Source organism: Penicillium canescens, assembly GCF_028828765.1.
Source record: "Penicillium canescens strain IBT 15451 chromosome Unknown utg000003l_segment0_segment0, whole genome shotgun sequence".
NCBI lineage: Eukaryota > Fungi > Ascomycota > Eurotiomycetes > Eurotiales > Aspergillaceae > Penicillium > Penicillium canescens.
This window is the reverse complement of record NW_026703965.1, coordinates 160,953-1,208,848: the sequence shown is the minus strand read 5'-3', so window position 1 is coordinate 1,208,848 and position 1,047,896 is coordinate 160,953. Positions and strand designations below refer to the sequence as shown.

General features: G+C 49.2%; 435 protein-coding genes across 435 annotated transcripts; 229 read left to right on the top strand and 206 right to left on the bottom strand.

Moving 5' to 3' along the window:
• Positions 1 to 4,159: 4,159 nt before the first annotated feature.
• N7446_003939 (uncharacterized protein) lies at positions 4,160 to 4,838 on the top strand (the record flags this gene model as incomplete). The annotated part of the gene is given in 3 exon segments (XM_058512688.1): positions 4,160 to 4,444; positions 4,463 to 4,518; positions 4,580 to 4,838. Coding segments are annotated over 3 exon segments (600 nt in total), but the record flags the coding sequence as incomplete, so codon positions are not given.
• Positions 4,839 to 5,392: 554 nt separating this feature from the next.
• On the top strand, positions 5,393 to 7,102 carry N7446_003938 (uncharacterized protein; the record flags this gene model as incomplete). Its single annotated transcript, XM_058512687.1, has 4 exons — positions 5,393 to 5,945; positions 6,000 to 6,056; positions 6,119 to 6,226; positions 6,285 to 7,102. The coding sequence occupies 4 exons, from the start codon at positions 5,393 to 5,395 to the stop codon at positions 7,100 to 7,102; spliced, it is 1,536 nt and encodes a 511-aa protein (XP_058374016.1).
• Positions 7,103 to 13,885: 6,783 nt separating this feature from the next.
• N7446_003937 (uncharacterized protein) lies at positions 13,886 to 14,976 on the bottom strand (the record flags this gene model as incomplete). Its single annotated transcript, XM_058512686.1, has 2 exons — positions 13,886 to 14,562; positions 14,625 to 14,976. The coding sequence occupies 2 exons, from the start codon at positions 14,974 to 14,976 to the stop codon at positions 13,886 to 13,888; spliced, it is 1,029 nt and encodes a 342-aa protein (XP_058374015.1).
• A 1,874-nt stretch (positions 14,977 to 16,850) lies between these two features.
• On the bottom strand, positions 16,851 to 17,877 carry N7446_003936 (uncharacterized protein; the record flags this gene model as incomplete). The annotated part of the gene is made up of 5 exons (XM_058512685.1): positions 16,851 to 17,397; positions 17,447 to 17,461; positions 17,517 to 17,647; positions 17,677 to 17,749; positions 17,813 to 17,877. 5 exons carry the CDS (start codon positions 17,875 to 17,877, stop codon positions 16,851 to 16,853), a joined length of 831 nt encoding a protein of 276 aa, XP_058374014.1.
• A 3,221-nt stretch (positions 17,878 to 21,098) lies between these two features.
• N7446_003935 (uncharacterized protein) lies at positions 21,099 to 21,917 on the bottom strand (the record flags this gene model as incomplete). Its single annotated transcript, XM_058512684.1, has 4 exons — positions 21,099 to 21,120; positions 21,179 to 21,338; positions 21,388 to 21,758; positions 21,811 to 21,917. The coding sequence occupies 4 exons, from the start codon at positions 21,915 to 21,917 to the stop codon at positions 21,099 to 21,101; spliced, it is 660 nt and encodes a 219-aa protein (XP_058374013.1).
• A 1,121-nt stretch (positions 21,918 to 23,038) lies between these two features.
• On the top strand, positions 23,039 to 23,947 carry N7446_003934 (uncharacterized protein; the record flags this gene model as incomplete). The annotated part of the gene is made up of 1 exon (XM_058512683.1): positions 23,039 to 23,947. The coding sequence occupies one exon, from the start codon at positions 23,039 to 23,041 to the stop codon at positions 23,945 to 23,947; it is 909 nt and encodes a 302-aa protein (XP_058374012.1).
• A 4,262-nt stretch (positions 23,948 to 28,209) lies between these two features.
• On the bottom strand, positions 28,210 to 29,596 carry N7446_003933 (zinc finger protein; the record flags this gene model as incomplete). The annotated part of the gene is made up of 2 exons (XM_058512682.1): positions 28,210 to 29,480; positions 29,545 to 29,596. The coding sequence occupies 2 exons, from the start codon at positions 29,594 to 29,596 to the stop codon at positions 28,210 to 28,212; spliced, it is 1,323 nt and encodes a 440-aa protein (XP_058374011.1).
• A 1,719-nt stretch (positions 29,597 to 31,315) lies between these two features.
• N7446_003932 (uncharacterized protein) lies at positions 31,316 to 31,856 on the bottom strand (the record flags this gene model as incomplete). The annotated part of the gene is made up of 3 exons (XM_058512681.1): positions 31,316 to 31,385; positions 31,517 to 31,783; positions 31,834 to 31,856. The coding sequence occupies 3 exons, from the start codon at positions 31,854 to 31,856 to the stop codon at positions 31,316 to 31,318; spliced, it is 360 nt and encodes a 119-aa protein (XP_058374010.1).
• Positions 31,857 to 33,913: 2,057 nt separating this feature from the next.
• On the top strand, positions 33,914 to 34,253 carry N7446_003931 (uncharacterized protein; the record flags this gene model as incomplete). Its single annotated transcript, XM_058512680.1, has 2 exons — positions 33,914 to 33,937; positions 33,990 to 34,253. 2 exons carry the CDS (start codon positions 33,914 to 33,916, stop codon positions 34,251 to 34,253), a joined length of 288 nt encoding a protein of 95 aa, XP_058374009.1.
• Positions 34,246 to 35,269, bottom strand: N7446_003930 (uncharacterized protein; the record flags this gene model as incomplete). The annotated part of the gene is made up of 2 exons (XM_058512679.1): positions 34,246 to 34,706; positions 34,762 to 35,269. The coding sequence occupies 2 exons, from the start codon at positions 35,267 to 35,269 to the stop codon at positions 34,246 to 34,248; spliced, it is 969 nt and encodes a 322-aa protein (XP_058374008.1).
• Positions 35,270 to 36,326: 1,057 nt separating this feature from the next.
• N7446_003929 (uncharacterized protein) lies at positions 36,327 to 36,890 on the top strand (the record flags this gene model as incomplete). The annotated part of the gene is made up of 1 exon (XM_058512678.1): positions 36,327 to 36,890. The coding sequence occupies one exon, from the start codon at positions 36,327 to 36,329 to the stop codon at positions 36,888 to 36,890; it is 564 nt and encodes a 187-aa protein (XP_058374007.1).
• A 792-nt stretch (positions 36,891 to 37,682) lies between these two features.
• On the top strand, positions 37,683 to 40,423 carry N7446_003928 (uncharacterized protein; the record flags this gene model as incomplete). Its single annotated transcript, XM_058512677.1, has 4 exons — positions 37,683 to 38,323; positions 38,390 to 38,576; positions 39,438 to 39,809; positions 39,887 to 40,423. 4 exons carry the CDS (start codon positions 37,683 to 37,685, stop codon positions 40,421 to 40,423), a joined length of 1,737 nt encoding a protein of 578 aa, XP_058374006.1.
• A 1,238-nt stretch (positions 40,424 to 41,661) lies between these two features.
• On the top strand, positions 41,662 to 42,375 carry N7446_003927 (uncharacterized protein; the record flags this gene model as incomplete). Its single annotated transcript, XM_058512676.1, has 1 exon — positions 41,662 to 42,375. One exon carries the CDS (start codon positions 41,662 to 41,664, stop codon positions 42,373 to 42,375), a length of 714 nt encoding a protein of 237 aa, XP_058374005.1.
• Positions 42,376 to 44,015: 1,640 nt separating this feature from the next.
• N7446_003926 (uncharacterized protein) lies at positions 44,016 to 44,497 on the bottom strand (the record flags this gene model as incomplete). The annotated part of the gene is made up of 2 exons (XM_058512675.1): positions 44,016 to 44,104; positions 44,161 to 44,497. The coding sequence occupies 2 exons, from the start codon at positions 44,495 to 44,497 to the stop codon at positions 44,016 to 44,018; spliced, it is 426 nt and encodes a 141-aa protein (XP_058374004.1).
• A 162-nt stretch (positions 44,498 to 44,659) lies between these two features.
• Positions 44,660 to 44,953, bottom strand: N7446_003925 (uncharacterized protein; the record flags this gene model as incomplete). Its single annotated transcript, XM_058512674.1, has 2 exons — positions 44,660 to 44,870; positions 44,931 to 44,953. The coding sequence occupies 2 exons, from the start codon at positions 44,951 to 44,953 to the stop codon at positions 44,660 to 44,662; spliced, it is 234 nt and encodes a 77-aa protein (XP_058374003.1).
• A 744-nt stretch (positions 44,954 to 45,697) lies between these two features.
• Positions 45,698 to 46,282, top strand: N7446_003924 (tetratricopeptide repeat protein; the record flags this gene model as incomplete). Its single annotated transcript, XM_058512673.1, has 1 exon — positions 45,698 to 46,282. The coding sequence occupies one exon, from the start codon at positions 45,698 to 45,700 to the stop codon at positions 46,280 to 46,282; it is 585 nt and encodes a 194-aa protein (XP_058374002.1).
• A 3,321-nt stretch (positions 46,283 to 49,603) lies between these two features.
• Positions 49,604 to 50,207, top strand: N7446_003923 (uncharacterized protein; the record flags this gene model as incomplete). Its single annotated transcript, XM_058512672.1, has 2 exons — positions 49,604 to 50,162; positions 50,200 to 50,207. The coding sequence occupies 2 exons, from the start codon at positions 49,604 to 49,606 to the stop codon at positions 50,205 to 50,207; spliced, it is 567 nt and encodes a 188-aa protein (XP_058374001.1).
• Positions 50,208 to 50,578: 371 nt separating this feature from the next.
• N7446_003922 (uncharacterized protein) lies at positions 50,579 to 51,562 on the bottom strand (the record flags this gene model as incomplete). Its single annotated transcript, XM_058512671.1, has 1 exon — positions 50,579 to 51,562. The coding sequence occupies one exon, from the start codon at positions 51,560 to 51,562 to the stop codon at positions 50,579 to 50,581; it is 984 nt and encodes a 327-aa protein (XP_058374000.1).
• Positions 51,563 to 52,231: 669 nt separating this feature from the next.
• Positions 52,232 to 53,308, top strand: N7446_003921 (uncharacterized protein; the record flags this gene model as incomplete). The annotated part of the gene is made up of 4 exons (XM_058512670.1): positions 52,232 to 52,375; positions 52,421 to 52,526; positions 52,575 to 52,919; positions 52,977 to 53,308. The coding sequence occupies 4 exons, from the start codon at positions 52,232 to 52,234 to the stop codon at positions 53,306 to 53,308; spliced, it is 927 nt and encodes a 308-aa protein (XP_058373999.1).
• A 4,737-nt stretch (positions 53,309 to 58,045) lies between these two features.
• On the bottom strand, positions 58,046 to 58,351 carry N7446_003920 (uncharacterized protein; the record flags this gene model as incomplete). Its single annotated transcript, XM_058512669.1, has 1 exon — positions 58,046 to 58,351. The coding sequence occupies one exon, from the start codon at positions 58,349 to 58,351 to the stop codon at positions 58,046 to 58,048; it is 306 nt and encodes a 101-aa protein (XP_058373998.1).
• A 6,038-nt stretch (positions 58,352 to 64,389) lies between these two features.
• N7446_003919 (MSF1 domain protein) lies at positions 64,390 to 65,196 on the top strand (the record flags this gene model as incomplete). Its single annotated transcript, XM_058512668.1, has 1 exon — positions 64,390 to 65,196. One exon carries the CDS (start codon positions 64,390 to 64,392, stop codon positions 65,194 to 65,196), a length of 807 nt encoding a protein of 268 aa, XP_058373997.1.
• Positions 65,197 to 65,904: 708 nt separating this feature from the next.
• Positions 65,905 to 66,471, top strand: N7446_003918 (uncharacterized protein; the record flags this gene model as incomplete). Its single annotated transcript, XM_058512667.1, has 1 exon — positions 65,905 to 66,471. One exon carries the CDS (start codon positions 65,905 to 65,907, stop codon positions 66,469 to 66,471), a length of 567 nt encoding a protein of 188 aa, XP_058373996.1.
• A 1,649-nt stretch (positions 66,472 to 68,120) lies between these two features.
• On the top strand, positions 68,121 to 68,354 carry N7446_003917 (uncharacterized protein; the record flags this gene model as incomplete). The annotated part of the gene is made up of 1 exon (XM_058512666.1): positions 68,121 to 68,354. One exon carries the CDS (start codon positions 68,121 to 68,123, stop codon positions 68,352 to 68,354), a length of 234 nt encoding a protein of 77 aa, XP_058373995.1.
• Positions 68,355 to 71,520: 3,166 nt separating this feature from the next.
• N7446_003916 (uncharacterized protein) lies at positions 71,521 to 72,369 on the top strand (the record flags this gene model as incomplete). Its single annotated transcript, XM_058512665.1, has 2 exons — positions 71,521 to 72,064; positions 72,119 to 72,369. The coding sequence occupies 2 exons, from the start codon at positions 71,521 to 71,523 to the stop codon at positions 72,367 to 72,369; spliced, it is 795 nt and encodes a 264-aa protein (XP_058373994.1).
• A 507-nt stretch (positions 72,370 to 72,876) lies between these two features.
• N7446_003915 (uncharacterized protein) lies at positions 72,877 to 73,140 on the bottom strand (the record flags this gene model as incomplete). Its single annotated transcript, XM_058512664.1, has 1 exon — positions 72,877 to 73,140. The coding sequence occupies one exon, from the start codon at positions 73,138 to 73,140 to the stop codon at positions 72,877 to 72,879; it is 264 nt and encodes an 87-aa protein (XP_058373993.1).
• A 2,115-nt stretch (positions 73,141 to 75,255) lies between these two features.
• Positions 75,256 to 75,890, top strand: N7446_003914 (MARVEL domain-containing protein; the record flags this gene model as incomplete). Its single annotated transcript, XM_058512663.1, has 3 exons — positions 75,256 to 75,297; positions 75,359 to 75,625; positions 75,678 to 75,890. 3 exons carry the CDS (start codon positions 75,256 to 75,258, stop codon positions 75,888 to 75,890), a joined length of 522 nt encoding a protein of 173 aa, XP_058373992.1.
• Positions 75,891 to 76,941: 1,051 nt separating this feature from the next.
• N7446_003913 (AP-1 complex subunit sigma) lies at positions 76,942 to 77,727 on the top strand (the record flags this gene model as incomplete). The annotated part of the gene is made up of 5 exons (XM_058512662.1): positions 76,942 to 76,952; positions 77,002 to 77,035; positions 77,094 to 77,211; positions 77,273 to 77,547; positions 77,695 to 77,727. The coding sequence occupies 5 exons, from the start codon at positions 76,942 to 76,944 to the stop codon at positions 77,725 to 77,727; spliced, it is 471 nt and encodes a 156-aa protein (XP_058373991.1).
• Positions 77,728 to 78,273: 546 nt separating this feature from the next.
• N7446_003912 (RNA polymerase III-inhibiting protein MAF1) lies at positions 78,274 to 79,329 on the top strand (the record flags this gene model as incomplete). The annotated part of the gene is made up of 2 exons (XM_058512661.1): positions 78,274 to 78,279; positions 78,340 to 79,329. The coding sequence occupies 2 exons, from the start codon at positions 78,274 to 78,276 to the stop codon at positions 79,327 to 79,329; spliced, it is 996 nt and encodes a 331-aa protein (XP_058373990.1).
• Positions 79,330 to 80,238: 909 nt separating this feature from the next.
• N7446_003911 (uncharacterized protein) lies at positions 80,239 to 82,358 on the top strand (the record flags this gene model as incomplete). The annotated part of the gene is given in 4 exon segments (XM_058512660.1): positions 80,239 to 80,317; positions 80,377 to 81,093; positions 81,145 to 82,044; positions 82,056 to 82,358. The coding sequence occupies 4 exon segments, from the start codon at positions 80,261 to 80,263 to the stop codon at positions 82,356 to 82,358; spliced, it is 1,977 nt and encodes a 658-aa protein (XP_058373989.1). The 5' UTR covers positions 80,239 to 80,260.
• A 285-nt stretch (positions 82,359 to 82,643) lies between these two features.
• Positions 82,644 to 84,005, bottom strand: N7446_003910 (endoplasmic reticulum-Golgi intermediate compartment family protein; the record flags this gene model as incomplete). The annotated part of the gene is made up of 3 exons (XM_058512659.1): positions 82,644 to 83,155; positions 83,249 to 83,839; positions 83,918 to 84,005. 3 exons carry the CDS (start codon positions 84,003 to 84,005, stop codon positions 82,644 to 82,646), a joined length of 1,191 nt encoding a protein of 396 aa, XP_058373988.1.
• Positions 84,006 to 84,210: 205 nt separating this feature from the next.
• Positions 84,211 to 89,449, bottom strand: N7446_003909 (putative protein kinase). Its single transcript, XM_058512658.1, has 4 exons — positions 88,959 to 89,449; positions 88,711 to 88,906; positions 84,657 to 88,629; positions 84,211 to 84,600 (listed from the first exon to the last, which is right to left on the bottom strand). Exons 1-4 carry the CDS (start codon positions 89,068 to 89,070, stop codon positions 84,592 to 84,594), a joined length of 4,290 nt encoding a protein of 1,429 aa, XP_058373987.1. The 5' UTR covers positions 89,071 to 89,449; the 3' UTR covers positions 84,211 to 84,591.
• Positions 89,450 to 89,639: 190 nt separating this feature from the next.
• Positions 89,640 to 91,364, top strand: N7446_003908 (PEX28-32 family peroxisomal membrane protein; the record flags this gene model as incomplete). The annotated part of the gene is made up of 4 exons (XM_058512657.1): positions 89,640 to 89,788; positions 89,870 to 90,007; positions 90,060 to 91,071; positions 91,113 to 91,364. 4 exons carry the CDS (start codon positions 89,640 to 89,642, stop codon positions 91,362 to 91,364), a joined length of 1,551 nt encoding a protein of 516 aa, XP_058373986.1.
• Positions 91,365 to 91,580: 216 nt separating this feature from the next.
• Positions 91,581 to 92,340, bottom strand: N7446_003907 (nucleolar protein 16; the record flags this gene model as incomplete). Its single annotated transcript, XM_058512656.1, has 2 exons — positions 91,581 to 92,157; positions 92,213 to 92,340. The coding sequence occupies 2 exons, from the start codon at positions 92,338 to 92,340 to the stop codon at positions 91,581 to 91,583; spliced, it is 705 nt and encodes a 234-aa protein (XP_058373985.1).
• Positions 92,341 to 92,540: 200 nt separating this feature from the next.
• Positions 92,541 to 94,141, top strand: N7446_003906 (Zn(2+) transporter YKE4; the record flags this gene model as incomplete). The annotated part of the gene is made up of 4 exons (XM_058512655.1): positions 92,541 to 92,675; positions 92,733 to 92,883; positions 92,952 to 93,879; positions 93,935 to 94,141. The coding sequence occupies 4 exons, from the start codon at positions 92,541 to 92,543 to the stop codon at positions 93,948 to 93,950; spliced, it is 1,230 nt and encodes a 409-aa protein (XP_058373984.1). The 3' UTR covers positions 93,951 to 94,141.
• Positions 94,142 to 96,823: 2,682 nt separating this feature from the next.
• On the top strand, positions 96,824 to 99,192 carry N7446_003905 (uncharacterized protein). The gene is made up of 4 exons (XM_058512654.1): positions 96,824 to 97,392; positions 97,493 to 97,523; positions 97,579 to 97,669; positions 97,878 to 99,192. The coding sequence occupies exons 3-4, from the start codon at positions 97,579 to 97,581 to the stop codon at positions 98,831 to 98,833; spliced, it is 1,047 nt and encodes a 348-aa protein (XP_058373983.1). The 5' UTR covers positions 96,824 to 97,392; positions 97,493 to 97,523; the 3' UTR covers positions 98,834 to 99,192.
• Positions 99,193 to 99,718: 526 nt separating this feature from the next.
• N7446_003904 (uncharacterized protein) lies at positions 99,719 to 101,073 on the top strand (the record flags this gene model as incomplete). Its single annotated transcript, XM_058512653.1, has 5 exons — positions 99,719 to 99,857; positions 99,928 to 99,937; positions 100,046 to 100,201; positions 100,322 to 100,595; positions 100,654 to 101,073. 5 exons carry the CDS (start codon positions 99,719 to 99,721, stop codon positions 101,071 to 101,073), a joined length of 999 nt encoding a protein of 332 aa, XP_058373982.1.
• Positions 101,074 to 101,623: 550 nt separating this feature from the next.
• N7446_003903 (mannosyltransferase complex subunit MNN9) lies at positions 101,624 to 102,845 on the top strand (the record flags this gene model as incomplete). Its single annotated transcript, XM_058512652.1, has 2 exons — positions 101,624 to 102,745; positions 102,825 to 102,845. The coding sequence occupies 2 exons, from the start codon at positions 101,624 to 101,626 to the stop codon at positions 102,843 to 102,845; spliced, it is 1,143 nt and encodes a 380-aa protein (XP_058373981.1).
• Positions 102,846 to 103,893: 1,048 nt separating this feature from the next.
• Positions 103,894 to 104,773, top strand: N7446_003902 (SDR family NAD(P)-dependent oxidoreductase; the record flags this gene model as incomplete). Its single annotated transcript, XM_058512651.1, has 2 exons — positions 103,894 to 104,359; positions 104,454 to 104,773. The coding sequence occupies 2 exons, from the start codon at positions 103,894 to 103,896 to the stop codon at positions 104,771 to 104,773; spliced, it is 786 nt and encodes a 261-aa protein (XP_058373980.1).
• Positions 104,774 to 104,907: 134 nt separating this feature from the next.
• N7446_003901 (GFA family protein) lies at positions 104,908 to 105,372 on the bottom strand (the record flags this gene model as incomplete). Its single annotated transcript, XM_058512650.1, has 1 exon — positions 104,908 to 105,372. One exon carries the CDS (start codon positions 105,370 to 105,372, stop codon positions 104,908 to 104,910), a length of 465 nt encoding a protein of 154 aa, XP_058373979.1.
• Positions 105,373 to 105,822: 450 nt separating this feature from the next.
• N7446_003900 (uncharacterized protein) lies at positions 105,823 to 106,539 on the bottom strand (the record flags this gene model as incomplete). The annotated part of the gene is made up of 1 exon (XM_058512649.1): positions 105,823 to 106,539. One exon carries the CDS (start codon positions 106,537 to 106,539, stop codon positions 105,823 to 105,825), a length of 717 nt encoding a protein of 238 aa, XP_058373978.1.
• Positions 106,540 to 108,445: 1,906 nt separating this feature from the next.
• N7446_003899 (NACHT and TPR domain protein) lies at positions 108,446 to 112,709 on the top strand (the record flags this gene model as incomplete). Its single annotated transcript, XM_058512648.1, has 2 exons — positions 108,446 to 108,814; positions 108,876 to 112,709. The coding sequence occupies 2 exons, from the start codon at positions 108,446 to 108,448 to the stop codon at positions 112,707 to 112,709; spliced, it is 4,203 nt and encodes a 1,400-aa protein (XP_058373977.1).
• Positions 112,710 to 113,002: 293 nt separating this feature from the next.
• Positions 113,003 to 113,545, top strand: N7446_003898 (chondroitin AC/alginate lyase; the record flags this gene model as incomplete). Its single annotated transcript, XM_058512647.1, has 2 exons — positions 113,003 to 113,074; positions 113,342 to 113,545. The coding sequence occupies 2 exons, from the start codon at positions 113,003 to 113,005 to the stop codon at positions 113,543 to 113,545; spliced, it is 276 nt and encodes a 91-aa protein (XP_058373976.1).
• Positions 113,546 to 114,050: 505 nt separating this feature from the next.
• On the bottom strand, positions 114,051 to 114,897 carry N7446_003897 (GAF domain-containing protein; the record flags this gene model as incomplete). The annotated part of the gene is made up of 4 exons (XM_058512646.1): positions 114,051 to 114,161; positions 114,223 to 114,616; positions 114,687 to 114,796; positions 114,895 to 114,897. The coding sequence occupies 4 exons, from the start codon at positions 114,895 to 114,897 to the stop codon at positions 114,051 to 114,053; spliced, it is 618 nt and encodes a 205-aa protein (XP_058373975.1).
• Positions 114,898 to 115,186: 289 nt separating this feature from the next.
• Positions 115,187 to 115,788, bottom strand: N7446_003896 (uncharacterized protein; the record flags this gene model as incomplete). Its single annotated transcript, XM_058512645.1, has 2 exons — positions 115,187 to 115,542; positions 115,593 to 115,788. The coding sequence occupies 2 exons, from the start codon at positions 115,786 to 115,788 to the stop codon at positions 115,187 to 115,189; spliced, it is 552 nt and encodes a 183-aa protein (XP_058373974.1).
• A 1,901-nt stretch (positions 115,789 to 117,689) lies between these two features.
• Positions 117,690 to 119,499, bottom strand: N7446_003895 (putative GABA permease; the record flags this gene model as incomplete). Its single annotated transcript, XM_058512644.1, has 5 exons — positions 117,690 to 118,054; positions 118,108 to 118,950; positions 119,001 to 119,233; positions 119,290 to 119,350; positions 119,415 to 119,499. The coding sequence occupies 5 exons, from the start codon at positions 119,497 to 119,499 to the stop codon at positions 117,690 to 117,692; spliced, it is 1,587 nt and encodes a 528-aa protein (XP_058373973.1).
• A 1,865-nt stretch (positions 119,500 to 121,364) lies between these two features.
• N7446_003894 (putative NAD+ kinase Utr1) lies at positions 121,365 to 123,194 on the bottom strand (the record flags this gene model as incomplete). The annotated part of the gene is made up of 1 exon (XM_058512643.1): positions 121,365 to 123,194. One exon carries the CDS (start codon positions 123,192 to 123,194, stop codon positions 121,365 to 121,367), a length of 1,830 nt encoding a protein of 609 aa, XP_058373972.1.
• Positions 123,195 to 123,900: 706 nt separating this feature from the next.
• Positions 123,901 to 124,798, bottom strand: N7446_003893 (putative exosome complex subunit Rrp46; the record flags this gene model as incomplete). Its single annotated transcript, XM_058512642.1, has 2 exons — positions 123,901 to 124,407; positions 124,463 to 124,798. 2 exons carry the CDS (start codon positions 124,796 to 124,798, stop codon positions 124,000 to 124,002), a joined length of 744 nt encoding a protein of 247 aa, XP_058373971.1. The 3' UTR covers positions 123,901 to 123,999.
• A 1,006-nt stretch (positions 124,799 to 125,804) lies between these two features.
• N7446_003892 (putative potassium/sodium P-type ATPase) lies at positions 125,805 to 129,187 on the top strand (the record flags this gene model as incomplete). The annotated part of the gene is made up of 4 exons (XM_058512641.1): positions 125,805 to 126,064; positions 126,116 to 126,242; positions 126,302 to 126,396; positions 126,454 to 129,187. 4 exons carry the CDS (start codon positions 125,805 to 125,807, stop codon positions 129,185 to 129,187), a joined length of 3,216 nt encoding a protein of 1,071 aa, XP_058373970.1.
• Positions 129,188 to 130,086: 899 nt separating this feature from the next.
• N7446_003891 (uncharacterized protein) lies at positions 130,087 to 130,454 on the top strand (the record flags this gene model as incomplete). Its single annotated transcript, XM_058512640.1, has 2 exons — positions 130,087 to 130,092; positions 130,167 to 130,454. 2 exons carry the CDS (start codon positions 130,087 to 130,089, stop codon positions 130,452 to 130,454), a joined length of 294 nt encoding a protein of 97 aa, XP_058373969.1.
• Positions 130,455 to 130,637: 183 nt separating this feature from the next.
• N7446_003890 (uncharacterized protein) lies at positions 130,638 to 130,916 on the bottom strand (the record flags this gene model as incomplete). Its single annotated transcript, XM_058512639.1, has 1 exon — positions 130,638 to 130,916. The coding sequence occupies one exon, from the start codon at positions 130,914 to 130,916 to the stop codon at positions 130,638 to 130,640; it is 279 nt and encodes a 92-aa protein (XP_058373968.1).
• A 676-nt stretch (positions 130,917 to 131,592) lies between these two features.
• Positions 131,593 to 132,639, bottom strand: N7446_003889 (zinc-binding alcohol dehydrogenase family protein; the record flags this gene model as incomplete). The annotated part of the gene is made up of 1 exon (XM_058512638.1): positions 131,593 to 132,639. One exon carries the CDS (start codon positions 132,637 to 132,639, stop codon positions 131,593 to 131,595), a length of 1,047 nt encoding a protein of 348 aa, XP_058373967.1.
• Positions 132,640 to 134,941: 2,302 nt separating this feature from the next.
• Positions 134,942 to 136,311, top strand: N7446_003888 (uncharacterized protein). Its single transcript, XM_058512637.1, has 3 exons — positions 134,942 to 134,989; positions 135,043 to 135,109; positions 135,168 to 136,311. The coding sequence occupies exons 1-3, from the start codon at positions 134,982 to 134,984 to the stop codon at positions 136,188 to 136,190; spliced, it is 1,098 nt and encodes a 365-aa protein (XP_058373966.1). The 5' UTR covers positions 134,942 to 134,981; the 3' UTR covers positions 136,191 to 136,311.
• A 1,486-nt stretch (positions 136,312 to 137,797) lies between these two features.
• N7446_003887 (putative EF-hand calcium-binding domain protein) lies at positions 137,798 to 138,877 on the top strand. Its single transcript, XM_058512636.1, has 2 exons — positions 137,798 to 137,978; positions 138,026 to 138,877. Exons 1-2 carry the CDS (start codon positions 137,918 to 137,920, stop codon positions 138,745 to 138,747), a joined length of 783 nt encoding a protein of 260 aa, XP_058373965.1. The 5' UTR covers positions 137,798 to 137,917; the 3' UTR covers positions 138,748 to 138,877.
• Positions 138,878 to 140,027: 1,150 nt separating this feature from the next.
• On the bottom strand, positions 140,028 to 140,351 carry N7446_003886 (uncharacterized protein; the record flags this gene model as incomplete). Its single annotated transcript, XM_058512635.1, has 1 exon — positions 140,028 to 140,351. The coding sequence occupies one exon, from the start codon at positions 140,349 to 140,351 to the stop codon at positions 140,028 to 140,030; it is 324 nt and encodes a 107-aa protein (XP_058373964.1).
• A 485-nt stretch (positions 140,352 to 140,836) lies between these two features.
• On the bottom strand, positions 140,837 to 142,452 carry N7446_003885 (HAD family hydrolase; the record flags this gene model as incomplete). The annotated part of the gene is made up of 4 exons (XM_058512634.1): positions 140,837 to 141,340; positions 141,405 to 141,550; positions 141,605 to 141,654; positions 141,716 to 142,452. 4 exons carry the CDS (start codon positions 142,450 to 142,452, stop codon positions 140,837 to 140,839), a joined length of 1,437 nt encoding a protein of 478 aa, XP_058373963.1.
• Positions 142,453 to 143,582: 1,130 nt separating this feature from the next.
• Positions 143,583 to 143,861, bottom strand: N7446_003884 (uncharacterized protein; the record flags this gene model as incomplete). The annotated part of the gene is made up of 1 exon (XM_058512633.1): positions 143,583 to 143,861. The coding sequence occupies one exon, from the start codon at positions 143,859 to 143,861 to the stop codon at positions 143,583 to 143,585; it is 279 nt and encodes a 92-aa protein (XP_058373962.1).
• Positions 143,862 to 144,173: 312 nt separating this feature from the next.
• Positions 144,174 to 144,905, bottom strand: N7446_003883 (uncharacterized protein; the record flags this gene model as incomplete). Its single annotated transcript, XM_058512632.1, has 1 exon — positions 144,174 to 144,905. The coding sequence occupies one exon, from the start codon at positions 144,903 to 144,905 to the stop codon at positions 144,174 to 144,176; it is 732 nt and encodes a 243-aa protein (XP_058373961.1).
• Positions 144,906 to 146,097: 1,192 nt separating this feature from the next.
• Positions 146,098 to 147,922, top strand: N7446_003882 (uncharacterized protein; the record flags this gene model as incomplete). Its single annotated transcript, XM_058512631.1, has 6 exons — positions 146,098 to 146,126; positions 146,203 to 147,134; positions 147,198 to 147,428; positions 147,482 to 147,648; positions 147,718 to 147,836; positions 147,904 to 147,922. The coding sequence occupies 6 exons, from the start codon at positions 146,098 to 146,100 to the stop codon at positions 147,920 to 147,922; spliced, it is 1,497 nt and encodes a 498-aa protein (XP_058373960.1).
• A 1,610-nt stretch (positions 147,923 to 149,532) lies between these two features.
• N7446_003881 (uncharacterized protein) lies at positions 149,533 to 149,875 on the bottom strand (the record flags this gene model as incomplete). Its single annotated transcript, XM_058512630.1, has 2 exons — positions 149,723 to 149,875; positions 149,533 to 149,660 (listed from the first exon to the last, which is right to left on the bottom strand). Exons 1-2 carry the CDS (start codon positions 149,817 to 149,819, stop codon positions 149,533 to 149,535), a joined length of 225 nt encoding a protein of 74 aa, XP_058373959.1. The 5' UTR covers positions 149,820 to 149,875.
• A 973-nt stretch (positions 149,876 to 150,848) lies between these two features.
• Positions 150,849 to 152,585, top strand: N7446_003880 (tetratricopeptide repeat protein; the record flags this gene model as incomplete). The annotated part of the gene is made up of 1 exon (XM_058512629.1): positions 150,849 to 152,585. One exon carries the CDS (start codon positions 150,849 to 150,851, stop codon positions 152,583 to 152,585), a length of 1,737 nt encoding a protein of 578 aa, XP_058373958.1.
• A 2,392-nt stretch (positions 152,586 to 154,977) lies between these two features.
• On the top strand, positions 154,978 to 156,987 carry N7446_003879 (Zn(II)2Cys6 transcription factor; the record flags this gene model as incomplete). Its single annotated transcript, XM_058512628.1, is given in 6 exon segments — positions 154,978 to 155,010; positions 155,073 to 155,229; positions 155,242 to 155,515; positions 155,565 to 156,081; positions 156,142 to 156,678; positions 156,691 to 156,987. The coding sequence occupies 6 exon segments, from the start codon at positions 154,978 to 154,980 to the stop codon at positions 156,985 to 156,987; spliced, it is 1,815 nt and encodes a 604-aa protein (XP_058373957.1).
• Positions 156,988 to 157,375: 388 nt separating this feature from the next.
• Positions 157,376 to 158,673, bottom strand: N7446_003878 (zinc-binding alcohol dehydrogenase family protein; the record flags this gene model as incomplete). Its single annotated transcript, XM_058512627.1, has 2 exons — positions 157,376 to 158,522; positions 158,639 to 158,673. 2 exons carry the CDS (start codon positions 158,671 to 158,673, stop codon positions 157,376 to 157,378), a joined length of 1,182 nt encoding a protein of 393 aa, XP_058373956.1.
• A 509-nt stretch (positions 158,674 to 159,182) lies between these two features.
• N7446_003877 (uncharacterized protein) lies at positions 159,183 to 160,239 on the top strand (the record flags this gene model as incomplete). Its single annotated transcript, XM_058512626.1, has 2 exons — positions 159,183 to 160,063; positions 160,128 to 160,239. 2 exons carry the CDS (start codon positions 159,183 to 159,185, stop codon positions 160,237 to 160,239), a joined length of 993 nt encoding a protein of 330 aa, XP_058373955.1.
• A 180-nt stretch (positions 160,240 to 160,419) lies between these two features.
• N7446_003876 (Zn(II)2Cys6 transcription factor) lies at positions 160,420 to 162,704 on the bottom strand (the record flags this gene model as incomplete). Its single annotated transcript, XM_058512625.1, has 3 exons — positions 160,420 to 160,933; positions 160,996 to 162,083; positions 162,153 to 162,704. 3 exons carry the CDS (start codon positions 162,702 to 162,704, stop codon positions 160,420 to 160,422), a joined length of 2,154 nt encoding a protein of 717 aa, XP_058373954.1.
• Positions 162,705 to 163,851: 1,147 nt separating this feature from the next.
• On the top strand, positions 163,852 to 165,201 carry N7446_003875 (LysM peptidoglycan-binding domain-containing protein; the record flags this gene model as incomplete). Its single annotated transcript, XM_058512624.1, has 3 exons — positions 163,852 to 163,890; positions 163,975 to 164,469; positions 164,521 to 165,201. The coding sequence occupies 3 exons, from the start codon at positions 163,852 to 163,854 to the stop codon at positions 165,199 to 165,201; spliced, it is 1,215 nt and encodes a 404-aa protein (XP_058373953.1).
• Positions 165,202 to 165,402: 201 nt separating this feature from the next.
• N7446_003874 (uncharacterized protein) lies at positions 165,403 to 166,930 on the top strand. Its single transcript, XM_058512623.1, has 2 exons — positions 165,403 to 166,105; positions 166,167 to 166,930. The coding sequence occupies exons 1-2, from the start codon at positions 165,444 to 165,446 to the stop codon at positions 166,792 to 166,794; spliced, it is 1,290 nt and encodes a 429-aa protein (XP_058373952.1). The 5' UTR covers positions 165,403 to 165,443; the 3' UTR covers positions 166,795 to 166,930.
• Positions 166,931 to 167,354: 424 nt separating this feature from the next.
• N7446_003873 (uncharacterized protein) lies at positions 167,355 to 167,714 on the top strand (the record flags this gene model as incomplete). Its single annotated transcript, XM_058512622.1, has 1 exon — positions 167,355 to 167,714. One exon carries the CDS (start codon positions 167,355 to 167,357, stop codon positions 167,712 to 167,714), a length of 360 nt encoding a protein of 119 aa, XP_058373951.1.
• A 1,005-nt stretch (positions 167,715 to 168,719) lies between these two features.
• N7446_003872 (uncharacterized protein) lies at positions 168,720 to 170,030 on the top strand (the record flags this gene model as incomplete). Its single annotated transcript, XM_058512621.1, has 1 exon — positions 168,720 to 170,030. The coding sequence occupies one exon, from the start codon at positions 168,720 to 168,722 to the stop codon at positions 170,028 to 170,030; it is 1,311 nt and encodes a 436-aa protein (XP_058373950.1).
• Positions 170,031 to 170,411: 381 nt separating this feature from the next.
• Positions 170,412 to 171,788, bottom strand: gel1 (1,3-beta-glucanosyltransferase gel1; the record flags this gene model as incomplete). Its single annotated transcript, XM_058512620.1, has 1 exon — positions 170,412 to 171,788. The coding sequence occupies one exon, from the start codon at positions 171,786 to 171,788 to the stop codon at positions 170,412 to 170,414; it is 1,377 nt and encodes a 458-aa protein (XP_058373949.1).
• Positions 171,789 to 172,716: 928 nt separating this feature from the next.
• N7446_003870 (sodium:solute symporter family protein) lies at positions 172,717 to 174,870 on the bottom strand (the record flags this gene model as incomplete). The annotated part of the gene is made up of 2 exons (XM_058512619.1): positions 172,717 to 173,903; positions 173,970 to 174,870. 2 exons carry the CDS (start codon positions 174,868 to 174,870, stop codon positions 172,717 to 172,719), a joined length of 2,088 nt encoding a protein of 695 aa, XP_058373948.1.
• A 467-nt stretch (positions 174,871 to 175,337) lies between these two features.
• Positions 175,338 to 176,123, bottom strand: N7446_003869 (sterol desaturase family protein; the record flags this gene model as incomplete). The annotated part of the gene is made up of 1 exon (XM_058512618.1): positions 175,338 to 176,123. One exon carries the CDS (start codon positions 176,121 to 176,123, stop codon positions 175,338 to 175,340), a length of 786 nt encoding a protein of 261 aa, XP_058373947.1.
• Positions 176,124 to 176,562: 439 nt separating this feature from the next.
• Positions 176,563 to 177,159, top strand: N7446_003868 (YbhB/YbcL family Raf kinase inhibitor-like protein; the record flags this gene model as incomplete). The annotated part of the gene is made up of 1 exon (XM_058512617.1): positions 176,563 to 177,159. The coding sequence occupies one exon, from the start codon at positions 176,563 to 176,565 to the stop codon at positions 177,157 to 177,159; it is 597 nt and encodes a 198-aa protein (XP_058373946.1).
• Positions 177,160 to 178,623: 1,464 nt separating this feature from the next.
• Positions 178,624 to 179,737, top strand: N7446_003867 (tyrosinase family protein; the record flags this gene model as incomplete). Its single annotated transcript, XM_058512616.1, has 4 exons — positions 178,624 to 178,626; positions 178,680 to 178,804; positions 178,858 to 178,980; positions 179,026 to 179,737. The coding sequence occupies 4 exons, from the start codon at positions 178,624 to 178,626 to the stop codon at positions 179,735 to 179,737; spliced, it is 963 nt and encodes a 320-aa protein (XP_058373945.1).
• A 671-nt stretch (positions 179,738 to 180,408) lies between these two features.
• On the top strand, positions 180,409 to 181,302 carry N7446_003866 (putative GPI anchored cell wall protein (Dan4); the record flags this gene model as incomplete). The annotated part of the gene is made up of 1 exon (XM_058512615.1): positions 180,409 to 181,302. One exon carries the CDS (start codon positions 180,409 to 180,411, stop codon positions 181,300 to 181,302), a length of 894 nt encoding a protein of 297 aa, XP_058373944.1.
• A 497-nt stretch (positions 181,303 to 181,799) lies between these two features.
• pex4 (putative ubiquitin conjugating enzyme (UbcJ)) lies at positions 181,800 to 182,553 on the bottom strand (the record flags this gene model as incomplete). The annotated part of the gene is made up of 2 exons (XM_058512614.1): positions 181,800 to 182,137; positions 182,265 to 182,553. The coding sequence occupies 2 exons, from the start codon at positions 182,551 to 182,553 to the stop codon at positions 181,800 to 181,802; spliced, it is 627 nt and encodes a 208-aa protein (XP_058373943.1).
• Positions 182,554 to 182,640: 87 nt separating this feature from the next.
• N7446_003864 (endonuclease III domain-containing protein) lies at positions 182,641 to 183,990 on the top strand (the record flags this gene model as incomplete). The annotated part of the gene is made up of 1 exon (XM_058512613.1): positions 182,641 to 183,990. The coding sequence occupies one exon, from the start codon at positions 182,641 to 182,643 to the stop codon at positions 183,988 to 183,990; it is 1,350 nt and encodes a 449-aa protein (XP_058373942.1).
• Positions 183,991 to 184,591: 601 nt separating this feature from the next.
• Positions 184,592 to 187,003, top strand: N7446_003863 (putative DNA helicase; the record flags this gene model as incomplete). Its single annotated transcript, XM_058512612.1, has 5 exons — positions 184,592 to 185,124; positions 185,207 to 185,239; positions 185,291 to 186,729; positions 186,788 to 186,848; positions 186,916 to 187,003. The coding sequence occupies 5 exons, from the start codon at positions 184,592 to 184,594 to the stop codon at positions 187,001 to 187,003; spliced, it is 2,154 nt and encodes a 717-aa protein (XP_058373941.1).
• Positions 187,004 to 188,293: 1,290 nt separating this feature from the next.
• Positions 188,294 to 189,928, top strand: N7446_003862 (uncharacterized protein; the record flags this gene model as incomplete). The annotated part of the gene is made up of 1 exon (XM_058512611.1): positions 188,294 to 189,928. One exon carries the CDS (start codon positions 188,294 to 188,296, stop codon positions 189,926 to 189,928), a length of 1,635 nt encoding a protein of 544 aa, XP_058373940.1.
• Positions 189,929 to 190,680: 752 nt separating this feature from the next.
• Positions 190,681 to 192,035, top strand: N7446_003861 (uncharacterized protein; the record flags this gene model as incomplete). The annotated part of the gene is made up of 2 exons (XM_058512610.1): positions 190,681 to 191,541; positions 191,601 to 192,035. 2 exons carry the CDS (start codon positions 190,681 to 190,683, stop codon positions 192,033 to 192,035), a joined length of 1,296 nt encoding a protein of 431 aa, XP_058373939.1.
• A 233-nt stretch (positions 192,036 to 192,268) lies between these two features.
• On the bottom strand, positions 192,269 to 192,667 carry N7446_003860 (uncharacterized protein; the record flags this gene model as incomplete). The annotated part of the gene is made up of 1 exon (XM_058512609.1): positions 192,269 to 192,667. The coding sequence occupies one exon, from the start codon at positions 192,665 to 192,667 to the stop codon at positions 192,269 to 192,271; it is 399 nt and encodes a 132-aa protein (XP_058373938.1).
• Positions 192,668 to 194,003: 1,336 nt separating this feature from the next.
• On the top strand, positions 194,004 to 195,030 carry N7446_003859 (sulfotransferase family protein; the record flags this gene model as incomplete). Its single annotated transcript, XM_058512608.1, has 4 exons — positions 194,004 to 194,080; positions 194,135 to 194,330; positions 194,394 to 194,695; positions 194,751 to 195,030. 4 exons carry the CDS (start codon positions 194,004 to 194,006, stop codon positions 195,028 to 195,030), a joined length of 855 nt encoding a protein of 284 aa, XP_058373937.1.
• A 340-nt stretch (positions 195,031 to 195,370) lies between these two features.
• On the top strand, positions 195,371 to 196,278 carry N7446_003858 (uncharacterized protein; the record flags this gene model as incomplete). The annotated part of the gene is made up of 2 exons (XM_058512607.1): positions 195,371 to 195,437; positions 195,488 to 196,278. 2 exons carry the CDS (start codon positions 195,371 to 195,373, stop codon positions 196,276 to 196,278), a joined length of 858 nt encoding a protein of 285 aa, XP_058373936.1.
• Positions 196,279 to 196,586: 308 nt separating this feature from the next.
• Positions 196,587 to 198,539, top strand: N7446_003857 (thiamine pyrophosphate-binding protein; the record flags this gene model as incomplete). The annotated part of the gene is made up of 4 exons (XM_058512606.1): positions 196,587 to 196,846; positions 196,906 to 197,138; positions 197,194 to 197,390; positions 197,439 to 198,539. 4 exons carry the CDS (start codon positions 196,587 to 196,589, stop codon positions 198,537 to 198,539), a joined length of 1,791 nt encoding a protein of 596 aa, XP_058373935.1.
• An 889-nt stretch (positions 198,540 to 199,428) lies between these two features.
• N7446_003856 (DUF3712 domain-containing protein) lies at positions 199,429 to 200,741 on the bottom strand (the record flags this gene model as incomplete). Its single annotated transcript, XM_058512605.1, has 4 exons — positions 199,429 to 199,749; positions 199,832 to 199,953; positions 200,017 to 200,435; positions 200,575 to 200,741. 4 exons carry the CDS (start codon positions 200,739 to 200,741, stop codon positions 199,429 to 199,431), a joined length of 1,029 nt encoding a protein of 342 aa, XP_058373934.1.
• Positions 200,742 to 202,199: 1,458 nt separating this feature from the next.
• Positions 202,200 to 204,480, bottom strand: N7446_003855 (tetratricopeptide repeat protein; the record flags this gene model as incomplete). Its single annotated transcript, XM_058512604.1, has 2 exons — positions 202,200 to 202,350; positions 202,406 to 204,480. The coding sequence occupies 2 exons, from the start codon at positions 204,478 to 204,480 to the stop codon at positions 202,200 to 202,202; spliced, it is 2,226 nt and encodes a 741-aa protein (XP_058373933.1).
• A 1,925-nt stretch (positions 204,481 to 206,405) lies between these two features.
• On the top strand, positions 206,406 to 206,924 carry N7446_003854 (uncharacterized protein; the record flags this gene model as incomplete). The annotated part of the gene is made up of 1 exon (XM_058512603.1): positions 206,406 to 206,924. One exon carries the CDS (start codon positions 206,406 to 206,408, stop codon positions 206,922 to 206,924), a length of 519 nt encoding a protein of 172 aa, XP_058373932.1.
• Positions 206,925 to 207,060: 136 nt separating this feature from the next.
• On the top strand, positions 207,061 to 207,465 carry N7446_003853 (uncharacterized protein; the record flags this gene model as incomplete). The annotated part of the gene is made up of 1 exon (XM_058512602.1): positions 207,061 to 207,465. One exon carries the CDS (start codon positions 207,061 to 207,063, stop codon positions 207,463 to 207,465), a length of 405 nt encoding a protein of 134 aa, XP_058373931.1.
• Positions 207,466 to 207,658: 193 nt separating this feature from the next.
• N7446_003852 (DUF1776 domain-containing protein) lies at positions 207,659 to 209,370 on the bottom strand. The gene is made up of 4 exons (XM_058512601.1): positions 209,310 to 209,370; positions 208,910 to 209,249; positions 208,689 to 208,852; positions 207,659 to 208,634 (listed from the first exon to the last, which is right to left on the bottom strand). The coding sequence occupies exons 1-4, from the start codon at positions 209,340 to 209,342 to the stop codon at positions 207,792 to 207,794; spliced, it is 1,380 nt and encodes a 459-aa protein (XP_058373930.1). The 5' UTR covers positions 209,343 to 209,370; the 3' UTR covers positions 207,659 to 207,791.
• Positions 209,371 to 209,839: 469 nt separating this feature from the next.
• N7446_003851 (metalloendopeptidase WSS1) lies at positions 209,840 to 211,529 on the top strand. The gene is made up of 2 exons (XM_058512600.1): positions 209,840 to 210,343; positions 210,397 to 211,529. The coding sequence occupies exons 1-2, from the start codon at positions 210,060 to 210,062 to the stop codon at positions 211,421 to 211,423; spliced, it is 1,311 nt and encodes a 436-aa protein (XP_058373929.1). The 5' UTR covers positions 209,840 to 210,059; the 3' UTR covers positions 211,424 to 211,529.
• An 827-nt stretch (positions 211,530 to 212,356) lies between these two features.
• N7446_003850 (snoRNA-binding rRNA-processing protein DIP2) lies at positions 212,357 to 215,348 on the bottom strand (the record flags this gene model as incomplete). The annotated part of the gene is made up of 3 exons (XM_058512599.1): positions 212,357 to 214,961; positions 215,023 to 215,274; positions 215,332 to 215,348. The coding sequence occupies 3 exons, from the start codon at positions 215,346 to 215,348 to the stop codon at positions 212,357 to 212,359; spliced, it is 2,874 nt and encodes a 957-aa protein (XP_058373928.1).
• A 169-nt stretch (positions 215,349 to 215,517) lies between these two features.
• Positions 215,518 to 216,772, top strand: N7446_003849 (actin-related protein 2/3 complex subunit 2; the record flags this gene model as incomplete). Its single annotated transcript, XM_058512598.1, has 8 exons — positions 215,518 to 215,579; positions 215,663 to 215,671; positions 215,725 to 216,190; positions 216,245 to 216,295; positions 216,349 to 216,385; positions 216,438 to 216,538; positions 216,594 to 216,642; positions 216,693 to 216,772. The coding sequence occupies 8 exons, from the start codon at positions 215,518 to 215,520 to the stop codon at positions 216,770 to 216,772; spliced, it is 855 nt and encodes a 284-aa protein (XP_058373927.1).
• A 948-nt stretch (positions 216,773 to 217,720) lies between these two features.
• Positions 217,721 to 220,207, top strand: N7446_003848 (uncharacterized protein; the record flags this gene model as incomplete). The annotated part of the gene is made up of 3 exons (XM_058512597.1): positions 217,721 to 218,788; positions 218,863 to 219,084; positions 219,161 to 220,207. 3 exons carry the CDS (start codon positions 217,721 to 217,723, stop codon positions 220,205 to 220,207), a joined length of 2,337 nt encoding a protein of 778 aa, XP_058373926.1.
• Positions 220,208 to 221,654: 1,447 nt separating this feature from the next.
• On the bottom strand, positions 221,655 to 222,111 carry N7446_003847 (uncharacterized protein; the record flags this gene model as incomplete). The annotated part of the gene is made up of 2 exons (XM_058512596.1): positions 221,655 to 221,909; positions 221,959 to 222,111. 2 exons carry the CDS (start codon positions 222,109 to 222,111, stop codon positions 221,655 to 221,657), a joined length of 408 nt encoding a protein of 135 aa, XP_058373925.1.
• A 1,532-nt stretch (positions 222,112 to 223,643) lies between these two features.
• Positions 223,644 to 224,882, top strand: N7446_003846 (PP2C family serine/threonine-protein phosphatase; the record flags this gene model as incomplete). Its single annotated transcript, XM_058512595.1, has 3 exons — positions 223,644 to 224,059; positions 224,107 to 224,768; positions 224,827 to 224,882. The coding sequence occupies 3 exons, from the start codon at positions 223,644 to 223,646 to the stop codon at positions 224,880 to 224,882; spliced, it is 1,134 nt and encodes a 377-aa protein (XP_058373924.1).
• Positions 224,883 to 225,757: 875 nt separating this feature from the next.
• On the top strand, positions 225,758 to 226,873 carry N7446_003845 (rRNA-binding ribosome biosynthesis protein UTP23; the record flags this gene model as incomplete). The annotated part of the gene is made up of 3 exons (XM_058512594.1): positions 225,758 to 225,845; positions 225,902 to 225,991; positions 226,053 to 226,873. 3 exons carry the CDS (start codon positions 225,758 to 225,760, stop codon positions 226,871 to 226,873), a joined length of 999 nt encoding a protein of 332 aa, XP_058373923.1.
• A 390-nt stretch (positions 226,874 to 227,263) lies between these two features.
• Positions 227,264 to 227,639, bottom strand: N7446_003844 (COX assembly mitochondrial protein; the record flags this gene model as incomplete). Its single annotated transcript, XM_058512593.1, has 2 exons — positions 227,264 to 227,532; positions 227,606 to 227,639. The coding sequence occupies 2 exons, from the start codon at positions 227,637 to 227,639 to the stop codon at positions 227,264 to 227,266; spliced, it is 303 nt and encodes a 100-aa protein (XP_058373922.1).
• A 209-nt stretch (positions 227,640 to 227,848) lies between these two features.
• On the top strand, positions 227,849 to 229,692 carry N7446_003843 (rRNA-processing protein PWP1). The gene is made up of 2 exons (XM_058512592.1): positions 227,849 to 228,131; positions 228,186 to 229,692. The coding sequence occupies exons 1-2, from the start codon at positions 227,884 to 227,886 to the stop codon at positions 229,543 to 229,545; spliced, it is 1,608 nt and encodes a 535-aa protein (XP_058373921.1). The 5' UTR covers positions 227,849 to 227,883; the 3' UTR covers positions 229,546 to 229,692.
• Positions 229,693 to 231,269: 1,577 nt separating this feature from the next.
• N7446_003842 (type I glyceraldehyde-3-phosphate dehydrogenase) lies at positions 231,270 to 232,576 on the bottom strand (the record flags this gene model as incomplete). Its single annotated transcript, XM_058512591.1, has 5 exons — positions 231,270 to 231,365; positions 231,420 to 231,627; positions 231,688 to 231,802; positions 231,858 to 232,427; positions 232,489 to 232,576. The coding sequence occupies 5 exons, from the start codon at positions 232,574 to 232,576 to the stop codon at positions 231,270 to 231,272; spliced, it is 1,077 nt and encodes a 358-aa protein (XP_058373920.1).
• Positions 232,577 to 235,382: 2,806 nt separating this feature from the next.
• On the bottom strand, positions 235,383 to 236,692 carry N7446_003841 (putative tartrate dehydrogenase; the record flags this gene model as incomplete). Its single annotated transcript, XM_058512590.1, has 3 exons — positions 235,383 to 235,816; positions 235,877 to 236,367; positions 236,434 to 236,692. The coding sequence occupies 3 exons, from the start codon at positions 236,690 to 236,692 to the stop codon at positions 235,466 to 235,468; spliced, it is 1,101 nt and encodes a 366-aa protein (XP_058373919.1). The 3' UTR covers positions 235,383 to 235,465.
• A 463-nt stretch (positions 236,693 to 237,155) lies between these two features.
• On the top strand, positions 237,156 to 238,094 carry N7446_003840 (uncharacterized protein; the record flags this gene model as incomplete). The annotated part of the gene is made up of 1 exon (XM_058512589.1): positions 237,156 to 238,094. One exon carries the CDS (start codon positions 237,156 to 237,158, stop codon positions 238,092 to 238,094), a length of 939 nt encoding a protein of 312 aa, XP_058373918.1.
• Positions 238,095 to 238,155: 61 nt separating this feature from the next.
• Positions 238,156 to 240,276, bottom strand: N7446_003839 (CeGAL family transcription factor; the record flags this gene model as incomplete). The annotated part of the gene is made up of 1 exon (XM_058512588.1): positions 238,156 to 240,276. One exon carries the CDS (start codon positions 240,274 to 240,276, stop codon positions 238,156 to 238,158), a length of 2,121 nt encoding a protein of 706 aa, XP_058373917.1.
• Positions 240,277 to 240,497: 221 nt separating this feature from the next.
• On the bottom strand, positions 240,498 to 242,412 carry N7446_003838 (uncharacterized protein; the record flags this gene model as incomplete). Its single annotated transcript, XM_058512587.1, has 7 exons — positions 240,498 to 240,622; positions 240,674 to 241,076; positions 241,137 to 241,647; positions 241,695 to 241,779; positions 241,836 to 242,026; positions 242,082 to 242,086; positions 242,140 to 242,412. 7 exons carry the CDS (start codon positions 242,410 to 242,412, stop codon positions 240,498 to 240,500), a joined length of 1,593 nt encoding a protein of 530 aa, XP_058373916.1.
• Positions 242,413 to 245,382: 2,970 nt separating this feature from the next.
• On the top strand, positions 245,383 to 245,940 carry N7446_003837 (uncharacterized protein; the record flags this gene model as incomplete). The annotated part of the gene is made up of 1 exon (XM_058512586.1): positions 245,383 to 245,940. One exon carries the CDS (start codon positions 245,383 to 245,385, stop codon positions 245,938 to 245,940), a length of 558 nt encoding a protein of 185 aa, XP_058373915.1.
• Positions 245,941 to 247,365: 1,425 nt separating this feature from the next.
• Positions 247,366 to 248,133, top strand: N7446_003836 (uncharacterized protein; the record flags this gene model as incomplete). The annotated part of the gene is made up of 1 exon (XM_058512585.1): positions 247,366 to 248,133. One exon carries the CDS (start codon positions 247,366 to 247,368, stop codon positions 248,131 to 248,133), a length of 768 nt encoding a protein of 255 aa, XP_058373914.1.
• Positions 248,134 to 249,043: 910 nt separating this feature from the next.
• Positions 249,044 to 251,128, top strand: N7446_003835 (rDNA-binding RNA polymerase I transcriptional factor; the record flags this gene model as incomplete). The annotated part of the gene is made up of 1 exon (XM_058512584.1): positions 249,044 to 251,128. One exon carries the CDS (start codon positions 249,044 to 249,046, stop codon positions 251,126 to 251,128), a length of 2,085 nt encoding a protein of 694 aa, XP_058373913.1.
• A 646-nt stretch (positions 251,129 to 251,774) lies between these two features.
• Positions 251,775 to 251,999, bottom strand: N7446_003834 (uncharacterized protein; the record flags this gene model as incomplete). Its single annotated transcript, XM_058512583.1, has 1 exon — positions 251,775 to 251,999. One exon carries the CDS (start codon positions 251,997 to 251,999, stop codon positions 251,775 to 251,777), a length of 225 nt encoding a protein of 74 aa, XP_058373912.1.
• Positions 252,000 to 253,274: 1,275 nt separating this feature from the next.
• N7446_003833 (uncharacterized protein) lies at positions 253,275 to 254,689 on the bottom strand (the record flags this gene model as incomplete). Its single annotated transcript, XM_058512582.1, has 5 exons — positions 254,516 to 254,689; positions 254,351 to 254,455; positions 253,874 to 254,247; positions 253,742 to 253,809; positions 253,275 to 253,678 (listed from the first exon to the last, which is right to left on the bottom strand). The coding sequence occupies exons 1-5, from the start codon at positions 254,675 to 254,677 to the stop codon at positions 253,275 to 253,277; spliced, it is 1,113 nt and encodes a 370-aa protein (XP_058373911.1). The 5' UTR covers positions 254,678 to 254,689.
• Positions 254,690 to 255,610: 921 nt separating this feature from the next.
• On the top strand, positions 255,611 to 256,654 carry N7446_003832 (alpha/beta fold hydrolase; the record flags this gene model as incomplete). The annotated part of the gene is made up of 1 exon (XM_058512581.1): positions 255,611 to 256,654. The coding sequence occupies one exon, from the start codon at positions 255,611 to 255,613 to the stop codon at positions 256,652 to 256,654; it is 1,044 nt and encodes a 347-aa protein (XP_058373910.1).
• A 1,350-nt stretch (positions 256,655 to 258,004) lies between these two features.
• N7446_003831 (putative lipase) lies at positions 258,005 to 259,375 on the bottom strand (the record flags this gene model as incomplete). The annotated part of the gene is made up of 1 exon (XM_058512580.1): positions 258,005 to 259,375. The coding sequence occupies one exon, from the start codon at positions 259,373 to 259,375 to the stop codon at positions 258,005 to 258,007; it is 1,371 nt and encodes a 456-aa protein (XP_058373909.1).
• Positions 259,376 to 261,713: 2,338 nt separating this feature from the next.
• Positions 261,714 to 263,538, top strand: N7446_003830 (uncharacterized protein; the record flags this gene model as incomplete). Its single annotated transcript, XM_058512579.1, has 5 exons — positions 261,714 to 261,883; positions 261,936 to 262,145; positions 262,270 to 262,445; positions 262,505 to 262,869; positions 262,921 to 263,538. The coding sequence occupies 5 exons, from the start codon at positions 261,714 to 261,716 to the stop codon at positions 263,536 to 263,538; spliced, it is 1,539 nt and encodes a 512-aa protein (XP_058373908.1).
• A 1,218-nt stretch (positions 263,539 to 264,756) lies between these two features.
• Positions 264,757 to 265,632, bottom strand: N7446_003829 (alpha/beta fold hydrolase; the record flags this gene model as incomplete). Its single annotated transcript, XM_058512578.1, has 1 exon — positions 264,757 to 265,632. The coding sequence occupies one exon, from the start codon at positions 265,630 to 265,632 to the stop codon at positions 264,757 to 264,759; it is 876 nt and encodes a 291-aa protein (XP_058373907.1).
• A 598-nt stretch (positions 265,633 to 266,230) lies between these two features.
• N7446_003828 (MBL fold metallo-hydrolase) lies at positions 266,231 to 267,151 on the top strand (the record flags this gene model as incomplete). Its single annotated transcript, XM_058512577.1, has 1 exon — positions 266,231 to 267,151. One exon carries the CDS (start codon positions 266,231 to 266,233, stop codon positions 267,149 to 267,151), a length of 921 nt encoding a protein of 306 aa, XP_058373906.1.
• A 176-nt stretch (positions 267,152 to 267,327) lies between these two features.
• On the bottom strand, positions 267,328 to 268,342 carry N7446_003827 (putative 3-hydroxyisobutyrate dehydrogenase; the record flags this gene model as incomplete). The annotated part of the gene is made up of 2 exons (XM_058512576.1): positions 267,328 to 268,092; positions 268,139 to 268,342. 2 exons carry the CDS (start codon positions 268,340 to 268,342, stop codon positions 267,328 to 267,330), a joined length of 969 nt encoding a protein of 322 aa, XP_058373905.1.
• Positions 268,343 to 268,470: 128 nt separating this feature from the next.
• On the top strand, positions 268,471 to 269,002 carry N7446_003826 (uncharacterized protein; the record flags this gene model as incomplete). Its single annotated transcript, XM_058512575.1, has 2 exons — positions 268,471 to 268,507; positions 268,566 to 269,002. 2 exons carry the CDS (start codon positions 268,471 to 268,473, stop codon positions 269,000 to 269,002), a joined length of 474 nt encoding a protein of 157 aa, XP_058373904.1.
• A 351-nt stretch (positions 269,003 to 269,353) lies between these two features.
• Positions 269,354 to 269,533, top strand: N7446_003825 (Aldehyde/histidinol dehydrogenase; the record flags this gene model as incomplete). The annotated part of the gene is made up of 1 exon (XM_058512574.1): positions 269,354 to 269,533. The coding sequence occupies one exon, from the start codon at positions 269,354 to 269,356 to the stop codon at positions 269,531 to 269,533; it is 180 nt and encodes a 59-aa protein (XP_058373903.1).
• A 557-nt stretch (positions 269,534 to 270,090) lies between these two features.
• Positions 270,091 to 271,510, bottom strand: N7446_003824 (uncharacterized protein; the record flags this gene model as incomplete). The annotated part of the gene is made up of 2 exons (XM_058512573.1): positions 270,091 to 270,781; positions 270,831 to 271,510. 2 exons carry the CDS (start codon positions 271,508 to 271,510, stop codon positions 270,091 to 270,093), a joined length of 1,371 nt encoding a protein of 456 aa, XP_058373902.1.
• Positions 271,511 to 271,521: 11 nt separating this feature from the next.
• Positions 271,522 to 271,725, bottom strand: N7446_003823 (uncharacterized protein; the record flags this gene model as incomplete). Its single annotated transcript, XM_058512572.1, has 1 exon — positions 271,522 to 271,725. One exon carries the CDS (start codon positions 271,723 to 271,725, stop codon positions 271,522 to 271,524), a length of 204 nt encoding a protein of 67 aa, XP_058373901.1.
• A 1,376-nt stretch (positions 271,726 to 273,101) lies between these two features.
• N7446_003822 (15-hydroxyprostaglandin dehydrogenase (NAD(+))) lies at positions 273,102 to 273,932 on the bottom strand (the record flags this gene model as incomplete). Its single annotated transcript, XM_058512571.1, has 1 exon — positions 273,102 to 273,932. The coding sequence occupies one exon, from the start codon at positions 273,930 to 273,932 to the stop codon at positions 273,102 to 273,104; it is 831 nt and encodes a 276-aa protein (XP_058373900.1).
• A 288-nt stretch (positions 273,933 to 274,220) lies between these two features.
• Positions 274,221 to 276,323, top strand: N7446_003821 (FAD-binding oxidoreductase; the record flags this gene model as incomplete). The annotated part of the gene is made up of 6 exons (XM_058512570.1): positions 274,221 to 274,480; positions 274,538 to 274,548; positions 274,606 to 274,761; positions 274,827 to 275,211; positions 275,270 to 275,354; positions 275,406 to 276,323. 6 exons carry the CDS (start codon positions 274,221 to 274,223, stop codon positions 276,321 to 276,323), a joined length of 1,815 nt encoding a protein of 604 aa, XP_058373899.1.
• A 625-nt stretch (positions 276,324 to 276,948) lies between these two features.
• N7446_003820 (NAD(P)-dependent oxidoreductase) lies at positions 276,949 to 278,069 on the top strand (the record flags this gene model as incomplete). Its single annotated transcript, XM_058512569.1, has 2 exons — positions 276,949 to 277,342; positions 277,405 to 278,069. The coding sequence occupies 2 exons, from the start codon at positions 276,949 to 276,951 to the stop codon at positions 278,067 to 278,069; spliced, it is 1,059 nt and encodes a 352-aa protein (XP_058373898.1).
• Positions 278,070 to 278,714: 645 nt separating this feature from the next.
• Positions 278,715 to 280,615, top strand: N7446_003819 (cytochrome P450; the record flags this gene model as incomplete). Its single annotated transcript, XM_058512568.1, has 6 exons — positions 278,715 to 279,052; positions 279,112 to 279,305; positions 279,360 to 279,400; positions 279,455 to 279,758; positions 279,817 to 280,027; positions 280,081 to 280,615. 6 exons carry the CDS (start codon positions 278,715 to 278,717, stop codon positions 280,613 to 280,615), a joined length of 1,623 nt encoding a protein of 540 aa, XP_058373897.1.
• A 797-nt stretch (positions 280,616 to 281,412) lies between these two features.
• On the top strand, positions 281,413 to 282,933 carry N7446_003818 (nucleoside phosphorylase domain-containing protein; the record flags this gene model as incomplete). Its single annotated transcript, XM_058512567.1, has 2 exons — positions 281,413 to 282,379; positions 282,476 to 282,933. The coding sequence occupies 2 exons, from the start codon at positions 281,413 to 281,415 to the stop codon at positions 282,931 to 282,933; spliced, it is 1,425 nt and encodes a 474-aa protein (XP_058373896.1).
• A 588-nt stretch (positions 282,934 to 283,521) lies between these two features.
• Positions 283,522 to 285,990, bottom strand: N7446_003817 (nucleobase cation symporter-1 family protein). The gene is made up of 5 exons (XM_058512566.1): positions 285,241 to 285,990; positions 284,959 to 285,121; positions 284,773 to 284,892; positions 284,116 to 284,707; positions 283,522 to 284,019 (listed from the first exon to the last, which is right to left on the bottom strand). Exons 1-5 carry the CDS (start codon positions 285,949 to 285,951, stop codon positions 283,809 to 283,811), a joined length of 1,797 nt encoding a protein of 598 aa, XP_058373895.1. The 5' UTR covers positions 285,952 to 285,990; the 3' UTR covers positions 283,522 to 283,808.
• A 1,682-nt stretch (positions 285,991 to 287,672) lies between these two features.
• Positions 287,673 to 288,809, bottom strand: N7446_003816 (uncharacterized protein; the record flags this gene model as incomplete). Its single annotated transcript, XM_058512565.1, has 3 exons — positions 287,673 to 287,932; positions 287,998 to 288,231; positions 288,299 to 288,809. The coding sequence occupies 3 exons, from the start codon at positions 288,807 to 288,809 to the stop codon at positions 287,673 to 287,675; spliced, it is 1,005 nt and encodes a 334-aa protein (XP_058373894.1).
• Positions 288,810 to 290,520: 1,711 nt separating this feature from the next.
• N7446_003815 (uncharacterized protein) lies at positions 290,521 to 291,351 on the bottom strand (the record flags this gene model as incomplete). The annotated part of the gene is made up of 1 exon (XM_058512564.1): positions 290,521 to 291,351. One exon carries the CDS (start codon positions 291,349 to 291,351, stop codon positions 290,521 to 290,523), a length of 831 nt encoding a protein of 276 aa, XP_058373893.1.
• A 1,596-nt stretch (positions 291,352 to 292,947) lies between these two features.
• On the bottom strand, positions 292,948 to 293,557 carry N7446_003814 (uncharacterized protein; the record flags this gene model as incomplete). The annotated part of the gene is made up of 2 exons (XM_058512563.1): positions 292,948 to 293,118; positions 293,390 to 293,557. 2 exons carry the CDS (start codon positions 293,555 to 293,557, stop codon positions 292,948 to 292,950), a joined length of 339 nt encoding a protein of 112 aa, XP_058373892.1.
• Positions 293,558 to 297,102: 3,545 nt separating this feature from the next.
• Positions 297,103 to 297,644, bottom strand: N7446_003813 (uncharacterized protein; the record flags this gene model as incomplete). The annotated part of the gene is made up of 2 exons (XM_058512562.1): positions 297,103 to 297,364; positions 297,418 to 297,644. 2 exons carry the CDS (start codon positions 297,642 to 297,644, stop codon positions 297,103 to 297,105), a joined length of 489 nt encoding a protein of 162 aa, XP_058373891.1.
• A 947-nt stretch (positions 297,645 to 298,591) lies between these two features.
• On the bottom strand, positions 298,592 to 299,782 carry N7446_003812 (NAD(P)-dependent oxidoreductase; the record flags this gene model as incomplete). Its single annotated transcript, XM_058512561.1, has 4 exons — positions 298,592 to 298,654; positions 298,728 to 299,228; positions 299,301 to 299,677; positions 299,749 to 299,782. The coding sequence occupies 4 exons, from the start codon at positions 299,780 to 299,782 to the stop codon at positions 298,592 to 298,594; spliced, it is 975 nt and encodes a 324-aa protein (XP_058373890.1).
• A 2,781-nt stretch (positions 299,783 to 302,563) lies between these two features.
• N7446_003811 (FTFMHR domain-containing protein) lies at positions 302,564 to 305,479 on the top strand (the record flags this gene model as incomplete). Its single annotated transcript, XM_058512560.1, has 7 exons — positions 302,564 to 302,654; positions 302,712 to 302,766; positions 302,822 to 303,911; positions 303,977 to 304,099; positions 304,148 to 304,198; positions 304,266 to 304,381; positions 304,429 to 305,479. 7 exons carry the CDS (start codon positions 302,564 to 302,566, stop codon positions 305,477 to 305,479), a joined length of 2,577 nt encoding a protein of 858 aa, XP_058373889.1.
• An 811-nt stretch (positions 305,480 to 306,290) lies between these two features.
• Positions 306,291 to 307,468, top strand: N7446_003810 (uncharacterized protein; the record flags this gene model as incomplete). The annotated part of the gene is made up of 3 exons (XM_058512559.1): positions 306,291 to 306,677; positions 306,752 to 307,058; positions 307,122 to 307,468. 3 exons carry the CDS (start codon positions 306,291 to 306,293, stop codon positions 307,466 to 307,468), a joined length of 1,041 nt encoding a protein of 346 aa, XP_058373888.1.
• A 527-nt stretch (positions 307,469 to 307,995) lies between these two features.
• Positions 307,996 to 309,883, top strand: N7446_003809 (cytochrome P450; the record flags this gene model as incomplete). Its single annotated transcript, XM_058512558.1, has 7 exons — positions 307,996 to 308,215; positions 308,264 to 308,355; positions 308,421 to 308,684; positions 308,752 to 309,165; positions 309,220 to 309,420; positions 309,495 to 309,629; positions 309,695 to 309,883. The coding sequence occupies 7 exons, from the start codon at positions 307,996 to 307,998 to the stop codon at positions 309,881 to 309,883; spliced, it is 1,515 nt and encodes a 504-aa protein (XP_058373887.1).
• Positions 309,884 to 310,826: 943 nt separating this feature from the next.
• On the bottom strand, positions 310,827 to 312,358 carry N7446_003808 (FAD-binding oxidoreductase; the record flags this gene model as incomplete). The annotated part of the gene is made up of 3 exons (XM_058512557.1): positions 310,827 to 310,946; positions 310,999 to 311,265; positions 311,345 to 312,358. The coding sequence occupies 3 exons, from the start codon at positions 312,356 to 312,358 to the stop codon at positions 310,827 to 310,829; spliced, it is 1,401 nt and encodes a 466-aa protein (XP_058373886.1).
• A 910-nt stretch (positions 312,359 to 313,268) lies between these two features.
• Positions 313,269 to 315,160, bottom strand: N7446_003807 (uncharacterized protein; the record flags this gene model as incomplete). The annotated part of the gene is made up of 7 exons (XM_058512556.1): positions 313,269 to 313,516; positions 313,621 to 313,743; positions 313,810 to 313,972; positions 314,058 to 314,666; positions 314,726 to 314,900; positions 314,956 to 314,978; positions 315,041 to 315,160. 7 exons carry the CDS (start codon positions 315,158 to 315,160, stop codon positions 313,269 to 313,271), a joined length of 1,461 nt encoding a protein of 486 aa, XP_058373885.1.
• Positions 315,161 to 317,431: 2,271 nt separating this feature from the next.
• Positions 317,432 to 318,131, bottom strand: N7446_003806 (uncharacterized protein; the record flags this gene model as incomplete). Its single annotated transcript, XM_058512555.1, has 2 exons — positions 317,432 to 317,461; positions 317,505 to 318,131. 2 exons carry the CDS (start codon positions 318,129 to 318,131, stop codon positions 317,432 to 317,434), a joined length of 657 nt encoding a protein of 218 aa, XP_058373884.1.
• Positions 318,132 to 318,370: 239 nt separating this feature from the next.
• N7446_003805 (uncharacterized protein) lies at positions 318,371 to 320,400 on the bottom strand (the record flags this gene model as incomplete). Its single annotated transcript, XM_058512554.1, has 2 exons — positions 318,371 to 319,359; positions 319,425 to 320,400. 2 exons carry the CDS (start codon positions 320,398 to 320,400, stop codon positions 318,371 to 318,373), a joined length of 1,965 nt encoding a protein of 654 aa, XP_058373883.1.
• A 4,194-nt stretch (positions 320,401 to 324,594) lies between these two features.
• On the bottom strand, positions 324,595 to 325,608 carry N7446_003804 (alpha/beta hydrolase; the record flags this gene model as incomplete). The annotated part of the gene is made up of 1 exon (XM_058512553.1): positions 324,595 to 325,608. The coding sequence occupies one exon, from the start codon at positions 325,606 to 325,608 to the stop codon at positions 324,595 to 324,597; it is 1,014 nt and encodes a 337-aa protein (XP_058373882.1).
• Positions 325,609 to 326,095: 487 nt separating this feature from the next.
• Positions 326,096 to 327,529, top strand: N7446_003803 (uncharacterized protein; the record flags this gene model as incomplete). Its single annotated transcript, XM_058512552.1, has 1 exon — positions 326,096 to 327,529. The coding sequence occupies one exon, from the start codon at positions 326,096 to 326,098 to the stop codon at positions 327,527 to 327,529; it is 1,434 nt and encodes a 477-aa protein (XP_058373881.1).
• A 112-nt stretch (positions 327,530 to 327,641) lies between these two features.
• On the top strand, positions 327,642 to 329,000 carry erdS (aspartyl-tRNA synthetase, cytoplasmic; the record flags this gene model as incomplete). The annotated part of the gene is made up of 1 exon (XM_058512551.1): positions 327,642 to 329,000. One exon carries the CDS (start codon positions 327,642 to 327,644, stop codon positions 328,998 to 329,000), a length of 1,359 nt encoding a protein of 452 aa, XP_058373880.1.
• A 586-nt stretch (positions 329,001 to 329,586) lies between these two features.
• Positions 329,587 to 330,875, bottom strand: N7446_003801 (uncharacterized protein). Its single transcript, XM_058512550.1, has 3 exons — positions 330,693 to 330,875; positions 330,234 to 330,643; positions 329,587 to 330,129 (listed from the first exon to the last, which is right to left on the bottom strand). Exons 2-3 carry the CDS (start codon positions 330,528 to 330,530, stop codon positions 329,647 to 329,649), a joined length of 780 nt encoding a protein of 259 aa, XP_058373879.1. The 5' UTR covers positions 330,531 to 330,643; positions 330,693 to 330,875; the 3' UTR covers positions 329,587 to 329,646.
• Positions 330,876 to 331,231: 356 nt separating this feature from the next.
• On the top strand, positions 331,232 to 332,952 carry N7446_003800 (tubulin alpha chain; the record flags this gene model as incomplete). The annotated part of the gene is made up of 6 exons (XM_058512549.1): positions 331,232 to 331,256; positions 331,344 to 331,384; positions 331,446 to 331,472; positions 331,572 to 331,647; positions 331,719 to 332,673; positions 332,724 to 332,952. 6 exons carry the CDS (start codon positions 331,232 to 331,234, stop codon positions 332,950 to 332,952), a joined length of 1,353 nt encoding a protein of 450 aa, XP_058373878.1.
• Positions 332,953 to 334,245: 1,293 nt separating this feature from the next.
• On the top strand, positions 334,246 to 338,442 carry N7446_003799 (EF hand domain protein; the record flags this gene model as incomplete). The annotated part of the gene is made up of 6 exons (XM_058512548.1): positions 334,246 to 334,258; positions 334,422 to 334,579; positions 334,647 to 334,770; positions 334,831 to 335,016; positions 335,081 to 338,364; positions 338,413 to 338,442. 6 exons carry the CDS (start codon positions 334,246 to 334,248, stop codon positions 338,440 to 338,442), a joined length of 3,795 nt encoding a protein of 1,264 aa, XP_058373877.1.
• A 527-nt stretch (positions 338,443 to 338,969) lies between these two features.
• On the top strand, positions 338,970 to 339,682 carry N7446_003798 (uncharacterized protein; the record flags this gene model as incomplete). Its single annotated transcript, XM_058512547.1, is given in 3 exon segments — positions 338,970 to 339,182; positions 339,216 to 339,434; positions 339,452 to 339,682. 3 exon segments carry the CDS (start codon positions 338,970 to 338,972, stop codon positions 339,680 to 339,682), a joined length of 663 nt encoding a protein of 220 aa, XP_058373876.1.
• A 480-nt stretch (positions 339,683 to 340,162) lies between these two features.
• Positions 340,163 to 340,795, top strand: N7446_003797 (MFS monocarboxylate transporter; the record flags this gene model as incomplete). Its single annotated transcript, XM_058512546.1, is given in 4 exon segments — positions 340,163 to 340,227; positions 340,242 to 340,322; positions 340,399 to 340,516; positions 340,571 to 340,795. The coding sequence occupies 4 exon segments, from the start codon at positions 340,163 to 340,165 to the stop codon at positions 340,793 to 340,795; spliced, it is 489 nt and encodes a 162-aa protein (XP_058373875.1).
• A 78-nt stretch (positions 340,796 to 340,873) lies between these two features.
• Positions 340,874 to 341,414, top strand: N7446_003796 (MFS monocarboxylate transporter; the record flags this gene model as incomplete). Its single annotated transcript, XM_058512545.1, has 2 exons — positions 340,874 to 340,956; positions 340,994 to 341,414. The coding sequence occupies 2 exons, from the start codon at positions 340,874 to 340,876 to the stop codon at positions 341,412 to 341,414; spliced, it is 504 nt and encodes a 167-aa protein (XP_058373874.1).
• A 748-nt stretch (positions 341,415 to 342,162) lies between these two features.
• N7446_003795 (uncharacterized protein) lies at positions 342,163 to 343,424 on the top strand. Its single transcript, XM_058512544.1, has 2 exons — positions 342,163 to 342,797; positions 342,861 to 343,424. Exons 1-2 carry the CDS (start codon positions 342,251 to 342,253, stop codon positions 343,313 to 343,315), a joined length of 1,002 nt encoding a protein of 333 aa, XP_058373873.1. The 5' UTR covers positions 342,163 to 342,250; the 3' UTR covers positions 343,316 to 343,424.
• Positions 343,425 to 343,921: 497 nt separating this feature from the next.
• N7446_003794 (plasma-membrane proton-efflux P-type ATPase) lies at positions 343,922 to 346,985 on the bottom strand (the record flags this gene model as incomplete). Its single annotated transcript, XM_058512543.1, has 3 exons — positions 343,922 to 343,968; positions 344,025 to 346,119; positions 346,176 to 346,985. The coding sequence occupies 3 exons, from the start codon at positions 346,983 to 346,985 to the stop codon at positions 343,922 to 343,924; spliced, it is 2,952 nt and encodes a 983-aa protein (XP_058373872.1).
• A 1,218-nt stretch (positions 346,986 to 348,203) lies between these two features.
• On the top strand, positions 348,204 to 350,307 carry N7446_003793 (uncharacterized protein; the record flags this gene model as incomplete). Its single annotated transcript, XM_058512542.1, has 10 exons — positions 348,204 to 348,234; positions 348,473 to 348,576; positions 348,628 to 348,886; positions 348,940 to 348,970; positions 349,025 to 349,106; positions 349,160 to 349,197; positions 349,254 to 349,348; positions 349,407 to 349,801; positions 349,857 to 350,031; positions 350,108 to 350,307. 10 exons carry the CDS (start codon positions 348,204 to 348,206, stop codon positions 350,305 to 350,307), a joined length of 1,410 nt encoding a protein of 469 aa, XP_058373871.1.
• Positions 350,308 to 350,824: 517 nt separating this feature from the next.
• N7446_003792 (origin of replication complex subunit 5 family protein) lies at positions 350,825 to 352,596 on the bottom strand (the record flags this gene model as incomplete). Its single annotated transcript, XM_058512541.1, has 3 exons — positions 350,825 to 351,964; positions 352,037 to 352,414; positions 352,510 to 352,596. The coding sequence occupies 3 exons, from the start codon at positions 352,594 to 352,596 to the stop codon at positions 350,825 to 350,827; spliced, it is 1,605 nt and encodes a 534-aa protein (XP_058373870.1).
• Positions 352,597 to 352,803: 207 nt separating this feature from the next.
• Positions 352,804 to 358,640, bottom strand: N7446_003791 (uncharacterized protein). Its single transcript, XM_058512540.1, has 7 exons — positions 358,568 to 358,640; positions 358,389 to 358,494; positions 357,836 to 358,131; positions 356,080 to 356,510; positions 355,764 to 356,019; positions 354,760 to 355,711; positions 352,804 to 354,700 (listed from the first exon to the last, which is right to left on the bottom strand). The coding sequence occupies exons 3-7, from the start codon at positions 358,103 to 358,105 to the stop codon at positions 353,571 to 353,573; spliced, it is 3,039 nt and encodes a 1,012-aa protein (XP_058373869.1). The 5' UTR covers positions 358,106 to 358,131; positions 358,389 to 358,494; positions 358,568 to 358,640; the 3' UTR covers positions 352,804 to 353,570.
• Positions 358,641 to 361,097: 2,457 nt separating this feature from the next.
• Positions 361,098 to 362,192, bottom strand: N7446_003790 (carbon-nitrogen hydrolase family protein; the record flags this gene model as incomplete). Its single annotated transcript, XM_058512539.1, has 1 exon — positions 361,098 to 362,192. One exon carries the CDS (start codon positions 362,190 to 362,192, stop codon positions 361,098 to 361,100), a length of 1,095 nt encoding a protein of 364 aa, XP_058373868.1.
• Positions 362,193 to 363,654: 1,462 nt separating this feature from the next.
• Positions 363,655 to 367,408, top strand: N7446_003789 (DNA-directed RNA polymerase III core subunit RET1; the record flags this gene model as incomplete). The annotated part of the gene is made up of 3 exons (XM_058512538.1): positions 363,655 to 363,714; positions 363,788 to 364,545; positions 364,600 to 367,408. 3 exons carry the CDS (start codon positions 363,655 to 363,657, stop codon positions 367,406 to 367,408), a joined length of 3,627 nt encoding a protein of 1,208 aa, XP_058373867.1.
• Positions 367,409 to 367,770: 362 nt separating this feature from the next.
• Positions 367,771 to 369,835, bottom strand: N7446_003788 (DUF4246 domain-containing protein; the record flags this gene model as incomplete). Its single annotated transcript, XM_058512537.1, has 4 exons — positions 367,771 to 368,340; positions 368,425 to 369,462; positions 369,515 to 369,596; positions 369,645 to 369,835. The coding sequence occupies 4 exons, from the start codon at positions 369,833 to 369,835 to the stop codon at positions 367,771 to 367,773; spliced, it is 1,881 nt and encodes a 626-aa protein (XP_058373866.1).
• Positions 369,836 to 370,371: 536 nt separating this feature from the next.
• On the bottom strand, positions 370,372 to 371,214 carry N7446_003787 (TMEM53 family protein; the record flags this gene model as incomplete). Its single annotated transcript, XM_058512536.1, has 1 exon — positions 370,372 to 371,214. The coding sequence occupies one exon, from the start codon at positions 371,212 to 371,214 to the stop codon at positions 370,372 to 370,374; it is 843 nt and encodes a 280-aa protein (XP_058373865.1).
• A 766-nt stretch (positions 371,215 to 371,980) lies between these two features.
• Positions 371,981 to 373,269, bottom strand: N7446_003786 (polyubiquitin-binding protein UFD1; the record flags this gene model as incomplete). Its single annotated transcript, XM_058512535.1, has 3 exons — positions 371,981 to 372,835; positions 372,892 to 373,209; positions 373,267 to 373,269. 3 exons carry the CDS (start codon positions 373,267 to 373,269, stop codon positions 371,981 to 371,983), a joined length of 1,176 nt encoding a protein of 391 aa, XP_058373864.1.
• Positions 373,270 to 373,454: 185 nt separating this feature from the next.
• Positions 373,455 to 374,798, top strand: N7446_003785 (GYF domain-containing protein; the record flags this gene model as incomplete). Its single annotated transcript, XM_058512534.1, has 1 exon — positions 373,455 to 374,798. The coding sequence occupies one exon, from the start codon at positions 373,455 to 373,457 to the stop codon at positions 374,796 to 374,798; it is 1,344 nt and encodes a 447-aa protein (XP_058373863.1).
• Positions 374,799 to 375,053: 255 nt separating this feature from the next.
• On the bottom strand, positions 375,054 to 376,566 carry rvb2 (RuvB family ATP-dependent DNA helicase reptin; the record flags this gene model as incomplete). The annotated part of the gene is made up of 3 exons (XM_058512533.1): positions 375,054 to 376,007; positions 376,060 to 376,506; positions 376,558 to 376,566. 3 exons carry the CDS (start codon positions 376,564 to 376,566, stop codon positions 375,054 to 375,056), a joined length of 1,410 nt encoding a protein of 469 aa, XP_058373862.1.
• A 538-nt stretch (positions 376,567 to 377,104) lies between these two features.
• On the top strand, positions 377,105 to 380,635 carry N7446_003783 (uncharacterized protein; the record flags this gene model as incomplete). Its single annotated transcript, XM_058512532.1, has 1 exon — positions 377,105 to 380,635. One exon carries the CDS (start codon positions 377,105 to 377,107, stop codon positions 380,633 to 380,635), a length of 3,531 nt encoding a protein of 1,176 aa, XP_058373861.1.
• A 265-nt stretch (positions 380,636 to 380,900) lies between these two features.
• Positions 380,901 to 382,149, bottom strand: N7446_003782 (uncharacterized protein; the record flags this gene model as incomplete). Its single annotated transcript, XM_058512531.1, has 6 exons — positions 380,901 to 380,929; positions 380,987 to 381,290; positions 381,381 to 381,576; positions 381,664 to 381,788; positions 381,867 to 381,906; positions 381,962 to 382,149. 6 exons carry the CDS (start codon positions 382,147 to 382,149, stop codon positions 380,901 to 380,903), a joined length of 882 nt encoding a protein of 293 aa, XP_058373860.1.
• A 490-nt stretch (positions 382,150 to 382,639) lies between these two features.
• Positions 382,640 to 384,118, top strand: N7446_003781 (epoxide hydrolase family protein; the record flags this gene model as incomplete). The annotated part of the gene is made up of 4 exons (XM_058512530.1): positions 382,640 to 382,965; positions 383,026 to 383,082; positions 383,150 to 383,347; positions 383,418 to 384,118. Exons 1-4 carry the CDS (start codon positions 382,692 to 382,694, stop codon positions 384,116 to 384,118), a joined length of 1,230 nt encoding a protein of 409 aa, XP_058373859.1. The 5' UTR covers positions 382,640 to 382,691.
• Positions 384,119 to 384,352: 234 nt separating this feature from the next.
• On the bottom strand, positions 384,353 to 384,823 carry N7446_003780 (uncharacterized protein; the record flags this gene model as incomplete). The annotated part of the gene is made up of 3 exons (XM_058512529.1): positions 384,353 to 384,526; positions 384,584 to 384,633; positions 384,691 to 384,823. The coding sequence occupies 3 exons, from the start codon at positions 384,821 to 384,823 to the stop codon at positions 384,353 to 384,355; spliced, it is 357 nt and encodes a 118-aa protein (XP_058373858.1).
• Positions 384,824 to 385,035: 212 nt separating this feature from the next.
• N7446_003779 (fumarylacetoacetate hydrolase family protein) lies at positions 385,036 to 386,134 on the top strand (the record flags this gene model as incomplete). Its single annotated transcript, XM_058512528.1, has 5 exons — positions 385,036 to 385,063; positions 385,112 to 385,350; positions 385,406 to 385,721; positions 385,777 to 385,873; positions 385,930 to 386,134. The coding sequence occupies 5 exons, from the start codon at positions 385,036 to 385,038 to the stop codon at positions 386,132 to 386,134; spliced, it is 885 nt and encodes a 294-aa protein (XP_058373857.1).
• Positions 386,135 to 387,447: 1,313 nt separating this feature from the next.
• On the bottom strand, positions 387,448 to 389,227 carry N7446_003778 (uncharacterized protein; the record flags this gene model as incomplete). Its single annotated transcript, XM_058512527.1, has 4 exons — positions 387,448 to 387,580; positions 387,649 to 388,325; positions 388,382 to 388,876; positions 388,970 to 389,227. 4 exons carry the CDS (start codon positions 389,225 to 389,227, stop codon positions 387,448 to 387,450), a joined length of 1,563 nt encoding a protein of 520 aa, XP_058373856.1.
• A 1,454-nt stretch (positions 389,228 to 390,681) lies between these two features.
• N7446_003777 (uncharacterized protein) lies at positions 390,682 to 393,139 on the top strand (the record flags this gene model as incomplete). Its single annotated transcript, XM_058512526.1, has 4 exons — positions 390,682 to 390,765; positions 390,852 to 390,867; positions 390,967 to 391,493; positions 391,601 to 393,139. 4 exons carry the CDS (start codon positions 390,682 to 390,684, stop codon positions 393,137 to 393,139), a joined length of 2,166 nt encoding a protein of 721 aa, XP_058373855.1.
• A 695-nt stretch (positions 393,140 to 393,834) lies between these two features.
• Positions 393,835 to 395,088, bottom strand: N7446_003776 (uncharacterized protein; the record flags this gene model as incomplete). Its single annotated transcript, XM_058512525.1, has 2 exons — positions 393,835 to 394,405; positions 394,463 to 395,088. The coding sequence occupies 2 exons, from the start codon at positions 395,086 to 395,088 to the stop codon at positions 393,835 to 393,837; spliced, it is 1,197 nt and encodes a 398-aa protein (XP_058373854.1).
• Positions 395,089 to 396,611: 1,523 nt separating this feature from the next.
• On the top strand, positions 396,612 to 397,718 carry N7446_003775 (uncharacterized protein; the record flags this gene model as incomplete). Its single annotated transcript, XM_058512524.1, has 1 exon — positions 396,612 to 397,718. The coding sequence occupies one exon, from the start codon at positions 396,612 to 396,614 to the stop codon at positions 397,716 to 397,718; it is 1,107 nt and encodes a 368-aa protein (XP_058373853.1).
• An 807-nt stretch (positions 397,719 to 398,525) lies between these two features.
• Positions 398,526 to 399,639, bottom strand: N7446_003774 (uncharacterized protein; the record flags this gene model as incomplete). The annotated part of the gene is made up of 2 exons (XM_058512523.1): positions 398,526 to 399,533; positions 399,583 to 399,639. 2 exons carry the CDS (start codon positions 399,637 to 399,639, stop codon positions 398,526 to 398,528), a joined length of 1,065 nt encoding a protein of 354 aa, XP_058373852.1.
• A 781-nt stretch (positions 399,640 to 400,420) lies between these two features.
• On the top strand, positions 400,421 to 401,009 carry N7446_003773 (uncharacterized protein; the record flags this gene model as incomplete). Its single annotated transcript, XM_058512522.1, has 3 exons — positions 400,421 to 400,462; positions 400,531 to 400,597; positions 400,654 to 401,009. 3 exons carry the CDS (start codon positions 400,421 to 400,423, stop codon positions 401,007 to 401,009), a joined length of 465 nt encoding a protein of 154 aa, XP_058373851.1.
• Positions 401,010 to 401,987: 978 nt separating this feature from the next.
• N7446_003772 (uncharacterized protein) lies at positions 401,988 to 403,094 on the bottom strand (the record flags this gene model as incomplete). Its single annotated transcript, XM_058512521.1, has 4 exons — positions 401,988 to 402,045; positions 402,107 to 402,380; positions 402,796 to 402,868; positions 403,059 to 403,094. The coding sequence occupies 4 exons, from the start codon at positions 403,092 to 403,094 to the stop codon at positions 401,988 to 401,990; spliced, it is 441 nt and encodes a 146-aa protein (XP_058373850.1).
• A 1,266-nt stretch (positions 403,095 to 404,360) lies between these two features.
• N7446_003771 (uncharacterized protein) lies at positions 404,361 to 405,042 on the bottom strand (the record flags this gene model as incomplete). The annotated part of the gene is made up of 3 exons (XM_058512520.1): positions 404,361 to 404,680; positions 404,808 to 404,877; positions 405,004 to 405,042. The coding sequence occupies 3 exons, from the start codon at positions 405,040 to 405,042 to the stop codon at positions 404,361 to 404,363; spliced, it is 429 nt and encodes a 142-aa protein (XP_058373849.1).
• A 289-nt stretch (positions 405,043 to 405,331) lies between these two features.
• On the bottom strand, positions 405,332 to 407,350 carry N7446_003770 (WW domain-containing protein). Its single transcript, XM_058512519.1, has 4 exons — positions 407,180 to 407,350; positions 406,871 to 407,114; positions 406,658 to 406,807; positions 405,332 to 406,604 (listed from the first exon to the last, which is right to left on the bottom strand). Exons 1-4 carry the CDS (start codon positions 407,245 to 407,247, stop codon positions 405,642 to 405,644), a joined length of 1,425 nt encoding a protein of 474 aa, XP_058373848.1. The 5' UTR covers positions 407,248 to 407,350; the 3' UTR covers positions 405,332 to 405,641.
• A 359-nt stretch (positions 407,351 to 407,709) lies between these two features.
• Positions 407,710 to 409,722, bottom strand: N7446_003769 (uncharacterized protein; the record flags this gene model as incomplete). The annotated part of the gene is made up of 1 exon (XM_058512518.1): positions 407,710 to 409,722. One exon carries the CDS (start codon positions 409,720 to 409,722, stop codon positions 407,710 to 407,712), a length of 2,013 nt encoding a protein of 670 aa, XP_058373847.1.
• A 992-nt stretch (positions 409,723 to 410,714) lies between these two features.
• abp2 (putative ARS binding protein Abp2) lies at positions 410,715 to 413,088 on the top strand (the record flags this gene model as incomplete). The annotated part of the gene is made up of 2 exons (XM_058512517.1): positions 410,715 to 411,368; positions 411,418 to 413,088. 2 exons carry the CDS (start codon positions 410,715 to 410,717, stop codon positions 413,086 to 413,088), a joined length of 2,325 nt encoding a protein of 774 aa, XP_058373846.1.
• Positions 413,089 to 414,198: 1,110 nt separating this feature from the next.
• On the top strand, positions 414,199 to 414,461 carry N7446_003767 (uncharacterized protein; the record flags this gene model as incomplete). The annotated part of the gene is made up of 2 exons (XM_058512516.1): positions 414,199 to 414,275; positions 414,335 to 414,461. The coding sequence occupies 2 exons, from the start codon at positions 414,199 to 414,201 to the stop codon at positions 414,459 to 414,461; spliced, it is 204 nt and encodes a 67-aa protein (XP_058373845.1).
• Positions 414,462 to 415,330: 869 nt separating this feature from the next.
• On the bottom strand, positions 415,331 to 417,011 carry N7446_003766 (uncharacterized protein; the record flags this gene model as incomplete). The annotated part of the gene is made up of 2 exons (XM_058512515.1): positions 415,331 to 416,759; positions 416,866 to 417,011. 2 exons carry the CDS (start codon positions 417,009 to 417,011, stop codon positions 415,331 to 415,333), a joined length of 1,575 nt encoding a protein of 524 aa, XP_058373844.1.
• A 1,500-nt stretch (positions 417,012 to 418,511) lies between these two features.
• On the top strand, positions 418,512 to 419,764 carry N7446_003765 (uncharacterized protein; the record flags this gene model as incomplete). Its single annotated transcript, XM_058512514.1, has 6 exons — positions 418,512 to 418,558; positions 418,610 to 419,012; positions 419,085 to 419,243; positions 419,296 to 419,357; positions 419,425 to 419,535; positions 419,590 to 419,764. The coding sequence occupies 6 exons, from the start codon at positions 418,512 to 418,514 to the stop codon at positions 419,762 to 419,764; spliced, it is 957 nt and encodes a 318-aa protein (XP_058373843.1).
• A 472-nt stretch (positions 419,765 to 420,236) lies between these two features.
• On the top strand, positions 420,237 to 421,372 carry N7446_003764 (ribosome biogenesis protein BRX1; the record flags this gene model as incomplete). Its single annotated transcript, XM_058512513.1, has 2 exons — positions 420,237 to 420,466; positions 420,532 to 421,372. 2 exons carry the CDS (start codon positions 420,237 to 420,239, stop codon positions 421,370 to 421,372), a joined length of 1,071 nt encoding a protein of 356 aa, XP_058373842.1.
• Positions 421,373 to 422,029: 657 nt separating this feature from the next.
• Positions 422,030 to 423,118, top strand: N7446_003763 (F-box protein; the record flags this gene model as incomplete). Its single annotated transcript, XM_058512512.1, has 1 exon — positions 422,030 to 423,118. One exon carries the CDS (start codon positions 422,030 to 422,032, stop codon positions 423,116 to 423,118), a length of 1,089 nt encoding a protein of 362 aa, XP_058373841.1.
• Positions 423,119 to 423,876: 758 nt separating this feature from the next.
• N7446_003762 (Rab family GTPase) lies at positions 423,877 to 424,769 on the bottom strand (the record flags this gene model as incomplete). The annotated part of the gene is made up of 5 exons (XM_058512511.1): positions 423,877 to 424,004; positions 424,055 to 424,135; positions 424,187 to 424,576; positions 424,676 to 424,688; positions 424,749 to 424,769. The coding sequence occupies 5 exons, from the start codon at positions 424,767 to 424,769 to the stop codon at positions 423,877 to 423,879; spliced, it is 633 nt and encodes a 210-aa protein (XP_058373840.1).
• A 317-nt stretch (positions 424,770 to 425,086) lies between these two features.
• N7446_003761 (uncharacterized protein) lies at positions 425,087 to 428,927 on the top strand (the record flags this gene model as incomplete). The annotated part of the gene is made up of 5 exons (XM_058512510.1): positions 425,087 to 427,224; positions 427,289 to 427,933; positions 427,992 to 428,356; positions 428,439 to 428,759; positions 428,831 to 428,927. The coding sequence occupies exons 1-5, from the start codon at positions 425,614 to 425,616 to the stop codon at positions 428,925 to 428,927; spliced, it is 3,039 nt and encodes a 1,012-aa protein (XP_058373839.1). The 5' UTR covers positions 425,087 to 425,613.
• A 776-nt stretch (positions 428,928 to 429,703) lies between these two features.
• N7446_003760 (DUF1996 domain-containing protein) lies at positions 429,704 to 430,870 on the bottom strand (the record flags this gene model as incomplete). The annotated part of the gene is made up of 2 exons (XM_058512509.1): positions 430,510 to 430,870; positions 429,704 to 430,446 (listed from the first exon to the last, which is right to left on the bottom strand). Exons 1-2 carry the CDS (start codon positions 430,745 to 430,747, stop codon positions 429,704 to 429,706), a joined length of 981 nt encoding a protein of 326 aa, XP_058373838.1. The 5' UTR covers positions 430,748 to 430,870.
• A 515-nt stretch (positions 430,871 to 431,385) lies between these two features.
• N7446_003759 (glycerol-3-phosphate dehydrogenase family protein) lies at positions 431,386 to 432,880 on the bottom strand (the record flags this gene model as incomplete). Its single annotated transcript, XM_058512508.1, has 4 exons — positions 431,386 to 431,467; positions 431,535 to 431,586; positions 431,636 to 432,759; positions 432,819 to 432,880. 4 exons carry the CDS (start codon positions 432,878 to 432,880, stop codon positions 431,386 to 431,388), a joined length of 1,320 nt encoding a protein of 439 aa, XP_058373837.1.
• Positions 432,881 to 433,451: 571 nt separating this feature from the next.
• N7446_003758 (FAM207/SLX9 family protein) lies at positions 433,452 to 433,931 on the top strand (the record flags this gene model as incomplete). The annotated part of the gene is made up of 1 exon (XM_058512507.1): positions 433,452 to 433,931. One exon carries the CDS (start codon positions 433,452 to 433,454, stop codon positions 433,929 to 433,931), a length of 480 nt encoding a protein of 159 aa, XP_058373836.1.
• Positions 433,932 to 434,538: 607 nt separating this feature from the next.
• On the bottom strand, positions 434,539 to 436,457 carry N7446_003757 (FAD-dependent oxidoreductase; the record flags this gene model as incomplete). The annotated part of the gene is made up of 2 exons (XM_058512506.1): positions 434,539 to 435,613; positions 435,675 to 436,457. The coding sequence occupies 2 exons, from the start codon at positions 436,455 to 436,457 to the stop codon at positions 434,627 to 434,629; spliced, it is 1,770 nt and encodes a 589-aa protein (XP_058373835.1). The 3' UTR covers positions 434,539 to 434,626.
• A 234-nt stretch (positions 436,458 to 436,691) lies between these two features.
• N7446_003756 (putative ATP-dependent Clp protease) lies at positions 436,692 to 438,916 on the top strand (the record flags this gene model as incomplete). The annotated part of the gene is made up of 3 exons (XM_058512505.1): positions 436,692 to 436,872; positions 436,926 to 437,453; positions 437,532 to 438,916. The coding sequence occupies exons 2-3, from the start codon at positions 437,018 to 437,020 to the stop codon at positions 438,914 to 438,916; spliced, it is 1,821 nt and encodes a 606-aa protein (XP_058373834.1). The 5' UTR covers positions 436,692 to 436,872; positions 436,926 to 437,017.
• Positions 438,917 to 439,953: 1,037 nt separating this feature from the next.
• N7446_003755 (glutathione-independent formaldehyde dehydrogenase) lies at positions 439,954 to 441,168 on the bottom strand (the record flags this gene model as incomplete). Its single annotated transcript, XM_058512504.1, has 2 exons — positions 439,954 to 440,741; positions 440,799 to 441,168. The coding sequence occupies 2 exons, from the start codon at positions 441,166 to 441,168 to the stop codon at positions 439,954 to 439,956; spliced, it is 1,158 nt and encodes a 385-aa protein (XP_058373833.1).
• A 719-nt stretch (positions 441,169 to 441,887) lies between these two features.
• Positions 441,888 to 442,076, bottom strand: N7446_003754 (Aldo/keto reductase; the record flags this gene model as incomplete). Its single annotated transcript, XM_058512503.1, has 1 exon — positions 441,888 to 442,076. One exon carries the CDS (start codon positions 442,074 to 442,076, stop codon positions 441,888 to 441,890), a length of 189 nt encoding a protein of 62 aa, XP_058373832.1.
• An 860-nt stretch (positions 442,077 to 442,936) lies between these two features.
• Positions 442,937 to 443,938, bottom strand: N7446_003753 (SDR family oxidoreductase; the record flags this gene model as incomplete). The annotated part of the gene is made up of 3 exons (XM_058512502.1): positions 442,937 to 443,325; positions 443,405 to 443,586; positions 443,646 to 443,938. 3 exons carry the CDS (start codon positions 443,936 to 443,938, stop codon positions 442,937 to 442,939), a joined length of 864 nt encoding a protein of 287 aa, XP_058373831.1.
• A 3,034-nt stretch (positions 443,939 to 446,972) lies between these two features.
• On the top strand, positions 446,973 to 451,722 carry N7446_003752 (putative glycogen debranching enzyme Gdb1; the record flags this gene model as incomplete). The annotated part of the gene is made up of 3 exons (XM_058512501.1): positions 446,973 to 447,190; positions 447,256 to 451,573; positions 451,654 to 451,722. The coding sequence occupies 3 exons, from the start codon at positions 446,973 to 446,975 to the stop codon at positions 451,720 to 451,722; spliced, it is 4,605 nt and encodes a 1,534-aa protein (XP_058373830.1).
• Positions 451,723 to 452,280: 558 nt separating this feature from the next.
• On the top strand, positions 452,281 to 454,944 carry N7446_003751 (putative DUF221 domain protein; the record flags this gene model as incomplete). Its single annotated transcript, XM_058512500.1, has 4 exons — positions 452,281 to 452,448; positions 452,515 to 452,679; positions 452,739 to 453,900; positions 453,959 to 454,944. The coding sequence occupies 4 exons, from the start codon at positions 452,281 to 452,283 to the stop codon at positions 454,942 to 454,944; spliced, it is 2,481 nt and encodes an 826-aa protein (XP_058373829.1).
• A 1,987-nt stretch (positions 454,945 to 456,931) lies between these two features.
• N7446_003750 (F-box protein) lies at positions 456,932 to 459,220 on the top strand (the record flags this gene model as incomplete). Its single annotated transcript, XM_058512499.1, has 1 exon — positions 456,932 to 459,220. The coding sequence occupies one exon, from the start codon at positions 456,932 to 456,934 to the stop codon at positions 459,218 to 459,220; it is 2,289 nt and encodes a 762-aa protein (XP_058373828.1).
• A 1,274-nt stretch (positions 459,221 to 460,494) lies between these two features.
• On the bottom strand, positions 460,495 to 461,996 carry N7446_003749 (3-deoxy-7-phosphoheptulonate synthase; the record flags this gene model as incomplete). The annotated part of the gene is made up of 4 exons (XM_058512498.1): positions 460,495 to 460,865; positions 460,917 to 461,822; positions 461,883 to 461,937; positions 461,991 to 461,996. 4 exons carry the CDS (start codon positions 461,994 to 461,996, stop codon positions 460,720 to 460,722), a joined length of 1,113 nt encoding a protein of 370 aa, XP_058373827.1. The 3' UTR covers positions 460,495 to 460,719.
• Positions 461,997 to 462,303: 307 nt separating this feature from the next.
• On the bottom strand, positions 462,304 to 464,776 carry N7446_003748 (uncharacterized protein; the record flags this gene model as incomplete). Its single annotated transcript, XM_058512497.1, has 2 exons — positions 462,304 to 462,531; positions 462,587 to 464,776. The coding sequence occupies 2 exons, from the start codon at positions 464,774 to 464,776 to the stop codon at positions 462,304 to 462,306; spliced, it is 2,418 nt and encodes an 805-aa protein (XP_058373826.1).
• Positions 464,777 to 465,324: 548 nt separating this feature from the next.
• N7446_003747 (uncharacterized protein) lies at positions 465,325 to 466,602 on the top strand (the record flags this gene model as incomplete). Its single annotated transcript, XM_058512496.1, has 1 exon — positions 465,325 to 466,602. One exon carries the CDS (start codon positions 465,325 to 465,327, stop codon positions 466,600 to 466,602), a length of 1,278 nt encoding a protein of 425 aa, XP_058373825.1.
• A 455-nt stretch (positions 466,603 to 467,057) lies between these two features.
• N7446_003746 (ubiquinol--cytochrome-c reductase catalytic subunit CYT1) lies at positions 467,058 to 468,344 on the bottom strand (the record flags this gene model as incomplete). Its single annotated transcript, XM_058512495.1, has 5 exons — positions 467,058 to 467,326; positions 467,385 to 467,782; positions 467,849 to 467,911; positions 468,025 to 468,176; positions 468,276 to 468,344. 5 exons carry the CDS (start codon positions 468,342 to 468,344, stop codon positions 467,058 to 467,060), a joined length of 951 nt encoding a protein of 316 aa, XP_058373824.1.
• A 1,116-nt stretch (positions 468,345 to 469,460) lies between these two features.
• On the top strand, positions 469,461 to 472,232 carry N7446_003745 (uncharacterized protein; the record flags this gene model as incomplete). The annotated part of the gene is made up of 3 exons (XM_058512494.1): positions 469,461 to 469,572; positions 469,630 to 471,910; positions 471,962 to 472,232. 3 exons carry the CDS (start codon positions 469,461 to 469,463, stop codon positions 472,230 to 472,232), a joined length of 2,664 nt encoding a protein of 887 aa, XP_058373823.1.
• A 689-nt stretch (positions 472,233 to 472,921) lies between these two features.
• On the top strand, positions 472,922 to 473,942 carry N7446_003744 (putative extracellular SCP domain protein Pry1; the record flags this gene model as incomplete). The annotated part of the gene is made up of 2 exons (XM_058512493.1): positions 472,922 to 473,230; positions 473,301 to 473,942. 2 exons carry the CDS (start codon positions 472,922 to 472,924, stop codon positions 473,940 to 473,942), a joined length of 951 nt encoding a protein of 316 aa, XP_058373822.1.
• Positions 473,943 to 474,216: 274 nt separating this feature from the next.
• On the bottom strand, positions 474,217 to 476,616 carry EifCb (translation initiation factor eIF3 core subunit b; the record flags this gene model as incomplete). Its single annotated transcript, XM_058512492.1, has 4 exons — positions 474,217 to 474,651; positions 474,704 to 476,237; positions 476,298 to 476,490; positions 476,544 to 476,616. Coding segments are annotated over 4 exons (2,235 nt in total), but the record flags the coding sequence as incomplete, so codon positions are not given.
• Positions 476,617 to 476,756: 140 nt separating this feature from the next.
• On the top strand, positions 476,757 to 478,571 carry N7446_003742 (SWIB/MDM2 domain protein). Its single transcript, XM_058512491.1, has 6 exons — positions 476,757 to 476,923; positions 477,003 to 477,123; positions 477,210 to 477,346; positions 477,435 to 477,887; positions 477,943 to 477,993; positions 478,043 to 478,571. The coding sequence occupies exons 2-6, from the start codon at positions 477,117 to 477,119 to the stop codon at positions 478,226 to 478,228; spliced, it is 834 nt and encodes a 277-aa protein (XP_058373820.1). The 5' UTR covers positions 476,757 to 476,923; positions 477,003 to 477,116; the 3' UTR covers positions 478,229 to 478,571.
• Positions 478,572 to 478,800: 229 nt separating this feature from the next.
• N7446_003741 (E3 ubiquitin-protein ligase HEL2) lies at positions 478,801 to 481,515 on the top strand. The gene is made up of 3 exons (XM_058512490.1): positions 478,801 to 479,322; positions 479,408 to 479,646; positions 479,705 to 481,515. The coding sequence occupies exons 1-3, from the start codon at positions 478,897 to 478,899 to the stop codon at positions 481,362 to 481,364; spliced, it is 2,325 nt and encodes a 774-aa protein (XP_058373819.1). The 5' UTR covers positions 478,801 to 478,896; the 3' UTR covers positions 481,365 to 481,515.
• Positions 481,516 to 481,862: 347 nt separating this feature from the next.
• Positions 481,863 to 484,769, bottom strand: N7446_003740 (MutS family protein MSH4; the record flags this gene model as incomplete). The annotated part of the gene is given in 7 exon segments (XM_058512489.1): positions 481,863 to 482,360; positions 482,378 to 483,321; positions 483,369 to 483,456; positions 483,508 to 483,627; positions 483,676 to 483,825; positions 483,872 to 484,231; positions 484,281 to 484,769. The coding sequence occupies 7 exon segments, from the start codon at positions 484,767 to 484,769 to the stop codon at positions 481,863 to 481,865; spliced, it is 2,649 nt and encodes an 882-aa protein (XP_058373818.1).
• Positions 484,642 to 486,519, top strand: N7446_003739 (uncharacterized protein; the record flags this gene model as incomplete). The annotated part of the gene is made up of 4 exons (XM_058512488.1): positions 484,642 to 484,747; positions 484,850 to 485,091; positions 485,150 to 486,225; positions 486,276 to 486,519. The coding sequence occupies 4 exons, from the start codon at positions 484,642 to 484,644 to the stop codon at positions 486,517 to 486,519; spliced, it is 1,668 nt and encodes a 555-aa protein (XP_058373817.1).
• Positions 486,520 to 487,311: 792 nt separating this feature from the next.
• Positions 487,312 to 487,799, bottom strand: N7446_003738 (putative IgE binding protein; the record flags this gene model as incomplete). Its single annotated transcript, XM_058512487.1, has 2 exons — positions 487,312 to 487,474; positions 487,528 to 487,799. The coding sequence occupies 2 exons, from the start codon at positions 487,797 to 487,799 to the stop codon at positions 487,312 to 487,314; spliced, it is 435 nt and encodes a 144-aa protein (XP_058373816.1).
• Positions 487,800 to 490,182: 2,383 nt separating this feature from the next.
• N7446_003737 (velvet factor family protein) lies at positions 490,183 to 491,367 on the bottom strand (the record flags this gene model as incomplete). Its single annotated transcript, XM_058512486.1, has 4 exons — positions 490,183 to 490,459; positions 490,510 to 490,977; positions 491,028 to 491,107; positions 491,161 to 491,367. 4 exons carry the CDS (start codon positions 491,365 to 491,367, stop codon positions 490,183 to 490,185), a joined length of 1,032 nt encoding a protein of 343 aa, XP_058373815.1.
• A 3,473-nt stretch (positions 491,368 to 494,840) lies between these two features.
• On the top strand, positions 494,841 to 496,955 carry N7446_003736 (glutaminase family protein; the record flags this gene model as incomplete). The annotated part of the gene is made up of 2 exons (XM_058512485.1): positions 494,841 to 494,979; positions 495,031 to 496,955. The coding sequence occupies 2 exons, from the start codon at positions 494,841 to 494,843 to the stop codon at positions 496,953 to 496,955; spliced, it is 2,064 nt and encodes a 687-aa protein (XP_058373814.1).
• Positions 496,956 to 497,507: 552 nt separating this feature from the next.
• On the bottom strand, positions 497,508 to 499,806 carry N7446_003735 (ferric reductase family protein; the record flags this gene model as incomplete). Its single annotated transcript, XM_058512484.1, has 6 exons — positions 497,508 to 498,534; positions 498,590 to 498,711; positions 498,765 to 498,817; positions 498,870 to 499,102; positions 499,160 to 499,494; positions 499,600 to 499,806. The coding sequence occupies 6 exons, from the start codon at positions 499,804 to 499,806 to the stop codon at positions 497,508 to 497,510; spliced, it is 1,977 nt and encodes a 658-aa protein (XP_058373813.1).
• A 3,639-nt stretch (positions 499,807 to 503,445) lies between these two features.
• On the top strand, positions 503,446 to 506,639 carry N7446_003734 (uncharacterized protein; the record flags this gene model as incomplete). Its single annotated transcript, XM_058512483.1, has 4 exons — positions 503,446 to 503,895; positions 503,952 to 504,423; positions 504,477 to 505,292; positions 505,342 to 506,639. 4 exons carry the CDS (start codon positions 503,446 to 503,448, stop codon positions 506,637 to 506,639), a joined length of 3,036 nt encoding a protein of 1,011 aa, XP_058373812.1.
• A 2,565-nt stretch (positions 506,640 to 509,204) lies between these two features.
• Positions 509,205 to 510,587, top strand: N7446_003733 (uncharacterized protein; the record flags this gene model as incomplete). Its single annotated transcript, XM_058512482.1, has 2 exons — positions 509,205 to 509,282; positions 509,415 to 510,587. 2 exons carry the CDS (start codon positions 509,205 to 509,207, stop codon positions 510,585 to 510,587), a joined length of 1,251 nt encoding a protein of 416 aa, XP_058373811.1.
• Positions 510,588 to 510,589: 2 nt separating this feature from the next.
• Positions 510,590 to 512,133, bottom strand: N7446_003732 (DUF3602 domain-containing protein). Its single transcript, XM_058512481.1, has 3 exons — positions 511,739 to 512,133; positions 511,418 to 511,621; positions 510,590 to 511,300 (listed from the first exon to the last, which is right to left on the bottom strand). Exons 1-3 carry the CDS (start codon positions 511,968 to 511,970, stop codon positions 511,134 to 511,136), a joined length of 603 nt encoding a protein of 200 aa, XP_058373810.1. The 5' UTR covers positions 511,971 to 512,133; the 3' UTR covers positions 510,590 to 511,133.
• Positions 512,134 to 512,646: 513 nt separating this feature from the next.
• N7446_003731 (flavin monoamine oxidase family protein) lies at positions 512,647 to 514,213 on the bottom strand (the record flags this gene model as incomplete). Its single annotated transcript, XM_058512480.1, has 3 exons — positions 512,647 to 513,419; positions 513,466 to 513,787; positions 513,854 to 514,213. 3 exons carry the CDS (start codon positions 514,211 to 514,213, stop codon positions 512,647 to 512,649), a joined length of 1,455 nt encoding a protein of 484 aa, XP_058373809.1.
• A 773-nt stretch (positions 514,214 to 514,986) lies between these two features.
• On the top strand, positions 514,987 to 516,169 carry N7446_003730 (uncharacterized protein). Its single transcript, XM_058512479.1, has 2 exons — positions 514,987 to 515,230; positions 515,328 to 516,169. The coding sequence occupies exons 1-2, from the start codon at positions 515,198 to 515,200 to the stop codon at positions 516,159 to 516,161; spliced, it is 867 nt and encodes a 288-aa protein (XP_058373808.1). The 5' UTR covers positions 514,987 to 515,197; the 3' UTR covers positions 516,162 to 516,169.
• A 328-nt stretch (positions 516,170 to 516,497) lies between these two features.
• N7446_003729 (uncharacterized protein) lies at positions 516,498 to 518,197 on the top strand (the record flags this gene model as incomplete). Its single annotated transcript, XM_058512478.1, has 4 exons — positions 516,498 to 516,614; positions 516,672 to 517,795; positions 517,850 to 517,958; positions 518,015 to 518,197. The coding sequence occupies 4 exons, from the start codon at positions 516,498 to 516,500 to the stop codon at positions 518,195 to 518,197; spliced, it is 1,533 nt and encodes a 510-aa protein (XP_058373807.1).
• Positions 518,198 to 518,711: 514 nt separating this feature from the next.
• Positions 518,712 to 519,841, top strand: N7446_003728 (enoyl-CoA hydratase/isomerase family protein; the record flags this gene model as incomplete). Its single annotated transcript, XM_058512477.1, has 5 exons — positions 518,712 to 519,043; positions 519,104 to 519,214; positions 519,276 to 519,322; positions 519,394 to 519,631; positions 519,694 to 519,841. The coding sequence occupies 5 exons, from the start codon at positions 518,712 to 518,714 to the stop codon at positions 519,839 to 519,841; spliced, it is 876 nt and encodes a 291-aa protein (XP_058373806.1).
• A 349-nt stretch (positions 519,842 to 520,190) lies between these two features.
• On the bottom strand, positions 520,191 to 521,013 carry N7446_003727 (presequence translocated-associated motor subunit PAM17; the record flags this gene model as incomplete). Its single annotated transcript, XM_058512476.1, has 2 exons — positions 520,191 to 520,367; positions 520,447 to 521,013. 2 exons carry the CDS (start codon positions 521,011 to 521,013, stop codon positions 520,191 to 520,193), a joined length of 744 nt encoding a protein of 247 aa, XP_058373805.1.
• A 555-nt stretch (positions 521,014 to 521,568) lies between these two features.
• N7446_003726 (androgen-induced gene 1 family protein) lies at positions 521,569 to 522,723 on the bottom strand. The gene is made up of 6 exons (XM_058512475.1): positions 522,570 to 522,723; positions 522,383 to 522,462; positions 522,135 to 522,327; positions 522,035 to 522,086; positions 521,820 to 521,979; positions 521,569 to 521,775 (listed from the first exon to the last, which is right to left on the bottom strand). The coding sequence occupies exons 1-6, from the start codon at positions 522,645 to 522,647 to the stop codon at positions 521,589 to 521,591; spliced, it is 750 nt and encodes a 249-aa protein (XP_058373804.1). The 5' UTR covers positions 522,648 to 522,723; the 3' UTR covers positions 521,569 to 521,588.
• Positions 522,724 to 523,324: 601 nt separating this feature from the next.
• On the top strand, positions 523,325 to 526,010 carry N7446_003725 (Zn(II)2Cys6 transcription factor; the record flags this gene model as incomplete). The annotated part of the gene is made up of 5 exons (XM_058512474.1): positions 523,325 to 523,386; positions 523,441 to 523,467; positions 523,528 to 524,864; positions 524,912 to 525,867; positions 525,924 to 526,010. The coding sequence occupies 5 exons, from the start codon at positions 523,325 to 523,327 to the stop codon at positions 526,008 to 526,010; spliced, it is 2,469 nt and encodes an 822-aa protein (XP_058373803.1).
• Positions 526,011 to 526,921: 911 nt separating this feature from the next.
• On the top strand, positions 526,922 to 528,833 carry N7446_003724 (uncharacterized protein; the record flags this gene model as incomplete). The annotated part of the gene is made up of 6 exons (XM_058512473.1): positions 526,922 to 527,062; positions 527,158 to 527,237; positions 527,303 to 527,483; positions 527,543 to 528,110; positions 528,209 to 528,475; positions 528,535 to 528,833. 6 exons carry the CDS (start codon positions 526,922 to 526,924, stop codon positions 528,831 to 528,833), a joined length of 1,536 nt encoding a protein of 511 aa, XP_058373802.1.
• Positions 528,834 to 528,929: 96 nt separating this feature from the next.
• Positions 528,930 to 529,723, bottom strand: N7446_003723 (uncharacterized protein; the record flags this gene model as incomplete). The annotated part of the gene is made up of 2 exons (XM_058512472.1): positions 528,930 to 529,567; positions 529,720 to 529,723. The coding sequence occupies 2 exons, from the start codon at positions 529,721 to 529,723 to the stop codon at positions 528,930 to 528,932; spliced, it is 642 nt and encodes a 213-aa protein (XP_058373801.1).
• A 1,213-nt stretch (positions 529,724 to 530,936) lies between these two features.
• Positions 530,937 to 532,184, top strand: N7446_003722 (bZIP transcription factor; the record flags this gene model as incomplete). Its single annotated transcript, XM_058512471.1, has 3 exons — positions 530,937 to 531,014; positions 531,064 to 532,042; positions 532,093 to 532,184. The coding sequence occupies 3 exons, from the start codon at positions 530,937 to 530,939 to the stop codon at positions 532,182 to 532,184; spliced, it is 1,149 nt and encodes a 382-aa protein (XP_058373800.1).
• Positions 532,185 to 534,012: 1,828 nt separating this feature from the next.
• N7446_003721 (NmrA/HSCARG family protein) lies at positions 534,013 to 535,198 on the bottom strand (the record flags this gene model as incomplete). The annotated part of the gene is made up of 3 exons (XM_058512470.1): positions 534,013 to 534,521; positions 534,595 to 535,083; positions 535,141 to 535,198. 3 exons carry the CDS (start codon positions 535,196 to 535,198, stop codon positions 534,013 to 534,015), a joined length of 1,056 nt encoding a protein of 351 aa, XP_058373799.1.
• Positions 535,199 to 535,887: 689 nt separating this feature from the next.
• N7446_003720 (uncharacterized protein) lies at positions 535,888 to 536,304 on the top strand (the record flags this gene model as incomplete). Its single annotated transcript, XM_058512469.1, has 1 exon — positions 535,888 to 536,304. One exon carries the CDS (start codon positions 535,888 to 535,890, stop codon positions 536,302 to 536,304), a length of 417 nt encoding a protein of 138 aa, XP_058373798.1.
• A 1,679-nt stretch (positions 536,305 to 537,983) lies between these two features.
• Positions 537,984 to 538,840, top strand: N7446_003719 (alpha/beta fold hydrolase; the record flags this gene model as incomplete). The annotated part of the gene is made up of 2 exons (XM_058512468.1): positions 537,984 to 538,117; positions 538,192 to 538,840. 2 exons carry the CDS (start codon positions 537,984 to 537,986, stop codon positions 538,838 to 538,840), a joined length of 783 nt encoding a protein of 260 aa, XP_058373797.1.
• Positions 538,841 to 540,408: 1,568 nt separating this feature from the next.
• On the bottom strand, positions 540,409 to 541,359 carry N7446_003718 (uncharacterized protein; the record flags this gene model as incomplete). Its single annotated transcript, XM_058512467.1, has 1 exon — positions 540,409 to 541,359. The coding sequence occupies one exon, from the start codon at positions 541,357 to 541,359 to the stop codon at positions 540,409 to 540,411; it is 951 nt and encodes a 316-aa protein (XP_058373796.1).
• Positions 541,360 to 541,860: 501 nt separating this feature from the next.
• N7446_003717 (uncharacterized protein) lies at positions 541,861 to 542,289 on the top strand (the record flags this gene model as incomplete). The annotated part of the gene is made up of 4 exons (XM_058512466.1): positions 541,861 to 541,886; positions 541,946 to 541,955; positions 542,009 to 542,023; positions 542,080 to 542,289. The coding sequence occupies 4 exons, from the start codon at positions 541,861 to 541,863 to the stop codon at positions 542,287 to 542,289; spliced, it is 261 nt and encodes an 86-aa protein (XP_058373795.1).
• A 421-nt stretch (positions 542,290 to 542,710) lies between these two features.
• On the top strand, positions 542,711 to 544,100 carry N7446_003716 (uncharacterized protein; the record flags this gene model as incomplete). The annotated part of the gene is made up of 3 exons (XM_058512465.1): positions 542,711 to 542,763; positions 542,959 to 543,149; positions 543,235 to 544,100. 3 exons carry the CDS (start codon positions 542,711 to 542,713, stop codon positions 544,098 to 544,100), a joined length of 1,110 nt encoding a protein of 369 aa, XP_058373794.1.
• A 746-nt stretch (positions 544,101 to 544,846) lies between these two features.
• On the top strand, positions 544,847 to 546,095 carry N7446_003715 (putative NAD binding Rossmann fold oxidoreductase; the record flags this gene model as incomplete). The annotated part of the gene is made up of 4 exons (XM_058512464.1): positions 544,847 to 545,246; positions 545,301 to 545,402; positions 545,469 to 545,530; positions 545,586 to 546,095. The coding sequence occupies 4 exons, from the start codon at positions 544,847 to 544,849 to the stop codon at positions 546,093 to 546,095; spliced, it is 1,074 nt and encodes a 357-aa protein (XP_058373793.1).
• Positions 546,096 to 547,514: 1,419 nt separating this feature from the next.
• Positions 547,515 to 549,544, top strand: N7446_003714 (flavin-containing monooxygenase; the record flags this gene model as incomplete). Its single annotated transcript, XM_058512463.1, has 3 exons — positions 547,515 to 547,800; positions 547,860 to 548,268; positions 548,323 to 549,544. The coding sequence occupies 3 exons, from the start codon at positions 547,515 to 547,517 to the stop codon at positions 549,542 to 549,544; spliced, it is 1,917 nt and encodes a 638-aa protein (XP_058373792.1).
• A 502-nt stretch (positions 549,545 to 550,046) lies between these two features.
• On the bottom strand, positions 550,047 to 551,324 carry N7446_003713 (putative glycerol dehydrogenase (GCY1); the record flags this gene model as incomplete). The annotated part of the gene is made up of 7 exons (XM_058512462.1): positions 550,047 to 550,324; positions 550,393 to 550,690; positions 550,751 to 550,780; positions 550,852 to 551,009; positions 551,060 to 551,067; positions 551,120 to 551,204; positions 551,264 to 551,324. The coding sequence occupies 7 exons, from the start codon at positions 551,322 to 551,324 to the stop codon at positions 550,047 to 550,049; spliced, it is 918 nt and encodes a 305-aa protein (XP_058373791.1).
• A 1,231-nt stretch (positions 551,325 to 552,555) lies between these two features.
• On the top strand, positions 552,556 to 553,076 carry N7446_003712 (tautomerase family protein; the record flags this gene model as incomplete). The annotated part of the gene is made up of 2 exons (XM_058512461.1): positions 552,556 to 552,732; positions 552,789 to 553,076. The coding sequence occupies 2 exons, from the start codon at positions 552,556 to 552,558 to the stop codon at positions 553,074 to 553,076; spliced, it is 465 nt and encodes a 154-aa protein (XP_058373790.1).
• A 1,800-nt stretch (positions 553,077 to 554,876) lies between these two features.
• On the top strand, positions 554,877 to 557,060 carry N7446_003711 (beta-galactosidase; the record flags this gene model as incomplete). The annotated part of the gene is made up of 1 exon (XM_058512460.1): positions 554,877 to 557,060. The coding sequence occupies one exon, from the start codon at positions 554,877 to 554,879 to the stop codon at positions 557,058 to 557,060; it is 2,184 nt and encodes a 727-aa protein (XP_058373789.1).
• A 3,010-nt stretch (positions 557,061 to 560,070) lies between these two features.
• N7446_003710 (SGNH/GDSL hydrolase family protein) lies at positions 560,071 to 560,912 on the top strand (the record flags this gene model as incomplete). The annotated part of the gene is made up of 3 exons (XM_058512459.1): positions 560,071 to 560,140; positions 560,215 to 560,576; positions 560,652 to 560,912. 3 exons carry the CDS (start codon positions 560,071 to 560,073, stop codon positions 560,910 to 560,912), a joined length of 693 nt encoding a protein of 230 aa, XP_058373788.1.
• A 1,106-nt stretch (positions 560,913 to 562,018) lies between these two features.
• On the bottom strand, positions 562,019 to 563,370 carry N7446_003709 (Zn(II)2Cys6 transcription factor; the record flags this gene model as incomplete). The annotated part of the gene is made up of 3 exons (XM_058512458.1): positions 563,188 to 563,370; positions 562,660 to 563,134; positions 562,019 to 562,597 (listed from the first exon to the last, which is right to left on the bottom strand). Exons 1-3 carry the CDS (start codon positions 563,346 to 563,348, stop codon positions 562,019 to 562,021), a joined length of 1,215 nt encoding a protein of 404 aa, XP_058373787.1. The 5' UTR covers positions 563,349 to 563,370.
• Positions 563,371 to 563,769: 399 nt separating this feature from the next.
• Positions 563,770 to 565,369, top strand: N7446_003708 (MFS transporter; the record flags this gene model as incomplete). Its single annotated transcript, XM_058512457.1, has 2 exons — positions 563,770 to 564,671; positions 564,721 to 565,369. The coding sequence occupies 2 exons, from the start codon at positions 563,770 to 563,772 to the stop codon at positions 565,367 to 565,369; spliced, it is 1,551 nt and encodes a 516-aa protein (XP_058373786.1).
• A 3,018-nt stretch (positions 565,370 to 568,387) lies between these two features.
• Positions 568,388 to 569,033, top strand: N7446_003707 (uncharacterized protein; the record flags this gene model as incomplete). Its single annotated transcript, XM_058512456.1, has 2 exons — positions 568,388 to 568,869; positions 568,925 to 569,033. The coding sequence occupies 2 exons, from the start codon at positions 568,388 to 568,390 to the stop codon at positions 569,031 to 569,033; spliced, it is 591 nt and encodes a 196-aa protein (XP_058373785.1).
• Positions 569,034 to 570,198: 1,165 nt separating this feature from the next.
• Positions 570,199 to 571,955, bottom strand: N7446_003706 (uncharacterized protein; the record flags this gene model as incomplete). The annotated part of the gene is made up of 2 exons (XM_058512455.1): positions 570,199 to 571,900; positions 571,951 to 571,955. The coding sequence occupies 2 exons, from the start codon at positions 571,953 to 571,955 to the stop codon at positions 570,199 to 570,201; spliced, it is 1,707 nt and encodes a 568-aa protein (XP_058373784.1).
• Positions 571,956 to 572,468: 513 nt separating this feature from the next.
• On the top strand, positions 572,469 to 573,609 carry N7446_003705 (uncharacterized protein; the record flags this gene model as incomplete). The annotated part of the gene is made up of 2 exons (XM_058512454.1): positions 572,469 to 572,498; positions 572,554 to 573,609. Coding segments are annotated over 2 exons (1,086 nt in total), but the record flags the coding sequence as incomplete, so codon positions are not given.
• Positions 573,610 to 574,729: 1,120 nt separating this feature from the next.
• N7446_003704 (MBL fold metallo-hydrolase) lies at positions 574,730 to 575,584 on the bottom strand (the record flags this gene model as incomplete). The annotated part of the gene is made up of 1 exon (XM_058512453.1): positions 574,730 to 575,584. The coding sequence occupies one exon, from the start codon at positions 575,582 to 575,584 to the stop codon at positions 574,730 to 574,732; it is 855 nt and encodes a 284-aa protein (XP_058373782.1).
• Positions 575,585 to 576,602: 1,018 nt separating this feature from the next.
• On the bottom strand, positions 576,603 to 578,247 carry N7446_003703 (Zn(II)2Cys6 transcription factor domain-containing protein; the record flags this gene model as incomplete). The annotated part of the gene is made up of 4 exons (XM_058512452.1): positions 576,603 to 577,319; positions 577,373 to 577,507; positions 577,562 to 578,143; positions 578,194 to 578,247. 4 exons carry the CDS (start codon positions 578,245 to 578,247, stop codon positions 576,603 to 576,605), a joined length of 1,488 nt encoding a protein of 495 aa, XP_058373781.1.
• A 921-nt stretch (positions 578,248 to 579,168) lies between these two features.
• N7446_003702 (VOC family protein) lies at positions 579,169 to 579,589 on the top strand (the record flags this gene model as incomplete). Its single annotated transcript, XM_058512451.1, has 2 exons — positions 579,169 to 579,373; positions 579,429 to 579,589. Coding segments are annotated over 2 exons (366 nt in total), but the record flags the coding sequence as incomplete, so codon positions are not given.
• A 4,180-nt stretch (positions 579,590 to 583,769) lies between these two features.
• On the top strand, positions 583,770 to 584,653 carry N7446_003701 (uncharacterized protein; the record flags this gene model as incomplete). Its single annotated transcript, XM_058512450.1, has 2 exons — positions 583,770 to 584,212; positions 584,299 to 584,653. 2 exons carry the CDS (start codon positions 583,770 to 583,772, stop codon positions 584,651 to 584,653), a joined length of 798 nt encoding a protein of 265 aa, XP_058373779.1.
• Positions 584,654 to 585,097: 444 nt separating this feature from the next.
• Positions 585,098 to 587,107, bottom strand: N7446_003700 (WD40 repeat domain-containing peptidylprolyl isomerase; the record flags this gene model as incomplete). Its single annotated transcript, XM_058512449.1, has 3 exons — positions 585,098 to 586,533; positions 586,583 to 586,957; positions 587,035 to 587,107. 3 exons carry the CDS (start codon positions 587,105 to 587,107, stop codon positions 585,098 to 585,100), a joined length of 1,884 nt encoding a protein of 627 aa, XP_058373778.1.
• A 224-nt stretch (positions 587,108 to 587,331) lies between these two features.
• On the top strand, positions 587,332 to 589,116 carry N7446_003699 (chaperonin-containing T-complex subunit CCT2; the record flags this gene model as incomplete). Its single annotated transcript, XM_058512448.1, has 4 exons — positions 587,332 to 587,334; positions 587,405 to 587,562; positions 587,630 to 589,004; positions 589,057 to 589,116. 4 exons carry the CDS (start codon positions 587,332 to 587,334, stop codon positions 589,114 to 589,116), a joined length of 1,596 nt encoding a protein of 531 aa, XP_058373777.1.
• Positions 589,117 to 590,072: 956 nt separating this feature from the next.
• On the top strand, positions 590,073 to 591,552 carry N7446_003698 (glycoside hydrolase family 76 protein; the record flags this gene model as incomplete). The annotated part of the gene is made up of 3 exons (XM_058512447.1): positions 590,073 to 590,163; positions 590,223 to 590,917; positions 590,968 to 591,552. 3 exons carry the CDS (start codon positions 590,073 to 590,075, stop codon positions 591,550 to 591,552), a joined length of 1,371 nt encoding a protein of 456 aa, XP_058373776.1.
• A 1,017-nt stretch (positions 591,553 to 592,569) lies between these two features.
• ireA (bifunctional endoribonuclease/protein kinase IRE1) lies at positions 592,570 to 595,983 on the top strand (the record flags this gene model as incomplete). Its single annotated transcript, XM_058512446.1, has 1 exon — positions 592,570 to 595,983. One exon carries the CDS (start codon positions 592,570 to 592,572, stop codon positions 595,981 to 595,983), a length of 3,414 nt encoding a protein of 1,137 aa, XP_058373775.1.
• A 668-nt stretch (positions 595,984 to 596,651) lies between these two features.
• On the top strand, positions 596,652 to 599,806 carry N7446_003696 (uncharacterized protein; the record flags this gene model as incomplete). The annotated part of the gene is made up of 3 exons (XM_058512445.1): positions 596,652 to 596,908; positions 596,984 to 598,673; positions 598,730 to 599,806. 3 exons carry the CDS (start codon positions 596,652 to 596,654, stop codon positions 599,804 to 599,806), a joined length of 3,024 nt encoding a protein of 1,007 aa, XP_058373774.1.
• A 130-nt stretch (positions 599,807 to 599,936) lies between these two features.
• N7446_003695 (Branched-chain amino acid aminotransferase II) lies at positions 599,937 to 602,915 on the bottom strand (the record flags this gene model as incomplete). The annotated part of the gene is made up of 5 exons (XM_058512444.1): positions 599,937 to 601,115; positions 601,168 to 601,225; positions 601,610 to 601,747; positions 601,794 to 602,838; positions 602,896 to 602,915. 5 exons carry the CDS (start codon positions 602,913 to 602,915, stop codon positions 600,049 to 600,051), a joined length of 2,328 nt encoding a protein of 775 aa, XP_058373773.1. The 3' UTR covers positions 599,937 to 600,048.
• A 2,305-nt stretch (positions 602,916 to 605,220) lies between these two features.
• Positions 605,221 to 609,521, top strand: N7446_003694 (uncharacterized protein; the record flags this gene model as incomplete). Its single annotated transcript, XM_058512443.1, has 2 exons — positions 605,221 to 605,590; positions 605,641 to 609,521. 2 exons carry the CDS (start codon positions 605,221 to 605,223, stop codon positions 609,519 to 609,521), a joined length of 4,251 nt encoding a protein of 1,416 aa, XP_058373772.1.
• Positions 609,522 to 610,209: 688 nt separating this feature from the next.
• On the top strand, positions 610,210 to 610,731 carry N7446_003693 (uncharacterized protein; the record flags this gene model as incomplete). The annotated part of the gene is made up of 1 exon (XM_058512442.1): positions 610,210 to 610,731. One exon carries the CDS (start codon positions 610,210 to 610,212, stop codon positions 610,729 to 610,731), a length of 522 nt encoding a protein of 173 aa, XP_058373771.1.
• Positions 610,732 to 612,084: 1,353 nt separating this feature from the next.
• On the top strand, positions 612,085 to 612,647 carry N7446_003692 (uncharacterized protein; the record flags this gene model as incomplete). The annotated part of the gene is made up of 2 exons (XM_058512441.1): positions 612,085 to 612,190; positions 612,238 to 612,647. The coding sequence occupies 2 exons, from the start codon at positions 612,085 to 612,087 to the stop codon at positions 612,645 to 612,647; spliced, it is 516 nt and encodes a 171-aa protein (XP_058373770.1).
• Positions 612,648 to 612,706: 59 nt separating this feature from the next.
• Positions 612,707 to 613,509, top strand: N7446_003691 (ankyrin repeat domain-containing protein; the record flags this gene model as incomplete). Its single annotated transcript, XM_058512440.1, has 3 exons — positions 612,707 to 612,916; positions 612,946 to 613,275; positions 613,309 to 613,509. 3 exons carry the CDS (start codon positions 612,707 to 612,709, stop codon positions 613,507 to 613,509), a joined length of 741 nt encoding a protein of 246 aa, XP_058373769.1.
• A 43-nt stretch (positions 613,510 to 613,552) lies between these two features.
• N7446_003690 (putative alpha-L-rhamnosidase A) lies at positions 613,553 to 615,584 on the bottom strand (the record flags this gene model as incomplete). Its single annotated transcript, XM_058512439.1, has 2 exons — positions 613,553 to 614,422; positions 614,478 to 615,584. The coding sequence occupies 2 exons, from the start codon at positions 615,582 to 615,584 to the stop codon at positions 613,553 to 613,555; spliced, it is 1,977 nt and encodes a 658-aa protein (XP_058373768.1).
• A 1,205-nt stretch (positions 615,585 to 616,789) lies between these two features.
• Positions 616,790 to 619,553, top strand: N7446_003689 (Kha1p; the record flags this gene model as incomplete). Its single annotated transcript, XM_058512438.1, has 3 exons — positions 616,790 to 616,924; positions 616,972 to 618,051; positions 618,102 to 619,553. 3 exons carry the CDS (start codon positions 616,790 to 616,792, stop codon positions 619,551 to 619,553), a joined length of 2,667 nt encoding a protein of 888 aa, XP_058373767.1.
• A 2,203-nt stretch (positions 619,554 to 621,756) lies between these two features.
• On the top strand, positions 621,757 to 623,543 carry N7446_003688 (deoxyribodipyrimidine photo-lyase PHR1; the record flags this gene model as incomplete). Its single annotated transcript, XM_058512437.1, has 2 exons — positions 621,757 to 622,952; positions 623,000 to 623,543. The coding sequence occupies 2 exons, from the start codon at positions 621,757 to 621,759 to the stop codon at positions 623,541 to 623,543; spliced, it is 1,740 nt and encodes a 579-aa protein (XP_058373766.1).
• Positions 623,544 to 623,745: 202 nt separating this feature from the next.
• N7446_003687 (uncharacterized protein) lies at positions 623,746 to 626,281 on the top strand (the record flags this gene model as incomplete). The annotated part of the gene is made up of 2 exons (XM_058512436.1): positions 623,746 to 624,995; positions 625,045 to 626,281. 2 exons carry the CDS (start codon positions 623,746 to 623,748, stop codon positions 626,279 to 626,281), a joined length of 2,487 nt encoding a protein of 828 aa, XP_058373765.1.
• A 951-nt stretch (positions 626,282 to 627,232) lies between these two features.
• On the top strand, positions 627,233 to 628,229 carry N7446_003686 (uncharacterized protein; the record flags this gene model as incomplete). The annotated part of the gene is made up of 2 exons (XM_058512435.1): positions 627,233 to 627,492; positions 627,650 to 628,229. 2 exons carry the CDS (start codon positions 627,233 to 627,235, stop codon positions 628,227 to 628,229), a joined length of 840 nt encoding a protein of 279 aa, XP_058373764.1.
• A 578-nt stretch (positions 628,230 to 628,807) lies between these two features.
• Positions 628,808 to 630,328, bottom strand: N7446_003685 (uncharacterized protein; the record flags this gene model as incomplete). The annotated part of the gene is made up of 3 exons (XM_058512434.1): positions 628,808 to 629,525; positions 629,577 to 629,661; positions 629,719 to 630,328. The coding sequence occupies 3 exons, from the start codon at positions 630,326 to 630,328 to the stop codon at positions 628,808 to 628,810; spliced, it is 1,413 nt and encodes a 470-aa protein (XP_058373763.1).
• Positions 630,329 to 631,160: 832 nt separating this feature from the next.
• On the bottom strand, positions 631,161 to 633,599 carry N7446_003684 (non-ribosomal peptide synthetase; the record flags this gene model as incomplete). Its single annotated transcript, XM_058512433.1, has 1 exon — positions 631,161 to 633,599. The coding sequence occupies one exon, from the start codon at positions 633,597 to 633,599 to the stop codon at positions 631,161 to 631,163; it is 2,439 nt and encodes an 812-aa protein (XP_058373762.1).
• A 638-nt stretch (positions 633,600 to 634,237) lies between these two features.
• Positions 634,238 to 635,194, bottom strand: N7446_003683 (putative short-chain dehydrogenase/reductase family protein; the record flags this gene model as incomplete). The annotated part of the gene is made up of 1 exon (XM_058512432.1): positions 634,238 to 635,194. One exon carries the CDS (start codon positions 635,192 to 635,194, stop codon positions 634,238 to 634,240), a length of 957 nt encoding a protein of 318 aa, XP_058373761.1.
• A 799-nt stretch (positions 635,195 to 635,993) lies between these two features.
• On the bottom strand, positions 635,994 to 637,094 carry N7446_003682 (UbiA family prenyltransferase; the record flags this gene model as incomplete). Its single annotated transcript, XM_058512431.1, has 1 exon — positions 635,994 to 637,094. One exon carries the CDS (start codon positions 637,092 to 637,094, stop codon positions 635,994 to 635,996), a length of 1,101 nt encoding a protein of 366 aa, XP_058373760.1.
• A 599-nt stretch (positions 637,095 to 637,693) lies between these two features.
• N7446_003681 (cytochrome P450) lies at positions 637,694 to 639,111 on the top strand (the record flags this gene model as incomplete). Its single annotated transcript, XM_058512430.1, has 6 exons — positions 637,694 to 637,742; positions 637,833 to 638,015; positions 638,068 to 638,411; positions 638,461 to 638,582; positions 638,632 to 638,915; positions 638,981 to 639,111. The coding sequence occupies 6 exons, from the start codon at positions 637,694 to 637,696 to the stop codon at positions 639,109 to 639,111; spliced, it is 1,113 nt and encodes a 370-aa protein (XP_058373759.1).
• Positions 639,112 to 639,533: 422 nt separating this feature from the next.
• Positions 639,534 to 640,483, bottom strand: N7446_003680 (class I SAM-dependent methyltransferase; the record flags this gene model as incomplete). Its single annotated transcript, XM_058512429.1, has 3 exons — positions 639,534 to 640,287; positions 640,344 to 640,373; positions 640,422 to 640,483. The coding sequence occupies 3 exons, from the start codon at positions 640,481 to 640,483 to the stop codon at positions 639,534 to 639,536; spliced, it is 846 nt and encodes a 281-aa protein (XP_058373758.1).
• Positions 640,484 to 640,815: 332 nt separating this feature from the next.
• N7446_003679 (uncharacterized protein) lies at positions 640,816 to 642,110 on the top strand (the record flags this gene model as incomplete). The annotated part of the gene is made up of 5 exons (XM_058512428.1): positions 640,816 to 640,968; positions 641,019 to 641,055; positions 641,111 to 641,190; positions 641,236 to 641,612; positions 641,660 to 642,110. The coding sequence occupies 5 exons, from the start codon at positions 640,816 to 640,818 to the stop codon at positions 642,108 to 642,110; spliced, it is 1,098 nt and encodes a 365-aa protein (XP_058373757.1).
• Positions 642,111 to 642,400: 290 nt separating this feature from the next.
• N7446_003678 (alpha/beta hydrolase) lies at positions 642,401 to 643,345 on the top strand. The gene is made up of 2 exons (XM_058512427.1): positions 642,401 to 642,907; positions 642,958 to 643,345. The coding sequence occupies exons 1-2, from the start codon at positions 642,425 to 642,427 to the stop codon at positions 643,294 to 643,296; spliced, it is 822 nt and encodes a 273-aa protein (XP_058373756.1). The 5' UTR covers positions 642,401 to 642,424; the 3' UTR covers positions 643,297 to 643,345.
• A 156-nt stretch (positions 643,346 to 643,501) lies between these two features.
• Positions 643,502 to 644,539, top strand: N7446_003677 (uncharacterized protein; the record flags this gene model as incomplete). The annotated part of the gene is made up of 2 exons (XM_058512426.1): positions 643,502 to 643,792; positions 643,853 to 644,539. The coding sequence occupies 2 exons, from the start codon at positions 643,502 to 643,504 to the stop codon at positions 644,537 to 644,539; spliced, it is 978 nt and encodes a 325-aa protein (XP_058373755.1).
• Positions 644,540 to 644,715: 176 nt separating this feature from the next.
• N7446_003676 (uncharacterized protein) lies at positions 644,716 to 646,249 on the bottom strand (the record flags this gene model as incomplete). Its single annotated transcript, XM_058512425.1, has 3 exons — positions 644,716 to 645,007; positions 645,069 to 645,345; positions 645,400 to 646,249. 3 exons carry the CDS (start codon positions 646,247 to 646,249, stop codon positions 644,716 to 644,718), a joined length of 1,419 nt encoding a protein of 472 aa, XP_058373754.1.
• A 1,225-nt stretch (positions 646,250 to 647,474) lies between these two features.
• N7446_003675 (serine hydrolase domain-containing protein) lies at positions 647,475 to 649,469 on the top strand (the record flags this gene model as incomplete). Its single annotated transcript, XM_058512424.1, has 4 exons — positions 647,475 to 648,039; positions 648,092 to 648,214; positions 648,266 to 648,530; positions 648,584 to 649,469. 4 exons carry the CDS (start codon positions 647,475 to 647,477, stop codon positions 649,467 to 649,469), a joined length of 1,839 nt encoding a protein of 612 aa, XP_058373753.1.
• A 1,752-nt stretch (positions 649,470 to 651,221) lies between these two features.
• N7446_003674 (uncharacterized protein) lies at positions 651,222 to 651,866 on the bottom strand (the record flags this gene model as incomplete). The annotated part of the gene is made up of 1 exon (XM_058512423.1): positions 651,222 to 651,866. One exon carries the CDS (start codon positions 651,864 to 651,866, stop codon positions 651,222 to 651,224), a length of 645 nt encoding a protein of 214 aa, XP_058373752.1.
• A 643-nt stretch (positions 651,867 to 652,509) lies between these two features.
• Positions 652,510 to 652,723, top strand: N7446_003673 (uncharacterized protein; the record flags this gene model as incomplete). Its single annotated transcript, XM_058512422.1, is given in 2 exon segments — positions 652,510 to 652,670; positions 652,684 to 652,723. The coding sequence occupies 2 exon segments, from the start codon at positions 652,510 to 652,512 to the stop codon at positions 652,721 to 652,723; spliced, it is 201 nt and encodes a 66-aa protein (XP_058373751.1).
• A 732-nt stretch (positions 652,724 to 653,455) lies between these two features.
• On the top strand, positions 653,456 to 654,999 carry N7446_003672 (uncharacterized protein; the record flags this gene model as incomplete). Its single annotated transcript, XM_058512421.1, has 3 exons — positions 653,456 to 653,605; positions 653,658 to 654,029; positions 654,076 to 654,999. 3 exons carry the CDS (start codon positions 653,456 to 653,458, stop codon positions 654,997 to 654,999), a joined length of 1,446 nt encoding a protein of 481 aa, XP_058373750.1.
• Positions 655,000 to 655,130: 131 nt separating this feature from the next.
• Positions 655,131 to 656,300, bottom strand: N7446_003671 (uncharacterized protein; the record flags this gene model as incomplete). Its single annotated transcript, XM_058512420.1, has 1 exon — positions 655,131 to 656,300. One exon carries the CDS (start codon positions 656,298 to 656,300, stop codon positions 655,131 to 655,133), a length of 1,170 nt encoding a protein of 389 aa, XP_058373749.1.
• A 337-nt stretch (positions 656,301 to 656,637) lies between these two features.
• Positions 656,638 to 658,053, top strand: N7446_003670 (uncharacterized protein; the record flags this gene model as incomplete). The annotated part of the gene is made up of 1 exon (XM_058512419.1): positions 656,638 to 658,053. The coding sequence occupies one exon, from the start codon at positions 656,638 to 656,640 to the stop codon at positions 658,051 to 658,053; it is 1,416 nt and encodes a 471-aa protein (XP_058373748.1).
• Positions 658,054 to 659,074: 1,021 nt separating this feature from the next.
• N7446_003669 (acyl-CoA dehydrogenase family protein) lies at positions 659,075 to 660,455 on the top strand (the record flags this gene model as incomplete). The annotated part of the gene is made up of 2 exons (XM_058512418.1): positions 659,075 to 659,399; positions 659,458 to 660,455. 2 exons carry the CDS (start codon positions 659,075 to 659,077, stop codon positions 660,453 to 660,455), a joined length of 1,323 nt encoding a protein of 440 aa, XP_058373747.1.
• A 425-nt stretch (positions 660,456 to 660,880) lies between these two features.
• ilv3 (dihydroxy-acid dehydratase ILV3) lies at positions 660,881 to 663,018 on the top strand. The gene is made up of 4 exons (XM_058512417.1): positions 660,881 to 660,976; positions 661,033 to 662,423; positions 662,478 to 662,796; positions 662,849 to 663,018. Exons 1-4 carry the CDS (start codon positions 660,909 to 660,911, stop codon positions 662,901 to 662,903), a joined length of 1,833 nt encoding a protein of 610 aa, XP_058373746.1. The 5' UTR covers positions 660,881 to 660,908; the 3' UTR covers positions 662,904 to 663,018.
• Positions 663,019 to 664,319: 1,301 nt separating this feature from the next.
• On the bottom strand, positions 664,320 to 665,585 carry N7446_003667 (cupredoxin domain-containing protein; the record flags this gene model as incomplete). Its single annotated transcript, XM_058512416.1, has 4 exons — positions 664,320 to 664,925; positions 664,977 to 665,045; positions 665,109 to 665,144; positions 665,205 to 665,585. The coding sequence occupies 4 exons, from the start codon at positions 665,583 to 665,585 to the stop codon at positions 664,320 to 664,322; spliced, it is 1,092 nt and encodes a 363-aa protein (XP_058373745.1).
• A 1,467-nt stretch (positions 665,586 to 667,052) lies between these two features.
• On the bottom strand, positions 667,053 to 667,238 carry N7446_003666 (uncharacterized protein; the record flags this gene model as incomplete). The annotated part of the gene is made up of 1 exon (XM_058512415.1): positions 667,053 to 667,238. One exon carries the CDS (start codon positions 667,236 to 667,238, stop codon positions 667,053 to 667,055), a length of 186 nt encoding a protein of 61 aa, XP_058373744.1.
• Positions 667,239 to 668,507: 1,269 nt separating this feature from the next.
• Positions 668,508 to 668,852, bottom strand: N7446_003665 (uncharacterized protein; the record flags this gene model as incomplete). Its single annotated transcript, XM_058512414.1, has 3 exons — positions 668,508 to 668,735; positions 668,769 to 668,819; positions 668,841 to 668,852. The coding sequence occupies 3 exons, from the start codon at positions 668,850 to 668,852 to the stop codon at positions 668,508 to 668,510; spliced, it is 291 nt and encodes a 96-aa protein (XP_058373743.1).
• Positions 668,853 to 669,777: 925 nt separating this feature from the next.
• Positions 669,778 to 671,001, top strand: N7446_003664 (uncharacterized protein; the record flags this gene model as incomplete). Its single annotated transcript, XM_058512413.1, has 1 exon — positions 669,778 to 671,001. One exon carries the CDS (start codon positions 669,778 to 669,780, stop codon positions 670,999 to 671,001), a length of 1,224 nt encoding a protein of 407 aa, XP_058373742.1.
• A 107-nt stretch (positions 671,002 to 671,108) lies between these two features.
• N7446_003663 (uncharacterized protein) lies at positions 671,109 to 671,321 on the bottom strand (the record flags this gene model as incomplete). Its single annotated transcript, XM_058512412.1, has 1 exon — positions 671,109 to 671,321. One exon carries the CDS (start codon positions 671,319 to 671,321, stop codon positions 671,109 to 671,111), a length of 213 nt encoding a protein of 70 aa, XP_058373741.1.
• A 258-nt stretch (positions 671,322 to 671,579) lies between these two features.
• On the bottom strand, positions 671,580 to 673,083 carry N7446_003662 (class I SAM-dependent methyltransferase; the record flags this gene model as incomplete). Its single annotated transcript, XM_058512411.1, has 10 exons — positions 671,580 to 671,643; positions 671,692 to 672,120; positions 672,170 to 672,356; positions 672,410 to 672,435; positions 672,486 to 672,605; positions 672,662 to 672,703; positions 672,754 to 672,780; positions 672,836 to 672,892; positions 672,946 to 672,998; positions 673,060 to 673,083. The coding sequence occupies 10 exons, from the start codon at positions 673,081 to 673,083 to the stop codon at positions 671,580 to 671,582; spliced, it is 1,029 nt and encodes a 342-aa protein (XP_058373740.1).
• A 3,124-nt stretch (positions 673,084 to 676,207) lies between these two features.
• On the bottom strand, positions 676,208 to 678,391 carry N7446_003661 (putative phenol monooxygenase; the record flags this gene model as incomplete). The annotated part of the gene is made up of 5 exons (XM_058512410.1): positions 676,208 to 676,593; positions 676,647 to 677,094; positions 677,155 to 677,177; positions 677,232 to 678,009; positions 678,059 to 678,391. The coding sequence occupies 5 exons, from the start codon at positions 678,389 to 678,391 to the stop codon at positions 676,208 to 676,210; spliced, it is 1,968 nt and encodes a 655-aa protein (XP_058373739.1).
• Positions 678,392 to 683,850: 5,459 nt separating this feature from the next.
• N7446_003660 (flavin-containing monooxygenase) lies at positions 683,851 to 685,950 on the top strand (the record flags this gene model as incomplete). The annotated part of the gene is made up of 7 exons (XM_058512409.1): positions 683,851 to 684,139; positions 684,220 to 684,413; positions 684,464 to 684,628; positions 684,676 to 684,841; positions 684,890 to 684,958; positions 685,016 to 685,708; positions 685,757 to 685,950. The coding sequence occupies 7 exons, from the start codon at positions 683,851 to 683,853 to the stop codon at positions 685,948 to 685,950; spliced, it is 1,770 nt and encodes a 589-aa protein (XP_058373738.1).
• Positions 685,951 to 686,284: 334 nt separating this feature from the next.
• On the top strand, positions 686,285 to 687,749 carry N7446_003659 (uncharacterized protein; the record flags this gene model as incomplete). Its single annotated transcript, XM_058512408.1, has 4 exons — positions 686,285 to 686,372; positions 686,421 to 686,475; positions 686,530 to 686,629; positions 686,688 to 687,749. The coding sequence occupies 4 exons, from the start codon at positions 686,285 to 686,287 to the stop codon at positions 687,747 to 687,749; spliced, it is 1,305 nt and encodes a 434-aa protein (XP_058373737.1).
• A 56-nt stretch (positions 687,750 to 687,805) lies between these two features.
• On the top strand, positions 687,806 to 688,877 carry N7446_003658 (uncharacterized protein; the record flags this gene model as incomplete). The annotated part of the gene is made up of 3 exons (XM_058512407.1): positions 687,806 to 687,885; positions 687,950 to 688,272; positions 688,330 to 688,877. The coding sequence occupies 3 exons, from the start codon at positions 687,806 to 687,808 to the stop codon at positions 688,704 to 688,706; spliced, it is 780 nt and encodes a 259-aa protein (XP_058373736.1). The 3' UTR covers positions 688,707 to 688,877.
• Positions 688,878 to 688,993: 116 nt separating this feature from the next.
• Positions 688,994 to 690,002, bottom strand: N7446_003657 (putative short chain dehydrogenase/reductase; the record flags this gene model as incomplete). Its single annotated transcript, XM_058512406.1, has 4 exons — positions 688,994 to 689,214; positions 689,268 to 689,489; positions 689,548 to 689,904; positions 689,972 to 690,002. 4 exons carry the CDS (start codon positions 690,000 to 690,002, stop codon positions 688,994 to 688,996), a joined length of 831 nt encoding a protein of 276 aa, XP_058373735.1.
• A 1,168-nt stretch (positions 690,003 to 691,170) lies between these two features.
• N7446_003656 (uncharacterized protein) lies at positions 691,171 to 693,140 on the top strand (the record flags this gene model as incomplete). Its single annotated transcript, XM_058512405.1, has 7 exons — positions 691,171 to 691,414; positions 691,479 to 691,791; positions 691,843 to 691,922; positions 691,980 to 692,131; positions 692,182 to 692,593; positions 692,646 to 693,000; positions 693,077 to 693,140. 7 exons carry the CDS (start codon positions 691,171 to 691,173, stop codon positions 693,138 to 693,140), a joined length of 1,620 nt encoding a protein of 539 aa, XP_058373734.1.
• A 191-nt stretch (positions 693,141 to 693,331) lies between these two features.
• N7446_003655 (putative extracellular exo-polygalacturonase) lies at positions 693,332 to 695,058 on the bottom strand (the record flags this gene model as incomplete). Its single annotated transcript, XM_058512404.1, has 8 exons — positions 693,332 to 693,376; positions 693,438 to 693,512; positions 693,564 to 693,665; positions 693,730 to 693,918; positions 693,981 to 694,141; positions 694,196 to 694,254; positions 694,309 to 694,675; positions 694,743 to 695,058. The coding sequence occupies 8 exons, from the start codon at positions 695,056 to 695,058 to the stop codon at positions 693,332 to 693,334; spliced, it is 1,314 nt and encodes a 437-aa protein (XP_058373733.1).
• Positions 695,059 to 695,842: 784 nt separating this feature from the next.
• N7446_003654 (mitochondrial pyruvate carrier family protein) lies at positions 695,843 to 696,833 on the bottom strand (the record flags this gene model as incomplete). Its single annotated transcript, XM_058512403.1, has 4 exons — positions 696,476 to 696,833; positions 696,387 to 696,402; positions 696,109 to 696,245; positions 695,843 to 696,047 (listed from the first exon to the last, which is right to left on the bottom strand). Exons 1-4 carry the CDS (start codon positions 696,664 to 696,666, stop codon positions 695,843 to 695,845), a joined length of 549 nt encoding a protein of 182 aa, XP_058373732.1. The 5' UTR covers positions 696,667 to 696,833.
• A 204-nt stretch (positions 696,834 to 697,037) lies between these two features.
• On the top strand, positions 697,038 to 697,557 carry N7446_003653 (L51/S25/CI-B8 domain-containing protein; the record flags this gene model as incomplete). Its single annotated transcript, XM_058512402.1, has 4 exons — positions 697,038 to 697,123; positions 697,187 to 697,293; positions 697,383 to 697,415; positions 697,499 to 697,557. 4 exons carry the CDS (start codon positions 697,038 to 697,040, stop codon positions 697,555 to 697,557), a joined length of 285 nt encoding a protein of 94 aa, XP_058373731.1.
• Positions 697,558 to 697,661: 104 nt separating this feature from the next.
• On the bottom strand, positions 697,662 to 701,153 carry N7446_003652 (DODA-type extradiol aromatic ring-opening family dioxygenase). Its single transcript, XM_058512401.1, has 4 exons — positions 700,725 to 701,153; positions 698,507 to 698,679; positions 698,273 to 698,433; positions 697,662 to 698,192 (listed from the first exon to the last, which is right to left on the bottom strand). Exons 1-4 carry the CDS (start codon positions 701,055 to 701,057, stop codon positions 697,732 to 697,734), a joined length of 1,128 nt encoding a protein of 375 aa, XP_058373730.1. The 5' UTR covers positions 701,058 to 701,153; the 3' UTR covers positions 697,662 to 697,731.
• Positions 701,154 to 701,699: 546 nt separating this feature from the next.
• On the bottom strand, positions 701,700 to 704,524 carry N7446_003651 (uncharacterized protein; the record flags this gene model as incomplete). Its single annotated transcript, XM_058512400.1, has 4 exons — positions 701,700 to 701,827; positions 701,893 to 702,918; positions 702,975 to 704,102; positions 704,155 to 704,524. 4 exons carry the CDS (start codon positions 704,522 to 704,524, stop codon positions 701,700 to 701,702), a joined length of 2,652 nt encoding a protein of 883 aa, XP_058373729.1.
• Positions 704,525 to 705,672: 1,148 nt separating this feature from the next.
• N7446_003650 (uncharacterized protein) lies at positions 705,673 to 706,155 on the top strand (the record flags this gene model as incomplete). Its single annotated transcript, XM_058512399.1, is given in 4 exon segments — positions 705,673 to 705,710; positions 705,769 to 705,869; positions 705,881 to 705,952; positions 706,028 to 706,155. The coding sequence occupies 4 exon segments, from the start codon at positions 705,673 to 705,675 to the stop codon at positions 706,153 to 706,155; spliced, it is 339 nt and encodes a 112-aa protein (XP_058373728.1).
• Positions 706,156 to 706,580: 425 nt separating this feature from the next.
• On the bottom strand, positions 706,581 to 706,979 carry N7446_003649 (uncharacterized protein; the record flags this gene model as incomplete). The annotated part of the gene is made up of 1 exon (XM_058512398.1): positions 706,581 to 706,979. The coding sequence occupies one exon, from the start codon at positions 706,977 to 706,979 to the stop codon at positions 706,581 to 706,583; it is 399 nt and encodes a 132-aa protein (XP_058373727.1).
• A 1,054-nt stretch (positions 706,980 to 708,033) lies between these two features.
• Positions 708,034 to 709,495, bottom strand: N7446_003648 (glycoside hydrolase family 76 protein; the record flags this gene model as incomplete). The annotated part of the gene is made up of 3 exons (XM_058512397.1): positions 708,034 to 708,618; positions 708,676 to 709,379; positions 709,456 to 709,495. 3 exons carry the CDS (start codon positions 709,493 to 709,495, stop codon positions 708,034 to 708,036), a joined length of 1,329 nt encoding a protein of 442 aa, XP_058373726.1.
• Positions 709,496 to 711,911: 2,416 nt separating this feature from the next.
• N7446_003647 (uncharacterized protein) lies at positions 711,912 to 714,790 on the top strand (the record flags this gene model as incomplete). Its single annotated transcript, XM_058512396.1, has 5 exons — positions 711,912 to 712,846; positions 712,939 to 713,343; positions 713,420 to 713,631; positions 713,680 to 713,884; positions 713,932 to 714,790. The coding sequence occupies 5 exons, from the start codon at positions 711,912 to 711,914 to the stop codon at positions 714,788 to 714,790; spliced, it is 2,616 nt and encodes an 871-aa protein (XP_058373725.1).
• Positions 714,791 to 715,923: 1,133 nt separating this feature from the next.
• Positions 715,924 to 716,504, top strand: N7446_003646 (SNAP receptor SNC2; the record flags this gene model as incomplete). The annotated part of the gene is made up of 3 exons (XM_058512395.1): positions 715,924 to 716,031; positions 716,195 to 716,426; positions 716,479 to 716,504. 3 exons carry the CDS (start codon positions 715,924 to 715,926, stop codon positions 716,502 to 716,504), a joined length of 366 nt encoding a protein of 121 aa, XP_058373724.1.
• A 1,342-nt stretch (positions 716,505 to 717,846) lies between these two features.
• Positions 717,847 to 721,049, top strand: argEF (bifunctional acetylglutamate kinase/N-acetyl-gamma-glutamyl-phosphate reductase; the record flags this gene model as incomplete). The annotated part of the gene is given in 4 exon segments (XM_058512394.1): positions 717,847 to 719,046; positions 719,061 to 720,233; positions 720,295 to 720,535; positions 720,587 to 721,049. The coding sequence occupies 4 exon segments, from the start codon at positions 717,847 to 717,849 to the stop codon at positions 720,640 to 720,642; spliced, it is 2,670 nt and encodes an 889-aa protein (XP_058373723.1). The 3' UTR covers positions 720,643 to 721,049.
• A 500-nt stretch (positions 721,050 to 721,549) lies between these two features.
• N7446_003644 (Rad21/Rec8 N terminal domain protein) lies at positions 721,550 to 723,932 on the top strand (the record flags this gene model as incomplete). The annotated part of the gene is made up of 5 exons (XM_058512393.1): positions 721,550 to 721,689; positions 721,765 to 721,905; positions 721,968 to 722,102; positions 722,159 to 722,612; positions 722,673 to 723,932. The coding sequence occupies 5 exons, from the start codon at positions 721,550 to 721,552 to the stop codon at positions 723,930 to 723,932; spliced, it is 2,130 nt and encodes a 709-aa protein (XP_058373722.1).
• Positions 723,933 to 725,264: 1,332 nt separating this feature from the next.
• Positions 725,265 to 726,726, top strand: N7446_003643 (DUF3237 domain-containing protein; the record flags this gene model as incomplete). The annotated part of the gene is made up of 5 exons (XM_058512392.1): positions 725,265 to 725,333; positions 725,407 to 725,910; positions 725,963 to 726,283; positions 726,348 to 726,642; positions 726,698 to 726,726. The coding sequence occupies 5 exons, from the start codon at positions 725,265 to 725,267 to the stop codon at positions 726,724 to 726,726; spliced, it is 1,218 nt and encodes a 405-aa protein (XP_058373721.1).
• A 2,868-nt stretch (positions 726,727 to 729,594) lies between these two features.
• N7446_003642 (fungal specific transcription factor domain-containing protein) lies at positions 729,595 to 731,066 on the bottom strand (the record flags this gene model as incomplete). Its single annotated transcript, XM_058512391.1, has 4 exons — positions 729,595 to 730,003; positions 730,067 to 730,299; positions 730,356 to 730,769; positions 730,824 to 731,066. 4 exons carry the CDS (start codon positions 731,064 to 731,066, stop codon positions 729,595 to 729,597), a joined length of 1,299 nt encoding a protein of 432 aa, XP_058373720.1.
• Positions 731,067 to 731,186: 120 nt separating this feature from the next.
• On the bottom strand, positions 731,187 to 731,899 carry N7446_003641 (Zn(II)2Cys6 transcription factor domain-containing protein; the record flags this gene model as incomplete). The annotated part of the gene is made up of 3 exons (XM_058512390.1): positions 731,828 to 731,899; positions 731,749 to 731,772; positions 731,187 to 731,690 (listed from the first exon to the last, which is right to left on the bottom strand). The coding sequence occupies exons 1-3, from the start codon at positions 731,873 to 731,875 to the stop codon at positions 731,187 to 731,189; spliced, it is 576 nt and encodes a 191-aa protein (XP_058373719.1). The 5' UTR covers positions 731,876 to 731,899.
• A 1,656-nt stretch (positions 731,900 to 733,555) lies between these two features.
• Positions 733,556 to 736,627, bottom strand: N7446_003640 (uncharacterized protein; the record flags this gene model as incomplete). The annotated part of the gene is made up of 7 exons (XM_058512389.1): positions 733,556 to 733,693; positions 733,749 to 734,385; positions 734,445 to 734,628; positions 734,697 to 735,543; positions 735,615 to 735,976; positions 736,044 to 736,458; positions 736,529 to 736,627. 7 exons carry the CDS (start codon positions 736,625 to 736,627, stop codon positions 733,556 to 733,558), a joined length of 2,682 nt encoding a protein of 893 aa, XP_058373718.1.
• A 682-nt stretch (positions 736,628 to 737,309) lies between these two features.
• Positions 737,310 to 737,556, top strand: N7446_003639 (uncharacterized protein; the record flags this gene model as incomplete). The annotated part of the gene is given in 2 exon segments (XM_058512388.1): positions 737,310 to 737,516; positions 737,536 to 737,556. The coding sequence occupies 2 exon segments, from the start codon at positions 737,310 to 737,312 to the stop codon at positions 737,554 to 737,556; spliced, it is 228 nt and encodes a 75-aa protein (XP_058373717.1).
• Positions 737,557 to 739,150: 1,594 nt separating this feature from the next.
• Positions 739,151 to 739,645, top strand: N7446_003638 (uncharacterized protein; the record flags this gene model as incomplete). The annotated part of the gene is made up of 1 exon (XM_058512387.1): positions 739,151 to 739,645. One exon carries the CDS (start codon positions 739,151 to 739,153, stop codon positions 739,643 to 739,645), a length of 495 nt encoding a protein of 164 aa, XP_058373716.1.
• Positions 739,646 to 743,572: 3,927 nt separating this feature from the next.
• N7446_003637 (putative NlpC/P60-like cell-wall peptidase) lies at positions 743,573 to 744,319 on the top strand (the record flags this gene model as incomplete). The annotated part of the gene is made up of 1 exon (XM_058512386.1): positions 743,573 to 744,319. The coding sequence occupies one exon, from the start codon at positions 743,573 to 743,575 to the stop codon at positions 744,317 to 744,319; it is 747 nt and encodes a 248-aa protein (XP_058373715.1).
• Positions 744,320 to 744,960: 641 nt separating this feature from the next.
• On the bottom strand, positions 744,961 to 747,257 carry N7446_003636 (methylisocitrate lyase ICL2). The gene is made up of 6 exons (XM_058512385.1): positions 746,825 to 747,257; positions 746,473 to 746,761; positions 746,004 to 746,416; positions 745,481 to 745,904; positions 745,162 to 745,415; positions 744,961 to 745,109 (listed from the first exon to the last, which is right to left on the bottom strand). The coding sequence occupies exons 1-6, from the start codon at positions 747,210 to 747,212 to the stop codon at positions 745,102 to 745,104; spliced, it is 1,776 nt and encodes a 591-aa protein (XP_058373714.1). The 5' UTR covers positions 747,213 to 747,257; the 3' UTR covers positions 744,961 to 745,101.
• Positions 747,258 to 747,415: 158 nt separating this feature from the next.
• Positions 747,416 to 748,296, bottom strand: N7446_003635 (uncharacterized protein; the record flags this gene model as incomplete). The annotated part of the gene is made up of 2 exons (XM_058512384.1): positions 747,416 to 747,966; positions 748,020 to 748,296. 2 exons carry the CDS (start codon positions 748,294 to 748,296, stop codon positions 747,416 to 747,418), a joined length of 828 nt encoding a protein of 275 aa, XP_058373713.1.
• A 775-nt stretch (positions 748,297 to 749,071) lies between these two features.
• Positions 749,072 to 752,230, bottom strand: N7446_003634 (Zn(II)2Cys6 transcription factor; the record flags this gene model as incomplete). The annotated part of the gene is made up of 4 exons (XM_058512383.1): positions 749,072 to 749,943; positions 750,008 to 751,900; positions 751,946 to 752,113; positions 752,155 to 752,230. The coding sequence occupies 4 exons, from the start codon at positions 752,228 to 752,230 to the stop codon at positions 749,930 to 749,932; spliced, it is 2,151 nt and encodes a 716-aa protein (XP_058373712.1). The 3' UTR covers positions 749,072 to 749,929.
• A 1,821-nt stretch (positions 752,231 to 754,051) lies between these two features.
• N7446_003633 (SMP-30/gluconolactonase/LRE family protein) lies at positions 754,052 to 756,078 on the bottom strand. Its single transcript, XM_058512382.1, has 8 exons — positions 755,601 to 756,078; positions 755,385 to 755,539; positions 755,131 to 755,324; positions 754,962 to 755,069; positions 754,693 to 754,902; positions 754,543 to 754,639; positions 754,390 to 754,469; positions 754,052 to 754,288 (listed from the first exon to the last, which is right to left on the bottom strand). The coding sequence occupies exons 1-8, from the start codon at positions 755,763 to 755,765 to the stop codon at positions 754,071 to 754,073; spliced, it is 1,227 nt and encodes a 408-aa protein (XP_058373711.1). The 5' UTR covers positions 755,766 to 756,078; the 3' UTR covers positions 754,052 to 754,070.
• Positions 756,079 to 756,840: 762 nt separating this feature from the next.
• On the bottom strand, positions 756,841 to 757,302 carry N7446_003632 (uncharacterized protein; the record flags this gene model as incomplete). Its single annotated transcript, XM_058512381.1, has 3 exons — positions 756,841 to 756,969; positions 756,999 to 757,187; positions 757,216 to 757,302. 3 exons carry the CDS (start codon positions 757,300 to 757,302, stop codon positions 756,841 to 756,843), a joined length of 405 nt encoding a protein of 134 aa, XP_058373710.1.
• Positions 757,303 to 757,458: 156 nt separating this feature from the next.
• N7446_003631 (uncharacterized protein) lies at positions 757,459 to 757,749 on the bottom strand (the record flags this gene model as incomplete). Its single annotated transcript, XM_058512380.1, has 1 exon — positions 757,459 to 757,749. One exon carries the CDS (start codon positions 757,747 to 757,749, stop codon positions 757,459 to 757,461), a length of 291 nt encoding a protein of 96 aa, XP_058373709.1.
• Positions 757,750 to 758,558: 809 nt separating this feature from the next.
• On the top strand, positions 758,559 to 759,263 carry N7446_003630 (glutathione S-transferase family protein; the record flags this gene model as incomplete). The annotated part of the gene is made up of 1 exon (XM_058512379.1): positions 758,559 to 759,263. The coding sequence occupies one exon, from the start codon at positions 758,559 to 758,561 to the stop codon at positions 759,261 to 759,263; it is 705 nt and encodes a 234-aa protein (XP_058373708.1).
• A 260-nt stretch (positions 759,264 to 759,523) lies between these two features.
• Positions 759,524 to 760,782, top strand: N7446_003629 (uncharacterized protein; the record flags this gene model as incomplete). Its single annotated transcript, XM_058512378.1, has 2 exons — positions 759,524 to 759,713; positions 759,782 to 760,782. The coding sequence occupies 2 exons, from the start codon at positions 759,524 to 759,526 to the stop codon at positions 760,780 to 760,782; spliced, it is 1,191 nt and encodes a 396-aa protein (XP_058373707.1).
• Positions 760,783 to 761,462: 680 nt separating this feature from the next.
• N7446_003628 (uncharacterized protein) lies at positions 761,463 to 763,752 on the top strand. Its single transcript, XM_058512377.1, has 6 exons — positions 761,463 to 761,621; positions 761,672 to 762,247; positions 762,300 to 762,451; positions 762,504 to 762,662; positions 762,712 to 763,068; positions 763,121 to 763,752. Exons 1-6 carry the CDS (start codon positions 761,496 to 761,498, stop codon positions 763,668 to 763,670), a joined length of 1,920 nt encoding a protein of 639 aa, XP_058373706.1. The 5' UTR covers positions 761,463 to 761,495; the 3' UTR covers positions 763,671 to 763,752.
• Positions 763,753 to 764,821: 1,069 nt separating this feature from the next.
• Positions 764,822 to 765,847, bottom strand: N7446_003627 (uncharacterized protein; the record flags this gene model as incomplete). The annotated part of the gene is made up of 1 exon (XM_058512376.1): positions 764,822 to 765,847. One exon carries the CDS (start codon positions 765,845 to 765,847, stop codon positions 764,822 to 764,824), a length of 1,026 nt encoding a protein of 341 aa, XP_058373705.1.
• A 3,090-nt stretch (positions 765,848 to 768,937) lies between these two features.
• Positions 768,938 to 769,635, top strand: N7446_003626 (cupin domain-containing protein). The gene is made up of 3 exons (XM_058512375.1): positions 768,938 to 769,186; positions 769,243 to 769,474; positions 769,519 to 769,635. The coding sequence occupies exons 1-3, from the start codon at positions 769,089 to 769,091 to the stop codon at positions 769,546 to 769,548; spliced, it is 360 nt and encodes a 119-aa protein (XP_058373704.1). The 5' UTR covers positions 768,938 to 769,088; the 3' UTR covers positions 769,549 to 769,635.
• A 321-nt stretch (positions 769,636 to 769,956) lies between these two features.
• N7446_003625 (putative serine/threonine protein kinase) lies at positions 769,957 to 772,279 on the top strand (the record flags this gene model as incomplete). The annotated part of the gene is made up of 3 exons (XM_058512374.1): positions 769,957 to 770,772; positions 770,823 to 772,137; positions 772,192 to 772,279. The coding sequence occupies exons 1-3, from the start codon at positions 770,232 to 770,234 to the stop codon at positions 772,277 to 772,279; spliced, it is 1,944 nt and encodes a 647-aa protein (XP_058373703.1). The 5' UTR covers positions 769,957 to 770,231.
• A 382-nt stretch (positions 772,280 to 772,661) lies between these two features.
• On the bottom strand, positions 772,662 to 773,266 carry N7446_003624 (uncharacterized protein; the record flags this gene model as incomplete). The annotated part of the gene is made up of 3 exons (XM_058512373.1): positions 772,662 to 772,748; positions 772,813 to 773,175; positions 773,255 to 773,266. 3 exons carry the CDS (start codon positions 773,264 to 773,266, stop codon positions 772,662 to 772,664), a joined length of 462 nt encoding a protein of 153 aa, XP_058373702.1.
• A 1,271-nt stretch (positions 773,267 to 774,537) lies between these two features.
• N7446_003623 (uncharacterized protein) lies at positions 774,538 to 775,544 on the top strand (the record flags this gene model as incomplete). The annotated part of the gene is made up of 2 exons (XM_058512372.1): positions 774,538 to 775,454; positions 775,508 to 775,544. The coding sequence occupies 2 exons, from the start codon at positions 774,538 to 774,540 to the stop codon at positions 775,542 to 775,544; spliced, it is 954 nt and encodes a 317-aa protein (XP_058373701.1).
• Positions 775,545 to 776,979: 1,435 nt separating this feature from the next.
• Positions 776,980 to 777,711, bottom strand: N7446_003622 (uncharacterized protein; the record flags this gene model as incomplete). Its single annotated transcript, XM_058512371.1, has 1 exon — positions 776,980 to 777,711. One exon carries the CDS (start codon positions 777,709 to 777,711, stop codon positions 776,980 to 776,982), a length of 732 nt encoding a protein of 243 aa, XP_058373700.1.
• A 1,251-nt stretch (positions 777,712 to 778,962) lies between these two features.
• On the top strand, positions 778,963 to 780,525 carry N7446_003621 (uncharacterized protein; the record flags this gene model as incomplete). Its single annotated transcript, XM_058512370.1, has 2 exons — positions 778,963 to 779,414; positions 779,466 to 780,525. The coding sequence occupies 2 exons, from the start codon at positions 778,963 to 778,965 to the stop codon at positions 780,523 to 780,525; spliced, it is 1,512 nt and encodes a 503-aa protein (XP_058373699.1).
• Positions 780,526 to 780,905: 380 nt separating this feature from the next.
• cp8 (putative carboxypeptidase Y) lies at positions 780,906 to 782,592 on the top strand (the record flags this gene model as incomplete). The annotated part of the gene is made up of 4 exons (XM_058512369.1): positions 780,906 to 781,466; positions 781,519 to 781,879; positions 781,945 to 782,411; positions 782,471 to 782,592. 4 exons carry the CDS (start codon positions 780,906 to 780,908, stop codon positions 782,546 to 782,548), a joined length of 1,467 nt encoding a protein of 488 aa, XP_058373698.1. The 3' UTR covers positions 782,549 to 782,592.
• A 132-nt stretch (positions 782,593 to 782,724) lies between these two features.
• N7446_003619 (ankyrin repeat domain-containing protein) lies at positions 782,725 to 783,420 on the bottom strand (the record flags this gene model as incomplete). The annotated part of the gene is made up of 1 exon (XM_058512368.1): positions 782,725 to 783,420. The coding sequence occupies one exon, from the start codon at positions 783,418 to 783,420 to the stop codon at positions 782,725 to 782,727; it is 696 nt and encodes a 231-aa protein (XP_058373697.1).
• Positions 783,421 to 784,136: 716 nt separating this feature from the next.
• N7446_003618 (ferric reductase family protein) lies at positions 784,137 to 786,283 on the bottom strand (the record flags this gene model as incomplete). Its single annotated transcript, XM_058512367.1, has 2 exons — positions 784,137 to 786,075; positions 786,123 to 786,283. The coding sequence occupies 2 exons, from the start codon at positions 786,281 to 786,283 to the stop codon at positions 784,137 to 784,139; spliced, it is 2,100 nt and encodes a 699-aa protein (XP_058373696.1).
• Positions 786,284 to 786,515: 232 nt separating this feature from the next.
• N7446_003617 (copper transporter family protein) lies at positions 786,516 to 787,223 on the top strand. The gene is made up of 2 exons (XM_058512366.1): positions 786,516 to 786,987; positions 787,041 to 787,223. Exons 1-2 carry the CDS (start codon positions 786,533 to 786,535, stop codon positions 787,153 to 787,155), a joined length of 570 nt encoding a protein of 189 aa, XP_058373695.1. The 5' UTR covers positions 786,516 to 786,532; the 3' UTR covers positions 787,156 to 787,223.
• A 609-nt stretch (positions 787,224 to 787,832) lies between these two features.
• Positions 787,833 to 788,572, top strand: N7446_003616 (putative GPI anchored protein; the record flags this gene model as incomplete). The annotated part of the gene is made up of 2 exons (XM_058512365.1): positions 787,833 to 788,249; positions 788,306 to 788,572. 2 exons carry the CDS (start codon positions 787,833 to 787,835, stop codon positions 788,570 to 788,572), a joined length of 684 nt encoding a protein of 227 aa, XP_058373694.1.
• A 339-nt stretch (positions 788,573 to 788,911) lies between these two features.
• N7446_003615 (uncharacterized protein) lies at positions 788,912 to 790,365 on the top strand (the record flags this gene model as incomplete). Its single annotated transcript, XM_058512364.1, has 2 exons — positions 788,912 to 788,942; positions 789,002 to 790,365. The coding sequence occupies 2 exons, from the start codon at positions 788,912 to 788,914 to the stop codon at positions 790,363 to 790,365; spliced, it is 1,395 nt and encodes a 464-aa protein (XP_058373693.1).
• Positions 790,366 to 790,551: 186 nt separating this feature from the next.
• On the top strand, positions 790,552 to 791,571 carry N7446_003614 (palmitoyl-(protein) hydrolase; the record flags this gene model as incomplete). The annotated part of the gene is made up of 6 exons (XM_058512363.1): positions 790,552 to 790,634; positions 790,694 to 790,705; positions 790,774 to 790,864; positions 790,918 to 790,971; positions 791,030 to 791,418; positions 791,469 to 791,571. The coding sequence occupies 6 exons, from the start codon at positions 790,552 to 790,554 to the stop codon at positions 791,569 to 791,571; spliced, it is 732 nt and encodes a 243-aa protein (XP_058373692.1).
• A 281-nt stretch (positions 791,572 to 791,852) lies between these two features.
• Positions 791,853 to 792,610, bottom strand: N7446_003613 (uncharacterized protein; the record flags this gene model as incomplete). The annotated part of the gene is made up of 3 exons (XM_058512362.1): positions 791,853 to 792,355; positions 792,417 to 792,516; positions 792,569 to 792,610. The coding sequence occupies 3 exons, from the start codon at positions 792,608 to 792,610 to the stop codon at positions 791,853 to 791,855; spliced, it is 645 nt and encodes a 214-aa protein (XP_058373691.1).
• Positions 792,611 to 793,081: 471 nt separating this feature from the next.
• Positions 793,082 to 794,188, top strand: N7446_003612 (putative short-chain dehydrogenase/reductase family protein; the record flags this gene model as incomplete). The annotated part of the gene is made up of 2 exons (XM_058512361.1): positions 793,082 to 793,265; positions 793,323 to 794,188. The coding sequence occupies 2 exons, from the start codon at positions 793,082 to 793,084 to the stop codon at positions 794,186 to 794,188; spliced, it is 1,050 nt and encodes a 349-aa protein (XP_058373690.1).
• Positions 794,189 to 794,435: 247 nt separating this feature from the next.
• N7446_003611 (Nascent polypeptide-associated complex NAC) lies at positions 794,436 to 797,060 on the top strand (the record flags this gene model as incomplete). The annotated part of the gene is made up of 7 exons (XM_058512360.1): positions 794,436 to 794,669; positions 794,746 to 795,049; positions 795,690 to 795,802; positions 795,894 to 795,962; positions 796,129 to 796,148; positions 796,541 to 796,713; positions 796,822 to 797,060. The coding sequence occupies 7 exons, from the start codon at positions 794,436 to 794,438 to the stop codon at positions 797,058 to 797,060; spliced, it is 1,152 nt and encodes a 383-aa protein (XP_058373689.1).
• A 465-nt stretch (positions 797,061 to 797,525) lies between these two features.
• On the bottom strand, positions 797,526 to 798,960 carry N7446_003610 (uncharacterized protein; the record flags this gene model as incomplete). The annotated part of the gene is made up of 2 exons (XM_058512359.1): positions 797,526 to 798,813; positions 798,878 to 798,960. The coding sequence occupies 2 exons, from the start codon at positions 798,958 to 798,960 to the stop codon at positions 797,526 to 797,528; spliced, it is 1,371 nt and encodes a 456-aa protein (XP_058373688.1).
• A 369-nt stretch (positions 798,961 to 799,329) lies between these two features.
• Positions 799,330 to 805,206, bottom strand: N7446_003609 (uncharacterized protein; the record flags this gene model as incomplete). The annotated part of the gene is made up of 10 exons (XM_058512358.1): positions 799,330 to 799,699; positions 799,751 to 800,510; positions 800,563 to 800,608; positions 800,688 to 800,932; positions 801,229 to 801,431; positions 801,480 to 801,595; positions 801,652 to 803,607; positions 803,656 to 804,207; positions 804,267 to 804,841; positions 804,891 to 805,206. The coding sequence occupies 10 exons, from the start codon at positions 805,204 to 805,206 to the stop codon at positions 799,330 to 799,332; spliced, it is 5,139 nt and encodes a 1,712-aa protein (XP_058373687.1).
• A 739-nt stretch (positions 805,207 to 805,945) lies between these two features.
• N7446_003608 (uncharacterized protein) lies at positions 805,946 to 807,495 on the bottom strand (the record flags this gene model as incomplete). Its single annotated transcript, XM_058512357.1, has 2 exons — positions 805,946 to 807,217; positions 807,271 to 807,495. 2 exons carry the CDS (start codon positions 807,493 to 807,495, stop codon positions 805,946 to 805,948), a joined length of 1,497 nt encoding a protein of 498 aa, XP_058373686.1.
• Positions 807,496 to 808,568: 1,073 nt separating this feature from the next.
• N7446_003607 (terpene cyclase/mutase family protein) lies at positions 808,569 to 810,563 on the bottom strand (the record flags this gene model as incomplete). The annotated part of the gene is made up of 1 exon (XM_058512356.1): positions 808,569 to 810,563. The coding sequence occupies one exon, from the start codon at positions 810,561 to 810,563 to the stop codon at positions 808,569 to 808,571; it is 1,995 nt and encodes a 664-aa protein (XP_058373685.1).
• A 493-nt stretch (positions 810,564 to 811,056) lies between these two features.
• Positions 811,057 to 812,733, top strand: N7446_003606 (uncharacterized protein; the record flags this gene model as incomplete). Its single annotated transcript, XM_058512355.1, has 3 exons — positions 811,057 to 812,197; positions 812,296 to 812,520; positions 812,585 to 812,733. 3 exons carry the CDS (start codon positions 811,057 to 811,059, stop codon positions 812,731 to 812,733), a joined length of 1,515 nt encoding a protein of 504 aa, XP_058373684.1.
• Positions 812,734 to 812,989: 256 nt separating this feature from the next.
• Positions 812,990 to 813,635, bottom strand: N7446_003605 (uncharacterized protein). Its single transcript, XM_058512354.1, has 2 exons — positions 813,080 to 813,635; positions 812,990 to 813,014 (listed from the first exon to the last, which is right to left on the bottom strand). Exons 1-2 carry the CDS (start codon positions 813,593 to 813,595, stop codon positions 813,006 to 813,008), a joined length of 525 nt encoding a protein of 174 aa, XP_058373683.1. The 5' UTR covers positions 813,596 to 813,635; the 3' UTR covers positions 812,990 to 813,005.
• A 355-nt stretch (positions 813,636 to 813,990) lies between these two features.
• N7446_003604 (putative MFS transporter) lies at positions 813,991 to 815,610 on the bottom strand (the record flags this gene model as incomplete). Its single annotated transcript, XM_058512353.1, has 3 exons — positions 813,991 to 815,184; positions 815,232 to 815,332; positions 815,430 to 815,610. 3 exons carry the CDS (start codon positions 815,608 to 815,610, stop codon positions 813,991 to 813,993), a joined length of 1,476 nt encoding a protein of 491 aa, XP_058373682.1.
• Positions 815,611 to 816,199: 589 nt separating this feature from the next.
• N7446_003603 (WD40 repeat domain-containing protein) lies at positions 816,200 to 817,108 on the top strand (the record flags this gene model as incomplete). Its single annotated transcript, XM_058512352.1, has 1 exon — positions 816,200 to 817,108. The coding sequence occupies one exon, from the start codon at positions 816,200 to 816,202 to the stop codon at positions 817,106 to 817,108; it is 909 nt and encodes a 302-aa protein (XP_058373681.1).
• A 675-nt stretch (positions 817,109 to 817,783) lies between these two features.
• Positions 817,784 to 819,110, top strand: N7446_003602 (lactate 2-monooxygenase; the record flags this gene model as incomplete). The annotated part of the gene is made up of 3 exons (XM_058512351.1): positions 817,784 to 817,992; positions 818,047 to 818,068; positions 818,130 to 819,110. The coding sequence occupies 3 exons, from the start codon at positions 817,784 to 817,786 to the stop codon at positions 819,108 to 819,110; spliced, it is 1,212 nt and encodes a 403-aa protein (XP_058373680.1).
• Positions 819,111 to 819,256: 146 nt separating this feature from the next.
• N7446_003601 (lipase family protein) lies at positions 819,257 to 822,089 on the top strand (the record flags this gene model as incomplete). Its single annotated transcript, XM_058512350.1, has 2 exons — positions 819,257 to 819,547; positions 819,594 to 822,089. The coding sequence occupies 2 exons, from the start codon at positions 819,257 to 819,259 to the stop codon at positions 822,087 to 822,089; spliced, it is 2,787 nt and encodes a 928-aa protein (XP_058373679.1).
• A 98-nt stretch (positions 822,090 to 822,187) lies between these two features.
• N7446_003600 (uncharacterized protein) lies at positions 822,188 to 822,658 on the top strand (the record flags this gene model as incomplete). Its single annotated transcript, XM_058512349.1, has 1 exon — positions 822,188 to 822,658. One exon carries the CDS (start codon positions 822,188 to 822,190, stop codon positions 822,656 to 822,658), a length of 471 nt encoding a protein of 156 aa, XP_058373678.1.
• Positions 822,659 to 823,184: 526 nt separating this feature from the next.
• Positions 823,185 to 824,093, bottom strand: N7446_003599 (uncharacterized protein; the record flags this gene model as incomplete). The annotated part of the gene is given in 3 exon segments (XM_058512348.1): positions 823,185 to 823,454; positions 823,465 to 823,868; positions 823,923 to 824,093. 3 exon segments carry the CDS (start codon positions 824,083 to 824,085, stop codon positions 823,185 to 823,187), a joined length of 837 nt encoding a protein of 278 aa, XP_058373677.1. The 5' UTR covers positions 824,086 to 824,093.
• An 805-nt stretch (positions 824,094 to 824,898) lies between these two features.
• Positions 824,899 to 825,144, bottom strand: N7446_003598 (uncharacterized protein; the record flags this gene model as incomplete). The annotated part of the gene is made up of 1 exon (XM_058512347.1): positions 824,899 to 825,144. One exon carries the CDS (start codon positions 825,142 to 825,144, stop codon positions 824,899 to 824,901), a length of 246 nt encoding a protein of 81 aa, XP_058373676.1.
• Positions 825,145 to 829,086: 3,942 nt separating this feature from the next.
• N7446_003597 (DNA repair ATPase SMC5) lies at positions 829,087 to 834,045 on the bottom strand. The gene is made up of 6 exons (XM_058512346.1): positions 833,570 to 834,045; positions 832,590 to 833,501; positions 831,647 to 832,537; positions 831,523 to 831,595; positions 831,346 to 831,473; positions 829,087 to 831,298 (listed from the first exon to the last, which is right to left on the bottom strand). The coding sequence occupies exons 1-6, from the start codon at positions 833,960 to 833,962 to the stop codon at positions 830,171 to 830,173; spliced, it is 3,525 nt and encodes a 1,174-aa protein (XP_058373675.1). The 5' UTR covers positions 833,963 to 834,045; the 3' UTR covers positions 829,087 to 830,170.
• A 113-nt stretch (positions 834,046 to 834,158) lies between these two features.
• N7446_003596 (uncharacterized protein) lies at positions 834,159 to 834,530 on the top strand (the record flags this gene model as incomplete). Its single annotated transcript, XM_058512345.1, has 2 exons — positions 834,159 to 834,269; positions 834,345 to 834,530. 2 exons carry the CDS (start codon positions 834,159 to 834,161, stop codon positions 834,528 to 834,530), a joined length of 297 nt encoding a protein of 98 aa, XP_058373674.1.
• A 455-nt stretch (positions 834,531 to 834,985) lies between these two features.
• Positions 834,986 to 837,062, bottom strand: N7446_003595 (ankyrin repeat and BTB/POZ domain protein). Its single transcript, XM_058512344.1, has 3 exons — positions 836,798 to 837,062; positions 836,652 to 836,737; positions 834,986 to 836,594 (listed from the first exon to the last, which is right to left on the bottom strand). Exons 1-3 carry the CDS (start codon positions 837,035 to 837,037, stop codon positions 835,007 to 835,009), a joined length of 1,914 nt encoding a protein of 637 aa, XP_058373673.1. The 5' UTR covers positions 837,038 to 837,062; the 3' UTR covers positions 834,986 to 835,006.
• Positions 837,063 to 837,706: 644 nt separating this feature from the next.
• nimA (serine/threonine protein kinase nimA) lies at positions 837,707 to 840,002 on the top strand (the record flags this gene model as incomplete). Its single annotated transcript, XM_058512343.1, has 3 exons — positions 837,707 to 837,758; positions 837,826 to 837,878; positions 837,939 to 840,002. The coding sequence occupies 3 exons, from the start codon at positions 837,707 to 837,709 to the stop codon at positions 840,000 to 840,002; spliced, it is 2,169 nt and encodes a 722-aa protein (XP_058373672.1).
• A 922-nt stretch (positions 840,003 to 840,924) lies between these two features.
• On the bottom strand, positions 840,925 to 841,788 carry N7446_003593 (WW domain binding protein 11; the record flags this gene model as incomplete). The annotated part of the gene is made up of 1 exon (XM_058512342.1): positions 840,925 to 841,788. The coding sequence occupies one exon, from the start codon at positions 841,786 to 841,788 to the stop codon at positions 840,925 to 840,927; it is 864 nt and encodes a 287-aa protein (XP_058373671.1).
• A 944-nt stretch (positions 841,789 to 842,732) lies between these two features.
• On the top strand, positions 842,733 to 843,300 carry N7446_003592 (uncharacterized protein; the record flags this gene model as incomplete). Its single annotated transcript, XM_058512341.1, has 2 exons — positions 842,733 to 843,008; positions 843,070 to 843,300. The coding sequence occupies 2 exons, from the start codon at positions 842,733 to 842,735 to the stop codon at positions 843,298 to 843,300; spliced, it is 507 nt and encodes a 168-aa protein (XP_058373670.1).
• Positions 843,301 to 844,315: 1,015 nt separating this feature from the next.
• Positions 844,316 to 844,888, bottom strand: N7446_003591 (ribonuclease P Rpr2/Rpp21/SNM1 subunit; the record flags this gene model as incomplete). Its single annotated transcript, XM_058512340.1, has 1 exon — positions 844,316 to 844,888. One exon carries the CDS (start codon positions 844,886 to 844,888, stop codon positions 844,316 to 844,318), a length of 573 nt encoding a protein of 190 aa, XP_058373669.1.
• A 277-nt stretch (positions 844,889 to 845,165) lies between these two features.
• N7446_003590 (ATP-dependent RNA helicase SUB2) lies at positions 845,166 to 847,148 on the top strand (the record flags this gene model as incomplete). The annotated part of the gene is made up of 5 exons (XM_058512339.1): positions 845,166 to 845,418; positions 845,914 to 846,324; positions 846,375 to 846,735; positions 846,790 to 847,047; positions 847,103 to 847,148. 5 exons carry the CDS (start codon positions 845,166 to 845,168, stop codon positions 847,146 to 847,148), a joined length of 1,329 nt encoding a protein of 442 aa, XP_058373668.1.
• A 3,211-nt stretch (positions 847,149 to 850,359) lies between these two features.
• Positions 850,360 to 853,745, top strand: N7446_003589 (ketopantoate reductase family protein). Its single transcript, XM_058512338.1, has 5 exons — positions 850,360 to 850,536; positions 850,590 to 850,710; positions 850,760 to 850,800; positions 850,850 to 851,279; positions 851,327 to 853,745. The coding sequence occupies exons 1-5, from the start codon at positions 850,503 to 850,505 to the stop codon at positions 852,996 to 852,998; spliced, it is 2,298 nt and encodes a 765-aa protein (XP_058373667.1). The 5' UTR covers positions 850,360 to 850,502; the 3' UTR covers positions 852,999 to 853,745.
• Positions 853,746 to 853,901: 156 nt separating this feature from the next.
• N7446_003588 (DASH complex subunit HSK3 family protein) lies at positions 853,902 to 854,312 on the top strand (the record flags this gene model as incomplete). Its single annotated transcript, XM_058512337.1, has 1 exon — positions 853,902 to 854,312. One exon carries the CDS (start codon positions 853,902 to 853,904, stop codon positions 854,310 to 854,312), a length of 411 nt encoding a protein of 136 aa, XP_058373666.1.
• A 26-nt stretch (positions 854,313 to 854,338) lies between these two features.
• N7446_003587 (histidine phosphatase family protein) lies at positions 854,339 to 855,593 on the bottom strand. Its single transcript, XM_058512336.1, has 5 exons — positions 855,371 to 855,593; positions 855,003 to 855,266; positions 854,661 to 854,876; positions 854,454 to 854,590; positions 854,339 to 854,399 (listed from the first exon to the last, which is right to left on the bottom strand). Exons 1-4 carry the CDS (start codon positions 855,544 to 855,546, stop codon positions 854,527 to 854,529), a joined length of 720 nt encoding a protein of 239 aa, XP_058373665.1. The 5' UTR covers positions 855,547 to 855,593; the 3' UTR covers positions 854,339 to 854,399; positions 854,454 to 854,526.
• Positions 855,594 to 856,231: 638 nt separating this feature from the next.
• On the top strand, positions 856,232 to 856,545 carry N7446_003586 (uncharacterized protein; the record flags this gene model as incomplete). The annotated part of the gene is made up of 2 exons (XM_058512335.1): positions 856,232 to 856,483; positions 856,534 to 856,545. The coding sequence occupies 2 exons, from the start codon at positions 856,232 to 856,234 to the stop codon at positions 856,543 to 856,545; spliced, it is 264 nt and encodes an 87-aa protein (XP_058373664.1).
• Positions 856,546 to 857,615: 1,070 nt separating this feature from the next.
• N7446_003585 (Major facilitator superfamily domain general substrate transporter) lies at positions 857,616 to 859,483 on the top strand (the record flags this gene model as incomplete). The annotated part of the gene is made up of 8 exons (XM_058512334.1): positions 857,616 to 857,678; positions 857,743 to 857,794; positions 857,880 to 858,003; positions 858,055 to 858,303; positions 858,357 to 858,598; positions 858,661 to 859,051; positions 859,115 to 859,245; positions 859,296 to 859,483. 8 exons carry the CDS (start codon positions 857,616 to 857,618, stop codon positions 859,481 to 859,483), a joined length of 1,440 nt encoding a protein of 479 aa, XP_058373663.1.
• Positions 859,484 to 859,751: 268 nt separating this feature from the next.
• N7446_003584 (aminoglycoside phosphotransferase family protein) lies at positions 859,752 to 860,652 on the bottom strand (the record flags this gene model as incomplete). Its single annotated transcript, XM_058512333.1, has 2 exons — positions 859,752 to 860,204; positions 860,254 to 860,652. 2 exons carry the CDS (start codon positions 860,650 to 860,652, stop codon positions 859,752 to 859,754), a joined length of 852 nt encoding a protein of 283 aa, XP_058373662.1.
• A 1,256-nt stretch (positions 860,653 to 861,908) lies between these two features.
• On the bottom strand, positions 861,909 to 862,121 carry N7446_003583 (uncharacterized protein; the record flags this gene model as incomplete). The annotated part of the gene is made up of 1 exon (XM_058512332.1): positions 861,909 to 862,121. One exon carries the CDS (start codon positions 862,119 to 862,121, stop codon positions 861,909 to 861,911), a length of 213 nt encoding a protein of 70 aa, XP_058373661.1.
• A 421-nt stretch (positions 862,122 to 862,542) lies between these two features.
• N7446_003582 (uncharacterized protein) lies at positions 862,543 to 864,137 on the bottom strand (the record flags this gene model as incomplete). The annotated part of the gene is made up of 4 exons (XM_058512331.1): positions 862,543 to 863,020; positions 863,073 to 863,285; positions 863,333 to 863,903; positions 863,951 to 864,137. The coding sequence occupies 4 exons, from the start codon at positions 864,135 to 864,137 to the stop codon at positions 862,543 to 862,545; spliced, it is 1,449 nt and encodes a 482-aa protein (XP_058373660.1).
• Positions 864,138 to 864,714: 577 nt separating this feature from the next.
• On the bottom strand, positions 864,715 to 865,624 carry N7446_003581 (uncharacterized protein; the record flags this gene model as incomplete). Its single annotated transcript, XM_058512330.1, has 2 exons — positions 864,715 to 864,789; positions 864,842 to 865,624. The coding sequence occupies 2 exons, from the start codon at positions 865,622 to 865,624 to the stop codon at positions 864,715 to 864,717; spliced, it is 858 nt and encodes a 285-aa protein (XP_058373659.1).
• Positions 865,625 to 865,945: 321 nt separating this feature from the next.
• On the top strand, positions 865,946 to 869,239 carry trm44 (tRNA (uracil) methyltransferase; the record flags this gene model as incomplete). Its single annotated transcript, XM_058512329.1, has 5 exons — positions 865,946 to 865,970; positions 866,023 to 867,430; positions 867,489 to 867,633; positions 867,692 to 867,722; positions 868,242 to 869,239. 5 exons carry the CDS (start codon positions 865,946 to 865,948, stop codon positions 869,237 to 869,239), a joined length of 2,607 nt encoding a protein of 868 aa, XP_058373658.1.
• A 236-nt stretch (positions 869,240 to 869,475) lies between these two features.
• On the bottom strand, positions 869,476 to 871,367 carry N7446_003579 (CorA family magnesium transporter; the record flags this gene model as incomplete). The annotated part of the gene is made up of 3 exons (XM_058512328.1): positions 869,476 to 870,085; positions 870,136 to 870,776; positions 870,840 to 871,367. The coding sequence occupies 3 exons, from the start codon at positions 871,365 to 871,367 to the stop codon at positions 869,476 to 869,478; spliced, it is 1,779 nt and encodes a 592-aa protein (XP_058373657.1).
• A 404-nt stretch (positions 871,368 to 871,771) lies between these two features.
• N7446_003578 (uncharacterized protein) lies at positions 871,772 to 873,845 on the bottom strand (the record flags this gene model as incomplete). The annotated part of the gene is made up of 3 exons (XM_058512327.1): positions 871,772 to 871,803; positions 871,859 to 873,575; positions 873,636 to 873,845. The coding sequence occupies 3 exons, from the start codon at positions 873,843 to 873,845 to the stop codon at positions 871,772 to 871,774; spliced, it is 1,959 nt and encodes a 652-aa protein (XP_058373656.1).
• Positions 873,846 to 873,917: 72 nt separating this feature from the next.
• Positions 873,918 to 874,160, bottom strand: N7446_003577 (uncharacterized protein; the record flags this gene model as incomplete). The annotated part of the gene is made up of 1 exon (XM_058512326.1): positions 873,918 to 874,160. The coding sequence occupies one exon, from the start codon at positions 874,158 to 874,160 to the stop codon at positions 873,918 to 873,920; it is 243 nt and encodes an 80-aa protein (XP_058373655.1).
• A 1,307-nt stretch (positions 874,161 to 875,467) lies between these two features.
• Positions 875,468 to 875,952, top strand: N7446_003576 (uncharacterized protein). Its single transcript, XM_058512325.1, has 2 exons — positions 875,468 to 875,742; positions 875,790 to 875,952. The coding sequence occupies exons 1-2, from the start codon at positions 875,580 to 875,582 to the stop codon at positions 875,849 to 875,851; spliced, it is 225 nt and encodes a 74-aa protein (XP_058373654.1). The 5' UTR covers positions 875,468 to 875,579; the 3' UTR covers positions 875,852 to 875,952.
• Positions 875,953 to 876,369: 417 nt separating this feature from the next.
• Positions 876,370 to 879,653, top strand: N7446_003575 (ssDNA endodeoxyribonuclease RAD1; the record flags this gene model as incomplete). The annotated part of the gene is made up of 8 exons (XM_058512324.1): positions 876,370 to 876,417; positions 876,477 to 876,654; positions 876,716 to 876,803; positions 876,855 to 876,925; positions 876,973 to 877,024; positions 877,076 to 877,552; positions 877,602 to 878,694; positions 878,745 to 879,653. 8 exons carry the CDS (start codon positions 876,370 to 876,372, stop codon positions 879,651 to 879,653), a joined length of 2,916 nt encoding a protein of 971 aa, XP_058373653.1.
• Positions 879,654 to 879,968: 315 nt separating this feature from the next.
• Positions 879,969 to 882,225, top strand: N7446_003574 (uncharacterized protein; the record flags this gene model as incomplete). Its single annotated transcript, XM_058512323.1, has 6 exons — positions 879,969 to 880,089; positions 880,141 to 880,275; positions 880,325 to 880,579; positions 880,630 to 880,756; positions 880,807 to 881,662; positions 881,725 to 882,225. 6 exons carry the CDS (start codon positions 879,969 to 879,971, stop codon positions 882,223 to 882,225), a joined length of 1,995 nt encoding a protein of 664 aa, XP_058373652.1.
• Positions 882,226 to 882,467: 242 nt separating this feature from the next.
• On the bottom strand, positions 882,468 to 883,702 carry N7446_003573 (translation initiation complex factor eIF1A). Its single transcript, XM_058512322.1, has 2 exons — positions 883,576 to 883,702; positions 882,468 to 883,411 (listed from the first exon to the last, which is right to left on the bottom strand). The coding sequence occupies exons 1-2, from the start codon at positions 883,594 to 883,596 to the stop codon at positions 882,983 to 882,985; spliced, it is 450 nt and encodes a 149-aa protein (XP_058373651.1). The 5' UTR covers positions 883,597 to 883,702; the 3' UTR covers positions 882,468 to 882,982.
• A 512-nt stretch (positions 883,703 to 884,214) lies between these two features.
• Positions 884,215 to 884,724, top strand: N7446_003572 (uncharacterized protein; the record flags this gene model as incomplete). The annotated part of the gene is made up of 1 exon (XM_058512321.1): positions 884,215 to 884,724. The coding sequence occupies one exon, from the start codon at positions 884,215 to 884,217 to the stop codon at positions 884,722 to 884,724; it is 510 nt and encodes a 169-aa protein (XP_058373650.1).
• Positions 884,725 to 885,044: 320 nt separating this feature from the next.
• Positions 885,045 to 886,423, top strand: N7446_003571 (putative chitin biosynthesis protein (Chs5); the record flags this gene model as incomplete). Its single annotated transcript, XM_058512320.1, has 2 exons — positions 885,045 to 885,116; positions 885,221 to 886,423. 2 exons carry the CDS (start codon positions 885,045 to 885,047, stop codon positions 886,421 to 886,423), a joined length of 1,275 nt encoding a protein of 424 aa, XP_058373649.1.
• Positions 886,424 to 886,742: 319 nt separating this feature from the next.
• Positions 886,743 to 888,720, bottom strand: N7446_003570 (putative aspartate transaminase). Its single transcript, XM_058512319.1, has 3 exons — positions 887,201 to 888,720; positions 887,040 to 887,145; positions 886,743 to 886,987 (listed from the first exon to the last, which is right to left on the bottom strand). The coding sequence occupies exons 1-3, from the start codon at positions 888,278 to 888,280 to the stop codon at positions 886,923 to 886,925; spliced, it is 1,251 nt and encodes a 416-aa protein (XP_058373648.1). The 5' UTR covers positions 888,281 to 888,720; the 3' UTR covers positions 886,743 to 886,922.
• A 399-nt stretch (positions 888,721 to 889,119) lies between these two features.
• N7446_003569 (alpha/beta hydrolase) lies at positions 889,120 to 890,360 on the top strand (the record flags this gene model as incomplete). The annotated part of the gene is made up of 3 exons (XM_058512318.1): positions 889,120 to 889,656; positions 889,707 to 890,021; positions 890,068 to 890,360. The coding sequence occupies 3 exons, from the start codon at positions 889,120 to 889,122 to the stop codon at positions 890,323 to 890,325; spliced, it is 1,110 nt and encodes a 369-aa protein (XP_058373647.1). The 3' UTR covers positions 890,326 to 890,360.
• A 193-nt stretch (positions 890,361 to 890,553) lies between these two features.
• N7446_003568 (class II fumarate hydratase) lies at positions 890,554 to 892,433 on the top strand (the record flags this gene model as incomplete). The annotated part of the gene is made up of 6 exons (XM_058512317.1): positions 890,554 to 890,751; positions 890,807 to 890,851; positions 890,913 to 890,950; positions 891,011 to 891,126; positions 891,179 to 892,196; positions 892,247 to 892,433. The coding sequence occupies 6 exons, from the start codon at positions 890,554 to 890,556 to the stop codon at positions 892,431 to 892,433; spliced, it is 1,602 nt and encodes a 533-aa protein (XP_058373646.1).
• A 469-nt stretch (positions 892,434 to 892,902) lies between these two features.
• gup1 (glucosamine 6-phosphate N-acetyltransferase) lies at positions 892,903 to 893,601 on the top strand (the record flags this gene model as incomplete). The annotated part of the gene is made up of 2 exons (XM_058512316.1): positions 892,903 to 893,439; positions 893,496 to 893,601. Coding segments are annotated over 2 exons (627 nt in total), but the record flags the coding sequence as incomplete, so codon positions are not given.
• An 866-nt stretch (positions 893,602 to 894,467) lies between these two features.
• Positions 894,468 to 895,299, bottom strand: N7446_003566 (60S ribosomal protein eL24; the record flags this gene model as incomplete). The annotated part of the gene is made up of 3 exons (XM_058512315.1): positions 894,468 to 894,749; positions 894,924 to 895,067; positions 895,249 to 895,299. 3 exons carry the CDS (start codon positions 895,297 to 895,299, stop codon positions 894,468 to 894,470), a joined length of 477 nt encoding a protein of 158 aa, XP_058373644.1.
• A 640-nt stretch (positions 895,300 to 895,939) lies between these two features.
• Positions 895,940 to 896,558, bottom strand: N7446_003565 (E2 ubiquitin-conjugating protein UBC13; the record flags this gene model as incomplete). Its single annotated transcript, XM_058512314.1, has 4 exons — positions 895,940 to 896,115; positions 896,165 to 896,296; positions 896,356 to 896,444; positions 896,506 to 896,558. 4 exons carry the CDS (start codon positions 896,556 to 896,558, stop codon positions 895,940 to 895,942), a joined length of 450 nt encoding a protein of 149 aa, XP_058373643.1.
• Positions 896,559 to 896,998: 440 nt separating this feature from the next.
• On the top strand, positions 896,999 to 901,293 carry N7446_003564 (Mtc5p; the record flags this gene model as incomplete). Its single annotated transcript, XM_058512313.1, has 2 exons — positions 896,999 to 900,190; positions 900,256 to 901,293. 2 exons carry the CDS (start codon positions 896,999 to 897,001, stop codon positions 901,291 to 901,293), a joined length of 4,230 nt encoding a protein of 1,409 aa, XP_058373642.1.
• Positions 901,294 to 901,540: 247 nt separating this feature from the next.
• Positions 901,541 to 902,834, bottom strand: N7446_003563 (peroxiredoxin family protein). Its single transcript, XM_058512312.1, has 4 exons — positions 902,387 to 902,834; positions 902,224 to 902,336; positions 901,973 to 902,136; positions 901,541 to 901,897 (listed from the first exon to the last, which is right to left on the bottom strand). The coding sequence occupies exons 1-4, from the start codon at positions 902,437 to 902,439 to the stop codon at positions 901,718 to 901,720; spliced, it is 510 nt and encodes a 169-aa protein (XP_058373641.1). The 5' UTR covers positions 902,440 to 902,834; the 3' UTR covers positions 901,541 to 901,717.
• A 160-nt stretch (positions 902,835 to 902,994) lies between these two features.
• Positions 902,995 to 903,811, bottom strand: N7446_003562 (uncharacterized protein; the record flags this gene model as incomplete). The annotated part of the gene is made up of 2 exons (XM_058512311.1): positions 902,995 to 903,614; positions 903,670 to 903,811. The coding sequence occupies 2 exons, from the start codon at positions 903,809 to 903,811 to the stop codon at positions 902,995 to 902,997; spliced, it is 762 nt and encodes a 253-aa protein (XP_058373640.1).
• A 985-nt stretch (positions 903,812 to 904,796) lies between these two features.
• Positions 904,797 to 905,309, top strand: N7446_003561 (uncharacterized protein; the record flags this gene model as incomplete). The annotated part of the gene is made up of 4 exons (XM_058512310.1): positions 904,797 to 904,837; positions 904,901 to 905,102; positions 905,158 to 905,205; positions 905,256 to 905,309. The coding sequence occupies 4 exons, from the start codon at positions 904,797 to 904,799 to the stop codon at positions 905,307 to 905,309; spliced, it is 345 nt and encodes a 114-aa protein (XP_058373639.1).
• Positions 905,310 to 905,514: 205 nt separating this feature from the next.
• On the top strand, positions 905,515 to 906,670 carry N7446_003560 (uncharacterized protein; the record flags this gene model as incomplete). Its single annotated transcript, XM_058512309.1, has 3 exons — positions 905,515 to 905,590; positions 905,644 to 905,922; positions 906,009 to 906,670. 3 exons carry the CDS (start codon positions 905,515 to 905,517, stop codon positions 906,668 to 906,670), a joined length of 1,017 nt encoding a protein of 338 aa, XP_058373638.1.
• Positions 906,671 to 906,760: 90 nt separating this feature from the next.
• Positions 906,761 to 907,722, bottom strand: N7446_003559 (pyrroline-5-carboxylate reductase family protein; the record flags this gene model as incomplete). Its single annotated transcript, XM_058512308.1, has 2 exons — positions 906,761 to 907,629; positions 907,680 to 907,722. The coding sequence occupies 2 exons, from the start codon at positions 907,720 to 907,722 to the stop codon at positions 906,761 to 906,763; spliced, it is 912 nt and encodes a 303-aa protein (XP_058373637.1).
• A 790-nt stretch (positions 907,723 to 908,512) lies between these two features.
• Positions 908,513 to 909,172, top strand: N7446_003558 (FAD-dependent oxidoreductase; the record flags this gene model as incomplete). Its single annotated transcript, XM_058512307.1, has 2 exons — positions 908,513 to 908,659; positions 908,726 to 909,172. The coding sequence occupies 2 exons, from the start codon at positions 908,513 to 908,515 to the stop codon at positions 909,170 to 909,172; spliced, it is 594 nt and encodes a 197-aa protein (XP_058373636.1).
• Positions 909,173 to 909,706: 534 nt separating this feature from the next.
• N7446_003557 (uncharacterized protein) lies at positions 909,707 to 910,279 on the bottom strand (the record flags this gene model as incomplete). Its single annotated transcript, XM_058512306.1, has 1 exon — positions 909,707 to 910,279. The coding sequence occupies one exon, from the start codon at positions 910,277 to 910,279 to the stop codon at positions 909,707 to 909,709; it is 573 nt and encodes a 190-aa protein (XP_058373635.1).
• Positions 910,280 to 911,402: 1,123 nt separating this feature from the next.
• N7446_003556 (uncharacterized protein) lies at positions 911,403 to 919,526 on the bottom strand (the record flags this gene model as incomplete). Its single annotated transcript, XM_058512305.1, has 1 exon — positions 911,403 to 919,526. The coding sequence occupies one exon, from the start codon at positions 919,524 to 919,526 to the stop codon at positions 911,403 to 911,405; it is 8,124 nt and encodes a 2,707-aa protein (XP_058373634.1).
• Positions 919,527 to 920,190: 664 nt separating this feature from the next.
• Positions 920,191 to 921,610, top strand: N7446_003555 (FAD-dependent oxidoreductase; the record flags this gene model as incomplete). The annotated part of the gene is made up of 2 exons (XM_058512304.1): positions 920,191 to 920,937; positions 921,011 to 921,610. The coding sequence occupies 2 exons, from the start codon at positions 920,191 to 920,193 to the stop codon at positions 921,608 to 921,610; spliced, it is 1,347 nt and encodes a 448-aa protein (XP_058373633.1).
• Positions 921,611 to 922,074: 464 nt separating this feature from the next.
• Positions 922,075 to 923,766, bottom strand: N7446_003554 (FAD-binding oxidoreductase; the record flags this gene model as incomplete). Its single annotated transcript, XM_058512303.1, has 4 exons — positions 922,075 to 922,318; positions 922,401 to 923,154; positions 923,245 to 923,458; positions 923,521 to 923,766. The coding sequence occupies 4 exons, from the start codon at positions 923,764 to 923,766 to the stop codon at positions 922,075 to 922,077; spliced, it is 1,458 nt and encodes a 485-aa protein (XP_058373632.1).
• A 1,045-nt stretch (positions 923,767 to 924,811) lies between these two features.
• On the bottom strand, positions 924,812 to 925,279 carry N7446_003553 (nuclear transport factor 2 family protein; the record flags this gene model as incomplete). Its single annotated transcript, XM_058512302.1, has 1 exon — positions 924,812 to 925,279. The coding sequence occupies one exon, from the start codon at positions 925,277 to 925,279 to the stop codon at positions 924,812 to 924,814; it is 468 nt and encodes a 155-aa protein (XP_058373631.1).
• Positions 925,280 to 926,040: 761 nt separating this feature from the next.
• On the bottom strand, positions 926,041 to 928,386 carry N7446_003552 (uncharacterized protein; the record flags this gene model as incomplete). The annotated part of the gene is made up of 3 exons (XM_058512301.1): positions 926,041 to 927,481; positions 927,615 to 928,042; positions 928,195 to 928,386. The coding sequence occupies 3 exons, from the start codon at positions 928,384 to 928,386 to the stop codon at positions 926,041 to 926,043; spliced, it is 2,061 nt and encodes a 686-aa protein (XP_058373630.1).
• A 1,725-nt stretch (positions 928,387 to 930,111) lies between these two features.
• N7446_003551 (zinc-binding alcohol dehydrogenase family protein) lies at positions 930,112 to 931,173 on the top strand (the record flags this gene model as incomplete). The annotated part of the gene is made up of 1 exon (XM_058512300.1): positions 930,112 to 931,173. One exon carries the CDS (start codon positions 930,112 to 930,114, stop codon positions 931,171 to 931,173), a length of 1,062 nt encoding a protein of 353 aa, XP_058373629.1.
• Positions 931,174 to 931,529: 356 nt separating this feature from the next.
• On the bottom strand, positions 931,530 to 933,944 carry N7446_003550 (MDR family MFS transporter). The gene is made up of 5 exons (XM_058512299.1): positions 933,490 to 933,944; positions 933,157 to 933,427; positions 932,591 to 933,094; positions 932,374 to 932,534; positions 931,530 to 932,299 (listed from the first exon to the last, which is right to left on the bottom strand). The coding sequence occupies exons 1-5, from the start codon at positions 933,835 to 933,837 to the stop codon at positions 931,859 to 931,861; spliced, it is 1,725 nt and encodes a 574-aa protein (XP_058373628.1). The 5' UTR covers positions 933,838 to 933,944; the 3' UTR covers positions 931,530 to 931,858.
• Positions 933,945 to 934,858: 914 nt separating this feature from the next.
• Positions 934,859 to 937,138, bottom strand: N7446_003549 (uncharacterized protein; the record flags this gene model as incomplete). The annotated part of the gene is made up of 3 exons (XM_058512298.1): positions 934,859 to 935,511; positions 935,579 to 936,951; positions 937,041 to 937,138. The coding sequence occupies 3 exons, from the start codon at positions 937,136 to 937,138 to the stop codon at positions 934,859 to 934,861; spliced, it is 2,124 nt and encodes a 707-aa protein (XP_058373627.1).
• A 440-nt stretch (positions 937,139 to 937,578) lies between these two features.
• N7446_003548 (uncharacterized protein) lies at positions 937,579 to 937,857 on the bottom strand (the record flags this gene model as incomplete). Its single annotated transcript, XM_058512297.1, has 2 exons — positions 937,579 to 937,673; positions 937,728 to 937,857. The coding sequence occupies 2 exons, from the start codon at positions 937,855 to 937,857 to the stop codon at positions 937,579 to 937,581; spliced, it is 225 nt and encodes a 74-aa protein (XP_058373626.1).
• A 787-nt stretch (positions 937,858 to 938,644) lies between these two features.
• Positions 938,645 to 940,033, top strand: N7446_003547 (Transferase; the record flags this gene model as incomplete). The annotated part of the gene is made up of 1 exon (XM_058512296.1): positions 938,645 to 940,033. One exon carries the CDS (start codon positions 938,645 to 938,647, stop codon positions 940,031 to 940,033), a length of 1,389 nt encoding a protein of 462 aa, XP_058373625.1.
• Positions 940,034 to 940,747: 714 nt separating this feature from the next.
• N7446_003546 (uncharacterized protein) lies at positions 940,748 to 948,813 on the top strand (the record flags this gene model as incomplete). Its single annotated transcript, XM_058512295.1, has 3 exons — positions 940,748 to 940,933; positions 940,997 to 941,141; positions 941,210 to 948,813. 3 exons carry the CDS (start codon positions 940,748 to 940,750, stop codon positions 948,811 to 948,813), a joined length of 7,935 nt encoding a protein of 2,644 aa, XP_058373624.1.
• An 872-nt stretch (positions 948,814 to 949,685) lies between these two features.
• N7446_003545 (uncharacterized protein) lies at positions 949,686 to 949,886 on the bottom strand (the record flags this gene model as incomplete). The annotated part of the gene is made up of 1 exon (XM_058512294.1): positions 949,686 to 949,886. One exon carries the CDS (start codon positions 949,884 to 949,886, stop codon positions 949,686 to 949,688), a length of 201 nt encoding a protein of 66 aa, XP_058373623.1.
• Positions 949,887 to 951,249: 1,363 nt separating this feature from the next.
• N7446_003544 (FAD-binding oxidoreductase) lies at positions 951,250 to 952,973 on the bottom strand (the record flags this gene model as incomplete). The annotated part of the gene is made up of 3 exons (XM_058512293.1): positions 951,250 to 952,203; positions 952,256 to 952,741; positions 952,788 to 952,973. 3 exons carry the CDS (start codon positions 952,971 to 952,973, stop codon positions 951,250 to 951,252), a joined length of 1,626 nt encoding a protein of 541 aa, XP_058373622.1.
• Positions 952,974 to 952,991: 18 nt separating this feature from the next.
• Positions 952,992 to 953,171, bottom strand: N7446_003543 (uncharacterized protein; the record flags this gene model as incomplete). The annotated part of the gene is made up of 1 exon (XM_058512292.1): positions 952,992 to 953,171. The coding sequence occupies one exon, from the start codon at positions 953,169 to 953,171 to the stop codon at positions 952,992 to 952,994; it is 180 nt and encodes a 59-aa protein (XP_058373621.1).
• Positions 953,172 to 955,921: 2,750 nt separating this feature from the next.
• On the top strand, positions 955,922 to 959,908 carry N7446_003542 (serine/threonine-protein kinase; the record flags this gene model as incomplete). The annotated part of the gene is made up of 6 exons (XM_058512291.1): positions 955,922 to 956,517; positions 956,566 to 957,294; positions 957,347 to 957,707; positions 957,734 to 959,216; positions 959,268 to 959,600; positions 959,652 to 959,908. The coding sequence occupies 6 exons, from the start codon at positions 955,922 to 955,924 to the stop codon at positions 959,906 to 959,908; spliced, it is 3,759 nt and encodes a 1,252-aa protein (XP_058373620.1).
• A 2,154-nt stretch (positions 959,909 to 962,062) lies between these two features.
• N7446_003541 (Zn(II)2Cys6 transcription factor domain-containing protein) lies at positions 962,063 to 963,398 on the bottom strand (the record flags this gene model as incomplete). Its single annotated transcript, XM_058512290.1, has 4 exons — positions 962,063 to 962,524; positions 962,598 to 962,915; positions 962,969 to 963,268; positions 963,321 to 963,398. 4 exons carry the CDS (start codon positions 963,396 to 963,398, stop codon positions 962,063 to 962,065), a joined length of 1,158 nt encoding a protein of 385 aa, XP_058373619.1.
• Positions 963,399 to 968,200: 4,802 nt separating this feature from the next.
• N7446_003540 (uncharacterized protein) lies at positions 968,201 to 969,551 on the top strand (the record flags this gene model as incomplete). The annotated part of the gene is made up of 3 exons (XM_058512289.1): positions 968,201 to 968,381; positions 968,622 to 968,752; positions 968,814 to 969,551. The coding sequence occupies 3 exons, from the start codon at positions 968,201 to 968,203 to the stop codon at positions 969,549 to 969,551; spliced, it is 1,050 nt and encodes a 349-aa protein (XP_058373618.1).
• A 2,029-nt stretch (positions 969,552 to 971,580) lies between these two features.
• N7446_003539 (uncharacterized protein) lies at positions 971,581 to 974,123 on the bottom strand (the record flags this gene model as incomplete). The annotated part of the gene is made up of 5 exons (XM_058512288.1): positions 971,581 to 972,900; positions 972,958 to 973,272; positions 973,349 to 973,411; positions 973,467 to 973,886; positions 973,959 to 974,123. 5 exons carry the CDS (start codon positions 974,121 to 974,123, stop codon positions 971,581 to 971,583), a joined length of 2,283 nt encoding a protein of 760 aa, XP_058373617.1.
• Positions 974,124 to 975,779: 1,656 nt separating this feature from the next.
• Positions 975,780 to 976,788, bottom strand: N7446_003538 (actin-related protein 2/3 complex subunit 4 family protein). Its single transcript, XM_058512287.1, has 6 exons — positions 976,662 to 976,788; positions 976,517 to 976,610; positions 976,297 to 976,458; positions 976,175 to 976,245; positions 975,957 to 976,127; positions 975,780 to 975,905 (listed from the first exon to the last, which is right to left on the bottom strand). The coding sequence occupies exons 1-6, from the start codon at positions 976,662 to 976,664 to the stop codon at positions 975,897 to 975,899; spliced, it is 510 nt and encodes a 169-aa protein (XP_058373616.1). The 5' UTR covers positions 976,665 to 976,788; the 3' UTR covers positions 975,780 to 975,896.
• Positions 976,789 to 977,009: 221 nt separating this feature from the next.
• Positions 977,010 to 978,843, top strand: N7446_003537 (ubiquitin-specific protease UBP6; the record flags this gene model as incomplete). The annotated part of the gene is made up of 3 exons (XM_058512286.1): positions 977,010 to 977,025; positions 977,075 to 978,730; positions 978,785 to 978,843. 3 exons carry the CDS (start codon positions 977,010 to 977,012, stop codon positions 978,841 to 978,843), a joined length of 1,731 nt encoding a protein of 576 aa, XP_058373615.1.
• Positions 978,844 to 979,099: 256 nt separating this feature from the next.
• On the top strand, positions 979,100 to 979,997 carry N7446_003536 (PaaI family thioesterase; the record flags this gene model as incomplete). Its single annotated transcript, XM_058512285.1, has 2 exons — positions 979,100 to 979,507; positions 979,620 to 979,997. 2 exons carry the CDS (start codon positions 979,100 to 979,102, stop codon positions 979,995 to 979,997), a joined length of 786 nt encoding a protein of 261 aa, XP_058373614.1.
• Positions 979,998 to 980,668: 671 nt separating this feature from the next.
• On the top strand, positions 980,669 to 982,870 carry N7446_003535 (putative MFS drug efflux pump). The gene is made up of 8 exons (XM_058512284.1): positions 980,669 to 980,857; positions 980,908 to 980,986; positions 981,036 to 981,094; positions 981,156 to 981,312; positions 981,363 to 981,742; positions 981,795 to 982,167; positions 982,229 to 982,359; positions 982,411 to 982,870. Exons 1-8 carry the CDS (start codon positions 980,705 to 980,707, stop codon positions 982,819 to 982,821), a joined length of 1,743 nt encoding a protein of 580 aa, XP_058373613.1. The 5' UTR covers positions 980,669 to 980,704; the 3' UTR covers positions 982,822 to 982,870.
• Positions 982,871 to 983,015: 145 nt separating this feature from the next.
• N7446_003534 (ribonuclease P/MRP protein subunit POP1) lies at positions 983,016 to 985,748 on the top strand (the record flags this gene model as incomplete). The annotated part of the gene is made up of 2 exons (XM_058512283.1): positions 983,016 to 983,370; positions 983,433 to 985,748. The coding sequence occupies exons 1-2, from the start codon at positions 983,035 to 983,037 to the stop codon at positions 985,746 to 985,748; spliced, it is 2,652 nt and encodes an 883-aa protein (XP_058373612.1). The 5' UTR covers positions 983,016 to 983,034.
• A 296-nt stretch (positions 985,749 to 986,044) lies between these two features.
• N7446_003533 (Mic19 family protein) lies at positions 986,045 to 986,978 on the bottom strand (the record flags this gene model as incomplete). Its single annotated transcript, XM_058512282.1, has 3 exons — positions 986,045 to 986,587; positions 986,658 to 986,715; positions 986,920 to 986,978. The coding sequence occupies 3 exons, from the start codon at positions 986,976 to 986,978 to the stop codon at positions 986,045 to 986,047; spliced, it is 660 nt and encodes a 219-aa protein (XP_058373611.1).
• A 740-nt stretch (positions 986,979 to 987,718) lies between these two features.
• Positions 987,719 to 989,503, bottom strand: N7446_003532 (cytochrome P450; the record flags this gene model as incomplete). The annotated part of the gene is made up of 3 exons (XM_058512281.1): positions 987,719 to 988,425; positions 988,481 to 989,317; positions 989,371 to 989,503. The coding sequence occupies 3 exons, from the start codon at positions 989,501 to 989,503 to the stop codon at positions 987,719 to 987,721; spliced, it is 1,677 nt and encodes a 558-aa protein (XP_058373610.1).
• Positions 989,504 to 990,205: 702 nt separating this feature from the next.
• Positions 990,206 to 991,667, bottom strand: N7446_003531 (uncharacterized protein; the record flags this gene model as incomplete). The annotated part of the gene is made up of 2 exons (XM_058512280.1): positions 990,206 to 991,530; positions 991,583 to 991,667. The coding sequence occupies 2 exons, from the start codon at positions 991,665 to 991,667 to the stop codon at positions 990,206 to 990,208; spliced, it is 1,410 nt and encodes a 469-aa protein (XP_058373609.1).
• A 568-nt stretch (positions 991,668 to 992,235) lies between these two features.
• N7446_003530 (uncharacterized protein) lies at positions 992,236 to 994,198 on the top strand (the record flags this gene model as incomplete). The annotated part of the gene is made up of 3 exons (XM_058512279.1): positions 992,236 to 992,320; positions 992,390 to 993,025; positions 993,087 to 994,198. 3 exons carry the CDS (start codon positions 992,236 to 992,238, stop codon positions 994,196 to 994,198), a joined length of 1,833 nt encoding a protein of 610 aa, XP_058373608.1.
• A 187-nt stretch (positions 994,199 to 994,385) lies between these two features.
• N7446_003529 (Zn(II)2Cys6 transcription factor) lies at positions 994,386 to 996,740 on the top strand. The gene is made up of 7 exons (XM_058512278.1): positions 994,386 to 994,580; positions 994,629 to 994,905; positions 994,951 to 995,271; positions 995,327 to 995,407; positions 995,460 to 996,061; positions 996,107 to 996,289; positions 996,340 to 996,740. The coding sequence occupies exons 1-7, from the start codon at positions 994,435 to 994,437 to the stop codon at positions 996,707 to 996,709; spliced, it is 1,980 nt and encodes a 659-aa protein (XP_058373607.1). The 5' UTR covers positions 994,386 to 994,434; the 3' UTR covers positions 996,710 to 996,740.
• A 1,156-nt stretch (positions 996,741 to 997,896) lies between these two features.
• Positions 997,897 to 999,436, top strand: glkA (glucokinase glkA; the record flags this gene model as incomplete). The annotated part of the gene is made up of 2 exons (XM_058512277.1): positions 997,897 to 998,079; positions 998,132 to 999,436. The coding sequence occupies 2 exons, from the start codon at positions 997,897 to 997,899 to the stop codon at positions 999,434 to 999,436; spliced, it is 1,488 nt and encodes a 495-aa protein (XP_058373606.1).
• A 565-nt stretch (positions 999,437 to 1,000,001) lies between these two features.
• N7446_003527 (putative aryl-alcohol dehydrogenase Aad14) lies at positions 1,000,002 to 1,001,162 on the bottom strand (the record flags this gene model as incomplete). Its single annotated transcript, XM_058512276.1, has 1 exon — positions 1,000,002 to 1,001,162. The coding sequence occupies one exon, from the start codon at positions 1,001,160 to 1,001,162 to the stop codon at positions 1,000,002 to 1,000,004; it is 1,161 nt and encodes a 386-aa protein (XP_058373605.1).
• Positions 1,001,163 to 1,001,911: 749 nt separating this feature from the next.
• On the top strand, positions 1,001,912 to 1,004,705 carry N7446_003526 (MDR family MFS transporter). The gene is made up of 4 exons (XM_058512275.1): positions 1,001,912 to 1,002,959; positions 1,003,009 to 1,003,388; positions 1,003,440 to 1,003,866; positions 1,003,925 to 1,004,705. The coding sequence occupies exons 1-4, from the start codon at positions 1,002,354 to 1,002,356 to the stop codon at positions 1,004,570 to 1,004,572; spliced, it is 2,061 nt and encodes a 686-aa protein (XP_058373604.1). The 5' UTR covers positions 1,001,912 to 1,002,353; the 3' UTR covers positions 1,004,573 to 1,004,705.
• A 110-nt stretch (positions 1,004,706 to 1,004,815) lies between these two features.
• Positions 1,004,816 to 1,005,145, bottom strand: N7446_003525 (Mpv17/PMP22 family protein; the record flags this gene model as incomplete). Its single annotated transcript, XM_058512274.1, has 2 exons — positions 1,004,816 to 1,004,930; positions 1,005,051 to 1,005,145. The coding sequence occupies 2 exons, from the start codon at positions 1,005,143 to 1,005,145 to the stop codon at positions 1,004,816 to 1,004,818; spliced, it is 210 nt and encodes a 69-aa protein (XP_058373603.1).
• A 101-nt stretch (positions 1,005,146 to 1,005,246) lies between these two features.
• On the bottom strand, positions 1,005,247 to 1,005,590 carry N7446_003524 (uncharacterized protein; the record flags this gene model as incomplete). Its single annotated transcript, XM_058512273.1, has 2 exons — positions 1,005,247 to 1,005,447; positions 1,005,495 to 1,005,590. 2 exons carry the CDS (start codon positions 1,005,588 to 1,005,590, stop codon positions 1,005,247 to 1,005,249), a joined length of 297 nt encoding a protein of 98 aa, XP_058373602.1.
• A 201-nt stretch (positions 1,005,591 to 1,005,791) lies between these two features.
• On the bottom strand, positions 1,005,792 to 1,007,486 carry N7446_003523 (cytochrome P450; the record flags this gene model as incomplete). The annotated part of the gene is made up of 3 exons (XM_058512272.1): positions 1,005,792 to 1,006,676; positions 1,006,726 to 1,007,337; positions 1,007,409 to 1,007,486. 3 exons carry the CDS (start codon positions 1,007,484 to 1,007,486, stop codon positions 1,005,792 to 1,005,794), a joined length of 1,575 nt encoding a protein of 524 aa, XP_058373601.1.
• A 2,183-nt stretch (positions 1,007,487 to 1,009,669) lies between these two features.
• On the bottom strand, positions 1,009,670 to 1,011,133 carry N7446_003522 (C2HC5-type zinc finger protein; the record flags this gene model as incomplete). The annotated part of the gene is made up of 1 exon (XM_058512271.1): positions 1,009,670 to 1,011,133. The coding sequence occupies one exon, from the start codon at positions 1,011,131 to 1,011,133 to the stop codon at positions 1,009,670 to 1,009,672; it is 1,464 nt and encodes a 487-aa protein (XP_058373600.1).
• Positions 1,011,134 to 1,011,554: 421 nt separating this feature from the next.
• On the top strand, positions 1,011,555 to 1,011,857 carry N7446_003521 (uncharacterized protein; the record flags this gene model as incomplete). The annotated part of the gene is made up of 1 exon (XM_058512270.1): positions 1,011,555 to 1,011,857. The coding sequence occupies one exon, from the start codon at positions 1,011,555 to 1,011,557 to the stop codon at positions 1,011,855 to 1,011,857; it is 303 nt and encodes a 100-aa protein (XP_058373599.1).
• Positions 1,011,858 to 1,012,819: 962 nt separating this feature from the next.
• Positions 1,012,820 to 1,013,762, bottom strand: N7446_003520 (uncharacterized protein; the record flags this gene model as incomplete). The annotated part of the gene is made up of 2 exons (XM_058512269.1): positions 1,012,820 to 1,013,647; positions 1,013,703 to 1,013,762. The coding sequence occupies 2 exons, from the start codon at positions 1,013,760 to 1,013,762 to the stop codon at positions 1,012,820 to 1,012,822; spliced, it is 888 nt and encodes a 295-aa protein (XP_058373598.1).
• Positions 1,013,763 to 1,013,794: 32 nt separating this feature from the next.
• N7446_003519 (GNAT family N-acetyltransferase) lies at positions 1,013,795 to 1,015,330 on the top strand (the record flags this gene model as incomplete). Its single annotated transcript, XM_058512268.1, has 2 exons — positions 1,013,795 to 1,013,870; positions 1,014,306 to 1,015,330. 2 exons carry the CDS (start codon positions 1,013,795 to 1,013,797, stop codon positions 1,015,328 to 1,015,330), a joined length of 1,101 nt encoding a protein of 366 aa, XP_058373597.1.
• A 234-nt stretch (positions 1,015,331 to 1,015,564) lies between these two features.
• N7446_003518 (putative metalloreductase transmembrane component) lies at positions 1,015,565 to 1,017,784 on the bottom strand (the record flags this gene model as incomplete). Its single annotated transcript, XM_058512267.1, has 1 exon — positions 1,015,565 to 1,017,784. One exon carries the CDS (start codon positions 1,017,782 to 1,017,784, stop codon positions 1,015,565 to 1,015,567), a length of 2,220 nt encoding a protein of 739 aa, XP_058373596.1.
• Positions 1,017,785 to 1,019,160: 1,376 nt separating this feature from the next.
• Positions 1,019,161 to 1,020,339, top strand: N7446_003517 (3' exoribonuclease family protein; the record flags this gene model as incomplete). The annotated part of the gene is made up of 1 exon (XM_058512266.1): positions 1,019,161 to 1,020,339. The coding sequence occupies one exon, from the start codon at positions 1,019,161 to 1,019,163 to the stop codon at positions 1,020,337 to 1,020,339; it is 1,179 nt and encodes a 392-aa protein (XP_058373595.1).
• A 186-nt stretch (positions 1,020,340 to 1,020,525) lies between these two features.
• N7446_003516 (aspartic endopeptidase) lies at positions 1,020,526 to 1,022,361 on the bottom strand (the record flags this gene model as incomplete). The annotated part of the gene is made up of 1 exon (XM_058512265.1): positions 1,020,526 to 1,022,361. The coding sequence occupies one exon, from the start codon at positions 1,022,359 to 1,022,361 to the stop codon at positions 1,020,526 to 1,020,528; it is 1,836 nt and encodes a 611-aa protein (XP_058373594.1).
• Positions 1,022,362 to 1,022,587: 226 nt separating this feature from the next.
• cyp1 (putative peptidyl prolyl cis-trans isomerase (CypC)) lies at positions 1,022,588 to 1,023,185 on the top strand (the record flags this gene model as incomplete). The annotated part of the gene is made up of 3 exons (XM_058512264.1): positions 1,022,588 to 1,022,620; positions 1,022,674 to 1,022,715; positions 1,022,772 to 1,023,185. 3 exons carry the CDS (start codon positions 1,022,588 to 1,022,590, stop codon positions 1,023,183 to 1,023,185), a joined length of 489 nt encoding a protein of 162 aa, XP_058373593.1.
• A 1,867-nt stretch (positions 1,023,186 to 1,025,052) lies between these two features.
• On the top strand, positions 1,025,053 to 1,026,301 carry N7446_003514 (Siderophore iron transporter mirA; the record flags this gene model as incomplete). Its single annotated transcript, XM_058512263.1, has 3 exons — positions 1,025,053 to 1,025,182; positions 1,025,267 to 1,025,510; positions 1,026,130 to 1,026,301. 3 exons carry the CDS (start codon positions 1,025,053 to 1,025,055, stop codon positions 1,026,299 to 1,026,301), a joined length of 546 nt encoding a protein of 181 aa, XP_058373592.1.
• A 514-nt stretch (positions 1,026,302 to 1,026,815) lies between these two features.
• N7446_003513 (putative Rab geranylgeranyl transferase escort protein) lies at positions 1,026,816 to 1,028,767 on the top strand (the record flags this gene model as incomplete). Its single annotated transcript, XM_058512262.1, has 5 exons — positions 1,026,816 to 1,026,969; positions 1,027,019 to 1,027,137; positions 1,027,194 to 1,028,216; positions 1,028,431 to 1,028,587; positions 1,028,638 to 1,028,767. Exons 1-5 carry the CDS (start codon positions 1,026,896 to 1,026,898, stop codon positions 1,028,765 to 1,028,767), a joined length of 1,503 nt encoding a protein of 500 aa, XP_058373591.1. The 5' UTR covers positions 1,026,816 to 1,026,895.
• A 475-nt stretch (positions 1,028,768 to 1,029,242) lies between these two features.
• N7446_003512 (lipid droplet assembly factor 1) lies at positions 1,029,243 to 1,029,965 on the top strand (the record flags this gene model as incomplete). The annotated part of the gene is made up of 1 exon (XM_058512261.1): positions 1,029,243 to 1,029,965. The coding sequence occupies one exon, from the start codon at positions 1,029,243 to 1,029,245 to the stop codon at positions 1,029,963 to 1,029,965; it is 723 nt and encodes a 240-aa protein (XP_058373590.1).
• Positions 1,029,966 to 1,030,068: 103 nt separating this feature from the next.
• On the bottom strand, positions 1,030,069 to 1,031,767 carry N7446_003511 (uncharacterized protein; the record flags this gene model as incomplete). The annotated part of the gene is made up of 2 exons (XM_058512260.1): positions 1,030,069 to 1,031,298; positions 1,031,354 to 1,031,767. The coding sequence occupies 2 exons, from the start codon at positions 1,031,765 to 1,031,767 to the stop codon at positions 1,030,069 to 1,030,071; spliced, it is 1,644 nt and encodes a 547-aa protein (XP_058373589.1).
• A 588-nt stretch (positions 1,031,768 to 1,032,355) lies between these two features.
• On the bottom strand, positions 1,032,356 to 1,033,901 carry N7446_003510 (uncharacterized protein; the record flags this gene model as incomplete). The annotated part of the gene is made up of 3 exons (XM_058512259.1): positions 1,032,356 to 1,033,060; positions 1,033,110 to 1,033,820; positions 1,033,869 to 1,033,901. 3 exons carry the CDS (start codon positions 1,033,899 to 1,033,901, stop codon positions 1,032,356 to 1,032,358), a joined length of 1,449 nt encoding a protein of 482 aa, XP_058373588.1.
• Positions 1,033,902 to 1,034,770: 869 nt separating this feature from the next.
• N7446_003509 (fungal specific transcription factor domain-containing protein) lies at positions 1,034,771 to 1,036,210 on the top strand (the record flags this gene model as incomplete). The annotated part of the gene is made up of 3 exons (XM_058512258.1): positions 1,034,771 to 1,035,217; positions 1,035,267 to 1,035,971; positions 1,036,028 to 1,036,210. 3 exons carry the CDS (start codon positions 1,034,771 to 1,034,773, stop codon positions 1,036,208 to 1,036,210), a joined length of 1,335 nt encoding a protein of 444 aa, XP_058373587.1.
• Positions 1,036,211 to 1,036,321: 111 nt separating this feature from the next.
• On the bottom strand, positions 1,036,322 to 1,037,614 carry N7446_003508 (NAD(P)/FAD-dependent oxidoreductase; the record flags this gene model as incomplete). The annotated part of the gene is made up of 1 exon (XM_058512257.1): positions 1,036,322 to 1,037,614. The coding sequence occupies one exon, from the start codon at positions 1,037,612 to 1,037,614 to the stop codon at positions 1,036,322 to 1,036,324; it is 1,293 nt and encodes a 430-aa protein (XP_058373586.1).
• Positions 1,037,615 to 1,038,203: 589 nt separating this feature from the next.
• On the bottom strand, positions 1,038,204 to 1,039,736 carry N7446_003507 (uncharacterized protein; the record flags this gene model as incomplete). The annotated part of the gene is made up of 1 exon (XM_058512256.1): positions 1,038,204 to 1,039,736. One exon carries the CDS (start codon positions 1,039,734 to 1,039,736, stop codon positions 1,038,204 to 1,038,206), a length of 1,533 nt encoding a protein of 510 aa, XP_058373585.1.
• Positions 1,039,737 to 1,040,054: 318 nt separating this feature from the next.
• N7446_003506 (uncharacterized protein) lies at positions 1,040,055 to 1,044,356 on the top strand (the record flags this gene model as incomplete). The annotated part of the gene is made up of 7 exons (XM_058512255.1): positions 1,040,055 to 1,040,100; positions 1,040,165 to 1,041,020; positions 1,041,076 to 1,041,174; positions 1,041,234 to 1,042,663; positions 1,042,720 to 1,042,905; positions 1,042,956 to 1,044,162; positions 1,044,218 to 1,044,356. 7 exons carry the CDS (start codon positions 1,040,055 to 1,040,057, stop codon positions 1,044,354 to 1,044,356), a joined length of 3,963 nt encoding a protein of 1,320 aa, XP_058373584.1.
• Positions 1,044,357 to 1,044,485: 129 nt separating this feature from the next.
• Positions 1,044,486 to 1,046,372, bottom strand: N7446_003505 (flavin-containing monooxygenase; the record flags this gene model as incomplete). The annotated part of the gene is made up of 4 exons (XM_058512254.1): positions 1,044,486 to 1,044,946; positions 1,045,005 to 1,045,194; positions 1,045,253 to 1,045,736; positions 1,045,801 to 1,046,372. 4 exons carry the CDS (start codon positions 1,046,370 to 1,046,372, stop codon positions 1,044,486 to 1,044,488), a joined length of 1,707 nt encoding a protein of 568 aa, XP_058373583.1.
• Between the last annotated feature and the right edge of the window lie 1,524 nt (positions 1,046,373 to 1,047,896).

The window sequence follows — 1,047,896 nt, the reverse complement described above, 5'->3', positions numbered from 1 at the left end:
GCATCGCGAAGTTAGCTAGAGAATCGACCAAGGTTCTCTCCGGAACCGGGATGTTGAAGGATACCTATGCCGAGGATTCTGGACTTGTTAGAAAAGGGAGTGAATGATTAATAGAGTGGGTGAATGAGAAGTACAGCTAGGTCTTTCTCCAATGCTAGAAGCCGTGCTTGATTTATAGTCCAGACAGACAGCTCGGCAGAGCGCTCGGACCAATCCGAGAACTAGGACCGTATACCCTGCTAAATAAGTACGCCGTTAGGTATTTTCCAGAGGTATACGCTATGGTCGCAGATATTTGACTAGACCGGAATGCCTACCTAGCCCTAGACTAACAAGCCGCCCCTAATGTGTGGGCCAAGGGGAGAGCGATGATACTACTTTGAGAGATATTTAAAGGAAATCTACACCACAAGCCATTCTTTCTTCGTGCAAGGCATTTTGGAGTAAGTAGTTTAGGAAAATCTAACACCAAAATGATGATGTCGACAAACCAGCTGGGCCAACTTGACCTTCGTTTAATGTTAGAGATTTACGCCAATCCTATACCTGAAGGTCAAGGTATGGTCATTACCTGGTTGAAACTAATTAGTAGGCCCTCGTGTATCTGTGTAACCGTATAACTTCATAGGGACCAAATTTCACATCCCTGTCACCTCATTAAACCGACTCCACTTGAGTAATTCGAGGTCCAAGTGGGCATCAAGCGTTTGCCCATACTATGGTCCTACTAGTTTAGCCGAAATACGGAGAGAGCTTGTTTATTTTTACTTTTATTTTTAATTTTTTTAGCCGGCCTCGAAACACCAATACCATGTGCCCGGATATATTGAATGGTTATTTAATTATTAAACCTCATTTTTTTGCGAGCTGTGGGTTCTGCTATTACCACCGGCCTCCGAAAAAAGACGACTTGTTCAAAATAGGAATGGTGAGTTGAGTATACATCAGTTATATTCTCGCTGTCTGTCGTTTCTCACCTATCTCTTCCAGTGTTAGCTTTCATGGCGTGATTTCCTAATCGCCGTCTGTTCTTTTACTTTTGCACATACCCCATCCACCAATATACCGAAAGACATATACCTTCCTTAGACTGAGTCCGAGGAAGATAACCTCGAACCATGGTTATCTGAATACGACTGGATGCCATAGAAAGAAAGGGCTAAAGAATACTCCAAGCAACACGATAAAGACAGATCATTCGAGTCGCTGCGAGGAAAACGCAACCAGCTTCGGAAAGGGATTAGAAGGCGGCGACCGATCTCAGACAGATCGACTTTACGGGCCCGTACCACGGCCCGTAGGGCTCTGTACCGAATTCAGAGACTTCCTCAGGGCTTCCTCCCCGCCCTCCTACCTTCAGGCTAAAATCTCCCGACCCTTCGGCTCGTCAACTACTGCGACAGGTGCATCAATATAGGAATCCACACCATCAGGTTTCTGCACCGGCCTCGCAAAAGAAAGAAGATTCCCAGCCCGCAATTTCACCAAACAATGCCACGCCAGGTAGGTCAATATACAACCAGCATGAAGCTCGCACTGCTAATGCCTGCCTCCTCAGTTTACATAAGCCCCAAGCCCGTATTCCGACGACGTGAACAGCCGATGTTTATTTCACAACTTTGGAGGATGATCCGCGGCATGCGCATTTCTCACAGGGACGAGGAACCGTGACGCACGCAGAGAGGAAAGGCGGAACGTGTAACTCATGACGCCTTGTGAGCCGTATTACTATGTAATTCTTATATGGATGTTAACAACATTTCTTAAAAATATGACTATATTTTCTGGGTTAATCAAGTCAAGTATTTCATTCAATACTGTAGCAGTCACAAGTTGCTCCGTTTCCAAGCCTGCCCTGCTTCATGTTACATCAAAATCCGCACCTGGTACCTGATATAGCTCTATCAGGAAACTAATGTCCTCTACTTCCTGTGACTGTCTATAATCAGGTGGAGCGGGTTATGGAAGGCAGTGGTTTTCCTAGTCCCCTCTAAGATATCCACATTAGCCTGCCCGATGTTTCCCCGACACTTGGAGCTTACTTAAGCTTTGGAAATTCGCAATTTTTACTGAATCCTTCTAAGACTCTGAACTAACTGAAATATTGGACAGGCTAGCGCTAACAATGCATGCCACGATGGGATTGTTTGATGGCAAAGGGTAATCAAATGGTCCCCGTATGTATTGCTGTTACACCCAGTGGGCCATGTCTAGGGGCCCCGCACTTCAGAGCGTTTCCGCGGTTCGTTCATAATGTGGCTCCATGATACCCACCTTTATTGGGGACACCTGAATGGAGGCGAAATTGTTTCGGGCCGGTGCGAGATCCAAAATTAAGGAAGACGGGAAACAGAGGAAGATGGGAAACATTCCCACAACCATCGGTTTTTTTTGAGTGGAACTATATACTGACGCCCTCCATGATCCGTAATAAACATTGACTGATATGCTTCTATTGTACATACCTTAATGATGCCTGTGATCGGGCACTAGATGAATATATAACGTATTTAAGCTGTATCCGTAGAAATTGCTGCTTTTAATAATTCTCGGAAAAATATTTATACAGAGTTTGGCCTCTGTCTCATGTTTTCTCGTGTCTCCCAGAATTTCTATTAATTATCCATATTCAACATTGCGAGATGGCTGTCTCCACTTAAAATCCCGTTCTCCTCCTTTTGCCAGTCTAAATGAACTTTTGAAGCATGCGTTTGCTATCTCGGGCTGGATTGTGTCGCAGTTCGCCCCTGGCAAGCCTGGGACATGCTTAATGGCATTGGCGCTTTGGATTGCGCTGAATAGTCGAGACCCCCGACAACCTGCATAGGCTATCGACATGTCTTCCCAGCTCAAGATTTCTTTGCCCCAAGCTAGCAACCTCATCGAGTACTTTCTCCATTAGTCGGTGCAACTCAGCATTCCATGCTGCCTGCTCCGCGAAAGATTCCTCGACTTTGCTATGTGATTATCAGCGTATTATCCCGTAAAATATCTGTCCCGGCAGGAGCCTACGGGAAGTCTCACCTCAATCGTCCTTCTAAACTAAGGCTGGATTAGCTATCATTTCTAAACAGATCTTTAGGGCAGAACAACGTTGCCAACTCACTCCATAATGGAACGTAATAACCAGCATTGGCCATCTTCAGCAGCATTCCCCTCAATTTTGATGGCGTCTCGCTGCACAGTCTCTGGAGTACGGTCAGCCTCGACCGTGGTCTCAGTGGATACACACGGCGAAACCTACGTTCAATAATGTCCAGTGCACTAGACTGTGTCTCTTTGGATGGAATACCTTGTGTGCTGGCCATCTCAAGAGCCGAAATGTAATTGACAGAGAGTTACCTAAACGAAAAATAGAGAGAGTGGAATACCTTTATAGGGAACGCAGATCAGTGTTCACGTGATGACGGCCCGTCAGCTGGCAATTTTCCATATGATCATTTGTCACGCAAATGTATGATAATGAGATCGGATATCCTAGCACGAGTATGTACAAGGTTTCCTACCAAAATCTGGAACAGATACGTTCCTTTTTTCCCCCTTTTGTGGCTAGTGCATGCAGACTTACAACTGGCAGTCACAGTGCTGGCACACGGATCCCAACCTCTTATTGCCCGCAAGTCGAGCATTAGCAAGCCCAATTCAGGCCGTCGAATAGTGTCATGCTTCAAAGTGAAATAGTGCTGCCATGGGTTTCCCCTTGAATTGTCAAAATCTTGAGTCATACTCAAACTAAGCACTCTTGAAATGCTTCCAACAATAGCGAACGGGCCTCGCCGAATTACTAGTGTTTAATGCGCGGGATAGCTGATTTTGTGAATACTTTCCTACGGTATCGGTAATGCATCGTGTAATCACTAATAGAACCTTTCTCTATGAAACTTGCCCAATATTGTTCAACAACAATTCTCTGATCCAGATCTGTATTAGATACGTGCTTTCAACAACTTGGCTAAATTAACCAGCCATGCTGGGGAAAAAAGAAATGTTTAAGGCGGAACGGAACCTACCTATAAACGCTCGCTGCACAAGCCCCGATGACCAATATTGAGTATAAAGTTGAGGAAGTCCACCTCTGTTCTTTTAGCCGCAGCAAGAATTTTACGCCCTGTCGTATTTCTCGGCGCCTCTCATCTTCCCAATCTTTGAACTTATCAAGATGTATCATACACAGTGCCACTTGTATAAACCGGATTCGTCCGGTGCTCCTTTTTTGTCTCGGATCCATCACCATGTTCGGTGCGCACCGTCAACGTGCGAGAAGCCCCTGTTCTACCTTCCTACCACACGAGAGTACAGAAGCCCACCGCCCATAATCTCACACCCCGAAAGGCCTGGTTGCCAGAAGAAGACAAGACAATTGTTCAGCTTCGAAATCAGCGTGTTGGATGGTCATCCATCAGCAAGCATTTTAATGGGAGAAGCCCTACTGCTTGCCGCCTCCGTTATCAAAATTACTTAGAGCGATGGGACAACTGGGACGACGAAAAAAAACCAGTTGGCGCGACAGTATCTCAGGTATGCCATTGGTCTGTTCGTGATACTTCTATGATACTGAATTTTTTATTGCCTCTTTCAGACATGGATCGGGTCTATGGTTAAAAATAGCCAAGGGTATGGATGTTCCGCCGCGCGCAGCAGAGGGTATGTTTTGGGAGCTAGGGGATAAGGAGATCGCTCGCCGCGCCGGAACTATATTCTCCTCACATCATCCCGAGGATTTTTCATCTCGCTTTAGCAGCCAATGTGGGAGCATTTCTGTCAGCGACATGTCAGAGAGGAGTGGCGGGACTGTTTTCAACAAGAAGCCAGCCATTCAACTTCCCTCGCTAAAGGATGTACTTTCAAACCTTTCTGCATGTCCAATGGCGAACCAGCTTCCAGCAATCCAGTCTTCGTTAAGTTGAGAAAACCGACTCAGACAAGCTGCTATCCTCAATCGGTACATGTCATAAAGCCTCAAATAATCGAGTGCCGCCGAAGGGCTTCTAGGGGCTCTTAGACGAGGGTTGGTCGGGAATGAATCATCCTCCGATGATATTTACGGCATTTCGTTGAAGTGTAATAGATAAGGCCAGAGAGAATTGAACAATTGCCAGCGATCCTGTTTCACAAAATTAATGTCTATATGTATTCGAAACTTGAACACGTTTACGTCCCTTCTAATTTTGGGCGGTTTGATCGGAAATATGCCATGATCGATACTACCTGCTCAGTTGTATTTTTGGTCCTCACACGTGATATGCTCGTTTCGAACTAGCCCCTGGAGAATACCCTATAAAGGTCTGCACGCCAGCCTGATTTGATTTTTAATTTGAACCTGCGCTTCGAATCCACGGGCTCTTCAATCTCCTTTGTATTCATTTTTTTATTTCCTTTATTTACCCTGAACATGGAGGTTGTCAGTGACTTGGCCGCGACTTCTGAGAAGCCAGGATCCGAAGATTACAATTTACCATCCTTCCTGGACTGCCGTGAAGCTCTGCGGAGAAGACATTTTATTCCTTCGCAAGAGCAACTTCGCTCAATTCTTGAACTCTCCCTGTCTTATATAAGGGTACTTGATGAGGATATGCATCTTGCTCGACACCTCGGACTTCCCCTCATGAGCAACACTATGGCCAAGAACATAGATGCGCTCTTCAAAAGCCCACGACCGCAATTAATCGAAGCCCACAGCGCATGCGAAGACAACATCACTTGGTCTGAGGTCGCTGATGCCAATTACAACCCCGTGCCCCAAGAGGATGGGACCTATCATCTCTGGATCTCTAGCCGATGGGCTACGGTTGGATTATCCCAGTTTGATCACAACATTCTCCTACCCGGCATTATTCAGCAGCTTATCCATCCTTTGTCTCACGAACCTGATGTGCAAATGGAAAGGGAGACACTTTCTCTCGCAACTTCGGAAATTACTTCATGGAACCAGATCGCCTTGGAATGTGTGCTGTTCCTTCTACCTCTTGATTTCAAGATACTGATAACTTTTGCTTTAGTGGTGGAAACAAACAAATACTTACTTGAGAAATTGAAGGAAAAGGCGAACTCACTTTGTATGTGTCAACATTCATTTGGCCCCTAACAAACCATCGCTCATTCATCTTTATTGTGATAGCTTCTCAAGAAAGCATGATTCCAGAAGTTCAAGTTCCGGATTGTCCGGAGCATGTGGTGGCTGAGTCGCAAAATACCAACTCGTCAAAGGGTGGAACGAAGAACTTGGGTATGAGAGCAACAAATTAAGAAAAAAGAAACATGAAGCTGACGTATGAGCCCTTCAGCTAACAACGGCAAAGCATGGGACCCTTATGACAAGGATCGTGTTCCTAAATGGTTTGAGACTCGAAAACATCTTCCTAAGAAACAAATTGAGCTTGAATTTGAACGAGATTTTGGTCACCGTCGGAAACATAGCAGTATCTACGCTGTTTGGTATCAGAAAAAGGGCAAGGAAAAGAGCAAGCGAAAGAAGGCTCTTCGACGCCAAGGGAAACCTTCAATTCCTCATGATATCTCACATTATCAAACGACGAGGACCTCTGACTGCAATGAGAGCTCATTGGGTTCTACTTCTAACCCGGAAAATCTACTTGCTGTGGTCTCTCCGCCGAACGACACTTATCCGACTCCTGAGAGCGCTACAGAGGTTGTGCCGATGCAAACAGATCCCCAATCGAGGCGACCTGGAAATGCTTCTCACACTGATGTTCAGCATGATATGTCAATGAACGCCGCTGAATGTGATACGCTTGATGGTGTCCCAGAGATAGAACCTACTCAGTCGGACACATCAGCACGAAGTGCTCCAACAAACGGTGTTGAGGAATCACGAACGCCTTGTATCTCGCTCGATACGGAAGCTGTTTTGGGCTCTAAAGAACCAGACACGGCGGAAAGACTTTCTCGGCGAAAGCAGCCACCGGTACGACCTGCTCAAGCAACAAAGCCTAGCAAATCTTCCTCACTAAGCCAACCCCGATGGACTGCGCTCGGGGCTCAAGTCGGATCCTCCGCCGTTGGGGATATGCAAAGCATTGATCCAAGCGAGGCCATGGACCCAAACCATTCTCCTAATTTTCTTGGACGGATCCTCAACTAGCTCTTTTCTCGAGACCTACACATGACGGTATAGCTATCTCAGACCAGCGACAAGAATATCGCCTATCACAGGAGTAAAGCTGCTGTATATGGAGCGCTTTCAAATATCCCCAGAATGTCACGGAACATACTTTCACATGTCGGTTTTTCGGCCTGGATCGACGATTGTGTCTGTGTACCTGCAAAATAGTTTTAATTTTCTAGCTACAAATAGTTCATTCATTCTTTCTAATGGTGATATATAAGATCCAATCTGCTCGCCTTCAAGGGCCTCATCACGCTATTTGCCATAATCAAGCCTCTATTCAATGTACCACTTTACGCCAAACAGGCGACCCTTCTCCAAAGGCGAGAACTTACGAAATAGAGCTTTAGAAACATCAATGGATTTGTTATCACATCCCATGCATTTATCGACAACAACGCCAGTATACTTCTTTCCTTCATAATCAATATGAACAGTTCTTCCACAATCACATGGTTTCATAATACCCTGCGGCAATGCAAGAACGAAGTCAGCCTCGCCATTGTTTGTTGTCAGGATGAGGAATTAATGTACTGGCTAGTACTGCACATGTCCAATAGAATCTGATGATTGATTGAAGGTGTGTAGATCGGTTCAGCGATCTCTGGAGTCTACTGTCCGTGCTCTGGCGTGTTATGACACCGTATCCGAATTTAGCCCGAATACCATACAAATACTAGGGGAAATTGGGTGAACGATGAACAAGCCTATCCCAAAAGGCCATAGCGGTATTTGACCGCTCCTTTAGTTTGTCACACCCCCCAGCGTTCGCACAATTCCAACCTCTTCTTGTTAATCTAGCAGATTTCCAATATCCTCAATGCCCATCATTTGAACGAATTCTGCATGCTTCTGACGTGGCAATAGCTTGGTGAGTCCGTCCGCAGCCATACCCTTCGTCTCAGTCCATTTGATGAGAATCCTGCCTGCCTGGACCTCCTGACGAAGCCAGAGGTGGTGTATATCAACATGACGTAGCTTCGTCCGCAGCTGAGGAGCTTCCTTGGTGAGAAGCCGAATTGTCTGTTGATTATCACATCGGATAGCAAGCTCGTGCTTTGGATCAAAGCGAACAGCCTCAAAGAGGCGTTTCCACATGCTCATAGTCCTCGCAGCCTCAGAGATCGCTAGCAGCTCCGCTTCGGTTGTGCTAGTAGTCACCGTGCGCTGTTTGCCAGCTCTCCAGTCAACAGGTCCTCCAAAGATCTTGCAGATATATCCCTCCGAGCTCTTCCGGTCAGGGTTATCGGCGAACGAGGCATCACTAAAGAGAGTAACGGCTTCATCCTCCTCGGATTGGCGTGGGCGATAAGTGAGGGCGTGGAAGCGTGTGTGATAGAGGTATGATATCACGCGGTTGATGGCTTCTAGATGGTCCGGACCCGGATTCGTGAGGAATTGAGCTAATGTGGAGGTTGCTTTGGCTGCATCTGGCCGTGTGATGGTGGTTGCATATTGAGCGGAGCCGACCTTCTCCTGATACTCCTTAATCCGTTCACTTGTGGCTTGCCCAGTATACGGCTTTAATGTAGCTGGCGCAAGGGGTGTATCAAAGCGACGATGGGTGGTAAGGTGATATCTGCTTGCCATAGAGGAGATGTATGAGTCCTGACAGAGCCAGAGGGCCATCTGCTGTCTATCACGGACTATACGAATCCCAAGGAACCATGAAGCTTCACCCATGTGTCTCAATTCCCATGCGGTGTTAAGCTTTTCTCTGATCTCAGCCGCGCGCTGGCGCTGAGATGGGTGATTGACGACAATTATGTCGTCTACATAGAAGAACACAATGATACCGTCTGCTGCGAAGAGACAGAGGTCTTCTTGAACGACTTTGAGACCTAGTTGGGTCAAGATCCTTGAGGCCTCGCGCTGCCAGAGCCTCGGAGATTTCCGTAGGCCATAGAGAGCTCTCAGTAGCTTCCAGCAATAGCCAGACTGCCTAAAACCCTCGGGCATCTCTGTTATCACCGTTTCGTCTAGCAAGCTATTTAGGAAGGCGTTGACAGCATCAAATTGATGTGTATCAAGGTCAAACGCAGGGACCAAGGCGAGGACGGCGCGGGCCGTCCGTGCGGCGAGTGTAGCTGAATACTTCTCTTCTGTAGAGAGTTTCTGGAGGTCTCCTCGCACACAGATTCTCGCCTTTAATTTCACGAGATATCCGTCACTATCGAATTTATAGTTGAAGACCCACTTCAATGGGAGGACCTGCACGCCACGGTCGTTCGGACGCCGTATAACCTCAAAAGTGCCCTTCCGTTCGATGGTTTTGACCTCAAGTCCAGCAGCTGCTAGGAAGCCTTCGTTAAACGGGTGATTCAACATCTCTCTCCAAGATTGAGGCTCTGGGGGTAGATCATCGCGGTGTGTTCTCGTGTGTGAGTAGGATCCGTTGAGGCCAGTTGCGAAGGCAGCGAGTACACCCTCTTCGTCGTCGTCCACTGAGAAGGCTAGATTACTAGTGTCTCTGGAACTTCGCCTGCGTGAGCCAGACACAATGTTGCGAGATGAGATATCTCCCACGATGTCTCTAGGTGCCGTACGAGGCTCTGAGGCTTGCGCTGGCTGAACGGGAGGCGTGGGTGACGGTGACATCATTTGTTGAGTCTCCACTAGTTGCGAAGTAGCTTCTTTCTCCTGGGAAGGCGTATCCAAGCTCTGTGGCTCCGTCACCTGCGAGCCCGCGTTGACTGGTTGAGGAATATCCAGGTTTATTCCGGAGGCAAAGGTGCCGTGGTCGATATCCTCATTTTCTTCAACAACCCATGGCATAGACTCTAGGATGTCACTGATAGACTCCTTCTCTAGCTCTCGAGCGTTGAAGAACACATTTTCATCAAAGACAACATCTCGTACTGATCGTACGGATCCTCTACGTGGAAACCATACCCTCCAGATATTCGATGCTTCATAGCCGACGAGGTAGCCTATCTCGGCACGTGGCTCCATCTTCGCGGCGTTCGGAATACCTTGCTTCCGCACATACGCTCGGCAACCGAAGATCCTTAGATTCGCGAGATTCACACGCTGTTGTGGTTGATTAAGGAAAGCCTCTTGATAAGGGACTATCCACTGGCCGTTTGGTAGCTTTGTGGGCGATCTGTTGATGATCCATACAGCGGCTTTGACAGCTTCAGGCCAAAGACTCTTCGGGAGGCCTGCATCGGCTATAAGAGCGCGAGCCATGGTGATTATCACCCCCCAGATCGCTCTGCGAAGCCGTTCTGCTCTGGAGTGCCCACAACACTATGTTCAATGATGAATCCTTCATTCAACAGAAAGTCCTCTACTGTGCGACCAGCAGATCGTTCGTTATCATATCGGAATGCACGTATGGGAAGATTCCACTGCTTCTTAGCTAGTGCAACAAACTGACTAACCGCGTCTTGGCAGCCATTCTTCTTCTCATGTGTATAGGCCGCGTGGAGACGAACACCTTCAAGGTAAAAGTGCGTCAACCAGCGGTCTCCGTTGTAGCCTGGGTCGATTTGAACAAGGTCGAAGTGGATACGTCCGTATTTTCCATACGGCGTGCCTGTTGCCCGCCGAGAGATCTGACGCTTAGCCTTGGTCAATTGACAGACCTCGCATCTCTCAGGGTTATCGTGTTGATTATCCTCGCATATTCCGTCGATTTTGACCCCATCAACCATCTCCGGTAGCTTCTCTAACTTTTGATCAAAGGCGTGGCCCAACCGACGATGCCAGCGCCTCGCTGAAGCCACTGAGAGGTGAGGCTTCTCCGAATGCCGTCCGGCAAAAGCTGATTGGCGGTTCGGGCTGTAGATGACTGTGTAGAGGCCGTGATATCTCTCGACCTCAAGAACAGCTTCATTGCCTTTGAAGACTGCTTTTTCATCAGATTTGAAGCAGAAGCCCTTGTCCTCGATTACAGAGAGTGAGATCAAGTTTGTATGGAAGCCGGGTGAGTACCACACGTCATCTAGGATGACAGGCACCGCAGCACCTGTATGAGGGTGTCTTCCGGTGATTCTGACTTGCCCATAGCCTATCATCGGTGTCTCGGTTTTACCCGTCTTAACAGTGCTTTTTCGCGGCGCATATGTCAAGAATTGCTCGCGATCGTTGCAGATGTGAACAGTGGATCCAGAATCCAGAATCCAGCTATCTTTGAGAAGGTCTTCGTCCATCGCTGATGATGCGATAGCTTGAGTATCATTGGCGAAGAACACTAGGGGCTGACCCTCTTGTGGAGCCGTACCGGCTAGGTGAGCTGATTCGGCCTTCTTCTGCTGTATTTTCACGATTTTCTCTTGATCTTGAGGACTCATCTGCTTGATGTTTTCAGATATCCGTTCAATAGTGCCCTCTTTCGGTTTCCATCCTTCTGGTCGAATAGATTCATTAAGATAGAAGCACTTAGAGAAGTGATGTTGGGGATGAGTGTTACCACACGGACATTTCTTCCGGTAGGTCTTCTCCACAGGCTTAGCCTCAGGTTCACCGTTCAAAGAAGCAAGAGCTATCTTTGGCTGCTTCCGTCCGCTAGAGATCGCTAGATCCCCCCGGCGGCTACGGTAGCTAGCAATAACCTCATGAAACGTGACAGATTTCTCTTGATCTGCGAGCCTTTCGCGCCAGGCTGTGCACCAAGTGTCATCAACTAATTGAATGGCGTCCAAGAAATCTCGAATCGCGAAGTGATCTCCGTTGGAGCAGTCGGGTATGCCTGCGATCTTGCCCTCTTCAAATAGGCTAACCCACTGAGTTAACCAGTGGTTAGTGTCGCCTTGAGGCTTCTGTCTAATCATTTCTCTCCAAGCTCGGCGAAGTTGTTGCTGGCGGCTTTGAGGCTTTGGTTTAAACGTTTCAGATAACTTTATTAGCTTCTTCCGCGGTGAGTCCTCTCCCACAACAAGATAGTGGTGTTCCGTAGCTAACGAGCGGGTGATGAGGTTATTCAACCGTGACATAGTCTTCAATAGCCTCTGCCGGCGCTGGTCGCGGCGATCATACGCTTGAACGGCGAACGTATATCTCTTGAGTTCGGCATCATCTAGCTCCATGATATCTCTCTCCCGTTGGCGGTTATCCCGTGGTATCGAGGGCTCTTCCTGAGCCTTAGGCACCTGCAGGACCTCGTCATCCGCCTTCTCCGGATCAAGGTAGTCCCATACATCTTCTGCAACAGCCGCTGACTTGATATGGCCTATCCAGACCCTCCACTGCGCTTCTGATTGAAGCTTTTGGTCAAGCGGGACCTGCATCAGATCTTCCCTCGTGATATCGGACATCTTCGCACAAGATGTAGCTCAGATACTCAGATTCTCCTCTTATGTCGATTCCAAAGGCGGCTTTTCTTTGGTGCGGATCTTCGTGCGCTGAACGTAAGAGCTCACAAGAGGTGACTGTCGTTCAGGGGTATCCGACCGAGCGCTTCAGGGGGTTCGTAGACTGCAAGATACAGTGCAAGGTCGTCTAATATCTCTCAGACAGTCTGGCAACCGGGCTCATAACTGTCAGGATGAGGAATTAATGTACTGGCTAGTACTGCACATGTCCAATAGAATCTGATGATTGATTGAAGGTGTGTAGATCGGTTCAGCGATCTCTGGAGTCTACTGTCCGTGCTCTGGCGTGTTATGACACCGTATCCGAATTTAGCCCGAATACCATACAAATACTAGGGGAAATTGGGTGAACGATGAACAAGCCTATCCCAAAAGGCCATAGCGGTATTTGACCGCTCCTTTAGTTTGTCATTTGTTACTCCGCATGCACTAGGCGAAGATGCATCTATAGCGGTGTCGTAAAATGTTAGATCGCCTTTGCAAGCATTTGACTCAGAGCATGGGCCGCTGTAACCGTAGCTTGTAGGAGTTGCTGTTTTCGCAGAATATAGACCTTGATCTTGACCTGGAGCTGGAAGAGCCGTAGGACTTGAGTCTAAAGAAAACGAAGAGAGATGCCTTGATATGTGACGCTCGAATACTCTGGCATCAGACAAGGAATAAACAGCCTGTTTTGTCTGCTGGGCTGCAATTCTGATAGCTGGGGAGCTTGTTGGGATGACAGTAATAGTGTACGTCACATGAGTCGTGCTCCGAATAAAATCAGTGGGAGCTCCTGATGCCTCCAAACAGAGGTCTAGCGGAGCGGCGGCGACGTAAGTCCCGCTACAGAGGGCGATGAGAAAATTGGTTAATATCATTCTTTGCTTCTTGGAATAAACTTATAAGCGGCTGCTCTCAGGATTTGCAAGCTAGGCGCAACTCGTATACCGAATAGTCAAAAGCAAAGTCTTACTCGACCTTTATAATCGCTTGCGGAACTCACTGCATAGTCTTTGGTGCAGGCATGAGGTTGTGGGAAAACCTCATTATTTAGTCGCTCTTTGTCCTAAATGAAAGGGCGGCACAAGAAACCCAAAGCGGGCAGTGCCGATCAAAAGCATCAACAAAGAAGACAGTATATGAGCATTAATGGTTTTTATGCTATCTGAGCAGTTTTATTGAAGACTCTAAGCCTAAAAACAGCTAGACAAAAATACCCGTGAAGCACAAATAGATGGTCACTACATTCCACTATGTCGCTACTTGCCTTGAGCACTAAAGGCTAGACCTCCATCACTATGGTAGCTTTCCGTTCTTGTAAATATAATTCCACATCATCGTTTTCGTTTCCTTTCACATATGTTCTTTGGTAGTCAGCCCCTAATTGTGCCTTCCTGTTGGAAGAAAAAACGGCATTTAACAGTTGCACACGTTCTCAGGTGATCGACCTTGTAGGAAGATATCAACCATACACTCGGGAGCAGATGACTTTGCAAGGCTCTCCAGTATATGGACCAATGAAGTCACAGTCATACTGGACAGCTTGACCAATGCGAACAGTATCATCAACTCCAGGTAAGGAAGCTTTCTTCGTCATTGGATAATGTGATTCCTGCTTTTTCCCAAGCGGAATATTGCCGATGTCATGTGGCACTGGATCATTTAAGAGACAACAAGACTCCCAATCCTCCGATGGCTCAGTCAATCCAGTGGCCGAAATAAGGTTCTGATATGGGTGTTGTGACAGAGGCAGAGCAGGCAATTTTTCCCGAGGACAATTAATGCTGTGCTCTATTTGATTCGAAGATATCCAGTGCGGTAGCAGGATGCTGTCATCAGGAATAGTGGGATTCGCACAATCATATTTGAGCGTATCCCAAGTCTTCCAAATATTTTGCTCCGTCAAGGTTGGGCCAAGGTCTAAATCCGGTTCGATTTGAGGTAGAGTGTCGAGAATGTTTGAGAAATGTGGACTTCGGCAAAGATATGAGCCTGAAAGAGGATTATCACCAGCAGACAGACGGCATCGAAATATTTCAGCGGTCCCATCTGCCCAGCGTTCGGCCTGGGAAGGCGAGGGCGAACAAGGCAAGACCATATCCGCTGGATTGCAGACCAGCGTAGCTTCAGCGATGTGCGCTGACCATAGTAGTGTATTAGCCTTCAGGTAAAAGCGTTTAACCACAAGAATAAAATCCTACCATTGAAAGTATTGTCATCCCCAAGCCAGATCAAGGGCATCTGAGGCGATAATGGCCACTGAATAGGGCCTTGAGATACTAAAGGGTGCATATCGCTCTGGAAGTTGTCTAGTGTGTCCTGACAAACATTACTGTCGGCATAATACGATAGGTTATCGATAAAGCATAGAGTTTCGAAGTAGTCCCCTGTATCGGCGGGCAAAGAAAATTGCGGAGAACCTGGAAGCGAAGCAAACTGTGTATCGGACTCTGGTGGCGGAGTAGATTCTGATGGAGGAATAAACTCCGAAGTCAACATCGACATGCTCAGATAGCGCTCCTGATCTCTGTCTCCAAAGGTTTCTGTGCACATGATAAAGCGCAACAACATGAGGCGGTATCCAATGACATGAAAGGGATGCAATACGTCACATAAATCCCTGTGGCAAGACGTGGAAAGTAAGAAAGGTGATACTAATCATTAAAAGTCAGCAAAAATATTGAGAAAGGAAGAGATCGAACAGGTCAAAATTGCAAGGAAACATGTGAATTAACCCATGGATAGCGGTATTTATTTGATTTGACCAATTGAAGTGGTTCTTTTGGCTCCCAGGAGCAAGGTTGGAGCAAAGTTATACTCCCTGTCATTAAATCAACCTACCTTTAAATTTGTGTTTCAACGATTGCTAACCAATGAATTTCCGTTGGATACGCTGTTCCCAAGAGCGTTAAATCCGTCCAGCCTACCGATGACTCCTAGGGCTTATTCGTTCTCGTCCAGTTCGCTAAGTAATTCGCGCTTTGCAAAGCCCCCTCAGAACATGCTGAGCAAACAAATCAATGCAGTTCTTGGCGAGTATGTACTGCTTATCCGGCGACTGATTATGCTGTGTTCCAGCCGCGTGTTGAATCATTTTTGTCTCAATAATAATAGTACTGGCGCAATCAATCACACTAGCGTGGAGAAGCGGAAAGCACTAATTAGAGGTACAGTGGCATCCACGAGGCTTGGGATTATATTATGATCGCCCATCACATTGCTCCCGATCTTGCTCCGTAAGTATTTGTGCGTGGTTTCTGTTAGCATTATCCTATGTATGTGTTCATTGCCACTGAGCTTCGCCATTGTTTTCGTACGATTACTGTCACCTGTACTATTGCATCTAAAACTTTTCTCTGAGGGTTTTGTTAACAGTTACCTTCGGAAATTACAGAGCCATGTAGCTTAGACCCAAAGAAAAGTGAAAAGAACCCCCCAAAACCCCAACACAAAAAAAGAAAGTAAAAAAAGGGACAATGATAGATAGCCAAATAGGCTAGTTCATGGTGACAGGACAGGCAAGTCTACAAAGTAGACGCACCCTGGTTTGTGACAATAGGTAGCATATGCCGGTTATAATCCAAGTCCAACAGTCATTGGTTTAATCATATACTGTTCTTTGCCACCTGTTGAATCTCGGACCGTTGATCCCAGGACAAGATTACGGTTATAATCAGCGTCAGGATCTGCCGCTTCGTGCCGTTTATTCTACACTGTCTAGCATTCGCTAGTCACTTTCGGACCGTGATGACATCCAAACAGAGTAAGCTTCTCTTGAAAGAATATCTTTTCTGGGGATACTAACGACTAGAAGATCGTACTCTGTCTATAATCACCAATCACAAAGCTTTTAGATGCTCCCACGGCGATCTCCCACCGAGAGAGGAAAAATGCAGTTCCTGCTATGGTGTTGGTAACCCCCAGATCATCAAACACAACATGGTTCGTCATGTGGTATTCTATAAATGGTTATCGGAGTCTTTCGAACATGAGGAGACCTCCAAGGGGGAAGTAGTCATCGAATCAGTCGAGCAGGCGACGTGGCAGTCGGTGAGAAGAGTGAAGCTGTAAGGGTGGGATGAACAGAAGACAGACACAGGGATAATTGGTGTATCCAGAACCCGCGAAAGTTTACCGTCAAAACATACTAGTCAAGAGACCAGTGACCTCTTGATTAAAACAATGATATCATTCCAGGCTGCAAGCACCTACGAAAAAGGGATATCAACCACCTCGTAACCTACTCACTCTAAAATCAGGCAAACAGTGTTCTTTAGGCTAGATTACGGAAATTGCATGATCGTCATGTATAAAAAAAAGGAAACACGGCCTGTTCCGTTATATCATGAACTCAATCTGGAAATAATATCTGTATAGTGCCGCATGATTGGAAACCCCAAGCTAATTATTGAGGCTTAGAGTGTGTTTCACTTAGATCTTGAGCAAACCTCATTGCGTTCGTGAACATTGCGTGCGGTTGTACGAGTAAACTTGCTGCCACATAGGGTGCAGGAGACTTTGTCGCTTTCGCCGTGTCGTTCTCGTTGGTGACGGAGAAGATTGCTGAAATTCGAGTAGACGCGGCCTTTACAATCACCCTCCCAGCATACATTGGCAGTCTGTCGTTTTTCCTTCGATTGCCGGATAAGAGCAATATCTTTAGAGGGCAGCTGAGAATTGATCCCGATATTGGAATGGATGCTACCATGACCACGAGAATCTGAAGGCTGGTGTAGAAAATGGTGATCAAAATTGTCTCTCTGGCTTTGACACACCACAGTACTGGCTTCAGGTAGGACAGGTAGTGGGATAGCTGGGGACCAAGCACTTGGAACTGTCCGGTCGGGGAGGTTTTTATTAGAAAGCCTCACTGTAGGTTGAGGCTCGTAGCCAAAGGTATGCATCGGCTGCGAATAGTCTGCCGCTCCACTGGTCACCGCGAAGGGTGCATGAAAGTTGGTGAATGGATAACTCCTGTGATATTGTAAGTTGAATGCAATCTCATGAAACTTACTCTACTCACATGTCGATGGGTAATCTAGATGAAGTCAGAGCACTGGCAGCCAAAGATATATTTGTAGATAGAAAAGTACTGACAAAGATTGCCTTTGGCCAAAGCCGTGTTGGTGTTCGGGTTCTCGACAGGAGCTGGAGCAGTGAACTGAGAGTCGAGGGGACTCAAATTGCGAATGCAAATAGTTTGGCAGAGAGGGCCAAGGAGGGCCTGCAGGTTTCAGTAGTGGCTCGAAATACAGTGGTTAAGGTCTTACCAGGGATGCGAGAATTATGTGACGCTGCCACAAGTGTTGGTTCAGCAGCACTGGCGCTGGCGAGCGAATGTCATCAGCATGCGCTCCAAAGGGACAGAAAATCAGCTGCCACTCCTTACTTTGTAGGAACTGCCATTGCCACTTCGTCAAAAGCAATTGTCGCTGGGCGAGTGCCTGAACGCATGAGCGAATTGTGTCGTTTGGTCCCAAGATATATTCCAAATAGCTAATAACGAGAAAATATAACGGAGGTGTTAAGTGGATTCAGGACGAAATTAGTCGGAGATTGGGTCCTCAGACATGCAGGTTGGAAAGACACACGGAGGAGAAGGGCACTGGATTTAAATATAAACTCCTTCGGTATTGTCGCCAACTCGGTGAGCTTTACCATAACTGGATTTGGTCTCCACCTCGCCTATAACGCAAAAGTACGTAAGTTACAAGTTAGGATACTGTGGAGCATCCTGTGGCTAGCATGAGACCATACAATACCCCTGCTTAGCTGAATGGGTCTTGGTAAGAGCACTGACCGTCGATCCAATTTTCTGAATGGGAGTTCCACTCCGCAATAGCACACTCTCTTTCTACTGACAAGCCCGTCGAAACTTTACAAAAGCTCTGCTGCCCCAGGGGGAGCCTTTTAGAATCAGAGACTTTCCTTGATAGAGTAACTAGCTCTTCGGCCTATGGGTGTGAGTTCCCAGAACAACAACTGTCATGAGAGAGCGATATTGACCACCGATAGCTCAGTCACCGGTCTGTTTGCAACAATGAACGAGCAGATGCCTGACGTGAATGAATATGCCGGATCTCTTATTAAAGCGGTCGTTGGATATACTGGTACTCAAGACAAGCTTACCACTATCGTTTGCATGACCTGCGGGGAAAACTTCACGTCTTCTTTTCCTGATGTGAACGGAACTGTCCCATGTGGGAACCTCAGAATGTGGGAGTGGGCCTATCCTTATGGCGGTGACATTTATGTTTATATGAGCTGTTATAAATGCTCAACGGAATATTCGCAGCAAACCATGGATCAAAACATGGTTTTGGAATTGACAACAGCAATGACAGAGAAGTTGTCGGAGTCCAATCCTGAGCCAGCACTGAACCCTTATCTTTACAAGACAGTCATCGCAATATGGGGTGTTGACGCGAAGGCCGTTACTGTTCTACGAGACCTGCATGACCGAACTTGATATTGAGAACAGGACGGGTATCGAGACTAGAAACCCTGTGAACTTGTTGAAACAAATATAAAGCCAAGAAATCATTCGAATATACCCTCCTCCTATATCATTGGGCTTTTGAGTCGCCGGTTATGTACCCCATTGGATAGATATCTGTCTCCGCAAATGGGTTATGGTGGTAACCGATTCTGTCCCCTGATCTCTTTCGACCAGCCAAGAGAAAGACAAATAATTCGCTTTGTTTTCCATTGCTTCCACCCATATCTCAAGGGTAGGACAATCGTTATTGAGCGAGTCGGGGAGAGGGCTGGGACCGTGGGATTGGGGAACCGAAATGATGCTTTCGAAAGGAGGGTGGTAGGTATTGGTAGCCATGGCGAAGACTGTGCGTAATGTACTTTGGGACGCTTTAATTTTCTCTGATAGAACAAATTGAAAGTATCAGTCATGTTGTAGTCAACAGAAGACGAAAGGCATTGCTCACGACAAAAAAACAGGAAGAGAAACAGACACGGAATACCAAGTAACCATAGTGCCGAGTAGGTTCTTTTCCCCTCTCAGTTTCAGCAGCCTAACTGTTCTTGAGGCTGTCGTGTTCGAGCAAGTTCCGTTAGGTGAAAGGGGCTTCCGCTGCTGTGTGTATACTGAATGACCAGCCAGATTCAGTCGCGTGAAGGCTTGACGCGAGGCACCATGAAGCCTTGATGCTTTGAGCTCTTCGAGATCAGCTAAGCTGGAAGATTATCCTCTCATGCGCGAAGCTTCCATTGTACACGAGAACATGCTTCTGTTAGCTCAAGGTTTCTTAGGAACAAAGCAATCGACGGGAAAGACAATCAGTTTGGTTGAGATGGCGCAAAGCAGAAACCTGAATCTTACCTGAAGAGGACGGAGGGCAAAGACTCCTCAAGGTGCTGTGTCTTCTTCAGTGGCTGAAAGTAACACAGGGCTTGGTGGGATGGATTGAGTAATCCGAGATCAGGTGCTGAAGGGGGCAGCCTGAGTTAGCCGGAACACCTTTCGTCCGTCCCGATCCAGACCTTTACCCACGCAAGAGATTGATTGCAAAGATGCAGGGCTGACAAACTTGACGATGGATGTATCATGCAAGCATTTCATCGCAACCAGTTCACACAATGGCAAGCTCACGTGTGAGAAGGCATGCGCAATCAATACTGTGGACAACATGGCGGCACATGGAGCGTACTGTACCACCTCAACTCATACTACTTACGCCCATACACAAAGCATTCTTCGCAGAGGTGCTTCTTTCTTTCAGTACAGCTTCCTTTTGCATACTGCCCACTGTCTCTGGTCTTGATTGTGAGATGAAACATGGGTCCAGACCCCTCTGGCTTAATCACGACCGCATCAAACCAGTTTCAGAGTGAGCTGTGTACCTCCTGGTCAACTTTTCTATCATACTGACATCCAACTATACATAGCCCGCAATATCCAGCCTCGCGAAAAATCTCTCCGCGTCGAGTCCTCCCATTGATGTCGAGAAGCCGTGCTCCTCCGAAATAATCTCCGCTTCAAATCAAGCCCCTTTCACGATACCAAAAGAGCCTCGCTTGCCAATAACAGGTGGCCCTCAGCTTTCCTTGAAAAGCGAATTGGTGGTCTCATTGATGTACAGGTGGTGTACCGGCGCAGGATAGCCTATGAGCTTCCTCGGGGAAAGCGCAACAATCATCGAAAAACATACAATTCAACAAGTCGGTTTCCGCTTTCTTCGCGAACCCTTTGATACAATGGGCATGCAAATTACCAGCCAGAGAGAATCAGAGGGGCGCATTTCCACCCGTTGATCAAACTCGCATGGTGGCATTTACACATGATCATTCTGGGGTGAGTTACAGTTACAGTGAGGTGGAATCATAGCTGTGTGGCAAGGTCGTTAGATAAAAAGAAAAAAGACCACCCTTGAATCTACTCTTTTCAGCCAAGGGATGACATAAAGGAGGCTATAGCAACTGTGTTGATATGAAGCGTCTAATCTTTCGTCTTTGACCGAAGTCATAACACCAACCCCCCGGGTCGTCCGAATAGGAGCGTCAGTTTGGCAAGTAGACTATGACAGAAGCATAATTGAACGCGAAGAAGTAACATTGTAGAATTGCAAACCAAATTGTTTCAGTCTTTCTGTTCCAAGTATGTTCCCCATTTGTCACATTATAAGCCAGCCATAAGTCATTGAAACGTGTCTCGGACTCTAGGTTAAAATATTGTGTTCCCTGCGTTATTATTCTGAATCAGTTCTGATATTCACAGAAGTGGACCAAACGTACGTACTGTTCCAGCTCCTCCATTTCACGTAGGAGTAAGAGCTTTTCTACCTCATGGATATCTTCGACCTCTATACCAGGTGACCACAGAGCTTCGCGGAGCTTCAGGAACGGAAGCTTTGCGCCTTGGCTTCCTTGTAATATGTAACAAAGCGCCCCGCGGGTATCTGAGACAATCAGTCCCAAATTCGGAAAATGTATATCCAACTCACGTACCGTGTTCCTCCAACCCCATTAAAGTGAGGCCGGTTGATGACGTAGTTGGCAGTAGCGGGCCCATCACCCCCATCCAGAGTTTCAGGATATATGCACATGTCTTTAGGTCCAAGCTTTTTAGGACTTGAAGATAAAAATACTCTCGGAAACGAGTGCCATTCGATCTAAATCTTGTCAGTATACTCCTCAATGCCTCACATTCATCCGCCGAAAGCCGGCCATTGACCCATGAGAAGGTTATCCCCTCTGAATTGCGATTGTTGGGGTTAGGTGATGGCAGCCGGTTTTTCTTAATTGGTCGCACAAAATGGAGGTTCGGCTCGTTGGGGTGGAAGGGAACAGAGCCGGTAGCTTTCTCATTCCATTGTCTCCTGTATAAATCAGGTGTTAGCTATATCATGGTAAAGAAAGCTGTTTTCTTACTTATTCTGCGGGTGTTCCTCAACTATTATCATCTTTCGTGAGGGAATCTGCACACCGCTGGAATTTGCCATGTGAATTGAGGCTGCAATGGAGTGGTTTGTGGACATTGTGTGGGCGTGCCCGTCGGACTCCTGAAACCTAGTACCCGTGCCATCACAAAGAGAATTGCCAACCGCCTCGACCTGGGAGGAGATATGACGTGCTTCAATGTAATTATGTTGTTGGACATTGAACGGTAAACTGCTGAGTTGATTCGACGCGGTAATAGATGAATATGTCTCAGCTGGAGATCTGGTGTTCTCCGAATATACCCATGTATATGGCCCAGAGGCAGGGTAGACCTGATGAAAAGGCCAGTCTCCGTTGTTCGTCATGATCTCAAGGCATTCAAACCCTGAGATAATTCAGAATGGAATCCAAGTCAGGACAGCAGATCTCCCCCGGTGGGAAGCCAGAGAGCAGGTGCGTTAACGTTTTGGAAAGCCAATATATTCGGCTATATCGGACTTGACGCGCACGCTAAAGGTCACGACTAAGTCGAATCAGAAGTGAGACTCGCCTCTTGAATCCCTTAACAGATGTTATAACTGCTTTGGGTCAAGGTCTGAACCCTGTGGTGGTTCTCAAAACAGAAGAGGGTAAAGTGGGAAGGCCAATGGCTGTCCTAGGCCTCTTCACGAAGGTAGGTTATCAAATGGCTGAACAAAATAAATCGACTCAGGATCACATTCCAAAGGTTTCAACGCCGATGGGAAGGAAGCATGGCGAGGTTTGCTCCTGTAATAAACTGGTGGCTAGGGATAGGAAGACAGATCAATACCGCCTATTTCTTGGTCACGGGGCACCGGATATCGCTCCTTTTCTACATGCGGAGGGGTCTGCCTGGCTAGCCTACCATGCGCCATTGCCGCTCTCATATTATTTGCGCAATATTTTTCATTCAAATCCTGCGCGAGACGCTTGTGAGTCTAGGCGCGCCATGACCCAAGCTCCAAAGTTACAAGGGCACAGGTCAACCCCTGCCTGCATTAGCGCGAATACGAGGCCTTTCAATACGTCGAGCTCTCATACTTTTGAACAATAGCGCACTGCTTCCCTTGGCGCTTTGAGGTTGATTGACCAAGGAAGCGGACTAGTGGTAGCTTCGTGGCAATGCTTTTCAAGGTTTATATCCTTTAAAGCGCGGCATTTATTGAACGCAGAGAGACAGGTTTACTTCGGATGAAAAATGTCAAAGGCAATACTACCATCTTCTGCCGCTCCATTTGCGCCCCGAACGTACCCCAGTGTGGTCCTGGATTACAAAATCCCGCAGTGGTTGACGGCAACGCTTAAGCGAGTGAGACCGGCCGGGCGAAGCCTGAAAAGCCTTAAACAGCATACCGAGAGTCTGGCCAAGATACTATCAGCAGAGAGTGCAATCTGGGCGTTGTGTTCGGTGATGTTGGGAAGCCCGCCTGGGATGATCCACATCGAGGCATATGTCGTGCATGTCGACATGGTCTTTCGGAACGAGGTGTCTTTTAAGCTAACCGAAGAGACGCTCGATGCCCTGGAAAGCTTCCATAAAGAGTTCCAACTGGCTGTCACAGCTTCTTACGCCGGGAACTGGCCTGGAAAGGAAGCTCAGCTGAAGAACTTACAGAAAGACTTTGTCCAAGCCGTCAATATGTTCGTGTACCGGACTAACGCCGAGGCTTTGGATGAACTGGAGGATGATGGCTCTGGAGAGTTACTCTGTGGCAGCAGTGAGGATGCCAAGGCAGCAATTTCCCGTCTTTTTGTGCCAATGATGCCTCCACCGCATGCTGTACATTTCCTATGCCCAGTAGTTCCTTATCTCGATGGGACTAAGCCAAGCGCACACAGACCTATCCATCTGTTCGAGAAAGACATGTTACGGAGTACTCAACCAGGTATTCGCACGTCGAATACCAAGGACCATCACAATACAGGGCTGGGTGATGGTTTGGACATCATTGATGCTGCATTTTCGCCGATAGATCTGGTTGGCGGCCCGCTCTTCACTGGCGAACCCGTCCCAGATATCCATCCGATTTCTCATATGCCGATGTATCGCTCAATCACGGCAGCAAATGTGGAGCCTTTTGGTGGAAGTCCCTCTTCCTTTCGTTGATTTGGGCTGAATGTCGCAAGATATCTCTGCTGCTTGTCTCAGACGTCTTTTATATATACCAAAAAATGATGGGTTTCCATCGGGGCATGAATAGAGAGCGGGCCACTGGAATGAATTGGAGGCGTTCCTAGAAAGACAAAACGAAACCGTGGAATAAGAGGAGCTCTATTCGGAGATATCTGATGCAGAAGAGGAGGAGGTTAATGTGTTCGTGTTTTTGTGGTGAGGTGGTATCCTGAGTGTATATTTGCAAACTTAGCAACTTCTTGGTGTACTTAATATCAATTGAGGCCTTGAAGTCAAACTGCCTTTTTGTATCGCGATCGGAATCCATTTTAGAAAGTTGGCTTTAACCATAACTGGTGCTTTATCGTCACGCCACGTTCGTACGAGTAATGTTGCTGCTCGTATTGAAAATGCCCTTTACTTTATTAGAACGGGACAGGGAGTGTGTAGAATGCTTACCTACACGCAGTAATGAGCAGCAGAGCTGGTAGTTGTAGTTAGTAAATGGCGTCTGCGGTGGTAAATTGGAGACATACCCTTCTTTAATGATCACCCTTGGTTGTCCCAGGACCGGGTCCTCTTTCAAGCTATCGGCCACGCATGGCTTCCATAGCCACGGATGTATCGCTCTCTCAGTCTCAACAAATATATTTTCTTTCAACTTCACCCGATGAGTAAAGATATCGCTTCTACTCTTCATTAACATGGTTTGAACTTGTCGACAGCAAATAAACTTACATTGGCACTCCCTGCAACGACCATACTTGCCATTCTATACAAAATGGGTCTTTGAAGTCAGCCACAGATTTTGTCTGTGTCTGACCATCCTCAACATGAATGACACGATAGGACGGTTTAGCAACAGCCTGAGACTGGCCATTCCGGGAAATATCCGGAAAAACATTGGTGTTCTGGGCTTGGGGCTTGGGGCTTGAAAATAGTCTGAACCATTGGTTTGAGTGGCCCGCTTGGCGAAGTGAGCTCATCTTGGTGAGACGTGATGATGTGGCACTTCAGTGCATCTTTTCTAGAAAATGCCCACCTACGCGGGCCACACAGGCAAATGAATGGTTTTTCTCTGGTGTCTGATATTGATCGAGTCAGTATAACAAAAGATTTGGACAATTGGCAATTACTTACGGATGCGAATGTGACGCCTCAAACCTGAGTGTGTTCCGAAACACTTGCTACATTTCACACAGGTGTGCGCCATTTCTCCACGGCGTCTCTTCAATTGCGTTGAAGAGGATGGCCCAAGAGGCTGCACAGAGGTAGGCTGCGGACTAGTTGACTTTAGAGTCGCGCCAGGGCTTGAAGTCCGTGAAACCCTACGGATATCTCCTGAGGGGTTTTGGGAAACAGGTGGCATTTCTTTCAAGAAGTCAGTATAAAGTCCCGAGTTCCGCTACTCATAAGGCTGACCATGTTCAGTTATCAGTGCGCTGTGAAGAGACAGGCCAATTGGACGGTATTGATGCGAGTTGGCAAGATTGAAAGCTGTGCCGAAACTTCTATCTATTGGTGGTGGATGGTAGTAAATTGGGTAGTAGTAAATTGGGTAGTGTACCGGCGGATACGTGATTTGTGGAATGTTGGAACTGGGTAGGGTTGATGGGTTCCCTTCATTTTTCGCGAGCATCAGTCTCTGTAAACGTTCCTTCTGGAACCTCAATGGGGGATTGTGAAGGAACTCCCTACCGGGGTTGAGAAAAGCAGCGCTTTGGTATGGATGATGATGCGTCTCAGTCCGGTGCCTATTTGCATCGGATACAAACCAGTTGCCATTGGCATTGAGACCCGGCATACTATCTGGCAGTAGTGGGGCAAAATTTGACGGAGGAAAATTCATGGTCAACCGGATATGAATCTATGAAATCCTTCCAGGCAGAGTGACTGTAACTCAACCGGCTGTAAACTGGTTGGAAGGGGCAATATAAGTTGCTCCATAGAAAAGAAAAAGGAGTGCCCGGGATGATATACAAATATATTTGAGATCATGTAAACGATCAATGCGCAGACTCCATTAGATAATGCACACTTAAATATTGGGAGACTGCACACAAGACCAGATGGGAATAGATGTGTGGTGTGCGTTGCGTCTGCATGAACTCATCGTGGAAATGATGGACTTGACCTAGCCCCTCAGTTGGGCGGAAGGGGCGTGTGAAAGGAAGGGAGGAGGTGGCTCGGTGGCGGGTCCTCATTTCTTACAAGTGTTCCCGGCGTCAATAGTGGCAACAGAATCCCTCCGCCTGGTTGTCCTTTCCCACAGTTCCCCTCATGATTTAATTCGATGAAGTATGCTGTATTGAAAATTTGTGTAATTACGGAGCTGATACCAAGGGTCCCCAGTAACCGCTTTGTGGAGCCTTCGTTCGTTCCACCGTACCGTTCCAGATACTGAGACAGTTTCCTGGGAACCTGATTACGGTGCCTTGCTGATCCTCGCGTCAACGCTCGGCTGGGCCAGTCGAGATATTGAGCCCCACACAACTAGGTTTGGAGCAATGTGATCGTTCTGGCGCTCTGCTTTGCCTATGATCTATTCTTATGACTACTGGCACTCTCGCAGAGCTGACAGGGGTGTCTGAATTCTCCAGGGGCATTTGGGGCTATCCAATTTGACCCAATGATTTGGGTTCCATCGAATTGGAATCAAGCCGTAAATATAGGTTCTCGAATAGTCCAGGACTTCAGGCGTACTATAGATGATGTACAAATAGCGCAGAAGTGCTCATGCATCTTTCCTCAGTGATTGCCATCATTGAAACTTCTTTCTCTACACTAAATCCTTCCTGCCATGGCGGTGGAACGGTCCTCTGAGGTAAGGCTTCCGACCCATCTCCACGACTGGGCGCTAAAACTTCGAAGCACACGTCGCTACATTTCGTGGTTCTGCATATGCCACAAACCCCATTAAAAGCCCTTTGTGGATTGTGTTTGAGCGAAGTGGAGCTAGCAGAACCAGAGTTGCTTAAACTGAAGTCCGAGGCTTCCAATCTCATCAACATTTGTCAAGCCCTCAAAAAAGACAACCCTGACGAGACGACGCTCCAGAATTTGGCCCGCAACCAGATACTGGAAATCCACACGCAAGAAATGGTTGGACATTTTACAGGCAGAGCCCAAAAAATGCTGTCACTCGTCGCTTGGTACTTTGACCCGCTGTTCGCATCAATCACCAGTGGGCTTCTTCGGTTTTTATCTCGCCCCGGTGAGCAACTATACAACGTTTGCACGCATATATATCCACATTGCAACTTTTCTAAAACCTTCGAACATTTTGAGGAGACGCTTAGGCTTTTTTGGAACGGCTGCCGCTGCTTGTGCTCAACGGCCTTGAAAGGTTAGATTTAGAGGTTTGACATCATCTTGGGATGCTTTGGGAAATGCACACTATTTTGGAAATAAGTGTCACTTCCATGGTCACCAGAAATGGGCGTTAAAAACAGCTAAGAAATGAATAGTTGTCGTTTTGTATAATAGTACTATATCACATGCATTATTTTACGGGTTTTCCCTTCCTCCGGCATACATGTCCTTCGGTTGTATCCACTCAAGAGTTAACGTATTTCACATGCGAGCGGCCCACCCCAAAACACCATAGTAAATGCGATAGATTACAGCTTTATATCTCAACAACAATGGCCTATAGGTATTTTTCATTTTAGCAGAATGTTTTTTAGGTGATATCTAGCCTCTTTAGGGAGCTTGGAGATTTTCTATGTCTTCATGATATATATATTTGTAACTCATGGCAGTGTAATTTTCAGTAATTTTTGAAATGATGATAATATGGCTTTATGATTTCCTTGAAATTGAAACACAGTGCTAATAAGTCTTATCAATAGCTATTGGTAAATAATGAAATATAATTAAGACGTGGTTGTTGAGATAAAAGTATAGAATATATCGCATTTACTATAGTGTTTTGGGGTAGGCGTCTCGCTTGGGTGGGCGGCTCGCATGTGAAATGCGTTATCACTAATTTGCCTGGCATTCCAGGTTTATATTGTGCGATTTCTATACGCTGCCTAAGTAAATGACACGGCTTCTGTCTAATTCTCCCGATGTTCCGCATATGGACATATGTGGGAAGCTGGTAATTCATCATCACAAACCACCAAGTATGGGAGATGTCTTCATCCCCATCAGGATCCGTATGCTGGTAAATAGTCTGGTAATGATGAGTTCTAGCTTTACATAACCTTGGGTGGAGCAGATCTTACCTTACAATTGGCAGTCTGTCAAAAGATTTATGAGACGGTAGAAGTCTCCATGGTACAACTGTTGCTTTGGAGTCGACCTCTTCCTGGCCTGTTGCGGTGCATATCACGCACGTGGCGATTCGCATTGCTGCGGACAGAGAAAGATTTGCCACATCCAACATAAGCGCATCGGAAAGGCTTTACATCAGTGTGGGAACGGGAGTGGATGCGCAGTTGGGATGGGCGTGAAAAAGCACTGTAACATGTACTGCAAACATACGGTTTGTTCTGGTGAGCATCCTTGGGAGGTGCTGTCGCTTGGTTCTGAGTCTGGTGCATGGCTTCGGTCGAATGATGGACCAGTGACACGGTTACAGAGGCTGGAAATCGAAATATCGTGTTTTTCGAAGGATACGAGCAACTATCTGTTGTAGTGCCGCCGAGGACATTGACAGGTGTAGATTGAGGTGCAACACTGGTTATAGATGAGTCCGAAACGCTTGGGGCATAGGAAGGGTTGTCTCCCGAGCCGACCTGGAAAGAAGAGTATTGGTGATGGCTATTGCCGTTGACATGCGGTAGGCTCTCATTGTGGAACACCTTCGGGTTGTGATCTGGGTTTGTTTCACCGACGTGGGGAAAAGGGCGTCTAAAGCTCTCTCGTTTGGCGTGTAGTCGCTTGTAATGGACTCGAAGATTGTCACTGTGTGAGAAGGTGCAGTGGCATTCAGGAATCCAACAGGCAAATGGTTCCTTCTCCAAGTGGCTTTCCTTATGAAGTGTGAGGTGCTTTGGGGTTGTGAAATGCTTTGTGCATCCATGTTCGTCGCATTTGACACCCGACGGCTTGACGATAGAGCCCAGCGTCGCTCCACTTGACCTGGAGAGTGTGGGCCGCTTCTTGCGGTTAAGGTGCTTCAGGTCCTGATGAACGGAGACCTCAAGCCCCCTGTATGGTCGTTGATCTCCGCTAGACGACTCATTTAATGATGCGTCCGTACCAAAATGGGGTTCCAGGTTAAAAAGAGGCTTTGAGAGAATTTGCTGCCCGAATACAGGGTGCTCCGGATTGGAAAAGCAAGGCCCGAACCTTGGAGTATGGGGATAAGTCTCGTCAGGTATGATAGTATGCTGGGTCATGGGATTGTTCGACGGCGTCTGCTGGCACGCTTCGGGTACTGACGTCAAGCTGGAAATGGGTGTCGCCTGGTTTGTGGTACAATGGAATGAGTAGGGAACGCCAAAGACATGCGAGCCTTTAGTAAGACAACCCTCATCTTCGATTGGCGATGAAGCCTGCACAGAACCCCGGTACAGGTCTTGAATACGTAAGGAGAGCCGTTAGCCTTCCTAGAAATGCGATTAAAGCCAAAGAATACGTACAAGGCAATTGGTTCAGTCTCCATAAATGAAGCCTTCGCACCATAATGGCCATTGTGAGTGTCTGTCGGGTTGATGAACTGATGTCGACAATTTGCAAAGATCTGTATAACTCTCGAAAAGGTATCGGCTGCCCATGGCCTCCGCAGAGAATGAAGAAAAGGACTTCTTTTCTTTCTGGTGATTTTAGTCAGTCTGGAAAGACAAAAGCTGCTCCAGGTTCGTTTACCTGCCGTAATTGGCCACCATGGGTCTTTTCGTTCGAAAGGATAGTATTTTGTATCCCCCACTGCCAAAATCCATTGTGCAAGTATGGTCCTGCTGTCTATCGGATCGATGTTGTCGAATATATATTCATAGAGCTCCATCAGCGATACGGGAAACCGGGAAGTCGCCCAATACATCCGCACTATGAGGTTCTCAACCACCCTTTCTATATCCTCGAAGAATTTTTGCCCGAAAGGTAAGTGTGAGCCTAAAGTACAGGGTCAGTGTAGCCTGGTATATGAACGCATCGTGCTCACAATTTACGAGTCTCTCCATCTTTCAGCCGTCGATCAATCTCGGGTGGTAGCAAGCACTTTCTTAATCCAGACCCGCGGCTCAACGTCGTTATATATCCGCAATGTGATGCACAACAGGGGCGGAGAGCAATCGGGCTGTCCGATAATATTTAGCGTCCCTCATTTTACTTTGATCGTCATCACTAAGTACCATTGTCCAACTCCAGGATCGGTTGATCAATTAGAATTGGTTCCGCGATGGGAGGCCAAAGCGAAGTTTTAGTACGACTTCATTAATGTACATAGAAACCTAAGGTTACCGGTCGTCCTTACTGTGGATTCCAACTTCAGGACTTCAGGGCTTGTTGCGGCGTGGTTATTTTTCTTGCCTGAAGCCGATCAGATTGATTTGCTTTTAGACGATAGGGTCACAGCTTCCTATAAATGACCCCTGTAGATACTACTACTACCGCACGAGCACCACCCAAGAGGTCAATGTGTAAAGCACAAGTATGCGGTCGAGAAGGTGAATGATTTCAATTATTCACCAAATGGGAAAGTGGAGCCCCGTAATGATAATTTTGCTCGAAACAAGGTCCAATGGAAAAGATGCGTGGCGTGCAGCTGCGTGAACTGATCACCAGTCTCAGTGAATGATGGACCTAGCCGGACTTGGAAGGAAAGGGAGAGGGGATCTTTTTTACCGGTATTCCGGGCGTCACAAGTGGTATTAAAAGCCACAGACACTCATTCCTTCCCGGCTTTTCCTACCAGCGAAGGAGGTTTTAATTCACTGAAATCTATTGGGGTGAAACGGGCCGTAATTACGAGAGCTTCCAACGTATAAAAACTCGTTTGAGAACGAAGGCACACAGGGCAGGCATATTTCTTGTTTGCTTCCTTGAATATGCCCTCTATAACAGCAAGTCTGTTTTTGTCTTCCGACATTTGTTGGAAAGTCAAGGCCAGACCACAGATCTGTGAAGTAGAAAAAGACTAGGATAAGTCAAGTCTGAAAAAGAGCCTAAGAGATTGAAACGTTTAAATAAATGAGGCACTGTCCCATATGCGACGACCTTATGAGCCTCGATCTGGCACTAAACTGGCGGTGGGGAGACAACGCAGCTAGTGAAGCCTCTCCAATGCTCAGGCGGCCTGTACTGCGCTTGCAGATCTTACAAATTCCTAACTAGGCATATTGGCCTACCGCTGAAGTACAAATCAGACTTAGGTACCACAAATCACCGAATCTGCCATGCCTAGTAGCTAATCTAGGTGCAGGTCTGAAGCACGACGCCTGGCGGCTCCGAGTCCAGCGGTGGAGATGAAACCGAAGCACCCCTGCTGGAGCTTAGACTAAGTTGCTAATATGATTAGCTCTGGAACTAGTAAACCTCGAGTGATCTCCAATGGTTTGATTCTGGTTTTTGAAGTAATCACTAGTTTATAGCTATTCTCGATTACTCGCATACCGAGCTTCCAAGCTTATCCACTCCGTATGCAGAACTTTGCACCTAGCTTGGCGGTTCAGATCCCGGTCCCGTGGGTTTGTTGACTTGTCTCCCTCCAATATCCGATGTGGCTCAATGAACACGGTCTTGCGAGATCCATCGACCATCTTCGCATTGAAAAGCAGATACGCCTGGACCTCTTGGTAGCAATTGAGTTCTCCCATGTAAGTGTCTAGCATTTTGAGGTCGGGCGGCTTTGTAGGGCCGGTGCGTGAATTGGCTAGCAATCTATCCACTTAGCAGTTTCCCTTGGTAGTGACCAAATTTCGATATCTTACTTCTGGAGGGATTGCGAGGCCATTTTGTACAGGTATCTTCGACTGGTGGTTCCACGGAAAGGTATGGTGTTTGGTGGGAGACCCCGGTTGTATAGAAACGCGGGTTAAAGTATAAGATGGGCGAGCTGGCACCGGTGGAGGGTCGGTGACTGTAGGCGTACTGTACACCAGTGGCGGAGGACATGTAGGTAAATTGGATTTATGTACGATTGTATCGTCCTCACCTGGGGGTGGATGGCTTTCCCAGAAGGACTCGGTCGAGATATTTTGTTGGCAGATCGAGAAATGAAATCGGCTAGAATGAAACCACATAGAGATCCTCGTGAAGAAGCCCATGGAGCTCAAATTACAAAATGAATCGCTGTTGATGGGGACAAATAACCGGGCTTCGCAAGATCCTCGCCGAAACGGCAGGGCAGCGTAGTGGATTGTCCGCGGCAACGAGGCTGCTATCAGTACACGAGATTATATACCCCTGAATTGTACCAATGTCTCGTATGTTATCCTGATGGTCAACCCATCATCATTGGCTAGGGTTGTTCGACTTTGCGGATTGCTGCAGCATAACAGTTGTTTTCTGCAGGTGGCCGATCAGATAGATTTGCTTTTTGAAGAGTCGAGGCGGGATTTTGGTGCAGACTCTGCCAAACCCAACTCCTGCAAATCCAACTCTATCAAACCCAGCTCTATCAAACCCAACTCTATCAAACCCCAACTCTGTCAAACCCAACTCTGCCAAACCCAACTCTGCCAAACCCAACTCCTGCAAATCCAACTCTGCCAAACCCAACTCCTGCAAATCCAACTCTATCATACCCAACTCTGTCAAACCAACCCTGCCAAACCCAACTCTGTCAAACCCAACTCTGCCAAACCCAACTCTGCCAAACCCAACTCTGTCAAACCCAACTCTGCCAAACCCAACTCCTGCAAATCCAACTCTATCAAACTCAACTCTATCAAACCCAACTCTATCATACCCAACTCTGTCAAACCCAACCCTGCCAAACCCAACTCTGCCAAACCCAACTCTGTCAAACCCAACTCTGCCAAACTCAACTCCTGCAAATCCAACTCTGTCAAACCCAACTACCCCATAACCCAACTCTGTCGGCGAAAAAAACAAGAGAAGAATCTTTCATCAATCTCTGACTTTAATCCAAACTAGAAATTCTTGTTACTGCAGGAAATTAAGCCAACTTCTAGGGACTTGAAACGGCAGAAATTGGGGAGAAATTGCTGTAGACCATCAGTTGCTTACTATTGCCTTCCAATGCCGTGGAAAGTCCTGTATATCAAGGCTACTGAAGTTCGGCTTCACACTCCCTGCAAAAGTAAGCTGCTACATTTGTCACTGCCAATGCAAACTGAAACGTGTCATTATGCAAATCAAAATTACAGCAAAAATCGGCATATACAGCAGAAACACTGCCACGTATGGCACGCATAATGGCGCCACGCATATCAAGCTGTACGGATCTCAAAATCTGGCTGAGAAGGCACGCCGCATGTCGACGAGGTGAGTATCACCTGACTTTAAAGTCACGGGACGCTTGGGCGGCATTCTCCGGATAAGCAACGACCAGCACTAGAAAGAGAAAACAAAGCAGTGCCAACCTAATGTAGTTGGTGTACGACTATACTCGAGCCTACAACCTCGTCGCCTCATTTTCGGCCTGAAGGTAGTGGTCAATCAAATACTGCCTAACAAAATCACCGGCTCTGCAACCCCCACCTCCTGCCCCACCTTAGAATTTGCGCAATTTGCAAACCTGGATAAACCACATCACCAACTGCCTTGAAACTATCATCAACGTACCATTTTAATTTTCATCCGATATCAAAGCAAGGCTTCCCCTCTTGCCCCCTCCCAACAACTACCCACGTTATCACGTTTACCAAGCCGCCTCACCACGCCAACTCATCTGACACAAAATCGGCGCAAACTCGACTCACCACCACCTAGCTGCGTTCCAGATAGTGCTGTTAAACACCATTCTCCTCCCGAGTAACGATTCCCCCACTATTATTTAAATAGTGGGCGTCGTATTCCTTGTATGCTGTATTATTACAGGCTGTTATGACAATAACGAAAGAATACTTGGTATGCCACCTTTGTGAGAGTCTGGTGTATATTACTGATCTTACTATGCTAGGTATCGCTGTGGGAACCCCTCTCTGCGGACGACGACCGGTTGCAAAATCTCATCAAATATGTACCGTTGGAGTTCATCGACCCCGCATCTTACGACCGAGAACTCCTTTGCCGAGATTGCGAAGAAGTCGTTTTCTTCTATGCGGGCAGTGAGATTTGGAATACAAAGGACAGTAATGGTCTGATGGAGCGCCGAAACGGTCTGATGGTGCTCCCAAAGGACATTTCAGTGACGGTCTATAAAGGTTATTTCTCCGTCAACTGAATAGATTCTGCGCTATAGTTGTGTCGCAGGCTATCCGAAGCTCCACATGACAAAACCTCTTCACCTTCACGCATTCCGTTGTATCCAAAAGTCCATTTTCTTTCTCCCATTTCCGTAAATCGCTTTCCTCAATAGCGTATGCGACTGTATCACCGAAGACTTTCTTAATCTGGGTTGTAAGAACGCCTGGTCCAGAGCCACACAGCAATGGATGTATCCCAATAGTTTCAATATCCAACCAGATGGCCGCATCGCCATCGCCGCGACCCCGTGGGAATCTTGATCGCACACAGTCTGTTATGTTTGGATCGTTTATACGCGGAGGGACGTGGCGAATAGCTGTTGCAACTTGTATCGGAAACACCTTTTCGATGTTTGTCCAAGGTGCCGCAGGAAACTCGAAGGCGCCAGGCTGTATAGCTGTTGTACGAGGTTTGGGAGCTGGCCAAGTGTCTGTTGTGATTGTTAGTGGGCTACTGTCCTTTTTATAGCTCGTTTGAGCTCTTACCGTCATCCATCTGATCATCTGGTTCTGCAGAGGCCGATGCCAGGGAAACGTGGTGTTCTTTGTGGATAGTTGTGTAATACTCATGAAATGGCTTCCCTTGAGATTCAGCGGACAAACGGTTCAGGCGCGTGGAAACCTCCGGACGATCGAGACATGACACCCCTACATTTTTCATATAGGTCCGAATATCTGACGCCTTCAAATGGCGAACCAAGTATCGGATGCGTCTCTCTTCGAAACTAATAGAGCAGAAAGCCAAACCGTCCCAGCTTAGCTTACGAAGCTCCAGAGCGAAGTCAGGCTTAAATGCATTATCGTTGACACAACGCATGAACACGTCGCACTTTGATAGAGTATTGGAGTCCAATGAGCGTGTCGCAGCAAGACGGGCCCTGGCGTGCTCGAGGCCTTCAACTATCTTGATCTGTTCACTGAGTATTGTCAATTCTTTTTTTACCTCGTTCAAACATTCCGGATGATTGTAGAGATCAAAATCGTAAATCCCCATTTTGGGCGACTTGAGTTTGGTAAAATTGGGTCTGGAGGAGTTGGGTTTGGCAAATTTGGGTTTGGGAGTTAGGAGCTGTATGCTCGACGATGTGATTGACTGACTCAGATCCAGGTCTAGCTCTTTGACATTCTTTTTGTCCACAGGGGGCAGCCAGAGACTGTAAAATCTCTGGGGGAATTGGGTTTGGATGGGTTGAGGGTGTTGGGTTTGGGAGAGTTGGGTTTGGAAGAGTTGGGTTTGGGAGAGTTGGGTTTGGGAGAGTTGGGTTTGGGAGAGTTGGGTTTGGGAGAGTTGGGTTTGGCAGAGTGACAAGGGGCTACCTAGCCATTACAAAGCATGGCCCGTGCGCGTAGTGCGATGAATCATTGGCCATATCTACGCAGGGTCTAGATGATACGAATGCTCCTAGGATAGATCTCAATCCACAGAAGATAGCATTATATTTTGTCTGATTGGCTGGCTAGTGCTAACTGCCCACTTTGGGGGCGCGGGGAGGGGTGAGTAAATATAATAATAAAGCCAGATGATTATGAATTTGGGACGTGCCAACTGTTCCAAGGCGCTTACACGTGTGATTGGCTTTACCCTACCTAACTTATGTTTTTGATGGCCTGAGCGAAACGAGCCATTACTGCAGGGTTGTTACAGTGACCATTCGCCTACTTCATGCAGTGAAGGGGCATTAGGGCCATACAACTCTGCTGGAGGAATCCGATGCAATGATTGACCACAAGTAAGTGCTGTAGTGCCACGTTAATGCACGAGTAGTTACATTGGCTTGTCGCCTCCTTAGTTCTCAGCCTCTTTTTAGTGCCAAGAAGCAACAGGCGCCGCGGAAGATTATTCTTACTGGCTGGTCTCGATTTGGGTCTGTTCTGACATCGTTGTAGCTTATTGAGAGAGGACCACGATTGACTAGACGGTAACATTTAGAGTTAGTCCATCTCGTTCATATTAAATTTCATCGGATTTTGCCATATAAGGCACGTCTTCCCTCTCTTTCCAATGCTACCAAATCATACCGCAACTGCTACATTCAAAACAACATAGCATCATGAATCTTTCAGAGAAATATGATCCGACTGCTTTCCACAGCATCTTATCTCTTCATGATGCCAACAAGTATTTTCGAGACAACAATGGCTTTTCTTTTGTGGAAACGAAGTTGAAGTCTCTTATACTGCAGCACGGTGTGACCAAGCTCTTTGGAGTCTCACTTGTCCATCGCCATTTCGACCTTGAAGATGGAACCATCCTCGTGGAAAAGGATATGGTCACAGCCCCTTGGAAATGTGACAGTTCTTTCGCGAAGCACGGTGGGAGGATCCTCCCAATTTCTTGGTTCTGTAAGGGGGGCAGACCTTACCCTTATGAGTTCGGATTTTTCCCATATTCTAAGGCCCCACCTCCAAAGCTCGAAGAACATGCGTCTTTTGTTGAAGCATTTTTCGATGCTGTCAAACTTTACGGGCTGGACAATGCTATCGGTCTCCGCCGTCTGTCTGGGCAGGAATCCACAGGAATGCTGGAGTGCACCGAGGGCAAAGTGAATATCATGTTTCCAAGCAATGAGGTTCGTTCATTGGTATCTACCATGGTATATTATGAGTCTCATTAAAATAGATACCCGTCGAGCTTCTTCAAAATGGGACTGATACCATGTGGTTTTTTGATGGTCAACCGCCGTACCGCATGTATCGATGTGCTTGTACGAACACAGGCAGTTCGTCGAACCCGAACCACAATCATATTGACCAGGCTTGAAGGGTGCTAAGAGATACAGCTCTACTGGTAAGTGGAATCCTTTGAACATGGGTATCTTCAATACTCATTGTGAACTAGGTCGCATGTTTCTTGTCCCAAACAAATGCGCTAGGATTATTGGGCTGTCTGTCCTGACATTTCACTTCTTGTTTTTCTTTCGGTCAATTACTGTGGCTGGCACATCCGGTCCTTTTGTCTTCTGTCATTACCGCTGATTCTTCTGCTCGAAATAAGTTTGTCAATCGTCCAAATAAAGGAATAAAATGCGCCACAGTAAATAGTAGGTTTTATATGTTCTCGGAGCTAGGGTAGAATCTAGAAAGGAACCCAGAGCAACTTTTCAGAGGAGAGGATCCATTTTTCTCTTTAGTTATAAACAGTAAGTCCAAGGCCAACAGCGCGTTATCACCGGAATATCATTAAGCGTTCGGGGAATGATTGAGCTAGCCGTGCCCAGCCAACCAACCCACTCACCGCCACTCACCGCGAGGTTGGTGGAGCTTGGCACGGCTACTCCATCCACCGCGTTTAATACATAAGCAACATTAGGGGACCCCTTCCACTTTCGCACTCACGCCTCAATCTTCCACCCCCCTCTCTCCCGTTGTTTAACTATTGAATACAACAGACACCAAAGAGCTCCAACATGACGGGCTCACTTGATGTGCTCTCCGAGGCTAGCCGCCTTCGCCACGGAATCCCTTGTTCTTTTGCCGACGATAATCCTTACGTTGGCGGCTCACATCGCGTATTCAAAGTTGTCTTTGAAGACTCCGTGCGGTGGGCTGCCCGAATTAACCAAGATCCCAACAATTGGGAAACTGAACTGCGTGCCGTCCGACGATTTCAACACGTCAAAAAGCAATGCGTGGAGATCAAAGCGCCCAACCTTTATGTCGCGGCAGAACACCCTGTGCTATATTCGGAATGGGTCAGTGGCAATCCATTGGCAATATGGAACTCGAAAATTCCTTTGCTTAAGCGGCACAGCCTCTTGGATGATCTTGCAGAGTTTCTGTTGCAATTATGGACTACTGCTGTTCCTTCCGCCCTTGCTCCAGAGCAAAATTGTCTGTACTCTGTGTGGCTCACGCAAAGCCTGGACCGAGGTCTTCGGCGAACTCTAACTGGCACTGCTAAATGGGGCAATGCTACTGACTATCTAATCATGAGGTCCATGGTCCCAAAATACGCCGCTGAATTTGATAAATACATTGGCGTCGGATTTACACATGGGGATCTGAATGCACACAATGTCATGATAAATGACGACTTCAACTTGACAGGGTAAGCACAAAGCGTTAATTTCATATAGTTTCCACAATATCGATCTAACATATGAAATCATTACAGGGTCATCGACTGGGATTGGATGTCTGTGGCACCGCTACCTGCCATCATAAACCACCCTTGGTTTATAGCCGATATTCCTGGATGGAATAATGATGGTGTGGCAAACGGTGAAAGCTTCAAAGAGGACCGTACTTATCTTGAGAATGCCATCAAGAAGAAAGAGCTTTCGCGGCACCTGCCACTTACAGTATCAACATTGCTGAGTGACTCTGGAACGAGACTGTTTTTCCAATCAGCCTTCCATTTTAGAGATATCCATGAGAAGTTTGTCAAGATGCATTGTCCACGGACAGAAAAAAACATCAAGTCTGCAAGGTCACAGTTAGATACTGTACTCCGTTTATACCCTGAGTTGGGAGATAGTGAGGATGTACAGAAACTCAAGGATCTACTGGGGAGAAAAGACGAATATTAGTGTCAATAATGAAGGAATACCATCTTTCGGATCCACTCTGCATGGATTTCAGCCTAGGCGTTATCGGCGCGATCTATGAGTATCACCCCGGGACTATGCGGTGCATTTCGCTAGGGGTTTGGCTCATCTCGGCACATGCAAGTAATGATAAAAACTGATTACTATATAGAGAAACGGTGTGAGTTAGGAATTCAATCCTCTTTCCCTGGTGTTCGGTGTTGAAGAAAGTCTGCTTATGTTAATTCAAAACTAAATTAAATTCCATACCGGCCTGCCACGAGTTATCATACTATCGTGTATCCATTGATCTTGCACATCTCGTTGCCACAAACGTCGTGTTCCCCCTCTATCAGAAGATTTGACTCAAGAAGGACCCGAAAAGCCAAGTCACGTGAGCGAATTGGAATTGCTCACGTGGTGAGAGCACCCGCCAACATTGAATCGCGTGTGCCCCTCCAAGATATGCATTCGCACGCGCTGGCTTTTTCGGCAACTCCAAAAGTCCTGCCAGAACCATACTGCAATTCCACCCTGAGAGTATCCATCAACTTCTTGCGTATCATCATTTTGCTCCCGCTTTGTAAAGAGGAGTAAAGAGGAGTAACGAGGAGCAACGAGATACAATAAAACTAGAAAGCAAGCGCCAGTTTTGGGCAACGGCGAGCGATCGGAAAGGCGCTCCTAGATCTGCTCAGACCACTGTCTTTTGTTGGTCTTGCTTCGCTCATAATACACGAAATCTCGGTTGGCCGAGCCTCAACGGGTGACTTTGTTTTCTTTATCCAGTATTGGTCGTCACTTATCTCTCCATTGGCCTATCTCTCCGCGCAGTATCGCTGGCTCGTATCATATTTAGTGGATGCCGAACGTCTACTGTACCTTTTTAATTCCAAGCCCAGTATCACCGAGAATGATAATGCCACGATCCTCAACTCCGGCGACGGCCGTGTCGTCTTTGAAAATGTCAACTTTGCCTACGACACCCGACTGCCAATCCTCAAAGACGTGGATAATGTCATCGAGCAGGGACAACAGTCGCACTCATTGTGAAGGGCGGGCTCCGGAAAGACAACAATCCTCAGGCTCCTTCTCCGACTCTACGATGTGACCTCTGGCCGGATCAAATCGACGGCCAAGACATTCGAGACATAACCCTTAGCTCGTTGCAAGAGGCCATCGGCGTCGTCCCGCAAGACCCCGTCCTGTTCAACGCTTCCATACTTGAGAATCTGCTGTACGCTCGACCATCAGCTACAGATGAGGAGATCCAAGAAGCATGTCGCGCTGCAGCTATCCACGAGAGGATCGTGACTTTTGTAGATGGGTACAACACTACGGTTGGAGAAAACGGTGTCAAGCTATCTGGTGGAGAATTGCAGCGAATAGCCATTGCTCGAGTCTTCTTGAAGAAGTCACCAGTTCTTCTCTTGGATGAGGCTACTAGTGCTGTGGATTCGGAGACCGAGTCTGAGATTCAGGCTGCTCTTGACCGCTTGAGAGCAAGACGAACTACCTTTGTTATTGCCCATCGTCTTTCGACTGTTGTTGGCGCGGATATGATTCTTGTTTTACACGAGGGAGAGAGTGGAAAGTGGTTCACACAAGGGGCTGGTGAATAAGGGTGGAAGATATCAGACTCTTTGGGAAAATCAGATTGGTGGTGGTAAAATCAATAAAGCACTATAGGCAAGAGAAAAGAAATTGAGGGCAAATTCATGGAACGTGTATCTACACTTGGCTGAAAATGGCTAATGACAATTGGCATATTCTTCAGATGGGATCCATAGATACCAAGGAAAAAGGGGATGTAGCAGGCTACAACTGTTTGCTTGAGAGCAAGCAACGTGTGACACGGCGTTGGCTCCTCTCTGTCCAGCTCTCGCCATTAGAACTTGACCTGTACTTTCTTAACCAGATAGCGGAAAGTCGGTCAATACACAAGTCGTATTTGGACCTGGGACCGAGCAAATAAAGGGGCAGAAGCATCTCGCAACATTAGTACGGGTCGGTCTGGCGCTAAGGCAGAAGAATCACTCGCAACCTGCAATGGATCTGCATCAATGAGGCGTCTGCCTGAATCCCCAAGGCAAAGTCAAAATACCTAAACCCTGCCCAGACGAGGCCAGCCGAACGCCGCCTATAGAAAGCTCCACTTGGGCATACCGTGTGACCAGGCTGTGTTTGTAGTGCGGGCCCCAAACCCGTCGTAAATAGCCCTGTAGCTACCACCATCCAGGCAGTGACAGGTCCAAGCAAGCTCAAGTTGGAAAGCAAAACTGAGTTTGCTGATATGAAATAATTGGAGAATCCTGAAAGGTTCCTCGGCAATATCATAGCCAGGTGTACCGATATCTATGCAAAGGTCTGAAATTAGTACAATGTCCTCCGGAATGTCTCGTAAGTACGTTACCGATCCTTAGAGTATCCAATTGGCATGGCCACTAAAACCACCTTGTCACACGTAAGAACTAGTTAATGTAGATGGTGGGCTAGGCGAATTATCAAAACTCAATCTAATTGGGCGTTTGCAATGGGTTAGGATACGGGCTTGAGTCCAGATGTCGATTCCTAGGAAAAGCATCCCGGTCAACGGTGGAAATTCTACTCCATTATCTCGCTTGTGACCCAAATGACTAGGGTGAACAGGTATCCTCCCGCGGCGGACTCAATCGTTGCCTAGACGCATTTCTGACACCCGGGCGAAGGTGGCGCATCCACGGGAACTATTCACCTACAGCAGCGGTATATAACCTGCTTCCGGTCTCAGCGAGTTCTAAGTTACAGTATTTATAAAGGGTTTCGCTCAATCACTCTCCCAGTCCAACCAAATGTCAGCCAATTCGGATGATCTCGAATCATGCCGCAGTCAAGAAACACGCTCCACTGCTTCCGCCCCCTACGAGCCACCGCAAACTTCCCCCAGCAAAGCTATCTTTCTCCATCAAGCGGACCCGTTTTTGAAGCATACAAATTCTACAGAGCAGGAAAAGAGGCAACCTGGGCATGCGCAGAGCGAACCGAGCTATACATGAAACAAGAACAGCTCTGCAACCTGACTCATTCGCGTGCAGAAGAATTTGAGGTTGAATGGCAGTACCAAAAACTGAGCCCCAACCAGCGTGCTCAAGTCGACCGGCTCGTCCAAGACCGCCGAGCAGAATATCCCGGGATGGTATGGAGCTACGTCTATGCTAAAGAAAATTCTTATGCAAAAGTGACTCGTAACCCTCGTCCAGATGATTCCGAAACAACTTCCATGGTGATTATCCTTATGAGGAGACCCATGAAACCAACAAAGTACCCTATAACGCACATGGGAGATTATGTGGACATCAGAAAGCTTCGTGACCGCCATGATGATTCGATGAATCATTCCAGATCCCCCAGTGTAACACCCCAGTGGAGGCATCGGGGAATAGGCCCGGCTGGATATTATGGATCCCAAGGGCCGCATTCTGCCTCAAGGTCTGTGGGACGGTACCCGAGCCAGGGATCGGATTCCGGACGGGTGGTGGCATCGGTGTGCTCGACTGGGCTTGACTCGGGTCTGCTACCGGTATATGACCAGTAAGTTGTTCCTTATACCCTCTTTTTTCAATTGCCGTATTTGCTCGCCAGGAGTGGCCGAATTTTGGACTACCCACAACTAGCTCTTTTTTAAATGCTAATTTTGCGGTTTCCAGTGGACATTTTAGCAGGGACGGGGTATTGTCATCTGGCAGCCACCACGATCCACCGTTTGCTCAGCCTGGCGGTGCATTACCTGTGACTGGCAGTTTTAAAGTGCCACCACAGCTTCCTGGGCAACACCAGCAGTCGTCCACCAGCCAGAGCTCTCGCCGTCCAGACTCACCGCACTATCCACCCGGCTCAAATGGACTAAGCCAGAAGAGAACGCGGTTCGGAAATCCTGACTTTGAGTTTACTTCCGCAACGTCCGGGCAAAACGGAGCATTTCAAGCACCAACTCCGAAGAGGATCTGCCGGTTGCGTGGGATCTATCAAGGCCATGGCGTTCAAAGTCAGGAGACGAAGTATCGTACTTCCTGAGCAGCACGATCCTAAGTACCACCCTGGACAATTCAACTTTGGCTCTGTGAAAGGAAGCCGACTTGAGTCTCACAGTGTTAGTTGGATTTCTTTTTCTTTAAACTAGGGTAGTTGGAATAGCTGGGCGATGATCGGAATAGGTATTATGTTGGGGAACTATATATAATAGGGGGCAGAAACAATTTCATGTACAGCATTCGAAAAGTAAGATGCTTACAATGGTCACGCATTGATACTATACTTCCAGTCCTCGTACAAGCTCTCTCTTCCTGAATTGCACGATAGCTTCATGGAATAATGCAACTTATAAGGCAAGTATTGAGAGTTTTTCCCGCATTCACACCCACAAGGCTATTGTGTCCCTCGAGAGGTGTCCAATAAACCCTCCGCATTTAGTAGATGACTCATTTCTGGGTTGCCGCAAAATTTCTGACGACAATAGGAAATGAGCCAATCCAAACTCTACCTGTCACCTTCCTCTACACGGCCTCTGATTAATTTCCTAAAAAAGCGTGCGTACAACGCGAACAGGGGTAAAACTTCGATTCCCAAGCTATGAGAAATTATTCTTGCCATTGGCCCTCGACAAACACCGACCTCAATTGATCTGGGAAATTGCTACCACGGTACAACTTTGGCCCTGTGCAATAAATTCTGTGCAAGCGAGTATGTGAGCAAGGAATTAGTTCAAATATCAGACGGTCTTGCACTTTGGCGGGTTCGTTAGCTTATTGTTCGATAGATCGATCTCACGATTCATGAGACGGATTGCTAATCACTACGATCTCTCAAGTTTCATTCCTAGTAGTATATTCTGGCGGCTGTGGGACGTACCGTACCGAAACCTCGAGGCTTGAGCATCATAGACCCAATTCCATTGAAGAGCTACTAATAATCAATCATTCCCACCCCCAGCCAGCCCACCCCCGTTCCCCCTTTTAATGCGAAGATAGGCCATGGATATTCAACGCAGTGTATATCGAGCCACGCCGGATATTGAGGGGAGACAAATCTACAAATGTGCGGACCGGGATCTAAACCGCCAAACCAAGTGCATACTGTCTGCGGGTTGGAGATCCTTGGAGGCTCTGTTTAAAAGGAAACGGTCGCAGCTGCGAGCTAATACTTATGAGGAAGCTAGAATCAATTCATTTGAGCTCTTCAAGATTCGGCTGTGTACATTTCCTTTTGTTTAAGAAGCGCTTTGCCTTCTCCGTGAGGGGTCATTTTCAAACGAGCAGCTTCCTGTTCTTATATTATTAGAAAAAAGTTCAGAGACTGTCCAGTTGTTCGATATAAAACTTACCATCACAGTTTTCAACCCAATGCCAAGACACCATCAAGGTGGTACCATGTTCGATATTCTTACCGATCATTTTCAGAGGCTGGTTAATGCGACCACCCGCGATTATGCCGCGGATTGAACCCAACTGCTCGATATTCGAGATATGGAATCGGTCGACGTTCTTGGAGGCTTCTTCTCGGGTATAGCAAAGCGCCCGCATGAGCCAGGGGACTCGTAGATCATTGGGTGTTCTTGACAAAGCGTATGGCCCTTTCATCTGATTCATTGGAATGGCATAGTCTTTGAAGATCAGAGATACTTCTGGAGATGAGTTCCGACGAGATGACACTCTGGCCATACTGACAGAAAAGACACAAACGAGGCCTGCAAAAATGAGATGCTTGGCAATTTTTGATTAGGCATTAAAGGTGACGGACGTGATTCGGAGAAAGAAGCAGGTGAAACACTTTAAGAACTGTTTCCTCGTTCTTTGATCTCCAAAGACCATGTGTTTGGCCTATCACGCAAATTTGGAGTTGGATGGCCCGTCCTGGACCTGCTCGGGGTCATGGGTCTGATCGGTTTGGAGCCGTTGTATTGGTCGGGACGCAGGTTGGATGCACTGGTCGAGATATTGAGCCCCATACAGCCAGGCTTTCTGCCCTGGCGCGCCATTTTCCTCGCACTGGTCTGGAATTTTGGTCACATGCGCTGCAACAAAGTTGACTGGTCTGCCCGTGGGCCACAGAGAGTCTCAGTGGCAAGTTGTCCCGCACAATTTCCGCGCGTACCTCAAGTCTAGTGCAGCCACCATGCGGTGAGAGTAGCTCGTTTTGACCAGGAAACAATTAGATCTACAGTGACTAAGAGTCGCCTTCCTACTGATTGGAAAGCTAGTGCCTTCAGTTCACCAAATTTGGCTAGGTCCTCACGGACGAAATCTCAACAGCCCCATTTGCTGTTTCTTACAGTCCGGGATTAAGGACGCTCGTTCCTCTCTTGTGGAACCATAACCACCCTGAGGTGGATGGTCAGATGCCCAATAAAGGTGCTAATATTATCTTTAACCCGTAATGTGACATATAAGCCCCTAAATGCCTAGCGGTCATTCACAGTTGCGCCCAATGTCCGAGGATCAGAATCTTAGCTGTGCTGTATACCGACTCGAAGGATGCGAACGGATCCACATTGAGCCGGATCTCTCTGTTTGTCCCCAAGCCTGGATGTGATCCAACCCGCAGTAGCAGTGATAACAACGCCGATAGCTAGAGCTACTAGTCACTAATATGCCGCTGCCTATTCAATCACCAAGCCTAATTGAAGTGAGCCGTGCACTCACACAAAATCGCACAGTACTTGAAAAGAGATTTTCTTTCGGGAGAAGAATATGCTTCTCATTATTTTTTGGCTCACTTGCTGAAATTCATCTTGTTGTTTTCAAACCAGGTCGTGGTTTGCCAAACACTTTCCAGTTTGGAGTGTACAGAGGCAGCTGAAAGGCTGAAATCGAAAGGTAAGCACAGCATTATATTCTCTTTTCGAATATCACATTGAAATCATGGTGCCCGAAACTGAGAGCGAGCACTGGAACGATGTGTTAAGAAAGCCGGCCGTGACAACAGACAACGCGGAAGACCACAGACTGATTGTCGAGGATATCATATCCAGGCATGGTATAGATGATTCTTTGAGTCTGTTCGCCATGGACCGTCTTGCAATGGTGTACTGGTATGAGGGTATGCGACACGACGCTATCGAGATTCAACGAAAAGCTCTCGACTGTCGCGAAGAGGTAGATGGGCCTGAGGACACTTTCAACCTTTTCTCCATGGATGCCTTAGGCTTCATGTACTTTGAAGAAGGTCAATTCGAACAGGCTGAGAAGGTCCTCCTTCAAAGTATGGAGTTACGAGAACAAGCTGGTCATTGTAACGCTTCTAGGACGTTCAAGGCCAAAATGCTACTTCAGAAGACATATGAAAAACAAGGCAAGACAAAGGATGCTCTGAAAACCTTGTGGGAACTCTTGGAGACTCTGTCAAATGCAACGGGTATGGAAGGAGAGAGAGAGGACGCTCTGGGAAATCTTTACGTACTTTTGGGGTCGCTTTCCAGAGCAACTGGTGCGCAGTTTACACTTTGATTAGCAAACACGTCTCTGTTATTTTGTATAGGCTCCGTTCCATTTCGGGATCCGGAAGGAGACCGAATAGCGGGATCAATGTCCCCATAGTTCATGGTCCATGTATTGTTTCCGCACAACTCATCAAAGGTTGCTCTAGCTTTTATTTCTCTCCCATCACTACTTTGTTCCATACTTCATTTGTCGGAACGAAAAATTTCTGTCCCTAGTGATTTTGAGCATTTATGAAGAGGTTTGCCAGCTCTGGAAAAAGGTTACATGAGGTACACTGCGAATAAACGCACTCGGGATTCCAGAGATCAATAACTGAAAAGCAACCAGGTTGCGAGTCATTGCCTGGTTGCTTTTCAGTTATTGATCGGTCGTGAAAACCCCCACCCCCCGAGATTTTGGCCTATAATAAAATGGTCAAAACCGTGCACGATGACCACCATCGCATGCTTTGCCACTTCAATTTTGTTCATGATTAGTATCCTCCAGAGGCAAATACATGACGGGTATTTAAAGCGACATCTAATCGGCGGATGACGAGTGGGGATCTTAAGTGGATCCATTCCTGAGCTCGATTCCACGTATCTTTTACACAGGCTGTCTAGGGTAATCATTGACCGGGCAATAGGATCAAAAGAAAAAGGTGGGGGAAGTCTTTTTTGGGGCCGAAGAATAAACATCCAGTTAGACCCTGCCGTGTTGACTGCCAGTTGCAGGTAATAGGAAGACGAAAAGGGGAAAACACAAGGTGGCCATTTCATACTTGAAAGGGAACGGAAACGCTTCGCCATTTTTTCATCAAGAAGGCGAGCCTCCGAATTGGCGATGTGGACATGCAGGTCGTCAGAAAAATGTGGAAGAGGTGAGTTTGGTTCCGTTCCTCACGAATACTGGATTGCACAATATAGAGGCAGAGACTGTGTCCCATATTCATATAATCAGAAGTTTCGTGTCCCTTGAAAGGTGTTCTAGTAAATCCTCCGCATTTAGTAGATGACTCATTTCTGAGTTGCCGAAAAACTTCTGACGACAATAGGAAATGAGCCAATCCAAGTTCTTCTTGTCACCTTCTTCTATGCGGCCTCTGATTAAATTCCAAAATAGAGTGCGTACAGTGGGAACACGGGAAAAAACATTGATTCCCGAGCTATGAGAAATCATTCTTGCCAGTGGCCCTCGACAAAAAGCAAACACCGACCTCCATTGATCTGGGCAATTCTCACTAGGGTACAATTTTGGCCCTCTGACAATAATTCTGTGCAGGTAAGTATGTGAGCAAGGAACTAGTTCAATTATCAGACAGTCTTACACTTTGACGGGTTCGTTGTCCGGCACTATTCCACAACTGTTCCATATCAAGTCAGAAAGCTAGTTGGTAATATTGGAGGTGGTTCACCGTACCCTGTTGTGCTAGCTAGTAGTAAAATAGAGCCCGATCTGAGACTCGTGGAGATTGTATGGGATAGAATTGAACCAGCGTTGTGAATTGTCAGGCATCGTTCAACCCTGTCTATGTCAGTATCGAGCAGGCGTTGAAATCGCTGCTGAGCTTACGCCTTGCCACCATTTGCGAAGAACAAGTATATCACAGGGTCGGTAGTGTTCAAGTTTTTATCATCAAGGTTGATGCAAGCTCCAGCAATTGGCTGTAACAGGGTCTTTTCCCCGGACTGCAACAAGGAAGAGTTCATCATTGGCCCATAATCATGTAAAGGTGAGCTCGAAAAGTTCTTGCCCAGAGTCCCTTTCGTAGTTTATATCACTTGTTGCATCAACCAGCGGGACAAGCAAAAGCAAGCAAAATCAAGATGATAATGGCTTTTAGCTATACAAGGTCCGAGGTCCAGCCAATGAGCTTTCGCGGGGTCTACAAACGCCCTTGTGCTCTCAATGCGCTCGATAAGCTTCAACGCACACCGTTAGTAACTTGAAGATCACCGTGCTCGAAAATACCAGATGCCGATCTCCTAAATATTATCGCTAGCTGCAGTAAGTTCTTTTAGACAGTAAAATCTGAAAAGTCCGTGGAGTGGCGCTGCGTCCTGCATGTCGCGATCCTCATGATACCCGTATGGGTAGTATTATACGCTAAAAGTGGCGATTCTATCTCCTTGCTTTCCTCTTGTGAAGCGTGTAAAAGCAGGTTAACTGGGTTGGAGTATCATGCAAAAACGGTGTCCAATCGCCGTCGATCAACACGTCTTCGCATTACAGGAAGATACCGTTATACGTTTACCGATGATGATACTGACAAGTGACTGGTATCATGTAGAAGAGCGCTTCCCGCATATTTGTCATTGTAAAACCAAACCTTGCATTGCTACAGTGATTCGCTCCAATTGGTTGCTTGAATCAGACGTACATGGCATGGTACGATATGGGGTTAGCTCCTTTCGTCCAACAAAAAAATCGATTTGTATGTTTTCGTTCTCAGCTGCGATTTTCACTCGCTACATTACAAAGGTTGATGCATGCTCCGGCAATCGGCTGGGGCGAAGCCTCCGCCCTGGACTGCAACAGGGGATCTAAAGTTGGCCCACAATTAGGTAAAGTTAGCTGGGAAAGTTGATTTTGTGCTTTCGCTATATTTCACTTGTTGCATCAACGGGCCGGACAAGAAAAAGCAAAAAAAGGAATGGCGATAATAATGGCCTTTAGCCATACAACATCCGAGGGCCAAAGGGCTTTCGCGGGGTATGTAAGCGCCGATAAGCATCAACGCACATCGCAAGTTAGTGACTTGGCCATCACTTACAGTGATCTGAATTGGCAAAGACCGTTCTGCGAAGTACCATCACGAACCTCCGGTATATTGTCTCAGGTCGTAAAAGTCGCGATCTCCATGGTACCCCTGTTGGTGGTGCTGCACGCTAAATGTCGCGATCTCCATGGTACCCCTGTCGGTAGTGCTGTACACTAAAAGTCGCGATCTCCATGGTACCCCTGTCGGTAGTGCTGTACACTAAAAGTCGCGATCTCCATGGTACCCCTGTCGGTAGTGCTGTACGCTAAATGTCGCGATCTCCATGGTACCCCTGTCGGTAGTGCTGTACACTAAATGTCGCGATCTCCATAGTACCCTTGTCGGTAGTGCTGCACGCTAAATGTGTGTGACGTTGGAGGGTTCGACAAGGATGCAAGGATACAAGGATCCGAGGCAACTCGCGATTTTGAGCTCCCGAAGATGACAGATATAAGAATGAACTGTCCCATCCGAAAGTAATGGGTTTTAATCGGTGTGTAATCTAGACATCATCTTCTTACTGTGGTCTGATTTATCGAAAGGTTCCTGCAACAAACTCAAAATTCCCTATCTCACAAGACGCAACGATGACGGCTACACTTTACAACAACCTGCCGACTCTCGATGACGCGGAAAAACGCTTCATTGACCGTGAACCAGTCTTCACTGCCGTTGGAAGCCTCCTTGCTCAATACGGCAACCTTTACGGCCTCTGTCTCGTCCACGCACACTGCACCTTAACTGACAAGGAGACAATGCTCAGCAGAGGAAACATATCCCAGCCGGAAATTCTCACTCTGCTCGACAATTACTATCCTGAGCGCTGGCTGGCTTCGGGAGTGCCTTACGAGTTTACTACTCGGCCCACCGTGCCACCGCCGGCTGCTCTTGTTGACGAGTTCAACCGGCTTACTGCTGATATTGGGGTTCTGGGCCTCTACCACATTGGTGACGAAATCAACGGCAAGAAGATTGAATATACCGAGGGACGCAAAAATATCCTGTTGCCCTTTTCTGATACAGACGTGTCACAAGCAGCAAATTACACGGAGACAGCGTGGAATTTGGGTAAGGGAGATCCTGTCACCATGGCTTGCATGATTGTGTGCGACTCACGAAACACCAGAGATGGATCAGTACACAAAGGTATGTATCAATGTATCAATAGTTTTCTTTGCTTTAGTCCCGTAAGCTGACTGAGATATAAACTAAGGAACGAAGTCCCATGTCAAATAGTGAACTGTACACATTGGGACCGTCTTGTCGGGCAAAGTAGCATCGATCTAGGGAATAGGCCTTGACTGATCATTCGGATCTTCTGAACTTTTGTACAAGGCATCATTTGTGATAGTCATTAGTTAAATGTTCGCTGGCTTTTCACGGACTGCGCACGTAGCTCTCTTATTTCTTTTTCGGTTCGTTGAATTACTTTTAGGGCAAGCCAAAACTTGTAGACCTAGAAGTCGGAGCTCTCTTTGGTACCAAAGCAAGTATTACCATATTCAAACAATTTAAATTGCCCACTAACTGTTCCGCACTACATGAGCATGATTCATATATTGTTAAGTAGCAACCTTGATATTATCAACCATAGCGTAAACATCATCCAAACTGGGGCGTTCTTCGGGTTTATTGCAAGTACAAGCTTCCACAACAGCAGTTAAAGGAGGGGGAACAAGCCATTCCACCGCCATCGTTATCGGGACATTTCCATATATCATGCCTTTTATAAGATAGCCGAGATCATAGATGTCCGATTTCTCAGTCCAGCCAGCGTCCAACACCGGCTCGCGAGAAATCTCCGGAGCCAGTCGATTTCCCCAACGGCTCTCCAGATCGCAGATAAGCACGCGAGATGTATCAGAGGAGAAGACAATGTTGTCTATGCGGAGATCACGATGAACAATCCCAAGGGAATGAAGCCACTTCATCCCGGAAACTATCTGCAAAATCCAGTTTTTGTAGACAGAAAGCGGATAAATGTACCCTAAGACGTATCGGGGCTTGTATTTGTCAAAAACCAACCACCCCTCTGGTGACTTTCCCAGTAGTTGAATGATGTGAGAAGATTTTGGCACTCCCGGGCAGGATCCACCCTGGCATTTGAGCAAATTGTCAATCTCGCTTTTATATTTGCCTTTCTTGACAAAATGTCTGCTGGAATCGACTTCGACTACTGGCAGCGAGGCAAGGGTTGTATCAAGATCCTCAGAATCATCGTCTAGCTCTGGAAGTGGTGGCACATCCTCGAGGAGGCGTATTTCGTCACCGATGATCTCGTAATTACCGTCGTTGACTGAGTCGGGGAGATTTTGGTGTAGGCGGAGGATATTCCCAGAAAAGGTGCCAGGAATATCAGCCAGCCGGATGCACTGGCGCTCATACCAATAAGTGTAGCAGAACACACCGTCAACCAAGTCCAAACTGAGATCGATTATCCGTCGGCCACCCGCAGGACCCAAGCTAGACCGCGCTTTTTTCCCCTCGTAATCAGCTCTCAGCCGCTCAATTTCCTGTGTAAATGGGTCGCCAGGTAATTGATTCATCGCTTTTGATTCAGGGGTCTGATGGTGTAATTTTGAGGTACTCTTTGCACGATAAACCCTTTTGCGGCAGCGACAGAAACAGAACAGAAATCAAAGGTTAGCATCCAGCTCCAAGTTTATATACAAAGGAAGTCCACCAAAGGCAAATTGCAGGGTGGGGTTTTGACGCTTGCACCTGTACCGCTACCTAATACATGCACCTACTAGGATAGGTACATACAGTATCTTGTATCATTTGATACGGGAAAACTCAATTTCATGTAGCAGGGCTGCATTGATTGGTAAGGCCTTTTAGCGTGCTGCGCTATCGACAGGGATATGTCGAAAAGTGCGACTTTTAGCGTCGGCCATCCACATGTATTCTTTCGAAGGAATGCCACTTGACAAATGCCAGACTTGTCAGTCAAGTTTTCCCTCTGTTCCTTTTGAGCTGGTAATAATATCTTAGCGGTGAGTTGAGAAATAATGAGTACGTGCAAAGAAGTATTGTGGAGGGTCTCGTTTTGTAGGATCGAAGAATGTTTAGGTGACTTGGGGCCGGATGAGGGGCGGGAGCTCGTGACTCGAGCGGAGAAGAGGGGTACGAGTGGGGTCAGTCTCTCACAATATAAGTAGCCATTCCTGAACGTTCGAGAAAAGCAAGCTCATAAGAAGTTTTTGTTTCTAACCATGGAAGCCACACTACTGCCTTTCCTGCATGCAATAGAGCCGCTCAAGCATATGCCACGAACAGGATGGCTGAGAACGATTCAGAACCCTGAGAGTGTCGCGGCGCATAGCTTTCGAGTAGCAATCTTGGCCATGCTCGCTCCGGTATTTGTATTCCGCCGTCTCGCTGTCAGCAGCTGACCCTTTCAGGAACATTTGGACTTGGATAGGGCGAAATGCATACAAATGGCTTTGATCCATGATTTGGCAGAGTCGGTCATAGGGGATATTCCGACATTTGCAAAGGTTCCAAAACGTGAGTCTTCTCATATCGGTATGTCTTAACGGAGCTCACAATTACAAGAACGGAAATACGAAATGGAACGCAATGGGTTCCAATATTTAGAAAACTTGCTCCGAACCTACAATTCAAAAAAAGCCGAAGAAATCAGTGAGCTGTGGCTGGAATATGAAAAAGGCGATACACCCGAAGCACAATGGGTCCGGGAGATGGACAAGTTTGAGTGTCTAGTCCAGGCACACGAATACGAGCAGAGGACATTCGGGGAAAAAGACCTCAACGAGTTTCAAGGGCTTTCAGCGAAGATTCATTCTGACGAAGCACGCGAGTGGGCGAAATTCTTATCCCGGGAAAGGGAAGATCACCTTGCCAAGCGAGAAAAGCCACTGCCCATTATTTTCATCACTGGTATGTGATATCTGTGATATGTTGAACATTTGTTTTTTTCTCGCTAAAGACTACTAGGTGACCCAATGGCTTGCGAAATGGTCGCTAGCTACGTTTCAGAAAAGCTTTCTCTTTCCCATATCTCCGTGAACAAGATGCTTACGGAAAAGGCGCAAGATCCCGAATATCGCCATCACGGAATCCTTGAGAGATGTCTGGAAAGGAGATTTGAAGTGCCGGCCAGTCTGATTGTCGAACTACTCGAGAATGAGATCAAAGCCGTAGGCGGACGGTCATGGGCAATCATCTCCGGCTTTCCGAATGGCACAGAACAGCTAGCAGAATTCCAAAAAAAGGTGTCTATATCCGCAAGGCTTCACAACATAAAGGATGACACTGATCTCATTTGACAGGTTCAAAGTTCTAATTATGCCTTTTACTTGGAATGTCCTCCCCACGCTGATGTTCAAAGGCGAACGGCTTCAGTTTTGGAGGGCGCTGAGCATACGTGGAGGCCCTCAGTTGTTCAATTCAAGGATGCTCTAAAGAGTTCAGCCGCGCATTTTGAAGTGCTTGGTTCTGTCACCGACCAGCCGACGATCTCCGAAACAGAGCTCTGTGGGTTGGCTGTAAATTCGATCAAGGCTTTCATCACAGTTGGAGTGCAAAGGAACATGAAGTCTACGCATTTTAACTAGCCAAAGCCCTATTTACCTACACCGAATAGAGGTCGTTTCAAAATTCACAATTTTCATCGTCAGCTTGGCCGTGCTGTGGTAATTAGAAGAAGTCTCTCACTTCACATCCTTTTTCACCATTTGCAAACATCAGAGAGCTTATTGTAAACTGTACACTCCGTGGTTCTCCATCCTCATATACATGAGAAGCTTTGCGGCCAATAAGCTGATTGTCCCCTGTGCGCTTGTGAGATATTTGGCATCGAGCAAGTTTTGAGAGAACTTACTCAATGCTAATACGTAGGACTGCAGTACTTTCATAGACGTTATAGCTATTTCATCGTTGTTGAGGAGGTCTTTTGACTTTTGACTTTCCCAGTTCATGGTCAATGGAGTTGATCCAATGACAGAATGATAAGAAGCCAACAAGGAATTGCAAGAAGCAACCTGTTCCTCGATTAGGCTACTTGGCTTGGATGGATGGATCCAGAAGCCACCCTAACCTTTGTTAGCGTACAATTGGATCGCAAAGTGAGTATGCAATCATACAGAGTCCTTATAGCGCCCCCAAAATATATTTCTCGCAGCGTCAAGCTCACGCACATGCAGTAATATAAAGAAAGCCAGACTTGTTGAGATCCACGAGGATCGGTTCCTTGTCTGAAGAGCTTCACGAAGTGCCAAGAGGATTTTCTTGTCAAGTTCAATCATTTTCAACTCAAGCAAATGTCCCAGTTGATTTTGTATCATTCGAGGCACCGGTGTGATTCCATTCCATGGCGATTGGCTATCGTGGACAGTGGCCATACCAAGAGTTTCAAACCCATGTATTTGCCAACCTATAAAAAGCAGTCGTAGACAAGTATAGAGTCTAAGGCAATTCCGTATGAGAGGGTTCTAAAGAAATCAGTAAAAGATCAAGCCTGGCAAATGCAATTCTTACATCTGCGTGGACCTGAGCAATGCGAAAAAAATTGACACTGCACTTGTGCTCTCACAAATTTCATTCAATGCATGTGGAATGCATCCATCGATGTATGAGCCAATATCAACTTTGCTGTCTTTCAAGCAATATGCGGTTGTAGCCACCGGATGCCAGCCCGACGAATCCTTTTTCAATGCACGAACCTGATGTTTCCATGTCGGTTTGAATTGAGAGCAGACGACTCGCAGACTTGGTCCTCGGGCGTAGTGTCGAAATTCTGCAGTTGATTGAGAAATTTCCATTCTCTGAACTGCAGTAAAGAGGCGTTCATAGATTTCGTCTTTCCCTAATTTTGAGTGAGCAACCGTAATCAATATTATGTCAAACAGAGCATTCAGTACATTTTTCGAATGGCTGGTATTGTGTTATACTCTGCCGAATGCATAAGGTAATTGGAAGTTTCAGCTGGGAACACCGGAGGCAACGCGGATCATCGGGATTAGCCAAGTCTTCGCACTATATCAAGATCTGAGATTAACACGTGGGCCAAGCAATTCTGAGGTGCTATTAGTTACCTTCTTCCTTCGGATCTGACATTGTGTACATCGGCGGGGCTTTTTGTCATTGCTTGAATTAGTTTGTTCTGAACGACTCGTTTCAGTGGAAATGAGACTCTTCATCTTCATTAGACTGAGGGCATTGACTTGGGGTGCTTTGGGATCCTGGCACTCAATAGGTAGTATTTCGCTGGTTTGACATGACTCGCTGGTTTCCAGATAAGTTAAGTGCCTATTCACATTGTAGTCAAAATCAAGGCAGGGAAACATGTTTCGTGGACAGTCGGGTGGAGTTATTCGACTGGGACCCAGACTCGACGGGTCCAAGGGACTTGAAGTACTTGAAGTCCCATCGGAAACCTGGATAATTGTGAGAACCCTGGGATTCAGATACAAGCCGTAGCTGTTTAGTCCTACCTCGCTGGGATAGCTCGGAGTCTGGCTGTGGGATAAGGAGACATAATGACAAGCACCGCCGACATCGTGATATTCTTGATAATCATGCCGATCTGGGTCATAGCCCAGGGGAAGAGAGGCCGATGTCTGCCACTCCATGGTACAGGAACTTGGTTCCATGAAAAGGGGGAAGCGAACATTTAAAGGTCAGCTAAGGAAAGGCTATTTGCGTACTTTTGGCCTGCCTTTGCGCATATGATCCCAATAATCATCACATATTAGCGCCCGTGCCCAATGATTACACGGCGCGTAATGCGCTGCCTGAAAATGAGGTAGTCAAGAAAGTTTCACTCTAAGGACTCTGCAAAATCCCGCAGATCAAAGCCCACAGTTTCGCCAGATCTGCTCTCATCCGAAGATGTGCTCGGATTCATTTTAGATATCGAAATGGGCAGACCGGGTATGAAAGCGCTTTGGCCTCCTCCAGGGCCACCGCATGGGCACTAAAAGTCGCGATAATTGACGAATCCCTGTAAATTCCGTGCCCTATAATTGGCTCAAACTCTCAAGGATCAACAACTGCGGATATTTGCTGCACGCCTCCCTCAAGTTTTTGGCGGTTGGCGGGCGCGTCACTTACGAGCTGGCTCTGGGCAGTCTCTCACCTGAAGCCGCCATCATGAGGGCATGGTTCACAAATAATGGGATTTAATTGTCGCCTGAACTCAGAAAATGCCATCGCTTCGGCATTTTCTGGGTGCGTGCAGAAATTTGCCTGATCAGAACAACAATCTACGTTCTGCTGAAGAGCTTATGTATCTATCATTTGTCGGAGAATCTTGGTCAGGGCTGCTCTATCGAGAGATAATCAGTCCTATCGTTGAGAGGCAGTGGTCGTCCCATGCATGAATGGCTTCACCAGAAAAAAACTTTTTCTTCGTGAGGTAACCTGTCTCACGACAGTCTAAACCCAGTACGAAATGCTCAATACAGAGTCTATTTCCGTGGTGGCCATGAAATCAATGTGCTAGTGAATAAATGACTATTAAATGCGACAGAGTGCAAGCCAGCATCAACCCATTCGGATATCCGCAAGCAGATCAGGTAGTAGGGCGGGAAACGGATGGCATGGCCCTGGGCTCATTATGAGCTTGCATTGGCCGAGCAACAAGAAGAAATATAATATAAAAATTTAAAAAAAGAAGACAAGGAATAAAAACCAATTGATGCAACATACTAAATAGATGAACAGCCAACAAAAACAAAGATGCCAAACAAATAGCCGCTCCACCACTGTGCATATTTGCTCCGACTGGTAATTATCGAATGGCCACTACATCGAGTTGTATATTTCTTTGAGGTCTGGGCAGAGCGCGCCTGGATGGTCTAGCGAACGGCACTAGTGAATCAGTCGATGGTTAGTCGGGAAAAACTCCAGCCTGCGAGATTTTGGCCCATGATAAAATGGTCAACACCTTGCATGACCACTTCCGATTCGTGTGGAGCTAACGTATCGTTGATTTGTTCATGGTCAATATTTCCCAGAGGCTAGTTCCTGAGGGGTGTTTAAAATAATATCTAATCGGCGGATGACGAGTGGGGATCTCAAGTGGATCGATCCATTCTAGAACTCACCTCCGCGCTATCTTTTACACTGACTGGCTAGGGTAGCAATTGACCGTCAGGTAGGATGAGATCAAGAGAAAAAGCCTCCGGTTAGGCATTGCTGGGTCAGTCAAAATTGTTTTTGTCCGACGACACCAACAGGAACTGAATATCTCTTGTCCTGTGATAGCCCTCGCAATTGCACAGATATCATGGCCATGAAGTCGTTGTTATGATTACAAATTCAGTTTTTCAATTTTACACGTGGGAATGATAGCTGTTCAGGGAATCTTGCTATTCATAAACAGACCATGCGAGTTGTTCAACACCCGTGGTCAAATGTTCAAATTAAGCAATCCAATGACCTAAGTTGTTGGTAGAAAAAGCACGGCCTGTTTGACTGCCTACTGACTGGTTCCTGGGAGGGCATTTGCCCTTCCCATTGGTAGAACATGTTCCCACCCCTCAAGTAGAAATCCAAAGCTCCTGGGAGACTGTCTGTTGCTACAAAAATCTTTGCTACAAAATTCTTGCATAATTCAACAGACCCAATTCTCTAGCACTATTTCTCATCACTTCAGATTAACCATAGTAGGTATTTATATAGGCTAATTCATCAGATTCGGGCTTATTTACGCCCAGTATCTCTCCCACCCAACTGTAGCAGGAATTATTGTGCTGTTTCAAAGGTAAGTATCGGACTAAGTACATGGAGGCTTAACGCGTTCCCAAGAGCAAGAAGAGCCAGCGCTCTTGTTGCCCTCAGGAAGCAAGGCTCAATCTAAGAGAGTTCCATGAGTCGATATTAGCCACCGATATCATGCAAAGGTTTACGACTAGTACAATGTACAATCTTCCTTCCGCCCGAATTCCTCGCAAGTCCCCTGCCGATCCTGGGAGTATCTTATCGGCCTAGCCACTAATTCCACTTTGGGATGTAAGGACTAATTAGATTTGATGTTTGGCTACGCAAAACATTATCAATCCTCAATCGAATTGGGCGTTTGCTACGAGCTTGAATACAGGCTCGCGTTCAGATGTTGATTCCTGGGGCATAGACCGGTCATAGAACTTGGACCTCGTTATGCCACTTGTGACGCAAAAGACTAGGGTGCACAAGCATGCCTCGCGTGGCGGACTTGATTCGCTGCCTAGACGCAGTGAAGCGGTGATGTACCTGCGAACCGTATTACGCAGTTTGTCGGTGCCGGCGTGGTCAGTTGGATGCACTGGTCGAGATATCGAACCCCATACAGCCAGGCTTTCAGCGATTTGATTGCCCTGGCGCGCCATTTTCCTCGCACTGATCTGGAATTCTGGTCACATGCGCTGCAACAAAGTTGACTGGTCTGCCCGTGGGCCACAGAGGCTCTCAGTGGTGAGTTGTCCCGCTCAATTTCCGCGCGTACCTCAACTCTAGTGCAGCCACCATGCGGTGAGAGTAGCTCGTTTTGACCAGGAAACAAATAGATCTACAGTGACTGAGAATCGAGTTCCTACTGATTGGGAAGCTAGTGCCTTCAGTTCACCAAATTTGGCTAGGTCCTCACGGACGAAATCTCAACAGCCCCATTTGCTGTTTCTTACAGTCCGGGATTAAGGACGCTCGTTCCTCTCTTGTGGAACCATAACCGCCCTAAGGTGGATGGTCAGATGCCCAATAAAGGTGCTAATATTATCTTTAACCCGTAATGTGACATATAAGCCCCTAAATGCCTAGCGGTCATCCATAGTGGCGCCCAATGTCCGAGGATCAGAATCTTAGCTGTGCTGTATACCAACTCGAAGGATGCGAACGGATCCACATTGAGCCGGATCTCTCTGTTTGTCCCCAAGCCTTGGATGTGATCCAACCCGCAGTAGCAGTGATAACAACGCCGATAGCTAGAGCTACTAGTCACTAATATGCCGCTGCCTATTCAATCACCAAGCCAAATTAAAGTGAACCGCGCACTCATCACTGCAGTCACGATGTCCGAAGTAAGCAGGAGACTCGAGTCGCTCCGGATAACCTCCGCTGCGCGTAGAAACGAAGCAATCACATTAGTAGTCTGGCAACTGTGGCTTTTGATACAGTGAGATCCAATCAGCTCACCCTTGGCGTGTATACAGGGGGTAGGCGTCATATCAGACGGTGTGCTAGTGTCTATTTCAGACCGTGAGTCATATCATCTGCTTATGTGATTTCTCTGGCCCACACTACGGTGTTCTTGAACCAAAGGCTTAAATTGACAGGAACGTAACACTTCGTGTCAGTTTCATTTCTGGGTCTATTGCACTGATTACTTTGGCATCTGCCATTTTCTCAAGGTTCGATATCTTGTCTTACCATGAGTTTGATCCGCAGGAACTTCTAACTCTTATTATTTAGTGACCCACTTCATTACCATTGTGATCAAGAAAGATGAACAACGGGCTATTTCTCATAAAAACCAAATTCGGCATCTGCCATGTTGCAGAGAGCCTCCGACAATTCAACGTCCCATGGGAAGAATACCTAGAGAAGCGGAAAGAGGAGTGTGACCCCCTGGAAAATATTTGCAAAGTATCTGGAATCAGCGTGAGGGGTTGGCTCTGCAGATGGCAGAGGGGCGAAATACGGGCATCCCTGGGACAGCGTGCTAAGCATGACTCTTCGCCAAATATGTACGAGGCATGGGGGGGGAAAGTTGATCCCGGAGAAAAGATATTAGAAGCTTTGATTCGGGAATTCTTCGAGGAGACCGGCCTGATACTTACTTGCATATATGATCAAGTGGGCATGAACGACGTGTTTGAAACACCAAAAAGCAAGATATGGATTGAACAAATTCATTTCCTGGTTGAGGTCAAGGAGTCTTCTCGCGGTGGATCCTACCCCATCGTCTTGCATCAGGATGAGCATCAAAACTTTATGTGGGCTCGTGGCAGACTTAACGCATTGCGAGATCTTTCAATGACGCAAGCTACCAGAAACCACTTTGAACCAGCATTTGCAAAGTTCAGGGAGAACTTTCCTTGTCCCAAATGGCAGAAACCTTTGGCCTTTTTTAGGGACGCATTTGAATAGCTAGATATTCGAATCCCAAGGAATGGAGTGACCCCGGGCCGTGGATGTGGACTTGATTCTTTGTATCTAGTGAGCCTTAAGGTGCTACAAAGGTTGCTAGCTTTTATTTCTCACCCATCACTACTTTATTCCGTACTTCATTTCTCGGAACGAAAATTTCCGTCCCTAGTGATTTTGAGCATTCATGAAGAGGTTTGCCAGCTCTGGAAAAAGCTTACCTGAGGTACACTGCGAACAAACGCACTCTGGATTCCAGAGGCCGATAACCGAAAAGCACCCCGTTTGCGAATCAGTAGGAGGTCGGTCGTGCAAACCCCCAGCCCCCGAAATTTTGGCCTATAATAATTTGGTCAAAATGTGCCGGCACCATCGCATGCTTTGCCATTTCAAATTTGTGCGAAGCTAACGTATCGTTGATTTGTCCATGATTAGTATTCCCCAAAGGCCAATTCATGAGAGGTGTTTAAAACGATATCTAATCGGAGGATGACAGGGTGGGGAGGGATGTTAAGTGGATCCATTCCTGAACTCAATTCCACGCATCTTTTACACCTAAAGAATCTTACTGTCCATGCTGTAGACCAACCATGCGAGTTTTTTCAATTGCCTTGGCCATGTATCTGAATTGGAATACCAATGACGTAAAGTGTTGACGGAAAAGCGCCGCCCTTTTCTGCACTGCTTACTGACCTCCGAGGACTTTTACCTTCCCATAGTGGGAATCCCTCAAATAAAAATTGAAAGTCCCAGGGGAAGCGACTTTTATACCCAACAACGTGCATAAACCTCAACAGACCCGATCTGTCCAAGTTATTTCTCATCACTTCAGCTAGCCTAGTGGTAACTTAAACAACCGTGATCCCTAACGATACTTACGTAATACTGATTTGAAGAGTTTTATTCTCAAATGCAACTGTAGTGGCTCCTAGGGATTGATGTGTAGGGGCAGTTAAGGAAGCTCCTAGGAGTACTTGTGAAGTTTTACAGTTCCCAGGAGCAAGAAGAACAAACTCGATTGTTCCTAGGATACTCCGATGGGCAGCCGGATAAGTGATATCGACCTCTGAAAAGCCATAGCCCTCAGAAGCAAGGTTTAGTCCAAGACAATTTCATTATTCGGTATTCCTTTACGGAGCACTTAAACGAAATCCCATGATTCATAGGCCAAAGGGACTAAAAGCCGCAATGGTACTATACGATAATAGTATCATACAGGACCATACCTGTTTCATGTAACTCTCAGATTACAGATGTTCCAAGTATTGTGGCTTATCTGTATTATAGTGGTGGCTGTGCAGACTGGACGAAGCCACTGTAATTACCTTACATTTGTAAATAACAAGAAGTTGTATCGAATACGGGCCCGGAACATGACCTACTAACCGAATCGGCCCGGATATTTATCAATCGAGTCTTAAGGCGTAATTGCATTTCCTGCGAATTTTGATTTTCTAAGATTCAATGAGTTTCAGGGACAATCCAAGTATATGCGGCTAGGTTATCGGGCCTTGTCCATATATCCACCGTAAGGGGATACAAGATGAAGTCCAAGTGGTTTTCAATGAGCTCGTTCATTCCTATTGATAGTGCAATTCGATGATGCGGCTTGGTTCATACTCTGCAAGAGCCCCAAATCACGACATTTTAAACTGTCATATGTAATCCAACAGCATCGACCTGGCAAACATAGACAATATAATAAGATAAATAAAAACTGTAATCCAGATCTGCAACATGAAGCTGGAACGCCGAGGGCATAAGGTAGAATACGGCCATTTGGGTGTTAAGTCCGAACAGGTTAAAATTGCCACAGAGTTTCGGTGTCAATTTTGTTGGTCATTATCAGGTGCGCTTCATGGCAGCGAAAGCGGAGACCCAATGGAGCGGATCGTTGTGAAGAGATTGAGGATCACTTTGTACGCATAGGAATTGAGTGTAGAAGCTATTCAGTTGATGTTGGCTTTCCAGGATGCCGCATCTTGGCTCCAATAGATGAGCTCTTCCTGTTCTCTCGGATATCATGCTCGACTGAAAGCTTTCAAGTCCTACTGCCGGAATAAGCAGTCGAACAAGTAAGGTCCAGAGGCAAAAGGATGCCTTAAGTCAGAGTAGAATGCTACAGACTGAAGGCTGGCAAGCGAGGCTGATTATCGTAGCATGGCCAATAGTCAGATTAGACACGTGCTCATTAGTAATGGAAGGGGCGAGGGCTCATTTTCATGCGTATTCGTGGCATCTTCAAACTTTCTCTTTCGCGTGTAATACTCCACCTGGGGCCTTCTGAGTTTCCGAAGTAGTACTATTGTGCCGTATGAATCTCATCTAAACAAGTATCAGTTTAGGCCAATTTAGTGAAAGATTCAGACGTCTCACAGCCATTGGTCTATGTCCTGCCTGGCAATATCGAGAAGAATGGGCATCACGGATCAGGCTTACTTGCTATCGTTGGTCCAGCTCAACCGGGGGAAGCACGCCATACCCGATTTACTATTTGCGTCGGGGTAACTGACAAAATGAGCATGCGCAAATAAAATGGGTTTTAGTACGTGTAGTGAGAGCATGGAATCAAGCCAAGATCTGTTCCCTCTCAGATCTCGGTGGATTCCATGCTCCTAAAATAAGTTAGCCACAGGCGCCCTGCAAATCCACACCCTCCCCCGGGTACAAGAATGAAAGTCACGTACATCTTCCCATTTGGCTATTGACCATATATAACGAACTCGGAGCTCGGGCATATGCAGGAAACGGCATTGCAACTCGCATCGGATGTAAATATTGGATTCGATCAGGTTGTCGGCTTTCTTTGCGGCATCAGACAATCTGCATAATAATTAGACTTTTACTCTGGCTGAGGGGTTGGAAAAGAGACAGACCTGGATTACTGAAGTTGCTAAAGTTATGAACAGATTTCATGACGCCTTGAGGAGGGATCGGTGTTTCTTTATATACTTTGACTCTCAGCGTTAGCGGTACCAGTTCTTGCGAATGGGTACCAGCACTTGAGCTCCTAGGATCTATCCTGTCTCACCAATCACATTGTGGCGGCGCGAAAGGTCTGGAAGCTCCTAGGAATACCTACCAGGCTTCATTTGCTTAGTATGAGGTTTTTTTTTGTTGCTAGTTAGAATATCTCGGGCAAATGAGGGGTCGCGAATGCCATTATGGTAGGCTAGATCATCCAGTAGACATGGCCGATACGTCTGGAATGGTTTTGTAGATGTTCAGGTCGCTAGAGTTGAAGTCGTATTCCTAGGAGCAAGCGGCAAACAGCAACAGTGACAATCCGTCGAAGATCAAGCGGAAAAAAAGAACCAGAATAAATCACCAGATTGGATTACAAACCACCTAATTGGGAGTTTCTGTGATATTCCTAGATTTTGTAAAACCAAAAATTGAGGGTGGGATATTTTACGCAACCAAGGAGAGACGGTATCGGGGATGGGAAACTCGACGAGTTGAATAGTGGCATAGCCGCAAGATAGTAATGCCAATGAATGTGGCCCCACTATGCTGTTGGAGACGAAACGACCAGGATCAACGGCCATGCCATCCTTTCGTTGTGGGGACAACGGTCAAGTGTGTTTTGGTCAAAAACTGCATTGGATGAGGCTAGCGTGGTGCATTTTATTGAGGCGAGCTGCTGACTTAGCTGCTGACTAAGCTCTTCCGCTTCGCTCAGGTCTCGCTCAGTGAGCAAGTCAGAGCGGTCAGGTCACGCTCAGTGAGTGGGATCGGGATGCTCAGTGAGCAAATCAGAGCGCTCAGGTCACGCTCAGTGAGTGGGATCGGATTGCTCAGTGAGGGGTCATCTGGCTTACATAATGGTCAGGTGATGCTCAGTGAGCGAAAACAATGCTTATATAATACTCAGGGGTGTGCTCAGTTTTACTCAGTGAGCAAAAAGCGGCAAGAGGTGAGCACTTAAACGGAAAGGGAAAGCCAAGACTTGTCAGACATTATCCTGTCTATATGCAGATATGCCCAAGATCAACATATCAACATGCATCAATCGCGGGGTTCAGCCAATCCCATAGATCAGACACCCATGGATGATGACTTTCGGTTAGACCTCGGGTAGGCTTACGTCACCATTAGCTATTCCCGCCTGGTCATAGGCCAATCCCTATGTACACGTGACATTCATGTGATCTGGAGCATCTGATTCCCGGATCAATAATCACCCGTCCCCACTTTTACCTCCGCCTTCCAGAGCAAAAAGTGCTGGATCAGACGACACCCTGCCTTTCTTGTTTCCTCATGAACCCATGAATCGAATGCCATCATGAAGTTCTTCGAAAACAGATTCACCTACGACTACTCCTTCCCCGCCGTCTCTCTCGCCTACTTCCTCCGCTACCCTAACCCCTACTCTCGCCATGTCCTCACAACCGATGTCATCGACCGATACGTCGATCCAAACACCCAGCGTCTTCACACTATCCGGATCCACTTGAAGAAATCAAAGATCCCCTCTGGAATCCTCAAGCTACTACCAAAGGGCATGGGAGGCTCCGACAATTCCGGCCAGAGCTACATCCTTGAAAAGACCATCGTAGACCCCAAAGAGGGCTGGATGGAGACTGAGTCGCGCAATATGGAGTGGACTGGTATTCTCAGCGTAGTTGAAAAGCAACACTACCAGCGATTGCCATCTGGGGAGGACCGTCTCGCTCTGGATGGCCTGGCTGTTGACAAGGTCTCTGAGCAGACCACTGTCAAGACTACTGTCACTTTCCGCTCCAGGCTCGGCCAGGGCAAGCTCCTCGGACGCAAGAAGCAAGACACAGCTGGTGACCATGCCGATGCCGAAGAAGAGGCCACTCGCAAGGGATTCTTCTCTTCCCTGTCCACTGCTGGTATCCAGCGTACCATTGAACTCATCGGTGTCAGCCGCACCCGCGAGGCCGTGCTGAAAAGCAAAGAGGGCATGAACATCGTCCTCGAGCGTCTGCGCAGTGGTGGTGTTGTTGGTGTTCTGGAGGGCATGCGCCAGGATCGAGAGGCCGCATTTGGACCCGATGGTCCATGGAAGCGTGTCTGGCTCCAGGGCAACAGCAAGGATCGTTCTATCGAAAATGACGGCAGATAGGTATTGATTTTCCGTCCTGTTCTTTTATCTATGGACTGTTGCAATTGCCCATCTCATTGCATTTTGCTTTCAAGCGTGGAGTTTGGTTTGGCGCTGGGATATTGACACTCTCCCTCCCTCTTTTCTGATTGTTGATATTTAAAGTTAGTGTATATCTTCTATTTTTGCATGGGGCTTTGCCTCTGGGATGTGTGCATGTATGCTTGGGCATATGCGGAGGATGACATTCATTGTACTATATGCATCATTCTTGCTATTTTTTTATCTCTTGTCATGGAGCTCTATCACCTTTGTCCTTCCTCTTTATATCTGATTTTTATTGTTTGATGAATGAGCTTCTAAATTGCCTGTTCATATTGTCACTCTAGGCTACGTGGGTCTTGTATCTTAAATTGGCAGTCAACAATATGCCTCGATATCGACACAGTCAAGCTGCGTCTTTCACTGGAACAGAGACTAGGTGCCGTGATATAGGAATCGGAGAAAAGATGCTACTGGTCATGCTGATCATTCCTAGATGAAGCCTTTCTCGCCTCGAACAATAGGAGCCTGACAATGTGAAATGTTCGAAATGCGATTGACTCCTGACACCTAAGCGGTGCCTTCCATATTAGATACACAGGCCACTGTCGTTTTCCTATTCTTACAAAAAAAGAACCGCCGCCCCTCGCTGTCGAATGCTCGTCGTCGTCTCTCCATCCACTCAACATGAACTACATCACCCCAGCCTTTCATTTCGAAGCCCCGGACTTCACCGTGGCAACCCGCCATGGCCCAGTCATAATAACCGTCCCCGTTCCCGGCGACAGCCTCAAAACAATCGAATCCAAAATGGAACATGTCAGCAACGTCATTCTACGGCACGGCCGTCTCCAGAGCTACCGCAGCCCCTCCACCGAAGCCCTAAACCGCTGCAACAGATCCCAAGACGCCGCAACCACCGCCAGGGTCGAAATGACCGAGCTCGGAAAGATCAGCTTCGACGCCGACTGGCTGAATCCAGCTTCTCCATTCCCACCAAGCCAAATCCAAACCCTCCCAGGCCCTTTCGAGCCTGATACCGCACATTGGTACGGTACACTCCTCCCAACCATCCGTTCTATCTGGGATTCCCCTACGACCACTATCTACAATGCGGCGTGGATCCTTGAGGAGAGCTCGGCACGTTTCTTCGTTACGGCCATGGCGAAGTACTTCGCGGTTCACGGGCCTATGGAGGCTGAGAAATATGGTATGAGGCGAATGAGGCGAGGGGTGATGAGATTTGGCTCTTGATGAATGTTCGGGAGTGTCTGCGCGTTAGTCTGGCACATGAGAGGGCCAGGGCTGCTGAGTTGACTCAGAATATTGAGTTGTTTCGGGATGTGGTTGCTACTCGTGTCGGGACTTTCGAGCCCTAGTGGGGGGTTTACTTGCTTTGTGATACCTGAGAGTGAGAACTTGTTTTGTAGTTAGGGATAGGATGTCGAATATTGAAGTTGAGCATAATGGCTCGATTTCGCTCTATAACCACGTACTAGGCTTATATTGCTTTTAGTTCTCTTTTAGAAGCTGAACTTCTACATATATGTAGGGACAAGTTGACGATGATGGAAATTATGGCTTCACGAATGTAAATGATAGAATTCTCATGCGATATTTACTATTAGATATAGCTGTGTGTAGAAGGCTAGAGTGAAATTAGAGCGAGACGGAAGTAAGGCTTAGACCTAAGCGTACTTAAGAATGAACTCCTTTACCTAGCACGTCACTTCGGCCTACACCTAAAAGAGGAATTAAGGGCTAGATGCTATCAAAGATTTAAGCCCTCTTGCTCCAATATCCATCCCCTTTGGTATAAATACCCCTAGTGATCATCCTGATAGTCTTCCTACCCTTTCTTCACCATGTCGTACCCTTCATGTCCAACTTCATCGCCTCAACAACCTGGATCCCCATGTCCCATCTCACTGAAGCTGACCACCCAGGAGTCTAGTCCTTCAGTGCCAAAGAAGGGTTCGGCTGGCTTTGGCCGGGACGGTGCTACATAAGAACAATCCTTACTTTCGAGATTCGAAAGCGTTCTTAATCTGACGACCTGGGACTCTGTCTCTGGGAATTCTCGACCCAGATATTCTCCACACCCATATCCTCCACGCACCCCCACCTCCTCTTCGCCAACACCCCAATCCAAAAGAAGCAGTCACGTCAAATCTGTGGCTGCTCCATCCTCAACAATATATCAGCGAGATTAAGTCGCAAATCCTGCTCGTCACTTGGGAAGGACAACAAATACCATCGATGTCCTCTCGACTTCGACTGGAATACGACGTCGATCCGGCTGACCTCTTGAATTCAACGCTGCAGAGCTTGAATGATTAGTGGCCCCTTTTCAAAGCCCAAGTCGTTCGCCGTGAGCCAGAGATCCCGACCATCCATACAGTGGTCTTCACGCCTCGCACATTTTCCTTACAAGTCAGATTTCACAATGGTAACGCGAAAGCTACCGACGGTATATCACCGACCCCAGTCCTGCTTCCAAGATTGGAAGCAGCAAGCTCTACTCTCCCCAAAACGGCCTACTTCTTCTATCCCACATCCATGAAGCGTTTGATAGGTCTAGAATTGGTGTCGATCCAGATGTAAGACTTCTTATATTTCTATCTATGACAGAGACTAATAACACAAAATCTAGGCCGGCTACAGATCATCGTTTTCGCGGAAGACGCGAACAGCCTAGGAGGCACACGTCTCAGAGGCTCTGCTAGAGATGGCACACACCAAAACAACCGCGTCAGTGCGAATCTACTACGCTGGCATCTAAGGATATGCATCTACCACAACATCAAAGCGAATGCTGAGCCTGAGCCCCGTTGGAAGAAGATTTAGGCGAGGATAATGAATTCGCTCTTCCACTAGACGACCCGATCGCAAAAACCGCTAGGATGGAATATCTCTACGAAGCCACAAAGCAAGGGCGAGAAGAGAACTTCACGAGCTACCTAGCGCGAGCTGACGATTTCCACGCACAATACGGACTCGAGAAGCCATACTTCGGGTGGAAAGTGGTCTCAGGTCTGAAAGATCAGCACAAAAGCCAGATCATTTCCTTCCATATGCGACAGGGCATGAAGGCCGACTATCTAACAGCACGGAAAATTAAGCCGTATCTACGCTAGCTACGGAGTATCAGATCGAAGTATGTGGTACATTTGGGTCCTCACGCTCATCATCAAACGACTTCAGGCGGCCTTTCTTCGCAGATCTCCAGAGATACGACTGGTTGACAAATATCTACAATGGAAATTAAACAAATGTTTGTTCATTGAATGCAAGCGCCCTGGCACCTGGAACCAGTCAGAAGATGCTAACAGGTGGAATTGCCTCTGTCGTGAAGGAGGGAAAATGTGTTATCACCCAGGTCTACGTAGGTACGATAGACTGTGGGACCATTTTTTCGAAGAGAGCCAGGTCGATACGAATGAGAGCTTTATCTTACCGTTCGCTCTTTGATGTTTTCAGAGCGAAGAGCAGCTATAAATAAGGCCTTGTGTATAGGTTAATATCTTTCGCTATCTCCGGGTAGATTAGAATGAAGATAATCTCATTATCTGTCCTGGTCGTGGGCCTAGTTCATATCGGTTATATACGTCTAGTGGTTCATCTCTAGAATCGTCCTACAAGGGAAAGAATCGAACCGAGCAAATAAAGCTAAATGTAGAAGACAAAAGTTCCAGGAATGTAGGTCACGAAAATCAATTTACAGCTGTGAGGTCGGGAACTCTGCCCCGGTAATCTAGCATAACACAGCTTTCAGCACCTATGAAAAAGGAGTGGAGGTCCGGAAGATGGTTGTACAGACAATTCGGCCATACATACCTCTGCCTCTGCAAAACAGTCAAGATGTAGGCAAGCTGTGTCACAACACAGAATAGGATAGGTCCAACAAGCATTGTATAGCGGTGACAACGTTAACATGTTAACTTGCTACTATCGTTTTCTTTGTCTCCTAGAGGGCTTACAAGGGAGGGGCGCTTAACCAACGGTTCAATGGCGCATTAAGTCCAGCGCCTCAAATATGCAAGTATACGGCGGCAAGACAAATGATTGGATATTATTTGACGACTACCTACTCTTCATTTAAGGCTTTGTTAGAACTGCGAGCGAGGTTAATAAATGATATATTTGCTTTGGAATCTGTATAGTCGTTATCATCGTTCTGCTGCTATCAAGACCTACCTGCCAACCTGCTCAATTCGAACAAAATGGCCCCCGCACCCCCTCACTCCACGATATCCTAGGCTTTCTTTCCTCGCTACGGGAAGCAAGACAATCAACGACCTACCAGGCACAGTCCACTGCATGTACACAATAGTGCAGCATATTTCCACAGCCAGGGGGCTATATATTGCAAGTCACCGGCAATACACCAGATACCATTTACATCGAACTGAAGCAGATAATCCCAGGCCACAACTTCCCACCAGAGTGGACCAAGCGTCAAATCTTTTTAGTCGAATGCAAGCCTCCAACCAGCGATTTTCCCAGTGGAATTAGACGATAACACTTTTTCACACCAGTTTTGGAATTGCCCTTTTACAAGGATGTACGGCGCTATTGCTATCGGCAGGAAAGTGAAATTCTACACATTCAATGGAAGAGCAGTACCGGGCCAGAGAGTGTCGTGGTACTGGTGTCTTCGACGTGGAGACTGAGCATAGTCTCTTCTAGGTTGAGGGTTTGATGGAGGGTATCAGAGCACATGGGTGGGGGTGAGCTAGTCCTGAGAGGATGCATCCATGATACATCTACGCCATTGTTTGGGAGATTGCGTTTGGCTAGTGGCTGGGTTTGGGTGGGCGACGAGCATGGGTAATGACAATTTGCTGATAGGGCGATTTTAGCGTCTTCATATAACTCTATAGTGTGCGGAGTACACACCGAAATACGGAGAACATGTAGTGTTACAGTTCTCATTATTGTGAAGTTCTAGTGCACGTCCCAGCTAAACTCAGCTTGTCTCTTATCATCGGCTACCGTTAGAGAGAACACGACATTATCTCCAGCATTCCGGTTAAACGGAATCAGGAAATAACGGTTCGAGCACAGACAACCCGTGCAACCAGTTCCATGTAACCCTCTGCTCATAAAGGATTAGTGTACGGTAACAGGAAGGTGTATAATATATGGACAACGCTAGTCAGGCTAGCGACCGACTAGCGGGTAACCGGCTAGTCGAAGAGAGTACTCCGTAGATGGATACAGTACACCGAGCACTAGTCTCAGAGAACAAGGAAAGTAGCATGCCCCATTTTCGTGTCTCGGGGTCGCATTCCACAGAAGTTGGGTCGGTCCTGTCAAAAGCCCGAGAGGCATGTCCCAAATTATCAAATTGCCAACTTGCCAAGACTGGTAGGGTCATGGTTCAGGGTTGAGTGGATTGATGAGGCGCCGCGATACACATATTGGCACGCTAGAGACATAGCCGAATCAGCCAAGGACCCTTGGCCCACTGTTGAAACAGGCCAATTGGGGGTGTCTTAGACCCTGTGACGCAGCGAAGAGTCTGCGAAAAATGTCGACTTACGTCAGTTGGGAGAGGGACTCCATTTGTTAACTTAGTGTACTGATGTAGTGTGTCTAGGTAAAGTTAGTGTACTTAGCACCTTGGTAAGGTATTTTGGTGGAAGTGCAAATATTGATGTGTGACTGTATTGGTACTGTATGGGGTACCCTGAAAATTAGTCTGTAATTTATTATTCTATTTACATGTTAGCATACCACAAAGATGTTCTAACATTACTCCGTATACGTTAGATGTTTATGAAGAATGATCATGAGGTCATGCAAATTATGGATTCATGGGAGATCAACCTGTCCTTAACAAAAAGAGCAAAGATCTGAACACTTTATACACAGGGGAAGAGTGCTGGACCCTGTTTGGCGCAAACCTGCGATCTCCGTCAATTCTTTCCCCTTTGGGTGCTATGCGGGGGCCTCTAGGGGGAATTCCCAGGTACTTCCGGGAAACATGTCCCCTGCTGGGCCCCATTACCCTGCATCAGGTACCCAGCAGGTACCAGCCAGGTTTCAAAAGGAATGCTCGGAGAAACAACTTCGGAAGTGTCTTCCCTTTTCTCTCTGGCTGAACACTGTACTTCTCTTTCTTTACTCTTTTCCATTGGTGCTGGCAACCAAATTACGGAGCCTTGTCATTTCACTCCTCTTATTTTCAGATGATGAGCTTGCAACCAACTGGTTCTCGTTCATCCCTACCTTGAGGGCCTCCCACGGTCGCTCTCTTTGGAGTTCACTTATCTCGGGAATCTCCGATCGTCATATAACATGTCTTCACACAGACTCAGGGCAATATCGCCCCTCCTGGTGATCATAGTGCTACTCCAAACCGTTTCGGCTCAGTTCTGCTCATTCTGGAATAATGGCTGCATCGACTCTCTCGCTCAGACGGCTATCCGCTTCGATCTCCAACCACTCTTCCCGGATCCCGTCACGCTGTATTATGGTTTCGACGCGAGTGCATCAGGCAAGGGCGAAGGCCCAATGACCAAGACGGCGTTTTGGCTGGGGTATCAGAACAACGTCAACAGGGACGCTGTTGATTCGAATCGGACGTCCGAGATTGGGATGCGCGTGGGGAATCTGACCGGCACACCGTCCGGGACGAATAATGGCTGTGATGGGATCTGGGGGCCTGATTGCTCCTCTGAGTTGAAGGGTGTTTTGCAGCGGAGTATGTATCACCTCGCTGTGTCGGGTGATTACTATTCGAAGCCGCTGGAGGTTGCTCTCAATCAGATGTTGATGAGGCCACCGCCGCTTCCTTCTTGTCCCCCGCCTGTTCTTGATGTCGCGTCTATTCCCGTGCAGGGTATGTCCGATCCTTGACTCTCCCGCCTGTATGTGTTACTGACCCCCACGCTAGATTTCGCGAAAGAGCGCGTCCCCGATCAGAATGTTACCTTGATGCCACCTGGCTCTGGTGCCTTTCCGTGGCAGGTGTGGTATATCGATGGTATGAACGCCCGCCAGCAGGCCAATCAGGTCGCTGTTGGAATCATTAGTCGGGGTCCTTCGTATAACAGTGCACCGCCCGATAGCCCAGACGATATTATGGTCGAGCTTGTTTGTCTTCAGGCTCCTTCGAGTGGATCATCCAAGAGCGGCCATGATTAATTGGCCCCGGGAGGGATGGTCTTTGATCATCCTCGGTATTTTTTCCTTTATCCTCTCCAGTGCTCGTTCGGCATAGGCCGGCGCGCACCGCCGGCGCCAGGTACTCCAGGCACTCATTCGGTTTCTTCCATTGGCCTTCGGCTCCGCTTACCTCATGCTATACGCGTGATGAGGGCTTCGCCATTTCTCCCCAATGCTGTCTACGTCTCGATCTCAGTTCCTACGGGACAGGTATGCGACCGGCAATCACTACTTGATTGAGATGGATCATCTGGCCAGATTGCCTATTTGATTCAATGCATGGGGAAACTAAGGGACGTGATGTTCTGTATACTCTTCAGTACGAAAACGTATCCATGGCATTCCCTCCTTGAGAAGGCCTCTGAACTATCGTCGCCAAGAAGCCCACGATAGTCCAACCTGCGCCCACCTTAAAATGTCAGCAAAGCCATATCAACAGGCTTCAAATCCCCAGGCCCCCGAAAGTCCTCAAGGATATCCGCCTGCTCATTCAAAAGATGCCGCTCCGTCTGAATCCCCAACCTCGTCAGGTCGAATGCATTGGTACTCGGCTGTTTGGAAGTTTATTCGTCCGGCCATTGGCCCGCCGTAAATTGCATAGTTGATCCTCTCGGCGTTCTCGAACCACATCTCGTACCGCCATTTCTCTGGATTGCCATCCTTGTCTGCTGCGGCGTACTCGTAGATCAAACGGCGATCGCGCATGTCGGCGTTGAAGGTTGAGCCTTCGAGGGATGGGTGGACGGGCATGTTGATGCGTGGTTGTTGCAGTTGGAATGAAACCCAGATATTTTCTGGAATTCCGACGAGAAGCGTCTTGTCTTGTCTTGTGTTGTTTTATTCATATATTCAAATGCTATATAGCGCTCCATCGACCTCTTATATCTACATCCAATCCAAATCCTCACCGTTAATCGTCATAAAACCTGCTCTAACACCCTTCATACAAACTTGGCAGAGGGGTGGATTACCCCCCCCAACTCAGTATTCCTAATTCGTCCAAGTTAAACACAAAGTAAACATCTTGTGTAACCTTCCCCTTATAGAGCTCCAACCCGGAGATTTATATGCCAATCACTTATCAATGTTACTATAACATACCTATTCACCCCTTACTCCGACACTAAACGCATCAAAAACCTGTCTTGGAGTGTTGATCGCTTAAATAGAATTATAGATTCGATCATACTACGTCGATGTATTCTGTCTTCTTCCTGCTACAGAAATGACATTATGACCCATGCTCCGGGTTTGATCTGCAGTATTTGCATGGAGATATTAGCCGAGTTCAGGAGGCGGGGTTTGGTGGGTTTAATTTGGGTTTTACGGGGATTTTATTTGACTTTGTGTTGTTGATACCGCTTTAAAGGTTATTTCTATGTGTTTTACGGAATGTCGTTGGATGTACATGTATAGATCTATATCTGTTTCCCGGCGCTTGCAAATATTCTCGGGTACCAAGTCCGGGTTGTTATTAGGGATAGGACCTTCATGATTATTATAAATCTTAAATCTGTGGTTGATAAACTTATCATGCACGTATCCGGATTGTGAATGAGGGTTGACTGATCTCAAGACCATATCATTGATGAAATCCTCCTTGGTCAGGTCTGAGTCGGATTTTGCTGCAGGTTCCATGATGAGTCAAGACGAAGTATCTGTCAAAGGATCAAGAATGGCACTTATCGAAGGGAAAGAGAGGTGAGTAGTTGGTGTAAGATTTTTTTTGAAGGTTGATGGAACGGGTTCCTTGTGATTGTTGGCCTATTTATGTGGCGACGAGAGGTTACCGGAAGTACTTATTGGCCAAAGAGATATTCATAGAGCAAGCTTGTAGAGCTTGATTTAGCTGAGCGGCAAGAGATGCCTAGAAGCCTGAAGGATCTAGGTTTATATCCCTCTAGCGTCTGTAATGAACGGGTTGAAATATAGATGGCAGAGTGCATCCTTTTTAAACAGAGGTAATACAATATGTCACTATTATTACTAGCCTATCCGCTTACTAGGTTAAGAATGACATGTAGTTTGAAAACCAGAACTATTTCTCATGAGTCATGTACATGAATATACATACCCCCTGGAGGTAGCTACCAATCTATAAGCCTTTTGTAAAGTGAGAATGGTTTCGACTCATATGACTCATATAACGTAAGCTTGGTGGGCTATTCATCAAACGGGTTCCATAACTCAGTTGGTTAGAGTGTGGTGCTAATAACGCCAAAGTCGAGGGTTCGACCCCCTCTGGAACCACGATTTCTTTTTTGTTCCGGATGCCTGTTCAATCAACATCACTATATTTCCTTGCATCTACTCAAATTTTTTTATTCTTTCGTTTATTACATCCATCAAGTCCGTGCTACAGTAGTTGTACTACATTTTTGGGAGCTCATTGTGCCACAAACCTACACTGTTCCTGATTCCTCTATAGAAATGTGAGTGGAACTGTCGATCAACCGTAATGGGGGTACGCACTATGGGGTACCGCACTATAGACACTGCCCTATGGCCCCCCTATTGGTACTACGTTAAGATCCGTCCAAAGCCTACTTTGAAAGTCCTTAGAGAGTCCTTGGCATGTAGGCGAAGGTCAAGGCACATTCCAGCAAATACCAACGCAGAGTCTTCAAATCATTTTGTCATTGACTAGACTGCAACCTTCCTCCCAAGTTTCCAATAAGCAGCCGCTTCAACCCGAGTGCATGACGTAGCCGAGTTTAGCTTTTAGCTTTTGCTTTTTGCATATCGTCACCGTTTTCCGGAGCTTCCGACTTATAACTTGCTATCCCTGGCATTCTTGCATTTGCTTCACTTACCTCGCATCTCCGTATCTTATCATCGATATCTACACCATCTTGACATCTCACTATGGCGCTGAAGGGTGTGCAGTTGGGCCTACGAGCCTGGGAGGTAAGCTTCACAGCTCGAAAGTCGCGTTTTGGAGTTGCCCTTTAACAATATTCCCCCACAGTTCCTATGGTCTCTCCTCATCATGGCCCTGATCGGCAACATGATCGCCGAGGCGTTCGCAGGCAACCCCGCGACGGTGAACTACTCGATCTTCGTATCGGTGTTCTCAATGGTCTCACTGTTCTATCTGGTCCCGGCCTCGTTCAACATCGACTGGGCCGGTCACCCGATCATCATGATCGTCCTTGACGCACTGAACTGCGTCTTCTTCTTCTGTGCGGCTATTGCTTTGGCTGCCAAGCTTGAGTGCCACTCTTGCAATAACACCGTAAGTAGATGAATCGGAAGAAGGAAGATTTATTTGCTAACCCCGTTCCCAGAACTACCTCATAAACAACGAGATCACCAACGGCGCTAGCAATATGACCAAGCGCTGCCGTGAGGCCCAGGCCTCAGTTGCCTTCCTCTGGTTCGGCTGGGCTGGGTACATGGCCTCTGTTATTGTCTCGATCTTCATGTCCCGTGCTTCCACTGTCAACCTGCGCGGCCGTACTGGTAGCCGTCGCGGTGGACCTAGCATGGCTCAGGTTTAAGTTGGTTGCCATCGCAAGGTAGGAGGCATATGTTGGGCTATGAGCAGTTTGCGCTCTGTCTTGACTGTTATGTACTACCTAGTAATATGGGACATTTGGGTCACGGTCACGGTCACGGTTATGGATATGGATATGGTAAATGGCGTTGAGAAGGTGGTGTCGGATTTCTGGTGAAGGGTTGGTTGTACGATCTGCGAGTTCGAGCATCGGTCCTTTGCGTTACATGTCTGGGATGATTCGAAACATGGAATGTGCCTTCATTTGTTCTCCTTCTTGGAGAATCTGATAATTAATATGCTATTACTTATTTCATTAATAATATTTGTGGTTAGTTAGTCGCCTTGGGCGTTCGCGCTGGCGTTGACTGAAAATTTGATCTTTTGAGATATTCCGAAATGTTGTACTGATCTATTTACCTTACGATTTCGTCCTGTTACATATTTAGTTGAAGTTTTGGTCTAATGCGATGCTCTGATGAATCCTATCACGTTGGGTGCTACTTTGCGCGATAAATATGTTTCTACACTCCTAGATCGGGTATAAATTCACTATCTGTGGAATAAATAGTCCCTAAAAATACCTAAAATCTCGAAAGATCATATCACACCGGACAGGGTAGCTTGTGATCTAGCAGAGCTCTACGCAGTACTTAGCCTTCATTATAGAGCCTGGCGTATCAACACTGGAATAGTAATGAGTATGATATAAAGTTACTAAATCGATGTGATTGCTATATTCATTCTATGCTATATTCATTCTATTGAGTACATAAACCCCGTTCTATAGCCATGGATAAAGCTTACCCCATTGGGTAGTGTAAGTGCCGTCATGGAGGCGAGGGGTTGAGTCATTGGAGCCCCGTGCGCAAAGAACACAGAATCAGAAACCACAATAGATACCTACTCTCATTCATCTTCTATTGAACTTATTGAATCTACTGTATTGTCTCGAGCTAGGGCTCAGCGGGGCAAATCTCCCCTCCGCTCCACCCAAAGAATTTCTAGCCGCCTTGACACCTTTCCCCATCCCTTCTTTTCACATCACCATCAACATGCCTGTCCAGTGAGGTCCCTCCAGCGCTGCAATTGCCACCAGAGACTAACCCTGCCAGCTACCTAATTCTGCTCTCCCGACAGGGCAAAGTGGTGCGTTCTCGTCGCCCACCCAACTAACACCTGGCCCCAAACTGACGCAACCTCCTAGCGCCTCGCAAAGTGGTTCACCACTCTCTCCCCCAAGGAGAAGGCCAAGATCATCAAAGATGTGACTCAACTCGTGCTATCCCGCCGGACGCGGATGTGCAATTTCCTGGAATACAAAGGTGGCTTTCTCCGCACGCGCAACCCCTTTCCTTATCCCGCTGACCAGGACTCCTTTGCTAGACTCGAAAGTCGTCTACCGCCGTTATGCCTCTCTATTCTTCATCGCGGGCTGTGCCTCGACCGATAACGAACTGATCACCCTCGAGGTGGTGCACCGATACGTGGAGCAGATGGACAAATACTACGGCAATGTCTGCGAGCTGGACATTATCTTCAACTTCCAAAAGGCATACTTCATCCTGGATGAGTTATTGATAGCGGGGGAAATGCAGGAGACCAGCAAGAAGAATGTTCTTCGCTGTATCAGCCAGCAAGACAGTCTGGAAGATATGGAGGTGAGTTTGCCAGTCCCTATTCTCTATCACACCCGAGGTCATTCTGTTACCACATTGTCTTTAAGTCTTCGAAGGAGACTTAAAAAGACAATGTGCTACGGTATTCCCCCAGCCATGGCCGTGTTTCAGCCGGGCTAACTTCCCCAGGTTGAGGAAGACGTGGTTACCAAGATCATGTAGAGCCAAGCAGGTTCTTGCTCAGTACATAGCCGTTTTATACTAATCAATACAACTTGTTCAGGATTCAGAAGAAATCTCTCTCAACTTACAACGAGTTGGCCTGTGAAGCCTGTGAAGCCTGGTTTCCATGGTTGACTTGCCCGTGAGGTCAGTGCGGACTCTCACTGGCCAGGCTACACGTGACTCTCGGAATCCCCCTCCCAGTCTTCCCAGTTGCTATCCCCCTCTTGATTGATACTCATTCCTTTCATTCCTCTTCCTTTCGATTCAGTTGAATTTGCTCTTAAAGAGGGTGGCCTACTTAGTGTAGTTCAGATCCCCCCTTACCCCAGTCCTGTTTGCGGTTATCTCCGACCTCACATCATCTCCACCCGCCCTGCGCCCACCGCCATCGTGTTATCACCTCACTTCGTCGCTTCTTCATCTCTTGAACTCGCCTCGACTCTCTGATTCTCTTGAATCTCTTGACTCTCCTGACTCTCACTCAGAGACACGTCATCTCTGGCTTATCGCCTTATCTCGGGTTCTCCACTACCCCAGTCCAAGATGAAGGTGTGTCATGATCAGTCGACTCAGTCCATGTGGTGTCTCGCTAACGTATCTCCGGTTAAGTTCCTTCCTCTTCCAGAATTTGAGGATGTCACAAGCTCTCTCAACTTCGATACCGCGGACTGCCACATCGTCGGTGGATGCGACATCTACACAACCAAGGCAGCACGCTCCGATCGGAAACTCTACAACCACATCGAACAATCGCTCGAGGCGCAATATGAATCAGTGCTGCGGTTTTCCGCTTCGTTGTCACCCCCGAATGCGCATGACGCAGCCGAGACACTCAACCTATCCCGATCCAGTCCGTTCGGCCCCCTGAGCGAGCATTCGAGCCGACGCACGTTTGCCTATTTGATTGCCACATTGAACGCAAGCCATCCGGATTACGACTTTTCTCATGTCCTCAGACCAACTGATTTCCGCCGCGAGCGGAATCTAAAGCGCGTCATGAACACGGTCGATTCAACACTGCTCAACCTGCGACCGCGCGAGAACATCGATCTATCTCCTTCATCGCCCGCCACTCTTTCCGGCTCATACACTGCAGGTTCATCTTCCGCATGGGGCCCCCGTGTATGGAAGACGATAGACGAGCACATGTCTCTTAAGGAATGCTCGATTTACTCCTATTCCCCCGAGGAAGATCCGTCCGACGCCGATGACGGAGCAATCTGGAGTCTACATTACTTCTTCTTCAACCCGCTCCGCAAGCGCGTCTGTTACATGTACCTACGCGCGATTCCAATCCTCAGCCATACGCCCGAGGAGATGGTTGCCACGCCATCCGGGAAGCGGACCTACGACGATGGATACCTCACTCCGGACCTCAGTTCAAGCAAGCGCGCCCGATTCTGGTTTGGAGACCGTGCGAGATCAACCCTTATCGCCAGTGATAGTGACGATGAAATGGATCGCTCTAAGCCAACTAGACCCGTCATAGACGAGTACGAACATTACGTACTGAGCGATGACGATGACCATGTGCCAACTACCCGTCGGGGAACGGTCCGCGCAATGAGTGAAGAAATCGCAGACTCTATGGAGGTATAAGCTTTTTGCGCTTTTTTGTTTCGCTTCGCTGTTGGTGTTCGTTTCTTGACTGTCTTCTTTTCATCCCGTTGATCGGATTGGATTTTGAGCTGGTGGCGTTGGGATGATATTTTCTTTATGGGTTTTCGGCGCAATCAACTTGCATGGTTTTCCTTATGGGGGTGTTGATATGAACAAGATTGACATGATGGCCCCTTGACGCTTTACTTGGATTGTGTCCATACTACCTAATATCATCCACGTTTAATTTTTATTGGGATGAATGTTTACTCCTTTTTGATATCAACAATACTGAAACAAGTCTGTGCATCTCAATGCTTCATCTCGATTACTGAGCTTCATCTCGATTACTGAGCTTCATCTCGATTACTGACTATAGGCTGAAAGTATCACCCTCTTCACTGATGCATATAGCCCGTCATGGTGAACCGAAGATACCAAAATAGGAACCCCCTGCTCAGCAGCAGCTCCGACTCCACAGACTTATACCCAATCAAGTAGCAGAAGCAGCACAAGACGAGGCCACTTTACTCGAGCAACGCGTTACAGTACAGTAACTGCAAAGGCTCCCGGCACGTATACCGATCCCATATTGCTACGCAGTAGAAAAACAGCTAGTGCCCACATATAGTATTCAATAGTGGTATGATTGTAGTGACGGACAAGTAGTCTGTTTATTCCCAGTGTTTGTTTATCACTTCTAAAGATCTCTTGTATATAACATGGCTATATAAAGTCCGTGACTATACTGCATTAAGAGGGATGAGGCTACCATCTACATGTTCATTCCATGTCAAGTCTCTTCTATACTTTCATGCCTGACGTAGATCAGACACCTGGTCCGTGCGCCGATTGGGGAAAGCTGTCCATTCTCTCCCTTCCGCTCCATCCACACTCCCCGATTGATTTCATTACGACGAAGCATTTCATCATGGCAGACGACGAGGAGCGCATTAAGGCAGAGAAGCTGGCTGCAGCCAAGAAAAAGGTAATTCCCCCGCGTAAGAGACTGTTGTTTCGGCGTCTAAACAATCCCGTTGTTTGCAGGTGGCCCAGATGCAGAAGAAAAAGAAGAAGGCCAATAAGACATCCACTGCCGGAACAGAAACATCCAAGGAAGCAGAGGCCTCCACCGAAGCCGAACCTACAGAAGAAGTCCCCGCCGCTACAGAAACACCATCCCGCGCCGACACCCCCGCGGAGGAGAAGCCAGAGACGCAGGATGAACCGGTCACGGAAGCAGCCCGCGAACAACAAGAGGAATCACAACAACCACAAGAACAGCAGGGGGTCGATGCGCCTGTCGAGTCCCCTGTTGAACCAATGCCTCCAGCGCCCACATCTCCTGGCTCAGATGCCGAGCCACTACCCACCCGACTCGATACACCGCGCGCCAACCATGGCCGACAACCATCCTTGTCGATCCAGTCTAAGATGCGGTCTTCGTCATTCCGCAAGACATCTGTTTCTCAAGGCAGCGTGTCTCCCTCCCCGTCTGCAACCCTCAAATCCCCCGCAGCATCATTACCGCCCCTGACCGGAGATGGGGAGTCAGTCCATGAAGTGTTCCGCAAACAGTCTACGAAGATTGAAGAGCTCGAGAAGGAAAATAAGCGGCTGGAGAAGGATCTATCGGATGCGACTTCGCGCTGGCGCAAGACTGAGGAACAGGTGGAGGATCTACGGGAGGCTAGTGTTGATGGTGCGGAGTTGAGGGAGCAGTTGAAGAAGGCCGAGGAACAGGTCGCTAGTATTGATGCATTGGTATGCTCTTTGGGATCTACGTATGGGATCAGTGTTGACTTGCTTGAATAGAAAGAGGAGATTGCTTCCCTTCAGCGGCAAAACTCACAACTCCAGACGCGCCAACATCGCAATGCAAGTGCCACTTCAGAGTCGCCACCGGCTGATCTTATTCGCCAACTTGAGTCTAAGTCGGCTACGATCGAAGCTATGGAGCTGGAGATCTCCAATCTGCGTGCCCAGGTCACTTCGCAGACATCTTCCAACCACGAACATGAATCCCAGGTTGCTGCGTTAGAGGAGAAGGTCTCGAAAGCCCAGACAGAGCTCGAGAAGTCTCAGCGCGAATTGGCAGACACGAAGCAGGCGTTGACGCGAGCTTCCGAGAAAGCAGTCAAGGAAGGCGTCGACAAGACCTCCACCGAAACACTGATCAAGGACCTCCAACGTGAGATCGAAAAGCACAAGGCAGCAAAGGCCGAATCAGAAAAGAAGATCGAAACGCTGGATAAGAAACTCCAGGCAATGGGCAACCTCCACAAAGAAGCCGAGGCCCGACACCAAACCCGTCAACGCGAGAGCGAGAAGACCGACAAAGAAATCGCCGTCATGCGCAAAAAGCTCGCCAGCATCGAGAACGAGAATCTCAGACTCCGCGAAGAGCGTGACCGCGTACGCACCCGCGAGACGAGCGGAGGCGTCGACGACGATGCCCTGGATGAACTCGAAGATGAGGAACGCCAGCGTCTTGAGCGTCGCATCCGCGAGCTGGAAGGCGAGGTCTTCGATTTACGCCGTGGCGTCTGGCAAGAGAAGCGCCAGGAACTGTCCGAGCACTTCCCGGAGGACGGGCCTAGCCCTGGCTCCGGCGATGCAGCCAATGCATTCGACGACGTCGATCTTGTTGGTGGACGGCCTGACCATGCCCGCCGCCGTAGCATGGGCCAGCAACAACATTCTTCCTTCTCGACAGTGCTCTCTAGCGGCTTTGCTGCGTTCACAGGAGGGGTGGGAATCGCGCCCGCGCTTCATCCTCTAACCCGCCTCATCCCGCCGGGACACGTGGCAGTCTCGAGCTTGTCTCCGAAGAAAATTTGGATGATGAATTCGATGAGGATGCGTTTGCCCGAGCACAGGCTGAAGAGGAGGCTCGTAAGCGCGTCGAATGGATGCGTGATATCAAGAGCAAGCTGCGCGACTGGAATGGCTGGAGATTGGATCTTGTTGATAGTCGTGCTGGCGCTGAGGGCGCTGGCGTAGGCATGGGTGAGATCTTTGAGGTTTGAGCATGACTTGACTTGTTTCGTCTTGAGTTACTTTGACATGGCGAGCGGGATGGGATGGGATGTACGATCTGTTATTACATATACCACGAGGCTGGGCTCGACTTTACCGTAGCTGGTCCTCTCTACCAATTGAATGATTATGCAAAGAGAACAGAACTAAACAGAACTCCTAATGCGTAGATTGTTTTGTAGGATATCTCATGAACACCAGTATAAAGAGCAGATGCAAAAAACTCAAACTTAGCAAACCCATTCCAATGCACTCAACTCACACCCCAACTCAATTCAATCCGAAGCAGACTTCCCAGTCAAATACCCCTCCATAGACCTCCCCCTCCTCCGCCCCCAAACCTCCGCAGCCCAAGTCGAAATCTGATAAATCCACCCACCAGTAACAAGAACTCCAGAAACAGTATTAATCAACCGAATAAGAAGCGCAAGGAACCCAGTGCGCTCCTCACTAACCAGCAGCAGAATCGGCTCAATGTTATACTTGAAAAAGATACCCGGAACAACCATCGGCGACTCGGGAATCGCGCCGGACTGACTCGTAGCCGCGTACTGGTTCGTGAAGACTGTGTTGCGGCCTGATCGTGCCGCCGCGGACTTTGGGGACCGAGTGTATGCGTCGAGCGCGCCCTTGCCCCGGCTGTAGAGGGTTGGTACTACTGACAGGAAGTACTGGAACTTGTAGTAGTGGGAGTCGCTTTCGGCGATTGTTTTGTCGAGAGGGTTGTGGAGGGTTGGGTAGTGCGGGCCGAAGGAGAGTTCGGTTATCATGTGGGAGAAGTTGAAGGCTGGATGTGGCGTTAGTCTTTGCTAGAGGTGTTTTGAGGTGAGGGAGGTGATGGGAGGGTGAAGGGTGGAGGGTGGAGGGTGTGTATACATACACGAATGATCAAGATGCGCCCCAACCTCACGGTATCCATGCCCCCTCGCCGTAATATGGAAATCACCCTGCACCTTATTCCCCTCGAGACTCCCATAAATCCGACAAGCATTCGGCACATCGCCGCGACGCATCCGCGGACCCTTAGGGAACTTCCGCCAGGGATTATGGCGCACTTCACCGAGGACATGGCGGACATGGGAGTCGGCCTCCTGTTCCTCGAGTCGGTCACTTTCCTCGTGGGAGAGGGTTTGGTATTCGTGGGCGCCGGCGTAGGTTTCGTAGTTGCGCTTTGCCATCCACAGGTCCCAGTTTGTGTTGTCGCGTTTGAGGAGCTCGCCTGCTAGAATGCGGTCGCCTGCTGCGTCTTGGATGTTCACGCGGAGTTCGTCGCAGGGCATGTCGACTACAATGTCGAGGTTTAGTTGGAGTTCGTGCGAGACGCCTTTTTCAACGCTGAATTGGTAGTGTTCTGTGCCGCGCCACCATGTTTTTAGTTCTGAGATGCTGAAGATCGTGCAGATTATTAGGATTAGGACGGTCCATACGCCGCCGCTGCGGGTTGGAGTTGTGTAGGATGATTTGGTTTTGGCTTGGTGTTGTTAGCTTGTGTTTTGTTGTATTGTGAGGTTGGTGATGAGGTGGCATTGTATGGAGTGTAGTTACTCACGGAAAGCATCAAAGGTCTTTAGACCTGCTAGATTGGACTTCTCGCCGAAGGCATCCTCGTCGAGGCCCTTTGAGTCGAAGCCATTCATTGTGAAATCAATTGCCCATGAAGAGGAAGAGTTGGAGAAGTGGAGTAAATAAGATAACGATGAGGCCAAGTAGCCCGATTGCGCGTCCGAGATGTACCTGCATGCTTGGCATTATCTATGTCCTCGAGTATTAGTTGTTTTTCTATATCTATTAGACATTAAGATGTAGTTTTAAATCTAGTTCTTCCAGGTAAATCGGATAGTCATTAATTCGAGTATACAAGCTAAGACATGACGGTAAATTGCTCTACAGGAGCATACTTCGTGAGCTCTTGGAGGGATGCAAAGAGATAACAATGTACACAGGCGTCAGCCTGAATGGGGTCATCAAGTATAAACGGAACGAAAGGAAATGCATAAGCAAAAGATAAGGTATAAGCAATCGACTTCCACAAGGTCATCACAGGCGCAATGCAAATGCAATCACAAAAAGGGGGTATTAACATGAATCATGCATCTCAAGGGTTCCACCGAACCAGATAGACAAATGCTGACACAAACCACCCGATGCAAGTTTAATAGAAGGGTAAAAGTGTAAGAACAAAAGTTATTATTACAGAGCATTCATAGAAGACATGCAAAGAAATCATTTCCTCTGTCAGCTGGTCAGTATCCCATTCTTCGACACTTTATTTGTCTGGCCTAACTCACTAGGCTTGTCGCGGCCGCCGCAGTAGCGAGGTCGGGTTTTCCACTGATACTACGTGTAGAGACACGAGGAAGTGCAGATCCTGAGGTAGTGGTATTGTTGGACGCTCGCTTGGCGGGGCTGGACGGTGGACCGTTAATGGTCGAGTGGCGTTTTCCGCTGGTGCTCTTGACAGGGGACGTGCCTGAGACATCGCGAGAGCGCGTGTAGGTCCCGGTCTTTAGTGTTGTGCCTGGGGGCTCAGGGAGCGGGCGACTTGAGGACGTGGGCCCTCGCTTGGAGGGCGAGTTTGATGTATAAAGCCGAGGCCGAGCGGGAGCTTTCACTCCAGTGATGAACTCGTGCTTCAGTGCATCGTGGGGCGAAAGTCGACGAGCTGGGTCCCAGCGGAGACAGCGAGTGATGAAATCAAGGAAGGCCTCATCGTCACACTTAAGAGCCTGCCGAAGTTCCTTGGAGCTTGGACGACGCCGACGTCCCTTGGAGGACACAGTCAAACGTGGTTTGCCAAGAGAGTCAAAGAATAGCTTCTTGCGGGAGCTCTTCTCGATCAAGTGCTTCTCGGGAGGACCAAAGACTTCCATGATACAGGCAAGCTGCTCCTGCTCATTCTCTCCAGGGAAGATGGGATAGCCCGTGAACAGCTCAGCCAAGATACAACCCAAACTCCACATATCAATGGGCATACCGTAGGACATTCCAAGTATAACCTCTGGAGAACGGTAGAAACGACTTTGAATGTAGGTATAGACCTTTTCATTCTCGAAACAACTTGAACCAAAGTCGATGACACGGATCTCCGAGTTCATTGGGTGAACGAGAAGGACGTTCTCGGGCTTCAAATCACAATGGATCACCTTTTTCGCGTGCAATAGAACAAGACTGCTCAGCATTTGCTTGGTGAAAACACGAATCAGCTTCAATGAGAAGCCCCGGAATTCGTGTGCCTTGATGAACTCGTAAAGGTTCATGCCGAGGAGTTCTGTGGAAATGCAGAGATGACCACGGAAGTAGAAACTTTGAGTGAAGTTGACCACACTGTGCTTCCCATTGGGATCCCACTCTTTCAATTTTTGAAGGAGGTTGACCTCAATGAGAGCTTGTTGGTGGAACCGCTTCTTGTTGCGAATAATCTTGATCGCAACAAGGGCGCCGGTTTTGTGATCGACGCATCGCACGACTTGTCCAAAACTGCCCTTCCCCAAAACATCCACAACCTCGTACCGGTAGGCCAAATGGTCACCCATTACAATGTTGTAGTCACCACGATCATCGTCATATCCAAAATTCGCTGCACCAGAGTGGAGGTCGCCAACATGCTTCTTGGCAGTTTGAGTACCACAAAAGAAGATATCACGATAATCAATAATCTCGCCTCGCTCAAAGATGTTGAGATTTGCCATCTTCAGAGCTTGGGCAGGACTAACACGGTCCTTTGGTCCAGCTTTGCGGCGTAAATCATCTAATACTCTTGCTGCCTTTTCGAAGTCTTTGCGTTTAGAGCCAAGTCGCTTCATCTCCTCATCAGCAATCACCACATCAGCATCGACACTGGTGTCGGCGGACCGAGGAGCAGCTGCAGCACTGGATCGGGCGTTGTTGATCATCTTATGTACCGGAGAGATGTAAGTGCTCGTCACGCGCTTTTGAGGTCGATCACTATCACCAGACTCATTCGAAGGACTCGGTTCCAGGTTAAGACTCTTCTCACTGCTGACACTGGGTTTCCGGGCAGCCGGGTTTGTTGCACTTGAAACAGACGACTGTCGCCGAGGATTGAGATAGGACGGCTTGAGACTGGGGCTTGTCGAGCTGACCGAAGACAGATTGTTCCACGTCGCAGAAGCCGGGAGTTTAGGTGGCGGCATGGAGTTGAACTTGGCTGGGTCTGTTTCAGTTTCGGATGTTTTCTGTGTCCTCGAGTTGCTGCGAATACGGGCTACCTTGAGACGGTCTCGAAGCGAGGAGCTCGACGCAGTGACACTTTCGGGCTCAGAAGGTGTTGATATCTGACTGAGTCGTTCTGGTGCGGGGGTGAACATGGCACTTTGGGTTTGAGGCCGGGGTCCGTTCAACTTGTGTGTTTGCACCCGACTCGAGTAATCACCACTAGCCTGGTGGCGGAGATGATTGAGGTCGGCACCGCTCTTGGGCAACGTGTACGAGGCATAAGGAGAAATATTACGCGTCGAACTTGGCGTTTCGAACGATTCAAACGCGCTGGTACTACTAGACGCCCGCAACGCTGCTGTCGATGAGCTGACAGCAAAGTGAGAGGTGCTGCTTCGAGCTTGAGTGAGAGGAACGTGCTCATCTTCGTCGCGATAACTCCAGAAGTTTGCTTTGGATGCCGTCATCGGAGTACTAGGCGTCTTCGACATAACCTGGTTGGACGGAGTGTGGGCTTTTCGGTCGTCATTGTCCCTATCCTTCAGTGCCTCGATCTTGGCTGCCATAGGCGTGCCCAAGGGCAACAAATTCAAAGGAGGGAGTTTCAAAGGCTGCAGACCCTTTCTTCCACCCAGCACAGTAGAAGTCCGTGATCGTGACTCGGGCGTCTTTGTCGAATTATCAGTCAAATTATCAGGTAGTTCAACTTCGGCGGTCTTGGGTGCGGGCTGCGCGTCAGAGTCTGAATCTCGTGAAATATTCAACTGGCCAATATCCGTTGTGATACTTGATTTTCTAGGGGCCGGGAAAACAGGCGCGTCCAATTCGCCCTTTGGTGATTCGTAGGCTTTAGGAATGGCTGGCACAGGTGGAACTTCTTCTCCATTTGAGTTTGATTGCTCTGTACGCGGTTTCGGCGTAGGAAGTCGCGATGAGGAAAAGTTCTGTGAGAGACGGTTCTGAAGAGAGCTTCCAGAGTTCCGTACTGAGTTATAACTGGTGCTCGAGGAGACAGATAATCCTGAGCTGTACGACTTGCGATTTGGGTCGGGCGTAGTCCGGTTTGAAGAAGGTGTGACGCTTTTTCTCGGAATTTGAGAGGGAGATTGGGTTGAAGACACAGGACGGATGGGAAGTGGTTCTGTCTGGGTAGGTGGTGTATGTGGCATAGGAGGGGCAGGGGGTGCCATTGACATTCGCTTCATCCGTCGTGCATCAGTAGGGCTAATGGTACGAGCACCGAGTCCCGTGGCATGGGGTGGCATGACAGAAGCACGCTTGGAGGACGAAGAAGGTGTCGTAGCCGCGGCACCAGCAGGGTTCTTGATCGGAGTTCTCACGGCATTGGTGGAGGATGATCGGGTGTGGTCAACGGCTCCGGACGCAGTCAAAAATGGACCAGGAGGTTCTCGCGGGCTGGGCTGGAACGATTTCGCCTTTAGGTTTCGAACGGACGACGGGACCTTGATTTCATCGCGATTAGCTTCTGGAAGCCGAGGGCGCAGGAAATTGCTCGATTCCGTCCGTGTGGTGTCGGTGCTGATCTTGCGGGCACTTAGACTGGCGCGTCTTGCGGATGCATTTGTAGGAGCAAATGCGCCCGAACTGATCGACTTGCGGGAGCCCCGCGAAGCAGTGTTGGTGCCACCGGCCGGTTGGGCTAAACTCTGACGGCGGGTGCGAGTGTTGGCAGTAGATGCTGACAATCCTGTGTTGGTGGGGACCTGACCATTCGGACGCTGTACTTCGCTCTTCCGGCGAGCAGAAGCATTTCGTGTGCGATCCGATACATTGCTGTAGGTGTGGTTTGCCCAAGGATTTACCCCAAGACCAGTTGCGTGATTCTCTGCACCCCCGTGCCCCGGCATAGGAAAGTGGTTCAAGCTGGGTTCGCCCATGATGCTGTTGTGAAAATCGTCAAAATTAATAGGCGCTAGGAAATCCAAATTGTCCGGGGGCGTTTGGTTGGCATCTAACTTCGCGAGATTTCCCACACTGGTAGATCGAAGGTTCAAGCCTTTAGTCGAGTCGTTCGTAGAGTCAATTGATGATGCTCCAGAATGAGCGTATGAACCGGTTGGTTTGCTGTTTGGTGTTGGTCGTTAGCCAGAAGGTCACCACAGACGGATACCCTATTTATGAGGACAGAACGTGGAGAAAACATACCTCCATCGTGAAGCCTCCTGCGGTCGCGGGCCTTGTGGGACCTTTTGGTCTCGAATTGAAAGTCTTCTCCTACCCATCCCACCTGCGCGCGGACCAGCAACCCCTTTTGAGTATTGGGCGTCAAAATCAGTGGATGTATTCGAGGGGAAATTGGTCGACGCCGACTTTTGCAGGCGTCTGCGGGCTGGAGCCTCTGCTGTTCAAAATGGTCAGCTTCAAACTGCACCGCGTGGTACATCATAACATACCTCCAGACCCTGAATCATCATTCCTCGAGGCATTGAATGCACCTGGCTGCTCTGCCCGCGCTTGACCCCTCCCCGGGGTCTGCGGTTTTGCCGGCATTGTTCGTAAATCCATGTATCCTCCGGTGTAAAAGGAGGTTCGTCAACTCGTTGAAGAAAAAAGAGAACTGGACCGTGCCAGGGAGTCGCAATTGCATTCAGGAGAAGTGCGAGGTCTCAATAAACAGAATAGGGGAGAAATTTGAGCACCGTCGCGCGACCCGAACAACAGTTACCGGTCCATCGCGAGGAGAGAGAAAAGGCAGTACCAGGGCAAGTTCTCTTTGATCCGAACCTGGCACGAAATAATTTTGGAGCTTCGAGTGTTGCTGGGGCAAGTCCAAGGCGGTGGAAAAACAGACAATGGGGGTTACAACAAAACAAAGCCCTCCAACGTCGCAGAGATGACTTTTATACAGTAAAGAAGGAAAGAACAAAGATCAAAGGAAAGCACCAAAACCTCAAAGAGAAAGAAAAGAAACAAGCATCAACTTCCAACGTTAGGTTCCCCTGATGCAAACAGTGCTTATGTCAGCCTCCCCAGATCGGCACCTTCACATGGACAATACACCCGTGGACTCATAGCCGGATCTTCTCTTCTTCTCTTCCTTCATCCCTCTGATATGTCTGTGAAGTTCAACTGCCATGGATGAATTTATGCCCCCGGAAACCCGGGATGAGCCACGGTTATCCTTTTCTAAATCGAAGAGCGATAGGCCGGGTTCACCAGACAGCTCGCACTCGAGATCGTCCTCCCTATCCAAGAACTCACTGCAGGATCGTTTATTCACAAAGTATGTACTACATGGCGTTGCCTTTTAAGATCCTTTTCACTCTATTTTGGGACTTGCGGAAACAAGAACTGACGTCCACAGACTCCTCCAACAAGTCATCCCGAAAGACGATGATGAGGATGAAACCGAGTCAGGAGACAAGGCCTTTGCCTCATCCCCTAAGAAACCGGCCTTTAGTTTGCCGGTGATGGCGAACAATTTCCGTCGTTTCAATGCGAGGTGAGCCTAAAACATGCTGTTTGGGTATCCACCGAAACTAAGACTGCTATAGAATCGGCGTGGTATTTCTGTTCCAGAGCCAGGTTGAGCGAGTGCTAACATGGGAAACACCAACCCATACCCTCTCGCTCCTTTTTGTCTATTCTTTTATCTGCTTGGACCCCCGTTTACTATTGATCCTACCCTTGGTGGTTCTCTTGCTTTTCATCATGGTTCCAGCCTTTGTGACTCGGCACCCACCACCCCCAAATACCTCAACTTCCAGCACTACTCCCTACTATTCTTATGATGGGCCGGCGTTGGCACCAGCAAGGACCATCAAGCCAGCACCAGAGACTTCCAAGGACTTTTTACGGAACATGCGAGATCTCCAGAATGTCATGGCCGATTTCTCAGACGTACACGATGCAACCGTTTCTGTAGTTGCACCACTGACGAATTTCTCGAATGAGAAGCTCTCATCCGCTCTCTTCTTGGGCTGCACAGTGGCCACTGTGGTATTGTTCATCAGCGCACATCTCTTGCCTGTGAAGCTTGTCCTACTAGTCGGCGGCAATGCAGCGATTCTATCCATTCACCCAACTGTCCGGCAATCCTTTGTGGACCTGATGCAAGACATGGCTGGCGATTCTTTAGACACGGACTCGATTGCAGACGACGAGAAAACCTCGGATGGATTTGCATCAATGCCCGCAAACCCGTCTGCGGCAATGTCCTCCCTGGAAAAGCTCGCAGACATTTCGCTAGATACAGACCCGGAAGAGCGCGAGGTAGAGATCTTTGAAGTGCAGCACCGGGCTGCAGGAACATCAGAGTCAGGATGGGAGAGTTTCCTGTTCAGTCCCGCGCCGTATGACCCGCTCTCACCCTCTCGCATTGCCGGAGATCGTCCTCGTGGATGTCGATTCTTTGAGGATGTTCGGGCCCCATCTGGTTGGAACTGGAAGAGCAAAAAGTGGGAACTCGACCTGGACTGCCGCGAATGGGTTGTGGAGCGTATGATCACCGGAGTTGGTTTCGAAGTTCCTGGTGTGACCGCCGAAGGCAATGCTATCGTCGATGAGGTCGGTGGTTGGGTTTGGGATCTGCCCCCGCCCGTTCACAGGATACAGATGATGAGCTCCCGCTAGCCTACGGGGATCTGCCGCCCGAGTCTCCTTTACCCAAAGAGAAAAAGAAGTCCACCAAGGATAAGGAAAAGAAGTCCTCTGGTCGGGATTGGGAAGAGGGTACACCTACATCTTTCGGTGTTGGAGAATGGAGACGGCGCCGATGGGTACGAGTAGTGCAACGAATCAGCCTTCCGCCGGCGGGAGTTCTCACCTACTCGACGCTGTCATCGCCGAACCGCAACTAATCAGAACTACGAGATAATGAAATCACTCAGAAGCGGCAGCTCAGCCTGCCGTCCATTACTGAACGAATATATATACTGCTTGGGACATTCACATCCACACATATAAATCCATGTAGATAGGCACTTTTGACAAATGAACCCTGAAGAAACAAGAATATAACGCCAGACTCGCCCAACCCGGATGCACAGAATAAAAATATAGAGATACAAGCCCGATCAAGCCTGAGTCTTCTTCCACTTGTTAATCCTCCTCCGCAAATCACCCTCACTCTGCTGCATAGGGTTAAGCTTGCGGTCCCGGGCCATAGCAGTAAAGTTATCGCCATGCTTCTCGATCAAGCGCAGAACCCACTCCTCCTCACGCTTGCTCTGGTGCCGAGGCTTCTTAGCCCGAACAGTCTTGCCCTCCTGATCAGCCTGACGCTCGAGTTGCTGCACAACAATCGAGTCGGTGAGGGGGTTGCTCTCAATCTCGCCGTCGGAGATGTCGTTCAGAGGGTCGTTGAGGGGGTTCTTGCGGGAGTGCTGGCGGCCTGCAACCTGAATGCTGTCGACGTCGTCGTGGATGACACGCAGAATCTTGCCGGTTTCCGGGTCGCGCTCAACTCTTGTCTCACCGAGCTGGAGCTTGCCTGCGGCATCCTTGGCGCTGCCTTTGATGTGGAGCGAGTTCTGGTTCTCGGGGAATTCCTCTTCGTTGCCGGGAAGACGCTCGCGACCACCGGACGGGGCGTTCAGCTTGTGCATCAAACCCAGGCGCTGGTAGTTTTGTGTTAGGGTCAGGTTGCGATCCCTGTATTATGTGTTAGTTTCGATTCGCTGTGAGTAGAACAATAGCAGCCGCATACCAGTTGTCGGCGATGATCTGATTGCCTAGGACATTGATCTTCTTGTGGCCGCTCTTGAGGCGGTTATTCTTCGCGCGGGCCTTGGAGCGCCCAGAGCGGGCCTTCTTCTTCTGCAAAACCTTTCCCATTGTGAATGTCGAGAATGTTCAAATGGTGAGTTCTTTGTTGTCGATAATAAAATCAAGCGTTATCGAAACTTTTTTCTGGGTTTGCAAGCCTTGGCATGTTTGCTCAGGGTCCCGCGATAAAGTGGTCCGACCACCGATAAAGCGGATCTGTTGTACTCCGATGTTTTGTCCCCCTGTCACTCACCCAAAATTTATTTGCAATGGCTTCTCGGTTCTTTCCATCGCGCAGAACGGGTCTTGCTATTGCTGCAGGATGTCTGTTATTCTCGGCCTTAGCTGCGGCTAATGCTGGTCCCGGAGAGCTCTCCGTGAGCCAGATCGAGGACCAATTGCAGGTATGATACTGTTTGTGCAACTAGCTTGCAGTCGATACAGAAATTGACTTCCCACAGAGCTGCCCGCTGGTCGAATCTCTCAATGAGCACAAACGTGCTACTCGCCCGGAAACTACCAGCCTGACCTCGAAGATCTTCGCTGTTCTCTTCCCCAGCAGTCCCGCCGTGAACGCGCTTCTAGCAACCTTGTACATCTCCGGTCCTCCTAGTAGGTCTCTCGGTGACCAAGCGATGCGTCAAGCTCGCAATGTGACTAGTCAACTTACTTCGCAACAGACTTCCTCCTAGCACTATGCCCACCAAACATCGACCCCTCCTCTTTGTCCGTCATGGTGGCCTTCGCCGTCGGCGGCCTGCTTGGTGACACCCTCTTCCACCTCCTGCCAGAGATCTTCGTCGGTGAAGACTCCCCGGACCACGTCAGCTTCGTTATGGTCGAGCCTAACAAGAACCTCCTACTTGGTCTCGGTATTATGGTCGGCTTCTTCACCTTCGTAGCAATGGATAAGATCCTGCGCATCGCAACAGGCGGCGAGGGTCACGACCATGCGCACGGCCACACGCATGCTGAGGTCACTGCCGCGACTACCACCAGCGCCGAGTCCAAGAGCAAGTCCGGCGGCGAGCTGAAGCAGCGCAAGTCGGCCGCCAAGGAATCTTCTTCCTCCTCGTCTGATGCCACCTCAGAGAAGGAGATCAACCCTAGCGTCAAGCTCGGCGGATACCTGAACCTCATTGCTGATTTTACACACAATATCACCGACGGCCTTGCCCTTTCCTCTTCCTTCTATGCCTCGCCAACTATCGGCGCAACCACCACCGTCGCTGTCTTCTTCCACGAAATTCCCCATGAAGTCGGTGACTTTGCTCTGCTTATTCAGTCTGGTTTTTCTAAGCGCAAGGCTATGGGTGCACAATTCGTTACTGCCATCGGAGCCTTCTTGGGTACCATTATTGGAATTGCCGTGCAGGAATTCGGTGGTAATGGAACTATTTTGGATGATGGTCCTGCTGTTGGTCTTATGGGTACTAGCCTTACCTGGGGTGATATGCTTCTGCCTTTCACTGCTGGCACGTTCCTTTATGTCGGCACTGTAGCTGTTATTCCCGAGCTGCTTGAGACTGGTAAGGATAAGGGCGTTGAGGTGCGGAAGACTATTACCCAGTTTTTGGCTGTTGCTCTGGGTGCGGGGATTATGCTTGCGTAAGCTTTCTGTTATGTTATCCTTCTATTGGATGCTTGCTAACGACCTCTCTAGCATTTCTTGGGATTAAATATCTAACCAAAATGATTGATTTCTGTCTGCTGGTATACTCCGGCACATTGCATGTTGATCAAATGAGTATATGAAAAACTTGACCTAGCGATAACGCGGGAATATTGGATTGGCAAGTGAATCAATAACTACTGTTTTAACTGATAGAAGTAAACATTGAGAGAGAAAAGCACCAAATTCAAGTTTCACCACTACACTGGTGCTACCATAACAAAAGTTCGCTGTAAGCTCTACATTCATATTTGCCATTCCCCCATATTACGGACCATATGTTTTGACACCGTCTCCCAATTGCATACTGCTGAGACGAATTTTGTTGTAATTTGCTCCTTTGGTTGTTTTGTTGGTCGTAAATATTTGAGGTTGGAAAGATGGAGAAATAATGACGGGAGAATATACTGCGAACTTACCGGTCACGTTTGATGGACGATCTATAGAACTTCGATGCTATATTTTCTATGCCATGACGTGTATAATTGATATATGTAGGGCTAATGGTGCGCATATCTGCAGAAGAATCCGAATTTCAGCTCGCCAATACTAGGATAGAAGATATGGCCATTTTTCTGGTTTTTACGGAGTAATTCCTACTTAATTGGTCTCCGTGTTGCGAAGGTGGGAAGCGCGAGTCTTGCGAGGTACTCGATCCTTTCGAACCCGGGTGGTTCCACCGCTCATTCTCACTGAGGTTATTGGAACAGGACTACATGTATATCATTACATGAGCTTATCGGGAATTTAATAATATCTGAAGTTCTCCGCATCAACGGTGCCCATACTTATATGTCATAGATCCATGAATCCATGAATCGTGAATCAATCTTTCTGATTTCCATACCCGGCGTGGCCTTCTACTAGCGATAGAGCTGATTTTTGACAAGGGTTTCCTGTTAGGTAGTCGTCGACTGAGAAGCTAGAGAGTATCGGTCAGACTCCGGTGGTCCATCTACTAGCTCGACACGACGTTAGACCTATGAGTAGTTATACCATTGGACAACGTAATAACACTAGAAAAGCCACGGAGTCAGGCACTAGGATTGTTGAGAATATAGAGACGCTCTTCTGCTAGCTGCCTAATTGGGTAAACAGTTTGATCTTAACATGTGTCAAATTTATGGAAAAACGATTCTTTTTCACTATGCCAAAGATCGACTATAGCCGATGAAACAAGTGTGTTAAAAACCGAGACAGATAATCCACGGCTAGCTTTTCCAGGATAAATATCAAATCACACATGTCTACATCTCTGTGGCGTGTTTTGGGCATCAACAACGGCTAGAATGGGCAGCATAACCAACCTAAACTCCACACGACCACCAATCTCCTCCAACATCTGCTTCATCTCTCGGGATTGACTTCTGACACTAATGCAAAAGAGATAAAGGAGCTTCTATACTTCCATCACGATAGCGGACACCTAGGGAAAAAGGACCGAATCATAGTGAAATACACAACCCACCCCCACAAGTCGCCATAACCCACCAATCCAACCATCTTGAAGTCCAGCACACCAAGAGATAAGCAGCCCCGCCAGCATTCATGCCCAGGCATATTCACAATCCCTCCTATACAATAGCTGACCCACGGCATTTCCACCACTACTGTACTTTCCACCCTTACCCCACCTACCTGCATCAGTCTCACCTTATCTCACCCTACTATCACCTCAGCCCGAAACACCCTGCAGCAAGCCGCCGCTAAAGACGCTTTATTCGACGAGTGCATAAGCCACATTAGACAGAAGACAGAACGAAACACCCCGCTGTGCTGAGCTGTTGAATTATCTGGGCTTCAAGAATGAGCCGACCGCATTGGGGGGGGGGGGGGGGGCAAGTGTCCCGGGCTGGAGGATGGATCCGATTATAAAACAGCGGATAGGTGGATCGCTACGCGCTTGTTATTCGGGGAGATACATTAAGTGTGTACAGCTTGCCTTAACTTATGGGCCTTCTGTAGAGGTGGGTCTTTGCTGATGTTTAAACGGTTTGCTTACTCCATACAATGTATAGGATTTAGGTTACGGGGTCTGAATCGGAGTTTGGTTGTGGGTCCTGCAGAGACAGGAGCTAAATGTATACTGTATCTCTGGCTGAATGACTTTGAAATCATATTTACACTAGTCGGAGCTGCATGCTTTGTTGGCTGTGGGTTTGTCTTAGTACATGTGTTGCAGTCGGGCAAGACGCGCACTCTGAATAGGAACAGTCTCACCATATTAGGTGATACCTTCGATAAAGCCAAAAGGGTCTTAGTTGCCCAGAATCTTGTTTGCGTATAGAATTCCGGTGTATATGGCTCGTAGATTTTGCCTCGTCTAAATGTAGTACAGGGAATAAGTCCGAGAGTCTGCAGAGACCGGTATGCAGGGGGAAAGCCGACTTTTCTTCCAATAATAGGTGAATCAGTGGATCAACCACAGCCTGATTGATTCGGGGATAATTTCCAACTGACCCAAAACCCAACGGTGTGTTCTTAGTGGGTGATAGGAGATATGCAGCTTTGTCTCTGATGATGAAACCACCAGCCCATTCTGCAAGTAACCCGTTTAAGCCGAGTTGGATTACTCTTTGCTTTTTCTGCTTTTCTGCTGTTTGTTACTGGGCTAAGCCCGTGACTGTAACGGGGTCATCGTATCGTTCAGCTGTTACTCTCCGGCTCATCCGACACGCACACACTCAAATTATAGTACTATATTTTTCTAGGCAGTTCTATGTAAATCCAACAGATCTAAAGATATCCTATTCTGCAGCCTACCAGATGTGGCACCGATCCAGGGGGTAGCTAGTCGGTGGATGGGAGCTTGGACGGGAACCCAAGACCAGTACGCACCCCAGAGCAGAATGAGGGTGTATAGCGGGAGTCCAAAAGGGAGATTTACCCCCTTATCCACAGCCAGTCAACATCAACAGTTTCCTTCCACGCGTGGTGATAGGTGTCGGGTGACGCGACGGCCCTTGCAGCACGGATAGGTGGCTGTCGCTTTCCATTGGCTTTACAAAGATGCAGCCTGGCTGACCTGAGTCGGTACCCGGAACGTCACTGTTGGTGAGTCAAGACGCGTGTGAGTTACAGTACTGTAGAAATGACCAGGCGCCTCGCATGACACCCCCGGCCGATCAACCGCGACTGCACGGGGATCTTCATCCCCCGTTGCCCGGTTCTCTGTTCTTCGATCGTAGATGATCTTGTTCACATAGTGTGAAGAACTAGTTTGAGACTGTGCCTTGGAAGACCTTGGTCACCGGGTTATTGCGCGTGGGGAAAGGTGTGAGTGTTTCACAGGTGCCTGGGCTCTTTAAAGAGGAGAGAATGCCCTCGAAAAAGTGAGAAAATTTCCACATTTTGTTCCAGGCCAAGTTCTGATTTCTTCCGGGGCCCCACTGCAACGGCACATTCGTCATTGCGATAATTTTGAAGTATAGAAAGTTGCACCTTTGACGGTATGTATATCTGTTTTATTTTTTTTGGTTGATGGATATACTGGTCCATTTCTATTGATTTTTCTGTGATTATATGTTATATGACCCTAATACTATGTAGAATACAAAACGTGACGGCATTCCATGCCATAGTGGGACTCCCCGCAAGTGTCCTGCGGGTGCTTAATGCACACTAACGGGTCCCAGATGAGAAAACACTCTGAATCCCCTTTTTCCTTTTCCTTTTCTTCTTCTTCTTCTTCCTCTCTCTATCCCTCATCACGCAGTTCTCTGTCCCGTAAGTCAATCCTCCCTCTTCTCCTATCCCGTCTCCTATACCACCTGCCCAAATATATCTATAAGCGGGTATCTTTTCCACTGTGTCATCATTGGCCTACCCCTGTCCACATTCCCGTCCGTGACATAATTTGTCGGCTATCGCGAGACTCTCATACCTGGAACACGTGTGGCATTCCTATTCCATTCCCATGCTGATCCGCTTGCAGGCCAATCATCGGACTCCGACCGGCCGTCAGCATTCCGACCAAGAGAGCACCTTGAGAGTCTGATCGTAAAGCACGGTTACCCCACACCCGTGTCGCTCTCATCCCTAAGGGATTTGACGGCTACTTCATCTACTTATACTCCCCCTTCGCCCCGTCGTCCATACCATCCAGACGCCATTCCGATCGACACCTTTGAGTCACTCTCCCTGTCTTCAGCCACAAGACCCATTCCCATTCCAAGAAGATCAAGTTCAATCTACGAAGAAGACTTGCCTGTCACCCCGCTGACCGGCCGTTTCGACCGCGACGACTACTTCGACGATTGGGAACGCGCGTCTCAATCCGCGAGGTCCCGGCAGATCCCTTCGCCGATCCAGTCAAACCGTTCCGGCCGTTATTCATCCAGGCTCCCACCACCAAGGACAAGGATGCGGTCTGATAGCTCGCCCTTCTACTCCCCGGTTGCTTCTCCTGTCATGTCTCCACGACGCTCAACGTCGCCTCAACCCCCTCGTTCTCGAACCCAGAACACAGCCAAGCCAAAGCCCATGCAGGGCTTCCATCTCGGCAACTTGCCCCGATTCCATCCTGCTGTTTACCAGCCCAATGCAACTACGCCCCCTACGGGACCTCCTTCTCCACGGCAATCTCGGCAACCCACTTACCGTACTTCTGCCAGCTCACGGGACATGATTTGGCAGTACCGCGAGTTCATGGAGAATACCCATCAAGGTCCCTCGGCGCCCCGTCTGGATCCGTTGGTTAGTCCTGGCCCAGTCACTCCACTGGCATTGGAGGCGGGTGACTACCTCACCAGTGGCTCGGTGAACAACACATCCGAACGGACCCCGCGAGATGTCCCAAAGAACTCCGGACCCCCTCCTGAGCTTGTTGAGAAATTGATTGCCTACGAAGAAAAGGCTCAAAAGGCTCGCAAGGCTGCCAAGGGCCGTTGATGCGTCGGTTCCACCGTCTCATCCCTCACCGCTCCTGCATCAAAAAGGGTGTTATGTTTTCTATAATTTATTGTGTTTCTTTTTTCCCCTAGTGGGATTCATGCATGAGACCCATATTTGCTATTCTGCTACTTTTCGGTGTTTGGGCATCAAAATGAGCTTCGAAACTCATACAAGACTGCCGATCCAGTATACATGGGATTGTTTTTCTGATTTATCTTGCGCGATCATTGTTTTAAATGACCAACGTCCTCTGCTTTAGCTCACGTTGATCTTGCATCACGATATCATGTATCTACAAATATATACCCCGCTCCAGTCCTGCTTTTGGACTAGCTTTTTCCATCAATTGATCATCTGTCATCTATACTCAATGGTGAGGAGTGACCTTCACTAATAACCTGCACCTATCATAACTCAACTGTTATATCTGAGGTCATTCAATAATAATTCTAGGGTCCAAACACCAAGTCCAAACGGATAACCCCGGATAAAAACACCCACTAAACTAGGGCTAAGATGTTGTCAAAGCATCAGATCACCGCCTGAGGCACCAACCCCGGAGGTACACCAACTCTCCCCGAGAGGAATCTGCGGGGCCTAAAAGAATCATTAAAACGAACCTCTCCCTTTCCCACTCTCTAATCCTCCTCAATTACCCCATTTCAACCTTATTTACACCCTCCACACCCCGGAAAACCCCCATCCACCCCCAGAGAGCCACCTAAAGAGCCAACCCCCTTGTCAACAACCCCGGACTCACTATCCTTATCGGCATCCGTCGCCACCTTGATCGCCGCGCGCACGAGCACTCCGCCATTTCAAGGCCTTTTCTGACGCATTGGCACATCTGGGACCCGAGATCGCGGGGCTATCGCTTTCACCATGTCATCGGCGCCGGCGCCTTTGCCCGTTTCAGCTCCGTCAAATACGGCGGATACCGCGCCTGTCAATGCACAGACTCCCAAGTCGAATTACAAGGGTTTTGTTGCCGGTGTCTTTTCGGGCATCGCGAAGTTGAGTGGTAGGTTGTCTTTTCCTCTTGATTTGATTGCTTGGAACTTGTGCTGATCGGTGCGGTTTGCTCTTTTTAGTTGGTCATCCGTACGTACATCTACTTCGCGTCGTTTACCCTCGGATCTCTTTTCCTTGCCTGGGAATTTGACTTGATTTGATTTGACTTGGATCGCTGGTTAACTTCGATGCGCGCAGATTCGATACTGTCAAGGTCCGACTACAAACGAGTAAAGATGCCCAGTTCCGTGGCCCGTTGGATTGTACGCTGCAGACGGTGCGGAAGGAAGGTGTGAAGGGGTTGTATAAGGGTGCTACGCCGCCGCTGGTCGGTTGGATGGTCATGGATTCTGTGTGAGTGGTTCTCCCCCTGTTGGCGTCGCATAGTCGCATATTGCCCTGGCGAGCAGCGCTTTGAGTGTGACTATGACTATGACTTGCCCATGGATGGCAACTAACGCTATGCGACTACAGCATGTTGGGTTCTTTGACCCTGTACCGCCGATTACTTCTCGAAAACGTTTTCTCTAAGCCTCATATCCGCCCTTATCTCCCTTTCTCGAGCTTCCAGCCCGACCTTGCTACACTCCCGAGTTTCGGACATGGCATTGCTGGTATTATGGCCGGCACGACGGTCAGCTTTATTGCTGCCCCTGTTGAACATATCAAGGCTAGACTGCAAGTCCAGTACGCCGCCGACAAGTCAAAGCGCATGTATAGCGGGCCGATCGACTGTCTCCGCAAGATGGTACGTCAAGCAGAAACCACACCTCGATTTACAGACATGCCAACTAACACATAATTAGCTTCGCACACATGGCATAAGCGGCGTCTACCGCGGCCTCTGGGCAACAATCCTCTTCCGCGGCTTCTTCTTCTTCTGGTGGGGATCTTACGACGTCCTAACCCGCTACTTCAAACAATCAACCTCAATGTCCGCGCCCGCAATCAATTTCTGGGCTGGCGGTATCTCCGCTCAGATCTTCTGGCTCACTTCCTACCCGTCTGACGTCGTTAAGCAGCGCCTCATGGTTGACCCTATGGGTGGGGCGCTGAATGACGGCGAACGCCGCTTCCGCGGATGGAAGGACGCTGCTAGGGCTGTGTGGCGTGAGCGTGGGCTGAAGGGGTACTGGCGGGGCTTTGTGCCGTGCTTCCTTAGGGCGTTCCCGGCGAATGCGATGGCTTTGGTTGCATTTGAGGGTGTAATGCGTACCTTGCCCTAACTTTTTATATGACGCGCCATTGGGCGCGAATATGATCTTGTACATACATCTAGGTTCATTTATCGCATAGACTTATATAGATACCAGGATATTGTCTCATGGATTCTTTCTTGGAAAAAGTTAGTTTGCTAGACAGGAGTTGCGATAGGTGGGTCTTGATGCTCAGGAATGTCCTGACAGGCCGCATTCGGCGATGCAGGGCGAGACCCTCATTGAGGTATCCCGCGATAACACGTAGGAGGTAGAAAGTCCGAACGAATTGAGATTCGCAATTGGGCCATGCAGTTGAGATGAGATAGTGGAGTGACATGAGATCCCACGTCTCTTTCCGGAACTGCGATGGAATAAAATTGAACTCCAGCCTGACACCGTTTCTCCAATCTCTCCCTTTCCAAAAGAACAGAGAACAGAACTACTCAGGAGTTTCTCATCTCGGAGGGTAAATTGGTGTACGTGAATGCCTGAGGCAACCAAGGTGATCTCCAACGGTGTCACGAAATCACCAGACAACAACACTTCTCGATAAACCCTCAAACCCACCAAAACGGCAATGGCCGTCGCACGCTCGATGCGCCGCACGAGCCCAATCAGCCTCCTGCTAGCAGCACTTTTAGCATTCGGCTTCATTTGCTACATGCTCAATCCCATGACACCCTCCGCATCAACATCCGCATCCGCCGCATCCTCACAACAACGACAAGAAAACGCCGCCGAACACCCCCTCTCCCCACCCACGAAACCCTTCTTCAAATCCCCAGCCATCCGCAGCGATGGCCACCAAGCCGCACCCCCAGTCGTGCACTACAACCTCAACAGCCTAACCAGCACGGCGAATTCCGTCGCCAACGGCGAGCGGGTCCTGATCCTCACCCCGCTAGCCCGCTTTTATCAAGGATACTGGGATAACCTGGAGAAATTGAGCTATCCCCACGAGTTGATCTCGCTGGGCTTTATAGCCCCGAAAACAACCGAGGGCAATGCTGCTGTCGCCGCGCTGGAGAAGGCTATCGCGAAGACTCAGTCTGGGCCTATTGATAGTCGGTTCGCGAGTATCAGTATCCTGCGCCAGGATTTCGAACCACCACTCACATCCCAGAATGAAAAGGAACGGCATAAACTCGGCGCGCAGAAGGAGCGACGTGAGTCGATGAGTCGGGCGCGGAATAGTCTCGTCTTTACAACACTCGGTCCGGCCACTTCTTGGGTTCTCTGGCTAGACGCCGATATTGTTGAGACGCCTGCCTCTCTCATCCAAGATTTGACGAGCTTCGATCAACCCGTCATTGTGCCGAATTGTTTCCAGCGGTATTACGACTCCTCGAAGCGGAAGTGGGATATACGGCCGTACGACTTTAACTCGTGGGTTGATAGTGAGCAAGCGCAGAACCTCGCTGCGGGAATGGGCCCTGATGAGATTTTGCTGGAGGGGTATGCGGAGATCCCGACGTATCGCACGTTGATGGCTTACCTGCCTGATTTCAAGAAGCTTAATCCTAATAAGATGCTTGCGCTTGATGGGGTTGGGGGCACGGCGCTACTGGTTAAGGCTGATGTGCATCGGGATGGAGCAATGTTCCCTGCTTTCCCTTTCTTTCATCTTGTTGAGACCGAGGGCTTTGCGAAGATGGTTAAGAGGTTGGGGTATGAGGTTATTGGGTTGCCGGATTACTTTGTATGTGCTTGCTCTTACTCCTCTCCCCTTTTTACCTTTTCGTCTGATGAGTTGGTTTTGCTAACATGGTGCTCTCTAGGTTTACCATTATAACGAGTAAAATGATGGGATAATCTTCCGTCCGGTTATCGTGAAGTCCTTGCTTTTACTCTTCTGCATTAACCTCGCGCTGCGCGCTTCTCGGTCTCTCATTTCATATCATTTCTCTATCCCTTCTCATTTGAGACGAGATTTCATTAGCAACTCATCTTGGCGTCCGTGCTTCATGGGGGTTTTCTATCTACTTTCATACGTGCTACTTTGGATTGTTTCCAAAGTACCCAAATTGCCATTGCATTATTCTATGTATTACTAAAGAACATGATTGGGTATTTGTTTGGCAACGGGAGTTACCAGTCGAGTTCTATGGGGGGCGTTGCTGGCTTGTTGATTCTTTTGCATTTTTTGGGGGTTCTAATGTGGCTTACTGTATTGCCATTTCCAATTCATCACTTTATTTGTTCGGTTAGATCATAGATTAATAGATTCTTTATTCTTAAGCCTCCGGATACTCGAAGACTATGGATATACTGTATACCAAACGGGAAAGTAGGGCTCAGGGTCTCGGATAGACAGTCTTCCGGGACAGCACGTGACACAGGTACAACGATGTGTATTGCCGGCCACTCTATAGGCCGGCGCAGACATGCAGAAACATTAATACAATCACATGGAACCTGGTCGATACCCAAGCTAACTATATCAAGTTATACTTTCAACTATACGACTATCAGAATATACAACTAACTCACATATACACACCCCGGTCCCTGTACATTCTGACTAGAACAACCAATACCCGCGTAACCGCAATACCACTCGGCAACGTCAGCTTCCTTGAGTGGTCCGATGTCTACGGTGCCGCTTGAACTCCAGGAAAATGTGGCGCCCCCCAATCAACTCACTCCTATATGGACAACAACGTGTCCAACAGAGTCGGAAGGCGGGTAAGAAGCCTCCCGTCGCTTAAAGTAAATTGAGCAAATGAAGGATATTTAAACCCAGTAATCCAGATTTCAGCCGTAGACTTCCAACCCAAACCGCTCTCTCTCTCTCTCTCTCTCTTGTCACACACACTCTTACTTGAGTACCCCAATATCAAAAACAAAATGCCCGACCAACTCCTCAAAGGGAAAACATGCCTCATCACCGGGGGCGGCGGCGGTCTAGGCAAAGCAATCGCAAGCCAATTCCTCGAAGCAGGCGCCAACGTCGTAATCTGCGATATCAACGACGAGCGCCTCCAACAGACCTCAACTGAATTATCACCCAAGGGGCCCCTGAAGGCCATCAAGACAGATATCACCAACACTAGCGAAGTAGAAGCTCTATTCGAAACCCTCATCGGCGCATTCGGCAAGATCGATGTCCTAGTCAACAACGCTGGGATCATGGACCACTTCGATCCTATCGGCGATCTGGATATGGAGCTTTGGGACCGTGTCATGGCGCTTAACCTTACTGCTCCGGCTGTGTTGAGCAAATTTGCTATCCGCAATATGTTGCTGCAGGAAAATGTTGATGGAAGGATTATTAATATTGTTTCTGTTGCTGGGAAGGCTGGGTGGGCTAGTGGTATGTATTCCTTCTCTTTTTCTAGTTGGAGTTTTTCCACTGGTGGGGGACAGATCTATAGAACTTGAAACTAACTATACATACTATCTTCCAGGCGCGGCTTACACAACCAGCAAGCATGGTCTCGTTGGCTTGACCAAGAACACAGCCGCCTTCTATGGGACCAAGGGGATCAAGTGTAATGCGTTGATGATGGGTGGTATGAACACCAACATCGTTGATGCGTTCAAGACTGGTATGCATATGGAAGGGTATCAGAAGATGGCATCGATTCTGGAGTCGATTCAGGCTCCCCACGTTGATGTTGACGAGGTTGCGGGTTTCTGTGTTAATATGACTTATGGAAAGGGAGCTGGTCAGATTAACGGGGCGACTATCGCTATTGATAATGGGTGGACTTCTGTTGTTGGATAAGAGGGCTACATGTATATGGATGGTTTTCTTTATAGCGACGCTTCCATGTTTCCTCAATATACCTGTATTTACTGTAAATCCTCGGACAAAAGAAGAATATGACCCATTTCCAACCGTTCTCTAAACACATCTATCTAGTTTACCAACGGATTCGGCTCAGGAGGCGCCTCCTCCCACCTCTCCACACCCTCGGGAATATCAACAATGGCCTCCTGACACCAAATATGAACAGCAGAACTCAACATCTCCCTATCAAGATCCTCCAAACAACCACCTTTGACATTGGTAATAGCCGAAAAATGCGGCTGTTCACCCGGTGCAGGCACGGAATCCCGGAAGCGATGGAAAAGCCGCGAACCACAATTCTTGCAGAAAATGCACTCCATGTCACGGCCCTTGAGCGTAACACGGGTATAGCTGCCCACCAACTCCGAATGCGATGCTGGGAGCTCGAAATAAGGGAATGTTGCGGTGATGCCGAAGGCTGAGGAGCTTTGGTGTTGGCATTCTGTGCAGTGGCAGATCCATAGTTTTAGGGGTTTGTCTGTTGGGGTTGTGAATTGGATTTTGCTGCATTGGCAGCGGGCTTTCATTCCCATTTTGGTTTTGGTGTTGGTGCTGGTGTCAGGGAATGTAATGGCTTGGGGGTTGTGGTGGAGGTTAGATCATTTAAGGTTGGTGGGGTTAAGAGGGGAGACATACGTACATTTGAAGGCGAGCACGGGTCTCGTGACTATTCAGACAACGGAGAAATGGAAGGTTGGGTTGTGTGATGTGAAGCAACACGTAGATAGTTCGATTTCTCTGGGATTTCACAAATAGTGGACTTCATTTGTTTTCCAGATTGCGCAATCGACTACCCCCGCTATAATGATACAAACAGCTACAATTACTTCTCACGCGCTATGGTTTACTAAAAGAGACTGGATATTTATGCTATCGCGATCAATATAGATCGTGATGCAAACAGAGTACAAAACAACCCTAATGCACGGTCCTAAGCTTATATCCACCAAGGTATCCCAGACCCTATAAGTTACAGGCAATTCTCAAAAACCAACAGAAACCTCAACCCCCCTCAAAGTCCGATGCGTCTCAAACCCAACCTGCCCAACACAATCCCCATACTCATAAGCATCCTTCAAAGCCCCAACCCTTCCAGGAGAAACCGGCTTCCCAAAAGTAACCGCACTCCTAGGTAAATCCTTACAAGAATGCCCTCCAGCAGCATTCCAAGGATAATACTCCACGAAACCCATTTGATCCCCCTCAATACCGCCAGACCCCTCAGGAAGCGTATAAGAGCCAACGCGAGTCTCATTCCCGCTAACAGCATCAATCAATGTGCCTGTCCACGTCGTGCCGGCTGTATTATTCACAAGTAGCAGATAAGTGTGTGCATACGAGCCCTCGATGTCGATTGCACAGCTTACGCCTGCACCACCGTCTGCGCCATCGCTGCAGTTTGGATCTGTTGAGGTTGTTCCAGCTATGAAGCTGGAGAAGGCAGCGTGAAGTTTGGGTTTGGAGTTCGTGTCGGGACGCGGTTGGAGGCCTGTGTAGCCTACGTCTTTTTGGTTCTTGAAGCTGTATTGTTGGGCGAAGTAGAAGCCGCTTTCGTGGCTTGTGTTCGCTATGTTCATTGGGAAGGTTATCTCCTGGAGGGTTTTGCTGCTGTTGCTTACGCTCCAGGTGATCCCGACTAGGGCTTGGGTTGGTTGGAGGAGGAGGGCGAGAGTTGGGATGATTGTGGTGGAGAGCTTCATTTTGGGTGGCTTGTTGGATTTATTCCTTGGGGTTGATGGTTTGATGGGTAGACTTGGGTGTGATTTTGGGACCCTTTATAGTCATTATGTTGAGGTTGCATTCATAGCCATGGATGTACATAGTTTAATAGTTGTGGTGCTTTATCAAGACGAAACATGGCGGCGTTTCAGTACACATGCTGTTCTGCAAACTTTATTATTGATCGGATTGTAGTAAGATTGGAGCTTCATTTTGAGGTACCAATTCTGGTATTCGATTCCTCAAATTGAGTGCTAGGTCGGAGTATGAATGTCGTCCGATTCTGACGTGCTATACGTTGGTGGTTGGGTTTGAAATTATTTTGAGCAGACATAACAGCACCAAGTCATCAAATTGATCACTAATAAGGCATTAACATGATACTCTTCCTATCTACTTGTCGATATGCTCTGTAATATATCCATGCATCCTGATCACAGTCTGGCTATCCTTGATGCTATGTTATGGTATCCAACTAGAGAAGGAGATGGGCCCCAACATCGGGATATGCCGATTGAAGCTGACTATTTCGTAAGGTCGTCATTGACTGGGGCACGGTCAGGGGTACGACGATCCCTGCGACCAACCGATGACAGCTGCAGGGCGTGTTACAGGGGTAACGAGATCTGTCGATGTCTCTATTTGTCTCAACCATGACCACTGGCACAGACGCAGACATCAGCATGTCACAAATGCCAATAAGATCGGCAAGATCTTCTGCGCCAGGGCCAGGCAATTAGACAGGGTTGTCAGTGGAGCCGCTGCCGCGTGAAGCGGGTGTGTCGAGGTAGTTGACCCGAATTATCCGAGAACATCTCTAAAGCTGTGGATTTGGATCCTAATAAAAATTGCTAACCTAGGCTCTGTGGATGAGGCTCCGTCCTAAGATAGAATACATGTATACTAGCACGGTGATTAGACAGGGAGTACTACTAAAGTCCAGCACCAATAACGAAACCCATGCGGAGGAGAAAAGATTTCAGAATATGAGATTTTCACCACAGCGACTGGTCTTCGTTGCGCCTACAGAGAGCTGAATATCACAATCTGCTCCTAAAATACGGTATACACAACCGTGTGATTGACCCACATGAGGTGTTTGACATCGACAAAAATCGCATCTCCATCCGAGAATAGACACAGTATCTCCAATTCCTAGATGTTGACCAGTTTCAGTTCAAGTTAAGCGAACTTGTTCTGGCAAGCGATGTAACTTGGCAGGGGAGTTCTTTAGGTTAGTCCCCACATTTAGCATTTCACGTTTCACACTTCTAGCCGATCTGGGTCTGTGTCATTTAGATTAAATCTTGGTTTTGTTTGAAATACACCATATATAGGTGCTCGCTTAGATGGATGTAAGAGTGTAATCGTACGCAGTACTCGTAGGAGTGAACCATGTGTATAAGCAAGCTGTATATAATTTCATGTTGTAGACACATGGGAAAGCGAGACATCCCGGTCCAAGAAAAAGGTCACGATGTCCTTCCAAAACCTTATACTGCACTCAATGACAACAATGATCTGCATACAAGGAAGCGCCATACCAAAAACTTCAATAACCTCTGCACCCCTAAGACTCTCAACATCACCACAAAAATGGACCCATCCAGGCGTCCTCCTAAGCGAACCCCCAACTCCAACACATCCGCACAAAACCCGGGTGTACTGCCGTTCAATGTATTGATGTGACGGATCCAGATGAGCCCTCCCGGCTTATTAATGAAAGCGAAATATCGAGAGCCTCGGATGCAACAAGATGATTATAGATGAGCTGACATGGCCTGACTTGGCTTTTGACAGTGCCCCGCAGTACTTGATTGACACGATACTCTCACCTTCCCTCTCCCCGCCTCAAGATTATATGAAATCCCATTGCCAACGTCAAAAATGGTCGCCCCCACGGACCAGTCGTCTGCCATCTACGAGAAAGCGATCCGAAAGTACCACGAAATCACGGGGGAGACTTTCGAGGGAGATCTTCTCACAAAGCTTCGCAGCGTCAGCGATCTCACGAAAGAAATTGACGAGAGAAACAACGCCTTTCGCGAATTCCGCGAAAAGCGAAGCGCCTTGTTTGATGTGCTCGAAGCAGCCCTGATCCCCGTGCAATTATTCGGCAACCTTGCAGCTGGGGGCGCGTCGATGGTGTTCCCCCCAAGTAGTCTCGTATTTGGGGCCGTCATGCATTTAGTGGGTGCTGCAAAGGGGGTATCGGCCTCGTACAATGCGATTCAAGACTTGATGCAGATGTTGCAGGTATGGTTTACCTACAGACAGGCAGAAATATGGGAGAGGGTGAAGCTCTGAACGAAACTAGGACTTCACCATCCGACTCAGAGCGTACACGCAAGAAGCCATCTCCGAGGCTCTAAGCGACAAGCTGAGCGATATCATCGTTACCCTTATCGAGATTTTTGCCTTGTCATCTAAGACCATCCGGCGAGGCCGACTGCTCAAGTACACCCGGAATATTCTACTCGGTAACGATGATGCTATTCAAGCCGCGATGGTCAGACTTGACAGGTTTACCCAGGTCGAAGTTAACTTAGTTGGAGCTGAGACCTTGACCGAGTCGAAGAGAGCTGGCCGTGTCGTTGATGGTATATCTGTGACTGTAAACGCCACCAACGAGACTGTCCTCGAGACTGGGATGACGGTGAATCAGATAAGCGCACAGGTACACGAGGTACAGGAGACCCTAGAGAAACTCATTGTTTCCGGGAATGAAGAAAAGCAGGATACCCGTGAGAATCAAGAAGCTCTGCAGGGGCTCATCAGCCAGGTCCTCAGGCCATCCAAGATTGATTCAGCCCAGGAATGGTTTGACAAGATTGACAAGGCCCGTGTACCGGGAACAGGAGACTGGGTTCATGAGGATGATGTTTTCCAGTCGTGGATCAATAAGGAAACGCCAGTCATTTTTGTGTCTGGGAATCCAGGTTCGGGAAAGTCATTTCTGGCGGCGAACATGATCAGTTTCCTTTTCGATCGGTTTCCCCCGGGCCTTCAGCGCAACCCGCTGATTTCGATCGGCTACTTCTTCTTCAAAGGTGACAAACCCCAAACAAGGTCCTTTCATCAGGCTTTGCGAGACTTAGCCTTTCAAATCAGTAAGAACGATTCAGGGTACCGAGAGTATCTCATGACCATCGAGGAATTTGAACAGATTAGCACGCTTGAGAGCGCGTGGCGTCTCCTCTTCGGGGAATACTTCCTCAAGAGACCTAACACTGAGAGCACCGCGTATATCCTGCTGGATGCAGTGGACGAGGCTCTGGATGAGGAGTGGAGGGTCTTCGTTGATCTCTCAAAGCAATTATATAGCAACCAGTCGTGTTTGCAGCTTGCTATCATTGGTCGACCTTATATCAGTGATCAACTGCTCGAAGGTCTAGAGGTAAAGGTGCCAACCCTTCACGTCACCAAACAGAAGAACTCCGGCGATATTACCCAGTATATCCACATCAGCATCAAAAAGTCCTTGCTTCTGCGAAAGGTGTCAGCAAAGCTACGGGATGAGATCATTGAGAAACTCTCGGCTGGGGCGGAAGGCATGTTTCTTTGGGTGAACCTCATGCTGCAGGAGTTGGCTAAGAAGCGAAATGAGACCAGTATGCGGAAAGCAATGGAGCAGGCTCCCCGGGGGCTCAAGGAGATGATCCGCCACGTTTTGGTCACTTTCTCCGAAAGATCCAACGAGGAGGAGCTCGAGTATCTCAATGAAACGTTACTCTGGGTCACCTGCGCGAACCTACCGTGGAGACTGGGAGAGCTAGAGGCGATCCTTAGATTGAAATCATCCGAAGGCGATGGCATGATTGACCTTGAAGGAGCCCTACGGCGCCAGTGGGCATCATTCTTCTCCCTGGACCGAGAGGATGGCCTTACGACAGCCGAGCTAGAGAATGGATCAGCCCATCTAGATGTGTTCGACTGGAAGGCCGACGAGGACAGACAGGATGTATACAAGAGTTCCGACGAGGACTATTTCATGGAATTCAACTCAAAAAAGGATACAACTACCGTCACTTTCTGTCATGCATCTATTGTCGACTTCTTCCGCGATGAGTTAGAGGGCAAGGTGTCCGCTGCAAGGGGCCACATTGGTGTCGGCGTCGATTACCAAGTAGCCAAAGTTCATATCCTCAAGACTTATTTAAGGTTGATCACCAATCCCGACATTGCAGCGAAGGCCAGTGACTCAGGGCAGATGCTTCGACACGCTGCACGACATTGGGGCGATCACCTGCCCACCACTCTCCCGACCAAGGGCTCACCAGAGGATAGACGAGAGATTGCAAAGATGATATTGGTGGCTTTTCGATCAGAAAAGTCAATGTCGAGCTGGCTTGGGGAATATAATTGGGCTCTTTCTACGGCTACCATCAAAGCTGTCCGACAATGGTGGCAAGAGCAAGAAATCTTAGAGTCTCTATCTCCGGAAGAGAAGGAATTTATCTCGACAACGGAGGAAGAGCCAGTCAGTTTATTCAAGCCAATGGTAATGTACTGCATCAAGAGGTGGTTGTGGGAAGACCTGCCTAGTCCTGTTCCCATGCTCTCTATAGTCCGGCGCTACCAAATGCTCGTTAAGGGCGAGGACATCGATGATTACGATAGGAGCATGACCGCAGAAGACGTGGTCGAGGCCGCTGAGTTTGGTGGTTTTGAGAAGACCAGTCAATGGTTTCAACGATGTGCGATCGCTTTGCGCCAGTCGGGATGCCACGAGGAAGCCTTACAGTACCTCAAAAAGGCAATGGAACTCAATCCGGATGATTGGCGAACCCTTCGTGAGCTAGCACAAACATATCAGGATCAAGACGAATGGCAAAAATCCATTGAGCTTTGGGAACGGACTCGAGTTAGTCTGTTGACCGCAATTGCGGAGTCACCAGAGGATGAACCATTGAAAGGACATCTTCATGAGTGTTTGGAACGTCTAGGTCAAATCTACGAAGAACAGGAGGATTGGGAGAAGCGGTTTGAGACGGTTCAAGAGGCATACCAATATGCACCTGCTTGTTGGAACTGTATCTATGCCCTCTTGCAATACCATAACGACAATCACGCTTACGAAACAACCATGGACTTGCTGAAGAAGCTAGCCGACACTCCGGCACCGGAAGAAGATTTCTCAGAACTCACCCGATTCTTACTGGAAAACGTATTTGGTGTGGACGGCAAGTCAAGGTTGGCTGCCGATGCCGCATTGGCTACTAATGACCTGGAATTTGTGTTGGAAAACTTGCAAACGGCGGCTAGGGCAGCTCGAACAGCATCGAGAACGTTACTTGCCGCAGAGGTGGATATGGCTATCGCTCGAATATATGATGAGCTACTTTTAGACAACTTCAAGGCAATCAGGTGCTGGGAGAAGATCATGGATACATACTCATCCTCGTCCTCCGGGACCCTGATTGGGATGATCAAACAGCTCGCCTCCTCAAACTTAGCTCGCGCGTTTCTCTGCGACGCAGTCGAAACGGGATTTGGCACTCCAGAGGCTGAAGAATCAGTGGCCAAGCTCGAGAAGCTCGCTCACCAAAGCCAATATTATCCCTTGGGAAGCTGCGCCTTCATGCCGGCCGTCTCCTTGGGCGTCTGGTGCCGCCTCGGAGGGCAAGACGGACGGGCGCGGGCTCTCTTCCAACCATCCCTACAACGAATCGTTCAAAATCTCCCCGATGACAATCCCACGAACGAGGAGCTTTCCGATCTGAAAAATACTCTGATAAGGGCCGGAGATATCAAAAATGTTGCTGCAATTGCCCACAGGCGGGAAGAGGACAACAGCGATCCCTGGTACAAATGCCGCGGTCCATGCCGGCGAAAAGTATTAAAACGTGATGGCTCTCACATTTGCCCCATCTGTTTAGGGGGTGAGTTGTGTCCGGACTGCGTTGGCCTGGTGGGAGGCGCGATGTCCAAGCAGAGATGTAATCTCCGACACGTTCAGTACTTTATCTCCGTTCTTCCACCGTTAAAGGAGATCCGCAGCGGCATGATGCTGGTCGGCGACGAGGAGATGGTGTTTGAGACGTGGTTGACCCAGTTGAAGAAGGAATGGGTTCTTGGTGATTGTAAACCTCCGGCTTCCACCGCAGGTCATTTTGACTTTGGTGACTTTTTACTCGGCCTTGTGGCGTAAATTCAAGAGTTAGTGTAGATGAACATTGTTCACGGTAGAACTCAGTGCCACACTTTGAGAGCTCTGAAGTCGTATCAAATTACACGCTCTACGGATCATCTGGGTTTAGATGAATCTGCTTTTAGCATGAACCAAGGCCTATATGGTACTCGTCGGTAGACTATTGCTGATCTGAAACATTGTTTCCGATATATGTACAGTCAATCTCAGTCTTCTAAAGAAGCTGGCATTATCTTGGGACAAGACGGCCCTATCAGTGCTTAGAAATATCATGTATATTGGCATATGCAAGCATGACTGTCGTGTTCAACATTGCATTCAATATGCGAGAAAGCGCCACACTAACTGCTGTCAACATGACTACAGTATGTGTGGCGTGGCCATTTAGATTGCCCTAATGGTCAAGTCATTGTTCTCAACAACGCTGATACCATTCTGACCCCAGTGAAAAATAACATTCTGAGTGCCGAACAACGGGGGTAAGCGAAGAAGATGCGTATGATATTGGATAAGGGCTGACTTGGCTGTGTCAATGGCGACGATGAATGAAGCAGCCATAGGTATGGCTGTTTTCCTCGAGAATGCTGACAGTTACCAGCATGCAGTGGGTTGTTCAAGGCTCGTGTTCCTAGACGATTTATACGACTAGTGATGGCGAGTACCCCGTTGCAGCGCGTGGGGAGAGTTCATCCCACGATGCAATCGTTGAATACTGGTTCGATCAGGATACTTTTAGGGGGAATGAGCAGGCGCAGGAGACATGTCGGGACCTTGAGCATACTGGACACTCGCTAGCGTCCATTTCGCACATTGTATACGGCACGGATCCAGGGTGATGATCTGTATAAAGCTGAGATTGGGACGCGACTCCGCTATGGACTTGAATTCCAGGCGCAGTTTTCCAATGGCGAGGCGGTGCCTTCTTGGCTTTGTTGGGGGAAGTTGGATCTGACTGTTATACCTGTGACCGAGGTTGGGTTCAATGCCCTGTCACTCCGGATGGGGATTAATATGCCCGAAACACGAAACTGAACGTTGGAGAAACGACCTGTCGGGACTAATGGATCGTTTGTAGCATTTGAGTCGTTGTCGCACACGCAGAATCCAGCTTGAGTGGGATTATCGCGTTGGAAAGCCCTTTATTCAAAGAAAAGAAAAAGTATGTATACATGAAAGGGATATACACAAGATCCTGTGGCAGTAGCAGGTCCCTGTGTAGAAAGAAATCCCGAAACTTTTGCGCGTAAAGGATCAACAGCAAGCAAAATCCGCAGTCCTATAATAAACGACTTTTTTATCCAAGACCGTATCTGTCATAACCATTATAGAAACATGGTGTTTTTACCAATCGCAGTTGTCGCTCAAGAAAGTAGCCAGCTGCTCAAGGTACTTTTTATCTTCCTCGTCAAAGCCGGAGGGCTCGGTGCAATCGATGTCAATAATAGCGACAGTCTGCGAAAACGCAAGTTAGCACCCATGACCCACAACAAACCACCAGGCAACAAGAACGAACCTCTCCCCGAACCAAAATCGGCACAACAATCTCACTCCGACTCTCAGCGTCGCATGCAATATGCCCAGGGAACTTAAGCACATCCGGCACAACAACAGTCTCCCCCTTTGCAGCGGCGGTGCCACACACACCCCTCCCAAAGCGAATCTCCTGGCAAGCAGGCTTACCCATGAAGGGGCCTAGGAGCAGAATCTGGTTCTCCGATGAGGAGTATGTGGTCGAGATGGTCACGCCAGTGCCGGGCGCTCCTGACAATGGCGGGGACGAGACGGGCGAAGCCAGGGCGGGGAATTTATCATCGCGGACGTAGAAGCCGGCCCAGTTGACAGAGGAGGAGGGCGCCGGGATGGAGGCGTAGGCGTGCCAGAGGAGGGATGCGACGTTGGAGAGGTTGCTGGGTGGTGTGTTAGTAGGGTTCTGGTGTAGTCGCATTGCTTGCGGCGGAGCGATCGCGCGTCACTCACCTGACCCAATTCCGTTGGCCGTCCAGTAGACCTTGTGTTTGCTCCAGGAGTTGTGTGTAGACGTCAGCCTTGCTTAGGCCTGGCGCGAAGTAGGAGGAGTCGGCGTGAGGCTGTTTGCGATTGGGTTAGTCTTGGTTCGAGAGACCATTGCAAAGGACCGGGGGATCAGAGTGCAGCTCTGGGGATCGAAGCGATCAGGTAAACATACCATGATTGAATATAGCAGTGAGGAGAGGAGGAGAGAGTGCGATCGCGTGTCCAGGCATAAAAATGAGGCGTTTAGGCGGGGCTCGTCAAAGAAGCCGAGCCGAACTTTCCAGACCTTCCTTTGTAATCACTCAATGTTCACTTGGGGGCGTTCTGTTTGGTTCTGCGAGATGCCTCACACTTATACTCAAAGGTCGGAATGTAGAGGACTGGAAATGAGGGACAACATCAACGGGTGGCTTCAAACCTCCGACTTTTTCTCGTCAAATGTGCGGGGGTGGAACTCTATGGACTCAATTACCCCGAGTACCAGACGTTGAGAGAATATCTGAGACTGGAACATCGTCCTCCACATCGCCTCTGACTGGATTATGGGCACGCGAGAGTGGAATGAATGGTGGAAGTCTCGCACTATACACCTTATGCACCTGGTGCTTCTCGATCAGACCACTGATGATCTGATTGACCTCCACCCGGATCAAAGACCGAACTCGAGATATGGACCGCTTCCTGATTTGGAAATGGGTATGTCGCAAAGGACGACCAGACTCCAAAGCTCGCGTGCCCTTGATCCAGCTGTCGGCATAGTTAACAGAGTTGAATGGCTCTTGGACATGGACCTCATCGGGAGTAATGCGAACCACCGGACCTAGAAAGCGTCAGATTGGAGTTCTCATGGTACCGATGTAGTATACTGACCATATTTCTGGTGCAGTTGGTCGATCTCATTCTCAAAGAACCCAGGACCCCAGGCTGAAAAGTAGATCTCGTATAGCCCAGTCGCAGCAGCGAGTCGAGGACCAGGAAATCGACTGAGTGAATGGAAATGAAGACGATAAATAATCATGACGAGGTTATAGGCCACCGCACTACCGAACAAGAAACTGGCGATCATGGTGTATGTGAAATCGAGTACGGTAACGGAGTACTTTGGAGACTATGGGGTATAGCTTCGCTTTTCACTACCTTAATATAAAGAAAATGATCTTAAGATAAATCTAGCCTCTCAACCCTGCCCAGCCCCACGAACAAGCCCCAATTGGCTATCTAAACGCACGTTGCACCGCAGAAACTTTTAACAGCACGAACTCCCCATATCTCTTGCATCGTCGATCCCACAGAAACACTTGGTATTTATCGTCGTCATGTCCCATTTATCGGATAGACAGAGACCAAACCATCTAAGCGTCTCACGATGTCCTGCCAGTGATCGGAAATAGACACGAATCTATCTGGGGAGTCAGTATGATTGGCGAGCTGGCACACCATACCGCCTCTCTTGACGAACCCGAATACGCCGACTGTGAGATCTAATGTTGATCTAGTGTTGTCAGTGGGGGTGAGGGCTCAGTCCTGATTTGGCGAGGCTGGGAGGTGGGGGCTGATCGCAGATTCTGACCGCCAGTTAGGTGTGCCATATCCCTGTATGCTGTTGATCTGTCGATTTTGCTTAGAGGTCCATCGAAGCGAGGGAATGGCGGTAGGCGTCATCTTGCATGCCGGCTCTGTCCGTCCCTTGCGAAGGTTTGTATTGTGAGGGCTCACACGAAGTTGATACCCTAGGATGTCCCAGAATGAGTACCCAATCTTTCAGATTACAGTAAATGTATGATTTAATGTTCAATAGAGTTGAAGCTGAACATGACATTGGGTTACACGATCTGCGAGATAGAGTATGGGGAAGTCGATATTGCTTCGGCACACGTAGATATGACACATGAATCTCAGGATCGTCGAGGTTCTACTATGAGTAACGTGGTCTATTCCCAATCTTATGACCAATACAGTCGTTGCTGTTATCGTTGTTGTATTTAACGTCCGTGGATGCGGGCGAAGTCTGTGTCCCTGACCTTCCTTGGGGTATATGGACGTGCTAAGCTAAGGAATTACCTGCATTATACGCTAAGTCCATGGATTTGCTCCCTTAGAAAGCAACTCGGTTAGAAGAAATGACGCTGCGACCAAGGCGCGCACGTCTATCCCCGACATGTAGAACGAAGTGCTCATTTAATGTGGGCAAGGTGTAGCCTGTCGGCTGTGCGCTTGGCGGAGGGCTTGCGTCCACCAGGGAAAACAGACATTGTAGTAATATGAAGCGATCATTTTCACAGGGATTAGTATAAGATCCAACTGTACAACCCAGGTATGACGTGTTCTAATCAGCCTTACAATCGTAGTTTACATTCTACGTCAACTCGTACTAGTAACAATAATTTTGGGCTGAGGTCTCTTATCACAGGCCGTTATGCGTCCAATCAGCATGATGCCTTCATTATTATATTACACGAGATCCAAGGTCTCTGAGGTCATCAAGTCACACATGGGAAAAAGAAAAGAGAAGGAGGGGCGAAATGGAAACATGGAAATGACGAAAGCTCATGATCTGTGTCGCAGGATCTAGCATGGGAACAGCTCTGGTTTCACTATATTATTCTTCGGGTGAAGATCTATTTGGTTTCCGGCTGTCCTTGAGGGTTGTATCATAGTCTTGGGGCTCAACCATCCCACCTATGGGGAGCACAGCTTGATCTCGGAACAATGTCAACAACTGACCAACACCATTTACATGCAGGTTTCGAATGTGGGAATTAAAGACGTAATAGGAATTGAATAAATGAAATCGATTTATTGCATCATGAACAGAAAAGAAATCGTTGTCTTAGAGTATAGCACGAAATAATGCAACAGTCTATTTCAGATTCGATATCTTTCCAATAAATATCAATGACATAGACACACGGCTCGAATACAGAAATTTATATACAAGTACATGAGTTTTTTTCATGAAACATCTAATCAACTTTTCTTCTCAGCCGCTGGCACATCTGCTCCGGTGATATCTTGTGCTGTGTTCTGTCCACTTAAAAAGCTCACACCACCAGGGCCAGAAAATTGTTTTCGTCCTGTAGTAAGCCAGGTGATGAGGCTAATGACGCCAACGACGCCAACAGCAGCACTGGTATAATTCATGGATTGTTGATCGACAGGATTTGTGCTCGGGAAGTTAAAGGTGATAGCTGCAAATAGAAGGAACAAGAGTCCGATAATGTTGAGGGCGATGGAGACTGGTACCGAAAAAGAGTAGGGGCCGTCAAGCTTCGTTACATGACCGGAGAAGTATCCAGCCAGGCGACTGATAAGTGCCATTGCGTATGATAGGTCTGATGACGACAGATTAGTGAAGGTGCCGAAAGAAGGGAAGAAAGTAACTTACAAAAGCCTTCCGTTGAGATAGCAATGACAGTCTGGAATCCAGTGGTTGTGCCAAACTCAATAGCACCGAGCGCAAGCTGCACAGCAAGAGTAAGGAGCACAGCGTTCACAGGAACGTGGGTCTTGCTTTCGACCTTGCTGAAGAACTTGGAAAAGGGCAGGCCATTGTCTCTTGCAAAGGCATACGCAGCACGCGATCCTTCAGCAAGAATGTTGTTTCCAGCCACAATCACAATGACCGAGATCAAGCTTGACAAGATAACAGTGGCAGCCTTGTTCCCAGTGGAATCGTAGATGATCTGAATCACGGGTACACCAGTGCTCGTGCCAGCCGTTGACTCGATATCACCGATGCAGAAGCAAAGAGAGATAAGGAAAATAAATCCAGTGACTGCGCCAAGGACAACGGCGAGAACTATAGCCTTGGGTGCCTCTTTCGAGGCAGATTTCATTTCTTCTGTCATATGTGACGGGGCGTCATAGCAGCACATGCCGAAGCAGGCCTGTAAAACACCAACAATGGCGGCCATGCCAGTTCCGAAACCGGTGCCGTTCTGGAAGTCTTGGAATACAAAGGATGCGGGCTGCTTGTGGTCGTTTGTGGCAAGGATCGTGGCTGTAACGATAACGAACGATGCGACGTTCCAAATCAAAATTGCTTTCGAGATTCGGTGGAGTAAATGTGAGCCCCAGAGGTTGACAGCCGCTGAAAGGAATGCGACAAGGTAGGCAACTAAAACGGTTTGCCATCTTTGAATTTCGAATTCGGGGAATATAAGGTTGGCCATTCCGAGAACGAAATTGGAGGCAATGGAGTTATTGGTGGCACCCATGGCCAACAGACCTATACCGATATTAGTAAATGCCAGGGAGCAACAGCATCGGAATAAGTACCAATCAACATGAACCATCCAGTCACATAGGAAAGACCTCGAGCTATACTTGGAGGAGCCAGAGCCGCAACCCATGAGTATTGACCACCGGCCACTGGATACATCGAGCACATCTCTGCCATAGGAATTGCGACGGCCAGTGTCAACAAGCTGACACCGATAAAACTGAAAATCATAACAGGAGGACCGCCGGAGGTCACGCCGACGATAAAAACACCACTCAGTGCAGTCCATCTTGAATGTTGTCAATACAAATCAGAAGCGATATAGCAAAATGTTTCGATACTCACGATGTTACCACACTGAAACTAAAGCCAATCATACTAATCAGACCAAAAGATCTCTTGAGCTCTGCAATAACATATTAGCGGCCTATTGGGTAACTTTCAACGAGTAGTAACCTGGGTAGACTGACCTTGCTCATATCCCAAATTCTCAAGGCGCGCATCTTCATTAGGCGTGCCTTGAAACACCTTCGGGTCATCTTCTATAGTCGTCATGGTTGCAGCAAGAACAGTGATCCAGTTCAGGCAAATGCTGCCTAGCAAGGGGTAGGCGATACATCTTATACCCCTCGGTAACATCCGCTTTCCCCATACTTTGTCACCCCGGAGTGGCCAAACCAGCTAACAGCGTGATAATAGATATTCTGTTAGGGTTTCCCTATTGAGAAGGTCCGCGCGATGGCTGTGGGGCCGGCTCTTACTTACCAACCGGGACCGACAACCAAAGATTCGGCTTTGTTGCGGGGGAACCTATAGAGACTGCAGATAAGACAGTCACTTCTACGCTATTGGGCAATTCGAGGAGAATTGCTTTGTGTCATATGGATTGGTATCGCTATTTTATCTATAGATTTATAATGTTCATTATTCTTAAGGAGATAATATCACTTCTTGTCGGCCCGGTGGAAGCTTCCTAAGGCCGGTGCTTGGGCCTTGACGCTACGTTCCTGCCGAAATTTGCTTTTCTCTACGACATACTCCGTAGTTGGTGAGGGCTTTCTAAACTGATGTTGAAGTTTATAATGCGATTGTAGGTGGTTTAGAAGATAGCATTCAAGACGCATTTCAAACCCAGTCCTTGAAGTTGCCTACACTGTATGAAGCTGACTTCTTTCCAACTGTGACACACAACATGATAACCTTATTTCCCACTTTCTCCTCTGGGCATAGCTTGGTATGCTTGCTCTTCGGAGCCCCGTTCAGACCCAGATATTGACAAGTGTCACACGCACCCTTTAGGGCGTGTTGACACGACCCGAACAACTTCCAGCAGCCAGTATAGGGATATAGTGGGGCTCGAAAAGGTCTCTTCATGGTTCAATTGAATTCTGTAAGTAGTTGAAGGATTGCACCACTGACATATATGCTCCCTATATCGTAAAATACAAGGTGTCGAATATATGTATACAGTGCCACTGGTGAAGTATTAAGCAGTCTCTACGCGAAAGCCTCAAAGCAAGTATACTGTTTCATGTATTATTTTTGCCCTACTTTGGCCTCTCTTTCTTCACCTCTTTTTTGTCCATTTTTATCTGGTTTAAAATGGTAGGTTAATCACGTAGATTATATAGAGGTGAGGTTTGAAATGACTTATAGCCTATAACTGTATGGCGGAGAGAGAAAATATCGTGACAAATTAGACACCAAGATTAATATCAGACATCTCAATTCTAAAGCTAATACGGGGTAGCCTCAATGTCAATGATGAAAGGAAATAGACTGTTGCTAGCGACATGCAGATCCTCGCTGGTGTGTGGGTGTCTCTTATTTCGTAATTCGAGTATATGGACCAAGAGGTGTGTATCCTTACTCAAAACGACAGTTGTGCATTTGACAGTATTTTGATTGCAAATGTGATGACAGAAACGCTGTAAGGTCATATATAGTAGAGGCTGAAATATACATTCCGCGAAACAGCACTATTCGTATAACCGCAAGGAGGATGAGCCCTTTAGTCAATATAATAGACAAGCCTTGAAAATAAATAGTTCCAAAGCTAAGATATAACTTCATACAACCCGAAATAAAATGAAAATTCTCGCAGAAAATCAACCAAAGCAACCCGCCGAAGCGCTCTATCAGCTGTAGAGGCAACATTTCATAATCTATTGACAAGATGTTCACATAAAAAAAAAAAAAAAAAAAAAAAAAGGAAAAAAGGAGACATGATTCAGCCCAGGCACCAGGCCTGTCAAAAGCGAAAAAGATAGATACAATGCGAGCCGAACGCCAAGCAGATCGTGTGACGCTGATAGTGACAGATGGCAAGGGAATAAGAGATGAGCTATTCCGGAACAAAAAACAAGTAAAAAGGTATAGAGCAACAAGAAATCAGAAATCGCTAACATGCACTTCGGAGATCACATATTGAGCAAGCTCATTTGCCGACGCATGGGGTTGGGCGACAATGCATCTCCATCTTCGCTGGGACCGATACCGCTATCTGTACCGTTGATGCCGGCGTCTGTGTCGATATCCCATTCTTCGTCTTCGTTGGGGTCACAGTTGAGGTCGGCGCCATCGCCATCCCAGCCTTTTTGGATTGCACCACGGGTGTTCCAGCGCAGGGCGCGTTGGACGCTTGAGAACCATTCGTTGTTGTTGGAGACAACGGTTGGGAAGGGGTACTGGCTTGCTTCGACGGTGACACAGTCACCTTGGCGGAGTTCGACGCGGCCCTTGCCGTCGAAGGAGCAATAGGCGGTGGACCGGGAGGTGTTGGGGACTGCGATGCGGAGAAGATGGGAGTCTGAGAGCACCATTGGGCGGAAGGAGAGGGTGTGGGGACAGATTGGTGTCAGGAGAATGCCGGGGATAGAAGGGTGCATGAGAGAGCCGCCGGCTGAGAGGGAGTATGCTGTTGAGCCGGTCGGGGTGGAGAAAATACAGCCGTCTGCTTGCACGACGGTCAGAAGCTCATCGTCGGCATATAGCTCTAGATTCGAGACGTAGGGGGAAGGGCCACGGTCGATGACGAGCTCGTTCAAAACTTCGAACTGCTCGCCTTCCTCGACCGCACCTGCCTCTGCGCCTTTACTCCGGTCCTTTCGGAAGACGGTGCATGTGAATCGCATGCGCAGGTTGACGCGCATGCCCACATCACCCATGACACCATTCAGTTGTGATTTATAATTGGAGAATTCGAAGTTTGTGAGGAAGCCGAGGCTGCCCAATGAGAAGCAGAGCACAGGCGGTACAACGCGCTGGAAGAGCCAGGAAGTGAAGAGAACAGTGCCATCACCACCTAGAGTCAAGACCAAGTCAAATTTATCCGGCGATGTCCAGCAAAGATCTGGTGTCCAGAAATGCAGCATCTGCGCAAACATCGGGTCTTTTTGCAAGAGCGCCGGTGCGTCGAAGCGCTTGGAATTCCGCAACTTCGCATCAACATAGACATTGACTCCTTGTTTGTTCCCATATCTTGGTGTTGAAAGCAGCCACTCAGCAACTTCCCGAGTCAAATGCACCAGGCTGTTATCCCGAGCCTTGGTGACAATCATGACATTTCGCACGGCGCGTTTGATCGGCCGGCGTTGGAGCTGCTTGGAAACCTCGCGTACTCCAGTTGCTGTCTGAACTAGCCGTGAGTGGGACAGCCACTCATCATCGGCAATTTCCTCTAGCACCTTCTTTATATTGACAGCGTCGTCGAAACGCTGGTGGAAATAACATGGCGACTGCAATACTAATCGTGCAGTTGCCGGTGATCTATCGAGGTATCCGCTTAATTGTAGGTTGGAAAGTGCTGTGGAGAGGTTTTGGGAGGCATTGCTGCCCCGGCGCTGCCGGTCGTCAGAAGGCGGGGAAGCCTGGGTGGACTTATTGAGCAAATTCGACCACGAACTCGCCGACATGGTGTTGGGATTATTGGTGACGATCGAGGATCGCGAGGCCAGGGCTTTCAAAATGGTCTGTCGCGGGATGCAATCCGTCGAGAGCGCTTTCTGAGACCGAGGCTGAGAAACGGACTTTTGGAGGGGCCGTAGCGTCAGAGGCAGCGACAAGCCTTCTTCTTGAATCGGCTCAGTCTTCTGGAGGGAGAGAGTGCTGGCGTGAGGGGAGTCGTGAATCTCGGTGTGGGTTTGGGAGGGTTCTATATGGAGGGCATAGTCGCGGAGCAGTGCCGCACCAACTGGGGAGCACGAGGAGTGAGATGAATTGTCAGACCGAGGGATATCGCGGCTCGCCATAAGAAAGATCAAGAGTAATCAAGGGTGACTCGGATGTAACGGGGATTGCGGATCCGACGTCTCGAGATCTGTCGTGGGTCAGAGATGGGGGTTCTAGCGTCTTCCACTCTGTGTCTGTAAGATGACAAGGATGCGCCCGGATAAACTGCAGATGGGATTAAAAGGGAGGGAAATGCGAAGAAGTTATTGGAGCAAGATAAAGTTCCCCAGACAAAGAAATTTGTGGATGACAATTAATCATTTTCCCGCAATAGTCGAACTACAGTATTCTCGCCTATGCAGTATGCAGCCATGTGCGCTCAGATGCTGACGTTTATAATTATCTCTCTAACTACGTCAATCCGGACGTTGGATATTGGTTCGTTATTCTGCTCACTTTACACGTATGCTAGAGCCTCGATAATCCCCGTAAATCGCTCACCTGCGATCTAGCATACCTTTTTCCATTCACCGCTCCATCCCCCACCATAACGACGTAACCGAGTGGTCACCAAGAGGCTAACCATAGCCATTTCGGACTACGAGGATCCGGGGAGCGAAACAAGTCTCTGCAGGGCTGTCGCTTGTGGCAGGCAAAGCGTGTTGTATATGCAGCGACAGTCAGGTGATGGTGCCTCAATCGGGTGTCATACTCAGGCACCTAGTGGGTGGCACTGTCGCACCCTAGGTGAGCGGGAAACGTAGTGAAATCCCTAGGAAAAAAGGTGTGTGTGGAAAGAAAGGGACCAGGTGTGACAGCAGCTCAGGGACAAGGGTGTTGCACTCTCGGCCCATATCACTTGTAACTCTCCGTGTATTGCTGTGCTCAGATCGAGTCAAGTTTGTAGGCGTAGTCACTGTAGATCTGGTCCTCCACTGCCTCCCGGATGAAACCATTCAGGCTGCCGTCCTTTCCTCCGCCCATAGTGACATCGCCGTCGGAGCTGTCAGAGGCACCCTGACAGATGGAGAGAGCGTGTTGGCGGGCCAGCTCCCACGTGTCAAAGTCGAATCGGCCTTCGCTTTCGTTGAGGAGAAGGTGGCTCTTGGAGGAGATCGCAAAGACGTGGAGGGACACGGCGGCTTTGGCGGCGGTCGGGGAGGGGTCACGCACAATGTCACCAGACTTTGTTACACCGAGAAGAGTCGCGGCAAAGGTCATCGACAAAGGAACCGAGGCGGACATCATGGCGAGCAAGCCAGCGTGCAAAAGAGCTGGGAGGATGGTAAGGTACTGGATAGGTTAGTTTGATGGGCCAGTGCAGCGAGAAGAGAATGAAAATACTCACTGAGTCACCGCGTTCAATGTTTTCGCCTCCAACGATGGCCAGAGTGAGGACAACACCACGACGAGGGAATCCTTTCTCACGGCCCAGAACCACCTTGCTCAACACAGAGCGCAGGATTCCTTCGATATATCTCTCTCCGACACCAGCAGTGGTAGTACCAGGTTTGACAAACACCTCCACGGTTGCTTCCTCGGGCTTCAATGCGTCACGGCGTCCTGGGAGCTCGACGGGGGCATTGACGGCACCCAGGATATTGTAACCCGTAGCGGGGCATGTGTATGACGCCGAACCATCGGCACGATTTAATTGCGAGAGGGATGCTGTTGGACCGACCATCTTGAAACGGGAATGGCGAAGTGAGAAGCTGTTGTTCTGTTCTGCTGTTCGCCTGGAAGAGTTGAAGCTTCCCGCAAGTTTTTATCGCCGGCCCGTTTTGATTGGCTGTGGGAGGTTGTACTGGGTACTTTGTTGATGGAGGGCCCACCCCATACTTCGCAGTATCTTCTACTTGTAACCAAATGCTATGATCTACTTTGTATTCTGTTTTTCTATTCTTTTCTCTCAATATGTACCTTCTTACCTACTACTCCACCAGTATATCAGTCTAAGCCAAAGTTAACCCGGTTATCAGCCTAAACGCCTACGATTCCTATAGGTCGCCCCCGACAAATGGACGTGTCAGTCCTAAGATGCCGAACTCTTGGAATGCCCAGGCCCGGCTGTGCTAATACAGTCTGGTTTACAGCCACGCTTTTCAACAACAGACGTGTTGTTCGTTCCAGTTCGATCCATTTGATCTAACACTATTGAATTCAAAGTACTGCCGGAATCCGAGAAGCCGTCGCCGTCGCCGTCGCCAGCGTCACCGATCTAGGAATAGAACGCCACGACTGCCGAGAAACCAATGAAATTGTGGCTTAACCCCGGACTGGTAAACCATCCAATCCCACTACAGCTCAGCCATACCCCAAGATCCGACTGGACTACAAACCAGGATCGTGAGCAGCTATCGCCAAGGGTCCCAAGAGCCAAGAGTTTACCTGTATGGGTTGCCCCAATGACATCGTTGCCTCATGAGATGATTACACCCCCACTCACTGGGGTATCCCCTCTTCTGATACAACAGGAAGCTGGCCATATGCCGATGTTTGGCACTAATTCCCTACAAAAGCCACGCCCAAAAGCCTCTTCCAGGTTCTACCTACCTTCTTCTCATTTTTGATTCTTCCCTTTTGAAGACAGTCCGTTCCTCTGACCTGGGTAGTCATCAGGGTGACAAGCAATCTTGGATTTAAGCATCTATCCCATTGCCCCTTCTTCCTTTTCCCCTCTCTTCTATTGAATGGGCGTGAACGTAGAGTCTACTCTCGATGTCGAGGAATCGACGGAGCCTCCTATATGTGGTTATACGGAACCCAGCTCCAAACCCAATGTTGCCAGCACCCTAGATATTAGGCCCTGTGCTACCGATGAGAAATCTATATCGCATAAAAGTGATCATCCCGCGCCGGTCGATCTACCCCCTACTAGAGAGGGCTCCGATCAGAGTGCCCACCTCATAAATCCATCTGAGCTCGCTACTCTCCTCAAGACTGACCTTCGGTATGTTGGCCCAGCACCTACAAACACAAGCATTGCTAACGAGTGAAATAGAAATGGTATCTCTGATTCAGAAGCGGCATCCCGCCTCGAGCGCGATGGTCCGAATACCGTGCGTGAAATGGAGAGTGTCTCCGTCTGGGGGATACTGCTAAGACAGGTGTCCAACAGTCTGACTCTAGTACGTGCCTCAATACTGCATATCACCATCAAAGGCAATGAATGCTGACACAGATCAAGGTCCTTTTAATCACCATGGCCCTCTCCTTTGGAATCGATGATTACATAGAGGGCGGTGTTATCACTGCAGTGATTCTCCTAAACATCATCGTAGGGTAAGAACCTGGTGTTTCGTTTATCATATGTTAATTATATTAACAACCACTCTACAGCTTCATCCAAGACTACAGAGCCGAAAAGACAATCCTCTCACTACATCGTCTCTCCGCTCCAATATGCAAAGTCATCCGAGACGGTCGAATCGCCTCTGTCAAAGCCGAATCTCTCGTCCTGGGAGATGTCGTGCAACTAGCCGTTGGCGACATCGTCCCCGCCGATCTCCGACTATTCGACGGCATGAATGCTTCAATGGACGAGGCGCTTCTCACCGGTGAATCACTCCCAATTCTCAAAACTCCCCAACTCACTCTCACCTCCCGTGATATCCCCATTGGTGATCGGACCAATATGGCCTATTCGGGCTGTAGTACCACACAGGGTCGAGCAATGGGAATTGTCACGGCGATCGGCATGAACACCGAAGTCGGGAAGATTGCCCAGTTGCTACAGACAGAGTCTGATCTTGGTGATTCGGGTCCTTTTGGTCGTGTGTGGAAACGGGTCAAGTTGTTCTTTATGAATATCTTGGGGTTGGTTGGTACACCGCTGCAAGTGAAGCTGAGCAAATTTGCACTTCTACTCTTCGCACTGGCAATTCTATTGGCCATAATCGTTTTCTCGGCCAACAAGTGGCATGTCCAAGGCGAGGTTCTCATCTACGGCATTTGTGTTGCTGTAGCGGTCATTCCAGAGTCGTTGATTGCCGTTCTTACCATCACCATTGCTGTGGGTACAAAGGCTATGGCAAGAGGGAATGTCATCGTGCGCAAACTTCAATGTCTTGAGGCAGTCGGTGGTGTCACAAACATCTGCTCTGACAAGACTGGAACATTGACGCAAGGCAAGATGATTGCCCGCTCGGCTTGGATTCCTGGTGCTGGGACTTTGACCGTAAGCCAGACGACCGATACCTTTGATCCGACTAGTGGAGTTGTTCAGTTGGATGAAATTGATTGGAACTCAACTCGGCCTATTGAGGATCGTCCCGCCTTGCATACCTTCCTGCGAGCGATCTCTCTTTGCAATCTCTCTACTATTCATCATGATAACAAGTTATGGAGTGCAGTGGGTGAGCCCACGGAGATTGCGCTTCATGTCCTGGCTTTGCGCTTCAATTTTGGGAAGAGCTCTGTTATGAAGAGGCGTCAACTTCAACTGCACACAGAATACCCATTCGATTCGGCTATCAAGAAGATGACCGTTGTCTACAATAATCCCCAAGATAGGGCAATGGAGATATACACCAAGGGAGCGCCAGAAACTATCATCCCTCATCTATATATCGATGAAAGCGAGAGACAGACCATTCGAGATACAGCCGATCGGATGGCAGGTGAAGGTCTCCGTGTCCTGTGCATTGCGTATAAAACTGTTCTCGGAGGGGATATGTCTCAAGTATCTCCCCGAAATGCAGCCGAGTCAAACCTCCGCTTTGGCGGCCTAGTTGGACTCTACGATCCCCCTAGAGTCGAAACAGCTGCAGCAGTGCGCCGATGCCAAATGGCAGGAATCACTGTACACATGCTCACAGGAGACCACATCAAAACAGCAACGGCCATCGCCTCAGAAGTCGGAATTCTTGACCGCGTAACAGCTGTCGTAAAGGCGGGCAGACTGGTAATGGCAGCCGACGAGTTCGATAAACTGAGTGACGATGAAATCGACGCTATCGAAGAGCTGCCTCTTGTCATTGCCCGCTGTAGCCCCGCTACAAAGGTTCGCATGGTAGACGCCATGCATCGGCGTGAGGCATTCTGTGTCATGACTGGCGATGGTGTCAATGACTCCCCTGCACTCAAAAGAGCAGATGTCGGTATTGCTATGGGGAAGAATGGAAGTGACGTTGCCAAGGAAGCGGCTGATATGGTCTTGACGGATGATAATTTCTCATCTATTGTTAAGGCGGTTGAGGAGGGAAGGCGGCTTTTTGATAATATCCAAAAGTTCCTCATGCATTTGCTCATCTCGAACATTGCCCAAGTCATCCTCCTTTTGATTGCGCTCGCCTTCAAAGATGAAGGCGGAGACTCAGTCTTCCCATTATCTCCACTCGAGATCCTCTGGGCGAACCTGGTCACATCCTCCTTTCTAGCTGTAGGTCTCGGGCTAGAAGAAGCCCAACCAGATATCATGTACAGACCACCCCACGACCTCCGCATCGGCGTCTTCACTCGCGAGCTGATAGTCGACAAAATGATATACGGAACGTTCATGGGCACCTTGTGCCTCGTTGCATTTGTCTGCGTGATCTACGCCGCTGGCACAGGCACTTCATCTCTAGGCGATGGATGTAACTCGGGTTATAATCCAACGTGCGATAGTGTCTTCCGTGCTCGGGCAACTACATACGCAACGCTAACTTTCCTCCTGCTTGTCACGGCTTGGGAAGTGAAACACTTTTCTCGTTCCTTATTTAACATGGATCCCCTTCGGTATCCAAAGACTCTTTCTGTTTTCCCTACAGTCTGGAAGAACAGGTTCTTGTTTTGGGCTGTTATGGCTGGATTTGTTATTGCATTTCCAGTTATCTATCTTCCTGTTGTTAACCAGCTTGTTTTCAAGCATCAGGCTATAACTTGGGAGTGGGGTGTTGTCTTTGGGTGTACGCTTGTTTACCTGGTCTGTGTTGAGAGCTGGAAGGCTGTCAAGCGGGCGTTTGGGATTGGGAGTGGGAAGAATGCTACTCTTACCTTGGAAGATGCTGAGATGAGGGCTGGTCTGGCTACTTTGACGCCCCTCTCGCTGAGTGCGAATGCTAGTGCTAATGCTAGTGTCGAGTTGAAATGATGATGGATGGTTACCATGGCTAGCTAGTTCAACATTATGTTGGTCATGTCATTTTGATTTGGGGCTTTCAACATCCCCCTGCTTGCATGCATTTCTTTTGTTATCTATCGAGATTCAGAATGAACCTAAATAGCCTGCTGAGTAGGTTATCTGTGAGACATGGCTACCTTCTTTGTTTAGTCTGTTTCAATTCTAGGCAAGTAGATCTATGAGGACCTCATTTATCCAAGCACTATAACGGGTACCTCTGAACCCTAGGCATAACGTGGCAGTCGGATATCAGTAAATACCGGTACATTCTGCTGGTATTACAGAGAGAAGGACCAAAGAATAGGGTGATCATTTCGGGGCCACAGGGGCCAGGGGTGGCGCTTGCTTACGAAGCGTGTTCGTCGTGCAGCTCTGGGAACCACTAACAACTTCAGTCTCGACATTCCCCAACGTGCATCAAAACCTTGCATATCCCCCAAGTCGCCTAAATTCAGGGGAAATCTGTAGCCAAAGAATGCCGTCCGATCGTCAACCAGTGACCTTACGCCGATACTGCCAAGCCTGCGTGAAAGGCAAACGGCGATGTGATCAAGGCTGGCCCCGATGCAGCAGATGCGTGACCAAAGGAGTCGACTGTGAATACATCAACAGTGAGGAACAGCCACAGATTGCCAGCAGGGCAAAATTTAGAGCCAAAACGCTCAATGGTTAATATGCCCCCTACTCCTCACATCCATGCACCACTACGACTGGAAATCGCGAAAGAATATGATCCAAATATCGTCCGCTTCCTTGTAGCAGGACTGCGTGATCTACCTGTTCAGTTCGTGACAAGTCGGAAAACGCTATTCATCCACACCCTGGTCTCTATCCAAGTGGCCTGCCGGCTCCTGTTCGCGAGATTCATAATGTCTGTAAATTGAACCTGCATCATGATCGAAATGGAGAGACAGAATTTACTCTATTTTCGATGCTCCGAAAGCACTAGATAGAGCTTTGTCGCCGATTGAATCATAATCCAACTTTCGAGGAGCTCTTAGCTTGTTCCCAGGCTTTGGTCTTGATTCAATGCATTCTGGTCCTCAATGAAGATGGCAATACAGGTCCATACTCCGAAGCCATTAGTACAATGCTAGCAGGCGTTGCTGGGAAACTATGGCAGCAGGCACCGATCCAATTTCCCCAGGCGCTCAGCCATCGACATGCATGGCTTCTCGCTGAGAGCGTCGCCGTACAATTATCGTGTGCTTTATGCTACAAAGCGCTTATTCGTTGAACACGAGAAACTATTCAGTTCGAGCGCCATTTGTGGACTCTTTGCCATTTGATCTGCGAACTAATTTGTAGGATGATGATTCACCGGCATCTTGGGAACATGCCCTGTCTGATTCTGATGCATCTATGGTTTCACTACATGAGTGGTCGGATAGCATGGCGGCAGGTCGTGTTCATAACGTTTTCAAATTTCAGTGAGCTGATCTTGGCGGCTTGTAAAGGACAGGCGGTTTCGACTATTTCTTCTCCGCCATTGTGACCTCGCCTGCTCGAGTTGCACGACATCGAATGCCTTTGCAGACACTTTGTCGCTTCCATACTTCTGGACAAGCTCATCCAGGGTTTCCTGTCTACGACCGGAGACAATCAACTTAGAGCCATTCTGAATGACCTTGTCGGCGAGAGTCTTGCCAATCTCGGAGGTGGTGCCAATGATAAGGATTTTATTGCACCCAAAAGACATTGCAATGAGTGGTGCTTGCAAACAGAATGAAAGGAATTGAAATATCCTATCTCCCTCTGGAAAACTATGATTTATATACCCCAGCAACGTGAAGGCGACCCTCGAAAACCATCATGCAAGCTTCCCAGGGCTGCGGAGACTAAACCCAAAAAAGACAACCTTGAAGCACCCTGATTGGCCGGCAATCTAAGCTTAGCAGGTGCCGGGGGTTCCGCGTCGTCGGTGGAGGTTAAACTTAAAGCGGTAAAGCGCGTCTGCAGATATTAACTGTTTATTCATCTTTTCGTATTCGATTTTTGCCGACGGATATACGGAGTAAAAGACTAATCATTGTCGCTATTGATTTGAAATCAAACTGGGCTCACACACTTGCCCAGGTGGTTTGATGTATCTGATGCGAGGACACGAGCCTCTGAGTTGGTGGAAGGATCGTGCAGCTGGTTTGATAATCGAGGACAAGATATGTACCGCCTGGACAGGAACAGGTGATTTAGGGTACAACACGATGACGATATTAACCGTGTTGTGCAGAGTGGAGGAATCAAATGTTTATTCAAAGACAAGTCGCACAACCTGGAGACTACTGCTGAGAATTGTGGGTAGGAAAAGAAAAAGGAAAGTGGTATTTTGGAATTCTAAATTGGGTTTCATCGTAGACAGAAAGTAGTGTCCCAATTCAAGGAGTCTCGGAGACGTTGTAAACCAGCTTCTCGCCGCTGACCTTGTCCTCCTTGAGCAGCTTCAAACCCTCCATCACACCCTGCAAGCCATTCGGGCCAACCTTGGGAGGGTGAACCTTGAGCTTGCCCTGGTTGAGCAGACCCTCAGCAATGGGGATGAACTTCTCGGCGTGAGCTCTGTCCTCCGGCTTGGCGGGGAAGGGAATGTCGCCGAACGAGAACGCCTCGCCAAGGGTAGTGTAGGCCAAGGTAAAACGGTCATTGACGTTTTCACGCTCGATCTTGACATTAAGCAGAGCGCTGTACTCGCCACCCTCGGTGGACAGGGCATTGTCACAGAATGCAGCGCTAGCCTCAAGTGAGATACAGTCAAAGGCAAGCTTCAGCTTGTTATCAGTAGCCTTGCGGATCTCAGCAGCGGAATTGGCGTCCTTGTAGTCATAGACCTCGTCGGCTCCAAGGCTTCGGACCAAGTCGAAGTTGCGAGGCGAACAAGTGGTCAGCACCTTGTAGCCGGACAGCTTGGCGAACTGGATAGCTAGGGTTCCGGTCGCGGTGGAGCCACCGTAGATCAGGATCGGGGTGTTATCCTTGATCGGCTCGGTGGGCAGTGCCAGCTTCAGACTCTGGTACAGACCCTGACCAACAGTGCTGATACCCACGCCGAGAGTGGCGGCTTCCTGGAAGCTCATGGCCTCGGGGATCTTCCACTGCAAATCGCCTTTGACGGCGATGTACTCGGCGAAAGCGCCGTCTTCGGGCTGGACGGCGTTACCACCGTGCGTAAATCCGCACACGCGGTCACCCTTGGCGAATTGCTTTCGCACGTCTTTGCCGACGGCTTCGACGACGCCGGAGTAGTCACATCCCACCAGGACACCTGGAGGAGAGAGGTAGGCAATGTGCTTCCAGTCGGTGGGGTTCAAGCCCACACTGACGGTCTTGACGATCATATAGTCATCCCGGAGTTGAGGGATGGGGCGGTCGGTGACGAGACCCTCCTTGCCCTTCTCCACGACGACAATTGCTTTCTGAGTAGACATTGTGAGACGATGTATGAGTTAGTTAGAGAAGCAGTGGATCTTAGCAGTTAAATAGTCGGATGCGGTGATTACAAATAAACCATGACGTTGTTCGGGAAGTCCCACTCGTCCCAACTATTTCGCCGGCTCCGTTCCTTTACCTCGGCTTCCTCTGGTACGGATAATCTGCACTGCCTTGTCCTCAAGGATGAAACATGAATAAACTGGGAAACGGTTCCACGTAACTCGTGTTCCTAGAAAGAATGGGCAACCCTGCCCGAATTGCATCCCTGCCTGGCGGCTTCTCCGGATGATCGCTTAAACCCTTTAACATGGAACAAGGCTATATTGAGAGCAAAAGAGGCAGCATATAATTTAAGCCCAGATACCGGTTCCCGAGGATCCGCTACAGCACCTAGTAGGATGCTCAAGTCACGGCTCAGGCAGAATAACATGTAAGTCTTCGGTGTTTTGACTATACAACATCGTTCTAATATACAATCACCGATGGATTCTCAACAATCAGCCGAATCTGGTGAACTCCTCATTTCAAAGAGAACACACTTTAAAACTCTCCTTCTCAGTACCTACTACAACTTTGGGGGGCCTACACGCTACTGTCGTCTCTTTTCCCAGGGAGCAGCAGGAGAAGGAGACAAGGAAACCTTCATTGCAGCCGCAACAGCTATGGGCGACCCATTTTACTCAAATCAGCGAACCTATCTGCGCTATTGGTCATCGAACAGAAGGTGGATTAGCCGGGTCTGCAATAGTCCAATTTGACCCAATCGAAGACAATACACTGACCTAAAAAGGGGAGTGGCGTGTGAAAGGGTCATTGGCACTTACCCCAGCAACTGTTTTCTCAAAACAAGCCGTCAATCCTGCTTTCAAGCATTTGGCTTCGATGTTGAGAAGCAATTCTGGGCGGAAATTCTTTGGACAGCCTGTGAATTGGATATCAAATTCAGAAGCTGGCAGAATCCAACAGGAACTTGCAATGGCGTGAAAGGATATTGGGACGCTCAGTTCGTATCGAGCTGGGGGTCCCGCCCAGAATTTGATACATATAGTTGAAAAGCCCCCTCTTCCAGAAGAGCACTCAATGCCCCGCGACAAACGCCAGGGGAATGTATGGATTCCCGCTCTTGCATATCTACAGGAAATAAATACCCATAAAAGTAGCCAGATACAAAGTAAGATATGCGAATCTCATAGCGTTCATTCGAATTCCTTAGGTCTTCTAGAGAGGAAAAGTCGAGGGTCCATTGCTTTTCACACACGCCAGCTTGAATACCAGAGTTTTCTCCACCGCAACTCACGTACATGTCGCTAAATTTTGTCGCACTATTCGGCTCACGACTTTTGAATAGATTGAGGACCGCCTGAGAATGGTACATTACCAGAGATCGACTCCCAGCTGAGCGCGGCTCAAATTGCGAAATTTTTGCGTCCGATTGGTAAATTCAGAAGTCGAGGGTTTTGCACAAGTTGTCAACTGAGCGCATTGCCATACTGTTCGGGATACGCAATAGTTGACTGTTATGTCAACAACGATAGCTATTGGCGCCAGAAAATTGATGTCCTCGGTCGCATCGTGATGATAGGTCCCCGGTAGAGCACCAGGTGGGCGGTACTCTATAGAGAATCCGGTCCATCCTGGCAAGTACAAAATCTTCGCAATAGCGAGACTCAATGTGACCACTCGCGAACCGCGCGGACATTCATACTCAGATTCGTCACAATGGTGGCAGAGGAAGGTGCTTGATTAACTAGGACAGTCGCAGAACATAAGACTGCATTTGGATTATCCCGGAACGGTACAAACGCATGTGGATCTGCTTTAGCGTTTTGGCGATGGCAACCTACAGAATTCCTTGAGATCATCCGGAAGCAGCCCGGCGGGTTCTCGAGTTTGACTCGGCTGGGTAGAGCAGCAATGTCTTCTTACAGCTGATTGTACCTGCCTACCTAAATCTGATAAGGACCTGCATTTTTAAATTGGTTAAAATGAAGTTGTTTTTTATTTTCCAAAGTTGATTTCATGTTTGCATCCCTGGGAAATCGAATCTCGGTCCATATGGTTACCACGTTTCCGGATGCGGAAGGCGAGCGGACGATGAAACATTGAAGATCTTGAGAGTAAGCTCTTGGCTGTTCGAACTGGACGCTGTAGTCTTATTTTAACCTATAATTTGACTTTCCATTCTTATCCCCTTCCCCATGATAGTTCAATAGTAGCCGCAAGATCATAAATACGTCAAACAGTTGCCCGCCGTACACCTCAAACTGCGCCAGACTTGTGATCTCGGCTCTGGGATATAAAAAGCGGCCTTTTGTTCTTCTCTTCGGTGGAATTGGCCATGATCAGGTATGTTCTGCCCTTTGGACAAGCGTGGTTGTATTTACTGAGTATGATGGTAGGCCACTTCTCATGCGTTTCAGGATATTCCACACCTTTATTGTTGCAGCCACTCTGGTCGGCTGCTTCGTGAGTGGATTATACAAGTTCCAATGACGCCAATCTCTGCTAATGCGAAATAATTTAGTTAACGTGGAAGTCCTTCTCTCCCCACCGACCACAATGGCCATCCTGGGAGGCCGGAGTAAAGGGCGTCCCGCATGGCACCTCCTCTAGCAAAGCAGCATACGAAGAAATGAAAAGCAGCTTCCATAGAGGAGCAAGTGTCGCATTAGGGAAAGTGATGGACGAGCTGATGCCCGAGTCGTTCATAAAGAAGAAAGTCGTTATGGTTACCGGTAGTTCCGGCACAAACCGCATGCTTGGGATGCCGCACATCAAAGAAATGATCTACGAAAACCGAAAGACATACGCTGAGAAGCACGGTTTCGAATTCATGTGGGCAAACATGACAAGCTACAACTTGAGCAATGGGGCGCCGATCTACTGGAACAAGATCCCCATTCTCAAAGAAGCCTTCGTACGCTACCCGGATGCTGAATGGGTATGGTGGTTAGATATGGACATCATCATTATGAACATGACCCTCAACATCTACGACCACATCCTATCTGAAGAGGGATTAGCACGCAATATCCTTCTCGGTCGCGAGATGACTGGCCCTGGCGGTGGAAAGACTGGCTACAGCACCCCAACAACCTATAAGCACGACGATATCAACTTTGTCATATCGTTGGACTCGTGGGGTATGAACGTGGGCAACTTCCTGATGCGCCGGGGTGAGTGGAGCGAGTGGTTACTGGATATGTGGATTGAGCCGTTGTACATCTCTCAGAACTGGGTGTTTCCGGAGAACGATGCTTGGACACATCTGTGGCAGTACCACGATGTTGTTCGGGATCATGCAGCGGTCACGACTCAGCGCTCGATGAACGCGTATCCGGATTCCAACGAACTTGGAGAGCACTGGCAGCCGGGTGACCACATCGTTCACTTTGCGGGCTGTGGTGGGGATGCGACATGCGAACAAAGGTGGAATAAATATTGGAATATGCGCGAGAAGATTGAAGTGCCGATGTCTGTGCAGAGGAAGTTGGAAGATGGCACGGCTGAGATTGAAATCGTTCAAGCCGGCGTCGATTTGCCGTGAACTATATTCTGCGTTATACAGGTTCATCTAGGCAAGTCTCTTCACATGTGGCCGTCGACCTTCAGGTTCGGCATACGATCGTTCCTTGCCCGTACGAGACGCCGATAATATTGCTGATTTCAGGCTTTTGTTCGCAAATTCGCAAATTCAAAAATTGGTTGCGGCCTTGCGGTCATTGGAATGTTGACACTCCTCTGGAATGCGTCCATCTGGGACAAGGTAATCCTGACGAGCTGGATCTAGCGATTCTTGGCCTAATTTTGAACATCGAATTTCTTTGGCTCAGATTCAAGAACCCTACAACTGAATGTCACTCCATCTTTGAAGGAAAATTCGGGGACTAAACTTCCTAAGCGCTGTTATGGCTATACATGCGCTATGGCCTAGTGATGACTCGAAGGCGGTATATATAGGGACCGTAAATTTAATGCAATTAAAACCCTTTCATTCTATGCTTTTCAACGCTTACTATTGGACATATTATTTACCCCTACCTGCATATATTGGGATATGCACCATCGCAAATGCAAGGGTCTTTCTTCAGATCCTAGAGACAAGGCATACTAGGTAGCGGTAGTGTATGTGGTTAGCACTCCTAGGCAACCTGCAGGATGACTCCTGCGGGGTTGGGTTTGATTCTGAGCACCGGGCACAACAATAACCACCATCACGTCTTTGAGGAGAGACACACAAACCCGTGGTAGCCACGGTGGGTAACTATAGAAACGTATTCCTATACTAGTCTCCACGGGGCGAGGAGTTTCATCTGAAGGCGCGTATATGACCTGATTCTGTGCCTGGGACATTTCCAAAGGACGCCAGGGTATTACTAGGATTCGTTTGAAGAAAATATGATGAAAGAGAGGGCGGAGAACACGGGCTCGAAACATCAGCCTGCAAGGCGATTTTTCTGTGAAAATTGTCGATTAGGGCTGACTTTCTTCCAACTCGTGCAAAAGGCGGGGGTTCACTGATACCCTTCAGTATTGTCGTCGGGCGCCAATGATTACTTAGTTGGCTTGGTTTTATAATAATCCAAAGAAAAGCTTGCATTATGGATGCGATGGTATGAGTGAGGCTCTAATTGCTTTACTTTGCAGAAGGAAGCTTAAAAAGAGAAGAACGGAATCGATACGAGTAGATCTACATCTGATCTACTGCATTTGTATAGATGCTGATCATCATAGTGACGGACGTCTACCTCGCATAAATTTAACAAACCTTACCAGCCTGGATGCTCGCCGCCTCCGAAACATCCTGTTAAGTGATGAGTAGCACAAACCTTACCTCGTTCTGTACTGCTAGAACGAGGCTGAAGGAGTGGATAGACAAGAAGCGATGCTTGACTCCCTGATAGGCTGCCTCTACACCGAGGGCTTCTTTCTCTGTCGCCTGCCGCCAGGTGAAAGATTAGAGGTGTATCTTTACGAGATGGTTACACGGCCTCTACAACGACAAGTTTCGAGAGGCGGTGTGGACGTTGGAATTGATTTGGACATGGAGGCAAATTGAGTAGAGAAACGCGGAGTTATCTGGATAATGAGGACAATTTATGTTTCAGAATACAAGAAAACCCGAGGCTATGGTGACCTCAAGCTGAGATAAGACTGAGAGTACTTTTTCACATTACATCGAGTGCAGTGGAAGAAATAAGCGCGGGGATCGCGGGGTCAACGCTCTCCCCACCGACTATCATCCCTTCCTCTCACTTCTCTCTCAAACCCACAATGAAGGTTCTCTGTCTACACGGGAAAGGCACAAGTGGAAGCATCTTCCGCTCCCAAATTTGTTTGTCCTCCCGCCAGCCACTCACCGTAAAACGCTAATATCACCAGCCTCATTCCGCTCCAGACTACCCAACGAATCTATTGAATTTGATTTCATCGACGGTCCATTCCAGTGTAACCCAGCTCCAGGCATAGATCTATTTTATAGCCCACCCTACTATTCCTTCTGGGAACGGGATGATGTCGACGCCATCCGAGCTGCCTATAACTGGCTGACCGAATACATCGCCAAGAACGGCCCATACGATCTCGCGCTTATGTTCTCCCAGGGCTGTGTGTTAGGCTCTACTGCTCTCCTACTCCACCAGGAAGAGACACCCCACCTCCCGCCACCCTTCAAAGCTGCTATTTTCGTCTGTGGAGGCGCATCCTTGATCATGCTGGAGGAGCTGGGTTTCCATGTATCAGCCGAGGCACGCGAGCGCGATGCTGCGTCTAGGACTGCTTTGGCTTCGCAGGCTGGGTCCTCGGCTGTGCTCGCTCAAGGTTCCAGTCGCTGGACTGGTCTCGAGTCGTTGGACAGTGGATTGTCGGAGGATGAATTGCGGGCTGAGATTAGAAGTCCATTCCATATTGACATTCCCACTGCGCATATATACGGTGTCAAGGATCCTCGGTATGTGGCTGGCGTGCATCTTTCTGGAATCTGCAATCCGGAGAAACGCCGCACCTATGATCACGGTGGTGGGCACGAGATTCCGCGGACGGGTGCTGTCAGTGATAAGATCGCGGAGATGTTCCAATGGGTGGCTGCGCAAGGGGGTGTTTGAAATTGAGCATTGCTCATTTTGGATGCTGGGTTGGGCTACTCGTCTTGTGAATTCCGTTAAGTTTCTTCATTCATAGATTCTGGATAAATATATACAGGGAACCAATGCATAGTTGGCATTTATACCCCAGGCATGAACCAGTTGCCAGAATCTCATCATCTCTCGCACTCGAACAAGACAGTTTACCTGACTCTTGGTCTGATAGCGATTTTGGATCTCTTAGATCAACCGTGCGATCTCCTCGGAGGCTCTAGAGTGGGGCTTGGCAGTTATTCAGTAGAAAGCGACAAAGAAGCTGAATTACTCAGCTGTGTAAGCTATTCAGTGCCCAAGCTGGCAATTAATCTGGCATAAATAAATTCCATCTCAAACAAAATCTGCTACACTAGTATCGATGATAAATTCTCTCATCAAGTATCCTTTTCAAGGCTCAGGACATCCATTGGAAATGACATCAAAAAAAACAGCTGGGAGTCACCGAGTTCGGCTATTAATCCATGAATCTTTTTGATCTCCGTCCCAAAGTGCTTTCCAAGATACCAGAGATGGTCCGGCAGCGTGAGAAGCAGGTAGATATGTGCAAGAATAATGAAAGAGAAGCCAATGGGTATATCTGGGTTGGAATCTGAATCCAGCGACGAGATGAAAGGTTGAGGGACAAGACCTGTTCAAGATGCAACAGCCGCATCTTCAATCTCAGCATGAATGTCACGATCTGATGAGGATGATTCAATACGTTGTAGCTGGAGCACGTAAATGATCCGAAGATACATCTGCTCAGCAACGACAATTACTTGATCTTGTGCCGCAAAAAGTTCGTCTAGTTGGGGATTTCCCTTAGACCCAGGGCTGGTCACAGATATCGGAGACTGAATATTGCCATCGCCAATTTGGCAGTCTGTTGATTTTAGAAAATTTGAAAATTCCTTGAGATGTGAAATAGCTCGAGATGCACCCAACGCAAATACACAGATACTTTGCGATCGCACGCAGCCAGGTGGCACACCTGTCGGTAGTGGCTCCGGCCCGAGTAGCTTCCAGTCTTCGTTGGCATTGTTGAACAACAACAGAGGCCTTAACCGGCTTAGTTTTAGAGTCGCCGAAGAGACCTGCACAATGAAGGTCGTGCCACGCACAAGTTGCAGCCACTAGATATGAGGCCTGTCTGAGCGATGAGGGGTGCCCGGAGATGTATGTTCCTCAGTAGACGTAGATTGGGACATCTTGGCCAACTAATCGAGGTTGCCGACTCGAAGTGAGCCAAATGCAAAACCAACAATTCACATGGATCCAGCAAATAAAACTTCCGCATTCGTATGCTTAACAGCAGCTAGTTGCTCCTGGAGACCTTGGAGACCCATTTGATGATGCTCAACCAGAGTTTGAAGCTTGGCTGCGTCCAAGTTCGCATGCATTTGCTCGTTTGGTTGCTGGGTTGTCAGGATATCCACGCCAGCAAGCGCAATAAGTAAGTGCATCAGAAAGGCGTTCTTGTCAGCGATATCTGGACTAACACGCCCCCAGATCAATGCTTTGCCAGGATTCAAGCTCAGTTCTTTCGAAGTGTGTAAAATATAGTGCTGTAAGAGAGTCAGATCATGCATATTTAAACTCCTGGAACTGCGATCGGGATTTGGTGTTCCCGTTTGAGGCACATTGAAATCCAGGGGACAAATGGGATCAGTATGCAAATTCGACGGGGCCACCGTCTGAAATTCATCTTGAGGCGTTACAACGCGACAGGCAAGAGGTTGTCTTCGTATCTGGACACGTGTCCCATGTGAGCTTGGATAAATTTAATTCTAGCAGCTTACAAATGGGTTAGAATGGGCTATAATCGGGTGTGCGCCGGTCATGCTGCAGTCTAAGCATCACCTTGCTGCATTTATTATTTTCGGCAATTTGGGGCGTGGGAAATGACCGGATTTCTATCAGTCCATGATTCATGCGCAAGGTGAAGCTTTGAGGCAGGAAACTGAAAGATATTTCGCTTTGACAACGATAGAGAAAGAAAGTTCACAGTGTTAAGCTAGTTGAGATGCCTTGGGCCCCGAAGTCCATGGCAAACCAAGATTGAATACCAATGTGGTCACCACCTGGACCAGTTCTCCAGGGCCTTGACAGCAAACGCTGTGCTGGCCCCTCTATTCCCAACTTCCCGTTTAGCCCCGGGAACTAAATACATGCAGGAGGCTTCCCAGCCACCGTCTTCTTGTTGTATGTCAACGAGCTTCTGCCGATCGACGGAATTGTCAATTCCAAAATAATTGCATGCCAATACCCGCATCCCAAGACAACACGCGTCGCCCGTACTCCCGACTTTCTCGGCCACACGTGCGCGGAGAGGAGCCTCGAGGATCTCTTTCAGGGTCGGATCACTCGACTCACGGAGAAGTCGGGTCAAACAGTAGAGAAACCACTCTCCATTGGGATAGTAGCGCGTGCCTTGAACGTATGCTCTGTTGATGAGGATGTTATAGATCCACTCCATTGTGAAAGGGATCTCGTGGCCGCGTCCGTATTTATAAAATAGGGTCAGAACATTCAGAGCTACGATTGCGTCGACACGGGGCCTTGATTTGTCGAAGTATGTCTAAGAGCTAACATCAGCTCTGCTGTTTATATGCTGGGGCAGTTGAGTGTACTCAACGGCGTACCTGTACATCGCCATCTTCGTCGATAAAGTCATGCATTTCGTCTAGAATAGAGTGGACTACTGTTAGATCTGGAGGCATTACTAATAGGCCGAGGGAGGTTGTGTCCAAGTCATCAGGGTAGGCGTCACTTGTATATTTTGGCTCTCCTAGACCCGATTTAGTGACTCAAGCGGATGCACAGAGTGTGTTTTTAGACTGACCAGCAAAGAAGTTCCAGAGCCGAGGTGAGGCTTTGAGATTGACCAAGTTCCTAGGTGGACAAGAGTTAGCAAGCGGTAAGTGCTAATGCCGTAGTAAAACATAAGACATACGGGTCCTTCAGCGCCTCTAGGATCAAAAGAGGAGCGTAGTTTTCAGATATCGGCTCGCCGTATTGAGTGGTCGTAGGAAACAGCCCACGCTGGCGTCGTAGGAACGCTAGGCCTCGCTCCACGGGATCGCCGACGAAATTGGTGATTGTTCGGTAGAGCTTCGTCGTGTCAAATGTTCCTTTCATTCCAACAGAAAGTGCGGCGAGCACGTTCTCTGGACTGTCATCCACGAAAAAGGTCCGATAGGGCAGTGCCCTTGTGGCTCGGAGAACTTGGCGATAGAATCTCAAATTGGGCTTGCGGACGCCTAGAGTGGACGACGTAAAGACACCGTCAAAGATAGACCAAAATCCATTATCCAATCTGTTGCGAAGTGCCGCGTAGTCTTCCTTGGAGATGTTAGACACCAAGAATATGCGCGCTCCTAAGCGTTTAATTTCCCTAAAAATGGAAGCAGCCACTTGATCATAGGTAATAGTCTCACGAAGATTCTGGATCATTGCCGCCAGGTCACTCGCCTGAAAGTGGTATTCCTTAGCTAACTGAGAGAAACATTCTTCATCGCTGAGCTTCCCGGCCTCGTAGGTCATCCAAACGGAAGTGGACATGATTCTTCGCAAGGAAATGGTAGAGTCGCGTGTAGCGACTTTGCTTTCCATTTCTGGATGCACGAAGATACCCCCAAGATCAACTAGGATAGTCGCCTCCTCGCATTTTATCCTCTTAGGTGGGTCCATCATTAGGTGGGCTGGCGGTGGTTTATAGGAATATGAGCACGCCAGAATGGCATACGGGTATAAGGAAGGCAATGGCTTAAGATATATGAAATAGGGGTGTCTAAATTTTGTCAGTCAATATGGATTTAAATACTTCAAGAGTGAGGGGGCTAATTATGCCGAGCTACGGAAACGGATTGCCTCAACAAAACCACTAAAGTAGCTGAGGGTCTTGACGCTAGGATCCATTAACGTTATACTTTAGAGAAGGCAATACGAAAATTAGGAGCATCTGAGTTAACGGCCAAGTCATGAGAACTTCACCGCTCATTCGGCTAGACCAGTAACTGTCTTCAATTTCCGTATCCGATGGCACGCACCGTTTCCTGTCCCCAAATAGCCCACCATTCGTTAAACATCGAATGGGGGTGTGAGGCGCGAATGTTGCATTATAAGTCTAACTGCTTCCATATACGGGCTGCAAACCCGTAAATGAGCTGGCTGAGAGGGCCTCCGGACGAAGCAAGAAGCGTTTGCACTAAATCGCCCATTACTAGCCTGACGCAGTAGAGCTGCAGCAAGAGACTTCTCAGTGTAAATAGAAATTTGAAGTCTAATGATTCGTATCCATGGTATTCTATTCATATTATTCAATTGATATTATTCATATTCGCAAATAATCATGAATAATCATATTTCTTCGGAGCCCTAGCTACTGGAACGACCAAGCATGGACAGGCATCCACACTCAACCACGTAACTTGTCCAAAGATATGCGATTCTATCACGCGTCCAAGAGCAAAGTCCCTAGAATTTTGGTCGCTCCAGACGGCGTTCACGGCCGGCAGAAGAGGGCCATTCTACGGGCATTTTCAGTGCTTGCGTCAAAGTCGCACGAGCGTCTTATGCGGTCTTTTGTAGACACATTTATTGAAAGCTCAGCATGAGAGCGTAAAGACAAGAGGTGGTACCGTTGACGTGGATAGTTCCAGCGCTTGACCTCTCCTGGACGATCTCCAGCTTAGACAAAAGTCCAAGGAGGGAGCACCCGTCTTGCAGGATGCCAGAGTACACTTAAGTTGGTCGCCATGGTGTCATCCCGCACCGGCTATCAAGTGGCTGCCTCTCCAGTACCGAATCGATAAATCTATCTAACTTTTTTCACCGTGAGATCGTCCATTGCCCACGAAAGCCCAGAGCAGACCGCCCGAAACAACCGCGCCCATCACAGCCTGACTTCCAAATCTCTCCACGAAGCTGAAAGGCATCACCGCGTTGGTGTTAACAGGCAGCCTCAACGCCGCATACGCAAACCACGGAACACACACGTAGAGCCAGGCAAGTCCCCACAGAAAGCCTAGAATACCCATTCGTCCCGAGTGAGTTGTGCCGCCTACCCGATCTCTGTAAACATCCTCCAGCGTGATCATGAGGGGAATTGTGATAAAGAATAGGAATATTGCTCCCAGGTTGTCAGAGACACCCGCATACACTGCACTTAGTAGGTGGAGAAAGCCAGACAAAGAGAAAATCAGGAAGAGATCGGTAAGATTTTGTACTTGGCGAGAAAACGAGTTGCAGAGGCTAATATGTTGTCGAATATACCTGCCAAGGGTTACCAGGGGCCAGCGCAATAACTGATGCCAAAATTCCCTGTAAAACAACAAACAGTAAGCAAATATAGTAAAAGTATTTAAATAATACCGTTTCTCCGGTGTAAAATAGGGATTCTCGGACGCAACTTACCCCCAGAATCTTCGGATGCTGAACGTTCGGAGATGTCGCATGCTACCAAATAGCGGTGGCCAGTCTTTGGGAGAGTTAAGATTCAACAGAACAGAAATCGTGGCAAGAAGTCCGTAGATCATAGCAAACAGCAAGCGCAGGTTGGCCACTAAAATACAGGAGAGCGGAATCCGGGCCATCAACTGCTCCTTCGTTGATCCAGGGCTAAGAAACTCCGCCCCTGCCGCTAAGGTGTTGGGCCAATTGCGGTGAAAGTACTTCAATGCTCCGAAATTCAGGAGGTCAAGTGCCAAATACTGCCAACTCAGAACAACTATGGCTTTTGCGATATATTGGCCCTTGGGAGGTTCTCGGCGACGTGGCCAGGTTTTCACCTCCCACGGCGTCCCAATTCCACGAGTACTACTCACGCAGTTCAGGCCCGCACAAAGGCGAGTGAAGAAGGAGCTGGATGCTGTTTGGACTAATTGGTGGATTTCCACCTGGAGGACAAGGAAGAGGCTGATGAAATGGAGAAGTTTGACGATGCAGAAGAATGCAAAGACTCCTCGCAGTAATTCTGATCCCGGCAAAAAGGACAAGCAGTGAATTTCAAGAACTGCCAAGACGTGGAGGAAAAATATGCATAGTTGCCGTGAGATTGATTCGCGGGCAGTGAAGGCCAGAGAAATGGAGGAGACTAGGTACTGGGAGAGCAGAACAGCCGCCAACATCCAGAGGCAGGACATGGTAACTTTTTTGAAATAATGTGTAGTCTCCTTGAGCTCACGGTAAAACTGTAGATTACTATATGAACTGGGCAGTCGATTCTCCGTGTCTTAATGTATGTAGGATATATTGCATCCGCGAGTCTTTGATTATCATTCATTACAACTTTTTCCCAACCGACCTGTGGAATGCTCTAACCCCTTGCTGAATATACTCCCTTGCGGAATAAAATCCCTCGTGTATACAATTCCTTGCAGGATACAGCATAAGTCAAAGTTGTGCACCTACTTCCCTGCTGCATCTGAGAATCTACCTGAAGTCCGTCGGGCGACTGCAAAGGGATGGAATACTCAACCAACAGCTCCTGTCTTTCAGGTGGACAGCCAACTCCGTTATCTTCCAATATTTCGTGCCAGGATGGATTCTACTGTATGATTCTTTTCTTTCGCATCTGCTCCAATGTACCTTTGTAACAATTTTCCAGGCCCATCAAACAACAAACGACGCAAGCCGGTATATTGTCCTCCGTCGCCCGACTGCCTCTTGACGCGGCTCCAGAGCAGTGGCAACTTGTGCGCTGTACCGCAAGGGGATTTCGAGCCGGTTGTATGTCCACCAGGGTTCTACTGCCCGCCTGGCAAACAGCAGCAAATTCAGTGCCCACGTGGGCATTTTTGCCCTATAGGGACGGTAACACCATTCAAATGCACTACCATGTCAATATGCACGGCAGGCAGCTCTCATCAAACCCCACTCTTGGGAATGTTTCTTTGTCTGCTGCTTGACGTGTTGATGATAGGGGGGTGTATTATTTTGCGATCTTCGTCTCCGTCAAGGCTGACGCGGTACCTACACTTAAACCAACTTCGTTCCCGTCCTCAATTCGATAAAAAGGACGCAAACTCCAATTTTCCACGCTTGAAACAATTTCATGAGTATTTTGCCAATGATGGCACCCCTTGCTTCCGTCTGGAGCTTTCTTTTACAGACATTTGTCTCCATCCGCGACGTGCGCGACGCAATATCCTGTCTGGTCTGCGGGGGACGGTCCATTCGGGCTCAGTTCTGGGAATCATAGGAGCTTCCGGCTCTGGTAAATGTGAGAATCACTAAGCTCCTGGGTGGTAACAGAAGTTAACCATTTTTTGAATTGCAGCAAGCTTTGTTAACATCCTATCGGGCAGGACCCAACCTACCGAGGGATGGATCTCTATGAACGGCTTAAAAAGTCAACCTGCGCAGTGAATACCCCTTCCATCGCCACAGAAGATAGTCCAGATACTAACAGTACCGTCCCTGCTCTCTATCGTGCAATAGGCTACGGAATTTGATTGGGTTTGTTTCCCAGCATAATACAGTCCTCCCCGATCTGACCGTACGCGACAATATTCTATACTCCGGTCGTGTGCTACTTGGTGGGCAGCTGTCTGATCACGAGATTCAGGAATATGTCGATTTCCTGATTTATTCGCTGGGTCTAGAAAGTACGTGTTATCGACTGGTCGGCGGCCTTCTGGAGGGAGAAGAACGATGTATATCCGGGGGCGAGTATAAACGCGTGAGTATTGCGCTCGCTCTCGCTGCCGCACCAAAGGCTTTGATCCTGGACGAGCCAACTTCCGGTCTGGATGCAACAGCCGCGCATTCCCTGATGAAGCTTCTGCACTCGATCTCCCGTCAGGGGATTATGGTGGTTTGCGTAATACACCAGCCACGAATTGAGATATTCAATCTGCTGGATGATGTTCTCGTTCTGAACGATGGGACGCAGGCATATCTTGGAAAAGCATCCAACATGCAGTCGTTCTTCGAAACATTAGGCCACACATTTCCCATCGCATCAAATCCAGCGGATGTTATCCTTGATATCTTACAGACTCATACCCCTACCCGGGGTGGAGAAGAGATCGCCCTACAGGTGCCAATAGAAGACAGCTCGTACTCCGGAAACGGAACGGTAGAAGTCCTGAACGCGCTCTTTGAGAGAGTCAAGCAAAGGAGAATGTCGTGGCTCCGTCAGCTTTGGCTCGCCTTTTCCCGGAGTGTCGTACAACAGAGCCAACAGACCACAGGCCTTGCTTTGGAAATCGGATCGAGTGCAGTAACTGGCCTCATGATCGGATTGGCAGCTTTTGAATCCAGAGGCCACTTCTTCCAAGGAATTTATCACCATCCATTTGACCTTCTCTCCAGTGCCGTTGATTATCGACTGGTAGCCGAGCAGGGTCTTTTATGTTGTCTCGCGATAGGTAAGGCTTCGGTTCTTCTTCTTTCAACCCAGTCTCGTTGGCTAATAAAGTGACCTAATCCAGCTTGTGCAGCTGGACCCCCGGGAGTCAAGATATTCGGGGAGGAGAAATTAACCTTTTATCGAGAATCTCAGTCGGGACATTCTCGCAGCGCTTATTTCCTAGGGAAAAACCTGGCGGTCTGTTTCCGCATGTTGGTGTCGTCTTTGCATTTCACTGCATTTTATTTGGTTCTAGCGGCCCCCTTGATCCAGTTTCATTCGCTGTTTGGTCTTTGCTTCTTATACTTTTACTGTAAGTTGGCAAGACTTCAATCTTCCTTCCCTATCAGTTAATCTTTATTCCAGGTATCTACGGGCTTGGATTTGTCGTATCGGCCGTCACGCGACGAGAAGATGGACCACTACTGTGCATGTTACTGAGTCTCATCATCTCAGCCATGAGTGGGTGTGCTCCGCGGCTATCAACTGTGCGGAAGTGGCATCTGGAATGGTTTTGGTACTCGTGGCCAGCAGTAAGCTATATTCTTTCCAAAAAGGCATCAATCAGAACTCAAGCTTAACTTACTTGCCACTGTTCTCAGACTTGGTTCTCCGAGGCATTTTATCAGGAGAACACAGCTCCAGTGGCTTACCTCTACAACATGGAGGACGCTGCCACCTTCACTGGTTACAGGACAGGTAGGACGGTGATGGATATGGGGTACGTATATACAGGTTGGTTAATAGATTTTGCGGCAGTGACACTAACCTCAACAGATTTCTTGTAGTGATTGGAACTCTGTATAGAGCATTGTCTTATTTCCTTTTTGTTTTCTGGGGTTGGAGAGCACAAAAGGGATAATTTACAAGGCCTCCTCCTGTGGTTCGTTGCCTGCAATGTGTTTACGTGTCGCTAGCCTATAAAAGTCTCGGGTGAAAATAGGTTGAGGTGATGGGCTCCCAACTTCCAGCGACCTCCAAGCCGAAATCTCACAATTTGAAGCCCTAGGTGTGTGGAAGACGGTCACTCCGCCTAAGGGTGTCCGCCTATTACGTGGCCGCAAGGTCTATAAATTGAAGACTGTTTTAGCGGGCAAACCCGCAAAAATTAAAGCTAGATAGGTAGCACGCGGAGACTAGTAGGTGTCGGGCATCGGCTTTAACAAAGTATACGCAAGCACCTAAAGATACGAAACTTTCAGTACTTCTAGCACTTATCGCGTCTTAAGACCTCGTCGCCACGTATATAGATGCCAATTTAGTATATCTAAATGCAGTACTGGACGAAGAGACATATACATTGCCTAGAAGACCCTAATGACTGCGGAGCATATTGTAGACTCTATAAGAGTCTACGGCCTCTGCTAGTCCGCCGCGATCAAGGAGGAGATGTCATCTATCTATTCGTATACGTAGATGATATTCTGATAGCAGCGACGTCCGTTAAGTTATTGCAAGAGAGTAAGGATGCGATATCCGTAAAACAGTCTATATCAGACCGTAGCGAAGCTTCGCATTACTTGGGTCTACGTATTACTTGGGATAGGAAGAAAGGGTTACTAAGTATCGACTAGCGAGTCTTAAATGCTTACTGTATTTAGGGGGTACGCTATAATCTAAGGAATTTCACTAATTAAGCTATAGCTCGGCTGAAGCTCTATGGGTGAAGCCAACTACTACTAGGGTGAATGCACTATGCAATAACCCTTATCTCATGCGATTGAGATGAAAATTCAGGTTCTACTGCAGGTGTATTTTACCATTATAAAGAGCTGCAGAGATACCTCCATTTTCAGACTTGAATAGTCACTTTTACTGCCATATATTATGTCGTTCTCTCTATCATACATCGTAAATTACAACAATTATCAGTAGTGGTTTAGTTATTACGAAGAATATACCTTAACGATCCAAAGCTTCAGATGACGACACGTCCGGATGCATTTGAGCATTCACAATGTATCAGTAACGCACTATGCTGTATTATTATACACGCTAGTCCTGTGTGGAAGACAATGTACAAAATCACAGCTAAAGAATGATCTAGTTTCTGGGAAGCCGAGGAAGGCTTGATACCTATTGTAGTGGTGGAACCCGTGACAGTAGCGTATTCGTGGCCTGAGGTATCACAAATGCTTCAGGAAGCTTTCTTGCAGTCTTCTCCTTCGAGAGAGAGCATCCTACGATCATCAATATGACTACAGTTTTTCCACCAAATTCTTCATTCATGATATAACCTCAAGATTAGTGCAGTAGCAGCTTCCTAAGACTACTCTCTACGCCTACGGAGGGCATGGGAGTTGTTGGTTGTCTTCTCTCCATTGATATCGACCCGTCTGCTATGTCAGACTGCCATCGTGCCATTCCCATTTCACTATCTAGAAAGTCCTGTAAGGATGACCAGATGGATCCGGGGGTCAGGAAATGTCAACATCTTCCTCTTCCGAGCTTTCGTTGTCGCCCTTTGCTTTCTTGGGTCGTGCGCGGCGAAGTCGATCACCGCTAAAGGCTTTGCTGCGCTCAATGGCTGTCTTGTAATCCTGAGCTGCAAAATATTCTTAGCGCATTGAATATCTAAATACTCGATTGTAGCAGCCAGCTACTTACTGGTTCGTTCATCTATATCATTCGAGCCGGGTTCCGTAGGATCTGGAATTCCTTGGCCATTGACAGGCTTTTCAGACTGGGACTTTGTGTTCTGCATGTCCGACCGATCTGCCAAGTCTGAGATTAAAACAGAGTTGAGAAAAAGTGATTTTTTCGATCACAGTAGGTGGGGGAGATATTTAATGCTCACACTTGGAGGCAATGGTGGCTGTACTTATACTGTGACCTTTCAACGTCACCATGATTATTGATGACATGGTCAGGGCATTTGCCCCTGGCACTATCAAATTTGGAATAAGCCTTATAGCAAACTTTCATTTTCTGTGGGTTTCCATATGCATTTAGTTGTTAGATATGATGGATGTGCCTTACTAGTTTCTTGATAAAAGGTATATTTGCAGAAAAATGGTATCTTGTATTGCTATGGGATACAATGCCAAAATCTCTAGATACTTGCGGCGATCGCCACCACAAGTGCCACCATTATTGAGGACATGTCTTTGATTTTTTGAGGATTCCTAGAACGGAGTAGCTATTTACTACGTCTTGAGGCAGTAGAAATTGATGGCTTTCTCTTATTGAAGGGAATTTGTTCGTGCGGGCTCATAGGACTTGAACACTCTTAAGGTCCCTGGTTTATTTTAAAATTGTCAACTTGCGCAACTTTCCTTATAAATATCATGCTGCCGGAGCTTTACTCCCGAACACAAAACGCGGCGCCCAGCACCTCGGCTTTTGATCTCGGGGATTGATGCCATGCTAAACGGCCCCACGTTTACGGCAGCTAACTTATCACCGCAGATCAACTACATACAAATTGGTTGCCAAAAAAGCATATCTCTGATCTCGCGACTCAAAGCCACTTTCTGACGTTAATTTAGAGATGGGCTTAGATCACCGGGCCATGACATACATGTTTCTCGGTCACTGAGGTAGCATAAGTAGCTGACTTATCCCCCCGATCATAGACGCGGTTTTCCGGCGTTTGACGAAATCGACCCCACTTTCACGACCTTGCAGTATGTAATCGAGCGGTAACGTGAGTTCTCGCATATAAAACAAATAACTTCTCTTCATCGGTCTCAGTCCGGCTTCAGTCTTTTATCAAACCCTGAGAAATACCACCATGACTGGAGAACCAATTTTCCTCGTCCCAGCCAGTGACGAATACTATGATCTTGGCTCATTTGGCCACACGATAACTACCACCAGCGCCGATACCCAAACTTGGTTCAATCGAGGCTTAACATGGGTGTATTCATTCAATCATGTAGAAGGTGCCTATTGCTTTGAGCAGGCTATTGCGCATGACCCGGCTTGCGCGATGGCATACTGGGGTCTGGCGTACGCAGTTGGCCCAAACTACAACAAGCCGTGGGAGAAATTTGACCACGGAGACCTCAACACCTGCGTTCAACGAGGCTACGATGCCTCGCGAAAGGCCAAAAAATATGCAGCGAATGCGAGTGCCCTTGAACAAGCTCTCATCGAGGCCATTCAATTCCGGTTTCCGACCAACCTGCCGGCGAAGGACTACCCAGCAGTCAATAAATGCTATGCTGCCGCTATGAAGCCTGTCTATGACATTTTCGGGCGTGATCTCGATGTTGCCACGCTCTATGCAGATGCATTGATGAATGTGCACCCTTGGGCATTGTGGGACCTCTTTACTGGCAAAGCGAACCCCAAAGCCCCCACCATGGAAGTGAAAGCCGTGCTAGAACGGGCGCTTGCGCAGGAAGAGGATGGTGCATATTTGAATCCCGGCCTGCTTCACCTTTACATTCACTATATCGAGATGTCGCCGGCCCCAGAGCTAGGGATCAACGCAGCCGATCAGCTACGTGATCTCATCCCAGATGCTGGTCACGTCCGTCATATGCCCACGCACTTGGATATCCTCATTGGCGATTGGAGGCGCTCCATGGCATCAAACTACAAGTCGACTCTGGCTGATGACAAATATTTCCAAAAGAAAGGCGCGAAGAACTTCTATACGTTCTATCGCATGCACGACTATCACTCTTTGATCTACGCGGCTATGTTTGCGGGCCAATCTAAGACTGCTCTCGACGCAGTCACTCGCATGGAAGCCACACTGCCCGAGGAAGTCCTTCGGATCGAGTCGCCTCCAATGGCCGACTGGTTGGAACAGTTCATTCCCACTCGCTTGCATGTGATGGTTCGCTTTGGTATGTGGGAAGAGCTTAAGCGCAAAGAGCTGCCCCACGACCAGGAACTATATGCAGGCACTACTGCAACTACCCACTACGCGAGAGGAGTAGCATATGCCGCCACCGGAGATTTGGCTGCAGCCAAAAAGGAGCAGGAGCTATTCCACGAAACGTGGGCGCGGGTCCCTGAGACACGCCTCTCCTACAACAGCAAACTCGTTGACGTGCTCAAGGTGGCTGCAGCAATGCTAGAAGGGGAAATTGAATACCGTTCTGCCAATTACGACAAAGCCTTTGCTTCCCTCCGGAGTGCAATCGAGATCGAAGACAAGTTGCAATATGCCGAGCCTTGGTCATGGATGCAGCCTGTCCGCCACGCATATGCTGCCTTGCTGATGGAACAAGGCCATTTGGAAGAAGCGGCGCAGACGTATCGCGCGGATCTAGGTTTTGACGAGTCTGTTATCAGGCCGCGCCGGCATCCTAACAATGTCTGGTCACTCCAGGGATATCATGAGTGTCTGGTTCGCATGGATAAGACGGAAGAAGCGGCTGGGATCGAGGCGTCGGTCAAGCTGGCTCTTGCTGTCGCGGATATTCCGATCGAGGCGTCATGTTTCTGCCGCTTGGATAACTCTTACGCGCCGCAGGTTCTTAATGGGGCCCCTTCTGGTGGAAAATGCTGCTGAATTTTTGATTGAATCTGCTTTGCGGTTCTCACAAAACGACTCCATTTCACGAGATCAGTTATCTCATGGTTTTGATAGCATTATCAAAAAGTTCATATGTTCCCCGAAGAGTCAAAGCAAAGTGAAACGTAGCAATAAAATGCTTTGCAGTGCATAGATATTGATAAATCCAAGCGTGACTTGCATTTCAAGGAGTTTGCGCCGCTTGGCCGCGTCAACGAACCGGCGGTGCCTAGTCCCCGAGAAATCTTATATATTGGGCCGGCCAGGTTAGGTTTCTCCGCCAGCCTATCTAGTAGCCCGCGGCCCGCAGCCCGGCAGGGCCCGTGGGCCCACAGTCCCTACAGTGGACCCTCGGAGCCTATTCAAAACCAGGCTGTCGCTCTATTTTGAGTCTCCTTTTGGATTACATTGGGACAACCATACAAGAAAGTCTCTGTTATGCTAGCAAAGTGTCCCAAGGTTTCGTAATGGGTTTTACAACGGGTTTTCTAGGCAGTGTATGGTGCGTCTCACGAATGCGGTGCTTTCTGTCTCAGGTCTGAGGAACGATTCATTGCTACTGTGAAAGGCCAGATAGGTCTGTGGAACCATCTTGATATTGTACCCATTCCTTTCGGTGGCGAAAAAGAATCGATCCTGCAGGAGTTGCATTTGGATACTGGAGGTTGTCCATGCCAAAAACTGCTACTCAACATCTGGCTTCAACAAAAGACCCGGAACATCAAACTGGGCTTATCTCTATGTCCTGGCTCTAAGGCCCGTGATTCTGTTGCAATTCCAAATACTTGAGGCACAAATGTCACCCTGGAGGCACTGGGACCGGGGGTGGATTTGGAATTACAAAGGCCCCGAAACAACGAATCCCACATGGTGGTATAATCCCAGTGTAGCAGAAGTCTGATGGTGGGTCCCCAATATATTGCAGTAGTAACGCGATACTGTATAATGAAGCAAATGGAGAAGTACGTTTTTTTTCCTACTCATACTTATGTACTTTTATGTGGTCTTTATACGAGGCTCTTACGGACAAATATGTACCACTAGAGAATATCTCTCCTAAATCTAGAGTTTGCAAATGCGGAAAGTAGCTTTTGGCGGTCATCGGTAAGTCCCAGGAAGCCCGGGGTGAAGAAAGTTTCGATTGTTCCGATGTCGCAGTAAGTAGGTATTTGACGACACGGAGCATCCATTTGATAAATCAACAATACCATAGCCGGCTACAAGTTTCAGCTTTTAAGAAATACTGACTTCGACTAGCCTCGTTCTTTAAATTGACTCACAGCTAAATGTCTGGCGCTCAGGTGATCCATCGTACCTGGCATATTATGCAGTACCACATTATTCCGTCCCTCCATCCAAATATAGTCCTGCGAATGCAGGCCCATTATTTGCTCTTGCTTATGATCAAAATGATCGAGAGAATGCATGCCTCAATCTTGAAGCCTGCAATCAGTGAGTCTGGACTACAAGCCCTGTCCAATATCTGATAAAAAAGTCCCGGGTAGATTATGGAAGTATTTGAACACTTGAGAAAGGTTTCGAAGCAAACCAATGCCTCTGTCAGCCTCGGTATATTAACGTACGTGCTGAGCAAATTGATAAGACTGAACTCTGTAAAATAACCGCGCTGGTCTAGCTGGTCAAACGTCGATCTCCTCTATCATTAGGGGGTTTCCTATATAAAATCATATGATGAAAAGCATATTCTGTCAATGTCAGTCTTTTGGCAACAACCAGTCGGCATGCTCTCTCTGCACAGCAAGTCTCACCGGGGAGCAAAAAACCTTATTGCCGGTCAGCAATTACCAATTTGCTCATTTCAATGCCGCACGTGGTGACTTGTGACATCTATTGAAAGCAATAACTGACAAATAGAAGCTAAACCCCATATATTACTAACTGCCGATTTTTCCTCCCGGTGCGCACGGTGTGATTGGAACACAAGCCTTCCACAGAGACACCTATCACCAGGATTCTGGGTCTCTCCCGGTACACAATCGAGGCAAATAGAGTTCTTGTTTCTTCACACGCACGAACGGAGATAGCAGTGGCTCCATATAGAATCACCTACCAAGCTTTATGGATTGGCGCAATGAGAACTTATTGCATGTGACGCCGATATAAGTGGTAGGAAAAACAGACGTAATAGAGCTTGTGCCAAACGCTAAGAGCTACAGTGTTAAAACTTGTCGAAAAATGTCTCTGAGAAGCTTGGAAGCCAAATATGAGGTTTATCTGCCGATATCAACGTTAGATTGGCTTCACACCACTTGAATTTATATATACCCACACTGAATACCTGTCTCATTGGCTTGTTCAAGAGTTTTGCTTTCTCAGGGCACGATAGACCCTGAGGATCAACCCTATATCGTACATTTTTCAGCTTATCATGGCATCCGCGTCACGACAACAACCGGGCCTCGTAAGTTTATACATACCTTACAGGCTGCTTACACTCTGTGGCCTTCTGATCTGACTTGATAGGCGTGTGAGGAATGCCGCAAGAGGAAGCTACGATGTGATAGACAGCAGCCTCGATGCGATCAATGCGAAGACTCTGGAGCTATTTGTTACGTGAATCAGGATCGGTCTCCAAGAGGTCCTAAAAGAGGACATTTGAAAGCTTTACGGAGTCGTATTGGTTTGTAACCAGAATTCACCTTCTATACACCCAAGTACCTAATAGCTGTTCCAGCCACACTTGAAAGCCTTGTCAACCGCGACCAGGTCAGCCTTGACATCAATGCACAACACACATCCAAGAGTGAAGTGGGTCAGTTTCCTACTCCGCCAGAGAGCTCTGTCGATAGCACGAAGAGAGAGTGCCGTAGTGTTTCCCGTTCTGTGGATGAATCACCTCCAAACATGTCCTTCGCGCCCACTACAGCCCCAGAAATTGAGATATCTGATATAATCGAGGCAGATTTGTGCGCATAGTCTCTGTACACGATGGTTTATTACTAACGAATTATACAGAGACCAGCTCTACTTTGATAGAGTGCATCCTGTCGCCCCCATGCTACATCAAGGTCGCTATCTGACTTGGTCTCAACAATGCTACAAAGCAGAACCCTATTCCGGCTTGCAGGCTGCGATGTGGGTACTAGCCGCAGCCGCATCTGCACATCTGCAGCATATGCGGGAGCCACTCTACCTCTGTGCACGCTCCAAGCTCGAAGCGTTGGATAATCAAATCGACTGTGCAAGCTCTGCTTATTTGCAGTCTGCACAAGGCTGGCTTCTACTGTCCCACTATGAGTTCCGGTACATGAACTACAGTCGAGCGTGGATCACTGCCGGAAGAGCCTTTCGTATCATCCAACTGATGAAGTTGCATGAGATTGACCGCTTCCACACAACGGCACTTGATCTAGCATTTACTGAGCCTTGGGCCGAGATAGAGGAGAAAAGACGGACTTTCTGGCTGGCATATTGTCTAGATCGATTTCTTAATATCTCAGACCAATGGCCTTTGACTCTACATGAAGAGCCTGTAAGAAAGCCTCACTCATTCCAGATCCCTCAAGCACTGCTGATTTCGTCCCGATACTAGCTTTGGATATTTCTTCCAGCCCCAGAATCCGATTTCCAACATAGTAGACCTGTCCTCATGGTATCCATGTCAGATGCCATTGAGACATCGGGACAGAAGACGCTGCCACCTTTCGCTGAGGCAATTGTCTTGACAACACTATGCTGGCACAGTATTAGCCTAAAGCAAACCCCACTTGTCAGCAAAGTACCCGGACTTGATACTGGTATTGACTTCTGGGAGCACCACAGACGACTCTACCATATAGCTCAGCAGCGGCTGATGCTGCTGTCCCTACCACCATGCTCGCCAGAACTTTTAGATCCCATGCGCCTATTCACAAACATGCTAGCAAATTCAGCTATCATCTGGTTCTATGGCATGATGGAAATCCTAAGAGGAACATCGAATGATCAAGCCATCCTCGTCCCTCTTTACTCGGCGTACGAAATAGCAAGCCTTGCAAAACCACTTATTCGATCTAGTTTCTTCACAGTGAGTAACCTATTCCTTTTTATTCTTGCTTCCGGGGCTTTGGTAGCTTGTCTCACATCTCACGTGCGCATCTAGGCACATACATTCTCCCCTATGTTACTCTTTCTCTCCGCGAAGTTTCTCCGTACACATGGAGATCAACTGCGTACAAGTGGCACGGTGTCGGAGGATAAATATGGTAGGCTGGGCGAGCTCAAAAGGGCTTTGCTGGTCTTACAAAATGGGAATAATTTAGCAATGAATTATTTGGATCTCCTTGAGTTGGATTGGTTCGATGAGTGGAGTGATTTTCCTTCTGTGCAGGGTATTCTCTCAGGTGGCACAGAGCAGCAAGAGACACCATGCGTCTTGGATATAATGAATCCTTTTTGAGGCACTTCGAGTGTAGTTGAAATGTTAACGTTGGGTGTTTTTAGTTTGTCCCGTCATGTATTTACCCAGGTACTCACTTGAATACGGAAATACCCATTTCTTTTTCTCCAAGAAGCGACTAAGAGCCATTATCCAATATATTCGCCATGGACTCAGCGGCCCGTTGAAGACTTCATCCTTCTTACGTCAAATGGATTGTAAAAAGGGATTAGAATAATTGTATTACTGAGTCCTTGGTCAGTGAAAAGACGATACAGGTTCGTAATGGGAAGCCGATTTCTCCATCTCCCAGATATCCCGATCACCGAATAATTCCAGTTAGTCATGAATCTTGCCCTTCACATCCTCCTTGGCTCTAATAGCCCGTTGTGTGCGAATACGTCACTGCTCAAAGCGAAACAACCACCTTCTGCGCCGACACGCCCTTCATGTGAACGTCAAGGGCAGCCTGAATCTGCTCAAGTCCCTTTCCGATAATAACAGGCTTAGGGACGACGCGATACTCCCCATTTTCCAGAGCGTTGGGTAGGAACCTGTTATAAATCATAGCACCCACTTCGTTGTGGACCAGGGAGCTACCGAAAACGAACTTCGTCACAACACCTCGTCGCACGGACTTGAAATAAACGGTAATATTCCACCACATCAAACCCATCATGAAAACGAAAAGTTGCCAGGCAGTCGTGGGAGCCTTCTCGGGAAACGGGAAGCTGATTTGGGCGACGAACTTGGAACCATCTGTCTTTGCGAGGATGTCCATGCAGGCCTCAGTGGAGTTGTTACCGATTGCGATTGCGCCGACGGGCTTCTTGGTGCGGAGAACATGGATGATGTCTTCGACAGCCGACTTACTGTTATAGTCAAACACATTGGTAGCACCGAGTCCCTTCACATACTCAAAGTTCTTGGGAGAGGATGTGGTGATCACATCGTATCCTGCAGCAGTGGCCAGCTGGATGGCATTGCTTCCGACACTGGTCGATCCACCCCAGATAATAACAGTCTTGACAGTTGATTTTGCGGCTTTGCTTATGGCGGTAGGATAGTCAAGAGCCAGGAAGTCAGTTTGGAAGAGTGCAGTTGCAGCGGTTGACAGGCCGAGGGGGAGGACGCAAGCCTCTTCGTAGGAAAGAGAGTCAGGAATTGGCGAGGTCAGGTTAGAGTGCACGACAGTGTACTCTTGGAAGGCACCTTCGGATGACTTGTTGATGGTGGGGTCCATGGATATCGCGTGGGCAAGGACGCGATCTCCAAGCTTGAAGCCGGTGACCTCTTCGCCAACCTCAACCACTTGACCAGCGAGGTCATTTCCCATCACAAAGGGGGATCTGATCCACTCAAAAATGTAATTTCCCATGACCTGCTTGGACCACTCCATGGGGTTCACGGCAATGGCGGCGTTCTTCACGACGAGCTGGTTGGCTGCGGGAGAGGTGTATGGCGCAGACTGGACTTCGAGAGGTCGCTTCGACCTGGCAGACAGCCATGCGGCTTGGTTGGGGGCTTTTCCATGATAATATTCACAGATAAGGGACCTGCTGATTTGTAGAGGCAAGCCTGGTTGGGAAGATGGGAGAAGGCAGAAGTTGGAACGGTGAAACCAGGAGCTCTCACCACAACACGGCAATCCGATGCGATAACTACATCATACGTGCTAGTATGTCCATCTCGTGGCGTTCGCCACATCTTGATTATAGGATAGTCTGATGAGCTCAACTTGTAAGTGTCTGCCACCCATTAGTCCAAAATCTTCTTGAAACAGGGCTGGTTACATCAACGGGCTGGTCAAAAGGTATATTCGGTAGCATACGATAAATGACAAGGTTAGGTACTACTTGTTGGGCTTTTGCCTTCGAATACAGGATTAATAGGTCTTTGTCAATTATAAGAAGCCAAGTGAAGGTGTATAGTTGCAGCTCATACCTTGTCTTCCCTTTTCGGACCGTCGGCCGAATGCTGAGTCATTGCATTTACTCGCGGGCAATTTATCATCTATCTGCCAAGACATTCCCGAAAAGGTAGACAGCTTAACAATCTAATGCATACGACTAGGTATTGAAGATGGGAAGGACCAGTATTTATAGTTTGACCTTTTGTCCCGAGTATTGTCACTCTTAGTATCTTCATCCTCTTTCCTTTCTGATCCTCTTTGTATCACCGACATCTCCGATCTATAACGCCCGACTATTTTCAACATGGTCAAACTCCTCCAGCCAAGGGTCACACCACTGCCAACGGGCATTGACCTAACAGGCAAGACAGCCGTTGTCACGGGAGCCAGCTCGGGACTGGGTCTCGAATTAGCCCGACAGTTACTGCAAATGCGAGCGTCGACCGTCGTTCTGGCCGTCCGCAACGTCGCCAAGGGTGAAGCATGCGCCAAGGATCTCCTTCAGGACCATGAAGTCCAGAAGCTTAACCCCAAGCCTAGCATCAAAGTGATGGAGCTAGACATGGACCGGTATGACAGCGTGCAGCAGTTCGCCAAACAACTCCGCGATGAAATCCCGGTGGTCGAACTGCTCATCCTAAACGCCGGAATCAGTCCTGTAACACTTGAGCGGAGCCCTAACGGCCATTCTCGAGCAGTGCAGGTTAACTATCTTTCCAACGTACTGTTGATAGCAGAGCTGTTGCCACATCTCCAAGCGGGTGCTGAAAAGACCGGCTCGCCCGCGCGAATCAGTTGGGTTGGAAGTCGGATGCACGAGAGTCCGAGTCTCGAGAAGAAGATGCCTATAAAGGCTGATGAGGGGGTGTTGGAACACTTGGATAAGGAGGAGACTTTTGTTCCGTTTCAGCATTATGGGGATTCGAAGCTGTTATGTGCGCTGTTTATGTATAGCCTGACACCGCTTCTGGATCCGAAGAAGGTTGTCATCAATATGGTGTGTCCTGGTATGGTGGATACAGCTCTGAGTGATGGGCTCCCGCTGCATATCCGCTTAGTGGCGAATGCTATTAAGGCGATTCGGGCCCGTGCTGTGGATGTGGGTGCCTGGTTGATATTGAATGCGCTGTTGGTTGAGGGCCCGGAATCTCATGGCAGGTTTTTGGGCGATAAGATCATCATGGAGTAAGTCTACCCCATTTGCTACGTTTCTGAATGCAAAGGCTAATATGCTTTCCCCTTTCATTAGAAAAGCCGCATTTATCGAGTCGCCGGCGGGTCAGGAGATACAGAGCAAACTTTGGGCAGAGACGATTGCAGAGATGAAAACGCTTGTAGATCTCCCTGTGGAGTATGAATAAGCTTGAATAAGCTTGATGGCTCGGTCCGACCATTTACATGTAATTCATTCCCCCAGAAATGCAAAATCACATGGTGAATCTGCTCTCCGGGCAATTCCGTAATCAGTCACGTTTCGCTTGCGATACCAGGCCACGAGTCACTGAGCATAGTGCAGTGTGGAGATTCCACGCCCCCAATCTTTAGAATATCTGGGATAGCGAAAATGCCGCCCATGACTCAAAGTCAGACTGTGCCATGTTGGAAATAGACTCTAAGTCCAATCCACCGTCATTACCCGTTAAGGTGGTATATGCCGATGCAGAAGTGGTACTACCAAGGGCAGTTTGGGGCCGTGGGGTAGATTCCAGGGAGAAATCCAGGCCAATATGAAGGTCGATGAGAGCTTGCATAGCGAGTGGCATCCTGTCTTTCAATTGGCCTTGGCCAGCGCTATCATCATCGGCCGTCTGGTTTTCAGGCGAAGAACCCGGGGCTTGGTATTGTGAGAGAATGAGACAGATATAATCATCAAGGCATGATCGGGCGTTCGGTACTTCGCTTAATGTGTGAGATTGTTGGATATATGTCAATGTAAGAAGTGCGCATTGGAGGGGCCCGTACTGGCTATGCCAGTACCATGTGTAGGGCGAAAGCGCAGGGGTATCGTGGAGCCATATAAAAAGACGCAAATAAGCCACGCAGAGGTGCACAACTCTGAAAGGTTGATAAGTGATCTTGTGATGTAAAGGACAACGAGGTTGATAAACAATCCATACCTGGTCCATAGCTTTTTGGAGTTTGAGTCTTTGTCTACTGGGGAGACCAATACCGGCCTGTGTAGCGTGATAGCTGTTTCGAGCTGCATTAATGTCAGCATGGCACGCGTCCACCTTGTAAAATCGGTGGACTGGCTGGTTCCCTCCGCTACTGTATGTGTGGATATATGACCGATGAGCGTGTCAATTGTCTGCTCAACCCGTTTCGCGTCCGTAGCGAGCTCTGAAAGCTTCTCCGTAGTCATTTTTCGTGAGCTCTGCAGGTGAGAAACGATATTCCATTGCAGGCGAGTGCTTTCGGATCGCCCGATGGCGAACAATAGTGTTAGGTCCAAGACTTCGGAATCGATGACAGCTCCGCCATTGTCACCATAAGCAACCACGCTTACTCCGTCTAGTACATCGTCTCCACAGCAGGGCGGAAGGCCGGTAGATACGCTCGACTGCAGATCGAGCCAGACTATATGCCACCAAATCCGACGCCTGGTTTCTTGATCTTTATGATTGAGAGCCGACCATGTTGCTTCACGGTGAAGTCCCATACTCTGGGCTATTCGCACCGTAGTGCTGATGGAGACTAAACTTTGCATCCACTCATGGGGTGGGTCAATGAATGGACCTGTTAACAACGTCGAGACGAGGGTGTTTATTGTCGGATACTGCAGATGACAAGACTGGAAAAGACTGGCTGTATAGGCGGTTTTAAGCTGCTTCAAGGTCGTATCTTTACACTCGTCCTGAAGCAGATCGCTTGCCCAGTGAGCTTCCGGCGCAGCTGATGCACCGCAGTACAATATTGCAAATAGTAAACAGAAAAACGTTGGGTCGTCAATGAACTTTTGCGATGGCAATGACTCGTCATTATTTCCACACCAGGCCCAGAAGTCATCGTAATCTGTCTGCAGTGAGGACCGGTCCACGAGAGGGCAAATGGGCCACACTGCGATGAAGAATACCTCAAGCAGGGCGTTGCTAACGGGTTTTGTGGGCAGAGACTTCAGGAGGCTAAACATCTTTGCAGCAGAAGCATATGAGGCCATATCGTGGGGAACATGACGGCACTTGAAAAAGTCATCGCTTTGGGTTTCCTATAACAGGCGCAATCGCGGTCAGCTACTCTTACAGATCAGGTGCCGGACGAGCTTTGGAGCCTTTACCTTTCCAGCAATGGAACCCCAAAAGGCTCGACCAATGAACCTTGTATGACCGTTTCGCTGCAAATTCAGGTAGTCATTGCAGATTGGAACTGGCCTATGCGCAGAGGACGACTCGGATGTAGAAGAGGGGTTCAAGTTAGCATCCGGCACATTGCTTGTGCCTGTAGAAGGCTTATCATTATGGACTAGATCTGCGACTCGATTTGTGGAACAGGCTAGCGGGGGATCAAGCAGTGAAGCAGTTGGGTAATTCGCTTCAGAGCCTGGTGTACCCACTATCCCTGGAGCTTGAGTGCCAGGCCATGCTCCCGTGTCCGGCACAGCAGCATGATTGGACGGTCGGCTCTCAGAATGGTTGCTTTCATTATTCAAGAATACATGTCGCACCCGGCCAGTAAGCTCGTCGCGAACTCCTGTGTTGTACACACAGGTCTCGTTCATTCGCGTGCAGTTGACACATTGTGGATGTTCACGACCGCAGCGAACCTTGCGACGACGACAGACAACACAGCTCAGGGCCAATCTAGGTCTTTTGATAGGTTGCTGAATCATCGGGAGATATTCAAACTTGGTGAGTTTGTACAATGGAACGAAGGCACAAAGAGAGGGTGGAGGAGCTAAGCCGAACTAGGAAGCTAATCTTGGCTTCCCACTACATGCCACCACCTCCCACTGCACTTGTCTAGTCTTCTATATAAGATGCCGCTGCATTTGCATGAAAGATTAGGAAACCCTATATAAAGTTTGAAGCTATTATGTACAAGTCCTCCTCGTACCTTAGAGTTGTCCAGAGCTCCATATTCCAATCTTGGTTGGTGGACGATCCTTGGCATGCGATCTCATCCAGCAAGTCTTCTGGTGTTCTCGATGGCCCAGGTCAATTTCGCACAATCCCAGGGCTGCGTACAGAGAGAAAATTATTTTGTTTATATTGTCAGAGAGAGCTGACTGTAGAATGGTGAGTGATTTCACGCAGCTGGATTGCGGCCTATGAATACCACGCGTCGCTGATGGGCGTATACCTGAAACAGCTCACGAGGCACTGGGTTCGCCAATAAAAGGCGTGATAATATAAGACTGGAAGTTTTGCGTACCGGTACGCACGAAGTCTCCATATTGTTCATGCAGCTTCGAAGGTAACATTTCTTCTATGTGTTTCCTTTGTCTTGCTGTTAGGTGAGGTCCCAGTCGATCTTGAAACTCGTCAAACAGGTGAGTTTTTTACATGCAAGCTTAGATCCCAGTTGCCAAGCTTCTTAGTAGCAGATTGGCTCATAGTTGCTATTGAAAGAGCAGCTAGCATTCGAGTCCAACGGGGAGAGAGAGACAGGTTAAACAAAGACTATTTAAATATAACCCCACGTCGATGTTCAAATGCAACAACATTCCTTTGTTAGCGGTGACGCAGATTCCACATCTATTTCCTCTACCCAATTTATTAGCATGCAATAATAAAGAATGGGCACCTTCATGGGGTTTCTTAAACCCTCAGACTCGGGGCGATGCTTTATACAGTCTTCCTGCGTTTCATGTATCCTCACCCATGTCCTGCATCAATGAATGTTCGACCCCCGGTGCCCCTCATGATAGAGGCACATATCTTGTAGCTCTCTATGAAATTATTTAAAAACCTAGGAAGCGTCAGTGGCCTTTTCGTGTTTCCGAGTAGTGTACGCAGACGAATTCTTCCCGGAGTGTCATGATTCTCGCTCTGTGCAGCCTGCTTCTGGTACATGCGGTAAGCGCATTGTCCGTAGAACAGCCCCAGGTCAGTAGTATCCTTACTCAAAGGCATCTACTCCAATATGCTAACGACGCCCAGAACTCATTTTACCGCCGTGATTTCAACCCTATCTGCTCCTCGTACATCGTTAGCAAAGGGGATACGTGTACCAGCATTGCCGCAAAATGCGATATCACTACTCACCTGCTCACTACCTATAATAAGGGTGTGGACTGCGCTAAAAACGTCGGAAAGCCGATGTGCTGTTCTACAGGAGGAACTCCAGTTCCACCGAGAGATGTTGGAGGTGTCTGCTACAAGTATACCATTCGGGGTGAAGATACTTGCGAGCGAATTGCAAAGGCATATGGCATCACGATTGCCAATATTGAGGCCTGGAATAGGGAGACATGGGCCTGGTATGGGTGTGGTGATCTTCAGATTGGGGGCAATATCTGTCTCACTGAGAAAGGTGTCTGTCCTATGCCGATATCCATTCCTGGTGCTGTTTGTGGTCCTCAAGTACCTGGGACTGCGCGTCCTACCGAGTGGAAGAAATTCCCCTCGTTGAATCCCTGTCCCTCTAGTCAATGTGTGAGTCTTATTAACTCTTGCTCGTGCGACTCAAACTGACAGTGATGATAGTGTAATAGAAAAGGCCAATGTGGCACCGGCGCGGACTTTTGTGGCTCGACTACATTTAAAGCTAGTGCGACCACCGTTATCAAAAAGCAGGCTGATGTTGAGCCTGCGGGCAAGACGACAATCTCATATACAACTGTGAGATACACCGCTGCGATAAGTTTAAACTCCGCGACCAGCGCTAATCCAGCCCAGTCTGCGAGTACTACCATAACGACCAGTTCCAGTTCAATAAAACCAAGCACCACCCTGACTACCCGTGCAGGCACGACCTCAACCGGCATCGAAACAGTACCATCAGGGTGGCTGCTGCTGATGTATATGGAGAAGGGTTGCGAAGGAGATTATGTGGCCCTCCAAGGCCACAATAAAGAACTACGCAATTCTAAGTGTCTTGTGCTCCATGGCGGTCTCAGTACCAATATCACAGACGAAGATGTTTCATGTCGATACTGGGTCGACGGTGGTCTGAACTGGAAAAGCTGCGACGATAGTCCGAAAACACGGCCTGCATCATGGAAGATGATCAATGGTCTCTGCACGGTAGTCGATAATGATAAATGTGACAACTACAATTCCATCGGCCAGACATATGGCTGGCGGGGGAAGGGAGGACCTTGTCAGAATGGTGGTAGACGAGGCGATCCTAGGACGTTCAACTCAATGCAGTGTTATGTCGGGTAGGAAAGTATATGTGGAAAGGCGTACATTTCATATAATATCAGATTGCCAAATATATCATTCAAATCAGATCAATTTTGTCTCATAAAAGCCAAAGAAATAGGCAGCAGAGTGGCGATACGAAATTTTCCGCTTGAGCCTCATTTCAGCCCCCAAAGGGTCTACCGTCGAAGTGCGACCTTGACATAAAATCCAAGTTTCCCCTGATTCCTTCGTTTTGTTTACTTTTTCCTCTTTTAAACATAATGGGTCGCCTCAACCAGGAAGTTCCCGCGTCCTCGTCGCACTCACTCCATTCCTTGGATGACGCGCCACCACCCTACACCGATGATCTCGAGTCCCTCCCCATTCCGCCCGATCCGCCTGTCCAGTCTCGCATTAAACCCCTCCGTCTGATCGACTCTGCCTACGTTCTTCCCGGTGGAACAGACATCAGGCCATACGACACCGTCGCTCTCACCCTCGCGCCGAATCTCTCGACCAACAGCGATGAGCTCTACAATGCCATCCGTAAGCAGATCATGCTGCCACTACGCCCTCTCCTCTACGTGAAAGGTTATCACACCGAATCAAGCAACAATGGGAAAAAAGACAAGAACAGCAGCACTGTGACCGACTTCGAGTTCAAGCTGGATCTCGCCGAGACCATGCTGACCGGCTGGGAGGGCGGGCCTATGGAGGTAAACTGGATGGAGGTCGACATCCTCACAGATGAAGATCCGAAGCCCGCCTACCGTGGTGGAATCCTGCGTTCGCGCACATACAAGCCCCCCAAGTCGCGCCAGGCAATCGCCCTTACTGATGCCAGCGATGCCCTCCTCGGCCAAGACGCCGACACCAACGACGTTCAAAGCGCCCTAAAACTATGGTGCGAGCGGTTCTGCCAGGACCCGGCGCCCGTGAAATCGTACTGTTCCCTCCCATTCCTTCACAAAGACTGTCTAGCTAATCAGACTGGTTGACTTCAGATTCACACTGCACCGCCAACTCGGAGGCTTCGACTCGAACGCAATGCGCAACGTCCTCTCTTCGCACATCCGCGAACTAAACTACCGCGGCTCCCTCAGCTTCTCCTTCTCAACCGCCCACCGCTCCGTAACAATCTACTCCCCACACTGGATCAACCGACTGCGCGCGAACCGCTATGTCTGGTGGATCGTAGTCATCCTCCAGCTCTGGATAATCACATGGCCAATCATCTTCTTCATGGAGAAGCGGTACGAGATCGCTCATATAAAGTGGAACGCTTCGCTCATGCCCGAGACCGATTCTGCTTTGGTCAAGTGCTACGCTCAGGGTCGCAACGAGTCTGCTCTGGCTGAATACTGGGCTCCGGCTGTTAAGCAGGCTGCTTGGACTCGCCGGCGTGGTGAGGGTGATGTTCTCACGAGAATGGATGTCGAGCGTGTGCAGGGATATTCTATGCAGCAGTTGCTTGGTATGCATGCTACTGCTTCTGATTCTGAGCGGGAGCGTAGGGAGCGTGTTAATAATGGTGCTGGTGGCTTCGTTGATAATGTTGTTGGGTTGGTCCGCGGCGTCAGTGAGGTTGGGCAGGATTGGAGGATGTCAATGGGATGGGGTGCTAACTGTTAGATTTGCTGTCTGGTTGGAGCTTACTCTATGGTCTACGTGTTCTGGTCAACAGTGGACCTTTTTGAAATAATAGAGGCATTCGACTGCAGCGGGACTGCAGACTGATTCTCTATAGTCCTGGATAAGACTTGCTGGTTCATTCTTTTATAATTTTCCTATATTAATATATATATTGCACTTTCTATGTCTTTCTAAAGTAACGTCTTCTCATGTAGGGCAGCACTGCTGTGAATAAGTATTTGGGCAGTCTCCATGCGAAATCCACGTGTCTCGAAGTGAATCCTGTATATGATTCTTTGCTTGTCCTTTCCTCTTTTATGCCTGTTTTCCGTGCCTTAACTGGCAGTATTCGGTACACGCTGTACAGACTGAGGAATCTATAGTTCCAGTTGATGAGCATGTCGCCATGCCATAAGTTAAGTGTAACTACTAAGCTCCCTTGGTGTCAATTTAGGGTTTGTTTTCCGATTTTGATATTGGAACTTCACTCACCACAGCACATTGTACATCTCGTGTTCCTTCCTATCTTTCTTAAGTGATCAGTTACTTTACAGCCCAACATGTCTACATCCTATGATCTTACCTCCTACGGTCTCACCATGTCGCCCACAGTGTGCTTTGTGGACAACGAATTTATTCAGAGTACCAGGTGTATCATCTGGTCCATGTTACTATTATTCACGGTCCAAATTGCCGTTCTACACGTTGCGGTTATCCTCATAGACAAAACCATCCAGCTAGTCACCCCAAGGTTCTTGAATCTGGTTGTCCATGTCTTCGGAAAAGTAGAGACATACTGCGATTATCTGAACTGGAAATGGCTAGCCTGGCTTCTCAACATCGTGGCTAAGATCTCTACAACCGAAGAAGACAGACGGCAACAAAAACAGTTGATCAAGGAAAAGGAGATAGTGATGTAAGAGAATGAATCACATCAACAGCGATACGACTATTTGATTGAAACACTCGGCTTCCTGGAAAAGCAAGCAGAAAATCAAACCCTCACAGCAGAGCAGATTCAAACCACATGCGATCTAGACTTCGAGCTGTCTCTGCTTCCCTACGTGGCAGCTGATACAACTCATAAGTTCCAACAGCTGGAAATTCATTGTCGCGATGGGGCGTGGATACGTGCTAATAGGCAAACCAGTAGCCCTATTCTACGAACAGCTGGTCGATGCAAGAGACTGGGTGGTTGTTGTGCTTTTGACTGTGTTAGTTCTCATAGAGTACGGGGTGTCTCGTTCATTGGTTGGTCATTGTCGCATTGTACTAGTGAATGCGGGTGCTGTATTCCACGAGAGGGAAAGAGTATAGGGTCCAACATAGAGGAGAGAAGGGCTTTCTCTAATCCTGTCTATCACTGCGTTTAGATCCTGATGGTTCGAGGCCAGTGTCGGGTAAATCTAATTTTATCGCTTTTTGTCTGCCTTTTGCTTCGACAGCATTTTGGGGCTGGTATATATAGTGCTTTGTTGGACTTTGAACATCCCTCTCTTTTGCTTCAATTTTGCTTTGTTTACACAATTGCATTGCTACGCATCCTTGCTTTGGTTCTCCGCAAGTCATTCGAAGCTCTATTCCCATGTTCGTTCCTTTGTCTACTACAAATGTCATTGATATCCAAACCTATCCAAACCTATCCAAACCTATCCAGGCTTTCTTTTTGCATCTGCTCTCTTTATTCTCTCTTACACTTCAAGTCATCTCTGGTTTTTTTGTCCCATTGTTTGCTATAGTCCAACCGTGGTTTCAACACCTAGTTTTCCCTTTGTATACCCGCATAGCGCTCCCTCGACGATATACTAGGGCCTTCTTTACAAGGTATAAAGCCGTTCGGGGTTCCGTTGGTTATTTCAATTTCAAGCACCGAACCACTTCCATATATACACCGAATCCCAGCATTTATTAGCACAATCGCAGGCATGCGCCAATATATCCGACGAAAGAGTCTGCAGCTGCTTCCTTGTCTTGACCGTCGCCCTCGCTGTGGACAATCCAGACAACAACGTCGCAACAGCAATGAGAATCAAAGTGGTACCAGAGAGCAAAATATTGAACTTCCTCAACAGCCATTGCCTCCTTCTGGACCCGCTACTGACGAATCCAACACAGATACCCCACAGCCCGTTCAAAATGAGAATAACCCTTCTGCTGACCTAGAGATTTTGCCAGAAGCCCCGGCTGCTACCCACCCAAAGCAATCTCCTGAAGGCTCCTCAGACGGTCAATCCGAAGTTTCATTCATTTCTAGCGCTAGACGTCGTCTAGGGCATTTTGTCCTTACTGAAACTCCTGAAGCCGCAGCAGATCCACAACCTAGACCCTCGACTCAACGCATTACTAGAAGTCGATCAAAGACACCTAGCGGAGATGCGGCATCTAGGTCCCCTATTCGCAAACAGCGTGGACGCCGCACCATATCACCAGCACCAGGACCAGAATCCCGGACAAAAAGGCCAGGCGAAGAAAGCCCTGAAGAGGATGAAGCCACGCGTACTGCCAAATTACGCCGGAAAGGAACTAACTACCAGAACTGGATAGACCGAGCAAATGATGCCGACTGCCAAATCCCATGTCCCATCCAGCGGTCAACACTTACATGGAATGATATTGCGAGAAACCCTGATGAGGCTCGGCGATGGGATATAGGGAAGGATAAAAAGGTAGGCCCCAACCAGGTGGCGATGAAGGACCAAGTCCGACCACCGGCTCTAACATCCGGAGAGAATGACTATCGCAAAACCCAGATTTCCCGTTTGGAGAATGCAGGGTATAACATGCATACGCACCGGATGGGTCGCGGCGTCATTTTCGCGGAGTTTTGTCAGAGGCCGGTAGGTAGTGTTAATCCTCATTGGTCTGAGATTGCCCTGGCTCAGTACCAGCGTGACTATGATATTGATACTCTGAGGTATGTTTATGTTGTGGACTGCGAGAATACGGAGACGTTGGGACATATGCGGGACGTGCTTTTTCCTAGACTCGGTTATTCGAAGGATAGTCAGGAGGTTCTGACTTGGGAGTATAATACTGAGGGTTATAAGGAGATTATGGGTGTTGTTTGGGGGAAAGGCGTTGGTGCGCTTGTACTTGGGGCTTGGGACAGAGGGACACATCGTATTGCGAGGATTCTTACTTGGCAGTCTAGGGGGAATTGGCACATGAGGTTTGATATTGAGGTACTTCGGAATAGCCCTAGGTATGATCTTCGTTCCCTTCCCAGCAAGCCGTGAAGTGAATTGTTTGATGCGATTTGTTCATATCTTAGATACCTAGGTATTCGCCAGCTTCTATTGATCCTGAAAGTTATGTGCATAAATCAAACGGTAAGCAATACTTTGATAGACGAGTATATTTTGATCAGACCATCATCCACATATGCAATCGTTTACAGCAACGCAAATCCAAGCTAAGAGCAGTTTATGTCCCATTGAACACTAGGCGTAGATACGAAGGCCTGCTATACACCAAATAAAGCATCCCGCCGTCCCAAAATTTGCCAGGCACACGCGAGGGTTCACCTCACGGGCAAAAGAAATAACCAAAATAAAGATACATGTCAACCAAGAAAGATACCAAGGTGAAGAAACTCAAATTCACAGGGCAAAGAAGCATTACAGGAAAAGGAAGCCAGCACCGAACAGAGTCGACAGGACAGTCACCATGCCAACAGCGACAGGGGCGAAGGTGATCTGCATGGGCTTCAGGTTGGCGGCGGCACCCTCGGAGCTGGTGGAGGTAGCACCACCGGCGGTGGCAGAGGCGACGGAGCCAGAGCCGGGGGTGGCAGTGCCGGAGGAGGGAGTGCCAGCGTTCTGGGAGCCCTTGCCGCTGAAGCCTTCACCCTTGCCGGCACCCTCGGTCAGGTACTTCTTAGCGGGGGCGGGCATGGCGGGGAGGGCATCGTTGGAGACGTCCCAGTTGGGGGCGTTCTTGACGGGGCAGCCGGAGGCACCGCCGGTGGAGTTGTAGTTTCCATCGCCGGAGGGGTTCTTGGTACCGTCGAAGGCCTTCTTGAGGGCGTCGTAGTCGTCGAGGGTCTCGACATCGTCACCGCTGATCTTGACGAGTCCGTACTTGTTGCCGGCCTCGGTGTACTCGTAGACGAGACCACCGGAGTAGACGCCGGTCATCTTGGTGGAGTAGAGAGCCTCGACCTCCTCGAACTTGCGGGTGTTGGTGTTGCAGCCGTACTCGGAGAGGAAGAGGGGGAGACCGTAGCCGGTGAAGTTCTTGACCTTCTGGTCCCAGCCGGAGGTGGAGAAGGAAGAGGGGTCACACCAGGAGTAGTCGTTGAAGGCGAAGAAGTCGGAGCGCTCGTCGTCGGGACCGCAGTTCATGTACTCGGCCATCTCGAGACGGTTGGTGTCGACATCGGCGGCGGAGTAGCCGACGGGGACCTCACGGAGCTTGCGAGAGCGAATGTAGGTACGCATGTCACGGGTAACGGCCTTGACGTAGGGAGCGGCCTTGGAGGAGGGGCCGTCGTTGATGACCTCGTTACCAGAGAAGAAGGCCAAGGTGTTGTCGTACTTGGCGAACTTATCAATAGTAGCGAAGATGTACTGCAGGTAGACATCGTTGTAGGATTGCTTGGGCTCGGCACGGTTCAGGGAGTACTTGGGAGTGTTGACATCCAGGACCAGGTAAATGCCGGCTTCGGCGAGGGCGTTCATGCACTCGTCGTGATCCTTGGAGTTGTCGACGGAGTAGACACGGATGGTGTTCAGACCGAGGTCCTTGAAGTTCTTGATGTCACGCTTGCAGCCTTCGGCGTCGGCAATGGGGTCGGCGAGGTCGGAGGAGCCACCGGGCTGGTAGTCAACACCACGCATGTAGAAGCGCTCATCACCCTTGAAGAAGGCGTTACCCTTGACGGTGATAGGGGTGATGTTGCTGTCGCGCTTCATGTTCATGTTGGTCGCGGCACCGAGAACGGTGGACGCGCCCATAGTAAGGGCAGTTGCCACGGAGGCTACGGATGCCTTCATGATGTCGTTGGAGTGGAAAAATTAAACGAAAGTCGAATAACAGTTGGTATTAACGAGAGTCGGAAGATTGGATTAAAGAGAGTAAGGAATGACAGACGTGAAGGAAACGAGAGTGGAAGAAGAAAAGGCTTCAGGAACGTAGGGATGAAGGGGTTATACGGCCAAGGGCCTTGGGCCGATTGGCACGACAAGGGTCACTGGGCTGTGCTACGCCAAGTTATTGGCTCTCGCCTTTTCATCCCGCGACGATCAGACTGCAAGGGTGCAGTGGAGTATTCTTGTGGGGTGTGGCCCTGAAATTGTTTAGGGGCTCCATTGTGGTTATTGTGGCTGTTGTTTAGGCCACTTGCAGCCTAACCATTATTATAAGTTACTACAGTACTTTATGCTACAATACATTTACCTCCCCATGTCCCAACACTACAATATTTACATAATACATTTGTCCATGTAAATAAATCCTCGACGGTAAATAAATACTCAGTGGATCCTTCGCTTGGCGATGACGCGCCACCTTTCTGGGCAGGGGATGAATCGGCCGATCCCACTTAGGGGTCACTTTAGGGGTCTATAGGGGTCTCACACAGGCCAGTCAGATTCTAGAATCCTGGGGGTGAATTAATATCCTTCATTGGCTGAAACATTCCGTTATACCCCACTGTGGGCACGTCTCGGCTCACTTTGCTCACTTTTCTATACTTAGGCTGAGACAGATGCCTCGAATATGTACCAATCACATGTGGTTGTTTGATTCAAAGTGTCTTTGAAACCATGGGAATGATCAAATTGAAATTGGCATTAGAGCATTGACGGACTGCACATGTAACAAGTATAAAAATTATAAAAATGAAGGGTCCAACAAAACAGTATATGTAACTTCAGATCGACCGACGATCACAAGTACACGAGAGATCCCCTTTAAATGGCCTCATACTGTTTCGCTATTGCCCATCTTTTTGCGATATCCCAGCAATGACTTGAAATCCATCCATAAGCCCGATGAGATTCCACGCAAAGCCCCCAGACTCTCGACCACAGGCCACACCACACAAATCAAGACACTGATCCAGATCCAAATGAAGGAAACAACAACCCAACCAGTAAAAAACGTCTTGCTATAAATATAACTGCTCCCAAACAGAGCAAACGGTACTAATATCACCGCGCCGAAAAAGAATACCGCGTTGGCAGTCAACGCAATTCGCTCTCCCCTCTTAACAAGAACCGGATCCATCGGTTCCATGTCATGAGACTCGAGATAATCAACCAGTTCATTCCTAGTGGTTGGAGCAGGTGAAACATCACTCGAGATCGGGGGTGGGGTAGTCTTCTCATCGATCGAGTGTGTTTGAGCCTTGTCTGCAGCGGTAGCCCGTCCAGTCTCAGATGTAGGATTTTCTTCTTTAACAGAAACCGCAACACCAGCGAGAGCTTGAGCATTGGGATCGGCGTGCTTTCCGGGGAATACAAAGGTAAGGACCACAGCCATGATAAATCCCACGCCAAACGAAGCCAGGTTCCCGGCTAGGGCGTTTGTCGTTTCGCCAGTAGTCGCGACATTAATCGTCCCTGACCGTTTGTAGGCCGTGACAAACCACACTGTAATGCCGCAGAGGAATCCAATCCATGGCGCTGCAACGGCTGCGACTGTTGACATTGGTTCCCAGAGTAGAATCATGCCGACGGGCAATGCGGCACCGCCGACAATAACACCCAGAACGGTCAGGACCCATGTCAAGCTGATACCTGCAGCGTTGAGGATGCAGCAGAATACGGCTAGGACGATGGCATATATCACAATACCCCAATGACTGACTCGGACCAGTGCTTCAGAGCTAGTATTGGGGCGGAAGTAAGTTTTATAGATGTCAAATGTCAGGAGAGAAGAGACGGCGATCAACTCGGCGGATGTAGAGCTGGTTACCGCCATGAAGAGGAGAATTAGCATCAAGACTGCTCCTCCCTTTCCCAGCAGGGCGATTGCTGTTGCTGGTGCTGAGAGTCCAGACTCAACTTGGGCGGTTGTCAATGCGTTTGGGTAGGTTGGGAAACGAGGATCGCCTGTTAGAGCAGCGCATCCAAGGCCCATGATTGTCGCGAAGCCGAAGGGGATTCCTTAAAGCCCACAGGTCAGCATGAATTGTCTATACTCTGCCGAAAGAGCTGAAGATCCCAACATACCGTACCAAGCAAGCCCACCAAAGATATAAGCCTTAACCGAAGTCTCAGGCTTAGAAGCAATAGCACGCTGCCAATAGGCCTGATCTAGCCAAACAGTCGTAAAACCCGAAACAAAAAGATCAAACGCAAAGATCAGGCCCCCAACAGAACGAAAAGTCAAATAAGAACCCTCAGTATTCCGATCAATAGGCATCTTCTCCGAAGCCTCCTGAAGCAACTCATACAACCTCGCCGGACTTCCCACCAAATCACTAGTGGTAATAGTCAAGAACCCAAAAACAAGAATGGCCACAAATAAAATAACAGTATGAGTATAATCCGCAATAAACGTCGACCTCAGACCCCCGGCAATAACATACGCGGCCACAACAGCGGGAATCAAAAACGTCGCCACATACACATTCATCCCAGTGAGAGCATCAACAACCTGCGCACCACCCAGCACCAAACAAGCACCCACAAGCATATTCGTCGCAAGCCCATGATAAAGATACGTAATATGCGCCACCTTTCCATGTCGCGCCAAGACAATCTCAGGCATGGTATGCGCCCCAGCTGCCTTGGATTTAATCTTGATAGCGATTAAGCCAAACATGAGAATCTGGAGGGTGCCCATGGCGCCATACCACATGGGTCCGCACACGCCATAGTTGTAGGCGAAGGTCGAGCTTGTTAGGAGGGTCGCAGACCATGTCCAGGAGGAGACGATGCCTGCGCTGATCAGGCCTGGTTTGACGGATCGCGAGGCTGTGTTGAATTCCTCGGCGGAGTGAGTTGAGAATTGTGTGTATCTGTTTTGGAGCCAGGTTAGGCCAAGCATGAATAGGGCGAAGATTCCGCCTATTCCTATTACTATGCCATAGCCTGCTCCTGGGGGTAGGACTTGGAGTTCGGAGCCCATTTTTGTTTTCTTTTCCCGTTTATGGTGGGTTGGGTTGGGGTTTGGATTGTCGCGGTGCGTAGTCGAAGTCCATTATTTATATATTTGCTTATCGAGGTAGTGAGGTGTACATTGTAGACTCTTCTCCTCTTCTCTTGGATGTGATCGCCGTGATAGCAGGTTACCCCAATTGATAGACTTATCATTGTTGGGGTAGGTTGGAGACGATAAGCAGGGGAGGAGTCACGAATTAGAGAGATCTTTGCTTCTTTAGGCCTGGAGATAAGCTGTAGACTTGTCTGTGGGTGATTCCTGTACTCTATCCTCGCAACTCGAGAATAAGCTGCTCCAAATGCTACGGGGAATATCGGCAGGGCAAACGGATAAAGGGCAAGAGTCAGGGAAAGAAGCAACATCGTTTTGGTTGGAGTATATGCAAAGCTTTGGGTATGTTTCCGAATAAAAAACGAGCTAATGACCGACTGCCTTTAATCGGTGCGTCGCTTCTCCAATTTGTTCGTCCCATGCACCCAGTCTAGCAGTCCCACGGACCCATAGTTTAAATTGAACTTCTCATGGTGCAAGTCATGCATCTTGGCTTTGTTATGGAAGAAATCATACCCACTGTGGACAGTCACGGTATTGAAGAGCTCCCAAGCTAAGAATATCCAAAATGTCAGGACGTGGCTGTGAAGCAACTGCGGTGGTAGAGAGATGGGCAATGCATTGGCAAAGATTTGCTCGAGCGGATGTGCAAACTGTGCAGCGAGGGCGATTGGAGCTGTGAAGCGGTGATGCTTCTTGTGAATACGGACGTAGAAGTATGGTATGTGCAGCAGTCGGTGGCTGTAGTAGAATAAAGCCTCGCGCATCAGCAGGCTGAGGAAAACGTCGCGGGCGATCTCGAGTATGCTTGGGAATGATGCTTCAACGCGATATGAGGACTTTGTGCCAGCTTGGCTGGATGCAAATAGCAGTCCTATATGGAGCACAGATGACAAGATCTGATTCTGGGCTACAACGCTGAAGCAGCGAAGTATCTCGCGACGTGTCGGTTGCTTGGGCGCTGGTTGGATTTTGTGACGCTCGGAGAAAGACGGTGCAATTACATCCAAGCAGAGATAACAGAGAGATGGTAGCCAGAATGCTAAGACTTGGACGAACAGCGTACCCACGAACTCGATTTTCTGTGGTGAGTGACTGTTCACGACGTGGACCCAGAAAGCCGAGGCTTGAAGTAGCAACTGGTCAAGAGAGGAATGGAGAATCTCCATGGTGGATTGTAAATTTATTTGACCTCAGATTTGAGACGTGAGATCTGGGATCAAGATCTGATCTGAGGGCAAATTTTGCAGGGTCTCGAGTTTATATATTTTCCCCGGAATCTGCCCCCGCAGTGGCTACGGCTCGGCTACCTGTTCGATCTCATGTGAACGCCGAAAACTTAGGGACTTTTCAACTTGCGATCATCGATTGGATGGTACATTTGTGTGAAATTGAAGCTCAAGAGAGCACATTTAATGAAGTACAATCCCGTTAACGGGCCGAAAACGGAAGGAAGGCAATAAATATGCAGACAGACTAGTCACTTCACACTTTCTTGTCCCTTGCCTGTGAAGCATTCTTAAACACTCATTCCTGGAAGATAAATTACACCTCAAAGTAAGTATCGCTACATATTTAAGCCTCTTTGATCTACTGACCCCAACCCAGATGAAGAACTACATCGAATACAGTGTAAGCTGGCTTTTCGCAAACAGCAAAGGCCGCGATGCCAAACTCTTCTCAAAGGGCCCTGCATTCTCCCAATTCCCAGAACCAACGATCAGCCTTGAATGCCGAGAAGTAGGCCCAACAGGATCCCAACTGGACGAAGAGCACTCCGCAGACGGGGTGGGTCGTTTCCCGGCCCTGAGCTGGCCAACGGCATCACCCGAGATCAAACAGTATCTGCTCATCAACGAGGATCCTGATGCACCATTACCTAATCCTATTATCCACGGTGTCTTCTACGGAATAGCGGCGACGAAGTCGGCCATCTCTGCTGAGGATGTCGAGGCTGCTACGGAGCAGGGTGCTCTGAAGGGCGGATTCCGATATGGCAAGAACCGCAGAGGAAATGTCTACATCCCTCCTCGGCCATTACTCGGCCATGGACCCCATCGGTACTTTTTCACCCTAGTCGCTCTTACCGAGCCGGTCGATCCTGGCAAGTTGAGTTTGTTGCCTACTGTAGAGGAGATGTCGCGCGAGATTGATGGGAAGGTTGCTGGATGGGGCGAGTGGGTTGGTGTTTATGAGAGGAAATGAAATTGATTTTCGGCGGGATTTGCCTTGGCGGGGGCTACTATACATGTACATACATAGTGGTTTTGTGGTGCTTGTTCCTGGCGTTGTTCATCACACATTCGGTGATCCTTCTTGCATTCATACCCATGCAAGAGGCATGTGATGCTATTTCTGTGTTTGGAGACGCGTATTTTTACTTTTTCTTTACGTGTTGAAGCTATTTTTATAATTGACGTACACCTTCTGACATGAGAAGTGCACTTTAAACTTGCGATGGTGTTCATCCAAGTGTAAACAGCTGCTTAGGTTGTGAAACTGTTGTGGGACCCGTCGGGTCTAGTATGACTTCCATGCATGCATACGAGCTACAGTAATGCCATGTGTGTTTCAGACCAACCGAGAAGATCGACAATGACAGTGGGGTATGACAGGGTTTGGCGGAAATATCACGACAAGGAACACTACGCCCGAAAAAGCAATGGTTCTTGTCTCGACTGCTATGGACATGCACAATGTCTCGTACATGTATGCTTTCCATTCCCGGTAATCCCATCGCTTGCAGTCCATTGGCTACAATCCATAAATGCAGTTGAAATCACGCACAAGGCATAATGCAGATGGAAAAGAGGTCAAGAAAGAGATCGAAATAGAGATAGAAAGCCGATAACAAAGTAAAAATTCCACAATTTGTAGGACTCGGGACATATCCCAACAACGCCTACCAGTTTGATGTGTATATCAGACGACACGCATTTAAATGCGAACCAATATGCCCACGGAGGGTACAGTAAATTAACACAGCAAACTATCACATACAATTGTAATTTGCAATTCTCCAAATAAAAACCGCCTGTTACGCTTCAACCTCTGACCAAATATGGAGCCAAGTATGCAGCTCGACACCCTAATGCATCCTAAGCCAAGACCATAGTGTCTAGAACCGACCCAGACCCCACGAAAAACAAAATGAAAATCACAACCAACAATAGGGCAATCGTTTACAATGCCCACTTTCAAGCTTCTCACCATGCTATAAGCCCCCTTCCCTTCTGTCGCTGCATGGACAGTTATAGTTCACGCCATTTCAATCCCTGCAGGGTGACAGCTCACACCCGCACGGGACCAGAGCCCACTTAGGTTGCATTGTCCTTGGCCCTGTTGATATTCTGGGTTTGGTTGGTGAGATAGATAGCTGAACTTTGGAAGTATCCATTTAGTTACAGATCATACAAGGGATGCAGGCTTCTGTTGTTGGGTCCGGGAGTCGAAGGACTATAAAGCATTGCCTAGGTCGGGAAATACGATATTGTAGTTGGAAAAATATTGTCCACAAATTGATTGTGGGTTGTTAGATTGTCAGTTTGACAGTATGGTTGCGTTTTCTTCCTTGCTTGTTGCTCTTTGGATGGGCTCTGTTGGTGCTTCGTTATTGCCGGATCTCGAGTTTGAGTGGTGTGGTCCGAACAATCAAGCTACTCGGAAAGAATGGTTTGTACTGCTGAATTTTCCTGTGTGGTTTCGCGTTAACTGATATCAAATAGGGGGAATTGACATCTGCTGAGCGAATTGAATATACAGATGCCGTGCTTTGTATGCAGAAGCAGCCCCAGCAGCTCCCGAGAGAGGAGTTCCCCGGTGTTCGGAACCGTTTTGATGATTTTGTGGCGTATGTTAGTCCATGTTTCTACTTTTCCTTGCGTACTGACATGAACTATCTAGTACTCATATTAACTACACACTTAACATCCATTATAGCGGTCTGTTTCTGCCATGGCACCGACACTTCCTCTGGCTCTGGGAGACAGCTCTCCAAGATGAATGCGGATACAATGGCCAACTTCCGTTAGTCAACCCTTCCGTTTACTCCAGCCAAACTGACAATATCAGCTACTGGAACTGGCCCTACTGGGCCAACAACCTCGCCGCCAGTCCCCTCTTTGACTGCAGCGCAAGCTCCCTCTCCGGCGACGGCGAATACAACCCGGAAGAACAAAGCATCCAAGGCGGCAGCTTAACCCTACCAAGGGGAAGCGGCGGCGGCTGTGTCCGCTGCGGACCATTCAAAGACATGGAACTCCACCTAGGACCCTTTTCACGGCAGGCTCTTACCTCGTTCACCGAAATCCCAGCACCAGCCTTCGACTACAACCCCCACTGCTTCAACCGAAGTCTAAACAACTTCGTCAGCACAAACTACAACAACGAAACTATTGTCGACAGACTCCTCGCCTCGACCGATATCATCGACTTCCAAACTGTCATGAACCACTGGCCCCCTAACGCTGAGGGAGTCCTGGGCGTCCACGGCGGCGGCCATTTCAGTATCGGCGTGACGTTGCAGGATTTGTTTGCTTCGCCGCAGGATCCGGCTTTCATGTTGCATCATGGTATGATTGACCGGTTGTGGGGTCAGTGGCAGGCTCGGGATGAACGGCATCGCAGGTTCGCACTTAATGGCACTAGTACTATCCTCGACCCGCCCGGTGGGATTCCTGTTACGTTGGATACGGAGATGCAGTTCGGGGTTCTTGATCGGCCGCGCTCGATTCGTGATTCTATGGATCCGACGAGGGGAGGTTATTGTTATTCGTATACTTGAGCCTGGAGCCTAATACGGGGTCCCGATTCGGATTCGGCATGGGATGATGGAGAACGCTCGGAGTATTGTACATTAATGAAAATAGTCTTACATAGTTCCAGGGACGTAATTTGAGTCACCCCCTTTTAAAATGCCAGAAATCAATAGTTGACGACACGACTTCTATTTATTCTGTGCTATTTTCAGTGAGACCAGGCCAATGGGGCCTGTGGATCCCGATACGATGAACTGGCAACTGTCGGCGTCAGAGTTTCTTGCGCAACAAGCTGCATGTAACGCCTTATTCTGTGCTTACTCGGGTAATACATGGAATATACGTTTGAGATTTCTGAGTGGAAAGCGTTCAGCGTCAAGCGTCAAACGTCAATCGGTCGATCCGAGACAATTCATAGAAGTTCCATGGGAGCTAAAAAAGCCCACTCCGACGCTAACAAGTCTTTATCGCTAGTGTTGAGAAAAGCCCGAAAACAAGAAATCGAAGCTCATCGCCGCCACTCTCGGTAGCTCTTTCTCATTTTCTGTTCCTGCTAAATCGGGACATCTCATCTTTGTTTATCTTTTCACCTTTTTCTTTTCTTCTTCGTCTCTCTTCTTCACTCCTCCTCACTTCTCCCATCTCCATCTCCATCTCCACCTCTCCGATCTCCAAATCTCCAATCTGCTTATCAGTCATGTTGCGAATCAACTTTCTGCAATTCTTCTTCGTGACGCTGCTCGTCCTGTCTGTTGTCTTTGCAGCTGACCAGCTCGAGGATGTCACCCCCCGTGAGTCTCTCCAGGAAGCGCTTGCCGATATCAAGGCCACCTCGTTCCACGATGCTCTGCATGCTCTCTCCGCCAAGTTTCGCCATGGAATTTTCCCGACTGACTTCCACGCCGCTGAGGCGCTTCAAGGCGAAGAACCTGCCATTGCTACTCTGATCCGTCTTGCCAAGCGACAGAACAATGCCACCGCCAGTCCTGAGACCGCTACCTCTGTTGCTGGCGTGACCACCAGCCAGGCAGTCACCGAGCCCACCACTTCTGAGGCCAACCCCACCACTTCGGCTTCGACTGGTGAGCCCACTACCAGTGCTCAGCCCACCACCACTGCAGAGCCAACAACTTCGGCCAGCTCTAGCTCCAGCACTACCACTCGCTCGGTCTCCAATGATACCACCACCACCACCACCGAGCCGACTACCACTGCCTCTGTGCCCTCAACCACCCAGAGTGCTCATACTACCACTACCAGTGTTCCATCCACTCTGACGACTGCCACGAGCACTTCATCTAGCTCGTCATCCACCACTAACGGTCATTCTACCACCTCCACCACTCACACTACCCAGAACACCAGCTCTTACACCTCCACCTACAAGAGCACCACTACCATGCCTGATGGCAGTGTGAGCACCATCACCTCGATCACCATTGTCCACCCCACCGCAACCGGCTCCTCTGAGGGCAGTGGCAGCACTGCCCGCCCCGGTCTGCAGACTGGTGGTGCCTCGCTGACCACTGATCTGACTCGTGAGGTGGTCGCCATCATCGGTGGTGCCGTCATGGTCGCCATGGCCCTGTAATTGTCCTCAGATTTGATATTATCTCGCCATTCTGCATTTTTATCCATTTCACCGGCGTTCTTCAGCAACATCGCATCGGCTCTGCATTTCTTATGACTATTGTCATCCTACCATTCATTAGCACGACCCGTTACGATCTACCACGTCTCTCCTTTACTGTTTGCAAGCGTTCTTGATGGCCGGCGTCAACTTTCGGCCATGGGGCATTTATCTCTGATTCTCAATGTGGGACATTTACAGCGAACAGCACACGCTAATATTTCATATGATTAGTCTTTAGCTATCTTCACTGAAGATAATGCGAAAAGTGCTTCAATATATTCTTCCAACCTATAATTGTAGATGCGTAGCACGGAACGTCGGAAGTATATAAGATGTAGATGATCGGAATGTGCAGAGGGGTATGGTATGCGCAGTCAAATCCAACCAAAAGGAGAGCCAAAGAAACAAGAACAAAAAAATGATATCATATAAACAAATCCCCATCAAAAAACATGTCATCGTCCAAGATTCCCAGCACCCTTCCACCTCTCCTCCCCAGTCCAATACCTCACAACACTCTCCCAAGCCGCAATATCCCCATCGCGCAACAAAGCAGCAACATCCACATTCAACGGCGAATCAGGCTGCGGATCTGTCAATAACTGCTGGATCGCTGTCAACGTCGCTGACAGCGTATACACAGGACTCCAATGCTCAGTCGTCAAAAGCGTCAGACAGATCTCTCCTGTAGTGAATGAAATATTGGGGTGCGATATGCGCGTCGTGAAATGGATTGTTGGCGGGGATAGGGGGTAGTTTGGGGGGATTGCGATGCGGAGATGCCAGAGGCCGTCTGTCGTGTTGTTAGTTGAGGGTTGAGGCTTGAGTCTCGGTCAGGAGAGGGAGAGGGAGTGGAATGGAATGCGGCAGTAGATTAATTCAGAGCAGAAATTGGATTGGGAAGATTGATTGCAACTCACCTTCATACGGCGTCCCATTGACACCCTTCAACACCGCCTCCCAGCGTAGTAAGTCCTCATCATCAACGGGACCGAGGTGGAGCAGCGCCTCGTTCGGGGATTTGCTGTAGTCCTTCAACTCACGGATGAGCCTCTGTGTCGTATTACCCGACGGTCCTTGTGACATGGTGGAATGGGCAGGTTTGTGTGTGTACAGGGAGTGTAGAGTAAAGAAGACCGAGGGAGGCCAGACCGGAGTTGGTATTGGCAATGCCAGAGTCGGTCTGCGGCCGAGGCTGGGGAACCCCATCCATTGCCAATCCACTCCATGTGAATTTGCCCGATCGTCGCTTTTCTGCCATTTGCATTCTCTTGTTTCTCTCTTTGATTTATCGCTATGCGCACTTCTCGTGCTTCCAAAGATACGGCTAAAGTGCTGCAGGCTCTTTCGCCCCCTGCGCGACGTCAGACGCGTGGTTCTGAGCGAAATGTTGGTGTTTTGAGCAGTTTTGCTTACAATGCGAATCCGACTGTGAATGCGCCTGCTGCCCCTACCGTCAAGTCTGAGTCTACATCTGTCCCGCCTAGTCTGTCTGCTGCTCGCAGCGACGATGAGTCTTCTCTCTCCTCAGTGGATACCGCGGATATCGAAGACCTCCTTGAACCGCCCTCGAAACGTCGGAAGCGCAACGCAAGCCGTGCCACCACACCGGTTATAAAGAAGAGTCCTCGGACACCTCGCAATGCAGCTGTGAAGGATGAGCCGGATCAGAAACCAACACCGAAACCTAAAGCGCGACGCTTGCCGGCTAGGAAAACTCGGGATGCCGATGGTTCGGTGAAGATTGAACCACCCTCCAATTGGGAAACGATGTACAACACCGTCAAGAAGATGAGAGAGGACAACCCGACTGCGCCGGTTGATACAATGGGTTGCGCGGAGTTATACTGGCGTGCGTCCTCGCCGCAGGACCGTCGATTCCAGACTCTCATTGCGCTGATGCTTTCCTCCCAAACAAAGGACACCGTCACAGCAGTTGCGATGCAACGGCTACACACAGAGCTAGGGCCTGAGTCTGTTACAACGGGCCCAGATATGAAGCAAGAAGAAGCAGCAGAAGTGAAAATCAAGCTCGAGGACAGCCCAAACGAAGACCAGAAACCACCATCAACATCAACATCAAACCCCCCAGCCAAAGACAAAGACAGCACACTAAACCTAACCAACATCTTGGCGGTGTCCCCCGAAAGACTAAACGCGCTAATTCGCACAGTGGGCTTCCACAACAACAAAACAAAATACATAAAAGCAACCGCCCTCCTCCTCCGCGACAACCACAACGGCGACATCCCGTCCACACCAAACGGCCTAATGGCCCTCCCCGGTGTCGGGCCCAAAATGGCCTATCTCTGTCTCAGCGCTGCGTGGGGTAAACACGAAGGTATAGGCGTTGATGTGCACGTCCACCGCATTACCAATCTGTGGGGGTGGAATAAGACCAAGACGCCTGAGGAGACCAGGATGGCGTTGCAGTCTTGGTTGCCGCACGATAAGTGGCATGAAATTAATAAGTTGCTTGTTGGGCTTGGGCAGACGGTTTGTTTGCCTGTTAAGCGTAGGTGTGGTGATTGTTATCTCGTTGGGAAGGGGCTTTGTATGAGTGAGATTCGGGGGTCGGTCCCTTCGTTCGGGGTTGTTAAGGGGGAGGATGGGGATGAGCCGAAGGTTAAGATTGAGGCTGTTTGAGGATGGCTGTCTTGCTTGTCAATTACGTCTGTGATCATACGGATGAAAGAAAGCTCGAATCGAGTAGACTTTCCATGTTGCATTATATGCAGATATCTATAATCGTTTCCCATTGCACTTCATTGGGCTACATATGACCGTTTTTGCATCTGCTATATCAGACAAGCAACCTGTCATTCGGGATAGTATGAAATAATTGTGACTAAATGGACCTTAGGTTGTGTTTATGTCGACTGCATTGTATAAAAACACTTCGACAACTTGCTTGCATCTCGAATTCTTCTTTCTACAATTTCAATTTTGCAAGGACAACCGTATTCCTAATAGAGTACCTCACATTGATCGATTTAATCCCAATGTAATTGTCACTGGAGAGAAAAATAACAACGCAAACCGTATAGAGCTGACTAACACCAATGATATCATCGGACATAAGCTCTTCAAGCTTCATAACCCCGTCCCTCATCCACGCCCACAACAAACTCCCCCAAGCACCAATTAACCCCACAGAACACGGGGGCAATCATTCGTTCAAAGTCCCCAAACCTTCCAACAAACCACCAACTCCCACCCTCTGACTATAACTGCCACCAACCCAAGAATGCCACCAAAACCAATCCCAATCCCCCACTTCGCAGAAACCCAACTCCAACTCCTCCTATCCGAACACGAAGCCGAAGTCTCCTCCTCAAAATTAGCCAGTACAGCCGCCTCTGTCTCCCCCCAAACCCGTCGAACACTCCAAGCAATCGGCTCCGCACTTACAGGCATCGTCCTCTCACAATGCCGCACAGGTCTAGGCGGCCGCGTTGTTGGCGAGTTCACGCCTGACCCCGCTATTACATCTGAGGAGTGTCGCGCTGCAGATGGCACGCCTAGGTTTTCGGCGCATGGACTGCGGGTTGGGGATGTCGTGCGTGTTAATGATGTTGCTGCTGGTGGGAAGAAGGGTGGAAAGGAGAAGGAGAAGGATAGTGGGAAAGATGGGAAAGGCGAAAAGGGCGGACCGGAGGGAGTTGTTACGAGGACTAGTGAGCGCGCGGTTTGGATTGCGTTTGGGCAGCAGGGTGGTGGGGGACGGTCTAGGGAGGATGACGAGGCTGTTGAGGAGCTTTGGGGGAAGAAGTTGTGGGCGTATGTGTTTGTTCTTGTTCTGGCTTTTCGATTTGGTTTTCGGGTTTTGGTGGTGATGTGAGTGGTGCTGACCTCGTTGCAGGATTAAGCTTGCCAATGACGTTACGTATAGAAGGTATACGGGGGACTGGAAATGACTGTGTGAATGGGTACTGACTTTTACTAGGATGAGGCAGACGATGGAGAAAATGGCCAAGATGGCAGATTCTGATTACTCGCATTTCATGCGTGTTGCATTTGGCCATACCACCCCGCTACGACCAGACGAGGAGGCAGCTGGTCCTGTTGAATTCATTGATCCGACATTGAATGATTCTCAGAAGGATGCTATTCGATTTGCGTTGGCATCGCAGGATATTGCTCTCATTCATGGTCCACCCGGGACTGGAAAAACACATACTTTGATCGAGCTGATTATGCAAATGGTTCAGCGAAAGAAGCGAATTCTCGTGTGTGGTCCATCCAACGTTTCTGTGGATAACATCGTCGAGCGCCTGGCTCCGAATAAGGTCCCTGTTGTTCGCATTGGCCATCCGGCTCGTCTACTTCCTTCGGTCCTTGAGCATTCACTCGAGGTTCTCACTCAGACATCCGATGCTGCGGGTATTGTCAAAGATGTTCGCAAGGAAATTGATGAGAAGCAAGCTAGCATTCGCAAGACACGCTCTGGTCGCGAGAGACGAGGGATCTATGATGATCTAAAGCAGCTCCGGAAGGAGTTCAGAGAGCGCGAGTCTAAATGTGTGGACAACCTAGTCCGTGAGAGTAGCGTGGTTCTGGCGACTCTTCACGGAGCCGGCGGTCACCAACTCAAGAATCAAAAGTTTGATGTTGTGATCATCGATGAAGCAAGTCAAGCACTGGAAGCGCAGTGTTGGATCTCGCTTCTTGGTGCAGAGAAGGTGGTCCTTGCAGGTGATCATCTGCAACTCCCCCCGACTGTCAAATCCACCGGCCAGAAGTCCAAGGAAGCACAGCCCAAGGACCAGACCGAAGATTCAACCTTCGACAAGGAGATGTTGAAGGGTGTCTCCCTTGAACGAACTCTATTCGATCGTCTACTAGCGCTGCACGGTTCCGGCGTCAAACGGATGTTGACTACACAATATCGAATGCATGAGAAAATCATGCGCTTCCCATCCGACGAACTCTACGAGGGGAAGCTGATCGCAGGAGAGGCGGTCAAGTCCCGACTGCTGGTAGACCTGCCCTACGAAGTAGAAGGCACAGACGACACGCAAGAACCGTTAGTTTTCTGGGATACGCAAGGCGGTGATTTCCCCGAGAAAGCGGAGGACGACGAGATGAGCAAGAAGGGTTTGCTTGGCGATAGCAAGAGCAATGAAATGGAGGCTTTGGTTGTTGCACGACATGTGGAAACTCTCGTTGATGCAGGCATCAGGCCCGAGAGCGTTGCCGTCATTACCCCTTACAACGGCCAACTGGCTCTATTATCGCGCATGCTGCGTGAGAAGTACCCAGGCCTGGAACTTGGCAGCGTGGATGGATTCCAAGGTCGAGAGAAAGAAGCCGTTGTAGTGAGCCTGGTGCGCAGCAATGAGCAGCATGAAGTGGGCTTCCTCGGCGAAAAACGACGATTGAACGGTGAGTCCCTTGGTAGTGTACCTGCAGAGAACTCAAAGGGGAACTAATGTTGATGCAGTGGCTATGACGCGACCCAAGAGACACCTATGTATCTGCGGAGATTCAGAGACGATCAGTCGGTAAGTACCTCATGCGCGCTGCGCCCTTGAGTTTGACATTTGATACTGATCTGCATACTCTGTACAGTGGAAGTAGCTTCCTCAAACACTGGATGGACTTCCTCGAGGAAAACGCCGACCTACGTTACCCCGACGCAGGCGACCTACTAGAATAGACCGGCTATTATGACCCAAAGGAGGGACTTCCGCGTTCCAGAAACTCCCCACTTGTCTAGATTTAGAGGTGATCGATTAGATGTGCCGCTAAGCAAGGAAGAACATCCCCGTAGATCTCGCTTGAGTACCCGAAATCAGCTAGGGCTTAGCACACCGTCTCAACCCGAAACCAACTTCCGTGCGAGACATGCGGAAGCGAGGGATATCATGTTTCGGCTGATCATTTGCAGGACTTGCACAGTCTCGAGTCATGGAAATTTGGGGGCGATGATCATTTCCAGCTGATTGGCCCAGCACATTGGGGCGCCTAAGAGAGAGGAGAGAATACGGGCTTTCATGCCACTTGGCTCGTGTAGGCCTCTCCGAAGAACAGTTGCCCGACTCGTCTGTGCACGATGACCATGTGTTTCAGACTGCAAAAACATGAAGCTTGCCCACCGTGCCAACCGTGCCAACCATGCGGGTCTTTTTCCCTTCAAAACGACCGTTCGCTGGCCGCTCCACTTGGTCTCGGAGCCAACACGGCATTTATTTGAAATTGAGACGATCCTGCAGTCTGATTCGGCTTCTGCATTTCTGCTGCAGTTTAGGGTTGGCCGGAAAAGCAAGTTGCCAGCAGCTATTTGCTAGCGCGCCTTCAAAGCGCATCGACGCCACTATCTACTGAATTGAGCTGAGCGCACAATCCTTAAGGCTCTCCCCACCCCGACCTTTTCGGTCCAACATCCACTTCTTACCATTACGACGCGCTTCTGATCTTGGTGACGGTGGGGATAGCTCAAGCTGCAGCTCTTCCCCTTTCTTGTTTCATCCTCTCTTCCTTCACTTGAGATCCCGACATTCGTTTACTACTTCATACCCCCTTTTTTTACTTTCTTTCGTTATCCAGCATTCTACTGGCAACGCCCGGCATTGTGTAGCATTTGTCACTATGAGCCTGATTATATTCTTTGTATGGTCGCGTTTGTATTATCCGATTCCTTCGTTCTTCAACTAACATGCGTTTGATGTAGCCTTCTTGCATAGTCCCACGAGTCGACTAAAACCCCCAGTCTTTATTCGAATCGGATTCCGCTGAGCGGCCCTTTGCATTTGATACCCTGATACCCTTCGGTTTTCTTTTTCTCGACACTCGCTCACACTCATTGCTTTTCGAATTTCTTGCGACGATATATACCCCATGTACCCGTGACGGATTTTGCTTGTAATGATCATCAAATTGGAAATCGCACGGAGTCCTATACATTCACTACTTGTCGCGTGTGACCCTCCGTACCACTATCGCAGATATGTCGAGAAACACTACACGATCAATTGCCAGCACCGGTAGCGAGTCGGTCGGGAGTATTCGACAACGATCCTTGCCCGCTCGCGGAGAGCGTCCGGCCTCGAATCCTGCATCTTACAGCGGAGATAATTCTGACACGGCCCTACCCTCAATGGAATTCCACCCTCCACCGACGATGGCACATCGCAGAACGGGAAGCACTTTGAAAACAGTCATGCGCAAGATCTTCAACCGGAAACGACAAAGCCAGACCGATGGATTGGAAGAGACCCCCTACGAGTCGACATTTTCAACACTACCGGCCAGGAGGTCTGGGCCTACAGGTACTAGGAGACCATTCTTGGCTGTTCCTCCTCCTTTGAACCTGAATTCGAATCGGAGTAGTCCACTATCTGCAGAGAACCTCCAGCTCGCAGAGACCCATCTCTCTCCGCTCTCTCCACTATCTCCAGCCTCCTTGGGCGGGTCCTTACCGGGTGCTATGCCGCCGCGCCGGCGACGTGCGACACTTCCTAGTATTATATTTTCCGATGATGAATCTCGGTTTGCTGTGGCTTCAGCAATCTCTGACCCCCATGAGGATAGAGCTTTCGCGCCAGATCAGCGAAGACATAGTTTGCTCTCGGATAGAATATCAAGGAGCGCAGAGGCCATGCGCGAACTCGAGCAACCGCCGCCAGTCCCTGCTTGGTCACCTCCGCCGCCAGTCGATGCTTGGCCACCGCGCACAACATCCGCTCCAGGTTCAACCTCCCAGTCAAGATCCCCACAGGGTGAAAGCTCCAACAGCGGTCAGTCTGCCAGACCATCCACTGGCACTACCGTAACAAGTGTGACTCGAGACTCTGCTGCCCCTTCCCTAATTAGCTCCGACCAACGCCCTGAGCCGGTTACTACACCGCCGAATGTGGCCAGTTTCGTCAACACTATGCAACAGGACGACAGCGTCACCCTAGACCAGCGCCTGACCACCCTGGAGGTGAAGATGATTGACCTAGAATTCGCCATTGCACGAATGCAAACATCTCCCACAGACAGCTCCATGGACAAGGCCTCTCGTCCAAGACCTCTCCAACATGCAGACTCATTCCCACCCCAAACACACAATAAATCACCAAGGCTCCGACCTGCAACAGACAGCAGTGACTCCCCAAGTCCTCTCCCTAACATCGATTACCGCCCTTCGAGCACGAGCACAATCCGCCAAGACACCTTGAACGCGCGGACGCTCCGCCCCGCCCCATCAGCAACCTCCCTATCGGACTACCAGGGTGTCTCAATTGAGCAATACAGCACACTGGTCACGCTACTCCGACGTGAGCAGACCGCCCGCAGGAACCTGGAAAGCCAAGTCACTGGTTTGAGAGACGATATCCGTCATCTGCAGCGTGCAGCCCTCGAGTCTATACAGGCAGGCACGATGCAGCCAGCACATACAATGGATTCAGAGGAGTTCATCCGCTTCCGCCGCGCTCTCGATGACTCGGGGACTTCTTCACCTCTACGCTCAGATGATAAACAGTCCACCATCGACAGTGACCCTGACTGGGATCGATCGGATATCTACTCCCGCGATGATCCATTCGGACATCCCAAATGGGAGCGTCAGCGGATTGTGACAGCTCCCATGATTTGATCCATTTTGTTCTACTTTTTACTATTCCACGCGCCCCTGGAACGTTCACCAGGTCTTCAATCCCTTTCCTACAATACCATGCCACTGCACTCCTTTTCATTTCCAGTGGCATCTACATACGCGACCGGATCGCGGCACCGCGCTGAGCAACATGTCAAGTGATATATCATCATGTGCTAGCACGCGCATTTTATGAGACCGACACATTGAAAGCATATCTCGCAATTGGACGAGTGATGTGATGACTGGCGCTGTTCTGTACCTATCTTCCAATTTTAATTTCAATTATTTCTCCATTCACATTCACATCCAATAGTTTTGTTACTTGCAGATTCAGTCCTTTGCCCCTTTATCAAAGTCTCAGCCAAAAGGAAAAAACATAAAAGTAAAATAAAAAGTTAAAAAAAGCAAATGTCCCGCGCTAGGAGTGCAGATCGGCGCCACCGCGGGGGACGTGACTGACAGATGTCCAATTTCCAAAAGTACAATCAGGGCATTGTAAGTAACCTATCTTACCCCTCTATCCAACCTACAGTGGAAAATGGTGGCGCTATAAGCCGATCTTATATCCCCTTCTATCAATCTATATGTAGATGTAAAACCCTAAACTTAATCCCATCAAGCAAAACCGGCAATTCGGCAACAAGGAACAAGGAACAACGGCCTATATTTACAACTAAAATCGCTAAAACAAACCCCAATCCTCAACTCTCAATCCAACCCCAAACCCAAACCCAACCTCCCATCCAAAAATGCCACCCAGACCAACAATAACAATAATAGGCGGCGGAATAAGCGGCCTAGTCCTAGCAACAGGTCTGCTCCGCCGCGGAATCCCAATAAAAATCTACGAAGCAGCCCCCTCCTTCGGCGAAATAGGACTGGGCCTCTCCCTCGGCCCAGCCGCCCACCGCGCAATGCCCCTAATCGACCCCCAGATCCGAGAAATATACGACAACCTCGTTACCACTCATGCTGATAGTCCGGGCTATGAATCGTTCCGCGAGACGTGGTTTGAGTTTATCTGGGCTGGTGGTGTTAACGAGGGTAGCTTGTTGATGGATCTTAAGGCTTTGCCGTCTGGTCAGACGGCGGTGCGGAGGGCCGATTTTTTGAAGGAGCTCGTTGGGCTGATTCCGGATGGTGTTGTGCGGTTTGGGAAGAGGCTTATTGAGTTGACGGAGATTGAGGGCGATGGGGTTGGGCCGGGAGGTGGTGGGATTAGGCTTGTGTTTGAGGATGGGACGGTTGAGGTTGCTGACGTTGTTGTTGGCTGTGATGGGATTAAGTCCAAGGTTAAGGAGGCTATGTTGCCTGAGGAGTCGATGCCTGCGCAGCCTAGGTATAGTGGAATGTATGGGTATCGGGCTGTTCTTGATATGGAGGATATGGTTGAGGCTGTTGGGGATCGGCGGGCTAGGGTTTCGACGCTTTATATTGGGAAGGGGGGTTATGGGATCTCGTATCCTATTATGAGGGCGAAGAAGGTTAACGTTGGGTTTTATGTTTTGAGTGAGGAGTGGGAGGGCGAGAGTTGGGTTCGTCCGGCTAAGAGGGAGGATATGGAGAGAGATGCTGGGGGGATGGGGAGATTTGTGCAGGCGCTTATTGAGGTGTGTATTGTATCCTTCTTCGCTGGGTGGATGGTGAGATATTTACCTTGTCTCTTTAGCGCATGCCTGATCCTTCTCAGTGGGCTATCTTTGAACATCCTCCTTTATCTACATATACCCGGTCTCGAATTGCCATTCTTGGTGATGCGGCGCATGCTTCGACGCCGCATCAAGGTGCTGGTGCGGGACAGGCGATTGAAGATGCGCATGTTCTGGCTGAGCTGCTAGATGATTCCCGAGTGGATTCGGTACAAGGCATCATGGCTGCTTTCAAGGCATATGACGAGATTCGAAGACCTCGCAGTCAGAGAGTCGTTACTACCAGCAAGGAAAATGCCTATTTGTTTTCATTGTGTTTGGATGGAATCGAGGATGATGCGGAAAAGTTGAAGGAAACACTCCAGGAGCGATCTCGGTGGCTCTGGGACCTGGATGTTGAGGGTCAAGTGGAGCGAGCGAGGGAAAGAATGAGTGAATATTTGCTGGCTCAATGAAAAATGAAGCTATCTGAGATACGGTGTCTCATAATACCTTGAGACTGCAATTCGGGATTCTGTAGTGATGGATCAACACCATTGACCGCATATTGGGACTGTTGACCTGTAAAGTTGAAATAAACATTGCTTGTTGTAAAGTAGTATGCCGCCCGTAGAATCGTTACAAATATTTTGACATGATATAATATACAATAGATCGCCTCTCCCAAATGGTTCCAAGGATATGTTGGTCATTCGTCAGCTGGCAAAACAGTGACCTGATAATCTTGTGTGCTCGTAGTCGAGAGATTGCGTCGTTTCAGCGTCCGATCTTGATCAAAATAATCTTCGTACTGTTTGAGTTCACTCGGGCTGAGCAGTCCGGTCTGCGCAGGCGATTTAGGATTGACTTTTTGGGCTCCCGGGTTGGTGTATATAGCTTCGCAGGTCTTTATACGTAACGGAGCTCGGGGACGTTCGATTTCGAACGGGAAAGCGGAAGAATTCCGTCTTGCTGTGTCCCCGCGGTTATCGCCTGGATTTTGGAGGTGGGACGGCGACAGATAGGAGGAGCGGCAGGGAGATGAACAGAATAAACGTCCAGACGTCTTTCCATTGCACGCTGGGCACTTTTCGAACAAGGAGGACATTTTTTGATGTAAGCAAATATATGTAAGTATAGGGAGGTATAAGAAGGTTGAATATTAATATAAAGTTGTGCCTCGAGAAATTAACCCCGGACCCTGGTCATCCCCAGCTTAAATGTTTCTGATCTACCATCCAGCATCTTGCTTGGAAATCGATCGAATTCAATCGGAACCGATTTACGGCCGGTGCCACAGATTGCAAGAAAGTCGATGACAATCACTCAATCTTGGCCGATGCAGGTTCACAGGACCCATGGTTCGAACATGAGTGTCAGGTAAACCTTAAAATGAAATGAAACTTAAAAAATGAAATAAAAAGCAAAAAAAGGATGCCCTCGTCCAGGTTCGAACTGGAGACCTTCGGATGTCAATCTTGTTACCAAGAATGTCATAAGAAAGGATATATGAGACCGACGTCATAACCAACTAGACCACGAAGGCTTGTATAATAAATTCGAGGCTTCGGGAGATTCATGACACTGTCACTACTTCCATTACTTAGGATCAGAAAGGTGTAACTCCTACTATGGTATCCTTCGTCATATAACCCTTATTTAACACTTGGATGACTTACACGGACTGATCCTATTACATGATAGCGTAATACGCAGAATTGTACAAAATTCCGCCAATAACATGTCTAATTCTCTAAGAGTCTCGCAGAGGTTTCCTTCTAGACCAACGAAACCTGAATTTTGATGCTACGTTACCCGGTTCACGCCAACATGGTTGATTTGACTTGGGCTTAATAGCTATGGTGCGAGATCGCACTATTATCTAAACCGGCTGAAAAGAAGTGAACCTGAAAAGATATTGAGGCTGATATTGGCCTTCCGGATGCAGAAGCTGGGGCTGAAACGGTTTCGGTGATTATGATTGGTTCATGTCAAGGGTCTGTTTGCATCTAGAAACAGCTCGTATTTAAAGTTAAGTGCATATACATCTGATTGGCTGTTTCGCACGTATCTGATTGGCTGCTTGTCTCTTCCGATGCAGATCCATTCTCTACTGTTTGCCGCATTTAACCTGATATACCAGCAGAAAGAACACCAATCGGCTTGGAAAGGGTATCGGTAGGTTTAAATTTCATTTGTGGAAGCTCCTATAACTGAATACCCAGAATATCAAAGGTGTAGATGAGCGTTGGGGGGAAGATGCGCTCGGAACACGGGGCTGAGCTCTGGCTGAGCTCTGGAACACGGAGGCTGAGCTTGGCCTGCAGCCCTTGGGACGCCTGAATCCCCAGAAAATCGATACAAAAGTCTCTCAATGCGGTATTCTTCCTTGTTTTCAAAAAGCAAAACCAGACTATCAAGCACCCGGCCATTGAATTCTCGACATGTCTCGCAAGGTTGATCAATTGCCGATGCCGGCAGAGGCTCGAAAAATGAAGGTCATTGTAGCCAGTCCTAGCCGGTATGAGGGAAATGATTCACCCATTTTGGCAAAAAACTGATCCTTATTGGTTAGATCCGGTACCCTGGGTCTCTATAGAGCAATGCAAATTCTGGGGTTCAAACCATATCATCTCTATGAGTGCATTGCCGTTCACGGCTTGCCACACATGCAGGTTTTCAACGAGGCAATCGTAGCCCAGTATAATCGAATAGCTGGGGTCAAGAAATTCACTCAGAGCGATTTTGAGAACTGGCTCGGGGACTATGATGTACGTCGGCTTGTGCCTTTTTCGCGAAGTATACAATATGAGCATTAGGCTGATACCATGCAGTGTCTCATCGAGGTGCCGAGCTATATGGGAATGGATCTAATTCAAGCATATCTGAAGGATCCCGATGTGAAGTTTATCCTCACTGAACGAGATCCAGACAAGTGGGTGGCCTCGGTCAACAACACGGCAGGGGGCGTGGCCAACATGGCACGGCAGTTTCCGTTTTCGATCCTCAAATATTTTGATGCCACGCTTCACGAGTTTCTCTATCTGAATGAAATCGCTTATCGGGCTCTATCCGGTTGCACACTGCTCGATGGCCCAGATAACAGGGAGAACCTCCGTCAGTACTACATTGACTAGTATGTATTTCCAACGCTCGTAATTCGAATAGTATGGGACTAACAGCTCGCGCAGCATCAAAATGGCAAAAGAGACAATTCCCTCAGACCGTCTATGTCTTATTCAACTCGAGGACGGTCTCGATTGGGAAAGTATCTGTCCTTTTCTTGGTCTTCCAGTTCCAGAGGAGCCTTACCCCGATCGCAACGAACCTGAGAAGTTTCAGGCTATGGTCCAAAACTTCCTTCAGCCCAAGATTATGTCTTCAATTATGAGACTCAGCGCCGTGGCTATGCCAGTAGTGGGCATTCTTGGATGGGCTGCTGTCAGATATGCACGGTTTTTTGTGGCTTGAGTGAGACGTCAGCCTGTCAGCATTTAGATGCGGGATCAAGTAGGCAGTCAATTTTTGTTCATACCCTCCATGTATATGAGAGATTTTATAAAGGCTTTCGAAATAATCACAACGAAACAACAAGAATTTAGTTCAAGTATAGCCGAGCCTCGCTTTCCATAGCCCGCGTGGTCCATGTATAACCCCGCTGAGCGTGGAGCTACCCCTCAACACCGGGATTGGCGACTGCCTAGGCATCAGCTCCTTCTTGTTTCAGCCTCGGGCATCATCGTGGAATTAGACCTGCGGGAAATGAAGATATATTCTCGAGCGCCCGATTTCTCGTATCAACTATCTAACCATGGCAACCATCCAAATTTCAGACGACTCTTTGAGCCTCCTTCAAGATAAAGTTGTCTTGATTACCGGTATTTAAAGCTCTCACTATATTTCAGAACTCAAACTCTAACAAAAATAGGCGGCTCATCTGGAATCGGAAGAGCTACTGTGGAACTATGCCTCAAGCACGGTGCCACTGTCATCGCCAGCGATATCAACCCTCCCCAAGCCGACTTTGAAGCAACAGACAAGTTCAAATTTGTGAAAGTCGATGTTACCTCATGGGAAAGTCTCCACAATGCATTCGTTCAAGCCGAGAAATGGTTCGGTCGAATCGACCATGTTTTCGCCAACGCAGGCGTGTCAACAACAACCGATTTCCTAGATGGCAAGCTTGATGATAATGGCGAACTTGCACCTCCTAACTTACGCACAATCAACGTTAATCTCATTGGTGTCCTCAACACCGTGCATCTTGCTGCGCACTATATCCAGAAGCACTCGACCCACCGTGCGGAAGGCGAACTTGGAAGTATAGTCGTCACCGCATCTACATCGTCTTTCCAAAATTTCAGTGCTGGCGACTATACTGTTACCAAACATGGTGTTTTGGGAATCATCCGTGGGCTCGAGCATCAAATTGAGGGGAAGGTGCGACTAAACGCTGTTGCACCGTCCTGGACTGCAACGGGGATGATACCGTCGGATTTCATTGAATCTCTCGGCGTTGGAGTCCAAACACCGGAAGCTGTAGCCCGAAGTGTGGCTCTATTGTTTACTGACCAGCAGCGTCATTCTGAGGTTATTTACAGCTGGGATGGGAAGTATCAAGAGGTCAATAAGGCAAAGGGTGGGTTGCTTGATGCTTCGGAGAAACTTTTGGTAAATATAGCCAACGAGGAAACGGTTATGAGGAAGCTTAGGAGTTAATCGTTCAAAGGCAGGGTTAAGAGTGCTATGTACTCTGTGGATTGAGAAGTGATACTGGGTTCAACATACTCTTTTTCTTTCTTATTGTACATGGGTGTCCTTAGCTCTCCTAAATGCATCACTCGTGTACTTCGTAGACCTCGGAGCATATAGTTCCCCGCCTTCTCCGCATCTTGGTTTGGCGCATGATTCATGTTAGCCGTGAGTGTAAAGTTGCCTCGGGAGACATGACTCTCCTCTCTCCACTATGGCTTGTAGTGAGATTTCAATCTAACTGAGACTGCTCAACTTGTTTCTATAATTCCATAATGGAAGGGTTTTCACTGCAATACCCATCGGATCGTGAACTGACCGGCGGCGATTTGTTGGCTCAGTCCCTGAAACAGGTCGGTGTCGAGGTCGCCTTTGGACTCCATGGTGGACATCTCGATGCATTCCTCATGGGATGCGAGTCCATCGGCATTCGCCTCGTCGACACCAGACATGAAACCGTCGCCGTGCAGGCAGCTGAGGGATATTCTCGAATCAGCATGAAGCTGGGTGTTTGCTTTGTTACTGCCAATAGCGGGTCAGCTCTTTCCATCGCTTTATCATTTCTTTTAGGTCCTTTAGCTTACTAGAATGTAGCTTCTCCAACGGGATTCCCGGATTGGCCACGGCATACAGCGATCGAAGTCCCATCCTCTGTATAACTTCGTCTCCACCACTGCGGGATACAGAGAACAACTCACTCCAAGGTTCCATCGACCAAGTTGTCGCTGCCCGACCTTTCACAAAATTCGCGCATAGAGTTTTGGCACCTGAGGAGTGTCCAAGGATCGTATCGCATGCACTCCGGGTTGCACAGTCCGGTGCTCCGGGTAGACAAACCTATGCCATAGCCAGTTACTCGCGAGACTAATAACTATCCAACAGGGCCTGTGCTGCTCGATTTCCCTATCGATGTGCTATTTTCGCCCGTTCATGCCAAGCTCATAGCCTGGGGGTCGATCGCCTCGCCGCCCATGTTTCGTCCGGGTCCTCATGAAGAGGCTATTAAGGTGGCCGTCGAGCTTCTAGCCATTTCCAAACGACCGGTAATCATAACTGGGACTGGTGCAAAGCATCCCCATGTGAGTCTTCTTAATGCTTGTTGGACCGTCATTCTAATCCACGGTCAGACACGAGAAGTGATTAACCAATTTGCCGAAACTTGCAATATTCCCATTTTCAACACATCCAAATACGCATCGTTCATTCCCAAGTCTGCTATGCTTAGCAAGGGCACAGCTGGGAATCTAGCTAAACTGTCATTGCTACAAATCCCAACTCCGGACCTCGTCATCCTTTTGGGTGCACGTACAGGAATGTTCCTAGGCGGCCGAAGTGGCGCCATAATTCCAAACGAAGGCTGCAAGCTGCTGCAAGTCGATTGTGACGGTAGCGAGATTGGTCGGTCCCTCCCAGTTGACCTAGGTATTATCTCGGATGTCGACGCATTTGTGAGTGCAATGAACAGGCAGGTTACAGATGCTTTCCAGAGTGTGATCGATAAATCTTGGGTCCAGTCACTTCTTAGCCTTGACTCCCTAGAGCCACCGTTTGAGAAAGAGCCCACAGAAAATGCATCAGGAATCCTCCACCCATACCATGCAATGAAGGAGGTAATGTCCGCCATCGAGCCAGGAAGTATTATAGTTCTGGATGGTGGTGAGGCCTCTGCATGGGCAGGAGACCTTGTCTTGCACTCCAAGCCCAGTGTTGTCCTTACAGCCACGGGATATCTTGGGTTTTTAGGTAATGGATTTGGGTATTCCCTAGGCTGTGCCATAGCGGATCCTGATCGCAGGGTCATCAACATACAAGGAGACGGGTCTGCTGGGTTTCATTTGATGGAGCTTGACACGTACAAGAGGTTCAACCTGAATATAATGACAGTTGTTGTAAACAACTCGAGTTGGGGTATGAGCTTCAACGGTCAGGATATCATCTACGGGTCCACGAACCCAGGTCGTCCCATCAGTGCTCTCAGCTCGGCAACCGAGTATGATGTGGTGGCTAAAGGACTGCAGAATTCAGCCGCGAGGGTCTCACGTCTCTCGGAGATTCGAAGCACAGTTACCAATCTCCAGAGTCAGGTTGGCCCCAGCCTTCTGAGCCTCATTGTTGATCGAAAACCTGTTCATCCTATTACCACTGCAATGGTTGGATTGACGGATGATCCACACTCGGTTGTGGTGCCTTATTATGATAATATCCCGCGAGCATACTATAACCTATAGCATGAAGAGGCTAAGACCTATATCATTCTGTCCTGGGTTGTATGTAACCGTTGTGCCTTCGCTATTTATTTCTATTCAGCGACTTTCATTTAGGTCTACCTTGGCTCAATAGGCTAGAAGACTTTGGATTCGTGAATGCAGGACTTATAGACGTGACGAATTTCTGCCCTTTAGGTTAGACCTGGTTCTTCTTCTTAGGGACAACCGGCCTTATGGCTTTCTAACGGGAAGTATTAATGAAAGGCTGCATGCATTTCTTGCCAACAGAGGGATCAAGCGTTGTTTGCATGTGGATGGTTTCGATGTTAGCTCTCCAAGCCTTGCGAGAATATTGAAAACGCAACATCATTGGAGGTAACAATACTTCTAGAGTTCGATGGATATAATAACTGCCCAGGGCCTTGTGGTTATCAGGATAACAGCTCTTTGGGGATGAGAATATTTCCAGACAGACATCCATGGTTTGGTGATTATGGAAGGGGTAGTCTGTAGCAATATAAAGCTGCAGCTGAACAATGTGTTTATTTAATCCTCCGGGAGAAAGGCGATGTAGTTCTTGGATCAACGTTATTTTATGCATATCAAGGGGATTTAAATATGAATAAAATTAGAAAAGCCCGGGCGAAATATAAATCTTAAAATTCTTGTGCATTCATGAAAGGGTATTAAAATATACACATAACAGAAATAATCCCACAATATAAAAAAGGCCGAACTAGAATCAATCCCACTACCGACCAGTAGTACATCAAATAAACTGTAAGGTATGGAAACATGAACCATAAAAGAAAAGAAAAAGCCGAGTTCAGCAATATCCGGAACAGTAACGGTAAGTTATACAACCATACCCGACACCACCACATACTCACTCTCACTCTCAAGCTGGAGTTCAAGTGTTCGACAAATCAAGACCAGTCTCCTTAAGCGCCTGATAAACATTCAGGTTAACAGTCAAGTTATTCGCCGCGAGAGCCTTGGTGAAGTAATCCAGATTCTTCCCGTGATAAACGCTGGAATTGCCGGTGATCTGGAAAGGAACAATGCCATCTTTGTATGGGTTATCGCTTGAAGCAAACATAGTAAGGATAGCGGCTTGGTTGACGTTTGCTAGCATAGGGATGGTATTGTTTCCTGGTTTGAGGACTAGGTCGTTGAGATAGGTTTGGCCCATTGCTTTGCCGTCAACGGCAAGGTTGAGGGTTAGGTTTCCCTGTTTCGTGTGTTAGTACTAGCCCAAGTATCATATCAAGAGAAGAGTTGGGATCGGTGTGTTTGGGATTGAATGAACGAACCATTGAGATAGTCATGACAGAGGGGTTCGGAATGTAAACCGTTCCGTTCATGTTATATCCGTTCACAGCGGGTATCATAATGTGGAAATCGGGGACAGCGAAGCCCTCGAGTTTATTCAATCCTGTGCATTGGAGCCATGTCAGTCAATCTCGACCCCAAAACATAAACTCGAAACCAAACTTACCCTTCATAACAACAGTCTTGTTATAAGTAACCGTCGTCTTAGGCAAACCCCCCTGCTTCAACCCAGGAGTCCCATAAATATTCAACGAAACTTCCTCATTCAACATAACAGCCGTAGCATAATCCCCGAATGCGCCAGCATCGCTTAGATCAACCTTCTGCTCAACGTGGATCTCAACACCGTCAACAGACTTGACGCCGGGCACACGCACAGTGGTGAAAGGAGCCGCAGCGCCGAGCAGGGAGACTGCCGCATCGAACTCATAGATCTGCGGGTGGTAGGGGCTCTTCGAGCCGAGGACTTGAGTCTGGTTCAGCTGGAAAGAATCCGGAGTTGGGTCGCTGATGACCATCTCTGTGATGTCGAGGGTTGAGTCGTTAACGGCATCTTGGGCGATTTTGGGGTAGGCGACGTAGACGCTGGATGGGGTTGTGTGTGGTTAGTTTTATGTTTGGGGCTGTGGTTGGCCAAGGCGACAAGGAAAGACAAGAATCAAGGGATGTTGGTGTGGATGTGGGGTTGGGGTTGGTGCATGGGCTTGGCGGTTATGTTACTTACACTGGCAGCGAGATCACCAGTACGCAGATCACGAAGACGATGAGATGCGCCCACCAGAATCGCTTAAAGTGCGCGCCGACTCGTGCACCGAAGGATTGTTTGGCTGGGGCGACACCACCTGCGCCTGTTTCGGCTTCTTCCACGACTTGGGTCTTTGTGACAGACATTTTGTCGAGTCTTGGGGGATGTGTGTTAGTAGGAGGAAGAGTCAATTGTCAACAAGATGTTGAGTTGACTTGGATATGACAGAACTTACCAAGTCACGCACCACAAGTAAGGGGGAACGAAAAGGAAAGGGACAACAAAAGAGTGAAAATAGAAAAACGGCAAGCGTAGATGAAGTAGTATCTTATACTAAATGGGGCTGCATGTCCGAAGTCGTTAAAAAGCAAGCCGAGAACGCCCTTGGAAGGGTCTATCACATGTGCAATCTTAACAAAGGGGACAACGGTGGCGGATAGACCTTTTGCTATGCATAGAATAGATTAATACAGTCCAAGATTAGCCAAGTGTAGTTCCTGGGGAACTCCGGAGTTCCGCTGTGGAGAGAAGCTGGAGAAATGGGGTCTAAATCTGGAGGATCGACGATAAAATCTAGGGATGTTTCAGAAGGACACATTGAAAAAGGAACATATGAAACCCAAATGGGCCGAGGTGAGGTTGAGACGAGAATCTCATTTTACGCCCAAATCAACTAGTCGTTTGGGCGTTGTGCGACAGCACATATGGGAACTGGATGGTTGCACTGGCTCAGAAATCCTGCAAGAGGATAACAGTCCCATTGGCTGCTGGTGAAACTAGCAGCTTAGACGGCGCATGCCAAGCAGGGAGGCGACCCCAAGATGCAAGGAGAGGCCCCGTATTGAGCTTGGGAAACGAATTGGCCCCGGGACCTGTGGCGTTTCTAGAGGGACGCCAGTATTCTTTGGGGAAGTGTCAAGCCCATTTGTTGCGCTCTAAGCACGTTTGGGGTCAATCCCCGGGGCCGAGCCAGGGTTAGGTGAGGGGTCAAAGTCCGGGGTCAGCTGAGTTGATCGGCTCTATATTCTTATTTATATATCTACGCATGTGAATATTGCTAATGCCAATGGCTATACGAGAAGGTAGAGATCGCGTCTTAATTCTGGCATGAGTTCATGGGTCGCGCTAGTAGCGCCAGCCGAAAGAGAAGTAAATAATGATGGGATCCAAAAGGGAAAAAAAAGGTAAGGGGGGATCAAGTCCGCCAGAAGATATGGCCAAGAAGAGAAATGGCAAAAGAATCAGACAGTGAAAAGGGAACAAAAATGATGGGGAGAAATAAAGGGTATCCACGAAGAATTGAAGTATTAAGCCTGCGAGATAGAGGGACGGAATTTATTTCCAGTCCAACGCGCTCGAAAACAGCTGCCCAGGCGGCTCGGATGAAATGGAAAGATGCAAAGAAAGGTGAAAATGACAAAGTAAATATGAGAAGAGAAAGGAATGTAAGAAACGAAAACTCGGAAAAGGCTGGCGAAAGCAAAAAGAAAATCGGCTCAAAACGCTCCAAGCACTTTGCAAGATGCAAGATGGATGGTTGCTGCATAACAGCCCCGGTAACGATTGAAGCTAAAAAGAGAAATGAAAGGACAGAGCCAAGCAGCCTACGCCTCTGGGACGATAGATTTCTTCCGCTGGAAGATACTGCGAGTACGCGACTTGCTTCGTGGTTTCTTATCCTTCTCGCCGCTAGCATTTCGGCCGCGGGAGCGTGGGTTGGCTTCGGCCTCAGCCATGTATTTGTCTTTGTAGATCCTGAAACAATGTGTTAGTGACATCCGAGTAATGGATCGTGTTTCCTGTGACGTACCAGCTGTTTCCAACCATGCTCATACCCTTGGACTCAGCCTGACGGTAAAACCGCGCAGCCTTCTTCATGTCCTTCTTACAGCCAACACCCTCCGCATAGCAGAATCCAGCTTCGGCCATGGCATCGACATCGCCCCATTGACCGGCAATCTCGAAGCAGCGCAGGGCAAGAGACTTGTCCTGCTCAATACCCCAGCCATTCAAATGACTGACGCCCAGCTCGTAAATGCTCAGAGCAAATTGCGCTCGATATGCCTTTTGCAGCTCCTTTGCCTTGGAAGCGCCAGGAGCATCGGGATTGGCGAGCATTTCCAAACCGACAGAATCCACGGCTTTGCGTAACCATCGTACACCCTCCTGCTGATTAGACCGCATGCCCCAGCCGTGCCGACAGGCCAGCGCATAAAGCAGCATTCCCGTTGGGTGATTCTGTTTCGCGGCAACCCGCAGGTGATAGGTCGATTCACTCAATGACCCCTTCTCGTGGCATTCGATACCCTTGGCTACGTGGTCATCAGCCGTGAGGCCAGATGCCGTCACCTGGGTGGTAGCAGTCTGGGGTCGCATGGTGCTAGCTGAATCGGCAGAAGATACAGTTTCATCCTTCTCGTTTGTCGTTGGTCGGGTCGTTTCAGCAGAGGGCCGTGGCACCACCGGCCCTAGCTTTTTCTCTGTCTTCTTCTCTACCGAAGTAGGCACAGGCGGGGGTGGTGGAACTCGTTCAGACTTGGGTGTTTGAGGCTGAGGCGTAGTAGAGGCTGGAACTTCGTGCATGGAATGAGGCTTAGGTGAGTGGTCGAATTCAGGGCGCGGAGAAGGCGAAGGTGTCCGTGTCGTCCGGGGTGGTTCCTCTGAGTTCCGAGGAGGCGTCTTCTCAAACAATGGCTCTGACCACTCGAAATGGGGTGTTTGCAAGCCCGCAAACACCACTGAATCTCTGGAAATTCCCCGGCCACGGGGGAGCGAATAACTAGCATATGTGTAGGATGACACAGCAGAAAGCGGGTCGCCTTCACCAGGAGGGGCTTTGTCTGCTTCTTCAGTCGCCAATGGCAGGAGGATGGGAGTCGGCTTGCTGCGCCGCTGCATCTGGTTGGGTTGGTGGGCAATGGTGTGCTCGGAAACCGTTGAAGTCCCAGGGGCAGACTGGGCAGACAAGCTCGTGCTGGAGCGACTGAGAGGCCGGGAGAAATTGAAAGAAGGGCGCGGCAGATGGTGGTTCCCCGTATTCGAGGTTTCCGAGCTCATAGATGGTGATCGCGGGTGTGGTCTGGTGGGATACGTTGACCCGGGGGAATACGGCAATGACACCGCACTTCCAGATGACATCTTGCGAGGCTTAGAGAACGTCGATCCGCCGTTGGAGCTGCTGTAGTCGTCATCAGAGCTCTCGGGGTGTGCAACTTTGGTACTGCTGGTCGATTGCGAGTGCGGCGACACTGGTGGTGCCAAAGTCCGGGGGATGTGCAGGCGCGATCCGGAGTCGGTCGATGAGCCTCGTGGTTCTGTCAATGCAACACCAACAGACGCACCCTCCGCTCCGCTCGCAAGCGACCCATCCTCCTCGGGGGATTCAGCACGGGGCATCCCAAACACCTGCGGGCTGGACTGGAGCATCGATGTCCGGGGCGTCGTAGTGTCATCTTCCCAAACGCTAGCATCGGTGCTAGCATTGGAAACCGAACTGAAGCGTGGGTGTTCGGAAACAGGGCGATACTTGGGCTCTTCGAATTCTGGGAGGCCTTTCTGCGTGGGTTTGCGGGTGAGCTCAGTGGTTGGCTCGCCGAGGTCGGTGCGACGTTCGGTAGATGAATTAGAGCGGTAGAAGCCCGGGCGGCCTTGTGAAAGCGACCGAGCCACGCTAGATGGTGGCAGCCGGCTCATGCGTCGGTCTCCGCGGCGGGACTCGTCGAGCTGTCGGGCCAGGAAGCGGCCCTGGGCGGCGAAGGCATCGAGGGGGGAGAGGGCGGGAGGAACTTCACCGTCGAAGTGCGCTACCCGCGGCGAGGGCATGCCACTCCGTAGGGTGTCGTGGGATGTCGAGCGATATTCGCTCAGTTTCCCACGGAAATCCATGATCACGGGGTATCGAGGGGCCGGATTTGTTTATCCGCAACGGTTGTCGGGGTGAGTCTCACGATCAGATCATTCCAGAGTCGGATCGGAGGAATAAGACACAAAGGGCGGGGGAGGCGAAGCTTAAGCCGAAGGAATGACAGCCCTAGAGATGAAGAAGGGTAGAAAGGAGAGACAAGGGGAAAAAACGGAAAGCCCTGACGATCACAATGGGAAACGACACGATGACAACGTAAATAGAGCGTCCCGTGCAAAGCTCCACTAGGTCTCGACATTCATCCAAGGGATCTCAGGGGGAGTTTTCTACACCTTCAGGGGGCCGCCAAGAATTGTAATTGACGCCATCTGGGGACTGCATTGTACTGCTTCCATTGGCTAATTCAGTTTTTCACTATTGACTACTCCTGTATTTGGATATTTCGTGCGTGAAGTGATTTGTTATGACCCGCAATCTTCTAGAATTTCTGGTCTCCCCACACGGGTTTCATGGTCCTCTTCTTTGGCCTATGGGAGAATTCATCCTGGGTCTCTGTATATGCTGCCCAATTATATTGGACAAACTGACAATATTTTGAGAAACAGGAGACACATTGACAAAACAATAATCATGAAATTGGGATAATAATAGGGATAAGTCTATGTGGGACCGTTGGGGTAGAATGGCATTGTTCTAAAAGTCCAGTAAGCCAAATATCCATATTCAAAAAGTTCCAGAAATTCTATGTCAGCGAGACTGAATCACTTCCAACTGAGGGTACACACTAACTGTTACCGTTTGCTGATCAGCGCAAAGATCCCCACCATGTTTCATGATACAACGCTGGTCTAGCCTAGTCGTTGTTCCAGATATGCAGATCATAAGATAGTTGCTCACCTACGTGTGTATCAAGATATTGAATTCTATCAGTCTTATTGTAGATCCATGTGTCAACCTGGAGCTAATCATAGACAAGATTCCCTTGTTATTCACCCTGGAGTACGTATCTAGTCTACGACTGCCAAGCCAAATATGCCGTGCCTGCTGGACCCATCCAAGGATCTGCAGATGACGTGAGGCATGTCCATTATGATACTGAACAATGTTATTCGTCTAGAGGCTACACATATACATGTCCTAGATAGAGATCTATGTACCAGATATAAATAAATCTCCCTGCCTGAGGCCGATCGGGTATTCTACCATGGAATGTGCATCCATGTGTCCACGGATGCCAGTTCTCTCAGCCAATAAACAGCATCCTAGTGGAGCAGCCTTTCCGTTCTTAATTTGGCTCTGGGAGGGTCGCGTTTTGCTTCTTCTTCTTCTCTCTCCACTGTGTCTCTACATACTTTCAATGCTTTTTCAATGTGATCATGCAATGCATCTGAAACCCACACTGTACAGTAGCTGATCAGTACATTTATTCTCTTAGCATAATCTCCACAGCCCTACGGAGGTCAAAACGCTAATAATCGGACAATCTTAAATCCCGATCTCACTCTTAATACGAACACAGACCATTCCATGACTCGAGCCTAGAGCTGGCTGATTCTGACTCTGTCTCTGATTCACCACTTCACTCTTTCGGTACGTACCGCCGAAGCCAGTGGGGCAAATGGACCTAAGACTAAGGCTAAGAGCCAAGTTCATGCACCACCTACTCTTGTCGTCGTAACCGAGCCCTACCACAGGCGGCCGAGCTTGCATTCACCTGGAGCTGCAGTGCAACCTATCCCCTCCCCTAAACCCGAACGAGCGATAGCTTGCAGCGGGAAGCACACTGAAGTCATGTAGACCGGATCCGGCCACAACCGGCGAGTATACAGAAAAATAGAAAATAAAAAAAAGAAGAAAAAATCATGCTCTCCATTTTTCGTATGTACCTTTTTGCTTCCTCTGCAGCTGTTCCCAGCAAGCAGTAAGCACAGCAAAACGGCTCCTCGCCATGCGCTGCATCCCACTAACAACGCTCTTCGGAGTGGACGCGCCTCGTGACGACAAGCACCACTTCGAGACATCATGGCTCCTTCCACCAACCCTCCTCGCCTGTCTGCGCGGCCTGATCTCGCTCTATATTTTCACCAGCATCTTCACCATCTGGGGCTGGTACGGATCCCACGATGAACGCTATGTGATCGGCCAATCCTTCAGCTTCTTCACTTGGTTGACATACTGGGGTCTGGGATTCTACATGCTCTTCGCTGCGATCCATACAGCCTGCTACGCTCGAACGGGCCGTTCGGTCCTCTTCGATCGCTGGCCGCGGGCCTGTCGTGTGCTCCATAGCTTGTTGTATGCGACGATCACTACCTACCCGTTCCTTGTGACGATCGTTTTCTGGGTGATTATCTACAGCTCGCCATGGTATAAGGTGACATTTACGGGCTGGCAGAATGTATGTGGTTTGTTTTACGTTTTTGGCCTTTTTGATATTTCCCCAGGGAAAATTGAGGATTCACTGTGAATATATCCGAACCTCGCATCTATACATCTCTCCCCACCCTGCTTCCCGCCCTCCTACATTCCACAGGATAATGACAACCGCAATTCAAAATCGAAACTAACATGTCCGTTTTTGTATTGTTTTCAGATCTCCCAGCATGGCCTCAACTCCCTCTATGCCCTCCTTGAAATCTTCTTACCTGCTACTGCACCACACCCCCCTCATCGCAATCCCGTTCTTAATCCTCATCCTCCTCTTCTACCTCTGCGTTGCATACATCACCTACCATACCGAGGGTTACTACCCCTACACATTCCTAGACGTCGGCAACCACGGCCAGAAGAGCGGTCGTGTAACGGGATACTGTTTCGGGATTCTAGCCGCCATCCTGGTCATCTTCTTCATTGTCTATGGACTGATTCATCTGCGTCGCTGGTTGACGCATGGGAAGATTAAGCGCGCGAGGAGAGATCCGCTTTTTCGGGGTGACGGGTTGGGATTTGGGGGTTTGACTAGGGGGGTTGGGGAGGAGATGGTTGAGACGAAGGAGGTTCCTGTTTGAAGGATGCTCTGAAGTGATCTGTCAATCCTTCTGTAGTTTGAAGGGTTGATGATGGGTGGCTGTACAGATGATGGCCCTGCATGATACCTCTTTTATTCCCTCTTTCTACTAACTTAACTGTTAATTGGGACTATGAGTCCTGACTTACGTCGATATGCCATAATGTGAATGATCAAGTCAATATCAGAATCAAATTCTGTTGAAACATCATTGAGAGCGAAGAGTATTTCCAGGATATTATTTACATAGATTAAGCAAGCGAGTGCTTTTGGTGATGGGAGAAGAGGGAAAGGAAAGGGGATATATCCGAATGTGGCAGGCCGTGCTCAAACTCTTTCCCAGCTGGTTTCACTGCCGCTGCCACTCGGGCTGTGTGATCCCATTGTGCTGCCGCTGCGGTACCCCATCATCAGGGCCACGAGGCCGCTAGGAACCCAGTTACCGATCAGGCTGTACGAACGTGCTCCGCGTCCCACGTACATGACGGTTTTCTTGGAGGTTTTCTGGCCGAACATACCCCGGCTTCTAGGTTCCAGGGCATCGAGAAGAGCGTAGTGAAGATTCCGCGCGGGAGAACCGCGTACGGCGCTGGGACCGGCTGATGCAACGGGTCTTTGTTCAACGCTGGATAGGTACTGCGAACCGTAGAGGGCCCGCTGTTGTGTGCTCCAGGCGAGGACTTCTGTACCGGCGATCTGGCTCTGACCGTGTCGGTATGTAGGGCCCAGATCGATGTTTCCAAGTCGCAGTTCGACGACGTCGACGTTGCCCTGCTCGAGGAGACGGAGTTCCTGACGAAGTGAAGCTGCAAAGCCCGAAATTGCTCGGCTCGTGGCTACTTCAGGTCCTGCGAAGGGTGCGGACAGGGAGGAAGAGATAGATGGGTAGGCGAAAACAACAGTCTTGCTGTTACTGCGGAGTGTGAGGAGAGGGAGGAAAGCTTGCACGGTGAGAATGGGCGAGAGGATACGGGTGTTGACTGTGTCGGCCCAGGATGACGGCGGAATGGTTGCGACAGGGCCTGCGCTATAGTTGGTCGAGGGCACAATGACCAGGCCGCTCAGCTGGCAGGTGTGAGGAGGCACTCCGGCGGTAGGAGACTGGGGCTGGGTTATCAAAGAACGAAGTCCATGCAACGAAGGGTGGACTTCGGATGGCAAGGGGGATGACTATTTCAGTTGATTAGCTATACTCTACTGGAGATCTTCGGAGCAGAAGCTTACCGTTGTGAGATCCAACCACAAAGGCTTGATATCAACACGGTTCTCAGACTGAACAATATGCTCTTCATCCGCGGAAGAAACAGTCACGTATACAATGTATCCGCGGCGTTCCAAATCCGTAGCGATAGCTCTAGTCATCGGCTCATGCGGCGATCCAGCAACGACTATCATCGCAGTTAGTACTCATGCACCTCGAACTAGCACCGATGTATGACACATACCAACAATCTCTTTTCTACCACCGTTGCTTGCTCTCTTGGCCTTTCTCCGCTTCCCGTGCAGCTTCTTTCCGCCATAGTATAAAACGACGCCAGTGCCGACAAAAGCGAGGATGGCCGCTGTCCATGCGCGATTCCGAGAAACCCAGTTTTGCACCCGGTCCGTCAAGCGTTGCGGGGGGCGCATGCGTTGGGAGGCGCGGGACGGGCGAACAGCGGGAGGTAGCCAGGACTGCTGGGCGATGGCATCTTTGATCAAGCTCGCGGCATGGTCGACTTGTCGGTCGATCGACTCGGCGACTTCGAGCGAGTATCGCCTTACGTCATGGGGTATAGACGAGAGCTGAGTAGACCGAAATCAGCGATGTCTTATCTGGAGGTCTCAGTTGAACCAAATACTCACGTAGTCGAAGAAGAACTGATCGTCGCTCGTCATTTTGTTTGTTGTTTGGCGCAGGGAAAGAAAAAGAAAGACAAAGTTGATAAGATCGAGTCACGATAAGTGTTCTTGGCGCTATCGGTCACATGAGCTCAATCTATAAGAGCTGACTAGAACTGATGGTTTATATCCTTTCTATATCTGGCTCTTAATCAATTTGTGTTTAAATATAATGTCAGGTATTGAGATGGCAAATAATTCGATGTTTGGGTCTTCTTCACGATCAGATTCTACGGTGTTGCCAATGTATATATTTGCCGAATCAAGAGACTTGCCATGCAAGAGAAACAAAATATCACACAATGACGGTCTCCAAAGTCGTGAGCTTGTAACTCTACCTGCCGCTTTCGCTTCCCTAAGAAATATCTACCTACCACCAGGTGACGGATAAGCAGGCCAAACCAAGCAGATCTGGCAAATAGAACCACGTGATGATACACAACCTGATATATCAGGCGGCGAGGGTGCCATGCTTTGATCATCAATGCGAAGGACGATGAGCCTGGAACTATCCTGTCGCTTCCATTGCTGGCAGACCTGGTGATCATTCGCATCACATACCATTCTTTGATCCATGATTTGATGCGAAATCTACTTCTTCAGGACCTTGGAGTATGCTATCCTGACGGAGGCAGCGACATCTGGCCTCCGTCACACACTGGTGACAATACCCTCTGTTAGACTGCCAGACTATCTAGGACCAAGGACTGCAAGATGAGAGAGCTTGACCCGTTAATATCTGAGTACCGCCATGAAAAGAAGCGCCCACGAGAGTCGGAGGCACTCTTCATCCTCCGCAAAGTCGCGTCCTTAGTCAAACCGATTATGCGACAGCGCGCCTGGAGAGTGGGAGCGCTATGTGAGTTCTATCCACAGCAGCGAAATCTGCTGGGGTTGAATGTCAACTCCGGTCAGAAGATCTGCTTGAGACTACGGTATCCCTCTGACCACCGACAATTTCTTCCCATCGAAGAAGTCGTGGATACAATGCTTCATGAGTGAGTAATATCATGGTTCTATATCTTATACTACCTAGACTTATCAACTACAGACTCTGTCACAATGTGATTGGCCCTCACAACCAGCAGTTTCATGCGCTGTGGAATCAACTCCGCGACGAGCATGAGGAACTCATCAGAAAAGGCTACACCGGAGAAGGCTTCTTATCTCAAGGGAAGCGCCTTGGTGGCCAGAGAATCCCGCTGGATGAAGCTCGACGCCAGGCTCGCGCTGCTGCTGAACAGCGAAAGGTACTTTCCAAAAACTCCGGGAAAAAGCTCGGCGGGGCGCCTGTTCTCCGCGGAACCGATATACGCAAACTTCGTGCAGATGCTGCCCAGCGGCGCGCTGAAGTTACCGCAGGTTGTGCTTCTGGTACAGACAGAAGCACAGAGCTTGCCGAAGAGGCATCTAGGAACGGGTTCAGGACTCAGGCCGAGGAGGACGACGCAAACGAGCGGGCTATTATGGAGGCCTTCATTGAATTGATACAGGAAGAAGAACGAGAGAAGCATGGCTCTTCATATCTTCCACCCAGTCAAGAGCATCCAGCTGGACCTCGAACGGAATCATCACCACCTGCTCGTTCCAATACTCCGCCTGCTACTTCTGATACCCCTTTTGTGCCAACGAAAGAAGCTCCAACTTCGAATCAGAGTCATAATGTGGATCACAAAGCTGATAACAGCTCGTACGACAACCCGTGGACCTGTCCCTCATGCACTCTCGAGAACCCTCCCAATTTCCTATGCTGTGATGTTTGTGCAGCAGAACGCCCACCTCCCACCAATATTAAACCAGAATCTACATCCACCCCAGGGAACACTTCCAATCAACCTCAGCAATCAGTATTACGGGGTTCGACGAAACGATCTTTACCTCCCGATCAACCGGACAAGAAGAACCCCAAAGATACATTTGCCTTCAAAAACCGTACCCGCGCGAAGGATTCCCTCAAAAAACTGGATCAAGGTGTCAATAAGAAACCCCTTGGATGGGTTTGCACCTCGTGCAGTAGCTTTATGGAAACCCAGTGGTGGACATGCTCCTGCTGTGGAACCATGAAGCCATCCTCTTAGATGGGTCCCAGGATCTCCCATCCTATGTACACACGCACTTATGTCCTTATGAACAACCATGTAACATGTTAATTGAAAAGAATTATATCCAAAATATGAGACCCGAAGCTCCATCCACCTGCCTACTGACCATCTCTATAGAACCACAACACGTGATCATGACAAAGCATAAATAGCTCCACCCAAATTTCTTCCACAATTTTCCCTTGAACCTCCGAGCCAAACTCCTTTCTTTCTCGAACAACCCAAACACCCAATTCCAGTGTGGACAACAGACCAACAATGCAACTGATCAGTTCTCCACACTGGAATGAATTACTAACAGGTATGTATGCGTCAACACTCTCGACAGCGCCGCAATCGAGGTAAAGAAAAGAGACACAAGCATCGCACCAAAAAAGACTCTTATATGATGAGATATTTTCTCAAGAACCGGATTTTTTAGGAAGAGCCGGAAGAGGTATGACGGGAGACCCCCGTTGTCGATGCTTAGAATGGTTCTTCTGAAAGAGTCTTTGATGCTTGCTCTTTTTCCCCTTGATTGTCGTCGCTGGAAGGGAGCAATATCATTTGCCGTGGAGCATTTGCTAATGTTTCTGCAATACAGAATCCTTATTTTGCCTCTCCTGATTGGACGTGCCCGCTATAGAAATAGTTAGAACAATGGACATATGTTACCGTGATACATTTATCTTCCCTCTACCTGATAGACATACACACATAAATACTCCTAAGATAAATACATTCGAGGCAAAATCTATGTTACTCTTGAAATCGATCTATGATACATCCCCTTGATATTCTCTTGAAACTCCCAAGGATATAAAACTTTTGTATGGCAACCAGATAGAGAAGACCCTCCAAGGTAACAAGGTCGAAAATGAATAAACAACGCCAATTGACATGCTTGTACACAACCAATTATATCCCAACCTAGGCAACGCTAACAAACTGGCGCTTCTTGCCCGTTCCCTTGTGCGTCTGCTGCTGCTCCCAGGTCTCCTCATCGACGTAGTCCGTGGTGCCCTGCTCGCGGATCCGATTACCAATGAACTGCAGCGCAGACAGGTTGAAGCCCATTTCGTCCTTTTGGCGGGCGAGGACCCGACGCAGCGAGACCCGGATGCTGTCCAGCATTGGGCGCATCATCTTGCTTGCTACGATCTGGCGGTGGTGCGTCTTCAGGATGAAAAATAGCACGCGGCAGGTGAGGGGGACGTTCCATTCGCGGTCGGCCCAGATGTTGAGGAAGGTGAAGAGGTTGGGGAGGGCTGAGAAGGGGAGGACCAGTAGGGCGTCTTGCAGTGCGGCGGCCGGGATCTTTTGCACTGTATTCAGGACGTGCTGCTCGGCGGAGACGTTGTTCAGGGCTAGGTAGACTGGGTTGCGGTCTGGGGCGGCGGCGTTCGGGTTGGCGGCCTTGACTAGACGCCATTCGCGCACGACTTCGAGATCTTCGATACCGAGCTCCAGGGCCTCCATGATCTTTTCTCCGGCCATGAGGGTGCCAGTTGTCTGCTTTCCAGCGTCGACAGCTTCGGGCTTTTCGCCATCTTCACCCTCCTCGTCTTGCTCGAGAGATGCGGTGAGTGTGCTGTCGTATTGCTCTTCCATTTCCTTCTCGCGTTCTTCCTCCAGGAAGAGCGGCTCGTCTGTTTGTTGCCAGATGCGCAGACTCTTGTCATGACTGGCGCTGACGATGAATTCACCGGAGCGACTCATGGCAAGGGCCCAGATCTCGCCGTGGTGGCCAACAAGACGCTGGATTTGCTCGAACTTGTCACCGTCCCAGTACTTGATCTGTCGGTCCTTGCTTGCACTGAAGAAGTTGTGACCATTTCCGTCCTTGTTGTGGGGAACAAAGGCCACGGACATGATGCTGTCTTCGTGAGCCAAGAAGGCCTTGTGGCAGTCACCAAAGTCCAGACCCCAGAGTCTGACTGTCTTATCAGCTGAGCATGTCACAATTAGTTTGGTGTCATAAGAAATGTCCATGCTCAGAACGGGAAGTTTATGTCCATAGAGGTTGAGGAAGAGCTTCAGCGAGTCGACGAAGAAGACCTTCACTGTGTTGTCCAGCAGCGAGACTGCCAACAGCCGAGCGTCGGGAGAGAAGCGAAGGTTGAGGATATCATCATTAACCTTCAGAGTTCTTGTGTGTGACAGCTTAAGACGCGGGGTGGTGCGCTTGGTTCCAGGAATCTCTTCCTGAATCACCTTAAATTCCCAGAACTTGGCAGTCTTGTCCGCACTTCCACTAACCATCGACTTTCCGTCTGGGTGTACATGAAGTGACCAGACAGGACCGTCGTGTGCCTTGATAGTATCCAGCAATGTTGAGGATGCGATATCGAATACCTCTAGTTCTCCGTTCTTGTTGCCGACGACCACGATCTTATCACCAGGAAGGAATGCAGAGCAAAGGGAATATCCACACTCAAGGGTTCGTAGACAGCTCTCTGTTTGAACGTTCCAGATCTTGAGACTGCCGTTTGAGGCAGAAGCAAGCATGCGGTCGTCGGAACTCAATGCGATTGATCGAATATCGGTTCTGTGACCAGGGATGTCAACAGCCAAACTCCGGGTGTAGTCGGAGTCTTCGCTGTCGGTGTTCTTCTTGTTTACCGGCACAACATTGTATGCCTCAAGCTGGTTATTCGTCGTAGCAGCCAGGAGGTTCAAGCCGCTTGATTTGTTGAGCATCCAGTCGAAGGAGCGGACCTTTCCACCAGTCCGTACAATGACGTGGGGAACAAAGACCTCGGAAACAGGAGCAGTGGCGACATCATCAGCCTTGTCAGCCTCCTGCTCTGCAGCGTTCTCACCGGCCTTCTGTGCCTCCTTCTCCTTTCTTCTCTTCTTCTTCCGTGCCATGCTCTTTTGTACTTCTGACGGAGAGCGGATTCGCCAGACCTCGACCGACTTTTCGGAGCCGTGGATTCCAATGTAGTCTGAGCGGGGGTGGAAGCGAATGCCAATTGTGCGGTCCTTGCCGTGTCGGTAGAAAGTTCCTCGGTCAGTGAGGATTCTGCGACCATCCGCGCCAACCTTTTCCTTGGAGATCTCCACCATAGCCGCCTCATCGATCGACCAGACCTTCAATTCGCCGTCATTGCCGGCTGTAATACATCCGCCCTGGTCAGGCGAAAGGCCCAAGCTCCAACACTCGCCGTTAGATTGTGCCACATGTGTTTCAATGCAGTGCTGTGATGCTAGATCCCACACCTTGATCAACGCATCCTTGCCGGTGGTCAACAGGAAACCCGCGTGATCACCCAAACCGGAAGCAGTGAGCAGATCCGCCGAGGGGAACAGGAAATGCAACGAGGTAATCTGATCGGTATGCCCACGGAGTTTGAAAAGACCAACCTCGGTGATCAGATCCCAGACAACGATGTCCGTATCCTTGGAACCACTGGCGAGGCGCACGCCTGCATTGTCGAAGACCAGCTGTGTAATGGCGGATTTGTGACCGTTGAAAGAAATGATAACGGTGGCGGTTCGAGAATCCCAGAGACGAATGCTTCCGTCATCGTAGCTGCAAGAATAACGGCGTTAGAGAGTGCCATTCGGGTTAGGCCGAATTGGAGGAGACTTACCCGACTGCGAAGATATCCTCATCTGTCTTGCTTTGCGTGACCACGCTGACCTGCGCTCTGCAAGCAGAATCGCGCCATCTTCCCAGAAGCTCTCCCTTTTTCACATCCCAGCAGAGAACTTCCTCGCTGGCGCCGACAATGGCCCGTCCGGCGCCCGTCTGGCGTGCAGCACCGGTCTGCTCCTCTTTGGCCCAGATCGCATTCGACGACGCCGAGGCGACAAGCCCGAACGTATTCGAATGCTCGAATTTGCTGTAAAAATGTTAGCTCATACGTCAGATATTTCAAATAACCGGAAACCGCACGTACAAGTATGATTTCACCATCGTTGGGGGTGGATGGGAAAATTTTTGGGATCTCCGACTGCTATCGATAGGATAAAAATAATACGGGCGGCGACAGCGACCGCTCCGGCTCCCCCACCGCCCATGACGATCACGGAACCTCGACAACAGCCACTCTAACACTACACTCTAAGCCATTGTCCTGCCCGTCATGCTCCTCTTAGATTATCAGAACGTTTTGATCCAGTCCCTTCTGACGGAGCGGTTCTCTGAGTACGAATTGCCCTCACCCCGCACCTCTCCCGCGCATTGTATACACATCGCACCCAGGCATCCAGCTAACAAGCTTACCCCAGCGCACCCCCGTTTCCATTGACCAAGTGGTCTCCGACTTTGATGGAGTGACATTCCACCTCAGCACACCCGAGTCCAAGACAAAGATCCTCATCTCGATCCATGTGAAATGCTTCAAGGAGCTGGTTCAATACGGGGCGCAGGAGGTTCTGGCCAGAGAATATGGCCCCTACATCGTTTCCCCCGAGCCGGGTTATGATTTCTCAGTACAAATCGATCTTGAGAACCTCCCCGCGGAGGAGGAAGCTCGGAGTGACCTGATCATGAAGCTTGCCCTCCTGAAGCGGAACGCAATGGCTGCTCCGTTCGAGAGAGCCTTCGACGAATTCAATAAGCTTGCCGAGGAGGCTTCCCAATACACATCAGAGTCAGCACCAGCGGGTATTCAGGAGGGTGGTGAGGTCATGGCGATCCACTACCGTGAGGAGGAGGCCATCTACATCAAGGCCAACTTCGACCGAGTTACTGTGATCTTCAGCACTGTGTTCCGGGAAGAGACGGACCGAATCTTCGGAAAGGTGTTCCTTCAGGTGCGTTGACTGCTTCTCTGTCAACCCACAGCGACATGTACTAACAGTTTCTAGGAATTCGTCGATGCCCGGCGACGTGTCTTGACGCTACAGAACGCCCCTCAGGTTCTCTTCCGCAATGACCCCCTCTGGAGCTGGCCAATGTGCCTGGTATTAAGGGCGCCGGCGAAGGCGAAGTCAGCTATGTTACCTTTGGTGAGGTGCCATCCGTGACGTACTCCCGAGTCCCTGCTAACACAGCCTGCAGTCTTGTTCCCTCGTCACTTGACCCCCCAGCGTCGCTATGAAAACATCTCCCACATCCAGACTTTCCGTGATTACTTCCACTATCACATCAAAGCCTCCAAGGTAGAATACCCACGGGCTCCCTCACAAACACTGGCTGACTAATCACGAACCTCAGGCCTACATCCACACCCGTATGAGGAAGCGGACAGCAGACTTCCTGCAAGGTATATCTCACCGCCCACATATACACTCGATAAATGCTAACATTCATCAGTCCTTAACCGAGCCAGACCTGAGAATGAGGACCGTGAACGTAAGACGGCCAGTGGTCGTACTTTCCGAGTGCAGGCTTAGACTTGTGACGGTGTTGATATTCGCTTGAGAGGTACCTTTCTGTATAAGCCAATCTGATCATTTCACACTACCCTGTATAAGGTAGATTCCATGTGCCTGGTCCCTGTCGTGTGAGTAGAACCTCGCTGTCGTCCTTGGCTTTGCCCGACGCAGATAAACATGAACCACAGGACATGGAAATGTAGGCAAAGCTTGTGCCTTTACTATGATGTAGCACAAAGGTCATAGGATTATGCCTTGCTCTTTTGACTAGCTTTCATCCTGCTTCAAGGTATCCAGTATGACCCGAAATCGTTGGACTGTGCATAGCAGGAACTGAGAAGTAGAACATCTGTATTAACGCAACTTAGATACTGTGCACGGTGTTATCCATGCATGTTGTATATGGAAAAGAATGTTCCCTCTGCCTGCCCTCTACCTGCTACCTACCTGTCACCTAACCTGTAAAGTGCCAGGACTGTGACCAAGGGGAAGGAGCTGCCTCCGCGCCATTCGCCGATTAGTTGGACTCGGACAGTCAGGATAGTACTTTCCTTCTATGAGTCGTAGACCTCAGAGTAACATAGTCAATGTTTGCTTCTACGCTTCTATCCTTCTCTCTATCTCTGTTCTACACTTTGTTTACGTGATGGTTCCAGACGGAAAATGGGAGACTGCTCTCTCCAAGCTGGGTCTGAAACCCAAGCGCAAGATCTCGGATCCCATTCCTCAGGGCGATGTATTTAGCGTGAATGCATCACAGCTGTGTGTTATGAGCAGACACTCTCGCGGTTTGCACGTGGACCCTCATCATAGATCCCCAGCCAGCTCGATCCCAGACAACATGAACCCTCACACGCCCACCAGCTCGAGTTCCCTTTCGGGGTCCTACATTGACCACATGCCCATGACTCCTTCCCCCCAATCAACTTTGACTCCATCTCTGGATCCAGTTTGAACCCCGTTGCAATGGCGTCTCACATTGCCCAGTCTCGTCTCGCTACGCTTTTCTCAGACTCTGAAGATCGCATCGCTACTCATAAGAAACTGTCCAAGCACTGCCTGAATGTCCATCTCCAGGCCAGCATGACTATGATGGATGATGTTGTCGTTAAAGTCACGCCGGAGAACATTGTGAGTTCCAAGCTCGCTCTTGAAGATATCAGGGATGGGTTTTTCCGATATGCAGACTCCCTCGGGGACGAAGCTAAAACCCTGGAGCTGGAGACCACTGACTACTCCAAGCCACTGCCCGACAATGGGCCCATCACTTATCCAGCCAAGGCATTTGGCCTCCCAAAGAAGCGCCCTAGTGGTATGTTCATGGACGAGCAGGTCGAGTTGCTGCCGCCTCCATGGGGGAAGTCTGCGACACCCAAGCCCTCTGTGCCTCAACCAGGCACCCCGCAGTACAACCTGAAGCAACAAACTGACGATCCCTACTCGGGCCTTGAGCCCAAGGTCATGGAGCAACAGACCGGCGGTTTCTTCAGCAATGACCCCAATGCCCTGCCTCGGAAGATACCTGACTACTCTATTCGTACCAACTACTCCAGCTCTAGTAAGGAGCCACTGGCTCTGAAGCAGCAAGGAAGTGGGAACTTCATGAACCAACCAGCTGCCTCGCTGCAGCAGACAGCCAATTACTCTCTTCCAACAAAGGAATCGAACCTTAACAACGAGAAAAAGACCTTGAAGCAACAGCCGAGCAGCTACTTCATGGATGAGCCGCAGCCCTCGCAGCAGGAGATCAGCCACTATTCAAGCTCAAGCACATACTCTGTCAGAGAACCAGATGCTCTGGATCAGCAGTTGAGCGACTGCTCTCTGCCAGCCGATGATTCCAAGAAACTTCCGACTGGCCCAACCAGCTGCTCAACTCCTCTGACCAAGTCCGCCATTGGCTCGAAGAAAGACCCATTTGAGGATTTCGACCCGGAGTTTATCAAAGCTTTGAACCTGTCTACTATTCTTCCAGCCAACAGAAGACTGCCATCGCATGGTGGGCCTCTGAACCCCACTGCTGACGACTTCGTGGTAAGTGACCAAAGCACAAGGATTGACTATTTCTCTTGCTCTCGAGCTTAAAACCAATGACTTCTCTCTTCTAGCCTTCGCTTCAGGGGTCCGGCCCCCGTACCTACACCGTCAGCAGCGATGAATGGGTCATGATTCAGTCGACCCCTTCGCCTCTATCTCCCATAAAGGTTGTTGCTCATGGAATGGACAATGTCGATGAAATGATTCATCGAGGAGTTGTTATGCGCATCTTTACCAAGATTTACACCATGGCAAAGCTCATGCAAATGATTCTTCTGAGCTACGGCGTTGAGGTATTTTCCTCCTTCCCTGTGCCCCTCTATCCCTCTCACCTAGTCCCAGTAACTAACAAATTTCCACCCATCTTAGGTCGATGACTCGCCAAATGGCTTGATGTTCTGGATCAGACGCAGTGAGGAACATGTGAGATGTCATGATATTGCCGCGCTGATTGAAATCGTTGAACACCTCTACTACGTGCTCTATGCAAGAGTCGTCATTGAACTCGCCAACATTGAACTTTGTTCTTCCGTCGAGGACGAAAACTCCCAGAGACGAGCCCATAGCCGAACCTTCCTCCTTCCATCGGCCGACCATCTTTATCGCATCATACTTGCGTTCAAGGACGTGATGGACTCACGGGACATCTGCGCAATCCTTCAGAAAGACGTCGTCGAGCAATACCAGAGACAATACATAAGTTACGCGACTGAAATAAGTAATAAGAAAGGAGAGGCACTCTATGATCGGTTCGGATATCGACGTTACGTGTTAAACATTGTCAGCAACCGAGAGGGATCATATTGCATGAAGTGGAAGTCGCTTATCCCATTCTTTGATACCATCGCTCCAGATGTCATCGTGCTACTGTCCGACAAGTATCGAACTTTGGACCCGGTCATTGTGCTCCCTGACGATATTCCCTACGACGAACTTCCTTTCATCAACCCAATCCAGCTGGGACCGGTCACCTGTGAAGAGGAAACGGTCAAGGATAACCGTCTGGCATCATTGGCAAAACTGAATCAGATCAGCATTGGAGAGCAACGTCTCCAGGATCCCTCGTACCGACCTTACTGGCTGGCAAAGGAGCAGAAGTGCCTCTGCCCATCTACCTGTCGCTGTTCTGATGAATGTAGTTGTGATGCCGCTCGTTGCTGCCCTTGTTCTGAGCGACATGTGCGACTCATGACAACCATGCGCCGTCACGACTACAGTGGAGCTGGCTTCATTACTCGAGTCAACACTGCTGCACGCATGCACTTTTATGGTTTGAGCTTCCTGAAGCACAACGTTACGGAAAAGGTCATCATGGATGAACTGCAGACTGCGTTTGATATGATCGAAATGCTGATTTGCAAGGAACGTCATGAGCCGGTCCCCCGACCAGTCTTGCGAGCCGCATCCCGCGACTAAAGCTTGATCGCTTCGACCACCACGTTCGTATCATGTTTTACGATTTACGATACGCAAAACGCAACTTTTACGAGAACTTCATGAGGGAAATGGAGAAACGGAAATATTGTCCACAAACGAAAGACGGAAAAGACAAAAAAATGGGAACCTTCCTGGATTACGAGGGTAGTTCATAGGACAGACAAGTGGACAAATGCAAAGGGGTCATATTATGAAAAGGCTTACGCCTGGTTTCCAACCTAGGCACAAGTATTCTAACCAGCTTCAATTAAATTGAAACAGTTTAACCCCATACCCTCGGTGCACTGTAAAATCTTTCCACACTTAGTTTACGTGACTCTTCGTCATCGATCAACGGTTACCGGCGCATTGTGATATGTATTCAAAAACGTATAGCAAGCTCTGCAGGTCAACTGCCACGCTCAATCATGGTACTTCTATATTTATCTATTTCGATGAATTGCGCGACATTCGACATGGGTTTTAGGGCTGCGGCTATGAATTGCCGAATACAGTTTAGCGTGGAATATCACCGCGAGGTACCCTCTATCAACAAGTTTAACCCCTACCTTTGTAACCACCCCTCCGAAATAACCTAGTGGTAGTTAACTGTGTTCGGATATCGTGCAGAGAGAGTCCGCGTCCGACCCGAACCTCGGATCTCCCGGGGGGATTTTTTTATTTACTATTTTTTAGGGACAACACGAAATGTTTCTGTTGCTATTGCTTGGTCGAGCAAATAGTATTTGACTTCAATAGGCTCGTACATTTCATGTATACTAGGACCAGGTTCTGCGCTGTATGAACTTCATAATTGTCTGGATCTCTAACAATACACTAATATGCCACTTTCAGTGCCCGTGAACAGACGCCTGGGATCATTTGCTGCGTACTCGAATACCAGGGTTGTAGACATATGAAACAAATGGGATTGAAATGAGAGCAATTGTCACAAATCCAAGCAAACTCGATCCCCTGGGAACTCCCATGCGATGATACAAGATAGTAGCAAAAAGTGGAAACGTGCCACCGAAAATACTGCGCAGGAAGATATTGACGGCGCCTGCACTTGCAGAGAACCGGGTGAAAGTGTCAACCAGATAATTAAGGGCCGACTGAAAGATGGTAAAAATCCCAGTCCCATTGAAACCGCTCCAGTAACTGGACAGACCCAGAATATCCCCTTAAGACTTGTCCAGCCGAGTATAAACATGCCTGCAGCAAAAAGGATCGAGTTGAGTATTATAGGTGGGAGACGTGCCTCGGGTACAGCTTTGTTGCCATTTGCTTGGAACTGTTGACATAGAATTTCTGATTTAGGAGATTGATAATAGCTTCTAAGTTCATGCCGGCTAGGATATCGAGGAACGGCAGTTTACTACAAGGAATTCCAGCCTCGAATTTCTTGATATTCCACTGGAAATGAAGCAAGGATGAGATATAAAATTCAATACACGAATGATGCGTAGGATGCGACGCAGAAGCAAATGGGTGTTACCAAGAGAGGGAATGGTCGAAATAAGTATTTATCTGTCATGTCCTCGAACGTATAATCGATTTCTTTATGGTGGGCGTGTAGAGCCCCGTTTCCGGTTGTGATCTGTAGTCGGCGAGCCTCGTGAACCAGCAGGGCTGGGGGATACGTCTCGTCGAAGAATATAACGCCCAATGCTAGCATCAATACCCGGAGAATGCCTGTGATCTTGAAAGAGTTAGCAAAGTCCCAGAAAGCAGATCATCGGCCTACTTACATACTCCGTCCATCTCCACCCAAAATAGCTATCAACAATAACACCGCCTACAATTGGATCTAAGACCGGACCCCCAACCAGAGCCATCGCGTAGGCCACAATCGCGGCGCCACGTTGCTGAGAGGACCAGATGTCGGCTAAATTGAAGGCCATTGAAGGTCCATTGGCAATAGTGGCTGCAGAGACGGATGGGATGTTCCCGGCTACAAAGGGGTATGAAACAGAGGGAATTTTGAAAAGGCTAAATATTCCATATCAGATCAATCTGTATAGTAGCGTGAAGCAGGGCTTTGCGGTTCGAGGTGATCCAGCAATTCCGGATGTGAAATTGGGCATAAGGCTTTCCTTCCAACCGCCCTACGTTCGACTTTCTTAACATCATGATATGCCACTTTTTCTCCTAGAACTTCCTTATAGCTGACATATAATAAGCAATACGAAGTATTTCAACGAACATTTGATTGAGTATTTGAACGCATATTTGAAGGAACATTTGAAGGACCATTTAGACGAGTATCTTAATATACCTTAAATCGAGTAATAAACATCCTTTAATAATTTAATAATTGAATACAGTATAATTTCTTAGGTTTTCATTCACATACTAGTTATTACTATCCACACATTATGCTTCCCACTCTGATTCGCACCGTTACACTCTCGAACGATAATCTTGCCGTGTTCATATCACCATCTACATAACATCAAACCTCTCCTGTGGTTCTTTCATTTCACCTTAAAGAGACTTTTGAGTTTGTCCTCAGTAGAAACGAGATGATCAGACCTAATACTAGACAGTCTTCTATCTAAACTCACGCTCATTGGTATATGGCTGGGTTGTCTGAATCCGTCAGTGAAGATTGAGTTGATCCCGCCCAGAGCAATTAAGACTCTGCGAATGTTCCTGGGATGGTTAGAATGGCGTCAAAAGTAACTGCACCAGCTCTTAACGGTTGGGTGGAAAACCTAGGAATGGCCAAAAAAAGGAAACAACTATGTAGAACTGTACCGAAGTACCAAACATTCTCTTTCCGCTTGTCGGGAGGTGCTTGCGAGCCATCTAAAACCAACATATGCGATAGGAAACACGTAATATATCTCCATCGGTGCATTCACTCAAACTCTTGCAATAACTCGATTGAATGTTCCAAACACGGATATCCTAAAAACTCTACTGCTCCCTAGCATATCGATAGCCTCTACTATACGAAAACGCCCAAAATAGATATTTTAGAGCAAAATTTAGCAGGACAATAGTAATAATTAGGGGGTAGACGTTCTCATATAACGTTACCAGAAATACCACATAAGTTAAATATATCTAGACCTTGAAGGGTGACCCACATATGGAGACTATTGCTAGGTGTCGATCTTCAGAACTTTAGGAACTAGAGTATGGGGTATATTTCTGATAGTATATATAGTCATTTATTTAGTTATTTCCTATAATTCCTATAATTAGTATTTGTTTTGATAGTATAGTAGATACGCGGTAGGAATGTCACGGCAAACTCCGATGATCAGAGATACTCAGTAGTGCAAGGAACAGTCGGCGGCGCAGACCAGTGAAATCTTGAGATACCTCGATCGGCCCCGGTGAGAGTGAGCACAAGCCCTTAGTCAGAACACCTGCAATTTTCGATTTCTCCCTCTTCATGACTTAACATAATCCTCTTCGCCGAGTCATGGTGACCAAGGCATCACCTTGGACGTCTATCAGCAAGTGGATCGCGAACATAAGCAATCCTCGGCATCCGAGCACGGCACGGCCATACCACGCGGCAGTGTGGCCGTCCTACGGCGTCACCACCCCGGTTCCTCAGCCGCAGGTCCGAAAATCGCCCTTTAGATTCGAGACTGGCTACGCCCTGTGTGCGAAACGCCCGCCACGGCCATTTCCCCCGCCGTTTCTGTCTCCACCGTCCACATCCTTCTCCGATCCCTTGACCACTCAACTGAGCCAGGATAAGAGATTATCCGTCAAGGGCGAGCTAGTCCGTGGCTTGAACAATGGAGACGATGCGATCCTTGTCTCGGAGAACTTCCTAGGCGTTGACGATGGCGTCGGCGCTTGGGCCACAAGACCTCATGGCCATGCTGCGTGAGTGATCCCGTTCGTTTGTTGGATGAGCGCTAACTTTCTTCCAGCCTCTGGTCTAGACTCCTTTTACATTTCTGGGCCCTCGAGGTCGAGCGCAACATCGATAACGGCTCCAGCTGCCTTGATCCGGTCGGATACCTGCAGTCTGCATACGAGGAGACTGTTCGCGCGACAACGTCACCTACACAATGGCTAGGAACGACCACCTCAGCAACCGCTATTCTACACTGGACGAATGAAATGGATGGCAAACAGAACCCACTACTGTACGTGACGAACCTGGGCGACTGCAAGATCCTCGTGATCCGACCAAGCGAGGAGAAAGTGCTCTTCCGAACTGCCGAGCAATGGCACTGGTTCGACTGTCCCATGCAGCTTGGAACCAACAGCGTTGATACACCGAGGAAAGATGCGGTCCTGTCGAAGGTTGCGCTACAAGAAAACGATATCGTCCTGGCCTTGTCTGACGGTGTCATGGATAACCTTTGGGAACACGAGGTCTTGAAAATCATCATCGATAGCATCGAGAAATGGAACCAGGGGCATGCTGTGCCTAAGGAGGTGGCTCGGAATCCTGGGTTGTCAAATGATTGCAATGTCTTCGTGGCTCGGGAGTTGCTCAATGCTGCTCTGGCCATTGCCCGGGATCCTTTCGCAGAAAGCCCGTTTATGGAGAAGGCCGTGGATGAGGGGCTGGCTATTGAAGGAGGTATGATCTAAACTCTGCTTCGCGGGCATGTTTATTCTCCTTAACTGACTTCAAACAGGCAAAATGGACGACATCTCCGTTGTGGTTGCATCCTGCAAAAAGCGAGTCGGATGAGATGCAGCCAGCACTATCCAGGAACCTTTGTATATTACATCGCGCCAGTCGGGCCAACTGATTATACCACACTCAACCGTCAGATCGGATCGATACCGAACTTCGAACATCCCGGATACTGGGTCTGGCCCCGATGCCATATCACCAGGTCCCCGCCAGAGACATATCCAGACAGCGCGTTTTCCGCGACGCTTCCTACAAAAAGGGCTGACGCACGTGCTGCAGTCATGATCGTCCCTCATTTGAAGAGCTGGAGTTTTCAATCGCTAGTCTCTTAAGCGCCATGCCCTCGCCAAGATTGTGGCCCATCCAACCCCGATCGCCAGTCAATCTTGTCCATGGCCTGGCACCTAGAGAACCTCCACCCAGAAAAGAGAGCTGTACAGCGATGCCCACGAACACAGTGAAGGTGTGTCAGTCGAGCCGCCATCTGCTGGCGTACCATACCCTCTGCTACTATCTGGTGAAACGGAAGTCACATTCCCTTGCACTCACTCGAGCACTTTACCATGGGCAAGAGCTGGCTCTCCTGTCCACTTGGTGGTCATCATTTAGATCTGCCCTGGTCAATGGAGGCCTTAGTATCTATTAGAACAAGAGTAATACTTATGTCTTAATGTCTCTATGGCTATGTATCCATCCCATAATGTATTGCCCTCCTAAGGCTCAAGTAGATAAACCATGAATGACAGGAAGTACATGGTACATCAATTTGGTGGCGATTTCGCCACTCAAACTAAGTACTGGATACTTCCTCAGCACAGACCACAACACCGCCTCGGTCGCCGCCCGGCAAAATGAAAAAAGTTTCGGTCGACGCAACAGCTCATGCTCGACACATCAAATCACCGATATCTTGACCTTCAACATTCACAATGAGGGCCAAACGTTCCAAGAAGTATCGCAAGCTTATGCATCAATATGAGCTCGCTTTCGGGTTCCGAGAGGCTTACCAAGTGCTGGGTATGCCGATTTCAAGGTTCTTCTCCGATGTACAGTACTGACTTGCGCTTGAACAGTGGATTCGAACTTCCTCCGCGCCACGGACTCCTTCAAGATGGACCTGATTCCCGCACTTGAGCGAACAGTCCAAGGCAAAGTCAAGCCTCGTTAGTTCCACCAAAACCGAACCCCAATCTTCAAAGATGCATCCCAACTAACATCTCACAGTATTGACAAAATGCTCGCTCGCCGCTATCATGGCCGCGCAACCTATCAACCCGAAAACAGAAAAGCCCTACAGACCTTTGTTCCTCCCACCACCCACAGAACTCCCACTCCGCCACTGCTCTCACAACGCGGACCACACTCCAATCGACGAGATCGAATGCCTCCTCTCCCTGCTGTCACCTAATGCGGACTCAAAAAAGAACAAGGAGCACTACATCCTCGCAAGCGCGGACCCAATTTTGAAGAAGAGAAACGCCAACGACGAGCAGCGGAAATACAAGCGCGAAGACGAGCGCAAAGAAGAAGAGGCCTTGCGCCGTTCTCGAGCTTTGCGTTCACAAGCCCGCGCCATCCCCGGTGTGCCTATCATCTACGTGAAGCGCTCGGTCATGGTCCTCGAGCCTATGAGCAACCCCTCCGAGATGGTTCGCGATGGCGTGGAGCGAGGGAAGTTCCGCGCTGGTTTGGATGCTGATCCTATGCTCGGCAAGCGCAAGCGTGATGGAGAGGGTGAGGGCGAAGAGTCGGCAGAACCTAAGAAGAAGCGGGGTCCTAAGGTCAAGGGCCCGAACCCGCTTAGTATGAAGAAGCCAAAGAAGAGAAATGATGCGCCTGGCCCGACACCGAAGAAGGAGAAGGTCAATGCGGATGCTGGCGATGTCTCTAAGGATGTGGATGCTATTGAGCAGCCGGGTGGTGATGAGTCTGCCGCTGCTAAGCCGAAGCGGAAGCGCCGTCACAATAAGAGTGGTCCTTGGCAAGGAGATCAGCTCCCTGATGAGCCAAATGAAGTGTCTGCCTCCATGGAGGTTGATGCTTGATTAGATCTTTACGGCCCAGACTCATGATGCTGGTTATCATTATGCATTCCATCTTTCTTTCATCCTAGGGCACGGCGTTCATCATGGATGGGTTATATCTAAAAGTCCAGCGGGTGTAGACTAGCTATGTACATCCAATATCATTTACCACTACATTGAGACCTCAGCATCCCCAATGCTTGTCATTCCGTAGTCCAGTGGAACAAGTAATATAGTACATCAAACGTTGGTCATATGTACAGTTACATTTTCGGATATCGTACAAAGTATCCCGCCGGATATAATGAGAAGAGAGAAAAAGACACGAACTGGATACTCTCACAGAACGGCCATAAAAGCAAACCAAAACTCCAGTTCCAAGCATAATGCCATGTAGTCATCCAAGCGCATTTATTGCTTCGCGCCAGCATTCGTGGTATTTGCGGCGGCAGCAGCGGCATTCGACATACCCTGCTCAAGCTCTCTCTCCCTTGCCCAGATCTCTTCGACACGCTTGCGGTTGCCGCGAGCCTGGTCTCGGTTGCGCTTTGCGCGCTCGTAGCGCTCCCCGGAAAGACATTTGTTAACGTCGCGCTTGATATCGTTACAGCTCCCGATAGCTTTGTGGAGGAATCCCTTGGCGTGGCATTCGTCGAGGGCAGTCATGATCTCCTCGCAGTCTGCGGTTTATCAATTAGTATCTGCATTTCGGAAGGAGACTTGACAATCTCCCGGGGCGAGGGTTCAACGTACTGACGTTATACGGAGTGTGCAAGTGAGAATGCATTGTTGCGATAGGTGTATGTTAATCAACGCAGGAAACAACAAATCTCGATACGCAATGAAGCAATGTCAGAGAGCAATCGTACGATCAATCACCGACAAGCAAACGGCGTCTGCAAAATGCCCGGGCGGTAAGAAGATCGGTCTGGTTCTGCCGGGCGGAAAGCCCCTCTACACCGATAAAAAATTATCGGCGATAAAAAAAGTTGAGATTGGAGGTGATCGGTTTTTTATTCAACGCTTTCATTATGTCTTCTATGATCACGACTACGGGGTGGGTGCGACGAGGTGTCGCTGCCCAGTTCCCCACCAAGTATGAGATTGACGAGGCGGAAATGAGCCGGATATCCAAGCTTGCGCGCATGCAGCTTGAGGATGCGAAGGAGGGTTTGAGCGCTGCTCAGGATGAGGTTATGGATGAGGATGGAAAGGATGGTGCTGCCGAAGCTATGGATGATGATAGCGAAAAGAAGACCAAGGAGGGCGCCGACTCCAAGTGAGTCGTTCGAGCTTGAACCTCGAAACTTGACACGTGCTAATCGGTTTATAGTGAGGATGATGTTCTCAAGGAATTCGACATGGACCACTATGACAGCGATGAGAAGGATGAGGATGGAGAGAAAATCACCATGTTCGGCAATGTCCAATCGCTGGCCTACCACCAGCCCAACGAGGCCGACCCTTACCTCGTGATGCCCGAGGACGAGGATGACGAGGAACGCGAGGAACTGCAGATCATGCCCGTCGACAACCTTCTCTTGGCTGGAAAGGTGGAGGATGAAGTTGCGCATCTGGAAGTCTACGTCTACGAAGACCGCGCTGACAACCTCTACGTGCACCACGATATCATGCTTCCCGGCATCCCCCTCTGCCTGGAGTGGCTCGACATCCCCGTTGGCAAGAACCCCGACAACCGCACGCAAGGAAACTTCGTCGCTGTCGGAACGATGGAGCCCGACATTGAGATCTGGGACCTGGACGTCGTGGACTGCATGTACCCCAACGCCATCCTCGGCCAGGGTGGCCAGGATGCCGAAAAGGCCAAGAAGAAGCAGAAGAAGAAGGTCAAGGCCAACGACGAGTACCACATCGACTCCGTCCTGGCGCTGGCCGCCAACCGTGCCCACCGCAACCTACTCGCCTCCGCCTCCGCCGACAAGACCGTCAAGCTCTGGGATCTCAACACTACAACCTGCGCCAAGTCCTACTCCCACCACAAGGACAAGGTCTGCTCCCTAGACTGGCACCCAACCGAGTCCACCATCCTCCTCAGCGGTAGCTACGACCGCACAGTGGTGGCAGCAGACATGCGCGCACCGGATGCGCAAGCTCGCTGGGGCGTCGACGCTGACGTCGAGGGACTCCGCTGGGACCCGCACGACCCCAACTTCTTCTACGTAACCACCGACGCTGGCATGGTCTACCGCTATGACATGCGCAACGTGCCCACCAGCCCAGCCGAGTCCAAGCCCGTCTGGTCCCTGCAAGCGCACGACTCCTCCGTCTCCTCCTTCGACATCAACCGTAACATCCCAGGCTTCCTGGTCACCGGCTCCACAGACAAGACTGTCAAGCTCTGGAACATCGAAAACGACCGCCCCAACATGGTCGTCTCGCGCAAGCTGGACGTCGGCAAGGTTTTCTCCACTGCCTTCGCGCCAGACCAGGAAGTCGGTTTCCGTATTGCTGTTGCTGGTAGCCAGGGTAACGTGCAGGTGTGGGATGCTTCGACTAACGGCGCTGTGCGTCGTGCCTTTGTGTCTCGTATGCCTGAGTTTGCTAATGAGGTTGAGGAGCGCATGGTTGGTATCACTGCTGATGATGAGGAGTCTGATGATGAGGGTGAGGAGGATGCTGATGAGGATGCCCCTCGTGGTGGTGATGGCTGGGAGTCGATGGATGAAGACTAGATGGACACTGATACCCGTGGATCATTCTGTTGTTTATGCGTCAAAAAATAGATTTGTTAGGTTTTGCATGTTAATGACCACTTTGTTATGAAGTATAACTATGAGAACAATGTCAATAGTCAATATGTTCAAATGTATCCTGTGAAGAACTCTGAATACAATTAAAATGTGTTGATATTCCTGTACTTCCAGGGGTGTAGGACTGACGTTCAGTTCCGGGGTTGCTGGTTGGCTAGCTAGGGTGGGTGGGAGTGAGCTGGAGCTCTGAAAGACCATCCTGATATAAAAATCACCTACGACGAACCATTCTGGTCTGAAAAAATCTTACGAGAAACTATTTTTTTTGGGCTCGAAAAAGTTCAAAATCCAAAAATTTTGAGCCGAAATATTTCGTTCACCAAATCGGAACCAATGAGAAAAATAAACCCAGAATAGATAAGGCGCACGAAAGCCTTCCCAATATCAAAATTGTTCCCAAGATCAACGTTCAAGGTCGGAAAAATTTTTAGGAAATGCTTTGTTTTCTTTCATTCCTTAGGTGTTCACATCCCTTTTTGGAGGAATTATCATGGGTATTGCTCATTATACATAGATTGAATTAGGGATATTTCTTATTCTGGCTCGTGATCGAGTAGCTCCGCGGTACACGGGTCCCTCCAAACTACAGATTAGGGGCTTGATACTGGCGGTTCAAGTCACGGGTATAAGGTTTCAATAAACCATATCAAGGGCTAGTCCTGTGTATTTGCTGTTTACTGAAGGATTCCTTACGCTACTTTCTCTCAAAGTTGATGTCCGCCGGAACCTATCTTATTGGATGCTGTGCTAGCTGACCTTTTTTGGGGTTCCAATTTTGACTTAGAACAAATAGCAGCGATCCATTCCGTTCCAATATCATCCCATCGGGGCATCCCATCCGTGCAGGGTAATCAAGTCCCACTCAATTTCCCCCCAAAGCAAACTACCCAGAAGCAGCCTTAGCATCTCTCGGCTCCTTGGCCTTGCACCGAGCAGCTCGTAGAGGCTTGTGCATCAATCGCCACAGATTTGGCGCAGATGATAATACATCATTGCCTCCGACATGAGTTGGGGAGTACCGAGAATGACATCAGCCTTGACTGAGATGGGAGTCATTAGGAGGTCATGGCAGCTGGATGGTAACATGGGGAGGTGGAGGATGAAGAAGAGGCAAGAGATGCAAGAGTAAAAAATTAAGTGATTTGGGTATTTATAGGGTTTGATCTTACTTTATAGACTTATATTTGAATACTCCGTCGAATACAGATGAAATCGAGGAAGGAGATAAAGGAAGAAAATTGATGAATTATCTACTGAGGAGCGTGGGCTTTATAGCCCATAGACCAAGGGCTAGTTAAGCAAACAACAAACAGGGCCTGAAACTCAAGGCAACATATTGCCTGCCAAAGACTCCCTCAAATCCTCGTTCAAATGCTTCATAAAAATTACCTTTTGCATGGTGCAATTGCGTCGTAGCCCGTTGCAAGTGGGAGACCTATGAGATTTACGTGCTAGTGAAATTTGGAAAACGTGAGCCGGTCACATGTTGCTATCTCATTCGTTTTATTTGGTTTCATACCCTGTTATAGCAGAAATTGCCTTGAAAAGTATGTATTTGCTTTATCTTGTCATTATCATTCTAAAAGAACACAAATTCTATGTTTGTGTCAATCCCAAGAACGCCATTCCTTATGCTAGACGGTGACTCAAACAGCCTCCTGGGCATGCACATGAGTCGTCAAATCCAACAATCGGTTCGAGTATCCCCATTCGTTGTCATACCAAGCCATGATCTTGAAGAACTGCAACAGAGTCAGTAAAGAACACATATCTAGCACGCATTGGCAAAAGCTTACCTGAGGGTTCAACTCCATGCATGAAGGAGCATCGATAATAGCACTGTAGGGACTGCCATTATAGTCGCTGCTGACAAGCTCGTCATCTGCAACCTTGAGAACGCCGGCCATATCCATCTTGGAAGCTCGTCGGAAGGCAGAGATAACCTCGGCCAGCGAGGTTGGCTTCTCTGTACTGATTGTCAAGTCGATCATTGAGACGTTGGGGCTAGAGTTTGTTATGTTAGATAAATTTCTTAGGTTTAGATTCATGCGGAGAATTACTCACGTTGGGACACGGATGGAGACACCAGTCACCTTGCCCTTCAGCCCGGGGAGAACAGCAGCGACGGCCTTGGCTGCACCGGTTGTTGTGGGAATAATGTTGTTGAAGACACCGCGGCCTAGTATATGATATTAGCTTAATGCTTTTCCCTCAAGTAATCCAGAATCCCTTACCCAGTCGTTTGTTCTTCTTGCTATAACCATCCAGAACCTGCTGCGACCTCGTAGCAGCATGGATAGTAGTCAAGAATCCCTGTGTAATACCAAAGGAGCTATCAAGCACCTTCAGGACAGGAGTAACGCAGTTGGTAGTGCAGCTAGCATTCGAAACAACGCGGCAGTCCTCGGTAGGAGTATAAGAGTCCTCGTTAACACCGTAGACAAAAGTAGGCGAGTCCGAGCTAGGAGCGGAGATGAGAACACGCTTCGCCTGGCCGTGGGTGACGTGATCGAGGGCGAGATCGTGCTTGGTGAATTTGCCCGTGCATTCGAGGACGTAGTCGACTCCCAGGGCAGCCCAGTTGAGTTTCTTCAGGTCACGTTCGGATGTGAGGGCGATATGCTTGCCGTTGATTGTGATGAGGTTGTCGGAGAGCGCGTGGATGGGGGTCTTTTCATCTAGGTCACCCATCGACGAGTCGTAGCGGACTAGGTAGATGAGGTCTTCGACAGTGACGCATGTGTGGTTGATTGCGACGACTTGGATGTCGGAGCGGACTAGGGCTGCGCGGAGGACGTTGCGGCCTGTATACTTGATTAGTATGGGGACAGCCTTAGAGTTTTGAATAGTTAATAGTTCACTGACCGATACGACCGAAGCCGTTGATTCCAACCTTGCAGGCTGAAGTTGCCTGCACATGGCTATGGGAAGCGTCGTTGATTGAAGGAGCCATACGGTAGGGTTATGAAGGTTAATAGTGAAATAGAAGAACCAAAATTAAGTGGATGCTTTGTTCTGCTTGATAGAAGCTTAAACTATTTCTCCCAAAGCAAGTCCTGAATCGAGGACCAATATCTATAAGTATAGCTCCAGCCTCAACCGACTCCATTGAATCCCCCACGGTGTCAACCCGGAGCCACCCGTCTCACGGATAATGAATCGGCTTCCAACATGCCCCGCCTACTTGATTGCGAGGTATTTATTTCGTTTCCTTGACACTCAGCCATCTAGAACGAACCGTGTCTCCGGCGGCGACCCTGCCGTCATCGGATACCAGAGCCATGTTGTCAGGAGACAGCCAATAAAAATGAGGCTTTCCGCCGAAAATCCCGCGTCCACGATCCGATGGTAGCGGAGATGGCCAAGTCCGTGACGCAAGGGCCCAAGAACGGGTTTGCCGTGGTATTGTTGGGGCTTTGACTCCGGGGTAAAGTACCGATAGACGGAGGAATGTCGTTTAATTGCTATTTGCGGTTGGGGTTGACTATATTTGCACGAAAAGGGATTCAGCCAATTATGAGTGTCCATTGTCCTTTTTCCAAGCTATCGTTATAACGCCGAAGGTGTGGAGATTCATGCTGGGCAATTGCTGTTTTCTGATTTGTGGATGAGGCCGGCATTCTCGTCCTCCGTATCGGCATTCCGATGGGGTTTGGAGATGCGCTTCCGATTGCGCCGAATCATGACCAACCATTATTTTGTATTGGTCTATAGCGACGAGTTTTCCGATTTTTCGCGGAATCATCACGCTGAGCCGAGAAAAGCGGGAAAATTGGCGTGGAGATGGGATCCGGTCATTGCTTCGGTAGTGGGCATCAAACTATCTTGGTTCTTCCCGAGGGACATACTCCGGTTGTTTTACGTAGATCGCTCTGACGAGGATCAGGAGAAACGTACCGGCAAACAGGTCTCTATGATTATAATTCTCTAACAAAGTATCTAACTAGTAAACATATCCTCGGACATAGATTCAAAACTCAGGCGCTAATACGAAATACCACAACTATTCTCCGGTACCCTCAGACATTCCTTTTCATCTGCACCGAGCAAGAGTCACCTTTTTCCTTTCGAGCAATCAACTATGCTGGGTTAATCTCACCCTGGGACAAATTTTGCGCCATTGAAACAATCTGCCACGACGACAATGCACCTCGGAAAGCATGATTCAGCATTTCCAAGTTCTGGTTCACGGTCTCAGGGTAGAAGAAGTATACCAGTACAGGAATGCATGCCGACAGTACTGCAATACATGATGTAGTACTGGTATCCGATCGTATCTAGAGCCACATGGGTTCCACAGCCAGTGGTTGGCGGCAGAGATTGCTTCCATACCGACTCGCAGGCGTACTGGAGCAACCTCGGTGCAATGTAAGAAGTTTCCACCGAGGAAGCCGATTGGGTAGAAGATATTGAAGAGGAAGATGAAGAAGGCCGACGCGATGGATGCGTGCTTATTGTCGGAGCCAAAACTAGTTGTGACGGCCATTGCCGCCATGTACATTGACATACCGGCTCCGCTGAGCATGAATACGGCCCGCTCCCCAAGACGGTCGATTGAGAAGAAGGCAATAAAGCAACATAGAGGCTTCCATGTTCAGGCTGGAGGATCTTGGATAGATCGGAACCAAGGTTCAGATTCTCTTGGAAGATTGTAGACGCATACACGGAAATGAGATTTCCACCGCACATCTGTTGGAAAAATTGAAGGGCAATGCAGAGACAAAATAGAGTACGCGTTCATCATCGGTCTTGGAGAAAATCTCACGAAGCACTCCTTTAGATTGCGCAGTGAGTTCGAACGATAGCTCAATGCAGGAGATCTCTGACTTGATTGCCTCGTCATCGGGGTGGAAATTCTTGAGTGCAGCAAGGTTGATAGCGGCCTCCTCTGTCCGGTTGACACGAACCAACCAACGGGGCGACTCCGGCAAGAGGGATACAGAAGCGACAATCACAAAGAGAAGAAGGAAATAGCAAGAGGTCCTCGCCATTGACCAGTGTTTGTTCCAAGCAGCTCACTGAAACCGAAGTCGATCCAGTTGCAGAGAGAGTACCCGAGACACATGAAGATACCATCTGCCATGACATGTTGACCTCGACTCTTTGCAGCGGAGCATTCCGACTGCCAGACTAGCACAGCAACACTCAATTGACCAACTCCCATACCAAGTATAATGCGACCGACGGTAAATTGGATGAGGGAGTACGCCGAACTTGCAAGACTTGACCGATAATAGTAAGAACGATCCGAGGAATATAGTCTTTCGACGACCAAGCCAATCAGACAAAATAGTGTATGATAGCGCACCGATGAGAGCACCAATCTGGAAAGAAGCAATCACAGCACCTTTGCCAGTAGAGTTATGCGCCTTAGCAGCACCCTCGGTGTGGATATAGTCAGTATAGCTGTGGGTGAATGGTCTACTTTGTGAGATGACTTCCCCGTGGTGATTGATCTACGTGTACCGGAGGTCGAATTGTACGATATTTGTCCAATGGGTACGTGGTTTGGAAGATTACATCAGAGCTTAGGAGGCCTGATGCTTATATTTGTGGGTACTTTGCAATTTGCCGGAAGTCAAGACAAAATATTGAATATGCTGTAATGACCGCTGTCCAGTCATGAATAATGGGTTTCAAATATAGTATCGGATTTATGAGGCTTAACGTTGTGGCTGAACGATCAAAATATATAGCGGTACCTTCAGGCCAATAATGAGCCTACTTTGAGATACCGAGGACTCAGTAAGATCTTTTAGCCTCAAACGAGTTCAATTTCATTCTAGTTCAATTTGTACAGATTCATTGCTCATTCCAATTCAAATCCCGGCCCATGATACACTTACTTGCTGCCTGCAAGCTTCTGGATCTCAGCAACCACAGCATCAGTGACCTGCTTGGTAGTAGCATTGCCACCCAAGTCGCGAGTGAGAACCCCCTGCTCGCAGACATTCTCAACGCAGTCCAAGAGCTTCTTGGAAGCATCCTCCTCGCCGAGCCAGGCAAGCATCTCAGCCGCAGTCCAGAAGGTAGCCACAGGGTTAGAGATACCCATGCCAGTGATATCAAAGGCAGAACCGTGAATAGGTTCGAACATACTGGGGTACTCCCGAGTAGGGTCGAGGTTCGAGGTGGGGGCAATACCAATGGAACCAGCCAGAGAGGCAGCAAGGTCGGACAGAATATCAGCGTGCTAAATGATTGTTAGCCTAACCTACGTTTGATTACCATTCCCGTTCAATTCACCCCTTACCAGGTTGGTAGCCACAATAGTATCCAGACTCTCGGGCTTCAGAACCATGCGAGTGGTCATGGCATCAACAAGCATCTTGTCAACAGTAACATCGGGGAAGTCAACAGCAACAGCCTTGGCGACCTCATCCCAGAGAACCATTCCATTGCGTTGGGCATTGCTCTTAGTGACAACAGTCAAAAGCTTGCGAGGACGCTTCTGGGCAGTCTCAAAGGCAAAGCGCATAATTCTCTCCACGCCGTGGCGGGAGAAGATCGAGACCTCAGTCGCGACCTCCCAAGGCTTGCCAGCGTGGGAGCGACCACCCTGACCGGCGTATTCTCCCTCGCTGTTCTCGCGGATTATCACCCAGTCAAGGTCATTAGGACCGCACTTCCGCAGAGGAGACTCAGTGCCACGGAATACGCGGGTTGGACGCACATTGGCATACTGTTGGAAAGGCTGGCAGATGGCCAGACGGAGACCCCACAGAGAAATGTGATCGGGGACATCTGTTGGTACGTTAGATCTGCATCTTTTAGATCTACACCTCTAATGCGATCGTGATATCTACTTACCAGGAGCGCCGACAGCGCCGAAGAAAATCGCGTCGTGCTTCTTGAGCTCTTCGAGTCCACCGTCGGGTATGTATTTGCCAGTCTTCTTGTAAGTTTCTGAGCTCCAGTCGTAATTCTTGAAGTCCAACTTGAAGGTCTTGAGAGTATCAGTCAAAGCATTGAGGGCGGTGATTCCAGCATCGATGACCTCTGGTCCAATTCCGTCGGCAGGAATGGATGCAATGCTGTAGGTCTTTTGACCGGCAACTGAGGGAGACATGGTGACTTTGATGTTCTTGTCCGGGCTTAGAGTGTTGACAGGAATAGATGAAGTCAGCGCGTCCAACGGATCTTAAAGGGTTTTGATTCTTAGCCCAAAGAATTGAGTCTCCACATCAAATTTGTTCAGAACCTATCGCATGACCGCTCAGAGCTCATCCAACTTGATCGCGGGGTGCGGAGATTGACTTGTCCGGCTGTGTTGTGTCTGGTTCCACCCTCCGGTGGATACATCGGAGAAAGACATGTCCGGCAAACCCTAACTCTGACCAGTATACACTCGGTCGAGAGGTGCCTTTTCAATTATGTGGCAAGCGTTGAAGAAAGATTAGAGAATGAACTGGGATGTGTGAATAATGCAAGGTACAAAAAAGCGAGTGCATGCAGGAATGAATCTACCCCACTCCAGCACTCAGCACAATCAAGAATCCAAGTGAGAGTCGAGTAACAACAACTCTGTCACAATGCCGACGTCCAAACATGGAATCGAGAGTACTATAGACTATCTCGTACCATATATTGATCGTCATTTTCAAGCCCAGTCCAGCAATACAACCAAACGGCCATTCATCTTCGGGCTGACAGGCCTTCAAGGAAGCGGCAAATCAACATGGACCGAGGCATTTGTGAAACGACTGAATAACAAGCACAATTACCACACCATAAACCTCTCACTCGATGATCTGTACCTCGACCACGATGACCTCGTCAATCTTCGACTTGCCAATCCACACAACAAACTTGTCCAAACTCGCGGCCAACCTGGAATCCACGACATGGAACTTGCACGTTCTTTCTTTGAGAATCTGAACAGTGGCTACGAAGTTCTCATTCCATCATTTGACAAGAGCAAGTTCAATGGAGAGGGCGGAAGAGCACCAAAAGAGACGTGGCAACGCATTCCAGCAGGAACGCAGATTGATGTTGTTATTTTTGAAGGGTGGTGCATTGGGTTCAAGCCGCTGGATGAGGCTTCTATCCGACAGAAGTGGGAGGAAGGATTACGACAAGAAGCAATTGCCGGATATCCGACCAAAACTTTGAAGGAGCATGCACTTGAGCACCTGCTAGGAGTAAATGAGAAGCTGCGTCAATACTGTGACCAATTTATGGGACCACAGCATTTGGACTTTATTTTCCATTTAGACACATTGAGTTTGGTCAATGTGTATGAATGGAGAATGCAGCAGGAGCATGCTCTTCTTGAGCGGACGGGCGAAAGTATGACGGTTGAAGAAGTTGTTCGCTTTGTGAGAGGATATATGCCGGCATACGAGCTGTATCTGGATCAGATGCGCGATCAATTGCAGCAAGGATTCTTCAATGAGAAAAGCAAGGGCCGGGTGCGAGTCTTTTTGAATCTGGATAGAAATATAGAAGACTTTCTTGTGTACGTTTCGTAAATTGAAGAATATCCAAAGATTTTTACTTAATTTACATGGTTTTCTCATCAAGTATCAAAAATCAAAGGAAATTGTTATGGATCATCCAGGGGCCATCGGCAACACTCCATAAATCGTTCATGGACATGGATGATGTCAATGGCAACCAATCTTGGCCTGCAAAACTCGGATTGAAGACGCCATAGTTGTCAGCTGTGCTGCCGAATATCAGTTCAGCTGACGATTGCCCGTTGAAGTTGTTTCCAGTGGAGTCCAGCACCTCACCGAAGTTGCCCATATTGTCCGAGGGTGAAAAAATAGCCGATTCGTAATTTTCTTCGGGGCCAAGGCCCGCAGTCGAGCGAACAGAAGAATCGAAAGGTTGGATTCCCATAGAAGCTGGACGCTCTTGATATGCTCCTGTCCGTAGTTTCTGAGGACGGACTGTTGTGAGGTTTGTATCGCCTACCTCGTGAGTTCTGTCCTGAATTGGCGACAATTGGGACATTCTTCTGTCGATGGAATTTGAGGTTGTAGCGGGCCTTTCCGGTCTGTTTGGTGTTGGAGTACTCTTGAATTGTGCACCGTCGGATGTCTGTGTCAAGGCAGACTCCATGCCCTTGATCGCCTCGATACAGGTTTCTGGCCAGCTGCTACCGCGTAATGATAGGTTTTCCAAAATTGTGATCCCCATTCTAGCGTATTTGATAGCGGTGGGCGCGGCAAATTCTTCTTCCGATGCTGCATACATCAGAATCAGACATGCCATCCAAGTTGACCACGTAAAACATGGCCAGGAGAGCGGAGCTTCCGACGGAGAGGATACATGCTTTTTCAAAGCTGCAAGTATAGATCGCGATGATCCAATGCAAGTCTGCAATGCATTTTGATAATCGGCGCTGGAGTTTTCGGCCGCTAAAAGAGGACGGTTTAGTGAGATAATAGCTTCGTGTCGTAGGATCATCAAAAGCAGCCGGTGATAGGGCAGCAAGAGTACCTCATGTTCGATGCCTGTATCTGCAGGCTCCCCGAACGGGTTTGCATCATCGTAGACTTCGTTCCACCATTTCGAAAGTTCTCCAGAAACGTGGGCTGCCTCAACCTGACTGGCATGACTGTGCAGAATAGACTTGTTGCGAAGTTCCACAATCAGGCCTCTGACCCGTGCAAATTTTGCGAGATGGCGTAGTAATCGCAGTCGCGGGTTATCCAAATTTCTCGGAACAGTAGAAGAGTGCCGCTCAGTTCCTGGGTAGCAGACATCGATATCATCGTCCCGAATGCTGAGGGGGATTCCAAGGGCTTGGGAAAGATATCTCTCAAGAGAGTAGACCGACCAGAATAACCGACATCTGATGTCCGCCTCTTCACTGCTGAAGCACGAAAATCGCGCTGGGCAGCGATGCAACCCAAGGTGGAATGCAGTTCGAGTGATGACTCCCCCGACGCGCGAAGCGGCGTTCAGGCGGAGAAGCGAAGTGAGAGCAAGCTGTGCAGTAAATGCGGCTTGCAGCAATGGAAGTGTGGTAGGCTCTTCAAGCAAGCTTTGTACTTCATGCGTCACATGAGGAATGGTGCGAAAGACCAAGACTGAAGGAATGGGACCCAGCTTGGATTCTGATGCTGTTTTTTGCCGATTATCACAGAGGGATATGGACATGATAGATCGGAGGATCATCGTCTCCAACCGGCTAACTGAATCCACTCCTTTCTGGCTCGCTGTCTCCATGAGTTTCAAGACTGTCGGGGCATGGAGACACGGGAAAATCGGATGCCAATTCTCAAAATAGCTGCGCGTCCACTTGACAAGGTCATTGAAATCGAATGAAGCATTAGGCGCGAAATTTAGTTCTTCTCGAGTCCACAAATCATCGGCACTATGAGCATTTCCCACATTTCGCCGTAGACGGTCTTCTTCGCCTGGGACCGAGGTACGGTCACGGGTTCGTGTCTGGTCCAAATCCGCTGAACGGCGCGCGAAAGCATTATAAACGTTCCTAACGAAGTGAATTCCACTAGAACTTCCGAGGAATGTAGCGGACCCATCGTTTTGGGACTCTCTCATGAATCCGATTTCACGAGGCGACGGGCCTGAAGTACCTGCAGCGGAAGGGCGCTTGCGTCTTTTAGCTGCACGAGTTGGGTATGGCCATTCTGCTTCATTTTCTTCGAATCGGGTGCTTGCAGATGAAGGTGAAGCCATATTCCTTTATCACATTTTCCGAAATTGAGGTATTTACCATGTCAACTTTCCCAGCACCCGACTATCCTGGGGACGGCCGGCGGATTTTAGTCAGGCGTTACGTCAGCCCCCAAACTGGCATCTATAAACTCGCCTCGCTTCAACAAATACGTCTAGTCGTCTCTATAATCACCTGCCAACATCTGTATCTTCTGTTTTGGCTTTTATAACTATTAAAATGTCTAAAATGCACCCTTTCCGTGTGTGCTGTTCCCTTTCAAAGCAGCACAGCCCTTCTCAACATCCGAAGGTTTGAGGAACTGAGCGTTCTTTCCATTTTTGTAAGCCAGTCCGACTAGTGTACTGTCTGTGAAGGCGTTAGAAGCATGAATCTAGCAGAAATTAATGGCAAACTTACCATCAGAGTTATAGTGTGGCCATCCAAATTTGGTCAATCCCTCATATGGATCACTTGCGAAGGCTACCCAAGCGGAAGCCATGTAATGGGCAAACTCGTTCTCTTCGTGAGAATTTCTAACTCCACTGACATACTCAGCAGTTCCAAATAGCATGAGAAGATCAGCTCCGTGGTAGGTACCACTGCCAGGGTAAAGACGCAGGTTGTCCCAGTCACCGAAGTAGTGGGACTGCCAAATCGGAACACCATTGGCAGCACGGCCTCTTGCGGAAGCTCCGCTAGGACAGGTAAATGCCGCGAGATTGTACTTGATCCATTGCTCATCGGTGAGCGAGACGTTTCCTCCGTATGCGCTGATGCGATAGTAGCCTGCCTCGTAGTTGTTGCTGTTGATAAGGTAAGGCTGTAATATGTCAGCTTTTTTATCTGGGGTTTAAATTGAAAATGCCAATCTAGTGCTTACAAGGTGAGCATATTTTCCAGCTGCAGTTCTCTCTGCGTAATCGTCAAACACGGTCACTCCATCCACCGTGGGATGGAAAACAGGCTGTGGAAGTGCCGGCGAGGATGCTGCCGGGACCTTACCGGCAGCTTTAACCACATCAGTGAATGGCTTCTGGCGAACACACTTGACCACCTCATCAGCATCACTGTCAGCGTCTCCACAGTCCAGAGCCTTAGAGACGTAATAGAAGTAACTAGCGGATTCTTCAGCAGTATTGGGCACGAAACTGAGCGATGTTCCAGAGTGTGAGATAAGTCCAGCAGCAATGGGATTCTCAGCCCAAGCGTGTGCGTAATAGTCAACCGATGATCCACCGGCGGATTGGCCAAAGATAGAGATGCGTTCTGGGTCTCCACCGAAAGCAACAATATTGCGATGAACCCATTCAACTGCCATGCGTTGATCAAGCAAAGCGACATTCTGAGGCAGATTTGGTGCACCCGAGAACCCAAAGATGTTCAATCGATAGCTGTCCTCGATTTAGAATAGTGCAAGTGCAGAAGTAAGACAACTTACTTGATGGTCACCACAATCACATCATGTTCATCTGCCAAAGCTTGTCCATCGTAGTATGGGTTGTTAGCGCCACCGTTGGTAAACCCTTTGGATCAACGTCAGTCACCGATAGTGGAGTAAATTATAATAGCAAACACTTACGACCACCGTGGATCCAGAGAAGGACTGGTTTCGGCTTAGAAGCTGTCGGCCGCGTCCACAGATTCAGGTAAAGACAGTCCTCACTCTGAGAAGTCCTTAGTTCTTGTCTAAATGACTTCAAGATCCTGGGGCCCTGCGGGGTATACCCAGGGTAATCTTTTGGGGTTGAGCCGGTGTTTGCAGGACAGTCACTATTGCTTGGTCAGATGCATTCTGTAGTTCATATCCGCGACTTGGTACACATACGGACTCTGCACGGAGCACGATTAGCCTTGGCGTCTGGTAAACAGGGGCAAATACATACATAGGAGGATGCCTCAATTGTTTCCTCAGAGTCAAAGGCAACAGGAGGCGCGAATCGGAGGTCCCCAGTTGGCGGAGAGGCATATGGGATACCCAAGTACTCGGATACTCCGGGCCTGCGAGGTGCAGCATGACCCTTGATTAACCCGCTACTAGTCCGCACAGAAGCACCAACGTGCTCTTCCGGATGAGATGAAAATTTCTGGGCCCAAGCTCCGGGGAGACAAGCTGCTAGCAAGATAGCAGAGCCGATTGGTTTCCAGGACCCAATCATATTTGAAAATTAATTCCGGTAAGGGAAGTAAAAAAAATTGGCTAACGCTGCGGAATGTTCGAGGAATATAAGTGCTGCACACGTCGCTTGGAACCAAACTGATTGAGAAATCAATGCCCCACGGTCGCTTAACTCTACAGCGAAGTTGCCGATCGCGGTTTGAGGTGGATAAATGGGGAATTCACCGGCAATCGCTGTTCATAAAATGAGAAGTTTGGGGGCCAAGGGCCAAAACATACAGGAATCCTGGCGACCAATGGGAGATTTGACCATCGATCTTCTACCACATGATGCGCTAATTAAGATATTCCAGTTGCATTAGATCCATTATGCCAAGAGTTGATTTGCCTAGTCCAAGTCTGGCAAGTTATAATCCTAGGTTCATTGAGAGACCTGCATACATCCCTACAACGCGGCAACGCCGGTTTTCTAGGAACATTGGAGTACCACTCAATATATTATTACGTAGAAACCCGAGTAATGTTAGGAATTGCGCCCGGGCAGCCTTTTGTCGTAAGTTTGCAATTGTTTTTCTTTCTCTTTACCCCACAGTGATTGACATCTTTAACGTGAATCGTGGTTTAAATTAAGTCAAGTCAATAGGTATACATGTACTGTATTCCTCTCAATCCTTCCAACTTTAAACACAGACCCATAGTCCCCCAGTGTAACATAGGAAAAACTAGAGCTGGCCCCAGTCTAGTCCCAAACCGTCAAGTATCTCAAGACCTAGCAAGTTCGCCCCCGGCTCTGTAGATCAATTGTGTGATCACGAACACTTCAGATTTGGGGGCCACTGTGCATTTCGATTTATAACAAATATCGTGCCGGTTTCTTCTTTTCAGACTTGCACTGACCATCATACTGTGCCATGGCCTACGAAATCGGATTGAGCACGACTGAAGTACCCAATCGAGGCTTTCCGCTGTGGCTATGTAGTGTCCTGACGGTGATCATAGCAGGGAATCTTTGTGCTATCCAGACTGACTATTCGATATCATCATAGTCCCTTAGGATCGAATGATTGGATGATTTTGGCATCGTTGGTGCGTTTATCCCCGTTCATTGTGATATCTATATCATAGCGTTGATATTTGACAGATTTGCTCCGTTCTCCTTACTGTTACTGAATGCTCAGGTGAGTCGTCTCTTTTAATTGTTTCTCAACTATCTTAATTGTCTCTAATTCAAAGCTAGCGGTGCACTATGGCTACGGAAAACACGCCAAAGACCTTCCGCAATATAATCGAGTAACCGCCCTTAAGTGGTTCTTCGGCGCGCAAATCATGTACAAGATCGTCATCGCCGTCAACAAACTCTCCTTCCCCTGTCTCTACCTCCGAATCTTCCCGCAGCGAATCTTCCGGTGGTCTTGCTATATTGGCTTTGGCTTAATAACCGCATGGGGTCTTGCATATATCTTCGCTACCATCTTCCAATGCAAGCCCATAGCTTCATTTTGGGATATGACAATCAAGAACCCGCAACGTCAGGATAAAAAGGGTCTATGGATGTCATATTCCCTCATCAATATCGGTTTCGACCTGGCAATTACTGCTTTGCCTATATATCCGTTGAGTCGACTGCGGCTACGGCGCATTAAGAAGATTGGCCTTCTGGTGGTTTTTGGAATGGGGGCATTGTGAGCAATCCTACTTACAAAAAGATTTTACTCAGAAGCTCACATATTCAGTGTATGCGTGACAATGATCGGGCGCACTACAACTCTCGTCCAATCAGCCGAGGACTCAGATATAACCAGTAAGCCTTTCTCGCTTTCCACTGAAAAACTGCACAAAGTATAAACTAATACTGGCAGGCGGCCCAATTCCCGCAACGATTTGGAGCGTGATCGAAGCAAACACAGGTATCATATGCACATGTCTTCCGGTCTTTAGACACCCGCTACAATTCCTCTTTCCCAAATTCTTCGCCTCGCAACCTAGTACTAATCATTACAGTCCATATGTGGCACGCCCGCATCTCACCGCGTCCGAGCGCAATCTCAATGATACCCAAAATGTTGCATGGCGGGATGATCATTCGTCTAACGATGGATTCGAAATGCATACCCCGGATGGTCACAGGAATAGTCATGGGATCACGAAGGTAACAGACATAAAAGTCTCGTATGACCAGAGGTCAGAGGAATTATCGCAGCCGACTCGATCGAGGGAATTTTGACCACAATTGAATCCTTTATATAATGGAAATTGATAAAAAGGATATCTGTGAATGTATTCAACTAGATTGATGGCGGAAGATGGGACAACCAATTCGTGGGGCGTCACGTGCAGGGGAATATCTCCCGGAGGTTTCTAACTCCGAGACTTTCAACCGTCATACATCAACCAGATCTATCAATGGCTTGGCCAGCCTGATATCTTGCGGGTATTTCGGGCGTTTCACTTCATTCTGCATCACATAGTCCGGTCATAGCCAGATGGGGCAATTACGATCGAAGCGGGCTAAAGCGTCCGAAGCTACTATCTCAGGTGAGACTCGAATACCTCCACATTAAAAGCATAGCTTGACTGACGCGAACATACACATTTAGAAGAAGAGAATCTTAATTCTATCTCCTGTGAAGTATGCAGACAGCGGAAATGCAAAGTAGGTGGACATTTGCATAAAATTTAGAAAGAAAAAAAAAAAAAAAAAACAAAAAACGCTGACTGGCAAAGTGTGACCGAAAACTGTAAGATCAAAAATATTGATATCGAGAAGAGACATGGGTCATATCTAATTAGCATTGTCACCAAGGCCGTTCTGTTCTCAATGTGCAAGTGAACCGTCCAAATGTGTTTACCCAGAGAGTGGCAAGAGGTAAAATGCCCAGCTCACGCAGGTACCCATAGAAAACTGATCCGTTAATCCAGAGGCTTACCGCTGGGATATCTAAATCAACTTGAGCAGAGGTTAGCAGAAACCGAGTCCGCGCTGTACGGAGCTCTCATGGCCCTCCGATCAATGGGATCATCAACAGCCGTACAAGCCTCAACAAAGACCGACACAGCGCCGAAACACAAAGCAGCGCGCATGGAGGAGTGGTTGCAACTCCCACTCCGAGAGTGGCCGGATATGGAACGTTGGATGACAGTGATGTCAGACCAATTCAGCATCGAGCAACCGAGAGAGAGGATTCCAGACACATCAAGGGGCGGTTACGCAATACCTGTGACTCCTATTGATGATGATGAAACGCGTACTTCGGGGGTATCTGATGAGCTGTATTCAGGGACCAACCCGCATGGATGGCAGCCTGGGGGTAGCAGGATCAGTACAGGGAGTCTGTATGATGCTCATCAGCCGCGCCCTAGGATGATAACTTCCCCGGCTTATTATGGGCAACAGGTTGCGGTGGAGCCGGAGGTCCTGCCGTCTCCCTCGGCTGGGAGAATCCGGCATGAGGTGGATGATGCTGTCGGTGTTTCTGTTGTGGATCATGCAAATGCAGGAGCTGTTGTGGAGTCGCGATCGACAAGGGCTGAAGAGTTGTCACACAATTATCCTAGTCTGTATTTCTGAATCGATGTTTTCAAAATGTTCTGAGTAGAGGTGTGGAAAGCTTGGACACTTTATCTGTAACGGGGCCGGGTCACGGGCCATTTTGGCCTCAGGTATCACTAGTCAATTATCACGTGGAAGAGAAAGGAGACGTTTGTCACATTCTTCACTCCTTGAGGGCATTGTTTTCAGCCCAAAGCGCCAGTTGGACACACTCTATGCAGGATAGAGTGCAGGTAGAGTGCAGGGTTCCTGGATAGGGCCCTGGCGGGGCTCGGAGCGCATCACTCCACAAGCCTTTGTCCGGTGGAGTCCGAACAGATGAGGTTTTAATCACCGCTGCTCCACTGTGTCCCCCGAGTCCACAACGCTCCGCCCAGATAACGATCCCACAGAATCTCATTTGGTCTCTCTTCAGCTGAAGGGCTTCAGGCAAACAAGCCCTTGTGAATTTCCTCAAGCGCCACCCTGATTGGATATGCGGCAGTCCCTGGATTCTAACCTACGGGCCACGGAGCTTTGCTTTAAGCAATGAACAAGTCTAACTGGCTAGTGAAACGCCCGTGCCATCAAACTAGGGCCCGGACCTGCGTTCGACTGTTTCAGCCAAATTCTACGCGGGAGAATAATTGCATCACACAATGAGGTATGGTATTCACGTGGATTGGGAGATCCTTGAAGGGTCATCTGCCAGCGCAGTACACGTCAATTTTGAGTGTCCGACGACCATCACGCCTGACCAGGAGCGCCCCTCCATACCCAGGGACATCCAGGGTCGACCAGTCTGGACCTTCACTGTTCGGCCGGATGGCGACAGGGACTCAAAATTCAGAAGCAAATCAGCGTAGAGAAAAGACCGTAGAAAGACGCAAAGTGTAAAAGTCTGGATGAACCACTGGGAAGAACTCTGGGCCCCCAATCCGCGATCTTGTTGGGCTCCATCGGTCCTCAGTTGGTTCTCGGAGTGGCCAAACGTGTTAAGCGCCCGACCCCCATCACTCATCCCGTAAGGGACCCCCCTTCTTCTTCTTCTTCCAACCTCATCATTTTCAGTTCCTTCATTCTCTCCTTTTCTGCTGGTCCTTGATATCCTGTGATCTGTGATCACTCCTGTCTTGACCTAGCGCCTGGTTGTGCTCTCCATTCCTTTTAGCCCACAAAGAGGCTACACTCCCCTCCCATTTTGCTGCGCAAAATTACGAGACCTCGACATTCATTTGAAACGACTCAGTTTCATTTCTGCACAGTTTCTGGAATAGAATTCCATATCTGCCACCGGGCATTCCTGGAGTTGATCCTCCATTCCTTCCATCCCGCGATCGTCTACCACGCGAGACGGATCCGATCGCAAAAAGCGAACGCCCAACAATACGCGACATCTTTAAATTCCATTCTTGATTTGGACGATCGTACCGTCACCATCTTACCGACTCTTCTGAATCCATCATGTCGAACCTCACGAGAGCCTTCACCCGGCGCAATAAGCGCCCGGAAGTGTCCGCACCCATGCCATATCGCGGCGAAGGACATGTGCGACTGAATTCGGGAACCATCAAGCGTGGCAATATATCTGGCCCAGTCCAGCTGTTGTCTACGACCAACATGCTTGCCTACAACGCACCGGATCTTCACTCAGCCGTATCCACGTCTTCTTCGTCTTCGTTGCGCTCCGACTCCGACGCTGTTTCCCCGCAAAGCTACGCTTCGTCCATGACTTCACCAGACGTCTCTCCCTACGAGAGCTCCCCTGTTGAGGCGAACCCTATGGCATCCTATTTCCCCAAGCGCTCAGCTACCGTGACCAGCCATCCGCGCTCCTCGACCTCGTCTTCCCAGTCAAATATGGACGCTCCGATGATTCCCAAGCGCGCTCTGTCTCACACCAAGCGTTCGCACCAGGAGCTCGCTCACAAGCGTTCCGTCTCTAGGATGTCCCCGCCGCCTTTGAATGCCCCGCGCAGCACCCCTGCCATCCGCGCGTCCCAGGACTTCTTCCAGCCTGAGCCGCATCCATTCAGCAAGGAGCTGGAGCAAGTCAACGAAGTGGCCGAAGAATTCGGTGGGTTGAATCTACTTGATGACGAAGAGCGCATTCTGTATGACAAGGGGCTTAAGAAGTTCTCTGTCGAAGATTACCTCGTGGAGATTGAAGATCTCTACGGCAGCATTTTTGAGGACACACACGGATCCATGCACACTACCTCTTGGTTCTAATTTATCCCTAATACTGCCCCGCCCCGGTTGATCTGGGGTGATCGACACGAGATTGCAGCTTGCAAAGAACTGGATCTTCTTTGCTGAGTCTGCCGCGACGACCAACTATTATTCTCTCTCTGACGACTATTTCCCCTTGTTTTGCACGATACCATGGGAGGACCCTTCTGTTCTGCGTTCGGTCTTTGTTCTATCCCTTTTGCCTCTGCCATTGTTCTTTTCTTCCCGTCCTGGACGGTCTCTTTATCTCGGTCATTCTTTAGTCTGTGACTGGTGAGATTCGCATTTAGATTGTTTCAGGTTCTATTCAAGTTTTCATACTTGTCAATAGAAACACGATAAAAGCTTGCATATGTGTTTCCTATGCTGTAGTTCGAGTGTCTTGCTTGATTGCCGAGACATAAAGTAGTCTTACACACAATGTTAGACAAATCTAAAGCCATTGTCATGAGAAACACTCGCAACACCGTATACTTCCACGCGATGCGCGATGAGAACATGATGACATAAGTTAATCTTGCCGAAAGAGGACTAGCGTAGGGCTCACCGACACGGTCACGGGTTCACGGGTGCTCCGCAGGCTCCACAGCGAATGAAGGAAAAATTTCGCTTTTGCTTTGCTTCAGACCTGGCCATTTCGACCATTCGTTCTGTCTGCATCTGATTTCATCTCCTCCAAGCGACTGGAAAACCTCCAGAGGTGCAGACAGATGTTTTCCCTTTTTTCCGGCTTCAACCTGTAGCATAAACGTCAAGTTCGAGACGTGAGAGTGTCGTGTGCTTGGACCAGGCTTCGATAAGCTCTGTCCCGACATTGAATCAACGTCGACAGTGTTCTGTGTTTGAGAGCATAGAAGCAAATGTCGACTCATTCCTCTCTCTAGAATCTGTTATTGTTCAACACCCGGTCATGGTCTCCCTTGTCACGACTTCACACAACCCGGCGCTACCGCCCAACCCTGCTGTTTCTCGAGCGAAAATGATCCCCAACTCCTCTCCCGTTCCTATCCTCAAAACCTCCAAGCCGGCTCGTGCGGTCGCCGGCACAAAACGCAAAATGAGCGACACCGACCTCGCCCTCTCCCCCTCCTCATCCCAAGGCGATGACTTTACCGAAGAGCCCCCCAACAAGAAACGACCACGCGTTCAATTCGACCAGGATGTGAAGCTGCACGATGCTGCTGGACCCGATATCTCGTCGGAGAAGAGCCTGGCCTTCGTCCGGGAGGAAGTGCGCAGTGCTATCCACCGCCATGTCACGATGTCAGAAAGCGAAGGCTACGACCGAATCAAGGGAATCTTTACGGCCGACCCCAAACTACAGGGCGATGATTCCATGCTTGCGTACGACTTACCAACACATACGTCTTTGAAGAACCATCTCCTCGGTCTTCTCTCACATGTCGCTTCCTTGGATCGTTCATGCAGCGGACTTGTCCACGCTATCATCAATAGCGAGTGGCTTGGTCGTGATGAATCATATGTGAAGCTCTACATCCGGTTCATGGGCAATCTTGCTGCTGCACAAGGTACTTACCTTGGCCCTGTCTTGAAGATGCTCGCCACCAACTTGGGGACTGTCCCTCGAGGACTCGGTCGACTCCCTGGCTACGCTGTTGTTTCACCATCTGAAATCCACACTCGCGTCCACATGGCACTCCGTCATCTGCTACGACTCATCCCGGCTGCTAGCGGATCGCTCTCCCCAATTTTGTCTGCGCAGTTTCCCTTCGACTCAGATCCCGCTAGCGCTAACGTGGCTTACACTCGCAATCTTGTTCAAATTATCAATTACACCCCTGAACTGCAATCCGACATCCTGGCTCTGATTTTCGAGAAGCTTGTCAAGGTCGATGTACAGATTCAGGTGGATATGGAAGACTTTGAGGAGGAGGTTGGCGACGAGCTCATTCACGACATCGATGACGACGAAGTCGACGATGACAATGAGTCTGTTGCAAGTGACGATTCGGAAGAAGACGACACACAGGGTGCGAAGAAGATCAAAGACAACATCCTCAAGGTGGATGGCATGATTGATATTCTCTTTGAATACTTCGCTCCTCCTTTCACTTCGGGCAGCCTGGATGACAAGGAGAACGCTTTGGACCTGCTCTTGAGCCACTTCCAGAGCATTATTCTTCCAACATACCGGTCACGACACACTCAGTTCCTCCTGTTCCATTTCTCCCAGACTTCCCCTGTGCTAGTCGATCGTTTCGCCTCGACCTTTGTGCAACTGATTTTCAACAGGCTGCAACCTGGTATTCTGCGCCAGTCAGCAGCCGCATACCTTGCTAGCTTTGTCGCTCGTGGTGCTCACATTTCTGGCGATGTGGTTCGCGACGTTTTCGACCTGCTTCTCACCCATCTGAACAGTCTGCGCATAGATTACGAAGTGAGCTGCCGCGGCCCTGATCTCCGTCGCTACGGACCCTTCTACTCCACCGCTCAAGCCCTGCTGTACATCTTCTGTTTCCGCTGGCGCGACCTGACAACCGCTGCCGTTGATGGCGACACTGCAGACCAAGTGGACGAACTTGAGCCAGGCCAAATCCAATTCCCTCCCAACATCAAAGAATTCCTCCACAAGTCCATCTATTCGCGTCTGAACCCTTTGAAGGTGTGCTCTCCAGCCATCGTCTCTGAGTTCGCACGCATCGCCCACCACTTCCAATTTCTTTACGTCTACCCCCTCCTCGAGACCAACAAGCGCATCCGCATCACAGCCTTCCGAAGCATCTCCACTCTCGCCGACTCCCGCTTCAGCCAAGTCGGCCGTGAGATCCGCGCCGGCGATAACAGCGGCTACCAACTTGACGCATACTTCCCCTTCGACCCATACCAGCTCCCCCGCAGCCGACGCTGGCTGGAAGGCGACTACGTCGAATGGCGGGGTATTCCCGGTCTGGATGATGCTAATGACTCAGACAGCGGTGCCGACGAGGAATCCGATGAAGACAGCGAAGACGCAACGGAGACAGACGAGGACTAAATCGGTTCAATCTCCACATGTCCTATTACCTTGCCGAAGAAATCATCACTTTGTGAGCTTGATATTTGATTTGAATTTTTTTGTTACTTGAGCGTGGCGTCCGGATTTCCAACCATTTCTGTGATTTGTTTTTGTTCTTTTTCTTCTCTTATTTGCCACACAAAAAAAGTACTGATACCATGTTTCTCTCTTACGACTGATGACATTGTGCTTCATTGCGGAACTGTTTCGTGGGACTCTTTGAGTTTTCCATCGCATATGTACTACTACAGTGTAGATACTTTCTACCTAGTTGCTCAAAAAAATGGGAAATTATTACATTCAATCCTTTTCCTTTATGTATGGCTGCTGGTTCGGCCGTAGCAGTTGACAAACTCGGTCAATGTTAAAAGATATCAAGTACATTTTGATTCGCCAATGAGATATAGAATCAGTCTAAGCCTCTGTCCCAAATGTATACGACCCCCATTCTGCTACCCGGTGGATCCACATAAACTCCGCCAATCTTTGACAACAATCAAAAATCAAAAATCAAAAATTGGGTAACAATCCGAAGCAACCATAATCATGGGGTTCGCAAGCTTGCACGCGATACCTGTGTCTGGAGCAAGCAAGCCCATTCTTGCAGATATATCCGTATGACCGTTCAAGTCTCTGCAGCCACGAATGTGCCATTCTTCTCTGGCACGAACGCCGATGATGTCTTCGCATTTAGATCCACATCTGGTGCAGGGTCAAATGCCACCGGATGATGATTCTCCGGCACACCCATTCTGGAGGAGTAATTATAAAGAATGAAGAATATGCATGTTAAGATGAAGATAGTTGGGATTGAGAATTTGTGGAATTGGGAGAGATGCTTGGAGGACATGACTTCTGTCTCTAGCTGTGAGGGAGAGGGAGTTCAGGGGGAGAAAGCACAGTACATAGAGGACGAGCTTTTCACCGGGCTTTAGCACACTGCCAAGGAGCTATTGTTAGTTGGCTGTTGTAAGCTGCCTTGGCTGCTGTTTATAGACCCTGCGTTGTTTGCTCTCCAAGTAGGAACATGGCATCCAATCAAGCGGCTTGCTCTCTCGGTAAAATCTCATAGTGGGATTCATGGCGCGGCGGCTAGACTGGAATAAGCTGAAGGGACTTGGCTCACATAAGCATATGCAATATGTCTTCTGTATGCGACTTCGGGTATTCCATGGTCAATGTATACATTGTAGTTATGGAATGTTGATGGAGTGGAATTTGGATGTGGCGTTCGGCTGTAGATTTACGTTTTGTTGGTATTGGAGCGTGGACCGTGGGATAATGGATGGCAGTTGAATAAGGTAAGCCGTTGTATAGAGGTCGTACGGGCATCAATTGGTGTCGAGGGGTCTAAGGGTGTAGTGAATCATATATTATGGCACAATCTGTACTTACGAAATAGCCTCCCACATATCCCGACACTGAAAAATGACCTTTCCACGGTTTAACCGGTTCAACACAGCCTGCATATTCTAAATCATCCCAGATCAGTATAAATCCCTTTCTTTTGCCGCTCTTGCTTATGTCGTCGTCGGACACGTTCGTGAGAACCAAGAATCCTTGCGAGAGCGGTACTCTGGGAGCTGATGTTTGGCCGTACCGAGCTGCTTGGTACGTTTCGACTTCGTGCTCGCGATTTTCACGGTTTTAACCGATGATAGACAGTTCTCTATAGTATCTCTTTGCTGGGACACTAGCTTTTTCACAAGGGGCATGTATAGGGCTGGGAGATTCCACTTTGGTAAACTCAAAATATGCACACCAGGAAGTGTATGAGAATATAAAAGCTGAAGAAATGATAGGACTGAGACGCACATACTACAGAATATTCAGAAGCACGGCTCTTCGACGTCTGCGTCAATAAGTATTTGTTGCGACATTCATGTCGTTACGTATCCATCTTTGGGTCGCTATATTGTCATTCTTAACACTACTAATAGCCCTCAAGTAGCCATCGAACGCCTGCGTGTAGTTATTAGGCTCCAAGCTGAAGAGGTACTTTTCTGTAGCATTAAATTTGAAATCATATTCGAATACGGCCAATAAATGGCCTTTAGAAGGGTTGGAAGGAACCTGTACATAGGACCCCACAAATTATACTGCCTATTCGTACCTAGAGATCTATTCAACTTGAAGGCGATTTCGCGCTGAAATAAGAGACATGATATTCTGTAACCTTCCTGATGCCATTTGCATTTGGATCCTGGGCTTCACTGACCTGGCTAAACGGGAGGATTTGGCCCGTGCTATCCTCCGAGGGGCGGTTTTGGGAATCGTTGATTTGGTTCAAACCGTTGCTGCTCTTTGTATCAAGGTACGCATGAAGCTGTGTCCAGTTGTTTTGAGACCGGGAGGTGGCGATAGGTTCGGAGCTCTTGACAGCCGAGTTTCCATAGCTATCGGCTCCGTGATCTACGGAAAAAAAGGAGGGAAAGAGCTTCGCAAGCGGCGTCCACATCATTGGCAGGCAGGCGCAGGTGATCGCTACGTTTTCTTCTGTTACCGTCCATACTGAGGAGGCAAGATCGTCTGGAGAGGTATTTCGTGAGTGCTTGAGCAACAAGACCCCGGAGGGGCTATGAGGACACTTACAGGTAGTGTCAGGACTGGTGGACGAGAAGTCCAGGGTCTGCATCCGGATAATGCTTGTAACGGCGACACTTGGAAATTACGGGTCAGTCTTGAGTTGATGCCTTCGGCTGCGGCGAGGTATGAAGGACTCACAAGGCGCCGAGCGCAAACACAATCATCAGGGCGATTTTCCGCCTCAACATTATCTTCGTTTTATAGAGCGGATACATTGGCAGCGCTAATATGATGATGTCGGTAGCGATCGAGAAGCCGGCGTTGGCGTACCAGTTGGTGGTTATGTCAATGCATGATCCTGGAATGGTCTTGTCCCAGGCTCGGGACACTGGTGTGCATTGAAATACGGAGGCGAAGAAGGCGGCCACCATATAGGAGGTGATAATAACCAAAAGCACATGACAGGTGATGCGGAACCAACGCTGGATAAAAATGCGCAGATATAGCAACAGGATGGACATCTTTGTCATGTTCATGGTGAGCTTGTAGAATGCTTGACTAACGAAGAAGAGCTGACAAGACTGAAGTTAGCAGCCCATACGGACTAAAACGGCTAGCGATCTGTAGCCATAGCATGGAACTGGAGGACTGCGCCGAGGACAATTCACAACGTACCTTCAGGGTCATTCGCCTATGCGGTACTGTGAGATTCGCGATGTGTTGGCCAAAGCCATAGGCACAGGACGCCAGCATCAAGGCCATGACGATAACGGCAAACACCTATCGATAGGAGTGTTAGGTCCGCATGAGGCAACTCAATCTCAAGCATGAAGAGCTCACGGAAGATGCCAAAATGCTCCAGTCGTCCCAGCCCAGGCCCGATTTGGACCTGGCTCGGGACCACAGTCGGATCGCCACAAAGGCCGGCGTGGTGACAAGGAAGGCGATACATGGTGCTTGGATCTCTAAAGCCCTGCTCGGCCCTGGTGTGTTTCCCGACATAGCAAATTGCTGGAGGTCGCCTGGAGGTAGGTAGTATGGTCTTGTGAAACCGATAGAGGCGAAGGTCGATACGTATGTACTAACCTCGAGGCCGTGCTCAGTAGGGATGTAGCCTACATCCCTGCACCTTCCTCTTCCCTGCAACGGTATATTACCGGTGGAATAGCGTGTTATGCGGCATAGTTTCGCCGACGCTGACAAGGGTCATATTAGCGGCAGTTTCCGCCCTCTGGACATCGAGTGACATCGCGCGGCCTGACCGCAGCATTCACCCGTTACATCCGAGACCCTCATAAGAAATAAAGGGCTAGACAGTTGTTTTCCTTTTTTTGTTGACGAGGCCGCAAGATGTACTCCGTATACGTGATTAATCTCACGTTGCATGGCGTGGAAGTCGCTAGTTTGAGAATTGTTGGGGGCCAACTTGACCGTTGGTTTTGGACAATCCTATTCACTTCTACAACCAGTAGGCTAGTGCATAGTCGATTGATGCCAATATTATCAACTGGGAAGATTTTAGCTGTCGGATTGCTTAAGAGCAAGGCCTGAATCCCTGTCATGAACTGGCCACTACTTCGCACAGCAACCCCCCCCCCGCACGGTGCCTGACTACACCAAGTTCGTGTTAGTGAAATTTGCAGTTGATTAAAAGGCCCCTGTCTCGGTGGCGTCGATAAGCGAAAGAGGAAAGGCAGTAGGCGGCCTCTAGGTAACTACATATAGGTTAGCAACGCAGAATCTGTGCCCCTGACTCTGGTGATACCCAGGAATCCACTTTTATTTTACACTAAAACAATTGCCCATCTGGTTTATATTTATTTGCATCAGGAGGCGAACGGTCAAGTCTGTATTTCTCTCAATCGATTGACGGAGAGCAACCGTGCTCTTTAAAGGGTAGTCACTGAAGAACGTGCTTTTGCGAGTAACCACATGATGAAGTTCTTCTCCGTCTTCAGTGCCTGGTCAGCGATACTGTCATGTACGGCTGTCGTGTCCGCACAGTCCGACCCCGACTCAATTGGCACCATCTACGATGGCCATGTGCCAGCCGATCTATACGGATCCAACTACACCTACCCTTGGCAGGTGAAGCTGTTCAACTTCTCCAATCAGCGCCAGAATCTTACGATGGCCTTTATGGACATACCAGCAAGGAACCATCACAAGAATAAGAAGACAGCGGTCTTGCTGCACGGCGGGAACTTCTGCGGTGTTACATGGTCCGATACGGCGCGCCACATGTCGGCCGCCGGCTACCGAGTGATCCTGCCCGATGACATCGGCTTCTGCAAATCGAGCAAGCCCCAAGGCTATTCTTACAATGTGCATCAGCAGGCGTTGAACATCAACAGCCTGCTCACTGCGCTAGGCATCGATCAAGTCACCGTAATCGGCCATTCGATGGGTGGCATGATCGCCGCCCGCTACGGTCTCATGTACCCGACCAAGGTTCAGCAGCTTATCCTCGTCGATCCCCTGGGCCTGGAGGACTGGGTGGCCAAAGGCGTGCCCTATTTATCAATCGACGCGACGTACAAGAGCCAGGTTGTGCAAAACTTTACCACTCTCAAGCAGTATGAGCAGGTCAGCTACTTTCACAATGCGACATGGAAGCCTGCGTATGATACCTGGGTCCACATGCTAGCCAACATCTATTCCAGCGACTATGGCTCAGACTATGCGTATGTGATGGCCCTCGTCACCGACGCCTTACTCTCCCAGCCTGTAATCTACCAGCTGCCTCTCCTGCAGACACGTACCTACCTCATGGTAGGAGAGAACGACGTTACGGCGCTTGGCAAAGCATGGTCATCCCCCGTCGTCGCTGCGAAGCTAGGCCATTACGATGAACTCGGTCCTGCTGCCGCAGCCATGATCCCCAACTGCACTTTCCACATGTTCCCCGGCCTAGGCCATGCGCCCTTCCTTCAGGACCCCGAAGCATTTTACGACGTGCTATTTTCTTGGCTGGACTAGATGGTATTGGCAATTGGCACACCATAGCATCTGATACATTATCTATTTGTCTTACGAGAGTGAGGAGACATTATGCCAAACAATGTACATAGTAGCGCTTTATAAGAACGGCGGCTATTTGTGCGATCGAAGAGTAGGTTCGGCAGGCCTGGTAGAAAATGACTGAGAAGATATCATGTTAAATGTAAAAGACGCCTTAACTAAACATACATAAGTCTGCATGTACCAGAGTTGGTCTTTGTTTAGGAATTTTATCCAGAAGCTGTTCGAGCCCCCTGGTAAAGAAATCCTCTAACCATAGATTAGCCAAGTGATTACCTACGGGTCAACCACCAAGACCATGGGGCAACTGGCCCAGTTACTCAACCATGAGGCATATCATAACCGTACGCTCAATCGCAGGGTTGTACTGGTTAGATGCCAGGCCGGTGCTACAGGATGATTGTAGCCACCAGTGCACTAGAAATGGGGTTGATATACCCAACATTCGCAGTATCAATCACATTTGGCTGTCCCGCAGGTTATTGGGTTACGCGCAAGAGAGTGGGTGAGCTGGCCGGGAGGGGAAACGCACCGAGGCCATTACCATTCAGCCGCACGGGGTCCATCGACCGAGATGGGACCCGATACATGAGAATCCCGTGAAAGCTCAGGCCAAGAAAGGCCGGCTAGACGATATATATCGTCTGGGTGCCTATGGGTAATACTGGACGGATATTTGGATGGCCATCAACGACAGCACTGCGGTGATTCCGATCATAGCGAGCAGGTTTGCGATGGCTGTGACTAGGAGTGGCAGGCTAATGAAGTGTACAAAGAGAGTGTACAAAGAACGTGAGGTAGAGCGAGGTGGAGGTGGAGAGTGTAGGGGATGGCCCATCCCCCATGCATCAAATCAGGGGTATTCAATCCCATGGTTTTACCTTATGTTTTATACCATTAGGTCCAGGGTCCCGTCGATCCGCCTGCGGAAGTAGTCAATGGTGGAAGCACTGCCGTGGACGGGGAGAAGTTGGTCGACCAGCTCGGAGCTGAAGAATGCAAACAGAACACAAAAGAGAGGTGAGAGGTGAGCCTCGCGCGAGTCCCGCGTAACTCTGTGCGATAGTCGTCCTACCCTATGCCAGTGTGGCGACCGCTTCGCGAGAATCCTCCTGGCCCGAAGTCAAGAGGCCATTTGTTGCTAAGCAGGACCAGAAATAATCCACAATTTGTATTAAATAGGGACTAGCTAGGGTCTGTATCTTCATCAATACCTAAGTGTAGCATAGCGAGACTTCGTTTCCCGGATATGATTAACCTCTATTCAAGATGAGAAGATAACGTCCATGTACCTACAGGCAGTCGCCATCACAACTCCTGGTTAAGCTTTAGGTTCAGCTGGGCCTCGATACGACTCATCTCCTCCTCCGGGTCATCGATGGTGTCGTCACCATCATCATCAGGATCCCCTTCGACGGGCCTCTTGTTTTCAACCCTCTGGAATCTATTGTCAATCCACAGCCAGGCTAATGGCAGCCCTACCAAGCCAGTGGTATGGTCTGCACGCGCCAGCGTAATGTGTTTCACCCGCGTCAAGGTTTTCAACCTCCACTTGGACACCAGGTCTTTTGTGTCCTTAATAGGCTTCGTGATTTCGTCCTCAGCGCCATTGAAGATCAGGAACGGATACCGCGGCCTATTTTTCCATGTAATGTTTCCTCCCATCACACCAATCTCGTCCAGTGTAGTCTTGAATTTTTCCAAGAAAGAATCGCCGTTTTTGAAGAAGGATGAGACATTGACACCGACCAGTTCCTCTGAGTTGATTTCACAAGGCCTATAACATTTTGTGAGGGGAGAGAGAAATAACTCTCTCTTCTCATCGAAGAGGTCATCACGTAAATATTCGTCTATCTTAGGGTAGGCATTCATCACCCCGAGCAGAGCCGCGACGTTCAGCTCAGACATATTACCATTGTTGGCATTATGGTAAGTGTTAACAACATTAGGGGGAGGGGCACCCATAACAGCACCGATGATGGGCAATTCTGGCGCATACCATGCACGTTTCTCAGTAGCCCATTCCGTGGCAAAGGCGCCACCAGAGTAGCCGAACATGATGAATTTCGCATCGGGGCTGATCTTTTCAGAAGGGCTGATATCGGGGTGCTCTATGGACTTCAAAGCTGCGCGGATTGAATCCAAAGTCTGGAAGGCGCTCGTCGGTCCCACCGTAAATGTTGCATTTGAGCCCTCGTAATCAGGGATATTCATTATAGGACCTCGGCGAAGGTAGCGGAATAAGAAGGCCAGGTTCATCCTGTTCCAGCTGGCGCCCCAGCCATTAGCTCGAAATTGGAGCCCGTACGAGGGACCGCAATTGACGTCGGCGGAGTCGTATGCGTTCTGGACAGAGAGCACTCTCTTGAAGTTGGGATAAACAGGAACAAGAATGGTTGTGACTGAAGCATCCGGTTTGCCGTGCACATTCTGTGTGCGATACAGTAACTGATATGCTTTTGCCTTGCTGGGAGCGTATGGGAGCAATGAGCTGATGGTGACATTGCGGACTTTCAAAATCGTCCCAGGTTTCTCATCTTTCCAAGAGTCGCCATCTGGCTGGTAGAAAGGATCGTCACTTGGCCGCTGAGGTGGAGGTGGCACAGTGAGTCCAGGCGAACCAAATGCATGCTGAACCCCGAAGACCAGAAGCGGTACTAAGAGCGACAGAAATCGCATCACGAATAGGAGAAACAAAAGGCTCGTTTTAAATGGAGGCGTACAATCAGTAGGAAGGATGGTACTTCAGCTCCTGGTTTGTTCGGTAGTGGTAGACTTCAGTTCACAGCGGCGAATGGCTCAGATTTATAGTCGTCAACTTTTTTGCATTTTTGGTGATCAATTTTGCATCAGATCATTACCGACGGTAGTTGCTCGGGAAAGGCAATGATAGACTGCCTTGAGCGCCTTAGAAGGTAACTAACAGGTCACTTTTGGTCGGGCTCACGACTACGAGCCCCGTGGAACTAGCCAAAGCCTCTGCCCATTTCCTTGAGATCATCAGATACGACGATCAATTCAGCTGGATGCGTTTCAGCTGAGTTCATTGGCGCTTTGATGTTACACAAATTTCAGCGACCTGCAGATACATTCCAAATCCTTCCAAAACGGTATAGATTAACGTAGTATACATCTAGCTTTTCTTCTCTATTTACATCAATAACACTATGTGAGATCTATGTGATTCAGTCAAATATTTAAACGCCGATAAGACCATTTTGTGGATCATGCAAAGCAAGAGTAGAGAAGGATATTACCCGACAGATTGGGACAGAAAGGCACTTGTGGGGTTCTGCGACAGTATGTACACAGCGAGGGGATGAATTGGTGGCTGGCTGAAATGTATTATCCAAAGTGTGAGATGTCACTCTGCGCTGTTTCGTTGCATATGCTATACATGACCATTATTACCTTCTTGGGTACCCTACATTGTAGTCTGCAGTACACTTGCTCTATTTTGGCGTTTTCTTTTTCTTTTTTTCTTTTTCCTTTTTTTTTTTTTTTTTTTTTTTTCGAGAGCGCACCTACCCTTCCTTACCTAGGATTATGTTATTTTGAAGGACGTGGTACAAATTGTGATGGCAGATGGATCTGTTGTAATTTAGAGCAATTATTTATTGTTCTATTTCTGAGGGGGTACAAAAGACTATATACATTGTGGAGGAACCATTTCCGATGATGCGGCTTGGTTCTCGGTTTGCACCAGCCCTGTATCACACAAGCGACGTGCATACGTGCATTGCAATGTGTGGGCTGATTGGGTGGAAGACTTCCCCATATTCACACTGAGCTATGTGCACTGTACAGCCAGGATGGCTACAGTGCTAAGGTACGGTGGAGCCCAAAGAGCATAAGCAACATGCGGGCCGTGCTGCAGCTTGGGGGCGTATTGATCTACATAATTGCATCAGCTTTGTTACACGGCCTCGAGTAGAGAACTATGGGAAGAGCTGTGTACTTGCTCCTGGCCACTTTTGCATGGGCATGAAACATTCCTCTGTATTTCTCTTTCAGGGCTTGCAAGGCTTTTTTAATAGCCCAGTCAGTTGTCTATGATCATTCGGGGACGCGGCTGGGCTTGTTCAGGTGAAACATGCTCGAACAGTGCCCTAATGCACCCGCTTGTATTGCATGCAGTCTGAGCAACAACCAAAGATGATGCTCATCTCTTGGTTGTATATGCGCTACCTGTAAGATCAGCAGTGTTCGGTCTCTCTATTTGCAAATCTGAATGTTCTCTCCAGCCCAAGCATATTATAGAACCTGTGACTTCGCGTCCCACTACCACTAGGCCTGGGTAGTTGATGAGCCCCATCAATATACGGTAATCAAGGTGAGGTATTTTTTTCTGGTTGGATAACGATCTTGAAAGCTTTCTTTTTTGAATTGTTATGATCTATCTCTCTATACTAAATGGTACCGTGATGATGTGAAATCTCAGTAAATTTCAGCTTTCGGTGTGATGTGCGTTGATGGGGGAATGGGGTGCACACCAATTACTCGACCACCGGGAGTGGTAGTTGGGTGCTGAAAGCAAGAGTATATGCTGGAATTGACAGAAGTTGCCTATGTCTTATTGGTCGACTTGAATCGTTAATCAAAAATGGCGCAGATAACGTATGAGACACCTTGACCGAAGTATCTATTGCAATATCATCACAGTTGAGACTACTCGTAAGTCGTCATAGTTGTCGTTGGTATGGGTAGTGAGAAATATGGAGATGGAGTTAAGAATCAATGCATCTTGAGCTCTTTGCTCCTATGATTAGATCATGCTAATACGCTAACCAATATGTCGTAAATTTGCAAGGTCTGCTTCTTTTCATGATATCGAATAAATGGAATGTGGCATCAATTTGTGCACCTCAGCCGATGATCTCTGCCACATCGTTTCACTCATGTACCCCACACCCCACATTACAGCAGCATCATATCAAAGGAAAACCTCAGCCTGTGTCGGCTTCCAGGATTAGAACCTGTGAGACCTGCTAAAAAGGTCTACTTGCAAGTTTACATTATGGAGTCAGTTTACGACTACTCTCACCCTCACCTGGGGAATTTTCGTGGTCTTACCTCCGAGTCCACGCAACGTTTTCTAGGTGTCCGATACGCCAACCTATCGGACAAATTCTCGCCTGCCAAGGTGAATGAAGAGGCAGGTCATTTAACCGATGCAACAGCTTTCGGGTAGGATATTCTTTTTTTGAGAAAGATGCAGTTCTTCTGCTGACCCCAAAAGACCAGCCGCTCCATCGCCACCCAATGGTGTAGAGCACGAATTCCAGTTGATTCAAAAGGCTCTACCGTATTCGCCAGTAACACAGTCTGACACTGAGTGCCTTAATCTTAATATCACTGCGCCTAAGGGTACCTCACCAACCTCAAATCTACCTGTAATTGCTTATCTTCATGGTGGAGGATTTGTCATTGGAGCGAACTTCTGGCCTCAGTATGACTTCAGAAGAATAGTTGAGCAGTCTATACGCCTCGGAAAGCCTGTGATTGGAATAAATATCAAGTATTCACACTCATCAATGGTTTCCTTTGGTATATACGCTGATTGGAATGTACAGTTACCGACTTGGAGCGCCAGGCTTCCTAACTTCGTGCGAACTGGTTTCCCACGGGTACAAGCCTAACAATGGCCTTCATGACCAACGAGTCGCACTGCTATGGATCCAAAAGTTTATTTCTGGGTTTGGGGGTGATCCCAGCAATATTACACTGGCTGGCGAGAGCGCCGGAGGAGGTACAAAATCACCCGCTACCCCATTCATTGACCGTCACTGACTAGGTAAATCTTACTAGTCTCTGCAACAACGCAACTACAATCAGAAATCCCCCTATTTCGTCGAATGGTTTGTCTCGGAGGAACAAATCTGCTCATGCAACCTTTGCCTGATGTAGTTTCCGAAAAAACATATCAAGAGGTTATCGGTCGGCTCGGCCTTACGCAGCTTGAGCCATCTGCCAGAGTAAAGGCTCTTGTACAGACCCCAACAAAGGATTTGCTATCAGAGATTAGTCCCAAAGACCCTCTTCAGCCAACACTGGGGGGGGATCTCGGGATTAAGTCTCGTACATATGCAGAGATCTATGAAGGGTCATCCGAGCTTGACCTACCAGGAAGGGAATGGTGCGAGGAAATCATGGTCGGCGACAGCCAGATGGATGTGAGATCTTAGCCCTTCTGCTTTCACAGACTAATGCTAATGCTAGTCAAGGCTAGCATTTTCGCCAGTATGTTCGACAGAAATCTCGCAGGGGTAGCAGAGGCGTTTTACGACTCTTTCACGAGATCCCTTGGCTCTGAAGATAGAGCGATTCAGGTATCTAAGGCGTACAACATTTCAGAAGCCCTGTCCGACGAAAAGGCACTGGAAAACATCCTTAACTTTGCGCAGGACCTGAAGTTTTTCTTCCCTGTGCTATGCTACGCACATTGTTGGTCAGGTCGTGCATATGTTTTCCACTTTAATGAACCGAATACCTGGGATGGCCCACTCAAGGGTCATGCAAATCATATACTCGATGTTGCATATCTTTTTCAAAACTACAATGAGCATGTGACAGATCGCCAGCGGGCCGTAGCGACCCAGTTTGCCGAAGATCTGATTTTGTTCGCCAACTCAAAATCGCCCTGGAGACCCTTCAAGTATGAGAATATGGACTTATATTCTCGAATTTATGGTGTGGATCTACCAGTTAATCCTAACCGAGTCGCAACAGTGAAGGGTCCGGTAGAGCTTTCCAAGCGCCGTGATGTGATTTTCGAAATCATGAAAACAATTCCCGCGGACGAGCTATCCAAGGCGTGGGGTATGTTTATGACAGGGATGTAAAGGGGAATCGTGCATTCGTGGGATCGTGGCGAATTCTCTCAGAGATGAGTTTATAACGACGTTGATGAACTCAACTCAAAAGCCCTGTGGCTGAGTTTATGGGGGAAAAATCTCTTTTTGAACAATGCCTCAATACATAGATGGGTTACTTTTGATGACAGCTAGGTCTGGAGTCTGCCTGTTTTCGCTATCTTTGTTATATTAAACTCTACCTTGAATGTCCAATACAAAATTGCAATATACTTTGATTGTCACTATTATCTGAAAAAAATGAAATAAAACGACTATGGTTCGCTACACAGTACCACACTTCCCCGATGATCCAATGAATATAATCAATGACTTTTGATGGGTCAGATGATGGTAGCTATCTCTAGTAATCATCTGCCCACATAGACCCGAGAATCTTTTCTGTCGAAGGCCGAGAGGCAGCACCTGAGCATAAAATTACTAGGCAATAATGGCCACACGCAATCGTTCTCATCTAACCAGATATACCGATCCGTTACATAGCCCTATAGCATTGTAATGTCGTATAAAACCGTGACCGAGGCAATTAACCTGGCGAAGGACAGCTTGAACGTCGGTCGCGTACTTCTTGTTGAGTACAATATGCAATTTCCACGGATCATAGTAACCTTAATGCTGGCCGCTCTATCAGGGCTTCTCTTCCACCGACAATATCTCCACCAATTCGCGAAAGTTCTTGTTCCATTCGTTGCGCGATCCACATGTTAATGGCGAAATTGGACTAATCCAATGGCCAGTGGTACGGTGGGATCTTAGGAATTTTTGAAGGCTGCAGATGAGTATGACCTTTCACCAAAATGGCCTAAGTATATGTATTGAGTTCAATATCGCTCTGGTTTGCTGCGATACAATTCCTTCGATTGCACTAATAACGAACGCGTATCTTGGAAGATTAACTCGTTCTTAGTCTTGTTATATTGATAACTTTAATTCTTTTTTTTTACCATCCAAACACCTCCCCCTCCCCCACCCTCTCTTTCTCTTTCGCGCGCGCGCTCTCTATGTTTCCGTCTAATTTTAACATAAATCATTCCAACCCGTCCCTCCACCGCAATAAAGGGTAGGATACGTTGCTTTTACGCCCGGTGGACATAACAGCGAAAATGACTTGCGTTATTAAGTTTTTCTTAGTAGGCCGCACGAAGAAAATTGCTCAGGGGATTCATTCTTTCTATCCAAAACTGAATTTCATGCAGAATTACTGATGGAGCTGGAGTCTATGTCTGAAAAGAAGTCGTGAACAGCGTTCAAGCAGTCTTTGGCCTTGTCAGTGTAGATTTCATGCCCAGCCCCATGAATAACAACTAACTTTGACCCTCGCACCTGCCTAGCAATCTGCAGCTGCTCCTCTAGTCCAGTAGCGGCACTTTTCGCTGGAGCGAGGATCAGCATAGGCACGGAGATTTCCGAAAGAAGGTGCCGTGTATCTAGCCCTGATAGGAATTCGGCGTAACCAGCAAGGCCATCGCTGGAGCTCGCGGCGATCTGCGAAATCCACCAAGATTGGTAGTTTTGGTCTGTCGTCGAGAGAGTACCTGGAACACGGGCAAGATGCTCTCCCCAGCCCTGGGATCCGAGCTTCCGGCATGCCTCTGGCCAGCTGAAATGGCCAAAGGAAAAGAGACTAAGCGCTTCAGGCGGAAGATGTGAGGGACTCGAGATGACGGTTAAGCTGTACAGTCGATTAGGGAATTTCGCCGCGAAAGCTTCCCCTAGCATGCCTGAGGTACTCTCGCCAATGAAGTGAACCTTCTCAATACCTAGCTGATCAAGAGTGTCGACGATTTCGGATAATATTGTATCAAGAGTGTACTGGTACCCATCACCTAGCATTGGGGTGGATGACTTGCCATGGCCTCTGGTGTCCCGTCGAAGAACTCGGTATTGTCGCGCCAATGAGGGAATCCAGTGATACCAAAATGCAGAGTGCCTTCCAAATCCCCCTTGTATGAGTACTGTCTTCGGGTTATCCCAAGGATCTGTGTAATCATCAACAATCAGATGCGTCGTTTGACCGTTCGCATGCTTCAAGAGACGTGAAGCAGAGTTCGCGCTAGCTTCCATATTCTGAAATTGTGTATCTTGGGAGTTCTGAATTGATCGACGGATAATAATCTGTGGGCTTGAAGATATGGCCATTCTAAATTAGTCGTACAAAGCAAGAATATTTGATTGTATGGTGACCTGGCAACTCACATAAAGGTGAGCAATGCAAATAGCATAGTTCTCACTAAGACCGCTCCCAAGAGGTTGGAAGGAAATCAAGTTCTGAATTAGTCAGTTATCTCAATATGCTTAGAAGGAACCACCATCGGTGTCGCTTTTACCCCACATACATTCCCCAAAGTATCTGCACGCTGAGCCCCACGAAGCAATTTTGTTCCAGGTAAGCGAATTCTGTCACCGACTGAAGGCATCAAAAAAATGACTTTGACCAAAAGCATCGGGAAAGATGCGTGAACTATGTAAAGCTGTTATTCTCGCCTCGTAATATGAGTTTATGTCCACAAGGCGGGCCTATTCTACAGACCCACGAGGTCGTCAGGTCGCGTATACGACTCTATTCCCCCACCTGGCTCAACCCCACAAAGACACCCGATTAAGATGTGCTGGAATATCTGCTCTTCATTTGGTGTAGAATCCTTCAGCTGTCGCAATTAACATGGATGATGATACACTGCTGTATGCCTCCGATGGTGGCGATTATGTCACTGTGATTCCGATCAATGGCGGCGAGATCAGCCTGCCTGAACGATCATTTGTTTCGCCCGGTGACCCAAATAATTCGGTAACAGTTCCGTCGCTGAGCTTCCTGATAACTCATCCCGGCGCCAAGGGTCAAGACCGGCCCAGAAACTTTCTCTTTGACCTAGGGCTCCGCGCCCGACTGCAAAATTATACAAAGGAGAACCAATCACACCTACAATCGCGCATACCTTACCGACTTGGCCCTGGAGTCGCTCAATTGCTGCGTCAAGGTGGTCTGGATCCAGCTGAAATTGACACTGTGATCCTCAGTCATGTCCACTACGATCACCATGGTGATCCAGCAGACTTTCCCAATGCACAGTTCCTTCTTGGATCTGGTTCCCTTTCTCTGATTCACCAAGGGCTTGGGACCAGTGCTTCACATCAATTCTTTGATCCGAACCTGTTCCGCGACGTTTCACGAGTGAGTGAGCTCCCAGAGCCCCAGAAGGCCCCATGGAAACGTCTTGCGCCGTTTGAAGCAACATTCGATTTAATGAAAGATGGCTCCATCTTTATTGCTGATGCCCCGGGCCATCTTCCGGGACATATCAATCTCCTTTGTCGAACTGGACCCCGAGAGTGGGTCTACTTAGGAGGTGATAGTTGCCATGATATACGACTATTAAGTGGAGAGCGTGACATTGCAACCTGGCAGGATATGCATGGACAAGAGACCTGCATTCATATGGATAAGGTACTAGCGGAGGATACTATTTCTCGAATCCGGAAACTGCAAGAGATGAACGACTTAAAGGTGGAAGTTGTCATGGCGCATGATGTGCAGTGGTGGGAGAAGAATAAGCATCGAGCGTTTCCGGCATCATTTCGGTAAATTTTACGTGTGGGTCGATAAGAGCTCATGATCCAGGTCAAAAAACCCTGTATATAGTAAAATCTTTACGCACATGAATCGTTACTGTTTCAAATGACCATGTCGGTACAGATAACCTGGCTGAGGAATCTATCAAATCTATAGCTCAACAGTCTCGATATTTCAAATAATATCCCCTACTGTGAAAGCCCTAGTTTCTCTTTCCAGTCCTCATCACCCCCAATATAACGAAACACCACTCTTGAATCTCGATCTCGGCATGCCTTATCCTCACTTGCCCGCTCATATACCGTAAGACCCGAGTCTCCAAGACACAGGTGAGCCCCAACCCTTTTTGCTGTCTCAATGGCGAGAGTGAAATCTTTTTTCATCAACTGCACTTTAAAGCCACCACGATAGTCTTTACTAGCTGGAGCGTCCGGACAGATACCGGGTACCGGGTTCCATTTATCGTTAATGGTGCTCTGAGCCGTGCTCGTCGTGAAAATTCTGGATAACAGGGAAGGATCCATGCCGGACTTGATGCCAATATTCATTGCTTCTGATGTCGCAATGGCAATAATACCGGAGCAGTAATTATTGCACAACTTCGCTGTCAGACCGAGTGAAAACCCACCACATGGGAAAATGGATGATCCCATGCTACTGAGTAGGTCGTTCAATACCGGCATGTTGTCGTCGACTTCCTTACAACCCAACATGAATGTCAAAGTTCCAGCAGCCGCACCTAGGGATCCTCCGGATACTGGTGCATCGTAAAATGATGCCGTCGGATATTTGGTGCGAATGGCATCATGTACATCAATTGATGTCTTCGTGTCGATGGTGGAACAGTCGACTAAGATTTTGCCATTTATCGCCGCAGATAGCACGCCATTGCTTTCTTCGAGATAAACATTCCGGACATGACTTCCTTCTGGGACAATTGTAAAAATGATATCCTAAAACCGTGGTCAGTGGTGCATATTGGTGGCGCTGAGTCTTGACACTGTACAGATCGTTCAGAGACTTCACGTGCACTGGAGCAAACCACAACGACGTGGGGGCTTCTTGTTCGAACTTTTCCACAACCTGGTCGGAGATGTCGTACACATGCAGTATTCCTTCGTCGTCGAGTTTCTTCAACAGGTTCACCGCCATGGGATATCCCATGACACCCAGACCAATGAACCCAAGCATACGTGGCGGCATTGTTGAAAATTTTGCTCCTGTGTATATCGCAGCCGTGTATTTGTGTTCGTTTTGATTCTTGCTGTATATAAGGGCCGCCTGTTGACTAACAGGTGGGGGAAACCTATGTGGGGGAATCAACATTCAGAATGTCTACGGTGCGCGGCAATATAATTGGGTTCAACCGTACGTTGATTTTATCAAATCATAGTTCTCAGTTACTTTTTCTCATTTTGGGTTACAGAAGCAATGGCCGAAAAAACCGCTCCCTCTCTCGAAGAGGCCCACAAACGGCTCTATCAGGAAGGCTTACAGATCCGGTACCAGGTTGCCGGAAAGCCATATGTGGACCGTTCTCTAGCTTCTGCTTCTTCTTTTTCTCAGCCTATGCAAGACCTTGTCACAGAGGCTTGTTGGGGTTCCGTCTGGTCTAGGCCTGGTCTCGATCGCAAACAAAGATCCTTGGTGAACATTGGGATGCTCTGTGCTCTCAACCGGGGTGCTGAATTGGGAGTGCATGTGCGAGGTGGAATTAATAACGGATTATCCGAAACCGAAATTCGAGAGATTCTGCTTCAAGTTGCCGTCTATGTTGGTATGCCGGCCGGTCTAGAGGGATTCAGAATTGCAGAGAAAGTATTGCAGGAAATTAAAGACCAGAAATCACAAAGTGCAGAATGAACGTAAGTGTCAGTCGGGTGGTTTTACTCGTTTTATCTGCGTTTACTGAGAGATGCTATGGACAGAATACTGGCAAGAGACTTGTCAAATTTGAACCCAGATTCCAACCGGATTTGCGTTCTTAACAAGGCCGGAAACGATTTCATCATGATGGCAACGGAACCTTTAGTAGCCTTGCGATTTACCTCAAGGGTGTGAAACACTCTCCGAGTCTCGCTCCATATATATCAAACACTGGCATAAAGATCATGATCTATCCTTTTGAGACATCCTTCCTAAAATCCTCCAGTACTACGTAGCCATAATACAACAGGTCGGCAAAGCCAGTCTTCATAAGTCTAAAAAATCACCATGGATGAAATGGATATCATTCAATATGACCACTTCACAATGTCTTACGTTGAAGCAATTTGCAAGTCTAAGAAACCCAGCCTTTTCATGGGGAACTCTGCCTTCATTGATGGAGAATGGACCATCAAGGACAAGACTTTTGATGTCTATGATGGGTCTCCATTCTTAAAAATGATATAAGAATGGAATATAACTGTTTCCCGCGACTCAGAGCCCTCTGTGGCGACAATACTAAGCACCGCCGCAAACTGCGACATGAGTGCCATGAAAACTGCCATCCAGAGCACACACGACGCGCAGTTGAAGTATTTTTCTGAGACCGCGGCTACTACCCGCGGCCAACTGCTCACCAAATGGCACGATCTGGTGATGTCCAATATAGATTATTGCGTGGAGAACTTCCTAATAGAAACGTGAACATGTTTCGGATTGCGTATATTGCATTTTGATATGAAAACTCAAGTTAATGTGGTGAACGATCCATAAATGTTATGGTGTTTATGGTGTTATGATCGTGATTGGCAGATACTAGGGCCTTTCTGTCAGGAAATGTTAGCTACCCTGAGAGTTTATCAAATATGAGCATATAATCGAACGGAATTTTGTGAAAGAACGGATCATATGTTGAAAGGTAATCCGAAAAGTATCAACAGGCAATTTGGATTCTCAATCAGTTGCTATATAGTCACCAACCGCGTGAAGTGGCTCTGGTTGGGCTTCAGACAAACCAGTAAATACTAAAATGGCCCAAATATTTTACCTTTCACCAGATCCATAACATTATAATGACACCACATACCCCTGTATCTTTTGCCAAACAGGTAGACAGGCAGGGCTGTCACAATGAGTCCAGCGCTGATGCCCCCGAATACATAAAACGGGGTTGCAACCCCATCTTTCATAATCCAGTCGTTGATGAAATAGCTGTAGCCGAAGAACAAAAAGTTTTTGAACATAACGTTAGCCACAAAGATCTCATTGCTCATATTCCCGAAAGCGTCAATCGCGTAAGCCGAACAGGATCCGACTGCAAACGAGATCCCAGCCAGTGTCAAGCCCCACATGAAATCGACTAGATAAATACTCCCATGTGCTTGTGCTGTGGCGCCAAATCCAAAGAGCCCACCAGCGCTGATAAATGCAAATATAACTAGGGGAAGTCGGAATTCTGGCTCATAGATGCCGTTGTTACGTTTTGCCATCCATACGGCAAGACGATCTGAAGTCTGTGCGACTAGAGTACAGCCAATGGCACCGCCAATAAATGGGCCGGCCGACATGTATCCGATCTGTGCTGCTGAGAGTTGATAGGGGGTGGGGAGAATATTTGAGCCACGACGTAAGATATTGCGACGAATGTTGAGGTGACCACACCAGTAATGACGACGGTCCAGAGCGCGGCAAGGTTTGTAAGGCATAGAAATGGGCCTAGTAAGAGCTTCAAAATATTCTCATCGCTATATGAGCCGGTGTAAACAGCGAGCTCTTGCCGGGGGACTTCAAGAGAGCAGCAGGTGGACGTTCAGATATCGAGGAAAACTCGAAATGCTCTATTGTTTCAGCGCCCTTGGTTTCAGCTTTCCCATCGCCGGCTGAAAGTCGTTGGTTGAAGCGAGTATCTCTTTTGTAGCAGGTTTCAGGCGCGAAGAAGAAAAGTAAGAGCGCTTGGAGCCCTGAGCATGCAACCAGCATGTGAAATAGGTAATGCCATCCAAGATTATTTGTAACAGGCCCGGCTATGATGGAACTCAGATTTGAAACAGCTGTGAGAGTGAATGAGATAACATTGACCCAGACCCCACGTTGATGAACGTAAAATAAGTCACCAATCAAAGTGAATGTGATTGATTCGTATGCTGCAATCGAAAGCCCCTGAACAATTCGACCAACGAGGAGGGTGTTATATGTTTGACTGGCCGAGCCGATAATACTCCCAATAAGAGATGCGATTGACGAGGCAAGAAAGACTGGGCGCTTCCCAAATTTGGTAGCCAAAGCCGAAACTAAAGGACAGGAAGCCCCAGCAACGACCAAATTGTAACCGGTTAGAAGAGTGATTTCTGTTATAGGCCGCTTGAGATCCTCCGCAAGAACCACAATACTGGCGCTGAGCAGTGGCCCGATTGTAGCGGCATTCAGGCATGCCCCAAAAACCATAATTGTCACGATTATGATTTTTTCCGCCAAGGCCAATTCAGAGGGTCGTTGGGGTCATCCGACGGTTGCGGGATGAGAAATATGTTTTCGTCACGCCCCTTGCCTCGTTTGAGTATTGCAGTATTGTCAATAGATTGCTGGTCAACATCGGCCAGCGCAACAGTTCCAGGGACGTTGGGTAGCCCTGATCGGTCCTCAAGTACACCCAAGCCCATTTTAAAAGAGCTTCGTAGATAACAGCGTGGTTGGTTAACGAGTAAGTGAGGCTAAAGAAAGGCCCACAAGTTTTTGAAATCAAGCTAGCATAAATCATGCTAAATAAGTACTTTTCGGTATGCTAAAAGATTGAGCTAGTGAAACATTTCATGTGGGGGGAGCACTAACTACAGTGATCAAAAAAGTAGTCAAAGACTAAAGTTTGGACTTGGAGATGTGGCAAAAATTATAATGTGATTTGAGTAATCAAATCGAATGTTTCTTCTCAACGATCTGCTATTGAGAAATAACATATTAGTACGATCTTATAGGTCTAGGCTAGAGGGATCCCCGGAATATAGATATTCTGCTAATGTAAAGTCATACGGTGTAGCCAGATGATTTTCGTTGAATAGATATTAGTGTCCTGTTGTGGGGTTTTCTATCCGAATCAAGCCTCTTTTCCTGCGTCTATACGGGACCCACAACGGGGTATTGGCATCATAATCACACACGAATGTTACGCATTTCTTATCTACTTCTTCCTTTTGCCGCCTTGTCATTTTTCATGACCATTCGTGGCACATTGAATCCCATAAGGTCAGACATTTATATTTGCTCATACACATTGCCTCGTCATATCCCCTACACTGTGCAGTCGTAAGGACCAAAAGGTCAAGTCCTTGCAATGGTGTCCGTGCGAGCAGTAAGCTAGTCCAGCAACAGCAGATGATGCCAAACCTCTTAGCCCTTCGTACAATGGGGTTACCCCAGACTTCAAACACCAGACTCACCCCACCCAACTACCCCGGATTCGCCCCACCTGTTAAAATGACAAGGAGAGACAAAGGAACCGGTGAAAACCCCCGTGGGATCTTGACGTAAGGAATAACAGATAATTCGAACTCTATAAATGATGCTGTTGTCTCTGTACTGAGAGAGTCAGTGAGATCCAATTTTAACCCTTATTTATCTAGCCCGAGCTTTAATTATTGGCTGAATCAACCGGACATTATTTTTGGTACATTCTCCTCATAGCGGTGCCAGCAAGGCAATTGCTAGGAATGTTCAATAACAAGAAGCCACGATGAGGAACTGAATGTAGCAGTTCAAGATGCCGCCATCTTGGAGGTGTACGTAGTACTCTTGAGTGTTTCCAGGCTTCATTCAAGCTGTGAGATATCCAGGAGCGCTATAATTGATGCATTTCGATTTATGACGCCTGAAGTCGATTGAATCTTGACACCTTCCTAGAAACTCTAGATACCCGCGTATATGTCTGACCCCATGTTTCTTGCCCCGCTCAAGGTACTCTTGGGACGAATATGACTTGGTTTAATGGTAAGATTTGAAAAAAATTCTGACTTAGCATTTGCCCCGTTCCAAAGAGATCAAATCATGAAACAGGTTCCTTGTAAGCTTCTTCCCAAAAGCTTGCTGAGTCTTCTCCCAGCCAACGTTGGCTTTCGTTTGGATAGTCAGGTTTGGTGCGAAAATATAGCTGATCCTGACTGAGTTCCACTGTTTGCCCATTAAGCGTATCATCTTTGAGAAACGTATCGTACGCCTTTATGATGGTCGACATTGGAGTAATATGCTCTTTTGGAAAGCGATCTAGCATATCTTTCGGACAGAGCGCAGTGGGTACAAAGGCCGGACAAATGGCGTTGACCTGTATATTCTGCTGATCGAGTACCGGTGCCAGTGCTCTAGTGAGCCCAACTAGAGCATGCTTTGAGGCTGTGTATATGGGGTTCGTGGCCATTTGATACAGCCCTGCAGAAGACGACGTTATAACGACCTTCCCACCAGGGCTTTTATTTTGCCGGGCATAATGTTTGAAGAGCCAAATACCCTGTACGACGGCGGTGAAATTCACGTCCATGACCTTTAGATTCAAAGGAAGTGGGATACCATTTTCGTCATACTGGTAATCATTTTCATAGAGGAATTGCGTGTCAGCAATTCCAGCATTTCCAGCAAAAAGATCTAGTCTGCCGCCTCCCCAGGAGAATGCCTTTTTAAATAAATCGGCTTGTTGCGAATAGGAACTGACATCCGTCAGGCAGAATAAAACTTGATCTCCCAGTTCGGCTGCCACGCTTTTTCCGGACTCTTCGGCGATATCTGCCATAACAACTCGCCATCCGTTTGCAACGAGATGTTTCGTCACGGCAAACCCCATTCCTGACGACGCGCCGGTGATGATGGCAACTGGTTGAGACATTGCGGGCGAAACTGTCGAAGTGAAGAAATAATGGAGAACAAGTACGATTGCTCTCAAAACCAGTATTTATAAAAACCTATTCCGATGAATAGGTTGCCAATGTGGGGTAGATGGGTGGCGAGATCAGCTCACTGATATACCCCACTTATTAATCGAGTAGTGCGGACTATCCTGTGCTCCTGGAATATTTCAAGTATTTTTCAAGGATAACATTAAGTGGTTTTACAGTATAAAAGGTGCAACGTGTGTTAGCTTTGACCAATCCCTCGAAGTCGACCTCTCTCAAACATGTCTTCCAAAAACCGCCCTTCTATCCCTACTCTTGAAGAGAAGCACAATGGCGTCCCAGCGCGTCTGCTACACAAAGCATATCGTGCGAAAGGCCTCATACAGGATATTGCTACGAAGGAATCCCGGGCTAGAAATCGTTTGCCCGTGCTACCACAGGGAATTGAGAAAACTCGTTTTTTCCTTGCGATTGATGAAATATCGAGAGATCTGGGCAATGATAATGTCGAGATCAATGATAAACCACTGGATGACGGCTGGTAAGATCTACTTTTGAGCAAACTCAGGGCTGATCGTAGAGGTCTAACAATCCATAGGTATATGGAGCGTGAGTTGTTTGTTTTATTCAAAACGATTATATTCTAACAGGTGACCTCGAAACCAGCCCCCAATACACATGACGGAATGGCTATCACAGATGAGGAAGAACTGGTTGCTTCTGCAGTGATCTATCCGGGTAGTACAGATGATGTACAAAGTATTGTACATTGGGCAAACAAATATCTTATCCCTCTGCATCCCATTTCAATGGGACGTAATTGTATGTTATCACTCTATCCCATCCCTCCAACGTGACAGCCATCTCTGATTTGTAACTGGCAACAGTTGGTTATGGTGGAGCCGCACCACGCGTGCGTGGAGCCGTGGTTGTTGACCTTGGGAAGCGCATGAATAGGATTCTCGATATCAATCCAGATGACTGTACTTGCTTGGTCGAACCAGGTGTCTCCTACTATGCACTTTACGAGGAAGTGCAAAGGCGCGGGTACAAGAATCTGTGGATTGATGTTCCTGACCTAGGGGGTGGGTCAGTGCTAGGAAATGCCCTTGATCATGGGGTAGGGTATACGCCTTACGGCGATCATTGGGCAACGCATTCCGGCCTCGAAGTTGTAACGCCGACTGGCGAGATAGTTCGGACAGGGATGGGTGCCCTACCAGGAAATAACACTTGGCAAGTTTTTCCTTACGGATTTGGACCTTTTCTTGAGTACGCTCAGTCCCAATATTGTTTCTACCAGTTTAATCAAACTGACACGCCCTGCTAGTGGCATGTTCTCGCAGTCAAACTATGGCATAGTCACTAAAATGGGATTTGGCTTGATGCCCAATCCGGGTGGTCATGAAAGTTTCGTGAGTTTCCTAATAATAACTTTCAGGTCGGTATTAACCTGTCCGGAACAGCTGTATACTTTCAAAAAGGAAGAGGATCTCGAGCAGCTTGTGGAGATTGTACGACCTCTACGCATTGCTATGATTCTAGAGAACGCGGCAAATATCCGCCATGCTTTGCAAGTTTTGGCTTTGTCTGGAAAGCCTCGGTCCACATTCTACGATGGGAATGGCCCTTTTCCTATCAAGAAAATGCACGAGTTTCTTCAGACTCATCCTTATGGCGAATGTACCTGGCTATATTATGGCACCTGCTACGGGCCGAAGGAAGTGCGCAAGTTGAAGCTAGATATCATCCACCGTGAGTTTATGAAAGTGCCAGGGGCACGTCGTATAGAACCGGCGAAGCTACCTCCAACAGACTATTTCTGGTCCCGCGACAGGATTTCAAGTGGGGAGCCGGACCTCGAAGAACTTGCCTGGGTCAATTGGTGGCCAAATGGTGGACACGTTGCGTTCAGTCCAGTAGCGCCTACTCGTGGGGCCGATGCACTACGGTTGTGGCATATGGCGAAGGAACACTGGGCTAAATTCGGGCTGGACTTTTTCTTTGATTTTGTCGTTGGGCTCCGTGAACTCCATCTTATTGTCGAATGTGTGTATGACCGCGATGATTCCAAACAGCGAGCAAATGCACTGGCGGCAATGAGATCCCTCATTCAGGAAGCAGCTGAGAAGGGATATGGTGAGTATCGTACGCATTTACTTCTGAGCGATCAGGTCGCTGGAACTTACTCCTGGAACGACAATGCGCTCATGAGATTGAATGAAAAGCTCAAAGACTGTCTTGATCCCAACGGAATCCTGGCGCCTGGCCGGAGTGGCATCTGGCCTGCAAGATACAGAGGAAGAGGTTGGGAAATTCACGGAGACAGGAAGTCATCCGAGGGTGATGGAGTAACCCCGCCCCCAGCATCCACAAAGCTTTGAGTTTTTGATCTATTTGTTATCCATATGCTCTCCTTGCCATCGCAATGTATCTATTCTACCAATCCTTTTACCGCTATCTCAACTCTAAACATTTTGTCCACATGATCTTTTCATCATTTCTTGTGGACTGCTCTTCCAACGCAATAGACCAATAGCATCGTATAGAAATTTCCGTCACATTTTTTACGCCATTTGTCATCGCTTCAATTTCAAAGTCCATCACTTTTCTGCTTTTTTACCAGTATGGTCTCTAGAATCTGGGTCCTTTGAGGTATGTAGATCATTATCGAACGGCGTGATCGGCAGTAATCAAGAGCTGTACAAATGAGCCAATATTTTATTGGATGATGGTGTTGATAATATGGACGATAATGCGCAAAGGCGGGATGCAAAGTTGAGATTCTCACTAAAGACATCAGTATCATATACTAGTAGAGCCTGGCATGATACTTTGTCAAAGTATGGGCACTAGTATCACCATCTCTGGAAGTTCCGTGGCTTCGGGTGAAGGGCTGAGCTTCTCCACACCCCACACTCAAACCCAACGAAATGGCACAAATTTAGATGAACAGATATCTCACTCAGCTTCCAATCTATAGTCCTTGCCACCACTTCCAGCCCCCACATGGTGCTATGGCAACTTGAGGTCATACCGATTCGGGACAGATTATTAATAAGACGCATCTTTCCTGTCACCAATATCGAACACGACTTCCCCTTCCCCATCGTCATACTTGACCTCGACATGTCTGTATCGCAAAGTGGTCAGGTTGTTGGTGTCATTGGCCCTGCGGGATTTGGAGGTTCATACCTATGTGTTGAACTTATCCGGAGAGGACATGCAGTTATTGGACTCTCACGCAACCCTGAATCCTTTGGTACATGCCCAGGCTATACACCCAGAAGGCTTGACATTGAGTCAGCTAGCATAAAAGATCTGGCTAAAACTTTCGACGATATCGACGTATTGGTGAGCCAATATGGTCCACACACACAAGGAGCAAATGCACTTCAATACAGTAAGCGAATTGTTTTTCTTCAGAATTGAAATTTGGTCCTAGTCTCATTCAATCTCCCACAGTGCCGTATGTAGAGGTGGTTAGGAAACTTGTTCTAGCTTTCAAGTTGGCCAATATCAAATACTTCGTATTTGTGGGAGGAGCTGGCAGCCTTGTGGTCCCTAAAACACATGAGTCTCTAGCAGACGACCCAAACTTTTTCCTTTCATATCGCCGGCAGATGGCAGAAAGCAATGCGCACGTACAATACATGGAAGAGCGTCTTGGTCCGATTGGGAAAGACTTACGTTTATACCGAAATGCTCGTCTCGCCGTCAAATCTGGAAAAGCTACCACCACGGACCTGCACACCATAGAGACATATGAAGACAACATCTGCAAAAACGATCAAGCCTCCGATTATATCAAAGCAGGGAGGGCTACGCTCTTGTTTTTTGAAGGAAACACGTCATTTCCGTGGACGTTTGTCTCGCCTAGCCCATTATACAGACCAGGTCCACGAACGGGGAGCTACGAGATTACCATCGACTATGTTCCTTTGAAGGGAGTTCAAAATAAGGAAAATATATTAGATGGGCGGTTGACAGGAATCTCAGCGGCAGACTTGGCGGTTGCCATTGTGGACGAAATTGAGTCTCCGCAGCTTCTACACAAGCACTGGACTGCCTCGGCCGACTTGTCTAATGACATAGCCTATCCCTGCTATGTAACAGCCAAGGACATATAGAGCGTGCCTTCTGAGTGGTTTTTAATGCAATCATCCTTGTAATTAATAGTGAGCAGCTCATTCCCTTGATATTCTTTTTCTCTGTAGAACATCGTGTGAGGTAGAAACGTGACCTAAAACAGGCCATAGACGTGTCTCGATTTATCCGCCAATCCCGAGGTTGTTGTAGTTCCAAGTTGTGATGCATTTATGTTGCGCCCAACTATGCAGGAACCGTCCGTCACTTAACCCCTCATGTGCGGTAAGCGACCAGCTCGCATCCTTCTTCTATCTCCTTCTACCAGAGCCCAGAATACAGTAATGGCATACGCCGGATAGCTTCATGGGAAGCAAATTGTCGCATTTCCACTTTTCTGTCTTCAGGTAAACATGCTAGCACCGTGTTCGCTACGTCCAAGTCTTCAACAACAATGCCTTATCCAATAGCCGGAGGCAGAAGCGGGTTGGTCGTCATTTTCACCAATAGCTTTACTGCAATCTAGACAAGGAGACTCCGTCGTAACATCCATTCTCAATATTGCCCTGCAGGTTGGTAGATCGTGTAGGTGGGGGAGACCGTATAAATGCCGCTTGTGGGGTGAAGAAGTTTTATATAAAATCTCCTCACTTACAACAATTTCGTCCAGTAACACCCACTTTCGACTCATGGCGCTGATAACTATCGGTATTCTGGTTTCCGTGACCACGTGCCTCGTTTTCCATCTTCTCACTGTAACCTTGGCTCCAAGGAGAGCACCAAAGGGCTTGCGAGATGTTCCCGTTGCCGGAAGTCAAGCAGCTCTAATGGGCGCCCACCCGCAACGGCAGCTACAAAGTTGGAGTCGAGAACATGGGGAGCTTTTCAAGGTACGCTTAGGTGGCGAGCAATGGATCTTCGTGAACAGCCCAGCAGCCGTGAAGGAGATCTTCGATAGGCAATCACAGCACTCCTCCTCTCGGGCTCCAAGTCCAGTCGTGTCGGATCTTCTCTCCGGTGGTATGAGGTGAGGAAAATGCGATTACCTGAGTTTCTCACTACGTTACTTGACTAACACTCATACAGGTTCTTACTGATGCCGTACTCGCCCCATTGGAGGAAGCTACGTGCAATTGTGCACAAGCTCCTGACCCCAAGGTCGTCGAACACCTTTATACCCTCCCAGGAATTTGAAGCAAAACAACTTCTGTGGGATATTTTAACCGACAATGGAAACCAGGAGAATTTCTACATGCACATCCGCAGGTATACTACGTCCGGTTAGTCTCGATTCACAAGATCATCATATCCGCCCTGCTAAGAAATTATTCCAGTGGTAATGACCTCCACTTACGGACGACGAGTCCCTGTATGGGTACGTAGCTTGTCTTGATAGCTCACATGACACATTTGTTGATCCGCCTATTAGGATTGCGAAGATGTTCACGAGATATACGGTCTAATGCAGGAGTTTAGTGAGGCTGCAAACCCGGGAAAGCACATTGCCGAAATCTTTCCAGCCTTAGCCAATATTCCTGTTTTCATGCAATGGTGGAGGAGGGCTGCACAGCAGTCTTTTAATCGCCAAGCGGCTATTTGGATGAAATACTGGACGCAACTTAAGGCGCAGATGAATTTGAATCAGGCCCCCGAATGCTTTGTGAAACAGTTCATCGAGACTGACTATGGAAAAAACGGTATTAGCGAGCTTCAAGCGGCCTTTGTGGCGGGTAGTACGTCGTTTTCCGATTACCTACACAGGGGTTTATAAAAGCTAACAATCAGTCCCAGCAATGATCGAAGCTGGGTCGGAAACGACATCTTCGGCGCTCAACTCCTGCGTCAGGTATTTTGCAGCCTATCCAGAAGCCCAGGCCAAGGCATATGAGGAGATTCGCCGAGTGGTCGGCGAGAATCGCGTCCCTAGTTTTGAGGATGAACGAGACCTACCTTACATAAGAGCCTGTGTCAAGGAAGTTCTTCGAATCCGACCTGTCACTAAGTAAGTTTGTCTAAAATTAATTTTCATTCTCTTAATACTAATACAATTATCAGTATTGGAAGCCCCCACTACACCACGGCCGACATTGTGTACAAGGACTACTTCATCCCGGCAAACACCGTCGTCTCTGTCAACCAGTATGCACTTCACTTTGACCCAGAACGCTACGATAAGCCAGATGATTTTATACCGGACCGCTATCTCAACCATACCCTGAAAGCGGGTGCATACGTAGCGCATCCTGATCCTTATGAACGAGACCACTTTGACTTTGGCGCTGGTCGACGAATCTGCCCGGGCATGCATCTGGCCGAAAACAGTCTTTTTATAACAATTGCTTCCATTATCTGGGGCTTCGAAATCCTACCACCAATTTTGGATGGCCAGGTCAGCGCGGTTGATGTTTCTGATGCAGCCTACGAAGAGGGAGTGAACACCCTCCCGAAGCCTGGAAAACTGCTATTTGTGCCGCGCAGTGCGGTAGTGGAGAAAACTATCAAGGCGGAATGGCAGAAAGCGAAAAAAGATGGTTATATGCTAGGGTCGATCAAAGTGGATGCTGAGGGGATGGTCGCCGGCAGCAAATAAAAATGTTAGGAAGTATGCAATAGTGCGCGCTCACTGAGGTACTACCACCTCGATATAAACAACACATGCTTAGTCGCCAGTGATACTTTGGAAACATGAGACTGGTGGTTGGTTGCTGGAACATTCAAATACAGAAAATCAAAATGTGTTTTTTCCTTCTTTTTTTCGCCGAAATATCACAACTGATGCAAGCATCTAAGTATGGTGACCGGCCGAAATAGGGTTGGCAGGGCGTAAAACAACGCTAATAGCGGATATCCTAATTTTACAAGCCCCAAATGTCCAAATGGCTGATTATAAGCTGGACGGTATGTCAGAAGTGGACTTGCAATTTTGCAATGCACGTATATCTATGATCACAAAGTTTTGAAACCGCTTAAGAAGCTTTGAAACATTTCTACCCAAGCTTGCTATCCTTTCTTCTATTGCTTCCCTAAGAACCCTCTTCGGCATCCCGAGAAAAAGAGTGCGTTCCTGAGGCCATGCCTGGCCTGCATCGAATTATTTCTTGCGCCACTCTACGATTACTTGAAGCTCGCCTAGAATTACGCTATCCTCTCAACACGATTCAGAACCTTCAGCCCCACAGATGACACAGCCTTTATTGGCTGGGCGAATGGTGCCTGCGCTTAGATTGGCTACGCACCATCAAAAAGAGGGGTTGATAAGATATTAATTCGTTGTCCAGCTCTTGTACCGATCTACTCCTCCCTCACTGCCATTTTTATCAGGTAACTTGAGAAGACACGAGATACCACATCCGTCACGAAGTGCCGTCATCGATCCTATAAGACGAGATGAAGCACGAAGACTACAAGGTCGGATGGATCTGCACCCTGCCTACAGAGCTTGCGGCTGCCGCCTGCATGTTGGATGAACGCCATGATGTTTTGCCTCAACCAGCCCCCGATGACAATAACTACACTCTGGGTCGGATTGGGCCTCATAATGTGACGATTGCGGGACTTCCGGCAGGTGTGACAGGTGTCACCTCAGCGGCTCGTGTAGCCAAACAGATGCGAACTACATTTCCCTCTATAAAGTTTGGCTTGATGGTCGGAATTGGAGGCGGAGTGCCGAGTTACGATCACGATATTCGACTCGGGGATGTGGTAGTAAGCAAACCAGGTGACACCTCAGGAGGCGTCATACAGTTCGACTTTGGCAAGACAGTGAAAGAGGGTCGCTTTGTGCGGAGCGGCTCTCTGAATCGCCCTCCGGATGTTTTGTTAAATGCCGTCACCAGTCTGCAGGCACGACACATGTACGAAACATCCCAGATCCCGAGAATCTTGTCCGACAGTACGGCTCGATTTCCTCTTCGCAAACAAGCATGCTCCTATCCCGGCGCGAGCTCTGACAAGCTCTATCACTGGGAATATAACCACCTTCAGTGCCAAGCGACATGCGCTCAGTGTGATTCCATACATCTCGTCAGTAGGCCTTCACGGCCATCCAATGATCCGGTAGTGCACTATGGCTTGATCGCTTCGGGAAATCAGGTGATGAGAGATGGTGTGACACGCGAACAACTTCGCAAAGAACTAAACATACTCTGCTTCGAGATGGAGGCGGCAGGCCTTATGGATAACTTTCCATGTCTTGTTGTGCGGGGGATATCTGACTATGCAGATACCCACAAGAATAAACAGTGGCAAGACTATGCCGCGGCAACGGCTGCAGCTTACGCCAAGGAGCTCCTCGGAATCACTCATATTCACGGCAATGTTAGTAATGAGGGTGCGGAGAAGAATATCTCCGGACGTATGACCTCCCGACGAGAATCTCGGTTGATATGCGCTTCCGTCCGTGAAAGAGCATGGCGAGGGGCGTATTGCTAATTTCCCCTCGTGTACCCAGGTATCCAAATACTAAATCCTAACATCGCCTCTGACCGCGAAACATTGTACCGACATTTTCTCTCTTCACTTTCCACAGATCCTATCCCTCGCGAGGACCACTGCGCTCAGCAAGCATACCATGTCAGCGAGCATATTCTCTGGAAGTCTCACCAAGTCGGTCCTTGGGAACTGTGGCTACGTAAATACCTGGAGGACGGAAACCCCTTAAATATCCGAGATTTTAGGGGCAAAACACCTCTTCATCATGCGGTGGTGACGAAATACGAGAGAATTGATAAGGTGAGGGCGTTAGTAGAGGCGGGGGCAGATTTAGCCATGAAAGATTTCATGGGGCAGACACCCGTGGATCTTGCGAGGGACACGGATGAGCAGATCTTCCTGTTTCTTTTAAAGGCCTGGCAGAACTTGGCTGTGGCGGAAAAGAGAATCAGGATAGGGAATAGAATCATCTCATAGCAAACAGAGGATGACCGAGATACTGCTTCGAAGATTAGTGACGCTGTTACGGGAAGTGACTCACTGTGATGCGTGATCAACGGAACGCAGACTGTCGTATGACGAAGGCATCTCTGCTGAACTCAGACGATCTGAGCGATTGACAAAAAGAGCTAGAAATTGACGACGATGTTCAAAATCCAGAGAGGCAGCCTTGCTTGCGGTAGCTTACAGAGGGGAAAAAGCGTGGTCAGCCCTACGATGTACTTACCCGAGATCTCTTAAACATTTGGCTGGTAACTGTCTCACAATGCCAGGGTTGGATGTGGGAGACGATTGTCACAAAGCTGATCTTCTAAGGTAGCCGAGCAAAGTATTAGAGTACGAAGACTTTGCTGGCAGAAATGTCGCGTCATTTTGTACAGTAGACGGAAGAGATGAAATGATTGGGTATATGAGAGCCGAAAACAGTTTCGCCTCTGTACACACACTTGTTGTTTCTCGGTCCTCGCCTTCTCGAAACGCACACCCACAATCGAAGATCTTTATCGCCGTTTCCATAATAAGCCATCGCCATTCAAACTCGACAAGGAAAACCAGTTGAAGATGCTCCGTCAATCGAACTCGCAACAAAGACGCGTCTGCCGCACAGTCCCTACCAGGGTTTTAATCTCAGCATTACTAGCATTCTAGCAACAACTGGCGGAGGTGCAGCCAGCCGCGGGCAACCGTTGACCGCGTTTTCTGGGAGTTCATTACAGCCGCGCCATGAGAGCAGCCTAACACCACGAAGGGCACACCGGCCACGGCGGGCCTTATCAGGTGAGGTGCAAAGTTCACCGTTCAGGAAGTTTGGAACAACGATAGTGGAACAAAATCATGTATTTACAAAAGCTCTACACCTGAAAGGCCCGATAGATAATGTTTGACTTCTGTCCAGCCAATTCCGCACGACGTTTTTCAATATTCTTGGCATCTTGCTCTGCAATGATTTCCTCACCCGTTTCGGGGTGGTCCATCTGGGATTCTGTGTGCGGGAAGAATCGATTAAACCCCCAGTAGAAGACGCCAGCGGCAACAAACGAATAGATGTACCCGATGGCGAAACTGTACAGAAATAAATCAGCGTGAGTTCAGTTTGAGTACAGTTTCTCAAGACCCCTCCCAGAGCACATCGTGCGGAGTTAAAGGAAAGTGACCTACAGATGTCGGCCGCCAATAGAGACAATGGTTATGTCTCCTCCAGAGTCAACAATGTTGTTGACAAAACCAGGCAGGGGTGGAGCGCAGCCAATGAAGAAAGCAGCGACAGCGCGCCAGTTGGTAGCAAATTTTGGGGAGTATCGGTATATGCCGTGAAAGTTGTACATGTCAGGCACAGAAACGTTACCGCGTCTGACAATGAAGTAGTCGCACATGAGAATGGATGTCATGGGACCAAGGAAGATGGTGTAGCCTCCTAGGAAAGCAAGAAATGTCGCGGCTGATGCGAGAATCTTCCACGGGACAAAGGCCCAGCTACCAATAAAGGCAGCGAGCAGTTGGCCTCGGCGAATGTCGATGTATTTGGGGGCGAATGCCATGAGGTCATTGGCAGCACTAATGGAGTTTGCGGAAATGTTGATACCGAGAGTGACGATGATCAAGCCGATGGCGCCGAATGCAGCAGCAGCACGTCCAACGCTGGAACCGGACTCCATCCACAAGCTGATAATTTCAATCGGATTCCACATAACTTCACCATATGCTGTCTGAGCAGCAGCGGCGGTGAAGATGCCTAGCAGGCCAACAATTGCTAGACGACCAATTTGTTAGAGAACTAGAGAAAATGGATGTGGGTACGTCAGGTAGTGTACATACTGAAGATGCACGGGATGACGATAGCTTGGATGTTCTGTGCGCTGGGCTTATCGGCGTATCTCGAGAAGTCGGCAATATTTAAACCCAAGGTGGCGTAGTTACCCAAAACTCCATTGAGATCTACGAGAAAGGCACAGGTCAGCAAAGTCATTAGAGGTACTACGATGGCAACGAGAAGTGACTGACTTCCGAAAAAGGCCCAGGCGAGGACTGAGCCGCTCACGGTAGGTCCTTCAGTGATGACCGTACTCTTGCTGATGGTACCACCAGCCTTGTGCAGCGTGTCTCCGAAAACAGCCAAGAAGATAATCGGCGCGATGACTGACTTGAAGGCAAAGAAGTATTGAACCTTGGCAGTATTAGTAAAAGTCCATTAGGCGAGTGAACGGGGAAGGTTCCGCGGAAGCAAATTTGGCTTTTTTTGTTGGGTTGGGGGGATGGGGGTTTTGTTGGCTGCATAGATAGTACCTTGGTATATGGTATGCACAGGAAGGGCAGCTGGAGGAGGAAATAGAGCAAAAATGCAATCATTCCCGACGTCGTGATGCCCTCATCTTCAGGAATATGATTGGGAATGTTGGCGAAACTTGGCCAGATGGCTGTGAGCAATACAGCCATGCATTGACCACCTGTGGTTGTTTGGACACCAAGCCAGACAATGGCGAGGACACAACGGGATAGGACAACAAAGTAGCTGAAGTAGTAACCAAATGACATTCGCACGAGGACGGGGAACGGGGTATGAAGAATGGCACCGATCCTGCCATTGGACGTGATGACGAGACCCATGATGGTGTTGCCAAGGACACAAGCACCAATAGCCATCCTCCAGTCGAGGCCGACTGCAATCATGGAAGAAGCCACTTCCCAGTTGGAGACGGCCCAGGCATCGGCCATCCAGTAGGCGACATACGCGCCCCAATTCCAGGTGCGTTTCGACGGGGGAATTGGGTCGAAGTCAGCATTAGATGCTCTGGGCGTGGCAGCGAAGCTGCTCTCCTCCTGACGAACTTCCCAGCTGAAGCCAGGCAGGCGTCGTCTGAGGTTGCCCACGTGACCGGTCTCGAAAATCTCATTGTCGGAGCAGCCTTCAGCGGGGCTCTTCTCGAATATTTCCTTATTCTCTTCGGATGCCATGACGCGTGATGGTGTCAATGTGGATGTGACTTGCAGAAGCATCGTGTACAGGGATGCGTTGATCGGGAATGGAACCTATTTATCGATAGGTGCAATGTATACATATATATCACAGGATTTTAGGCACAAGATTAGGGCAGGAAAGGATGGGAAACGAGCCGTGGCCTCATGGAGCTTAGCTATCGCGCGTTCCAAACTCCTTTCTCGAAGGAAGGGCCGTTGAGAAAGTGATCGGAGGGTAACGGGGATTTGTGGCGTCCGTATCTACAATGCTGCGCGTGTACTCCATATAGATCGAAAGATAAAGGATTGTGACAACAAATGATAATGTGCGCTCAAATGCCGATGAGCCCGCTTATCTGACCAGCTGATGCCTTTATTCTCACCACAGAGCTGCCAGTCATAAGCAGGGCGCTTTGATTGGCCAATCCTCGTCACATCCTTATCATACAGACCATGCTTATCTATGTTCATTACCCCGTAGTGTTCGCTATCAACAGGTATTAACTACAGAGTTCGGAGTACAGAGGTCATTTCAAAAGTTTGCAATTTCCCCCTATCTCCACTTGCCATATAGAGCTAGCTACCATGAGACTAAAAGATATTTGGTTCTGATCGGTGATGATGGGCAAAAACAATATTGGTCAACACAGCAGTGTGTAACTGGATTATTTTGTTCCCACCGCCCGGCCAATTGCTACCCTGGACAGCCGGTGTAAAAGATGCGTGGAATTGAGTTCAGGAATGGATCCATTTAACATCCCCCACTTGTCATCCGCCGATTAGAAACACCCCTCATGAATTGGCCTCCGGGGAATACTAATCAAGGAATATCAACGATATGCTAGCTTTGCACAAATTGGAGTGGCAAAGCATGAGATGGTGCCGTGCACGTTTTTGACCCTTTTATTATAGGCCAAAATCCCAGGGGCTGGAGGTTTCCACGACCGACCATCAACTGATTCGCAAACAGGGTGCTTTTCGGTTATTGACCCCAGGAATCCTTAGTGCGTTTGTTTGCAATTTAAGTTGTTCTCAGCTTGTTCTTAACCGTCTGCTGCTTACCATTTATTGCTGACTGTTTGTCGATCATTTGCAGTTAACCGTTCACCCTTCACCATTTACCGTCTGTTGCGAGCATTGTTAATCTCTCATTTTTAAACGTACGTTCTTATTTTTGGTTGACACTGTGCAACAGCAATATATAGTTTGACCAAGCTTAATAGCACCTGGGTAGATCTGCAGTTTTTGACGGTGCTTTTTTTTCTTTCCTTTCTTAACAAGGTAGTCTGCGTATCTTTTGACCCAAGAGGAGAGGTAATACTTGTAGGTCATGACTGTATCTCCTCGTCTGGCTCTGTTGTAAAATTACCTATGCTACTCGTTGTTCTCTCCATCATCCATTCCAGTTGGAGCGAGGGAGAAAAGCTTCACCCAAAATGCGTTAGTGATTTTAGTCCAAGTCCTGGTTTTCCTTATAGTAGCCCTGAAGACAGCCCTGGGGGTAGATGGGCCTCTTTTTCTTTCTCTTTCCTCGATCTGGCTAATCGCCGAGCAGTCATTTCCGAGCAGCTTCTACTCTACTCCCTCCACGGGTAAAGATTTAGAAAAATTGAAGAACCCCCATATGCGTATCAATATCTAGACTATGATTCAAAACACTTATGGGTGCCGGGCCCGGGTAATCACTTCCCAAGTCTAACTTGTACCCATCATATAGAGTACATCATCGTTCTCACGCGAATGTTTCGTGGTAAACCAACTTAAACACCAGTGCAGACGTAGTACCCGTTCCAAAGGTTGCTACACTTGGCATCGACAGTGGGGTTCCACTTTCGGAACTGAGCGAGAGTAATGCCGCCAGCCTTCTTCTGTATCTCAGGGCAACTCTCACCATCAGTCACCGTGTGGTACTTCTTGCAGTCCGAGGTCAGGTTGGGCATCTGCGGCGTGGGGCCATGGGTGTTGACCGCGCCGGGAACGTGGACACAGACATTGTAGTCCAGTTGCAAGTTGGTGCAGCCTGGTGGGAAAAGATAAGCACTCATTAAACAAAGAAAAATGTTCTGATATGGTTCTGTTACGTACCGGGGTTGATAGAAGGGTTCCATTTGATGAATTGATCGTGGGTGATCTTGAACTCGGTCTCGATAGAATCGCACTGATCCCCGGAGCTAACCTTGTGAAACTTGTCGCAGTTCGCTGCGATGCCGGACTGGGTGGGGGGCTTGCCATCGTCAGTGGGTGTAGGAGCAGCAGAGGTTGTGGTTGCACCGGGGACGTGGATGCAGACGTAGTAGTCCAGCCAGATGTTGGAGCACTCTGAATATTGAGAGTTAGCGAGGCTGAAAAAAAAAAGACCCAGAAATGGAAGGGCGAGCAAACATACTGTCGTTGATGTAGGGGTTCCATTTGGAGAATTGTGAATGGGTGATGCCGGCTGAAGCCTCAATGGCATCACAGCTGTCCCCATCCACGACCTTGTGGAACTTGTCGCAGTTCTCAGACAACCCAGTCTGAGTGGGCTCGTGGTCACTGGCCGAAGAGGTTGTGGAGGGAGCTTCAGTAGTCTTGGTCGAGCTGGAGGTCGTCACAGCGGTCGTGGTCTCAGCAGCCGTGGAAGTGGTAGTGGTCTTGGTAGACTCGTCATCATTTGCCTCACCAGAGACACAGTACTCAGTTTCATCATCGAATTTGGAGCAATCCAGATCAGGGTTGAGAGGCTTGAGGTCGTCAACGGCGATGCCCCAGCTGTCGGCAAAGGCTTCACAGGTGTCGCCCGTACTGGGAGCAGTACTGAAACTGCAGTCGACACCGCGACGGGAGAAAGTATTTCCAATGGAGCGTGCAGCAAGCAACTCCGGTAGGAGGGCCAAGGCAAGAGCGGACTTTCCGTACATACTGACGATGTAGATGGCTGATCGGCTGTGAGTTATGATTTCCAGGAACAAATTCGATCCGAGTCACCTTGGACTATAATTTCGGATAACTTGGAGCCTTTTATATGGATCTCAACGAAGGCCTTTCGACACAATTGGCCGCCAATGGCATGGTTGACTACTATCCCTCCATCATCTTTGGAAGCCTCGTTGACCCGCACCCAAATTCACCGGCGCCATAGTGACTGAACTTACGAATAGTGCTGTCTCAGTTGAATCGACCACGGCGACGCAAATTGAAGTGGATTATACTCCGTATCAAGCGTTCAATCGTGCGAAATTGACACTACTCCATCCGAAGTTCCCAAATAGGAAGTATAGAGGAACCGAAAGACCGGATACACTCGTATACAATATACTGGTACGTCGCTTACAGATTGTAACGTTGGGAGGCATGCCAAGGTACTAAATATGCGCTTCCCTCACAAACCCTGCACCAAGAGCCCAAGTCCGCCCAAGCTCAAATTTCGGCCTAGGCATCAGCCTGAGCATCAGCCTATCGCAGATCTCGGCTGGGCTCCAACTTGGCATACTTAACCTTGGAATTCAAGTTCGAAACTGCCTTGTACCTGAACAGATCTCCACCCACACTTCCGTCATGATCTCCGATTAGTGAACCGGCCCGGCAACGGGGATAGGGGTGGGTAGGGCTAAGATTAGTGATGCTCATTGGTTGTTAAGAGATCACCAGGGTTCGACCCACCTTCTGCCCCCTTTTCCGCCCCGTGCATAGTATGAAATCTAGCCCTATGGAATTAGCACTGTTGGTTAGGTCCGCGTAAATTTGCCGGAGGCAGTCGAAGGGCCCAAGGTCCCTTGGTTCCATAATGCTGACCTTCTCATGGAGTTAAGAGGACCGACATTGGTCAAAAGGCCATGATGGCCATTGATGCATATTAAGACAAAGTGGTATGGGTTACGAACAGACGCTGGGTTCTCCGGACGGAGCCCTCCGTCCAGAATAACACTTGCGGCTCTGATAAAAAAGCCTCGCCGAGAAAAAGATTCAGCCTCCCGTAAATTGTGCAAGCCGCTACTCCGTACTTGTGACGCCAAGACATTGCCACATTTGCAACCGAAGTACTCCGTAAAGCTGCAGGACTAAGCTTGTCGGTAGGACGGAAGCCGACAGCTCCGGGATTTTTGACAAGTGGAATCATCATGTTCACAGATCTCACGGATGGTAAACAGTGGCGAAGCACGGACAATTCCCTCATGACCCCACGAAACTCATTTTAACTAGTTTATGTGGCTTGAGGGAGGGGGTTCTCGGAGGCTCGTGCTACAAGCTCAGTTTACTATTCCACTGAAGCTTGATATTACTCTTGGCAAGCCACAGGACCACCATCCAGGTCAAATTACGCTGACCGGGAATACTCCGTCCATTCGCTTGTGATTCAAGATGAACGCCGGTATCGCGATACTTGAGGCTAGAACAGTGGCATTGTTCATACTACATAGATCAAAGGCCGGGTGCGCCGTGGACTTGCCGAAACAGTCAAGAACACTCATTGGTACAAACAGTCAAGTTAGGCTAGATGTGACCCAGTCTTGGCCCCATTCCCTAGATTAGAAACTATAACGGTATTGAAACTGCCTGTACCCATTGGACAATTGATAGTTGATACACTGAGGTTATTCAAATACATAGAAAAGATGAGCAACGTCGCCGCTAAATCAACAGCTCGCGAACAAGTAGCATACCAGCAGCCCACCATGTCAGCTGAGAGGCCGCATTGTTGACAGTAGCTGCGCCCTTTTTAGGTGGACATCTGATACCAGGGGTAGGAGCAGCGCACTGTGCTGCGGTGAGGGTGGACGAGATGCTTGAGGCGGCCGCCGGTGCGACACTGACCTTGCAAGGAGCAGGCGTAGGCGCGGGACTCGCGAGCACGGCGCATTTTTCGCCTTCATAGTGACCCGATTGGGCTTCCAGGGTCTTTGTGACGTTGAATGCAAGAGCGGATGCATCACCGCATTTGTCATCGGCAGTGAGAGCGGTCAAATTAGGCTGGTTTGCCCCTTTCTTCGTAGTAAAGCGGACGGATTGGCCAGCCCATGGGTTGTTCAAGTTGACCTTGGGCTCACCGTCCGAAGTGGTCTCGTTCGCCGACGTCGAGCAGTTGGTCCAGTCCATTTTCCAGACAAACTCCCAGTCATTCTCGGTGTTCAGCGTGTTTGTGATGCTAGCTTCAAGGAATGCCACAGAGCCCGTTGTATCCGTTGTATTGGGCAGATGTTGTTGCACCAGATTGCTGTCCAGTGTTTGATTCCCCGGTGGGAGATCCACTGGCCACAGTCCGTAAGTAATATAGGGATAGAGTCGATCAATCGCCGCGAGGTTCTGAATTGCGAAAACGATGGGGGTGAGTGTCATCGGCCCAAAGGTGCCGTTTCGCGGGAAGACCAAGTCAACCTCTGCGAACCCAAGGCCCGTAGTCTCGGCTATCCCCAGGGATGCTATCAGGCTGAAAGCGAGGACCTGCTTCTTGATATCGAACATAGTGAGGATTCGGGAATATTAGGGTTGAGAAGCTCAGGTGTGGTTAAGCCGATACCACTGGACAGTCCAAGGTTGATAGCCAATATCAACTGATATCAGCGGCAAAATCCAACGTCCAAAGAGAAAAGATCAAAAAAGGGAAATTTGGGTGCAGTAGGGCGAAGTACCCCAAAGTGACCCAAAGTGAAAGGGTCGTAATTTCGTACGGGCAGCAAACCGAACTACTCGCGCTAGGGAGACTAGAAGGTTTCGTAGTTCGTAGAAAGAGGGTCCCCCAGAAGTGGGTCACTGCAATATAAAAATTGTATAAAAATTACGTACGAGTATCTGAATACCCTGTACATAGTCTTAGACCTCATTTCAATTTATGAATATTGTTACCTCCCAGCCCAGTGCAAGGGTAACATCAAGAAGCAGAAGGTTGACTGGGCTATCTACCATACGAAATAATGACTCTTCAGTCATTCAACAGTCGCCTCACAGGTGCTTGGCCCAAGAAGTGGCTTGACTCTGTTATATTGTTGTCTATATAGTGATGCAGTCTTTTTTATATCCAAGATTCTTGAGCAACACTTCAAGGTGAGGCGGTGAGTGGCGCAAGCAGTAAGTGCGTCACTGGCGAGGCCTTACGCGAATTGCTAGGTGGGGACCTAGCAACGAATATAAGGGCTGCAGGTTCGAATCCTGTCACCGTCACAACTGTTACCCTGAGGCACCTACCGAAGAAAGCCTACGCTCTGGTTGACTTAGCTAGGACCTGGATGGTTGACCCGGGGTAGGGGTAGCTTACTGTGGACGCATAAACGGCGGGTGGGGGAAACTGTCTCCTGTCTAAGCCTTTCAGCATACCTATAAGTACTAGCCGTTAAACTCGGGCCGCTAGGAAAAGGATGTCCCCTTTGTGGTAGCTGGGTTGGTGTAACAGTTCGGCACGATACAACAAAGTATAATCCGAGTTTCGGGGGGCGCCCTGGATGGTCACTGAGACGAAAATACAACATAATGAACAATCGGTCACTCGGTCGCTTTAAAGCACTAGGGCTATCCACTCATTATTGGGTCTGATCTTTCGGCGTTAGGGAAAGTTTCTTGTCGTGTAAGCCCGAGTGCACCAACCTGCATAGCATTGCCGTACGCTTAGGCTAGCTCCAACAGGTATAAGAAATATCATCATCATCATCATCATCATCACTTCAAGGTGAATCTAGTGATGATATCAAACCATGGTAACGTAACATCTTGCAATCAGTCCTCTCAATAAAAGATCAGAAACAGAGGGTAGCTGGCTGTGGATTTGACATGCTGAGTGAATGAGAAAAGGAAAAAAGGAATAAAAAAGGTGACGCCAGGGATTGAACGTGGAAGATCACAGAGGCACTTCGCGTAAACAGCAATCGCACCCTGGCAGCTGAGGGGAGGGTCGGGGAGGACGAGCTGACCAGCTGTTGCCCGATAGACCACCCCTCAGCATCGACTACACATCACTTCTGACGAGATATAGCCGACGAAATATTCTCTTGTCAGCCCATTACTTGTGCTGTAGATGTGACACACCTCAGCTCCGAGCTCTATCACTAGTTCACAACAAATACGAAATCAATCTTGAAAGCAAGACTCCTCCTCCTTGAAGAGTACAGGATCCTTCCGAGAGCGGTTAACTTGCAACTGAAAGACATCCAGTCGTTGATAACCGCCGACGACATCATGGTACTGCTTTCCCTCAATACAATCGTCGAGATTCATATCCGCGTAGATGACATCCTGCAGCTACATTATCCCTACTTTATAGAATGCCATTGATCCAAGTGAATGGACTGGATAGCCTAAAGTAAGTTTCTTTTCATGCACAGGCTAAGAGATGCGCCGGAAAAATAGTAAATTGGTGTCTGTTGCTAGAGGAAGAACGCAGTACTGTAATCATTATCAAAAGAACGGCAATGGTTGTGAATTGAAAGAATCATACGCGAAAATATCTCGAGCATCTGCATCAAGGCAAGCGAATACTGCTGCACGAATTAACCCCCGTTGTATCTATTACCCACTTGGCAGCCCTTTGAACAGCCACGTCAGGTTTATCCTTGAAACCTAAGAGGTAGCTCTGGATTTCAGCTGCTGTGAACTGGTTAGCTGGAACCAATTCGGCAAACTCAATGGACAGGCCCTGGATCGTTTGGGTTTCTATGGCTCTAGCTGACTGATTCTCCATTTTGCGAGTCGTACTGCATAAGGCACTGGCGGACTAAAGTTCAATGAATGGTTTGTAGATAAGGGAGAAAATGCTTCCAATGCTGCTTTTATCCGCATATCCAAAGAAAAACGACTTATCAACACGACTAGGGCGAATCAAAGCAGCGTCGAGTTTGTCAGGGTGATTGGTCGTCATGATGAGAATTCGACCCTCTTGGGCTCCGACACCATCTAGGCAATTCAAAAGAGCCGATAGCGAAACACCGCTATGGACCACAGTTTTGTCCTCAGGGAAGCCAGTTTCATCGCTTTGGTTGACTTCGCGGAAACCGACTGCGCGCTGTCGTCCATCTAGAAAATGAGAAGTTCGCGAATCATATGAGAGAATACGGTCAGACACGGAAAGTTAGCAGTTGGGAGGGCAATCAGTCTTTCGAGTCATCTTCTCCTTCTGAGCAGACGATGGAGTTATCTCTCAACAAAGAGGGTCAGATCCTTCTCAGTAAGGAAGGAATGGCTGCATGGGTCAAAGAAGTGAGTGGAGAAAGCCTATCGACTGCCGATTACTTTCTAATAATACCAGGTCTATCACCGGACACAAGGCAGGGAATTACCAGGAAATTATAACCACGCCCTTCTGGCAGAGCTTTTCCATTCGCAATCAATGCGTTGGGGCAAGATCGCTCGTGAGCATGTGGACGCCGTCGCAAAGTTGGTCTCCACGTTCTTAGAAGCAGCACTGAACTTTGTGATCAAAGATATCAAAGTCCGCCGAAATGTCCAAAACTGCGTCGAGAAGTCTGTTCAAGGAAACTTCAAGCGCGCGATCAATGAATTGAACGTGTTGCTTGAGGACGAGGCGCGTCAGCCCATCACGTACAATCATTATTATACAGACAACATCCAGAAGGCTCGAAATGACCAGTCAAATCACCAGATCCAAGATTCAATGCACAGCGCAATCCGAAACGACTGGAATGGGAAATTCCATGTGAGCAATTCGTCTGATGAAATAGGCCACAAAGTCCAAAGCCAAAGCCTTCCCACCACAGCTTCCCAGCCACGGACCCACATCTCCAGACTTGAAGCCTGTCTGGACGCAGATCCACAGATCTATGACATGACTGGCCTTGTGGCTCCCTATATGTGTCTAGTATGGATAGTGAGCCACACGGGCTAGAAGACGGTTTTCCTAAATCTACACCGCAGGAAGCACTAGGAGGCCACAGCGGTCTTTTGCTTCCTCGCGCTACGTCTTGTATCTAGAGTCAACTATAGTTGTTCCTATGATTCCTACTCCTGGGAGCAATCAATAGCGTGCTGGGAACCATGCCATGGATCCTGGGGTCGGATATGATCCTAAGAACGTGACGGGTCTCACAACATAAAATGTGGGATCTGTAATCGGTAATCAGTCTTAGGAATACAAATTGAAACGCGGGGGGCAAGTGCGGGGAACCGAAAGAAGATGTGGTTAATTGGGCAAGAATATGGCGTAAAGACACCTTTTGAAGAGGAATGATTTTGATGAACGATAAATTGGATTAATTGGGCAAGAGAGTTAGACGTAGATATATCAGGATTCTTGGTGAGAATTTTGATTTCACCGGCTAGCTGGACTGCCTAGAAAATGAAAAGCCTAATTAGATTGCTTCCATACAGCTAAGGTAACATCTTGCAGCTCGTCAAGTCTTTGTATCTCTACGAGCATCCGAGGATCAGGTCCGAACTAGAGGTCTTTCATTTCGATTGTTTAAAAACGATGGAGCCCTTTGCGCGTACGTAGTCTAGACAATTACACGTAGGTTAAGCAGAATTTCTGGCGGCGGTCTCGACCGTGCATCGACGGGTTATCTTTATGATCCAGGATCGCCAAGTCAAGGGTGGAGCCCTGCACCTTATAGTCGGCAAGGCAGAATGCCGGGGTCATAGGTACTTATCGCCGTCGGACAGAGTAACCTTTTAGAGTCATCGATCTCTCTAGGGGAAAGATAGGAACGATAGAAGGCGCGAGATCTTCGAAAACCGAGGCGGTTAATTTGGCTTACTTAAATAAAACACACGCAGGAGGCTTAGTGCATAGGATATAGAGGTCGTCAATTTCATAGAATTCGGCTAGTAACGATTAAGGTTAGATCGGTACTTTATACGCAAGGGAAGACTAACTCGCTAGCTAGGTCAACTATAACACCGACAGCGGTTCTAGTCGCACCATTAACCTGCCCTATCCGAGTACAAGTATTTGTTAATATGACAGAAGGTATGTTTAGGGTGTACAGAAAAATCCCCGGGAATAAGATCATGGCACCTTGATCTAGTTGCTAGAGCAAGTCATCGACACGCAAGCGAAGGTTAGGTAGGCCAGTGCTTTTGGTCCGTATGTGTTAAGCAGGGAAGGCGTAGATCTTTTGACAGCGGACCTTAGCAAAGTGTTCTATTCGAATACGGTTAACCTAGTGTCGAAGAGATTTCAGCTTTACTATCGTTGTCGCACTGTCTAGGTAAGAGGCCACTAAGGAAGCGATAGCGCTGGCGTTTAGCAAGTGTAGGTCATCCTCCGTTAAAGTTGATAGTCTCGCCCGTTAGAGGAGGCTCCGAAATAAGGGGTTTTCGGATTGCCTCATCTACTCGTCCAAGACGATCATATCTCTAAATTGATGCCATATAAGTCGGCTATTTGCGTCCTCTACATTACCCCTTCTAGGATCCTTCTATAGTGCCGGGCCTCGTATAGGTAGGAACTAGAAAAAGTCACCTATGAGAATACCTATAGGTAAACCACCGAGTAAGTCGGGCGAACCCCGATCTAGGAATCTTGCCATTTTGCAGTGGTTATTAATCACACTAAGCATACTAAGATCCATCATGCTAACTTCATCGATGACCATAATTGTCTTCGGGGACCAGAGTTTTCTCACGCGAGAAGTTATGGTATATGCTAAGTGCGAGTAACAGGAATTCCTAGGGACGTGTAGAACGTGTTGCCACCGATATTGTCTGCAGTGGCGCTAGTCGGGGCCATAAGTATTACCTCTTCCTTACGGTGGATAAGATCCATCGCGGCCATAATGCCTTTGACGACTTGACTCTTACCTACACCCCCTTCACCCCCAACGTAAAGAAGGGTCTGCTGCCGCTTCGAAGCATCATAAGGATAGTCCGCCTAGCCCAATGCTTCGTTCAACACCTTCTCAACAACTAGATGCTGTTTGGTATTTAGGGGAATGGTTTCATTAACAAGTAAAGTCAAAGAAGCAGGGGTGGGGTTGCCAGCAACTTGGGACCGCTGGTCGGGTAGAGGAACAATGAGTTCCGGTTCATTAAGCATAGGTCTGAAAGTGTCATCCTCAACGTGCAAAGTGAAGTCATCCATTTCACTTGTACCGTTTTAGCCGAATTCATTTGTACTAGACTTGAAATATCGTGGACAGATAATCAGAACCTTTGAAGTGAATGTGATGATGAGATTGTGCAACCGGGCCCGCTATTCAATACCATTTATATGTGGTCGTAGCTTTGGCTTCATATCAGACCGGTCTCCTCAGTCGTACCGATGGTCCTCCCCTAAAAAGGTGCCTGATGTTTCAAGGCCACGCGCATATCACACCGAAATTCATCATCCAATAAGGATAAAAGAATTGAGTCATTTTCCCTCTCTATCCATGCAGTATCATGGGCAAGGGCAACGTGAGCTCCGAATTTTCTCTCCATTATCCTCATTCGTTCCAGAGTGTCGGTCGCCGCCGGCACATCTTCATGGAGGCTGAATGTTATCCCATCAGGAAGCTCGAAAGACGCAAACTCCTTGGTACCAGTGAACAACGCTCTATATTAATATTAGTTTAGATTTCTTTAGCGGTAAGGCCTTGAGATCTATACCGTGAGTGGCAACAGTCAGAGCCCAGAACAACCCAATCGCCTGTTGCAAGCCTGGCACAAGCGCCAAGGTTGCCCGGCATATGGCCAGGAGCTTGAATGATCCAGAAACTCCCATCGCCGAAAAGGTCCATCGCATTTTCAAACGGTCCAAAATGCTTCCATGGCCCTTCCAAAGTTTTCCAATTTTCTGTTGCTTTTTCTGGATCGAAAAATCGGCCATCCCACATTGATGATGGGTTCGCGAAGTGGCCTGGAGCACAATGTTCTAAAGTCCCAGGCCCAAAATAGACTGTTGCATTTGGAAATGTCTCGCCCACCGGTCGACAATGATCGAAATGGGCATGACTATCAATAAAGTTGAGAATATCCGCATTATGAACTACAAAGGACGAAAGTATTCCCACCTCAGTAGAACAGTATCGATTTCAGCCGACGTGACACCATTTCGGCGTTCAATTTGCGCTGCAATTGTCTCATGAGGACCCTCAACCCGAGCCTCTTTCAACATTCCATTTGAAATAACAGGGGGATAATCGTCTGGGTTCTTCGGCCAGTAAATACACGGGTTTGCCCACGGCCGATAGTTTTAATGGGAGGGAACAGGGGAGCACACGTACCGATGACATTCCCAAATCCCAAATGATTTTTCGCCCGTATCCCGCGTGATAGATAAAAAAAGCCCAATTATACATTCGAAATTTTTCGGCTGGCTCACCTTTATGAAGCTTGTGGTATTCGGCCACCATGCTTCCTCCGTTGAGGAGTTGAACATGGACATGCCCGTCTGTAACGGGAAGTTCAATCTGAGAATCAGTCATGATGTCTAGTCTTGATGATTCTGCTAACGATGTCGCTCAGATTGTGTCAATGAATGCTGTTGTCAAGGAAGGGTGGGTGAGTTTCATAAAGTCATTTAAGATCGGAGGTGAGGGCGGATGACAGTGCCTGGCACCCCACCTGAATACAAAGCTCATCTACTTATAGAAATTGCACTTTAACACAATCGCTCTAGACTTTTTGAAATGAGTTGAATATCTCGATTTATTATTGAATAACTAAATTCACAGTAGACAAGTGTTATTGCAACATCTGAAGTGCCACCGTCCCCTTCTCCATACTTCCTTGCATCAACGTATCCGAAAATCTTGATCTGCTTCGTCCCACAACGTGAAACCTATTCCTGATTATCCTTTGGAGGGGCAGTGATATGTAGATATACAGACGACCCGTCCCGGTCCTACATGGTAATTATCTCTAGTTAGTCTCTCCAGATCCCAATCAGTCGACATAATAAAAGGTATTTTACTCACGATGCACTGTGGATCGACGGCAGCCTTCTCGTAAACCCGATAAGCGGCCTCTGCGATGGTAGGTTTGATTCCCGTTGCGTACCCTGCCTTGACACCTAGACCCAAATCTTTGATCATCATCTGCGTCTTAAATCCCAGTCTGTAATTATTGCTACTAGGAGCATCAGGCACAACTCCTGGAACCGGCTGAACGACATCAGCCATGAAACTTTGGCCAGTCGAATTCTGTATCACGTCATGGAGAAGCTTCTCGTCAACACCTGATCTAATACCAATAGCCATCGCCTCCGCAACTGCCAACAGAATGGAACAAGACAAATAATTGTTGCTGATTTTTGCTGCCAGACCAGCTCCTAGCCTTCCGCAGTAGAAGAATTTCTTTGGATTTCCCATCATCGCTGCGACTTTCTCTAGTCGATCAGAGACCGGATCGGTATCAGAGGGCTTGTTGTGTCCGATCAAGAAGGATAATGTTCCCAAATCTGCACCAGGAACTCCACCCTGTATTCTCATTCGTTAGAATGTCCCTCAAGCTAATTTGTCTTTCAATAAGGTGTGTTTCGGGAAATTTACCGAAACAGGGGTGTCGATATATATTCCTGCGCCCGCAGCTCTGAGTGCCTCCCCGACATCTCGGCTGGATTGGGAATCTATAGTGCTGCACTCCATTATCAATCGATCTTGGTTCTTGGGGGCGGCGACTATGCCTGAAATATCGTTCAGATAGACTTGTTGCACTTCCTCGGGTCCGGGGACAATAGAAACGACCGTTTGGGATAGTGCAGCCGCCTCCCGTGGCGAGTCGACGATCACAACTGGGCCAAACTCTTTGAACTCATTTTGGAATCGCTCACAGGCATGGCGAAAGACATCGAAAATATAAAGTGTTCCGGTCGGTGCCATTTTTCTGCGGATATTCTTTGCCATGGCGTAGCCCATAGCACCCAAACCTAAGTCATACTAAGTAAAATGAATGAAGTAAAGCTAGAACTCTTGTTCCAGGATCAGGGCAAAAAATTACCGATAAATGCAAAATTTTCCACGATGTTTGTCATGTTGGTTGTTTCTTAGTTTCCTTTGTTGAACCTGTCAGTCATCTAATTGTCATTGTTATATCCTCAAGCGACATAAAAGTAACGGATCGTTAATCTAGCTCCCTCACCCCACTTGGGCCTTTAAGTGGCATGTGGAAAATCGCGATCGTCCGAGATCGGGTCACAGTCAATAGTTGAAGCGTAAAGATAAGTGACAGGCAATCTTTGTATTCCCTAGCAGAAAATAAGTTTCAACTTATGTCACAACGTAAGCTTTATGATACTCCCAATGACAATGCAGATTGAATCATTGGTTCCAGCATCTACCTGTACAGGAACACAGAAGAGCCATGTACGGGCAAGAATGGGTATTGCGTTGGCCCAGAATTTTCTTTAAATCTCTTTATTGCTTTCTATTTTGTTCGTATCTGATATAAACGGACACAAAGTAAGCTGTAAGTCGCTAACGGAGGAGGCCCGCGTTGGAAAGCATTTTCCTTTTCAAATCACGCGCATATCCAGCTATAGCTGCTCTCCTCGTCTCCTCCGGATTCCACAAAGGATCAAACATCGGTCCCAGTGGTAATGGAAGGTCATCCTGAAAATAAGCGGTGTGAAGTGTAGTCTGTCGCATGGACGTGCAACGGAAAGGACGTGTGCTTGTTGTGTGGTCAGATACCCTCGGGGTTGATGACTCTGCTGACGTCAAGTCATCCTCATGATCCCCAGGGCTAGGATTTGTCGAATTCGGCATTAACATGTAGTTTGAAGAAAGCGCCTCTGAATGAAGAGCGGTGAAATCCAGTACTTTGACTGCTTGTCCAATCTTATCACTGGAAATAGATAAAGTTGATGGACAGTCAGTCACTTTGGCGGGACATCTTTTACCCTCAGATTCTCCTTGGCTGGAGTTTTCCGCTTTCCCAGAGGATTCCGAGTACTGCGTCACTGATAGTGCAGATGTTGGAGTACAAGCTATATCGGTATCAGGTAGAGCTTTCGAGCTGTATAGTGTTTTGTGGGCGGTCTTTTCATGGCGGATCACCACATCTCTGCAACTCAGCTATCAGTTATGCCAAGGAAGGTCTGTGGCTATTGATGTGCAGTATCAATCAAGCCGGTAAGATGGACTTACGCTCTACTAAACATTCTAGGACAATATCGACATTGGTAGAGCCGTTCCTGTGTATCTATTTTAGGTATCAGCCTCTGCGCTAATCTTGGCCTGAGTGTGAAAACAACTGACGGCGACTACGCTGATGACGAGCGCAATGTTGACTCCGCTTGAATGTCATATTGCAGACTGTACAGGTATACCTTCGCGACTGTTTCGTATCTTTCCTGGACTTATTCGGGGAATTATTCATGAAAACATATGACCGAAGTTGCAGACTCTCTTGAACGAAGAATGTTACTCTTGAGACGGAGATAAAGAAATTGTGGAATATGGATCTTCTACCATAGCCATGAAAGCTTAATACAGAAAATAATATTACAAATATAGTGGCAATCAGACCCTGACATTAGGAGTGAACTTACACTATGTGTGACATGGGAAATATGTTGCGGGTGCGAGAACCCCCACATAGCCATGTGGGGTGGAATTTTGGCTTAGGTTAGCCCCCTCCCCCCCCCTCTTGGTAAAAAGACGACGATGATGATCATGAATTCATTTGCCCGATGTAGCTCGCTCTAAATATATGCTGCTAAAACATGACAAACACAAGGAAAGCTAAAGCGATCGCACCTGCGACTCAAGCCAGTAACCCAAATAGGGTTTCAAAAGACGAATACATCCTTTTTTTTTGGTTTTCCTATTATAGATGGGATTTAATCACAGCGTCCCCTCCCCCCAAGAAGGAGTACAAGGCCAGATTAGTACAATATCGAAGACTCGTGTTGATGATCACGAATTTGGCGCGCCTAAAAACTTATGATTAAAATTTCGTCGAACAAGAAGAAGGGTACTTTTTTAATTAATAAACACAATGAGCACTATGAGTTGCATGTACTTGTTAGGGCCTATTCCCGGTTTAAAACTGATAGAAATTTCATAGCCAAGCTTTGCCAGCTCAACGGTGTTCATGATAGTGCTCAGGTAAAAAAAATTAAAATTAAAATAATAAAAATAATAAAAAAAACCACGTCGTTGTAGGTGTCTTCGATGACAGCCAGTTTTCTGAGTAACTGCTCCTTTGCTTTCCCCGAGACTCTGTTAGCGACGACAATGATTCTCTGAAGGCAAATGCAATTTCTTATTTTGAATTCGCTAATAGAGTGGGATCAAATCCCGATCTTGAGTGCAGAAACCAAGCAATTTTAAATTAAGCGTTGGGTCTGACATCTGACATTCATGTAGATCCTCATACTACTCGTGTTGGAAGGATGACTAGGCCGTAGTGCTCTTGGGCCAGGAGCCTGTTTAGTCACATGGAACTGTTTGAAAGCAATTAGAAAACTCCCAGGCGCAGGTTCCGGAGCGCTCGCCATCGATCATCACCAGTATAAAATCAACCCCATTTTATGCAAGGAGATCAGGCCCGGACGTGTATATGTGCGAGGTACGGGTAAATTACACACGCGTAGCTTCTTGGGCAGTGGTGCTAGATTGACTAAGCGGATTTGGCTGTTAACCATGGAAATTCAACGGAAGCGCGACGCCGTGGTTGGTCTGCAAGCGCTTCCCCACGTTCGCGCCCCCGCACTGTTCTTCCCCAGGTCTTCCCCGGGTCGCACAGCTAGTCTCATCCTTCTCTCTGCTTGATCATCCCGCTATCATACCCTTACCGGTAGAGCCTCAACATGAAAAATCATGATGTTGCCGCTCGGAAGTGTGCCAAGTGCCATCACGTCTTTTCGAAAGTCGAGCACTTACGACGGCATCAGCGATCACGTACGTGTCCCCAAACTATTTCGGCGAGAAGACACACTGAAAATCTGTTTCTGGAAGATACTGGCGAACGACCTTTTAAATGCATGACTTGTGGAAGGACATATGCGAGAAGGTGTGCTAAATATCTCGGTCCTTCTCCGCTTTTTCCCTGACGCGATCGCCCACAGTGATGTTTTGAACCGGCATATTCGTAATCATCATTTAGCGTCGCAAGGCGTAGATGGAGAAGCTACCCGGCAAATCCAGTCCTCGAATGATGAATTGACAGGGAGGAACAACCTCCCGCCAGGTACGGAATCTGATGGCACGCATATAGAAACTGGAAATTTCTCTTCAGACAGGCCTTCCTCGTCGCCGCGCAATACTCCACTGGAGTGTCCGACTCCACGGGATCTTGTTATCAATGATCCAGCAGGTGATGATTGGAACAACAGGCCTGTTGATGACATGCTTGAAACACAAATTCCATGTACCGTGGGCCTTCCCGACTCCCTAGAAAACGTTCGCGCATTGGAATTTACAGACGACCATCAGCCACTGCAACTCACGGCTATCTCCACTCCACCAGTTTCTACTTCCTTTCATGCGCTGATCGACCCATCCCTGGGGTTAACACAGCCATCTATTACCAAAGACACGTTTGATGCCATGGCCCTTGATTTGGACTTCGGCTCTGCTTGGCTAGATGATCTGCTTTTGACACCATCAACTTCCGGGGGACGGCGGCTAAATCATCCGCATAAAGAAAACATCTCAAATGAACAATTCGAGCAGGTGCGCCGTCACTGGCCTACAAGGCGCCGGAAAGCCACGTTGTCCCCATCTCCTGTGTGTTGGGATGACATTCTTCTCCATTCCGAAGACAATATCTTTTCCTCGGCTTCATTAAAGTCCATCTCAACGCTTGATCCCTCACCACAGGTCAAGTCGCCTTGGGGATTCACAGAGGCTTGTCGACATCGTTTAGCTGAAAGTATGATTGCATATGCGTCGCACAGCGCAAATCAAACAAATGATTCTCACGTCATACCTTCGCCCCGCGATGGACCATGGAATGGCGAACCTCCTCCCACTGATATTCTGGACCTGTGTCTCGATTTGTACTTTGGCCAATTCCACATTCATTTGCCCTTTGTTCATCCGGGAACTTTCAAGGCTTGCCATACCCCCAGTATTCTACTGTTTCCCATATGCGTGGTGGGTATGATGATCCTTGACAGAACCGCTGCTTACAAAATTATTGCCGATTATTTGCCGGTAGGTTATTCTTCTTGCGTCGTTGTGTCCAGTTTACCATTTGCTTACCCAGTTGAGCTCTACAGGGAGCTATTCACCACTGCAGAACCGAGCTTACGTCCCATGCCATTCGACATTGTTCAGGTCCTGATTTATTCGCTGTCTTGGGTAGCGCCTGTCTGATATTATTCATTGCTGCGTCGACGGCTGTAAGTTCTTCCAATCTTATGACACTCTCCATATTGACATATCTTCAGGAAATAGCGTTTGAAGACCAACGACAAGCACTTTATGAAGAAGCAATATCTGTCAGAATTTCCCACATGTCACCAGCAAGTAATCGAGGCTTCTGTAGGCTAACTTTGGTTGAAATAGATGGCTAAAATGAGACGTGTTTTTGATTCGCATGACTACGGCTATACTCTCGTACAAGCGGTAGGAGATGATAATGTCATGTGGAAATCATGGGCTCGGATCCAGTCTGTTCAACGGTAAGCAATATCATTTATGGGTAAATTGACTTCTAAATTTCAATTAGTCTTACAGGCTGTTTGATCTTAGCCGACGCCTACTCGGCACAGATGCTGGGACTTGCACCTATCCTTTCGCCCGACATTGTTCAATTGCCACGTATATGCCCGGATCCCCTGTTCACGGTGTATTCTTCACGTCAGTGGAAATCTAAAACTGCATTCAATGACCCATGGAAACATACCGCCTCTGTGGTGCTCGACATGCAGAGCCCTCCTCCGGGGCTGACTCGGATGGAGCTCCAAACAGCTTTTGCATTATTCTGGCTTCGTATTCTCAACCACCGCCATCGACCACGAAGAGAGCTGGTCCCTGTGCCTGAAACCGGGATTCGCACCGCTACATTATCACATGAAAATCCGGAGACCGATAGTGAGCAGTCTTTTGAATCTTGTCTAGCATTGGCTTTCGGCGTCTATGAGACGGAGTTAAAGAGCGAGGATGCAAACTCGCTGATCCTATGGCATTATTTATGCCTTCGTCTCACATGTGATCTTGCTGTGGTTGAGGATGCAGCCGGTCGGAATGGCCCTGAAGCTGCCAAGGAAGCTGTTGAGAAACTGAGGTTATGGGCCAGATCACCCGGTGCTCGTCGTGCCTGCCTACATGCGTCTCAGATGTACATTGCCATTAATAATCATCGCAAGTCCCACGGTATGATGCTTCATTCTGAAATGGCGTTGTTTCATGCAGCGCTGGTTCTGGGATTTTATCTCCTCGCGGCTCCCGACTGTACCTCTAGCGATGATGCATGCTATGACATCTTTGAGGAAGTCCCCTGGGGCCAAGTTGGGACATTGGGTCTATCCTTGCGGTCTCTTGATCAGGAAATCTTTTCCTCGGTCTCAGGAGCAGCTGCATTCATTCAGAAAGGGGGACCGGTTTCCTTCCATGGTGCAGAATACTGCAGTCCCTACGGTGCGGCTCGGAGATCATTTATGAACTTTGCTTCTCAACTCAAGGAAGTGGGCAAATGGAATGTGGAGGAGTATTGCAAAGTACTGCGGATAATTAGTGACACCCTTTTAACGCCTGAGAGACAAGACACTGAATCATGAATCGCTGTTGTGGATTTGGGAAAAAAATTCCTGCCACTGACTTCCTGTGAAAACATCTCATGGCCTACTAGCCGATCATTTCTGGAAACAAATTTCTGTAAATAGATTTCTTCAGGGCTGTTTTCTTGCCTCAGGTTGTTGTTCCAAGGTTGCACGTACCTTTACTAGTATCTAGCAAATGTCGAATTCCTGCTAAACGACCAATGCACTGACTGGCACGTTCCTGGGTAAAACATATACCCCAAGACGAAAGCTCCACATTACTGCATTGTCTGACATGCCACATTTGAACTCCAGCCTGCCTTGGAGAGTTCTTATCGTAGAGCTTCTCGGGTGGGCATATGATTTACCATAACAAGATAATTCTTTTCACAGTAAGGGCATGTATGTGGGGTGTAGTCAACGTCAGGTTTATCCCCCACTCAGGAAAGCATCCGAAGATGTATTATCCGTCGGGTCAATCTAAACCAATATGTAAAAGAAGAAAAATGACCCGAGTGAACCCCTCAAGCTTGTGAGTGTTGTCGTATTAGTATATATTCGACGTTGCTTCTCGAAAGAACGAAAATCTCCTCATATCGCATACCTATTCATCGAATTGTTTGCAAATATTACTAGACCTCATGTCGAATCCTTTCGTTCTTATCGTTGGGGCAGGCCCTAGTGGCCTACTCTTAGCACTCATGCTGGGCAAAAAGGAATACCCGTACGCCTTGTTGAAGCTGCAGAATCTCTGGACGATCGCCCACGTGCCACCCATTACTCCCCGCCAGCTGTCTACGAACTGCGTCGGGCCGGGGTGCTCGAAGATATGGAAGCTGAAGGCGCATTCACACCTAGCGGAGCTTCCTGGAGAAAGCTTGATGGTGAATTATTAGCCGGGATTCCTGCTGTCGGAAATGAAGCACTGCCTTCTGACCCCATGATATGTCTTCCACTGAACAAGCTGATCATTGTTCTCCAGCGCCAAATCTCCAAATTGCCTCATGTCGAGATATCATATTCGCATAAAGTCATTGGGGTAGGCCAGGATAAAGAACGGGCGTGGGTAGAGGTAGAAACACCTAGCGGCCCACAGGAACTGGAGGCGCAATACATTGTCGGATGCGACGGGGCAAACAGCCAGATCCGCCGTTCTTTATTTGGAGATTGGGAATTCCCTGGTTATACTTGGGAACAGCAGGTTGTTGCTACTAATGTACGTTGATCACAAAGCTTTTCGTTATATCACGATTAGGGAATATTTCGCTAACAAGACCCATTCATCGGCAGACATACTACCCATTTGAAAAACACGGATTTGATTGGGATTCCAATTTTATCATTCACCCGGAGCACTGGTATATGGCTGCGCGTATCACGAAGGATGGACTATGGCGCGTCACATATGGAGAAGTACCAGGCTTAAGCTTTGATGAGCTCAAGGCCAGACAGCCGGCAAAGTTCAAGGCTTGCTTGCCAGGCAATCCAGATCCCAATGATTACACAATCGTTAATTTCAGTCCTTACAAGGTGCACCAACGCCTTGCTAAGAAAATGAGGGTCGGGCGGTGTCTATTGGCTGCTGATGCAGCACATTGTAAGTGATATTGGCCCAGCTGATTACGCTTGCTTAGGCTCACAAAACTAATTTTCGTTCTAGTATGCAACCCCTTCGGAGGGTTGGGATTGACGGGCGGGATCGTGGATGTTGGGGGGCTTTCTGATTGTCTAGAAGGTATACACTCTGGACAGGCTGGGGATAGCATCTTGGACGTATATGACACTGTTCGCCGGGCGAAGTACAACGAAGTCGTGAATCCGGTATCCACCGGTAACATTCGACTTTTGTTTGAGCAAAATCCGGAGACAGCTCTTGATGAGAACGAATTTTTGAAGACATGCAAGAAAGCGGAGATGGACCCCGAAGTCGGTGCTGCACAGAGGAAAGCGGCGAATGCGCTTCAATATGACTTCCGGCAACACTACCAAAAACGAAAGTTTCCATGATCTACTTCTACCATATTCTAGTCCTTCTTTTCTCGTCGAATGGGCGGGAATTGGAGTCCTAGCTATATAGCCTTTAATCATATCGACCAAAAAGGATATTTTTCCTGTTTATCGGTTTCCATGTCAAGCTATATCTGGATTATGCTAAGATTTCTCTGAGATTCCGTTGATTAAAGTCGTAAAAGGGTGTCCAGAAACACCATGATATTTATGAAGTGCAGGTGCAGGCAACTTATCAACGGATATTCCCTTTCAGTTTCGTGTCCTTCTCTGTGAGCAGTATTTGTGGTGTCCTTCACGAATCCAGGTCGCGATTCCGTAAGGCTATTTACCCCACTTAACTATGGAGCAATGCTCTTCTGGGGTTTACTTGTTATTCGGGCTGAGCCAACTATTCTCACAGCTTCCCCCACAGAATGCTGGTGCGCATATCAGAAGTACGGGGTATTTCGTGTGGGGTAGATGTTGTGGCTCTATATACCCCTGAGTATAATCTGGCAGTGTGTCCTCCAGCTAGATTATGAGCCATGGGAAACACAATTCGATACGCCATTTTTTCGCAACCGTGGTTGCTTGCCGCGGCTATCGTTACTATTTTCAGCTTAGTTGTCATCACCAAAGCACTGTTACATCCCCTCCGAGATGTCCCAGGGCCATTTTGGGCTCGATTTACCCGGCTGTGGTATTTGCGAGCCGTGAGCATGGGAGACTTTGAGATGAAAAACATTGACCTTCACCGATCTTACGGTAAGCCGATTCTTCTCTTGGCGCCAGCAGGAATTAATCGCTTTCTAGGATCAATCATCCGTATAGCACCTGGGCAATACTCTCTCAATGACCCCGAGGCAATTCGCACAATATACTCGCATTCGTCAAATTTCGTTAAGGTATTCTTAATCGCAGAAGATAAATACAATTCTCAAAGCCTGTGAGATACTGAAATATTTTTTAGGCACCATGGTATCTCGCCAGCTCGAATCCGAATTCCGAATCTCGTGATCTCTTTACGGATTTAGACCCTAGGAGCCACGCAAAAAATCGACGAAAGGTCGCATCGCTCTACAGTATGAGCAGTTTAATCCCGATGGAGTCTTGTGTTGCCGATTGTACCAACGTCTTGATCGAACGTTTCACTGAGTTTGCCAAGTCTAGACAGACGTTCAATTTACAGAATTGGATGCAATTTTACGCGTTCGACGTGATTGGTCTTATCACTGTAAGTGAGGGTTTTTGTAGACTATACATAACTACTATCAAGACCGTTGGCTAATGATACGCTGAAGCTCAACAAAAGATTTGGGTTCCTCGATAGTGGTACAGACCAAAACTCACTCATAACATCTCTTAACTCATACCTTGTATACGCATCCCAAGTCGGGATCTTTCAGGAGTTGCATCCTTTTTTGTCTAGAATGCTTGCTCTTCTTCCATCAAATGGCATCGCGCATCTGGGAGCCTTCACATTGCAACAGGTTTCTGAGGGCCAGAGGAAGTTTAGGGAGAAATCTTCAGCTGATTCTTCGGATCCATTCCTCAAAAGACTGCTCAATATGCACAGTGAAAATCCGGACAAAATCAGTGAGGCGGATATCTTCACAACGTGTATAACAAATATTGGGGCGGGATCGGATACAACATCTATCTCTCTGACGGCTATCTTGCACAAAATATGCCAGCACTCGGACGTTTATCAAAAGGTGCTTTCTCCTACCTGACTTTCATACGCTTCCACCTAATATTTGCGTCTTTAGCTCCGCAACGAGATAGACACAGCCGATGACCAGGGGAAACTATCATTTCCCGCCATCACTTTCCGGGAATCTCAAGCTTTGCCATATCTACAAGCATGTATAAAAGAAAGCATGCGTCTGCATCCTGTTACAGGCTTACCGCTGGCTCGAGTTGTTCCTAAAGGCGGGGCAACCCTTTGCGGCAGGTTCTTTCCTGAAGGAGTAAGCTAAACTATGTTTCAGTTTCTATTCCTCTCCCCCCTGGGGGTTCAACTCTACTAAAACTACCACTACAGGAAATTGTGGGTGTTAATACATGGGTCATACACCGAAATAAAGCTGTGTTCGGGAACGATGCAGATTCATATAGGCCAGAGAGGTGGATGGATAACCCTGCCGGCGTCTCCGAAATGGAGCGCAATTTCTTGGCTGTAAGTGATCTTGCTTTGCTACTGAATGACAAGTCTAATGTATAATCAAAATATTTTTATTACAGTTCGGCTCTGGATCGCGGACCTGTATTGGCAAAAATATTAGCTTGGTGGAAATTGGGAAATTGATTCCAGAGCTCATTAGGCGCTTCGACTTTGAGTTGGTTAATCCCGAAGCACCGGTAAAGACCCACAATGTTTGGTTCGTCAAACAGTTGGATGTTCAATGTCGCGTTCAGTTACGCAAAAAGTGATCATCTTCAAGGCAACAATGTTTGGCTCGTCGTCAGGCCCAGAGTTTGATATCAACAAAGAATCTTTAGCTCTTTTCCCCTGCAGAAAGTTTCCACTTCCACTGTACTCAATGTTTGAAAGAGGCTCAGTGCCGTTGAGCTTCCTACCGCGGGTCAAGGGATTCATCGTCCGAATACTTTGAAATAAACTATTGTTTGAGGGAAAATGTTTAGTAAATAAATTGAAGTTCTATTCTCTGTAAAATTCAATATAAACTCAATGTACTCTGACGTTCACCGAAGATATCATTTTCATTGGCATCGAGAAGTTCAATCAAAAAGCTAAGTAAGGTAGATCGAGATCAAATTCTCAAGTAAGTCCCACATATGATGATCTAGGATGACTGGGCAGTATCGAGGGATATCAGGTCAGCTGATCTTATACATGACTCTACGGCACGTAATTTTACAACTGTGTCCTGTATATAATTAGGCTATCCGCGGTATTATTCTATTCTTCTTTCTAGCTTTAGTACCTTCGTTCAAATACCACACATATTGATTTTGTTCTAGGTTCTCACACCACATATAAAAGCGGAGGATATTTTCATTTTGAAAAGTTCTAATACAGGTATCAACTTCCTCGGGATATGAACATAGTTTAGTATTGATCCAACAATTCCCGAAATTAGCATACCCAATACACCGAGTATGCCTATTCTGGGCCATTTAGAGGGCTCAACTCAAAATACTTCTAGTGCGATGCAAACTTTATCAAAAATCAACGTCCATAAACTTCCCTGATAGACCATTCTAGTCGCATTGCAGCTATTGGCTTTGAATAAGGGATGAAGGAAACGCATATATAGGTATCTTTCTAGCTGTAAGCGTAATAATCTGTGTGTTCTCTCCTCGGGTAGAGTGAGAACGGAATGGTTATGAAGAAACAAGAGGCATATCTATATTACAAACTCGCCGGGGTTGTGGTCAATTCACTGAATCCGCGATAGCCAATGAACGTCTCCCTTGGGTCCCATTTCCGACGGACAGCAAGAAATTTCTGCAGGGCAGAGTCAGTAAGAACCTAAACAACTGTAAGCATTCATGGTAATTCATCCGGTCAATTTGAATCTCACAGGCGTCAGTCTTTGATTGGCATCAAAATCGGCAATGTATTGCCCGCATGAAACTTTCGAGGCTCGTGTATACACTTCACGCATCCAACGGCTCATGCGATCGTCCCACGAGGGATCCGTCCAGCAAGACATCGAGGCAATATAGAAATTCTGCGGAATACTGATGGCTTGGTTTGTTTCGTCAGGTCTGTAATTCCCAACGTATATGCACCCAATTGAACGGCGGGTAGGTAGATCCCACAGAGCTGGCTTGATCGCCTTAATTAACTAATATAGAGCATGATTTATTAGCAAATTTAGTCTCGAATTCACGTATTAGATATCATCATCGTTCATCAGTTCATACCTGTTCTCTGTCCACTTCTGGGTGATCAAGGATGCTATCACATTGCCACCTCTCCCCATTTCCTGAAGGATTAAGTCTATCCTGAGCCTCGAATAACTCGTTCCACGTTCGTTCTGCTAACGGGATGGACGTAATTTGGTGCTGACTTAGAATTTCAGGCAAACTTTCCCACGGGCTTAGCAGAGTCTTCGCCTCCGCAAAGGTATCCGAAAAGGCCAAAATGCTGGCCGCCATAAACACGCGCCTGTCATTTACCTCTTCTCCAAGACTCGCATCATCGCGGTCTGGTCGAAAGGTCGCGAAGGCAACCTCAACACCGTGTTTGGGAGTGCAGTCGGTCAACTCAAATAAAGCATGAAGGATACCGGAGAACGATTTCGTACAATCGAATACTACCACTCTCTCCCACAATCGACGGGTTGGAATTGTCTTTCCCCAGATCCTAGTCACAACTCCGAAGAAGCCCTGCCCACTTCCTCGTGCGGCCCAAAATAGTTCCGCATTTTGCGTTTTGCTCGCTTGCACAATCTCTCCATCCGCTGTTACGATCTCCATCTGCTCGACCCATCTATCTGATGTGCATCCCCAGCCACGCATGAACCATCCTTGCCCACCGGCAAGCAGGAATCCTCCCGCCGCAACGGTCGGCGAGTGTCCAAATGGGAAGAATCTTCCCACGGCAGTCAAAGCTTCGGCAAGCTCTTTTGATCTGGCGCCTGGAGGGAAAGCCACCAACTGTGTCTGGGGGTTGTAATCAATTCCTTGGTTGAGGTGGCATGTGTCAAGCAACACGCCATCGGGTAGCAGCGAACAACATGCGAACAAATGACCGCCTGATCGTACTCCGACTTTTGTGTTGGCTAAGCGCGCATACTTCAAGATCTCCGCTACGTCAAGCGTTGTGCGAGGTCGATATATTTTTGCCGGTTTGGCCTTTGGAACACGTGCATGAAAGTATCGGGTTCGAAGTTCTTCATACTCAGGGTCTCCCTGGGTCACGCCCTGGCACTTCATGGAGTCAAAAGATGCACACATGCTCAACAATGGGGAAATGTGATTCTGCTAGTTTTTGTTGTAGACACTAGGTATTTTGACCGTCTATATAAAGCCTCAGCGCCATGTGGGTCAACTTGAAGGCCCGTACTGTGGGTGTGTGCATAGAAACTGCCACCAGCCCCCGGCCCTAAAGCATCCCCTGTGAAGCGAATGGTACTAGTTAAACTTCGTTACGAAAGGGATGGACGCGTAATTAAGCCAATCTTGAGCTTCATTAGAAAATTCGATCTTGGAAATTATCTTTGAACTCAGATTATTCCCTGGACAAGTCAGCACCACCATTGTCACCGTTCCCCAACCCAAGGAGCCGAAGTTCACCACCCCACATCCATGTGAAACTGTATTACAGCAAACATTTGTAACGACTTCCGTGAGAGTGCATTCCCCCCACATGATACTGTATGGATTTACGGTAATATACTGTAAGGCATACTACTTCGAAGGTTGTTCACCCAATCCATGATGATTGCCTCTGAAGACACAAGGTCCAGCTTGGAGTTCTCTCTCGCAACCAATGGGAATGAAAAATAGAAATAATATCACCTCAGTTCCAACGACGCCGATTTTATTTCCAGAGCCAAAATCCAGTAAGAATTTAGAATTAGTAGTTTCGTAAAAAATAGTCTACCGAAAGACACTAAAATCCAGAGGCTTCACGCATGGTAATTCTAATGTGATGGAATAAGATTGATTAGGGGGTGAAATGCATCGTTAATTTAATCCTCAAAATAGGAGAGACTATATCATATCTGCTGTCTGAAAAATAGACTCAAGTCCATACACGCAAATTAGACGTCAAGCGACAGATCTCTTGCTGTCAGAAGTAGTCAGCTTGGGGCAGGAGTTAGTCTCCCATGAGACTGACAGGCTATTCATTCGTCTTCGCCAATATCGCCGCCACCTCGTCGGAATGCTTCGAGAAATTATCCACCAAGTTATCCCACATCTTCGGCTCGTGCTCATGCTTCTTCGAACTGTTCCACGCATAATCTGTGATTGTGAATGAACGGCTGGACTCGAACATGACTGCCATCGAGCCCTCGGAGATCTGCGTCACTGGGGGCGCATGTTCGGTGGCTGCCTTGAACTCTTCGTAAGCCACACCATGAGGCACCACTAGTGAAAGAAGAAGAAAATCAGTGTTAGCTTAAAATAAAAATGTACAGGTACGCGGAGGTAGCGTGGCTGGGTGAAAGGAGGGTATCTGCGGGAATACTTACTGCCACATTCAAAGGATACGCTGCCTGGCCTGAAGTCATCAGAACGCCCGCCATAATCACCATAGATGAGGCCCATCAACTCAGAGGCGGCATTACGGTGGTAGTAGGGAGGTCGGTAAGAATCTACAGTGGGTGGTCAGCACACAAAGGAATGGTTTAGAATCACAAATTCTTTTGGGGGTATCATACGAGATGCAACGTCCCATCGTGGCGAGAAAATCAGTAAATCGGCCAGTGGAGCAGTGATATCGCGCGATTTGGCCGTGAGCACACAGAAGATCGAAGGGTCCATGTGGTCCACGGAGATGGAACCTACATTGACAAACTTGGTCATGTCGTACTTATACGGAATCTGCCATAGAGGTCGGTCAGCGAAGAGTTGAAATACAAATGAGACAGTGCAAGAGCTCAGGAGTAAACATGAGAAGAAAACATACATAGTTGCCATGCCAGGCTACCACATCAAACGGGCTATGGTTCTGAGTACTCCGAAAGAACTTCCCACCTAGTTTATATATAATTTCCCATGGCTCCTGGGTGATCTCGTACTGGGCAATAGGACTCAAAAAGTCGCGAGCATTCGCCAGACCGTTAGAACCCAGGGGTCCCAGCTCTGGTAGCTCAAAACAGGTGCCCCATATTTCGAGAATATAACCACGAGACGGACCATCAGGGAGTTCTACGCGGAAGCGCAGGCCACGCTGAATCACAACAATCTCGCCGGGTTGGACAAAAAGAGGGCCAAACTCGGTCTGGATATCTAGGGCACCTTGCTGCGGCACAATCAGGAACTCACCATCCGAGTTCACAAAAGCCCTCTTTATCATACTAGCATTAGCAACGTAGACGTGGGTCGCGATACCTTCGCGCAGGGTGGGGTCGCCGGAGCCGGCTATGGTCTTGAGGCCAGAGATAAAATCGATCTCGCCACTGCTGTTATCAGGGATTTCGAAAGGATGCCATGCTAGCTGGGTGGGTGAAACGTGGATACGGGGGTTTAGCGGCAGGAAGTTGGACTCAGTGTCCTCGTTGTCTGGGAGCTCGGTCTGGTTGATGAGTATTAGAAGTTCCGGTGTTCTATTCCGATCTAAATTCAAGCACATACAAAGCCCCGGTGTGCCACGGCTGGACGGACGCGGTACAGCCACGCCTTCTTGTTCGCATGACGCGGGGCAACAAAGGCTGTGGCCGTGATCTGCTCGGCATATAGGCCAAATCGAACGTTGCGAGGGCTATTTTGCCCCTGTGGAATAGTGCCAGGCACTGCCTCTGACTCAAAGCTATTGGTTTCGCCACATCAGCCATTGAATTTCTCTATGTAGCTGGTACACATACACATTACCAAACCCGGCTTGGTACTGTTTGCAATCAATACCAATTAGCAACTGCAAGTATTTGAATAAGAATATTTCTCTCCCACCTTATAAAGATCATTACGTCTGGTAGCGTAGGAAGGGACAGTCCCGTCCTTCTGCGTCCCTGCCCAGTGAAAGACCTTCTGGTACTCCTTTGGATCTGACAGGGAGGTTGTGGAACACATGTTGAAAGATGTATAGATTCGGGTCAATGGCCTGAGCAATTCAATCAATTCACGAAAGAGAACCAAGAAATAACAATGACAATAAGAACAATAACGTCAGGTCAATCAAGGAATTATTTGGGGATGGCGCATGCTATATACTTACTTCCTAAGAGACATGACCTGTTTCCAGTAGTGGAGTCACCCCTCTAGCCCTCTTCCGGGGATGGACATTAGAGATAATGCATTTCCCCGTACTACATCATACCATTTCCGCGAGTGCCCCGAATGACCCAACAGGGCTTGGTGGGCAACCCTTCCAGCATTGACAACCGACGAGGAATGAAGTCGCGTCGGACAACCCCACATAAGTCAGGTCTGAGTAATTCACGGCCCGGACGGAGTCGGATGCCGCTGTGTAAAATGGCTGCGTGGGGTGCAAACCGGGTCATTTGTTCTCAAAACAACTGTTGCTCATTGCGCTGGAATCTGAGCAGGCGCGCCGCTTTGGGCGAGTTGTCAAGTTGTCAATGACTCTTGGCTAAGATTCAAATAAGATAATAGGTATCTCATACAGTCGTTCTCGAAATCGGCTTGACAGATACACTCTTGGTCACTCTTTTTTGGCCCCATCGCCAAGGTCTTGGCGTGATCAGATTATTGAGCGCGCCACCTTAAATTGAGAGCCGTAGTAAGATATATATGTAATTTTACTCAATGTATACGAGCATCCTATGATCTATAATGGCACGTGGGTCCTGGAATACCGTGGAATACCGTGGAATTCCGTCAGTCGAGTAGGTCCTACTGTAGCAGATCTGCCAACTTAACCTCCACCAAAAGCTTCACAGCATACCTCTCCCTTTTTTTACCGTTCCTAACTCTCGATATCTCTCTAGCTCAAGATATTGCTATATCACAGATGATATCATCGTAATTTGCTGTCTCGACCAGGCTTCTGTTTTTTGCGGAAAAACAACAGCATTTTCGGCAGGGGTAGGTGTAGGCTTGAACAAGAAGTCTCTTGTCAGACCCAGGATACAGGATGATGCCCGGTTCTTTCATTATGCGTGATGAAGATAGCGTTCACCCAAGTGAAACGTTTGACATGTAGGACGATACGTTGCGATATACACCAGCACCTAGCAACTTTGGTTGCACTCCAGCTTCGCTATCTGATCTGAGCTATACCAACATCAACCCCATATCTCTCGCCGATTACCCTCCTCCGCGACTAGCCGCTTCGCAAAAAGATAGACTTCCGTTACTCTTCAATGGGATCTTCCAAACTGCAAACTGCTGAGAAATATGCTCCAAAACAGAGAAAGCATCGAACCCATTATGGAAAGCGGGATAGATGGGTTTTGCAAATCTGTGCCATGCCCTTGGGGTACAATCCATGCCACGAAGAACGCTAGCAAAGGTGAAACACAAACAAAATTGTAGAAAATGATCCAACGTAGACTGATGATTTCGCGCGCATAGATCCCCCAGAAGTCTTCTCTCTTGTCGCCTGCTTCTTCTAGTTCAGTTCTTTTCTTTGGGAGGAACTTCAGAATGTCGGAGGAATGGGCCCCCAGCCTTCTACATCTGTGGTGTAGGTGAAGTAGTGGTCGTGGTTTGTAACAAGCGTAGAAACGTTTCTTGAATTCGTGCTCGGAGATTGGTGGGATGTTGTCCATCGGCCTTGGCTGATACTCGTAATCGGTGTTCGCATGGTCAGGGAATGAATCTTTGATTTTGAGTGCGAACTCGTGGTCATCGAACTTCTCGAACTGCGATTTTTATACTCAACAAACATCCCTGGAGTATCGGACAACGGCACTCACCTTGTAAAAGTCACAATGAGAGTACCTCCAAACGCTGAAACAGCCCCGTAGTAAACCTCTCAGGCGGAAATACTCTTTTTTCATTATGCTGAAGAAGGTATGGCAGTTTAAATTGCTCACACAGATTTGTGCGAGTCTGTAATCTCCACCTTGTTTTGCGAGGAAGAGGATGCGGTGCCGAGTGATGCTCATGTCGACGATATTGGCCTTGAGTCCCGAGAGTCGACGATGAGGTGAAGGATTAGAGGACGAACCGCCTGGCTGCTGCCTTCCATAATCTTGATTGGAAATCCTGTTTGAAACTAGACTATTGTTTGGGGGGCTGCAAGAGGTCGGGTTAGATCTAGTATGTGCCTCTGGGGGAAGTTGCGTATTTCGGGTAGCCGTGGTGTCTATGGCAAGTCTTCTGATAATGGACTGAAGGCGTTTAACAAAGGTGTTTGGTACTTCTGCCCATCGCTCTTCACCACATGGCTGCATCATCGATTAGAGCCTAGATCTATGCTGTGAAGGGGTGTACATAAATGAATACTCACACACTTCCACCGTAACCGAGTCTCTGATTCCCCTAGTGGTCTCAGACAACGAGGCAATGGCCACCAATCCCAGGGCTCTCCAGTCCAGCGCTCAACTATATGCTGATAGCGGCTGATGAACCTAACAATTCGGAAAATATTTTGATCATGTTCAAAATGAATCTCGTGGGGACTCACGTGCTGCAACTCTGTCACAAGATTCCGCAGTTTATACCGAGCAGAATCGCCATGGTTCTTATGTTCTGGAGTTGACCACCTTGTCACCAGATCTCGAAGCCGAGAGTATAGCGAGGGTTTAACAAACTCTTCGAGCCGACGACGAAGGATTTGGTAAGCGGAGCTTTCCAAAATGAAGTGCCTCATTTGATCCAAGTGTTGCAAAGATCCCTCATATGGCTCATCTTCGCCAGCTTCCTCTGCCACGGAGTCTTGGTCACTTTCCTCATCATCAAGATTGAATACTTCGGTTGCTTCACTTGTCTGCGGAGCAGGGCGACCCCTGTGCAAATTTTGAAGATAATCTTCCACTTTCCTCTTATGAACTGGGCGTTTTTCAACTGATGCGATTCTATATTCTGCCTCTGGAACATGAGGTTCGGTGTTTCGCTCTTCGACGATAGGTGTCATGGAAAAGAGCTGGCTCGTTATCATGGCTGAATATGAGCTTACAAAGCCCCTGAGGTCTCGGTGCGATTCGTTGAGGATATCTGCCTTGAGATTACCCGCAAAATGTTTCAGCAATCTCCGAAAGTTGTTTCGCATCTTCTCAAATCCAATCAGCTCTTTTGATACGCCGACTAAAAGGAGCGAGAGCACAATGCCATCTTCATGCAGCAGGCTTGCAAACTCCCGAACGAGCAACGAGTTTATTTCTCTTCCAGATTCCAATGATTCGGTGCTGGGAAGGGAGAGACAGGAGCAGAAAAGACTGAGTCGTTCTCATTGGATGAATCGGAATCCCCAAAATCCACAAAGTCGGGTAGAGGCTGCATATCGTGTCCGACAGCCCCTGAGGACAAGTCCGGAGTGTCGGAATGCTCTGGAGCTAGTACCTGCTTGCGAGCCTCCATCACCTGGCAGCCATCCTGAATACTAAGGTAATCCGTATCTTTCTTCTCGCTTTGAGTCCCGTGACCATCTCTCTTTTTACCCTCCAACCACTGTTGAAATTCGTGCCGTAGATTGAGAAATGCGTGCGTTGACACCAAGAATTCCTTAACCTTCTCAAGCGTAGCTAGCGTAGTTGATTCCGAATCACTTGGGTCGCTGTCCACAGACGACTCGTCGCCATCAGCGTTCCGATCTGTGCGACCGCCTGTATGTGACTCTATCCACTCATTTACCCGAGCCAATTCCAACCGAGTTGCTTCCGGTTTCTTTTCAAAAAAAAGTTCGGGGTTATTTTCCATGAGATATATGCGGACTTCGATTGCTGTCCGCCGTGCGGACAACCGAACAAAATGTGCCGCTTCGCGTTGAATTTCATTAGATGCTTCACGATTTAAATCCCAGCCATACCGTTTAAGCATACGCGAGAAGTTCCTTTGGAATCTTTCAGAGCCGACCTTTGAGATGGCCGTTGAATATAGACCCATCAACTGGTCATCATTTAAGAGTAAACGAGCCAGCTCAGAAATAGCGGTTGACGTGATTTCGGACTCCCAAGATGAAATAGATTCCGTTGAGAAAATGCTTTCAACGTCAGTTTGGTCACCAACATCTGAGCTATTGGTATCATCTTTATTTTCGTAGTCCACATTTGGTGGGTTTCCACGTTCATTATGGTGCTGTTCTTGTTGATCGTATGCCCGGTTCAAGCGCTTATTGACGCCTTCAATTTCTTCTTGCAACTTATCTGCACAATACCACGTGAGAGAACCACTCTTGGTTGAGGAAAAAGCTGATGCAGATTATACTTACTATACACTTCTACCACCAAATTCTCTTGCAAAACGTGGCCCTCAGGTACATATCCCAGCAGCTCTTTGGCATATGATGCTGCTGCTAAGGCAGCATATCCTTGCCACTGCTTGTTCTTGTGTGAATCGGCGTAATCACAAATACCGCGGATAATAATGCAGGGGAAGTCCGACATCAAACCAGCCGCCTCCATCTCAAAGCACAATGCCCCAGTTTCTAGCCTAAGCTGCTCTCTTGTCCGGGGGTTTTTGATGACGGCATTCCCTGATGCAACGATACCATAGTGTGACTGTGGATTGTTATCCTCACGTTTAGTTCTTATCTCCTCCCACTCTGGCAGGCATGTGTCGCAGCTACTCGCAGTCGGAGGATGATCGTGCTCAAGCTTGAACAGTCGATCATATTGTGCATCCGGTCGGGCAAAGTTTTTCCGAGTTCGTGCGGTTCTTCCCATCGCGCTAATGAGATATTCCGGATAGCGAGGATCATCCGTTAGCTCAGCAGCCCTCATCATCCTGACTGCTGCTAATAGTGACCTAGGAGGACTGTTCAAGGAGCCAGTTCGGCGGAATACACCACCTACCCCGACCTTCCCCAAATCATACTGAAGCACGCCTCCGCAGGTTCCCTCGGGGTAGCTAATCACAATATCGCCAAGACGTATATCATGAGTAGCCGACGGAATTCCAGCCCCGATACCGACTATCAACCCGATCCGAAGTGACCTAGAGAACATGCGGACCATATTATTCGCGACGGTAGTGGCTAATGTGGTTCCGTATTGTCCTGTGGGAAGGCAGGCGATCACGACATTATGTTTGCCGATTCGGCCCAATGTATAGGTATTTAAGTCTGTCGTGTCGTTGAAATCAAGAATATCAAAGATTTCATCCAGCATTTCCCTAGCTGCCGCAGCCTCGATCGGCAGGGCACAGATCCAACCAATTTGGAATGCTTCTCGTGGAGGACAAGGCATGTCTATGATCTGGTCCGGTCAACAAAAAAACCATGGCCTGAAAAGAATGTCACGGAGAAGTTGAAAAACGTATGAGAGATTGATGGATTGCTCACTATTTCTCGAAAATGAGAAAGTATCATGGTAGATAAAAGAGGTACAGTTAGCCGCGAAAGCTCAGCCCCGCGCTGAACAGGCACCAGACGGCCTTCCCCACTTGTTTTGCAGAGATCCACTATAGGTTTCCATGGAATTCCACGAATTTTTCCTGTCGTACAGATAGTGTAATCTTACGTGGCTAGGTGGAGTAACTGTACACAGCGCATTTTACTGCACCCCTCAATTTAATGCGGGCCGCTCAATAATTGATCTGCGCTAAGGCCTTGGCGGTGGGGCCCGAAGAGAGTGATTGAGTGCGTACTGGTCAAGCCGATTTCGAGAACGACTGTAAAGCGTATATAAACACTAATGGACAGCTAGACCTAATCATGAAGTTAAATTTGTATAAATCTCATGATCTATACAGTAGTAGTAGATTTCATTTACCCCGACCCCTCGCAAATTTGAACCCTGGATTGAGGTACAAGTGTGACGATATTAATCTCTATGAAGAGATCCAGCTATTTGCAGTCGCAGCAGCTCATCTCCCTGCTGCCTAGCGTAGTGCCTGCCTAACAGGCAGCCACTCCTACTGTGGTCCCGGGCGGATGCTAGGGCCTAGTATATATACCGCTACAACGTACAATCGGGTGTCCCGACGGTTGTTATAATCTTCTAGTCGAGTGGCATAATTGGTCTTATGTAATCCGTTAGGTGTAACGTAATTCACTACCGAGCGGCCACCACCACCGAGTGGCCACCTTCCCTCTATGTAAATAATTAAAATGCAATTATTTTAACCAAAATGCCATTAAATTCAATAAGCTAAAACGAGTTCTATCAGGACATATAGTCAATTTATGACCCTGAATTCCACATATACTGCACTTCGGTAAGGCTCTCGTATTTGGCTGTAAAGGTGCCGGAGCCGATCCTGCCTCACGGGGTATTTGTGCTAAAACTGCTTGCTTAGGCTGTATTACTAAGGTAGAGACCTCTAAAACTAAGAGGCCTTCTTCGGTAGCTATTTGCCTTCTAGACCGAGTCCTTTTTCGCTTCTTCGTTTCGTTTTAGCGCGTAATTCGCTTACTTCTTTCTCGAGTAAAGCTGCCGATTATATTGTGATTTAGTAGGCTTTTAAAACCTGATTTATCGCGGAATTAAGCGGGCTCGGTAGGCTTTTTAAGCGCTATTTTAGCAAAGCTTTAATTAAGGAAGCTTGTTTTTGTAATTAGACGTAGTTCGACGGCGTCTTTAGCTCCTACTCGCTTCCCCGGCTCAAGGGGGGTGTCGGGGTTCGAAGGCAAATATCGAGCTTCGAGATTACTCGATCGGGATTATAAGGCACTAAGCCGGCGGCGGCGAAGCTATTCTTAATATTCTCCGATTTAAATGCCTTAATTCGAGCGGACGGGTAGGCTTTAAGGAAGTCTAGCTTATCGATATAGTTAATTCGAAGACGTATTTTTAATTCGATAAGCCGAGTATAAGCACACTTTAATACCGTAAAATAGCTAATATTAAGAGGCTATAAAGGTAAGACAAATACGGAGGCATAGAAATTGCGATAATAACATTTTTTTTCGCAAATTTCGTCGAATTTCGGGGTTAAATAACTTCCGTGGCCGTCGAGTATCAAAAGTCTATACTTCCCCTTCGTACGCGAAGAAGTAGACGGAATAAAGAGCTTTTCGACTAACCTCGAAGCGCTAATCGTTCGGAAGGCTGTCGAACTAAGACTCGACGAAGACTTTGCCTTTAAAGATCACGCACAGAGGAAGCGCCTACCCCGAGGAATTTATACACTCAATTACGGTAACCTACTCGCGATTTCCGGGTTATAAAAGTGCTCGCCGACCGTAGTATTCCCTTCTCGTAATCACCTTTACGGTCGCAATTAAGCCTATTGCGAAACTAGTCTCGTCGAAGTTATAGGTATCGTTAGGTCGATGCCGTATTAAAGTATCGTTTTTTATATAAGATTAAACCATTCGTAAATGATTTTTAGGTCTTTATATTTAGCGCGATAATAATCATATCGCCTCGAAAAGCGACTCGATAGCTCTAGATGCCTTTTCACGAACTTTGTAACCTAATTTTCGCCGACCGAAGTAACTAGGGTAGATCTACACGCCGCGAGTAGTAAAGTGGCTATTTCTCGTACTATCGTAGGCCGGGGGGCTACTCCGCGTAAATTCATTAAGAGAATCCAATTTAGAGTGAATTCTCTTCAATTTCGGTCTATTTATGGCTATTAGCGCGTGTTTTAGCGCGACTTATATAGCTAGCAAGGCGGCGGCGGAGAGTCGTACGAGGTATATTAAATCGGGTTGCTACCTCTTGAATTGAAGCAATTTCTTGGTTCTTAATAGCCTGAATAGCTAATAAGATCCTACCCTCTTGCTCTTCTCGTTTTTGAGAAGATTGAGTGCGGATTGGTGGCATGGTAGGTGGTTAAAAAAGGAAGGTCTAATTAATTGACGCGTTTTTGGGTGGGGTGGCCACTCGGTGGTGGTGGCCGCTCGGTAGTGAATTACGTTAACGTATGTCATATGCGAGCCGCCCACCCAAGCGAGCCGCCCACCCCAAAACACCATAGTAAATGCGATATATTCTACACTTATATCTCAACAGCCACGTCTTAATTATATTTCATTGCTTACCGATAGCTATTGATAAGACGTATTAGCACTGTGCTTCAATTTCAAGGAAATCAAAAAGCTATATTATACTCATTTCCAAAATTACTGAAAATTACACTGCTATGGGCTATAAATATATATCTCTCAATCACGAAGTCATACAAGTTCTCCAATCTCCAAAGAGGCTAGATATCACCTGAAAAGCATTCTGACAAGAATAAAGATACTCATAGGCCATGGTTGTTGAGATATAAAGATGTAATTTATCGCATTTACTATGGTGTTTTGGGGTGGGCGGCTCGCTTGGGTGGGCGGCTCGCATGTGAAATACGTTAAGTTAGCGGCCTAACGTTAACGTTAACTTAGATAGTCAACGTGTGCGTGATAATGTCAAGCATTGGGCTTACGAATACTGCATGGCTCGGAGGCGTGCTTAGTTGTACTTAGTGATCAAAAAGCGGCAAGGTCTAAGCACTAAAACGGAAAGGGAACGCCACGAAGTGGCAGAGGAAATCAAGTACATAGGCGACGTTAGTTTATGTATACAGTACCTTTTAGAGGATAGCCCTGGGTACTACACCCGCACTTTTCTAAATTATTCAAGATTCTCCATTGATCCCAACCCAATCTCATTCGAAATGACAAATATATAATTCTATATTGTACATCCAGATGGACAATGAGGTCAAAATACCCACACCCAGACCGGATCAAACGAAGCATAGTAGGTCACGGCCCAAAAACAATATCATTTTCAAGAACATGTTTCCATTAATTTTCAAAGCCATGGTTGAAGATCGAGCCATACGCTTGAAGTCAAGAAAGGCACTAAAAGCCCGCCAAGCCATCAAAAACTGGGCACAGGCACCACTGCTTTTCCGACGAACTACAGACTTGCAAAAATATTCTTATGGAAAATGAACAAATGACACCATAGCCATTGAAAACCTTGTGATAACAGACTAAAATTACCTTGGGAGTCTGCCTCGCCCCCTGGCTAGGCTCATAATGATATCATTTAACGGCTGCCAAGGTTACCTACAGTAAGGGCTACTGTAGGGTCGCTGCGTGTAGATCGTGGATATCTTGGTCATTAGTGGGTGTGGTTATGCTGCTATTGCTGGGACGCTGGACCACCAATCCTGTTGCCGGATTTCTTGCACGTACTTTATTTGGTTGGATTGGCCTTGCATACAAGTATGTTATGTATCTTGGGGTTGCATATACTGTACATGTGCAATTCGAATTGGTACCTGTTCTACAGCATACACCTCCCGAAGCCTCAATGTTTTATTACTTGGGTAGAATGGTTACAGAATACGACTAGGCTGACAAAAGCAAGGATGTAATAAGACTAAAGCAATGCTATGTTCAACGCCGTGAATGCCTGGTTCTCAAATGCCGAAGTCAGCGCTCTCGCAGTGCTACGATAGTAGCAGGAAAAGAAAATAAAGTCAAAGTCCAAGCTACGCGATCACCTATCGAAGATGGCCTTCATGTCTGCGCAGGCGTCACGGTATAGCACATCCACGCTGTCCTGGTCCCGCCATGGGTTGGGCGACTTATCCCACGCATGCTTGGCCTTCTCAATAAGCATGGCCCGAACGCGTTTGCCAAGACCTTCTAAGCGGCGCACGAACGATTGACCCTCCTTCATGAGCATGTCCCATTCACAGATGAACAAGAAGATATCGTGAGGAAGGGCCTCGGCCAGAATTCGATCGGAGGCGCGCACGGGGGATGCATAAGGAGAAGCACGATCCTCCAAATTGGGAAGATAAGCCTCGTCAAAGAGGGTGGTGAAGAAGGCAGGGAGAGTCTTGTCCGGCATGGGACTCATCGCCCGGCGATGGTCGCGCGATTCCTGGAAGTCCAGAATCGGGTACCAGCTGAACAATGCCACAATGCGAAGATCGCTGACCTGGTTGATGAGGTTCTGGGTTGATTCCGCTCGGCCCAAGTGTTCCTTGACCTCGGTTGATATCCGGCCACGCAGCCTCAACGGCACCGTAACTGCCAGGTTTCCGCCTGCCGAGAACCCGCTCAACGCCACTCGGCTCACATCCAAGCCCAACTCAGCGGCATGTGCTGCCAGATAGAGTAGTCCTTCGACACCGTCGTCCACTGCTGCGGGGAAAGGGTGCTCCGGTGCCCGCCGGTAACTCACGCTTACCACAACCGCTCCGACATTATCCAGGATCACCTTGACCCAGCGAGAATCATCCGTGGCACAGCCGAGCGTGAATCCGCCTCCGTGGAAGTTGACGGCAACCGGGTAGCGATGGCCTAACCGGCGTTGCTGGTGGTAGTCGGGTGGGCAGTAGAAATGGAGGACGACCGAGTGGCCATGGGAGTCGGAGGTCACGTTGCGAGTGAAGGACGGTCGGGGTGGACTGGGCGGACCAATATCGTGCAGGAACATTCCGATCCGCATCAGAAACCGCCAGAAGACGGCCTGTACATACAGCCACCATCGGGACTGGGACATGGTGTGATCTGGCATGCGCTTGGGGACTCCGGAAGATCCGGAAGATGACAAGTTGATAGAATGGGAGGAAAAGAAGAATATAATTGAAGTCAAGTAAAGTACAAGTGAAGTGAAGGCAAGTCAAGTCAAGTCAAGAATCAGATGTTGAGATAAAGAAGCGTAGTCCGAGGCCGAGACAATCGTAGCTCCATACCAAGAAATCAAGTATCAGGAGTGTGATGTCATCCTCTGTTTTCAGGGCCAGGGCAGGCCGGGTTTATTTAATTCTTCAGCTCTGCTACTCCTAAATTCCAAATTATATCAATATACTCTTTATCTTCCTGTTCCTTTATCCTCCTTCACGGACTACTCTGTTCCTCGTTCTTCCGACGGGCTTCCCTGCTTACTATTGATCGCCGCTTCCAGGGTTCCGGCCATTCGCCCCCCTCCACCAACCATCTCTTCAACCTTGAACCTTTCTCTTCTCATGCCCTAGGCATTGCTCAATATGTCGATCAAACGTGCTCTCTCCAAGGCCATTAAAGGGCATATGGGAGGCGACGATGACACCTCTGGCTCCAACATTCGTACTGCCCTGAACCCCAAGAGTCGTACCTCTACGTCCCGCTCCGGCTCCCCCACCGCATCCCCTCGTCGCAGCATTCTCGGCAATTTCCTACGCGACAGGAATGATTATGTCTCTTCCTCTGAGGACTTCTCCGATGACTCCTCCAGTGGTGGCTTGAGCAAGAATCAGCAGAAGCGGCTGGTCCGTCAACACCGGCGCAGTGAGCGCAGCCGTCTCAGTGAGGAGATGTTCTCCGAGGCCGATCACCGCCGCAAGGAAGAAGAGATTGCGAAAGCTGCAGCTGAAGAGACTGCTGATATGAAGGCACGCTATGGCGAGCTGCCCTTGATGCAGTCCTCCGAGCGTCCACGAGAACTACGCACTCGGATCGATGAGATCACACCTGCCATGGTGGGGCAGCAGGTCTTCTTCACGGCCCGATTGCATGTGGTGCGTCGGATGAGTGCCAAACTGGTGTTCCTAGTGTTCCGTCAGCAGTTGGGTACTTTCCAGGGTGTTCTGCATGAGCGCCCGGGGATCTCATCCATCGCCATGATCCAGTGGGTCGAGCACCTCCGCGTGGGCTCTTTCATCACAGTCCGGGGTACAGTGCAAAAGCCCGAAGTTCCTGTGCTGGGCTGCTCTATTCATGATGTCGAGCTGGCCATTGACTCTGTTCATCTTCTTGTTCGTCGCGAGGAGCCTGTCCCCTTCAGCGTTTACGAGGCAGAGATTCGGACCACCGAGGAAGATAAGGTTGAAGGTCGTCGCAGCCATATCCCTGACCGGACACGTCTAGCCAATCGAATCCTCGACCTGCGGACAGCAACTTCACAATCTATCTTCCGTATTCAGTCTGCGACCTGCAACCTGTTCCGTACCGCCCTAGACGAGCGCGAGTTTATCGAAATCCACACTCCCAAGTTGCAAGGTGCTGCCACTGAATCTGGAGCAAGTGTCTTCCAGGTCAACTACTTTGGTCGCCCTGCATTTCTGGCCCAATCACCCCAATTGGCAAAACAGATGGCTATTGCTGCCGATTTCGGCCGTGTTTACGAGATTGGTGCCGTCTTCCGTGCCGAGAACTCCAACACTCATCGTCATCTGACAGAGTACACTGGATTGGATATCGAAATGTCAATTGAAGAGCACTACCATGAGATGCTTGAGACCCTTGATGCTGTTATCAAGAACATTTTGAAGGGTATCTATTCTAAGTACCGCCGCGAGGTGGAGCTTATCAAGCACCAGTTCCCTTCAGAGGATATTGTGTGGCTGGATGAGACGCCAATTATTCGCTTCACCGATGGTATCAAAATGCTGAATGACTCGGGCTGGCGGAGCGAGGAGGGGCGAAATGCTGCCTCTGGATGAGGATTTAGCCACTCGTGACGAAATTCGCCTCGGTGAGCTTGTCAAGGAGCAATATGGTACCGATTACTATGTCCTTGACAAGTTCCCCCGCGATGCGCGTCCATTCTATACTATGCCCGATGCCGAAAATGACAAATTCACCAACTCATTCGACATGTTTATCCGTGGGCAGGAGATTGTCTCAGGTGGTCAACGTATTCATGATCCTCACATGCTTGAGGAGAACATGCGCCGCGTTGGTATCAACCCAGAGGATATGGAGGAATATCTCGAGGGTTTCCGATGGGGTGCTCCCCCTCACGCAGGTGCCGGTGTTGGTCTCGAGCGAATTGTCATGCTGATCTTGAAACTGGGCAACATTCGTCTTACCTCGCTCTTCCATCGTGATCCCAAGAGCTTGCCAGCGAAACCGGTCGGAGAGAAGCTACGTCACCCTGAATCGTCGACCATTGAACCGCCATGGCAACGCGAGCACAAGGGTCGTGTGGCTTCCGATGTTAGCGAGTTGCAGCCGCTGGAGGAGCTGGTTGCTAACTACGGTGATGCCACATCAACTTCTTGGTTCGATGATCGGTTCAAGATCTGGCGTGACATGGCCACTGGTGCGGCCGTCGCCTACGTTCCCAGCTCCAACAACTACGCCGTCATCCCAGGTAACCCAGCCTGTGACCCCAAACAATACACACGCACCATCACACAATTCTTGCAATGGATGCGCCGTGAGACCAAGTTCAAGCCCGTTTGGATTCTCTGTTCGCCAGAGGTTGAGACCATCCTGGGTGAGCGACTGGGCTGGCGCAGTCTGTCTTGTATTGCTGAGGAGCGTGTTGATCCCTCGCGCAACCAGGCTGCCTCTGACGGCGAAATATCCCGCAAGCTCCGTCGCGCCGAGAACGAGGGCATCAAATTGGTCACATTCAACCAAGGCGAGATGGTCCCAGATGACGTCCGCAAGAAGATTGACGATCGCATCAGCGAATGGCTGTCAAACCGCAAGGGCACACAAGTCCACCTTTCACAGATTCGCCCATGGTGCGACTCCGAGCACCGCTGGTACTTTTACGCCATGGACAAGAATGGCAACATCTGTGCCTTTGTCGCATTGGCCATGCTGTCCCCTGCCCATGGCATGCAAGTGAAGTACAGTCTGGACTTTCCCGGCGCTCCCAACGGTGTCATTGAATATATCGTCACCCACGCCATCCAGACCGCCGCCAAGAGCGGTGTCAAGGCCCTCACTTTCGGCGCTGGCGCCACTTCCCAACTTATCCCTGGCCACAACATGCACGGCACCAAGGTCAAGATGCTGGAGCACACCTACGAAGCCCTCGCTAAGCAGTTTCACCTCGTGCGCAAAAGTGAATTCCGTGCTAAGCTAGGTGCCACCGAGGATCCGCTGTACATCTCGTACCCTGCCCACGGTCTTGGCTCCAAGGGTATCCGTGCCATTCTGAACTTTTTCGAGGATTAATTTACGACTACAGCCCTCGAAATTATGATTGATGAGAGTTTAACTGGTCTTATCTCTTGGATCTAGATGCCAGTGGTCGTGGATATACTGCCATACTGCCATCTATGTCGTTCACATGTTGGGGTTTAGAATAGACAGAGGAAGAGAAGGAAACAGCTGGCTAATCTACGGCGTTCATTCAAGTGTTTCTTGCTTTGATTTTGACTCTTGCTTCTCCATACGCACTGCCCATGTTTATTTTTTATTCCCCTTTTATGTTATGAATCATGTATCCCCCATGTTTGTATGTCTGATTGTTGTTCCGGCGATTCTGGCATTAAGTCTTCTTTGTTATGCTAGTTAAATTTTGTTCATAAATATTTTCGACTCCCTGCCTTTTGAAACTGGTGTCTCAATTCTTCCGTAGGAATTCACGAGTGGTAGATGAATGTTGATAGTAATATTTGAACATCACCTTCTTTTCTTCCATACCTAGCTTCTTTGGATTGGTTCAGATGCCCTCTAGCTACTCAGTATATCCCCTTTCCATACCTCAAGTCCCAGTCACGCTTATATTGAACTAAGTCATACATAAAACATACAAAAGCACCAAATAGACCAAAAGAAATAAAATAGTAGTACAACCTTCACCCTATCCATCCCCAACTTATTTCCTCTTCATATCCTCAAGAGCACTCTGCCCACGCGCATCCTCAATAACTCTCCCAACCTCCCCACGAACCCACCTCGAAACAACAACAGCAAGCAAAGCAACAGCAACAATCCACAGCGCAGTCGGTACAAGCGACCGCGGGAAGACATTCATCAAAAACGGATCCAAAATCACATCCACCGCCACAGCCGGCACGTCCCGCATCAGCGCAGCGTCAGTACTGAAGTAATCAGCCGCGGCGTGGATCCGCAAGAACAGCACTGAGTCTGTTGTCGGCGCCGGATCTAGCGGATCGTTTCCGCCCTTGTTGCTTCCGCGTGGACGGCTGATTGCATGTTTTGGAATGCTGTTTGATTGTAGTGCAGTGTCTAGGGTTGCTAGTCTTGCGTTTGTGTAGATGCTTAGGGAGCTCAGTAGGGATTTGTTGGAGATTGTTTGGGGGACGGGGTGGGTTTTTAGTGTGAAGGATGTTGGTTGCTTGGTTTGTTAGTTTTTATTTCCCCTGTTTCTTGTTTCTTGTTTCATGGTACATGTATGATGTATCATAATGTGAGGGTTGGGGGTTGGGGGATGGTTCTTACAGTTGCTAACCAACAAACTCGCACTTCATACCGCTGCCCTGGGTTCAAGTTCTCCAGGAAGAACCAAGAATCCACGCCATCTGGGGCGTCGGTTGTTGGGAATGATGCATTGAGTCGGGTGCGCACTATTGGGTTTTGAGGTGATAGCCGCTCTAGACCGAGGTCGTCGAGGTCCGGCTGCTCTGAGGGGATTGTTGTTTCTGGGGGAGCGAGGAAGATGGTTTTTTCCACATTTGCTCGGGCTACTGCTGTGAATAGGGGCAGCATTAGGCCTAGGATGAGGAATTGGATTTGCATGGTGATAGCTCTGCTATGCAGGTTGCAGATCGCAGGTTTGTATGTGATGTGGTTTCCTTGGCTCTTTATCCGCTGTTATCCACTGCACATTGCTTTTCTGTGGACTTGTTGGGCTGGGAATCTGTTAGCTGTGTAGGTTTATAGATTGAGACTATACTGTACTGATATTATCTCTTCGGTGTGTTGTTGCTTATCAGGTGAACGGTGTTGTCCTGGTGTGGGTCCCACTTGACCGAGTATTTGATGCTGACACCGTATGAGCTGCGACACAGATATTAATTCACAGTAAAAATCAATTGCTCTTCAATTATGTCCTGAACAGTGAACTGATCAACTACAGTAAGTCCCTCGACATCCGAGTTCAGTCACGTGTAATCACGAGACTATCGAGGCGGTCAGGCAGCGCAGAGGAGCAGCCGGGCAGGAGCCAATCAGAAGGGCTGACGCGACCCAACGAACGGATCAACAATGAACTTCCCCCCTGTACAGCACAGACGCTCCTCCTCCACAACATTTCTGTCGACCTCTGTTTTCCCTTCGACATCTTCTCGTCCATTCCTCCATTCTTCAGGTATTTCACCCCTCTATCAAACCCCCCGCCCCCTTCTTTGACTGAACCCCCCTGAATCAGACCACCGCGTTTGTTGTTTTGGGTTTCCCCTCTCCTGATTTTTTAGCCTAAAAACATCCACGGAATCACAATGCGTGAGATTATCAGTTTGAACGGTATGTCAAGGTCCCTCATCGTCTCTGATCATTGTTTATCCCTGTATCTTCGATGGAATGACGCGCTGACATGATCCTTCCCTATAGTCGGCCAGGCCGGTTGCCAGATCGCCAACTCCTGCTGGGAGGTAAATACCCACAACCATTGACCGACAAATTTCGAATATACTGACAGTCATGACTTTCTAGCTGTACTGTCTGGAGCACGGTATCCAGGTATGTTGGAATGCAAATCAAACTCGTGGGGGGGCGCCCAATGTCGACTCGGGCAGCCGTACCCCTATTTTCTTGAGGGGTCACTAACGATGTTGATAGCCCGATGGATTCCTCACTGAGGAGCGCAAGAAGGCTGACCCCGACCACGGCTTCAGCACCTTCTTCTCTGAGACTGGTATGAAAATTGAATTTTTTTTTTAAATGTTCCCCCGCCTGGGAAATCCCGTTCCTAATATCCCCCACCAGGCCAGGGCAAGTACGTTCCCCGTACCATCTACGCCGATCTTGAGCCCAACGTTGTCGATGAGGTTCGCACCGGTACCTACCGTTCGCTCTTCCACCCTGAGCAGATGATCACTGGCAAGGAGGATGCTTCCAACAACTACGCCCGTGGCCACTACACCGTTGGTAAGGAGATGATCGATGAGGTCCTCGACCGTGTTCGTCGTGTTGCCGACTCTTGTGCCGGTCTCCAGGGATTCCTCGTCTTCCACTCCTTCGGTGGTGGTACCGGTTCCGGTTTCGGTGCTCTCCTGATGGAGCGTCTGTCCGTCGACTACGGCAAGAAGTCCAAGCTGGAATTCTGTGTCTACCCCGCCCCTCAGAACGCTACCGCCGTTGTTGAGCCCTACAACTCCATCCTGACCACCCACACCACCCTGGAGCACTCCGACTGCTCCTTCATGGTCGACAACGAGGCTATCTACGATATCTGCCGCCGTAACCTCGGCATTGAGCGCCCCAGCTACGAGAACCTGAACCGCCTGATCGCTCAGGTTGTTTCCTCCATTACTGCTTCCCTGCGCTTCGACGGTTCCCTCAACGTCGACCTTAACGAGTTCCAGACCAACTTGGTGCCTTACCCCCGTATCCACTTCCCTCTGGTCGCCTACTCTCCCATCATCTCCGCCGACAAGGCCGCTCACGAGGCCCACTCGGTCACCGAGATCACCTCCAACTGCTTCGAGCCCCACAACCAGATGGTCAAGTGTGACCCCCGTAACGGCAAGTACATGGCCACCTGTCTGCTCTACCGCGGTGATGTCGTCCCCAAGGACGCCCACGCCGCTGTCGCCACCCTCAAGACCAAGCGCACCATCCAGTTCGTCGACTGGTGCCCTACTGGCTTCAAGCTCGGTATCTGCTACCAGCCTCCCCAGCAGGTCCCCAACGGCGATCTCGCCAACCTCAACCGTGCTGTGTAAGTTTTTATCCTGGCATTATTCAAAAATGATACTAACCGATATATAGCTGCATGCTGTCCAACACCACCGCTATCGCCGAGGCTTGGTCCGCTCTCGACCACAAGTTCGACCTCATGTACTCCAAGCGTGCCTTCGTTCACTGGTACGTTGGTGAGGGTATGGAGGAGGGTGAGTTCTCCGAGGCCCGTGAGGATCTCGCTGCTCTTGAGCGTGACTACGAGGAGGTTGCCTCCGACTCCCTCGAGGGTGACGAGGAGCTTGAGCCCGAGTACTAGATTAGGGATGTTGTGTGACCGGCTTTGTGGCTCTTGGCTATTTGACTTGTGCGCGTTGGTTTGGGGATCAATGCCGAGTCTCTAAGTTTGGTCTTCTTCCCGCGTCTATCGGGCTTTTTGCAAATAGATGGGAACATAAGTTTTGCTGCCGATGATTTTCTGGCTTTGTTGTTCGATATATCTTTAATATCCCTGAAGCAGCGATGAAATTTCCCCCGTTCCATCCTCGTAGCGGGATTTTGCGATTGTACTTACTTTGGTATCCTCGTCGTTCTTTGAATGTAACCTTCGTATGAATCTTAATGTTTGTCAATAGTCGGCTTCAGCCAGTCGATTGGTCTGATACTCGGTACTCTTGTACTTCTGTCCCTAGCTTCCAATCTTAGTCGGTTGTTCTCAAGAGTTGAGCCGTAGCTTCATGTGTTCGCCCTGCATCATACGGAGTGCCACAGTCGAGGATATCAGCACAACTCACGTCTATGTCATCCGGTCTTATATCTGAAGCTAACCCCTAAGTATAGAGACCTTTGGTTATTCTAGTGAATGCATCTGGGATTTCTGATTCGTGAGGTTGATATTCCTTTAGTCCCTCGAAATTTGAGGCTAGAGATGCCAGAAAAGTCATCACAGGATAACTTTGGTGCTCTGATGTATTGCAGGATGATGTCGGCGTTAATTATTTTCTTGTTGTCTTTGAATGTCGAGCTGTCAGCATCTCCGGCGTTGATATATATTTCAGTTTGTACCATTTTACTAAGTTCATCTTGCTCAGGTTCATCGATCCATTCGGGCCTAGAAGTTTCTCATGTGGTGTTGTCATTCCTCTGATGCTGGGGGTTTTGTAAGAAGTTGATCCAAGTATATAGATGCGCGTCATGCATCTAACAGTTCAGGACAACGACCACTTGGCAGAATGACTAGTAGTAACATATTAAAGTAGTAAATGCGGACAATATAGCTTGAACAAGACAAATCCTAAATATACTCCCCAATACTATGGGAGAGTCTACCCTGGAATGGACGCTAAAGCAACTGACCGCCTTTGGGACCCCAGGAACCCTCCTTACGACATCGACTCCAGCCACTCTCTCCCCTTCCTCCTGAAGTCCATTTACTCCTTGGAGCTTGGGATTTATCTATATTCCCTGCCATTATCCTCCCAGAACCCGCGCTTAGTCCATGCCCATCACCTCTACTAAGCTAACGGTACCCCGTGTCTCCTTGTCCTCCAGGCCCCCAACGATTGTGAACACATTGGAAGGAGGGGAGTTAAGCTCCTCCTAGGACACAGCGATGGCTGATACTTGTGAGTGCCATCCCCCACCTACTACCAGGCCCCAGAGCAATGGCAAGAGAGCTTCGGCGCACCTCAGGGGAAGTCCCGCAGGCCTCCGTCATGACCACCCTCTCCCCTTCATACATACCCGTCCTCTATGCGCAACGCCGCGGTTCTAACTCATATGTTCTAGCACAACGGCACCCCAACCTCAATCTCACGCCGGAGGAAAAGCGAGTATTTTATCAGCTTTTTCAGGCTGCTGATACTACCAACCTCGGCGTTATTACTGGCGAAATCGCCGTTCCGTTCTTCGAGAAGACGCACCTCTCTCCGGATACACTCGGATTGGTATGTGGGCATTTAAGGCGGTGTTTGTTATGATACTGAGCTTCGTTACTAATTGTACTTGGCGCAGATATGGCAAATCGCGGATAAAGAGAACAGGGGTCTCCTGACTCCGTCTGGCTTCGGCATTGTTCTACGACTCATTGGACATGCGCAAGCTGGTCGGGCTCCTTCTGACGAATTGGCTCTGCAGAGTGAGTGACGATACATTCTGGGGAAATGGAAGTAATACTGATTTTGGATCTGTTTCGTAGCTGGTCCTTTGCCCCGCTTTGATGGAATCGTTGTCGATACAACAGCTCCGATACCCGAATCTGGTACCATTAGCCCCCCGCCTGGTGCCGGCGCACCTATTCGAGTTCCGCCCCTGCAGCCTGATGATGCCAACAAGTTCGTCTCGCTGTTTGAGAAGTCTGATGTCAACAATGGCGTGATTTCAGGTATGTCGTCTTCCAATGTTGCGAATGTTGGTCATTGCTAATATATTTGTTACTTGGTTAATAGGCGAAATTGCAAAGCAAATCTTTGAGCGCGCCAGGCTTCCAAATGAGGTCCTGGGTCGTATCTGGTTCTTGTCGGACACCAAGCAGCGCGGCGCTTTGGATGCTACCGAGTTCACCATTGCCATGCATCTCCTGACTTCATATAAATCCGGGGCCCTGCGCGGTATCCCTGCGACCCTGCCACCCGGTCTGTACGAAGCCGCATCTCGAAGAGGATCTGCTCGTGGGTCTTTCGGTGCACGACCCGAAGTTCCTCCCGTACCTGCCATTCCAAAACAGTTTACGGGCCCCCAGCGAACAGCAAGCCCTATGAGCGCAGCCAACCGCCCACCGTTTGGAGGCATTTCGGCCCAGGCTACCGGAAACGACTGGTTGATCAGCCCCCAGGAGAAGGCTCACTTCGACACCATCTTCGAGACCGTCGACACAGGTAAAGTGGGAAAGATCACTGGTGACCAAGCTGTAGGTTTCTTCATGAAGGCTCAGCTTCCCGAGGAAACTCTTGCTCAGATCTGGGACCTTGCGGACATTGACGCGGATGGCCAGCTGAGTCGGGAGGAGTTTGCTGTGGCTATGTATCTGGTGAGACTGCAGCGTAGCGGCAAGGAGCCGCTTCCACAGGTTGTTCCGCCTGGCCTCATTCCACCCAACATGCGCCGCCAGGCACCGGTGCCAGCGCCCATGGCAGCCCCCACTCCTCCCCCGGCTCCCACGCCTGCAGTACGATCTGCCGCCGATGATTTGTTTGGACTTGATTCCCCTGTGCAGCCTTTCGCTCAGCCTCAAATGCCTCAGTCTACTGGAGGCTCCAATCCGGCGTTCCACACCCCAGGCTCGCCTGGCTCTAGAGCGTCTCCTCAGACCGCTTCAAACACGTTCAAGCCTTTCATTCCTAGCTCCTCCTTCGGCCAGAGCCTGCAGCCGCAGATGACTGGTGCATCTGCAGGTACCCCAACAGTTCGCTCACCTCCACCTCCATCGGACGACCTCCTTGGCGACAATGATCCCGAGGAGTCAAACAAGCTGACCCAGGAAACTACTGAACTCGCGAACTTGTCGAATCAGATTGGTTCTCTTGCCAAGGAAATGCACAACGTACAGGAGAAGCGGACTTCTGCTGAACAGAACATTACCCAGTCTTCCCAGCAGAAGCGTGACTTCGAGGCACGCCTTGCTCAAGCGCGTTCGATGTATGAACAAGAGGTTACTAACTTCAAGGCACTTGAGGAGCGCCTCAAGGCTTCCAAGGCGGAGACCGAGAAGTTGCAGCAGCAATATGCACTCATCGAAGGCAGCCGTCAGGATTTGCACAACCAATATACCAACGTTTCGGCAGCCTTGGCTTCCGACCAGCAGGAGAATAATAGCTTGAAGGAGAAGATCCGCCAGGCTAATGCCCAGGTTGCACAGCTTAAGCCCGCGCTGGAGAAGGCCCGCTCCGATGCGCGTCAGCAGAAGGGCCTGGTTGCAATCAACAAGAAGCAATTGGCTACCGTTGAAGGCGAACGGGATAAGATCCAGGGTGAAATCAACGAAGTTGGAAGGGAAACTCCCAAGTCTGTTGAGGACGTGACCCCCGACGTGACCCCGGCCGTTAGCGTGCCGGAGGTTGCCAGCCCTGCTGTTTCCACCACAAGCCAGAACACGAACCCTTTCTTCCGACGAACAGATAGTGCAAGTGAACAGGCACGCTCGCCCACTGTTTCCAACGACCAGCAAAAGGCATTTGACAGCCTGTTTAGCCAGACATTCGCACCCTCCGCTGCTGGACCACCGCCCACTTCGTTCCGCTCCGAGTCCCCGCTGGCCACAGCCAAGTCTCCTGTGACTTCTGGTGTGCCGACTCCATCAGTCTCTCCGCCTCCTGGAGCTTTGCCCGGATCATTCCCCGGCGCCTTGTCTGAGCCCCCGCCCCCAACCCAGTCTCGGCAGCTCACCCCGAGCTTCCTTCAGTTCAACGACACCCAGTCTTTGACTTCGTCGACCATGGTCTCCCCTCCCGGCAGTCGCTTTGGCGGCCCTGAAACTTCCGGATTTGGTACTCCTTCTCAGGCTACTAGCGACCAGGGGCCTCCATCTGCGACAGAGTCCAGTGACTACAGTCGTGCACCAACCTCCACCGTTGAAGGAACCCCGGCTCGATCTCCATTTGAGGAAGTGCCAGATGCCTCGAAGTTTCCTGAAGTCCCTGTAGCATCGACCGAGCGACCCGAGACTGCCACATCTCCTACAGCCGACGGCCAAGCTCAGGGTAACAAGGATTTGAGTTTCGATGAGTTGTTTGGAAGCAAGGCCCACAAGCGGTCTGAGTCTCAGCAGGGAAACGACTTTGAGGAAGCGTTTGCCTCTATGAAGCAAGGCCCCGGAGCTGAGAAGACGAATGGAGCCGCTTCAGCTGGCCCATCTGAATTCCCCCCAATTCAGGAGCTTCACCACGACGATGATGACGATGACAGCTCCGACGACGAGGGCCCCCTGGGATTTGATGACAACTTCACTCCTGCCGTGCCTAAGAAGGAGCCCCAGCAGGACTCCATCGACGCCGCGCAGCTGGCTGCCTTCCCTGCCCCGGGAGCCTCTGTCCCATCTGCCCAGCCCCCAAGCGCCGAGGCTCAGCAGAGCCCCCCTGGCTATGAAACCCCCAAGGAAGACAACACTCACCTTCCTCCTCAATTTAATGGACTCTTGCCCGAGCGTGCTGATCCTACCGCTTTCCCTGATGCGCCTCATTCAGTGGACCACACCACTGGAGCACCAGTTGTCCCCACTGAGTCCGCACACGACGCTCCCGCAGAGACTGTTATCCCAGCTGGTGGAGCGAAGGTTGGAGGACCGGATTTTGAAGCAGCTTTCGCCGGAATGAACCTTGCGCCCGCGACTGAAGCAGACGACGATGATGATGACGAGCCGGAAACCCAAGTCAAGAACACAAACGACTTTGATTTCTCCTTTGACTCCCCAGCCCAGAAGCAACACACTGGCTCGTCTGACTTCTTCTCCTTTGACAACAACGTACACGCCTCGACCACCCAGCCCGCTGGATCAACCGCTGGAGGTGACTCCAAGCCCGCTGCGCATGAGTGGGATGCGCTCTTTGCACCCCTTGACAACGCCAAGGCGTCAACCGGCGAAGAAGCCAGCGAGGACAAGTCCAAGCAGCCTGGATGGGCCCTCAACACCGACTCTGGCGAGGATGACCTGATCCTCCAGCGACTGACTGGTATGGGCTTCACACGCGACGAATCTCTCGATGCGCTGGAGAAGTTCGATTACAACCTTGACAAGGTGAGTACTTTGCCACACCTCATATGAACCTTACTAACTGTGTCCCAGGCTGCGGACCATTTGACCTCGAAAACTTGATCATGACCCCTCTTTCTTTCCTACTGCACATATCTCACCCACATACTCTGCTTTCACCACTGTCTTTCATGAGCCCCCTTGGACCTGATGACCCACAAGCTGGCTCTCTTGCATCGATATCTCCCTTTTGTCCAGCGCCGTGTATATCGTCTCTTTCCTGTCTACATTGGATCTTTGGATCTGCTGCCAGTCTGCCCAGAACAAGGACTTCCCGTGTATTGTCTGTGCAGTGTAGTTTATGATAATCCATAACTTAATCAAGTTTACATGTAATCAACACTTTCCCATTGTAGGGCTGAACCACCTCACACCTCGCCTAGGGTGACTAATCGCCGTACCCCAGATTAACCTTGGAAGCTTTGACCCCCAAGCCTAACGCACACATGACTCTCCCTCTATACAGCCCTAGAGTATAGACTATAGAAGATGATTCCCAAAAGCACATCCGCCCCGTCGGTACCAGTTCGCATGGCTAATGTGCCGACAGCGGAAAATCAAATGTGACGCAAGAAACCGAACTGTGCGAAATGCCTCAAAGCCAAGGAACTATGCAACTACAAGGGAAACCACATTTCCAACGCGCACGATCCTCCAGTTCCACCAGTCCAAGCGTCGCATCGAGCAATTGGAGTCTCAGTTTGGGACCTCTAGAGCCCACTCCCACCGCGCCTCAGGATCTGGGAATCCTCGGAGATGTCGCGGCGCCAACACAGGATTTGTCGTACACCATTGCAAACAACGTAAGAGCCTCAATTTTGCATATGCTGTAGCAGGACCAAGTCGCGACAACGGGCAACTTCACATCACCATTCTCGCCACATGAACTTGCTGCTGATCCTGTCTTCCTGTTTAACGTGTTCCATTTAATGGACCTCGAAACAAACAAGGATTCATCCCTATTACCTGTTTATTTTGCCGACATCCCGAACAACAACTCGTTCTTCCGGTCCCTGGGATTACCAAGGAGCAGCTGGCTAAGCTCGAATCAGAAGGTCTGACTCCTCTGAAGCTCAAGGCTTTCCCATCGGAGGAGTGCACCATGTTGGGAATCGCTAATATTATTCGCTCCAAGAATTCCGCACCATTTGAACTAACTCTGGATATCATGTTAGATACCAGGGAGGCATATGAGCTAGTGAAGAATGCGAACATTCTCACCAACGAGCGTGTCATGGAACTATACCATCTCCTGGCAGATGATATCACTACGTACATTTTCTCCGAGCCCGTTCTCGCCTGAAGTGTACACTGAAGCGTCCTTGGGAACAAGGTACTATGGAGATGTGATACTCTGGAAACACAAGAGCACGCGCCCGTGTTATATGTCAAGGTTCCTGCCAATTGAGAAGTGGAACCACGCGACATGGCGCCATGATCTCTTTCTTCTATTTCCATACCCTTTTTAGACAATGATTTTCTTCAGTGCTTATTCATTACACTTTGCATTTTGTCAAGACTCGGACGTAGGTAAGGTCCGGAAAGATGAGTTGAACATTGATCCCGTCGGAGCTTTTTCTTTTTCATGGGACTTGCGTCTTTCAGCTTAATTTCCCTTTCGGAACGTCCTGAACCTTGCCAAGATGCATCTATACAGCTTTGCAGACTGTATAATTTCTTGGATTGTTTCTCGTCCTATACATAGATTTAAAGATTATCTCTTCCAGGGTCATCTCTTGAAGTCCCAGATATTTCCGACTTAATCTTCTTCAACTGGTATAAAATGAGCGACACGGAGAAAGCATTAAAATCCGTGGGAGGCTCCGAAACAAAAGAAGTGCTTACCAAGTCATCTTTCCCAGAGGAGGTGTCAAAGGATGGCTTACAGTGCTAAGCGGCTGGTGTGTGATGCTTAACACATTTGACTACATCAGTGCTTTTGGGTAAGTCTGGCAACAACTCGACGAGAGATTGCCTGTATTAACATCATCCACAGAATCTACGAATCTTACTACAAAGCCCATTCCTGATTGACAAAAGCGAGTCCAATATTGCATGGATTGGCTCCCTGCAAGCCTTCTTCATGTTCTCCGCTGGCCTCATCTCCGGCCTGATGATAGATGGCGATAGACCGAAGGTATGCACAACGCGTGGATGTCAGTCATACCAGTATCAATAAAGCTAACTGAAGAATACAGCTCATCCTAATTCCATGCTCATGCTATTCATCACCTCCGTCATGCTCACCTCCCTCTGCACCGAGTACTACCAATTCATCCTAGCGCAAGGCGTCCTACGCGGCCCCCCAAATGGTCTCGCCTATACGCCAGCCGTAACCGCCATCAACCAATATTTCTTCCAGAAACGACCAATCGAAGGGGAATTACATCTAGCGGATCCTCCCTCGCAGGCGTGATTTCCCCATCGCCTTGAGCAGCTGCTCAGCAAAGCAACTCTTTGTTCCGGGTGGTCTGTTCGAGTTTTGGGATTTCTCATGCTGACATTGAGTATTATGTCCTGTGCTATTGTCTCATCGAATGCGCCTAAGCTGAAGAGCGGTGCTCCTTTTTGCTTGCTGTTTGGAAACATCCTGGGAATTAATTGCAGATCTTAGGCCTGTTCCTGATGTTCTGGGGTCTTTTGTTCCGATTTTCTATGTACCTGCATATGACGAGTCTATTGGTCTCAGTGTTGATATCTTCTTTTACCTGATTGACATCCTCAACGCGGGGTCCCTCTTTGGCCGAGTTTCCGGTGGCGCGGTGGCGAACCGTATTGGGCGATTGAATTCTTTGACAGGGGCTTCGATCACCTGTTCGATTTTGATCTTCTGTTGGCTGACTGTTACATCTCAGGGTGGGATGATCGCCTTTTCGATGTTGTTTGGGTTCTTTTCTGGGACAGTTATTGGCTTGTTCCCTGCTACCATTGCTCTGACTGCAACAAGTCGAATGAGATTGGCTCGTATATGGGAACGGCATTGGGGGTTTGGGGTATTTCCACTCTTACTGGAACGCCTATCTCTGGGGCTATGATCAATAGTTATGGGTGATATCACCCTGCTATCATCTTCGGTAGGGTGGCAACTCTTGTTGGAGTAACCACTATTTTTGGGGCTCGGGCCGTTTTTGCTGGGGGTAAGCTCGCTGCGTAAAAGGGGTCTAGAGGCAATTTATGTAGTAATTGACAGAATTAAGATTAGACAGCTTTTTGGTGGTATGTTAGCCGATACAGTGAGCTGTTTAATTTCCAGGCAACTCAATTCCTATAATGCCCGAGGTACAGGTCTACCTCCAACCCAATATCCTACAGAGTCTGTGGGGGCGACGTAGGCATCACAATATTATACGCTGTTGCCTGAAACATCCAGTTCTATCGAGAGCAACACCAATCAACCATGTGCGACGTGTGCAGCGGGACCGGCAGGACCCTGAATGGAGAAAAGAGCAGCCAATCGGTGTTTGCTATTTCCCGTTAAGCTTCGAACAAAAGGCTTGACTCTGTACTTAATCTGGTATACTTGCGTATGTTGGGGTACAGGCCGAACCATTTGGTTCTAGTTGCCCACAGAAAGTCTGTAAGTTAAAAATAAACTAGAGCGAAAAGAATTGAAGTGAAGGGCGCTAAGTGTCAGGCTAGAAAAGAACGAGCACTAGTGTAACTTGTACTTTCGCCCTACAAGTCGTGCAAGTCAACAGCGGAGCCGCACCCCAGGCCTGTGAAACACGGCATATAGCGCTCACGACTTCTTCAACCCAGCCCATTGGCATTGCCTCGCCACTAATTCCATCTCCATTCATTTGTCTCTGTCACTCCTTATGTACTAGACCTTTGAAACCGACATCTCCCATCCGGCAACTCACTTGGAACAATGGCAACAATGCAGCACGAAACCCGGACAGATCATGTGGCATTGAAAGACAAGACGTTAGGCCCAATCTCCATCCTCGCCCCTTTCTCAGCCCTCATCATCTCAGTCACACTGGTGATCTACTTCCTAATCCGCTTCTACGTCCTGGAAGGCTTCCTCATCCGCCGAGCATACGGGTCGATTTATACGGATATGAGCGAATTGAATCGCCGCGGTTTCATCAACCACCACATCGCCGGTTTTACCAAGATTGTCATTCTGATTGTGGCCGCATACCCGTTCATCTGCGTTACCTTCGGCAAGGCGACGTTCCAGACGGCCTATGCCCATGGCTCAGTTGTCACCATGGGTGATATCCTCGTTGTCGTTGCTCAGACGTTGATTGCAATGTATATCTTTGAGTTGCTCTATCGGGCCAAGTTGTCTCCTGTTGCGGTTATGCATCACATTGGGACGATTTTGATTGGGCAGACGGCTATTGCTATCAGTTTGAGGCCGGTCAGGGAACCTGATGCTGAGATTGAGTTTGTTCTTTGTACCGTCTGGGGTATGATGAAATCTTCTTCAAGTTCTTCCTTTGACGGCATACTAACGATGATCACTTTTTTAGGTGCCTTCGATATCATCTCCGAATTCTTCCCTCACGTCGCAATCATTCTCTACCGCGTCTTTCCTAAACGACACCATTTCCTCAGTCGTGTCTTTCTCCTTTCCTGCTTTTCCACTGCAGTTGGAACATTCTCCGAGACTGTCGTGACGATGTGGCTGTTCGGTTCATTATGGAGCCGATGGAGACTTGCGTTCAAGGTGGTTACACCACTTCTGCATATTGCGTTTTCTGCAGCGCAGATCCACGGCAGCCTTGTTTTCTGGCGCATGTATCGGAGACAACAGAGATATATGAGCAATGAAGGGGAGGATATCGAGAAAGATGAATCTCCTGATATGAAGTTGTATGAGATGTCAGGGAGACCTGGCGAGGGTAGGACGAAGGCAGGCATAACTGGGTCAAACAATACGCTTGAATTGTTCCATGTCGACTCGGTTACTCCCATGGTTCGCTGATTTCAGTCCACCACAAGCGATTTGTCTGTTTTCATTTAGTACGATATGTCTGTTTTGTTACAGTTCTAGGCATGGTTTTGTATCTACGAATTAGAACATAAAGTTTAACATACAAAATTCAATATCTGATTATGCTTACTGCTTATGGTCAAGGTTGAAACTTGGGTTACCTACGACGCATAAACGGCGTAACTGGTACTTGGCCCTCGGTTTTCAGGTAATTTGTAATAGAACCGAATCGACAGAGGGAACCGAGAGGAAGCCCAAGATGCAGTATACGGCAACGTTGCCAACAATCATTGCGGGAGATCTACAGAAACTGGTAAAGAGAACCCGGAAGAGAGAAATCAGATGGAAATGCCTGCATTTCTTGGCTTAGCGCTCGAAGTACGTAAGAATAATAGTTATAATACATGGAAAGTCCCATGCCATAGGGGTCTCCAGTTCGCGCAAACCGTCCCTTTTCCTTTCCGTCCCGACTCCCATATCATTTCTCGGTATCATATGTCAATGTTAAGATGCATCAATAACAAGCATATTACACACGATTCATCATCATGGTATTCAATCATTGACTGTGTCGGCCCTTGGCCATTCCGATCCTCCTCAATTGGTTCTTTCATGCTGGGCGGCCATACGTTGCATGGCAAGGCCTTGGATCCATTAGTTCTCTGGGGTGTGCACTTAGGAACATTTGGTTTCAGCTTACCAAAGTCCTCCCAGGAACGATCCTTCCCCTTGTTGCGGAGACTGCGGCCGTGCATGAGGTTGTCAAATCCTTCAGAGTTGTGCAGCAGGATATACACTATCGCGTTCACACAGGCCACCCCGAAGGCCAGGATCCAGACTCTGAGGATAGTCAATGCCGATGTTGGTGTGCCGAAAGCGCCGAAGCGAGCCATCAGAGACCCAGTCACATCAACAACCAGCACAGCACCAGCTAGAAGAGCTGAGGGTCGATTGCTGAACATCGACCCAGTAATGCGAGTAACTAAGATCAGCCAGCTTTGGGTCAGGGTTATCTCCAGGAAGAGGACTTCATCTCGCGAGCCCCAGCCTTGAATCACACCACCCTCCTCACCTTGCAGCAACATGGTACCTAGCGTTACCCAGGTTCCGGCGGCAAGTATCATTCCGAGAATAATTGATTCTCCCCACAGCTTTGGCTGGTTCCATTTGACTGGGAGCTGGGAGTAGGAGGCATTGTCATAGGCAATCGCCAACGTCGCAATGTCTGCAAAGATGGCGAGAAGAACGATCAAGCGCAGATCGAGAGTCTCATTCATGATCACCATCCAGAGTCCCAGGAAAAGTTCCAGGTGGATTGACAAGGCAATGCGGTAAACGACATATGCGTACATTCGGTGAAAGATTTGACGAGAAGTCTTGATTGCGTCAATGATCGCGGACAGACCAGGAGCCAGAAAAACAATGTCAGCAGCGGAGCGCGCCGCGTCAGAGGCACCTTCGACAGCAATACCCGTGTCTGCTTTCTTGAGCGAAGCAGCGTCGTTCACACCGTCACCGGTCATCGCCACGAGGTATCCACGCCGCTGAAGAATCTCCACCACGCTATATTTGTGTTGAGGGAACACTTCTGCAAATCCGTCCGCAGCTTCAACAAAGTCGTTGACCTCGGAACCAGGCATCTCGCCGGCGCCAGTGACGCCAAGACGCTCAGCATTGTAGATGTTGGTTCCCAGACCAAGTTGGCGAGCTGTTTCACGAGCAATGCCGACTGCATCTCCGGTGAGCATCTTCATGGAGAGACCCAGACCTTGGGCTTCAGCGATCGTTTTGGCAGTGTCATGGCGAGGGGGGTCAGAGCAGGGCATGATTCCTAGAATCTCCCAGTTCTTCGAGGTACGCTTGCGGGCAACACCGAGAGCACGAAATCCTCGATCGGCAAATTCTGTGACTTTGGCCTTGTACTCATCCACGAAAGGCTCGCATAAGGTGCTCTCTGCCTGCACAGTTCGCAGGATCGTCATTGGTGCTCCTTTGACACAGATCATTTGCTCTCCGTCATGATTCTCCACAAGTGCAGTAACCTTTTTTGACACGGGATCAAATGGAGTAAACTCGATGGTCCTGTACGTAGGAACCTGAGACTTGGCCCATGGGTAGTTGCGTAGGCCCCTGAGAAAAACCTTGTCGATGGCATCGATTCCGCCAGTCTTTCGAGTTGCTGCAAGACATGCAGTCAGCATGAGCTCCTCCGTTGTCATCCCAGGAACCGTATATGGCTCTCCTAGGGTTAATTTGTTTCGAGTCAATGTTCCAGTTTTGTCAGAACAAAGGATTTCAACACCGGCTAGCGACTCAATAGCTGACAGCTTTTGTACAATTGCCTTGCGATTGGCGAGGTAAGCTGCACCCACGGCCATTGTAGTGGTGACTACCACAGGAAGACCAACCGGAACTCCGATCACGGTAATTGCCAGGGTAAACTCTAGGATCTGCACAATGCCGTTCGAACGATAGTAGCTGGCAATCCAGATTACAAGGAGGGCGAGAATCACAAATATCAGAAGGATATGCGCCATCCCGTTCAACACCTGGGTGAAGTGTCCAGGACTGCCGGAAGCCTTGTTGACCAGGGCAGCTGCAGTTCCGACGTATGTATGGTCACCGGTGGCAGTCACAATCATCAAACCAGCGCCACGCTTGACGGCAGATGAAGCATAGCACAAATCCCCTTTGTGCTTATCGACAGCGAGAGACTCTCCCGTGATACCAGACTGGTCGACCTGTAGATAAGCATTTTGCGATTCAAGTCTACCGTCGGCGGGAATAATCGTGCCCTAATGCAAATGTCAGTTGCTGGCTATAGTCTTCATCTTGATGTTCATTGACTTACATCTTTTACTTGAAGGACATCACCGACAACGACTTCCGCGGAATGTATCTCTTTAGCAGCGCCATTGCGGATGACTTGGGCTCTGAGAGCAAGAGTCTTTTTGAGATCATCAACGATGTTGCCTGCATGGTACTCTTGGATGAATCCGACAGCGGCGTTGAGGACAAGCAGGCCACAAATGATGCCGAAATCGATCCAGTCCTGTAAGCCACCAGCAAGTATAACGGCAGCCTGCAGTGAGAAGAAGCTCATGAGTATATGTGTTTCCCGACCGTAGCATATTGGACAAGAGTTGCTTACCTCCATGACCCATTGAACCGGGCCCATGAAAAACGAAAGAAATTTGAGAAAATGATTTCTCTTGGCTTCTTTCATGACATTCCACCCATACTTCTTCCGTCGAACAATCACCTCTTCATCGTTAAGGCCGTCCTCGAGACTGGTACCAAGCCAAGCATAAGGGACCTCGAAAACTTTGCCAGCATGGATGGAAGCCGCATCAGGGTCAGGCTCCTTGCCATCTTCTGCATCAAGCTCATCAATGAGGAAGCTCAGAGTCTCTTCGGTTTCCAGCTGATCCATCTGATCCTTGCCGAGGACGCTCGAGTTCTCTTCTGGAGTGGGGTCTTCTTTAGGAGAAACACCGCCAAGGGCGTTCGCATGCCTGGGAATATCAAAGAGGCGGTCATGGAAACTGTCATGGTCATTGAGGCTTTCAATCTTGTCTTCTTCGCCATGAAGCTCATCGGGCGGGTTGCTATGAAGAGCCCTGTTGCGAGGATCCGACGGGTCAACAGAAGGCCTGGGCATGTTGGGCAGTCTGCTGCAAAAGCTGAAAGGAAGTTAGCAACAATGAAACAGAGCAAACTGCTGCGGTCCATAGGATGAACATCTCTCAGACCAAACAATTTGATGATCATGAGATGCAATAAATTGAATGGTCGGATGCTGTCCGTTCACTTGACAGCATCCTGGGCCCATGGAGATCAACTTAAGACAGCAAAAGGATCGACTCACATCAAACAAACATGAGCTTTTCGACTGCAGTGAACTAACGGAATGCTTGAGGAAAGAAGATATAGTTGGTGTATGCGGGTGGGAGAGGAGGCGAGTCGACGACGAGGCCGAAGGCGCGATCGAAGACTACGCTAGAATGGCGGCCTCCAACGGCAGTTCGGATCCTTAGTAGACAGCGTCCCTGATGACATTGCTTGATGCATCGGCATCGTTTCTGCTATTCTTATATGAAGATGCTCTCTACGGATTACGTTCCAGCATCCCATGGATAACAATCAACACAACTCCATTCAGGCTGAGATAATCAATAGGATTAAAACAAACTAAACACACCGAGACTTTGGATGACTTGCACGCCACCAGACCAGGCGACGAAACAAGCGATGCCTTCCCACTTGGAGCTTGGAGCTCAAAGCCTCAGGCCATCGACAGCAAGCAGAATTAAATGAGTAGAGAGAGGAGCCGAATGCGACGTAAGTATACATGCTCTCCTGAGGCTATTTCTATTCCTCTGAACTGTATAAGACAATGCAACCCTTTGCCTGCAGCGCATTTTCAACTTTGCGTTGATATACCCCAAATCCGGTGGAATACCTAGGCTGTGCTTCCAGGGGGTATCATTGATATACACAGGGTCAGGCAGCCCTGGAGGAGCAACATCGTGATGACAAGTCCCTCAACTTAGGGCAAGGGCGTATCAAAATGGGCGCCTGAGGCGGAAGATTACATAATATACTCACGTCACCTCAAAAGCCTTCACCGTTGCATAAGGTTGGCTTTGCATATATTTATATTTATGGCCTCTGCTACAATTTGCTGGTTATCTCAATTGTTATATTGTGGCCTTGCTCAATAGATTGGCACAAAAGGCGCAAAGGAAGGCTGTTGATCATTGCAAGATATCGCATGCATAAAGCCTCAATGGTTGGCCGAGTCCTATATAATTCTTCATTCCTACATGCATCGTGAAATAACATTGCTCGCCAATTCCTGCATTTCGGGCCAACCATCATGGCTCCAGAGATCCCTGGCTTCTATTATGGTGAGTCTTGAATTGCTTGTCTTTATTTGCTGTGTTGCCCTCCAGCAGTGTCAAGTGAGAACACGTCTTGTCGCGTACTCGACACGCCTCCTCAATTGCTCTCACAAGACCTCCATCATTTTTATTTATGTCCCGTCCCATCCATTTACATCTACTTTCCTCCATCGCCACCCACTCTTGCTTTCTGTATAGGTCTTCACTCCCACTACGGACCGGCGCTTATCATTTTGGTACCTAGATGAGGACAAGAAGAAGTACTTTAAAATCCAGCCCGACCATGTTGCCCCGCCTGGTGCGCAATATTCCGCGAAGGTGCTCAAGCGGAAGCGCAGCGACCAGATAGTAGGTTCCCTAGCTCTTCCTGATATTTTCATCTGTTAATTGAGTCTACAGAAACGCGAAAGGAAGGCAGAACTCAATCAGCGCACGGCCAGTGAGATGGTCACCAGGGGCGCGGCGTTGGCACAGCCCCTGGTGACCGTTCATCGAGAGATTGGGCTTGAATTGCCTGGCGGTGCTATGCGGGAAAAGTATGCCCGTCTTCAAGTAAGCCAGCTGCATCGAGAAGAGCTCCATAAATTCGAACCGTGGCCAAGAGCGAACACGATTCGACAGGTCGTGCGGAACCCACGCTCCGGCACTTTGATTGCCAGTGAGTTACCTTGATACCTCTTGACTTATTACATTGCTGATACAAATTGCAAGGCATGGCTCGCGGGCAAGAATCCTCTGTCTCGTGAGTAGATCTTTTTCAATAAGCAGATATTGTTCAATACTAACCACTACGCAGGGTCTGCTTTCCAGATATCGAGAATTCGCAATGGTCCTACAATCACACGATGGAGCGTCTCCTCTTTAGGGAACCTTTCCGGGTCAGTCCATTTAGTCTCAATGGAAGTTTCAGCGTGACTGACACCATCTTTAGCTCGCCTCGATGTCTCTGAGCCCAACAGACTGTTTACTGTATGCCGTTTCAAACCCGAGTCAATGCCGTTAAGACCATCGACTAACCACCCCAGGGCAACCATGGACGACGGCCCAGACGGAGCATGCTTCTTCTCAATGCACTGGCTTCCTGCTCCCGATGATGATGGAGGCTACACCTGGCCAGCAAGTACGTCCACTGACTCCAACCTCTTCTACAGACAACATGCTAATAACAGCTCATCCAGTTTCTCAACCCACTCGCATAACCCCTCAACATCCAATGACCTTCTGGGGCACCGCAGCCTGTCCATCAACCACAGATCCCATTTTCGCCATTGCCGCTTCAGAGGGCCTACACACCATCCACGGTGGCGAAAACAATTGGCTGATGAGGAAGCATGAGATTGATATTGGTCCGAAAAAGTCCAGGTCGAAGGGGCACTGGTGGCCGCACACGAACAGCGTGTGTTCCGTTGAATGGCTCAATCAAGATGTCATCATGTCAGGTCGGAAGAACGGCGCGATTCTCTTCAATGACTTGCGTATTGGCTCTAGCACGCCTCACTTCCGGCATTCGGACTCGGTGATGCAATTCAAAAAGGTTGACGACTGGCGCATTGTCGCCGCGGGTCCTCGTTATGTATGTATACATCTCATTTCCCTTTTGACCTAGAATATTGACTAACAACCCCAAGCTGCATATGTTCGACCTACGCTTTGCTCCCAATGGTGACAAGGGCATTAAGCGGAACAAGAACCCATCGATCGCCAATTCGGCAACAAGCCAACCATACCTGACATTCCCTGACTTCGCGCCCCTGCCCATGCCAACCTTGGACATTAGCACTGATCTCGGTCTCCTTGCAAACCGTATGTCCCCTGACTGTTACAGCAGATCATCCTTATCTTGGGTTCGAACGAATGGCTAACCTACTTTTGATCTTAGCATCCCCGGACCAAACGATCCAGCTGTTCTCCCTCCGCACCGGTCGACAGGTACCCTCCCCGCTTACCGAGCGCAAGTACTCTTCCACTCCGAGCTGCGTGAGCTTTGAAGCGGGTAATGATGCACCAGCATGGAAAGGTCCCGAGACACTCAGTATGCTGGTTGGCATAGATGGCGTTGTCGATCAGTGGAGTTGGTGATTTGGATGGCGTGTCGTTGTCTTTGGCGTGCGATTGATATCCCCTGGTTTCCTGTTTCCTGTATCTATTTCACGGCAATACCTTCTTTCTTTTCTTTACTTTTGGCGCAGACTTGTTTGATGACCTTTGTCATGTCTATTTGATTTTCGGCGCCGGGATTCTTTTACACTTTTTCCTTTTTCAATGTTTTAGAATGTTCTACATACTGGATTTTCATGCAATCCATATTCACCTCTCTTTCACCTAAAATATATATAAACACTATAAAAGATTAGAAATCCGCTCGGACTCACCTCGATGGGAGAAATTACAGGGTCCATTTGAATCTTATCATCGAAGTGCTCGACTCTACTCTTTTACAAATGAACAATATTGGAGGTAGATGATGACTATGGGTATAAATTGAAACCCCAATAAGAGTAAAATGCAACGCAATGTAATATAACATGATGCAATACAGTATAGCAACAACCCAGACACTCCGCAAAATAAATGCATAAAAGCTCAATCATGTAACTCAATCCAATCCACCAGCAAGCCACTCCCCAACCTCAACACCAATCCCCTTAGCAAGCTCGCCGACCCAATCCCCAGAGACATTGACAGTCCACTTATCACCTGCATCAGCAGTAGTATTTCCACTACTACTAGCGGCACCATTATGCCCAGCAGCAGGGACAACAAGACGCAGTCGCCGCAGTGTAGCAAGTTCAGCGTAGATCCGATCCGCGACTGCCGCAACGCGGAGAGGCGTGGCAGGTGGATTTGGGTCAATAGCGTGGTAGATTGCTAGGAGGCGCTCTAGGGGGAAAGGACGAGCTGTGAGAATTGTCGATGGGCCGGTTATACCGGCGCCACCGCCTGTAGCGGAGGTTGTGGCTGAGGAGGTCGCGAAGGCAGATGAGAGGGTGGATTTTGTGATGCGGGTTTTTGTACGCTTGCCTTTTCCTCGCTTGTTTGGGTTTGAGGGGCCGTCGTTTGCCGCTTGTCTTTCTTCCGCTTGGGCTTGGGAGAGGACTTTCAGGCGGCGGCGATGGTGGGCGCGTTTGTTTCGGGCTGAGAGGGAGGATGAGGAGAATTTGGAGAAGAAGATTGTGTCAAGGCGCTGGGGGGTGTGGGAGGCCAGGTATGCGGATGTGAGGATGAGAGTTGAGAAGTATGGGAGGGATGGGAGGGCTGAGGGCATCATGGTGACATTTGACAATGGAGTCCGTTGTTTTGCGATGGGCGTCAATGTATCTTCGGGCACGATGCGGTGCACCAGCGCTGACTCGCCCTGATGTCGGAAGATTGATCTGTTCTTAACCAGCAATCTCGAGAAATCCCACTCCATGTTTCCGCCAGGAGGTGCTTCGCCATTCACCACAGGCGCAACAAACTTAGGCCACAATCTCTCGCATATGGATCGAAAGTTTGGAATAGAGCCTGCTGTCGGTCCAACCAGTGAGTCGTAGATCGTAGCAACGAAGTATGGATATACTCGCAGGGAAGTCTCATCCGGGAGGCCATCAACAACCGGCGCATTGGAGGCGAGGATAATGTCGATGGCCTCCTTGCGCGTGTACGGAGGAAAGCTGATGTGCGGGACCGCCGCACTTTGAAGGAACAGCGGCCGCGGTGTCGAGCTGAGAACGAGAACGACACAGAGAGACGGAATCTATCAAATGCCACAGGTTAGTCGCAACATGTCACACAAGCAACAACAACGCAAAACACCCGTCATACTTACAATCTCTCCTAGCCGTGCCAGAGCTGACAACAAGGTATGCGGCGCCTCTCTCTGCCTATCTATCTCATCCAACACCAAAACGAATTTCTGGGAGTTGTCGGAATTCCGCGCTGCCAAACACTCCTCGAGGAGAACTGCCAGGCCACTGACATGCTCGCAGCGTCCCTTACCGGCCTTCTCCCACTCTTCCTTTTGGCCCAAGGCCTCCAATGTATTCCATAAGATCTTTGTCAGCAGGTGTCGACCTGTGATGCATTCCGAGCTGCGGATAATGGCGTGTGGCACTTCAAGGGTAGAGAGGACGCCGCGGAGGATAGTTGATTTGCAGGTCGCCGAGATCCCGTGAACGACGACTGTTGGAGGGCTAGGGACATGGGGCTGTTCCAAACGACGGTACAAGTTAGTAAATGTCCTTCAGAATGGCTTCAGTGGAAGGTGCGGAGCTCTCGCGGGCTGGCCCTTAGTAAACTCACACTGAAAAGACTGGCAAGTTGGCGCGCCTGCACATCGCGGCAGGGCCATTGTGAGCCCAATGAGCGGGCAACCTCGATTGGAAGCATCAAGGATCAGGCCGTTCTGCTTCCAATGTTGTAGGATGATCCGATGTCAAATGGAGGTTACAGATTGAAGCTCCGATAGAAGGGTGGCTCCTTGGTTGGCACGTGACCACGCGTTCGCGCCGAAATAATCGCGCAGACTGGCGAAAACACTACATTTAGACTGTAGGAATTACGTGTCTACTTTCGTGGATAGGAATATGTGGAAACCGAATTCGCTTTCCAGCGCTAGAATACATGCAGAACGTGTGTGCAGGAACATGCATCGAGACGGGCAATCGACAGGGCCGTCTCCGATGTTGAAAATAAGTAAACTGACCGCAAACAACCGAGGTATCAATGGATGAAAGGCACCAAGGCCCTTGCCAACGATCCTCAGCGCAGCTTACCCAACGATGAACCAATGTGAAGTAACGGGCACAGCACAATGCAGCTGGAAGAAAAAGAAAAGCGCAAAAGTACAGCGAAGAGCATGGTAAAAATAAGTAAAAAATCACAATGGGGAAGCGAAGATAATGATAAAGAAAAGAAAACTGCTTAGCCCAGTCCTTGAAGAATCCAAGCCACAGAGTGCCAGATCGTTCATGGGAACAATCCAAAACTATCGCCAGAGATTCCGAGGTCCAAGGTAACCACCGGGGGAAACAAAAGAAACGTGAAGTACAAGAGGGGGCAGGGGGAGGATAGGAGCAGGAAATTGGGCAAGGCTCCGAAGTCTTCATGCTGGGTCGCTTCATGAAATGCAATATGCAACATGGACTGACGCAATGATCATGACACATTGTTTCATAGGTCGATGCAGGAAAACGCAAGTGAGAAATCACGGGAAAATGATCAATACATATGCAGTTGGGCCCAGTCTGATGACAGCGTTGTAAAAGTAACCGTAAAATCGTGAAAAAGAAATTTCGTCGCATCGTCTCACTATGGGTACACTTAGGTCGAAGACATGCATTAATTGGGCTGATCAGGCTCAATTAAATGTATGTAAAGAGTTGACTCTGCGAGCCGAGATTGACAGGTGGCTGCGAGCTCGGAGCGGAGTAAACAGAAGAGCTCTCACTATGTCCAGAGGGGGTATTAGAGACCGAACTCTGGGAAGAGTGAGGGACATAGGTCTGAGAGCTGTATCCGCTGGACGAGGTGGGAGAATGGATGCCGGAGGATTGGCCGCTCTGTTGGTACATGAAGGGCTTCTGGAGCAAGGTCTTGGGAATTTGAGCACTGTGCTCCATCTCATTGGGAGTGACATGGCCGCTGGTGGCAGTGCTGCTGTTACTACTTCGGCTGGCGGTGGTGTCAGCAGCCATGATCTTACCAGCGATGCGGCGACCATGGGGTGTCTGGCGAATAGATGGGAGAATGGGGCGGACAGCCTCGACAATGCGGTTGCGAGTCTCGGCATCACAGAAGTCCATGGCAGTCTGCACAACGTAGTTTGCAAAGGAATCACGCAACATCTTCTCAAGCTCATTGCCCCGAAGAATCTCGTCGATCATCTGGCGCTTCATGTAGTTATCGGCAGTTCGAAGACACTTCTCAATCACGTTGGAACTGAATTTCTGCTTCGACAGCTGAGGAATGTTTCCTCCAAATGTCTGGCAGAGAGGGTTGGTGAATTGAGGCTCAGCCAAATCCAGAATGTATTGCACAACATAGTTCCCAAACGGATCCTGAATCAAAGTGAACGAGTTCGAAGTGATTTGAGAAATCAGACGAGCCTTCTGCTGACCAGAAGCATGGTCAATGCAGCGCTGAAGAACGCAGCATCCATGACGATGAGTACCAACAACCACGCAGTTGCCACCAACAGCCTCGTAGATGAACTCAGCATCTTCGGGGGAAAGGCGGTTAAGGCATTTCTGAATGACGTGATTACCATTGAGATCCTGCACAAGCTCAACAACATCGCGCTGCAAAGCGCCAATGACGGTCTGAGTCTGCTGAGGAGTCGAGATAAACTCAATCATCTTCTGCAATGCACGGGTTCCATGTTGGTTAAGAGCAATCTTCACCAGCTGCGGAGAGGCAAAGTCAATCAGGGCAGTACGCTGTTCATCATTGGAGAATTCCAACAGCTTCTGGCAAAGGTAGTTACCGAAGGGATCTATTGAAGAAAAAAGTTAGCCGTCATCAGCGAATTAAAAGGCAGGATGAAACTCATACCGGTCATGAGTTCGATAACGTGCATGTATGTCTCACTGAAGATCAGCTGCACATGCTCCGGGTTACGTTCCTCCAGTTTGCGCTGCAAGTATCGGCAGCCATGCTGGTCCTTGCACAAGCTGTACAGCTCACCCTTATAGTGCTCCAAGGGGAAGTTGCCGAAGCGTGTGAGCTGACTCGCCTCATTCTCCTGGCGACGTGCAGCCATGCCACCTCGAGCAGAGTTGTCAGAAAAGCGGAAACCAGAGCCAGGATAGGAGGGATAGCCATTGTAACCAGCGGAGAGGTTAGACATGTGGTTTGCATGGTGAGTCTGGGGGGCATAAGGTTGGATTGCATAATTGTAGGCGGGAACTTGGAAAGGCAGAGCCATTGGAGCAACCGCTCCAGGGACATTGTTTGTGGAAACAGCCGATGTGAGTTGGGGCCCGAAAGGCGCAGCACTGGCTTGCAGGATAGTCTGAGATGTTGAGCCGTTCTGAAGGTTGGTGTCATCTGCTTCGGGAGAATCCTTTCCCTGGCGATTGTTCACGGCACTCTGAGGAATGCGTCCCATGCTTGCATTGTGGTGGTGCATGTTGTCCATTTGATTGTTAGGAGGCGTGACGGCATTGCCGATTCCATTACCCTTGATGGTAGGCAAGTCGTTGGTCGAGTATGAGGATTGAGCAATCGGGCGACTGGACGGAACAGGAGTTGCGGTCTCATCGTGACGTTCATCCTGGAAGGACATGTTGCTTCCCAGGGAGTGACGAGCGATATGGCGTGATGCGTGAGTCGAGGTACCGTGGTCTTCGTTCGTTGGGCTGCTTAGCTGATCCATGCGCATCAAACCCGAGATGTTCTGCGGCATACTCTGGTGAGACGAGCGGTGCCGGTTGTGGTTGGAATAAGTCTCGGGACCAGGAGTGCGCGAGTTGGCAAGGTCAAGGGCATCAGGGTTGGCAGACAGCTGAATTGGATATTAGAAATGTGCTTGAATTCAATTGTGAGGGGGCACTCACAACAAGGTTTGCACCACCACGGCGGGACAACGTAGGGAATTTATCGTCGGTCTCAGTCATCTTGATGTAACTCTTGATATCCGGGGTAGACAAGCGATCAACGTCCTTCAGAGGGCCATGTAGCTTTTCTTCATCACTGGGGAAAAGGTACTTGGCGGCGGCAAAAGAGTCGATACCAGATCCGTTGTTGAACCCGGAGGCATTGGACCGAACCTGGGCGTTCAAGTTGCTCGCTGGAAGCGAGTAGCGGTGGGCACTACACAATTGTAAGTTAAATCGAACCATGAAGCGAGTGTAGATATTCGATGCCACTCACGAAGGGCCAGGACGGAACGGTGAAGAAGGTTCAGCGAGGAAATCGTCCTTCTCAGAGTTGCGACGGGAGCCAGGAACTGAGTGACCAGTAAAGCGGTCAACCGGCTGGTGCGCAGAACGAGACGGAGCTTGGGGCGAGGTCAAGTTGGAGGGGGCAAATGCGCTGAAGAAACCAGGCGAAGAGGTGACACTCGAAGTAGAGAAACGAGCAGGGCGGCTGAAAGCGCTGGACACCGAGCTCTCGCGGTACTCAGGCGGGGTAGTTGGCTCGCTGACCGGACCAGATAGTCCAGCCTTAGCCAGGTCGCGAGCAAGCTGGTCCATCTCCAGCTTCTCCTTTTCGTGTTGTAGGTCCAGCATTTTCATATCCTCCTCAAATCGACGTTTCTGTTCACGCATGTACTCCAGATGTTGGCGTTTCTTTTCAAACTGCTGGAAAAGTCAGATCAATGTTTGTCTCAAGAATATCACCACGGAAAAGAAAATTGACGAAGAAAGAGGAAGGGTGTGTTGGGATGGGTTGACATGGAAGAAGCGTAGATTGTTCAAGGTTTTGTTGGGCGTTAATGACGTTCACCGTTCAAGACGTTCACCGTTAAAGACTCAGTTGGCTGGTTCGTTGGCCGTTCAGACTCTTTTGTTCCCTAGGCATCTCCGTAGTTCCGAAAACAATTTGACGATTCGTACCCATAAAAGTGACGCTTCGTGCCCGTACAAGCCAGTCTTCGAGGCCGGACAAGTGATCCTTCGAGGCGGGAGATATAGGACTGGTTGAATGGGCCTTCGATAGGGATGATGCCTGCACCGGGGACGACGCCTTCAACGGAACAACGCCTTCAACGGAACAACGCCTTCAACGGAACAACGCCTTCAACGGAACAACGCCTTCAACGGAACAACGCCTTCAACGGAGACTTTAACGGGCTTCAACAAAACCGTGACAACGGAGCTGAACAATGCAGTGATCCAACAAGCCCACAGAGGTCAAGAGTCCACGTTGCAGGAGGGATCCTGGAACACAGTCCCGAAAGAACACGAGATATGGGATAGAGTAGGAGTGGTGATGGGGATGGGGATGGGGAAGGGATGCAGCAAACAAGTTCACACCTTAGCAGGGACGAGAGGAAAAGCAAGCATATCGAAATGTGTCGTAGAAGAATAAAAAGACGGGTGAATGAGGGGGTAGAGCCCGGGATATTATAGCATCGACTGCTGGGCTCGAGCAAAGAACGGCTCCTGGGTAGAACAGAGGGCTCACTTGAACGGCCGGGCAGGTATCTCAATATACCAAATCCGGTTGAGGCCCGAAGAGGCAACAATAGGGAATTGTAGTATGAGAAATGCGAATGTGGATAATGATGAATAGAAATATTGGGCATAGAACTTGCAGTGCTGCGGGTTGAGGGGGAGATGTAGAGGGAAAGAAAACGAGAAGGGGAGAGAAGAAACGAAGTGCATGTGCAATGTTGCCCGGGGAAATAACTGGAGAGTGACGAAAATCTCGAGCCAATTTGGGACAAAACCGGCGCTCAGCCAACGTTTCTCACAGCTCAGATGCCACTCATCGAAACGTCGCCCGCCACGACAGTCTGGAGATCACACTCAGCAAACCTACGGCGAAGCAGGCCATGACCGGTGGTGCTCACAGCCCAAATGCCGATCATTGCATATTGCAGTCACAATCCAGATCTCTCCTGAACCAGCACTCCTCAAATTCAAGATACGTGAAACATCGCTAAAAGAAAATAGAAGCTCACCGAAGACAAGAGATCCAGAGGATCCTGCGCAGGGCTCGAGCCTTGATTTAAATAATTCCATGACGAAAACTTGCTCGAATCGGTTGTGAAGCGGCGCTGCAGATTGGCACGAACGTCACCCGCAGGCCGAGACGAGAAGCCCGATACAAAGTTCGAGTGACCAGGGGAAAGCGAGCTATATCCGGGGAACGCAGATTCCGAGGGCGGGGATCGTGGAGAGGGGAATCGCAGCTCGTCGAGGCGTTCACTAAGCCCGTGTTTGAAGGCCATCGTGGGCAAGGGCCGAATTGTCCAAACTACAACTCCAACAGTCCGGTCAGCGTACGGGGGTCGATACTAGTCGGAGGGGTGTTTCGAGAGCTTTTCTCGCGAGCAGCTATCACGACCAGCCCCAGATATTGTGACGCCAAGCTGCAGCTGGGGGCAGAGAAATGTCCGAGTTATAGAGCGGAGGGGGATCAGGGCTGGCGGTGTGCTCGTTCGGTCTCAAGTAAGGGGAGCTTGAGAGGGGCTGAGGGGAGGAGACGATCTGCGCGAAATGAATCCGACTCACACAATCAACGCCTCGAGAGAAAAATCAGGTCGGCGATGGGATTCCTATGCGAACACAGGTGCCAGGCGTCTAAGAGAGAGGTTCGGGAGGGGGAAACACGTCGGCACTGCAGACGCGATCAGGATTAGCCAGGAGGTCAAGGGTCGTCATGGCGAGGACGTGAACAAGAAGCGACTTACCAAGGACGAAACGAATGTTGACAAACACCAAAAGAAGACAAAACTGTTGTACAAAGGGAGTTGGGAAGGAGAGGGGGAAAAAGGGCTGGGAGTCCAGAGCAGAGCGGGGAGATCCTTTTTTGGGTAAAGGCTGCTGATGTGCCCTTTTCTTTTTTTTTTTTTAGCCCTTTTTTCTCTCTTTTTTTGCTACTTATTTCGGTCATTTACCAAGTTTCTTTTCTTTTTCTCTTTGGAATCTGTGGCAATGGTATTTACAATCTGATTAAAAGGGGCGATTTAGTCTTGCGTTTCAATTCCTTCCTCTCCGGCACAATATATATAGAACCACTATCACAGGTGTATACGGACAATTCGACCACAGTAGATGATCAACCTCCAAAAGTTACTCGGATACTGTTCGAGACTGGAGTCTGATTGGCGAGCCTCTGGTCTCTGTACTACTTGGACGCATTTTGTCCCGGGAAGAGCCTGGGGTAGGGAACATGGGACAGCTCTCGCGAGGTGTTCAATGGGCTACGAATGGTCAATTGGAAGATGGGCTGGGGATGGAGAGTGCAGTGGCCTCTCGCGCAAGGGGGACTTTCAATGCGCTGTTCAAAGCGTGGCATCTGCAGTAGGAAGTGGAGAAGTGCCCGAAGATGTGACAGCGGATCGCCCTCTAAGGAGGTTAGGCGCTTATGTTCCTGGATCTAGTAGATTGTAGATTGGAGAGTGTAGAATGTTAGATATAGAAGAGTAGTATATGTTCCCCTATTCTCTTCCGCGTGACTCTGGTTCGCGACGGGTTTCATTGTTCTGTTCCATGGGTCCTCGTTACTCTCTCTATTGGTCTGCACTGAAACTTATAGTCTCCTATTCTATTCTTCTACCCTCCCCCTTAGCACTCCATATTATAGCTATTATTCTGTTCTTTTCGTTTTCCACTGTAAGTTGACCTCCCTTGAATCCTCTCCCCCACCTCGGCTGATAAGGGCTCACCCTCAGACAAGCGGTGTAAGTGGTAGCGCTGATCGCATCGCTTGGAGCCCCTGGTCCACCGAATGACGAGCATGCGAACCCCAGTCAATCATTACATTCTTAGCGGGGATCATCTGCCTTGTAGCCACTTTTCTACCCCTCCTCCTTTCTAGAAATCCGATCTGAGCAGGGAACTTGATACGGTCTGTGCTGGCTATAGTATACATTAGCATGTATCTCCCAAGTGATACATCCAGCCCCCAACAACTAGTACTGTGCAGGATTGCCATATTTCACTATACTGTCGAACCCACCATTGACGCCCAAATCCCCAAATTTAATTACCGCCTTTCTTTCATGCCCAACGCCCTGACGCCCCCGGAACAATTGACTGGCTGCCTCGATAGACTCGCGATCCACAACACCTCACTGGTCAATGACCCTTATTAGAACCCATTATGATTATCGCCCCCGTTTTTGAAAGTACGATGGCAAATAATATGAAACCGGTCCCCTCACAACCCCGGCTGCACTGCAACTGCACGGGTAATGGGCCTTCTAGACGGTCGATAACATCCCCGGTTCTTCATGTCGCAATATTCTAGCCTCTGATCTCCAAGGAGGATACCGTGCATCGCAATGATGAACCCTGTCCTACCAACCACGTGTAGATCGGTAAAGTTATATGTTGCCATTTGTTTTCATTTCGCCCTCGTAACTTGCTTGACTAACTTATATTACACAACTTGTATCGACATTCCCGACTCGGAGAAATATTTCCGCCCTCCCTTGCGGAGTATCCTGACCTCGGGTGGCGATTTCAAAGTTGCGGTCAAACCTACGCCCTTTGCCACAGACATCAAACATATCTCTGCTCAATAGCTGATGGACAGGGTACCGCGCCCGGTCTCCATGAATCATAGTGATACAGGTGTAGTGTGACTGACCATGGTATGAATGTATAGCGATCAATACATGTACCCTGTCGAGACCTTGTGTCGAACCGTGCTAACACTAGTGCTTTCTAAATATACTACGTGACCGCTTCTTCAGATCCTAGCGTTTTCCATAGATCATGTTAGAATGTCATTTCGGGATGCTTATGCATACTGCAATGTTTTAGCGCTCTCTGTTCGCGTGTTGGTGTGTAAAATGCGAGAATAGTAGCTGTAAATCTGGACCGCCTTAAGAGCCCGACAGGGTAGCTCCTTTGCTTTGCGAGGTAAATACATTAGGGCGATACATCCGAGCAACCTCAGCATGATTCAATCGCCTCAATACTCTGTTTAGAGACTGGATCTGCCGTTTGTGTGGTGAGGCTTATGGGCTTGAATATGTGATGGAATGACGTCAAAATATAGAGAACTGTATTGAAGAGTAACTCGGAATGATTGTTCGTGATGTTCTTGAAGTTGGTACAGGAAGCCTATCGGTTCATCTCGTCCACGTCCGGGACAACTGTGAATCAGAACATCCCCAGATAGAATGAACCCGGGAATTCTTCGCTCAGACGGCCTCAGCTACTGCAATGTCACCCTTCCCCCAACATCGGTCGCCTTCACACCCAAATCCACTACTGCACGTTCTGCTCCTCCAAAATATCAGAGAACGTCACTGGCGTCCGTCTCGTCCGATCCACGTTGATCTGAAACACATCAAAGCGCTGATACCCGCCAACAACATCTTGAAACTGTTTACCTTCGACAGTAGCATCCATATCCAAATCAGCATATAATACCCCTTCTTCAAGCTGCAAATTCTCCTTTTCTTCCCTTTCCCCAGTTTCCGCATTAATCACAAATCCAACCAAAGGACCCCCAGTGGTATCCAAAAACCTCGTTTCGGCTTGCATTGATCCTTCCATGGTAGACCGAATTACATCTTTCACTTCTTCAGGCGCAATTTCTAGAATTGTCTGCAAGGTATGTTCATCGGCTACAGCAGCATTGATAATCCCAAAACACTTCCCTTCGAAACAATGCGCCGCAGCGCGGGTGCGATTGGCTGCCACGTTCCCATACCTGGGCTTGGGCTTTCCTCCACTGTATTCGGTGTTGTCGCGGATGCTATGCATGGGTGCTTTCGCCGGCCAGGTTGAAATATGGACTTGTTCACCTTGCGCCATCATGCTGTACCGGGCTAGTGGGTTTGTATTCTCACCACAAAGGAGCATACCAACCCTAGCCATACCCGAGGACTCAACTGGGAGGTCAATGACCTCGAGTCCGTGGCCATCACCTGGCGCCCAGGTAAGTTTCTCATAGAAAGTAGGAACCAGTTTGCGATGGTGGACCAGGACCTCGCCTGCTGGACTGATCATGAGGTTGCTGTTGTATAGATTGGCACTGCTGTACCGCGTCTTCTCGGATATTCCGACGCACACCGTGATGTGGTTTTCTCGGGCTGCTCGGCGGATCGCGTTGACTTCTTCGCCGTCCACGTAGACTGATTCGCGGACCATGCGTTTGAAGAATTCATGGGCTTCGCCGGGGGCTACCATGCAGCTCCAGAATGGATATCCCGGGATGAACACTTCTGGGAAGATGACCAGATGGGCTTTGTTCTTTGCGGCTTCTTCGATCAAAGACACGCATTTCTGGGTTGTTTCTTTGGCTGACAAGAAGATTGGAGCGACATGGCAGGCCGCAGCACGGAGAATGGGTGCCATTATCTGATGGGAAATGATAGAATGGGGCTGGTTTGTTGAGGGCGATGTTGGTATTCACATTTAATCCATCGGGATTTGTATATTAATACACCATCTATCTCGGGATTTGACCTCGGGACTCCCTCGGCAGGAGAAAAACTGCCCGTCACCCCGAAATCCCAGGCTTGGAAATAACCGAAGACTGTCTATTTGAAGCTACTTAATAGTGCCGTTGTATTGAACGAATCAAGCGGTCCGGTGTCGGTGGATGACGATCATTTTCGAAGGAAACACCGCGAGAACTGCTTAAGCAGTACCACTGCAGCTCCAAGGATCGTGAAGATAAGACAAATCTGTTAGACGGTTCTCTCTGTCTGTATGCATTGAAAGCCGAGGATTCCACCACTATGTATAGGAAGACCATGTGTTTCCGAATTTCTATCTGAGAAGATGGTACAAGTCAGGTAATTCCCTCTCTGCAGTCAATCATCTACCCTCGATGCCGTTTTAAAGCCAGGATTATACCACCTATCCAGACCAAGCCAGAAGTATGTGGAACCATGCTGCACAGCTCTTGATTAACAAGCCGAGCCTCTAAACATCAAAACGGCATCTACTATCATCAATGACTGTCATATGGTGCATGATTCACTACGTAGACCTGGCGACCAGGCATCCTAGTTGGGCACCTTGGGAACCTCGAAGGGCAGTGGCTCAGATAGGAAGCTGTCGCGTAGGTGCATGCATAGCTGGGGCTGTACATGTACGTGCAGTAGATGCATGCAAAGACCCACTTGTAGGACCAAGTCGACGGACAGGTCTCAACCATCTTGCAGATAGTTGTAGAAACTAATGATGCGCGCTCAACAGAATTGAGTATAGTACAAGTCATTCATTGAATCAGCGGTCTATAGAAAGTAGCTGGTCCGGTATTAGTCTGCATCCCTTCGGACCGCTTGGATCCTCGGAGTTAAGACTAGTTTACTCCGGTTCTTCGTCATGCTACTATCTATCATTCGATTACAGGATGGATTTCGCTGTTGGTTAAATTGTGGTTAGCGAGTGTGTTATTTTCTCTCATTAAGCTATGCGCTGCGTTGTAGATTATAATATAATGCTGTGGTCAGCTGTATATATGTACAGTCAATACCTGCAAAATGCAACTTTTCCACACAATATAACCTAGTAAGTTTAAGTTGACATCGAAGAAAGATTCCACACAGAAATCTGCAAAAAATCTTTAAATTAGTCAAATTGCTGAACTGTGCAATGGATAAATCTGTGCAAAACAGAGCCGCCAAGTATAAAGTTGCTGCCTCAGGCGGCAACAAGCTCCGGCCCGCAGCTTAATAAGCAATCTCCAAATTACTCAAATCTTTCCCCTCCGTGAGAAACCACCTTGGGAGCTCCGGTCCAGACATTTGTGTGGTTTGATTAAGATTTCCTGGAATTAATCTCTCTGCACATTTACTGTCTATCCACAATGCCGCCGCGCAAGAGGACGCAGCCCTCGGCGGCCAGCCAGGCGCGACGACCCTCAGAGGTAACAAAACTTTTTTCTAGTCGCGAGTTTCATACGTACGACCAATGTACTGACTGCTTTGACGCTCCATTAGACTGGAAACTCATCGGCGACTGATCCCACAAAAAGAAAGCGTTCCTCCGTATCCAAGCCAGTTCCTGAGCCTCCCCGGCAGCCGGAGCCAGAGTCGGATCCAAATGCTCCAAAGTTCAAGCCGAGGGATCCTTTCGATGCGCTCTTAGAACCGTTCTACTACAACAAGGGTCTGACTGACCCAATCGACACCGCCAGGGATAAATGGAACTTGCTGCCCGCATTCCTCAAGGTAAAAGGATTGGTGAAACAGCACCTTGACTCCTACAACTATTTTGTGGAGGTACAACTGAAGAAGATCGTCGAGTCGAGCTCCACTATTCGCAGTGATATCGATCACAACTTTTACATCAAGTTTACCGACATCTATGTTGGTTCGCCTCGACGAGCTGACGAGCAAGGCGATGGCGGATTGGAATTCGAGTCAACGATCACGCCCCAAGAGTGCAGACTACGAGACACTACATACGCTGCACCCATTCTAGTCGACTTTGAGTATGTTCGTGGTCGCCAAAGGGTTATCCGACGAGGCGTTTCTATCGGAAGAATGCCGGTCATGCTCCGCAGTTCTAAGTGTGTGTTGGCGAACAAGACCCCTGCTCAGATGAGCGTCCTCAACGAATGCCCATTGGATCCCGGCGGTTACTTCGTTGTCAATGGAACAGAGAAGGTCATTCTTGTGCAGGAGCAGTTGAGCAAGAACAGAATTATCGTTGAAACCGACCCTAAGAAGGAAATTGTCCAGGCCTCGGTTACCAGGTAAGTGAATGCTCGAACTGTTCCAGTCGAGTACTTCTGCTAACATCTATTAAGTTCTTCCAACGAGCGTAAATCTAAGAGTTACATCGTCTTGAAGAAAGGAAGACTTTACGTCAAGCACAACGTGCTCAATGAAGACATCCCTATTGTGATTTTGTTGAAGGCCATGGGAATTCATACCGATAAGGAGATGATGCAAATGGTCACTGGTGACGACAGTCTGTACCAGGATGATTTTGCGATCAACTTCGAAGAGGCAATCAACGTCGGTATCTACACTCAACAGCAAGCCCTTGACTGGATTGGCTGTCGGATCAAAATCAACCGCAAACAAAGCGCTTATCGCCGGACCCATGTGCAAGAAGCAATTGAGGCGATTGCATCTGTCATCATCTCTCACATTGAGGTTCATGACATGAACTTCCGCCCCAAGGCTATCTATGTTGCCCACATGGCCCGTCGCGTTCTTATGGCCAAGAATGACCCTGCTTTGGTGGATGACCGTGACTACCTTGGTAACAAACGACTGGAGTTGGCTGGCCAGATGTTGGCGCTGCTCTTCGAAGATCTGTTCAAGAAGTTCTGTTTCGATATTAAGATGAACATTGACAAGGTCTTGAACAAGCGCAACCGAGCTGAGCAGTTCGACGCTTGGAGTGTTGTGACCATGCATGGAAACCACATCACCCAGGGTATGAACCGAGCCATCTCAACCGGTAACTGGAGCTTGAAACGTTTCCGCATGGAGCGTGCAGGTGTTACCCACGTTCTCAGCCGACTGAGTTATATTGCTGCTCTCGGTATGATGACTCGTATTTCCAGTCAGTTCGAAAAGACCCGAAAAGTCTCTGGCCCTCGTGCCTTGCAGCCATCCCAATTCGGCATGCTTTGCCCTGCCGATACACCCGAAGGAGAGGCCTGTGGTCTGGTCAAGAACTTGGCTCTCATGACGCACATCACGACAAACGACGAAGAGGGACCCGTGCGAAACCTGATGTTCATGTTGGGTGTTGAAGACATTGCCAGTGTTGGTGGACAGCAACTCTATGCCAAGGGTGCTTACACCATTTCCATCAACGGTACTCCGACTGCCTTGACGAGACGGCCCAAGTCGTTCCTCAACGCTTTCCGAAGACTGCGCCGTATGGGTCGTGTTTCGGAATTCGTCAGCATCTACATCAACCACCACCAGCGAGCTGTCCATGTGGCAACCGACGATGGAAGAATTTGCAGACCGCTTATTGTCGTGGAGAATGGCAAATCTCGGGTTCAGAGACACCATCTCGAAAAGCTGCGTGATGGCAAGATGGAATTCGATGACTTCCTTGCCCAAGGTCTCGTTGAATATCTTGATGTGAACGAGGAGAACGACTCCTACATCTCGATCTACGAGAAGGACATTGGAAACACTCACACCCATCTCGAAATCGAACCTTTCACCGTCCTCGGAGCTGTCGCTGGCTTGATTCCTTACCCTCACCACAACCAGTCTCCCCGTAACACCTACCAATGTGCCATGGGTAAACAAGCAATCGGTGCCATTGCTTCGAATCAGTTCCAGCGAATTGATTCCATTCTATACCTCATGGTCTATCCCCAGAAGCCAATGGTAAAGTCCCGAACTATTGAGCTGACCAAGTATGATCAACTGCCTGCCGGTCAGAACGCAACTGTTGCTGTGATGTCTTACTCCGGTTACGATATTGAGGATGCCCTGGTGTTGAACAAGGGATCTGTGGACCGCGGCTTCGGACGTTGCCAGGTCTTCCGCAAATACGTCACCAACCTGAAGAGCTATTCCAACGGATCAAAGGACGACCTCCGCCCGCCGGAATACGAAAACGGCGCTCCAATTCGCAAGCACGCACTCCTGGAGCATGACGGTCTAGCCGCCGTTGGTGAGCAGGTCAACGCAGGCGAAACCTACGTCAACAAGGTTACACCCAAGGTCCAAAACTCCACGGGCATCACGGGCTCCGACGCTGGCAGGAACGAGTATATCAACGCATCCATGAATTACAAGCTCCCAGACCCCGCCTACATCGACAAGGTCCTGGTCTCAGCTACAGAGGGTGAAACCCAACTTATCAAGGTCCTAACCCGCCAAACCCGTCGTCCCGAAGTCGGCGACAAGTTCTCCTCTCGTCACGGTCAAAAGGGTGTCGTAGGAATCATCGCAGACCAAGCGGACATGCCCTTCAGCGACCAAGGCATCAATCCAGACATCATCATGAACCCCCACGGTTTCCCCTCTCGAATGACAGTCGGAAAGATGCTGGAGCTAGTCGCCGGCAAAGCAGGCGTCCTCTCAGGCCAGCACGGCTACGGTACCTGTTTCGGCGGCAGCCCCGTCGAAGAAATGTCCCAGATCCTCATCGACAAGGGTTTCAGTTACGGTGGTAAAGACTACCTCACCTCCGGTATCACCGGCGAGGCACTGCCTTTCTACGTCTTCACCGGTCCAATCTACTACCAGAAACTGAAGCACATGGTCCAAGACAAGATGCACTCGCGTGCCCGTGGTCCCCGTGCTACACTTACCCGCCAGCCCACTGAGGGTCGTTCCCGTGACGGTGGTCTCCGTCTCGGTGAGATGGAACGTGATTGTTTGATTGCGTACGGTACTAGCCAGCTGCTCCTTGAGCGGTTGATGATCTCGTCTGATCGTCACGAGGTGGACGTTTGCGAGAACTGTGGCTTCATGGGTTACTTGAATTGGTGTCCTGGCTGCAAGTCGTCTCGCTCCGTTGTGAAGATGGTTATTCCTTACGCTGCCAAGCTGCTTATCCAGGAGCTGATGAGTATGAATGTCACGGCTCGTCTGAAGCTTGATGATGAGTTCCCTGAGATGAAGGGTCGTTAAAGCTTGTGATTGGGTGAGTCTTTGGTTGGTGTTTGGGATACTCAAAATGGGGTCATGTGTGCATACTCGGTCTTATGAATAAATGGCATAGCGCGGCGATTTTATTGTTATTCTTGCTGAACTCTTCTTCTCTTGTAAAGTGTGATTGTAGTTGTAAAGACAACAAACCAATCACTTCAGGTGAGGCAATTTACGACACTAGAGGTATATGGACCAAGGTACATCCTTACGGCCACCCATCTTGTAAAGCACCTTAATACTTCACGAAGAAGAACAGATAAAACCCTAGATTTCATTTTGGAACAATTGTAAACCAGTAAGAACGAGAAAAACAGACACTGAGGAAGCAGCAAACCCCATTATTAAAGCGACAAAACTTTAGACTCAAAAGCCACATGTTGATACTTCATGAACTCCATAATCTCCTGCAAAAATTTATTTCGATGGTCCAAAGCTTCATCCAAACTAAGCGGCATATTCCCCTTGGACTTCCTATTATCAAGAGCAAGCTTCGACATCGAGGACCTGAGCTCATCATCCGACGACTCTAAACCCATAGTCCAATCAAAGCGCTGCGGCGGAACATTGGCAGTAGAAATAATCCGAATGTTGGGATCGATGAGGAAGAACGCGACGGCACGCGCGTATCCAGGCTTCGTCTTGTCTTTCAGCTCGTACTGCGTGAACTTGTGCTGGATTGTGCTCGGGTACATGATAGTTCGGCCGGGTACGACGCGGATCGCACCCGGACATTGGATGGCTGGTTCGCCGTTATCTAGGCCGAAGACTTGCCGCAGCCAGATGAAGTCGTTCGTGTCGTGTTCTACTTCTGAAAGTGTGGCTGTTTCGGCAATGTTGCGGAATTCCATCAAGGCGTCTTCGATGTTGTCGTGCTCGTAAGTGAGGAACGCGGAGGCGCAGATATGTTCGTTCTGGGGCGCCATTGTTAGGATCAGAGACACTTGTCGTGTTGGAGTAGATTGGAGGCTTTTCCTTTTTTTTTTTTTGATACTCACCATTTGGCCCTCGACGTGCCAGTCTGTCTCAAAAAAGGAATCGTCTGGGGTGAGATCACAGCCAAGCAGACGGGTGATTACCTGCAGACCTCGATCTTTGTAGTCGCGGACAAGGTCAACGCCTCGTTCAATTCGAACAGGAGCGGGTAGATCCTCGGGCAAGTTGTTCATCATCCAGGGGGGAACGGCCCAGGGGATGAATTTGCCTGCATCGGGTTGGATAGCGACGAGATTTTCCATTCTCCATTTCTCGTTTCGCGCGTCGAACACGCTTTGTGCCTCTTTGGGACCAATCTGGGGTGCCTGGGCCGCAGTCTCCTTGGAAATAGGATAATATTCCGCCTTTTCGTATTCGATCCGGGCACGGGCATGAAGCTGGTCCTTCAGGGGGGTCAAAGTTGCGTTCCATTGAGGGATGATGTTATTGAAACACTCCTCAAGGAGCTTGTAAATGTTCCGGTGCTTGACCGGGTGAAGATTGTTGATATAAGTGACTATGTGCCATCGACCATCTTCACGGTATTCCCAGTCCGCAGGGAGGACCTGGTAGTTGCGGCTGTAGGGATGAACTTGAATATCTGCCCTGGAGATGACTCGCCAGGCGATGTCCTCTCTGGTGATTCCAGTCTCCTTCGGGACAGGTATGACTTCGCCTTGGCCGGCGTACTCAATGGCATTCTCGAGTGAAATAGTCCTGTCTGTGAGAATGCGACTTTTGCCGTACACAAGAGGGTACAGCGTCATGGCGATGAGGTCTCGCTGTTTTCTTAAGAATCCCGGGTAGTAGAATTTCAACTCTGGCTCGTCACACTCCAGAGACTTGATCTGTATCCTGAGACTTTCAATAAGCGAGTCCGACAAATTCTTGTCGGATTTGGTGACATCGCCATTGTACAGAGCAACAACGTCTGTGTTTTCATAGATCGTTGCCTTGAACTCCAGCTCGTCGATAATCCATTCGGCCATACGCGGCGTTATATCTCTACCACAGCTCATGGCATCCTTTTTCCACTGCTCCTGGATGGCAGGATCAAAAACCTGCAGATATTGCTTAGTCGGAAAGGATGAAGTAAGAGGATGAGACGCTCACCTTTTTCCACCACTCCGGGATATCAGTCAAATATTCCAGAAAGCACAACATTGCGATCTCACGGAGAGTCAAGACAGGCAGACTGTAGAATGCTTTAGTATTGTTGGCATCTGGAACCCCATCCACTCACTCTACATAACCTGCTTCGACGTCCCTATCATCTAAAGCAGATGGGAACAGACTCCGGCTATGAACACCATAGATATTTTTTTCGCTTGGGGCATAATCCAGTGGCCGGCCAAATCCTGGAAGTTTGAGGCGATAGTCTGGAAGTTTCGACGAACTGAGCGAGGCCGCCTCCTTGGTCTTGTTTTGGGACATGCTGTATAGGATCAAAACGACCAGTGTGTCTCTCTTTAGTGGAAAAGTTGAATAGTTCACGCCTTCAGACTGGATAATCCACCATATTGGGTTAGAAAAGCAGCTCATGAAAAAGACACCGCAGGGCAACATGACTTACTTGAACGAGGACTGTTCTCTAGTGTGATACTATACCAGACACAGATACCAGAAAAATTAGCAGTGGTAAAAGTGAGACCACAAATCACGTCGTGTAAAGAGAAATATTTCAATGATGCATGGGTGTCGTCGTGAACTCATGTATATCTAAGGAGGAGCAACGGAACTCCCTTCCGGCCTTTCAGTAGATCTGTGCCATAACAAAAGCTACGGGTGCCATGGGCGTCTCTTCGAAAATACAGTCATAGTGATCTAGGATCCAGGGATCATGGCAGTAGGAAACCTTGTATAGAATCTAACCGCAGTGTCAAGGGTCGAAACATATTTTAAGGACTTATAACTTTTCAATGCATTCGTATCTATCTCTAGCAGAACAGGGTCTCACGTGGTAACAAATCTTAAACCGAAACCAAAGGTCCCAAATAATCCTTGACGATACCCCAATACCGATCCGGGTCAGCCTTCATATGCGCAACATGAGGAGAGCCCTTGAAGAGTTCACGACGAACCACCCAGCCCTGAGCCTCCGTCTTCAGAGCATGAGATTCCGTGTCCCGCCAGTCAACCAACTCATCAGCATCAGAGTAAATGTAGCAGCGAGCTAGAGCCTTCTCCGGGTTAGCCGCCCGCACCAAAGAAGTATCATTGATAACCTTGCGAGCAAGGGAGACCGGATCCGGGGAAATGGAGAAGACATGAACCAGCTTAAAGAAAACCAAAAAAGCAAAAAGCATAGCTTTCCCCAGCAAGCGCAAGATCCACATCTTCGGAAGCGCGTAAGAGAAAGCCTTCAGTCCAGATCGTAAGCTCGACTTTCCCGGTGCGCTATCCAGAACCATTGCCGAGATAGGTAGCGGTGTTCCCGTAGCTTCTTTCCAGGCTTGGAGTAGATGAGTGGTATTGGACAAGCCTCCATTCGAGAACATCTGCATGTAGACCGGGTTCTCAGGGGTCACAAAACTGCGCATTGCTTCCACGGCAGGTACCATACGGGCTCGCTGACTTTGGGACGACCGAAACATGAAGTCATTTGAGGAGCTCCGGACAACAATGATTCGGGCTGATGGTACCAGGCGTCTGTATTCAATCACATATTTGGCCATGGCACGTGGCGGTGCATTCATCCAGAATGCAATGAGTATCACTGGCCGAGTTGCTTGGTTGCTCGCTTCTGGATCTTGAATGTAGACTGAGGGGCCCAGCCTGGCAAATGGCGCCAGTGGATTAGCTTCTGTAGCCATAATGTATGTGTTTTTTGACGTCCTCTTGCCAGGCAAAGCAAATGCTGCAGCGGAGTGGGGCCGACGATCCCCAAGGTTTGCCAAGTGCCGAGGCACTAAGTGAAGTATAGCGACACGTCGAATAGGGTGGATTCATATGAGAGGTAATCGCTTGTCATAAGCTGCTGAGACGCACAAGTGATTCGAGGTGTCAGGAATTCTTGTCGCAGGTTCTTGTACATGGCGGACTATGAAGCTATTTACTAGTTTACAAGAAACCCAGAGCCGTGCTCCATGCGGCTCTTCAACCTCAGCCTCTAGAAAATTGACGAAAGTATAGCTGGCTATTCATCTTCAGGTCGCTATGTCCCTATGTTGAATAATACTGATGGCACTTAGCTAGCTATAGAGACTGCGTGTAGTTTATTAGGCGCCGCCCTCCGAGGACATCGGGGCCTACTGTCCTGATCGAGTAGAAATGCCTCGGAAACATGCGAACAGGGGGCGTTGGTGTGCAAATCTTTCAGATACGAAGCCTTTCACAAACTTGGTAGGATTGGCAGGATAACCACTAGACCGCGCAGAATACATATGGATACGAGACACATGAAGGTAAAGCAGTGTGTTACAAGGTCATTGTATGTATTCATGAGAAAACGCCGAAAAGAGACACCTCCTCAAACGCCAGGACCTTGCTGTATCGTAAACGAGATCCCCGCCGCATAATCTAGATTCCCCCTGTGTGGACGTCCGGATATATGACGGTGGAGATTATACGTTGTAGCTATCAGCGCAACGTGCGACCACCCTTGGAGTTCTTGCTGCTTTCCTTGCCCTTTGAGCTCCCAGCCTCACTCCCTGATGTGGGGGTTTCCGATCCAAGATCCTTTCGCTTCCCCCGCAATGTCTGACCGATTCCTTGGAATTTAGGCTGGTCTTCTTGAACGACCTGTCCATTCTCATCACGCTTCTTGACAGGTTTGATGGTGTAACCGAAGAAGAGCTGATTGGGTGGGAGTCGAAGCGGCTGTGGGCCGTTCAGTCTCCGTGCAGGGGGAGGATGTTGAGGATTTGAAGTCCCGGGAGCCGGAGTAGAAGGGTTCGGGGTTGGGGCTTTGCTGCCCTTCTTTGCGTTCAGACGCTGGCCCCCGGACAGGAAATTAGAGGATGCTGCTCGGGCACCTGCTGCCGCCTCGGTGGCCTCCGGGGCAATGGCGGTGTAGTTGATTGATTGTGCCATGGTGCCATGGGGATGCAACAATCCACCGGGTGGAAGCTTTCCACCGATAACGCTACCGGGCGTGCTCGTTCCACTGGTCTTCTGCGATTCCTCATATCCAACCGGTGCGGCAAAATCGACTTCCAGATCTGTCTCTAGAACAGAAACTGCACTCTTGGACCCAGACGGCTTTGTCTCTAGCACCGCCATCTCGTAGACTTGATCATTGTATGCGAAGGTGAAGACATCGCCCTTAGTAAGGCATGAGAAATTCCGGAAGGCGTTTTCGAGTACGGCCTTCGGGTCACTGATATCGAGGAAAGAGGTGGACTGTGCTTGGAGCTTAATGAACTGTCCTGGGGGAAGGTCGGTCGATTTGATCTGGAGAAGGTCGCCAGGCTCCAGCAGTAACGTTTGCATCAGCTGTAGAAGGCGAATCTTAGCACAGGTAGGAACTCCAAGATGGATGCCGCACTTACCCAGAATGGCAAATATATCTTTCCTTCCTCAGCGATAAATTCCAGGACACCGGCATGTGTCATTCTCTCCTTTGCCCCATTGTGAAGCTCGAACATCATCGGGTAGGTAATGTGAAGGCGGGTAAGCTTGTCCAATGCGCTGGGAGGCATGATCACCTTGCCGCCATGATTTACATTCTCTCTTTCAGGACCAGGCAGCATCGCCACTGGGTAGCAGCGGTAGTATTCGTCGAAGCGGCGAGCTGCTGCGCCGGGACGCATCATGCCGGCACCTAGGACTCCGTCCATAGGGTCGTCGGACCAGTAGTCAGGTCGGAACTGGAGTTGTTAGAAGGGATAAAGGAGCAAGAAGGTATCAAGAGCTTAGCGGCTCACCATAGTAAAGAATATACTTCGAGGTAGATTGAACAAAGCGACCGTTTCTTGACGCCCTCAGTGACGCAAGTTCGCTCCGCCATGATTTTCCGCTCCGACCCCAGAGCGGAAGTCACCTCTCTGAGCTACGCCGTGCGACAGAGCTTCTTTTTCCTTTACTTCCGTGAAAGTAACATTACCTGCACACCATGTCCAGCTCACTACCACGCCCCAAGCGCGCTGGTGAAGATTTCGCTCACGCCCACTACGACGACGCTGGCGAGGAAGCTTCAGAAAACAAAAAGCCGCGCTTCGACCTTCGTAACCCCTCATCACTTGCTGCCGATGCGCAAGAGGACGATGCAATTCTGGACGCCGACGAGATTGGCCGACGTGGCCAGCAAATACGACGCAAGGCGATCAACCTTGACGGCTACGACTCGGACAGCGACAACGAAGGGTTCTCTGGCCGCGGGGAAGAGAAATCGAAGCGCAAACAGGATAAGCAGGATGCCGATGATGATGACATGTTTGCCGAGCTACAAGAAGATTTTGGCGAAGAAGAGGTCGACGGCGATGAAGTTTTGAACAAGAACAAGAAGTCCGTTCGTTTCCTACGGGATGACGAGATTGAGGGACAGGTCGCTTCTTCGAAGGGCGGAGGAACGCTCAATGTAGATCTGAGCAAGGGCGCAGATCAGATGGCCGACGACAATGAGTCCAGTGACAGTGAGGTTGGGGAGGAAGAGCGCGCACGAGTTGACGAAGAGGTCGACGAGGAACTTGGCGCTGGCGCGAAGAAAAAGCACGCGCCTCTACTTGATGCCTTCAACATGCAAAATGAACAGGAAGAGGGTCGATTCGATGACCAAGGCAACTTCGTTCGCAAGGCAGCAGACGCAGACGCAAAGTACGACAACTGGTTGGATGACGTTTCGAAGAAGGATATTAGAGCAGCTAAGGCAGCTGCCGACAAGCGCGATGCAGAACGCAAAGAGAAGGATCGAATGGACGACAGCATTCTGACATCGGATGTCCTTAAGACTATCATTACACATCTCGAACGCGGTGAAACAACACTTGAAGCATTGGCCCGACTAGGCAAAGGCCTTCGCCGGAAGCCCAAGTGGCAGAACAAGAAGAACAAGAAGAAGGACACGGCTGAAGATACTGAAATGACGGACGAAAACCCCGAAGAAGCGTCCCGAAAGCAGGCAATTGATGCTATAACTGGCGCCGCCGATATCTTGATGGGCCGAGGCCAAGTCGATATATATGACACAGAGCGTGAAATGCTCACTCGCCAATACCGCAATGAGACCGGCGAACAATGGGTTGACCCTCCCTCCTGGTCAGGGAATGGAGAGACAGACCAAGGGCCAGCCATGTGGGAATATCGCTGGTCTGATGCTCGAGATGGAGGGAGTGCCCATGGCCCGTATGACAGTGCCATGATGGACTCATGGAACAGTGCCGGCTACTTCGGGGAAGGCGTCGAGTTCCGCCGAGTGGGCGACACAGGCTCGTGGAGTAGCAGTGTTAGTTTTGTCTAACATGGTCATATATCAGCTAATTTAGTTTGGCTACGAGCAAATATCTTGAAATGAAATATTAATGTCATGACCTCAAAAAGAGGACCTCAATTCAATTCCGCAGGCCAAATCACCTCAACAAGCGCCAGTCCTATCATACATCGTTTGATGTGACAAATGAAAGCCAAAAAACAAGTAAATCGAAATCCAGTGTAGTTTTTACCGAATAGCCCCAACGAATACCGCACATGCATATGAAACGCAGCCATCGCATTATTACGACAGTTCCATAGCATCGCCATTAGCACCGGCATTGAAGTTAACGTTGCCTTGGTCGCCGATGAAACGCTGCTCATATTGGTTGACGAACTTCACGCTGCGAGCCGGGTCGTAGAACAACCGGAAGCTGCGCTGCACGTCATCGACACTGACTTCCTTCGCCTTGCGTTTTTGGGTCAAGAGATGAGAAGTGGTAATGATGTTGCTAGCATAACGCAAGTTGGACTCCTGTCCGATCTTGGTGAGAAGGGCCAGAGCATCAGGCGAAATATCGATTTCTTCCTCCTGCGCCCTGATAGCGAGGATTTGACGGATCTCGTCGCCCGAGTACATCTGTGTGCTCACAATGACTACACGGTCAAGGAAGTCAAGGGGCAAGCCGTGAGGGGAGGTGTATGTGGTTCCGCGAATACGCGCCTGGCCGCGGTTGCTGGCCATGATGACGATAGGGGCCAACTCTGCCTCGAGGGCACGGTTGACGTATGAGTAGCACTCAATATCGAGCATGTGGACCTCATCGATGAACAGGACACCGGGGATGATCTCGGCCTTGCCCTCTTCCTTCCATTCGGCCACCTTGGTGTTGATTTGATCCCGAACCTCGCTCCGGATCTCGCCTGTGTCGCCGGAGAAAAGGGCCAGGAAGCCCTGTGAACGCGAGTTGATAACATCGATCTCGTGGAGGCTAACAGTGTGGACAATCTCCTTGCGGACCTGGAGCTCGCCTTCGGGGCACTGGACAAATTTGGTGTCGGCACCCATAGCGTCGTAGTCGCGAGAGCGGGCGTATGAGCGGCCGAGCTTGGTGATCTTGCCTGAGGACTTATCGATCGAAATCACGTCTCCTGCCATGACGCGTTCCTTGGTCATAGAATCAATCATCTTTGTTCCCATGTCATAAATCGTTTCCATATCGGTGGTCTTGATTGTGAGCTTTCCTTGTTTATTGCCCTGCAGAGGTCAGTATCCAATGTCATTGATTCTCTGGAAATGCTTCACTTACCCCAGTGACGCTGCGATCAATTTGAATCTCCACGACTTCACCCTCGATGATCTCACTCTCTTCTTTAATGCGCACGCCAATTGACTTCCGGAACGCCTGAGTCAAGGCTTCCGTCTTGGACATTTCCATTGAGAAGATTTCAGACGAGGCGAGCATAGTGAAGGGAACATCTGGCCCAAGAGACTGTGCCATGCCCATTGCAATTGCCGTTTTCCCTGTGCTGGGAGGTCCCGCGATCAAAACCGCGCGACCAGCAATCTTGCCTTCCTTCACCATCTGCAAAATCACCGCCGCGGCCTTCCGAGCCTTTTCCTGGCCCACAAGGCCTTGCGACGATGTGCGAGGCTGTAAAGTATCCACATCGACACCAAGACCTCTGATATGCGAATGGGCGGCGATGAGGTTCAGTCCCCGGAGCTCCTTGCTCTCTGCGACGGTCGAGATTGGCTGTTTTGAAGTTAGTAGCTGGGGAGATATCATTGTAAAATTGCAACTCACAACAGCCATTTTGGTAATTGTCCAGGGCAAAACCTTTCTCTGACAGCAAGACTTTGTTGGATAAATGCGATAGAGCTCCGGAAAAGCAAGAGAAGAGAGAGAGGCAGGGCAGATCACAGACCGGAGTGCTCAGCTACCGCCCGGCAGAATAATTGTCAAAGAAAACGGAACTTCAGCAGACGTCGAAATGAGAATGGCCACATTTGAGACTTGATTATAAAGCGGCCCATCTCATTTCTTCGTTTGCTCACTCGGCTGTCCTCTGCGGTAGTGTTTAATTTCAGTCTCAGTCCATTTCGACTATCACTTGCAACCCCCACTTCCCTCAACGACACGACTTCGCGTGGCTTACGCATCTTGATACATTTATTTGCGGTCATCATCCTCATATCTCCACCTTTGGGGCAAATTGCGCGAGTGGCACTGACCAGAGTTGGAGTTTTGGGTCGCGAAGGACCGGCGATCGACCCGTCAATTCCATACGTCCGTCCGCCTGACGTTGTTAATACAATGCGCATTTTACTCTCCTTCGTTCAATCCAGGGAACATGACGAACAGAATGGATATCGACTTCCCACAGTCTAGGGGTGCCAGGCCGGGTTTCGCAGACTGCTACAGGCCCCATCCATCGCCAGCTCCAACGAGAGATCCCCGGCCGAGACCTAGTCCGAGGCCGAATATAAGACCACCATCCTCCGTCTCACTTCCCCCGAAACCACTGGCGACATCTACCTTGGGTGGTCCTGGCCCATCGGGAGCTTCTTCAGCCTCCACAAATCCTAACACTCCAAACCTACGAATCACCACAACGACCGCACCCATCCCAAATCGGCCGGCACCAAATGACCCTCCGTCAAGTCCCCAGGCAGCCGTGTCCCTCTTGGACGTGATAACATCTGTGATAAAAGCCGACAAATGTCAACAGGAGAAAGACAGACTAGAGAAGGAAATACCCACATTCGAACGGAACCTTCAAAAAGCCAAACAATCCCAAGTCTTCCCTGGTACTATCTCTTTGTACCAGCAACAGCTGGACGCAGCAAAAGATGAGTTGGCCAAGCAAATCGATATCATCGAGCAAAGTCGGTCGGTGTCAAGCAAAGCCCAGGAGATTTTGCTTAGTCATTGGTCTCAGCCAAAGGCTCAGCCTGAGATCAAAAAGATGTCGGACAAGATTGAGAAAATGGAGTCACAAATGCGGGATTTGAAGACGCAAGCCATGCGATCTGCCTCCAGCTCAAGCGTTCCGGACGATAAACTTAAGGCGATCAACCACAACATCTCAAAGCTTCGAGAAACCGATACCTCGACGACCAACAATCTCACCAACATTGACGGGCGATTAAAGACAGTCGAAGCCGCACTCTCAACACTTCAAAGAAAATCCGAGATCCCCACTGGAACGATGGAGGTTCGTGTGCAAAAACTAGAAAATTCGATACATTCGCACTCTGTCCGATTAGGGCACATTGACATTTCGAGCACCAAACCCTACATGGATCTTGAGGCGAACGTTTCCGAGCTTCAGGGCAACGTATCCAAGCTTCAGGGAAACCTTTCTAAGCTTGAAAGCAACAACTCCAGGCTGGACAGCGACTTGAAAATGGTCGACAAGAAACATCAAGACAGAATCTCTGGTGTTAACAAGGAACTTAAAACAGCCAACAATGAGCTGAGCGGGAGAGTATTTCCCCTTGAGCGCCAAGTGACACTCCTCAAATCCCAACAACGCTCTGCCAGCGGTGACGCACCTTCTGGGACACCTGAAGCTTCCTCATCTTTCACGAATCACAGATTGTCCTCCTTGGAGCAAGAAGTCCGGGCACAAGGAACCAAAGTTCAGGGAATCATGAAAATCCACCAGGATGTGCAAGACGAGTATTTCGCAGAGCTAGAGAAATTGAAAACGTCCATCGATTTGTTAAAGGAGGAACACGAGAAGACCAAAGAAGATGTGACCAGGGCCGACCAGAAAAATGAGGACCTGATCAAAAAACTTGGAACTATTCATGCGAGCATTGGTACACTTTACAACTTTTATACGAAAGTTGAAACCGATCTTTTGAAGTCAAACCAGCAATTTCGAACCGAGCTGGACAATTATCGCAGTGATTGGACGGCGTCTGTAGACAAAATACGAAGCGATCTGACCACGTATTGCAGCAGTTGCTCAATGATGGTTAGCCGGCTCCGGAATGACTTGAACGAAGCTTCGAAGCTCATAGAAACAATGACACCCGCTTTCCAGGAAGCGAAAAAATGCACCGATCTTCTAATAAGTCATAGCGTTTCCCTTCGATCGCTCGAGACGCGATGGTCAAACATCACTACCGGTGATTTGGTCAAGTCCATGTCGGATGCTATGCTTGAAATGAGCCCCTTGGTCAACCTCAACCAAAGGGTTCAAACGCATGTAACTGAGACCAGAAACAAATTTGCCGCTCTCACGGCAGATATCGCTCAATTGTCTCCCGGAGATAAAAACGCACTGGCAGCGTATCCATCTATGTTGGAAAAAGTGAACAGCCTTTCGCAGCGTATCAATCCAATGCAGACAGCTCTCGATCACCTTTCCATCCTTGCGAAAGATATGGCCAACTTACGGCAACAATCGCAATTATCTCCTGAAGACAAAAAGACACTGGCACAATTTCCAAAGATCTTCGACACGGTGACCACCATCTCGCAACGTTTCGGTCCGATGAAAGAATCGCTCGATCACCTTTCCACCCTTGTAAATGATATGCCCAACTCAAGGCAACAATCGCAATTATCTCCTGAAGACAAAAATACACTGGCACAGCTGGCACAATACCCAAAGATGTTGGAGAGGGTGACCGACCTTTCACAACGTGTCGAGCTCATGCAGCACACTTTCAATCAACACTCACCCAGCTTACAAAAGCTACTGCAGGAAATGAGTAATTTGGCCAACAAGGTCACAGCTAACGAGGAGATGATCTTTAGTGTTGATGCCAAAATTGATGAGTTGGATCCCGCAGAGCCCTCTGCGGAACTCATTGAATCTATGAAAAAGATTGATCCGTTGATTGCTAAGGTTGACGGCCATATCTTACAATTGGAACAGGTGCAAAAAGATGTTGCCGCGTTCAACAGAGCAGAAGCCGAGCGCTGTAATGCGGATCTACAGCATCTCACAGAGGTCAACACACGTTTATCAGACCTGGAAGCCAATATTCCACAACGAGAGGAAATCCAACATCTGCTCGCAGAAGTGGAAGGTGCTAAATTACGGGATGAGGTGCTAGAACACCGCTTGGCGGACCTGGGATCCAAGGCTGAGGGAATAGGACACCAGCTGGCAGACCTCAAAGCCACTAAGCTTCTTACTGAAGAACTTAGGGGTGAACTCGATTTCCTTAGTCCTAAAATCACAGAGCTTGAGACCCAATACCAAGCCATCGAAGACGACGGTATCAAGTTGACAGATGACCAATTGAAACGCTTGCGGGAACGGCTGGCCGGTGAGCCGATCCATAACATGCTTCATCGTCTACGGAAAGCCGAGGACAACATCAAACAAGCCCTCAGCAATGCTGGACGTCCGCTAGAGGTGCGTGCTCTCAAAGGGCCAAGCAACAACACCTCTAGCCCATCCAAAGCCTCCACACCCTCCCCCGCCGTACCCTCGGTTTCGACCCTAGGGGTTCATGTACCAGCCAACCCGGCTTCTCTTCCCAAATACGGACCATGTTCTAGTCAACAGCCTGGTACTCCCGCTCAATTGACTCCTCCTACAAAGCCCGGTCTATCGTCTGGAACGTCAAGCGGCTCAGAGGGTAGAACATCGTCACTCAAAAAGCCCGAAAATCAGCAAGTTCAATCATTGAAAGCGGGCAACCGGCGTCACTCTTCTGCGTCGCCCTCAGAGGATGAAAAAAGCACACCAGGCCCTTCCTCTAGGGCATCTTCACCAGCACCTAGCGTTCCTTCGGGCCTTGGCAAAAAAGAGAAGAAGAAGGAGATGATGGCTAAGAGGAAAGCAGAGAGAGAAACGAGAGGAAGCTCCGTGACAAAGCCGAAAAAGAAAAGGCAAAAGCATGAGGTCCAAGCCTAGGGCTATCTAGGGTTTCGTGCTTGATTCTTCAATCTCACTGCCTCATCCTTTACCTCTCGACGTAGATGTACGACTCTGCGAAGGAGCAAACGATTAGGGACTTGGGGTTTCAGGGCAGGAATCAGTCTATTAGCAGGCCTGAGTGCCTGATCAGTGATGTGCTCTTTTAGATACCTCTATGGTGCCTAGAATCCCACCAGGCCTATTAATGTACATTCAAACCCATGTCTATCGGATTACCACTGTATATACCTTATATCCCTGTTTAAACCTTTTCTAAGAACTTCACGACGGCTTTTACCCACCATGTCAGCATATATTTTAGAGATACCGGGGACTATGGGAGCTTACCTTGTCTGAAAGCTTCAGGGTTCTCAGAAATAAGCCAGTGGCCAGCCTCCACATCGGCGATTTGCGCGTTGGGGAAGAACTTCTTAATAGCCGGCACGGTATCGTCGGAAACGTATTGAGATCTAGTCCCACGGACGAACAGCGTTGGCCCGTCGTATTTAAGGTTGTCTGATTCCTTGAAGGGGAAATCGGCCATGTTGTCGAGAGAACGGCCGATCACTGATAGTGGCACGCGGAATTTAAGCGTGTTGTCATCCTCTGAGCGGACTAGATTGGTAAGAAGGAATTGGCGGATAGGGAGGGACTAAAGATTGTTAGCATTTGAGCTGGACCGGATGGTGCCTAGTCGCTAGCTTCTAGCTTCCGGGCTCTGCCACATAGGGGATAACCATACTTCTTCATAGTCTTCAAGAATCTTGTTGGCATCAGATTGCTTGGAGACCTTCTCAGCCTCAACCTTCTGCATACCGCGAACATATTTGGGGAAGTCGCTCTTCAGTGCGGCATTCACTGGGGCGTTGTCAACCGGGATCAAAGCTGAAACTCGGTCCGGTGACCGTAGGGCGACTGCCATTGCAGCTTTGGCGCCCCTTTGTTGTTTGTCAGTACCAACGAATAACCCGAAAAAGCAACGCATAGTTCCGAGGTCGTTTGAAAGATGGAGCAACATCACGTACATGGAGTGTCCAATCAGGACACACTTGTCCAGCTTCTGCTGTTGGATAAACTCTTGTATGTCCTCGGCCATGACGCTGTAGTTGTGCTCCGGGGCATGGAAGGACTGGCCATGATTCCGTAAGTCCTATTCAATAACGATTAACATCTGTTTCTCAAAGTCTTCGTATCTTCTGGGGACAAGATACTTGCACGGGAAACTCACCAGGGCAAAGATCTGGCATTTCAGATCCCGGGCCAGAGCCCTGAAATATATGTAAGAATATTTCTCATTTCAGCCAATAGAGACATATTACCTACTTTCCAATACTCCGATTATTCTGTTTCGATCCAAATAGCCCGTGGAGGATTAGGATCGGGTTTCGGACGGATTGGCCATTTTCTGGGCCAAACACTTGATATGCCAGGTCCGATTGCAGCACTCGGGCCGTGGAAAAGGCCCGAAAGCTTGAAATGCCTCTCGCGGCTGTCCGAACGGAAAACATCATGTCAAGAATCAGAATGGATCAGGGAGTGTGGTTGATATCACGAATGGTGGAAGATCGGGAAAACAGTTCGCGATGACTAATCAGGTTAGCGTCTCCGCGGCTCCAAGGTCGGGCCTGGGCAGCTCAGGCGGACAACTGTTGGACATTTGAACTTGCCGTATCCTGTGGAAACTTACACAGTCCTCGGATTCAATCTGGAGATGTGTTGATCGATCTTCTTTTACTCGACTTGGCAGCGATGATCAGGTCTAGACCTTTGCCAAGGCTTTAATTGATATTGTGTGAGCCGTTCTGTGGTTAGAAAAAAGGGGAAAGTCTTGTAAAACTTTAGGTTGAAGGGTTGAAGCCTATCATGTACGATTACAAATCCAAATATAGCTGGGAAGACGCGGGGGTGTGAAGCTGCGAATACCTGATGACTTCATCTCACTTGGGATATGCACCCATTTCGAATCCCTTTGAACAAAGCGCGCCTATTATAAAGCCCAAGCTATCTGTCTGTCCCTAGCTGAGTATAGCCAGTACCAAGATAATCACCCATCATGGCGGATCAACCAGAGCCATACAAGATCTCCATTTCCGATGACAAGCTCAAGGACCTTCAGCAACGTCTAGCACTAGCTAAACTTCCTACACAGCTAGAATCTTCAGATGGAGATCCTTGGAGCTCAGGAACTCCGGTCAATGAGATGGAGCGCCTGATAGAATACTGGAAGAACAGCTTTGACTGGCGAAAGGCAGAGGCCAAGTTGAATGAGCTGCCCCAGTATCGAACACAAATCGAGGTAGAGGGGTTTGGTAGCTTGGATATTCACTGTAAGCTGTTTTATTCATTTGGGTAATATGATGGCGAATTCTCACAAGGACATGTCGCAGATGTCCATCAAGTCAGCCCAAATACGAACGCCATCCCACTGCTATTCAGTCATGGATGTAAGTGCAATTCCCATGTCTCTTGCATTCCGACATCAACGGACACCAGCTCTGACACAGTTCACAGGGCCAGGATCTTTCATCGAGGTATCCAAACTTCTCCCGTTGTCGAATGGGGATGACAATAACCCCGCATTCCATATCGTGGCACCATCTTTGCCTAACTTTGGCTTCTCCTCTGGCGTAACTCGGCGCGGATTTGGACTTGGGCAGTATGCGGAAGTCATACACAAGCTAATGATCAAGCTTGGTTATGATCAGTATGGTAAGGTCCCGCAGACGACTGGCCTGCCCGGAATATACTTACTCCCATACTAACTCAAAAATACAAACAGTAACCCAAGGAGGAGACTGGGGATTCTGGATAACAAGAGCCGTAGGCTTCCTATACCCAGACCACTGCAAAGCCTCCCACATCAACATGGTCTTAGCCAAGCCCCCTCGATTCACAGTGAACCCATGGCTAGCCCTGCAACACTCACTGCTACCATACAGTGAACGAGAGAAGAATGGCCTCGAAAGGTCTGCATGGTTCGAGCGTTCAGGATTTGGATACAATCTCCTCCAAAGAACCAAGCCGCAGACAATCGGCGCCGCACTTGAAGATAGTCCTGTTGCCCTGCTATCCTGGATCTATGAGAAACTTCATGACTGGACAGATTCATACCCCTGGACTGACGACGAAATCTTAACCTGGATATCGATCTATTGGTTCTCGACTGCGGGCCCGGCGGCTAGTGTCCGTATCTACTATGAAACTCTCCATACTGGGGGGATTGAGGGGATTCCTTATGGGAAATTGATTGAATATATCCCGCATGTGAAGTTGGGAATCGCGCATCTTCCTCGTGAAATCTCAGTTGTGCCTTCTACTTGGGCTGCCGGGTTGGGACCGGTCGTTCGGCAGAGTGAACATGCTGATGGTGGACATTTTGCTGCTTGGGAAGTTCCTGGGACTATCGTTCAGGACTTGCGGGCTATGTTCAGTAAAGATGGTCCATGCTACAAGGTCGTTTCAGGAAAGGGCGGTTATTAGTATGGGATGTTCAAATGCAAATTTGACATTGTCCGGACTCAATTGGTAGCAATTACACTGCCTATCCGAATGGAGATTGAACAGAGTCCTAAATCTGACGATGAAAATTCGCGAATGCCATGAATGTTTCACAAAGGCTTGATGGTATCACATGGCTGTAGAAACTAAGTTATCAATCATGTATTGAAACATAGGCAAGTATGGATATATACATCAGTCATCTAGCTTAATCATCTAGCTGTCCAGCAGCACAGGAACCTTCTCACACAGATATTCGACAATAGCATCAGGTCCACGCTCAACCTGCAAGCCCTCGGGAATAGCGTGCAGCTTGATATCCGGGCGAACGGACTTAGCAATGGCGTGGATCTGCTGAGCCTCCTCGGCGCTCCACATGGATGCGCTGAACTATCCGCGCCGTTAGCCTCTCCCAACTGGCACTCGGCAATTCCGAGAATGACTTACCAGAACCTCGGGGTTGTGCTGCTTGACCTTGGCCTCGACCTCGTCGATCTCTGTGCCGGGAATTAGTCAATTGATTCGAGTTTATCGAAACCGCGCGCAATGCTTACTCTCGCAGTTGTCGACGTGGACGATCGTGTATCGGTCGCTCAGTGCCTCGGCGACGCGGCCGATGAGCCGCTTCGCGCGCTCGGGCGCAGTGTTGACTGTGACGAGGTGGAAAGGACCCTTGGGAGCAGACATTGTGAGATATAGAGACTTGAAGTCGAGAATTGCGACATCCGCGGGGTTTTATTCAGGGCCTCATCCCACTCGCCACATCCCCACAAAGTGTGGGAGTCGCCCCTCCGGCTTTTCCAATGGACTAGAAATACTCCGCTATCGGTCTCAACTCCGACTACATATTGTCTGGGGTTTCTGGGGTTCTTTTCTGTCGCTAATTAACTTAACCAAACATGTCTAAGATCGCCTCAACCTTTTCGCGTGAGCAATCTGGACCCATTGTATTCCGACACATCTAACAGCGAACAGGCCTGGTGCGCTTCGTCCCCAAGTCGAACCCCTCCAAGATTCTGATCGGCGAGCCGGTCGACCCTAAGTTGGATGTTGGACTCGCCCTTTACCAGGGACAGGAGGTGTCTGTGCGCCCATTCTCTGGCAGTTCAGTCTTGAGCCCAGGCAAGGTGACTGAAGCGACCGAGACGATAGAGCGCATTCTGTCCCCTCTGGCGCAGGCCGAGGTTGGGACCATTCGCTGCGTTGGCCTGAACGTGAGTCACAATGTATACCCAACGCCAAAAACGAGGATACTAATATATGCGTCAGTATGTCTCCCACGCCAAGGAGATGTCACTCCCAATCCCAGAGGTGCCAACATTGTTCATGAAGCCCTCCAGTTCTCTCGCCGATCCCTGGCCCGCGCCAACCGTTCTGCCCAAGATTACGCAGCAGGATAACACCGGCGATTACGAGTCCGAGATGGTTATCGTCATTGGCCGTGATGCCAAGGACGTGTCTGAATCCGAGGCCCTTGACTATGTCCTTGGTTACACAGCTGCCAACGACGTCTCCAGTCGGACTTTCCAAATGAATCAGAGCCAGTGGTCTTTCTCCAAGGGCTTTGATGGCGCTTGCCCAATTGGTATGTTGAATCCGCTGTATTATTTCAATTGTGACCTTGAACTCAATATCTGTAGGTCCCGTCCTCGTCTCAGCTGCTCTCATCCCCGATGCTAGCAAGCTTCAGATTCGCGGTCTTAAGAGCGGCCGTGTCATGCAGGACTGCCCTCTGACGTATGTTTCCCGCCTTTGTGGTCCATAGGAAGAAAGCTGATATCTGACTTTTGCAGTGATCTCATCTTCAGTGTCCCCCAACTGATCAGCTTCCTTTCCCAGGGCACTACTCTGCCCGCCGGTACTATCATTCTGACCGGTACCCCTCCTGGCGTTGGCGCAGCCAAGAACCCTAAGGAGTTCATCAAGGCTGGCGATGAGTTCGCCGTCGAGCTGCTTCCTCACGTTGGAACCCTCATCAACAAGATTGAGCACCAGTAATGAATCCATAATAAATAAGATTGAATACGAGCCCTTGATGTAACAACTCTTGTTCTATGTAGTCGCCTTAGACTGCCCAATACAGAAACAATCTACTATCTCACAACTCTTAAGACAAATGGAGCCTACCAGTACTTCGCGTGAATTCACGAAGAACCAAGGCCTAGCTGTGGCCACCCACAATCCCCACAGGCATCGGAATCATGCAATATCACCGGATCTGGGCCACTTGTATCCCTAGTTAAAACATCACGCAAGGGGTTTATATATTCTCGAAAGTATGTCTTGTCAAAAATGCATCACGAATATCTCTAGGAGCTTTGACCAATCACAGAGCTCAACGGGGTATAATTTCTTCCCTGGGTGGAATAAGTCTCTCCCGCTTTGTCCATATGAACTTCTTGGCATTTTGGACAGATTGGAAAGGGGCGGAATCCTCTCTATGGGTGTTTTGTACTGTTGGAGGGATAAGACACTTGTCACTGGAAGAAACCTTGTTTGTTTATTGTATTTTATTGAATAGTAGTGCTGCGAGTATACTACTATAAATCAATGTAAAGCTAAATAGTTGACGTAGAGATGGATATGGGAATATTTTCACTGCGTATACTGTAGCCCCAATGCCTAACACACACGTAAGGCTAAATAGACCAAAACATTTAGCCCACAATTGCAAGCCGAAGTCAGGATCCGGTGGTTGTATAACAACCCGCGATGGCTCCATTTCAGCGCTAAAGGACAAGGCCGGGTCGGCGTCCCGAGCTCTCTCCCGGAGGATTTCCGTTCGGAGTAGATTTCTCTTAAAAGACGGTCTGCGGCTTTTCCTTTTCGCTGATTCTTTTTGCATATTTTTATTGTTGCTTTTCTTCTTTTGTTACTTCTCTTCTTTAATTCTCGAGCTTCTCTTGCGTGGGTCTTGAAGCGGCTCAATCAAGAGTTATACTCTCGCTCTATACATGCATCACGTCCATCAATTGAGGCCGAGAAGAGGTTTCAATTTCGATTACTCGACTACACCACTCGATACATTGTCTTTCTACTGACTAGGTTGCTCTCTATTTCATCGGCTGACAATGCGGTTGAAAGAAAAGTATGCTTTTTTCAATGTTCATGAGTCAGTCTATATACAATCCCGAACGGCATTGCCATGGCCCGAAGCCGAGTCTAGTCTAACGAACCGAAACCCGAACCCGAATATATATCGTATCGTGTCGACCGATTATCTAAAAAAAGAAAAAAAAAAAAAAAACCACATCGCTTCATGTCTAAACAACAGACAACGAAATCAAAACCGAGTCCACTTCCGCTGTCCTCTATTCATCGCTACGCCAGACCCGACCCCGCCAATGGAGGAAAATAGTCGGGATGACACTGACAACAACGATCATCGCCGCACCGATGCCCGCACTGGGAGCGATGCCGACAGTCTCAAACATTGGCGAGAACCTACTCGATAATTAGCCACAATGCCACAACACAGATCCGTACAACGGTTGGAGCGAGAGAATACATACCAGAACGGACCCAGGAAACCCCAGATCTGGCGCACGAACGTGACAAACACACCAATGCTAGCAGCTTCCTGCGGGAAGCAGTCAACAGCATAAGTGACCATGACAGTCGTGACCAGCTGGTTACCGACAGCGCTAATGGCGGTACCAATAATGGGCGTCACATTCCAGTGACCAGTCTTCGCTTCCTGCGTGCAAACCAGGAAGACAATCAGGCCGATGATGGTCAGCGCGAAACCGAAGTAGCTGAGCCAGAGACGGAACTCGGGCTCGGCCTTGCGATCGATTCGGCGGGCGCGACGGCTCATCCAGAAGTCGGAAAGGACACCGCCCATTTGCTCGCCGATTACGGAGCCGATGATTGCACCGAGGAATTGAAGTCCTAGTTGCTCGGCGTTCAGCTCGAACTTTTCTTGCAACAGTTGGGGAACCTCGACTGTTGTGAGGATGTTGCCGAAGAGGAAGACCATTGCGTATGCGCAGGTTGGGATTAGGATCGACGGGTGGCGGGCCATTGTTAATGGTCGGACGAACTCGTACCATGTGAATGGCGTTGGATCGATGCGTCGCAGGGACAGGTACTCAATCTTCATGGCTGATTTCTCCGTGTCGACGCCACTGCCTAGGTAGCGGGTCTCAGGACCGAAGAAGAGATACAGGATGAATTGGCCACCGTTGATCTTTGGACTGTCAGCTAATGAACAAAGGAATAATTTGTATGTGGGATCTGACTTACCATTGCGAGGATCCAATAGATCCAGTGATATCCGGCACGGTAGGTCACAAAACCGAAGATGAACGGACCGATGGGGACACCCAACGTGATCATCAGGGTCCAGACACCCATGTAACGGGCACGGTCTTTCTTGAAAGTCGTTTCCATCACGACTGCACTGCCGATGGCGGAGGCAGGAGAGATGAAGAAGGCCACCAGGGCACGACACGCAGCCAGAGAGGCATAAGTGGCACTCTTCGCACAACCAATATTACAAATAAGACTGCAAATGAGAGAGAGGAGGAAAATAGGCCGGCGTCCAAACCGGTCGGACAACGGCTTCCAGAAGAGCGGAGCACCTCCGAGAATGGCAATTTGCAGAGAAGTCAAGTAACTGGCGTTTTGCAGGCCAACGCCCAGTTCCTCGGCAATCGTGGAATAGGCAGGGATGATGGCAGCGGCGGTAAATGTGCCCATGCAAGCGTGGAATGCCACAAGGATCAAGTTCATCATTTTCTACATATTGATGCATCAGTCTCTGCTGGATTGGTTCTCTCGCTCTCTCGCAGGGCGAATCTGAGATCTCGTAACTGGGAATCAGGAACTTACCTTCCACTCAGGCCAGTTGTAAGGGTCAGCTGCGCCCATTCCGGGAATAGGGTCGAGATCTAATGTCCCATGTCGTTCCATCAGATAATCACGATGGGCCTTGGGAAGCCGAGCAGCCACCGACTCCCCGTAGGTCGCTGCCCTGTCGTGCCCTGCGCTCTCTACAAGATCAATGTCGGTTTTGCCGCAAGAAGCGTCTTCGACCTTATCTCGACCATCTCGACGAGACGAGGACGGTTGCAATTCCAAAGAGCTCATGTTGATCACGTCCCCTGATCAAAGTAGGGATCTGACAAGCAGTCGACGACCAGGAACACATATATTTATGGCAATGGTAGGAAAGTGGCGAGTCGAAGATCGTCAGGATAGTCAATGGGGGTGTGTTGAAGTATTCACCAAGCCAAGACTGAAGTATAAGGGATGAAACTGAAAGTCACGAGGAATGATGCAGACACGGGGATCTCTCTCAAAAAGGCGAAGAACATATTGGTAAAAATTCCCCCCGGTGAGTGTGCACAGCCAAGCCGCTAAATCCACGGACAATACCCCAGGGTATGTCTTCGGGAGACCCGGCTCCGGCATCGTGGAGAGAAATGCGGAGGCTCTCCACGGGCTGGGCACTCGGCGAGTCACAATGCGGCCAAATGCGATGCCTTGTCAGACAGATTAGTAAAGCCCACCATGGCAGTTGAGCACGGCTAGCCGACAGAACTTGTCACTATACAAAATAGCATCCTACCCGAGCCAAGTACCGAAAAACACTAGTTTTGACGTCTTGGCGCAATCTCTCCGTGGGCACCGAACTCCATATTTTCTCGCTTTGCCCACTGGGGTTTATGAGTTCGCGGATGGATTCCCAATATTGCCATCGGGACCTATCCCGTTCCTGGGGAAGCCGCTATCCGTCGGTACTTGGGTCTGTCTGCAAGCCGCACAACAGCCGTTGACCCTGTACTATCTTTGGTTTTGGTTCTGAAGGCAATATTTTGCCGAGCTACGGAGTTAATTCACAAGGCAGTAGTCGTTTAGGTATGAGTTTGCTCCACAATGCCTTTTCATTTTCCAAGGAACACACTTGAGGTCATTTCGGGGACAAAGAATGACGAAGTATGGAACTGGGGACACCATATATAGGCCATGATACGTGTACCAAACAAACTAACAGGGCTAGTGGTACACATTACAGTTTTGCTAAAGTACCGGGCAGGCTTGACAACTTTGATCAAATCATCGGCTGGCTCTATGAACTATATTCCAATAAGCGTAGGCAAAGTTGAATATAGTAAACAATTTCCGACAGACATGCAAGCTCCACTAGCATTGGCGCAAGGATCTGCTGCTTAGCCTCGGCATTTAGTGGCCAACATTTACTCCTCCAACCCTGGAGACAACTGGAAAAAGGAGGCGAACGCTATACACACAGACTCGGGTGTATTTCCACATCCACGGGACGTTTCACAGCAGTGCTTGTTGACAACAAATTTCGCAGATCTTCTATTCCACTAAAATTCTATCGTTGAATATGCAAAGTTATCTTATCTATATTCATGCAAAGAGACAGTGTGGAAGCTGACTGCATATCCCAACAATGTATATCATATAATCCTCCAAATGTTATTTCCGGTGCTCGCATAAGCATTCGCCACACCCCACAATCGTCTCCCCACAATTCCTGCTTCCTCCTTACAACTAAGAACATGGCGTCAATAGAGATGACACCGTCTGCATCAGCAGGTATCAAGAAACTGGTGTGTCGAGTCTGTCAAAAGGGCTTTTCAAAGGCTGAACACTTGAGGGTGAGTTACTGTTGAATATTCAGGCTTCCCCACGCAAGATGGGATTGTCTGCGTCAAGTGATGCCAGAGCTAACGCATGCCCGCAGAGACATGAACGATGCCGTATGTGATCTGTTCTAATGATACCAGTATCTGAAATTAGATCCTGATCCTGGCTCAAGCTCCAATATTAATATCCATCTGGCTGACCGAGAGATTCAGATACGGGTTCTAAACCATATGTCTGCAAGGAGTGTCGGAGACCCTTTGCCCGACAAGATGCCCTTACCCGACATGAGAAGTTGCATACCCGACCCATGAATGCAAATAACGGCTCTTCGCCGGTGCCCTTGTCTGCACAGCCACAGCCGCCATCAGTAGATTCTCTTGCATCCTGGGATACGAATAGTGCTTCTACTGCCAATCCAGCGTCAACCTCGGCGACCAGTCAGTCGTGGGACGAGGCCACTTCAGGACATGGGATGAACCATGTTGCGTCAGACTTGGACTTTGCGTTGGTCTGGCCTGATTCAGAGAATCTGTTCCAGAGCTTGATGTCCTCGGACACCACGGATCACTGGCAGATGCCTCTTGGGACATTGCCCTTTCCACCTGTCGTGCAGGATATCAATGGAATGAACCTTGGTTCTCCTAGTTCCTTTGATGATAGGAGCTCTTCCGTTGGTACAATACCGTCTGGGGGTGGACACCAGGCGGTACGAGATGTCACTGAGATGGTGACTAGTTCGGTTAGTTGAATCTATCCCCCCTTGGCGAGACAAGGGACTCTGTGATGGCGTCTATCGACATTTGGGTCTATAGGAAAACATTCTGAAACTAATAGATGACATTTTAGTCATCGAGCGTTACTGCTGCTGTTAAGGCTACATCCATCACATCGGTCTTCCTTGACGAATGCCTCCACATGTTCTTCGTCCGCTTCATTCCCACTTTTCCGATCCTGCACCGCGCTACATTCGTCTTTCGAGAATGTACTCATGCACTTCTACTTAACGCTATCGCCATTGGATCTTTATACCTCGGCCCCAAGGACTCAGTTGCCAAAGGCGAAGCATTGTGGCGTTTGGCACATACCGCCGTTGCAACATCTTGGCAGTCGCTGATCACACATAGTGGTCCCTATGACGCCTGCAAGGGTGTCCAGCTAATGATCACGGCTCTACTGGGTCAGGTCTATGGAGCATTGTCCAAGAACAGGGCAATCCGAACCACTAGCCAAGTCTTCCGCCCACTGGGATTCTTCTGGGCAAGACACTGCGGCATGTACGACAGCCCGTCTTACTCCATGGACAATCTGCCACCTGTGGATGCTCCTATGGCAGAGAAAGAGCACCAGTGGCGGATTTGGTCTGCTCGCGAGATTCAACAACGCGCTCTGCTAGCCTACTATGTCTTAGATGGTCTCGTCGCTCAAATGTCGGGTGATGGAGCTTCCGCTAGGCATGTGGCCAATTCGCTAAGTCTCCCCAGCAGCGAAGAGGCCTTTGATGCCGCCACTGCTGATGAATGGCTGGCTCACCTGCACACCCAAACGCCCGACCAGACCTCGTTTAGAGTGATATTCCGCTCGTTGTTCCCACCAGTCGGCAGCTTCCGCCCCCTTGACTACCACTTTTCTGCCTTTGCGTTGCGGGTGGTTCTCGAAGGACTTCAGTCTCTGATATCAGACAGTGATGATAATGAACTCGCCCTTGGTGTACCCGGCCAATCCGATGTCCGGCGCGCCCTCGCCCAAGTCCACGAAACAATCTCCATGAGCATCCACTTCACAGCCGCCGAGAGACTCGAACTGCTTTTGCGCTGGCACACTGTTTGCCTAGACACGATGATCAACTCGACCGTGCTATCCCGGCATGTCTGCTCCCAGTACAATATCCCGCAACACGTTTCAGGTGACTGCCGAACCGTCAACCCGGGCTTCGATCTAGCTCAATGGGCTAATTCGGAAGATGCGCGCCGAGCCGTGCTCCACGCCGTCGCCATACAAGATATTGTCGAGCAACTACCACGAGGCCGTGCCCACGTGGTACACATGCCCAGCTCATTGTTCGCAGCCGCCACAATCTACGTGGTGCTGTCGCTCGCCAGCGTTGCCACCGTGAACCTACCTCGCAATATCGTGTGGCAGGAAGCCTTGCTATCTCATGCCGACCTTAACTTGGGTCCGGAGGATATGCGGCCCCGGTCTGGTTCGGAGACGAGGCGGTTCGTTGAGAGTGACCATGGTGCTGAGGTGCTTGCGACTGGAGCTAGAAGGAACCTGCTTTATGAGCTGAATTCTATGCAGAAGCTTTTTCGTTGCTTGTCTTCGCAGTGGGGGGTTGCGCATGACATGGAGGATATTGTTGCGCACTGGATTCAGCTATGTCATTAGTTGAGATGGAGCTGGACTCATTTCAATGGTGTCGTTGGTCATTGCTGGCGTTCTTCTTGGCCATGCGGGATATTTTCATAGCGAGTATTGTATTTCGACCTAATGTAAATTGCATGAGAATCGCGGTGTCTCGGTGATCAAGATGTGTGGTTAATTTAGGCTTTTAAACACGTGGTAAAATCTTCATACACGTCAGCCCTATTGCTGCACCGTGCCCTGATCCATGCCCATAAGACTTATAAATACTGGAGACTTGTTAGCACACCCAACACACGTAAAAAGAGTAAGTAGTTCTGAGCTCTTTGTATAGCTCATTTGCGGAGGCCTAAGCCCTTGTATTTTATCATAGCTCAGACCATTCTCATCGAGATGCCAAGTTTGGTATTGCATGTGTCAACGTACAATAAAAGGTAGCGCGTGCCAAAATGCACGTTTGACACTAATTAGCGTACACATCAAACTTTCGTGCTCAGGTTGCATTACACGGCGAGACGCCCATTACATGTAGAATATAAGGGCCTGTGAAAATGGTGGATGCCGAATCCCTGTACTTGAATATTCTATAAATAAAATAAAGTATATTTTGAATGCATCTATATTCCAACACCTAAAATTGAGGTCAAAACTTGAACCAAAGAGAACCTATTCGTATCATTCAACAACAGTAAACTCGACAAAATTAGATGACGGGACCATTATGACCGGCCTTCCATCATTATCAGGGGGTCGGCGACACGACCATGCAGCCAACATGGTAATTTCACTACCGTCTTCGCATGCTCTTCGCAATCACCCCAAATCCACCAGTCAACGCGGCCGCCACAGTACTGGTATCGATATGTGTCGCCCACCACTGTATCGGGATGCAAGTCGAAAAATCCAAGGTGATTTTTTCTGACAAAAGATTCCCCTGGTTTGAGGCTGCGGAAAAACTCGGGATCTGTGACGTTGACCTCAACGTCGGGTTCATCTACAATCCTCCAACCCGGATTGTCTTCGTCGTCAAGATAAGTCTTCCACTGTGTAGAATCCCCGTTTGAATTCTTCGACGGATCGTAATCGAGGCAGCGGCGTTGCAGAAGAAATTGATCATAAGTAAAAGGGTAATCGTGTATGATGATCGGCTTTGTGTCAACATTGATAGCCTCGTGGTCCTCATTCGTGGGACCATTATAGGTGATCTTAATTGTAATATAAAAAAGCATTTCCGTTTTAGACATTTCTGATGGACCTTCCAGAAACACACTCATACAAGGGGCTCCATTGCTGTAAAAAGGGTATCAGTCAGGATAAAGACGGATATCAGGTTGGTGAATTTCTCACATTCGTTCCGATTTCTCTACCAGATGGTCGTCGTACGGCTCAGGCTCCAAAGGTTCTTCCACCTCAACGCAGAGAAAAGAACAGGAGGCTCCCCCCGGGATGACAACAAGGGGTAGCCCGGAGTTAACCCCAATTTCTTGCTCCCAATGCTCGCGCAAGGTGCCCCAAGCCCACAAGGCATATTCAGCCCCGAGACAGACTAGCTCATATTTCTCACCAGCCACCATGTGGTACAAAAAGGGATCCGGGGCGCCTATATTTCTTCTGAGAGTTTGTCCAGGAAGAAGTTCTTCTGTCTCAACTTCATATCCTGTGATCTTGAGAGTCCGAGGAGGTGGCCGCTTGGGCATTCCTTCGACCCTTTTTAGACCATCTGGCGTGTGTTGAAAAATTACGAAGCCAGAGGGACCCCATCCATCACACAGGTCGCTCCAGCGGAAGATACAGGGCTTGTCACAATCATCCTCTGCGCGACGAATAGTGACAATGAAGCCACCTGTCGGGCTAGCTAAGGACATAACTGGGAGTGTCGGCTCAACCTCCATGGAAAGTCTGGGCGTGTTTGGACTAGGATATTTGTTGGTTTGGAACGATGGGCAGGTAGGGGGAATCTCACGGCCTATCATGTTCAAAGAATCTAATAATTGATTTAAGCTCAGGATCCATGGCAACTTTAATGGAAAGTATGGGGGAAAATAGAGAAGGTAAGAATAAACAAGGAAAGAAAAGAAAGGATGGCAGAAGAGAAAGAGAGAGAGAGAGAGTGACCCGTTGAACTAGTAGGTTGAACTAGTAGGTGGGGTGCCGGGCAGAACCCATTTTCTCAGTAATTTTCAATTTCACAGGCACGTACGGGTAGAATATATCATATTTATTCAGATAAAATGTCAAATTCATGATGTGGTATATAAACATAAAGTATCACCCAAAAGCGGCTGTCTTTCCCCTTCCTCCGCACGTCGAATCTGTCGCAAAGACAACCACAACAAAACTCCTTGCCCCAGAGCGAAGAATGCATCGTCGACAGCGACAAACCCAACCATGTGGTACCATGCATTAATAATCAGAATGATTGAGTGTCCGCCATCTATGTATAGATCCCATGGAACAGAGACTCTCGGAACTCAGGAAATGGCTGAGAGCATGAAAGCCGCTGTCTGAAGCTTTAGTCCAGTCTGGATTAGCATACTCTAGTTATAAATATAAAGGACAATTCCTACTCGTCGATCTATTTATAGGTATCCTCACTAACGCGACGGCGGGCGAATAGCTCGAAGTATTAATAAAGGCGGTGCTAGTATTTATTATACGACTAAAGCAGTCTCTCTCGTGATTGTTTAAACATCTAGTCAAAAAAGTTTATATAGATCGCCTAATCCTCTAAAAGAAGATAGACTATATAATCCTCGTTCGATTGAATATAATATCTATTCTTATATTATTCTTAGTTATAAGGCTTTTCCTAACTAATTAAGCACTTACTTTCACCAATAACGTTTAACGACGGCGATACCTTCTAAGGCCTCTAGCTTAAACTTTAGAGGGAGCGATCTAATACTACGAAAATGTTCTAGTCTAGCTCGAATTTCCTCGTAAAGAATAGGATCGGTCTAGTATTAGTGCTTATCAGTTTAAGCTAGATGAATAGGCATAGGTGCCATAAAGGTGGCCAGATACAAAGACTAGGGCAAAAAAATTGTATTCTAGGAAACGACAACGTCGAGGTCGTCTAGAGGCATGGGCAACGAGGATGAGAGAGATAGGGAGGTGCAAAGACACTAGAAGGGAGGGAAGACGAAGCATCTTATAGGCGCTCAACTAGACTAGGTGAAAAGGGAGGGGACTTATATTTGGCTGAAGGGGAGCCATTTTCGGCGTCGTTTTGGTCGCCAGTGGAAACGAGGGGAACAACTATACAAATCGAGCGTCAACATCATGACCGGAGGATGACTAACAGTGGGTGCAGAATAGTGCGGTGTTACGGGGCAGTGGGCGGTCAAGGGGCGGCTGGACAGCCAAAGTTACGGGTGGAAAGGAAGCCGTTTCTGGCGTCAAAAGTGGTCATTTTCGGCGTCATTTTCACAGCCCCTCATAATCTATATGTAATTCCACACAAAACGGGACCAACTTCGGTCGGATCTAAGTGCAAATGGTACCCTCACAGATGCCGCCATCGGGCCTTGCAACGGTGCGAGGCGCTGTGCTCTCCGATATAAAGGTCGACGATGCCCCGCCATCAATGCGTGGCAAGCCGTTGACTCCAGCGCAAGAAGCCGTCCTGTGGAGCCTCTATTTGCGACATGTTCCCGACCGCCCTGGCGACAAACTTCCTGGCAAGAAGTTCTGGTGTGATCTTGCGTTGAAGTTTGTGAAGCATACTGGGCGTACGTATTCATGGTTGTCTGTTAAACGGCGGATTGTTGCGTTGCTTGGTATTCATGGGGTCCTGGTGGACTGGGGTCACGAACAGGTGAGGTCGCCGCTGCCGGATCCTGGGTCGCCAGAAGTTGCCGTGCAGTCTGGTAGAGGGTTGACCGATGATGGTGGTGGAGGAGAGGAGTGGTTGGAACCTGGCTCTGCTCGTGAAGAGCATATGGATCTTGATGATTCGCACTTGTCACAGAGGCCGACGGTCAACCAGAGACTGGCTCGGTTTCAGAGCTTCAAGCTCAAACCACAAAACGCATCCGCACCTGAGAAAAGAACTGGAGTTGCTCGTGACTGGCTCAAAAGGAACTACTCGACATCCCTTCCAGACGGAAGTGATGATGCAGAGCCCAGACCTGGTTCTCAGAGCCCTTGTCCCGTGCAATCCAGGTCGTCAGCAATCACCAAAATCCGGGCTCGATCACGATCTCCCCAGTTCGACAGACATCCTGTATACCGCAACCAATCACCCGGCTCGAGCGGAAGGACAGAACTGGTTTCTAAACGGCTACAGGACCAATTAGCTTCTGCTCGGACTCCACGAACCGAATCGAGAAAGCGGGAAATACCTGACATACCAAGGCTTGAATGGTCCTGTCATAGTGATCCCCAGGTTGTGATTTCGAAGCGCCGCAGTCCACTCAAATCCAACAGTGCCCATGATTCCTCTGAGAGTATTTACGTGGCACCTCACACAAGCGGCACAGGAATATCGTGCAAATCAAAGAGTGGACAGCCTGCTACTCTCGATTTACCCCCGTCGGAGGACCAAGATGGCTTGCCGCAAACGCCGGTTCGGATTTTGAGAAGCTTCCGTGTTGCTAAATAAGCGTATTTCTGATAATGCATTCGGGGGCACTGCATCCTGAAATCAATGGTAGCCATGAGCTTCCGGCAAGACCCTGGGAAATGTCTTGTCAAAAGAAGAATTATCTCTGGTCCCGGATAGCATGCCCCATCTTCCTTTTTCCCCTTTTGTTTCGATACCCCCTCCAAGCGATGGCCTTTTCTATCTTGTCAATTTTGTCAATGCATAATGTCTTATTTGTTCATGTTACCTTTTTTGACATCCTTTATTGAATACTATTGGCACGTTCAGCCCTAGACACTTACCCTTGCATCGCAGTTCTACATACCTTCTTTTCCAGAGAAACGTATGGTGAATTTGCACAGGAATCGTTCAAAGGAACATGACACTCCAAATACCGAGATAAACCAGTACATTACTAAAACGTATTACAGAAGTGAGGTAGAATCTGAAATTTGTCAAGAGCTTTCTGATTTGAATCAAATTATGCACTGGTATTCACTGAGTCCTGTTCCAGCTGTATGAATTTCCTCCATTGCTGTCAATGCAAATAAAGGAAAGCCCCACGGAGACGGAAGGCCAGTAACGTAGAATGCCATATGAGCTTCAAGCGTTGCAGATAAAAACGAATGGAAATCACCCCGGCGCATCATGCCGACCGGTCTGTTGTCACCCCTCCATCAACTAGTCATCTCACCATGGTCAAGTCGGACGCGCGGGCAGACATGGAAGGGAAAAAAGAAAAGAATGAAGATATCAAAAAGACTCTCTATGCAGATCGTAATGCGCATTGGGAATTTGCGAAAGGCCATAGGTTATGTGGATTTATCAATTTCCCCAATCGTTGCGTTCATTCTCTTCGTTCTGCTGGCTGACAGAGCGAGCGAACTGCCGACCAGGCCGGTGCCAGACAGTAGGGAAGCTGTTTCCCATGAAGCTGATGGGATTGCGGCTGTGATTGATAGTGGAAGTGTCGGTCCAGCCGTAGTTATGGCCAGTTGGTTGCTGCACCTGAGGAACTCCAGGATTGTTCCAGCGGGAAAGACGCCGGGCATGGCGTTTGTTGCCCGCATTCTGGTAGTTCTCAGTGCCCCAGTCAGGCAGTGTGCCAGAACCAGAGTGGATGTCCTGGTTGGACCCTCCATGCCAGCTGCGCTGTCCATTCCAATTATCCTTTACCTCTCGGCTGGGCGGTGCATTCCAGGCGACGGAGTATGCATCCTGGGTATCCTGCTGAGAGGGTGTAGCCCAGTTTTTTGAAGGAACAGCTTGGCTAGAATGAGCATCATGGTCACGCTTTCCTTGCCAGCCAAACTGTGCTGACCAGTCAGGCGCGGTCCAGGGGGGCCTAACAACGCGATCATTCAACATGTGGTCAGCCTTCATGGTATGCTTGTTCTTCGCCAGATCCTCGGAATCGGAAGAGAGGTCGACGACATCAATTTGCTGAAGTTCTGGGTTGTCGGTGTTGGCAAGAAACTCAGAGATGCGAGCTGCGCGCTCGGTCTTTCTCTTCTTGCTGCGGAAGACGGGCAAATCAGCTGGAAGGGACTCCATGAGGTTCTTCTCGCGGCCGAGGTAGTTCTTAACATTTCCCAGTTTGGCCAGAGAATCAACGACCCGAGCCTCATTCTGAGCGTTCTCGCGGATCCAGGCACTCTTGTTACGGGCTGGGGTCTCACCAGTCTCGATCTTGCTGTTGTGGATGGCGAGTAAGGTCTCGCCGATGCGGCGGGGCTTGTTCATCTTGCTTTGGATGGTGCGCGCGGTGACACCTGGTCCGTAGAGCTCGGCGATCAGGTCAAAGTCCAGCTTTTTTGCGGTTGTCAGCACGTGCTTATTACCAGTGAATATGCTGTTACTTGGACTAGGGGCGCAGATTTACCTGGATTTCAGGCTGAGCAGCGAGGATAGACCCCATCAGGCGATCGTTGTCGATCATGGTGGCGATGAGAGGATGAGATGTTGTAGAATCCTCGGGTTGGGCGAAGAGAGAAAGATGGCTGAGCGGTGGGGGAGGTTCTTGTAACGGATTATTGGCAAGATACGAGTATCGGTGAATCGATCGAGGAAGTAAGACAATGGAAAGTTTGGAAGCTGACGGAGACTTTGAGTCTCATTTGCCTAAATTCCGCGACTTGGTTCGTTGCGACTTGATCTAACCTTCTCTTTTTCTCAATAACTCGATATCGCACTACTGATTCAATTTGGATATATTACACTGGGTGGATGATCAAAAACAACCTCTGTCTACGTATTGATTTTTTTTACTTTCTCTTGGTAGTAGACCGGTTCAAGGAAGACTGATCTAGGGAGATAAGAAGCTCGAGTATTCAAAACGCCCGTTGGACTGTGATTCTTCGCTGGCTTTCATGTAGCCTTACAGAGGAATGCAACGAATATATGTGAACCTTGCCACCTAAAGATACTTGTACTTGTTAGCTGGTGGTATGCACTCATGTCATTGGGATAAAGAAGTACGCCTTTCCTAATCAGGCCTAGCACCAGTATAACCTGACAATGTGCAACCCTAAGTCCACGACCGAGGCAGTTCACGCCTGTAGAATGGGACTATACTGTTCACTTTAGACGTGTCCCCATTTTTATTTCTTCTTTCTTCCCCCGCTTCCCTCTTTTATTCACGCTTTCAACTCCCCCCGACTTTACCACATCCCCTTTCTTCAAACACTACGTCAACCCAAAACTCATCTTCACCAGTCAAGATGGGCCGCAATATCAAGTGGGACGCCACAGCGGACCAGATCGTAAGTCACCCTCATGATCCCGATATATCCTTCGCAAAACAAGACTAATCACGTATGTTTTACGCTAGCTCCTCGCGAAGATCCTGGAGGTCCACGGTCTGTCGGTCGACTTTAACAAGGTCGCCGAGGCCTGGTGTGAGTGGCCTCAAATTAAGCTAACAGTGCCTCGAACATTATTAACCTCGTCTTAGCCTCGGACGCCCTCGAATCCAAACCAACGGCACGTGCGATCAGAGAGCGTATTTTCAAGATCCGCGGAAAGGCCAAGGCGGCCAACACGGGCCTTCCGGGTTCTCAAAGCCCTATTGCGACTCGAAAGGCAGCCACTCCTCGAAAGCCAGCCAGTATCCACAAGGCAGCTACAACCAGTGCCGAGACGACTCCGATTCACCCTCGCAAGCGCAAGCGCGCTATCAAGGCTGAGGATAGCGCAACTAAGGAAAGCGAGGACGAGGGTGTCGAAACCGAGGGACATTTTGCCGCCTGGATCAAGGATGAGCCGACTTCCGGACAGGAGGATGGTGTCGACTCCTGCCACGAGGGCTAAGCGCCATCATTCTTCGACATCGTCGGCCAGTCGCTGCTCTACTTCAAGCGACAAGTCTATCAACCGGACCGGAAGGCCAGGATTTGATGGTGTGATATGGCTACGAGCTCTCTTTTGTTTTCCCTTGCATTTGTTTCTGTGGGCCATGCATGTAGGGGACCTGGATACAATATTGTTAGCAAGGAATGGAGCTGACCCTGTGTTTGCGCAAGAAGGAAATTTGAAAATAACCAAAAAACAGTGCGTGAACGACACTGTTCACAGCCAGGGAGCTAGCTAGCTAGATAGCTGAATTCAAGGGCGTTACTAAACGGACATCCTCTTTTTGATAGACCTTCCTTTCACGTGACCATCTTAAGGTAGGGTAGAACTTGGACCAGTTGTATAGTCCCTTGAGATGTTGAGGTTCGCCCGCATGTCGCCAATGGTGACCTCGATTCCGAGGGCACTATATGTCCTCAACAAGACGAGCCTCAAACATACTCGAGCCCGGTTCAAAAGCCGATTTGAAATATGAGCGAATCTTGGTATTACACTTCGGCTTGGAAACTGTACACAGGCCCTGATAATTGCTCATAGTTCTTACTATCGAGGCTGCCGTACGATTACTACGCCATTCCTCCGCTGGTGAGAAAAGTGGAGTGGACTTCCATTTGTCACGAGGAGCGTACGTTTGAATGGACAAAATATTCTGCCAGCCAAATGCTTCAACCTCCACGGAACCTTAAAGCAGAAAGGGAAACCATCTTGCATTCTGACCGACAAAGATAGACCAAGTTGGCCAGCCCAGTGCTGTCTGCTAGATCAACTACCAGATGATACCCCCGCCCCCCCCCCCCCCCCCAAATTGCACCTTGATTTGTACCTTCCCCTCTCAGTTCCATGTCTCAATTGTAGGCAACTTTCCTGTCAATAGTTTGAAATACCATCACCATGCATTCAGCATGGCTTGCTGTACAGATCTCCTAAAAGAACCGTTCACATTTGGAAGAGCTTGTCATCGTCTTCGGGGCTGTCAAACTTGGGCTCGAGAAGCCTGCACTCACAAGGATCAGTTTTATGGATCGGTATTTGAAAAGCAGTCAAAGATTTCATACTCATCGGACTCAACATGCTCAACTTTGACCCTCTTGCCCTCAGCCTCAATTTCTTCGCCCTTGGTGGTGACATCCTCCTTTTCATCGTCGTCAGAACTGGCCTCCTGCTTCAACTTGGTGGGAGTAGCCTTGGGAGCACAGCCACGCTTGCGCTTGACAGCGGAAGTATTGGGGGTACCAGGGCTAGATTGACTTGCGTTCATCAGGTTCTCATCATCGGCGACCTTCTTCTTGATGCGAACAATGCGATGGCGCAGGGCACTGACGGTGCAGCCTAGTTCAATGGTCAGAAAAGGCTTGTTTGGGTCCACACAGGCAAAAGGAAGTTCAGGGTGGTGTTGCAGCCGTCTCTTCAAGGAGGACTGAGGATGTCTCTCATGACGAATTTGTCCGCATAATTTGATAACACAAATTCGATTTCAGATTTCTGACGGCAACGTAGTGTTACAGCCCTGGTAATGAGACATTCTAGGGCTGTAGTCCATAATATGGGTAGCATATAGTGATTTGATTCAGAAAGGCTGAGAACTCCAAAAGAGTGAACAAGATTGAGGGGTGGTGGCTTTAGGAGAAGAGAGACCAGCAGAAGTGTTTGGATAAAGTAACGAAAAAGTAAGGGGGAAGGAAATTTGATGGAGAAAGGACGCCATATACCCTGAGTTATGACCTGATTGAATGAAACAACTTACCATCGCCCATGTACTTCGCAAGAGCATTGAAGTCGAGCCCGGTAGAAGTCTGCGAGAGGACGCCAGCAAGAAGCTATTATGATTGTGAGCATTTGGATAATGAGCCTGAAGCCGGACTGGTGAGTCCCAATCCAAACCCTTGCAAAGCAAGGACCAGGGGTTTCTTTCCTGGAACAGGGGCCATAGGGCAGGCAACACGGGGCAGAGAGGCATGGGGAAAAGGGAACATGGACTAGAGGGAACGGAGAGCAGTGGTGGCATACCTTAGCGTCGGATTTTTCGTCCCAGGTGATGGGCATGATGAAGACTAGATGAGATCCAGTTAGTATGAAGCTATCATCATGGAGGGAAGGGAGTGTTTACATAATGCGTGGGTAGCAGATGGTGTAGAAGGACGAAGTAGTTGAGGAAGGGAAGTTGTGACGGAAGAAAGGACGAGGGTGGACGAGAAGAGGTTGGTGTTACTGATATAGGCGTCCGGACAGCACCGAAGTGAAGGCAGACGGAGAGCTGCCTCCACGTGTCTATCCTGCGTGAAAAGAACTCGACTCCCTCTCCCTTTACAGTTCTCGCTTCTATCATTCTGGCCTTTGGTTGGTCCTTTTTCTCTTTCTGTATTCTATTCATTTGGAAACCGTTTACTAGGACAATTCACCCTTTCAGAAGAGGCCCCAGGCTGTATACGCCGCAATTGGGGGCAGACATGCCAACATGCTACCACTTTCAACACTCCAGGCTTGAATTTAAATGTCGGATATTCGCTTCCTTGCTTCTTTACATCCTCCGAAGACCATTCTCAAGCCAGGCCAGGAGAATTTGGGACAACCTTGGGCAATTCATTATTATTACTCGGCATTTCAATCCCTGAACATGGACAATGACCATAGCGTGCTCCTTACTCAATCTGTGACTACAACAGGGGTCATAAATCATTTCACACCCCGCCCCTTATGTGATCTAGACGATTAACCCGAGGCACTCGAAGAAAAGGTGAAAAAGAAAGCAATGCATGGAGAGGTACAATCGGTTCGGGGCTTCCGTATAGAAACTATCCAATATTTCATGGCATTACGTACACATTTATGACACCTTTTTTGTCTCTTATTTTTGATTTCAGTCATAAGACTTCTTTGCCAGGTGCCTTCGTCACCAATTATCCTGAATCGCCAATATATGCCTATTGTCTGCGTTTCCTGGTATACAACACCACCCCACTTACCTTACCGTCTGGGGAAGGTGCGGTAGAAAGGAGTGACAGAGTGCCCGGGCAGACCAAGTTAATGAGGCCAGCACAATCAAAAGGAGACATGAGGTAAAGCATCATTGTGAACTTCAAATTAATCAATTGTTGAATTGGTTGTGGTTTCTGATAATTCCGTGTGCTAGGTAAATGCTAATTGTAACTGGAACCTCGAAAGCGAATACCACCTCCCATATCGTCGCAAATCCAGATTCAGAGCACACAATGTGGCCATTAAATCACGGAACAAAGGGGGAACAGCGGCCACAATGACTAAGAACTGGTAGCAAGGTGCATCCTGAGACCGCAATGAACGGAGAGTAAGCTACTCAAACTCAGGCTGGTCGTTGAGCTGGGTGTCGTCCACAGGCTCATTCTTGATCTTCGACTCCTTGCTTGGAGTCCCCGCCTCAGAGTATTCGACGTCCACATCGTCGCTCAAGTAGCCCCAGCCAAGGGCAGCAATGTCTGAGGAAGTGCGTCGGCGCTTAGCCCCGGATTGGGCCTTGTCGGCTTTGGCGCGTGTCACCTTGGGCTTGGTGGGCTTCTCCTTCTTCGCGGGGGAGGAGCCAGGGGTATTTTTGGCAGACTCCACGCGAATTTTCAGTTGGCGGATATGCTCGCGGATAGAAGCAGCCTTGGTTCCTGTTAATTTAGTGGTTGATCAGTATGGAGGCAATAGAATTAAACAAGCAAGAAGTTAAGAAGCGGCATGTTAGGGCTGAACGAGGTGTGGGTGCGTGGAAATGGCATCGGGTTCTCAAATACTCACCATCACCCATGTTCTTCGAGATACTCTCGAAGTCAAGCCTGGGCTGGTCCGCAAGAATGGCAAGTAGAAGCTAGGTCAAAGAGAGTCACGCGTCAGCAAATATCAGCGACAAGGTGATGCATGATCAACAGAGTGCGCGTGCAGGTGTACCCTCACCACGGCGGCCTCACTTGCAGATTCGGACTTGTCAACTCACCTTTCGGTGCCGTTCGTCGTCCCAGGATCCTTGAGGCATGTTGAAATGTGTTAGAGTAGTACTTGGAGAAAAAGGTGAGATGGTACGTGGAAGCTTGATGCAGTCGAGCTTCGAAGATGAGTGTGGAGGATAGTCGAGGAAAGAGAAATTGAAAATCACAAATATATTCAAGAATAAGGTGACGCGAGAACCTGTTGCCAGCAAGTGACTCCGGCGAGGTTAGATCAGCGCAGATTTACGACACAGTTCTATCTAACACTCTTTCTCTACCAGTAAGGCTTTCCCATGGTCACTAGATGACTTATATGACATTACAGATCTGGAAGTTCCTCACAGTTGCAAATGATTAACCTTTACAAGTTGTTCTATCCTCTTTTTCATCTTGGTAGTTTGATCTATCACCTATGCCGCCTACTAAGGGATTACTCTCATGAGGTGATAGCAAGGACGTCCTTAACATCCGGACAATACATGTCAATGAGAGATTGATTGCTGAGCGAAGAAAGTACAACCTCAAACCCGGAATCTATAGGAAGAAAAAGGCCGCAGAAAGGGATATCCACAGAATCTGCTCAAACTAGCCAATGAAGTGTGCTTGTGTCAATTAATAGCAGTAATAGCCAAAAGCGTCAAGACATCTACGGCGGACCAGAGTTAGGCGGTGTCGACGTCCAAGGCCCGCTCACAAACTGAGACTCGAAAGGTGCCTGCCGGGTGGTTCCTGGTGCGTGGCCCGACTGGCTGTAGGGCGTTTGGTACGCAGTTTCAGAGAAGCCTGTTGGTCCACCAGGGTGCCCAAATTGTTGTTGTGGTATGTAATTGTTGGAACCAATGTGGCCCAGAGGGTTTTGATATTGAGGAATATTACCCTGTTGGCTCTGCTGGCTCTGGTGATTTATACCAGGCCCTGCCTGGTTTCGTATCATATACTGCTGCTGGTATTGAGCTTGAGCGTGCTGCAAGGGTGAGAATCCCTGCAACGCAGGGTCGGTAGAAGGGTGTTGTGGATGAGACCGAGAGACGCCATATTTGTGACCTGATGTAGCTTGATCGGCCATGGACTGCGGCGAATGTCCAGAAAAGCCGTCCATGGATGCCTGGGCCGGTTGCCCTTCCCGAGGGAGGGACAGATCCGAGGACCGAGACGGAAACTCCCTCGGGGACTGCCCAGTACCATTATGAGAGGAATATGGCCCAAAGAATGGCTGGGAAAGGGTTGACGAGTGGGCATTAATTGGGACGTGATCACCGAGACCATTTGACTGGTTCGATTGCGACTCGGATTGCCATTGCGGTTGAGAGATCACTATCCCAGCCATCTGTCCTGTCATCTGTCCCGTCATCTGTCCTTGAGGAGTATGACTCTCGTTCCACGAAGGAGGTAGTGGACCAGTAGAAAACCCTTGAAACGGTTCTGAATGGTACCCTTGGTCAAAGCCTGAGTGGCCCTGAAATGCAGCAGCAGCATTTCCCCAGGCGGCCCCGGGCATACCTTGGTTCAAGTGTTGCGGGGCGTTTTGATAGCCAGGATGCCCAGGCATTGAATAGAAAACAGGTTGAGCACCGTTCATCTGTGTAGCATGGCCGTGCTGCAACGGTCCCTGCAAAGATGTTAGCACTTGTGCCAGCTGTAGCAGTAATACTCGAGCCATACCGAACCATATCCACCATCGTTCCCGGGAGGATGTTGCGCATACGCCCCGGGCAAGCGCTGACCGGTCTGGTTCGAATACGGACCTAGGACTCCTGCAGACCCATGCAGAGGGTTCTCCAGCCCCCCATGCAGAGGTGAATTACCGGAGCTCTATTCCACCATCAGTGCCATTCTTGCAACGTTTATGCAGATATAATGAGCGCGATTCCCTACGGAAACTCTCGCAATGTCCGCCGCAGAACGATTCCTGTCCGCCTTTGTATCCCCAGTCTCTACCGCCCGCGAACTATTGCCCATTTGATTCGAGTTTGGCGCTTGCGAGGGTCCCGGCCCGAGGGGAGTTGGTGTTGTTGATGGCGTGAGGAGAACGGGTTCGGTTGGGATTTCCCATTGCGACTTGCCCGTTGTCCGCTGGACGAAATACCATTTTCGTTGGACGCCCTCCCACTGGGCGAGCCTGTCGAATGGTCAGGTTGGGAGTTATGGGATCAAGGATCAAGGATCGCTCTCGAGTCGACTTACCATCCTTCTGGTAGTCGAGGCGGTGGGGAGGACGGGCCTGCTGTGTCGGCGGGGGCCTCGGGCGCCATGGCCGAACCCAGTCAGAACAGGGTCAAGATCGCGATAAATAAATTCAAGACATTCAAAAGACGAATAGGAAGGATAAAATGGAGACGCCAACAGAGGGTAAACAGGTGTGAGGTTGAGAGAGAACTTGCAGATAAGACGATCCTGTGGGGCTTGGCCATCTGATCGCCGTGCACAGACCAGGTAACGTCTTGAGTATAAAACATTTGGACGGCAGCACGGCAATGTTCAGCACAACAGCACGTTAGCCTATTTGCATTTCTAAAACTGCTTGGATTTGGCGTAAATATCACATTACTCGCAAGTAGCTATTTTGAAGAAAAAAAATGCGCCCCCATTGCTCCTGTTTATCCCGCCCCAATCCTTTTTCAGTTAAAAAGCTGCACCGGCGCCGATAAAAAAAACCTGAGAAATCACTCGTCATACTTCATGGAACACCCATAAGATATGAAAGGTATCAATAATCACCACGCATGCCCAGCGGCGGGCTCAAAGTCATCACCGGCCCAATCCTCGTCGCCACTCAGTTCATCGTCGAGGAAGTCGTTCTCATTGTACTGCATTTCGGTGGGACGTTGGTTATCAATGCGAATGCTGACAATGTCGCACATCCCCTGCGACTCCGGCATCGAGTCGTCGCTATCGTCTTCAACTTCTGTGGTCTTCTGCGCCAGGCGAACACTCTGGCGTTTGGACGATGGTCCACTTTCCGCTGTACCCGGACGTGAATCGGATGTTTCCTCGCTCTCGATAGTTCCATTCATACTTGCGAGACTTGGCTGGAGCGGGCGCTTCCGCAGAGAGCGGAGATTAGGGTCTGGTGGTGGGCTGCGACGAAGGAAGGTTTTCTCAAGCTGGCCAATCCATCTCTCGCGGAAGGTAGCGCGGTCACGCCATCCAATCTTTAGAATTGCACTTATGGCTAATCGTCGCAAGGAACGGAGCTTAGGTGCTGCGTTCACTAGGGATGTGAAGAATATCTCGGCAGTTGCATCGTTCCATTTGCGCAGCTGGGTGAGTTCGATTTCCTGAAGTGTTTCTGGCCATGTGGGCACTTCGGACTGGGCAAATAATTCTTGGAAGTGCGGCTCGACATCGTGGTAGCTAGACACGTCATGCATCGAGAGATCCATTTTGAACAATTCAAGATTCGGGCATGATTGTGCCAAATTTTGGACAAAGGACAAGCTGAGGTGGCGGTTATGGCTCAGGCTGAGCTCTCGAAGATTAACACCATGTGACGAAAGGAAGGTTGTAATATCTTCGGACCACATGCGATCACAGTTGTTCAGGGTGAGAGAGCGAAGAGTAGAAGGCAGCTTGGTCAGTGTTTCTCCGTTGATCAGAGAGCTTTCGACAAATTCCAATCTCTCAATCTCTGGAAGTAAATTAACGGCTCGAATGAGGGCTGCTGTTTTGGGAGAAGGTGTTTCTTCCATATCAAAATCATCGATGTGAAGAAGTTTGAGCTCCCTCAAGCCCCTGAAAGCTGGTTTCATATGCTGTGTGCCCATGAAATGAAGAAGTTCACCTGTTCCCAAGAAGCGAGAGTTCCATTCAAAACTACGAAGAAGAATCCCACGGTGGAGGACGGCAAACATGGATTCCGTGTAAGTCCATTTCGACGGACCAATATGCCAAGGAGGCATTCCCATGGTGAAGTCGTCCTTGTGGTACAGTCGCAGGACATGCAGTTGAGGTGTCTTCTCAAGCAAGCTGGAAAGGTCGAAGTAGCCTAGAGTGGGACCACTTTTGTATTGAAGAACTGGTTCTACCTCCACATGAAGTTCCTTGATCTTGCTGGAGTAGTTCATGGACAGCGACTCTTGAGGTTGAGATAGCAGATTGAGAAGAGCATGACTCTTGTGGGCAGGCAGCAATGGAGGGGAATAATAGAGCGCCGCGAGCGCAGGTTCATGAAAGCTTCGGCATAGAAGGGCCATGTTCACTAGCCACTTCACGGAGTCATTGCGAGTCGAACGTCCTTCGTCGAGCAATGGATGCGACGCGCGCAAAAAAATATCAAAAAGAATATGGTAGGGGAGGGTTTGCCAAGGAGGGATAACACCCGATCCCAAAAAGATCGCATCAGCTGTCCCTGTTTTCGGGCGCTTGTTCAAGGGCTTCCCCACCGGACCCCGATTCCGTTTTCCCTTTTTCTTGGCCGGTCTGGGCTTTGGAGCCGTGCGTTGAGGCCGAGAAGGGCGAGGGTTAGAAATAGGTCCGGGGGCCAGCGGTTCCGTGGCGGGTGAGACCAGCATATCTAGCTCCTGGTCATCGGGCTCACCGGGCTCATCGAAGCCATCCGTTGACTCTTCACGATAGGATCTTGGCATTCGAGTAGTGCGCGAACGTAGAGACAATGGCTCTCGGCGTGATGTCGCAAGTTCTTCATCCTGCGAGGAGCTTTCCTCGTGGTAGGACTGCACCTGGGTGCGATTCGAACGAACTGGGCGAGTGGATCTCGAGGGCGCCATGGCGGATACAGTGGGGTCTCTTGAATGCGTGGAGAGCTTGCCAGAGCACAGTCAACAGCCTCTGCATCCACTGGACGACTGGGAAACAAGAGGTCAAAAAATGATGAACAATAAAGCAAAGATATTATACCAAATGGTATGCTCGCCTCGGGGCGCTTGGATGTGCGGGGACTGTCCAAGTACTCACGGTTATGACATTCGTAGGGCCGCGCTAGGATAAGATTATGGCCAGCGCCGAAGAGAGCCACATTGCACGCGCAATGACGCGCGCTAGGAGGGTTAATGAAGGCGAATCTGGAGAGAACAATGGCAGAATTGCTGTCGATTGATATCGACAGCAGTGATGAACCGGATGAAGCCGGTTTCTTCACAGGAGTCGATGATAATCCTTATCGATAAGCTTGACGCTAACCGCTTTAGGGAGCGGAACCTCAAAGGGAAGGTGTGGTATTTGTATTATCGTATCGTGCCATAGATAAGTTGGCCTACATGTCGTTAAGTCTAACTTCGATTTCCAGGGTAGTCTCTATATTGCGAACTAATCCAGCTGAAGATACAGTTCAAAACTACCTTAAAACCGGCAAATTGTAATTGTATGATTTTGGAAACTATATGCAGATGATAGTAGTGTACACAGCTCTACGCCATTAATTACAATACAATTACCAGGCATTCACTTTATCGTGTGAGCCACGTGATCCGGGGCAGCAACCCCGCCCTCAGGCCACGACGCTAGTCCTGATTAGGGAGCACTAGATGGCCCTAAAATAGAACTCAGCTTGAGCTTTAAGGATGGGCGCTTCCAGCCACCTCGAGGGGAAACCTCCTGGATTCTGCAGAGTTGCCTTACTCCGTGTCTTGGTCATACATATACCATTTCTGATCCGATCATGACGATGTGCTGTGCAAGATTCTGATGATTCTTTGTCTTACCTGTCCAGCCTTGCACTTCAATTGAAGGAGCTCCGTGGCCTTCAGTCCCACATCTTCACATGGAAACCTCATTTTCTGTGATGATGGACTCGGGTGATCGCTCAACCCGTGAGCTTGGAGGGCCGCCGATGGTTGTCCAGCAATATGCGCGATATCCCCCGACCTTGGAATCAACACTCCAGAGTGCCTCTTCTCTAGGGAGTACTCGCAGTCAACTAGATGTCAACAATTCCCCTCCATTACAGCGAAGGGAAACACCGAGAAGTTTACAGTCTTCGCCGAGGGGCATACGTTCTGCCATCCCCCAATCGTCAACTACTCGCTCAGGGCCATCCATGTCTCCACCAGTATTTGGACCTCAACGGCATCAACCGATGAAGGATCCAACCGATCATGCTGATACCCGTGTTCTTCCATCGCGGGATGTTACTGACGATACTATCGATGATGCCTATGTCATGTTTATTCTGTATTGCAATCCCAATGTTCCCTCAACCGTCGACACATCGGAACTAAGGAAAACGTTTCGTACTCCGCCACGAAGTGACGGCAAAAGCTTTAGCGTCTTTGCACTTTTTGAACTGATTCGCAAGAAGGAAAATGGTGAATTAAAGACTTGGATTGAGTTGGCAATTCAATTAGGTGTGGAACCACCGTCCATGGAAAAGAAGCAGAGTACACAGAAGGTTCAACAGTACTCTGTTCGACTCAAAGTTGGTGTACCCTTGAAGCCTGTATTACCTTTCTGCTAACATTTCCCAGCGTTGGATGCGTGCTATGCATGTCGACGGATTCTTCAACTATTGCTTGAATCTACATCATCCATATTACACCAACCTTCCGCCATCTGGTCCTTTTGTCAGTGATTCTCGCGATGGTGTACCGCTAGAGGAAGACCTCGCGCTCAGGGCACTTGTACCCCAGTGGAAGCCAAAACGGGGTAGAAAAAGAGCCGAGGATAGGGAGCTCGACGAGGACAAAGCGACAAAGCGGCCTCAACTTGATACAACAGTGGGCACCCTCCAGCACGGTAACTTCCCGGCGCACTCCGTCACGTTCCCGCAGAGCGCAATTCCATTCAGTGCATTTCCAGACGACATGGAATCCAATGATCCATGGATCACGGCTGCCTCTTCTTTCCAAAGTGGGGTGACAGCCCAAGGACCAGATCAGTCTAATCAAGATATTCGCTGGAGACTGCCAGAGCGGGAGGCGTCCCCTGCTAACTATCCTCAATCCGCTATCATACCAAGAAGCCATCTACCATCGGATGTTCTCATGTCTGCTGAGCCTCGATCCGCTGTGACCCCGTCGACCGGTGAGAAGACCCGTACAAGAAGACGACACGGTCCGGCTGTCTCATCCGCTTGGCCAAGCAGCAGTGGTCTGTCTGCTGGAAAAGGCCGAGGCAGGCCTCCAAACAAAGGCCCGACTTCAGGCTCCTTCTCTACCTTCCAGGTCAATCCCAGTCGAGAATCGTCACAGATTCCTAACACTGGTACTCAAACCTCTCCTCCTGGGCTTGATTCGAATCCCCCTCAATCTTTTCAAACCCCACCTTATAATCAAACACCGACTCCAATTACACAAGGAAGGCCCAGCAAACTTCAATTGCAAGTTCCACTACACTCCGGGGCACCAGTCCGACTTGCTACTCCTCCGAGACTGGTAGTCAATGGTGTCAATGGCGCAATTATCTCAGGGGCCGAGGCAGCTAATGATCGTCAGCAATATCATACTACGAATAATACGAATGCTGGTACTATTAATCGAATGCCTTCTTCGGGCGACCAAAACAATATGAATACCGCATCCAGTCCTGCCATGGACGACATAGTCCGCGCGCTCTCTGCCGAACTCACACATGCCAGACTGATCGGACGGGGTGTTCCTCTCACCCACGATGAGACTGAAGCACTGGCCTCTGCGATGGTGATCAATCTGTCTACATTGTATTCACAAAGTCAAATTGACATGCCTCCTTCGATCATGGCCTTTCACCTTGGCGTTGGACACCACTTTGGGTTCCCTGGTAGCAATCCAGGTTCCATGGTGGTGAGGATTGAACGTGCCATGACAAACTCCGATGGAAGCAGAGATGCAGCTGGTTTCAATTACTCCATCTCCCACGATCACAAAACTTCTGGCCAGTTCTCGATGCAAATTACACTTGGAAACATTGACCGTAGTATCGAGACTATGGGTACAGCCGGCCTTGAAAGTACAGGCATGGCTTCTGGTCATCACACGATCGACAACAGCAGCAGCGTGGCGGACCCTGATCTGGATGAGGATGATGATCTCAATTATCCTGTGTCCGAAGCGACCTGGAAACAGCGTTACTCGAAGCTCCGGGCACAGATGCAGAAAAAGGACCGGGCTTTATCCAGCTACCAGCGAAAGATCGTCGAATCCGTCATGGCAGACATCTGATGCTAACTAATAGAAGCATAGGCGCGGTTCTAGCCTCTGTTTTTATCTTTTCATGATATCCATATTGTGAGCATTGCCGCATTTTCTTTGATCGACGCAGCAAGTCAAGGCAGAAACCAGGTAGCCAACCTGGTTGATCAGGTATCCACGTTCCTAACCGGAAATGGAAAGCAGCTCTCTATCAACAAGTTTAACCCTTATCCCGCTGAGATTATCTAGTGGTGAAACACGACAGTTACTGTTTAGGTCAACCCATACCGTGTTGAGCCCGAGTTCGGGTTTTAGCACTCGCTGCGGAGCTCCCGGTGGGGGACCTTTCTTTTCTCTTTTCTCTTTTTGAGCTTTGATACTCGTGTTGTCTCATGACACCTCTCGTCATCCTGGCTTAGCTCCAGGTTTGTAGAAGTCGGATCGCGACTGTTTTATGTCTAGGATACCCATTTGATATTCGTTACATTCTTTAGCTTTATGGCTGATATTTCAACACGTCTCAGCATATACCATTTGTACCTTAGGATTTGTTTGCATCGATACCCTAGAGACATTATTTATTGGCATGACATACTTGCTTCAGAGATCAGACCTCCTTTGTTTGCTTGCCCTGATCCCTAGGTGTGCTTCTTCCTCTTTGCACTTTCATATCTTCTTCTTTCCCTCTCGTCTTAATTGCCTCACGAGCTTAAACTCTCCTAAAGCCTTTCTTTCTGACCCTGAATCTCAGAGTGGCCAGTAAGATGTCTCCCTTGGGGAAGGCAGACCTCCAGTTCCTGCTAAACTGCATTTATTTCTCCCCTGAGCTCAAGGTCGGTGACACCATCCGCCGCATCGTGCAATGGCATTGTTTCGTTTTGCCTCGTGCAATCGTTTCGCATCGCTTTTCACTTCGGGTCCTTTCGCTTCGCCTCGTTTCCTTTCGTTTTACACCGTCCAGTCGTTTTGCTTAAAGTGAATCGTTTCACCTACTATCGTCTCGCCTCGCATCGTGGCAATCGTTTCCTATCGTTACAATCGTTTCTCATCATGCAATCACATTGTTAAAGCTTGTCGTGCAAGCCCGTAGGCCCTTTCCCTCGCGGCGGGTCCTACTCCACGACTATATAATTGGTATACATGCTGATACGCTCCGTCTATCAGCTCGTCCATGAGCCCGTCGCCAATGCTCTTTGCGACATGAGCAAGGCCGAGTAGTACGCACTATCCTCATCGCTCTATCTACGTACCCCAATACGATACTGACAACTCGCAGCCAGGACTGCCTGCATGCCCTCTTCGAACAATACGGGCCTGATCCGGAGATTTCCATGGTGGCAGGCCGACGTCAATCTTCTCTACCAGATATCACTGAAGAATCTGAGGGTGATAATAAGTACTAAGGGTTTTTCGGTTTGCATTCTTGCCCTACGCACGACATGCGCTTTCTTTGTGACCCTGCTCATTCTTGGTGATTTTTTGTGTTTTACTGTTGTTACAAACTGGTTCATGCCAGCTGGCATTCGAGCCAGGTAAGGGTGGCTTGGATACTCTAACTCCCTTTGGAGACACAGTCTAGACAACCACAGACATAATGCATCAGCTGCGTGGACACTTAACGAAATTGGACCTAGACCCGGATGACCTTGCCATAATTGAGGACAACGGGAAAATATCAAAACATAGCTTGCCTTCATTTGATCCTCAGATTCGAACGAAAATACCCTCCTCCCATCCTCCATCCGCAGAGAAAAGAAAGCTAGCGTCAATTGGTACCCGCCAACAACAGGCCAGGATATGAGTTTGGGTCTCTCATGTGCATACGGTGGGAATATATTACAGCTTGGGGAGTAGTAGCATTGTTTCTCAGCAGGACTGCCTGGTTCCTGCTTCAATTTTTTGAATTTGGCCCCTCCCACTTTCCAAAGCTTTTCATTGGCGTTCATATCTTCACAAACTTTAGCACTGACCTTTAGTCCAGTTATAATTTACCAGCCTCAAGTGAATGCTACCTGTAGACGCTCAACCTTATTGGATAGAAATAGCCGATAATTAGAGAACATGGCATTCTATTGCATAAAAGATGGAGTACGACGAAGAACGATCTAGCTTTTCCAAAAGAAAGAAAAAGAAAGAAAAAGTAAATTTGTCGCAGCAAGGGATTATCATACTCAATGATCTGTTAGTGAACCATATCCCTTAATAATCATAGAAATACCGAATCTGCTGCGCCTTGAACCACATCTGAGTCTCCTAAGTCTCCGAGGCTTGCTCAATCTTGGGTTGTCTCAAGTTGGACGACTGCCCTCTGTTCTGTCGGTCCTTGCTCTGTTAGCTGACATGGCTGATAGTTGGACTCATCGCTCCGGCAATCAACGAGGTTATCAACAGGCTCGCCTACAGCGTTTTGGGCTGACTGTTGCACTGTGTACCGGAAGGGGTAGTCAATTTGCCCATCGTCGATTTCTTGAGCAGCAGGGTTTTGAGCAGGTTTTCGAGCAGGTTCTTGAGTGGGTGTTTGAACGGGCTGCTGGACGGGTTGTTGAAGTGGGTACTGAGCTAGTTTCAGGGTGGAATTCTGGTCTGGTGTCTGAGCAGTCTGTTGAATATGCTGCTGAACGGGTTGCTGGACAGGCTGAGCAAGCTCCAGAAGAGGCTGTTGAGAGGTTATTGGAACGGAAATCTCAACAGGTCGCGGATCAGGTGTCTGAGCGGACCGGTCAACTGAGTGTTTGACAGGACTTGGAGCCGGATTTTGAGCCTTAGGTTGAGTTTGGCGTTGATCTGGGGTGTCAACCCGATTGTCACCGATTTCCTCGGCCTGCTCTTGAACGAGATGAGGATTGTGATCAGCCATCTGATGAGCCAGGAGTTGAGCGGATAGATCGACGTGACGATTATTCTGGTTTTGGGCGGGGCGCTGACTGGGATGTTGAGCGTGGGGATCAGTGGTGTTTTGGGTCTGCTGTTGAGCGTGGTCAGGGTAGCGATCAACAATGCTTTGAGCTTGGTGGTGAGCAGTTGGGTTGATTTGAGGGTTGGTAAAGCTTTGAGCGGGGCGTTGAATGGGATATTGAGTGTGGTGGTCAGGAAGATCAATAATGTCGTCCATGGAACGGTCCGCGGGTTGAATGGGCAGTTTGTTAAATTGATCGTCGAGATCCAAGGCTCCCGCCTTACTCGATTGCCCTTCTTCGAGTTTCACGATCTGAAGAACCTCATGAGAAGACGGCCGGGGCTCCCAACTGATGGTTGGACCAAAGCTAGATAAGGGCAGCTGCATTCCAAAATCCTGCGTGTCAAAGCCTGCTTGTCCTCTTGTCAATGCATATGGATAGCTGGTTGAAATATCTGGTGATCCGTATGGGTTCATGGAAGATGTCCCCGAGCTGACCAATGGTAGCCCAGATGGCATTCTCGACGCATATTGGAACCCCCTTGATGCAAAGTCTTGTGGCAGGTAGAGGTACGACGGTATACTGTTGTCGGAAATTGACTGGGGAGGATAATTCGCAAACTCCTGCATGCCTGGGTACCCTTGGATTCTCGGCTCGCTTTTGAAAAACGGAGTGCTGTGCAAAGATGAGTCCATGGGCTCCATCTTGGGCATCATAGATAGATCCATCGGGGAAACTGCTTGCTTTTCCGGCTGGGGTTCCACTGTTTTGCCTTTCTTCGACTTTCTTTTGCCCTGGTCACCCCTGAAGTTCCATCCATCTGTTGTCGAAAGCGGGAATATCGCATGCGAGCAGCATGACCATTGGATATCTCAAGATCGGAGGCAACACGATTCCAGTTGATCTATACCCCTTGAGGTGATTAGAACTGTTCTTGAATACTAGAGCGATATGTTGGCGGAAGCTCACCGATTTCAAGTCTAATTGCTTGATGATAGTGTAGAGAAATTTTGCGGTTGGGTTGTCAGTCTCTAAGACCTTATGACGCTGGCCCATCTTTGCAGATTATTCTAGTGATTGGAGGATACTATGAGAATGGAACTAATACTTGATGAACATTACGCCAAATATATAACAGACTGAAGATTTACTAATTATTTGAACATACAAAATGTTTGTTGAATACATCTGTGGTTGCTTTGTATTGTATCAAAGGAATTCGCAATATCTGCACTTAATACTCCTCATGGCTCCAATAATGTACCTGCGAGATGCTTTGTCTTCTTCACCACGGTAGCCTGCTTGCTTCTTTGTATACCTCTAGTGGGATATCGCAACGAAGCATGCCATTGAATGATGAATTAAGAGAAAGAGACCTCTGAGTTGTTCTATTGTGTAGCACTTCCTTTCAAATTTGACCATTGAGAGGCATAAAGCCCGTCCAGGATGGAGGTAGTCGTATTAAAGTATGGATAGGCAGGTGCTCCCACGTGTCGATGATTGCCCTAGTCTATCCGCATCAATAGATTGATAGTTGTAAGTCAACAAAAAGGTCTGTAGGAAAACACTAGACTCTATAAAACCTCACTAAATCACATCCGTAGTGTTTTGCGTGTCTACGGTCGCTTTTAGGAGCTTTGCAACCTAGCAAATAGCTGTTATGTCAAAGCAAACCACGAGCAGTGATATAAGAGATGGCAGAAAGCATCTGCCATTTTTCACTTAATAGGCATGCTATTAAACGTACCTAAACAACCATGAAACTATAATATTAACGTTTCAGGGCACCCGGACGATCTACAGTGCCATCTATAGTGTATTCGGGCTATCTCTAACTTATACTTAATCTAGAGAGCCTCGCCCGTTCACATAGAAATAAATCATACCAGATATAAGCACCTCCATAACATACTGTTTCTTACATTGTTTCCGCTATCTTTCGATTTATTATGTTTGCTTATCTTTGGTCACCTTATTTCTATCTGTTGTCACCTATTTTCCACTTCTTTGCTATTTACGAATAGAACCATAGGAATTCTTTAGTCCTACCAGCTAGCTTTCCAAGTAATCATAGGGAAAAAGATCTCATTAGATGGTGGTGGGTACGGGAATAATAGACATGTTGGACCCGAGGGAATCTGCATAAGTAAGGGTTAAACTTGTTGATTAGACGAGGTTGTTTTCCATCTCGATTAGGAGGTACGGCTCCACCCATATAGTATCACGTGACGTGGTGTGCTGAAAAGGGAAAACAATAAAATAAAATAAATCCCCACCGGGAGCTCAAGGTTCGGGTCGAACCCGAGCTCTCTCTGCACGATATCCGAACACAGTTAACTACCACTAGGTTATTTCGGTGGGGTGGTTGCAAAAGTAAGGGTTAAACTTATTGATAGAGGATCGTTTTTGCCATCCGTTCCACGTTTGACATTGGCACGTGATCTGTCCGTGTATATCACGTGATGCCCCACATATTTTCCTAGATGGCTCTATCGACAGCTTGTTGATACCTTGAGCCAAGGCCAAGCGCTGCTTAGACATATCAGAGCTCCCATTATGACTCTTGTAGCCACAGGAGCATGCTATTTCGATACAATTTTAACGTCAGTTTCTGCCCTACTTCACCAGGAATTTAGTAATTTAACACTTATCAGAGTGCCTCATTACCCCAGTGAAGATGAGAAGCTTCGGGCTTCAACTATTGATCGTCGTCGGGGAGGGAATTGCCCAAACACACTCGAGGTTCTAGCGCAATTAGTACCATGCGGACCATTCAACGACGAGTCATCTTTGAATCTAATCACTGTTCTCCCTTCCAGATCGTCGGCAGCATCTCAGCTGATTAAAACAGGTCTTGGTGATCACGTCCAGTTGGACCGCTGTATTTATCGAGAACAATTCAACGAGCCAGCGTCCAGCTATATCATCAAGAGCCAAAACACTGGCAGCAGAACAATTGTCAATCATAATGAGCTGCCGGACATGATTCTTGAGGAATTCATAATTGCAGTCGAGGATCTGCGTAAGATATCTGGTCAGCCCTGGTTTCACTTTGAGGTATGTTCGGTATATACTGGGTGGTCTTCATTGATCTCGATCAGTCACATTGGGTACTAAAAATTCAAAAAGGGTCGTATGCCAGACGTGACAACTGAATGCATTAAATATATACGCGACCAATTCCCTGGAGCCCGAATCAGTGTTGAGGTGGAAAAGCCAGGGCGGCCCGGCTTGCAGGAACTTGCTGGGACAGCAGATGTTGTGTTCTATTCAAAAGGCTGGGCGCAGGTGAGATCATTTGTTTGTGGCGTCTTCAAAGGCACGTCTAATGGCCAAGCAGAACAACGGATATACTTCTGCCCAGGAATGTTTGAAACTTCAATCATTGAAAGCATGCCAAGCGTAAGCTGCAACTTCGCATACGTGGATGTCTTTGAGAAATGCAATTTGATAACCCTCATTCATACAGATCGTTGCTATTTTGCACTTGGGGAGACGCCGGTGCTGCCGCATTTGAAAAACGGACTGGCGATATACTTCATGTCCCGGCATATACTGAGGGAAACATGCGGATTGCAGAGTAAGTCATAAGGACATCATATTATAGACAGCCATACTAATAAACTATGTATAGCACTATCGGAGCTGGAGATACCTTCATTGCAGGGATTCTATATGGCCTAATTTACCGCGGCAAGGATTGGGACTTTGAAAGAAGGCTTAAATTTGCAAACTACCTTGCAGGTCTCAAGGTGACACAGGAAGGGTTTTCATATCTACATAGAGCATTGGACTCTCAATTATATTGAGCGGTCACGTTTAGCCTCCATAGTGGTGGAGCTATTCTGTAGTATAAAGCTTTAGATTTGTACTCGGAATAACATTTGATTTGTGTTCAGCCCAACTGCTGGACGACGATATATTCTCGGGAGCAAATAGTAATCATGAAACTTTAGTGTTGCACCATCGAAGTACTTTAATCTCACATAGATCCAAAGCAGTATCGGGTATCTTACAGATGTCAAGAAAACCAGAATATTCATACATTTTTGAGGGCAATAGGCCCACATAAGTGAATAGGCATGGGACGTTAATCTCGTCGAAGACCTGCAGGCGGTGACAAGCGGCAGATGGGCAGGCAGGAAAACTTCCTACGCAGCACGTGATCTTCGATCTCCAATGGCGGTGACGAACAAAAAATATTCTGCCATCAACTTTTCGATTTCGGGCTAGTTTTGCACGATCTATTTCAATCCAAATTTCACACAAATTGCAGTCGCCATGGCCGCTGTTTACAAGACTGTCTCAAAGAAGAAGGCTCAGCAGCCAATGGAGGAGCTGGACGATGAGGACATTGAGATGGAGGAGCTTCTCGCTGCGGAGGACGACACCACCGATAGCGAGGAGGAAGAAGATGATGAGGAAATCGAGGAGGCAAAGAAGCAACTTGCCTCTGGATTTATGCCTAAGACCCGGGTACTCATTCTAACTTCGAGAGGTGCTTCATATCGGTAAGGACATCGCGCTTTGAGAAGAACACTGAATCGTTTTACTGATCCGTGACAATTGCTTTCAGCCACCGTCACTTGATGTCAGATATCTGCAGCCTCCTTCCTCACACCCACAAAGAGACCAAGCTCGATACGAAAAAGAAGACCGCCGGCTACAACCTCCTCCTGAACTCCCTCGCCGACCTGCACTCATGCAATGTCATCTTCTTTCTCGAGGCCAAGAAGAATGGCCAGGATCTCTACCTCTGGCTGTCACGTCCTCCTAACGGACCCACAATTAAGTTCCACCTCAACAACTTGCACACAATGGGAGAGCTTGGCGCAGGATTCGCAGGAAACTGCCTCAAGGGTGGTCGCGGCCTGGTCGTGTTTGACCGATCATTCGACGAACAAGGCCCCGATATGGGCGTTGCTGGCAGTGAATACCGGGCGCTTGTCCGAGAGATGTTGCGGGGAGTTTTCTGTGTCCCCAAGCGTGGTGTCCGAGGCATGAAGCCTTTCGTCGATCGTATTATCGGTATCTTCGGCGTGGATGGCAAGATTTGGATTCGCGTTTACGAGATCCGCGAGTCAGAATCTGGCAAGAAGGAAGGCGAGGAGACCAAGGCCGCACCCAAGGGTAAGGACGGTCAGCCCGAGGTTTCCCTGGTCGAGATCGGTCCCCGTTTCGTCTTGACCCCCATTGTCATTCTGGAGGGCAGCTTCGGTGGACCGGTTATCTACGAGAACAAGGAATACGTCAGTCCCAACCAGGTCCGTCGTGAGGTCCGCATGGGCAAGGCTGGTCGCTACTCCCAGCGCCGAGATGTCCAGACCGACCGGGTGGCAAAGCGCTCTGGTCTGGGTCTGTCCGACAACTCTGAGCGGAAGCAGGATGCCTTGGACACAAGGAAGCTATTTGCATAAGGGGTCTGTGTTTTTGTTTCGTCGTGCTGTTTCTAGACTTGATATCCCTCGGGATGATGTTTCGACTACATGTGTATATTTGATGCGACGCTCTCATCATGGTCCGTTAAGGCGTCGGGGCAATGTCTCATCCTGGTTAATTTCAAAAGTTGATTATTTCCATCCTTCTCTGCAGTGCATTTCGCTAGTTCCAAACGATCTCAAGCCTTTGCGTTTGAGAAGTAGTTGATCATTGGATGCAAGGGGCGAGATTAGCTAAGCTCCATATAAAAGATCGCGACCCGCTAACATAACCCCCATTCATCCCGGTCCACTTTTGACACCATCTATCATGGCATCGATTTCGCTGAATAGCCCTCTGTGGCTGGAAGAAGGTCACTATCTCAATATGCCTGCGCTTCAATCCATGTCTGTTGTTTTCACCAGCCCCAACGGTGGGGTACATCTCCTATAGGCCCAACCTACACGCGACTGTTGTTACATCAATTCGCAACGACACTGTCCAATCTGATCCAAACCTAGATCTTGAGAGATCTTCTCTTATCCTTCCATCAAAATCTACCATCCTACAAAGAACCTCTAAAGGTAAATCGTCACAATATATGGTTTAATCCCCCTTGTGAGTCATTCTAATGGGCAGAATCAACATAGACCATCATGAAAGTTGAACATCTTGCAACGGAGCTTCTGCTCCAAATATTTCGATCGTGCGACTCAGTCTCTGATGTTTTCAACTTATCGGCAAGCTGTCGTCGACTCCATCGCGTTTTCAAATCGTCAAACAAACAGCAAATCCTAGCCAATGTCGCCGAGACCCAATTCGGCCCCCTCAATGATATCATCCAAGTGGTGACGCAAAATGACAGCCAGCCAGCTCATCAAATCCGACATGTGTCTATGTCTGATGCCCTCCTGAAACAAGTCATCCAGATTGGCCTGGTGGCACAGAAATGGGAGACCGTCTTCCCATTCAAGAAGTGGAAAGCTGACTATGAGAATCGCCGCTCTCTCACCGATCAAGAGCGATTGCGTGTGCGCCGTGCGGTGTATCGATTATGGTTATACCACAGTGCATTCCATTCTCGTGCTTATGACCGGCATTCTCGCAATATTCGCCATGTAGTCTTGGAACGGGCTCAGCTACTCCATAACTGGTCGACCCAGGAGCTGGCCGAGATCGAAGACCTTCGTCTTGTCATGAGTGACGTTGTGCAGAACCATATCTGTCCTAGCAATGGGACTATTCAACGCAAGTTCCGTAAGCGTTATCCAGAGAGCAATCATCAGCTCTCGTTCAACATCCATCTGAATTATCCTCCACCGTCAAATACGTTCTCATCGGAGAATCAGTCATCGTTTGGAAAAGCCCCGGGGTCTTCACTGCAGCAATATTTCCATGTTGCCCACCCGAGCAATTTCACCGACTCGCCAGCCAAATACAGGTCTCGGTTTCGCAATGATCTTTCCCATGACCCGGGCTCTGAGGGCTGGGGAGACGAGATCCCGCATTACTACATCATACAGGACATGATGAAGCTTGATCCTGGTCAGATTTTATGGTTGCGCGATCATGCTCTCTTGAAGGAGCAGGTGGAAGAGTATGTATGTTCCCTGGGTGATTGGTTCCGCGATAATGGCGAGACATTTGGTGATACGTTGGAGTATGTCATGAATGAGCGCGGTCTCGATGCTGGAGAGTTGCGGTCGGCAGTTCTTGATCGTGACATGGGCATAGTGCTTGATTAGACATAACGTTATGTGGCTAGTGTTAACTTTGTGTATTTGTTTCGTTCTGGAGTTTTCCATCTGCGGGTCCATATGTGTTCTTTTCTTGACCTAACAGGTAATTGATAGCCCAGACAGCGTGGACATCGTCGTATAGGGGTTCATGACTACACCTGATTTGTTCTCCGAAGATATCAGCCCCCTGTTGATCTTGCCATAAATGACGATCTACCCTCCCAGGCCCTGCTCTATAGGCGCTAATTATTAATACCGCACTATAAAAGGCCAGGCCGGACAAGTAAATTGCCATGTGGAGCATGTGGGCCCAATCTTCAGCTCTAGGAACACATCATTTCCATCAGACTACCAGAAAGTACGGGAAAGAATATACTGATTTTCGGAACTTTCGTACAAAAAACATGCAGCCGCAATGGTAGACGCCCAAGTTCATTGCACCAGCAAACTGCGGCGACACAACGTAGAAACAAACGAAGCACACCGGTCGCGCAAAAAGGTAAAAAAAGGGGATCAATTTCGTTGACGACGAGAAAGAAGTTAACAAAAGAAAAAAAGAAAGCGGGAGAAGGGAACCAACAGCCGGGTACATCAGTTCTTGAAGACCCCTATCTTCCCAAATAGTTTCTCTACCAGATCCCGCCTGTGTATCATCTTTGTAGCCGTCGAATTCCAGACTCCAGCACAGATCAAGACCATCTCAATATCACATCGCAAAAAGAAGAGTCGTGGCGGTCGGTGCGTCGTCCTCGCGAAGAGTGAAACTAGCAGCAGCCCTGCTTCTGCTCGGTGTCCTGCGGGGTGAAGTCGATGACGGGACGGCGGTCGCCGACCTGGTTAGAGCCACCCTCACCGGAGTCGAGGGCCTTGCTGGAAACGATGCGGTAGATTTCTGGAAGGGTGAGAACTGGAAGGCAACAATTGGGGGAACAGGCCACCTACCTGTGAGGATGTTTTGGAAGGCCAGCTCAACATTGCTGGCATCGAGGGCGGAGGTTTCAATGAATGAGAGGTTGTTCTCGCCTGTTGGTTGTCAGCCACATATTCAAGACTGCATATTATCTGGGAACGCACTAGCGAACTGCTTGGCCTCCTCAGTAGGGACCGCACGCAGGTGGCGTAAATCGCTCTTGTTTCCGACAAGCATGATAACAATGTTGGAGTCGGCGTGGTCCCGCAGCTCCTTCAACCACCGGTTGACATTCTCGTAGGTCTGGTGCTTGCTGATATCGTACACGAGGAGGGCACCGACAGCGCCGCGGTAGTAGGCAGAGGTAATGGCACGGTAGCGCTCCTGACCAGCGGTATCCCAGATCTGTGCCTTGATTGTCTTCGAGTCGACTTGAATAGAACGGGTCGCGAACTCCACACCGATCGTTGACTTGGAGTCCAAGTTGAACTCGTTGCGGGTGAAACGACTCAACAGGTTGGATTTACCAACACCAGAGTCTCCGATAAGCACCACTATTCACCACAACAATATGTCCACTGTCAGTCTCGCGATATTCGGGACAAGGGGCGGATAATAGGAAGGCGGGCATCAGCATAAGGTGGCAACGTTACCTTTGAATAGGAACTATGTGGGAATATCATCAGTATGTTGATACAAGAGACAAAATAGTCTGAGTCAACTCACGTCATATTCGTCGTTGGCCATTTTGAATGTGATCTAGCTCAAGCCCGAGGGGTGATATTGAAGGGTAAAGGTGGCGGGACAGGTGAAGACTAGAAAGAAGGACTTGAGAGTGAAGTAGATACGTCAGCACTAAGCCTGCAGGCAGAAGCAAATAAAGGGGAGCACACACAAAAAGCAATGAGAATTAGTAGAGGAGTGATGTCTTTGGCCTCTCCTTAATGCCGAGCCCGTCTTAGCGGATCATGTGATCTGGGTTTTATCGCGGGCGGTCTGTGCTATCGGCAATATAAGTCGATAGCTTCAGCTTCATGTTTGGACTTTGTCCAGTGAATTGCTCTGTCCTTTTGTTACATAAGTTTTCATGTCAAACTGTCTGGCAACAGCCTAAAATGCTACCAGAATCACCTGATCGGCCAAATTGGCTCATTGCTTGAATTTCACGTTGACACTTTCTTTCCTCTTTTCTTTCTCTTTTATCTTCTCCTCTCTCTTTTCTCCTTCCTCACATTTCATCTTTGGACCTTGTCCACTACAGTGCTCTGTCATTTCGTGGCTCAAGTTTCATTTAGGCCGTTGCTCCAGGCTGTTGCTCTACACGCTAGCAGCATCGCCAGATCGGCACTTAGCTTGACTCATTACTTGGGCTTCACGTTCGACTCTTTTGTTTCTATTTCCTCTTCTATTCCTCTTTCATCCTCTCTCCTCCCATCCCACCCTGGACTCTGTCCACTGCACTGCTCTGTCCTTTTGTTACGCAACTTTTCATTCCAGGCTGTTAGTCTACACACTAGCAGCATCACCAAATTGGCATTCAGCCTGGCCATTTGACTATTGCTGATGTATCCGATGAATCTGTGGTATTGCCATGGCGTCTGATGACGTGATGAATGACACGTCCGACAACGACCCTGATGGGGAGTTGGATTCTCTGGCATCTTCAGGTGACAGTGACCAGGATGAGGACAAGTCGTACTACGTCGAGACGATTTACATGGAGCGTGTATTTGAAGGTCAAACTCAATACCTTGTCAAGTGGGCTGATTATCCTGCCGAACGAGCCACATGGGAACCCGTCAATATGTTTAATGATGAAGAGGAGACCCTGGAGGATTGGGAAAGGAAGAAGAAGGACATCGCGTCAGGAAAGCAGCAGCCCTTCGACTTTGAGTCGTGGGAAAGGCATTGCGCGGCAATAAATGAATTTCGTGAGGACCGGCGGCAGAGACGAGAAAAGCGCATCTCGGGAGTATCATCCTCTCGAGGTCTCGTTGATCCCCGCAAACCAACCCACGAACCAAAAACACCCCCTTTGGCCACGAAGGCCGCACCGTCAACACGGGTTGTTTCACAAAATATATCTCCAACTCCCAAAAAGTCGGGAGCAAACCAACCCTTGCCCAAACGGGGGCTTCAAACGTCAGATGCGCCCATTGGGCAGGCGGATAAGTCGCCATATGCAAGTCTGACCAAAGCTGTGGACAGCAGGACCAAGAGGCGGAGGCTTGAGATACCTCGAGAGCCACCAGCTCCGGCAATTCAAACGCCCAGACCGGCACCGTCGGGATTTGCAACAGGGGGGAGAGCGGCCAAAGCCGGGTATCGTTCACACATTTTTGGAGAAAGAGCCCCAGATGTCACAAAGCTGGATCTAATGAGACCTTCTCAATACTCGGAGAGGACAGGAAGAGCCGATATAGATCTCAGCACATTGTCATTCACCACAGGTCTCAACTCCCCACCTCCACCCGGGAGGACAGCCAGGCGTTCCGGTCCATCGCTTCCAACAGAAGACTCAGTCAAAAGTTCCAGTGGGCCCCGTGCGCAGACTATTCGTGATAGGCTTGGGCTGTCACGGTCGCGTCGCTCTCTGGACCAAGGCGATAACCGACCTTCGTCAGCCTACTCTCGGCGGGATAGTCCAACCAGGCCTCGTGCTCGTTCCCGGTCTCCTGATTTATCTCTCGTGGCAAAGCGGTCCAACGCCACGGTCGTTGTGGAGAACTCCAGGGTCGATGCTCGAGCTGCCAGTCCTGCAGATTCTCGCCCAGGACCACCAAGTTCGGGTGATCACTCCACGGAATCGCAGCTTGCCCAATTGCCCAGACGCACTCCAGCACCCAATTCACGAGTTCCTAATTCTACAGATCCTCGCCTTAGAGCACCAAATTCAGATGATCTCTCTATGGAATCTCAGCTTACCCAAATGCCCAGACGCATTCCAGGACCCAATGCCTGCAAAATTTCGAATGGGTTGTGGTTCAACCCTAAAGAGGCTCTAATGACGATGTCCTTTGGACCAGATAAGAAGTTCATTGGATCCACAAGGGTCTGTGGCATGCCAGCAGAGTCTCGAGATCTGACCCGGAATAAGCCCCCTGGAGATCGGGAACTTCAGGTTTACTTTGAACATTTGTGCACGACTAGTGAATTCGCTCAGTTGCATCAACCCACGCCATCTGAACAATTTAAACCCACGGTGAGTCTTCAGTGTACTGTACTGTATCAGGAGTTATATCGCTGACTGACTAATTGAAAATCAGGTCGTTAGGAGTACTGGATGGATTGAGGGCTTCAATGGGACCAACAGCCAACTGCTCCAAATGGCAGAACATCTGCGCGAAAATGAACTTGTGGCTATCTACTATCCGCAGCATGGGGGCAGATTTACCTATGTTGCCTCATCTCGCTACTCCCAAAATCCCCAATGGTCCAGTTGGATTAGAAAGGGTCACATTTCTGATGCACCAAGTGGAGTCCCCATCCTTCTCACCGCATGCGAAAACCTTTTGCCGATAGTCGCTCTAGGCCCTCGACGATGTCGCGATCTGCTTTTACCCGTACGTGCGGGTGGGCAAGATCAATCTACATCGATCAGCCCAAAAGGTGACTTGGATGTTTCGGTTAGAGGCACAGACGACCTGGCCACAGCCCTAGCGAATGCCCTGCGTGAACATATCACGAAGGCGAGACTCAATCCAGATGATCTTGCCATAATTGATGAAAACGGGAAGATATCGAGGGCAGGGAAATTTTATCTTCACTTTCCTCTGGATAATCAGGAGGCCATACTCGACTTGGAATACATAAAGGCGGTATACGTAGAACAGGGAGTCATTATTTTCACAAACCAAACACCAAATCATTGGGCCTCATTTGTGAATGACCCCAATCAAGGGGTGGCTATTGTATGTTTTTCGACACCAGAATATTGAAGGGAGCTGGAACGGCTAACTATCATTACAGTTCCACGAGTCGTTCCTTGAATACGAATCGTTGCAGCCACCTATCGCCCTTGTGAACAAGAAAACCTTCAGTTTCTGGATCGTTCGCGTCTCTCGCCCACTGGAAATGATTGCCCCGGGATTCCCTGACCCGGAATCCACTGTATCCGGCAGTTATGCCCAACGGATCTTTCCCCAAGGTACTGGCATGATTCTTCTCACCGAAGATGTGATGAGCAACCTCCTCGAGGTTGCTATCACTCTTCGCTGGATTTACCGGCGCCATAGAGGCAAGCCCAGATACTGGAAGCTTGTTTTCTTCCCTGGAATTCTTGAATGGATAAAGAGAAGGCTCAATGATGAGGTTTACTCAGAAGACCATGATATGTATGTTTAATCCCCCGTTGGCGCTCTTTCGAATCACGTTCTAACCAAAGACACCCCAAAACAGCTTGCTGCTTATCCACAGTTTGATCGTGAAAAACAACCTAGTCTCTGACACTCAAGTGTTCAACGCATCTAGTCTGGAATTTTTCAGCTGCCTTGAAAATGAAACAAGCACAGTACTCGCACTTCCACCCCTTCATTATGGAAGCCTCACAGAGAACGACTTGGCAATCAAAGACAAGTCAGAGCATGATGCGGGTCACCTCATCGAGATACTGGCAGGCGTGGCCAAGCTCACCATGGCCCGATTTCGGAATTTCAGCGCCATCACATCCGAACGTTACAAGATATCAGCGTCAAAAAAACGATGGGATGAATGGGGTCACATAACTATCAACTATGGGTTTAAAAATTCTACGAAAGATTCAAGGTTGACCGAGCAGCTATCCTGGCTGAGATCAACGCTTCACACAGGTCTTCAAATCCTACCCCCCGACCAACGACCCAATCCGCTGGGGACTTCCCACAATCCCCTCACGCACTTAAGGACGCCTCTCGCAGAGCGCATTAACACCCTCAGTCTTCTGAGAAGACCAAGGCCACCGCTAGCGCAAAGGCCCAGCTCTTTGCACCAAAGAGCTAATTTCGTTAAGTTCTCATTCAATTGTCCAACGACCTCTGTTTCTTATGTGGTTAATATTTTCTTGTTGTTCATTATACCCTGTCTGAGTTTTATGCTACGATGATAACTTATCCTTATGGTCATTTAGCGAATAATATTCTACTTCATGACACATTTGATACACGTAAAACTTACATTCTTGATTGAAGTATACTCACTTGGCAATTTTATTTCGAAAATGTGGCGCATCTAATGCTGAAAGTAACCATTTATGGGGAACCTGAACCACTAGGTGGTGCCAATGCGAGACAATGCCCTGTTTAAGATGATAGTCCCCGCCAGCTCTAGTTAGCTATATCCAACTCTAGGCAAGAGACTAGGCTTGCCAAGGGCAATCCTAGAACCCTGCTAGTGCAACTCCTACTGCTAAGACTGGTTGTCGACGTCTTTGAGGAGCTTTAGACAAGCGATTGATTTATTTTAGACCTTTATCGAGATTTTATTTACAGTATGTAGTAACTTGTTTCTGAACGTAAGTATACTTAACATGCTCCCCTATCTTCACCTTTTGAAAGCAGATCGCAATGTTGTTGATATGCCGAACAAGACGAACAAGAAATTAACAACTCTGTTAAACCTTTAAACAATAGATGTCTAAGTTCATTGTTTAATCCTAACTAGGTTGATTGAGAATAAATCACAAATGGCGCTTAATGAATATCCCGCTAAGCCCGGCGATGTCTCATATGTCTCCTGGTCTTCTTCATACTCCCACTGCTCATCATCTTCAAACTCTCAACATAATCACTCGTGCCATGCGTGAGATCCCTATCCCGCGCATTCTCAGCACCACAAACGGACCCATCACTCGCACCACCCAGCGGCCCATCCACAGCGAAATACTCCCGCTTAGAAGGCGACAGTAACATATTCTCCGCAGCCTCAGGCAACCACCCATTGATGAAATCACCATGCGAGCAATAAGAAGTCCCACAAGCAAGTGCTAAAGGAGGAGGCCCAGACCAGCCATCAGGAAGCAAACTGCGCAAATCATATCGGATAGAGAAGCGCAGCTGAGGCATACGCGACATACCAGCTGGACACCAATTTTCCCCGTATCCACTATTTACCTGTGGGTTTCCTGAGTATGCAGATTCCAGGGTATCCGGGTTGACGCAGTCATGGAAGAGGAGGAGTGTCTGCAGGTGGGTTGAGCATGTTTTCGTCGGGAAGGCAGCGTCATCCTTGTCCTCGTCTGTATCGTCGCCTTCGCAGAACCAGCTGATTCCGGCGCTTTTCTCGACGTGCTCTTGGGATGTTGCCGATGCATTGCCTGCTACGTCTTTATAGTCTTGGGGGATGGCTATTTCGGCTGATTCTAGCCCCTCGTAGTATGCGCTGAAGCGCATTGGTGTGATTGGGATGTGGGTGTTGTCTTCATCTTGTACAAGGTATAATGTTGGAACCCCTGATATTGTACTAAGTCAGCCAGCTGTTTGTGTATGATGCTTTGAGGGATTCATGGACTTACAGTATGCTGAAAAGTCATTCGGATTCACAGTTGTTGAGCAGCCTTTCTGGAGCTCGGATGACTTGGTGGTGTTGACTGTGATTGCATCTGATCCAAAGATGCTGTGCATATGACTGTTGTATTGCCCGGGCAATACAATTGGATCGATGTTCTTGAACATCAAAAGCTCTGAAACGGTGACTGTATAGGCGTTGGACATGCCTGCCGCCAGGGCAGATAATAGAATAGATCTGTGCATCGATGTAGAAACGACGGACAAAAGGAAAACAAAAGAAAGGAAAGAAATGGAAAGATATGCAAAACGAGATGAAGAAAGAGATGAGAGATAGCTATGGCTAGCTACTACGTATTTATATGTTATATCGAGGGAATGCGGGCCTGACAGCTTCTCATCAGTTAGTTAGAATCTTTGTAGCATGTTTGAACTGCGGATCCACAATCCAAAACTGTCGAGGATTGACCAGGGCCGTTGTTTCACGAACGATCAGGGGCCATGACCGGTTCCGTCAAATAGATCGAATGTTTCATGTAGACCATATCTTCCTCTTGGCATAACTAGATACGTGCATCAGCACGTGATGTATGTAGACAGGTCGAGGTGATACCGTCTGTCAACTAGTTTAACCCTTACGTTTCGCCCCCCTTCCCCCTGAAATAGGCTAGTGGTCAAACACTACGTTTTCTATATTAGGATTGACCGTACAGTGAGGGCGAAAGCTGGTGACAGGGAATAGACTACATGGAGATAACTATATGGGGGTAAACTCGCGGTAGTTCAATAACATTCCAATCAGATGTCTAGAGTAAATCGATACATGAAGTTCATAAGTACAGGTCATGAAAGTCTATAATGTCCAAAGCCGAACCTGGCCCAAATCATAATCTTGCAGCAGTGAACCGAGCGCCATCATCACCATGCGAATTTTGAGTAGAAGTCGGAGTACGGGCCTGAAGGGGGCTGTCGGGGCCAAAATTGTTTAATTAACAACACAAACAAGAACGAAAGACCTGAATAGGGATTTTACCGCTCAATGAAGTTAGGAATATCCTCAACCTTCATGGTTCCTTCCAAGATACCTGCATATTGTTAGCTTAGATCTGAGTATCAAGGGTGGAGGGCACTTACGGTAAACAGCAGTGAACAGAGGGAACTGGTCCTCCATGCCTTGGTTCTTGAGGAAGCTGTTGACCTCGTAAGCAGTCAGGGTACCCTGCAGCTTCTGGCCATTGAGCTCGGTCTTCTCAATCTCCTCGATGGGAAGGTTGCGTTCAACGCTGTGCATGGCACACCGGAAGTTACGGCCACCGCTGCAGCTAGTGATCAAATCAGCCACACCGGCACTTTCGTCGGTGAAGGTGCGCTGGTCAATGGTGGCGCTGAAGAACTGGTCACCGAACTTAACCATCTCCATCAGACCAACACGCATGACAGCAGCCTTGGCGTTGTCACCCCAGCCCATGCCGACAACCCAGCCAGCGGCCAGAGCAACAACGTTCTTGAGAGCGCCACTGATAGACACACCAGCGACATCGTTGACCACACGGACGTGGAAGTATGGGCGGTGGAAGACAGCCTTGAGGACGGCATGGTCGATAGGTGGGTAGGCTGATGGCAGGGCCTGCAGCTTGGTATCTGAGATCTTTCCGGAGACATCCTTGTGCTGGAACTCCACAAGGTTGGTCTGGGAGGAGGAAGGCGAACGCTGGGGAGTAGGCGCCTTGGAGTCCATGTGTGGGGGGTCGTAGGCAACGCTGGTCTCGGACCACTTCTCCCTGGCAACCTCATTGGCAATGTTGGCACCAGAAAGAGCACCACAGTAGATGCCAAGGGTCTTGCCAATGGTCTCGGAGAAGAGGTTGATACCAGATTCGTTGACGTCGACACCCTTGATACAAGAGATACCACGGGCGTAAGGCAGGATCTTACCCCTGATCTGCTCGCAGGTCTTGATGATGAACTGATGGGGCAGGTTGAAAACGAGAATGGTGCCGTCTTTAACCGCATCCTCCAGAGACGGGTTGGCGTGCAAGTTGACTGGCAACTGAACTCCTGCAAGGTATTTGACATTTTCATGGGTACGGTTAATCACCTCGGTCAGCTTTTGAGGACCGGCGTATGAGGGATCATAGTTCTTCGAGTCCTTGGGGACCTCAACAGTCTCCTCGTACACCCACATCTCCACCGTCTCTTCGAAGAGATCCGGGTTGCTGGCAGCATTTTCGGCGACAATCTTCGCAATGGCGGTACCCCTGCACGAGGACTAGTGTTAGTCCGGACTGCATCCCAGAGAAGAGTTTTTGATCCTTACCAGTTGCCGGAGCCCACCACGGCGAGCTTGTGCTTGCGCTGGAATGGACCGATAGAACCCATGTTGTGTGTAGAGATAACAAATGATCGACGGGTCAGAGGGCCGGGAATAGTGGACTTAAAAGGTAGAGGAGCCGGGGGCAGACGGGGTGGAATGAATCGGGGAGTTTGGGACCGGGTGGCTAGCGGCGACCTCGGTATAACAATGGTACAGAAGTGAGGAAAGGAAATCCGACGTAGGTTGGGACTGGAACGAATCTCCATACAAGTCACCCAATGAGTCCAACCTTTCCCGGTTCGATAAGGCAAACTGATGTCAGAGGAAGTGCGTCGAAAAGTATGTGGATCGTCACCCGGAAAGTAATAAATCACTCAGCAGGATAACGTCACAGACACGTTCTTCTCCTTGTGGTTTTGCACTAGAGATGAGGTTGAGCCAAACAGCGTTGAGTTCCTGAAAAAAACGGTGGGGAGGGTGGAGCGGGCGGTGAACAGATTTGGAGAGACACGGGCAGTTCGCTTTTCCCGTTTTTCGTCTGGGTAGATCTCACATGGCAAATGGTAAGCTGCATTGATTCGTCTGTTCCACTTCCCGGTTAATTATCGTCCACAGGCTCCTATCCGCAAATCCAAAATGGCGAAGACTGCTAAGCCCGCGAAGCCTTCGGGGAGAGTCTCATCTGCGTTCGGTGAAGATTTCCGGACCACCAAGCGGGACAAGCGGCAGATCAAACACGCCGCCCTCGTGTCGAAGATCGAGAAGGATTCCCAAAAGACCCCAAAGCGTCGACGCGCACACAAGAAATTGGTCGCCAATCTCGAATCTCTGGCCGATGCCCTGCCCGAAGCAGAGGAAGCCAATGATGCCGCCAGTCAAGCCAATATCATCAAGCAGAAGACCCTGCGACACAAGCCGGGGGCCATGAAGCGCCGAGAGAACATGGAGAAAACAGAGCGGGAGCGTTTCAACAAGAACATGGCAGACATGTCAACCATCTCGTCAACTCCAGCTGCCCAAACTGAGTCGAATCCCACGGCCGGTCGGTGGTCTGCCCTCCGAAGCTTCATTTCGCAGACGATGGAGCAGCAGCCCGTTTTCCAGGCGAAGAAATGAACCGGACACGTCCGACATTAAATAACAGACCTGGCTCACTGAGCATCAGAGTGATTGCCGTTCGTCATCGAATCCTGTCTACCGAGACCGGCACTGGGTTGCGTCAAATGCACCGGCAATGCTGTCGAGCAAAAAACCAAAATCCGAATGCCTCGCATTCCTATGGGGTTACGGCCAACACGACACAATGCACCTTCGGGCGTGAGTACCGAATGTCGAAACGGATTGGCCCCCAAGAGTTTGCGACTTAAGCCGTTTTATACTGCTGAACCCCGCTCCAAATTGCCTGACACAAGCTTGGAAGCCTTAGGGCTGACGGACGCCACCAAATTCATCTCGACAACTGTGCATAATTAAATACCCCTCATTGAATAAAAGCATGCATCGATGTATTTCTACTTTGCAATCTGGTCAATCGCAGATACTGCAGCTATTTACCTGCCTAGACAACATGTACAAAAGGGGTCATAGTCCATCCACATTCCCCACCTTTAGACAATCTACATAATGAACCCGAGGCGCTCGGAAATGGGCGAAGAAAGGTGAAAAAAGAGAGCCCCAGAAGGGCGAAAACAACGCCTGAAACGGCATAGTTACTCGCTTTGAGGCTTTGTAGAGACTGTCCAATACTTCATGGCACTGTATATACAGTTATGACCCCTGTTGTATATATACTCGGTAACTAAATCGTTGACTTAGTTGCTCAAACACAACCCCGCATCATCCCAGTCTTCACTACCTACTCCTTTCCGAGCAATGAAAAGCCCCTTCGGATCCCATTTCTGCTTGAGGGTATACAAACGAGGATAGTTGTCTCCCCAAAACGACCTCTGGAAACCAGGCTCATAAGGATGCGCCTCGTTGAGATAAGCACCCATCTGGTCCTCGCCCTCGACCGAACGAATGAGAGGAATTTCAACCTCTGTGGCATTCTTAATAATGGCATGCTGCTGTGCAAGTGTTGTGGTGGCATTCCAGCTTCTTGAATACAGCAGGTGAACAACGGCCTTCCTCCAAGCCGGGTTAACAGCACTGTCAATCTTGTTGCCATTGGCTGCGACTGCACCCCCTGCAACCACATGACCGATGAATGTTTCTCCGGGATCAAATCTGAGACTACTCCACGTCTTGGACAGTCGACTCGGTCCGTCTTCGGATAGGAAGAGGTCCCTGGAATACAGACGGGATACCAGCGTTGTCATTCCACCTGTGGTGTCGGCATTACCTTCCAAGAGCATTGTTTGAATCGTTGAGTTCATGGTGGGTAAACCGAAGGCCCCATACTGGACAGTCACACCAGGCATTGATTGCAGGCTTTTCACCAATGGGGCATACAGTCTGTCAATTGCGCTTGTGTCGGTGTGTTCAGGGAACATAAGCAACGATATGACGCTGGAAACGCTGATCGTCGCATTGAGAGGCATGTCAGGGATTCCGAAATAGTACCCAGAACCACCGGCGTTGTTGAGGCCTGGAAGTGCTGCGTGCCACTCGGTGAGGGCGTTCCAGAATTGAGGGTCCCCTGCGGATGTTGTGATGTTGACATTGGCGACTATGACTGGGACTTCTGGAAACGTCCGAACAGTAACATTAACCACAACTCCAAATGTTCCTCCGCCGCCACCTCGCAGGGCCCAGAACAGGTCACTATTCTGATATGCGTTTGCTGTGACGAGATTTCCCTAAACTAGTGGTCAGCTACTTGTCCATCTTGGTGCTATGGAGTTTGAGGGTTTGACTCACATCAGCCGTTACAACTTCGAACTCAAGGACATTGTCAGATGCCAGTCCCTTCCAGGCACCAAAAGGTGAATGACCTCCACCTTGAATATACCCCCCAGCCGCACCAACGGTGTGTGAAGCACCCGCAATGACAGTCACATTATGCTCTGCCACTGCTTTGTAAAGTTCGGCAAGGTTGACGCCCGCCGACAGAGTGACTGCTTTGCCTTCACCCTTGCCCTTCGGCGCACCAATCGGCATAAAGTTGCCAACAAACTTGATATCCTTCATACCATTGGTCAAAATCTGCAATGACCCTGGGGCTGTTGAACGACCTAGGAAGTCATGACCAGAATTCTTAATGGCAAGTCGAAGGTTATGTGTACTCGCAAACTGCACGGCCTTCTGAACATGCGAAGCCGTCTGTACCTTCGCAGAGTACAACGAAATACGACCCTGACCGCAGGTTGTATTCTGGGCTGACTTTATATAGCAGGTTTGGTGTCGCTCTGGCCAAGCCTCCCAATTCTCCCACTGTCCAGCACCGGGCTGAGCAGCTCGCCAGGTGGAGTCAGACCAGTTGTTCATGACATCCTTACATGCTGTTTGATCAAACTCTGCCGCATGGCAAACCGACGCGACGGGCCTTACAGCAATAAGGTTTCCTTGTATCGTGTCGTTCAAGCTAGACCATTTCTGCTTAGATGGCCAGCAGCGTTCATGTGGTCGGCAGCGGCAATGACTTGTGCCAGGTGCAGCGCTGGCAATGCTAGCAAAGAGGTATAATATAAACAGTTTAAGCATAATCAAATGAAGTATTGACAATGTCTTGAAGGCTATAACTGAAGCCCTTTGCCTGGATTCCCCCTGAAATTATATACTTCGCATCCGGGGCGGTGTTCAGTCGATCCCCAAGTGCCCGATACGAGACTTGCCGTATTCGGAAGTAATTCTCACGACCAGAGTGAATACGGGTCTTATATACATAAAGTGCGCCAAGTTGAGCATGGCTGAGCATGGCTGAGCAAGGTAAGATTCAGTTCGTATTTGGTGCTAAATTGATTCATGACATCATTGTCTCGATTCTAACGCGGCGGTTTGCAACCAGATTGCAGGTTGGAGATCTGAGTCTCTAATACGGTCTCCGGTCAGCCTTCGATCGGCAGAGAGAGGCGAGAGAACCAGAGATTCTATGTTGACACGGTCATACGGTCAAAAAGTGAGTTGATCCGAAATGCTCAGGTTCACCGGCCCGATGACTCATCAGATAAGATCACCTGCGGGGAAAGCAATCTAATCATCTCTCTTGCTTCCTTTGTTATTCTCCCCTGTTGTCCATAAATCACATTCACCGGCGCCCAGCAATGCTGTGGAGGCCTCTACAGCGTCGGCTTCCAGCCATGATACACCTCGAGGTTGTCCGATGTCGGCGCCTTCCTCCTTCGTACATCAGGTCAACACGCCAGTTGTCCAGCTCAACCACGTTCCCAACCCGTTCACAATTTAACCGGTCAGATTTTACGAGCCAGCCTTTCACTGGCAGCTATGAGCCCGGGCTTCCAACAACCGGGCCGCTCGGATCAACACCGGCATTTGGAACCCCGCGTATTACCCCGAAAGTGCTGAAGCAGTATCTGGATCAATACGTGGTGGGCCAAGATCGCGCAAAGAAGGTGCTCAGTGTCGCGGTATACAACCACTACCAGCGCGTTCAAGAGCTCTTGCGTCGCGAAGAAGAGGCAGCCGAAGCACACGCGAAGCGTCAACGGAGGGAAGCACTTGAGAGTCATCCCTTAGAAGGTAAGCACCCATCCGAGCATGAGATGGTCTCAATTGCTTATACATATTTCGGTCACAGATGATTTCCCGGTTTCGCAGAGGACTGTGGGGATACCTCAGACCCCAAAGCCGCATCGCAGCACCCCCTGGATCTCCCAGAACTCACTGACACATCGCCTTTACAGCTGGAGAAGTCTAATATCTTGCTATTGGGACCGTCTGGTGTCGGAAAGACGCTTATGGCGAAGACACTCGCCCGGGTGCTCTCTGTTCCTTTCAGCATCTCCGACTGCACCGTGTTTACCCAGGCCGGCTACATCGGAGAGGATGCTGAGCAGTGTATTCACCGACTTTTGGCAGCGGCAGACTACAATGTGGAACAGGCGGAGCGTGGTATCATTGTCCTTGATGAGGTGGATAAGATCGCCGCAGCTAAAGTCAGTCATGGCAAGGATGTTGGTGGCGAAGGTGTCCAGCAGGCCCTCCTCAAGATCATCGAGGGTACAACTGTACAGGTTCAAGCCAAGCCCGAGAAGAACCCGCGCGCAACTAGCCCTCCTAATAGCTACCCCTCTAACAGCCCATTGGGGAATTCGCCGTTCCAACATAACAGTCCAGGCAACCCAGCTGCGAAGGGTGAAGTCTACAATGTTCGAACGGACAATATTCTGTTCGTCTTCTCTGGCGCCTTCGTCGGACTTCACAAAACGATTATGGACCGGATATCCCGCGGATCCATAGGCTTCGGTCAACCCGTACGGGCACCCTCGAGCACAGCGGATCGATCAGGCTCACCAAATTCCTCTCCTAACGAGCCCCTCCAAATCCTTCCCGGATCCGAAGAAGAAGCGCTGTACAAAAAGCATCTCCCGTTCTTTAGTTCTGCAATGCCAGCCGGTTCTGGCGCCGAGCCCACCTACTTCAATCCCCTTGACCTCCTAACACCCGCAGATCTGCAAAGCTACGGATTTATCCCAGAACTGATTGGGCGCATTCCAGTCACCGCCGCTCTCTCCACCCTATCTCAACCCTTACTTCTACGCATTCTCACCGAACCCCGCAACTCCCTTCTAGCCCAATACACGACTTTATTTTCCCTTTCGGGCGTCGAATTGCGCTTCACTACCCCCGCACTGCATAAACTCGCCGCCAATGCCTTTACAATGGGCACTGGTGCACGAGCACTCCGCACTGAAATGGAAACAATTCTCAGTGATGCTATGTTCGAAGCCCCCGGCTCGAGCGTGAAGTTCGTTCTCGTGACCGAGGCCGTGGCTGAGCGCAAAGAAAAGCCCATTTATCTTGCTCGGGGACAAGGTGGCCGGTTCCATGCAATGATTTCTGCCGAGGAAAGCAAGTGGGAAGAGAAGATTGGCCGTGAGAAAAAAGATCAGGATATGAAGGCCAAAGCACAGGATAATGCCGGAAACAGCTCTTCTCATCCGTCGAGCTTCCAGGAGTACCGGGACCAGGCCAATGGTTAAATTCAAGTGGTCGTGCTGTCTCATTTCTGGTTCCGGTGATCATACCTCGGTTGATTTTGTTATTTTCATATCCCATTTGCATCGGCAGCGATTAGTGTCGTTGGTAGCCGAAATGCGACATGAAAGCGTTGAATATTCTTGTGATCTTTTTGCTCGAGTCTAATTCTCTTGCGCGTCACTGCTGGAAAAAATAACTCATGCACGATATTTCCATGCACACTTGGACACTTGGGCCCGAAGTGTACTCCTGGTGTTCGAAACAAGCAACAATGCAACTAAATTCAAATGCCGGAATCTAAAATAACGCGTTATAGGCAAGTTGCTTCGCCTAAAAGTGTTACCTTATTCCTAGTCAAATGTGGACCACAATCACTTAGTGAAGACAAAGCAAGAGGCAGGAGAATCGTGAATCTGTTTGCTAGAGTTCCCGTCTTAGCAGCCCTAGCCTCTTAGAGCTTCCAGCGCTATATATTCCGCTCTCCCTCGGCAGCGGAACAGAGTTTTCTTGTCTCTCTCAGTCTTCTTCGCCTGTCGGAAGTCACACGTCAGTATGCCTGGGATCAGGCTAATCTATGTGTAGATTTGCTTGGGCTAAAACCTGCTTGTACAATAGTTGGTCGGCGAACTCTCACGAAAACTTCATTGGGATCCGGAAATTTAGATAGGTCCATTTAAAAAAGACCCCCATTACTTCTGAATGAACCCCCCTCTGCACCTGCCTAACCCTAATTTGACCTGGGGCCGTAATTGTATTTCACTGAGCATTATGAGCATTATTAGGTCTTTTTATAATCCCCTTTGAATACTCGTTGAAATACTCGTTTAAATCCGCAGGCAAATGATGTGCAAATACACTTGGAATCATCATGGATATATTATTCAAATAATACCGTTACGCTGCCGTACTTGCCGAGCAGCATAGTGAAAGAGTGCTAATCACTCGCAGCTACTCTCGTACTTCAGGCCAACTCCAGATCATCCAACCGCACTTAACCCCATTTCAATTTGTTACGTAGTAGCCTTTAAAATCCTCAACCCTAGGGGAAACGAATAACAATCTTGTGCTCCAGATGATCACTGTAGCGCCGGTAGTATTCCGGAGCCTGCTCAATATCAATGATAGAGCTAACCACAAAGCTCGGGGAAGCTCGATCATTTGCAACAAGATCAACAAGCGAGTGCGCATGTTCTAGCGGCAAGACGATTCCACTGCCAACAGTGACAGCTTTACTCCAAAGCTCGAAGATAGAAATGGGGACTTCGGCAGGGACAGTAGCGGCGTTGGCGGCACCACGGGTGTTATTTTGACCACCAGTGTAAACTCCTGCGATGGAAATGCCTCCTTGTTGTGCAACAACAGAAAGAAGGTTGCGGGGTACCAATCCATCAGCGCGTTGACCGGTGGCATTGACGGACTCAAATCCGACACAGTCCAAAGCTCTTGTGACGCCATTTGGCTCCTGGGCTAGGATTTGCTGCACGGGGTCGGAGAAGTTGAACTGAATGGGAACTGCTCCAATGGCCTCTGCCAACGCGAGACGATCTGGTACCTGGTCCACTGAGTAGACGCGTGAAGCACCACGGAGCAGAGCGGAGTATGCAGCCAGGAGTCCCACAGGTCCGGCTCCGAAGACCGCCACAGTATCCCCTGGCTCAAAGCCGCTGTATGTTAATGCTTGCCATCCAGTGGTGAATACGTCGGAAATCATCAGGTAGTCCAGTTCCTTGGTCGCGTTGCCAGTTTGGTTGTTGAAGGGAATCGGGATGAGAGACATGTCGGCGAAGGGAACACGAGCATACTCGGCTAGATGAACAATGTCAGCGTCTATTAGGAAACTCAGGTATTATTGTAGGGGATATAGCGGAATAGTATGGAACATACCTTGCAGTCCACCGTAGTTAGGCGAGCCAGAGCCAAACGAGATTGGATGTTCTTGGCCGTAGTGACCCGAGTGCGCGTTGTCAGGGATGATAACGTACTCGCCTACTTCAAGGGAGGAGACCGCACTGCCGACTTCTTCGACATAGCCAACAGCCTCGTGTCCGAGATTCCATGGAACATTGGCAGCACCAGTGTAGCCGTGATAGAAGTGGAGATCGGAGCCACAGATGGCTGAGGTGGTGATTCGGATAATTGCATCTGTTTGGTTTATTATACTGGGGACAGGTACATCAATGACAGACACATTGTTGGTTTGCCCAAACCAGGCTACTGCCCGCATGGTGGCAGCGAGGGTTGTGTTGAGCGACATTTATAGATGAGAATGCAAGGTCTGGGAGGGTTGGTTGTCTGGATTAGAGTTGGAATGGATGAGCCCCGAGTTGTAGATGAGGCCCTCTTATATCTTGTTTTATTCTACTCCCTATAACGGATTCCTATAACTGGTTGCGATATGATCTGCATCTTCAAGCGTTGATATATTAATGCTTACAATCAGTTCAGTTTTCGGCCGAGGCTCCACTTCACTTCAGCTTCTCCCATGCAAGGAACACCCAGACAGCACTAGATGATGATGCTATCAGCGGGAGCAATGGAGACTATTGGCCCCACTGTGCATAATCCGGAGTCCGGCCATAATAATCATACTACGCATACATGTATGTTTGAGGTGTCAGCTTAATCCCGTTAACTCCAGTGGGAATTCCACTGATTACGGTGATTCGCAATAAAACGGCGATCATTCTTGGCAATGATGACGCTCTCAAGAACGGACTAGTCTGGACGTTTGTATTTAATGCTTTGAGCTTGGCATCGGAGGGATATTTCGGACCCACACTTGGCACATAATCCATAGATTCTTGATTGAAGGTTGGTTTATGCAGACAGAAAAACTGACATTCTATTTAGTAAAGAAAAACATCAATGCCAGTACAGAAGCTCCTTTCCACGAATGACCTCACATCCCTGGTTCTTAAGCCTAGTCGTAGATCCTTGGCATTGTGATGGTTTGGAGCTCTCACCAAGGCCATTTTAGCTGCTGAAAGGAAACAGCTTCATGTCAAGGTTCACGTCGGCCGGTTTCAAGTTGCCTAAGAATGTTTCGGAAGATCCGTCACCGTAGATGCGAGCCGTATCGATATCGAGATGGCTGAAGCTTTTAAATAGATCGACCATCTCCTTGGCTTCTTTCACGGTGTGGACATGAGTTCGGCCGGCCATCACCTAGTCAACCCGTTCAGTCAATGCATCTCTTGATTCTGAGAATGTAGTTTGCTGGTTACTTGGCTCACTGGTATTCATAGATCCGTAAACAAGCTTCATCTTGGAAATCCGGCGGAATATGCCAAGATGGACAAGGTTGAGTATCCTTGTCTGGGAGAAATAACTTCCAATACTCCAGTGCTGTAGGCTGAAGTCCTCACATAATTGAACCCGATGCCCAAATAGAGTCTCGACATTTAGTGCGAGAGGGTCCATGGGTGGGGCTTGATTACGCGCTAGCAGTGGGTCCAAATCCCAAGGCTAGCGGAGATACCCGTGCACAGCGACTAGTATCTGGGTGGAGCGGGATGGCAAACAACCCTCTATCAGCAAGTTTAACCCCTTACTTTTGCAACGCCCCACTGAAATAGCTGAGTGCTAAGCACTGTATCTACTGTATTGGCCGTACCGTACAGCGAGAACCCGAGATTCGATCCCGAACGTCGGAGCTGGTGGGGTTCCTTTTGTTTTTTTTTTTTTTTTTACAAAAAGGAAAAAGATTCGTTATTGGTTGTCGTGGCAGGCAATCATAAGCATACCGGTCCATTTGGTATATCTTCTTGCGAATGCTGTATTATTAGATTTTGGGGAAAGCCGGTCTCCTATAATGAAGCTTCAATCACAAGTACTACGTAGGATTCACTGGTTAGAAGAGCATGAGATGGATATGCAAGGATGTGACTGTTGATAAAGTAGGCCTGCATAATGAAGGAACTTAAGAGGGATAAATGCATTTTATCTGGGTAATCCTGGAGATTGCTAGAGACTAAAGCTCGCAGTTCCCTCCAGCTGAGAATATGTATGATATTCCTCGAGTCTTACGCCGAATCGACAGCGGTGCTCAAAGCGATTTCTCGCATCTGTTCCAGTTCTCCCTTCATGTTGTCAATCTTGTCCAACATGCGTGGGAAACAGTCAGTGCCGAGCGGCAAACGAAGCAGCTTTTCCTTGCCCTGTCCCATTCCTTGCAGCTGGATCACGTCCAAGACCCGCTGGACCGCCTTTGTGGGGTCACCAGGTTGCTTGCCGGCAAAGCCATCGAAGAATCCCATAGCAGCACCGAGGGGTGTTCCCTCATAGTCCTTAGTCATTCCAGCGGCTGGAAGCTTGTGGGATCCGATGAAGTTAGTGCGGAAGGCACCGGGCTCAACAAGCAACACTCGAATATTGAAAGGATTGAGTTCAGCGAACAGTGATTCCGAAAGAGCTAGTTCCAGTTTTGTCAGTGTGCGGTTCTTGAAATTTGGATTGGGAAACTCATTCAACAGAGGCGAGCTGCCACATACCTTCAACGGCGAACTTGGACATAGAATAGGCAGCAGAAGCTGGACCGGCAGCAAAGCCAGCAATACTGCTGAAATTGACAATGGTACCACTGCGCTGTGCTCTCATGAAGGGGAGAGCGGCTTTGATCACTCTCACAGTACCGTACACATTGGTCTGAAACTGGGTATCAAGTTCCTCCTCACTTATCTTTGTGTTAGCCTGTATCTCCTCAATACCCGCTTGACCACATTTTACACGTACCTGATATCTTCAATGCTCCCTAGAAGACCATAACCAGCGTTATTGATGATAACATCAATTTTGCCACCGTTCTCCAGGATGGCTTGTCCGACTTGCTCTTTCGTTTGCTTGCTTGTCACATCCAATTGAAGCCACTTTCCACCCAGCGATTCAATCTGTGGATAACCCTGGGCAGCCTTCATAGGATTACGGGCTGTAGCAAGAACACGATGGCCTGCTTTGAGGGCATTCTCTGCCATGAGCGCTCCGAAGCCGGAGGATGCTCCGGTGATCAGCCAAAGTTGAGATGCCATCGTACGCCGAAATGTGATGAGAGACTTGGGTTTGAATTCGTGATCAGACCTGAGGCATGTCGAGGACTTTTATAGTGAAGACTAGCCTAATGGTGAATCCGTGATGCCGATGTCAAAGCCAGGGATTATAATTGGTAGTTAAGGTCAACCGACAGCAAGTGGAGAATTGGATATATCGACCCACATGTGGCGCCTAATCGGCACCACTCAGAGCTGTCCAGGGTGTGTCGAGCATTGCCCGAGTCGGTCAGCCCATGGGAGTTGCTTGCTGGAGATAAGCAACTATTTCCGATGTGTCTGTAGATAATTTCAGGCGATCTTGTAAGCGAGGAGTTAGTCGTGTTCTTCGGCTTTGCAGCGTAGCCCTTCTCGCGACCGTTCAAGAGAGTCTTAATTTGCCTCCGAGCGTACCTGGAGTTCTGTAGGGGGTTCAGACGTCACATCAAAGGAAACCTTCCAGGCCAGGCGCTTCTCCCCCTGACCCGGCGCCAAAAGTTGGTGGACCAGATGATCTCCGGACAACCCTTCACCAGCCAACCCCATCTGCGAAGAAACATCTCGGTGATCTCCCAATTCATTGGATCCCAGGGATCGCCCCAGACGATCATACAGTTGTCCTCGTCCGGCATGGTCCAGAAGCCCATCAGGTCTCGACAAAATTGAGAATCGTCCATAAGATCTTCATGTCGAATTAGATTATCCCGAAGGCGGGCAAAGGGAAAGAAGTCCAGCCATGGATGATGTGGCTGCTTCTGTTGTAATGCCGTAGGTTGCAAACTTGCCGGGATATCCACCCCATCCTGGTACGCCGGATGAGGCCCGTGAACGCTAAAGCGTGAGAGAGAGTCATCGGTCATCCATTCTCGAGTGTATCCAAGCGCTGTAATATTCCGCACAAAGGCACGAAATACATTCAACTTGACTAGCGTCAAGCGGTGATCGGCCCGAGGATCTCCACAGTAGCTCCGATATGCTGCCGATTCGAAGACCGCCAAGTGATGATAGAGATCGGGGTGGGACAGACAACATTGCTTGGATATTTCTCCATGTTCTACACGTGGTTCCTGGGAGATCCTGATCAATTCATTGAAATTCAGCGTAGGAGATCGTGTCGATCCAACGAAGTCTTTCTCGGCCGTAAGTTGGGCTTGCTGCCAGCCCTCTCTGCGCCAATTGTTCGGCATCTCTTTTCATCCGTTGTCGATGCCCTGTGTATTATCGGATAAGAAAAACAAAGTCGGTCTCTGGTACAAAGTGACTGGGGCCACTTACTCCAAGCCTGTGCATTACGTCGGTTCTGCTGCCTGCGTCGCTCTGCTTTGGCGTCCTGGTCGCGGCTCGAGGAAATGTCACCATTTACATTGTTATCAGGGAGAACTTCGGTAATGGCTTCCATCATGGGTCACTTCGGCGTGGAATGACTGAAAGTTGAAACATGGCTGGGATTGAGAGATTCTAGATACGCAGGAGCGAAGATGGGCTTGGCGCTCCGCTCCGGCCTTACCGCGCTCTCAAGTTGGGCAGTGCTCCCGCCTCAAACCGCCTAGCCATTTTGGCGACCTGATTCCTTCACCCCTTCTTTGTTATGAAATTAGTTATGACCTACTCAGAAACCAGACTATGTGAAGAATCCTAGCTCATTTCTGCTCGCAAACCATGAAAGTTCAAGTGGAAATATCCTCTCATTAAGCGCTAGTAAGCTCGCTGACCTTCTTAAAGTGGATAAAGTTTTGTTCTCTACCTAGTAACTAAAAGATTAATGGATATCATAAACTAGCCATTCCTAGATACGTTGATTTAGACTTCAACAGGCGAACCATGTCCCGATCTCGAGATCAAACCCTAAATAACCTTGGTTCCAATCTACCAGAAGTACTGCGGCAAGTCAAGTAACGTTATAGCAAAATGAACATAAAGACAAGGTAATGTCATAACGCGCTATGTGAGATAATCCCCTTTCTTCTCCGTCTATAATTGTAAAATGAAATGCTACACTGTACGCAAAATTGCTAGTGGCTGGTAGAGAATAGATCCTGTGGTGGTTACGCACTTCCTTCATGTGTCTCAGCAAATATTCAGACCCATATGTCATCTTCGTAGAAGGTAGAAAATTGCTAGTTCCGTAAACGTAACGTTGATTGCTATCTTGGATATGGGGTGTTGCTAGTATAGCAGATATTGTAAGTCGGATGGGATGCTCATCTCTTCTCTCTCTCCAGATTACCGGGGTCTTTTAAGCCCTCAATTGGGAATTTTGCGTAAGGTAACATTATAGAGAGAGCCCTCAAACGAGATATTCGGCCTTGCGTCTGCTCAAAAACTGACCATGCTGGAACAGTCTGTAAAGCGGGTTGGAAAGACAAAGATGGTTGTGAGCAGAAACTACTGAGTGTTTTCAATTCCCGCACAATCTCCAACAACTACATCGTAGGATCGGAAAGAGCTGAAGCTGTTGACTGCAAGCTATGCTTCGCATCTTGCGCGGTTTGCGAGGTTATGCTATAATTGGCGGACTTATACACATTCCACTACATTACAAATCTACCAAGCTTGAGCGACTAGTATAAACTGTATCCTTGAGGTCTACCTAACAGGCTACAAAAGAAATTATGAAGTATATAGAAGGGAGAGTCTTTCCGCGAGATTCGACTCTGGGGATGTGCAGTAAGTAATCAACTTGTTACGTAGTGGGCTTTGTGGCGCAATCGATTGCATTACTAGGTTCACAAATATGCTAGTCACTAGCATATGGGTCCAAGTGGCAGAGAGCTTATAGATGTATAGAGCTAAAAAATATTCGCCAAGACAAGCAAATGCATGATGTCATTCCCTGCAGGTCTGGGCTTTCTCCAGGAACACGGGATGAGGGGAACGCTCGGCTCCCTCTCTGCCCTGCTTTTTCTTCTTTTCTTTTTCTCTCATTTTTCTCTTCGCTTTTCTAGTGAAAGTAAGGTGAATCGCTTGAGATTCTCCTCTACTCTCACCAACCGCTGGGTGATACCCAGATTCATCGAATCATTGCCGATCAGCTGCAATGAGCTCCTCACGTCAGGTCTACCTGCTTCCGCTGAAGGATGATGGATCTCCCGATGTGCCTGGTGGGTATATCTACCTGCCCCCTCCACCAGAGGGTGGGTATGTTCTCCGTTTCATCATTGAAGGCACAAGCTCGATCTGTCGACAGGGCAGTCTCTGGGTGAACATTCCCGAGGAGGGCAAGTCATTCGAACGCTATTCGTTCCGGGAGTTTGGGTAAATTTCTCTTATCTTGTTTGCCTTCTGTGAGATTCGAGGTCGCAATTACTAAACGGGAGTAGATTGCAACCCAATTTCAATGAGAACATCCAGATCGATATCCCTGTGGCCATTGCTGGAGCTTTCGCTTTCTACACAACATTCACCCCGCTGCCGGAGTTTTCTGTTGAGGATGTGCCTTCTCCGAAGCCGACTCAGACGCCCATTCATTACATTGATGTGTCCCCGAAACTCACCGTTCAAGGAAAAGACTTGCCGCTTAACGCATTGTCTATCTTCTCGGTGATCTCAAAGTTCATGGGTCAATATCCTACAGACTGGGACAGACATCTTCGTGGCATTGGTCAACGGAACTACAACATGGTTCATTTCACCCCCCTCATGCAGCGTGGATCGTCGAACTCCCCGTACAGCATTTTTGATCAATTGGCTTTTGACAGCACTTTCTTCCCCAATGGCGAGGATGATGTCGCTTCATTGGTGGCGAAGATGGAGGAGGAGTACGGCCTCCTCACTCTGACTGATGTGGTCTGGAACCACACAGCTAATAACAGCAAGTGGCTGGAGGAGCATCCAGAGTCTGGATACAGCGTGGAGACTGCACCGTGGCTGGAAGCAGCCCTCGAGTTGGACACTGCGCTGTTGAAATTCGGATACGACCTCGAGGAACTTGGTCTTCCGACGGAATTCAAAACTGTAGATGATTTGGTTACAGTCATGAACGCTGCGCGGAAGCAAGTCATTGATGGTATTCGCTTATGGGAATTTTATGTCCTCGACGTAAAGACTGATACCAAGAGTATTCTGGACGAATGGAAGCGCACGAAGGTTGACCGTGCACTCATTAAACGCCATGATATGCAGCAGTTCAAGGGCTGGTCACTCAAGCAGCAAGCCAACGTTACGCGGGAATGCGGTATTCCTAATTCCAAGCAAGTTCTTGGACGCTTTGGTCGTGCGGTTGATCCCACATTCGGCGCTGTCGCCTTGACGGTTCTTTTCGGCGATTACGATGAAGCAAGCACCAACTTCGCGGAGGTGGAAGACACCTTGTCCAAGCTCCTCAATGAAGCCAACATGCCACTCTACAAGGAGTATGATGCAGACGTCGCTGAGATCATGGATCAACTTTTCAACCGTATTAAGTATCTCAGAATCGAGGACCATGGTCCCAAGATGGGCCCCGTTACCAAGGAGAACCCTCTGATCGAGACCTACTTCACCCGCCTTCCTGTCAATGAAGTCACGAAAAAGCACAATTCAAAATCCCTTGCCTTGGTCAACAACGGGTGGATTTGGAATGCCGACGCGATGCGAGACAATGCCGGTCCTGATTCCAGGGCATATCTGCGCCGCGAGGTGATTGTATGGGGCGACTGCGTGAAGCTCCGATATGGATCCTCCCCTGAAGACAGTCCTTTCCTTTGGGATTTCATGACCCGGTACACCCGCCTTATGGCCAAGTACTTCTCTGGCTTCCGGATTGACAACTGTCATTCGACCCCACTCGCAGTCGCAGAATACCTGCTTGATGAAGCACGGAAAGTCCGGCCTGATCTTACCGTATTTGCAGAGCTCTTCACTGGCTCAGAAGATGCTGACTACGTCTTTGTCAAGCGACTGGGCATCAATGCTTTGATTCGGGAAGCTATGCAAGCTTGGAGCACCGAGGAGCTGAGTCGTCTCGTCCATCGTCATGGTGGCCGTCCAATCGGCAGCTTTGAGGTTGATCTCCCTTCGGCTGGCAGTAGCCACGCAATTGCTTCCGCCAAGTCTGGCAAGTCTGATGAAAACATCACCCATATCCGGCCGTGCCCCGTTCCGGCCCTGTTCATGGACTGTACTCACGACAATGAAGTACCTGCCCAAAAGCGCGATGCTAGAGACACTCTTCCAAATGCCGCATTAGTCGCAATGTGCGCGTCCGCAACTGGAAGTGTGATGGGTTACGACGAGGTGTACCCCAAACTTGTTGATCTTGTTCACGAAACTAGACAATACGCATCGCAGTTCTCGGACTCGGAGACCCTGTCAACCGGGTCTGGAGAAGGCGGAATTGGTGGAGTAAAGAAGCTCCTGAACGAACTCCACACTATGATGGGAGTTGAAGGCTATGATGAGACCCACATTCACCATGACGGTGAATACATTACGGTGCACAGAGTTCACCCCAAGACCAGGAAGGGTATCTTCTTGATCGCGCATACTGCCTTCCCTGGCAATGAGAGTGGCGCAATTTTGCCCCCAACTCATATCGCTGGCACAACCGCCAAGTTCATTGGATCCTGGCAACTTGAGGTTGATGCTGGAGATGAAGTAAAAGCAAAGGTCCTGGCCGACGACAAGTACTTGGCAGGCCTTCCCAGCCGTACACGCGATATTGAAAGCACTCAAATTGAGCAAAACGACAAGGACGTTACTATCTCTGTTCTCAATACCCTTGTTCCCGGTTCTATTGCTCTATTTGAGACCTGGATTCCTGGTGCTGATCATGCAGATGGATTTGAGAACAATCTCGCCAATGGTGCAGATGAAGCTTTCTCCGAACTCAGCTTGGTTGATTTGAATTTCGCACTGTACCGCTGCGACGCCGAAGAGAGAGACTCCAGCGATGGTCAAGACGGCGTGTATAGCATCCCTAACCATGGAGCTCTCGTCTATGCCGGACTTCAAGGTTGGTGGAGTGTTCTCGAAAACATAATCAAATACAACCAGCTCGGTCACTCTCTATGTGATCATTTGCGACAAGGCCAGTGGGCTTCAGACTATATCGTTGGGCGCTTGGAGCAGGCAGCTTCCAAAGAAGGATATAATGCCCTTCAAAAGCCCGCTGCATGGCTGCGCAAAAAGTTCGATGCTGTTCGCGACCTGCCACACTTCCTCTTCCCAAGGTACTTTGCAATCATCGTGCAAGTTGCTTACAATGCTGCTTGGAAGCGTGGTATTCACCTGCTCGGTGATAATGTGCGCCATGGTCAGGAATTCATTCACCAATTGGCTATGGTCAGTGTCCAGCAAACTGGCTACGTAAAGTCTGCGTCGCTGTGGCCCACCAAGCAGGTTCCTAGTCTTGCCGCTGGCTTGCCTCATTTTGCCGTTGACTGGGCGAGATGCTGGGGTCGCGACATCTTTATCTCTATCCGTGGTCTTTTCCTTGTCACAGGTCGTTTCGACGATGCTAAGCAGCACATCATCGCTTTCGCTAGTGTGCTCAAGCATGGAATGATTCCCAACCTGCTGAGCAGTGGCAAATTACCGCGATACAACTCTCGTGACTCGGTCTGGTTCTTCTTGCAGTCTATCCAGGACTTTACTGAAATGGCACCTAACGGAATGGACATTCTGCAAGAGAAGGTCCCGAGGCGATTCTTGCCTTATGATGACACATGGTTCCCATTCGATGACCCTCGGGCGTACTCTCAGTCTCCAACTCTTATCGAGGTCATTCAGGAAGTCTTCCAAAGACACGCCCATGGCATGTCATTCAGGGAGTACAACGCTGGTCCGGACCTTGATGCTCAAATGAAGCCTGAGGGTTTCCAGATTGATGTCAAGGTTGACTGGGATACTGGTATCATTTTTGGTGGCAGCCAAGATAATTGCGGTACCTGGCAAGACAAGATGGGAGAAAGCCCCAAGGCTGGGAACAAGGGTGTCCCTGGCACACCCCGTGATGGCGCTGCTATTGAGATCACTGGTCTCGCCTATAGCGCCCTGGCGTGGGTGGCGCGTCTCCATGAATCCAAGGTCTATCCCCACAAAGGCGTGGAAATTTTCGATGGCAAGAAGATCACCTTTGCCGAATGGGCCCGCAAGATCAAGGATAACTTTGAGCGATGCTACTTCATTCCCGTCGACCCTAGTGAGGACAGCCAATACGACGTCGACCCCAAAATCATCAACCGCCGTGGAATTTACAAGGATCTTTACAAGTCCGGCAAACCCTACGAAGACTACCAGTTGCGTGCCAACTTCCCCATTGCGATGTCGGTTGCACCGGAGCTTTTCACTCCTGCCAAGGCTCTTGTTGCTCTGTCCATTGCCGACTCCGCCATTGTGGGTCCTGTGGGCATGGCCACTTTGGACCCATCCGATCTTAACTATCGTCCGTACTATATTAATTCCGATGATTCGGCGGACTTCGCGACTGCAAAAGGTCGCAATTACCATCAAGGGCCAGAGTGGGTCTGGCAACGTGGTTATTACCTGCGTGCCTTGCTGCATTTTGATCTCCTCCGCCGAAAGACACCCGAGGAACGGACTGAATGCTTCCAACAAGTCACTCGACGTCTTGATGGTTGCAAAAAGGCTATGCGGGAGAGTCCTTGGAGGGGATTGACGGAGTTGACTAACAAGGGTGGAGAGCATTGTGATGACTCGGTAAGTTGCTCGTTTTTTTTTGATCTGATATATATCCCACTCTTGATTTGATACTAACGCGCCCTTTTTTTGCATTATAGTCGCCTACTCAATCTTGGTCTGCTGGATGTCTGCTTGACGTCTATTATGATGCATCCAAACATTCGTAGGTTCTGTTTATATCATTTTAGTACACGACTATGGCAATTCCTTTTTTTTTGTTTCTGGGGGCACCTTGCATGCGAGATACACATAATATATCGAACCATTTGTTCAGTATTAGCAGGTTTGACCGGTTGCACAGCGTGCGATTTCTTTATTTTTCCTACATAGAGCTACAGAGAAATCCTTTGATTCCCTCAACATAAAGTGCGATATGTTGTAGTTCATGCAAATTCGACAGGCGCCCGGCACATAGGTGATGACTCATCCACATGCAGGGGTGTCGTCATTGACGGTTTACGAAAAGCAGAAAAACAAAGGGGCCAACTTACCGATCCCAATCTCCTCGAACTCGGCAAACAAATCGCATCGAATTACAACCAGCCATCGAGACGGTCCCGATATTGGACCTCCGATCTTCCTGACGTCAGTCGATTGCACCCAACCCTCTCCGATCAACGGAATTCTTGCCGCATGCCCTTGATCAACCACTAGCTCCGACAGCCCCTCGCTCGTCAATTTCACCACGGAGATTCGGTGTGTAAAGCCTCTTTGAGCCCAAAGCCATGTCTTTAACGGCATCAACGGCTACCGCTGTGCTAACCGCGCTCGCCGACAAGCCCGATGGCGGAGGCGAGAGGCGGTGGGAAGATCAACTGAAGGAGCAGCGCGATCTGTACACGCAGTTCGTGATTAGCTCTGCGCTTGGCCTAGGTGCCTTCTTGACATTCTGTGTAAGTGTTTAGCTGTTTGTGGACATCGGCTCTCTGGTTCCTCGCTGACGGGATGCATGTTTATAGATCTTACGGCCAAAATGGACCGAGCTGTACGCTGCCCGACGACGACAACGGAACGCCGCTTCGCGCTTACCTGAGCTTCCGAATACCCTTTTCGGTTGGATCCCTGTTCTCCATGGAATCACAGAGGAAGAAGTCCTGCAGTCCGCAGGCCTGGATGCCTATGTGGTATGTTTTCGTTGAAGATTCCGGGTGGTTGACAGTTGCTAACGCCTGTTTCTGGATAGTTCTTATCATTCTTCAAGTTTGCTATTCGGTTCCTTCTAGCCGTCTTTATCTTCGCTGTCGCAATTATTCTTCCGCTACACTACAAATACACTGGCCAATATGGTGTTCCGGGATGGGACAACCTTCCTGACAACAGTACGGCCAATGGGATTGATGGTCTCGGAAAGGACAAGCCAGTCACCGACCCTGGATACCTATGGATCTATGTCTTGTTTGCCTACGTCTTCAGCGGCTTGGCTTTCTATATGCTTCTCCAGGAGACAAACCAAATCATTCGCACGCGGCAAACCTATCTCGGTAATCAGACCAGCACCACTGATCGCACGATTCGCTTGTCCGGAGTTCCGCAAGACCTAGGAACCGAGGAAAAGATAAAAGAATTCATCGAAGGCTTGCGTGTTGGCAAAGTTGAAAGTATCACGATCTGCCGAAAGTGGCGCGAACTGGACGAACTGATGGACGAGCGACTGAAGGTTATTCGAGAACTCGAGCGGGCATGGACGAAGCATCTTGGTTACAAGCGGCCCAAAAGCGATGGGAATACTTTGCCTTTGACCAACCAGCACGTGCAGGACGATGACAACGAACGGTCTCAGTTATTATCAGAGTCCGAACGGGGTGTTTCTAGTTATTCCAACGAGAGACCCAAAATTCGCATCTGGTATGGCCCATTTAAGCTTCGCTTCCGGATGATCGACGCAATCGACTACTACGAGGAGAAGCTGCGCAAGATAGATGAATATATCCAAAACGCCCGCGAGAAAGAATACCCTGCTACTGAGATTGCATTTGTGACTATGGAGTCTATTGCTGCATCTCAAATGCTCGTACAAGCGATCCTTGATCCGCACCCAATGCAAATGTTCGCTCGACTTGCTCCGGCGCCGGCGGATGTTATCTGGAAGAATACATACTTATCTCGGTCCCGACGAATGATTCAGTCATGGTCCATTACCGTCGTCATTGGATTCTTGACCGTCTTCTGGTCCGTTCTTTTGGTTCCTATCGCATCATTGCTGGAGCTGGAAACCCTTCATAAGATTGTTCCCCAGCTTGCAGAGTTCCTCCAAGAGCACACAATTCTGAAGTCTCTGGTTCAGACTGGTTTGCCGACTCTCGCATTCTCGTTGTTGACAGTTGCGGTTCCTTATGTCTACGAGTGTGAGTTTTATATCGGGATACGCTCCTTTTGTGTTCAAATGGCTAATGATACTCGCAGGGCTTTCGAACAACCAAGGAATGGTGTCACGCGGTGATGTTGAATTATCGATCATCTCCAAGAACTTCTTCTTCTCATTCTTCAACCTTTTCCTGCTTTTCACAGTGTTCGGAACGGCTAGTGGTTTCTACGGTTTCTGGGAAAACCTCCGGGATGCGTTCAAAGATTCCACGACAATTGCATTTGCCCTCGCAAAATCTCTCGAAGGTCTTGCGCCATTTTACATTAACCTCTTGATCCTTCAAGGCCTGGGTCTTTTCCCCTTTAGGCTCCTCGAGTTTGGAAGTGTCGCACTATACCCGCTCCAGTTCCTATCGGCCCGCACACCACGAGAGTACGCGGAGCTAAACACACCTCCCAAGTTCAGTTACGGATTTTCCATCCCGCAAACGATCTTGATTTTGGTCATCTGCGTGGTGTACAGTGTCTTCCCGAGCTCATGGCTGATCTGCCTGTTTGGCTTGATCTACTTCACGGTTGGCAAGTTCATTTACAAATACCAACTTTTGTACGCCATGGACCATCAGCAGCATTCCACCGGCCGCGCATGGCCCATGATTTGCAACCGCGTATTTGTCGGCCTGGTAGTCCACCAGCTCGCCATGATTGGCGTTTTAGCCCTGCGCCGAGCCATCACTCGCTCGTTGCTCCTCGTGCCACTTCTAGGCTTCACCGTTTGGTTCACATACTGGTTCGGACGGACATACGAGCCTCTAATGAAGTTCATTGCCCTCAAGAGCATTAACCGAGACCAACCGGGTGGTGGCGATATCTCTCCCTCCCCTTCATCATCCTTCTCACCGCCGTCGGGCTTGGACCGTGACAGTCTCCCGATTCGTATTGGCGGACATGACCTCGAGCTGCGGCTGAAGAAGTACGTCAACCCGAGTCTTATTTTGCCCCTGCATGCTGCCTGGCTTCCTCACCGCATCTCTCCAGGCAATGGTGCGTCGGCTTTCGAGGCTCATCAGACGCCCAATGTCTGATCTGGAACGTCACGCTTCTATTGAAGCATTGTTCTATATCGAACTTTCCCTAGAGACATTCTTTCTTTGCATAATTTTCAGACCCCATCACGATATACGACCCTGACACCTTGTTCGCATCTCACTCATCTCTTCTGATATATTTTCATGGTTATGATATCCCCGTGTGGCATCTTTGTTCTGTTTTGTTGCGTTAACCTCCCCCTCTTGTTATTCCCCTCTCGCGCAGTATTGAGTTTTATTTGAATCTACATATCTTTCGTTTTGACTCATACTGTACATGACAAATTTAACAGGAGTCTGTATGATATTGGTGATCTGTACTTGCATCACGGTCTACAATGTGATATGTCGAGCCATCTGCCTGCTAGACATCTAGACATACTGTACCTACATACGTAAAAGTAAAAGTAAAAATGATTTTCCCAGAGGCATCTCTTGTCCGAGATATGTCGGTTACAAGTGTCGGCTCGTCTAGTTTTACTCTTTGCTTCCACATTCTTGGTTTCAAAGTAAGTTCATGGCAAACGTGGCAGTGTCTGAGCTCGGGGTCAACCCGTCAGTCTAACCAAAGTGGAAGGTGAAGGATAAGACATTTGCCCCCTGAACTTGAGAATTTTGCGTAGACGTGTACGCCTAACCATGTCCAGGTCAAACAGAATATTCTGGTGGCTGACACCAATGTAGCCTCAGGCAACATATAAGCCAGGGATATCCAAGGTTGCGATCTATTGAAACCAACCAACCCTGAAAAGTGACACACCGTCTCTCCCACGCCCTTTTTCGCATTCGAATGATACCACAAGTCAATTCCAACCCCCAGCGCGGACATACCTCTCACACAGACGGCAGCCCCGGCTTCTGGAATCCCTCAGGGGTCCACATGGCAGCATTCCAGGGCAGCGGGGGATGGCACAGTTGTCTCTGATGCGGTGAGGAGCTGAAACCCGCCAAAGACAACCACAAAACAAAATAATCCTTGAAAAACGAGGAATGTCGGAAGCGCGGGCGCCCAACTAAATAGTCATCTTCAATATCGACTCTCATCACACGGTCAGAGACATTATGCATGTAAGCGGTGAGGGTCGAATGCCAAGGCGTTCATGTGCTGCATCCGGGCATCTGGCATTCCTCGCTTGTTTTCTTCTTTCTTCTTTCTCTTCTGCTGAGATCCTCTGGAATGTTAGAGTTGCATACGATCGTGACAGCGAGAGTCTATACTACTGTTTCGCTGTCTCGCCCCCACTGATGCATAAAGTTAAGCTTGGTGTCTCAACCATGGGTCTGAAAGGCCTAATCCAGAGCCTCCGTTGCCCGCTGCCCGTTGCCTCCATTCCCACAGTGGAATGGACATATGTTCATGCAGTCTTACTTTCCTAGATAGGTTTGCAAGTGATCTGTTCGCTTGACGGGGCTCCACTCTTCGGATTTCCGCGTGGTGCGCTGCCGTATAGCCTTGAATAGAATAAGAAGTAAGTAGTAATATATTTATATGTTATGTATCCTTGTTAAGTATCGACGTCAGAACCGTTCAAATTAATTTTAATGGCAAAACTCTGCGTTTAATTAGAGTCGACCCTTGCCTCGCCCTCGAATCAGTCCCATTTTAACTATATGCCTACCCGCTTTCAGACAATACAACCTTGCACTTACATACTTGTTCGAACCCCACGATACTTCCTCTTAAAAGTTCGAGGGCTTTTCTTTATAAGTGGTAAATCGGAACATTATCTACGAAGGCAACTTGAGGCTCAGTGGTGCAGATCGGTTAGCTTACTAATGGTCTAGATTGATTGCATCGCTATATACACTGTCCAACTGTATATTCATTTGTTCGGTGATTTAACCAGCAAAGTGGTTGTATGTGCGTTGAGAGGGCTTCGAAAAATTGAATTGCTATCGCCTTAGATTCACCGATATATCAACTGCTTCCTCTCCAAGACATGGTCTAATCGGAGAAAAGAAGGCGGGAAAAGGCGATATCAACATGCCCTCTTTGAGGTCGAGTCATGGCTATGCCGGTCATATGCTACAACATGATTCCATTGCACACAAGAAGCGGAACTCAAGAATATTAATACACCCAACCCTCAATGAGAGGGAAACTGGACGCATGTCACCAACAAACGACCAACCTGTGCCTAAGTCCAGTCGAAAGACCAAGCCGACAAAATCAGCTGCCAACAGCGCACCGCCTGAGATTTTGCTGGACATCTTCCTCATGCTGGCACCCCGGGACTTCGACAATGCCCGACGGACATGCTCGCAATGGATGCGAGTCAGTCTCAACGACAAGCTACTCGAAACCATGCTAAGAAGGGCAGGGTGGTGGAATGCATGGTTACAAGACCGTCAAAAGAAGCTTATCTCCCCTCGCTCAGATGAGAGCGAAGCCTGGAGAATGAGCCGCCGCTTTGCCACAGAGTGTCTCCTCTCTGGACGAAGATTCAACGTCGAGAAGCCTGGCTTCCTGTCAACCGCCACGGTTGACTTTTCAGGTCTTTCAGACAATGCACCACGCAAGACTCGAGGGAGTCGGCTTCAGCCGGTGCTCAAGGAGAGCAAGGGTCTTTCGACGTTTAGTGTTAGCAGTTGCAGCAATTATCTGCTTGTCACCAACGGCTGCATGATCTATGTCTATCATCTTTTGGGTCGGAAATGTCAGTCAGCATCTCCAACTGATATGTCTGATGCTGCCTTGGCTCCCATTTCACGCATTTCATGTCCATTCGAGGTTTTATCGGCTACCATCGACACCAGCACGCCTCGCTTCACTGTTGCCGCTCTGCTGAGCAATCGAGTTGGTATGATCTGTGACTTGGATATGGCCTTCTCCGAAGAACCGAACACGAAGACTCATGCCAACAGCATTTCAGCTGTACAGGATGCACACCAGTATCCAATATCACAGCTCCTACGAATGCCAACAGCAGACTCAACATCTCGTCACTTCTTCTACAACGTCTGCACACCCGACGCCCCTCCACGAACAATAGCATTATGTCCCGGCCGACATCTCGTCGGCTTCGGCTGCGCAGCTGGCGTAGAAATCCACAGCGTGAACGAACCAAGGAGAAACGAACAAAGAAAACACTTCCCAATGCCCCAACCCTCCGAAATCCTCCACTTCCTCCCAAGCTCCCCAGAATCACCCAACGAACTCCGCCTGATCTCCTCCCTCACCGGACCAGGTTCTCACGAATGCAAATGTCCTCCATCACCAACACCCTCCCTCCAATCCCCAACCCTCTCCCCAAACCCCCAAGCAAAGAACCAATTCCACTTCCTAGCCGACGTCCAATCCTTTAGCCGCCGCAGAATCCCCCACACTCCATCCAGAAGCTTCGTCCGCGCAACCCACTGCCACCATTACCGCGCAGTGCCCATAAACGACGGCTTCCACATAATGTTCATAGAGCCCCGAACAAGCCTTCTCTGCATCGGTTCTTCAACCCCAATCGGCGGCCCAACAAGCCTCACACGCGCCTTCATCTGCATACCCCCATTCGCAAATCCAACTCCAGCAAAAGACCCACCAATCCCAACGACCTTCACCGCAGGCTCAGATCTAAGCTGGGGTCTGCGCGTTGTAGCCGCATATGGGAACCGTATCGTGCTCTATTCCATCCCGCTGGATGTATACAACGTCATCCACAAAGAACGCGAGCGCCAAGGAGATGGTGTTATGGGGGACAGTGACCTGGCCCGGGATTGGTATATTGATGCAGACCGATCCCCGAAACGGCGGGATGGTCTTGCTCAGAATCAGAGTGAGGATTGGGAGTGTTTGCTAAGCGTTTCTTATCAACCTACTGCTACGATGTGGCCGTTTAAGATTTATGGAAAGGAGATTGGGACTGTTGATGGGCTTGTTGAGCTTTCTTTGCAGTCTTCTGAGGGGGGTGTGAGGGTTTGGGCTTTTGGGGGGGATGGGCGGGCGACGGTTTTTGATATTGATACGTTTACATCTGGGGGTTTCGGGCCTGGTTCCGTTCCTGTTTCTGCTTTGAAGATTGGGGCTGATGGGGGTGTTCAGAGTTCTAAGAAGGTTCCGAGAGTTGGACTGGGGCCTTCACGGAAGAGAAAGGCTGAGGTTTTGGGGGATGGGTTCGCTGGTCGGTATGGTGCTGGTCGTCATTCGTCGGTTGTTGATGGGTTGGGCTTGATTAAGCCTTGTGCTGCTGGTGTACATGGTGTGCAGCAGGACCCATCTGTTCGTCGTACTTCTTTTGCGGCTTGTATATTGGATTTCAAGATTCCTGAGTTAGGGATCTAGGTGGACTTTTCTGTTTTGATATCCTATATTGTTATGTTTTGATATTTGGGAGATGCTTTTATATTTCATTGCTGCATATATACCACATTAGTACAGAACATGGATATGTCTTTTACGCATTTTCTTCTTGTTTCTTTTAGGATCTCCTTCTTATAGACGGGGAGTCGATAAAATCATATTCACTCAATCGACTCTCCCATTGAATCATCCGAGTATTGCCTTCAGATCCTTTTGAGAGAATAGTCTTCAGAGCACTATGATCCGAGTGGATCAAAACTGGATGTTTACTTCCCATCACCATCCAGCGAGCTTCCGCTAGACACTTGACCACTGCCAGACATTCTCTTTCAGGGTTTGTATATCTAGGCTCTTGGTCTGACAATCGATTCACAGGTTGAGTTGATCGGCCCCAGGAAATCCATATCAATCATGTTCAGAGGTTCAAATTCTCGAATCCGACGCGTTGGCCCGTTTGGATTGCGAGGAAATCTCTGACAGGTGTCGCATGATTCAGCCCACGTCTTCACATCGGTCGCTCGTCTAGGCCAGTACACTTGTCCAAGCATCCGGTTCAGGTTTATATTTGATAGTGGCTACTACAGCAGTACTGAAAACTAGATCTATAGAAATCGCTGGGTAATTTCCGATTGAGTGGAGTTCTTAAGGTTGCCGTTCTCTATCCCCTTGTTTACCTCTAGAAACTCGCTTCCTCTTGGCCTTTTTCCTCTTCGCTATACCTTACTTTTACCTCACCTCACTCTTAATCTTATCCTGCTCCTCCTCCTCCTCCTCCTCCTCCTCTTCTTCTTCTTCCTTCATCCTCTACGTCTTCATCGTCCTCTTGGTCCTGCTCTTTTTATCCTACTCTTTTTATCCTACTCTTTTTATCCTACTCTTTTTATCCTACTCTATCACCTTGTCTTCAGACAACAGACCTGGTGCTTGACATTATGTTCCGAGTAAGGCAACATTAACCCCATTCTAAATGGCCTAAATCAAGCCGACCTACTAATATATCTACAAGCTCAAGCCAATAAGACCTCCGCCATTGGCACTGTTTCTTTTCACCGAAGTCCCAGCTTTGCGACCACGGCCCCAATGGCTCGAGTTCTCTGTCCTGAGATAGATTCCCTAACCTGGCTTCTAATATAGGTCTATCTATTGATTCCCCTTTTTCCGAAAGGGAATCACAAGTTGAGCTTGATTGGAGAGCTTATCGAACTGTCATTAAAGCCCTCGGCGGTCGAGACGCCTTCATCCATATGATGCTTTGTCACTCTATATCTTCTGGTTGGTTGCTTGTGTCCGGTGTGCTCTCCTATAACCAAACATCTAGTTCTTCAAACAAATATCACTCCTCTTACAAGTCATGATACAAACAAATAAACATGGAGAATTTAGAAATAAAGTGCAGGAGAAGAGAACGAAAACTTTTGATCCATTATCACACGCTAATAAAAGGCGCTTTTTAAAATCCGAGAACTCATCCGCGTCCAAATTTAGTGCGTCTTCGCGCGACGAGCACGAACACCTTGAGCCAAAACCTCCAACACGGACTCGGTATCCTCCCAGTTAATGCAAGCATCCGTGATACTGACACCATATTTGAGACCGGCCTTGCCCTCTGCGGGGACCTTCTGGTTGCCTATGAAAGGTTAGAACGGACAATTCGCCACGATATTGGAACAGTACTCACCCTCGTTAATGTTACTCTCAATCATGACACCCATAATAGCATCCTCGCCAGCGGCAAGCTGCTCAGCAAGGATAGCAGCAACCTTAGGTTGGTTCTTGTGGTTCTTCTCGGAGTTACCGTGGCTGCAGTCGACCATGAGACGGGGACGCATGCCCTTGGCATTAAGCTTGGCCTTGGCATCGGCAATGCTAGCAGCATCGTAGTTAGGGCCCTTCTTGCCTCCGCGCAGGATGACGAAGCAGTCGGGGTTACCGACAGTGCCGACGATGGAGACGACACCGGGCTTGGTGACGGACAAGAAGTGGTGAGGGTGCTTGACAGAGCCAATGGCATCAACCGCAACATCAAGCGAGCCATCGGTACCGTTCTTGAATCCAACGGGGAAGGACAGACCAGACGACAGCTCACGGTGGACCTGGGATTCGGTGGTACGGGCACCGACCGCACCGACGGACAGACAATCGGCCAGGAACTGGGGAGAGATTGTGTCGAGCATTTCGCTGGCAATGGGCATGCCCTTGTTGGTCAGGTCGACGAAGAGCTGGCGCGATATCCGGAGACCCTTGTTGATCTTGAAGCTGTTGTCGATGTCGGGGTCGTTGATCAGGCCCTTCCAGCCGACTGTTGTGCGGGGCTTCTCAAGGTACGAGCGCATCACGATCAGCAGGTCGTCCGCGTACTTTTCCTTCATCTTCATCAGGCGATCGCAGTACTCGAGCGCCATTTCTGGGTCGTGGATTGAGCAGGGTCCGATTACGACCATTAGTCGCTGGCGCTCGGTGTCTGTACCGTGCACGACGGCTACGGCCTCATCACGGCCCTTCAGGACGGTTTCCCGCGACTTGTCGGTCAATGCGATCTCATGTTGGAGGAGGTTGGGCGGGGTGAGCGGGTTGTAGCCACGGACTTTACGAGTAGATCAGAATTGTTTATTGGGGATTGGGGAGTTCAATTGTTCAGGCTTACTTCGAGAGTCTTCCAAGTGGCTGTGGTTACCCACATTAGGGTTGTCAATGAAGAACTGTGTTGGCGACGTCAGAGGGGGAAAGGGCGATCAATGAGGGGTTGACTCACCGACATGGCGGGAAGGAGAACAACTACGACAGGGAATCAATTGAAGCAATTGAAGAAACTGGGGGAGCAGCTGAAGAGAAGAATGGAATTGAGACTAAAATATGAATGAGTCAAAGCGATGAAGTATACCGAACCGATGTCGGTCCACGTGATTATCGGTGACCGGTGTTGCACTTCCAATCACGGCGGGCCCATTGATAAAAGTGGACTGATGTGGATGTGGGCTGTAAATATGATGTGCCTAACGATGCAACTCGTATCCTTGTGACTGGATAGCCCTGCAGTCCGATCTCAAATACCTTCCCCAGCATCCTCATGGTTTCCGTTGCACTCGACGGTCGAGCTCTTGCAATCCGCGCACCATGTCTTCGCAAATAATAGCATGCTGACCCTTGACATATTGCATTTGCTGATGGTACATCTGCATGCGCACTTCTTGGGCCTTGAACAGGTCATCGAGAATCTGACTGCATCCCTTGCGGTATATCTCCAGGACTTGAGTGATAGTGGCCTTTTCTGCAGCGAGCTGGGTTGAGAGGTGCTACGTGTATGGCCCAGTTAGCAATCCAATAGACATTTATTGTAGTCCAGCTTACCGAGTTCGTTTCGTGCAGCAAGTCGTGCGCATTCTTCTGTGCCACCCCTAGGGCGGTTATCCATTCCATCGGATCACGCGCTGTTGTGGATGGCTGTGGTTCTATATCTGGCCGAGGCAATTCCGGAGCATTGTGAGCCCATAGTCTGTCAATTGGGCCACATTTCTCTGATGCAGTAGCTTTCGCCTTCTTATCGTTAATCGTTCTCGGGGAAGAAGTCAATGCTCGATCGGTGTCCACAGCGTCGGCAGTACCTTCCTGGGGGAGCGATGGCGGATGACTGACTGACATAGGCCGTGGATCGAGTCTCGTCTGTTTCAGTCTCTCGGTTTCAATTCCGTATTCCAAGAACATGTCCCTCTGATACTTGGTCCACACGAGACTCTCGTATGTATCCTCGGTAGCCAGATCGCAGGAGCTGCGGCTGTATTGACTTTGACTAGTGTCAGGCACCCTGATCTCTTCTTTGTGGTCGGGGCCGTCTTCCAATTCAAGTTGAGGCACATCTGCATTCTTGGTCTGCCTGGGCATGAGTCGGGGGCTACCGTTGCTGTCAACAATGCTGGTCTTTGGTACTGATTTCGGGGGCTTTGGAGACGAATCAAGCTCCATTAGGGCTACATTGGTTAATAGAGGCTTCTGAGACTCGGGGGTATGGGTATATTCATGTCCTTGAGCGCTCGCTGTTGTGATCTCTTGGATTTCCGCGGTAATTTTGGCGTTTGAGGCCTCCGATGACGTGTCTTCTTGGCTCAGGAAGGGCTTAGTGACTTGAGAAGAAGTGTTTGGCAGAAATCTGTTCGGCTGCAGCGCTGCAAATCCGGGCAGATGCTCCATTTCCATGTGGTAGTCGAGGATTGAGGGTTGATCGCCCACCAAGCCTCTGCCAACTTCGAATTCAGAGGAATCACCATGTGTACTGGACAGAGATTCCCAAATTTGGGTCAAGCCTGTCTGTTGCGCGTTTTCTATCTTGGATTCATGTGACTGGACAATGGACAGCTCGCTGAAGGGATCAAGATTGGCTTGGTATTTGCGCTTTTCAACGGGCTTTGTGTCATCTTGAACGCGATCAACCTCCAGCATCCTCATCGGCTCCTCTGCCAGTGAATACGCCGGTGATTGGTCGTCAAGGGGTTCTTCGGTCTGTACTGGCTTGATTGGGACAATGGGAGGGCGAACAGTAAGTAAATTATTCTCTGTGGTTGACCGAGCTTGTGAAGAAACTATTGTTCCATGAAGTGCAAGCATCAGTTTACTGCCGACAGACTTTGCTCTGCCATGCCGCTCCGAATTATCCTTGTAATGAGGAGCCTTGGCCGTGCATGTTTGTCTCTTGGGCTGTGCCCTTGCCTGAAGAATGGTGACTTTTGAAGCACTTGGCCGGGACGATCCCAGAATGTCGCCATCTGAACTCGATGCAATGGTTGGTCGCTTACCAACAGCTTTTCCCCTGTTTGCCTGTTTTTGGGATTGTGCCCTATGCTCCCTAATACTGACTTTCGAGGTAGTTGCGCGAAATGGTCCTCGGCTTTCATCAATAGAATCAGCGGGTGTCCCGGATGATACTGATGTCCCGCTGGATATCTCAATGACAATGGGCTGTTTGCCTTTATTCACATTCGCGATGGGGCCATCTTTCTTGGGTAGCTTTCGATGGGAAGCCTCGGAAATTTCCGCGATGTTCTTTGTGACGGAGCCTCTGGTTTCACCATTTGATATACCCAATCCGACAGATGCCTTGTTGTCTAGAGCTGCAGACACAATGCCGGCGTTGAGAGTAATCAATGGCAATTGGGGTCCCTTGTCGCTGTTGTTCTTAGCAGTGACGCTCTTCCTGGTGTTAGCTTTCCTGCGTTTGGCCGAGGTAGCTGGCTCTTTCGATTGCATCTCTCGCTTGGCCATGGCAGAAGCAGCGGCTTCTTCATTGCCTTTGGTCTCATTTGGTGTAGGGCGCAAGTCCTCCTCCCAATCGACCTCCAGATCAGTCGACTTGGGCTGCCTTGGCTTGGTGAGTTTCAATCGAGGAACCACTGATCCTGGTTGGGGTAAAGGAGCTTTCGGCTTCTGGCGCCCTGAGGTTCTGCGGTTGTATACTGTAGTGGCTGGGCTTCTGGTAGTTATTGGGTCTTTTTGGCGCGAGTCTATGAAGCCAGAACCCACTGAAACAGGGTTCTTGATGGCGTTCATCGTAGATCGACAAATGATGATGATGATGGGATGGCAGCACAGGATGAGTTACACTAGAGAAGCTCAACTCTGGCACCATCACATGATGCTTTTTTCAACATTCGATATGAATAACTGCAGTTCAATTATGTTGCTCGGTTTGTTCTTCAAGATAATTTAGTTCTTAATCAGCCAAGACAAATGTGGAAGATAGCGTGCTCTCGCACAAGCCACTTGGAGCTTCCCCAGATTTGGAGCCAGGAATATGTATCATCTCCACTGCATCTCTTTAACATCCAACATTCATCTTCTCCCAAATCCTGCAATCCAAAACATCAATTCATCGGAAGACATAAGCTCCGAAATCCGTCCAATTTCTCCGTCCTCCGCGATTAATAATCGCCACAATCAGTACTTATGGATCGCGGAGATGAACGAACGCGGATGAAAACGAAGGACGAAATCGAGATTTATAAGCCATGCAGGTTTCCTCGCTAATCCCTGACTAACCTACTGGGATCAAAATACAGCCCAGTCACAGGCCCAATATTGCGATATATCCCATCAAAATGATACGCAACCAACTCCCACCCCAAGCAGACGAAGCAGTGCGCACCTCACGCTGCCGATTTAGCGCAATCGCACCCCTAACCCGCCTACGAGCCCTTCTTCCAGGCGCCATCTCCGGACCCACGGATCCAAATTACAAGTCCAATACCTCCCCCATCCCCAGTATACCCATTGAGCGCCGCCGAGCATCTAGCATCGCTGCCTCCCTCGACCAAGATGAAGGACTCGCAGAGAAGATCACCGAGCACGGCGTCGGCGTGCCAGATACAATCGCCAAGGAAGAAACAGTCCTCTACCTAGCCTACGGCTCAAATCTAGCATCCAAGACCTTCCGCGGTGTCCGCGGTATCAACCCTCTCTCGCAGATGGGTGTCTTCGTCCCAGAACTGCGACTCACGTTCGATCTACCGGGTGTACCATATGCAGAACCCTGTTTCGCAGGTACACAATACCGTGACCCATCTACCCCTCCAACCCACGATTTCGATTTCCCATTGGAGGATGACGAGACGGACGTTTCGGATAGTGAATACTTATCCGAGAAAGCCGCGCTGATGAGTCGTACACTGGAAGTCGAGGTTCATGGCGCGGGATATCATAAGCGGCGGTGGTACAAGCCCCTCGTTGGAGTTGTGTATGAGGTCACATTGGCGGATTATGCGAAGATCATTGCTACCGAGGGAGGTGGGCGTGGATACCGCGACGGCGTTATCGACTGTTACCCTTTCCCGGAGGACTATGATCCCTCAGACCCAGTCCCCTATCAGCCGAGTACAACCCCGTTCAAGGCGCGCACACTTCTCTCGCCTGCTGCTGATGATGCGCGCTTGAAAATGCAGTCATTGAAGAGCCGGGACTCGTCGCTTCTATCTCATGGTCCGAAGTTGTCGTGGTGGTATACGGTGTGTCTGCATTCCCGGCCTGATCCTGATTATGCGCAGCCATCCGCTCGGTATCTTGGGTTGATTAAGACCGGGGCGGAGGAACATGATCTGCCTGAAACGTACCGGGAGTATCTTGCTCAGATTCGGACGTATCGGATTACGACTACGCGGCAGAAGATTGGGAAGGGGATCTTCCTTGCGCTGTGGTTGCCGTGGGTTCTTTTGGCTTTGACTTTGTCGAAGATCTTTGCGGGTTCTGATGGTCGGAGTCCGCAATGGCTTGTTGCTCTGTCTAATGTTCTCTTTTCGGGAATGTGGAAGAGCTATGATCGTTTCTTTGCTAGAGTCTTTGGGGATGGTGAACGGACTCTGGATGATATCCCTGCTTGGTGAAGTCAATTGGGATTTTAGGTAGGTCCAATTGGAGTGTGCCGAGGTAGATACTCGCATATAAAGCTCTTGTAGATCAATTTGAAAGAATCACTATACAAGACTGGTCCAATTGCAAAGCGGAACTTACTGTACTATATCAAAATGATAGCACGAATCTAGGATCTTCACAATCATTCATCCATCATAATCACAAAGGAAATTAAATTCAGATGACTCCTCGAAGCACACAGTTTTCGAAAGGAAATGAAAAAAAGAATATATCTAGGATACAGATACAGGTGTTCGGGGAGCGTTCTAACAAAACAGACAGCAACCAATAGATAGACACAAATATGAAGAAAACGAAAGGCCTCTCCGAGACTTCCGTACCAAAGGGATTGTGGTATGGTAATTCCCCAAATCATACAAGGCCTCGTCAACCTCTCACGTTTTCCCACTCAAAAAGGGTCCGACATTTAGCGGCGGGGGCCGATGGGAGGGCTGTACACGATCTTTCTGGTCTTGAGAGGGGCCCACTTGTAGCGCTTGACCCAGACGCTGATGGCGAACAGACCAGTCAGGAGGGCGACGGCCTTGACACCCATCTTCTTGCGGTCGTCCATCTCGGGCTCGGCGGCCCAGTTGAGGAACTCGACAACGTCCTTGGCCATCTGGGAGGTGGTGGCGGGGGTGCCATCCTCGTACTCGACGACACCGTCGAAGAGGACACGGGCCATAGCAATACCTATTGAACACTGAGTCAGAAACGCCAAACAGCACGAGCGCATTGATTCGTCACATACCGGTACCGGGGAAGTAGGGGTTGAAGTTCATGCCCTCGGCGACGGAGGCACCAGCGGGAGCCTCATCGGGGTAACCAGTGAGCAAGCTGAAGATGTAGTTGCAGCCACCGTGACGGCCCTTGGTGATCAAGCTAAGGTCGGGAGGAAGAGCACCACCGTTGGCGGCACGGGCGGCCTCCTCGTTGGGGTAGGGGGCGGGGATGTAGTCAGACAGCTTTCCGGGGCGCTTTTCGATCTCGCCCTGGTCGTTGGGCTCGGTGTCGTACTCGTTGTCTTCGGCCATGGCCTTCATCTCGTCGACGGTGTGCATGGTACCGACCATAGAGCGCCAGGGGACACGGGTGAGGGAGTGGCAGGAGGCGCAAACTTCACGGTAGACCTGGAAACCACGGCGGAGACTTTGGTCGTGTTAGTAGGGTGTGCGATGAGAGCAAAAAATGTAACATAAGAATGAGGTCACTCACGCGGCGTGATCGAAAGTCTTGTTGAAGCGCTCATGCACCCAAGGGTACTGAGTGGCGTGGAGACTAGAAAGAGACAATCGTTAGCTTCAACTGTTGTTGCCGGCCTGATCGCACAATTCTCGGCTCGGTGCGGCGGAACAAATACGGCGATCCTCTTGATGAATGAAATCACTCACCCCTCCTCAGCGGGTGTCGAGGCGAAGGCCTCCTGGCCATAGAGATGGAAGTACCATGCGGCGGAACCGGCAGCCGCGGCAGTTGCGAGGGAAGCAGTGAGTGTGAGGGAGAAGGGGGAGGCGGCCTCGCCGGCGGCGGTGGAAGCGGCACGCTGTCGAATATTAGCAACGGAAGGCATCGAAGGGCCAATTTAACGTCGAAGAAGCGATTGTCCTCTTCCAGGAAGGCCAATGGGTTGGTGAGGTCGTACCGTGGTCTTCCCGAGGGACTGGCGTGCGGTGGTCCGGTTGGACACGCGCAGAATCGAACGTCCCAGCATGACGAAGTTTAACCCTCCAAGCAATTGAGAATGGATGGGAATAGGTGCTGTATCGCCAAAGCGAGAGAGGGGTGGGTGGGGAGGGGGAGGGGGATGAACAGGAGAGAGGTGCTCTTTGGAGGTTGAGGTCGAAGTCGAAGAAACTTGAACTTGATGATTACCCGGTCACTCTGATTGGTCCACGCGGGCGCTAGAAAACCGACTCTCGGAACATCGAAATTGACACTTTCATACTTCCAATGAATTGTATATAAAGTTGTCTATTTAGATTATATTCTAGCTGATTGGATTCTCTGTTATATGGCCGTGTTGATTCTTGTGTCAATTTGTGCTTCGGGTGCTACCGGGATGCTATACAAGCTAAACCCGCAACTTTTATACAGAAACATGACATGCTAGAGGCTCTGCAATGTGTTTTCTGTCTAGTTATACTATACTTCTAGCTGATATATCCACGGGTTCTGTGTTCCTTCGAACTTTAGCGATATCCCGGAATGTTCCTGAAGCGCACGCAATACTATTCTACAATTGCAATTGCACTATGTTCTTTTTCAATAATTTAGAAGCTTTGGTATAGTATTTCTTTTTCTGTGTCACACAATAGGCTAGCTGTACAAAAGAATGGGTACTTGGCCACACTATAATTTAGTCTAAGTTGGTGTAAATATATATATCTTGAGACTAACACAGCCATGACCTTTTTTGTTTTTTTTTTTAGTACCAAAGCCCTACTGCCACAATTAAGTATATCATGATTGAGGTTCTTTTGGCATTTAGTCAACCGGGCTAAATAACTTATTCGGATCCAGCAGATGCACTCACTCATTCAGCCATCCCATGGAGAGGCGGTGTATGTTCTGCCCAGAGGCGGCGTTGGACCCTGACTGCGGAGACCATGCAGCTCTGGAATGTTTCTGATTGCAGAAGATCCGAGTTATTAGACACAGATATGTCTACTTGAAGCCTAAACATCTGCTCCAACGGCTTTGTGTTTATTTACTGAGACCGATTGTCTCAAAACAACCCCGCGGGATAGCTGGCCCGAAGCCTTGGCCCCAACTTCTGGGCCACCCCAAGAGCACACTCTTTTCCCAATGAAGAGACCAAGAACACAAGATGCCAGGTGGAAAGAAAGGACCAACCGCGGCAGGTCCGCCACGCAGAGATGTGCTGGCCTCGCTACGCATGGCCTCAATGGAAGACATCTCCCGAGCTGCGCTTCCGGCAGGCACGTGAGATGAGGACATGGCATTGGCGATACAAATGCTGACGACAGAACAAACAGAAATCGTGTCTTCTATTCTTGACCACGTCGGTCCCGTCGATTTGATACGCGCAGCGCGGTCCTGCAAGCTTATGCACGAGATGGCCTATGATGACACCCGCTGGGTACACAAACTGAAACGAATCGGATGCTGGGACGAAGTCGACGCCAGAAAACATGCCGAGCATGTCTTTGGAACAGTCGCTAACAAGCAGGTCGTCGAGCAGCAAGAAGAGGGTGGTGGCAACGGAACGATACCTGCGATTATCATTGAAGACGATGCCAGCAATATGAACAGCCTGTCTGATGGATTTGATAAGATTGAGTTGGTAAATACGACGTCGCAGACTGACATGTTGGAAGGCCTGATGGATGATCCTACCCTGACAGTGCTGAAGCAGGCCAGGTCAATCCGGGGTGAGGCTCGTCAGGAATACGGCAAGATTCATGCTGCATTGTCGCCTTTCTACGAAGACATTGCACGGCGTGGGCCGTCGTCTGACAACCTGGTTTTCACCAAATATAAAGATCCCCAGGCCCAAGCGCAGATTCTCGCGCAATTACTGGCATTTTCTAAATGCGATATGACAGAAGGATGGGATGAAAGGCTGGAAAATCTGCAGGGTACAATGTCCATGTTTGAGACTGCCGCCTTGAATGAGTTCCGCCAAGGATATGAAACAGACGACATTGATGGGAACATGCGAAAATATGCCCACATCTTGTGGACACTCAATGGAGGACAATCTGCCGTGGACCTCTTCATCCATCATAATCACCTGATGACCCGAAAGTCCGAGTTTGGAAGCGTCTCTGACTGCATTGATGGATTGTCTGGTCAGATAAAAATGGAGCACACGCAGGCTTTCTTCACACGCCTCAGTGTTGCTTTCAACGAGCAGATATCCATAATGAACCGCGTCTTCCCCCCATCGTTGGATGTGACATCAACTTTCATGGAAAAGGTCGGGCAAGATGTGCTTTTTCCTTTCCTCACAGCCATCTTCGACGAGTTGCACCGTGTCAGTATCGAGTCATATCTGACTGCGATATCAATGACATTCGTTCAGTGCATGAATCTCTCTGAAGCTTTGCTTCCTACAAGAAGCTCCGAAACCAAGTTCGATGAATATCTTGATAATGTCGTGATCAAGATTTATGAGCCGCATATTGATCTGTATCTGGCAGAAGAGCTGGATTATTTCAAGAAAAACTGCGAGGCCACAGTCTCTGAATGGGACCGGCAGCTCTCTGAACAAGCGGCATCAACCGAGTCCTTTTTGATGTCGAACATCAACCGTCAGGCCGATAAACGAGATTTCCTCACTTCTTTCAAGAAAGTGATCATGATGCCTGTCAATATCCTGCCTAGTTTCTCGAGCGCAAAAACAAACGAAGAGCCGAAACCCGACACAGAGAACAGTGACAGCCCTGTGGCGCCGAAGAGTCCAAGTCGATTCTCGACAATATCATCACCCGCCCCGGTGGTTGTTGAAGAAGTCCCTACCACAGAACTGGCAGCCAAGGCGGCTATCATGAAGTCAAAAATGGAGGGTATCCGCTCATTGTTCAGCATTGAAATTGCTCTTGGCCTAGTCCATTCGGCCAAATCAAGCCTAGAAAGAGCCGCTCAATTTGTACGGCTTGGCGGCGAGTTTGGAGTGGCAGCTAAGCGACAGTGCCAGGCAATCTTTGTGAATTTGCTCCGCATCTTGGGACACCGACACGTCATCGTCGGCTTCGACAAAGCAGTCAGCCATCTCTCCAACTACCGACCCCGCGAACAAGGGGAACGAGACCAATCCGGAGTCGAGCCTCTCGTGACATTCTTGGAGCTGGTCAACGTCGGTGACCTCATCTTGCAGATGATGGATGTATTCTACGAGCAGGAGTTGATCGGTACCAGACTTACCGATCGAAACGACTTCCTAGATCCAGCCGTAAAAGAGAAGAAGAAGTTCGAACAGATGCTCGACGAACGGGTCGCGGCTGGCCTGAACAAGGGTATTGACGTCCTCATGGAAGAAGTGGACTACATCTTGGCAACAAGGCAACTAGCCACCGATTTCAATCCCGGTGTTTCCGCCGACCCACACCGACAGACCATGGACGTCGGCATCAGTGAAGTCGCTGCGGCAGTAGTAGACGTAGTATCATCGCATACGCAGATGCTCGTGGGAAGCACCGACAAGAGCACACTAGACGTGTTTAACCAAGAAGTCGGACTCCGCCTCTTTACAGCTCTCTGTAAACACCTCAAGCGACAGCGCATCAGTGTAGAGGGCTCACTGAAGCTGATCAGGTATGTGCCCCTTCTCTCTTTTACGTCAATAATCAAGCTGACCGGGTTTAGCGACATGAACCATTACTTCAAGTATATCCAGACCCTGAAAAACAACGAGCTCCTGCTCTATTTCACGGCGTTCCGTGAACTTGTACAGATTTACCTGGTTGATCCAGGTCACGCCAAAGAACTGGCCACTCTCATCGCTGATGCTGAGCGGTTCCATGGAATCTGGCGCGTGGAGGAGGTTTATGAATTCGCGGAGCGCCGGGCCGATTGGTATCAGGTCAAGAGGGATGTGGAACGAGCCATGTATGGCATTGGGTGCAATGTGATGTAGATGGATTCATACGATACCCAGGGGATTGCATAGCGTATTCGTGCATGTTGGCGTAGCTTACATAATTATATTTACTTCGAATGCGTTGCTTCAAGTTTACAGTTATATATTTGAACAATATAACAAGGTAGACAATCAAGTAATTAAATATTCAACAAAAGAGTCAAATAAGTCAAGTTGGCTGTTTTTGGACAATCTGCAGCCCTAAGTAACATCTGACGTCAACCACGGCGGCTGCTGGAACGTCGCGCTGCACCTGAAACGACATCCAGACTTTCCGATCCAGTCACTCGGTCAGGTTGTATCAGACAAGCATAAATAGAAATGTCTTCAGAAGCCACTCCAGATTTATTTCCCGACCGTAGATCGCAGTTGCAGGTACGCAGTCCGAACCTCCGAGATGATGTACCTGACGATATCTAGATATCCACGGTTCTGACTTGTCGTCATTGAAGTCTCAATAGAACCCCAGCAATTGAACGACACCCTGACAATAAGAAAGGCAATTATTGTTTCCCATTCACGGCGCTTCGTCGCAGCTTAAGACGCCAACCCCAGACTCAGATCCAGATCACAGATCTACAGTATTCCTTCTATCCCATCTATCCAAAAGCATGGGATAGCAATCCTCAACTTCAAATATAATACCTCAAAGTCCCAGGGGCAAGACAAATACCCTCACCACTGCAATGTCACAACCGAAGCTTTTCACTCCAACCCGATGGCTGTCCATCCTCCCACTACTCACTCTCCTCTCAATACCAATCACAAAATCCCAAGAAACAGTCTGGGTAACAGTTCTAGCAACAGAAACAACACACGCCACACCAACAGCACCAACAGCAGCCTCCTACACCTCCCTCAGCGAGTTCAAGGATACAGTGCTGGAAATGACGAATGAATACCGCGCCACGCACGATGCAAACCCACTCTCGTGGAATGATACTCTAGCTGAGTACTCGAAGAAATGGGCGGATGCTTGTATATGGAAGCATTCGGTGCGTTGTCCTATCCCTACCCCCAGAGTACATCCCATGTGAATGAGTACCATGCTAATTTATATCGCAGCATAGTCCCTATGGCGAGAATCTAGCCTACGGCTATGCAAATGCCTCCGCAGCTGTCATCGCCTGGGGCGACGAAGGAGCCATGTATAACTTCGGTAAACCAACCGGGTTCACAGAGGAAACGGGGCATTTCACACAGCTTGTTTGGAAGGCGACCACGCAGGTAGGGTGTGCAGCTGTGAACTGTGGGTATACGCACGACAAGCGGGATGTTGATGTCAATGTCGATTTCGGCGATGGAAATGGAAATGAGACTGGAGAGTCGGATGAGGACGGCCTTGTTAAGATGAGGGTTGCACCTCGTGGAGAAGGAAAAGGACATGCGCGCGCTCAGGGGTGGTATGTTGTTTGCGAGTATACGCCCGCTGGCAATGTAGTTGGGGCGCATGATTCTTATTTTAAGAAGAATGTTTTGCCTCAGGTGAGGGATAGGACTTCATCTACTTCTACTTCTACCTCGTCGTCTTCGACGACGACTAGCGCGGCTGAGACGTCTCCGTCGGAGAATGCGGCTACTTCTACTACTGTTGGGAGTCAGAATCAATCGACTGGTGGAGGGATCAGGTATGGACTTGACTCGAAGCTGGGGATGATGCTTGTTGCCTTGGGGACTCTGGGGATTGGGATGGGGCTTTATACATGAAAACGTATGTTGAAGGAAATACAATGAACTTTGCTAAGAACTGGTTTCGTAGCCATCTCTCATGCTTATCCACATTGCACATTTCATCGGGAGGCGCACCGCTCGATCTATTGAATTTTGGAATGTCCCGATCCTCACTGGGCTTGCCCAGGGAACCTAAAAGAAACACAAGGGGACAGAAGGCTGGGTTCAGGCACAGCGAAACGCCAGCAGCGAAACAGGGGAAAAAGAGGAACAAAAGGAAACACATTATTTGCGAGAATGGAAAAGACGGATTCATTAACCAATGACCTCCTCGGTCTCTTCGATAATCTCTTCCACCATCTCCTCGACCACGGTCTCGCCCTGGTCCTCGACAACCGGGGGAGCGTCGCGGGCGGCCTTGGGTGAGTCGGCATCCTCGGGGGAATCCAAAGGCCTCCTTCTCCTCGGCCATGAGCTCCTTCTCGCGACGGAGCCAGGCGACCCACTCGTTGAGCACGCGCTTGCGGGTCTCGACAACGGCGGTGTTGGCGATGTCGACGGCGTACTTGTCCTCCTCGTCGAACTCCTTTGAGTACTCGCGGAGGTTCTTGCGCACTTGCTTCTGCTCCTCCTTGCTGAGGAGAGTGGCGGGGCGCGGGCGCCAGCTGAACTGCTTGAACTTCTCGGTGGGGTTCTCTGAGAGCGTGGTGCCAGAGAAGGTGTGCATGTTCCAGCCGTTCTCCATCTATTACGTAGTTAGTATGATAGTTTAGATAACGTGAGCAGATAGATCTTACCGAGTGAGTCCAGACACTAGCGCTGGAGACGACGTAACGACCAGTGGAGTCCCAGTCAATGTCGGTAACACCGTAGTGTTCGACGGTCTTCATGAGCTGAAGGTTGGCGGCGAGGTCCTTCTCGGCCTCGACCTTCTCACCCTCGAAGTCCATATCCCAGAAGTCAAGATCGAAGTTGGTCTGGGAGTGGACGGTGGCAACGATAACGAAACGGCCCTTGGGTGACCAGTAGATACCGTTGCTGGTCTTCTTCTCGATAGTCCGCACCAGCTTGAAGTTACCACCGGGGTGGCCCTTCTTCTCGGGGGCGAAGAATGAGACAGAAGTCTTGGGGAGGACGGCAGCACCAGCTGCTGCCTCGCCGTTTGTGATGACAACGAATCGGGATCCATTGGGCTCCCAGGCGAAGTTAATAACGGTGTCCTTCAGACTGTCAACAACCTCCACGGGCACACCCTTCTCGCGAACACGGAAAATCTCCAAGTTAGTAGCCATGGACTTCTTTGACTTGGAGTGACGGTCGACCTTGACACAGACGTAGGCACCCTGGGATTGCCAGTGAAGCTTGACGTCGGAAACATTGAACAGGTTACGGGTACGGACAACCTCTTTGGAGGGAACGCTCATCATACCAACACGAGCGGGATTGCTGCCGATCTCAGGAGTCCAGAAGCACATCAATTGTTCGTACTGCTTGATACCCTCGCGGCTGACGGTGGCAGGGGACCACTCAAAGTCCATAACACCCTCGATCTTCACAGATGTGCGGCCGAGGAGGTTCATGTTGGGGAGTTCGTAGATGGAGATGGACTGGCCCTGGAGCATACGAGCAACGTACTTCTCGTCGGCGGACCACTTGAACGCGGGCCACTGGACCTTCTTCTTGGGGGCAACATCACCCTCAACGGCGGCAGGGGCGGCCAAGTCGTGCGAGACAAACGAACGGAGAGGCTTGCCAGTTTCGATATCCCAGACAATGATGTTCTTTCCATCCTCCTCGTAGGTCAGTAGAGGATGGCCTTCCTCGACTTGAATGGGGCGTGCGGACCACGTCGTCAAGTAGCCCTCAAGTGGCGAGAACTCGATCAACTGAACGTAAGGGTGAGGGAACTGCTTTTGCTTGGAGAAGGAGGCGCCGCCCCAAAGTTGGACTCCCTGGGGGTGGACGGAGGCAAGGAAGGTTCCCTTGGGGGACCATTGGACGAAAAGTTGGGTCCAGTTAAGGCGATCGACGACGTTCTCTGGTGGGTTGGACTTGTTGTTCCAGAACACACCAACCTTGTCATTGCGATACAGGGCGAATTGATCACGGGCGTTGGGATCTCCCATCCACGAGCGCAGGTGCTCCTTCTCCTTAAAAGGCTCCATAACGGGGGCCTGGTACTCCTCATCGATGCGACCTTCACGACCATAGCGCTCAATATCCATCAACTTGTTCACGGCTAGAGTGTGCTTCTTATCGAGGGGAACGCCGTGGAGTTGCTTGACGGCAGCCACTGCCTGCTCGGGGGTCTCGTATTCGACAAAGGCGAACCTATTTCCTCCAGAGGTTAACCAAATGCCTTCCTAATCGCAGATATTATCCAATACGCACCCTTCGGTCATCTTCTTGTCGTTGACGGGCATGAACACGGCATCTTCGGAGGTGTTGCCGACGGAGTTGAGTTTTCTCAAAAGGAACTTGACGAGTTTCTGTCGGCTGTCCTCGGGGACTACTGGGAGGCCGTCGATGACAATAAATGTGTCCAGACCCTCCTCGACCTTCACTTCATATTGCGCCTTGAGATCTAGACGACGCGTTAGAGAGGGGCACACAAACACAAAGAAATCTTGCACTCACCGGAGAAATCAATCTCCTCCTCCTCTTCCTCGTGGAGGTCCTGCTCGGACAGTGTATCGAAACTGGGCGCCATGCTGGGTGTACCGGAGGCGTCTATAGTCCAGGAAAAGATCGGTGGAATCCGTCCTGATGGATTTTCGGGCAGCACAAATCTGGCGGGCGGCCAATTCTTTGTGCGAGCCGGGCTCCATGACTGAGTCAGCCCTGAGTCAGCACATGCTTAGTCACTTCCCCAGGATCACCTGGGCATCATGATAGTGCTCTACTTGAAGCTGTTTGCGCTCCTCTAATATTGCTCTCTCTTTGTTTGACCATATCTTCGTGCACTGCCTCTATAAGATATCTTTCCCTGCTGTCTATTTTGGCTTTCATTTGTGTTGGTATGATTCAATGCCCCGCTGGTCCTAAGCGCCAGTGCGACTTGAGTATAGCCCACCTGACAGCTCCGATCGGCGACAGCTCTCCCTTGACCACCATATTGTCCTACGCATTTAGTGAAGCTCCCAATTGCACGCCGTGGCTCTCACAGCTTACATTTCTACCTGTCATATTATCTTCGTGATCCAGTACAAGATGCCGTGTAAGTTAACGGCCTCGGCGTTGCCCCGGTGCCAACTACCGATTCTTCGAAGGACCTCCGAACTGACCCGTCAATATGCGCAATAGTATCGTCCGAAATGCGCGACAAATATACCGAAATTATCGACACGATCTTGGCCGAGAGTGATCTCAACACCATCTCTGAGAAGCGGATTCGCAAAGGTCTCCAGGAAGCCGTTGGCTATGATCTCACTCCGCAGAAGGTCAGTCAATCACCGTGATATGTTACGCCAAGGTGTCTTTGTGCTGTTGGCGATTTGTGGTAAAGCAGTGTTACTAAAATCTGCAAAGACGGAGATCAAGCAGCTCATCATGGAGCGGTTCGACCGATTCGCCGAGCAGAATGGTGTCGGGTCGCCCGAGGAAACCACTACAAGCAATGGCCAGCGCGATGGCGATTCAACTTCTGCTGCAGTGCCATCCCCGCCTCCTTCGTCGTCCCCGGTGAAGCGCCAAGCTTCCAGCGACGTCACTTCCGAGCCCGCCAGCGCATCGCCGCCAGCTAAGAAACACAAGTCCGATGATGTTGATGCGGATGCGATGTTCGCAGCAAGACTCCAAGCTGAGGAGAACTCGCGCGCGCGACCAACTCGGGGAGGAAACTCACGACGGGCGGCTGCTCCTAAGAAGAAGACCAAGAAGGCAAAGACATCAACCAGGGTCAGGGCAGAGGATGATTCAGATATTGGCTCAGGCTCAGAGACCAAGGAGAAGAAGGAGGTAAACCGGAATACTGGATTCCATGTATGTATCGGCCTCATCTATCTAGCGCTGCCCGGCAGTACTGACACTCCCATAGAAACCCTTGAACCTTTCGGAACCTCTCTGCGCTTCTGGGAGAAATCACAGTGTGTTCAGCCGATCTTTCCGTTATGCTTTCCTTGCTAATATAAACTCAGCTTTCGCGGCCGCAAACCGTCAAAAAGGTCTGGCAGTACATTCGTGAGAACGAGCTCCAAGATCCCAGTGACCGTCGCCAAATTCGATGCGATGATGCCATGCGTGCTGTCTTCAAACAGGACCGAGTCCATATGTTTACCATGACCAAAATTTTGAACCAGAATCTGTACAATCCCGACGAATAGTCACTTGTGAGAGATGACTTTGATCATGGAAGGACAGGCTCTAACCCAAGTCCTGTCTCATAACGATTCTCCTTGGTTTATCATTCTTTTTGCAATGCATGTGGATGCTGGCGCGGATATTTTTATTAGCAGTATTTTAGCAATTTTCTGTCGCCATTTATGTTATTTGACTTGATCGTGCCCTCCAGCGGGTGTTGGTGTAGCATTTCCCAGATGAATTTATAGTCTCAAAGGTCCTCGCCCTCGGTCATTGATCCTTAACCCCGTGGATTTGCATCCTTAAGATGTATATTATATTAACCCCCGATTGGGTATGAAGTGAACCTCTATAAATTTGGGAGTTGCGAAACCAGCAAGCAAAAGGGTGTTGTTGGCCAGTACAGTATATGCCTGGGCAAGCGTGACACTGGTATGAGCATCGCCATGTTTACCTATATTGATTTTTACTGTTTCCACTTAGTCGGAGCCATGCGACTCAGGTTATATTGGCCAGCAGCAGTGAGCGTAGGATGCCTCATCCAATGCGGTATGCGGGATCAGTCAGCGACATCACTTTTTTCCACTCTTACCCCCACCACGATTCACAACGTCGAGCTCTCCAGCTACAGCGCAATTGACGCCAATCCGCAGCTTCAGTCGTGACTTTTACCCCGGTCTCCGTCTCCGCAATGGCCGACAACCAGCCCGCTCCCTCTGAGTCGTCCAGCCATGGCCGCGGCGGTCGTCGCCGTGGCCGCGGAGGGGCAGCTTCCTCCGGCCGAGACTCACAACGGAATGGCGATGGCACAGGGAGAACCTCCAAGCCTCGCACTCGTGGCAGTGGTCGTGGCGCCGCTGAAAGTGGACGTGACCGACAAAATCACAACGCCGACCAGGCAAATAATCATGACACGCAATCCACATCAAAAGCCCCGATAAAGGCAAAGAAACCGGTCGTCGCAGCCACCGATGATGCAGACGATGGAGAAATTTGCTTTATTTGCGCCTCTCCCGTCGAACATACCTCCGTCTCGCCTTGCAACCATCGAACCTGTCACATCTGTGCGCTTCGACTGCGGGCACTTTACAAGAACAAGGCTTGCGCTCATTGTCGGGTATGGTCACTCCAAAAGCAAGCTTCCTGGGCGAATATGCAGCGAGCTCTTGAGCCTGCTGTTCATGTACTGATTCATATAACAGACCGAATCAAATTTCGTGGTCTTTACAGATGATCCGGCACGGAGATTCGAGGAGTTCCAGAAGAAGGACTTTGCCCGGACAGACGAAAACCTAGGTATTCAATATGAGAACGACGAGATCTTTGAAGATACCGTGCTCTTGTTGCGGTATAACTGCCCCGACGAGGACTGCGATGTGGCTTGTCTGGGCTGGCCAGACCTTCACCGTCACGTAAAGAACAAGCATGGCAAGGCGATGTGGTACGTTAACCTCGCAAGACGATCCAATCTCGAATCAGCAGCTAATAATATGGAACAGTGACCTTTGTACCCGGAACAAGAAGGTGTTTACCCATGAGCATGAATTGTTCACGCCGGCCGAGTTGCGTAAGCACGAGAAGTCCGGCGACGACAAGCCAGGTGCAATAGACCAGAGTGGCTTCAAGGGACACCCCGAGTGTGGTTTCTGTCGTCAGCGATTCTACGGCGACGACGAGCTTTACACTCATTGTCGTGACAAGCACGAACGTTGCCATATTTGTGACCGACGCTCTTCCCACCGCCAACAACAATACTACGTCGACTACAACGCACTTGAGCATCATTTCCAAAAGGATCATTTCATCTGCTTGGATCAAGAGTGCCTGGAAAAGAAGTTTGTTGTATTCGAGTCTCAGATGGACCTGAAGGGTCACCAACTCGAGGCACATCCAAATGGACTTTCCAAGGACATTCGACGAGACGCCAGAATGGTTGATTTGGCTGAGTTTGACAACATGCGTACTCCTTACCAGCAGGGGCGTCAACGCCGTGGTGCTGGCCGAGGCCGTGACCCCAATGCTGAGCCATTGCCTGCTTCCAGCGCTCAGCCAATGACCCGGGCTGAAATTGCATACCAACGCCAAATGGCCATCCAAAGCTCACAATCCGTTTCAACCCGAAACTTTGGTGGTCAGCTCACCCGGGAGGATACTCAGCCTGTGCGCGCACCTGAGCGATCCGCTGCTGCGACTCCCGTGCAGGCTCCTCCTGCCTCACGCTCTACTCCTCTCCCTACTGCCCAATTTGAAAGCCTCAACATCGCTGCCACCCCAGCGCCGGCCGGGTCACTAGATGAAACGCGCCGCCTGCGCCACGGGGCCGTGATTGAGCGTGCTTCCAACCTACTCCGCAACGATGCTACCAAGATGGGCGAGTTCCGTCAAAGAGTCTCAAACTACCGTTCTTCTTCCATTTCAGCAACGGAGCTTATCGATGCGTTCTTTTCATTGTTTGACACATCCAGCACAGAGCTTGGCAAACTCATCAAGGAACTAGCCGATATTTACGAGGATGAGTCCAAGCGCTCCGGGCTCCTTCAAGCCTGGAACGACTGGCGCGCCATCAACGAAGACTATCCGGCTCTTCCAGGTCCTGGCGGTCTTCTCCCTGGCATGTCACCGGCCACCGTCAACACTGGCGGCAAGCGAGTCCTGCGCCTGAAGTCATCCACCGCCCAATCCTCCCGCTCCGCCGTGGGCCGCAGCGGTGCCCTTCCAACCGCTCCCTCCAACCCCTTCCCCCTCTTTCCGCCGCGGCTGGGTCCTCTTCTCGCCGCTCCCAGGCATCTTCAGCTACCCCTTGGGCTGCAGCCGCACCTGCGCCTTCATTCTCACGTCCTGCCATGCCGAGTCCGACCAGTCGCTCGTCCTCCACAGCACCCTCTTCCAGCCGTGCTCCTGTTTCTGCTCCTGCTCCTCGTGGTGATGCCTTCCCATCTCTCCCACCTGCAGCGAAGCCAAACGTCCTCATGGCCGGCAAGACCCGTGGCACAGTCCGCTGGAACGACAATCGCGGTCCCGCCCCGAACGCATGGGGCTCGGGCAACAGCTCTGGCACTGCCTCTCCCGCTGAGCCTAACCTTGATCAGGGAGTCAAGTGCCGGCGGCAAGAAGGGCAAGAAGAACAAGGGAAAGCAGACCTTGTTCCACTTTGGTTAAGTCGCATCCATTTCTTTCGAAGAGACATCTTACTTTGCTCTGTTATGTCTCGATGATGATGGTATCATGAGAGCGCAAGTTGTAAAAGCGTACATATCTCATGTCAAAAGATTTGTTGGGGGTTTTTCCTTGTTGTACCTAGCGACTGCAGATACAATTTTGTATAGAAATAATTTTTTTTCTTTATGTGTTTAAGTATTATACTTGTGGCAAAGGAGCAGGCTTTCATACTCTTTGAAGTTCTTTGGTTTAGACGTTTTCATATTCATCCACCACACAAAGATGTACGCCTCCTTAGTCTTGATCGTATATCTATACGTTGCAATTGATTCAAAAAGAGGTACGTATTTGATAAGCTCATTGATGTTTACTCTATGGTATATGAGAATCAAAGCACACTTCCATAAACCATTTCCATCTTCATCGGTCATTATAAAGTACAAGAGTAAGATCTACAAAATGGGAATGCATAGGGGGTTGATCAACTCACCATAGACATTAATTGAAGTGCGTTGAAACAAGCACGACACTATCACTGTCATTGTCAGTGACAGGATCAGACTCGGAACAAATCTCAGACCCAGAGTCGATAACGATGGGTTCAGTGGCATGAGTATCCTCCGTTTCATCGCGATCTTCACTGAAGCCTGACACCTGGGCTTCACGGGTATGAGCCGAAACATAGGAAACATGTCCAGCACGAGCATCAGCATCAGTCACACTTTCGTTGTCAGGGTGCATCCCCATCTCTTGGTTAATAGCAGACATGTGCATGACAAAATCATCTTGAAGTTTGATCAGCACAGAGCGAAGAGCGCCGTCGTCCATAGTACCATCACGAGCAAGAAACAGTTGTTCCCACAGTGAAAGAAGCAATTTCCGTTTCTGGGCAATGGCCACAGCACGCGATGAACTATTTCGGCGCAGAGCGAGCAGATCTACCGCCTCTGAGACGGACTGTGCTTTCTCCAGAACAGCAGGTGGGAGGTCAGTGAGCTTAGCTAGGACGAGACCGTATCGACGATCTGGGAAGGGCCTTCGGCGATACGATACTGCATAGTCATTTTGGTGGCACCAGGGGCAATGTCCGCTGCTAGATGGAGATTTATGACGCCGCTGCGGTCGGCGAGGATCTGTGCCAGATCGTGGAAGTGGGTGGCGAACCAGACTAGAGCATTGCTTGAGATGAGGGCTTCAGATAGGGCGACTGCGATGGCGAGTCCGTCTGTCGTGCTGGTTCCTCTGCCTAGTTCGTCGATTATTACCATGCTTCGTGGCTGGATGTTTCGCAGGATAAATGCCATTTCACGCATCTCTGCTGCGAATGTGGAGACATTTGCGTCTAGATCGTCTGAAGCTGCGACGCGGGCGAAGAGTTGGTGGGAGATTGGGAATGAGGCATATTGCGCGGGTACGAAGCAACCAATCTGGGCCATGATTGTCGTTAGAGCTAGGAAACGGATGTAAGTGGATTTGCCGCCCATGTTGCAGCCTGTGACGATCTGAAAACGGGTTTGTGGGGTTGCATATGCGTCGTTCGGTATGAACTTGCTTGGATGAATCTGTTCTCGGATTGGGTGACGTCCTGCTTTGATGGCGAGTGTCTCTGTTAACTCTGGTCTGATGTATTCGTGGCTGGTTGCTAGTTGGGCAAATGATGCTAGCATGTCTAGCATTGCTATTGCTTCGCTGACTCGGAAGAGTCCGGATACTTGGTCGCAAACGTCGCAAAGGAGATCCTGAATGGTGCGATCGCTCATGTTGATCACTTCACTGTGGGCATCAGTGATCTTCTGGTTGAGTTTGACCAAGTCCAGTGTCTGGCACTCAATGCGATTTCGCTTGCGATAGACGTTGATGAAGACATGGGGTAGGGGACCAGGCTCTGTCGCAGGGATGCAGATGTAGTATTGACGGGCTGTGTCATACTTCAAATCGAGAACAATGTCACAATTATCTGCGTTTTGTTAGGACGGTCCATGAACTGACACATCTTGAAGTTACCTGACAAGTTCTTGATGAGCTCGGTGGCATCTGCATTTGCCTCCTTGTAGGTCTGTCTGGCTACATCGAGGAGACTATTGACACCGGCCTAGAGAATGTCAGCTGCGTGGAGCCATTCCAAATTCACAAGAGGTTTGACCTTGACACAGTAAATGCGCTGGTTTCTTAGATCAAGTGGCTTCGTTTGGTAAGTGACATGATCATTCAATGTCGTTTCCATGAGCTCTTCAATCGCACGATGTCCCTCAGGGGCACACAACTAAAAGACATTAGCGTGAGCTCAACACCATCAGAAATATTGTAATACTTCGCGTATGGTAAGCAACAAATCGCTCTGTGCTGTTGCAAGCGCTCGAAAGATGTTCTTGATTGCTGAAACATAAGTTTTGAGCATGATAACATAGTTGACAGACTGTTCGACGTATTGGATTGTCCGCTTGGTGGGAACCAGGATTATCTTGATTCTGTCAACCTCTATCCCCAATATGGAGTCCGGAACCTACCGCAGTCAAAACTTTGTCTGCATCGATGAAACCCTTAAGAGCCTGTCTCACAGAGACAAACATATCTTCTTTGGTTGACAAATCTTCCACGGCATTGTACCTGGCTGTCAGTTTGACTCGTTCAGTTGAAGGTTGTAAAATGCTAGCTCGGAGCAGCCTTGCCCCCATAGGTGTTAGTGTCTCATTCAACAGCCCATACAAGCTTTCTCGCGATTTCGCATTCTGCAGGTTCTGGATGAGCTCGAGGGACACGATAGTCGCCAAGTCAATCGTCATCGACCCTTGGGATGGTTCGAATCGGATGCGTAGTGAATGCAATGTGAAAGACCGCTGGAGTTCAATCTCGACATACTTAAGAACCTAGGTTCCACTTTAGTAGCTCCCTCAGATAGCATGGGAGCAGTCCTACTGCGGCAAAGCAGCACGCTGCAAAATAGTTCCCACCCAGGGTCACCTTGAGCGAATTGACATCTTCTGGAAAGGCCAATCGGTCCACATACTCATGGCCCGTCTTCTCAGACCAGCATCGGCGGTCTAGGAAAGTGAAGATTGGGTCGGGTAAGTTTTCTTGGATGATATATCGAAGCTTGGATTCTTTGGCAGTGTTCATGAAAAGGATTTCGCTGGGTTCGAAAACACCGATCTTGATAATTGTATTGACGTAGGTTTGACTATCACATATCTGACAGAGAACTGCTTCAGCTGTCGCAAGATTGACAAATGCGAGACCAACAGTCGATGAGACGCCCCGCGATTCACTGACGGCGCAGATGAGATCCTGGGAAGCAACGCTGGTGGTTGTGGTAGTTGGCCTCCCTACCCTTGGACGTATGCTACCAGCTCTGGAAGTTGGAGCAAAAGAATCCAGCGACAGCCGTGAGTCCGAATAGACCGACATGGTGAAACTGGAGTAGTTGTAGTGGAGAAGTGATACGCGATAAGATAAAAGATATTTTCCCTCAAAATTTCTCTCTTCAGCAAAACCCAAACGACAAAATGGCCACTCTCTATCCTCCCCCAGCAAGCGCCAAAAGGTTGCTCAGGCTGAGAAGGCTCGTGAGCAGCAAGAGATTCAGGGTATTCCGTCCGACTTGGGCAGTGTTCGTGTGCAATTCTACGACCAAGCAACCGGAAATGCTACCGGGCCTGCGGTGTCCGTCCCAGTCGCCGATGCGAACGTGAAGAACCTCGAGACTCTGTTGAACACATTACAAGGAAATGTAAGAAATGAAAATGGCATTCCGGTCGCAATTGTTTTGTTTCTGACAGCATTTCTAGGACGACGAAGGCCGAGTACCATATCGGTTCACCCACCAGTCCGAAAAAGAAGGCGAGACAATTGACATTCTCTCCGACGTCTACCACTCACTCCTCCAGCCCGGAATTAAGACAACCGAAGATACTATCTCCCTATACTTCACACCCCAAGCCGTCTTCCGTGTCAGAGCGGTCTCACGATGTGCGGCCTCCATCGCGGGGCACGGCGAAGCCATCTTAGCCACATCCTTCTCTCCTGTCTCATCCTCCACCATGGTTTCCGGTAGCGGAGATTCAACTGCCCGTATTTGGGACTGCGATATGGGAGTCCCGCTACATACCCTTAAGGGCCACACCAGCTGGGTGCTGGCCGTCGCATATTCGCCGAACGGCGCGATGATCGCGACCGGTAGCATGGACAACACCGTTCGTTTCTGGGACGCGAAGAAGGGTCAGGCGCTCGGTGGGCCGCTCAAGGGCCATGCGAAATGGATCACCAATTTGGCGTGGGAGCCGTACCACGTGCAAGAGTCTGGGCGACCGCGTCTGGCGTCTGCGTCTAAGGACTCGACTGTGCGGGTGTGGGATGTCGTCTCAAGAGTCATTGATCATGTGCTTACTGGCCACAAGTCGTCTGTTACTTGCGTGAAGTGGGGTGGTACTGGCAAGATCTACACTGCGTCCCACGATAAGACTATCAAGATCTGGAACCCCAAGGATGGAACCCTTCTCCAGACTCTGTCCGCGCATGCTCACCGTGTCAACCACCTTGCGCTGTCTACTGATTTTGCTCTCCGCACTGCGTACCATGACCACACTGGCAAGGTTCCTGCGACCGAGGCTGAGAAGGTCGCGGCTGCACGGAAGAGATTCGAGGAGGCGGCAACAGTGAACAACAAAATTGTCGAGCGCCTGGTGTCGGCCAGTGATGACTTCACCATGTATCTGTGGGAGCCATCTTCTTCTAACAAGCCCGTCGCTCGCATGCTGGGTCACCAGAAGGAGGTAAACCACGTTACCTTCTCCCCAGACATGGCCTATATTGCCTCGGCTGGATTCGACAACCACGTCAAGCTATGGAATGGTCGTGATGGAAAGTGAGTGTCTCCGATCTAGGATGTATTTGATATATGGCTAACCAATATAGGTTCATCAACACCTTCCGCGGCCACGTGGGAGCCGTCTACCAGTGCTGTTTCTCAGCAGACTCGCGTATGCTGGTTTCGTCGTCCAAGGATACCACTCTTAAGATCTGGAACGTACGTACCGGCAAGCTGTCGATGGATCTGCCTGGTCACAAGGATGAGGTCTTTGCTGTTGACTGGAGTCCGGATGGACAGAAGATCGGTAGTGGAGGTAAAGACAAGGCGATCAAGATCTGGAGAAACTAGACTTAGTCGCTTGGCATCAACCTCCCTAACCGCTTTCCACGATTCTTCCAGCTTGGATGGAAAGTTTCTGTCCTGCTCGAGTTATACCGAGGCCACCAACGCGCAGATGCCAACGGTCAAACATACCTCGAGTCAGGGGAGCACTCCGGACCAGAAAGGCGATGCTTTCCGTGAAGTTTGCTTCACATCCCCCGAAGCCCCCATGGCTTCTTCGGTTCGGCGACGCATACTTGCCTAAATCCAAGACATCTGTGACCCATGGGCAGATCAGACCATTGTAGTCTGACAGGCTTGCTTTTGGCTTGATCTAGATCCTGCGAGGCGGATAAGTATAGAAGTTAGATGATGCTTAAACTATACTTTGTGTTTAATGAACCCTGTCCTACCACTGCCTGGGGCAGAGGGTATAAATGATATGCTATATGTATTCAGGTGCTTAACGAATATGTTTGATCCATGGACTGCTCTACGTAGAAGTACATGCAAGTTGGAATGGTTCGACTACCGTGATTGAGCCAAGTCAACTGAATAAGTTACCTCGGCCATCAACATGTTCAAATTAAGTTCATGGGACAAGTGTTACCCTTCGTCCCTGCAGCCACCGACGCCATTGGACTTGAACCTAATTCCGAATGTCACCGAACATATCACCTTCTACACCGCAAGTATAGAGTAAACAATGACATCAAAATGACAGGTTCTCATTCCAAACAAGTTACATACAAGCAACAAGCAAAACAGTCAAAGCTCAAAGCAAAAGGTATCCGCCTCAAGACACAAACAATCCATATATCAGGATCTAGATATACTGCCACGCAGGAACATCCCCTCATAAGTAATCGCCATAGCCGAAAATCCAAGACACTCATTAACATCCCCCTTAGGGACAGTAGCATTAGCCAAAGCCCCAAAAACCTGCCAACGGTTATCCTCAGTAGGACAAGCCATAAATCCACTAGCCCCCAACCCCGGTAAAGGTAATGCGACCAAGGCTCGCCCGCCTCATACACAAACGGCCCGTACGAAGACCCAGCGGGGATATTGGCAGAATGAGCCTGAGTGAAGCTCAACGCGCCGTTCGGGTCGATGTACACCTGCTGTCCGCCGGGTACTTCTGTGTCCATTGATGTGCCGCCTGGCGCGAAGACGGTTTGGTTGCCGGCTGGGCAGTCCTTTACTTGGCTTGGGCAGTAGCTGGCTGTGGTGCCGCCGAGCCAGAACTTTTGGCCTGCCGCGTTTAGTTGTAGGTAGTGGATTGGGCTTGCGGAGCGGGCGGCCATTACTGTGAATGGGGGGTTGGCGGGGGTGCCGGGGCTGCTGCAGCGAGCAGGGGGAGCGCGAGGGCTGTGAGGGTGAATTTCATTTTGATAGTTTGGTTGGTGGTGGTTGAGTGTTGAGTTGAGAAGTAGAGAGGTTGATAGATGGAGTGTGTTGTAGATGAGTGGATTGTGTTGAATTGAACATGAGCAGATGGGCACCACTCTTATATAGCCCTGGATAAACAGAGGCACACATGTAAGTGATCCTCCGAACCTTGGAACACTTCCCTATGGTCGTTCAGGGAGACCCAACTGCCCGTCATAGACTGTCGGCTTTGTCCGCGCGGAGACACCGAGTGGCGACATTCCCATTGGGCCAAATATGTGGACGAACGGGCAAAATTTGAGACATATGTATGGGGTACCTGTATGTATGTCTTCAAGATCTAATATTAACTCGAGTTCTATGCAACGGTGTCGTTCGGACAGGGACTAGTTTCCGCCCTAAGGCTAAATTGTGAGACAGGATGACGGGCTTTGCATGGGATAATAGGCCAACGCCCTGCCAAAGAGATACCCGAGTCTTGCTATGCTCCATGGCTTGCCAAGATGCGGAGGAACTCATTGTAAACGAGGCGGTTCAGGGTGAAGATCGTCATATCCCTGTCTCACTTTTGCCCCGCTAGAGGGTCAACGTGCATTGTTCATACTTCGAGCCAGTTCCTACTTCGCTTTTGTTTCACTCGACGGTTTGAACCGGGCTCGGAAAACCCAAGACTCAAAAATAGAGAAATGGAATCTTGAAGTGCTTGCACTGCTGTATGTTTCTCTCTACTGAATGTTCAACCCCCACGCCCCACTGTGAACAGTGGCGCATATCCATGGAAATGCACTCAACCTCCGATGCCTGACGCACGGATCAAGTCTTGTCCAAGAATAGTCGGCCTCCAGTTTCGCCAAGACCCTCAATATCATGACCATAAGCGGTGCTATACAACATGTCTCTCGCAAAACGCTCACTTTTTACAGCAGCTGACATCACCTCTTCTGGGGCCGGATGCAGCTCCGGATACGAGTAGAATCAATACGGATGTCAACGGCGACACCGTGGGTTGATATCTGAATCAAAATCATCCTACATCAGATTGAATAATCAAGAGACAACAACCTCGGAATACATCGGGACACTAAATTCCAGAAACAGTTATGCAACACTATACAAATGAAGAATCCAGTTCCCTGATCCAATGCACAAACCATGGCCCCTAATCCGTTATCCATACTGTACATTACATTACATGCTCAAGGATAAGACGTCAAATATTCCATATCTCGTGATCGGTGATACAGGCCCTACCAGGACCAAATCACGCAGCCACCAGAATAACCTGACGAATGACCTCACCCGTTTCTCGCCGTCACACTTGCCCAACGCGGACGCTTCACCGTTCTGGTCGCTGTTGCCTCTAAAGAGCATGTGGTTGGGCAACCCGTCGTTTGTATGTAAGGGACTGTGTGACATGTACATGTATGATATCGAGCACATTGAATTGTGGTGCGATGGATGGATGGGTGTTGTGTTTCCTCCTTGTGAACTGATGACATGTGTTTTGATATAACAGCTCCGTGACGAAATGGGTTCACATTGCCCATCCCTCATCTATAAGACCTGAAACAAAAACAAGTTGATTCACGCCTTCGAGCACATGATGTATCAATATCAATGCATCAATGACTTCTGAGACAAATGCAGGAAGACCCACTCGCCAACAGCTAGACATCGGCAAACAAAGAAAAGAATACGCGCGAGAGAGGAGAGAGAGAATGAGAATCCCATATATTAGAAGTAACGACTTTTTTCTAGACCGGGCAAACCACCAACCCGGAAAATAATAACCCAAACGAACCCAAAGAATGACAAACCATTCAATTCGATCCGTCTCGAAAAAGAAGGGAAAAGAAAGAAGAAAAGAATATGTACGCGCGGACCATCAGCCGCCGAGGTATGAATAGACAGGGCCAGAGGCCAAAACAGCAAAGAAGAAATAACAGAAGGGAAGAAAGAGAAAAGAAGAGAAGTGAAAAAAGCAACAGGGAAACAGAAGGGTAAGACATAAAGCCATAGACAAAACACTAACAAGAAAAGAAGACAAGTCAAGACAAAAAACACCAGCACCGGTCCGTGTAGCAATATAGAAACCTGCCTAGGAGAAAGAGGCCCAAACACCGTTACCGTTTAAGCCAACACGCGCCCCCGCCGTTTTTCCCACGTCTTGATTCATTGGCCCAGTAAAGGGAAATAAGAGGAAAGGAAAGAAAGAGAATAAGATATTGGACTGGCACATTGATCCAATGTCAATCCCTCAGGGTGCGAGATATAGACTATGGATCAGGTCCCGCCCTTTTAATAGTCGCCTTCGTCATCGTCGTCTCCATCGCCGCCTCGGCCGCGGGGACCTTTTACTCCGTCCTTGCGGATGGGGATCTTGATTCCCTGTAGCGCGAAGCATTTGCTGAGTTGTGTACTTTCGATGACGCCGGGGAATTTCTTGGCGGAGAAGACTTGGAACGGTTCGGAGAAAACGGAGGCTAGCACTGGTGCGGTTCCGTGGTTGATCACCGGCGCGCCGTTTGTGGATTCCGTCGATGGCGTGCCGACATTGACGAAGCTCATTTTCAGACTGATTCTGTTAGCAATTGCTCTGATCAGAGTTTTTGAGAGGTCCCTTACCGGAAGGTGCCTTCTGTCCGCACACTCAGATCTTGCAGAATGAACCACACTCCGATTTTATTATCCGGATCTGTCAATCGGAAGGCACTGGCGCTGAGACTGCCGATCAGGTTCCGCGTGAACATTCCACCTGGTCCTCCCGACACGGGTTGCGCTGCGGGCGACATCGATGCGGGCATCTGGCCGCCGGCGTAGTATTGTGGGTAGGACACTGGCTGACCGTATTGGTTCTGGTATGCCACCTGCTGACCACTGTAGTAGTTGCCCATCTGAGGGTAGTTGTAGGGGGCCTGATTGTAGGTCGCTGGGTAGGTCGGAGACATGCTCTGTGGTGGGGGAGGGTAAGAAGAGGACATGGCGGTAGAGATGGAGGGAGAGGTAGCGGAGTGCTTGACGAGGTTGACTTCGTTGGTACCGTCGGCATTCCATAGGTCGACGGTGAGGACGTAGAAGGAGGTATCGATTTCACTAGCGGGCAATCAGCAAGCTATCAACCAGGTACGAGCGGAGACACATACTTGATGTCGATTTCTTTGTCCGTGAACTCGTCACGCACGATCAGACGAATGCATGGAGGAGGGGTGATCGGTCGCCGGTCCTAGAACTGTTAGTTAGTGACGCACGGCGAGGAATGCGGAAAAAAACACCCACCTTGTCACCAAAACCACACATGCGAGCTCGGATGGGCTGCTGCACCACTTGTAATGAATAAATCCGACCCTCATGTCTCTGAGAGACGGATCCTAGCTGATCGGACCGTAGCGGGTTAGACGGGTAGGGAGTTCCGGTCGGAGCTGAGATGCGATCCATTGACAGAGGAGGCGGAACGGGATGATGTCTATCCTCGACGGCGTACATGGTACCAGATAGGAAGCAACCGAGAATAACTTCTCTAGAGATCAGATCTTCTTTGTAGCGGGGTGTAGTGACATGCGACCCCGCGGGTTTCAAGACGTCACTGGAGCATCGACTCCGGCAGAAAATATGTCGGTGTCGACGTCGGTGTCGAGGGACGACTCGATGGAGAGATGGAAAAGGCGATCGCGAAGGTGAAAGTGGGAGGCTGGGTTGGGCAGATTGATTCCAAGGGAAGTTTGGAAGCGCGACAGAGAAGGCTCGCGTGAAGACCCTGATGTCTGGGTGAACCGCACGATGACGCTGTCAATAGTGCGGGAGATTCGCTGGAATACCACGGATCGACTCAAGCCCGAAGTTTGTGCAAGTAAAGTACCTCAAAGTAGGGCGCAGGTGGAAGAAGAAAATATGAGTGACGTTGACTATTTAATTCTCGACCGCAAAGATCTGCCGCAGGAACCTAACCAGACGCTCGGGATGTAACTCTCATCCGCAACCGGTCGTCCATTTCCGGCCATTTACCCTTCGGCTGATTCTCGGGGCCGCCATTTATGATGGATTGATGATGATAATGATGAAGTGCTTAATTGCTGAATTAACAGTATCGGGTCACTACAGGAGAGGATATTATTTACAACGATCCTACAACTACGATCTATTCACAGTTTTATGTTTAGATCTGTTCCCTTCATCTCACAACCTAGGATCATCGTCAGGGCCCGAACCACAAGCAGTCGGCCCATGTTTGACCCTACAGTCGAGATAGTTTGGTTCTCGGACTGGGGACCTGACACGAACCGGAGGTGAAAGGGACAACGACAGGGATCAACACAATGAAAGAACGACCACCGTGCGGAGACAAGATCTGATCCAACCTGGCCATCCCAACTCAAGACCGACTCTTCGGAGTGAAATGTGGAGAGCCTCAACGCTGTAGACGGAGTCGTGAGCCAGTGGTACATCCTGTCCTCTTGTAAACCTGCCCAAGCCCCTTGCAGCGTCCCCTGGGCTTCCATGTGCGATGGTAAGTCCCGAAGGTGTGGTAACTGCCGGAGGAATGAACGGGAGTGATGGGGCTAGCGCGTCAAGGTAGCTGATTGGACCATGGTTATCACATTTGAAGAACGGCCTATGCAAGGGTCCATCCACATCGATTCAGGTCAAATGGAATGTCTTCGGTGCCACTCACTGGGGTGTGGGGAGTTCGCTGAACCGGAAAGCCAAGCGGCAGGAGAGGCCACGGTGAAAGCTGTGTCGTTACCTACCTAGTAGGTATGTGACTTCCAACTAAACTCGCGATTGACAAAGACAGGGGGGAATGTTGATAGCCAAGCCTTGCCTGACAGGGTGTAAAGGTGCCAGATGCAAAGAGGCCCATCGACTCGGATGTGGCCAGCCCCTTGGGTGCCTATTTTCATCTGGGCTGACACCTTTCATACCTTGGCAAGCCACCCTATTCCAGACGGCTGCATAATCGCATCGAGAAACACTGCCAGACCGCTAGATGTCAGAACAAAAGCCCCTGGGTTACGCACTGCCCAATGATCAACCGGGACGGCGGATTATTGGAGTCGTTGTTCGGGAGGTGATTGGACTGAAGATACATGCGCTCCCCCGCACAGGGTGATTGGCGCATAGGAGAGGGGGAGAGGTGAGAAAGAAGTAGAAGAGGCAAAGAGGCACAGAGAGAGAGAGAGAGGCGGGGGGTGGTGCGGCGGAGAAGACTAATCTGATCTATCAACCAGACACCGCTGAATACTATGAACCATCTGTCGCAACAAAAGTACGGAGTAATGCACACTAGATAGATGTCCCTTTAAATCACACCAGTGACAATCCATCTACATATTTTATATCCAAAATGTCATATCTTAACACTGCCATTAACTCTTCTTTTGACCGGACATTTTGTTCATATCACGTGACCAGACAGCGAACTACGACGTTGGGCTAACATGGTATTGTTTGCTAGTTGACTTCATTCTTTGACTCTCTCAGATCTGGCTACGTCGTAGCGACAGGAGGTTCCATCAAAACAGACAGAAATGGTCAATCCTCTTGGCCCTCATCCCCGCTTGGCTACTTTGGTCCCGCCCGGGTGGTCGCCCTATACCCGAGAGTCAGCCTCACCATTCAGATCCTGCAGATGGGACGTGGAGATCATCTTGGGGATGGTCCTGTTTCTCCACGATAACGTTGTCACTAATCCCGACTGAGCCAGATTACTGTATTAAAACAGCTCCCGTACCCCCCGTGCTTCGATGGATACCAATGCGCCCGTCTGTATCCTATAAACTGGAACAGCAAGGCTGGAAATTAGGAGACTGTGGCGCTCGCGATTGTCAGGCTCCCTGCACCGGTTCTAGTGGCAGACCCCCGATATGGTGGAGCAGTGCTAACTAAACCCGGTGGGCCTGTGGGTTCGGGTATTGACTTGATACTACAGCATGGGAAACGCCTGTAGAAGACGCGGTTAGTACGACTCCTCCAAGGGGATAACAGGTCTAGACCAGACTCATGGTCATCAAAAAGGCACCATCGTCAGATACATCTCACCACTATGAAACAAGCCTGATACCGTGAATTAATGGTTACTTACCGGCGGGCGATGATGCGGGGAGATGGGGAGAGAGATGACAAGAGAGAAAGGCGAAGAAGAAACACCATGGAAGTAGGAACTCCCATTTTAGATACAAGTCAAGCTGGATTTGCCCTTCATAGCAGAAGACCGTTGCATTCGCGCCTTTTCCATCTGAGTGGATGCGACCCCTTGGGTTCTTCCCCCGATGTACAGAGAAGATCTATAACGCTGGAAGTTGATCCGAAATACATATACACCTATTCGGCTAACAACAATGACGGTTCCGATAGCAAATGATAGTAAGCATTTGAAATCGAAGATATGGTGAAGCCCCGCACTATGCTCTGTGGTAAACACTCAGGTTGTGTGGCGGAGATTCAGGTACTTTGGCATAGACCAAGCAAACATTGGCATATGCGAGAAGCTAAATCGGCGGAATGAGCCGTCAAGACATTAAAGTCTAGGTTGAGCCTTGATTTTATTCGCCATCACAACTTGGGGTTAGCTCCAGGGTGCAACTAGTATGTCCCTATGACACCACACAACATAGAGAAGTATGTCGGCTCTCGCCTGTCGACTATACAAAGTATCCGATTGGAGATCAGATCCTCATCAGCTCACCAGATGACGTGCTTATATATACACCTACGCTTCAATGCAGCCTCCGCATCTTTATAGACGGGAAGTGATACGCATGGCGCTCACGCAAGGCGCACTTGACATGTTGTGATCAGATGCCACGCGAGATGCAGTCTCGGAGGTATTTGAAGCCCTTGATTGCCCGGAAAGAAATGGCAAAGGCGCGCAGCTTATCCCTTTCTTCACGTCGCGATCTTCGATCTCTCGCCTCTATAAACGCGTCGAACTTGCGTGTTTACGCGGTTGTTGACACGAGATGCGCTGGTTCAACCCCCAGTCCGCCCTTGCGGCAGTGTATATTATGATATTGTCGCTGCCAACCAGCGAGGCCATCAAATACTCCCCGATCAAACCTCCATCATACCCGTTGGCTGTGCGGAGCCCCTACCTCTCTGGTGCGTGCTGATCGCTGATCGTCCCCGGAATCTCATTGACCTGATCGGCAGCGTGGATCCCCGGAAATTCGGTCACGTCACTTTCCTCCAGCAGAGCGCAATTTTGGGCTGGTAATGATCTCATCTGGTCTGTCACGGCGCGTGTGGATGGCGTCGCGTATAATTTGTTTGGGGTCAAGCTACCCCTGAGCGGAACCAAGTCCGGCACTGTCACCGAGGCAACTTATACCTCTACTCATTCGACCTTTACAGTGCAAGCGGGATCGCGGACATTCACACTGGATTTCTTTTCTCCGGTTTCGCCTAAGAATTACCTCCGCCAATCCTTGCCCTTCTCGTATTTGACAGTGACTGTCGAGGCAGGCGATTCCAGCTCGGTCCAAATCTATTCTGATCTCGACCACAGCTGGGTTGGTCAAGCCAGCGATGTGAGCTGGAGTTATTCGACGAAGAGCACGACTGGCGTGTTCCAGATCCAAGGCGCGGATGCGTCGACATACTCGGAGAACAGCAATGGCCAAGCGCTGTGGGGAAGCGCCGTCTACGCCACCCGCCCCGCGGCCGGGGGCTCTCTCTCCACTGCCTCCGGGCCGTCAGCCTCGGTGCGTCAAAGCTTTATCTCCAATGGAACTTTGTCTGGCACTCACGCCGAGTGGACTGCCAACGGGGTGGTCGGGTTTGCACACGATCTTGGAACAACCGCCAAGGAAGAGGCCGTGACCTTTGCGGTCGGCCATGTGCGTGAAGAGTCGATCAATTTCCTCGGCGAAGCCCAGACGGGATACTACCGAGCGACCTACGCCGATACTGTGGATGCAGTCTCTTATTTTCTAGACGATTACTCTGATGCGAATGAGGAATCAGTCACATTTGACGAGCTGGTTCAGTCGACAGGAACCTCTAGTTATGGATCGAACTATTCGGACATCCTCGCACTCTCCACCCGCCAAGTCTACGGTGGTATTGAAATCACAATCCCCAACGAATCTCTCGACACCGGTACAACGCGCGCATTTATCAAAGAGATCTCCAGCGATGGCAACATCAATACCGTAGATGTAATCTTCGCCACCTTTCCAATCTTCTACATCCTCAGCCCAGGCTACCTTAAGCTCCTCCTCGACCCTATTCTCCAATACAGCGGGAGCGATGCCTACACAAAAGAGTATGCTGTCCACGAGATCGGCGCCAGCTACCCCAATGCAACAGGCCATCCAGAAGACGGCGAAGAAATGCCCATCGAAGAAAGTGGGAACATAATAATCCTCACCTACGCCTACCAACTGGCGACCGGAAAAACAGACTTGGCAACGACCTATGCCTCCCAACTCTCCCAATACGCCCAATACCTCTACAAAAACGGCCTTTACCCAACCACCCAACTCTCCCTCAACGACGCCCTAGGCGCACTAGCAAACCAAACAAACCTCGCCGTAAAGGCAGCCATCGGCCTCGCAACCTATGGCGCCCTAACAAACCAAGCAAACTACACAACAGCCGGCAAATCCTTCGCAGAGAAAATCTGGTCAGACCACCTCGGCACCGACGCCGCAGGAACCCGCTTCCTAATTCAGTACGGCATCACACCCTGGTTCCTCGTCTACAACCACTACCCAGACCTCCTCTTCGGTCTAGACATCTTCCCCGAAGAAGCGTACAACGCCACAGCGGCCTTCTACCCAACCGTCCGGCAAAAAGCGGGCGTACCGCTTGACGGGGCTATTGGCTGGGGCCAGACGAATTGGCAGTCGTTTGTTGCTGCTACTGTTACTGGGTCGGCGAGGGAGTTATTCATCAAGGATTTGCATGCTTATGTTGCTAATGGGTTGAATTCCGCGCCGTTCTCGGATCGTTATTGGGTGCAGGACAGTGGGCAATATGTTGCTGGGGACTCGTATTCTTTCCGTGCTAGGCCGACGCTTGGGAGTCATTTCGCATTGGCTGCGTTGGGTGGGGCTAATACTTGGGGTTCGTGATATTTTTCTTTTGCTATTCGCATTTGCGTTTGCATTTTGGCTTGGCTTCGGTATTGGAATTGCAGTGCCTGATCTGCAGTGCGTCATAAATCAACTTTGATGACAGCAATGTTCATTACTTCCACTGCTGTGCACCAGTACTAAAAGGTATTGATTGAATAGATCTGAAGTCTCTTTGAGATTTCATCACGAAGAAGAACCAAGACACCCAAGCAAGTACTGTATGGCATTAATATAGAGTTCAAGGGAACAAAAGAAATCTCGATGGATATGCAGCATACAACCCTTACGTGTTTGCTAATCCACCACGTCGAGCCGCCGTGTAGATCTTGAAACTCTGAAATAGTTTCCCTTGTAGCCCAATCTCAGTGCTCTCCGTCTGTTATATATTATACGTCACTTTCCCCGAAACAATGCACTCAAGATAATTTCATTTGGGAATAAGAAAATCAGACGTCATTTAGTAGCATTCTATAAATCATGTGAGCTAAAACTTTTATATTTCCGATCTCCTTTAGTCGACCTTAAAACAGCTTCTCCTTCCTCCATTAATCACCATCCGAATGCCTCCTCGAAATAATCAATCGCATGGAAGCCATGTTTCATGACCTCATAGACCGATGATCGACACTCATCAGCCATCTGAGCAGGGCCGCAAGTAAAGACGCCAATGCTTGACGTGCTAGCCTTGCTTTCTTCCACCTCAGCCATGAGAAGCTCTCGCACGTTGGGGCGACCAGGCATGAAGCGCACGCCGCCACTCCGAGTAGGCGAGCTCACCGGAGTAGCGGTGGCTGCCAAAACAGTCTTATTGGAAGCATCAGTCTCAGCTGAGCTCAAATCCTGAAGGGTTGTAGCAAGGTTGGAGCAATAGATGGTGATTGTAATATCACTGCTCTGCAAAACCTGCAGTAGGTCATCTGTGAACACTTGATTCCACATTTCGCGCTGACGGATGGACCAAACGAGGTGTATTCTTGAAGTCTTGGTTTGACGCCTTTTGACGCGTTCTAGATGGCTTAGAAGGTAGGGCAACGCTGCGGCTATACCGGTACCGCCAACAACCATCAGATTTGTGTCAAAGTGGTGCATTGGTTCAGTATGACCGTAAGGTCCTTCGACGAGGAGGTTCGGGTAAAGTATATCATTGGCCTTGCGACATTGGTCGCGAAGGCGGCGAGTCCCTCCATCATAGGGCCGGATGTAGAAGATAAGCTTGTTCTGATCCATTGCCGGGGAACTGAATTCACTCTTGCCTTCCAAAGCGGGAGCCCATGCACCCAGTGAGAAAGGATGGTTTTCCCAAAACTTGAGCACACCTCCCTGGTACAGAAAGTAATGCTGACCAGGCTTCGGGCGCGGCGTCGTCGACGCTCCGGGAATAACCTCAATCTTGATAAGATCACTCTCTTCGCTATAGGTGACCGTGGAATACGGCTTCGAAAAGAATTGCTTTCCAAAGCGAACGTTCAGATTGCAGTAGAATATGCGGAAAACGCGAGCAAGTCGATCAATGATCCACAGCCCGACAGGCGCCCACAGATACCCAACAAATTCCAGTCCGTCAAAGCTGGTATGCCTGGGCTGGATTAGTGAAGGCCTTCCGTTGAAGTGATTGTCACCACGGAACTTACATGAAAAGGCCGACGATCACAACAACTGCGAAAACCAAATGAATAGCCAAGAAGACTTCATATGAGTGTTGGCGGAACCAGGTCATTGATTGCACAAGCATGAAACACATGAGGATAGTGGCCTGATAGCGCATAAGCTGAGGGTTTAACGACGGAGGGGATTGGGAGCACTTACCACTACACCCATGTACCAATATTCTTCAATCCAAGCAGTCCAGTATCTGCCGTCTATCAGATCTGTTAGCTCTTGTCTCATATCCCGGGGAGAGAGTCTGTTTACCGTATACTGCAAACACCACACTGTAGTTGATGGAATGCACCGCAGCAAGGAGAGTGCAAGCCCATGCGACATGACGATGGAAAGTGATAAAGGACTGATTGGTGAAGTTTGTCGCCCATAGAAAAATGTTGTTTCGGCCACTGAAGAGCCACAGAAAGGGCAGGCAGGCGTAGGAAAGAATACCAGTCCGGTCAGAAGAATACTGCCAGTTTTTTTGCACAAGACTCGGGGTCCTGTTTTATAGTAAATCATTAGATAAACACAAGTAAGGAGAGGGATGGGAAACTGACTCGATGTTACCCGTGAAACTTTCGTATTTCACGAAACTTAAAATAATGGTCACGGCCCAGAATCCAAACACGATCAAAGAGTCAACTCGCTTGGGAATAGCGTGCGAGTACCAGAGTTGCTGATGCCTGGAAGAGAGAGGCACAAAAGTAGCCGGCACTGTGATGTGGGTTCGGAAGCGGTGGTACAGGCTCTCCAAGGGAGATCTTCTTTGCGAACCTCCCTGTAAAACAGTCCAAGCCTTTGAAAACATGCCAAACACCAACACATTGGCCCAGTAGCCCATGATTCCCCATCCAAACATTTTATCCTTCGCGATGGCAAAGTCATGCGTCACCTTGATAGAAATGGTTAGCTCATAGTTCAAAGAAAGACACGCCGGTAAATTTATACGCACGTAGGATTTGTAGGCACGCTAATAATAGGCATGAGTGAGCAGAACGGACGAATTAATAGTACCAGTGGTTGTCGTGCTGTTTTGTTCAGGATCGATCAGAGGAAGCGAGGCGATACAGTCGTCCGTCACATTAGCCTCAATTCCAGTCAAGTCCATGAGCGTCAGACTGTTCGTTTCACATAAAGACTGCCAGTAAGGAATCGCTGCCTTGAGTCCTTCCGCTGAGCACCAGGTCTTGGCGCTAGCATACATAGAAGTAACTTCAATGGTAACGTTGCAAGGCCCAGTGGCTGTGCCGCTTGATCCATGCTGACCACGTCTGCGATATTTAAGCTTCGGCGGGAGCCTCCATGAGAGGTGACAGCAATGGAAGATGAAGTGCCGTTCCCACTCGATGCATTAGACGACGCAGCAGAGGATGATGAATTGCTGCTGGATCCCTGAGAAAGTGTCCCTTCAGAGGAAGATGATGCAGAGGACGATCCTTGAGCAGTCGATCCTGGACTTGTATCACTCGATATTGTCATGCTTCCCTCGAAGGTATACTCGGACAAGGTGGTATAGATTGTATAGAAACAATACTGGTACATCTTATCGGACTTCCGACAAAAGTTTCGGTTAAGTGAGTCTGACAACCGGAAGGGCTCTAATTAAACGCACCTCTAGCGGATCCCTACTGGGTCAACATTCATGGTATTTCCTGGAAGATTAAGTACAGGATGCCGTGTATGTCGCAGATGAAAAGTCAAAGTGAGCCAATCCCTCCTGCCGGCACGCCAATCCAGTTTTAACTCTTGCTTAGTGTGACGGGGCCGAACCCGAATGCCGTCGGTGTGTTCAGCATGGCATTCAGTGCACTGGCTATTCAGATAAATTCAGCTTCCGCAAGTACAGGCCTTCTCGAGAGAATGGCATTGCAGAATCTGCTTCGGCACAACCACCAGCCGTGAGAGGCAGCTCTCTACGTGTTCACAAAACTCGTCGTCCGAGTTGCCCGAGTTCGCCATCGGATGGCTCCCAGTCCTTTCCTTCTGTGCCGGAGCCCTCTCGGGCACTCTCCATATGTGCAGACTGGCAATCCCTATGTAATTTCATGCACCAGGTCGTCTTGAAAGTACATCGGTCCCCCTGTGAAGGTCATCTGGCCTTTTTACCGGTCCTTTTCCAGGAAAGGGGCGATGATCCGTGTTTGAAACATGCACTTCTTAGTGTCTCCTATCTCCTACTTTCCAATAGACCTGGTGCTCGGGAATTTCACATTAAGGCTCGGAACAACTATGGCCTGTCACTGAAGTATCTGAATAACGCTCTCGGCTCTCGTGAAGATGCCGTGAAAGATGAAACTCTTGCTGCATGCCTTTTGCTGAGCATATTTTTTATACGTCGGCTGTGCTTTGTCTTTCATAGTTCTTTACTCATTTCAGCTCGCAGAATTTCGTTCACGAGAGAGGTGGTATTCCGGACCCTCACTTGTCCGGAATCTCTCATTTGCTGCAGCTGCGCGGGGATGAACAATCAAGCAGCAAATATACTCGATCCCTAATTGGCTGGATAATCGTACAAATAGTGAGTATTGTTTGTCCCTCTTCGATTAGCCCACTGACAATTTATTTCGCGTTTGAACAGCAAATTCAAGCCATCGGGACAAACAAGTTCCAATATGTCAGGGTTCCTGCATTTATTGAAGCTATGCCCAACCCTGACTGTGTGCTTCGGGCCGGCATTCTCAACAGCATGATATCTCAATACTGCCAGTCTACCTCGGAAATGTGGGACATTCCCAATCAATCAAGCCCAGACAGCGAATCAAGGCAACAACTGGCCTTGAGGAACCTACTCCAGCGCGCTTCCTGCCTGATACAGGAAATTGAAACCTGGGATGCATGCATTCCACCTCATTGGAAGCAGCAATACCAGTTTCAAAGCACTAATGTCGCTGCACTTTCGTACCCTGATCCCTGGACAACAACCTTCTTAGCAATTACTCACTCCGCTCAAATAGTCTTCTACCTCCACGCCCTTGCATGTTGCAAAGAAGTCCAAAAGCATGATCTGGTATTCAGCATTCCAAAATTCCACGCTGGTTTAGACGTGTTCTGCGAAACTGTCGAAGGTCGAATACATTACGTCCTTAGAATGATTTGCTATGCCGTCTCAGCCACCATTGGATTCCTAGATGGAAATGGGAATTTTCAACCCATGCCAAATGCCAAGTTTGCAAACAGCAATACTTTGCTTTGGCCTATGTGGGCGGTCGTGACTTGTCCGCTCGCATCCAAAAGTCAAATAGCACTGTGCCATCAATCCTTGAATTATGTTGGAAATGCTATGGGTCATAGATTGGCATTTTCCCTATCCAATCAAGATCTTGCGGACAACCTTGTCTCCCAGACTAGGATCTGAAAGCTCAGAGGGGCAATAGTCAATTTCCTCATCTTGAAATATAAATTGAGCTGCATTTGCAGTACATCTGACTCTCAATTTCCTCCAAAAGATCGATCGATCAAGCCGGAGAATGCTGCCGCTTTATATTGTGATACCTGTCCGAGAGAGGGGGGATTATCACTAGGAGTGTTGCCATCGGGATCAATTAAGTTATAGAATCGTACTTGCCTCTTTTAGATTCGGTTAGTTCTCCGATTCAATAACGTGATTGAAGCTGTCTTTCAAGATAGGCAAACTCTGCTTTTAACATGTATAGATAGGTCAATGTAGACTGACAATGGAGACCAGAAAAACAGTACATGCAATTCGCGTCATAAGAATTCACATGACAGTACTACTCGTGTACTTTGTACATTTTATAGATAGGCAGAACCATGCAAGTAAGGGATACCCTCGCTTCCACGCCTCTGTCGAGACTTCAACCATTAATTAACGAGTAATCGCAAAACTGCTCGTACCTATGTTTTATTCAACTTACGATACACATGCATTACCAAGTATTATCTAATTTGTATCAAATGTTCTTACAAGCGTAAATACTAGGGGCCGCCCCATCTAGGCATTGTCGAGCCTTGGCACCCTAACGTTGTGATTGTGTGACCGTTTTTGATTTTCGGTTCTCTTTTCTTTTCGTTCATTTCTCCTCTTTCGGCTTTGAACTAATATCAAACTTTAGGTACAGCCGAAATTTCCTATAAATACTGTGTTGAGCTCTTCCTGTTAACGGATCCAGGAATTGTCGCCCCTCGGTCTCTACATTTCACAAAATCGTTGGAAGCAGAAAGGACTTTGCACATAGAGGCTAGCGGCATTGAGTTATTTCATACCGAGGGAGAGGTTAAATACATTCCAAGCTCCTTATTTGAGTGTTCCTACCACCGGAATTAATTCCTTGTGGCGGGAGGTCTACGATCTGCATCTATGATGAGGGGCCTGATTAGTCCGAAGCGCTAACAGGGTTCCCCGCGGGGTACATAACCGAGAAGAAATCAAAATACTCATGTCGGCGAAGTTCATCCCGAATTCCCTGGTAAAATTTCATATAATAGGTATAGTCAACGAATTTCATGCCAACGTATTCGTATTCGTACTTGTGTACCTAGGTAGATCTGCCCCAGGTGCGGACCACTCTCTCCTCAGGGGCCGTCTGCATGATTCGGGATGTCCAATAACATTGGAAACTATTCATGAGTGAAAGTTTTGTCGGGGTAGACCAGCCCGAAACCTTGTAGTCTCGATCACGCCAGAGCAATTGTGTGGGGTATTCATATGCGGCATATATAACACACGGTGCATTGAATGGATGTATAAAGACCATGGTTAATCATCATGTAGACCATCAATCAAAGCAGCCTTCCCTGTTTGCCTTACCCAATTCAAATTCATTGCTTAGCATCCCCTGTGACAACGCTCGGCTGTAGTGTGTCAACTCGGGATATCCGAGCGATGTGGAAGCCACTAGTCCCCTTTCTAGGGGTGCTGCTGCTGCTCTTACAGCCTGTCATTGCCGATACAAATGATCAGGCAGATGCGCCAGTCAACCGAGGATCATTTGAAAACCCTGCTGCACGTCTCCGTCCTCGGTTCCGTTACTGGCTCCCTGATGCCAGTGTTGATGCCGAAATCGTCAAAGATAATATAAAATCTGCCGGTGCGATTGGTGCCGGGGGAGTGGAATTCCTACCTTTTTATAACTATGGTGGAAGCCTAGGTGGCAAACCTGCTGATGCAGATTGGTCGAAGTATGGATTTGGAACTCCGTCGTACAACAAGCTGTTCTTGGCTGCGCTCAAGGCACACAAGGAGGCTGGGCTTGCGATGGATTTCGCCATGGGACCAAACCAAGGACAGGGTGTTCCAGCTGATCCGGATGATGAAGGTCTGATGTGGGATTTGGTATGACCATATACCAGGCAATCCCTTGAGTATTTGTCGCACTAACATCTCGTAAGCAATCGTCGTCCGTCACCATCCCATCAAGTGGGCATTTTGCTGGAGTCATTCCTGGGTGGGGATCTGGCGAGCTCGTTGCACTCGTATCAGCTGAGGTCCTCGCATCAAAGAACCACAGTCTTGCATCAAGCGGTCCTTCCTTACTTGGAACACCCCAGACATGGTACTTGGAGTTGACACTCAAGAATAACAGCCTGACAGATTGGACCGACAAAGTATCGCCAAGTGGACATATCTCCCTTGATCTTCCTTTGGCACAGTCATCTTACAGGCTCTTCGCTTTCTATCAGCTCCAGACATACAGCAAAAACTTGGAGTACACAAACTCCGAGACCAAAGACATCACTGGAAACGGATCTTTTATTGTTGATCACTACAGTGCTCGTGGGGCCCAGACGATTACCAAATTCTGGGAGACACACCTTCTAGACAGTGAGACGTCAGAACTTTTGAAAGAGGTTGGCAACTACGGTAAGTTTAAAGATTTCAGTACTGCCTCTGAAGCTTTCGCTAAATTCCTGCAGGATGGGAGGATAGTATTGAGATTACATCGAGCATGGCTTGGACTCCCACTCTCCCAACTATTTTCAAATCCAAACATGGGTACGATTTGAAGACTTTCTTACCTCTGTTGATGTACGGCGACAACAACATAAACATCCAAAGCACAAAGCCAGGCTACATCCAATGCCGACTCAATACCCCTGACCAAGGACTTGGATACATCAACGATTTCCGTGGTGCCTTGGTAGAAGGTTACCGAAGTTATTTGAAGGAAATCACCGGCTGGATAAATTCGAAACTCAGTCTTCAAATGTCGGCACAAGTTTCGTACAATCTCCCCATGGACATGGAAGCCAACATTCCATTTGTTAATGCACCGGAATGCGAAAGTCTCCAATTTGGAAACAACGTCGATGGCTACCGACAGTTTGCTGGACCAGCGCACATCTCTGGGAAGCGTGTCATCTCAAATGAGATGGGTGCCATGATGCTTGAGTCATACAATTACCCACACCCAGAGTTGCTCTTCTCCATCAACCGTGCTGTGGTCGGAGGTGTTAACCAAGTCGTTCTACATGGCCAGTCGTATACTGGAAACTATTACGGCACTACGTGGCCCGGCTATACAGCGTTCAGCTATCTTTTCTCAGACTCATACTCTAACAAGCAGCCTTCTTGGGACCATGGATTTGGAGATGTGCTGAACTATATTGCGCGAGTGCAATACCTGCAACAGTCTGGCATCCCCAGAACGGACATTGCTATCTATAACAAGGTTTCTGGCACGAACCCGAATTTCCCAACTCTATATTTCTCGGATGATTTGATCAATTCTGGTGAGTAAAGTTGAACGAAGAACACTAGATCAGGCTAATCCTCTTTCAGGCTATTCGTATTCCTACTTATCCCCAGATAACTTTGCACTCCCGGAGGCGACCATCAAGAATGGGAAACTGGGGCCTAAGGGACCTAAATACAAAGCTCTCGTTATCACGGGAAACAGCAATCTCACCCTTGAAGGGGCACAGTATCTTCGGAAGTACGCCCGGGCTGGATTCCCCGTGATCCTTAGTGGCGGCGACCCTGGTGTCTACGCGACCTATGATAGCAGAGACAAAGCATCTGTCGAGAAGGCTATCATTGTGTTGAAGCAATCAAAGAATGTATACAGTGTGGCTGCTGGCCAGGTTGCCAAGAAACTTCATTCTCTTGGCCTGTCACCACGCGTCAGTGTGAAGACTAACGGGACTTGGTACACAACCTGGAGAGAGGATACAGTGCACGGCATGGATCACGCATTTGTCTTCTGTGACACTAATGCATCAACTGGTAGTGTCAGCATACTCAGCACGAAGACGCCATTCTTACTCGATCCTTGGACGGGAGACAAAAAGCCCCTTCTCAACTACCAGCGCAAAGATGACAGAGTGGTTATTCCCCTCAGCCTCGCTGGCAACCAGACCGTAATTATCGCGTTCCAGGATGAAAGTCGCCCCAAGGTCCATGTCACTCAGACGTCCTCCGCGGTACTTGGCGGCGACTCAACGTCAAACGGCGACATTGTGTTGCACATTTCAGCCAGCACACAGCCCAAGCCTTTGAGTCTTTCGAATGGAAAGCACATCAAGGTTCCAACTGGAGTTGCCAGTGCTACCAAGCTATCAAACTGGACCCTAACAGCAGAGCATTGGGAAGCACCACAAAACATGTCCGACGCATCGATCATTGCCGACAAACACAATACTACCCACCATCTAAGCTCTCTGATCTCTTGGGCACAAATCGAAGGTCTCAAGAATGCATCAGGCCTTGGCTACTACAGCACAACCTTCTCCTGGCCTCCGCCCAAAAGCTCCGGTAAAGCAGACGGTGCTTACCTCGTCCTCCCACCCATCAAACACGCAGCCCGGCTCTATATAAACGGGCTCCAATTGCCGCCGCTTGATCTCGCCGCTCCCCGTGCTGATGTTGCGCCTTATCTCCGCGTTGGCCAGAACCAAGTGACTGTCGTTGCTCCTACGACCATGTGGAATTATATTCGGACTATCTTGGGCGACATTAAGAATTCTGATACTGCGCCTTTGTTGAGTACCATATCGCCTACTCTTCCCCCGCGCAGTGATAATGGGCTTATTGGGGAGGTGAAGTTGGTTCCATATATCAAATTGCGTCTGGAGTCATAGCCTTATTGTATGCTATACTTTGTTCATCTATTCATAATTCTCCGGAATGGGCTTGAATATATATTTCTGTATCCTTGTTTAACTTTGCTTATTTTCCCTATTCTGGTTTGAATTGAGACAAAATTGGATTCTAAAGTACTAACAAGTGTTAGGTTTGTTGTCTTCGTATCTATGTCAATAGAGCGCAGTATCCACAGCACAGGGTATAATGATTGAGGGTCGAATCAGCCCTGCCGTAGATGATAGGATTGCCGAAGATTTATCCTCTCTGTGCCCCATTTCAACCCAACTTGCCGACTAATACTATCAGTTTTTAGGAACCGCGGGATTTACCTAACACAAGTGTGGCATTTCCACTTCATGACAGCGCTATATATTTGTGTATATATTTATCTGTGTGTGTGTGTGTGTGTGTGTGTGTGTGTGTGCATGCATCTTCCTAACCTTCTGTCTCAGACCTTCGCCTATCAAAACATGGAAATTAGCCCGTGAAGTTCAACAGTTCACAGCAAGGAGTTGCCTACCATGAACAGTATTTTTACCAACCTTCAATGCTGCGGCAGTAATCTTTGAGGACGTTCTCAACGATGGTGGCACGCATTGACCACAAATTCGAAATCACCTACCACAATACTTAACTTACCTTGCGAAGCTCACTGATCTTCGCGAGAAGGGTGCGACAGCTGAATATGTTCATCGCATAACTGTCCATATTTACGAGAGTCTGATCCTTACATCGACGAAGGCTCCACCTTACCAGTTGTTGGTTATCGTGTACACGATGAACAAGCTGTGGGATCGCGCCCCTGGGACTGGAATTTACATCCACATCGAGGCGTGGGACCCTCCTGCTTCGAAAAGAAAAATCTCTGCAACAAGTTTTCGCCTCGTGGTCTTTTCTGATTCGTGATGATTTCACTGATTGTTAACTATATTCAGGATACATTGCGCGGACATCTACACCATTTGATGACTATTATCTACACGATGAACAAATGTGGGACTGGGCCCCAGATAGCGGTCTCTACGTGTACAACCCCCAATCCGGTCAGATCGCTGCTGTCGCAATCCAGGATATCTGCGCTGGTTTTGGCACTATGATGACCGCTCATATAAGAAGTCGTCAACCGGGTGACTTTAGGAATCAGGCTCTGGTTATGTATACAGCCGAGCGATTATTCTGTCATATGATACCATGTTTTGTTTTATCATAGTCAACATTAATCCGAGGTCACTATCTGTCTTTCGGATATATAGTATTCCCGAGACTATGCCAGAAACTTCGTATTCCGTGCTCCGTACAGGGGTTCGAACCATCATCGTATCCGTGCACTGATAGTGGAGCCACAGGATCTGTCATATACGCAGGATGCGATATTATACGCGACGGCGTATATGCGGAGAAGTTCGGTCTTCGTATATAATGTATGTAAGTATACGCCATCCGATCGGCCCCCACGAACCACACGTAGTGGCGTCGTGATCAATAAACGCACCGGCATTCCCGAAGGTAGAAAGGATCCAGCGCGCCGAAGCCCTACTTTGACTAAATTCGGTAAATGTAGCGGCAGTAATGGACGCCCCACCGCAACGCGAGCCTTGTCGGTTGGAAATAGCCACGCGATTGATGTGTTTGGGGGACTTGGCGGGGGCCAAGGCTTTTTGTTGCGACTTGTTCTAGAAAATAGACATGGGTTAGGCGATCGATCACAGGTTATATATGCCGCGATTGCACCTGATATTGCCCAAATCAGGATGAGAAGACAGGGGGTGTTTATTGGACGGCAGCTAGGCATTGACAATACTGTCGTATGCCAATCGGGAGCAAGGTTAGGAGGTTAGGGTATGCACAGTCAGAGGGTCATCGGTCAAGAGTTCCGCTATCCCCAATCGGGAAAAAGCAGGTTGGAACCTTTGTGGATCAGCTCCACTGCATTAGGCCGCTTTGGGCTTTAGGCTTCATAACTTTTCGCCCCCAAGGGGGTGTGGGGCCGTGTATAATGTGCAGCTGAACTGGTTTTCGCCATTATGATTATGAATTGGAATGTTCCATTGATCTGCAGGGAAGAGCAATTCCCGAGCTTATCTCCCCTAGGGTAAAGTGGTAAAGTGCCTAGCGTGAGCCTGGTTGTAAGCACGTTCTCGAAACGGATGGGGTCTCGGAGTTGAATACGAGCCATTATAGATAAAGGTCGGTAGCTTATATTGTCTCCAGGACTGAAGAAGGAGAGTGGACCTCGGATTATGTCATGAGCACGAGCCACCCGTGAATGGGCTGCATTTGCCAATTCGGGATACTTGGCTTCTCTCCTAGAGTCTCTCCACTGTTTCGGTGCGTTGCACTTTGAGAGAATTACCGAGTCCAAAGCGATGACCCATCGTCGGTCCACCGCTCTGACTGTTTCTCTTGGGGGATTTCCGCACTCATACTCCTTCGGGTGAGAGCTGGGATCGCCGATCTTTCTGATCAACTTGGCAGAGGTTCAAATTGCCCACTGTCCCCCGCGGAACCTTAAGGGGACGAAAAGACAAACAAGGTCTCGTGCGGGTGTTTACCCCTCTACCATGGAATCGCTCGAACCTGCCGTGACTTGGTCAAATAAGCGACGCCAGGGAAACATGCAAAGTCGCCGACGGATCAAGGTATGACACCTACCTCCATTCCCGCTTAGACCATATTCGGAAGCCATGTGCCCTTGTGTATCGTCCCATTTGGACCACCAGATTTTGCGTGCGTCGGGCTTATCCTACCGGATATATCTAACGGCTTTATAGTACAAGGAAAACCCGGGCTCAACCCCGACTTGTTTACATTGCGCTGGCCGCAATATACTGAGCCAATATCCGCCTCGACCCCGGTTGACCCGGATAGACATCAAGTATCGATCCTTGTCTTCGTCTAGCGCTTCGTCTACCTCAAAATCGATGGCCTCGCCATTATCATCAATGACAGAAACCCGAACTCAGGCAACGTCCGATTCAAAATATGCCCATACACATACCTGCCTACCAGAAAAAATGGAAGAAACCCTCCATCTCCAAGATCTCGAACTGATGATGCACTGGTGCACGACAACCTACAAATCATTGGCGCGAGATGCCCCATCCGAAAGAATATGGCAAACCATCGTCCCAAACCTCTCCCTCCGGTGCCCAGCTCTGCGCCACGGCCTACTAGCCCTATCGGCCCTGCACCTAGCGTCATCAAGCGCAGGACCCTCCCGAAGGTGGCGGTACCTCGACACAGCCCGGTCCCACCGAACACATGCGCTAAACGGACTCCGACAAGACAGCCAAGACCTAACAGACCCAGAATGCAACGCCACCTTCGCACTTTGCTGCATAATGCTCGTCTTCGCGTTCGGTTACTGCATCCTCGAAATCGAAAACGACGAACCAGACGAAGACCAGCCAGGCCCGCTGGATGAGTTCTTCGAGGTCTTCCAGTTAACCCGGTGGCTGCTTAGCATTCAGATGCGCCTTATTGACCGCATCTCTGTTACCGAGCTCAGGCCACTCATTGCACCGGATGATTCGCGCCCGACAATGCCTGATATGTCGCGGTTGGTCGTTCTCTCGCTGCGCAGACAGAATAGTATGGAATCCGAGCGTGATCCAGCGCATCCGAAGGATCTATATGATTCTGCAATTGAGCATCTGAGCAATTCCCTGGAGCAACTGATGAAAGGCGGCGAGCCGAGGGTGTTTGCATTTTGTTGGAGTTTCCGTGTTCCAGAGCCGTTTTTGGACCTCATGACTTCGCACCAGCCTTTTGCGCTTGTCGTTCTGGCTCATTATGCTGTTATCTTGCATCATCTGCGGGATATGTGGTGGATGGGCGATTGGGGGACTAGGATTCTGAGGGAAATTGGGGATCTTCTGGAACCGGAATGGCGTGAGCTTATTAACTGGCCTATTGATGCCACGGGGTGTTTTATTCCGGCATGAGAGTGGTGTGACTATTGCCCGTTCTCCGTATTTTGGCGTGATTGTTTTGACCTTGCACGGTTTGCATTGCATTTCTAATGAGATATGAGAAGCCTGTAATTAGCGTAGACATTTGGATACACATATAGTTTGAAGTTTGAATGGAGAGTATCATTTTCAAATCCAAAGTGTAATAGGGAAAAAGGGAAATCAAGCCTCGACCCAAGTAGACGCCGTTCCCCCGGTCCAAGGGTATAGTGAAGCATCTGATAGGACAAGGGGCAAAGATAAGAAATAAAAAAAAAGCAAACACGCAAAATCTCGACTTTCGCCTGATAAGAGCAAAAGTCCTGAAAATAGTCTCCGCAGTTAAACACCAAGTTAATCCTTTCTCCAGGACCATTCCCTTTAGCATCGCAACCATCAGAGTAAATCCACAAGCAACTATGAACCCCTCAAAGCCCGACCCCGTTTAGCAGAACAAGGACTAGCGCGATATGGCGCTAGACGATAGCTGACTCCGACTCAAACAGGCAAAGGCGACCGAACCCTACCCAAGAAACAAGCTCAAGCAGAAGGCGACTCCTTCCGCAACTCCTGCCTTTCATGCTCAAGCTCCTTGACCCGATCCTTTGACTGAGTGCGCACACGCATAAGCTCAACCTCCTGTTCTTGGATTTTCTTCTCGTGCTCTTCCTCCTCGGGCGTGGGGATGTAGGCATTTGCAACGCCGCCTATTAATCGAACACAGTGTGTTAGCCGGTGTCCATCCCATGTCCGGTCCATACCCATATCTTTTTCCTGGGTATAATTTCATATGTGATATTCTATTATGGGTGGCAGAATCATACCTCGTCCAGTGTGGTGGGGAATCTGCTGTGCGCGCAACGGCGGCGACTCGACGTCTTGGCTTTCGCGCGCAATCTCGGGCCGGTCGGGGTCGTTGTGCACCATGTTTCCTGAGCCGCCGCGTCCGGTTGTGTAGACTTCTTGTTTGATTGTTGGGGTGAAAAGATCTCTTGGGTTTGGTGCGCTTTGTTGGCGGCTTATGTTGCCTGTGGTTTTTTGTTAGGTATGGGCTGGTGAGTGGTGACCGAGGACCCGGCGTTGTGTGTGATGGGATGTGGGTTGGAACTGTGGGCGTGGGCTGGAGAGCATTGCGATGGGCTTACCTGCGCCTCCGCGGCCATAGGAGATTTGTCGGCCTGACATTGTTGAATTTGAGGGTGGTAGATGGTCGACTCGAGGAGTGGCGGAGTGGAAGAGAGAGACAGCTGTGGGGAGAAAATCGCGCCCAGAAATGACGACAGAATTTTTCGCCGGGTGGCTCTCCTTTATCTTTGTCCAATCTTGAGCTCTACATCTTCTTTTCTTCGCTTTCCTGCTTTGGAGATTTGAGGTCATGAATCTGTGCAGGGTTTCTTATCGAATCCGATCATCCCCGCATGCGTTCATGGTTGGAATGAGACTAACTGAATCTAGCGCCAAGCATCTACACTGAAAACCTTCGAAAGGAACTGCTACTATGTTCCGGGCTTATAAGCCCCAATTATTTCCTATTTAATACAAGGTTCATACTCAATCTCAGCGACCCCTAGACGGTATCGTACAGAAGTGGAAGAATAGAAGAAATGAGGCTATTAAATGCTGTAGCGTATAGTAGAGGAGACCAGTATGAGTTATCTACTCGAGAGTGAGTACTTGTTGTATTCTATTATCTCCTACCTACTGACCTTGATTTATAGCCTCGAGAAGTCGCGTCTTGATCTCAAGATCAACTCGGACACACGAAATAGGCGAGAAATCTCGATCTTGGCTGGTTATCTGGGCTGGACATTGTGATCCCGACTGGTTTTTACATGACGGGATGTAATCGGTGTGCTTAATGTGCATGGCGGCATTATATTGTAAAAAGCCTGGTCAGGCATAGTAGGCTATCATTATCTTGATCTTTTGTCTATAATGAACCGATGAAAGAACTTGTACAGTATGCCTACATGAATCCCGGAACGAAGCCATTAAGACCTTGGCCGCTATATTTCTCACCTACCTGATGCGCAGAGGCAATTGTCTGTCCCCGTCAAATCAGCTCTTCACGGAGAACAGCAACAATTTCCTCAGCACCCCTATCACCAGACCGAACAGCACCTTCCATATACCCCTTCCACTCCAATGCAGTTTCTGTGCCAACAAAGTGAACACTCCCAAAAGGTTCACGGATGGCAATCCCATCAATAGACGACAGAAGGCCCGGCGGCGAAGCCGGACAAGGACCACCGTGGAAAAACTCCTGCTTCGTCCACTCAAACTCCAAGACATTGATCGGGTCGGTGATCTGAATCTGCCCAAATTCCAGCTTGACTTTCTTAAATGCCGAGTAAAGCTGGGTCCAGGCCGAGGAGCGTCTCTCCTCTTCGGACAACCGCGACCACTCGATGCCATGGCCGCCAACAATGAAACAGCTAATGGACCACTGATCGTCATCAGGAACACTGGTATCCACCGAAAAGAGGATGGGACCTCGGTCTTGAGATTTCATTTCACCCGAGAGCCCGGCATTTCGCCACCATGGCTCGTTGAAAACAAAGATTATCTTGCTGTAATAGCCCAGCATGTTGTCTTGGGCAAGACACTGCTTGTATGGAGGCAAAGGGGGTGTAAACTGAATCGTCCTGTACAGCGGGGTGGCGACAGAAATAATGACCTTCTTCGCTTCAAGAACTGTGCCGTTGGAAGATCTGACTATGCAGCGACGAGTCCTCGTGCTCTGTTTGATTTCGGTCACCGGAGTTGAAAGATGAAGCGAGCCGGCTTTCAACTCCTTTGCCATATTCATCGAGATACTTTGTGCCCCTGGATGAAAATTAACATGGACCACGGTAGAATGCTTGCTCCTTACCCTCGCGAAGTCTGAGATACTGGCCTCCATTCTTGCCATCCGAGATCATGTTCTCCAACCCTGTGCCGGATTTGCAAGAATGAAAGAAGCTCAGTGCACTGATGTCTTTGCTTTCGATACCAATCAAAGATTGGCTGATCATATTAAAAAGGTCTGCGATTGACTCAGACTGGAATGTCTGAAGGCAGTAGTCGTGGAATGAGAGACTATCCAGCTCCTTTGCAACTCGTCCTGATGCCGGATCATCCAAACTGAAACTGGCATTTAGCTCTTTGCAGGCTTCGAATACATGACCCAATGCACGCTGCTCTTCCTCCTCCAACTGAGAATCACCTAGTTAGGGATCATATGCCAAATAACTAGATAAACGGAGCGGAAAGAACCATACAGACAGTACGCCGTGCGGGCACACGACAACTTCATCCCCATGCAAATGAACATCAAGCCCTGTATCCATCTGTACCACGGTCTGCAGCCCATATCTTTGGACCAATTTGTGCATCTCTGATTGTGAGGTATCGTTGATCCAAGCAGCGCCGAGGTCGTTGACGCCGGGGCCGGCTTTCTTAGATCGGAGCGTGAGCGTCTTCCCGCCTACTCTATCAGTGGCTTCAACCACCGCACAAGAGATCCCGGCTGCTTGGATAGCCAACGCTGCTCGGAGTCCACTCAGGCCCGCGCCGACGACCACAACGTCAACCGCCGTTGGTGAAGCGGAACTGGGGATGATATTGGAGGTAGAAGCCATCTTTTCGAACTGGTAGAATGGTTGTTTGGATAGGATAGGGGTTGTTTGATGACCCAGAGAACGTTGAGCGATTAATACTCATTTTATAGAGTTCCGATGCCGTGTAGTATGTGCCGAATTAGGGTAACCAAGCGTGTGCGTGTCTACCTCCCTCAGTGGATGGGTAATCCGATCGACGATACGGAGCCCGCGGAAGCCATGACCTCATCAAACAAGTCGCTAGACGTAGTAGCTGAAGCCAGCGGAGTATGCAATCGCACGGCCATAGCTCGAAACACGCTAGTCCGTCAAAGGATAGGCGACGTTATCTGCAGGCCCACTCCAGCCATACTTCAACCTCACATTTTCGTGTCCCTCCTTTCTTCCCGTAGAGAGTTGCCTAATATGCAAGGAGTGCTTGACTTCAATACACATGACCGAGGCCTATTCCGACCCTACAAAAGAACAAACGCCAAGAGGACAAAGTCTGGATGCCTAAGCTGTCGCGCACGACACACCAAGTGCGATGAACACAGGCCAACCTGTGGGGGCTGCACACGCAACTATTTGCTTTGCTCCTGGACCAAGGCAAATGGGAGAACTACCCAGGGGTCTGTGTCTAGGCACGAGTGGTCTCCGCGTCAAAAAGTCCCTTCTCCACCGGGTCTCAATGTTCCATCACCGCGCTATGCACTTTCTCATTGGCCTAGACTACGTGGACGATCAGTCGAGCAAAGTCTTCTTCACCATTATATCGAGAGGTCAGCTCAACGGCTGATAGTCAGAACCGGCATCAAAAACCCGTTTCTCACTTATGTTTTACCCTTGGCCCAGCAACATGATGCATTTCTTCATATTGTGTTTGCCATAAGTGCATCTCATCTTTCTTATGATGGTCGACAGTCCCATGTTTCTGCGTTGTCTCATTACGCGGTTGCGCTCAGGGAAGCCAAATATCTCATCACAGAACATGGGAACGACACTCGATTCAATCCTCTCGAACTTATGATACTACTTATTCTTCTGTGCAACTTTGAGGTGAGCTACCCATGCGCCCACGGTATGCTGTATTATGCCTTTTTGCGTTTTACAAAACAGACACGCAGGATATGCTTACTAACGACGGTTTTAGGTTATGGATGGCAATACAGATGGTGCAGTGATGCAGCACCTGCAGCCATGTTCAGCTCTGCTAGCTCAGAGCAATCTACTTGACCGAGTTGATTCAGATTGTGCGTGTTTCATTGCAGAGCAATATATGTTCTTGGGGGTGGTCAATGAATACCTGGGGCTGGGCCCTGTGGCCAACATTGTTCAACCAACGACCACTGTCACTTCTGACTTTGCGCAACTCCCCTATCAATCATATTACCATGGGCGAAGCTCAGGGTGTGGATATGCTTTGTTCGAGATGGTTCCCCGGATTGCCCTATTTGCGACCAAACCAAGCAGGTCTTCTCCTCGGTATCTTGACCCCGAGATCAGGAAAGAATTCGATATGTTAGAGGAAGAAATATTACTCTGGGATATTCCTACATCATTGAATTCCACAACAGGGCCCGATAATGACGAGGTGACAGCAGCGCTCATCCAACAAGTGGCATTGCTTGTGACTCTCCAGTGCGCTTTGAATGGGCCTGGGATGCCCACACCTTCCATCCAGACCAAGATCGAAGCTTGTGTCTGCGAATCAAGAAAGCTCTTGAGGTCTATATCGCCATCAAGTGCGGCGTGGGGAACCCTCCTGTGGCCCGCAATCCATATCGGATCGTGCATTACATCTCCAAAAGAGCAAAATGAACTTGTTTCGGCGATACTGAGCATGGAAAACAAGGCCCGCTGTTGTACCAGTCTAATGGAGTTCCTATCGAGCTTATGGCTGGCCTTGCGTGACGACGGAATGTATTTTGGCCCTTATGGAATTCGGCCACTCATGGACAGAGAGGGGATCAAACTCAGCTTAGGGTGACTACCGAGAATATACTTCAATATGATTTCCCTACTCTGTCAAAGGGGATATATAAATTGGAATCGCCTTGTAAACATTTTAAATGCATTGGGGTAAGATGAGCCCAACCAGCCGAGTTGACTCGGATTCCGCGGGAGCCGATGCTGTTGTGTTGACGTCGGTATGGAAGTGGGTCCGATAACACCGTTTATCCTCTTTAGGCATAGAGGTGTACTAATTGAGATGGTGGAATGCGGATCTTTGGCGATCACCCACGGTAGACTCCCGTGTTTCGTGGTTTCTTCTCATCCCTGATCTCTTCAACACACCTGGGCAATCTTCGATGATATATCCGCAATGAGTGTGAAAAAGCACAATGTCGAACTATCTAGCGATATTGATTTTATCGAGACTCCTGCAGCTAAGCCCTCCGAATTTGAAACTGGAGAGGACTGCGGCATTGCTCTGACCAAGGTGAGTTCTATTTGTTCCATTGCCAGCTTCTCAAAAGCTTGCTAAATTGTCCCTTAGTCACCAGCCATTCACAACGGTCCGTTGCCTGCCGACGGGGCAGGAAATGAGAGCTTCTCCAATCTCACATTGGCTGGCGCCCTCACTGGAGTTCCCGGCCTCCTGACCTTCCTGCTGGGTGGTGGGCTGAAGACCTTTGTTCTCCTTGCCCTCATTTCGACTCTCCCTGTTCTGGTGGCCTTCTGGACCTGGACTTCCACCTGCAGCCCGCGCACCAATGACAAAGTCAAATTACCCGGCCGACCTATCGAGCATTACGTGACTTTCAAGCGCGAAGAGGACCGGTCGAAATGGCATGGGAAAAAGAAAATTCCCATGCAGACCTTCGCAGAAATGTACCTGGACGGCTTGGTGGATTTCAACGGCGACACACTCGATGTGATGGAATACCGGCACGATTGGGCGAACTTCGCATTCACCTGGGAGCTATTCAAGTTCATTGTCTTCACGTTCTTCATCGACGTCATCTTCCACACCAAAGCTCAAGATGACGAGCAGATCCGTCCCAACTACGATCGCGGCAACGACCATTACGCCTGGTTCCTCGGCCCTCGCATGATCTACACTTCGGGGATTATCTCAGACACGGAGAAGGAGGAAACACTGGAGGAAATGCAGGATAACAAGATGGCTGTCGTTTGCGAGAAGATCGGTCTCAAGGAGGGAGAAACAATGCTGGACATTGGCTGCGGCTGGGGAACCCTGGCCAAGTTCGCCAGTCTGAACTATCGCGCCAAAGTGACCGGGCTCACCATCGCGGAGAACCAAACTGCTTGGGGAAACGACGCTCTGCAAAAGGCGGGCATCTCCGATCAACAAAGCCGGATCCTGTGTATGGACTACCGTGATATCCCTCGCCAAAAATATGACAAGATCACACAGCTGGAAATGGGCGAGCATGTCGGCATCCGAAAACTCACTGGATTCTTCCGTCAGTGCTATGACATGCTTAATGATGATGGAGCCATGTATGTTCAACTCTCTGGACTGCGACAGGCATGGCAGTATGAGGATTTCATCTGGGGGTTGTACTTGAACAAATACATTTTCCGTGGCGCGGACGCTTCGACCCCTTTGTGGTATTATGTCAAATGTTTGGAACAAGCAGGATTTGAGGTCAAGGGGTAAGTCGTGATTTGGTGAATCGTTTGAAGTTGGCGAATGCTAATGATGGACAGAATTGATACTGTCGGTGTCCACTATTCCGGTACACTCTGGAGATGGTACCGTAACTGGGTTGGAAATGTCGAATCGATCAAGGCCAAATATGGACCGAGATGGTATAGGGTGAGTCTTTCTTCGTGTCAGATTCTATCTTTATGGTCGAATCTAATGCTCGGTAGATTTGGGAGCTGTTTCTCGCCTGGTCTGTCATCGCTTCTCGCGAAGGCTTCGCCACCTGCTACCAGATGGTGGTCGTCAAAAATCTGAACTCGACGCACCGCATCAATGGACTTTCTAGTCAGTTTGGCCTTGGTGGTGCCCTCGCATCGAGCAGGAAGGCGGGCAAGTCTCGTCTGCCTTAAAGGTGAGTGGTGGTATGGCGGATGGAATACTTATCATTAGATGTGCAGTGACAATATCCAGGCCAAAGCCTGCGACCTTCCTGATGTTGCAGCTTCATCGGGCTGAGCATAAATGACAGGCTTGATGCTCATACACGCTTCTTCGGACTCATTGCCTTCTCAAAATCAAAAATTTTACAGTTCTCGAGGTCACATAGCTCGTGATAGCAGCCATGAAAATACTTCGTTTCATCTTCACCTCATTTGTTCTTTGCAATCTAGTCGCGATGTAACACGTCAGGCGAATCGTGCCTTGAGGAAACGGAGTGTACTGGCAGGGTCACTGAAGGTATTCTGTAGCTTCGTGTGAACTCGCTAGCTCCGCAGCGGGGTCGGCGATCTTTCCCCACGCCAAGTCACAGAAGCCGAGCCGCGGCTGCCCCTTGATACTTGGCACTTGTAACCGAGAGCATATAAAAAGCCCAAACGAAGGAATGTACTAACTCGTTTATTTCTCGTTTATTTCACGCCCATCATGATCTTTGACCCTAGCGCAATCGACCTCCCACCTTCTTACGAGAAGGTTCAAACAACTGGACATGTCGTCGTCTCACATTATCCCCATGGTGCACCGACAGCTACACCGGTAGTCGTTGTCACACTCAACCGGCCTGCCAATCAGAATGCATTCACTGGGCAAATGGTACAAGACTTCGAGAAGCTATTCCCAATGTTCGACGTCGATGAGCGGGTGAAGGTCATTGTTTTGACAGGTGCTGGGAAGACATTCTGTGCTGGAGCCGATCTCGATATTGGCTTCGGCGGTGGTAGAAAGAGAGAGGAGAGATGGGCAGATCATCGTGATGGGTAAGGAGCGATCCATCCTGATGATTGACAGATGAATGTGGCTAACAATCAATGTTCTAGTGGCGGACGAGTGGCGCTCGCTATTCACAGATGTCGCAAGCCTACTATTGCAGCTATGCAAGGCTCAGCCGTGGGAGTCGGCATGACTATGACTCTGCCAGCAATCATTCGGTGAGTAAAAAATTGACCTCTACGGATTTTGCGCACCATCCTTAATATGCACATCATCCAGAATCGCCTACGAGAAGGGAAAATATGGCTTTGTCTTCGCCCGCCGAGGTATCACGATGGAGTCATGCTCTTCATATTTCCTCCCCGGCTGGTGGGCCACTCCAATGCCAGCTATCTAGTCAGCACGGGTGGCGTGTTCCCACCGACATCCAAGCACTTCGGCGATCTATTCAATGAGATTTTACCAGATCCGTCGCAAGTTCTACCTCGTGCTATCGAGCTGGCGACAGAGATTGCGGAGAATGTGAGCCCTAGTGCATCATATCTGAACCGGGCACTTATGTGGCGCGACACTGGGTCTGCAGAGGCTGCTCATATTGTTGAGTCTCATGTTATTTATCATATGTTTGCTGCTCCGTATGTTGTCCCCGTCCTGGAACAAGAACAGTTGATTTGGACTTTGCTAACCTTTTCTACAGGGATCAGAAAGAGGGTGTCACTGCTTTCTTTGAGAAGAGGAAGCCGAATTTCAAGGCCAATCTTGATGATAACCCGCCGCCTAATGTGCCTTGGTGGACTGAGGTTGATACTGGACGGAATCCGAAAGCTAAGGTTTCTAAGCTATAGTTAGATGGAGCCAAAACTTCATTCAAGGCTAGTCTTGTTCCTTTTGAAGGTAGTATCAGATATCATTAATGTACCAGCAACTGAAATTGATTTTTCAGCCATTGTTAAATGCAAAAAAAAAAGGAGATAGCGATTCAAGAGTAACCCGAATTCAACGGCGCTGTTAAGGTCATTCCCAGATATATTGCAATGCTCCAGGTACCAAGACCGCTAATGGTATTGTGACAAAAAAACACCAACCCGAACAAGAAAGAAAGTTGCCAGATTGGCTCGGGTGGACCTTGCAGGGATCCAACTGTATTGACATGAACAAAAGGAGATGCTTCAAATGACAGAAAAGGGAGATTAATCAAACAATGAAGTTGCGGCGCTTGCGGTTGTAAGCCCGTTGGTCCTTCAGCCACTGTCGGTATCCCTGCACACTACCAATCTTCTCGCCGTAGTAATCGGGGACGGGGTTGGCAATCGAGTTGGTCGATGGGTCAACACGGAAGCGACGAATGCGGTCGAAGAACTCTTTCTCTTTCTGGAGATAGAACATAACACATTAGCAAACTCTCCAAAAACCCGTCCCATCCCGTCGCCTTGGGTTCACAATTACTCACTGTCGCAACGGAAGGCTTATATTTCCTGTATACCAATCCCCAGAGACCGTTTCCAACCATCGGCCCAAGCAACCATCCAATAGCACCACACCCAGCAGTCGCCAATCCAAGAACGACGAATGGGTCCAGGCCCATAACCTGCGCGCCAAGGGACTCCAAATCCTGAGCAGACAGAACCTGCACACCGGCCGTGGTGGAGACAGCCGCAGTGGCAATAGACGAAGCAAGAGAATAACGGCGACGGGAAGCGCGGAGCTTGAAGAATGAGTCCCAGTCGAGCTTGACTTCCTCGTTGCCGGTACCGTTACCGGCAGCAGTCGACTGTGCGCGCAGGCCAATGGGGCGGGCGGAGACAGTCTGGGTCTGTAGGCGGGTGTCCAGGGTCACGGGTGCCGCCATGGCTGAGCGAGCTGTTGTCGAGCTGAGGCGTGTGAGCTGCTTGGAGACTGTTCCGGAGGTGCGTTGGTTGAGCGGACGGAGGGCGCCGGCGAGCGAGAGCGCCGCGGGGTTCAGTCGGCTGAATGTTTTTGCTGTGCGGACTGACATGCTGATGGGGGTTGAATTCATTTTGAGGTTTGGTTGTTGGCTTGCAATGAAGATGCTTGTCTTGCTGAAGAGACGTGAGAATTGGTGTGGAGACGGATTATGTCAGCGGAATGGGCTCCGCAGTGACGAGACCGGTTTGTCGCTTACTCTAGAAGATATCATGCAATTCAGCTGAGGATCTGTGTTAGAGCGTATAAAGATAATGGCTTTATTGAGTATAAGTGGCTGAATGGGTATTGTATTCTATGACATTTTTCGTGAAAAGGGTTCGACGGAAATATATATATTATCTGAAAGGGTGATTCGATGCTCAGACGTGCCAGCTAGCAAGTTCCAAACGGAAGATTAACTGGACAAATGCTTCATCATGGAAAGAAACGTCTAAAAAGTAGATTATATCGCTCTAACTTCCCAAAATACGTGTTTAAAATCAGTTAATTCGAAAACCCATCCATGGATAGACGCTGATGATGCAACGAAAATGCTCGATAGGTCATATTTCCAAAGCACCAAGAGGAATTTATACAAAAAGATCACGGAAGACTTAGACCCAGCCCAGTGCGACGCATCTAGTTGGTCTACCGTAAAAACACCCTCTACAGACCTTCCTTACGCTTGATGTCACCGGGGCGGGACTCCGGCTTGATAGGGCTACCAAACCCATTGACGCGTCCGAAGAGCCACTTGAGAGTTATGGTGCTGAAGGCCATCACAACAGCACTAAGAGTGAAAAGAGCAACGCGGCCAGACGGGGGCAGAGCCTCGAAGATGGGGTATGGGTACCTAAACGAGTCAGTAACGTCGGAAGACCCCGGGAATACACATACCATCCATTGTGGAAAAAGCACTGCTCAATCCAGAACCAGTAGCCAAAGGCAATGGTACCCGACAGTCCTAGTGCAGGGAATATGCTGATGGTCCAAGGTGGTGAGAGGAGCAGTAGGTCAATCAACAGCACCACTGAAGGAACTGCGTGAAAGCCGATGTCTAGAGCAGAAGTTAGGGAAATATCAAAGAACGCGAATATAGTTTGCTAGCATACCGGCATGTAGAGGTATCACTACCCACTCGGGAATCACGAGACGTTCATCGATCTATGAAATAGGTTAGACGAGAATGTCAAAATCCGGGGTCAAACTTACCAAGCGAAGGCCCCAGTACAGAACACTAATCAATACCTCCAGTGGGGCACTGCACACCGAGAGGAGATTCTTGACGAGAAACAGTCGCCGAGACAAGGTGACATCCGCCAGTAAGGCAACAGCAAACGTAACGGTCGACAGGGAAAGACCAATCACGGTCAGATATTGGAAATGCCACCCATAGGCCAGGTTACTGGAACGGGTTAGCAGATCGTCTTGTATCAGATTAAATGATGCCGAAAACCTACGCTTGATTGGGATTTTCATGCATGCTTTCCCAGAATGTCAGCGTGACCCTATACGGGTAAATCTCGGAGAGGGACCCATACTATTTGAAAGACCATAGAAAGCTCGAGAGACCGGCCAACTGAAGCACAACCGGGTCAGTCAGTGAACCCCGAAAACACCGGTGAAAGGACCATGGGTGCTGCTTACATGGACCAGGGCAGACAGGCCACGAGAGGGACTGGGCATCCGCTGAAGCGGGTGCCTCTTGATGAGGTAGTTTGCCATTTGGAGGAAGTGTTGTAGGCTATGAGTGAACACTTTCGGTTTAGCCCGCGAGGTCCGAGAAACCCAAGTCACCGAGGCGATCAAAGCGTTAGGGCAAGGAACAGGAACAGGAAGCTATGACGTTTAGGCCACGTGAGTTCGGACTATCTCGGTCGGGAAAAACCGGTATCCCGCGGTATGCCGGTCCGGGGGAGATGATCCGGATGTGTCAGCGGTCTTATCTCCTTCCCCACACTTTCCATATCTCTTGACATCCTGGCATTGGAAATTATTTGTGTGGCTCTCTGCATTCTTTCTTCAATTCCCTCCTTGTCTGTGGTCTTCAGGGTCGTGGACTATTGCTATTAACTGCTGAGTTGCACCTTTGACCAATTGAGCCATTGCCACCGGGGCAGTGGGATCTCGAACACTTTTCTGGCACATCTCCCTCCCACACCTCGATGTGCTTGTATACTAGGTGTGGGTGTCTGGTCGATTATCGCTTTGTCGCAACTTGGGGTCAAAGAGGATCTAAACGGAGAAAGCGCGAGAGTTCAGACGTGCTTCATTCGTGAAGAGTCCCGCCCTATACTGCCGACTTGAAGTGTTCAAGCTGTATGGCGGCTGGAGAGCATATAGTGAATTCCCACTGTGCTTCTCTCAAGATAGATTCTCGACCAGACGCCCTCTGACCTGCGATGCCGCGTCCCCGGAGGCCTGGTGCGCCAGAGCCCAAGCGTCGGAGTCGCAAAGGATGCTGGTGAGTTCTTGAACACATTTTCAAGTCTTCGCAGCACTGACGGATCATTACTAGGCCATGCAAAGCTCGCAAAGTGAAATGGTAATTCTCCTTTTTGCTCACACGCCGTAGATCTGGCTAACATTGCTACTTCCTCTGCAGTGGCGAAGAGAAACCGGCGTGTCTCAACTGTCAGCGACAGGGCGAATCCTGTGATTATAGCGTCCGGCTGAACTGGGGAGGAAGAACGAAACGGGCATCAATCGACTCACCGAATTCTCAATACAGTGGGTATGGCGGCGCCGTATTTGGTATTTCGGACTCGTTCCCAATCAACAGCATGAGCCCGGGGTCAATTTCAACCCCTTCCTCAGTCCCAGCACCCACCAGCAACAATTCTGGAGATGGGTTCATCACTTCTCACCCTGGGGACCTGACTTCCCCGGGCGCCATTTCGCCCAGTACACCGGCGCCAGGCATATTTGACTCCCCAAGACCCGGATCGGGTTCTGAAGGGGTTACATCCCCGAATCAACTCGATGTCCAATTTGCTTCTACATGGGCAGAGCATTCTCCTCCAGTGACGACATCGGTATCCTCGAGGGGTTTGTCACAATATCCATTCGGACAGCAGACTTTTGATGGTCTGTCGTTTCCAGCTTCAGCAGATCATGGATCTGGCTTGAGGTCGCTCTCTGCGTTCGCCTTCCACACGAGCCCAGTCTCGCAGCCAGTTTCATTCTTGCGTCACTCTGTGGATGTGTCTAATCATCAGCCAGAGGCATTCATGTTTCACAATCATGATGAAGGAAAGCTTGTCCAAGGTGGCCAGGAGTCAGTCGATGAACACGATGTAAACCTCACCGGGAGCAAGAAGAGCGGTCCTTCGCGTAGTCCACATGAGACTGGGGGTTTATCTTCCTTGCTGTTTGATTCGCACAAAGCGTCAATTGCAGGAAGCAATGCGACATCGTCCCCGAGACTTGGTGAAACGCCTATGAATATAGGCTCAACACACAATTATCACGATGACTTGAGCCGTGATAACCACACTTCGATAGAAAACACCAATCAAACCGATCAAGCCTCCCGCGATTCGACAATGGCACAGAACAAATGGCAGACATATCTCAACAGCGTGACCGACAACTATGGCTTAGACTCTGGGCGTCCTGATCAAGACTTGATGTTTAATAACGACCACGCAGCCATAGATATCAACTACGCGCTGGATTTGATCAGTTCGCGGTGGCAAGACCAGGAATTTTCCAAAGCATCGCCACCCCAACCGATGGCCGATACACAGACACAGTTCTGTAGTGGTTACTATGCGTCCTCAGTGCCGATCAACATCCCGAGATATTTGTCTCCCCTTCCGTCGTCGCTGTTGGAGAACCCTATCAACTTGATGTACTTTCATCACTTCCTCAACCATACTGCGCGAATGCTGGTCCCACATAGCTGTGATAACAATCCGTTCATATCGGTTCTGCCGTCAAGTAAGTCTTAATTTCTTTTCATTTCATTTGTGGTACTGACCTGTCAGTGGCAATTGGTGATTCCAATCTACTCAACTTACTTCTAGCATATTCCGCCAGTCACCGTGCCCGATACCTAGGACATCCAGAGCCGGCTAACCGAATTGCGCACTGGGTTAGCAAGGTATTCCCGACATTGCGGGTAGCATTGGAATCTTCAAACGAAGACATAACCGACAGTCATTTGGCTGCTGCTATCATGCTGTTATCGCTGAAAATTGTGTCACCAGGAACATTCGAGGTTCCCATCACATGGAAAAGCCACCTCAAGCTTGCCCGCGATTTATTCCTTGCACGAAGCGAGAGAATGGCACAACCAGGAAACAGAATCGGGGCCTTCTTTGCCCGTTGGCTAGGATATCTAGATACTATGGGAGCATTATCTTGTCGCCAAGCCGGTCCCCCGTTGATGATATACAACTCAATCCTTACGGCCTGCTCACCCGATGACCACGATGAGTTCATTGTTGACTGTTTCACGGGTTTCACACCTCGCACAGGAGTGTTCCTCATTCGTCTCGCTCGTCTGGTCCAAGAATGCGATAATCAACGTTTCGATGAGATGGGACACTTCCAGTACGACTGGCATGCATCTGCAGACATGGTGTTAGAAGCACAAGCAGTTCTAGGCGAAATTGATGGGCTAAGTGAGCACGCACATACTAACCCGGATCACCATCAGGGCATTGAATCATCAGACATGATGGCCATTGAAGAAGCATTCCGGTTTGCTGGACTTTTGCATCTCCACCGGCGTGTCCTTGGATCTCCACCAGACTCTTTCCCCGTGAAGGAGGTCTTGCGCAAGCTCATCGATGCCCTGTCACGGATGCGCCCTGGCGCTGCCACTGAGGTCTGTTCCTTGTTCCCATTGTTCACTGCTGGCTGCGAATCCCGAGATGCGCCACAGCGTTCTAAGCTCTTGGATCGATTCTTTGTTCTGGAGAGCTCAGGCATGAAGCAGGTAAGTTTCCATTCTTGGTCGTTTTTGGGTGAACAGCGCTAATTCAATGCCTATAGATCCAAAATGCACGTCAATTGATGCAACACTGTTGGGAGCGAAAATTGCCTTGGATCGCCCTGGCTGGAGGACAATTCTTGGGTTAGCTTAGGTATTCTTGTAGTCACAACGTCGCGCATTCTTATATGTATACTTGTGCTGGTGCGACTACGATTTCGCATCGTTCGCTCAGCGGCTCGTTACATCTATTCTGGATACCTGTCAGTTTCAATGCGCATTTTGGTCATTTTCAAATGGTGTCTTCCTTATGATTATTGCACTCGCGGCCATTCAAGATCTAACAAGTTGGACATGTTGGCTTAGATAGCAGGTCACTTCCACGTTAGGTTAGGGGTTTAGACATTCTCAACAATATGCGTCTTTATATGTATAGTTTCTGTCCAAGCACGGCTTCGGATCATGCTCTCATTTAATCTGCTTATTCCTGCTCGTTTCAAGTCAACCTCCACTCAGACTTCAACCATGCCTATTCAAAACATATACATGTATACGTCACCAAGCATTTAAGTCAGAGAGGACATACCGGGGTGGACTTGCCCTAACGCCATTTCCCCGCGCTTGGATCCCCAGAATATCGGCCATCTGTCCGATATACCCAGAGACCCAATAAAGAGACTTCCCTACCACAGTCAGCATACAGTAACATCCCGCTCGTATTCGTCTTTCCACTCATAAGCCTTTCCCCACGCCGATCCTACCCCAAACATCCCCAACCTCCGCTGATCATTTCCGATGATAGAATCCAAAGTATTGCAACCCCTGCAGCCGGCCAGCAACACAGTCACCATGATTGGCCCCAAGGGGGTGAAATCCATGCATGGCCACTGAATTTATAAGCTGAGCTTGATTCCCCTCTCTTTAGCTTAGCAAGATCATAGTCCCTTCGTTCTGCACCCCGGGGATTTTCTTCCTCTCGTCTAACACAGTGCGCACAGCAAACCGGAATTACTGTCGCTCTTTGGTAGCTTCCCCCTGTTGATCGGCGACATCCTGCATAATGGCGCTTTTGAATGATGAAAAACCAGCTCTGGATACTGCGTCTCACGCCTCAGATCTAGAGAAGGATCCCAACACGAAGGTCGCCGTCGGGTTCGAGGATCCTGATGAAGGGCTGAGCGAGGAGGAAAGGGCAAAGATTGTTTGTGATCCCTGTCTTCGATAGTTTTGTACCCATGCATGCATAGATTGTGTGGCTTATTGCCAGTCTGTTACTGACATGCGCAAACACTATAGGATCGCAAGTTACTTTGGAAGCTCGATCTTCGGTTGGTGCCATGGCTCAGTCTGCTATATCTTGTTTCGTTCCTTGATCGGTACGAAGTCAACCATGAAATATGCTTCGTTGGCTCGAGAGGGCCCCGAACTGACTTGTACAAAGAACGAATATTGGAAATGCGAAAATTGTCGGCCTCCAAAAAGATCTAGGGATGACGAACGCCCAATACAACGCGTCACTCACTATCTTCTTCGTTTCATACTCTGTCTTCGAGCCCTTGACCAATGTGCTCCTCAAGCGACTGAGACCAAGCATTTTCATCCCGGTGATTATGATGGCATGGGTGTGTCGATTACCCCCTACTTTAATACCAAAAGGCCAATCCTAACACCACATAATCAGGGAATCTGCATGACATGCATGGGCGTGGTAAAGAACTACGCCGGCCTCATGGCCGTCCGTTGGTTCCTAGGCCTAACAGAAGCAGGTCTATTCCCCGGCGTAGGCTACTTCCTCTCCTGCTGGTACAAGCGATCCGAATTCGGCGTTCGAATGGCAATCTTCTTCTCGGCCGCCGCACTAGCAGGCTCATTCGGCGGTTTGCTCGCTGCAGCCATCGCCAAGATGGATGGTGTAGGCGGCAAGCCCGGGTGGTCATGGATTTTCATCTTGGAAGGACTGATGACGTTCGTGATTGGCGTTGCGTCGTTCTGGTGTGTCTATGACTTCCCGGACCAGGCGAAGTTTTTGTCGGATGTTGATCGGAAGCGGGTGCTGAGGAGGTTGGCGCTTGATCAGCAGTCTAGTGCTGAGCATGAGGAGTTTAAGATGGATTACTTTTGGGCGAGCGTTAAGGATTGGAAGACTTATACTGGGGCTGTTATCTATATGGGGGCTGATGGGTCGCTTTATGCGTTTTCGCTTTTCGTGCCGACTATTATTAGTGAACTTGTGAGTTTGGTCTTGGGTGGTGTGACAATCGATGTGCTAACTTTGTCTTGCAGGGTAAACATTTGAATCCCAGATACGGGAGCGTTGTGGTTGAATGCTAATTTGTCTCGTGTCTAGGCTATAGTTCGATCCATGCTCAGCTGCTCAGTGTGCCACCGTACGCCGCTGCAGCAGTTTTGACCGTCGTTGTTGGTTTCATTGCAGACCGAACGCGCCAACGTGGTCTCTGCAACATCTGCGTCTCATTCCTCGGCATGATTGGCTTCTCCATGCTCCTCGGCTGCAAATCCGCTGGCGGACGATATGCGGGGACTTTCTTAGGCGCCATGGGCATTTACCCAGCAATTGCGAATACGATTTCGTGGGCTAGTAACAATACCGAAGGTGAGATCGCTCCCTAGAAGCATGGAACAAGCTGGAACTAACACCCAATTCCATTCTAGGTGTATACAAACGAGGTGTTTCCCTCGGCTTCATCATCGGCTGGGGTAATCTGAACGGAATTGTCTCCTCCAACATCTACCGCGACAACGACAAGCCAAAATACTATCCCGGACATGGAGTCGTGCTCGGCTACCTCGTCCTCTTCTTGTTCGGCGGTTCTGTGGTGCAGTATTTCCTACTGCGACGCGAAAATGCCAAGCGCAGACGCGGTGAGCGTGATCAGTCAATTGAAGGCTTGACTCCGAATCAGATCGAGTTGCTGGGTGATAAGCGGCCGGACTTTATATATACCCTTTGAAATGGCAGTATCGCAGTGGAGTTGACGAGATATGAATTGAACGTCGTCATCTATCGCATAACCGTCGCATGGTATAATAGAACAAAAAGTCGTAGCTCAAACCCCCCTCACATACTGATTAACAATATCCTGCCCCTTCTTTGGCCCGCGGACAACATGCCGACTGGCCCAACTAACAACAACCCCAGTCTCGGGCTCAATCCTGAACGCATAAGCAGTGCGATACATATCATTAATACAAAGGTGATTGCCACGCGCATTCAATACAGTCGTCTCATTCCCAGAGCCCGTAGCCAATACCGCCGACGGAACGGGCGGAGCAACAAACTCGCCGGGATCATTCTGCGCGTCGGACTTCACCTCCGCTGAATCCAATAGCCCAGAGTCGGAGTCGAATTCGAAGTCGTGGAATAGGTAGTCCGCTTCTTCGGGGCCTGGCGCAACTTTCACGAACCAGACGCTTACGCGCCCGGTTTCGGGGCTTAGGCGCCAGATGTATTTCTTTGTCCAGCGAAGACCGGGTTGGGATGCGCCTATGCTGATTGTGCTTGGGATTTCGCCTTCTTCGCAATAGAGCCAGTCTTGGTCGGTTGTGGTGGTGTTGGTGGGGGGTTGGGGGTGAAGCTTGCTGTGCCGCGTAGCTCGCCGTTTAGGTCCAGGGGGTTCTCGCTTCGGAGTGTGCGGGTTAGAGTCCAGCGCGTATTGCTGAGAGAGGTTATAAGGGTTGTGAGCAGCTGGCGGGAAGGCAATGGCGGCATTTCTGTGTCGGTGTTGGGTAAGAGTTGGAGATGGGAAGAGTGCGGGGAGGGAAATGTCAAGGCTTAAATGATCCACTCGCGTATCTCGGGCAATTGGAGTCAACTGGCTATCAATATATCGCACTTACCCATACTCAACACTGAGATCTGGCTAATGTTCAATATATACAGAAAGATCACAGGATCGCTTGCCTAGCACACACTTCAGATAAATGTCTAGAAAATGCTTCAAAAGAAGCAGACATATAACCTGGTCGCATTGCTTTGCATGGATGTCTTGTGTTTGATCTGGCGTTTTCTCAGATTAGGGGATTCTCCCAAATTGCCGTCGGTGATTGGCGTTGAGAGAGACATTTGGCGATTCTTGCAGTTCTTGTTAATGCAGCAAGCAGTACGGGAGGGCGCAAGAAGATCTATACCGACTGAGTCACCAGGTCCGCAGCTATTCAAATAACTTCGTCTGGCGCGTCTAGCCAGTCCATGCAGGTATGAATTCTAGTGTTGACCTACTGTTATTAATCCGTCTAGAAATTGGATCATTATTACTGGTACGAGAGAATTGAAAGCTTCAACAGTGCCGTAATGGCCATGAATTGCTACTCTGGGAGCGTCGTCTCGCCGTTGACTTGTACACCAGGGCGTTCTCGCGCATTGCGGAATAGCGATAGAGACTATCGTCAGATACGTGCCTAAAATAATTGCACTCTATATCTTGGGAGATTACCAACTACTCGGCTTCTATAGCAATTGTCTTCCTCTCACAATGACATCCCCTCACCACACTGAAGCGACGGGAACAACAGGGGGAAACGGAGCTCGGCGACAGTTCAATAGCAAAATTGTCTCATTAGGGATACAAGGATAGAAGTGTGGAAAAAGGGACGTGAGATCTTAGCCACTATATTTCGTAGAATGATGAATAAACATGGGAACGAGGACCCATATGGCGAACCCCCGCCAAGGGCTGGCGATTACTCAACTGTCCGGCTGTTTAGCTAACTCCGGTCTTAGAACTACACACTTGTCTAATATCTATATCAAGGCTACTTGAGAAAATCTGTTCATACTTCAGAATAATGGTCTCGCCGGCGGTCAATGTCGGAAAGAAGATTTCTCTTCCGTGTGTATGCTGAAGCGCATTGGGAGTCTCGGGTCTGACATGCAACGGCGTATTACGGCATTGCCAGCTGAGGTTCTTAGGTCCCAAGGGCCCGGGGAAGCTCGGGCTGATGAATAAACTAATTTGATAGGTCTTAATAAGCCTCTTGGGGCCTATTAACTACCTTTATCAACGAACAATAGATCCACTTGTCGCATCAACCAGTCCAGCACAATCCACCAAATTATGGAAGAAAAACACAGTGCAGACAAGGTGCGAAAGAAAGAGCGCCGTCGGAAACCTGACAGCCAACAAGTTCTAGATGTGGGTGACATGTAACGAAAAAATGTATTCGATTACTGATCCCTATTAGAGGCGCCGCGAACAGCTACGCACGGCACAGAAAGCGTATCGCACGCGAAAAGAGAACACCATTACCAGCCTGCAGGATCGTGTCGACGAGCTTGAGGGTGGCATTGAGCAGCTCAGCCAATCCTTTCTCACCTTCAGTAATCTCCTTTTGGAAACTGGTCTGCTTAGGAAACGTTCGCACGTCACCTCAGCCCTCCGCAAAATAACCCGGCAACAACTTTCGCTTGCTGAGACAGGATGTGCGAGTCCTCAGGAACGGAATCTCGTCAACGCTGTTGACGCCACTTCATGCACTGCTTCTGGCGAGGACGAAAGAGGCAGTGGTAATCGCGCAAGGGTGTCGTCAAATGAAAGAGCTCATAGCGGACTCTCATCAGCTCCGGTGGAATGGCCTGAGCTGATGCCCTTATACACACAATCATCCTTTTATCAAGGCCAACCGACACCCCCAATGAGTGTTGCCATGGCTCCGCTCGCTAATGAGTCACCCATTCCGCTATCATCATTATCAAGTCACCCCCCAGCCAATGATCTCGCTAGCTCGATCGAAGAGCAGTGGACTTTTTCACAATATCTAATAAAAATGTGCTGTCAGAATGGGTATCATCTCCTTGTCAACACTCCCAACGACTTCGTGAAGATTCAAGAAGTTTTCGGGCCATCCATGCCTCTCGCTGAGCGCAATAATTTCATTTCTTGTTTCCATGCTGGAATGCATGACAAAACTGGAGGCATCATTGATCTCATGGCCACTGCACTTACCCCGTTGCGTTCCAAGAGAGAATATTATGCATCGGAAGAACTTGCAACCCAGACTGAGGAGTTGGAATCGGCTGTTGCATTTGAGGCCGGCGGATGGCTAGACGCCAGTGGCGTACAGAAATTCCTCAGCGAGAGGGGATTTTGCACCCAGGAAATTGGCCGCCCATTGTCTCGCTCAAGCCTTGTTTCGTCGCTTCACGTTGCGGCCCTTGTTCAGTGTGAGTATCTGGCAAGGCATACATTGGCTTCAAAATACTAATGAATATAGACCTCGCTACTGAATGCATTTGCTTCGGACATGGTCCGGCGTTTCGACGCCAGACTGTTGAGGCTGCATTGTGCCTCGCAGGAAAACCATGAATTTTCTTTGTACCCTCTGCGTGATCTTCAGAAATCGTTCGTTCTTAAGCCGACGGGTTGTATAACACTTTTACAAGTATCCCTCATCGCCGAGTAACTCACGATTAAAGATTGCGGCTGTGAACACTCTTGGCTGCCCGAAATTCTGGGTTTTGCATTTATACTCATCAAGAAGCCAGCCCCTCTTGGGGAAGGCCACAAAGGCCATCACAACCGGCGGGCAGGTTTGACAAGAGGCAAATTCAACGGCGAGAGCATGGTCAACCCCACCCGGTTTGCAACTAACCCAGTGATCAAACTGGAGCGGCTGTATGAGGATGCCATACTGAGTGAACCTTGAGTGCTATAGCACAAATACTAGATGATCCTGAAGGTAAATTGCTTCGTGCATCACCGATCACTCATCTACAACAAGTTAGTTACTGGCACTTGTTGACTTATTCTACATTGTAAATTTTTTATCTTAGATCAAAGCTAAGCTATTGTTAGTCGTGTTATGTACATCAGAATGAGGTGGTAATCAATTTGCCGCTGACGTGTCGATTGGCCGGCGTTGATTACTGAGCATCCTCACAATTGGGTCACTCTCTTCGTAGCCCACGAAGGAAGAACCGAAAGACGAAGGTTGGATAGAGAGGGACTCGGCCTCTAAAAAGGGGGAGAGGATGCTCCCACTGGCAATTATTTGAGATGAATAATCTACGCCCCTTCCGAGGTCCTCCCTCTCCACCTGAAAGAATGGCAGATACAACGTTTCTGTGTAGACCCCCTGATGAAACCAACCTTCTCTAATAATAGAATTGTACGATGCATTGTATTCAGACCCATTAGATATCAACGACTAATAAATAGCTTTGTGTGACAATAGTGTTCAGTTTGCACGAGTCAAGTGGGTGATAAACTAGCCTCAGAGGCTCAAACATGCGAGTATACAGTTGCACCGAAAATTTGAGCAGTGTAGCTTCTCTGGATTGGTTACGTTGATCCCCAAGAGAGATTTCATACAGGAGAGGCTTTTGATAGGGCCAAGGTTCTAATTAGTATCAGCATCATCGGAATCATCGGAGTCATTTAGCATGGTGAGGCTTACACGAGGAGTCCCTAAAATGAGTGATTTAGACTGTTCCTGAACGGACGAATAGCCTGAATGATCCGGGTTGCGTTGTAGTGGGTGGGTGGTGTGAAGGTTCGCATTCTACAAGTTGGATAGATACGGTCGAATATATGCAAACGATTGTAGGCGCTGAGAACACTCTAAAGCTGGCTGGAGGTCTCACAGCCCAGGTGCCTTTACTCAACCCTCAAGTGCCGAAGGGTCGGTTTGCTTGGCAACTCAAGCATCCATCTGAATGACGGACTCTCAGTGAACAGGTTAAGAAGACTACACTTACGTATTACAGAGGCAAATTAAATCGCTCTGCAGTTGCCTCGACGGTGAAAGTCATCCAAGACAGGGTAGACGAAAACGGAGATGGGCCCTGTGAACCTGTGGAGGAGAAAGTTCGTGAACGGTAAAGCATTTCCAACTTGCAGTGGAAAGATGCTAAGGCTTGATACTACGCGAGGGAGAGAGAGCAACACCTGGATGCGGAGAACACTTCAGGCGCGCAATGGGAGTGTTGTCGGCGGCATGCCAGGGTAGGCCCAAGCACATAAATCGCAGCCATTGACGCGCACCGCAAGAGCCCATAATTAGATTATGGTCCAAGAATCTAGACGAAACTTTGCCTTGATTGCACTATTGCATTAGCGTACATTGGGTATACTTGAACAAGAAGCACTATGAAAATCATTAGACAATGATTTAGATGGCGTGCTAGCAAACGAATTATACAGACGCCGAGGCTTCTTGTTGTTGCATCAATGCCGCCGCTCTCTTCAAATCTTCAACCCCCTTCAGCACATTCTTTGGCTGCCCATCATAGTTGACCTTACGCATCCAGTCGCCCAAATTCTTGATTCGGCCAGGATGGATTCTATCCAGAAGAGCCAGATCTCTGCGTTCGGCGCGACCTTCGCCCCAGTACCTCCACCAAGCCGAGAAATTTTCGCGCCACGTCATGGTCGATTCGTCCCTGACGGCGTTTGGTCCGGCCGCAAAATTCGCCGGAGCGTTCGGAAAGGGCTCGACTGAAGGCAGGTACTCATCAAGAGGTAGATACTTGTGCACTCCTTTCTTTCCCGTCACTTCGGTAAAGACAGTTGCTATATCCGCGAAACTGACTTCATCCGTCGTGACTTTCAGATTCATTCCAGCAGACTCCTGAGGGTTGTCGAACAGCCAAAGAGAATAAGGACCAATATCTTCAAGAGCTATCAGAGGTATTTTCCCAGATTCTGTGCCGGAAAAGTTCATTAGTCACTTACTGATCGAGCCAAGTTAACGTATTGGAGAGGTCCTGAGACATACTTGCTGGATTGGCCCAGACAAACGACCCATCAGGTTGCTGAGTGGGGACAAACATGCCATCCCAAAGCATATTCATATAAGGCCCAGTAGTAAGGATCGAGCTTTTCATCCCTTCCTGTCCTTGAGCTAGAATATACTCTGCAACTCTTCCCTTGGCATCGTTGTGCCCCCAGTGGTATTTCTCATCCCAATTAGCATGTTTAAGAGCGAAGTCCGCGCAGGCATAGACGTAATGCTTCACCCCTTGATGTCTTGCTATTTCATAAGCTCGGCAGCCATAGAACAGCTCATTCTTCTCTCCAAGGGTAAAGCCATCGGTATTGACCCATGCCCCGTAAACACCATGAAATGCACGATGCAAATCTTCTTGGTTATCTTGTCTGCCTTCAACCAGTGTCACGTTAGGAAGCCTTGCGATTTCTTGCGCACGAGCAGATTTTGCATCTCGAGTCAGAACTCGGACGGCAAAGTGTTTGCTCGCGGAGAGAGCTATATGCGAAGTCAATAATTGGAGAAGAACAGGGAAGGGAGGTAGAGTTAACGCACATGTAACGACCGGCAGGCCTTGCGCGCCAGTACCGCCGATAACTAGAACTGCTCGCATCTTTTAATAACTTCTGACCCATACTCGTTGCTGGATAGGTCGTCGCAAGAATGTATAATAGCTCGAAAACCTAGGAAGGACTCACTTTATACAGTTGCTTATTCCAAAAAAAAAATATTGTTTTGGCCCGTGGTTACTAACTGATTCACGAAAATGGACCGTGGTAGCGCCGTGTCTACAGCCGCGAAATAAAGTTTTGTCAGCTCGATTACTGCTTGATCCGGCAAACTAATTAGTTCGAAGCGTCATTTCGATATGCGTGTGACGCCAGATGCTAGATGATGTATGCTCCCTTTTTTCTCATCGGAAATTTACCGTCGGATTGATTATTAACTAACCCGCAACTAGCTATCAATTTCCAAACAATGGACCCACTACGGTACCAAGTTCAATCTACTGATTTTATAATCAGGCCGACGATACAGAGTAGTTACAGAGTCAATAGCTATTACGTTGACGCAAAAGACCGAACGACGGACGTGATAGTAATCCTACCCGCATTCGTAACGTAGTTCACCGGTCCCACTAATTCACTATTCACTGGACCAACTGACTCCCATACTGTCTGTTTATATGAGACTTCCGTATCGCACCGGAGAGTACGATCACTGTCATATATTGAACTATTTTACTCTAGCATCCTAACGCGGGTACTACAATACATCTGCTCTTTTATTGTCCGATTCATGATGACAAAGTGGAAGCATCTTCTTCATAATATTCCCGCAGATTTCCCCGAAGGCAAGGCTGTCTTTATGCTTAACCTTCTCCAGTTCTACGACCAAGCACAGTACCCCAAAGGAAGCAAACACTCCTCATGCAGCGGCCAGGAAGCCTGGGTTGTGAGATACGTGACAGAATTCCGAAGGCTCGCAACCGAGGCCGGCGGCTTCGAATTGGCCTACCTTGGCTTACCCGCCTCAAAAATTGTTGGTGAAGACAGTGAAAACTGGGACGCGGTCGTGTTGGTCAAATATCCGAACATTGAGACCTTCCGCAAGACGCTCGGCAGCGACGACTACGCAGCAACCGCGGCCGAACATCGTGACGCCGCGCTACAGGACTGGAAATTGATTGCCTCGACCCAAGTCATCATTCAAGATTAAAGGCGGCTGCGACGAATATTGGGACTCCCAGAGAGAGGGGTGCAAGAAGTGTAGTCATACTCCTCCGTCGATACTTTCATGGCTTGAAAGCTTTCATATTTTCAATTCCGTTTATTATTGTTCCTGTCGAAACGGATTGCTTGGAAGAGCATTGCCAGTTCTAGTGTGCTTCCGGCCTGCTCCAAGTCTGCTCTGGTTCTCCGGAAGCATCTGCCTCGTAGTCTCTATCGACGAGATAAATATAATTTCAAGCTCCAAACCCCGGCGACCACTCTTCCCGTTGTAAGAGACTATGTGGAGAACTTAGCCGTAGAGCTCAGGAAAACATATGTATCTACGGTCACCGTATAGACTCCTTCTAGACATGGGTATTGCACCTGAAGTGGTTGATTAGGGTGGATGCCACTTGATCCAGTTCAGTCTGGAGCGCCTTATGGGGAGTGGAGAGCCATCGAATACACTAATACAGTCTCAGGTGCGAGTGTCTGTACTTGCGTTAAAAGGTCGTACATTTGTTCCCTGGGCCAGACTATGGCCAAGACGTCAACTGCGCCGCGAGAAGAGATAGAGGATTGTTTCCACACAACACGGGTTTCCTCACTCGTCGTCCTCGTTGCCAAGCAGTAAGCCAAATTATAAATTATGAACTGTTGACCTGATTCGTCTCACCTGTCATTCCCTTAAGTCGGTCACGTCAAGGACGACAGTTAAACCCACCGGTCAACGCCACATAGATCAAAGATGGCCTATATGTCGGTGCGTTCGATGCTCACGAAGCGAGACGAGACTGGGTACGATCGACCTTGGCTAGAACAGTCTTGGTCGAAAAAGGTGCGTACCGCTCGCCGGGCGACGGGCTGGTAGTTCAGGGATAGCGAAGCAACTCTTCTTTCTGGGTACTTTCGGACGACTGCATGCTCGCTACACCGGATCAACTGCTTCAGACGTATTCGAACCGCGGGTTGCCATACATAGTTGAGATCATCTACGGTACAAATGACACCTTCTGCTCACGATGATACTGCAGCGCGCGCAAGAATAATACGACCCACAGGGTAGTATCCTCCTATAAAATTCACCATCAGTAGGCTGCGAGCCCAATTGATCCGAACGTATAATTATCTGAAGACCAGACCAACATGCTTCCCTAAATTACGTGTCGGTCTCATTCACCATGCCAGCGCTGGCCAGGTAGTGAGCATAAAATATTATCTCAAAGAATGTTGACCTCATCGCGTGACCGAGGGAGGTCACGGCCATTCACGCCGTGATAGTCGGCTATGCGGTTAGCCTGACCCTACGGTTGATTCAAGTACGCATGGACACGGCCATTAAAGAATTTGGTTTGAACTAGTTCACTGCATAGATCATTATTCATTCCGCCGACGGGAGGAATAGTGATCAATTTTGACGATCTAGCCTTAACAAGGTACGGAATGCACCGGGAAGAATTAGTAGAAATATAGGGGTGGCGAAATCAACTTTTTACCTTGGATTATCACGTCTAGATTCTAATGCGGAGTGTGGTACGCGCCCTTCTCCAACCAAGGAAAGTGGTTAATAATTGGAGTCCTGCTTAAGCATAAGTAGCGGGGTGAACCCTTCCTCCTTAGCCAGGTAGAGAAACATCTAGTTATCGCAACTTTACTTTTCTTGTCGAACAGTCCTATATTTTGACCATGGCTAGCCTTGACACTGACGCTCAATCTTATGAAGGATTTGTGGAGAACGGCGGTGTCCGGATTCATTTTCGCGCAGCTGGTCAAGGCCCTCTACTACTTCTGCTCCACGGCTTTCCCGACAATGGAGAAACGTTTAAGGCGCAGGTGGCGGAATTTTCAAATAAATATACCGTTGTTTGCCCAACCCTACGCGGATTCCCCCTAGCAATGTGCCAGATGACGTGGACGCATACGACTTGTCGAATGTTGTGGGTGATATGATCACCATCCTCGCCCATTTCAAGACTGAAAAGGCCATTATTGGCGGTCATGATATTGGCGGGGCAGCGATTCAGATGCTGGCGCTAATGAGGCCGGAGCTTGTTGCGGGACTGATTCTCATCAACACACCGATTTTGCCAAGGTTTTATGATCTGGTGAATTTTGATGAAGGACAGCAAAAAATGTCCGAATACACAATAAAATTCATACAGTATCAGCCTGGCGATGAAAAGAATGAGGCAGATGTTGTGAAATTCATAAGGGATCCTGCACGACGGCAAGCAGTAGCGGAGTACATGCGCTCTTCTCCAATGCATGGCATGTTCGCCTTATACAAAAAGAACTATCCCGGCCCACCTTATGGTCAGAACGTCGATACATTGTACATGCGTTTTCAGGTCCCGACACTGATAATCTGGGGTACGGAGGATGAATACTTCTCTCCCAAATTCCTTGATCAACTCCTACAGCATTTCCTTGCACCTACCCGACTCGTCACGTTGCCAGCAACAGGGCATTGGCCATTCCAAGAACAAGCTGAGAAGGTCAACATGGAGATCTGGTCTTGGCTTGAAATGTTGAAGCTTGGCTAAAGGATTCCAATATATCTCGGCCGCTGGAATTAGCGACGCTTTGGGAGGTTATTTCCGGTTACACGTTCTCTTTCCTTGGTGACAGGTAAGCCCGGTGGGGGCTTGTATTATGTTGGATGTTCACACATGCAGGTAATTTTGTCTTTTTCATTGAGTAGAAATCTATTTTTAGTGGAGGTTGTCCGGAAAACTACAAAATCAGAGTTTGCAGACCTACTGAAAATTGATAAGCCCCTTTCCAATGTAACAGATGATCTGTATATGCTGGTGAGGAGCTTAGATAAATGCATGGCACGTGCCTTGTTGTCTTTCAAGCTGTGCAGGACATGTATCGTTCAGTAGAAAAGAATAAGCAGCTGTTTGTTCACAAATAAAAGCTGAGCTCTTTAAGATACTGTATTGGATTCCCCAATTTTCATTGACGACTGTAGTAGTTTGGAAATGAAATAACAATCGACGCCGATCTGCGTGGTCCTAGCTACAAGACTCCGTGGGGGGACACGCCACTATTATCAATACGTAATCTACCTAGCCATAAGAGATATGCACGTTAATAGACTTAGAGTAAGAAGCTTGCATGCGCTCCCTATATATCCGTCCGAAAGACATGTTTGTTTTCCACATTTCATATATATATAAATCAGTGATCAAAAGTTAAGGGTGTTTGTGGCTTCTCATTGGTATCGACTAGGCTAGTCTGTATATAAGCATTTTCCGCTAGCCCGTTAAACGGGTTAGCGTTCAGTCTCTTCATACAATACAACCTATTGTACTAACACGCGTAACTAGGCCATCTACCTCGCTTACCCACCTAAACCTAGAGACTGCGTGGTCTCACCAAATGCTAAGAATGGAGGTCCTTTTAATATTGACCTATGTATATATATATCTGTGTGTGTGTTTGTGTGTGTGTCGAGGTATTGTATTAATTGGCTTCAATTTGTTCCTGTCTTGTCCTGACGACTCCAATTATTCCCTAGGCATTCACTCGCCTCCAAATCTTCAATGGCATCGGACCCGGACTCAGATTTGTCGTCTCGCGGATTGGAGGATTCCAGTCAGGATGAGGCAACGCAAACTCAAATCGGTGTACCAAAGAAGCAATGAGGACTGTTTGTTCTAGGTAGCTAATATTCCGGCCAATGCAGCCTCGCGCCCCGGTACTGAAGGGAATAAAGTATGGCTGCAGAGATTTGCCCTCCTCTCCCAACCACCGCTCCGGCTTATAGATATTATGATCCTTGAAAACCGACTCTTGGTGATGCATCACAAAAGACGAAATGCTAACCGATGTATCTCCAGCGACATATTCGTTGAGGATCAAAGTACCTTCCATAGGCGTTCGGCGAGGCAAACCAAATACAATGGGGGGAGCATTCGAAGACTCTCGTCTATGCATGCCCGGAGATATGGCAGGTGTTTGACTTTGCCATATGGTGCAACGACCTCATCTTCTTCCAAAACTTCGTCAAGCTCCTCACGAAGCTTGGCCAGGCATTTGGGATTTCTCAGTAGGAAAAAGAGAACGTTTCGAAGCGCAATAGCTGTGGTATCGTGTCCCGCATTCATCATAATATTAATCTCCGCGACGATCTCCCCCATTCTAGATTGTGAGGTGTTCCGTTTTTGTCTTCCATTAGAACTGTAAAGAAATCGTCTAATTTCTCGCCATTCATATGTCGCTTCAGTCGTGTAGTCGCACGGTTATAAACAATACCGCCCCAGTCCCCATCTAACCGCCACATACGCCGATAGCTTGACGAAATCGCATTGCTAAGTCGGCGGAGAGTCTTGAACCAGTCGTAAGACCAGACCAACTGGTAGGATACTCTCTGTGTAGCAGTATGACATTCCCTGAAGGAGACATTTTTAACTGTGCCATCCTTGCTCTCAGACTTCACTGTGTCGGATCCCTCATTAAGAAAACCGAGATCTTCGCTGAGACCAATATTCGCGATCGCAGCTGCGGTCCACAAGACCGTCCAGTTCCGATAATCAACCGTTAGATCTTCCTCTTTTGGATTCTGATTTGGAGGCAGTGGATCAGTGCACCGCTTATCAAAAGCCTTGATAAGTTTTGCGCTGACGTCCGCCACCTTAAACTCCCACTCTTCAAGATTCTTGACCGCATAGGCGCTTGACAGCACCTTTCTCTTCCGGGCGTGTTCCGTTTTGTTCACGACGTCCGCAAGGTGGCTGTGTGAGCCTCCAGTCTCGGAGTAGAAACGATCCTTGATGCAGCTCGTATTGTGACCGTAGATATCCTTGATGGCGTTGGGATGGGAGTAAGATAGCGAATTCGGACCGACTCGTAAAACGGGATGCTTTTTGTGGGCTTCGAAGAGATTGCGTGAACGGAAGCCTCTGTGGGCTTCGTAAATAAACGGTATATCTGATATGCCGGACAAAAGGTAGAAGTTGGGATATTTCCTGAGACCCTTCGGGTCAAGAAAGTACTTGATAACTGGGATCACTAAGAAGTACCCCAACACGACCAGAGCTAATGCGAGGGCATACATTGTGTTCAAACGGGATAAATTGAAGACACGAGAGTATCCATTCTCAAGAAAGAGTGAGATCCAAGGCCGCTAAAATAGATTTCGAGATGTTAGCAATGGGGGTTTGACATTTCGGAGGTATAGTTCGGCGAGAGTTACATATATTCGGCTAGCCACGTCGATAATAACTATAATAGGAAATGGTCGTCATACTCCCTTACAACCTCGGAAATTAGTTAGCAGGCCTTTCACCGATGTAGATATTTTCCCCGCGGCAGCAAACTTTAGTTACAAAAATATATGGGTCCGATCTTCTGATTCACTTTGTACCTGGAGCTTTGCTGCTAATTTCGTGATGCGCGGTCCAATGGACGCTGAATTGGCCACCGGAACCCAGGGTTTTAAACCCCGCACTCCGGGGGTGGAGATGGCCGGCGACGCCTTACCCTTATTTCTCCTCGCCATGCATCAATTGTTCTTCATTATTCCCATTTTCTACTAGTAGGCACATCTATCTCAATCATGCGGCGGAACAGGGCCGTTCCCTGGTGAGTTACCCACTCTGCAGTCGTGCGCTCATTCGCTAACAGATTAATTGCCAAGTCAGGAATGTCGCTGTGAGTATATCGTATCTACAATTGGTAACTATTGACTGATCATATCATGTCAGACCGACATGCAAAGTGTGAGTACATTCAGAGGTCCTCAGACAACAAGAGACTGACCAAAGTACCCAACTAGGTGACGGGCGAAAGCCGAAATGCCGCCGCTGCGAACGGACTGGATCCACGTGCGTCTGGCAAGCTATCACCTTGGGCTTTCGTCATGGCTCTAGTGCCAATGCCCAATATGAATTCTCGGATGATCAGCCTTGGTTATCTATCGGCCACGGTTCGTGCCTCTCAATTTGCCAGCCGAGACCCGTTGAAGCATGTCACCATTCCTATCTAAACGATGCATCTATCGAGGTATGGCTCTGCTGATTATCATAACTGACTACTATAAGAAGTGAGTTACAAGTATGTGGATGAGACAGCCGACATAGCCCGACATTACTCGGTAAACTTGGGCTGTTGTCCATCACGGCCCTCGGCCTCAGAAAGACGCCAAAGTGAAGTTTCAATTGACCAACAGGCCCTGACGGGGTCATCTATCTTGAGCGATACAATCGGGTCACAAAATTCTGACCCTTTCTTGCCGCCACATCGGCCCGATGGCGCTTTAGCCGGCTACTCCCCATATCAGCTACAGCTATCGCCTCAAAACCCGTCCCCGGTATCTTCAGCCTCGCCTCGTTTCTCCCAGAATAGCTATGCATCTCTCGGACCCGATGATCTCTCCAATATAATTGAGACTAGTTTACCTAATTCAAATGAGCATGAGGCATGTCTCATGCGGTATTTCGTTGTTCATCTCGCTCCTTGGGTACAGTACTCGCATTCCCCTTCTTTCTTTCTTTCTTTCCGAAAAGTGTCACTGACAGCCCACTGTTTATAAAAAGTTTGATATATGCGATAAAGAGAGACACTTTGCCTGCACTGTTCCCTTAAGGGCACAAACATGTCCACCGTTACTTAACGCCATCTATACTGCATCGGCAAGACACTTGAGCCGTGTCAGAAAATACTATGTTGGAAACCAGATTCACTATGAAGGCAGAGTCCTTCCCAACCTAACGCCAGAAACCGCCATTCACTATCATAATGAATGCATTGCCTATTTTGTGTCTTTATCGGACCACTCGCGCGAAGCCCAAGATGAAAATCTTCTAGCCGCAGCTGTGATTCTTCGCTTCTATGAGGAGGTAGATGGTGAGTCAACGCAAATTCCCCGTCTACGACTTCACTCGTTCCGCATTTGTGGCTAATGCTTTCCTTTTTCTGTTCTATATATCAGTTCCTTCCGTTGGCCAGGACACTGAAAGTGCACTCCGTGGCATCCAAATATTCCTCGACGCGCAAGCCGACTCCGCTGTAGCGGACTACGGACTACGACATGCAGCCTATTGGATCGCCCTACGTCAAGAGATAATCACAGCATTCAGCAAACAGCGAACCTTCCGACTCCCACTTGGGCCCTGCGAGCCCTACAGGTCCTTTGAGCCCGCAGATGACTATGTCTGGGCCGACCGGCTTGTCATACACTGCGCTGACGTCCTACAATATTGCTACGGATCCGAAGAACAGCATCTCCCCGGCGACCACCAATTCCACACATCAAGCATAGGAATAATCCACCCTCTCCCCGCCAGCGAAAGACGAATACCCAGGTACGACGAACTGGTCGCATTCGAAACGTTCTGGACCGAGCTAGGCCCGCCAAGTTTCAACCCCATGTATGCACGTGAAGCAGATCGGTCGCGCGGAGAAATCTTTCCCGAGCTGTGGTACCTGAACAACTGCCATATTGCCGGGTTACAATTTCTGGATCTTGCGCGGATCCTGCTTGCTGTTTATAATCCCCGTTTGCCTCGCCTTGGCACTGGGCAACGAACGGCGATGCGCTCGGTAGATAGGAAAGTACGCGCGATCGTATTACGGATATGTGGTATTGCCTTTTCCAACCAGCATAGTCCCCCGGGATTGGTAATAGCCTCTATCGCAATTGGGATGTGCGGTGACCGGTTCACTGATCGACTGGAGCAGGAGGCTTTACTTGAGGTGCTGGTGAAGCTGCAGGATGAACATGCGTATGCCACGTTAAGTACGCGGGAGCAATTGAAGGAAGCGTGGGGGTGGCATGGGTATGAGGGGTCTGAATAAGGAATGAGTAATCATCAAAAAGCTCAATATCACATTCTGTGTATAATAATATGAATCAATCGCATAACTGCAGTTCTAACTAGTATTAATCCCCACATTGAGAGACCTTCATCTGGGTGCATTCTAGTGCGGAGGAGAAACAAACTTCTCTCCACCCTAGGACCGTCAATGCAGCAAATGCGATCTCATCTCCAGGCATATGAGATTTTTTTTCTCAACCCCGCAATTCCGTAGCCATGCTGGTTCAGCCAAAAAGTATACAGGAAGTACGGGGAGGAATGGAGACATATCGCAACACCCGCTAACCATATCAGGCAATTATCGCCCGCGACTTACCATTCCCAGTAATTCTAATAATACTGCACGAATGTCGCCGCTGGTGGGAAGGAATTTGAACTCTATACGCGACGTGTTTTGAAGAGTACCGAGAAGCCCCTTGGTCAATCATCGGCGATGATCTCCACAGGCGGCAATTCTCGGTTTCACCACCGGTTCTTGCAGATACACGAGGTATCGAATTCGGATAGTGTCCATCATGCGGGGAAGTCTGTGGTTACGCCGGCTGATAGTATGGGCCTGCTCTAGAGCAGAGACCAGACGTTAATAAATAACTCGGATCTCAGATGGTGCAAAGTCGCAATCTACCGCTTGACTAGACAATCTCTCATCATTACATTGCCTACACCGCAACGACCATCACCGCGTCGTCGAATACAAGCACTTCATCTCACCACAGACCTTGAGCCATGTCGTACGGGGACCACCGTGTTAAGTTTGCGCTTTTCGGCCTCGGCCGCTTGGGAGTCCTTCGAGCCCGCATCCTCGCCTTCCAGCAGCCTCGGATCGAACTCGTCGCCGTCTGCGATACAAAACCAGGCACTGACAAATGGGCCGCAGAGAATCTGCCCCCGTCTGTCAAGTATTTCTCAGACCCTCAAGAATGCTTGAAGAACAGCGACGCTGAGGCCGTCCTCATCTGCACCGCGACGGCTACTCACGCGCCCTTGATCCTGCAGGCCCTTGAACTAGGCTTGCACGTCATGTGCGAGAAGCCCGTCTCGGTGGACATAGCTACTACCAAGGCAGTGGTCGAGAAGTCTGCTTCTAGGCCTGACCTCAAGTTCCTCGTTCCCTTCACTCGCCGATGTAAGTAAAACTACGCCCCGCGCTTTGCAGACTTCCGAGACTGACTCGCGCCAGATGACAAGTCCTACCGCCAGGCTAAGGCCCTGATCGACAATGGAGACCTGGGTGAAATCCACGCTGTTGAGACGACTGGTATCGACCAAGCAGACCCCAATGGTATGGCCCTAATTGCCCCTAGTTGTTGTCTTTCGCATAGGCTGATAGACTGACCATTCTGATTAGCCTTTTTTGTGTCCTTTTCTGAGCAGTCTGGTGGCATTTTCCTTGATTTTGGCATCCACACTGTCAGTCCTAATATTCTTCTCTCACCCACTGTCCTATCTACTAATACTGCACTAGGTCGACGCCGGACGATACCTGTTGGATGTCAAGTCAGGCATCTCCAACCCTAAGAAGCAAGTCAATCGAGTCATCGCCTTCGGCCAGGTGGCTGTCTACGGGGACTTAGCCAAGTATGGCGACGCCGACAACGCATGGGGCCTGGTGGAATTTGCCAATGGCAAGATTCTCAAAACTTACCTTGGTCGCACGCTCACCAGCGGTTTCGAGGACACGACTCGATTGTGTGGCACCAAGGGACATTCAATCATCAGCGCTAACTCGAATGTTGAGATTCGCGACCATCTCGGTATTCGCACACAGTCTGTGCCTGATGCGTTCACTCTCTTCGATACGACATTCCTGACTGACCTTGCCGAGTTCGCCGATGCGGTGCTCGATAACAAGCCCTTGACTTGTCAACCAGAGGATGCCTTCGAGGCGGGCAAGATCTGCGCTGCTCTGCAGTACTCATTCCGCAAGGGTGTTCCCGTATACTTCGACGACAGTGGTCTACCTATCATGGAGTAATTTATGAAGTAATTGCATATATTACAAGATAGAAAGAAAATAGACATACGATGGGTAGACTTCATCTCAAATTTTATGGTACTTATAGAAGAACTGTACTATGTTTCAAGTTTATAGTATTGCACTTCAGATCAAAAGCGGGCCTTGTAGCTACGGAGTTACGGTATGGACTGTTGACCTCAAAGGACTCTGCGATACATTAGTTTTAACGTAAATGTCGAGAATCAGCGCGTTGTTTCATAATTCAGCGGTATTTCAATAATTCGCCTAAGGCGAATGGAGCCCAACCGTTATATAGCTTGAGGACCATGTCAGTCTTGGTTAATCGCGACAAGAACCAGGAGCGCGGGCTCGACACACCATCTGTAAATTTTGAACTAGAACCAGCAAGGGAAGCATGTTCCCTAAGATTTTCAGTTAACTTTCAGACTCCAAATATTCCTGGTTTTGTGACAGGCATGTAGGAAGCACCAAAATACGAAGCACCCTTTGGTGCTGTTGGGGCGTCACGGTCCGGTGATCCTGACCAGCCCGATCGACCAGTCTTGTGCGCCAATGATGTACCCTACATCTTCAACATCATCGCCTCGCTGCCTGATCCTCTCTTCATGCTCGCGGGGTCGCCTACAGCGCATTGGTAAGTCCGCATTTTGTGAATCCATGAATCGCTCGGCCGAAAGTAACCCAGCCCGAGAATCATTGTTTGAGCCCCACGGCATTGATCAGCCCTCTGCCGGCGCACACAATTTGAGCACGGCACTACAAAGAAAAGACTGAATTAGCTGGAAATATGAATAGCATGACTGTTATTGGGGGAGAAGGGAGCTGCCATGCACCACGTCGGTGGCATTCCATTTTTAGGCGACGACATTCTCTGTGGATGCAATCCGTAATTTAATCGTAATTCGCCTATGTGTACTTAGTCTTCTGTGAGGAGTTGCCATGACAGGTATAGGACGCTATCTGTTGCCACTGCTTTTCGTCGGTCTTAGACAAGGATCGGCTTCGTCCGAGTTCCGGTGTTCGATGCGAATAAGTGTTTCGTCCGAGTCACTCAGAACCTGCGAGACAATATCGGGCGAACGTCGCCGCGAGGGTATATCGCCGGGCATATCCAGAAACAGCAAGTGAAGGATTAAGGAGTGACCTGATGCGGGGTATGGGCTTGTTCAGTCGTGTGATATTACTAAATACGGTTAATGCGGCGTCACTTTCCCGATTCGGAGATATCTGGGTTGATCAACTTCTCATTTTGTGGACGCATAGTAGGTATATAGTAGATATATAGATCATTCAATGGCTTTGACACTGAACAGTGTCTATAAACAGCTCTGAATCATTCGTATTTTCGCGAGATCAGCCTGTGAATATTGCTTAAGAGGCACCTTTTCAGCATCTTTCCCGTCATAATAAGAGAAAATGGCACCTTACATGCAAGAATCCGCTGGCGCCAATCCTGTCTCTAAGGCTAGCCTCCAGTCCGAGAGCGCGGTGCTCAACCACGACCAGGTCCCAAAGCCCGTCGCGGACGACTTTATGTACGACTTCAAGTACAACCACAGTCTCCCCACTACCGACATCTTAGGCATTGAGATCCCCACCGATTGCGATGCTCAGAAGGAGGCCGAGGGCATCGTAGCTCGTCTCTCTGCAACCACATCAGAGGGAGATGCGCAAGATTTCGCTGGGCTGTTCCTCGATTATGGTGAGATCCTTCGCAAACCAGATCCGAAATCTCTATTTTAGCTGACCTCAGATGTACAGGCGTATGGCGTGACAAGCTCTCGTTCTCCTGGGACTTCCGCACATTTAACTTCAGAGAGGCCATCCTAAAAGCCGCTACCGACCTTTTGCCTCAAACCAAGGCTAGAAATTTCAACTTTCTCGAGCCTGCACCTTTTGTGTCTCGCCCTTACCCTGACTTCTCTCAGCTGCAATTTGTTGTATCTTTCGAGACTGAGATTGTCCTTGCTTCGGCCGTTATCAATGCAGTACTCACCCAAGATGGCTGGAGAATTTACACCATGCATTCTGTTGCCGAGAGCCTCAAGCAGTTCCCCGAGCGGGCCGCACCAGATGGACACATGACCGGTATCACTAGCTGGGAGAGTCAGAGATCCGAGGCCATCAACACTGTTGACCCTGAGGTGCTGATCATCGGTGGTGGTCAAAAGTAAGAACCCATGCAAGTGAGCTCCATGATATAGTGCTAACCTATTTCTACTAGTGGTCTCGCTATGGCAGCGCGCTTGAAGGTTCTTGGGATGGAAAACCTGATCATCGAACGCAGCGAGGAAATCGGAGATATCTGGAAGAAGCGTTATGAATATCTTTCACTGCACTTCCCACACTGGCCCGATGCCTTGCCATACTTCAAATACCCTCAGCATTGGCCCACGTATACCCCGGCTCAGAAGCAGGGTCTATACATGAAATGGTATGCCTCCGCTCTGGAGCTCAATGTCTGGACCAAATCGGAGGTTGTCAAGGCGGAACAGGACGCCGAGGGTAAGTGGACCGTTGTAGTCAACAAGGAGGGCAAGGAGACTCGTACGCTGCACCCTAAGCAACTCATCATGGCCACGTCGCTATGTGGCGTCCCTTCCACCCCGGCCGTGCCTGGCATGGCTGACTTCCAGGGCGTGATCCGTCACTCCAGCGACCACAAGAGTGCTCGTGACTTTGTCGGAAAGAAGGTCTGCGTCGTCGGTACCTCGTCCTCGGGCTTTGACACAGCTTACGAGTGCGCCCGCCTGGGAATTGATGTGACCCTCCTCCAGCGGTCACCGACTTACGTCATGTCTTTGACCCATTCTGTTCCACGCATGCTTGGAGGTTACGCGCCCGACAAGAACGGCAACCTCCCCGATACCGAAGTACAGGATCGTCTCATGTTCTCTACGCCAGTTGGCCCCGGAGAAGAAATCGCCAGGCGCACCGCTAAGGTCCTTGAGGATCTCGACAGGCCCCTGCTCGAAGCTCTTAACGCTCGAGGTCTGCGAACATGGCGCGGCCAGCGCGATACTGGCAACTCCACACTAAGTCAGACCCGGAACGGTGGATTCTACTTCGATGCCGGTGCTTGCGAGGAAATCATCAATGGCAATATCAAGGTAGAGCCAGGTTTCATTGAGAAGTTCACCGAAGATAAGGTGATCTTAAACGGCGGCCGTGAGAAGGAGTTTGACCTAGTCGTCTTTGCCACCGGATTTTCGAACACCATCGACTCCATTCGAGCCACTTTAGGTGAGAAGATTGCCAGCCAATGCGGACCTATTTGGGGCATTGATGAGGAAGGCGAGTACAAGACGGCCTACCGGGAGACGGGAGTGCCTAACATGTGGATCATGGTTGGTTTCCTTCCAATGACCCGGTATGCCTCCAAGTTATTGGCTTTGCGACTGAAGGCTCTAAAGGAGGGCATCTCCCCACCTCCTTACAAAGTCTAGTTTCTATAGATGAAATAGATTGTGCCCTAAAATGACCGAGTTTTTGTTCATCCACTTGCTAGATTTTGTACCTAAGAAACAAACATGAAAGTGCAGGTAACACACGCTGAGATGTTTCTGGGGAATTTCGGAGGACCGCATCGCAGTTTCATCAATTGGGTTGAAGAATCTTAGCGACTTGATCTCCTCCCCAAGGAACTGCGACAATTTTAAAGGAACAATGAAGGAAACTTGGCAAAGGTTTCTCACCATTTCAGCATGAGTGATGTATTTAGGTCAAAGCCAGTTTCACATTTCTTTAATTTCACTTCTTCGACCGCTACATGTACTCTGCCATCACCCGCTATGGGAGAGAAACCCGATCGGATTACATTCTATTTCAGGCAAGACAGGTTTTAGCGATCAGCAAATCTTATCATTCACATCTAAATCTCCTTTCCAGTCTATAAAGGGTGACATTTCCATAGAGGATTGTAGGACTCTAGATCCAAATCAGGGGACTTCACTGCTTGTACCAGTCATCAAAACCGAGATCCCATCCAAACAGAGGCGTATTGATACGCTTTGCCTTTCCTTGTGCAGCCAGGCCATCCAGTACATCCATATCTTCGCGCGAGAGAGGGATGACTTGACTGTTGCTCACGATTCGATTTTCTTTAATAGACTTGGGCAGTACAACAACGCCTCTGTTAACGTGGTAGCTGATGAGTACCGTGGCGGGTGAAACATCATTCTTCTTAGCGATCTCCTGGATTGCGGGATCGGACATGAGCGGAGCGCCTGAAAACAACCAAGTTAGCTAGCGTTACCTCAGGGAAACCCCACACAGCATGTCAAGGAGCACTTACCTTCGGAACCAAGTGGTGAATACGCCTCGAGGAGAATGCCATTCTTGTCGCACCACTCCTTCAGTGCGTGCTGAGGAAGGAAAGGGTGTAACTCGACCTGATTGACAGCAGGGACCACGGTCCACTTCTTTTTGAGCTCCTCTAGATAGGGAATCGACCAGTTGGCCACGCCGATCGCTTTCACTTTGCCGGCCTTGTATACCTCCTCCATCTGGGCCCAGGTCTTACTCTGGTCCCAGGATCGGTCGACTGATCGTGTGCCATCCGGATTGACTGGGAGAAGCGCGCTCGACTCGTTCTGTGCGTACAAGTTAGTCATGTATATGTCATGATGAAGGGAAACAGCGGAGTGACTTACAGGAACAAGTCGGACTGGCCAGTGGATGAGCTGATGCTTTTGTTAGCCGAGCTATCAACAGGCGTGCAGCGTCTGCACAAAGGAGAAGAGGGTTAATTTACGTAGAGGTCAAGGTAGTCCGTGCCTAGAGCGTCAAGCGTCTTTTGGAGACCTTCCGCGACATTAGACTGGTGGGTGTTCCACAACTTGCTGGTGATGAAAATGTTTTGGCGAGGGACACCACTATCCTTGATTCCCTGGCCGACTTCATGCTCGTTTCCTAGCTATCCCGTTAGACCCAAAAACTTGTTTTTCCTTGTCACAACCCACCGTATATCCTGTCATTTATTAGCCAAGACTATGCCTACAAAAGAGACATGGGAATCTTACAATGCTGCATCAATGTGACCATATCCGTTCTTGAGGGCGAACGAGACCGCTTGGCGTACCTGACCAGGTTCAGACCTCCAAGTGCCTGGATTTCTTGTCAGCAAAAACCACTAAGGCCAGCAGAAACTAGCTCTTGTATCATACCGAGTCCCACGGCGGGGATCTGGGCGCCGGTATTAAGCTTGAAATGAGTTGAGGGTGCCATATTGATTGTGATAGAAGATGATGGTGGTGGGAGACAAAATGTAGGGACCCGTGGCTTTATGCTACACTTTTGGAGTGAATCACGTAGGACGCGAGAAAGAGTTCATAAATGGGGCCCTTATTATAGTTGAGAGGGTCTCGCCTGGACTGATGTCAACCGAAACATATCGCATAGTCTGGAATAAGTGCCCCTGCGCGAGAGTGGGCGAACTTCAGGTCGGTCCCTTAGGGAAATTTTGCGCGGTTGTGACCCGAGACATGTCGGCCGGCTTGTTCTGAAGATCTACCCGGTCCTCTTCTTACCTGATTGAGTAACAAGTGGGCGAATTACTTGCGGATCTAAACAGTCAGTCCCACCCGTTCGCCGCACAATGCGCCGCCGCAACCTTCCAAATACGGTAATATTGTGCCCGGGATGGAACGTCAAAACACCGGGGAAGGTCCAGTCCCACAACCTTAAGGCAAAGAGTGTAGTCTTTCCTGACCAGAACAGTGGATGCTTCCTTTCAGGTTTGCTGCCAGATCTAGGATCCTAACATAGCCTAACTAAGGGTATGTGCCACAATCGCCCGAGCCTAGGTTGCTCACCTGGCTGCTCACACTGTGCTGCTCACCCTCTCTATAGCGCAGTCACCCTGGTTGAACACGGTGACGTCAATCAAAGGCGGTATCACTAACCAAGATATTGATCAAATGACAGACAAGGAGCGAATCTGGCCTAACTCTTCTTAGTCATAAGAATCCTACCCCATTCGGTTCAACCTCGGTCTCGGATTTGATCAATAATCAAGCTGCACTGTATGTTTAAGCTATTTCTGAGGCATTTTCAAGAAACCAGACTAATCAAGTCCAATCCCACAGAAGTATCCATGTCCACGCGGCATTTGATTTTGCACAGCCTCGGGTCATTGTTCCAGACTATGATCTTAATCTAATTTTTCCCCCTATATCCCTTACAGACATACTTACTTATGCAGAGTGATTTGAATGATAGGATGTAGCTGCGGGGAGAGTGGAGTACAGTTGGAATATTGATCACTCATCACCGGCTGCCACCAAGAATATTTGCTTCTTCCCCTGCGCGCAACGAGACTGCTAAAATCTTATATTGAGAAACGGATTGCACTCAGGACGCCGCCAGACATTGCTTCGTCCAAAAATCAGTACAATAGTCTCTGGTACATACTCTTTTTACGTGGAACCCTTTTTCATCATATCGATTCACCTACACTATGCCGGATTGGAGAATCTACCACCCGTCCGGTACCTTCACTGATCCGGATCAAAGAGAGAAACTCTCACAGGCCATTACCTCGATATATACACGTGTCGGACTCCCCGCATTCTACGTTGTTGTCTTATTCATTGAGATGCCTTCAGCCACTATGTACCGAGCCGGATTTCCATGTGTAAGCTCCCGGGAATTGCAGTGGTGCTCAAATTGCTAATTTCATTTATTGGGCAGTCGACGAAAGGGAAGAAACCCTTTGTAAGGCTTACATTCAGCCATATCGCTAGGCACTTTCCTCCTGGCGAGAGTCCTCAGAGGACTCGCTTTATGAACAACGTCCACGACACATTGAAGCCCTTTATTGCCGACAAAGGTTATGACTGGGAGGTCAATGGCGAGGAGCTCGAACGTGAATTTGTGCACATCAATGGTCTTAGGATTCCTCCTACTGGCTCCGAGGACGAGAAGAGGTGGTCCCGGGACAATGAACCGTCTCCTTGGGGTCCTTATCTCACAGAGTAGCCTGCGTCAGTTGTAGGAAAGAGATGAGAAGGGCGAGGTCCTCCGGTATTGGCCCAGAAAGGGTGCTGGCGCGTTGACATTGTGGTTCAGCCGTAATTTAAGCTCATGAAGTGCAATAATGGTGAAGTCGATTTTCGTCTATTCTGATGCATATACTATTTGAGTTGAGTGGCGTACCTTAGTGGGCATGTCTTTTATTGCTATCTTTATCATAGGAAAATACGAGTGGTGAGATAAAACAACCTATCTTTCTTTTGACCTCTAAGAAAGTGGAAGAGGGAAGTTTCACACATATTTTATATCTCTAATTTTAAACCGAAGGTCGTTAAGTGGCTTTTGGATGTAAGATATTCCTTCTTGAAAGGTGTGGGCGTGGGGTAGGATGTCCATCCTCGAACGTCGACTACGACGAAAACCAAAACAATGGGACACGACAATAAGGCCATGGCTACATGATATATCTGTCAGGCTCTGGCCGGTACATTCAATGTGTTATTTTACGCAGGCCAACCCCGAGCTGGCACCAAGGTTGCCAAGATCTGCTGCCAGATGGTAGATAGGAGCTATTTAAGAATGGAAAAGCTCCAGTACGAGTACTGTACATTGGACTATTTATTTACTAACGGCCAAAGGCTCATTCAATCTCCAGAATTTCACTTCTTATTGGACATGATCGGCGGAAGCTGACAATCTACGCCGGCCTTGTTCATAACTTATCAGCCCCTCTGGATGCTCTCATGAACGATGGTCGCATGTGATATCCCGAATTGCTTTAATATATGATGTGTAAGAGGAATGGGGATCTCAGAGGGCTTAGAAGGTTCTAAGAGGGTACGAGGGTTTGAGTTTAGCAAATCATCGTTATATAACTTAATAGAAGTCTACCTAGTCGAACCTCCCATTTCCATAGTCTACGTCTTCTATATTTAGAAGACAAATCCTATATAGTCTCGGAATGATAAATTTCAGACAAAACCGGCACATATTGTGCAGTCACGTTTTTAGCTATAATTGTGTTGTTGTTGTTTGCCTATTCACAAAATATCCAATCCTGAACTACAGATACCACTTACTATCCATGTTGCGGATATGGGGATATGGATATGTTGACGTTGCCCAGCATAGCCTTGGATCCGGTACAGGACACTTCTGAACTTATCCCTTTGAGCCCGTAGCGTACTTGTCACTGCTGTACCAGATAATAAGCACAGGCACCTGTGGCTCGCGCTCTTATTCCCAAGAGCTAGACTCTGCCTGCTTTGGTCGAGGGGCATCATGTGGCGTCATAGCTACCTAAGCTTTGGGTAAGCAGCGCCTGAGCAACAGCGGGGAGGGCGCTATTTCCGATCTGGCGACGCCACAAACCACGCTGCAACTCCGCATCAAGCCCGCGCTGATGGATGGCGGGGTTTGCAGACTAATAACCGAGCGGATAAATGCATGGTTACATCTCAGTAAGACTTGTCCCGCTAGAAGGCCCGAGACCCGTACGATATCCACGGATATTGGTCCATATATTTGATTATAGCCTATAATATGGCACCAAGAATCGTTCATTCAACGTCCATTGTTCATATTGTTGGCGCGCAAATGAGAGAACCCCGAAAAAGGGTAACCCTCCGATCCCCAGATTCCCCAACGGAGCCTACTCCCTTTCTCCACAAAATACGTCGGAGTTTGCATTTACCCGTAAGGCCAGGTTGTATGCACTTAACTTTTAAAATTTCACCATGTGCCATGATGTTGTTCGAGGATTGTCGAATTTGGTGTCATTATCTGCTAGGATAATCATCTGTCAACATGGCTCGCATCATCTCCAGTCTCGCCATTTTGGCCAGCATGTCAGCCGATCTCATGGAGGTCAGAGCCGATGGAAGTCTCTCACCTCCATCAAAGGAACGCTGGTCCAGCGGGTTCCACCTCGGTGTAGACTATTATCCTTCGCATTGGCAAGAGGAAATGTGGGAAACTGATGTAGCCCGCATGAGAGACACAAACCTCACTTACGTACGTATCAGCGAGTTCGACTGGACTTTACTGGAGCCCGAAGAAGGGAATTACAACTTTACCATTCTTGACCAAACCATCGAACTCCTCGGCCGTCACAACTTAAAGGCTATCATCGGAACGCCGACTGCCGCGCCGCCAAACTGGATTTGTGAGAAATACGACATTTACCCCGTTGACGTCTACAACGATACCCTGCACTTTGGATCCCGGAGACACTATAGCTTCTCCTCTTTTAACTACCGACGGCTCAGTCAAAACATCACGGAAGCGTTGGCTAAACGCTATGGAAACAACTCGATCGTTGCTGGCTGGCAACTGGACAATGAATTTGGAGGCGCTAGAAGCTTCGATCAAAACGCAATGAAGCGTTTTAGGACATGGCTCGAGGCAAAGTACAATACTATCGAGAACCTCAATGAGAGACAAGGTCGAGTCTTCTGGTCTTCTCAGTATACCAGTTTTGAAACAGTCATGCCTCCATTTTTAGAGGTCTACATGAACAACCAGGCTCATAAGCTTGACTGGTATCGATTTAGTTCGGACATGGTTATCGACTTTGCCAAAGAACAAGCGTCAATACTGAGAAAATACGCCCCAAACCAAGCTGTCACGACCAACTTCATGAACATGTTTACTGAGTTCGACCATCACAAGTTTTCTCGCGAGGTAGGGCTTGACTTTGCGACATGGGACAACTACCCGCTTGCCGGACTCACTTCGTTTTCTTGGGTGACCGAGCAGGAGCAAGCCGATTATTTGCGGACTGGGCTCCCGGATCTTCAAGCCATGAACCACGCACTATATCGCGGTATTGCAGGAGCGGCTTACGATAAACCTTCAGGCCCCTTTGGGGTTATGGAATCCCAACCTGGGCTGGTGAACTGGAGTCCGTACCGGGTGTCTCCACTGGACGGCATGGTGAGACTCTGGACGCACGAGGTGTTTGCAGAGTCCGGTGACTTCGTGTCCTATTTCCGATGGCGGCAGGTCCCCTACGCACAGGAGCAGACGCTCTCGGGTTTATTTGTGTCCGACAACTCCCCTGATCGAGGTTACTTGGAGGTTCAAGCCGTTGCGAGCCAAGATCTAGAAAAGCTCCGAGAAGCGGAGGGAACCATAGGGCAAGATCAAGGAGATGTTGCTCTAATCTTTGACTATACTGCCGACTGGGTATGGGAAATCGAACCACACAGTGGCGGGTGGGACAACAAGAAATCCCAGTACGAGGGTGCTGTGATAAACTACAAAGACATTGTCTACAGTTTCTACTTGGCCATCCGCCGCCTCGGGCTCTCGGTTGACATCATTAGTGCCCATCAACCAATCGACGGCTACAAGATGGTAGTCGTTCCAAGTCTCCCAATTATCCCAGACGCCTTCAACTCAGCCCTATCCAACTACTCTGGGCCAGTTGTTTTCGGACCAAATTCCGGGTCCACGTCAGCGGACTTCTCTTACGCCTTAGGCCTGAACCCTTCCAATGGAACGCTACGTGAGCGCCTTCCCATGCGCGTCACCCGAATCGAAACAACACCTAGCTATGCTGGAAGCAGTGTGTCCTATGCCGGCTCGACTTTCAATATCTCGAGCTGGGAAGAGTGGATCAGCTGCGAGCGAGACAACCGGATGAGTAAAGCCACAGTCTCGTATTCTTCGGCGTTTCGCAAAGGCAAACCCGCCGCATGCTCAAAGGATGGAGCTCATTATTTAGCATTCAACCCCCCTCCAGATTTTCTGGTTTCATATCTTGGTGACGTGGCCGCGGACGCAAATATCAAGGCTCTGACGGGGAAGCCGGCGAGTAAGGATGGCGATCTTGGTCCTACGATACGATTGGCGAAACGTGGGAACCTGATCTGGGTATTCAACTACGGTTTGGAGTCGGTAGAGCCGCCTAAGATTGAGGGAGCAAAGCTGTTAATAGGGGATCGGGACGTGATTCATCCAGCTGACCTTGCAGTATATAAGCTCTAACGTCTGTGCCATCTCTTTCTCTCTCGCTATCTTTTATGTTTATTTCTTTGGGCACTATTGGACTTCTTGCAAGTACTCTCATAATTGCGTTTTTGGGTATTTTCGCGTATTCGCCTTTCCCCGTGAAATAAAACTTCATTCTTGATTATTTGAGATTGCCGCGACGAGAACCTGACTTAACCAAACAACACCACACCATCTTATGGCGATAATTATTTGGATACTGGTCTAATTTGGTGTTGAAAATTCTTTCCCCATATTCATTACCAAAATTTTGATTACTTGTAGGGTTCATGTAATATAATGCATTGGAATTGGCCATTTCTGGACGGGATGGGCGAAATAGATTAAATCACCGAGTCCGATTTTCGACCTCAAAACTAAAAACTTTTTGATAATGACAACCACGCTAAGCATGCTTCGGGCAGATGTCTGCTCGATGTGATAGGTTTGAAGATAGAGCTGACAGACTTTCCGTAGCCCCTATTCTGTCTGTCTTCCGATGCAATTCTCTCCGTCATTACTCAGTTAGTAGATTGACCAAGCTCTCTTTAGCTCATTATGGTACAAGCGTCCCCTTATCTTAATGAACCAAAGAGAGGTCAACTCTAACATACGCATCTACTGAAGAAAGAAAACCGTCGAGGATAGCCCAACAGCGGGATAAGCGCCAGTCTGCCTGTGCTGCACAACGCGCCCACCATGTGCGGACAAGTGGAGTTTGCCGTGCCATGTCTGTTCAGTCCCTATTAGAATAGAATCCCTGGAAGACCACATGGGTTTACACGCATTTCTGGCCTGCCATCGACATTGGCAGGGACTAACCTGACGATATTATTCAGCTCGTCGACTGTTTTCATGGCCGAGCCGAGGGTTGATGCCCGCTCAGCAGGCGAAGCTGTGGTATCACAGATACCATCAGGGACAAGGGAACCACTGGAGCAATTAGGTGAAGTTTACACACCGATGCCAGACTTATATTGGCTAAAGACACACTGACAGAAGGAGCAAATTTCGACATTGTTAATTTGTGGCATGGGGATGTAACGAGCGATGAACCTCAACCGGTACCAGTGACACTCACGGTCCTTTGACGCTGGATTCTCTTGCCAGGAATCTCTACAGTCTCCAGCACTACTGTGCCTGCTGCTGCCCATTTGCGAGGGGCTGTTTGTTGAGCAGCAATATGAATGCGCTGGCACCAAATCACAACTTGGGCCGGGGAGGTCACAATGATTGTGCCGCCGGGAGCAATATCAGTACACTGTCAACCCCACATTATTTTCAGCTGGCAGATCAGTACCCTGCAAAGTAGACTTTCTCCTGACGGATGAAAAGCAGCTCAAGTTTCCTTCCCCACTCGACCCGTCCAAGCTCCAAACTGTACGTAACCAAGCGAACTAGTGACGTAGGGCCTGGCTGTGGTCCGGCTCCGTGTTTAGGCTCATCGTACTCTCCGTTTTTTAACCCTTTAGGAAATCCGGGGACTCTCTGGGGGCCATGCGGGGGCGGCGGGAGACGCTATTCTGCATTCTGGGCATAACCACGTCTCCCCGAGGTATGACCGAGAACTCTCCTCCGGTGGCGGGTTAGTCCACACTTCCCAGGCTCGAGACCAATGGTTACTGCTCCGGCGGGGGATACTGTCAAGCATGTTTCTACTTCATGCGCACTCAAAGAACGCAAACGAGCCAGCCATGGAATCGGATACATGCCGCCCAGAATAGTGTAATCCCCGGTGAAGTGCCCAGGGCGAAGGGAAGGGTGAGATCAATACTCAGGCATGTCCTGCTCAAACCTTCCCCCTTCTCTCCATTCTGATGGTTGGACAGCCCATCATATTTATACTCCAGTGTTACCTTGATGCTGAACGAGAAGCTTGGATTCGTTGAAAAGTCCACAGCTAGAATCAATACGCCTGTTGAAGTTAATGAAGATTCCAGGACCAGAGAGGACATGCTCTTAAAGGACAGGCAGTACTTTTCCAAGAAACAAAATGGCCATATCATCCCTTTCTAGCATACTGTAATGAATCGGACGACCCATCCATTCAGAAGTGTGACCCACGTCCCAGCAGCAAAACCCAGGAGCCTTGCTTTCCCCGTCCTTGTGACGCTGAATGTACTGCGCTTCGGTATTGGCAGAGACATGGACGTGCCTCCAAACTTTCCAATGCTAGTTGCCGGCGGCACAGGCAGTTGAATAGCTTCTCCATTCTTTATTTCACCCGCAGCGACACCTTTGTCAAATTGGTCGCCCATTCATAGTTGAGGCGATCACTATTGCAGACGAGGATGGCGTGGCCCTCTCGGACCAGAACCAGATTGTCAAAAGTCTCCGTTACGCCCTGATAGGTGGGTGATCAGCAAAATCCTTAACAGAGCGTGCCAAGAAATTGGGATGTAGGAGGAAGGTGTTTCATCGCTCCCCATCGCTCCAGTGCACGGCTATACGGTAGCTATATGCCTGCCCCTGGCTCTTGGACAGATTAGGCTAGAAGAGGTATTCTAGATCTCTAATAGAGGCTTGCCACGAGTGTATTGCCCGCGCTATTCAAGCACGATTATAAGCCAACGCTCAAGGAGTCCAGGGGTTGCGTCCAACTTCCTTCCCATAAGTGCTCTTAAACCCCGCACCGCAATTGATCATCTTTTTTCTCGCCTCGATATAATGGGTAAATGGAGGGTAAATTCGTCGGCCCGCTAGTTCCGCTCGTCCTGGGTAGCGAAGCATGTCGTCTTAGGCAGTCTGGCTCCTTGTACGCTCCGAATAGTGCGCCTGCAAGGTGGAGCCGTGGATCACAGGACCTTTTCCCATCTCTCCGATGGATAATGTAGAAACAGAAATAGTCCCTTTTGCTCCAAGGAACTGCCCACATGAACTCTGGGCATGGGGTGGGACCTGTGGGAAAAATGATACAAAAGGACCGTAGTGCAGCTCTGAGTGATGCCCATCGCGATCATCTGGTACACCCTAGGATTATAGACCAGAATCCGAGCTCGTTGGCATAATGAGAATCCCTGATTTTGCGTTCCTCGCTGCCCTTGTGGCCAGTACGGCTGCACAAGAGGTCAGAGTCCGTGAGTAACCACCTCGAGCCAACATCTCGCGTTCGCGGCACTAGGTTGACTTGGGGGGATGTGCGTTTTAATAGTGCTGCTCGGTGACTCCATTACTGAGATCACCTGCTGGAGACCCCTGGTGTGGGACCAAATCACATCAGCCGGGTTGGCGGGTAGCGTCGACTTCGTCGGAACCATGAACACCCTCCAAGCTAAGTGCTCGAGGCCGCCAAGCTTTGATCCGAATCATGAGGGCCACTCGGGCTGGCAAGCGTATGATATTGCCAGGAACAACATCGTGGGCTGGGTTCAGAACACCAAGCCCGATATCGTTCAATTCATGCTCGGCACCAACGACGTCAACATCGGCAAGCGAGACGTCGAGAGCATCATCGGCTCTTACACAATCATGCTCGATGCCATGCGTGCCGCGAACCCCAGGGTCAAGGTCATCGTAAGTCGTGCCTCCCTGCTTATCGTATGACTTTTCTTCCTCTTTCTGGTCAAACGCCGACACACATCTTCCTAGGTGGATAAGTTGATCCCCACAAGCTGGAGCGACCCGACTATTGAGGCCCTCAACAACGCCATTCCGGGCTGGGTACAGCAGCGAACAACAGCGGAGTCTCCCGTTGTCATTGCCGACTGTTCGCGTGCTGCCGGCTTCACCAACGCTATGCTGCAGGGCGATGGTGTTCATCCTAACAGCCAGGGTGATCAGTTCCTCGCAGGGCAGATCGGCCCCAAGCTGATACAGCTCATCAAGAACGTCGGAGTTGGCACCAAATAACCGGCCGGCGACAGCAAACTTGAGGACAGTTAATATGCCTTGTAGGCCGTATGCAGCCTTCCTAGCAGATATGGGACAAAATCCTAGCAAGTCCTGAGAGAGGCGAAATTTCAGCGAGTGATTCGGACTGATCGATAAATAGTTTTTTGGTCTTACAATCTATTGGTATATTTTTACCTCACAGGGTACCGACGGGGCATATTCCTTCCAATTTAACGTATTCTCTTATTTTTTTAGTAGTATATCTTACATATACTTTATTAGGGTGTATAGCTAATGTATCATCAACGCGTCATATTAGGATACAGCTAATATTATGATGTATATAGATTTCGTGATAGTAGCTATGGCGTGTATGTTACCATAATAGTCCTAATACCAAGAAGCTTCCTATATTTCCTACTACAAAACGTACTGCAGTCATCCACAACAGAATGTTGTTTCTTCACAAGCAGAGGCTCAACAGTTATAGGTTCGCGAAACTGAAATCCCATAAGTGATGAGTAATATACGAAGGAAGCTGATAAGCCAAGTTTGGATACAAGGTTCCTAGTTTTGTGACTTGATAGCCAACTGAGCTGAGAAAAAATGATTTTGATGGTCACAATGTATTCGATAAATAGAGACTGCCCGCGAGTTGGGACGATACCTGCATTGAGGACAGGCACTGCATGGCGCTTTCCAGCGAGTGGAGGATAGATGAGATAGGCGTTGAGTTTAATCATGCAGTTTGGGAGGAGGCACAAAGCGTATAAACGATGAAAAGACAGGTGCAAGACAACCGGTGATGAAGGTAATCAAGCTGGAAAGGGGTCAAAAACATGAATCAATGCACTTTTGTTCACAAACCTCTTACCAATATTTCGAAATTTTTCGTTCCACCCTTCTCATATTAAGGTGAATGACATAATACATGACTTTCTAACTGGTGGCTGTCGACCCTGAGGTTGGCGAAGGTGTGGGTCCATTATGGGTACGCTCGCCAAGGTTTTGTTACTCCAGCCACGAAAGAAATAGTAGCGAGGGACTATGTCCGATAGTTGGCGTTACAGAAGGCCTTCTAATCTGTGTCTAATGAGGCGCATCTTTTTTGTTATTTTCTGCAGCTATATCCAATCAAAGCCGACTCGTGCGTCATGTAGAAGAGCCGATGCTTGAGATATCCAATTTTTCGCGTCTCCATTATCCCGTGCGACTGCTAATGAATCACATCTGTTTAACACCGCGGACTCCGCACCCAATGGAGCATTCCATAGGTCATCACTGTCCGGCATGCAGAAAGACAAATCGGCCAGGTTCAAAAGATCTTTTCTGCCATCATTGGCACTTTCTCCGGTCAAGTCAAAGGGCGTGGATAATCGGGACACCTTATAGAGGGCTAGTCCGAATCTCTTGATCTCTTCAACGCTTATGTATACCAGTGCGAGTGGTGCATTGTCTTCGTGTTGCAGAAGCATGTTAGGATAAGAGAATATACCCCACCGTCGACAGCTTTGAACAAGCGCAGTCAGGAGCTCGTATCTGTCGTCCGGCAATCGGCATCGCATACTCAAATCCATACTACCATCTTCTCTTGCAATGAAAAGGGCAAGGATAATATTCAAGAGCACACTCTGAAATGTTGCTATAGGCCACGAGGTATTTGTGTTGTGACGTGGACTCAAGTCTGAGATGCACCATTGGTCCTAGAGCAAAAGGTAATCAACACAACAGTCAACATGTAGCTAATGTTATGATTTTTTCTCACCATTTGAGCGTAAAATGCAGAGCACAGCCTACCATGTAGACGTATTGACGCTTCTCGCGACTCCTGAGTACCTTTTACCCACAGTCCAATTGCGACAACGGATTGAACAAGTACACAAGGCTCTTTAGTGAAGTCAAATGTGCTTCGATGGAGAAATGGCCACGCTGAATGGAAAGCATCAAAGTAAATATCAATATAGTCATGAGCAATCCACCGGGAAGCGTCAGGAACGGAACCACCGATTGTGGAAACTGGTGGCAAATGGTAGAGATCATCGATCCAAAATTGTTGTTCGCTTGTGGTTTCACCCCCAGCAGGTACGCAGATGACGCCTCGATGTTGACAGGCATTGCATGGTAATACACCTTCGCAGCGGACTTTCCGTGCATGACATGCACTGCATGCCCTAAACTTTCGAGACGGTGGTGCTTGTCTCTGCGGGTGATAAGTCCGGATATGGCGTCGCAACAGATCACTGATTATTTTGTGAGTTGTAATTTTTCCCATGAGACCGAAACAACCACTCACTTCCTGGTCAGGACGCTCTCACAATAAGGACAGGCAAGATTTGTTTCCCCATTATGATGATTAAGGTGTCGATTAAGGTGCTCTTTACGCCGATATTTTGCGTTGCAATCTGGATAGTCACATTGGAACCACATGGGCACGATATCATCAGGAGGCGACATTGTTAGAATGTTTGCAAGCTTTCGGGGTTGGACTCCGCCACGGCTTTGTCATCAAATGACACAAATGAATCCGGGAGGATTTGTAGAGTGAAGAGCTTGAAGGGAATGCAATCAAGTCAAAAGGGGAGAAGAGAACGTAATGACTGGAGCCCCGGGTGGAGCCCCGAGCGAGGAAGGCCACCAATGCGGTTCCAGGATTCATGTGCCCCGGAGCATCCCACTTGATGAATAAGTGGTCCTAAGTAAATAGTTGAACATAATAGGCATATCCCACTTGCCGGTTTATCCATCAGGAGTATATTTTTCAGATCCCCTATAAATAAGCGGCAAATATTTGAAATGGAGTTGTTCCTTTCACTACCTCCACTACCTTGAAAAGATTTCTTCGCACTTCAGCGAATGTCAATTAGAGTGCACCACAATGCCCGATGTACATCACCCTGGAACTTTACGCGACAAGTGTGAACTAGCCGGCAGCTTCGATGCAGGCGCCGCTGAAAGCCACATCAGTTCACCTCTCGAGCCAGTAATCTCCAAACTGGCCAGCATACATGCACCTCCGGAATTTGAAGTTTACTGGGACTATGATGACCCTGAAAATCCCCGCCTGTGGCCGCTTTGGTACAAAGGCCTCACTGTCGCTGCCATGAGTCTTGGTGCTACAGTTGTCAGCCTCTCCAGCACACTGTACACATCTGGGATTCCAGGAGTACAAGAGGATTTCCACGTCTCGAAGATCGTGGCCCTCTTTGGTGTCACGACTTATCTTTTTGGAATGGGGGTAGGCAGCATCGTCTTTGCTCCACTTAGCGAGCTTGCCGGACGGCGGCCAGTTTATATTGTCTCAATGATAATATTTCTGTTGCTATTGTTGCCGAGTGCTTTAGCTCACAACATTGAATCAATCCTTGTGAGCAGATTCTTCGGAGGATTTTTTGGGAGTGCATTGATGTCGAACTCGCCCGCATCTGTGAATGACATCGTCTCGGATAAGCACCGGGCTTTAGCATTTGGCTTCTGGTCTATCGGGCCTACCAACGGCCCTGTCTATGGCCCAATCATAGGAGGCTTTGTGTTCCAATATCTTGGCTGGAGGTGGACAAATTGGATTGTTCTTATTATCGGTGGTGTGGTCCTAGTCCTAATAGCCTCTATCAAGGAAACATACGCTCCAGTGATCTTGAAAAGACGTGCTGCGAGAAAACGAAAGGAGACGCAGAACCCAAAGTGGTGGACACGCTATGATGATGGCGTCGGTCTTGCATCTTTACTGAGAATCAATCTCAAGAGACCTTTCGTGATGCTCCTAACAGAGCCGATATGGTAAGATATTTCCCTATTATCACACAAGCAAAGTCTAACATTCTCGCAGTATGTTCTGGGACGGCTACGTTGCGATTGTTTATGGCGTCCTTTATCTATGTTTCGTCGCGTATCCAATCGCTTTCCAACAAGAACGTGGGTGGTCGCCAGGTATTGGTGGTCTTTCATTCGTCGGTATAGGTGTCGGTGTCTTGATCGCCATTGCATGCGAACCTCTATTTCGTAAAGTGATCAATCTTCACCGTAAGGATACGGAAACCGGCATGGTACAACCTGAGGCTATGGTTAGCATCGTTTTCTTTGGTGCTACTCTTCTAGCCATTGGCCAGTTGTGGTTTTCCTGGACTTGTACTCCAAACATTCACTGGATCGTCCCTATCCTAGCTGGTGTTCCCTTTGGAGTAGGCAATGCATGCGTCTTCATTTACGCCTCAAACTACATTGCCCGGTCTTATGGCATTTATGCCGCATCTGCGCTTGCAGGAAATATGTTCACTCGCAGTGTCATGGGAGCCTTCCTACCACTTGCAGGTCCGTCAATGTATGAGGTTCTCGGCTTGAATTGGGCAAGTACAATTCTGGGAATTGTGGAGGCAGTATGCATCTTGATACCTGCTGTCTTCTACTTTTACGGACACAGAATTCGAAAGGCGAGCCCCTTTATCAAAGAGGTAGAAAAATTGCAGGCGGCAGCTTGAAAATGCTCCCTCGCCAAAATGCTATACATTCTTTATCTTTGTGGAAGGTGCCAATTAATATCTATGATATGTCATTTTATAACAATATTCCAAAATTCATGTATCTCCGAACTGGTGGACTCTTGACAATCTCGTGAGATAATTTGTCACGACTAAAGTCTAAGGTATAGTTGGGTATAGAAGCTAGAGTTAACTACCAGTTTTTGTCGGAGCAGCATAATATCCAAAGTTGTTTTGAAGCTCAAACCCTTTAGCTTATGTTCTAGCTTGCAAATAATGCAACTCGATGCAAAGAATGCACTACACTAGGTATTACGTTATGGGCATACCTTACGCTCTATCGACATGTACACTTTACGGAATTTTTTTTCGGCCATCCCACCCGTGGTGAGTTTTGAGTTATCCCGTACGAGGGGCGCGCCACTTTACCCCAGAACGGCTAGATTCTCCGCCAAGCCTTTTGGTGCTAAGCTGCATTGGATGGCAAATTTTGTGGAGTATCTTAGTGGGTCTTGATGCGACGGATGGCAATTACTTATAAGAAAATCAATCAGCATAACCCACATTCGCTTTCTGAGCCAATTCCTGAATAAACCTCCAGCACGTATGTATTTCTCTGCGTTTTCTTTGGCAAAATGAAGCTTAGGCATCGGGGTGTCAAGTGGGATGAGCCGAACCGCATTACATCATCAGGCAGAATGAAAGAAAGAGCTGATGAAGGTTAGTAATACGCATGGTTTCACTGCTAGGAGTGATGGTGTTTGTCAGCGGTGCCGGGGTACCATGGTATTTTAATTGTAAGTCTGCTGTCACTCCAGGGCTGCTGAAGCTGCTGCGGTGCTGAGCTAGCCTCAAATATCTTAGGCATTATACAGTGTCAGCGAGAGCATGTTGTGCGAGACTTGACTTTACTATGAAGTAGGCTTACTTCATTTCTGTGTTCATAGTTTGATTCCATCTCGTAAGCCTCCACCATTAACGTGTCACTTGCTACCCATAGATACCTCAGATGCCACTATCCTTCCCCACTTTAGCCCGTTATGGGGGTTTATTTCGCCAAGCGTTTACTGTCTCACGACTAAAGGCCTGTTCCACCGCGGTATGGCTTGGCCCGTCGAATTGGACGCAATCGTCGTCCCCACTTTCCAATATTTATTGTGCTGTTCTCTAATTATTTATAGTGTGTTTGCAATAAAGCGTTCGACTTATGATTTGCCTATACTTTTCCTTCGCTTGGGCACCGATGACTCCTACCCAAACTTCCATCTCAGCCTTCGTTGGAATCCTGCAACATGTTTATTCTGCTAGAATTTAACCACTAGGTAAAGCTTTTTTACTCAATTTGGGTTACAGCTGCTTCTCCTTAATGCATGGATATTGCCAGCGACATTGATTAACGTAGGGATCTGGCAGGAAATTAATGATTTATGAATATTTATGGTTATTGTAAACTTGACTAATATGAACTGGATAATAGGGAAAAGAATTCCTTATTCATATGGGTGCTGATCTGCTTTCCGCTTTCGTCATTTCTCGTACTCATCACAGATGAGACACCATCGACGCCTCGAGGCTCGTAGTCCAGATTCCGGGCAGCATATTTACATTTGCTTTCAAGATGTGGTACAGTGTCTAATATGCATAAATGTTGTGGTAGCTTTCATATCACTTTGGCCATTTTGGCTTCGTTGGAAGGCAGTCGTATCACTCGAAGGGACAATGCTATAGCTACAGAAAAGGCGACACAAGCTTGATACAACGCATCCGTTTTCTGGCCAATAATTTCCAAGAGCATAGGCCGGATCATAACGTTAAAAGTAGAAGACAAGATTTAGGTATTACTCAAGTTGGTAAATGTGTCTTAATTAGTCTCCCTTTGTACTACTAGGTAGGTTATGAGCTCAAGAATTATGATCCTATATATGAATTGCCGAATGCAGGAAATACAATTGATCCACTTGATCAAGCTTTTAGCAACTAGCTACCTTTCGCCCTTCTTATAATTACTTTGAATTCGTCTATTATTGGAAACAGCTGTTTCATTTCCGAAGGAAGGCTAACCAAGACATGTCTCATTTAAGAACCCTAAAAAGATAACATGAATCTGGAAGCCCTGTAGGTTATATGCCGCTAGGCAGTGTGTCTTTATTAATTACTAAACAGAAAAGCATCAAATGATTCACTTGCCCCAAAAGCAGCCTCTACAAAACGAATTTTGCTCAGCCTCGGAATATCGAGAAATTTCCTTGAACTTCACCTGCCGTACTGTATAGCCCATTCCACAGCCATGCTCTAATTGTCAAAATGAAACATAGGGGACCAACACGAGTCAAATTATTTGGGATTGTGAAACTGAGCTAGTCGCGCCTTGCCCCATCCAACAAGTCATTTATGCGTATTCTACACCGTGGAATTCCCGCGAAGCCAATCCGAATTCTTCTGCCTTGAGCCATTGTGAACTGGGGATTCTCATAAATAAAAGCTCTACTTACCCTTCACTAAGCTCTCCAAGTCGATGTCATCTCACTTCTTGAAAGCCCCATTGAGTACCAATTCTTCTATTTTGCTTATGATATCGCAAAGATGCTCAACTCAATCGCATCAGTCAACTCATTATCTCTCTATACCATGTCGTCATACTTTTTTCGCCTATTCCGTGTTTTCTGCGGATGGATTGTTGTGCCTTTATTGCCTTTGCTCTACTTGGTTTCCATTGGGACTTTATGCTTCGATGTGGTCCACTATATCCTTCACTGCTGCGATAAATCATCCTTTCCTGTTGTGAAATGGTTGGCACGCATCCATCGTTCTCATCACCTCTATTATACTTCGCGCTTGAATTTTGATGAGAAATATCTTCGGCCAAATGTGTTTCAAGCAATACCGCTAGAATTAGGCTTCCAAATTTTGGGGAGTCTCCTAGGGTATTCTTTTGCTCGACTAGCGACTAAAGATGGCTCGAGCTGGCTGAAGAGCTATCACCTTTGGATTGTTCTTTGCTTCCAATTGCTCCGAACGATGTCTGTGATCCTACTCAGTGGCCGTGACTCAAACCACATTGTCTATACAACGGTGCCCAAAGATAACAACTGGCTCTTTGTGGGCCCAGAGTTCCACTCCCTTCATCACGTTTACCCAGATCGATATATGGGCTCATTTGTCAAACTTTTTGATTGGATAGGGGGCACGTCGTATTCGTTACGATCCAAACGCTTCGTTATCACAGGAGGGAGCGGATCCTTTGGTCGGGCGATCATAAAGGAGTTAAAGCGTGAAGGCGTCCGATCCATTCGCAAGCTGAAGTTCGGCACCGACTGGGGCCATGATTCTTTTGAAAATGCCCTTCCAGTGCTTTCTGAGTCTGACGTACTCATCCTTGCTCACGGTACCAAAGGCCCCGATGCGATGGAGTCGAATTGCCATGCTGCTGTTCAAATGATACTTTCTTTTAAGCAACACAAAAAAAAGAACGACAGCTGCCAGACATTGCCGGAAGTTTGGTACGTGGGTAGTGAGAGTGAACTTCATCCATCTTGGGGAAATGTATCATTGCAGCGGTACTCTCGCTCGAAACGTTGCTTCCTACCGCATGCTCGCTCATTCTATGATGACCCCGATATCATCTACCGCCATATTGTCCCATCTAGCTTTAGGTCACGAATAGGGCCCGCTATTTTCTCGGCAGATTGGGCTGCTAAATATACGATGTGGTGGATTCGGAGAGGGGCAAGATATGTCCCCGTTACATATACGGGGATTGCCTATCTAAACTTCTTCAAATTTCTTTTTTGGGTTCCCTTCGCACGTGATTTAAATCAGGAATGAAAAGAGTCTTCTTCACTCTTTCCTGCTCGGTCCTTTTTTGACACCATCCCAAACCGTCCATTGTGAGATAGTATATATATGTTGTTATTGCCAAAGACCGAAAGCTCACTTTTTCCATTGTTTTCTAATATCTATTGATGAAACTGGACCCAGGGCGTCGGAAGCTTAGTCGTAGCCGCTGGCCAGCCGATAATATCGGTTGAAGAGCGGACACGCATCGATACAGCTTGAGTGTATTTGTTTACCCCTAGTAGTGATTTTTATCAACTGCCGAAGCCGTATACAAACTACCACAACTACATACATCTATGTATGCAATGTCGCACGTCGCCAGTGAAGCCAGAATAAGTAACCGCTCTCTTGTTACCACAGAGGCTGATCAAAACGCTCCTAAGAGCTTCTCACAAGCCCTCTAATAACTAGGAAGTTATCCAGGAATGTATCGAGTGGCCCGTGTATCTCCAGCACTAAGTAATGGGCGAACAGAAAAGGTGGCGCTGAACCTAATATAAAGGAATACTTGTTTGAGACACGCATTACATATAGTGTAATGTATGGTTCGATTTGGGAATGATCAAGCCCCATCTAAAGCCTTTCTGAAACACGTTCTTCCACCCGCGTGGATCGAAATCTTAATTTATGGACCATGCATACAACAATCGGCAAGTTTGTCATTGTTCAGATAATTATGAAGAATGCCAGTTATCTTTGCACCTTCCACTAGGGATAATACCGCGTAGCAATATGCACTATATGCCAAGTCTTTTATCTGAGGAATGGAAAGCATCAAGAAACCGGGAAGTGATTGCAAGAAGCAAAAGAAGCATGGATAACTGAGAAAAGCTAATAAAACGCAACTGCAAGCAACGTGTGATACACCGAGGCGGCTTAAACATAACACCATACAGCTTTACTGTATGCTCATAGGCATTCAAGGAACTGATGCATACAAGCAAAACACTCGACGATCGCTGGAAGAGGGCCTAATCCTTAGCATGAACAGTTCATGAGCAACATCCATCTTTTGCTACCGCAGACGTTCGACAGAAGCATGAAACGTTCACTGGAATGTCAGCAGATGCCAAAGCAATATCCCGTGCAGGTTGAATAAAAGCAGCCTCTTGACTCTTTCCAAGGCGAGTGAAACATTCGTATAAACCATGCAACCCCCACACATTGTTGAGCTTCGCTTTACGCCGAGGATAATCCTGGGCGAAGCCAAGATCCTGCTTGAACAAGATTTCTGCTTCTTCAACCCGGCCCTGCTCAAGGAGCAGGCCACCGAGCGCATGGCGGACTGGCTGCATCCAGGGAGACGGGTCAGAGTACGCGAGTGCATCCTCGCGCACAATGGCTTCCCGAAGGGAAATAAACGCATTTTCAATATTTCCCTTCCGGTATTCTAATTCACCATCAAGCATAGCTGAGGCCACCGCGAGAACATCTTCCTCCTTGCATGGAATACTGTTGAGTCGGGAGCTAGGAACGGCCCTACGAGCCGTTTCAAATTCTTTTTGTGCGGCTTCGGCTTCCGCAATGTGTCCAAGTGCGCTAAACGCAAGGCCACGAGTGTAATGGATAGTGGCTGTAGTTACGCAGTATGTATCGCGATCGGTTGGAAGCTTGAGGTCAAGAATCTCCTCCCAGCGTCCGAAGCGCACTAGCACGTGCGCCTTACTTCCCACGAAGCTTTCGATGAAGTCTGCCATCGGCGGGCTTTTGATGGATAGCAGCTCGGGATCAATGATCTTTTCAAGCTTTTCTGCTGCGGATATCGCGTCCGTAAATCGGCCGGACATCATGGCGGAATACAATTTAGCACAAACGTAATGCACCCTGTAAGCCGTGTACTGAATTGTATCTGTCTCCCGGGCAAAATAGACGTCATCTGCAAGTATGGCTTCATGGTTGGAGTCGATACCACGGCGGTAGTCGCCAACCGCGACATCAATATGCGTCGGCATATGTAACATATGTGAAGCATGCGGAACCATTCCACGAAGTCGATCCGCAGCCGGCAGAGCCAATTCTGGAAATGGCGACATCTCCATCATGTGTATGTGCAAGTGGCAAATTGCTGGGTGATTGCGCCCAGAAGTCTGCTTCAGTTGCAGCTCAATCACTTCGCGAGCCTCGACTGTGTGATCCCCGGTTGGTTTACCAGTGTTCAAGTCCCACAGCCCGCGCGGAGTGATACACATCAGTGCTTCCGCGAACAACGCAGCCACGTCCACATCATTGCTGAACTTATGATACACAGAGCGCATCGCATCAGCATACGCGCGGTCGAAAGGGCTCAGATCCTCGGGAATGTTATCAATAGGGGGGAAACGAGCGCCGATTGCCCCGATCAACGCTTGTTCGACTGGCGTGGCCAGACTCGCTAGCTCTGACGCTCGGGCGAGGATGTCGTTGACCTTCTTGATGGAAAACTGACGATCTTCCGGGTCGAAGTATCTCCACGCTTTGTTGTAGTTAGGCCCCGCTGCATACGCAATTCCCCATAGCGCCATAGCGCAATTGGAATCACTTTTGGCAGCTCGTTCGAAGCATCGAACCGCTGCGCTATGGTTGAAAGAATGAGCCCATATCAATCCACGATTGAACCACACTTGGGCTTCTGTTGACGAAGTGGTCACTGGTCGACGATACGAACCAAGGTCGTAGTAAGCCTCTTGGCCAACTTTCGGAGAATTGGATTGATCACTAATTGAGTGTTAGAGCAAATTTAATTCTACAATTTTCATGAGACTTACCGCATGTTGAATAATCGAAGCTAGTGAGTTTAGCCCTTCGTTAATTTGATTCATGACATTATCTGGAAGATGGGATCCGTTTATATACCCATATATGATGAATCATCCCACAGGCACACTGTACGGACTTTGTCGGCATCCCACCTGATGGGTCCTGAGTTAGGCACGGCTCACAGTGGCGCTTCCCGGTCGCCACTTGTCCCAGAATGGCTAGATTGCCCGCCAAGACCCAATTTGATGACTGAGGTATGAAACTAACCGGGGAACATGTCCGATGCTTTTGTCTTTGATCGACGCCCCAAAAGTCATTTTCAAAATTTAGATATCAACAAAAAGCTGCTTTCGCTGTTCCCCCGAAGGTAAAACCGGGCTGAAAGTGTTGAAGACGATTACCAAGTTTTCCTTTCTCGGTTAGCTGGGCTCCCTTTTCTCTCCGCAGTTGCTCACCCTAACACTTGAATCCAGTCAATGTTTTACCAGGGTGATTCATCGCTGACAATGCTCAACTGTTGATCGATATGCATCTTCCAGCAGAAATAATTGACCTTGTATGATATACGCCAGTCCAATTTCTGCGCCACTGCTGAACATTCTTTTTGTCAGATTACGTTCTATGTCGAGGCTGGCAATTCGCGGTCTACTTCAAAGAAATCGACTGCTCGGGCTTTTCGGATAATGAATGACAAAATCCGAAAGGATATGGCTAAGCTCCGCTTGGTCAACAAGAGCTTTTGTCATAGTGCCTCAGCCCGTCTTTTCCGACACATTGTAGCTGTAGCCGGTTCATTGTCCAGCACCACGCGTTTTCCATCTTTAGGAAGGCTTGTGAGCCTTTCAAACAGCCCATATGCTCAATATGTGCATCAGGTCGACGTTGGATACGGTACCTTCCCATATTCGGTAGCGGAGGTTACATTATACACGGAAGACCTTGCTGGCTTGCTGTCTTTATGCTTGCGTCAATTTCCCAATCTTAAAGCTCTCGACTTCTATGGTCCGCCATTGGCGTCCTTACCCCATGATAAGATGAAAGCATCGATCGACTCGATACTCATGTCGTTATGCTATGTGCCTCTGCCTAACTTGACAGAACTTGAACTTCAGCTACCAATGACAAATGATTTTGCTACATTGTTTGCTGAGAATATTAGCACATTAAGGATCCCGATTGAGCACATCCTCAAACGCCTTGACTATTTGGGATTGCACGTCTATGCGCAAACAAACCAGCAATCCTGCGCGGCCCACTTGTTGAGGATCATCGAGCTTTCGACCAGCCTGACTTCCATCTCAATCAGCAGCACGAATTATCTAGGCATTGATTGTCTCAAGCTCAGCTCAACGGTTCACCTGCGGTTTTTGTCCTTACACAAAGTGAAGATTTCCTCTCGAAACCTCGTCAATGTTGTCGAGCAATGCAAGGACTCGATGGAGTACATCGAATTGAGGCACGTGAAGATCGAGTCTGGAGCATGGAAGGAGATTCTGACCTCAATGGAAAGTTTACCCTATCTATATGACTTTGACATATCTGTTGGCAGTTCTCTCACAGGAAATAGAGAGCTTCATTCGACTCCGACCCTGTCAATTGCAGAAGATGTACCTGATCAGATTGCATTGCAAAACCTCAAGCAAAAGGCCAAATTGAACCGAGCCGTGGTTCGGCATTCCAGGTGTTGAATCAGGCTCTTCTTTTGTATGGCATTTGAGAAACGGACTTGCAGCATGGAGAGGGACTTTTTTGTCCTAATGGATAATTTACTCTGTATAGATAATGTGTCATGACTGTTAGCCGGCAGCTCATAGAAAATGCAGTGTTTCATTCCGCTCTAATACTGTTCTTTCCAGTTTAGAAACCCTGCCTAACGTGTCGCTGTCCTCCATGAACGCCTGGGAAACATTGAAGCTTTGCCGCTGCCAAGGACTGAAGCTCTTTACCCAAGGATTTGCTTCTATGCAGCATAGCAAGTTCTTACCAAGAGACAGAAGTAGGGGTGGGGGAGGGGTGGGGCTATTGTATCGCCTGTGGCACAAAATACGGACCGGTAAGGTGATGGTTAGCGCCCCCTTGATCCTTGAGGTTTCGCGGAACCGGAAGGGAGAACTCAACATCTTGACTTGGTCAATCAGGCGCCACCGTAACATTGGCGGACTGGCAATCTACTTTCGCTATACGCTCCCGTCGCATAGTTGCTGTCTAATTGATGGCGCGTAATAATGCGGCTAGTCTCTGGCATCCTTATATAGCAGCCTCTACTTGGAAAGGGTCACAATGCTCGTCCACAGAAAGGTCTGTTTCTCAGCGACGGGGGCCGCCCTAAGGGCCTCAGAGCCGATGACGATTTTGGGAATTTTGGGACTCATCTTTGGATCCTCAAGGCACCGTGGAATATGTCCTGATCATCAAATATATTCCCAGACACGAGCCACAGAACCAGTGACGATGGTTGCGTGAGTATATTTTGTTGATTACTTTCTGTTGGCTAAAACAGACTCACCGCCTGGACACCCGAGCTTACAAGCACTCTATAGAATCTATTTCTATTAAGGAGCTATATCCCGTTTCCCTGCAATGAGTCGAGCAAAGACATGTCCTTTCTTGAAAACTACGCATTGGATTGACTAGTCATCATATAGTAACGTCGCCGCTTTGGATCTGGAAAGTTCGTCATGACACAATCAACTTAAGAGCAACACGATCTACCCAACAGCCCAAGAGCAAAAAGAAACAAACAGAAAGAAGGATTTTAGAGTGCTCAATATCGAGACACTCACAAATTTAGAAAACAATCTTTGGAACACCCGGGGTTGTCCAGCACACTCTGTCCATGAAATTCTCTTCCGTGAAAACCTTCACCAAACCTGACCGGTCCTCGGTAAAATGGGCCCAGGATTCAAAGTGGATTGGAATCATGACATCTGCACCGATATCACGGATAAGCTGAATAGCTTGCTTCCCATCCATCGTAATCTGAATTGGGCCGGTTGGGAATTCAAAAGTGGCATTGCCCAGGTTGAGCAGGGCGGCGGTAATATGCCATCTTTTGCCAATTTCTCGTAGTTCATCAATATAAACGGTGTCTCCAGAGAAATAGATTGCATTAGGCTTGCCAGACGAATCCAGGCCGAAGGAATCGGTCTCTAGAACGAAGCCCGTAACTTCTCCAACAGGGAAGTGCTTGCAAGGCGTACCAGTGATTCGGTACGTTTTCCCTCCAATGCAAGACGTCACGGTCTCCCAGGGGCGAAGGCCAATGACTCCCGGGCGAGGACGCAAGTTGGAGGCACCGTCCACGGTGGTAAACACCTTCCGGCCATCCAGCAGCTTACGGCCTTCCGGGTCCAAATTGTCAAGGTGATCCTCATGACTAAGAAGCACAGCATCAATAGGCGGTAGTTCATTGAGCTGAAGCGCTGGACCTTGCTTGTTGACAAGGTGAGGTGGTGGAGGAATACTATCAAAGCCGAAGGCTTTTAGGTCCATCTGTTCCCAGACCGGCGTCGTGTCGTATTCCGTTCCATCAGTGGCCCCAAAAAATGGATCTGTCAGGAAGTTGACACCATCGATGTTGAGAATGGCAGTCGCAGTGGTGATGTGCGTGATTGTAAGAGTTGGTTTGGAAGTAGCTGCCATGATTGCGGCAAGGGAGAAAATAGGGAATGGCAAATCTTGCTGGAGGTAATCTGGAGCAGACGAGGAAGGAAGATCTCCTGGCGTTTAAATATGTTCCTGTGCTGGAAAGATTAGAAATGCTGTTACTACTAGATGTGATACGGTTCGGCTCATCCCACTCGACACTTGATGAGAAGCTTCATTTTGCAGACCCAGAAGCAGAACATTATTAGTTAATATTACGTCGTGGTTTACTAATCACCGGGCTCAGTAAGCGGATACGGACAACGTGAGACTTTTAATTTGGCCTCTCAACCAAATGTCCCGAACATCCAATACAACCCAGCACAAACTCCACAATAGTGTCCAATACATGGACGAGTTACTTACTGGGCAAGCATTACATAGAAGAAGCTTGGCGGAGAATCTAGCCACTGTAGGATAAGGTGCCAAGCAAAGAGCGCTACATCATCAGTCAGTCACTTTAAAAATTAAGGTTGCATTCTTGGCGAATAAAGTTACCCAAACAGGAATTGATCGGTATCCACCATTTTTCGTACAACTTGGTGAGGTCGGCAGATTATTCTATCAGAGGGCAATCTTTTAGTATATCCAGTGTATTGACTATAGGGTTGCTGTTTTATTCATGAAGGTAGTCTAGTGGGAATATTCATTAAATGGTTTAACTGCCGTCACTAAAGATTAACCCCTCAGGTGTAGTCTTATAATAGTGTCTAAATAGATGATGTTCATGTATAGTGGCTTCCCACACACTTACCCTTGGAACTTGTATTTGTATTAAAATCTTTAGAATTCAATAAATCCAATGAATCCACGTACTTTCGTCTACACTTAGGGCGCTACAAATGAGCGCTATATGCCCAAACCTCGGATCTATCGAATATCTAAAAGCCCTATATTAGTATCTGAGGAGATGTGGTACCGTGAGAATGCAATTGAGATACTATATTCTAGGTCTTAACATACTGGCACCGCCTGTGTCTGGGGTTTTTGCAAATTTGGGGTAAATTGATGTTGATTAGTAAATGACGTAAGGAGCGGACCGTATACCTTTCTCAACAAGCCATTGAACCAGCTCCTTGACGTATATGACATGCAGAATGTTCTTCTGTTCATTTGTGATCAACACCTTGTATGCAGTCTGCAAAGGTAGCATTGCCGATGTCGGCCCAAAAAGTTTGAAGTCATCTTGAACGAGATATTCCATGCAGAAGCATATTAGTCTCGCTAAGCACTCGTTATGTTCTTGGATATCCCTTGAGGAGAAGTAATTGCATGTCGTCGAGTCTTGTAGATGCGTCAACGGAAACAGCGAAACTAGACGACCCAGCTCAGTAGCACAGATAATGCGGAAAGCCCACAAATGCGTGTACACATTTGCCATCGTAATATCAGGGAACGATATGCCGCGTCCAGGAGGAGCAGGTGTCCTAGATTTCGAATTGACAAAACTATCACAGATGCTCCCTGGATAATGGTTGCGTAACGATTGCTCCCACCTTTCCATATCCAAAAGAAATTCCAAATAGGTATTACATAAAATGGTCGATCGACTGAGCCCCTCTTCATGTTGCGATGATAGAAGCGTATCAGTTTGTTGTAAAAGTGATGGGAGATGGGCAGCCTGGCTAATGAGTGTCTGCATAAGTGAAGGGCGGCGACCAGAGAACGGAATGCGGATCCATTCATTTGAAGAGATAAAAGTTGCTGTTCGGGATTGAAAAGCTTGCAACATCTGGAAACCACATCAGAAGGGGAGAAACATAGATGATGATATAATATACGCACAAAAAGTGGCCTGAAACCGGCGAAAAGGCTGTGCATAACTCCTGACTTGAATCGCTCCGGTCCACTAGCTTGAAAAAGTCGTGCAACGCCATATACATGCATTGCAATGCCGAAGCGAGACTCCGGAAAGAAAAGCTAAACATCACAGCGTCAGCGAGAATACCTGAAAATATTCAAATTAAGATATACCTCTGCTAAGGTCAGGCACATTATTGCAGCAACAACTTCGGCATTCACAAGGTTATTTTGCACAGTTATTCCCGTTCTGACGGCCTCAAGTGCAGCGGTATATGTCTGAATACTTGCTGCATACGGTTTTGATGTGACGCACGAAGACAACGCCTCTATCGCTAGAGACAATACGCGGCCATACCGAGCCTGAGGGTTTTGGGCAAGGTTGGGTAGAACACCCACCCATGCACCACATATTCTTGGAATATCCTTTGAATCTTGGAAGGTACAAGGAAGCTCTTCCTGTGGGACAAAAGCATTCATGATGGATTCGATCCAATCGTTGCGATATGGTCCGATAACTTCAGGCGCGGTGGTTGCAAGAAGCCGCATGTTCTGTTGGATATCGGTGCATGGCTGGCTATTAGGAGAAAGGGGCTTATTGAAGCGCTTGGCGGGTTCTTGGCAGCCTCCGAGATATCGCCTTCGAGGCTCAGACACACGAGCGTTCTGCGACAGAAACGTATAGACAGCTGAATCCCAGAAGCATTTTCGGCCCCTGAGAAGGCATTGGCCACATTCAGGTTGTTTCCCATCACACTAATCAATGTTAGTGGCTGCGTTAATCGAACATCCAGGTGTCTTCATACTCCGAGTTTCCGCGTCCTACATGTCTGGCACACAGTTCGTTGCTTGACCTTCATTTGGATAATGAAGGATGGGACATTTCAATTGCTGCTCACGAATGGATCTCGTTTCAGTCTAGGATGTTGACAGAAAAATGTCTAGAATCAAAACTCGGTATATTCGCTTCGTTGGATGCCGAAGTGGCGATCCTTGTGGAACAGTCAGGTGGGCGTTGAAAATCTCCAATCAGCATCGATTTACTCGGTCTTGGCGGAATAAATATCCCGAACAGTGTTTCACGCTCCGACTTGACGTAATCCACTACCCACCCGACCACAGACTTTTTGTGCTGAGCATTTACCTAGGTAGGTTATATGGCGGGTAGTTGATTACGCTATTTAGTTATTACCTACAGTTGTCACGTATGCAGCCAATCCGGGCTAACAGTCGGGAAGGTCGTATATAATATGAGCTAGCGTACGACCAAACTTTCTTCTATTACTTCAATCTACCCAGCAACCTTGTATAATAGCAATTAGATAAGTTAAAGGGTAGTTGAGTTTTTCAAAATAGGGCTCTGTGCATCTACCGTCCTTAGCGGCTCGCATCGACTAAGACACGACCATATATGTTTACGCTGTGTTCCACATAAGGTAGCCTTACATCCAAGTCAGCAATAGGATTGCTTAGCGGCTGGGTTCACCCACTAGAACATTTGCCGCTGGTGGAATGATATTTTGCCAAGAATCACAATCAAAGTTCGTATAGCTTCTAGCCCTTAGCGTCATGTACGCTAAGGACTGGTTGCCGATAGATTGGTAAACTCAATCGTTGTTCGTTGTGAGTACTCTTCGCATCCAATGACTATATAAAATAGAGTTATCTTCAGGACAAAGACGCCAAAGCCTGAATCTGTTGCATATCGTCAATTAAGAATTTGTCACTCCTCGAGATCTCCAATATGCCAATCGACCACACTAGCCTACACATCCCCCAGGCCAAATTTCAGATTTCAGGAGTGCCTGAAGATTTACCTAGCGGCGCTCAAGCCCCTTGGGTACGAGGCTCGACGGCAATTCGGTGAGACTGTTGTGGCACTTGGCTCGACTTTCGACGAAGGGAACTGTCCTCCTGCTGACTTTTGGGTTATTGGAACCAATGACCCTACTGCACGCATCGCACACCTTGCGTTTCGCGCACCTGGTATGGCTTGCTGGATCAACCCGCAGTAGAAACATCTTATGCTAACATAGACAAGATCGTAAATCTGTTGATGCTTCTCATGATAACGCTATCAATGCCGGGAGTAGGGATAACGGTAAACCTGGCTTGCGAACATCATACCATCCCAACTACTACGGGGCATTCGTGATCGATGCGGCAGGAAATAACATTGAGGCCGTGTGTCACAATCCTTAGAAAAGACAAGGCAAATATTCTGGACGATTGGTTTGCTGATGGAGATATTGTACTACGGAAATTTGGGGGGAGGGGGGATGAGAGGTTGTACTCTGTTCTTTAATGTGGCTGTGCTCAATATTTCGTCCTTCCATCCCAATAGCAAACCAGTTACCAAAAATTGCTATGAGATCCTTGCTCAAGACATATGACCCGTCATCGAATTGACTTTAGTTGTTTACTCGCTTCTGGGTAATTCCATGCTAATGAGCGGCTACACAGCGTCATTTCTATATAGTTCCTGTACTACTCGTATGCGAAATCACTTGCCAAGATGTAGCCAAAGTAACGAGTAAGCTCGCTCACTGTCTGGTCTGCCCAGTATCAAAGCATAATGATACACTCAACAGCCATATATACTAAAGATTGAGTAGAGCTGACAGTCCAACAGGGTCGTGAACAAAAGTGCGATTTTGTTACATTTCATTGATTTTTGCACGCTATACTATACAGCTAGGGCTGTTTCTACGGCGGTACCTTAGTAAGATTTCGAGAAATGGTTTAATATGATTATTATTTAAGTATGGTGACTCGGGATTACAGGATCAGTTGTTTTAGTGCTTAGTATTCTCGTGGTCTCTTAGGGTTCTTTGAGAGGTGGAGGGCGCTGGTTGGTAGTGACTGCTTGCTCGGTTGCTAGGTTTAGATATAAGCCTACAAGATCGTCGATAAAGTATTTTTGCTATTAGATACTTGGGATAAGGCGTAGCACCTGCAGTCACTAGGGAACCAAGCCACGATAGAATAGAGTAGCGGCCACGACTGGCCAGCCCCGGAGCACGGACGAGGCACTAGAATAGGTTATTAGCGAGGTGGTAAATTATCGAATCAAGTACAAGGGAAGATGATCGAGGGGAGTAGATAGAGAAGGCTGAGTGAACACCTCAGGGGAGTTCTTGTTAAGGAAGCAGCAATATTCGACGTGGCCTTTTCAACCCCAATTTTCAGAACACGGTAGAAGCCTGTTTCCATAATAGGAGAGTCTGGAGGAGGGAACTCGGTCCAAGGAAGGTAGTTGTCTCCGTAGAGATATCCTGGGGTTGTAGCTATCTCGGAGCCCAGGAGAAGTCGCCTTATCCATGAAGAGATGTCAAGTGAAGTTTCGAACTTGTGCATACAAGACTCGATCTTCATTGGATTTTTGCCGCCAGATTGAAACTGATAAAGGGGAGTATTTGGATACTATTGGGATGGGTTGAGGGATATTGTTGGGTGGTGGAGTTGCGGTGTAAGCTCAAAAGGTAGTATAGAGCCTCAACCCAGGCAAACTAGAGGTCCGTGCGACTGGCCACTGGTTGATGCAAACTTGGCCTGTAGGTTTGGAGGGCAGCGCCCTGTTTCATGTGTGTGTAGCGCTATGTATATTGAGTTGGGATTCTTAAAAGAACCCCGTCTATATCTCTATACTTTACTTCTTCTCAAAACTTCGATGGCTACGCTTATATAAAGCTACCAGTTGTCTTAGTTGCGTAAGAAGGTAAGAAGGATTTAAGGATCTAACTAAGACCTTCTTACTCCCTTTCTAATAACTTATAGGATTAAGTACTTGCGAATACGCTAGCCTGGTTTCGTAAACGGCGGTGTAAACTCAACTATATATAATAGAGCTGCACAGAACAGCTCCCAGCGTTGATCTCTTCAGCCTCAAAAATCAAAAAGTATCTTTGGTATTTCCCTTTTTCAACCCCTTCAACCGTATCAGAAGTTATTATGTCAACAATGGAGGACTCGAAGCAACTTCTTCGCGATCATCTCATATGTCATATTCCAGGTATCATAAAAAGCCTCCTTCAGGAAGTTGGTTCAACACCAATTCGAATACTCGGTGACACTCCCAACAAAGCTCTGGACTCCGAAGATTATATGGACTCTATACGCCCATTTGTGTCGAAGGTTGAGGATTCCCTTCGTGAACATCGCCCAGACTGCCAGACACGCTTCCTCGCTGTAGCCATATACCCCGGGAGGCACTCCTATTTCGTGGTAGACTTTAACAATACCCGTTATGACTATGATACTGCACAACACGACAAGAGTCGGGTCCCTGCCTACGTTCTTCGATTATCTCTGAAAAACCCTAGGATCTACAGGAAGGAACCCTTAGACAAGACGCTCGCTGAAAAACTTGCAGAGTTGCACAATTCGCATGGCCGAGAACCATTGCCTTTGTTTGACGATCCTAATCAAAGGCGCTGTTATGCGAGTCCCCGCAGCATTGAGCATACTCTGGGTTAATACATGTCGCGTGGTTCCTCAGTTTGGTGTGGGTATTCGGCTTATACATCTTTTTTCTGATACTGAAATGTCAGCCTTTTGGTTTCTATTGAGCTGTCAGTCACGAGCAGTAGGTTACTATTAGCTTTTTGGGACCAACGTGACACACTAGAAAAACCCACCTGAATGATTCGAGAAATGGTCGGGGCTAAAAATCCGTCGCTTTAGACGAGAAGTCTTGGATAGAGCCCTCACTGGAGAGTGCATTCCATAGATCTTCCCAGTTTCTCAATCAAAAGCCGAAACTCTCCGGGAAAGAGATGTCTCTCCGCTCCCATGCACAGTCCAGATTGGTTCTCCCTCTCCTTCACAAATATAAGACCCTCCGAATCCAAGCGGTAATGTGTTCCCTAACATTCTCGTAATTGATGCTATGAAAGACGTGCTTGCAAATGATCATTCCGTTGTCACTTTCGAACCATGACGAGAGCTCTATATCCGACGGCCGACCACCATTCGTCCCCATAGCGAGCCCCAGAACCCCACTTCGAACCACGGATGTTGCTGACATATTCTTTGAGCATTTAAAGCTAGATGCAGAAATCTGCGAAATTGTTGGCGTAAAGACTAATTTCAGGGTTGTCTTATCATAAACCATTGCTCAGTACATGGATGTTTTAGAGTACGTGCACGCCACATTATTGTCAAAATATATGAACGCCCATTTATATTGGAACTACATCGATTATGGGAACTATGAGCAGTACCTCTGAATATTCCAATGTTCAAGCGAGTCCCAGGATAAGCGACAATATCGTGCTTACCAAGTCTCGGTAATTGTGCGTAACGTTAACCCCGCCGAGAAGGTTCAATATTGACATTCGCGGCTTAGCCAGGGGAGCAGTGGTAGTGATTGGCTCGGCTATCTAGTCAGAAGTTACGTGCAGTAGTGAGCACTAAAATAGAAAAGGAACGGGAAATTATCATCCAGGCACATAGCAAAAGGTCCGAGCCAATCGGCGGAAATTGTCGCGTACGCAAACCAAAGGAATGGAAGAGAAAAACAAAGTAAGAAGCTGAAATCCCTGAATGGCTGGCTATTATGGGTTAACTACATAGACATAGAGGGCATAACTTGGTAACTAACTGCAGGTCCAGATCTCTTGTCCGGCCATCCACTTCACGATCCGCAACGGTTACGACTGCCGATCGCAGTGGGCCCTTTGGTTTGGGGTTTATGAAGGACGGGCGAGTTCCAGCTTTTATACATGTAGAGAATGTGCCTGTGGTCCTATAAGTAGGACGAAAATAAACAATTATAACCTCTCACCCCTTGCATGAGGCCCAGCCAACTCCAGAACCGACAGCGATAATGCAATAATGCATGTAAGTGGAATGCTGCACTGTACAGCCTTACGGGTCAATCCTTACTGCATCCAGTGGCGATGTGCTCTCCGGATCAGAGAGCTTGAATTTCTTGGGAGCTTAGGATAGTATTGTAGACTGCCTATACAGCATTCCGGGGATCTGACAGGTGTCAGAATGTCGGGAATAGGAATGTTCAGCCACGAGGTTCCGGTTGCGGATAAGAAAGGAGGCCGCATGCAAACTAATAGTATAGACTGAATGACACCATAAATAATAATCATAATTAAATATCTACTACTGTACTATATGCTGAGGCGTAATTAACTAGCTTAAACGAGAAAAACTCAACTAGACCCTGAATCCGGTATGGCTCGGGACTAGACCCCATTTCTTTACCCTCCTCATTTCCTTAACTTCCCCCATTGCAATATGGGCCGTCAACTCTGAGATATTCACACCCAGAGAGCCTCCGACACCTCCGATCCTAGTCGCGACCCCTTCTGCAGTACAACAAATCCCGACCGACATAAAAAAAAGAAAAAAGAAACAAACCCCCACGATGCCACTCGCACCGCGCCTCGCCGCGCTCGTCGCCCTCTTCACCCTCCTTACAACAACACTCGCCGCAGACAAGAACCTAATCCCAACGGCGGCCTCCAGCACTTTCCCACAATGCGGCTTGACCTGCAGCCAGCTCTATGCCGCCCAAGACACCTGCACCCAGGCCGCCGACTCCTCAACTTGGGTCTCCTGCTTCTGCCAGTCCTCTTTAATATCCAACCTCAAGACTTCCGGCAGTGTCTGCTCCTCCTGCAGCGCCGGTGACCAGGCCCTCGTTTCCACGTGGTATACCAACTACTGTAACTCTGGCGGAAAAGAAACGTCCGATACTGCGACGACAACTTCCTCTGCGGCTGCGGGTGCAACTGCAACCGCCACATCTGGTGCTAGCAGTGCCAACTCGAGTAAATCTGGGACGGCAACGGAGGAGAACAAATCTTGGTATGTTATACCTCTGCCTTCACTACACAGCGACATGCGCATACCCACACCCCACATCCATATTGGAGTGCTAACAAACAAAATAGGTGGAGCACCCACTACCGCTGGGTAATAATGTTAATCGTCCTAGTAATTGGCTTCGGCATCATCGCCGCGCTGGGCGTCTGGTTCAAACGCCGCTACGATGCCAAACGCCCAAATCTGTACCACGGTGGCAGCAGCGGCGTCCTCAGCACTGCTTCTCCGCCATCTGGTCCTCGGGACGCTGCTTGGGAACCTGCTCCTATGCCTGTGCAGGGGCGGGGTCTGGGTTCCCCGTCTGTTGCTAGCAGCTCGCTCTCAAATGTTGCTCCTAAGACCAGTACGCCTCTTTCTGGGAGTCGGTCGCGTTTGACGAAGATTCCGCAGGGGCCCGGGGATGTGGAGATTCGGCAGGTTTGATTTGATGTTGTGTCGTTTTTCTTTATGGGGTTTTGATTGGTATTGATTTTGTCGCATTTTGTTTGTTGCCTTATTGAATGTTGCATTTATTTGGTGTTTAGTGTGGGATTGTGGGATTTGTTGTCTTTTATTTTATTTTATTTTTCTTTGATTATATTCTTTGGTTGGTTTTCATTCTTTTTTTCTCTTGCTCTTTTCGTCTTCTTCTCGGTTTCCGAGGAGTGGAATGGAGTTCTGAGTCCCGTGGATCTGTTCGTGACGATCGTCGCTTTTTATATCTCCTTCCCCGGACTCTAGAAGTTTAACTGTGGAATGGACATGGTACATAGTACAACGCGTGCAGCATAGCAACGCGCAATCTGAAATTCCGATTCGTGATCCCATATACATACACGAAACACTACCTCTTTCCCTCGTGCACCCAGGCAACCACCAACGGCCCCCTCAGGAAACACTAATACTAACAATCTTAATATCGACCTCGGGCTTCTCCTTGTGTGTCTTAACATTCTCAATCTTATGCACGATATCAAGACCCTGCACCGCCCTTCCAAAAACAGTATGCTTATTGTCCAACCACGGCGTCTTTTCCGTGGTAATAAAGAACTGACTACCGTTGGTGTTGGGTCCCGCATTCGCCATCGACAATGTATAAGGCTTGTCATGCTTCAGAACAGAGAACTCGTCCGCGAACTCCCCACCCCAGATCGACTCGCCGCCTGTACCATCGCCTTGCGGGTCTCCGCCTTGGATCATGAATTTGCGGATCACACGGTGGAAGATGGTGTTGTTGTAGTAGCCCTGACGCGCGTGGGTCACAAAGTTCTCTACTGCTTTTGGTGCGGCCGAGGGGTAGAGACGGAGGTGGATATCGCCCATGGTTGTGTGCAGGACTGCTGCTGTGCCTGTTTCTGCGGCCTTGGTTGTGACTGCGACTGTGTCTCCGGCTGATTGGGTTGGTTTCTCGTTTTGGACGTCTCGGGTTCCCTTTGAGATCTCAGTGTCGTTGGTGAACATGTAGAAGCGCACCTTTGCGAAGCCGGTGCTTATCAAGATCGGGTCTCGTTCTTCCGCTTCTTGGAGGAGGGGGTTACTGCTTGCTGCCATTGAGACGGTTACGACGCCTTTTCGTTGGGGCTGGCCTTGGTATAGGGCTAGGTTCAGGGAGCGGAAGGGCTCGTCGCGGCCGTAGACGCGGACTACCCGATTTGTGTAGGTGTTTATGCATTTGATTCCGTAGAGCGAGCCGAAGAGGAGGAAGTGACCCGATTCGTCGAAGGAGACATTGACCTTATGGCGGGTTGTTTCGGATTCAATTTCGCGTTCGACACCGAGACGTCGGCCGAATTCGATTTCGTCGAGGGGGTATGGTGCTGTTCCGGCTTGTTGCATTTCCGTGATTGTTGTTATTGATTCATCGTATGTACGGTATAGCTTGCCGGTTGCAAAGTCGAAAACTCGCACCTGGCGGTCTGGGAAGGAGACTGTTGCGAAGTGTTCGCCTGATGGGGAGATCGTAATGGCCGTTGGGACGGATTTAGCTTTTTTGAAGGCGAAGAGGTTGGTTGAGGACTTGAGCTCGAAGACATTGTCGGGTTTCTCGAAGGAGCCGTCGCCTGCACGCCAGTACTCGATCATGCCTGATTCGTCGGCTGAAACAACGCAGTCGAAGGTGTTGTTGAATGCCATTGACACTACTGGGCTGCGGTGGATGGATTTCACGGTGTGCAAGGGGGTAGGGTTCTCGCCACGTCCGTCGAATACTTGCACTGTATTACTTGATTCGTCTGTCACAGCAAGAAGAGGGAGAGATGCTCCGCGCTGGTGTACCCAGCAGACACAGCGGGGCATGAACTCCAGAGTATACATCGCCAAGAGATCTGCATTTGTCAGTATGAAAGTGCAACATGGAGGAGAGTATGAACCTACCGAATGTAATGACATCGAAGATCTTAACTGTCTTGTCTACTCCGGCTGTCGCAAAGCTGCGGCCGTCGGCACTGACAGTTACACTCCGGATCTCACCTGGGTGAGCAATGAACTCCTTCACAAACTCGATACCCTCAGCCATCTTCTTCCAAAACTTGACAACTCCATCTATGGAACTGGTGATCACAAAGTCCGTGTAAGGCGCAACGGTCACAAAAGATAATTGGTCCTTGTGCATCAGCGACTTGGAGTACCGCGCCGAGGCCGGTAGCGCATTGACGTAGACCTTCTCAAACGGAAGCTTTCTGCGTTTCTTCTTGGGGGCGGCCTCCGAGGGCAGCGCTGGGCCGAAATCATCGTCGGAGGAGTCATCGCCTAACAATCGCATACAGTCAGTATCTATGGTGTAAGAGGGAGCGGTCTGGGCAGTCTCCAGCGTGCGGAGGACTCACTGTTCTCGGCATCGATATCAGCATGAGGCCGCTTGTTCGCAGGAGGCTGTGCAACTTCTCCGGAGTCCGCCATTGTAGTATTAAAGAGAATTGAGTCCAGTTCAGCCAAGGGAGAGCGCAGATAGAAAGCAAATGTCGAGAGGTATTGCGGGCGGTGATGGCCTGCGTCCAATCAGGAGCTTGGACCAACGGCAACTTTTCTCCTTTCCCTCACCCCACTGTTGACAGGAGAAGTTGCTTCAACCTTTCCAGCGAGACATTTGATCTTTGGTCGATTGCCTTATTCAGCTGGTCACCATGGTATGTCGTTTGTATCTGTTTTGTGTGTGAAAACTATGTGCATCCGTTGACTAACCTCTGCCCCTCACAGGCGTCTTTCGGCAATCCCACACAGATCTTTGGCGACGATGTCATTGAGGAGAAGGGCGAGAATGCCCGTCTGTCTGCGTTCGTCGGTGCTATTGCCGTCGGAGACCTCGTGAAGAGTACCCTCGGCCCTAAGGGCATGGATAAGATTCTACAGTCTGCGTGCGTGGGAGCTATTGATTATCAATATATTGAGATGGTGGAAATGCTGACAACACTTTCTTTACAGCTCAACGGGAGAGATCCTCGTGACGAACGACGGTGCTACAATCTTGAAGTCTATTGCTCTGGATAACGCTGCAGCCAAGGTGTTGGTCAACATTTCCAAGGTTCAGGACGACGAGGTGGGTGATGGAACTACATCGGTTACCGTTCTCGCCGCCGAGCTCCTACGCGAGGCCGAACAGCTCGTTGCCAAGAAGATTCACCCCCAGACCATCATCGAGGGTTACCGGATAGCCAGCAAGGCTGCCCTTAGCGCCCTCGAGGCCACAGCCGTCGACCGCAGCCAAGACCCCGAGGCTTTCCGTAAGGACCTGCATGCCATCGCCCGCACAACACTCAGCTCGAAGGTGCTCGCACAAGACCGTGACCAGTTCGCTCAGTTAGCCTGTGAGGCCGTCCTCCGTCTCAAGGGCTCCACGGATCTTTCCCACATCCAGGTTATTAAGAAGGCCGGTGGCAAGCTGAGCGACTCATACTTGGACGAGGGTTTCATTCTGGACAAGAAGATTGGTGTCAACCAGCCCAAGCGTCTGGAGAATGCCAAGATCCTGGTTGCCAACACGGCAATGGACACGGACAAGGTCAAGATCTTCGGTGCACGAGTCAAGGTCGAGTCCACAGGCAAGCTCGCCGAGTTGGAGAAGGCCGAGCGTGAGAAGATGCGCGCCAAGGTTGAGCGCATCAAGGCTCACGGTATCAACTGCTTCGTCAACCGTCAGCTGATCTACAACTGGCCCGAGCAGCTGTTCACCGAGGCCGGCATCATGTCCATTGAGCACGCCGACTTCGACGGTATTGAGCGTCTCGCTCTCGTCACTGGCGGTGAGATCGCCTCCACCTTCGACCACCCCGACCAGGTCAAGCTCGGATCTTGCGATCTGATTGAGGAAGTGATCATTGGTGAGGACACCCTGATAAAGTTCTCCGGTGTGGCCGCCGGCCAGGCCTGCACCATTGTGCTGCGCGGAGCCACCGAGCAGCTCCTCGACGAGGCCGAGCGTTCGCTCCACGATGCCCTCGCCGTCCTGTCTCAGACTGTTAAGGACCCCCGCGTCACACTCGGTGGTGGCTCCGCCGAGATGGTCATGTCCAAGGCTGTCGAACAGGCTGCCCAGAACACAACCGGCAAGAAGCAGCTTGCCGTCGACTCTTTCGCTCAGGCTCTTAAGCAGCTGCCTACCATCCTGGCTGACAACGCTGGTCTCGACTCCTCCGATCTGGTCACCCGTCTGCGCCAGGCGATCAACAACGGCATGACCAGCTCTGGTCTTGACCTGTTGACGCCCGGCGGTGGTATTGCTGATATGCGTGATCTCGGTGTGGTGGAGGCTTACAAGCTGAAGAAGGCGGTTGTCTCTTCTGCTTCAGAGGCTGCCGAGGTACGTGTCATTCGTAATATATGTTTCGGAAATCTGCTAACATTGTTTCTAGCTTCTGCTGCGGGTGGACAACATCATCCGTGCGGCTCCTCGCCGACGCGACCGAATGTAATGGACATGATTGTGATGGCATGGATGAATTCATATCTCTACCCTCTCTATGAAGGAACTCAAAAATGTGCTATAGAAGTTCAACTACGTACATGATCTCCATACATTGGCCATTATATAGTCGTGTAGTGAGGTACATAAATGATTGTATACGCAACGAGCCATTGCACCTACGTAACTTCATCACGTCCATACAGTTGGCAGACATAGTAGTGTGTGATGTCCTGAATCGTCGGGCAGGCGTAATCCGAATGAGGTTAGCGTAAAGAATTGGAATGCTGCCTTGGATTCCAGGCCACGAAGTCCCTTGCCGGCAGATTCCGAAAGAGGCAAAGACTGAGTTCAGCACACTTGGCGACAGGACAGGCAGCAAAATAGAAACCAGCTTACTATGGAGCACGGAGTACTCGGCATTCTTGTATTATTGCTTATTGCTGGTAAGCACAAATCTGAGACCAATCTATCCCTCGTGTTCGTATCGGTTTTGACAACGACGATCCATACCGTGGGGCCTGGTCCAGAACAGGAGTCGAATAGTTCTCCAAATGATCGTCTGTAGAAATCCCGTGCAACATAACTAACTTATAGCAGAGTAATACAGGTATAAACATAATTTAAGTGTCAGTGGATAGGCTAAGGGATGCTTCGCCAAGCTTGATGTTTCATTGCCTGCAGGTTCCAGGGGAGTCTAACCCTCGTATTTTTAGGGGTTAACCAGTGGACAGGGGCGAGCGCATAAACATAGACTAGAGAAACATTGAAGCCTTACTGAATCGAACTAATAACTAAGAACTAATAATATGAAAGTTTCAGAGTTTGAACATTCTTAGACGCAAACACTGTGCCCCCACCAGTACCCGGGGACTGCAACGGTACTGTTACCGGACCCTGAGACCCTTTTGACATCCGTCACTTTCTCCTTTCACCACCTCCTTGGCCCTTGGCTTTCTACTTCACATGATTCTATCCAAGTGGCTGGCCACTCTCCTGAGCGGCGCTCTCGCCGTTCAGGGTGCCCTCGCGATCGACCTGAACATCGATGATGAGAGTATGTCGCTTTCCTCCCCCCATCGGAATTCGCGGGCTAATCTAGATGCGCGCTCACAGGTTCTCTCAAAAGCGCGGCCAAGACGGTCGCCACCGAAATGATGAAATTCTACGACGAGCGTGACTCCAAGGACATTCCCGGTAAAATGGACGGAACCTGGTGGGAGGGTGGCTCGATGTTCATGACTCTCATTCTGTACTGGTTCGTGACCGGTGACACCCAGTTCACCGCCGCCGTCCAGGAAGGAATGTACTGGCAGAAGGGCGACGATGACTTCTTCCCCAGCAATTACAGTCAGTATCTCGGTAACGACGATCAAGTATTCTGGGGATTAGCCGCTATTACCGCTGCCGAATTCAACTACCCCGAGCTCGACGGGGAGCCATCCTGGGTTTCGCTCGCTCAGGGTGTGTTCAACACGCAATACCCCCGATGGGATACCAGCAGCTGCCACGGTGGTATGCGCTGGCAGATTTGGCCTTACCAGGATGGTTATTTGACTAAGAACGCTATTTCGAACGGAGGATTGTTCCAGCTGTCCGCCCGCCTTGCCCTTTACACCGGAAACAAAACCTACGCAGAATGGGCCGAGCGCATCTGGGACTGGAGTGCTACCACCCCTTTGCTTAAGCAGAAGAACTGGAACATTGCCGACACCACCACCTGCGGCACGCAGTGCACGGATCACGGTGATTTCCAATGGACCTACAACTATGCCACCTATATCAGTGGTGCTGCCTACATGCACAACTACGTATGATACCTTTTCTTGATGGTTGAGTTTTGATGCTAACATTTTGGTAGACCAATGGCACTGAGACAAAGTGGAAGGAAGGCGTCGAGGGTCTGATTAAAACCTCCCAGCAATTCTACCCGGCCTCTGGCAATGGCCAGATTCTATCGGATATCACCTGTGAACCTCTCGGAAACTGTGATCGTAACCAGATCACCTTCAAGGCTTACTTCTCCACTTGGCTCGGCATGCTGACCACCATCGTCCCCGGTACCTACGATCTGATCTTCCCTCAGCTAAAGACCTCTGCCCAGGCTGCTGCGAAGCAATGTTCGGGTGGTACCTCTGGTTCGCTGTGTGGTATCCGTTGGACCAAACAAGCCGAGTGGGACAAATCCAGCGGTCTGGAACAGCAGATGGCCGTGCTAGGTGTGCTGTCAGCAAACCTGATCCCCTTCAAAAATCAGGCGCCCTACAGTTTAGAGTCGGGTGGTACCTCTAAGAGTAACCCGAGTGCCGGCACCAACTCCTCGAACAATGCGATCCCTGTATTGAACACCATCGGTACCGGCGACAAAGCCGGTGCGGGTGTCTTGACCGTCATCTTCGTCACTGGGTGGGCTGTCGCCGTCACCTGGATGATCCGCGGTGGTTAAACGGTCTGTTTGTGTTTCTTACCTTTCTTGGGACCATACGTGATCCTTCTGTTGTTCTATAGTTTCTTTCTTCCGATGTGGGTATCTGATCGCATCTTTTTCCTCAACCCTGTATCTATCTTTTCCTTCTTTAATCTTTTCTCCCTTTTCTTCCTCCGGCACTTCCGTGTACTTCACGAGGATGGGGTTGCGGCGTTGCATGCCTTCTGTTTGGTCTACATATTTCTGATTTGATGACAATGGACTTTTTGATTCTCCCGTGTTTCTAGCGTGTTCTGTCACTTTCAGCCCCCTGAGGTGTCAAGGATATATCTGCCGTGGAGACGGAAGGCTGGGGTTGATCTTTTGCCTGGATGATCATACATGTCCGGAGTAGAGAACCCTGAGGTCCGCTGGGATGACTATCGAATGATCTATTAGACGCATTGTAACCGAAGCAGGGGAAATAGAACATCCTGATGGTGTGATTTCTTTTAATATATTGCTTTGCACTAGTAAGTTTTGGGCTTTTTTGCTGTGTCTTTGCATGACATATACGGTGCATGTATACATATGAAATTTGTGCATTGGAAATATACTCAAGATGCATATGCCGTTGATAATGTCGACTTGATCAATAAAAATGTCCCAGTGTTGTGTTCCAGACCCCCTGTGAAGGGGCACCAAAGTACCGGTACCTCCTGGTACACACTGTGGAGGCGGGAGAGGCTGGTCACTAGCTGTACTGTACACGTGTATTACACACAATCTCTCTGCCTACTCCCCTTTCATCTTTCATTCTCTTTCCACTCTTTCAACTCTACTCCATACTCTCAACCATTGACTCACTGTTGAACATTTTTGAGAATCATCCACTGTGGGGGATGATCAGCTACCCGGATTCGTGAGCTCGATCCACACTTTAACTCGATCCGAACCTCTTCTTCCTCCCTCACCAAATTCAACACATGAGCACATGAGGAACCACCCTCCACCTCCGCCATCACCCTCTTTCCTCTCTGTGCTGACGTTTCCACAATGCGGTGGCGGCTGCCGGGCGCCCGTTCGACCCTCCCCGCCAGTGTCGCCCTCCTTCTCCTGCCAGCCCTGGTCGCTCCGCAGCAGCAACCAGATGACACCATCTCCCGCCTCTCCGTGCCCCTAGCACAAGAGTCATCCACACAACATGCAGCTCCCGTAGCTGCACCCCCCATCGTGAAACCCAACGATGCGAGCGCCCTTGCTACTCTGGCTCTGGCAGGCTCCGGCCGCGCCGTTCGAGCCCCTCCTGTCCAGGCCAGCAGCACAGCTGCAGGTCTGGCTTCGCAGCTTCACGCGCGGTCCTTGCAGGACTGGGAGGTTGAGGATTTTGTGCTACTGGCGACCGTCGACGGAACCATTCACGCCCGTGATCGCAAGACCGGGACTGCGCGCTGGGCCCTGGAGGTTTCTAGCAGTCCTGTTGTTGAAAGCATCTACCATCGTGCGAACCGTTCCTCTTTTGACGATACCGAGCCCGAAGACGATTTCTTGTGGATTGTTGAGCCTAGCCAGGATGGCAGCCTCTATATCTACAGTCCCGGCCCGGACGCCGGTTTGCAGAAACTCGGCTTGACTGTTAAACAGCTTGTCGATGAAACTCCGTATTCCGGCATTGATCCTGCCGTGACTTATACTGCCCGGAAAGAAACTACGCTGTATACAATTGATGCCCGCACTGGCAGCATTCTAAGGGTGTTCAGCTCTCGTGGGCCCATTACTTCTGGGCCGGAATGTCGGAAGGTCGATGGACAAGATGTGGATCCTGAGGAGTGCGAGTCGTCTTCAGGTACTTTGGTGCTGGGTCGGGTTGAATATGCCGTCGCTATCCAGAATACTGAGACGGGTGACCCAATCTGCACATTGAAATACTCCGAGTGGGCACCGAACAATCGCGATATGGACCTCCAGAGCCAATACTATCGCACCATGGACCAAAGCCACATTTATAGCATGCATGACGGCGTTGTACTGGGATTCGACCATTCGCAGATGGATCGACCTCGTTATACCCAGCGTTTCTCGTCGCCGGTGGCTCGTGTCTTTGATGTGGTTCGTCCTTCCCACAAAGATAGACCAGACGCCTCCACTCCGCTTGTCCTTCTATCACAGCCCCTTCAGCCGCCGGACCCAGATTACGGTTCGCTCGACGATGACCGGGATATGCGTGTGTTCATCGATTGCACTGAGGCAGGTGGCTGGTACGCCTTTTCTGAGGAAACCTATCCTCTGGCCACAGGCCGCGCCCCAATGGCTTCATGCTATGACAAAGACTTCTTCCGCAGGGGCCAGGCGCTCATGAGTCTGACTCCACATCAACAGCGAAATGCGTTGGCGGGTGTCCATTCACTCAATGGTCCTCGTGTCATCCGTTCTCCCATGCCCAGAATCGCTGGGTCATCCACCTCTGAGCTGTCAAATGACACTCCCCGGGAGGCTTTACGTAGCCCCTCTGAGCTGGCCTTACCTCCGGCTCTTCGCAATAGCGCAATCATCCGCAAGAGCTGGGACAATGCATTGGACATCGTCGTCACTTTGATTCTATTGTTCATCTGCACCTTCATTTACTTCAACTCTCATCATCTTCGAGACTTGGCCAAACAAAAGCTTGACATCAAAAACATCATCAACTCAAATGACAAGGCGTCTCTATCAACGCCGTCCACTCCTCTTGTCGGTGCCTCTCCGGATCTCAAGCGCCCATCCACACCTTCACAGCAAGTCCCCAATGTGACTGTCAATTTGGATATGGATGGCTCGACACCAAACGGAGACGCTAGCAAACAACCCTCCGGAAGCCACATTTCCCCAGACTCAACTCCTCGTGTTAAGATTCGTGAGCCATCTCGCGGTCCTGACGACGAAGAAGGTGACGAGAATGAGAAGCCTAAGAAGAAAGGCCGCGCTCGTGGTTCTCGTGGTGGAAAGTCCCACCGTCGGCGCAGAAAGCCCGGCAGTGAAGGTGACACTGCCGAAGTTGCTGAGCAGGTCATTGAGCAAGTTAATACCTTGGCTCCCCAGTCTCGACTTGAGCCTGATGTTCAGATGACTCGTCAAGTCTCAAACGAGATCATGGAGATGGATGGCGTTATCCGCATTGGTCGCCTTCAGGTGTTCACGGACGTTGTTCTAGGCTTTGGTAGCCATGGGACTGTGGTCTACCGCGGTTCCTTTGATGGACGTGATGTGGCGGTTAAGCGTATGTTGATGGAATTTTATGATATTGCATCCCACGAAGTGGGCTTGTTACAAGAAAGTGATGACCACCATAACGTGATCCGGTACTTCTGTCGTGAGCAAGCCACCGGATTCTTGTACATTGGTCTCGAGCTTTGTCCCGCATCTCTCCAGGATGTGATTGAGCGTCCTGCTGAGTACCCAGAACTAGTCCAAAATGGCCTGGATATGCCAGATGTACTGCGCCAGATCACTCAGGGTGTTCGTTACTTGCATTCTCTGAAGATCGTCCACCGTGATCTTAAGCCGCAGAACATTCTCGTGGCTATGCCTCGTGGTCGCAGCATCACCCGCTCATTGCGGCTCCTCATCTCGGATTTCGGTCTGTGCAAGAAACTGGAGGACAACCAGAGTTCGTTCCGGGCGACTACGGCCCACGCTGCTGGAACTTCTGGCTGGCGTGCTCCTGAGCTCCTGGTAGACGATGACGGTCCAATGTCTCTCGCCTCACAGCACACCGAGTCTTCGGAGCCTGCTGTTGTAGATCCTCAGACAAACCGTCGTGCTACCCGTGCCATTGACATCTTCTCCTTGGGCTGCGTCTTTTACTACGTCTTGACTCGTGGCAGCCACCCATTCGACAAGAATGGCAAGTTCATGCGTGAGGCGAACATCGTCAAAGGCCAATTTGATCTGGAGGAATTGAACCGTCTGGGTGATTACGCCTTCGAAGCAGATGATCTCATTCGGTCCATGTTGTCTCTCGACCCCCGTCAACGACCTGACGCCAGCGCTGTCCTAATGCACCCCTTCTTCTGGCCCCCATCCGACCGCCTGAGCTTCCTCTGCGACGTATCAGATCACTTCGAATTCGAGCCCCGCGACCCACCGTCAGACGCTCTCCTCTGTCTGGAATCCGTCGCTAGGCGGGTCATGGGCCCTGAGATGGATTTCTTGCGTTTACTGCCAAGGGACTTCAAAGACAATCTCGGCAAGCAGCGCAAGTATACCGGGTCGCGCATGCTTGATCTCCTTCGCGCTCTCCGTAACAAGCGCAATCACTATAATGATATGCCTGAGTATCTTAAGGCTCATATTGGTGGTTTACCGGAGGGATATCTTAATTTCTGGACTGTTCGCTTCCCGAGTTTGTTGATGAGTTGTCACTCGGTTATTGTTGAGCTGGATTTGACTCGCATTGATCGGTTCCAGAGGTATTTTGTGCCGCCTGAGTAGGAGTTCTGTGTATTGCATCTTACATTTATTTCGCGTTTATTGGTCATCTTTGTGGCTTTCATTGTTTGCATTCGATCATATACATCTAAATCATATTCCCTTTCCATATTTATCTGTTTTCTGTGTAATCGTAACTTGGGAAGTAGTCATAGTATATCAGAGTTCAGAGATATATAACGCGCGGACCCCACCATTGACTGAAATGTACGTATCTGAATGTCTAGTTCTTCGTTTGGAAGCCGAAATGTGTAAACAAAAAGATAGCATGTATCTAATCCCATTGAAGGCACATCCACCCATTTCCATCAAGTCGTTGGATACATCGGACAGAGTATAAATGTGATAGACCCATAGTGGATCGCGACGTGACGGCTTCGCGCCATTTTCTTTCCGCGACTCCCCAATTTCCGCTCCGCAACCTTTCCTCCCACCCTCTCTGCAAGCTTCCTTTTGGCATTTGATGCCGGCCTGCAGACCGATCATGAGCATTTAAGCAAGCTCTCATGTTTCTGCCTTCCTCCAGTTCGCCGCGCCGACCGTTCCTTCGCAACATCCAAATCTTTTGAGCTTCGACCTTGACCATCTGAAGAACTCCCTCGTGCTTGTCAGCTTGTCGATTTCCTCCCTCTTACAGGCCACCAGTCATCGCCCGCATACAGTACTCAACAATGGTGTTCCTACGATTGTCGGTCAAAGTATTCCCGCGGGATCAGCTGGCCTCCAACTCAAGCTCGAGCTGGGGACGGTCTCTACCCTTCACGCGGAAGTCTGTGAATGATGACTCGAGCCAGGCATCTGCGGCGTCCGCTACATCAAAGAAACCCGGTATCTTTCTCCTTGTACTTGAAAAGCCAGAGGATGTAACGCTAGGTGGACTTGCGGGAATGATCCAGGATCACTGGGCCAAGCTACACCCTGACCTGGAGTAAGTACTCTACTTGAGCGATTGGACAGTTGCGATTACTGAAGAATTTCAATGGCTGACTATCGCAACTCCTAGACCCCTTACGATTAAGAAAATCTTGGACGATACGAAAGAAGACCTCGACCTTTACCCCGATTTGACTGTCGCCGATGTTTGGGTTGACTATGGAAAAGCCCGCGCCGATGGTCTTGACCAGCGTGGTACTGTCCGTGTTGTTCAGAAACCTGCTGCGGCTGCAGCGCCAGAACGCTTCCCCTCTGTTGATCAGGACTGGGATGCTGCGATTGTCGCATATGAACGGCAGCGCGATTCGAAGATTAAGAAGGACGTTATTAAGCGGCGGTTCTCTCCTATCCAAGAGGAAGATGAGTCACAAAGCATTCATTCCGTACCGAGCCACCGATCGTCTCAGACCCCATGGTCCGTATCGCCTGGTCACTCCGGACACGATACACAGAATCAACACCACATTCATAATGGTATCTCTGAAGAACAGCGCCGTCGTCGCGATGTGCCTCTTTCTTCTGTTGAAGTCCACAGTCCTACCGCTCAACATGAATCGGCGGCAGTTAATGGGCCTACGATTGCTGGCACGCCTCCTCCTAGACGGGACGAGAGTGAAGAGCTCGGCGAGTCGCCTTCTCCAGCTGAACGACGACGTTCTAGCACGAGAGCTAGGTCTACACCTGCTTCCGCAACTGCCACTTCTCCAAAATCGAATGGTCGACTGGGGAAGATTGCGAGACCGCGTGTGCCAGCTACACGAACGATTACCAAGATTCCCGACGATGCTGAACCTGCTGAGTCGTCTCAGCAATCAGCTGAAGCCCCTGCAGTTCCTGAGCAAAAGGACAAAGAACAGATCGAGGAGAGCAGCAATGAGGCAAGCGAGTCTGAGAGCGCAGAGGACAACAATGTAACTCCACCACCCAAGCCATCCGTGAAGCGCACATCTGTTGGACCTCAGCCAGAAAGCCGTCTCTCGGCTCTTGCCAAGAGCATATCGAAATCACCGCAGCAGAAGCCCTCTGATCAGGCAATTCCTATTTCGAGCGCAGAAGAAAGTGAGGATAGCGATGACGACAGTGACGACAGTGACGAGGAAAGCGACAAGGAATCGGATAAGAACGAAACTGCGAAAAGCCCAGCGAAACCGGTTGGAGTTGAGAATCCCGAAGACAAACCAGCACAAAACGAGAACGATGATCTCTCCGAGGAATCCTCATCTTCATCTTCGTCTTCATCTGATTCTTCTTCTTCCGAGTCTGGAGATAACGAAGAATACGCCGCAGAGGATACAATCGCCGAAATCCAGCTGACTGCTAATCGGACTCAGGAGGCTGATAAAGATGGAGATGTGCAAATGGAAGGCTCTCAGACCACTGTTTCCCCTCAGGCATCTCAGATGAACGGTGCTTCGGGCGAGACTCGGTCTCGGAAGCGCAAGCAGAGTCCAGATGGACCTGTGTCGGTCAAGGAAACTCGTATCAACCAGGCCCATCCATCAACTCGCCAGCAGACTAAATTCAGGTCCCCTTCAGTTGTAATTTCTTCACAGCATACAGAGGACCAGTCCAAGTCGAAGTCACCAATTGGCTCGGCTGAGATCCCGCTACCACCTCAGTTAGTGAGCCCACGCCGGAGACATGAGCGTGTCCCTTCATTCTCTAGCCCTGCCCGTCGCCGTGCCAGTATTTCGAAGGACAGAGAGCAGTCACCAAACCCTACGAAAGGACTGGGATTGGGTATCACTGCGAGCCCCCCAGTAAGCAGCTCCTGAGGAACATTGCACAGGACATGCATCCTACTGAACCTGCTCAGAACGGCTTTGATAACGGCTTTGGTGGGCCTCTGTTGCCCAGCAGCGTACCTACCGCGGCTGATTCAGTCGATATGACCCCCGGCGCTAGGCAAACCCCTGCGCTCGACAGGACCAAGAAGTTGCACTCCGCGATCCGCGGGAAAGATTCCCCCTCAGAACGGGGTGAGAGACGATCGGTCTCCTTCCAAGAGGGTGACAACATCTTCTTGACTTCCGACCCCGCTCTACCTACAACCTCAACTCCTCGCGCTACGACTATGAAGTCCCAGCCAGCAAGACCGCCAACTGCCGCTAACAAGATTATTGGTTCGGGTACGCAGTCAGGCTTGGATCCTCGTGGTACGCCCAAGGACAAGGAAGCTCAAAAGACACCGACTTCTGCCGAACCTCCCAAGCAAACTGCCAATGGAACCAGGAGCAATGCCACCAAGGCTGCCTCTAAGGGCAAAGCCGCTCAGAAGACCCCGGCATCGAAGTCTAGCCAGGGAACTCCATCCAGCAGTCAGAGCCACACCGTCTATCCACCAGGGTTCTCTGCCGAAAGCATCAGCAAAATGAGTGCGCAAATCGAGCAGGATACGCAAGAGAAACACGAACTGGAAGAACGACTCAAAGCATCAAATGCCGATCCTCAAATATTGATTCTAGCGACGGAGATGCTGGGGCTCATCAATAACCTTGAGACCAAGAAGCGCCAGGGAACCAAGAGGATGGAGTCCTGGCGCACAAAGCTTGACCAAATGCGGGAACAACTCAAAACTTGCGAAGAGAAGAAAAGGCAGCAAGACGAGAACCCCAAGCAATCAGTTGCACGCACACCCCGTCCTACCCTAAAGGGTCTTCTCAGCAGCCAGAGACAAGAAATGGCTGCTAAAACCGCCAAATCTCGTCCTGAGCCAAAGCCCGCTCCACCACCTCGTGGTGATGTGTATGATGTACCCAGCTCCAGTGAGTCTGAGAGTTCGGACAGTGATTCTGATTCCGACAGTGACGAGTCCGAGAGTGACCAAGGCGATATCTTACCCGATGGGTCCCATGAAAAGCTGCGCAAGCCCTGGTCTCAGCGCAATAAGTGAACCCTGTGACATCCACTCAATGCATTTGTTTTCTCGTTAAGATATCCTGTCTACTACATGTGTCATTATTTGTTATCGCCCGTGTACATTGTCTCATTGCCAGAAATCCACAACTAATATTGATCAATGACTGAACCTTTATTTCAAGTAGATCGCAAGACTTAATCAGTAAATCCAACAACCAAACGGTAGGATGGACTGGGCCAAGGATAGTAGTCCTGTACCAGTCCCAACGCGTATCTCTAGGGAACATTGGCACCATTCTGCTCTGGCTTTTCGTGGTTTTCATCAGCCCATCCCTTAGGTGGTGGCAGTACCTCATAGTTCCAAACCCAAGGATCCTCGACAGTCCCAGATTGTATACCCCGAAGCATCTTCAGCAACTGAACACAAACTTCCCCACCCTCCTTCTCAGCCCCAGTGCGATACTCAAATTTATCCGCACGAGACTTCATAGTAATGCTACCAACGGGCACCAAAGCAGCCGCAGTCCCAGCAGCGATAACCTCCTCGAACTCCCCCAACTCCTCATACAAAACCCTCCGCTTCTCAACCCGATAACCCAACTTCCGCGCAATCTCCAAAACAGAAGCTGCAGTCACGGAATCAATCGCATTCCGACTATCCGGCTGAACAACAGTAACCCCACCATCAGCATCCCTCTTGACCCCAATAAACGCACTCGTCGAAAACTCATCAACCTCACTCCGGGTCGCACTATCCAAATGAAGCGTAATCCCATACCCCTCCTTCCGCGCCCGGTCACTATGTCTCAACACAGGCGCATAATTCCCCCCCACCTTCGCAGCACCAGTCCCAAACGGCGCACACCGATCAAAATCTTCAAGAATCAATGCATCAACCGCACTAGCTCCGTGGTACACTCCAGTCGGCATGGCAAAAACAGCAAACGTATACCCATCCGGCGGACTAAGCCCCAGCTGCGCCGATGATCCGAATAGTAAGGGGCGGATATACATCGCCGCACCGGATTCGTGCGGTGGCACATATTCGGCGTTTAGGCCGACGGCCAGCCGGACGCATTCTATGAAGAGCTCTTCTGGAACTGGTGGGATTGACACCACCTCGGCGGAAAACTGCATGCGCTTGGCGTTCCGGTCTGGGCGGAAGATTGTTATCTTGTTGTTGTGCGGGTGGCGGAAGGCTTTTAGGCCTTCATATACTTGTTGGCCATAGTTGAGGGCTGGGGACATGCCCGATATTCCTAGGGTTGGGGAATTGACGTATTGCGGGGTTGTCCATTTGCCGCTGCCGCTGTGGGAGAAGTGGCATTCGACATGGCCGTTGCCTATGAGTTGTTAGTTGGGTGACTGGGAGTTGTTTCAATTGGAGGCTGATACCATCGCGGACTTTAAAGCCAATGTTGTTCCAGTCGAGAGCAATGGGTGGGGGGTGCATCTTGGAGATGTGTGGAGTTCAGATCTGACACCCGGGGCCGCGTACGCTTATTTATACTCCGAGGTCGGGACTGGGTTTGCTGACTACTCGACTTTCTGACGTCGGGTCTCTTGTTCAGGCTATTCATTATCACGACCTGTACTGTATCCGGCCAATTAAAGACATCAATGACTCTATTTCTCGCTATTTATTGAGCAATTTCTAATTACATGATGGTCCCGGATATATCATATACCCGAAGCCATCCGGATCATCTATAGACCCGGTTTCATGCAGTATTCGTAAGGTAATCGCAACATTTGCGCACTAGCATTCTTGAGCGGCGTATATGTCATTGTTCTCTTGATTTTGTTCTCTGCGTCCAAACGATGTCACCAAGCATACCTTTAGTCCACCGGGCACTTCATGGCGCGCGAACTTGTGGTACTCCTCGGCGATGTTCTCTAATTCATCTTCATACGTGAACATCCATGAAGGGTCGAGTTTCCCCTGAACAACCAGGTCCAGTAGGAACGGATAATACTATATTTGAATAAGCGTCAATTCACCAGAACTTGGCTGATCTCACCTTCTGTGGACACACTTGACCCCCGCGCACCGTCAATGCCTTCTGCATCATCGGCCCAATAGGGAAGTCGTGCGTCGTGAAGAAGAAGTCCCCAACCAATGCAACATTGCCACCCTTGCGCGTAGCCTTGATGATATCCTCCAATGTATCCCCACTATCCCGCTCCAACCCAATAGCCCGCATAACAGCATGTAGAGGCTTCTGCACACTGCGGAACCCACTCGCCTCAATAGCCCGATCAAGTCCCTCTTCCTGAATAGACAAAAGGTACTCCCCAACCTCTTGATGAAGCGACACATCAACAGGCGTCATCCCGAAATCCTCAGCGAGCCGCAATCGCTGCGAATCCCGATCCATAGCATACACCTTCTTCGCTCCGCGCATCATTGCTAACTGCTGCACCGCAAGTCCAATAGGTCCACAACCCCAAACACCAACAACATCGCCTTCCTGCACCTCGGCCAATTCCAGCGCATGCCAAGCAGTTGTAATGACATTACTCAGCCCAAGCAACTTCCTCGCATCAACACCACGCGGTGCCCGAATACATGTCAAATCGGCATTTGGAACATGACAATACTCAGCCTGATCACCGGGATACCCACCCGAAAGCCGACTATATCCCAATTTCCCGGAAATGCGATGCCCATACGCAGCCTCCATCTCCTTCGATGGATTGGTTTTCCCGCACAGCGAGTACTCCTCTCGCTGACAATAGTCACAGCTTCCACACGCAATGACGGGTAAGATGATGACCCGGTCACCGGCTTTGAGGGTCCTGACTTTTGGTCCGACTTCTTCGACTATGCCGATTGCTTCTTGGCCTAGGATATCGCCTTTTTCCATTGAGTTGTTGAGCTCGCCTTCGTAGAGGTGGATATCGATGCCAGAGATTGTGCAGTGAGTTATTTGGATCATTGCGTCGTGCGGGTCTGTTATTGTTGGTTTTGGGACCACGCCTACTTCGATGCTGTGGGTTCCCATCCATCGGGCTGCTTTCATGCAGTTTGTTTCGTGGGGTTTGTAGCCTATTGATGTTATTGGGCTTGGGAGTGTTAGTTTCGTTTTGGGGTTGGGTTGGGTTGTGTAGCGGCGCGCTTACCTGGGCATTACGGCTGCCATGGTTGGTAGTGTTGATGGGATTTTGTTGACAACTATGTTGATGTTTATATTCAGGGCTTGTTGGATATACTGAGGTGTTTCACAAATTCGTTACTGTTGTTATTTCCGAGGGTGGTTTCCGTTCTGGTTCTAGCGCAGGCAAATGGAGCTCAACATGATGCCATAATGCTATTGCTGAATGGCCGTGGAACCAGAGCATTTTTACAGATAGCCATCACCTAGGTTCCTCGTGAAGATGTATGGATGGACAGGGTCGGGATTTAGGGCCGATGATGTCAGCTGATGGTACCTCTTATTGAGGTCACGAGGTGAGATAACCCTGACTTCACGCCTTTTCTTTGTTACTCCTAGTAGCCTTTCCGCGATGATTAGTTGCCCTAGAGCAGATAAAGTTGAAATTTGTAGTAGTCATTCAATGATCGAATCATCCAGCTTGAATATCAGGTAGCTTCAATGCGTTGCAGGAACATTATTCGTCAGTAGCATGGAAGTAGGCACTACGAGTGGCGAACTACTCTTTCTGGACCGAATTCTAGTTTGGAATAACAGACGTGACTCCAGATGTAGAGCATTCATGCTGAGTCCCTTCATGCCAGCCCGCTGAGTATGGTGGCATTGGATAGGTGGGCGCAGGTGGATAATCTGTTGAATCTTCGCTATAATCATCTCTGGTAACGGCGCCGAACTTTTGTTTGGACTAGAAAGTAATTCTTGATCAACATGTAGCTGGGACCCTCACTTACAAAGGATACTTCTGAATATTTTCCAAGCATATAGAATGGAATTTCTCTACGCGTCGCTTGATCCGAGAGAAGACTCATCAATTTCAAAAGAAGGAAATGGAAGTTGCCGTCTATCCTGTCCACTGCATACAGAACCCAAACAATCTTGGGTAGTAGCCGGCAGATGCCCAGTCATCAAGGCACATAGACCCATCTTCCAGCCATGCAATATCCCGAGGTACTATATCCAAATGACGAAATACGAGCTCACATCATTGCAGGTTCAATTTCGGATTGTGCGCGAAAAGCCGACTATTGAACCATTTCTCCATCTTGTCAAGAGTATCGAATACTAGACAGTCAGTCTAGGGTCATAGAAGCCCGCAGCAAGGGGCTCTTGGGAGTGATCCAGGAATATTGTGCTGTGAAGTTGCGAAATAACTAAGCATGTTCGCAGCCTGATGTATAGCGCCCACATCCCCTTAACGGATTGATAATCTTTCCTTCGACGAACTCTATCAGAATATAGCCGTGATTCTGATCAGAAAAGGAACATACACACTTGGGATACAAACTATACGGCTGTCCACGAGTTCATACGCCATTCTTGGGCTTCGGTTTTCCTTTCGTCATATCTGGGTCCCATTTGACAACTTGATGATCAGATATTCTAATTAGGGTAAAAAAAACCCCTAAAACCCTAAAACCAAGTGGCCATGCCGATGCAGCCATCGACATTGCCCTCGCCTGATGTTTGTGGCAGTGGGGGCTCTAAGATTGGGATTTACGCCTGAGTGATGTAAGTAGCCTTAGTGGCACATTTCGGTGAAAATGAACCCTTGGTTGTTACTGCTGATTTTTGAAATAAATAAAAAAAGAGACCAAAGAAATTGTTGGAAATAGTTATATGAAATTGACCTAGCTGAGAAATTTACCAGTGGTTCTACAATGGGAGATCATATATCCCTTTATGCGTCAGGAGAGCTGGCCAGGAACACGGAATTCCGAGATCGAGATTCAATCTGGAGTTTAGCCAGGTTTGCCCCTAAACACCGCGATCTGGGTAATGATCGGACTCGGACTCGGGGCTGAAAAAGCCGGGTGGATCTATGACTCAACCATATTAAGCGTGTAATTATGTGCTGTCATGCTGCCAATTAGTATCTTATGTACCAAAATTCCAGTTGAGAGGCCTGCTACATGTAACAGGAAATAATCCATGGGCGGAGGCGTGGGCACCAGAGCTTAAAGGAAAAGATATGCATTTCACACTACATTTGCTCGTTATAAAAAAGGAACACAGAAAAGCTTGCATGCTCGGCAAATCGTAGACCAATAAGAGTAGTCGATGTATAGGAGACAACGTGGCGAAAAGTCGGCCAAACGGAGTCCGCTCCTCCGTGATAGACCGGAAGTGGCAGCCCCGATGCATAAACCTCTAAAGTCCGATCTACACGCGGTTTATTTGTTGTCCGTCTCCGCTTTGAAGATTCTGATGATCTTTTTATAAGGGTACCTGGGCCTGGCCCTCCCTAAGGCTTTCTCCTAAGGCTTTCTCCCATACACATCCCCGACTTCTCATCATGGAGAAGGAATACGATGAGCCTGAGTTCGCTCCTATTACGGGGCGGGTCCCCACTGTTCTAGAGGAACAAGAACAGGAAGCCCTGACGCGTATCGCCTCCAGTAAGCTTGGCCTGCAACTGTCCACCACTGCCAGTGGAAAGACACTACAACCTCATCTCGATCCATCCAGTCCACACTTCGATCACCAACGATGGGCTCAGATGGTCCTGAACCAAGTCAATGAATCCGGCATTGATATTCCCCACCAAGGTGTCGTCTTCTCCAACCTCTGCGTCAGCGGTTCCGGCTCTGCGTTGCAATATCAGGAAACCCTTACTTCCAGTCTCCGAGTTCCATTCCGTGCAGCTGTTAGAGGTCTAACTGGACGTGCCCCGCCGCCTAGAGAGATCCTTCACAGCTTCGATGGATTACTTCAGGGGGCGAGCTTCTCCTTGTCCTGGGCCGACCTGGCAGTGGATGTACGACATTCCTCAAAACCATTACTGGACATTTGGGAGGACTGTCATTGGACCCTAGCAGTACTCTTCACTATGAGGGTGTCGACTTCGACCACATGATTAAACATCACCGCGGAGAAGTCGCCTACAACAAAGAAGTCGACCTTCATTTCCCTCATTTGACTGTGGGCCAGACCCTCACATTCGCCGCCCATGCCCGAGCTCCCCATGAGCGCCCCGGGGAAATGTCACGCACTGAATATGTCGAGACCCTCACCCAAGTCGTTCTATCGGTTTTCGGCCTATCCCATACCTATAACACCAAGGTCGGCAATGAATTCGTGCGTGGTGTCAGTGGAGGCGAGAGAAAGCGAGTCAGTATCGCTGAGATGTTCCTGTCCCGCTGCCGCATTGGAGCATGGGATAACAGCACCCGTGGTCTCGATGCAGCGTCAGCCCTGAAGTTCGTCAAGTCGTTGCGTCTCGCCGCTGACATGGGAAATTCCTGCCATGCTGTCGCTGCCTACCAGGCTTCGCAGTCCATGTATGATCTTTTCGACAAGGTTGTCCTTCTGTACGAAGGATACCAGATCTACTACGGACCCAGAGACCGGGCAGTTGCCTACTTCCAAGAGATGGGCTTTGAAAGACCTGAACGCCAAGTCAGCGGCGATTACCTGACTGCTATCACCAACCCAGCTGAACGCCGGGTATCTCCAGGCTTCGAAGGAAAGGTGCCTCGCACCGCGAAGGAGTTCGCCGAGCATTGGAAAAAGAGCCCAGAGTATCGAGCTCTGCAGAAGGACATCAACAACTATGAAGGTGAACACCCACCGAATGGCGGCGACGCAAAGAGGCTTCAGGAGAGCCACAAAGTGCAACAAGCTCGTCACACCCGCGACAGCAGCCCGTACCTTCTATCTGTTCCTATGCAGGTGCGGCTTTGCATGCACAGAGCCTACCAGCGAATGCTCCAAGATCTACCGACGGTCATGTCTCCAGTCATCGTGCAGATCATCCTGTCTCTCATTATTGGTTCCATCTTCTACAATACCCCCGACTCGCCCAGTTACTTCTTCCAAAAGGGAGGAGCGATGTACTTTGCCGTGCTTATGAACGCCCTTCTCACGATGAACGAAATTATGCAGCTTTACGCCCAACGTCCAGTCATCGAAAAACAAGCCGGCTATGCATTCGTCCATCCATTTACCGAAGCACTTTCTAGCATCGTGGTTGATCTACCGATTAAACTCTTACGACTATCCTTCTTCACCATTGTACTCTACTTCATGGTAAACCTTCGTCGTGAACCGGGGCCGTTCTTCGTCTTCTACCTCTTCCTGCTGACTGCTGTCTTGGCCATGTCCGGTCTCTTCCGTACCATCGGCGCATTGACTAAGACCATCGGACAGGCAATGTCTTTTGCTGGTGTGCTTGTTCTGTGTATCGTCGTTTACACTGGATTCACCCTGCCTCAACCGTACATGCATCCATGGCTTTCTTGGATTCGCTGGATCAACCCCATCTACTACACCTTCGAGGCACTTGTTGCCAACGAGTTCCACGGCAAGAATTTTGATTGTACATCATTCATTCCAAGCAACCCAGTTGGCTCATCCTTCATTTGCTCTACGGTCGGTGCAATTGCCGGTGAGAGAACCGTCTCTGGTGATGCATTCATCATGGAGAACTATCAATACCAGTACTCCCATGTCTGGCGCAACTTTGGAATTCTCGTCGCTTTCGCCATCGTCCTAAATTGTACCTACCTGCTTGCGAGTGAGTACCTCACTGATGACAAGTCGAAGGCTGAGGCTTTGGTCTTCCGCCCTGGTCATGCGCCCAAGTATCTCCAGCAAGAGACTACCATCGAGCATGGTTTGGAAGAAGTCAACAAGCTTGAGTTGCAGCGAACCAACGATACAATTCGCCTCCCGGAACAAAAGGACATTCTCTCATGGAACAACCTCAACTATGAGATTCCTGTGAAGGAAGGAACCCGACGACTCCTGGATAATGTCAATGGCTGGGTTAAGCCTGGCAGTTTGACCGCATTGATGGGTGTCTCTGGAGCTGGAAAGACAACCCTTTTGGATGTTCTCGCACAGAGAGTCTCGATTGGCGTGGTATCTGGTGATATCTTCGTCAATGGCAACCCTCTCGCTGCCAACTTCCCCCGTCGCACTGGTTACGTCCAACAGCAGGATCTTCATCTTGACTCGACTACCGTGAGAGAGGCTTTGCGTTTCAGTGCTATGCTTCGCCAGCCTAAGGCTGTGTCTAAGGCTGAGAAGTATGATTACGTGGAACAGGTCATTCAGGTTCTTGGTATGGAAGATTTTGCCGAAGCTGTCGTCGGAAGCCTAGGAGAAGGTCTTAATGTTGAGCAGCGCAAGCTGCTCAGTATTGGTGTTGAGCTCGCTGCTAAGCCTACCCTACTCATTTTCCTCGACGAGCCTACCAGTGGTCTGGATTCCCAGAGCTCGTGGACCATTTGCCAGTTCCTTCGACGCCTCGCAGATCACGGCCAGGCCGTCCTCGCTACCATCCATCAGCCTAGCGCACAGCTGTTCCAGACCTTCGATCGCTTGCTCTTCCTCGCCAAGGGAGGAAAGACCGTCTACTTTGGAGACATCGGCGCTGACTCGTCCACCCTCCTGAAGTACTTCGAAGGACACGGAGCCCGCCCCTGTGAACAACTTGAGAATCCCGCCGAGTATATCCTCGAAATGGTTGCCGGTGACTCGTGTCCTGAAATTGACTGGTCCGATGCCTGGAACAAGAGCCCCGAGTATCAAGAAGTCCAAGCCGAAGTCCACAGACTTCACAGCAGCCACAAGCCATCCGTCCACGAACCATCCCTAGACAACGATGACGCAGAGTTCGCCATGCCTCTCAGTAGCCAGCTTTACTACGTCCTTGAACGAGTCTTCCAACAATACTGGCGCCAACCAGAATATGTCTTCTCCAAACTAATCCTGGGCACCGTCTCCGGCCTCTTTATCGGATTCTCATTCTGGGAAGCCGACAACACCCAACAAGGCTTCCAAAACGCTCTCTTCAGTATTTTCCTTCTCTGCACAATCTTCAACACCCTCGTCAACCAAATCATGCCCCGCTTCGTCGCCCAGCGCTCCCTCTACGAAGTCCGCGAACGCCCCTCCAGAATCTACTCCTGGAAGGTCTTCATCCTCTCCCAAATGCTAGTCGAAATCCCCTTCCAAGTCATCCTAGGAATCTGCTCATGGGCCTCATTCTACTGGTCCGTCTTCGGCGCAGACCAAGACGCCGAGCGCCGTGGCCTGATCCTCCTCTACATCGTCCAATTCTTCATCTACGCTGCCAGTATGGCCCAGCTCGTTATCTGCGCGATTCCCGAACCAGCCCTGGCTAGTATGCTCGCCACACTCATGTTCGGTCTCTCGTTCGTCTTCAACGGTGTCATGCAACCACCCAGTGACCTCCCCGGCTTCTGGATCTTCATGTACCGCGTCTCGCCATTTACCTACTACATTAGTGGTATCGGTAGTACAGCCCTGCACGGCCGCAAAGTCGAGTGCAATGCTGCTGAGATGAGTGTTCTAAACCCGCCTGCTGGCCAGAATTGTTTCCAGTACCTGAATGAGTACAGCATTGCGGCTGGTGGATCGCTTTCAAACCCCAATGCCACTGAGAACTGTCAGTATTGTTCTATCTCGTCGGCGGATCAGTATCTTGCTGCCCGTGAGATTTACTGGGGTGATCGCTGGAGGAACTATGGTATCTTCTGGTGCTATTTCATCTTTAACATCCTTGCTGCTATTTCGCTCTATTACCTCTTCCGGGTGAGGAGCTCCAAGGCAAAGATAAAGAAGGCTTGATCGCATTAATGTGGTGTAATCTCTGCATTGTTTTGGTGTTTTTTTTGAACATATTCGCCTTGTGACAAGGTTCATTGTATAATCCAACTCTTTTTGATACCATACATACTCTTCTCAGAATAAAGCATATAATTTTTCCCCCCTTTATTTGCCTTGGAAATGTATTCAACGTCAGGTTGGACTGCATTTTTTTCAACAAGTAAGGTCCGCAGTGCCATCAAACGTTGCCTTAGCTTGACCTTGCAAATTCGATTACGTCACCAGTCAAGCCTTTGATCATTGGAAGCTTCGCCAGCCAGATCAAGAAATATGTCTGTAATGAGAAAAGAATACATGTATCAACATTGCTTCTTCGGAAGATACGTGACGGTATTGTACTGCGATCGGCACTAATTCTCGGCAGAACGAGAAACCGACCTTAACTACTTGATCGTGCCGTTGACCCACCCCGAGGCATCCGAGCCTCCATATTCAGGTTGTATAGCATCATCACCCTGATCCGATTTCCCAATTCTTGGTAGAGTTCGGTTTGACGCGCCCCACAATTTCAGGTTTTTAGACAGTCCATTCAAGATGCTCTTCCCTCTTCATCCGTAACCTTGGTCTCTAAATACAAAGACTTGATCTTAGTATTTTCCCATTTCCTGCATCCTGCATACAGTCAGCTATCAGCAAATCCAGCACCAAAATGCCAGTATTACCCTCTCTCCAAGGCTCAACTTTCGACGCCGACATTCGAGACCGCCACATGATCTACGACTACGCAGCAAAAGACACACATGGCAACCCCGAAAAATGGCGATACGAAATGTGGTTCTACAATGAAGATCGCATCGTCTACGCCATCCATGGGGGCCCAATGGCAGGCAGAAAGAGCTTCCAAACTGCAACATATCAATGCATCCGTCCTGGAGAACTATGGCAATGCAATTGGCTAGAGGAAACGGGCACTATCTGTTCGCTCGTCTATGATATCCCCAACAAACGCATCTCAACTTTACTTGCATTCTCGCAAGGCCATTGGTCACAGAATAAGGCTGCTCATGGTGACAAGCGCAATCCTAAAGACCTTGCGCGTTGGAGGGAATTGGCGAAGGTCGGCGAGTCTCAGGCGGATAGGGTGCTTTTGAGTGAACAGGCAGATATCTTGGAGGATTTTAGGGGTCCCGGGTCTTTGGAGGACATAAAGATGGAGTGGCCTACTTTGTAACATTAGCTCTATGATTAGTTTAACTATGGAGACTAGGACCATAGTATTTTTCACAATCTTTCTGCTTAGAGAAACTAGTTCAATCTCTTCACAACTTATATGTCCAACCATAACTGGTGGATCGGTCGTCCTACGCAGATACAGAACTAAGTAGGGTGTTGCAACATGCATATCGAGTAAAATAAATCAATCGACTCCTAAGGCTTCTTTCAGCTCAGTACGACCTCCACGCGCTGTAGTATTGGCCGACTCCGTTTCCTTCCTTTCCCCTATATAAGTACCTTAACCATGGCCGTGCTACTTTTTTTCCTTTCGCAAAGCCTATTTTTCCGGCCGGAGTCCATAATATATCTTTCTGTCTCACACAATGATAAAATATTTCTTCGATCCCTAAATTGTGAGTGTGCCAGCTAACAAATTCAATAGTCTCGTAGCGATGTGCTCCTAAGCGATGACTGCTTTAGCACCATCAAGGAACTGAAGCATGAAAAGTCATACCGGTGTGGTATATTGCAAACGTGTTGGGAAATTAAGACCAGACGTGATCTTTCTTACCCTCCTTTTCGTTTCATTTTTGACCTACCTGCATAATAAGCTCAAATTTCACATTCCAAATTCAAGTTGATAAGATGGTTAAATCCTATATAATGGTTCTGCAGTATCAGCTGGTTTAGCCCTCACTTGTTTGTTTTCATATCATTTCTTCTGCCTAAATGCCTACCTACGCAACGACAATTTTGGGAAAGAATCAGATAGATGCCCTATGGTACACCGTTGTTTATCAATACAAGCCTACGAACAGCAGGTGAAATGGCAAGAGACCTTTTCTCAATTTTCTCTCACCTGGCTCTCTTGCCGCCTTATTTTGTTAGCCCTTTTGTATCCGGACTTAGCAGTTCGACGATCAATATTTTCCCCTGATATAAGTGGATCGATCTAGGTGGTGCTTTCCTGCAGGAACTGAGAGATTGGACGATCCGGTCCGGGCCAGAAAGGAAAAGAAAGAAAGTACGTCGACCAAGCTACGTGGAGGACAAGCGGTATTTTAAACATAGAAGGCAGGTGCTAGGAAGGTAAAAGCGGCTAGAGGAAGCGTTAAGCGCGAACACCCGTGTAACCAATACTACCTTATTCAAACCAGGTTTCTTTTGTGATGGCTAAGAAAACAATGCTAAAACGAAGGGCTTGTCCTCACATAGTCGCCGAACAGTCTAGTAAAACATTTAGAACGCCAAGCGTCCAGGGGTCAAATCGTGACCAGTGAGTCACCAGAAACAATCTCCCTTTGTTGCATTGTACCTTGCCAGAATCATACTTTCTCGTAAAAAATACTCGGACGTTACAAGTTGAGATATGTCGACGAAACCGCAATTGCCTGCGGAGATACAGGCCCAGATCCTCCGAGAGGCCTCCGAGATTATCTCATTCCCGGATTTGTGGAGAGCCAGAGCGGTAAATAGTACGCTAACCTAAATGTCTCGTTGGGATCATGTTTAACGATTACAGGCTTCTTTGCGAGTGAGGTTGAGACCATAGTGGCAAAGGCCATCCGGGGCAGGTGCAACAACGGTTGTTTCAGCTCTGGACTTTCCAATCCTCTTTCGGGACACGACCGTCAAATTCAAGTGAGACGCCTATCTCTATACCTCAAAACGAAAGAGTACCCGCGAGAACCAACTGTATGGTCACGTCTCGTTGATGACATACTCCCAATTCCAAACAATAGAACAACTGAAGAGACTGATGCCTTTCTCAACAAACTTATTGATGCATGGCTATGTGACACTGCCGAAAGCCGCTGGGACATCATGGGCAAAGCTCAGCCAAAGTATAACATTTCTCGGTCTCGGTACTGGACAGAGATATACAGTGGCGAGACCGAGATATATAATCACTCTTCCGGCGGTGGCGTGTGACCGACAGAATCAATCTTTCCTTTGTTATCAATGCATTTAGAAGAGGGCGTTGCATGGAGATGGAAGCCATTCTTGATAAACCAACTGATGTAGAATATCTGGTGGAAAAAAGCAATACCGATGGATTGAAGGCGTGGATTGAGTACCTCCAAATGACAGAACGGCGAAGTCCGACATTTTTGAACCCAGCTATCACAGAGGTAATGGCTCACGGGGTACCGGAAATCCTGGGCTTTATTCAGGATGAATGGGAAGCTACGTTCACCGGCGTATTTTGGGACCCCATATGTTCAAACAGGCCGTCGGTACAGGATCTTTGGAAACTATCAAATATCTCTATACCAGCGGTCGACTGGATCTGAATACGCGGACAAGTTCAGAGTACTGGCCCCATGGTCCGCTACGGTTAGTCATACAACAGGCCCCGAGGAGTAGAAGACTGGAAATTTTGAGGTATCTCCTCCAACAGGGGGCAGACCCAAATGGACCGAATTGGGCCAAATGTACCCCGTTTGAAGACGCAGTGTTGGGGAGAGATGTCAAATCTGCGGAGGTCCTTTTGCAACACGGAGCAACTTTTGAAATTGGATGTGTGAAAAAGGCGCTCTTGTTCAGAGCCAGCTGGCGGGTGAAAAAGCAGCCCTGCGATGCTATGGCTTAGCTCTTATGGCCGAAGGACCAGGTTGTTTCTCCATATAAAAAAGGAGGCAAGAGCTATGTTTTCTTTCGTGATTCAATAACGATAGCCAACATTGAGAAAGTGTTTCTTGGCCTGGCATGGAGCGATGATGAAGTACAGGGGATGCAGTGGAACTATTTTATCGACGTTGTCGGGGATTTTTCTGGTTTTGTAAAGAAATAGTTCATTCACTGCTGAAAATACAAACGCTAAAACTGTCGTCAAACTATTCACTCCGGAACTTCCAACTACCACCCTTCAATCCGCTAGCTTTGCCATTAACGAGCTTAACCCGCTCCCCACTCTCAGAAACAAGACTTCCCTTAGCTCCAGCCAACACAAAGTCACCAGTGGTATTAGCAGGGGTAACAAAAGCAAACTTCGTAACACCCTTCCCACTACCACGATAAGATGTCGAGAACTTCCCTTTAGCAGTCTCAAAACCAGCATCAACAAAAGTCAAATTCCCAGCCTGGGGCGCAATCATCCAAGAAGAACCCCCAGCCCCGGTAAGCTGGATACCAGCCGTATAAGCTGTAAGCGCGTATGTCGGGCCAGTTGACCAACCATGCGCATGCGAAACACGTGGATCATTGGTATATGGAGCGTAATGTAACGATCCATCAGTAGAATAACCTTCAATGAAAGTTGACTGTGTCATGCGCGGATCATTAAGCATGAATCCCCACTGAAGGCGAATCAGATCGAGTGCCGAGTCCGGTTTGTTGGCTAGGTAGTGGGCTTGCAGTTCGAAGCCGCCGATGAAAGGGGACACGGTTTTGCCGGCTTCGGGTGCTGGTGCACCGTATTTGCCCCAGCGGGCTTTGAGGGCGTTGGATACTTGGGTGGCTTGTGCGGTTGATTGGGTTAGGTTTGCTTTTATTGCCCAGGCGTTGCCGTCTTGTGGATGCATTGTTGTTGTTTCATTGTCGAAGTATAGGCCGCTGGACGAATCCCAGAGCTTTTTGTTTGCGACTAGCTTTAGTTTTGTGGCGGTTGTGCTCCAGTTTGTGAGTGCGGTTTTGTCGTTTAATTCTGCTGCTAGGGTTTGAGCGTCTTGGAGAACAAAGTATAGGATTGCGTTTGCTTCGATGTTCTATGTCGGTTGTTAGTATAGGGAGTCTGAGAGGTATATGTGTTGGTATACTTACATGACCTCCCATTCCAAAGCGCAACCAGTCGGATGAGGAGGTGACGTTGGCCAAGCCGGTGTCATCAACACTGCTGAGCGCCCATTCGAGACCGCGCTTGTACTGCGACCAGTAGCTGGATAGCCAGTCCTTGTCACCCGAGAAGCGGTACAGGTAAGTGGCACCAATGAGACTGTGCAAGTGATAAGTGTAGCTCACGGAATCAAAGAACGGCTTTCCAGCATAGGGCAATTGTCCATTCGCCTTTTGCAAAACGAACAGAGCTTCCAAAGCCGTACGAACACTGTACAAATCACCAGTGCTGACTGCAATACTCTCAAGAGCAATGGACATATCGCCAGGCCAAACAAGACGATCACGCTTGGCACCGTCGGTGATCGTGCTAGTCCCGTTGGTGATGGTATAGTTGCTCCACCAGGTATTAGTCTCCGGCAGCTGGATATCATCACCGGAGGAAATGCTACCAAGGTGCACCAGGGAGTTTCCATGCTTGGGGTTGATCGTGCACAGCTGATTGGTGTATGCACCGGCATACCAGATCTTGTTGACGAGCTCGTCATCCGAGTGGAAGTAGCCAGTGTAGGCACGCAGATCCTGTTCCGGAGCTGCGAGGAAGTTCACTCGAAGGCTTTTGACCGGTACAGTTGCTGTTGTGTTGCTGACGATTGTCAAGTAGCGGAACCCACCCCGGAGATACTTTTCGTCGGGTGTATACTTCCCGGCACCTTTGCCAACGTTGAACCATAGAGGGGTATCCAAACCAGCATCGGCGGTAGCATCACTTGCTTCATCGCTAATGTAGAGGTTTGATTCGGAGAATGTGATACCCAAAAAAGCAGAAGAGGATGAAGAAGACCCAACATCCAGGGAGACGAGGCCTGCTACATTCTTGCCGAAGTCGTAGGTCACTGATGAGACGCCATGGAATGTGGCCCCACTGCCGGATGATTGTGTGAGGGTCCTAGCACCTGTAACTGAGCCATTGACGCTATAAACGGAGGCCGGCATCAAGTCGCGCGACTTGGGAGCCAAAATGTATTGCTCATATGGGATATTGGATGATGCAGCGGCCAAAACCGGCGCAAGTAGCAAGGAAGCAAAATACATGGCGATAGACTCGGATATTCCGAGAGATTGCCTTCGGTAGATTCGTTTTCTGAATGACGGAGAACCCGTTCTTATACGTTCTCAAGGGGCGTTCCCTGACGCAAGGCATATCTCTCTTTTTTTATGCATGGCCAATCGGCGTCGTGCGGCCCACGCGTTTTCGGGATAAACAAGGCCGGACAGTAGCAATGAGATCTTCGCGGGGTCTCTTCAGCATTGTTCAGCATGAATATCGGTCGATCAACAGTCCGACCTGCCAACACTGATGAAAGTGTGGGGTTTAGTTTGCGGGGATCTGCAGGCATTGGGCTCTTCTGGAAATTTAGGCGGAAACATGGCCTATGCAACAGGATTTCGGCAATTTGACGGGGTTCACAATGTCGTGTTGCAGTCTATATGTCTATTGAAGGAAGTATATATGTTTGGCCCTACCCGGTCCAGGCGTAAACTTACACGAATCCTCCGGATACCAGTACCGCTAATAACCGCGCTGAGATGCGTAACAAACTGCTATGTATGTAAGTTATATTTCGACCTACATATAGTGTCTAATTAAATTATGGCGGATTATCTAAGTTTCGTCGAAGCTTTAGAAGCAGAAGAATGCAGACACAGTGCGACCAAGACCTCCGCCCTATCTTTGTCCTACTGCTCCTGCTCCTACCGAGCTACTAATTAACACGTTCTATGCAAAGCTGTAATGTTGCACAGGGACTTCCAAGTTTAAAGCCAAGAGCTGAAATAACTCACGTGGCGTTTCACGGTCCGAGTGAAGTCCACGTGGAAAGTCAAATGCAGAGATCTTATCTTCCGAATTACTGACTGAAAGTAAGTGACTAACTAATTACCACAGGGCTAACATAGGGGCTCTCAAAATGTAAATGGAGAAATCTGGGTAAATGCGGCTATGCGACCGGATGCGGGGATTCCAACATTACTGTAACCCCCTAACACATCTAGAGCTGTCAAGACAACTCGTCAAACAAAGAGAAAGAAAAAAACGGCACAACCAATCCTCAATAAAACTAGGCGAAATGGCATCGCCAAGCTGTTAAGGATCCTTGGGTTGACTTCTCATTGGACCCCCCATTGTGTGGGTTTAGTGGCGTAACCCGTCTGACTCTCACCTTCACCTTCTTCGTTTACCTTCAAAAGCTCTCAGTTTCGCATATCTGCCTGTCTGAACTGGCATATCCAGATCTAGCATGGCGACCGGCAACACTACAGCTATGGCTACTGGCAACAGTACGTCGCGGGTGAGCCCGCAGGGTGGCATACTCGAAGGTGGAAACCCAACCACCTACGACTCCAAGAATCCTCTAGTGCTGTTCATCATCCAGGTAAGGACATCCGGACAGCTTTGAGAAAAGCCACTGACACACTCTAGGCGGGAATTATCATTATCCTCTGCCGCCTGATCCACTGGCCCCTCTCTAAGATCCGCCAGCCGCGAGTTATCGCGGAGGTAATCGCTGGCATCGTCCTAGGGCCATCGGTAATGGGCCGCATCCCCGGCTTCACCGAGACCATCTTCCCAACAGCCAGTATCCCCAGCTTGAATGTCGTCGCTAACCTGGGACTGGTGCTATTCCTCTTCCTCGTCGGGTTGGAGACCGACCTCCGTTTCCTGGTGAGTAACTGGCGGATCGCATTGAGCGTTTCCGCCGCGGGGATGATCCTCCCTTTCGGTCTTGGTTCTGCGATCTCGTATGGTCTTTACCATGAATTCCATGATGATGGAAGTACCAGGCCGATTGAGTTTGGAACGTATTTGTTGTTCATTGGTATTGCCATGGCCATCACGGCGTTCCCTGTCCTGTGTCGTATTCTCACTGAGCTGAAGTTGCTGTCGACTCGTGTTGGTGTTATTGTGCTATCGGCAGGTGTGGGCAATGATGTTGTAGGCTGGATCCTACTGGCTCTTTGTGTTGCACTTGTTAATGCGGGAAGTGGCATCACGGCGTTGTATGTGTTGCTAGTCTGTGTGGGATACATCCTTTTCTTGACATTCGCTTTTCGCCCAGTGTTCTTGCGCTTCCTTGAGAGATCGGGGAGTTTGCAGAAAGGGCCTAGTCAGTCGGTTGTAGCGCTGACTTTGCTCATCGCTCTTGTGTCTGCTTTTTTCACGCAGATCATTGGAGTCCACGCTATTTTCGGTGGCTTTGTTATAGGCCTGCTCTGCCCTCATGAAGGTGGTTTCGCTATCAAGCTGACTGAGAAGATCGAGGACTTGGTCGCTGCTCTTTTCTTGCCTCTTTATTTCACCTTGTCTGGATTGAGCACCAATCTGGGGTTGCTTGACTCTGGGCTCGTTTGGGGATATGTGGTTGGAGTCATCGCCATTGCCTTCATCGCTAAGGTGGCTGGCGGTGCTCTGGCATCTAGGTGGTGTGGTCTGTTGTGGCGCGAAAGCTTCTCAATTGGTGTCCTGATGAGTTGCAAGGGCTTGGTGGAGTTGATTGTGCTGGTCAGTATCAGAGTAAACATTTAACAGGACCCAAACTGATTGACTCCCAGAACATCGGCCTTCAAGCTAAGATCCTGAGCACTCGTACCTTCACCATTTTCGTCGTGATGGCTCTAGTGACGACCTTCATCACAACTCCCCTAACCACTTGGCTCTACCCAAACTGGTACCAAGTCAAAGTTGAACGCTGGAGACGCGGAGAAATCGACTGGGAAGGCAACCCAGTACAACAAGACAACCGGAACGACAGCGTAGCCCTCGCAAAAGACCACCTAAAGACAACCCCAGTCCGCAAACTCCTCGTCTACCTCCGCCTCGACGGTCTATCAGGCATCTGCACCCTAGCAGCCCTCCTAAGCACGAACCGCAGCCAACCAACACGCCTCCATCCAACAAAAATCCCCAGACAAACCGACCAAACAATCGAAGACCCAATCCCCAACGAAACCGAAACCGACGAATCCTCCCTTCGCGTCCACGGCGTCAGATTAATAGAACTAACAGACCGCCACTCAAGCGTAATGAAAGTCGCCGCAGGTGAACAGGCCCTCTGGGACCCAGTCGTCAACACCTTCCGCGCCTTCGGCGACTGGCACGACCTCTGCCTCATGGCAGGCGTCTCCGTCGTCCCAGAACATTCATACGCAGATACTGTCGTCGATATGGCGCAACAAGATACAGCTGACCTGCTCTTGCTCCCGTGGAGTGAAACAGGCACACTAGCTGATCGCCAGAATGGACTGGAAGTCGATGCGCCGAGCCGTTTCGCAAATGGTGTTTATACGAATTTTGTTGCGGACATCTTGAACCGTGTTCCGGGTCATATTGGTATCTTCCTTGAGCGTGGTTTGAGTTCCTCGTTTAAGCGGCCTACACTTGACCACACGACTAGTGGCATGAGTATTCAGAGTTCTATGTGGGCGCGGCAGCCAACGGGGAATCGGTCCCATCATGTTGTTCTTCCGTTCTTTGGGGGTGTGGATGATCGGTTTGCCCTGAGGTTTGTTCTTCAGCTTGCGCGGAATGATCATGTTACTGCGACGGTTATTCAGATTGGCGATTTGAGTGGCGAGAGCGGTAAGATGGGTATGACGACCGTTGCCTCGGCTTCGAATTCAGAGGCATCCCCTGCATCTATGTCGCACTCGGATCTGGTTTTCTTTGAGACGCTCCGTGACTCTGTACCTGAGGATCTGAAAGATCGGGTCGTTTTCTCGCAACCTGCACTCACAGAATCGATTACTGATCCCATTCGTATGGCGGTCGTTGCTGTCCGGGAAGAGTTGAACCGGACGTCGAATAAGGCGAATAATACTGTTGTTGTTGGTCGGCGGAGTGGCTCTTCTGAGGTTGAATTGCCCATTTCAGATGATGGGATTGGAAACGACACACGCCAGACCCTGGGTGCATTGGGGACGGCGATGGTGCAACCCGAGAGCAAGATCTTCGGCAGCACACTCATTCTCCAAGCCGGGCCATCGATATCCGCGGATTATTACTGAACATTTATCACGTGGGACATATGATAATAACGATTCTTCTATTTCGAAGGGTTAGCTCCAACTTTGGTATTTGGGTAATGCTATATCCCAATTAAAGTGTAAAGACGTATGTAGACAGGATATAAACCTTTTATGACAATTACAAATTAAGCAAAATATATATATATATATATATATATATATATAAAAAAATAAAAAAAGGGCGCTAAGTTTATTATTATACTTTTAGGTCAAGGACAAGTGAAGTCAAGGATAAGTAAAAGTACAAGGCGAATTGGAATTCTCAGCTGAGAGAGGCGGCGACCTCGTCCTCACCTCCCAAAACCAAGGCGCACTATGCGAGCGCCGTTCCCGCCTCCCAGACTCCATATTGGAGATTGGATCACTTGACGACGGGAACGAGCTGACCTCGGTGACCTCGTTGATTTCCCGTGCGCTTGATGGTAGATCCTGGGAATTGTATGAGCCGCCGCGCGCGATAGCGACTAGCTTGCCCAGGATTGCATATTCAAGTTTTAACTTTATGCTGTATACCACTGGTTTGATCATCACCTGCACGGCGTAGTAGCCGACATAGTCGACGACGACGACGGCAATATCCAGACATAGAATGACGATGTTGATGACGAGTAATTGGAGGAGGATACCATGTGGACGGCCTTGGGGTCTGAGACGGAGGAGTTTGACTGTTTCCCAGACATAGATACTGGAGATGATGAATTCCTGGACGCAGAAGCCGACTAATTGGATCCGTTCCATGATTCTGTATCCCTGTGCGAAGGAGCCGTAGGGGTCTGCGACTGTGCCGTAGAGGAGGACGATTATTGAGGTGTGGAAGAGGAAGGCGTCGATGCATATCATCCATAATACACCCCAAAGGATTCTATTGTCTTGCAGGACTAGGTGGAGTCGGGACCATAACACCATGGACTGGCCGGTGACCATGCCACACCAGCCGAATATAACAAGAGTGACGCATAGCCAGGGTGTTACGCCTGAGAAGAAGAGGAGGACGTAGCCTATACCGTGGGGGATGATGCTTGCGGAGGCGATGAGGAGACTCCAGAAGTAGGTCCCCTTGTAGCGTTTGAAGGAGACGAAGCAGAGGATTATTAGTTCGATGGCGTTGTACCAGGCGACCGAAGCGAGGGCGGCGAAGACTCCGGTTCGGAGGGTGCTTGAGGAGCTGGGGTCGTGGATTAGGGATGATGCGATATCTGAGGCCGTGTTGGTCGCCATCTGTCGTGGCGGGACATTGCTTGGGTCCCGGTGTATCAAGGCAGGGATGGAGAGGGAAGGAGAGAATGGGTTGACCGAAGAATGGGAAGTGGTTTCATTGAGAAAAATATAAGTCGGCAATATGCTCCTTCTGAAAACTCAGCTCGGAGAGGAGAAAGTTCAGATAAAGACTATTATTTCAAAAGTGCGGAGGTCAGAGCGGTTATCGGTAGTTGAATTCCGCAGAAGAACGGAGACCAATCCATGACAGCTGCTTCGGGGACGAGTTCCTTGGTTCGCATGCGCTGCGGGCAAAGGTATTGGATGAGGCGACAAGACGGGAAGCCGCACCGTGGATCAACGAAGTTTGCGGGGAGACGCGTTAGGAGATCGTTTATTGGACTTCGATTCTCTTAAGGGTGGCAATTGGTGGATCTGGGATTTGGTCTCGGGATCTTGAATGTTGCCCCTATTGCATTCCGTTGCACTGTTAACCCATTATTCAGTAAGGCGCGTAGGCTGAAGTTCCGGCGCCGTGGTTCCGTCGATCCCCCTTGCTGCAGGGTCTGTTTGGACGGTTCATGCAAGCGGCATTGGGAGCTTCACCGATAGACATTCACCGTAGACATTCACCCTAGGCCTTTACTGGCAGACCATTCTTGCAGGTACATCACCGAATTGAAAGTCGACGGCTGCGCTGACGGGAGTTGTGGAAATGCATGCCCTTATATTATTCATCATGGATGGCCAAAACCGTGATATACACAGATTCAGGGAATTGGCAGGGGAGGAATGCAACCTGGACTGAACATCAAAATGGGCAGAAAGTCCAGACCGCGATCGCGCCCTGACGTCACCCGATCTCGATCTCGATCTAGATCTGAACAAGTCCCCTGTTCAATTCCCCCTTGAACTTCTCTCCTTCATGTTCTTAGCTTGTCGTCCATGTCGTCCGATTGTTCCTCAATTCACGCGTTATCTTACCATGCCACCAAAGCGAAAGACCACGGCCGAGCCCAATAGCTCGCACGCCCCCAAGAAAAGCAAGCCCGATCTGCACCAACCGCATCCAAACGCGAAGCAAACCGAGGACTTCGGCATTGTTCTACGCCAGTTCTATCCCCCAGAGATGAGCAATGAGCGATGCCAAGCATACATAGATGGAGAGCTGGAACGTCCCATTGAAACGTTGCAGAAAGCCTGCCAGGAAACCGCGGACAAGCGCCGGTCAATTCAACCTGGCAGCGCAGTTGTCCATTGGTTCAAGAGCGATCTGCGACTTCATGATAATAGAGCCTTGCACGCGGCATACCAGACTGCCAAAAACCATGGTATCCCGTTGATCGGACTCTATATTGCCTCGCCCGAGGACTGGTCTGCTCATTTGACCAGTCCTCCTCGAGTGGACTTCACCCTGCGCATCCTGAAAAGGCTCCAACAGGACCTAGGCGAGTTAGATATCCCGCTGTATATGGAAACACAGGAGAAGCGAAAGGCAATTCCGAAGCGCATCGTGGAATTGTGCCAGAATTGGGGCGCCAAGCACCTTTATGCGAACATCGAGTATGAAGTGGACGAGCTCCGCCGTGAGGCCAAGTTGGTCCGCTTATGTGCGGAGAACGATGTTAGTTTCGCTCCGACCCATGACACCTGTGTCGTCACTCCCGGTGCGCTGGCGAGTCAACAAGGGAAACAATATGCGGTGTATACGCCATGGTATCGCTCCTGGTTGGCGTTCTTAAAGGAGAACCCTGACTACCTCGAAGCATCTGAGGAGCCTGGCTCGAACCCTGGAAACGCACGCAAAGACTTCAAGGATTTGTTTGGCAGCGAGGTGCCCGCCACGCCGAAAAACAAAGAGTTGTCTGATGCCGATAAAAAGCGCTTTGAGGAGCTTTACCCCGCAGGAGAACATGAAGCTCTCCAACGACTGGATAAGTTCCTGGAAGAGAAGGGGGAAAAGTATGAGGAGATGCGGAGTATCGTAGCTGGCGAACATACTTCCGTCCTCAGTCCGTACTTTGCGTCGGGCGCTTTGAGTGCCAGAACTGCTGTTATCACAGCCAAGAGAGCCAACAAGAACCACCTCGACCGATATGATCCGGGCTACATGACTTGGATTAGTGAAGTAGCCTGGCGCGACTTTTACAAACACGTTTTGGCAAACTGGCCATTCATCTGGTACGTAATATGTGCCGACAATAACGGCTTGCGCTAACCATTCCCAGTATGAACAAGTGTTTCAAGCCCGAGCATACCAATATCGAATGGGAATACGACCAAGACCTCTTCCAAGCCTGGTGCGACGGAAAGACCGGATACCCGATCGTCGATGCAGCAATGCGACAACTTCGTCACTCGGCCTGGATGCACAACCGTACGCGGATGGTGGTCTCGTCCTTCCTTACCAAGGATCTAATGCTGGACTGGCGCCGTGGCGAGCGACACTTTATGGAGAATCTGATCGATGGAGACTTCGCTTCCAACCACGGGGGCTGGGGCTTCGGATCCAGCACGGGCGTTGACCCGCAGCCCTATTTCCGCATCTTCAACCCGCTGCGCCAGAGCGAGCGCTTCGATCCTGAGGGCGAGTACATCCGCCATTGGGTGCCGGAGCTGCGCGATGTGTCCAACAAAGCCATCCATGAACCTTACGCACGCGGGGCTGCGGCTATTGCGCAAAAGAATGGGTATCCTAAGCCGATCGTGGACCATGCCAAAAGTCGTGATCGGGCGCTAGAGCGGTTTAAGAGTGCTCTTCAGAAGAGCTGAGCGAGCTAAAGAGTTAGACGAACAACTAAGAAAGACTTGTAATTGTAACGAAATAAAAGGAAATTTTGGCCGAGTTGGAGATTTGCGGGTGAGACATTAGCGTCTTTTCCCCGCAACGTTTTCTTTGAACCTTGACCTCTACATACACCGAACACATACTATACACACATACACAGCCCTTGCCTGCCAATGACGTCCTGAAATGGATTCCCAAGGGGATCAGCCGTCCACGGCCCCCGCCTCGGTCGAACTCTCGAACGGCAAGCGACGATGGCGCCGGAACAGAGTGGCCTGCGACTCTTGCCACACCCGCCGAGTACGATGCGACCGAGCCTTTCCCTGCTCGCGCTGTCTCCGCAGTGACATCCATTGTGAATTTACACGCGAGCGACGCAAACGAGGTCGCATCGCTCGATCCAAGGCAAACATGACTATGAATAACGGGACCGGGGCGAGCGAGGCGGGTCGCAGTCGCACGGAAGCGAAGCAGTTGAATGGAAATGGTGACCACCCAATGTCGGAACAAGCTATGTCGCCATTGGATAATAGTTCGCCTACCTCGACCTTTCAACAGCGCTCGCCGGCCACAAACGAGATTAGCGGGATGTCTGCTCCCAGCGTTGAAGGGCGTCGCTCTGTAGTTGACGGAGCACGACCGCAGCGGCCGGCGCCTGCTGCGAATGTGACGGAGGAATGGCTCTCTGCGGCGCATCTTTCTCCTGATTCCTATGATGTCTTAGGGGGTGCAGCTGCGGGTGCTGGGGAACCGCCTTTGCCTCGGCTTATGGATATTTGGAATCCGGTTGATTTGGCTGGCCATCGAGTGAGCCAGCGACCGCCGCCTATACCCTCTGTGTCGGGTGGGAATCACTCGGCGCACAGTCAGCCGTCATCTTCGCGGCCGCCGTTGAAGTATCCTGTGTTGGAACCTCTTATGCCTTATCTCGAGTCGAATCTGCCGCGTCGACTTGTTTGCGATTTGCTCGAGCTCTATTTTACTAGCGCTTTCTCAACTCATATGCACCCTGTGTGCCATCATATTCACTGCTTCGTGCTTCGGAAGGCATCTTTTCTTAGCGCAGACCGTCCCAGGCCTAGTAGCCCTGCGCTATTGGCTAGTATGCTCTGGGTTGCTGCTGTGGATGACCGGGCTTTCTCATTGTCTATATCGCCTTTACAACGTCGGAAGATATGTCAATTCTTGTGTGCATTGATTATTCGATTGCTTCGACCTTTGATTCACGTTGCTTTCAAGGATCAGGAGGCGTCCCCTCCGGAGAATGTCAATGCTCCCCAGGACTTTTCAGCTGCCGCAGCTTACCACCCATTCGAAGGAGTCGGTGATGATAAAGGACTGGTTGGTCCTGCTGGTTCTCTGGACGATGTCATTACCTACATTCACGTTGCCTCTATTATTTCATCCAGCGAGCAAAAAGCTGCAAGTATGAGATGGTATGTACCTGGTCCTCAATCCCTGTTCATGTTGCTAATTCGAGACTAGGTGGCATGCGGCCTTTACATTAGCCCGAGAACTTAAATTGAACCAGGAGATGGAAGTCCGGTCTAATGTTGACTGTCTGACTGACGGTTCAAGTCCGTCTTTTGGCTACCCGCTGGGAGGGTGGCCTGGCTCACCGGGTGGCATGGCCTTCCACTCAAATCCCTCGCGACCGAGCTTGAATTGCGTATGCGATCAAAGTCATGATCCCCACAGTAGTCCTATCACGGAAGAGCATCGTGAAGAGCGGCGCAGGACATGGTGGTTGCTATATATTATGGATCGCCATCTCGCGTTGTGCTACAATCGCCCACTTGCCCTCCTCGATGCTGAAAGCGAGGACCTACTGCTTCCACTCGATGAAAATGCGTGGCAGGCTGGAATAATCCACACGAACAGTCCTCGTCCCGATGGCCCCCAATGCCTCCGGTCTGGCGATCAGAACAAACGGCGGGTCTTCCCAAACTTTGTCTGCCACGACCACTCCATTCTTGGCTTTTTCCTCCCTCTCATGACGATCACCGGTGAATTGATTGACCTCAACCAAGCCCGAAACCATCCTACACTTGGTGTCCGACTTCAAGGCAAAGAAGCGTGGGATGTCCACGTTGCCGAGGTTCTACGCCAGCTGGAAATCTACAAATCCAGCCTGACCACTTTTGCAGCGGCAGACCCTGAAGCTTCATTGTCAGACCAGCCAGTCGACGCGCAAATGTCTCAGGCCTATTCTTGGCACACTCAAACCGTGATCGCCTACTCGTCCTACCTCGTCCACGTTCTCCATATCCTACTAGTCGGCAAGTGGGATCCTGTCTCACTGATCGAAGACAAAGATTTCTGGACATCATCACCAGCCTTCGCATCCACAATTTCCCACGCGCTAGAAGCCGCCGACTCGGTGCAACAAATCCTCCGCTTTGACCCAGACATCAGTTTCATGCCCTATTTCTTCGGCATTCAACTCCTACAAGGAAGCTTCCTCCTCCTACTAATCGTCGAGCGCCTCCAAAAAGAAGCCGGCGAAGGCATCCTCAACGCCTGCGAAACAATGATCCGAGCCACAGAATCCTGCGTGGTAACCCTAAACACAGAATACCAACGCAGCTTTCGGCAAGTGATGCGCAGCGCAGTCGCACAGGCCCGAGGCCGCCCGGTAAACCCGAGTGAGATTCGGCACCGCCGCAAAGCAGTCCTCGCCCTGTACCGCTGGACACGCAAGGGTACCGGATTAGCCCTCTAATCCGTTGCAACTGTAACCCCCGCTGTGACCTTGTCTTGGTTCCTGTCGATCTTCCCGCTACTGTGGCACTCGCACCGCTGCTCCTGCGGGTCCCTCAATCCCCAGGAACTCATTTCATCTCTCCTCCGGATCTCCGCATTTCTTCACCCCCTTTCGGTTCTGTCTATACATAGCTCTACTAGTTTCGGTGCGGCGTTTTGTGATCGGGCCGGGATGGTGTCTTTTTTTGTTCTATGTATCATGGCTATTGTGTACATATCTGCTCGTATCAGTATATAATCTATTTTACCTTCGGTTCATTTCGTTGTCTCGGGTCGAAGTCTCAGGGGCGCGTGTTGTAATTGCTCGCTTGGCCACGCTTGCAAGGATATATACATCTCCCCACGAACTAAGTTTTCCTTCTATATTAACCACGCCACGTGAAACATGAAAGGTATTGGACCCATTCCTCCGGACAACAAAGTTCTTCTATTGAAGCGAGCCCTTATTTAGCCGAAAGGCGGGGGACCGTAGGAATACACCGATTGGTCTCTTCACTTCTGTTCGGACCGACAGCACAGACCTCACTGTAAAAATCCGGGGAAAAAGTGTCGGTTAAATGTTGAAATTTGAAGCTAAACCTTTTCATCGAGATCATGCGGTGTTTTTTTGCCTCTTTGGTATTTTGCCGATATGCAAGGAGCTCTTCGCTTCGCGTTCTCCAGGTTTCTTCTCCGCTTGTTCCTTTTTTTAAATATCCTATGCTAGAATAAATAAACCATGGCCCCGACTTTGCGGGGAATAGTTTTCGTTGGATTTCATGTTCTTCGAGCTTTGCATTGGACATCTACAACGCGCAATACCTTCACTGTTGACAAGAACCATTTCTACACTTCTTGCGCCCATCGCATGCGCTGAACATCTTAGCCATTCCTGCTTTTAGTCCTGCCGGCAAATCCACACTCCTACATAATGACCGAAGCGACACATTTCGATATGCCTACCTGGCCGATGGAGAACCTCCTCGATCAGCAAACAATGGCATCGCAAGATCTAAGTCCACACCCATTCATCGCCAGCGACTTCCCGTTCGCAATGCAAGAAGACCTAGACCCGACCTGGTCTGAACAGTTCAACTGGAACCAATACACACCCAAAACCAATACGTTCCAGCCATACCCACAACTATGGTATGAAGCCGGTCTAGTGAGACAACACAGTGTGGACTCAAGGTAAATAAAACTCCTCACAACCTACAAGCCAAGAAATAGAAAAAGGGAAGGAAAAAAAAAAAAAAAAAAAAAAAAGAGTACCGAGGCACAAACCGAAGGACAATAAGAAAAAAAGCAGGGAAAAAACAAACAATGAAAGGCGACTAACATCTGCAAGCCCAACTAGTAACCCCCTACACCTCCAGCCACTCCGAACAGCCCAACCAAACGCAAGTCCCGAAAATCCCCCGATCCAACTCCGCGACACCCTCGCAACAGAACGCGCCCTCTTCATGACTCCCTCCCCGAACCCCATGGCCTATCCGTTCCCGGCTTCGCCGAGTTCGGATCCTTGTCTGTCGCCTGACTCCAGTCATGCTTCAACTTGGGAGGAGGGCGACCGGGAACGGGACGAGGGGCTACACATTAGTACCTTTGCTGTGGATTTGAATACTCACGGCCAAGGCCAAGACCATGCCCAGAGTCAGTGCCAGACGCAGGCTCATACATCTCCACGTCGATACTCTGAATACTCCACACACAGAGTCGATGAAGAGGAAGCGCTTACACCGCTGGAAATGCCAGATGGGAGTACGCGCTTCACGTCTAATTGGTTGCCTGTTGATCCTGATGCGGGGTTTACTATTGGTTTGTCTGGGGTTCCGGGGTTTGGGGATGAGATGCACTTTGGTGATATGAAAGATGCGTTCTTTGCTTCGGACCCTGCTGTTGCTTCAGCTTGGGGGTATGATGGATGAATGAATGGGTTAAGAATTTGTTCGCGAGATGCGAATTCGTTAGTTGCATACACCCTTTGGCTATCAGGGGCGCATTTGGATGCGGCCATCATTGAATCGAGAGCGTCAGTGTGTGGCGAAAACAAAAGGACCCGCGCTGTGCATGGATACCTGCTCGGGGCGTTCACGTACTGTCAAAAATACGGAGCCCCAGAAGAGGTTCTATTTGGACTTCGGAAAAGCCGAGTCGGAACAAGGGGACACACCCCGAGAGCCCGAGAGCCCGAGAGCCCGAGATATGGAGCCTCGGCCCTACCTCAGGGCACGAGCTAAGAATGTGCTGAACTGGTGGATGTCTGTCTATATGGGAAGATGGAAAAAGATTGGAGAGCAGGCTATTCGCCTCAAAGAGACAGACATTTCTACCCGCAACAACATATAGTTCAAGAATAAATACAAAATTAGCAAGACAGCGTTTTCACATAAACCTGTCAAGCTTATACAAGAAGTGAAAAGAAGTACACGTAGTGACATATAGAATCCGAGTCCATAACCAAGGTTGAAATCCTCACCCCATGATTTAGTTCAGTGGTGTGCATTTAGAACCAACCGAAAGGGAAACCACCGGAAGAGCCCTCACCCTTACCCTTACCCCCAAAGGGGGTACCCTGAGGAGTCTCAGTAGGGAAAGCAGTAGGGAAAGCAGTAGGGAAGCCAGTAGGGAAGCCAGTAGGGAAGGAGGAAGGAGTAGGCTTAACACCAACAGTTCTCCAGCTCCAAGTAGGCTTAGGACCGGCAGGCGAAGCACCAGGACCAGCAGAGGAAAGCACAGGGGCAATCTGACCCCGGAACTGGCGTTTCGAGTTCGACGAGCTGAGCTTACCAACACCAGCATTGGACAGAACGGATGACCGGACGCGGCTAGCAGCTAGGACGTTGACGCTGGATTCACCCTTGGGCATGGCGCTCAGGACGGACTCATCGCTAGCGGAAAGGGTGCCGGATTGGACAAGGGAGTTTGGTGCGCAGTCGCGGCCGAGCTTGGATTTGCAGGTTGCGGCTGAGCTGGAGCTCACGGCGAAGGTTGCGCCTGGCGAGCTGTCCTCTAGCATGGGGGTCTTGACTTGGTGGAAGACGTTGCCTTCGATTAGAGCGTTGGTGCTTTCACCGATGTCGAAGGCGTGGCCGGTGTTGTTGAACCAGTAGTTGTTGTAGGCATGCCAGAAGCTGTTGAATTCAAGCTTGGGGGAGCGGCCGGAAGTGTGGTGGATGTAGTTTCCGGTGAATGTTACTTGGTCGTCTTTGCCGTATCCGAGGCTGGGGTGGGTTAGTTTGTGTTGATGTTTGTTTGTGGATGTGATTGCTTACACTGTCCAGTAATGGTGGCCGTCGCAGGAGGAGGACCAGCTGGTCTGGCCGTCAAATTCAGAGTTGGAGATGGTGACCGCACCGCCTGGGTTTTGGTAAGTATGGGTCTATGCAGAGAGGATGAAGGAATACGTATACTTACTAGGCTCATAACCAGAGACGAACATCTGACGACCAACGAGGTTGACCTTGACGTGATCAATCCAGATGTTGTTGGTACCATCGAGAGTAATGGCATCACCACCCCAGATGAACTGAGGGTTCAACTCGGTGATGTGAATGTTCTGAATGATAACATTGCTAACACCGGTCAAGCGGAGACCCTTACCACGAATGACACCATTACTGCCAACACCGACAATAGACTTGTTCGAGGCAACATTGATACCCTCAATGCCAGCCTTATCGTAAGTACAAGTGGTAGTCGGGTAGCTGCCACACCAGTCGGAGTTATCGATGGCATTCTGGCCAGCGCTGCCGCAGGTGTTGGATTCGGGGATACAGCACTTGCAGTCGGTGCACTTGCCCTCCGTGCCGAGGTAGTTGAACTCCTTGTCGATGAGGATGGTACGCGGGGTGCTGTCGGTCAACCACTTGGTCAACTCGGTGGTATCGCTAGGCGCAGCGGCGACCGCACTGCCGCCGCCAGTTGTGCCTGATGCGAAGCCGATTGCGGTGCCTGACACACCGGCGGCTTGGGCGTGGGCGCCCAAGAGGGCGACCGCTGCCACGAGGGATTTGAGGAGGGACATTGTTTGCTGGGATTTGTCCAGAAGGGAATGCAAAAGAAAAGAACGACTGGACCAGCAGTACGTTAAGGAATGGAATCAAAGGAATGAATGAACGAGGGGAGGAAGAGAAAGAATTGCCCTGATGAAGACATGACGAACATGCGAAAGCTGCTTTATATCTTAGAAGTGTACGGAGTAGGCTGCACTGTTGGGAAGTCTACAGGGAGCAGCCGCGTAGGTGGGCTTAGCCTGTTTGAACTTGAGTAGACTAGAGCCTTGATCAATGCCTTTAAAAGTAAGCTCCGAGTTGCAAGTGTCAGTTGTCTCTGACCGTCGCAAGGATCGTCAGGTGGCCTTCCAGTTCCTGAATAGACCCACCGTTGGTGTTTCAGACGGCTCTAACTGGGGGTTTTCTCAATGGACGACTGTAGTTCACGCACGAGTTTCGTCGATCGCAAAGGTTGGCGAAACTCGACTGTGTTGTGGTTATTAATCGCCGCGAGAACAGCCAAAATGGAAGGCAGACGCACTTGGCCTCCGTTCCGATATAGAAGTGTAGAACGTCCGAAGATGCCCCGAACCCCCATGAAACAGGGGCTGTCGGCGAAGAAACCCGTTTCAGGTTAACAATTTCTTCGAGTTATCAGATATCCAACTCCACAACGGCTCGCAGTGATAAACTCGACACATGAGAATGACGATCGACGAAATAAACAACAATTTAAAGGCCGATTCTTACCCCATAACTGCAAACTACCTTAATCTCAGCCCGTGTCTTAATATTAAAGTGCGAATATATTAAACAATCAACCCATATCCCCACTAAGTCGATCTGTATCCTCCAAAGAACATCCTATTCCCAATCCGGCCAGGCAGTGATATCCCTCAACTCCTCTCGATGCTCCATGTAATACGCCTGTCCCAGCATGTGTAGTTTACGTCGATCCGTCTTGTTCGACTTTGTGCGTGGCACGCGATCAATCAGGAAATACAAACTGGGGACATAATAGGTTGGCAGGTTCTCGCTGACAGCATCACTGAGTGACCGGGTCATAGTGTGCACTGCGTGCCTGCCACTAATCGGTCGGAATTGTATCTCCTCGACAGACCCACTCTCTAGATTCATTGGATTGCTTGTAAGGTACAGATAGACCACGAGTGTTGGATCCCCTAGGCCATCAGCCACACCGAGGACATCGACAATGGCTGCGTCGCCTGTCATCAGGTTGCGGCGGAGTACATACTCCACCTGCTCGGCTTCGACCCGTGCCCCATCGAGTTTCAGCATGCTGTCCTTGCGGCCGATTAGTTCAAGGGTTTCGTCGTGGTTCCAGCGACCTAGGTCCCCGGAGCGGTAGAGTCGATGGTTAGGTCTATCCGGGTGAAGCTGTGCCATCCAGGCTGGTGCTGTTGATAGGAAGTTCTCGGGCTTTCCGGAGACATGGTCCAAATACCCTTGCGATAGATGTGGTCCTTCAACTAGGAGTTCTCCTACTGCCCCGACAGGCATCAGTTGTTCGGGATTATCAGGGCTAACAATCCAGATTGCGCCGGTCGCAGGACGACCGACTACTGCACCACGGCCTATCTGGAGGTTGCGGTTATAGGCACACAGAGATGCGATCTCTCCCATACCGTATTGGTTGACGACCTGCACGCGGTGTAGCCATTTGGACAACACGGCGTCTGAGACCGGCTCGCCGCCGATACACATCATCTTCAGTGTAGGGACACGGTCTGGGTCGATGTCGATGGCGACTGAGGGTGTTACGAACATGATGTTGGCTTGCAGTTCGTTGATATCGTTCATGAGGGCATCCATTGTAAGTGAGACTGTTGGCACACAGCAACACCCTCCGGCCATGAGCGGTGCCAGAAAGTCGTTATTGCTGATGTCAAAGGCGTAGGCATCAAATTGGAACATCCGGCTGTGCGGCCCCATATCCATAACGCGAAGGTAATCTGTCAGGGCAGAGGCATAGCTGCGATGTTCTTGTACGATGGCTTTAGGGTTGCCTGTGCTGCCTGATGTGAATAGAACAACACATGGATCGGTTGGCGTGACATCTGAAGCGGGGGGTCCATATACCATTGGGAGTGTCGAAAGTGAACCCTCGCTCACTTCGAACACTGTTTCAACCCTGCTGAAAAACCTGTCTTTATACCCGGCGGAGGTCAACATGATCTTGATCCGGGTGCGTTCCAGAACGGAGTTGAGGTATGTTGGCGGATCACTTCCATCCACACAGACATAAGCACCACCGGCCATGAGGACAGCGAGGCGAGCTACAACAGCCCATGTAGATTTGTAGAAGGCACAAGAGACGAAGACACTTGGTCCTACGCCTTCACCGACAAGCCAATGAGCCAGGCGACAAGTCTTCTCTTTGAGTTCTCGGTATGTAAGATTGCCATCCCAGGAACATACAGCTTGGGCGTCAGGGGTTATCTGGACATGTCGGAAACAGAGATCATGTAGAAGGGCATCCTGGGGAGGTGCAAGTGTGCCGGTGAACCCGGCAATCAGGACCCGGTCTTGTGATGAGGATAGCTCGAGACTGCCAATGGTCTGCGCTGGTGAGCCCTCCATCGATGATAGTGCTTGGTTAAAGCTATGCAGAAGACTCGTCACGAGTTGTAGATCGATGTCAGTGTCGCCCAGGTCCAGTCGAGCATGTAACTTGTCATCTGGACTGTGGCATATGCAAAGAAATAGTCCCGATAAAACTGAGTCTGATTGAGGAGATTCAATTGGTATAGGATAGCATGTTTCACCGCGGTCCTTGCAGCTTTCATTTGAAGGCTGCCTCTCGTAGACAATTGTCAGGTTGAAGCCACCCTCCTTTCCATTGATTCCAGATATTCCATTTGCTACCACAGTTGTATTTCTCAAAGATGCCAACATTTCGACCGACTGAGCAAATAGATCTTGAACGGCATCATGGGAATCTATGTAGATTTGGACGGTCTGTCCGGAAAAGGCGTGAGCTGCCTCGCCAACATAGCATCGACCCTTGTGGTACTGCTCGCCAATGTAAAGTGTTGTCGTGTAGGCAAATGGTCGGATTGTTGCGGTCCAGGCCAATTGGAGGATTCGCTGGAGGAGAATATCTGGGTGTTCCGCATGAGCAGAAAAGGGTGGATATAGCACATCAACGAGGTATAAAAGTCGCCAAGGACGACTAGTGAGAGTCAGGTCAACACTTGGCATTGGAGTCCCATTAGACAAAGTCTTGAAGGTCGTAGTTGAGTGAGAGTCATCAGATATTGATTCTAAAAGAGGAGGAGTCATGTTGAATATATTCAGTAAAATGAGTAGCAGCAAGTACGGATCTAAACAAGTAACCCCAGTCGAGTATTGGGACAATCAGACTTAAATGAACACAACTGAGTATAGCGGATTGTCTTGTATAGTCTCACGGTCATTGTGAACACGTCTCTTGGCACCGGCGATCTCTTTGTTGAACAAAGCGAGCAGTCAATAAGACCTCGTTATTCAGGCGACCGCCATCTGTTGGACAAGCTCTCCAGTAGTACAGCGTCGTTGCAACCATGTATCCTATCATTATTTCGTATCTGCTTGGCGGAGTGTTTGCTCTGTGATGGACGGTTGCATTTGCAAATGGGCTGGCTGAGCTAGTAAAGCGGGCAATTGCCGCCGGGACAATGTCGTTGATCTACGAATGAGAACGCCCGTCAAGAACTTAGGGCCATCTCAAAAAGAAACAACTTGATAGACCCGGGGATTCGGGTACGTAGCTGATCGACGTTTTGTGTCAACTGCTGACTCTAAACGGTCAACCTTGCAGATGTCAGACAGAGATGTGCCCAACCAGGTGCGAAAGTACTCGTTGCTTTCCATAAATAACATCCCATTTCATTAAATACTAAATAATATTACATGAGTCGAAATTCAATGATATTAAGCGATTACACGTTCTGCATAATACCAGGACGAACACCCTCCAAGATCGACGACAACTCACTCCACAACTTCTCACGCGCTTGGCGCCCTTCATCACTGCGCACAAATGGCGAAAGAGCCGTATTCTCCACATGTCCATCCGTCATATATGCGCCGTGGCTTTCGAGTCCAGCTGCAGCCCCGGCTACAAGGGTCCGCGAGCCAACCTCAGTGGACCGAGCCATGACCAACTTCATCAGCATGAAGCTCCATCCTCCCTCCCTTCCGAGCTGTGAGTGGCAGAGACCAGGGTTGACCATGTTGATGATGACCTCTGACCCGCGAACCCGGCCTGCTAGTTCCTGCACGAGCAACACCTCGAGTAACTTCGACAATGGGTAGCGCTCGCGCATGTTCGCCTTTGTTGGGTCGCTGATTGTTTTCATCGGTTGATCTTCTTTCCATTCGGGGAAGCTGACCCAGCCGTGGACTTCGCTCACGACGAATGTGAGGTGCGGCGTGCGTGATGGGATCAGTTTTCGGGTCGACTTTAGTGTTGGGAGGAGGAGGAGACCGAGAAGGAGGGTGCTGATCACATTCACAGTGATACTTCGCTCATAGCCTTCGGATGTTGAGAACTCTCCTGTTGCAATGGCGGCATTGAGGATGGCTACATCCAGGCTGGGGATCTTCGCGATACGCTCGCTGAATGCGATGACGGATGCGTATGAGGATAGGTCTACCTCCCACACTTCACACACGCCTGAGCGGCCTGTGGACTTCTCAATGTCCTCCTTCGCAGTTTCGCCAGCTTTCACATTGCGAACGCCGAGGATCACTCGAGAGGCGCCCAGTCGCGTGACATGGCGTGCAGCTTCTAACCCTAAGCCGACATTGGCCCCGGTAATCAGCACTGTCTGATCCACAAAGGACTGTGTGGGATATTGGGGAGTAACAAAAAATTGTGAGTATAGAAAGCCCATGATGAATATTTGAACTGAAACATAGTTTAACTGGGGCGTAAATAGCTTCTTAAATATGAATGATTCAGCCAAACGTCATTATGGACGGACGGAGATTATCGGGGTTAAGATGTTCACTGACTAAAAGTAAAGCCGTCAAAGACCGAGTGTCCGAGCTTATTATTTACTTCTGAATACGAGTTAGTTTAGCTTCGATTAGATGCATTTGGGCTATCAGGGGATGCACACTTGAATTTCAAGGCAACAAGGTGTGCGTGTTGGCCCCACCGGAGCAGAGGTTGGAACATTATCCTCTTTACGTGGAAGAGCTGCCTGGGAGACCAGCAGTGTTGATAGTACCCACCGACACTTTGACTCCCGCCCCTTAAACTTTCATGAATTCTCCGCGACATTTGCACTTCGCGCATGACCCGACTTTGGTACACTCTTTGTGACCTGCTTATAATTTCTTTTTACCTATTCCCACATACATGGCTAGCCTCAGGTTTGCGGAGACTTTAAACAGTCAGCCAAGTCCACGGGCGGCCGTGTGATCCTTCGATTGACGCTAACTAGAGCACAAATCACAGTTATTACAGACGAAGATTACTTTTCTACTACTTTTTCTAATATTCGTTGCATATCTGCGCTGAGTTGGAGCTCATGGGAAATACCGGGCCCGTGGGCGCAAGCAGAGGCCTTGTTACAACAGCAGCACCCCAGTGTCATACCTCCTACGGCATTTCTTTTCTCTAAACTATCCAAGCGTATGAACTCGGTCCACTGAACAAATTCTAGTGAGCTGCAAAGCTTTCAGGATTCAATCAATCCCTTCTGTCGAGTCTAGCTCCGAGAAAAGCGGCAACATATATACTACTGCAATCCACCAATTCCACGTACGAAACGTCTTCTGATCCCCAGGCACTCCACGCACAACTAAAACGCGCACAGCCACTGTACATGCTAAACCAGCACTCAGAAAATACCAGAGCGAAGAAACACCCCAAAACATAGGGCAAGCTATCCCCCAAGTGACCAATGGCACAGCGATCGTCCACCGAGCAAAACCATCACCCCACACAAGAGGGGCTGTGCGACGACCACGCTGTGCATCACCAGGCTGGTCGGACATATCCTGCAGATGAACAGTTGAGAAGATAACAGCAGTAATGACAAGATGCCATCGTCCCAACAACTCCCCAGGATGGAGGGGCAGAGCAGAGCCGCCCAGGAACACTTCCATTGCCCCGGATACAAAACATGTATAGCCCAGCGCATTGGTGACGTTTCGTACTATCGGGCCATTGTCTGCGCCACCACAGTTGTTGTACCACAATCCCAGGATTATTAATAAGACAGAGTGTCGGTTTCCTCCGCTGAAGATCATGCTATACAAGGGTACGAATATATACAGCGCTACCATGATCCGTGTGGCGTATTTGTGGGAAATTCGATGACTTGGAAAGGGTCGCCAGGGCTTGTTGAGGAGATCCTCAGCGACTGCCCGTTGGCCGCGCTGGTTGTTGATGGCGAACGGGATAAAGTTTATCACGACCCATACCAAGACGTTCAGGCCTCTGCCAATCAAGCTTAGAAGTTCGATGGTATTCTGAGGGCGTACAAGCTGACTGGAAGCGTGCAGACCGTATTTTGGTGCGGCCCAACCATTTGTGATTCCGAAAATAGTACTTGGTACGACGATGGTTTTCAAATCGCTGAAGATGAACAGCCAGAACGTGTAAAGATGGTATCTGCAAGATTTGAGCTCCCTGAGGACTTTGTTAGAGTTCATGTTTGGAAGTCCTCCACTGACACACTGAATATAACAGAGGAGGCGAAGGTTTTCACCGGTATCAGGCGGTTGTATCAGCCAGAGGAGTTTGAAAGCTTGGTTTGACTTGAAGTTGGCGAGTTTGATCATTATAGCAATAAGGAGCGGTGAATCAAACTCACCAATATGTAGAGTTTCCAGGCTCGTGGGATGTTGAATAATGGCCTGTCTTGTGGGTAGATGCCTGACGTATTGCCATTGTCGTCAAAACGGCTGAATTTGCTACATATTCCCCGACAGCTGATGATGACGGACGCTGTCCAACAATGATCTTGGCCAAAAACGAACCATCATACACAGCAGCCACAACCCCTTTATATCATCAGGAAAGCCTCGGCGAGGCTCCTTCAACGACCTCGTCAAACTCCATGCGGTTGTGACCATGTTAGCACCCGAGGCAATCGCTATTGTGGTGGGGCTACTGGTCCACCAATTCATCTTCATACACGGCGAGTGGCATCTTAGAGGGCCAAGGGTCATCGTTCTTCATATAGCAATTGCAGCCATAATATACTCCGCCGGACTTTTCATATACCACGACAGCCGCCAAAACAATGTCCTCCGAATCACATACTCTATACTAAGTTACAATTTCGCCTTGTTCTCTAGCATTACAATCTACCGAATCTTCTTCCACCAATTGAAACGATTTCCTGGACCAAGGCTAGCGTCCTTGACCAAGCTCTGGCATGTCTGGAAATGTCACGACTCTCGTGGCCACCTTGTTCTTCAAGCCTGGTACGAAGAGTACGGAGAGTTCGTGCGAACAGGCAAGAATCCTGATAGTCCTCAGTACATCCTTTTGCTAACATCGCAATGGGGTGTCAGGTCCCGGTGAAATAACCGTCTTCCACCCCGAGGCATACGAGGCAATGGATGGCCTTCAAAACCGCAATACCCGATCCGATTGGTACGACCTACTTTATCCACGCATATCATCGATTTTTACTCGGGACAAAAAACTTCATAATGAACGGCGGAAAATGTGGGAGCAGGCTTTAAGTACCAAGGGTGAGAACTACACATTCCATATGAGAGGCCAGAGTCTAATTGGACCTCCTAGCCCTACAGCAATACCACCGAAGAGTTATAGAAAAGGTCCACACACTGGAAGATCTTGTCGCCATGGAAGAATCAAACCCAGTACTAGTAAATGACTTGATGTATTTTTTCGCATTCGACTCAATGGGTGATTTCGCCTTCAGTGAGGACTTCGGCATGATGCGTACCAGAAAGTGGCATTCATCTATTGTGATTCTAAGATCAGCCCTCACAATGCTGGGACCATTCAGTCCCGCCATTTGGATTCCGAGGCTTGGATTTGCTTTTATACCTGGGTTGTGGAAAGTTCGTGATTGGTTCCATATGCTTGAATTTTGTGATCAGTGTATGGCTCGACGGATGAAGGTGAAAGTGCCGAGTTAAATGGCGAGTGATTTGACTAACAGTGGCATAGAAAGTACTTTCTGATCGGGATATTGCCTCTTGGTTCATTGAAGACTATAAAAAGCATGGATCAGACCCTACCCGAACGCGATGGTTGAGTGGTGATACTGCTACACTAGTCGTAGCTGGCAGGTAAGTAACGCTTCGTATAGATAATCATCTTTCTAATTTCAAGATGAAGCGACACAACTGCCCCGAGCCTAACACTTCTATTCTACTTTCTCGCCCGATACCCTGACCACGCCGAGAAAATCCATGAAGAACTACAAGAGGTCAACATAGAAGACCCAGCACTGCTATCAACCCTCCCCCACCTGAACGGAATGATAAATGAAGCAATGCGCCTCCTCCCAGCCGTCCTAACATTCAGCTCTCGTGTATCACCACCGGAAGGCCTAATAATTCACGGAACATTCATCCCAGGAAACACGAAAGTCTGTGCGCCACGGTATACAATTGGTCGACGTAAGCATAGCATCACGTCCAATTTACAAGCCATTGTACAAATACACAAACTGACAAGAACCCAGTCGAGACAGCGTATGTCAACCCCCACGACTTCATTCCGGAGCGGTGGTACAGCCGACCAGAGCTGATTAAGGACAAGAGGGCTTTTGCTCCTTTTGGTATTGGTAAGCTTCTGCGACGTATTGGAGGCTAGATATATATATATATCAACCTGTGTTTCCATATTGATGGTCGAGTTGCACGCGGAAATTGTATGTCAGATTCTAACACGTTGTACTGACTAGGACGTACGAGCTGCGTTGGGCGTCATTTGGCACTCGCACAGATACGTCTTCTTGCTGCTGCATTGGTATCTCGGTATCGGGTCAAATTTGCGCCCGGTGAAAATTGGGGTGAGGCAGTTGAAAGGGATATGAAGGATCAGCTTACTGCTCAGCCTGGGGCTTGTCGGCTTGTCTTTGAGCGTCGGTGAGGGATTGGTCATTTGACTTGGAAGTCGCGAAGCCATTGAAACGGAATTGAATAACGTAAATGCATTACACTATTTCATCGCTGTATAGTGACAGCGGAACTAGAACTAAGAAATCAAAAGAAAAAGACCCAATGTATGGCCTCTTAAGATGCGCAGAATCCCCAAGCAACGTGGATATCAAAGGTCACATAGCATCCCGATTGAATGTCCGCGTATGCCTTACGTTCAAGCTGCTCCAGTTGCTGCATAGTCAACGAGCCTTCATCCCCTCTTGCAGACGCGAGCCGAGCCCACGCAAATATAGCCACCATTCCATTAGCAGTAAGACGCGGGCGGGTGGCGTAAACTCGATCAGCAGCAACAACCTCAGTATGAACCTCTTTCAGACCAGCGGCACGCATCTCAGTAGTCAGTCGATTCCAACCATTTTGAAAATGGTGCATCATCCCAGCCAGGAAATGCCGGCCCATGTAAGAGGCAGTGTCGGTAGTGGCAGTAGGTGAACAAGCAAGATGTCGCACAGCGGTAAAATCACATTCCTCCCACTGCATAGCACCACCAGGCTTCAACATGCGAGTGAGATTCCGAATTATGGAAGGCCACTCGCTAGGCTTGAGGCCCGCTGAAATGAGCCGCACATGTACGAGATCATATTTGCCCCATAATATCGACTGAACGGGCTGACGGGCGTCGAGGAGGTACAGTGCGACATTGGGGGGAAGTGTGGAAAAGGGCGGGAATAGCGAGGTCGAGATGTCATAACCATGCATACTTGCGTCGGGATAGTAATGGCTCAGACTGCGCAGGAATGTTGCAGTGCCTGTGCCCACGTCAGCGACTTGGGCATTGGGGGGCAGCTTGGCTCGAACGGATGGGTGCAGGAGGTAGCCGATGTTTCTGTGTCAGTCAGTTTTCTGGATTTTCCAGGCAGAATCATCACAATAGGGACTTACTCCGTGATCAGTTCGAACTGCTCGTCAAGTCTGTTTCGAATTAGTTTTGGGTTGTTATTGGTTGGTGGACTTTGTTACCTTTGCGCCTCGGTGGAATTACGCCCCATATTCTCCGCGTATGTATCTCGTCGCTGAGCCATTTTGCTTTGAAATGAGCAGGGAAGATGGAGGGAGAAAACGTGAATGGGTATTTCCACTGATGCTTCAGACTAGATGTGTCCTCAACTGCAAGGTCACAAGCTGAAACAAGTTGAAGTGAAGAGAGTCGGCAAGGTTGTGAAGGTCGTACGAGAGCTGCAGTGTTCAGCAGTCCCTACTTGAAGATACCCTATTGGGAGATGTCGTGTCCCAAACAAGACCAGGCTACTTGAAGAGAGGCTCAACTGCTGAATCCCTTTGTTTTCCCTACAGTACTCGCCATCATCCTCCCCTTGGGTTATGGCCATCTAGTGACTTCCCCTTGGATATCGGTATGGTGCGTCTGAATCCACGCGCTCCGGCGCTGATCGCCTGGAGTTTAATATTACTCTTTATTGCTGCCGGTGCGGTGATTTTGAGGGTGATTTCTACACGAAGGCGGCATCGGCAGTTCAAAAGCCATGATTATCTCGTATTCTTCTCACTGGTCAGTCTGAATAGACCTGAAACTGTCCAAAATACTAACACAAAGTCCAGGCTGCCTTGACTGGATATGTGATAGACGTACTGACTGGTGAGTTCAACGGGATGCTTCGTTTGTATGATCATCGGCTTATCTCCAGCCTCAGGGGCGATCATCGGCGGCTATGGCGGACACACATCGATAATGGCTTCTCACCACCCAGAACAGTTGATAAGTGCCTTAAAGGTGTGTTTTGCATGTATGTGAGGTGCTTGATGCTGATTTGGTCAGACATTCTGGGCATCGGAATGGTTTTGGGCTACAGCAACAGCCTCCTTTCGACTCGCCATTCTGCTGCTATATATTGAGATCTTCCCCAACAGTCCAGTCTTCTTCTGGACAGCAATGGGAGTGGGAGGCTTGGTCTTCCTATACTGGGTGGCCTCCATTTTGACAATTGCTCTGCTGTGCCGCCCGGTCGCTTACAACTGGGATCGCACTATTGCAGGTGTTTGCGGGGATGTGATCAAGACCGAGTACGCCTCTGCAGGATTCAACATGGGGATCGACCTAGGAGTCGTGCTGCTGCCTCTGCCAATCGTATGGCGGTTGCATATGTCAAGTCGCAAGAAGACCGGTGTGACTGCGTCGTTTGCACTGGGAGTACTGTAAGTCATGCATTTGCTAGTTCATCTCCAGGAGCTGACGGTAGCAGAACGGCTGGTATCAATCTGGGCCGCATTATACAGACCAAGCTCTGTCCAACCGACGATATCATCTACTGCGCTAGAGACAGTTCAATCTTTGTCATTGCCGAGATGACTGCAGGAATATTGGTGGCCTGTGTGCCAACCTTGGGTCCTTTGATCTTCCGTGGGCGCCGTGTGCCTTCGGCGCGACCGCACGACTTGCCCACCATCGGGTCTGCTCGCACCCGTCCACGCCGCCATCTGGCCAAGTTTGATTCCCTCCTCTCGACCCTTGATCGCAGCCACGACGAGGAGAGGAACATGGCATGGAATGAAATTGGGGATACCGGGGCACCCACAGCGCATGCAGTTGCTGGGCCTGGACACAAAGGAGCAGATGGAGGCATCTTGGTGACGCGCGATTTGGACGTGCGTAGTCTGAATCCGCCCCCTACCCCTAAAGTGGACGCCGTTTGATTGTCGTAGCCAAGTGTTTTTGCTTGCTCTCCTTGCGTCTCTGGGAGATCTGCGTGCTCCACATGTCGATCAGGAACTGAACTTCAAACGCCATGCTTATGGGGGATGCATGTCAGATTTGTCTCACTTTGGAGTGGCCGGTTGTATCGGTGGGATAATCAAAGATATAAAATACATAATATATGCAAGTAAGCCAATAGAGACAGTTCCGTGTAGAGTCAGCGTGACATTGAAAGGGGAAGTGGTGGTCAGCCTTACATGCGGGGATCTATTGTTGTTTCTCTCCTACTCTCAACTTCCTCTCTACAACCACCATGGCCCCTCCCTTCGTCGTCGTGCTCTGCCATGGCTCTTACCATACACCTGCTCCATACCAGCCACTGGTGGATGTCCTGACTGAGCGAGGTATTGAAACATACTGCCCTCAGCGGCCTACCTGCGACCTCAGCCAACTGAATGTCGGCGACATCAACAACCCCGATTTCGATCGAAGGGCTCCTCCAGGAGGTTACCCTCTTCCCGCAGATGATGCAGAAGAAATCGGGCGCCTGATCGACCGACTGATCTCGGATGGAAAGTCGGTTCTGCTTGCAGGACACTCGTCTGGCGGTTGGGTGGCTGCCGAGGCCGCAACATCTGCCCGACAGGCTTCCGTACGGGCACAGGAGGGCAAGACTGGCGGTATCATCGGGATTTTCTTCATCGGTGCATTCATCATTCCCGAGGGTCAATCTGTCCACAGCTTCTTTCAACCCGCTGATGGCAGGATTATTGTGCCCCCATTCATGCGATTCCACGTAGGACTCCCACCAGTTATTCTTGTCGAGCATACACTGACGGTCTGCAGAAACACGGTGTTGATGGCCTTGGCACAATGGTCGATCCTGAGAAATTCCTCTTCAATGATCTCGACGAGGCGACTGCTAAGAAATGGGCGGGTACGTTGACAGCAGCGCCTGTCATGAACAGCCCTCTGACCCATAATCCCTACACTACTCTACCCTGTGCATATTTGGTATTGGAAAACGACTACACGTTGCCAAAGGAGTATCAGGAAGGCATGGCTGCGAGTCAGTCGAAGCCGTTCACCATGTACCATGCACCATGTGGACACTCGCCGCATCTCAGTTGGACGATGGGACTCGCTGAGAAGATGGAGGAGTTCGCTGGTCAGATCTTAGGTTGAGAATAGGTAAACAATGGGGCCATGTATCACAATGAATATTTCTCTTCCCCGAAGACGTAGTGCAAAGTGTAACTGAGAGTTCTGCAAGTGTGGGAGGGTTTTTGACGTTCTGTGCAACGAGGAACTGCCCCCAAACACGCACCTTCTTTAGGATTTCCTTCTCATCTTCTTCCTTCAAACCTCAATCTTTCACCCATTTTCAAAGATGGATGCCCCTCAATACGTCTTCGGTGCCCAGAGCTTCGGCGCCACCTGGGTCAGTGGTAACATTGACCAGCTCATGGTGGCCCTCAAAGATGCCGGCATTCAGCGTTTTGACACTGCTGCCCTTTATCCAGCTACCAATCCTGGCGTTTCGGAGAAGCTCCTCGGCGAAAAGAAGCCCGAGAATGCTATTATCGACACCAAGATTATGTTCATCGGAGATGGTTCACTCTCCATGAAGAACATTGGCAAATCGATCAATGATAGCCTGGACCGACTCAAGGTCAAGAAGGTGTGTTCAAGCTCATCTCGTGCTCGAGTATCGTGAATATAGCTAACTTTAATCCCTCAGATCCACACTCTCTACGCTCACGCCCCGGACCGCACAGTCCCCATCGCCGAGCAAGCGGCCTACTTCGACCACTATTATCGACTGGGCCTTTTCGAAAATCTTGGCTTGTCCAACTACACCCCAGCTATGGTTCGAGCGTGGATGGAAGTCGCCGTGGAGGAAGACTTCGTCATGCCGTCTGTCTACCAGGGCCAATACAATGTCGTCTGCCGCGGCTACGAAGACGCGCTGTTCCCTGTCCTCCGTGAATTCGGGATAGCATTCAAGGCTACCTCGCCCTTGGCTGGTGGCTTCCTCACTGGCAAGCTATCCTACCATCCGACAGTTCAAAGCTTGGAGGGGACCCGCTTCGAGGTTGGAGAGGGAAACATGGTGGGCGCACTTTACCGCATGTGGTACGACCAGCCTGCATTCCACGATGCCATGCGTGAGCTGGATAACATGGCCAAGGAGCATGATTCTACTGGGGCTCAGTTTGCTCTGCGCTGGTTGCTCTTCCACTCTCAGTTGAAGAGCCTTGATGAAGTCGTGATTGGCCCGAGCCACTTCGAGCAGCTTCAGTGCTATCTCGATGCCCGTAAGGCTGGCCCGCTGCCCGATAACAACGCAGAGAAGGTTAATCTGCTGTTCCCAGCACTGCGGGGCCTTTCAAAGTCTATCATTGAGAAGGGATGGTGGTCTCTGTGAAAGGGATCGCTACCTCCCCACATCGAGAATTACATTCTACCCAGTCATGTCACCCTAGCGAATTTCCGCCACCACAAGCGGCGTTATGCTAAGAATAAAATCAATTTCAAATAGGAAAACAATAACAACCAAAACATTTCTCTAGCCAAATTTCGAGCAAGAGCATTTATATACTTTCACAAATCTCCGGACCTGCATAACCGCCCGCCCTCAGCAACTACCCAAGCCTCACTTCCCACAGCTTTAAATGCATAGAAGATAGAATGAGGATCATACTTCTGCTTAATCCTGAGTAATTTGGCATACCTATCCCCATAAAAAGCCTGCTGCCAGTCCACCTGATTCGGATCAGCCTCATTCAAATAAGCACCACCACCAGGAGTAAGTCTCTCCAATGGCGGCAAGAGAACATCAGTAATAATCTGCTGCCTGGCAACATTTTTATCCCAGTCCGTATAGTTGAAAGACCTAAAAAAGATTATTAGTCAACATCCGGAACCATAGTTGGAAGAAGATCGAGTTAACTGACGCTCCCATCACAACACTCATAAGAGCATCTCGCCACGCTGGATTGACACTGTTATTGGGGTAAGCCACGCGCGAGGAATTGACCATAACCCCTGATATTACGAGACCGGTATCTTTTTCAACAATTGCGCGGAATTGTGATACGAGCTCGGTGAGGTTTTGCTGTACCACTGATCGGGGAATGAGACGGCCGCCGAGGAGTTGGTCGGTTATATTTTCTGGTGGGTTCATCTTTCGATAGGCGTTATGAAATGTTGAGAATTCCTCGACGTAGTAAGCTGTGAATATGATAGTATTAGTATTTGCGTTTCGATATTTGGTTCCACACGTACTGTACTGCATGCCGTTCCTTTTGAAAAATCCGATCAAAGGATCAAATAGAGAGTTGTAGAGTGCTGCCGTCCCACGCGGGATCGTAGTTGGAGTTGTTGACATGGAGTTATTGGTCAACCACCAAACACTTGCGCCTCCTGCATCACCTATCGAAGGCAAAAGTGAGGTAAACATCTCCACTCCCGCGAAGAATGTCGTTCTGGAGATACCCGTATCCGAGAAAGAGAAATTCCCGGAAACAGTGTGTAACTCCGGATAGGCTTTGCTCGTCATTGAAATGACAACACCGTATGTTCCTCCACCTCCACCTGAAAGGGCCCAGTAGAGGTCAGAGTTCTGGACAGGAGAAGCGACAACCAGTCTTCTATCGGCAAGGAAGACCTCCCATTCCAGGACTTGATCCGCAGCAAGTCCAAATTGTGATACTAACTGGCCATGGCCACCTCCTTGGGAATACCCGCCTGCCAGGCCAACAGTTGGGCAATTGCCACCAACGACAACTACACCGGCTCTTGAAGCAGCGGAGCTGGCCTCGAAAGATTGAACGCCAGCTCCTATTTTCATGGCTTTTCCGGTATAGTATGATGAGTTATAGTCCACAATGGAGATATTCTTCATATGGTGCATCCAGATACCAAGTGCTCCAGCTCCAGTTGATTTTCCTAGGAGATCATGACCCGTGTTTCGAATGACAAGTCTGATATTATGATGTTTGGCGAAATGGATAGACTTTTGGACATGCCTAGCTTCAGTTGCGTTGACTGCATATTGGATGTAATTGCCAATCGTACATGGTGCATGTTTTGAGGAGAATGGGTTGCAACTGTTGTTTGTATATGTGGATGCCATGATTGATGAGGATGTTTCATAGTGTGTTGCTGGGAAGCCCCAAACCGAGTGGAGTTGGGCACATTGTGTTCCGTTGAATGGCGTCAATAGATCGAGGTGACATGGGCTGGCTATAGGAATTGTTGCGATCAATTTACCCCCAATGGTTGTATTGAAGTGATCCCATCTGTCGTCATTTGGCCAACATGGATCCTGTGGCATGCAGCGACAGACAGGCGAGTTTGAAGAATTTGCGATTGACAGACCATTTGTAATTCCAAACAAAGTAATCAAATTGGCGAGAAACCGTAGCCACGCGATCTGGACACTCATGGCTGCGATGATCTGACCTGAGCGAACAGCATTCCTCCGTAAACAAAGGTTATATACGTGAATTGGAGCACAAATTCAGTCCCTGGCCACATTTCCAATCATGAAACATGGCCCTGACTTCAGATATCAAAAACGTGCGTAATTGGCGCATCTGCATATTAGACCCTGATATACACGGATAGTACACCGAGTCGAGTAGCAAGGCCTGCCATATGTAGCTGAATCCGCAATTCTGACTCAGACATCTGTCGCGTGGGATTAGGATCCCAATGCCGTCCTTGGCTATTATGCCATTAGGCAGGCAAGCTGGAGGTTTCTGTCAGCCCTGAGTTGGCTGATACTTGTGTAACGCGGTTTAGGACGGTACATTTAGGAAGGTTTTCGGGAGATGAACTACCGGTTTGCTTGTATGTGTAAAAATAGATTGCATAATATTGATCATTGCGCAGCTTAGAAAGTAAATACTAGTTGTTTTCACAATAGATTTGGTCGGGTTTGTTTGGCTCGGAGTCAGTGGGCGTCATAATTGTCCCGCCAATTTCCGAGAGGTAAAACGTGTACCAATAGACGTATCATCTCTAACGAAACATTCAGTAAGCTCTAAGCTTCACTCGCGTTACCTTCATGCAGTCGAACATCAGAGAAGTTGAAACTACGTTCCAAGCTTGACACCTGATTCTGCCTGAACCTTGGGACGCAAATTCAGGCTAACCATATTGGGAATGATCGACAAGCGAGTACGAACCAAACCTTAATTGACTCGATGACACCAGTTGACGAGTACGAACGGGTATGAACGTGGAAGGTCGCATCATCCATGCAGTGCTAGGATATAGCTGGTGAGTTTGCTTGTTTATAAATAAGGCCTTCGTCGTGTACTTGCGTCTGGTACTGCAAGTTCTATCACACCATCATGCATTTACTTTCAACATCAGCCGTCGCCTGCACATTAGTCTCTGCACTTATTTGCCTCTCGGATGCAATCCAACCCCCCACACCTCTCTCTCCATGGAGCGGCTGCGTTCCATATGGGCCACTTGTGCCTCGTCCAACCGATCTAGGGAAAGCTAAAATTATTCAGGATGCAACGGCAAAGCTGAGTCAGACTCTTGACGATGCTTTAGCTGGAAAGATAAAGGCCGGTTTTGACGTGGACCAGACTTCGTTTTCAATCGGATTCATATCTCCACAGAAGGGGAACGCAACTCTTGCAAACGGTGGCCTTATTTGGTCATACCATCACCTTGGGAAGAATAATGTGAACGGAACCAAGATCGCCGATGAAAATTCGCAGTATTTGATCGGATCGGTGTCCAAGTTGTTCACAGACATTCTGCTACTGAAGTCAAACATCAATCCGGATGACCCTATCACCAAATATTTACCGAGTCTTCAGGGAACCCAGTCGCTGATCCAGTGGGATAATATCACGCTCTCGGCTTTGTCAAACCATTTGGCAGGAATAACTGCAAATCCTCGTAAGTAAACATGCATCATTGCATTACTCCTTGCTGACTCGAACTATGTTAGCCTCATCGTTCGATTACTATTTTCTGCATTCAGTTTACGAGCAGCTTGGGTTCCCTGTTATTAGCAATGCAAGCTACCCACCATGTGGAGTAACAGGCCTCAACCGCGCATGCAATCAAACACGTATGGATGCATTTGAACAGACCTATGGCAGATTGACTGATATTGGATCAGAGATACTTGAAATGATGCGCAGTGCTCTGCCTGTGCAGCCACCCTACGGCCAACCAATATATTCCTCTGTAGCTTTCACGCTACTTAGTTTAGTTTTGGAGTCTCAAACCGGCAAAACGTACAGTCAAATGCTAAATGAAACAATGTTTGGTCCGCTCGGCCTGACAAATACGGGTGTATCCCCAGGAATATATGACTCAGCCGTTATTCCTCCTCTACCTGCTGCGGAGCAAGGATGGGGAGCAGATTATGGAGTCAATGCCCCGTATGAAGATCATCAACTCCTATTTGTCGTATTCCACGCTAATCAATATCCAGAGGAGGTGGGCTCTATTCTTCTCTAAGCGACCTTTCAATTTTGATGAGCAGCATCTTAGACTACACTATCCTTGATACCCCAGACCAAGTTCGCCAATGGCTTAAGCCACAGTCAATGACATCTTCAATTAACAATCTTGTTGGTCGACCATGGGAGATACAGCGAACAGAGAATCTAGTACCCGAAAATCCACACACCGTCGACATATTTGCGAAAAGTGGAGGTGCATCGGGCTATGTGGCCCAATTTTCGGTGGTTGATCAGTATGGAGCTGGCTTTGTTGTTTTGACAGCGGGTCCAAGAGAAGCGCCGACTGCGTCGATCCTCAACGAAGCCATAATCTCAACTCTTATCCCTGCGATTGACTCGGAAGCTCGTCGACAGGCGGAGCGATATACTGGAACCTTCGCTCCTGTGTTTTCTATCAGCACAGAAACAGCGGACCAAGACTTTTCCCCCAAATTAGTGCTATCCATGGACAACGGAACAGGAATCAAGATAGACTCCCTAACAAGAAGCGGATCTGACATACTGGGAGGTATTCAAAAGATCTGGGCCTCGGTTCTGCCCCAAGTTGGGATTTTGAATCCAGAAATGCGCATCTACCCGACTGACATCGAACGAGTAGCCGAAGGCGAAGATGGTGTGGTCCTTCAGGACTGGCGAATCAGCTTCGATATCGTGCCCTCTGACAACGCGGCTATTTCCGATCTGCCAGGACAGGGGAAACTGTCGAAAATGTGTTCCTCTTGGCAAACCATCGACTGGCTCTATTATGGTGGCAAATCACTCGACCGGGTTGTCTTCAAGGTCAATCAGACAGACGGGGCTGTACTTGGAGTTAATATTCCGTTTTTACGAAGTGGGCTGCTTGGGAAAATGTGATATTTTCGTGCAAATACGGTATTGGTCGTCTCGTGGCGCTGTGCGGGGTTGGGCGCTGTAGCAGGACATTTGGCAAGCAAGGTTGATACTCACTTTCTAATTTGAATTTCATCTTTTGGAGCTCGTACTAAAGCAAGACTCAAGAAGCCGATAGTCATGGCATCTATAATTCAGTGCCCGGCTGAAATCCTGGGTTTGATTTTAGACCATCTGTCTGCAAGTGATCGTGCGGCCATGTGTCGTGTCCATAGTTACTTACGCGCTATCACTCAGCCGCGCCTCTACTCGACTGTCGAATGGACTGCTGAAACTCCGTACTGGCCTCACATGCTACAATTCATCCACACTATCATTCGCAGACCTCAGCTAGCAGACTTCGTCAAATGTGTTCTATTGACCAGAAATACTCCTGATTGGACTCAGGCTGATAATCGCAATGAAGTTCCCAAGCTTCCGATTACCAATGTTGATATCGATGGCCTTGCAGATTGCGTTAAAGCATTCGAGGTGCCATATAGCGACCAGTGGATTGAAGCACTAAAACGAGGAACGTTGGATGCCTTTATCGCCCTTCTTTTATCACTCCTCCCAAACATAGAGGGATTTCACACAGGAAGAGGGTTTAGTCGGCAAACCCATTTCATAGGCAAGATACTCCGTTCAAGCCTGTGTGAAACACCTAAAACCAATCGCTTGCCTTGCTTCCAAAGGTCTTTCTCTGCGAACGTTGTGTGTAACGATCCTGGTGACAACGATGGTGAATATAAAGATCTCAAAAACACAGATGATGTTCTACCTCTATTCTATCTGCCGGGCGCGGTATTTTGCACTATTTTGATTGATAACCCCGTCAATTTTTCATGGCCTGGATCAAATCCACCGAATGCCACAAGGCTACTATCACTTCGGTTGATGATGTTAAGGGAAGGTCATCTTGGCCACATCCTGTCAGCAACTCCCAACCTTCAGAGTCTCGACTGGGAGTGGCTCTACCGCCCGGATCTAAGGGATGCGTTTGTCACAGACACTATCGATTTTGATCAAATATCCAAAGACTTATCTCATATACGGAACACCTTGACTGAGTTGAGCGTCACTGGGAAATGCTCCGGCTGTCATACGGAACCAGAGACGCCGCGGATCTACTTGAATGGATCCTTCAACGCTTTCAACAATCTCAACATTTTAAAGGTTTTAGAGGTCCCCCTTCCTTTCTTGATTGGATTTTCCCGAGATGAATGGTATTCGGTTCGCATCGAGGACGCTCTGCCAAAAAGTTTAAGGTGGCTTATAATCACGAGCGATATGATAGACGATGAACAATTTCAATGGACAGATTCAGATGTTCTATATTTGTTTCAACGCTGGTTTGAAGACTGGAAGAATTTGACACCTGACCTGCGGGGCGTCCAGTTTCACCGGAATCAGTCATTTTGTAAGCTCTGGGGCCCTGCTGTGAAAAAGAACTACGTTGACCTGGGTACCCGTGCTGGGATTTCGATTGTGATTAGTGGAGAAACTTGAACGTAGCACCATTTGTGATGGTATCTCGACATGCAATAGTTAACTCGGGCCACTGGATATGAATGGCTACTGATATCCACATCGCCCAGCCACTTGCGACGGAGTTTTCATGTCTTGTTCCCAAATTGGAAGATTCCTGACTCTAAGTAGGCACATACTCTCCTAATTACAAACATTCCATAAACAGATGAAGGAATCTGCCATTTTATGTGAAGTACACTGCTAAGATCACAAAACAGGATCTGTATAAATCTCAATGGAAGCCTCATCCACAAAGTTCTTCCATCCCGGAAAGCGCGCCCGGGGGATTATTAATATCCGATCCCCTGCTTGAAGGTTTTTCATCCAGCGCAGGTTTTGATCACTTCGGTAAACGATCTGATGATGCTTCGTGTCTTTCGAAGCATGTATATTTGTCACCAATCGAAGGTCCTCTCCTTGGGTGATATCATCTCTGCCCGGGGGCCTTGCAATGCCAAGATCAAACCAGGTCCAAGAATTCCGGTAGGTACCATAATCTTCACGATAGCTACTCCATCCTTGGTCATGGCTCCAGATATCGATTTTGATCTCTCGAACGGGGAACCGATCACCTTGAATGGCTTCGGATGTCAAATATGGAGTTCCCTCCCGGCAGTCATTCTCCGTAAAGCCTAGTTTATCCGTTCTATAGACTCCCGAGCGAACCCAATATTGGGCGTATTCTAGGACCTCTAAGACGAGTTCGGAAGGTAGCCGTCGCCGAAGGATGTTGAGAACGGCGATTGCATCTTCTGAGTGCCTGGGGTAATATGGATCGTCTTGATAGAACGCGTCTGACATAGCCCCAGTCGCAGAGTTTACTGTTTGAGCTATGGAGTTTGATGCGCCCATTGTGAGATGCCTCCGATGGTGGGGCTCTTGAGGTGAGGGGTTGTAGTTTGGGACCGCAGGCAATGAAATGGCGACCCAGTGAAAGAATAGTGGAGAAAAGAAAAGGTGAGCTGCATCAATATTTGTGGCTTCCCAAGATGTGCTGTTATGTTGTATTGACAGGAGGTCAGGGTGAGGCTCAAGCCCCACCTGTCGTGGCTTGGCATTGTGGCCTGGATTTAATGGCATTTATGAGCATCGATTCGACGGTGCGTCAACTAACTAGATCGCGATAGAAATCTCTAAGATGATCGACTGCAGACTGTCTATATGTGAATTCGTAGAGAAGTAGAGTCAGGGAATACGATGGCCTAGTACGTTAGCTTCCCTGTCTCTGCGTTCCATTAATTTCGGTGCAATTATTGATATCCATTACTGCAGTCGGGCTTCCAACAACTTTCCGTTACCGATCCGAAGGAAACGTTCGAAATCGTTACAGCACCCTGGCGTTCGAGCTCCCAAGGGATGAAGCGCGGATGCCGGAAAAGCAGTATGACCTGCAGCGCATGTCAGGGATGGGCGATCGACTTGGCAGGGAATTTGCGGAGCTTGAGGCAGAGTATTGTGCGAGTCAATGGATGCACAAATGCTTGATTAGGCCACAATGGTGGCAGCTGCGATTTACTCCAAAGTTTACGATATGGAAGTTGCTCTGACTAGCCCCGAGATTTCTCTTCGCGTCGAGGATGCCATCAGACACATCCTTCAGCCGGCCACAATCAGTGTGAAGATGATTGATGAGGACCCCGAGGAAGAGACTTCAAGGTATCTATTCTAGGTCAGCTCAATGTGAAGTTGGGACCGGAACAGGCCGCTGAGTTAAGGAAAGAGAAGAAGTATATCGAACTTGAACAATCGTATTTGTGATTTGAGCTATCAACGCTTAAGATTGTGTGTACTTTTGCGGAATTATGGGGTGTCCAGGTGAAGAGTGGTAGAGCTTTTATCTTCCAATTGGCGCAGCGAATAATATTCTACGTTTTTGCACGACAATATTAGATGGTATGTCCGTTCTTAGTGATATTCGTTATGTTGAGCAGTTCCTGAACGGATACTCTGAGCCACTTTGATAGCCAGCCTTCGTCCCTCGATCCCCATGATATCGAGCAGGGTGCCTTTTAATTAGGATGGTATGATGAGATCCCTTCTCAATGATGATCTTTGCTTCATTAAGTCCATTCATTTGTCTTTCCTACGGAGTCGTTCAATCTTGGGGAAATATAAATGAGGCACGGGTGCAAAATGTAGTATCTTTGGGTGACCGATGCAGTAAACCGCATCCAGTTCAATGCACATTCGAGCCAAAGCTAACATTCACTTCACTCAGCACGATCTCAGTTTAGCCCCGGAGTGGACCATATTATGTTTACATATCCACAATGCTTATCTCCGCGGAAGAAAAATTACATTTGCTCCGCCGTGGGGCCACGCGCGTCGCGGACCTCGACCGACTGTTATCTGTCGGGAAATCTGATATAAAGCATCGCATGTCTCCTTAACCGTATGAAAATAAATCTTTCAGTTCCCTTGTTCGCTTCAAAATTCTGACCATGCCGGTCATCGAGAGTGGAACACCAAGCCACCAGCAAGACGAGACGAAAAAGTCTGAGACTCTTGTCAACGGCAGAGATGTCGAAGAAGTCACGACTCATTCGTACCGCCCTAGCAGATGGCAGAGCAACATAACAATCATCAGTTGCGTAAGTCGGGGTACCGAGATTGTAAACGCTATTTACTTGCTAACTTTTCTAGTATATTGCCAACTTCAGCGATGGATTCCAAAATACCCTCGCTAATCCTACCAATGTCATCTTCAAGCAGGTGCTTGGCTCCGATGCGTATTCCTCTGAAATGAAGACGCGAATCAGCAATTCTCTGCTGGTTGGTGCTATTCTCGGTGTTGTCGCCCTCGGATACACATCTGATATGTTCTCGCGACGGGCGGGATTGCTGTTCACTTCCTCACTTGTGGCCATTGGCACATTGATGTCGGCACTGGCTCTTCAGGTGCATCCCTCGGGCAACATGTTATGGTACTTTGTGGTTGTTCGTGGCATTGCTGGATTCGGCGTCGGGGGTGAATACCCTCCTAGTGCGGCAGCTGGTATTGAAGAAACGGATGATGTGAGTATTCTAGCCTCCTAGTGCTCGTACTTTGCTGATTCATTAGGTCATGAGAAAATATCGCGGTCCAATGTTTGTTTCCTTTACAACGTTGATGGCTACCCTCGCCGGTCCAATCCTGATGATCATCTACTTAATCACGCTGATTGCCAGCGACAACAACCTCGTCATCGCTTTCCATGCGATTTACTCCATTGCAACTATCCTCCCAGTTGCAATTATCATTCTCCGGATTTTCATGGTTGACTCGTCACTCTTCCACTATTCCAACCTTACACGCCAGCCTAAATCACTTCGCCTTTACCTTCTCCTGGCTAAGCGATACTGGTGGAGACTGTTGACAACATCACTGGCCTTCTTTCTGTACGATTTTATCAACTTCCCGAACAGCATCATGTCCAGCACGATCATCTCCTCGCTTGTCAAGGACCACGATGTGCGGACCACCGCCATCTGGCAGGTCATTCTAGCAGTGCTTCCAGTTCCCGGTGTTGTAGTCGGGGCTTGGCTCACAAATGCCATTGGACGGCGTTGGACCGGTATATTGGGCTTCGCAGGCTACGTGGTTCTCGGTTTTGTCATTGGCGGAACTTATACCAAGCTTTCTCAGAGCATTGCGGCATTCGTTGTTCTATACGGCTTGCTGCAAGCATTCGGTCACATGGGACCAGGTGCTACTATTGGACTTATCTCATCCGAGTCTTTCCCGACTGCTATGCGTTCCATGGGGTATAGCGTTGCGACAGCCTTTGGCAGAACGGGCGCTGCAGTTGGAACACAATGCTTCACCCCCTTGCAGGAAAATGCCGGCAACAGCTCCACTTTTTACCTGGCTGGAGGTGTTGCCATCCTTGGAATGATGGTATACTACTTGCTGCCTGAAAGTGGAGAGTTGGACTTGGAGAAGGAGGACAAGATTCTCAGGGAGTACCTGATGCAGCACGGTTTCACGACTGATATGAAGGAGTAGATGATGTTCACAACAAAACATAGAGCATAGATCGTAGATCAATCTTAGACGATAGATACCCGGCGGTCGGATGAACAATAATACATGTCATGATAATGAGCAGCAGAAAAAGAGAGTTACAATCTCGACGATCAATCCAATGCTTGCACAACTTGCGCCCAATCGCCAAAGCCATAAGCTCCTGGCACATTTTCCCCATCAAACAAACTCGCCATAACGACTCGATCGGACTGTTCGCCCTCCCATGGCTCTCGACCATGCTGTGCAATGGTATTATCATATACTAAGACATCGCCTTCCTGCCAACGATGCAACACCCGAATCTCATCCGTAATCTTCGCCAGATGCGCAAGGTATTTGTCAGGGATAGGCGTCCCATCGCCAAAGAGCTGCTGCGTTACCTTCCTGCGTGCCTCAATATCACTCTGCGCTCTTTTCCAGTATGCTGCCAATCCACTAAACAGCGTTGGCAGGTTTGTGTTCTGCTGGGTACGAATCACAGGTAATCGGTGCGTGAGAACGAGTCCATCATCAGTCCATTCCCACGTGGTATGTTTCCCTCTGCCATAGCGCGCAATCTGAGCCTCAATCTTCTTTCGTTTAGTCTCCTCATGGTCCCCATCTCGAATTTCTTTTCCAAACGCTTGGCGAAGAGTTGATCCGCCTTGGTATTGCCTTTCTACCTGGTAGGTGACTCTGCTGAGAATCCCCTTCTCTGCTAGCTCGTCGATGAACTCTGGGATTTCTTGCTGAGCCCGGTGGAATAGCTCCAAGGAAGAGGATATGGGCGATTCACCACCTTTGTTTGGAGCGCGATGGCCATAAAAGAATATATATTCGGGCGCATGTGGTACCTGAGGTGATTCGTTGTGATTATAGATCAACACCTCCTTTGGAGCTTCGTTGGCTGGTGCCACGTTCGGCGCGAGAAGTGGTCTATCGACTACGATCCCGATGATTTCATGGGGCTTGTATCCGAAGGCATGTGCGAATTTGCTGAAGTCCTCTGCGTTGTGAATTGGCAGATTGCGGAACAAGAGAGTGCCATGTCGCGCGAGCTTCTCGGTAAATATGCCCTCATCTGCTTGAAGCGACTTTATTGTATCCACTACTTCGTCAAGACTTGGCTTGGCACCTTGCTCAGGATGTAACGCAAGCGGGATAACAGTATTCTTAGGATGAGGTGGTCCCAGTGTACGTTGGTTGGAGGATGGTAACTCAAAGGGCTCAAATCGGGTGATGACAGACGACGGGTCTCTCAGCTGGAGCTTTTCAACTTGTATCTCGGTCGCGGTTGTCATATTGTCTTCAATGTTAATGGGTAGTGATAAGAGGTAAGAAGATATTGCCCATTTGTAGTTGAGCCCACCAAAGTGGCTGAAGGTTATTGGATGATCCTTATTGATTGGTGATACAGCGCATCTTTCAAGGCAATTATTGTCTCATTGCTTATTGCCAAGATATATCAGTATTATGCCATGCGCGTATATCTTGCGTGCTTGTCTGGGCAACATCCCGCTAAACCTCGGGCTAAGTTACCCATATAAAAGCCCTGTGTATGACTTTTGCTTGGAGCTGATAATTGAAAGTTAACAGGGTCTGCATCTTGTATGTCTCTCGCAGGAAAGTCGCACAATCATGTCATCATCCTCGAAGGCAGAACCAGAAGCAAAATCCAACATTGCGAGGGTGGTCGAAAGCCAAGATGAGCAACTACCATCGCGACCAAATTTCTTCTATAGCACACTGTTCCAAATACTGATCGTGGGAACGTGTGCATTCTGTGCCCCTGGAATATGGACCGCAATGAACGGCCTGGGTGTGGGCGGATCCCAAAGCCCTGACTTGGTGAACGCTGCCAATGCCTTGTTATATGCCTTCATGACAGTAACTTGTTTTGCCGGCCCTTGGATCACCAATGCTATCGGATTCCGGTATACTCTCGCGCTTGGGTCAATTGGATACCCGCTATACGCCGCGGGTCTCTATCTCAACAATCGCAGTGGTGCCACCTGGCTTGTGTATTTCGGCTCAGTGACTTGTGGAATCAGCGCTGGCTTTTTCTGGAGTGTTGAAGGTGCCGTCGCGACAGGTTATCCTGAGAGCCACAAGCGTGGTCGGTACATTGCGACATGGTTCACCTTTCGCAATTTTGGAAATATCATTGGCGGTGCTGTCTCTCTCGGCATCAACCATACAGTTAATCACCGCGGCCAGGTTGGGTACCAGACGTATCTCGCATTCATTGCCATTCAATGTCTCGGGTTATTCTTTGGTCTTCTCTTGTCCAACCCTGAGAAGGTCCAGCGAGATGATGGGACACGCATTGAGGCACCTCGGGGCATACATTGGCGTGAAGAACTACGCGCGATGTGGCGGCTGCTGAGGAGTAAATCCATCCTGCTCCTAGTGCCCCTATTCTGGTATTTTGGGTGGCTCCAAGCATACCCAGGCACATATCTCGCGACATACTTTACTGTTCGCTCGCGAGCACTCGGAAGCTTTATGAATGCGGTCGTTGGCACACTGGCGACCTGGCTGAGTGGCTCACTGGTTGACCTGCCCTGGTTGAAAAGTCGAAAGCATCGGGCTGTCGTCACATTCACGCTGATCGCCATGATGAATAGCGCGACCTGGATCTGGGCTGTGATTATCCAGAACGAGTATCGGCATACCAACCCTGTCCTGGACTGGGAGGATCAACGAACTTTCGGTCGTGGGTTTGGACTGTACCTTTTTGAGCGCATCAGTCAGGCACTGGTAGAGAATTATATCTACTGGTGCATTTCAAATCTTTCAGATTCACCTGGTGATCAGATTCGATACAGTTCATTGTTGAGAGGAATCGAGACTGCTGCTGTCGCGGTTGGGTTTGGTGTGCAGGCTGTGCCGACTGCGTTGATTGCCACGGCAAGCATCAATCTGGGTTTGTGGTTTATCGCGTTGCCATTCAGCTATTATGCCACTTTACAAGTCGTCCGCAGATTCGAACTCTTAGAGAAACGAAGTGATGTGGGAAGAGAAGATCCTCAGACTTCAAGTCAGGGAGAATAAAGAACTGAGTTCTTAACGCAAATCGAGAAACAGAATTTAAGCAAACATTATAACAAGTCCCATGTCACGGCCCATTTTTAACCCACATCGATCTTTGTGTTCCACATCGAGAATATGTGTCACATAGGAAGTTCCCATAATTATTCTCCTCAACTACGTCCTGAGATTGACATACATCCATTTTGGCGGGCCCACCAAGAAAATATACGTCCTTGATGTAGTCCAAGTATCATACACTACAATCGGCTATCTAGGATCTACCAGTGGATAAGTGTGCAAATCAAACAATGATTTCATAGTGGATGAAACATGATTTTCAGTGCATAACTCAAGTCCCCATGCAACCGAGGGGCGGTTCGACGCAGCCGATCACCGACGTACGGCAGACTAGTAAGGCCATCAGCTCAAAACTAATTTCCCCCATAAATCTCTCACCGTCTCCCTTACCGCCTTAGATAATTACATGTCATTCTACAATGACATGGAAAATGTTGTAACACGATTAGATAGACCGCTTTTTAGGCCTTTTTTTAGACCGTTTTTTAGACCGCCTATCGCAAAATCGAAGAATAAGTTTATATTATCTTACTTTCTAAACTTTTTGGTTTAGAGAGTGCTTTTTATAGAAGATAAAATTCAATCTAATCTATAATAGTTGTGTTGTACTAGGTGTTAGCACCCTACTGTGAGAGCTCAGTAAAGTGGGACGTGAACCCAAAAGGCTACTATGACTACCATCAGGCAGTCATACTCTCACACCTATTAAGTACGCGCTCAGCTCACGTGCCGACTTCAGTCGCCCATGTAATCTCTGTCAGTCAGACCCTATTGGTCCTAACGGTATGCATAGCGGTGGCAGTATTAGTAATATATATGCGGCAGAATTAGTTTTGAGCTGATGGCCTTAACAGACTGCCGTACCGGCGCCAAGACCTGGAATCGGCTATATGGGAACCCCAGACGGGGTATATATTCCAACCGAATACTCAAGCTCTTTCACATATCAAATACAGTTGCAAAAATGTATCGCTCACAGTGTCAGCGGGCTCTGCGGTCGCAGCGACTTGCACCCTTAAGAGTCACATCATTCCGGACCTCGCCTTCCCTTCAAGCTCGTGCGGCTTTCTCCACATCGGGGCGGCGCGACATCATGAGTATGACCGGCTTTACGGAGGAACAGCTCACAGTTCGTGAGGCCATTTCAAATATTTGCTCCAAGTTCCCCAACACATATTGGCAGGAGCGGGACCAACAAGAAAAAGATCCCAAAGAGTTCCACGCTGCTTTAGCAAAGGATGGATGGCTCGGTATTGCTCTACCCGAACACCTCGGAGGTGCAGGTTTAGGTAAATTGGCACTCATTGAAATACGAATTTTCGAGGAATATTGCTAATAATTAATTAGGTATCTCTGAGGCTACAATGATGATGCAGACTATTACACAATCTGGCGCAGGTATGGCCGGTGCCCAAGCTATCCATGCAAATGTGTATGCCACGCAGCCATTAGCCAAGTTCGGCACCAAGGAGCAGCTCGAAACCACGATCCCAAACATCATCAATGGCACATGGCGAACATGCTTCGGTGTGACTGAACCAAACACAGGCTTGGAGACCCTTAAGCTCAAGACCCTCGCCAAGAAGACCGACGATGGGTACTCTGTTGCCGGTCAGAAGATTTGGATCACTTGTGCGCAGGTCGCATCGAAGATGATCCTTTTGGCCCGGACTACACCCCTCGAAGAAGTCAAGAAGACGACCGAGGGTCTCTCAATATTCTGTATTGATATCGACCGCGAGAACCCTGGACTGGATCTGCGCAAAATCAAGAAGATGGGTGGACGTGCCGTGGATGCCAATGAGGTCTTCTTCGACAACTATAAGATCCCCATCAACACCCTAATTGGCCGTGAAAACGACGGATTCAAGATCATTCTTCATGGTATGAACGCCGAGCGTTGTCTTCTTGCAGGCGAGGCTCTCGGATTGGGCTACGCTGCTCTGGAGAAGGCTTCGCAGTACGCAAAGGACCGTGTGGTATTCGGACGACCGATCGGCCAGAACCAAGGTGTTTCTCACCCTTTAGCTGACGCATACATGAAGTTGGAGGCCGCCAAGTTAGCAACTTACCACGCCGCAAAATTGTATGACGCCAACGATAGATCGGTTCCCTTCCACGAAATCGGCGTGGCATGCAACAGTGCTAAGTATCTGGCCGCAGAGGCTGCCTTCACAGCCTGTGAGCGGGCAGTGTTGGCCCATGGCGGTATGGGTTATGCTATGGAGTATGATGTTGAGCGGTATATGCGCGAGTGCTTTGTGCCTCGCATTGCGCCCGTCAGTCGGGAGATGATTCTGAACTATGTCAGCGAGAAGGTGCTTGAACTGCCGAGGAGCTACTAGATATCTGCTTACTTAAAGTAAATACAAAGCCGTACATACTGTACCATCTGTCCAAGAGAGCATAAAGACATGGTGTGATTTATGTAGCGAAGTCTGCATGGCCTACTTCGAGTCATGGTGTCAATTTTAGGATGTAACAATCGCCGTAACTCACAACATTGTTGCAATATCCATAAGCAATATTGGCTCAGACTCAAGCCATTGTACACCCAAATTGAACCCAAACACCGTCTCGATGTAGTTCGGCAGTTTATGCTTGTTATGCAGATGACAACGAGCCGCCTACAATTGGTCGCCCCCGGGTGGTGGGGCGCCGGGGAGGAAGACTCAAACTCCGACCTTCCTAAGCTCCCGCCTTTTATTTCTTGCTCCCCTCCCTTCTCCAGACTTTTGACTCAATTGATCGTATCTAGTACAGACTTGTCTCTAGATTAGATCCTTATATCAATCAAAATGCTGCCTCAGACTCGGGCGCGTATGCCCGCCGCTCTCCGGAGCTTGTCCCGGTCCACCGCGACTGCGTGAGTCCATCTGTCAGTTGCTTCAAACGGTTACTAACTCGTACATTACTCTTTAGCCGGACTCTCTCGACCACCATCCCCCGCTTCCAGAATGACAAGGCCCTCAACAAGGTCTCACGCCATATCACGCAGCCCAAGTCCCAGGGTGCCTCCCAGGCGATGTTGTACGCGGTCGGTCTCAAGGAGGAGGACATGAACAAGGCACAGGTCGGAATTTCGTCAGTGTGGTTCAACGGTAACCCTTGCAACATGCACTTGCTCGACCTGAACAACAAGGTTCGCCAGGGTGTGCAGGACCAGGACTTGATTGGTTTCCAGTTCAACACCGTCGGTGTCAGTGATGCCATTAGTATGGGTACCTCCGGTATGCGTTACTCTCTGCAGAGTCGTGATCTGATTGCCGATTCCGTGGAGACGGTTATGGGTGGACAGTGGTACGATGCCAACATCAGTATTCCCGGTTGTGACAAGAACATGCCCGGTGTCCTGATGGCCATGGGTCGTGTCAACCGCCCCAGTCTGATGGTCTACGGTGGTACTATCAAGCCCGGTTGCGCCGTTACCCAGAACAACGCCGATATCGATATCGTTTCCGCTTTCCAGGCCTACGGTCAGTTCATCACCAAGGAGATCACCGAGCCCCAGCGTTTCGACGTCATCCGCCACGCCTGCCCTGGTGAGGGTGCCTGTGGTGGTATGTACACCGCCAACACCATGGCCTCGGCCATTGAAACCATGGGTATGACTCTTCCCGGTTCTTCCTCCAACCCTGCCAACTCGCAGGCCAAGTACCTCGAGTGTCTCGCTGCTGGTGGCGCTATCAAGAAGCTCCTCGCTGAGGACATCCGCCCTCGTGACATCCTCACCCGTCAGGCCTTCGAGAATGCCATGGTCGTTGTCAACATCACCGGTGGATCGACCAACGCCGTGCTACACTTGATCGCCATTGCCGACTCCGTTGGCATCAAGCTCACCATCGACGACTTCCAGGCTGTGTCTGACCGCATTCCTTTCCTGGCTGACCTCAAGCCCTCCGGCAAGTACGTCATGGCTGACCTGCACGCCATCGGTGGAACCCCCGCTCTCCTGAAGCTCCTCCTGAAGGAGGGCCTCATCGATGGCTCTGGTATGACCGTTACTGGCGAGACCATGGCCCAGAACCTCGAGAAGCTACCCGGCTTCCCCGATGACCAGAAGATCATCCGTCCCTTCTCCAACCCCATCAAGGAGACTGGTCACATTCAAATTCTCCGTGGATCTCTCGCCCCTGGCGGTAGTGTCGGAAAGATCACCGGTAAGGAGGGTATGTCCTTCACCGGAAAGGCCCGTGTTTTCGACAGCGAGGATGACTTCATCGCCGCTCTGGAGCGCGAGGAGATCAAGAAGGATGAGAAGACTGTTGTTGTCATCCGCTACTGCGGTCCTAAGGGTGGACCTGGCATGCCTGGTGCGTGAAGATTATCAACTTGATTGGTTTTGACTCCACTAACAACCTTTGTAGAAATGCTCAAGCCCTCTTCCGCCCTCATGGGTGCCGGTCTCGGTAACTCCGCTGCTCTTATTACCGACGGTCGCTTCTCCGGTGGCTCCCACGGTTTCCTGATCGGTCACATTGTTCCCGAAGCCGCCGTTGGCGGTCCTATCGGTCTGGTCAACGACGGCGACATTATCACCATCGATGCTAACAAGCGTCTCCTTGATCTCGAAATCCCCGAGAGCGAGATCGCTGAGCGTCGCAAGAACTGGGAGGCCCGCAAGGCTGCCGGCCAGCTCCCTGAGACCGGTCTCACCATGCGCGGTACCCTTGGCAAATATGCTAGGTAAGTTTTCTCGTTATATTCTCTTGGAATACCCGCTAACAATGGGTCACAGAACCGTCCGGGATGCTAGCCAGGGCTGTATCACCGACGCTGTTGATGTAGAGTAAACTTTTCTTTGTTTTTTGGGTCTCGGGCCTTTGTCGGAACATAAAAGCGATTTACCGTTTGGAGCCTGTGTTATATGATATCATTTTTGAATAATACTTCCTACCTTTTCAGCCCAGCCTCCCTAAAAGATTCCTTGAGATATGCACTATAGTGCCGTTATTATAAGGTTGCAGTCAGCGGATCACCCGCCTTGCCTGCAACAACCTTGGAAGGACCAAGTATTGGGTTGGCACCATCACACGATTCTGACCTAGACCTTGAGACTGTTTGGGTAATTGCAAGGAAGGAGGGTGGTAAAAGGGGGGTCTTTTGCTTAGTATAGGAAAACACCGCTGACTATTAAACGCTTGCAAAGAACCCTAAATAAAGAGCCTCCTGTTTATTTGCGACGAACTCTCCAGGCTTTTCTATAATCAACCAACAGTACCGCGTTTGTCGCGAGTGGTTTGATATCATATGTTACCGGCACAAGGGGAAATTTATAGTAAAAGCACTATTAGTTAATAACCTCCTTGAGACGAGTTCCAGTTACCTTGTGTAGCACCGCGGCGTGGTGTCGGCGGCATGGTTCGCTTAGGCGATAAATTCAGATGGGCGATTCATTGAAGTTGCTCGCGGAAGCCGAAATCGGCTTGATGGGGAGGTAATACCACCCCACATGTATTATACGAGATGCGGAATCTTTCAGAATTTCGCGTGAATTGTTTCGTAATGTACGGTTATTTCCTGTACATTAACCGATCATGGATTTCAGTACATCGCAATTCCTATACAACGATCTATATAAACGGGTTTAGCCATTCATTAGCATAAAATGAAATCTCTTAAATGTTTGACCAGCCGGGCAGGGCACCACCACTGAATATCGTCCTATTACTTCCAGCACTTGAAAATGGGCAGAAAGGAGATGCAAGGAGACAAGCAAAAGTAGCGAAAACTATGGATGAAAGGGTATACTCGCCTGGAAGTTCGTGGGTTTTGTATAGACGGTCCAATACTTCACGAATGGCACTGTATGCCATTTATGAAAGATTTTATATTCCAATTGCGCACTCATCCGATCAGCACGGGAGCTAATTTCTCTCCATTTAGCATGAGTATCAACATGAGCAAAGATCCTTGCTCTGGGATTTGATCAGGTATGTACTTCCTCAAACACGAGAAATACGGGGTAATCTGGGAGCGATCCACACGTCAAATGACGATAGAAGTATAAAATGCAGCTTATTATTTGCTATAACAAAACAGGAAAGGAACCATAGGTATCACTATATAAACAAAACAGCCTCAAAACACATATCCAAATCAAGCAAAAGACACCCACAACACCACAACACCACAGGAACCCAAAAACACTTGCACTGACCTCTCAACCTAGTCATCTAAACTCTTAGCTCCTACATCGCCAGAACATCTCAAGATCGATTGTTATCCGGTGCCTCGTAAATCATAGGATGACCCTCCAACTCCGTTGGTGCCAGATGCGGGCGGTGCGCTGGTGGTGGCTCGTTCCAACTCCAATGACCCTGCTGTGTCGACGGAGATCCATGCGAGGAAATATTCTCTGTCGCCGGTGAAAATGTACGCACATTCGGATCCGGGCTGGAAACAGCACTGATATCAATGTGGGTGGGTTTCGTGCTACTGTTGGACATCTCACTCTTGCGGTTGCTGTTGCTATGGGCGTCCGAGTTGAACAGTGCCCACCGTGCCGTTCGCTCAGTGCGTCCGTCTTGAGAGGACATCCACTGCGAGTATACACGATTGCGACCGAGGACGAAGAATAGCGCTACCAGAATTGCCACGAATGCTACTGCTGCGACGGAGATACCTGCGATAGCTCCGGTGGACAGGCCGTGTTTGCCGGATGAGCTGCCGCTGTTTGTTGCGCTTGTGGTTGAGCTTGTGCTTGTTTCTGTTGAAGTACCCCCGCCTTCAGCGGGCATGGATTGCCCAGGGACTAGCATGTAAGGATAGTCAAGTGCTTTCTTGTATTGTGAAGTAAATGTCTCGGTCGTATTCTACCGATTTGTGTCAGTCCGAATCAAGACGACAAAATCTGGGCGTCATACCGGATTTATCACGCCAACCATACCATTCTTCAAACAAGAGTCTATTGCGGTACAATAGAAAAACGTTGGCTACGGACAGGAAAGTTAGCTTGCGGTTCTGTAGTACAGGGAGGATTCAAATCGACTACATACCTTAGTGTCATTTACCCTAAGTGACCAAGTTGGAGGCTATCCTTGTTGTCAGTATCAGTCAACAACAAATCTTTTTGATTGGTTCATTTGACTCACGTCCCCGATGAGTTGTCCATCCACTTCATTGAACGTGTCAAACATTCCCGAATAGAAGATATCCCCGCTAGCTGGCACACATGGCGCGAGATAGTCTGCTTTCACGACCGAATGATTGGTGGGATAGAATTGGAAGGTGACGATATCCCCAACATTGGCCGTAATGCTGCTGGGTAAATATTGATGTGGATCAGACTTATGTCCAACTTGAATTGTATGAGTCGCGATACCAGTCGATGTTGAGGTTCTAGTAGCCGACGAGGACGAGTCTGACGTCGGAGACCCTATGGTTACGACGGAGCCGTAATTCTGGGCTGTTGCCATGGTCGCCAGAACCAGCGCTGCGAGCAGTGGCCGGACCAGCTGGCGCACGAACAGCATTATGGACTGACAGTCAACAGCTTGTTATCAAATGTGGAATTTGCCGTATTTTGGTTATTTCGATTATCAAGGGTGGGAGGAGGGAAAAGGAGAGAGAAAAGGCACTGGGCCGGGGGACAAAGAAACCCATTTCTTCGGACGGGGGTGCGAATCAGGAACTGGTTTCCATTGGGCTGAAAGGACTCGAACATAATTCATTGATAATAATACCTCGACAGGCAGGGTTTTGCGATCGGCAGTCAGAGATACTCCAACTTAAAGCTTGCGCTCACTTCTTAGGGCTTGCCCCGCTGCTTCTTATTCGCGCTATATCTAACGGGGCTCTGAGGACATTAAGAGTGACCTTTCTACATTATTTTGACTTTAATCTTGCTTCGACGGTCAAAACAGCTTCTTCCTACCACTACAACCAAGTTACTAACAGTTAAAACCATTGACAAGTCACCAGCGCTGTCTGTGCGTCGCGAATGGAAGTATTCTGGCCCCCCAACCACAGCTGATTCCGTTTTCTTCTGCAGTCAGCAGCGCCTTGCATAAGGCCATCCGTAGTCGCCGCTTTGTTCCAATAAAAGATTAGTTTCAGCGGCACTAGTTCCAAGTTCCATGGTTTTGGTGGGAGGTCAAAGACATGAGACTTAAAATGTATTTTAACTCGATGTGCCTCCTGGATCAAAGGATCTGAAACGGACCCCGTTGATGAAACATTATTCGAACGCAGGTACCACTACCATTGAGAAATTTCTGTGACCCACGCCTCTCTGACTATTATAGTGCAATAAAAGACACACTTTAGTACATTGTAATGTAGCTCCTGATATCGTAAGATATTTTGACGTTGTACACTTCGATGTGCTGGCCTTGGCCTGTTTTTGTGGGGCTTTTGTACACTTTGAGGCTGATAAACTGCCACATGGGCACCCTCGTATAAGTGCCGAGCCACAGTTGCTGATTTTTCTTCTCATTTTGTCGGCTTAGACCCGATGAAGAAGTCCAGAATAATAATTGAATTATGAGATGACTTCGGTGAGACAGTTGTGAATCATTCCATACGGGATTTCATCTCCTCGGGACCAAAAGACCGCGAGAAGATTTGCACTGAATGTTCCTTAGCCCACGTGAGATACTCCAATAGACGACTGGTGCACCCTCACACAGCTCATCCTACCTCATATTGGCAATTTTCAAAGTAATATATACACTCTCAGCTTCCCCGTAACATCGTCCACCATAGCCATATCCAGTCGATATATAACCAAAACAATGATGTATCTCATCTTTAAACCACACATCACCAGCTTCGTAAGAGGCAACAATAATAGTCTGCCAGTCTCCCCGCTGATCGATTGACTCCATCGCATTTGAAAGAGTCTTACGGTCAACCGCAAGAACGTTGTCTGGAGGCGAGTGGTTGGCGAACTCTCCGCATTCAAAGTATGCTATCAATCCCTGCATATCCGGTGACACCAGTCAATGTGACACATCAACCCACACGAACTGCTCATCGGTCACACCGCTGAAGAATTCCGATCGGATCTTGCGTAGCTCAGTTGGGGTCATCTTTTCCAATACGAAAATGACGCTTATGTCGAGACTGCCCGCAATATCATCAGGGATGACGATTGGCTCCCCGCCAAAGACATTCAGCTCGCACATGGCGGGATTATATTTTGTATGGGCCTCTTGGCATGTTTGGTGGAAAATGGATCTCTGGATTCCGGGCTGCGTCCGTAAAACCCTTAATTTTTTAGATGGTAGAGACTGATCTCTGGATTGCTAGCATCCGAGTTCGAGAAGTTCGAACAGCTGGCTCCTTTTGCATCGCCGATATGGTAGCCTTCTAGGCCTTCGTCAATGAAAAGTGCGAAGACCTGGCAGTTCCCTTCGTGGCAAATCTTCAGCGCTTGAAACATTCCGTACAGTTGGGCTGTGGAACATGGCTCTCGGTTTTCTGGCCGGTTGTGTATGATTATTGACAGCCGATCATCGACTCAAGGTTGACTTGTACTGCTGCTGAGATATGCACGAGAGAGATAAGAGTTGAGGTGGATGGCTCGAGGCTTAGTCCAGAGAGGTGGGATGGAAGCACGCCATTTGTTGTCTTGTACCTAGTTCAGCACCATCCAGCTATTCTAGAGCTGTAGCTGCTTACAGATTCAGCCGTTTCCTCTTTTGGCTCTGGTGTAATTCGAGTATTCTCTGATGACAGTTCGCCTTAAAGTAGCAACTCCTAGCAGCAGATTGGTACGGCCGATTGTGTGATAACCGCCGTGTGATCTACCCGGGGCTGATCATCAATAAAGTTTTGAAAGTATGAACTATAGCCTAAGATTGATCGTGGTTCCGCCACATCGCCTGTTCTAGGTTAGTTTTGTGAATGGTGTTACGAGGAACTGGATCGGAACTGTGACCCGATGATCATTGTGGGGGTGAGGAGGGAGGAGCTAGGAGAGATTTAGATACGTTGTTATGTTCATATAGCGTATTTTTAGGCGGGCGAACTTACCTCGTGGAACGGGGGAATGGCTCGGTTTCCCGCTTGCTTATATACGAAATAGCTATACCGGTATCTTAAATTATAAGGGCTGTGACATAATTTGGGAGGATAGAACAAGAATGTCCCTAGAAGAACAAAGAGAAAGTCTCGGGAAATGCGGAAAGAGAGAGACGCCGAGCATATATAAAGACCAAAGAACAAAGGGTGCAAAGGTAGGTATGAGGTTAACATGACCGAGAAGGTTAAGGTCTATGCAAGTGTGGGGAATTCGGGCATTAGCCATGTCTCTAGATAAAGGCTTGTTATGTTTAACCACAACCAATAATATTATATGATTTAAATAGAATATATATATCCTAGGGAAAGGGATATAGAGGAATAGAAAAAAACATAATATATAATAAAAAAAGGACCTAGCTGTAATTTGTCTAGAAAAGCACAGGCGAACCGAAAATGGCGGGTGGAGAACGGTGCAGCAAGTATGCCGTGTTGGAACTGCAAATGTCGGCCTGGCTCTTAGGACGACAAATGCAGATGCCAGCCGAATCGGAAGTAATGGTGACATTGACACTAATGATGTAGGCCATGGCGAAGAAAGTGGCTAGGCCGGCGCGGATCTCCGTAAAGAAGAAACTGCCTTTGCGCTCGCGAGGCTTCTATAGTCAGTCCAACTGAATAGAAATACGAACATGAGCCGAGTTTTCCAGAAGGAACCAGCGCCCGATGGGGCTGCGAGCCGCCTAGGGATTGGTTTGATGCACCCAGTTGTACATGGCGAATATCGAAAGAGAGAAGGAGAAATCTTATCCTGGTGACGGAAAGGACCGCGGGTGTTATCCATGAAGACTCTCTAAGTCCTTATCATCTCGGCGAGTGAGTCCACCGGAAGCAAAATCACTGAAAAGCTATTCATGAATGGAAGCGGACCATAGTTGTCACAGACGCCTATGAGAGGCGGAGGCTGCCGATGCCGCTGCGCCTTATCTGCTAACTGCTTGGCGGACGTTTTTGTTCACTTGGCATGATCAAAACCTTACATGAAGCTCTACCAATTTAGCAGAGCTCTAAGACTGATCAGTCGCCACAGACCCGGATAAGGCGTCAGACTCGTCCAAACCCGATACAACGCCGTAAACAAATGAAAGAAGAATATTTTCAGTAATGGATACCTTGGATATATTCCAAGGGAAAACCGGGGTAAATGAGATCACGACCACTAAAGCTTACGTGTCGCAGTTTTACATTGTTAAAGCCTTCTAAGGGTAACTTGTGCTACTATTATCTGAATCTCTAGGCTGCTTAGTAAGTGGTAAAAGCCAATCCGTAAATGCTTGCGGTCGTTATGATCCAGACAGTTCACCGGAAGATAAAAATCCATCAAATTACATGGCAGCGATATATCCTGAAATGCAATTAGACTATCATCGGAATTCGCCGATATCTGGAGCTTCGCGGTCAGCTTCGGGAAACCGAGAAGCAGACGTAGATCGGGTAAGGTACGGATTGTTATTCGGGCTAATCTAACCTTGTTTTTATGAGACTCGGGATCGCGAAGACAAGCAACGATAATCGGGCGGTACCGATGATAAGCACCGAGCAGTCAATCTACATGCCAAGCAAGGCACTGCCAGCGAATGCAATGAACACTATAAATACTCATGAAAATCGCCGACGTGAAGGATTCAAGTATTTACCACCATGGAGTCATACCTTTCAAACCTCTTCTGCGCCTTTGTGGGCGCGCTTGCTCTCGCGGTCCTCACTACAGCGAACCCGGTAGCGCTCGACGTCGGTTCATGCCAACATGCCACGACTGTCACCGCTACGGCTACGATCGCTCCAACGGCGTCTGCAAGCACAACTTCATCTCTTGCAACCGCAAGCCCGGGTACACCCCTCTCTCCAAAGGTTCTTCTTATCGCCAATACATTCGAGTTTGGCTATCTTGAGGAGTACAACTTTACGACTGTATACACCGGCGACTTGTTTGAGCAACTCTTAGCCTGCACCACCGATGGTACCGTTTGCAAGCTCGCCTGTGGACAAGAGCTAGTCTCGGCGTCGCAGATCACTTCCCTTTTGTTGATTCCCGGACTCGATCTCAGGAAGACTTACATCATTGTCACTGGTACCGGGGGCGTAAATCCCAAATATGGTACTGCCGGTGGAGCTGCTATTAGTACATTTGGAATCCAATGGGAATGGGGCAACATGTTTCTGGGGACCGACCTACCGGCCAATTTCTCAGGACAATACTTCTCTTCATATGCGCAGGATGCGCCATTCAAGTACCCTTTTACCGTTGGGACGGAGGTGTATAAGCTCAACGAGGCTCTTGTTGATCGCTTCTACAGTGTCGGTAGCAAGGTCACATACGAGGATGTTTCTGAAGCTTCGCAAAAGCTCCGGACCACTTATATTTATGATGCAGCAAAACAGGCGCCGTTCCTGGCAAGATGCGACACCGTTTCTGCACAGACATATTGGCATGGGAACGTGGCGGGGGAGAACGTTGAGTACTACTCCGCTGTTGTTACAACTGGCAAGGCACGCCCTTGCAATACCAACCAGGACGATCAAGGAAGGTTGGTAGCTCTATTTTTGGGCGCGGTCCACAAGAAGATCGACTTTGGAAGAATTTCAATGATCAAGGCTTTCAGCAATTTCGACCGACCTCCTCCCCAGTTGACGGCTTATCAATCTCGCTTTTATGTCGGAGAAGGTGCGACAGAGCCTGGTCTGAGGAATTCGTGGAAGACAATTGTGGCGGTTGTGGATGACGTGCTAGACAACTGGGAGACTATATTCGAGGCTGGCATCAAGCCAAATACATATATGGGTGATTTGAGAGAGAGACTTGGCGGAACCTCTGACTTTGGAACAACAGCCGGTGCCGCTGGTGGGTCAGTACAGGGCGCTTAGTCACTGGTTTTCTCGATGGGTGGGAATGACTTTTATTGTCTACACAATGAAGATAGCACACGCATTAATGTGAGGATAACCGATGTGGGTGGTGTCGAGTCCATCAATCAACGGATTTCGACCAGACACCGCACCGCAGCTTGGGGACGATCTGCCCATTCCTCGTCGACGGTGCTGAGATTGATACTCATTTCAACTCGCTCCGTGTCTTCCATGGGACAGATGAAGACCACATGCCATGTTGGAGGGACACGATTGTCCATTCGGGATGTTGAGTAAATATTGGGGAACAGCCATGCTGGAGGCGTCGGGTCTGCCATTTTGTGTAGTAAGCCAAAATATGTCAGAATGAATACTTCGCGGGGTTGACTCAGAGATCCACCACGATTAGGGGCCCTTTGTTCGAGGCACAAGGGTTAAGCAATATTGGTACCTCGAGCCATAAGCATGGATTGGGTTAACTAGAAAGTAGATTCTCTACAGAACGTACTTTTGCATGGTATGCTTTATATGTAGAATTAGTCTCGGCCTCAGCCCTATGTATACTAGCTTTAGTTCAGTTTCCAGTGATACTGTCCCTATTTATCCTCAATTTTAATAATAACTTCGTCTGGCATAGGCTTCCGAGCCCAAACCCGTTTTCTGGTGAAATGTCAGCATAGAACTTCAGAATATGAACTGTTCACTCACACTGTATGGTAAAGGTGGTACCGGGGATCCGTCAACTCCTTCCTCACTCGGGCCAAGTGAACATGGACCTCCTCCTTCGACCAGCTAGTCGGACTCCCAAATTTCGTGAACAGATACATTGAATACCCTTCCATGCCTGTCAACCAGTGCGCCTGATTGACAGATCCTGCCTCCTTAAGCTGCTTATCCCTGGGCCATGGCCCAACCGGCCACTTTACTTCTTCCACGTGTACATCGACAAAGCCAGACTGTTTGATCAGACTTGGAAAGCGGTGATAGAGGTCAAGAGGTCTTCTAGACTTTGCCGCAGCGGTCATCATCAATCTTTCCCAGTCTTTGAGGTGGCATTGTTCCGGCCAGCTATTATCTTCACTGTGGAACTTGTGTGATAACTCGAGCTGCTCGATCCAACCACCGGGTCGAAGATTACTATAAGCTTATCAGTGTTTGTCTTTTCATGTCTTGGGCGAGTGCATACTCGTAACATTGCTGATATAGTTGTGCATTCTCTTCAGGCGTAAAAGCGGCATCCAAAAAACGCATGTGGATGAGATCGAAGGGCTGTTGCCATGTCCAGGGTTGGAGGATGTCGTCCACCTCAAGGACGCAATTTGGCGGCATCCATTTTATCGGCGGAGGGAATAGGTCCACTCCTCGGACAGTGGCTATCAAAGTCAAACCCATGTCACAGGGCTGTGATTTCTCTCATCGGTCTTACCTGTAGGAAATAAATCTGCAACATCACTTCTCTCATATCAGCAAACAATGATTAAAGGACCGCTGTCGCAGCTCACACTACCCATGACCCCTTTCCAGTTCCGATATCGAGGACGTGTTTTAGATCTTTCCCCCCGACGGGTGATCGAAAGAGCGGGTTATCCCGGTGTGAATCCATCGTTAATGCTGTGATGTGTCTAGGTAGATTTCAGTAAGAGTTTTCGAAAGCAGGTAGGGGGTTTTGTGATAATACCCAGCTTCATATGCCTCGAACTGTTGATCATCGGAAGGAACACTGGGATTCAGTTAGACTGGCCATGATAGCCGCGGCGCTGGAATAAATACTAGGATTCCTCCCTTAAGGTCTGATATCTAAAACTATGTCAGTTGATTTTATAAGCCATGTAGGATGGTAAAAGCCGCGCACCTCCGCCCATTTTCGTAATAGCCTCGATATAGGGAGGAAGCAATAGATGTTGTTTCGCTAGCATGAGTTGTTAGTTAGGCTGGACTGCATCACGATAGCAGCAAACCAACGATTTCCAATCATCCGGAACAAAGCTTTCGTTCACAGCATATATGTCCGGATCCTGGTGCGAACATTAGCGGTCGAAAGGGGAGTAAGGGGTACAAGACGGGTCGCAAACGCACAGGCACAAGGCCTTTGTCCTTCATGTTGCAGTGCAGGGCTCTGAGGAACGATATCTCGAGCAGAAAGATGATGTTAGAAGTCGACAGGTGAAAGGAACCAATTTCAATGAAAGCCGTTAACATTCCGTAGGCAAATCAGAAAACGGGCCGAAGTGCCCCGCTAAACATTATACGCTCCAATGATGCGAATGTCGGTCGCTGCTTTTCCCTTGATAACGTCCAAGCGGGGCTGACTCAGTTTCTTCAATCAAAAGTTCTAAATTCTATCCTCCATTCGTCCATCCTGGTCTCATCTTTTGGGGATTCGTCTTACCTTCACCGTAAGTCGATCCTTAGCGTGCAACAAAGATTTCAGATAAAAATCCTTTTCACTCATAGGAAATGCAAATGTCTCATGATTTCAAACGCCAAGGGTCCTGCACCCCGCTGTGTCACACCCATTCCGACTCGGTGCAGATGAACCTTCTCGGCAGGAATACGCTATTCGACTGGATGATATTGCGGGATCAAACCCCTACCAGGTCTAGCAACACTTACGAATTCCAATATCGGTGAAACAACCACATGGCCAACAATAGAATTTTCTGCACATTCAACGGGCGTGCATTAAGTCGATCCACTAACCTAAAAGGAGGCGAACAGGGCGCTATACAATGCCACGTGGATTCTCCGCCCTACGAACCAATAATTGCCATCCCCGTCCTCTGTCCCCAGCTTTTGGTGACTCCTATTATGGTCATGCGACAGTGGAATTTTTGCCTGTATGATGTATTTGCAGGTTGCAATAATAGCAACTTCTGGCAACATGGTCATGACTAAGTAAGCCGTGGGGTTACCCTTGATCGCGTCGAAATCCATGTCGCCAGTGATTATGAAAATGAGCGTATATGCAAGACGCACCGCCAAAAGCGGAACGCACGCGGCCTCGGCCGTTATGCCCCACCGTTCCTCTTTGGGAAGGTACCCTCGGCGGAGTCCGAACGCCACAAAGACTCCTACCATGTATAGATATATCACCGCTAGCGCCGTGCTGGCTTGGCTGTATGGAGTCGGAAGGAGGGGATGTCCGACATGCATGACAGTCACCCAGCCACCAATCGAAATGCCGATGTCAATCCAGGTTAGGATTGACGGGAGGAGGAAAAGGCGTTTTCGAAGGATCGGAAGTATTCTGTTTATGGTTAGGGCCGTTTACTCAAAAATAGCGTAATGACATACGCTCCTAGTAGAATCCCCAGGAGATCAATATCATGCCCAGTGATTTGCAGACAAAATATAGCTGCCGAAGGACCACGGCTTGACAGAGTCACTGTTCATCGCGGCCAACTTGCAAATTGCACCAATCAGACGCAATAGACAGAATAATCCATTGTAAAACCACCCTATTCGGACCGTGTATTGAAGTACACAGCGAACAATGAAGAGTGGGGAGAACGCAACGATCTGAGCAATGGATATACCGGCCATGGTGATAATGGTGCAAATAAGGTTTAAGAGTTTAGCTGATTGTAGCTCAATTCGCAAATAGAAGGTTTTGCTAGTTGAAGATAGCTGAATATATTCTCGCTGCGCAACGTTACTGACAGAAAGCGGCAAACTTGAAAGGATCTTCAGGAAACAACCGAGAGCTACGATCCCCCTGGACATGGTGGATAATATTTCCTCCTTGTAAACCTAATCTGCAAATTTTACAGCTTGATCGACACTCCAGCTCGCATGTACCGTATACAGCAAGAGCCTTGGTACAAGCCAAGGACTAACTTGGTTAGGTATAGCGCGCGAGCTCTACAGACTGTTATCTAGCCGTTGAGCGAAATGTCATCTTGACTGTTGCCTGTTGCAGCATAGGTGTGCATTTTCACATCTTACGAAAAGGAATCTGATAGCTCAGCCATATATTGATCAACATCGTAATGGGTGAGTTTCTGGTATGTGGAGAACATTGCTGAGTTGATGCGTAACACAAATGACCGCAAACTCGCACTGCAAACAGAATCTGGATACTTTATTTTTTGGCTCTATCTTATGGCTGTGTCCTCCAAGATAATTATATCATGTAGCGAGAGGAACTGCATACCAAACTGAGAATGCTAAGCTGTAGATGATTCGTTGCCTGTATTCCAAGGTGTTCAATTTTTCCTAAGCTCCTCAAATCTAGTTTCCTTTAAAAAATCGGTTTGAAGAGGGGCCAACTGGTGAGTGAACCAAAAACTTAGCGACGATGTTGCTGCTTTCTTTGGAGAATTGCTCTGTGCTGAGTTCTTGGCGTCAAGGTATACGAAGCGGACCTTTAAGAGAAGTAATCTGGGCACAATTCATATCCCTCCTTGCTGGAAATCTTGCGCGCTCACACACCGTGATCTTTTATTGCACAGTTATGATATTTTTCTTTGTTTTAAAAAGAGATTTACTACGTTGGGAGGGAGGGGTTGACGGGAGAAGAAGAAAAAAAAAAAAAGATGGACCAGGGCGGGCTTGAACCACCAACCTTCATGATAATTTCCACCGAAATGGAGTATTACATAAGCATGATGCGCTCACCAATTGCGCCACAGGTCCGTCGGATGCTCCATAATTCACAATTGGTATTCCTGTATCTGAGAGTCTCCGGCCTATATGAGAAGTTTCAGAGATCCACTTAACATTTTGCACAAGGATTGTCCTTGTCCGCCTTCGACAAGAAGTTGAGGTAAAGGTCAATAACGCAGCAACAATACTGCCATTTCATATGTGGCCATAACCTTCGTTCGATATATATGATCAATAGATAGAAAGGGGAACCGACAAGTGAGAGGTGTGAAAAAGAAGGAAAAGTTTGGGAGAAATTTTACGGCTCGTGAATTTACAAAGGGTTAATTACAAACAGTGCAAACATATTTTGCCTCATCTCAGCTTTGCTTAATGTTGTGAAGGGTGTTATAATACGATCCTTGTAAGAGTAGTAGAAATATGTACTGAGTATTATATATACCTCCTATATACGAAATGAAACTTTCGTCGCTTTGCAACGGTGATACCCTTGCGTCTCAATATTTTGCGGAGATTCGTTTTTACTCAAACATCTAGCAGCAAGCATCGCAGCTTTCATATGTATGCTCTATATTCATACGACATATAACGTCGTGGGAATATATCCAACCTTTGTTACTTAGACAGTTCTAATCAGCGTCTCCAGGTAACTCTGGGCATGTTCCACATCACTCAAAGACACAATAACACCAATGTAACCATCAGGCCGGACAACTGCCACAGCACCGGCGGCAGGGTTGACACCATAAATACCATAAACATCATCCATCTCATATCCACTGTAGAATGCCATCTCAGAATGCTCTTTTACCTCCCGAGGGATGTCGTTCCACATGAATTCTCTTGACAGACGAGGATGGATAACCACTTGCTCCACGACAGATTTCGGAAATCGCGAGATAGTACCACTCAGAGCGGTAAGTGCTTTTGCTGAATGGCCCTTGGGATCTAAGAGATCCGATGACGTAAGGCATAGAATTCGGAAACGGCCAATTGAAGTGAAATCTATACAACCTAGTTAGGGCCGGACAGCTGAGATTGAGTTCTATATTACTTACCGTCTTGCAAATCCCGGCGGAATCCATCTGCATGTCGCACCAAACGCACGTTCAATAGTCTTCGTCCCGGCCGGAGATTACCAGATAGATAATCTGTGCCACTGATGGGATTTTGATCTACGTTAACACGTCGGTTAACCGTCAGATTCTCGGGATATTCAACACCGCAGCCACTGGTGAACCCATTGCCGCGGCTAAACACCTCGAGGAATTCATCATGGGTGAGACCGCCATCTTCAGCACCGATCTTGCCCGAGAACATGGATGAGAAGGCTTTGTCGAATTCGATGAGCTGATGCGCGATGGTATGTCTTTCCTGGTGATACGTGTCGAGGATTGGATCTGCTTGTCCGCTGGGGGGTGTAGGCGTGAGTCCGTTAATGGAATAGGCAAGCTTCCAGGCTAGGTTGTATGAGTCCATCATTGACACATTCATTCCTTGGCCGGCCTAGTTAAGTGATGGTCAGCAAAAGCACTATGCGCAGGCATTGTGCATATACTATCTCACCTTCGGGCTATGGGTATGACAGGCTATTTCTTCTGGTCAGCAAAAATGGTTTAGACTTCGTGCAGCTAGCCACTTACCATCTCCAACGATGAAGACGCGGTTAACACCCTTACTATCCTTGACAGAAAAGTTGTCCGTAACACGCTGCCCAATCTGATAAGCAGCCCACCAGTCAACCGCCCCATCCTTCTTAGGTCGAATATAGTACGGCTTGAACGCAGCAGCAGCATTCTCGAAAATCGTCTGCTCAGTGACCTGACTCCGGCGCGCCCGTGCATCTGCAACTGGAGGTGTGCCAGTGCCGTGTTCCGGCTGCTGATCACTATCGGGAACGACAGCCCCAGACACTTGCACATACAACCGCGTCAGATAGTCTCCAGTAGCGATACGCTCGCGCGGAATAACCATTACAGATCCCGCCGGCGAGTGGATGGCGCATCGCCGTCTGATATCTGGGAAATCAGTATCGACAACTAGGTCTACGACGCCCCAGATGTGATCGCTTGATTCGCCTTCAAGCTTCAGCCCCATGCTGCGTCGAACTGCTGAGTGCGCTCCATCTGCGCCGACCAGATATTTTGTTCGCAAGATGCGTCTCTGGCCTTCTGTCTCGATCTCTGCTACAACGGGGAATTCTGCGTCGCCATCTTCGTTGATGGTGACTTCGATAAGCTTGGTGTTTCGCTGAACACCTCGTTTGGAATAGCGTAGCAAGTCTGTCTCCAGGATACGTTCAATGCGCCCCTGGTGGATGGTAACCTCATGTGGAAATCGTGCGGGTACAGCGACATCCGGCACAATGGATGTGCGCTCAATGATTTTATCTTTGTCTTCGGATGGATTCCAGAAGGCGACCTCGGATAATGTTAGTTGAAACTCAAATGCGAGTGAATGAAAAACCTACCTGCCACATCTGACACCCTTCGCAGAGAATTTCATCTGCCAGGCCTAGAGACTTCAATGTTTCCAGTGTGCGAGGTTGAAGCCCGTCCGCCTGTCCCGACTTCAAAGTTGTGGATTTTGAATCTATACATAGCAGGGAGTCGTCGCTCAGTCCATAACGAGCCAAAAGTAAGTTCAGCATTAACCCCGCGGGGCCTGCTCCCACAACTACCACTTCATACTTCTCTGTTGTTGCTGGTGATAGCAGCGGAGTGAGGCGTGGCAACGGTGGAGCAAATGAAGGGAGAACGCGTAGCTCCCGCGACGCAGCCGAATGTTCAGTAAAGACAGGCATAGCTGTCCATTCAAGTAAGAGACAATTGGGAATCGGAGAAGTCAAGTGGTCTCCGAGGTCTTATAGTAGTCGGCAACTGAATCCTGTAATATACAATACAGGGGATAATAGCTTCATGGTGGGGTATCGAGGGGGAAAGCCGACGTTGTGGAGCGGGTTTGGCCACTCATAACGAGCAATGTGGATTGGTGAGATTCAGGTAATCAAAAGTAATCTGCCGTACACGTAACTTAGTTTGCAAAGTCACTTGATTTATTTCCGTAGGGTTGAGTGCTATTTCCGCTTCCCCGGGGATCTGCTCGTTTTAATAGGCGCCCGAAAATACCTGTTAATTATTCATCGCTTGATTGGTGGAGCGGGTCAAGGTACATTTGAGGTCCAGAATCTATGACTGCGAGAATCTCATAATGGGAGTTCAGTACGGGCAAGAAGACCTAAGGTAGATGCCTTACATGACAAGGAGTAAATTTTGGCTTTGCTTGCAGATAGATTTGTACATCAACGGTGGCTGAGAAGCGGGAATACACTTCCCCAGAAACCCTGGGTTGACCAGAGACACATTCCCTACTCGAGACATAACAACTGCAATCCGAGGCTGTCACATCAGGATCTTGGTAGATCATGGCTTAAACGCACTATATGGTCTTTCAGCTTTCTCCTTTCATGTTTGGAGAAATCGGTTCCTAAAGAAAGGGCAGTTGGAGACCTACCAAATTTCCTACACAGTCGCCCTGGCCTCTACAGCACAGGAATGTACCGCCATTGCAGGTTTGTCCCCTCTGGGAACATCCAGCTCTTGCTTCCAGGTTTGGACTCGCTTCGGCCGCTGCAAAGGCAGCCAGTACAAGCAGAGCAATGGAAAACTTCATGTTTGACGAATTGAATTGTAAGGGTTTTTATGGATTGATTTGCGAGATTTGAAAAGACAATGGTTATCGGGATTTAGGATGAGTGGTTAAGGAATTAAATATGCACTGCGGGTGACTGGTTTATATAGAACCGCTGCTATCTTGATTATTTGCCTTGGACGTGCATTATCGTCCCACTCTCAAGCATGAATGCTAGAATTCCTTAAAAATACCTTGAGAAAATTGATTGGCTATAAAATTGGGGTTACATTGCAGTAATCTGATCAGTTGACGCTGTAAGGCCCCCAAGTTGGAACAGAAGGCAGCTCGCAAGATTGCAAAATCTTCGGCTCACACAGCAGAATCTCTGGGTGGATCATTTTTAGCGAACGTTTAATGGACATCAGTGGGTGTCATTCCTACAGATTTAAACCGATGCACAGGCCTACACGAGACGTTGGGGCGGAAACTTCATTGGCACACTCGGTAATTTCATAGCAAGTGCGATGGGCTGAGAAGCTGTTATCTAGACACTATGACCAAGAATCGAAAACCTATAAATTGGAAGCATTCTATCACCAGTAATGCTTCAGAATCAATCCTCACTTCCCCAAATCCTCAACCATAACTTCTTATCAAAACCACAAATCCGACCAACCATTCAAAATGCGTTTCTACATGGTGACCATTGCAACTTTCATTGGCCTGGCACTTGCCTCGCCTGTCGAGGTTGACAAGAGAGTGGTGGGTTATTTCCCTTAAACGGGAAATGGCGAAGCTAACATACCTGCACCCACAGCCAACCAACAATTGTTTCACCCTTTGCAGAATCAACGGTGGAGTAGGTATTTTGCTTGCGTAACTTTAACTTTTGGCTAACAATATCAATCATAATAGAGTGGAGAGGAGTGTCTGAAGAAATGCGCTGGAAACTAAGAGCCAGCGCAATTTCAAAGAAGAGAGGACAATTCCCCGTTGGTAGCCAAGATGGGTCTTACACCTGATATTGACCAATCGAGTTGGCGATTTGTTTTATGAACACGCGCGTATGGATCCAGAGATTTTGGAGAGTTGGTAGACGAATCTATTTCGCTGGTGATTATGACTGATAGTATCAATTCACATTCGGTGGTTATTTAAATTTTCTGCAGTAGAGGTCAGCTGTACTGCACATGTATTCTAGGTGGTCTAAATTGGTTCTTCTCTAAGAAGATCATCTCTATTGTTCCCTTTTTTGCCTGAAACTTTCCAGTTACACAGTATTCTTGATTTGGGATCCAATCCATTCCGCTGGCTCACGCATGCTGTTGTCATCTGTTAGCTACAAGACACATTAGACCAAATGGTACGTAAAGGAAACCCAGGGTTACATGCGTTGCGCAGCCTTCCTCGCGGGACGGGGCGGAATATACGGGAGATCGACACGTCCGTCTGCGTGACTGGGCAACCTTTTTACCTGAGAAATGTCGGGAAACAATATTTCATACGAACCCAACCTCCAAGCTTCTTGGCATATGCATAAAGCTACTAAGCACTGTATTCATATGCAATCTGGGTTCTATTTCTAAAACAGAAGTATGCGGCGCTGGTGTTAAGATAATTTGCCTGTTAGTCTAGATACCCTCAAATTTGACTTTTGCCCACGTTTGACTCCTAGAGCGTCTCAGATCAGAACTAGGGTAAAATATATTACCAGAAAGGAGCCGGAGAAGAGTAAGCACTCTTCATTTGTGCCGACGCGAAAGATATTAATACTTACTTTTGGTTCCCCTCAATTGAAGCTACATGGCGAGGCGCTACTAAGAAACATGCATCTGTGGCTTGAAGCACGGACTTTCCTCTGGCCCCGTTCTAACTAAGGAGGACTCTTATCAGGCCACCTACCTTAGCCGCCGAGCGACATTGGGAACATACTTCGCCTAGTCAAGTTTTCTAGTTCCCCGCGTCTCAAATTTTGTACTTCACGCCGTGCAGAAAAAAGTCAGCGGTGTGATTTATAGCTGCGTAGTACCATCTTACTGCTTCATATTCTATTTAGCTATAATCCATGTGAGGGTTAATTAGGAACTAATAGGGACACATCCTCTATGGTGCTACAAGTCGCAGGTACAGCGTAGTTCTTACGGATGAATGGGGCCTTGTAGTTTGATGTCCGGGTGGCTATAGAAGGCTGAATCTTGGCGAATCTTAACCAATCCCGGAACTCTGCGTTTGGGGGATCGACAAGCTGTAAGGGGTCAGCCGCAAGGGATTATCGCCGTCTCACCAACGGCGCGTGGTTCATAATTCCCGTTTTGTACAACCTGCATATCTCATTAGCCAATATCGAACAATCCTTTGATCCGAGACTAGTAAAAAGGAAATTCCAATTGCTCGACTCTACGCAACCCTTGGTCTTGGCTAAAAACAGCTCACAACGGACTGATAAAATTGAACCAATTCTAGAGTGTTCAATGGTGATCAGGCACCCCGCCGCCAGTATACCCTGGTTGCCTACATGATGACTGTGCCAAGGTCAAGAAACGAAGATTGGTAGTACAGCGTCGGACTCAGAGAAAGCACCGGTGTGACAGTCTTTATCGAAAGTTGTGAGTGGGAGGAAAATTTATAAATGCAACATTCGATTCTGGTGTAAGAATATATTTCTAATCTCAACTTCGCCAATCCAATTTAAAATCTCATATCGAAACTCAAGCTTAATCATGAAGTTTATATCCGTCTCAGTCGCTATTGTCCTCTCGCTCATTACTTTTGTAGCAGCATCTCCTGCTCCTGCTCCTGCACCCGCTGAGATCGTGAAGAGGTGTGAGGTTTTCCACTGTCGCGAGGCAAATCCGTCCGCTTGCTGTTCCGACAAGTTCGGATATTGCAACACGGATACTGCCGAATGCCACTGTGGAAAGGACTGCTTCTAAGAAGTGAAGGTAGGTCGATGAGCAGTATACATATAATGGACTCTGAGATTGACAAGGTATCCTCTAGCAACTCAGCTGTTCAAGCAGTGAACAATAGATCAGCTTGATACAAATGCCAAGAGACAGGTCTTTGATATTGAATGAATTTTCATGATTCCATATTACACGTGGCTTTGTGGAAATTAGAAACGACTATGTGGTTGGATCAGCAACACACGGTTTCTGAGATCTAGGTTATTGAGAGAGGTAATGTCGGACCAGCACGTTCAGTTATTTCCCTTGGCATATATATTCTGCTATTGGCAAGCTATACAACCACTTGGAATTTTCATCATCTTTTCGCAGTAAAGTAGACTATTGGACTACATATCCAACATCCTTGACTAGTAAAGCCGCCAGAGATGACTGAAGCACATTTGGATATGAAAAGCTCCAAACAAGTTGTAATACATTACCTAAATTTCCAGATTGCACATAGAACTAGGAGGGTAATATTTTCTCCTGGTACAAATGGCATAAGCCCTTGTGGGAAAGATTTAACCGCGGCCAGGCTCTCTTGGAGACGTCAAATGATACTAGCTTAAGCGACAATCACAGGAAGAGTCTATAAAATCAAACGATATCCTGCTAAACAGGTACTTCATATTGTGTAGAAAGCATCGACAAGGTTCAGACGAATGTCTGAAAACCGTTACGCATATTAGGAACACTGCCCGTCATAGCTTGGACGGTGCCATTTCCTGTCTTCGAAATGCTAAAGGATATCAAAGTGAACAGTCCATGATGTATATCGCTCTACAGCTAACTAAGGCTATCAATATTGTGACTGGCCAATGAAGTGACAATTCTGACTGCTAAGTCCATGCTCCTATGCCCAAATGACTTATATCGTTTAACGATGCAAATGCATATGAACCATAATATCTAAATACTATGAGTGGCTTCGGGGCATATTGCTCCGGATATTCCTCGGGTACTACTCATGCCTCGAACTTTCCTCGGCTCGAAGACCAACGGGGTAATTCCGCCTCACAGCTTGGACCTGTGCAATAACGCTCTATCGAAAGATAGAATCAGATCTCATAGGATAGGCCAAGACTGTGGCACAAAGTTTCCTATGTGTTACCCCCTCTCCTGTATTCCCGTATAACCGAAGAAACGCCATAGAAGTTGAAAATCGAGCCAATATACTGCTCAATACGAGGCGATCAGACTACTCAAAAATGTGGTTAGTCCCGCAAGCTCAGTCAAAGTATGGAACTGCGGAGACCCCAGCTCCGCTTTCCCGTTGTGGGTGTTGGTTCTGGGGGATTTCCGGCCCACTGACATCAATACACTTCCACCCGCGCCTCCACTTATTAGACGATGGCCGAATCAGTTTGAATTACATGAATCAGGCATATATCCGACAGTAGTGGCGTTCTTGATTGCCAATACGGTCCAAGTAGTCTTGCCAAAGAGTCTCCATTATATGGGCAGTCTCCTCGGCATTGGTGGTCAGCTTCCGCTAGCTAATTGCCGAGGAGACTGGCTGAGAGTGATGGAGGGATATCATAAGTACTAATACCCCCCTAGCTGCAGTTATCGTAGAAGAATTACAGAGAAAAGGACCCCCGTCAAATTTAATCTCCGGAATAACCTTCCATTCGGCGCCTTCTCACTGTTGCTTTTTCCATACCTGCCCTCAAGTTGCATAATGTTCAGGCGGCTTTCAAACGTCTTTGGTGCGGACTCCAAGTCCGTCAAGACATCATCCCAGGAGATACAACAGTCGGCTAGTCAAGCCTCACAATGGGTTGTGCAAGATCGGTCCATCGATGAAGCTCGTCCACTGAGAGTAGTCGTCATTGGCGCTGGTATCTCTGGAATTCTTGCATGCATTCGATTCGCTCAAAGGATCCCGAACATCGACCTCTGCATATATGAGAAAAATGCAGATATTGGTGGCACATGGTTCGAGAACCGATATCCGGGGTGCGCCTGTGGTGAGTGCAGTACAAATGAAGCTCCGTGCAGCTACTTGCATTGTTGGACCACCTTAACTGACAAAGCGCGTGTCATGTAGATATCCCAGCACATACATATCAAGCCACCTTCGAGCCGAATAAGGAATGGTCTACCTTTTATGCCAGAGCCCTCGAGATCCACCAGTACTGGAAGCGCGTTGCCGAGAAGTATGGATGCATGAAATATATCAAGTTAAAACAGCAAATCTCCGAAGCTGTTTGGGATGAAGAACATTCAAAGTGGAATTTGCAGGTGATTGGATTGTCTCTAGATGCCAGTTTAGATGCTGATTTGATCTCTAGATCCAAGATGTCGATAGCTCGGCCACATATACAGATCGGTGTGATATTTTGATCCAGGCAACGGGTGCATTGAATGCCTGGAAGTGGCCCAGTATTCCCGGTCTTCATGACTTCAAGGGCAAGCTGATGCACAGTGCCACTTGGGATGAGAGCTATGATTACAAGGTATGTGACCCTTCTTATGGCATGCAGGGTTGCTAAGAACCTGCTAGGGTCAACGCGTCGCAGTTGTCGGTAATGGGTCCAGTGGTATCCAAATTGTTCCTGCACTATTGCCTGATGTGCCTCACATTGACCATTACGTGCGGAGTCGAACATGGCTCTCGCCAACGTTTGCACGAGAGGAAATCGACAAGCGGGGAACGGGCCTGGAGAACTGTAAGATCGATGGACAGACCGTCATAGGTTGGTTCTGACAAGATGCAGTTTCCTTTACCCCCGAGGAGATTGCAACGTTCAAGAAGGATCATCAGGCGTATCAGAAATTCCGCAAAGGTATGCATAAACTTTTGGAGGCATGGTATAGGGGCAGGTAGCTAACATTTGGAATAGCCGTCGAACTCGAACTGCAGTCTATTCATGGAGCCACTCTTAATGGAAATCCGATGCAGATCGGCGCGCAAGAGACGTTCGTGCAGAATATGAAGCGGCGTCTGGCCAATAAGCCTGAGCTAGCAGACGAGCTCATCCCTGCTTTCCCGCCGGCGTGCCGTCGTCTTACCCCTGGGCCAGGGTATCTAGAAGCCTTGACAGATGATAAGGTTGACATTGTCACATCAAATATTATCAAGGTAGACGAAACCGGGATAGTGACTGCGGATGGACAACATCGACCAGTTGATATGCTCGTCTGTGCGACAGGATTTGATACCTCCTGTACTCCCCGGTTCACAATCAAAGGCCGGGGAGGTATTACTCTGTCGGAACGGTGGAAGGAAACACCCGAGAACTATCTATCAGTCGCGACCGATGGATTCCCAAATTATTTCATTTCTCTCGGCCCTAATGCGGGCTTAGGCGAGGGAAACCTTCTAGTCGTGATCGAGAAGTCAGTGGATTACTTCACCGAATGCGTGCTCAAGATGCAGAGGGACAATATTCGGGCCATGAGTGTCCGCCGAGAGGCAGTCCGGCGTTTTACCAAGTACTGCGATCAGTATTTTTCGGGCACGGTATTCAGCGGCAAGTGTCGCAGCTGGTATAAAGGAGGTACTGATGATGGTCGGGTGACTGCTCTCTGGCCAGGTACGTGCTCTTCAGCCACCTTAACTGGGCGGGGCTAACTCATTGCAGGTTCATCACTGCACTCGATCAAGGCGTTTGCTAATCCCCGATGGGAGGACTTTGAATATGAGTATGTCGATGACAATGCCTCCGGTTGGCTTGGAGATGGCTGGACTGAGAACGAGAAGAACAATGTGATCAATGTAGATTACCTGGACGATGAGCAGATCGACTTTCCTCTTCCAGCCGTGGTCCACTCATAGTTTGGGGGCGATAAACCCAGGATATAGTATAACAGTCAATGTCACTTATCAAATACTGAATGAAGCTTGAAAGTGCAATAAATCACCAACTTGTTGAGAAAGCATAGGTGAAGGAGAGGTGAAGAAATGGTTGCTAAGTAGGGAAGTTGACGGGAAGCGGATAGCACGGTCGTGACCATACCATACCATATTGGTAATATTTGCAAGTACCTTCACGCCATCTGCAGGCCCATAGGTACCTTGTCCCAATACTGTGACAATACACATACTCAACTTTTCACCTCTCCCCAGACTCCAACCTCTTGCTACCCCGGACTCTTTCCGATGTCCCATCATGAAGCCGACAGACAAGCACTTTCGCTGCAATATCTGTCAGCGAGGCTTTACCAGGATTGATCACCTCAAGCGGCACCATTTGCGCCGTATGTGCCCCGCACTGCAGTTAAGCCTACCGTACTGATCCTCAACAGATTCCGGACAGAAGCCCTACACCTGCATCTTCTGCAATGACTCGTTCGCACGTTGGTTAGTTAAATTTTCAGGGGACGGACAGCAGGCCCACTAACCTCGGCATTCTAGTGATAATCTTCGCGACCATTACACGGATTGCGCCAGACGCGGGGACCGACAGATCCCCGAAACGGGCCAGAGGGGTAGACGGCGACATGCATGTCAATCGGTGGGTTTGCAATCCGATCAAACCCAACCCTATTAACTGACTCCTTTGCTTCCATAAGTGTACCTCCATGAAATTACGATGCGACGGACAAAGCCCCTGCGGATCGTGCCAAAAACGAAACCTGGCGTGCAACAATGAGCGAACTGCCGGACCGAGTCTTCCTGAGATCGAGGAGGATACAACTGTTGCGCCGATGGGATTGCAACAAGGAACATTTCCGATCCATGCAGGGCCACCAGTGAAACCCCAGATTTATGAAGCACCATCATCGGACCGCGGATCGATTAAGTTCCTACTCAATGGTGGCACGGACAGCTTCACGGAGAACTTTCGACTTCCACCACGCAGCGATCGGGCACGAAGCCTAAACTATCATCATCGCGTCGATATGGAAGAAGCGCAAAGAACTGGGTTTCCATACATTGAGAACGAGCGACCGGAGTATGCTTCTGGATTCGTCAATGCCGACCCTGCCATACCGCTCTCTTTTCCAGATATCTTTCTGGATTTCTTGAACGTTCCCTTCGCGGATGGGGTGAAGCCGACACATGAGTCATACAGCGCCGATGGAATCAACTATGAAGGTGTCGTCCCTCCACAGGCAACTTCTGGTCTCGCTCTACAGGGTGATCAACCCCTGTTCGAACCGGAACGACCGTTTGCTACGGCATTGATACAGGCGATATTGGCACGAGCATGGCAGGCTCCACTCGATGCCAAGGCGCAAGCAGAAGTCACTGCAAACTTGAACTTTTTCTTGACGACGGCACGCATTCGCAAATGCATCTTCCTCTATTTCAAATACTGGCAGCCCAGCTGTGCGTACGTTCACTCTTCGTTCGACCCAGAGACGGCTCCGCTACCTTTATTGGCCGGGGTAGTCTTTATGGGTGCAATGTACAACAGCGACGAGAGGGAGTCCTATATTGCCAAAAGGGTCCTCGACTTCGTGGAGCTTTTTATATTCTCAAGTGATGTCTTCTCGGCCGAGTGCGAGGTGAGCACAATTTTCTCAGGCAATCGGTGCCACGACGGGGAAACAAACGACTGGACCAAGTTCCAGAATCTCCTGGCCGGTGTCATTATTCTCACCGTCCAGTATTGGGCGGAAATCGGGTAGCGCGATATCGCGCATTGGAAACCCGATTCACCGAAATTGTCAAAGTTGCTCGTCGAATGGAGTTGACGAAGACCCGACATGATCCGGTCGATCAAGTCGCAGAACATTTATGGATTCAGAAAGAGTGCCGCATTCGGTTCGTATCCCTGCCGCCCAGGGCCACGGGGGCTACATGTACTTCCCTTACTAAAACCTCTTAGGACTATCTGCATCATCGCACTTCTGGATTCTGCCTTCTTCTTTTACCAGAACTATCCTTGTCGCATCACGCACACCGAGATGGAATGCGACTTACCCTGTCATGAACCTCTCTTTCGCTCTGAGCATCCATTTACGGCGCCAGACTTTCGCTTTTCTCGTGAACTTACTCTGCTTAGTGCTTTTCAAAGTTTATTCCAAGGGACAACTTACGGTACATCTCATCAGAACATGTCTCCCCAAGAGACATCTCAAGATCAATCTCGATTGCACCAATCGAGCTTCCCGGATCTCAGTGTTTTTGACATGTTTTTATTAATACATAGTATGTCATTGCATCCATCAATCCCGCGAGAAATATCACTAGCTGACTTGTCCCTAGTGCTTTTCTCCTTCATCAATACGCACATGACACTCTTAGGGCCCTTTATACGAATGGGCCATGTCAAAAAGTCTATGCAGGATACCACTTTGAGCCCTCATGACAACAGTCCGATCCCGGAAGATTCCATCCTCACAGCCATCCGGGCCGCCCTTAGTCGGTGGCACGAACACTGGGTTGTACTTACCAACCGGGTCTCGCCTGAGGAATGGGCTTTGATGGGCTTTTACAAAAACGCTTACAATTTCTGGCTGGTATCACAGATGCTGATCACTAAAAAGGATGCCGTGGATGTGGTTATGCAAATGGAAGTCAATTGTGAGGATAAGTTGGAGAAGCTGAAGGTTTTGCTGCGCGACGACCAAGACGAAGTATAGTGGTAGGTGGTTATATTCAAAATGTATACATGATAGACATGGATGCACAGGTTGGAGGCGTTCTTTTATTGCATTTACGATGATGGCTTATTTGGATTGGATTGGTATGGGCGCAACGTTGATATATCCTGGGGCGTTCGTGTTCTTAGGTTTTACATGGGTTTCTTTCTGACTTGGTGTTCTCGCTAACACATTACTATATGATTTGAAACTACAAGGTGTGGGGCGGCAGTCAATAATATCATTTTGTATTTATTCCAGAATACTACCGCTCTTCTATGAAATTCTCATGCATATCCCAAGCTAGAAAACATCGCGATATTCTTCCCAGTATCCTCATCCACATACGCCGGTGGCTCTGCAAAAGTAACATGATCCCCATGTAACTCAGCCACTCGACCCGTCAGCGATGTATCTGCTACAAATTGAGCAACGGCATTCGTTGCCGTCGACATGGGTGTCAAAATCATGGACTTGAACAGGGCACTGTCTGGTGCGATGTTCGTTTCTGCTGCACTGTCAGTACGTTTCACTATCCTCATATTTTGTGTCCAAACATACCAATAACAGCCGGCGCCAGTGCATTAATTTGGATTTTCTCCGATTCTAGAGGCTTTGCGAGGGATCTGACTAGCCCTATAACACCTGCCTTTGTTGCTGCGTACATCGGCGCCATTGCAAATGGGTATAAACCGGCATTCGAGGCTGTGCAAACAATCAGCCCTTTAGATTTGGTTGCGGTGTCGGTATTGCGAGACATGTAATGGGTCGCGAGCTTGATAGCTGTTAGCATTTGTTAGCATTGATATCCTGATACTTTTGGGGGCGATGGTTTACATACAATATAAAACTCCAACAAGATTCACATTCAATGTCGACAAGTCTGGTTTAGAAGGCCCCTGATTTTCGTCTCCGAGCTTCTCGGGTAGCAATGTCCCCTTTTCTGTTATACCGGCATTGGCGAATACAATATCTATCCGGCCTTGTTGAGCAAAGACCTTCTGGAATACCTCAGCTTGGCTTTCCCAGGATGAGACATCACATTGCTCGAATGAAATATTGGCAGATGTAAATTCTGCGCGAAGGTCCTCGAGCGTCTGCGCGCCAGTTGTGGGATTGATATCAAGAATTGTTATGTGCGTATTTGGCTCTGTGATAAAGTGCTTGGTTATACCTAGGCCAATTCCGGAGGCACCGCCTAATTGCTGCATTAGTCGAAGGTCTTGTGTGTTTAATGACTGTTTTATGGTTATCATGCTACTTACCGGTGACAATAATGCTTCTGCTGGGTGTCATATTGTACGCAATCAATCTTCGGGCTACAGTTACAGGCAGAGTAGCTGATGACCTTTACCTTATGCAGATACTCAATACCCGAAATTCCTGGAGTTTTCCTACTTACCCCTCGCATCCCCCACATGTGTGGGGAGCCGGGGATTTCCGGCCGGCTTAATACAAGATCAGGCGGTTATCAATGTACCTATGAGCTACACTCTTGAGTCCTCGTATCGAAGGGTTAATCTTTTTACTAATGCTTACCAATAACCCTCGGCCGCATTTCTTGCTTTAGTGCTGCCTCAACCCCGCATGCAGGCCAAAATCGCGGAATTAGAGATCCTGCATATTCAACGCTTGGAATATGAGGATCGGACTCGTGGATTGCATCTTTCTGCTCTTTGGAAACGCATCTCGATCTAGAGCTTGAGCTGCATCAGACCACTCAAAGAGAGTGTAGTCTACAGTCCATTGCAGGCAACCCTGACCTATTCTTTTCAGTAAGCTCCGAATAGCTTGCTCTCGGCTGAGGAATATCATCTCCTCATGCCGAAGGCCTATTTTCGGTTCGGTCCAACTGCCGTTTATCAGGCCAAGGCTCGTAAGAAGTATAGATCAACCTTCCGTTGCCATTCGCTAGCCATAGAATAAAACTTATTCGCTGTTGAGCAACCCCAGGCTTTCAATCTCGCTAATCCTGCAATATGACAGCACAATACGTCAGTCATGTCACCTCTATCTCCTGGGTCTGGTGACAACATCAATGCAGAGATTAACTTAATGTAATCTCAAGGCTGCTTTGCCCACAGTGGGTTCGGACAGCTTTCTGGACACAAAAGCCGACCACGCTTGGATACGAGGACACGCCACGCATCCAGCAAGTGGGTTCAATCATCGACCTGATTACATTCGGAGAAACCCCGTGGGGAACCCCGGATTTCAAGTGGAGTCTGCATGATGGGGCAAGCCCCATCTTGAATTGCAGCTCATTCATTCCGTGTCTGCAAGTTACTAGTCCACCGGAGAGAAAGTCTGATAGGTTTATAAAGGCCATTGATCGTCCTTTATCTATCATCATTTGTCTGCGCCTTGAAAAGGCAATTTTGTTGAACTCATACGCATCTTTCTTCTTTCCGCGTCTCAATCTCAGGCAAGGTTGTTCCTACAGAACTGTAATCTCATTCCCAAGATGCCGCTTGGCATTCTAGACGATGGCAAGCTGGAGCATGTCCCCGGGACAGCTCCATTAAACGATCTCCAAGGCTCCACAAATTACCCAGGCATTGATCCCAGTCTCCTCAAACATGACCCAACTGGCCAAATTGTACTTGTGCCTCAACCCTCCGACTCGTCAAAAGACCCATACAACTGGCCTCGGAAAAAGAAAGAGCTGTTCACAATTACCTATGGCTGGGGTTGTGGATGTGTTGGAGGTAGGACACAGGGATCATTTACTTTGTTTGTTATACGTCCAAATCTAATACTCCCATTATGTAGCGGTTGGCCCTCTTCTAGGAGCTGCGTTTGTTCCCCTTGCCAAAGAATTCGATGTCCCATTGACAACGTTCGTATCTGGTATCCAAGGCGGAACGATCGCCGCTATCGCAATCGGAAGTCTTCTGTTCAACTCTCTCGCCGTCAAATATGGCAAGCGACCAGTCTACCTCGGTACTACAGTCGGCCTTATGGTTTCGTGTTTCTGGGCTGCTGAGGCGAAGAGCTTTCCGTCTCTTGTTGCAGCTCGGGTTGTTTGTGGTTTATGTATGGCACCAATGGAGGCATTGATTCCGGCTTCAATTGCAGACATCTGGTAAGGGTACACCCGGTATGATCTGGCGCGGCGTACCTAATGGCTTGTTAGGTTTGTGCACGAACGAGGCTTCCGAACAGCCATCTTTAACCTTGGTGTTCTGGGTGGAATCAATCTTGCTGTTCCGATTGGTGAGGGATCTCATGGTTCAATATTGCTTCTACATTGACTAATATGGAACCGGAAAGCTGGAGGTATTATCGAGTACGGCTCATATCGCATTGCTCTACATGCCATGGGCAGTGCTTTCGGGCTGGCATTTATCATGATCTTTTTCTGGATGCCAGAGTCTGCATATGCAGGAAGAAATGCTTTGAATATTGACACTGGCAATGAGACTGTAAGTTTTCACTTTTTCGGGCATTGCATCTCATTAATTGGGGGTTTCAGGCTACAATTGAGGGCAAAGAGAACATTGAACAACTTGAGCATGCATCCGGACCCGACTCTACCACGCAAGAATCCGAGCCCATCACCCACTGGTCTAAAGAGCTTCTGCCCTATAGCGGCTACTTAAACCCAATTTCATTTTGGAATACCCTTGTCAGGCCATTCTATCTGCTGGCTTCTCCTGCCGTACTCTGGGCAACGCTTCTATTCACGATTTGCATTTCATGGCTCGTTGCCATTTCTCTCACTCTATCACAGATATTTTCCGCGCCTCCATACAACTTCTCCGTTGGGGCTGTGGGAGCAACAAACATGGCCTCCTTTGTTGCGTCCGTTCTAGGGACAATTGTGGCAGGTCCACTTATTGATGGCGTAGTTACCAGGATGTCGAAAATGAATGGGGGCATATTTGGTACGTGTTTTGCTTCCTGCGCTTTACATTGACTGAGATATTGCAAAATTAGAACCTGAGTTCCGTCTCCCTATCATGGTGACATACCTCTTATTTACGTCAACAGGCTTCTTTGCATGGGGTCAATCCGCATACGCTCAAGATCCATGGGCAGTACCTGTAATCGTATGTCTCGGGCTGATCAACTTCGGTGTTCAGCTTGGGACTACTGGTGTTGTTACATACATCGTGGACTGCCACAGAGAAAAAGCCGGAGAAGCATTTGCTGTGATGAACTTTGTCAAGAATCTGTTCGCATTTGGGTTATCTTTCTATATCAATGACTGGCTTGGCCAACAAGGTATTAGGAAGTGCTTCTTTACTATCGGTGGAATCACTATGGGTGTTACGCTCTTTACCATACCCATGTAAGTTTAACGTTCGACTCTCTTTTTGAGATGGTGTCTACCATATGTGCTGTTGATGCTCATGATTTGGCTGCAGGTATATCTACGGGAAACGTGCTCGAAGCTGGGTCCATCGACATGGATTTGCGGATAGGTTGTGAGAGGAAAACACCCTGGTATTTGTAGAAAGTTGGTTACTGCTCTCTTAGGCAGTATAGTCCATCATCCCCAAAGAAGGTCTAACCTATACCTCCCTTGACGAATACATACTATGGGGTAATTTAGACCTTAGCACATCTTCTTGGCAATCCATCTAACATTAATCCAATCAATATTATATTCATCAAATTCTCTAAGAGGAAGTAGCACAGTTCACATCCAATAAGCTGTCATCGACCTGTAAGAAGAAGATTGTCAGCAAGCTTTTATGGGCAGTTATAGATTAATGGAAAACATACATTTGTGCATGTAAACTGATCATCCCCATCAGGGCTAGTAACATCGATGTTGGTTGCCTTGATATCCGAGCAAACCTGTAGAAAGTCAGATACTGGAATGTATATCTGGGGATTGAAGATGCTCACATTCGGGCTCGAGCAGACAATAGTTCCTACTTTAGGGTCATATTTACCCGAGGTCACGCCATTGAAGTTGGTGAAGAGGATATCTTCGATGACGAGGCTGCTCTATATGGAGTAGTCATTTGTCAGTTACCACACTGTAGAAAGGCATGATCTAGGAAATACGTACGGGGAACTCATTGCAAAGAGTGAGGTTCTTCTGGCCATAGCATTGAGTCACCTCAATCGCATAGTCGACGTTGTCGATGGTCATTCCGTCGTAGGTAATGTTCTTCACGATACCTGATCCACCGCCGCCTTGGAGATCGGTTGAGAGCGCAGAGGCAGTTCCAGGCCAGACTTTGATGCGAGCACCATCCTACGCAAGGAAATTAGACATATAACTCTTTCGCTGATGGCGGTCTCAGAGATTGAACTTACAGATGCGTTGAACATGGAAATATTGTAGACGAGCACATTCTGCACAATATCAATCTCGCCTTCGTATTGACCGAGAGATCCGACGGAAATGCCGTGAGAACCGTTGCAATGAAGGTTCTGAACTAGGATCTCGGTACTGTTGGGCTTGAAAGAGACACAGTCTTCGAAATGGTTAGTCCAAGTTGGCCATGAATAGTGCGAAAGGCTCAACATACCATCTCCATTGTTAATAACAGAGTTCTGAATGACAATATTTGACGAGCGGTAAAGATCCCTAATGACAGCCATTAATAAAACCCCAGGGATTAGAATTTCCAACTTGACATACCATCCATCTGTATTCTTAGCCACATTCTTACTGCTGCTAAATCCCGTGATATCAATTCCATCAAACAGCACATCAGTGGAATTAGCCACGAAGTGGTACCACTGAGGCGAATAGCGAAGCTTGAGAGGACCAATGGTGCCACCCTTCAATCCGATGATACCCATCAGAATGGGACGCAAGATGAGAGCATCCTTTGCATACAGATCATACCAGACCTGACCATTTCCATCGAGGGTACCATCGCCATACATATTGACATCCTCGCCGCCGAGTTGGAAGAACGTCGTGGCATTCTGGTATATCTGCTTGAAAGCATTTGCTTGCCAGTAATCCGTGTCATTGGTGAATTGAACATGGCCCTGGATTTCTATTTGGCCTTCAGTCAGTCGAGGCTCATCAAATATAAGCCATGAGGGTCCACGTGTAGTACATACCCAGATCAACATGCTTGAGGAACGTCATGTCAAGCGCTTTTCCAATGGTATAAGTCTTGTCGGCGTCAAAAATAACCTTTCCGCCATTGTTGCATTTCTTCAATGCGGCGAGAACATTGGCTGAATCGTCCTTTCCATGTCCATGGTTGGCTACATGACAGGTCTTTGTTCTGGCATTGCTAGCGGGAAGAGGCTTGAATGGGTGATTTGGGTGGCATGCATCAGTTCGAGAGTGACTGTGGTCCTTTGCATCTACTATTGAACCGAGAGAGCTGAGCACGCCAATGGCCTGTACCAAGGCGTTTGTGACCTTCATATTGATGAAATGAAAGTCAGGTATAGTATGGGATAGACAAGCGTATCAATTGCGTACCAGGAGCTACCAGGGGGTTGGTCCCCAAGGAATATTAATACTACCTCAACCACCAAAATATTTTTTGACGTCCTCTGCCCTAGCTCGACGGGGTAACGCTAAACAACCCCCTTTGCGGCGTTGTGGTGGGGTAAGTTCATATCGGATGCTTTAGTCCGGGGAAACAAGCCAGCGAGTTGATTGTATGTGGGGATAATGGAGATTGAAGCTAGCATGTGTGGTCAGTTAGCGTCTCTTTAATGGAATAGTTGGGAATTATGGGACGGTGCATTGCGTGGATGCAGCGACTATGTAGATCTGATAGGAGGAACATTTGACGCTATTTCCCCGATTGGGAGGAAAATCCCGGGTAAATTCTGGGGAACCCAGGTCCGAGGTGGATTCTAAAGGTTTCGCTTGATGCTGTTCATCTTGCAAACTAGATCATAGAATGTTTCACGTTGGAAGGGCAAACGACTACTTGGAAATGCGCAGTCTCGCAACTTCCGGCCGTTCAGGGAGATTCAGAACCAATCACCTTAAAATGTATATGTACAATTGGCTGCAATAGAGAAACCAGGTGTCAGCCCAGTGGCAAACAAGCAGTCATCCCAAGCGAGCTAGCTCGATCACAAGATGCGCCCAAAGCTTCCTTCGGCGAGCCAAGAATCTCTATAGATACTGATCTAAGTGCAATCAGGCACACCTCTCCAAACTCTCACACAGCAACACGAAGTCTAGTGCATATTTAAGTGGACTTCTCAACCTTGTCGACAACCTTCTTAGCGGCACCCTCAGCCTGGTCGGCGACAGCCTTGACGGAGGCAACGGCCTCCTGCTCGAGCTCCTTGGCGGCCTCAGCGGAAGAGCCGTCTTGGCTACGCTGCCACAGGAAAATACGGGTAACCTGAACGGCACCGACGCATCCGAGGAAGAAGTTGACAGCGGCAAGCCTGTCGAGTTATGTTGGATTAGCATTTGTACCGAATGTTTCCGTTGTCGGGACACACATACAGAACGTTACGGGGCTTGATGATCATGCACCAGCGAGTCCAAATGGCACCGGTACCCATGAGGGCGGCATTCTGGGTGAGGGAGAGCTTCTCAGCGGGACGGGCGAAGTCGGAGATACCGGCGATGACGAGGCACCACTATTCGAGATGTCAGCGACGGTGATCGATAAGCATAGCCAAAACCTCAATGATTTGAGTTATTTTCCGGAGACATAGTATGCATAGGAGATAATGGGAGGAAAGAGGCGGCATATCAGATAGCAAAGCGAGTCATGGTACCTTCATAACGGGAGCCCTGCGATAACAACGTTAGCATCCATTCGTAGCCCAAAACATAGACCAAAGCTTCGCTGGTGCTTTCCACTTACCAGAAATGGACAGTCTTCACACCGACAGGGCTGTTCCACATGCGCTGGAAGGTGCTCTGCTGCTCTGCGGCACCGGCTTCGGAGCTCGAGAAGCGGAAGCCCTGGGCACCCGGCCGGCGGAATGACCCGGAGGCATTGCGGAAAGCAAAGCGAGTGTTGTTGAGGAAGCGGAGGCCCACGCGAGAAGACATGGTGATATGCGTGATGTGATCCGGTTTGTGAGAGGAAAGAAGGATGGACGTCCGTGATCGGTGGAAGGGGAGTTTTCCGTCGGAGATCGCAGATGGAGGAAGTCACCACCACAACAGCAAGAGTATAAACGGGACAGTAGACGGACGTTATTCAAACTTTTCCCAAGCAATTGACCGAGAGTAATTAATTATCTCTTCTTTACTGCTGCGATGACGCTGAGAGGTTCTGCTTATGTAACCAGATACCACTAGCCCAATGCAGACTAGCGGGATACGTCTCTGCGCAGCGAATCACCGCCATCGTGAATAATGCACTGCATCAGTTCCTCCCCTCACCTCATACCCTTGACTCTCGCACTTGACAACCCACCATGTCTGGCAAGTACGTCTTCACCCAGGGCCTGAAGGAGCTCCGCTTCCTCTTCTGCCAAACCTCCGAGGCCAGCGCTGCCACAAGGTGCGTACCATCCCGACCGAAGCGAATGGCTCTCGAGTCCATTGATTGACCCCGGGCCGATAGATCCTTCCTGAACCGCGCCTACCCAACCATGAAGAAGCACAACCCCAACACTCCCATCATGATGCGCGAGGCCGCCGGCACCCCGCCTCGGGTGTTTGCTCGATACGGTATGCCAAACCCTCTACGCCTGCCTGTCGGCGATGTAGGCATTCAATTACGGAAGAATTGAGCTAATTGGACTATTTGTTCCTCACAGCCCTCGGAAAGGAGAAGCAAGAAGCCCTGTCCGGTACGTACCGTACCCCCGCCAAACACAGCAATATCAGAATCGGGACTCGGATCCAGAACCAAATACTGACAAGTACCCCATAGGCCTCACGGACGCGCAGATCGAAGATCGCATCACGCAATTGGTGAAGCAGTCGTCATAGCTTCCTTTCCATACCGATTTATCTTATGCCCCAACCGCGTTCCTACCGTTTTACACCCATCTTCTGTACCTATAGATGAAATCGAACCCTCACATTCAAAACAAGTCAATTCCTCCAACCCGGGGGCTATCTAACATTCTATGCTATTCAATTTCTCGAACTATCGAATCACTCTCATAATGAACTAGCATTCTCAACTTTCCCAAACCGGTACTGTGCCCAGCTCATACTACCCTCGGGATAAGTCCACAGCCTCTTACCCAGATCCTCACCAGCAGCACCAGCTCCAATATGAATAGGAAGCAAATGCTCAAAAGAGGGATGAGCCTGGCGCGCATCAGGTCGTTTCAGCAACTCCGCCATAGCCTTCTGCCGCTCATCCGGCGCGGTCGTCACAGCGTCCTTGAGCGCCTCGTCAAAGCTAACAGCGTATGGCATTGGCTTCGAGTTTCCAAATGTAAACCGCAGATCGCGCAGATTGTGCACTGCCATTCCGGATACGATGATCAGGATGTTTTCCTCGCGCAGGCGGGCGACTGCTTGGCCTAGGCGGTAGTGCTGGTCTGGATCTTCGGTGTTGAAGAGGGAGACTTGCACGATGGGGACGTTGAGGGGGTTTGTATCCGGATCGAAGGCTGTACATTGTTCTTGTTAGTATTCCCATTGCATCCCACTCATTTGACATGCATGCTGGGTAGGGAACTGGAATACATACCACACTTGAAACTAGCCCAAACACCATGATCAAGTCCACGCTTCACACCCTCCGCTTGAATGCCCGCATTCTTGAGCGAATCGAGCACTTTATGCGCGACTTCCTTGCTACCGACATTGGGATATTTCTCCTTGTAGTAATGACTCGGGAATCCGTAGAAACTAAACCCCAGTCAGATCAGCAAACAGTCCCAATCACACAATCGACGCCTTCTCAGAAAATACATGTACATACTCATAGATCAAATCCGTGGTTTCGGCTGTATTAACCTGGATGGTATCCTGACTAGCCTGCCAATGCGCTGAGAAAACAACCACAGCGCGTGGCTTGACCTTGGTCGTAATTTCACGTCCGATTTCGGCTAGTTTTCGGTAGGCTGGGTGTTCGACCTCGTACATTACGTTTGGCTGGATGGGATGTTAGCACATACAGTCAACTCTCGCTTATACCACGGTGGGATATTGCACATTCTTGATAATAACACATCCCTTGCTTGGATGGCCCCTTCATTCCAGTTTTTTCCATATAAATTGACAGAATATAACACATTTTGTTTTACCACACTTTCTTCCTCTCAAATCTGCTTAGTCAGCGCAATCAACCAATCAGAATGCCTCAATCTACAAGCTCTCCTACCCTCCCGACCCCACCCAAGCGCGTCAGAATGGGACCAAAGCGTACCAAATTGGGTATATCAGACGCGCAGAAACAGGCACTACGGGCATTTTGGTCTAATACTAGCCCAAAGCCCACGCAGACTGCATGTGCTAAGTGGTTTGAGGACCAATTCAAACAAGTGATTGACCGGTCAACCATATCAAGGATCCTTTCATCCAAATACAATTATCTTGATACGGGCCCTGCAGGGGCAAACAAACGATCTTCATCCTCTCATTGGCCATTATTGGACCAAAAGCTATATGACTGGGCAGATAACCATATTGGCAATGGAATACCAATAAATGGCCCTTTGATCCAAACTAAAGCAGCTGAGCTTTGGAGACAAATACCGGAATACAAAGATCGGACCAAACCTCAATTCTCTGAGGGTTGGTTAACTCGCTTCAAACAACGCCACTCTCTTCAATATCATACTTTCCACGGAGAAGCTGCCTCAGTCCCATCCTCGGTACATGATCAGATCAAAAGCACCAAATCGATTTGCAATCAATTCAAACCGTCCGAAATCTACAATATGGATGAAACTGGCCTATTTTGGCGACGTATGCCAAATGGTGGTCTTTCAAAGGGAAAAATTGCTGGCAAAAAGCTTGATAAAACACGAATCACTATTGTTGTTGCATCAAATGCGGATGGTTCCGATCGAGTCCCTTTATGGTTGATTGGCACAGCAAAAACCCCTCGCGCACTCCGGGGGTTAATTTCCGAGCTCTGGGATGTGTTTGGCGTCACAACAAGGCAGCATGGATGCGTCATGACATTATGGAGGACTGGTTGCGATCTTTCTATGGGCGTATTCCCTTAGATAAGAAAGCTTTGCTCCTTTTAGACAATGCTTCACCACATGTTATTGGACTCCAGCGAGCGCCACCACCACCCCGGATTACGGTTGTTTTTTTGCCAGCAAACGCAACTTCAATTTATCAACCCTTGGACCAAGGTATTATCCAAAACTTGAAGCACCATTATCGGAAGAAATGGATGCGCTATATGATTGCTTTTCTTGATCGTGGGATAGACCCAAAACAAAGAATGAGCATTTATTATACTGTTACCTGGGTAACGCAAGTTTGGAGAACAAGTGTATCAGACCAAACGATTATCAATTGCTTTAAACAAAGTACTTTGATTAGTCCAAAGTCTATACCTATACCTGAGTCCGCGCCCGAGTCCGCACCTGAGTCTGCACTATTTTCCGAGCCCGGATTGAGTGATGAGATTGAAAGTCTATATAATCAAGCAATTGATAAGCTTGGTGATAAAGATATTGTGCCATTTGACGAGTTTTTGAACCCTTCGGACGAAGACATGTTAGAAGATGGGACTGAAGGGCGAGATGAGACCAATGAGCAAGATATATATATTGCCCCAACAACCTCAGAAATTCAGGATATTGACATTGATGGGCCCCCACCTGAGCTTCTGTCTAATTCTGCTATATTGGACAGCCTCCAGGATATCCTACTATGGGTTTGTAGCAAAGAAAAGGGTACCTCGGACCATATTAGACAAATTGAGAGCTTAATCAGCGACTTTGGCAGGATTCAGATTGATGAGAAACGTCAGGTGACTTTGGATCAGATGATGGGATGGAAGACTAAATAGGTATTAGGGCTTAGAGTTAGCTTGTCAAATATTATGTCATCCTCTCACCAAAACACAACTCAATTATACCACGTAATTTGGCTTGGATAGTATGCTGTGGTATAAGCGAGAGTTGACTGTATATGTTTCTTGGGTTTGAAGGTTGGACATGGGGTGTTGTACTCACCCCGCCATGGCTAAGGAAATAAATTGGAGTCTTCGATGAAGACATGGTATCAGATGTTGAGTCCTTAGCTGTCGCCGCAGTAGCTACAGATGCCGAACCCGAACCCGAAACTGCAGCTGAAATAGGTCCGGCTGCGGTACGAGCTGAAGAAGAGAAGAATCGTCGGATGCCAAACAGATTGGCGGTATCACCCCAGAATAGGGAGGTAAGCACAGCAGCGAAGATAGTCAGGAGAGAGATGAGAGCAAGTTTGCGTCCGCTGATCGGATTCAATATATCTCGAGTCACGGGTGTATTTGTATTTGGTTGTTGTTGGTTGGCTTCGGAAGACATATACGTCCAGCTTGTCGCAACTGTAAACCTTTTAAGAGTTTTCAGATGGATGCTATAAATTCAGAAATGAAATCGACTGACGCGATTGGAATTTACTGGAAATGTTGCTTAGATATGTCGGAACTGCATAGAGCCGATGGCATAAGCCGATCCGATTTCAGTGTGTCAGCGCGGAATCTACCCGCTACGGATGTACGGAATTACGGATGTGGGATATGGAGGCTTTTTTTAGATCAATTGGTCAACAATCTATTAATGTATGCAAATTGCTGGATTTCAGCGGGATATTGGCTCCATCGTGTCCGTTCCTGTCATGCACGTCCCATTCATAAACAAAGTAGTAGTAGAAGAAAAAGGGGAAGAGAAAAGAAGAGAATAAGGGAAGGAGAACGAGGGGGCAAAAAGGGAAGAGACAAGAGCTAAACTCAGAACAAGAGTGCTTCTTGGCAAGAAGAAAAGAAAGGAAAAAAGAAAAGAGAAGAATCATGCAGCCCAAAGCCGAAGAGAAACCCTAATCTTTGACTGGGGTAACGGGGTAATGCACTCGAGCGCCAGTGATCATGTGGAACATACATGCATGCAAGCCATGTGAGCGTATAGTAAGGAATTAAACAAAAAGAAGAGAGGAACAATGACATCGTATTACATTAGGACACAATCACCATCACTCTGCTTGTTAACAGCCGAGCGAGAGAGACGGGTCTTTTGCATCCTGCTTCCACCCTTCTTGAGATCCTCCAGACGTTCACGAGCCTTGGGGAATCCTTGGGCTAAAGAGAAAAGAACAGTTAGTTGGAGTAAAAACAGTGAGGGAAGGAAAGAGATATCAACTTACCAGCTGCACGCCAGTACCACCGCTTTGCATCCTCCAGATTGGCAGTAGCGCCGATTCCTACCTCGGTGAAGTATCCCATCGCATACTCTGCCTTTGCGAGACCGGCGGTGGCGGCTTTGCGAGCCCAAAGGTAGGCCTCGGTGTCATTTTGTGACAGGATGCCTTCGGATCCGGTGAGGTACCAGCCACTGAGAGCAAGCTCACTTTGGTGTTCGCCTTGGGCTGCGGCACGGGTGTACCAGATGATACTCGTGCGATTATCAACAGGACATCCCATGAGACCGTATTCGTACGCATTGCCGAGACGGAACTGGGAGAACTTGTAGCCCAATTCAGCAGCTTGGTGGAAGAGCTGGCTGGCGTACTGCTCGTCGCGGACAATTATATCGTTGGGGCCGGCGTTCAGGTACATGAGAGCGAGCTCGTGAAGAGCATGTGGGTTTTCCTCGTCTGCGCGGTCTGCTGCCCGCTTGAGCCAGGAGACACCCTCCCGAGGGTTGCGGGCTTGACCGAGCAATCCCTTAAGATTGATCATACCCATTTTGTACATCGCGGGTGTGTCGCCTAGGGCAGCGGCGCGCTTGTACCATTGGACGGCTTTGAACGGGTCGCGCTTGGTACCGCCGCCTTCTTCTTGGCCAATTTCGCAACAGACTGCTACACGGTATGCAGACTGGGCGTGGCCTTGCTTCGCAGCGGAGTGGTAGAGCGAGAACGCTTCTTTAGGGTCGACTTCCAGGCCCAGAAGGCCCTCACCATAGCAATCAGCCAAAAAGAATTGTGCTTCAGAGTATCCGGCCGCGACAAGCTTCTTCACGATTTTGTGGGCATCAAGGATATACTTCTCCTTAGCCTTGGCCTTGGTTTTCGGATCGAGGCGGCTGTTGTTTTCAATGAGAACTGTGGCTGCTTCAACCAGCTTCTTGGCGAGAAGAAGCTGCGTCTTTTGGTCCGAAGGATTTCCTCGCACCTGTTGTTGCAGCCGCTGCAACTCTTCCTGCGTGACTGGCGTCGGGACACTTGCAGCTGATACAATGGGCTGTGGCGCAGCCTGGGGAGGAGCAGCTTCGGGGGCGCTATACTGGCGAAGCGGTGCAGGTTTTGAGGCCGCATCATGACCGGGACGGAATGGGGCTGGGTGGTGAGGCAGAGCATCGGGATTTTGCGGGGGTCTGACAGATCAGGCTGCTCCGGGGGGTAGGCTGGTTGGTTCATCCGAACCGGCGCAGGGCCGTGGGAGTAACCGCCATAATCCCCGTAGCCATTGGGGCCATAACCAGGGTCTTGGTGGTCCATGGCAGAAGGCGCTTCTCCCGGAATATCGAACTGGAATCCCGCATTCTCGAACTGGTTCACCTCGACCTGTCGGATATTGGGGTGGGATTGAGAGCGTTGAGCATCTGTGCCTGGAGAGTATGAAGAATAGTCTCCACCGGGAGAAGAATTTGGACCAGGGCCGGGTCTCCGACCTGTTGGTGTGTCCAATCCCATCTCATCAATCGGTCCATGCTGCTTAGCATCTGGAATAGCATCAAAATTAGGCATATCGGGTTCGTCGCCACCACCAGACTCGTAGTAACTATCCAAGAAGTCCTTGGGCGCGTATGAAACGCGATTGGCGGGTTCCGGCGGAATCATCAATCCAGAGTCTATATCGTTGGGTGCCCGGGATCGCGGAGGTCGCATACTTCCAGCGGTATTGGGACGCATGGGAGATTCGACAATGGGACTTGCTGGGAAATCGGATTCTTGGTAGGTCGATTGCCCCGGGTACATCGGAGCGATTGGAGGTCCCATTGGAGAACCTGGCGCAAGCGGCATCGTTGCACTTCGTCCTGGCGGATGCATCGGTGGGCCCATGGGATCGATATAAGGGCGGTCCGGTCTACCAGAGCTGGCAGCTCGCACTGGGCCCATCGGGTATCCGCCTCGGCCTCTGACAGGGGGAGGTCCGCGCGGAGGCGGTCCTCGCATATCCGGGCGTCTCCCATTTGAATTTGAAGTGTGTGGCCGGGGAGGAGGGCCTCTGCCATTGATGTCCATCGCAGCCATGCCATTCTCAATGCCTCGAGGCGGACCGCGGCGGTCTCTCGGATCTCTGGGGGGTCTTCGGTCTCGCGGATCTCCTCTAGGATCTCCTCTTGGGTCACCTGGGGGAAAGGAAGGGAAGGGATTGTCAAAGCTAGCGCCTGGGGGTGGGCGTCCGCCAGCTGAGCGATTGTTAGTCGTAGATTTGAGGGACCTTGTATCTGGTTTACGTACGGGTTCTTGATCGTTTTTGTGGTGGTGGTCTTCCTCCGGGACCAGGAGGGTAGCCTCGTCGGTCATCGGGGCCGGGTGGTCGTCCGTATCCAGGGCCTGGAGGGCCTGGTGGGCGCATCGACCGTGGCTGTGACTGCGGGGGTGTGTATGGTCCCGAAGCCGCAGAATTAGACCGGTAACTATACGCTGCATCGTCGTATCCTGGATCCGCGTTGTGATAGTCCGAATTGCTCATGCCGCCATCGCCATAGCCTGCATAGGGGCCATCTTGCGAGTATCCCCCCGGCAATGCCACAGAGGGCGGAGGGGCGTTGTTATATTGTCGCAGAGGCGGCGGCCTCTGCGCGGGAGATTGCTGAGGGTATGACATGGCGCCAAGGGACCGAAGAGCGTACTATACAAAGTGTCGATTCAAGTGGTCTCCGAGGGGCGCGGTTTGAATCTGCCCAGGCGATCGCATGCAAGGAGGGGTTTACTGCAACTTCCGGTTAGCCTGTCCATTTCACGATATTCAAAGCCAGTGAGGCAGTGTCCACATAACGGCGCATTGTTCGTACCCAGATCACAATGCCACTCAGCACGTGCGCTCGCGATTTGAGCACCTGAGAGAGTCAGAAGCCACAGTAGGGCGGACTGAAGGGATATCAAAAGAGACCAATACGAATACGTTAGGAGGGCAGAATGGTTTAGGGGCGGTGGCAGGTGACTTTAAATCAAAAAACCAAGTGACCCACTCCCTGCCGGTATTCAATCTTCAAATCTCTTCAGCCGTTATCCATACCTTAATGCTCTTTGGTGTTCTATATATTTTTTGGGACTTCTGATGGTTCTGCTCACACTATTAATACGCCATTTAACAGGAAGATTTATATGCACTCTACATCATCGTAATGATAGGGCCGTATATTAGATAGCCGCCAGTGCCTGACGATCGGGGGACCTGCAGACTTTTGTCTTCCCGTCACGTTCTACCTGTATTTCGGAGTTTACATTGCAGGGACTGTGGAACTCGGAGATTTGACTGGATACTGGGCCCTTGAAATGCAAACCCACTTGCAGGGGACTGTGACAACATCTGGTCCACTGTTCCCAAGGGCAAATGGGGCATCTGAAACGAAATTACTATGCTGATCCAACCAAAATGAGATCCAGTTCCCACCAGGGCAAGGCTGGCGGATAGTCGGATATTCGGATGGTTCAATTGATTCAAATGTTTCTATAGAAGTTCCCATCGTAGATATAAGAATAGAGACAGAGTCCACGTTGTCTCGGACAATTAACGAACATGTTGCAAGTTCAACGTCACTTGAATGTGGGGGAAAGGGACACCTGCTCAAAATGGACTAGCGTGGTATATGCGCCACACTAGCCTGAACTAGCCTCAACTGCGCCACGGTGCTCGGGAACAAATGAGATCCGCGATGATGTTGATGATCTCGGCATCTCACGACTTTCAATCCGAATTCCGGTACCTATCTCGGAATAGGCAACCAATTTTCGCGCTTCCCATTACCCACAATGTCTCGCGCTGTGTTATGGACCAAGGTTGTCGCCGGGTCAGTGATGCCCTGCACCGTCACAGAAACTTGCGCTAACATCCGCCTCTCAATGCAGTGGCCTGCTCATGGTTGTCGGAGGCCCCGCTTTCGTTGAATACATCCGACCGTCCGATGAAGAACTCAGGAAGCGATACAACCCGGATCTGCAGAAGCGCAGTGCCGAACAGGGGAGCGCCGCGCCCAGGAATTCGACGACTACGTGAACAAGCTGAAGCACTGGTCCAAGTCGGATAAGTCTAGTATGTGACCCTCTCCTCGGTGGTAGTGGCATGCCTCTAAAGAAGTCCCGACTAATGGTATATCTTTAATTCTAGTCTGGTACGCCGCACAGGAAGAACTAGACAACAAGCGGGCAGCGATCGAGGCTCAACGCGCACAGGCAAAGGAGGAAACGAGGACACAACGGGAGGAGATGCGCAAGGAGATGCTGGGTGAAAAATGATCGCGAGTCCATTGCGCCTCTGCCTGTCTCAATAACGCTGTAATCTTGATCCTTCTCTGATACCAACCCTCCGCCACTCCTGCCGTTGATCCGATTGCTCCGCGGCTGTCTTTGCTGCTTTGTTTGTGGCGATAGTTCGAACCTCCCACGCTATCCAGTACACAGGCCTTGGATAGGTCTGCTGTATGTCATGATTTTATTGGGTGTATGATAAGTTTTTGCCTCTTCCCTCATCTTTGCATCTACCTCGTAAGGGGGCCATATCTGTACAATTACCGACGTTTGAGCTGTGTCTCTTAAATATCTCATAATCGAAAAGCGCATCTGGCTCTATCAATCTATTCAAATATTCACATATTCAATCTGGATCTGTCCTGGAACTAAGCGCCAAATTACTGCTTTTATATCACTCAGGATTCCTCTCATCACCCGCAGGCCTGCACAGCAACCCTCACAACCTCCTCCGGCATCGAAACCCGGGGACTATGATGCGTATCAAACTCCTTAACCCTAACAACACCACCCTCCCCCCGAACCCTCTCCAACATAGTATCCTGCGCAGCAACAGGAACCGCAAGATCCCTAAGCGTCTTCCCAAAGGTAACAGGAACCCTTCTCCAAGCATCACCCGTAGCACCCTCCCTCAAAGCCTTGACGGGGAACCTCACGAGCGTCGAAACGACCTCCTCAACAAACGCACACTTCTCAAGTCCACTAAAAAACAACATTCCAGGATCAAGCGGGAAGAAAATTCCATCCTCGTCCTCGTCAACGAGCTGCGCCCACATCTTGTCAGCACCTGTTTCTTCCACAATAGTCCACATTGTAGCTCCTGGCACGAGCATGTAGATACAGTAGGTGGATTACGCCGCCTGGTTGGCCAGCCGCTTTGCGGGTGGGGAGGTCTAGCTCTTGGACTGCGGATATGCCGACTAGACCGCCGTACGAGTGCATTATCATTATCACGCGCTTGTTGGCTTCCGCCTAGACCTTGAACCACACTGCGGACGTGGCGGACGTCTTCTGGGAGTGTCGCTGTTGCGGGTCGAGTGCCATTGCAGCTTGGGAGGTGTGAGGTGTGCACTGTGAAGCCTACTTTTTTAGGTCGGTTGTGTAGCTTGTGTAGTTTGTTGGTGTATGCCAGGCGCAGTGGACGAGTACGATTTCTGGCAGGGGGGCCATTGTGCAGTATGTCCTTGGGGTTTAGGTGGGGTTGAAGTCTGGTATTGACATGGTTTATAAACAATGGGCCAATTTGGGACTGCTTATGCTTTAATCTAACTTAGGTAAACAAATCACGTCAGACGGCATAAGTTGCCCAGGCCCCTAAGATGTCAGTTGATGAGGCTGTGAAACATTTCCCCGCTTTCAGGTCTGCATGGACAATGAGCCTCAATTGCTGTTCAATTGTGCCATTGATAGAAAGACTAACCAGCGAGGCGGGTTACGGTTTTGTTGATTAGTCGGTGCAATTCGTGATACCGCAGTAACCTCTCTATGAATTTCTTCCATGAGTTGAGAGACGTGTAAAAGAGGAAGAAAAATAATGGATTCGCTACGTTGAGAACTCAAACTAAGAAGTAGGTAACTTAGACTATTTAAGGCCTCAAGTTCAAGGCATCACTCTTCCAGTGCAGGCCGTGACAAACAAATATCATTTTGGTTGCATTTTTAATTACATGCTTGTTCTGGACGTAAGCAACATGTGGCAAGATTTGTCGCTTCTGCTTGTCGCTAACTATCCGAGATATATATATTCAGTACAAGCTATAACATGCAAACGATCAAGAGTCGTGACAAAAACGAACTGAATATAACTTATATACAGACGGCATGCTTCAAGCACGAACTAATCATCGAATGAATTTTAACAATTCGCTATGACCATATGACCATAAAAGCGGCACCTCCAAGAGGCAGCAAAACAGCCAACGCAGCAACAACACCAGCACCAGCTTTATCAGCAGTCGTAATCTCCCTCGTCCGAATATCCTCCCTCGCTCCAGATCCAGATCCAGATCCAGACCCAGATCCCTTCTCTCCACCGGAGTTGCCTTTACTAGTCCCGCCAGTCTTATCCGTAACAGGCGCCTTGACAGTATGCACCAAATTCGCCTTGAAGATCTCCAGTGCCGCCATCTGCTCACCGATCCCAGTAGAACCATCATACTTGGTACGTTCAGTCCATCTCAGCCCACAAGCGTTATCAGGTCCATTGCATTGCTCCGCCGCAGCCTTGGAAGATTCTTGGATCTTGTGCCACAACGTTTCATTGGTGAATGGGGCCAGTGGGATAGTTGCAGCCATGAAACGCGCCAGATAGGACTTGAAAGACCTCGAGTTTAGATCACACTGGCCTCTTTCGCATGGTTCGACCATTATGCCCTTGCCATTTGGGAAGAAGGTTGACAGTCCTTTGACTATGCCTTCTATGCGCGTTTTCCAGATTTCCGAGCCGTTGGTCTGCGAGTATCCAGTAAGCAGGGAATTCTTCTGTAAGTACCATGGGGACAAACTCACAATATTATACATGTTCGCAGCCCCATGCAGATAAACCGCAGGCAGATACGCATGTTGCAGGGAATTAATCTCAGAACAATTCCCAACACTATCCGTGCCATCATGAATAAGATAATCCTCACTAATCAACCCCAAAGCCTCACTCCAATCCCATACTTTGTCCGCCCATTCAACGAACGTCTCATTCCCAGTATACCGCGCCAACCGCGCAGCAACATTAAAGAACCCACCATTCGAAATCGTGTTCTTATACGAGTACCCACCATTATACTCAAAAACCTGCCAATGCAATCCACCCCCACAGGTAGCCGTGTCCCAACGTGTTGCCTGCGAATTGAAGGTATTCTCAGCGAGTTCCAGCCACTGCGGTTGATCAGCGGGTGGATCGGGATATTTCAGTTCGGCGGCGGACATGGCGGCGAAGCCCCAGAATATTTGATCGTCGTTTCCAAGGGAGAGGGTTTGGTTTTGGGGCATGTAGTTGTTTTCGTCGCCTACTTGCCAGAGGAGGGCTTGGGTTGTTATTTCGTTCCATTTTGTGTCGCCGGTGTAGTACCAGTATTCCACCATTGCTCCGAACATTGCGCCTGCTTCCCACCAGTAGTAGGGGTCTGGGATGTTGCCTGGTACATCGCCTGGTTGGTTGCCCGTGTAGTATTTCAGCATGCCGGCTGCGGCGGTTTTGGCAGCGGCTTTTATGGAGTCTTGGTTTGGTGGTGGAGTTAGTTGCTGGATATAGTTGGATGTGTAATTTGGTAGGAGCGTTGTGGTTTGATATACCTTCATCATTTAAGTCGAGGTTGATTGACGCCTGCGTCATTTGTGGCCCCAGTGTGGAAATGAGAAAGAATAAAGAGGCGCATGGTAGAAATCTCATGGCGACAGCCAATATTGAAACATGCGAAAATTGAGCTCATAAATAACCTAGTAGATTCAAACTAATTCAACTGCGAACGAGATCTTAAAATGAAATTGATTGCAAAAGGTGAGCTGCAAAACGCCGAGAGCCAAGGAGGAATGGGGCCAGAGGGGCTCTTGGAAGCTAGGCAGTGTTCATGCATAATGAAATGAACGGGATTCTCCCAATCGGGCAAAATACGGGGGAAGCGTGGACTAATAAAAGATTCGCGCATCCTGTTTGGGGCCGAGAACTGGGGTCATGTCTGCTGTCAGATTATACACGAAGGTGAGTGGTCGAGTTGGCCAGATTGAGCCAAAGAGATAGACAGAAGGATGAAACGGGGTGCTCTCTAGCCTTAATCATGGACTTGGCATTTATTTTGCCCAGACGTATGCAGCCGGTGAGATGTATATCTAGTTGCATACGGTGTGTAAATCAAAAAGAAAAAAAAAGATCAGCCTTGTGAGCGGTCTGGAGACTCTGGGGTTCCAGGAACACCCGAAATTGCCGCCATGAGTTCATGATTGGGCATTGGGATTGAGTGGAAAGAAGAAATTAGTCATAGATCTGGCGATTTAGGTTAAAGAACCTGGCATGAACAAAGCGTGATGAACAAAGCGTGATGCTATACGTATTCTGTTTTGAGGATGAGAAATAATCTCAATTTTTGCTCTTTAGGAAGATATACCGTCGCAAGTCTTGCTGTATATAGACAGTAGGATCTGAAGCAGTCGTTGGTCTTGGCGAATAGAAATGGCTAGCACCGAGGCTGTGGTGTTAGTGGAATCCTAGGACTGAAGACTATCCACGAAGGGGCCATGTTCCTTGATTGATCTGTCCCCGTTTGGAGGGATCGGCCGATGGTTTACTGTAAAGATAAGTTGGGTCATCGGGGGCTGTAAGCTGGCAGGTTCCTGAAAAACTCAAATAATCACCGAGTATGAAAATTGTACTCTATATAACAATGAGACGGTGAGTGAGAGGTTTGAAACTGCCGCCTTACGTGGGAACCTTCGTCTCTAGTTGGCCGTTGCCACGCTTAGACCGCGGCACAATCCTCAGGAGTGCACCGTTAACCTAACCTTAGACCTCAATTTGAAGGTGAGAGGTATTGGACACCCTAAGCCTCGCAAGGTTAACCTCGAGGTTATAGAGGTTTATTAAACAGTACAAACATAAAAATTTGCTATAATATTAGATATTTGCCTTATATATTAATAAAATTACTTTTAGTAGAAGGGTTAAGGTATTAAGAATCCTATTGCTATTTTTAAATCTACATATAGTATAATTTATCCTATTCTAACATAACTTTAAATCCTTTTAGTAGTTTTGATAGCTTCCTAATCCTCTAGCTATATGTTGAAAACAGATAGCATCGAGTAGCTTTACTGTAGCAATCTGTGAGTGTGTGGCTCAGCGTCTTGAATAATGTCGCGAGTGAGCTCGAGCTGCTATGGTTCCATTTTTGGCGCCATTTCTGTTCCACTCCAGCTGCACAAAGGAATGTGGTGGAACGTAGCCGCATGAGTTTTAAGTTACAATATCTCCGGTTGGGCTACTAGAAGCTTGGACTATAACCCGTGTTACGTGCCCTGCGCTCCTTTTACCCGGGCGACTCTCGCCAATCACACTGGATGTCTCATACTGACCCGCTGCTGTCCCAGCACAGGGCCAGGCTTTTGCGGCTGGCGATGGGGTCCACAGTATTTTGCTTACCACAGTATGTATTTTCTTCGAGGTATGGTGTACAATCTATCAATCTCTGCTACTGTCTTTTGGAATCTCCTTGATCTTGTTATTTGACGAACAACTTGTGTTCTTGACTGGACAAGATCGTAAACATGCCTTGTCCCGCTAAGATCCTATGTGAACGGATGTTGTTTGGCCGTCCTGCAGCGTAAACAATACAATTCGATCACCAATGACGCAGGGAGTATATGCAGGGGGTTTATGGTGTACGTGACGGGATGCAATGGACGTGATGAAAATGCTTGGCGGCATTAGTTTGTTAAAGCCTGGCCAGGTACAGTAAAGTCGGTCATGATTGCATTCTACTGACTTGTGTTTGTGTCTGTTTGGCTGATCGCTCCCCTAAACACACTAGGCTGGCGCTTAAGTGCTGCGCCTCTTCGGTCCAGATGCTAATAGATAACTACAAGGCTATTTTATGGTCACATTCGAGTCATGTAATTGATTTTATTAGTTACTTAAGGCATCATTTCACCCACCTCCGCCTGTCGAAAACATTTCGATTTCGACGACCAACGATCTGCGACCACGACCCTTCCCCTCAAACCTCCCTTGATGAGGTGCGACGAATATGCACCCGAGCATGCCACTAAAATGTTTGAGCCGCGATTCCTATCGTGTGGGATGGATCTGTCCGTTGGAAGTGGAACAGATCGCGGCAATGGAGATGCTGGATGAGGAGCACGAAGCTGTACCGCAACTGAGCGGGGACACAAACATTTACAACCTCGGCAGCATCAACAACCATAACGTCGTTATTGCCGGTCTTCCTCGGGCGGGAAATTGCTCCGCAGCTACTGTCGTCACCCAAATGAGGATGACATTCCCAAACATCAAATACGCCCTGTTAGTCGGGATTGGGGGTGGTGTGCCGGTCAAGACAGATCATGGGATGATCCGTCTAGGACATGTAGTAGTTAGTGAACCTACAGGCACACACTCTGGAGCAATACAATACGACCACGGAAAGGCAAAGGCGTCTCACTTTGAACGTAAAGGTTCCCTCGCACCTCCGCCAACAGCCCTCCTTAACGCTGCACGAGAGGTGGCTGTCCGGCGTCAACGGATGGATTATGATCCAATTTGGATGAATGTGGAGAGAATCAAAACTGGCCGTCGGCCACTCCGTCGCTTCAAGTTTCCTGGCATTGCAAATGATCATCTCTACCTACCAGGTTATAAACATCAACAGGAAGGGCTATCATGTCAAGACGGTGGATGTGATAAGAATCAGCGGATCGAGCGACAGGTAGACGAAGACGACTCGTGTGTCGTCGTACATAGGGGTACAGTAGCGTCGGGAGAAATGGTGATAAAGGACGCTCAGATGAGAGATGAATTGGCGCAGGAGCATGGGGTGCTATGCTTTGAGATGGAAGCCGTTGGGGCCCTAACGGATTTCCCATGTTTGGTTATCCGAGGCATCTCCGACTACTGTGACTCACACAAGGACGACGAGTGGCATGGCTACGCAGCAGCAGTAGCGGCTGCTTATGCGAGGCAATTACTTTTCTATATGTCTATTGAAGAGACCCAACGGGAAATTTCTCACTGTTTTGATATAGAGAGGAAGCAAGGTCGTGTTTATAGCTTATTGATGTATTGCTTAGAAATCCGAACCCAACTCCTACCACCTCCGAGCTCCCGTTCAATATATCCGAGATATCCGAAGTAAGCCAGTTTGTTGCAAGAAAAAATGAGCTCAGAAAAATGCAAGAGCTCCTTACAGGAACTGTTAAACGCCGCACCGCTATCGTGCGTGGCATAGAGGGCATTGGCAAGACGCAGCTAGCAATCGCATATATCAAGCGACATAGTTCCGACTACTCAGCGGCAATATGGATGAATGCGAAGGATGAAACAGCGCTAAAACAAAGCTACGCTCGCGTAGCTGAGTGGATTCTACACTATCACCCGCCTATATCATACATTGTGGGTGCCCTGCAGAGCCGGGACCTAGGCGAGATAGTGAAAGTTGTCAAACGATGGCTAGAAGAACCGACGAACAGTCGCTGGTTGGTCGTCTATGACTATTATGATTATCCGTTGTCAAGTAACCATAAGGGGAACAGCACAAGCTACTGTATCGAGGCAAGTCTATGTGGGAATAAAGGTGAAAAATCTTATGAGGGCTTTTGATCTTCACAATTTTCTGCCCGAGACCGACCATGGTGCCATTGTTGTGACCACGCGGTCATCTATGGTAAAGCTAGGACAGGTTATTCCCGTAAACAAGTTGGAGAATATCAATGATAGTCTCGAAATCCTGGCTTCCGTCTCTGGTCGTGATATCTCAAAGCAAGGTGAGTATTTCTGGATATTATTGATTGCAGATGACTAAGATAGAGCAGACAAGGCAGCTGTGAATCTTGCAAAAGAGCTTGATGGGCTTCCCTTGGCCCTTGCGACTGCTGGCGCATATCTAGAGCAAGTTTCGGTATCCTATACCGAGTATCTCCAGCTGTACCGTGAATCATGGCGGCAATTACATGAAGCGACTCCACAACTAAAATCATACGATCAAAAATTATACTCGACATGGAATGTCTCGTACCAGTACATTCAGCAGCAGAGTTCAATTGCAGCTACGCTTCTCCGACAAGGGCTTACTTCGCTAACGAAGACTTATGGTTTGAGCTACTAGATGGTGGCTCAGAAAAGCCGGAGTGGCTAGAAGAATTAACGAAGAATAAGCTCACATTCCATGGAACGTTGCGACTTTTGTGCAGTCATGAGCTTGTAGAAGCTGATGTGGCTACTATATCGCAGCGTGTGGAGTCCCGAGGGTATCGTGTGCACGGATGCGTCCATTCGTGGATGATTAATATGCTGAACCAAGTGGTTGATAGAGAGATGGCCCGGACAGCGATCAAATGTGTGGCAGCGTGTGTGCCGAAGCCAGACCAGCGCGAGTTCTGGCTGATACAGCGGCGGCTTATTGCCCATGCATACAGATGCCTAAGAATGTTGAGAGATATTGATGTTGGCGATGAAGCTTTGGGAGTTCTACATTCGTTAGGCCTCCTCTACGCGGATCTAGGCCGGCACGAAGAGGCGGGGGCGACATACGAACGAGCACTAGAAGGCTACGAGCAGGCGTTCGGACGAGAGCACGCGTCCACGCTAAATACCGTCAACAACCTCGGAAACCTCTATCAGAACCAAGGTCGGCTCCAAGAGGCAGAGAAGGCATACGAACGAGCTCTGAGGGGCTACGAAAAGGCCTTCGGGCCCACTTTAGTTGCGACGTATATTCCTGCTTTGAACACACTTGAAAACTTTGGCCTTCTAAACGTGGAGCTGGGAAGGGTTGACGATGCTCTGCGTTTTTATCAGCGGGCATTGAACGGCGCTGCGGCCGTTTTTGGGCGAATAGCCCAATGTGTTCACGCTTATCCAGCAGAACAAGCTCTGTGCAGTGTGACACGTGCGGAATCTCCGAAGGACAGTCGTCCATGCTAACGATTTGGGAGAAGGTAAGAGAGAAGATCTTGATTAGATAAAATCCTAGGTAAGCCGTGCAATGCAGGTATTTGAATCTGCTGTATCTTGCAAACAAGCACCCGAAGTCTTCAATAAGCATTAACTTGGTTGCGGCCGCCTCAATCGGCAGGGCACATATCCAACCGATTTGGAATATCGCTCGCGGGGACAAGGCATATCTATGGTCTGGTCTATTCAAGATTGGTAGGAAGTAAAGATTTTTGGAAAGATGCTGAAAGACAGTGGCAGCTGTTGATGGGGCATATATTTTATGTCAAGAATGAGAACAGTGTGATGGCAGGGTGAATAGAGTAGAAACCATTGTCAGCCATGAAAGTCTAGCCCACTGCTAGAAACGAATCATAGCTGCGGGAGCCATTTCTGGCCCGCTCACTCTGTCCACGTATACTTCGATGCCATGACTTTATATTGAACCTCAGCAACGGTAGAAAGGGTCCGCGGCCCGGAACATCTTCCCCAATAGGGCATTCTAAAAATAGCTCGGTTCCTCGAGCAACTCACTATCGACTCTTAACATCAATAGGCAGCCACATAATCAATAGACGATAGACCATGAGAAGGCTCCTGCATTTAAGAAGTTCTGAGCCCTTGAAGAAGGAAATATCGTCCGTAATAGTTGAGAGATTCTCAAGTTATGTGGCTGTTTACGGTAGATTAATCTCATTTCCCCTGGCCAGTCAACCAAGGAATATCACACGGAACTGAATTAGATTGAACATCGTATGGGTCTAAAAGAACAATACCTGTAGACGGAAGACATATGCCACACACCGTGAATTCCCCCGGAAGCCGACGCTTTGTGAGACGCCACACCACGTGACTCTGGGCATTGAGCGGCAACTCTCCATCACTAGGTCAGCTTCATTCCAGACTACGCTTCCTTCCCTCGCCGCTTCACTACATCTCAATATTCATCAACTCGCAATAGGATTCATCTGCTGCCACTTATCTACGTCTATTCCTGTCCTCTAGGCGCTGTCTGCTCCGCTCGCTCGTCGACCAAAACAACCCCTGCTCCTCCCGCGAGGCCGTCTGGACAACTCGACATCTCGCATACCTGAGACTTCTCAAACCCCTTTACGACTCTCATCATGGCCGCCGCTGAACAACCCTATGACCCTTATATCCCCGCTGGCTCTGCCGGAGCCGCTGGTGTCTCATCGAAGGATGGCAACCAGCGAACAGCCGCATTGCAAGCCGTGAGTCCATTCCCCGAAAGCTCCTCGACTTTTTGCGACATATAAGCCTTGGGGCGATCACATATGTGCTCTGTTGTTGGTGGCGCATATGTGTTGCTTTGGCCGAAATGCGAAGGCTGGGTCGATCGATTTCCAGATTGAGACTGACGATATCTGTCTATAGCAAATCGATGACACCGTGGGTGTGATGCGCGAAAACATCAACAAGGTCTCCCAGCGTGGTGAGAACTTGGACTCCCTTCAGGACAAAACCGACAACCTGGCCGTTTCAGCCCAAGGCTTCCGCCGAGGCGCCAATCGCGTGCGCAAGGATATGTGGTGGAAGGACATGAAGATGCGTGTTTGTCTGATCATTTGCGTGATTGTGCTCCTCATCGTCATCATCGTGCCATCTGGTAAGCGCTCAATGGAGAAGATGGGAAAGCTCGACGCTAACATATTTCGTAGTGGTCGTCGGTGGAAAAAAGAACTAAGCCACGCAATACGCGCTCCTGACGATTTCTCTTTGGACATGGGATCTTGATTTTACTGGGTTTATGTTGCTAGGGCCGTGGGCCTTTCCGTTTTCACAGCCGCTAATACCTCCTGCTGTTTATTTTTTCTCTTTTTCTGGGCGTGTTTTGAATGACCACATCCTCTTGACTTTCTCTGTGCTGATCCGACGGGTTGGTATTGCGACCCGGTCAACGGGTGAAGATGTAAATGATACTTGATGCCGTGTTTAAGTATGTCTATCACATTGCGATTCGGTTGTTTCTAGCTGCAATGAATCTTCGTTAGCGTGATGTTATGTTTATCAACTGGATGGGGAGAAGAGAGATGTAGATCTAGGATACTAGAGTGTATACTCCGTAATCAGTTAAGCTATACGGGAGAGCAAATACAGGCTGAATGTGGAGAATGCAAGGCTATGTATTTGACTGTCACTAAACAGCGTCAGGGATTTCCACGTGGCCGTTCTCCAATTCTCCAATTCTTCATGCAAGGGCATCGTTACCGTTTCAGTCTCCCTACAGTCTACAGTACAGGTAGCTACTGTACCCACACAGCAACATTTCTCCAGCCTGATGTTTTTAATACACCAAATGCTTAGCAGTCGTATTCTTCGGAAAGCCCATAGCCGACGTTGGGTAAAAAGAATCAGATAATACAACTGTAGACCTTGGCATGAGACATCAGTGTCCACCTTCCCTCAACAAAGACCACTGAGAGTCAGCCTCGTAACTGTGCCGTCGGAAAGAAGCGCAGATAGACAGAGACTAGAACCAGACAGAGTGGAGGAGGTGGATAGCATGGCTCAACGTAACGAGTGAGAAGAAGGGAGAGGATCAGATAACTTAGACTAAACCGAAGCCGGATGACGTTTCACGATCGCAGTAGGTTGGTAAAGTGGGCTTTTTCGGAGACTAGCTTGTGAAGAGATTGATATCCAGGGAATTGCTGTGAGGATTTAGAATTTTCGCTTCGGCTATGGCGCCACTACATGTACATAGGATGTTCACCTACACGTAGCCATTGAATAGAACAATATATGCGCCTTTAATGCAATTAGTGCAATATTTAACGCAAAAGAAATACCAATAGCCAACGTAAGAGTGTGATAAATGGGAAGATAAATCGCTCGCTAGTACTGCTAGTAGAGGGGCCCACCGCCTTCTCCGTCCTATCTCGCTCCGAGGCCCGGCCGATCTTCGAAAATCTCGCTTGACTCACTTCACTCACTTACCACCTCTCTACTCTTAACAATTATATTTGGGGCCTCACCCTGGGACCGACTGTGAGACCATTGAGGCTGCCGCATGTGGGTTGCCCAAGATGATGTCCCTTCGCTCCGCTGTGCGGAGAGCTTCTACTAAGCCCCTCCGTTCCCTCTCCGCATCGACTGCCTCTCCTCTCCGAGCTGGCATCACTGGTGTCAAGGCTTCGACCACTCGCCAGACTCGCAACTACTCTCGCGCGACTGACCCTCACCTGACTTCCACCCGCAGCACTGTCGTGCAGCTGCTGAGCAACATTGGCTCCAAGCGTGAGGTCCAGCAATACCTGTCCCACTTCACCTCTGTATCCTCACAGCAATTCGCCGTGATCAAGGTCGGTGGTGCCATTATTACCGAGCACCTCCAGACTCTGTCCTCCGCTCTCGCTTTCCTCAACCATGTCGGCCTCTACCCGATCGTCGTCCACGGCGCTGGCCCGCAGCTCAACCGCATGCTGGAGGCTGCCGGTGTTGAGCCCCAATTCGAGGATGGTATCCGCGTGACTGATGGTAAGACTTTGGCACTGGCTCGCAAGCTCTTCCTGGAGGAGAACATGAAGCTGGTTGAGGAGCTCGAGCGCATCGGTATCCGTGCTCGTCCCATCACGGCGGGCGTTTTCTCCGCTGATTACCTCGACAAGCCCAAGTACAACCTGGTCGGTAAGATCAATGGCGTTGACAAGAAACCCATTGAGTCTGCTATTGCCGCTGGCTGCCTGCCCATCCTCACCTCCATGGCTGAGACCCCCGATGGTCAGGTGCTGAACGTCAACGCGGATGTGGCTGCGGGTGAGCTTGCTCGCTCTCTGCAGCCCCTTAAGATCGTCTACCTCGCTGAGAAGGGCGGTCTTTTCAACGGTGACACCGGTGAGAAGATTTCTGCCATCAATCTCGATGAGGAGTACGACCACCTGATGAACCAGTGGTGGGTGCGCCACGGTACTCGCCTGAAGATTAAGGAGATGAAGGATCTCCTCAGCGATCTGCCTCGTTCTTCCAGCGTTGCCATTATCCACCCCGCCGATCTCCAGAAGGAGCTCTTCACTGACTCCGGTGCCGGTACCCTGATTCGCCGCGGTAACAAGATCCACGTCAAGACCTCTTTGTCCGAGTTTGAGGACCTGCAGGCTCTCAAGGACGTGCTGGTCCGTGACCGTGAGGGTCTCGATGCCCGCGCCGTTGTTGACCGCTACGTGGAGGGTATGAAAGAGAAGGACTTCAAGATCTACTCCGATGAGCCCATGGAGGCTCTCGGTGTTGTCCTCCCCCTCAGCCCGGCTCCCAGTTGGCCCACCTTGCCACTTTCACCATCACCAAGTCCGGTTGGCTGACCAACGTTGCCGACAATGTCTTCGCCAGCATCAAGAAGGACTTCCCCAAGCTGGCCTGGACTGTCAAGGAGGACGACGAGAACCTGACCTGGTTCTTCGACAAGGCTGACGGCAGCCTGAGCCGCGATGGCCAGGTTCTGTTCTGGTACGGTGCCGAGAACGGCGAGGAGGTCAAGCACCTCGTCCAGGAGTTCAACCAACACGGTCGCCAGATGTTCGGTGACATCAACCTCGAGTCGCGTCTCCACCGCGCTGCTCAGGCTGCCACCCACATTGGCAAGGGCTTCGGCGCTAGCGGTGCTTCTGTTGAGCAGAAGCGTGCTTTCTCCACCACCACCACCAACGCCCTGCGCATGTCTCGTGCCAAGCGCCCCGCTGTTGCTGTCAACGCTGTCCGCACTTACGCCACCACCAACCCCAACCCTCCCCTCGGAGAGAAGAACATCTCCAACACCCAGCCCGCCAAGGTCGCTCTCATTGGTGCCCGTGGTTATACCGGCCAGGCTCTGATCAACCTGCTCAACGCCCACCCCAACATGGATCTTCGCCACGTCTCTTCTCGCGAGCTCGCTGGCAAGAAGCTCCAGGGTTACGAGAAGCGCGAGATCATCTACGAGAACCTCAGCCCCGATGATGTCCGCAAGATGTCCGCCAACGGCGACATTGACTGCTGGGTCATGGCTCTTCCCAACGGTATCTGCAAGCCTTTCGTCGACGCTGTCGATGAGGGCTCCGAGAAGGGCAATGTTATTGTTGACCTGAGCGCGGACTACCGATTCGACCCCAAGTGGACCTACGGTCTCCCTGAGCTGGTTGAGCGTTCTAAGATCGCCCGTGCCACCCGCATTGCCAACCCCGGCTGCTATGCCACTGCCGCCCAGCTTGGTATCGCTCCTCTCGTTCCGTTCCTTGGCGGCCAGCCCACCACCTTCGGTGTCTCTGGTTACTCCGGCGCCGGTACCAAGCCGAGCCCCAAGAACGACGTGCAGTACCTGACCAACAACCTCATTCCCTACAGTCTGACTGACCACATCCACGAGCGTGAGATCAGCTCGCAGCTGGGCACCAGCATTGCGTTCATCCCTCACGTTGCTGTGTGGTTCCAGGGCATCTCCGTAAGTTTTGACAAATCGCCCGCCGCCGACTGAAACGAATAATAGCTAATATTTTGCATAGCACACCATCAGCATCCCGCTGAAGCAGAAGATGACCTCCCGTGACATCCGCAACCTCTACCAAGAACGCTACGCCGGAGAGAAGCTCGTCAAGATCGTTGGCGAGGCCCCTCTGGTCAAGGACATTGCTGGCCGTCACGGCGTCGAGATCGGTGGATTCGCCGTCCACTCCAGCGGCGAGCGCGTCGTTGTCTGTGCCACCATCGACAACCTGCTGAAGGGTGCCGCTACCCAGTGCTTGCGTATGTTTCCCTGTCGCCCTTTTAGCAAACATGACACTAACCTCCTATCAGAAAACATGAACCTGGCTCTGGGTTACTCCGAGTACGAGGGTATTCCCCTCGACTAAGTCCCTCCAAAACTAGGCCCGAGTTAGCTACCACTGTTGTTTGTGTGTTGTCCTTGTCTTTTGTCTCATACCCCGCGTACATCTCATACATCGCTCTGGGTTGGACTTTTCTGGATGCTTCTTATTTATCTTCGAATCTATTCTATAGTGGATTTTGTTCCGTTTATACTTGCGCTGAAAGAGTTTGTTTCTCGTTACCCCGTCTTCGATTCGTCTCTCCTTCCCTAGACTTCTCAGATGCCTCCCCTGTCGGATGGTCTCGTTTGTGTTTGGCTTGAAGCGGTGCCTGTGCCTCAAGAAAAAAGTAAGGTGTTTGTATCTTATTTCGTTGCCGTGTTCTTTCTGGGGGTTCTTCTTGCGTACCCTATCCTACCTCTCCCTGTCAGGTTATGGAATTTAGAAGCCGTTGATGGTGTATGGACTGGGAAACACGAAATCAGCAGATCGATTCGATCAGATGCTGCTCATTTAATGTTAAGAGGTTGCCTTCAGTACATCCGTATTGTAAACCAAGGATGTAGGGGTGCGCTGCGTGCCATCTCTCAAGTCTGCCCTCGATTTGGGGCTTGCACACCCTTCTCATCCATCGACCTTCCATCCCACTCTATGCCAATCATCGTAGCCCAACATCTCTGTCACTCATTAACACCGAGGCTACTCTCCTTCTCATATCCATTCTCGTCCATGCTGCAGGTCAGCAGCATTGCCCATCCACTCTGACCTGCACATTCGAACTCGACGCCGAGCTGCTCAACCGATACCTTTCTCTTCGATCTGATCTTCAGAAAGGATCTTTCGTTCCAAAGGGCGAGACACTCTCTGTCGTCCTTGAAATCCAACACCAATACCCCCAGTCGCACCCGACTCGAAGACAGGAGGTCGATCGAGCCCTCGATACCGCGCAACCATGTTTTACAGCCATGAAAGTAAGATACCTCCTTCATTGAAGTTCTCCGGATTGGGTGTGATCCTGGGACGGGGCAGAACCACTGACACCTGGTCCTTCCTAGTCCTCGCATCGCCCGAACATGGCGTTGCCACAATCTGGTAAGTGTACAAGAGACTCACCCCCGCTTGCACACAGTCATGACCATGGCCATGACTGACAAAACCTCCATCCAGGCTCGTTGCGACTCTGGGCTCACGCTCTATCGCCAGAAGACTGAACCGGAAGGCCATTCTGGAAGTGGATGTCCCCAATGCTTGCAAGGTTATCACTAACCCCGATGCACCAATGGCATTACGACTGCAGGGAAGCTTGCTGTAAGATCACCTGCCCCGTGCTGAGGCTCAACTGTCAGTATTCTAACCAATGAAGCTCACAGATACGGCGTCTCACGAGTCTACAGCCAACAATGCGGCTACATCCTTTTCGACACGCAAACAATGCACGACAACATGATTTCGAAACTGAAGATCATAGCAGGAAGCGGACTCGATCCTACAGCCGGCCAGACAAAGTGAGTGATCCCTGCTGGAATATCATCAATGTCTATCAAATACTAACAAATCCAAGACCGAGCAACCTCATCCTCCCCTATGACCCAGCGTTTCTCCCTGAAACCGGTCTCCCCGGCCTAGATATCGACCTTTCAATCCTAAACGGCACATTCGAAGACCCTTCAACCCAGCTCAGTGGTCTGTGGCTGAAATCGCCCAATAATAGCTCCTCCGGTGTTTCGCCTATGGGAAGTTTGCAGATTGAATTGCCGTCTGATGACATGCTCGGAGAGGGGATGCTTATGGGCCTCGATGATATCTATGATTCTGCGCAAAAGAAGGGTGTTTTCGGTCAGATTGCTGGAATGGGGCTGGGGAATGAAGAACGGGGTCTCCTTCAAGCTGATTTCGAGTTCGATGAGGATGGAAATCTTGTTGAGCTTGGTTCTCCCAAACCAGGTCGGAAATCTTCTATCGGTCCCTTGGGAGGTGATGGTCCTGGGCAAGGACAGGACTGGGATGGGGATAAGGTGAGTACAGCCTTGTGGGCGTGAGAAGGTTAGGAAATGATGCTGACTTTTCGTTTCCAGATGCAAATTGATACCGAGATCCCGGTGTTAGCCGGAGATGACAATATGGTTAACCCCGATATTCAGACCAGAAGAGTAAACATTCTACAGGAAGCGGAAAACCGGGATCAGACCGAGGAGATTGATATCCCAGCCGTGGGAGCTCGACAGGTGCGACGCCCGAAAAATATCATCATCGATGAAAACACAGCGCTTCGTAATGCGACGATGGCGGAGTGGAACGACGAATACGTCTTGAACATGGCTCGAGCCATGAAGCAAAAGATGCAGAACAAGCTACCAACACTAGCCAAGAAGAACGCCGCGTTCTGGGTCTTCGGCCAGGGAATAGGCTCCGTGGGTGTCAGACTAGGACTGTGGAATGAACTGCATCCTCTCAGTCTGTACTCCGGCGAAGACCTCTTCGATGCCATCGGCGGTTACCCGCAACAGAACGGACTTAAGCGGGCCCACGAATACGAGGAAGATGAGCAGGGACGTCGAGTCCGCGCTAGAGAAGATGAAGAGGCGAAGCATCTCAGCCGTGAGAGTATCGACCGTCTCAACATGGACGTTGAAGTGGGTCGTGATGCGCCTTCCAGTCTATTCGACGATCGTCCATCCCACATGCCATGGAACATCACCGCCTCCATCCAGAGCTCCCGCCACGGATACCAATACGGCAGTGTCAGTGAGCTCTCATCTCGAACCCGCAATGGCTCCATCGGTCCAAAAGCCAGAGGACAAAACCGTTTCACCAGCGCTAGTCCCCTCGCCGGACATGGCTACCGCGCCGGACAGGAACGACTCAGCAGCATGGAACTCCTAGGTGATTTCGGCGACGATCTTGACCTCACACGGTATCTGGAAGACGAGCTTGCAACAGACCGCGAGACTATCGGGAGTATCTCTTCGCGTCGAAACACAGCCCTGAAGCGTGCCGCGTTGACGCTTGATCGCGAAAGCTTGAATTTCTTTCATTTCATCAAGAGTGAGCTGGAGGGTTCCGCTGATGATGATGAAGGAAGCGTCGGAGGAAGTCCCGGTAGTATTTTGTCTGGTACTATTTCGACCAAGACTGCACAGACTACATTCGCAACTCTCCTTCCTTTTGCCAGCACGACGCGCGCTGTCGCGACTCAGGGATTCATGAATGTACTCACACTTGCTACGAAGGGTGTGGTCGATGTTCACCAGGGCCCGTATGTCGATGAGAGCACTGACGGACTGGGAGTGCGCTACCGCTATGGCGAAATTCTCCTGCGCCTATCTGGAATGTGAGCCGTTGAGCGGTGTACTCGAGGACCAAACGAATGAAGATCATGATGAATGACAGTAACGATAACATGGTCAACGAGAACGATTTATGAAACACTGAGATGCATCAAGTTTCAAGAACGGTATGGTATCTGGCTATTTTACTATTTTACGCGACACGGACGAGTGAATCGGCGCAGATCTGTCATTGAACATCACTGACGCGACCTGAGGGCCATGACATCACTGCTACTCCGGAATGAGAGGAATATTTTTATCTGGCTTTGCAGGGAGAGTGGGAGATAGGTAGAGGTGAAGCTATTGATATCATTACGGTAAATATGAATGAAAGATCTTTTATACTTCTGAATGTTACCAGGGACACATGTTGTGTGGTGTATCGCGTACTGGATACACGATATACAGAGTACAGAGTACGGGTGTACTTCCGCGTACCTTCAGTAACAGTAACAATACTCGCGAACCCTGGAACTGAACAGGACAGAACAGATACAGAACTATAGACCAAATATCGCATGTTTTACGTATAACGTTATATATTTACCCTCTCCTCAATGCGCCAGATCCTTTGTCTCTCGGGTTTCTCTCCCCCTAATCCAATCACAGCTGTTTTCCAACCGAGTGTGCCTCATGTGCCCTGAATTCTCCGACTGGGCGTAGATAGGCTTACCGCAGGTGATTTGGGTGTTATGCTAGGAAATAATAGACGGAATTTAGAACTTGGAATCTGAAGGGATCATTGGAGATATTTACATTGTGACTGCTGCCTGTTAGATAGCTATTTATATGTTGGTTCGTATGTTTCTAAGCATGTTCCGACCGCGTCTACCGTGACTGTACCAATCCGAGGGTTAGGAGTGACCATTGAATGTTAGAAACAATAAAAACAATAGACGTCTGAAGGTTTTCTAAGGCTCGATTTGAGGTACCTTTGGGAACATTTTGCGGTCAGTTCGCATACAAAAACGCGCAAGATACATCTAGACATTTTGAAAGTACTTTTGGGAAAGCTTTGCGGTCACTTCCAGCGAAAAAAACGCGCAATATACTTAAGGTTAATATTATAACGTTAGCCCTATTACTATATACTCATATAGTTTATAGACAAACAGTTGAACAGATTGCATGGCATATGTATTGAATGTATACCCGTAAGCAGTGCTCCAAATTACGCAGGGCGCGTAACCCTCGTATTCTCCCGTCTTCGTCTTTCACTTTCTTTTTCTTCCTTCAACCCCTCCAACTTTACCCGTACGCGCCTTTACACCATCCCCTTCATCTCGTCTTTTATTTGTTTTTGTTTCAGTGAATCTGGAGATTCTTACTCCCCTCATCATGGGTCGCACCGTCGACCAGGAGGTGCACGCCGCGTTTGTCGAGTTTCGCGCCAAGGAAGATGACAAGGTGTGTATTTCGTAATATTTCAACACAGTCACTAACATACGAAAACCCGTTTTGGGTGTTTGCGTCTGTATAGTGTCTCTCCGTGCAGTGTATCTACTGTCAACAAATTCGCGCAAAGAACACCTCGCGCCAGAAACAACATCTCCTCGAGTGCCCCGGTCTGCGCGGTCACCCCAACGCGCCTCAACCTTCCCAGCCCGCCCAGCCAGCCCCTAACGGAATCGGTTCTACCAATGGCTACCCCGGCACCCCCAATGGCGCAACGGCCACTGCGACTGGCCCAGCAGGTCCTGGTGCCATCCCAACTCCTAACGGCACTCTGATGACCAACGGTGTCAATCCTCATGCTACTCCGCTTCAGACGCCGCTGCAAACCCCACTGCAGACCTTGCAGAATCGCACCGCGATGCCGACCCCAGGTCCCCCGACTGGTCCTCCCTCTGCTCCTTCTAGTGCTGCGCCTTCTCGCCCGACCCCCAAGCCCAAGTCTAAGAGCTCGACTTCGGCTTTGCCCGCGCCGCCACTGGACGATGTGCACGCTGCTTTCGTGGAGTTCCGCGCCAAGGAAGAAGACAAGGTAGGATATCTTGGCAAAGCTACGAATGCGTATGAATGCTAACAATGGATAGTGTCTTTCCGTGCAATGTATCTACTGCCAGCAAGTCCGCGCAAAGAACACTAGTCGCCAGCGCCAACATTTGCTTGAATGCCCTACCTACCTCAGTGTTATGAAGGACTCGATCCCTGCCAACAACTTGCTTCACACATTCCCCGAAGGCGATGTCGCCCGGTCATTGCAAATCCCCGCGCCGACGCTGGAGCTGGACTTCCGCATGAGCATCAAGATGAACCCCAAGGTCTCTGTCGGCCCTGGCGTCTGGGGTCAGAGAGAGTGGGTCTCGTTTGTCGGTGGTCAATGGGCCGGCCGATGGGGCAAGGGAATTGTCTTGGTAAGTTTTGACCATTGCTGTACGCGGTCACTTGATATTTCATATGTCTAACCATTGAATACAGCCCGGCGGCCAAGATACCCAGATCGTTACCAAGGACTCGACTACCAACCTGCGCGCCAGTTATATTCTCCAGACCGTCGATGAGCCACCAGCATTCATCATCGTCCGCACGGAAGGATGGTTGACCGGTGCCAAGGATATTCTCGAGAAGGTCATTGATTCCAACATGGCGGACGGTGTTAACCCCGGCAGCTACAAGTACCGCGTCAACCTTTCTATGGAAACTGGTGATGAGCGGTACACGTTCTTAAACACTTTGATGTGGATCGGTAGCGGTTGCCGCAGAGGTCACGAAGGTACGTTTCTCTTTTTGATACGCTGTCTGGTATTTTATCCTAACATGTATCGTAGTCATCTTCGACTCGTTCAGGGTTAACTAAACGCTGACCGAAACTTTCGTCAACCGATGTCTTGTCCGTACTTCAGCGATTGTTTGTTTCAACTTGATGGGAAAATGGTGTTCCTTTTGTTCAATTCTTGATCCGCGGCGCAATCCTTCTTTCTTGTTTGTTCTTCTTTCTTCCGGCTGTTTACTTCTTGATTCTATGATTGATCGTTGTATGCCGCACCCCAACTCCTCTGCTCATGACCCCAATTGGCAGATCGAATTCATTTCGACTCTGCCGTGCCTTTGCTCTTTTCTTTATCTTCTTGTTTTTCAGTTCTCTTCTGATGTAATTCTTTGTTGCGTCGATAATCTCGACCCTGTAGGGTATTGCTTGTTACGGTCTGTTATCTTTACCTCTCTGTGTAACTTTCCCTCGGTGCGTTTTCTATGTTGTTTCTTTTAAACGTTAGGGCCGATTTACGACGAAGTTACGCTTTCAGTTCTCTTGATTTGTGATTATATAGCAATAAGAATGTTCTGAGTCTGCTTTACATGTTTTCGTTTTGGAGGGATTGGTAAATCGTATATTAACACATGAAAACATGGTAAGTATTGAGAGTATTTCGAGTAGATATGTAAGCCATGCCCCTTCGGTATGGTAACCCTCTTGACGGGTACGGTTACAGTACGGCTTCGGGATGTGGTTCCCCCGATGTCAGGGTACCAGTATACTGCCCGTCATAAGATTCTCTTCCCGTAAGTATTTAAACACTTGGAAATCAATGAGTAGACCTTTGGGTTCCAGGCGTGGTTTTGCGTATTGTAATTATTGAAGAGAGGTACAAATAGTATCAATGCTAAAGTTAGAGACGCCGCCGCTTTTACTAGGGGGCTCAGGATCAGGCTGAGTAGATATCAGGTTTTAGACTGTGTGAGCTGTACAGTACAATCTCAGTATAAGCCAGCAAGATTCAACGACCTTGGGTGTTCACTGATTACCCCGAGGTTTATCAGAGGTCTCTATTGAGCACTCAGTCCACGCCTCGCCCATTCCCAGAGATTCGCTTTGTCCTGTAATACTGTTCATTATGAGACCTTTTTTTTGAAGAACCTTATGCACCACCTTGCTTCTATTTGTTAAGGTGTCAGGTGTTTTAATTTCATTTTTCTATCCATTTTTCTATCCGAAAATATCCCAGTACAGCATGATGACGCATGAATGGAAGGCACCCCTCGCCTCGAAGCCGCTGCCACCGTCAAGCTGGACGACCGAGGTACTGACTCAGCCTTCCTCTACAGCCCGTACTGGATTGATTTGCTGATTTATATCTCCGGCTTCGTCATGAATAGCAACGAGACCCTGGATCACCATGCTGGGGTCTATATACCAACGGATGGGAGACACTACGGCTTGCAAGGCCGCTAGATTCAAATCAGAGCTACCAGTCGTACGTAATGATGCTCCCTGATGGGAAGAATATAGTAGCTTGAAATGTTTGAATCCTCTGCGATGGTGCGGTTGTGGGTTTGGTCGAAGGTGTCCAGTTCCAGCATATTCCGCGGGCTCTTCCCGATCTACATTTGAAATCTACTGGCCAGAAGTCCAGCATTTCCCGGAAGGCAGTGGCTCAGAGATCTCCAGCCCAGTTGGCGCCTACCGCAGTCCGAGACGGGAATGTACGACAGGAAACAGGAGAGCGAAAGCTGATTCAGCTGTCCTCGACCTACTGGCCTCTGAACTCGGCGTCGACACATTGAAAGTCTCATTTGGTGACCCTCTAGCAATTCTGGAAGTCGATTCATTGATATCCTTGTATTCGCTGGCAGGATTCTTGAAAACTTTGTCTTTGGAATCCCCCACAATCAGATGACAGAATGTGAAACGGTTAGAGACCTGTCGGACTTCCTAAATCCGGACCGGGCTGTCCTGAGCATCAGCCTGAGCCTAGTACCCCTGACTCTTATAACTCCTTCGACCTTTCGGGATCCTGCTAGTCCATCTGTTCCGGTACCGGCTTGTACTGTTGGCGACCCATTACATCTTATAAAATCCGTCATTGTGGAGGAAACAAGCATTGCACCTGAAAACATCTCTGCTTCTACAGGCTTTAGCCATCATGGTGTTGGCTCCTTGATGTCCTTGTGATCTTTGCCGGGCTTCGCGACGAGGGAGTAGATCTGTCCAATGACTTTTTCGCGACAATCACACAATGAATGCCATGTCAAATACGATACCGGTTAATCGATCCCAGTCCACTAAGCAACCTGTGTACGAGGTGTCCAAGATTGCTATCCCAGTCTGTCACGAACCATGTGAGTCCAAGCTGGCACTGATCTGCGCGAGGCGGAAAAGGGGCCCAGTGAATGAAGTGCCATGAAGTGGCAGAGAAAATTCAGTACGGAGGTAATTTTAAACGATTTCACATCCACTAATGGACCTCATACAAAATATCATAGAATTGAGTTTTCAAAGAAATCATAGTTACTGGGCAGCTCTTCTATCTATCAGAGGGTGTGCCAAGAAGACTGCCTCTGTATGTAGGGTTTGTCGTTCCTTGATCCATGAGCATTAGCATGCGTCGACGCTAGAAATAAATAAGCATAAGAAATGATCGCCTTCCGCCAAAGAAGCGCTACGTGGATATAAATACCCAAGTGTGCTCGAAAGATATATACATTTCTTTCTTGGCGCCACGTTCCGTGATATGAAACCAATATATTTACGGGCAACACGGTACAATGGACATATAAGTTACAGGTACGTACCAAGACGCCAAATATTTCAGCACGGGAATAACATTTTACTTCGCATGGCGAGCAAATGATCTGTAATTCTTTGTACTATCTTGTCTGTACGTTGCTAATACGCAAACGCCACACCAAAGACACCCAGCATAAAACATTGGTATAATACGTCCCACTATTCATACACCGACGAACCACCATACGTCAGAAATAGATCATTATCTGACATACCCAGCATATCTGTGTAATTGCCTCCTTCAGTCAACATATAAGGGTTGAAGAACGGGTCATTCGCACCCCACGGTAGCGAAAACGGACTGCCAACGGGCAAGGGCGGAGGGCTATCCACGCGACGTTCTGGACGAATTCTTTGCAGCGCACCCCGATCCTCGCCAAAAAATTCTTGAGAAAGACCGAGGAATTTCTGGAAAAGATTGCGGAGTTGAACAAGGGGATAACTGATTCCGTTTTGCGTGAGGCAGTCGGCGATGGCTTTCATTAGGTTGAAATCGCCAATGTCGGATGTTGCTACTACGTTGCAGAATAGGACTAGGTATGCTGTCGCTGGGTAGAGGAGGATTGTCCTGGGAATTTGATGAGATGAGTACTCCTGTAGAAAGATCCGTGGGAGTACATATAGGACTTACCAGTTCAAAAAGCTGACTGCGGCTTGTTTCTCTGCTGTGTAGCACATCGATACGAGAGCTGATAGTTCCTGGCGGGCAGACTGAAGATAACTTTCCGTTGAACGGGGTGGTAGACCTTGGTCTACCTGAAGAAGGTAGAGGATTGCGGTCATTATTGATTGGTAGGCGAATTTGAGAGCTGACATTTCGGTTTCGCAGTCGAGTCCTCTCCAATTCGGGGAAGATGAAGCCATCTATATGGGAGTTTAGTATGTGAGATTCAATTATGGGACTGGGCTGTTAGTGTTACCCGGTTCATTCGTCCCTGTATGGATTGCATCGTCCGCAGCATGCTCTCTCCCGTCAAAAGGGGGTCCATAGATCGAGGGGCTGCCAATGAATGATTTGGATACGACACGACTGCATCCTGCACCCTAGCAAGGTCCATGTAGATCAAGAAGAGTTCAGACATTAGGGGGTAATGAGAATATAGGTCGTAGAAATTGGATGGCAGCTGGACGTCGAGGAGACACCGGGAGCTTCGGACTTTAAATGCATGGTTCCTATCCAGGGTGTAGCACCATAGGAAACAGAAGAGTTCTTCCTCGGTTGCTTCTCCCTTCATAGCGGTGGTGTGTAGATCCAAGTCGATGCATGTTTTACAAGCGGCTTTGGTAAGATCACCGCTCGTATTCACGTCCCCAGACCCTTGGTGAAGAAAGACCTAGATTCAGATTAGCTGTGAAATGGTACTGGATGAGATAAAGTACAAGCATACACCACAGAGAATTGCCTGAAGAAGGCCAAGCGAGGGTGGTATTAATAGAGGGATCTGCTTTAATGCAGCTTGGGCTGTTGCTCGATACTCTCCAGCATTCCTCCTTAGCTCAAGGGCAAGGTCGGCGTCGGTTTCAAGGTTGATTGTTGTGGTGAGAAATTTATATGCAGCAGCATTCACACAGACGGTGTATATTATGGTATCGAGAGGCGACGACTCGTTGCGAAGAAGTGAGAGTCCCATCTGCTTTAGCTTTGACGTTGATAGATGACGGAAGTAATCGGTGACAAATGGTCCAAATCTATCAGAATGGATATCTTGCAGATGCTTGATCAGTTGACTGCTCATGGTATAGTAAGGTTTTCAATCTAATATACCTTTCAACATCCAACTGAGGAACTCGACAGATGGATATTTCGATGAACTCTCGGCATTGGCATTACCATGACTGCCTTGGACAAGGTCTCTCGAGTTGCCAGACAATAGGCCTATGACATTTAAGGCTGATTCAAGAACCCTGCGTCTATCCAAAGTGAGATTTTGGAGATGCCTCAGTTGACGCTCTATAGTTTTTTGTGCATCATGGATTGGGTCATATGTGATCCCAGTCACAGGCCACTGCATTTCCTCTATATCAGCGCAGCAAACTGAGCCAGCGACCGGAGGAATCTCTATCGGACTACCAGTTTCCGATGCAGTGAGTTCTGCTTCAAATACTTCATCGGGTATTGCCTGGAGTCGAGAGACAGGGTTTTTGCTTCTGTGACGGCGAGTTGTCGTATGTCGGCGCTTCACCGTTCGACCACGGCTACATGACACTTCTGCATCCTGACAGTTTCCACATGGGTCCTGTCTATCGCACCGGACCTGCAGATATAATCAATATGGTTCAATATGAACTTCAAATTGATTTGCTTTTTCTTACCTTGCGAGAATGGCACAGGTCACACTGCAGATGATAGTTATTAATACCGGGGTGTTTGATTGTTGTATGGGAAACATACCACTGGTAGAGTCTTCCCTCTTGGTTCAAGTGAAACACCAGTTGGCATATTGAGACACAACCTAGAATCCAAATGAACGAACAACGATCTATAGAAATGGAGGCTGAGATGGGGAAGAATAGAGAAGGTGGTACCGGGCCCTAAAAATAAAATTTCATGATCCCGAAGTTTGCGTGTCTGCCAAGAAACCGACAAATAGGCAGTGCAAGTCACCTTAGACGGGGTTTCTCTCAAAAGCTTCTTGGCATCCAATTATCCCCATAAGTTAAAGTAATCATTTGTTTCAATAGTCTGAGCCATTGCCCCGGTGTTAGCTTCGGTTAACTTCAGGGCGTTGTAGAGGCGTCATACTGGCCAATGTTTTACACAGCACTCTATACTTAGTTATGTTACAGCCTCACTGAGTTGAAACAATGAAAGCTGAAAATAGGTCTAGATGCACTGATTTAGGTTGTAAGATTCTATGAGTGATACTTCGGTTGGGTTTTAACCCGGTATCTCCTTTCTTACTCTCTACTCCGTACGTATTCTCAACCTCACTGGAGAAATGACAGATGCCTTTTCCCTAAAGATTGGTCGTAACCTCTATCTATATCTCTCGATGGATCGTATAGATACATCACTGCAGAGTTAGCCAACCGTCTCTTGCCCCACGGGAGTCCGATAGGAATCTAGCGTTGCTCTCTTCTCCGCAAATGACAGTCTCCATTTGAAATCCCCAAGAAAGATGTTCACACACATTTATACCGAGCAGCAACACAGTGGAGTGAAAGAATCTAAGAGCGATCTGGAACCAGTCAACCCCAACTACAAGAATGGAATCGATTTTAGCTGGTGCTCCGCAGCCCCATCGCCACGCTAGTATGCAAACTATTTTTGCGCTCTTCATTAGCACGAAACAAGGAAGAGCCATATGAGCCCCTGATTGACCAAGCCTGAGGCACAGATGCAACCCTCAATTCACCTCATGGATTTCAACGAATGTATATTTTACAGTCTTGAGCATGGGGTATCCTCCCAGAGAAAAACCGTATGTGAACAGGAACCTTTCTAAAATATGTGGTTTGAAGAGTTCAAATCTCATTCCAGGTGATCAGCTAGAAGCAGTAGTCGGCCTCCGCGGAACCCGCGGGGCCCACTTCCATTGTGCTAAGCGGGTCGACCCATTTGGGCACCTGCAGGCATCGGCGAGTCCGATGCCAATGTCACAGCATTTGTCCCATACTTAAGGCTTGGGTGCCTAACGGGTAACTCTTACTGCATACCCTGATCACAACTGGGTTTCTCGAGTCCAGTATGTCCAACTCTTCTGTGATCAATAATCGTAAAGTAAATTTCACAGTAGCCTAGGTGGTAGGCTACTCCTGAAGCTAGAAGCTAGCTCTTGGCGGTTAAATCCGTCATTTCGAACTACATTTGATACTAGGATTAGCGAACATGCCTCGTGTAAGATCCCATACATCTAAGCGCTTAGAGCGAATACAGCCTGGCATTGGAAATTATATGAACCGTGTAATCGACATGCATATGAACAGGTCATTCACATTGTGCCATTTGGACAGTGTGATGCTACATCTCAGCTCACAGTGGTAGAAGGAAAAAGGGCAATTTATTATTAGGAAGAAGTCTCCTGACTATATCTTATCTTAAAGCAAATACAGAGATACCGGGGCTTCAATATACCATCTAAGCCAAAAGCCCCTCCCGTTAAACGAAATTTGCCTTGGATTAACGCCTGGAGAAACAACATAAGACCCCGGTCTTTGCTAGGAAGTAAAGAGCCCCAAAGAAACGGAAAATCGAGAGACCAGAAGTACCCCACAGAATGACTTTGAAATACCATGCTGTGCGAGCTGTAGATGTATTCTAGTTCGTCTTGTCAATATAAATGAACGCAATGGGAACTTGATATCTAACATACCGTCAAACAGAGTCTATCAATACTCGAGTTGTTGATGCAGAGTGCCAGCAATCCATTGCTGAAAGTCCACAGGAGGACCAGGTTTGTTCGGAAAGCTTTGTATGAGTCGTCAAGAGCAATTCCCTCGTTATCACTCGGCTCCTGCCATGGCGTCAAGGCTCGCTTGACGGTGGCCGCAAATTGCTCATCAATATCAATCTGAGGTTTTTCCAGCTCTTCAACGAAAGCTGTTTCTTCCTCTGTCTTGGTTTGTGCCGATGGAAGTTTATCTGGAGCATCGGACCCTTTAGTGCCCCACGAGACATCATGCCAATTGCAAAATGCGTAGACCATGAGAACATTAATTGACGAGGGCATACCAAGGAAATATGCCCATGATGAGGTGAGCATGTGCCAAGGGTCCGCGTACAGAATACTCGCAAGGAAGTAGATTCCGTAAGTTGAGACCAGAGCGACGAGAACAATACCACCAGTCGAGCCGATGAAGCCCGATACCAACCCCGAGAATCCGTGAGCAAAGTCAAAGACGAGATTCTCGGGAGTTAATGCTTGTGCGACGAGATAGAAGGACAGCACAAGTAAGTAGGCTTGAACCACTGAAAAGTAGAGGAAGGAGACCGTGTATAGGAATTTTGACCTGGTTGGCACCACTTTAGTGGAATTCAGACAATGGTCATATACAAGTCCTGTACATACCCTTTTGGACGGTTTCCAAGAGCCAGGATAAACTGAAGCATGAGGAATGCCAGATAACCAATCTTTAGCATATTATTGATAATTGGTGTAACATCATTGCCGAAGGGCCACCCCTTGAACTTGTTCGTCGAACTTGGTGTTCCCACAATGTCGAGGATAACTGAACTGGTCAACCAGTAGGAGGCTGATCAAAGTCGGTCAGTCAATCTATCTTGGTATCACCATTTCTCCCAAAGCCTTTCGCTGACGTACCTAGTGAGAGCCATGTCATGATAAGTTGGCAAATATTATAAACCAATTGAACATGAAGCACAAAGAGGCGAAGTATCCCATGGCCGCTTTTATAGATGCGATTGAAATGCATGATCGAATAGAGTGACGCCGCAAAAGACCCATTAAGCCATCGCCGCCGTTGGCTCAGGAACTCTGCCGGTCGTTCAGGCACATCTGTCTCTCCTTTCGAAGATTTGACGTATGTGAGCCGCCACTGACTACCCGCTTTGGCCACTAGTTCAAAGCACAGAATGCGATCCTCTGCAAGAAACATATTCTTTTTGAAAATGTTCATCCCGTCAATGCCTTTTTTACCGAGCTGTTGAGCGAGTGTATGATCACCATGAAAGTATTGCTCCAGCGGCCGACCCATGATAGCCCTATACCGATAGGCTGAAAATGCTCCTGGTAAGACACTGACATACCCAAAGCTACTTTCCAAAGGCTTATCGAGAATGTTAGAAATCTTATACTCGAAGTTTTGGGCTGCAACCAATGGGTTGACGAGGTTTTTCCATCGGTGGCCAAGAAGTGCGTGAATTTCACCACAGGCTCCACCAAGATTCTTGTCATTGTAGAATGCTTTCCAAAGAGCAAGTAAGGACCGAGGTCCTGGTTTGGTACCTGCGTCGATCAAAATACAGACCTCGGGATTCAAGATGCGCCCGAAAGCATTGAATAACCAGCGATGCGAGTTGATCTTTTTCGCATTTTTCTGCTTGAGACAGAACATCATTTGGACTGGCGGTAGATTCATGGAATTGTCTTTGTATGGGCGAACGAGCTCTTGCTTGGGGGTAATTGATAGCTGGGTGGTATATTCAAACTGCTAGTGATTAGAAAGATTCAACCAGACGTGTAGCGGGTCCCAGAGCACTCGAAGAGCAAGTAACTCACAATATGAGCGACGGTCTCTCTTCCGTCGACATCCTGTTTCATAACCCCGTCTTGGAAAACTCCAATAGTCGCCAAAACATCGAGTGTATTCTTGTCGCATGGGTCCATTCCGTCGAACACAAGGCAAACAACTATCTTCTGCCACGCGGGGCCTCCCCTATTCCAAAACTCTGTCTTTTTCAGGTTGACAATATCCCGAACATTTTGCATTACTCCATGCAAGGTTCTAGCGGTGAGAACCTTGTCTTCATTGTAATAAGTGATCGCAATCAGGAGTTCTGTGTGTCTATTGTACATTGATGGACGGAGATTATAGCCGTTTCGGAGCGTGAACTCATCAGGATCACATGTCGCAGCAGTATCTATTGATAGGAAAAAGTGACATGTTAGCATGTAGATGTCGATGTATTTTGTAGTCCATGGACTCACATCTCATCTGCGTGAATTCTTCAGAAAGTTCTCCCTCTGCATCCCGATATTCTGGCTGGATGGCATTTCGAATAGGACTCGGAACAGGGTAGTTGATACTTAATACCGAGCCTTGTATGAGTTTGATTCGCCTTGTGGGATATCGGCGGATGGTACTGGTCTTATGACGATGCCCCGAGCCTTTGGAGGAATCAACCGCAGAGCCCTGGTTAGATAGGTTGTGTAATTTGAAGTGATCAGGTAGCTCTTGTAATTCCATGAAATCTATGTCAGGGCTCATATCTCTAGAATCCCAAGTATAGGCTTGTTGAGTTGCTTCACTAAAGGGGGTTGGGTCTGCGAAAGGGCCGAGGGACACCGTGGAAGGCTGCTGATGAAGCAGGGAAAGGCTTTGCTCATTTGTTGGTTGGGGTTCCTGGAAAATACCGGGACTGTTAGCTCGGCTTGCCGCATATTGAAGACAGTGTAATTTCCGCGTCAATTACACCTACCCGAGGAGAATAGCGATCCCTCATGTTGATGACATATTCATCGCTGTGCCGCCCATGGTGGAATGAAAAAGGTCGACGAGGTGAAGGGTCCATGATGTACCAAACTGAATCTAAGGTGAAATAAGTACTGCATCTGAAATCGTGTGAACTGAGATTTCGAGGTACAATCCCTGGTGCCAAGCCAGTTCAGATGTATACAGGTATGACAGGCTGTGCTCACCAGCATTATTTGGGGAGCACATTATGGTGTACTGTTAAAAGGAGAAATGTAAAGCCTTGCAGCCCCCCCAATCTCAACTCAAAGACTAAAACCGAGACCAATCCTTCACAGTTTTGTCAATAGGTTCAAGTGGCAGGGCCGGCTATTTTAAGCCGGGGCCCGCATCTATAAGCTGCTTGTCCCAACCAATCACAACGCAACCAGTACTTTAAGCGTGCGGCTAAATACCCTTTAATTCTACTCGACCAATGAACATCTTTTACGGATTTCAGACTTCGTGATCGAGGTGATTATACTGTAGCCTCCCTGGTAGTGTGCTTGGACACCGACTAAAAATACTTTGTCCTTCAAAAATCTCTACAAGTTACAGAATTTTAATTAGGCCGAGAGCTGGAGGCATGGGTGAGACATTTCCACTGAGCTCTCCCACTATTCATCTTGGGTTGAAAAATTGAAGGTTATATGATGTTTCAAATTCAGGGTTCAACCCGTTTAAAGTGTACGCGGGAGCTCGCATTTTCATACACAGCACATCTTCAAGCTACTGTTCATGAAATGGATTTACTCATGCTCACACCAACACAGCTTGAGGTGGATCTCAAGTTGGACCGAGAACAGCCAGTCTATTCGGATCGAGATACAGTCTCAGGCGAAGTCATTTTGCAAACTGATTCCCCTGCCGATATATCGTCAATCTCTCTGAGCCTATCAGCCGTAGCAATCGCACGCCTCAAGGATGGCAGACGCGCAGAAGTCCACCAGGTATGCTTTCATAGCACAGGGTTTGCTCACCAACCAGTGACCAAGTAAAGTTTCTGATATTTCAATTTCTAGCTATTTCACAAGTCCCAGCGGCTTTTCCCACCAGAGACAATGATCAAAGATTCAAAACCATCCAGTGTGACTATCCGACAAGGAACTCATTTACACAGATTTTCCATTACTGTTTGTACCCAAGCCTGACTACTAAACCAGGATACCAACTAATTTATCATCTATTAGATTCCTCAAGCCACTGAGTGCTACAAGACCGACCATTGGTCAAATAAGTCCCAAATTACATGCACAAATCTCTGGTGGCGGCGCCGCAATCAAACGGCCCATTTATTGAGAAGATCTCCCCTTCAACGGGTGACTCGGAGTCGATAGCTGAAGTCCAATATAAGTTGATAGTCGTTGTAAATGGTAAGCTGGGTGCAAAAAAGGTAAGGTTTCATGACTTCTGCGAAACAGCATCATAACGATGCCAACAATGAGTGTTCTTTGTGCTAATCGTCTAGAAGACTCGCAATATTTGTGTTTATCCGTCATCCGATCCGATTCCCAGACAAAGGCCCCTGAAGCAAGAATGCTCCATCAACATTGATCCAGGCTTGGATGGTTGTACTCCAACATCCTTCTTCAGAATTGTTGTTAGGCTTCTAAATGGACCTTGTCTGAATTTGGATAGTCCGCTCCCGTTGAATATTCAGGTCACCAAGCTTCCCGGTCTGGACTATGACATATTACTCAGTGAGTTTCAGACTATGCTCGTGGAGACCACAGAGGTACGAGCGCAAGGAATCACACAGAAGTGTGTCAAACCTTGGATTGTGGACAGCACGGCAAGAATAAACCATTTGATACGGTTTGAAGAAGCAACTGTCGATTTGGTTTCCAGTATGAAGAATCATCCTTGCTTCAACAAGCGGCTTCCTTCCGAGCTCACATCAAGCTTCGAGGTCTGCAACATCAAGCGAACATATAAGCTTGATGTAAGACTCGGATTTTTGCTTGGCTATTCGAAGGTAAGCAGACGCAATTGCATTTATTGTGACCTCGCTACTGACAAGGTTCGTTCCCCAGACGATGATTCGTGAATTTGAATTTCCAGTGTATATTATGAGCCCCGTTTCCTCGTTCTCGACCAAGGAGCCTCCAGGTTACTCTCGGGAGAAATAAAACGGGGATTGCCTTGAGGTCATCATTTTGTATAGTCTTTTAGTGAATTAAACATCAAGAATACTCAAGCGAACCATAAAATGAGCCACCAAGGCAAAGACCCACATAAAGCAAATGAACTGAGGGTCTGTCTGCCTCTGGTGGCTTTGACCTAATCGCCACCATCTGATAGTCATGGAAGTAGCAGTTAAAGACCAGATGCTCAAACGAACCGACTCATCCGCCCTGGCAATCATAAAAATGAGTGAAAATACAAGGCCGAGTACACCGACTAAAAATAGCCGGCGTGGGACAGGGGCCAATGATTGCATCGGTCCGAACACGCCAAGGAACTATGAAGATTCATATAAACCGCGTCGAGTTTCATAGTAAATATATATATTGACCATTTCAAAGCAGCACAACAAGATATCCGTATATCATCCACTCGTTCAACGCTACTTCAACTGCAAGCAATGTCAACAACTACAGCAACAGCTGCCGCGGCCACAAGCACTGCGTGTGGAACCTCAGCCCAATACGAACTCCCTGTTAAAGATGCCGCATGCGGTGTTCCCAACTCCGATGGATACAAGTCACTCCTTGCCAAATGCGCGAAACCTGCAGGGGTAACCGCCTATGACGATGACTGTGCTCTCTACAGTCTGGCTGTTGACCAGTCAGTCCAAGAGCTCACAGACTGCCTCTACGACGCTGGCGTCGCTTGGAAAGATGTTTGGTGTTACGGGTCAACCAACGCCACCGCCACTGCTACGTCCTACCCGACTGCATCTGAGACCTCTTCGTCAAAAACTACAGGCACCAAGGAGTCATCGACCACAACATCGAGCTCGGAGTCCGCCACAAGCACATCTGGAGCAGATGTCACTTTGCATCCCGTCCACCTCGGCGTCAAGGCCGTTGTTGTGTTTTCCACTCTCTTTGCGTCGGCAATTTCTTTCGGAATGTAAAAGGTGTTTACAAAAGCATCGTGTCATTCTTTCATTGCTGCATATCGCAAATCCGGGATTCTTTTTCGGGTTCAATCACTGATTTGTACAATAAATTATATATGTACTACTATTTTCGTGCGCCCCATCCCAAGTTCCATGCTTCTGTCAGGTGGCCCATTTCGCTTAGATGATAGTAAACTAATACTTTGTATCCAATCACAAAGATTGTAGACCTTAGATACCCTACGAACAAGCATATCGGAGAAACAGTAGAGTCTCCGATCCGCCTAACGTACGGCTTCCAACCGTATATACGTGCTCTTCAATTTAAGGGCAAGCCCCATGCAGCCGTCCAATTACATGCGACATTATCTCTCGACAGGCACAAAGGACAATGTTATCTCCTAGTTCCTTCTTTGTCGGGCTGTGTTGGCGAGTAGTGAGAACTTGTTCAACCGCCCCAAGCCAATATTTCGACAAGGGTGTATAATGGCCCTATTGAATATTTCAATCGGCTTTGGTTTCGTAGCAAAACGTCTTTAGCGCCGTGGGTGGGCCTCATGAATTGGAGTACATCAAGCGCTTCAAAAATGAGAAATTATACGCTTGCGCGAGAGAACTGTATGTATCCTTCGTTGTGCAACCACCTGTGGCTATATGACGGAGACTCGAACTATTCATAGTTTCGGATGCTCGTATAGGCTAGTTTTAAAAACAACTTCGCCTTCTACGATGCAATAACCCAGACTAAACGGGTTGCAGGAGCGAATCGTACATGTAAACCCAATAAAGAGATTTCACACCAAGAAGGTGATCACCCGTCGGGGGATTTCCAGCCAGTGACACATCGATCAGGGATCAAGGGGCTGTAGCAAGGAATCTCATTTTTGCCCGGTCCAAGTGGGACAGCATGGTCGAGTTTCAAATCCAAGGAGCTAATTGTGCCAAGAGCCGAGAAGCTATCAGTAGCGAATCAAGAAATAACTATCATTGTTAAACCCGAAAAGAGATGCCAACGAGATATAATATTGACTTGAGCGAGTGACCGTGAGGTTGAACGATATGAATCTACAGCACAGAGCTACAGGTCCCGATGGCCCTGTTCCATGCATTTCGAGAAGTCCGAGCTTTAAACTCTAAATGTCCGGAGTATTTTCCGAAGCCAACGCGCATTATATGCGTTAGAAAGGGGCACAGGTCGGAGTATTAGAAAAACGACTAGTATTTAGGGCTTAGATGAGTCTATTGGTGAACTCCTTGCAGCATGCCATCTTAGCCTGTCTTGTTCGAAGATAACTCGTATTAGTTACATCGATGGTCGTGGACATAAAATTCTCCGCAAGACTAGACATCTCCTGAACTCCCTCATACCGATGCTGCATTTCAGAGGGGTAAGGGAATTTACAAGTACCTTCTCCTTGATACATATACAGAGAATGTGCGATAGGCCGTTATAAATACTATCCTTCTTCCCATCCTCAGAACTAAGTCAAGCATACACATCTTACGACCAACTCACAAGCTAAAACTCATCTTCGATCACCATGCGATTCATCTTCGTTACTCTCATGGCCTTATTCAGTGCTGCTCTGGGTGCCGGCAAAGCACCTGCTACGGTAAACGTTACCTATTGAGCATAAATTGAACCCTCTAACAGTGCTTTAGATTCCTGCAGGCGGAACTTGCAAAGCGGATGGTAGTATTGGAAATTGCGCAAGTGGATTCTGTTTGGTAAGCAATGAAAATCCCACTCACACATGTGTCAGCATGAAAGAGTAACATTGGAGTAAAAAGCAAAATCCCGACGAGTCTAGTGGAAAATGCCAATAGGAATTTGACTTTGGCTTGCGGTTGATGTGACCTGCCGTGCATGGTCGCCTCCCAGAACGCGGAATAGCCTGAATGAAATTAAATCCTATTTATGGAAAGAATTCCCAAAATTCATGTAGGATGGAATGCCATAGACAGGATAAGAGTGGCTCTGGTAGTGACGTGAATTCTAGAAGTCCGAAAATCTCCATCGTGTATACTTGGCTAAATTGAAAGGGAGAAACCATCCTCTGCTGACAACAGTGACGACAATCTGCTGCGATGATATCGCCTAATTAGGTCTAGCTAGACAAACTGAAGTCTAACGACAAATATAGGACAGAACAACGAACCTTTTCAAGGTTCCAGTTCTCTCTTTTTTTCGATTTGAGAGCTCCTCTCCCTTTCTGTATCTGATGTGAGTGGTCCCCGGATTTCCCACTGGCTATCAAGATTTTTGGTGTGGCTGTGTCCACACCTCGCAAGCCTGAGCTACACCAGTCTTCGCATTACAATTCGACTCTCCTCTCAAGCCTTCTCCACAGCTCAATAACCTAGCCAGCGCTCCTGCCACGGGAGATAGAAAGTCATGTCACCCTCTGAAATTGCGTCGACACGGTCCTTTGCTCCTATAGATCAAGAACAAAACTAATTTTTCCTCCTATTTCTTATGCTTGCTCAATTTCTAGGAAGAAGTGATGTTCTTCGACAGTCCGTGCGATTAAGCAAGATGAAGATTGGCGACGACCACCCCGACACCTTAAGGAGTATGGCCAACCTTATGTCGACGTATTGGAACTAGGGCCGGTGGGATGAGGCGGAGCAGCTTGACGTGCCGGTTATAGAGACTCGCAAGACGAACCTCGGCGCGGGCCATCCCGACACACTGACGAGCATAGCCAATCTAGCCTTTACCTAGGGATCTATAGGTCGGCATGCCAAAGCAATCGGTTTGCTTAGAACCTGCGTGGCTAAGGCACAACGAATTTTAAGACCCGCTCATCCTCACACTGCGTCCAATTCCAACCACGCTACTAGAATGGGAAACCTGGGTCTAGCTGTCGAGTCATGATAAAGTTATCCCTACTCTGTTTACCTTGTATTGAGTAGATCTGACTGTATTTGGTAGTATAGTTTTGTTTATCATTCACTAGAGTTCAGGTCTACATGACAATCCTTTTGTTTCCCATACGTGACATAAAGTCTTTTCCAAGACAATTCCCCCCTACTACATTGTGTTCATCTCGTTCATCAATATTAAAGTGGGTTGTCGACCCCACTCGCCCTGCCAAGGAATCTCGTGTTTCTTTCGCTCGCAGTTTGCCTCCTTTACAGGTATAAGCCCCGGCCGATCGCCGATGCAACCGTATAGGAAGAAACGGGACATTTTTTTAGCGTCCTATCCGGAAAATAGTTATTTCATCATGTTCGCCCTGCCAAGCAACCTCGTGTTTTTTTGGACCCAGCTTGTCTTCTTTTAGGTTAGACCCTGCCGATCGCCCCTGCGGCTCGTATAGGATGAGGCTAAGGTGAAGAAACGGGACTATTTTTGGAAGCTTATCCAGAGCCTTCAGGCCCCAGATCGTATTCACCCCGGATGTTTTCATATAGGCGATCGTTTTAGCCCCAAGGTAGGATTGATCTTCTGAAGCGAACATCGTCTTCCTCGTATTTTGAGAAAATGAGACTAAGAAAGCCTAATTACGAGCCCTTTTTGGACGAGGATTCAAGTTCTGGGTAAACCAGCTCAAATGCATCAAATCACATTTCGGTCATAGTGCCCCGTCGTCTACAACGCTTTGTTTAGTGCGAAAGGACCATCTCAGCTTTCGTAAATAAACTTCCTAGCACTAATTTTAGACAAATTCTTCCTCGGCGATGATCCTGTCAGTCGATGCTCAATCCCACCATGATTAGACCTGGTAAAGATCGACGCACCACTCAAAGTATAAGTATCCAAGTCCAACCTCCTGCACAACATTCTGGTTACAAGCAAAAAGCCATTCAAACATTTCACCATTTCTCGTGTCAAATTGAACGCGTCATCGAAAGGAAGTGCAGTCCTCAGAAACACGGCGACATTTACCGAAGGATCACCAATACGCAGAATTTTCCTAGTTGCACCTATTCGCCAATATGCAGCTCATGAACTTGGCTCTGACCCTAGCTGCGGCTTTCTCTATGGCCAATGCATACAAAATCACTACCAATGATGTCAACTGTCGCAAAGGCCCCTCAACGACTGAGGCGGTTGTCACTACATACGACAAGGGTGTCGATGTCAAGATCTCCTGCCAGACTTATGGTGAAAACATCCAGGGCAATTCTATCTGGGACAAGACCTCCGACGGCTGCTATGTTTCCGACTACTACGTGAAGACCGGCTCAGACAGCATGGTCACCAAGGATTGTGGCGGCGGCAGCTCTGGCGACGGCAGCTCATCCTACAAGGGCGAGATCAGCCGCAAGGAGATCCTCTCCCGCGGTGAGTACTGGGTCTCACGCCACGTCCCATACTCCATGTCCGCCTATTACCCGGACCCAGATGGCCGCAAATACCGCACCGACTGCTCGGGCTTCGTTAGCATGGCTCTCCATGCGTCTGCTCCAGGCCTCAGCACTGTCAGTCTCCCGGAGATTGCCAAGCCTATCTCTTGGGACGACCTCCAGCCCGGTGATTTCGTTGGCACCCTTGGCTCCGGTACTGGCGGTGCTGCTGGCCACGTTACTCTGTTCAAGTCGTGGGCCGACAGTTCTAAGAAGGAGTACAATACGCTTGAGTGCCGCGGTACCTACGGCTGTGTCGCGTACAAGCGCCCTGTTGGTTGGAAGGTTGGCAGTTACACGGCCAAGCCCTACCGCTACAACAACGTTAAGGAGTAAGCTGGAGCTTGAAGAATTTTGGGGTTGAGAAGGGATGGAACCGATCCTTGGTACATGTACAGTACTTGTGGCGGCTGCGGCCGTTGAGCAGCGGAGGGATAGGAATAGCTTCAGATGAATTCCTGGGTGGATCAGATACGCAGAAATCGAGGGCAAATTGAATTTTCACTACTCTCAAAACTTTCATATATGTATGGCAGGACATCAATACCGCAGAATCTGGACAGGTCCATGCAAATACCAACCCAGGCGTTTATTATCGATAAACTCCACCTACTAATCAACGATTTAATCGTATAAATCTTCGGAGTATAAGAGAGCTCGTAGTCTATTATCGTGTATACAACACCGCCCTCCGACTAGTTGCTAGAAATATCGCTATATTACACTAAGCCAGAATGATCACCTCGTCCTACCTGACCGAGTGCAGATCCCACTGTAAACACCGGTGGAGAAAGAGACGTGAGGTGCTGAAGAAACATGAAGAAAGCAAACTTGGAAGGAGAAAGAGTGAGATATGCACAAACAGACATGTAGAGGTTATATGAAGAACCAGATTCAAAAGTGAAGCAATGACTATTACAGGTTGGATCTGACTATGGATACGAAATACGATGGATAGAACATAGGCATATGAGTGACTGGGAACGGCAGTTTTGATTGATGTTGGGCCAACTATTCTATCTGTTCATATTGAACTTGAAAAGAAGAAAAGTACAAGGCCTCCGTACAGAAAGGAGATGACAACCTTCTCAAGTACCTAAATTCGTTGCAACCCAATATCAGAAACCTAGAGCAGTGGGTTAGCAACGAATATCAAGAGAGAGAAGGCAATAACATACCTTTCTCGGTGTTTCCTTCGCCCATGCTCCTACTGCTGCTACTTCCGCTCTGGATAGCCCCCATGATACCATCCATGTAAGGAGCGCCACTCCACTTCTGGTGGGTTAGGACATCGACGTCGAGTTCCTTCTCACGAGACTGCACCAGACGGACGTAGGCCAGCATTCCCTCGTCCTTGAATGCGCGGGACAACTCTGTTGTGATGGTGGCGTTTGTGTGCAGACCGGCCAGTGAGACCAATTGCAGGACGAATCTAAAGGCAAAGAGTTAGTGCATCTCATCGAAAGGTGAGGGTGAGATTAAAAAATCAAGGCTTACCCCTGCTTGGCAATGTCCCAGATGAAGGACTTGAGGGAGGCCTCAGTGAATCCTTGTCCCATCCAGTTGAACGACGGGCTCAGGTTGTACACGAGCTTTTTGCCAGGGTACGCCTCCCGAACTTGTCCAGCCAGCTTGCCCGCCTTCTCAACGTCTGGGTCACCAGTCTCCACCCAGAGGAGATCTGCGTATGGTGCGAACTCTTTCGCTCGCTTGGTTGCAGCTGGGAATCCGGCGCGGTAGTGGTAGAATCCTTCACGGGTACGTGGGCTGTCGCAAGACCAGACAAGAGGGGTTCTGGCGTAATCATTTGCCAGGGCACGGCGGCGAGAGAATGAAAGATCAGGATTGGCCTTGACATAGGCTTTGTATCCATCTCGAGAGGATTGAGGAGCGCCCTCTGATGCAAGATGGGCATCGACAGCTGGGAGAAGTTAGCAGGGTGGTCTGGTGCTTGCTAAACAAAGGGGAGAAAAAAAGAGAAAAGAAAAAGAAAGGAAGTAAGAAATGAGAGAATGAATACCTTCATCAATTGTAACCAGTTTGTGCTTCTTAACCCAGTCAAGCTCATATGCGTCGATCTCCGATGGCGAGGCACCTTCCCGCTCCATGGCTTGGAGGGTCTCTGCAAGGGGCTCCACATCTTCTGCAACGCCAAGGATGAACTCATGATCACGGACATCAATTGCGCTGCTGATGAGTCGACCACTTTCGGAATCCGTGCGGGCAATGACCAGGTTTTCGCAGCCCATCATGTCCCACTGGAATCGGGCGGCGACCAGTCTGTTGATATGCTCACCCATTGGTACGAGTACCTTGCCCGCAAGATGGCCGCACTTCTTTCCGCCATGGAGCTGATCCTCGAAATGGACCGCCGCAGCACCGTTTTCCGCGAAGAGTTTGGCGAGCTTGAGAACTGCTGACAAACCACCGTGTCTGTCTCAGTAGAATTAGCAAATGATTCCCACCCTCGATGGCAGGTGTGAATATACCCAGTATCGCCATCTGCGACAATTGGCCGCATGTAATCAATGTATGGTGTTGCTTTCCGCTGATCAGCAGTCAATTTCCTTCTCGTATCCCATTGTTTGCGGTCATGCATCTGTTGGGCTTTGAAGAGACGCTGGACTTGGTTGGGGACTGTGTTGTATGGGTAATCGCCAAAGTCGGGGGACACCTCGTTGGTGGTAGTCAATAGGGAAGAGCAAGCCCAGCCAGATACGTAGAGGATTTCCTGGTTTGGTGCCTGCTGCGTCATCTGTACTGGGTCGATAGCTCCCACTGAAAACAAAAAGTGTTAATTTTGTGAGAGTTAAACGTATGGACATCTGACTGGAACCTCACTTGTATGGACAGGCTGCCCAGCAGCCGCTCGCTCGTTGAGCAAATTGAAGAGTTTCCGAGCCATCAGAGAACTGGGGTATGCTTGTTGCAGGGACCCGCGCTTGCTCACAACGTCGGCTGCGGAGTAAGGGCGCTTTATGCCTTCGTACCGAGGCGAGCTCCACCAGGATTTCACATCCTGGATTTGTTGATTAAAGAGAGCGTCCTCAGCCTCCCCTGCCTTTTCTTGAGTGGACAGGAGCTGGTACGCGTCTGCGGGGAGTGTAGTTGAGATGGGGGGTTGAACGGGCGCCATCCGAGGATAGCCGCACGTGAATGGGCGCAATGCCCGGGACGGAGCAGATAGAAGAGCGACAGATCGAGGCACGCGGCGAATTGACCGGAACATGGTTGGTAGGGGCCCGGGGTGACAAGCCGGGAAGAATTGGTCAAGAAGTAAAAACAAAACAAGAGGAAGGTGAGGGAGGGCAACCCTCCGCGGCAACCTCGGCCCGCTTTCTGGGGGTGGAGACTGCCGATAGTCGGCACCTGACTAATCCTTGGCATCAGCTAAGCTTCAGACAAATAACGGACTTCGCATCAGACTTACCTCTAACGGTACATGCGCCCGTTGCGCCGGGGAGGCACCTCGTAGTCAGGGTTCGGGGAAGACTCAATGTGTGTGGCGCGGGGAGGCCCATAATCGAATGGGTGAGTGCGGCTGGGAGGGACATAGTCAAATGGATGAGTGCGGCGGGGAGAGACATAATCAAATGGATGATTGAGAGTAGCCCGACGCGCCGGGTGCATGGTGTCAATTGGCTTCGTCTCGGCCAGAAGCTTTTGCATCGCTGGTTTGGCTGGGCGAATCTCGACCGTGTCAATCTCCATTTCCTTCGGAAAGCTGGGACACAAAAACATGGCATCAGACCCATCGTTATTAGCCTCCTCCATGGTGACATCAACATCAAAAGTGTTGTTCTCCGAGACCTCTCCATGATCCACCGAGGCGTTAGCATTGACATTGAAATGTTCAGACAAAGCTGCGACCAGTGCCTCCCATTGCCCATTGAATCCGAGATGCTTGTGTTGAATGGCCTCTGCGATAAGAGGACGATTGTCCATGATGCTGATGAGGTTTGCGAGGTAAGACTCCAAGGGGACTTAACCAAATGGATCAGCCTATATCACCCCGAACCATGAAGCGTGCACTTACCAGATTGCTCGGCTCCAGCCCAGTGGACACCGAACCAGGCGAACTCGGGGGTGAGAATCACACGCAGCAACAAGGCATTTGGGGTGCCAGGGTCAACGACCATGATCATGTTGCATAGCATCATGGTAATTTCCCACTTGATCACAGCCATGGCGGGCTGGTGGGTTCCATTGCCAAGCAGATACTCGAACGCGCCATGCTCATCGGACTGCTGAGCGGATCCACCCTCGTAGGTGTTCGCCAGAGTCTGCAAGCCGGCCTTCGTGAAAGAAGACATTCTGACAATAAAAAAGAAGATTCGAAGAAAGACAATAAAAAACGAGCAAAAGCAAGAAAAGCAGTGGAAATATGAGACGAAACAAGCTGTGATGCAAGTCAAGAGAAGAAGAAAGTTGAAAGAAGGAAGACTTTCCAATCGAGAGAGAAATCTTTTGCAGGACGCGATAATGCGGATTCCTCCTTGAGCGAGTGTGACCATTGTCCAGAGACCTCCCAGGAAGCAGCTTCAGTCCGTCTCATTGGCCAATATCAAATGGAAAGCCGTCCCAAACGGGACAATAGCCTTTTGATACCAACCCCTTCTTCTCGCCATTGGTCAGTTTTGGGGGTTCCTGGCACGAGGTCCTTGTGATTGGCCTTCTAAGTTATCATATGGTCTACGTGCTGCCACCATCCCTTCGAGAAACGCTTTGGGGCCAATCAGACGTAGATGCTATTGTCCTCAAGTCTGCCTATTGTCTTTCCAAAACCTTAAACCTTAATTTATGAGGCATTGCTTGAGATATTGTATATTGGTGCCTCGTGATGTCTCAGTCTCTTTTGGCCTACTTGGTCCAGTCGTTAATACAAGGACTCGCATTGGAACCCGTTGGGAAGCCTCCTGCCTGAAGCTTTGCTTGTCCGCTTCTCAGACTAGATAGCTTGCAGTTCATGAGGTCTATGACCTACATACCAATCTCCTGGTGCAAAGGGTATTCAAAGAGTTAGTCCAAATCCGATGTGCCACACCATGGGAGTGATTAATGAGACGGATCTCCGGGATATTGTGTCGGCATCCACCAAGTTCTCTACGCTCTTGAAACCTTGTGGCACCCCGTGAGCTACGGAAATATCTTTATATACTTGTAACAGAGATGACTACAGAAGTGGAAGCTGAGAGGAAACCGAATGAGGTACGGGATATATGATGATTTTACGCTGTTGGCAGCATGGTACTGAAAGCCATTGAACATCCTGCTATCTCCAGGGGTATCTCAAGTCGGGTGCTATTGGAACTGAACGGGGCTTACTGATTGCATGTGGTTTCACTAAGTCGCGAATCGGATGAGTGCAAGCGGGCATGTGTTTGAAAAGAGGAAAAATAGCATGACTGGACGAAAAGGTCTCTGGGTATGGACGGGCGTAGCAATGGGTATGAAGTGCATGGGTTGGTGATCAGCTGATCAGGTCGATATTATATTACTGACAGGTCCGGATTGGGTGTGGGTTTGTGACGAAGTGTCGAGTATGGAAAGTCGCTTTGGGGACTTCCTCCAAGGTGAGGAATCGGGTATTGCATGGTTGAATATAGATAGGAATGGCAGTACGAGCCTGGTGATCCACCAGCAAGGTGGGACACCGTTTCCTAAATCGAGCAAGAGTTGTAGTCAGAGAGTAGATCATAGTTTCATACAGGAGTCTCTCCATCGAGGAAGCATTTTTGTCATAAATCATCAACAAAAGACCTGGTCTCGAGACGCCGCGCTGTTTCAACGCCAAATCAAGTCGAGGGCGCAATGTACAATTTCAAACTCAGGATATTCCGATAAAGAGACAAAACAAGGCTTGCGCGCTGGGTCGTTAGTCGTTAAATTAATACAACAGGCTGGGTTGGCGAAGATTGCTGGAAATTCACGGGTTATATGTTCAGGCTAGCCGATGAAAACTGTTTGATCCGCAAGGTCAGGTTATTCTGCTGGTCTACCCGTAATTGGGAGTTATCAACTCACCTTCCCATCCCCATTCGGCCATCACATTCACCCAATGCAATTTGCCACGGACAGTTCTCTCGAACTCAATGTTCTCCAACGATGAAAGTGCAGAGCCTCGGCGCGCCGATCTCGAGGCAGGCTGCCTTGGCTGCCCAGCTATCGAAGTCCCGCGAGCGCTATTCATATTGTAGCTGCCGAACGCCGAGTTACAGAATGTGGAGTCCAAATTCTCCTTATCGGCGGAAGAGATAGACTCGGTACGCCGGGAATGAGTCATTTCTTGATCCCTGCTTGCATTTATTTTGTCGCGACGATTCCAGACCTCTTTCAAGACTTCAAGGCAACGGTCCACTCCACCCAGCATTAACCGGGCTTGGATTGTGGTCCATCGATCCAGCACCCATTTCCGATCATCGTCAGCATCGACCTCTGATCCGGCTGCCAAGAGGGGGAACACTTGGATAATAGTTGTCCGTGAGGTGTAGGGAACAGTAGCGAGGAGAATCAGCACCCTCTTTGCTAACTCATCGGCGGGCTCAGATGGTATTTCCGGAACAGCTTGGTGAAGGTATAGCAATGTAGCCCAACGGTAGGCATGAGCAACCTGAATGCTATGTTGCACTTCAGAGTGAGGATCTTCGGGAGGCTCAAACCAACGTGGGGGTACCCAATCCTCAATCAGACTTTTGAGCTCCATCGCTTGAGCGACAATCGACACTGTATTGGACGAGCTTTTCCGCACATGCTGGATTAGTTTGGCCACTCGACTCATAAGAGGATACAGAGTAGTCGCACACCCCATCAATGGGTCGATATCGTGAACCGCGTTACTTGGGAGCTCGAACATTGAAGAATCCCAGTTTTGAGGTCCGCAATCATCTAGAGAGGTCAATCGTGCAATCACATCCATATAGGACCAAGTGTTGTACAAGAAGCGGATACGGTCCAATTCGTCTTTGCTGATGTCTCCTTGCATTCCGGTGGCAACAACCTGGGACATCAACGCTTTCGCTCCGCGTAGGTGTTGTATGCAGGTACGGGTGTGTTGGTCCCAAGTGTCGGCAAATGCTAAAGCAAGACTGGTGGCCAGTGCCGCATCTGCTCTCATGTTCTGAATCTGCCCTACAAGAGAGTTGATGCTCTGGCGCATGTGCTTCACTCCTTGAACCCGGAGATGGGGATTGTCCCTGCCTGAATGAAATGCTGCCAGGGCAAAAATGGCATGGTAAAGTGCCGGTGTATTTTTTGCCAGCGGCCAGATCAATGTTCGCCATGGGTTCTCACTAGCTCCATCTTTGACTGACAGGATCCCGCACGTGAGCTTGTCAAAGCGCATCACCAGCATTTCGTGGCTCTCTGGTGGCAGAGACGGGCTGCTTGGAATGCTTATATCGTTGAAATCAAAGGACTTTGGCTCTGCTATCTGGAAGTTCCATGGTCCAAGCCCTGGATCCGACTGTCGGATAATATCTTCAATGTCATCATTCTCTTCTTCCAATAACCTGGAGAAACTGAGACCCGATGCATCGTGGAGAAGTTCCTCCGGACCAAAAGACATACGTCGACCTGACCCAAGATCATTAGATGCCAAGGAGTCTGCAAGCGATAGTGAATCCTGATATGGTTCCAGAAAGGAGAGGAAGTTGAAAGAAGGAGAGTCGGCCGACAATGAGACATTAATGTCGAGAGGGGCACTGCGCTGTGATATGGAAACATCTTCTTGCTTATCAGGTAGATCGTCGAGGGAATGTGCTTCAGACGGAAGACTGTTGATGCTCATAGGGGAACTATGCAGCGATCCGGGTGGGGAGTGGGATCGATGGATGTGTGATTGTATACGAATTGGAGATGTCGATTGTTCAGTCGTCGGGGGAGTAGGAAAGCTATCAATATTGATATGTTGCTGGTTGGCTGCTAAGTGTCAGATATGCCAAGCTCCACCGGAATCACACTTACCCTTTTTGGTCTTGGTAGGGCGTCCAGGGGCTAAGTTGGTCTCTTCGAAAGGCCGCCATTTGAAGTCTTTCTTGTATCCTCCACATTGGACTTTGCGTCGATCGCACTGTTGACAAGTTGGCTTGGTTTCGTCGCACTTCAACCGCTTGGCCTTGCAAGTGACGCAACCTATAGAAGTGGAGACCGTTAGTGTTGTTAATAAGGGCAACCTCCAACTTGCTGTTCAACCTTGATCGAGGTCAAAGCTGACAACTTGCCCAAGACCTTGTTAAACGGCCATACCATTGCGACTCTTTGTTTGCTTCGGTTTCTGGGCGGTCTTCCTTGGTGACGGAGCGTTTCCCCGCGCTGATGGGACGTCGGGATCTGAAATGGATGACTTTTTAATGTTTTCCATACCAAGTTGATTTTTAAACCCCCATTCACAAGGGTGCTTGAGGGACAATATAAAATCAAGAAGTAATTCGAGAAGTGAAGATGGTAAACAGAGATAAGAGAGACGAGAACAGCGAATGGCAAGTGATAGGGAATCTACGGAGATAAGCCTATGCGGGGGTGGGCGATCTTGGAGATTTGAGGGAACAATTCCCTATTTATACTTAACCACTTCTGCTTCCCTGGACAACGGTCTCGCATGATATTCGCTTCAGTTTCTCCCTTAAGTGCGAGATATGTATCCATAGTCCCCTCCCCGCACTTCCCACACCTTATCCGAGGGCCGTAACAAAGTCATCCAAATATATCTCGGATATTGGCGATGACAAAACAGAGATACTGGTTCGCTGGTCACCTATCGTCATCCCGTGCGGAGACTTTTCTCCAATTCCGGGCGAGAGCCGAGTTTTAGTCTCATCCTCCGTTGATAGAAACAACCAAGGCGTATCTTCCTCACTTTTTTTGTCACCCAACCTATCGCTGTTGCGAAGCTATCTATTAGCCCCAAGCCATGTTACATTATTCGTTGCACGACCATCTCGCTGGCGAGCAGGCCATCTGTTTATACTTACCGCCCTAGAGGACAGGGATGTGGCATACAGACTGGAATTGAAATCAAAGCGTAGCATTAGGTACACTCTCGCGTGACTCGGACACTTTTGTGGGGTACCAGACAGTTGACGAGAGTTTGACTTTTGACTCCCGACCACAATCCCAATGAGGCTGGGCTGCAATGAAAAACGTGATCGGCTCACTCCCTGCCGTCAATGTGTATCTCGGGTTCAAGCCGGGGTCAACAGCTCCCCATTATCATTTTATCATTTCCACACTGTGGCGAGCAGTTGAGGAAGGCTTTCCATCTTGAACACAACCTTCGCTTCGGTGATAGTCAGCAAGGGATGTGATATCGGCTGCTTGAATTTCCATCATTTCCATGGACTCTAGTAATGCTACTTGCCAGGGGCAGTGGGATCTATGAATGTGCCGGATTCCTCCCACAGCTCCTCCCGTAGGGTGCGGAGAAGGATGCCTTCCCGGTATACAGTAGGCCTAGCTTTTGCAAAATTCCCCTCTAAGCAGTATCCGAACCTTGTATCCATCAACTAACCCTCTTTGCGTCGAAGCCCATCAAGTATTCAAAAGAATCGGAATTTGAATGATGAACCACTTGAACAACGGACAAAGAAGCGCGTCATTCAACCAAAGGGACACAAAAGATTGACTCTATCGAAGTATCAGACAACGTAAAGCTGTCGTTTCCATTAAATACTCCTGTGGCGTGGGTTACGACGAAGAAACCAAGATACCCAATTTTTTTTTTTTTTTTTTTTTTTTTTTTTTGGCATGAGAGGGCGGTTTACGGTCCCTCCCCCTAGGTTTCCAACCTCGTATAGCATTATCTTTATAGTGGCACCCTAGTTATACCACCGTAGAGGCTTAGAGAGCCATCTCTTTACCCAAGAAGGTGGCCTCTGCATGCGTGAACCGGTTCAAGGTAAACCCCCTACCCACGACCCGAATCCCCAGGCCGACCGAGTTTACATTGAACCTGGGAAAGATTAAGCTAAAATATGCACTATTCTGAACATTTCAACGAGATTCTGAGACCTTAATGATAAACATTAGGCCATACATATTTACCTGCTGTATGCTATCTGCCATCTCCTTGTTATCTTAGCTAGGGAGGTTTTCACATTTCACTGTCGACGTAATTCCCCGCGGCAGCCAAAGTGGCATAGTAAAGATCCGTCTCAGCACAAATCACCATTCGACCAACCCCAGCGAAGTTGAAGTTCGCCGTTGTAGAACCGACGTAGATCTTGCCAATGAGTTTGCCTGAGGGGTTCCAAACCTGAACACCGTCACCACACCCGGCGTATACATTGCCCCAAGAGTCACAATGGACGCCTAACCACAATTGAAAAATGTCAGCCTATGATCTTTATCACTGTATATAGTTCAAGGTCCGAATTGGGAACGGTGAGTATCTGTGGATGTCTTCCACTTACCATCAGGGGCGCCGGAGTTTACAAATGCGAATGTCTTGCGATTCTCGAACGTGCCATCTTCTTTCACGTCGAAGCGATAGCTGCAAAACGATTATCAGTATATCATACTTAGTTAAATCCAGAGGAGTTTCTGAAGGCTATCAAGAAACATACATGGAAGCGGGACGAGTAAAGTCCAGACCGAAAAAGCCACTGTCGATACCGGTGTCGGTGACATATGCATATTCACCATCAGGCGAGAAAGTCAACCCTGATAAATAAATTAGTCTGCATGACTTGACTGGGTTTGTTTTGGGTACATACCATTGGGGTGATCAAACCCATCCGCTGCGATCGTCACGGCTCCGGTATCGGGGTTGAATCGGTAGACTTGATCCTGCAGACCTGGAGCAGGACGGAAGTCTTGCACGTATCCGTAGATCGTGTCTGTGAAATAGATGTCTTTGTTCTTTGGGTGAATAGCTACATCGTTCAAGGAGTTGAATTGGCGACCGAAGTAATTGTTCAGGAGTACTAGGTGGTCTCGGTAAGTTATCTAGCAGTCTTGTTTGCAGCGGGGGAGGTTGACAGACCGGTCGTATTGTATGGCTTTTGCGGGTTCATAAGCCAGAGCGCAGGGGGAGTTTTATTGCCCTGGCCTTCACCAGTGAAGATAATTTCCCCCCGATAGTTGGTTGCCCCTATTTTATCATCAGACCGGCCGAAACACTGTCATATCTCTAGAGCAATATCGTAGTTTACCGTTTGGATTGATCACCATCGGCGATGAAGGGACCGTAGAGACCTTTACCAGACCCGCAGCATCACTCTTGCTGGAAACAGCAGCTGCGTCTGCCAGAGAGATCTTTTCTATGATAGCCGACTTGTTCAGGCCGGTGCTAGCGTTTTTGGCCCCTGCATTCTGAACGAAGAAGACTTCATCTGTTTCCTTTGACCTGTTATAACAAGTCTCGAGTTAGAAATGAGATTCCTCTTGTGACATCGGGACCACGTACCAAACGACCGCCTCGTGGTATAAGGGGTCCTTAGGCGAGTGCGCAATCCGGGTGAGAGTTGGAGCTTTTCCGATAATCTTCAAGAACTCCTTGTCGTACACATGGAATGGGCGTTGAGTAAGGCTATCTTCGGTATGCCCTGGAGGAACGAAAATCTGGAATGAAAAGCATTGGCTAACTGTGATATTAGGGGGGCATGAATGGTTGGTTCCGTACACTCTTCGCATTGAATTCGGTTGGCGGTTGAGTCGTATCCAAGACGTTGAATGCTCTTTGGTCGATCACCTGCGCTTGGGCAGGAACATTGCTAGCCTTGACTGTAGGTACCAATGATTGTCCTAGGAACGCTAGAGCAACAAGCGCAACAGATGTGGTTGGCATTTTGAACGTGCTTTTCTCTTGATGGAGTGCAAACTGCAGTGGTGTTCAAGGTCCGGGCATTGCACTGAGAGATGCCCAGGGGTGGATCGGCATTTATTGCGGGTTCTTGCTATTGCGTCGATGCCCAAACCATTTGAGGGGTATCCGAGGCAGGGACTTGGGGAAGAACAAACTTCCAAAATGCCCCCATTCAAATGATCTATTCCTCCAATGGCGTATATCTGTCCTGCCGTTTCTCCACTGGTCGGTGTTGTGGTGTCCTTAGTGTTCTGATGATCTTTCGGAGTTTGTCCGATCGTTGACCCCACAAAATGTTGAAGATTCCCCAGACTGGCACAAGCTCCCGACGTCATCGTCATACAACAGTAATGCCTCTTTTCGATTTGATGAATAACTTGCCCTGTATAAGACTGTCACTAGAGCCTTGTCAAGAAATACTTCTGTCAGTCGCTTGTTGCATATAATGGCGTCAACACTCAAATCCCAAAGCGAGTTGCACGAACCAAATCATATGTTCACATGCCGTCGCATAGAGTAGCTAATGGCGTAACACACACCTATACTACCATCTGGCCTAATTTTGTGTTGCGCAACGACGATATGCCTGCATCGTCAAATGCAGGAAAATCATTTGCTAATCCAGAAGGGGCGGAAAAGGTCTCCAATCTTCCTTAAATATCTCAAGACTCCGCGAACAGACGGGTTTCACTATTTAATCAATCTGCTCGAAAGTATTCTCCGCCAACATATACCTTGATGCCGGCCCCATTCTGGAAAAGCTCGATCAGCTGCGTGTTCAAGTCCGTTATTTGCGTGAGACCCTAAATCATGGCTAATCGAGAAAATGTTCGAGGAATGGGCTGACACGGCGCTCTGGCTATCAGTTATCCGTTCTTTGGAGCCTGCTTCAATGAATGGCGAGTTTATGAATCGGTATAAGGGAACATCTCAAACCAAGAAAGCCAAACTCCGAATCCACATTCCATGACCGGCGCCCTTTTCTACTTGAATGATGGCGAGTCTATTTTGTGACACATTGCCCAATGCTATTTACAGCTTCATAGATTGATGCGCTTCACTGGCGTTCTATATATTCGCGCTCAGTGATACTTGCTGTTCTTTTCACAACCTGATCCGGAGAAAAAAGAAACATATCCTTGGGTTGCACTCTCGTTGACTGGCCGTCTGTAAAAACCATATTAAACTGTGTTTCCATACCTCAATAACTCAAACTACATATTTGTCCTCAATATATTTGCAACAATCAGCGAAGTCAAATAGACAATCTAGATGAACCCGGGCCATGCCACGGTAGTAATTTTCATATTTAGATTCCAATTCGAGAATGCTAGGGTCGCCAAAACTAGCGCCAAAAACATTGACATAACTGACCATTGCTCCGGGCTCATATGCAACGCGACCCTAGTTTCTATTGGGTAATGTCTAAGACTTGGGGCTCCGCGCTAGCTAGAATCGACCGCACAGCGATCATCCAACAAAAGAGGGTAGTGGAATCGAGGACAGGCACCATATACATACCGTCCTCGCGTTTCAGCCCACGCTCTATGCCGACTTTAAATCACGGCTTCTAACGCCCCTTCTAAGGCGGGGTCTTCAATTTTCACATTTCGATAGCCTTGGCGAACGAGTTCAATAAGCGTATGCCCTTCCTAGGTCTATTCACCCTCTTTATCTACCAGGCCAGCCAGACAGCCTGGTCGAGCTTTTCAATGGCTCGTGCCCAGTCCTTATCGGATGTGGTAGCATAAGTAGTGCGATAAATGGCCCAGTCACACGGCCAGCCATCCATCTGACGAAGGCATTGAGACTTTACAGATTCCGGGGCGGTTTTCCACTCTGGCTTTTCTTTTTGTCGGTTTATTCGCTGGCTGAGGGTTTCCTCGGGTGAAAACTCGGAGGGCGATCGCCATGGTGTAGACCATGGTTCGTGATGAAAGGTGCTAGGCTGACGTGGATCAGTCATGGTTCTCACAGTGCTTTTGCAAGTAGGTGTAGTTGGATGGGAATCTCCAGGGGGCTTGGATACGAGATTGATAACGGAGAGTGATTTCATGGATCCCGGATGCCAACCCCATATAAGCCGACTTCTCAGAGGAAAAACGGAAGGTTGCCTGTCGTGCACCGACAAGACATTGGTCACACGTTCAAAAGCCCGGGACGTGGGTCTGCTATCGGCTTTGAAATCGCATCACGTAGTGATCCACGCTGAAGCTTCAAACAAAGAGGTGATTGGGTTTCATGCCCCTCTGTGGGGATATGCGATTGGAAGGGCAGCGTGATAGGCCAATCAGCCTGATCGAGAGCTTCATCTGATTATTGATTTGGAGACTACTTGATCTAGAATGCCTGCTTCACTCGTACTTTCTCTTTTTTGACTTGCTATTCATGTTCAGTAAACTGTAAACATGAACAATTTCCTGGTCTATGGACGCAACACGGCTCCGTCTTTGGCCGTTTGTCGGTGGCGTCGCATGCCCATGACAATTTCACACAATAAGTCATTCTAAATAGGTTAACACGAATACTTGTAACAGTTGAAAGGACCAGGATCGGAAAAAGGATTGTTAGCGCTTACGTGTGTACTCGTATAGTGGATGTAAAGCGGAGGTAGCGGAGAGCTTCATATCTCCGACCTTGTTCACCGCACATAAATACCTCGGTCCCTCTGTCTCGACTACTTTACGATGTCGCCCTGCATTGCTTTTATACCTCCTGGAAAGAACTTACCTCGCCACAGCCTCACACTCTCATACCCTCCTTCTCCAAGCCAATATGCCACTGACAATCCACCACCTCGGCCGCTCGCAATCCGAGCGCATCGTCTGGCTCGCCGAAGAGCTCGGAATCAAATACGACTACGTCTTCCACAAACGCGATCCCATCTTCTCCCCTCAATCAATCAAAGACCTCCACCCGTCCGGCACCGCCCCAGTCATTGAAGATGACAGCTCCCCATTCACCAAGAACAAGGTCGTGCTCGCCGAATCTGGCGCTATCATCGACTACATTATCGCCGCGTACGGAGAGGGTCGCTTAGGGCGCACACCCAAGGACGGCGAAGAATACGTCCAGTTCCTGCAATGGTACCACTGGGCCAATGCTTCGTTCCAGCCAACCATGTTCCGCGTGCTGATTACACGACGCTTGAGCAACGACCCGGAAGCAGTTCATGTCAAGATGGCTAATGCCAAGTACGAGCTTGCGCTGTCGATGGTTGAGACGCGGCTCGGTGAAACCGGGGCTTATTTGGCGGGAAATGACATCACCGCCGCGGATATTATGGCTGTTTGCACTTTGACGACGATGAGAGGTTTCAGTCCAGTCGAGTTCGATACGGAGAAGCATAAACATATTCTAGCTTATCTTAAGCGCATTGGTGATCGCCCTGCGTATCAGAAGGCTATGAAAATTTGTGAGGGTGATGATTTCGTGCCTATCCTCGGCCCGAAGCCGCAGCAGTTTATCTTCCCTTACTAAAGGAGTTGAACTTTGGAACATGAAGAAACGATCGGTTCTATATTAGTATAATATATAGTGAATCACAACTCATAGAAATTATAAATGCTTGGAACTCCATATACAAATGAAAGGAGCGGATAATCCAATTCTCCGCTCCGTACACATTAACAAACGGTAATGTATATCCACAAACCTCGTCAACACTCTCACCCAAATCGGCCAAAGAACAAAAAAGGTCGTCCTAGAGGCAGGTAATCACGCTCTAACCAGCTTCCACCATGGCGCCACCGGCCGACCGCGTCGCTAGCATCATGCTGTTGTGGCACTCGCTCAAGCTCGTCTCCTGCACCACCCTGCAGACCTTGTGGGCAGGTTACGGACAAATCTGTGCCATTACTGCCAAGGCCTCCACCGAGGAAGCAGCAAAGCATATGGACAAGCTTTGCGGGATGGAAAAGGAGCTGCTGGGTCAACTTATCCTCTCATCCTTAAGCTCATCTCGCCCCCAAACAAAAGCGGCGGCAAACAAGATGAAGGACACCTTCGAAAAATGATGAGCTACGAGGTGGAGCAGCATTTCTACAGCCATTTGGTCCCACTGCTGGACGAAGATGTTGGTGTTGCCAAATGTCTTGCCTCGACTAGGGGCATGGACGGCCAGGAGGGTGAGCAAGAACTTAAAGGTCTTATGGCCACCATCATGGTCGATTTGCGTGAAAATTTTCCAATCGCAGGCGAGAAGCGGAGTTTGCTGGACAGCACACAAGTCCATGGGGCAATAGACTGGCTAGCCCGCTTCCATGGTCGTACACGGGATCTGCTACAAAAAGGCCTTGACATTGGTAAACACGTTTTGCCACCCTTTGAAGAATCAATAAAAAGACAAAGCGAAGCCAATGATATTGGCAACGGGCTGTGGCTTAACGGAGGGTACACCTACCTTGCGACACGGCGCAAAGAGTACGATTTTCTTGTCGAGGCCACCGACTCAGAGTGGTCAGAAGCGCTGTGCGAACCTTTCGAAGGATCATCACTATCTGTGGCTGAGATGGCTGCGTCGTTCTTAACACCATCTGGAAGGCCGATTGAGTCGTACATTCACGGCGACGTCAAGTCAGAGAATCTCTTCACAAACCTTACTAGAGATAAGGTCGCGTTCTTCGACTTTCAGTATGTTGGGCTGGGCCTCGGTGTCTGTGACCTCGCCAAACTGTTTACATGCTCGGTTCCTCTGCATATGCTGGTTGATGATATTGAATATGTGCCAGAGGAGCTGTTAATGTGTGATGGCGAGAGGCGGCTGCTCGAGTATTACCGTAAGAGACTCATCCCGGATGGCGAGACGGATGCATATGATTGGCATTCATTCACACGACACTGGGAGACGGCCCTTGTGGATTGGTGCAGGTTTCAGGCCTCGTGGGGCTTCTGGGGAAACACTGAGTGGCTTGAGGCCCGTGTAAGATCGATCTTGCATGACGAGGAGTGGCGAATCTGGATTCATCAGAATGTCAGCAGTGAGAATAATAGACGATAAAGTGCTAGCACTGAGCCTCCAGCCGGATGCTTTCGATTCTTAGAAATTCGATCCCCACTAGTGAGGTGGGGCGTCCCAGGCATAGAGATGCCCAGTGACGTCCTAGAAAATCAATTGCTCAGTATGCAGGAACCCTTCCTAGCATCTGTGTCATCTGACGATCATCGGCCCTAGAGTGAAGAATGGATGAAGTATAGCCGGTGTAGATCGTGACCAAAAGATATGATCCACACGCTAAAACATAGAGAAAGAGTTCAAGTGGGTGCTCCAAGCTAACCACTTTACAAGGTGCTTCAATTCAGAATATCTCTACTTGTCAAGTTCTCTCTTTCCCTTTCATCCCAATTTTGGTGCGACGCTATGCCTTTTATCCAGTTCTCCACTTTGGCTCGATTAGGTAATGGTAGCCCGAGAATATAATCATAGCTCTTTCCTATTAGCCTAACTTGTGACTCTTAACACCATGTATAGAACCAGCTCACTTGCATTTCTTATTTCTCTCTTAGGAAATGAAAATGGCACATGTGGCGGTGGATTGATCGTTAGTCATCTGGCTTCATCCCCCACCTAGAGGCTTCCGGACAAAACTTCCGGCCACTTAGATCGAATCACCGTTCAAAGATCCTGCATATCTTCAGTTGTCCCATTTGAAGTTCTTTTCTTTTCCCAAAATCCCCCTCAATGGATACCTTTTTGGTCTAAGTCGCTTGGAAATGGACAAGCCACTACGGTCATTGGCTCCTCATCCGGCAGGACCCAGCCAGAAGCCAGAGATGAAGGTACCGAAGCGAGAAAACATCTCCCTCGCTTGTTCTGGCTGCAAAGCCCGCAAATCCAAGGTGCGCCGATCTTCTACTAAATCAAGGCACTTTTCTAATTATTAAATTAGTGCGATGGGGCGCAGCCTTGCCAAGCCTGTAGCAAGAGAGGCAAGGAATGTGTTTTTGATGAAACCACAGATAAAAGGCGTCGACTTATTATGAAGCGAAAAATGGATAGCCTTGAAGACGATCGCGACATGCTACTTCAACTTGTAAGCAAACTGCGCGATTCAAGCAACAGTCAGGTCATCCAACTGCTCAATCTGATTCGGAGTAATGCACTTTTGGATGAAATCAAAGATTATATGGACAAGAACATGCACGACGAGCTTGAGAAGACACCCGAATTGATGGATATCGCGAACATTATGAGAGAGGGTAGAGTTCAATCGCGGCGCAGGGTCCTGGATGTGCGACGACTCTCTGATGATCCGCTGTGGGATGTCCCCGCGAAACCCTGGACGAGTCTGACTGATGACAATGCTTTTGTGTCCCACCTGGTTTCGCTCTTCTTTACGTGGTTTCATCCATACTTAAACTTCATAGATCGTGACCGTTTCATCAAAGACATGCAGTCCGGGGATCCAGAGAATTGTCTCTACTGTTCACCTTTCCTCGTCAATGCCATCCTGGCCGATGCTTGCGTATGTTTCTATCGTTATTCGAGCAAATCTGGTTCAAACTCATGCGTCCTAGGCCTATTCAGATTATCCAGAGGCGTTCGCTCAACCAGACGACTTAACATCTAAGGGAAAGCATTTCTACGAGGAGGCTAGAATGCTTTATGAGAATGAAGATGGCAAAGTCAGGTTGACTACGATACAAGGCCTATGTATTCTCTTCTCAAGGTGCGCGAGATACCGCTTGTGGCCGGTAAGCATTCAGCTAATCATCCTACAGTTCTTGCCTGTATGGCAAAGACCGACGCGGGTGGCTTTACGTGGGACAACTAGTCTACGTAACGCAAGACCTACTCGAGGAACACGATCTAGGAACAGAGTCAATATATGCACCAGAGGTGGTGAACCTCACAGTCTGGGGCCTCTACAATATCATGGCGTTAGATGCCCCGACCCCACATACAATTTATGTTTACTGACTATGACAGGGCCAACTCTCTTGTATTTCACAAGCGAATCATGTTTCGAGCCCCAAAAAGGCCATATGGAATGCACCCGTCTCCTCAGCCCAGTCACAAGGACCTGTGGACCCCATATCCCTCTCTGGTCGGCGCCATTCCTGCCCATACAGCCCATATGGTAAAGGCCTATTCAGATTTGAGTGTTACCATATTTGAATCCTCTTCGTGGTTTTTCAAGAGGGGCAAGAATTTGGAGAATATGTCCTTTTTGGAAATGCGTGACGCGGCGGATGACTTATATGCTCGTCTCAAAGATTGGAAAGCGAACATCAACGACTGCATGAAAGAGGAGACCAACACAACACCACATGGTCTGAGTTTACAGTATGTCACTATCCCCCACCCTATTCAATATATCTGCTTACATTGGATCCAGCATGTACTGGAATAATATAATCATGAGCACCTATGGCTTTGTGCAGAAAAAGGCCTATCAGGAGAATTTAAGCCCTGAAAATTATCAGTCAGTGAAAGAAATCAGACTCACAGCGGCCAGAGAGGTCGGACGACTGATAGAGGTACACCGATCCTTATGGGGGAGCGACCGAATCCCAGCGGCAAACATGCAATCATGCTCAATGGCAGAGAACACTCTTCTCGAGGATCTCGACAACCCCGCAAGCCGAAAGGCTTTCATCGATCTCTGCGTTGTTTCCAAGGCTGCTGCACGTCTCTGGCCTTTAGGAAAGGCAATGCTGCGTGCTCTCCAGGTAGCAGCGAAAGAGTTGGCAGTCACTCTCCCCGCTGAAACAGACGCCTTGTTCTCGGATATCGAGAGCAATTGGTCCCCCAGAGAAACAAAGGATATTAGCAGTAAATATCCAAACTTTGCGATTTATCTTAAGTCGAAGAACAGCAATGAAGCGGAACTTGACACGTTTTTGGAGAAGTGGGACGCTTTGCAAATCGACGTCTTGGGCCCATAGCTTAGCGTTCGCTTCAACCTTTCTCAGTAACTCCTCCTATCCGTAGATTCTAGGTTCGGTTCAATCTTATATGTTACTATTGGCGTGTTTGTGGGTTTGATGGTGGTTAAACGCATATTGATCAGATGTAGTTTGGCACCCAGTCCCTTCTCTCTCTTCTTGTTGACGTTTGGCACTTAAACTCTTAAGATTTCTGTCCTGTGATTGTTGAACATGCGGCCAGGCACCACAAGAGATTAAATTATGCGAAAGAGGTATAAAGCCTCAATGACGGCCTAAGACATGAACGTATCAAGCTCCGGTGGGTATCGCATACAAAACCCACCCAACGGACAAGGAAAAGCCGCTACGCTACACGAGCCCTTCCTGCATTCTACGAAACGGTTTCTTCTGCTCCTTGTATTGCATGTCCCCATATTCCTCGATCATTCGTTTTCGGTGTCTCCAGAATGTCAAGCCCGTATTCTTGGCAATTCCAGTCCCGAATGTCATTTCGAATGGGGATTGACTGGCGATAGTGCTGATGAAGCTGACTTTGGCGACCTCGGACTCACAGATATAAAGCAACTCCAATGCTTTAGTTCCCGGCTTTGGGCTGTAATGGCAGAAAATGGGGAGGAAAAGGAGCTGCCGGCGGTCCTATTCACATCGGTGAACAATAAATTGGATTACGTGGATATATGGACTAAGACAACTGCTGCACTCTACCATTTGTTAACTAGTGCGTGGAGACTGACGAATGTGACCTTTGAACTCCTTGCAAAGGTCATTATATCTATTTTGGAAATGTTTGAATGAGACTTAGATATATGTAACAATGTATGATTGATCTCAAAAAAGTAAATACAAGTATGAGAAAAACAATGTGGTTCCTACTCCAGATAAACTCCAGGGAGTAAAGCCACGAGTCGGCGAATGTTCCTGCATAGGCTGCGCCACCGTCCCGTAGATAATATGATACCCCACTCGATCTGTTGTAAACCAAGGCACCGATGTTGTATCGTTGCAGACATGTGTTAGGGCGTTGAAGCATCCTTCCCTTTCCCTGTGAACTCGTAGCTTTTCCCTGACAAGGATTATATTAGTGAAATGTGCTTGGTAGACACTATTGGATTTCGTCAGACATACATATCTTGGTGTGATCCTTTCATCTAACACAACTTTTGGGCAGGGTAATCGGCTTGCATCGCAGAAACACCAAGATGGCCTCGCCATGTTCCTCCATGGCTCATTGTCATGCAGAGCGCCGAGGTGCTTCCCAGGTCTTCCCATGCGTCGTCAAGAGCAGAAACGATTGTCTTGATTTCAGCAGTGGTATCACAGTTGCGCCCGGAGGCGTAGTAGTAATAGTTATAGTCCTTTCCGTTAGCGTCCGTCAGGCGGCCTGTAATGTGATCACAGCTTTTGGCTGCACTTTTCTGATAGATCTCGGTCGCAATTCCAATGATAACTGCCTGGGACTTGTTGGGATCACTGAACTTAGTGCTTCCTGACTTCTTGTTACTCTCGGAGATGGAGATTGCAGTTCTTTTCACAAGTCCAATCTCATTTCTCTTCGCGATGCTTCTTGTCTCGAGCTCAGGAAACCCAGGGTTGCTTCTTTTTGCGCCTTTGTGATGGTCGGAGCAAGCGTTTTTTGGGTCCTGTCCTGAGGCATCGGTGGCGAGACCAATCACTCCGTGCCATGTGCCGTGGTGATCAAAATCAAGGCACACTGCAGAGGCACGCTCAGAATGTAATTCATCGAATGCATCTGAGAGAGCGTTGGTGATGGTCTTTGCTCGCTGAGTGCTGTCGCAATTGCTCCCTGTTGTGTATGAATACGTATAATATTTATACCCAACTCCATTTATAGTGACGGAGGTTATCAGTGACTTGCCACAAATCTTGTCCGCGTCCGGCTGGTTACTAAGCCAACTAAAGTAGTTGCCAACAGCTCCAGTAATCACAAGGCCGAGTGTACCACCCGCTCCAATGACCGCAGCAGCGCCTGCACTGGGCCATTTGTGAACGACTGTATACTGGTCGCTTGTCCGGACAGCTAGCTCCCCGTGCTCACTCTCACTGCTTTGGTCCAAGGTCTCCTTTGTTTCGACCGCAAGTGCTGAGCATAACCCTTGGATAGCTAGCAGGGAAACGAGGACGGATCCAAGGTGATCTGAGATGCTCTTGAACATTATTGAGATATTGAGAGCACTCTCGTGGCTCCGTGGTTTGAATAGTATCTATGTCTAGTCAGCAATATCCAATAGGAGTAAGGCAGAACGGTTCTACCACACATACTGGTATACTGGTAAGAATATGGATGGAAATGCCACAAAAGAACAGAGAAAGAAGATAAACACAAAGATGATCCAATTCTTTGGTGCCTCTGATACAGCTCTCGATTTGTTCGAGGGTGGTGCCCTTTTATATGCTCGTGACTATGTTAGTTATCTGTAAATGTCAAGTAAATGCCTCAATTTCATAGCACTATTCACATATCCATGTTAGATCCCATAAATAAACGGATCTCTATTCGGCCGAGGAATAGCCCCCAAGTCGCGCGATTGTGGGCCGAAGGGGAAATTTATTGTTCACTCTTCAGCAATTGGGGGCGAGAGACGAACAAGGTCAGTGTCTATCGCCTGGTCCCCTTCTGGAAATACTGGAAGCAGGACTGTAGAGCACCTGTTCTTCCTGTGCTTCATCCCAGCCTGGGTGTGAAAGCAAGTCTAACGTCCGAAGTTTCGTCGTTGCTCTGAAGCCTCCAGTTCGTTAATGAGAACTGAATACACGTAAAGAGAAGGCCCCGAAAGTGGATACGGAGGCGCAGTGGGGCGGCGTGCTCTGAGAATCAGAGGCAGCTTAGTGGGGGCGAGGCTTGCATTTGCAAGGGTTGGACTAACGTTGGTTTAGGAACTAACGTTGGTTTAGGGACTAACGTTAGTTGATCACAATCGGTATTATCAGGCTTCTACAAGATATCAGACTTTTCTGATATACGTCTCAACTCTATGTAACTCGAGATTTAACCTCAAGACTAGTAATTCCAATTCTTAATTTAACAACAACACTTTAACGCGCGCTCCATTCTCCTTTCCGCGGCGTCTTCTAGTGGGAATTTTTCGCCCGTAAGAATAGGGGCTAAATCAGTAGAAACGATTAATCCAAGGCAGAGTAAGCCTTGCGGACCTGCTTTGTATTAGAATCATTGTTCCTATCACTACCCGTGTACCCATATAGGAAAACGGGGTTTCATCAACTATTCCATACTGGGTATAGATGAGGAACCACCGGATCTACATACGTCTTTTTCCAGTCTTATTATTGGCCAGCCAGGGAAGCCGGTCCCACTCATGGCTTTTCCGGTTTCTTCAGCCACTTGGGTACCATTTATACCTGAGACAGCTTGGGGCCAAAAGGCGTCGATGTATCGTCATCATGCGATCCTTAACACTACTTACATTGGGGGCCGAAAGAAAGATTTCCGATTTTCCGAGTCAACGCGATGCCCACGGAGGGCAACATGTGAGCGTACAGGCTCTTGATTCTACTCCGTCTGCTTCTTCGGGGAGGATGGCACGATTACTTCTCTATGGGGCTAAATATCTGTATCAGTTTACCACGTGCCCATTCAGGATTGGAAACATAAGAAGCGGACTGAGTTCACTGGGACATTCGCTGTTCTCTTCAGTTCTCTCGCCTGCTCAAAATGGGGTTGTCATCACCAGCCTGCCGTTCTCGTCAGCAAACAATGGCAGAAATCACCAAGCGCGCATTAGGAGAAACCTGCTGTAGCCTCGAATATAATTCAATTGACTAAAGAATAAGCCTAGAATGTATCGCGCGGTCCGAAAGTCGATGTGATCAGTGTTTCTGCTCTCTTTATATTCCTATAGTCCGCCACATTTTCTGGGGACATTCCCTGTGCTCCACAGCTAGGCGCCGAGGCCGATGGTTATCGGTTTAAGGTTATCCCTAGGCTGCAGGTATGGTGCAACAGAGACTACGGGCATCTGACTACTTTTCTAAGGAACCTCCACGGGTGGCTGCATTGACTGGTGGTGAGGCAATTATCGAGTGGCGCCCGGTTCCGCAGACCTCATCTAGCGTTAACGTTCCTCCAACGTCGTCCTCTCATGTCCTGATTGACCCAGCTTTACCTGCAATGGTCGCACACAGTGAACAATGCAGAATATAGACATTTCAAGTCTGGTGGTTGGCAATCCCCTCCCCTCATTTTCGATCCTGACTACATCCCCCCTCAGCCACATTTAAAAGGTCGAACAACTCAAAGCAGCGAGTGGATCCGGAAATATTCATCAAGTCCAGAAACTATCAAAATCAGACAAGATATTTGCGGATGACTTGATATTCTCAGACTGCTTTTCAAATACGGAGGATCTATCCAGTACGGACAGCTGTTGGATTACACCGTATGGAAGGATGTTGCCGACTATCTTGAGGTCTTAGTCTTCATCCTCGATAAACATCCGCCTATCAACCAACTGAAGTTCGCAAATCATGCCACTTCTTACAAGCTACAAATTTGCCTTGGGGATTGGAACCCGTCTTCACGTGGCTTTGGAACTGAATTGGATGTGGTTGATGCTTCCTTTGCCAGGGGAGCCGATCTCTTCTTCAAGATGTAAAGGGTGAATCAGCGATTGACAAGGCTACGCACTGATCGTCTGGGATTCGGGATGCCGTTGTCAGTCAATCTGAAAATTGGTAGTAGCTGAAGAAGTGGCTTCTTAATAAAGGTGTTTGCGCCAACGTTTCCCATGTTGTAGATGTATGATTTTGCACCAGCGATGGAAATGCATCTGATTAGAATTCTTTGTTAATATGGTAAATGTTTCAAGCTTATCAATACCACACGACTCTTATCAGCCTATCTATCCAAGTGGGTTGAATTCATTGTAGACGAGGTCGCGGATCCGTTATATGACAGGGAAGCACTAACCGAATGTAGTAAAAAGATCCCCTCCACCATACAAAGTGTACTTTTTTTTTTGCTGCATCAATAGCAGATAGAATATGGGCTTGTGAGTTTTTACTAGGAGAAGATGCGTATTGAATGAAGCAGCTCGATAAATATCGATGGTTCGCCTTCAGAGACCACCGCGATTTGGAGCTCCGCCATAGTCTACGGCCTTTATCTGAAGCTTCAGGGTTCCCCTCACCACATCTTGATGCCCCTCATTCTTGCGGCTTACGATCCGATCTCTCCTGGACTGCCTAGTCTGTACATTAGATCCGAGTTCGAAGGTTGCTTCTTCGAAGCGCATCCCCTCATTGGAGGTGGCAGACAGACCCTGAGAACTGTACAGTATAAAGGCAGCCCTCTGCTCAAATACAATCCACAATATTGTTTTTACACTACTTCAACCTTCAGTACTATTGGTTTGGAACAATTGTCCGAAACCTCCAATCATGGCAGTTCCCTTCACCTACCACGCTAAGGCGCAATCCACCTTTAAGCCTCCACTTATCGCCAATGAGAACGCCTTCTTGGGCGACGTGCAATCTAGGTACTCATTTAATCTGGTGTCTAATCATGATAGATATTGTCACTAACCCCCCGCAGCGAGAAAGAAAACCCGGACAAGCCCATGTCCTGTGGTTTCTACCGTCTGGAAAAGGGCACCCCCTTGGTTTACACATACACCTACGACGAAATGAAGATTATTGTCGAGGGCAAGTTTGAGATTTCCGATGAGACAGGACAGAAAGTTACAGCGACTCCTGGGGATGTGTTCTATTTCCCCAAGGGAGCCACAATCACATTCACGACAGAGGACTATGGGTTGGCGTTCTATGTGGGTACATCCTCAGCTAGGAAGGGCGACGCTAACGAAAGCAGACTGGACAACGGAAGCAGGGAGCGGCCTGAACATATAGTCCACCAGTCGATAGTTCCATAGTCCCCAACAAGATATTAACAATTATCGGGGTCTCCGTGCCTGAATCCATGGTTTTCTCAGCTTTGTTTTTCCACTAGTCCCAATACGGTAGTATGCTTATCCCCCCTTTCCCCAAGTATGAGTGGACGGGGGGACAATTATTGAAATAATCCCCGATGCATACATGCAAATGTGCGACATCCACTAGTCCCTTCAAATCACTATTATAGCCGAGCATGCCCACCACTCAAGGTTCATAGCCCCATAAGGAGGGGCAGGGATATCAAATTAACCCGCGTTAGGGCCTTTGGAGGCCGATCTGGGAAGAATAGGGCGAGAATAGCGATCGAAAGTGGACCAAGTTCAGCTCGCCTCGATAAACTCATCCACTCTGGTGGGTTTGACACTATAAAACCAGGCGGGATAGCACAGCCTGTATGACGTGGGGGGAGTTGCTAGGGCAACATTCAGGCTTCAGGAAGGGGGGATCGGACAGGGTGGATTGTAGAAAGTGAGAAATCAAGATCACATCGATCGTGGGTGGAGTGATCGACTGGAATAATAAACAACTTTCTTTTTCCGGAACAAAGACCTTTTGTCTTCTTCTGCTTATTGTTCCTTAGTGCCTGCCAAACGCTTATCGGCCCAACGCAACCCCTCTTCAACAACCATCATGGCCATCGGTTCAGAGGATGGGCTTCGTCTCCCGAATCCGCCCCCATTGTTGCACACTCGTCATGAAACGTTCGACCGTCCTTCGACCCCCGCCGAGCATGGCTTCACCAGTCCGCCACAGACTCCCCAGGGAAGTCCCAGCAAGAGTCGGTTGCCTCCTGGCGCACTCGACCTGCCCAATGTCTTCGATAAGGCCATGAAGTTGACGCCTACATCACCCTCCAAGTCAACCTACAACCACTACAATCATCCCATGTTCTCCGGAAAGGGGGAGGACTTCAACGAGAGCGTCATCCACCAAGCCCCCTCCAGCCCGACGCGCAGAGCAAACAAGGAGAACACACCCCCAAACCCAGCGCGCCTGACCAAGGACTTGGGCACCGCTCCAGCAGCAGCAGCCCTGTCGCGCCAAGAACCATATCAACAACGCGATGCCGAGACAACAAGACGCCAGGTGCAGATGCGCGGGCTGACACCAGAGGAAATCGAGAAATTGGCCCAACCCCGCGTCAAGCGTCTGGTCAATGTGACCCAACTCTGTAAGTCCAACTCAAGACCAGCTCCTATACCCAAAGCTAACAGGCAGCAGATTTCCTGGACCACTACTTCGACCTCCTCAGCTACGTCCACAACCGGCAAACCCGCCACACCCAATTCAAAGCCGCATACCCCGATCCTCCCGCAACCCCCGAAGAAGAGCACGAGCCCGCCCTCCTAAAATACCTCGGTCGCGAACGCGCCCATCTCCGGAAGCGTCGTACCCGTCTTCGCCAGGGTGATTTCCAGATTCTGACTCAGGTCGGTCAGGGTGGTTATGGACAAGTGTATCTGGCGCAGAAGAAGGATACGCGCGAGGTATGCGCGTTGAAGGTTATGAGCAAGAAGCTGCTGTTCAAACTCGATGAGATCCGTCATATTCTCACCGAGCGCGATATTCTCACAGCTGCGAAGAGCGAATGGCTTGTCAAGTTGCTCTATGCCTTCCAGGATGATACCCAGATCTATTTGGCGATGGAGTATGTCCCCGGTGGTGATTTCCGCACATTGCTGAACAACACTGGTGTTTTGCATAACCGACATGCTCGTTTCTACATTGCCGAGATGTTTAGTTGCATTGATGCGCTGCATGTGCTGGGTTACATTCATCGAGACTTGAAGCCGGAGAATTTCCTGATTGATTCAACGGGACACGTCAAGCTGACTGATTTCGGTTTGGCGGCTGGTATGCTGAGCCCTGGCAAAATTGAGTCGATGCGCGTTAAGCTTGAGGAGGTTGGCAACACGCCTGTTCCTTTCGGTCGACCTATGGAGCAGCGTACAATGGCTGAGCGCCGGCAAGGTTACCAGTCTCTGCGCCAACGCGAGGTCAACTATGCCAAGTCGATTGTCGGTTCACCTGATTACATGGCGCCCGAGGTTCTCAAGGGCGACCAATATGATTTCACTGTTGACTATTGGAGTCTGGGCTGTATGCTCTTCGAGGCGTTGGCCGGATACCCGCCTTTCGCAGGAGCAACAGTCGAGGAAACCTGGCAGAACCTGAAGCGCTGGCAGAAGGTGCTGCGCAAGCCTGTCTACGAAGACCCGAACTACTTCCTTTCACGACGGACATGGGACCTGATTACGAAGTTGGTTGCCGGCAAAGAAACACGATTTAAAAATATCAAGGAGATCCACGCACACGATTACTTCACCGAAGTCGACTTTGAGAACTTGCGTGAACAGCGCGCGCCTTTCGTTCCTGAGTTGGATTCCGAGACCGATGCTGGCTACTTTGATGACTTCAGCAGCGAGGCTGATATGGCCAAGTATAAGGAAGTGCATGATAAGCAGCGCGCATTGGAGGATATGGCTGATCGCGAGGACAAAATGGGCAAGGGCTTATTTGTTGGGTTTACGTTCCGGTATGTTATATCTTCTCCGTCATACCCGTGGGACAGTCTGCTAACATATTCTAGTCACCGCAAACCGGCTGTCGACAGTGGAGGCCGCAGCTCTCCCCGCAAACCGATCGCGACGGACGGCACATTCGGGACGATGTTCTAGCTTTGACCTCTACTCAGCCTCTTTTTCTTCTACGTTCCGCTGGTGCGTGACTCCGAGCTGGATCTTGGTTTCCTTATGCCCCATGTCCCAGTATTGAGTTTAATGGCGCACTTCTATCTGCTATCTTCCATCCTGCTGTTACATTACTTCCAACGCGATACGTCTTTCTCTTTCTCGCCTTCTCTTGTTCTAGTTCTATTGTCCAGGTCGGAGGTTCCAATTCGATTCTTGTATGATACATACTTAGACCGGCAGTTTGTGTCTCCTGTCGGTTGTTGGTTGCTTGTATGGATATGGAGTTATGACATTGATCTTGCGCGCGTGTTGAGTAGCATGTAGGCTGTAGCTCGTAGATCCCACCACGATAATTGCGATGATGTCTCTAGTAGGTAGGAAGCTGGCGCACCATACGCAAAATCTCAGACTCGCCATCACCAATGACAGCACGGCCATTGACCCAGTCAACAGTCTACATCACAAGCAAATTAGCAACCCAATAATCACCCCGAGCAGAGAAGAAAGAGGGAACATACCACAGGCCGAGTGAAGCTCTCATTATCCTCCTTAAATTTCTTAAGCGCATCCTCCGCATCACGAGCTCCCTTCACCAACTCAGCAACACCATACGTAGCCTTCTCACCCTGTCCACCAACACCACTAAGGGGCGAGATGTAATCCAGGATACTGCGCAGCTGGTCGGTTGTGGGAGGGGAGGTGGTCACCTCCAGCTCGAACTCGCCACGCTGCTGCTTGGCATGGCGGGAGTGATCACTTGCTTGGTCCTCTGTGGCGGTTTCGCCGGCGGTCGAGGAGGCTTGTTTTAGGATGTTGAGGGCTCGTGTCGACGATGCCAGGCTGGGAGAGTGGAAGAGGGTGATTGGGTCCAGGGTTTTGCTCTGGTTTGTATTAGTTTTGTCTGGATTGGCTTGGTGGGGTTTAGGGGGTTAAAGCTGTTGGGTTTGGAGCTGAACGTACGAAGCGGAACATTTTTGCGGTTGGGGGTTGTAATTGGGGGTGTGTAGATGGAATGGAGGTTGAGGTGAGGTGGATGTAGCTCAGTTCCTGGATGATGTCATGTGCTCGTCGGGTCGTGTCGGGCCGACTATAGGAAGTTGCGCTCCTCCGAGAATGAGTCAATGTTTATGGGCATTGGCATTGACATTGACATTGCTAATTTATTGCTACTGGGCCATCCATGGATGATATATTGCTCATGTTTATTTTGTTTGTCCTCTGCTGATCGCCTCCTGGTGCCTTGTTGGTGCCCTTTATTACCGTTGCCTTCAAACCCCATGGAAGGACGCATTTTTACGTCTTTCTACCAAAACTAACCATAGATGACAGCTGTGCAGATGAAGGTAGCGACTTGTGATATATGGATGCTTGATCACAGGTGAGGGGAAGAGTTGCACCGCCTACTGGCTCTTCTACATAACTGTCCACGTCTATCCGTGCTTAAGCAAGGCATGATTCATCTTTGTCTCTCTGGGACCACCTACCATCTTCGTGGCATTGGCTTAGTAAATCATTCTATTGCCTGCCAGTGTTAGTTTTTACATAACAACAAAAGTTCTCGCTCTCGAATCCCTCATTTCGTCAGGTTTGCAGACCCTTTTACACATGACTATGGGTGATGTGATCTGCCCGAGCAACGATGAACTCGATCGCCTGACGAAATGGTCATTATGTCTTGACCATGCCGATAGATCCACATTCTCACAATCCGAAAGCCTTGATCTGAAGAATATGCTTGGGCAGACCACATTTTCTCGGGCAGGGACTCTATCCTCAATGCTTCTTTTTCCTCCGAGGAGCAGACATCACAAGGAGGAAAGGGTCGCCTCCTTATCAATGGGCAGTCGACCTGCAGGACATTCAAGGGGATTATACTCTTGAGCCCAGGGTACTACGCAAAGTTAACTGCTCGAAGCTCAGTGAATATCGAATTGCCGAAAGTCATGTCTTGAATCGATGCTGTTCCCTCAGCGAAGACAAAACATAGGAAGCACATCGAAAGCTGGCTCGAGAATATGGAATAACAAATGTTCTTCCTCTCGTATATATCCCCACATTTTCCTGAATAACTCACGATTAAAGTTTATCAGCAGCCTTGGCAAGCTCCATGGTGGCAATTGGTAATCCTGCAGCGTTCAGAATATTTCTACTCTTTCCCTCTGGCCTAACAGGTGGGAGCGTCATGTAAAAGCCCTCTGCAGAGTGCGAGCGTGTCTGTGTCATGAGGCGCAGAAGCTAGTGCCATGCCGGATACCTCCTTCGTGACCAAGGGTCCGGAAGGGCTGATTGGAGGCTATCAAGGAGACAACGTTGCTATCAAAGTGGCCATGGGTATTCTGGTGGCAATAGTTCTCTATAATGCCGTCGAACTCAGCGTGCTTATCTTCCTGACTTTTCGTCGCTATCACGGACTCTACTTTTGGTCTCTCACGCTATCTACCACTTTGGGGCTTATTCCCAGTGGCCTGGGCAACCTGTTGCATTTCTTCAATATCGGTCCTCTATGGCTGTCGCTGAGCCTCTCAAACTTCGGATTCTACTTTATGATCCCTGGACAGTCCTTTGTGCTCTACTCCCGACTCCACTTGGTTCTTTACAACCAACAAGTCCTACGATTCATCCTTTGCGTGATTATCGTTAACACCCTGCTCATCGCCGTTCCCACATCTGTCACCACTTTCGGAACTGCATTCGTGAGAACACACGCCTGGAACAATGCTTATACAGTCGTGGAGCGGTTGCAGGTGACCTGGTTTTGCGTTCAAGAATTCCTGATATCTTTCCTCTACATTCATGAGACCGCCAAACTATTGCAGCTAAGCCCAAACGACACTCGCCGGAAGACCATCATGTACGAACTGATTGCTATAAACATCCTCATCATCCTCATGGACGTTGCTATTGTGACGGTCGAGTTCCTTGGTCTCTACTACCTACAGGTCCTTTTAAAAGCCGCTATCTACAGCATCAAGCTCAAGCTCGAGTTTGCTGTCCTTGGGAGATTGACGGCGATCGTGGATACGTCTCGCCCGAACTTTTCAGGGAGCGGTAGTGACTACTTTCTAGGCCAGGCCTACCCAGCACCACAGAATGCAATTGAATCGTCCACAGAAACCTCACAGGGAGACAGAGCAACTCTTTCGCCTACCCACACCCGCAGGTAAGTGGAAGTTCCGTCAAGCACCTGAGCTTCTATTAAGCTGAGGAATCTAGGAAAATCAAGCAGCCCATGTCCAACATCAATGCGTGATTATCGGAGCCCTTTTTCCTGGGTTAACAGCTCTACGGCGCTTGCGGTCTTTGTTTCAGGCTGTGTTCTCAGGTTACGGTGCGGAAGCAAAGTTTCGAGGCGTTCCTGTCGGGCGTGGGCAATAGATGACAACTCGACGCATATCATCTACAGACTATCACTCAACGAGGTTCCTTCCCTGGGACTTGGATCATGGCACAAGATCCCAATTCTCCTCTTGATCCGAGAAGAAAAGCCTTTCCGCCTACTATAGAGAATATGGCGATATAGTTTCCTCTCTAGTGCCTATACTCCCTTCTATAAACACGGCACGTAAAATCGCCTACGAGGAGGATCTTATCAGTTCGTTTAGTATACGCTACTAAACAATAGTAGATATCGAACTATATACGAGCTATATCAACTATGTAAAAATATGTTTGTCAAATCCACTAAGATTATTCCAAGCTTCCTTAATGGTAAACGTTGAGCACCACCTAGTAAGGCCTATGATTGTTTGCAATTTAACCTATGGAAAGGCTAGTGTAATCCACTACCCCGGTTTCTTATGTCTCATTTTCATATCCTGCTCAAGCCTGAATCCGCCTTATGTTTACCACTTTCTATACTGAGGCTATACGAGTACGATCTACGGCCGTAAGTGCAGATCGGAGGGAGCGAGAACGTAAAAGCCGAAGCGATTTACTCTACGGGTATTTCCGCACCGTCTAGGCGCTATTGCGGACCCCCAGAGCGCGTCGATCGGTCTTAATTTATCCGCCACATTTTCCCCACGTACTTCCCGACCGGAATTCTCTCTATGCTGGGATTAAGTTATAATCCCTTGTTTTTACTTCTTTCTCTTTTATTTTGTTTTTTATTTCTCTATTTCTTTCTTACATTAGCCATTGCGGAGTTCAATATAGAAACATGGGACAAGGTAGCTGCATAATAACTGGCATTTCCGTAGTTAGCCATTGTTTTGTGTTTTTCATTTCCCTGAATCTTTCTCTCTGTGTATTCCGTCAATTTGAGTCATGCTACATATACAAGAAGAGGATAACATTGGTAAAGTAACTTCTTCGATAGAGATACGATAGAGAAAGAAGGACGGAATCGCTGGACGCCCACCTAAATCAATATGCTTGATGCATTGGTTTTGATAGTAGATGTGAGACATCAACACCTGCATATGTATACATTTATCACAGAAGCGTTGTTTCTCAAGCAAATTCTGCCGAAACTGCGAAGAACTTATATCATGAGCCGCGGCATTGAGATTTCAGCGGATTACCACCTAAACTGATTGAATAGCAGTGATTGTCGATGATAATGAAGACAATGATTACGTGAAGGAATCTGGATTTTAGATCCTTTATGATTTAGTATCGTACATAATCTAGTTTTTCAAAGATAGTAGTATGAAGTAAATTTGGTTGTTAGAAGTCGACGATCTTCAAGCATCAATGCGAATGAATGTCTTGTATTCTCCCTCCTTCAGAACCTCGCCAGTCTCCTGGTCCACGCTGTTGGGGCCTAACAGGCGGAGCTGCCACATCGGACCCCCACTAGTACCGGGTATATGTTCCTGCTGCTGGACACCCCAGCTGGTAACATTGTGGGCACCAAGGAAAATACCATCCTGCTTGGTGCCGTCAATATAATGATAATACGCATCAATCACCTCACTCTCATCCTCAGCTAGACCCCACTGGAGTAGAGCATCCGCAGGGTTGCTGGTGATATTGATAGGCAAATATTCATTCGCGTTATCGTAGAAAACCATGGCTTCAAATCCAATTTCAATGTTACAGATGATATAGGACATTGCATCATATTGATGATTGACGATACTGACCTGGAAGCCTTTTATTAGCATTTTCTGAAGTTCCATTGGTTTGTATTGAGTCATGGGAAGCCCTACAAAACCTCTCTTTGCTTCGGGCTGACCATCCACAGTGATAGTTCGAGCCACATTACGAAATCCCTCGATAGTGCATGCACTGTCGGCGGCGGTCGTGTTCACGCATTGATCCACGATGATATTCCAGGGGCCCGCAAATCCAGAGTTGGGACCGGTCTGCTGGACATTTGGGAGGCTAGCACATCCGTACGGAACGGGGACAGGGGTGACCTCCGCCGCGTGGGCAGTCGCTAGAAGGGAGAGACCAGCGAAAAGAAACGCCATTACGGATGCTCAAACAAGAAAGAAAACGAGCTCTGGGCAAACCGCTATGAGATTGTGTTGTCTTGAAAAATGAATATCTAAAGCGCCCGATCTCCCTATTTATACGTGCACAAAAACCTGGCCAACAGCAGGAGGGAGGGGGCAGGCTTCTAACTGGGATCGCTGGAGACTCCATCTAGATACGACCCCAAATTCTTCGCCCCCAAAGTAGCCGCAAACTAATCACGCTGGGTTACATGCGCTAAAATTCGCTTGAACTATGCCTAAAACCGAGGCCTATTATAACGAGTACTAGCCCCACAGGATACTCCACACTCAGTCAAAACAATATTGCATGAGTCAGACACGGAGGGATGAGGCTGGTTTGATTAAAAGGCAAGATATTGGGTAGAACGCTAACATGAAGGTGATACTTCACCGTACGGCCACTGCCATCAAGTACTGACTATGCTTTTGATGGAACCTGCGATCCTCCCTGGCATGGCAGTTTCTTGGCTCATAATTAACCCCTAAGAGGACAGCGCATCGTGAAATGACCTATCACTGGCCTACAAGTTACCTAGTGAAATACCAATGAGTTCATTTGAAAGCCATTTCAGGCACGGTCCACTCTCCTTGTCCCCAGGGTGGCTCTATACAGTGTAATTTGGAGGTCAGGTATAGTTTCACCCTATACTACAAAATACTCAGTGAGCGGGACCCTAAGCGCTCTTACAAAGCAGTGGCACCCCAATCGGGTAAGTTGCGGCCGCAGCCTAAAATCCGGTTTCTCTCGGTGCCCTATCGATACCTTTTGCTACCGTTAACCTCGAATTTTATAGAGATCTTCTACCGCTCAGGAGGCCGTATTATTTTTTCTACTAAATCCAACAAAGATAGCAGCTATATAAACAAATCGGCGATATGTGATACAAGGTTTCTTGATCATAGGCGAGGGCCGACTATCACCGGAGCCTCACAAGCTTAGGTGCGGTATTCTCGCTGTGATTCTTCTCCTAGGAACAAATTGCATTTTCCTGGGAACTAAGCCCTAAATCCAGGGGAATAAAATTCTTTTTTATGCGATGCTAGTAATGTATCTTCGAGAAATGCCGCTATTTCACGCTTTGTGCTGATTGATCGACTCAGCTCATGTCCCCGCACCAAGAGCGAGGCGCAGTACCCAAGTCTGGACTCCGCACTCAGATTTATATTTCAGCGTGATCTGCCAAGGATAAAATATGCAGAGGAAACTGTCACCTAAGCAATACGATGTCTGGCATCGAAGTGCTTGGAGTCATCGCGAGCGCGATCCAAGTCGCAGAGCTGGGCATGAAACTGTCTGTCAGGCTCTGCACTTTTTATCGCGACATCAAAGCGGCAAATCAGACCATTCAAAATTTGTCGAGCGACGTATCGCTTACATGTGCCATCCTCCACGAGCTCGGAGAGACGCTCCAGACGGATGAGCAGAGTAAGGTTTGTTCCGACCAGGCGTTTCGTACGGTAGAAAAAGTGTTAGCGGAATGCAAGGATGTTTTCCAACAGATTGAAATAATAGCAGAGAAAGAAACTTCAAAGATTGGAAGCAACCGTCTCTCTCAGAAGCTCTCGGTTGCTATGATGAGACCCGACCTGGAAATGTTTCAAACCCATCTGGAGCGCCTTAAATCGACCATGCTACTCATGCTGAACGTTATCATGTATGCTGGCCAGATACGCCGGTTTGTTTTCCCGCACGACATCACAGTTTCGCTAGTCTCATGAGTCAATAGGAGAGCGGAAAACTCTGTCCTCGAAGATCAGCGCAAACTCATTCAAACACTAATTGACGACAAGAAGAACAATGAAACTCGATACAACAGCCTTATAAGATTGATCCGCACTTCTGTTAGCGTTAAGAGTACGCCTGAAGCCTCACATTCTAGTGATATGATTCAATCGACGAGCACGGGAGCACTCTCATTTACAGCTGCAAATATAGCCGTGCGTGCGAATGAAAAAATAACTACCTCTCGAGCAATGCACACAGAGGGAACACGCAATCAGTCAACCATTGAAGAACAAGACACGCTCAAACACGTTGGCGACTTTCAAGTCTACGGTGCTTTCGTGCGAAGGGTCCTTGAGGATATCGACCGTTGCCAACCGCTTCTTGACCCACCCCGGTACCTCAGATTCCGAAACGGAATAGTCAAAATGCACATGGAGGAGTATCCCAAATATCGGCAGACACATTCTATTGGTATCATTGATTCTTCCAAGTTCTTCAGCGATCCAATATTCGACTTTCGCGGTGGATCTCCATCGAGCTTGGTTCAAGGTGATCCAAGAGCCATGCAGCGGGATGAAACTTCAACTTCAGATTTAACAACAAATCCCTGGGGGTATTCAAGGTCTCATCACGATGATAGCGATGATAACGATGATGATTATACCTTCGACAGCGTCGCCGACGCAGCCCTTCCTATGCGGAGCGACAGTTTTGCTGCTAGAGACCCCCTCACCTTTCCCCCGGAGATTATCCCATTGGGGTATTCGACCGATTCACTTGAAAGGATCTCCGTCGATTGCGCGGTGGAGTCAAAATTTCAGTCAAACCCGCTTGTACACAATGAAAGAAACAGCCATCGAAGTGATTCCAATGTCACCGGGACCAGCGTTGAGGATGGAAGCTATACCAGGCCTGTTCGTTCCCACCGACGTCGATTGCTTGGATTATTGAAATCTGGCAATCAAGGCCCAGTATCTATCCAGTCTGAGCCTCTGGATAAAACACTGGATAGATTGGTACTAAAATGGACAACCTTGACCGTGGATGAGATACAGCGCTGAATATCCCATATGACCAAAGCAATTCTATAAACCAGGAGTAACTATTTTACCGTCTTGTTTGTTCCGCCTATGTAGATATCCATGTATTCTCCCTAGGTTGTCTGTTAATTGGGGGCTGTCCGCTACCTTTAATGCAGCATCGTGTTCTAGCACTTGTAAAATGCAGCAAGCAGCGGAATTATGAGAGCACCATGAACAATAGCGCGTTGCTCTGACACGATTAGATGATATTATTACCTAGCGCTATATTCAACCAACCCGAGGGCCGAACTCCGATCCATGCAACGCTATGTAACGTCGCGCCTTATCATGATAACAAGTCCGCTATTTATTTTACGTCCTCCCTTCCTTCCAGTCTCACAGCTTCACCAATTCCTGCAATGTGGAAAATTTGGAGTACGCTATTAGGTGTGAGCTATGCCTCTCAAACGATCTTACGCGGGCCATCAGCATCGGACTTCACCACTTTCCAAAGCCCAAATTCACCTCATTCAATACGCATCCGACAACAAAATGAGACAATCTGTGCCACAGACTCAATGCAGTATACAGGCTGGCTAGATATTGGACATAAACACCTATTCTTCTGGTACTTTGACAGCCAGAATGATCCCGTCAACGATCCATTAACACTATGGATGAACGGTGGACCCGGTGCCTCAAGTATGCTCGGCCTATTCCAGGAGATTGGTCCTTGTTTGATAAACGAGCATGGCAACGGAACCTTTCGCAATCCATGGGCCTGGAACCGAAACTCATCATTGCTTTTTGTTGATCAGCCGGCCGGCGTTGGCTTTTCTTATGTTGATGAGGGCTGCGACATCCCGCGCGATTCTAAGGAGGCGGCTGTTGATATGCATCATTTTCTTCAAATCTTCCTCTCTGAGATATTTCCTGATAAACTGTCTTCGGATGTTCACCTCTCTGGAGAGTCCTATGCTGTGAGAAATTGATTCTACATTTATTTTGGTATCCGACTAACCGACTACATAGGGCAAATACATTCCCTATCTCGGGGCTGAGATCTTGACCCAAAACGAACGATATCCTCAGGAGACCCAAGTCAATCTCAAGTCATGCCTAGTAGGCAATGGTTTCATGTCCCCTAAGGACACATTCTACGGCTACTGGGAAACCCTTTGCACCACTAACCCCGGTGTTTCAACGCCCGTATTCAATAAGACTCGGTGCGATATTATGGCGACTAATATGCCTCGGTGCATGGACGTCGCTGATACATGCATCCACAACCCCGACACTGATATTTGCAACACCGCTAGCTCTGTTTGTATGGACGGTGTGACTTCTTGGTATGAGAATGAGAGCGGGGAAGGAGGCCGCAACCGCTTTGATAGTAAGGAAAATTCTACAACATCCATTAGCCATTCTTGAAATATAACTGACACAAAGTTTCTATAGTCACAGGGTCGTGTGTAGTCGATAACTTTTGCTATAAGGAAACGGAACAAATTGAGCAATATCTTAATTCTCCGGCTGTTTGGGCTGCTCTCTCACCACCAGATGAGGTCAAGGAGTATAAAATCGAATCTGACGCCGTTATGAAAGCGTTTTGGACTACACCAGAGGGCATGACCTACTCATCTGATGCTGTGCTACTCCTCCTTTCTCGTGGAGTACATTTCTTGGCATATCAAGGAAATCTCGATTTAGCTTGTAATACGGCTGGATCCCATCGATGGGCGAATTCGCTTTCCTGGAAAGGTCAAGTTGAGTTTTCAGCGAAGTCACTGCAGCCTTGGATTTCGAAGGTGGATGGTCGCGATGAAGTGGTCGGCACGACTAAAGAAGTCCGGGTACAATTTGATGGTCATACAAAAGTCGCATCACGGTTTGCTTTGGTGACAGTTGACGGAGCGGGTCATCTAGTAAGTGCTTGCTCAATACGCGTGGAACTGGTTAGGTGCTAATTGACGTTTCCTGGCAGCTGCCCCAAGATCGCCCGGATGTCGCGTTTGATATACTGACACGGTGGATTACGGGTGCTCCCTTCGTTGGCTCTTAAGACCCTTTCGAATGCGCTACTGTGTAAATACCTTTTGTCTGAAGCAAATAGTAATTCCCAATGAACAAAAGCCGCCTACAAAAACATGTCCATAACGACGTCCTTCCTTTTTGATATCAGGATCAGACATCCGACGCGGCCGTCCAGAAACTATTCAAGAGCGTTGAGCAGGTCCATCAAAAGCAAGATTGTCCCACCCAACCAGGATTACTCAAAACAACATGCAACTTATTCGTCTGATACTCATAACACTCCAACAACCGTTTAATCTCAGGAAACCGATACCCAGCCTCGGAGGCATAATCCAACGGCGCCTTGCGCTGATAAACCCTCCCATTAACATCCGCCCCATAAAAAAGCAACAATTCAACAATCTCTACATGCCCATTAATGGTCGCCGGTATAAGCGGCGCCGTGTACCGAGTAGCAGGAAAACAAGCCCCAAACGGCGGTTCAATAGGTGACCCATACCGAACCAGGGAACGGGCAAGTTGAGTAATACCAGCCTGCGCAACTTCATAGATGGGCACGTATTTTATCTTTTCGTGTAGGTTGCGGGTTTTGGCGCCACTTGCAAGTAGCAGTTCTGCTATAGCGATGTAGTTGTTTGATGAGGGGTGCGGCCATGCTTCGCACGCTGCATGTACCGCGTCCACTAGGAATACGCCTAGGTGTTCCCTTCGCGATCTGTATATTCCGTTGGTGGTTGTTTCGATTGCTTTGCGTGCTACTTCTAGGTTCCCGTGCTGCATGGCCCAGTCTAGGGCGTCGCCCCAGTTGTGGCGGGCATTGTATTTGTAGAGGCTTTTGTCCAGGAGGGCGTGGAGGGTTTTGTTTACTTGGGTGAATGCCGATAGCGTTGTTTGGTTCATATTTTCTGATATCAGTATGATGAGTTCATTGGGGAGCGCTGTTAGCTTTGGTTTTGGGGGTGTTGTGGTAGATAGGAATTGTTGAGTGAGTTTGAATAGCTTTGCTTTTGAATCTGCTTGTCTAGGGCATTGGTGTGGTGTGGTATTGTACTTGCAAAGGATGGGAGGATGCTTCATAGCTTCGGATGATAGTATGAGAAGATCTAGGTTACCAGTCAGCGAGTATTGGAAGAGGGTTGATGGGCATTGTTCCTCACGCTGGGGGAGCAGATATTCAAAGAATATTTTTGGATGATTGTAAGGTGACTGTCGGATGAAAGATCGATATCAACGATGATGGCTGGAATTCAGTCAGGGAGGTTGGAAGTGAGGTATAGAAAGGACCAAGTGCAGGAAGCAACGATCTGCTGGAGGTATGCTTTTTAAGTGAGTCATTATAACGTTATATATGCCGCGTGGTCATTCCAGGGAACGAAACCGATATTCTATACATTGCAGATGCAGGATAAGAGTTTAAAGCCAACCTCGGTAGGCTCCGGTTTTTATCATAGTTTGCTTGACTGCGTTACAAGGCCACATTTCAACCTTCAACATTTCAACCTTCAACTAAACAGAAATGTGCCAAGTACAAATAAATCTCAATTGAATTAGCTACCATTAGACTCCACGCCATGCAAATAACAAAGTATCGTAAAACATAGGGTATTATACATCCCTCACAAACCAAAGTTCTCAATATGCAAGTAGATCCCCTGCGCACCAGTTCCCTTATGAACAGCCCGCTCATCGCTAAGAGAGACGACACTGCGGCGCACATCATCTGCCAGCCCTCGGGGTCCGCACACAACGACGGCACTTTCGCCTTCGGCCTTTTCCAAGACCTTTCGGATGATAGTACGCGGCATGGGACGGCCGGAGACAATTGTCGGATGGATGATGATCTTCATAGGACCATCGGATGCAATGGACTGCGTATCTGCTGTTTTGGGATCTGGGGTGACGTTCTCGGGCTGAACAAGGGCTGGTCCGGCGCAGGTACAGCTACAGTTGGTGATCTCGTCTTCGTTTTCGATTTGGGCGGTGCAGCAGCATCCTCCGCCGGGGAGACAACCGGCTCCTGTGAGTTTAGGATTTTGGTTTGACGCTGACTGGCTGGAGACGGAGTGGATGGAGACGTGATCCACTCCAGAGCCCTTCTTTTCGTCGAAGATTGATATATCTTGAGCGACACTCTGCGCCGGAAGAGAAGAAGTTGCCGAAGCAATCGTAGGTGGATCCAGCTTCTCATCACAGGTAATGTAGATACTCACTTCGAGCTCTTTCTCAAAGTGTGTCTGTGTCCGCCGACACTCTTCCACATCTGCTAACAGAGACTGTAGCTGGGAGTCAAAGTAAGACAGCTGAGCGCGCGATTTGATTACCCAGATAAACCGTAATCGCTTGGTGGCAGCCAGTCGGGGAGTAGAATTTGAAGTCTGTTCAATGTTCTCGTTTTTCCAGGCAGAGACAACGTCCCGTAGTAGCGGCATCGTGAATGTCGCGCCCATTCCACCCGCTAGCAGGACGACGCTGTCAAATTGACGCAAGGGGCGCATGCTTCCGTAAGGTCCTTCAACGAAAATTGTTCGTCCGCGGGGAGCTACCTCACCACTTCTCAGCACGCTACCATTTTTTGATGCAAATCGGAAGAATCGCCTTGTTCCTCCGTTCTCTGCACGGATGAAGAACACCATCTTGTTGTCTGCCGGTATAGAAGCGATGGTAAATGGGTGGCATTGCAATGGAACGATGGAGTGACAGGTGAGGAAAACGTGCTGACCAGGTTGCCATCCGATACCAGGATTCTCAATAGTCACTCGAGTGACATTTCCTGGCAGCGGCGTGAAAGACGCAGAGTGCGCCCAGAGAGCATTTGCATTTTTCTTCCGGTGGAAAATGGCCAGATTGGTATATGCGCCCCAGGTATAGCGGGCGAAGCGATCAAAAACCACCAGGCCGATCGGCACCCACACCCAGGTCTTGACCTCAGAAGGTGCATGCATCCATACAGCAACAATAAACCCGACAAAGGTTACCAAATGTTGGATAACGAAGAATTCGTAACTGAGGCGACGAACCGGGGCGAAAGAGCTGATGACAATGAAGGTGAGAATGATCCAAGCAGCGAACCCACGCTTGGTCAAAGGATCATTCTTAAGCTGGTAGAGGATATAATGCCAGCGATCCCAGTCACGGAACCAGAATCCCATATGGATAGTAGCCGTCAGCCATAGCGTCCGTGAGATCCAGCGGTGGTACCAGTTGAGACTGGCATAACTCATTCCAACCATAAAGCCAATGATGTTCTGTCTACCCGCTAGCAGGAAGATCAACGGTAATTGACAAATGGCAATGAAGCCTGTGCGATAGCCGACATTTTCCCATTTCCAGGGATCAAGCGTGTCCAGTTTGTAGAAGCACAAAACCATGACTGTAATCAGGTTGGCCAGCATGATGAGGACCGGGCCCAGTGGCGGGAAATGGAGAGTGAATCCTCCCATTTTGAGAGGGTGTGGAGTTGCATAGCTGACCTCACGCACTGTTGCTGTGATAGTAGCATAGAGGTTGAAGAAAAGTGATTTTGGTTTGGCGGGGGTGAACGAGGAATCTCGCAAACTACCTTATGTTAGATTCGATCATTGATTTGGTGTGGCTGTACATACCGATGCCGAGCAATGATGCGGTTCAGCACGTTGACTAGGGTTGCTGCGCCGATAGCACTCCCCACAACAGCCCAGTACATTTTCTGTAGCGTGAATAGACTGGGGACTCCATCTCCCATAGACATGGAGCCCGCGGGCATGTCACCCATTGACATCGACATAATCACTATCAGAGGGTCATAGATGTAGAGAGGAAGATCTCGGAATCAAAAGTAGATACACAACCCAAGAGTAATTGTCCGATTAGCAATAACTTGCTCATCCCAACGTGGGTATGGATGGGCCCACTGTGGGTCCGACCCACAGTGGAACTTGCTCTAGCGTCCCAAAGCGTCACATTCCTGACATTGGCGACTTCATGTTTTCTCTGTTCCGCTATCTCAACTTCCTCAACTACCTCTCAATTCACCATGGACGGAATGGACATGGGTAGCAGCACCAGCTCAAGCTCGGGCAGCATGAGCACTTCAATGACCATGACCTTCAAAAACTCCCACGACACACCACTCTTCTCTAATGCCTGGACACCGTCATCTTCCGGAGCCTTTGCAGGAACATGTATCTTCCTGATTGTGCTCGCCATCATTGATCGCTGTCTCATCGCGTTCAAGGCTGTCATGGAACGACGCTGGCTCGCCACTCACCTCAACCGTCGCTATGTGACTGTAGCCGGCAAGAGCACTGAGGCTGGCAATATCGATGCTGATCCAGATGCGAAGATCGCATCGCTTGTTACTGCGCAGGGTGTCGAGGAGTCTGTGAGAGTCGTGCACAACTTCCCTCGTGGTCCGATTCCCTGGCGCTTCAGCGTTGACTTGCCGCGTGCGTTGCTCTTTATGTGCATTGCGGGTGTATCCTATCTACTGTATGTGTTCCGTTCTGCTCTACTTTGTGAATTGATGCTAATATCCTCTCTAGCATGTTGGCGGTCATGACCTTGAATATCGGCTACTTCTGCTCGGTAATTGCGGGTGCTTTCCTCGGAGAACTGGCGGTCGGACGCTTCATTCACTGGCCTGAGCACGGGCACTGATTACCTTGATGATTTATTTGGTTTGGTTTAATTAGCATCTTTATCGTTTTCTAAGCATAAAAGGGTGCATCTGCTTGGCGTTGGGGGTAATATCTTGTGGATATCTTACAATTTGACTCTACTCGCTTCTCAACTACCACTCCTTTTCCTTTGCATTCGGTTATATTCGCTCAATGCTTGATTCTGGTTATGATCGCATATATTGCGCTTGAGAATATTTGAGCGAATTTCTAACCGGGTTGGGACTAGCGTCTCGGGTATGATCCACTTACCGCACTAGTTATCCACGCTATCCGTATTGGGCAACTCTTCAATCTCTACGCCAAAAGGGTAGGTACATGCCATGCCACATGCATAATCTTCTAGAATGTCCAGTGACACAAGCTGTACTGTTGCAACTTTGCAATGATAGGTATAAGACAATAAAGGCAAATAGAGAAACAAAGCAGAGAAGAGACCGAAAACGGGAGTGCAGCGAAATGTGCTCAATAAGCCTCTAACCAAGGGCTGAAAGGGTCTGGATAGCCGATGTCATTTCCGCCATTTAAGCAGTGGACCCTATCTAGTTCCGGCATCTTATACAAAAGCATCTGAGTTCTCATTTCTCTACTTTCTACCTCTACGTTTCCCTCTCCATCTTCAACTCCTTCTCTCATCTTCCTTCAACTCCCATCAAAATGAAGTTCTCACTCCTCACCCTCGCATCCGTCGTGCCAATGGCCGCGGCACACTTCAAGCTGATGTACCCCACTTCCCGTGGCTTCGACGAGGACACCATGTCCAACTTCCCCTGCGGTGGCATGAGCCAATCCTCCAACCGCACCAAGCTCCCATTGAGCGGCGGTTCCTTCCCCGTTGCTTTGGAGATGCACCACGCTCAGACTGCCGTCGAGGTCCTCCTGTCTCTTGGCAGCGACCCCGGTGATAATTACAACATTGTCCTCGCGCCTACTTTCCAGGTCAACGGATTGGGCGAGTTCTGTCTGCCTCATGTTGCTATCACTGAGACGCTCATTGGCCGCAACCTTACCGATGGCATGAATGCTACTCTTCAAGTTCAGACTAATGGTGATCCTTCTGGTGGTCTTTATGCTGTATGTTCTCTTTTTTTGTTCCACAACTCCGGCAGATATTAATTGTTTCTGTATAGTGCGCCGATATCCAATTCTCCGCCGATATCACTTACGAGAAGCCCTCTGCTTGCAGCAACAACACCAACCTTGCCGCCACTGCCTTCCCTGCTTCTTCTGCTGCCCGCAACGCCAATGAGTCTACTGCTGAGGGTCAGGCACAGAGTGGTTCTTCTTCTACTACTACTACTACTACCTCTACCTCCAAGGGTGCTGCTGTACCTATGCAGACTGCTGCTTGGGGTGTGCTCGGTGCCGCTCTGATCGGGGGTATGGCAGTGCTGTAAAAATTGAATTTTTCTGATTTTTCTTGTCTCTTTGCTTTGTTGGAGTTAAGCGATGGATGCATAAGCATGATTAATGATATCTTGCATTTACTAGCTTTCTACTCAATTCTATCACTTTTGCTTCTCTGAATGAATCATCTTAGTTGCTCACTTTCCGTTCCTTTTATTTGCAATAAAACGACTATTAAACTGTTGTGCTTTAGCTCGGCACCGGCTCTACCGGTATATATACGTCACGTGTGCGGGTAGATTCGCCAGGCAACCGGGAAAATAAATTAGGTGTGTTTATTTGTCGACAGAACCTACGGGGAATTGTTCAGACGTTTGTGTTTCACAGTCATGGATGAATTTGAAAGATTGCGTCCAGTCGGTATGTCAGAAATGGTTCCGAAGATACACAGCTGAACCTTGTCCACTAACATGAGTCAGGTCGATTGGAGCAATATTCAACCGCCCGTCATCAAGTCGGGTTCTATTTGAACGTTGCAGTATCAGCTACATACAACCTCCCAGACTCATTCACATCCCCTATCAAGGACTATGTGTACCAAGCATGCGAAGCCGCAATTGCGGACCACCCGTCATTGTCCGTCATCGTGGCTGACGATCACACCCAAGACCCGTACTTTGTACGACTACCCCAGATTGACTTAGACCAAGTTGTATCTTTTCAAGACCGCCAGCCTGGTCTTCTAGGCACAGAAGCTAATGGCGAACCAACCCCGGATCTGGACCTACAAACCCTTCTAGCAACGCAGCACAACTTGCCTTTCAAGGCGCCGGATCCGTTGTGGAGATTATGTATTCTCAAAGATACAGAGAATAAACAGCAATTCACTGCTGCTTTTGTATATCACCATGCCATTGGTGATGGGACTTCCGGAAAGGCATTCCACCAAACCTTCCTGCGAGCACTAAGCACTGCTCCAGTAGATGAACCTAAATCGGTTATCTTGCCGCCGCAGGTTCCTATGCTGCCTAATATCGAAACTATCCATTCAATGGCTCTCTCCTTCTGGTATCTTACGAAGAAAATCTTCCAGGCGAAGATCTACTCGCGAAGAGAACAGGGATTATGGACCGGCGCTAAGATCCGCAAACCAACCCAGACACGGCTGCGACTCGTTCCATTCTCGGAATCTATAGTGACGGCTTTGAGGAATCTCTGCCGTCAGGAAAATACAACCATCACCGCATTCCTGCAGACACTGGTTGCCCGCTCGCTCTTCACACAACTCCCAGTCGAATTCTCTAAGCTGAACTGCAGCGGCGCATTATCTTGTCGCCGCTGGCTGCCGGATATCATCACAGATGATTGCATGGGCGTCTGGGTCCAAGATTACGAGGAACAATATACCCGCGATGAAACGATCCCTTCATCTGACGATACATTCCCGTGGGCCGAAGCCCGACGATCTCGACAGACGATACAGTCAGTCTTAAAAATGAAAGGCAAAGACGCTAGTATCAGTCTCCTGCAATTCGTCAATGATTACCAGCAGGAATTATGTTTGTCCAAGATTGGCTTGGAGCGCGATAAGAGTTTCGAGGTTTCTAATGTTGGGGTAGTTCCTCTGCAGACGGATCCTGATATGCCTGCTATCAAGGGAATGGTGTTTTCTCAATGTGCTAGTGTGATGGGTAATGCTCTTCAGGTGTCTGTTGTTACTGGTGGTGACGGATGTTTGGTGCTTGCTGTTTCTTGGCAGGAGGGTGTTGTTGAGGTGGATCTTGTTAATGCTTTTATTGAGTCTGCGAAAGATGAGGTATATCGTCTGACGGGGCGGGGCTGATTTAGCTCCATTATACGAGTTATAATGTTTAATGTTTGCTATAGAAGCGTGTATATGTCGATGCTGTTCCTCTGGCGGTGTAAACTAAGCGGTGAACTGGCGATAACACCATCGGCAGAATTGTGGGGGAATAACAGGTTCATCTTTCTCGTTTACTTTGAGTTCTTGCTTCACATTCTATCCAAGATGGCTCCCCGTGCACCCTTCGTCGTTCCCGCGCTTAAGAAGCATACCTCCACGGTGATCATGGCCCACGGGTTGGGAGACAGGTACCTAAGGCGGTCCTCCCCGCGAGATGATAACGTTGACTGACTGTGTTTGAACATAGTGGTGCCGGATGGTATGTCTAAGAGTCAATGCAACAAACTAAGACAACCGCGATCGATCCTGACCCCGATTCTCGAACAGGATGGCTCTCGCCCAGAACTGGCGCCGCCGCGGCAAGTTCGACGAGACTGCTTTCATCTTCCCCAATGCCCCCGATATCCCAATCTCAGTGGTATGTCTAAGTCACCACCTTGACGGATCCAATGGCTAATACTACGAAACTAGAACTTCGGCATGAGCATGCCCGGCTGGTACGACATCGTCAAGCTCGGCCGCGACGTAAGCCCACCCACGACTCTCCCACGTTACACCCACTGATATACTCTGTTTTTTGCAGTTGGACTTTGAAGAATCCGTCCGCAGCCAAGATGAGCCAGGCATCCTCCGTTCCCGCGACTACTTCAACACCCTGATTAAGGAAGAGATGGACAAGGGCATCAAGGCGTCGCGCATTATCCTGGGTGGATTCTCACAGGGTGGTGCCATGTCTGTATTCACTGGTTTGACCAGCCCGGAGAAGCTGGGTGGTGTCTTTGGTCTGTCTTGCTACCTGCTTCTCAGCGACCGGATCAAGAACTACCTGCCTGAAGAGTGGGCCAACAACAAGACGCCTTTCTTCCTTGGTCATGGTCTTGACGATGACATTGTTCCTTTCCAGTTTGGAAAGAAGTCTGCCGATGTCCTGAAGGATATTGGGGTTGAGGATGTTTCCTTCAACCCCTACGGGTATGTTGGTTCTGGGTTTTGTTTGGGCTGCATTGCTAATTTGAATGTAGTGGTCTTGGTCACTCGGCTGATCCTTCGGAAATTGATGACTTGGAGAAGTTCCTTGAGAAGCACATTCCCGCTGAGGCTGACGGCCCTGCTGCTGGTTTATGACTTGATCAACCAGGGACCCGGGTTGGGGCCAGTGGACGTGGTCAATGGGGATCTGCCTTGATTATTGGGTTTGCATTGCTACTTGCTGCAATCGCGTGGTCTAGATATCAGTCGAGACAGCAGAAGTACACAGAGAAGCAGCATTGAATGATACCAGTCTGATTTCGGCCTTTGATTTCCTATCGATGCATTTGAAGTATATCACTATACCATGAAAGCCACTGACAATGAATAGCCCACCTTCCATCATCCCAGAACACATCTCGCAACCAGCACACCCTCTACCCCCTCATAGCCTTCTTAATAGTCTCCTCAATAACCCGAACCATCTCCTCGGTATTTCGCATATCAAACGGAACCATATGCTTCGACCCATGATCATAGAAAGCCGCCTGGGCAGGCTCACACAATTCAAACAACCGCACACTCTCCCCATACAACGAATCCAACTTGCCAACAATGTTCGCCGTGGGAATCTTAATCGGATACGTATCCGGCCGCGGCAGGATATGCTCCATCCCGGCACTATCCCACGGCGCCGCACCGCAAATGAACACCGCGGCGCGAAACAGCGGCGCGCTTCCTGGGTTCGTTTTGCTATGGTTGATTATCAGTGATGCGGCTAGCGCTGCGCCTTGGCTGAACCCCATTACAGCGTCGAAGGGGCCTTGTTCTGCCATGAATTGCAGCGTGTGTTCGTATGCTTCTTGGATTGATGAGCCTGGCGCTGTGTCGCCTCTATGGTAGTGGTTGTAGAAGGGGCCGTCGACGACACCTTCAAGTTCTGGGGCGTTGTTAGGCTGGGTTGGTCTTCGTTTGGATGGATCTCTGGATGGGTGTTTTACCTTCTTCCACTTGGGCATCTTGTTTGCCGTTCATGAATTTGAAGCGGTGGCCATTCTTCTCGAGTTGTTGGCGTAGGCCTCCGGTTTGGATTTCGAAGATCTGTTGGTGGTTAGTTTGGATATCCGGGTGACTTGTATGGAGGGGTATGTACCTCGCTATTGGTGCTACCGCCGTGTAGACAGAGAAAGCGCATTTTGTGGTTTGTAGATGTGATGGGTGAAGTGAAGTTGGTGTCACATCCAGGGAAACGGTGACTTTGAAGTGGCTTCGCTTGTATTGCAGGCACAACGGGGTCGGAGAGGAAAGGGAAAAGAGAAAGAGGAATTGTCTCAGGACAGGTGGCTGGCTCTTTTATCGAGTAAATGCAGGGAGTCGGGCGCTACTCATGTATTTAGGCGGGGCAGGGCTGAATGACTCGGCAAGTTATATAAAGAGGTAGGATGTGCAGACATTCCATTGTTATATCTACACTTCTACCGAATGGCATGACCTTGACCAGTCCAATATAAAATGTTGATAAGATGGCATTCTCCAGAACTTCTTCACTTCACCTTTAGGGCGATACGCATCACATGTGACGGAATGATCTAACGATCTCGGCAGTTTAAACTCTCACCTTCACCATGGGAAACCTCAATCCCTCTCCTTCTTCCACCCCTTAATCATGGATTTTCGTGATTTTGTAGCAGCAACAGGCTTCGCAACCTACAGCTTGCGTCATCCGCGCGAGGCTCTCTCGAGCTTCGGTCCGACCTTCAACGAGGCCACCTTCGGTCTGCTGGGGCCTTCCTTCAAGCCAGATCGCGACATCCGCAATCTCGATGGGAAGGTCGTCCTTGTCACCGGCGGTAACTTCCCCCTTATGTCTACAGCTTCACAGATAACTAACGCAATGGATGTCGCAGGCAACGCCGGTATAGGTAAGGAAACCATCCTCCAGCTCGCCAAGCACCGCCCATCGCGAATCTACATGGCCGCCCGCACCGAAAGCAAAGCGCGTGAGTCGATTGAGTCCCTCCAAGGCCAGTTGTCTTCTCCAGCGGATATTCGGTACCTACCCCTCGACCTCTCCTCCTTCAAGTCGATCCGCGCCGCCGCAGAGATGTTCCAGGCCGATAGCGGTCGCTTGGATATACTCATCCTTAATGCGGGGACCATGGGGAACCCGCCCGTCAAGACGAAGGAGGGTTTCGAGATTCAGTTCGGTACGAATCATATCGGTCACTTCCTGTTGACCAAGTTGCTGTTGCCGACGCTCCAGAAAACTGTTGATCGTGACCGCGCCAAGGGTGATACCCCCGATGTGCGGGTTGTAACTGTGGCCTCGGCGGCTCATGTGGTCGGGCCGTCGACGTTTGAGGAAATGACATCGACTCCTGGATTGTTGGCTAGCAGTACTTGGACCCGCTATGGAGCTTCCAAGTCGGCTAATATCTTCTTTGCGGCTGAGCTGGCCCGTCGGCATCCTGATATCTTGTCTGTTGCTGTGCATCCCGGCGCAGTTGATAGTGGACTCTATGGACACACAAAGGATCTTAGTTGGATGATGAAGTACAGTGTGACTGTTACTGGCTCTTTGTTCTTCCGGACTGTCGCCACGGGAGCGCTTAATTCTCTCTGGGCGGCTGGTGCACAGAAAGACAAGCTGGTCAACGGTGCTTACTACGCCCCCATTGGATATCGCTGCGGTGGCACTGCCTTTGTTCAGAATGCGGAGGTTGCTCGCAAGCTCTGGGATTGGACCGAGGCCCAGGTTTCCACGTACAACTAATGAATCTGTACACAACTACACATCTACCATCTAACGTTGATATGACTTACTTTTGTGAAATAACTTTCTACTTCCTGCAATCTACGTCCTTGAAACACGTTGCCATATATGCATCTATAATACGCAGGGACTCGGAAGTGAATGGCATAATGATTCGATCTCGGCCATACTCACCGGCTCCCATCCCTAACCAGCAGCACATCCAAGATACACTCTTCAGACCTACATCCGCATCCAACACATCAGCATGGGCCGCATCGTTGTAACTGGCGGCTCAGGCAAAGCCGGCCAATTCATCATCGCCGAGCTCCTCTCCAACGGCCACACAGTCCTCAACCTAGACATCAGCCTAATGGGCCACCCAGAAGTCTACATCCTGAAAACCGACCTAGCAGATAGCGGCCAAGTCTTCAACGCCCTATCCGGCCAATGGTCCCGGCAAGGGCCCTTTTCGGAAGGCCTCCCCCCACGTCCAGACGCCGTAATCCACCTAGCCAGCTACGCACGCAACATGCTCGTGCCGGACACATAGGGCACATACAACATCATCGAAGCAGCCTACAAGCTGGGCATCACAAGATCATCCTAGCAAACAGCGTAACCGCCTATGGCGTCTCGTTCGCGCAGGGCGACACCAATTCCCTTCGTTCGAGATCCACGAGGATCTGGACGTCAACCCGACGGATACGTACGCCATTGCGAAACTATGCAATGAGCACATTGCGCGTGGCTTTGCCGCGCGTTTTGGGGCTGGTATCTACAGTCTGCGGATTGGCCGTGTTATCGAGCCAGATGAGTACAATGATCAGATATTTTCCAGCTATGTGCATGAGCCCAACCTGTGGAAGGTGCATGATAGTCGTATGTTGATGCCCAGGGTCTTGCTGGCATGTGTGAGGCTGGGTTGAAGATTTCTGGTATGGGATTCCGGGTTTTCAATGCGACTAATGATCATATTACCAAATTGAGCCCCACGAGGGAGTTTTTGCAGGCTCAGTCGCCTGGTACGCCTTTTCCTCGTGAGATGGAGGAGTTTGAGGCGCCGTTCTCGACTGTCGAGATTAAGCAGTTGTTGAACTTTGTTGAGAAGCATCCTTGGCGGATATATTCGTAATTGGGTGAAGAAGGTTGCTATGTGAATAATGAAGAATGAGGCTATCCGTTTCCGTTTTGGGTATAGCTCGGGTTGTGTTGGATTGGGGATATAACGAGAACAGGATAGTCGGAGGTGTGTAGAAAGAGTCGTATATGAGATGTAGATACGTCTTCTATTCTCTCTCTCTATATCTATGATCCCCTGCCTCCCTGCTTCACGGCAGTGTCTTCTCTATCCGTTAGGGTTTAGCCGAGTATATCCTCACACCCTCCACTTCACCCACAAACGCACTTCACAAAAAACAAAATCCTCCTATCCAGAACAGATACCTGTAATATCGTAAAACGGACAATTAGAACAGAAAGAAGTCATTGTTGTAGTCGTAAACTGCTCATCACCCTCCAGTCGCATTAGCGAAGCGATTTTGCCCAAACTCCCCACACAAAACTCTCGGAGCATCATCCATCGTTCCGCTTCCTCTTCCCATCTCCCCCTCTCACATCCACCTTTTATTACCGGTATGCTCACCATTCAACTTCATTGATTCTTTGAATCCTTGTCTTTCGAATTCTGCTATTCATCTCGGATTTATCGGCTAATACACCTCAGGCGATCACCCCTCACCCGACATCATGGATCAGGCAAAGTTGGCTAGAATGCAGGCGAGCGTGCGCATTGGTATGTTCTTCCTTCTTTGAAGGCTTTGCAAGCTTGAAGATGCAAGCTGGAGTCTATATCAAGCTTCGATTCTGCGATTGCGTGGGAGCTTGGTGGGCTTGGCTTCATCGTCATTGCTTCCAGTCTATACCGGCATTGCTGGGTTTGATCGTGTGGGATTTGATAGCTAACTGCATCCTCGATAGGGTATGTATAAGATGCCTCTTTATTCAGCACTCAAACACACTTCAAAGCCTACACAACTTGATGGAATGGGATGGAATTGGAGATGGAATGAATTTTCGAAATGAAGTGACCGCTTGGATTCGAATACGATCGGCTGTCAGATGGATTCTCGGTTCCCTTGCGACCGACCTCTTCGTTCTTGAAATCGATGCGACCGTTTATATACCGCGCTTGGGCCGGGGAATCCGGTCTGACGTCTGACAACTCGAAACTGGGCATCTTCTTTCGATTTCTCATCCTTGTCGCCAGACCCCACTTCCATTTCAACGAGACTCCGACCAGCACATCCCACCATCCACTTTCAATATGCAACATGCAGTATTTCCAGCTGTTGATAACTAACAACTCTACAGAGGCAAGGGTACTCCCCGCCGCAAGGTCAAGAAGGTCGTCCGCAACTCCGGCGCCGATGACAAGAAGCTCCAGGCCGCTCTCAAGAAGCTGAACGTCCAGCCCATCCAGGGCATTGAGGAGGTCAACATGTTCAAGGAGGACGGCAACGTCATCCACTTCGCCAACCCCCGTGGTAAGTGGAAGCTCCATTTCCAGTCCTGGCTCCAGCTCCAGCTTTAGCTGTGGCATTCAAATCGCCCAGGAAATCCTGAACTAACCAACCTTTTTCTTTTTCTCGCAGTCCACGGCGCTGTCCCCTCTAACACCTTCGCCCTCTACGGCAACGGCGAGGAGAAGGAGCTCACCGAGCTCGTCCCCAACATCCTCAACCAGCTCGGCCCCGACTCCCTCGCTTCCCTGCGCAAGCTCGCCGAGAGCTACCAGAACATGCAGAAGCAGCAGGGTGATAAGAAGGACGACGAGGAGGATGATATCCCCGACCTTGTTGAGGGCGAGAACTTCGAGAACAAGGTTGAATAAATAGAACACGCCGAGTCTTTTTATCTTTAAAAACTATGGTCTATGATCACAATGAAATGTATTCACCTTCTTGTTGCTTTTTTCTTAGCTTTACAGTATACCTTATGGGCCCGTTTGGGTTGGTGATACTGAACGGTGAAGCTGGTGTATCTCGTTTTTAAGCTGTCTTGTCTTTCGGATTCTTTGATTTATCACCATTGACATCTACGGTTTTGACTGTGATCCCTTATCCACCTCTATCTGAGAATGACATGTCCAGGGTTTCATGAGTCTGTGGAATAGTCTGTACAATAGTCGCATGTAAGACATAATGAATCATGCTGTCGAGGGACTTGATGTATTGTTATACTAGAGTACAATGGTCATGTTTTTGCCAAGTATGTGTGGACAGACTCATCCACAGATGTAGTCACCTAACAGGCGTGAATCATGGACAGGGTGATGATCAGATTATGTAGTACTATTTCAGATATCTTCCTTCATGCCGCACAGATCAGTACCCAGGAATGCATCGATGGTGTACCAGAAACGCCAGTAGGTACCCGATTTGTCCCAGTCGAATGTGCCGTCATCGCAGAGCTGTGGACCCTCGCCCACGATGTCGCCAGTGAACCAACTTAAGATGGGGATGGATCGGAGGACACGCTCTGTGAGGGTTGGCTGGGGAGGGAGGGCTTCGGTCAAGGGGCGCAGCTTGGTTCGTCGGACTGTGGGGATGTGCGTCATGAATTCGTGATCGGGGTTGGGTTCGGTAGAGGTGAGGGCAGCGGCAGAGGCACGGCGCTGGCGCATTGATGAGCTGTCGGTGGCCAGACTGCCGCTCGTTAAAGCGCCTGTCATGGAAGGTCCGGCTTCCGTGGGGCTTGTGGTCCAGCCGCCTGTATTCAACAAGGGTGTTGCGGTTGCGGAGGTCACAGTCGAGGAAGTGGCTGCGACTGTGTTATCTGTGATTGTGGTGGACTCGGGCGAATTTTCTTCTGGTACATCGGGGACGCTGGAGAGATTGTTCATGGCAAAGGACCGGGGTAGGGTCATTCGATCCTGGTCCTTGCTAGAGTTGGATAGGAATGCGGTCGAATGTGAGGTGGTCAGGGTACGCGATCCTTTCTTGTGAATGCGATCGCCCGTCGCAGAGCCCACGGGGATGGGACTGTCTTCGACCGGTCCATGGCCGCTGTACAGCTCACAGAACACGAGATGTCCATCGATCTCCTGCGGTGAATAGAAGCAGGCGCGGTCTGCAGACTGGCTCGAGTCGTAGGTGACCTTGATCCAGTGGTAGCCACCGGCGTAGCGCTTCGACTTGCGATTCGCGTCGGCGGATAGATTCGTGCGGATGACGACGTCGCCGCCGCTCAACATCTGAGAGTATGGTGTGGCGGATTTGGGATCACTGCGCGGATAGTCTTCACAAATTTGACCCTGGGAGATTTGTTCATATTTGTTGATAACCTTCCACTCGTTGTCCTTGTTTTTGTAACCGTAGAGTATGCACTCGGTTGCGACCTTCTCAGACAGTTTCCGTGCGTTGTCAAGACTGGATGACGATGATGACTTGGGTAAACCCTGTGTCTTCTCTACCTCCTGTTGCTGCATTGAGAATAACCGATCGAACTCGGCAACATTGACATTCTCTCGTCTAGCCGCCGGTGTGCCAGTCCGTGTGCGCGATCGATCATTTTGGTATCGAGCGTTTCTTCGCTTGCCAAAAGGTCCTGATTCTTCTGCTGGTCGTCGAGGGTTGCGAGTTTCGCTAGAAATGGATCAGTCGGCTGTATGCAGATTGAAGCGCCAGAGCGAACTCAAAGCTGACGTACTCTTTGTAAACATAGCCCCAGGGCAAGAGGTTACCCTTCTCGTCCCTAGCGCGCTCCTCCGGTGGGACGGAGTGATACTCCATGGCAGTCGCAGTCACAGATCTGAAGTTTAGATGTGCAGTGAAGATTTATCAAGGTAGAGCAGCAAAAATCCCCCAGGAGTTGATGTGGTGCGAAAGCAAAGTGATCGAAGGAGGAAGCCAAACTTTTTGGTAAACAGTGGTTCGCCGGGATACGGTCACGTGTTTGCACAATGAGCGCATTCGCGCTTGATCATCTTATATTCTTCTTTTTTTTTTTTTTTTTTTTTAAATTGAGTCGAGATTGAGTGTGACTGTTCTCATTAAAGTCATTTTATTCATGTTAGGTTCAGGCCTTCAAATTTTGAACCTAGCACTGGGTATCACAACTATATATTCTAGTCACCACTAACCAACAGCTTTTTCTTGAATTTATTTCTGGTGTAGGAATGTGATGCTTCCAGGATCTCCTTGCAAACCACACACCTCTGTAAAGTCCCCCACCTTTGCTTTTCGCTGGCGGACATAGTCCACAAAGCGACCAAGGGGACAAGATTCCCCGGGACCAGACTTGCAGAATGGCAGCGGCATAATGCGATCGTTGATATTGACTCGAACATAGGATTCGTCATTTCCTGATGAGCAAGACATTCGCTCAAGGGTGACCCTTGCGCCCATAGGTAAAATGGAAGAAGTGCGCCATATACGGTCTGCTACAACATGGGTCGTAGGAAGCTGCACCATATCACTCCCAAGGACCCCCAGTGCCGTGATGAATGGTGCTATGTCACCATCGTGGACACTAGGTATGAAATTAGCATATATTTCCACCTCATAGTACTCCTTCACTTACAAGCTGAAGAACAGGCTTCCAGCCTCCGACCCATCGCGAAGCAATCCGGTTGTTGCATTCAACCACAGCAATCCCATCGCACCAGAATAGGGATTGCCTGGTCCAGCACGGTAATAGTGAATCAAATCACGGGCATACTCAAAGTATTGCCAGTCTTGCTCGGTAAATACCTCACACCATGGACTCGACCCTCGTGCCATTATTTCAAACCCACACATCTCCTGCATACCGTAGACTTCCGTGTTGGAAAGTCCTTTCAGGCCGGAGTTCCCTTCATGCATGAGTCGCTCCGCAATTGCAGGAATATAGCTTTCCTGGAACCGTGCAAGCATCTCTTGACCATTGTCATGGCCATGGATGGTATCCTCGAGGTACTTGTAGCAAGTATCACCCGGAGTAAGAGTATCCGCACCACGCTCAAATGTTTCGGGTATTACTTGTAGCTCGGCCTTGCCAATTGCTTCCCAATCAAGACCAAAGAATCCAGAGGCGAAATGGCGGGCTGTCTCGATGACACGGCCTGAGTCACTTGCCCATAGCCGTGTTTGAGTATTTTTAGGAATCAGATGGCCATATCGTGTCCGGAACCGGACGCCTGTTGTAAATGAACTCAGTGTGCCAGCATATGGACCTGTGCTGGTCAATTCGCCGAAATCTTTGTCAGGGTCGTCTGTGATATAGGTCCAGTTTTGGAGAAATGCAAGGGAGCCATTGAGAGGAAGTCCAGTGTCTTGCACGCGCTTGAGGAAATCCAGATGCCCTATAATACCAACGTGTTAAGAGAAGGAGGCATAAGTGATCGGTGGACTTACGGTTCCCAACAGCTCGCGTGGGATATCGTTCCCCATGTCGTGATATCTGTGACAATCAGTAAGCCCGGTTCCGTACCGAGAGGCTGAGAAGAAAATTCAGTAATGCATGAAGGATATAAGCATACCATGTGCACCTGATCAATTGAGCAGCCTTCTGGGGTTTCAGGACTGGATGCCGCTCCTTCGTGGATGTTCTCAATCCAGGGTCCATTGCCTCCGAGGTGATACAGAATGTTCCATTCCTTTCCTGAAGTCTGGGAGGTATCGAGCTGGACAGATTGACAGGGATTCAACCATGTTCTCCAGCCACCATAGTAAGGTGTTACAGGTTTGTGTTTCCCGGATGGTGCGCTTGTTGCGATCCCAGGGACTGAAGACAGGGATGCGTGATTCCAGAATGTGAGGACCAGGACGCCCGTTATTAAAGGAACCAGGACCTTTAGCAAAGTCTTAATGAATGGCATGATCTAGAAGCCCATCGCAGAGCTAAAAGATCAGAGTGTGGAGGGACGGAAAGTGACGGGCCCTTGCCAAGACTGATCGTCGTACTTGTATTTTCTTGCTTTCTTCAAAACTCCATTCCTATGCATTGATAGGTACAGACATAGTATAAACAGGCTTATTCTTCTCCGTCCATCTGCAACCTGGCCATCTGCCAGTATTTACCCCTAAGATGCATCAACTTGTCATGGGTGCCTTGCTCCACGATCCGTCCACCGTCAAAAACCAAGATTTTACTCGCGTCAACGATTGTTTTCAGTCTATGTGCAACTGCAATCGTGGTTCGGTCTTTCATTGCGTGTTTGAGTGCCTCTTGGACTAGCTTTTCTGATGCAGTGTCCAGTGCAGAGGTTGCTTCGTCAAGCAAGCTGCAGAAACGTTAGAAAACATCCACACACATCATCGGACGGACTTACAGAATCTTTGGTCCCCACAGAATGGCTTTTGCAATTGCCATGCGCTGGCGCTGGCCCCCAGAAAGACTTGACCCGTTGGCCAAGACCGGGGAACTCAAGCCTTGCGGAAGGGAAAGCTGGAGCAAATATGATCAGCATGCTGGACTAGCAGCTGGAATCAAGTATCGCTCACCACAAAATTAGCTAGTCCAACTCCTTGTAAAGCGACCAGGATGTCATCGTCGGAGATGACTCGTTCATCACTCTGCAGGCACTCGCGCATATCTTCACCAACCAGACAAGGATTCTGGTCAACCAGCGCCAGGTACTGTCGATAACCATCCAAATCATATTCCCCAATGGCCTTCTCGCTTAGAATGATATTTCCAGACTGGGCGGTATAGAAGCGCTCCACTAAATTGATCACTGAGCTTTTGCCGCTGCCAGTGGTCCCAACGAGGGCAATGAATGCCCCTGCCAGAACGTCGAAACTGACATCATCTAAGGCCATGTGGGATGGCCGAGTTGGATATTTGAACTTCACGCGCTGCAAAGCGAGCTCCTCGACCTTGTACGGCGCAGGTGTGGAGACGTCGTCCTGTTTCTTATTCGGATATTGTGATTCATTGGGCTGCATCAAGCCCTCCAATCGGTTAGCAGCAGCATGTGCACCAGCAATATCTGGAGCATGTGCAAAAAGAGCAGCGGCAGATTGAGAGCTCCACACATTTGCTGCAAAGCAGATGAAGAACTGTTGGATGCTGTACTCGCCAGTTGGGATCAGCCGCGTGCCACCGTACCAGAACACGAAAGCAATACTCAGCACACGAAGTAATGGAGTACATGCATACACGCCCGCACATGTGACCCAATATCTGCCCTGGCTATCTCTTTGGCTCTCCCTTCGGAAGGTCTCCAGGATGGTCTTCTGCATGCCAAGGACGGTGACGGTTTTGATTGCTGCAAAGGCTTCATGTGCAACAGTTGCGGCATTGGTGTCTCGTTTGACATGCTTCTGCACCTGCGACACAGTATAGTACTGCAAGAAGCCAGAGAGCGTCATCAATGGTACTGCAGCTGTCGAGACAAGACCAAGCTCCCATCCGAAGATGCACCCAACAATGATTCCTGTTGCAAGCATCACGATGCTTTCCGCTGCAAGGCCAAGTGATGTACCCGAGACACCGGTGACTTTATGTGTTCCGGATGAAAGAAAAGTCACTAATTGCCCTGTAGAATGACCTTTGGTCTCAAAAAAGGGGAGGTCCTTCATTAGCAAACATCTGAACAAGCTTGATCGAGCTCGAAGATTCAACTGAGATGCCGTCATGGCAAAACAATAACCTCGTACGCAGTATATACCAAACACAACGATCCCGTGTATAAGATATACCAATGTCCAAAATCGCACAGTGTGACCACCGGTACTCAGATCAGGGCTGATAATTGATATGACCCCGTTCCCGAAGAAGATGGCTTGGATTGGGTATGATATTCCTGCCATAATGCTGAAAATAATACCTGCAATGGTGTAAGGTAGCTCCGGCTTGTTGAGGTGCCAAACATACTTGACGCTATTCTTGGGTTGTAATGTTGACACTGGAGCATCCTTTGGCGACCCAACTCCATCAACGTAGACGGAAATATCTTTCAATTCTTCAACGTCTTTTCCTTGGTAAGATAATTGACAGGTGAGATCTTCCACTGGTCGGTCATCTGGGCGGAGTGCTTGGTGTCTCACCAACTCTTGATACACTGTGGAAGTTTTCATCAACTCTGCATGTGAGCCTTGACCCAGAACATTTCCATCTTTGAGGACAATTATTGTATCGGAATTTTGAACCGTTGACAGTCGATGAGCAATTATCATAGTGGTCCGTCCTGAAGCGGCTTCATTGAGAGCCTCCTGGACATCTTTTTCACTTTGACTGTCCAAAGCAGCAGTAGCCTCATCCAAGAGTAAGATTGCTGGCTGCGAAACAATTGCACGTGCAATGGCAATCCTTTGCCTTTGTCCACCCGACAGACTTGACCCATTTGCCCCAATCACAGTGTCGTAACCATGGGGAAGTTCCATGATGAAGGAATGAATTTGGGCTTTCTCGGCAGCCTGAATAACCATACTTCGAACAGTAGATTCGTCTGGCATCTGGTTTTTGGGTAAGAAAATCTCCCATAATTTGCTGCTTTAGCTTACCTCGTGAACTACTGACAGCCCATGGGCAATATTGTCATGGATAGATGCATTGAACAAACTAACGTCTTGACCGACATAACCAATCTGGGACCTGAGCCACGAGACATTGATATTCTCAATTGGTTCGTCGTCCAGTGTGATAGTCCCATTAAATGGAAGGTACAATCGTTCCAAAATAGCAAACACAGTGGATTTTCCAGACCCTGATGGTCCTACCAAGGCCACGGTGCGGCCTGGTGGAACAGTGAAGCTGGCATTTTCCAAGACAGTCCGCTCAGGCTGCAAAGGATAAGCAAAACTGACGTCTTCAAACCGAATTTCACCTCGCACTGAAACTGGCTTTATCCCCGTATCATTCATTGAGTCGATAGGCGAAACACGTTCAATGACTGAGAACACCCGACGAGCTGCTCCATTTGCCAGTGTGATATCGACAACAAAAGGCAACGCTTGGCACAACATCCCACCTGCGATTAATGTTGCATACATAATGACCAACGCTTCTGATACTGTACAGAGCCCTTGATGGAAGAGTTTGTTCGCTTGCCAGAACTGGAGATGGAGCATCAGTGGAAATCTATAAGAAGAGGAAAGCGCATATCTGTTCATACTCCCAATCCGTTTCCCCAATGCAAAGTCGTGAAGGAGCCTGCGACAATCACGCCGAAAATCAACCGTTCGCGAAAGTCCAATGCAGCTGGACGCTGTAGAGTATCAAAATACTTTCTGGAGTATCTTTCTTGGCTTCGGTAGGCAAGGACGTTCCTCATTGCATTGAGCACTTCTTGTGCTAAATTATCGGCTTTGACGTATTGCGTCAAGCCATTTTTCTGCGTAATGCTCAACCAGTAGCCCATAGACCCTACCCACAGAATAAGAGCAAGAGGCTGTGAAATCATGATAGATGCAAATCTCCGGTTGGACATGAATGCAAAAATGATAGCGGCCACGAATCCGGAAACTCCGGAGATGATGTAGCTCACCTTTTGCGAGATGCCTGCCTGGATCAATTGCATGTCTTGATCCATGTACGATGTGAGCTCGCCTGTCCCAAGTACATCAAAATAGGCGATGTTTTGTTGTAGAACAGAAGAGAGGTATCTCTCTTGGAGTTCATGGGTTATTTTTTCTCCAACAACATCGAAACCCCATGTGCTGATCATGGTGGTAACAAAGGCTCCGATTGCTGAACTTGCATCAGCATATCGATCGAGTGTACTAAAATGACCGCTTACCGATATAAACCAATTGGAGTGTGAGGTGTTGGACTTGGTTTCGAGCATCTTGCGGCGCTTTCTCATGTCCATTGATGAATTCCTTTGCCAAAGTCCCGAATACAACCGACACCAAGGGTATTGCTACACCGGCGATTACTGCGCAGCATGCTGATACCGATAGCACGAGTATCTGCCACCCGCTTGCGTAGCGGTAAAGGGAGAAGAAATTGGCGGTGCAGGACTCGATATGGATCTGTGACTTGATGACCTCTGCTGGGCTGGAGGTGCCATGAGCCGGTTGTAAATCAACCAAGAGGATTTCCTGACTTTCCATCTTCAATTCCGAACATTCATTCGCGAAGCGTATTCCAGTTTCGTCTGTTAGCGTATCAAATCTTCAAGAATGTACATACCACAGTCACGTGTACCAAAATCAACACAGTCGAACCTGTCTCATAGATTCATCGACTTGCATTTAATCGGCCGTATTGAGCTAGGGGCATCACGCTAGTTGTATTGTGCATAATTGGCATCTCTGATCAGATTCAGATTCATCCATGGATGGACATCTCACGTCCCGACTCGCTTGTTACCTCTCTCTTCCCTCGGCCTGATTGTAAATTCACCTAAAGGCTCACCTGAGTGTACCGTATGTGTCGTTATAAATGCAGTTTATAATGTATGGAATTCCTCCTGCGTATGTTTTTACCGAGTCTCGTGCCGTGGACCGGCTCAGGCTCACATTCTTGCCCAACTTCTTTCCATACTCCGGTTTCTCTGTAATCAAAAATCAACTAACTTATCTGGGTACCTTGACGTTTTGTACTAGAACGGAGAAATCTGTCGCTCTGCAAAGCTATCTTACCGAACATTAAATATTCTTTGAGAACGATAGATTAGAAGAAAAACGCAAGAGGGAAAAATCGTTACTAAAAATGCTAAAACTACAACATAGTTTGCATCCCACCTCGCATTGATCAATATGTCAGACTTTGATGAGATGTCACTTGAGGTAAGAATGAAAACTACCTTGAGTACATGGAATAATCCACATTCTATTGGGGACCTCATCCTTACGTCTCCATATCGATCAGTTCCATTAGCTGCGTGTGGATTGCCGGCCATGCCGCAGCTCGGGTCTTGAACAAAAGATGCCAGTCACCTGCAGCGTCTTTTCCAATTATCTTCACAATGTTCCGAGTTGGGTAACTCTGACAATACTCAATATCATTGATGTATGATGGTCTACCCAGGGCATGGGGCCTCTTATTCAAAGGCACACCAGGGGAAACGACAGCAGCCGAAAAGTCTAGCTCAAAGTATCTAGCTTTGTGCTTGTTGGTAGCGGCCATGAAGAGCAATTTCGAATCTCCAACGAGGGGTGCTGCCTGCATAAAAGCGGCTCTTTGAAGGGCAGTCATGGCCTGAACTTGGTCCCTGGTTCTGTGCTCCAAAAGGGCCTTGCGATTGGTTGATGCCACGTAATCCAAGTCGGTATCTTTTCGAACTTTGCTCGCAGTAAGCAAGGTGTAGGAATAGAAGAAGCCATTGCTGATGAACCCTGCGGCCCCTTGGGGGAAGCACTCCGGGAAAAGACTCCATACATTGAAGACATTCATCACCATGATCGTCCGATCGGGCGCGACTTTCAGTGCAGAAGTCAATGTCTTAACCCACCACGAGATGATCACATCGCCCTCGCTGACGAATGGCGTTTCTACTCCCTTGGGATCTGCGGCTGCCAGTTTCTCCAGCACTTTTGTTCTCATGCGGCCAACGCATCGTTTCGGCAAACGGATTGGATGTTCTTCGACGTTTCGGAACCAGTACATTTCGAATAGGAGTCGCACGCCAAAGATAATCAAGCTGAACCCGGTCAAGAGGCGTCGGAAATTGCTATAATTCTTGCCAGATGCTTCCCTGCCCAGTTTGCGTAGGGGGTCAAAATCATAAGGCAAAAAAGCTGGTATATCACACTCACGACCGCGGAGGACAGCCAACCAAGCATTTAAGAAGTTTGTTCTTGAGATGGCATCACTGAATGTATGCACATAGCTCAGGGTGAGGAGCGTTGTATCCTGGAAAAGGGTAACGTGGATGTGAAGCTGCGGGCGGTCGGTATAGATCCAGTCGGCCAGTTCTTTTGGGCTGCCTGGATGACGGACCAATGGAGCAAATGTTTCAGAAGACGGCGACAGGAAAGACTGGTCCTGGTTGGCCCCCGGCAGCTGGGAGCCCAGTGGGTGGTCCTGAATGCTCATGTCATATTTTGAAGTTGTGAAAACGAATGCTGGTCGTTCCTCATCATATCTTACTGGTATATGATATTCGAGCTTTCCTTTGGCCTGGAAGATTTATTAGAGTTGAGCTACGTTTGTTGATTGCGGTAGAATCATACATTGAGTCGCAGACGAGCGCCTAATTGGCCCCAATCTCCAATTCCCATCAACCTTGTCAGTGATGCCTCAAGCTTTGAGACATCCAGGACATCATCAAATCGCAGGGTAAAGTCATGGCAGATACTGCGTAGGTAATGCAAGTCATCCCAATATCTCAAGGGAACAATCCGGTCGGTTGGCACTGTTGCTGGCGCTGTACGCCCGAATATCGAGAACAAACCCATAGACAGGGTGTCAGAAATGAAAAATAAAACTTGGATTAAGGGCAAAAAAAAAAGGTGAGGTTGTGCTTGCAATTATTTACCGTGAATTTAGGGTAAACAAGGGGCGCGACATATAGCCCCCCTGCTCCGCTGTCCAGGGTTTACTGGAAATTTGCATATTTTAGCTAAATCAAAGCCATTTACGATATCATATAGGTCTAGACTGCAGTGTGACAATTCCAGGCGGTGTCTCGCAACTTGTCTTTTCTTATGCAGCTGCTTCTAGTGTTCCCTTACCTTTAGCACGCATTGCCTTGTAAATCTCTACGCGAGTTTCAGATAGATCACGCGTAACGAGATATTTCAAGAGACCTGGAATATTTAACTTTGCATTTGGAGCTAATTCTGCCTCTGAGCTGCGTGAATGTGCTCTATCAGATTTATGACGTATCATAAGCGCACGAGGCAGGAATCACGAGCCATGGCTAAATGATGGTTGACGCACTCCATATTATTTTTTCAGGCTGACTTAACTATACGCATAGTGCATATGCACCCCCGGTGGCTAGTTCTTACTAGGGCCATCAAAATCATATTGTACTTGCGCTAAATCTACGTGTGTCGTCTGTTGAACCGGGTAATCACACCGTCAGTCTGATAAATGATCAGCAGGCCAATACTTTGCTTTCCTGGGACTTTGAGCTGTCACATCGGCATCTACCATGTACATCTGTCAGAAAGGTTGTACTTGTATTTGAAGATGCGGTCTATTTGAAAGTTGGCCCGTCTCTCAAATGGGTTACGGGGTAATTGCAACGAAGGTTGCATGGGGCTCCATTATCAAGATCGATTTTAAGCTGATACATATGCTAAATTTATATCTACTGAGATGAAACTAAAGATCATTGAGCCTCAGACTATTCGGATTGACCTTTCTTCTTTTAGTCCAAAGTATAGATATGAATAGATACTTATTCTTGAAACATCCTGCATTTCAATACTGACTTGACCGACAATTTGTTCCAATCCAGCCCACAGTTGTACTCCTCCCCCATTTCTGGCGATAGACATCCCCAGCGAAACATTCATCGTCCTCAGCTTCGTGCCCGAGCCCCTTGTAAATACCGCCCTAGGGCCATCATGGGAAAATAGTGCCTATAGTAATCATATCCCAGGTAGAAGTGGTTCGGGAACCCAGTCCCAGTGTACAAAGCTTCAGGCCAAGAAGACCCAATCCCTTTCTCCGGCTTCTGCGATGACACCAGGTACTGGATTCCGCGTTCAATGTTGGCATCGTCAATGGGAAGATGAGCCAGCAACCCCATCAAAGCCCATGCAGTTTGTGATGCTGTTGATCCCTGCTTTCGCTGGTCAGGAGATCGGTACGAAAGCAAAGACTCGCCCCAACCACCGTCCTCATTCTGCTCGGACTTCAACCACTGCAGAGCTGGCTTCACCATTCCACGGACCTGGTGATCACCAGCGAAGTATGCAAGACCACATATCGCATGGCTCGTGCCGTATACGTAGTTGCATCCCCATCTTCCGTACCAGGCCCCGCTGGCCTCTTGTGTAGATGCGAGGTAATGCACACCACGGGCACATGCTACACGCAGTGCAGGCATAATATCACTTATATCGGCTTTCACGGTGGCCCGTTTCATCATCAATCCAAAGGCTTCCAGTATGCGTCCCGTGATATCGGCACAGGACGTATCGCACAGACTGTCCATGTCGCTGAATGGTATTTTGTTGAGGAACAATTTATCGTTCTCCACATCGAAGGCTGCCCAACCTCCATCTGGGTTCTGCATTCCGCAGATCCATGTGGCTGCTGCGAGTACAGAACTCGAAGTAAGGGAAGCAGCATCGTATTTTAACTGAGCAAGGATGATTGCAGCCGTGTCATCGACGTCTGGGTACCAGCTGTTTTCGTACTCGAAACTGAAGCCTCCCGGTGCTAGGTGTGGTCGGTATATTTGCCAATCTCCCCGGCTCCGAAGTAATTGGCGGCTGCGAATCCAGGTAATCGCTTGGCTTAGGGTCTGTCGGTTAGGTAGCATGGCATCACAGAGCCCAATCGTCATCAGGGCTGTATCCCAAACGGGCGAGACACAAGGCTGGATTCTCTTGCCATGCTCGTCTTCCCATGCAAATCTCTCCAGTGCTTCTATGCCAAGACAAACCGGGTCATCATCCAGTGTGTAGCCTTCTAGCATGAATGCATATATACTGGCGTGCATAGGAGGGAAGATTCCAGCCCAATCGCCAGTCTTCTCTTGGCGCTCGAGAATCCATTGTGTGCATTGTTTCCGGGCGTATGATCGTATCAGAGGCACTCTGCGAAGTCCATTTAGTTGGTAAAGGATTTTGTCCACAATTCCAAATGCAAGGCCCGTGATGTTTCCTTGAGACAGCATTGCCCAGAGAGATTCGCTGTAAGGTACATTCTTGTTCGTACAATCTTGCCACAGCTCATCCAGGTAATCGTTACAGGCGGATTTCCTGTTGGGGAGAGGATAGATTGGTTGGTGGTGGCATATAATGAGCAAAGGAGCAATGGTACCGCGGGCCCAAGATGCAAATTTGTAGATGTTGATTGGAAGGACAGAAGGTAAAAGAATCAGCTCCACAGGTATGATAGGCACCGCATCCCATGGGAATAAGCCAAAGGTCGCTAGGAAAATGCGAGTGAAGACGCGCACTTTCGCAACACCACCTGCGCGGAGAACAAATTCTCGCGCCTTTTGCATTGCTGATGATTCTATGCTCAGTCCCAGAATCTTCAGTGCAAGATAGGCCTCTGTTGAAGTTGATACATCTCCAGGTACTCCGGGAGATAGGCTCCAGGAACCATCACTGTTCTGCTGAGACAGTATATGGCGGCAATAGGCGGCGTGATCAGCTTTCAAATGCAGACCAAGCGCCTGTCGGAGGAAGACATATTCAGCTGTCACAGTGACATTGCTTCTTAATTCACCGTACCAATGGCCGTCAGGATGCACGGAACCGAGAGCGTACTCATTTGCAAGCTTCAGAGCTTGCTCCACTTGAGAAGCAAGGCTCGCTTTGCTGGGTTTGACGTCCATGGCACGTTTTGCTTGGGGGGCGTCACTGATTTCTCAGGAATCGATAACGATCAAATGCCAGCTAAAGAAAAAGCTTTATAAGTTCCAATATATAGGCATGCTATAGTAGACTTAAATCACATTGCCCAGAAAATATACTAAAAAAAGGAGAGCCGGAACAAGTGGGAAATATCGCAAAGTTCCATCTTCTCATTGGCCATTATCATGTATAGCAAGATGTATCAAGGATTTCACCTGTAGCGTGGGTCAATTTTCAGGGATCTTCAAAAGAAAGGCAGCGGGCGGCTGGGGCATCCCGCTAGTTACTCCTTGCATGGAGTTGATCGGTCAAATTCTTTTTGCCTGCGCGTACTTTAGACTTTTCTCCGCGCCTCGCTGATAACACATGAAAGCAAAAAAGACAATAATAGTACATGGGCGACATACCATGGCCAGCATGTTTCAAGAACTGGTGCGAGAGACTATCTAGGTAGATGACTTGTAACTTTGAAGAATGTATCCTACCACAGAGATGAACCAAGCGACGACGCATTTCTCGTCCGGAGCCCTCAATCAAGAGAGCTTTTACAAGACATGTCTCTTGGTTTTAGTAGGCATTGCTGTTTCTTTCCTGGCGCAAAAGCTGCTGCAGGTCCATCGACTACGTGCACTTGAACGACTTCATGGCTGCGGTGAACTCTCCAGCGAGAGCGAATTTCAATATGATTTTCTTGGTATTGCCAAAGCAATCCAGTTGGCTTCTCACTTTCGAAAACGCACATCGTTAGCGTATACAAACGCATTGTTCACGAAATACGGGGAGACGTATGTTTCCAATGTCATCGGCCACCGACTTATCTTTACCTGCAATGCAGACAACATTAAGCATCTGTTGTCCACGGCGTTCGTCGATTTCGATAGTTCTCCATTGAGAAAGCCTCTATTCGAGTACATCACCCCGCATGGCATCTTCACCCTTGATGGTCCCGACTGGAAGAAAAGTCGAGATCAGTTGCGGAGTCGGCTGTCTAATCTTCGCAAGACCATTGATCTGGACTCGTGCGAACAGCACTTCCAAGCCTTCCTTCGACGTGTTCCTCCAAAAGGACAGGCCTTTGACGTTCAATCCTGTACATTTGCTCTATCTTTGGACATGCAAACTCAATTCTCTCTGGGTGAGTCTGTTGATGCCCAGAGTTTCAGTCAATCGAAAGAAAAGAAGCGGTTTGTAGAAGATCTGCTATTTCTCAAGGAACGCATCGTCCAGGATGGTTTTCGTGGTCCTCTGCGCCACTTCTTTTCAAAGGAACACTTTCTCAGGTCTTGTCAAAGGGCACGAGAATATGTGACAGGTTATGCCACCCGGCAAGTTGAGCAACAGATCAGCAACAATGAGAAGAATGACGGAATACCTCCTGCGTCTGCTTTCAATATGAGAGATAGGGAGATTTCCCAGTGCACCGATCAGGCTCTAAGCATTCTCCTTGCAAATGACAGCATGAGCACGACTCTTTCGGGTCTTTTCTTTTGCCTGGCCCAGGACAATCGCGCCGTGAAAAAACTGCGAGCAAGTGTCATCGCTACCGTTGGATCAACTCCTCCAACGTGGGGCCAACTTGGAAGTCTGCATTATGTCCGGTGGGTGATTCAAGAAGGTGAGAAAGCTGTTTCCAATCTTCGATTTTGTACACTGACATTCTTCTTTACGAAGCAATGCGACTTTTTCCTGCAGTAGTACTTAATGCGAGAGTAGCAAACAAACATTCGACGTTACCAACCGGTGGTGGAGCTGATGGGAGGTTGCCAGTTCTCGTACGGAAAGGAGATATCGTGGTGTTTTCTACGTGGGCTAGACATCGTCTAGGGAAGGAATTTGGAGATGACCCAGAAAAGTTTTATCCTGAGCGTTGGGAGGATTTAAGCCCTGAAATGGCTGGCTACATTCCGTTTAATAAGGGCCCGAGGATCTGCCCAGGTCGTAAGTCTCTCCCCCTTTGTCTCTCTTGTTAATCTGCGAATCATGCTAACTAATCCGGTTTTAGAGCAATATGCGGTGATTGTGATGACATACATCGTGACTCGCATGTTTCAAACGTTTTCATCTGTCTCCAATTACAACACTAAAGAATGGACGGAGAGAATTAGCATGACGCTCGAGAACGAGAATGGGGTTCTAGTCGGACTAGAGTGAATATGTCAGGATACAAAGGCCTGCACAGTGCTGTCTTAGCTTGCCGTAGATTCGCATTGTTTCCTAGTCATATAGCCTCATATATCTTCATAGACAATAGCTCATCCTCTCTCCCTCTTTTTCTCCCCTTCTCGGTGTCTTCGTCCATCAGAATAATCTCACGACAGGCAGCGCTTGTCATACAACCACAAAGGAAGTGTCATATAATCCAATTTAATGACTTAATATTAATCCAATAGATCAGAACCCACCGCCGCCCCCGGTAACCATACTCAACCCTTCTATAAACCAGATTAGCCAGACGTTCACCATTCACCGCAACCAGATATGCGTATCAATCACTAACCTTCTCAACTCCCTTCCTCCTCCCAAAGAAAACATCTTCATACCTCCTAACCTCAAAAGGACTCCTCTTAATCAAAACCTCCTTCCCCTTCCTCGTCCACCCCTGAACACTCCTCAAATGCGGCACCCCCTGTACAACACCAACACCAACCATAGGATCAAGAATCATACTAACCTCCCGATTAGCAGGACTAACAGACAAAGGGTCATGCAGCGAATCACCCTCAAGTCTGTATTCCTCTTCGAGGGCTAGGTGTTCTTTTTCCGGTGTTGTGTTGCTCCGGTCGTAGGGGGATTTGTGGGAACCTACTTCGTCATCTGTGCCTGACTGGCAGGTTTCGGCGCGTTGCGGGTTTAGGATGCATCGCTCTAGGAGGATTTCTTCTGTTTTTGAGAGTTTTTGGGATTGGAGGGGGATAGAGGTGGGGGTTGGCTGCTTGGTGTGGATGTTTACGGGGTGGATTGTTGTGAGGGGGTTTGTTTGGAGAACTCGACTGAGGGGTCTGAGGCTTTTCATGTTGATTGATTGTGATACTGGTGATATTTGGTAAGTGGAGAGATGATGAAGAGGTTGGAGTAGAGTTGGGTGGCTATAAGGTTTACCCCAGATTCTTCGGTGGAAATGACATCATGATTTCGTGATGGTGTTTTACGGAGAACAAATACATAAGGGAGTTGGGGATAAGAGAGTTAAACAATTCATTGATAGATAATCGTCATTTCCCTTCATGGTGTCGCCGGGGCTGAAATGCAATTGCTAGAATCGAAATGTATGTCACATCAAGTCATGTAAAAATATCATCCGCTGTTGCTTGATATCCCAAGGGAATACAAATGCATAGTCGCTATTATATATGTTCTTAGCCAGGAAATCATTGCTGGGTGAGGAGAAACAGTTCCCAGTCATAAAACTCAAGTGCTGTAAAGGAATCTGGGGTTGCGATCACCCATTTCCTGAATATCCTCCTCGGTCAACGATGAGATCTTCTCATCTTCTAGACCTTGAACTCTGCGCTTGTTGATAAAGCGATAGTAAGCCCACATGGCGCCGTAAAGGATACCTGCAAATCCGACCAAGCCCAGAGTTACAGCGTTTCCTCGGACGAAACGCGGACCCTCGGAGGTCTTGTACAAGAAAGGGGACATGACACCACTGATGTTGCCAAAAGTAAGCTGCAGACCCGTGGCAAAAGTGCGCTTTCCATATCGCGGCAGGTTGGTGGGTAACCAGGCGAGCGGCAATCCGACAGTGACATACAACCCCAGTGCAACCATCAAGGCACCAAAGTAATGCACACCCGAGGACGAGTCCGAGATTAGGATTCCATACCCAACAACAGATATCACACTGAACAGACACACAAAGGAAGCACGGTGCTGGGTGCGATCACTCAACCAGGCAATCCCCAGATAGACAATAGCACCCAATGCATAACAAGGGATAGTCAACGCCTGAACCTCAGCAGTCGACCAATTCCCCATACCCTTAATAATAGTCGGAAGGAAAGTACTATACCCATAAAGCATAGTATCAACACCAAATTGGCCAACGGAAAACGCCCATATCTTCCAATCCAGCGCCCCATCCTTAACATCCGCCCAGTGGAACTTCTGTGCAGACTCCGTCTGCCCAACATGGCGACCCCGTCGACGCGCAACGAGCTCACGCTCTTCCTTGTTCAAGTAGTACGCCGTGTCCGGGTCATCTGCTAACCCAAACCAGGTCGCCACCCCGAGAATGACAGTCGGCATCCCTTCGATAATCATGATCCAGCGCCAGCCTCGTAGTCCGCAGATACCATCCATGAACCCGATGCCGTATGCGAGTAAACCACCGAACGCGCCGGCTATGGCTGCGCTGCTGAAGAGGTAACCGGTTCGCAGGGCGATCTCACGTTTCCCGTAGAAGAGGGTTAGGTAGGTCATGAAGCCTGGGAAGAGTCCTGCTTCGACGACGCCCAGTAGGATGCGGCAGGCGATAAGGCCACCATAGCTTTGAGTAATTCCTGTGAGGGTCGCGATTATCCCCCACAGGACTGAGATGGTTGCGATGTAGCGGGATGGTCTTAGCTTTTTGATCACGAGGTTGGAGGGAACCTCGAAGAACTGGTGGGGTTAGCGTGTATTTGGGGTTGGGGGCGGGATCTGCGTACGCAGTATGTTACGAAGAGGATGGATACGGCGATTTGATACTGGTCACCGACTAGGCCTAGATCCTCTTCTAGCCCGTATAGGCGTGCATTGCCAATGTTGACTGTGTAGGTCGGTTAGTAATTGACCTCGATTGTGTCAATATTGGCTGGTCGGGATTGAAACAAGGGGTGGGTCAGACCCCGTCTGATATCACTTACCTCGATCTAGGAAGCTGAAGAGATATAACAGGACGACGAAAGGGAGGATGTGGATATCAATCTTCCGTATCACTGTCCGCTCGGCCTGTTCCTCATCCAGGGTTGGCACTGAGCTTGGGGATTTTGTTTCCGATGCTGTCTCGTGCCTGGATGGGCTGATGTCGGCCTTAGACCGGTCCATGGGGATCAGAGAGGAAAGTAAGTTACACCCTACGAGGAGTAGAGGACATGATATCTGATTCGGGGCGGAACAGAGTATTTTTTAAGGTTGCCAAGTGCCAAGCAAATGATCCCCAGGACTTACTGATAAGGGGGTTTGACTAAGAGGCGGCACATGTCAATAGGGGATATTCAGAATGTTGCCTCAGGCATAATCTCACCAAACTGCTGTCAGTCGATTGTCAATCAGCTGTACTTCTGTTCTGTACTTTGTTTGTCCTTCTGTTACTTGGCAGTTCTAGACTGTCAACTTGGCCATCCTTGGGGCCGGATGAGGTCTAGCCAGATGACTAAGCAATTTCGGTCATATTCTGCAGGAGAGCCATCTTGGAATCAATGTCTCTCCAGTTTCTATAGAGAAGTCTTACACCCTACTCGCCCGTTTCCTGTGACTCAATCTCACTATGAGCCTTCACGCGTTGCGCGACAAGGCTTCATATCCAGCTCCCTAATCTGCTCTCGACAGAGCTCTCTCCTCAGCTCTACGTGCTGATCACACCAATCCCCACAATCAAAATCATCAAAAACCAAATCCACCACCAAACTCGCCAATGGCAACCCCTCCGACAACCCCCGTCGGGGAGTTAGTCCTCTCCAAAACCCTCAACGGCCACACCGGCTGGATCTGGGACGTCACCCTATCACCCAATGGCGAAATCCTCGCCTCGGTATCGAACGACATGATGATCCGCCTCTGGAACGCCGGAACTGGCCTGCAGCGCGGCGCGGCCAAAGATAACGGCCACTCCAGCTGGGTGCGCGCCGTGCGCTTCTCGCCCATGGGTCGACTGCTCGCTACGGCCTCGGATGATATGTCTGTTCGCATCAGCGACGCCAATACCGGCTTCACTTATCGCATGCTCAAGGGCCACACGGGGAAAGTGCGCGCGGTCGAGTTCGCCCCTGATGGACGGACTGTTGCCTCCGCGTCGGATGATTATACTGTTCGGTTATGGAACGCCAGCTCGGGCGCGCTCCTGAAAACCTTTACGGGCCATTTCGGTTGGGTGCGTGCTGTGGCGTTCTCACCGGATGGGAAGACTATCGCTTCGACTTCTGACGATCACTCGGTACGGCTTTGGGATGCGGCTACTGGGAATCAACTGCACCAGATGAATGGGCATTCTGCGTCCAGTCGGGCGGTCTGCTTTTCTCCTGATGGTAAGCTGGTCGCGTCTGGGTCGCTAGATAAGACGGTGCATATTTGGGATACGGCTTCTGGGGCTCTACTTCATGTTCTTGGTCATTCGGGTCCTTTGCGCTTGATGGCTTTCTCGGGGGATGGGAGGTGGATGGCATCTGCTGCGGATGACTTGACGATTCGGGTGTGGGATGCGTCGTTTGCATGTGTGCGCGTTGTCACTGGCTATTCCGGCTGGGTTCGGGCTATTAAACTCTCGCATGATGGACACTTGGTCGTTTATACGTCCGATGACATGACCATCAAGATCTGGTCATGATTTCCTTTTTCTTTTGTTTGAGATACCCATCATTTGTTTAATATATAATTCTTCATTTCCGTTCCACTTCCATCTTGTCCGCATTATCTGGGACTAGTCCAAGTGATAACTCTTGACCAGTAGCCAATAGGATAGATGTTGCTCTATTGCTTGCAGGGTTCTTTAGCAATATCTCGGCCTTCTATTTGGTCAATAGAAGCTGACCATTTGACTAGTACCAAATTGACAAATTTGGAATGTGCCTACTCCATCGCTTACAGTATAGTCTCCTCACTGTCTCGCCTAGATTGAGGTAATGAGCCGAGCAATATACCGAATCAGACAATTTCACCCTATCAAGCCAAGAATACAGATGGGCATTTTAGTCAAGCCAAACTTTCTATCAACAGGTGTTCCGGCTCCTGTGGGGAGGCTTACTTTGACGAGTGGGTTCGCTGGGTAAATACATGTAGTGAAAGTGATAAGTTAGGGCTATATTTATAGATTTGAATAGAGACGTGGAGCCCATCAACTTATAGAATATGACACTAACTCATCGATATTGAAGTCACAAAAATGAAGCTCAACCTGGACCGAGGTCCCCCGCATCAGCCCACCGAATCCGGGCCGGGGGCTCTTCAGCTCACCTGGGCATCCATATCTTCAACTTCCTACTCACAAACACCTATATATACCATGGCCGGCAATTACGGCAGCTACCAGACCGAAATCTACGGCAAGGGTGCCCTAATGGGCACCCTACCCAGCGTAACCACCGACCCTCGTCTCCTGGAAGAACAAGCCCAGAAGGCACTGGGAGTACGCGCCTTCAATTATGTTGCGGGTGGCGCGGGCGAGAAAGCCACCATGGATAGCAATCGGCTGGCATTTCGGCAGTGGAAGCTGTAAGCTAGGAGATAATGGCCGTCGTACCCGAGATCGACTAACAATGTGTCTAGAATCCCTCGGATGATGCGCAATGTACGATTCCGTCTAAAGCTCTCATACTCTACGGCGTAAGATACTAATGACGTATGTACAGATGCACGACCAAGACGTATCAGTCGAACTCTTCGGCCAGAAATATGATAATCCCCTTATCATGGCGCCAGTCGGTGTACAGGGGATCTTCCACGAAGACAAGGAGACCGGTTTGGCCAGTGCATGCGAAGAAGTAGGCGTCCCCTACACGATGAGCACGGCGAGCACAAGCACCATTGAAGACGTCGCGACCGCCAGCAAAGACGGGAAACGATGGTATCAGCTCTACTGGCCGAAAGACAACAGTGTCACGCTATCGTTGCTCAAACGGGCTAAAGAGAATGGATTCTCTGTACTAGTTGTTACGCTGGATACTTGGTCGCTGGCGTGGCGGCCGGCTGATCTGGATAATGCCTACGTGCCTTTTATCAAAGGGGTCGGGAACCAGGTTGGGTTTAGTGATCCGGTGTTCCGGGCCAAGTTCGAGAAGGAGTCTGGATGTCCTGTTGAGGAGGATGTTATTGGTGCTTCGAGGGCGTGGGTCGGTGATGTGTTTGCTGGGAGTCCGCATGAGTGGGAGGATTTGGCTTTCCTTAGGGCGAATTGGGATGGGCCAATTGTGTTGAAGGGCATTCAGCATGTGGAGGATGCGAAGAGGGCGCTGCAGTCTGGTTGTGATGGGATTGTGGTTTCGAATCATGGTGGTCGCCAGGTGGACGGGGCCATTGGGTCTTTGGATGTTCTGCCGGAGATAGTCGATGCAGTTGGCGATCGAATGACGGTACTTTTTGACTCGGGCATTCGGACGGGATCGGATGTTATCAAGGCGCTGTGTTTGGGAGCCAAGGCGGTTCTAGTTGGTCGGCCGGTAATTTATGGTCTCAGTATTCAGGGCCGAGACGGGGCCAAGCAGGTCCTTCAGGGCCTTTTGGCTGATCTTTGGCAGAATATGGGCCTATCAGGCATTCGCAATGTGGGCGAATGCGATCGCAGTCAGATTCGTAGAGTTCAATATGGGGGAGACGTGAAGGCGATGATGTAAATGGTAGTCACATGTAAATAAGAAAAGTGTTGGGCCAGGAACCGAACCTGTTGATCATATCTTGTTCATGTTCACCACTAAGTTAACTTAAACGTTAACATTCTCTCTCTTCTAATGTATTCGCCTTACCTTATGATTAATGGACTATGATTGCAGAAAACGAACCCGAGATCCACCCGGCTTCAGGCGCGACGCTACTCCCACGACCAGTGGCATCGCTGATCTCACTAATCACCCAGTCAACCTCCCTATCCTTACGACTGGGAACATTCTTCGGCGGGGCTGCCCTAGATGGCGCGCGAGCCACTACTCTCACTAGCCTAGAGCTAAGCCGAGCCCTGGTGGAGGGGATCCTAACGAGAGCAGGACGCGACGTCGCGATCCGTAGTGGGGATGAACATGGCAGAACAGAGGCCGAATCTCTGCTTGAGCGGAGTGTAGGAGGATCCATCCTGACTCCTTGCCCTGGCTAACTCCGCCTAGTTGGCAACCCTGCACTCGACTGTGACCTCGGCTTCGTTTTTCGCGGCCGCGACTTTCCACTTCTCGTCAACGACATTGGCTTCCGTTGCCAATCTCTCGCAGGCTCTTTTGTCTACGTTGGACGCCATTCTTGGATCTACCGAGTCGTCGAGGGCTATTGCAGCTATTATCACGCTTATCAGACGCGAGTTTAGATCCGTGGAACCTGGTGCGAGTACTGAGAAGATTGGTGTTGGTGATCTACTAGTCGGGTCTCTGGGCTTTGCACTGCTACAGCGATGGGGCAAGAAGAACACCGAACGACATCTGCACCAGAATGGCGGAGATGAGATTGTCTGGGATGTTGTCATCCTGGACAACGGTGCACGAGCAGACGTGATCGGGTCCCATGAACTACAGTTCGCCAACCCCAAGAATGAGGAGCTGGTGCGGCCTGGTAATGCTTCATTTGTGGTGCCGCAGAAGGGCGAAGAAGCCTTCGATGCAGTTCGACGATCAAGCATGACTGAACCGTTTAACGGATCTCGTCTCTCGATTCCTTTGGATGGTCAGCAGCAGGTATCTGATGAGGACATCCGCGCTTATATCATGAGCCAGCTTCCTCAGGGCTGCCATGCATCCATCAAATCGGAAGTCCTCACGGCGCGAACTATCACCGTCGATATCTACGATGACGATATGGCAGAGATTGCAGCACCGCCTGGAACAAAAATGGTCGAGGAACGATTTCATCATGACAGTGATTATGAAAACAACGTGACAGACGGACAGCGACGCTGCCCAAGGCATACAGTGGTATTTAGGACTGCTTTCAACAAATCCCAAAGCACCCAACTGCGTCGTAACAGTTCTACTGACGTCCTACCTGAGCCCGACCATCTCAAACGATCGCCAGGAAAAGCATTACCTAGTGTTCCGGTGGGATCACAGCATGACCGGTCGCACTCACATCCTGATATCACAAATGGGGGCTTCAAGCACCATGTGACGACTCCTGACTCGCCGAGCGAAACACCCAAATCCGCAACGGGCAGAGGATCATTCAGCAAATTTGCACAGAAGGTCAAGCCGCCTGGTTTTGAGAAAAGTGACGCCAAGCGTCCAACAAAGAAGCCATTTATAAAGTCGCCCACTTCTTCCACACTCCCTCTTCCTCGTCTGCCTCCTAGGCCGGTAAAAGGAACTGCATCTGTAAAGGAGGCGACTGCACGCGAAATTTCTACCAGACCCGATCTCAAGAAGAGACAAGCAGAGCCTATAGACTATCGACCGACAACACCTGTCCCGAATCGAGGCTTACGAAGGTCGCCATTCCCCAACTCTCCCCAGAGACAATCACCGCAGCAAGCAAAACGCGCTCCATCACACAATGCACATAACCAAAGAGCTCCACGCGGGCATTATGCAGTGCGCGAGAAGAGTCAGGAATCTCTCCTCACTCAAACAGACGCTTTCTTCTCGCGTCGGACTTCGGATATGCGGCCTGGCTCACCTGCAATGTCTCGGACTCATGTTCGCAGTAGCAGCTCCTTGTCCGTGAGTAGGTCTGAGACTGACGGAATGGTGTCTGCAAATGACAACCGACCCAGTTCGTCAACTCTGCATCACAGATCCCACTCATACACTCCCAGTCTATATTCACTGGCGACTGCCGGTTCTGAGACATCGCTCGTACTTGCACATCGGCCTCGCAAAAGTGCCTACGAGGATATGGAAACCATCCAGGCGCTCAATCGCGATGGCCTTGTCCCGGGAATTTTCCCTGAGAGACATTTTGTCCAGAACATCCGCCGGTTTTGTCGTTTCTCGTCCGCCTCTTATGGCTCCAATGCCCTCAAAGTCATGGGCGTGCCAAGAGGCACAAAGACTCTGCCACCAGCCAGGTCAGACACTCACGAGCACAGCGCATTCTCGGATCACGCCGGCCTCCCTCCCTCTACAATCCTCCTTTCTTCCTTCGTCGATCCGGCCGGTGGCTCCAACGCAGCCGGCGAGACGGAAACAGGATTTCCACTCGTCCACTACCTCTCCATTGACCATGACTCCAAAGCGGTGGTCCTAACTCTCCGAGGGACATGGGGCTTCGAGGACATCCTAACAGACATGACCTGCGACTTCGACGACCTCGAATGGCAAGGCAAAAGCTGGAAAGTACACAAAGGCATGCACGCCTCGGCCAAACGTCTCCTCGAAGGCGGCGGCGGCCGAGTAATGATCACCCTCCGCGCAGCCCTAGAAGAATTTGAAGACTACGGCGTAGTCCTATGCGGCCACTCCCTCGGCGGCGGCGTCGCAGCCCTCCTAGCAACAATGATTTCCGAACCAAACCCCTCCCCACTCGGCACCTCCTTCGTAACAGCTTCCTACCAACCAACTCCGCGACCCCCGCTCCTTACAGCATCAACCAACACCCCATCGTCCCTTCCACCAACCTCCCCCTCCCCATCCCAACCGGCCGCCCAATCCACGTCTACGCCTACGGCCCGCCAGCCGTAATGTCCCCCTTCCTCCGCCTCGCTACACGAGGCCTAATAACAACCATCGTCAACGGCCAAGACATCGTGCCCAGTCTCTCCCTGGGCATCCTACACGACATGCACACAGCAGCAAGCAGCTTCAAAGACGACGCTTCAGGCGCGAAATCTCATATCCGCACCCGTCTCCGCGAATCACTCCGTCAGAGCATCATCCATAAATTCTACGTGAATCAGCCTCCTCTCGTTGTCAATGCCGGTGATGGCGTTGGCGAGGATGCGTGGGCGTGGAAAACGCTTATGTTATTACGGGATGAGATGCGCGCGCCGAAACTTATGCCCCCTGGTGAGGTCTTTATTGTTGAGACTATGCGTGTTTTGCAACGGGATGCGTTTACGTTGCCGGATTTTGTGGGGGACGGTTATCCTCGTCTTGGGAGGCCCGCTACTAGGGTTCAGATTCGGTTTATTCGTGATGTTGATGCTTGGTTTGGGGAGTTGAGGTTTGCTAGTGGGATGTTGAGTGATCATAATCCGGCAAGGTATGAGACTAGTCTTGCTGCTTTGGCGAGGGGGGTTTTAGATGAGTGATGGGTGTGGATAGGTCCACGGTATGGATGGTTATGATTATGGTTGTGGTTATGATTTACGATGGGTTATTATAGGGGTGGTAATTGGATAATTGGATACATGCGGTATGGAAGGTTGGGAAGAACATCTTGTAGGGCTCAGAAAAGATACAAGGTCGCTATGTGAAACATTTTCATGTAAGTTACAACCCATTTAAACCATACAAAGACTACCATACTTCCACTATACTACTACGTCTATATGATATACGAAACAACGTTACGAGAAGAACCAAATAAATCATAGAATATACATTTCGAATCATAATTTTATAGTGTATAACCCGATCCCAACCAAAAATAAAGGGGGAATCCGATTAGAAGAATCAAAACCAAGGTCCAGGGTATCACGGCCTCACACACTCAACGCCATAAGAAAACAAAGGGAACACCACCATTTTAACAAAGGAGACACATAACATAAAACAAAGAGAATCAAGGAATATCCAATCCATCCCGACTCTCATTCATTCCACAGCTGCTCCATTCTAAACCACAAGGGCAGTAGCAGCAGCAGGAACAGGCCGTCCGGAATGACATCCTCTCTCGTGGCGCTTCATGTTACTCCGCACGGAGAAGGCCTTGCCACAGCCGGCATGCGTACACCGGAAAGGCTTCTCGCCGGTATGCGAGTGGCTGTGAATGCGGAGGGAGGAAGGACGGGAGAAGGCCTTGTGGCATGTGCGGCAGATATACCGGTCGTGGTTCTGTTGGAAAGGTGCTGCGGTGGAGGGGGAAGTAATGGTGGTGTTGCCAGGCTGGGGTAACGGGGGAGATCAGGGCAGATGAGGACTGGGAGTTGGAGTGGCCGTGGGCGTGGTGGTGTTGGGTTTGCACCGTTGGCATTGGGGCTGGCACTGTCACTGGGGTGGCTGGCGCGAAGGTTGAGGCTGTTGGTGGGCGAGTGTAGTACATTGGTTGTTGGTGGTGTTGATGTTGGGGGGCCTCGACTGGGGATGTGTAGGAGGAGACGCTGGGAGCGGGCGAGGCATAGGGTTGTGCGTTGATGTGGATTGAGCTCGTGCTGGAGACTGAGGAACGGTGGTGGGATTCCTTTGTGTTTACCGGCGAGGCGCGGCTTTGGCCGTTTCCTGAGCCTGGGCGCAGCGGTGGTGTTGGGGGCATTTCGTAGTGCCGGATGTCATCACGGTGAGGTGAGAGACGTTGGCGCTCTGGTTTGGTTAGTGTTTGGGATACTGTTGGTGTATGTCCAAGTGTATACTCACTGGCTGAATGCTGAGCACCATCGGCACCCTCGAGGAGGGCTGAAATAGAAGGCAGCGAGCATTTTGGTTCCTCGACTGGGGGAGAGAGAGGAGCTGAGCGCTTGTAGTGGCTCGAGTCCTTAGGAGTGTAGACGGTGTGGGAGAGGAGGTTGGCGAGATCCATGATGTTAGATGTGTAGAAGTCTAGATGGCGTTTCACATGGGGGAACACACGAGGTTTATAGTGAATGATCGCCGGTAAATTACCTGGTTTTCATTATTTTTATGAGACAGTCCGTTCCAAAGCTTAATTTAATTAATCGAATATTCCCCTTTGGGAATTACATATTTTCTTTTCGGAGATTAACGTGGGGAATGACGATGTGCCTCGAACTCCGCTCTGAAGAGCCTATCAACCGCGTGGGATGCGCACTAACCCCAATGTAGGAGGTAAAGACCTCGCTACGGCTAGTGCAGATCCTTTCTGCTTACCTGTCACATCGCCCCATAAACGGTGATCTGATCGGCGACTACACAGATAGAACAGGGAGTGTGTACATGTTCTTCGCATGTATTCGAATCAAGAACATAAAATATTCATTCTCATTCATTCTGTTACTTGGTGTATAAAACCCGGGGATGACACGGTTCAGGAGATCATTGTCGCGTGGCTATGGGGAACCAACGGCGCAGGGTTTCCAAAGGGGAAGGTCGCAAAGAAACACACTAACCCAATTTGGCCCCACTCCGTAACCTGGGGGCCAGCGTCTCTAAGCGCAGGATCCTCGCTTACACAAACCTTACAATGCATGAACTTTCGGTACTGAGTACAGTACGGAGTACTGTACGTGTCTATTTCCTTGTACCTAATTACAGTATGGATAGTCATGCTGTACTCTATGATCAACCTAGTCAACATATTCAACAATCACCATAATCGACACAATCACTATTATTAAGTGATCTACGAAATAGACTCCATGCTAATACTCGGCAATTACATCTGCTTATAGAAGGTGACAAGGCCTAAGACCCTGCCCATCTCCTCCTGAAGATCCTCAAACCGGATACGATCTGATCGGCGTTCTGGAACACTCGGGAGGGCCGTGCACGGGTTCTGCACGATCGGGGATTGGCCGTTAGAGGGGATCCACGTCCCGGCCTCGTGGAAGCGAGCTCCACTCTTTAGCCCTTTTAGCTGGGATCGTCTTTCATTTTTCCTTTCCTTATGCTCTGTATACATAGTAATTGATATAGAAATGTATTTATCAATTTGGATAAATGGAAAGTAATGTACTCCTGCATTACCTACAGTATTTACATTGGCTGTATTATCTCATGTCATGGCTCGAGCGTATGATCCGCGAGGCTCGGGGCGATCCTGGCTGATCACCCCCTTCAATTGTCGGCATTTGTTCGGGTCGCCTTTTCTTCACTGGGTCTGGTGCCGGTGTTATTATTCCACAGCCACTGATTGGAGCGTGGAGCCGTGGTTCTGCCTTGGGTAAATGGCTATTTCAGTTAAATTTTAATTCTACCGTAGATTAAGGAATCTAATCTCCCACAGTTTCCCGTCTGAGAAGCTTTACGTGGAACTTTATGATGAAACCAGGAATACGGGAAAAATGTGATCCGCTGGTATAGACTTTTTCCTGAATGTTAAATTGAAATGCTAAATTGAAATGTTAATTTCAAATGTTAAACTGAAATGTTAAATTGAAATGTTAATTGTCAGAGATACATTTGGGGGCCATCACATACGAACTATTGCATCTACATGTAAGTACGTATCTGCTTTTCAAATCAAGAGTCATGGACCGAGCTTCTTACAGTAAGTGGTGATCGAGCTATCCCCTTTAGGTCATAGATCCGGGTAGGCAACGGAGTCAGCCGTGATCGCTGATCGTTGCTTCCGGGGCACTGGGCCCATGCCACGCGACTGTCTCACCCCCTTTCCCAGGACTTGCCTGGACGAGTATACGGTCGAGATTCAGTGGGGCTGGATGCCACGCGACATGGAACACATGGCTGTATGGCTGTATGGCTGTATGGCTTAATGGCTTGAATATATTGTAGCATACATATACATAACTTATATGACCAGTCGACCGTCGGTTGCCTTGCGTAAGGTAAGGTTACCGAACACATGGCACTTGCATGTCCAAGCGCGTGGGCTATCACAAAGACAATTAAAATTAAGTTAATGACGACACTACACACAGACCGGTGTTTAATTGAGACGCCGGAAACACTTAACCTTTGATCGGCGATTGGTAGATCCGATCTCACACTAACCGCCTTGGGAAGGTGCGGACTGGACGCGGGCTGCATATGCATGGGAGTGTATGGACGCCCCCTGGACTATATTTATGTTTTCTTTGCTTTTTCCAAGCCTCCCTTTTTTTCACGTGGCATTCGATCCGGATCTGGCATCAAGCCCGATGCACCTCCGATCATCCGGGACATCTACGTATTTCATATTTCATATTTCATTTTCATTTTCATTTTCACATATTTCTTGATTACAGGTTCCATGTGGATTTCCATGTGGTTTGCTGAAATAGACCTGTCATCCTCCTTCCTATTCTGACATGGTGGATCAAGATCCAGGGATAACCGCTGGCCATAGCTCCCTGTGTCCATGATCACCGCTAAGCGATGACCCTTTGGGTAATGTCTCCGATGCGGTCCTCCGCGTAATAGATATTGTTACGCGTTGACATCGTATTTGGCCCCTTGTACGTATAATCCGGCATATTGGTCGGTAGGTAGATATCTGATTATGAATCAAATATATTAATTACTGCTCCTGCAGGATCTCTAGGGCTGTACCGTACGACTGGTTTGAACATCCATAAACCAGGCAGTCATACAGTGTGCTGTAGCCTGTGGCCTGTGACTCGGGTTCGGATCGCATCTCGTATCGGAAAGTCAGGGGGGAAAAGTAATAATAGAAAGGCAACTCAAATAAGCAAATACAAACACACTTAATCACCTGCTACAACCAGAACGCCAAACGAGGGGTGATCGACAGCGATCATCTATAATCTACATCTATTCCACATCCAAAACGGCGGATCTCAAAGGAGCAAAGAAGGGGCTTTCGCGGACTCGGGACCGAGGCAAAGACATAAATAATTCAGGGCTAACTGCCAGACTGGGGTCATGGACCGTGGGCGCTAGTGATGATCGAACTGTACGTTGAAGCGCACTAGTTGTAGGCGAGACGGTAGTAGCGGAGAGGAAGCACGGAGTATAGGAAGTCGGCATGTTTTAACTCCGGTGCGGTGAAACAACGACCTGTTCGTCAAAGGCCAGTCGATCACACAAATTAGAGCAGCTTGAGCTGGGATCCTACCGACCGCACCATGCCCCTTTTTGGTATAAACCCCGTGTGAGATCGGCCGTGGGGCCTTGTCTGGCGCATGGCATTCTCCAATCGTAGCCTCGGCGAACTGACCTGGCGTCTCTCTTTTTCAGTTTGCCTTGTTCTGACATGCCTCACTGTTGACTATTTTAGGGAGGTGATATTTGGATCTATCGTCATCCCGTTCGGTTGTCTCCCCCTTTCTATGCCTCGTATAGTTTACGGACTATACCCCATAAACGTGCATATCCGTCGATCTGTATCACCTGTTTCTCGTTTGCCATGCACATCTTTCACATCCCTTGAATCAGTCGCATATCCGCTTCGCTCCACTTGGTGAAACATCCTTGCTACTGTAGACCAAACACCCGGAAGACGCCATACACCCGGCCACCTGGAGATCACTTGCTTACAATTCACTGACAACCCCTCGACTCCTTTCATAATAAAGTTCACCATTGATTGCGGTCCTGCCTATTCGGGCTTCGTGCTGGGAATCCATCCAGCCACTTCTTTGTTGCGTGGCTTGACATAGCATGATTCATGCTTCGGCCTGGATTCCATGGCTTCTCCCAACGGTTTCGTTCAAGCTATGTGTTTTCCTTGGCCGAATCCTGGCTCCCGGATCCTGTGGCTGACGCTTCATTAATATGAGTGATAACAGGGGACGAGGTTGGGTGTGATTCTGATCCACACGCTCATGCACGAGACTCCAATTTCTCCAAACACTGGAGCCACTGGGTGGCAAGTGTACTGTAACAGCAAATGTAAATGTAAATGCAGATACAGATACGACTGAAGGTATGGACACCTCAATGCAATGCACATCAGGGGTCTGATCATTCCACCCAGTCTTCATCCTAGCCTACACGTCCGTGTACAGCGCCGTACATGCGAATCCAGATCCTGATCACAATACAGCCCGTACGTGTACGCCCACGGTTGCATATACATATACCGTACACATCCCTAGACTACAGGCCAATGCCATCGCATTGATCGCCTCACGAGGCATGGCAATAAGCACCCTCTATACGGGATGCCTCGCATATGCAGAGTGTTCAAGTCCAGCACACTTATCACTGATCACCTCCAACCCTCCAGGCCAGGTGATTCGGTGAAAAGATCCCTGTCAAGACACCGAGCGCTAAAGGCAGATCCCACGGTAATCGAGTGATATTCTCCGTCTTGTTTCATGCCGGCAATGGTTTCTTCCCTTGGGTGGCGATTGGCTGGGTGGGTTGGTGTTTGAGCTCATTATTACATAGGTTGCATGCACTGCGCATGGCTGGGATTGGATATTGCACCTGGGTCTGGTAGATCATCCCACCGTTGCATCGTAAGGTTGAGGGCTGTGGCGGGGTTGGTGCGTTGTTGGCGCGTCTATATGTATATATCCTTGCGAGGTGGAGCTTCCAACTTATATATATATATTTGGGTTAGGGTTGATTGGGTGTTGGGTGTGGGTGTGCATATGCCGATTTCAGGTTCGAGGAATCATGCAAATGGGAAGGGACATGCATAGGCAGTTTGTGTAGCAATTTACTAGTAGTAAGTCCAGATCTGAATGCCGGGTGTGGCCGAGATTGTGTGACCGTGTGACGAGATCGAAGTTACACATGCAACATAATCCGTAAATACTGTGTAGTATGAGAGTTAGTTCTATGTTTCATATAGTATGATCTTAACTTTTATCTAGTGACCAGTGCGGAGGGCCGTGCAAAAAAGCAAATGAGCAAGTCATTGACTTCGAGGTTCGAGCGGTGTATACACGCCCAAGGAACACACACTTGGGGGCTTAAAGCCAAAAAAAAATCGCGCATCGGTAACATCACTTGGGACTATCTTTCATGTACAATGTGGTTATGATGATTTACTCGTAGAATATTGGGCCAATTACCTTCTGTGCAGTGTCGATCAGTCTTCTGTATGTACGTGTACGGTCTGTATTGTACAGAGTACATGTGTGTAGACCTGGAGACTGGAGGCTGGCGGAGGCGCCACAGCCCGTAAATGCGGTGACTCAAAGAGGAACAGGGATATTGGCCACTCAAAGAAACTCCCAAAGCCCCAAAAGTCAGGCAATTTAGAGTTGCTTTTAGCGAGATGCCCAATGTCGCCCAACGATTGGTGTGCAATCCTCCGGGGTGATCTGCGACGGAAACGCCCGCCGATCTACGGCCTGTGTGCCACGAGGATTTCTCTTCGCCCTTCTCTCTTTGGTGCGTAATATATGACCTGTATGGACTTCGGAGGAATGGATCAACCTTTACTCGTTTGGTCGAATCGTCCGATCCAAGCATGGATGTGAATCCGTTGATCGACCAAGAACTTTCTAGGCCGGAGCCCCCGGTGCTATTGAATCAGGAGAACTACTGTAAGTGGCTGGAAAAAATCCACACATTGCACCTCGCATATCAGTTTGATCGACAAATGTGATCTCCGGTTAGAGCCCTAGAGAGAGGGGGTAAACCGGTAAGCTCCCCGTGCTATCTTACTCCCCAGAAGCGGGTCTGGATACATCTCCGAACCCTCCAACTACCGAGCACAGACACGGAGTGGCCGGCCATGCATGAGGCCAGCGAGGAAAGAGAAAAATGCCCGGAGCCGCAAGTGTTTTGTTTCAGACCCGCAATTCCCAGAGGGGCAGGTCGTGTCTGTGGTTCGGGATCTTCGCGAACCTCCATTTTTGGTTCAATATTGTACAATGTCGGTCAATATAGTTCAATATTGGTTCTTATTCACATCAAATAGAATGCTATGGTAGATTTGCGTATGGGCGTATATGCCCACCTTGCTCCTGGCCCATCCCTCATAAAAGTAGCGCCGACCGTTGCCTTGATTGCCGGCCGAGAAAAGGCCGGCTTGGGTATCGCATGTAAGTACAAAACACTGAACTTCGTTAAGCGTAGATATCGACTTGGCTGTTCCCCTGAACGCCTCTGGGTGCTGTGCCAGCGTTCCCAGTTCTCGTGTTGATCGCCTTCATGTTGCGAATCGCCAGTTTGAAGTCGATCTTGCCATAGTCGTCGGGCATGTGCTCTCCACTATAGATACAGAGCACCCGCATGCCACGCTTGTAGGAAAGACCGTTTAGTAGCTTGGGTGTAATGAGGAAGTACTGTCCACCGCCGCTGCCGCTGATGGGGTTGCCGTCCTCGTCGGTCTCGGCATCCTCACTAGAGGCACAAGCAATATCCACCAGCCGGCCGTGGACCATGCGCTCGTTACGCGGGTCCATACCTTGATTAATCTCGTCGACGACACGGAACGGCGAGGCGGAGAGAGACTGAAGTGCCATGAGATAAAAGATGGTACTTACAGCTCTCTCACCACCGGACTGGCGATGTGAATCCAAGAGCGACAGTTGTGCGTTCTCACGGAATTTAACATGGATCTGAATTGCCCACCGGTCGAAGTCGCTACCACCAACCTCGCCTTCGGTCTCAGGCTCATCTTCCACCTTGTCCAAGGTGACTTGACCAGCACATCCGATCCGGTTGAAAGAATCAGCAAAGGCATCGCTGATCTTCTTGATGAGTGCATCCAGCCTCGGCTCCCAGTTCTTGCGGATCTCGTCAATAGCGCCTCCAAGTTGAGTGAGCTTGTCTTGAAACTCGGCGAGTTTGGAACGGAGCTTCTCAATTTGCTTCTCACGATCTTCGAATTCTTTGATCATGTGGCTACTACCGCCATGGGTAAGTTCCAAGCGGGCCTTTTCGGAGTCAATGTCGGCGTTGAGCTTGTCCATGTCGTAATCAGCCAACCCTTGCATCATTTCATTTGCGTCAGGTTGATTGCGAGCTTCTCGGATAACGAGTCTTGCTCTTTGATTGACAGCCCTGAGCTTCGCCGCAGTTTCTCTGACAGTGACGTGCGCTTGGTGAGCCTGTGTACTTTTCTCTTCTAGCATTCTGGCACAATCATCGTTGCGATGCCGTAGAGTCTGAAGGTCGGAGGTTGCCTCCAAAAGTCGGACCTCCAGTTTAACGAGTTCCTCATATTCTTGGCGGAAAGCTTCGACGGCGTCCTGGTTTTCTCAGATATACGAAGCGCAGACACTAGGAGTAGACTTACGGCATATTTGACTGTGGCCTCAGCCTTCTGAATAGAGAACTCATCTTGCTTGTCTCTATACTCGCGGACTGTATCCCGTACCCTCTCAAACAATGAAGTGATATGTCGTAGTTTGGCCTCTTGTTGAGCTGCGCAATGTTAGCCAGCTGAATGATCATAACTAAGAGCGGTACATACCGATCTTCTCAGGAATGGCTCGATACTGAGTATGGGCTGTCTGTTTTGTGATTTTCTCCTTCTCGATATCATTCTGTAGGATCGGTTAGTGAGTCGATTGAAGCAGAGGCAAAGGTGTAAATACCGTTTCTTGGTCGATTCGGTCATGATCTTGTCTGATCTTTTCCATGGTAGCTTTCTCAGACTGGAGCTTGTCCTGGATGTCTTTCAATTGTTCTCTCCACAAGTCAATGTTCTCCTGGTATTGCCGCCTGTGACTAACATCCACAGGCCGTGACGTCCACACCTGAGCAGGCTTGATTTGCCGAACCCGGGTGGAAGTAGCGCTGGGACCGTATTCCTTTCGTCGATTCACTTGGAAGGTGTTCTGCCCAGATACCCAAGAGCTCAGTGTACCGTTCTGCAATTGGTTGAAAACCTCCTCTGGGATGTCTCCGAGTCCGATGGGAGTGGAGTGTAGTAACTTTTCGCTGCACAGCATGGCAATGACAGGCTCGGGGCCAATGAGGAAATCCTTCGCCCATCCATCGAATCCCATTTGGCGAATTTGATCGTCCGGCATGGGGGCCTTCATGCTATCCAGCGACATCGAACATGTGCGGATACTGACATCATGAAGGCGCAGTTCTCCATTGAGCGCCCTCTGCAAGGTGCGGAAATCGTTCCGGGTTTGTGTGGTGAACGATGTGAAATCACTCTTCTGGAACAAGGATTCGACGGCATCGGCAAACTTTGGGTCGGTGATCGAGCAGGTCACAATGGGCGGACCAAAGACTTCTTTTTCAAATTTGTCTTGGTTGTCTAGAAGCCATCGGTAGGCTTTCAGCGAATCGTGGGATGCTTGTGCCAACTTGTGTTCTTGTTGGCCGGATTGCGAGTCTAGACTGCCTAGCTGTCGCTCGGCTTGCTGGATCTTCCTTTGCACCTCCTGGCTTTGGTCAATCAGGGGTTGCCGTCGGTCCTTGATCTCTCTGGCTTGAGTTTCAAGTTCGCGCTTCTCGAGTCGTTTTTCTCTCTGTTGTCATAGTCAGTGCATTGTTCTGAACCCAATTGTATAGGGCTCTTACCAAGCTTTCGTTGAAGACATCTGGATCGAACTCGACAGGCTCTTCCTCCAACTTGCGTTGGAGCATCTTGATATTTTGCTGGGCGTTTGCTGCTTCCTTCTTATACGTCACTCCAGTCTTTCTTTCGGCCTCAATCTGACCAGCGAGGTCCTTGATCTTGCTGTCGTATTCGTCGATTTGTGTACCGCGTGCGGTGGCAAGTCTGGATGCTCGTTCTACGGAGTCCTTTCTGTGATTTTTGACACTGTTCAACTGCTCAATATAGGCTTCTTTGACATTGAGCGCGTGCAGTGCAGGCTCCAGATCTGCCTTGAGCTGGTCATGTTCTTGCTGGAGTTGAGTTTTGTTGGCTTTCAGGACCTCAAGAGCCGCGTGCCCTTCTTTGTACTCAACAATTGGGCGCAAAAACTCGAGAATCTCGATTTTTCTTTTGACCACGGCTCTCTGGCGCATTCGCTCCACGTCGGCTCTTTGCGTTTCTTGTCGGTTTTCCATGTTCGCTAGCATATCCTTGTCTCCGCGGTTATCGATCTCCAGTTTCTTCTGCTCGCCTCTAAGCGCTTTCAAGGCGTCATGCCACTCGATCATCTCTGGGCCAGCTGCCGCTCTTTGCGTAGAGTGGAGAAGGTCGACTGGGGAAAGTGCAGCGAACTCCGCAACCTTATCTTGAGGGAGGAATTGGCACAGATTGTCCACCTGGATAGCAAACGACTGGGCCAGCTTCAGCACTTGTCTGTTAGATGCGGGCTCTCCATTGATCATGAATGTGCTCTTATTTCCATCACGTTTGATGGTTCGCTGAATGATGGGGTTACGACCCATCTTCGGGGGTCCACAGAGTTCGATCTCGATAGTAGCCTCTCGGCTGCCATGTTTCACGAATTCGCCCTGGTCTTTGGCGCGCCCGAGGTGCTATAAATGACTTCCGTTAGTACACCAGACATGTATATATATATGCGCGACACCAGAATAAACCATACCTGAGGTCCCCAGCCTAAGCCCAGACAGATAGCACAGACAAGCGTACTCTTGCCCGTTCCATTTGGTCCAATAACCATATTCAATTTCGGGCCTGGGAAGAACTCTGCCGACGTGTATGTGACAAAGTTCTTCACCTTGATGCGCACAATCGCGCCCGGCTTGTAGCCACCAGGACCGAGTCCAGTGTGAGCGGCTAGAGGGACTTGAGACGCAGGCTCTGGGCTCTCCGATAGAGAGCTTTCTTCTTCACTCTCCTCTCCAGTCTCCGATTCATTGTCATCCGCGGGGTTGAGGCGGGGGCGCTTGTTGCTCGATGAAGAGGTGTACGCGAGTTCGTCGCTATCTTCATCCTCGGTGCCTCTTCGACGACGGGGAATATTTGGTGACGACATGATGGACGAAGCCCTCGAAATTGTTGAGGGCCGCTCATGGGCTGTCGAATTAAGAGTCTTTGATCGCCTTGAAGTGTCACAACGCGAGGGGGACGCGTCGAGGAATATCAATACTAAGCCTGGTTTGGGAAGGCGGTGAGGACCACCACATGGCAATAGTCTGATGGCGAACAGCTTCACCTTGATAGCATTCACCATGCCTCCTCCGAACGTTAAGCGCTTGATCTTGACTGCCGCAGTCACCTCAATTACAATTACGGGCACGCTGTATGGTGCAGGGATCAAAACAAATCAAGAAATTGCAGAGGTATGAGCGATCACTTTGCGGAGCTTTCCGAATTGTCACATCACCTAGAATTTACCTAACTTACCTTGGGATCAGACAGCAAAGCAACGACAAGAGTCTACATTCGATGAACAGATGAAAGCTTTACAAGGAATGCGCTCAAATCTGACAGCTCGGAAAGGCATCATCGAGAAACAAATCCGAGACCTTGATGCAAGGATGCTGGAGAAGCAGCAGAAAAGCATTGGCGGAGACAAGCAGCAGTCGCCCAAAGAGCAATGAGAGAGACGACTTTAGCCCACAAGAGGCAGCCCATAATCGACTAGCATTCAACCCGAATGACGGCATATCACCTTATGCCCTCTGATGCAGGCGTCAAACATGCTTTGCAGTGCCGCCCTCGAAAGAATACCACCCAGTGATCCTCGAGCACATTTTACTCTGGTAATAAGGAGCATCAGCCCCCCCACGAGCTTCACGCCAGGCCAATTGCATCTAGGGTGAGGTAGTGACCTCCGGTCATCCATCCAGCCGCACTTAGTATCTAAACGTGAACATACCGAACCATTTGGTCTCTGCTCTATGAACAAGTCGTTGATATTTGACTACTTATATTTGAGGTAAATGTGAAGACAATTGTCTGATGTACATGCCCAACCATCTGTATATTTTTGTTCTATCTCAAGCAATGTATATATGCGTGTATGTTCAATGTCAAGGTCTCACTCATATCCTAATGAGAGCGAAGCAAACCATGCTCAAGCCTCCAAGTTGAGATTTTCAAGCAGGATATCCAGCTTCTCCAGCAAGATCTGATAATTCATCGCATCTTCGTCGAATTCATCCTCAACGACGGCACCATCTAGAGTTCGAATTTCCGGAACGTGCGCCTGCTGCTGGACGTGTTTCACAACCGCAGGAGTCGTCTGCTTGGATAAATCGAGTGCGTCGACGCCATCTGCAAGCTTCGTGACATCCTCATCCTCAACCTCCTCCGGTGGCAACTCCTCGTCCATCATCTCATCAAGACCCGCCTCGTCGAATCTCAACCTAAACCGTTCCCCAAGATAGAAACGAATGTCATCCAGCATTTCAATGGAATCGGTTTCCTGTCTTGCCTTGATACGAGATGCAGATTCCTGGATCAACTCCGCGAATTCTGGAGAATCGATATGCGCTTCTAGTCGGTATGCTAGATATCGAGCAGCAAATTCTTCCAGTCGCTGCACACGTGTCAACCATGCAGCTCGCACAATCGAGTATATATCAATATCGTCCTCGTCTGTTGTTCCACGAGTCTTTGCGGCTTCCGCTTGGGACATTCCGGCACTACCCAGTGTACTAATGACCACCGCAGCTTTGGTCTTCAGCTTTTCGATAAAGAGCATGTCTGCCGCAAAGAGGACATCGACGGCGATTTCCAAGGGGAAGTCGGCTCTTTCTGTGTACAAAAATGTAAGAATGATCTCCAATACCTCTGGTGAACAGTCTATGTCAATGATCGTCAGATGCTCTTTGAGGTGAGCTTCGCGGAACGCAGATGTGAACATAGTCTGGAAGAACTCTGATCGCAGAAGCATTGCTCGATGACATGGGAACAGAATTGAATTTGGTCCTTTGGTTTTCTTTCCTTCCGTGGAAGCTGTAGGGCCGATAGGGATCGAGCTAGCTATTCCATTGCTGGCCGTTGGTTCAACTTCATTTTCATCTTCATCGGGGAGTTCATCCGCCCTTAGAAGAACATCGGCGAATATTGCGTTATTGTGGTCCCATTTCACATCGTTCACTTTTGAGGTTTCAACCTCCAGCTTGTTTCCCAGAACGTTCGCCTGGAACCATTGTTCCATTTGGTCCCGACCCTTGGAGATCTCGTCGGTTCTCCGTTGCCGGGCACGTCTCCTGTCTCCGCTATCAAGGATACTATCCAGAAGACTGTGGATTTCCAGGTACTTTGAGACTCTGTCCACTCCGGCAAACACTTCAGACTCGGTGAAACCGGTTCCAGGTCCACTTCTCAAGTCCCGAGGAGCTTCTCCAAAGTAGAGGTATTTGATGGCGGCACCAAATGCCTCCGGGGGGATTGTACTAGGAAGCTTCCATGTTGCGGATTCTGGGGCCGCTGCCAATTTTCCGCGGAAGTATGGGGAACGCGCTGCGAGGATGAATTTGTGCAGGTGGAGGGATTCATCGGAAGCAGTAACAACGATATCGGTTGTCACCGGAGACTCCTGTGTTAAAAGGGAAGTTATATGTGCGGCGAGCGGTTGCAGAGGGTCCGTAGATTTCGAATAATCGTATTCGAGGAGAAGGTTTCGGATCCGGTCATTTAGGGCATTGTATAGACATCTGAAGGGTTGCCATTGTCAATTTCAGCTCCTGGGTAGATACTTCATTCTAGTATACCTTTCGCCTTGGAACGTGTCTCGTTCACACAGTGCACCGGACTCGAGCAGCAGCTGTACGACTTCATAATGGCCACAGAGACTCGCCTTTGAACGACTGGTTATTACATGTTGTCGGGCTTGGCTTCGCGGTTACATGGCACTCACCAGGATCAATGGTGTGTAATCATAAGGATCACGGGCATTGACATTCACGCCATCGGTGATTTTCTCCTGGCAAACTTTCAGATCGCCCTGACGACATGCACTGCAGAGCTGACGGAACGGCTCACTAAGGTCCAAAGGGTTATCATCCTTGATAGTGCCCTCCTTGATCAGCTTCTTCTCATTAACCAAGCTGATCTCCAGCTGGTCCTTCCGTAAAACAGTCGGCTCTTCGGTATCCATGGCAATTGCAGGTTGCCACCTCGAGGCAAACGGCGGGGATGAGCTATCGATAAGCTCACGTGCTTATACACAGTCAAATAGTCAGCAGAACAAGTAGACCACCGCCTTCCCTACCTGGGGGTCATATCTATATGATTTGGATAGCAGGTTCTTTTACGGCATTGTTGCTCTGATTTGGCCCTCTTTGCTCTAACTTGGCCACATGCAGTCTACCAAAGGCAAAGATAGTAGACAGAATAGGGCGCAGTTGCTTCCCCTCGTCACAGGCCCATATACCTGACCTGTCAGGCCCTGACTTGGTACCTAGGTACGCTTTCCCAGGTCTTTTTCTTTTTTTGCGACAGGATATATAGAAGATACAAACAAATAGAAGCTGCAATATAATGATCTGCAGGATCGATCCTCGTCCCTTCTGTAACGTCATCCCTTGAAGTTCAATACCGCCTGCCGTAGAGGGGCAAGTGCCAATATTCCTGCGGTTGCTAAGCAACAGCCAACCCAAACACTTTAATCTTCAATGCTTCCATTGTCTACTCTGCTTCAAACCCTCAATTCCTCAATTCTACCATTTTACTAACACAGGTCTCTGTTTACGTTCATGCATCTTTGACTCTTATTCTTCCATTTGGTCTCTAGCTTTCTGTTGTCCTCGAATTGCAATCCATAGCCATGGCGATTGCTTTGGCTGAGGCCGACAAGTATGAAATCTTGGACAAGATTGGTGAGTGTGCTATGTTATGACTCCATAACTCGATCTTAGTTCGAACCTAATCATACTCTTCATTCAGGTTGCGGTTCCTTTGGAATCATCCGCAAGGTTAAGCGCAAGACCGATGGATTCGTAAGTGTTGGGTGGTGCATGTTGCGTACGTGGGAAAAACTAACATGTTTGGTGATATAGATCCTTTGTCGCAAGGAAATCAACTACATCAAGATGTCGCAGAAAGAACGCGAACAACTCACCGCCGAGTTCAACATCCTAAGCTCCCTTCGTCATCCCAACATCGTCGCGTACTACCACCGGGAACACCTTAAGGCCAGCCAGGACCTATACCTCTACATGGAGTATTGTGGAGGTGGAGACTTGGGTATGGTGATCAAGAACTTGAAAAAGGCAAACAAGTATGCCGAGGAGGAATTCGTCTGGCGCATTCTGTCCCAACTTGTCACTGCTTTGTTCCGGTGTCACTACGGTACTGACCCCTCTGAGGTGGGATCGAACATACTGGGCCCTGCCCCGAAAGCATCTGGTCTTAAGGGCAAGCAGGGGCAGGTGACCATCCTGCATCGTGATCTCAAACCCGAAAACATCTTCCTTGGTAGCGACAACACAGTCAAGCTCGGTGATTTCGGATTGTCCAAGCAGATGCAATCGCATGATTTCGCCTCCACCTATGTCGGCACTCCTTTCTACATGTCACCAGAGATCTGTGCCGCCGAAAAGTACACCTTGCGTTCCGATATCTGGGCGGTTGGCTGCATCATGTATGAGCTGTGCCAAAAAGAGCCCCCTTTCAACGCTCGCACCCACATCCAACTTGTGCAAAAAATCCGTGAGGGTAAATTCGCTCCTTTGCCTGACTACTACTCGCCTGAGCTTAAGAATGTCATTGGGAGCTGTTTGCTAGTTAATCCCGATCATCGCCCCGACACTGCGGCTTTGATCAATCTTCCTATCATCCGTCTCATGCGCAAGGAAAAGGAGGTTGTTGATCTGGGTAAGACCCTGCGCCGCCGTGAGGAAGTTGCTGTGGCCAAGGTCCGCGATATGGAACAGAACCTGGCCAAGCTTGAAAAGGAAAAGCAACAAATGAAGGCTGAAATCGAGAGCACCGTCCGCAGAGAATGGGAGGTCAAAGCGCGCTTGGAGATTGATCGTCAAGTACAGAGCGAGCTTGAGCGCCTGCGCAAACGATTTGAATCTGAGGTTCAAGACAGAGTTTCCATTGAGGTCAAGAAGCACAAGGCGAACAACAATACCTCCCGCGACGATGTCTTCCGTACCAGCACCCAGGGCTCTAGTTCTTCTCGCTCCAGTGGTCAGGGCTGGCGGTCTTCTCGGTCTTCAGCCAATATGACGGACGACAGTGACAACACTCCATCGAGCACCGCCGATATCACCCAACTGTCTCTCGGGTCACCCCCTTCGAGCAAGAGGAAACAGCCAAAGAAGGAGACCCGTACTCCATTCTGTCGCTCAAAGACCGTGGTCGACTCCCCAGTTGATGTTCAGATGGCCGAGCCTTCTCCCATCTCGATTGCGTCCCTCTCACTTTCTCCTCGCCGTACTTCTGGAACAGGAGGTGCCCGCAACATCTTTGCAGAGGCTGAGCGCAACAAGGCGAAGTGGGAACCCACTCTTGCTTACTCTGACGACGAGGACGATACCCCTGATCTGCCATCGCCTACCCGGCCCAAGGTCAAGCCTGACCCATTGAAGGCGCCTCGCCGACCTCTCCTGCGCCAGCACACTGCCGCCTTTGTGCAGAAGCTCAGCACTCAACCATCCCTGTTCCCATCGAGTGGTACCCGCCTGCCTCAGTCAGCAAATGCATCTACCTCTCAGTCCGAGGAGCGCAGCGTCAGCGAAAGCAGAGCCAAGTCGCCCCACCGTCGTCTCACCAAGATTCCCTCGTCCGCCAATCTCGCTGCTGATGCATCTCCAACCCGCAAGAGTGCGCCCAAGCAGGCCCAACCCAAGGCCAACGGTGGTGGCGAGGAAATGATGAAGGCTGTCATGCAGCGCAACATGGGTGGTCGTACCCTTGTCGAGCTTGCCCAAGCCCGTGCTGGAGGTCGCCCCATGGACGAGGTCAAGCGCTGTGCTAGCGACTCTCGCTCATCCGGTCCATCGATGCTGAAGTGCTCTGAGCGGGATCCCCCTGCCATCTGGAACCCTGAACTAGACGAAATGCCTAGTCCCTTCCTCGCTCGTGGAAAGAAGGTCATCCGCAACCTGCGGTGATGGATCACCTGCTGTTTCCATTTTACATTCATATTTTCTTCCCCTTTCGGTTATGGTTTTCTGGAGTTTTGATGAAATGGAGTTTTTCCTGGTTGATTTTGATCTTGATCTGGTTCTTTGGAAAGTCGTTTGATTCCCATTGCCTGTCCACCATTTTGGTCCGATTCTCACTTCGTTTCTTGTGCATAATTTCCCCCTACGTCACGGAGTTGGCTCTAATGTTGCGTTCTGGGTGCATCCTTGCCTGCATTGCAAGTACACGGAGTTGGATACACATATGCCCCTTTACTGTGTTTCTGTTTGGCTCTTTAGCCTGCGTTGGCTACCCTGCCTCGCCCCGACTCGACTCTTTACCTTTCTTTTGTTGTTACGCCGTCATGCCCTTTCCTTCGATGAAGGAGACGATTGATTCTCTGTACATGTATTCGTTTTGCATCAGCCATGCACTGTTGATTTCTTGTGCCTTTTTCCCCCCTGGGTGTTAATTCCACTGTTCATCGTACAGTCCCTCGCAAGTATCCGGATTTTGCTTGTCATATTGGATAAATCTTTGCTGCGCCTCCCGATTTGGAGTACTTCATATATGCCTCTCGTTGGTTAATGCTTCTTCTCGACTTTGTTCTTGGACCACTTTTTGTGAGTCCATGGTTGAGGAGTTTTGGTGCTAGCATTGTCTGTTAGATGTACATATCCATGATCAGAAGGAACATTCTCACTTACTTTATTCCAACGTAAGTTTAGATTCATTTTCAATAGATCTAATGCCTGCGCAGACGTACGTCGACTACCTCGGCTAGGATAAATATTCCAAGATCATCGATCCTATACTCACTACTAACAGGTTGAGCGATACATATCTCAGCCCTCAACTTGCAACCGCATCATATCCCATAAACCAGTTCATAGAGTAGATTGAGCAAGATTAAGCCCAAGATTCCTCATCCTCAACTTCCTCCATCTGCACAGTCCTAAGTTCCCGATTAAACCGCTGCTCCTCCTCCTCCAACGAAATCTGCCCAACTTTCGCTGGAGCTTCAGGCCCAGGCCCAGCAGAAGCATTATACCCAGTCTTCTCAAGCCGATCCATCTCCTCAGGCTCCAACAATTTGCCTTGACCCTTGATAGACTGCTGCTTCATCCGAACCGCAGCCGGGATAAACTTATTCGTCGCCTCCCGCCGCAAATCACGGATCTCAGGCTTGGCCTCATACACAGTCTTGGGCGCTGCAACCGTCGTCGGCCTGGACGGTAATAGATGAGGACCACGCTGCTCACCACTCTCGCCCTGCGCGTTATCCCCACCTCGTCTCCGCTGCTGGCGCGGAATCGGCGGTGGTGTATCCCGCGGCATGGGTATCCTCCTCACATCCTCATCCGTATCACTGCTCTCATCATCGGCCGGCATGCGCGTCTCGTCAGACTCGCGTCTCCGCTTGCCTAGTACGCCCTCTCGACTCCCTCGTCCGCCGCCCTGGCCGCCGCCTCGGTTGTCATTGTTGAATCGGGGTGCTTTCTCGCCGAGGGCTTCGCGCGCTTTCAATACGCCTCGTAGATCTTTCTCTAGAGCCTCGAGAATCTCCTTGTCACGCGGTCGTAGTTTCTGGCCTGATTCTTCGGCTTCTTTGAGCTCGTTGATCTGTCGTTGGATTCGATCTGGATTGCGCCGTGCGAGCTTCTCATTTCGTCGTGCTAGTGCCTCTGCTTTGCCCTTTTTTAGGCTTTTCTGTTTGTCTTGTTTTCGTTGCGCTGCGGCTGGGTTGATCGAGCGCTCTTTGTCTCTGGCCATGTTGTCGGTTCCGGTGTTTGTATCGAATTTCTTGGTTTGATTGTATCAGCCGGTATTGCGGGAGCTTGGCCCGGTAGTGAGTGCTTCGGGGGTTTGTCGAATCGATTGCCCTGCTTGCTCGTCGGTACCGGTACAACGGTCTGGGCTCTGAGGCACGTGAAGGAATCAAAATTGGAGATGCAGGAAAGGAGGGCGCGCAATGAGAGGAGAGTGTTGCAGGCTGGGGATCAAAGCGTCTTCAATCGGGCCGTTAGTTAGATGCAGGAAGTCAGCCTCACAATTTAGGCGATGGAATTTGGCAGAAGCTAAAGCGGAGTGGAGAGCTGTTGGATCCATGGTTCACCTCACTGCAGTATATAACTATAGAGTATATAGCACTATATTGCACTATACTGGATTACACTGGACCATATTGGACTATTCATTGAGTCTGATTGGTTTCGTAGTTTGCAGATATTGCAGAGCCTCTTCCCCATCTTGGGACAGGTGCAGTAGCATTAGATCAGATGTAATGCAGTATATAGTAGAATACAATCACAAATTGCTTCTTTTGACTCCTTACAAACCCCTCTTTATGGGGGTCCGAGGTATCAGATTTCCGCCTGAGCCTGTGCTCCGACCAAGGATATAAAACACTGAAATCCCACTAGACCCTTCGGGTGTAACTGGACTCGAGCCGCGCGCTGTTCAGTTGGCGCCGATACCCCCAGTTCACATCTCCTTCCTCTCTCTTTTTTACCAAAAGCAAGCTATCTGCTTTTCTCCCCTCAACAGTCGAATAGTCGCACTCCGGTCCGGCTGCGCACAGTTCTTTGCACTCTCTCTCCGCACCTCCTTCCCCCCGCCCATCCACCATCATGACCTGTGGTCCGTTCGGTCTCACATCGAGTTTGATTGGCGCCTCGTAGACTGTCGCGGTCGGAGCATGTCTCTGCCGGGACCAAATGTCCGTCTCAGCCTCGATCCCCGACACTTCGCTTGGCCTCACCTCCTCCGAGATCCAGATCCTCCGGCAGCAGCAGCAGATTGCCCTGCAGGGCGGCCATGCCGGCAATGGGGTTGCCAGGGGCAGGGGAACAGGGAGAACCAGCAACTCCAGCTCGCGCGCTACCAGCGCCGCCAGCAGTCAGGGTCGCTTGCTGCTGGATCCGATGAGTCTCCGCGCGTTGTCGCACCAGCTCGACGGCTTGCAGGCTCAGATCCGTCATCGGATCGAATATGTATGTTTGTCTCGTTCGGCCTGGTTATGGGTGTGCTTCTAACGTGGGATGTGTGGTATAGCTAGAAGATCAGATGCAGCGCTCCATTCAAAACACCTACGACCGCGCGGGCAACGTCATTCGCAATGCCGATGCGGAGATTGCCCGCACCCGTGAGATTCTTGCTTCTATCGACGAGCTGGATAATGAGTTGGCTAAAATCGCCCATATCCGTGATATCGTCAAGGGTTTCCGTGGTCGCATCGAGAACTTGGATCACCGCATTGACCAGAGTTCCCGACGACGGCGATGAGTTTACTCTCATACTTCCTGACATACCTTCTACCAAACCTCGCATTGTACAAGGTCATAAATTCTTCACCTCTCCATACCTTTCTTCTACTCGACCGCTGGATGGTCCGACCGATACACCTATTCCTCTCCACACGATACGTGAATGAAAGCCAACAGAACAAAAAGAAACAAAAAACTATATACCGACTGTGTCCTCGCGGACAATTTCTCGAATCTTTGCTAGTCACCATATTCCACATTTCATTTTCCCGCGTTTCTGATTTATTGAACAATTGGTTAAAAGAACTGCATGCCTCACGGCACCGTCGAGTCGACTCAATGAGAACACGACCTCGATAGGATGGCAGTATACGATGGCACTGGAGTTGGATTGATGAAGGCCAGAGCACTCATCTTGCTGGAAATCCTTGAGATTTGATGACTATCATGAAGGATTTTTAATGTGTTTCCGAGTGTATAAACACGACTCTTTCTGTCCTTGGTTTGATGCTTCTGCTATTTCCTCTGTTTCGATTCCCCTCTCTGCATCTCTCGTGTACATTGCTCTGGGCTTCTTCTGCTTTGATGTTGGCCGATATGAGGATAATCATAGCTAGGCTTGCAATTTTCGCAGTATAATTCGGCAGTTTCTCAATTCCATCGTTCTTTCGGGTGGATTTCGTGTCTCGGCGCATCAGACCGCATTGATATTGAACGTAATGGGAGACGCCGCTGTCAGGTGCCATCCACGAAGCTTTGTTCGGTTTCGATTGGCTGATATTTGGTGTAGATTCCTGAGCTGACTGGCACACAACGTGGTATGCAGATGGGGTGTAGCTTGATGGCCATAAGGAGGCCTTCCAATCGACTTTTGTACCAGTTGCATGCATCGAATGCAAGACTGCTGGCCTCCATGAATTTGAATCCGAGGGGGCCCGTGGCTGTGGCCGTGGCTGTGGTTGTAATGTAAGGTGTGACACGTCCAGTAAAATGTCAAACGTCTGCAGTTGAAGATGAAGGTGTTGTCACGTCTATCACGTCGCTTCCTCGACCTCAGCATTTGCAGCGGCAACTTCATGCTGTAACGCTGATTCCTCACGACGTTGCACGAGCTTCTTTCCACGTTTTTCCGTTTGGGGGAAACGCTTCTCGGTCCCACACACGAAGCAGCGGACGACCAGTATGTCAGCCCATGGCTTTTTGCCGCCGCGACTCGCATTTTCGATTTCATGCGAGCAGTTCACTCCAGGCGCAAGGATTGTATCGCAGCGCTTGCAGACGGATCTCTTCAGCGCGATTGGCAGCCGGATTTGAGTCTTCAATGCCACGCCACGCAGGTGAGATACGCATACCCTGGAGAGGTTGTTCATGGGCTCCGTGGTCTTTTTCGCGCCAGACGTGCCCTGCGTACCCTTTTTGCCATTTGAAATGCTGTGTAGATCATTTTGGGCATAAGCTGAGTTGCCAGTCTCTTCAGAGATCACTTGGTGGGCTGTGTTCTGTTGCGCATTTTGCAGATAAACAGCTGCTTTCTGAAGGTAATCTAGGCGGGCTCGAATATGACCCTGGACGTTCTTGCCCTCTTTCTTAACCTTAGCCTTGGCCATGTTCACTTGGATGGGACCTGACTAGTTGTAGGCTGCATCTCAAAGTTGCATATGGAAGCTTATGGCGCTAAACCCAAAGCGGTGAGGCTGATCCGCACGTGACTCAGCCAACCTCTTCTCCCTCGCCTTCAACCTTCCACCTTTGTCTGTCGACCCGACCTGCCATTCAAACCACGGTCCCGTCCAATTAATCTTCTCATCTCCGTTCTCTATTTCTCTTTTTCCTTTAACCTTTCTCACTTCAACTTTCCCCAATACAAGTACTTTACACGTCGCGATGTCTCACGAGGAAGATCTCATCGATTACTCCGACGAGGAGCTGCAGACCACCACTCAGCCCACCACCACTGCTGCGCCTGCCGCCGCCAATGGTGACGATGACAAGCAGGGTGATCTGACTGTCACTGGTGGCCGCCCCGACAAGAAGGGTAGCTACGTTGGTATCCACTCGACCGGTTTCCGCGATTTCCTCCTGAAGGGCGAACTCCTTCGCGCCATCACCGACTGCGGCTTCGAACATCCATCGGAGGGTTAGTCTAACTCATTTCCCACAAGCGTTCCTCCATTCCTCCAAGCTCCAACGTCCGTCCATCCTCGCGGGAAGATTCTTCGGTCGGTATATCTGGCAATCAGCCCTGTTTCGAATCTGCAGACGACATGAGGATACGCGCTTTTGAACAAAGACAATATCTTCACTATATGTTGGTCGCAGGTCATGATACTCGCGCAGAGCTCAAGCCTCAGTCACGGACCACCACATTCTTCATGGGGATTGGCGCATTGGTGAATTATGCGTGTTGCGCTCCGTCGTTGTCACGCGTCCCTCATGTTGTCTGCAGAGCAGGTTTCCTATGGAACTTGTATATTTCACTGTGACCCTCAGTCAGAGTAGTTTGACGAGGTGGATCAAGATGACCTCTTGGCATCAATTTGCGCGATGCTACAGGATGGACGGACTTTGCGAGACGAATTGCCTTTGCTTCTCATTTCATCGAACACAATCTAACATCGGCTCCACCCCACAGTCCAGCAAGTTTGCATCCCGACTGCTATCCTGAACGTCGATGTTCTTTGCCAGGCCAAGTCCGGTCTCGGTAAGACCGCTGTCTTCGTCCTGACTACTCTTCACCAGCTGGAGCCCGTCCCTGGTGAATGCCAGATCCTAGTCATGTGCCACACCCGTGAGCTCGCCTACCAGATCAAGAACGAGTACGCCCGTTTCTCCAAGTATCTGCCCGACGTCAAGACTGCTGTCTTCTACGGTGGTACCCCGATCCAGAAGGACGTCGAGACCCTGTCCAGCAAGGAGACCTACCCCAACATCGTCGTCGCCACCCCCGGTCGTCTCAACGCACTCGTCCGTGACAAAAAGTTGTCTCTTCGCAACGTCAAGGCCTTCGTTCTCGATGAGTGTGACAAGATGCTCGATCAGATTGGTACGTTTACGAATATACAAGTCGAAAATATCATCGCTAATATTGCTCAGACATGCGCCGTGATGTCCAGGAGATCTTCCGTGCCACCCCCGCCGACAAGCAGGTTATGATGTTCAGCGCCACTCTCTCCCAGGAAATCCGTCCCATTTGCAAGAAGTTCATGCGCAACCCTCTCGAGGTTTACGTCGATGACGACACTAAGCTCACTCTTCACGGATTGCAGCAGTACTACATTAAGCTGAGCGAGCAGGAGAAGAACCGCAAGCTGAATGAGCTCCTCGACAACCTTGAGTTCAACCAGGTCATCATCTTCGTCAAGAGCACCCAGCGTGCCAACGAGCTTGACAAGCTGCTCCGCGAGTGCAACTTCCCCAGTATCGCTGTCCACTCCGGTGTCAGCCAGGAAGAGCGGTATGTTTATGCCTGTCCCGCTATCGCCGTGGCATATTGCTAATTTCCCCACAGTATCAAGCGCTACAAGGAGTTCAAGGAGTTCAACAAGCGTATCTGTGTCGCCACCGACGTCTTCGGCCGTGGTATCGATATCGAGCGTATCAACCTGGCCATCAACTACGATCTCCCCGCGGATGCCGATTCCTACCTCCACCGTGTTGGTCGTGCCGGTCGTTTCGGTACCAAGGGTCTGTCCATCTCCTTCGTCAGCAACGAAGATGACGAGAAAGTCCTCAAGGAGATCGAGAAGCGCTTCGAAGTTGCCCTCCCGTTGGTCCCCCAAAATCCCCAGGAATTTTATGAACAAGCACTCACCAACCACCAGTGAATACCCCGAGGAAGGTGTCGACTCCACCACCTACATGGCTTGAATGCCTGTTGAAAACTTTTCCAATTTTCGTTTCTCTTTTCAATTGTTACTGGCGCAATAGCTCGGGTTTTGATATCATTTTTTTTCGTGGGGCGCTCCCTCTGCCCTGGCTGCAGAGTGAGGCAAACTCTGCCATGTATCTGAAGATAACACTGGAATCAAGAATGGGTTGACCCTGCACATGTTTTGTTCTTCACGTGGTCATGTAGAGTATCGGCAAGTCCGACGAAGACAGAAAGATGTGTAAATCCAACCAGGTGATCAAGGTCCTGCCAAGTATCCGACCCATTCAGAGTGGATAAACAGCATCTAATCTCCAAATCGATCATCGCCATCCCCATCTGCTCCGGGGCCTAATATGCGGAGGTCCACAAATGACCACATACAGTACAGACCTTGGCTCTGGATTGCAGTCGTGCTTCAAAGCTGACTTGCAGAGCCCTACATGGCCATTGCTCAGATCCTTCACTCGATTCTTGTTTCAGATGCCGTAATCTGACTGATTCACCTTCGGAGGAACGAAGTACTGGATATGTATCTGGCATGATATGCACCTCATTTATGTTTGCGATATTCGCCGAATCAAAGTGAATCATGTCGGTCTGTTTCATTCGTTTGCATCTGTTCAATTTCTGCTTGTCAGCTGCTCAATTGACCTAGGGAAAGTTTCCCCTGCATGCTGCAGTAATGACAGCTGTCGAACTTATGGACACGGGATGGAAATTGGGATATGCTGGTGATCATAGAATACATCAATTCTATTCAACCCCAGTCAATCAATTCGATCACCCATTTTTATCCCCAATGTACAATGTATACAGCTAGACAGGATAGTTACTATACACAACCTTGGAAGTAGCATCAATATATTCACCATAACCAAACCAACTGCCGGTAACTGATACAGTAAAGACTCAACCACACCCAAACGAAACCGAAAAAAGTGGTCCAAAGCACACTAGAAGACGTTGAAAACCGCTGGTTGGCTGCCAGGTCCACCGGCCCGATCGACTCACAGGCTTAGCGTCCATCAGCAAAACAAGGCACAAGGAAGCTAATCCTCGCCCCAAAACCCTGTCTCGCATTTTCATGTGTCCACCAGAGGCCCTCTGTCTCGCTTCAGCGGAGATGAGTGGCTTTGTCTTGGTTTTGAAGATGCGAGTACGAGAACGGTGTTCGCCGGCTATTTTCACTGCCACTGCCGAGACATGATGGTTACTTTCATTACATTATTTGCTGCTAGACTGTTAGGTTGCCACTAGTTAGGCTTTTTTGGGCGCCGTTGTCAAACCCGCTGAGTCATTAAGTACAACGGCGAGAAATAGCGTGCGACCAGAGGTGATTCATGATTATGATAGGTCAATTACTTCTGTACTATGGGCGTGTCTAGGAATTTCTTTATGCATCCGCGAGTTTCCGTGTTTAGGGCTTGGGCCCCTGTGAAATTAACGGGTTTCAAGGTTAATTTATGGCAAACCGGTATTAATTTAATGACATCTGTGGCTCCTGAATCATAGTGCTATAACTCTCTAACTTGGACACTGTTTGCGGGCGCTGCAAACGTGGTTACCCCTGGCCACACATATATCTGTTTCCGGCCTATGCACATTACACTATACGCATTATACATGTAGTGTACACAGTGTACGCTTTGTACGGTAATGTATTTATGCTCCACAGCGAATCCCCCAGGTCTGGACTTATAAATCGATTCCACGTTCTAGCCCTTTCCACCTACAGATGTACAATACTGTACATAAGATAACGTTAACTGAGCATATTCCACTTCCAATACCATATATTATTGTAAATCCCCGATATCAAACCCCCGAGTCAGATACATCCCTTGATTAAACTGCAATCGGAACGTCGATCACTGTGGCATGCTGGGATTATCAACACCGCCCCCTTCACAGGGCCGATCCTGATCATCCCTTGGATCTCAGCCCCTCAGCCTCCATGCAGTTCTCACGCTATGGTTGGGCCGAAATTAGTCTTCTTCTAACGGTATTGGCAGAGTCAAAAGGAACAAAAGCCGCTTGTTTTCGTGTTGGGTGTGACTACCCCGGCATTACTCCCAAGTCTGCCAAGGTTCGAGAGAATGTCGGGGCGGAGAGGGAGAGGGAGAAGGCGAGGGAGTTGATTCTCCCCACTTGCTTCCCTGTTGTATGACAGTCTGGTTGTTAAAATTTTTTGTCGATCAGGGATACAAACCTTGCCATACTGTACTTTGTACTTTGGGATCTGTCGGGTGATAGGTATCAGGTACCTGTACCTGATTGTGGTTGATATAGTTCAAGTATGCCAGTGTTAAACTGTATTGATATACTCTGTAAAGTGTTATGTACAGTACTTTTACTGTACCCAGGTAGTATTCACTTGCAGCTCACTATTGAATTCAGCAAAACAAAGTGCCTAACAAGGTTCTATGTGTTTCGGCCGTGACTTGACAGGTCTTCATCTCTGCCGCTAATCACGTAGATAGTGGGTTTTCAAGTGGATGTGGTGACGGAGGCCAGCACGCGGCCGATATCAAGTACGCGTCAATAGTCAATAAGTGTTAAGTTTGAGCTTTTGTTACTTACACTTATATACTGAGTTATAGACTACACAGTTTAAGTATAAAGGCGAGGCTTGAAGATCGCCGGTGTACTGTATTGTAAGTGGAGGGTGTATATCGTGTATTGTATGAATCGGGAAAAAGAAAAAAGAAAAAAGAAAAAAAACGAGAAGTTAATTATAGAAGTGCCTGCCCACCCTCCACTATGTACATACCAACGCTCACAGTAGAAAAGCACAACAGAATAAAGAAGCAAAATGATATATATTTTGACTGGGATCTCGTTCTTACATATACAGGGGTATGGGATTTCAGGTCCTTGAAAGGTCCAAAGTTCCTCCGAATTAATTGCGTAGCCAGATAGATAAGGTAAGCCTTTGAATGGGGAGAATAAAATAGGGAAGAAAACAGAGATGGAAATAGAGACGAAAATTGAGAATGAAATTGAGAATAAGATCAGAACACAATCGAGAATAAAGTAGAAAAGAAAACAGAAAGAGTTTACAGTACTGTTGACAGTGAAGACAAAAATGAAAAGAAGCAAATAACCGCATCCAGACTTATCATCCGTTTCCGGAGGGGACGTTGAATCGAAAAAAGAAGCTTACGAGCGCGTACAATCTTCCTTTTTTCCCAATCCGACACTTCAAGGCCAACTTCCAAGAACGTGGTCCCCCCTCTTCGTCCTTCCTCCCTTTTTGCTTCTTCTCTCCTTCAACTCTTCACATTGGCCCTCATCCAACAACTCTTATAGGCGTCACGCCTTCTCTACCGGGTCACTCCCGCCTTCCCTCGATGGCTCCTCCTCCACGTTTGCGCATTCTGTCCGGTGAGCTTCACTTTTCACACATCTCAGAATGGACCGTCTAACCGTGTGTGCAGTTGGTGGCAATGCGATTTCTGCCTTTCTCTCATGGCGACTGCAGGCGACAACCTCCTGCGATGTGACTTTAGTCTGGAAATCAGGCTTTGACGCTGTATCACAATATGGTGTCTCATTCAAGTATGTGGCCTCGTCTTGACGGTTATCCAGTTGGCTAATCTCTCTGCAGATCCAAAGCATTCGGCAACGAGCGATTTAAGCCCCGACATGGTGAGAATCATCCCCTGAGGCTTTCTAACACTGGCTAACTGGTTTCTAGTCGTCCGCGCCCCCGAAGAAGCATCCTCTCGCGAAAATGCCTACGACTATGTCATCCTCTGCGTGAAGGCCCTGCCCGATGTCTACGATCTGGCCTCGGTGATCGAATCCGTGGTTACTCCTCAACACACATGTATCCTTGTCAACACCACAAATACCCTCGGTATCGAGGCTCATCTCGAGCAACGGTACCCGACCAACGTCATCCTTTCTCTGGTTTCCAACGTCGAAATCTCTCAGACCGGCCCCAGCGAGTTCGAGCACCTGAGCTCGAGCGAGATCCATGTGGGCGCAACCAACAAACAAACCTCCATTCCCACCTCCATCCAGAATGACATGGCAGCGGCATTGGCGATGACTCTGAATTCCGGCCAGGTTGATTGCAAGGTCTCGGAGAATATTCGTCAGGAGCAATTCGAGCGAATGATTGGGTGAGTTCTTTCCGATTCGGCATCAAAATCTAGCTAATAAGTCGTAGCCCGATCGCGTTCCATCCCGCCAGCGTTCTGTTCGAAACCCCGAACCATACACAACTTCTCGAGAAAACGGGCGTCCGTCAAGTGGTAACAGGCATCATTGATGAGTTGATGGAGCTTGCCTCTGCCCAGGGCTGCTCATTCCCCAGCGATTTCCGGGAGAAGACGATCGAAAAGATGACTGCCACGGATGCTCCGACCACGATGTACCAGGATTTCCAGGCTCGCCGCCCGATGGAGATTGAGACTTTCCTCGGATCCCCGATCAAGCTGGCCCTCGAGTCCAACACTCGCGTGCCCCGGATTGAATCCCTGTACGCAATGATGCACCACGCCAATATTGTCAACCAAAGCAAGCCCCGGCAGGAATCCCCGCCTGCATCAGTGATGGGCCAGCCGCCTCCACGATTGTCTTCCGCCCCTCCACAGCAGCGACCCATGATGAACGGCGGACCCATGAACGGCGGACCCCCACCTATGCGAGCCAGCCGCACACCTTCAGGCATGGTCATCCCCCCACAAAGACGTGGCCCGCCCCCAGGCATGATGCGTGGACCTCCCCCAGGTGGACCGATGGCACCCCACAACCGAATTCCACGCGACCCATCATTGGAGGGGCTCGAAGAGTTCAGCCATTTGGTGGTATACGACGAGTCCGGCGAGAGTATCCCACACCAGAATGGCAATGGCGCTCTTGAGCCTAACGCGGCACCAGTGTCGGATATAGCGTTGCGAGAGCGGGAGTTGGCTCTTCGTCAACGAGAGCTGCAGATCCGGGAACAGGAGATGGGCCTGCGCCGGGGTCCTCCTGGCCCTGCACGCCGTGGACCGCCCTCCCGGGCCCCCACAGCATTTGACGAAGAAGACGAGGATTACTTTGACCCCATGGATACGATGGCCATCCCGCACATCGACCCCGACAGTGTGGACATGATGAGTATGACTTCCCGCCGAGGCCGCAAGGGCCCCAGTCACAGTCAATTCCGCAAAAACCCCGAGTTTTCCGTGTCCGCCCCTCCCAGCCGTCCCTCCTCATCAGCCTTCGGGCGCTACTTTGGCAGGAAGCGCGCGAGCGATCGCGTGATGCAAGAAATCCCGGGTCTCCACGATTCCCTCATGGACAACCCGATGATGAGCTACTCTTCCAACAGATATGGTGCCGTTGACCGAAACCAGATGAATATGGACTCGCGAGCCAACTCCCTCACGGCCAGCCACATGGGTGACTACCCACCGAGGCCCTTCCCGACGAGCCGGCGTAACAGCCAGTCCCCTGGAACTCCCCCTCGGCGGACCCTCAGGGCCCCCGGACCCCATGGTCCTCCTGGACCAGGCCCCCGGATGGGTCGGCCCCCAACCGCACATGACCACAGCTTTGGACCCCCTAATGGACCTCACGGTCAACCTTCGCCCCCTGGTAACATGCGAACGCCGGTGCCGCGGTATCCTCCTGGACATGGAAACGCGGTAGGGCCGCAGCAAGTTGAACAACACTATGGGGTGAGCAACACGTTTCCTGCCAAGGGCCCTCTTAAAAACAAAAGTCTGACCGGAAGTGCGAGCGCCAGCGCGGAGAGTGGTGATAGCGGAGCGAGTGCGAACCTCGACTCTGAGCCTTCATCTCATAGCAGTCAGGTCAGCCTGGGCCAGGGAGTCGCAGCACCCGTTCGCTGAACCCGACCCGATGATTGACTGAATTTTATTGACGTTTCATTCGGCCTGGACGAACCTCCACCGAACATTGGTCATGTTTGGACCATTTTGCATCATGGCGTGTCAATGCAGCGGGGATATCATTCTTCGGTCCCGATGGGGGCACCGGTTAATACTGCTGTTTCGTTTCTTTACATATACATGAGGGACATAGGGGTCTTCATTGCGTTTATTTTCTGTTTCGGAGTGGATCGGGGTATGGGTGTGCGCGTTTCGTCTTTTTTCCGATTTCTCTCTGCATCGATACTCATGTTCGCGGCATTATCGAATTCTAATGAGGCTGCGCGAGCCAACTCGGGGCAATTATCCTTCCTCTCTCACACTCTCTGTTCTATCTCATTGTGTCTTTTCACAGCATGTCGATATAGCGTCGTCGGCAATCTCACCTGCCCATCTTCTCATCCCTCTGCATGACTGTACACTACTCGGGCCGGCGCATTCCTTTTCTCTGGACTCGTATACGCCTTTTTGCTTTGTCTGTTTTACCACCATTTGCTGGGCACTTCCTTCCTTTGCTTTTTCCTTGCCTCAACTAGCCCTCTGATTTTGACGCATTCCAAAAGAGCCGGAGGTTCGATTTATGTTGAGTCGCCTTCTGGGTCTGCGCTTTGCTGGGCATTAATGAGTGTGACTGTTCGGTCTGGACAGACTGTATCCTTCCGAATTGATAGACCTTCCGTTATATCACCTACATTAAGAATAGAATAGAGTGATTTGCTACTCTGTATGACTTCTCCAAGTATACGATAACGTATCACCACGTGACGTAAACATTCCCTCTAAACAATCAATCAACAATCCCACCCACTACACACACCAACACTAACACCACACCAAACCAACACCAACCCAAAGATAAACAAAATGCCCATCCCCCCAATACACCGCCGTCAAGACTCGACAACAACCTACAACCCTCGCCCCTCAACAATACCCCAAAACGCGTTCAACCAAACCCAAGCCCAGACCTTCACCCAAACAACCTCCCAACCCCAAATCCCCTCGTCAACCCCCTCAATGTCCGCAGCCAAAACCCGCCAATATGCCCACCTGCACGCCCAACTCGCCCAGTTAAACGCCAATCTCGCTGACACCGAGAACCTACTTCGCATGACGGCCGTGCAGGCAGGTGATATGCGTTTCCTCGGTGGGTATATGGGTGCGTTGTTTATGGGGTCTGCTAAGGTTCTTGGCGAGGAGGGGGTCCGCGCGAATGCGGATTTGGATTCTAGGGATGGTGCGGTTAAGAAGGAGGAGGGGAGTGAGGAGGAGTGAATTTCTATTGGGATTGAATTACGAGAGTTTATTGAAATGGGGTTTTGAATTGGGATGGGTGCGTGGGTGGATGTTGATTGGAAGTTGGTGAGTTACTTGGTCTATTTCTATGGACATTGCTAACTTTGTTAACGTCTATAGCCCCAGCGGAGGCATTACTTCCCCTCTCCACCTGGGCATCGAGGATCGGGCATCATCTAAATGACCCTCGCAATCACTCAACAACGAACTGTCCACCGAGGATAATCGCCGGTTCATCGATATTGTGGTGCTCGTAACTGTCGTCACGTCAGCCATGTTTAATCTCTATCGGACAGTGCTGCTTCTGCAAAGGATATCCAATCTTACCTGAGCGTTCCAATACCACCAGCCTCCAGAATCAGCGACGTCTCCGTCAAAGGCTTCCCAGTCCAGCGCATGGCAAATGCACGCAGGATATGTCCATGCGCAACGACGAGCACGTCACCCTTTGTATCATCGGGGTTCTCAAAGCAGGGACGCTGGTATTTCTCTCTGATCTCGGCGATCAGAGCATCAAGACGCCGGATGACATCTTCGGGGGACCTACAGGGAGATTATTAGCATGAAGAATAACCAGAAATGCAACCAAGTACCCCAAGCACAACCATAAAACATGAACTACAAACAAGGAAGAAATGGATCAAAGAATAAAAGGAATAAAAAGCTCACTCTCCACCAGGACACCCATCCGTCCAAATATTCCAAGGCCCCTCCCCCTTCTCAGCCCGAATCTCCTGAATCTGTTTACTAGTCAACCCCTCATAATCCCCGTAATCCCACTCGCGCACAGCATCCGTAATCTCAACGCGCGCTTCGGTCCGAATAGCCTCTTCCTCTTCAGGCTTGCGCTGCTCATTCCAGGGGAGCCGTTCCCGACAGCCGATCTCGAGGAGTTCGAGGGTTCGTTGTGCGCGGGTGCGGGGTGAGACGAAGCTGTACTTTATTAGTTTAGATTTATTAATAGAGGTAATATATCATATAGATATGATATGATAGTGCATTGGAATTGTCGGCTCAACTGGAAGAGAGGAGCTTACACATGTGCTAGCTTCTTCGGGACGACTAGTCTGTCGTCGCCGACTAGGGCTTTGCCGGTTGCTCGGATACGTTTCTCGCCATTCGCTGTGAGCGGGAGGTCTGTTTCGCCTGTGTGTCGGCCGTTTAGGGACCATTCTGTTTCGCCGTGGCGGATTATGAAGCAGCGAGGTGGCATTTTGTTCGGAGGAAATGGGAAAATGTGATTACGTTGACTGTAATGAGAGTGAGAATGAGAGTGAGGGAGTGAGATTGAGGCTGGAGGTTACTTTGCGTCATGGTGGGTCCGGTCCGGCTCCACTCTGGATCTACAACTGCCCTGATTTAGTCGTTTCTGTTCTATAGAAAGGGATCTCTTAGACAGCCATTGGAATGTTAGTAAGGCTTTTGTATATGAAGAATGAATGACCAATGGTGATCTATTGTGTCCATATCTGCTGGTTTTGTGCATTGTGTCTATGCATCCGATATGCCGAGGAGCCAAATTGGAATTTGGGAAGGTGATGCGAAATTTTACAAAGTCCTGAATCTGAGATAGATTGACTGGTACTACCTACCCTTTTGAATATATAGATTGTAGAGTACCTTGTGGGTTGATTCGTTGAATCTCCTAGGATGTAGCTGTAGTTATTAAAGTGCAACCTTGAGCTTTAAGACGTGCTTTACTATGTAAACTTATACGACTCATTCTTTAGTTTTATATATTGCTTTCGCCCTACTTTGTCCCCTCTTTTTTCACCACTTTTTGTCCATTTTCGGGTGCCCCGGTTATGGCTATTTTAAAATAGTGAGTTATATCAAGTTGCTTTTTCTAATACATCAACATCACCGACCAACATTACACCGCACGAAAATTTCTTCAAATGACTAAACCAAAACTCCTAAGGGGGGTGACCCCTAAGGCTTGGTTCAGCAAGCTCCGAGATCTCGCAGCTCACCAGGACGTTCCAGCATTCCTCAGGGATCACATCAATGAAGTCTCGCCCCCCGAGTTGCCACACGTGAACCCCTCTGACACGAGTGTTCACGACACGAGCTTGGCGTTTGGTCTAAAAGAAATTGAGGGATATGTGCTGTTGCAACTCCCAGACGTCCAGGTCCACCAGACGACATTTGTGAGTGGATGTCATTGCTATATCCTTGGATTAATACTGACAACATTCAGTGCTCTACCTAAAAGAGCAGGAAACCTTGGCACGACGTGCGGAAACGGTGGTCAGTATATGGCGCCATTAGTGATGACCACTCCACACATGTATGCATATAGGCGCAACGTGAAGGCTGGCAAGAAATTGCGAACATGCTCGCTTCTTTCATTTTGTAAGAAATGGAAACATGCGCTTGATATCGTTAAATAGCTCAATAATCGCACCCCAAAAGCCAGAACAAATGGATCTAATCGGTCTCCAGGGCCTAAAACATAGTGAAGAAAGTATTCTCGAACAGTCGCAGCTCCGAAGCTGGTTCAGTGAAATCCAGGTCTCTTCCTTCCGCCCATTGGTGAGACATGGTGGAATTTGCCAAGCGCCTGAGTTGGAAGTGACATGGATTGACTTCCCCGGCATCAGACGAGTTGCAGGATAGACAGTTCCTGATCCATATGCTCTTGCATCATAACCATTTCGGGACGGATATCTGGGCAAGGAACCAAATCCCCAAGTGTCGCCTCCACCAGCGGACCAACTAACCCATCGTCGTCCAATTTAGGAAGAAATCCTCCGCAACGCATAGTTCGGTTCGTCGTGTTTCTCCGTCCGGGCCGAGGTGATGATCGGCTGTCGCCAACTCTAGCTCAGCGCTAGCCTCATTTGAAGGGTTTGTAGTCTTCACTTGCTGCTATGGAGAGACGGGGAGACATTGGGTACTGGGAATTCCTCGTCAATACAAGGCCCAAAAGATGTACTCAAGGAGTATGAATTCTCCCTTGAATTAAATTATGTCGCGGCGCAAACTTTTCGGAAAGAATGTAAGAAAGTAAGGCGCGATTCGTGAGTCGGGGACCTTTGCCCAAAATACCGGGAAAATATTCTGCTCGCCACGGGTTAAACCCCGCAACTTGTCTCCATTCCATCTCCATCTGGGGGCGGGATTATCTGGAGCCGAGACCGTACGGCCCCTGACGTACTAGATACGGTTGACCTAAGAGGTATATAAGGCCGGTTGCCAGCAAGCTTCCAATAACACTTCACGCTGTCTCATTGCATGTATTTTGATCTATTACCTTTATCCCGTCATCTATCTTCAGCTATGGGGCTTACGAAGAAACCCTATTTCGGGCTCACTGGAGAATGGCTTACCTTTTGGCTCACGGTATGTCTGCTACACGTCCATGTACTATCTCAGCTGAGGCATGCTGATATACGTGATATTTCAGGTATCCTGTGCTACCGATATGATGCTATTTGGATACGATCAAGGTGTCTTCAGTATGTCGCTCCCCTTTGCTCTTCTATACCAAACATCTTGGATACTAATGCTCCGTCTTTCACAGGTGCATACTTGCCTTTACAGTAGGTGACCAACTCGGCCGCAAGAAATCCATTCTTTTGGGCACTGTTATTATGGGGGTTGGTACCATTCTTCAAGCATCATCCTATAGTCTACCTCAGATGTTCATTGGCCGGATTGTGCTGGGGTGAGTAGATCGACCATTTCTATCGAGTATGCCTACTAATAACGGGTCTAGTCTCGGCAATGGAATCAACACGGCAACGGCGCCCATTTGGCAAACGGAAACTGCACAGGCCAAATGGAGAGGAAAGTTGGTCATCCTGGATCTCGGGCTAAATGTCGGCGGATACTGTATTGTCAACTGGGTCAACTACGGTCTTTCCTTCCACGACGGCGCCATTGCATGGCGGTTGCCGATCTCTTTACAGCTTATCTTCATCGCTGTATTGCTCGTCACGGTCCCCTGGCTTCCAGAATCTCCTAGGTATAATATCGAACTATTCCTGCGTGGTGCAATGTGATGTTAAAGAGAACCAGATGGCTCATGACACAAGCCCGTGAAGAAGAAGCAATGGAGGTGCTCGCGTGCGTCGAGGCTATGCCCATTGAAGATCCACTTATCATCACTCAACGTGATGAGATCAAATTCAGCATTACATATGAATCCGACAATGCTGTCCGGTGGCGCGATCTCCTGCGCCGGAGCAAAAGCGACAATACCAAGACTCTTCGTCAGTTGCTTCTTGGTGCCGGCACACAGGCCATGCAGCAGTTCCAAGGTCTGTCGTTGATCGCAGCATATCCTGTTATACAGTCATAGGTTACTAATGGTGTATCAAAGGCATCAACATTATGAGTTATTACCTCCCCCTAGTCCTCATGAACTCGGTCGGACTCTCAGATAAGATGGCCCGGCTGTTGATAGCTTGCAATGCGACCTCATACTTTTTTTTTTTTTCGTGTGCAGCAGCTGCGATAGTCGAACGAGTCGGCCGTCGAGGGTTGATGATGATGTCTGGGTTTGGCCAGTTCGTATCCTTCCTGATTATCACAATTCTCCTTTATATGGCCAAAACGAATATAGTCTACGCCACTGCTTCCGTTGCCTTCTTCTTTTTCTACCATATCGCATTTGGAATGGGTATGCTGGGAGTTCCGTGGCTGTATCCCACTGAAATAAACTCACTTCCTATGAGAACGAAGGGTGCGGCTGTTTCGACCGCAACAAACTGGTGAGTTATAAAGACAAATTCGACTTGAAACAAACCGTGATACTCATGCCATATTCTCTACAGGATCACCAACTTTGTCATAGTCGAAATTACGCCCATCGGTATTCAAAATATTGGATGGAAATTCTGGATTGTGTGGACCGTTCTCAATGCGGTCTTCCTGCCAATTGTCTACTTCTTTTACACAGAGACAGGTTTGTTTAACTCAGTAGCCTCTGCCCTAATTCAAGCTGTTTGCTTCCAGCAAATCGAACCTTGGAAGACATGGATGCGTACTACCGCTCCAACCCACCGCTTATCGTGGCGGGCGATGCAGATGCCATTTCGACTAAGAGGCCGCTTCAGTTCGCCTACCACGAAGATGAAGAGGTTCAGAAGAATGCAAAGGAAGCTGTCACTGGTGGCGTTGGATACGCAGAACATGTAAATTAGGCGGTGCATTGTGGTGATGTTATGTAGATCTCTTGGGTACCTCGCGAAGAAAACTTGCCAAACTCGGCCTGAATTTAGTAGTTTGCGGTAACTAATCCTGCAAAAGAAAAGCCATCAATATGCAACTCGCGTATAGCGTCCAATTTTAGTGTGCACTTCAAAACCAAGCTTTCATCGCCTTCCGTGTCTGGCAAGGCGATTTCAACGCGGGCCATAAACTCGTCAAAAGCCCCGAAACCCCGTAGCACGGAATAAACATAACCTCCGCTCAAAGACCAGGGATGTCATGTTCATAAAGATCCTCCCAAAAACAATTATCATGTGGCCTGAGCGTACGATGAACATATCCAGCAGTCTTCCAGCCAAAAAACCCGGCCATTTCCCAGTCAATGAGTCCCACTATTTTGTTATCATGAACTATCAAGTTAGAATCAGTAAGGTCGTTATGCATGAAGCTCATGTCTGGATCGGTATTGGCGTCCGAGAAGAGGACATCCCATTCTAGAGGTTGGATACGGCCGTTATTACGTATATTAGGATCAGGCACGACGTAAGAGCGAGTTTGACATCTATCGGTAGGCTTGATAGAGTGTAGATGTTGGAGAATTTCTCGTGCTTGCTGTTTGAAAGATTCTTTTTGGGCTTGCGAAAGGTACGGCCAAGCAACGGTCAATGCAACGCCTGGGAGCCTTTCCTGGATCAGTACGTGGCGGCCATTGATCTAATGGGTGTGAGTATTATAGGAGTGATTAAATGGGCAGAATAAGCACCTTCCCTGCAAAGTAAATCTCGGGCACTCTAACTTTAACGCAGTTCAAGACGTTCTTCGCAATAGCAATTGCCCTGACCTCATTCGCGTCCGCGTAAGAGTAGTCGGTCTTCGTATACTTGGCGCTCCCTTGCGTATGTAGGTGGCTCGACTTGATAATAATGCTACCAAGGGCGAACACGTCGCGAGCACCCTCCTCAGCCGGATATATTCTCACAGATTCATTGCAAAGATCAACAACTGAAGCCCAGTAGTTCAATGATTCTATAGACTGAGAGCTGATATGCTGACAGTTGATATGGAAATCGTACGGTTGAGGATGATATCGACCATAAAGCGGCAGGTCCGCATACAGATCAAAAGGTGGAATGTCGTCTGGGTTCGTCACATATGGGTTCATTGAAGCAAAATAACTGTTTAAATAGGTCAATGTGTGGAAGGTATCTTACTCTTTTGTCGAACGTGGAACTAGTCTAAAGGATGTCAGCGACCACTTGGTCTGAACTTAGAACGGCATACTGGACTGGGCTGCCAAGGATCGGCGGTGTGAAGTAGACCGAATGGACAAGATGAATGAAATGAACGAGGGCAGATATTCGAGGCTTGATTCAGCCAGACTTGCTCAGGTGGTACCGTATTAGCATCTATTTTCTCGTTCATTGAGGTGCATTACCTTAAAGGGCCAGGAAGACTTGAAGAAGGGCGTCGGCATAGTTTTTTGGGCATGGATCTCTTGAGTAATCTTCAATCTGTCTTACATAAAGTATACTTTGCAAACATCTTTCATTGATCTAGAGTGTCATTGTATAGCAACGCAGCAGTCTGCAGGCCAATCCGAAATTAAACGTCCATCTCTTGTTACATTGTCAGAACGCCTCAAGAAGCTGGATTCAGATGCATTTTCCTCATAGCTTTGAGTGCATCTGCGCGAAGATCATCGACTAAAAGCACCAACCCATCGAAGCGGTTATCTTCAGTTCCAATGACTTCATCTCGTGTGAGCGCGATTCGCCGCTTTTCAGGATGCCGCGGCGGAAGTGGGAAGATGGGCTGTGTGATAGTTAGTGACAAAATAAATAGTTTAGGGGTGAATGGCTCGACTATACCTCGGTTTGGACTTTTTTCGTCCAACGTCGATAGACTCGAAGTTGTCCTGCCACTGTGTTTGCTGAAACATTCCACCATTCGATCAAAATAAGAACCTGGAGAGTTTTGGCTGCATCCTGAAGCCATAAACTGGCTGAATCGGAGGATCGGGGGATCGACCATCTAGATTCCACAATGACTCGTGGAAGTGATCCAATCGGACATGCCATTCCTATGTCGATATCTTTGACCGCATATGAATAAGGGCTTTCGAAACCCGTAGTTGCTGTATAAAAATGTAAGCTTAGGCTCTGAGTAGGATCAGTTTATCGCGAATCACATACTGATACCGTCAAGTATGTCGAGTATTTTCTCCTCGTCCTTTGTAATAAGTCCCTCTTCACACCACTCAAATAGACTCCTCATAAACCACCCTCGGTGACATTTATGGAGAAGTGTATGAATGATATTTATGCGTAGTTCCTCTGTAACGGGATTATAAGACAGACTTTAGGGGCAAAAGATGACGGGTTAGCCAAAGTAGTGACCTGTGAGAGCATGATGTATGAGCTACCGTGCATCGCGCTGGGCCAACATTTCATCGTTGCCGAGTTGACAGGAAATCCAAAATCCAGTTTCAGGCTTAATCTTCTTCCAAACGAGTTCTTGAGGAATTTGGGCCTTTTCGACAGCCGTGGTGGCCTGTACGATCAACTGATCGTCGGAAAGAATTTGTTGAGGGTTAGACATAACGAACAGACGGGTCGATTCACATGAAAGCATTGCGGTGGTGATAGAAATGTATCATATCTGAAGAATTAAAATAGAGGTGAGGTGGGGTGAGGTGGAATTTATGAGATGGAACTGAAAGCCTTGATCGAGAACAGCGAAGTACCAAGGTGTTCATTCAGTTTTTATTTTCGAAGACTGGTCGGCTCATAGTTAAGTCATCTTGAGAGATAAACATATGAATTTTGCTAACTGAAAAGCTTATTTACCAGCTTATCTACCTTTCCATCGGGAGGAGGCATATATAGAGCTTCGTAGTTATCGATCTCTTCCTTCAGCCCACCAAGGCTCAGATCTGCGGTTCCCGGCCAAATATAATTGGTTTTAAAGATCAGCTTCCAGCCGAGAAATGCAATAATAAAGAAACCGATCATGCCATAGTCCAAAAAGAACCACATCACATCCCATCCATCCTTCATGAACAGATCATACCCCCTGCCAGAACCATGAAGCTCGTACCGCCCATAGCCAGGTATGAAGTATAAGGCTGAAATCGGCCCTTGTAAGGAAGACTGTCTCGTGAAATTCCTTGCTTTGCTAGTGCAGAGTAGAAATGCCGATATGTTAGGGCTGTGAACCCGTAGTTTATCAATTGGCAGCATGTAACCAGATCAACAAGATAAGTCATGACTTCGGCAGAGGAGCTGTTGACCTGAAGAAAAGCGAGTAGACAGAATGAGAGAGAAAATAGAAGTGCCCAGAGAGGCACGCCGCTCTTAGTGCACCACGAAAAGAACCGAGGCGCATGTCCTTCGAGTGACATTCCGTGTAAGGTGCGAGTCGCTGAAAATAAAAGACCGTTACCAGCACTGAATATGGATGTCATGATAAGGGCATTGACGAGATGTGGAAGGCCATGGATTTTAAGCCGTTCCATAGCAATAACATATGGCCTAAATTGGTATTAGCCAATCCATTATATATGATGTGAAAAGGAAATCTCACGATGCTGCACCTGTGCCAGATCCAGAAATGTCCCCTCCTAAGATAGAAAGGAGAGTCGAGTCATTATATGGGATGACAATACCCATGCAAAGAGCAGAGCCCACGAAGAATACTAGAATGCGCCAGACAAAAGATCGATAAGCGGGAGGTAGAATCTTTCGAGGATTCTCTGCCTCGGCAGCAACCATAGATATGTACTCTGGCCCGCAGATCCTTGGGCTGTCAATGATGATTCCCTGATCGAAGGACTAGAGACTCACGAGAAAGTAGCCTGATACACACAAGAAAGAACGCCAAGGAACCGTCCTGTTCTCCCGGGGACAAGATGGTCAACGAATGCTCCAGGATTGTCCCAATATCGAAATCCGTATCGATCGTGCAACGGGTTGCCCCCTAGCATAGTAATAAAGGTGAAACAGAATAACCCAATCATCAAGACAACTTTGAAGATTGATAGGTAGAACTCGGAAATTCCAAAGTATTGCACACTGATCGCGTTAAGTAAGGCATAGAGAACGATCATCGCGACGATGATAGCCTCGACAGGGACCTTGTCTGTCCAAAATGTAATCATGATGTTCATAGCCACCATCTCGAAAGGCACAAGAAATGCCATATTGAGAAAAAAGTTCCAGGCCATAGCAAAGCCTAGCGCACCGTCAACCCATTCGCTACCAAAGCGAATGAAGGGTGATGGCACAGGGAGGTAAGTCACCATCTCGGCAAAGCACTCGTTAACCGCCCACATAACCATTCCCCATAGAATGAAGGCAATGAAGAGACCAGCAGGTCCTCCTTTTGGTAACGCCGAGCCCATCTGAACATATAAAGCTAGTAGTCCAGTTAGATTTGTTTCTTGAAGACAACGGTCGACTCACAAGTTCCAATTGCTCCACCAATTGCAAACAGCTGCACTTCTTTCCCGCGTAATTTGCGATGCAAGGCTTGTGAACCGGCAGTTATGCTTGAGACAGTTCCAATGGTCGCATCATCCGTAGCATCGGGAGTAGGTTCACTGCTAGGCGAAGATGATGGCCCCTTCTCAGTGTACTTGGAGGTAGACATGTTTTCCTAGTTTAGTGCCAAGCTGAAAAAGAAGAAAAATCAAAGTTAACGATATTAGTGTAGCTCAGGTGATTTTAATGAAACGGTAGAAAGTTTTGTTGACACATTCTGACGTGCTTGTGGTATGTCTTTGGGTAGCGTTGGCATCGCGTCTGTTTTAAGAATGTTTATCGGTGAGAGATGAAACCTAGAATGGTTACGACTGGGGTATCAAAACGATCTACGCTATCAAAATCGCTAGTATTGGCGTCAAAGCGTTTGATTCATATCTGTTCATTGGATGATCATAGAAAACCAACTGAGACTTGGTCGTCCATACAAATTAAAGAGAATTATCGCACTATCGGAACTTCCGATAGCTTTTTTTCCACTAACTTGCCCTTATCTGCTGAACTAAAAGCACATTGCGGCTCGCCCGACAGATCATCTTTCTCTCAACCTCGACCATATTGCGAGAAGCGACGGGTGCACATTTGAGTGAATAACCCTAGCATTCACTACTGCAGAGGCTCGCTTGTTTTTACCCACAATATATATTAAATTATCTTCGCCTTAATATGTTTGTACGATGCAGTTGCTATTTCTTGAAATTGCCATTGCACAAGTAATCCTCGTACTGATAGTGAGGCTGGAATTCGGTAAACAGAGTCTCCTGCATCTCATATCAGTAATGTATCTAAAATTTGGGTTGGAAATAAACTCACAGGAGTGCTCGCCATCTTGAAGTTGTAGGCAGCTTCTTCGTCACTCACGATATTCTTCTCCAACTCCACTCGATCGGTCAACAACTGGATCTTGCAACTCCTTTCCATCAAACAGAAAAGAAAAGCTGCTTCATCCACCGTCTCTCCTACCGTAAGGAGCCCATGATTCATCAAAATGGCAGCTTTGCCATCTCCCAGGCTCTCAGCGATTCTCTCTCCCTCAGACGACTCGTTTGCGATGCCTCCATAATCCGAGTACACTGAGTGAGCCTTATAAAAGTAGCATACATCTTGATTTATCATATCAAGCGGCTTTGCAAACGCCGACCAAGCTCTGCCATGGACAGAATGGGTATGGCATATAGCATGCACGTCTTTACGCGAACGATGCACTGCACTATGGATTTGGAAGCCAGCAGCGTTGATAGAACCAGCCATGTTTCCGTCCACAACATCGCCATCCAAGTTCACACAGATCATGTCGCTGGCCTTCAACATCCCAAAGTGGACGCCCAGTGGGTTGATCCAGAATCGATCCTCGAATTCGGGGTCGCGTACGCTGATGTGCCCTGATATGCCTTCCGCGTAGCCCTCGCGTGCAAAGACTCGGAATGCGCCCGCCATGTGTTCAAGTTGCCACTGTCGCTTTTTGGCGCTGGAAGCGAATTTTGGAATTCCGGGGAGTGATTTGCCTCTGTGGGCCATAGCAGCCATGGCGTCGACGGGTTTGGTGCTGGATTGAATACCAGTAAGAACATCTGGTTGAGCTGCAGAGGGTGCCATTTTTGCTGGGCCGTAGATATCCAGGAGAGACTGGTAAGATAGACAGGGTTTGATATTGAAGGGTGCTAACTCCTCGACTGAACTCCCTGCAAATCAGCATCTTCCCCCAAGCTTTAAATCCTACCAAAACAACACAGCTCCTGCTCAACCTCCATGAGGCCTCCAACCCTCTGAAGTCGGCTGGTCCGATCATACAAATGTGCTTGCCAAGAGATAAATGCTCTTGGGCTGCGGGGTTGCCGACGCGAAGTTGGAGAAAAGATAAGGCGTGCGGAGTATGTCACGATATCCGACTTCCCTCTCACAACGAACAGAGTTGAGATGACTGAAAGTGTTGCCTACAGAGGTTGGTAGAAAGAGATGTCTCAACAACTCTTCGCGAATACTAATCGTTACAGCCTTTGAGGCTCTGTCAGAGAACACAGGATACGTTGCGGCGCTAATTTTGTCTGCTTATATCTTCTACCAGCTCATCTACCAGCCACTACTGGCAACTCCTCTACGAAAGCTCCCAGGTCCAAAGGCTTTCGCCGCATCTAAATGGCGACTGGCGTTTGCCGACTACCATGGAGTCAGAACTCAATGCGTACACTCCTTACACCTGGAGTATGGCACTGCAGTGCGCATCGGTCCAAATGAGGTGTCATTCTCCTCCCTTTCCGCTCTAAGAACGATCTACGGTGCAGGATCGGGGTTTGAGAGAACAGAGTTCTACAGAATGTTTGACGTCTATGGACGACAGAATCTTTTCACCTTTGCTGGCACTAAACAACATGCTGAGAGGAAGAAGCTACTTGCCCATGCTTATTCCAAAAGCATCGTACTGTCGCCCAACGCCATTGCAAAGCCCTTGATAGAGAAAAACGTGAAGAGCTACCTGGACCTGTTGGAAAGGGAGAAAGATGTGGCCGAGGAGATATTCCAGAGCCTTCATTGGTTTAGCCTTGACAGCATTACCGGCTTCCTTTACGGAGATCAATACGGAGGAACGCATGCACTCGGAGGAAATGATACGGACAGGAGGATGCTGAGCGATATTATCGACCCTAGTCGGCGAAAGCTAAGCTGGTATGCGGTACACTTGAAGCAATACACGAAGTGGCTTTATACACGGACGGGAGCCATAGAGAAAGTTGTCACAAAGCTCGGGCTACTGCCTATGCAGAAACCTGCAACCTATACGGGTATTCGAGCACATGCCCTCCAATCATGGACCGGGTTTGAGACTGCTGCAATGGAAAAGGATCCGGAGCAGGACCTGACCATTGCTGATAAGTTGTGGCGCCACAGGAAATCTGGCAAAGGTACTCGTCTCGATGGTCTCGATATGGCCTCCGAATTGGCCGACCATCTACTAGCCGGTATCGATACGACAAGTGATACCCTGATGTTCGCGATATGGGCTCTTTCTCGACCAGAGAATAAGATCTATCAAGAGAGACTAATCCAAGAAGTCGATACTATTCTCGACACAGATTGCAACGAGGACGGAAATCCACTCGCTGAAGTCGCCGACCGATTGCCTTACCTTGATGCTGTTCTCAAGGAGACACTTCGGCTATATGCCCCTCTACCAGCATCAGAGCCGCGATCGATGCCGGTTGACACAATAATTGACGGTTACCTTATTCCAGCCGGAACCATTGTGAGCATGTCACCGTACACACTTCATCGCAATCCTGATGTATTCCCGGACCCTTTGAGATTCAACCCTGAGCGATGGCTCGGTCTATGTGGGGATCTTACAGAGATGAAAAAGTGGCTCTGGGCGTTCTCTAGTGGAGGCCGCATGTGTATTGGCTTGCAGTAAGTTTAACTCGGTGAAAGAAGACAAAAGTGAAGATCCTTTGACCAATTATTCTAGTCTTGCCATGGCGGAGATGACAACATTGCTTGCTGCCATCTACAGAAAATACACTACTAGTGGGTATGAGAAGCAGCAAGGCGTGAGCCCTGGGATTACGAGCCGATTTGAAGTCTTCTATGATGAGACCTTCTCCACATTTGAGGTAAGAAGTTGCTGACGCCTCAATATAGATGTTGAATATTTACAGTACTTTGCATTAGGAACATGAATGTTGGATTGGGTTTAAAAAACGTAATTTCTGAATCAGCAATTTTATTAGTCCGGGAAAAACGAAAAATGACATCTTTCCAATCTGATTCAAAAAGATTGTTCCCAACATGATTGTTTTGTGTTTAAAAGCTTTCCAGTAATCGATTGATACTCAGTCACGTGGGGCGGTTTGAATACGCGACGTCGTTTAATCTGAATGTTCCGTGTCAGCTACTATAAAACTTTATTGTGCAGACATTGATCGAGCAACTCAAAATCTCCTGTATGTTATTGCTAGTGATTGGAGACTCAAATCAGCATCCTGCTTATCGTCTCCTCAAACATCAGCATCCAATCTGAATCCAAATTCCACTTCGGCTTCACCTCGTCAATGGCGGAGAACTATTCATATATCTCAACGAGAGAGATTTTTGTCGATGTCTTCTGTTCCCGGCTCTAGACTGCCGAGCTGGGCTCAGACTCCCAGCTCAGGCAATCAGGATGGCGTCTCACAAGATCCAATCGAAACAACCTACCTTCGACTGAAGCTCAAATATGCAGAATCATTACACCAGAACTGGATTGAGAAACTCGAACAACCCAAACAAATCTTGGAGCAGCTATATCTGGCTGCCTACCTGATTGAACTCTGGCGAGGCATGTACGGCGCCGTTCCAGCAACAGACCAATTACAACCTCAACCAAACAGCAATGTGCTATTTCCGGGGTTTGTGAGTCTAGCCTGTGGGAGTGGTATCCTCGTGTACGTGCTTTATATGGAAGGGTACAAGGGATCAGGCTTTGATGCCCGCCGTCGCAAAACCTGGGAGACATATCCCATCGAGGTACAGGACCGCCTCGAGGAGAGAATATACATTCCCCAGCCTTTTACAGATGCCATAGGCCTGCCAGATATCGAAGCAGAAATACACACGGGCGACTTTCCAGCCGATGTATTCATCATATCTGATCATTCAGACGAGTTGACTGTTTGGACTCCACTTATGGCTGCCCTTGCTAGTCCGTCGTCTCCTTTGCCGTTTTTCATTATACCGTGTTGCTCTTGTTCTCTTTCTGGCATTCGCTACCGCTATCCTCCGAAGAAAAGCATACTAGAAAGAAAGAGTGTCAATTTCAATACGAGTACAAATGCCGAAAAGTATGTGGAGCAGAATCCTCAACCTTCTTCTGGCGATTTACGATCTCTTCGAGCCACAAAAGACGAGCAGAAAACTGATCGTGGATTCGGCAATTCTATGATTGGGTCTCTTACAGCTAAGACAAGAGATATTGCTGAGGAAGTTAAGTTCGAGGTTGAGGAGACATATTTACAGACCCCAGGTGCTTTTTCCAGGGCTTCCAGGGCATTGATAGGGAGAAGAAAGCAGCAGGTAGAAGAGTCGGCCAAAACGAGCCCTGGCCAGAGCTCCCAGTCGGCGCTAGTGGATAAGGTCACCAAAATTATTGAGCGTGAATGCGCTAAAGATGGAGGAGTTCAGGCTGCTGCCAAGCTCTGGATTGAGCAGGCGAAGAGCCTTCATCGGCAACAAGGAGATTGATAAATAAGTGGATATCAATTGGTATTTCGTTAGGTATGCTCTAGATCTATTCACAGCGAACATGTAACATGAATCATGGAGGGGGGATATAGAGGAAAGACTGTGTAATGTACAAAAATAATACAGTGCTCTTCAACTCCGTTGCTGTTAGTTGGAGATTCAAATCCAAATGCCAAAAGATTTCTGAAGGAAGCGCGATGACCGGTCGGCCATTGGATATGTCGATAGTAATTTGATCACACGCCTGACTTGTTGACTGGGTCAGGCTTCACATTAGCTTCGCGGGGGGCAACAGTTTCCTTTTCAGTGCCCTTGCCACCTTCTGAGCGAGACGTGTTTTGAGAAGGAGAAGCTGGAGCTGGAGATTGTGCAGCAGCAGTGCCAGCGCCATTAGGAACTCCAAATTTGGTGTTCCTAGATGCAGCCTGAGCTGCTGCATTCTCTCTGAGACGCTTCATGCGTTCGGATCTGCCTTCACCTGGGAGACTGCCCCAGATAGGTTCGATCGAATCGGCGCGCCAGTTGTTGCGGTTACCGCCGAGTGCACTGCGCTTCGGAGATAGCGGAGCGAGAGAAGTGCCTCCCACGCCAGATTCACCCCACATGCGGACGCGCTGGAGCTTGCGAAGTTTGGCAAGTCCGTAGACGCATACAAAGCCTGTAAGAGCGAAGCAGATGACTGAGACACCACCGAAACCGAAGTCGGATTCTTCGATGAAGTTCTTCAAGTTCATTCCGTAGAGAGCGGAGAATAATGTTCCTGTTGCGAGGCCGAGTGTTCCAATGCTGAACTTAAGGTCCATGAGCATGAGCGAGTTGCGGTTGGCATCGAGAATGGCCTTGACTCTGTTTCATGTTAGAGGTGCCTGGTATTTTGAAACCAAGAGTGAACGTACACTTCTTCTGTGTTGCGGATATTCGTCACAAGGTTACCACTGGCCTGAACGATTTCATCGCACACCTTGTGGTATGACTCCAGGAGCATTTCAACTTCTTGGTGATCATCCTCTTCTCGCTCTTTGCCCTTCGATCTCTCGGACAAATACATAGCTGCCAAATCGTCATCTGCTTCTAGCAGATCATCGATAGCATCTCGTACCAATCGAGCTTTCTGTTCGAATGTACCCAGCTTCTTAGAGTAGATCAAAAGGTGCCGAAGCTTATCACGATCGATATCTTCTTCCAGCGCGCGTAGAACACGCACGACCGGATCTCTCACTCCGTTAAATTCCTCCTCAAGGCCACTTGTTACACTGATGAGAACGGCTTCCAGCGCGCGGAACTCGTATGGTAGTGACTGGCTGGGCTGAGTGGCAAGCTGTGATTGCTTTTGGCGTAGCTTTCCTTCTAGATCGTAGATGAACAGCGATTGCATGTAGGAGTCTGTTGATCCGTACGCGTCGAACACAAGCACTCGGTCCGCTTTGATGAGCACTCGCAGGTGAAGGAGGTTGATTAGAATGGCACTCGGCCGTACCAGAATATGAGGGAGAGTTGACGAATCGATCTTGCGCAGGTCCCGAGGAAGCAGTCCGTACTATATCACACGATTCATTGGTTAGCAAAGGTCCAGGTCTAGCATGCGAGGTTAAATATTAACCTTTGCAATCAGCTCCAGCTTCCGAAACTCCCCATTTACAAGCGTGACGTCTCCATTGATGTCAAACTCCGTGCATCGAATTCGCAGCTCGTTTGAAGCCTTCGCTGAAAGGCTTCGGCCAATGTTGAATAAACCCTCCGTGCCTTCGTCAATAAGCCCAGGACCAGCAGGCCTTTGGTTCTGGTATTCTGACGCTTTATTCCGCTTCAAATCGAACAGCCGCCGGAGGAATGGGCGACTTTTGGTGGACGCGAGACGCGAGAATGTTACCTGTGTCGGCATTGGTGACGGCAAGAGCATTGGTCTGGTCGCGCTGGATCTTCCATTCGTGGCGCCATCATTTCTTGCAGGGTACGGAGTCGTGGGACGTGTCCAGCTCGAAAGTTTGGAGGTTCGTTCAGTCGAGAAGGCCTTGTCGCGGCCGAGACGTTTCGGGCGAGCGCATGCTGGGGCAGCCGAAAATCCAGACTGTCTATGTAGAAAGCGCAGTAACGAAGCTGAAGGAGCAGACAGCTTTGGAGACAGCATGTCTGAATGTCGAGCTGTTAATTCTCGCGATGAGATCAGATGCGCTTTTTTCCCGCTCTCGGAACAAGGTTGATCCGGGCACCAGAACTATGAAACTTCAAAACATTCTTGTTTTTTGTCTCCTTAGTTGTACACAATTCTGCTGTGACATTCAGGCCCTCAGTAAAGAGCAGAGAGCTATCTCGGTGATTAACGCTACTGACATCTACGATTCCCTACTCAAATACTGAACCAAGCTGTTCGCACTCTACCATTGAAAGCTATATACAAAGTGCATTGTCTTGCCTCCCTCTGAAGCGCTCTTAAAGCCAAACTTTTGAGCAGAGAAATATAATGCTCGATGCTTGCAAGAATGCAAAGCCATTGGTATCTTAAAATACTTGAACAAATCCACCGCAAACTGCTCACCAATCGTCATCGTTGTCTTTTTCGTCATCTGCGAGGATAATTAGTTACCATATCATTCATTTCAAGGGTCATTTTTTACGTACCACTTCCGCTGACCCTCTGTTTTCTCTTGTTGAGGGCATCTTGCAATGCGCCAGCCAGACCACCCTGAGGAGCACCTCCTCCGCTGGGGCTCCCAGCAGACTCGTTAGCACCACCGGGCACCAAGGCAGCACTTCGATCTTTCTTGTCAGAGTCTTTGACCTTGCGCAGGCCTCCACCACCGGAGGCTCGGATGGACGCCAGAAGATCATCGCGTCCACCGGTGCTCTTAGGTAAGGGTGGTGTGGCACCCCCAGCAGGGGGAGGGGGAGGTGGAGCACCGCCAGATCGACCAGGCGGCGGAGGTGGAGGTGGTCCCCCAGGTGCCCCAGAACCACCTGCAGGAGGAGGCGGGGGAGGAGGCATTGAAGGGCCGCCACGCCCTGGAGGAGGAGGTGGAGGGCCACCAGGTGCCGCAGAGCCAGGCGGCGGAGGCGGTGGAGGGGGAAGGCTCGGAGATGGTGTAGGTACAGATGGCGGGGGAGGGGGCGGAGGCGAGATTGGGCCTCGGGGCGGTGGTGGTGGAACCGCTGCAGGAGAAGATGGCGCGGCTGGCACCGGTCGAGGAGGCGGTGGTGGAGATACAGGACCCCTGGCGGGTGGAGGTGGAGGGGGTCCTGTCATAGTAGTTGTAGCCGGAACTTTAGGCGGTAATTGGGGTGGTGCTGCTGGGCTCATCGCACGAGGCGGCGGGGGAGGAGGCCCACCTGGTGCAGGGCTACGGCTTGGTGGTGCCGGCGGCGCGGAGACCTTGCGATCACCAGAGAACGCCGGTGGTACCCCGAATCGAGATTGACTAGGTTGGTTCTCTTCCATGGGGGTTTTCGGGGGGCGCGGTGGCGGCGGAGGACCGGGATTAACATTCGATGTAGCGCGTGGACGGCGCGGCGGCGCAGGGCCAGCTGGTTCGGCAAATTTGCCTGCATCTGCAAGTGGAGGAGGAGCGTTGAATCTGCGGGCAGGCGGAGATGGTTCACGAGGAGGAGAAACTGGTTCCTCTGCTGCTTCGGGGCGTGCCTTTCGAGATGGAGGGGGTGGCGGGGGGCCGCGTCGGCTTGACGAGCTGGATCCTGTGCCTTGAGGGCTGATTGTGTTCACCTTTGGAGCAGGAGGCGGAGGAGGTGCGGCTTTAGGCTTGCTCTGTTCCTCGGTAGGCTCTGATTGAGCTGCCGCTTGCTTCTGATCAATGTACATCTTGATGAAATCGGAGTTCTCGGCAATTTGGTCTTCGGTAATTCCCATCTCCTTGAGCTCGTCCAACAGCTTTGCATCAAATGGCAGGTCTGGCTTAGCAGCAGGCGCGCTTGGAGGCGCACTTGGAGGCGCGCTTGGAGGCGCACTTGGAGGCGCGCTTGGGGCCAGTGTCGGGGGAGGAGCAACCTGTATTGACGGCGCAGGTGCTGTCGGCGGCGGCGCACTTGGAGCTGCGCTCGAACGATGCAACAAGCTACCGAACAAAGACCGACCAACCTTCCCATTGGCAATAGGAGCCGGCCCCTGTCCCCGGGTTGACGCGAATGGGGTCTTGAGTGTCTCTTTGCTCGCATGTTTCTCGCGCTCATGCAACTTCTTGATAAAGGTCTTGGCCTCCTTTTCGTCAACGAAGGATAATCCGGCGGCGCAGTCTTCAAGTTCGAATGTATGGAAGAAGGTTCGGTCCTGGTTGTAAGCAAAGTTGTCATAGAGCTCCTGGTCCCATATCACGCCTCTTCCAGCAGGCTTCGCCATCGCATTGTCAGCACTCAGCTCTTATCTCTGGGTCCAACATACACCACTCACCGAGACATCGACTATCTTCAGCCAGAAGGTTCTTCCTACGAGGTCATTGCAGAGAACTGCGGCCCCTTGAATACCGGTAGATGTCCATCGCTGTCCATCGGGGTAGGCAACGTAGAGTCGTGCGACAGCTACGGCGAGGATCTTGTTGGCGGGTTTGGGGACATTCCGCTTGACAGTCTCCTTGTCGGCATCGCTGAGGATAGAGGGCATGGTGATTTCAGGGGAGCCCACAGTAGACGAAGAGAGGAAATGTGTAGTTCGAAGGGTTGCTAAATGAGTAGATCACACATTGCAGCCGGGCGGGTATCTTGATGGAGTGCCCAACACACCGACTAATAGGATAGCGGCGGGAGGTACGGAGTATAAGGGGGGAGATTGAGGTATTCCGGATCGGAGGGAGAGAGGTAGGTGGAGAGGAGCCGAGCGGCGGTAGCCTTGGGAGTTGGAGATGATGAGGGAGGTGAGAAGACGTAGGCGGGGGACCCAGTACACCGGAGTGACCTGGGCCTTCCGCCGCACCGCCATAGTGGCACGTGGTACTTTGGATGTACTATTAAGGCGTGCCCCAGGGCAATTTCGACATCTCTGATATTCTAAAGTACAATTGTATTCTATTTCGGATCTATTAAAACGTTCTATAGTAAGAAAAGGGGTGTTAGCAAGTGGGATGCTGCTAAACGTGAAGTGCGAATTGTATAGAAAGAAAAGAGGGAAATTCACCTTATTGGCGAAGTTTAAGAGGCCTAAGCTAAATGACGTTGATATAGTATGGAGTAGTATGTTCATTCTACAAGTGACTTCGCGTCTTGCTATGAGTGATACCAACACCTACAGTAGGACTAATTTGCAACTAAAATAGGCAATTTGTATAGCAGTCTGTCTACACAAGAAATGTGTTTCTCAGCTTTTGTTTGTCCAACCCATATACTGTGCAAGGTCACGGCCTAAACCATTATCTTCTCAAACATCGTGACAGTCTCTTCCAATGCCCGCAATCTGGCTCCGATATCTCGCTTCCGGCTCTCAGCTGATCGCATGGCCTCAGTGACATCCTTGTCTTGCACTTGCTCAGCTCAGCCTCGAGCGGGTCAATGTCACTGAAGCCTTTTCAGTCACTTTTTGGGCATCTTTTATGCGATCCTTGACATGAAGATAGATATTCGCGTCAGCAGAAACAGGGAAGACTGTTCAAAATGCTGATTTCTACTGTTATCTTGCCACTGAGTGACTTGATCGCGGAAAGCTGAGCGGACGCGGTATTGTGGGCCATTTGGTTCAGAGGTGCAATTTGAGCCACGGCTTTATCCTTGACAGCATAGTCCGGTACCAGTGAACAAATACCTTTGGTACAGCCCAGCACAGACTCATAGGCTGTCTCAGATCTTGGGTAATCGAACGACGACTCATACGCCGGATATTCGACGATTGTGATGGACGATGTGCTGTCTTTTGGTCTGCGTGGTAGCCGCTGTCAAAGCTCTTGCGGTTTCTGGCCTAGAAATTCAGGTTCTTTTAGCGAAGTAACTTATTTGATTCATGGAGCATCTTCAATCTTATTTCAATATTCAGTTCAATACTTCATAAACTTTATTATCTTACGCACACTGTATATCGCTTATGGTTAGTAAAACTAGACCGATCAGAGGCATCATATTGTTGGCCTGAGGGCGAAGCATAACTATAAATTCGCTTCAGCAAGATAAAAACTTATATAGCAATCAGAAATAGGGTAAGTCAATTAACCAATCATAGAATCATGTCGTACCTACATTAACACATTTGCACTGCCATAGGTAACATTGTTAATTTGTCGCCCACCGACGTCATCCCGTCTGAGATCTATAAAACTGACACTTCAAGTCCTGTTTCTCCTGTTTCCTAGTACTACTTCATTTGAACTCTCAATACTCTCTACCCAAATTTAGAACGCTCTGCTGTTTCATTATGCCTGTGATCCCTGAACCGTCGGACTTTCCAGCTGTGCTCCAAAAGGGAGGCAATGAGTCTCAGAAGAAATCAAATGAAGAGTCTCAGAAGAAACCAGATGATGAATCCCAGAAGGCGTCTGCTCAAGACTTCTTGTCCAAGGGTCCTCATATTCCTGAGAGTATGTAACTCACTAAACTCGTGTCTGCCGTGGCTAACTCCCTGTAGACATGCCCCCCAAGGCTTCGAAGGAGGAACTCGAGGCACGCATGAAGGAACTGAACAAGTGATCTGAGGGACTGTCGATAGATGATCTTAGTTTTGCTATGATTTACGTTTTTTAATCACTATTCTTTTTATTTTGTCTGCTCTTTTTTATCATCAGTCCGGGAAATTATTCAGACTTGTGTACGCAGGCAATACTACCTAGCTGTCTTCCGGTGCTCCTCTATCAGGGGCATGCCTGTCTTAGCCAGAGTAATTAGTGCACATGAATTCTTTCACATGATGCTTTGATCAAAATTTATTCTCGAGGTGGTTACACTTAAAGAGTTGACGTAAACTGGGAAGCCACCTAGTGCTGTAGCTCTACGTTTCATGGCTTGAATTTGGACATACATACTATCAGATGGCCAGTTGAATTAATCTTCAAATCCTCTGGGCACCTACTTAGGAACAGTTCAACTGTGCCAAATGTTCTTCATACTTCCCAAGGTAAGACATTACGTCATATGTCATGACACGTGACCTCGTGACATTTTGACTGACCAGATAGTCCGTTGCCTTAACGCGTCAGGAAGTGCTCCCTATGCCTCCAGAACGGACTAATGTGCCGGTGAAGTTGTCCCTGCCACTGGTAAGTGACCCATGAGCCCATAATGAGTGGTACAAAGCACCTAACTAACTTACTTGAAGCAATACCAGCAGGAGCTCTTCACCGAACTACGCGCCGAAGATGAGCTAGTCGTGCTCGCACGCGGCCTCGGGCTACTACATCTAATAACCAATCTACTTCATTTCTACGATGCGGCTGGGAACAATTTGGTCTTGGTGGTTGGGGCGGATGAACGTGAGAATGAGTGGATCGGAGAGGGTAGGTGAATTAGACCAGACGTGTCGAGCGACGGAATCACAGGCTGACGGGCTTGGAATAGCACTGGCGGAGCATTATGCTACTAGCAAGTCACCTCTTGCTAGGGGATTGAAGGTCATCAATACTGAGAAGGCTACGGTGCCGATGAGGTGGGTATCGTAGATCTGCCATGTAGACTACGGTTACTGACAAGCTTCCAGGGAGAGAATCTATGGTGAAGGGGGTATTCTGAGTGTAACATCCAGAATATTGGTCGTGGATTTGCTCTCAAGTATGCATACGTTCTATAATTTCTCTTGCACCTGCTGATCCTTACAGAGCTGCTTGATCCTGAAAAGGTCACTGGTATGATCATCTTGCATGCAGATAAGTGAGTTGCATCTATTGATTAATATTTGTACAGCAACTGACCCATGTATAGGGTTGTGGCAACGTCGCTCGAGGCGTTCATTGTCCGTGTCTATCGGCAATCGAACAAGCGTGGCTTCCTGAAAGCATTCTCGGATTCCCCAGAGCCATTTACGACAGGCTTTGCGCCCCTAGCCAAGATGCTGCAGAATCTCTTCCTTCGCAAAGCATCACTATGGCCTCGTTTCCACGTGTCCGTAGCGGAGTCACTGGAAGGAAATCGAAAGGCAGAAGTGATCGAGTTGGAAGTTCCGATGAGCGACAAGATGAGAGAAATACAGAATGCTGTCCTCGAATGCGTGGAGATTAGCATCACTGAACTGAGGAAAAGCAACACAGGACTAGATATGGAAGAGTGGACTTTGGACAGTGCCTTGCATCGGAATTTCGACATTATCATCCGGCGTCAACTGGACCCAATCTGGCATCGTGTCAGCTTCAGGACAAGGCAAATCGTCAGCGACCTTACAGATCTTCGAGCAATTCTTCAGTAAGTCTTGTCGATTGGCTCTTCTCTGTCCACTCTAACAAATTTGCAGCGCTTTGCTTACTTACGATGCTGTATCTTTCGTGAAATACCTCGATACTATTGTGGCTGCACATTCTCCGCCTCCCGGCTCTAACAAGCACAATTACTCTCCTTGGCTCTTCCTTGATGCAGCCCATGTCCTTTTCCAAACAGCCAAGTCGCGGGTCTATGAAGGAAAGCTTAACAATGAGCTCACTCGCCCCAACTCATACTCGACAAACTTCTCTTCTGAATTAAAACCAGCTCTTGAGGAACTTCCAAAGTGGAATGTCCTATCGGATGTTCTTGGGGAAATTGAGCACGATGCTTACCTCCATCCTCAGAGTATGGACCAATCAAATAGCACTATATTGATAATGTGCAACGATCAACGAATATGTCGCCAGCTTCGTGAGTACATTGGCACAATGCATGCCAAGATTGCCCATTCCGATTCCAAAGAAGACGATGATCCAGATGAGAAGCCCTCTGCAGAAGTCATGATGCGCCGCCGACTACGCGACTATCTTAACTGGAAGCGATCGTTGTCAAATGTAAACAGAAACTTGTCACAAGCAGGAGAAGACGATAGGACCGGAAAGTCTTCCGAGTCACCCGCGGCCCAGAGCGCGCCTCAAGGGCGACCTCCTCCAAACAAACGTCGTCGAGTGCGTGGCGGTGGTGCGGTTACTTCTGCCTCAGGACGTGTCCCAAATAGCAGTGTTCAAACCGAAGTCGAATTGCCTGGTCAGGTCGTCAGCTTGCTCAGTGAAATTCAACCCACTGAAGTTGAGGAAACACAAAAGGAGGAAATCATCATCGATGAATTGGAAGATATGGAAGATTTCTACGAATTGTACGATATGAATGATCTGGTTATGATCCACCCTTATGACGGTGACATGGATGAGCACATACTCGAAGAAGCGCGTCCGCGATACATCATCATGTATGAACCGGATGCAGCCTTTATTCGAAGGGTGGAGGTCTATCGCAGCTCTCACTCGGGGCGTAATGTGAAAGTGTACTTCATGTATTACGGTGGCTCGGTCGAGGAGCAGCGGTATCTGAGTGCCGTCAGGCGAGAGAAGGATTCATTCACCAAATTGATCAAGGAGAAGGGGGTAAGTTACTGACTCAGTCGTCTGGAATCTCTAGCTAACCTCTCTTTCAGAACATGGCAGTTACTTTAACGCACGATAAAAAGGCCGAAGACCCACAAGAGCAGTTCCTTAGAACAGTGAACACTCGTATTGCTGGAGGAGGGCGACTGGCTGCTACCGCATCTCCTCCACGGGTAGTAGTTGATGTGCGAGAATTTCGAAGTGCGCTCCCATCGTTGTTGCATGGCAACAATATGATAGTGATCCCCTGTCAGCTCACCGTGGGCGACTACATTCTCACCCCGGACATTTGCGTCGAGCGAAAGTCGATCCGCGATCTGATCACTTCTCTCAAAAACGGCCGTCTTTACAACCAGGCTGAAACTATGCTCCAACATTACAAGGACCCATTACTTCTGATCGAGTTCGACCAGAACAAATCCTTCACATTTGATGCCTTTGCCTCCATTCCGACTGGTGCCACCTTCTTGACAGACTATGGCTTCTCATCCTCCGGCACTGCGACCACCACGAGTAGCAGCTCGCTTGCCAATCCTTCCAATCCCAAGTCCGCCCAGCATCTACTCGTTCTTCTTACCCTTGCCTTCCCGCGACTGAAGATCATTTGGTCTTCGTCCCCCTACCAGACGGCCGAGATCTTTGCGGAGCTCAAAAAGAACGGCCACGAGCCAGATCCCCTTCGTGCAGTTCAGCTTGGCCTTGATTTTGATGTCTCTAACTCTGGCTCTGGTGATGTCATGGCAGCTGCTGGTATTGAACACCGTACCTTCAACCTCCTTCCACAGGATCTACTACGAGCTGTGCCGGGTGTCACACCCCAGGCCCTCGAGCGACTGATCATCAAAACGGACAACATCAGCGAAATCGCCAATATGAGTGCAGAACAGCTAGATCCCTTGGTTGGTAAAGAAGCCGCCCGAAAGATCGTCGCCTTCTTTCGCAAGAGTGTATTTGATTAATGAAGTTTCAACTTACGCGTAAGCTAAAACTAGTCAACGCGCCAAATCGAGTATGTTGAACATGAGCCTACGTCAACCAATGTAATGTGTAACAGACACAATCAATCTCACTCTGTATCTCCCCAAAACAAGTGTAAACCGAGACATCCGAGTGCTAGATGATCGTAGAATTGCAACCTGGCCTACCCCATAGTATTCTTTTCGTCTTGGCGTCGATCCTGCAGATCACCTAAATAAGGAAACGCAAGGGCTCTCCTTAAGTGGAGAGACCTCATCCTTTGCCATCATGGCGTTTGACGTTTCCAACTACGCATCATGCATCTGAAGTTTTTTTCGACGGTCGCCTTGGCTGTTGTTGGCGCCGCTAAGAATGTACGAGATGTTGAGCCGTGTGCGAAGGTTAGCCAGTTGGTAGCTGATGCCAACCAAAACAAAAGTGAGTTTTCCTACTCGATTTGCTTCTGTGGAATGTAACTGACAGTCGCAGTCAATGCCCGTGTGCCTCATGATTTGGCTCATCAGTGTCTACTGTCTATGCCCTTTGACTCGGATCGTGCCCTTAATTTCTTAAATCAGGTCCGCAAGATCCTCGAGTTTCAGTCGACCATTGATATCTTGAAAAGTAAGTATATACACCATGAAGAAAGCTCTCTGTTTCTAACATGTACTAGATCCCCCGGCCGGATATACCATGCCCTCCACGGATATCATAGGCGGAATTAACACAATTCTGGCCAAGGCAAAGAGCAATGGGTTTTCAAGTCAGTTCGACATGGACCTCGAGGTTAATAAGCTCATCAAGTCTGCTCATGATGGGCATCTCGCATTCCAGCTATGCTCACAATCTATCTTCACCTATGGGATAGACCTACCCCTGGTATCCATCTCAACAGATGGTCTTGCTCTCCCACAGGTTTACACATTAAGTATGTCCAGCTTCGATCGATACCAATGAGTCTACTAACCAATTTGTTAGACGATGCCAAACTGCAGAAGACCAACTCAAAGGCTGTCTCGCCTCTTGCATCTATCAATGGCACAGATGTAGCCACGTTCCTGGAATCATATGCCAGCGGCCAGAGTCTCCAAGATCGCGACGCACAGTATGTACCCTTCTCTCTTTCACCAATCTTTCCAACACTAACAGCCAAAGATACAATCGAGTGTTCCCCGGACTGGCCCGCAGTGTCACTAACACTCCCACCGACGCCAACGGAATCTGGGCCTCCATCGGCGACTGGACTGATGGCGCCGAGCTGTCCCTGAAGTTCGCCAATGGCACCGAAAAGATAGTGCAGAAGACAGCCACGCCAAGCGAGCGATTTTTCTCCTATGAAAATGGAACGCATCTCTGGAACACCGAGTGCGTTCCTCGTGACTTGTCCACGCCCTTGAGTTCCTCGTCTGTTGCAGAGAAAGCATCTGAAGTACCCGGACTCCCTAGTACCGACTGGCGCACCTCCGCCAATTCAATCGCGGGATATTACTCGAATCTCACAGATTTGCAGGACACAGCAGTCATCTTCTTGCCTACATTCTCATCTAGTGCATCAGAGGTTGCACAGATTGCCACCGATTTCTTGCAGAATGCCACGGCTGCCGGGAAGAAGAATGTGTTGATTGATGTCTCTGCCAATCCAGGTGGATACATGTCTATTGGTATTGACTTCTCTCGTATCTTCTTCCCCGGTGCTACCCCATACACGGCGACGCGTTTCCGGGCACATGATGCGGCGAAGTATCTCACCAAGGCGTATTCGCGGGATACATCTACCGATTCGAGTAATGTCTTTGCGTATAAGCAGATGGTCCAGCCTGATCAGAAAACGAATTTCAGTTCTTGGAAGGATCTCTATGGTCCGCATGATATCCTTGGGAGCTCGGCTTCAAGTCTGCTGGCTAATTTTAACTACACATCCACCTCCTCGGAAGTCTTTCCTATCAATGGATATGGGCCTGTTCCTTTGAAGCCGAGCAAATCCCTGTTCCCAGCGGAGAACATCGCAATCGTAAGTGAATGCTTTTCTCCGCAACACGAACGAATGACTGACACAATTTTCAATACAATCAGATCACAGATGGCGACTGCGTCTCAACCTGTGCATTCTTCGTCAAACTAATGAAACGCCGAGGCGTGCGGACAATCACATTCGGCGGCCGTCCTCAAAAAGCAGCCATGCAAGGCGTCGGCGGCGTAAAGGGCGGCCAGTCCCTCGGAATCAACTATATCAATGGCTACATCCAGCAAGCGAACAAGCTGATCAGTGACTCAATGAATAGTTCGTCTCCGCTGTTGACTATTTCCGAGTGGAAGGCTTTCAATGCGTCTAGTCCCAGCACGGCGGCGACGCTTTCGTGGAGTGGTAATCTGAATCTGAGGAATGAGTATGACCCCGAGGATGGGGAGACGCCGTTGCAGTTTGTTTATGAGGCTGCTGAGTGTCGGCTCTTTTATACTTTGGAGAATTATTTGGAGAGGGAGACGGTTTGGCAGGCTGCGGCCAAGGCTATGTTTGGGGGTGGACGGTGTGTGGAGGGCTCGACTAAGGGGAAGGGGAGTTTGGATTCTTGATATGGTGTTGAATATAGGGTTTTTGGGGATAGTTAGCGATAGACATAGACGTAGTCAGTCTACTTGCCTGTGTAAATAAGCACTACAAGGCGTTCCAGGTTACTTTTCTATACATAAGAACTCGACTTTCATGTCTAGTCTCCCAAAGGAGTAACAGTATGTATGTGGGTAATATTTTCAATTCTCGTGGCCCATTTCATGAATCTATCATAAAAGAACAAAGAAAAGCAACTCGAGGTGAACAGAGCAAATGCGCCGCATGCAACGCATTGCAAAGAAACAAGCACACAGGTTCATTATGTGTCTTGCAACTATTTTGAGTCCTCTGTATCTGATCCTAGGTATTTGCAAAAACGACAATGGAATTGAGGATCCACCTAAAAAACCATAATCGCCGATAGACAAAACCTGAGATTCCTCTGTTCGATGGCTTCGAGCCCTGGAAAATTGTCACAGTAGCGCCAGTGTGGGGATTCCCTTGCCTCATGCAGAGCCGGGGTTGAGAGCAGCGTCGAAGACTGAGAAGGTTGTGATGCTCTTGATATCCGTTCAAGCGAACGTACGGAGATGATCGTAAACCGAAGGGGTCTCGCGTGTCAAGTAGGCAGAGATGATCGGGATAAGGTAGCCACGACACTAGACCAACAGCGGCGAGTATGAGGGGATGGCGTTGGCGAACATGGAGAACACCGAGAGACGTTTCCGGGGCATTCTTGCAGGGCAGAGCATCGAACTCTGGGGATGGCAAGGGGTGACCTTAGAGGTCGTCGACATCGATCTCCTGGCCGTCCTCGCTCTCGCGGTCCTCGTCGAACTCGACGTTGTCTTCGATACCCTCGGCGCCGTAAGTATCGGTCTCGTTGATCTTGGCGTGCTCGGGCAACTCGCCGTAGGCCTTGAGAGAACGGGCCTCGTCGGCGGTGTACTTCATGATAACATCACCCTTCTCGTCCTGGTAGTCACGGAGCGAGAGGAGGATAATGTCACCCTGGTTGATCCAGACCTTCTTGCGGAGCTTGCCACGAATGTGGGCAAGACGGCTCTCGCCGTCGAAGCACACGGCCTGGAGACGACCGTTGCCAAGCATCTTCACAACCTGAGCATACTCCTGGCCTTCTTCCTTGAAGACAAGCTCACGCTTCTCGTTGTCGTTCTCGTTCTTTCCGCGACGACGGTTCTTACCACCCTGTAGTCAGTTGTTAGCATGTGTCTTTTGTCATATTATTTCAACGATGAAATTTATCCCAGGACCACATCACCAGCTCGTCAGGGGGTCAGCCTGAAGCGGTAGGTGAGAGTGGCGGGGGAGGAAATTATCAAAGAAAGAGGGGCTGAATTTTGTGATCTTACTTTTCCCTTGTTCTTGGGCATGGTGGTTGTGTGCGACCTTCACCTGGGTCGAATCTCACTTGTTGTGTTTTTTCCTGCAGATCAATCAAGATCTAAAGAGGCCTGATCGAGGATGACCAGAGAAGCGAGGATGGAAGAAAGAAAGAAGAGTGGGGGGCGTTGTGCCCGGTCAAATCTTGCGTGTTACGTAATCAGGCACCTTGCGTCAGTGTGGAAATTGCGGCCTGAATGCTGAGGTGCTACCTGACCGCCTGGCAAAAAAAGACGGCGAGTTGAGTATCTTCAGATCTTGAGGTCTTGATATTCTGTGTTATTTGGAGGCCTTGTGTTACTGTGGGATTGCAGGCTGGTATTTACTTACATCACGTCTGACTTGGTTCCCTGGGCTCCGGTCATTCCGAGACTTGCGATCCTACCTCCATTGGGCTGCTAGCTCAGGCGCTCATATCGATATTCATTGTATCTCGACGATACTTCTGTTGCTCGAAGTCCAACATCTCGATCCATACAATGGCCAGAGTGCCTGTCGCTCTTTCATGAAGCTCGCTGCTGATCCTATATGATACCAATGCGCTGCGAATCTCCGAATCTCTCTCCGAACCAACATATCCTTGCGATTACCGATACTCCTTTCTCACAATGTCTGTATTCAAGGCGGTAACGCCTACCAACAGTATAATAATGCGGTGGGCTCCCAAAAACAACATGCCTCCCGTCGCAAGCCGCTACCTAAACGCACTCTCTCATCCAATCCGACCCAAGATTGTCCATCTCTGCGGGCACCGAGATCGCAATACATTATGGTGGCGGGTTTCAGTGACACAGCTCCAGCAGCACAAGCGGGTGGTCCGTTCCTGGTGCGCACGTCGAGTGCGTGTTGCTATTGAGCAAGCTCTCAAGCAGCATGGATTGGACAAGTCAGGGAAACCGCTCGTCTCGGAGTCCCCTCTGCACAAGACCAATGTGACCGGGACTCTAGATATCCTCGTTCAGTTGCCGTGCGTGACTCAGAAAATGGATTCGCTTCAGGAAGATGCGAACAATCTAATATCTTCGTTTCTGGAACATGAAGCAGCAAACAAGGTCAATGAGCCGCAGCCAAAGTCCAATTCCAAAGCTAAAACCCGGCCATCGTGGACAAGACCATAGGGTTGTGGTCAATATGTATATTACTCTTTCATATTCTTGTATCTTACTATCACTGTACATTATTTGGGAGGCATCGGTCATGGCGTTTGGAATTGGCTATCTAACAAAATGACAGTCAGAGTAACTTTACTCACTACTATGTATATTAGCCAAGAATATCCATTTGAATTAAATACAACATGGTTGGCTTGAAATTGAAGTAAATATAGAACGCATCTTAGCTCCCGTTGACACTCGCTAAATGCCGATCTGGCGGAATCAACAACTCCAACTCTCTACAACCACCACCATTCATCTGAACTCTCACCTTCTTCTACACAATGTTGGTCTCCTTGACAGTCGGCAAGGTAGACGCTGGCGTCGCAGTCCTCCTGACTCAAGACAACCGCCTCGTAAGCCACAACCCCTAGGTCGCATGCTCCCAAACAGCCAAAACTGCGACACGACAAGCCTCGCCCAACCCCAAAAGAAACATAGCTAATCAACCTTCGCGCAGATCGAATTCCCCTCCGTCCTCCTCCCTAACAACATCGCTTCTGGCAGCATTGTCGACATCACCGTCTCGCGCAACCACGCCGCAGAAGCAGCCAGCGCAACAGCCTTCCAATCCCTCCAGAAACGAATCCTCAACACCTACGGCGTGAAAGCTCCCTCGCCCCCGATCCTGCGTCTGCGAAATGCCACGCAGACTTCCCTCGTCCTCGAATGGGACCCTATCGACTTGGCTACCGCATCCCTGAAATCCCTCTCCCTCTATCGCAATGGCTCAAAGGCCGGCTCCATACCCCGTCCCCTGGAGACTCGCAGTACGAAAATCTCCGGTCTAGCCATTCACTCCGAATACACTTTCCATCTGGTCCTCCGGACGACTGCTGGTACTTACCAGTCCGAGAAGCTGACGTGTCGCACGCACAAGATGACCGATCTGTCTGGTATCACTGTCACAACAGGCGTACTGGATCCGGCGCAGAAGGAGGCTCTGGGATCTGCACTTGATCGGATTGGTGGTAAGATGATTGACTCTGTTCGCATTGATACTACGCACTTTGTTTGCACGGAGGGCCGGGGCCCGCTTTGGGAGAAGGCTGTTGAGATGAATATTCCTGTTGTCACGCCTGAGTGGGTGGACGCTTGCGAGTCCGAGGGTACGATTGTTGGTGTGCGTGGTTACTATCTCAATGCTGATCCTAAGACTCGGCAACTTGGTGTCATTCATGGCTCTTCGCATCAGCGTACTACTTCTACCATTTCCACTGCGACTCTGGCCAACCAGGGCAGGCCCAGTACTGGTAGACCTAGTACTCAGCCTGTGAGAAGCCCTGTGCAGGAACAGGTGCCAGAGGAGCCTCCTTTGACTCCGTTCCCTGGGGGTGAGATGAGTGGTCAACCGCAGGCGCAAACAGAGGAAGTTGGATCGGCGGAAGATGACGCCCCGCCTCCCTCGCCGCCACCAAAAGATGAGGGAGAGGATACAAATGAGACGGTTCAGAATGGAGACACAGAACCCGTGTCTGTGCCAGAGATGAAGATCGATGGGCCTGAGCCTGAAGTTGAGGCGGAGGAAAGCAACGGAGAATCAGACAAGGGTGCCACTCTGCCACAGAACAGACCCGAAGATGATTCCGAGGCTGCAAGTTCTGGCACTGCAAAGAGCAAAGGGAAGGAGAGTGAGGGTGACTTCAACGAAGTCCCTCTCTGATGATTCTCCTTTCCGCTTGTTCCTTGCTCCGTTAACCCATTTGACTCCTCTACCATTGCCCTATATCTGTTCTGTTGTCGAGCAGTGTCTACGAACTTTTTCAGTACAGTTTTACATTGTTGTGTTTGGCGACGCGCCTCTATACCTAGGTAGACAAGGTCTTACGAATGTGCCCCGACTGATCTTTTTCCGTTTTTATTGTTCAATTTGCCGTTGTATGTACAGTAGATAGTTTTCCTAATGCAGCTCATTGATCCAATAGCCATTTAACTCATTTTAGATCTAATATAGGATAGGATGAATAGAAGTAATACCGAAACTGGCAATGATTCTCTAAATGTGAATTCTATCATGAAATGTCGTAAAATCAGAATATGGCCCGCCAGATGCAAAGTCTGAAACAGAAACTTGACTTTTGAGAGAGATCCGATATCCTCTCAGGGCATGCAACTGAAATGAAAATCAAAAATTCGTCCAGCTCGGACCCGTTTCAAATGATTTAGTTCTCGGTCCGGATGACATCGTCAATTGCCCGTGCGACGTATGCGACATTCTTTTCGCTCACTGTATTCTATGTCAGCTCGTATTCTGGATGTATGGATTCGAAGTTTCTTACAGCCGCTGATGGAGGCTCGGCCGGACTTGAGTAGATAGATGTGATACTTGTCCTTCAGGGCGTAGACCTGCTTGGGGGAGAGACCGGTGTAGGAGAACATGCCGTTCTATGGGATTATTAGTATAAATTACAGCTGTAAGATAGTCTTGTTCGCAACTTACCTGTTGGATAATGTGCTCCCAGGTGCCGGGGGTCTGCAAGCGGACCAGCTCATTGTACAGAGCCTGGCGCATAGCCTTAATGCGGGAGCTCATGACCTGCAAGTCCTGGTGCCAGTCGGCAGTGAGCTCGTCGCTGGTGAGGACCTTCTTGACGATGCTGCAGCCAACACGAGGTCCCATGGAGAACTCGCCACGGATCAAATGGCAGAGGTTGTTCACCACGATGTCGCGAATGGAGGTCGAGCTGCGGTTGGTGACATAGTGGAACGCACCGACACGCTGGCCGTACAGACCGAAGTTCTTGGAGAAACTCTGTGCAACGCACATCTCCATGTCGGGCTTGTGGTTGAAGAAGTAGCGGACGGCCCAGGCGTCCTCCTCGACGGAGCCTGAGGCGAATCCCTGGTAGGCCGAGTCGAAGAAAGGGAAGAGGTTCTTGCGCTCGCAGAGGTCGGCAATGGCCATCCACTGCTCCTTGTTGGGATCCAGGCCGGTGGGATTGTGCGCGCAGGCGTGCAGCAGCACGGCGTCGCCCTCTTGCGCATCGTTCTCGAGGGTCGACATCATGCCCTCGAAGTCGAAGGACCGGGTTGCGGCATGGTAGTAAGGGTAGGTCTTGCGGGGCACACCGGCCAGCTCCCAGATGGTCTGGTGGTTGGCCCAGGAGGGGTTCGACAGCCAGACGCTGCGAGGTTTCATGTGGTGGGCGAGGAATATGGCTCCCAGGTGGTTGGCACCGGTGCCGGCGACAGTCTGTACGGATCCAATGCGTGCCTTGGCCTCTTCTTCGGTCTGCTTGCCCTCGAATCCGAACATCAGGTCCCGTGCGATTCCGAGGAAGGGCACGTCACCCTCGATAGCCGTGTACTCGTGGCGGAAGAGGTCGTTGTCTACTACCAGCTGCTTCTCGGCCTTTTGCACGACAGGCAGGGGCCATGGCTTGCCATCGTCGGTCCGGTAGACACCCACACCCAGGCTAACCTTGTGCGGGAAAGTGTCGACGGCGTAGGCACCGTTCAAAGCAAAGATCTCGTCTGGTGGGACCGGGGCCACATTGAGGCGGGTGTTAACGTTGGCCATGGTTATATGTGTGCGATTGACTGAGTATTCGATTGATCTGAGCAAGTTGTGTGGAAAGAGTGTCGGTCAAATAACACGATCGAAGATCGCTGAGTCAACCCGATATCGCCTTTCTTTTTTTGCCCCGCGGGAAGTCCCGCTTAGTAGCGGTTCGTGAAGAGCAAAGCATCATACACTCCTTGCTTGGAGATAGATAGCCGTGGATATCCTTCAGCAGAATCGAGTAGATTGCAACTTTTGACCCTAGCTTTTCTGCTAACCTTGGAAACTTTACCCTAGCGGTCAGCTGAGGACGTGGCGTCTGCTGACTTCCTTTTGAGTAAGCAGCCCTTCTTTGATGAGTGAAGATGTGAATATGGTTCTATTGCATTAATATGGATCCAAGGGGCTTTGCATTCGTTTTTCAATAGTTGGTGGGGAGTTGCAGTTGGGAGATGCAGTGGCGGACCGTATATTCTGTAGTGCATGAATATATAGATTAACATGACATATATGTGCAAGCGCTTTAGATAACTTCCACCACCAATCATGTTTTTTATGAACTATATCTCGATTCACATCTTCAATGCCGTCATGATTATGTACTTTATTATAGTTGGATGTCTCTTAAAATGCTGTTATCGGTATACTGTTGTGCCGAAAGCCCCTCAACACTAGGTGCAGGGATACTAATGCTGACATTTCATGCATGAGATCGACCTATGACTGTTACATCTGGGCACGATGTGCTTTTGACAGCTCGTACCCCGCGCGAGACGTTGATTTCCCCTGAAAACAAGCATCGTTCACCTTTCAGCCACATACACAGCCCTGTCATATCGTAACAAACCCGATTCGCAATGACCTCCAAGCCTGCAGCCACTGGTGATCCAGCATTACACGCATTCCAAGTTCCAATGATAACCCAACCCCTTCACAACAGTATCCCACCAGAGCTACTCCCTCGATATGACCCAGTCTACGTAGAGTACTACAATAAGTACAATGCCGGGCGACTCCATACACACGAGGTCCCGATAGAAGAGTTCCGCAAGAACCCAGGCCGGTACACCATTTCCTATGGACGTGCTCGGGGTCCGGACATCTTCCGCATCACTGAACAGAAGTGCCCGGTCAATGGCGGGGAGATTACCATTCGGATCTTTGAGCCAGAACTCGAGCTGGACGAGCAGGGCAATCCGAAAAAGAGAGCGGCTTATATCAACTTCCATGGAGGTGGTTGGGTGTTTGGTGGACTATACTACGATCATGACTTCTGCAAGCGAGTCGTCCACGGCCTCGAGGGGGACTTGGTTGCTTTTGATGTTGACTATCGACTGGCACCTGAGCATAAATATCCGATTCCTGTGAATGATTGCTGGTCTGCTTTCAATTGGGTATAACCCCAGATCCGTCGCGAACAGTGAACAGAACTAACGAGATCCAGGTCCGTTCCAAAGCAACAGAGTTCAATCTTGACCTGGATCGATTCGCGGTGGGCGGCGTGTCAGCAGGAGGTCATCTCTCGGCCGTCATCAGTCATCTCTGTCGCGATCAAAACATTCCTCTGCGATTGCAGATCTTGACTGTACCAGCGACGGACTTGCACCGTGTCTTCACGCCTGAAGGGAAATTTGACCGAGAGAACTGTCCCTACGAGTCATACCGGGAGATGGAGTTTGCACCAGCACTACCTGCAGCGCGTATGGCATACTTCCACCGACAGTTCCTGGGAGTGCCTCGACCAGCTGAGTCTGATGAAGTGAGTCCGTCTTCCATAATTGCCAATTGTATGCTGATCCCTCTAGGACTGGAAAATATCGCCGATCCTCGCTTCCAACTTTCAGAACTTGGCTCCTGCGTTGGTGTCTACCGCGGAGCTGGATCCTCTGCGCGACGAAGGAGAAGCGTATGCGGCTAAACTTCAAGCTGCTGGGGTATACGTGGAGGTAGATCGAATCCCGGGTGTACCACACCTGGTGGCTGCCATGGATGGCATTCTGGAAGGTGGTCGACGCTACAACGCGAAAGTGGTTGAGACGATGAAGCGACAACTCAAGGGATGAATGTTCAACCAGTAATTACCATACCGTAGTTAGCGAACAATACCACTTTAACTGCCGAGAATTCGTGTTATTTTGTGTTTTGCCGATACCGGGAAGTTTCGGTTGGGGGAAGCCGGCGACTCGTCGATTTAATCCTCACTTTTGCTTCTTAAGGACACTCAAGTCTCCGGTCCCTACTTCTCAAGCTCAGCGCGAGCCATTGATCCTATTTTTGTCTTGTTTAGCATAATGAATCCCTCTACCTCCCGAGCCGCGGTGCGCTCTATGGCCACCCTAACACATGCGACCAGAGCCACCCCCGCAGCCCGCAACCTTCTGTCAATCGCTCGTCCGGCTACTCGGTCTCTGAGCTCCAATACCCGTCAATTCGCTTTCCCCCGCCTTCAGACCCTCAACAAGCGTGCCTTTGGAACAACCGCCAGAATGGTATGCGTCGAGAGAGCTCCGTGGAACACAGACACAGACAACTGATGGCTTCTAGTCCGTTGATGCTCGTACCGAGAGCGATGCCTTTGGTGAAATCCAGGTGAGTGACCATGACGTATCAATGGGGTTGAGGCTACAATAGCTAACGAGGTTCTGAATAGGTCCCTGGTGACAAGTACTGGGGTGCGCAGACCCAGCGGTAAGCCTGTCGAATCGATACCATAGAGAACAGAGAGAACAGGATCGCTGATGGATACAGCTCCCTGGGCAACTTCGACATCAACCAGCCCCAGGACCGTATGCCTGCCCCCGTGATCAAGGCTTTCGGTATCCTCAAGGGTGCTGCCGCCGAAGTCAACATGAAGTACGGCCTTGGTATGTAATGCTCTGGCGCAAATTTCGATATCAGATTATTGATTCGTCTAAGACCCTAAGATCGGCGAGGCCATCAAACAGGCCGCCGCTGAGGTCGCCGAGGGTAAGCTGCTGGACCACTTCCCTTTGGTTGTCTGGCAGACCGGCTCCGGCACCCAGTCCAACATGAACTCCAACGAGGTCATCTCCAATCGTGCCATTGAGATCCTCGGTGGCACCATGGGCTCCAAGAAGCCCGTCCACCCCAATGACCACGTCAACATGTCCGCCTCTTCCAACGACTCCTTCCCCACCGTCATGCACATTGCTGCCGTTGTCGAGCTGGAGCAGACCCTCCTGCCTTCGCTCAAGGGTCTTCGTGACGCCCTCCAGGCCAAGGTCGAGAAGTTCGAGCACCTGATCAAGATTGGTCGTACTCATCTGCAAGACGCCACTCCCCTCACCCTCGGCCAGGAATTCTCTGGCTATGTCGCCCAGCTCGACCGCAACATCGAGCGTGTCCAGGCATCTCTCCCCCACCTGCGCTTCCTCGCTCAGGGTGGTACCGCCGTCGGCACTGGTCTGAACACCTTCAAGGGCTTCGACGAGGCCGTCGCCGCCGAGATCAGCAAGCTGACCGGCACCGAGTTCAAGACCGCCCCCAACAAGTTCGAGGTTCTCGCCGCCCACGACTCCATCGTCGAGGCCTCCGGCTCCCTCAACACCCTCGCCTGCTCCCTGTTCAAGATCGCCCAGGATGTGCGGTACCTCGGTTCCGGTCCCCGCTGCGGTCTCGGCGAGTTGATCCTCCCCGAGAACGAGCCCGGTAGCTCCATCATGCCCGGCAAGGTCAACCCCACCCAGTGCGAGTCCCTCACCATGGTCTGCGCCCAGGTTATGGGTAACCACGTCGCTGCCACCGTCGGCGGTATGAACGGCCAGTTCGAGCTGAACGTCTTCAAGCCCGTGATGATCGCCAACCTGCTCCACAGCGTGCGCATCCTCTCCGACGGCATGAACAGCTTCCGTTCCCACCTGGTTGAGGGTCTCGAAGCCAACGAGTCCCGCATTAACTCCCTTCTCCACGAGAGGTATGTACTTTCCCCCTTGCTTTTGGTGGCAAATTCTAACGCTTTGACAGTCTGATGCTTGTGACCTGCCTGAACCCCGTCATTGGCTACGACATGGCCTCCAAGGTGGCCAAGAACGCCCACAAGAAGGGCACCACTCTCAAGGAGAGTGCTATGGAGCTCAAGGCTCTCAGCTCCGAGGAGTTCGACAAGTACGTTCGCCCTGAGCTGATGCTTGCTCCTAAGGAGTTGAAGTAAATGAACAGCACTGCTGTTCCTGTGCCATTATAGACTAGGATATGTAAGAATTTCATGTTTGTTCTGAACATTTCGAGTTGACCATGTAGATGTACTTGTAACTCAAGTTAGAAGATAGAGCCTGGGTGTTTAGGCGAGTTATAAATAAGTTAACTAGTGTTCTCGAAAGGCAGAACGAGCCGAGTGTAAATTTGTCAATTGCCATTTAAAATTGACAATTAACAGACAATAAGACGGAGATGCCGAAATATGAAAAATTCCAACATGCAGACTAGTGAAGTGTATGGAAGTGAAGAATCCACTGGAGTATTAATAGAACCCCTGGGGCAGTGTTTCACTTTGTACCTGGAACCCTTCAAGTATCTCCCAAGGTTAAACTTATTTCTCCTTCCTCTTTTCACTCGCTTCAACTCTCTTCAATTCAATCTCAACTATCTCATTATCACCTAATAAACACCCTCACCTATCCCTCCCAACCTCCAAGTCTACTGTTGACCAACACAACACCACCACTAAAATGACCACCCCCATCGCAACTCTCCACGAAACCAAAACCATGAACCCAACAATCACCCAAATCGAACCCAACAGTCCCCCATCCGACGGCCCTCTCTTCCCCTCAACCCTCATCTCCCCAGAAGTAATCTCCGTCCTCCCAGAAAACTACACCATCCGCCCCCTTCGCCGCTCAGACTACAGCCGCGGCTACCTTGACGTGCTGCGCGTCCTGACTACCGTCGGCGACATTAGCGAGGAAGCCTGGAACAAGCGCTATGACTGGATCACCTCGCGCAATGATGAGTATTACATGCTTGTTGTCTGTGATGGTGCGGACCGGATTGTCGGTACCGGCAGTTTGATTGTTGAGCGCAAGTTTATTCATGAGCTTGGTATGGTCGGGCATATTGAGGATATTGCTGTTGAAAAGGGGCAGCAGGGGATGAAGCTTGGTTTGAGGATTATCCAGGCGTTGGATTTTGTTGCTGCTAATGTTGGTTGTTACAAGGTATGTTTTTCTTTATTTTTACGCTCTGTGTTGTGTTCCTGCTAACTGCTTTGCAGAGTATTCTTGACTGCTCCGAGGCCAACGAGGGTTTCTACGTTAAGTGTGGTTTCAAGCGCGCTGGTTTGGAAATGGCCCACTATTACTGAATGGCTGTGCAATCTTGAATTGTGATTTTTTTCGACTCGGTTTACTCTGGACTTTGATCTGGCGTTTGGGGCATTCGGTTCAATTTGCCCGGCTTGGCTTGTTGAGGGCGCATTATACATGATATAAACTTGCGTTAAGATCGTGCTTTGGTGCATGCCCTAGGCATGGGACTATATCTGATCCTGCAATTCGACTTGCATGTTGACCTGTCGCTGACTGGACGAGCACTATACGATCTCGCATCGCTCGCTTTGTTCGAACCTCATGCATAGGAGTATGGCGAGCGGGGAAAGACTCGATAGCGCTTGATCTGATTGATGCCTTGGTCATGACGGTGCTTCTGTTACTGCGAGTATCCCTCTTTTAAACTGTAAAACCATATATTTTGTACGAAGGCTCTCAGTTGGAGATGCATGGAGGAGACGAGACTTAGATGGTCTAGTTATAGATTGCATGAATGAGACTATAAACTACTCGTGTTTAATATACTACTTGTGCGAGATGATTTCGTATAGATGTATTCGTACTGCAAACTTAACAGAGAAAACATAATATTCAAATACAGCCCGAAAGCCGAAATTTGGACTACATGGCAATTCCGGAACACATCCATTTTGGATGGACATGACCCAGAAGTAGGAAACGATTCATTGCCGAAGAGACGCAGAGTTCATTTGATACTCGCATGGGGATTCATATTTTTGTTCCTTTGTTCCCATTTTCTGCATTGCATTGTATTGCATAAAACTGTTTCCAGAAACAAGGTATCTCACAGACAGTACTCCAGCTCCGGTGCCCGCAAGTTCCATCATATCGCAACCGTCAGCTCAGCGCTGCTCCATTCCGAACACCTCCATTCCCAACCATTTCTATTTCGAAATTTAGCGGGACTTGGCGGCGACCTTGGGGGCAGAGCCCTTGGCACCCTGCTTGCTCTGGATGCGCTGGGCACCACCCTTGGAGGCGGCGGCCTTGGCCTTCTCGGCCTTCTTGGCGCTGGCGGAAGCGGCCTTCTTCTCCTTGGCCTCCTTGATGGCCTGCTTGCGAGCGGCCTCACGGGCCTCGGGGCGCTGGGAGCGGCGCTCCTTGATCACGTCGAGGGAAGCACCAACGATGGCACGCTGGTTCTTGACAACACGGCGGGTACGCTTCTTGGCAACCTCCTATATAGTGTAGACAGGTCAGTAATCTGTCGCATCCATTATTTCGTTCCAATCATGATTGTGTGGCGACATGGTGATTCCTCCTCTTGCTCCGCCTCAGCCGAGCCGACCGTATTCCACCACATCCACACAATCCAACAATCCAAAATCCAACCAAAGGGAGGGATGACCGACCTCAGAGATACCCTTGCGGTGCTGGCGACGGAAGAGAACAGTCCATGCGATGCGGCGGGGGTTCTTGCGCTGGAGGAACAGGGACTCGGACTTTCCGTTCTGGAAACGGAAGATCTTGCTGTCACCACGGATGAACAGCTTACCCTAAAACATATCGAATATTAGCCTCTGATCAACAGCAACTAGGCGGGAAAAATGTGTGCGGCGATTCGATCCAACGGAGAGCGACTGCAATATCGAAAATCCAAAGCCCAATGTTGAATCCGGGTCGTTCTTCGGTCGCACACAATTCCTCCACAAAGCGACGGGGTGACAAAAAACGCACCTTGCCAGGGTAGATCTTCTGGCCGGAGAAGGAGTCGTCGTAGGTACGCATCTTGACGGATGGAGATGCGCTGACGGGGTTTGTCGTTGAGTGGTTGTCGAAAATCGGGGATCGCGATGATGCTTGCTGACCCAATTGTGGTGCGGGCACTCGCTAATGTGCGACACGTGATCTCGGCTGCCCTGGGTTATCGATAAGAGTCACATGACCACTCTGACAATTGTATAAATGTCCACGGAGTAGTATTAGTTTGCTTAGTTTTAGGATTATCTCGATTGTATGGCCAGTATTGATTTATTTCTGGTATTTTACAATATTGCCATACCATATCAATGTGGCCATAGGTTGATTCACCCATCCATCACATTCCTCCACTGAAGACCACCGGCACTTCAGGAAGTTGACTTTTCTTTGAATCCGGACTGCAGATACATGCAGCAGTCCTCTATAGTTGTCTTAAGCCTCATTACCAGATACAAGAATGTCTATGCAGAAAACAAGGATCTTGATTCTATGCAACGCCTTCTGGAAGCACCCAGATAACTAAAATGAGGACAATGCAAAGAGCAGACTGTCCCCTGCTCTAAATAACATACTTGCCCGCTTAAAAAAATGCCCGGCATTCAATGCCTGCTCTCACGAATAGAAAGTTCTGTCCTGCACTTCATGGTCACATTATACCTCATCGCATTTAGGCCATAGCATGAGTCCGAGTCCACTCCCGTGCCGTTTGAATCGCAGCGGGCTCATCGTCCTTCCACCGCTGGGCAACGTTGTTGTCAAGGGGATCATCGGGGTTGGGAGCGCCGAGCAAGGCCTGGATCGACAGGAGGATCGTGCGGATCTGGAGGGCTGGGGACCAGTTGTCTGCACCAAAGTCAGAATGCTGTATGACAACGGAGGTCGTTCCACTTACTCTTCAAGACATCCAGGCAAATACGACCCAGACGGTCAATGTTGGGGTGGTAGATCTTGGTCAAGAAGCGGATTTTGGGAGGAGTCATAGGATAGTCGTCCGGCAGGAAGAGCTCGAGGCGGAAGATGCCACCTGGGGAAGGCACATTAGCCTTCAATTGACGTGAAGATATTGGGATTACGCGCGCATACCTTCATATGGAGACTGCGCGGGACCGTGAATAGAGACGTCAAAGTAACGTAGGTTATCTTCGTGAGGGACAGCATTGATGCCAGGAACGCTGCAGCAAGCACCGGATATTAGCATTTGAAGGAGCGTAGATGCAAACTGCGATGACTTACGGCTCAGCCATCAGGCGCTCTGTCTCCTTGATAATTCTCTTAGGCAAGGCCATGGCGAACCGGTTCGAGTCCTGCGTAGGTCTGGTGTCTTTGAAGGATGGTGTTCCTGATGTAGTCTAAAAAGTTGCGCTCTGTTGGTTGTATAACAGACCACAAGATCAAGCTCAGCGACTGAAAAGAAGAATGTCCAGAAGAATCAACAAATAAAAGATTCCAGAACGCAGCGACGTAACCGGCCGAGGGGCTGCATTGCGGGGTTGCCTCGCGTTCCGTACAGGTCACGTGCCCGCCACAGCACCAGCCACATCTCCACATCTTATCATTCGATGCTTAACTTGTATCCCACAATGACTCCTGTATAGGGGATGTTGTTTGCAAAGACAATGAACAACATTCCTCCTGATGCTCTTGGCTTCTACGTATAGCGAGTTTACACTTCGTGCGTCGCCACCCAACGCGACCAGGTTGAGCCCAACGGGCATCTCAGTCCAAGATGTCGAGCTCAATGGAACCGAAGCCCCTCACGTCGGCCTTTGAGAGCCCGACATTTGATGAGGACAGCTCGTTCCATGTAGAGCAGCCCGTGGGGGCAATGTCAATATCCCCTTGTGGCCGAGACGTCGTCCTAGCATCCAAGGAAGGTCTACATGTCATTGACCTGGACTCACCTTATTCCCCGCCACGACATCTCCCTCACCACACACCATGGGAAGTGGCCGATGTCCAATGGTCGCCATTTGCAGCACGCGACCAGTGGGTTGTTAGTACCTCCAATCAGAAGGCGTTGGTCTGGAACTTGGCAATGAAGACGTGGCAGAACTCCATTGAGATTGTACTCCACGCCCACTCGCGCGCTATCACCGATATAAACTTCTCGGCTTTTCATCCGGATCTTCTCGCGACTTGTGCCGTGGACAGCTTCGTCCACTGCTGGGATTTGCGCAGTCCGGCGCGTCCCGCCATCTCTTTCTCCGATTGGTTTACTGGTGCAACCCAGGTCAAATGGAACCGACAGGACCCTCATGTTATTGCAAGTTCCCATGACCGGTTTCTTCGGATCTGGGATGACCGCATGGGCGCGTACCCAATCAAATCGATTGAAGCTCACAGCACTAAGATTTACGGAGTCGATTGGAATCGTGTCCGGCGTGGCGCGCTAGTGACATGCTCCCTTGATAAGACTATTAAGTTCTGGGATTACACTTCCGAATCAGATGTTCCCGAGAAGCAGATTCATACTTCATTCCCCGTATGGCGTGCACGAAATACGCCATTCGGATGGGGTGTACTTGCAATGCCGCAGAGAGGCAATAATGATCTACATCTTTATAGTCGGCGAGCTGAGGATGGTTCAAATCGAGAGGCTGACCTACCTCTAGCGCATAGCTTCCCCGGACACAAGGGACAAGTCAAGGAGTTCCTCTGGAGACCGCGTGGAGGGGTGGTAGATGGTATTGACCACCGTGACTTCCAACTTGTGACGTGGGGAACAGACAGGGAGCTTCGGTTACACAGAGTTGACCCTGAAATCCTACAGCGCGTGGGCTACGAAAAGGGAAAGTCCTTTATTTCGACTCGGACAGTCACACGCCTCGGTGCCGTATATCGCAGTTTCCGTGATGTGAATTCAGAATTGGAATTCGACGATATTGACACAGCTTCCTCGATTGGAGCCCAGAATCAGAATCAATCGACAAGTTCTGGAATGAACGCTATATCAGTTCCCCACTCCCGTGGTTGGATCAAAGGAGGTCATGTTGATCGAGTTGGCATGCTGCCCAGATCAAATTTGAGAGCTGATACCAATCCAATTGCTTGGATGCGTGGTGTCAAGATCTCAGGGTGGGATATTGAGACACTAGGAGACGAAATCAGCCACGTAGGTGAAAAGTTCACCAAGGTGGCATTCGACTCGGTTGATGTCAGACAACGAAAGATTACAATTTCTCTCAATGGGCCTTGGGGCGCTGACGGCGCCTCTTTGTTCTTGAAAGTGGATATCAAGTTTCCGGTTAGCTATCCCAAGTCTGCCATCCCGACATTTGCGCTCCAAAAGACAGCGGCCGTTACCGATGCATGGGCTGCAAAAATGACTGCTGAATTGCGAACAATCGCTGAGACCTACATGTCCCGGAGCCGAGGGTGCCTGGAAGGCACAGTGCGTTATCTTCTGGGCGAGAGCAGCCTGGAGGAAAGCATTGCGTGGATCCTTGGTGAAACGGGCGACAACGTCAAGTCTCCTGTCAATGGTGAATTGGAAGGCGAATCTAGTGACGAGGATGAAGTCGGCATGACCCAAAGCCAAGAGCTGGGCATGAGCTCAGAGCTTCTTCGCCCTGTTAATGCTAATGTCATGGTCCCTGTAGCCAAAGCCTGCGGTGCGCTGTGGGCAAACGATGGCCGGCTTGTGTGCTTCTTCCCACCGAAGAAGGATAAATCGTCGGAGCTCTTCGAGACCATGGGCTTCAAAGAGATGAGCAGATGGTCTCGCGGGGACAAGGTTTTCGAAGGTTTCGGCCGTCTACAAACCAACTCCCCCGGCCCACGTGGTGGAATGGGCACAATAGCCAGCACGGATGATGGTGCATCATCCGACTCGGACGATTCATACTCCGAGACGTCAAGCTCTTCAGGCTCGTCTGATATGCTTTCAGGGTTGCCAACACGTTTCCCGGCACCCCAGACATGGCGCAGTGCTGGCAGCTACGGCATGCACCGGCCACGATCAACAGATAACTCGCAGCGATCAACCGGAGGTGGAGCGACAGTCAAATCAGACGCGCCTCAGAATATCATATCTATCCATGACTTGAGTGATCTGTTACCAGTCAAGCGGGAGTTGGCTAGTCAATATAGCATTTGTGGGAAGGGACCAGATGTATGTGCCCACAATGCGGCTGTCGCCCTTGACGCTGGCTGCTATGAATTGGCCCAGATTTGGGGTTTGATCAAGTTGATCCTGCACGTTCGAAAGAACCCCGGCTCTTTGCCTGAGTCGGGGTTGTTGCAACGGCGTATGCAGAGAAAAGGGAGTGGGCTAGGCGGTATCGGAAAAGATGGTCTCTATAGAGACTTGACTGGGAGTATCATTCGCTGGGGAGATCACCCTCTTGGCAGCCACTGGCTTGTCCCTGCTCTCTTCGAGCATTTCGAGCGCATCGGCGACGTGCAGATGGTGGCGATGCTCTCCTGTGTGTTGCTCGAAGCAAACCAAGAAGGCAATTTGGAAAAGCAAAATAAGAAACCCGGACAGCAGGCTTTCTCATTGGATTTTACTGTCGCATCGACGGTTCAACCGAAACTGCCAGCTGTGACACCTGCTTCATCAGTTCCAAAAGATGTCCAGGACATGCCTGTTTCCCAGACATCGGCACGTTCTTCTGGCGAAATACGGCGTCTTGACTCCACGCCACCACATTCAACGGGCACCACGCCTCCATTCCTGTCCCGCCCTCGCGGCATTGCCGCTGACAGGAAGCCCATGAGTCAGAATATGTCCATTGCTGCATCGCCTGATCAGCAATCGCAGCCACGGAGCGGATCCGGATTTGGATCGGTGCTGGCATCGTCATTGTCTCGCTCCTTCACCTTTGGACCATCATCCGCATCCCCACCGACGAGCAGACTGGACAAGAAGAAACCAACTCCCCAGGAAAGTCCGAGTGTGGCGACAACAGGACAAGTCGTAAGTATCTCCATGCTGTCAGATTCATCTTCCAATATTTGCCCATTCTAACCATCGCCATATAGTCGGAGGTCCAGTCAGACAATGAAAGCGACGAACCGCTTAAACATAACCCACCGGCAAGATTCAAAGTCACTATGAAAAATCAAAGTGCATTCGAAAGCGACGGATCATTACAAGACACACTCCTAGACGAAAACAAAGAGCCACTCTACCGGGCATACCGCGCCGCATACGCCGACCTGCTCTCAATCTGGGACCTCCCAGTCCAACAAAGCGAAGTCATGAAGATCGGAACAGTGACCGAACGAGTAGATGACATGAACGCCAGCCATTACTGGAATAGCACTACCGAGACCGAAACGTCATTGCAAGACCCGCCGGGTCCAATTACCCAAACCCTCGATTTCCAGCGCCATTGCACTAGCTGCGGTCATGCGCTACGGATTTCTATCTTTAATAAACACCCCATGGCCCCTGATACCCCTTCCAAACGCCACCAGCGCAAATCCTCCGCTCGGCGATGCCCGAATTGCAAACCGCGCCAGCCTCTACCTACCAAATTACCCTGTGTTATTTGTCGCGAGGTGGTTGACGGTATGCTAATACCCTGCCTCGGTTGCGGGCATGTCAGCTGCTTCGACTGCCACCAAGAATGGTTCCTCCGACCTGGCGATAAATTCGACGGTTCATCCAATCAAGACCTTAAATCTCTCCCGTCTTGTCCGACAGGATGTGGCTGCCAATGCTCTGAGCATATGGTCGTCAATGCCCCCATGCCTTCGTGGGAAACACCATCACCCTCTCCCAATCCTAACCTTCATCCCGGGGATAATGCATCGCCTAGTGGGCACGCTCATCAGAAACATTCTCGTCGTCGGCAATCTGAGCCTGCTGTTGCTGACCCGCCCAGGAGAGACCTGCTCAAGTCTCGGGCTGAAACTGGTCAGCTTGAAGATGAGTTGGATCTGTGGCAGGAGACTTCGCCTTTTGCTTCGCTGGCGCGGGGCCTTGGGGGTGGTTTGAGTCGCGGATTGCGGACCAAGGAGGAGCGCAAGAAGAATAAGTCTGTTGCCATGGCTCCGAATGTGAAGCGTTCTTGATTTTGGGCTTGGCGTTGGGTTATACCTTTTGTTTTTGATACCACTATGTACGATTATTGCAGGGGTCTAGTCGGTGTAGAGAAATCGGCGGGTCTCGGCCGAACTTTGTCGATCTACGCATCCCCGGACAGAGCACTGGCCTCTTAACACTACTAGTAACCAATCATACAGGCTAGTTACAGACCTGGGCTTAGCGTGGTTACGCATACACGACATTTTATATGCTGTACAGTAGGAAAATGCTAGATGGAAAAATGAACTCGTAGCTTCATTAATTGTATTCACTCTATGCCATAGCCAACAGAAGTAACAGGGCGATCTATTCTAAAGCGCTAAAAAAAGCAGGGAATACATGTGTACTCCTATCAACCCATGTTCTACCTTGCGGCCATTCTATACCAGTCAGAATCGAAACTGGAGGCATTTACAGCTGCTTGTAGACAGCGTCGGCGCTGGAGACCTCCAGGGTGTTCTTGGCAGACTCCTTGGCGGCGTAGGTGACCTTGCCGTGGTCGATGATGATCACGTAGCGGTAGGTGCGACCCTCTTCGTCGGCCCAGCCGATGGACTTGGAGAACTTGGCCTCGGGGTCGGAGAGGAAGAGCTGGAGAGTGTTAGTCGAGTCCAATTGGATATATCCAGCAGAGGATTGAGATCAGGGAGATATGGGTGAACGTACAATGTCATCGCCGGTAACGCCGTTGGCCTTGCCCCAGGCGCTCATGACGTAGGCATCGTTGTAGGCGAGGACGGCAACCTGGTCGACACCCTTCTCGCGGAGCTGGGGGAGCTTCTGGATGTACTCGGGGACGTGGTTGGCGGAGCAGACGGGAGTGAAGGCACCTGTTGGAGGGTGGCGGTCAGCGTGAGAACCTTGCAGACGGGGTGCAGGAGGCAAAACGAGAAATTTTCAAAAGAGCGGTCACGTACCGGGCAGAGCGAAGAGGATGACCTTCTTGTTGGCGAACTCCTTGGAGGCGTTGTAGTTGATGGGGATACCGCAAGAGGTGATCTCGCCGGACTCCTCGGACCAGGGGATGTAACTATTGTTGTTAGTCATTGATAGAGATAGAGGGCATTGAGGGATACTCACGAGAACACGACGTTCTCGGGGAAGGCGTCACCAGCGTTGAAACCCTTAGTCATTTTGACGGTTGGAAGTGGAAATTAAGAAGAGAGAGAAGATAGTAGAGATAGAGAGATAGATGGATTGAAGAAGTTGAGTTTTGGACGTGAAGAAGTATTTAAGACCACACCGCTTACACATATCGGCCCATCGGGAATGGGTGGGACAGGAACAGCCAGGCATTGGCCATGAGGTGATCCGAAGTAGAAAGATACCGAACCGTGTGGATTAGCAAGAAAGACCGTCGAGAACCGTTGATTACGGTTATCGGTCTGGCCTTAAAGGCTTAATAAGATAAACTCATATGATAGGCTAAGACTATCGGTAATTGGCTTCCAGCCATTTATTGTTCGGATTTCGTATTCCTGACTGGTTCGAGTGGAGAAAAGAAAAAGGAGAATTGGGGGAAAATGAGGGAAAACGAGGGACGAGGGGCAAATGATGTTATATGTGGCCTGACCTTTCAGGCCACAGGTGGGATGGCGATATCATGTGATTTGCTGCTTGGCACCCTAACTAGTAACCCTTTAACCATACATCAATATCAACGGTCACCAACTCTCCACCTTTCCACCTCAGACAAAGTTTCCACTTCCAGAGCATCGAGACAGAGGAAACTCCTTCTTACTACACATCGTGATAGCACCGGAAACCCACTTAACCCCAGAATAAGACCCATCCTCATAAGAATCAGCAGAAAATGTCCCTTCTTCAGTCTGCGAACCAAGACACCCCTTCAGAACCCGACCAGACTTGCGTGTCTTGATAGGCTTGGTAATCATCACACCAGAGTATCCGTTCGCAACGGTTCCCTTGACGGTGACCACGGTCTGTGTAGTCCATGTGCGAGTATAGTCAATACCCACCGAGCTGCCAAGCTTGTCCTTGATCAGACTCAAGTCCAATCCGGCACTCACACTGATACTGTTTCCCACGGTGTAGCCGGAACTGACTGAGACGTCCATGCCGTTCCCCGTGCCGATTACAACGGGGGACATTTGGACGTCCCAGTCGACGAATGTTTGGGTGTTGTCGGTGATTACTGCCGTGGTTAGGTCGCATGAGTCTCGGTAGTGGAGTTTGGAGCTGTTGCGGCTGGCAGAAGGGGTCTCGACGGCGTGGAAGTCGCCTGGGTGATGGGAGAGCGCTTGCGAGGATATAAGCTCTTGATAGACACTTTCATGGACAACCTCCACTAATGTCAAGGTTAGCTGTCTGTCATACCTTTGATCCAGGGTTTGGATACTTACTACGGCCTTCGCCAAACAAGATGATCTCTCCTGGCTGGAGAACATGTTCCGGAGTCCACTTGGTGCTGTTGAGACTTCGCTCAGCAAATGGTGCTGCACTGGCAGCTGTGGCCAACAGGGCCACGGCATGGACGAGGAGCATAGTGAATGGAAAAGAGGGTCTTAAGACGAAAGCAGCGAAAGATGGAATACACCGTTATGCTTCGTGATACTCGGGAGATATCTGACTTTATAAATGAACCGATACCATCACTTATCACGACACCTAGAGCCGAGAGAGCTCACGAGTTTCACCTGAAGTCCTATAGTCTGATTGTGGATCTTGCGAATAGGGACCGACTGCCATTTACGGGCACGATGTGCATGTCTCTGATCCTTCAGCCCGTGGAAGCCAAAAAGAGACAAAATACCTCAGCATTCCAATGATCCTCCATTCTTCAACGCAAAGCATTAACTAGAAGGAGAAATGAACTAAGTTGTCAGGTCAAAGATCGTCCCTGGTCTCATATGGCCCAAAGATTCTCTATCGTATTTCCAAAACCTCTTTCTTCCGAACCTGTCAAATCAGCATGTCCTCACGATGATCTTCCTCTTGGCAAAAGTCAGATAGATATACTTCTCCATAACGCGGAGAGCAACCATGCAATGCCGCCGATCTCATACCTCATTAAGGTCAAGTCTGTTTAGCGGAACTGACCCTGTCACAATGTCTCATTTTTAGCCCCCATGAGATAGATTATCCTGCTAAGGGTCCCATTGATTGCCCGAGGTTTCGCCAAATCGTTTGTGTTGCAGCTGGGCAATGATTCCCCGAGATTTCCCCTGATCTACCGTTCGTGATGCAGATCAGACAACGGTTGGCTTGAAAGTTTATTTCTGAGACATTTCAAGATGAAACAGCTTCCTGTGCAACCAAGTCACTACCAGTAGATAGTCGGAAGTCAATTGCTAAATTGCTAATGGAGCGGATGCTATTGCAGTCGGTGTCTTGTGGATCACATAGTCGTATATAGGTCAACCTATTTGAACAGCGAGAGATTGGGGTTAAATAACCGTACAATCCCATATATCTTCTGAAATATACATCTTCCATTCTAACAAGTTGTGCTTTCATCAAAGGTTCAACCATGCGGTCCACAGCATTCCCCCTCTTATTCCTTCTTGGAGGGTATGTATCCTCTCAATCCTTGAGAAAATGAAGGATATCTGACATAGCTCCATCCTCATATAGAGCCCTTGCAAAGCTGCACAATATTGCAGTCTGCGTCACCAACAGAAAATACTCCGAAGTAGGAGGCTCACCCTTCAGTCCCAGCTACACATGGTCCAAGGACTATGAGATCCTACCAGATGAGACCAAGTGCGCGTGCGACTTTTACAGGCAGCGCAATACTGGTAATGAGCAATACGATCAGTGCCCTGATTGTACCTTTGTATGTATTCATTTGGTACTTATCAAGCACGAAGGGCGGGGCTAATACTTTCTAGGATGGCAACTACTGTAATTCTGCAGGATGGCATATTGGTGGTGATGAGGTAATTTCAATCTATTGGCAGCGAGTCAAAGTTGCTAATACTGTTCACAGATGACTTATTACTGTGAGAAGCTATGCCATGCTGAAGGTGCAGAGGGAAATTAAAGGCGAGAGATTTGAAGTCCTGTAATTCTTACTGAACTCCTATTTTCTGGGTGTTATTAGTCAATGCTGGTTATGCCTTCGAAATAGCATCTATTGAACTATTGTTCCAGTAATGATCCCGGGCCGGGTGGACAGACCGCGCTAAGCCACACTCCTACTTGTAAGCTAACTTACCTCCAACGTACTCTTCAACCAACATATCAAAATGGTCTCCATCGACACAGTACGAAAGCACAACTCCACTCTAAAGGAGTATGGCCCCAACCTAGTAGCAGTCTTCGGTAAGACCCTTGCGCATCCCCACGAGAACCCCCTAGTAACCCAACCTCCCCAGTCGGCGGCACCAGCGGCATCGGCGAAACAACCGCCCGCGCCTTTGTCCGATCGACTATCTCTCCACGTGTTTACCTCGTCGGTCGGAGTGAGAGTCGGGCGTCGCAGATTATTGAGGAGCTCCGTGCTTCGAACCCGGATGGCCAGATTACTTTTGTCAAGGGCGATGTTTCGCGTTTGCATGAGGTCGACGAGGCTTGCAAGGCTATTCAAGCTAAGGAGGAGAAGGTTAATTTGTTGTTTTTGAGTGCTGGGATCTTCACTGCGAAAGGGCGTGATGGTATGGTTATGGATTTCTTCATTCCCTATCTCCCTTCCCTGTTGGCCTGATCCCCTTGATTGGCGCAGCCTGCTAACATTTCGCAGAAACCGACGAAGGCTTGGACAAGAAGCTGAGTCTCCATTATTATTCACGCATGCGCTTCTTGTCCAATCTACTTCCTCAGCTAACTAAAGCTGCCACGAGCACTGAAGGCGCAGCTGGTATTCAGAGAAATCTATCAAGCGTAGTCTCTGTCCTTGATGCACGAGGCAATGCACCTCTTATTTTGAAAGACCTGTCGTTGAAAGACAACTACTCGCTGCGCAACTGCGCCAACCACGCGATTACCATGACATCTCTGTCTATGGAAGAGCTTGCTGCCGCGCACCCCTCAACATCATTCATTCACACTTTCCCGGGTGTTGTGAAGACGGGTCTCGCGCGTGATTCTAACTTCGTCATGAAGACCGCGATGAATGTGTTGTTTACTATTGCTGCGCGGTGGACTGTTCCTTTAGGGGAGAGTGGAGAGAGGCACCTCTATACAGCCACTAGTCCTAGTTTCACGCCTAAGGGGACTGTTGGAGGCGCTGATGCTGCGATGGGCTCGGATGGGGTGCAGGGCTCTGGGGCTTACTTGGTTGGATCTGATTCGGTGACTGTCGCCGACCAGAAGATTTTGCATGGATATCGTGAAGACGGAACGAGGAGAACGGTTTGGCAGCATACTCTTGATGTTTTCAAGGGTATTGTTGGAGGTAATTAGTTTCAGTCTTGATAGCTGGTGATAGTCTGCGTTCATTCTCGTTAACTGTATAATCTTATTCATATATGCTTTATCACATCCCAGTCTAACTTAATGCCTGGTATCATTAACATGATCCGTCGTTTCCATCAACCGCGCCAAAGTCACAGCCTCCCTGAGCGCCCGTCCAACATGCCCACGCACACCAGCCTCCTCCATAACCATCAACCCGCCAATCGTGCATCCCTCCGGGGAAGTCCCCTGATCTTTCAGCAGGGCAGGATGCATCCCACTCTGGAGCATAGTCGCCGTCCCTTGCATGGACTGGAAGATCATCGTGTGCGCCAGATCGCGTGGAACCCCGACCGCAACTGCAGCATCGATCATCGCATCGCAGATCACAGCGAAGAAGGCAGGCGTCGAGCCTCCGACGGCTGTAGTGGCATTCATTAATCGCGGATCAATGTGTACTGCCTTGCCGATCTGTTCGAAGATTGACGTCGTGATCTGCAGATATCGCTCTGGCAATGCGGGCTCGGATGTTTCGATTGCCGTGAGGGATTGTGAGACCTGTGCGGCGATATTGGGCAATGTGCGCACCACCCATGCGCGCCCAGCTGTGTTGTCGGCGGTAGTGGCACTGCCGTAGATTATCGCTTCGAGTTTTTGCCGGGTCCAGCCTGCTGCAATGCTGATGAGGAGCTTGTCGGTTAATGCTTCGCGGAGGCCGGGCTGGGTGAGGACGGTCTGGATGTCTGCAGGGTCTACGCCTAGGATGATTACATCGGCACTTTGGACGGCTTGTATATTGCCGCCGCGAGAGATGCTTATTTTGTTCATTGATTGGGCGAATCGCTCGGTGAGTCTTTTCTCTGACGATTCACTGCGCACGCAGGCGATGTACCGCGTGAAGGGTAGCTCGCTGGATTTCTCCGCAGGTACACTTATCAGGCCGTTTAGGATGGCGATGCCCAGGTTTCCTATGATTGTCGTCAATGGCTATTCTCTGTGTAGAGAGTTGCACACATACCACACCCCAGGATGCAAAGGGTTCCATTTTGAATGTTGGCCATAATGTGACAGAGGGAGATAAATTGATTAATGTTGAATATAATGAAGAATGAGGAAGCGAAGAGGTAGAAGAGCAAGTGGTCATTTGTGAAGAACATCGGGAGTGCTTCCGGTGGAGAATCGGTTCACGCCCCGCTAAGATCGCAGTGAGTTTGAATCTCAACAGGTTTCAACATTGGTTAATTGCATATTTCTTGGTTATTACTCTGATTGATTCTAGTAGAGTGTTCCTAGCCTCCTCGGCTTCCCCCGAGGTGCTGTTAGTAAATTATCAAGCTGGACAAACATAGTTGTCAACTTGATTATGCGATGAGATTCTTTTCAAGGAATATATGTGAAGGAGTGACCTTCAATTTACCCTCAGATAAGGTCTCATAGTATCCCAGATCCAAATGTTGAAAGCCCAGATGTGCTCCAATTGCAACATGGTTCTTCCCCTCACAGCTTCCGCGGTCAATTCTATAGATCTGGATGCTGCGATCATGAGTTCAAGGGTCAATACCGAGCCATTCTGTTCAAAATTTGACATCTACAGCATACTAAGCCCCCAGACATGCTATTTAATAGGATCAATGTCCAATTCGATCAAAATTGGAGAAAAGCACATGATCGGGCCGCCTGCCGGTGATCAGCGCTAGTCGACTGTTCCCCTCACGGTCTCCTCATGTTATCAAAGATTTGACTGGAATGACTGTGTTTGTAGCTATCTCCAACTTTAGCCAATTAGTTGCATGGGCTATAACTGCGCACCCATCCCACACTGGTCGTTTTATTTTATTTTCTTTTGCGACCATGGGCCTTTCCAAATCTGATCCCATTATTATCGTCGGCGCTGGGTCTTTTGGCCTTTCTGCAGCTCTTCATCTCTCCCAAAGAGGCTACACTGACATCTTGGTGTTTGGAAAAGATAATCATGCCCCTTCGGGAGACTTGTCAATTGTAGTGGGCCTTGAAAAACAATCAAATCGGTGGAAATAGTGGCTAATTTCTATATCTTGCATATAGGTCTATCGCACAGCCCAAGATGCAGGCGTGCAATTCTTTCTGGGACAACAGGTTGACGAGATAGTATATGTGAGCACATTGACCGGGAGGAAGAATGCCGGTATTCGCACACAGGATGGCCGATTCTATCGCTCGGCTCTAGTCATTATTGAGGCTGGAGCTGGAGATAGCCAATCAATGCCTGCAATTGACCCTATGCATGACTCCCTGGCTACCCCCCTGTCGTGGTACACCAACCTCTCGCATTCCCTCGTCGACTACGTGCCAAAAGACCCGTCGGTCATATTGCTTTCGGGCAACTCAGGATACTCCGAGCAGGGCTCTAGGATGTTTTCGCTGGTGGGATCTTTGGTCTTGGATCTCTTAGGAGCAACGAGTGACCAGCCAATCGCTGTGGAGGCCCAAGAACTGTCTGAGATTCTACCACAAAAGTTGTCTAGGCTGTGAGGATTTCTCTAAAAGCTTTAATGAAAGATGATTAATCGATGTCCGCAATCTATGGCTTAGCTGTAGATGTCCGTTTTTAACAACACATGTAGATCTCTAGCACCTGTCTCAATTCGCAGTCCACCTTGCATAAAATTCATATACACGTACTACGGCGGCGTAAATGGATAAGAGGAAAGTGGAAAGTCAGGTGCGAGGTCTCTTCTTTTACAAACTGTGCTTTGTCTTGGACTAGCTAATCCCCGGGGTAGGGTTCTGCTTCATAAAGATGATGATATGCTGCTATTGGAACTTCATTTCAATCTGGTTCACCTGTGCAGTAAGACGTATTCCCATATTCGAGCAGTGTGGTGTATTTGACTTCGCAACGAGGGTGAAAAGAGATCAAGCCAAGCATGATCGAAGCCTGCGCGAGAAGTGTAGAGTTACACCTCATTTCTAACCTCGTCTGACATATCTTGACCGCTCTTGATTCCCTTATTCGAGCCTCTCACATAATCGCTCTTGTTCTTCTTCCGCTTGTTCTACCCTCTGTCACTGCTCTTCGTCCTGTTGCTGCAGTCTTCGGAGGAGGAGTGCTTGTTCTCGCAGTTGCAGTCGCGCATATTCTTGATTTTGCTCTTGATATCGCCGATGTCGTTCGTATCGTTGTCGTAGCCTTTCTTGTTCGTATCGATCTATTCCCTGCTGATAAATCTCTTGTTCTTGTTGACTTTGATGTCCATACTGGCGTAGGTCTTCTTGTTCTCTCTGCTCCTGTTCTTGTTCTCTCTGCTCCTGTTCTTGTTCTCGCCGCTCTTGCTCTTGCCTCCGTCGCTTTTCTTGTTCTCGGTATGCTGGATCATCGACCTGCTCCGGGTTGAGGAATGGAGGGGCGTGGGGGATGAAAGGGCGCAGACCCTGGCATGTACGACAATCTCCCATCGTGTAAGAGTCTTCGAGGCGAAGGACTGGTTGTGGGTCCTCACAAAAGGCACCCCTGCAGCGAGCTCGGGCTTCCTCGCAGCGTTCGATTCTCCATCCTTCTGTGTGCCCGCAGCCGGGGATATGTTCATTAATGGGAGAGGGAATAGACCCGCGGTACCATTTGTAGCGCAGCATGCACATTTTTGTGAAGATCTTCAAGAATGTAGGCGCGTTGACGATTGTATGTGTGATGAATTCGGGGTCATTAAGGGCTGCTTGAAGAGGGAGGTGGGCTCGGTTGATGGATATAGGTTAGCTCGGAGACTTGAGCATAGTGATGGTACCTGAGAAAGATAAAATCGGATGAGGGACTGGCCTGCATTTATCTTCTAGAGTTGCCAGATTTGGACACTAGAAAGCACAAAAGCTATTGTAGCGGGAAGCTGGTAGAGAATCCCTTTGTCTGAATCAAAGAGGGTAACAATCAATAATGGGCCTGGCAAAGTTGGAACAATTCAGATGTGCTCTCTTTGTAATGATTGTTTAGAGAAGCCAGCGCTTGAAACAATAATCTAAGAGCACTGAGTACTCTCAAAGCCCAACCGAGGCGTGCATTACAGAGAGAGAAACTCCCATGCATAGGACGCAAGTGAACCCACCTGGTTGTCCCCTTCATCTGTCTGCCGGGGTGAGTTCTTGAAGAGTGACTATGAGCATTGTTTGGCTCCTAGGTCCGCATTGCGTCTCATGCACTATATGCCCCTTCTTATTGTTGATCTCAGACTCGAATCGATTGTTCTCTTTGCTTTCAAAATCCGAAATGAGGCTCTCTGAGCCTAAGTTCCCTCTTGAGGATATCAAAATACAACGGCTTTACTCGCGCGACTGCGAAACCGCTGTGACGCCTCAGCGAAGTCCAGCACGGCATTCACCGTTTTGGCTCGCGAGACGGTGTCTGGTTTACCTTTCTCACCTTCGATGGAGCCTCCCAGCAGAGTCGCTCGTTACGAATTCTGGCCGATACCTCAGGCATCAACTGTGCACCACGTGACCAAAGAACATCTTTTGACACATAAATCTCATCTAGAAAGCCATAACAACTCGAAGCTCTCGGCCAATGAAGTGATTTTACTTTTCTGCTACTGTTCACTCGTATATCCAAATTTTCAATTATATGTACTCTAAACTACTATTGAGAGCAACAATCTGGGCACATTTCCATGTTCTAGCCAATCCGAACCAAGTCGAAACGCCAAAATCAATCAAGCCAAAAAAGAAAGAACAAAGAACAAAAAACATATCAATAACTCTCTAATATGACAATCTATTTCAGATATCCCATGGCCTTCCAAGATGCCACATAGGCCCGCGCGATATCGGCATTCACGGGCCCTTCAGCAGCCATGGTGGCCGAGTGCTCTTTCGCTTTCTGGGTGTCGAGGATGATGCCACCGCAGGACATGCGCTCAAAATGGCCGTCGAGGAAGTCAATTAGACGGGCAGCTGGGTTCTCGTCGGCGGACAGTGGCGAGCGGCGCACGCGCATAATCCAGTCAGCGTAGGGGATGATGTTTTGAGGAGGGATGTCGAGGGCCGACGCCAGCACCGGTGACATGTCCTCCCACGGCTGACCGACCGGGTTGTCAATATGGTAAACGGGGTAAGCTGCATCACTGTCATTTTCCAGTTTCAGCAAATCCACCATGACACTAGCGCTACGGTCGACAGGCAGCCACTGCAGGGTACCATGCAGATCGGGCCACACGCGCAAAACTTGCGCACTCTTAACCAAGAAGGCAAAGTGCTCGACTGGGTTCCAGAAGCCGCTGCGACTGGAGCCGGCGATCTGGCCTGGGCGCGTGACGGTCGCGCGGAATAGGTGCGGGTAGCAGTGCAGTGTCTCGTCGAGCATGCGCTCGTGCACCCACTTGCCCTCGGGGTAGCCGCCGGGCATGACGGCAGCCATCGGAACACGGTCTTCCTTGATTCGCGGTCCGGCGGACGTATCCGCGTAACCGACCACACCGATCGAGGACACAAACTGGAAGCCGACGCGCGTCTTTGGCTTTCCTAGAGCTATCTCCCGCGCTAGGTCAAGCAAGTTGCGCATGGTCTGCAGCTGTGGTTCGAAGCCCTTGAGGGGCCTTGTGCCGCTCATGGGCCAGGCGTTGTGCACAATGTGGGTGGCATGCGAGACCAGCCAGACGTATTCTTGAGTCGGCAGGCCGAGCTGCGGCTTGGAAGTGTCGGTCTCGTAGACGCGCAGCTTTTCCTGCTCGGTGGGTGACAGAGCAATGCCTCTTGACAAAAAGGCCTCGGCTTGGCGCTGATGGACTGGGACGCTGGAATGGCGGTTCATGCAGACGACAGTGGCGACATCGGGGCGCTTGGCGAGGGTCTGCACAAGGTGGGCACCCAGGCTGCCGGTGGCGCCTGTGACGATGACCACAGCAGGAGTAGAAGTAGTAGAGACGTCGATGGCTGCGGAATCGAGAGCCGGCGTGGCCCAGCCGGACGTGTAGGAGTCCACGAGTTGTTCAGCATCGGCCTCGCGGGCGGCTACGTCGCCTCTATCAATCACCCTGGTTTCCTCCACAGACGCCACAGACGCCGGGAGACGAGCTTTCCGCTCTCCAGAGGCCAGGGCAATAATAACCTTCTGGAAGGCGTTCTCGGGTCGGTTGCCGTCAGTCCAGTCGACATGGCCGAAGCCGGCGGCGTGCAGAGCGCGCTCCCAGTCTTCAGTGGGCACGACAGCGTGGGTGCGGCCGTCGTCAAAGAGCCACCAGCCTTCGAGCAAGCCGAACACAATATCCATAGACGGCACGCACTCAGTCATCTCGAGGATCATAAGGAAGCCGTCAGGGCGGAGGGCCAGGTGTACGTTTTGGGTCGACACAACCAAGTCGTGGGTGGCGTGGATGGCGTTGCTGGCCAGAACAAGATGCTGTCCCAGGAGCTCCGCAGCCGGTGTCTTCTCGATATCATGCACAGCAAAGCGCATAAACGGGTACTGCTTGGCGAACTTGCGGCGCGCGTTGGCTACCATGGATGGCGACAGGTCGGTGAAGGTATACTCAACAGGGATACCCAGGGACGCCAGCACCGGAGCCATCACATTCGTCGTACCCCCAGTACCGCCACCCATTTCAAGAACTTTCAGGGTCTCGCCGGGCTGAGTCACACGCCTGGATAATTGAGTGATAACATCAGCCATCTGCTGGTAGTGCATGCGGTTGAAGCCATAGTCGCAGTACATGGCCTGGACAAGCTGGCGGCCCTCGGCGCTGCCGAAGATAACGCGGATACCGTCTGTGGTGCCACTGAGCACACCGGCCAGGTTCTTGCCGGCGTAGTAGGCCAGGCGGTCGGGGATGGCGGACTCCGGGTGCGCAGCGACCATCTCCTCGAGCAGGGTAGCGCTGTTCTTGCGCGGCACAGCTATGTGCGTGCGCGTAATTTGGCCCGTCACTGTATCGATATCAATTAGGCGCGCCTCACGCTCGAGGAAGCCGTAGACAAACTCCATCATGCGGCCGTGCTGTGGCAAGAATGCAACTCGGTCTAGCAGCTGCCCCGATGCGGCTGTTCGCAGCGGCGACCCGAGCTGGTCAAAGGCCTCGACGACTAGGGCTGTGCAGAGTTTGCTGCTGCCGGCAAGGCTGACGCGGGCGATGCTGTCAAGCCCAAACTCGCGGATCTTATCGTCAGTCGTTAGCTTGACCTGGCCGAAGCACTCGAGGATGTCGGAGTGGGAGAGGGTCAGATTACTGGTGACTGGACCGACTGGTAGCGAGACGGGCTTAGCGAGAGCAGAAGCCTCTTCTGGGTCTGGGGTGGTGATATCGGAGGCAGTGTCGTCGTTCTCATCTGGCGGCGTAATGAGTTCTGCGGCGGAGTCGCTGTCGCTGTCATCTGAATTTTGATCGACGGCGTCTCCCCCGGCATCTACCCCCATCTTGCTCAGCCCATTTGCGACGCAGGCGACAAACTGGCGCAGACTGGTTGCCTCCATCATCTCGCCGTGGTCGAGGGTGAATTTGAACGTGTTCTCGACCTCGCGGGCCAGCTCCATGCCCATCAGCGAGTCAATGCCTAGGTCGGCCATCTCGCTGTCGAGTGTCATGTCGCTGGGGTCGACACCGGAGACATTAGCGACTAGGTTACACACGTCTTGGGTGATGTCTGGAGTCTTCTTCTTTTCTTTCTTTACTTTAGCACTAGTTTTGACGGCCTCGAGAGCAGCAGCAACTGCAACTGGGGGAGCAGCAGCAGGAGCAGCAGCAGCCGGAACAGACGGTGCCACCGCCGGATTTCTAAGGAACTTCTGGTCTGTCGTGAAGCGTGTGAGAATCTTACTCATGGACGCTTTGGGCACGCGCGCATACTGCAGACCAAGCATGACGTCGTTCAACGCGCCTGTGGCGGCGTCAAAGACAAAAACGTCGCTTATGTAGGCCTTGTCAGACTGGCGCGTATGGCGCGCAAGGACGTGCCAGATACCGGGGCCGTTCTCTTTACCAGAAATCTCTGGGAGTGCCTTTGGCGATCGCATTAGGAGCTCGCAGCTGGTGGCAATGAACATCTCGCCCGGCGGCAGGTCGTCGGTCAGCAGATTCACATAGATACCGGCGACCTGGCCAAAGGAGTCGCCCATAGGCACGTCGAGCCAAGTGTGGCCCTCGTGGCGTTTATGAATAACACCAGCGCTCTCGCCGGGGCGGCCGACGATGTATTTCACGCCGCGGTAGACCGGCCCGAAATCGACAATCTCGCTGAAGGCGCGGTACACGTTGCGGCCGTGTAGCATCTCGACGCCGTCGTTGTCGAGATCTAGCTTAAGAAGAGACTGACACTGCGCGTGGTTGACCAGACGCTCGTAATGGCTGAACTGTTGTAAAAACGAGGTGTCGGTCGGTGCACGCATGCGTATCGTGGCCTCGGCATGGACCTGGGAGTCGCCGTTGCTGGCCACACTGTGTAGGCTCAAGTGCCACTTCATCTCGGCCTTGTCTAGCGGCGATAGGTCCATGTAGAAAACACGCGTCGAGTCGGCACACACCGGTGCGTGGCTGATGAGATTGTGCACCGTAGGCGAATAACCAGCTGGTCGCCAGTCTAGATTGAGGCTGAAGAGAGCCTCGATGGCCATGTCGATCTCGAGTGTCGCCGGGCAGATGGGTGCTGTCTGGGCGATGACATGGGATGAAAATAGGCGCTGGTACGGGTCCGAGGCAGTGTTGATGCGGAAGCGGGCAAGCTTCTTATTCTTTTTGGCCTCTGGGTAGCCGATGAATGTCCAGAGAGGGAGGGAACGGGGGTCTTCCACTTGAGTGACAGAGGCACCTCCGACGGTATAACCTCCTGCTTCAATCATGGCCTGGGCTGCCTTGCTGACAACCTCCGTCGGCGACTTCACATCCAGCCAGTGGCGTGACTTCTCGAACTGGTACGGTGGTAGCAGCAGCTGCACGTACTCACGTGCCTGGGAAGGGTGGTGAGGCCAGAAGGACACGCGCAGGCCCTGCTTCCATAGCGCAACGGTGGCATCTGTGAGTCCGTCAAGGCCCTTTTCGGTGTTGGTGATGGACACAGCCTGGAAAGCGAGCATGTCAGGGCTGGCAGAAGTGACTTGGGCCAACGCACGGCTCGCCATCACTGTGATCGTTGAGTTAGATCCAGCCTCCAGGAATATAGCCTGCGGGTGTTTCTTGGCTAGCCGCTGTACAGCGTGGTTGAAGAAAACAGGCTGGCGCATGTGCGACGGCACAAAGCTCCAGTCTAGCGGTTCTGTTGAATCGTGCTCAGTAGCTCGTTCGACCGGGATCTCGGCGCTGTGGAAGGTCAGGCCCCGGCCGACGTTTCCGAGTTCACCAACGAGCTGCTCTACCAGCACTGAGTGGAAGGCGTTGGTGACATTGAGTCGCTTGCTCTTGATACCAGCTCCGGCAAACTTGCTATTGCCAGCGAGAGTTGCAGCAACTGCGTCGATGGCCTGGGTTGTCCCGGCTAGCGTGAAGCTACGAGGGCCATTGTAGCAGGCGATGCTGGCGGAGCCGTCACTGGTGATATTAGCCGCTTTGAGTAGATCATGCACGAGTGCCTCATCCGCCTCTACCGCCATCATGGCTCCAGAGTCCGGCCCCCAGGCGTCGCGCACCAACCTCGCCCGGCCAGCGACAAGTCGGACGGTGTCGCTGAGGCTCAGCACGCCTGCTACACAGAGGGCCGTGATTTCGCCGAAGCTGTGGCCCACGACTGACACGACCTTCGAGGCCAGCCCGCAGTCTATCCACGCCCGGGCACTGGCGTACTGCATGGCGAACAGGGCAGTCTGCAGCTGGACGATGTCGCGGATGGGCTTGCGCGAGAAGATGGCAGGGAAGATGCTAGACAAGCCAGCCGCCGTGACGGCCGCATCGCACGCGTCTAGGTGCTGTTGCAAAACGGCGACGCCATCGTAGAGTGCGCGCTCCAGCCCGACAAACGTGGAATTCTGGCCGCCGAAGCATAGAACGACCGGCCGCTCCGCTTTGACGACTGCGATACCGCTGGCGGCGGCTGTTTCTTTAGTAGCCACGGCAGCGAGGGTAAGCTTTTCCTGCAGCTCCTCTAGTGACCGGCAGCTGAAGACCAATCCCTGCGGTAGACCGGGGTTCGATTGCCGGGCCAAGTTGAACGCCACATCGGCCAGGGTTGCCTTTTGGCCTCCTGTGTGGGTGCGTAGGTACAGAGCTAGTGCCTTGCTATAGACGGCGATGCTGCGTGCGTCGAATCCGGTGATCCAGAAGGGCTGGCGGGCCGTTGCCTCAGCTAGCAAGCGGTTGTTCGGGGTCGGCTTGTGCGCTGAGTAGGCCAAGACGAGACTGGCGTTAGACCCGCAGGCGCCGTAATTGTTGAGCAGGGCGACCTTGCGGTCAGCCGGCCACGGTCGTAGCGCCGTCACCACCTCTACCATATCGGTCGGCGACGCGTGGATGTGTGGGTTCATGCGCTTGAAGCTGGCCTGTGGTGGGATGAAGTTGTCGCGCATCATCATGAGTAATTTCACCAGTGCGATCACCCCGGATGCGCCCTCTGTGTGGCCGACATGGCCTTTCACTGAGCCAATGGCCACGGCGGTTTCACGTAGCGGGCTGGCCACCGCCAGCTTGACGCTCTCGTACTCGGCTGGGTCACCGACTGGCGTGCCGGTGCCGTGGGCTTCGACCACGGAGATCTCAGCCGGGTCGATGCCGGCCTTCTTGATCACGTCCTTGAACAGCTGCGACAGCGACGGCACGTTGGGCACGAACAGCGGCGTGATGTTGAGGTTCTGGTAAACTGCCGTTGCCCGGATCGTTCCCAGCACCGTGTTACCGGCGGCCTGGGCATCTGATAGCTTCTTGAGAAAGACGAAAGCGACGCCCTCCGCCCGACAGTAGCCGTCGGCGTCGCCGTCAAATGGCTTACACTGCCCCGTCGGGCTCAAGAAGCTGCCGGCGCTTAGGTTCTGTATCCATTGCAGGTTGGTCATGACGTTGACGCCGCCGACTAGCGCAGCACTTGCCTCGCCGGACAGGATGTTACGGCAGGCAGTGTGCATCGCTACCGTCGACGACGAGCAAGCTGTATCGAACGTCATCGCCGGGCCTGTCCACCCGAAAAAGTGCGCGATACGACCGGTAATAAAACTGCGTAGTCCGCCTGTCGCCGTGAACGCGCTCGGCGCATGTGAGGCTATATTTTGCTCGTAGTCGACGCCGCATACGCCTAGGTAGCAGCCAATGTGTTCTTCTTTGTCTGTTTTGGGTTCCGTGAAGTATCCTGACTGCTCGACTGCCTGGTATGCCGCCTGCAGCGACAGCCGGCACTGAGGGTCCATGGCCTGTGACTCGCGTGGGCTACGCTTGAAGAATTTGTGGTCGAAGGCATCCGCGTCGCGCACGAAGTTGCCATAGTACTTCTTCCCATCCGCGTCTGCTGCATCCCGGAACAGCATGTCGTGCATCATCCGCTCCCGCGTGATCACTTCATGCTGCGATTTGCCCGTTTTCAGCATCGCCGCGAACTCCTCCAGATCCTCGGCACCGGACACGTTGATAGACATGCCCACAATGGCAATGGCCTCCTCAGTGTCTTTTTCTCGTTCTGACATAGGCGAAGCTGCTGATATGGTTGTTGAAACCCCGGTGCTAGTGCCGTTGACCGTTGGGGTAGCCGTGGCTGCAGTCATCGACGCCCTTTGAATCCTCCGGCTTTCAATATGGGGTTCCAGCTCCTCGAAGGATGTTTCCTTTGGCCCATACCGCCGCGTAATTGTCGGTGGAATGCACTGGTCTAGTCCAAAGGCCACTAGTGACACCTCCTTCTGAGTTGACGCTGACACTGATAGCAGCTTCGACACCGTCCCGGCCCAGTTGAACTGCTGCGTCAAGATCGCCCGCAGCAACATTGCGGTGAGATCTGTCTCATCGGCCGAGACATGGGCTCCGTCCGCCGAGTTGCTGTATGTCGGCAGGGCCAACTGGGCCGCTGTAGCCGGAAACTGTAGCTGGCCACCATACGATGTCGAGTGGCATAGTTCGATCAGCGCATCCGCGTCCCGCTTCCGCTCCGCCCCTGGCGCGTGTAGATAGCCCTTAAACCCTAACGGGACGGCCTTCACGCCCGCGGCTCGCAGTTTCCGTACTAGCGTCGGCGCCAGGCGCTCTGATGTCGTCACTGTCGCTCGCGCCTCGTCAAACAGAACCGATATATAAGCGTCCGGCGTTAGCGAAGACACAATTCTTGTCATGTCATCGCCTTGCTTGCTGCCACTGCGCCACGCCGTCGCAAACGACACCGACCCGCCCTTGCCCTTGGCCGTGTCCCGGGCCTCTCGCGCATCCACCACCGCTGCCATCAACAAGCCGAGGCGCACCGCCACCGCGCCGTATTTTTGAAACTCGTCCACGTCGTGTGAGCTCGCCACCGCTACCGCGGCAATCAGGCCGGCGCAGAAGCCCAGCGTTTCCACCGGGGTGGTGTTCTGTTGTTGCTGTTGTCGAACGAGTTCTGCTTGAGGATCTTCAACAGCAACATCACCCAACCGAAACTCCAGATACCGCCAGTACTGGTCCAGTTGGATAGCTACCATCAGCGGCCCAATAGCGACGCTGGGTAGCTCTGCCTCGGGCGCGATCAGGTCGCCCGCTGAGATGCCGTTTCGCAGCCATGAGTCGAAGTCGCTCAACTGCTCCGCACCCGCTACTGTGCCGGCCTCGGGGATCTTTTCCACCACGGCTGCCCAGTATTGCGGCAGCCCAGCCACGGCCTCCAATATCCATTTGGCGTTGGGTCCGCTGAGGAGTTGCTTTACTGGCTTTTTCAGTGACCTTTTGCTCTGTGTGCCGATGTGACCCCCAAACACGAAGGTCGTCGCCTTCTGTGCATCCCCCACAGAAGAGGGAATAGAAGATGTAGTCATTGTAGTGTAGGTAATGTGTGTAGCTGACTAGGTACTCAACCACTAAGTGAAAAAGAATCAGGTCAACCCGAGTTGTTGCGAATCACTTGTATCATTTGATTCTATACTCGAGATATTACATGTGGATTCATACAGCCTTACAGGTCCCTAAAATTGGCTACTAACATCGGAGATTGGCCTTGCCTGCGGACTTGCCTTCCACATAGAGATAGGCGTGATATACTTCCGGGGGTTTCATATCTGAATAGCAGTCCGTTTCTATATTTTATCCGAAAGTCCGCACGGGATTTTTCGTTCTAAAACAATCTATTGGGACTGTCAGCACTAGGAATAGTACCTCCTGGGCCCAGGTACTTGGTAGATCCATGAATAAGCCCTAGAGGACAATAGTAACTCCGCCTTGGATGAAAGTCTACACAACACAGACATAAGCTGGATATTGCTCATTGTCATTTGATTATCGACATGCAATACTTTTGGGGGCCGTGTTTCGAAAAAAATGTGTTACTTTCAATAGACACTATGCATGTGAATGAAAATAAGTAGTAACTATACGCTAATCATCCTACCTATCAAGGTGGTAGTATCCTTTCTAGTATTGGATACATATTTTATATTCTATCATACCCAATTGGCTTAACTTCGGCTCTTGGAAGCAAATAGACTGCTCTTCAACCCCTTCAACATCATGGCAAGCAACAGCAGCACTACAACCCCCTCTCTCGAGGTGGCCATTGTAGGTGGTGGCATCATCGGAGCCATGACAGCTCTCGGCCTGATAAATCGAGGGATCAAAGTGACCATTTACGAGCGCGCCTCCAGCTGGCACGAGATCGGCGCTGGATTTTCGTTCACTGGCGTGGCCCAGGAGTGTATGCGGCGCCTGGATCCTGGCATCTTTGACGTGCTGGGCCGCATCAGCCAGAAGTCGGATCCTAACAATGCAAGCACGAGCTATTGGAATGCCTACCATCCACAGACAAAGCAGGAGGCCGAGGATGAATCGACCTCACTGCTCTTCCAAATGCCGGGCAACAAGCTCTCATTCTGGGGCTGCGTGCGCTCACACTTCCTGTTAGGCATGGTTGCACTGCTGCCAGATGGTGCAGCCAAGTTTGGGAAGCAGCTTGTGAGCTACGACGACAACGATTCGAACGATAAAGTGGTCCTCCATTTTGCCGACGGTAGCACGGCCGAGGCACATGCTGTGCTTGGGTGCGATGGCATCCACTCGACCACCCGAAAGGTGCTTCTCGGCGCTAATCACCCGGCAACCCGTCCCAGCTATACTCACACGGTTGCTTACCGAACGATGCTGCCCATTGACGCCGGCATCGCCGCCCTCGGTGAGGCCAAGGCAATGAGCGGTTGTATGCACTGTGGTCCGAACGCCAACATGATGTCGTATCCTGTCAGTCTAAGCGCCACACCCTTCACCAATTGACTTACATCTGTAAAGCGGCGTAAGCTAACATCCTCAACAGGTCATGAACGGAACCCTCCTAAACGTTGCCTTCTTCGCCCATGAGTCCTCAGAGTTCCCTGACCCAGAGAGAATGACGGCTCCGGCCACACGCGATGAGCTCGAGCGGATCGTGGTCGGCTGGGGCCCGCACCTGGTCGACATTGCGAAGTGCTTCCCAGAGAACATGGTCAAATGGGGGATCTTTGACATGGACGAACACCCGGCGCCAACATATGCTCGCGGTCGCGTCTGCCTGGCCGGTGATGCTGCTCATGCCAGCAGCCCGTTCCAGGGTGTCGGTGCCTGTATCGGTGTCGAAGACGCTCTTGTGCTTTGTGAAGCCTTGGATATCGTGAAGGCCAGCAGCAATAGTGGCGATCATCGTGACCAGAGAGCGGCGATTGTACACGCACTGCAGGCCTATAGCCAAGCAAGGATGGAGCGTGGAAAATGGGTTGTGCGTAGCTCGCGCGAGATGGGCCAAATGTACCAGTGGCGATATGGTCCCACGGGGCGGGATGCTGAGAGGAGCAAACTGAAGCTTGAGAGAGCCTCCCGAATCATATGGGACTACGATGTTGAAAAGATGGTTACAAACATCAAAGCTGCAGCTACTTAATGTACATTCTGTTGTTTTAGATAAAAATATAGAACTGAATTACAACATCCAGGTACACAAACAACCTCATGTAGGACTGTTGGTTTATCACGTCCCTGCTGCCGGTCAGTTTAATTTTAGACCGAGATCTTTACATGTATTATTTTATCTGCTATATTTACAGCGTATAAATAAGTACCCTGCTATCGTATAGATTTTTCAATATCTCCCCATTCTTTATATCTCCCTCTCTGTATATCCTCAACAAGGACTACCGCGTGTATCCGGAATCAGGTATAAGAGTAAATCTTAAGATCGCAGTATAATTTTTAAAGCAGAATCCAAAGGTTGTCTACGTTCAAAATAATTTCAATGACAGATAGTTTCATTTCTAGACAAGGTATTAATCTAAAGAGCTAGATGACTTTCTATCATAGTAAACCCCTTATGATAATGCTGTATGATAATGCTGTATGAATCCCTGTTTAGTAAATAGACGCCCCATTTCCAAATATACGAGAGGGATCCCATATGGATTTAAGTTTTCGAAGCTTGGGCAAGTTGGCTGCAGAATACCATGCGGCCGCTCCTTCGTCCCCATAGGCATAGTTCAAATAAACGTGAGGCGTAGAGAAACCGCTGGTTGCCTGTAGATTCGTGCGTTGTCCGCTCATAAACTGATCAACCTGAGGCCTGATTGAGGCGTCCGTGTATTCGTTTTGTGTGAGCCTGAAGAAATAGAAATAAATCGTGAAATTAGTACAAGGAAAAATAAACAACAGAGACACTCCACAGAGCTAGAAGAACTTACCACCACACTTGAATATCACGCCACGGGAAAGCAGTTTCAGACACTGGTGTCTGGATAGTCACCTCGTTGCTGTAATACTGGAGCACGGATTCTCCCTTGAACGCAGGATTTGCCTTGTAAAAGGCCGTCATATCTGCAAAGTGAGCCTCATAGCTTGCGACGTCAGTTTGCTTGAAGCCCAAGGTGTGTGCACTGATGATGTTTCCCCTGTCGCACACTCCAGCCGTCTGGGACTGGTAGAACACCTCGGTCTGGGGCAGATATGTCACAGATTTAACAACCGGACCGATAGCGGCAAACTGGTCAATGTATGGCTGTGCCTCCGCCACAGGGCCAAAGTACCAGAGCTGCAAAACAATACTCGACGAGTCGGTAGTCCGGTCAAACCTGATGACCGCTTGGAAGGATAGCTTGGCTGGCTGGTTGCCATCAAACGTTTTCATGGTCTCCCAGAGCGAACGATTAGACGGTGCCGCGTAGACAAAAGTAACTGCGGTCAGATTGCCGTGGTTGGTTTGTTCATGGATTCTGTAGGTTGCTTCTGTTACAATGCCAAAGTTGATACCGGCTCCGCGAATTGCCCAGAAGAGATCCTTGTTTTCCGTTGCCGAAGCCTTCACCAATTGGCCCTTTGCGGTCACAATACGGACAGACTTAAGCGTGTCGATCATTAGACCGTACATGCCCGTCATCATGCCAATGCCGGCGCCGATGGTAACCCCAATGGCACCCGGGCAGATGGAATTGCCGGTTTCTGGACAATCCCAGGTCAGTCAATATGCCGCTTTTCTCACACAGTAGACTTTGACGGATATTGGATGGAGATCAAATAGAAGGCACATACGGATTTCTTTGCCGACATCATACAACCCTTTTTGGACATCCCACAACTTGACGCCAGCTCCAATGGTCACCAAATTGTTGGCGGTATCGATATTGACAGTATTAAAACTGGCAAGGTTCACGTTGATGCCGGTAAACTGGCCTTGACCGACTTTCGGACCATGGCCACCATTGGTTGCAATGAATGGGATCTTGTTTGCAACTGATATTTGGACCTGTTGTTCCCATAAGTCTTTCTGATATACCAATAAGCGAAATACAAGGAAACAATACTCACCACTTTCTGGAGATCTTTTTCCGTTGCGGGCTTGATTGCCCCAGACCAATGCGGCGCTTCCCAAGCCGACCACCGCGGTCCAACAACGGAAGAAAAGTTGGCATCTGTTGAAGATGCGATTTCCGTGGCGGGTGAAACCCATGGTTCATACAGCTCTTCGAGCGTATAAGCATCATGTCTAATGAAGTGGCCGTGGACTACCATGCTAGGAGCCACACTCGCCAAGGCCAAGAGACATGTCAACATGATTGGTTGAGGATGGGGAGGGGTATAGCTCTGTGCAGATAAGGATGCAACCAAGACTGAGCAGTATAAAAGCTTGGTATGGCCCTTATATTAGTTAATGGCCACCCCGGCACCAAAGTCCGGAAATTTAACTAGCCAGGCTCCGATACCATGACTGACACCCTGCCGATTCTGCTCAGCCCATTCTCTCATCACATAATCCCCCCGGCTCAAGACCTTACTCCGGGGGGCTCAACGTCTGAAGACCAATAGTACACAGACAGGATGTTATCCACAAATGGGGCAGGGCACAAGTGAGTCGTGGATATGGAGCTAGTCCGTTACTAGCTCTGTAATGCTCTTCCGTAAGCAACATCTCATTGAACAGCGCATCAATAAAACACCGCCGGAGTGTAACTTACCCGCTGACCCAGATAGCCGAGGTGCTTATCGTCCCACAGTTGCAGGAAATGGGAAAACGGGAACTGGAGACGGAATTAGGAACTGGGCTGTGACATGTCGGTCATAACTTCACATGGATAGCTGCATAACTGCATTACTCAACAGGTGGGTCCACCATATGTTGTGCCCCCATATAGCCCCACCTGCAAAGCTTGACGCTGCAGTACCATGGGTCGAGTTATCTAATTCTATCACAATTTTATCAGACAACACCTCTTTCTTAGTAAATTTTGAGCGTATACTCGTATTTTACTCCAATCAAACTCATCAAAAATAGATTATTTAAGCACTTTCAAACAGTTTGTTGACTTATAGTTTCTGTTGAGCTAGCCAACTGGCCAGCTACTTTGTCTTGTTGTTTTTCGCAGAAAGGTTGCCTCTGGCTGCTTATAGTGAAAACCCTTCTATCGAATACTGTGAGGTAAAGCTGCTTTATAGGAAAGACAAACAACATCAAGGACAAGGCGATGTTGTAACCGTCCCAGTTCATTCGTGATAAATTTGAGTCTGTACACTGAAGTATATTGGATAGAAAGATGTCACCACACTATGCACACAGTTCAATTTTGCAGTTGTTGCCACCTCCAGAATGTGGATAGGCCATCTAAGCCACCATGACAGATGGGTCACCATCACCCCAGACATGGTTCGCCTTCCACGACTTGAACCTCCAAAGGTCACCCACTTTCACAGCGTCGCAGTTGTAGATGGCGCCAGTGGTGAACTTGTTGGGGCCTGGCTCAAACCCTTTGCCATGTCGGCAGTGCTGAGCGAGAGATGTAAAGGTCACTCGGGCCGTTGTTGGCGTGTCAACGCTGATGCGCATGTTGGTGAGGTAGTGGATGGTGTCGACCTTGATGACATTGTCCCAAACTTTGGTCTTTAGATCTTGTGCATTGGTGACAGTCATGCCAGCAACTTCGGCATATATGTCATCAGTCACGGCGGACCAGAAGAGCTCTTCGTCGGCGTGGTCAATAGAGGCTGTGGTGCGGTAGCAGGCATCGGCAATGGCCTCACGGTCACTTAATGGTGGACCGGCAAGATTGACAGGCAAAGGAGTAGCGGGCATGATGGCTGGCTGTGGAGTCTAGAGAGTGGGTAGATTGGAGAATGGTATGAATGAACTTGTGGGCATAAGTATTGGCATATCGGCGTGCTACTTATGTATACCAGTGTCCTATTTCAGCCTGAATAATTCCCCGGGGATAGGTCTCTTGGCAAGCAGGCGGAGCGAGCGAGTCAAGCTAGCCAAGAAATTGTTACTTTACACGGCGGACATAAATGTCATGTTTACGGTGCACAATGTCCGCGGAATATTTACAGTCCGCCTCATCACACGAGCATATCCAGATCAGTGTAAGTCTAACCCTGTTCGTATTTGCCATGTGAAATATGTCAGCTTGATCATGGCCCGAAAATTTACCGCGGACCTAGGTCGAGTTCCTTAATCTGGTATTATATATATGGTCAAAGGAAATCGGTGTGATTCAAATATCTATCTGATTAGAACAACTATTAGCAAAATTATGTAATTATGATCCATATATACTACATGGTACGGATGGTCCTACTTGGATAAAAGGGCTAAGGACTTCATGTAACGATCAGGCCAGCATGACGATCCCTAACTTCATTACATATATAGCTATGGATAACTCGAAACGAAGGGATCAAACATGGGAGGAGAGACCAAAGAAGAAAGATAGACAAGGTATGGCAAAGACTTCACTATGTATAATGTCATGTCTAAATGGTAAAAACGACGAAGATCATCATAAAGACAGTACCCGCCGTGAAAAACGGAACCGGGAAAATATCATATGCGCCTTGTTATTGCTCCTGTCGCCGGCCGGCACACCATGTGCTATATTCAGCCTCGACAGTGCAGAGATAGTCTTGTGCTAAAACATTCAAGTGGCCTAAATGTCGAAGCAAGCAAAGAAGCTTCTCCACCTCTCCATCATTGTTGCTCATACTGCTGTTGCTGCTGTCTCTGCTGTTGATGCTGCTACTTCTGCTGCTACTGCTGCTGCTATTGCTCCTTGCACTTCCTGGCCCCTTGGCATTGGTAGACTGTGCACTTCGGATAAAGAAATTGGCAGCACAGGCAAGCGGATCTGCTATAAACGGGTGCATGCTAAAGCAGCCAAGAGACCTGGCTGACTCGGCAAGGCCCACTATTTCGACCGCTGCCCGCTCAGCCCGCCACTTGTATGAGCTGGCGAAAAGCTGGCGGTCGCCAACTTGTTGTTGTTGTCGCTGCAAGAGCGCCATCTCGAGGGTGCCGCTAAGATATATGACCGACTTCTGCGCCAGCATGTGAGTGAAGAGAACCATGGGGTTGCGGTTGGCCAGCTTTAGCGATGGGTTTTGAGCGAGAATCTGAGCCCTTTTCTCTACGGCCAATGTTAATTGGTCGTGCCTCGTCCAGAATTCTTGGGCCTCGTCTGTCCCAGTGTTCAGCATCGACATGCGGCGATGTGTCATGCAGCGACCATGTAGCGCTGCCAGCACAATACATTCTGCAAATGGAGAAAGAGGAATCATTGTAGACGAATAACACTGGGGACTGGTACTCATGGCTATCGCTTCGGATAAAAAGCACACTCGGGTCGGCTGGTTATTCTGAAAGCTTGCCTCCGAGGCGGGCAGACGTGTGCGGACTGCTTCTTCCTGCAGCGTCAAGGGCCACTCGTTGCGTGAGCAGAGAAAGCGATCAAAGCTAAAGGCGAGCCAGAAAGTTCGCCTCTTCTCCTCAGCTATTATATATGGGATATTTTGGTCGGAGTGGTCGCAATTACTCGGCATATCCTCCACACCGCTGCTCTCATCGACATCGTAGAGACGTGCTAGCTGAACGAGCCGGAAAGCACGCCCCGCCGTAACCATGGCCTGGTGTTCACCGCTGCGCACAACGTCGTAATATGCTAGGAGAAGCCAGGATTGAATCAGCTCGATGGGGATCTTGTCGCCCGCAATAGAGGGTCTAGGACCGGGGTTGTTGTTGGTTGATGCGAACAACGACATGTCAGAACTACCACATCCACTTAATGTTCGCATGCACTGGGATTCTAGTAATTGGCATGTTTCTTGGTAAAGGGCGTCGCCAAGGCTGTGATATTGCGCCGACATGGCTGCTGCCACAGTATGCATGGCTGACCGGAGACAGGTTCGAGCAGGAGAGGGCTTCTCCTGATCTGCCCAGCTAAAGTACCGTCGGCGGTGTATCATAGGAAGGACATCATGGAGGCGGTCAAAATACAGTTGATCTCTGAAGAAAGCCAAAGTGGTCAGTCACAAATCTTTGCTTTATTCTCACACAAAAACATAAAGACACACAGACACGGGAGTGCACAACAGAAAGGTTTGTAGGAAGAATGAAAGGCATGCAAAGATTTACGCACAAGTCAGCTAAGACGAGATTAGTCACCTTAAAACCACCCAGGAACCGGACAGGACTACCCGCCTCCAGATCAAACTGTAACATATTTCCCATGTCTGCCAGCGTCCCGCTGTCCATTTCAATATCTTGCCAATCCATCAAGGCAGGGAGGCTGGTATCATGCTCCGCGGCCAGGAACGTGGGAATTGTTGTAGTTACAGTTGCGCTCGCAGTCGTCGCTGCATGGTTTGACGTCGTGGGGAAAATGATCGATGATGCCGTTGACCTGGCAGGTGTTATGGTTTGAAGTGTCGGTACATTCAAAGGATGGGAGGTATGGGCGTGGTCTTCGAGTGGGACAGCGATGATGCTTGGAGTAGTACTACCAGTGGTATTACCACTCCTCTGATGTTCTGGTTTTGGTGGAGTCTGGGACATAGCACTGGGGTCCTGGTTCCCCAATTGCTTGCCTAATTGCCATTCGAGCTCCGCTAAAACCAACAGGCATTAATAATGTCTTGCGATATAACCAGTGAGATGGTAGGTATGGCATTGTGCTTCTCCCAAAACCAGGAAGTGCAAAAAAGGCAAAAGCAACTCACCAATTCGGACTCGCATTTCATCGAGCTGGCCCTTTTGGGGCCCCTTTGTGGTCTCTGGTCAATTACCACACACGCAACGCCTATCTCTGCACAGAGACCACATTGTGGGCGGACGCGGTCACATCTCGCTTTTCTTTTCCGACAGGTTTCGCACGCGAATCCGGCTTGTTGCCGGAAGCCTCTTGAATTCATGGCAGATTATCGATTTAAAACGGCTATAACAAAGTGGATATGATCGGTAGGTATAAGGTTCTGGCCGTTGGCTGCCAACCACAATAGTACCACCTGAAATGCCGAACGGCCGAAGCGGAATCCGAATTTGATTATTGAAGATGTAGATCAGACGTTTGCTTTGAACTTCTGTACTCACCTGGTTATATAAACTAGATTGCCTGGGGTATATGTTGCCTTTTCTACCTAGTATGCATCATTGCCGCAACTTCTTAGTGCTTATGCCTGTAAGCCATTTCGTATCCAATCAATCACGAAGAAGGCCATAACATGCAACTATCGACAGGGGGTAGTGAAGTATTACTGCCTCGGGGGGGCCAAAACCTACCTCGGTAAGAAACAAGAATCAGTAAGTACGCAATCTGTCCACGAGTTGAGTTCACGAGTACGGGATCAAGAGACAGGACCTGTTGAATCCAAGAGTTTTCACCACATAGGTAAGTCGATACGATAAGTACATACCGTATGCGCTCTATAACCGCTGAGAATATGTCTCAACGTAACGGCACAAAGCTAGAAATCCTTTATCTTCATAGTAGAGATGTTCTAACCCAACAACACAAGGCTAGAAATCCTTTAACTGCACGGTATAGTAGTCGCGTCCTCCGAAAAACGGAACCAGGCGTCCGTGGCGCCTCAGGCGCCCCAGGTGCATGTCGCCCTGTCTCAATTTCTCCGATGGGCTGTTTGTGGGCTCGACCCGGACCTGAAATTCGTTTATGCAGGCTACGGCCACTTCCGGAGCTGAAGGATCGTATCAATGCTGTGGCTGAAAGCGATAGGCTTCAGTTTCCATCTCCAATAGCGAATGTAACGCGAGGTAGCCAGTTTGCGCAGAGTCAGACAAAGCGCACGGATCACATTCTATCTGCTGTATCAAAGTCAGAGGAAAATCAGCAGCCACCAAAGGATCTTCGGCCACATCCGCCGCCGTAACCGCTTCCAACATTCGTCTTTGTCACCTCATTGGGCCGTTCGTATTCTTTTGACCCCATCTTTGGGGCTTCAAATTATCTGAAGACATTAGACTTGAAAGCCACACGAATTTGTTGATTGAATGGCAGTGTTAATCTTCCTGGGGACGGTGATAGTTGCCTATACACTCCTGAAGACGTGACTGTTACGGTCAAGCGTATAACCGTGTCGAACAGTATAGAATTATCACAGATGAAATTCATATGAGGTTAAAATCGAGTTCTCCACAAGTAAGCTGACATCTTGCCTAGATAGCCCCCGCGGAAGGGAAATACAACCGGAATCTCAGAATCCGGTCCGACCCTTGTCCGAATATTTCGACTAAGGAATCAACCGGTGTTCGTATTCCTATGCCGACAGTTAACACGGCGTTATCTCAAACAAAAGCCATTAATTCCGTGATCTCGCCATCGTGATGCAGCCAATGATTCCAGAATAATTGATTGTCCTAACTCCGTACGCATGGCGCAACTCCGTACGCATGGCGCAACTCCGTACGCACGGCGCTCCGGTGTCTAGGCATTTATCAGTTGCCGCATAAACATATCACCAATACCACGTGGGAAAGGTACCACGAGCATCTGCATTCTTAAATTTGTTGAAGTCAACCTGCACGACTTCCCCCTGTTTGTGTTATCTTAAACAGCAGCCGATACCCCCTTTTCCCACACCAAACGCAGTCACACATCGTGTATACCAGAAACTTCAGCAATGGCACAGACTCCAGAGAACAAGGCCGCCTGGCTATCTGGCTCCAAAGTTACGCCGCTTGAGATCGGCCCCGCGCCATACACACAACCCGGACCTCACCAGATCGTGGTGAAGAATAGTGCACTGGGCATCAATTCGGTTGACTGGGCTAAGCAGCTGCTGGGTGAAGGTTTGCTAGGTCATATCAGCTATCCTTTCATTCTTGGAGAGGATGTGGCCGGCACCGTCGTCGAGGTGGGCGAAGGCGTGGAGCGCTTCCGCGTCGGCGACCGTGTTGTGGCTGCGGCTGCTGCCATCTCCCTCAACACCTCCCTCGAGGGCGGTTTTCAGCTGTACACAGTCATTCGCGAGTGGCTAGCCGCACCACTGCCGGAAAGCATTACCTTTGAGCAGGCCAGCGTGATACCATTGGCCGTGTTCACAGCCTCTCATGGTCTGTTTGACGCCAGCTACCTGGGCCTTGATTTACCCACCGTGCCCGCCCCTCCGTCTAGCGCCGACAGGCATGCTGTCATTATCACTGGCGGCTCATCCGCTGTTGGCAGCACCGCAATCCAGCTGGCCGTGTCCGCCGGCTACGAGGTTGTGTCGACGGCGTCGCCCAAAAACTTTGACTTCGTCAAGAAGCTCGGTGCTACCCATGTGTTTGACTACAAGAGTGGTACCGTGATCGACGATATCAGTGCAGCTGTCAAGGGGCTCCACCTTGCCGGTGGATACTCCATTGGCGATGGCTCCATCGACCTGCTGGCTGCCGTCTTGGCCAAGCACGAGGGCCCCTCCACCCATAAAGTCATTGCTCTTGCTGGCGGTCAGCCCGGTGGTGGCAGCATTGACCCGAGTGTCCAAGTCAAGTTCATCCTGCTGGGCCCGGATGCCGCCGGCCCGGACTCAGTTGTGAGCAAAATCTACAAGAATTACCTCCCGGAGGCACTAGCCAATGCGCAATTTGTGCCAGCTCCCGAGGCGATCGTCGTGGGTAAGGGACTGGAAAAGATCCAGGAGGCATTTGGAATTCACATGCAGGGTGTTTCAGCGAAGAAGATTGTTGTGTCACTATAGACTAGAAATTTATGTATTGGTTTCTGCTCAGCCTAGCGGTTACGTAGCTATCTACCACTCATTTTACTCTTTTCTATGTACGCTCTGTCGCGTTCTGGTATTAGTTTACTACAGTCCTTACACCTTAAATGCATAGAGTGCGAAAACCTGCGGTGTTATTTACATATCCCATGTCCGCTATTAACAATTGCTAAGACAAATATCGCAGCATATCCTCTGATTTCTCATGAAAACTTCATCACCGTTCTCCCATGGCATACTCAGATGAATCCCCCAAGCTTCGACAAATTTAAGAGTCCATGGAAAAAATATAACAAAGATATGTTGTATTCATTACATCTTAGTTCTGTGAATATATTAATATTAAGGGAATACCAAGAAAAGAGTGCCGTAAAATCGCGATTCATTAGCGATTTAGGATGTGTTGACAGACTTTTGACACCCCATCGATAACAACAAGAGCGGCAGCGGCAGCACTTTTCTAGGTAACAGTCTCCTGCCAGTGTCCGCAAAAAGCATCATCTAAAGATCTAGCGATCCTCACAAGATTGAGGGTAAAATAAACAAAACAATCAAACAAATGCAACAAAAGGAAAACACCGAACCGTCCACCAACTGGCCGATGTCCCAAGAGAGCCATGTGACCCACTTACACAATTAATGGGACATCAATTCAATTTCCATCTTAGACTGTGGTCTTTTCAGTCGAGTCCACATCCTCGGTGTTCGACGCAGCCGGAGCATCTCCCTTAATGGCCTGCAGTTTCTTCGCCTTACGGATATCAACCCATCCCAACCCCCAGCCAAAGGCAAATGTGGCTACACTGACTCCTATGCCGAGATACATAACATGGCTAATTGCCGTGGTATAGCACTCGAGCGCAGCGGTGAGCTTATCGCCCGAAACAAGACTTCGGATTGAGTTCAGTCCGGTACTGATGAGGATATCAGGGTTGACGCCAATCTCGGCGAAGCGTTTCTGGAGCTCCGCGCGGAGGCCGTTGGTGAAAATCGAATTAGCGACAATCAGAAACACGGCGCCGCCCATGTTTTGGCAAAAGATGATGATAGCCATGGCAATAGGGATCTGCGGAGGGGGAACAAGATTTTGGATAGCAATGTAGGGCTTCATATGAAAGTAAAGTTAGCAAAGTCCGATTCGGGATGTGGAGGAGATGGGATATTACGAAGTAAACTCACCGCTGAGGTCATTGCACCACTGCCAACACCATAGAGCACCTGGTACCCAAGCCATTTGTGCGATATAGTCGTGGGTTTAATCAAAGACATGAGTCCATACCCAATGGCAGTCACGGCGCTTCCTCCCAGGTTCCAGGGCAAGTAATAACCTAAGATCTCGGCTGCGAAACGTTAGTTTGATTAGCTTTGAAGTGACGAAAGAGGTGGGGGGACGAACTCATCATTCCAGAGAGCATAGTGAAGAATACTAAGCACAAGGTTGCTGGCAGCATGTGCACACCGCTCATGATAGGACTGTTGTGAAGCACGGTTTGGAAGAAAATGGCGAGGTAGTACTCGGCCACCAAAATAGCACCGAGAAGGAAGAACAGGTTACCCGCAGCAGACCACACAATGCGCTTTTTGATCATCGCGAACGGTACCATGGCACCGTCGCCCTGGCGATATTCCCAGATAAGGAAGATGATAAAGGTCACAGCCGCGCCAACCAAAAGGCCGATTACAACGGAGCTATTCCACGGGTGCACGGTACCGCCGTATTGCAACGCAAGCAAAAACATGACGGCAGCGGGGCTAATGAGCATAAATCCTGGAAGGTCCAGAGACTTAATGGCCGTGCCGAGGACTTGTCTGGCGGGTAGCTTGTCGATCGGCTCGGGGATCTTGAATAGGAACAGCAAAATGGCCAGAGCACCGCCAATGGGTAGGTTGATGTAGAAACCTGCAAGAAGAAGAAGGTGGTTAGCAAGATTATAGCAGTAGAGAGACGTCCAAGCAACTTACACCAACGCCATGAAACATTTTGGGTGAATGCACCGCCAAGGATAGGGCCCAAAGCGATACCGAGCTGGCCGATACCCATGTTTATGCCCAGAAACTGGGCCTGCTTCCTGCGCGGTAATATAACTGAGATGATTGTCATGGCGCCGTTTCCAATACCCGACGATCCAGCTCCGGCAATGGCTCTTCCAACAATGAACATGGGCGACGAGACGGCGGCTCCACAGATGACAGACCCGAGCTCGAAGAGAAAGAAGAAGACGAGGAAGGACCACTGTTTCCATCGTTAACAATGATCAATTGTGTCTTTTCTCAAGCTATCACAGAATGACCAACCTTGATATTAAAGTGGCTGTAGATCTTGCCAGTGAGTGGCTGCAGAGCAGAGCTGCCGAGCTGGTACGCGCCACCATACCAGCCAACATCAACTAGAGAGTTGAATCGTTGTGTGATGGCAGGGGTTGCGGTAGACACGACACACATGTCGAGGAAGACGAGGAAGTAGGCGATTGTAACAGGACCAAGGATAGACCATAAGGCCACGCCGCTGGGAAAGTTGCTGTCATCTTCTGCGGCCTCGTCCTTGGAGTCGACGCTGTCGGAGCCGTACTTCTCAACATCACCACTCTCATCCGACAGTACCATGTTTGTGTCAATTGACTTGTTGGAGTCGGTAGTGGTCATGGTTATGGCACTGGAGCTGACTCTTGCTCTCGCTGGTGCCAAGAACTGTATTAGTAGTTATTGAAGAAAAGTAGCTTGCAGTCGTAAGTTATATAACACAATTGTATGACAACATTAAGTTAAAAAAAAGAGATCATGAGCTTAGAATAGGGACCGGAATGTTTCTGCGCGAGTATGTAAATCCATTTAGGGCTAGTAGCTGCATCTCGGAACCGGAATCTGAAATCCGGTCGGTCTCCTTTTGACGGACTATAGTAGTATGTCCGGCCTGTCAAGCTGGAACGTGCCATAAATATTTATAATCATAGGAATTGGAATATTACAAGATTACAAGAGATTATACAAAATTTGGTTGGCTGTAGTTTTAAAATAATTCGGGCTTTTTACAGGCCATTTTAGCCCAAAACGGTAATCGCCCGTTCATAGTAGAAATACTTCTGTTGACTTAGAGGATTACAGTACGCGCTAGTATCCGAATGGACCATTTAGGTGATTCAGACTGGAATTGAGATGTGTTCTAACTAGCTATCTGGATTACTCAGAATATTGAGGCCATTGTGGTATTATTCAGCCGTTGATATCGCAAGAATCAGGCATAACGTGGGTGCTGAATAAAAGGGCCATACGCTAGTAAGAATCCACTTTCCTTTATCCGACAACTTCTCTAGCACTAAGTTATATCTCAAATGTGAGTTACGCATACACAATTGTCCATTGATAATATATTCAATCTTTTCAAGAACGGCTATAGCAGTGTGTCCAGGGCAGACTGTCGCCTAGTAGAACAATATTTGGACCGTGAGGTATAGCTACTTCATCATATACCTCCGAGGCAGGCAGTAGTAGGAGACAGTGAAGATATAATCTCAGTAAAACTAAATACTGTTTAGACGCAAGAGTGCGTACCCATATATCATAATACCGTGGAAGCTATGAAAGCGTAATGTAGTTCATTTCACATGTGCAGTAGTGGTTTGCGATCAGTATGTACCTTTATTAGCAGTACAAAAATGTCAAGCCTCTACATGGTAGGTATCGACTGATCTTCATAATCAACAAAAATCTCCTCTAACCATAACCTCGGACTCATCAAGTATCCTGCGTGTTGACTATATGCCAACGCATCTGTATCTCCTTCCGTAGTCGTAACTGGAGCCATAGTCATATCCGCTCTGTTTCCTACTCCATCACCCGTTTCCTTTGCTCTATATGCCTCTTCCTGTTGACTCAACAGTTCTCTATCGTGATATGACGATTGGAAAATGCGTAGGCCGCGGGCCAATTGCATGAATACGCCGTCGGCTGACGCCGGTTGTTCACCAGCTTCAGCAGCAGCGAGCTCCAGCTTGTCTGCCGTGCATGATAACAAGACGGGCAGATCGACGAGCCTTCGCACAGTGGCTGGATCCCAGCCAGGCTCCCGGAGCGTGCTTAGTTGGTGCAGGGTGGCCACACACCGTACTAGCTGAGCCCATTGGAAGAAGGAAATGCCAAGGAGTCCAGACGGCGAGAGAGTCAGGAAGGTTGATGTGCACGACTTAATCGCGAGTGCTGACTGCCAAAAGCAGGAGATGCGCGTAGGCCCACATTTTGGCGGTGGCGGGCGCGCGGATTGCTGGATGTGGATGGTCTCGATAATGCACATCTCTGTGTAGTACGTCTGAGCGAGAAGGACTAAATATCGATTAGCAATCAGTGACTGATATTCTTCTAAATAAAACCCTCTGAGCTGGACACCTACGAAAGTGTTGTTGGAATGCAGGGGGGACAGACGCCCTGAGCTCCTGTAGCTGCCCCATCAGCGCCTTGATGTACAGGAGAGATTGAGGCGAAAGAGTCTCCGGTGGAGGGTGGTCGGGGAGTTGGGCTCGCTCCCTGACCTCGGCGGCCTTCGTGGCGAGGAGCTGTAGGCGGACCTGAATAGCCAGGGCAGCATCAGATGGACATTCTGCGCCGGCACTATTGCCGCTGGCGACAATGGCAGCAAGGGCCTCGTCCATCTGAGGTATCCACCGGGGCGCCTCAACCTGGCAGAAATAGGCTGAGACGGCCGAGCCAAGGACAAAGCAGCCTAGAATGGCTCGCTGGCGCTCGAGATAGAGCTGGGTATCAGTCACCCCAGCGCCGGTTTTCGGTGTTGTCATTGCGGTAGTCGCCGGCGTGATGCCATAGACGTTGTCGAACCCGCCGTTCGGTTCGAGGTGACTTATTGTGCGCGAGATTTCTGGTACAGCTTGATCCAGAAAACGCAACTCGCCGACCAACGATATAGCCATTGCCATGAGACGAGGCAAGCTGTGATTGCTACGCAGGTGCTCCCATCCCCACGCAATGTAGACAAGGAGGCCTAACAGCAGATCCACAGTTTGTTGTGGTTGCTGCTGTTTCTGCTGTGGCGACCGTTGAAGAAATGCCGTCTCATAGAGTACACGCTTCAGCTCGAGGGAGCTTGCCATCTTGTCCTTAGCCGATACCGATGTCACACAAATAATGGCGCGAAACAGGAACGGCCGGTCTAATCGTAGTTTCTCGGCCGTGAGGTAGGCAGGCAAATGAACAAACGGGAAATGATGCAGCATACGCGAGCAGAATGTGTCTATAGAGATCGATGCTGAGGATGGAGGTACCGAGGACGGAGATAGAGCGGGCGACATAAACGCGCCCGACATGGTCGAGGATGGGGGGGTGTCGACGGGCATGCCGTTGGCGCTAACTGCGTTCGCATTGTCCATCCCCCACCAAGAAGCAGAGGCACGGACGGCGTCGCTGTCGGTATCCTCGTCGTCCTCGTCCATAAAACCGGACCGCGAGTCCTCCATAGTGCCGCTTCCTTCGGTCCCTTCTGCAGCCACATCTGGGTATGGAATGATTGGAGGTGGTGGTGGTGGTGGTTGTTGCTGATGTTGCTGGTGTTGTTGCGGTGGTGATTGCTGCTGCTGCTGCGACCATTCATCAACTCTTTCGCCGTGGACATTGCCCGCCTGGAGCATCGAGACTAGTTGACCGAGTGTACCCTCGAGCTTCGCAATACGGGCTTCCGATGAGTTTTGCTTTTTGTCGCTGCGGCGACGTACTGCATCGGCTGGATGGCATGGGCGCTTGAGGCGGTGGCACCTACATAAGGCACCCTTTCGTGTCAACGAGTGTTCGCAGGTTAGGGTCTGGAAGCATGGAACAGCCAGCAAAGTGCAGCTCGGACAGACCTTTCGCATCCATTGCCATCAGAACGAGGAATGCATTTGCATTTTGTTTTGAAACAGTTCAAACACGCTTGCCCATATGGCGCTGATCGGCCAGCCATTCTGTAGAGGGCCGGTCGGGATTAGTTGTTGGGAGAGATATAGCTCTGTACAGCAATAGAGGATACTAGTTTGAAAGATTCTAGGATGGACTGTGGGTAGATGTAAAACACGAAGAGTGCCAGTCAGACACAGATTGTCAGACAAAGGGTGTGTGTACTTTGTACATTATCAGCCCACTTTTATTCTCCACCTAACATTTCTCAAGCGGGCCCCATAGATTAATAATCACTTCATTAAGCCCTCTAGGACTGTTGTAAGTAAGAAAGAGTAAACTTCGAATATTAGAATACATCATCTTACAAAAATTACATATAATGCATGTGATCACGTACTAATTACTCCGTATCTGTTGGCTATTTCTTGCAAGATTACGGCCCCGGGGGCCAGGGCGGTCTTGGTGCTTTGTCATGTTTGTATAGTTTGCAGAGCAACATGAGCCTCAGATGTCGACCTTTCGAAGACAGATCGTTTGTTCGTACGTTGTCAAGAACCTATATTTCAGTTTTAACTCGAGCATGTACTGCGCAATTTGAACTACGTGTATGGGTCAATATTAATAGATTCCTGTTAATGGCTCAAAATACGGACCTAGTGCGTGCCTGAACGGTTCCCCGGTGCCCCTAGTCTCAAATTTACGAACCAGGCCTCCTAGATCGTGCTCCGGGTTCCAAGGGACTTTAGCCTCCCCCAGCACCTTGGCTATATGATCTTGGGTCATTAGCACAAAGTCGGGGGTATTTTTATAGCCTGGGCATGGCGGCGAGGCGCTTTGAAGGAAGCCAGCTCAAGATCCTCGTTCTGCGCCTCGAAGACGGCTCCTAGAACGGTCCTCGCTCGTCCTTCTAGCCGGCCTTGTATACCCCTCTCATCACAGACAAAGCTTTGTCATGATGTTTGTATAGTTTGCAGGAGTGGGGCTTGATCTACCATGGATCTACTCTCCCCACTTCTCTTCTTCTTTCCAAGGTTTCTCTTCCTATTTTTAAATTGACTGCACTTGGCCAAGAAATATATACCCAACGAGTAGCAAACAACACTAATACTGATAATAACAGTGCCTTACATTTGATTTTGCGGAAAGGTGTAAAGGACCATGTCCTTGTATGGCATGCACAGTTCTGAACAGTCGGTCGTCTTAGAATCCTAGTCTTTTGCCGATATCACAACAGGTTACCCTTTGGAACGCGCCCTATAAGCTGATATTTAACAGAAGGGATATATATAAGCATTGATCTGACACTATCTGGCAGCCTTCAGCATGGACCCAAAGCCCCGAGCGTTGGCGATCCGAAATGCGGAAAAGTGAATTCCGAGAAAAGAAACTAGGGCTAGCAAGAAAGTCCGAAAGTCCGAAAGTGCAACCGTATCCACAGACACAAGTCAAGATGCATGCAGATTGTATAACATGCAGAACTAGGGACAACGGATAGAATGGTGACTTGTGGCTTTCTCATGCAGGTGAAGCTTTCCAGGCTCGTAGACCACTACAAACTAAGTTCTTCACCATGTCTGTCGCAATGGAAAATCACCTTACGAAAGGCGACACAGCCGAAACCGACTCGGAACTCCACCGTGATATTATCTCCCAGTTCCCAATCCTCAATGCTTATACGCAGTTGCTGTTTGGGTTCAAGCTGCCGGCCGACGTGGACCGCGATGTCATCGTCGCATCCCTCCAGGACGGCTTTGATAAACTCAAGGCGGAGATCCCTTGGCTGGGGTGGCAGGTGGCCCGGGAGTTAGGGCCCGGCGGCATCTTGAAGGCGATGCCGTGGCCCGCGGACGTGCCCGAGGAGCGCATCCGCGTCAAAATCTGTGACGATCTCATCGCACCCATGGCCAAGCTCGTCTCAGCCGGCGTGCCTATCCACATGTTGGACGGATCGGTTCTGACGCCATGGCCGGCGCTGCCACAACCTCGCGGCCTCGAGGGCCCTGACCCTGTCGTCGCCATGCAGGCCAACTTTGTGCAGGGCGGCCTGATCCTCAACCTTAGCACCCACCACACCATTATCGACGGCACCGGTATCTACCAGTTTATGAATCTCCTGGCCCTTGTCATGAGCGGCAAAGAGATTCCGGCCGCCGACTTGGAGCAGGCCAACCGCGACCGCAGCCGGGTGATCACGCTCATTCCGCGCACCGAGCCCGTCAAGAGCTATAGCCACCTGCGGCGCCCACCCGGCTATACCTGGGCGCCACCCCCAAGTCCACCGATGTGGTGCTACTTCAAGATTCCGGTCAATGCTCTGGCTCGGCTGGTTAAGTTGGTCAAAGACGATCCATCTAGCAACAAGCCAGGCTCGCTGATGGTCTCTGAGAACGATATCTTCTCCGCCTTTGCATGGCAGCGCCTCTGCGCCGTGCGCGTGGCTAACGGACAGCCGCCGGAGCGCTCATCCAAGCTCGGGCGCGCTATCGACGGGCGCATGGCGCTGGGCGTGCCGCTGACCTACATGGGCCACATGGTGTGCCACGCTCTGGTGCGGCTGCCATTGGGCCAGGTGGCTAAGCTGCCACTGCCACAGATTGCGCAAGTGCTGCGTCGTGAACTCAACCAGGCTAACACGCCATGGTCCATCCGCAGCTTTGCCACATTCATGGCTCGTGAGCCCGACACCTCGAGCCTACTGTATGGTGGCACCCACGACGCCCGGGCGGACCTTATGGTGACCGCGGCTGGCCAGGCGACGCCGCTGCCGGCATCCTGGGGCCCTCTCTTGGGCCGATTGTGCTTCTTCCGCCGCCCAACAGCGGCGCCGATTCCCGGCTGTTTTATTATCAACGAAGCCGAGGGCGCATTCATCCCTCTAACGTTGTGCATGCCCGAGGAAGACATCAACGGGCTAAAGAAGGACCCTGTATGGAAGCAATACGTAAGATATGTCGGCTAAGCCAAAGATCTACAGAATTTAGACTACATAGGTTGGTAGCACTGCGTAGTTAGATCAATTTATCTGACTAACTCTACTTTATGTGAATTACGATGTGATGGAAATTTAAACCCTCCTAATTGAAGCTTGTATGATTATAGAATAAATCAGTTATGAATCTGCGTACAGTGATTGTCTGCCTATCTCATTGCCTAACGTCGTCGATTAATTGTCCGCCCATGTAGAGATTCTCCGTGCGCGATTGCAACCTAGTCAGACCAATAGCCTAGCTGTGACCTCTCACGGGTCTATAATTTTAGAAAATGAAGGGTGCGAGCTCAGATCTACAGACCAAGCCAGTTGAGGATAGCCAGTTTGGTAACTCCCCGGCGGACTTTTAATACCCCGTATCACCAATTTCTCTGGAAGTAACCTCTTCCGACGCTGCTTCGGGGAATTGATCATTTGAGAATGGAGCTTCACCCATGAAGGTTGAAGTCCGTATTGCTAGATCGTCTTCAAAGCTGAATAAATAATCCCCATTAGAATAAGGCACTGTGCGATACAATTGGCGTTCAAATAAAAGCGAATTGGGTATAGAACTTAGAGCCATCTTTCACAATCTTCACACATTACAGCTCTTCAACTTGACGAAACTGTTAGCTCTGTTTGAGAGTAACTGAGCATCTACATTATCAGTGAACAAGTCCAATCATCTGACCGCTTTAGACAAAAATGGAGGACGACAGCGAGTGGGCCAGTGAGCCGATTGCCATCATCGGTATGAGCTGCAAGTTCTCTGGTGGTGCCAATGACCCAGACAAGCTCTGGGATCTGTTGGTTTCAGGAAAGACTGGCTGGAGTGAGATACCAGAGGACCGTTTCAATCTAAAAGGAATCTACCACCCTAACAATGAGAGGGTTAGCACGGCAAGTCAACCTAGGATATACCAACAGCAAGTCCGAGTGCTAACAACAGAACAGACACACGTCAAGGGGGCCCACTTCCTTGACGGTGATATAGGATGTTTCGATGCTGCATTCTTCAATTACTCCGGGGAGACAGCACAGGCGCTCGATCCACAATTCCGAATGCAACTCGAGTCGACATTCGAGGCCTTAGAAAATGGTGAGTGTATACTACTTGCCCTGCTACAATTCGTTCGGGCCCTCCTCTCTAACTTAAGTTCGATCAAGCCGGCCTTACACTGCAGCAAGTGGCTGGATCACAGACGTCCGTTTTTGCTGGCGTCTTCACGCACGAATACAACGAGGGTCTGGCGCGAGACGAAGACAAGCCGCCGCGATTCATGCCAATAGGCACGTGGAAACCGATGGCGGCAAACCGCATCTCGCACGTTTTCGATTTCCGCGGTGCCAGCATGACGCTCGAGACTGGCTGCTCGACCACGCTAGTGGCGCTGCACCAAGCCGTGCAAAGCCTGCGTTGCCGTGAGGCCGACATGTCCGTGGTGACCGGCGTCAACTTGATGGTAGGCCCAGAACCGTTTAAGACCATCGGCTCACTTGGCATGCTATCGCCGGACGGCAGGTCATACGCGTTCGACAGTCGCGCCAATGGCTACGGCCGTGGTGAGGGCGTCGCCACAGTTGTGATCAAACGGTTGTCGGACGCTCTGGCCGCCAACGACCCCATCCGCGCTGTCATTCGTGAGACGGCGCTTAACCAGGACGGAAAAACAGAGACCATCACGACACCATCTGGCCCCGCCCAGGAAGCGCTTATACGCGAGTGCTACCGGCGCGCCGGCCTTGATCCACGCGGCACACAGTACTTTGAGGCCCACGGCACTGGAACACAGGCTGGCGATCCTATCGAGGCAGGGGTCATGGCCAACGTGTTTAGCGGCGTCGACGACAACGGTGATGGAGGCCGTGATGAGGCGCACTACCTGCGCATCGGCTCGGTTAAGACCAACGTGGGCCACACCGAGGCTGCTTCGGGTTTGGCCGCCATAGTCAAGGGAGTTTTGTGCCTAGAAAAGGGCCTGATCCCCGCCAGCGTTAATTATGAGACGCCCAATCCGAAGGTCAAGCTGGACGAGTGGCGCCTCAAGCTGGTAACCGCACTAGAGCCGTGGCCTGAGAGCCTCGTCGACGGACCGAACCGCCTGTCAGTCAACAACTTTGGTTACGGCGGCACCAACGCCCATGTCATCATGGAGAGCGCCGAACCGTGGACTTCAACGCCCACTGTGTCTTTCCCGCTCAGCAATGGCACCAGTAATGGAAATGGCACTAGCAACGGCCATTCGAACGGTAATGGCCATAAAAACGGAAACAGCAGCACTAACAAAACGGCTGATACCAAAGTTTTGATTCTCAGCGCTCGCGACGAGCGCGGCTGTCAGCGTATGGTGGGGGACATGAAGAGTTATCTAGAAAAGTACAAGTCACTCAATTTTGAGGCTGCAAATACGCTGCTGCGCGATCTCAGCTACACATTGACAGAGCGCCGCACGCGCTTTCCGTGGGTGGCAGCACACCAGGTGCATCTGGAAGCAGGCGCAGACCAGCCCCTCGACGCCGTCATCGAGGCGTTTGACTCGCCACGGTTTAAACCCAGCCGGGTTCCCACTACCCAATCGCGAATCGGCATGGTCTTCACAGGCCAGGGTGCGCAGTGGAACGCCATGGGCCGTGAGCTGCTAGCAGAATATCCGGTATTCCGGCTGTCTATCGACGAGGCCGATACGCACCTACGCGATATCGGCGCCACCTGGTCGCTGTTGGAGGAGCTACAACGCGACCCCAAGACCACGAGGGTGCACTCGACATCGATCAGCATCCCTGTGTGCGTGGGAGTGCAAATCGCGCTAGTGCGCCTGCTAAAATCATGGGGCATCACGCCGGCGGCTGTAACCAGTCACTCGTCGGGCGAGATCGCGGCGGCCTACGCAGTAGGCGCGCTGACCTTCCGCCAGGCCATGGCAACAGCCTACTACCGTGCCGTGCTAGCGGCAGACGAGTCACTGCGGGTGCCCGGAGCACCTAAGGGCGGCATGGCGGCCGTGGGTCTTGGTGCGGAGGAGGCGCAGGAGTACCTTGACAGAGTGGCCGACGTAGGTAAAGTCGTGATCGCTTGTGTTAACAGCCCGGAGAGCGTCACCGTCTCGGGAGATGCCGATGCCGTTATAGCCGTCGAGGCAATGTGCAAGGAGGATGGCGTGTTTGCGCGCAAACTCAAGATCGAGCAGGCATACCACTCGCACCACATGGACCCGCTGGCAGACGCCTACCGCGAGCTCCTGCGGAAAGAGATGGCGGGGACAGTCACAAAAGAGTTGAACGGGGCAGGAGAGGAGCTCAATGTAATCTTTTCATCAGCCGTCACAGGCGGTCGGATTACCGATGCCAAGGAGATCGCCGATCCTGACCACTGGGTGGGTAGTCTAGTGCAGCCGGTGCAGTTCGTGGATGCCTTCACGGAGATGGTGCTTGGCGAGACAGATGATGCCAGCGGTCGCAGCATCGACGTGGTGCTCGAGGTTGGCCCCCACACGGCACTGGGAGGACCTATCCGCGAGATCATGTCGCTCGTCGAGTTCGATGGCATCGAGCTGCCCTACTGGGGATGTCTAGTGCGCAACGAGCATGCTGGCAACACTATGCGCGCTGCAGCTATCAATCTGCTACGCGAGGGTGTGCCGCTCGTTGTGAGTGAGATCAACTTCCCGAAATCATTATCCGAGCACTCGTATATTTACGACGATGACCTGCCCCGCGTGCTGACTGACCTGCCTACCTACCCCTGGAACCATTCGATGCGGCACTGGCAGGAGGCACGCGTCAACCGCGCCATCCGTGAACGCAGCCAGCCGCCGCACGATCTGCTGGGAATGCCGGTTGCCGGGAACGACCCGGCCACAGCCGTCTGGCGTCGCACGGTGCGCGTCTCCGAGGTGCCCTGGGTCCGCGATCATATGGTGCAGGGCAGCATTGTGTACCCGGGCTCCGGCTATGTGTGCCTGGCCATCGAGGCCGCTAACCAGCTGGCCAAGGGAGAAGACGATCAGAAGAAGATTTCGGGCTTCCGCCTGCGCGACGTCGACTTTATGGCGGCCCTTATGATCCCCGATAGCAGTGATGGGGTCGAGATCCGAACCACACTTCGCCCCGTTCCTGAGCGGGAACTGGGTCTGCGCGGCTGGCGGAGATTCGAGGTTTCGACGGTCACTCCCGAGAACAGGTGGACGCTGCACGCCCAGGGTTTGGTTAAAGCCGACGTGGAGGAGGAATGGGATGAAGAGAAAGTCCCAGCGCAGACGAAGCCGGAGAACGACCGGACCGGCCTACGTCCTCTGTCGGCTTACACGCGCCACAAGGACCCGCGCGACATGTTTGCCAACCTACGGGCCCTCGGCGTGTATCACGGCCCACTATTCCAGAACACGACTAAGATCGTACAGGATGGCCGGGAGCCGCGGTCAGTATCCGACATTACGATCCGGTACGAGTCGGCGGCCGACACAGACCCGGTGGCCGCCGCGCAGAACAGTGTACTGCACCCTATCACGCTAGATGCCGTGGTTGTGTCGTTCTTCTCGGCATTGCCTGGCGTTGGCGCGGTGGTGGAGGATCCCAAGCTACCGCGGTCGATCGACGCGATGTGGGTCTCGAGCGACATCAGCCGCGAAATCGGCCACACTTTGCGCTGTGACACGTCGCTTTCGCACGACGACCCCCAGAGCGGCAGGGCTAATGTCACCGTTGTCGATAGCCAGACCGGGGCGATTGTTCTCGAGATCCAGGGCCTTGCTAGCGTTTTCCTGGGGCGCGGCAGCGGCGCCACAGCGCGCCAGGACGCGGCTAACAAGGGGGGTGAAGAGGTTTGCAGTAAGGTCGAGTGGGGACCCGACTTGTCACTACAGCAGCCGCTAGCACTGGCAAATATCAAGAAGGAGCTGGAGCCGACTGTTGGAATTCCCGAGGCCATCATCACGGATCTTTCCCGTGCGGTGTTCTACTTCGCTCAGGAGGCGCTCAAATCGCTCACCCCCGAGGATGTGGACCGGCTGAAAGATGAGCAGCTGCACCTCGTCAAATACCATACCTGGCTCACGCAACTAGTTGCCCAGGGCGAGAACCTGAAATGGGCGCTAGACGGCCCGGAAGAGCGCCAAAAGAACCTAACTGCCGTGGCCTCGCAGAGCGTCGACGGTGAGCTGATCTGCCGACTTGGCCCCCTCATCGGCTCCATCCTTCTCGGCGAGATCAACCCGTTAGTGGCTATGATTGAGGATGGGCTGCTGCACAAGTACTATGCCCACTCTGTGCGTTTAGCGCCGTCGCTTACACAGTTGTCAACGCTGGTGCGTAAAGTGGCCCACAAGAATCCGGCTGCGCGCGTTCTGCAAGTCGGTGCCGGCACTGGTGGTGCTGCCACTCGACGTATCCTTGAGGCGCTCGGCACGCCCAAAGTTTCTCTGGTGGCCAGCTGGCACATCACTGAGCCCTCGGCAGACGTCTTGGAAGATGCCCAGGCGGATCTAGTCGATTGGGCCGATCTGCTTGAATTCAGCCAGCTCGACATCGACAGCGACCCGTCTAAGCAGAAATTTGCACCCGAGAGCTACGATATCGTCGTGTTCTACCAGTCTCTGCGCACGGCCAAGGATGTACCTGCCACCTTGGCCCATGTGCGCAGCCTTCTGAAGCCCGCCGGCACGCTACTGCTAGCAGAGACGACTCAGAATGAGGACCAGGCTGACATCTCGTTTATCTTTGGATTACTGCCTACCGAAACGTCGTCCCTTTTGACGTCTTCTTGGGACAGCCTGCTTCGCGAAGCCGGTTTCAGCGGTGCTGACCTTACTATCGGCGACGCCACAACCACCGTCTTGTCCACCCTGCCACTCGCTGAGCACCAGAAGCCAGATCTAAGCCGTGCCAGCAACCACGGCGGCTTTGCTGTGGTGACTAGTAAAAAGACACCTTCGCCGGCTAGTCTGGTTGATCTCCTCTCCCAGCGTATCCAAGATTTGACCAAAACTACCGTGGAACATCTCGTGCTAGAAGAGAGCAGCCTCGACGCGTACGGAGCCAAAGTCTGCATTTTTGTCAGCGAAATCGACGAGCCAACCATACTAACCGATCTTGACGCCGAACGTATTGACGGCCTTCGCGCCATGATCACGCAGTGTGGCGGCTTGCTCTGGATTACGACCGGCGGTGCCGTCGACAGCGAGCAGCCCGAGCATGCGCTTGCCCAGGGATTCCTGCGCGTCCTCCGAAACGAATATGTCGGTCGGCGCTACCTCTACCTGGACCTGGACCCGTGCGTCAAGCAAACCACTGAGGATACCGTCTCGACCATCGCGCAAGTTCTCCAACAGGGCTTCGGTCACGTCGATGACGTCCTGGCGACCGAGATCGGCCCCGCGGAGTTCGAGTATGCGGAGCGCAACGGCGTACTGCTAGTCCCGCGCATCTACAAGGACGAGGAGCACAACGATATAGTCACTGGTCCGCTCACAGCAACCTGGGGTGATCTCGATGCCGCAGCCAGCATCCCCCTGGAACCCCTATTCCAAAAGAACCGGCCACTACGGCTGGAGGTCGGTATCCCGGGGCACCTGGATACGTTGGCGTTTGTGGATGACGACGAGGATATCACAGATGAGAGTCTGGCACCTGAAAGCGTCGAGATCACGCCGCGGGCCTTTGGCCTCAGTTCGCGCGATATCATGGCGTCCTTAGGCCAGCTCAAAGACCGTGCCATGGGTCTTGAGTGCGCCGGCATTGTCTCCCGTCTTGGTACCGAAGCTCAGGCAAAGGGTGACTATAATGTTGGCGACCGTGTTATGGCCCTCCTACCTGGAGATGGCAGCGCTTGTCTCCGTAACAGTGTCACCGTCACCTGGAACGGTAGCATCGTCAAAATACCCAACAACATCACTAGCTTTGAAGATGCCGCATCCCTTCCATTAGCTTTCACCATTGCATATGCCGGCCTCGTTGATGCTGCCCGTCTTACACCCGGACAATCTATCCTCGTTCACGCGGCAGCTGGAGCTATAGGACAGGCCGCCATTATGTTAGCAAAGCATCTTGGGGTGACAGAGATCTTCGTCACCGCTGGGTCTGCGGAGAAGCGCGACCTCATCAGCAGCAAGTACGGCATCCCCACTCAGCGTATTTTTAGCAGTCGTGATATCTCGTTTGGCCCCGCCGTCCTAGCCGCCACAGGCGGACGCGGTGTCGATGTCGTGCTTAACTCGCTGCCCGGCCCGCTTCTACAGGCCAGCGTCGACGCCCTTGCACCTCTCGGCCACTTGGTTGAGGTCGGCAAGCGCGATATCGAAGCCAACGGCCTGCTTGCGCTGGCATCTTTCTCTCGCGGCATTTCGATGACGGCGCTAGACATTCCAATGCTGGTACAACGCCGTGGTGCCGATGTCCACCGTGTTCTCGGTGAGGTCGCCAAACTCATCGAGCAGCAGGTCTTGAGACCCGTCCAGCCCGTCACAGTCCACCCCATACAAAACGTCCAGGCCGCCTTCAAGCTTATACAGACCGGCTCCCACACAGGTAAGGTTGTTCTCTCGGCTGGGCCCGATGAACAAGCTCCAGTGGTCCCACGACTAGATCACGTCGCCGCCGCCTCCCGAGTCCGACTCCGGTCTGATGCCTCGTACATCATCGTCGGCGGTGTCGGCGGTATCGGCCGCTCCGTCGCACACTGGCTGGTCGCCCATGGCGCTAAGAATTTGATTCTGCTATCGCGTAGCGCCGGCCAGATCGATTTGCCAGAAAACCAAAACACCGACGGCGCCCTGTTTGTGCGCGAGCTACGCGACTCTGCTGGCTGCCGCGTTAAACCTGTCAGCTGTGACATCTCGCTGGCTAGCGAGCTAGCGAAAGCTCTACGCGCCTGTGCCGACGACGGATTCCCGTCTGTACGCGGCATCATTCAGGGTGCCATGCTTCTGCGCGACGCTATCTTCGAGCAGATGACGCTAGACGACTGGCATAGCGGCCTACGACCCAAGGTCGACGGTACCTGGAACTTACATACCGAGTTCGCGACACCCGGCTCGCTGGACTTCTTCGTCATGCTGTCGTCCGTCTCGGGCATTCTAGGCATTGCCTCACAGACCAACTACGCGGCTGGCGGTTCCTACGAGGATGCCATGGCGTACTGGCGCCAGTCGAAGGGACTTCCGGGCGTCTCTATCGACCTAGGTCCTATTTCCGACGTTGGCTACGTCGCCGAGACCGCCAAGGTGGCCGAGCGCCTACGCAGGTCTGGTGACTACGTCATGCTAGACGAGGCAACTGTTCTGCGCGCCCTCGGCGCCGCTGTGGCCCGTCCGCTCGGCGGCCGCCGCCAGATTATTATCGGCCTCAACACAGCGCCGGGACAGCAGTGGGATGCTCATGGCGGCTCACAGCTCGGACGAGATGCTCGCTACGTTCACCTGAAGCGCCAATCCAAGGTGTCGCGTGCGGCACTGGCAGCTGAAGATTCCGGTGCTGGTGTTTCGCTCTCTACGCAGCTGGCCGAGGTTGGCTCGCGTGAGGACGCTGCCCGTCTCATTAGCACTGCCATCGCCGCTAAATTGGCTGACATTTTCATGATCGACGTTGCTGAGATTGATATTAGCAAGACGCCAGCCAGCTACGGTGTTGACTCACTCATCGCTGTCGAGCTGCGCAACATGCTGGTGCTGCTGGCCGCTGCCGATATCTCCATCTTCAATATCCTGCAGAGCGCTTCCCTCGCTGCTCTTGCTGCTGATGTGGCAGCAAAGAGCCGCCACGTCGAAGCCGCTGCTTAGGCTTGGTCGTTTGCTTCATTGTATTTTGTTTCAACTTAGGAGCTATAAAGGTTACGGCGTCGGGTTTTGAATCCTCAAAGGTTATACTTAGAATAGTCCATTTCACAAATCAAGCCTTTTCCCGTCTTTTTTGCCGTGCACCTATAAAACTGATGAGGCATCTAAACAGAATTATATCTGAGAAGACTACTGAAGAGGCATCACAAGACCGCTTATGCAGCCGATTATTCATGCCATAATAGATAGAATCATAGATACTGATGTGAAGAGTCGGGTTATAGAACTGACGAACACCAACGTTTAGCTTGAGGGAAAATTCTCTCCGGAACGAGGGCGGATGGATGATTATAACAAAGTATTCTGATATGTCAAGAGTGTCATCAAATGGTTCAGACTAGAGATGGAGAGAGGTAGATCCGGGGGCGATAGAATGAGATGTGGTAAGTTCAGGCTTTGAAGCAACACGCATATTGGTTTACTCGAAAGACATGCGTCGGCGCCCTTCGCCTTGACCATTTGTCGAGCAAAGTAAACCAGGATGTTCCAGCAAACGACAGTCTCCTTGGCATCGAAATGAAAGGGAGTCTTTGAAACCCGGGCCCCGAAACACCATTCCTTAGTGTAGTCTGTCTTGAGCGGCAATGTTCCCCACTGCTGTCAGCATATGGCCCTGCTACCCATGGGATGCCACAGATTCAAGCTATAACTGGCTTCCCATGGTTCAATCTGTCGCGACGAACGTCCCCGTTTTGGGGAAAATCGACTCTCCAAACGGCAGCCCGGAGCTTGGTAGGGAATAACTTGGTAACTAGATAGACCCATTCATCTAACAGTTCGACGAAGAAACGGGGTGCATCAGGCATATTGCCAGTTTAGGAGACCTTCGACCAGATCGGGAACTTTTGGAGTGCCTCGCCGTCGATTTCGTAGTCGTCAAGCTGTGGCATAAGGACACGGGTATTCGGCAGAACACGCGGGACAGCGGCTCTGTCGACCAAGGTCATGCGAGCGAGATAGGAGAAGCCGACAAATGTACCACAATGTCGAAGATCAAAGACATTCCCAGGTTCCATATGAGCGGAAGAGAGGTCAGGTGGAGACTCTGCGAGGATGGCAGAGTACTTGACGGAATGGTTAACAGCGAGGGTAACCGCAGACTTGCGGATGTAGTGAAGGCTAGTTGGGAGTTTTGCTGACTTCGCAAAGCCAAACTTGTTATTGCGGTTAAGAAAAAAGTCGAACATCTGGCGAGTGTGGTTTCCGCACAGAGGAGCCGTGCGAGAAGTCAGGGGCGTAGTATTCGATGAGAATCTACGATATGACCCTAAAGAGCTAGAAAAGCCACCAAGTAGCGACGTAATCGAAGCTATGCCTTGGGAAATCGGTGAAGGGAGCATGAGGATATCGAGCAGCTCACACAGCGTGTCAACCAGCCAGAAACACACGAGCCAGCTAGTGAAAGCACTCAGCGGTCACCAGAGACTATACCGGACGTACAACGCCAGGAATATGCCTTTGGATCACCGAAATCACCTGGCCAACCTCAACAGACGGTCACACCGTCTCTAACACCCTCGGCAGAGCCACAGCTTCTGCCGGCGCCTCAGGCGCAACAACCACCTCAAGGAACATTTCCCGGGGATCGAGGGCCCGCACAACATGAGACAGCACGTCTAAGAGCACCAAGAGATATCGTGGGAGATGTATCGGACCAAAACATCGTCACTGGAGCACGGAAGAGGAAACCAGTGGACCAGGCATTTACCGCCGCGCTAGAAAAGCCAGAAGACTATCATGAAGGTGTGTTAGCAGCGTTCGCAACAGGACTAAATGCTCCTCAACTTCATAACCTCGTGCACCGCGATAATCTGCCTTCAGAGCCTCAGAACTGGAAGGAAATGATCAATCATCAATATCATAAGGGATTTCTTGTCGCCGCAGGCCTTGAAATTGACACACTCACTCGCAAAAGCACCTTCGAGGTAGTACAGCGTCCAACAGACCGCAGCATTCATCTCCAACGGATGACGGCAGAAAAAAGTACTCAGCTACTCTCGCAGTGCGAACCGCACGTGCTGTATTCGCCCTGGTCGCTGCATTCGATCTGGACACACGTCAATACGATGCTGTCAACGCATTCCTCAACAGCCTACTAGATGAGATTGTATACGTCTCATTACCACCAGGGTTTGACAAAGATGGCAAGGCCAAGTGCTGGAAGCTTCTTAGAGCTCTTTACGAAAACCTCCACGCCTATGGCAACGAGAAGCGTCTAAGATATTCACATCTCTAGGCTTGCAGGTAGTGCAGGAAGATATCTGCCTCTTCGCAGCGGACGGCATCATCGTATTCTTCTATGTTGACGAGATCATCATCGTAAACCATGCTTCAAATTGATTCTAAGTCGGCCTATTCTACTCCCCACCGACCACATCGCTATTCCGTGTCACCAGAAGACCTGGGTACAAAGCTTTTGGGGGCATGTCCAAGTTTGAAATATCCTGGTTGAAGGGCCTGGTAGATCTCCTTGGGATCATATTTTGAAGCAATGTGCCGCAAGCGAGCCGCGTTGGCATCTCCGTAGCCAGCAATCACATCCTGGAATTTACTTCCATAATTCATGTAGATAAAGCCATTGCTAATTCCCATGGTCTGCGCTTTCTCAAGCACGGTTTCCCAGTAGCTATTGATAAATCGATAGACCGCGTCATCGTCCGCCTCGTCGTCCCACCAGCAAGCGATTTGTAGCAAATGGACTGGGCCCTTGGAAGAATCAAGACCTAATGCGTTTCCGCCGAATTTGGACATCTTTTCCAAGATTGGCTCTGTCAGGGCATGGTAGATAAGTACGGGGAGTATGCCCGTCACATTCGCGACTTGTGGTAAGGCCGTGAAAAACTCCTCAGCCGCCCATAAAGCAAACTCTTCATTTAGCTGTGTTGCAATTGGCCAATATACCTCGCGATGGCCAATTTGATTGCTGGCTTCAATATCCTTGCAATACTGGACCAAACTTTTGGATGTCGTTGTATCCGAGACAGCAGGGATATCCCTGTATTGTTTGAAGATGTCCGGGTCGGCAACATCTTTAGCATATGTCAGTTCAGCTGATGCGATTTTCGTTCCCTGATAGTCTAGGAAAGCCAGCCATTGCTGGGCATTCCCATCTTTTGGTGCGTCATTGACAGCATTCACAAACGCATTAATGACTTCTGGGAACTGGTCCTGAACAAATGATCTAGCTCCCCCTCTCATCATTGTGTATGGAATCGTATAGAGATTGAACTTGGTAACCAGACCAAAATTGTTGCCGCCTCCTCGGAGGGCCCAGTATAAATCAGAATGCTCAGTCTCACTGGCAGTGACAATAGCGCCACTCGCGGTGACGACCTAGCGGTTGTTGGTCAGCAGGACTTCACCCTTTAGCATCACAGGTTTTTACCTCAAAACTTTGCACATTATCGAGAGCCCAGCCGTACAGATTGGAGTGGAATGAAATTCCACCTCCGAGAATGAAACCTCCCACGCCGATACTAGAGGCGCGGCCGCCCACAGCAGCCAAACCATGAGGTTCAAGAGTCTCATACACTTGGCCCCAAAGATTGCCTGGTCCAATAGAAACTACTGACTTGTCTTCATTCAGTGTGATCTCATTCATATCTTTGAACCAGATGCTGATTCCTCCGGGGATATTCGAAGCACCCTCAAAAGCTGCATGGCCGCCACTTCTGGCTGCAAATCGGCAGTTAGTAAGACGAGCTAGTAGCACGATAATGCTGACATCCTTGCTTGATGATGGCTGGATAACGCATCGTGGTGCGACTGCCCCTTGTTGGGTCGACCAAAATGAATCGGTGAAGTTTTTGTATGGTTGTGTATCCTGGCTGGAGACTTTTCCAAGTCCAAGTACATGGATCAAGCTGCCACACTGGGCAACGTTAGTTGATTATTGGGTAAGGTCCAATTTCACTCACGGCAATTGAGCATCCCTCCTCGGTTGACGATTCTCTCATGCTCAGTGCTGAAATTTCTGAAAGACCAACACCAAGGTCGTTAAGGGCGGCGCTGACATCGAAGTTGGCAGACTCAAATGGGAGTTGATCTTTCTCCGAGAGAGCTATGCTCCCTATGGCGAACAGCCCGAGCAATTTCCACCACATACTGGACTTGGTTATGGCTTATAGCCAGAACTGCTCGGGAAGGTGTAGGAAGAAAGTCGAAATGATTCCAACATGGATCTTCGGCTGAGGCAAGGCTGGTATCATCTTGCTTTTTAGTGTTGTCAAGGCCTTGGTCTCAGCGAATCCTGGTCCATATGCACGGCTTGCTGTCGGACTGCGAGATTTAGCGTATGCCATTGGTTAGATCGATTGGTCAGCTCGTATATGTGGACGCGACCGTTTGCTGAAATCGGCTTGGACGCTTGTAAGCACTAGTCACAGAGGCTAGAACCGGCTAGTATTGTAGTTTGCCCGGCCAAAGTCTGACTTATGAAAGTGCGGTCAGTGAAAGAGGCGGGTGGTTTAATTTGCAGGGTTACATCAAGTAGACTGAGCTGCTGATGTCTTTGACGCGTTACGGGTGATCGCACGGAGGGAGCGCATATATTTAGTATCCAACATCAGTCCAGGGATGAAGTAAAACTGCATTAAATCTTTGTTTGGGTATTTGTGTCTTGGCTGTGAGCAGAAAGGAAGTGGAAGGCGATTGTTTACAAGTTCAAAGTCGTGACTGGTCTTGGCGCCCCTAACCAAAATGCGTGATAGAGCTTGGAAAATATTTATTTTAATGTATTTCTTTGACCCTACTGTTATTTAGTTTATTTCTTGGCTACTGTAGGTACTAATTTGGTATATTTGCAAGGTTGACTTCTTTTCAGCCAGGTGCAATGGATGCCAGAGTAAGATATATAATCTCCAACAGCCTCACAAGATACATAGCCAGCACCTAAAACTACATGTCCAGATTAATAAATTGGCCTTTATCAGTGTTAATGAATAGTATGAATATGAATTGATTTCTAGAACTACTGTACGGCGTCTTTTCTATTGGTGGTTTCGTAAAAGAACTTTTTGACTGGGTTCAAGTCAATAGGCATCGAGTTGACCGCAAAGGGCTGGTGGAGCTAACACCACGCTTAATAGGTGGATGATTGGGGTAAAGCCATCAAACTTTCATTGCGTATCTGTGCTAGGGAGGTTTCTGCGGCTATAAAACTTTTACTTGTAATGTGCCACAAGGACTGTTACTGCTTGTCTTAGAGAGCGAGAACCTGCACATGCCCCAATCACCGGTGCCAATGCAGCCACCGAGCTAACCTAGCAAGCCTTAAACTTTTTTGCCTTTAATCTGCTATCAAAAGTGAGAATGGTAACTATACCCAACCCCGCAACCCCGGAACTCCCACGACGGTAGACCTTGGACCGCCGTTTACCGAGATGTCACAGTAGAAGTCAAAGCAGCGTAGCAGATAGGGCATACACATTTAAGTCACGAGTCCGTTTTGCTTTGACCTTGACTAGACCATGTGGTCGAAAGAAGGGTGACGGAGGTCTCATCCCTTGCGTTGTTGCACCCCTGTAGTGTTTGTCTGTGCGGCGCCCTGGGCACCTACGAGCATGCCTCGCCCAGGGGGATTTTAATTTCTCTTGGAGATCCCTCAATCTTTCTACTGAAGTCGCAAAAATGTGACGTAGTGAGTGGTCTGTTGAACGTTCTGACCATGCACTGTAACGTGGTTCTGCAACCGAGTCTCCTTCCTTAATCGCAGATACTGTTTAATTGCATTAATGACAGAAAAAATTGGAAGCGCGGATTGAACTGTCAATTTCAAAAGTAGCTGTGTCCTTTTTGGGGTGATAGTACTGTTATGGAGGTTTGCTATGCATTCAGAAGACGATGGACGCGTCCTGTGGAGCGAAGAACAGGACCTTTGGTAAATGAGAAATATAAGCAATTATATGGCAAGAGAAAGTAATTTGCAAATATGACTAGAAGCTAATTGCGAGGAGTACTGGTTGGTGGAGGCAGTTGATATGAACAATATCTCTCTTGGCGAGCAGCACTGGTAAGAAGGCACCGAAAGCTCATAGTCTATTCTCAATTTCTAAATATAGAGATAACTCCATTGATAAAATAGCTCAATCTTAGGTTATCGATCCTCGAGTCAAGCCTTTTTACACAGGATGCAGATTAAATGGCTGTCTTATCCTGGTCCTATAAAGCTTTCTATCTGGACCTGGATTTAACTGGTCTCCAAGAAACCAGATCTTAGGATTTCTGATTCTCAGGGGAATGGAATGTGAATGAAGATTGCCCCTTTCCAATTGATAAACAGTGATAAGGCTATAGATGATCTGCTCCTGTCCCTCCCCCTTCATTTGAGGTTCAATTTGGAGTGGAATGCATACGCACCTTCCCCAGCTTCGATCACCATTGGAAACAAACAGCCGTAGATTTGAAACTGCCCGGGGAACGCTTGGTTCTTGCTTTTGTAATTTTATATGCCGTCTAAATTGTGCTGTTCATGGGTATAAGTTCGTGAGTATCACAATCCACAAAGGCTAGGCAGTATAGTTTAAGGTTGCTGAGAGCGACCCCAAACGGTGATAACACCCAGTAGTAATGCAAAAGAGACAAAACAAGAAAAGTAAACAGTCCGATTCGGAGCACGTAGGTACCTACCGGGTAATTGGGTGGTGAAAGTGACATTCCATAGCCAGGGAAGGAATCCTCATTCCGCAACACCGGCATGCCAAACCGCCTCGATTCTCACTGACAGCCTTTCCTCCTTCTGCTTCTCCTCTTGGGGACTATCTGGAATATCGTCTTTCGTTCGCCGTCCGCCGTTCGCTATTTCGCTGCGCTGTTACCATTTCGAGATGCATTAATCAGTCACTTGTCACTCTTTTCACTTTCCAGAGACTGCCGGCCCCCATCGTTTCATAAAAGCTTCTGTTTTTGACCTTTCAGTGTTGATGTTTCTTGTTGCATCTCGTGCGTTGCGTCAATACCGTTGTTCTCGTCCCAGCTAACCATATGTGATATAGACAACTAATCCTAGCAACATACCTACTGACAAGTCCCCATCACGTCTCACACCAACACAATGGATCAAATAATGCTGGATGTTAATGACCCTCATAGGAGGCGTCAGCCCCTGACAGATGTGTCCAGCCGCATCAACCACTCCAAATCACCAAAATCAGAGACGCCGTGCGTCACAATAGAGGAGACAGAACAGCTGAAGACACCTGACAGGATGTCTTTCATGATGAATCCCACGCCACAAACCAATAAAGAGAACCAACGACTGTCTGTAGCCACTGATATCCAGCCTGGCTCGGCCCGAAGCTCAGTGATGTCTGCAGCCTCTCTGCTGTCGAATAAAGGGAAGAGAAAGACACATGTTGGACCATGGCATCTTGGAAAAGACCTGGGCAAAGGTGCCACTGGTCGCGTCAGATTCGCCAAGCACGCTGTCACCGGCAATACCGCTGCTATCAAGATCGTTTCGAAGAAATCAGCTGCCATGGTTCAAAGTGAAAGTATTGCAGCAATGGATCGAAACGCGAGTCGATTCACGGGGAACTCCACCACCCGACAGATGCCCTGTGGAATTGAGCGTGAGGTAGTTATCATGAAGCTGATTGAACATCCTAATGTGATCAGCCTATATGACGTTTGGGAGAACCGAGGAGAACTGTTCGTACTGACTATGTTTACCATGGCCAATCAGCTAACATGAGATAGATACCTTGTCCTGGAGTACGTTGAGGGAGGTGAATTGTTCGACTACGTTTCCAACAACGGACCTCTCCCCGAGGAAGAAGCTGTTCGACTCTTCCGCCAGATAATCGCCGCACTTGGGTATTGCCACCGATTCAATATCTGCCATCGTGATTTGAAGCCCGAGAACATCCTTCTCGATGGGAACCACAATATTAAGCTTGCTGACTTCGGAATGGCTGCCCTTCAGCCTGCCGGTCACTGGTTGAACACTTCATGTGGTAGCCCTCACTATGCAGCACCAGAGATTATCTACGGACGAAAGTACCGTGGTGACAGGGCTGACATGTGGAGCTGTGGTATCATTCTCTACGCTCTCTTGACTGGTTATCTGCCTTTCGATGGAGGTGACCTTGGAAATACCTTGCGTCTGGTAAAGAAGGGAGACTACATCATTCCTCCGGAGTTGAGTGACGAGGCAGCCGATCTGATCCAACGCATCTTGCAAAAGCGACCGGAGGACCGAATCTCTATGCAGAATATCTGGTTGCATCCTCTTTTGACAAAATATGAAAAGCTGCACAATGCCATGGTCAACCACTATGTTGGGCCTCCACCCCCCTTGTCCGTCAAGGACTGCGGACCGACATTGTCCTGTCAACAAGACATTGACCTGGATATCCTGCGAAATCTCCAGACTCTGTGGCATGATGTGAAGCCGGAAGACCTTATCCAGCGTCTGTTGTGTATCGAGTATGTGACCCATCCTTCTCATCCAAACATTTTCCAGCTAACCACGATAAAGGCCTACCCATGAAAGGATGTTCTACAATGCCTTGGTCAAATTCAGAGATGAGCAATTGGAGAACTACCAAGGACAACCCCTTGAGTACTCAGCGAGTGACTACCATCACATCGCTCGCCCTGGGGGCAGAGCTCGCCGAGGCCGTAGCCAGTCTGGTCAAGGAAACTCCAAGCGCCGTGCTCAGCACACTCCCGTCAAGGAATTCCCTCGGCGAATGAGCTCTTTCAAAGAACCCATGTCCTCTGGGACCACGGAGAGCTATGATCCATACCGATCACCGAAGCATGCGGTAGCGTCGGAGCCACAGTATGCTCAAATCACTATCCACCGGCCATCCACTGAGGGCGAATCCTCGCTGGTGGTAAAGCCTCCCCCTCAATTGCAGAGGTTGAGGAAGAGCAACTGGAGGATGCGGATGAACCCGAAGGGTCACCATTCACTATCCTTCAAAAGCGAAAGCACAAGCCCAGCTCCATGAAGTCTTTCCACTCTTCCCGAGTACCGCATTCCAGTTCTCGTATCCGTGGATTGACACCACACTCTGCCAGCTACCGCCGAAATGTCTCTTTCCGCCACGCGCGCAATCGCTCAAATAGCTCCGCAACTGCAAAGCCCAAACGCAGAAAGACAGCAGCACCTACTCAGCAGAATGAGATTAAGCGGTCACCTAGCACATGTAGCTTACAAATCATGGCAGATGTTGCCGATCTATCTGATATGCCGAGCAGCCCACCTCTACCAGCTCAGCCAACTGTGGTTCGATCGCATGGTCCACAGGTGAAAAGCCTGCGCCATGTGCGCAAGCTTCGGGATTCGGACTACACTTGGAGGGAAGATACGAGAAAAGTGTCACATGAGCTCAGTCAAATCTGCGAGGAGGCATTCAATGGCAGCTCCGTTTCAACCATCCGCACTGCTAGCGCTGGTTCCGGGTATGAGACCCCAGCGACTCCCGTGTCGATGGTGACCCCAGAGAACCGTCCAGTATCTGCTACTAAGCCTGTCTCCAAAACACCCAAAGATGCACCACGGTCATACAGTATCAAGGAGCTCACAGAGACTCGCCGCAGGCTGGTTGAACAAAGCCAGGGAAGAAAGGACAGCACAACTACCCACATAACCGGCGTACTGAACCATTTCGATCGCTTGATTGAAGAATACGAAGCTGTGAATGCTACTCGAAGAGAGCCGGAAGAAGTCTCCTTCCATGATCCCTTCGTGTCTGCTCCACACGACGTTTCTCTGCCCGTTATCAGCGAAGAACTCGCCAGGCCTACTGGCCTGAGCGATATTAGCTCTCGACGCAAGCAAAAGCCCCGAACTTCGGCTGCTACGTCCCAGAGTGGCGATGTCAAGACCACAATCCGTATGGTGCCTCACAGTTCCTTCCGCTCCATGGAAGAAGTCAAACCTTTGACCATCCGCAAGAAGAAGTCTGACAAGCCTTTGTCATCGGATGTTCATGACTTCGCCAACAGCCCGCCGTCAGCTGCCAATCGGAATTTCTCTACTGGCTCGAGACAGGTTCCTCCTGCGTTTGGTTTTGGCGGTTTGGCACCCATTGAGGAAGTGCCTCTATCCCCCAGGCGGAACAACACACGCGGGGAAGGCAAGAAATGGTCATGGTTCAAGCACCGCTCCCAGGTCTCGGATACTCCACCGGCTCTGCCACCCAAGGACTCTCACCCGATCTTTCCCAGCGGAGGCACAACAGTACACAAGCCCATTACTCTGGAGCCGACCTCCGCTCCTATCGAGAGCACTCAACGGGTTCCCACCCGCAAGACATCTATGGATCGTTTTACCGGTGGTATTTTCAAGAAGCTTATGCCCAAGAAATCTATTAAGAACATGCAAGAAACTTTCAATGGTGAGTACATTAATACAGACATCCCGACTTCCCAATCTGACCAACGTACAGAGCAAGAGACCGAAAAGCCAGCCACATCTCCTCAGGACAAACGACAATCTTCCATAGTTTCCAACGGAATGCCTGACACCGACAGCTCCTTTGACGCTGGTGACCATCAGCACCCCTTCCGCAACAAGCGTCGCTCGGTCGCTAATCACAACTGGTTTGCACGGGTTTTCCAGATCAAGCCTGCGAGCCGAGTGATTGCTCTCAACTGCTCGAAGCAGAAAGGCCGCAGAGAGCTATACAAGCTCCTTCGTGAATGGCGAGACTATGGCATGGAGGATGTGTGGCTCGACAAGTCCAACAGCGTCGTTCACGGTCGTGTCAGCGAAGCAAACTGTGAGTCTCTCTGTTCCCACTTCCTTATCCGTAGCACTCACCATATGCCAGTCCTGCGTCTACGGGAAGTCGAATTCACTGCCGAGTTCTATACCGTTCTCGAACACGGTCTGGAAGGCAATCTCGGCGTGGCCCGTTTCAAGCAAGAGCGTGGTGCCGCCTCCTCTTTCAACCAGGTCGTCGAAGCTGTGGAGAATACCCTCAAGCGCCGAGGTATGACCGTCGAGGATCCTGTTCGCGCAAAGAAGATGACCCAAGTCCTGGACTCTATCCCCAACCATGAACAAGCACACGATCGATCCCGTTAATATCCTTCCTTTCCAAACCGTCTGTTTATCAGCCGCCCTGTTAACCAGCTATTGCCTTTCACTTTCAACGTCACGCTCGTCAACACCCTAGCGTTTTAGCACTGCAAAAGCTCATTCCCTGCATCTCTTTGTCTTACACCTTCCACGCTCATTTCACATCGCATTGCAAGACCAAGAATCCATCTTAAGGCAGGTCTTGCTTGTCGCTTCCATAGTCTCTACTTCGATTTCCTTTCTTTTTGCTTGTGATCCCACTTTTTCTTTTTGTTAAGTATCTAGTTCTGTTGGTCTTACTGATTTTCTTAATCATCTCAATTCCAGCATAGTCACTTCTTGCTTCCTTTCCTTGCTTCTTATACTTGTATCTAAGACACTGGACTAGTAATGCATAATGCTTGAGAGGAAGATAGCTTCGATGGCACCCGGTTTAGCCCCCAACCAACCCTCTTTCTCCTTCTCTGTAACAAAATGAACGTGACAACTAAACTGAAAGTTGTTGATCAAAGTCTTACTTGCATGTAGTAGATTCAATTCGATAGCTATAGTAGCCATCCAAATCACTTTCCAACTGCATCACCTTACCGCAACGCATTCTACGGATCCTCAGAAGTTAAGGCTTGTCACGTGGCTGTCCTGACGACCAGCCCAAGCGTATGGTTTGGCTACACAAATGCAGGCGCAGCTGCAGATCTTCGGCAATCTAGACGCAGCACAGATTCTCCACTAATGGACATGTATTGAATGCGACACTTGACTTCCATTATGCAGCTGCCTCCCTCGCAGGATGCAGCAAGCCACACAGTCCAGTCTAATCCCGAAGCCAGGGCCAGAGCTAGAGCCATTGGGCCCATGTAACTTTGCATTCTCAGAGAGAAAAAAGCGATTAATAGACGAGCAAGGGAATTGCACGAAAAAATTAATACCCATATGTAAGACGCGCTAAGGGAAGAACTCCTAAGATCCGAGATTCGAGATCCGAGTCGGACTCGAAAGCGAATAGAAGACGTATCAATATCGATATAAGTCGCATAATGGAATTTCATCAGAAAGCGCTCAGGGACACAGGTCCAAACGATAGAAACATGGAACACGTAACGGTAACAGTAGTAGCAGGAACAAGAGCGGGCAAGAAACATGCAATAACTGAATAGCAGAAAGATTGATCAGACAGCCTCCCGGATATAACTATAAGCAGACATTTGATAGACGGAAAATGAAAAAGACAGTCAAGAGTAAGGGAAAGAGAAAAAGAAATACTCAGGAAAAAAAAAAAGATCAGAACAGGCCCAGTGCAAAATCACAATCAAGGGAGAAATGATGACACAGCCGACCCCGGTCTTCTAGACGCTCGCGCGAAGAAACAGATGGCCAAACATACATCCTCAAACAGACGAATGCCTTCCCGATGTAAGATAGATAGGGAGAAAAGCAATAAAAAAAGCCGATAATAGTGCAAGTGCGAAAACGCGGATGGAAACCGAACGCATGCAAAGATCTCAAATAGCCACCCGAAATTGGAAAACACGCGATGTTTTGTCATACTGGAAATGTATGCCAAGATGATGACGGAGAGAGGGTGAATTCGGAATTCGAGTTGAACGGCATGCGAGCATCCAGGGGGAAGCCAAACATGAGATCGAACCCCCTCGCAGACCCAATTGGATCTGCAATTAAACAGATATCGAACGATAATGACGGAAGAAAAAGGGAAAAAAAAAGATATAGAAATAAAAATTCGTATGCCAATAATACCAGAGCCCAAGAGTCTGGAAGTCTTGGTATCAAGTTCTCAGGTTGCTCGTGAAGCTCGTGGGTTCGCGTATGGTGGTCTCATAACGGATCGGAGAGTGACGTTGCTGTCGCGTTCAATCGTCCTGCGTGCTCGGAATCGTCTGGAATGTATCTCGAGTATCCCCTTGCTCCGACTGTCTCATTAGATCGGGAAAGCTCGGGTTCCATTTTCGAATATGGATCGTCAAGCTCAAATGTCCGACAAAACCACAGATGTTTCCTTTCAATTCCAAACACTCAACACCTGGCTCTCAGACCGTGTGGCCAGCACACGATCTCATTCCATTGAACACTATTTCCCCACCGCTCTCGTAATCGCATTCTTTGCGCCCTAGTTTCCTAGAATTGATCGCGTAGAAATGGCTATTGCGGGCCGCGGCGGTTCAGTGCATTGAGCATGTCGCTGTCGGTGCTGGATCGGCCCTGGGAATCACCGGGATTGAGCATATCGCGCACATTCAATCCGCCTCGCTGCGAGCCCCCAGGTGTAGAGGTAGGGGGTGGGGTCACACCGCCTGGCTGAGGGGTTGCGCTGGACTGAGGGGGAGCACTGCTCGGAGGGGCAGCCGAGTGAGTTGTCACAGGTGCCTGGTGAGGCTGCATGGGTGGGAAGGGCGATCCGTGCGGCGAGGACGAGTGGCGGGCATCATATGCATATGCCGACTGCGGTGAAGTGCGTCGATCGTGCACCGGTGGAGGGGGATAGTTGTAAGGGCTCGGCGTGGTGTGAGTTTGGTATCCGGGCGCGGAGCCAGCGGGAGTCACGGGTGCCAAATTGGTAGGATCAGGGTACTCGAATCCTCCGTTCGAGCCTCGGCGGTGTCGCTGTGGCATCGTTAGATCAGGCCCTTCTTCTCGCGCTAGATAGGGAATGGTGGCCTTACCGGATCGGGCATACCTGACGCAAGGGGCGGCGGGGCACCATCGATGGGGGTCGTCCGTTCTGATAGTACATCCCTTGGGGCGGCGGAAGGGTGGTCTCGGGGCCCTGCGGCTGCTGCTGAGGTGGCAGTGGCTGCCCGTGGGCGCCGTACAGGACAGGTTGTCGTCCCCCTACACCGGGTGCCGGTCCATTTCGTAGATGAGGGTAGGCGGCGTGCGCGGGCACAAAGGCCTGGGTTTGCGACGAGACTGGGGTGAACATGCAATCTTGGTTGAATCGAACACAGTTGCTGCACCGTCCATCTGCTGAGGTGTCGAATCCCGAGCAACGAATCTAGGTTGGAATCAGCGCGCGATCATTTCCCTAAACAACCCAATCCCCCATACCTTCCGACGCCGACAGTATCGGCATGCAATGGCGGTTCGCTGGCGAGGAGCTGCTGCTTGGTACGGGCCTTGAGGTGCTGGAGGGGGCGCATAAGGATCTCCACGGTAGGCACCAGGCGGCGGAGGCAGGCGGTAGGGATCTTGTCCGTGAATGGCCGCCATGTTGGGTGGAGGCGGATACTGTGAAGTTGGATACTGCGCCTGATATCCTGGATACTGGTAGGCAGGAGGCGCGTATTGAGGCGGGTACGGATAGGGACGTTGTTGTTCGTCTGGTGGAGGATAAGAGGTCGGGGGATACTTTTCTTTAATCAGCACAAAAGCACAAAAGCCCGGTCAGCACATCACGTACATAGGGAGCCTGCTCGTCCTGATTCCAGCGGGGATCCTGACGATTCGGATCCTCCCGCTTGTCGTTGGGGCCCGACATGGTTGAAAGAGAAGGTGAGTACAGGGATGAAAGGGGGATATTCACTCGGGCAAAGCGAGCATAGCGCGTTCCCAGGGGGGGGGGGAACCAGAATAGGCAAGAGGAAAAAGGAAATAAGGTGGAAAAGAAGAAAAGAAGAAAAAAAGAAAAGAGAAGAGCCTCGGCGATTATGACGTGAGCAAGAATTATAAGAAAGGGAATTTTTTGATTGGAAAAGCCCCTAAAAAGCCAGGGATTTTAGAAGTGGAGACGGGAGGCGCCAGTACCCAGTCTGACAGTACCGTGTATAGTGTGTATACAGTGTACAGTATGAGGTGAATAACTGTGGGTAATTAATGAACCATGGTTCTCTTAGGGTACCAGTCTTCGGTGAGGAACCCGAGAACGGCGACCGCTTCTTTCTCGCGTAACTATGGACCGCCTCGGACCGTAGTCGCACAACCGCATCCGGCCCCGCGATACATGGGCTCGGGTCGGGGCGTCTGCATGTATATCAGGTTTTGTCTAGTTTTGATTTGAGAAATCAAGCGGTGAATGTCCCTCGGGTGTGGCGATCAGACTTCAGCTGAAAGAGTGGGGTTCAGTTGGGCCACTCGCCACTCATTTCCGATACGAAATCCCATGCCGAAGCAAAAGAGCGGAGCCAGTAAGGAAAAAAGAATCCAGGCAGAAGAGGGGGTGGAGTGCCCTAAGTTCCCAGGGCTGTAGCACTGGATCCGGAAAGCCCATGAGCCAAGGTAACCTGCATTAGCGCAGCGCTGACAGGGGGGGGTTCCTAGGAGCCACAACCACGTTGTACGGGATTTAGTGGACCGTCGCCAATCCCGAGGTCTTCGTACTGAATACAGTAACAGTACACTCGGGGTTGTCCCACGGGCCGCTCCGGCCTTCCCGCCGATCTATGCATGGCCATCTGGTATGTGGCCATACCACTCGTATTTTATGGGCAGTGTGGCAGTGTAAAATATTGGCGTCTCCTGTAGTGGCATGTTAGCCCTACAGTATGACTTTCGTTTTTATAGTACACATTTAGTACACGGAGTACATCCCTGCACCCCTACAAGTTTATACACTAATTTCACGCTACTGTACACTACCCTTTCAGGCCACGTTTTTCGAACCCAATCGAGTGCATTGCCGTCCGCGTCTTTCCGCTCCCCACTCTCTGGCGTGGCCGGTTCAGCTTGACTTAGCTCTCTTAGCGTACCCTCTCCGGAATCTCCAGACCCACTCGATCCAAAGCTGCTGGCCACTCGATGCCGTTTGTCCTGGGGACGCGCTAGTCTTCCTCAAAACTAGGAAAGGACTGAGCGCCTGTTTCGAAGGACCCAACGCTATTTCCGACCGGGTCATTTCTGAGACTTTTGTTCTTTTTTTATTACTTGGTCTCATGTAATCTTGTTTCCGACTTGCAGCTCTAGGTAATTTCTCTCTTTCTTTTCAAGAATTTCATCGTGAGGCCATACCCCTCCTTTACCCACACGGGAGCGCGTCTATCAGCAGGGATGGAGACGGGTCGGGCACTAATAGGCGCAGCCCGCATGCATCTACGGTCACGGGAACAGCCTATGTAAAAGGTCTGTGCTAGTCAGGATCTGACGTGGCGAGGAAAATATTATTATTAAAAAATTAAAAATTCTAAAACCTGGAGGGTTTCTGCACCGAGCCGGAATGAGGCAGTGCTTGAGTCGGTGTACACGAACCGGTTGAACGGCTTGCAGGTCGTGTGATGAGAGATGCCTGATGACTACCTGATCCTGGGCTACTGTACGCAATAGGACTCGTTATTAGCCGAGCCTAGAAACTTTCTTTTCTACCTTTGTTCTTCTGCTTTTCCTCTGAGGGTGGTTTGTTGTATGCACGTAGTTCGCCTAGTGAATGTCTCCCATTGGTGCTCTCCCCGGTCGGTGCCTCGTCACACAGGTGACACCAGGCTGTGCTGCAGCTGCAGCTGGGCCTTGCCAACTCTATTCGGGGGCGCCATTCGGGAGACAAAGCGAGTCGATCTCACCTTGCTTTTTACGGACGCTGCTCGGCAACTGGTCGCTCGGGATCTTGCGTGGAGCTAGTGACATCTTTGACACATTAGATCTATCGGAGGCTTAATTGCAGCACATTTTCTTTTTGCTTTTTTGGGTGTTCCTTTTGACTTTGTCGATTTCAAACCGCCCCGGTCTGGGCGTCATATCCGTGTGATGTGCATACTGTACGTGCATCTAGGGCACCGGTATCATCAACCTAACTCGACTATTTGGAGACGGCTTTGAAACTGAGTCTACTGTAGCTTTCAATGCTGATCACGCGCACTTAGCGCTGGTTGGTCCCCAGATTCGGCTGTTGGTCATTCAAAACAAACATGATGCCTGTTAAGGATTTACTGGTGTTGGGTAGCAAACAAGACAAATCATAACATGTGATAACTCTTGCCCTGATTCATGCTTGTCTTTTATTTAGCTTTATATCGACGACGGAAAGTATGTGGAGTAGATATTATTCAAGAATGTAGATCAGGATCGTCCCTTCACATGCACTGTAGCTCGGTGCTCGGTTCTTAATGAGCGATCCTAGAGAATAGCGAGAAATATTATTCTTCATAATGAAAAGAAGGTTTAGATCCCCAAAGTATGTGTGTTTACTTGGAGAAGAAGACGTTTCAGGTCTCCAATGCTGAGATTGTGCTATATTGCTACTGGGTCTGATGAAACTCTGGCAGTCTCGCCTCTACCATTTCAACCTTGAATGCAAACACATTGTGTGTCAAACTGCCCATAAAATACAGGGTTTATTCTCATATCAAGTTGTAACCGAATCCGATCACATTATGGTGCAATGACCAAGGTGGAGTGGTAGAATGTTTCGAGTCTCTCGCTCGACCTGTATCAAAAATACCACCAGGAATATAATTCAGGTTCCCCGTTCGGCAGGAAATAGATAATCAAAATTAATGTACCATACATTTAGTACTTTTTTCAAGGGAAACTATGATCCTAGATCTTCGGGGCTGAGCTTCCGACGGCAACGGCGATCTTAACACAGACCAAGATCTGTAATATATATTCCAGGAATTATTAAGTAGGCCAATGCTCAATTTTGACCAAAATACGGAAAATAAAGTCAAGTTATACATGTAAAGTCACAATGTAACGATCATGGACTGCCTGATACCGGACCTACAGTACGAATATATGCCCAACTCTTATACAACCGAAACGATACAAATACGCAACCAGTCAAATAAATGCAGTCCATTCCAGACCAGGAAGGTGCTCTCAAAAACCACAATCTGGGACTGGCGGAGTAGACCCGGGCCTTAATCCACAGATTCCCAAGGTTAGTCTAGCGGGCATGCCCGACAACGGGCCGAAGGCGGCCGCGTGCGGTGGCGATATAATGCGCGTCAGGGATTTAATTAGAGAATATTTTTGGCGTTCTGGACTCGAGATTGTAAAAAGGGTAAATGCAAATTGTAAACTGTAAGTTGAGACGGCTTTGGGCGGGTACAGGCAGGGAGAGGGGAAAAGGACAAATGCAAGGCAAGGAAAGGACGCGCAAAGGATCCAATCTGAACCCTTGTTACTCTGTGGACAATGCAGTGTGCAGTAGCTGGATGTAATGCAGGTGCAGTGACAATTCACTTGCCCAAGGGCCCTCTTTCAGGTCTGCAGTACCAGGAATGGTGGCGGGGACGGACCCAAGAAAGGCCGTGTGCAGGAGGCGTCGATGGGGATCCGGTTTCACGTCTCAGAGAGACAAAAAATCCTGAGCCCATACTTCGTAATCCGTACAAAAAAGGTGAAAACTGACAGGTAACACAATGCAGACTGTTCCCCCCCAACAGAAAAAGGGAAAAAGTCAGATCTCTTTCCCCCTCCCGGCCCCAATCATATTACTGATCGGGCATAACAATACTGTTCAGATACGTCACCTGTCATGAAGAGAAGCGGTCAGCACACACAGTCCAGGGAAAATCAAAAAGGGCGGGCTATGAAGCGTGATTCGGTGGATAAAAAGGGACGGACACGGCCGAAGTGGCTAGCTCAGAAGGGAAAACCGACTAGTCGAGAGGGGGGGCAAAATTGGAATGATCTTACGAAAGGCTCCATGATAGCCACCAAGGCTGCTATCTTCTCCTGGGCATCCGAACCAGCCAGATCCTCATCAGCCATAGGCTTTCCCATCGTAAAACTGCGTAGACGTAGCAACTTGATGTTCGCATTGTTCACGTCGTAGCCCTAATTGTTTGTCAGCAGTGAACCCTGGAACGTGGAGCCTGGCGCCGATGTGAACCATGGAACCAACGACGGCGTAACCCTTCCCGGTCCATTTATCCGAACGCGTTGAAAAAGGGGGCAAATTGATCCTCAATATGTATTCACAGTGAGAAGAACCTCCATACTCAATTTCTTGAGTTTGGTTCAGAGAGGATGGTCCGGGTCTCAGCCATGGACGCGTACAGGCAGTCCAAACAGTGGGCAGATCGGGAGACCACTCCAATCTCTATGATCTCATCGAGTCATTGCCCTCATGTTACTCGTTGATCGAGATGGAAGTAGATTCCAGATCGATGAGCCACCGGTCGGAGGATGCACGCGACCCTCGATGGCGAACCCTACGATCCGCCCATGACCGTCTGTCTTGGTTGGTACAAAGGCATCACTGGGCATCACCAGTTGACAGTGCAACTGTGATAAGCGAAGGGGAAGTGGCAGGAGAAGTAAGGTCTCGATGGAGAGACCATCAGGGGGTAGACACAGAGAGCTTCATACCTTGGGCTTGACCTTGAGAGCAGATTCCCTATTGTGATGCGTAAAGGCATTCACAACCGCGTCGTCATCATCGGATGCTCCCTTCAGAAACTCGCGGCGCAGCTCGGGCTCCCGGAGTACCTCCTTCCAGCGGTCCGCATGCTCGTCGATGTCCTCTCGGAGCAGAGCAAGCGGCTCTGCCTCTGGGTGCCACAGACCACAGCCTGTACACAGAACGGTGAGCCGGTTGGGTTATCATAACGGAACAAGAGGAAAAAGAAGGGTCAGATGTACCGATAAAACAAGAGCCAGGCTGGAAGTGCACATAGTATGCGGCGTATGGGCCCTTCTTACCAGTGCGAGACCTGCATGACGTTCAGTGGACTCTCTCCAGACATAACCGTCGATACTTACCAAGCTGCAGAGAAATGGGTCTGGTCACTCGTGTCAGCATAAGCGCCGCTAATGAATATCACAGTCACACAAGCACATTCGTCACACGCAACAGGAACCTGGAACCCGGGGAGGGAACACAATACATACCTTGTATGGAAGTGGGTTCTTGCTGAAGCGAACATCCCTGTGGATGCGGAATATCTAGGAACATCAGTGAGGGGCCTGTCAAGGATAAATGTGGGTGATATAGGTGACATGGGTGTGTGCTTACCAGGTCCTTTGCAGGAAGTTCGGGGACGGTGGCATCCACCTCCGATATCTTGGATGTGAGAGTCTCAACGAATGTCTCAAAGTCCTTCTTTGCCGCGCGGTAGTCCGGATCGTGCGCTGCGCAGAGTCAGCCAGCCACTCCATACTCGCAAGTGATGTTTCCCACTTACCCTTCATCCATTCGCGTTCATTGTTCTCCGCCAGGTCGATCAGGAACAGCTTGGTGTTGGGGTGCAGTGTCTCATCCTTGTATGGGGTATTTCCCGCGTCTCGCGCCTTGGGCTTTGCGATGATAACTTCCTTTCCGGGTCCCAGGCCGGCCCTGACGCCCTCGCGCCAAAGCTCTTGGCCCTTTGCGCTACTGGCGCTTTGTCGCGGGCCACCCTTGGGGCCGGCCTTTGGTTTGGTGTCTTCCTCGCTCTCGGAAGGCTCCTCCCGCTCTGCCTCTGAGGAAGATTCCTTTCCTTCTTCGTACGCGGAGCCAGAGGTGGCGCCCTGCGAGTCATCGGACTCGAGACTAGGTTCGTCAGAGCTTTCCGGTTCGAAGTACTTGCTCTTCTTCGTCGTGGATTTAGCCCTGCGGTTGGGCAGGTCGACGTTCGACCTGACCCGTTTGACCTCTGGTCCCACGGCGGAAAGTCGAGCTGAAGCGCGTCGCTTTGGCGCCACAGGCGCTTCAGGCGACGCGGTAACAGGCCGAGACGAGGGAGGCATTCCTAAACAGCTGAACACTGACCTTTGAAAAGCCTTTTTTATTTTTTATTTCCTGCAATTCGCGTAGAGCAAGAATTTTCAAAAATCGGAATTTCCTACAAAAAAAAGGCAAAGTAAGCAGAAAGATGTAGAAGTGTAGAAGTGTAGTGTACGGAGTAGAAGTAATAAATACCCAAGGGGCCTAAAACCGGCTTTGCGTAATAAACGGCTCCGCTTTTTGTCCGAAACCCTTTGCCGCAACTTTAGATTCACCTCTTTGTCATTTGAGTCACTTTTCACTGAAGAACATCGCATATCGTCGTGGAGGATTTATAGTGGGCCTCATCTTGACCTTTCAGACATGTAGACCTCTTACACACAGAACTTCCCAAACCCCTAAGTATGCCGGTCTTCTGCTCGATTGTTCAGCAAGGACAATTCGAAACCTAGAATTCGATATGTAACGAAATAGTATAAGCGCACTTTAGTTATCACTCGGTCGCAATGCTGTATGTCACAGAACATGTATTGTTATATGGTCGCAAAAGCTCATCGACGCCGCAAAAAAGATATCTGGACGAGAGAAGTGGTATCGCAACTCGTGGAAAATGTCCCCTGGTAAAATGATAGCTCAATCACTCCCAGATGTCACTGGGTGCGCTCAAAACACATAGACCAGCCCCGGTATGTTGTTCTACGAGCTTTTCTCTTTGAATGGATGTCGCGGCACAACAAATCGCCAAATAGGACAACGGAAAGTATCGACACGCTTCAATCTGGATTGTATGGTGTTCTCGGGAGGGCTTTGGGATGGAATAGTGACATATTCTGTAACAGGCGTTGACCGTCGGCCATGTCTCAATGATGCTGTTGGATCAAAGCAATGCCCGTGAACCTCAATAGCTTCTGTCTCAATAACTTCTGATTCTGGTACCTCATGAATACCCACACTCACTGATAGCCAGTCTCTCTTCCCACTATCTGCGTGGAGAGCTCGTCAAGTGCGAATGTGAGCTTCGATGCCTGGAAAGCAACAGTGATCCAGTTCCTGTTGCTTCTGTTCTCGTATTGTCCGGGTTGAGCTACTGCCTTGGAGAATGGCTCAGTGATATCTCTTCTGATGCCTTATATCTGGGACCGAGGCTGTGTCATGGGTTTCTGCAGACGTATCTCGATTGTCACGAGAGGGCTTTTGCCGACGCATCGTAAGAAGCAACCCGTTGCCTGTATGACGGGTCCTAGGTAGATCAAGAGTCAGCGGAAATCAAGTAATAAGGTCAACGCAGAGTCTAGATGCATTCTCAAACAACAAATGTGCTTCACGAGGAAGCCTACAGTTCCAGAACATAAAGAAGAATGTAGCACGGGTCTCTGATTGTTTATGCATATTGCCCTGCATACCCGTCATGCCCTACGAAACAAGGACTACAAAGAAAGCCACGCAAGAAGAAGATTGACATAAACTGTCTTATTGCTATTCAAGACCATGCCTTGCTGGTGGTTCGGTGTCCTTGGTCAAGCGGCCGGCGCCAGGTATCATGAAGAACCTCTCCGGGGCGACATCTCCCAACAACTTCATATTAGTCAGTTTAGACTGAATCCTGCGATGAAACAAAAGGGTAAAAATGATCATTTGAGACCGGGAAAAGGGAAATTATCAACCATGTCTTGCAATTGAGGTACCGCTGTATCGTGGACTCAGCACTCCCAGATTTACTCGACGGGATGCCGTCGTAACCATAGATTCAACAACCCCAGGTGCAAGGACTTTTTTGGGTTTTCTGCGTGTTTTTGGTCTTTGTTGTTTTCCATATGTTTGTATCCATGTGAAGAGAAGATTTGTTGTCAGTCTGCGGACGTCTCCACTCGTCAAAAACAGGGGAATTAGGGTAGAAATAAATCAGAGAATTGTCGAAACCGGGGGTATCGTCAAAAGCAGGGAACCTGAGGCAAGAAGGAACCAGGGGAAACCGGCGGGAGCCGGGGGAAAGAGCCAAGAAGTAAAAAACCAGACGGAAACGTTGAGACTGTTACCGTGCCGAACAAACCAGATTTATTCCTCGGGAGAGGAGATGGGCTCAAGAAAAGCCATATCGATCAGTTGCAGGCACCATACTCGTGGTGCTCGTATCGCTCGCGCTGGCCCTGACGCACGCTATCGAAGAAAGGCGTGTTGATAGGGGGATCTCAGAAGGTATGTCAGATCGAGAACGGCTGCTAGATGCCTCATAGGGACCAGGAGCAAAGGGGTCAGAGTGCGAACGGATATTCTGTGCGGTAGCATGCGGAACATGGTAAGTTGGGGCCTGACTGTATGTTGAGCTCGTTGCACGGTGATGCGGGGTGCGGTAGAGAGGAATTGGCGGGGCCTGAGCTTGCTGAGCCTGCTCAGGTCCCTGAGGACGCTGCATCGCACGGTGCATAGGGATGGCACTTGGTGGTGGAATGTTAGGAGCTCCTTTTTCATAGGGAAAACGCCACTCCCGATCGAATTCAGCGCGGTTTTGATACTTGGACATATGAGGCTCGGACATGCTATCAAAGGAATCAGAGATCACCTCATCGTCGAGCTGCTTAGAGAGACGCATCGACTGCCGAGTGAAACGAGTCTGCTTGGGTGAAGTAGGTCGTCGGAAATTGGCATCCGTGTAGTTTAGTGTAGCGGGAGCCGGTCGAGGCGTAGAAGGTGGAGACAAACTAGAAGAACCATCGTCATCAATCTGCGAGCTTTCGCTGTCGGTGAGTTGCTTAGGGATAGGTGGGTCCCATTCATCAATGATACGGGCCTGTTCAGGTGAGGACATATGGCGTCGAGGGCGACGCTGCAAGCTTCCACTCTCGCTGGCCTGCTGGTGACCAGATGAGATCAAATGAAGACTAAAACGAGCATCGGGCGAGGACGCTTGACGTTGGGAGCGAGTCTGCGAGTTTCCACTCTCAACGGTATGTTCAGGAGAAAATGGGGTCCCCTGATCAAAAATAGCTTGTCCAAGGGAGAGTTGACGCCGAGAACGAGCTGGAGCAGGGATGGGTATGAGCTCGCGGTTAGCTGAAGCAGGGTGAGCCAGGGCAGTGGGAGGGAGGGCAGAAATCGTTCGCTGGCTGTCAATGGATCTTTCGCTGGCTGTTGGAGAATCAGGAGGCGCACCAATCGAATAGTCGCTGTCATGACGTGGGATTTCGTGGTAGTCCCTAAATCCAGTAATGATAAATTGGCGAAGGATGCACATCTCGTAGTCAATCGCATCTTTGAAAAGTATGTTCTTGCAAGGTTCGTCCTCCCATTGGAAAAAGTACCTTCCAAACAGTCTGCGGGTTTTCGGATGTGTGTGGCGGTTATGCAAGCCTGCCACCTCGGTGCTGCTGACAGAACCCTTGGATACCAAGAAGGCATAGGACTATAGGCTCAGGGAATTAGCATTGCCCACAAGTCAGTCCTGCAGCCATATTCATACCTGATAAACCTGCAGTGGGTGATCATCCGCGTAGTTCAAAGTGTCGAAAGAAAAGTAAAGGCACCAGTCGTGATCCAGAACGTTGTCGAATTCGTCCAAGCCAGATTTGTAAGCAATGGAATACTTCTGGCGTGGGTTGAAACCAGGGCAAAGAACTCCACACCAGGCAAGTTCACGGAGCAGGCGTTGGTCAAGACCCACGGTGCGGGTGGTCCTTTGCAAGTGATTCCGAAGATTGTCGACCATCTTCTTTAGGAGATCAAAGACCTGATTGCGAGTGTGAATAGTGTACATGCCGGTTGCATACCATGGGAACTATAATGTAAGACAACAGGGTTAGCACGATACAGCACAAACGGGAACGGGAACGGGAAAAGCCAAGCGCTCTCACCTTCCAGATAGTGGTGATGATGGATTCATAGCATCGCTGGGGAACTTTGCTTGCAAATGCACTCTGCAACATGTTAGATACCTTGAATGACGGTTTACCCGAGAAAGGGAAGACATACCCGGTGAGGTGCGTCCGAATGACGACCAAGGCAAAAAAGCTCCTCGTCAGTGAGGAAGCCATCAAAACCGGTCGACCATTTATCGACATTTTCCAGCAGAACAGGAGAGCCATTTTCCCATGTGACACACTTAGCCAGAGGAAACAAGGCCTTGAGCAGGGCGTTCTGGCTGCTGAGCTCAACCTCGACGTGGCGACTACCCATTTTGGGAGCACTGCGAGCATCATAAGCAACCCTAAGGCGGGCAGCTACCCTTTCAGCAAGTTCCTGAGTGATAAATTCAAAGTAGCAATCCATGGTCTTGCCAGTGGAACGCTCCATCATGATATGGATGGGACAGGCACCATTGTGGTTTGCGAGATACTGATAGTCAGATCCTAGGAAGTGGGTAGCCTCCTCGCGGGTGACACCGTACGGGATCTGGGTATGATTTTTAGCAAACAAAAATGACCAGACAACAACAGCTGGGCGCCGGCTAGAAAAGTCACTTACGTTGGAGACCAGGACAACACCGAAAGGAGACGGCTTGACCACGTCCACGGTAGCAATGAAGGGGATTTGGGCACCCTTAAGAAGATCGTAGATTGAGGACCTTTGAAGAAGTGTCAAGTCCTGCATGTCAGGGACATCTTCCCCACCATGGCAAGGCCACGCCATGTTTAGCAGCTGGCCACAATGCGGAAGACACCAGAGACGTGATAGAGCGGGGCTTGGGTAAGGGGAACGGGAACGGGGGTTGGGAACAAGAGTGGAGGGAGTTGAGGGAGTGGACTAAGAAGAGATGGAGTTGGAGAGAGAAAAGATCGGAAGAGAAGGGAAGTTGGGTGGAGGGGGAAAAGCGATAGAGGAGGGGATACCTTGATTGAGAATCCTCAGAGATAAGGTCCCATGCAGTCAAATCAATAATCCTTTCCAAGTTGGAAAACAATAGTTCTTCCTCTTCTGCTCCATCCCCTCCAAAGCGAGCCAAAACCTTGACCGGAGAGCGAGGCTCGGTTCTCCAGTGCAAAATGTGCAGCTCCTGGGCATTCAACAATTGGTGTTCTTCTTCAATCTCATGCCCTCCGCTAAAGCGCAAACATTGAAATAGTGCACAGCAGCAGTTGCTAGTATGAGATGCCTGAAATAGACCATTTTTAGCGTATACTCCTGTAGGGAGATAATGTGTGCCTGTAAGTGTATTTTGAACATACCTCAATATCCGGCTCATTTTCTTGCTCATTGTTGGAGAAATTATCTTGGTAAATCCTCAGACGTAAGGCTGCCCGAAGCCATTCAATGATGAACGAAAGGATCCAGATAAACCACATACTTCGTAGCTGTAGCTAGGGTTTGGGATTCGAAGTATATTGTGGCGGTGCGGCGTGGCAGTAAGGTGGTGTGGCGGTGCGGGGAATCGAGGGCGAGAGACGATCGAAGTTCCGCCAACATGAGGTATTGAGCCACAGCCCTCATGCTTCCATCAGAGCGTGAAACTGAAATTATACCATCCCCAAATATTCGACCCGCATGAATCTCTCAGAGATTGGATATATCTATATTCTCTACATATAGTACAATTTAAACGGCGTAAATCGGCCCAGTGGAAGGCGTAAACCCGAGATAAACACCTCCAGGGCGTAGCGCCACGCACCGCAACCCAGAAAGCGGAAATTACCACGCCGCTGTGTTCCGCGCACGTCCTATTGGGCCTGCGCCACACCAGCCACACCCTCACCGTTCTTATGCCAAAACTCAGCCAATTCTTGCTCAATTGCATTAGTTTTTGATGGCAATTGTAGAGAACTGGCTGAGCTTCCATTACATAACAATCTCGGATGCGCTTTATTCCTGCGAGTCCAGAAACATCCCCCCCCCCCCCCAAAATGCCTTGAAATTGTGAGACCTTAACTCATCCATAGTACCTGTGCGGCAGCATCTTAGGGCCCTCCTAGGCTATGAAACCATTGAACTCACCTTGGAGCCAATTTCGTGCAGCAATAAAGTCATACTTGTAAGCTTGATAGGTCTTCAGGCTCAGCCCTGCTACATGTATACGAATATAACCTGGGGATTGTCCAGCTTTGTGTTCCCCGTGGGCTGCATCTATGAGCATGATACTGTCCCCTCATGCTGTACCCTCTAATATGTTACGCTCCGAAACTCCAACGGGTGCAATGAATATATTACCACGTTGTTTTTCTGGCAGACATGATCACCATACCAACCTATTTTCCCTTACCTGTAGAGAATTTCAGTCTCCTAATCCACTTGACAAGTGGCTCTATTACTCTAATATCTCTCCCATACACTGGCTCACAAAGTATGGGGGATGGGCATCAGTAAAAGCTTCTCTGAATCATTGCAAGCCTGTGCTATCTGTACAGGAAAAGAAAGGAAACACAAGGTCATTCATTATTCGGAGCCAGCAACAAGAAAACGCTAGGGAATTTAATCGAACTGGGTCTTCGTCAGTAAATCGTCAATAGCGGCCGTCCAATGCAAACATACCGGTGTCAGGAAAGACTCGGCAACGAATCGAGCACGCGCGTTCAAGAAGAGCTTCATCTCCGAGATCTCCTTGTCCACCTCTTCCATGAACTGGATGACGAAGTCCACTAATTTATGCTTGAGCAACATCTCAACATGGGTGTTGGTTATGAGGAAAGAGATATCATAGCCCTGAAAGAGTTAGCTTTGGACCGTTTTAATATATCAGTGCAATTTACCTCGACTGGCTTCCTGCGCAAGATGAAGAATGACTCGGCTCGTTGGGTCAAGAAACGAGTGAACTTGTGAACTGGGGAAGGTCAGCGAACATACTTCGCGTACAGGTGATTTCCAATATTACCCAGAATGTGTTCGATCTCATCCGCCTGCTTAATCCTCAGACTGACTCTGACACTGTTCACACTCGGTTCGACAAGCATTCGCTCGTTCTCGTTGCGCGAGATGGTCAATGGGTTCAGCAAGACCTCAGGGCTGCTCTGGGCTTCAATTTCAGGCACATTGTCTTTAAACAGTACGGTCAGTATGTATATCCGCCTGTGTGTGTCATGATCTAGACATACGGCGTTCCGATGTTTGGGATGCGAAGTTGGAGATCGCAAGAGCGGCCGTCAGGGAGGAACGACAGGCCTGCAGATATGGCCTCAAGCTTTGCGACTGAGATATTGTCAGTTACAGAATAACATATCTCGGTGGCACAGGACTCACCATGGTGGAGGGCAATTGATAGCTTTCAGAGGCAGTAAGAAGGGTAGCTCGCGGATAGTTTAGGCCCCCAACAGGCACTGAAATAACGGACCGAAGTAGCGGAGTTCGTGTAGATGAATGCGGAGACAGGTATTCAAGGGAAAATGACCTGAACAATTGAAGAGTGAACGTAGAGTACGAAGAGAACAGAGTGTCTAGGCAGAGGGGGAGGTTGACGTCCGAGTGGGCGGTGATGATGATGTTTGGGCAGTTTGCATTGCCCCCCACGCTTCCTTGCCTCTCGCTGTTTACCCTTCAGCTCTTTCAAGCTCTCTATTCTTCAAACGTTATCGCTCAATTTTATCCAATATGGCGGCTATACCGAGTAAGTCTGGATGAGTTTATGTTTCCCGACGGTCACTGACAGAATCTAGTCATTGTTAAACATGCCGGCAAGCGCCACGAAGTCGAGCTCGATCCAACGTCCAACGGCGAAACCCTCAAGTACCAGCTATTCTCCCTGACCGGTGTGGAACCCGACCGTCAAAAGGTCTTGATCAAGGGTGGCCAGCTCAAGGATGATACTCCACTTTCCTCTCTCAACGCCAAACCCGGGCAGATATTCATGATGATGGGCACACCATCCGGAGGCCAGGGTTCCGCTGACCTCGGTCGGCCGAAGGAGACTGTCAAGTTCTTGGAGGATATGACCGAGGCGGACCTGGCCCAGCAGGAGGGTGCTACACCGGCTGGTTTGCAGAATCTGGGCAACACATGCTACCTCAATTCTTCTCTACAAGCTTTGCGGAGTGTCCCGGAGCTCCAAGAAGAGCTTCTTCGATATCGTCCAACTGCAGGAGCTGGCGGCTCAGGTCTGTCCGATCTCAGTAGCTTTGGTCTTGGTGGTCTGGGAGGTTCGCGCGATTTGGCCGCTGCTCTACGAGATCTGTTCAAGCAGATGTCCGAGACCCAGGAAGGCATTCCTCCATTGATGTTCCTCAACGCCCTCCGGGCCGTTTTCCCTCAGTTCGCTCAACGTGACCGAAACGGACAAGGATACGCCCAGCAGGATGCCGAGGAAGCTTTTTCTCAAATTATCAACCAACTGAGAGCGAAGCTGACCATTACGGAAGGTGAGGGAGAGTCTGTCACGAAAACCTCGTTTGTGGACAAATACCTTGCAGGACAATTCGAATCCGTCACCGAATGCGAGGACCCGGCCGCCAAAGAACTCGGCGAGGAACCAAGCCAAAGTTCCGATGTGTTTTACAAGCTTGATTGTCATATTGGAAAGGAAACCAACCATTTGCAAGATGGAATCCTGTCTGGTTTGGAAGAGCACATTGAAAAGAACTCTCCTCTTTTGGGTACCAACTCTCTGTACAAAAAGCGATCCCGTATTGCCCGGCTACCCAAGTACCTTACGGTGCACTTTGTCCGCTTCTTCTGGAAGCGTGAGACTCAGAAGAAGGCGAAGATTATGCGCAAGGTTACATTCCCAGCCGAGTTGGATGTGGTGGAGTTCTGCACCGACGATCTTCGCAAGCAGCTTATCCCAATTCGGGATAAGGTTCGCGAGATCCGCAAGGAGGAAGTGGATGTTGAGCGCGCCCAGAAGCGCCAAAGAATTGCCGTGGAGCGTGAAGAGCGCCAGAAGAAGGAAACTGACCTGGGAGAGAGTGTGGAGCCCATGCAAAAGAAGAAGGCAGCCGAGGAGAGCAAGTCTAAGTCCAAAGACAAGGATGGCGATAGCCAGATGGAGGAGACTTTCAAGACGGATGCCGAATACGAAGCCGAGAAGGAGGAGTCCATCCGCGTCGCCAAGAAAGAACTCCAAGAGCTGGTCAAGCAACAGAGTTCTGGAGACAGCGGAACCAACCAATCTGGTCTGTACGAGCTTCGTGCTGTGATTACCCACCAGGGTGCTAGCGCCGACAGCGGTCACTACACGGCATATGTCAAAAAGCAGAACAAAGACAATACTCAGACCGGCAGCAAGCGCCGCGAAGAGGATGACAAGTGGTGGTGGTTCAACGACGATACTGTGACCGAGGTCGAGGCACAGAAGATCGAGACTCTTTCCGGTGGTGGTGAGTCAAACACATCACATTTTCTGCATGAAACATGACTAACTGTATGTCCAGGTGAATCCCACTCTGCTCTCATTTGTCTTTACCGTGCTATTGATCTGCCTACGGAGTAATTCGAGGTTGTATGATTGAAGCATCTATTCATATTAAAGCTTTGAAATGTTATCTAGATGAATAGAACGATGAACATGAGTGATGCTCGTCTCCACGCCATTATTGTGACCAATCGATTACTGCCTTTGACTTAGTTTGTAACAACATGACTCCGTAGTTTGTAGACAGATGACATTGTATCCGGCTCACGTGACCTCAGCCTCGGCTCTCAAAGATCCGATGGATGTATTCTCATCTCTGGGCAATGTGATCACAATGATCCATTCTCGCATCCTTCCGGCTCTGCGCCAACCTACGACACGAACACGAACCTCTTGGCGAGTATTGGTCCGAAAGTCCAGCACCGCACCCAATGCCTCTACCCGACCATCGCGGTGGCCGCGCCGTCTAATATATGCGGGAATTTTTGGAGCGCTTGGCGTGGGTGCAGGGAAATGGATGGACGATAAAGTCTCAGCGCCACCAGCTCCAGGGTCTGTAGAGGACCGAATGGAGCTTCAGGAAATACAACGCGTGTTCGACATTGGTCTGCCCATCGTGCAGGAGCTGCGCCGCAACCCAGATTATGTGGAGAAGGACGTCTACGAGAACTTCTCGGAGGACCATAAGGAACAGCGGCTGACTTCTGGCCCCTTGGCTGGTAGCAGAGGTCTAGGATTACAGGTTGGTTGCCCTCGTTGGCGTCTGCAGTGTTGCCCTATCATGAAAATGCCGAATCTCTCCAACTACCGAACCTCGGGATCCCGTTTGATCTAACTCTTTTCCTGCATGACAGAAAGTATTTTGGAATGACAAAGAGAAGAAAATCGTTAGCGTGGTCTTCCTTGGGCCGGGCCTGGAAGGCTGGCCAACGATGGTTCATGGCGGCGCGCTGGGCACGGTCATCGATGAGAACTTGGGACGAGTAGCTATTCGGCACTTCCCTGCGCGAACTGGTCTTACAGCCAACCTCAACCTCAACTACCGTGCTCCGGTCTACTCAGACAATTTCTATACCTTGCATACAACCCTAGACCAGGAACGGAGCACGGACAGTAAGGGCTATGCCAAGTGCGAAGTCCGCGATATGGCAGGCCGACTCTGTGTCGAGGCAACGGGTCTTTTCGTTGTCCCCAAGAAACTGCAGCTCGCTAAAGTCGGGGACCACTTTTGAGCCGTGGATAACTTGATATGACGGATCCGGGGTAACCGTGTGACGCGGAAGCTTCCGTGTTACGCTGTATTCGACTCGTCTTCTTGCTTCTTTGCTTCTTTGCTTCTTTGCTTAGACTGTGACTTTCATATTGGGGTCTCATGTTGAACATTCACTATCTACATGAGCTATCTGGACACTGGCATTTTACATATCTACTAGATTTAACACATCAATGTTACAGTTTCGGGGCTGTTCCCTTTCTGGCATGGCCCCCGAAACAAGGATCGAGGCCCGAGTGTATACTTCCCATCTCCACGTTTTCTCCCCCGCATTTCCCTTCCCGGGGGGCGAATCGGCCCCAATGTGAGGAGATTTGGACGCGAATTGCCAAGCTGCCTCGGTATTTTCTGGATTTCAAGCATTCTTGCCCCGGCTATCGCTAAACTTGTCAAGTCTTGGCCCGTTGGCTTGTCGTTAGTCCACGACAAGCTCTGTTTTGGCCTCTCGATTCGTTCCCGAAGCGGGCATTTCCGATACATTCGGTCATGACTCGTTTGTGAAACTTGGGATATATTCTCAACCTGTCCTTTAGTCTCTGTTCATTTCCCATACTTTCGATCTGTCGGAATTGACATACTTAATTCGGTGGGCCCGTCAATCCCCCGGGTTTCTTTATTTATTCTAGGGCTCTCTATCTTTTATTTCTATTCTGAGATCTGCCCATTATGACGGGCTTAACCGATCACTCGACCCCTGTCGACGAGAAGGGTGTGGTGCGGCACCAGGAGAATAGCGACTCTGAACAACGTCTTAGTCACCAGGAAATGGCTAGTCCAGGGTCCGAGGAAGGATTGCATGAATCGGAGATGGATGTACCGGTAGGAGTTTGTTGTTGTGATCTATGGTGCGATGTACTAACTGTAGCTAGATGACCTTCCGCCGCTTCATGGGCTTTGTTGCTATGGCTTTCTTGTGGACTGGAAGTCAAATCCCGGTCTATTTGTTTGGTATGAGATAATCAGTGGAGCCTGAAGTCACCATCTAATATCCTTATAGGTGGTATTCCCCCATATATCTATGGAGACATTGGTGGAGCGGATCGATGGATCTGGTTTGTATGTGGAGGTTCTATAGTCCTGGAGACTATAGACAATCAACTAACAGCATTCTTTATAGGTCCTTGCAAACTTACTCAGTCTCGCTGGTGTATGTCCTTTCGTGGGCTCCCTGTCTGATCTCATCGGCCGACGAACTGTGGCAATCATCGGCGCATCCCTGATCGTTATTGGCATGATTGTCTGCAGCACAGTGCACTCAATGAACTATTTCATCGGTTAGTATCGTCGTTGTCATTACAGCTGCATACTCTGACATTCCTTGTAGCGGGAATGGCTATTGCTGGCGCTGGTGCTGGAGTCAACGAATTGACTGCCCTAGCTGCTACTTCTGAAATGGCCCCGACTCGTAAGAGAGGAGTCTATGTGTCCGCTCTTATCTTTACGATTGTTCCATTTTGCCCTTCGGTCTTGTGGGCTCAGCTTATCGCATACCACAGCCATTGGCGCTATGTCGGAGCGTTCTGCGGTGCGTGGAGTGCTTTTGGTCTATTGGTCACTATCTTCTTCTATTTCCCTCCGCCACGAGTGAATTCAGTTGGAATGAGCCGAAAGGAGATTATTGGTCGCATCGACTTTGTTGGTGGGTTCCTCAGTATCACTGGCCTGATTGTCTTCCTGGCCGGCTTGCAATGGGGTGGATACATGGTATGCTTCGATAAAAAATATGGAGAATGTTAAATCGACTGACTCTTTCTAGTATCCCTGGAGCTCTGCCCATGTCCTGGCGCCATTGGTCATCGGATTCTTCTTGCTTGTCGCATTTGGATTCTGGGAGATCTATGGAGCCAAATATCCTATCTTCCCATCTCGCCTGAAGCAAGAGCCCCGGACTCTTGGTCTGACTCTCGTCATTACTTTTATTTCCGGTGCAAACTTCTTCTCCGTGCTCATGTTCTGGCCCACGGAGTCATTCAACGTCTACGGTCATGATCCTGTGATGGTTGGAGTTCGCAGTATTCCTATCGGTTTCGCTATCATGGCTGGGGCGTGCATTGTGCTAGCTCTGCTTAGTGTCTTCCGAGGACATAATAAAGAGCTTTTGATTATCAGTAGTATTCTGATGACAGCAGGTGAGTGTTCGACGGACTCCAATATTGGGATGAAAGGATGCTAATGTTCTCTCACTACCAGGATGTGGCGCCATGTCTATCGGTCGAGTCGACAATATGTATCAACTTTGGGGAATCCTCGTCCTTGCCGGCCTCGGAATTGGAGGAATCGTGGTGCCAGCCTCAATTATCACGACCATCATTTGCCCTGATGTATGTGGATCCATACAGAACACCGTCAACTCAAGACTAACCTCTTTCTAGGATCTTATTGCCACTATCTCTGCACTCACCCTTTCTATTCGTGTAGTGGGCGGCGGCATTGGCTACACCATCTACTACAATGTCTTCATCTCCAAGTTTGTTCCCAAGGCAACATACTATATTGGTGGAGTAATGATGAAGGAGCTCAACATCACCGATGTCAAGTTAATTGGCGAAGTAATCGAACTGACAGGTGCCTCGTTGTTGGACGAGATTCGCCACGTCCCTGGCATTGCTGGCAACGAGACTGCATACCAGATGGTTGTGCAGGCTGGCCAGCTCGCATACGCTGAAGGATACAAGTGGGTGTACTATGTTAGCATTGCGTTCGGCGGTATCTCAATCGTGGCTGCTTGCTTCTTGGGTGATATCAAGAAGTATATGACTGACCATGTGGCCGTCGTGATGTGAGGAAGGATATGTAACCTATTCGTATATGAACTATCTACTTATAATGCGGGTAGCCTTTCGTCATGAGAATGATCTATTTAATATCTCCATTAAACAGTAAAGTTAAATCATAAGAGCACATGTAAATACTTCATAGTGGGCCGCCGATCATGACGCGCCAAGCCCGGCAACTTTTTTAACTTGCAACTTCGACACACAACTCAACAAGCAGCCATGGCCTCCCACGCCCCCAAGCGAAAGCCATTCGCTCCGCCCGGTGCAAATGGCGCATCTGGGGCAGCTCGCAAGCGCGCCAAAACTCTCGACGCCCGCACCTTGGCAGTGCAGTCGACCGACGCCGCCCTCTCCGCAACGGGCGAGCTCGATGTGGCCGCCTACTCCGCAGCCCGCGCATTCGAGATCCAGGCGCTTGAGGAGGGAATTCAACGGTCGAAAAATGCTCTGACGACACGGGCGTTCCAAAAAGTGCCCCGTAAGTTGCGGCGGCGAACGGCGAGCCACAATGTGAAGCGTGTTCCGCGGAGGTTGAGGGCTCGGGCGAAGCGAGAGGTATTTGGCAGTAATCTCTGATAAGATATGACTGTTGACTGACACGCGATTTCAACTGTTAGATGCTCGAGGACAATACACCTACCGTTACAGCGCGCAGACGCAAACCATCGCATATGATGCGCATTCGACTCGAAACCGCTCGGCGCCTACAGGCTATTAACGCGAAGACGAAGGCTCGACGGGTGGCAGCGAAGCAAAAGCGAGATCAAGAGAATGGGATTACCCTGGAGAAAGAGGGTAGCCATGCGTTTGATATTGCTCCGCGGGTCCCCAAGATCAAGAAGAACAAGCTTTCTAGACCGCCGCCAGCAGAGCCCAAATACCGCAAGCGCCAGAAGTGCAAGCACTGGTTACCCACTCATTTGTACCACGCCAAACGTGCCCATATGGCAACCAGCAAAGACCCGATCTGGCGCTTTGCTATTCCGTTGTCTCCCACAGAAAAAAGTTACCGTCCTACTCATCGGGCTCGGGGCGCTAGGGGGGCTGTAGCGTGGGATATGAGTTATATGTCTACTATTCAGCTGGAGGGCACAGAAGCAGCGATTCAGGCTGTTCTCATTGCAGTTGGTGTCGATGGGGACAATGCATGGGGTATCAAAGGGAAGAAATGGAGAGCAGGAACTCGATCTCTGCAAGCCTGGACGTTCGAAAGGGATTATTCGAAACGTCTAACTGCGCCGGTTACGTTGATCTGGTGCGCCCGCCACAAAGAAGAAGATGTTGAGATGGTTGATCCCGACAAATCTCACAAAACATCCAAGAATTATCGGAAACTCTTCATCAGGGTCCACCCTTCGGCGTTCCTTCAGCTGTGGACAGATCTTCTTGATGTATCCAAAAAGCAGAATCCTCCTGTCTTGGTAGAGGACCTGCGATTTGAAATTGGCAGCATCGAAATCACCGGGCCAGGATCTGTAGAGGCCTTGCTGGCGGCATTGAAGCCAATTCTTGGAGCTGACGGCAAAGCCCCAGAGCATAGCCCGGAAGCTGTCTGGCAATCTCTTCTGGGAGTATCAAATCCTTCTTCACTGCCACAAGGTGCTCTCCTCTCCTTTAATATCTCTGATCCACGTCTGCACTTCCCCTCACGCACCATTCATGTCCCCGACAATGAATCTCACATGAGCGACCTTGCTATTGCGCTCGCCTCATGGCATCCAGACAAAACACAGGGTCCATCCTCGCTATTTGACCGATCAAATCGGTTGACGGCAGCTCGTCTGCTTCCGAGCCAGAAAGCCATCAACAGACGCCGTACCGTTGCTGGGCCTGGTAACTTCCCGCCAGCTCAGCCGACTGACCCCCAAATCCCGGTCATCATTCTTGCAAACAAGCCGCAAGCTCGGTCTAGGCGCAGCAATGCCCCGGGATCTTTCACCATCCTTTTACCTTGGAAATGTGTCGTTCCAGTCTGGTACTCCATCATGTACTACCCGCTATCGAGCGGAGGAAACCCATGCCTTGGTGGCCTAAAAGAGCAACAACAGCTTGCGTTCGAAGCGGGTGAGCCTTGGTTCCCTGGAGACTTCCCAGGAACGCGAGTCGGCTGGGAATGGGGACAACGTGATACTGAGAAATCTCGGTGTCAATGGGAGCGGCGTCCCAAGGGCCGTCGTGCAGAATACGATAATATCCTACTGGGAGAGGGCCGTCCCAAGGGTGAGATTGGTCGCGGTTGGGCGTGTGATTGGGAACGGCTCCTTCAAGGGCCCAAACCAGATGTTTCTGATTCTAAGACTGAGAATGCTGAGACCAGTGACAAGAGCTCCAACGAAAAGCCGACCCAGTCTAAGGATAAGGTTACAGATGAAACTACCAGTCTCGCTGTTCCACCGCTCGACATTCACAATGTCCGTTTAGCCTCGGCGGATACCCACATAACCCTGAACAAGCTCAACAAGGAATCTGTTGATGCTTCCACTCTTGCCTCTGTTTATATATCTCTCACTGGGCGCGGTACACCTACACCCCATGCACGAATCTACCGCCTCCCTACTGACCCAGCCTTACGTCGAAAATGGCTCGATTTTGCTTCTAAAAGTCACAAGGCTGGTCGGTCGAACAGTTCGAAGAAGGTAACATCTGAGCCTGCTTCCGAGGAGGCTCGACGTCTCCTTGCCGAGTCTCTCATCTCGGGTTCTGCTGCTGGAGAACCTGACTCTGAGCATTTGGATGTTCCCACCGAGGATGATCTGATTGGCTTTGTTACCACGGGCAATTATAACCTCTCAGAAGCCAAAGGGACAGGCGTTGGCTGTATCCAGCTGTCTAAGGTGTTGGAGTCTGATGTCAAATCATCCGAGAGAAGGATGTGTATAATTCGAACATCCGGACAGAAGAGTGGACGATTAGCGATGTGGGATTTTGTATGATATCGAAGAACCCTTGCAACGAAGATACCGAGTTGTGGATACAGCATATCTAACACAGTAACCTGGCCCTGGCCAGTCTATACTAGTTGCTTGTTACAATATAATGACTTGAAAGCCATTGATCAAGATCCACTCTCATCCATGGATTAATTCTATCCTAATCGGATGAAAACAAATGGAACAAAGAAAAATGCACGTTCTATACATACAGTACAGCAGGAATAAGCCCAATCAATCCAATAAGGCCCAAACAACCGTAGAGACTTCACTCATATCCGCTCGTCCTCGGCTTAAATCTAACCCACTATGCGATCCACAAAGGCGGCCTCTAAGCGCGCAACCTCACGCTTGAAAGCATCAACCTCCTCCCAGCAGTTCAAAGGCCGACGGTCATTCAACCGCAGGCAGCTAACAACATCCGACTTGGCCTTGGCAACGCTGTCGTCAAGGTCCGCAACCTTCCTCCGTCCATCGAGCTTGGTGCGCAACTGCTCGATCTCGGCTGCTACGGCGTTGCGCGACACGTCGCGCTTGGCCACGGGCTGTGCGGCGGCGGGTTCCTGCGGCGCAGCGAATGTGGCCACGGGGTCGTGCTCTCGGCCCGCGAAGGGGATCCGCGGTGCGTCCAGATTCAATGAGCCGGCTGGGTAGCCGGAGGAGCTGGATGCGACCGGGGCGGTGGCAGCTGTGACTGGCAGGGAGGTTGTATCCTTTGACTCGGCGATGCGCTTCTCGATCTCGGCGAGGGTTTGCTGCTCGCGTTCGTGGAGGCGTTGCAGTTCCTGTGCGACGCGGTTTTGGATCTCCAGTTCCAGGGCTTTGGAGCGGGTGGAGTCGGTCTGGTTGTGTTGATTGTTGGTGAGTTTGTGATTGGCTTTAGGAGCTTGGTTAAGGCAGGATTATGCATACCTCCGAGTTGGACTGGAGGGCGTCCACTAGGTTCGAGGAGAATTGAACAGGCGAGTTGCTGTGCATGGATGGGTTAGCTATGGCTGTAGAGTTCTTAGCGGTGCTCCACGAGATCGCATATGGTGCTGGCATCTTAGAGAAAGATTTCATGTTGACAATGTCATCTCTTCTTCCCAATTGACGTCAATTGAGAGGTTGTTTCTGCTCCCTCGATCGTCCAGCACCAAATGCGGCGGAAGCTGCGAGGTCGGAGGGCAATTACCTGGAGAACACATGTTGTGAGCCGGCCGAAGCCTCGGGCTTAGAGTTGCCAGCACCCATTTTTCGAGAATGACGAGTCCTGTGAAGGGGAATAGAAGTGCATTCACAATGCCCGCTCTCCCGATCCGCTCGGAGGATGTTGGAGGTCACGTGTGCTTAGTCATGTTTACTCTCAAATGGCCTATAGGACGGGAATAATTCTTGACATCTTTGTTACTCATTTTCCCATAATTTGAATTTTGTCAAAGTCGGCGTATATTAGAAACCCCAACTAAAGAACCAACGCCCACATGCTCCAAATACAATTGCATGTACGCAAAGACAAGCAGAGCAGCGAGTGTCACAACATCCGAGCATAGTTTTGACCGAGATGTTCTGCCCGGTGCAGAAAGAATGGCCATGTATACATATTCCCTGGCCGTCTGACGAGTGGCAAGCCGAGGTCTTGAAAGAGCTTGTCCTCGGTGTTCAAGATGACAGAGAAGCATCATCTAGCCTACTGTCTCATGAAAATGATGAATGAAGACGTCACGCGATCTGTGGCATGGCGAGGCTTGGACGAAGTAGATCGGTAAGGCCTCAAATTCTTTCATAATGGACTATTTGATTACCAAGGTAATCTTGAGAAACAAGATTCTAACACAAAGTATCAAATGCTTGGATTTGGTTACTGATGTATTGTATGTAATTGATTTGAATATGCATCCGTTTTCTATGCCTATAGGCCTATGGCCTTCCACTCGCCTCAAACTAACGATCTTGTTTGCTATGCATACATTATTATCCATGCTTCGAGACTTTCAAACCTTCTCGTTTCCCAAGGCATCGGTCCTCGGCGGCCACTTGACCCTCTTTTCCGCTCTGACGTAGAGGTTGTTGGGCCGAATCAACTGGAACATAGGATCATACTCGATCGGTCCATCACCCTCCCGAATGAATTTATACCGATATATCAGCTTTGGAAGGAAGACTTTGATCTCTTGTAGAGCGAAGTTGAACCCAATACACATGCGCGGACCCATTGCGAATGGGACGTAGGCTGCCTTGTGTCTGTTTTTGACCTCATCCGTGTCCCAGCGGTCAGGAGTGAACTTGTGAGGATTATCCCACAGATTAGGATTGTTATGAATGTGATGGAGTGCCGGAAGCACAACGGAATCTTTAGGGATCTTGTAACCACCTGGAAGCACGAGGTCTACCTTGGCGGTTCGTGCCGGCTGGAAACTTGGGTTGTGGCGACGCTGCATCTCCTTGATGTACTTGTCGAGGAATTCGAGTCGGTCAGTGACATCCGCTGTGATTTCGGTGTTCTCGTCAATTCCGTTATCAATTAACTCCTGGAGAAGTCTGTCTTGCATGCCAGGGTATGTGACGAGACCGTAGATCAACCAGGATAGTAGAGAACTTGTAGTTGTGAAACCGGCTCCTGTCGCGACGAGCAAAGCCCAAATCAAGCTTTCCTTTGGAAGTTTTTCTCCTTTGTTGTCGGTTGCACGAATTGCATAGTCTGCACAGTTGTCAGGATCTAAACAGAAGAAAGGTAACGTGTGGTATTTACTCACCGACCATATTCGACGCTTTTAGCGCCGCATCTTGAAGTGGAAGGTCTTCCACTCCACCACTCTCAGCTTTCTTGATTGATTCTCCTACAAGCTCCTCAATTCTGGCTTTAGTCGTTCTAAGCCGCTGTGGATCACCGAAAGGTAGTCGACCGTACCAATCTCCCTTCGATGAGACTTTCTTGTTAAGAGCAAGAATATCCGCAATCAAATGCACCATCTCATGGAGTTGAGCATTTGGAGATGTGAAATGCTGGAAATCTAACCCAAGAGTGAGCTTGCCAACGGCCTGAGATCCGAGTTTCAACATATACTGATAAACGTTCCACGCTTCACCCTGCTCATCGAGGGCATCAAAAACCTCAAAAGAATCTTCCACTGTCTTCTGCATCATAGGTGCGTAGTGGCGGACAGCCTTAGGGCCAAGGGCTGGTGGTAGAAACTTATGCGTCACTCTCCACTCAGGAGTGTCCGTATCTCCAAGGAAAACACCAGCAGCCTGTTGCTTCAGAGGATAGAGCGGGTGAGCTTCGTTAATCTCCTTGGTGAAGAAGTCAGATTCGGCGAAAACTATTGCGGCGAGACTTGGATCATTGGTATGATAGGTTGAACGCCCGAGATTCGTTGTCTTGAAGATAGGTCCATATTGTTCGAAAAGACGTTGGTGATTGCCAAGGTGATCTGGGTATACCTCGAAGAAATTTCCGACAATAGGCAGACCCTTCGGACCCGGAGGGTCACGAATCGCGTGCCCATCAATGGTGATGGCAATTGGCGTGTCTGCCGAGGTGATTTCTGAAACATCGTTCAGCTCGTAGTCTTGAGCTTGGAACCCGATACCTATAGAGAACCAGTTAGTCGTAAGAGATAGTTGAGTCATGCTTTCAACCTACCATTAGGCTCAACGACTGCGAAGTTAGCTGCAATCAAGTGCTTAAGGTCTTCTAAGCCACTTGTGGGATCGAAATCAATGTTCCTAGCAGAGGACACTGCCTCTCCAAGGAGATAGAATTGCTTTGCGGGCATTGTGATGTGATGAGGTACTGAGCAATTTAGACAGTATATCCAAACACAGATCCAAGCCTTTATATCAACGAAAGAGTTTCACGTAGATAAAAATATCCCCGGTGATTGCATAGTTCGGGATGCCGCTTCCTCGGTGTGTGGGTCACACATGGTTTCCGATTGGTCTTGCATATCTGACACTACCTTGGAAGGCCAAAAATGATGTTAGAAAAGTTCCGAGGTAATTCGGCCTCTACTGTGTATTGTAGTGATAGGCCCTCGGTGCCACGGCATTCTCCGGTCATGGATCTTCCCAAGTCCTCCAATAATGGAGGGACAAAACTAAAAATGAATAAGCACCACTAAATGAAGAGACTTTTTGTGGGTTCAAAATAAGTTGAAGAATTGGTTTCTTCGATCTACACAGAAAAAGAGAGGGAAAAAAAGGGAAAGAAAGAAACATTGACCTAGCCCACAAGCATGGATCTTACGTTCTGTTCTGTGATACGAAGTGGCGGCAAAAAGAAATCCTGCTCTGTATCCCTGTAGTCCTTTGTAGAAAAACACGTCTATCGTAGATTAGAGCGAGTCCATTTATGTATATACATGATTCAATGTTGATTGACGGCGAGAATGGAAAACACATGGGCAAATAGCTCTATTTACAAATATCTAAACAAACGATCTAGGGTTGACAAAAAGCAGCAAGCCACCGTGCCGATTTCAAAAGCAAAATATTTGATCTGACATCTTCGCCACAGCACCAGGAGCTTCAAACCCAGCTGCCACCAAGCTCTTTTTCGAAGCATTCACCATCCCTGGTGGCCCACAAAGCATGATCTTCGTATCAGGCGCCGATGCCGGCAGCTTTGCAGCCATAACTTCAGGCGTGACATATCCCTTGCCATAGGCCCAGTTTTTAGAGGGATGATCAAGCATATACCAGAGCTTGAAATTCCTGGGATAAGCTCGAGCAAAAGTCTCCAATTCGCGACGAAGAAGAATATCCTCTTCAGACCTGTTGGCGTAGATCAGACTGATCTCAGTCGTATCTCGATCGTCCTCGCAAATGGCCCGGATAAGTTGATACATTGGGGTGATTCCAGTTCCACCGGCGATCATTCCGATCTTCTTGCAAAGACCGTTGTGATATTTCATTCCACCCTTCGGTCCCCGGAATTCCACCTTATCACCAACTTCGAGAGCCGCAAGATATTGCCCAGTGAGAAGACCGTCCGGGTAGCATTTGATGACTAGTTCCAGTCTCCCAAGATCTAGATTGTTGGATGTCGGTGTGTAGGACCTCGAGACAGCGGCACCGTTGACCATGGCTTTGATGGCAACATGCTGGCCGATGGGGAGTCCGATTACGTCCCGTGAACTGGGAAGTTGGAAGACGAAGCGAAACACGTTGGACGACAACTGGTCTTTTTTGACCAGCGGAAGCTTTTTGTAGTTCTTGGGTTCGAGGAAGCCTTTTGTGAGATGCGGGTTTTGCTTCTTCACGGAAGAGGCTTTGATGTGTGGGCGGTATTTTGTGAAGCCAGAATCGATCTTGGTGAAGCTCGAGAGTTTACTCCCTATGATTCCACCAACAGCCGTACATGCCAGAGTAGCAGCTGCAAACCCACTTGAAAATCCGCCACGGAGGAAACTTGGGTGTGGCACATGAGTGTTGGTAATTCTCCAAGAAGCTGGGATATAGTTTGTGACCAAGTCGCCAAGAGCCGGATGATGCTTGATGGAAATGTAGATTACTGCAGTGGCAGTAAGCGTGGCGCCAATTGCTGTTACAGCTTTTGCGACCAATGATGTGTTCTTGGACGTGTCTGTACTGGAGGAGCGTTGCTGGATCACGCGAACGGTCTTGGGTTGAACGAATTGCTGCGCATCCTTGACGGTTCCAACCAAGTATGTCCCGAGAATCTCATTTGCATCCTCTGAGTGACCGACATCTTCATAAGCAGCTGTCGCATCTCCGCCGGCGACATCGATCAACACGTCCGCGCCTCCCGGATGGTCTCGTACGTAGTTTGTGATATCATAGACTAGATATGTCAGAACCTTAGACTAACTTAAAGTTGAAAAGACGAAAAGTACCTTTCCCATGAATTATGACAAACAAATCCGTTTTGGACCTATGAGCTGCCACTTCGCTCACGTTGAACTCTTTCAAAGATGACATTCTGATGCGGGAGTTGCAGGATTGACAACGGAGGACTTTTGGCGCGGCACTAATTCGAGGCCAAATGCATTTATACCTTCGGGGAGGGGGAGAAAAAGATTTGACTCTCTTTTGTTTTAATCAGATTGTCTAACCAAACGAACATGAGGTATTTCCATGCCAGTGCTTTCCGAGGTAGACTACCTCGGCATCGTGCTCCACAGTGTGTTGGGCCCATCGGCAGCAAACAGGACCTCGACCATCCGAGTAGGAAACGATATTCCGTATTATTCTTGCATATGGATTCGCTCTTTTTCATTCACGGCCCGAGAATGGAGACTCCGAGGCATTGGTACCGAGCGGCTTTTGCTATCCTTGCTCCCCCGGTATCATCAACGGGACTGTCGGCTTCCTTGATATTGGATTCGGTCTCAGTGTCACTGGATTTCCGAGGGTGAACGGCATGATACTGAAAGCCATGGGACATAAAAGGGAATGTCTGCAATCATCTGAAGTCCCGGATATTTGACACTCTGGATATCAAATCTCAGTTACCTCTTGACCACATCCATACTACTTGCTATCTAACATGAAGCCAACTTGGCAACCACCGCGAGACTACCGCAATCGCCCCGTCGCCATTCTTGGCGCGGGCGTACTCGGTCGTCGAGTAGGTATGTAACACATAACGTTACGGCATGTTATTCAATGGACTTCAATGCTGACAAGACTTTCCACACCAGGATGCATTTGGGCATCAGCCGGCTACGATGTTCGACTTCGAGACCCCAGTGAGCAACAACGAGTGGACGGGATTGCATACATTGAAGAGAATGTGCAAGCATACAGCGCGAAGACCGGAAAAGTCCCAGGGTCCTTTGAGGCATTCGAAGGCATGGAAGATGCCGTTGCAAATGCCTGGCTTGTCATTGAAGCTGTTCCGGAGAAGATCGGACTCAAGGTTGCTACATTTGCAGAACTGGAAGCCATTGCTGCGGAAGACTGCATTTTGGCTTCCAACTCATCTTCATACAAGTCTTCCGATATGATCAGCGGCGTCACGGATCTGACTAAGAGGCGCATTCTGAACATGCATTATTATATGCCACCTCAGTGTATGATTGTGGAGCTCATGACTGATGGATTTACTTCTCCAGAGATATTCCCTTTCATGGTTGAACGCTCTAAGGAGGCCGCTACCATCCCTTATGTTGCAAGGAAAGAGTCTACTGGGTTCATTTTCAATCGACTCTGGGCTGCTGTGAAGCGGGAGGTCTTGACTATTCTTGCCGAGGGTGTTTCGGTTCCCGAAGAAATCGATGCCATGTGGCTTGAGATGTTCGTCAAGGGGGCATCCCTTCCATGCCAGATGATGGACAGTAAGTCATTTAATTTGGTTTCTCGCATAGCGGGTGCTTTTGGCTGACAAATTCTTTTTAGACGTTGGCCTAGACACCGTTGCCTTTATCGAGAGTCATTATGTGGCTGAACGTGGACTATCTCCGGAGAAGACCGTCGGCTTTTTGAAAACCAATTACCTTGACCAAGGCAAGCTAGGAACTAAGTGTTCGCAAGGCGGTCTCTATGCTCCAAGCGACAAATCGACCGCCACTAAGGTCAACTCAAGAGACCCTGACATTTTAGTTTTGGATCTGGGCCTCTCAGCTTCTACGCCTAGCACTACGTCAGGACAAATTCTCAAGGTCACCGCTGACGGAATGCTTCATGAAACAATCTTAAAAGACCAATCCTTACCTGACGGGCTGGCCGTGGATCCAGCCTGTGGCCGCATGTTCTGGACTTGTATGGGAGTGCCAGGGAAGTATGATGGAGCAGTCTACTCTGCCAAGCTTGATGGGTCGGATATCATGACGCTGGTTGCTCCAGGTGTTGTAAATACTCCTAAGCAACTTGCTATTGATCATGCCGCACAGCAAGTCTATTTCTGTGACCGCGAAGGGTGTCGAGTTTATCGCTGTGGGTTCGACGGCTCCAATTTGGATGTTCTGATCGACAATATTGCCCATGATCTTACCTCAGAAGTAAGCGTCAGCGACTGGTGTGTGGGCATTGCGGTCAGCCCCCGCCTAGGTAAGTTCTATTGGACACAGAAAGGACCATCAAAGGGTGGCAAAGGGCGCATCTTCTGTGCCGATATCACAACACCCAAGGGCCGACCAGGAGGTTTGCGAGATGATACGCAGTGCATTCTGAGTGACCTCCCCGAGCCAATTGATCTTGAGGTGGACGAGAATTCTCGCACACTTTACTGGACTGATCGTGGAGAAATTCCCTGGGGCAACTCATTGAACAAAATCAGCTTAGATGGAACCGGTCTTCCTCTGTCGGCTGAATCCCCTCGGATATATCAAACCATCACCAGGGGTCTCAATGAAGCGATCGGGTTGAAGCTGGATATGATCAACTCCCACATCTACCTCACTGATTTGGGTGGAAGTATCTACCGATGCGATTTGGACGGCAACCATAAGGAGCAGATCTACTACGAGGATCACCGAGCCTTTACTGGAATTACTCTTCTAGGACCTTGAGTTATAAATTGTTACCTTCCATACAAGTCATATTGGAATCTTTTAATTCAATGTTTCCTTCAAAGAGACTGCAAAAAGACTGCAGGTTTGTGTTTTGAGGGAAGTAATGTCGGATACCTCGGCAAGGAATGACGTAGCCTTACCTCGGCTTTTTTTTTTAGCTCAGACTTGGATATTATCTGACTCTCGGCATCCCGAGGATTCATCAAGGAGAGAGTGAAATTGACAGAGCTGCCATGTCCACGCGCCGCTATCGATCGGCTGCTGCCTGTCAAAACTGCAGGCAGCGCAAAGTCCGTTGTAGCGTGACGGTGACCGGCGTCCCGTGTATAGGGTGTACACAAGATGGCAGAGAATGTCATCTTCCAGCAAAAGGCCAAACGTGAGGACTTATCCGTCGTTGCTGGAGCATCAATAATAACTTTTTCAGGATGCGTGAAAAACAAGCACGTCGAGCTGCGTCTGCAGTCAGCAGCCCGGTCAATACGCGCCCTGCCGGGATGGTCTCTCAGTCTTCGACTTCAGTGGATGCATTTCCAGGTGCCTCTCAGGTGCAAAATTTTATTCGACCTCCAGTAGCTGTCGCTAGAAGTGTGTCTCATCCCCCGGATTATCCGCATCGCCGTGACGAAGAGCAGACCGGCGTTGAGATCGCAACCAAGGTTCTGGGGGAAACAACAAAAATGGCCAAGCGCCATTCTATACTGGTTCGTAACATGCAGGCATATTGCTTCATATGACGCTTATTTAAGGTTATAGGTGATTCTCCTGGATTTGGTGGTGTCTTCGATATATGTTCATCTCCCCGGCAGCCTGTACAAAGGCACATCTTACTCACTTCCAAAACATCGACCAAATTATCCCCTGAAGATAAAGAATACCTACAATACAAGGGTGTCTTTAATTTGCCTCGGGAGAAGACTTACAATGAGCTTCTGCAGGCATATTTTCATCATGTGCATCCCCTTACGCCGGTGGTAGACGCTACCACGCTTCCCCAATTATATCCGTCCGGAGATAACCAACAACATAATTTGCTACTGATATGGAGCATTTGCTTTGTTGCGGCAAATGTGAAGCTACAACACTCCCTTGTTCAGAAATCCAATTTAACTAACGGAAACCTAGTATATCTCGGCCGATACTTGGAGACTAGAGGGCTTTTCGTCCAGAAAGGATATGAAGGACTCCATGTATTCTCGGGCAAAGGTAAGGGCCATAGCAGTTGTCTCGGATTTCTGTACTAACGGCGAGTTACTAGTGCTTGCACTATATTGGCGGCGAAACAGACCACACGGTTCTCCTACAATCGGCGCTACTCTTGGGATTCTACCACTCTGAAGCTGATACCCACACACAACCATGGTATTGGCTTGGGGTAGCAATCAGCCTTTGTCAATCGATTGGGCTGCATCGTTTCTCTAGTGCAGTCTGCGCCACTTCGCCTATCCCCGAGCAGCAACAGCGTCTTTGGCGTCGTCTTTGGTGGACCTGTGTCTTCCGAGACCGTTGGCTCAGCCTTACAATGGGTCGTCCATTGAGAATCAACATGAATGACTGTAACACGATGATGCCTTCTGCAGATGATATGCTAAGTGATTTTGTTGAACTACCTGGGTCTACAGCGTTTATCCCGAGGGATTTGCCACAGCTGGCGGACTATTGGGTCACAATGATACAACTCACTCAGCTTTTGGGAGATACTCTGACCTTGAGCTATCAACCCTTTGGACCCAGCCCGTCTTTCCAACAAGTTGAAGAGCTTGAGCGAAAGATTATGCTTTTCCAACTCCCAAACAACCACGACACAGGATCAAGTCCGTTTGCGACCTTTTACTTATACCACCTTGAACTTCATTACCAGTGAGTGCACTTTATCTGCCTGAAACCTCTTCTAACAGTCAAAAGAGCATTCCTCGTCACCTTTTATCGCCCGTTCATTACAAAGACACCCGAGGGGCTACCAATACCTCGTCAGAACTCATGGCAAATTCACGTCCGAAACTCAATTGACACCGCTGCGCTACAGACAAATGCTGTACTAGACAGTCTAGTCCGTGAGAAGCTGCTAGATTTCTCTGGTCCCATGACGTGAGTACAAAAAGTTTTTTACAAAAGAACATATCTGACAATCACCCCAGGCCACCACTATTAGTGCCAGCCATGCATGTCCACCTTCTAAATTGCAAATCGCCCGGTCCCCTTTCTCGGCGTCTAGGTCTCAACAAACTAGAATTGTGCATGATGGTTCTGGAGCAAATGCAACACACCCACCCATCGTCTTCATTGTTCCGGGGTATATTCCTAGCAGCTATTCATCACATTTTTCCAAGCTATGTGGCCCAGTCTACCATACCAGAGCTGGCTTCATCTGAATCTTCACCACCACAGGATATTTCGGTCAATGACCCTATGGCTGGAATAACTATAGGTGAGGATGCTATTGACGCGCTGATGGATGAGGTTTCGATTTTCAATTTCTGGGAGTCCCTTAACAGCATGCAAACGTAGTCATACGCCCATTCAAAACGGTTCTTTTTTAAACTCTATTCTGAAGTAAATTGTTCTATTTCTGATCTATAAACTGGTACCTATATGAGATGTCTTAGAAGAAAGTCATATAATAAAGATTCGGTATATTTCTAGAAGTGACATTCAGCTAGAACGTCCAGGTCTTGAGGCTCCGATCCTTTTCATTAGGGGCTGATACAAATACAAAATCAAGCCAAATATTAGGAGGGTCACGTGATGATGTCTAATTAGGATAGTATAATCCTCAGGCCCCCCGGGAGACCAGGAAATAATGTAATTGTGCTCAATACTCAAGAACATAACAGGTTCGGCCCAACTTCTCTATAAAAAAGGAGGGTGTCCATCTAGCAGGGAATGAGGAAGCCATGGAGCGCCTACTGTAAAATCGGAGTGTATGGCCTGCAACCACTGTTTTGCCCTAGAAGGAAAAAGAATAACTATGAATAAGAGAAAAGCCACAATGTCTCAACACCTGGGGGCATCGGGATTCCGCAGGTGTTTCGGGCCATTGACCATTCACATTGATTGGAGCCGAGTGACAATGCCGTGTTGGGGCCGATCTATCCCGATCTCTACAGAGTCCAAACCTGCTAAGACATGCCCATACGCAGTCTAGAAACAAGGGCCGACATCTGGTCCAATGAGGCAGACGAGCCCCGTGCATTTTTCCCCCTTGTCCTAACCAGTGTGGCTCACCGGTGAAGTCGGGGAAAATGTGTAACTGGAGAAATTGCAACTATCCCCACACAATTTCTACGTCGAAACCGTTCATGGCGTCACAGGAAAACAGCAAAAAATTACAGGCATGGTGTATTCCCGTCCATGTAGGGTTGGAATGCAGGGAGACTGCTTCCGGCGCACGACATACAACTGCATATAATCAAGTAGAGAAGCGCAATTAAATGGCCGATGCATACGGAATACCCCGTATAAACCGTACAAACAGTTTATTTGCTCCGGTGAAGCCGGCAAAATGTCAGTACCGCAATAGTACGTCGTCAGTGGTGGCTGTCGGTACGGCCAACCAAGTACTGCCAAGGTAACTTATCTGACCTCATGGACCCCTCCGTCATCTTCGCCCGCCTTTCTTTTTCTTAACTTCCTTCACTCTGCCGCGCTGTACATACTTCCCTCTCCTAACACCAGCCGGCTTTCTTCTTTACACCATGTCTTCCTCACTACTGAACGAGGCCACGCGCATTGCGGGCCAGTTTGCATACCCCGCGGAACAGGTGCAGCGCGGGGTTGCCGAGTACATCAAGCAGTCCGATGAGGGTTTGGGTAAGGAGGGCGCTACACTGAGCCAGATCCCTACCTTCGTGACTGCTGTGCCCAATGGCACAGAAAAGGTACGCTGGCAGATTCCACGTCGCGGGTTGAAAACTCATCTCCTTGAAATAGGGCCTATATCTCGCCGTTGATCTCGGTGGCACCAACTTCCGTGTTTGCTCAGTTCTTTTGCACGGCGATACCACCTTCTCCCTCACCCAGTCCAAGATCCTCATTCCCCGGGAATTGATGGCCTCCGGTACCTCCAAGGACCTGTTCCTCTTCTTGGCCCGCCAGATCGAGTCTTTCCTGCGCATTCACCACAACGAGCACTTCGAGGCCCACCAGCTCCGTCGGCAGCAGGGCAACAATGAGGAAGACCTGTTCGACCTCGGCTTCACCTTCAGTTTCCCTGTGCGCCAGTGCGGTATTAACCGCGGAACCTTGATCCGGTGGACCAAAGGCTTCAACATTCCCGATGCCGTGGGCCACGATGTATGCGCACTGCTCCAGTCTGCTATTGACGAGTTGAGCCTCCCCGTGCGCGTGGCTGCCCTGGTCAACGACACTGTCGGTACTCTGATGGCTCGTTCCTACACCTCGCCCGGTGAGACCGGAACTTTCCTTGGTGCTATATTCGGTACTGGTACCAACGGCGCCTACGTCGAGAAGACCAGCAACATCACCAAGCTGAAGGACATGAAGGATGCCCACTTTGACCTCTCCACTGGCGAGATGATCATCAACGCCGAGTGGGGTAGCTTCGATAACCACATGAGCGTGCTCCCCACCACGGTATTTGATGATGAGCTCGATGCCGACAGCAACAACCCTGGTGTGCAAATGTTTGAGAAGCGCGTCTCCGGCATGTTCTTGGGCGAGATTCTGCGCCGTGCGCTCCTTTCGCTTCACCACAATGCCGACCTTGGAATGTTCAAGGCCAACAAAAACTCCAAGACTGTCCTTTCTGAGAAGTCCATGCTCTTCCGTCAATGGGGTCTTGATACCAGCCTGCTCAGTGCGGTCGAGGCCGACAGCAGCAAGGACTTGGTGGATGTCAAGACCGCATTGAAGGATCACCTCGAGATTGAAAACCCCAGCATCGAGGAGTGCCAGGCTGTCAAAGTCCTGGTCCACGCCATCGGCAAGCGTGCCGCTCGTCTGAGCGCCGTCCCTCTGGCAGCGATATTGGTTCACACCAACAAGCTCGCGACAGATGATATCGTCGACATCGGTGTCGATGGCAGTCTTGTCGAGTTCTATCCCAACTTCGAGGCCCACATGCGCGAGGCTTTGCGCGAGGTCCCCGAGGTCGGTGCTGCGGGCGACAAGAAGATCCGCATTGGCATTTCCAAGGATGGCAGCGGTGTCGGCGCAGCTCTGATTGCGCTCGTTGCTAGCAAGGATGAGGACCTTCAGGTTCCTCATGAGCCTTGAGTGCTTGGCGCTTTTCATACTTTCATGTCCGTCCTGCAGTATGATGGATCTTTCTCCCCCACTGACTAGCACTTGGCCCTCCCGCGAGCTCGCCAGCCATCACTTATCTTCCGCCGGCCGACCTTGGAAACCTCTTACTCAATTCTTTCAATACCCACTTAAAATTTCCTCACCTCATTCATACCCGTGGCAACGCTGTTAGCTGAAATCGGAATCAGAATTCAGGTCTTGATGGTCGATTTGCCAACGCGCAGAGATTACCTGCTAGGTCGATCCTGTTTTCTCTCTGCAGTATATTCCCCGGAACGATGTCGCAATATGTCGGGCTTTATCTTTGGCGTTGCAGACGTTTTCCTTTTGAGACTTCCCGGCGCGGAATGGCGATATTAGCACATTGCATTGAACTAGGCTTCTAAACCTCTCAATCCCATTTCTTGTTCATTTTTTACAATCAAAATTGTCCTCTCAAATCTCCAGGCTCAGCCAAATATGAAATATAAACTGTATCCGAATATAAACATGAGAGGTGAGAATTGTCAACACAGCTTTAAATACATTAATCCACCTATTTAGTAGGCTCATATCCAATAGCAGTAGGTCCCTGCACATAGTCAATAGGACCAGCAGAAGCCACAAGCGGAGCCGATTTTCCACCATTGTGCCGTGGATCAGTACCAATAAAGTCATGAGGGAACCCAACATCAAAGTGCTTCGCCGACTCCAAGAACTCAATCTGCTTATCCGTCAACCGAATCGACAAAGCCTGAATATTATCATGCAAATGTTCAATCTTGCGTCCACCAACAAGCGGGAAAACATTCGGCGCCTTGCAAAGCACATATGCCAACGCAATCGCCGTTACAGACTCGATTCCATGCTCGGCTGCAACCTTCGCCAATGCCTCGGAGATGGCTCTCTCCTCCTCGGTCTGCTCGTTACCCATCATACTGCGCAAACCTTCACCCTTCTTCTTCCGCTCTTCGATCTGCTTCGCTGTCTGGAAGTGGCCGCCACCAAGAACATCCCACGGTGCCAGGGCCATTCCGAAATAACGAGCCATGGGGAGGATGTCGCGCTCGAAGTCGCGGCGCATCACGTTCCACCGGCCTTGGTAGATCGAGAAGGGTGTCTTGCCGTGGGCGCGGGCGTATGTGTTTGCGGCGGATACGACCCACGCGGGCGAGTCGGAGATACCGAGGTACATGACTTTGCCCTGCTCGACGAGAATGTGGAGCGAGTCCATGACTTCCTCGATCGAGGTGGTGTGATCCCACCAGTGAAGGTAGAGGACATCGATGAAATCTGTCTGAAGTTTGCGGAGGGAGTCCCGTACGCTAAGTATCATGCTGCGCTTGTGGTTACCACTCGCGTTGGGGGTCATGCCCTTGCCGACTTCGTGGCTACGGTACTCGGTTGTGAATTTGGTGGCGATGACCATTCGGTCGCGGTTCTTGCGAGCGGCCATCCATTCGCCTATCCACGCTTCTGACTGCTCGTTTTGGTAGTTGTTGGCCGTGTCGATGAAGTTGCCTCCGGCGGCTACGAAAGCATCCAGCAGGGCAAAGGATTGCTCTTTGTTCATGCTACCCATGAAATGGCTCCAGGCGTCGCCAATTGACATGGCACCTAGTTGGAGGGGCGAGACGCGGACTCCTGCTGTTGAGGAGAGGATCCGGTAGCGGCCCAGAGGGGTCGCGGGCTCAGGGGCGGGTCTGAAGAGCTCCATTGTGATAGTATAGTATAGTATAGTGTAAATGTAGAGTGAGATATGATGATGAGAGATGGGATATAGATTCCAATGAGGGTCCTTTTATAGTTAAGCTCGTGTTCTATTACAAATGCTAGCCCGGACTTAACGAGTCTGTGGAAATGGCTAAGGTTCTGATGACGGTACATGATGTCAGAGCATATAGATCACTGCCGAATGATCTTCGTCAGCCATGTGTATCATAATTTGGTTGTATTTAGCTGCGTGAGAGAATCTACTTGATCTACCTTGGTCTACCTTGATAGCTACCTTGGAGACATGATATCCCAATATTAACGTTACCAGCAGGAATGGTACTGTGTCTACAGTGTCCTCGTTTCCGAGACCTCTTCTACCACTCTGTAGCGCAACAGTGGCAGTGAATAACAAATACTGAACAACTAAACAATGAACATGCAACGTGTATAGATGTATAGATGTACATGCATAGAGGCAGTCCGAACAAGCTTAACCCCAAAGTCCGATGTGTTCCCGTGGTACCGATATGCGCTAATCCCAATCCAGTTAGCACCTGTCATCATGTATTAAATCCGATGAACTGACGAATGTGAACATCGTTAACTCCTCTCACTGACAATTCTCTCGTCTTCAGCTCGGCCGGATTTAGTCCGTTAATAACATCCCATGACTATCCCTATGGACAGCGGTGTAAACCCTTTAGCCATGTCTCTGTCTCTAGGAGAGTTGAGCAAGGGGCATCTCACTATTCAAACCCCTCTGATCGCTGATTGGACTACAATCACAACCGGGACTTATACATAAACTCCTGCAGCATTCGAATAATGTTCACCTGATCCTTGCATTACTCCTGACTGCCCAGGTGGGGCGACAGCTAAACCCGTCTTTTTGTTCGCGTTCAAGCGAGTGTTTGATTCAGTTCATGACTTCATTCGTGTTCCTTTCTGACGTCTCATGGTCGGGATCGACGAACTACTGCTAACCATGCATCTCGTCAACCTCAATTGGGTTCGAGGTTTGGCATTACCTCTCACTCTCGTATCTGTTTGTTACTCCAGACCTAACTAACCTGCAGCTGCAGCTTGGCGGACTGTCCCACCTACCACATGGGATCTTGAAATACGATCGCAGTGTCGGTGTGACTTGGATTGGCCCTTTTCTCCTTTCCTAGGCAGAACCCACAGGTCCTTGATGCGACCTGTACGAAGGGCAGTTGCGTTTCTAATCTTGGCTAAATTTGCCCTTTTAATGTCTGCAGGCCCCTCCCTTCTTCTTGTCATTTTGTCCCAACGTTCGTTAAGCTCAATCCGGGCATTGTTTGATTTTCCTTGTTGGCTCTTTAATTCGTTCGTTATGAGATTCTTCAATTTCAAATCCTCTAAAGAGGCCAATGTGCCCGAGGAAACAAACAACGCTTCACTTACCGATGTTCGCCACACACCGTCTCCTTCTCCGGGTCAGATTTCGAAACCATCCAGCGAGAAAGAGAGTACTCTGGTCGATGAGCCGATCAGGAACTCAATGCTCAATGAAGATTCCGAAAAAGAAATTGTCAGCCCGAGTCCGGGCCCTCATACCCCAGAGCCCATCTTACAAGAGAACAAGGATTCTACTCCCAGTGAAAAGGACCCCAAGGAGGAACCCAAGGAAAATGTCCCAAAGGAAGATTCAGACCAGGAAGTAGCAACAGAAGCGAAGGTTGAAACCGAAACACCAGATGAGGAGGATTATCCGTCTGCGTGGAAATTGACCCTGATCACTATCGGTCTTTGTTTCTGCGTTTTCTGCGTGGCATTGGTACGTCCCCGACATACTTTGTTTCTACATACACCTAACATCAAACTAGGACAACACAATCATCGCAACAGCCATTCCCAAAATCACAGATGAATTCAATTCCCTCGGAGATGTCGGTTGGTACGGTAGTTCCTATCTACTAACCACCTGCGCGGTCACCCTGACCTTCGGCAAACTGTACACTTTCTACTCGATCAAGTGGATTTACCTGACGGCGCTCATCGTCTTCGAGATCGGCTCGCTTGTCTGTGCTACTACTCCCACCTCGGTCGGTCTCATCTGCGGTCGTGCTGTTGCCGGCTTAGGAGCTGCTGGATTGTTCTCTGGTTCTATTCTTATCATCAGCAAGACTGTTCCTCTTGTCAAACGGCCTATGTATACCAGTCTCATCGGTTCGATGGCCGGTATTGCTAATGTGGCGGGTCCGCTGTAAGTTGCTTCTATATCCTTTGCTGTTTACGGATTGCTAATATCTATCAGTATGGGTGGTGCATTCACTGATCACCTCACCTGGCGTTGGTGTTTCTACATTAACCTGCCCATCGGAGCTGTGACTTTCTTCTTTGTGCTGGCCTTCTTCCAGAACCCTAAGCCTATCCTGACCAAGGATACCTTCAAAGAGCAGATCAAGGAGCTGGACCTGCTTGGTTCGTTCTTCTTCTTGCCTGCTATTATCAGTTTGCTGTTGGCTCTGCAATGGGGTGGTACCAAGTATGACTGGAGCAATGGACGTATCATCGGTCTCTTCGTCGTGTTTGGTGTGCTCATCTTGATCTTCACGGGCATTCAGTACAAGGCCCAAGACAAAGCTACTATACCTCCTCGACTGATCAAGAACCGTAGTGTCTGGGGCGCGGCCTGGTATGCCTTGGCTCTTGGTGCTGGTTTCTTCGTCATGACATACTATGTAAGATCTTCCCCCAAGTCCCCCGCCGACGTCAAGTGCAAGTCCTAACATCCCACAGCTCCCCATCTGGTTCCAGTCTATCAAAGGCGCAACAGCCCTCAAGTCAGGCATCATGAATCTACCCATGATCATCGGAGTCATTGTCGTCTCCATCCTCACCGGTGGTCTCGTCACTGCCTGCGGTTACTATACACCATTCATGATCGCCTCGTCGATCATCATGGCTATCGCCGCCGGGCTCCTGGCCACTCTGGAAACAGACTCGAATCACTCCAAGTGGATCGGATACCAGGCCATGTTCGGTATCGGTATCGGTCTAGGCATGCAACAGCCCATGATTGTCGCACAGGCTGCTCTCAAGACTGTAGATGTTCCCAGCGGTATGGCGATTGTTATGTTCGCGCAGACCCTTGGCGGTGCTATCTTCGTGTCCGTCGGGCAGAATGTGTTCCAAAACCAACTGGTTCATAACTTGGCCATTTATGCCCCTGATCAGAATGTCGCTCAAGTCGTCTCGACTGGTGCTACTATGCTGCGCTCTGTTGTGACTGGGTCTGATCTCCACAAGGTACTGGTTGCTTACAATGCTGCCATTACTGAGACCTTCTATGTTGCTGTCGCGATGAGTGCATTGTCCCTGGTCGGTCCTATCTTTGTTGAGTGGATCTCGGTCAAGGGCAAGAAAGTAGAGATGGCCGCCGTGTGAGGTTATATTTGACCACTAGCGCGTCTTTCTTGCATATCCTTTCCCAATCTCTGTTTCGTTTCTCTTTTGTGGCATGATCTACGGTCTGTCCTGGGTGAACAGTGCATTAGAGCTTATACCTATACCTCTGTAGTGATTTATGATAATTTACACGTATATTAATGTCAATCAAAATGGATTCCTTTCCTGCCTATTCTATGGTAAACCGCTGAAATACAAATGAAAATGAAAATGAAAAACGCGTTAAACAACCGCGTATAGACTCAGATAGATACCCCAAATTACCCCACAGGCACTCCCAAAAACAACCCGCCGGTCCACTGGGATAACTGTGTACATTAGAATAGAGACGAGAGGCCTATACTTGAGACGAGCACTCATTATGGGCCGGAAATCCTACTATAGTCAGTCTCTGTCTGCCACAAGGTCGCGCTCAAGGAGCAAGCAAGTAGCTTACCTCTATGACCAACTCCCACACCCTGGGCAACGCCTCCCCTTGAGGAGATTAATCAAAACAACAAACAAAACAAGGTTCGTAACCGACGCAACGGTCTGGTCGAAGAAGAACTTCATGATGAAATTGCGGAGTCCCGAATTCTGGACTCGCGGTGCCCATCGGACATGCTTTTCTTTCTCCTTGTCGTGGCTCGGGAGAGTTTCCTCCTTGCTCGAGCCTAAAAAAGAGCTAGCCATGCTCGAGGTGAGAAGATGGCCTTAAGTGAAAAAGAGCGGACTGCGCTGGTGAACTCGGCGCGTGTCGGAAAGCCTGGGTAACGCGCTTCCAGGGCACGTTGCCAGTAGAAATTGGGGGGCACGATGATTAGGCCATAAGTTACAAATTGAATTAATGCGATTGGGTTGAGATGAAATGGAGACTGGGTGATTTGTTAGTTATGTTGTCACTTGGCTTTTGTTAACTTACTTTGCTGTTGCGCTGGTCGATCAGCTGTGCCAGGACATTGGATATGGCATTAAGAATGGTTGCCTGTACAAATGTCACAGTCAAGGGTGAGGGCATATTGGTGCCCCTTTTCCAAGCACATGGAGTACACGGAGTGGAAGTTGAAGATTTGAGGGTTTGATGCCAAGACACGCAACCGTGTCCTGACAGAACAACAAGTCCCCCTGGCTCTCTTCTCTCTTTACTCTCTCTGTATACTCTCTATATTCTCTCTATATATACATTTAGCACTGAAAATAAGAAAATCGTCTCATTCTTTTACTTGCGTCGGAAAACTACATTAGGTCCATTCTTCGCACTGGTGAAGTGATCCGTCAGCGCCAAATGCCCATCAACTTCGCCCTCGCGATCAGCCAATGACATGTCAAAGAGGAACACGAGCCGCGCCAGTGTCAACCTCATCTCCATAAATGCCATGCTCTTGCCGATACACCCACGAGGCCCAATGCTAAATGGACAGAACGCGTGGCGAGCAGTCTCAATCCCTTCCTTGGTCGTCTGCCAGGTTAACCCGGCGCTCGTGCATGTTGCGCCTTCGATCCAGCGCTCGGGGAGGTACGTCCCTGCTTCGCGATAGTATCTCTCCTGTCGGTGGATGGAGTAGGTCGGTGTACCACAGTCTGTACCGGCTGGCAGGAAGACGCCGTCGACGACCGCTCCGCCTTCCATCACCTCGCGGGGAATTGCGCCTGGGACGGCTGGTGCGAGACGAAGGGCTTCGTCGATGCAGGCCTTCAGGTATACCAGCTCGTTGAGTCGGCTACTGGTGACGATCTCTTCGACTTCGTTGAAGGCGCCGCGCACTTCGGCGGTCAGCTTGGCTAGTGCTTCTGGTCGTCGGACGAGGTAGAAGAGTGTGGCTGCCAGTGTGGTTGAGGTTGTGTCACTTCCTGCAATCATAAGCACGTTGGATTCTCCCCATAGCTCAGGCGTGGTGAGGCCATTGCCAGTTTCTGGGTCTTTCGCGTTCAACAGGTAGTAGAAGAAGTCCTTTTTGGCATCGTGACCAATCTGGGTACGTTCTTTCGCCCGCTCGTTGGCTTCAACTCGCGAGTTCATGATGAAGTTCCATCGGTCGCGCGTCAACTTGCGGATGAAGATCTGATCCAGACCCCATGTGTCGAGAGGCATCCATAGTCCACACTGTGCGAGTCAGATACAGTTCTCAAGGGCAGTTAACAACAGAACTTACCACATAGTGCCTGTTCGCAGCGCGATCCACCAGTCCAACCTTGTGTCTCTGAGAATCAGAGACAAGCATATCGAAACTCTTTCCGAAGCAGAGCTCGCCCATGACATCGTACGAGAGATAACTGAACCAATTTCCCATATTCTTCACATTGCCCTTCTGGTCATATGTCTCGAAATTCCCATCGTAGCCAGCAAGCACTGAACAAAGCTGACGCACATGAAGAAGCATTACATCTTCCATTCCCTTGAGCGCATTATCCGAGAACGCCTGGCTGAGTACTCGTCTCTTACGGCCGTGCATGGTCTTGTCAATTGCATTATGGGTGTTGTACACGCCCTTGATGGCCGGGAAGGCATTGTAGAAATCCGCCTTCTGTAGCCGCTTGCCATGCCCGTAGATATCGTGTAATCCGCGGTCTGAGTTTACGGAGACAAAGTTCGGTGCAACGCGTACGTGTGTCCCGTATTGTCGGTGGAGATCGTGAAGCCATAGATGGCGGTCGCCTTTGAGGCCGTGGTAAAGTTGGACCCAGGGTGTTATGGATGCGAGTAGTGGACCGTTGATGCGGCGGAGAGGGTGGATAAAGCGGTTGTACAGAGAGTAGGCGAGTGTCTATTAAACAACGCGTTAGTGTTTGGAATCTAGATATACATTGAAGGTATAGTTGGCTTGGATATGCATACCGCTAGGGTTAGGAGGCCAGCTATCCCTCCCAAGACCCTCTGCAAGGACAAACAGTCCAGTAATGTCTCAACGAGCATCTTGTGGTTGATTTGTTGGACGAAACCTCAAAAGGTCGTATTCAAACAGCTTATATACTTCGGCGCCGAAGATACCCGCGCCCAGCCGAATAGTCGATGACGCCGGATCCGACGAAACAAGTTGGGGTGAACGCGGATCCCCAATGATGACCTGCTCATTTCCAAGCGGATACTTGTTCTTTGACTCGGTTATAGGCGGGTGTTGGGGTTGTGGCTACATAATGAAGTATATTAGTGCTTATACTGTAAGCCGTGAACTTCTTAGCCGCGGGGAAGCACAATTTATGTTTGGTACTTTTGCGGGGATTTTAGCTTTCCTTGTGTTCCTAAAGAAAGTTGTCTTTTGACCTCGTAGATAGATAGTCAACAGTCTCGTTTCAGATACAAAAAGTGTCTCTTTTCTATTCTGGGCGAAGCTCGTCATCATTCCCAAATTCGGTACAGTAGTAGTAGTATTGACTACACACCTCTAGGAATGTAACAAGCCTAACTAGGTAATCGACTGTGTCTGACTGTGCGACTAGAATGTTTGCCCATGGTCTCTTATCTGTCAGATATTCACATGGAATATAGCTAAGGATATTGATTGGGCCTGACTGCGCCAGTCAGACAGCCTCTTTATATCAACGGATAATTAAGGCATGTGCTCGGTTAGATCAGATACTACTTTGAGAGATAACGTTACTACAGTTATAGACCCTAAGTCTTTCACACCCTCCACCTTTATATGATCTAGCTGGCTAAAGAGAGGCCCTCGAAAATGGGCACAAGACGTGAAAGAAAGAGAAGCCAAAGTAGGACGATTAGAATGACGGGATTATGATGGCTGTCGACGAATTTAAAGTGTGAATCAATAGTAGTTGCTTGCTTATTCGGGACTTTGGTCTCGGGAGTTTAGAGCTTTGTACCGCAAGCTCCAAGAGCTCGCGGCTCGCCCGGCCGTTCCAGCGTACCTCGGAGATCACACCAACGAACTTTCTATCGAGTTACCCCGAGTTAGCCACTCCAATATGAGCGTCTATGACACGAACCACTCTTTTGGACTAAAAGATATCGATGGATATGCGATGTGGCAGTTCCCACAAGTGCAGATTTGCCTGCCACACGACTTTTGTGAGTAGATAGACTTGTTATACCCTTGGGTTTATACTAATGCTTAGTTTCTAACGGCAATGGGTGCGCTCATCCAGAGAATTCACCATTCGCTCTCGGCACAAAACCGTTTAGTAACCGTACCTTGGGATCCTATCATATATTAAGAGGAGCCACGTCTTTGTATAGGCAGGGCCGATTATAGCCTGCTTTTAGAGAACAGCATAACCTTGCGTGTCACGTCATTATTGTCAAGGCTAAAAACGATGGCGGAGGTAGGAAATTGTTGACCTACATAGCTATGATTCAGGCTGATGGAAGAAAACGCGGCCAGTCGGATTGGTCAGTCTACGGTGCCCTCAGTGATGGGGACAAGCTACACGCTCTATTACTTGGATCAAGCTGTTTAGTACACAGGTATGCTCTTTAACGCGAGATGTGACAAAAATCACGAATTTGCTCGCTTCTTTCATCCTCAAAGGCATAGAAACTTGCACTTCTCCTATACGCCCAAGCCTATCCAGCAATCCTTCCGCTCACCATTCCCTCCAGGCACCTCAACTGCCCGCCATTGCTATTTTCCCGCCTATTACAGACAGTAATGGAGATCTAGAGATCTTGTTGAGTTGTGAAAGAACTTGTGAAAGGTGCCTCTCTATAGTGGAAACTATGTATAGTCATAGGCCGTAAGTCCTTTCACACTCCCCTACCTAGATTACATGAACAAGTTTGATGAGATAGAAACAATGAGCTGCACTATCCCGTACATAAAGTGGAGGTTATGCAACTAGTTACGCCGTAAGAATTACCCCTCCGACTCCACTGCGGTTTCTCCAGGGATCTCCGAGATCACCGCCGTTAACCGATCTACGGGTGATCAGATATCCGCTCCGAGAATGGCGGATGTTGGAAAATGTGAGACCGAAGGGGTGTCAAATCCAGGCTATGATAAGCTTTGATCCTCTCAAGGGGGTATCAGGGAATCACACTGAGACTGGTCTCTGGGCTTGGAATAAGCATTGTAAAGTCACCGCCCTGTCTGTGCTATTTGTGACTTGTAGTTTGCGCTCATACTCTAGAGCGTTGACGGACTAGGTGGTATGCCCGTGTACTCCACCATCAAGAATCCATTGTTCATTGTCGTCATTGTCATCCTGTACCCGTCGCCAAGTTTGTTTTCTTTCAGTCTGCTCCGCTGCTTCGGGCGTCTTCCCTTCCGGAGCCTTCCAGACAGGTCGCAGAAGACCACCGGCTGCAAGAAGCGGGTTCCGACTGAAAGCATGTTCGCCTCGTGGAAGCTCTGTGGCAGCTTCTTCGGCTGGCTCGGGCTCACTGGCCTCCGGCGTTGACTCTGCTGCAGCATTATGATACACACGACGGACCTTGCCACCCTTGATATCCAGACTCATGACTGTTTTCTTTTTCTCCCACTCGGGACGAGCCTTCTCCTCCATTTCGCGTTGAATGCGCTGCTGTTTCTTAAGCGCCAGCGCGCGTTGGACGGGGCTCATCCATAAGGTCGAGGCGACATTGGGTGTTTCAAAATCAGCTGTTTCGTCGACAACCTTGGTCCGACGGGCATTCTGGGCTTGGAATTGAAGTAGCTTGTCACGGTGAGCCTTGGCGGCATCGAGTTTACTGGGGGACCCGGACCCGGATGTAGGCTTAGGCCCTCCTTCGTGATGAACACCTTCGTTGTGTACTCGCATCTTCTCTTGTCCACGCTCAGCACGTAGTTCTCGGATCATGTCTTGCACTTCCTCTGCGGAGAGCAGCGGTGTGCCGCAGAAGGAGCATGGTTGCAGACCCTCGAGCGAGCAAATGATCTTCCCGCAGTTCATACAATTTGGAGCTGGATCAAATAGCGGGTGAAGGGAGGCGTAGCAGTTGCACTTGCGTCGTTCCTCCAGTGTCGGGTTTGTCGATACCTCCAAGGCGGCGATAGCTGCAGTAAGGTCTGAGATGTTATTCGTCGTCAGAGCCGCACCCTTGCTACTTGATCCTGATCCAGCCTGCCGAGTTGATTTGCTTGTTTTTGATCGTACATTTGGTAGCATATCCGAAATTGTAGGGCCACTTGCTGATGGCGGTGGCTTTGATGATGATGTGGGCAAGGGAGAGGGTACACGCGATGATTGCGAGGACGTAGGCTGCGAAGGCGCGAGGCTTGTAGTCGGTTTTCGTGAGGACATATAATCCTCCTCCTCGGCCTTCATGTAGCCCCCTCCAACGTTGCCGTAGTTGTCTGGGCGGCGTGGCGGACCAGCGCTGTGCAACGGAGCCTTCTTTTTACCCTTCTTGGCTCCCGATGATCGCGGCGCATCTCTGCTTTGGGTCGATGTCGTCTGGGGCAGTTGCCGGGCATCGCGGCGCGTATTGAACGAGCTTATGAATTCGAGGGCGGCGGGGGAGTCACCGAGGAGGTTTTTGAGGTGGTCGGCGCAAGCCTCCTTGGAGAGACTGGCGGCATATTCGACGACCTGCGACAGCGACTCCTCATCGAGGGGAAGAAGCTGAGAGAGGCGAGGAGCTGCCCATGCGCTGAGATCGGCCATGTTGTGAAACGTCGAAGAAATGAAGTGTCGGACTGAGTGAGTCCCCACTTATCACCGCCTTGGAAGTATAGACTCGTCTACTGTTGATTCCCTCACCTCCAGGCTATTTTCCCCTACACTAATGGTGTAGATCACAACTCTCGCCTCCTCAGGCGAAACTGCTTTGCTAAATGGCACATATAAAGCACCTCCCCAACCTGGTCACACATCGTGAAGTCGTTCAGCCTCACTCTCGCCGATGGAGAGATCGCAACAGGTTTTCTGTCTATTCCACAGTCAACCCAGAAGCCATTACTTGTCTGCCTGCATGGTGGAACATACGACGCCAAATGCTTCGATGCTTCCCGCGAGTACTCCATCACCCGGGTCACTGATCCACTGGGGATTCTAGTCATTGCACTCAATCACCCGGGCTATGGGAATGTCACTGAAATTCGAAGCCAATAAGACATGTGCTGAGCGACAGGGGAAATACATCAATAGCACTAACTTGTCTGCGCTCTGGAAGGAATATGGAGAGCTCTCGGGTGCATCGGCAGTTGTCCTTCTCGCACACTCTATTGGTGCCATGATGGCCACAATCACTGCTGGATCCTATACAGGAACTGAAGGATATTCACTTGCAGGCCTGATCACCTCCGGAATCGGTACTGAGACGAGCCTCACCCATATTCGAAAGTTTTATGAACTTCATCGAGCCAGGCGTCAGCCATGGGAACTTTGACCCTGTAATGAAGGATCAAATGATGCTGAAGATCCCAAATATGTCTCTTGCAGATCCCGAAGTGACGAAGCACTCGGCGAGTCTTAACAAGCCCGTTCCTGTAGGTGAGATTATGGAAATCAATACAACCTGGCTGCGGGATTGGCATCGACATTCTCATCAAGTCAAGGTTCCTCTCAAGTATGGAGTCAGCGACTTTGACGAGCTCTAGAGTTCAACACCTGATGCACCTGAGAAATGCCGCGATGCCTTTCTACTTAGCCCCAGGGTTGAACGTGGAATTGTTCCCAATGCGCCGCATTGCATTGAGCTGAGCTATGCAGCACATAGTTGGCTGACGGGATGTTGTGAGTTTGCGGTTGAGTGTACAGAATGGTACGCTAGTAAGAAGTAGGAGATATACACTTGCAATGTTTGTTTGAAGTATAGCGGAATGAAGTGAGCAAGGTCAACATGGTATAGCTATATGCAGCTCAGCATAACAATTTGAGCATGAGAAGAATCGATTTGATATTTATATCACCAGCTCCCACACTCCATGATAGAGAGTCTGACGGCATTTCCATCGAGGCAAATACTGCCATGCCTGAAAGAGACATACAGGGGCTTTATATGATCCGAAGTAGACTCGGCTTGGATACATTAATTGAACCTGTATAGTACAGAAGTGCAATTATCTTCGCCAGTCAGGCTAGTACGATGACGCAGAGATAATGATAATGATAAAAGAAATCAATTGCATGTTTCTTACAGTGCCACAGTCCACTGTATTCCATGGTATGAAGTAATGTACAATCCTACAAGCCCCCATCATCATTCATCTATGCAAATTCTTCGGGGTCAACAGCCCACGAAGACAGACCGCACCGAACCCAGAGACGCCGTGGGATATGCCCAGTAAACAAAGCTCGAACGCCGCGGACACCATGATAGAAAAGGAAAAAAGTATGAAGATAAGTGACTCAGTCCGCGTTCTCGCTCTTGATGTCGTCGTCGTTGTCCTCAGCTGTGAAGGATTGCTTAAGCTTGCTAGGACCAGGCTTGTTGCTGGAGCCTTTCTTGGGTCCATTGGGCTTTTTCTTCTTGGTAGGGCTGGGACTTCCGTCGTCTTCATCTGCGTGCGCGCGCTTGGGTGCTGAGGATGTGGGGCTGTTGCCATTGCTGTCCGCTGTAGGGGTCTTGTTGCGCATGCTGGTTCCGCGACCAGAGATGTTCATGCAACGGTCGAGGTGCTGTGCAAGGCGGTTCATGACAAAGTAACGAGGGCAAAGAGGACATTTGGTAGTGGGAATCTCGGGAATGGTGCTGTCGCGGTCTCCCTTCTTCTTCTTGGGGTTGGGCATGATGGCAAAGAGCTTGCCGTGGACATCGTGACCCGGCAGGGTAATCATCGGTCCGTTGGCACAGTACTCGCAATCCGAGTCGGGGGGAGGTCGGGACATGGCCCCGGTACTTGGGTACAAGAGCTGAGGCAGACGGCATTCAGGGCATACAAGCTCCTTGACGGTGTGCAGGGGGTTGCCTTTGAGAAAGACTTTGCCACGGTCGAAAGTGGCTGCGTCGGTCTCCATGCGCATGGTCGACAGTTTCTTGGTATCGAGAATCACTTCTTTCTTGATATCGGTGGAAGTCTTGCTGGGAGTATCGTCGGGCATGATCGCCTGGTCCTCCGCTTTCTGTCTCGCGACCACTACCGCGGACCGCATCCGGGCCGTCTTCTCCTCGCGATGAACCTTTGCGACGAGATCGTGGATGATGTTGCCAAACATCTCGTTCAGAATATCGGTTGACTAGTAAAAAGTTATCAGCACCTGTAATACCCACCGCGAAATCTTTTGCACGTACCACTTTCGCAATTGTTCCAGCAGGGTATGTCGGCCTGCGGCCACCGGTGGAGTCGGCCATTGTCGGATTGCGTCCGGAGGAAGTTTCGCACGATGTTGAAGATCAGCTTCCGAATGGCCGACAGCTGTGTTCGCCAGCGAACAGATGTGATGTTCTTCGAACCAGCCGGTCCGAGGTCTAGTTCTCCATGTACCGGAAATCTATGCGAGGCGAAGGCAATCGGTGAAGGGAAGTCCGAGAAGGTTGGAGTTTATATGGAGTCCAAATCATAGAATCCAAAGAAGCGGAAGAGACAATGAGGAGGGAGGGATTGTCCTGGGCCTGTTGTCAGTGAGGCTCGATGAGGGAGAGGCCGGAGACGTTGGGTGAATAGCCAACAATAGGGGTAGACAATGCAGTCAATCACACAATAGCCATAGAGCACTCACCTGAAAAGGAGTCTATTGTCCAAAAGCTTTAACGGCCGTCAAAAGTGCCTGAATCCCGAGGAGATGAAGAGATGAGGCTGGAGAGAGTTGTTCATTGCTTATCGCTTATCGCATCTCCGCATTCGCCTTCTGTTGCGACTCTCTCTCTTTCACTATGGCATATCAACTGTTTAAGAAGAACCAGAGGACTTCCTCGTCTTCTGCTCCTTCTGCGCCTTCGTTGTCTCCGCGTCAACCCTCAAACCCTCCAATCCACCCCCTCCCGTTCAGCCACCTCAATCCGCTGTCGCAAACACGTCTGGACCTAAGCGCTCCAGGGAAGAAACATTTGACCCATATCCTCATGTTCCAGCTGGAACTGCGACTCCACACTCACATATCACTATTGAGAAGGTCAACACGGCACATATCCCTTCGTTGACACGCATCACGGGCTTACTCCTGCCAATCCGCTACCCGAACTCGTTCTACACGGCTACAATAACTGATCCGGTGATCGCTTCCCTGTCGCGGGTTGCTATTTACCATGATCACCCCGTTGCAGAAGTTCCAGGGGTTGGAGCGGCTGGGACAGACAAAGTGATCGGTGGCATTCGGTGTCGGCTAGAGAGGATTCGCCAGCTTGAGGACTCGACCCGGGAATCTCAAAGACATGGTAATGGAGACACTACAAATCTCTATATCCAGACCCTACATCTGCTCTCGCCATATCGAGGCCATGGTGTGGCAGCTTCACTCTTGAACGCGCTTCTCTTCGCGTCGCCGCCAGACTCCAAGAACAAAGAACTATACCGGGTCTCTGAGCTTGTCAAGCACTATAACATTCGTTCTGTGACAGCGCATGTACATGAAGCAAATGAAGATGCCATGAACTGGTATATTGCGCGCGGCTTTAGGGTTGATGGCCATGTCGCCGAATACTATCGTCGACTGAAGCCCTCTGGCGCAAAGATCGTCCGACTAGAGCTGCAGTGGGACAAAGAGACCGTGGAAGAAGCTTCCCTGGAAGAAACAGGCACTCGAAAAGACTCTTGCAATGAAGATGACGACGAGGACTGGGAGAAGGTAGAGGCGGAGGATGGCGATGAAGGTGACCACGGCATCCAGCTCTTGAGTGAGTCGCGCGTCCTTGAGAAGCAAGAAACGCCCTCGCGCAAGCGTAAGGCCGAGGAAGATGACTATCCACATCGAGGCGAGTGAAATGATATTTGTGGATTATAAACTTTGGATACCCTTTGCATTTGTGCAGAATTGTGCTGGTGCTGCATCAAGTGCATACGTGATGATATTTGATTTAAATATGTGACACCATCTATTGTGATACATACTTCCTCACGCATAATATTCGTAGAAGCTAAGCATAATATGACGGGCATTATCCATGTAAATATAACGCCATGGGTATCGCGCCAACAAAAGACAAGTAACACTACATTAGATGTTATAATTCTCAGCATGCAAGAAGATCTCATCTTTCGATGAATCCATCATCACTTGCAGCTGGAGTTTGGCCACTGTATTGGCCACCTCCACACGCATGCTCGGTGGCCCACAGACAAACACGCATGTGCGACGGCCAAAGGTCTTAGAAAATTCGTTGATCATTTGAGGGATATTTGGACGGAAGTAGTCGGTACGCCAGTTGTCTCGTCGTGGTTGATAATAGGCAAAGCGTGGTGCTGGGGATGGCGGTGGTCTTTGTGGCACTGCTTGTGGTGTGCCAAATCCAAAGTCGAAGTTAGGGTTGACAGATCCAGATCCTGGTGAAGCATATGGGTCCATTGTCGGTTGATAGTACTGACGGGTGTTTGGCACATGAGCAGCCGGATAAGCATTGGGTAGAGCAGTAATGCCATCTTCGTTCTCACGGCGCAGTTCCTTTTCCACATCTGGATTACCCGCAGCTTCGGCGCGGATATAGGCAGAGTTACGCTTGTCGATGCCTTGGAGCATGCCGTAGATCTTCTCCTGGACCATATCCCGCCCGAGTTGATCATCTTGCTTCACGCCCGTGAGGAAGAAGTGACAGTTTACAATGTTCGACGGTGCATAGTCACGGCAGATACGCAACTCCTCTCGGAACCATTCCATTGTTTCTGGGCTCTTCAATGCCCAGATGACTCGGACTGATTTGGTGATAGCTTTGCCATCTCGGATCTTCTTGATGAGATCCAACAGTTGACTTGCAATGGCGGTGATACCACTGCCTCCAGCGAAGAAGATCACATCGTCAAAGGCAGCCATCTCACGCTGCATACCACCGTACGGTCCTTCTAGGAATGCGCTGTAGGTCTTGTAAGGGCCATGCTTTAAGGCCTTGCGGAATGCCTTTTTTGTGAAACCACTGAATGGACGGAAGACAAGTGTCAGGTCACGGTATTTCTCACCATAGGCAGACGGAAAGTCATCACTACAGAGCGAGGAGATTGTGAAAGGATGGCTCTGAAGAACTGAGATTCTCGGCAGTCGAAGGTAGACATACTGTCCAGGGCGCCAGCGCATCTTTGTAGGAATTACTACTTTGACAGCATTCTGTGGGAGAAGAGTTATGGCGCATTCTTCTCCGATCAAGAACGATGACGTGCGCAAAGGATTTGTCCAGTTCAAATAGAACAGCCGAATGATATAAGTGATGACCCAAATGGCGAGGGTGGTGAAAAGATAGGCCCAGGACGAGAGGTAGTTCCTTGTGTGCCAGAACAGTAATGCCACAAAAACATACGAGACCGGAATATGAACAAACACAAACAGCTCATACATCCAATGACGGAAAATAGGAAGAGAATGAAGACACAAGACTAGCAGAGGCACCAGTGCTGCAAACCCGGTTCCGTACACATAGACATGCGCAGGAATTCCTAGGCGATAGTTGACCAATGCGCCATCTTCCCAAATTGGAGTAATATAGAACGGAATCATGTGAATCAGACAGAGAAAGAGGCAGATATAGGCAGACCAGCGGTGCAATCCATTCAGCCGCTCAGGGCCAAGGCCAGTCATCATACTGATGAAGTTGGCCTTGGTGCTGAGTGCAACAATCCAAGGAACCATGGCCACTGCCAGCATACCCGATCGAATAGCCAACGGAGGTGATCCGAGGGCAATCGACCAGTAGTATAAGGGTTGAGGAACGAAACAGTACAATGTGACAAAGATCAGCGCAGCCAGTACAATCACTGTCACTGCCAAAGACGGAAACACGATCTCGCACTTCCAAATCTTGAGGGCTGGCATTGGTCTGTAAAAGATCCATCGCATGAAAGCAATTGCCTTGTTTAAGGGAACAATCCTGGAGAGAAGTGATTCGCGTCTCTTTGGAGCAGAGATTGCATTTGGTGACGGAAAGAAATGGGCATTGGAAGCATCGGTTCCTGCACTCGGTAGCTCATACTCATCTGGCACCGAGTCGTCACGGAATATTTGAAGTCGATTTTCTTTATGAAAAGCAATGCGCATCTTGTCGCCCCATATATGCCAGCCTCGGATGAGAGTCGTGATGACCAGCAGCACGACGGCGAAATATACAAATCCCACTCCATATTTGGCTGATTTAGACCACGGGTCTCGCTGCATCTCAGCTGCCTCGGCGGCGGTCGTCGAGGCCGTGACCGGGACCTTGACACGCTTGGCGAGGGATACAACTGAGTCCCACATGGTGAAGCTGGTGGAAGACAATGCGATGTTCTAATTCTCCAGGTTAGAATCCCTCCAATGATTCTGCGTTGCAAGTAAAAACTCACCAGATATCCCGTTCGCAAGAGTGTTGTACTATAGTTCTGAGCTCATGTCAGAGCTTCAAGCTTGATGTCATCACGAAAAAGAGCAAAAAGGAACTTTCGGGGGAGATCCCGTCTAGAAGTATGCGAGGGAAAGTCACACAAACTGCTCTGCAGCTGTGGCAGGATAAGCCCAACATAAGATTCCGAGTGATGAGCCAATAAAATACACCTATTACAGACCGAGTCTTGGCTTTCCGAGCGGTTCGCCAGTGAAGTTCAGTGCGGAGTGATATCCCACTGAGGCGTGACGGTTTAGCGCTCTGACGCCCAATCACTCATCACATTGTTGGACGCAAAGTGACTGAGTGATGAGCCCGCATTAGCGCAGTGGGGAAGTTGCTGCATATCAGTCAGGTCAGATTTTCGGTTTTTAAGCTCCAATCATATCTTTATATGGTTCCTGGTTTATTTAGCCGGAAACGTGAAGTATACATGCAGAACAGCCCTAAAGCTCCAGCCAACATTGAATGTACAGTAGAATGGAGTACTATAAATAAGGCAATTTGTCTGCTTGGGGGAAGTACCCTCCTCAATTAAATCCAACTGGCATGGTCGAATTGCCTTGGGGCATAGAAGAGACGTGCAACCTTCGAGAACCGTCACAGCATCAACGGTATGCATTCTGTAGCTGACATGCGACAATACTTTGTCTTTTTATAGAACGATTTGCGAGAAGGATCTGGGTAACTTTCACCGTGAAGGCGTTGAAAATACATACAATCTCGAGTACGACTGAGCATCTCAAGTTCTAGTCCTTAATGCAGTCGGTCATATATGCCTCCTTGGTGTCACGGCCATGGTCTGCTATCTGGGAGCTTCGGTAAGGACCGGACTCCGGAGATTGCGCTCATGTTGTTGATATCTTGCAGGGGACTCTGCATCCTGCTAAATCTGCTTCGTATCTCGGCACCTGTGGTCGATGTGATATTGCCTTCGACATCCAGTTGATCGTGTTCCACTGTATATCGCTGGTTCGGACAAGTTATGATTTGTGCCTTTGCGGATATCCTCTTGGGACTATCAGGCCAACCAAATAGTCTTACAGTATGTTAAATAGTATTTGTTTCTCACAATAATTAGGCAGAGTGTAATGAAGAGAGATTGTTTCCACCGAGTTGGATATCGTTTTATGCCTGAGGCACTAACAACAGCTTCCACCGCCCTCGATAGGAAATTATTCTGCCATTGATGCTCGTCGGCTTTTTCAGTCATTCCAGTCTTAACAAGAGCAGTCAGGGACATTAACTAACAATGGCGTCCTCTACTCCTAGCCACCCGGCACCTCCATCATTATCCCTGCCACCATCCCAATTCGCCCGCCTCCAACCTCACGCCTACCTTCTCGCCCACCTCTCCCCACCAGCAGCAAGCAACCAACCCTCGCTCCGTGCCAACGGTCGTGCAGCCTCGCAATTTCGTGTCACATCCGCCAATGCAGGCTCCTTAACTCACACAAATGGTAGCGCAGTCGTACGAATCGGCGACACTGCCGCCGTCTGCGGTGTTCGCGCGGAAATTCTTAACACAGACGATATCGCTTCATGGAGCGTATCGCAGGCCTCGTCAGAGCAAAATACCGACAAGAAACCCGAAGAAGGAGACACAGACTCGCAAGATAGGGAAGACCGAGCCCACATCCAAAACTTGAACCTGCTGGTTCCCAATCTTTCTCTCAGCACTGGCTGCGCGCCGGGCTTCACTCCCGGTGCGGCGCCTTCCGCACTCGCACAGTCTCTCTCTCACCAGCTTCTTTCCCTACTGCACAGCACCCGTCTCGTCCAAGCAGACGACTTGCGCATCTGGTATCAGCCGCCGAACCTCGAAGTGGAGGCATTGGGTGAGCAGATGGATGTGGATTCGGAAGGGAGTGGGAACCCTGCACGGGAGATTAAAGCCTTCTGGGTGCTCTACATTGATGTAATGATCATTTCCTTGGCTGGAAACCCATTCGATGCTGCTTGGGCCTCTGTATTGGCTGCGCTGCGCGATACAAAGCTCCCCAAGGCTTGGTGGGATGCCGATAATGAGACGATCCTTTGCTCGGATGATATTGCGGATGCACAGAAGTTGTCTCTACGTGGTTTGCCCATTGCTAGCTCGTTCTGCTCATTTGAGGCTGACGCCGCTGCTGGCTGGAGAGCGGTTGTCATTCCCAATGCCGAGGAGCAGAAGGCTCAGGAACAGAAGCAGAAGAAGCAGGGCATGCAGCAAAGGTGGATTTTGGCGGACCCGGATGGATACGAGGAGGGATTGAGTCAGGAGCGGGCTTGTGTTGTTGTGGACAAGGAGAATGATGGGAAGGGGAACACTGTGATTGTGAAGATGGAGAAGCATGGTGGTTGGGCTTTAGACGGCGATGATATGCGGCAGCTCGTGGATGTTTCTGCTCGGAGATGGGACGAGATGAAACGGATATTGGATCAATGCTGATCAGATGCCATACAAACAAATGATACCACTACAATTTTATCTTCCAGGCTTCTTGTAATTAAAACTCGAGTTGTAGAAAATGATAGCATACTTAGCAATACATTGAGGCCGAGGGTGTTAGTTTAATAATACATGAAATCATTTTTCGGCCATGAAGGTGCATGCTAGGAGACTCTATTGGTCGCATCAGTCGCTCGCTGGCTTCTTCACGCTACGCCTTCTTCTCTTTAGCGGAGGCTCATTGTCTCCATCGGCATTGAGATAAACCTGCGTCACCTTGTCCTCTTCGTCTTCAAGGGTTTCCGAGGAAGTGTCTTTAGTCTCGCTTTTGGACTTCCGCGGAATAGAAACGGAAAAGGAGATCAGGTCCAAACTCTTTTGGTCCTTTTCTTCCTTTCTCGCCTTCTTGGGCTTTGAATCATCGGTCTTCTTCGTGTCAATCTTCTTATCAACCTTCTTAGACTGTGAGCCGCCGTCTTTTGATGCAGAGGCATCGATTTCATTAGAGAAAAGACGCATAAACAGACTCTTCTGGCTTTTTGTAGAGGACTTCTCTTTAGCCTCTTCCTTCTTTTCCTCGTCGACTTCCACTTCTTCTTCATCGGAGAAGTGCCACATAGTGTTGATTTCACCCCGGACAAGCGCGGTGCCCCAGAGCGAGGTCAAGACGCCTGGAACCAGGTAAAGAAGAGCAGGCTGGGCGTGGTTTGAGTATTGCATCGCGAGGAGAGTCGTGACCATTCCGGAAACATAGCCAACCACACTGGCCTTGAAGTATGTCTTGGGGAACGTGCGAGCGTCGTAATAAGGAGGTTGGAATTCTGGGTTCTCTGGCTTGGGTGACGGAGCCCAGTACCGCTCTCCCCAAGCTCCAGTTGGTGATTGGTACTCAGGCTTGACGGCAGCCAGATCTGACCCTTCAATCTGTGCCTTTTGGGCACCCTTCCGTTGATAGTAGAGGAAAAGATCGAAACGAAGTGCCAGTCCCATCACCATTCCTGGTACCACAATATCGCCCAGTCCAAGCATGGCCAACTGTGTGGTACTAGGATCGTCGTTGGCATTTGGTGGGCGGGGGAAAAGCAGCTTGATTGGTACATCCAGCTTTGTCGCAACAGTGACCATCAACGGAGTGAAAAAGACGAAATAGATGTCATAGAAAAACAAAGCACCCAAAATGAGGGTGCCTGTCCAAAAGGTGGACGGTGACATGACTTGGAGAGTACCATAGCAGAAGCAGAATCCGAGGAAATTGGTCAACCACCACAGCTTTGCGACAAAGGCAAAATATCCCACAGCTGATAATGCAAGTAACGCGCTCAGGACATCAATGAGACCGATAGGGCATTTGAAGTTGAATAAACCTCGTACCTGAGCCCGTATCTGGAGTCGCTGGTAGGAGGCATTTCGGCATTTCCAAATCAGCGTGGCTACCATACCTGGAAGTGGGATCAAGCCCCAGATTCCAGCAAGTGGTGAATACCGGACAGACGGTGACTTGACTGAAGTACTGCCAGATGCGATGAACTTGCGCTCTGACTGTGCCACCTTCCATAACTGTCCACCTTGGCGATAGCGCCGAGGGAACACAAACGACCGAATCATCAAGAGGACATCTTTCAAAAAGGAGAAGGCGAAGAAAAGCCCCATTTGGGAGAAGTAGAAGCTGAGGACCTTGTTCAAGATAGCCGGGTCTTCCAACCATTTGATCACCAGATATAAACCACCCAGGGTGAGCCCAGCAGTCACTGGAAGCATCAGGGCATCAGATGGTCCAAGTCCTTCCATCTTCTGCAGCGGTCCCGGGCCCACCTCATCCTCTGTGTCTTCGAGTTCATTCGTGTCTTTCTTGGGGGGTTTGGCCGCGGACGAAGGTCTGGTCAACGATGCATGGGAACCGATCCAGATTGGGAAAAGAGCAGAAACGATAAGGTGTCCATAGGTGGGAAAAAGTGGTCTCAATCGTTCGTAATGGTAGAGCGCCTGTCCAAGCAGCTCTGCGACAGGGCTGACATCGGACATGGTGGCCTGTTATAGCGAAGGAGGGAGTAATCGCAAGAGAAAAGAAGGTAGAGTTAAGCGAAAGACAACCAAAAGAAATTCAGTCCATGTCTATAGAAGCTGAGAAGTTTAGGAACTGAGAAGGTTGCTTGCTGTTGAGAGATTGGAGTGCCAAGCTCCATGGCCGATCCCGCCTTCCTCTCTCACACTCTCTGCACTTTTGACCCTCCGCATTCACAGCTTCATCATGGCGACCGAGGTAGCATTTGACACGTCTATGGTATTTTGTCGTTCCATCATATCTCGTTGTGATATTTAACTAACTCCTCCCAGGGCTCTTTCTCTGTAGAGCTCTACAATACCCATGCACCCAAGGTATGAATTCCTCGGCATTGCTTCCCAGTACTTTTTACTGACGCCTCGCCCCTTAGACATGCAAGAACTTCGCGACACTTGCCGAACGCGGCTACTACAACAATGTCATCTTCCACCGTATCATCCCTAACTTCATGGTTCAGACAGGCGATCCTACCGGCACTGGTCGAGGCGGTAGCTCCATTTACGGCGAGAAATTCGAAGACGAGATTCGCGGAGACTTGAAACACACCGGAGCTGGAATCTTGAGCATGGCCAACAGTGGGCCAAACACCAACGGCAGTCAATTCTTCGTTACACTTGCGCCCACCCCATGGCTGGACGGAAAGCACACAATCTTTGGCCGTGTCAAGAGTGGCATGAGAATCATTCAGCGCCTGGGGCTCGTCAAGACAAACGGAGAAGACAAGCCTATGGACGAGGTCAAGATCATTCGGGCTCGAGTGGTCGAGCCGGGGGCACAGGAGTGAAAAGTTGCGTGTTGCGACTAAACGCACGCGAACAAGGAGGAATCATACAGCATCACTTCCACGGAAGGAGACAGCCCAGGTCGAAGTACTGGAAACCCATATGCCCTGCAGGTTGCAGGCACCATAACTCGACCCGGCGTCAGACATGCTTGAAATCGCAGCTGCTTGCATCAGCCCGCAAGCTATAAAACTACAGGATTTGGCAGAACAAGCTACCCAATAGCTAATGAGAGTAATGAATGTATCACTACAAAACGAACCGCTTCCATCAGATGTCTCCATCAAGAGCAGCAGATACAGAGTGACAAGGAATCTTATCTACCACTCCCATAACGAAGTCCAGTGAAGGCCCGCGTCGATGAAGACCGAATTGCCATTGGAATGGTAATCGTTCTGTGCAAGCACTGGGAGTGGCATGGAGAAGAAAAGATTCCGCTGAGTTTTCGGGTTCTTAAGCCGTGCAGCCTAACCCCTTTGGGAAGTCACGTGTGGTAGATCTATAAACATTTTGGATGATCGAGGAAATAGAAGATTCAATGCTGCAGCAATGACCTTCCATAATCTTCCTCTTCGTATTTCCTGCTTTTGACCGACCGCAGGTAGCAACTCTGCTCGAGTCGCAGGGACATCTCGTCGCAGTTGTCCGTCATACAATAATCGGGTGTCCATATAGCATCTGCGCATAATTAATTCCGGTCTGAAGCTACATGTATTGTCACAGCAACATTTCGGTCGGTTGGCTTGGCATGCCCTTGGACATCTTGGCAAGAGTTATCTGATTCGGTAGTAGGCAATTTCGAATGCGAGGGAGACGCATGTAGTGTCGTCCCAATTTCCTGTCGTGGACATGCGCCGTTTATGCACCATCTGATTGATAAGCTTAGATTTAGCCTCCACCAGTTACCAAGAATTGCCATGTAAATTTGATGAATTTGTTGGCCAGCCATACTTATTCTCGAAACTATGGCGGAGCCAATTTGCTTGGGTTATCTGGATTCTCCAGGCCTTCATCTATACCATCTGTTCTTCCTTTTAGCGACATAGCGGCAAGTTCGCGTATAGTGTGATTAAATTCGAGGTCTTTCTTACTACTCCATCTATGATAGACCGGCATTATAAGACGCTTGATAGGTCTATTACTTTAGTAAAGTTTAACATTCCTGGAAATCTTCTTCTGGTTTGAAAGATACATTTCAACCACGGCGAAGCAGGAAGAAGAAATCGCTGTCGAGATCAGCCCATTGGATAATCAGAACAGTCATGTCGCAAACAGGGATAAAGATGACAACCTGGAAAACCAATCGTCTGCTTCAAGTTTTCAGGCTGGAGTCTACCGGGCCGATGTGCTTCGGAAAAGCTGGACTAAGCAAGGCTTGATTGTTGTCTTCGCGGGGTTAATTTTCATAAATATCCTATGAGCAGCGGCATGGCTGGTTATAACCGACAGACTATTGTGTGTACCTTGGCAATCAACTTTGCTGATTACTCGACTCAAGTCTATGCCGCATCTACAACGAGTGCAGCAGCACTCTGCCATGAGTGCGGCTGGGGTAGTGATGAATATTGCACACATCTCTGCATATCCCATCATTTCTAAGCTTGGCGATGTCAGTATATCCAACTGTTTTTATACAAATTTCTAACTAATGGTAGAGTAGGCTTTCGGCAGCGCAGAAATATTCATCTTTTCTGGGCTATGTTATCTATGCAGCCTGCACAAATATTGCCCAATATATGGTTCGATGCTTTCTTTTCTGGTGTCTATGTAGTATACTGGAGCACTAATCACAATTCTACAAGCTGCTGGTATCTTTGGGGCTATTGGTCCACCGGATTCGCTCTCACAAAACAAGTATTCATGGCAGATATGACTTCGTTGGATAACCGTGGCGTCTGGTCAACGTTATTCGACTCTCACACAACAATCCACACCCTGTATCTCGGCACCATTGTTGCTCAGCGCATCCTCGATTACACCACCTGGCGCTGTGGCTGGGGTATGTGAGCAATTGTCCTCCCCGTTGCACCACTGCCATTGATTGGCACTATGCTTTATTATCAACGTCGGGTTCCATCTACAGCCTCTGTATCTGAGACACTGAGCCGGAAGCCTAGTGATACCTGGGATACAAAGATCTACCGACTGCTTTCGATTCAATTCGACCTGCCAGAAGCTGTCCTTCTCATGGCTGGATTGTCTCTTCTCTTGATACCACTGTCATTGACAGGTTCCAACAACAGTAGTGCATGGACCCACGGGTTACTTTTTGCGCTACCGGTCCTTGGGGTGGTCTTCTTGATGGCATTTCTTGTTTGCGACGCACGGTTCGCACAGAGACCATTTGTACCTTACCTCATGATCTAGAATCGCACGGAGGGAGCTGCATGCATTCTCGGGGCATTGGAATTCTTCCATTATTCAGTGTCCAGTGTCTTATTTACAAGTTACCTCTAGGTTGCTGGAAACTTTTCTGCGGGCTCCGCGAGAAGAATTGAGCATGAACCTTCTATTCATTCTGATGCCTATTCCTCTGCACAGAACTAATCTTTTACTCAGTAACTAACTTCATTTGGCTTTTCAGGTAGCTAACATATTTGCCGCCTGTTTTATGAATTATACTAACCGATCTCAAATCTTTGTATTGATCGGATTTTCTCTTTGCGTTCTCGGAATGGGCGTGCTTCTTTGCCTTTGGACATGGGAGATGGTCGCATTGGAAATGAAGCAGCATTCGTGACAACCAAGCCACTGGCTGGTAATGGCCGTGGTTTCTACCAAACGGCCGTATAGGTCTCCGTGCAAGCCATGGTTTGGCGGCAAGAAGTTTTGGTTGTTACAGCGGTGTTCTTCGCATGGATGAGCGTAGGAGGTGTAATTGGCACAAGTTGAGAAGTCCTTAAAAACAGTATCCTGTTAAGTTTCATTCTAACCAATATTCAACAGTGTCGCCGGAGCAATATGGCGAAACACTCTGCTAAATAAACTGCAGCGGTATCTTCCCAGAGACCTGAAAAACCAGGCAAAGTCTATCGTCGGCTCAATTGTGGTTGCTCGAATATATGCCGTCGGTACTGAAGCTCGCGACGCGATCAATCGCAGCTACCGAGAGTCATAAAATTACTTGCAATTGCAGGCCCGTTTCGCTCTCATTGATGCTCATGTCATGCCCTCTCTGAAAAACATGAAGCTAGGAGAATATGGAGGAGCGCAGACTGAAGAGAAAGAGCACTCCCAGGTAGCTGAGAATGAGATTGAAAAGGGTCTCGCCTGATCTCTCTGGAGCTATGGAGCTACATTATATGGACGACGTTGACGAGGTATAGCTCAGTATCCCCGGAGAATCGGAAGCAATCGTTTAAAAACTGACCAATTGGTGTATAAAACCAAAATTGTATTTTATCTGCATTCAACAACATAGCAGAGACATAATTCAATCAAAACAACCTTGGAATATGTTGGAAGAAGAAAGTACTGTTGCTGGTGTGGGGACTCGGTGACCGCCTTTGCACTCGCACATCCTCGTTTCCTTCCACTTTTTTTTTTCTTCCTTTCTCTTCCCCAACCACGAGTCTCTGGGTTTAACAGTATCCCACAGAGAGAGAGATGATTCTGCATCAAAGATCCAACTTCAATCAATGACAGCTTGGGCTATCAAATCTGGCTGTAATACTCGAACTTACCTACAGCTAGGACCCAGACTTTTCACACCATGGAGTCTCTATCGGACACCACATGGGATGTGATCATCCAAGGCACTGGTCTCCCTCAATCCCTCCTGGCACTGTGAGTGATATATCTGAGGGTGTCTAGGTTGAGCACTCACACTCCCAAGGGCCCTCTCACGATCTGGAAAGAAGGTTCTTCACCTGGACTCAAACCAATACTATGGCGGTTCAGAAGCAGCCTTCAGTCTTGATGAGGCCCAGGAATGGGCAGATCGTGTTAATGATGGTAAGAGATTTCTACGTGCATTTGACATTCCAATGCTAACGTGTTGCCGACAATAGCCGTCTCCGGGTCATCACCCTTCAAAGATGCCTCGATCTTCACACCACCAGAGTCTCAGGATACCCAGGATGCTTCTTCACCCAAGCTTTCTTCTAGTCGATCCTACACCCTGTCCTTGTCCCCGCATTTTCTCTACACGCGTTCCAAACTAATCTCAAGCCTCATCTCCTCAAAGGTCTTCCGCCAGCTTGAATTTATGGCAGTTGGTAGCTGGTGGATCTATGCCCCTGGACAGGCCGACTCCGAAAACGGCGGGCTCGGTGCGGAAAAAGTTCTCTATCGCGTACCCGGCAACCGGGAAGATGTCTTCGCCGCAAATCATATTAGCATGAAGTCCAAGAGGACTTTAATGCGATTATTGCGTCACATCACCAAACCCAAGGAGGATGAAGCCCCAGTGGAAGACGAGGATTTGTCCGTGCCCTTCCAGGAGTATTTGGCTTCCAAGTTCAGTGTACCAGAGGAACTTCACAATCCTCTGCTATCGCTCTCGCTGTCCCAGCTTTCCCAGAAAGGAACATCTGCCGGTTATGCCATTCCCAGGATTGAGAGACATCTCACATCCATTGGTGCTCTTGGACCCGGATTTGGCGCGGTGGTAGCCAAGTATGGCGGTGGCGCTGAAATACTTCAGGTTGCGTGTCGTGCCTCAGCCGTGGGCGGGGGTGTATACGCCCTAGACACAAGGCTAGGCGAGGTTCGCCACTGTCAAGAGGGTGGAGAGTATCCTCTCCAGGCCCAATTGCTCAGTGGAGAGTCCCTCCAAACCAAATTTGTGTTCGGCGCGATGGCGGATGATCCCCACCAAGCCAACTATTCAAAACCCCACATCGAAGTCGCACGTTCAGTGACAGTGGCTTCGGCCACTTTCCCATCACTTTTCCCTGTTACGGTCGAAGGGGCTCCTATGCCTGCAAGTACAGTTCTCATGTTCCCAGGGGAGGCCTTGGGCAATCCTCAATCACCGCCTGTGTATCTTCAAGTTCATTCAAGTGACACAGGCGAGTGTCCACGCCAGCAGAGTAAGTTGATCACTTTCCCCTTGTTTTTTTTTTTTTTTTTTTTTTTTTTTTTTTTGACTCCCCGAATCGCTCGCATGATGATTTCTTTCAAAAACTTATCTACATTGCCTGAACTTGCTATGTTGAAACCCTTTTCAAACTGATCACGAGCACAATTATGCAATTTGGATTCATAAGCATTTTTATCGTTCATGTGGCTAACCAACCGTCACAGGCGTTATCTACGGCAGCGTGGCACTTGCTGGATCGGAGGGTCAAGCTTTGCTCGAGTCCGCTGTGAATAAGCTCCTTAAAGCAGAAGGTCCTGAGGCTATCGTCCTCTGGTCTCTACGATACAGCCATAGGGGTCGTCTCAGCACTGATGAAACCAGGTGGGAACTCGACAATTACCTTCCTTCTTACTTCCGCTTCCCCCGTCGAGCCTTGATCTGGCATTTGAGGATGATACCCTCGAGCTTGTCAAGCAGGCGTGGAAGAAGATCATGGGAGATGAAGTAGACGATGATGATTTTATGGTCTTCGAAGATCGCGATGGCGCTTCCGACCAATGATGCGTAGCATAGCCTTTCCACCCCCTCCTCTTTCACGATTTACCATACCCTTTCGCACATAGGATATCAGAACATAGTTGAATTGATTCAATCTCAAATTACCAATGTTCCAACGTATCGCATCAATAATCTTACAGCGCAGTTTGTCTGGACGTGGCTCAGCATACTCATGCTTCATTATGTAACTCCAGGTGAACATCAAGCCTCATTTGCCTGTGCCACTTGATAACCAGATTTTCACACGTTCAGAAAGTGACATGCGACATCTGCAGCATCGCTGGGTTGTGACGCAGAATTAATATCGGCGAAAAGCGTGAACCACTTAGCGCAACGCCCCATACGTCATTCACTGGAATGCTCCAAAATTGATATAGATCTTGATTCTTGGCCGTTTATCTTTCTTCTCTGATGCTTCCTACAGTTCTCTGCTTCGGTCTCTTTTTTAATCGAGCACGGATTTCTCTCAGCCGTCGTCATGCCCCTCGATAAAGCCACCAGCGGGCTTACCGGTCAACTTCCTGTGAACGAATCTGTGAACCAAGTCCAATCAACAGCCAGCGGAGCGAAGAAGAATGTAAAACCGAGGAAGTTGAATCAAACGACGAAGGACCTGACCGAGCCTGCTCTCCCCGGCGAATTCCCTTCGGACGACGCTCCCCCAAAAGAAGAAAAAGTCAATGGCGATGTGTCTTTCTCAGGGATATGGGCCACCATCGTATCATGGGCTTCCTCTTTATTCCCTCAAGCTTTTGACGCCTTTGAATCCTGGATCCGATATATGGTGTCCTGGTTGCTCCCTCCGCCCCGACAAGCTGCGATGTATGAAGCTGCGCTCAAGCGCCCCGCTGCGACGACCTTTATCGTTTGCCAGATGATATGCTGTGGTGTTCCCTTGTTGGTATTCCTCGCTGGTGTATTTGTCTTCGCGGCTGTCTCGATATTGCTTTGGGCAGTCCTGTCGCTACTTATCCTCGGTCCGGTGTTGTTGGTCACAAGCATGATGGGTGTTTCGCTTTGGGGCTGGGGCTGGGTCTTCTATGGCTTGGTTAAATGGGTTGATCAGCGGTTCTTGGGTGGTATGATCACTCGCTTTTGGCTTCCTCAGTCACAAGAAGGAGAGGGTGGAGAGGGTGGAGAGGATGGAGAGGATGGAGAGGATGGAGAGGAACAGTCTCAGGGAGAGAAAAAGGACGAGTAATGCTGATGACTTCTGTCTGTAACCATATATGTACATTTTCTTAATCACATCGTACGCGAAATTGGAAAATCGATTTAGCGAAGGCAGCTTTCCGCATGCTTACTTAGACAATGTGGAGAGACACAAATGGGACTCCAGCAAAGCTCTCAGGCATCGTATATGTGATGTTGTAGAAGCTGAACTCGTTAACAGAATGCTCGGTGTTATATGTCATAGTGTAATTTGACAAGGCATTCGTTGTCAACTTGACATTCAACCCAGGGACACCTTCTAGTCCAGTAACGTTGAATCCGTTGTTGACATTGAGGCCACTGAAAAGGAAGTTGAAAGAAACAGGACCATTGGTAGATGTCGCATTTGGGTACGAGATCTTGAGACTTCCAGGGGCGGCCACAGCATGGATAGAAGACTCTGTTACCCAGTGGGAGATGCAACCAATCTGGTGATCATCAATTGCCCACTGGATGACGGCAGGTGTGAATTGACTGGGGTTGATACTCGGCCCTCCGACAACATGCTCGGCGATAGTCTCTGCGCCAATTGTCACGTTCTTGGACATCCATGTAGTGATGTTTCGTGGATATGTGTCAAAGGGTGGCGAGTAAGCTTGTGAAGTATACATGTGCTCGCCGGGGAATTTGAGCAGATTTGTCTTGACCTTTGCTGGCAGATACTTCACCATTTCCGGTGTTGAAAGAGCAAACAAAGGATAGAAGGCGAAATCGTCTTGGTGATACATCGCCAGCATGTTTTTAGGGACAGGGGCTTTTTCACGCCCAATAGCACCCCAGATAACAGCGCCGATCAGGGAGGCATATTCGTTCATATTATAGCCATAGCTGCGATCCCATGGACCAGCAAGGTTCTTGAGATTGGCGTTGTAGAGCTGACCGAGCTCTTCCCAACTATAGGTGAGCATTTCAGGACCATATTTCTTCAGCAAACTGTCGCTTGTTCCATACTGGTTCCAGAGAGCGAGAGCCCACATGGCGACTCCGGCATAAGTTGGAGAGTTGAACTCAGACAGGGTATGGTGCATGCTCCAGAGATCGTATATCTCTTGTGCAAAGTTCTCGCCGGACTTTGTCAGGTTCGCATCTCCGACTCGTGCACCGACCCAGTTTTGAAGGATGGTTCGCATCAACCAGGGATTGGAATAACAAGGATAAGAGTTGTCGCCATCAACACCTCCAACGCGGTACAAGTCGCCTCTTGCCGCGATGTGCAAGGACTTCTCCACTTTGGAGACCGTCGCTGCTGGCAGCAGGTGGCCGTAGTCGTTCAATGCCACAATCCAAGCACAGCCCACGAAATCACGGACGTTTGGATCCCACTGGGCAGCGTGTTAGTGAGACCGCATATCCAGCATTTGGGAATCATCACCTTACCGAACTGTATGGTCCATCGTCAGGATACACCAGTGTCCCAGGCTCTGGCTCAGAAGGTGCTCCCTGGTAGTCTCCATACCACTGCTTAGATGGGTCCAGATATTGGCCCGAGATCACATTGTCGAAGATACGAATGGCCTTCGCGACATCGCCCGGCCCATTTCTGGCAAGCAATTGAGGCGCATACCATGCCGTGTGTCGACTATCGTAGCGTCCAGGGCCCTCAGATGATGCGATCAAATAACCGGCCTCGTCGTCCCAATACTTGTCGTTCCATTCGATTGCTGTATTGAACATGTCCACTGCGGACGATGAAGCACCGGATTTGGTGGACCAGCTTTCAAGGGGGGCCGCAGAGACAATGGCAGCATTGTAGGCGGTGTTGAGGCCCAAGAGGGCTAGAGATAGCTTCATGGTTGATGTTTTGGTTGCCAGTGTCAAAGAAAGTACAAGTAATCAATTAAAATTCCAATTTCTGCCTCCTAACGGTCTCCTCTTTATACCAATTCTCACTCGGCTATTGACATAGCCCATTCTAGCTTGGATCTATCCTAGTCCAACTTAACGTTAACTTTTAGCTCGACAAGACCGGTAATTTCGCCGCGATCTCCGAATATGCCGGTACAGTCTACATTTTGCCTGCCGCGAGACTCGTTTACCTGCAGAGGATTAAAGACTCAGTTGTTACGAACAAGAAAATTATCCGTGTTTCATGATGCGTTAAAGTTCTCTACATATTCGATCGCGTGTGGTCTTTCTCCGGATTTGCCGATGTATATCCCCTCCCCAGCACCGAATAGCTTCCCCGCTCATTCAATGCAGATCCACCGAAGTAATTCCGCCTATTATCGTGTGCAAAAAAATGGAACGATGAATGCAGATCCTTTTGGTTTCTATGTGATCTTGTAAACTACAACAATTTCGAACCAAGAGCGACAATTTGATCCCGCCGAGTCACTAACAAGACAGAAAGGGCCAAAAGACCGAATCGCAAGACCCACTTCAAGCCACCAGTGAGAGTCTTATCATTGCCGTCACGGTCAAATGACGGGACAACCGGTGGAGACATCTTGTGGGCCTTCTCGATCGAGTAGGGGGATATCGCGCAGCGATACACCATTCCATCCACGCGGGCAATGCGTTAATGTGCGTGCGAAGATGGGAGAATGTCAAGACCCCCTGTGGGCCGTGATAATAGCCCTGGCCGGCGTTCCCAACGCCACCAAATGGTGCATCGCATGCAGCAACGTGAAGACCGCAGTCGTTGAAGGTCACGCCTCCGGATTGGGTTTCGTTCAAGATACGCTCCTTATCTGCGGATTTGCTGGTGAACACGTAAATTGCAAGAGGGTGCTCTAATTCACGTGTGAATGAGATAGCAGTATCGAAGTCTGCATCGACGATGGGAAGAATTGGTCCGAAGATTTCTTCAGACAAAAGGGGATCGCTGGGGTTGACCCCAGTCACAATTGTCGGTGCAAAATATCGGCTTTGGCGATCCCGCTGGCCGCCATACACGACTTTTCCAGAGGTCTGCTGGAGTAAACTGTCGAGACGGTCAAAGTTGGGATCGTTAATGATGTGCGTATAATAGTCTGGTTGGTTGTCTTTGCCCCCTCGGAATGTGTCGAAATACCGGCACAACTCGGTGACCAGGTCCTCTCGCAGGGTAGGATGAACAAGAACATGATTAACATTCAAGCAAATCTATCAGTCGTGTTAGCTATTGATGAATACCGACATTGAAGGATAGTACCTGTCCGGCATTGTTGAATTTAGTAACAGCGATGTGCTTCGCAGTGAGATCCAGATTAGCTGACTCGGTGACAATTGCTGGACATTGGCCGCCTAATTCGAGTGTAACAGGTGTGAGGTGCTTTGCTGCTGCCGCATGGATAATCTTCGCAATGCTAGTTGATCCAGTGTAAAAGATGTGATCAAAACGATGCTCCAAGATATATCCCATTTCCTGTGGTCCAGCCGACGCACATCGTATCGCATCGCTATCCATATACTGAGGGATAATTTCCATCATTAGATCCTGGGTCGCGCAAGCCACATCTGATGGTTTGAGAATCATAGCACATCCCGCAGCAATCGCAGCAATCATTGGCTGCAGAAGCAGAGTGACAGGGAAGTTCCAAGCTCCAATGATTAAAGTAACCCCAAGAGGCTCCTTGCGAACTGTCGTTCTTCCAAGGAAATTAAGAGGATCAGTCCTTGTTGGTCTCTCGTCTTTGGTCCATTCATCCAATTTCTCCAAGGTGCGCAGGATGTCGCCCTGGGCACCCGCGCAGTCTGCGGAGTGCGATTCTTGGTAATGCCTGTGTAGGTCGGTATAGAGGGCGTCGCAGATGCGCTTCTTGTTATTCTCGACCATCCACCAAGCACGTCTGAGTTGATGTCGTCTCCATTGTTTATTCTTGGTACTGCCGGATGCAAAGGCGCTTCGCACACTCGAGTAGGCCTATTAAGATTAATCAGACCATGTTCAACTTGAGGGGTATATTCCCACCTGGTCAAATTCGGCCGCAGTACTGAATCCCATGATGAGCTCCGAAGAGAGGTGTGGAGAAAGCAGCTCCAGAACGAGATTCGGAGGTCTTATTTAAGTGGGGTGCCCCCCTGGCTTTATTGTGGTCTGGAACTTGCCTGCATATTGGTTATGTTGTGCACTTCTATGGATTGTGCCTGTGTCGGTGAAATTTCTATACTTCCATATACTTCCCGTGGATACAATGGAGCGGTGTTGGGGCAACTACTTTGCTTATACCAACCCAAATATGTTATTTTATTATTGCAAGATGATGGTACCGCTAAGTGTGCCAGACTGGAGGAATATATTATCTGCTAAAGGAGGAATAAGACAAAGGTGGTGGCGTCAAGCTCTCTTGGCAGTCAGTCTAATATGAAATACGCAGAGCTTATGGAATGGATTACCTCAGATTGTTGAGCCCTCAACCTAAAGCAAACAAGTAAACTTCACAAGTTGAGATAAAGAAAGCGGCCTTATCACTGGACTATATAAAAGTGCCCGTCCCTGCGGGGTAAACTTAACCATGACTGCAATTTCAAGAGCGCGTACCGGCTGCTGGACATGTCGAGCACGCCGGATCAAATGTGACGGTAATATCCTCTTACATCCTGCAGGTACCTGGTTCGAACTAAAATCTGTTAGAAACACACCCGGTCTGCCATCGTTGCGCCCGTAATAATGCCTCATGCGGCTATGGAGTTCGGCTCGTCTGGCACGAAGAGTCATTGGCTCGAGGGGTTTGCCATGGAAGAGCAGGGGTTTGGTCAAAGCGCAGTGAAGCTGATCAAAGCAAAGAGAAACATATCTCACGGACAGGGACGGATACTAAAGATAGATCGCCGCGGCGCCCAGCGCAGATCCATGACCGCCATCGGACCTGGATGTTTTTAAACACGACGATGATCGACCTCGAGATTCATTTTGATGGTAAACAGAATGCAAAAAGGCAGGCTTTCCCTTGGTCTGATTCCTTATCGCCTTGCTTGAATACGTTTCCTTCTCGTGGACGATCAGACTCCGATCCTGTTCTCCTGTCATACTTCGAACATATCATATGCAGCAGCTCTACCCTCGTTGACAATGCCCATTGCAATCCCTATCGCTATCTTATTCTGCCCATGGCATTACAGTCCGAGGGACTCTACCATGCTGCTTTGGCCATTTCAGCAAACACCCTCAAACTTTCGGACACGAAATATCGGTTACCGGCTTTGGAGCATCACCATCGCGCCCTTAATCACCTTCGTGGTCTACTGAACAAAGATGATTGGGTCGAGGCAGAAATAGATGAGATGTTAGGGCTAGTACTGATGCTATGCTGGTTTGATGTGAGCTGTCCCTGAGTATTTGCACCAAGCATCTACTAATCTTTCCTAGATATCCGACAGCAGTCGTCCTTCTTGGGTCACACACCTAAACGGTTTCCAAAATCTGATTCGCACTCGAAAAGAACGTCCCGGTCGCTCACATCACAGCCAAGAATTGGAGAGTTTCTTCAATCGCTACTTTGCCTTTCACCTGGTCCTTGCCAGAACAGCGTTCCGCGTCACCTCTACATCCCAAGCACCGCCTATTCTACCGGATAGCATACTTGAAGCATCTGATATAATTGATCCATACATGGGCTTTAGCCCTGCTCTTCTATTGATGATCAATCAAGTGGCAGAACTAGCATGGGCACGAGATGGCCTGGATGAGATCAGTCGCAAAGGTGTTTATCAACTGAAGGCGAACCTGGATAACCTCCAACAAAAGTTGCCTGCGGAGCATATCGATCCTGATACAGAATGTGTTGCGATCGCAGAGGCTAACAGACTTGGGGCGCTTCTTTTTCTATACGAGATTTGTTTAACCAAATCTGCCAGTTCTAAAAGCCCCATCGCTTCACTTGATGCAGAAGAGAGGAATATTTATGTCAAACGCATATTGGGCTTAGTTCTGAAAAAGAAGGCAAACATGATGCGCACCGCGGTTTTGCCATTATGGCCTCTCTTCTTGGCGGGCTGCTGTGCTCACGAAGAGGAAGAAAAGGTCATTGTTCTACAATTATTTGAGGAGCTGAACGGAATCCGTCGATTTGGAGTATGTTGCTCTCGCTTTACTTTTTGCTTGGGTACTAACCTAGGTCTGTCTCTTAGAATATTGCTCCTGCAGTTGAAGTGGTCGAGATGGTCTGGCGACAGCGTGATCTGGCTGTGCAGGATGAAAGAAAAAGCCGGAGAGCGAATTCAAAGATAGAGAAAGATCCGTTGCAGGGAGCTCGTTTTGTGTGGGAACACGCCATGGTTATGCTAGGTGGATGGAAGCTCAGCTTGACATAGGCACCTGTTGTATATTTGGATAACAAAGTGTATTTAGGCCTAGATTGATTTATATAGTAATACCAATGACCTGAGAGCCATCTATTTGACTGTATGATCGTGACAAATATCTCACAGTCTAGAAGTATTACTTGTTTCCCGCGCCTGTCTACCTTTCCACCCCGTAAGATCGCTCAGCTCCATCTCGGGATCTAGATGTGCAAGGTTCTTCGCCGTAACCTTCTGTCCAGCCCGCCACTTCCACTGAGATACAATCTCTGGATCAAGTGTCTCTTCAAGTAGATTCGCAACATACTTTCCAATAACTGGAAGGAACTTGAACCCATGCGCCGACCCACCGGTGGCGAGGAAGAGCCGCTTATGTGTTGGGTGTGGCGTGACGAGGAAATGGCGATCAGCTGTATCGGCATCCCAGCAAAGACGTGTATAGCAGAAAGGTCGATCTGCTAGCTCAGGCAGCACACGCCGCAGGTTCCGGCGCATTTGGACTTCGATCTCGAGAGGAAGTCCGTCTGCCGGGGACTGGACAAACGTATGGGGGACGGAGGAGGTGATCCCAGACTGTGTGACTTGCGTGTTGGTGATAAATTGACTGTGTGCCATCTTGAAGATTCCGTCATTTGTTGGAGGGAAGAAGTACCCCAGCTCGAGGTTGTCCATGATCGGCAGTGCGGTATAGTGTTCGGTTTCAGCAGGGGTGAGTTGGATATGGGCGACACTGTGGCCCTTGGCTACCAGCTGGCCTTTCACATCTAGCAGTGAAGGCGTCCATGCCCCTGTTGCTAGGATCACCCTATCCGCCTCGTGTCTCGTGCCGTCTGCTGTGATGGCTCCTTTGCACTCCCCGATCTCATCCAGGATCAACTGTCGCACATATCCCTTGGTATCCCCCGAGATATATTCGACTCCGACTTCCTGGGCAGCATTTGCCATCCGCTCCAATGCTTTCCTTGCATCTGCCCATCCAGCAGTTGGGTTCCACACGTTGATATTCCAGCCATCCAGCTTGCCTGTTACAACCGAGAATCGGGAACGGATCTCTTCCGGCGTAAGCTTCTCAAGACCTTGCACTCCAAGCTTTTTGCATGTCTCAATAGACTCCTCCACAAAAGGCCTGGACAGGTTCGCCGCGCTGAGGATCCATCCGGGGACATGATAGAGCCCGCGGAACATTGACCATGACTTCCAAGCAGCTATGGATTCAATGCCTAGTCTCGCATAAAGCGGCACGTTGTAATCACTGCGAATGATCTTGCTGATATCGGTGGCAGCTGCTTCGCAGGATGGCGGTGGGTATCGATCGAGCACACGTATCGAAGTGTAGCCGCGCCGTGAAAGGTGGTAAGCTGTCGAGGTGCCGAAGCAACCCGCGCCAATGATGAGAATCCGCGTATCTTTTTCCATGTTGAAAGGTTGTCAGCTCGGTCTACAATGTAAAGGTGGCGCCGCCATATTTATTGCGGTATTGGGAGCTCTGTTGTAATTGTGCTGGGGGCATTTCGCTCGTTCCTAGCTTCCTTGTGCACAAAATGATGCATTTCAACCGCAGCTCATCCGAGGTGTCAGAGGAAGAGAGGAGATTGCGAGGGCGTGACTCGCTCCGACCTTCCTTGCCATCCCCGATAAGACTCGGAGCTGCTCCGAAGGGGCCGACGCCAAATACCCCCAAATCAGTACATTCACTGCATCTACGTTCATAGTTGGTATTGAGATCTTTACTGGAGGAATCTTGTGCTAAGATAACCCAAATAAATCACCTTCAGAATGTGGTGGGCTATGCAGAGATACAATGTAGGGTCCATACTTCAGTACGAACAACATCTACCACCTTCAAACTCGCCCTAAAGAGCTGCCTTTGGATGTTGTAAAACGTTCTTTATCACATAGATCACATTATGCACGCGTGATATCTTGTTTTTCTCAATCAAGATCAGAGATGTTTTCCATTTGTCTAACACTATTCATACCCTTATCACCAACTCCCATCTCCTAGCTAATAAGTATACCGGAAAGCCCGCTTCTCTTTATCTGTCAAATCGGAGAATGCAGCATCTTCCGAAGGCACCACATCTGATTGTCCCTCTTTATCACGGCGGGTATTCTCCCATCGGCACAGGAGCCCATAAGCAAGAATGGATGCAATAGCCACGACGAGACAACCAAGAAGACCTTCGTATCCGTGCGAATACGAGGGCGCATCCTCGGAACGGAAAACTTGAGGTCCAATAATGTTGCCGACACAATATGCCAAGAAGAATATGGCGTTCATTGTCAATTTCTTGCTGTGGCCGCTGGTATTTGCCATGGGGAGTGAGGTGGATAGCACGTACGGTGCCCAGTAGGTGTAGAAGACGTAGTATGCTGCCAGAAGGCCCTGCTGGTTCTCACGCGGTAGCTTCCACATTATCACACTGCACACCAGTGGTACCAAGTTGGCGATGGCTATGATGCTGCAACGGGAGTTGGGTACACGCGCTGCTATGAATCCCAATAAGATCTGCCACACCGTGGCGAGCACGCCGGTGGGGATACCGAGGAGGGTAGTGATTAATCGCGAATATCCCAGACCTGACACGATGATAGCGGAGAATGTGACAAGGCCGCCATTGGGGATGTTCTGAGCCAGCGAGAATAGTGCCAAAAGCCAGGTCTTAGGATCAAGCAGACATTCACGTACTTGGTACCATTTGATAGTCTTGTCTTCCATGCCGGTGTTGTTGTCCTTGACACGCACGAGACAGACAAACTTCTCACGGTCCGAGAAGTACCAGCATTGCACCGGTGAATCGGGTAGGAAGATGTATAGCACAACAGCCCAGACGAGAGAGAATATGCCCAGCACAATGAACAGCAATCTCCAGGGTGCCAAAGCCGTATCTGTCTGGCCAATTCCATAGCTGACCACGCCTGAAAAGACGGATGATAGCTGGTTAAACCAGAATGCCACACGAATAGGCTGCTCGCTCGTCTTCCACCACATAACGGTCAGGATGCTGGAAATGGGGAAGACAGCGGCTTCTGTCATTCCCATCAAAAAGCGCACCGTCGCTAAGCCTGCAAAGTTTTGTGTTGCCGCTGTACACAGCAGTAGGATACCCCATCCTATCACCATTCCGGCGTATAGTTTTGCCACAGGGAGTCGCTGGATGAGCAGCGCTGCTGGGTATTCAAAGGCTAGATAACCGAAGTAGAAGATTGAGCCTACCCACGAGTACTGGTCACCAGCCAAGTGGGTGTCTGTTTTCATTCCATAAATGGCAGCATTTGAGATGATGACTTTGTCGATGGCAGCCAGGACTACCGTCACCATGATGAGCGGAATAATGATGAGGTCGATCTTCCATAGCAGACGGCGTGCCTCGGGTTCGGTTACAGGCTCTGCTGCGATAGCTGGGTCCAGACGTGCGAGGAACTGTGCTGCAACATCCTTGTCATTGTCTCGGTGCTGTGCCTCAATGATTTCCCCTGTTTGGGTTTTCTCATGTTCCAGCGCGAGCTGAAGCTCGGTGGCTTCTTTGTCGTTCATTTCGAAGTATATAGAAGCATATGTGGGCTATGTTAGATAGAAGTCACACACACACGATGTTAAAAGTTTGAGATAATTCATTGCAGTGACTTTATACTTGAATGAAGTTGCATGAAGAATATGGTTATCTGTTAGGGTTTGCGCGCCTGGAAGGTCAAAGCGAGAGATAAGCTGTGCTTCTCCGCATCCCCTCTCGCAACTTGCCCTATTGTGGCGTTTATTGGCGCTTTGTCCTTCGCTCCGACCTGCTGCTTGGTGCTATTGGCATGCAATAAAGAGCTGGGTTTGACCTGGTAATAATCATCAATTGCATACACAATGTCTCCTCACAAGTTGGATGCCCCGAGTATTAAGATCGCTATCGGTATGTTATACACACTTCCATGCTCTTATACTCTTAGAGATAAGTTCAGCTAATGATATTATAGATCGCGGTGGTACCTTCACCGACTGCCTAGGCATTGTCGATGGTCGCGACGAGGAGATTGTTGTCAAACTCCTGTCACAAGACCCGGCCAACTATGCAGATGCCCCAATCGAGGGAATCAGGCGTATTCTTGAGCAGGCAACTGGCAAAGTATTTCCTCGCGATCAAAAGCTCACAACTGCCGACTTTTCCAATGTCAGTATTCGTATGGGCACAACGGTCGCCACGAATGCCTTGCTGGAACGCAAGGGAATGCGTCACGCACTTTTAATCACGAAGGGCTTCAAGGATGCTTTGCAAATTGGAACCCAGGCCCGACCAAAGCTTTTCGCGCTCAATATCCAACGTCCTGATGTGCTCTACGAAGATGTTGTCGAGATTAACGAGCGTGTCACAATTGAAGATTATCAACAAAATCCCACACCTGACAAGGAAATCCTTCAAAAGTCCTTGCAATCAGATACTTCCTTGAAGAAGGGTGTCAGTGGTGAGGTTGTCCGAGTCCTGGAGCCGCTTGATGAAGTTGGCACGAAGCAAGCTCTTCAGCAGTTATATGAAAATGGATATCGTTCGATTGCGGTTTGCCTCGTTCATTCTTATACATTCCAAGATCATGAACTTGCAATTGCAAAGCTCGCAAAGGAAATCGGATTTACCCAGATTTCTCTTTCCAGCCAGCTGCTGCCGATGATAAAGCTTACCTCGAGGGGCGCTTCGGCTACTGCAGATGCATATCTAACACCAGTCATTCAACGCTATATTCAGGGATTTCGCTCAGGGTTCAGAGATGGGCTTGCCTCTACCGATACTCGATGCGAGTTCATGCAATCAGATGGAGGTCTTGCTAATTTTGAGAAGTATGTTATTGTCTATCAGTATGAAAGCGAGGAGATAAACCTACTAAATACTTAGATTCACCGGACTCCGCGCGATCTTGTCAGGGCCCGCCGGAGGCGTTGTGGGATATGCAGGGACTTCTTATGATGAGACTGATAGAACCCCCGTCATTGGGTGAGTGCGCTGAACTTCTTTTTCCCACTTCATATTCCTCATGCTAACTAACATCCCAGGTTTGATATGGGTGGTACCAGTACTGACGTTTCCCGATATGATGGCAAGCTGGAACACACTTTTGAGAACAATATCTCCGGCGTGACAGTGATGGCCCCTCAACTGGACATTAATACTGTAGCTGCTGGTGGTGGAAGTATCCTCTTCTGGAGACATGGACTGTTTGCTGTTGGTCCCGAGTCTGCAAGTGCTCATCCAGGACCAGCATGTTACCGCAAGGGAGGCCCTTTGACGGTGACTGATGCCAATCTGTTCCTCGGCCGCCTTCTACCGGCATACTTCCCCAAGATATTCGGCCCGAACGAGAATGAAGCATTGGATGTCGATATTACCCGTCAGAAGTTCACGGAGCTCGCAGCTCAGATCAATGCTGAGACCAACCAAAACAAGAGTCCGGAAGAAATCGCACTTGGTTTCATTCAGGTCGCAAATGAATCTATGGCAAAGCCTATCCGTGCCCTTACCGAGGCTCGTGGATATGACACTTCAGCGCATAACCTGGCTTGCTTCGGTGGTGCTGGAGGGCAGCATGCTTGTGCTATTGCTTCTTCATTGTCTATCGGAACTGTCATTATTCATCGGTACTCTTCGATTCTGTCTGCCTACGGCATGGCCTTGGCAGATGTTGTTCACGAGGCCCAAGAGCCTGCATCTGGAGTGCTGGATGATCAGGCAATGAAAGGTGTTACCGAGCGTATTGCTACGTTGAAGACCAAGGTAACTGCAGCCTTGGTTACCGACGGTATTAATGAGACCCAAATTCAGCATGAAGTCTATCTCAATCTCCGATACCAAGGGACGGATAACTTGCTCATGGTGCTTAAGCCTGAGCATGGAGACTTCATCGCCGAGTTTAGCAAGGAACATGAACGCGAGTTTTCTTTCACTTTCCCCGGCCGGAGCATCCTTGTTGAGGATATTCGAGTCCGTGGCGTTGGAAAAGCAACTTCAATTGCGCCAGAGGCACCTCAGCAAGAACTCAAATCGGTGACGACAAAGCCTATTGGCTCCGAGAAGCAGGATGATTCATCTTATGTATATTTTGCTGGCGTCGGAGAAATCACGACGCCGGTTTTTTTCCTGAACAACTTACAACCAGGAAACGTTATTGAAGGGCCTGCGATGATCATCGACAATACACAGACAATCGTCGTTGAGCCAAATGCTAAAGCCACAATTCTATCACGGCATGTAATTTTGCATGTCCAATCTTCAAAAAAGCAGACTGCCGACGCAACCGTCGTGGATCCTATCAGATTGAGCATCTTTGGTCACCGGTTCATGTCTGTGGCAGATCAGATGAGCCGTATGTTCCAAAAGACTTCAGTATCAACAAACATCAAGGAGCGGTTAGACTTCTCCTGTGCGGTTTTCTCTCCTGACGGAAAGTTGGTCGCGAATGCGCCCAACGTGCCGGTACATCTTGGTAGTAAGTTGAACCTCCCTTGAACTCTTCAGAGGATTCCAAGCTAACAATGCATCCAGGCATGGAATATGCTGTCCGTTATCAACATGAACAATATGGAGGCAGTTTGAAGCCAGGTGATCACATTCTTACCAACCATCCTCTTGCCGGCGGCACTCATCTCCCTGATATTACCATCGTCACTCCCGTCTGGGATCACGAGGGTAAACATATTGTCTTCTATGTTGCCTCTCGTGGTCATCACGGTGAGTTCGATCCTTCCGTTCTGGTGTTGTTCCAAACTAACAATGATCAGCTGAAATTGGTGGTATAGCCCCGGGGTCAATGCCCTCAAATAGCAAGATGCTGTATGAGGAAGGTGCCATGACAATGGGTTTCAAAGTTGTATCACAAGGTCGCTTCGAAGAGGAAATCGTTCGCAAGTTCCTCTATGATGGACCTGCCTCATATCCTGGCTGCAGTGGCACACGAACATACAATGACAACGTCTCGGATTTGAAGGCTGCTGTCGCAGCAAATCACAAGGGCGCACAGCTGCTGGAGGCTTTGGTGGCTGAGAATACTTTAGAAGTGGTTCACTTCTACATGGATGCAATCAAACGCAATGCGGAGGTCGCTGTCCGTGAACTCCTCAAGTCTATTGGTCGCAAAATTCCAGGGAAGCCTCTTCAATTTTCTGATTTCATGGATGACGGCACTGAAATCAAATTGGAAATCCGTATCGATTCCGAGACTGGGTCTGCCGACTTCGATTTCACGGGAACCGGTCGAGAGACTTTCAACTGCCTCAATGCACCCAAAGCTATTGCCCACTCGGCCATCATCTACAGTCTTCGGGCACTAATTGATGTAGACATTCCTCTCAACCAGGGCTGTCTTGCTCCAGTCAATGTGATCATTCCCTCAGGTACACTGCTCAACCCATCTGGTCATGCTGCCGTCTGCGCTGGGAACCCAATCACCTCGCAGCGTATTACAGACGTTGTACTTGGTGCCTTCAATGCTTGCGCTGCATCTCAGGGCTGCTGTAATATCATCTCCTTTGGTACGGGAGGTGTCGATCCCAAGACTGGTATTGAAGTACCTGGTTTCGGTGTTGGCGAAACTATCTGTGGTGGATCAGGTGCTGGGCCATCCTGGAATGGCACTTCAGGTGTACATGTGCACATGACAAACACGCGAATCACCGATGCAGAGGTCTATGAATTGCGATACCCTGTTATTCTGCGCAGGTTTGAGATCCGCGATGGGTCTGGTGGAAAGGGACGTTTCTGCGGTGGAGATGGTATTATCCGCGAGCTGGAGTTCCGTATGCCTCTTTCGGTTTCTATGCTCAGTGAGAGACGTGTGTATCGACCATATGGACTGGAGGGAGGTGAATCAGGCCAGGCAGGTCTGAACCTATATATGAAGAAGGAGCTTGACGGAACGGAGAGAATGATCAATATCGGTGGTAAGATGGAGCTTGAAGTACAGCCAGGAGAGCGAATTCTTATTCATACGTAAGGATTTCTTCTTCCACATCCTGGAGAACATTACTAACCGCTTGTGGTTTAGACCTGGAGGTGGTGGCTGGGGAAACATGTCTGATGAAGAGACAGTGGCCTGTGCCGGCAACGGGAATAGAAGCCCACCGAGCTTCCAACCACGAGGGAGTGTACACACATTCACTGCCACGGCTGAATCAGCAATGTGAACGCTCCGTGAGCAGTTTGGGTGCAGTGACATTCAAGAGTAGAAACACGCAGCAATTTGACACACTGAAATATACACCACAATCAATATAGAACCTCCAGAGTATAGCCCGCTCTCAGCTAAAGTAGACCTAAAGATTTGCCTTTGTGCCAGCCAACGCAGTCGTATCCCATCCTTCTGAGCACTCCAGGCCGGCCTTGACATAAGTAAACTTAGACCCAATAATCTCAGCATCATCAGATTTGCGAATATAAGTGGCCAAATCCGCATCCGGGGTCATCTCAATCTTGGTCATGCCATTGCCAAAATAGTTGAACCGATTGCCGAAATATTTCACGTGGAAATCATCCCATCGAACTTCTTTCAGGGCTTCTCTGAAGTGTAATGTGCTTCCGGGCCACAGTGCCACGATCTTGCCATCGACGCTGTTTCCCTTATACCAGGATCGACAATCTTCGCGCCACACTGTGTGCTTCATGTATTCATCTTTGAATGCGAGAAATTCGTCTACTGCCTCCTTGGTTACTTCGATCGATTTGATTCCTTGCTGTTGGATGCGTGTAATGTGCTTGCAGATGAAGTCTGCCTGTGCTGTATGTTTTGAAGAAGTCGTTAGTATAGAAACATGTGTTTGTCCCTCTGGGCGTACCTTCTATTCCCGATAAAACCGGGCCATTGCCTATTGGGCTATTAGGCCCCAGGAACATGTAATAATTGGGATATCCTGGTGCTGCAACGCCGAAATAGCCTCGAGGCTCATCCTTCCAGTCATCGGACAATTGGCGTCCATGTGGGCCAACTAATGGAAAGCGTGGTTTGAATGTTGTGTCAAATCCAGTCTATATACAACCGGTATTAGAAAAAAAATTTTTCGCCTTTCTCCAACGAACTACTCACCGCACAGATAAGGACATCCACTGGGTATTCCTTGTCATCAGTAGTCACGCAGCCGCGTTGTGAGATCTTTGCAATGTCACCATAGACCACCTGTGTCTTCTGATCTGTGAGGGACTCCAAATATCCAATCCCAGGAGTCAATCTTCGGCAGCCAACGGCCCAGGTTGGAATCAGTTTCTCTGCCAGATTTGGATCTTGCAGTGTATTTTCCATGGACGACTGGAAGATCTCATGAGCACCGGTTTGTTGGGGTGAAGTCGCGAGGAAGAGAGGGAATATCTTGTTGGCGTTATGTTCCAGCCAGTGCCGGAATGCTTTGAGTGCATTAGGGTCATTTGCGAATTTCGCCTTTTCTTCCCTGGTGAAGTTTCGCGGTTGGAAACCAGCAAAGCCGGTCATTGCTATCCAAGAAGGCTCTCGAATGAAAGTCGTACATTTGGAAACCTGTGGCAGGATGGCCGGAAGAATTTGAATTCCAGATGATCTGACATCAAGTTCTTGTTAGTTTGGGTTTATCCCGCGATGTCTCATCTCAAAAGAAAACTTACCCGTTTCCAATCAATCCAACATGTTTATTTGTCAAATCTAGACTCTCATCCCATGCCGCACTATGTACAAGCTTCCCTCTGAAGTCATGAAGTCCAGGTATCGCTGGCCATCTCCAAGCATTGAGGATACCACCCGCGTTGACTAGAACGTCGCACAAATCATGGATGACAGTGTGCTTCGCCCTATCTTTGATATCAATATTCCATTTGGCAGTCGATTCGTCCCACTTTGCCCCAATTACTTGATGTCCTACTTTCGTTTTCTCGCTGAGATTGAACCGAAAATGGAACCCTTTGAAATAATCGAATATCTCCTTGGAAGACGCGTAGGTGCTAGACCATGTAGGATGGGGATCAAACGACCAAACATAGGTGTGGGAAGGATTATCACAGGCACATCCAGGGTATCTGTTTTCGTACCAGGTCCCACCCACATCGGGGTTCTTTTCATAAATTATAAAGTCAAGGTCGTCAAAGTTTCGCTGCAGCTTGTAGGCCATGAGCAGGCCGCTAGCTCCGGCTCCGATAATAACCACACGGACGGGACGGTTTGTGTTCAACGGTTTGTCCATTTTGAAATGTGAAATGAGACATGTTTCGAGGGATCAACGGCCGCGGTCTTGGGTTGGTATATAACCGGGCGGGGATGCTCAGGGCATAGCCTTCTCTGCGGAGGCAGGTCGGAGACATATCTCTCATCTCTTCCGGCTAGTAAGTATACTTACTACATGACTCGTGTATGAGCAGTCAAAGTTACTCGTCCCCCGATCTCAAGTGGAGTGCTGCAAGGGCTGTGAACCAGTTGCAGATGATCATCTCACTAGGCTACCAGTCAATCCACCCCCAAAAAAAGGGAAAGAAAGAGCGGTGTGGGTGACCTATAGAGCACATTTGCATATAACCCAAGAAATGGCTAGAGTGCACTTGCACAACTTTATGCTCTGAGAGCCATGGCGGATACCACCGGTTCGTGTGTTGTGGAAGCGTTTCCCCGCATATCAGGAGATCAAACCGCGGCCACCGATAGATCTGAAGATTTTGACGGCCAATTAGAATTGCACGACCTGCAGATTCATCCCAGCGAACTCTGGAAGCGAGACAAGGGGGGCTAATAATCACCGGCAGCGAGCGATTGATTGGAATAAAGCAATAGTCAACACTGCCGTGTTAGTACGATAGAAGCCACCAAAGCTTCCTAGAAATAATAACTCGAATCTGATGATCAACATAGAATCTTTGGCTCACGGAAAGTATACAGCACCTCACGTGATTCAATGGATCTCAACGTTATCTATGCCTTGACAAGTATGCTCCACCTGATAGTACGGTAACGTTAAGGGAAATTGGTTGGGAATGGAGCTTCCCTTATTCCACGTCTCTAGTCGTCTCTATCAATATTGCATGGAGGCGACGTCTAAACAACATTTAAACGCAACTGTTGAAACAAGAACTGAAACCGTATTCGCTCCCATGTACGGAGTATAAGTAGACCAAAGGCTCCTATGTGTCTGGTTGCAGAAATTCGCAAGTAACACAAGTGCCCCAATGTAATCAGAACTTAGAAAAAGACGGTTAGGAAGACCCTTAGTGTAAGATTGGCGTGCTGGCCATACAGGATGGCGACTGATTGCGTCACTAATATAGGTTAAAATTACGACTTCTTCAGGGACAATCGGTGATGTTTGAGATACATGGATTTTGATATTCAATGTAGCATCTAAAATTTCACAATCACATCTTACACTCGTGTCTTTCTTGATAGGTTTGTCTAGATTGTTCCGATCAGTGGCAATCTCAGAATCCCGGAGCGACGATCAGGGGCATCGGTCCCACACCTACGCCGTTTTCTAGAATTTTCAGGGTCCGTAAGTAAGATACACAAATTACCAGGGTTTCCGACCCCTATTGCACGCCAAGAGGCCCGACCATTCAAGCTTAAAACTGGCAGCCTTTGCATTGGCCCCCTTAGTGCAATCGCAGGGTGATAATTCGTAGACTAATCTTCTTGGCCCATACTGTACAGGTTTTGGAAATGTGCCGGTGACCCCCGATGTACCTCTCTGATATGCTCCCTTTATTCCGTACAGTCCAAAACG

Bases quoted from the DNA above. Each gene is read 5' to 3' on its own strand.
- N7446_003909 (XM_058512658.1), bottom strand. From the start codon at position 89,070: ATGGATTTACGAACAATGCCGGCAAAACCGCAGACCCCGGGGAGGGGT. The intron at 88,907-88,958 runs GTATGTTATGAT...CATTTTGAACAG, and splicing joins TGATGATTCAGGGTCTGGAG to CAGAGGCTCCAGCCCGCAGA. The intron at 88,630-88,710 runs GTATGTTTTCTC...AACACCAAACAG, and splicing joins CAGGAGGCTTCACGATGGAG to CAAACCAACCGGTTCATACG.
- N7446_003905 (XM_058512654.1), top strand. From the start codon at position 97,579: ATGAGAAAACACTCTGAATCCCCTTTTTCCTTTTCCTTTTCTTCTTCT. The intron at 97,670-97,877 runs GTAAGTCAATCC...ATCCGCTTGCAG, and splicing joins ATCACGCAGTTCTCTGTCCC to GCCAATCATCGGACTCCGAC.
- N7446_003888 (XM_058512637.1), top strand. The intron at 135,110-135,167 runs GTGAGTGGATTA...GAAATAATTTAG, and splicing joins CCACTCTGGTCGGCTGCTTC to TTAACGTGGAAGTCCTTCTC.
- N7446_003887 (XM_058512636.1), top strand. From the start codon at position 137,918: ATGAAGGTTCTCTGTCTACACGGGAAAGGCACAAGTGGAAGCATCTTC. The intron at 137,979-138,025 runs GTTTGTCCTCCC...TAATATCACCAG, and splicing joins CATCTTCCGCTCCCAAATTT to CCTCATTCCGCTCCAGACTA.
- N7446_003874 (XM_058512623.1), top strand. From the start codon at position 165,444: ATGGGTCGCCTCAACCAGGAAGTTCCCGCGTCCTCGTCGCACTCACTC. The intron at 166,106-166,166 runs GTACTGTTCCCT...GGTTGACTTCAG, and splicing joins GACCCGGCGCCCGTGAAATC to ATTCACACTGCACCGCCAAC.
- N7446_003852 (XM_058512601.1), bottom strand. From the start codon at position 209,342: ATGACGAGCGACGATCAGTTCTTCTTCGACTAC. The intron at 208,853-208,909 runs GTATGTGTCATA...CTGCGATGATAG, and splicing joins TGGTAGAAAAGAGATTGTTG to TCGTTGCTGGATCGCCGCAT. The intron at 208,635-208,688 runs GTAAGCTTCTGC...CAACTGAAATAG, and splicing joins TGTGGTTGGATCTCACAACG to TCATCCCCCTTGCCATCCGA.
- N7446_003851 (XM_058512600.1), top strand. From the start codon at position 210,060: ATGAGAGAGCTTGACCCGTTAATATCTGAGTACCGCCATGAAAAGAAG. The intron at 210,344-210,396 runs GTGAGTAATATC...TATCAACTACAG, and splicing joins GTGGATACAATGCTTCATGA to ACTCTGTCACAATGTGATTG.
- N7446_003843 (XM_058512592.1), top strand. From the start codon at position 227,884: ATGTCTTCTATGATCACGACTACGGGGTGGGTGCGACGAGGTGTCGCT. The intron at 228,132-228,185 runs GTGAGTCGTTCG...ATCGGTTTATAG, and splicing joins AAGGAGGGCGCCGACTCCAA to TGAGGATGATGTTCTCAAGG.
- N7446_003817 (XM_058512566.1), bottom strand. From the start codon at position 285,951: ATGCTTCTGCAAGTCACATCCACATTGACACCATCACGCGTCATGGCA. The intron at 284,893-284,958 runs GTCAGTCACTTC...CCTTTCTCGTAG, and splicing joins CGCCTGGGCCTTTTTCGGAA to ATCTCAATGGAGTTTTGGGT. The intron at 284,020-284,115 runs GTAGGTCACTTT...ATTTCTGTACAG, and splicing joins TCTATTGGCGGCCGACATCT to TTTCGCCATCGGGTACATCT.
- N7446_003801 (XM_058512550.1), bottom strand. From the start codon at position 330,530: ATGCAAATCCAATTCCTCATCCTAGGCCTAATGCTGCCCCTATTCACA. The intron at 330,130-330,233 runs GTAAGAACCATC...TAACAAACCAAG, and splicing joins GAGTTTGTTGGTTAGCAACT to CAACCAACATCCTTCACACT.
- N7446_003795 (XM_058512544.1), top strand. From the start codon at position 342,251: ATGGCAACAATGCAGCACGAAACCCGGACAGATCATGTGGCATTGAAA. The intron at 342,798-342,860 runs GTATGATGAAAT...TCACTTTTTTAG, and splicing joins TGTTCTTTGTACCGTCTGGG to GTGCCTTCGATATCATCTCC.
- N7446_003791 (XM_058512540.1), bottom strand. From the start codon at position 358,105: ATGGCCTTCAAACACGGGCTTAGTGAACGCCTCGACGAGCTGCGATTC. The intron at 356,511-357,835 runs GTGAGCTTCTAT...TGACTTTTCCAG, and splicing joins CTCTGGATCTCTTGTCTTCG to CAGTTTGAAAAGAAACGCCA. The intron at 356,020-356,079 runs GTGAGTGGCATC...ACAATTGTGTAG, and splicing joins CCGTTCCGTCCTGGCCCTTC to TGCCCACCGCTACTCGCTTC.
- N7446_003770 (XM_058512519.1), bottom strand. From the start codon at position 407,247: ATGGCGCCCGAGGCCCCCGCCGACACAGCAGGCCCGTCCTCCCCACCG. The intron at 406,808-406,870 runs GTAGGGAATCGC...ATGGTGGAATAG, and splicing joins CGGACATTGCGAGAGTTTCC to AGCTCCGGTAATTCACCTCT. The intron at 406,605-406,657 runs GTATGGCTCGAG...ACATCTTTGCAG, and splicing joins ACGATGGTGGATATGGTTCG to GGACCGTTGCAGCACGGCCA.
- N7446_003742 (XM_058512491.1), top strand. The intron at 477,347-477,434 runs GTCAGTCAATCA...AAATCTGCAAAG, and splicing joins ATGATCTCACTCCGCAGAAG to ACGGAGATCAAGCAGCTCAT. The intron at 477,888-477,942 runs GTATGTATCGGC...ACACTCCCATAG, and splicing joins ACCGGAATACTGGATTCCAT to AAACCCTTGAACCTTTCGGA.
- N7446_003741 (XM_058512490.1), top strand. From the start codon at position 478,897: ATGGCCGACAACCAGCCCGCTCCCTCTGAGTCGTCCAGCCATGGCCGC. The intron at 479,323-479,407 runs GTATGGTCACTC...TTCATATAACAG, and splicing joins AGGCTTGCGCTCATTGTCGG to ACCGAATCAAATTTCGTGGT. The intron at 479,647-479,704 runs GTACGTTAACCT...AATATGGAACAG, and splicing joins AAGCATGGCAAGGCGATGTG to TGACCTTTGTACCCGGAACA.
- N7446_003732 (XM_058512481.1), bottom strand. From the start codon at position 511,970: ATGACCTCAAATCTCCAAAGCAGGAAAGCGAAGAAAAGAAGATGTAGA. The intron at 511,622-511,738 runs GTAAGCCCATCG...AAAAAACCACAG, and splicing joins CTATGGCCGCGGAGGCGCAG to GCAACATAAGCCGCCAACAA. The intron at 511,301-511,417 runs GTATGATTCTGC...TTCGATTAATAG, and splicing joins TCCCCACCACACTGGACGAG to GCGGCGTTGCAAATGCCTAC.
- N7446_003730 (XM_058512479.1), top strand. From the start codon at position 515,198: ATGATACTACTTATTCTTCTGTGCAACTTTGAG. The intron at 515,231-515,327 runs GTGAGCTACCCA...CGGTTTTAGGTT, and splicing joins TTCTTCTGTGCAACTTTGAG to ATGGATGGCAATACAGATGG.
- N7446_003726 (XM_058512475.1), bottom strand. From the start codon at position 522,647: ATGGCAAACTACCTCATCAAGAGGCACCCGCTTCAGCGGATGCCCAGT. The intron at 522,463-522,569 runs GTAAGCAGCACC...TCTTTCAAATAG, and splicing joins GCCTGTCTGCCCTGGTCCAT to TATGGGTCCCTCTCCGAGAT. The intron at 521,776-521,819 runs GTATGTGTATTC...TGACTCGTTTAG, and splicing joins TGCTTTTTCCACAATGGATG to GTACCCATACCCCATCTTCG.
- N7446_003678 (XM_058512427.1), top strand. From the start codon at position 642,425: ATGGCCCCTCCCTTCGTCGTCGTGCTCTGCCATGGCTCTTACCATACA. The intron at 642,908-642,957 runs GTAGGACTCCCA...GACGGTCTGCAG, and splicing joins CCCCATTCATGCGATTCCAC to AAACACGGTGTTGATGGCCT.
- ilv3 (XM_058512417.1), top strand. From the start codon at position 660,909: ATGCTGCCTCAGACTCGGGCGCGTATGCCCGCCGCTCTCCGGAGCTTG. The intron at 662,424-662,477 runs GTGCGTGAAGAT...CAACCTTTGTAG, and splicing joins GGGTGGACCTGGCATGCCTG to AAATGCTCAAGCCCTCTTCC. The intron at 662,797-662,848 runs GTAAGTTTTCTC...AATGGGTCACAG, and splicing joins ACCCTTGGCAAATATGCTAG to AACCGTCCGGGATGCTAGCC.
- N7446_003652 (XM_058512401.1), bottom strand. From the start codon at position 701,057: ATGTCTTCCGAAGCCAACCAACAACAACCAAATACAAATACACCCGTG. The intron at 698,434-698,506 runs GTATGTACATGT...ACTGGGGTTTAG, and splicing joins ACCACGGATTTGATCTATGA to TTTCTACGGATTCCCGAGTC. The intron at 698,193-698,272 runs GTATGTATTCCA...AACAATGTACAG, and splicing joins TTGGGCTAGTTTCAAGTGTG to CCTTCGATCCGGATACAAAC.
- N7446_003636 (XM_058512385.1), bottom strand. From the start codon at position 747,212: ATGTTCCGGTCAATTCGCCGCGTGCCTCGATCTGTCGCTCTTCTATCT. The intron at 746,417-746,472 runs GTATATTCACAC...CTACTGAGACAG, and splicing joins GTCGCAGATGGCGATACTGG to ACACGGTGGTTTGTCAGCAG. The intron at 745,905-746,003 runs GTATTCATTCTC...AACTTCTCCCAG, and splicing joins ACTGGTTACAATTGATGAAG to CTGTCGATGCCCATCTTGCA.
- N7446_003633 (XM_058512382.1), bottom strand. From the start codon at position 755,765: ATGCCAACCACATCTGTTGCGCTTGTTGCTCTAGCGTTCCTAGGACAA. The intron at 755,540-755,600 runs GTACGGAACCAA...TTTTCATTCCAG, and splicing joins CCGAATTCAATGCGAAGAGT to ATTTTCGTTCCTCCAGGGCA. The intron at 754,903-754,961 runs GTCTGTCAACCT...GAGACCACCTAG, and splicing joins AAAGCCATACAATACGACCG to TACTCCTGAACAATTACTTC.
- N7446_003628 (XM_058512377.1), top strand. From the start codon at position 761,496: ATGGACAAGCCACTACGGTCATTGGCTCCTCATCCGGCAGGACCCAGC. The intron at 762,452-762,503 runs GTGCGCGAGATA...ATCATCCTACAG, and splicing joins CTATGTATTCTCTTCTCAAG to TTCTTGCCTGTATGGCAAAG. The intron at 762,663-762,711 runs GTTAGATGCCCC...TGACTATGACAG, and splicing joins GGCCTCTACAATATCATGGC to GGCCAACTCTCTTGTATTTC.
- N7446_003626 (XM_058512375.1), top strand. From the start codon at position 769,089: ATGGCAGTTCCCTTCACCTACCACGCTAAGGCGCAATCCACCTTTAAG. The intron at 769,187-769,242 runs GTACTCATTTAA...AACCCCCCGCAG, and splicing joins TTGGGCGACGTGCAATCTAG to CGAGAAAGAAAACCCGGACA. The intron at 769,475-769,518 runs GTGGGTACATCC...TAACGAAAGCAG, and splicing joins ACTATGGGTTGGCGTTCTAT to ACTGGACAACGGAAGCAGGG.
- N7446_003617 (XM_058512366.1), top strand. From the start codon at position 786,533: ATGGACGGAATGGACATGGGTAGCAGCACCAGCTCAAGCTCGGGCAGC. The intron at 786,988-787,040 runs GTATGTGTTCCG...TATCCTCTCTAG, and splicing joins GCGGGTGTATCCTATCTACT to CATGTTGGCGGTCATGACCT.
- N7446_003605 (XM_058512354.1), bottom strand. From the start codon at position 813,595: ATGAAAAGCCTCAGACCCCTCAGTCGAGTTCTCCAAACAAACCCCCTC.
- N7446_003597 (XM_058512346.1), bottom strand. From the start codon at position 833,962: ATGTCGTCACCAAATATTCCCCGTCGTCGAAGAGGCACCGAGGATGAA. The intron at 831,474-831,522 runs GTATGTACCGCT...AACATTGCGCAG, and splicing joins AGCCATTCCTGAGAAGATCG to CTCAACAAGAGGCCAAACTA. The intron at 831,299-831,345 runs GTAAGTCTACTC...TGAGAAAACCAG, and splicing joins AGGCCACAGTCAAATATGCC to GACGCCGTCGAAGCTTTCCG.
- N7446_003595 (XM_058512344.1), bottom strand. From the start codon at position 837,037: ATGGATACCGAAGAGCCGACTGTTTTACGGAAGGACCAGCTGGAGATC. The intron at 836,738-836,797 runs GTGAGTGCCATG...AGTCGTTCAAAG, and splicing joins ATTACACACCATTGATCCTG to GCGAGTCTCTGTGGCCATTA. The intron at 836,595-836,651 runs GTATACTAGAAT...GCAACCCTTCAG, and splicing joins GACACGTTCCAAGGCGAAAG to ATGTCTATACAATGCCCTAA.
- N7446_003589 (XM_058512338.1), top strand. From the start codon at position 850,503: ATGGCTCCTCCTCCACGTTTGCGCATTCTGTCCG. The intron at 850,801-850,849 runs GTGAGAATCATC...ACTGGTTTCTAG, and splicing joins GCGATTTAAGCCCCGACATG to TCGTCCGCGCCCCCGAAGAA. The intron at 851,280-851,326 runs GTGAGTTCTTTC...AATAAGTCGTAG, and splicing joins CAATTCGAGCGAATGATTGG to CCCGATCGCGTTCCATCCCG.
- N7446_003587 (XM_058512336.1), bottom strand. From the start codon at position 855,546: ATGCCACCTCGCTGCTTCATAATCCGCCACGGCGAAACAGAATGGTCC. The intron at 855,267-855,370 runs GTAAGCTCCTCT...AATAAAGTACAG, and splicing joins CCGAAGAAGCTAGCACATGT to CTTCGTCTCACCCCGCACCC. The intron at 854,877-855,002 runs GTGAGCTTTTTA...ATCTCCCTGTAG, and splicing joins GATGGGTGTCCTGGTGGAGA to GTCCCCCGAAGATGTCATCC.
- N7446_003576 (XM_058512325.1), top strand. From the start codon at position 875,580: ATGCCTGTGATCCCTGAACCGTCGGACTTTCCAGCTGTGCTCCAAAAG. The intron at 875,743-875,789 runs GTATGTAACTCA...AACTCCCTGTAG, and splicing joins GGGTCCTCATATTCCTGAGA to ACATGCCCCCCAAGGCTTCG.
- N7446_003573 (XM_058512322.1), bottom strand. From the start codon at position 883,596: ATGCCCAAGAACAAGGGAAAA. The intron at 883,412-883,575 runs GTAAGATCACAA...AACTGACTACAG, and splicing joins TGCCCAAGAACAAGGGAAAA to GGTGGTAAGAACCGTCGTCG.
- N7446_003570 (XM_058512319.1), bottom strand. From the start codon at position 888,280: ATGGCCAACGTTAACACCCGCCTCAATGTGGCCCCGGTCCCACCAGAC. The intron at 887,146-887,200 runs GTAAGTTGCGAA...ATAATCCCATAG, and splicing joins GGGAGCACATTATCCAACAG to AACGGCATGTTCTCCTACAC. The intron at 886,988-887,039 runs GTAAGAAACTTC...CATAGAATACAG, and splicing joins CCGAGCCTCCATCAGCGGCT to TGAGCGAAAAGAATGTCGCA.
- N7446_003563 (XM_058512312.1), bottom strand. From the start codon at position 902,439: ATGACTAAGGGTTTCAACGCTGGTGACGCCTTCCCCGAGAACGTCGTG. The intron at 902,137-902,223 runs GTACGTGACCGC...ACCCTCCAACAG, and splicing joins CATCCTCTTCGCTCTGCCCG to GTGCCTTCACTCCCGTCTGC. The intron at 901,898-901,972 runs GTACGTTCACCC...AACACTCTCCAG, and splicing joins GCGTTACCGGCGATGACATT to CTCTTCCTCTCCGACCCCGA.
- N7446_003550 (XM_058512299.1), bottom strand. From the start codon at position 933,837: ATGACCACTACCGACTCCAACAAGTCAATTGACACAAACATGGTACTG. The intron at 933,095-933,156 runs GTAAGTTGCTTG...TTCTTCTTGCAG, and splicing joins AAATGTTTCATGGCGTTGGT to GTTTCTACATCAACCTACCC. The intron at 932,535-932,590 runs GTTCGTCCCCCC...AACGTTTCGCAG, and splicing joins TATGCTCTCTGGAATGATGA to CCGAGATCTTAGGTTATTAC.
- N7446_003538 (XM_058512287.1), bottom strand. The intron at 976,459-976,516 runs GTATGTCTAGAT...TACTGTTTAAAG, and splicing joins ATCCCAAACATCGGAACGCC to ACAATGTGCCTGAAATTGAA. The intron at 976,246-976,296 runs GTAATATTGGAA...GACCTTCCCCAG, and splicing joins TGAGATCGAACACATTCTGG to TTCACAAGTTCACTCGTTTC.
- N7446_003535 (XM_058512284.1), top strand. From the start codon at position 980,705: ATGACGGGCTTAACCGATCACTCGACCCCTGTCGACGAGAAGGGTGTG. The intron at 981,313-981,362 runs GTTAGTATCGTC...CATTCCTTGTAG, and splicing joins CTCAATGAACTATTTCATCG to CGGGAATGGCTATTGCTGGC. The intron at 982,360-982,410 runs GTATGTGGATCC...ACCTCTTTCTAG, and splicing joins CGACCATCATTTGCCCTGAT to GATCTTATTGCCACTATCTC.
- N7446_003529 (XM_058512278.1), top strand. From the start codon at position 994,435: ATGTCCACGCGCCGCTATCGATCGGCTGCTGCCTGTCAAAACTGCAGG. The intron at 994,581-994,628 runs GTGAGGACTTAT...TAACTTTTTCAG, and splicing joins CTTCCAGCAAAAGGCCAAAC to GATGCGTGAAAAACAAGCAC. The intron at 996,290-996,339 runs GTGAGTACAAAA...CAATCACCCCAG, and splicing joins GATTTCTCTGGTCCCATGAC to GCCACCACTATTAGTGCCAG.
- N7446_003526 (XM_058512275.1), top strand. From the start codon at position 1,002,354: ATGCGACCTGTACGAAGGGCAGTTGCGTTTCTAATCTTGGCTAAATTT. The intron at 1,003,389-1,003,439 runs GTAAGTTGCTTC...AATATCTATCAG, and splicing joins GCTAATGTGGCGGGTCCGCT to TATGGGTGGTGCATTCACTG. The intron at 1,003,867-1,003,924 runs GTAAGATCTTCC...AACATCCCACAG, and splicing joins TCTTCGTCATGACATACTAT to CTCCCCATCTGGTTCCAGTC.